At 38.7% G+C, this 1,153,433-nt stretch overlaps 10 protein-coding genes and 2 long non-coding RNA genes across 39 annotated transcripts; 5 read left to right on the forward strand and 7 right to left on the reverse strand.

The window, feature by feature from the left end:
* Positions 1 to 52,312: 52,312 nt before the first annotated feature.
* Positions 52,313 to 74,664, reverse strand: HTRA3 (HtrA serine peptidase 3). Its single transcript, XM_052682751.1, has 9 exons — positions 74,022 to 74,664; positions 65,521 to 65,620; positions 63,827 to 64,049; positions 62,673 to 62,867; positions 59,955 to 59,987; positions 59,176 to 59,290; positions 55,206 to 55,254; positions 53,751 to 53,846; positions 52,313 to 53,290 (listed from the first exon to the last, which is right to left on the reverse strand). The coding sequence occupies exons 1-9, from the start codon at positions 74,437 to 74,439 to the stop codon at positions 53,125 to 53,127; spliced, it is 1,395 nt and encodes a 464-aa protein (XP_052538711.1). The 5' UTR covers positions 74,440 to 74,664; the 3' UTR covers positions 52,313 to 53,124.
* Positions 74,665 to 75,660: 996 nt separating this feature from the next.
* LOC128080479 (uncharacterized) lies at positions 75,661 to 138,448 on the forward strand. The gene is made up of 3 exons (XR_008206694.1): positions 75,661 to 75,784; positions 136,236 to 136,286; positions 138,358 to 138,448. It is a non-coding gene; the product is annotated as an uncharacterized LOC128080479 (long non-coding RNA).
* SH3TC1 (SH3 domain and tetratricopeptide repeats 1) lies at positions 103,912 to 130,358 on the reverse strand. Of its 4 annotated transcripts, none has more exons than XM_052682727.1 (18): positions 130,230 to 130,358; positions 125,671 to 125,940; positions 124,704 to 124,778; positions 123,193 to 123,320; positions 120,565 to 120,670; positions 119,454 to 119,597; positions 118,580 to 118,757; positions 117,986 to 118,059; positions 116,888 to 117,083; positions 116,367 to 116,491; positions 114,303 to 114,344; positions 112,761 to 112,961; positions 110,423 to 110,603; positions 108,460 to 108,610; positions 106,230 to 106,352; positions 105,807 to 105,957; positions 104,707 to 104,903; positions 103,912 to 104,496 (listed from the first exon to the last, which is right to left on the reverse strand). In XM_052682727.1, exons 2-18 carry the CDS (start codon positions 125,894 to 125,896, stop codon positions 104,266 to 104,268), a joined length of 2,529 nt encoding a protein of 842 aa, XP_052538687.1. In that variant the 5' UTR covers positions 125,897 to 125,940; positions 130,230 to 130,358; the 3' UTR covers positions 103,912 to 104,265. The 4 variants fall into 4 exon arrangements, with proteins under 4 accessions (XP_052538687.1, XP_052538684.1, XP_052538685.1 ...); XM_052682724.1 differs by having other exon boundaries at positions 111,270 to 112,961; XM_052682725.1 differs by lacking the exon at positions 114,303 to 114,344 and having other exon boundaries at positions 111,270 to 112,961.
* A 2,863-nt stretch (positions 138,449 to 141,311) lies between the features above and the next one.
* ABLIM2 (actin binding LIM protein family member 2) lies at positions 141,312 to 280,387 on the forward strand. 9 transcript variants are annotated; one of them, XM_052682734.1, is made up of 21 exons: positions 141,312 to 141,618; positions 178,873 to 179,016; positions 193,608 to 193,791; positions 203,260 to 203,375; positions 207,521 to 207,647; positions 209,002 to 209,095; positions 222,366 to 222,453; positions 225,794 to 225,852; positions 230,106 to 230,183; positions 234,038 to 234,184; positions 239,553 to 239,673; positions 241,385 to 241,483; positions 247,099 to 247,200; positions 248,464 to 248,517; positions 252,499 to 252,551; positions 253,100 to 253,247; positions 258,206 to 258,264; positions 260,759 to 260,813; positions 262,119 to 262,183; positions 262,364 to 262,444; positions 278,671 to 280,387. In XM_052682734.1, exons 1-21 carry the CDS (start codon positions 141,327 to 141,329, stop codon positions 278,782 to 278,784), a joined length of 2,280 nt encoding a protein of 759 aa, XP_052538694.1. In that variant the 5' UTR covers positions 141,312 to 141,326; the 3' UTR covers positions 278,785 to 280,387. The 9 variants fall into 9 exon arrangements, with proteins under 9 accessions (XP_052538694.1, XP_052538695.1, XP_052538696.1 ...); XM_052682743.1 differs by lacking the exon at positions 141,312 to 141,618 and adding an exon at positions 141,694 to 141,911; XM_052682742.1 differs by lacking the exon at positions 141,312 to 141,618 and adding an exon at positions 170,838 to 170,988.
* A 10,581-nt stretch (positions 280,388 to 290,968) lies between these two features.
* AFAP1 (actin filament associated protein 1) lies at positions 290,969 to 397,230 on the forward strand. Of its 5 annotated transcripts, XM_052682729.1 has the most exons (20): positions 290,969 to 291,090; positions 337,429 to 337,557; positions 341,788 to 341,885; positions 353,198 to 353,306; positions 356,575 to 356,786; positions 359,729 to 359,908; positions 369,574 to 369,666; positions 370,635 to 370,719; positions 373,148 to 373,297; positions 376,656 to 376,867; positions 378,490 to 378,635; positions 382,165 to 382,282; positions 383,786 to 384,043; positions 385,285 to 385,399; positions 387,168 to 387,332; positions 387,836 to 388,026; positions 388,705 to 388,866; positions 390,645 to 390,707; positions 390,801 to 390,851; positions 393,774 to 397,230. In XM_052682729.1, exons 2-19 carry the CDS (start codon positions 337,431 to 337,433, stop codon positions 390,804 to 390,806), a joined length of 2,490 nt encoding a protein of 829 aa, XP_052538689.1. In that variant the 5' UTR covers positions 290,969 to 291,090; positions 337,429 to 337,430; the 3' UTR covers positions 390,807 to 390,851; positions 393,774 to 397,230. The 5 variants fall into 5 exon arrangements, with proteins under 5 accessions (XP_052538689.1, XP_052538691.1, XP_052538692.1 ...); XM_052682731.1 differs by lacking the exon at positions 390,645 to 390,707; XM_052682732.1 differs by lacking the exon at positions 383,786 to 384,043.
* An 11,688-nt stretch (positions 397,231 to 408,918) lies between these two features.
* Positions 408,919 to 936,063, reverse strand: SORCS2 (sortilin related VPS10 domain containing receptor 2). 9 transcript variants are annotated; one of them, XM_052683127.1, is made up of 28 exons: positions 935,784 to 936,063; positions 755,604 to 755,671; positions 627,088 to 627,187; positions 508,488 to 508,652; positions 504,423 to 504,496; positions 494,837 to 494,901; positions 492,607 to 492,725; positions 488,337 to 488,426; positions 479,921 to 480,100; positions 475,350 to 475,496; positions 473,980 to 474,082; positions 466,594 to 466,670; positions 460,673 to 460,764; positions 459,017 to 459,124; positions 447,041 to 447,161; positions 445,473 to 445,606; positions 444,756 to 444,884; positions 443,042 to 443,213; positions 439,443 to 439,629; positions 435,365 to 435,498; positions 433,762 to 433,885; positions 431,740 to 431,852; positions 429,412 to 429,537; positions 426,312 to 426,411; positions 424,993 to 425,095; positions 416,558 to 416,703; positions 414,297 to 414,358; positions 408,919 to 413,935 (listed from the first exon to the last, which is right to left on the reverse strand). In XM_052683127.1, exons 1-28 carry the CDS (start codon positions 935,886 to 935,888, stop codon positions 413,912 to 413,914), a joined length of 3,168 nt encoding a protein of 1,055 aa, XP_052539087.1. In that variant the 5' UTR covers positions 935,889 to 936,063; the 3' UTR covers positions 408,919 to 413,911. The 9 variants fall into 9 exon arrangements, with proteins under 9 accessions (XP_052539087.1, XP_052539085.1, XP_052539086.1 ...); XM_052683125.1 differs by having other exon boundaries at positions 414,279 to 414,358; XM_052683126.1 differs by having other exon boundaries at positions 416,546 to 416,703.
* Positions 936,064 to 974,419: 38,356 nt separating this feature from the next.
* LOC128080695 (uncharacterized) lies at positions 974,420 to 982,078 on the reverse strand. The gene is made up of 3 exons (XR_008206849.1): positions 982,026 to 982,078; positions 976,369 to 976,566; positions 974,420 to 975,982 (listed from the first exon to the last, which is right to left on the reverse strand). It is a non-coding gene; the product is annotated as an uncharacterized LOC128080695 (long non-coding RNA).
* On the forward strand, positions 980,798 to 986,272 carry GRPEL1 (GrpE like 1, mitochondrial). Its single transcript, XM_052683140.1, has 4 exons — positions 980,798 to 980,912; positions 981,486 to 981,654; positions 983,472 to 983,553; positions 985,663 to 986,272. Exons 1-4 carry the CDS (start codon positions 980,842 to 980,844, stop codon positions 986,007 to 986,009), a joined length of 669 nt encoding a protein of 222 aa, XP_052539100.1. The 5' UTR covers positions 980,798 to 980,841; the 3' UTR covers positions 986,010 to 986,272.
* A 1,351-nt stretch (positions 986,273 to 987,623) lies between these two features.
* TADA2B (transcriptional adaptor 2B) lies at positions 987,624 to 993,275 on the reverse strand. The gene is made up of 2 exons (XM_052683138.1): positions 992,994 to 993,275; positions 987,624 to 992,284 (listed from the first exon to the last, which is right to left on the reverse strand). The coding sequence occupies exons 1-2, from the start codon at positions 993,261 to 993,263 to the stop codon at positions 991,292 to 991,294; spliced, it is 1,263 nt and encodes a 420-aa protein (XP_052539098.1). The 5' UTR covers positions 993,264 to 993,275; the 3' UTR covers positions 987,624 to 991,291.
* A 358-nt stretch (positions 993,276 to 993,633) lies between these two features.
* CCDC96 (coiled-coil domain containing 96) lies at positions 993,634 to 995,698 on the forward strand. The gene is made up of 2 exons (XM_052683139.1): positions 993,634 to 994,314; positions 994,461 to 995,698. Exons 1-2 carry the CDS (start codon positions 993,643 to 993,645, stop codon positions 995,001 to 995,003), a joined length of 1,215 nt encoding a protein of 404 aa, XP_052539099.1. The 5' UTR covers positions 993,634 to 993,642; the 3' UTR covers positions 995,004 to 995,698.
* A 787-nt stretch (positions 995,699 to 996,485) lies between these two features.
* Positions 996,486 to 1,062,159, reverse strand: TBC1D14 (TBC1 domain family member 14). 4 transcript variants are annotated; one of them, XM_052683134.1, is made up of 14 exons: positions 1,061,945 to 1,062,159; positions 1,056,081 to 1,056,810; positions 1,043,095 to 1,043,215; positions 1,023,898 to 1,024,016; positions 1,021,287 to 1,021,369; positions 1,019,589 to 1,019,706; positions 1,018,040 to 1,018,146; positions 1,017,078 to 1,017,158; positions 1,015,720 to 1,015,814; positions 1,014,591 to 1,014,662; positions 1,012,769 to 1,012,897; positions 1,009,749 to 1,009,858; positions 1,002,628 to 1,002,886; positions 996,486 to 999,720 (listed from the first exon to the last, which is right to left on the reverse strand). In XM_052683134.1, exons 1-14 carry the CDS (start codon positions 1,061,985 to 1,061,987, stop codon positions 999,655 to 999,657), a joined length of 2,133 nt encoding a protein of 710 aa, XP_052539094.1. In that variant the 5' UTR covers positions 1,061,988 to 1,062,159; the 3' UTR covers positions 996,486 to 999,654. The 4 variants fall into 4 exon arrangements, with proteins under 4 accessions (XP_052539094.1, XP_052539093.1, XP_052539097.1 ...); XM_052683133.1 differs by having other exon boundaries at positions 1,056,081 to 1,056,813; XM_052683137.1 differs by lacking the exons at positions 1,043,095 to 1,043,215; positions 1,061,945 to 1,062,159 and having other exon boundaries at positions 1,056,081 to 1,056,203.
* Positions 1,062,160 to 1,067,766: 5,607 nt separating this feature from the next.
* On the reverse strand, positions 1,067,767 to 1,129,718 carry KIAA0232 (KIAA0232 ortholog). Of its 2 annotated transcripts, XM_052681528.1 has the most exons (9): positions 1,129,562 to 1,129,718; positions 1,113,618 to 1,114,121; positions 1,098,404 to 1,098,541; positions 1,087,091 to 1,087,157; positions 1,085,710 to 1,085,791; positions 1,081,034 to 1,084,331; positions 1,073,438 to 1,073,519; positions 1,071,357 to 1,071,454; positions 1,067,767 to 1,070,410 (listed from the first exon to the last, which is right to left on the reverse strand). In XM_052681528.1, the coding sequence occupies exons 2-9, from the start codon at positions 1,113,846 to 1,113,848 to the stop codon at positions 1,070,231 to 1,070,233; spliced, it is 4,176 nt and encodes a 1,391-aa protein (XP_052537488.1). In that variant the 5' UTR covers positions 1,113,849 to 1,114,121; positions 1,129,562 to 1,129,718; the 3' UTR covers positions 1,067,767 to 1,070,230. The 2 variants fall into 2 exon arrangements, with proteins under 2 accessions (XP_052537488.1, XP_052537489.1); XM_052681529.1 differs by lacking the exons at positions 1,113,618 to 1,114,121; positions 1,129,562 to 1,129,718 and adding an exon at positions 1,113,031 to 1,113,126.
* Between the last annotated feature and the right edge of the window lie 23,715 nt (positions 1,129,719 to 1,153,433).

The following is a 1,153,433-nucleotide window of genomic DNA, read 5'->3' on the forward strand; positions in this document are numbered from 1 at the left end:
AAAAACCTCACGTACAGGCTAGAAGTCTATTTGTGAGGCCTTTGTAGCCCAGAAGAAAAAGAGCACGTGGTACATTTTCTTAATCCAAAAAACTGAGAAAGCAGCTGTGCTGTAGTAGAACTGAACTGAAGACACAGCGAGCCCCGCAAAACACAACAGGAGAAAGAATCATATTGCCTCTGTAGAAATATATCCCTAAGCAGTTCCTGCTAATTTTACTTATGACTGTTATTTAGTCAGTGACCATAAGACCTGATGAAACTGAGCCTCTCTGTGCTGATTAGGCTGTACACAGAGTGACAGGGAAGTGTGCAGTTTTTATGAAAAGCTCCTAACTTTGACTAGAGCAAGCACTGCATGGAGGTCAGCAGCAGCAGTATGATCATGGGCAGCTAGAATTGCATACTCAGTAAAATGTGATGCTTATGGACACTAACATGAACTGTGCAAGTCTTCCAGACAGCTTGCACCAAATTAAGATTTTCAACAGAGTCCTTGAATATCCATCCATCCATGGAAGGAGTTGGCCACCTGAACATTTTACCACGCTCTGGATGACAAAGTGCCAAAGCTGGAATAAGTAAAAGTGAAGCAGGTGTACAAGAGAACCATAGGGAGCTGCTCTTTGTAACACCCTACATCTGTGTACCCCCATGCAGAGTCTTTGCAAGCCAGGTGGTCAGCAGCTGCTGGGCTTTATATGCTGCCAGCAAAGGCTAACTCCATTTACTCACATCCAGTACAAAGCCACAGTGCAGCAAGAGTCAGGCTTGTTCTGTGAGCTCAATAATTATCAAAGGCTTAATATATTTTACATGAATATCTGGAAAAACATTCTTTAATCAGTGATTACTATGAATTTCTGACTTGTATGTTAATCCAGGTCAACAAAACCAGATAAGAAAAATATCCTTTTTCTCTGAAGTCAACAATAATCCAAAGGTTCTAGAGGTCTCCTGTATCAGCTCTTTCAAACCAGATGAAATTATGTGAACTTGCTGAATTGCAGCATGGATGAAGAAAGATGTAATGAAATTTGGCATTCCGTTCTCTTCCAAGTCATAGGCCAATAATTCAACACCTACCACAAGATGTCATTATTATATGCTGTTTGTTCCTCTTTATAGGACATTAAATAAGAGACCTCTGGCTGAACAGAAAAGTCATTTCCTTCCCAGTTCAAAAGCCGGATAATATTGCATGTAACATTCTAAGTTGGTTAGGGAGTTGGGTCAAAGGCTGTCACATAGCTTCAGCCCAGAACAATTTGGCTATGGGAATCTGTTCTTTCAAGCTGCCACATGAAGGCAGGCAGCTAAGTCTGTTGCCAGAAAGCTGAAGCCAAGCAGATGCCTAAAGGAGTCCTGAACTACAGCTTTTGCTGTGCCCACTGTAGCTCATCTCCTGGAGGTGGCATTTCTCTTCCTTGTGACTTTGCCAAGCATTCTGCACGCCAAGAGTATTTCAAACTGGTTTCCTTTGTGTTGTGATTTTTGTGCTGATGTGACTCAACTAAACCCAAAATGTTGTTTCATATCAGTGAAAAGCAAACTGTTTGTGTGCAATAGGACACTGAATGCACACTCCACCCTTGCTGATGTGGCATGATACATAAATAGACATTTCACATTACATTTTGTAGTAGCAGTGGTGTCAGAAGTGGTGACTAGGGAGTCAGATGGTATCATACCAGCTTCAGAGCTGCAGATCTGTAGATGCAGCTTTCCGCAGGTGTTTGTTGCCTGCACAGAGGCATGGACATATGCTGCTGTTTCTATCTGTAATCCTCATTCCCACAGTAGTAAATGTTTTATCTTGTGTTCTGCAGTACGGTAAATTTCCATGCTGTTTGCCATTATTCATGTATTTTGTTTTCTGACCTAAAGTGTTTTCAGACCTGAGCGGTGATTTAACACTAATAACATGCTGCTATCAGATGCATGAACATCCCAGAGCCCGTACTTCCTCTTGGAGAGCTGAACTCCACAAGTTTTGGTAGTGTGTTGTTATTCCTGACTCTCATTAGCCTGAGATCAGAATAAGGCTCCGGATCATTTGAGCTCGGTTCAGTGGCCTAAGCAGATCTTAATGAGCAAAGGGGAGATCACAGCTTGAGGCAACCATGTGATGCTATAATCTGAGGCAGATGGATCCAGCCAAAGGAAGGTCAGCCATGATCACAGCAGGCTGCCCACAACAGTGTCAGCGGGAACAGAAGCATCAAGCTTCCTTCTTCCCCAAGCAAGTCAGGCCACCAGTTTATCAAACACAAGCAGAACATTTCACATCATTCCCTTAGATAGATAGCTGTAATATTTGATGAAAGCAACAATTTTGCTGGCTACTCTGCCTTTTTGTCTCTCAGAATTTTGTATTAGGATTGTACTTGTTCAGTATTTCCACAGCATGAATCTCTCTTGAACAAACCCTATCACAACTTCCTTCACTGTGTTTGTTAAAGAATAGGCCAGTGGGTTTGCAGCTAGAACAACTTCCAGTGGATTTCCTGAAACAGATTTACTGACATAAACTTCAGTATCCAACATCTGCTGAGATCTGCAGAAGACTGCAAAGATGAGAGTCTGTGGTAGATCACCTCCTATTGGCCCACACTCTTCCTTCCTCCCGCAGGGTGCCCTTCCCAGCTCATGTCACCTACCTGTTACCTTCTCTGCATTCATAGTTTTGCTATAGACCTACTTTTTGCCAAATCACAAAATATCGTTATTCTTCCTTTTCTGCAAAGAATACCTGTAAGTAGCAACTTATTTGATAGAGAAGATGCCTCAATTCATGATGTTTTTGTTTAGAGGGGCTATTGCTTGCAAGGTGTATGCCACAGAGAGGTAACAAGGAGTCAGAAAATAGCCTAGGTAAGGACCAACACAGAGCTCTAGTGATAGCAATACAATATATGTAGCAATACAATAAATATCAATCCAAAAGTTCATACAAAATAGGCTTTGTTGGACAAAACTGATTTCATTCTTAGAGAAGTTTCTAGTTGTCTTCAAAATCTTTTTTTTTTTTAAATATATTTGACATGCAATGTACATACACACCTCTAAGGCACTATAGTCAGTGTCACATCACATTGTGTTTTAAAAAAATCAGAATTCCATATATGAGTAGCACAAATAATTTGGATTAAAGACATCCTAACTGACAAAGTCTCAGAAAGTCATCAATGAGGAAATCACTGTGCTGCTGTAGGGACATTATTAAGGACAATTCTAGACCTGCTACTGCTTATTATTTCCCTAAGTGAGCTGGAAGTATGTGCAAATTCACTTTTATTAAAATGTGCAGAATTGGTGGACTGATAAATAAAGCTGTGAACAGACTTGAGATACAGCACAGTCTGAATGGCCTGGTGAGTTTAAATCAGCCTTTTTGCTGATCCCACTATTGCAACAGCTCCCTCAAAAAATAGGGGTACAGATAGATTTTGTCACTCCAGGTCAGATAAGGCTGAGGTAAGGTGAAGGACTTTGTCTCCACAGTGGCTGACTGCTCAACTGCTCCATATTAATGTATTTGGGAGAGAAGTGTGTTTACAATTTTTAAAGGTTATGGAAGTGTCGCAAGAAGTGTGAGAAAAGATGAGATCCTCACAACTGTTTTTCTTGTCCAGCCCATGACATCCAGACTCAGACCCATAAAAATGTAGGTCTGTCTGGAGAGTAGAAACTGCGTGGTGGATACTGAAGTGTTATTTATAAGAGCGACTCAGGGCAGTCAAGGTGGGCACACAACTTGCAGCACAGTAGCAAAGACATGTGTAACACTTTTTAGACATGGCTAACGTATTGAGAGTGGTGTGGAAGAGAGTAATTTTGTCTTTGTCTGGGCTCACAGATACCAAATTCCAGACGACCACTTCCTCAGTTCAAACACCAGCAAGGGATGCAAAAAGGAGCAACAATATTGACTTCAAAGCTGGAGAAAAGTATAGTACAAGGGGAAGGAGGAGGAACTCAATGTTTAGCACATCAAAGAGGAGATTAAAATATGATGTGATTACAACATTAGTGGCTTGTCCAACAGTGGAACAAAATGTTGAATGTCAAAACAAATCTAATTTGTTGTCCAGCAACTAAGAAGAGGTTTAAGGAAATGGTTTACTTTGAAGGAAAGTGTGTGCATATACACACATTATTTGGGACAACCAAACAATGGCCTATGGTTTTGTTACATACTGTACAGAGTAAATCTTTTCAGAGCAGCTGGTGCTGTTTGAACTGCTGTCTCTAAATGTACTTCTGTGAGTGTCATTAAATAATGATTTTTTTTTAGCCCACACAAATTTTTGGCTTTTTCCATCTAGTTTATCAATGATGAGTGTTGGAAAAGTTCAAAACTGAGCACTGGCTGAATTACACTGTGTGATGGAGAAGCCAGGAAAAACATATCTCCTGACAAGCATTCCCACTTGTAAATTTATTTTTGATACATATAGGGTGGAATTGGGTTTTTGTGCTTGTTTTGATTTCTCTACAAATTCTTGTTGAAAGAATGTCTTCCAGCTTCAGAGGAACTGCATATATTCTGTTCCAATCCAAAACTATGGACAAGCTCCACAGCCGGAAGCACAGGCCAGGAGTAGCACAGTTTTCACATAGTGTAGGAACGCTGCCTTCATCACCAGAGGGAGGGTAGTGCCATCCAATCTTTGACAAGATCATAAAAGGGAAGAAACACCCAAATGTGAGAAAAAAAAACAACACCAAAAACAAGAAATCTGCAGCCCAGCTATTTGTTCAACAGAAGCTCTCACAGGGCTGAGCTGTGCAATGCAGCAAATCGAAACAGGTATTCTTTTCACAGTAGTTGCATGGAGCACTGTTTATCCAAAGCACAACCCATAGATATGGATCCATCCAGAGCTGCTATTTGGTTTCATGTGTGGGCTTGGTTACAGGCCCAGAGTCAGTCATCAGATGGTGTATCACTGTACTATATGCTTCATGAGTGAGAAATTCTCTTAGGTCAGAATGATGATACTGAGAGCACAAGTTCAAGGAATGTCCTTCTTTGTTTTTGGCTCTCTTCTTGCTTTGGGTTTCATTAAGGTTTTTTTGTTTGAACCTTAGAGAGAATTAAAGAAAATTTTACCTTTCTATCTACCAGAATGTCTGCTTTGACAAGCAAAGAAATAGAGACAGCATAACCTAGCCATGTGCTATCCTCCTCAGTCCATTTTTCTGGTTTCTCTTCACTATGAGTCTAGTTCTGCAGCAAAATTTGGACCATTTGCAGTTTCACTTCTGTTGCCAGTTCCCTGTTCACTGTGGGAGGATTCCATATGCAACCAGAGGATGACTTTCCTGTGTGTTAAGAAATAGTCCTGGCACTAAACTGTTTGAGTCATCTCTCTGTTTGCTTGACTTCTCCCATAGTACTGTTATCCAAATCTTGATTCACGAGCTAATCTTGCAAGACAGGATTTAGACATTTTGAGAAAAAAGTTTTTTTCTTTTTGACCTAAGAAAGATCACAGTTGAAAATGAATATTTTACTTCAACTGAGTTTAGAGAGCAAGAACTTCTATAAAATGTATGTTTCTGAGATGTTCAACTTACGACATGATCAATTATTGCTTATTTTATCTGAGCAGGACACATTCTTGTTAATAATGACATGTGTTTTACCACTTCTCAGAACCATCACATTACTTCTGTAGGACAGAATCTTTCTCTCCTGTGCATTCAAATTCCCATTCAGATATAATAGATGAAAAAGAAACTATTAAAAGTTCCCATACGGATATTTATAGATGTTCCCACATCATGGGACTTCAGGTGTCTGAAGATTTCATCTGATCAAGTACTGTTCTTCAAGACAAGATTGACTGCATCTGTTTAAATCCTTAAATCTGACTTTTTCTCAAGTATAGAATCAATATTAAATTGTAATTAACATTCTGGAATAGTCTAGCATGGTTGCTATTGTAGAAGTCTAGTATTTTTTTCATCACATTTTTGTGAGATTCTTGGTGTAGAGAGGAGGACTTGCTGGAATGCTTGAGAGATGAAGTTACAAACGAGTCCCACCATCATAACTCCTGTATAAAGCTCTCAGAAACAAATTGCCCATTATCTTCAGACCACTGCAATATAAATAGAGGGCAAGAAATAATGTACTATGAGCAAATCAACATCAATATTGGATAGCAGTATGTACAGCAATGTTAATATTCCAGCTGGTTCCAGTTCCTATTTTGGCCATGTTTTCCTTATAAGCTCGGTGTTATGGGAGTTTAAAGGTGAGATATAAAAGTAGTTGATAGGACAATTCTCTGGAAATTTTCTGAGACCTTCCTAATTCAGAAAAGAAGGTTATGAAAAAATAGGTAACCATCACTTGTCATCAAGGATGGCATTGTGGAAGTTGGAGTATATAAATTATCAGTGAATGAAAGATTTCAAAATTAGGATTAGGCTATGATGAATCTTGAGAGTGAAGACCAAGAAGTGACACTTAATCTAGTATAGAAGACATTGGAAAGATACAGAGAACAAGGGATAGTGCCAAAGTCTTGTGCTAAGAGAATGTGCAAATAATTTCTTGTGTTTGGCATGGAAATGATATGGATAGAGCTGCATTTTTCAAGGCCAGAAGAAAAGAAATAATGGATACATGAAAGATTGAGTAAGTTTTACTGTGTGTGAGAGACAAAAGTCAACAGTTATTGCATGAAACTCCTTAAAAAATTGTTGAGTGCTTGGACATAAGGTCCATACCGTCTGACAGTAGGTATTCATCCACAATGGAAGTCTCTACTTTAAGTAATTACATCTGTGACATTTGTTTTTCAGTTATTTTTTGCTTCCATATGTATCTAGGCAACACCTGGAATAATATTATTCCCTAAAAACATCTAACAATCCAGTGGTTCATTGCAGTATGTTGCAACATTCAGAAGATACAGATTTCATAAACACATGGACACACATGGACACACACCAACGCACACTTTTATTTACAAGCCAGTCTGTGCACACATGTACAGACAAAAAGTGGTAAGTTGTTTTTAACTGGTTGTATGAAACTGGCTTAGCCAAGTAATTTTCCCTCTAGCTGTTAATTCTTATTGTCAGAATTCAGCTAGAAATGAATGTGTAAGGTTAGGCATGTGTATAACTGAACCAAGTGTTTTTTAACAAGGATTCATAATCATAATTCATAATTATCAGAGTGATTAACACCTTATTAAAACATTATGAATGGCAAAGAGATAAGGAGCTATTTGTAATGTGGTTTTCACTAACCATAAATAAAATGAAGGTTAATAAGACAATTATCTCAAGAGTAACACTGTAAAAATGGGAGAGGGAACTCTCTTATTACATTTAAGAATTGCAGCAGAATTGCAAGCATAGTTTACATTTTAAGTTTATGAGAAAATGTTGGATCATCTCATTGGTCTAATGAAGTTGCAGTTCTACTTTTGAATAGTAAAGTCACGGAGGGGATTTAGTGCTGCTTTAACAAATGCATCCGACAGAAGACATTATACTTTTAATTACCTCAAGATGGCCAGAGCTCAGAAACAAGCTATTTCATTTTAATTAAAAATCAGAAGACCTAATAGCAGTGGTATGCCTAAATAGCCCAGGGAAATCATTTGTTGTTTTGTGGTTGCTATAAGAAAACTCAGAACTGTATAATGTCCGTGGATTAACATATAGTGATGTAAATTCAAAATGCATTAAAAAGCCTGAAGCTTTCATGCAAACTGCATTTTTATGCATACAGCTATTCTAATTGCTTAAGCACATTTCAGTGTGTTCTAAATGATTACTATACTCTGTTTCCATGTTTCAAAGACAACCTCACTCTAAAGCTCTTCCTTTCTACACAGGATATGAAACTACAGTGTGCACCTATGCAAACTCTACTAATCTTATACACGTTACAGTGGGAAAGCAAGCAAGTCAACATATAATCAAGAAAAGGAGAGGGGAGACGAGGGGAAGGGAGGGGAGGGGAGTTTTACAATTTCTTGTTTATTTGCCCTAAAACTGTTTAAATCTGACAAAAAATCACATGTATGTGTTACTTCCGAGCAGCCACAACATGGATTTTGGAAGAGCAGATGATAGTGCTTAGAAGACAATCTGGTTTTCCTTCCATACAAGAACAAAGCGCAGGACACGGTCTGAAAGCAGCATCTCTGGCAGTGTCCTGGGCCTGCACCTGCCATCTCCAGTGGCCCAGACAATAACAGCATCTGTGGAGGCTCAGGCTGAAACATCTGCATTTTGCTGTTTACACAGTTCACCAAATGTTACCAAATTACTGAGTCAGTCTGTGATTCAGGAGAAGGGCTTCTGGCAAACGTATGGGAAAACCTTTTTATCTGTGCTGCAGTATGACCAGAAGCAGTTTTATGATTGCATTGGATTGTTTATGCAGCAATGGGACAGCTGACACAGCTGTTTTCTCCTCCCACACTGTGAAAATGCATTTTATTTCTGGTTATTTTGCCATTTTGGTTATTTTTATTAAATACATTTTACCATACTGCATTCCTGCCTTTTGGGGAGAGTTGCTAAGTACAGAAAAAAGGCTGTGTTCAAAGCTGCCACTTTGCACTGCTAAGTCATGCCCTCCAAGGACATTACAGCAGTGGCTCAGTATGATGGAGCAGGGCTCTGCCTTGCCTATCACCTCGCCTAAAAATATTCCTATCTCCAGGAAACAACATCAGATAAATAGCCATCCATCTGCTGCCAGCTAGCATTTCAGTCCCAGTAGAAAATCCAGAAGACAGCCACTGTGGCTGGACAGCAAGATTTGTGTTTTGCATGCAGCTTTGGTCCAATTTGAACAATTACCATGTTTCTTTCTAATTTCCCACAACCTACTCCTCAGAAAATCAGTTTCAGAAGCGCTGTTATATGCTCTTCCAGGCATCGCATTCCAGAATCCTCCTACTGCTTTGCAACTGACCTATTCTTGTGTCAAAATGTTTCAAAAGCTTTATCTCTGCACAGAATGTGCACATAGTGAAAATTATTTGGGTCTTGTCTTGCCTCTTGTGAGCATTTTTGCACTTCCAGCCCTATACAAGCTCATCTCCCTTTCCCAGACAAGGCAGGTGGCAGGGCCACATCCGTCATTGTCACCTGTAGCAGTACCTATAGCACAGTACTGGTGGGACACCCATTCATGACTTTATTTCTTTCAGCAGTGTTTCTGCTGTCATAACCTTAGCTCAACCTCTTACGTGCCCTCCAGTGCCTTAAATTCCCAGCAAGAGGCATCTGTCCACAAAGTCACATAATGACTTTGTGGGGTCTTCGTGCCTCACATACACACACACACACATATATATATACAGAGCCTATCCAGTACAGGAGGACAAAAGATTATTATTTGATGATGAAGGAGTGCAACACAGTGCAATAGGTGCTGCCATAGGCATCTCAGAGTGTGCAACCTGCTTGCAACACTCTCAGGTAAAATATCTGCAGTGCTGCACTGAGCGTGTCTGAGATGTGCTCACCGGGAGGCAAGACTCTTCAGGGTGGTATATCACTGGTTTCCAGTACTTCAACTTGTATTCTGCCTCAGCAGTACTCACAGCTGGCCTATCCAAGAAGGAAAAGCAGGAATTTCATTCACCAAGTTAAAGTTAAATTGATGCAGGCTTAGATTTGGAAGGACACCTGCTGATGTCTCATAGTGTGAAGAGCTGAGAGGTAGCCCATACCACCTCAGGTACACTGCCAATGCCTCATTGCAATTTCCCTGGCATGGTAACATTAAGCTCTCTGCACCTCGACTATTTGCTGAAACTGCCCTTGATATAGTTTCCCTAAAGAGAATGAGTAGCATCATCTTGTACACACAAGTAAACAATAAAAGCTCAGGAAGAAGCTGTCACCATTTTCCTTTCTCCTTCCACACACTGAGTAGTGGAGGAAGAACCAAGGAAGAACCTCCTAAGTGTCCCTTTGCATATTACAGATATTCCTCATACTATAACCTCTACAGGTACACTGAGCTGAAATTATATCCCCACACTTGAAAATCTAAGCACTTGTCTGTACCGCATGGCAATGTAAGCATAACAATCACAAGAGCACTTTTTCCAGCCTCTTGAAGTAGCTGAACATTGGGCTACGAGTACATAAATTGATATTTTCTATGGTAAGACATATTTTTTTTTATCCAAGATAAAGGTCAAACACATCTGGAAGACATAATAGCTGTGTCCTATAGAGACTACATCAACTATCTTGTTGCCAAAATTTACTATAAACAGGCACAAAGGGCCAATCTGCTGATTTTCCCAGCTGTCACTGGTTTATTTAAGAGGCTAAGTCAGTTTTCAATTATCATTCTGTTAAGAAAAATGAAATCTATTGTGGAAGCTCTGTGCCAAATTACCACTGCTGCATGCTACGTTTCCTTGGATTTTGAAAAGTTCTATTTCTGTTGTCCCTTTATCTCCTTGGATTGTTTATGATTATTAAATGGTCCCTAAAATCTTTTACCCATTTCACAGAAAAAAACAAAAATATCTCCTTGAAATAGTTGTAGCATGGAACCTGCTTTAAATGGGACAGAGAACATCTGTGCCAGTTTAAGCTATCCATGTATTGAATATATGAATATCCATTCTAACTGAAATTATGCTACTCAAAATTGTTTAGCATAACTATGGGTGAAAAAGGTTGTCATATGCAAAAGAGTAAACATAAGAAATTTTATGTATTATAAATAAATAAGCATGCTTCTATGATATGTTTTTATATTGAAAATTGGAATGAGACAATGCTACCTTAGGGGAATAACTTTTTCAAAGCAGTATTTGAAATCTGAGCAAATCAGGTGAATCAGAGCCTTATCTGTCTGGTCATATATAATGGAACTGAAAATAGCAGAGGAAGGATCAGAAGGGAAGATCATGAGCAACAATATATGTGTCTAAAGTTAATACTTGGATGTAGTATGGTGCGAAAGAGACCAAGAATATGCCCAGGCAGAAACTGCCATTGTTTTTTTTTGTCACTAGCAATATTATTTCCCTGGGGGGGTAAAGAAAAGAAAGTTATATGAAGAAGGTGACATAGGGGAGTCAAATTAACATTTTCTTCCACACATTAAATGAAAAGATAACACTTGATGAAAAAGTTACCATATGTGTTTGCTAGGGATTTACAGCACATCCCTGTGCAATTGCTGCCCACATACTTCATCATGGCTTCAGCTAATTTTTAGACTGCTGTCTTACTAATTGGGCCCTTAGTGGACTTTTCTTTGGCCCCAAATGTAATTGATTTACTGACAATGTAGACATACAGAATGCGTGAACACACAGATGTATACGTAAGGAACAAACTTTCTTCTGCTTATAAGTCAGCATCTCTATAGTCTCTGGTTGGCTACACTTTGTCATAAAAAGACAGAACAGCTATGTGTAATGTATTTATAAAGTTCTTTTTGTGCCCTTATTTAATAGACTAGAGAGAATTAAAAAATTGTGAAAATGAACGATCAGTTCCTTCATTTACACAGAATCTCAGTAGATCAGTAGAGGTGGAGGATGATCAAATGTCTGCCTTATAAGGTGACTGAGGAAGAGTGATTTGTTTTCCTAGGAACCATGAGTTATTGGAGATGATGAAGTCTGGCCTCAGACCCAGGAGAAAGGGAAAGAGTGAACCAGAGTGCAAGGGGAGAGGCTTGGATGAATCAGCACATCTGGGACAACAGCAAAGTGATACCACAACCAATATGTTAACAGGGATCTGGTGAAGTAACAGGTGCACATTAGTCAGCATCTATCAGGAATGTTCACAAACAAAAGTCCAGGCAGCTCCAGAATTAATGGGCTTCTCTGAACATGACTCTGTCTCCTGAAACACTGCCAAAATTGCCAATTCTGTGGAAAGAAGGAGATCTTCCTGAAAGTTCCTGAAATACTAAGCTGTGTGATGCAGTCGACATGCCTGAGGACAGGATGCCATCCAGAGAGACTTAGACAAGCTCAAGCAGTGGGCTCAGGTGAACCTTGTGACAGTCACAAATCCAAATGCAATGCCTTGCTCCTGGGTCATGACAATTCCCCACTATCAGTATGGGATGGGAGATGTAAGGATGGAGCCCAGCACTACTGAAAAGGACTTGAGGGTACTGCTGGATGACAAGTTGGACATGAGCCAGCAATGTGCTCCTGCAGCCCAGAAAGGCAACTGTATCCTGAGCAGCATCTAAAGAAGTGTGGCCAGCAGTGTAAGAGAGGGGATTCTGCCCTTCTACTCTGTGCTGGTGACACTTCACATGGAGTACTGTGTCCAGAGAAGGGCCACAAAAATGATCGAAGGGATGGAGCACCTCCCTTATGATGACAGGCTGAGAGAGCTGGGGCTGTTCAGCCTGGAGAAGAGAAGGCTCCAAGTTGATCTGATAGCAGCCTTTGAGTATTTAAAGGGGGGCTCTTAAAAAAGAAGGGGACAGACTCTTTAGCAGGGTCTATGATGATAGGACAGTGGGAAATAGTTTCAGATAAAAGATGAGAGATTTAGATTGGGTAAAAGGAAGAAGTTTTTTACAATCAGGTTAGTGAGGCACTGGAACAAGTTACCCAGAGATGATGGATGCTCTGTCCTTGGAGATATTCAAGGTCAGGCTGGATGGGGCTCTGAGCACCTGATCAAGCTGTAGATGTCCTTGTTCATTGCAGGGGAGTTGGACTAGATGGCCTTTAAGGATCCCTTCCAACTCAAATGATTCTGTGATTCTACTATCCTATATAATACCTTGTCAAGCTGCAAGCTGAAGAACTTCCATGTTGACCTACAGTCACAAAGTGGTTTGGCATCTGACCCAGCCTCCCCTGGCCTTAACTATTAATCAGATAGGTGTATATATGATCATCTTCAAACTCCTTTAGAATCAGAATGGAAACAGGCATCTTTTCATTACATGTTTCAGATATGGAGTGAGAGTTTCCCTACTGAGTGGGAAGATCTAAAAGACTAAGAAAGGCATTGATTAGCTGGAGTACCTGCTAGGTAAGTCACCTGTAAATCTACATTTGCACTTCAATCTACATTTGCATGTCTCCAGATCTGCAGCCTCAGTAAGACCCAGAAATGAGCCTCTGATATCCATCCAGGGCCCTTGTCCTTTTCAGTCATCATGGGATGAAAGAGCAAAGCATTCTACTGATAGAGGAGCTTTTCTCTGCTCCTGAACTGCTGTTACTGAGTGAAAATATGCACACAAACCAGACAGTGAGGAAGAAGATGGAAGCAATAGCATTTCAGATTAATTTGAGTATGTCTCAATGCGTGAAACTTTAGGTGACAACTAATATTGTTTGAGGGGTTATTTGTTTACTGAAGTCCTGTACTGGGTATTGGATCTTTTTTTTTTAGTTTTAAATTGCCAGTTCACTAGGACACAATCTCTCATCCAGAGTCTAACACAAGGGAGATTAATCAATTCCATTCCTCTCTAAGACTTCTTATCAACAGAAGACAAAAGCACACAAATCCAACCTGTAACTGCCACTGAAGGGTACTATTTCAGACCACGCTGCACCTCTGCTGGTAAATTAAACAAGTTCAGAGTGCTGTCATGCACCAGCACCAGCTGGCACAGACGGGGCTGTCTGCTCATGAGTTTGTGTCACCTCCAGGATAGGGCAGCTGTGAGCAGAGTATGGGCACAGGAGGAGCTGGGACACTGCTGGGGAGCACTGCCCGAGGCAATAAAAAGAGATTTCATCAGTAATTTTCAGAAATGAGGCAGCCAATGGCATACGAGCTTATTCTTTGGAAGCAGGGACATGGAATGAAAATCTCTCTTATACAAAGAATTAATGCTGTCAAATTCCCTGTGATCATCAGAAATGTGTGACAGTGAAGAGGACTGTCTTTCATAGTCTGTAAACGTGCTTTGACTTTAGAGCTGGAAAAATATCCAGTACTCCAGATGTGAAGCTAATTGAAAAATATTTTCTGTTTGTATTTATTTATTCAATCTGGTGGTGTCCTTGGTTGCCCAGAAGAGCTACTGAGAGTAGTTTCTACTGTGCTGGTGGTTAGAGTTAGGTTACACACACTTTCAGAAATTCAGCTCTCTGCCACTAATGAATTGTTCAGCGTGGCTTCAGGGTAATGACGCAGTTAGCAGAAGCAGGCCAAATCCGTCCCAGGTGAAACTCCACTGATGTCAATGGTTTTATTCTCGATGATGCGTTTGTTCCAGTGCGTGCAGAAAACATGTAGAAAGAGGAGCCTTGCACGAGGACTTACATGGATTTCCTTTGCCTTTTCTAATAGTAATCCTACAGTACACTGAGTGAAATGTAAAATTGCAACACTTGCGTTCACAGCAACAGTTCCTTTCCTTGGACCAACTCAAAAGTCCAGTCTATTAACAGCTGTTAACTTTTTTTAACTGTGTCCTTTACAATTGCACTTGCAGGTGTATAAAATAGGAGTTGTTCCATTCCCTAACCACATGCTATTTTTTGAATGTGCAAAAGGAGCAAAAATATTTAGGTTTTTTTCTATTACTGTCTGTTTCGTGCACGGATTTTCTTCAGCCAAACCCATGTCTAGGGCATGGCAGGCCAAAGGAAGAGTGAATCTTGCCTTCATCTCCCTCCTGAATGGTGCACTGTGTAAAACAACATAACAGGTTTTTCCTGCCCAAAAGACCCTTACAGTCCCACCCATCAATTATTTACAGGCAGGCTTTTTGCAGTGATGCCACCATGGCTGTGAGACTTGTATCCTAAGGGGTAAAAAAGAATGTACAGACCAAAATCATAAACACAGAACAGCCATTTCACCCAGCAGATGCAAGCAGTCTGTGTCAGAGTTCCCAAAGCATTCTGATTCAGGGTTACACCATTACTTTTTCCAGAGAATTGTATCACTGTTCCCCTCATAGCAAACAAAGCTTTGGTACAGGTCTTCCTAGGCAGACAGGCTCTCTGGACTGCCTGGAACATTTCCCTCTTTACTATCACCAGCTGAGACTGATGAAACCCAAGAAAATCATAGTCTTGGTCAAGATTTTGTCCAGAGGCCACCAGTGGGGGGTTAGCATCATTACTAAAGAACCATACTTCCTCTTCCTATTGCTTTCTAAGTAATAATGGCAATGGGGGCAAATTTATGACTATCTGTCCAGTATACTTGATGCTAATCCAAAAAGTACAACCTTCACTTTTATTATCCCTGGAAAAAAAAAAAAAAAGCAGTGTTTTTATAATGGATCTGCTTAAGTGCGACCTCTTAAATTATCTCTGCTAGTGGGTTGTAGCAACAGTTCTCCAGCTGTGCTGTTATTCATCAGTAACCATAGAAATTAAAGCGCTGCCAAGTATGTGCTCTTTGTTTTTTTTGAAGAGCTGGAAGATGATGCAGTGATGTCTTTGCCCCTCCTGACTTAATTGTGAACTCATCCATTGGCAGACCTGATGGAGAGGTAAAGGCTAAGCTTGCTTTCATTGGAAAGCTCAGTTACCAGCAAGCTGAGGCAATAATACCAGTTCTGTTGGTGCATTTTTCAAGAAGCCTGCAGTTAGAAATAGGATGTGGTAGAAAGTCATATCCTGTTATTCAGTAATTGTAATCTTTAATGAAAATCTTTCATCTTTGTTTATGTTGTTGTTTTGTTTTGTTTTTTAAATTGAACTGAAGCAGTGCTTGTACTTTTAGCCAAATGGTTTATTTTGGAAATAAAAAAATTATAAAAACCTCTCTTAAAGGAATGCCTCCAAATTGATTATTGCTCCACATAAATTTTTGATACTAAGTTTATACAGGTTATGCTACCACCAGAGAGGGAATTTTTCACTTCTGGTTTGACTGCCTCTGACCTGGCATCTGGGCTTTTTCAGCAGAGAAAGGAACACTTAAATTAGGCAGGACTAAACATTTTAGTGTTAAAATGAGATTAATTGTCTTTCTCCCATTATAGAAGGAAACAATTAGTCTTAGCCTGTGACTATTAGTCTTACTAAGCAGTGTTAAGGCTAAGAAGCATTGGTACTTCAATTTGCATTCTGCTGTTAACTGTTTTGCCATGCTTTGTATCACCCAATGGTAGCTGGCTATCCGCAGGTCGTGTCTTACCCAACATGCTCTTCATCTTTGTTGAGTAAGTAACATCTGCCCTACAGAAATTGCTTCCTGTCTGCCCAGGAGTATTAAGAGAAGGTATCTGCAAAGAAGTGCATCACAAATATTTCTGTAGGAGCTTTTCAAAGCAGGAAATCACACATGATTTTCTAGCTTGGACTGGCAGCAAACAGATATGCACCAACATAAAGTGTCCCTGAGCACTTGAGATTAATATGGAAGGAAGCAACTCCTATGTCTCTACAATCAGAATAAAGGTAACAGCATACAGGACTTGCTTAACACAATTGAACAAAAAGACAATAAATTGGCAAAAATGTGTGGTTCCTTCTGCCAGCATTTCACCAACACCCAGTTTGATTTCTTTCTCACAAGTGTTTTGTCCAGGGGGCAAAGTCTGTTTTTAGATTTTTAATCATAATTATCAGATTGTCCATGCTGATGTGTACCAAATGTATTGGATCACTGAAATGCTTGGAGTTTGAAAAGAAAAAAGAACTCACACACAACACTTCGTATTGGTTCAAATAAGGAAATGAGTATAAATACCACAGTGAAACTGCCAATTCCAAATTCCTAACAGTCTATATTTAGCTCCTACTCTTTCTTTTTCAATTATAAAACATTTCTTGTTGAATACACACTGCCATCTCAAATGCTGTACTCTACATAGTTACTTGAAGCCCCGTAATTTATCTCTAGTTTTAGTTTGCTCAGAGATAAGGGAATGGCTAAGGACAGCAAGCTATTGATTCCGGCTGGTGTTTTTACAGGACCTACACAGTTGTTACTCGAGAGATTTCTCTCAAAGAGATCCAAGCGTGGGCTGATTTCCATCAAACAATTTATCCTACAAAGGTACTTGTCACAACTCAAGCAACTCTTCTCAGCTTTTGGGGAGAGGGGAAGAAAAGGGCTCCTTTATAGAGCAGAAGTACTTTTTCTCAATTGACATTTGACTTATTAGCTGGTAATTTGTGACTGTGAAGAGAAGAATCAAGAGGGTCACACCTTGAATGAGAGACATTTGATTTTCATAATAGGCCTGAACATTAAAGGAGTATTAGTCTGTTGCAATCTTTATCCCAACTATTCAGATTTTCATGAAAAACTTGCTATTCCCTAACTGCACATTTGAAATAGAAGTGTTTCCATCCTATCATAAACCTAAATGTCTTTCAAAAATGCTTGGCATATGGTGCATGTAGCCTGCTGTATGCCACAGAGGATTTCAAATGTACCTGTATTCAAGAAGAGAAACAAGGAGTGGAAAAAGAAATAAAATTCAGTCCTCTTGGTGGTAAATAGCAGTGGCTGCAATGGATAGAACAGTTTTTCTACTTGCTAAAAATGCAGTTCAGTTTTGTAAGTAGAAAAATTTCTTAGCAGCTGGTATAGAGAGTAATTAAACCGATGGAAAGTTTGGCTAGATGATGGAGATACAGACCCAAGCTGTGAGCTTTCACTCAGATTTATGCCAAGATGTGAAGGTGTTTGGGCCTCAGAAACCCAATTCAACACTACTGGAGTGTTTTAGCTTTACCACTCAGCCACGTGCATGGGGCTTTTCCAAGTTCAAGGGAAATTAGACTCATCAAACTTGAACTTATCCAGTCCAAATTTGGCCAGACTAGGTTTGGCTCACTTGGCTGGTGTAATTAGATGAGCTCTCATAGGATGAAGTTAGGAAAATTTAAACTGGAATACCATTTCTACTGCTAGAATGAAATGGGATTCCTGTGTCCGAGGTCTTTCCAATCTGGACCACACAAAGTCCTAAGAACTTCTCCCAGGAACAATCATCCATTGGCAGGAATATGGAAGGGATGAGGTAATATAGCATAGATATCAAAACCTTTCTTGAAGGTACAAAAAGGGAGTTATATATCCCCAGCACTGAGCAAAAGATAGGTGGAAAAGTTAAAGGACAGCTCCAAATAAAGTCAGATATAATTAAGTAATAAAATAAATTCATACATGTGATGTACAAAACTCTCGTTTAGCTGCTGTTAATCCTGGCAACAGCTAAGTTTTGCTGTTAGCTCAGCTTTTCTCTATAAATGCTTCCAAGTCCAGGTGATGTATCCTAGTGGGGTGAGAACACCTCCCTTGTCCTCCAGTGAGGCTCTCAGAAAAGTCTGTGTGAGGGCTCTGATGCTCAGTGGTTTGCAGTGCCTATACGTGGTGATAAATGTTCTTTACCTCTCACAAGCCTCATTCTGTGTTGCAAGACCAGTATGTGTCTTGCAAAAGACAAAGTTTAATAAATTCATTAAGAAGTTTGATTTTCAGTCTTAATTTAGCTACTCCATTAGATAGGGCTTAAATCTCCTGTTGGAGCTGCAGACAGGATCAGACACAGCATTATTGTATATCCAAACTCAGTCCTAACTATTAAACTACTGGAGCATGTATATACAAGCTGACTAGGAGGTAGAAGATAAATGCTAATGTCTTAATGCTTATATGAAAGTAACAACAGTTTCTTCAAGTAAGTAAGAATAGTATGAAACTTACAATACAAAATGATCACTAGTGTATCTTGGGGAAGAACTATTTAAATTAGAAGGCAATCCAATTTGATTAGAAGCATTTTGGAAAGTAGCATTGGGTTGAAATAGCCACACATCAAACAGCTACTACCTCAAACAAAATGAATGGTTGAAGAATAAAACTCTGCATACCAGTATGTCACATACAGGATACGTTAACAAAAACGTCATGAATATTTCAGGCAGTATGCAATTGGGTAGCAATGAACAATTCACCAGAAGGCTGTGTTGCTATCCAGAGGATAGCAGGACTATCCTCTGGGGAAGCAGACTGACAAGAGCTTCGTGAAGTTCAATCAGGAGAAGTGCAGAGTCCTGCGCCAGACTGGGGAACAACCCCAGGCACCAGGACATGCTGGAAGCACCCAACTGGAAAGCAGCTCTACAGAAAGTAAGTTCTAGTGGACTCAATTCAGCATCGCTCAGCAGCATGCCCTTCTTGATAAGAAGGCTACCAGTATTATTGGCTGAAGGAGGCAAGTTATCAGCAGCCAATTAAGAGAGGTGATTCTTCCTCTACTCAAAATTGGTGAGGCCACATCTGGAGTGCTGGGTCCCCAGTAGTTGAGGGGCATGGATATAATGGAGAAGGTCCAACATAAGGTAACCAAGATGACAAAGGGACTGGAGTACATCTGCTATGAGGAGAGGCTCGGATCATTCAGCTTGCAGAAAAGGAGGTTTGAGGAGATCTCATCAATGTCCATGAATATATAAAGACAAGGGAAAAAGAGTATGGAGCCAGGCTCTCTTCAGTTGTGCAATGTGATAGGGTAAGAGGCAATGAGCACAGTGGAGTACAGGGGGTTCTTTTTGAACATCAGGAAAGGCTTTACTGCATGGGAGATGGAGCACTGGCAGAGGCCATTCAGAGCTTGTGGAATCTCCTCCTTGGAGACCTTCAAAAGCTATCTGGGCATGGGCCTGGGCATCTTGCTCTGGGTTGCCCTGCTGGAGCAAGGGATGAGTTAAAGGGACTCAGAGGTTCCTTCCAACCTCCATCATTCTGTGGTCCTGACTCCTATTTGAGTCAGTATTTAAATATAGAATTATTTTTAAAACAATTTGAAAACTGAGAGATCAGCGCAGCAATATATTTGCAGCAGCACATCTCAAAAATAGCCAGAGAATGAAAAGAGTCTTTCAGGAATAAGAAATATCTTTTTAATAAAAGAAACAAACATGGAGGGAAAAAAAGAAACAAAGAAAAACAATACTGCCAACTTTATTGTGACCACAGACTTTAACTGAATGCTGAATTTGCACTTGCAAAGATATTTGTTTTGCAAGATATAAAATTTATTGTGGTCTGTTCTGAACTACTTATGACTATCACATTTGTTTTATCAGTGTTCAAATAGCATCTGATGTCGCTGATCCCTTGGAAGATATTTGTTTTGTAGAGCTTATCCAAGTCCACACACCCAGTGATGTCTAGTAAACTCCTTCTACTCGTATGACAGACTGATTTTTCATGTGGTGCAGCAAATTCCTGAAAACATACAGCAGACTGGAAATCATCCTAACTAAACTGCTGCTTCTCGGAATGACACGTACTGATGGACTGAATTATGAAGGCCTGAAAATATACAACCACATTTTGTAACATGCTGTCCCAAAGCCATTTCTCCAAGGATTTTTTGATATCTCACATTCATTCCATCTTGGGTTGAAAACTGAGCAATATAATGAACCATGGAAGCACAGGCCTTGTCCATGCAGTCATTAAGAGGCTGAAGCAAAGCCCATGACAAAGAACAGAGAAGCATCCATAGATCTCAGTGAACTTTGAGTGACCGTGAAAATCTGACACCTGTTACTGCTTTTTCTCCTTCAAGGACTCACGATTTAAAAAGAAATTAATTTGGTACATGTCTAATGTATTCACTTCTGAGAACAAAAGTAAGGTCACTTCAAGCATTTCATAGCAGTAAAATTCCTATTATTTTCTAAGATGATTTTCTCCACTCACAGATGTATTTTTGCCCAATTTCCCTTACCTATTAGTTGGTTGTCTGAGTTGCAAATAATGCCATGGACAGATAGGCAATGAGGTCCAGTCATTATGGATTCTTTATAGGTGTCTTTGAGCCACATCTCTTCACTGCTTCTCTTTACAGTCATGATCTTGTTGCTTCTGGTCCTCCTCTAATGCCATGTATTAGTGCAGAAGCACAGCTGGGTGAAAGCTATGCTTTCACAGGACAGTACTGACCTACAGTTCTGCAAGTGCCAGTTCACATCCATGTGTTTCCTTTTTCATCTTAATGTCCTTGATTCATTATCCTTCAGCTGGCTATCTGGCTGCAAATGAAATAGAATAGAGTTTTGTTGACTGAAGTTCATTGTTGTCTTTTCCCTAAAGAGCTAAAGCGTAAAAGATTCAGCAAAACATGGCTATGCTTGTTTTATCCAAAATCAGATCACAAACAACGCATCTGTAAGTACTAGTGTCAGATTACCAACATCAAACACTTGGCACACTTGCCATAACTTGCCTTTGAAAGCACTGCACAAAAATTGAGTGTTTCCAATGCCTCTTTTGGAAGAAAATCATCTCTTGAAACATGTTCACTTGAGGATTGTTCCCCAAAGGTAGGGAAGAAAAACATGATTTATAATTCATTCACAAAAAATGTTCAGATTTCTAAACATTAAGGTATTAGGTGGGTGTCATTTTGGTGCACTCTGAAGAGATGAAAGACTTACACTTGCCTAGACGAAGCACTATCCATCTTCAGCTGAGCCTGGCAATGGTATAAACATAGCTATGCTTATATGTATACATTTACACTTGTATATATGATTTTGGCCAGAGGAAGAATTACAGCAGTAAAAAAAACTTGTTATTAATATACATTTTTATCTCTCTCCAAACCAGCATTATGCCAGCATATATACATTGGAAAAACAATAACATTCTTAAGCAACCCCAGTCTCATGATTTTAAGCATTGCCTGATTCCTTTTGTGAGTACTCATGTAAATTTTAATCTCTCTTCTTACTTCAAAGATGAAATATATAAAAACAGATTGCTCTCTGTTTTCTGCAGAAAGCAGTGTATGGTATGATCCATTTAATGCCTTGAAATAACATTACATGAACAAAAAGAAGTTGGATTTGGCATGCAACACATTCATAATTCAGCTTTTCATTGTATCAAATCTTCCATTATTTTTAACAGCAAATTGATGTTGCAGTCCTTGCCTAAAGTAAAATAATCTTTTAAAATAATGGGATATTTCAAACAGATATTTAAGGCAGGATCTGGTTTGTTTTGCTACATTTGTTGTGCCTAGAAACTGAGGAAAGTCTTGATCAAATGGAAGCCAGCAAGACTTCCCAGAGACCTTTGGATGTGTTGGCAACTATTCTATGGGGCAGGTGCAAGCAGGTGTGCATGGTCAGGAAACTTCCCAGGGCAGAGCAGGCAGAAAGGCCCATCTCACCCTCCCTTGCTTTCTCCATCCTCAGAAATATCTTTGCATATTAAGATGACTCCTAAATCATTTGTTTTGCTTATTGTAAGATCTGCTTAAATTACTAAACAAGGAAGCATGAGCATAATGTTCAAACCTTCATTTGCTATTGTTAGGAAGGTTATTTTCTAGGATTTTTTGGCATCTTAGAAAATTTCTGCTGCAGCTGTGAGTACTTCTATTTGAACATCTGAAATTCCATAGCTATCAGCACATTAACTCAAGCCTTGGTGACTCGTAAATCTTTCTCAGCATTTTATTTCAGGAGGTCTGAAGGTTCAAGCATTAGATGGAAATTACATTTTGCAAAGAGTGGAGTGGCATGACTTAAAGAGAGGCAAATGGTTTTTCACTTTAAAAGCTTCCAGGTACATTCTAGGGACCATTCAGAAAAGCAAATATGTGTTTTGAGCAAGACAGACTAAAACAGCAGGTCTTTAAAAGAAAAAAAGGGAGACATTTTTATCATCGGTAACGACATCAAACACCAGTGATATCCGAAGATCCGAGACAAGAACACATTGTCTAAAAATCCGAACTTGAAGGCAGGCACAGGCCAGAAACAGCATATACCTTGCCAAAAGCTGGTGACAAGCAGACCCACCCACCCAAAGAATGCTGTTCCAATTCCCACTTCTTCAGATTCACTTTAACACACCCTGCAGACAGTGGGATGGCTGCCTGCAGGCATTTGAGGCTATGATGGGCTATATGAGCCTATGAAAGTGCTTTATAAACATCCATCCCAAGTTGACCTATGACATAGGTAGTCCCTGGACATTGAAAGCCATGGACTACTCATGCCTGTTTAAAGAACCAGGTTTGGGTTTTTTTCCACATCACTATTGTATGAGTGCCTTAACTCATTCTAGCACAACCCCTGTGGGCATCCACCCTTTGGATTTGTCTGACATATTGAGTGAAGAGGAATTGTCTTGGGCTGCATATAAAATTTATAATATAGTTAATGCATATAAGTAATAAAGTTTCTTTCATTTTTTATATTTTTTTATTAAGATGTAGAAAAAAAAAGAGGGCAACAGAAACTTAAAACCAACAGATAGGACATCTGTATGACTATTTGCTAGAGATGCATGGACTTGAAACTTCCCAAACTTTAAAGAACCTAGATCAAATCTTCTGCTTTCAGTTCCAACATCGGCCTGTACACTAATTGCTGCATTGCCGTGGGAAGGTTCGATCACCATAAGAATAATTTTTGGCTGGAATTGGCCCAGGTAGACCCATCACTGTTCTCACAAAGCCCATTAAATGAAGACGCCTCTCACTGACAAATATCAACACCATTGAGGCACTCATCTAGGTAGATAAGAGAGCTATGTATTGTTTACACATAGGCATCAGGTAACAACAGACAATTTTTGCACAGCTTTGCTCCCCAATCGAGTGTTTTTTCAATAGCTCTGCACAGTGTGGTACTCCATCACAAAACCCAGCAGAAGCCCAATGGTTTGAATCCCTTTTGATGAGCCAACTTGCACTTCGACATGCTCTTGCTCTTTGAAAGAAAGTATTCACAAAAGATTGACAGGAGCTGCAGATGGGAAAGGCTTCAATGACCTCTGTGAGAACAGGTATGTGTAAACAAGGATGGATGAGTTGGCTAAGCAGTGGAAGATTTTCACCCCTGGAGTACTCTGTCAAGGATTTAAAAGAGATTTCACCTCTTCCTTATGATTTGTTCTGCACAGAGTTGAAACATGTTCAGATCAGGAGGAAACATGGGACAGGGACCTCATGACAGAGACTTACAGAACTATTGCAGCCTGAGAGCCCTATGAGAACTCAAATGCTGATCTGCTATCAGGATTTTAAAATAAATCCATATTTCCAACTCTAGAAATATAGACATCTAGAAATCTGCGCTGATGGGAATCCAATTCCTGTGAAAGATATGGAGAAGCTCCAAGAACCTATGTTTGGGATTTAAGTACCTTTTCAGACTTCGCCCTTTCCTCTTTATCTCTGACACTGATGTTATTCACGGCTTGCAGATTTTTACAGCAAAAGTGACATAGTCTCCTACGTACAGTCAATAAAAATTCTATCAGAACTACAAAAAGCAAAAGTCTTTTTGTTTTATTTTATCTTAAACTACGAACAGGAATTCTGTGTTATTTAATGGACTACCCCACAGTGCAGGGAATTGCTTTTGGTATAGGTGGAAATATAGTCCCAAACTCCTCCATTTATTCAAAGCAAACTGTTTCACTGTTTCCAGACAAATACAAAGCTTTCAGGATTAATAACGAAGTTGGTGTAGATAGGTAGCCTTCAGAGATATAAATTCTCCACATCCACTTCCTGAAAGCCAGCTCTGGACCTTTTATTGACTGTGGAACCATCCTCTACAGTGAACTTTGAGGCAGACGCAGCTGTCAGCACATCATGCTTTTCAGAATAAGTGCTAAAAAGTCAGATGTGGGATACAGGTTGCATTTAAGTGCTTAACTCCCAAATGGTGGCCCTTTGGTGCCTTCATTTGCATCAGTAACTTATAAACCTGGTCAGTACACACCGCATATTCTCTAGCACTGACAATGCAGAAAAGTCCAACGCATCTGTTACCCCTGAAGACAGCACATATACTCTCTTATATATTAAAGATTTTGCAGCACATCTACTGGAGAAGGTTCTTCATTGAAATGCCAGTACAGGTTTTAGCAGATCTATGGTTGGTTTGTCATCCATTAATGCAGTGGACAGAGCACTCACACAAACTATGAAACACTTACTTCTGATTGTTTTCTTAGCCTAAAGCATATCAAATACACGTGTCCCAGGAACGTGATCTAAACATTGAACTGCTGGAGAATGACTTCATGCACCACTCTAGCCAGATAATTTTTTTTTTTTTTTTTTTAATAAGTTATAAAAGAATCACTAGGCCAAGTGAATATTGTTATTTTTTAAGTTTAAAGAATTCCTTTGCAACACTGGACATTGGTTCCACTTCTAACTGTAAGCTGCTTATTGCTATGGATATTGTAGAAATAGGATGCACAGTCCTCAAATGCAGTAAAATTGGAAGTGTCTTCCCATCTTTCAGGGAAGGTACTCAACCACTGGATTGTTGTTAATTTCATTATGCCTCCTATCTTTCATTTTTCCTTGGGCAAACCCAAGTGCGATCAAAACTTCCTGCAGTACCATTCTTGAACACATATTCTTTGTTTCATCTTTAGAGGGCCACATTCATATTTAATTTAATTTCTAATTTGCCCATGCCACAGGCACAGTAAAAGTACACACTCCATAATGCGCTTTCATTTTTTTATAAAACTAGTTGAAAATAATGAAACTAAACAGATAATAAAAAAGCCTGATTTTACTGAACTTTCATTCTCTCTCTTGCAAAATATTTCAGCCAAATATGTTTATTATTAAGCAATTCTTTTAATAGTCAGCTCATATTTATGCTGAGTTCATCCTCCTTACTCATGTCTGTTGGGCTATCACTCCCCACACTGTTTTCATCTTTAAATAAATATCTAGTGGGTTTTCTATTCCCTCTTACTCACCATACAGCCAAACTTAATTATTCTAACACTTTCAGTATGATTTGTTGACCTAAACATTTGACTTCTCATTCAATACTGTTGCCCTTCAAATTCAACCTTTTTTAAAATTATTTTTGAAATTTAATACCTTTCTGATTTTTGATATGAAATCCTAGTGCATTTGATAGGATGTATTTATTGTTAAAAGTTCATTTTCATGTTTTGATCCTTGTTAAAACTTCATTATTAAAGCTGAGATTTCAAAACATTTTTCTCCAGCTGAATGTCATAGTGCAAAGCAAATCAAATGGGAAATTTAACTTAACCCTTTACCAATTTTATCTTATTTATTTGTTCTGGAAGCACTTCAGTTATCAAAGTACTACATTTGGTTGTGGTTTCTGTAAGTCTATACAAAGTTGCATCCAGACAGTACATCCTTGCTCTCAGCCTGGTCACTTCTTGTTTGAGTTACCTTTTCTCTCCATTTTTATCAGGAGAATTTAGAATATTTTCATATTCTAGGGAAGCAGTGCTCAGATAGTTGGATACAGGCAAGATGACTTCTCCATCTTCCTCAGATTTTGGCAAGTGCTTTGACTTCAGCGTTCCTCATTTTCCATTACCACAATAAATAATGTCTTTTAGTAAAGCTGGGCCTAGCACCAATTTTTACAATACTCCTTATGTTCATCTTCCCTTCCAAATTGGTAGATTGCCATTATCATTAACCTTGATTTATGTTCAGTTGTCTGCTTGCCAACCTACTTGAAAGTATATTCATCCAAGTCATTTTTAATTCATTTCTAAAATAAGACTCCTTGCCATGCTATTATAGAGTCCAGATTCAGCACATATTCTGAATTCCTATTGTATATTAATCCTGCCACTCTGTTTTACCAGAGATGTCAGTTTGAGAAGAACACAAAGCCTAACCAGTATTAAGAACCAGCATTCCCAGAACAGCAAGAATAGGGGAAATAGGCCTGACAGGTTGAAGACATTATTCTAGCATTCAGGAATACTCATATGCCTTTTGTATACATCAGTAGAGACCTCCTACTTTATTATTATGCCAAGGAGCCAGCATAAAATTGCCTTTATAAATTTTTCTCAAGAAATCACAATCCTAAGGTCCATTTATCTATGTTATTAAAAATGTAGTTCATTCATATTGGTATTTGTCTTCTAAATACCTTCAGGAAAGTTGGCATTCTGAGGGTGATTTAGTTTAGTATGCTTATCCTTGATTTATTCAATACAGATTTGTTGTGCTCTAAGGATTAAATCTTCCTCTTTTTCAAAGGATTCTTTTACAAAAACAATTACTCTCAAAGGTCTTCATATATTAAAGTTACTCCACCCCACTACACCTTTTTTACTTTTATTATTTTTTATTACTCTTTAATAAACAGTAAGACAGGTGGTTAAGCTTTATTCTTACTGAAAATCCATCTCTGCTTTGTTTATTTCCATCTTTTTTGAGAAGTGGAGGGTATTGAAAAACCTGATACATAACAGAGTGCAAGAGCTCTAATCTTAAGCAAGGAAAGGCTGTAACTCTGCAGCAGAAGAAAATAACAACACATCACTCCTCCTGGAAAGTGTAAGAATGCAGCCCAGCGGCAGAAATTATCCACAGTGCAATTATCACTTGCTGTCTGACATTCATCTAACAAAATAATAGCTCACTGATTGATGTCCTACCAGCAACATAACCCCTCACCACCTAAGCCTTCACAATCCAACAGCTAACATCTAATCACTATCCAAGCAACTCCCCAAACCTTTATGGTCTTCCACATGCTGTCACCTGGTAGGGAATAATCTCCTGCCTAATTCAGACCAGTTGTCCTAGCTCCATTCCAACCCCTGCTGCTACATCATAAAGCCAATGGCTCTTCCCCACTGAATGGTCTGGCCTTGGATGGGCTTCCGTCATTCAGCAATTACCAAAACACTGATGTGTGCTATTAGCAGCATCTCAGGTGAAACCAGGACCTCAGATTAGCTGAACTTGTTAGAAGAAACATGATTTGGCTACTTCAGGCCTGGGGCAATGAGGGACAGGAGGGTGTCTTAGCTTCCTGGTAGATCTTGAAGTATGATGAGAAAGTTGTAGCAGCTAAGAGAGATAGGTTTCAATATGCTAATTTCAGGGCATTTAATTATCTTTGACCAATCTCTCTGAGAAAGTGGGAGAAAGACAGAGGGAGGCCCATTATTATGTTGTTGGTTTATCTACCAGCTTTGTCTATGAACAAAATCCTGGTCTGATCCCTAATTTTTTTTTTCCTTTTGCTTGTCCAAGCTGTCCATACATTTTGGGAAACACTGGTGGACCTATTTGTCGGAAGAAAACTGTTCTCTTTTCTTCATCCCTTTAAAAGCTGCTTTGAAGTAACTGATAAAAAATTAGGTCTGTTAGATGTTACTTATTACCCGTTCCCTTGCTCCAACCCCCACATACACACCCTCATCCTGATTTCCCTTATCATATAAAATATCATAGAAATTATAGTACAAAGCTAGAGTTACAGCAAAAATGTTTCTACATACAGAGGCTCTTATTCAGCTATTGCTCAGTACTCTCTCAGGGAAGCTTGACTTCAGTGGGAGTTGGTCCACGTAATGGCTGAGCAGAGATTTCAGGGCATGAACTGCAGAGTGCAGGAACTCCCATGGAAATTTTGTTTAGAAGATCAAGGTAATGAAGCTTAGCCAACAGGCTAATCAGAGAGACCAAATGTGAAATGCTTTGACTTCCGCCTCTTCTTAGGTGGATCAGACCAGAATCTAAATTTATATATCAGCTTATGTATGTAAAGCTTTTCATAGCATTTCAGATTCTATATAAAATGTTTGTTATTGTTATAGTGTTACTTTTACTATGATCTAATTTATAGACCTAATAGTAGATTTAAGATATGTTATAGGTGGAGTTCGTAGCATTGCCTACTATTAAACTTTCCTAACGCTTCCACTTATAAGACTCTTTATTCAGCAGCTGATAGCATTGACAGACCTGAACAATTCGTGCTGAAATTTTACACGTTGCATGGAAAATTTAGCCTTAGGCTGAATTTAACAGGAAAGTATCAGCCAAAATTGTGTAACTGTTCAGCTGCTTCTAAGAATAAAATGGGGAAAATAAAATATTCTTTGTGATTTTAAAAGTATACCAACATTTTTTCAGAGAGCTTGCAAACCTACAGTACAATATGCATTGGAAACAAGGTGAAATGAAGGCCTTCTTACAGAGAATGTTTTCACTGCTTTTCAGCAAATCTAGACAAAGTTTTGCAAGATACGAATTTCTATGAAATCACAGCTTAAATAGGCTCAGCTTCACTTTTAAAAGCTAAATAGCACCAACTGTCCACTTAACTTTTTCATAATAATGGGCTTTCGGAAGAAACAGGTTCCTGTCATCTCCAAATTTCCCTTTTTTGGAGCACAGACTTTTTAGTAGGGGAAAAAAACAGATGATACAGGGTGAGGAGGAAATATGAACTTGAATGTGAAGAAACAAAGGAGAAATTGTCTGTGGTGACTGGAAGAGGAGACAAACAGCCCAGGGAAGGGAATGAAAGTCTGAAAATTCTTGAACAATTAGAAATCTTTGCTGGAGAATGAGAATCAAAACTGTCTGTATTACATGGAATAATAGGCCCAGGAGAATTAATGCGGTCATAGGAACATGTTGGAGAAAGTGAGAGACAAAGTGAGAAGCAAGGGGTCATAATGCATTACTTTTACCTTGCAATGGTCACCCAGCTTCCCAAGCCTCATCCTTCTCTGTTGCCAGATAGTAGCTGTGAAACTCATTGGTAATTTATGTGTATTTTCCTCTTCTGCAGCTTGTCTCTATGGATGATGTCAATTTACCTCTGCTATAAATTATTAAGCCACTTGACAGTACCCTGCTGAGTTCAGCAATGACATACAATTAAATATCTGGATTTCTTTTACAAGAAAAGACATGGAAAAGCACGCCTGGCCAAAAGTGGTTAAGGTAGTTTAAGATGGCACTGCCCACTCTGCCAAAAAGTTGATTATTGTTTCTCTTGTGGTTTTATTTGTCACCACAGTTGGATCATCACTAGATGAAGTGTCAAAAAATGCCTCTTCCACATTATTTCAAACTTTTCTTGCTGAAAGCTGCTCAGACATGATTGATTGATTGATTTTGTACTGAACGCACAATCCATTCATGTCATTTATAACACTAACCTCCAGCTAGGACATGGCCTTCAGCATAATGAATAACAAAATAATAGTACACAGACCGAAATTCAGAAGAAGAAGAAAAATAATAGGCCTTAGTTAAATCTTTTGGTTACATAATGATGTAATGGGCCTATGGAAAAGCTGAATATCAGTAGAAGAAAAATATTTGTGTATAAAGAATAATATTCTAGGATTTGAGTACCTGATTTTTGTCTATATATTTATTAGAAGCATATTAACATATTCTATGTGTAACTACAGATATAGAATCATAGAATCATCAAGTTTGGAAAAGACCACTAAGATCATCTAGTCCAACTATCAGACTGTCTCCATGATGGCCACTAAACCATGTCCCTCAGTGCCAGATCTACATTTTTCTTTGAACGCCTCCAGGGAGCAAAGCTTTCCCTTTCATTTAGCACTAAATACGGAAAACTCAGCTCTATGTAGGTTAATTCTTCCTCTAGCTTATAGGAGAAAGGCTTGAGCAAAACAGCTTATATTTTGTCTTTACTTTCTCCAAAGCTTCATACACTAAGGCTCAACAGAAAGGTTTCAGTTACTTGATGGCTCTCTGATTGAGCACCATTGGTTTGGGATTTTCATAGGAAAACCTTTGCACTTTCCTGAAATGGTGGAAATCTGGGAACAGTTATCAGAGGAGGAAATCACCCACAAGCCTGAGTGCCTGCAGGCTGATTATTAAAGTAGTACTATGTGTTTGAGTAGCAATGCCTTTGTAATAAGGTTGTAGGCTAGGCTAAGGTGATATGGATTCAGTCTTTCATTTAAACAGCGTAGATTTAAGCAAACTATTTAGAGTACAGCCAGGAAAGAACTTACAGAATCATAGAACCATCTAGGTTGGAAAACACCTTCAGGATCACCAAGTCCAACCATCAACTTGACCTGCTGAATCCCATCATTTAAACCATACAGAAAAAAATAATTCCTGCAGCTAATTCTGAGAGATTTCTAATTATAAGAAAATCCTAATCCTAAAAAAAAGAGGACAGATTACTCAATGTGCATTTTGTAGAATTTATCTTCCCTTACTCTATTCAAAGAACTTTTAGTGCAAATTTTAGCTATACTGAAAGGCTCTCCACCTCTGCACTAAATGCAAGATGTGTATCTCTCTCTCTCTTTGTTCCCTCTGGACTGTAGATTCCTTCTGGCACAGTGGAAAAGGAAAGGGAAAGCTCCAGCTCTCCACAGCAGAGACCATTTATGAACAATATGGTTAAATACCTTACATTCAATGCCTATCTGGACCAGTAGTCTCTCATTTTCCCTGTAAGTCCTTAAAGCATATTATTTTATAGAAAAAGAGCACCACTTTCATCTTCATGACTCCTTATAAAAGAAAAAGAGTCTTATCCTTTCAAAAAACAGATATAATTGTCTAGCCATAGAAGACACCAGTCTCTAAAATGAATAGATACACCATTGCACGGGCTTCAATCCAGGGCTTATGCTCTGGAGGGGGACAGTGTTCATAACGTATAAAAACTCTGTTCTTAGTTTTTCCTATTGGTTAACATCAATCTTCTCCCCGCTCAACACACGTTATGTATTTTCCAACTTAATTTTCCCCGTGCTGTTCAAAGGGAGCCTATGTATTTCATATACATTTATTTGTACTCGTGGGATCAGTGAACTAAGAATGCAGTGTCTATAGGTACCAAAGTCTTCATAGTAAACTATCCAAAAAATTCATAGCCCAAAGACTTATCAAGTATGACAACCAGAATATTTACAGAACATATTACACAGTTTAAATACCCATCTTTTGGACACAGAATAGGAAGCATAAATGCCGTCTACAGCAGTCACATCAAAACACTGTCTGGAGCATTGCCCACTTTGCAGTTCTGATTAAACACTTTTCCATCTGCCTGCTGACACCATCCAGCATATTCCACTGAAGCCTGTGCCACTGATTTGCTCAAGGCTGAACTGGCTAAACTAGCTCAATCTATTGTAGATAGTCCTTAACACAAATGAGACTGCAGAGACAAATATTATTTTACTAGATCCATCCACATTTTCCAGTTACACTCCTAAGTGTAACAAATTCCTCAACAGAAGAAATGAAATTTCTATTTCAGCTTCTCTCAACAACATTAGTTATTCTAGAATCATAGAAATGTTGATTGTAAAGGATCTTTGAAGTATTCTTCTCCATTTTCCCATTGAAAGAAAGGTGGGCATCAATACTAGATCAAGCTGCCCACAGCCTTCTACAAATTTGTCTTGGAAGCCTCTAAGAATTAAGATTCTACAACTGTGCAACCATGAGTCAATCTAACCAAAAAAGATTGTCAGTTTATCACTGAATGGAACTTACCAGCACAGAGTGAGATCTGAGCGTAGTCTGCAAATGGAAAATACTCATCTAAAAGCACCTTTATCTTCCTGTACCCTCTAAAGCCATTATCTGGGTTCATCTATAAAACAACAGTCTGAAAACTGTGTTTGAATCATTATCTTTAATCTCATACTATCTCATACTACTAAGAAAGACAAATATCCCAAATTGAGATCTTAATCACATGGATCAAGACAGAAAAGTGGGCTGAGACACTTAAAAGGATTTCCTTGATGTCAATCTACTACACTGTTGGTTGTTCTGGGTAGTCCTAAAAATTGTCCTATCTTTAAATCTCTTTGTCTCTTCTTCAGTAATACCACTGCTAAAATGTTTTAATAATATTTACCTAATTTAGAATTAAAATCTTCATATGTCATACTAACAAAAGTCATTAATAACTACTCAGATAAAAAAAATAGAATTGTATCATCACATACGTGAGGTATTTATATCAAAAACAATGGCTCAGATCAATTTATACAGTAAAGAATTATAATAAATAAGTAAACAGACAAATAAAATGCCTAATTTAACTATATATTTTAAATGGTAAAGTAATAATTACCACGCTTCCAAATCTTTGAAGAACAGATAATAACACTTAGACACTGAAAAACAGAATGCATGTAAAATTATGAAGACAAGAAATTCAGGCAAATTCTCTTTTGCATCATTTTCTCCCTTCTGTGTCTGCATTGTTTATACACCCTTTGGTTCCTCCTTCCCTGACTCAGACATGCATCATCCCTATTTCTGGGAAAATATTATTGACATCTAGTCCTTGGATGTCTGTCACTGGTGGGGGGCAGGGTGAGACTATTTAATGCATGGAATGTAGGTCATGTAAAGCTGAGGGCATTCAAGATGTTTTGTTTTTGAACCAGAAAACAGGCTTTACTGGAATGGGAAAATAAGAAATTAGACAGTTTTTTGTGATTTAATTTTAGATGCTTCATTGAAACATCACAGCTGCTTCCCTGGTAATGTCTTCTCTAGAGACAATGAGTTTATGTTCTTACAATGGCTCACTGCTGGTAGGCAAATTGGGGAAAATTCAGTAATTAAGCATAATGCTTTTTCTTTTCTTTTCTTTTCTTTTCTTTTCTTTTCTTTTCTTTTCTTTTCTTTTCTTTTCTTTTCTTTTCTTTTCTTTTCTTTTCTTTTCTTTTCTTTTCTTTTCTTTTCTTTTCTTTTCTTTTCTTTTCTTTTCTTTTCTTTTCTTTTCTTTTTTCTTTTCTTTTCTTTTCTTTTCTTTTCTTTTCTTTCAGAAATATGGAGACTCATCTCTTGTTTTCTCTGGTTCATCTTGAGTGTGCATGTAAGCTGCTACAGACATGCTGAAGCTTAGACACTACCTCATCACCTCCACACCAATCCAAGGTGATTGATATAGAGCACTCCACTTTACTAATAAAGGAATTTGGGACAGTTGGAAAGTAATTCACAATTTTTTTCCATTCCAGTTCTTCTTTCTGGGCAGTCCTTACCAGTGCCTGCTTTGGGCTTTGGCTCTTCTCTACCCAAAGATGGACAGAAAAAGTCCAGTTCCATAACATTTGCCAGACACTCCTCTGTTCTTCAGACAAGTTCTTCCTTTTCACCATGTTATCCTAGATCTCCTATATGCCTAATGGCATTTCCTCCCCTCTGTACTTCATCAAATTCACTCCTTATCTGTCATTATGTCTATGAGATCCTCTACATAATAATTGTGATTATTTTGCATCCTTAACTCTTGCTTCTGGACTCCAAGTTATAACAATATTGCTCTCTCCCTTATCAAACTCAAACAGATACTTAAGTTACAAAGGAGATATTCATATCTTAACTGTCAGCACCTACCTTAGGAAACTCATTTTTCATAGAGTAGGTGGAAAGTAACAATTTTTCTAATTTGAGTACCCTTTTTTCAGTGGGTACCCTTAAATAATCCAAAATAGGTGATACTGAAACCTTAGAAACATTCATGTAGGAAACATAATTTTCTTCTAGGAAAACAGAAACTTCTTTTTCCATGCTTCTGTATTCCTGTTAAATTTTTGAGTAATGAAAAGGAGTGATGACTTGTGATATAGAAATGTAATGCTACTGGTTCTTGCTAGTAGTCCTTTTGATATTCTGCTCCTGTCCCTCCACTCTTATTGAGTGATGTGTGCAGAGCATCCCTCTGGCTGCCAGCTCAGGTGTTAGTCATAGCCTGGGCATGATCCTGAACCCACAGCTCTCAACGGTCACTCATGTCCTGAAGTTAGGCTTATACTTCAAATTTCTAACGGTAGCTAGGTGGTTACTGAGGATTTTGAAGACTTCTGAGCCTACTGATGTCCAAACCAATGTTTATACAAATGGGAGGCACAGGATGTTTAATGTCTGTCTGGTACACTTCAAGTGCAGCTGCCAGAAATCATGCAAAACCATGCAGTCCTCTATCATTATTTAATAGCTCATTTGAGAATAGCAAGGTGATTCCCTTTTCAACTGTTGTGGCCCAGAAAGCATAAGATTAATTCACTTCAATCACCTATTGACATCTTATAGGAGATTTAGGACTTTGGGGGTAGAAGATTCTGATTGTGTGAGTCTAATTTTAAACCAAGCAGCCTAAAACGTCATCAGGAAATAAGAGACATTCTTCAGGAGTTACAGACAAATGTATATTGCAGGTAATTCCTCAGGATAAAAAAAATTCCTATTATGAATCCTCAACTTAGTCTGCAAATGTAATAATGTGAAGGAGAGGAAACAATGCTGTAGATAAATGACACAGAAGGATCTCTGTACCGGCAGTGAGAAAAATTATACCATTCAGCCATCTGAGGATATGCTTTGTTTGGCTATCTCATATTTAATATAAGGGGAAAGAATTATTAAGAATAATTTTTAAAGCGGCAATTCTTACGTATGTTACAGTAGATCAAATTAATTCTTATACAGACTGGAAGGGAACTAGTGCAAAGGGTGAAGTAGGTTAGTGTGTTATTAAAGAGGAGGACAAGAATTCACGTACAAAAATCACTTCTGAATATAGCATATCCAAGTCTTACACTTTTCAGATTACCTGTAATATCCAAAGATAAGAGAATGTACTAAGCTGACATTCAGCCTGGGGGAAAAAAAAAATTGGGTAGAGGCACTGGTTCAGCAGAATGTAGCTGAAAAGATGAGTGAGGCTGTCAGCATATGTTTTCCTGGGTAATTAATCTGCAGAGGAGAAAAGTTAGGAGATAAAGCAATTAGGAATGGCTGCAGCAAACTGGAGACAGAAGTGAGAAAGCTGGCATCAAACATTTCAGTTACTGACATAACTGTTTCTCATCTATATTTTACCACCTGGGTTGATACCAATAAATAATCTAGCGAATGAGATGTATTAAAGCCTGTACAAAATGTAAGATAAAGCTTAATTTAAAAAATAAGTAATTCTGATTTGGCTAAAATATGATACTTAAAACTCTCCAGTTGTTAACTTTTATCCCATTTAGTCAGTTGGAGCTTGAAGTGGAACCTTTGAAAATTAACAGGTACCCACAGGAATGAGGATTTTCAAACTAGAGTGCTGTTGCACATCTTTTTCCACTCATCTACCTGATATAAAACTAATAGATTAAAGTAGGATTGCATAAGGTCTCAAGTTTTAAAAATCTGGAGATGTTATTAAACATAGACAATAAGCAGTAGCAAGCAAAGTGGGGAAATTCTGCAATTCAAGCTATGATTCTTCTTTTCAATAACATTTTTGCAGCTCTTCTCTTTACACAGACTGAGACCCCTCCATTTCAGGCTATCCCCTCTGTCCACTCTCCAGCAATGCAATCTGCAGGCATGCAAAGTGCTGAAGCCCTCATTCCCATACTTGGAAACTAAATCTCTTTCGGCTCTAGAAAGGAACAAGTGTGACAGCACCAACTGCTCAGGCCTGAATGAGGATGCTCTGAAGCAAAACCCTCGAGCACTTCAAGCAGTCAGAATAAAAACGCAGCAGATACCCATGTTCTGAAAAGAAGGCATGTCAGAGCTCTAACACCTCTAAGTTGGTGTTTGTATTATGTAGTTAATTGGCAACATCTTTCTTTAAACAATAAATCTGACATCTCTTTTACTTGGCTGGGTATCAGGTGACCCAGCTAAAGAAAATAAGTGCCTTTCAAGACTAGAAAGTTCTTAAACTGATAAGGGGCTTACAATTAAAACAACTTCATGCCAGATTTCACAGCAGTGAATGCGCACAATAGATAACTTGCACATTTGTTAGTGGCCGCCCTCAACTGCTTCAATTTGTATTATGCTTTCTTCTGAAGACAAAAAACAAAGATTTTTAAAGTTTTATCTCTAGAAACTTTCCCCTTTCAAATTACTGATTTCTGAAGAAAATAGAAAATTGCTTTCCCTTGGAGGCTAGCTGACAGGCATGTCAGTATGTATACATGGCTCTACAAAATGCATAACAGATCTTGCAAGTTCCTGCCACTTTTTTCTCCATTTTCACATATAGTTCTTCCATAATAAAGCTGAAAGGCACTGAGATTTCTCCCTGACTGCTTGCAGTGTCTGCACTATGGAATGAACACAGTCGCTGGAGCAGCAAGATTGGCCATGGCTTTCATGCTGAAACTAATGAGGTTCCTGGTATAATTTCCATACCCCTTCTAAGCTGATGCTATAAATAACAACCAACACAGCCTTACATGGCTTGGTCTTGATAAAGATTCTGATGGTGCCAAAATATCGCATTTCTCTGTATGCCAGATGCTTTTAATAAAGCAGCCTCCATCAAATGGAACTCTGTTTGCATTACTCTCATCCTTCTGAGCTGCTTGCTTGATGGTTACCTTCAGGTCATCTGTTATCTCTTTTCTTGCACTTTTATCTCTGTATAAGCAACAGCATCATTTCTCTCTGAGCCACCCACAAAGCACGTGTACATACAACCTCTTTCTTAGCACATTACTCATTGATTTAGGACTTTGTTCCGTCAGTAGAGCCCACTCAGGGCTCACTTTAGGGAAAGCTCTCTAAAAATTTTCAGTATCTTAGTAAAATTTAAAAAAAAAAAAAAAAATAGGGTGAAAAGTGTCTAAAGCTAAAATTATCACAGGGATGTTGCGTCCACCGACCTGCTGGAAAGTGCTGCTACCAGAGCTGAGTCTGGAACTCTGTGCTAGATCTTCAGATCCTGAGGAGCATCCTATTTACAACTATCTTTGTATAAAACTCGTTCAGACTCAAAGACCAAGCTTGTACTGTGCATAGTAAACAAGAGTCATCCTTGTTTTGCCTTTATTCAGAGACGACATTTCATAAATCCTTTTTACCACAGAAACAGAGGTTTCACCATTTTCTCTGTCAGTGTTTTAGTTAAGGCAATTCACTTGAAAATGACAAAGCACAGAATTCAATCAAAGCCTGATTACACATTTCCTGGGCAAGAGACAATATCACATGTATACTGTATTGAAAGGTTCCCTCCTAAGCATATTTTTTGTTTGTTTGCTTTTTCCCTTTAAAAAAGAGGTATCGAGTTTAGACACTGCTCAGCTTAGATGACACTTCAGAGTAGTTTCAGTGATGTGATGCAGTACCTCAGTACTAAATCTCAATCAAAGTTTATTTGAGATAGATCCTCAGACCATATTCTCATAATCTAGTCTGACTGTATCTTTTGGTTTTTTCCTTGGAACAGGAATCACACTGACTTCTTAATCTTTCTTACTCAGATTCTGTTTCTTACTCAGAATGAGGACTCTTTCTTCTAGTGCAATTTTTTAGCATACTTATTGTGATTCATGAAACCAATCTATTGTGAACTTAAAGGTCATCTGTTCTGAATGGAACTAAATCCATTTCCTATGAAGTAAGGAAGGAACCATAGAATCATAGAATCCTTAGAGTTGGAGGTCATCTAATTCAACTCCCCTGCAATGAACAGGGACATCCACAGCTAGATCAGGTTGCCCAGAGCCTGATCCAGCCTCACCTTGAAATTCTCCAGGGATGAGGCACTTCTCACCTCTCTGGGCAACCTGTTCCAGTGCTTCACCATCCTCATTGTAAAAGACAAATGGAGAGGAGAGGAGAGGAGAGGAGAGGAGAGGAGAGGAGAGGAGAGGAGAGGAGAGGAGAGGAGAGGAGAGGAGAGGAGAGGAGAGGAGAGGAGAGGAGAGGAGAGGAGAGGAGAGGAGAGGAGAGGAGAGGAGAGGAGAGGAGAGGAGAGGAGAGGAGAGGAGAGGAGAGGAGAGGAGAGGAAAAGGCAGCACAACAAAGCTTTTCCATAACATTTGTTTTTCCACAATATTTGTTTTCCACAAAGTACAAAAGTGAGGCAATTGCTTTTCCTTCCTGCTCTTGATGAGCGACTGTGACCTGACTACAGCAGATCTGCTGCATGGGGTGGACTGACAGAAATTCCTCATAGCACACACTAGGATAAGGTCTTCAGGGCAATATCAGGGAAGCTGAGGTGGAGATGAAGGCCTGCATGCAAGCTGGTAGAATGAGCTGATATCTGCTCAGTCCATGACAACTTATGCTCACCAGCTTCTACCTCTGTGGCTCTGCAGTTACACTCGAGTCAGTTAAAAATTTTCACAGATGAAGCCTTTTACTATTGATGAGCAAGAAGCAGAAAAAAAACAACTATATTCCCACACATAATTGTGTGTCAAGCCGTATGCCAGGTACACAAATAATCTCAGACCAGATTCTCAGAGCCTTTGGGAAACATATCAAACCACAAATCCAGGTTAAGTGTGTGCGTGTGCGTGTGCGTGTGTGTGATTCAATTCACTTCAGAAGTAGCTGGGCTTGGACCATGAGCTTCAGACTGCGAATGTACAGAGGGGTCAGCTGTCATTCTGAAGATTTTCCAATAGGAAATAAAACCCAATTATTTGCAACATATACAACAGTTACAAGTCTAGTTGTTAAAAGCTGTATTTTCATGTTTCTCCTAGAAAGGAAAAAACTAATATGAGTTATATCAGAACTACATCAACTTTATTTAGAACTGGAAAGTAGGGTTGTAAAGGTTATTTTCTGAGATCTGATAACTCTTTACTGAAGGATAGAATTTTATTACACACTGCTGATGATGAGATTAAAGATATTCTATGGGAGCCTTCTAAATCTTCCATTATTGGTTATATTACCTTCTGCATCACCATAAATGGATTTAGAAAAGTAAATGGAAAGAAAGAAAAAAAAAAAAAGCTGATCTCATTGCAGAAGTAAGTAAGCACAGATTCAACATTCAAGGCAACAATAAAATGCTACGGGCTATTTTTTCAGTTTTCAGCCAAAGATTTAAAAAACCTTGCTGAAAAAAGGGTCATCACTACTTGAGAGATTTTCCCAGGGGAATCAAACATCTGTTGTAAAGAAACAGTTGTCACAAATTTGTAGAATTAAAAAATGTATCTATTTCATACTCAAATCCTATTTGAACAATAATGTACTGTTGCAAGACATGTCATGTAAATGATTTCAACATGTACAAAAAACGTGTCTCCAGGCTCTCTGAGACCAAGGGTTATCACTGAAGTTAAATCTTTTTATTGGCATATCTTACTCCACAAAAATCATTATAACATTGACTTTCCCACTGGCTCACATTTTATCTTGCTTCAGTATCTGTACTGGAAAACCAGTCCTGTTAGTTCTATGTTTATACATCTAGTGTAGACTGACAAACTCTCAGAGTACTAGAGACCCGGACCAAAAGTTACTATTGTACCTTATTCTAATTATTCATTTTATCTGGTATTTCAAGTAGAAGGGTAAAAGTTTTGATCTTTTTAGATATGCCTGAATCAGCCTTGGGAAGAAAAAATAAATAAAAAAAGAAGGTGATGAAATCTAGGCTATATCCATGGAACATGGAACGTGTTCTGTTTCTCTTTCAGGTACTCCCACTTACGTGTGCTTTTATGTTTCTAACTTCAGCAGCAGCAATGGTATTCTATCTAAATGTCTTCCTCCCTTAGGGAAAGTGCAAAATACTACATCCAATCAGTGACAACTTGGGTACAACACTGACTCCTCATGTATTTCAAACGAAGCTCAAGGCTCCACTCCCTTTCATACATGATGGTCAATATATGAGCTACATGTAAAATTCAGGTTACCTAACCTCTTCCAGGATTCTGATTGTTCGGGGTAAAACTCTTCTGAGTTAATTTAGCTAAAAGACTACAAACTATAACCTTTCCAGACTGCATATTTTCCTTGAGAAGAGTATCAGAATAACAAGTTATGACTGAACAGTCACATTTTCATTTCAGGGAAGGGAAGGGAAGGGAAGGGAAGGGAAGGGAAGGGAAGGGAAGGGAAGGGAAGGGAAGGGAAGGGAAGGGAAGGGAAGGGAAGGGAAGGGAAGGGAAGGGAAGGGAAGGGAAAAGAGAAGAAAACCAGTGCTCCACATTTTGTCTGATATATTTTCAATTTGATTCTTGCAATGTTTCGAAAGGAACTGAACACTTCTGACTTACTCAGAAAGAATAAAAGTAACAATTTATATGGACCCTAAAGTTGGCTATATATTTTCCATCTGGTCACCTGGATCAAATCCAGGTCACCTCTTCACATAAAATTATAGCTAGTATGTGACAAAAATAAAAGGAGTCCAGTTCTCAGCAGTTCGCAATTGTAATCACAAAGACTTGTACCGTGTCTGTATTTGAAAGAAAGAGGAAAGTGATTGATTGGTGTTTGGATTTATTTTCCGACTTCTTCATATTGCTTCTCTGGGTTACTACTGGAAACAGCGTTCAGTAGTATCTATCAACTTACTTACCCCTACTCCACAAAAAAAAAAAAAAAAAAAAAAAAAAATTATGTACTGAGGAAGTTACTGTTTTCCATGCTAAGATAAATCATTGTTCATGTAGTTTCATTCCACAAGCGCCAAATGAATAAAACTTGTCTTCCTTTCCCTCCTCTGATTTACAATATTGTATATAGGGAATAACAATGTTGGAACTCTTGTTAAAAAGTAAGTATTTCTCAGAATTTTCTCTCTGAAATGCTACCTTTCTTTGCATGAGATTTCCCCATGCTTTTCTGCTGCAACTATTTGAGAAAGATGGTTTGGCAAAGGGGAAATGTTGGGAGTGGAAAGTTAGAGTTTGTGAGGCTAGAAGCTATTCAACTTGACAGCCTAACCTAAGTGGTGAGGCACATGAAATACTGTTCCAGTATGGTCTCTAATGGGCCTTCTGAATGCTTTAGTAGCAGGAAGGCTGGATGCTTTCTTGCATCTTGAGGAATTGAGGAAATCAACATAAATCTTCCTCCTGAACACCGGCTTGCTCAGAACTTTTGCCAGTAACCAAATGGCTGCCTGACGAGTTTATACTATATAAAGTGCACAAATTACTTGCCTTATATTAAAGTCACCTGCTGCTATATTATTTTGTGCATAAAAACAGAGAATGCCAGTCCGTTTGTGCACAATCTGCTTCTCCCAGATTTATGAGGCGGCTGACAGGTGACTTGCAGTCGGCCACTTCCAGCGCACTCTAAAGCTGTCAGCTGTTCCTCACAGCACAAATACCCGAGCCCCAGGCTTTCCAAACAGCTCCCAGATGTCTCCAACCTTCTAGAATAAAATGCATTGTTAACGTGAACAGATTTTTATGAGGAATTTTCCTGCTCATGGATGTTCACATGTTGAGTTACTTTGCAGCTGGGTCATACTGAAGGTTGCTTTCCAAAAAAGCCGACCATTTTGGACAAAATCTGCTGTTGTTGTGTGGATTGTTGTGTAGATAACATCTGTCAGCACAGGCATAACTTCAGCACAATAATGCTGCAGTCAGGCCCACTTCCTACTGGCCACAGACAGTCTGCTTGGCTAAGAACAAGCTGGGGATACAGCATCTTTCAAGCAGTGGACAGCCATGTGTAAAGCCATGGACATCAAGAACCTCCCCCTTCTTGCCACCATTTTGCTTTTTCAGATAATGATCAAATTGCTGGACCAATGTATCTAAATATCAATGCAGTCTTGTTTCATAAGTTACTTTAAATATTTCTTATCATGTCGTACCAAGAGCATCAGGCCACAGAATATTTCCCATTGCAGAGAAATTTCATTTAGGAGACTTTTCTTCCAAATCCTATAAAAATGGAGGATATATTTACCATTTGGCTGCCTTCAGTTTTTATTCAATCACTGGACACTTCTGCTCAAAAGTTACAATGGACTAGAAGATCTACAGTCAAGGCTGAATTTATCCTGTTTTACATAATAGCTTTGGGTTTTTCCTGTGATCTGAAGTGTGGCATTGGTTTATAGGCATTAAAAAAAAAACAAAGGTTCATTGGATGTTTTCATTTTCTTTTTTACAATTCTGTCTTTAAATTTTAAGAGCCTCAATACCATTTGATTTTTTGATCTGAAAGTTGACAAATAAGCCAAACTGAAATAAAAGAAAGAAAAGTAAAATGAGAATCTTTCTTATAAAAAAGAGAGAGAGCATTTATGGGAGCCAGGAAAACAAAACCTATTAGACAATGGATGGTGACTTGTCAAGATTAAAATAAAATAAAATAATGAATGAAATTTAAATTGTCAGCTAAAATGCAGTCCAAAATAAACACTGGGAATCTTACAGACTCCACCCTGGGCAACTGGGCACGTTGCCTTTACCCCGCTGAGACACCGAATTCAGACATCTATAAATGCACATATTCACGGTCATGAACTAAGGTTTCAGTGAAGGAACTGAAAACCATAGAGGAGGCAATGTCCATGTAGACGTCTATCTTCTTGCGGACCACACAGGATCACTGAGTCTCTTTCTTTTTAATAGCACAGAGACAGTGTTTGCAATTTGATAGTGTAACATTTGCCTGAGTGCTCCATGTCAGTAATAACTATCAGTCACAGGTAAGAGATAGGACTGAAGCAGAAGTGAACAACAAATCTGACTTGGCAGTCTAGAATATATTTGAATTGCAAAACCCTGAATTTTCAAATGACTTGCAGAAAATATTTCTCTGTACTATAATTTATTCACCCTACCTACCTCCTCTTTAGCATTCATGCTTTCACGTGACTCATTCCTGTGGTCTGCACAAAATGAAATCAAAATCAGCCTTTTCTTCCAGGCATTCAGATCAGTTTATAATTTCCAATTTCAGCTTATTGTGTAGCTGGCAAATTATTAGTATGACTTAAAAATCCTGTCACAATCCAGCCTTTGATGCTTATTTACATCTTCATCAATTGGAAGGCCTTAAAAATGTCAGAGATGTTTTGGTCTTTCTTGGAGCTGTTGATGGAGTATCACCACAGTTCGAAGGTCTGTAGAAAATTAACACAAACTATTAGATAGTTTTTAAATCAGCTGGCTACAGCTTATTGGAAGCTGCTGATAAAATGAGAAAAGGAAAAAAAGCCCCACAAAACACCTCTAGATGCAATTGTCATCACCCTGATTTACTGTTACATTGCAAAGTATTTCATCACCATCATATGATCTGATTGCCACATTTGGTGTTATCTCACTTGATAATACTTCTGCACTAAGCACAGAAGGAAATATCTGTCAGACAATGCATTTTCTGCACTACTGACAATAGTTTCAGCAGGGTTTTTTTAACTGACAAAAGGGTCAGTAAGGACAACTCTTTCCAAGTTCCTGGTATCAAGTTTTAACACAAGCCCCAAAATTCATCTTTCTTCTTTACATTTCCCTAATAAATATTTCTTCAACATCTTCTTGTATATGCTTTTCCCTTTTTATATGTTATACATGTATAAATTCACATGTGAAATTAATCTGTGTGAATGCATTGTGTATATTTTACCATATACATAAGCTGGAGTTAATTAGATTTGTGTGCTATGTCATTGTCACCCATGAGATCAGTGCTACCACAGGCTTGCTACCAACAGCAGATGAAACACTAGTTGGACCAGCAAAGTGTGATCTCCCACTTGCACAAATTTGGAGGGATATTTTAACATTCACATCATTTGTTTGGTCCAGCACAGATCAAACTTATGTTCACCAACGTATAACTCACGAGCATAACTTCAAGCATACGTTTTGCATCACAGATTTTAGGATCAGGCCCTAGGTTTCTAAGGTGCACTCATGCTGGACTCTCAAACACATTGTTCATTAAGTAGGCCCAGCTCCAGTCACTGGAACTCTGAGGAGTGAATGAGTATTAATTTAATGGATAATTAACCTATGTGTGGTTTTTTTTTTGGTTCAGTTTTTGAGTTGCATTACATTGTCAATCATTCTTACTTCTCAAATGAGCCGGCGTGGTGTTTACCAAGGCTCTGGAGACTTCATAAGGAAAATGAGCAGTTATTTTGATTCATTGCTGTAACAGATTGTAAACCTCTCCTTTGTTTTTAGAAACATTTACCATAGCAGCTGAAAAATGATTTTTCAAAATACTATTGCTAGAGCCATGGGATCAGATCTTGGGTTTAATCCAAAACAGGATTTTTGTTTTTAGGGGAGAATTTCAAGCTGTACCAACCCTCCACTGTAGCATGTTGCAATCAATATGACTTTCTGTTTGTTAATGTTGGCACAAAAACAGGTGAGTAATTATCAGTGAAAATAAGCTGAATCATTTTTTTGTGCTAACAGCAGAAACACTTCTGCTTCACTTTGTTTAATTTCATGCAGTTCTTCCCTATTCCGTGTAAATTTAAAAACTGGAAATGAACCAAATTCTCAGATGGTGTAATTTCGGTTTAAGGCTTTTACTAGAATTAAACTCCATTTTTTCCATGTTTTTAACATATTTCATAAAAACCTGACAAATTGTGTACAATATCAAAATATAATTGTGATAACTGTCTTCTGTTTGATTGTATAAGTGAAGCCAAATGTGGGTACGACCTACTACTCATATCTAGTGTGGGATTCAGGTTTATCATCTAGTCAACAACAAACTTAGGTGCATTCCAATAACTGCCCATACACAATATAAAAATGCCTCCCCTCTACTTTTCTCAATCATGTACTCTGTGGGCTCTGTGGTGTAAAGTATTCTTTCTGGCTGAACGAATGTGTTTTTAGGGAGATAAAAACACACTAAAATGATTCACAGTGATTCTAAGTGTCAAGATGAACTGCTGGGGAAATCATACCACCAAGAAAGATGTTTAAATTCTGACTTCTTGTCTAAATCAGGATGCAAAATAGTGCCATGGTGTCAGAAACTGCCACACACATAAAAAATTTTCTCTTATGGTCAGTCTCTAGCAAATGTGGTACCCATGAGCCACACACAGTGAATTGCAAAATCTATAAGGTATTCATGGCATACCACCTACATCTTTTGGAGAATTTGAACCTCAAAGGCCAAAGGAATGGGTCTATAAAAGCAAACACACAGGTAAATATCTACATCATCCATCTACTCTTAATCGCAGGAAGAGCCTGTTAATGCTTTGAGCCATGATCACATTTCTTTCTTCATCTTCTTCACCCATTCTTATAAGGGTTAGGAAGAGCTGGTAAGGTGGCTTTTAGGTGCTTTTTAGAGGGCCACTGTGCTTTCCTCTTCCATTACAGAGCCCAATCCACGCCATTAGGATTGACAGTGTTAGCAGTCCACTCTGTTAGCTCAAATTTCCTCAGTACTATGCAAAATACATGCTATGTACTAAAAGTACTGTCTGTTAAAAGAATAATCTTAGTATTTTCTGAATAGAATTGTGAATTTTGTCTGATTTTACTTAGTTATCTATTTTGTTTTGGGGTAAAGCAGTTCTAAAAGTATGTTTTGCAAATATTGCTTCTGGTTAAGGCAAATTTGTAATGCCTACCAGTGCAAAATGCATACAGAATCCTATTTTCCTTTTCAACACAAATATTGAATTATTTCAGTGGTATAATTAAGTCATAGTAAAGCTTGCTTTATTTTAAAGGGCTGGGAGTGATTTACTGGAGTTAGGAGTACAGGCTGCTTTCAAGGGCTGCTCTTTTTTGATTTGCCAGCATTTACTCATGTCTTTCTTTTTTCTGCAGCTGCTGTTACAGATTTGAGGCCAAAGAAGCTAAATAAATAAAGAAGTAAATAAGGAGGTCCTTCAACTTTCATAGAATGCTAGATTTCTGTTTGTGGTTGTTTAGCCTCACACCAATAACACTGATGATACTGGTTAGCAAGAAGTCAGAGACTCTTTTAAACAATCACTCTAGCACTCAGACAATTTATTGCAACAAACCCAGCAAAAATACAGAACGTATGTACTGACATTCTGGTAAAAAAAGAAATGTGAAACAACAGTTTGTGTTTATCACTGCATCTCTCATAAGTTTCTCGCACTCTGCCCACTGATTTCTCCTCTTCATGTAGTATCTGACATCTCAAACCACTGAAAAGCTGTAAAGGGCTTTTCAAAACATGGGAACTCCTTTGACTTGCCACAAAATTTTTCCTGCTTTCCCCTAAATGTGAGATTTCATTGTAGGATTTATAGACCAGAACTGCAACATTTTAGCACAGCAGAATGCCAATATTTAACCCAGAGGAATAACATATTCCAAACATTGAGATCTTCCTGGAGAGGCACAGCTGCTCATGCCCTTAATGTAAGCCATAGCTGGTTTTCCAGGGGGGTATGCAGCTTGCAGGGGATGATCTCCACAACATGCAGTGTGAAACAGAGCATTGGTGTCTAACCAGAAAGTATACAAGCATGATGGACTTTCAAGCTCTGATATTTTTATGTATATAAAAAAGTTTTTTGATTGCTTTTTTTGTGTGTGGCTTAAATGTGCTTTTCTTATGTTCCTTGCAGCTGGACTTACAGATCGGAGAGAAACAGCTTTAGAGGTAACAAGGCTAGAAAGATTCGTGTAATTACTGCATTTCAAACTCTGATGAGATAACCTTTGTAGATAGCTGTGTTACACGCACATCAGAGTGTAATGAGTTCAACACTTGTGTAAGGCAGGAGCCATTATTTTGTTACCTTCCATTACAAAATGTATCCCATGCTCTTATAATACCATGAAATATTATTTATTGCCACACTCCGCATTTGTTTTTGCTGTTGCCCCAGAGCTTTATGAATGACTTCTAATGGACATGAGACAACATTCAGATTTTTTTTAGGGAAATTAGGGTAAAAGACAAAACATTAATTATTCTAAAACCTGCTGTAAGATCATTTGGTTAATCATCCTTCTTTGGGATTTGTACAACGTGGACATATACATCAGTTACAGTCATCGGAGGCATTCTTTACATGAAGAAGGCTTAATAGTTAAGTACTTTTTGGATAAGACTTTTGGGACCTGTTTTGCACTTGTGACTTCTTTAGCCTGATGTTAAGGGACATCTAGACAGGTTGCTGGGATGAAACATCTGGCAGTAATGTTGGCATTGGTGCTGTAACTCCATATCTTCATGGCCAACAGAAAAGCTAGAAAGTAATCTTAAAAAGCACCACTAGATTCTCCAGCTTTGCTGTCTCTCTTTGCCATTTAGAATCTTACTAGTTGAAAGCTTCTTGCTTCTTGTTGTGTATTGGGTTAGTCATCAGGGTTTTGTTTTGCTATTCTTCCCAAGTTGCATCTAGGACTAAGCAGCAAATCATCATAGACAGCTATTTATAGCTATAGAGGTAGAGGATCTCTTCATAGTGGAACACAATTTCAGATGGAGGCAGTTGAGAAGTCATTGAACTCAGCAGCTGTGCAACTGCGTCATCAAACCCCTCGTGCTGCCCCATTATTTTCCTTGGCGACTGCTTCCTTTAAGAACTTGTTTTTTCCTGACTGTGCCTCAGTAGACTGTTTGCAAAGGCTTGGCTGCTGTTTGTTGAGGAAAGAAGGAGTGAGTAGTTGTTTCTGTTATTCTCTAGAGAATTTTACAGGGAGAATGCTGTTTAATATTGATACATTCTCACAGTCTCCAGAGGAGCCCTTTGACTGAGAGGAAGAGGAAAGGAGGCTGGGGAGACCAACTCTGTCTGACCTTACTCTCCGGAGGATAAAAGAGAAAGAATAAATAAATAAATAAATATCCTTTTCTTTAAAAAACAAAACAAAACAAAACAAACAAACAAACAAAAAAAAACTGTCATAGCCTGAAGGTCTGCTCACCTGTCCATCCTCTGTGCTACCCAAGAAACAGTTCATGGAATCTTAAAATCATAGAACACAGAATATCCTGAGTTGGAAGGGACCCACAAGGCCCAACTCCCAGCTGCACACAGAATCACCTAAAAAATCAGACCTTCTTGCTGAGAGTGGCATCCAAACGCTCCTTGATCTCTGGCAGCTCAGGGCTGTGCCTACTTCCCTGGGCAGCCCGTTCCATGCCCACCGCCCTCTGGTGCAGACCCTTTCCCTAACCCGCAGCTGCCCCTCCCCTGACACAGATCCATGCCGTTCTTTCGGGCCCTGCTGCTGTCACACAGAGCAGAGGTCAGCACTGCCTCCCTGCTCCCTGTGAGGAGCAACAGCTGCCATGAGGGCTCCCCTCAGTTTCCCTGTTTGCCAACAGAGAGAGAATTGAGCCAGCCAGTAGTGTCTTCTAAGCAACTCTGTCTACTTGTGCTTCTTCTGCCTAGGGAAACATTCCATTGAACAACCTGTGCAGTTCTTTGCAATAAAAACCCACCAAGCTGCATCTGTTGCCTCAAGCACTGGGAAGGTCTGGATAAGAGACTTCTATTTGTGGAACACCAAAGTTTCAAAAATAATCTACTGCAGGAAGAGGGTTGGAAACAAACACAGACCTGGATATTTTCTCCAGTCTCCTTCAGATAAATAAAGATGACAGAAAACCAGGTAAATAAAGGCGATAAAATAAGTAAACGTTCTACACCACCATTCCTTTTCCTTTTTTAGGTCTTATTACTACTTCAAAGCAATCCTCCGACTGTAGTCCAAGGTGTGGGTACAGAAATCATACCCACACTATCCACGTATACAACCTCTGGGATAAGCTCTTGATCTTGCATCTTTGAACACCAGTTCCAGTGTAGTGGTGCCTAAACAGAGGCAGCATTACCTTCTATATCCAGCAATGACTTCATGTTAAACAGTTTTTTTCACCAACCCACTGCCCTCGTATTATAGACTTGAAATGCTCAGCAAAGCACTCCAGACTTCAGAGCTTGGGAAGAAAAAACTCACTCTACCGGATTTCTGCCAAACCAAGAAAGCCCCAAGTAAGAAACAAGCAGTCAAAACAAAATTAAAGGGGTGGGAGACTGCTGTCTGGATGTGTACAGTGGTGCAGAATAGCTGGTGCAAAACCACTGGATAACAGCAGAGTAGCTGAAGAGAAGGGCAAAATACAGAAGTGTAGAACAGCTGTTGTGGAAGAAACTGTGCAAATTGCTTTGCAGAAGAGAGCTGGTGTAGGATCAGTCAAAACAGACACAGAGACTAGTGGCTATGTGGTTGTGCAGAACAAATGCAGAACAACAAGCAGAGATAGTAAACTGCCATCCTTGCTGAAAGGGGTCTTCAAATGCCTAGTTCAGGCAGCTGTACAGCAGTCTTGGTCAAGTGTCACGCTTGTGTAATTACATAAAATAATTTTTTTGTTTAAATTGTCTGTCTCCTGAGAGGAATGCTTTTTCTTCATATTCTGCACTGTTTCCTCTTCTTGTTTTACATTTTGCTCATAATTTGTCTTCCCAATGTTCTTTTGTTCATGTTCATGTCTTCTCCATGTTCTTTTTATAAACGGTGTTTTAAGCATAGTATCATCTCACTCCTCTTATCTGAAGTTGTCTTCCACTTTCTCAGCCCAACAGCAGTCACAGGTGTAAAAAGGGTGAGAAGGAGCTCGCTGGCAGCAGTGAGCCTGCTCCAGCACTGCGCAGCTTCCCTGTAGCATGGAAAGTTCCCAAAATGCTCACATCCTTTAGAATGTTATCACTGATCTCTCCTCTTCCTTATATTAGGGACATGGTTTACTGGGTAATATTGGTGAAAGGTGGACAGTTATACTAAATGATCTTACAGGTTTTTTTCCAACCTTAACAATTCTGTGATTCTATGATTTTGCTGCCTAGGCCATGCAGACATAATGGAGTAGTTTTAGAAATCTTTCATAAAAACAAAGCGTTTTTGGGTAGATATACCAGAAAATTTTCAAGTTGATGCAAACTTGACTTGTTGACTGGCAGGTACAGCTTCTGCTAGTTTCTTTGAAAGACTGCTCTGACCAGCGTGAGGAGTCAAGGAGCACTTAAAAATTGTCCAAAGGAAATTGCTACTTTATTTCCTAAAAGAAACTCGTCTGATCTTTGTTCCCTCAGAGTAACAGCTTCTTCAGTGCAAAGGCTCTAGAGACCATTAGGTATGTGTGCTACAAGATTTTCAGAGATAACTTAGAAAAAAGGAAGTGCTGGTGGAACACAACAGTTTTAGGTGAGTAAGGAACCAACCTTTCTCCTCTCTGCAGTGTCATGCGTATAATCAGTAAGTATACAGAGGTTAGGCTGGGTAAGATGTAAGATCAATAAGTACACAGATGTTGGAAAGATGTAAAGATAATCAAAATAAATGAAAATGCTCACCAGTTTGTAGGCTCACAGTAAACTCCACAAGGAACGATCTCCAGAGAGAAATTCTTCCTCGCTAGCAGTCAGCCCTTAAATGGCATCTAGGAGAGGTGGAGCCAGGCTCCATCCCTTCCTGGTAACCCAGATGAATTGCCTTCACCTGCGCTCCCGTGGCTGACTCATTGCTTGCCTCAGGTGGTCAATCAGAGGTTCAGGCCGTGATCAACATTTCCCATACACATGCCTAAAAGGCCAAGGCACTCTACAAAGGGTATTGCTTAAACTTAAATGATGCTCTGTCACTTAGAGACTATTCAACGTTACTATAATAAGAATAATTAAGCAATTCATTATGAAGTTATTACTCTGTTTTCTAGAAGCCATACAGCTTTTAGTACAATAACAACCACCACAGAAGCAACTACTCACACTGTTACTGTGTGAGTAATTCACACAGTTGGTGAAAACACAGAAAAATTATTAACATGCTTTAACTTGTTAGTCAATGGATACAGGCAGCCTAGTACACTTCACAAGCTGTACAATGGTAATCCTGACATAGCACCAACTTACGCATAGGCTTGAAGGTAGTCATGACAGCATCCTTCTGTATCTCAGTTACCCTAAGGTCCAGAACATAATTATGTTTTTTGCAAACTAGGATGCAAACACTGTAATGCAATGGAAAGGGCTTAAATCTTTTGGAAAGGGAATACTTAACAAATTTGACTGTATCACTTTTGCTCATGGGGTGAAAACAGTTCTCGTTTTACTGACTGCATGGATATCATGCCACTATTAATGGCATGGGAAATGATGCTATTTCCCATGGTAAAAGAGAAGCATTCGTTTTTAGGATGAATATAACCAATCTGTCTTTCAGCTGTACAGCTACAGTCACAGATAACCAGCAAGTAACAAGATTGCTCTTTTCACAAAGAAGTCAGCGTAGACTCAATGTCTAGATTTGATGGCAACTTAAAGAGAAGGTTCTAGTTGCCCCAAGAATTTCACTTTGATGCAAAAATCTGTTAAATGAAGACACAACTATCAAGTTTAGTAAGCACAGCTAATGGCAGCAATATTCACTAAGAAAGAAAGAAGGTGGTTGTGTATTTTAGGGTATTTAGGGGATCCAGATTTAGCCCTTAGCACTTTCTGTGCTGAGTTTATTATACAAGCCTCACAAGCTGTAGCTGTAAAACAAGGCTAATAGCGCTTCCTTTCTGCTTCTTGTCACACGCCCACAGAAGAGAGCATAACACAATCCCAGCTAGATAGTCACTAAACAACACCAAAGCACAATTCATGCATATGAAAAAACACAGTGTAAATAAATGACTTATGTGCAAAACATTTCTAAACATTGTCTAAATAAGGACAGAATAAGTATTCCATAGAGCTGTGTAGGAGCCCATAGCATCAGGGACTAATTTTCTGCAAAAAAATTCTCTTCTGGGAGAGTCTACTCCCATTTGACAAATTAGGGAGGGTAGAAAACACTTTAAAAAAATAAATAAATGAAAATAAAAGGATTACACCAGCATTTTATTTGTGTAAACTTTAATCTCCTTACAGTAGAAACTTATACAGTACAAGCCAAAAGTAGTATAACAATTTTACAGCAAAGCTTACCAGTAAAATGCAAAACTAATTTGTATCAAAAACAAACAAACAACTGTGCACTTTCTCAAACTTAATTTTGTTCAGCACATTGTTTTGATTTATATATAATAAGGCATTAATTCTATAAGAATCATTTACTATATTCCAAAATTGCATGACCTAGGTGTAACACTCTATAGCCTGATACCATTTTTGTTCCTTCCGATATTTACAGATTTAGTCTGCCTGCATTGGTACGTAGCATACAAGCACTAAGAACAAACACAAGCTTCACCAATATTAGTTTCACATTGAAAAAGTTATATATATATAAAAGCTCAACTGCAATAGCATGTATCTGCATGACTAATTTATGAATATTTTCCTCTGGCAGGATATTTCCTCAATTCCAGTTGTATTTTGGTCTTTCTAAATGAAGAACTAAGCCTGCTCTAAAGTCTCCTTAAACTGGAGGTGGAACCCATTTCCTTCAGCTACCTAAACCTTGCTTTCTTCCCCCTCCCCAGAACACCAGTCTTAATTTCCTTTGAAAGTTAATTCTGTAATACATGGCATAACTGAATTCATTCTAGCTACTATGTACAGAAATGGCTCAGGCAATTAAGTTAGTCCACCTTGTCATTAGTCAAAACAAAGTATAATTACTGTAGCTGTAAAGGAGGTATCTAGTGTTCCAGAGTAAGTGTGTTTAATTATGGTGGGAGTTTCCTCAGTTCTATTTACATGACAATTTCAGGCTCAATGTTAAATAGTAAGTCATCATTTCCTCTCCGAACTTCAAGTAGTAGAGGTGATTCATTCATCACAGCCTCTTGAAGGTCACTGGAAGTCATCAAAGGACGCCCATTGACTTTAACAATGATATCTCCATCTTGGATACCTCCTCTGCAAGAAAAGAAGAAACAGACAATAAAGAAAACGTACCAAGTTTCTATACCACCTCTTGGCAGTTGTGAGAACTTTTAATGTGTTTTAGTTTCCTTTAAAAGGGGATTTTCACCCTTCTGACTCTATTAACAGAGTCTTTTGCATCTTCTCAAATCCTGACATAGTATGGTAGAAATGTTAATTTATTTTCCAACTTTTCTGAAAGGTTTCCTCCTCTAAGCTAAGGCCCTTTTGTAGACAATTGTTCGGGCAATGTCTTATGTGAATGCCTTATTCAGGCTAGAGTAGAATTCTAGCATGCAATTTTTTTCTTTTTTTTAAACCCAAAAGCACAATTTTAAGTTGTTTAAATACAAATCAAGATTGCCATAAAATATTCTTGAATATGAACAGGAGTACTACCTACTAGTATTTATTTGGAGATTTATTTATGAAGAAGACAAAGCGTTCTACACACCTATGAGAAGGTGAATTTGGAACAACTTCATGCACATAAATTCCACTTCTGACATCAGGAAAATCAGCATTATTGTGTTTCAATTCTTCCACCAAGCTATAAGAAGAAACATAAAGTGTTTCATTTCACTACAAAAAGCAGGAGCATTCAGAAATTCTTATTTACTCTCTAATATATTTATTCTTAAATTTTCGTGATCAAAAATGAACACAGTGACAGTAGCACTCTCTGACCTACGTGCTAAAAGGACCAGACATTCCTGTCCCAAACAATTAACACTGGTGGTGACTTAGAAATTTGTTAATGTTTTCACTTCTTTCATCTTGGAGAATACTCTTAATTTCTCTTTATCTAGATCATTATTGCTTTTGACAGCATCTAGCATCATATAGGAGATTAGAACTGTGAGTTTTCCAAGGAAACTACACCTTTCTTAATTTTTCCCCACATACAAAATTGGTTGTGCTTGCCTTTATGAAGAGGACAGGAACAAACTGCAAAATAGAGACCCTAAAAACATCCTCTCATTTCTGAAGAGATCACATCATTTTGGGTCCGTGTACAGAGTAGGCTTAGGCCCACTTTGAGAGAGATTTAAACTAACGCTGAATCAGTTTGCTGCCCATCATGAAAAGCTGGAGACTCTCAGATGGAAAGAAAACTGAAATGACTGCATACAGTTTCACTTCGCTTTAGTTTTTATTGAGGAAGCCAATACTTAAAAGACAAACAAACAGTGAGAAAACTAGTCTTTTCATGAACAAAGGCCTGCAGATCTTGCACTGCTTCATTAGACACCACAAAACCAGTGAAATCTCACATCATGTTCATAACAGTTACACAGAAAACCATTCAGAACTGCTCTTTGTTGGTGGTGATCCAGAGATGTTAATACCATTCCACTGATTTATTCCAGCTGAGGATCTGACCCTTTAGGGAGGACTGAAAGAGTAACTCAATAAATAAAGAAGGCTTTACTACAACACCAGCTGGAAATTGTCTTGTTTAATTTTGTAGCCTACTGCCACTTCGGAAATATGCCTACTGCTGGGAATGAACACAAGCGTTAGAACCCTCATCTGTAATTCCAGCATACACCCAGGTAGCAGCAAGACATGAAGCGTTAAGAAAAAGAATATAGAACTGGAGGAAGGTGTCCATATTCGAATTTTGTTAATATGGAAGCACAAAGGTTTGAACTTTCACAACTACTTTCCTTCCAGTTAGTGGTTAGACACAAAATCTCACATCATTTGGGCACTACTGGTACTGATAAAATTGCTATAAAACCCTCAGAGTCACCTGAATGCAGCAGCTTGTTTAAACAACACTAAAACCTGCTGTCACTGCAGACATGTTTTCAAGAACTTAAGGAAGTAGTCAGGCAATTCCTAATTCCCTCCAGATTTCACACGTTATGCATAACCACGCAGATCACCTCTCTAAGATACTTACGCCGGTGTTATTGTCAGCATTCGGATGCCAATGAAACGCTTTTTGCTATCTGAAAACAACACAACAGGTGTTTAAGAAATTCAGGCAAACATGGACAAAATAGCCACTTCGTTGACCCAAATGTCAGTCTATTGAAACAAAGTATTAAAAAAAAAAAATCTAATCAAAAATCATGCACATCTATGCTGAGGACATTTATTTTGCTTAACCCTGGTATATGGAATGGCAATCTTGCTCTCTGCCAATGAGAGTAAGAGAAAAGCTCATTTATTCTGTGTAAGACTTTTCCTTCAGGAAAAAATTTAATGAGTTATTATCATATGACTTCAGTAAATGGAAGATCTCATAACCAACTGCTGCTTCTTCTGAAACTAGTCAAGACAATGTAATCATACAGCGTTCTCATTATAACTGCAGAAACAGGATTAAGAAAAAAACAACAGAAAATTTCCAACTTTCAGAGAAAAAGACAGTCTTGTAAAGAGAAAAATGAGAGGCTCATACCAATTTCTATTCCAAAGAGGGAAAAACAAGATAAAAACAAACACATGGCCTTACTCAGGACTCTACAGAAATTTAAATGGTAGAGATTCACTCTGTCAGGAAAAGAGCCACATTTCAGTAGATAGTTTTCAGTAGTCACGATACCACACAGCTGTTTAATGAACAAATGCAGTTTGATGACTTCCTGGAGTGCTTCAGTAGTTAGTTATATCCGGTATGAACCAATATTTCCCTTACTTGTTCCAGCATAACTATCTCACAATTTCTTTGAGTTTCTCTATGTTCTCAGACGAGGAAAAATATTGTTAAGGAGATGTATAGTTTCCTCTAACTTTTGTTCTTTCCAAGAAAAACAGTCCCAAGTAAAAGAATTAGCCCTAAATCTTAAGAGTGTCCAGTACTCCCATTAGTGTCACCAAAAATGCTGAGTACTAAAAAAATGGTATTTTCTACACTCTAGACAGTCTTATGTCTCTAACTCATCTCTGATTTTCCCTGAAAACTTCTGGCTCTCTTGTATTTTATTGTTTTAGTAAAACTACTGTGATCAAAATCTGCAATTAGAGTGCCAATAGCCCAATTACATGAAAATGTAGTCTCAAAAGCGTCAGGCATGGCCATGAACACTCATAATTCTTCCCAAATCTACATGGCAAATACAAACACTTAAATACAAATTTTCACTTTTATTTTAAAAAGTGAAACATGGTAACTGATACACAAAAAATAATTCCCCTTTTCTGTGATGTTAGGCAGTTAAATGACGAAGTTGTCTCCCTGAGACCACAGTCAACCACACAAATAAACACTCTGCAAACAGTTTACTGTCTGTATTACTCAGTTTGCTGCTGGTCATCACCTATGGGATACTGAAGCATGAATACTCTGGGGGCTGAGTTCAGAGTGTTTACATGAAAGAAAATGGAAATAAGAAAAGGGACAAGAGAAACTGATCTAGAAGAAACAAAACAAGGGAAAGGCTAGGCAAGAATGAAGAAACACTCTGTTAATAATGCTGATCTAAAAGGGAATTATTTCCCCAGTAGCTAATAATGTAAGCAAAAAAAATAAGGTATTGGATAAAGTAATCTGGTAACTACATACTCACTGATAAATAAAGGTCTCATTTCACCTTTATCTTTAGGCAGTTTGATCTTATTATACCTTTGCTTATTCAAAAATCACTTTTAGCCCACTCTCTGTAACAAATCTGACACACTTCAAATAGTGGTTCACACTTTATGAGTAACAGTCTACTGAATTAAGTGAAACCATTAGCTATGAGCTATGGGTTATTCTGACTGCAGAATCTTGATTTCTCCCCTCCCCAGTCTGTATCATTTTGGACATCAGAAAGCTTCAGGTGAGAGAGGTTAAGTAAAGAAAGCTTTTTTCCATTTGATTTTACCCGTGTCAAATATGTTATACAAAGTTTTCAGCAACAATAAGTAGAAAATTAAAATTGATGACTTTATTGTAAGTTCCAGCTGAGACTGAATGAGCGTAATAAACCAGTTGTACTATTTTAACACAAGGGGGCCTTATGGAGGTCACAATGGATGTATGTATTCTTTAATATTTTATCAAATTAATAATTTGTTGTCTTCCATCCTAGAGGATCTATGTCAAACACCTTCTGGTTTTATTGTTCTGCTCATGTCTAAACTAACTAAAGGAAAAAGATAACAAAGGTAAGACTAAAACTGAAAAATTCTTATCCATTACCAGCCAAAGGCAGTGGTTAAAAAAAGAAAAAAAAAAACCCCAAAAAAACCCACCAAGATATAAATGGAGATGTGCCAATATAGGAATTCCTACCTGTAAAAGGAGTTTGATGTTATTACTTAAATTCAAAATTAGCCAAGAATTTCAGACCTTTCAATCAGTAAGTATGCAGAATATAGAATACTGCTGGTCAAAAATACATTAGAAAATATTATGCATCACTCATACTCATACGTAACACAGAATGCTTAGATAATAATTATCAGTGCAAATAATAAATTCAAGTGCCATTCTCTCCTAATGTTTCCCCCTCCCTTTCCTGTACTTAGGTAGGTCACACTTGCAGTTCTTACATGTATGGGACTTCAAGAATGCACACCTCCTGTACAAAATTGGCAGTTATCTGATCAGCTGAGATTTAAAAGACTAAGGGTCAAATTTATTAAATAATTTCCTGAACATTTCCTGTATGATAGAGTTAATCTGGAAAGAGATTTTAGAATTTTATCATCCTCAGGCAATGTGATATTTAGAGCAAAACGGTAATACCCTTAAACTTGCTTCTATGACTTAACTGTACCATAAGGGTGGATCCCACTGAAATTACTGAAATGTAGTTGAAGCAAAATAAAACATGATAAAAGCATCCCAAAAATTTTGTTTACATAAATTCTTCATGACAAGAAATAAGGCCTATGCAACAAAAATGAAAATTACTGCTGAAGGCCTAAAAAATGCAAAATTAATTTCAGATATTATGAAACTGTCTGCTAGAAGTTCTCTTCCTCTATGCATCAAGAGCTCTAAATGACTGCTTTTCTGTCTGAGGTCCTTCGATGAGTTAAAAAAAAAAATTGCCTATGCAAAGAGTATGTCAGGCACTGAAAGTTACTAATGCTAAGAGTAACTGTGAATCCTTCTTTGATTATACAGTAATAAGAAGGTTGAAAAAAAAAAACAAAAAAAAACAGTAGTACATGCAAATCACAAGATAAACATAAATCTTTCACTTTCAAGAGCTGCATAGGTAGCATTAGTTAACAGGTTCAACACTCTGTAGAAGCAGATGTGCCTGAGGGTACCTAAGGGAATAAGATGGCTTGTTTCAATGGTGACATATCCACCTTTTAGCCCCAACTATCAAGAATCCACTGACTGATTCCACTGGTGCTGAAAGTCCATTGGTGGACTTTCACTGGTTCTACCTGCAGACATGGCCCTAGATAAACCATTACTCTTCCTTGTCTTGAAATGAGCAGTTTGATTCTCTAGGGCATCATCACCACCAGTACACGCTGCCTCTCTCAGAAGATTACAAGAATTAACAGTTAATAACCTACACAAATAAACAATTTTTTTGGACTTGTTGGCTGAAACAAAATCATGTCAGCTACCTTGAAATGCATTATTAAGAAATATTTCCATCAGCTTATTTTTCCAAATAAACAAGTGAAGACAACTTAATTTGGGAAATGTAGCAAAGATCACTCATGTCCACAGAGGCCCTTCCTCACAGATTTTTACTGATAATGTCTACTTTCTAGGGGTGTGAATAATAAAGCGTCACTCCTATTTCTGTGAAGCTGTCTTCTGTTTTCATGTCCAAGGCATTCTATACTAGAGTAATTAAAACATTACTAAACTAATGCTGAGTTTTTCAGTAGTAGGACACCAGACCCCCATTGACAAGTTAAGATAATAACTGGCAGATGACAGCATCATTGTTTCTTGCAGACTTTACCTTTATTTTGTTTGTCAAGTGACTCTGTGAGGAACTGAGTAATGCGGTCCGATGGAATAGCAAAGGAAATTCCAGCTGTAACCTTCAAGGTGTTAATTCCAATCACTTCACCATCCTGTTGGAAAATAGTACTCAATTAATATGCTTTGAAGTGACAAGGTTCAGCTCACTTCCTAACATTTCATTTTGAAAGCTAGCATAAGTAATTCTGGAGCACTGTAATCACTCAAGAAATAAACATTACTTCTAAGGGAGGATCTGGGCTCTGATTCACAATCCTTCTCTCATTTAACTGAGTTGATCAGAGAGATTACAGTACAGTTTGTTCATCCAAGGTCCATCCAACCACTCAGCAAGACATTCCCTCCGCCAAGCAGGTGGTGGAGTCACATCTATCTACAGCCAGAATTTACAAACTGCAAAACCAGGGCTGGTTTTAAAGTCAGTTACATAGATTGCCTAGACCTCATCTCCACCCTGCATCCCAGGTTACAGAATGTGAAAGAATGCAACTTCTACAAGAAGGTATTTTTCTAATTGCTGTATAAAGTTTCCTGTACCCTATAATGCAACATTTCTCAAAGACATATGAACTAAAACTTAATTTGCATTGTTTCTATTAACCTCAGGTATCTTTTTCAGGTATCTGTCCACCATTAGCTTGACTGACTAGAAACTGATAAAATTTATGAACTTTTTCAAAGAAAAATTCTCCCACTTATTTCAAGCAAGCTTTAAAAAATAAAAAAAAAAAAAAAAAAAAAGTCACCTCAACTTACCAGATTAACTAGAGGTCCTCCAGAGTTGCCATACTGTAAAAATGACATAAGGGAACAATAAACTGGTGCTTTACTACATGAAATAAGAATTGTACTTGAAGCAGCATTTTATTTGTAAGCAAATGAAAGAGAGCAAGACATTTCTTATGCAACACTGAAGGACACAATTCTGGTGGCAGAAGATTACAAGTAGGTCCTACCATACTTGTTTACAGCTCTTGTGATTAGATTTCTTTTTTCTTTTCAGTAACAGGCCTTAAATTACAAGCAGCAGCTTAACACTCAGAAGAGTTCTGCCTTAAAATCAACAAGAATCACTAAGTAGTTAACATGAGTGTTTCAATTCTGCTAAATAATGTTAGAACAAAGATTTAAGAAGTTTTGAAGTTATATTCACTAAGGCGCATTCAACATATGCACAGTTCTGAAACAGTTCTATTAATCACTTTGGTTTGTAACACTGTCAGTTTCTTATTCTCCACTGGAAAAGAACACAGTGCTTTGCAAGGTTAATCACAGAGCATTGCTATGAGGTAGGTACTACATAAGGAGTAGTACATCTCTGATTTAGTAAACACAGAGATGCATCCCCCTCTAGGGAGAGCAAATTGCAGCTCTGAGCAGTCTGAAATTACCTAATACCTAATTGCCTTCAAAAGAAGCATCGAACAGGACTACAGGAAGTGGGAGATTGAGAAATTCCTTGTTCATCTTCATGTTGGCTCAACAAGTTTGTTTTTGAGTGAGGCCAGAGTTTTCAAGTAGATCTACTGAACAGCCAAAAGCAGCAACTTACCACTCAAAATAAACCAAAGCTAAGTGATGCATGATAGCAACATGAGCCATATAAACTGTTTACATTTAGATAGCACTGGGCAAAACTTAAAGATTCTCTTAAGAATAAAACAGACATTAGAGTTCTAAAAACATCTCTGAAGTTTGTGTTTAAATAGAGATTAGTTTCTTATATTGTATCTTTGCAGTGATCTTTGCAGAGAAGCCACCCACTCAATTTTTATGTCTCACACACAAAGGAATTGAAATTGACTTTTCTGCCTTCCTCAGCTATCATCTCTCATTCGCTTTTCATCTGCTTGAAAGATCTTCTTACAGAAGGAACTTTGGTATAAGCAATGCAGCTCCTTTTAGGACTCATGGCTGTGTTTTCTCCTGCTCCATGTTCCTGCTGTCCTAGCATTTCTCAGAAGGCAGCTGCATGCACATTCCTACAGGAAAGTCTTGGCCGAGCCACAGGAATGCTCTGAGTAGACCAGCACTCAAACTCCTCCCATTCTCAGGAGAAAACTAGTGCATTAGCTAAGTACACAGCATCCCTATGCCAGTGACTATGTCCATATTTTGTGGTTTCACATGGCAAAGCAACTAATGTGTTGTCATTTTCCTTACCTCCTTTACCATCAATATTCCACTTGCTCAAGTATCATCCAATACACTCTGCTAACCTAAACTTGCTCACTAGCTTTTGAGGGCAGTGAATGCCTAAGAATATGCAAGAAAACAGTTTGATCTTGAGGAATGCGAACAGGCGTGAAGTCAAGAATCCCATGTTCTAATTTCTTCTCTGCAACCAAGTCAGACTATACTCCCAAGTAACACATTTATCTTAAGTTTTACTATCTTTTTTTAACATATTAAAAAACTAATTCCAATTCAATGTCTTTGGAGCTTCAGCTTCTGTATTATTATAGAAACTTTTTGAAAAAGCAAATTTTTATTCCATATCTTAGCACAAAAATCTATTTACTCGTGTTTTTTTTTTCTGCTCAAAACTTCTCTCAACAGCTCTGTAAGGATAAGCATGTGCCAAGAGTTTTGCATGCTTAAAACACTGAGCATTATGAGTTTTTATGTGAAAATTGGTATTGAGGTTCAGCAAATAAATGCTGAAAACATTTTTCTTTTAAAGTCTAACACATTTAAGATGCAAAATGCCATGCCATTTTCTACCTCAGATATGCATGCAGTGCTCTTTTTAGAATCGCTGCAAGTTATATACACATCCAAGGATTTCACTGAAGCATTTTCAACCTCTTCTAGCTGCTCTGAAGATATTGTTTTCACGCATTTCTATACAATGTGCAATGCTAGAGGGATGTTTAACTCTATACAGGATTTCAAATTTTGTATAATTTTAAATCTAGATTCTTATATGAAGTGTGTGATGCACAAAGGCAAAATAAAAACAACAGCCCCCTCTCTCCTTAAAAATACAAGAACAACAGAAAGCTTTCCTTAAGATCTTACCTGGCTGTCCTGACATTACATTCTAGCAGATGCTATGAACTTGACTGCTCCATCTGGTTCTAACAGATGGAGATGAAAGAAACTTTTGCTCTATTCAACAGTTTGCTGGACCAGACCAGCTGAACAAGCACAGAGAAAAATGCATTGGTTTACTGCTGGTCTATATAATCACATCTTACTGTGCAAGATTTACAGAATGAGAGGGGTCTGTCACACATAACATCTTTGCAGACAACAAGCTCACAGAGGTCCATTTTATTTAACATCCCTTTCATAACATTAATGCCTGAACAAAACTGACAGGCACTGCATAGTCTTCTACAAAAATAAGAGCCTATCACTGATTTCAAACAAAGCAGCTTTTATTTGGTGGATTCATCTCTCTGCTGAATATGTGGGTATTTCAAGGTCCCAGGACTGTGAAGCTCAGCTTCTCACATACCTAGTACTTACATTGATAATAGCATCTGTCTGAATGTAATCCATATCTGAGTCCCGCAAGCCAAGTTCTTTGCCATCTCGCTGAGCAGTGCTGACAATACCTGTTGTCACAGTGTTCTGAAGGGCAAATGGGCTTCCAATTGCCACCACAAATTCTCCTGGTCTTAGATCAGCAGAGTGCCCCAGTAACAATACGGGTAATTTTTTCTTAAATACAACAGGAGAAAAAGAAAAAAAAAAACAATCCTTAGTTTATATTGAAAATAACTTGTCTAGAAAGATTTAAAAAAAACTAGTTGAAAGTTAGGAACATATATTTTCCATTATATTAATGCATCTCACTAGAATATGACCCCAGAATCATGCCTGATAACATTAGTATACTGAAGGAGATTACTGCCTTAAACTATCTTCAGAAACAAACTGCCATCAGCATTATCTTCCAGTTTCATCCAGAAAAATGCTAGCAAGATTCTGAACAAGATTTCCTTATTTTCCAGCAGATTCTTCCCTCCTCCTCCTAGAAATAACATACAAGCCTGCCACTTCTTCTACATTATTTGCTGGTAAATGTACTGGACACTAAACTATAATGAGTAAGCAGAATGGCCTGTGCCTTCAGGTAAAGGTAGCTAAATCTGGCCACATGTTAGCTGAGCTGGTCTTTCTTTTAGAACAGCTCATGGAATCATTTGAATTAGAAGGGACTCTTAAAGGTCCATCTAGTCCAGTTCCCCTGCAATGAACACCTACAGCTAGATCAGGTTGCTCAGAGACCCATCCAGACTGACTTTGAATGTCTCCAGAGATGGAGCATCCATCACCTCTCTGGGAAACCGGCACCAGGGCTACAAACATTGTCCTTATATCCCATCTAAACCTCCCCTTTTAATTTGAAACCATTTCCCCTTATCTATCAGAACATGCCTTGCTAAAGTGCCTGCCCTCTTCTTCCCTGTAGCCATCCCCTGCAGAGAAGACAAAGTTATTCATTTCTAAGATACAAAAAAATTTCCAGGCTATAAACACAGTTTGTTCAGTACGTTGTTATCTCCAGATACGTTTCCAAGGAATCCTTAAACATATATTCAAGCCAGTATATCTGTACTCAGCAAAACTTAGATAAGGTTACCAAATTAATTAATTCAACTCTTTATACCACTCACCTTAGGGTGGATCTTTATTGTTGCAATGTCAGATTTCTTGTCAATGTCTCTGATGGTTGCTTCATATGTATCTCCATTCTGTAGCTGCACTTTCAACTGTTGTCTCCCTGATATAGCATTGGTACTTGACACCACATGTGCATTGGTCACAATTAAACCAGAATCAGACATAATAAACCCAGATCCACTGGAAAGTGGGACATTTCGACCAAACAGAGGGTGCCTAAACAAGAAAGAAGTAACTGTAACTTGTAAGGGTAACATAACTTAGAGAAGATTACATCAAAAATCATTTACACCTGATAAATGGACTGATCCTCTGTTGGGAAAAATTCTGATGAAGAACAAAGAAGGAAACTTGTAGCTAGGCAGAGGAGCAGATGAAGAGGGAACGTCTCAGGAAATCATGAAGCACAAGGGTAGACTGGCAGAAAAAGATGTCTGGAGACTGAAAGGATTGGGAATGTAAAAGACAAAAGAAATGAAAAACACTAACAATGGGTAGATTTGGTGGAGGATGATATTTGCTGCAATATAGACAGTTAGGACTTTATAAACTGTTTAGAGTACTACGACTTTTCTGTGTGAACAATTGCTGTAATGACCTTAGATTTGTTAGAGGAACAGAAAGTGCTGCAGAAGATGAGAAAAGGTCCACAAGTTCTTCCTTCTTTCAAGATGTGATCCTTATTAGGAAATTGTTTGAAAGTTCTGGGCTATTCAGCAGTAAAGAACTGAAGTCAATCCCAGGCAGAAGGCAGTATTACAATTAGCACCCAGCAGGCTGCTGGACAAAATAATAGAGAAAAAAAAAAAAAAAAAAAAAGCCTTCATATAAAATGCAAAGACCTTAAAAATATTCATCTGTAACATTCTCACAAAATACCAATCATTACATACACGAAGTCCAGGTTTCAGAAGCTATCTTAATTTTAATAAGATGACCTGTAAGAACTCTGTAAGAAATGCTTAAGCTTATGCAAAAAATTAGAGCATCCTGGGTAGAAGGACATACAGGTAATGGAATATCTATAATATTTGTAGTAATTTGCTTTGACAGCTGATAGGTTTGAATATTCGATGTTAAAACTCTGCTCAGCTTCATTTATGCTGTATGTCCTGGACAGCAAATTTAGCACATTTTTTCCCCTATCAGAAATCATTTATGGATTTTGATAGTTTACAGATAGTCAATAAGCTGCCTCTTCATGTTCGCCCTGATGAAATAAAATCAACTGACATTAGATCTCACTGAAAACGGAACAACCAACATGGTGATATATTTTTTCAGCTTGTTTTCAGCCTTGTTTTTTTAAAATTCTGAAGTAGTTAAAAAAATTGAACATGCAACACATTTTAGTTATTTTAATTAAGAATGAAGACACATTCAAAGATGAGATACATATTTTATATGAAAAGCACTCTAAAACCAGTATAACTTATCTACTAAACTGGAACAGAACACACAAATTGGTAATTGTACTATTCATGCGATATCTCAATTTCACAATCTTTAGATCTTCCTTCTCTAAATATACAAGTCTATTGTGATGTTTCCAAGTATTTTGTGAGCATTAGAAACTCAAAAGTAAAGTCAGTACATTGTTCTGTTTAATTGGAAAGGGAAGAAAGGAAAGTATTTGTAGACTTTTGTAAAACAATGCAATTACAACTCAAAGAATTAAAAGAGTTACCTGAGGAAAAGTTCAATGTGCACAACTGCAGGTGCAATCTTTTCCACCACATCTGCTATGAAGTTGAATTTGTATCTTGGACTGCTGGACTGTAGATGACCTATACTAGCAGAAAGAATTGGATATGTTAGTAAGACTATACCCTTTTCACCAAGCAGATAAGATAAAGACGATTTGAAACCTGTTTCTCCTACCAAGACAGCTTTCAACTACACGCTGGAAAAAGTACTAAAGACATTAAGATTTGTTAAAAACCTTGTTTTGTTTGAGCCTTAAAAAATTAAACAGCAGTATTACTTGATTATAATTTCTTTGACTTTCTTAGAAGTCTCTTTGTCCACAGTATTCTTCATAGGACAACGATAAAATGCATAAAAGTATAACGTAACTCAAGTTGGAAAGCATCTTGGGAGGGCTCTGGTTCAACCTCCTGCTCAAAGCTGGATCATCTACTAAGGTAGACCAGTTTGCTCAAATGCTCTGTCTAGTTGGAACTTGAAAACCCCCAAGGACAGAGACTCTATGGGTACCTGTCCCACTATTCCACTGACCCCATGAGATAGAAGTTTTTTTTACACCTAGTCTGAACATTTCCTGTAGAAATTCATGTTGCAACTCATACCCATGGTCTCTCATCCTTCCACTACTTGCTGCTGTGAAGAGCCTGGGTTCACTTTCTCAATAACTTCCTCATGAATACCAGGACTGCTGTTAGGCCCTCCTGAAGCTCTCTCTTCTCCAGACTGAACAAGCCCTGTTCCCTTAGCTGGTTCTCACAGCACATATACTCCCATCCCAAAACAACCATGTTGGTGGCATTCTGATGAACTCACTAGAGTTTATCAAAGTCTTTCTTGTATGGAGAGGTCCAACAGGATGCAGTTTTCAAGATGTGGTCTAACAAGTGCTGAATAATATAGCTGCAGCATTTGGGAACTGCTTTTACAGCCGAAGTTTGGATTTTTTGAAGTAGATACACTAAAAACTTGCTATAAATGATAACCTTTGCACCTAAAGAGTTTGGCAAGCTCACATTTAAGCTGTCACAAGTAGTTCAATATAGCAATAGTTTACTATATAATAAGCATTCATCTGATAAAGATCTGTGCAACCAACAAACAGCATTACACACAGTAATTAGAAGTACGGAATATTATTATGTGGAATAGAGACCTTAGAGGAAAAAGGCATCATGACTTCTAATGTCACAACACCAGAAACAAATAACAGTGTTTGTGGTAGAATGCCAAGCTTACCTACAGTCCTCATATATGGAGATGCATCACCACATATCTTAAACATATGCTAGGGGACATATCACTACGTTCAAACATCAGTGTTAGCGATAGGATCTAGGGCACAAGTAGACAAATTGTGATTGGATACAATCAAATCTGGTGCTACAGCACACTATGTAGCCCAGGAGTTAGAATTCTATTTGGTGAAGAGGGACACATTGTAACCTCTACTTTTTATTGTCTAAACGATGCCAACTATACAGAAGTGATGCTTTGTGCCAACATAATTTGCTCCAAGTTCAACTCATGCTGAAGAATGAGCTCACAGTAGGTCTTATACTACTTTGTGTAATTCTCAGTTCAAAGGTCATTTTCACCACTGTATCTAACGACTTGAAAAAAGACAGTAGCTTTGTAACTTTTGGAACAGACAGAAAACCACCATAAACAAAAAAAAAAGTATTGAAGAGATCAGACTAAGACAACTGGTTATTTCTCCATAAGAACCTGTGAGCAGTTTTCCCCATTACTGGACATGAAATTTACTTTCAAGGGTAAAGAAACCGTGCTTACATTTAGCAAGCTAAATTTATATGATATGGTATAAACAGATGGAACTTGGCAGGACTACTTTCAGTCTATTATTTCTATGTACATTCTCACACACTCTGAAAAAGCACTCTAAACAATTGAATATACTTCTTTCAGTACTGGGTTTAAAAGAGACGATACAAGCAAGAATTAAAAAGTCACACAAATATAAGCACAATATGTTGTCATTTATTTTGCTTTCTGGGGCACTGAAGATTAATCTTAGCTTCAGCTCACAAGAAGCTTGCCCTGATTACACAGTATATCCTTTGAAGTCTACTAACGTGACTTTAAATGCTTGCATGCACAGAAGTGTTCACTGGTAGGATGCAACATTATCATCAAGTATATATTAATACAAATGTCTACACATCTATGAAAATCAGTTGGACACACCTTCAGCCACTGAACTAGAATAAAAGTGTGTTTGGGAAAAGTAGCGTGAATGCAGGCTTCCTGTTGATGTATATCAGTGTGGCTCTGTGTGAGTAAGGGCAACTAAATGTCTTTGTATCTGCTGAGTGCTGAATTGTTCCCACCACACCAAATTGTCGCAGCACTGTACATGGCCAAAAGCCGAGGAGGAAGCCTGCCAAAAGCTCAGCTTCACACTGCTCCTAACCCATCACGAGGCAAACATTATGACTGGCAGTGGCTTTCCAGGGATGATTGGGGTAAGCAGAAAGAAAATCTGAATAAGACAGCAAATGAACATTGAATATCGAAAGAGTAGAAGAAAATAAAATGCAATAAAATGGAGATGAAACTGTAAAACTGAAGCAAAGCCTCTCTTCTTTCCATATTTCTGTTAGAGTATTTCTTGGTCTGAACACAAATCCTGAGCTTTGCTGCTGGGATCAGAAAATAGCAAGACTCAGACCTTCAGACCTGAAGGTGAATCCCAACTGGCCTTTCCTAGTGGAAGGGGAAAATTAAAACAAATGAGGATTAAAAATAATATATATGTAAATTTTGTAGGAAAGGTCTAGCTGAAGATCATTGGGCTGATGAGAGATGAGCTGTCCTTATTAGTATCTACTGAGGGCTAAATACTGTGAAAATTGACTTACAATCTTGAGATGCTTGCATAGAAATTGACCTCTCTTCAATCCCATTCTGGAAGCCGGGGGTGACGAGAAGCTACATGTCAGACCTTCAATCTACCTTTTAATTTGCATTACCTGCTAGAGTACAGCTACTGCTCTTACTGAAACATAAAATTAAATGTGACTTTTTCATTCTCCTCTTCCGGGCCAGACATTCTTGCTGTCTGGCAGTTCCATGCAGCTCTCAGACCTCTGCTGGACTGTGGCTGTAAAAGCTTTAAGTTTCATGTTTTCTGACCTATTGACCTACAGAGATCTGCTGCATATTTTTTTAAAGGTTTTTCAATAGCATCCATTATTTTCCATGCTGTTACTGCATGTTCAAAATCATTTCACATTAGCCAAAGCTAATTTATCTTGGCAAAAAGAAATAATGTAAGCCAACTATCTATAAAATAACCAAGACATTAAAAAATGCTGCAAACCTGAAGCAAAAACAGATTTATACTACTGGACAATTCCTTAGATTTCTGTATCTTTCTTATTAAAAGAACTAGATTTGTCCAATCCATACCCTCAAATCAATCAGATTCAGCAAATCTGAACTCTCATTCCAGCACTCCTCACAGAGCACTTAAACTCCAGCTTATGCACTTATGCCCAAGTATGGATTTTAAATCACTCATTCTGCTTTTTTTAAATTTGATCTCAGTTTCAATTCTATGGGCTCCAACTACATTGGATTTATATGGCTAAAGCTAAGAGACAGTTAGGTGGGAGTCACTTATTTTCAGCAAAAGACTTGGATAACAGCATTACCTACAGGATATGAGTTCATTTAATAGCTTTATGTTTACTTTCTTGCAGAGGCAATAAACTCACTCCAATCACATTAACACTGCTGTAAATCAGGAGCAACGACAAATTTGTGGAGTTGAAAAAGAACTGGGAAAAAAAAAAAAAAATCAGCAGAAATAAATTGTCATTATTCCTCTGAAGACAATAAAATTAGAACCATTTAGAATTTCAGAAGACTGAAAGTTTTTGAATATCTGCCAACCTACTGTAGAATTTAATCAAATCACATTCAATGCTTTCTTAAAGACAATACTTTGTACTAAAAGCCACAATTTTAAATTTGTTAGGAATTTGTGAGCCTGGGAAACTTATTCTTTTGAGACTGTTCTCCCATTCCTCTGCTAAAACCAACTACAGAAAGGATCTGTATGTTCAGCAAAATTATTATGTCTAAGGAAAGACTGCAACCTGGCAGATCTGATCTCCAGGGATAAATATTGTCCTTATTGTGCTTTCATGGAAATAAATGAAAGACAAATAAAAGATTATAAAGTCTCTACTTAAAAAACAGAAACATCTGCTGGAAATGTAGGTTCATGGGCAGCTTTTCTGATGAATTCAGCATTAAGATCAAGTTGCATAGCTGTGCACTGACCATAAAGCCTTGATGGGTTTAATGCCACTTTATGGTTCAGGCAACTTGTTTATACAATGGATGCCTACCATGAACAGATGAAAACAATTTGGTGAACCAATACCAAAGTTGCTTTCTTGTGCAGTACAGCAGTCACAATGACTAGACAGAAAAATTAGTGCATGCCTTCCATCAAAGGTACTTAACCACCTCACTGAGTTCAGAAGATTGTTATTCCTCCTTCCCAAGTGATTCTCACTTGAAGAACATCTCTTTTTTGATGTATATCTTTTATGAGAACATAAAGTGCTGTACTCTCAAAATACACAAACAGTGTACAAGATTCATCCTTACCTGCAGGAACTCAAAATAATCTCATACATAAGGAAAACAATCAGTAAAGAAATGTAATTGGAGTTTACTTGCAGCCAATACCTTGCAACACGTTTCTCTAAATAGAGCTGGAGGCAGTTGCCAGGCTCTGATGACAACAATGCTGGTAGGAGACCTCAGTACCTCTTAATTGGAGAATTTCTCAGAAATGCAAGCAATTACATGCTCAGTTAGTTACTGCTCAGTATCTTTATGGTTACACACTTGCATATTCCAAATGCCTCAGGCAGAACTACTAGCATTTACACTCCTTAGGCTAACTGTATTTTCAATTGCTTTTTTTCAGGAACTGAACTTCTAGGCTCCTGTCAGTTAAATCTTTGCAAGACAAGGGTAAGGCTTTACATCATGCCCACTTTGCAACAGTGACTTCAGTTATACAAGGCAGAACCCTGCAAATGATCAGTTTTAAAACCAATGGGACTTGCTTCCTGGAATTTCCTTTTTCAAAGGTTTTCTAATCAGTCTTTCATTTTTTCTTAGAAAGAAAATCCTAATCTTCTTTTGACATTGGACCAATCTTTCAAGAACCCATAAGCAAAATAAAACTGCAAAGAATTATTAACTGTACTGATAATGCTATTTTGAGAGCTCATGAAGATCCCTCTGTGTAAGAAAATATCTGAGATAAACCAGTCATAAATTACACGTGATCTCATGAATACTTTGAGCGAGTACATTTTAATAGATTGATGTGCAATACTGTCCAATCTTGTATTTGCTACAGTGGAAAATAAATCTCTGTAGGAACAGGTCTTTGACTACAGTTTGTCTTACATAAACATTTATGGCATTACTCTCACCTATACAACTTTGTGACAGAAAGTGACAAATGAAAGGAAAAAGCTAACTGTTTCAGTATATTACCATACAGTATGATATCTTAACTTAAACAGGTGGGAAAAAAAACACCATCACAATTACTTGTAACACATAATTTAAATATGTCCAGAAGTTCTGCATACCATTCCTATGGGTCCAGACTATGGGTCTGCTCAGATGTGTAAAACTAACAGCATAAGTAGTATAATACTTCATTGCAGCCTTCCAGTATTTAAAAGCCGATTATAAAAAGGAAGGGAATCGACTTTTTACAAGGGTAGAGGGTAATAGGACAACAGGGAATGGTTCTCAAAGAGAGAAGGTTTAGACTGGATGTCATAGGGAAGTTCTTCAGAAAGAATGGTGAGGTGCTGGAACAGGCTACACAGAGCAGCTGCGGATGCTCCATTCCTGGAGGTTTTCAAGACCATGTTGCATGGGGCCCTGGGCAACCTGGTCTAGTGCCAGATCTGGAGGTTGGTGGCTCTGCCTGTGGTGGGAGGGTGGAGCTTGAAGATCCTTAAGGTCTCTTCCAACTCAAGGCATTCCATGATTCTGTGATAGAAGCAGAAGTTTCTAGAGATGCTCCTCAGAGATTCTGAAGATTATGAAAAGACCTAAGTCATGCTATGTAAGGCTACTATTACCTATAATTGCTTTAACGTATGCATGGGTAAGTAAAAAACTGCATTGACTTTTAAACTAGATTAAGCCTCCAAACTCTGAGTCATCTGAGGCCAGATTTCTTTCACCAGTGGGGAAAATAGAGACACCCGACAATAACTTCAAACTGTTGATTTTCTTCTAAAACCTCTCATTACAGACATTGCATGTTATTGTTTAAAAAAAAAAAAAAAAAAAAAAGTACCATAACTGAGTTCTATTCCTGGCTCAACCACCAACTCAATATGACCTTGGGCAAGACACTTAGTTTCTTTGAGCTTCAGTTTGTACAGCTGTAGAATTGAGTAAAAAAAAAAATTAAAACTTCACAGAGAACCAGATGCTTTTACTAAGCTGAGGTTTACCAGAACAAAACATAAAGCCAAAATAAAGTGAACACTAAAACAGTTGCTTGAAGGAGAAAAAAAAAAAAAAGCTTTTTTCAATACTCTGAATTCCTAAGCCTATTAAACAGCAGGCTCAGGAGGAGTTCTTAAAAAAAAAAAAAAATCATATTCCAACCCCCTGACAGTATCTAAGCCCCTGGACGCAAGCTAGCTCACTCATTTTGGTTGAACACTCTAAATATATCAAGCAAACCAGTTCCAACCAAGTACTAAAGCCAATGGATGCTTATGGGGAATACAAAGAAACAAACAGCAACTTACAACTGCAAAATACTGGAGAGACTCATCATTACAGCTCTGGGCTAGCACCCGAGCAATCCTGGGCTCTGAAAAGACACTCAGAAAGAAAATTTGGGAATATTGTTTGACCTCCTCCCTCCTCATGTCACAGTTTGCTTTCTTTGAAGAGTGAATATATGAGAAGTCCCCCAGACACAGAAAGGTTTTAAAGGCCATCAATACCCCTTTCTCCTCTCCTAGTTTTTAAGTTTGCTATCTACAAATAAGTAGAATGGTTAAGTGGTTCACCTGCCATTATGGATGCACTAATACATGATTTAAAACCCTGTTACACACATGATTTTTCTTTCCAGGAAGAGTATTTGAAAGGATGTAGAAATACCACCTTAAAATAATATACAAGGAAATGTGTGAAAATAAACTAGAAATGTTAACACTTCCATGAAGTGACCAATTTTGGTAACAACGACAAAAAAAAAATTCAATGTAGGTGGTTACTAAGCTTTTTAAAGTTATACCATCCAGCCTGAGGTTATCGCAGATTATTACAATAGCATAGGACAAGCAAAGGCCATATGCTAATGAAAAACACAGGACTGTCTGATATCCTGACTGTGCATTTTAAACCATAAGGAAAATTTGCAGGCGTTCATTCCCCTTTCAAGGGGAATGACTATGGTTGTAAGATCTCCTGTCAGAGAAAAATAAAACAGATGAAAGACTATACTTCACATGTTCTATGTGGTGCTTTTTCTGCACAGTTTAAGCTACACAGCTTTAACTAGTATCCTCTAGATACTCATCCGTTGAATAAACTTAACATCTGCTAACATCTCCAGGGAAGGTCTCAGAGCACATCTACAGGGCTGTGCTCTGTGTAGGATGTGTTGTAACAGCTCTGCAGGGCAGCCCAGGCATGTAACGTCACTGAAAAGCATCAATAGTGAGTGCCAACCCTGGGATGGTTCAGTCTGGAGAGAATGCTCAGGAGAGACCTTACTGCTCCCTACTACTCCCTGAAAGGAGCTTGTAGAGAGGTGTGGGTCAGCCTCTTTTCCCAGGTAACAGCAATAAGACAAGAGGTAACACCGCAGGAGGTTCAGGTTGGACATTAGGAGAAAGTTCTCAGGAAGAGTGAAGTATTGGAACAGGCTACCCAGGGAGGTGGTAAAGTCACCATCTGTAGTTTTCAATAAAAGAGCAGGTATGACACTGAGGGACATGGCCTAGAGAGGCCACAGGCATAGGCCAGTGTTTGGAATAGATGATGTCAGTGTTCTTTCCAACCTTAATGATTCCAAAACAAGGGTGATGCAGACGGTATCAGGGGAAGCTTGTAGTGCTGCCTGGAGGATGTCAGTGCTGTACTGACCTGACAACTGTGCCTGCGGTCACTGCTATGCAATGGGCACAACACTGAGGTATCCATAACCATGCCACCACTGTGCAACCTTCCCGACCTCTACCAGAGGATCAAGACGAAGGATCTGTGCTGTTCAGAGAGGACCTGATCCCTTCACGTGTCCCTGACCCCCACCACAGCAACTACCACCATGAGGACAGGTTGCCTTACCCTGGGGGAGCACCCAGCCCTCCCAACGACCCCAAACCTCACCTTTCCCCACCCTCCTGCTCACACCACCCGCCGCAGGCCCTGCCATGCTCCTACCCGATTCACAGGCTCCTTTCTGCACCTGGGCGACGGCGGGCAGACCGTGCTGCAGTGCCTTGCGGCTCACCGCCTTCAGCTGGCAGATGTTGTCGTAGGTGCGGCCGTCGCTGCCGCACACCTGGGCGCTGAGCTTGCACTGGCAGACCCCCTTGGCGAAGCGCTTGCCCATGGGGTAGCGGCAGTCGAGGCTGTCCCCGCAGGGAGGGTCTTCTTTGCGGCCGCACGAGTCCCCCTCTCCCGCGGCGCAGATAAGGCAGCAGTTGCAGCGGTCGGGGACGTAGCCGCTGGGGCAGCTGGGGCTGGGGCACTTGGAGACATCGCAGCGGGTCGGGCACTTGGCTCGGGCTGCCGGGATCTCAGCGGAGCCACGGCTGAGGCACAGCAGGAGCAGCGGGCTGAGCAGCGACAGCCTCATCCTCGGCTGCGGGGAGAGCGGCGGGAGGGGCGCGAGGAAGGAAGAGGAAAAGCGCGGTCGCGGTGCAGCGAGGGACGGGAAAGTCGAGCAGCGCTCACGCGGGTGGGAAGTCCTCGCGGAGAGCGGCACACGGGAGGGCAGAGGCTGGAATACGAAGCCGCGGGAGGGAGGGCAGCTCGGTCCCCGGGACTAGCTGGCAGCGCTGACGGACCCGGCCATAGCCCAGCGGCCGCAGAACGCAGCGAGGACAAGCCGGGACGAGCGGAGCGGCGGGGATATATGTGGGACGAGCCCAGGGCCGCCGCCGCCGCCTCCAGCAGCGGCCGAGAGCACCGCCACCGCCAGGCCACACCCCGGGCGGGGAGGGACGGCTCGTTCCCCTTGGGCGGGGACGCCTGGTGGATTGGTGGCCCGGGGGCAGCCCAGCTGCGGCCATGTGGAGGTGTGAGGGATGCGCTACGATAACGGGTATGTATTTATATATACACACACACGTGTGAAGGTGTGTATCTGAAGTTGTGACTTCTGGGAAAAGAAGGGTAGAAAGCTGTTCTGTCTCCCCACGTAGAATCCTTGGATTGGAAGAGACTCTGAAAGATCATATAGTCCCCTGCAAAGAGGAACACCAACGGTTCCATCAGGTTGCTCAGAGCCCCATCCAGCCTGGCCTTGAGTATCTCCAGGGATGGGACATCCACCACCTCTCTGGCCAATCTGTTCTAGTGCCTCACCACACTCACTTTTCTTATATACAATCTAAATCTCCTCTCTTTTGTAACCATTTCCCCTTCTCCTATTGCAACAGACCCTGCTAAAGAGCCTGTCCCTTTAGGTATAGCTTCCAGAAGCCTTACAATAACTTAAGGAGAAAGGCCTCTACGTAGCTCATCTGAAGACCACACGAGCAGGGCAACCTTTAGTTACTGCATATGACACCCTTCGCTTCTGCCCATAGTTGCCTTTTCACTCTTCATATTAGACATAAAACTTACTCAACTTTGCATTGTAGTGCCTTGGGCTGTCTCTTGATTCTATCCCACAGGCTGGGTGTAAGTAGGCAGTGGATGACTTTAATTTACTGACCAGCTGCACCTGGTCTTACGGTCATTTAAAGGGAGAAATGCTAGTACTGTCTTCTAGTTAAGGACCTTAAATGCAGTAGGGACAACTCTCAGCTACAGAATGTGTTCTTTTGTTTCCTGTGTTACAGGGGTAGAATTCAAGCCTGGATTCTGCAGAGAGCTGCAATCTCTCTTACAGAAAGTTATAGGCTACAACTAAAGACATTTTGTGGCTTGAGATGAGAAAGCTATAAATTTTGCTGCATCTCATCGTTTCTTTAAAGGTAAGATTGGCTGTTTTATTTGCAAAGCAGTACATGAAATATGAAAAAAAAAAAAGAAGTGTATTTTAATCCCAACTTGCCCTTTAAGGAGACAGGAGATTCCTGAAATGAAGTGTTCAGTCTGAAACATAGATCAGAAGGAAACAAGGGCTCTGTGTGTATAAAACATGAATGTTTTCATTATTTATGATGACATTTACAAGGAAGAGCTTGGGGAAAATATTTCAAATTATGTACAAATAGTAGTCTCTGTGTTATTGCTGTTAGAGTACAGAATTTTTCATAGGTATATTGATATCCTTATTAGTTAGCTTCTTTTGTAATCACACGTGAAGATTTCAGACAGCATGTAGGAAGTACAAGGGAAATGCAGAGAGATGAGTAGTACAACTTCATCTCAAGTTCTTGAAGTCTAGGATAAATACAAGAAGCTTCACAGAATCTTTCACAGCTTATTGGTTTGCATCTCATTGGATGAAAAAAAACAGTCTGAAAGGTATTTTTCTCTTGATTTGCTGGCTGATAGCCAAAGTAAAGCATAATTTCTCTTTGATAAGCTGATTGTATAATGCTTCCACTGTTTAAGTGAATCATCAGTCATATTCTGAGGAGACTCTTGTTTATTACAAGAGACAAAACAAGAACTATAGGGGGTACATAAGTCTCTACAACCACTTTTTAAATTTTCTTTTTAATTTAATTATTCCTGCTAAAAAAGAGTGGCACGGAGATCAGGGCTAGGAAAAAAGTGAAAGGTGTCAAATATGGAGTGGTCCTTTTTAGAACAGCAAGTAAGAGGTTTCATGGCTCAGTGCTACTTGTTGAACTTCTTTCACTTGAATTTGAATTCATTTTAAACTTAAAAGCTGTTTAAACCTTAACTCATTCAGTAAGAGTCTTCCGTTGCTTGGAAAAATGACTGTTTCATGGATTCTGAATCACCTCCTGGTGAAAATGATGCTTACTGCATAGCTGGAAGGGAGGTGTCTGAAGCAAAGCAGGAAATGTTACTGATGACTCAATGGGTATCTGTCCTCTTTCTTAAGGGCCAAATTGTGGTTTTATGCAAGCCCCAAAGGACAGAAAGTATGTAGCTGTCTTCTCTTCAGAGAATACTATGAGTTACTACAAAATTCACCTACTGCACTCTGAATCTTCTTCTGTATCTCAGAAAAGGAAAAAAATCCTTGCTGACTTTTTATAGTATAAATCATGCTGCTGTGCCAGCTCACTTCCCCCTGGTGTGTATATATAGGACAGGTAAAAGAGCCATATAAGCATTCTGGAGACATGTATGCTGGTCTCTTCTGTGCTGTGTGGTCCACGTAGTTATGGCTGAAAATCAGGGCATCACATGTCCCTGTACAGAATTAACAATGAAATAATGTCTCAGCAAAATGCTGCAATAGGTTTCAATTTTGCTGCTGGTAAGGAAGAACCATTTGAATGATATCTAAATACATGACCCAATAAACATAAAATACTGAATCAGTGGAGCCTAAGAATATTTTCCACTCTGGCTTGCCTCAGTCCAAACTATATAGTTATGTATCAGCTAATTTAAACCTCTGTTTGTCTTCCTGTCTGCTTGTCTCTCTTTCTCTCAGATTAAATTGCAGCATACTTTACATCATGCATTGTCCTAAATCTTGTTATTCTAATTCATCTTTGTGTATTCATAGGTCTTATAAGCTTTTTTTGGAGTAAATTTCTATGTAAATAAAATTTGTTGTTATTGTTTCCTTAATATGGTTAGAGTTCAGGGACCTTCATTTGCATTATAACCTCACTATACAAATTGAGTACGTTAAAGACCACTCTGACCTTGACATTGAGATCTCTAAATTAGGAGCACATGTTTAATATTCATAGTCAGTTCCTTGTAGGAGTATTTTGAAAAGAAATCCAAAGCACACTTTAAGCTGGAGAAATAAACAGTGTTTGTTTATCAGATTGTCTGTATTTCATTTCCTGAACTAAACAGCTAAAGTCTGTTTGCACTTCTGACGTTGCAAGTCTTACAAGCTGATCCAAAAGAACATCTGTCCATTTGTTTTTAAGATTGGACATTGCAGGAGAAAAAAGGAGTGGGTGGGCAAATTAGACTTTAACAAACACATCAATTTGAACATAGTGAGAACTTCCTTAGTTGTCTTCATCAGCCAAGCAAGTTGTATCTTAGAAATGCACTTCTAAGAACCTTTCCCCCCAGTCTCCAATAGCAGCAAGGAGTCATTTTTCTTCTTTATGTTCTGCTCAAACCAATGCCAATAAATCATTTTTTGAGGTGCTGATGAGTCCTAAAATGTATTCCAGAAATACTTTCTCTAAGTATACCAAAAGCAAATTTAAAAAAAATCAGGAGCTTACTCTCCTTTAACATGAGCTACAGCTATTCTGAACTCACCATGTTTGATGTAAGAAAAAATAGGTAGGCTTTTGGCACAAACACAGGATTATTTGAAGGAAATACCACAGCCTGCTCTATTCTTTGCTGCTTCTGGCCAAAAGAACAGTTTGTGTTAGTGCATTTAAGGAGAAGAAATTCAGATTGTTAATAGCAGAACTGGCTTAGGAATCATATGCTTTAAATTCTTTCACAGTTTTAATAGGTCTTTTTCTAGCTGTTGAAGAGGGGATTTCATCTTAAACTGTAATCATTAAGGGATCTGCAATGAGAAGATACATTCTGCTTTTCAGCACAAGTCTAGAATAGAACTGTCATTTTTTCTAGAAAATATGATTCATAAAAATGAAGGGTATTCAGAGGAATAAAAATAGTGCTTAGGAAAACTGTTTGATGTATGACCGTATGCATAAGCAGCATGGGTAGATCTGGTCGAAGAGTATGTTTGAAGAGGTGGGAACAGAGAATGAAAGACTGAAGGAAAAGACCTCCTTGCCTTTCCTCAAGGATGTCCAAGAACCAAAATTTTGAGACTTTCTTCTGAAATGTAGAAGACTCAGACTCAATTTTTTCATCTTTATGATCAAGAGATAGGACTTTAGTGTTCTTATGTTGGAGGCAAATATTCTATCTGCTGTGGAAGATACAGGGTTTTTTACATAATTTGTAATAATTTTAGGTCTTTTGCAGAAGCGAAACAAAAACAAATATCAAACTGTTGCTCAGATTTTATGCTTTGCAACCCACCCTCCTGTAGGGACTTCCATGCCACTTTCTTAACTGAGTGCAGATACGGTATGAAGGGTCACTTGAAAAGGCCATTTGAACATGCTGAGAAAGATCTCAACCATCTGTAAGAGTATAAAAGACATTGCATCAAGTCTATGGGTACAGCATGCAAGCTCAGCTAGCTGCTGAGAGGGGTTGGGTGGTCTAGGTAGATCTAAGGAGAAGCCATTTCTTAGCAGGTTTGTATGTATGTTTGTAGTTCTCTAAAAATACTGCTGTACTGTTTCTTAGTCCTTCTCTCTTCAAAAAGGCATACTGTGACACCAACTGCTATCAGTTCAGTATGCATGGGGATATGTGAAAGAATAAGAAATTTCCTTAAATTCAAACCACGCTTTCGTGGGTTCTTCAGACAAGACGTGTCGCCAGAGCCCCACCACAGTCTGCTCCAGAACATAGATTTGTGTTTGTGACTTGAATTTGTGGAATCAAGAGTTGCATGGAAATGATCATGAGTCATAGAAACTCCTTATTCTTCTAATAAACAGCAATAGTGAGTTGGAGGAAAATACAAACTTAAGTGAAATTTTGTTTCTTAGCTGCTGAGAAACTCCCTATCAATATTTTTGATACTCATTCGATAATATCTTTGTAAGCCAACAGTGAAATATAAACCTAGTGAAAATTCATGATGTCTAATTTTTGCAACTCTGTTGTTCAAAAATTCGTATTTCCTTTATTGTCTATGTGGAAGGATGTGTCAGGTGTTTCCCCAAGGTTATATCCTGAGCGCAGCATTGTTCATAGTAAAAGCTGACCACGAGATGAAAGAACAGAAAAACTGAAGCTTTATTTTTACTTTTTGCAAACTAGAGACGTTGTTCTTTGTAAATAAGTTGCAACTCAATAATGATAAGGACACAAGTAATCAACAATCCAGTAATAAAATAGGGAATGTCTAATTAAATACAGGTCTGAAGAACAGTTTTTGAACTTATGATAAATCATCAGCCTGCACACTGAGTGGGGGAAAACATACCAAAACCAACAAAGCCTCTCCCCTCATTGAAATGCATAGATCTCTTGTATGTTTTACTGAAAAGAAAAAAATAAATCGCCTTTCCCTTTTTCTTGCTCCTGGTAAGATCTCAGGTGGATCTCTGTGCCTACTTTTGTAAGTCCCCCTTGAAAAGAGGTGTGATTCACCTGGAGAGAAACCCCAAGACTGTAAAATACTTAGAAGTCAAAAAATACACCTTACAGTTTAAGATTGAGGGAGCTAAAATTGTTTAGTCTTTAAAAAAAAAACAAAAATTGCAGAAAGAGGACATGATTTCAGTCTTCAAATATGTAAAAGGTTGCTGAAAATATGAGGGTAACAAGTTGTTTGTTCTCCATGTTCACTCTGATAGGATAGAAAAAAAGCTGAAAATGCTGCTAGGACTTTAGGACTGTTATTAGGAATAACTTTTTAAGCAGGAAAATAGAAACTGAAACTGACTTTTTAGGAGAAGATATAAAACACTGATTTTCAAGGCCTTCTTTATAAGGAATCTTAAAGCTATTGTTCAGAAATTATTTAGTAAGAATTGGCCTTCCCTTGGGTAGGTGAAATCTTGAGTTTCCTTCTCACTTTCTTCTGATTTTATGACATTGATGCATACAGTCTGTCTGAATAATGTTTATAAAATTAGACAGCAAAAGTTCTGCAAAGAAATTAAGAAGTTAACTTGGAGATTCAAGATAAAAGGAAGAAAGAGTTGTGCTAGAATTGGATATGATGAAGGATTTGGTTGAGATGATTGTTGGCTAGCAGTTTCAGTAGTATGATAAAACCACAAGGCAAAACCTAGGTGGAAATACAGTGAGCTTGAAAGTGAAAATGATTGTACAGCTATGTGAATGAGCACACACAAGGGAGTTTGAGGTCTAGAGATGATCAAGGATAAAATGCTGGGGGTGGGGAAGATCAAAGAGAAATATATAACAGATGGAGGGTGGGGGAAACAGAAACATTTCCTCCAGATGGCATGTATTATCTCCTTGAAAGATTGGCAAGATTAGGGTTTTGCCAAAAGGAGGATATACTGTGAAGAGAGGTATAGCAAGTGTATCATATTAAATAATTCAGTGCTATTTAGCTAGCACTAAAAGACTCCAAATATGCAAATTCTTTGTCTTAATCAAGCTTGCGCCGTGTGACTATAATTATTGGTATCACTTGGTATTTAGTCTATAACTAGAGATATTATGTCAAGTATCACAAAACCAGGCTCCTTCTGTCATCCCTCTCTTCCTTAATCTTTCTTGTTGGTACCATCCCATTTTCCATGACTGCTTTTTTCCTTCCCTGGCAGCGTAACAAGATTTAGGGGCCTGCAGATTTTATGAATCTCTTTATGGTGCCTTGGCATTGCAGAAGGATTGTGTGAATGTCTCTGGATTTCAGCCAATCTTTCTGTGAGAGGGTCTGCAAAATGGGTGCCAAGTGAGTTGAGGATCCGAAGGCTAAAATAGAAATATAGAAGTAATTGTACATTTGTTTCTGTAATTAATTATAGATTTCAGGGTAAACAATTTAAAGAAGAAAGCTTTATTCTATTTGATCCATGAATTGATAAATTGTTCAGTCTTTGAAAAGACTATGAGTTGTACCGAGAGAATATTTCCTGGTTAGGGTATATAAAAAGGCACTATTTGACTAGATGCTTTCCTCATTAAATGTATCTACTTAATCAACCTAAAGGAAGATTGCTGAAGAAAACTGGGTTTAGGAGTACTGCCAGCTTTAACTTTCCAAACTCCTGACCCTTTTCAAATTATAAATTTTAAAATTAATATTCTATATTTTATTTCTTTTTATAAGCTCAGAAGTTGTGTTTTTGAGCTCCATCAAACAAGAGCTGGAAAATGGTTTAACGTGAGACTCTCAGATTACTACAAGAGAAAATGTTTTAAGGAAAACATTGCATTTTCATGTTTTGCATTAAGACTATGAGTTGGAAAAATTGGTTTAAGTTAGAGAACTAGAGCTTGGAGATAAGTAGAACTACTTGTAAGGAACTAAATAAAAAGTCAGCTTCTAAGGAAAATCGTAGCAGCGCCTGAATTTTCACTGTGAAGGCTGAGTGGTGGCCAAGGAGTACAGCTAGTCGAACTTCAAAGCCAAGGTAGCAAAGTTGATAGGATGGAAGAAACCATAAAATGGAAAGCAGTGATTCATATCGGGAGGAGATAAGAATATAATATGGTATTAGTAGATCAGTCTAAAGAGTTGGTGTCTTCTCATTTATGATAACTTACAACAGACCCTAGAGAAAAACAAGGCAGGCCTGAGCGAACATTTGCCCACCCTAGACAGTACTAATTTGAATAGCAGCAGTTTTCTCACATTCTGCTACAATTCTCTCACACTTCTTCTAAGCTTTACACTGGAATTCTCCAATAATCCTGTGAGCCATGATAACTTTGAGCAAGGGAGTTATACTGCAAAGGAAGATGGTCATTAGAACATTTCACCTGACCTATGTGCATTTTTCTCAGCTGAACCCTGTGAAATAATTGGCCAAAGCAATTTAAGAAAACAGGTGTCACTGTTAGATTAATCTGTTTGCCATAGGGTTTTATTTGCTTACCCTGGCACAATTTATATGATGTCAGCACACAAAGAATGCTTCTGCAGATAAAGCTAACAGCAAATGACTTCATGAGCGTGTTTGTGACAGATGTGTGCAGTGGGAAGGAACACTGTAGCACAAACTCCAGTACTCATCAAGATGGTGTTATTCCAGCTCATTAATCACATTTCTCTGGTTTGTCTCCATGGATGACTATCTGTGTAACTTCACTAGCGGTCGTGACAAGGCTTTCTGCTTGCCACTCTCTCTACAAAGATCCCTGTTGGAATTCTGTATAGCGCTGAGCCTCAATGAAAGACAAATGGGTGTTCCACGTCTCTCGTGTCTGCTTCACACTCCTTCTGCATTCAAGGCCAAAATCTTCTCTGTGTTTGACATCTTCCACAGTTTTTCATTATTAGAAAAAAAGTTTTCTCAACACGCTCTTTTTATTATGTTTGGTTAAAGCACCTGTTAATCTGTTAAAACTTTGATGATGATTGGAGAAAAGAAGAGCACTCTAGATAAAGTTACCTTATGAAATTACCGAATCGTACAACTACAGTGAAATCATAAAGTATATTGTAGATGTGCAGAAAAAAAGAAGGATCTATTTTGATATGAGGGAGGAAAATAGGAAGTGCCTTCTTTCTCTCCACTCCAAAGAACCCAGGGGAACTAATGCCATCCCCCAGACTTCTGTGCTCTCCTGGCCCAGTCTTTGGAAAATTTTACTAGTCAAGGAGTGATGCAAGCCTGTTTTCTCATCCCTTACTTGTCATGGTGCAGCTGCATTTTGGAGTTCTGAGAAACGAGCAGTGACTACATATGGAAGAAAATGGGATGAATACATCAGCATTTGCAGTGAAGACCATATCTGAAAAGAAATTTAAATAATGTCATATCCATTGTAGCAAGAGAAAACAAGGATTCAACAATTCTATTTTTAGCAATACACATATTCAAGAAGCTTTCAGAAGTTTTGCATGATGAGCCGTGGCTGGAAGGACAGGTTCTTTTTCGCATAATTGCCAGTGTCATCTTATTCAAGGACAGCCACAATGAGCCAGCCAGGTCACAAATTGCTAACATTTCTCTCTATGAAGATTCCACTCATCTCGAAATCTCAAAGCTTTATGTTTCCTCAAACTGCTGGCCTCTTTTATGAGAATTTATCTAAAATAAAAATTTGCTTTAAAATTCCAGTTGATATCTTTGTGTATATAAGTGGGAGCTAGACAATGCTCTAGCAAGTTTGTGTTTGTTTGTTTCAAATTGAGTGAAAAATTAGAATTTCAGTCTTTCAATCTTAGTAAAGGGTAAAATCCAGCAAAATCCATGTTTGAGAGTGGCTACCCAGACTATGAATCACAAAGTAATTGTGTATCAAACTGTACCAATAGTAGCGTAATTTCATTTGCTATTGAACATAGGTGTTAAGATCTTTTAGATGATCCTCCCAGTCAGTGGAACTTGCTATTGGTGCAGAATTTTGCTGTCTTTGTAGCATGACTATCTCAGCTCTCCCTGAATTATTCTCAGGAACGCTACCTGACTCTTCCCTACTGCTGGCCTCTCATTACACACTCCTACTGCTTGTCCACACCTCCTTCTCTTAGTTCCTACTCTAATCACTCTTCTAAACACAAATAGTCACTCAGTATGTTCTTGAGAGGTTGCATCAAAAGAGCTACTTTAACCTCATCTTTATCTTCTCATTTGACTTCTTGCAGAACCTTCCTCTGTGCCCTTCCCTCTTTCCCCACATTCACAGAGGTTTCTTTTCTCAAGTATCTGACTTTTACTTGAGTGTTCACGAGGAACACTCAAGTAAAATGCATTATTTGTTGAAGTTAAATCTGTTCTTTTTCAATCTTTAGCTGTCTTTCCCCAGAATTCTGTGTAATGATCTCATTTTATAGTGTTTCATATTAACCTGAAAAGTTTTTGACTGGTAAAATCTCCATGCATTAATGGAAAAAACACTCCTATAGGTATGTCAACTAAGGGACAAGTTGAACCTTTTAGGCATATTCATACCAAAATCTCAAATGCTTAGTGTAAGTATCCCAAAGTTTTAGTTTGCCAAAATAATCAATCAAGTCTGACTGTTGCATCCAGCCTCCAGAACATAATCAGTCAATTGAACTGTGACCATATTTGTCCCTAAATTTTGTATTCAAGATATTAAGAAGCTTGGCTTGTTCAAATTAAAAAAAAAGAAAGAGAGAGGGAGAGAGAGAAATGAAAGCCTTTATCATGTTGAATCAGCAAATAGCAACTCATCTGATACTAGTATTTAGTAAGAAAATATGATTTAGCAGCACAAACCTAAAAAGTTTTTGTTTTACTGCTACTTTTATGGTGCTCTTTTCTTGGAATACACTAAGTGCACACTAAGTGCCAGCAATCTGTTTTTTTACAGTAATTGATGCTTTCTTGCACAGTCTTATTAATTGCACTATTTTAAAACATCTGCTTACAGACACAGTCAACTGGGATTTAGCTGGCTTCTTGATTTCCACTTCTGTCTTTGGAGTTCAAATACCTCCCACTCAAATGACATTAAAACAAAATGGCATTAAAACCAAAACAAAACAAAAAATGATCTGCTTCTGGTAAATTTCCCAATGCCTTCTCACAGTTGATCTGAAAGGGAACTGATTCTAGAGCCAAATTCCATGCAGCTTTAATCCAGTGGAACTCATTTGAGTTCAAAAGACACCAGGAGAGATCCAAGCACCCAGCTCTGAGCAAGGAATGCACAACTAGATCCAAAATGTTTGGGACTTGATTTTATTAATCTTGTATAATTTGGCCAGGAGGCAGAGGTTAATGTCTTTGCACATGTGAAAGGTTCCATGAGTTCTTTAATTGACCACAAGTCAGTAATAGTCAGGTTTATCTTTGTCAGCAGTACAGGGTCTCTTTGAAGCATACAGGCATTGTTTCGATGCTGAACAGAGAGGGAATCACAATCCTCAATCCTTTTTGATAAAGCAGCCACTCTTTTATTGGAGCATCTGGAAATTTTTTGAGATCACAACCTTCACTCTGTTTTTAGCTGCTCTGAGCCTGCTTTACAAGATCTAGAAAGATCATAACCAGCATAGTGACTGACTTGAAGTGCTTTAAAATTTAAGAAATCTTAAGAAATAGAAAACTGATAACAAACATTCCTTGTTATACAGATAGACTGCTAAATTTTAGCCTATGTACAAATTCCACAAGGAAATAAAGCTTTCAAGGTGCAAATGCAAAGATCATACTGATTTACCTAGTCAAACAGCAAAATGTACAAGGAACTTATGTATCTTATTCCAAAGTTTGTCTCTTGAATCTGACCTCTCCCTCTTAGATAACTAAATCTGTACTTAAACTTCAGTCACTCTGATGGAGGTATAGAAAATTATATGAACTGGAGAGCCACAACAGTTCTCTGAGGAGAGAAAATCCTTGCATTACACTCTGGAAGCATTGGGCAGAAGAATAAAAACTTCAGCACAGTGTTGGTGGTCAGCCACGAAACACAGGTTTTTTAGCTGTTTTTACTATTATGCACTATGAGTTACAAAAGAAAAGAACTTTCAGTGCTTCTTATCCATATAGTCAATAGGGTATAAGATGCAACTGATATGATCAAATCTGAGTGTCTGCTGAAGGATTAGACAAAACATTCTGTGACCTTCAACACTAAAGTTTTTCTGCAGTCTCGCGCATGATTCCTGCTTTGAATGACCACAAAGTGCTTTATAGTTTCTCATTCTCTCTGTGATATGACTGTGTTGTTATTTCTTTGCACTCTTGCTCACATTCTGTGACCACTTGATGTCTACAGCTTTAATTTTATTGTGGGTAAAAGGCAATACTAACAATAATTGAAATAACTAAGTAAAAGTTCCTTCAAACATTCTTTTGAAAAAGAGCTTACATGTGAACTAGCATTTTGCTTTTTCTTTTGTTCTTAAAGAGTTGTTCACACAGGATCATACTGGCATTGTTCACATGAGATTTACAGAGTTATAAATAACTGTGGTGTGTGTGTTTATATAAGGAATATGTATAGATCAGATAGTAAGCAAAAACCCCTTGATGAATATAGTCAATGGAGATTAAAGCACAATTAATTTGATTCAGTTTGTCAACACAAGAACTGAACAAATATTTCCCTGTATTTTACTGATGTGTTAACTCTGCTGATGCCCTAGACAGTCGAGATACCAGTAGACATGTGCTTTGCTACAAATGAAGTCTCAATTCAGTGCCATTTTAGATGCTGGAAAGTATTCTGCCCAGTCTCCAAAAGGGCTCTGACACCCCAAAACAACATAGATCTCTCATGTCTTCTTGTATCATGCAGTGTAGGTGTCTTGAATACCTTTAAATCGTAAAAATCCCAATTTCTCATGGTATTTCACAGAATTTGAGAATGGTAGGGGTTAGCAGCGACCTCTGGGTCCCTTTGGCCCAACCCCTGCTCCAGCAGAGCCACAAAGAGCAGGGTGCTCAGGCCCATGTTCAGGTGGCTTCTGAAGGAGGAAGCCCCACAGCCTCTTTGTGCCAGTGTTCCACCACCTGCACAGTAAAGATCAGTAGAAATGCTACATATGTTATTTTCTTATTTAAACATTTTATGTATATAAAGTTGTGCTGCTTAGGATGTGTACGATTTTGCTGTCCTGGCCAAACTGGATCTTCCCATTTCCTGATAAAGCCTCTTATGATTTGCGCCATTGATATCTTCACTCTAAATTCCTTTGATGCATATGTTTTACTAAACATGTTCTTATACAGAGAGCAATGAGCACCAGCCATCATCACATTCATTCATTAGTCCTAAATGCTTGGTAAGATTCGTAGAAAAGAATATGGTTTTAACAGCAAACCAATATCTCTTTTTCATTTTGTTCTAACTGTATTTCAGATTTGGCTTCTCTTTGAAAGAAAAGAGTAGTAGAATACATAGGGTTTATGAATTGTACCTAGCAAACTTGTTTTGTCCTTTAGCTACATTTTTTAACATTTGAAAATAACATCTGCTGCTTTCCCCTTATTCAGTAAGTCTTTTAGAAGAAATTAAATGGGACAATTTTTTAAAAGCCTAGTGTAGTGAAATAGTTGAATGAAAAGTTTAAAAGAAGGCAACTGAAAAAGAAATGTATTTTCAACCATGACTATAACTCATAGTTATATTTTTTAGGGAACTCTAACAAGCTAATCCATCTGGTTTTGGTTTTCAGTCACAGATGAACTAATATCCTCTCGTTTAAGTTACTGTATGGAACCACTATGAGCTTAAGGAAGCATTAACCGTTTTATTTGCATTCAAAGGGTTGGGTTTTTTTGAGTGTGTAAGGAATATCTCTTCCTTTAAGAAAGAAACATAGCTGGAATTGCAAGGATTACCATAGAAGCAGGAAAATCTGTGCTAGCTAAAAATAATGATTACATAGACTCATTTGGTTTAGACAAGGCTCCTACTGTGTCATCAATTCCATTCTACTGTACCAGTACGAAACTGATAATACCAGATGGAGCTGTGGGACCAAAGAAAGCATGATTTCAGCAAGAATGAACCTAAAGCTATTTAAATGTATGTGTGTAAAATTAATGACCCTGAACTCTTCTGGTATCTCTCCTGCAGAAAACACTAGCAAGATTTGCATCATCTTTTCCATCTAATCCAATAGGATACTCCCCAGTATCCCATTTTTTATGTTCAAATTATACATTTTAAATCTGAATAATTATCATCTCTTTTCTCATGATTTCCTTCAAGAATGTTATAAAAAACCCTTCAGTAAGCAGTTGTGACTAAATTGCTTGAGATGTAGGAGTTATGCTTTTGCCACCGAGAAGAGGAAGTGATGTAGGATCTTCACTTTTTCTGTTTCATTAAGGCCCACAGCAATTAATGTTTTTTATGAGACCTCCTCTCCCTCTCCCTCTCCCTCTCCCTCTCCTTTTCTCTTTTTTTTCTGTGGACATGTGCATTCATTCAAGTCATACCATAAGGAAGGAGCTTTATTCACAACAGACTTCCTCCTTTAAGGACTATTCCAACTCTCCTTAATGGTTGTCCTAGTTTTTCCATTACTTCTATTTGCTATTGAATCAGCCCTCTTCACTAAGGATTTTAAAAAATGATAGATAGGAGAATTTTTATTCTATGCAATAATAATTCCAAAAATTACCATGTTACGGTGGAGCATGAAGAAGAATTTTGCTGTCATAGGAGTTCTGGTCCTTCATTTTGGTTTTGACCTAGAAATTATCTGACATGCTATAGACTGACAAATTGCTGCCAGTTTTTTTTTCATTGTATATATGGTTTTAAATAGATCTCATGTTTGCTCAAGCAGCTGTTTTTTTAATATGCTTTCTATTTCTTCATATTAGCCTTATAATCCCTTAGTCCAGTGCTATCATTATAGATTTCATAGGAAGGCAGAAATTATCCTAAAAATAATTTTCAGATGATGCTATCATAAACTTACCACTAATAGGTTCTTCATTTGAAAGAAAGATATTTTCTCAGAAGCAGATAGATCTGTACTCAGCTAGTCTCAGATGCATATTATCTTCTAGAGCATACATACTTAAGTAACATATATTGATTTCCCATGGACTCAAAACGAATCAGATACGTACACATGGCAATCCTCTTTTTTGTCTCCCAGTCTGTTACACTGTTAGATATCTAATTTTCCAAAGAACTGTAGGAGATAATAGCTTTCATCAGCTATTTTTAGGACATCATTGTGTGAAGTCTCAGTGAAGACAGTATGTCAGTCTTCCCAAAGATATCATGGAAAATGTTACCTTATGAATAATTCAAGTCAACATTCCCAGATGGCTGAATAGAAGGGCAAAACCATTTTCTGGAGCTATAAACCTGTGTGAAATACTGATTTCTCTGGTACATCTCATGGCACTTCTGGTGAGCATTTCTTCCATTTTGTTGTTGTTTTCATATGTTCCTTACTAATTTTGCTCACTAGTGGCTCTGTGAGTTTCTTAGAAGCTTCAGTATAGTGTGACTTGTTCTGTGGCTCACATCCATCATTAGCTGCTATTTATAATTCTTATTTAGTTGTGTCACATTTGCTACTAAGTTATAACTCATTAGGGAAGGTTATGGTCCTCACCCTACAGAAGCATTTTTCTGGGGATGGATCCAGGAGTGCACAGACATCCACGTCAAGGAATTTCTTTTAGGATTTCAAACGTGACATTTTTCATTCTCTTTGCAGGCTTCAGGGATCTCTCATCTTTGTGGTGTCTAATCTGGTATAATCTGGGTAAAATTGGTAGAGATCCCAGAAGCTGTTTATGTGGGAGGTTAGAAACTCGTTTACTTATTCCCACAACCAATTTCATAGTTCTCTATTACAGAATACATGTTTTGTTTTGCTTAGCTTTAAGCTTTGTGACATAGGTCAATACTTTCCATGGACAAATAGAATCAGCACTGGTATCATTTACTTCCTCAAAAGGCCTCATAAATCCACAGAAAATTTCCACCGGAGCAAGATCAAATCATTGTCGCAAATCCATATGTATGAAATAAGGATAACATATTGGAAGCATCTCCTTTTCTGTACAGGATAATAGCCATATTATCTGTGTGTGTGCTTGGAATTTTAAGATTTTCAGGTTAGAACTTATTGGAAAAGAATTAATTTTCAGTGAAAATGGAAGGGCGAACAAAGGAGTTCCTTGATCTTCGCCACTATGTCCTCATTAAGAACACAAATAGGAATATCCATTAAAATTAAAGGAGTTTAGTAGAAGTAATTAGAAAATAGTAATTAGGTTCAAAGGCTTCTGAAGGGCAAATTTGCTCTGTAACAGCAAACAAAAATAAACACTGAATCCAGTAATTAAAAAATATATATATATGGCTAAATTAAGTCCAGCACCTGCGAAAGATAGTCAGCAGCCCAGACTGTAAATTTAATATTTTTTTATCCACATAAGCAAGTCTCAGTTCTTGAAGACTTGCTTCTTAGCTTTGCCATTACCTCACTGTGGATTTGTGCTCCCGGGTGTGTTTGTGTAGCAGTGGAAATTTTTTTTTAACAAGTTTGAAAATAAAGCCTGCATGTTTTTCAGTTTTGAAAATATTTTCCTTGGCAATTAAAGTGATAAACTCAGTGGCTAAAAATGGGTATATTTCTAGGGTAAATTTTTTGCTTTATACCTGGTTTATAGGACACCACACTCACTGACTACAAATCACTCAGCTGGCAGAATTAGTACATTACAATGGACTCTACCAGTTAAACACCATCATGCTGACATTAGCCTAGATTTTCGGAGGTATACAGGTGATTTACTGCTCCTGTTGTTGATTTGATGGCATGGAATAGTTGATCACATGTTTGTAAGCTTCATAGTGTCACTGGTACAAATACCACTGACCAAAACAGTCATCTTTTAGCCTTTAGAGTGTTTGCCTGAGTTTTCATCAGCATCAAACCACAATGCCCAAAGCCAAAATGCCAGTGTAGGCCAATCAACGATGTCAATTGTAGGTGTAATGGAAGTTTACAACACTGGCAATTGAGAGACAGCAAGGGTAGGTATACAGTAATTACCTCACTGTTTTGCTGGTGACCTTCCTCTTCCAAACTAAATGTTTTCTTCTGATAAGAGTCTTCTTTTGGAGCTGCTAAGTCCACATACATTTGTCTGGAATCCTGGGATAAGTACTAAGCTATTCAGTACAGATACCCATATTTTTATTCTAAAGGCATACACAAACCAATAAGCCACAGAAACTCTACTGCACTTGATTTCTCAGTCTTATTGGTCTTTTGATGACACACTTAACACGTTTTCTATTAGCTGTTCTCCAGAATAAACAATGTCTGATGGCTAGGAAGAGCAATTTTTTTCAATTATTCTTTTTGAAAATACTCATTTATTTAGCAAGTTTTAAATTGTGCTCTGGATTCTGTGTTCTCAAACAAAATAAGCAAAATAATGTCTTGTGAACAGCTTCCAAAGGAACTTAGGTAGTAGAAAGGTTTTGAGTTCATCGTGATGTAGGAACTATATATCAAAAGAAGAACATCTAGTTAGGGGAATGCAATGGTCAAACCCACAAGTATCTATGGACTTCAGACTGTTTTAGTCAGCTCATAATCAAGAGTTGGAGGACTGCATCTTTTTGTCAGGTGTTTAATATCTAATCTACTTATTCATATATCTAACACTCTCTCTTGTACTTTGAAGTATTTTCATTGAGAATGACGGATGGAAAAGAGGTGTGTGCAAGCAGAAATATGTAAGAAAAACTATTGGATGAGCTTGTGTCGTGTTTGATCCACTATTTAATCTGATTCTTCTTTATAAATACTGTAAAAATCTGGATCTGTGTTTTTCAGTAAAATTTGATGATTCTGTTGTAATAAAACCGTGTGAATAAAATAATTCTGCTTATAAGAACTGGATAATGAATTTCAGAACAGAATAGTAACAGGTAATGGATGTTAGATTTCTTTTCTCTAAATGGGCTTACATCCTGCCTGAGATGTCTGTTTAACATACACCCCTTTAAATCTCATTTACTAGTGGATGGATACCCTTATCAGAATCATCCACTTCTCTAAGTAATTGTTTTTGCTTCAGTCTGAAGGCTAAACTGTTCTGCCTTAAACTGGAGAAAGTCTTCAGCGTTAACACTGCCAGTGCAGTTCACACTGTGCTTGTGTAGATAAAGAAATGGTGACTGTCTCTTCTGCTGTCATATCTGGTTATATTCATAAGCACTAATCCTGTCTGAGCACAGCAAAATCACAAGAATAATACAATGAATATGCTAAATCTTCCCAAATGATTTTGTATTGTTTAGCTTGAGTAGACCAAAACCCGTCCAGTCACTCCAGGATACAGGATTCCTTACTATCTACCCAGTGTTTTGCTATAGCCAACATTCAAAATCTCGACTCTTTAATCTGATCATATCCCACTTACGCTTTCAGTTTTAGCACTGGTCATATGCACATGAGCACCAACAGTGCCAAAGAAGCATCTATATCTTTGTAAATTGACAGAAAACAGGTTTCCCCTTGATGAGTGTTTTGTCTCTGCAGAACACAACCCAATGAGATAATGCCCTACTACTACTACTACTACTGGAGGACCAGACATGAAAGACTTTGACTCATCATCTCCTTTGGTTTATATCTACTATGCTCCAAGACTTTTTAATGCCTTCATATTTGAAACTGTTTTATTTTGTCAAATGAAATCTTGGAAACATGCAAGTGTATGGGATCACAACAATCTCTTAAGGATCCACTACAAACCTCTTTCCCAGGGAGAAATAGGTATGATCAGGTTATGAAATACCTGAAGATACTTATCTGATCTGTTTTTAAAAGCTGTAAGGAAAAAAAATCTCATTACACAACAGATCCTAGTGCTTCATTGCTCTATTATTGCAAAAATTTCCCAAATGCATCTTATTTTCTTCCCCTTGTAATTAAGAAGAGCTGTCATATAAGACACTTTTACATTGTGAAGACTGTTATATCTACACTCATTCTGTTCTAGACTAAACAAACATAGTTCCTTCAACCCTTTTTCAAAGTTCGTATTTTCTAAAGTTTGTATCAGTGTTTTTGTTCCTCTTTGTGCTCAGATTTGTTAACATCCTTCTTGTAGTGTATTGTGCCTAAACTGGGCAGGATTCTTTATCCAAGGTCTAAGAGGACAGAGAATAATTTTCTTTGTTGTCCATGACACTTCTACTGATTGGATTTTTCATTTTTTGCACTACTACCCTTAATAGTGCATTTAATCTCGTCCAGTTTGCCATTTTCAGATATTTATAGACAATTAGATTTCTTCAAATACTTTAAGGAGGCCTTTTCTTTTTCTATTAATATTTTTATTTGAAACGTTTTCTCTTTTGATACTGTGAAGTCCCAATAACTAATTTTGCAATTTTTACTTTATCATTTGTTCAATTAATGGAAATTTTGAGACCACGTTCTATATACTTGTAGAGGAGAATATGTGATGTGAAACTGTTATGCCTAGTTTGGCATTTATAATGTAGCCTTCATCCACTGTTCCATTAGAGCTGTTAGAGTGAGTAATCTGAAGAAAAGAAGACTGAGGGAGGATCTGATCAATGTTTATAAATGTCTGAAGGGAGTGGGAAGGCAAATGGATGTGCGAGGTTCTTCTCAGTGGTGCGTAGTGGTTGGACAAGGAGTAATGGCCTGAAACTTATACATAGGAAATTCTGTACAAACATGTGGAAAAACTTCTTCATGGTAAGAGTGACAGAGCACTGGAACAGGATTCCCAGAGAGATGGTGGAGTCTCCTTCTATGGAGATACCCAAGACCTATCTGGACGCGTACCTGTGTGACCCATTGTAGGGTGCCTGCTTTGCAGGGGAGTTGGACTCAATGATGTCTGGAGGTCCATTTCAACCCCTGCAGCTCTGTAATTCTGTGAAACTGTTTGACATGTGTCTAAGACCATTTACCATTATCTTGTTATCATTAATACCAGTGACAGTCTCATACCAGTGGCTTATGTTATGCATCTTATTATTATTATTATTACATTTAAATAAATCCCTCTTCTAAAGTCCTTGGGGTCCAAAGGAACCTAAATTACTACTACAAATTTCATGAACTGTAAGGACAACAATAATCTGGAAATTGCAAAGTTGTCAAATCCAAACTGTTTAGACTTCGTATTTTTGCAGTGAGATACTTACAGTAATAGGTTGCCTAAGACCAGGCTTCTGAGACTGAATCAGATTTGAAAATTCTCTGGAAAAGGGTGTGTGAAACAAATCTGTATCAAGATATCTGATTTTAATAAGTTCAATTACTTAGAACTTAAAAATAAGTACATTCGCTTATTTATAAGTGATGATATAAGTGTCTGTGATAGTGAAATGTTTTATTTGCAGAGTGAGTTTTTCCAGGAAATTTTATTAGTTTTTTTTCATTCATGAAGGATGAAATTAGGGAATGGACATGGTTTTAATGTGAAGTTCAGACTAAATGAAATGTGATATTTGACACCACCCAGTAAAGAAAAGCCATATCCTCTTAAAGGATTGAGAATTTGAAAGAAAGAAAAATAGCTTCAGGTTATTTGCAGATGTTTTCTAAAATTGCATGAACGTTATCAATCATGTTCTTCACCATTTATTCAAAAATAATGCCTGAGGATATGGATGATGGGATACAGCAACTAAGAATACTAGTAAAAAACAAACATTGACCAAGATTTCTTCCGCATCTGAGAAACTTACCCTTAGCTGACTAAACATGTAGACCATGGCGACTCAAGGGATGTAACTGGTATTTCATTTTTGAGATATAACAGTTATTTAGATTTTCATATATCTTCTTCTGCAGTAATCTATTCCCCATTCTACTGTTGAAAATAAGGTAAGATTAACTGCAGTCACTTAAGCAAAATTAAAATAGTGCTAAAAATTTTATTCTGTTTGTGTATTGTATGTTTGAGGAAAAAAAAAAAGAATAAAAAAAAACAGAAAAAAAAAGTATAGAATTTTTTAAATGGGCAAATATAAGTATCTAAGGTATTGAAAAAGGTTGTCCCAAATCTTGGTTCTTCCATCTTCTTTTTTTTTTTTTTTTTTTTTTGTACACGTACTTTTTACTAAGTATTCATTGGTGAATATAGCTAGTAAACACTTGAGTCTTTGTGGCCTACATATAGTCCAGTTGACAATTTGAGCAACTTTACTACAGACTGTGGTATGAATGACTTTATTCTCTTCTTGCTCTGACCTAAGTAATCAAAACCATGAGGATTTAATTTTTTTTTTAAAGAAGCAATGAATATATTAAAGATGTGTTGCCCACCAGTGCTTGTCTAGTTCAAAATTTTAAACGTTTTTTACACTGATGGGAACTGTTTGAATAACCTAGACATCTATGCTTGATTTTCGTTGTTGAGCAGTAGTAAATCCAAAAGAAGCAGTGTAGTAGTACACTGTTAAATTAAAAAAAAAAAAGAGAGAGAGAGAAAGAGGATCACCAAGTGTCCTGAGATTGTTTTCCTTTTATTTGAGTTCTCTAAACTACTTTGACCACAATGGAAAAACACTGCTGAATATCCCACACACATTGTTACTTTAATAAAATACCAGACTGGACACATATTCTATTTGATGCTTACAAGACTATCTCAAATCAGCTGTGACATTGAGAATATATGTACTGGCTTAATCTGAAACTTTATATTAAGCTGTTTTAGCTAAATTTACAAAAGCAAACATGAAAATATGCCTCAATTGCTCTTTTGAGAAAAGAAAATCATTCACAGTTTCCCTCCTAACATAATTCAGGGGAACTTGAGGCTCAATTTTACAATTCCCTTCTTACAAATATTCAAAATTAAATGCAAGATAATTTTATGCTCTCACTGATGGCATATCAGTTATTGACCAACTGAGCAAAGTTTCTGCATAATGTAGCAAAAGAAACATCAAAGCAAAATTGTTTAAAATCAAAATACAGTTGTATCAGCCATGTATCAGTTTAACAAAAATGCGAACAGAGCAAACTTACAGTGCATTCTATATACAGATAAGACAATAAAGGGTTACAAACTTTTTCATGGTATAAAAAGTTCTGTAAGATCTTGAATAAGAAGAAAAGAGGATGATTTTAGAGCATGTGCTTGTAGCCTTCTTCCAGAACTATACCTCTCTAATGGGTCTTATAAACCGCATGCTACAAAATGTGTCCTGCTGTAGTCTTCTTTCCAGTAGAGCCTCTAATACTTTGCACAGCAGTGAAGGGGATGGAAGGGTCGTGGAGAGGACAACCAAGGAGGAGGATTTGCAGGAATATGCCAAAATCTGGACATCCTATGGAGTCGTACATGGCTCAGTGCAGACATGATGTAGAGAAGTCTGTCCCATGTGGCCATACTCGCACAAACTTTTGCTCAAGACTCACACAGGAAAAGAGCCACACAACAGAGCTGCTCTATCAGATGGGAGGAAGATCTTCTCAGTCCACATCCAGTTACTGTTTCCATGAGTCCGTTCAACTTGTATCTTTATTCACAACTTCAGCATTTTGCTCTAATCTCTTGTGGCAAGGGAATGTCATGTTAGATATGGCCCTTGAGCCAAATTTCAAATTGTTAACTTAACCCAGGACTGGAGCTTTATTTGAATGGAGCTTAGCTGATTTATGTGAACTGAGAAAGTGGCCTATTGTCCGAATCAAAATTCCATGTCTCAGCAGCCCAGTAAAATAAAACCTTAAATTGTGAGTGCAGAGGTCCAAAGGCAGCAATCTAAACATTTCTAAATGCTCAATCTAAGTTTATATTACATTTAAGTTGTTGTAAACTATATCCAGTACATTTTTAAACAGGGTCAAACAATAGTTTATCAAAATTAATTAAAAAATAGAAGGGAGTTTGGAAAACATGAACAAATGCATTTGAGTAATCCAGGTACAGATTTAAGAATAACGTTCAGAAGTACTGAATAAGGAGCTTGAAAAATGGAAGATATTTGCATGATACAAAGACCAAGACCATGGAGAAGTTTCTTCAGTGCTGCTTTATATTTTGTCTCTTGCCAATTCAAAAAGATGTATTTGGGGCTTTAAAAAAACAAAAAACAAAAAACAAAAACAAAAAAAAAACCAACAACAAGACATTCTGAAGTTTCTAACATATGATTGTTGTAATTGTAGGAAGCTGGATACTGTGCATCTTCAAAATACCATGTTTAAATGTAGTTCCCTTCCTGTTCAATCTTGGGATCTTCTACTTCAAAATTAATACCAAATGGAATATAAAGGGAATGCTAGTTAACAAAAATGTAATAATGTAAGTAAATATTTACATGAGAGTTCCGTGGTCTATAAATGCAATTATGAAGCAATATTAAGTACTTAGAAGATCTCCAAACTAGTGCAGTTTTTGCACGTTTACTGTTGTTTAATGTTGTTTATGTATTGTTTACTGCCAAGATATAGTTTTTGGCATCATAGTCAAATATTTTCCACTGAAATTCTCCCTTATTTTGGATAGAGGTTAAGCATTATTCTTATCTCTAAAAGTGAGTCACTTACATATTGCAAGGCTCCCAGCTTTATTCCCTTTACTCTTGAAATGGCTTGAAACATACAGGCAGATCCTACTGAATTACTGAAGATGCAAGTAGCTCAAGATTTCTTTTAAAATTTTGGTAGCACATGTCAGAACATCTTTATTATTCAAGTCATAATTCTAATGCAAGCTTATAACACAGGTACTTTTAGATGGGAGGAAGTCCATCCCTAAAGCAACCCCACCTTGCTGGTAGATCCCCTGGTAGATTCTCATTGCTAAAACTTTGCAGAAAACAGGTAACCAGACTTCACTTGGTTTAAAATAAACATTGACCAATTAGTGCACTTTTTTCCAGACTCATTCTTAGAAATAGAAGTGATTTGTTTCCAGCATTAAGTGGTATGTGGCAGACAACCAGGATTCAGCAAGGGTGATGAAAAATCTGGCAGACCTAAAAACAAGTAAAAATGGTTTCTAAAAAAAGTAAAGCAATAGAGCAAACATAATTGGTAAAAGGTATAACAAGGACTGCTTTTCTTTACTTTAATAAGAAATTGTGATTCAGTGACCCAGAAAATACCAGACGTGAACTTATATCAACTAGCAGGAAAACAAAAGAAACATTGAATCACTTTGTTAGATTATCTCAAACAATTCCACATATCTAACAAAGAAGAAAAAATAGTTTGGAAAGAAAAGAATTAATCAAAAATGTATCAGTAAAGGACAGAATCTTAGGCTAAGATACTTGCTCATACACACCTCAATTTTCCTGAAGCTTCTCGTGGTTACAAGTCTTTCAAGATCTTAACAAACCTATAGCTGTCAACAGATAAGAAAATGTGGGAAACTTAAAAAGACTTTATGATCTGAGATACTTTATTATTATTATTAACATTTAATTAATATGTTTACCGTTACTTCATGGTGAATAACATTTACTCAGCTGTATGTTTGTGTAGAGACTATTGTTATATCTGGTATGCAAGAAAAACAGAAAAATATATTTCTTCTACAGTGTAGAATTAACAAACCTGCAGGAGAGCACAAAGGGAAATCACTTTTCAAGATACATAGCAGGCATTCTACACGTTTTTTCTTGAGTTTGATCCATCAGTATGAAAGTGTACACATTCTAACTGCCTTTATGCCACGTAAATCTTAACCAACATGAGACAAAACTTCAGGATTCAAGAAAATTGAAGCATGTATCACATTTAATCTACCAGAAAAATAAATGCAGAACTATGCCTTGAGTTGTAAATGCAAGAAGTAATAGTTTCTAGTATTCAATTGACAGTGGTGATATATTTATTTTTCTATCTTGATTTTTTATAGTTTAGTTCCTTCTGCTTAGTACTAACATCAATTTTGAAAACATGGACAAAAAAATACAGAACCACATTTTACAGTGATGCTCCATTCTTCAGTTATGAATTGAGAATCAAGTTACCACTGTATACAGTAGGTTGTGTAAGGCTGAAGATACTCTTTCAAAGGAAACTACAAATAACAAGAATTTACTTCAGAATATCAAGAGAATATGGGTAATTTGCTTCACTGACACTGAAAAACAGCAGTTACATAAACTTTAGATAAACGTTAGAAAACATTCAGAATAAAAGATACTTTACTTTGAAAGAAAGAGAAATGCTCCACTTATTGTACTCATTCCAACTTTCAAAAAAATTAGTATTTTCCTTGCAATTATGAAATATTCCTTCTGTTGACTTGGCAAAGAAAGAATTATTTGAGCAGATTTTGAGCAGATCTGCTGTATCAGGAAAAACACCTGCTGAAAAATTTCAAGAGTTTCCCAGCACATAGCCATTCCAAAAAAAAGGTCTCTAAATAACATATAAGTTTTATGATAATTTAAATCAGATTAATCTCATTTAGTTTGCATTTTCATGCAAAGATACAATCCATGTATTATGTCATTGTGCTGCAAGAGAAACTTAACCTGTCTTTTCAGTGCCGAAGTGCTAGATAGAGAAAAATCTCCTGGGAAATTCAACATCATCTTTCCTCACTTCGTTATCTGAAATAACAAAATGGATGCAGAAATAGGCACATCTCCTTTGAACATCAGCTGAGAGTAACAACAAGAGGGAAAATTATATTTATATATTAAAACGCTTTCCAACTCTGCTAATATTTTTTTTATATTATCAAGGAAAGTGGTATGTCTGGCTTTCCTATGTTAATTACTTTGAATATCACTACCTAGAGCACCACAGCACCAGGTCCCTATAAAGCAGTTCCTATGACATTTGTCTTGGTACCTGTCAGAAGTTTACCATTTCCAGGTAACACCAATGTTTGCAGTGTGTACCTGCCTCTGGCATCCTTTTCTAGATTTCTTCTCCATTACAATATACTGTATTTGCACTCCAGATGATGACTTTATCTATGTTGGGTGCAGATAGGAGCTTTAAGTATTTTAATGTTGCTTAACACGATTATTTGCAACTCATTTTACTCCTTCCAAGTGCCCTTGCTTTCTTGGAGCATACTTCCCTCATTGAAGAGCACGCTGAACCATGTTTCTTCTTTCCTAGTAAAGAAACCTGAAGCCACAAAACGACTGCAGGCATCATTTTGGAAGGGTTTGGTTTGATTTTAGTATCTGTTACAGCTTGGAAAAGAATAGAGGAGGAAGCATATGCAACATGAGGACCTTTATTTAAAGCCAGAGAGTGCCACCGTGTGGCTGCAGGTTTTTAGACTGGTAATGGTTTATGTTATCGTCCTGGAAAAACTTAAGTGTTAAGAATGAATGGATTCGACCTCTCTAAAGCCAGCATGAACTTATCTGAAAAGGCTAAAGTTGCAAATATAGGGAGAAAAAAAAGCCAATGGAACTCTTAGGTAAAAAAGAAATAAACATATGACTGAACACCCAATATCCAGGAAACCCACGTTAATTTCTAATCCAGAGGTTGTATTTTATGCAGTAGTGTTTAAAACAAGTCTTTCAGAGCACAAGTGGTGGAGATCAACCTTCTTTTTACTCCCTGTTGAATCCCTTAGCCCAGAGAGAAGAGAGTTGTTCTTCCTCTTTACACACCCCCAGAGTACACATGGTTTGACCTACCATTTTATCTGATCAGGAGAGATGGACTCAGCCTTCTGATAAGGATGCTCTGCATTTTCCTCTTCAGAAATGGGTGCTTCTCCAGGCTGACGAATGCATGGAAAGATCAAGGAGATCCTTTTCCAGTACTTTCATACAGTAACAGTAGTATCAAGGAAAATGAAAAACACTACCACTCCCTTCTCTCTAATCCTCTTTCCTAATTCCTTCTTACTAATTTTAAAATGCAGGAAGGACACCTGGAAACATATGTCCTTTATGGATAAGAGAACATTAGTGTATAACTTGGAATCTGACAGGGTTCTAGGTATGCAGCTGCTCACCAATACATGCCTTCCTGTAAGCAGAAGCTTGCTCTTTTTTCAATTCAGGCAGAAATGCCATATGTGCCAGGGCCTGCAGAGCTTTTAACATCTCATCAGGGATTTTTTGGCTAAACAATTGAGTATCAAACTTTTTTTCTATTCAGTGGCTATATAACTAAGTATATGCTAAGTATATGCCCACCAAATCTACATCTCCTTCCTGTGACTTTTTTCATATGTCATCCAAACGTCCTATTCCTCACTGTCTTTTTTAACAAACACTCTGCACAGGTTTGCTTTTCATACTCTTATTAAGGAGGCATCCAGATACCATGCTGTTCCACCTTTTTGCGTCATTAAACTTGAAGAATGTTCTGCCAGTCACCTAGCCAAAATTGATAATTTACAAAACAGTTATGAGAAAACAGAGCAGAAGTCTGACATTCTCTAGTCTTGCACCCACAAACATGCCACGTGAGATTCATCTCATCCACCTGTAGCATTCTTCATTGTAAGCTGCTGACCATTCTCTGAAGCTAGGAGGCAGTATGGCCTTCTGACTAGTGTCCTGAAGGGAAGATGAATCCTATCACTCCTAATCAAAGGGAGCAAAACTTAGTAGTAAAATACTTTAGCCCAGATTCGGTTATTCCCAGAATGTGTGAATTCCAACTTTGCTGTTCATGTATCACATTTCTTACTACAGAATCATAAAATGTTTTCTGGGGACAAAGGCATATTTAAAAATCAAACAGGTTTTGAAGCAACTTTTGAAAATCTAAATGCCATTTAGGCATCTGGCAGAGATGAAGTTCTTTGAAGTTCTATGCCTATGACTCGCTTTAACCACACTAAGTAGGAAAAGTCATAATTCCCGTGTCATCAAAGTAAAGAGAGAGTATTCAGGTGCTGCTTTTTGAAATCTGGCTACATTTTTCATGCTATACACCTGGCTTGAAGGCAGTGCCCATGAAATCATATGCTATAAACTGCACAAGCTCTGATTTTGAAGGGTTTAGTAACAAACTGTATTCCACTGTATTGCCTGTGGAATTCTGTGGGATCAAGACAAAAATATGAAGTAGCAGTGCTAGGAAGAAGGCAAGTGTTATCAGAAGAATAAAATTGTGGATTAGGAAACACAGCTTCCTTTCCCACAATACGAAGAGACTGCCTGTGATAACAGTAAACAGAACCAGAGACACTGCCATGTTGAGTAGTAGTATCCACAGTTTTCCCAGCTCTTCTGAGAAAATACAAGGCTTCTGTTGAATTTTCAGGCCCAGGTAAGGAAGAGGACATGAATTTCCCCATTCCTTTTGGGATAGCATGATACCAGTCTGATTCTAAGTTTCCAAGCTACCTGCACATTAAAACTTTCAACTTTAATGCTTAGTTCAAGTCTGTGTGTTCAGGAAAACTGTGTGCAGAATTGCAGTCGAGACACTAAGGGTCTTATTCGCTCTCCAACTCAATGCTTTTTTCTTTTTTAAAATCAAAGTGCTGAGAAATGTTTGATAAGTTCCACATATTTACAAACAATAGATTATCACTTTCATAATTTTTAGCATTTAATCCTCTGTGTGAGAGTGAAAACACAGGCACATATAAGTTCTCTTTACAGTGTTGGAATAGAAAACCAGAAATACGGTTAATGTGCAAGAAACCTCCTAGAACTACCAGATATGCAGAGCTTAAGTCTAAGCAGCTACAGCTGAATCTGTAATTCAATTTCTAGACACTTGAGCCAAAAAAAGATCTACAGAATTTTCTCTTGTAGGTACTTGATACTTATTCTGATGGTGTCAACTGTCTGTTGCATTAGTAGTGCTTGTAGGTCTCAGGAAGAAGATATTCTTTCCATCTCTCTAGAAAGTATCCCAAGTGTCATCTATCTTCATATATTTAAGCATACTGTATTTCTTTAGTAAGAAGTCAACAAACCAATAAGGAATTCACAATTCCTTATTGTCAGGGAGATGACAAATGTCAGATATCTGAATGCATAAATGAGAACTGTTCATTCTGCTGTGAATGACTTTTTAGTAAAAGAAAGATTCCTGGACAAAGAACCAAGGTAATGCGAATATATAGCTACACAGACAAGAACATATAAGTTGTTTAAATATAAATTTTTTCTTGCACCTTTCACTTTCCCCAGGTTTGACAACATAAAATACGTAGCTAACAACTCCCAGCTGATTTCTGACACCTTCCAAAGAAACTTCTAGGCTTCATAAAGTCTCTTAAAAACACAGTAAACTGTTTCTGTATGGAGTTCTCTACAAAAAGGAGAAATGGTTTCAAAGTTTCTCAGAATGCATAATTTTATAAGACTTCCTTTCTTAGACATGCATATTCAATATATGCAACATAATCCACTGTGTCATTTCTCATATAGCTTTGATATGAAAATGTTTTGAGGAACAAAGATTCAGATCTAATTCCAAAATTAACAGTGTAGTATTTTTGCAATGAATCTGAAGTACATTTTTCTGACTGTAATGTAATGATATGTGGTAGAAAATTCAGTATTAAGTCATTGCAGACAATGCTGATAGCTCTGAAAAAGGTCAATTAAAAATGTCTTCGAAGGAGAAAGAGAGCCTTCACACATCTGCTGAAGTGAACAAAATTACAACTTAAATATATATATTGCTAGAGACTTCATTTCTGGACAGTAATTAGTGTTTTCAAGAATTCTGGGATAATTACATTCTTCAGTAGATGAGTTTGTTGACAAATGAGGGATGATGGCTAGGCTGAGGAACTTGATCAAACCAATTTTGAAATATCTAGTTTACTTGATGATGTAGAAGTATTAACACAACATTATTCTATAGTGAGGTCATATATGAACAAGGTCATACAAAGAAGAACAGTGCTGAATGTTTCTCTACAATGCTTTATTAAATACTTTTCATTCAGATACGTATTTATCATTTTCCAATATGTAACTAGACAAAGGTTTTTCTTTACTAACAGTGAAAAAGAATAAAGGCTTTTTTTTCTTTTTTCTTTTTCTTTCTTTTTTTTTTTAGTTTAATCTCATATAACAAGACTGTATATCTTAGAGACAATGAAATGCAGTCCACTATCACAAAAACAGATAATTTCCCCTGGGATGCTAAGATCTCACTCACAGCATGTGCTGTATGAAACAATGCATTCTGCATGCGCCAGCGAGTGCAGGGTTTCTGCAGTTACTTCTGTACTAAGATTACAGTTTTCAAAGATGCTTATAAACTCTTATAACACTGATCAGGAGCTAGATTTATTCTTCTAACGTTCAGCTCTGTTGCAAAGGTTCTTGCCTTTTGATAGAAGAAGAGAGACATTTCCCGATCCACAAGGAAGTTGTGGTAGATTATTGCAAGTCTTGTGTAAATCTTCAGTTGAGCTTTCTTATTGCCCAAGTCCATGGCAGCAGCGAGAGCCAATTGATAATAGCCTGCAGCATCAAAGGGATCCTGAAGTAAAAGAAAGAAAGATAGCACTCCCTGTAGTACAGCTGTGTAAGAGGACTCCCAAGCTCAGTTTTAATGCACCAGAAAAATATAGTAACTGAACTTCAGTAAGTTATTATTTAGATTCTAAATGCATAAAAATGATTGAGTAAAATGATATGAAAAACATTGCTTTTTTAATCATTTTCCACAGCAGTTTTTAGTGTTTTTTACCTTAAGATCATAGAATATAATGTCTCCTAAATTCAAGTACACCTTGACGTAGTACAGAGTTTCCTCCTCAAACTCCAGAGGAGAGGAACAGAGGGACAAAGCCTTTAAATAAAAGTGTTCAGCTAGTTCACAGTGACCCAAATGATGATGGATGGCAGCCAGCCGATGGTAAGCTATTCGTTCATTTAGCTGATTTCCTAATGAGACAAGAATTAGGATAAAAACAAGGAGGCAAGGAAGTCAAATTATCTCAAACCAAGAAATGTCTATAGGGTTTTTTTGTTTTGCTTTGTTTTATATCTACATGGTATTTTATTGAATATAACTAATTGATTCCGATAGATGCATGCCCTAAAGCTATCCTTTCTTTTAAATAGAAATCCCACAAAATTTCTGTATTTCAAACTGCTGCATTTCACCAACACTGGGATTTTCTTAAAAAATAACTATATACAGGTATACCTTTCATGTATAGATACATACATACTGTGCATGTTTACAGAAATATAAGTAGATTATCTTGAAAATGTAGAAGATAATAGGATTAGAAACTCCCTTGTCCTTTTCAGTAAAAACTTTTTATCAGAAATTATGTCACAAAAACCAATGATCAGACTGATCAAAATGACACATCTGTGCAGTCACAGAGGAATTAGACCATTCTTAATCAGTTGAACAGTTCTCAAAACTTCAAAGAATATTGCTTTGGAAACAAGCCATGTTGTTTTTAATTACTTTTTCCAAGGTATGCTTGCTAGCAAGGTTACTAGCAAATCTGAAAAGAGCACATTGACACTTGAAAGCCTCTTGGCACACCATTCATGAGTAGTACAACTTGATTGTCAGAAAGCATATTAAATTTGGACTTGGAATCCCAGACTTAATTCTGTGCTGTACCAAAGATTTTCTGTATGATATTAGAGTTTGAAGGGGCAGCAATAAGTTGTTCATTTTCGAAAAGAGGCAAAAATATCAATGATAGCATTATTATGAAATCCTGGCAGTAACTCTGACAGAATTTCTAGACGAAAACATTTTTAGAATCCTGCCTTAAATCGAAGATAACTGTAATATCCAGATGTAACTGAAATTGGTCTTACCTAAATTTACACTGAGCATAAGAGATGTTTTTGCATATTCCATACTTTCCTCGTAAACCTTTAGATTCACCAGCAACTCCACCAGTTTATTGCATAATCTGAGTTCAGTGTTTTTGTTGCCAGTCTCAACAGCAAGGGGAAGAGCCCTGTCCTGAAATGCATAAGAGCAGCTTAGGTATTGCAGAACCACAAAATGTGCACTGACAAACTTCCACTGATGGAACATCAAGCAACTTTTGCTTTTGTTTTACTTTTTGAATATTCTACATCTTAAACCCAAAAGAAGGGTTTGAAGAAATCACAAACACCAGGGCATAAGATAAGTCTCAGTAAGTTTGTTAAGAGGTTCAGGATTTCCAGAACACCTGTTACAAAGGGGAAAAGCATGTAACAATCAGTGGAGGAAAAAAAAAATGCACAAACCCTGTAGAAAGGCACTGCTTTCTCCTTTTCCCATTTACCATTAAAAAATATGTCTCCAGCAGCTTCAAACAATTCCATTGTTAAGTTTGGATCTCCTGTGCATAGAGCAGCATCTTGAGCAACCTGAAAATTGAATTAGGTAAAGTAAAGTTTTGGTTACTTCTTTGTTTAAAATAAATGAGTGTATATAAATATGAGCAATTGAAAAAAATGATCTTAAAGAGTTAAAGACTCTCTTCTTGTTAAGATGTAGGAAAAGCTATACTTGTTGACACCATGTTTTGTCTTTTTTGGTACACCCTCTTTTTAAGGAGCTCGATGTTGAAAAGGTACTATAGGAATCAGGGCATGTACATGGGTATGGTCTCCCTTTCTCTGGCAATAGTCTTCTGCTGGCTTGGTCAGGATACACACAAAAACAAACAAAACAAAAACTACACGAGAGCACCAGTAGTGCTGTCAATAATTGCAAAATATTAAATTTGAGATCAAGATTCTCATAGGAATAAATTCACAGAATCACAGAATTACAGAATTGTAGGGGTTGGAAGGGACCTCCAGAGATCATCGAGTCCAACCCCCCTGCCAAAGCAGGTTCCCTACACCAGGTCGCACAGGTCGGCATCCAGGCAGGTCTTGAACATCTCCAGAGAAGGAGACTCCACCACCTCCCTGGGCAGCCTGTTCCAGTGCTCTGTCACCTCACTGTAAAGAAGTTCTTGCGCACATTTGTGCAGAACTTCCTATGCTGCATTTTCCAGCCGTTTCCCCTTGTCCTGTCTCCACTCACCACTGAAAAGAGTGTGGCCTCACCATTCTGCCCCCCACACCTTAGATATTTATAGACCTGGATCAGATCCCCTCTCAGTCTTCTTTTCCCCAGGCTGAACAGACCCTCAGTTCACAGTTCACTCAGCCTATATTCATAGGAGAGATGCTCCAGGCCCTTCACCATCTTTGTGGCCCTCCGCTGGACTCTTTCCAAGAGATCCCTGTCTTTTTTGTACTGGGGAGCCCAGAACTGGATGCATTATCATTATTACCATTATTATTATCATTATTATTATTAATTATCATTACAAGTTAGATATAGCTAATTGAATAGTTTATATATATTTATGTATTTTTTTAAATAAACACAGCTCCATTATCCTGCTGTTCTAAACTAAGTATATACTTCATCAGCATGAAGGATTTTGGGAGAGGAAGCATGTGTGCATCTGCTCCAAAGCAAATGAGTGTTGCCAGGACACTCCAGTACTGATATTGATTATATTGATGGGAAAGGGGACTTACACACAAAGCATGATGAGTCTTGCATTGGCTTTGTGATTTCTGGTTTTTGAATTGTGTTATATTAATGTAAGTCCAGCTCCTTACTTCAGCTCAATGACAGTGATCCTTTTCAGATTATTTTGGCTTCAGGCACCCTAAGAACTGTTGTACTGTATTTTTGGAAGCTGTACATCTAAACAGTGGGTCTCCGTTTATTTTTATTTTATGATCATGTTTTTGTTACCACTCAAACATCAAGCACTCAAACAGCCAACACTCAGATCTCATTAAGGTCAAATTCTACGCACGCCCTGTTCTACAAGGCAGCACTCTCCCTTACAGCAGACAAGTATTTTTAACCCCTTTACAAAAGCAGGAAGTAATTTACCAAATACCTACACGATTGGCTGGAAGCAATATAGACAATTGTAAGGCTCACATGTACGCTGCAGTGTGGCTCTGATAGACACTGGATGATTCTGTATCAGCAGTCACAAGGGCCAGATCACCACTTCAGGCCATCTTACAGCCTGCTAATAGCAACAGAAGTAGCAGCAGTTTTCCTGGGGATGTGGCCCACTAGTCTGCACATTGCAATGATTAGTATCTGTACCTATTAGCATACAGTAAGCATGTATGATATGCTTGCTGTGCTGTTGCAGACCTGGTAGACAAGGATGTAATAAAATGAAGAATTGCACAGAACACAAAATTTGCATTGAAACAGGCCGTAAAGTTCACCACTCAGAATCTTCATGGAGTCAAGCAACAGATTAAAATGGAACACCACAGGATAACACTCAGACTTTCAGGTGTTAAGCTTAGTACATAAATGATGGTGTTGTGTTCAGAAGGTCAGTTGGTAAAATCTCTGGGAGTGTTAAAATTACACACTGTCTTACAATGATACCTGCAGCATGTCAACGACATGTGCATAACTGTGTTGATAACATACCTGAATATAGAGATCCACAAGCTCATTCTGCCTCAGAATATAATATATTTTTCCTGCCCGTAGCCAAGCATATGCCTCTCTCTCTTTTTTCTGGAGATCTATAAATATTCCAAGGCTTCTTTTGGTATATTCAAGAGCTGATCTGTAAGCCCTGGAATAGGGGAAAAACTATTCATCACAGGGTGACTCTTCAGAATCAGGAAGGTTTGTCTTCATAATTAGAAAAGCTTTATGTTCATCTAAAGGAATATTTCCTCCATTCAGTGCACAACCACAATTTCTCAACTATTCTGTTAGCAATTAGCACCTCAATGCTTCTTTCTTTTGTTTGGTCTATTTTCTCCTAGATCGTTATCAGGTAATAGGGGGGGGAAAAATCCTCATCTTAAACTCTTGTATAGTTTCTGCTTTTTCTTATAAGACTCAGAAAGAAATAATGTCTGAAATACATATTTTCTAAGTATCACCTAGGCTATGGCTTGAGCAAGGTTCAGACTAATCCACACTTGCACAAAATTTTGAGGTGAGATGCGTAGTGAAGCGCCCAAATTACAAGACCATTGGTGAGTACACTTTTCTTTAGTTGTAAGGTCATAGCATTCTTAGAAGTGCTCACAGTTCTTGTTGGAAAGACCTGCCAGATTGGCTAAGCTCCAGATTTATTTACTAAATCCTTCCCTATCCATCTTGTGATAGACTCCCACTGCCTTGACCCAATGCATTTTCCTCCACAAACAAGACAAGCATTTTAAAATGTACCATAAAAAGCAAAGTTGCTTTCAAGCAGATGGAAGCATATAGTAATCCATAACTCAGAACAGCAGATGGAACAAGTCAGGCTCTATCTAATGTCATACTGAATGCCTGCTATTATTCAGTAGTGTTCTCAGAACCAGTGGTCTTTGGGAACCAGAGTCCTAGCATGTGTAAATTCCATGCACTAGTTGCACACAAGGCAGTAATTTTTTCCACCTATTTTAAACGTTCTACACATTTCAGCTAATTTGAAATCTTGACTGACTCCTTTGTATTCAGTCTTTCTGAAGTATTTATTTATTTCTTTTTGACCAACTATATAATTCAACAGCGGTCAATAAAGCAGAATAATTTGAATATCAATTTGAAAAATTAAAGGTTTCAACTTCAACTACTTAAGGCTAAAATTAGCATCTACTCTGTCTCTCCACAAGTGATAATTATTTTCCCTACCTATAATTAGGTATACCTGAATATACCTGAAAATTTTCTATTTGAAATAGAAAATGATAAATGATTTTGTGTGATATAGCAAGAAAAGACACAATCTTAAAAAAATCTTTTTTTTTTTTTTTTAAAGAAACTGCTGCATTTCTACAGCACCTCTTAGTTACTGTAGACCCCTGCAATCTGTTTTTTCTGTAATGATAAGGAAAAAATTAGTATAAACAAGAGCAGGGTAGAAATTTCTGTAGACTGATGCTGTGTAGTTCTGTAAATAGTCTTTCTGTTTACAGAAATTCTGAAAATTTTTTCCTCAAAGAGAAAAACCCCCATAGAGACAACTTAATGTCTGACACGGAATATGCTATTCGGTTTTCCATAGAAAAATTGTCATGTGAACACAAATGAGTTATCCACCAGCAGTAACCTTAGATATGTTACAGTCATCTGAAGCTGCATAGCAGATAAACTTTTTCAGTCATCTTCTTACATTTTAAAAATAATTTCTCTTTTAAAGTAGTGCTATAATCTCTGCTTAATATCTTGGTTCCTTTAAGAGATAATAGTTACTTTAAAAAAATAATAAATTAAAAAGCAGACCAGAATTCTCCACTACCATAGGAGCCTTCCATTATAGTGAAGTATGTTGGCAAAACAAAGTGAAAAATATTTGTCATATACTACTACTGCAAAGATTGAGATCCTTTGCTGTGATATAAAAGTTCAAATCAGGATAAAAACAAAGTTATTCAGCATATCTTACCTTTCTGTTCCTAAAGACAAATAGAGCTGACTAATGGTTTCCAAAATTTGTCCCTCCAGAACTTTATTGGACATTTTTCTAGCTAAAGATAGTTGATACTCATTGTAGATGACACACTGAGCCTCACTGGGAACAACTGTACTGTAGAACTGACACAGCAGTTTAATTGCTTGAAGTTGACCTAGAGGAACAGACACACAACAGTACTATGAATCTCTATTTTAAAATGAAAGTCAAGTTACCTTTAAAATAATTCATTCCTATTGTTTCACAATTTTAGCACAGTCAATGAATAAAAATAGAAGCAATGACAAAAAGATTCCACCAGCAACTTCCTCAACCTCATCAAAATTAACAAAAGCTAGAAGTAACATTATCTCCAGAATAAAATAAATAATTCATCATTAATATTTAGGGTACCTAAATCACAGTAGCAAAAATGAATATAGCATAGTTCTTCTAAATAGAACTATTTTATGCAAAATTAATTCAGATTACCCTTATTTTCATATATTTAACTTGAGTGTAGTTCTTTTTCTACTACCAAATGATATAGCTTTAATCAGTATTACTGAACATAGAAGTGCCTGGATTTATTTCTTTCTTTTTTAAAATGATTTAGTTGTTTCTTAACACGTACATTTTCTCCGTCTCATGATTTCTGGCAAACCTAAGAAGCAGCAAAAGAGCAAATAAACATGCATTTATGTCTTCCCCATTATAGAATGGAACAAACGTTCCAATCACTTTGATAGCTGTCAAACAACAGAAAATAAAACATCATTTAAGGAAAAAAATGTAATACACCCTTATAACAAACACTGCTCCCAAAAGCCCCAGCACTTACTTTCCAGATGACTTATCTCCATTGCAATTAAAAATGCCCATTCATAATAAAACCTTCCTTTTTCTCTTTGAGTTCTACTAACATAATAACGTCCCAATTGAAGGAGAGTTTGAATAAACTCTTGACCACAGTCCGCACTTGGAAGTTTGGCAAATAGCTTCACAGCTTTGATATAATAATGCTCTGCCAGCTTACTGGCTGCTGCATGTAGACAGAGTACTCCAAAATTAGCCAGGGAGATAGCTTGGTTATGAGTCATATTGGCTTCTTCAGAAAGACGCAGAGCTTTGTAGCAGCTTTCAGCAGCTTTCTTGGTGTTGTTTGTTCTTTTCAAAGCAATAGCAAGCATGTTATAAGCAACACCTAGCTGTTGAGGATTGCTCCACGAGGAGTCCACAACAGCATTTAAAATGGTTGCTGCCACATCATACTGCCTGTAAAGAACATATAACCAAGCAAGTGAAACCAAGTAGTTAATAGTTTCCTCTGGCTTAGCAGAAGTATCAGAGTCCAGGGCTTTCATCATGTAAACGATGGCTTTTTCATACTGTTTGTGGTGGCTGTACAGTTTTGCTAAACTAAGATAGATGGTGCTGCATAGTCCTTGATGCTCATTTGTAAATGCAGAGGAAAGTGCTTGTGTGAGGTAAGGTGCAATTTGGGAAGGAAGTATTTGTCTGAGTTTTCTCAAGCCATAGAGTTTGGGAGCATTTCTGATGACCAAATCAATCCTTTTCAGGGAATCCATTAGAGTACTTGAGTTCTGGGAAGAGGAGACTTTTATGCAGCTTAACACAATGTGCGGCAAACACTTCTCATCGTAGGACTCTGCTAGTTTGAAATAACAGTTTTTAGATAAGTTGTTCTGTAAACCCAAGTCATTAGACAACAGTTGCAGCCTTTCTAAGAAGGGAAGTGCCTCTTCATGTTGTTTGCGTGCAGTGTAGTGTTTTGCCAGTAAAAAGCATGCCCTAGCCTCTGCATGTTTGTTCTGGCTTAAAATCGTCCTCTTCAGAGCATGCTTTAGAATATCTGACTCCAGGTCAGCACTGCAAATGTGGTTGGGAATTCCCATGAGAAGAGATGTAGCCTTGTCAAAAACATGAGAACATTTTTCTTTGTTCTTCTGTGTCAAGTAGATGACTGTTAGATTTGTGTAAAGAGCAATTATAAAGTACAAATCGCTAAATCCTCCAGCTACTGCTCCAAGAGCTTCCTCAAAATAAACCCGAGCTTGGGAAAACTTCACTTTTTTTACACTCAGCCTGCCTAAGAGAAAGCAGAGCCTTGCTAGTGCCCATGACATACCTGCTTTCTTTGCTAATTCCCTTGCTAAGCTAAAAAAACTGAGTAGTTCATCTTCCTCTGAAAAACCATAAAACATACTATTAATGAATGGATAAGAGAAATCATACAGGTTTTTGAAATCACTCTCATACTCTTTGCTATTTAAGAAGAGCAACAATGACTGAAAGACATCAGATTCTTGACCATTGTCTTGATATATGTAGAAGCAAGGTCCTTCGGGTGAAGGAAAGATTTCCTTATGTGAAGAGCTGGCACAATCCTTTCCTTCTGTAGCTGGCCCTTCTGCCTGCGTGACCTGTAATTTCTTGAACTTCTCCACAAATTCTTCTATCTTGCCATTCTTCTTGCTGGTGGTCACCATGTTAGAATATGGACATAGAATTTCTGAAATTCAAAAATAAATTACAGGTCACTATTTAATGTGTATATACACACACAAAGGTCTTGGACCAAGGACTATCTATCAGTAGAAGACATTATGAAAACACTAGCTGTTAGGAAAGCAGTATGTTAGGGAGACAAATGAAAGCTAGAGAAAAAGAAATCAAGATGTGTCAACAAGTATGGCAGAACAAGTATGGTATGATGGAACAAGTATGGGAAATGGAGGAATGGGGATAAAAGGAACCTGCCACATGTAAACAGGCTGCTTATCAATATGCCCCATCACTAAAATCTCTTCTATTTTATTAAACCGATACAAACTACTTTGTGTTTGAGCGTATACTTAAAATATACACTTTTGGCCCATATCTTCTGTTTTCTCTGTGTATTTATGAGAGAGAAAGCTGTCAGAGAATTGCTATTCAGACCAGGTGATAAGCAGGAGGATCACCAGAGTCTGGAAATGTCCAAGGTCTGAACTGGAGGCTGTATAAATGACTCAAGGTCTGGGCATGAATGTAGAAAGGATTTAAGGTCTCAAGGAACCTTAAGTGTGAGCACATGAATAAATTATGCTTAAATTTTTCTAGGAAACTAAGACAGATTAGCCAGGGATGATAAAAATTGAGCCAATTGTACTGTTGAAGTCTGAAGCAGGTGCTGCTTTGCTGGTACAGGTTTTCTGCATGCAATTACAATGTGGTAATTGATCTAAATTCTACTGTAGTATTATTGCTGTTATTGTCCAAATAAAAAAAAAATACATTTTTCAGTTTCCCCATTGTTATCAGGTTGTGATCATAGTGTGAAGCTAACAGCTGAACACCAACAGTAACTTATTGAAGGTACAGATTTAGAGAGCTTTCCTTAGAACAGTTTCTGGAACTGTTCAGCAGAATCAAATACAAAAATTGGCATTTAGAATAAAGCAATGATAGTAATAGCTTAGCAGCTAAATGCCAGTTAGAAATAATTCTGCATTCTGAAAGTATCTCCTTTGGGGAACATACTTATGGGGTGTTTTCTAGCAAACTGAAGATCTGCTGGAATTTAAACTATACACTTCCTAGGTGTCTCATAAACAATAATGTGTAGGGTGGTCATAACAGTAAAAACAAGTTGTACAATTGACAACTGGAGGACAAGGTCAATTGGATAGAAAGGCATCTAATATTTCTAAAAGCCCAAAACATCTTACAGTGAAACCTAGTGAAAAGATAGAGAAGCAATGAGAGAAAAAGAAAGAATGTGGAAAGACATTAGAAAGAGAAAAGCTGGCAAAGATAGCAAAAATTAGAAATAACATTAATTCTACATTGAATTGGTATGCATATTTATTACCACATTCACACGTTTTCTGAAATTCTTGTTCTTCTAATTGGTCTGTAAGAAAGAAAAAAAGCCGTGCAAGTTATGGATTCTTGGTTCTTTTTCAGCCTTAAATATCCTAAAATAAGACTTCTCAGTTCCTTGTGGTGGAAAAATTGGATGTGTCCTGTAAATTTAAAAAAGATGAATTTCCCACATCTGACCCAAGGATAACATACTACAGGATTTGCCCTCCCCTACATAAAATTTACTGCTTTCTGCATGCTTATCATTGCCACACAACTAACATTGCAGAGCACGTTGGGGAGATTTCTGCATACAGCATTAGATTTAAATCTTCAAGTCAAATGGTTCTAAGTGTAGGATGCATCACTGTTTCACTAAACCTGAATGCATATACTGCCTATTTACAAAGGGGCAATGTAGATACAGTCATTCCTTCCATCTCCAAAATCAGGTACAAAAATACTTAAATATTGCTGATATTTTTATCAGCACTCAGAAGGAAAAAACATGTTTTTGGTAATTTGTATAGGTAACAATTACAGGCCTTTATGACCATTCCAACATTTAGATTAAATGTGCCTAAGTATGTCTGTTATTTCATCTTCCAATTTTGTTTATAGTTCTATAGACCTAGATTTAAGTGTTTAGCATATCACACCTGTAGAACATTTCTGAATTACTATTTTATGTGGAAAATATTTCTCAAAATATTCCAGTTTCCATACTTCATTATGAGATTATATCCAGTGTCGTGCATACACTGGATGCAATGTAAGTGATACTAAGTTCATGAAGGGTGTCTATACAATCACATAGGCTCACAGAACTAGGTCTATTTAAGCTGTTAGAAAACCATTTTACTAGATTTTCACTCACCTCTCGTTGACTATTTACTTCTGCATCTCTTTTCTCTAAATGCTTTCCTGAGATTTCTGCCCAAATGTCACAGATATTTACAATAGTAATTGTATCTTAATGCTCTGAATGTCGAGTTGAGGAAGGGCTTGTAAATAAATATGTCGCATTAACTGATAGAGATATTTACTCAGGTCATTCTTGCTTTCAGTAAATCAAGTTATGCTGACCAACTGAACAGTTTAAAAGAAAAAAAGTGGTAAAGATGGCAGTTTTAAGGATTAGGAAAGAGATGAGATGTAGCAAATCTCTATTAAGCTCAGAAGACAGTTTTAGTACCTAGTAGAGATCTAAAGTTTTTCTTCCAGGTTTTTCTTTTGAAAGAGGAAGGTAAGAAATAGAGTTATTTTGCACACTGACATGAATTGTGCTCTGCAGCTGAGGTGTGGCATGTGGTTATTGTCTGCATGCACACAGACACGCAAAATCCAGCTAGTGCATGAGTCAAACCTTTAGCACTGGCTCCTTTCATGTTGGGGCCTATGGGCTCTTCAGATGGCACTAATGAAGATAAACCTGTAAGATATTCGGCAAATGTACACATGACCACAGACCAAACTGTGGCAGAGTAAGAAAGTGCTGCTCGTGGTCAGCTCAGGGAGACAGGACTGTTAGATTGCCCTACATTAAGTCCGTAAAGAGGAAGTCTTAGTTGTCTCAACTACATTATGTGAAGCATGAGTGGTTAGAGAGATGGTGCAGCTAAAAATGTTATTTCTTTTGATATGTGTTTGATAGTTAAATAAAACATGAAGAGGTGTATGTTTGCATTAGCTGTCAATAATCATGCCACCTTTCTTAAGAAAAACATGAAGCAGACAATATTTAGCTGAATGTGCTGTCTTGTCTAATGCACCACTCTGACGTTTGAATGCTTGAAGATCAGTTCAACAGCAACATTTGGAAGCCCTGCTGTTTGATTCACTTGAAAATGGACAAAAGAGGATTGTAAATGCTCTGCAGGGAAGTCATCCGTCAACAGGAAAGTAGCAAAGATTGTTTGAATGCCATCTCTGTGATCAAACAGAATGCCAACATATTTCAGAGTAGCTAAATGGCTGGAACTTCATTAAAAGAGAAAAAGTTACTTATAGTATGGATGGAGGAAATTCACATATAACTAGTATAGTGAAAATGAGCAAAACTCACACTTACCTATTCTATACACAGAACAAACATCTGTTATAGAGGTTTGTTTCAACAAATGTATCACTTCTTCAACATTTTTTTCTTTTGGAAAGAAAGATAACTCTTCTGCTTCAAGAAAATCCAGGTCTGCTCTAACAAAGAAAGGAGCAAATCAGAGAACAGATTTGGTTTGAGTAACTCACTGTGGCACTGAAGTTTGATTTTGCTGGAGATATTTAATGCATGATTTGCAGGTTCTGTTCTGCTCAGTATTGGTAATGGCAATCATGCAGATGGGGTCTCCTAGACCCCATTTAAGGGCTGACTGCCACTGGGGAAGGATCTCTTTCTAGAGATTCCTCCTGTTGGAGTTTTCTACTGTGAAACGAGGACATGGGTGAACATTTCATTTTTGATTGTCTCTTTCCACCACAATAATCTTTTCAACTATAAACCTGTAAAAACCATCCTAACCATGCCACTCTTCTAATTGTACATTTGTTAATCATTCACTAAGCCTCTTTTGTTTTCTGAGTTATGTCACTTACTTATTTCCAGGTAAATCCAGCTTAACATGACTTGTCTTTACAAAGCCTACGTGGCCAGTAAACAAATGTCTTCCAACAAACCATTCCATGCATTCAATTAAATAGCCAAGGATCTCAATTTTGTCCCCTTCCTGGAAACTAATCTCTTCAGGCACAGCACTATCATAATTCATCACAGCTAGACAGGATCCTGTTGCTGTGTAATAAAGAGATAGACAAATAACATTTGCAGTAGATACAGTAATTTAGCAATGCATTTAATAGAATAGCAACTTAACAGAGAAATGCGTTTAGCACAAGACCTTCCTGGAATCTCACAGTTGTACATCTTGCTTGATTTGAAGTGTCTGAAGATGATAAATTTTGTTTGAGCATTTAAAATTGTGAATAGCACAATATAAAGCTCACAATGGCTATTTTCCAGCCATTAGATGGCAAGGTCTAAAATCTTATCAAAATGATAACCTATTCCATCATGAATGACAGTAGGAATTTCTTTAAGTCCCTTTTCTTGAGGGAAGCACTAGCATTTGAACTAACTTATAAAATCAGTATTAGATAAAATGCAGTTATATACCAGTCCATGCAGTATTGAGACGGACATATATGGCAGAAAATAACCCATATTTACTCTCTAACCTGAACCCATGAGTTTTTTTTGCATGAGTTTTATTTCTCTGGCAGTATTAGATGAAGCAGTACATGTGAAAAGGGCACAAAAATTACATCAGTGAATATTCTTATTTTAAAGTTTATTTTCAAATCTACAGAGGCAAATTGCTCTTTTCTACTTTGCATGTCTGCTTTACACAATATTTAGGACAAAAAAAAAAAAAAAAAAAAAAAAAAAAAGAGAGAAGCCTTCAGAGATTAAACTCAAATTAGATGTGTCTAACCATATATTTTGTAAAACTCCTTTGTCATAGGCAGAGATTTATGCCCTCACTAATTTGACTACAGTGCAATTTGAAAACTGTTTTCCCATCCTAATACAACAAAAAAAGATACTGAACACTTGAGAGGGTGGCCTAATGAAAGCATAGAGTAAGTTAACTTTCTAAAATGCTGAAATGCTGATGTTTTATTGGAACATCTTACCAAGTTGTCTGATGGATTTAGATTCAGTTTTGTATGCAACATCAATGGGATCAGAATATACTTTAAGAAACCACCTGAAAGTAGAAAGTGTAGTGTGTATGAAATGTTTAACTAGAAGTTGCAACAGCAGCAGTGATATTTTAAGTCCATTTAAAAACAACAAGATTCACCTCTCCCAAGCATTATCTTTCAATTTCAACACTGTAAACTTCATATACAGCTATATTTTGAGTAATAAGAACTTAGAGTGATAGTACTTCAAAGGTGTAGTTTTTTTTACTTGCAAGGAAAAAAAAAGGCTGTATCCAACCTAATAGAATGGAAACCACCTTCTTTAAATGCTGCACAACAGGCATCTGAAACTAATTTCAGTTACTTAGCATGGAAGAAAATAGAGCATTTGTTCTCCTTGTTAATGGAAAAGGGATGTTCCAGAACAAGCTGCCATTAGAGACACCTCTGTCTCAGAGTAGGGGCATGCATATGAAACATATATATATATATATGTTATATGTGTTATAAGTTATATATATATATAACATATATACATACATACATATATATATATATAAAATAGTTGAGTCAGGTACCTACTGATGAAAAGGGATCAAAGGCTCCAGAGAAACATTAGACAGCATAGTCATGTCACCATCCACAGATCCATCTGCTACACCAGCAGTAAGAGTCCCAGCCTCAAAGCAAGTGTTTATTTTGCAGTCTGTAGCCATTATTTTTCTTACCATATTGTCAGGACATAGAACAAAAAATGCCCCTAAAAAGAAAGCAGAGTAGCAGATGCCATTTATGTAATGTTTTTCTGTCATACAAGCTTTACAACTTGCTTCAAGCACAGCATTCAATTAAAGATGGAAAATCTGAGATTTCACAGGTATTTTCTTTCCAGTTGTTTGAGAGATTTTCATGCATTTCTGTCTAGTTTCTGTTTAGGTACAATAACATCCTATGATGCACAGAATCCTCTACCACCTTCTTTTTGCAATATTTTACAGCAGATTACCTGGATCTATGCATTTATATTCTCTAAAGGATACAAGAACTGTTTCTATTACATTGATTGACAACCTATCTACCCCAGCATTCTGCCTCACAGTAGCATCAGATCTGTGATCAGAGCTGTTTAGGAAAAGCATATGAGCCTGGCAACTATCTGTAATCTCTTTCATGTCTACAGGGTCTAGCATAATATTAAGTAAATTGAAATGCACATCCCTATCTAACCCTTTGGGCATCCAATTCATGGACCAGTTGTACATGATTTTCATTAATCCTCCTTCGATTCTACTGAATTCCTTCTGTGTTTGTTCCTTTCTCTCTATGTTTCTATTACATACGTTAAAAAGATTTAAATTTCAACTTCAGTAATAAAGTGAGTGTCAAGATTTGCTTGTAGGATTTTAAAGAAAGATGCTTCTCTCAAATTAACCTTTGCACAAAGAGTCCTCCTTACCTTCTTGTACTAGCAGACTTCTGTACATTAAATTTAATGATTTTTCATTTATACAGACTTCAATGCCTGTTTCTTCCTCCTCTTGAGAATATAGCCAGAAAGATTGATCTAGGAATAAGTTTTCCATGCAGTGATTTACAAAACCTAGGGGGAAAAAAACTTAAGACTTTGTTTTCCTTGCAATATTGCTATATTATACAAGAAAACAACTTTCAGAAAGACTGAGACTGGGATATGCATCCATATGACATTACTTTTTCTTAACCCATAATACATAACTCTTGTTACTACATAATGGCATAATTTCATTCTTTGAGTTTCATGCATTACAGCTACTTTGGGTGCTTAGCTGTCACACATTACATCTGAACAGTACAGAAATTCTTTGTGCCTACTATTGCTGAAGTAACAGACCATATCCTTATAGGAGTTCCCCATAGTTCAGCCATATTTGAAAGATTTAGGATTAAACAGAGGTAATCACTAGCAAGCTTTGAACAACAGGTGCTTAGCATCTTGTATGAACAGGTAACCGAAAATAATTTCAAAATATAATCCCTCATAAACCTGTTGCCCAAATCAGCTGTGCCAATTTAAGCAGCTACTGTGCCTCAGTATCAGATTCCTGAAGTTTCTTCAGGACAGAGATGATGTTGAGTTAAATAAATCACAACAGTGCTTGATCTTGGAAACCAGATCTCCTTATATTAGGACTCAAGGCTTTCAAAATTATATCACAGTTACAAGAAAATATGGGATGGTTGTAATAATTAGCATGTGGTAGTTGGTAAATTATTTAAAGGATTTGAAACATTAGCTAATAGTTTGAGTCTAAAGTTACAATGAATAGGAAGGATGAGCAGTCACTGAAGTGCTGTTCTGAAGTTCAGAAGATGACATTTGTTACCTGGCACTGGGACAAAGGCAGGGTCTCTCTGAGGTGGGGGATGTCTCTGCCTTAGCACCAGTACCAAGTTCAAGCACATTATTTACCAATATTAAGAGTTAATATTTCAAAGAATTTTAAAGTACTCTTCAGCAGGTTCCCAGTCAAACAGAAATTCTGTATAGAGGAATAAAAAAGCACATTGGTATGGGGAAATAGCTTTACCCAATGAGTAGTAAGTTCGAAACTTCCATATTTCTTCAAAAGTTTTAAATGTTACCACTATTAGATCTTGATCACTGTGAATAGAGAGCAATCTAGCAGAGAGCTCCTAAAGAAAAATATCAAAAAGCAACATTTTAATTATAGTTTTACCGGAGTTGAGCACAATTTCTCACTAGTTAACACATTTACATAGAATGTATTAAGAAGGTTTAAAAAAAGTCATCCAGGATTTTGCCTATGTAAGATACCTGTTCTTCCACACATACATACAACATACAGCCAACCAAATTTGAATTTGATTTATTCTTAACAGTTATACCAACAATTCCAGTGGGGTTAATTTAGAGAGAAAGTAGGACTGACTGAGACTAAAAGCCTCTCTGGTTCAGATCTGCTTCTGTGCAGTGGCCAATATTCTCTATATGGAGCATGAAAGCCAGGCAAGCATCCAGTGTTACTTTCCAAGAATACCCTCCTAGCCCAGAGCAATTTGCAGCTTAGGGATTGCTTTTGCCAAAAGTACGGGCAATAACAGTAAATAGCAGAAGGGTTTCTTTGTTGTTGTTGCTGTTATTATTGACATTTAAAAACATCTAAGTCATCTGAGCTTAACTTTTAGGCTTCATAGCCTAAATATTTTAGATCTGCATCATCCTTCTGCAGAACGCCGCAGAGTTAATGCATATTAAAACACACACATCTTTTGTTATATTTGTTATGTCTTTGAACTTGCTACGTGTAGCATTGGTCCTGTGATACCATAGACAAGGGACAGTCATTCCCTAGTTCACTCTTTCCACGTGTTAAGACTAATGAAATGCATTTGAATGCTACTTTTAAAAATACGCATTAACATCCTTTCCTCCTCATTTGTAAGAGTTTTGTAAGAGGGAGACATTAAGTTGTGAATTTAACTAAGATGAGTGATGATGATTGTTATAATGTTGAATTTTATGAGGTGAGAACAATATCAACATTCAAATAAGTGCAAGAATTGTATATTTGAACATACGTTCTAGACAAAGACTGTTAATATACAAACTAACTGCACATTAGCTGCTTAAAAAATGGGCCTCTCTGATGAAATTGGATGTTATCTTTCAGAAAAATAGAACTGTCCAAATTTGACTCAAGTATCTGAAGCAGCACCTCAGAATTCAGACGCACAGCTGACTGGTGTCGTTTTACTGTATCATTTTCCACTGCTGTATCTTTGATTGAGGCTTATCACAAAATTGAAGTGCATTCACTTAAAAAAAAAAAAAGTGAATTTAAAAAAAAAAAAAAAATAGAAACCAATTTGGAATCTACAAAAAGTTCTATCAAACACTTCGTTATCTACAAAAAAAAAAAAAAAGAAACAACAAACAAACCACAAACAGAGCTTGATCCACTCTTTATTAGTTAAATATTTTAAAGATCTCCAAATTAATTCTGATTAATCTGTATATTTGTAATTCAGACAACATGAATGGATGTAAATAGTAACTCCTTTTTGAAAATAAATGTCCACCTCAAGCCTCTTCTGAAAGGCATGTCTCATCACTGCTTTGATCTTGTGAGTACTTCACCAGATTAAATATTAACAAGAGCCTGAAATCTATTAATAAATTGCCAACACATACTAAAATATCTCTGCCTCAAGGGCTTCACGCACTGCTGAATATCAAAACAACATCCTAAGGAAACATCATTATAAATCTTGCTTCCTTGAAAGTCCTTTTCCCAAGTCTATTTCTAATATGGCCACAACTCTAGTCTATGTGTATGCTCTTTCCTTCCCCTTCCTACCCCTCTCCTTTCCTCCATCTCCTCCTAAACAAAAGCAGGAGCAGAGCAGCAGGAGTACAGACTGTTTTCACAGCCACAAAATCAGCAGGCTGGTGACAGAGGGTTCATGGAAAATCATGTAGAAACAAATGCATCTAAGATAGTCATAAAGTCATAATTAATTAAGATCTCAGTGGTGGGCTTCCTAGGGATGGAGTCTAGGAGAGGGAAAAAGAACAGCAAAGGTCAAATTGTATCAACCTACTATTTCCATTGGGAGGAAAAAGGAGACTTTAAACAGTATTTCTAGCAAACCTCATTGGTTTTACACAACAGGGCTTCTATATAAAAGGAAATCAAAGACAGTAATAAAAGAGTGGCTAACCCTCTTCTGTGCAGTTTCAACCTATAGCTTTCTAGCGTTAGGAAGCCCAATATTTATACTATTCTCCTTCAGACTTCCTCTTGGGCTTAGCTGTGTTCTTTCCAGGTAAATTACGCACCAAATGACTGTATGCAACTGGAAACTGAAGTGAAGAGCCAGTATGTGGGCAGATAAATAAAGCAGACAAAAACAGTTTCCTGTGATGCAACTCAAAGAAAATAAAATTGGTTAAAACCTTTAAATATCTTATTTAGCTGGGCTTATTTTGCATAAATTCAATGCTACCACCTCTTTCAATGTTTTGATATTTCTAATGATGATCTGGGGAAGCAAAAGGAAATTCTGATCATTCAGATTCAAGCATACATCAATGAGATGGAAACTGAACCCAAGCATCAAACAGATGAGTTCAGCAGCACAGAGCTGTGTTCTCTGAATGAAAATACCTGCCAATTCCAAAACAATTCACTTACACTGAAAACTGCTGTGACTTCCCTGCTGTCATTTTCCAGAAGACGGAGCTGTCCTCTGAGCTGCCTCTGGAGTCTGGGATCAGGACATCCATTCTTGCGTCTCACCATCGTTAGCTTCAAGGAGATATCTGGAGAAGAATATCCAAAGTGCTAAAGTTTGGTCATGAAGAATCAGATTTGTACAACCAGAAAATCCCTCCAAAATCGAGTAGTCTATGTTAAGAAACGTTTTTATAACTTCAGAAGCAAACACACAGAAAATTGAGCTGCTGTATGGGCTGACTTTTTTTTCTTCATTTTTATTATCCGGTAGAAATAATGATCTAGCACAAAGCATAAGATTTTTCTCAGTTTCATATTATAGTATACTTATGTATTAGAATCAACTACACAAAGGATCTGCAAGCCTGTAGGAAACTTGTAAAACAACTGTCAAACTTGGGGATGGAGAAGAGAGAAGAGGAAAAAAAAAAAAAAGTCAAGCAGATTGTTAATTTATCAAAAACAGGCAGCTCTGTGGACATCAAGAACACGCCTAGATTTCCAAATTTCCTGTGCATATTTTTTAACTTGAGGCAAACATACTATATACTAGAATCACAGGGGGAAAAAAAGGTCACTGTATATTACAACAATTCTTAATGCTAATTTTAACTTCATTAATTTAATGTGATGTGTCAGATCACCCCTACTACTTCAGAAGATAAACCAAGCATGGGAAAAAGCTGTTTCTCAGCTAAGCTTGTTGAGCAGTACAAACCAAGATAAAGGAAAAACTAAGTGAATTAGTACAGGTTAGGGTCTGACTTGATGAAAAAGAGCTCTGCAGAAAAGCTGGGTGTTCTGGTGGATAACAGGTTGGCCACGAGCCAGCATTGTGCCTTTGCCACCAAGAAGGCCAATGGTATCCTGGGGAGGAATAAAAAGAATGTGGCCAGAGCTTCAGGATTGAGATCCTCTCCCTCTGCTCTGCCCTGGTGAGGCCACATTTAGAATATTGCTTCTAGTTCTGGGTTGCCCAGTTCAAGACAGACATGGATCTCCTACAAACAGTTCAGTGGAAGGCAAAAAAGATGATGAGGGGCCTGGAATATCTCCCATGTGGGGAATGGCTAAGAGATCTGGGACTGTTAAGCCTGCAGAAGACTGAGAGAGGATCTTATCAATGCTTATAAATATGTATTAGTGCATGAGTCCAGAGAATGGGGCCAGGCTTTTTTTCCAGTAGCATCCAGCAACAGGTGAAGAAGGAACAGACAAATTAGAACACAAGGAGTTCCATCTGAACATAGGAAAGATCATCTTTACTTTGAGGATGGCAGAGCTGTTACTGAATTACTTTTCTCTTTTTATGAGAAATTCTCAACAAATTTTATATGAAAGTTCCATTACTTCATCGATGCCAATGAAATGTCAAAGCTGGAGGAAAGACAATTGCAAGCACTGTTTATTTAGTTGTTTCAAGAAAAGCAATGAGAAAGCCTTGTAAGACATAAAGGAAGATTTCTTACCAGTTGGAAAATTCTCAGCTTGACCAAGTAGGGTTCTGGAACTGACATTCATGCATTTTTCATTTTGTGGATAATCTATTATGATAAATAAATGAACAGTTAAGTGCATTTTCAAAATCCACATAAAACAAATCACACTGTCATTTGACACACTGGAAAAGTACTAGCACAATTTTTTTTTCCCCACTTCCTGCTATATAGTTCCCTAAAGATATGAAAAGTATCTGAAGATCAGGTTGAGGTTGGACTTGAGGATATTTTCCAACCTGAGCTATTCTACGATACTACGATCATTTTTCTCATACCAAATAATTAAATCTTGATTTTATCGTTTTAATGTGAAGTTTCAAGATAACAGAGAATTGATGGAAAGAAAAACTGACATCCAGTTTGTGAAAGAACAAGATTCAGACATCATTTTTCTCTTCATTTACATCTATACTAAGTGGTGACCTCCACTTAAACTTCAGTGCTATGAATAGACAAAAGTATTGCTTATAAAGAAATTGGTATATATATCCTAAAAATTTTTCTTCTGCTCTGCTTTAAAAAAAAATGCTTCTAATATAGTTGGGTGCAAAAATATATTCCTTTTCAGAGCATTTGTTGATGTTACGTGGACAAAGACAAAAAACTAAGAATACATATGCACAGCATTTTTTTGCTTTAGAAAAAAAGCCATAGATAATCAAATTTAAGGCTAGTTATTGAACTATTTCTGTATACTGTCTGCCCAAATTGAGTTTCAATGTAGATCATTTAATACACCACCTTTTTCAGCATGGGAGAAATACAGCAATTTGTTTTGTTGCATTTCACATCTGTAGATACTCAGCAGAAAAAAACATGACAGCTTTCTGCTTGCTCAGAGCAAGAAATGTTTAAAAAATAAATAAAAATCCATCAATTTAAATACAAAGAAAAGTCAAGAGCAGAGTAACCAGACAGGGTAAGAAGGAGGTTTTACCCATTTGTTCTTGCAGTGCGTCTGTCTTGTCTCCGCCCCTGGTAGCACTCACTTTAGCACTGGTTGCCTCGCATATCCAGCCAGGCACACACCTTCCCTGCTCTGTTTCTTTACTCTCAAGGTTGCTGTCTTGCTTTCCCTCTAGACTAGGAGCAGGGATCCCCACCTCCATGGTGGCTTTAGAGCTGAGCACAGACACACTGCCTCCAGCTGCCGAACTCGACATTATTTGCAATTCCTTACAGTGATCCAATAAACATTATCAGCAATCTGAGGAGGGAAAAAAATCATTACATGCATTAAAAACAATCTCACTATACATGCACATATTCAAGAGCTTTCCATCTCCTGTGGGAGTTATTTTTCATTATAATATATATTGTTATTTCACAGCCCACCAGGATTGATAACTCATCCTATTAAGTAACAAAAGAGAAAAAACAGAATAAAGGAAGGAATATAAATCAGAAAATGTAATTAATATGACAGCAGTAGCGCATTTTTGCTTTGTTGCAAGGGACATTTGATCTGAAATCAGCTATTCAAGATGACAAGGAAGGAAAGAAGTGCTTGGAAACAGCAGCTGGCTGAAAAGCTCTTCTGCTGCTGCTAGAATCTGAAGATACAATACAATGAGAAAAAGAAAAGAGTGCTTCCCAAAGCCAGCTGTTAGGAAACAGCTTTTAATAGATATCCAAGTTTCAATTGTAGGCAATCTGAAGTGTTTATACATGTCATATCATCATTGTTATACCTTCATTTTAATCAGGGCAAGATATTTTACCTTGCTAACACCTTGGAAGTAGGTTCGCATAACAGCAACAATGCAAGTTCTGAGGTGTACTTGCGCCCTATGATAATTATTTATTCTTGGCCAGCTTTAAGGCAAAGCCTCCAAGGGGAGCATCATTCACATTAACAAAGGTAATGCAGGGGAAAAGCATTATTTTCTAAAGGTGACAAGAATGGACACTGCATGCTTGACTGAAACAAGCAGACTGAAGCCAGTTAAATAATGAATCCTCTGGAGGAATTCAGTGTAGGAAGTCTGGTATACAAGCATTTGAATTTTTCCTTGCAGTAAATCAGCACTGATCCACTGCAGCCCAAGGCTGCCTGGCAGCAACACTGTTACTGGCATGAACACTAAGAAAAAGGAATAGAAATGAATGTGGAGCACAAGTTGCAGGCTTCCATGCTCCCTTTACAAGGTGCAGACTTGAAACATTCTGCAGGTCACAGTTCTTGGGTACTAGCTACTTTAGTTTCAGAAAAGTGTAACTAGGCATCATTGAGTGCAACTGCAAGGGCTTTGACTTTTGAAGACAGTGTCACCCACTGACATTGAGGTTCATTTTCTCAGTAGACCGTCCTGTACCTTTTTGATTTTGTTAGTTCTGTCACTTCAACTCAAACCCAAATTGCTCTGTGCTTATTCTAGCCATACTTGTTAACAAGCTGCTGTTATAATAAATATACTGAGCTTGTAATCTTTGTGAAATTTCCACTATTTGTTTTCCAGCAGAAATTGGTTAAAAATTAAGTTGATGATGGAAAGCTGCTTTTTCAGAACACAGACCAGTAAGCTGTGTGCTCTCACATCCTTTTATGATCTATTCCCAAACCAGTCTGGAAATTTCTCCCTTCTCTTTCAGTGATATAATGAGATATCTTAAAGCTTGTTGCTCTAGCTTTCTCTTTCAAACAAAGATCTTCCAACACTTCTGTCCCTAACAAGTACCATGACTTAAGTCTCTAAATCTAAAAAAATTGATTGGCCCATATGACCAATGGAATCAGCCTCCAGCTGTATGCCAAGCCAGGTTGAAATGCAGGACAAGGCATGGATTGTGTTTGCACAGCTTTGACTCTGTTCTACAGTAACTTCTGTCTTCTGAGAGACAGCCTGAGAGACTGTCTGGTGGTAAGGGTAACATAGGTTAATTCAGAATCCTGTTTATAGAAGACAATGCTGCAAAGGTAAGAACAAGTGGAATTTTGAATGAATCAAGATGGATATGATCTGCTTAAGAAGTTATAGCATCTTAGAATCTAGGCCAACAGGAGGAAAAAAAAAAAAAAATAGAAGAAAGAAAAGCCAAATGATGAGCTCTGAGCAGTGTTTTCTTGTGTCTTTTCCAAAATACACAGAATGAAAATTATGATCTCAAAAATATTTGACATCTATACTCTGCTCAACAGTTTCTTTTCCCATACAAGAAATTGATTAAAGTTTTTTTTCTGGTACCTTGAATAGTTAGTTTGTCCTTTATAACTAGTTCCAACTATCCATACTTGAATGCACTGACAAAATATTCTATTTACAATTTAGAGAAAATGATCATCTGCTGCTCTTTGAGGCTCAACTGAGAAATTAATATTTATGAAGGATGTTGGCCAAAGAAAGCTAATGAACTTTCCATTTTTTCAAATCAACCTCTGTTCAAAAGGTGCACACACAGGCTGGGCTTATGAGGCTCCCAAGGACATTCTGCCTTCCCCTCCGCCTCTCACCAAGCACAGCAGCTGGAAAGTCCTGCCTTCAGCTGTTCTCAAACACAGTTCTTCTTTTCCCTACTGGAAGTTAAATAGAAGATTTGTATTATCATGCTCTCTTCCTCTGTTGCTACTTCCTTTTCTTCAAATGCCTGTATCTATTTTCAAAATAGCATATCATGACCATTTCCGTTTCCCTGATTGTGAAAGTTGAGGGCTTTTCCTTCATTTTTGCTGTTATAATAGGAATTGTGGATGACAGGAACACTATTTACCACTGCAGTTATCTTCTAACTGAAGCAAGTTGAAGAAAAACTAATAACATCTGCTGAAAATCTTCTGTTTGTGTCTTTAAAGATGTCTTTCTAAGTATGAGAAAGGTAATGAGTATATGAATTAGGTGATATTGGAAATTTTTCCCAAAAATCCACATACAATGCAGTATTTCCTTTTCATTGATCACCTGCCCTTTCAGAGGCTCAAGACAAATTTTCTCACACCTAACTTCAGGTTACTAGTACTAATCATAATCGTTTTAGTTTTACAGAGTTGAGAATCAGGGACTATTTGCTGATATATGGGAGTGCTGTAGAAGTGAGAAATAGCTAAAGAATCCAGAAGTCAATGTAAAGTTGAATCAGTTTATCCCAAGAGGACAACTCAGGCACACTGGGAACCTCATGGACAGTACAGCACTGCCATCACTGTTCCTCTTGTGCATCTTTAAGGCAAAGGAGCAACTGCTATTGCCTGCCCCTCCCCAGCTCACCTGAGCTCCAGCTGATCACAGGCAATTGTTCTACATTAAAAGTCTCCGGCCTCTTCTGCATCTGATGCAACAGAGCACCAGTAGCCCCAACTTATCTCATACTGTGCTGCATTCCTCTGGCACTGCAGGCCAAATGAGCCTGCTAGTGAAATCTTATTATCCTCAAATGAAGCACATTCAACTGTATTTACATCCTTGATCTCGTTGCTCTGCTTTGTCTCCTGTATGCTCTGTGCATATTCACACAATGCCTCAGACTTGTAGTAGTAATATGGTCTAAGTCATTTTTCAATCTGATACACAAGTATTATTTTACTATTCCTTCTTCTGTTTCTCCTAACCCAATCTTACCTCATGACTTCTCTATTAGGCTAAAAATATCTTACAACTAACACCTTTATGAACTTCATCCTTGGAGTAAGCCTTGATCTGCTTGAAATTCAGTCATAGGCATGAATTAAAAACAGAACTCATACTATGGGCTGTATAAGCAACACTTAAAACAGCAAGCTTTCTTCCTTCACTGTTACACAGAAAAGTAAAGCAAATCTGTGATAAAGTCACACGGACTTAATCTGAGTGCCGTCCAAAACTGGAAGACAGACTTCTTTATCACCGAAGTAACTTCAGTTTACTAAGAATTGATAACTGAACTATGTTGCAAACAGTATCACTGCTCATGTTTAGTCTATAAACAAGTCCCAGCAAGCTTCAAGTCTGAAAACAGATTCCCTCAGGAGTTTTAACCCTCTCATGATTCATTTTCTTCATACTCCAGTAGTTCTGAGACATGCTTTCCACCCACACTTCAGATATGAATGCTCAGTATATCCAAAATCTGAGTTTTGATACCGTAGACTCAGAACTAATATTGCTGACTAAAAATACACAAGTTTTTGGATAATTCAAATGAAAAATAAAATTATTTTTAGAAAACTATAGAAGACATCTGTGCATCTCAGCACTTTACTCTGAGTACTAGATAGGACAGTTTGGCCTGTGGCAGCTCAAGCAGGAGGAACACTTATATCACAGAACAGAAGCCCAGCTCCTAAAGTACTGCCCAAAACAGCACAGGAGCCCCCAGCAGATTCTCATAGCCGTGAGAGATCACATACATATGTTTTTCAGTGATTTCATTATTGGTAAAAGAGAGGATCAAGCTATCAAGATTATCCCCCTTAAGTGGCTGAAATTCTGACACAGTGATGGTAAATCTACGATCAAATACTAGACCACAGTACCTATATGACAGCAAGACATACATGTAGACAGAACACGGGAGTTCTCCTACCTTTTCCACGTCCAATTTGCCTGTAAACAGCAGGCAGCTCCGTGCATTCCTCAGCTCTGCGCAGCGCTGACTCCAGCAGAGCTCTTCCTGTTTGACCTTCTTATCTTTCCTGTTGATTGCACAGCCCAGCTGGGATGTGGTAAGTACAAAAAGTTGTCTATTAACTGATACGGTTAACTGAAAAACTTGTTTGGGGGGCTAAGACAACAACAAAAAAACTTTCAAGAGCAGGAAATTGAGCTACTAAAGTTCATCATGCAAAGCAAAAATGTATCAAATGTGCTGGAAGGCTCAGTCATTTATGACTGCTTTTCAAAGCAATAAGTCATTTTGGCATTTTGCATTAGCTACTAAAAGGTTTCATGGGACATATCCAAGCCATTGTGCTAAGCAAGCATTGTTCAGATAGCAACAAATAGACCTTCAAGTGCAGCACGAGGTTTTGTTTCTCATTTGCTTTTGACCACAGACTTTGATTTTTTGTCATTATCCCACCTTGAAAAAGCCTTGTGAAGAATACCTGACAGTGATCTCTATCACAAGACTTTGTCAGTGATCCCCCTGCCACAAAGGCAAGGGAAGGAAAAAGAATCCACTATACTCCAAATTTGTTGGATTTTTGCCCTCCAGACTGAGATGAAGGTAACTTAGTTTCTACTTTCTCTTCCTGCCTTAAGTACTGAAAGTTCCACACACCATTGTGTTGTGGGTAAGCACTGAGTACCTCAAATAGCAGTGGTATGGGCTGTGTTCAGTATCTCAGTGGAGGACAGAACAAATAGTGCCTGCCCACAACCTGGCATCACAGACATCTTTAGTCAGCAAAACTGCAACATGCACTTAAGTTGCTTTTAGACTTTATAAAAAAAAGTGATTAATTACAGATTATACTCTTGCTTACCTTACATGATCCTGTTATGCTAAATTAACATGAATTACAAATGCAACTTTACACAGATCAGCCAATCTGTTCCTGCAGTGTGCTTGGGAACATTTCATCCTTCAAGAAATTATCAAGTTGGAAGGTATTCAAGTAATTGTACAAATCACACCTAACCAGCCATCCCGCATGGCTTTTCTCCCATTGGAACTGATTTGATATTGCTGCATGACACAGTATACGAGCTTCTGTTCTAGTGCCAAATAATTTGTAAAGTAGCTATGCCTAGAGCAGGAAATACCATATTTCTGTAACCATTTTACAAACAAGTTTTCTATTACTTTTTCATATGTCTAAATCTTTGTCACATTTGTATTATTTTTATACTATAGAATTATCTTCAGTCATATTTTATAACTTCAGTTCTTCACTGTTATTCCTATCATCACCTTGACTTTCTTTTTTGTGTGTGGGGGGGGAGGAATTGAAAACTATTTTCCCCATAATGAATACTAACCTTCCACCCTCTGCTTCTACAGTGACATCACTGCAGAATCTGTACACATATACTGCTGTTTTGTGTGTCTCTAAAAATCACACAGTTAGAAAAGTGAAATCAGGAGACACATATATCATCTTAAAGGAAACACATAAAAATATCAACAAATGAGCTGCAGTTTCTTTAGCTCTCTGTTCAGTACTTTCTTCTTCAGCTATCCTCTGCGATTTTACTCGAGATGTCTGCTGACACATAGAAAAGTGGAAACAGGAAAACAAAGTTTTCAGCTTGAGGATAACACTATCAAATATTTGTCCTTCTGCCTTCTCAAAAACAGGACCAACCCGCATTACAGAAAAGCAACTCAATAGCCTTACTGAAGTTATGTAAGGCTGATCCACGAAGTAACTGCGGAGATAAATATACCATAGCAAACAGGAAAAAGACAAAGGTATCAGGGTAGTTTCTGTACCAGTGATCACATCTAGTAGGTTACATTTTAATCACACTGAGATTTGCTGCACATGAATTGTGTCACCTGCTCAGGTTTCCATGCTTGAAAGAGCAGGCTTCAGAATCTTCATTAAAACTATTCAAATTACAAGCTGACCTAATGAGCCTGTTTACACGTGTAGCCCCCATTCTTTTCAGAATTATTAAAAGAAGCTGCCAGGAGGACATAGCATATGGGGAAAAAAAAAAAAAAAAGGCTTCCTCTAATTGTCTCTCTCTAGCACTGCTGTTCATCATCCTGTTTGTCTGCCCTTCTGTAGCTACATGTTTGTCCAACAGCTTTTCATTGCAGCAGCCTGCACTGGGAAAAACAACACATTTTAATATTCAGGCCAGGCTACACCTTCCATTATAACTACTCTTCCATCACAGCTGCAGACACATGTATAAAGGAATATTTTGGCCCTCTACCAAAGGGACCAAGTTTAGCACTTCAGCACATTGAAATGTAAGATATTTGTAACCAGTAACTGCTACCTGATAGCAAAGAACAAATCTTGCAGAGAAGTCTATGTGCTTTATTAAATTGCTGCCTGATAGTCTTTCATCTCAAGCCCACTAAATGTCACAGAAGTTATTTTCCCTTGCTTAATCCTATAATAAAAAGATCCTCTTCTACACAATGCTTTGCTCAGATCAGTATTCTTCACTACATATGGGTGGCATGACAAGCTAGGAGTCATGCAAGATACTGCTTTCTTGTCTAAACCAGCCTCTCGATTTCTATTTCATCCAGCAGCTGAAGTATACTCACTTAAAAAAACAACTAAACGTACAAACTGTATATCAACAGTGTAACGCAACCAGAACTACGATCTTAAGACAAACACCAGCTGAGCACACACTTGTGAAATGTACACAGTTTGCAGTGTGAACCTATAGTAACAAACTCACAAAAATAATTTATATATACATATTTATATATATTATATATACATATATATATATACTTAACAGGCTTATTGATATTCATGGATGTTATTGTGTTGATGTTTCACAAGTTACACAAAGCTACAATAAAAATAGGTTTAGCCATATGTTTCCTTCTGATTAAGGCATTATCTCTCCGTGTTGACTGCCTGTGTAGTTGGGTAAGGAGTTAAAGTGTTTTCTCCCGGAATCCTGTCATCTTTTCCCCTGCCTGTTTGGAACCAAATAGTTTTACTTTCCCCAGGCTTCGAAAAAACACCATCCCAGCTCCACAGGCTGGGCTGGAAAGGAAAAACAGAAAACATGAAAAGAAAAATATACTTTCATCCATCTTCAAGGAAACACTGTCGCCTTGTAGTCTGCAGGAAAACGCTGAGTCAAAACATCCAGCTTTGCACTGCTTAAGTACTGTTCCTCAGCTATTTACCCAGCTCACCAAACAACAGTGCAGAGTACTTACAATTATACATGCTAATAACAGATGCTATTAAGCTCACTATTCCTAGCCACAAGCCACAGCTTGTCACACACCTGACAAAGCTTCTTCCTAAGTTCATCAACTCCTGAGAGTCACTGCTACTGGCCTGAGGGCATTTTTGGCCAGGGACCAAAAAACCAACATGCTCCTCCTACCAGCAAAAACATTCAGGCTCCTATTCCAGGCCAGAAGTTCAAGACATGCTAGGACTCCCTGGTCTATTTCAGACATGACATGGATGTTAAGCTTCCACATATAAGAGAGAGAGAAAAAAATAATAATCACAGAGCAACAACAAACTGCACGCCCCTTCTAGAATAGCTTCATCAGCTCATAATAAAAATGGGTAATTCATCTTTACCGCTTGGAAGATATGATTTTTCCTTCCTTTACTTTCTAGATTCCTGTGATTCATTTTCTTACCCACAGGCACAACACCATACTGTAATTCACAACATTTTTAATCACAAAGGAAGCTTTTACTTTTGCTCCCAAACCATAGCCATCAGAGTCTGTACCCACAGGCTCCAGTACAGGCAATAAGCTTTTCCTAATTTGTCATTGCTAGCATTGTTTTTTTGCTTTTTTTTTTTTTTTATTTCAGTTCCCAATGTCGTCTTCACCAAGAGAATTAACAAGCCCTACTTAGATTAACAAAGCCTGAAGAATACTGAGAACATATATAATATTTTAATAAGGAGGCAACAGTATCACTCTTCTAAAAAACTCCAAGTATTAGGAGGAATAACAAAGATGAAATAACAATTGTCCCAATTTCATTCTATCCAAATTTCAATATAAAGCCTACAAAACCTTCCTTCGTCTTCACTAACATCAAAGCTACCTTTTATAGCATTGTTGGTAACTGAAAGGAAAACTGGCACTTTCTTTCATAATCAAGTGGATTGATTTTTCTGTATCATTTCCAGTTGCTTGAAGTTTTCTAGTAGAAATAAGAGTAAATTCTTGCAGAAAGAAAATAATAAAAGTAACCGTCCTATAGTTACCCAAGAAATAACTCTGTGATGATACATTGATTTCATACATTTGAATGTGTTTGATGTGAGGACTGAAAGCTAAAGTGAAAGGGAAGGACATGATTTTAACAAAAGATGAATATTACAACAGAATGAGGAGTGGAAATGAATAACTGTTCTGCTTCAGTTTCTTTTCCCTTCTAAGGATTTGTATAGAAGCATAACATTTAATAAACTTTCTTGTAGTTCTCTCTAAATATTCCTTTTTTTTCTCTGGCTGGTGTGCTAAAGCATTTCTGTGGTGCATAAAAAGACTTCTAATAGCTGTGTGACAAAATCTTCAGTGCTAAAATTTTAGCTACCTTGTTTGTGGTTCTGATTGGTGGTAGAAAACATATTATGAGAAAACTTTATTTATTGGAGATTGGGTATACACAGAATGCAGATTTTGGTACTGAGGAAATAAATAACGATTTAAGCATCCAGCATGGAGGAAAGATATTTTGATGTGGACTGAGTGAAAACAAAGTTTTGGTTTGGGCTCTGCTTATGTTCTGCAAAAGAATATGCCTGAGGGAATGCCTGGAGGACCCAGAGTGATGGAGAGCCACCGTTCTAGTTATAGTCATAAAACTGTGATTTATTATCATATGGTCTTTGTGCCACTCATGAGATGCAATGCAGTTTAGCATAAGTTAACCTCTGTGTACAATGGAATGAATGCTAGCGGTATGCCAAGTGAGTGTTTTCCCTTTGTTCAGGGTAGCACAAAGTAATATCTTCTTAGAATTAATGTCTCCTGTCCCTGAAAGATCTCCAAAACAGAGAATCCTACATTGATAATTCTGACTTTAACATATAACCACAAATTTCTGCACCCATGTAAAGCCAGCAGAGAAGCTTGGGATTTTTCCAAAATACTGCTGCCACCTAGTTGAGATCTGAAAGAAGGGCTCCTGTGTGCAACACAGTGCCCATTCGTTGTAGCTCTGTCCACAGATTTGAAGTTACAACTTCTCCTAGGAACATTTTTCCTCTTTTATGTATTTGGCCAAGGGCACCACAACAGAATTACGAAACAAAGGTAATAAACATAACAAGGCCAACACTTTCTGCTATTTCCATGTCTAACCTTGACACGATTCATGTGGCATTTTCTAGAAGAATAAAATCTTTAAAGACACAGCACACCAAAAATCTTGTGAAATATGAGTAAAGATTTTCTACTTAATAGAGAAGATCTGAGGCACAGTATATGATTTGCTGATGTGGATCTGAAAATCATCAGAACTTGAGGTGCTTCCAGTTTGAATTTCAGCTTTCGAATCACCTTATGGCTCTTTTTATGGCCTTTGTATATATATATATATATATATATATATATATATAATATAAAGTATATTTCAGTGAAATATACATAAATATAAGGCTCTCAGTTTTGAGGGTGGAGATGCTTATTATTTGTCTCTGTTAGTGCAATCATAGACCATAGTTATGTTAAGGTATGACTATGTGGGGGAATGCTATGAACAGGTTTTAACTACATTTATGCTCATTCAACTAAAAAGAAAATTTATAATAAGCGTTAACACATTCTGGGCTCACTACATAAAATACACAGTATGTGTCTTATGTCAATACTTTATATTCAGTAATGTTTATTCAATTTATTTCCCATATTTGGGAATTTATACATATTATTCTTCTGTTTTTCCTTATTTTCCTGCAGATTTCTCTGCATACACTATCCACAAACCTCAGCTAAGAAGCAGTCTTTCAGGTAGGTCATTACCTCAAGACTGGGAACTTCAGCTTGTATCACTGAACCTGGGAAGCAATACTGATAGCAGACGACAGCTCTGCTGCAGCAGGGGAAATACACAGAAGCGTTCTGTCACAGCAGCATTTTCTGGGGGCTGATGCTTTCAGGCCAGGTATATTCCCTGGCAGAGAGTGGTGAAAGCTTCTGTAAGCTGTCATGGATCTCCAGCAAAGCCTCACTTGCACATGGTGCTATGTATGAATTTCGTCACCCAGTATGAGCCTAAATTCTGCTAACACGGCTCGGTGTTTCTTTCACAGTAGAACTGTTAGAGATGCAATGTGAGATTAATGGTGGGAAGCCAGCATATATCAGCCAGTCCTGCAGAGTACAGAATTACATTGTCCCAGGGCCTGTGGGCTTACGTACAGTCATACATGTGGAATGAGAAGCTGTAGCTTCACATAAACAGCAATTTGATCAAGAAGTCACATCTGCAAGAGATCACAATATGCTTAATGAGTGCTAATCCCTCTGCAACAGGCACAAAGGGGGCAGTATAAGGGTTGTCGCTTCGGTTGCTCCAGAAAGCAAAGTTATTTACGAGGTTACAGGCAGGAAGACTGGTTCTGCTGGCTACATCAGCAGTGTAATGTTGCATTGGAATACTTGCAGATTTCATTTGCTGTTCTCAAGTTCAATTTTCCTCAATGTTTTTGCATGGGCAGTTGTGATTTTTCAATTGTTAATGCCTAATCTTGGCTCTTCCTCAAACCATTCTTTGTTTTTATATTTCTGACATTTTATTTCTATAACCAATGTGGTTGTCATTCTCATGTATAAATTGCACAGTGATGCCAGCATTACCTACTCGACTTTCTGTCACACACAGCAGTCTCCCATATTACAATTTATTTGTTCTGACCAACTTCCCAAAAGCTAACTGCTGACATGAGAGAACAGTCCTTGATTGTCTCGTTGTAACAGAGATTTCTTTCATCCTCTGCCATTGCTCCCTTTGATGTTATTCCATTCTTTCTGTTTGCAAAGTTTGCCTTGGAGTTGTATTTCACCTACTGATCATAACGCATTTAGGTTTGCAATGGGTAATTGAATTCTAACTTAAAACTGCTGATGTAGTATTTTTATTCTGCCCACAGTGAGAGGAGCTCTACATAAAAGTTGTTCTGACATCTTGACGTTGCAGTGCAGACAACTCTATGTAGTGCTGTGTTATTACTTCATTACAGCAGCTTCACACTAATTCGTTATTTCTAAACATGTGTACATCTAGCTTAGCAAATAGCCATACATTTATTTTCATAGTCAGAATCTCATTTTAAGATCCCAGCTTGCTACTCTTTGGAAACTTCAGGTTGACTTATGTTTTATTTACTATCAGTGCCCACAGCAGCACATGACAATCCCAGGCACAAGATGGAGAGGTACGCACTGCCACAGGCACCCACAGATTGCAAACATGAGCCTGCAGGTTTTGGCAGCTCTCCTAGAGCCAAAAATTCCCTGATATAGTAGTCTGAATATGCTAGACTAAATAGTGAACAATTCGTAACTTAGAATCATAGAATTGCTTGGGTTGGAAGGGACCTCAAAGATCATCCAGTTCCAACCTCTTTCTGTGGATAGGAACTTGAACTGAGGATTAGACATACAATTAGAGTAGCTGAGGTTGCAACCCAAAGCAATCCAGTCCTGAATTCCTGAGAGATAAAACCGAAAATAAAAGCAGAAATGTTTTTAACATACAGATATTCAGGGAGGTTTCTTTAAACAAAAGAGAGGTAGCAAAAAGCAGAAGGGGGGCCTCATGGGCTGTGGGACGCCATGTTCAGTGATAGAAAGAATTGCTATTTTTGAAGTAATGGGAAAATGACAAATTTCTGGAAATTTAAGGCAAGCATTTGAGGGATAATTTGTCACTTAAGACACAAGCTCTTCAAAACAAATTACTATAAATTGCAAGACTGCTTTTCATCTTTTAGGAGATCCAATAGTTGTCAAAGCAACTTGGAGCGAATACAAGTCTAACAATTAGGCATCTTATCTCAGTTCTTATTTTATTTTTTAGGTTTCACACCATGCTGCCCTGAATACCCCTTGGTACCACATCACCTTTGAATGTGAAGGAGAGTTCCAACTTCTCATCCTTCATCATCAGGTAAAACAGACGCTTGAACGTGTGTGAAAATATTAAACCATAGTAGTGGTTTTTCACAATTAAGCTTTTTTTTCTTTTTGTGCTGAAGAGATAAGGATTCTGCTTCATTCCTCATGCAGAGCAGCAAGTTCCCACCAATGGGCTCCTTTCAAATTATATTGGCAATAACCTAAAAACCTTTGAAGACAAAAAAAATTAAATAAAAGAAATAATTTTACTGGGAAGCCTATGGTTTCCACATTGTTGCAAATACGAGGAATGCCAGGAAAAAAAAATAATAACAAAAAACAATGAAAAAAACCAACCTTTTTGCTTGCTTCATCTGGATTTTCTCAAGAAAAACACTGAATAATTATATTGTATAACAATCTTGCTGCAAAACTGTATTTAAATATCATTATTAGTAATTGCATATTACAACCATTGAGCTGTTGCAATTTTTAAGAGCAATAAAAATGAGAAAATGAAGAAAGGCAAACACTTTGCAGTGTGATTAACTTCACTTGAGGAAAAAATAAATAAATGTCTAGGATTCTTGAAAAAGGCTTCTTGCAAAACTGCAAGCTGCTTCAGCAAGAATACATATTTTGTCAGACCTTCAATCTGCACTATTACTTAACATCCAGAAGCACACATGAGAACAAGAACATGCACGCTGCTAAGTGTAATGCTTATGTCTACCCATGAATGTATGCTTTATTGATTGTTCTGGTTTATCTTATATTTAAATGCGCATGCTTTTCCCCTTTAAATGAAACTATACATAATTCTGTCACACTGGACTATCACATAATGCCTTAGAGGAAGAACCTGACTATATCCATCTTTTTTCTGGAAGTGGGGAAAATGAAATATGAGCCATATTGCCTTATTTGCCACAGATGCATTTCTGATAGCTGGAGTGGTTCAACAGAAAGAGAATTTTTTTCTAGTAGAACTAATGTAAAAGAATGAAATGTGAATATATTTAAGAAATACAGTTCATGTACACAGTGACAGTAAAATGCATTATGATTTCTTAGAATCATAGAATGGTTTGGGTTGTAAGGAATCTTTAAAGATCATCTACCCCAACTCCCCTGAGTAACATTAGTGAAGAAACACCAGAAAAAAATTGCATACAAGGAAAGTAAACTCTTTTTTGTATACATTTTTTCTGTGTTCCTCCAGGATGGCATTGAGGATTTGGTGCAGAGAAAATCATCAGGATTGTCACATCCCATTTCACCTTCCACTAATGATGGAAGTGGTGCAAAATGCTGACATTTCAGAGGCTGATTTTTCAGCCTTCTTTGCAGTATCTGGACAAGCTGATTGCTTTTAAAAATGCCATCAAGAGATGACTGCTTATTATCCTGAGACTTTGATTGTTAACCTAAGTCTGAACTTCAGAATTCCTCTCATAGACCTGTGTTCTCTCTGCAACGAGGAAGCAAAGGCTTTAGTATCTTTTCCACTGAGCAGCAGTGCAGGAGGAGTCAAACTTCAGCAGCCCTAAAGCAGTTTATTTTTGTTACATCCAATTCTGATTGAATATCCACTGTTTTTGATACAGCACGTTGTATCTCATTTAGCTTTCAAAGCAATAATTCCACATAGCCACAGGCTTACCAGCATCACTCTGAGAATGCCTTGAACTCATGATGGTTATTATATGCAAAGATATTTAATGATTAAATTATTACACAAATTGCAGTGATGCTGGAAGCCAGATCTCATTAGTATGAATGCAGAACAAAGACAAGACGGATGCTGCACAGCCACGATTGAGATTCTCTACATATTTCTGTATCACTACTGTGATACATAACATATATGAACACATGGATATTCACAAATACTCTGCAACTTAATGGAGCTTTAAAGGCTAACAGCAACACAGCTGCTTCAGCACAGCTGGGCAGCCCAAGAAAGTTTTCCATGGAAAATGGGTGGTGGATGACTGCAGAGTGGAAAATAGGTAATGAAAGCAGCAAAGAAAACATTCTGTTAAACAGTCAATGATGCACTTCCCCAATTAATGATAGGAAGTGACAGCAGCTGCTGAAATTATAAAACAAGAGTTTTAAGGGAGGAGTTAATACATTAAAAGAGTGGAATCTGATAGAGCAGACCCACGAGTAACACAGAGAAAGTGCATAGGGAACAGTATGTTTGCTGTTCTTTCTAATGAAGATAGCAAGTAGCATGTTGAGCAAAAAGTAGGTGGCTCTTTACAGAATACAGTTAACTGTGAAATTCCTTAAGCAGAATGCTGTGGGTGCCATAAAGTGTGCACGGATTCAAACAACTGAATAAGATAATGAAAGAAAATGCAAGGTTCTTCAACACAAAGAATGCACACTTGGCTCAGGGAGTCCCCTCTGTTGATAGCCCCTGCTAGCAACTGTCAGAAACAGGACACTGGATTCACAGAATCATAGCTTAGGTTGGAAAGAACTTCAATCCCTTCCAGTTCCAACCCCCTGCTGTAGGCCACCCACCAGACCAAGCTGCCAGGGCTCCATCCAATCTAGCCTTTAACACCTCTGGAGTGGGCTATCCATAACCTCTCTAGGCAGCATAGATTGTCTCATCCTTATTGTAGAGTCATAGTCCTGGTGGTACTGATTATTTCCAGGTGCTCTCAATCCTAGATTTGCTTCATGTGAATGCAAAGCAACTTTACCCACAGTCCTGCTTTCTCCCACTACAACACTGAGCTGCTCTGAACTCTCAGCTCCACATAAGAGGAGCTATGCAAGGCTATGTTATGTAATTACAGCTGGAGTTATCTAGGTTTCTTAAATTTTTTTTTTTTTTTTTTTAAACATAGTTTCTACTAAAACTATAGTATTTAATTTTTAGACAGCTGGATAGGCTGGCTTCTATAAACCATTATGACTTTTTTTCATTTCAGATATGAAGGATGGGTGAGAGTTCACCTGCTCCAGAAAGCACTGCCTTTCTCCTTAATAACTAAACGTGCTGCCAGACATCTGTGGTGCAGCGCTGCCTGGAGTGCAGGCCGAGCCGAGGAACAGCGCAAACACCCTCATCTCCATTCTCCAGGCGTCGGGGGACATGCTAAAGCACCTGCGCGCCGACCTGCTTCGGCGAACGCACCAGCCGCGCACCAGCAGGGCGGGATGATGCAGAAGACGACCTCACTCGTGGAGTGCGGAGCAGCAGGTGGGAACGGGGAGGGGGGAAGAGCTGCAGCAGCGCTGCCCGTAGGAGCAGCAAGGCACGGAGGGGGATGTAGTCCGTGGGGCTGCCTACACTACCCAAGGTGCCCGCCGCGTCGGGGCCGTTCAGGGGGTGCGGGCACCTGGCTGCGGGGCGGAGCCGAGCCGCCTGCCCCGCTGCGGGCGGGGATGGGCCCGGTACCGCCCGCGGGGGCGCGGTGACGGCGGAGCGGAGCAGAACAGAACGGAACGGGGTGGCGGGTGCGGCCCCTTTGCACGCCATGAGCACCGGCACAGGTAGGCGGCGAGCCACCCGCTAACACTGCCCGGGGCTGGGGAAGGCGCTGGGATCTGTCGCGGTGCGGGGAGAGCGAGCTGAGGGTTGTCTATTTGGAAGATAAGAAAAATAAATGGGATGTCTGCGTATCTCCGAGGGGAGCTGTCGCAGCGCAGGGGAAGCTGCGGATGTCGGGAGAGAGCGTGCCGAGCCGGGTGCTCCTTTGGGGCCGCCCTCGCTCCGGGCACCGCCCGCAGCCCCACTGCGAGCCTCCCGGGTGGGCTCGGCAGCCGCTGCCTCCGGCGATGTGTGCGGCGTGTGGAACTGGGTCCAGCCCCTGCCCCTCCCGCACAGCCGGGGCTATTTGGGTGGGGGTATTTGGGGTGAGAGTTCGGCCTCTGCTCCTGGCCGAGCGTGGTGGCAGCGGAGGGGAAAATCACGGAGATTTCATCGGAACCTCGGGTAGGATTTCCACGCAGGAGAATCTAGTTGCTTAGGGCGATGTGAAAGTAATTCATGCCATGACACAAGCAGTATTTGAGAACTGGCTCGGAATTGTGTTTTCCAGCGATTCAGCGTTTGTCTGCATCGGGTGGCACAGGGGGTGGTTGCTTCAGAGCACAGCTGATCACCAAATATTACAGTCTTTAAGGCAAACACAGGCTTATGCTTAGGGAAGGGGGAGGCTTTGAGAGCTTATTGTATATTTCATTTCTGAGCATAACGGTAGTGGCTAAATATACCCTCTGCCACAACGACAAGGAGATGTGGAATAGCTGCAATTATGTACTGACTCTGTATGTCAACATGCTTAATCACACCACATCCTCGCAGCAAGCCAAATGGGAGTGCAGCACAAACAACGAGGGGCATTGCTCCCTGTTGGAGCAATGAGAGACCTGAGGTCAAACACCTGCCAGAGACCTCAGATCAAAATGTAGCTTTCCATTTCCTCTATTGGAAGCATCGGTATTGTCCTGCATTCCTGTCAGCTGCTGTCCTGTGTGGTCTGTGTTTCCAGCCCTCGGGGAAAGCCCTGGCTGGGGCAGGTGCGTAGGGGCACAGGTGGGAACAGAGCAGGAATGGAAATCCTGAGCCTTTCCTCTGACTTTAAAGGAATCTAGATGGTTAACACAGATGGTGACATCTGCATTGGAAATGATAAAAGTGGCGCACAGAGTCGTATCCGTTTACCAAGCTGTAATCTCCAGTGGAAGAATATGCAATACTGTGAAACATTTAAATACTGTAGCAGTTGAACTGAGGTTGGTAGATGGAACAGAAAATTCCAGAGTTGCATCTCAAGAATGTTTTAAACACAAATTCAATAGGTTGCAGAGTTATAAACCCAGAAGAAGAGTTAGTGAGTAAGAGTGCAGATGAGACTTGACACGGTTCTGTCTCTGTAATTGCACCAAACATGATGTAAAGAAATAGCAAAAATGAACAGTGCCAAGATAAAAATAACAGCCTGAGTATAAGAGTGGAAAAAAACCCCTGAGACTTCCTAGCTCTCATTTGAAAGTATAACTGGTAGTTTAGGAGCATTGGTTTTCAGTATCGCTTCAGCTTTGATGTTTCCATATTTCCCTGTTGCCTGTCTGTGTGGACTGAGTAAACAATTTACAGTCAATTCTACAATAAATTAAATGTGAGGATCTCGCCCGTTCTCTGTGAAGTTGATTGAAATTTTCTGTTTACATCAATGGAGCAAGTCTCATACACCAGATTTAATGCCACAGCTAGCTTTTGTAAAATTACTGTTTACAAAAGTTTTCCACAAAAATTACTCTGGAAAGGCTGTAATTCAAAGCTTGGTGATGTTACTGTAACAGAAGGATGTTTCTGTCTCTGTAAAGAAAATTGGGTGAAATTTGGTAGCAAAATCACCCCCATGTACGGTTCAAGGAATCCAGAGCATCCCTGAGATGAAGCCGATCTTTGTAGTTCAATGCTTGTTGCTCCAGAAACCTTTGCTCAGTCCATGTCCTCTGTATATATAACATTTGGCTTTAGGTGTACAAATGTTTATATTGGGGAATATGATAATAATGGCTCAATAGTGTGTACTTTGAAATGTCATTCTGTATTAATGGACTACAGACTAATGGCATAGTTTTAAATCTAGAAAATATATGATCATGTGGCAGAGGAAAACTCAGCTCAAATGTATTATATTTTTGTCATAATTAGATTTTCTTATATGTGATTTCCCCTCAGCTGAATTTCATGTACTTTCCCCTGATTTTGGCTGAAAACAGTTTGAACGAAGAACCACTCACTCACACCCTTTTTACCTAGGAGAGTTGCATGGAATGACTGTATGTTCAGGATTCTAAGTGTAACTCAAGAATTTATAATAACGTGATCAGTCTGTTAGTTCAGTTCTTTGCCATCTTGAAATCATAGCTAGAAGAAGGTTAAAAATTTGAAATTGAGAAAACTAGGTTCCCATCAGTTCCCAGAAATAGGCTATCATGGTGTTGATTATCTGAGTGCAAAAAGAATCACGAAGCTAATTACATACGGTGTGTATTAACTTAGATTAGATTAAATTGGATGTCATGACACAAATTCACGTGTCTATTTAGTCTCTAAACTACTCCATCAGAGGGAAAATTTGGTTGTGTGGGTCAGAAAGCAGGTGATGAGAGTTTCACAACCCGAATGGGGCAAAATCATGGCAGCACAGGCTGGTCCCACAGGTTTGCCGTACTGTGAAGAAGTTTAATTCCTTTTGAAAGTTCACATGCAAATATGCCAATAAGAACAATAGCGTAACTGTTTTAGGCTGTAGTATACTTTACAGTTAGATACAGTTTTACTTTCAGCTCTTTGCTTTGAGCACTGGTAGAAGAGAGCATTAAATTACTGGATGGGAGAAGCAAGAGGTCTCCTTGCTTTGGAGTTCACCAGCTAATGAAATATGTATGTGTGCAGATCAAAATGCACAATCCTTGAAGTTTTGTAATTAAAAAGAATTAGAACTACTTCCTTTCCTTGCTGTTTTAGCCTTGGTACAATACTGCTGAAAAAAAATAAGCAGTGGCACATGTTTCCTGATGGTAATTCTTTGGCCTGAAGTTGAATTGCATGGAATATACAAGGAAGCTGTATCTTATGTTTCTTTAAGGTATTTTTTTGGTTGAAGATAATTCTCTATAACATCATATTTTTTAGCTGGTAAGAATATTGAACAGTGCTACAAGAAGATGAAATAGGTAGGAAAAGGTTATCAGGGGATATCTGCCTCAGCTGAAACTTCTGATTGCAGGATGTCCCAGGCACTGCTCAGACAGGAAAGGTGGCTAGTTCTGCTTCAGCAAGCCTGGACGTATGACTGTGAGCCACCTCTGCTTGTCTGACTGCATGTAGTATCTGTGCAGTGCTGAGCACCCAGTGTGGCTGCACTTCTGCCTGCAGCTGGCTGCTATTTCTGCACACTGGCAAAGTACTTCTGGTTCTATTTCTCAGGACATTAATATCTTACGTAGTTAATGCCCAATATTCTATTCTCATTAAATGGAGGGCTAAGAAAAGTAAAGAGCTTAAAAAAGATGTTGAAAAATCAATAAAAGCATGGCTACTGAGCTACCTTTCTCCCTCTTTTCCCTCATTCTGTGCTATGGACTGGTCAATATCAAGGAAGGGTATGGAACTCTGATGGCTGTTTTTCCTGCTTTGGCAAATCATTCTCCTTTATGCAGTTCACAGATGCCCAAATACAGGCTGTGGAAATGTCTCTCCTTACTTTTCGTAACTGGAAACTTCAGAGCAGCCTTTCCCAGTCTTGATGGGGGAGGTTTTTGAGCAAAGCAGTCATTGTAGTGAATTAAGCATATTCAAGTGGAAGTGTAGTGCTGCTCCTCCTCCCTCATTCATTCACACAGGGAGGTGGAGAGGGCTTTGAGATTATTGGACAATTTGCTGGCTCATTGTCGGCATTCTTAAGTGTATACTTTGGGCAAACATTTCTGAATTTAGATGATATCCCCATGTCAGGATCTATTAGCAGTGTGTCAAGGCCCTGAGCTGTTACTGTCTGAAATGTTGGAGGGATTTTTTCACAGCTGGTTAGTTGATGCTCGTGCTGTGAAATTCAGATGGCGTCCTCTTTTGCAAGAACCAGAGTTATTTATTTTTCCATTTTAGAAAGAATTGTGGGAGGAATATAAGCTCCATTCAGTGATTAGTTCTGTCTGCTTTAGGAGCCATTTTTCTTCCTTTCTCTGCAAAAACAAATAATTCTTCAACTAGTGTTAGTGAAATTGATCAATATCTTTATTTTGGAGATCTTCCTCCAGCTGTAGTACAAGTTAATTGATCTATAGTGAAGGGGAAACAAATCTAACTGCATTTAGCCATGAAAAATAAACATTCTTGAATCATAAGATATCACTAGAGATATTTTTAAAAGACTCTAATGTTCCCAAAACATGGTGTTTTTTCTAATTAGAAACCATTTTTTTGGAATTAAGTGATTTTTGTAACTTTTATTCAATAACACAACAAAACTGGTCCTCATGACAGATATAAGGACCAAATGTGGCACCTCAGTTATGACTGTACACTAATTGCACACAAATACAGCAGCCTGTTCCTTGTAAGTTTTCAAGTATCCCTTCTGTCATTTCTAGCTCAGGTCAGTCCGATGCATCAGGAGAGGAAGAAATGTGAACATCCCGTGTTCTTCCCCTTCCCTCTTGCCAAGTGTGTTTTGCGGGACAAAGTATAAACATACGTATATAAAGGTCCTCACTCCTAGTAGTTTATAGAGTGAGATAACTGAATACAGAATAATTGTGGAGCAGTAAGCACGCGGCAGTTGTTTTTCTTTGAATCTGTTTCAAAGGATAACAAAGTACATCCCTATGACACAGTTCATGTGGTGAAATATTTAGAGAAGAAGTAGGAGTTAAGATTTGATATCTATCATATGCAGAAGAAGTCAAAGAACCTGTTCTACTGGAGTATGTCATATATGAGCTTTTGCCAGTTCAGGAAATAGGTCATTGTAGCTCTTTTTCTCTCTCTCAAGTATGTGGCTTGTGGATTCACAGGTAGTAGTAAGCCTCGGAGGTAATACATAAGACATTTAACTATTACATGATTTCCAAATAACCACTGGGATCTTACCCTCTAAGCGACATTAAATGGGGATGAGGCTAAATGAATAGGCTATATATATATGTGTGTGTGTGTGTGTGTGTGTGTATATATGCAACATTAATTCAGAGAGTTCTTGATCTGAGTCCAGATTGTGCTTCATTTATTTTTACTCTTGTCAAGAGTTCACTGAGGTGTGTTTATAAATCCCAGGTTGTTGCACTATTGCAGTTTAAAGTGATGTGAATGCTCTAGAAGTCATGAAAAATATTTTTCCAGTTTCATCTTTGTTTTCATCTCAGTTCCTCTTGTTTACTTTGCTCAGTTTACACATTCTCTACAGCCCTTTTCCTTTCCTATTGGTGTTGTCAGTATTGCAAACTTCATTTGGATCTGCAAGTCATTTCTGTTCTTTACCTTGTAACAGAGCAGCAAGGGGCTTGAATAGAGTTCAGCTGACAAGTTCACTTTCCATAGCCTAGTGGAGTTTGCCTTGCTCCTGTGTTTCTCTTGGCTTGGCAAACCAGCAGTGTAAAAACAATCACTTGGTTACGATTTTAGTTACAGAGGATCTAATCTTTGAGGCTGCGTGTATACGATTGTGTTGGGCACGGAGACCAAAGTAAACCACAGAAGCTGGCTGCGTTGCTGGTGTTACCCTTGATGAGAGGAAGGCAGGAATAGAAAAGGATTTGCAGCCAAATCACATAAATGGAACACAAGGCAATCTGGAACAGCTGGAGCCTCGTCTGTCTGTGCTGCAGCCAATGTCTGGCAGCAACGGCAGCACCTTGCCCTGCAACTTGCACATATGCTATCTGTTCTGCTAACCAGGCCACACAGCAAGCTGAGTGCCAATGCTAGGGATTATGCTTTGTGGTCTGAGTTCCAATGTGCTCAATAGTTCCTTCCTTACTTCAGTCTAAATTGAGAAAATAGCATCCTACTCAGCTGCAAATTTTTGGTGGTTATCTTAATGCATCCTACTCAAGGCCTCAGAGCTCCTGTGGAGGTACTGCAGAGGTCTGCACGCAGGTTCATCCCAAGTACCTTGCTGATTCTACTGGCCTCAGGAAATAGGGTGAAAACCTGCTTCTTCTGGGGAAGGCATAATGTAAGAGCATTTGCTAGTTCTCCTGCATCAGGAAGAGGATTTATGTATTACAGACACAAACTGTGGAGCAGTTGCCTGGAAGATGCACATTCTCTTCCTTGGGCTACATATTCATAGCTCCAGGGCCCCTCCGCAATCGACACCAGTTTTTATGTGAACATCTGGCTTCTCCAGCAGCACTGGGACTTGAAGAAATGCTGAGCGTTTGTCACCTGTGGGTGAAATCAGTGTGTGCTACTGTGGTTGTTTGTGTTTTTTTTTTTTTTTTCCCCACCCTGCAGTAAAGCCATTTAATTTTGTGACTAAATACAGAATTAGAAATAAAGATTTCAAAATCTTTATTTAAATAGCCATAGCGGTTCGTGATAAACTAAGGTAACACCGCCTTGGATAATGACTTAATATGTCATTGCCTCTATCTTTACTAACACAAGACTTCAGTAATGAGCGTTTTGTCTTACTGTATGTCATATTCATTGACGTTAAGATCATAATGATGCCTGCATCAGCCTAGATTAACCATCTGGGGCCCTGTGTCCAGCAGTGCCTGTTGCCCTGATTTGAGAACTGTGGATAACGGATTTAGCAACATCTTACAAGATGATCAAATTGTAAAAGACCAGGATGGGAATGAAGTGATACTTAACACAAAATACTCAATATAATCTCTTTTTCAATAGCTGGGCCTAAATGTCATTGTCTGCGGAAAGCCAGCAAGGTAATAAACTTCAGTGTATATTTGTATCTTAATAGAGCTAACCTGATAAGCGGATTGTACTTTGTCTGTATTATTAATTAGAATTTACCTAATACTGAAACTCAGCTTATGCTGAAGGCCCTTAATACACCATTATTTCTAAACCTTAGAGTTCAACAGAGTGAAGTTATATACTGCATTTTCAAGAAAATCTGTGGAAGCAATAAGCACTTATTTCAAATTCACATTTTCTTCCTTCGAGGTAGAATTCTAATTTGTGATGTGACAGAGCTTTTCTCAATGTCAGTCTTCATTTTCAATGGGAACAGTGTGGTCAGTGTCCTGTAATGAGGAGACTGAGAGTGATGCTGCCATTCAGCCGGGCTTTCTGCACATTATCTCTGAAGCACATACAGTCTACATAGAGCTAGAAGTGTGCCATAGTCATGGCTATTTTGGAAAGCTGTGCACAGCTCTAGCTGCAAATGGAAGTTGGCAGAATAAGCCTGGCTGTAAGTTAGAGCTGTCAAAAGCTGCTATAATGTTGGTGGGATAAGTGCTTGATTTGCTTGATTCACTCATTCTGCAAAAAATTAGAACAAGGCAGTTTCTCAGTCGACAAAAGTACTTAATATTTTTGGAAATACATAGGAGGCACTCCTGGCTTCAGCGCTGGTAATTATTATCTTGTATGTGTTTCCGAAGTGCTGCTGCAATCTGTTCAGCAGAGGGACAGGTGCTTGCAGCATAGCTATTTGCGCTGTGGACATTGAAAGGCTCACCAACTTCAGATCTGGAACTTAGGTCCATCTTTCTATTTAGTCCTAGTTATTTGTTTAAGCTACTTTTATGGCACTGTAGAGTCTACAGACCAAATTCAGTTGCTTGATCTGCTACTTCTCTATGTAACTTCTTGTTTGCACTTGCATATCTTACTACTGAAGTGTTAGAGCAGTTGTCTTTCCTAAAGCCAACAGAAGCGAACAAACATATCACTTTTCCTGAGAGCCCTTTTTCTTGTACCAGTTACTCTTCTGTCTTGGAAAGTACAGTTCTCTTTTATATTTTCAGAAACACTTTTTTTTTCTTTAAATGGATCTGTGAAGGCACTGTGTGTCCAGCATCGCTTAGTGACTTCTTTGTGGTGGATAAATAGCAAAACATGATGTGCCCCATGGCTCCATGCTGTGGTTCTGGAAGGCAGGATGGCTCTTGTTCTTGGGGCATCTTGGAAGGTGAAGGACTTCCCCTATGAAGACAGGATGAGGGAGCTGGGCTTGTTCAGCCTGGAGAAAATAAGGCTGCGGGTGACCTCATTGCAGCCTTTCAGTGCCTAAAGGGAGCCTGCAAACAGGAGGGGAATCAACTCTTGGAAAGGGTTGATAACTGCAGGACAAGGGGAAATGGTTTTAAGTTGAGGGAGGGGAGATGTAGGTTGGATGTCAGGGGGAAATTCTTTACAGAGAGAGTGGTGAGGTGCTGGAACAGGCTGCCCAGAGAGCTTGTGGATGCCCCATCCCTGGAGGTGTTCAAGGCCAGTTGGATGGGGCCCTGGGCAGCCTGGTCTCATATTAAATGTGGAGGTAGGTGGCCCTGCCTGTGGCAGGGGAGTTGGAGATTTGTGATCCTTGAGGTCCCTTCCAACCCTGTGATTCTATGACTACAGATTAGCTGGAAACCTCTATGAATTTTCTGGGGAAATTTTGATAATTATGGCATGGAAAGAAAAAATATGGTATGGAAACTATTTTTGCTGCATTGGCACTGCTGTACTATGAAGAATTAGCAGTTACCAAAGATCCTATATTGGTTACAGGCTATTTGACATTTCATCTTGACAGCTATGTATAGCTCTTGAGCAACAGTGAGCAGGGGCTTGTGATGGACAGTGAGAGCTCCACATCCAGGAGGGAGTGACTCAGACTAGTTGCTCTATATGCTCCTGTCTGTCCTTTCTCTATGCTGTGATCTGAGATGACTGCTACATCTCACTGTCAGCTTTTAAAGTTTCTTTTTATCAGCTTCCCCAGAATTTTTTTACATACCTCTGTGTAAGCATTCTAAGATATTATGCCCTAAGGGAAGTTGTTAATGCAATAAAACTTTGGAAAGCTTTTCTACATATCCTCTTAATTGCATTATTTGTAATTATTGTTGTTACTAATTTTCCCCTATATTTCATCTGACTGTGATTTATTTTGCCTGCATGCTCTTGCAAGGAGGCTCTGTGTCAGGTTTTATGTACTGCACAAACAGCAGTACTGTTCTTACTCTCAAAGTGGAAGGAAACTCCAGAATTTTCTCCTGTGTTTGTTCTAGAAGTCATTCAGTTTTTGCTAGGATGGATCACTCTTCGCGTTTACAGTCTTTGATGTCAGGATTTCCTTTTGATTCAATTTCATTATAGTAATGTTGATGTTACATAAATGTAATTAGCTTTTTAATTGTACATTTCATCAGTTGGCTGCAGATCTCTCACGAGAGATGACTTGTTAACTCCTGTGTGTACATATAGGGGAGCTAAGAACGGATTTGTGACGTGTTTGGTAGGATTGGTCAAGTGGAAAAGCATTAGGAATAGCAAAGTCTGACATCCATTGAGTCACTCTGTCTTTCTATGTATAAGCTCAATATGTTTTGGGCTTTTTTTGGCATTGACATAAGTGACTGACGTTTCTCTTCAGAAGTAAGAAAGGAAAATTAACTCTTGTTGCTTTCCACCAAGTTTGGAAAATAAAATCTAGTCATTAGGTTTTCCAGTGGCTTAAGGAAGGAAAGAGAAAGGGAAAAATCAGAGCTGAGAATAACTGCAATAAGGCTGACTTCCTGCTGTTAATGCCATGCCCTAAGCAGCCTAGATATTCCCCTTAAGTTTTGTTTCTATCTGGATCATATCCATGAGACTTCATTCCTAAAAGAAACCAGGATTACAACCAAGGTCAGCCGTCAAATAAGACTATGCACATAAGCTATTTAAAAAAAAAAAAAAAAAAAAAAAAAGCAACCCTGGAAAACCTGAGTTTGTTTTTTGTTTTATTTTACATGCAAGGGCTGCCTGCTCTAGCACCAGAGCTGCAGCTGTGCAGCCCCACCAAGGAATCTGCAGCTTGCAGTGCACATTTCCCAGCAGATCCCTGCCAGCAGCTGCCACTGTCACTTGCCTGTTGTTTCGAGCTGTTTAGAGATTATGTATAACATCAAGGAGATAACATGCAGCTCTTTGCTCTAGGGGCAGGGTTAAGCTAATATTTTCCTCACAGCAAAGGCCAGTGCCTTTGCAGAAAAAGCCCCTGATGTGCTTACCCATTGCCATTTCCCAGGCTGTAGGCTAGTATGTGCAGCAATGGGACCAGGGTGCAAACACTAGGCTAGGTCAGCAATTGGAAGAAAATGATGCCAGTGCTTTGCTGAAGGAAGGGTGTCAGATGGCTGAAGATCTTCATAGTCCAACTGAAATAAGATGAAGATCTAATTTCTTCAGCTTCCATCAGTCATACTCACGTTAATACAATAGGTAACTTGGAAAATATTTTCGATTCAGACTGATAATACCTCTAAGCTTTTGACCTTCCCAGTGAGCTGAGAGCTTAGTTACTGGGGTGGAGACTATTTCAGTCCTGAGGGCTTGTGCTGAGTCAAACTTGTTTACTGGGAAAATCTGTCTACATAAGGTGGATCTGCTCCAAGGCACACATAATGTTTCTGTTAAAAATGAGTTGAAACAATCACAGGGTTTCAGGGAAACCCTGACCCAAGTGCGTCACACTGACTGTCCTGTAGTGTTTCCTACATAAGTGTGGCAATGTCAAATTCCTGTATTCATGTGTTTGTCATCAGGCTGTGATCACTTCATGGTTCCACGAACTGTGAAAAGTATTTCCAGAAGAGTGAAATCACTCGTACCAAACATTTGTAAAGAAAAGTACATCTTGTGAATAAGGAGAACTGTCCAAAGGCATGGAGTGGACAAGGCACACCAAATGGTATCTCCTGGGGACAGGAATGGCTTGGGTTAGAAGGGATTTTGAAGTCCATCTGGTTCCACCCCTCTGCCATGGGCTGGGTGCCCCCCACCAACTCAGGCTGCTCAGGGCCCATCCAACCTGGCACTGAGCACCTCCAGGAATGGGGTGCCCACAGCTTCTTTGGGCAGCAGTGCCAGGGCCTCACCACCCTCTGAGTAAAGATTTTCTCCCTGACATCTAACCTAGGTCTCACTTCTAGCCATTCCTCCTTTTCCTATCTCTGTCACACTGTGTAAAAAGTTGGTCTCCCCTGTGTTCATAAACACCCTTCAAGTACTGGGTGGTGGCAGTGAGATCTTCCCAGGTTGGATGGGGCCCTGAGCAGCCTGACCTAGTAGATGGCAACACTGCTGAACAAGAGGGAACTGGAGCTAGATGATCTTTTGGGTCCCTTTTGATTTAGGCCGTTCTGTGATTCTTCACAGGACATCCTCAGCATCATAGCAGGCTTTATTAACTGGGCACAAAAAAACGGAAGTATATTGAAAGGTGAACTCCAAATCTTGTAGGATTTGTAGTTTGTTTTAAGAAATTACTTGGAGCTTATCTTCAGGGCTGTTCTTGTGAAGCCACAAATGAAACTAAAGGCAGCCTTGAAGCTTACAGCCCCCATAGGGAATGGCAGCCAAAATATGCTGTGGGAGAACAGAAATAAGGCACTGATAGGTTAAATTTATCTTATGCATGTCCAGAGAGTCACAAGAAAGTAAACGTTCTAATGCTAGGGATGCTGACTTATCAAAGAAGTGCAGCTTTATGGAAGAGGATTAATTTTACTAACGCACGCGCCAAGTTAATAGGGCTTCAGAATCTCTGCCAATCCACAAATGAGTTAAATTTAGTAGGCATTTTATTGTGCCCTTGTTTTGAAATGGCCATTATTCTTGTTCACTGCTTGACCAAATTCCTTGTTTTTAGTGCTCATCGTGATGTTTTAAAAGTTATTCATCTATTTGAGGAATCAATTTTAGAATAATTTTCAATTTCAAGGCTAGATGTATTCTTTTTCACTTATAGTCCTACTGAAGTAAAAGAAACTATGAGACTACAAAAAGAAAATCTGTACTACATACTGTTGTATTTATTGAAAACTGTGTGTTAGACTTTAAAATTTGAGTTTTTTTTTTTTTTTTTTTTTTTAGAGAATGTTTGACTCAAGTATTTTAGATGTAGGAGACTTCAGTGTTATTCACAGACCATTGCTATATTGCTTTGATTAAGTTCCTTCTGCAGGTGTAGATATCAAAATGTTATCCTTTACAGCTGAACCCCCTAACCCCTTTGTCTATGAAGTACTCTGTTTCAAACAATTAACTGAATAACCTGTTCTGGAAGTATGCAGCTGTTTATGTCATTCAATGCAAACAAACAGTAGATAGAATATGCCAGGACACTAAATATTTAAACATCATTTTCAGATAATGGTTTTCTTTATTCATCTTGAGGAAGCTACAGGGGATGTTACAAGCATATCTAAAAACTATCGCTATGAAGCAAGAACAAGGTTTGATTATTATTTGGAATAAAATTAATAAGCAAATAGAACTAGAATAAAATATGTCACTACAGTGGTATTTTAACATAGTAAACTATTTGGAGTGTGACTCATTTTCCACATCAGAATTAAATAGTCTAATGCATTAAGTCATTTCAGTAACGTGTGTTCTGTCTGTTGCCTATGGGCTGGAAAATTAAGTATTGTGGCAAAATCTATGCAGGCAGACCCAGCAGCTCAGGATTTAATATTACAAGTAGATGAGGTCAGTTTTGGGACCTTCTGTACCTGTCACACTAGTGAGGCCCTTCTGGCCACTTGATCACAGCTGGGTTTGTGGATGTTCAGTGGTGGGCATGTCACTGCTGCCCTATTCCTCTTTCTGCTTGTAACACTAAAGCTGCTAAGTGGCACGAAGGGGATTTTGCTGGTGTTTCTGGTGTGTGCAGTTCTAAGTCACTAGAAACCAGCAATAGGAATATGGTGAGCTGTAAGCTTTCTTTTTTCTTTTTTTAAAGGAAATGTAACTGCACAACATTAATGTGTTATTCTTCCTCTGAACAAGGTGTTTTAGTGTATCGCTGGAATTTTAAATGGTTTTCTGTTTTACTTTATGCCTACCCCTGAGATGGAGCTATCAAGTAGAGCAGTAGTGCAGGAAAATTGGAAGAGAACTTGCTAACAACATTATTTATGTCTGTAAAGTAAAATACAAGCAGAGCCTCTTTTTTTCTTCTATCTTTTTTTTTTTTTCTCCCTTAGGATTTTGTGTTGTTCATACAGAAACAAGATGAGGAGATCTAAAAATAGTGAAATCCAACCTTTTTCTGCAGTTAAAACGTCTACAACTAGATTTAAGAAAAAAAAAAAAAAGATTTCTGCATAACCATATATCTTCCATTGATGGTATCAATCTAAAACCTCAAGTGTTTCAAAACTGTTTCAAACTCCCACGGCTTCTGAGTGAAAGAGTCAGCCAAATTTCAACACATAGTTAGGAGAGTAGTACTAACCACACTGCCAAGCATTTGAGTTGAAAGGGAACTACTGTACTGTGTGGATAGTAAAGCTTTTTGCCTAAGATTATGTCCCATATGATAGTGGAGTCTGTAATTACAGTCACAACAAAATTAATACTTCTCTAAATTCTGGCCCCAGAAGTGCAATGTCAGATGTGTGACTTTTAAGCCATATTAGTTTCTTTGTATGTTTGGCATATCCATAAACCTGAAGTGATGGCATTTCTCCCCTACTTCACTGTGACACTGATAGCACTGCGAGATAAGAAAGTTGTTTTGATTTTTGTATCTGAAAAAAAAAAAAGTATCCACTTATATGAGTATACCTAAAGTTAGACTCTGCTTTATTAGAATCCAGTGGTTTTAAATTACAAATCCAGAAATGTTAACTCTCCCCTGCCTTGAACATCCCAAGTACATTATGGCAGGTTCAGAGAGAAAAGTTTTGCTTCATCACTTGCGTTGTGTGGTACAATGTTATGATGGAAGATGGTCTTGTAAAAATCTAGATGAGCAAAGATGCTGTCAAACACGTTTAACTTGGGGCACTGAATGCCAGGCTGTTTTTATGTAGATGCTAAACATGAATTTGGAAGCCTGATTTTAATCTCCCTGCTGTAAAATGTCCTCATGCACTTGTGGGGATGTTCGTGCTAGAGGGTAGTTCCAGACAGAATGTTTGTTTGGGGAGATGCTGAAGCACTGCCTTCCACTCCTTCCCAATGTTCTGCAGAGAAGATGGAGGCAGGAAAATAATTCCAGGAAAATCTTCCCATGACAGAAGAATAAGAGTCAGTGTGACAGGTTGCAGCATTGGGAGTTCAGACTGACATCAAAGGGGGGAGGGAAACCCCAGCAGTAAAGCAGCAGAGCAGGCTGTTTGGGGAAGTGGCCTTCTGTCCTTCCGTCAGGTCAGAACTAAGGAACCTGATCTAGGGGAATCTGCGGAAGGGGAGGCTGGGCACAATGACATCCAGAGGTGCCTCCAAGCCTACGTAATTATGTGGACCTAAATATAGTCTCTGTGAGTGCTAAATTTGATCTTGGCATGATTAAATTTTTATTTAAAACTGGAGAAGAAGAGCAAGGCAACATTTCTGGAATTCTATTGCAGCACTACGAAAAAACTGTAGAGAGGCTTTCAATGGAAGTAATTCTTCTGCAGCATAATGTCTCAGCTGAGAGTTAATGTGACTGTCTTAAAACCATAGCCCTGTCTCAGGATGTGTGTGCCCATGCTTTGTAAGGGGTCACACTTAATTCTACAAGTCATAAACTGAACAGCTGAAAGGATTCGAGAATCTCGTTTCCTGTTCTGCAACAGCTAATTAAAAGATGTAATCTTACAAAATTGACCTGAGAAAAAAGACAATACATTTCCAACATTCTGTAGATTTTTCTGCAAAATACAGTACCCAGCTTTTAAATTTTAATTTAATATGCTATTACTACAACTAGGCTAATTTTAAGATCATGTATTGATTTCAAGTTGAATCTCAAGACCATTATTTTCTTGTGGAATAAATGTAAAACATACATGTTTTCTAGTGAATTCCTAGATATCTATCTAGGAGAGGTAGAATCTTGTTAACCTAAAACCATCTGTAAAATGATGTAAAAGATTATAGAAAAGATTAGACCAAATTCAGTTTTTAAAATATCAGAATTTCTTTTATTAAATTTTCTAATTATTTTTGTACTTCATCATACAACTCATAAGTGGATTTAATACATGACTAAGTTTAGGATTAGCATACAGTCATATTAAAGTATTTGAGTGGACCCGAGTCCACTCAAATAGAAGGGTTTGGATCAGTTTTAAGCAAAATAAATCTTTCTGTGTAGGTAGAACAGTGCATTTTAAAGTGGTAGTTACACTGCTAGCTTTGTACATATTACTTGTACATGTTATTTGTACATATTACTTTACTATTGCTTTAAAACAGAGCGTACACTATGAATGAAAAAAAGAAGTCAATTTCAGCTTGATTAAAATTAGCTTATTTCAGTGTCTTGCTAGTTTCTAACAATTATTCACAGATCAAATACAGAAATGGGAAATGCATGGCAATATCATTTTGCTGGAGAATCTGTGGGTGACTCTTGTTATTTTGTTGTAATAAAGGGCAGATTGGCTGCATATCTGAGGAGTAAACAAGCTATTCTGAGCCACTTTACACTTTGCTGAGTGGAACTCAGAACTTGGGTTGGCCCAATCAATTGGTAAATACCTGTTGATTACATCTATGCAGGTATAACCATGCCAGAATTGTTCATATGTCTTGTGAATTTGACCTGCAGTTGTGAAATGGGAGGTTAAGATTCTAAAGCAGAACAGAAATTGTTATTGAATAAAGGTGTAGGAATTAGAATACTGTCTTGAACACCATACTGAATTCCACTGTACTACTGCATTTATTAATAAAATAATATTACCATGCTTATAGAAAACCTACCACACACCATCTTTACCTAGGAACATTTTATCAAAAATCTTTAAAAAATTTTTTAAAGTAATAACTATTAAACATAGAATGGTACAGCATTGCTCTTATTGTTGTTGTCTTTATTTTTATTTTTTTGCAAATGGTTAACCAGCACTTGGGGTGCTTTTTATTCTTTTGGTTAGGAAGAATAATTAACAGTGTATGCAGGTATTCCTTCTATTCCTTCTGAAATACTATTTTCTTAAGAAATAAACATGAAAAAAAAAACATTTTTTGTTGTAAATAGCACATCCAGAGAAGATCTCCTGAGTCAGAATCACTGCTTTCAGGCATTTCTCTGTTGCCTGTAACTCATGAAAACATGGAGATTAGACCTCAGTGTGTTTTCCTTTCCCCTAATTCTTCCTCTCTGTCTTCTGGGTGATGCCTGTGTTTGGCAGCATCGCTCTCTCTCTCTCTCTCTTTTTTGTTTTCCAACTAATTTATAAAGATTTCATAAGAGTCTGCATTAAAGATGTGGTTTACGCATGCATTTAATATTTATATCTTGAATTTTCAGAATCTGTAAATAAGAGGTTGTAAAATTGTGGGAATGTTTCTTGAGAGAAAGAGTTTCTTTTTACATCACCTAGTTGTAAAGCTAAGAGATTAAAGATATTTCTTGTTTATTATATAATGCTAAATATTGTTTATTTCTGCTCAAGAGGGATGCTTAAACTATTATAAACACTACCTTTGTTTTGAATAAAGTATAGTTCCCTGTGGTGTTGTACACTGTGGTCTAAGTGGTTTTGTTTGTAAATTAATATTTTTCTGATTAAGCTTGCTTTGCTTTTGTCAGTATTATTTTGACAAACAAAAATTGGCATCATATGGATTGTGTGAAGTAATTATGAACCTTTCTCCAAAGAGTTGATACTTTGACTTGCAAAATCCATCAGGATAGATATATATATGAAGGTCTTTGATTTTAAACATTGGATTTTTTCAGTTGTCTTCAGTCATCTCTCGTGTTCATATTGCTATGCACTCTATTGGTATGGCCATCCAGAAATATGGAAGACTGTTAATGGGCTCATGTCTGCAGAGGAAAATCAAGTAATTGGGATTATGCACAATTAAATGTTCATAATCATTTAGCTGTACTTGAAGTGGAAAAATGGCACAAGCCAGAAGATGTTACACTGCAATGATGAAGTGGTAGATAGAAAATTTGATACAAAGTTTGTCAACTTCCGCAAGTTTTTAGAAAATCTACCTTCCAAAAGCTGTGATATTGGTTTAATTGTTTACAGTTCTCAAATTTTTGTGTATTTCAAAAGCTGTGTTTATTTTTTACTTATGGGGACTCTTGAATTGGGATGGCAAAAAGCATGGAAGAGGAGGACCAAGAGATGTTGGTGATTCAAACATGTTTTACATTAGTAACAAAGGAATTCATAGTCCCAACAACTCTAAACATACACAGAAAGCAAAGTGAGCTGTTACATGCCTTGGTATGGGTTTATCTTGTGAGTTGAGATATGTCAGGCCTGAGCTGGTCAAAAATTCTGTGGGAAGGAGGCACCTCCAGAGGAGCTTCTATAGCAGCTACGGTTGGTGTCTGATGCTGGGGGTCTGCTTGCATGCTGGGAAGCTTCTGTTGCTTGAATCATAGATTCACAGAATGGCCTGCGTTGGTGGGATCCTTAAAAATCATCCAGTTCCATCCCTGCCATGGGTGGGGTTGCCACTCATTAGATCAGGTGGTATGGGGTATTATAATGAAGCTCACTTTAACAGCTTTCCTAACCCTAAGATGCCTGGAGTTAGATGATATGGCTCTTGTCCCAGCAGACAAGGGAAGACAAAAATTTCATGTCCCTGTGTGCTTGTATAAAGTTCATGTTTTCACGGGGTGAAGAGCTGAAAATTCTTTTTTTTAATTATTACAATTGCAATTTGATGTGTTAGTCTTCTTCATAGTGCTTTGGAAATACAAAGCTGTCTAAACCATTGTTGCTATGGTATCAGTGATACATACTATAGTATAAGCATGTCTGCCTTTGGTTGTCAGTGTGATGTCAGCTGGAGAAGCTGTTACATGATGAGGGTCATTAAGCTGTGTGGCTCGGGGCATAAGTGCATGTCGTTCCAATCTTTTGGCTGGGCACTTCAAGTCTACTTCAACTCAGTGCAAGAAGAGGCTCTGCAATTGAGATAGCGTTGGGATTTCCAATGCTTAATGATACAGGAAAGTATTGCAAGTAGAGCCGCTTAAAGAGATGGGACTGATTTGTGACTGACAGTATGAAAAACATTGTTAGAATGACTGACTCTGGAAGTCAGCTCAAATTAAGAGTTTCTGCAAGTCACAATGACTAATTTAAAGATTTATGCTTTTGGCACCTAACATCTCACTAACTGGGAATAAGGTGGTTAATGAGCAGAGAGAGGCACTTCGGAAGATGTCTCATTATGCACAGTAGCAATGACAGCTGTGGTTAAATTATTAGAAATGTAAGGATTTGATTGGATTAAGGAATTGCTCCTAGTTCTGTGCTTGTTTAACATGTTAGCCTTTACTGTGTCCTTTTTCTAGCTCTTATGTAAGGAACTGTATTTGCTGAGATAATTCAATCACACCCTATCATTTTTCATACCCTGAGGACCTCGTCAGTCTTCACAGAGTTACACATCATGCTTTGAATATGAAATTGATATTCATTTCTTCTAGCTTGATCAGATTAACTTATTAGACTCTGTTTTTCTTAGGTAGTTCACGTAGAGCTGTGCTCAAGTCCGTGTTTTAAGGGAATTCTTGAAATTCGACCTGTTCCTACAGAGATGCTATTAAAAATAAAAGGCTTTGAAAAGTGATCGTTTTTCTGCACTGCTGAACACTAATCATTCTGGAGTAAGTGTTGATTTTGTTCATCACAAAGCAGAATTGTCTCTTAATTCTGTGAGAGCAAGACTGTCACTCTAAATGACAGAGAGAACTGGGATGCTATGGAATTGGTATTTACCATCTTAGTCATCATTTACTTTGGATGTTTGGCTTGGGAGGTAAATTATCTTTGGTTGTATTCTTTTTTGTGTGTGAAATAAACACTAGAAATGTGCTGCAGTAGCATAGATCACTTGCTTAGCACATTGAACAGAGGTTGGGATGCTCTCTTATTAAAACCAGCGTTTCTGTGTCATAGCTGGGGAGTAGAGCAGAGTCAGATTGTGTCCTGATGTGGGGCAGAGTAAAAAGAGCTCTTGTGTTCTGCAGTCCTGAGAGACAGTAAGGCTGGTTTGGCCTCCTGCTGCCAGACATCATCTCTCCAACTTTTCCAAAATACCAGCTGGCCCGACATTAAGTATCAAGTGTCCCAAGCAGAGTTCTGGCTGTCAATGACGGCAAAACAGAGTCTTCTTTCAGCAGAATATAGGTCACAGAATAGCTGCTTGTGTCCTACATAATTGTCGTCTTAGTACGTTGTCATTACAGACTTGAATCCTTGGGATTATTGGCAATTGGAGCAGACTGTGGGCAGATGAAGCTGCCCATGCCTTCCTGCGGTGTGACCCACATCTGCTGGTGGGTTAGGTGGTGGTCACCAGCCTCTGCTTGCAGAAAATCTTGGCTTCTCTTTTTCTGGGGATAGACAGAAGGAGAAGGATCTCTTGAGGCAGAGAAAAATAAAGGTTTTCCTGTACAGTTTTGTAGCCAAGGCTTGGTAAATACAATCTTAGGTTCGTCTTAAGAGAGGACTTCAGTCACAGCCAATTCAGATTAAGAGAAGTGTACTGAAGTGTTTTCCCTGCTTTCTGTTGTTTTAAATAGAGAAGTGCGCTTCATTGCTGCCCTCCAACCATATTTTACAGTTTTCCCCTTGGTGACTAGAAACCAAATTTTGAATCCTTCCTTCCATCCTACAGGACTGTGTTTTACTTTTCCTTTCCAGCAACTTGTACTGAGCTAATGCAGATAATATGAGCATTGCAGGAGCTGGAGCTCAGCCAGCCCCAAACCAGACCTTTCCCACCAGTTTCAAGCACTTCCCCAAAACATGGTCTCCCTCCCTGTAAAAGCAGCTGGGGCACGCAGACTAGATGGAAATGTGCAGCTCCAGCATCTGCTGCCTGCATAATACGCGCACTTGTTTCCTTGTCAGACTGAACGTAGTGACATTTTCAAGGACTACTGTTGCAGCTCAAAAATGCATCAGAAGGCAACAGAAATGTTGGTTGCAGAGCTGTGCAAGAAGTAGCACAATGGCTCCAGGCTTAAGGTTGTGTTTACATGAATGTAGCACATTTCTCCTATGAATGCACTGCTGAAAGACAAGTGTCTGCAGAAACTGTGTAGCCTGAATGTGAAAATGGAGGCAGTCTGCTGATGTTTCTGATGGGGATAAAGAACAGTTTGATTCATATTAGTTTGGGGATAAAGAACAGTTTGATTCATATTAGTTTAATTCTACACAAGAAGAGGTTCTGAGGTGTGACATTAGCTTCAATAATGCTAATACCTGTATACATTTGAAATAACTGTATCATTGCAATAAAATGGTAATTATGCCCTCTTAATGCCAAATTAAGCATAGCAAATAAAACCGGAGGAGTTCATTTTTATGTTGCAGCATTAATTACTCAAGACATTTGTATATTCCTGGAAATAACACATTAAAAAAGAGAAACCTTTGGAAAGGTCCTTAAATTATTGTTTTTTAAATGCTTATAGAAGCTCAATTTCAGACAGTATTAATGGAATGTTAGTGCATTATAATGTAATTAATGGTTGGTGATAATTCATTGTGGCTTGACTAGCAAGATAAATTACTATACTTTGTTATTTTATTTTGCTTTTTGGTATTGCTATAAGAAATAGGCATGGTTGTTGTTACTCTACCAGGGAATAGAAAGAGAAATTAGCTATGGAAATTTGTTCTGAATTGTTTTTTCCTGGTTCCAAACACTTGTTCATTTTCTAGCCAGGGAATGTACTTGTTCCTCTGCTCTATGACACAAATGGAAGCAAATATCACCATGAAAAGGGGAGGAAGGATGCTGAGCAGGGGCATAGCTTGGTTGGTGCAGATCTGGTGATGGGAGTCACAGAATCACAGAACTGTAGGGGTTGGAAGGGACTTCCAGAGATCATCTAGTCCAACCTCCCTGTCAAAGCAGGCTCCCTACAGCAGGTTGCCAAGGTAAGCATGCAGGCAAGTCTTGAATATCTCCAGATATTCCACAACATCCCTAGGGCATCTTCTTTGGGTAATTGGGTGTAGAACAGATTCCTTAGGCTGGTGGTCATAGCCCTAAGCCGGCAGAGTTTGAGAAGGGTTTGGACAGTGTTGTCAGATATCGGTTGTAAATACTGAGTTGTCCTGTGTGAAGCCAGGACTGCCCCTTGAACAAAGGATGCTCTGCTCTGTTCTACTCTGTACTCTGTTCTAGCCAATATTCTCTATGGTTTTATGTCCTAAAAAAAAAAAAAGAGACAGGCAGGAATATGGCTCCATTAACTTCTGGATGTATTAGAAATGACCGTGGGACAACCAGGGAGCTCTAGCCCATGTCTTACTGCCCATCAGCTGTGCCATGTGTTTGAATCTGTCTGACAGCACCTGCCTTCCCAGGACACTTGTATCCTAAGACCTTTCTATTATCTCTAGGTCACACACATATAGTAGTTTCACAGCTTTCTATAAATTTCCTCTAATGATAAATCAGTGTGTAGTACTCAAGTGTTCTGAGGTTTCTGGTTATCCCATGTTACTGCTAATACACTGGTAATAGAGTCCAGTGATTCTTAATTATTTCTTGAAAAAATAAGGAAGCTGTGAATTTCAGAGCTACTTATGCTAAAATTGAACAATAAAGAATATGAGTTAAAGTATTGAAAGAAAAAAGCCTTTTGCTTTCTTTCTTGGTATTAAAAGAGATCTCAAAGACATAATTCCATTTCAGATGTTGCTGATGAGATGTTAAAACCTTACACAAATAGTGGAAAGGCTGAACTCTCTGGCTGTAATAATTAAATGGCTGAGATCAAAACTTAGCTGAGAAATTAATTCTTCCATCCAAATTGATAGCAGCCATAATGGTGAGCATTACTGGGAGCAGGGTGAAGCCCAACAGTATCAGATTCCCACTGATTACATATTTTTTTCTTTGCTTTAAAAGCAGCAGTTCATATTGTTGGCAAATTCCTCAATGATCATCAACCAAGATTAATCTATTCAAGCAGGCTTTGGGTCTGCCCTGCTGCTTTGCAGCTACATCCCTCTATAGAGGATGGGATTAGGAAAGCAGGCTGAAAATTCTTTTCTGGTATGGTCACTGTGTTGGGAAGTGTTGGGAGTTGAGTGCATGGGACATGTGGAGACTTTGTCCTGAGCACAGCGGCTGAGAGTGGGATGTTTCTCATATCCCCTCTGTCCACTGGAATAGCTTTGGAATTCACAAATTGAATCCTGAACCTGATTTTAGTATCTGTGCTTTTTTTTGAAAACCTGAGCAGTGCTGTTCTTGCAACATCAGGTCATGCTTCCAGCTTGGGATCTCATTCAGACCTAACAGGGTTAAACTCATCAGTTTTTCAGATTGCTACAGTCAAGAGACTATAGCTGCTTCTTTGAGCAGTGTAATTCCTGTGTAGCCATGGATGTGTGTCCTAGTGGTGCCATGGAGCAGGGATGCACTGAACTGCATGATCTTGCAGCAAATCTCCAAAGAAGCAGAGCACCTGAAAAGGCTGTTAGTTTTTGTAGTCACATTTTCTTGGAGAACAAGGAAATGAACTCTTGAAGTGGGAGATGATCAGATCTGTTGGGTGATACAGAGTAAAAGCCTTAAAAATGCTTTAAGCTCTGGCTGTACAAGTCTTTGCAGGGTTCATGTCACTTATTCCACTTGCATTCCTTTTCCAAGTGTTTGGGCTACCTGAACCCAATGTCTTTGTGGTCATCTCTGGGACACCCCCGGGTGTCCTTCCAGCCAGGTATGCCTTAACACCCCCAAAATCCTCTAATGTATTTGGGAGAGGAGATGGGGGAAAGTCTCTTGCTGCCCACCCAACCTGAAGTGCTTCAGATTGGAAGCCTTTCTCCTGTTTGTGGAGAATTGCTTCCTTGCTGTCCGCTGTGAATAGCTGGGAAATGCAAAGTGGAGAGTCAGCTTGCAGGTCAGACTGCTCTATTCCTGGTCACATCAAGGAGCAGGGGTGAGAAGGCTGCAAGGAGGGATTTTCAGCCTTATCTGCGTGATGTTTCAAGTATGGCAATCTTCCCTTCCCTTCAGTCCCAGCTCTCTCGACTCTCAAGATCAGTTGTTTCGGAGTTGTTGTGTGGGTTGGTATTTTTTTGGTGGTACTCTTTTTTTTTTTCTTTTTTTTTTTCCTGAGACTTGTCTGAAATTAGTTTTCTGTGTTACAATAACACGTGTGAGTGAGTTAAGCCTTTTTTTTTCCACATGACACTAAACCCACACTGTTGTTTGGTGATCCTGTACAATAGGCAGCTTATAAATGCAAAATTATGGAAATGCTTATGTAATTTTCCAGAAGAGAATGAAGAAATAAAGACCCTTTAAGTCTAATTACTTCGTTAATAATTAATTTTACTCTGTATTTAAGCACTGGAAATTTCCATGTTTTAAAAAATTCTTCGCATGTATTAAAAAATTCTTTGTGCAATTTTTTGTGTAAAAAAATGATAAATTAATATTTAGTGATCATCTTTTCCTTTTGTATATGTAGCATCAGCCCACACAAAAAAAATCCATTTAAAAAAAATCTGTTCCATGCGTTCATCTGCTCCCAGAAAAAATATCCCCAAATAATCTTGGCATCTTTGCAGTGCCTATCATCTTTCTTGCACTATTGATCCTCAGAATGTCCCAGTTTAATTCACTGTAGTTTAATTTCTCCTGTATCAATGGTATAAATTACCTTTACTAACTGCAAGGCTCTTTGGGAGGACTTGCTCACACTGGTTGCCTTCTATTGCCTCAGTCTGTTCCTGTAATTTCCCTTCTGTAAAGTTCTGGGCTCAGATTCTGAATGTCATTTGGGCAGTTCTTATTACAGCACCCTTTTATTACTGCCAGGATGCCTGCCCTGAACACAGCACATCCTCTTTTCCTGACTGCGTTCCTCACTTAGTGCCAGGTATTCAGCAGCGTTTGAGTTTCTCTCCCTCTTTCTCAAATCCTTGTAGTCCCCTGTAGTGTCTGACCTAGTAACTAACACCCTTTGTTAATTGTTTGCCTTACCCATATTTATTACATGGCACCTTTTCCATGCTAAATAGCGTGTTGCCTTGTAACCTCTACTTAAGCCGCATATTTTTCCAGCGATGTCTGCTCCATTTGTTGGTACCCAACAGATCGGTGTGCTATGACTTCGTTATGAGACTGGTCCAGAGAGGCTGTGGACGCCCCATTCCTGCAGGTAGCCAAGGCAAGGTTAGATGTTGCTCTGGCAGCCTGATCGTGGGAGGGGCAAACAGCACATGGCAGGGAGTTGAAAATGCATGGGCTTTAAGATCCTTTCTAATCCAACATCTGTGAGATATCTATGAGATAGAAACAGGAATTTTACATTTGTTTGTTTCTTTCTTTTGTTTTAGTCCTATAAAAATTTACTTACACCAAATTTATTGTTGTTTTTTTTTTTTCTTGTTGTACTTTTTGTCATTATGAAAGCTCTGCTAAAGGCATTGCAGGCCGTGTTACTTTTGCTCATCATTCTGTATGTCTTACTATGTTTTTCTGGAGAATTCTGCAGCCTGGTGCTGTAGTCAGGGGCATTGAAAGGGGACAGCACATTGTTCATGGTCTTCTGTAAAGGGACTCTTGTGAGAAAGCAGCTGGCATGGGAGTTAGCTTGGTTTCCTTCATCTGAAGGGCTGGCCAGTGGACAAGGGCTGTCAGCACCAATTTCAGGGATGAAGGACACTCTTTATTCCCAACAGATAGCAGGCAGCAGAAAAGGACTCGTGACCCAGTTATCTCAGGAGCGTGCCCAGCAATGTGCCATCCTTTATGCAAAACTCAGTGGAATCTCAACCTCATCTCTCATTTAGTTTTTCTGCTTTATAAATATGCAGCACATCTATTATCTTATACTCCAGTGCCTTGTACTAAAAAAAAAAAAAAAGTAAAAAATCCCACAAATTATTATTTTTTTCTGACTTGCTGCATGTGTTCTTCAGTTAGAGATACTGGTGTATACATCTCATTGCTATGCAGATGCTTGCTCATCCGTGGACTTGAGGACAGAAGTGCTAGATAGCCAGTAGTTTGAACTTTGGTTGCTTCTGCCAAACCTGTTCTGCTCAGGGTTGAACTGGTTCCAGTGAGTGTTTGATGGCATCAAGAAAGGATGGGCAGCAAGTTGGAAGACGTGGGTGTAGGTGTAGATGCACTGCTTATCCTGCTTCATCTCATTAAACCTTTACCCTCTTACTGTTTGTTTTCACTTCTGCCATGTGTTTGTCCTCTTTCTTTGGATCTGTTTGTGTGCTCAAGAGTAAGGATCGTGCTGCACTAGTGCCAACTTGGAGCACAACCACTGTGGATTACTTCAATTCAACTAATAGACAATGATAGTTTAAAGGAAACATGTTCTTCTTAATTTATTTTGGTCCTAGTGATCAAGCATTGCCAAAATCTGTATAGTTACACACAGAGATGTGCTTAGTTTTACCTCTTTTGTTGTTGTTGTTTGAGATCATTCTGTTCTTAATGGAAAATCAAACACTGCCCTGGGTATTGCTGCAGCCAATTACTTAGGAGGGAAAATACCTTAAAACACGCTGAGAAAAATCTGTGAAATATGATGCTTTATTGCATGTTTCCAGAATCCTTAAAGCAAAATTTATTAATTGCAGATTGTTTATGAAAAGTAATTTTTTTTAATACATGGTTAGAAATCTCTGGCTTCTGTTTGCTATTAAAGTCACGTACACTGTGGGTTGCAAACTTAGTAAGAGAGTTGTAGTTCAAGGACATGCAAACTCCAAGCAATATGAGAATTGTTCAGTGCAAGTAAGTACATGTATTTTTTTTTTTAATTCTTGATTAAATCTTGATTTATTTTCTTATAGCGAAGGATAACTGTGTTCTTTCATATTTACTAAGAGGATTGCATTTAGAAAACTAAATGTTTTCTAAAGCAATGGAATGAGAATGGATCAAGAAAGGTACTCTGAGCATAGGGGAGTAAGAATAGGAAGAATAAGAAGAATAGGAGAATAAGAAGGGTTGTACACTCTCCGCATTCTACTGCACTTCACTTTCCTTGGGAAAAGGGAAGCAAGTATAGGAAAAATGTAAGTTAATCATGATCAGATCTGAAATCTTCCAAAAATGCAATTTACAACCAATGGCACCATAGGCTATAGGGAGCTTGCAGCCAACTAATCCATTTCAGCATGGCCTGGATTTGTTGCTAAGCTTTGTGGCTGTCGTTTGGAAAGCCATCAGTGAAGGCACTGACCTCGACTATGTATCTTTGTGGAAACAACGTGAAGCAGAAGGTTGGTGAGGATGCAGTGAGGGCAAGGCTATGCCTACCAGAACTGGACTTGAAGTTGCATGAGGAGTCAAGGGTTTCATCCTTTCCTATAGCAAGGACAATGTATTGTTGTTTGCATTATAATAGGTGTTTGGCTTGAGTTGATGTGAGAAGTTAACACTATAATGCTTTATGGATCATCTGTGCCAGCAGTCAGTATCTTTCTGGCTTTTGTTGTCATCACTTACTTCTTGTCTTTGCCTTCCATTGTCAGTGGATTACAGAAATGTGAAGCACTGGTCTGCTGGGTTGTGTCCCTGAAGCCAGATCCTGGTGTTGAAGTTTTACTGCGATGCCATCAAAATCCTCACAGCTGCTGATGTAGGAGCCTACCTCCTCCATAGCCAAGTTATGAGACCTTAGGAGAGGCTCTAAGCTTACAAGCAGAATTGTAAATGCAAATTAGTGTGCTTTTCAACTGTGTTATCATAGAATCATTAAAGTTGGAAAAGACCTCAAAGTTCACGTAGTCCAACTGTCCATCTACCACCAAAATTGTCCTCGTGTTATGATTGCATAGTACCAAAATGTGGGTTGTATTTATCCTTGCAGAGGAGAAAGTTTGGCAAATGGAGGGAAAGGCTGCAGTATAGCTCTTTTGCTTTTCCTGTCTGTTAATTTATCTTCCTCCTGAGCAGTACTGTTCTGCAGAGTGCCTTCTGCATCTCTGCCAAGATGAAGTAGCCTCTGGGAAAAGCACAGGAGGCCAAATCCAAATAGTTCATTGCATTGTTTGGAAGCTGGAGTGGTTTCAGCGTGCAGAATTTGTGTTCAGGAGTAGAGATCTTTAGATCTGCTTTCTGAGTTCCAGACCATGTCAGTCAGCATCCCTGGGAAGCTCTGCACGATGGAAAGCACAGCAATCTCTTAGTCAGAGCTCTTCAGCTGTCGATATAGACATCCTATGCCTTTTCCAATAGTCAGCACTGGACGAACAAAAAATGCTTTCTTATTTATCTCTTAAGAAATGTAAATACTTTCAGTGTGAAGAAAAAAACTAAAGAACAACATTCTGAAAATTTGGTAGATTTACTCATTTCTGCTTTTGTTGATCGGCATTTGTGTGAGAACCATCTGATTCATCCTCAAAAAATGCATTCAGATTTAGTCATAATTGCATGTTAATACTTCTGAAGCCTTGATTATTTTTTTTTTTTGAAAAAAAAAAAAAAGCCTCCACTCTCTTCATTATATAGTGTTTATAACAGTTTATCCATTATAAGAGCTTAAAGAAATTCTTGTAACTTTCACTAAGCATCATTCTAACTAAAAGTTTTGCTTTATTTTACACATCTTTTTTTTTTTTTTTTCAATCAAAAGCAAGCTGCATTTCAAGCTTTAAAAAATAACTTGTTTGATATGTTGTTAGGTATTTTTTTCTTTGTGGAGACTGGAAGTTATGAACTTCCTATGAAAAGATTTGCTATTGGCTATTGAAGCCAATGGAGAACCACTCTTATGTTCAGCTATTGATTCAATAGATTTTTAACAAGATTCAGTGCAAAATGTTCTTTAATCTGCACAATGCAGTGAACTTGCTTAGCCTCTTGTGCAAAGTGCTGCATAATGTGCTGCTTCCCAGCCCCTCTCTCAGCAGCAGCAGATGCTATTTTCATGTTTACATCTCTGAGCAGTTTCTGTTTGCTGAAAGAAAGAAACTGTTCCTTGGCTGCTTTGTAACTGAAGCAGGCAGTGACTGGTGAGGATGGGGAACAAGGGAGGAGGAGGGGAGTGTTTTGTCAGCTTCAAAGATTGCAAGAAATAATAAAATCTCCATGTACAAGGGAAATGCAGCCCTGTTCGTAGCCCAGCACTTTGTTCCATGTTTACCCAAGCTGATCTTGAACCCATTGGTCCCTTTCCAGGGCAAAAAATACTTTTCTGCCTTGACACAAAGTTAATCTGAACCAAGAACTGCAGATTTTTAACCCTAGCAGAGCATTCACATGCTAACTGAGCAAGAAGAATTGCCTTAAATAGCTCAACGCATCACTGTTATTCCAGCGATGCACAGTCCCAACTCCATATGAGCTAGCAGGGGACAATTCTTTGGCAGCCAGTTATCACTGTGATTGCCTTCTGGAGAGAGGCAAGCTCTCAGCATCTCCTTCCGAAATCAGTGCCGTGCCCTTCTGCCCATGGTGATAGGGCATGGGGACAGCCTGTACCAAGGGGGACAGCTGGAGGCATTTCCCCTCTGTTGCCAGATTCTGTATTTTTAGCTTATCAGCTGACTACTTTTTTCATTTCTGGCCTGACAGTTTGAAGTTTTTCCTTCTTTAAGCCTTTTTTCCGAGGTGCCACCCTACAGTGCTAATGAAAGGTGCTCCTCCCACGTCCCTGCCAGAGGTGGACCACCACCACCTCTGTGTGAAGGATGCCCTGTGGACGTGCAAACCTTCAGCTTTCTGCTGGGTGCTATTTTTACATGAGGCTTTGGCTCGCCTCCCGCCTGTGCGTGGGTGCTGCAGGAGTCATCTGAGCCCCAGCCGCACTTGTGCCGGAGCAGCTCATGACCGCGCTGCCATCGACCCCTCTCGTCCCACTGCCTGCCCCCAGGACATTGAAGCACATGGTGGGATTGCTCTTGTCATTGTCCTGGTAGAGTTGGGTTAATGCAGGCATGCCGGAGGATACAGGTATGGTGGGATAACTGTGGGTTCTGGGGAGCACAGATCTGAAATGAGTTGTTTTTCGTCTGGAAGTGCCGTCGCTAAATCACTAGTGTTGTCGTGAGAATATTTATTTGGGATTTACCTGGAGATGCTATAAAGAAAGGTGTTTAAACATTTATTTCAGATTATGCTTTATGTTCACGTAATTATATTAAGATTTTTGAAGTTATGATGATATTGGCGCTTGCTAGGTAACAGCTTAATCTGAAAAATTCTGATTTTTTAAAATATTAGTTAAATACTTCATAGTGGAAGACTTCATCATGCTTTAGACTTAGTATTAGATTATAATGAAAAAAGACCTTATTCCTTTATGCAGATTTCTCACTGCAGTCTTACTAGAAGTCATACAAAAATAGCCTTTCTCTTGCTGCAGTAGCAGTTCCTAAAATTCAGCACAGATTTCTCTCTAGCTGCACTTGAATTTGGTAAATATTTTATTACAATGACGAGGGCAGGAGGTTAGCTTGTGCTAAGCTTGTTTGTGTGATGTGAATTCTGCATTAAGCATATGGTGAGATTTGGAGTTCTTGTGTGCTGAGTGCTTGTGCTATGTTGCTTATCTTACACATTTGCATTGCTTTGCATTCTGCTAGATAACACTTCTCGTTCATTTCTGGTGCCATAAATTAGCAGAAAAATCATAGGTCACTTCAGTCTTCATGCCAACTTCCTGCTGTCCTGTATCAGCTGTAGATTTTTTTATTTAATTTTGGATCCTTAGGATGTGCTGGAAAAGGCATGTTGTCCTCTCCATTGTGCCAAAGGCACTGTGCAAGCTGTTGTTTATAAACAATACCAGCAGGTTTGTGGTTCAAAAAAGAACACGAATTTCAAATGGGTCTATTTAGCTTTTTAGACCATGTTAGTGAGATTAACTGAATAGGGACCTACTGCATAAAATGGATTGGATTTGCTGAATTGCCTGACCTATGGAATATGAACTAAAGAGAGGAGCGGTAATAGCCTGTTGCTGCAGGGCTGGGAGAAGCAGTGGGCACCTGTGCCCAGCTAGTGTAGCCAAGCCCCGTTGGGAGGGCAGCACATTATGGAGCGCTGGGTAGGCACAGCTTGGCCATGCACAGCTTACTGGAGCCCTGGAGGGACTACATGATGGGGAAATACAAGGGAAAGCTTCCTTGGTCTTTCCCCTTGTGAACTATCCACATTGTTGTGATCTACGAAAGCAGATGATGTGATAACAGGAAGCCATTGCTAAGCATGCAAACACATTATCTTGAAAAAGGGTTGTAACACAAACCAGGAATTGGAAAATGTGTTAAAGCAGGCAGCTTCCAGATACTTAATGTGCTGTTGCAGAACCATAAAGATCTCACGCCCCCACAGTGCTCTGTAATGAATCACAACTTCTTAGGGAAAAAAAGCATCAACAAAACAAAACTTTGTCTAAGGGAAATTTTTAGCTCATGCACATGTAATTCTCCAAACACTGCATGTACTACCTTATTATTCTTTTATACTATCCCTGAGCCTATGCCAGCATTAAAGGTGCTCCTAGTCACTACATTTTGCATCCAAACACGAGGCAGGGAGGCAGCAGGGCAGCTTAAGGCACCTAAAACCACAAGTAGTGCCTAACAGGATATTTACGGGCACTTCAGTGCTTATTTCCTTGCCTTTCATCTGGTGGTTTTGCATTCTATGTGTTTTGATTGAGGCAACACCAAAAATGTTTGACAAAATAACAACTTGAGCTCCAATCTCTAATTCTCATCTGATTTTCCTCTAATCCTGCTCAGAGAAGATTGTAAATTTAATTCCTCCCTGGGCTTTCCTGAACCATGCCCTCCCCAAATTCTCAGAAACAGGATTTCAAGAATCAGTGCTACTGTCCTGTTTCCCAGATGTTTAGTGAGTAAATCGTATTTTTTTCTTCTCTTTGATTGATTTTTCAAGAACAATCTCTAGCTGTAGACATGACAAGTTTTGGTGTTAAGTCTGTTGAGATGATTTTCTTTTAATCCAGTTCTGCAGAATAATATTATTATTTATTATTAATAATAATGATAATGTACTTTTTTGGTTTGGAGTTGGAATATAGCCTTAGGCTTTGCTGAAAATGCCGAAGACCTTTTTTACCAACTAAATAACTGATGTTGGTAATATAAGGTATTAATAACATACTAGATTTTTTTTTTTTCTTTTTCTCAAGCAAAAAGTTTCTTTCTATGAAATGGATGGATTGTGAAGGAGTGAATGCTGAATGTACTTAAGGAGCCAATTGTGCTGATAGTTTTTGAGGAAAAACTCTTGTAGATTTTCTTCTGATGGAGAGTTGTTATTGTAGGTGCATTAGAGTGCATCTACATGGGCCCAAGGTGAAATGTTTGCCCCTTTTGTACCCAACATAAAGAGCAGGCGCTAAAATAAACAGACACCAAAACAGCACACGCACACACACACACACACACACACACACACACACACAACCCAAAAAAAACCAAAAAAACAAAACAAAACAAAAAAAACACACAACCAAAAAAGCAGGAGAGGGGAACCACCTCTGCACCACAACAGATTCTTCTTCTTTCTCTTGTTTTCCTTTTATCTGCATTTGGCTCTTGTTTTACACCATCCATCAAAGAATCTTTTTGAAGAAATAGTGTTTTCTCTGAATTGAGAGGTAATCATTGGGACTGCTAAAATCTGGTTTTTAGGAATATTTATTCCCACCAGCGTTGTCTATCACTCAAATTACGCCTTTCTGTTTATTTCACAATGCTTTTTAACATGTCTGTGTCAGAGAACAGCAAGCATCTGTCACACCAGTTATTAAATTGTGTAATTAGGTCCTTTGTTATTTCAGGCTTCTATAATGACCAAAAGCAGGAAATCTCACACACTATTTTTTTGTCTGTTTGTTTTGGAACAGATTAGAAAATATGGAATAAATGAGAGATGTAGCCTTATTTTTGTTCATATACTGATTAAAGCAGGTGAAAGTCCTTAAAATGAAGATTTATATTTGAGGTCTAATTGAGGTTGAATGTATATTCCTAACCATAACCCTTTTAAACTTTTTCAGGGCTTGGTTTCTAAGCACAGTAATGGCTTCTGTGGGTCCCTGTACTGTGTCAAAATGAAAGGTGTGAAACTAGAAAAACTCACAACATTAGGACTATGTCAATTTGTGCAGTTTCGAGCCGTATGTTTCTCTATAGGGCTTGCAGTCTTCCATGAAGATTTCTGTTGTTTGACTAAAAGACAATCTGGTAGCAAAGTGGCTTGCTGTCATCTGCATGGGCCAGTCCTAGGCAGGACTTTTTTGCCAAGGATTAGATTTAGATTTCTCTGTTCTGGGCTCCAGGGCAGAGCATGACCAGGGGACTCATGAATCTTTGCTGCTGCTGCCATCAATTTCCTTGGTGCTGCTTGCAAATACTCCTGTCTTAGCCAGGTCTCTCCCTCAGCCCTCATACCTTATCTGCAGTCCTCTCTGCTGCTGAATTCTAGTCCAGCAGTGCTGAGTGAAATGGGTTTGTTCGGAGGGTTTCTTTTGACCTCGTACTTGAGATTTTCCTAGAGTTGTGTATCTGTCGCAATGTCCATCTCCTTGACAGGCTTCAGCCTTTATTCCAAAGCACTTCTGAAATCAGGATACTGTTCTTCCTTTTTAATACTAAGAAACAATCTGTTTTATCCCGTTCTACTTATAAAAAGCTTAAGCAATTTGCCTGAAATTTTCCCTGAAGAACTGAGCTTGAGAACATTAAGAATGTCAGTATAAACAAGTAAAGCTTGGAAATGACGTAAACACACTGAAAACATAATTTTACAGTTGCACTAAGGTGTGTAATGCAGCTTTAATAACATGTGATACCATAATCTTTTTCCTCATAGTGCATATAGCAACTGCATTCGTCTAGAGCAAACAGAATAGAAACAAATCTTTCTGAGGAATGTGTCTAATTTACACTTAAAAAAACCCATATCTCTGCTGGAGCTAAATGCTGTGAAAGTGGGAGGAGGCAAAAATTGGAAAATCAGGCATTCATTTATATTTCCAGACAGAGTCATTTAAAGTTCAGAAAGAAATTTGTTTTCATTCAATTCTGCAAACCAAGGTATAGTGTAATGTTTTAATTTTTAATGAGCTTTTAAGTCAGTCGGGATCAGATGAGTTGTCTCAGATCACTTCCTTTCATCATTAATTCACTATTTTACTCATTAAATATGTTAATTATAACGTCTCCTTCGAAGACTGATTTTGATATATAAAGGCATGAAAGCAGAATGGTAAAAATTACCATATGAATATATGGTAAATTACTCAAACTGCACTCGAAGTTAAAATTTCAAGGTGTTTAATACAGTTTCTCAAAGTTGTATCAATCATTGCTGTTTGGACATAAAGCACAATACATTTTAAAATAGTCTTCAAGTATAAACAAATGTATCATTTTTGCATCATTTTCTTAGAAGAAAGAATATTTACTTAAACAGTCTTCAAAAGTATAGTTGTACAGAGAGCCTGGTGATGTTGTATTCCTGGTTGTTTGTATGAAACACTGGTTAGTTTAGGTCTGAACTGAGAGGAAAGTAAAATGATTATTCATCTAAAGTGTTTTTTCTTATAATTTATTTTATGTCTGAGTTTTTTTAATTCTGTACCTTGATAAGAAAATATTCATAAAGCAGAGTTCTTATGGTGTTTTTAAGAAGCACAGATGTGCAGCATTGAACTGCTAGATACGCAGCAAGAGAGTAGGCAGGTGGCATTATGCTTTCTCAGTGCCAGAAGGATGCAGCCAACATCACACATAACCTAGTGCCAGGGGGTTAATGTGGGGTGCTCAGAGGCCCCTTGGCAGAGGTTTGTAGTGATGATGTGGCACTCTGTGATCTCGGGCTCCTCCACAGAGGCAGGTTGAGGGAGCTGGAGATGTTGAGCCTGGAGGAGAGAAGGCTCTGGGGATACCTGATGGCATCCTTCTGGTACCTAAATGAGGCCTACCTGAAAACTGGGGAGGGAATCTTTATCAATGTAGTGATAGGACAAAGGGTAAAAGCTTTAAGCTATATGAGTAGGTTACCTATTGGGAGGAAATTCTTCACTATGTGGGTAGTGAGATACTGAAACATGTTTGACATGAAAAAAATGATAGGGAAGGGTGAAAGTGGGCAGTTCTGCATGTGCACAGGCAGAATATTTAAGCACTTTGAAGAAGAAAAGTGAAGTTTTCTCTGAAAAGATGACAATATATTGTCTCCAGTAAGGAGCAGTCAGTTTGCTCTTGCTGGCATAGCTCCCTGCCAGTTTATCCAGCACCTCTGTAACCCTCTTCTAGGCCAACATGATCTGGTTGCAATGAGCTCTTTTCAAGTCTAGTCTTTGAATTAAATGCTAAAAATTTGATGCTGCTTTGCAGTTTTGGAGGGATAGCCCTTTTTCTTTACAGCTGCAAGATGCTCCTGTACTATGTAGCTCAAGAAAATGCTTTGTTTCAATTTCTTACAGATATGATTCTTCCATTATTTCAGGGTGGATAGTTTGGGACAGGACGCAGCACTGAGAAAATTTTTATGTCCTGTTGAATACTGTGAAGTTCAAAATTTCATCATTACTCTCCTGGGGGATAATTATTAGCTTGAACTTTGTGCTGTTTATGTAAGATTGGGCATTTGCCTTTCTGTAACCTCCTAATTTCTGGCTGTGCTGTGTTGTTTTTATTGGATATGTATTTAATTACAATCAGGGCTTCAGTAGCAGTTCCAAAATTCACACTGCCATGAGCAGGACTTTTTGACAGTCAGGGAATGAGCAATTTCATCAGACAGAGAAGAATGCTAAAGGATGGTGAATAATGTGATAAGCAACTCAGTTCTATACATCTCCTTGGTATAAAACACATACCTCTTCTGCTTATGGAAATAAAGTCTTCTCAATTTGGGCAAAACTGCCAGAAACTGCCACTGAAGGGCCACTGCATGGGGAGGCTGAACATCCTACTGAAATAATGACTCCTTTATGCTCATGGATATGGAGGGAGAATGGCTGTTTAAATGGGTTGATAGTGATAGGACAAGGGGGAATGGTTTTAAACTGAGGCAGGGGAGATTTAGGTTAGATATTAGGAGGAAGTTTTTCATACAGAAAGTGGTGTCACACTGGAACAGATTGGCCAAGGAGGATATGGATGCTCCATCCCTGGAGGCATTCAAGGCCAGGCTGGATGTGGCTCTGGGCAGCCTGGGCTGGTCAGTGGTTGGCGACGCTGCACACAGCAGGGGGGTGAAACTAGATGAGCATTGTCCTTTTCAGCCCAGGTCATTCTATGATTCTGTGTCTGAGTGGCGGACCTGAGGGGTGTGAATAAAGAAAGAGGAGCAAGAACAGACATTCCCAAACAGAACTGAATGGGGCTCCATTACAGATTTTGATATCATTTCTTATAATAAATATATGCTTATAGTGGCAGTACCATCAGAGCCTCTATTTGTGAACCCTACATATGATGCAGATTCAGACATTGCTGTGGTTTTTTTAAATTGTCTTTTTGTTAAAATAAATTGTTATTTTTCCATCTTTTTTTTTTTCCGACAGCCTTTTTTTTTTTTCTGAGTTTAACTCAGTCTTTTATAAATTTATTAATCGTGAGACAGCACTCTTATAGAAAAATCTAATTCTAAATGGATTTTTCAATGTTAATGGTAGAAAAGGGTGGTCCAGCATCATTGTGCTTTAATTAAATGTTGAAAGGGAAATGCACCTGATTCCTATTCATACTTTGTGTAGGATTCCTATTCATACTTTGTGTAGTGGCCTATGAGAAATTGCTCAATGTTGTTAAGTTTACTTTCAAGTAAATGTGTAAAAAAAAAACCAAAACAAACCAACAAAAAAAAAATCCCGTATATATATAAATCACTTTGAAATAAGCAATCCAACCTTAGAATAAACATGCTTCATTAAAGAATGTCATTGACCATATAATTTACCTAATGTTTGTCTTAAATTATTCTGTTACTAGTTTTTATTCATCTGCAAAAAAAAAGATCTAAGTTGTAGTACAGCTTCATTACAGTTACTAGACTTGATGTTGGCTCGCTAGATACTTGCTTAGTACACTGCAGTAAAAAACATCATGCAGGTACAGCTGCAGAATAGCAAGAATATGGTCATATCTCACTTCTTCTGTGTAATACATTGGAATATCAACTTATATGGTTAAATTAAGTCCAATAAAATGCAATTTCTAATTTACGTCACAAGATGGCAGCAAATTTTTAATTAATTTTGTGTTTTATTAATCTCGATGAACATAATCTCTTTAAATCATTTTTCTTACAAAATAGATTATTTGAACACCATATATGCATGTATTTATAGACATGTTAATGTTTCGAGGTATAAATTCAAAACATTTACAAATCTATTTCTATCTTAACATTGATTAAAAAGGCAGTTCTTTTGAATTGCAATAACTCACAGTGTAATAGTTCTAAATCTAATTAACAGTATTTTGCATGAAAACAATAACTTTCACCTATAATTTCTGACTTCCTGAAAATAACATGTCACAAAGCATTTCCTGAAATTTAGGCAGAATCTCTTGAGTCTTGAACATCTGGATTCTTTCTCCTGTAATTCGTATTTATGATTTAAATGTTTGCAGGCATGAGATTTGAATGTTACGGAAGAAGAGTCTTGGCTTGTTTAGGTGATCTTTTCTCCTGTGCTGTCTAACAGTATCAACTGTTTGATCCACGTGAAATGATTTGTTCTGAGTATTAATTGCCATTATTTGTATGTGTTAAAGAAGATGTTTCTATTGCAGTTACATACCTCATGGACGTTAAAACTTCTACCTTTTGTTTTTCCTGCAGTTTCACAACCGCAGGCTGTACACAGCCAACTGGAGAAGCCTTCAAGTACTGCAATTCTCTGCAATACCTGTGGAAAACCATGCAAAGGAGAAGTTTTGAGAGTTCAGAACAAATATTTCCATATTAAGTGCTTTGTTTGCAAAGGTAAGTGTTTATAGTAGCTGTTACTATAAATTGTGCATTAACACTTGTAATATGACTTCATGGTACTGGAAACTTCATAAAAACATTTTGCAATGCAATCCATGCCTGAAAAATCTACTGTAAAATGTACAGTTGCTTACTGTAAAACTGTAAGCATCTTAAATCCTAAAAGTGAGGTATGTTTTGAATGGATATGAAACTGTAGAGTTTACTGTGCAGCTGGGGACCTGAATAAGAGAAGTTTGGTAGAAGTGATAGTAAAGCATAGTACTGGGCTAGGAGAAACTTGGAGATTATCTCTCTTCCAGTTTTCTATTGTATTCAGTGTGTAAGCTATTGCCTCATTTTTTCAGATGGCCTTATGTCACTGTGATGCCTGATACCCACTGTGGCTGGATGCTTTTCCATTCTGGGGACTTAGCTCTTTGATTGTTCCAGAATGGCACCTGGAAATGATCCAATTTCACATGTTGTAGATGGTGGAAGTAGTGAGTGTCTTGCAGAGAGGCTGGGGATTAATAAATAGACATGCATTATGTAGGTGCATGGAAGATTACCTGGTAGCTCTAATTCTTTTTTCAGCATACAAATGAGTAGAATGTTATCTGATGTTTACTGGATACCCTACTTACTTCATCACTAAGCTGTACATAAAATGGTATTTATCCATTCTTGGAACACCATTTAGAGATACAAATGTGACTCTGGTCACAGCTGTGTTGATGCATGTATTCCCAAGTAACTGTAACTCCTCAGGATAGAGGCAGTCCAGAGGGGCAAACAGGAGAAGTGTGCAAGAGATGTCATGAAGTGATTTGCTAATGATAACAGCTAGTTACTGCTAGATCAAAGTTCAGTAATTCCTACAATGCACGTATCTACCAAGTAGTATTTCTTTAATGCTGCTGAACATCTGATCAAATGACTGGAGGTAGATATTAGAGGAACCAATCAGAAAAAAAAAAAAAAAAATCATCCTGTCAGCTACATGGAAATTTTTATAGATACCATAGAACAAATTATATCACATTCAGTATCTGAGTCAGTCATTTCTGAGTAAGATAGGTGGTATTAAATGTCCAGCTCCTTAATTGGATTATCTGCAAAAATACACAGAAAGAAATGTAAGCATAGCATGCTGTCTTAGCAAAAATATTTGGGTTACCTATTCAGAACCAGAATGGTATTTAAAGCAGTACACAACCCACACATTTTTCTCTTTTAAGTCACCTGTCCTTTTGTTTAACTTCATTATCAAATTAGTTTTGCATACCTAGCTCAGTAAGAGAACAGATTATCTGCTATTCGGCAGTCTTGTTTTCTGCATGAAGTATCAGTAACGTACTGGTATGTGCTGCTTATAATTACCTTAATGAGACCCAATCCCACTTTTATACAGATCTGACATGATAAACTGACAAGTCCTATGGAAGGAACCATACAAAGCTAGTTTTTCATGTTTTCATTTCATTTTCATCCACTTCCATGGGCTTCCGGATTGCCCACAAATGCAACAAGTTGAGTCTGAAACTTTCACTGATCACCAATCTAGACAGTACTGAGACTTTTTTTTTTTTCACTATACAATAAAAACAAGGTATTGTATTGCTGTATTGCTCCTACGTACCTGACAGAAATAAGTAGTACTTCATTTACTTCAGGCAGACCTCCAATAAAATTAAAAATCACCCCACTATATTAATAAGCAGTAAGTTGGGTAGTTTCTGTCAGCCACACACTGAACTCCGGACTAGCATGGGAGATAATATAAGAGATGTTATATGAGAGATGGTTAGAGGGCATCTTGGTATTAAGCCTTTTGCTAAGCACAAATTTTGAACATACGGAGTTGTATTTTATTTCTTCCCTCTCATTAATAAAAAGACATCATTTGTTTTATCACTTTTCAAGGGCTTCCATCAATTTGCTAACATATTTCTGGTATCTGTTCTTATTTTACTTCTGGTTTTATGTGTTACTTGAGAACCTCAAGTTACTTTCTGGTATGGATTTACCTTGTGTGAGATGAGATTAGAAACAGAACAGAGCACTGAACATATATTTTGCTATATAGTGTAGTGGGAAGAAATCAGGTTAGAGAAATGTGAATGGGGTGTTTAATAATATGCTTAAATCAGTGGATGAATATAATAGTTGATGTGCTAGGATTTAGCAATAAATAAATGGTGCTCAAATCTCTTGATCAGTTGACCATTTACATCTTTTTAGACTTGGAGAAGAAATCTGTGCCACAATCCCCGTTATGAACCCTTCTTCTGTCATGCCTCTGGTCATAGAATCATAGAATTCCTAGGTTTGGAAGGCACCTCTGAAGGCCATCTAGTCCAACTCCCCTGCAATGAAGAGGAACATCTACAGCTAGATCAGGTTACCCAGGGCCTTTGTGCATGGGCAGGGTGACTACCCTGTGGATGTACTTGTGTTACAGTTGACTCCTCCTGGGGATGCATGAATTTGAAAGCATTCAGCAATGCAATTTGCCCCGCTTGCTTAATCTGCAACCACGACAGGGCTTGTCGTGCAAGTGCAGCAGCAGGACTGTCCCAGGATGAGTAATCCTAGGAGTGTCTGGAAGAGCTATATACTTTTTGTTCTTGGGTTGACTGCCTTCTCATAAAACTACTCCGTAGCCTTTGTCAGACAACCTTGCTCAAGTTACATGTAAACCTGCAGAAAATTGTTTTTTTTTTTTTCAAATGTGTAGAGGTTAAAGACCATAAACTAATCAAGGGACTATGAAGAAAGAAGTACAGTTAAACATGTCTTGAGAAGTGTCTATAAGTACTGGAACTCTTTTTAAATGACTTTGTGTCACAAATGATATTGCATAGAAAGAAGTGTGTACTGTTTTGAATGTGTGTGAACTGTGAAATCATTTATTGGATAGTGCTGGAGTTCTGGATGTAGATATGTAATTGGTTTGTTGGTTTTTTTTAGGGTGTGAAATCTAGTATTCTTATTGCCATATTGTCATCTGATTACTCCTATAAGAATCATAGAATGGTCTGGGTTGTAAGGGACCTCAAAGATTATCTAGTTCTAACACCCCTAAATGATTGTGAATTCCAGAAATGATCAGAATGGTAATAGCATATATGTAGGCACCTTTCATATTTAAATTATGTAACTGTCCAAAACTAAGGAAGGTTAGTAAAAAAGCGCTTATTTCCATCAATTTCTTTTTAATCTCCCCTGATAAAGCTTCTAAAGAAATCTAAGAAAAGTTATCAAGTGATGATTGATTCTTGTACTTATTCCAGAATGTGAGATATGCACCCAGATGAAAAATTCTACTGGCAATTCTGTGAAGACCTGCTAGTTTTGCTCAGTCAGAAATAACACTTATCCTCATACTAATTCATAAACATAATTTATTGTTAAGGTGCACAAGGAATCTGCTAGTAAAATGCTGTATGGAATGTGCCATCGAGTCCTACATCAAATTGTTTAGCTCAGTCTTGAAAATTTTTTCCACTTTAATTAGCTTAATAAAAGCACAGTTAGAAATAAATGGCTTCAAATACAACACAAATATTTTATTTGTTAGACTTCAAAAGCTTTGGTTCCTTTATTTGTAAATTTCCATATTATTTCCTACTGCTGTAATGAAAGCATCAAGGAAAATAAGAAGAGGTGATAAAATATTGACAGTTCAGACTATCAAACTCAATCTAATTGAGATGTCTTGTTCTGTCTGAAGGTGTCTGTCAGGACCACTTCTCAGACAGCATGTTGTATTAGGCAATTTCTCACCTGGTGCTCATTTACAACAGCATTTAGCAAGCCCTTGGAGGCACTAACGTAAAATTGTAGATACGAGAGGTGAATAGTCTATTGAATAACCTCTTTGGTCTTTCATACAGATAGAAATTAACATGTTCTGGAAGTGTTTCTCAGTTGTTGTTTTTCTGTGGTATAATAACATCCTAGCACTTCCAAAGTAGCTTTAACCTATGTCAACACAGTATTTAGGAAATCTTGGAAGTCTGAATCAAAGCCCAAATAAGGGGTATGGATAAGATGAGTGTTACAGCTTTACATAAAAGCAGAAAATGTATTTTACAGTATTTTATATAGTCACTCTAGGAGAACAAATAGCAGAAAACCTATAGTGTGTCTGTAGATTTCTTTGCATGCAAAGATTCTCAGCATACACCTTCATTAAGTGGGGAAATCCTGCAAAACTCATCTGTAAGATGAGCCATCGCTCGTTATCTATCCTTGACTGGTTCAGTCTTCAGTGAAATGAAGTAAGCTTGATGTGGCCATTGTGCTATGCCAGCTTCACTGTGAATGTCTTTGTAGGTCATGTTGCTTGACACCTAATCAAAATCCCCTGGATTGCTGTCTTGATGTGCTTACAGTCTTTTATGGTAAGCATGGCTGGTCAGGTTCAAGTGCGTTTTTTTTTTCCCTGTGTATTTTTATTTATTTGTTTAGTTAACCTGAATGTTTCACATCTTCAGCTGGAGTTGGATAGATGAGTCAATATTTCTTGTGACACAACAGCTTCCTAGGAATTGTGAAAGAGCCCTGGACTGGATTTTTATACCATCAGTAAAGCCCTCACAGAGATGCTTTTTTCATTAAAACATACAGTGCATTCTGAATTCCTATCATTTTTTCTGAAGCCATATTAATTTGAAGATCTAAAACAGGATATTTAGTGAAAAGGTTAAAAACATCAAGTAACTTGGTAGTAGGAGTGATCTGTCTGTTAGATCAAACGCATCTGCTAGGATATAAATAAGTGTGCTGAAAACAGTGCTGTGTAATCTGAGGGACTGGTGTTTGGGCATAGCGAAAGGGTTTCACATTTCAGAATGGGATTCATTTACGGGAAACTCACTAGTAAGATTTCTGAGTGCCAACTTTTGGTAAAGCAGTGGCAGTCCGTGGCATGTGTGATATCTTGGGCACTGGGATGAAATGTGGTGGCTCTTGTTCATCAGGTACTCAGCAGTGTGCTCATGCTTCCAAATTCTTTAGGATCTTATAATCCAGAGCATTCTAACTTGGTATAATAGGAAAAACCTTCATTTCTAACAGCATGGTAGGTGTGAAGCTGACTTACCAATGTCATGCTATCTTTACACTGTATATTACTGAAAAAAAATCTTTTTTTTTTTTTTTTGGCATTTTTCATACTTCTGCTATTGTAAAAGTTGTCAAGTGCAGTGGCTACTTTTCTTTATTGTGGTTCTGAGATTTTTAAATTTAAACTTTTAAAATTGATAATTATTAACTTCCTAAAAACAACTCAGTTATAAATTGTTTGTTAAATATGAAAAAAATCAGTTAATGAACTCTCACTATCACAGAGTAATTGATAATTTTTCTGTTGTTTTAGTAACATACTCATTAGTTGGAACCTTTTTTTGTATTCATGAAGAACATTCACTAGTCCTGAATGCTTTGGTGATATACAGTATGCAACAGCAACTCAGCAGAAGTTTTGTTTTCAAGGCATGTATTTGCCAACTGCTCGATCAAGCACTAGATCAGGTTGCCTGGGGTACCATCCAACCTGGCCTTGAACATCTCTAGGGACAGGGCCTCCACAACCTCACTGGGCAGCCTGTTCCAACATCTCACTGCCCTCTCAGAGAAGAACTTCCCCTGATATCTAAATCTTCCCCATTAGTTTAAAACAATTCCCACTATCACTATCTACTCGAGCAAAAAGTTGATCTCCCTCCTGTCTGTAATCTCCCTTTTAAGTAATGGAAGGCTGTAAAGAGGGCTCTTCCTGAAGTCTTCTCTTGATGAGCCCAGCTCCTTCAGTCTGTCTTCATAGCAGAGATGCTCCAGTCTTTTGATCATCTTTATGGCCCTCCTCTGGAACTTCTACAAAAGCTTGACATCTTTCCTGTGTTGGAGGCCCCAGAGCTGGTCATAGGACTCTGGATGGGGCCTCACAGGAGTAAAGTTGAGAGGGTCACAGAATCATAGAATCACAGGGTTGGACCTCAAGGGTCATGGGACCTCAAGGGACCTCAAGGATCATGAATCACCAACCTCTCCATTTAATACTGGACCATGGTCAATCACCTCCCTTGCCCTGCTGGCCACTCCTCTTCTGATGCTGCCCGGGATACAGTTAGCTTTTATGGCTGCAAGTGCACGCTGCTGGCTCATGTTATATTTTTCATCTACCAAGACACCTAAGCCTTTTCAGCAGGACTGTAGAGGGTGACCACGCCAAAGGCCCTGCAGAAGTTCAGGTAGATGACATCAGTTGCCTTCCTTTTGTCCACTGATGCCATCACTCCATCGTAGTAGGCCACCAGATTAGTCAGGTGCAACCTTCCCTTGGTGAAGCTGTGCTGGCTGTCTCAGATCACCTGCTTGTCCCTCATGTGCCATAACACACACACACATATATATATATATATATATATATATATATATATATGTCTTCCAGGAGGATTTGCTCCATGATCTTCCCAGGCACAGAAGTGAGGCTCACCAGCCTGTAGTTCCCTAGGTCTTCCTTCCTCCCTTTCTTATAAATGGGAGAGATGTTTTCTTTTTTCCAGTTATCAGTGCTCATAAAAACATGGATGAGATTTCCCAAGAAGTAATTGCTGAAACTTCTGGGGATGATTTGAACCACAGATACAGCCATGTGCAGAAATTCTTAACTGAACTCATTTAAAAACGGTGCTTGAGATAAATGGAGTGGTAGATGGAAACATAAACTTTGCATGCACTAAAGTTATTATTCAGATGAGGCAATTTTGAGCATATGTAACTTCAACCTACGTTAGGTATTGTCATCCCCATGAAGAGCTTGCAATTCTATTGAATTCCTGGAATTAGGGTACAGTTTCTACCTACGCAAGAGTTGTCAGTGCAGATTTTCCTCTACAGAGGGGAACTTCCTGTCTGTAGCACAGCCTTTCACAGGGGAGTACAGCAGGGAAACAGACAACACGCTTAAGTACTTAATGGGCATTGCAGTGTACCAAGGTGAGGTGAAGTGTGCATGGAGACCTGAGAGCTGTTGCATAAAATTTGTCACTGGTAGTGTAATTCCACCTCCTGCTTTTTGCATGTCTCATTAACACCAGACCATCTGCCATATCTGTGCATAGCCAGATTAAGCACTTAATTTGCAAACCTGTAACTGATACCCAAAGCATGATTGTGGAAAATTAGAAAATATTTAATAGTTTTGTGTGAAGCAAAACCATTGGTTTTTTTGGAGAGAAAAAAGGAAAAAGCCTGCAACGGCATTCTGACTTAATTGGCCTGGGAAATGACAGCAGCATTTTATCAGAGCAGCCAAAGGTGCTATGAATTAGAGAATGACTGAAAGTGAATAATTCTGTTCCTTCAGTCTCTTTAGTTTCCTTATAAATAAAAAATAATCAGAATGATTCCTTAAAATAGTAAATCAATATAAAGCAGACAAATTTTCTGATTTTCCTGGAGGTTGTTCTGAAAGCACCGAATATCTATGTATGTAGTATTCTCTTTCACCTATAACACCATGTAAGAGATTTTATTGGACAGTTGCACTGTCTTTAAGCTACTGTGAAATTCTATTTTCCAAAGGGGGAATGGAAAATGGATGTGTACTTTCTAACACAAATTTTTAGATATGTATGTATTAAATTACATAATGCACAGGAAACTCCCCAAAACTCTCTTTCATTTAATCAGTGCACCTGAATCTTTAATGTTTTGTTAGTCTCCAAGATCATTCAGAATCTCTCAGGGTTTTCCTGTGCTGAACTGTGTACCCGCAAATTAATTGATGAATATAATAGGCAGGCTAGCTTGGGAGCTATGCTTTCAGTAATGCTACACATGTATGGGGAAATGTTGCTTGACTGATAAGGTATGTTCTCTCTAATCTTATCTGGTCCAGAAAATTCTGGTTCTACTCTTCAGAGCTGAGTATTGAGTAATACTGAGTACTGAGTAATACCTGAGTATTCCTGTTTGGAGGCTGGGGGAGAGTTCAGCTGAGCTTTCTGATGCTGCAAGCTCTTTCCATTGTTTGACGCAGACTGTAACAAAATGAATTGAGATTACAGTTGGTATTTCAGATATCATAGCTAAAACTCTATAGGTGGTTGGCAACCTTGAGTATTCTTGATGCTGTGGACATATACATGGAAAAATTTAGATATAATTGTTCTTACCTAGGAAGAGTGGCTGGATTGCAGAGATTATATAGATTAAACATCATTCCTTCTGTCTTGCTACTGCCTCACCTGTAGACAAGGAATTTTAGATGTGAATTGAGTGAGACAGTGGGATGATGGTCACATGCAGACTTCATGTGGCCATTAAGTTTAAGATGGAAGACATTCCTAAAAACCTTTGTGGAAAGCTTGCCTGGACTCATCAGTGCCAGAGCAGAAAGACAGCATCACAGTCAGTTGTCCTCTGGAAATTAGGCTGACTTGTTGCAAACTTCTTGTAACATTGGCAACAGTGGAAGCTTGCCAGGTGATTGCTATTGTTTCTCATGGGCAGAGTGGCCATGCAAAGTGTTCCAGAAACGGGGTTTTCAGAGAATGAGCTCCTAGATTGCATCAGTGCTACTTTTCTGCCCAAAGTAAGTTGTGTCAGTAGCATATTCAGTGTTTTGTTCTTGGGATTTAGTCAGTCACCAGGATCCATCTCAGAGACAGAAGGGAAATACTAGAAATGAACTTAGACTGCAGTGCTGAGGAAGACAACTTATTCAGCTGTTGGACAAGTGGAGGTTTTTTCCCGTGCTTAGTTTGTAGTATTGTGATTGGCTTTTTCTTCTGTCACTTGTCTTTGGAGAGTCTACCTCTCTCTCCTGTTGGATTGATGCCTGCTTGCTTATGTTAATAAGCAAGCAGACAAAGGGTAAACAATATTAAAAAAAAAAAAAACACAACAACAACAAAACAGCAACTTCCTACATGCGCTTGCAAGTTGATAAGCAAAGTACTTGGGTTTTTGGCAGGCTGAAAGTTAAACAGCGCTGTCTGGATGACAAGGCAACCTGTGAATTTTAGTGTTGCAGTTGCTGTAGTATAGAACAGCGTGGCAAGTACAGCATCTTCTGGACCTCTTGGGACACAGCACACAGCCAAAAATTTAATCTACTTTCACCAGGCTCATTTGAAAGTGGGGAAGATAGAGATGTGTTCTATATTTGTAGAGCAAACACAATACTGATGACACACAGTGGTGGGGCTAGCAGTGTGCTTAAAGTGCCCTAATTAATTGCTGTTGCTGCTATTTAATTTTATAGACTGTAGCCCTCATGTGATGCGCTATTCATAAAGGATTATAGAGTTAGATTGCCCGTGAAATCACACAGTATAAATGAGAGTGCTCAAGATGCTGTAACAGATACCAGCCTGGGGAAAAGTAGCCACCTTCTTAACAAACAGACAAACCCCTGGTCTGCGTGAGTTATTTTAGAGTTGGGTCACTGAAAACCATCTTCATGAGTGGAAATGTTGGGCTGTCAGAGAAGCCAACCTGAGCTACCCTCTGCAGAGGCAGTGCACCTCCCATCCCTTACACATCCCCCACCACATCCTGGTGATGGATGGCTGCCAAATACCTCACAAGAGACAGATGCTTATTTATTCAGTACTTAAAAATTGCTCCTGAAGCCAGTGATTGTTCAGCACAGAATCATTAAGGTTGGAAAAGACCTTTAAGGCTATTTAGTCCAACCATCAAATCATTGCCATCATGTCCCTCAGCATCAGGGCCACGGAGTCACTCAGCATGGGGTATTGTCCTGTCTTGGTGTTACATTTCACTCAAAGCAGGTTAGTTTCTCAGTGTTTCTTTCTTTTTATTTCAAGTGCTGTGTTTGCAATGCTTTCCTTGCTTCACTAAGAACTTCTATAATAGTGTGAAGCTGCTTCTAGGTTTTAAATAACCCTACCTCCAGATACTCATTTTGGATGACAAGTGTTGGGTGGGAGTGGATCTGTTACATAACACCGATTTCCTCTCCAAGAAGAGTAGTTGCTTTTGAATGTGCTCCTCAAACATCCTCCAGGTTTCCTTTCAGGTTTTCTTTCCCTGATTTTTCATTTCTGCAGGTCATTTGCAGGAACAGCCCAGGATGGGAGGGGCTCCCTGCCCACATAAGGATAGGGGAATGGCATTGCACTGAAGTGAAGGGTAATGGGTCTGTTTCTCTCATCTTGCAAAAGGCCATAAGCCCACCCTGCTCATATTTCTGTGCAAAAAACCCCAAAACAAACAAAACCATTAATGGCCTTTCTCATTTAGAATTTTTGCTTATGGTGAGCTATTTTAGAGGAAATTCTAGAGAAACTAATCATTATTGATGAGAATTTAAATTAAGGGGAAACAAGACTTTATAACATGATTTTGGAATACCGAGACACTGAAAAACTTGTATTGGAAGTGATATTACCGATACAGAAAGAAAACTGTTGTGTCATGGCTAAGCCTGTTTGAAAACTTTTCATCTCAGCTTTTCCCTGTAATGAAGTATTTTACAGCGTGGCATTCTTGCATGAAAAGCCTGTCTTCATTTAAAAGCAGAAATGATTAAAAAAACTTTTCTTCAATATTGCATGCATAAGTTTGCTTCAGCTGTAATCTTTACAGTTTAGATTTTTTACTGGCAAAAGAGCAGCTGGGTTTATGAAAGAAATAGGTAATTTATAATTCTCTTCTGCAAAGAAGTTCTTGTACTAAATTGAATCAGTAGTCATATTGATGTACATCAGAAGTAACAGCCTTGGGTGAGCGGAAGAGCATATCAAATCTCCACAGAAATATGTTGGCCAGTAGTAGCAATTCAATTTATTATAGACCTAATTGTTTCCAAATACTTTTTTATTATAATCTATTTATGTCAGTGTATTTCTATTATGATAATACACAGAAGCTAGTATTCTCAGTGGGATAAATAATGAATGAGTCTCTTTCCCTACTTCCTGTGTACTTTCCATTTCAACAATAGAATCCAAGCACTTGAAAGTTTTTGCATTTTGAGGGAATAGCTGACTAAAACTGTTCATATATTTGTTATATCATAACATTTACTGAGTGCTGGTTTCATGGAGGATGCCAGATGCATCTGTGTAATTAAATAGTAGTGAATGATTAAATGAAATAAATATATTTTAAAATGTTGATATTTGCATTTCATGGGTGGTATTTATACTTATAAACATCTGATTCTAATAGTATCTGAGCTTGTCTCACACTTTTTGTGGTCCTGTGGTATCTCTCTTGTACTTTAAATAAAACCTGAATGTTGTAATCATATTTGATAATCTCCGTTTAATATTGCTTAGGCATCGTTCTGAAGCCAGAGAGATCTAAGGCCTTTTTTTCCCCTCTTTTTTTCTTTCTTACTGGAATTCCATTCCATTCCAAAAACTTCTTACTATGGTGGTTAGAAACATTTCTACTATTTTCAGCCTCCATTTGTCCATGGCCAAGGTTTCCTCTCTTGTTCTCGTGTCAGTGCTCTTGCTGGGTTTAAATAGGTCTTCATCTTTTCTTTAGCTTGCTCTGTTTGAACCTGATATAAGTTGAGGTATTAGTTGTTTCCCAACGTGTGGGTTTTGATAGGCTAAACGAGCCAAGTTCTGCTTACCTCTTAAAATGAGTTTCTTTCTGCATGTCATCCTGATAGCCACGGTTACACCTGCTCTGGTGTGAGTCAGTCTTTTGTGAAAATAACTGAGCAAGTGCTAGATGAGGTCTCACAAGGTGTAGTGTTTTTGATACTAGCTAGCTCTGCAGGACCTGCTTGGCACAATGCATTCTTTGTTACTCAAATAATTAATGACTTGTAGTCCCATGACTGCCAATATTTGCAAGTCTTCTTCTGCTAGGATTTTTTATTATTGTTAGTGTTTGCATGGAAGACATTTCACATTGTGTCTTCAAAATAAATCCATTCTTGGTGTGTCAAGGTATCCAGCCTGTCAATTCCCCACTTTGCATTAATGCTGTGGAGTGACACATAAGAAGTCAAGGTGATTGCAATCTCTGCCCTTGGGAAAATAAAATACATAGGTTACTCTGAAAGTAATGCTTTGCATTTATTTCCATAGGAAACAACAATTACAAAGAGCACAATAACACTGTTTCATAGAGAAAATTGGCAGCTACAAAACACTGTTTTTCAACACAGTCACCACCAGTAACTATTCATTTTCCCTAGCGATGGACAAGAACCTGCATGTGTGCTCACAAAAACCTGTACCAGCTGAGGCAATCCACTGTTTCCCAGCTGGTATGGTGGTATTGCTGGGAAAATTGTTGCTTGTGCAGTCCAACTCTCATTGTGCTCACACCCACTGTTTGGTCTCTGTAAGTATTCAGAAAGCACTGATGAATGTCATTGGGTGCCATTTTTTCTCCATGGCACACTTGTGCTTTATCTGTTCTTTCTTGCTAGAAGCCATTTTGTCTGACTGTTGTTCTGCTGCCATCTGTCACACTGCAAGAAAACGTAAGGAAAAAGTAAGGTAGCAATAGCCATCCTGCACTGCCATACTACAAGCATCCACTTCTGATGTCCTGGGGTGACAACATAAAAATAGGAGGTATTACTTTCTGAGCAGCCCTCGTATTTTCAGGATGAGACAGGGCCCCATGTAGCACTAGAGACAAGGCTGTCACCACCCACATTTGCTCAGATGTCTATTTATGTCCTTAAAATATTTTCACTCATAGTCTACTTGACAAGTTTACGTGCTGTATGATATAGTTTAGAACTGTTCTACTGCATCGTTAATGTCTGCTCAGCACATTGCTCACCATCATCTTAAAACCACAGTTGGTCTGTGCTTTTTTTTTTGTTAATTTTTTTTTTTTTTAATCTTGCCAGTACATATGTAGGTGAAATATATCAACTGAAGGAAACCTGTAACACTTAGCAGGTCTTTATGATATTTATGAGGAGTCTACAAAAAGCACATCCTTACTAAGAGGGGCTTCCAGTAATGTTGAGGAAGAAAAATGTTGTTTCATTAATACTGAGTTTGTGAAGTGAGGTTCATGAGCAAACTGCAATACAAAATATCCAACCTATAGTTTCTATAACTGGTAAATGCAATGTAATTGGAATTACTTTGGTTTACAAAGAAGAAAAGTTAATTAACCTAAGCTTTTTGGTCATATACTAAAGCATTATCAGCATAATTGTTGTTTTGTGTCACGTAGTGGTTCGGGCCATTCCCAGAGAGGAAGATTATAATTTAAATGGCAAGATGGCATTGAGCCACCTGTGATATTAACGAAGGTGATAAAAAAAGACAGGTGGTTGGATTTGGTTTTGAATAAAAGATGACAGGATCCTATATTTTCTATGTTTTTTCTGTTGTGAATGCTTTACTTCGTGCCTTAAGCATGCCTGATTCACCTGTTTCTCATTGTTTAGATGCAAGATGACAGATTCTGGTATGGAAAACAGGCTTTGGTATGAATAGAGATACTACTTTTAAAAACCATGTAACAAATAAGTGGTGGTCATCACAGTGACAAAATCACCATTTTGAATTTCTGTTCTCCTTCTAAGTTAATTCTGGTACGTTTTCAAATATTTTGATCCGTATAGGTGGGGGCCATCTTCTGCAACTCTGTCTACTTCTGTGTGACCTCAACCAGATTGTTGTCTCTTTCCCATTTTATAATCTCAAAATGTCAGCCTGTCTGCAGGGTGCAAGGGAGAAAGCCTCATGAAAAGTCTCACCAACACTTGGTTATTCAACTTTAACTCTTTCCTACACATTTGGCTTTAAAATGATAAAATGACAGATAGGGTTAAAAATTCTACCAGGAGCAAATAGTTGTGAACATCCCTTCAATTCATATTGGCTGTATGACACTTACCCAGTAAACATAAGATCTATTAAAATATTCTGTAAGCTGTCATGGACATTACAAGCAGTTGCCATGCGTACCAGACGCCGTGCTTAGTGGGAGCAGTATTTCAGCACTGTTTGTACCCAGGAAGGCTATAAAGCAATTTAATAGTTTGAGTTTTCAAAATCTCTGAAACATTGCTTTACCTAGAAGGTGATGATACGTTGGCTCAAGCTGCCCAGAAAAGTTGTGGATGCCCTATCCCTGGAGGAGCTCAAGGCCAGGTTGGATGGGGCCGTGAGCAGCCTGAGCTGGTGGGGGGAACCAACCCATAGTAGGGGATTGGAGCTCAGTGATTTTTTAATATCCCTTCCAACCCAAGCCATTCTATGATTCATTTCAACATTGGTGCTTTGGATTTTGAAGGTTTATACTCTCTAGGCATTTCCTTTAACCTCTTAAATCCAGGTACTGTATATGTCAGCACTGTACTTGACTCTAAAAGACTTTACTCTGTACTAGCATCTGCGCTGAAGTTAGCATTTTTGCAAAGATTAAACTACTAGTGTGCAGAATAGATGACTGATGTAAAAGCACTGTAAAAGCAGGGTTTTTGAACTACATGACTGTTCTGTGATCATAAGGCTGTGTACTGAAGTACTAAAACACTCCGCTAAGAACTGATGCTGATCACCTTCATCTTGGAGAGAGCTCTTTCCTTTTTCAGCCTTCTGAGTCTGCCTTTTTTCTTCCTGCAGCTTGTGGATGTGACCTGGCTCAAGGAGGATTTTTTGTGAGACAGGGAGACTACATCTGTACTTTGGACTACCAGAGACTCTATGGCACACGGTGCTTCAGTTGCGATGAATTCATTGAGGGAGAAGTGGTCTCAGCACTGGGCAAAACCTATCACCCAGACTGTTTTGTGTGTGCTGTTTGCAGGTATGTGTTCTATGAAGTTGTATTTCATTTAAAAAACAGATTTTGAAAAAGTAATGCTAGGCATTCAAACTGATAGCACATAGATGAAAAATTGTTATACTTTCTATTATAACTGTTGCTTTCTAAAGAGCAGATTTTTAAAATCCAAATTCAGAATACTTTTTTTATTTTTTAATTTTATTTCTGTTTAATGATATTTTATATGTGAAGTTTTAAAGGTAGTTGAGAAACTGCCTTTATCTCTCCAGTCAGATATTTTGCCCCAGATATTCATCCTGATTTCTCTGGTGTCTGTTATTTCATGTTTTGTTGGCTGAAGCTTACACAGGACTAAGATATCAGTGCTTGTGTCCCAGGCAATCCAAACAAATACTGTATTAGTAGACTTAAACCAAAATATCACAGTTCCGCTTCCCAGAAATTACAGTAATCACTTAAAATAGGACAGAAATACCGTGGTCTCACAAACATTGGTGTATGTGTTAGATTTCACCAAGAGTCTCCAGCTGGAGTGTACGTGACAAGTGACACTGCACATAAGATGTCCCTTCCATGAGATGCCTGATGGAGGTCACTAAGATCATTTCCTAGTGTGATCCAATAAGGGTGGCAATCTTTGCAGTCTCTGAAGTACAGACAGTTGATGTTCATTGGAATTATATCTTAATTTTCTTCTACAGAAATAGCACTAACTTCAGGAAGAAATTTATGTATGCTAAATTTTCAGGAAACTTCAGGAACAGGCTACCCAGAGATGTTCTGAATGCCCTCTTTGCTGAAAGAGTTCAAAGCTAGATTGGATAGAGTTCTCTGCAACCTGATCTCGTGCTTAATCTAGCCGTCGGCAACCCTGCCCATGGCCGAGGGTTGGAAATAGATGATCTTTGAGGTCCCTTCCAGTCCAAGCCATTCTATGATTCCATGAAATGAACTGTTGTGGCAGTAGTTTTAAGTGACTGCTTTAACAATTGGTTCTGTCAAATTTGAGCTTGTACCAACACATGAAAGCAACTCCAAACAGTAAGAGAAAGTATAGGTGGCAGTGCTATGAGTAACAGGGCATCAAGGCATCACGTTACAGATGCTGTATCTGCTGGTGCTGTATTCAGATACTTGGGCAGTCCAAAGGATCTCTGTGTGGCCATATGGCAACCAAATCTACCCAGTTCATCAGGTGGACGAGCTCAGATGTCCTCCTGTGCTGATACAGAAACAGAGCTTGCTTCAAATTCCAGAACACCATGTGTCATGGCAAGATGTCTGTGTAGCTTGAATCTACCAATTGCAGAAATAATTAATTAGTTGTATTAAGAGGAAGTCTCCTAGCCTGACAGGCTTCTGTTAGATTAAATTTTGTCTCTTCAGATTCTGCAAATACAGGTAGATTTTTCCTTTTGGATAAACAAACATGAAGAGTAAAGATAACAAACCTGAACATCTATGTATATTTAATAGGAAGTAGAATGGTTTAAGTGTCTAATTGTAACACTCATGAGTTAAACGTGGATTGCACAGCCCATCAGTGTAACAGCTTTTCTACAATTCTCATTAGTGCCGGTATCTTCCATGTAGTGAGGTGATACTTTGACTAAGAGGAAAATAAAACCCATTGATTCTACTTTCCTGCCAAATGTGGTGACATTCGTCACCACATCATTAAAGGCTAGTTCATGGGCCCAGCAATGTGCCTTTGCTGGAAAAGGCTACCCAGAGAACCTGTGGATGCCCCATCCCCAGAGATGTTGAAGGCTAGGTTGGATGGGGCCATGGGCAGCCTGCTCTAGCATCTGATTTAGTAGTTGGCAACACTGCCCACAGCTGGGGGTTGGAACCAGATGATCAGCATGCTACTAATATCACATGTAATGAAGATGTGCTGAATCTAGGTAACAATTTTAGAAACAAAGTTGCTGATAAAATAGCATTTCATATAAAGAAATAAATGCAGAGATATTCTCTAACCTTCATGTGTAACTGAGTAATTGGATTAAAAGCTATTCCACTAATAAAGTTTCTAATTGTTGCTATGTGTGACTTCATTAGAGAGACCTAGGTTTGCTTCTGTTTTTTTCCTTTGAAGGATACACAAATTCATGTTGTCTTCATCAGAGCCAGCTAACATCCAGCTGAGTTGCAGGATTCAATTAGTGTCTCCTAAGGGGCTTGTAACACTGACTTGTGGCATAGATCAGCAGAAGAATCCCATCATCTGTGCATATTAAAAACACTGGACCATTTTCTCAACTTCTTTAAATCATCATTGCTTCAATTACCCTAGTCTTTGCAAGCCAAATGTAATTCATGTTCTTTATAGGAAAGAATGTACTATCTAATCAACAGCAGCATTTGTTTTATTAAGTGATACGTCAGCAAAAATATGGTGAGTAGAATACATGTGTTTTAAGCTGACACAGAAGTAGGTGGGTTTTTCTTGCCTTAAAAAATGAATTAAAAACCAATGGAAACATGCCAGACAGAAGAAAAACCTTGAGCCATTTGGTGAGGGGTACAGTGCTGTAAAGCACTTTTCCTGGGCACTTTCCTTGGAAGAACGTGCCCAGTGTGCCATTTGTGTCCTTATTTCTTACAGATTGGCAGAAAGATTAAATAACAGACTAAATCCACATCATCTAAGGCAGCTACATGATCATGCAAACTGCGTCTGACGTTACCCCTTAGAACTGGACTTCAACATAGGCTCTCTTAGAATTCTCACTTCTGAAACGGGGCTGTTTAGTTGCTGAAGGTACTTAGCACTCATGAAAAGAGGTCCTCAACCCACTGCAGTATTGTTAAGTACTTTAAATGGACACTTTTGTAACCAGTATTTCTGTAGCTGCTGAAGTAAACATTCCTGTGTCAAGTAGCAAACCAGTGATGTTAGGGGTTCCTTTTTTATTATTTTCACAGAAGAGGAGGTTTGAATTGAAACTAGCAGGAAATATATCTGGATTCAGATCAGTGAGAAAACCTTAGAGGCATGCAGCAAGCTGGAGCGATGGGGAAAATGCCAGTCACATAGCTCCATTCACTTTTTGGAGCCACTGACAGTGCTACTTTTGAGTGCCACATGAACCAGTGTCATACAGAGCTGTATTCCCTCTTGTAGTCTGTGCTGCATTGATAAGCTGCTGCACTGTGTTGTGAAAAAGCTTGTGTGTCAGAACCCCAAATCTTCCCTAAGGCATCTGCTGGGACTCAAATGCTCTTGCCCTGCGCTGCCACAGTTCAGAAATTCATAGATGAGAAGCTGACTATTAAAAATGCACTGTATCCTAGTGTGCAATGTGATGGTCTCTACCAGTTGGCTTCTAAACAAATTCAGGTTTGAATTGCGTGTTTGCTCTGCTGGCATAGTTTAAGGGCTTTCTTCCAGAGCTGTTTGTAGTGAGTGTAACTGTTTGCAGCTGTTGGTTTTTGTGATTGTATTGCTTAAAACCATGAGAGAGTAGAAGAATAACATAGATTCAAAAATTTTCATTAACTGGAAGGACCTATGTCCTACAGAGGGCTACCTTTTCTCTGAATAATCCTGTTTGTAAAAGTGAAATAAAAAGAGAGAGATAATTAAGACTATTTGTATCAAGGAAGTGAGGTCTATTGAAATTGTTCACAGAATTCTTACATAGCACTCAGAGACTTATCTCACCAGAACAGAGTATGTAAAAGGCCAGAAAATTGAGTGTTTCAGAAAGCAATGGGAATTTATACCTGTGATGAGAATACTTCTAAAAATGGTATTTTCATGAGCAGCCTTAGTGTGTTAATACCTAATATAGAAATATTAAGATATCTGCTACATGTAGACATATGCTTATACTGTACATGGATACTGGATTTCAGTCTTGCTGACATGTGCACATCATATCAGTCTGCATTTTGGTATTATGGGTTCAGATAATCAATAAAGTTGGGATGGGAGTGGTTTATTCACCCAGTTGGAGAAATGTATGTAATTGTTATCTGTGTAATTACTTTATTATATTCTTATAATTGGTCATACACAGGATGTTTTGGGGTTTTTTTTGTGACATGTACATGATGAAGAGGGAACAGTTTCACTCTTAGCTGGATAATAAATTAACATGTATGTTTCAAGCTAATAACCAAACAGCCTTGTGCTTTCTGTAGAGAACTTGACCATCCAAATCCTGTGTTTTATCTGAATTTAGAAAGTTTTCTCTTGGAACAGTCTGTTGGCAGAAGTTGAATACATGCCAAGAGGTGAATAATGTGTAGAGAAGAGTGAGGCATTTTTATGCTATTCTTCAAGGAGCTTGTGCCAAATCCAGATCTAAAACTTCTCACAAACAATTTATATTCCTGTTGTCTTCAAGAATGTAAATAATCATAGCCAAGCAGTTAGATATAAAATTTTAGAACACTTGTTGGAAAATATATATATATGTACACATTTTTTTTTAGTCCTACATAACACTGCTATTAGCAAGAAGAATTTGAGGACTATTACGTAGGCATGGTTTATAAGAGTTTCTAAGAAATTCAGATAATGCTGAAAGTGAAAAAAATCAGTTAATCCCAGACATTCTAAATATGCTAAGCCTTTTTAATTGCTCACTTTTTTATTGTTCATGAAATTTGAAAGAGTTTTGTTCCCACTTATGCAGCACTGGGTACTTCTTAAAGCATCTCTTGTAGCAGAGTTCTTCATTTGGGTGAAATCCAATTGAATGTTCTTCTTGACATTTTGATCATGAAATAAAGGCATTTATCAATATTAAGGTGTTTCCTGAAGGACTCTTACTGTCCTGTTCTTACATGGACATGCTTGAAGGTTACACAAGTCCTTTTCCTTCAGCCATCCTTATGCATCCTGTGGTTCTGCTTTGTGCCTAGGCCCTCCCGCCAGCCTCCCTCCAGTACACCAATATCTGTCTTATTCTGAGGAATCCACAACTGAATGCTCAGTTCTAGATGCACTCTCCCAAATGATGAGCTGAGGGAAAGATCACTTCCCTCGTCCCACTCAATGAGCAACCAAGGATGTCACTGACCTTCTTTGCTAGAAGGACAACTTACTGACTCAAATTCCACTTACTGTCCCTTATATCTTTCTCTGCAAAACAACTTTCCAGCTGATTGACCCCCAACATGTAAAGATGCATGGGATTATTTTTCCTCAGGTACAGGCTTAGCATTTACCTTTTCTGAACTTCATGAAGACAGTAAATAGCAAGTAATGCTCGCTTTGTCTCATCAGGTTTAACATCCTTGATCAAATTCTGCCACACAGAGCAAACTTGAGGAATGTGAAAGTACCAGGTGAATCAGAGCACAGTGTGATCCTGTAGATCCTCAGTTTGCAGTCTGACATTATACTTGACCCAGCATAACTGCAGGCTGCTACTGAAATGGATAGCCCTGCTCTCCCCACATTCCTGACCATATGCTTCTGTTAATTTTCTTACATCAAATTCAGTTCATAGTTCTGTCACAAAGTCAGGTCAGCAACTTAAAGAACAGAAGGCCCTCAGCTAGCTCTGGGAAAAAAAAAAAGAATATGTTTTTGGCCCAGAAAGCTTGAATGACTTGCCCTCGGCTGCAAAGGCTGAGACACGGTGCAGAGAAAGAAGAAACAAGGGCTAGGCCTTTCAGTGTCAGCACAGTTGCCCTGAATTAGGCTGATGTTGGTTTATGTTTTACAGTATAATTTGTTGGTTACCTGCAGTCACTGCCAACTACAAATACTGGAGGCAAATTCATTGGAAAATGAATCATAAGAGATGTACTAAAAACCTTACAAGTCATTCCAAGAACTGCTTTAAAGATACTCTAAATTCTCATTTTAAAAATAGATTAGTGAACTGTGAAAATCACACTGAATGTTTTTAAGAGGATGAGTATCTAATTAAATTCCATACCTGGTGATATTCAGTGGCTGACTGTGAGATGTCATTATAAGAGGCAGATACACTGTTTTTAACATACAGTTCTATATATAGTCCTGCTCACAAGTTAAAGAGCTCAGAAACTGAAATCTCGTTAATTGTCTGTTATCACCTTCTGTTGAGCTTTCACTTGTACTGGCATCAAAAGCCTGGAGCAGAATAGCTCGTGAAAGGGAGAAGTCAGATGTTACAGAAATGCTGGTGATTAGTTACTAAACTTTCAGAAAACAAACCAGTTTAATGGGGTAGTGAAACCTTCCCACACTCTCCCCCTGAAGTGTATGAGTGCTGATCTGTTTTGTGGGTGTCATCTGCCAGCTATGTTTTTGTGCAATAAGACATCAGTTATTCTATTCTCCTCCAGTTTTAACTGCATCTTCTGATTGTCTAATTGCCTAACATAGATGAACCCATTCAAAGTGATCAGTACCTACTTATACTTTATTTTATGTTTGCTACATCTGTTTTAGATTGGCTTCTATGTGCAGATGCTCAGTTGGATTTTTGTCCATTAGATCAGGTATAAAATAAATCAACTTGCTGTCTGACTGCTACACCTAATAAAAGTTACAAGAATGCTCAGTAGTAGTAATGCTTCTTGAAATCCGTAAATCACTTATAGCTTCCAGTGCATCACTGCTTCTAGGATTAATGGTGCAAAGCTTTCAATTTTACTCAAATCTCACACAATAGTCCAGGTGGCTCATTCATTGGTTCCCAGCTTTGTTGCCATTGAATACTATGGAAAGCCATAGCAAATGGTAACATCTTGTTCAGGGAATGCAAAGATGTGTAAGTATGAAAGATAATGGGGGGTGGTTGTGTGAAAGTGTAGTTGTGTTATTGCATCTGTGGAGCAGGTTATCTTTTTTGTGGAGGCTTAATTTTGAGTAGATTACCAGCAGTCTTATTAAACCTGTTTCTGTAAGCTAAAAGGAGATATCTAAAAACATGTAGGAGATTGATTATTTCTTGTCTCAGTTCTGGAACAGCTGAAATTCCTTAGCTTGTGCTTGTTGAAGTGACTGAATAGGGCTTGGTTATAGAAGTGATTTTTGTAATAATTAATTGAAGCGAATACATGATTAAATGATGTCTTTCGCACTGGCAGGAGAAACCTGGGAGAGAATTTGAGTTACATCACTCTGCTACTGAGACGGTTTTTAATAATTAGTCCTTAATTTTTATCATCTGTATAAACATGAAAAAAGATTACTGTATGTAATTGTACAACCAATGAATATATAGATGTTACAGTTATGAGGTGTACCAGAGAGCTTAGCTATATAGTTATTACACCAAAGCAGAAAAGATAGGATGCTTATCTGTATCCTGGGCTAACTTACAAAACTCCAGCAGAGCAGATCTCCAGATGAGATCCTTCCCCACTGGTAGTCAGCTCTTAAATAGGTCTAGGAGACGTGCAGCCAGGCTCCACCCCTTCCGGCAACACAGGTCAATTGCCTTTACCTGTGCTCCTGTGGTTGACCCATTGCTTGCCTCAGGTGATCAATCAGAGGTTCAGGCTGTGATTCAGCAGTTCCCATACAGTGATACACTTGAATAAACTTCTGGCTTGGACCACACGACCTCCAGAGATCCTTTCCAACCTCAACTGTTTAGTGATGTTCATAAAGCCTTTTATTATTAGAGGACTCCATGATTTTAAATAGTATAAAATCCATTGTGGGTAATAGTTACAACCTAAAAAGAGTATTTCATACTAGCTTGCTGTTGCTAGATTGATGCAAGATAGGACAGACTTACTGCTGACCAGAACAGTTTGGTTCCATCACATTCTACCCATTATAACTGGAGACAGTGCTGTCTTCTAATCAGGTTATGAAGTAAAATTCATCATAGAAAAGTCTTCTGTTGAACAGGTGGAACTTTGGGACGCCTGTGTCTGTGCTAACGTGGCTCTAGGACTCTTTGTACCAGAATCATGCCCCATCCCTGGAGACATTCAGTCCAGGCTCGGTGTGGCTCTGGGCAGCCTGGTCTGGTGGTTGGCAACCCTGCACATAGCAGGAGGGTTGAAACTAGATGATCTTTGAAGTCTTTTTCAAGCCAGGCCATTCTATGATCTGTTTCCTTGTATGATCCTTAGGTAATTAAGAAGTAAGAAATTGTTTGAAGTAGTAAGTCATTAGTGAAGGGAAAAAAATAAATGAAAAGCAAAGGTATAGTGATAATTAAGCTGCATGTGTTCTCATAGTTTTTAAAGTATTACACATGATCCAAAACAGATGACATTGCTGAAAACTTATCTAGATGGTTTAAGGTGGATTTTAGCAACAATATTAAAAAAACAAAGGATAACATTTCTTTTGTTCTCTTCATAAGTAATTAAATAACGTTTATGCTTACCAAGCAGTATTTGTGCAGCTTTTGTAGCAAAGATATTATCTCATTTAGTATAAATTTGATAGCATTGGTGAGGGAATGTCATACAGAGTTCTAATGAAATGTTAATGAATTAATCTGATCAGATATACTTCATAAGGAGGCAGAAGGCTTGTAATATGTTTATGCCCCACTGAAGCCATACTTTGATATCTTGCTAGTGATTTAGTTGAGCTTTTGGGTGGAGCTTTGGGTGGAAATGTGGTTATAAATCCTCACCATCCTTTGCTGAATTATAAACGGATTTGTCCATCTGGTGCTCTTAGAAATTGAAAAACCTTTGCAGTTTCCATGCCTGAACAACAAAGACCATGGCAGAAAGTTTGTTATTTTAAGGGCATGGATTAAAGGATAGGATTGCTTTACCATGAGAATGGTAAGATGCTGGAACAGGTTGCCCAGAGAGGTTGTGGATGCCCCATCCCTGGAGGTGTTCAAGGCCAGGTTGGAGGGAGCCATGGGCAGCCTGGTCTAGTATTAAGTGGGGAGGTTGGTGGCCCTGCCTGTGGCAGGGGCATTGGATTCATGATCCTTGAGATCCCTTCCAACCTAGGCCAAAAAGAAAAAGAAAAAAAGATTTAATTAAGTCTAAGTAGAGCTGTTGTTAGAATAAAACAAATAAGTGACATATACTCTTGGTTTTTTATGAGGGATATATTTTCTCTATTGAGAGCCCACTGATACTTGCTTTCTGAGTAAGTAGGTTAAGAGAATGGCTTTGGTATGATCAATGTTGGGAGGACAAATGCTGTCTTTTTTAAGGTATAAAAATCATCACTCTCTTGCAGAATTTTAACAACTTAATAGCAGCTCCCTGTAATTCCAATTTAATTTTCGTTCTATAACTTACCCTGTTAGTGATCAACCATTACTGTGGACTCATTTCTTACATACATAAGACCTTGGACTGGAGTGCTCAGTGTGTGTCTTTAGGTTCTGTTTGTAAGTAGCTGCAACATCTGCATTTGCAATTGTCTTGATACGTTTCTTCAGTACTTTAGCCTCCAATGGCTGAAATATTGTAAATGAGAACTGGTCAAAGGGGGAAAAAGCAATCAGTATAATAATGAGTTTCATTATGGAATTGCATTTCACTTCAATAAGGGCATTTGAATGTAACTTGTATGCTTTTTTTTTTTTTCTTCTGTTGCAGGCTGCCTTTCCCTGCAGGTGACCGAGTAACTTTTAATGGCAAAGAGTGCATCTGCCAGAAATGTTCCCTGCCCCCTTCCAGCAGCACTGGCTCTTTCCCAGTACAGAACTTACGAAGTAAGTGGGAGTTGTTCTGTGCTCTGTTGTTACTTTCTAGCTTGCACGTGTTTAAAGAACCAGTTTTACACTGACACTTGTAACTGCTATGCTGCACAGAAGCTGTCAACCACTATAGTATATGATGTAAAGAAATATACAACAGTTTTCTAAGAAAGGCTAATACTTAAATGAAACACAAACAGTGCCATTATATAATTAATAATATACAGAACCTCTCAAAACACTTGATTATAATGGAATTAAATTGAAATGTTTGGAGCAGGGCATAATATAAATTATAATACATTTAAGGGTTTAATCCAACTGCAGCTGAAATAAAATCCAAGTTGAAATTTCATCACATTATTTGGATCAGTCATGGAAAACAGACATCAGTGATGTAATTTAATGTCTGAGTACTACAACAGGGAGTGTATACAATGTGCCACAGAGATATTTGTATTGACCTCCATACTACTGTGTACTATCAGAAGATACAAATGCTACAGAGAAGAAGCATTTTCATACCACATTTTTTTTAGCAAAACTGAGCATAGAGTGGCACTGCAGCACTGAAAACTGAACTTTCTTCCTGTGCTCATTTGTCCATGAGAAGCTGCCATACTTTAACATTCAAACACAGCCTAAAGAGTAATTAAGCAGCAAAAGTAATCTAATCAAGTGAATCTAATCAAGTGATGAATGCAGAAATGTTCTTAACAGCCATCACCTCAAGCTGAATTTGCATGACTGAGGAAAGAACCTAGACTGCTTATTTTCTTTGTAATAATTTACCTCACTTAAGATAGTAATTACTTTTTTTTTCTTTTTTCTTCCAGATCTTTCTTTTAACAGTAGTTTTCACCATCTCTCTTCTGCTCTTTGTCAGCAAATGCTGCTTTGTGAATGCAGTGCAAGACACTACACTGATTCCTCTATTTCTAACCATTCTCTTTAGCAGAGACAATGTTTGTCTCTTTTTGGTGCTTTCTCTTGTCACTTATTTGAGATGGATTAGATACATGACTGAGGATGATCCATCTTGCCTGGCTGCATTTGTGGATCCATACTTTAATAGCCTGTTATCTGTTTGTCTCCTTTTCTTATGGGAAAACTGGCTTTGACTTTAATGGAAATTATTTCCCTAGTTAAGTACCGACAGGGCAAGTTTATTTGATTATCTGTAATGCAGAATCCTTTAATATACTTTGTCTACACTCACATGCTACAGAGAATGCTTGTGTTGTATTTCCTCAGTTCAGTTCTCCCAGATCCCTGCACCATGCCTCCCCAGGTACAGCAGCTCTTTATTTGCAGATCCATAGCAAAAGGAATGAACCTTGGAAGTGGTGTAATCCCTCCTTAGGATAGGGAACTCTCTTTGGTAGTGAGTTACTCTGCAAGAAATGCTTTCATTTTTATTATGTTGGCCCATGGTGTCAGAGGCAGATGTTGATGGGATGTAAGTAGAGGTTGAATCTTCCCATTAGTATTCCACTATGTTTTGTTGCTGTGTGACAGTTGACAGCAGAGGGGCAGTCTGACAAGATGGTGTCTGACATGAAAGTGTGCATGGTGCAAAGATGTGTCACTGAATTTCTCAGTTTGGAACAAATGGCACCCATTGACACTCATCAATGCTTACTGAATGTTTTTGGAGATTAAACACTGGATGAGGCAGCAGGTGGTGTGTTTCAGTGGTGGTGACAGTGACAGTGGATCATCTCCTCTGCTTTTGCTGCAAGCAGCATGCAGGCTCCTGTTCATCGTTGAAAATGCACAGCTAATGGTGGTGACTGTGTTGAAAATGAGTGTTTTGTAGCTGAGCCTTTTCTCTATCAAATAGTGTTACTGTGCCCTTTGAAGCTGTTGTAGTTTCCATGGAAATAAGTGGGTGGCGTTACTTTTGGAGTAACCTACCTATTTCTATGGAAGACTGGTAGTGCACGAAAACATCTCTAGCAAACTAAGTCGACAACCAAGTAATATGCTGACCCACTGTTATGCTGGTTTTATACTTGTCTTAGAACTGCCTGATAGGTACTATGTAAACTATTCATCAGCCTATCTCTGAATCTTGAGCTCAAGAATGCTTTCATTAGAGTTCTTGGGACCCACTGAGCTCCCAGCAAGACAACCCTCTCTGACCAGCCCTTCTATTTTCCTCTGGTTTTTACTTCTTTCATGCATTACATTTGGAATAAATGAAGAATGTCAAATACTTGTTTTTTGCCTGATCTCTTGAATTTTTTATTATTATATAAATAACAACCTACTTGTTTGTTTAGTTTATAAAATGCTAGATGTGAAAGTACCTTGTGGCAGTGATAATGTTGAAAGAGTTCTCTGGGGAGAAAATCAGTGTGTAGCAGTAAATTGATGTGTACTGCAGAGTTATTGGATGAAATTAGGTGAGTCACCAAAGGATGCTACATCCAAGACAGGAAAACAAGGACATCACTCGAACAGGGACTGTTGGCATAGAAACCACAATATTTGTTTTTACTTACCTGGAATTTAACAAAGAAAGCGACAGTTAGCAATAAAACATTAGCCCACAAAATGCTGCATTTTTGCCCATCCAGGCTTCAGCAAGATGGAAGCTGAATGACTTCTGGTCACATGGTGTTGTATTAAATTGGCAAAATAAACATTCAACCATTAAGATTAAATTAGATTATCAGATAAACTCCTAGTGCATAGGAGATCACAACTTTCTGATTGCAGTTAAAGAATGCATACTGGAGCATTTATTGTCTTATGGGACTAAATGCAGGCACATACCCAAATGTTCCCTTTTATTAGCAAAACTCCAATGTTCTGATCTGTGCTGCATATGCTTTTGTGCTGATCTGTTTCCACGTATTGGTTCTGTACAGAGTGATAATAAAGAGACATTCTATTTCTCCCTTAATCCATTCCAAATCCACTAAAGGAAAATAAGATCTATGCTTTATAGTTGTGTGCTCAGAAATTAAATTGCACTAACAGAGTGTCTCATTAGGATCACATCATCAACTAAATAAAAGCTTAAGTCAGAAAGTTTTTAAGAGGACTGTTTAAGTCCTCTAATGAGATCCTACGTTTGGAGTTCTTTCGTAATAACTAGATAAATCTTTTTTAATGATTTTTGCATATTTTCTCTTCCATGCAAGATGGTTTTTTTTCTTTTTTGGAATCACTAAACAAAGCTTTAATGTGTCTTTGGGTTTGTCTTTTCCCAAGCAAATTGTTGGTATACATGAAGAACTCCTCCAAAAGAAAAAAAAAAAGAAAGGTTTTAGATAACATCAAACAGAAGATTAGATTGATTACTGATTGTATTGATTCTAAAATGAGTTTAGCACTGATATTTTCCATGTATTGTGAATCTGAATGTTCTAACATTTTGTGAGAGAACTGCACACAGATGGGAAACTGAAGAGAGTGAAGAGGGAATGTGATCTGGACTGTGTAGCATATTTGAGGATTCATGTAGAGCACAGAGCTTCAAATTCCATGTCTATGTGGATTCCTCTACACGGGGTCATGAATGCATAGTGCCTGAGAGTGGTTTTATATTTTACTAGTGTAGTCAAAAGTATCCATATTATGTATGATTTTCTATAAATAATGAATATGTAGCCAGCCATCATTTTTACATGTTGCGCATTCAGTGTCACATCTTGTAGTGCCTCTCATGTTTTTATGTAGCTTTCCTGGTAACAGAAGTTCAAATCAGAATTTCAGCTGAGTTTTTTTCCCCAGTTGCGGAAAAATTTTGAATTATGAGTTAAACTGTCAGACTCGGAAGCAAACTCGGAAAGCAGAAAGTATTAATAGTTGATTTTAGTCTTGTCTTTAATCTAATTGAGCTGATTTGCAATACTTTAGAACTTAATGAGCAAAACTTCACATTTTTTAGAAAGAATTCAAAATATAACTTAATTCATATAACTAGAAATGTAAGTTATTAGGTTTTGCTTCTTTGTTGGATTATTCATGCCATGTGGGACATTAGAGCAGCACTGCTTCTCATCCGTTGTTGAGCAGTCAGCAGCAAGCTTTAGAGCATGTGCAAGCTGTTACTAAGACACAAACTGATTCTTGTACTGCAGTAACTTGTATCATTACTTGAGAGTTTAAAGCATGTGATGCACTCATCGGATTTTTCTCTCTTGCAGATTGTGGAGGCTGTGGTTCAGAAATAAAAAATGGGCAGTCATTGGTTGCCTTGGACAAACACTGGCATTTGGGCTGTTTTAAGTGCAATACATGTGGCAAGCTACTGAACGCAGAGTACATCAGCAAGTAAGTTGAGTGGGGAAGATCAGAAGGTTTTATTTAGCATATTTCTGATACCAAATGAATAATTCAGTGTTGTATATTCTTTAGTTTGTCTTCATAGATGTTTGGAGAGGTATAAAAGACTACCAGGCATTACTCAATTTGTATTAAAATGAATTAAAAAAGAAAAACAAATGAATAAAATAGAATTTGTCAATTTACCTTGAGTTACTAGAGCAGCTGTGCTAAAGGAAGTCATTGGGTGGAGTATGCTTCAAAGCTCTGCAGATGTGTTCTTTGTTCTTTGTGTTAGTTGTGTACAGCTATCTGTGATGCTGTAATGTGAACAAGCAGATATTATCCTTTCCATGTGTTTTACACAAGCAAAAAGAATCTTAAAGTGTTCATTAAAGAGTTATATACTGGGGCTTTGTGCTGCTTGACACTTGTGCTATCAGATTTGGATTGAATTTGATGACAGCAATAAGAGTTAGCACAAAGCACACACGGAGACCAAGTCCGTGTCAGCACTCATATCAGTCTGATGAGATACAGAGTTTTCACTGGCCAAAGCAACTGGGATTAATTTCTGCATTAGAGAATTATGTTGATATGACAAAATTTTCCTAAACAGCTAACTCAACTACCAGTGCCCAGAGATTCAGAGATGATGGGGCTTCACAGCCAATGTCTCATTGACTTTCAACAGTACCTTGGATTTGGATTAATACAAGTTAATTTCACAGCATGCACTGGAGACTGAGAAGACTGTATTTAATAAAAGGGTGTTCCCAAGTATGATTTCACATTGTCTCAAATCCCATTCTCCTCTCTTAAATAAGCTAAATCCCAAACAAACAAAATTAAAGAGAAGAAACATCCATTTTTTAATCAATTCAGTTGATTTTTGTGATAACTCATAGGTTCGTCTCTAGCATTCAAATTTGTCTACTATAAAGTTAATGTTTACTTTTCCACAAGTAAAGCCCCCAAAAGACTGAGCATTTGCCATCCGATCGTGGGTTCTTCTAGCATATTATGAACTAATGCACTAAATGTATTTAACTATACTTGATTTACATTTTACAATGTTAGAACAATTTCCAGTTCTTCTAGAGAAATTTCATTCACCCGTTTAATGATCTAAATGTAAAATTGTGTAAAATTGTGATCCAAGTGTTAAATTAACAGACTGGTTCATTTTAAGTTGTCTAAGTTTCCTGATTTTAACTTTTTAGAAAAAGAAGCACTAGGACTTTGATTCTTATCCTTCATATTTTTCAATTGTAACTGTTAACGTATTTTAGTTGTATAATCTCCCAGAAAACCTGTAACCCAATGTAAACCAATCTCTGTGTTGTCTGTCTTTGTTCTGTAGGGATGGCATTCCATATTGCGAAACGGACTATCATGCAAAGTTTGGTATCAGATGTGACAATTGTGAAAAATATATTACGGGAAGAGTGCTTGAGGTAAGGAGAATCAGTCACTCAAATCATAACATATGCAAAGAGAATTTCTCTCTTTGCTAGGTATTTCTATGCTCACAAATGACTGTCAACATGAGTTTAATTATGAAGTCATATGGATGACTTTTATAATTGTTTTCTGTTTCTTCTTTTAATAATTTTGTATTTAAGTTCTTAAATGGGTAAATATAGTACTGGAGAAAATTCAAGTAGAAGTGGGAAGTGAATACATTATCAGATGCATGAAAAAGTAAAATGAATAACTTGAGGTTTATTTTTGTACCAAAAATAAGCTATATTATTCTGTTGCTTTTATTGGGTTTTTAGATTTGTTTTTCAGAGTTTGTTGTTCTAAAACTTAAAGATGTTATTTAGCGTAGGTGCTTTTTTCAAAACCAGATTTTCACATAACTGATTGAGCATCAGAAATATATACAGTTCTTTGATCCAAATAGAATTTGAGTCTGTCTGCAGTGATCCAACTGAGCCCTAGCAGAGTTGGAGTTAGGAAGAGGTTCCTCAGATCCCTGTTTGTTCCACTCAATTTCACAGTTTAGAGAAAGTGGTCACAACAGGCATCCTCCAAAGCTGCTAGAAGTCATGCACGGAATAATTATCTAAATGGTGGACAGTAGTAGCTATGGAGGGGATCAAGAGGTAAAGCCGAAGGGAACAATGAGTCTGTATTTGTTGGCATCATGAGGTGTTTTGGTTAATGCATGGAAAGCATTTTCCAATTGTTTCTATGAAATGTTTTATAAAACCTCAGGAAATAAACTCCTAATAACATATGTACAAAAAATACTCTCTTTACTTGATAAAATTTTTACCCACAGTTTGGTTCCTTATTTTTGTTACAGTCTTAGCAAAATAAACTTGAGACAAGTTCATTCTTTAAAGATTTTGTAGGAATTTGACCATCCCTGATTATGTAGGTCATTGTAGTTCTAGGTAAAGTTTTGGTTGGAGAATATTTGGCTTCTTATATTCTCTCCCCTATCCCCACTCATTTGCAGCGTTCCTCTGTTGAAAAAAAATGGCAGCATTGATACTCTTATTATTTTGGTACTCACGAAGGCTGGGAGCAATGTTGATTGAAACCTGTGCTATTTAAATGTGGCCAAAAGTACTGAAGCAGATTCTGTAAGCTTTTTGAAAACAGAGAGGAGATAAGTAGAAGAGAGGACTTTTGCAACCTGTAAAATTATAGCAGTATCAGATAGTGTCACTTCTGTACAGGAAAGCCAAGATGAAGTTAGCTTGAAGCAGGCAATGGATTACAACAGGTACGTTAGTAGTCAGTGTCTGAATCTCTCTCAGGGATCACTTAAAATGGTCACTGAGTTGTAGTGTCAGAAGTGAAGAGTAGCTGAGTAGGGAGGTAGTGCACACATTGTATCATGAGGAAGAGAGACTAAAACTCACGCCTTAAGCAAACCAATTTGAGGGAACACAGAGACCACATCCATTGCTAATGCAGTTAAGTCATTTGTTGCTTGCCTACAGCAGACAGATTTATTCCAGTGTTTAAAGTTGGGGCTGATCTTTTCTGTCTGTACAGTATCACATTCTGTGTTTGTCTCTGGTCAGGTTGCTGGGACACTTGTACAACTCCTGGTCAGGAGGACAAAAACAAAAAGTAGCTGTGGCTGCTTGTCATTGTATACATTTTCTGTTAGAATTGTTTGGAATCCTGAAGTATTTTTCAGTACTTCAGCATTTATTTCTGTGGCCTTAAATATAATCTGGAGAGATATAGAAATAATACATAGAAATAATAAGGTGAATTGCTGATAAAAAGGGGAAAAAGATTTGTCAGTGATACTTCTTAGCCAGAGGAACAGTTCCCCAAGGGAGCTGCTGGAAGCTATCACTTAGATCATGTTAAAACTAGATTGGACAAGGCACTGGAAAATCTACGTTAGGGAACAATCCTGCAATGACAAAGGGCGGGACTATATGACCTAATAGGATTTTTTCCATCTCTGATTTCTGTGATAATGTCAGGAGGACAGCTGCTTCCACAATTGTTCTGTGCCCAGATTTTAAAATGCTGTCTCCCTTTCCAACACTAGTTCATTTAAAGTGTTTATTCAGCAGAGGAGGAAGGGAGAGTCAACTATTGTGAATTAATGATAATTAATTGTAGGTTGCCCGCCAAATACTGTGATGATTTAGTTACTTAAGTTCTTCATTCCATGCATTTTCTTAGGGCCAGCTCCATTTCACGTAGTAAAGAAACTCAAACACAGGATAGCTGTGTTTCTAACTTCTTTCTTATGTCTTCCTCTTCAGTCCACCTTGTCTTTTCCCCAGTCTCCCAGGGAACTTGTACTGAAAAAGCTACAAATGAGGTTAAACTGCTGACTTATAAAGACCATAAATTATTGTATTGCTTTAAACGGCAACATTTTTGCAGTTATTTTTACAAAAAATCTTCTCACCAGTGCTTGTTTGGACAAGATTTGGTTTGAAAACCTAAAGAGCACTGCTTCATGCAACATTCACCCTGTCCCCCTGTCCTAGAAATTTATACGATTTTGGTCTGATCACTTATATTGATAAACCTACCATCCAAAATCAGTGGCAAGATATGGCTGGAGTTTACTTTGTAGTTTGACTTAAACTGCAATGCAACTGAAAGCCTTTAGGGTTTATCTTTTTGTGCTATAACTATAGCACAGAGCATGAGCTTCTGCTGCAGTTCTGTTCCCCATCCAGCAATAGCAAACCTCATGCAAATAATTAAAATAATAAGCTGTTGATTTTATAACTTTTTTTTCCCCATTTTGTTGTGTTCCAATCTATTTGGCACTAAAAATATATATTTTCTCTTTTTTTAATGTCATACGCGGTTATTATCAACTTGTGCTAATAAACATATCTTACAAATAGATAAAATATGTGTAATTGCCTTGATAGAAAAATACTCTGTATTTCACATGGTAACTCAGATCCTGGAGGAACAAACACCTTTCATTCCAGAGAACACTTAGCGCTTGTTTAATGATCTTCAGTCAATCTCTAGTTGTGTTCTGCTTGGAGGGGACAGAGGCAGGTTCCCTGTCTCCTGTCTTTCCCTCAGAACAGCCTGTGCAGGTGCTGGGGAGGCTGATGTTTTGTGTGGAGGGGTTGGTTGGCAGACAGTGACACATTCTGGTTCCCTTCTGGGAATCCTGCCAGGATTTCTGTAACTGATAATTAGAAAAATAATCTTAATTCCAGCATCTCTCTATTTGTGTGTGGTCAGTCCATAGTTGCTAGTTCTCCTCATAAAGACTGATTTTTAGCTCTTTTGATGTTCTTCCTTTTAATTGAAGATCTCTAAGAAAAACTTTCCAGTATTAGTCCCTGTCAACCTCAGTTTTGCTAAAATAAACAACCTGAATTCTTCTCTACTCCTAAAAAATCATAGAATCATAGAATTGTTTGAGTTTGAAGGGACCCTTTAATATCCTTCAGCCATCTAGTCCAACTCCCCTGTGATGAACAGGGACACCTACAGCTTGACCAGGTTACTCAGAGCCCCATCCAGCCTGACCTTGAATGTCTACAGGGATGGGGCACCCACCATCTCTCTGGGCAATCTGTGCAAGTATCTCATGAACCTTGTTGTAAAAAATTTCTTCCTTATATCCAATCCAAATCTCTCCTCTTTTAATTTGACACCATTTCCTCTTATCCTATCAAAATCAGCTCTAGACTCTTATTGTGATGCTCGTAGTTCTCCTGCGCGCTCACTGCCCCCTGAGAATCCGTGCATCTCAGCATGGATGGACACTGTGCTCTGGATGATGTCCCACCACTACCTTGGGCAGTGCTAGTAACTCTTTTCTCTGTTTCTAAAGAAAATTGCTTCCCTGAGACAGATCGCTCTGAAGGCTTCATTACCATTGATAGCCCCTTGTAAGAAGTGACTTGGGGAGTATTTCTCTTCATCTACTGTTTCAACTAATGATTTCTTAGGTCCTTAGAGGAAACCTTCACAGCCAAAGACAGCCTCTGGAGATGTTTTGATTGCAAACACATTGCGGGCTGTGAGGAAATCATATGTGATTGCTTAGATAGGCAACTGCAGCAGTTCTGCCCAGTCTGAGTTGCCTCTTAGCAGGCCTCCATGCTCAAGATGATTCTCCACTGCTATAAACTGTTGCTTTGAATTTAATGTGCACAAAAGCTGATAATGTAAAATATTGGAGGATTATATATTTCTGGAAAGGCCTCTGGAAGCTTATTTCCATGTGAACCAATTACTGCTGTAATTGGTGATCTGGGCTGCAGACAGAGGGATATTTTCAAATCTTGACTACTGTCTACCACCTTGCTCTGGTTTACAGCTGTGGCTGTGGTATAAATGTATCCTACTAGAGCTGGTGAAAATGCCCATATCACTTGCCAAATGTGAAGATGGAGCCAAGTGTTCCCTCTGAAATGGCAGCATGGTACTCAGCATATGGGGGAAGGAAGAGTTAATATTTTGCTGTTTTACATGTATGTGTAAATGTCTATAAAATATAATCAATATTTTTAAAAATCTATTCATCATAAGCATATGCTGCTTTAAAATGAAGGAACAAATGCAGAAGGCACTATAAAGGAATTAGGCTAGAAATGTCAATTATGTATATGTCAATTAAATGGCAGTTACACCTCAGCGACTTATTAATTAAAGCATGAATCTTTTATTCTTTTTTTTTTTTTTTTTTGTAGTTTGCTTTTTGCTTTGCCTTAGGGTTGAGCTGTTTGCAGCCACAACCACTTTGTAAATCAATTCCCTTTCCCTATTCAAAAGTCTCAGCACAGTAGATAGACGAGACTAATTCTTTACAGCGGGGTGCATGAATTTCTGCCCGCAGTGTGGAATAATGGTTCGTTCTGAAATGCCCGTTACCCTGCTGTTTCACTTACAACAAAACCTAGTGATGTGTGAAAGGTGCTCCAGCAGCTTACAATGCAGGCATTAACGCTGAAGCATGCAGTAGAAGTGATTCTGTCCATGTGCATGAAGTATTTCCTGTAGCATGATCAGCCTGGAGAAGGCTGTCAGAGCAGCAGAAGGATCTGAGTGTCTGTACTAATCCTCACTTAGATACTGCTCTGCACGACAGTTCTCTCCATCACAAGAAAAGAAGGAAAACTGTTGGAAAAGATACAGCTAAATAAATCAGCATTAGCTCTTGTCCAAGGAATCCATTGAAGGTAGGAAACGTTAACTAGAGCTTTCGATGACTGGTGCTTGCTGAGATGCAAGACATTTTGCACTTTGAGAGCTGTCTCTGTTTTGGTGTGCTACGTGTGTTTGTCTGGGGCTGCTGGTTTGCAAGTGCAGGTTAATCATCAGCACTGTATCTGAACTTGGGTGGGCGAGTGCTAACTGTCAACTGAATGTTTTCCTTTAAAACAGATATGATTAGAAATACAATCAGTAAGCATATAAATACTGTCAATCTTAGTTTTTAACATTTTCTGTAGACCAATTGCAATATGTTGCGTTCATTCACCTTATCTGTGTCCCACCCTCATTCTTTTCCCTTTCCCTCTTGCAACAGTCTGTTCTCTCCAGAAGGAAATTCAGAGCTATGCTTATCCATTACTATTGTCTGAACCTCTAAAACCTCACTTCCTCAGAAGTCAGGAAGAACTAGTGTATACTGAAAAGAACTGTTTGCAGAATTTTAACCCTGTAAGTCAATTTTCAGGGTTCTTGAGTAAGCACAGTGAGGTGCTTTTGGTGATAGCTGAAGCTTTGTCAGATTTTTACCAAAGTAAGCTTTCTGAAGATTATTTTTGAATAATGTAAAAGAGAAGTTCAAAATCTGTGGGAAACTGATTCATACAGAGGTAAAAATTACTACTGCTTTTTAATTTTTTTTCAGTTATGTACTTTCTTGTGAGAATTTTTCTCATGGAAAAGATCTCTGACAGAGTTGCTATGCACTTGTACCTGTGTGGGCTTGTATGTGATGGAGTTTTAGTGCATAGTTATATTCCAGGCTCCAGGATAGACCTTTCAAAGACAGGTGAACGCTTAGCACTGCTTTGTTTTAATGCAAAAATGTAGAATCATCTAACTATCATAAGTGATCATAATAAAAATGAATTTAGCTTATTAATTAGTTTTGTCTGTCTTAATCTCTTACGACAGTTTTGTATCAAAGCACTGACTTCAGTATTCAGCCTGTATGCTCTGAGCATCAGATACAAACAGCAGACAGTATGCCACTTATAGTGCCCTACTGAGCACTGTGTTGCTGTGGTGATGCATTATTATCTTGCAATCTTTGCCAACATTTTTGAATATTTTGACAATGGGAAGCATTGCATTTTGAATGTCTTCAGTTTCTCATCCTTCACATGATTTCTCTCTTTGTGTTCCTTCTGATTCATGGCTTAGGTGTGCTGCTTCTCTTCAGTGCCCTGTAGTACAGCCATGATGCAACTAGCATCACACCAGCATCCCTCCAGCTCTCTCTTGTCATTGTGACAGCAGTGTAGCAATAAGTGCACTTAGTGACAAGTGCCTTTGCTTATAAAGCATCTTGAGTATGCTTTGGCCCATCTGATAATGCAGGAAACCAGCCTATACAGCTCGTTTCTTGTATTTCGAAGGGATTTTTTTTTTCTCCCAACTTTCAGGATTTCTGTATTCAGGAATGTACTGATGAATATGAAAGCAGTACTTTCCTGTTCTCAGGAAGTACTATGACTGTCCATTCTGCACATAACAGTAGCATTTTTGGTCCCAGTGAAATCTGAAGATCCAAAATGTCAGCCCTAGCTCAGGCACACATTGAAAGACAGCTTCTGCCCTCAGGTGTCTGCAACCCAGACCACCACACCCCGCATGAGAAGATCTGCGCTGCCTTCATTTGATACATCATCCTTCCTCACCAGGGCTGTTCACTGCTGGTTCTAGATTCATTCTTCCTGTCTGAAATGGGTGGGCTAAATCCACAGCTGCAAGCTTGAAAAGGAAGAGGACTATGTCTGCAAGTCATCTTTCTCCTTTCTTTCTCTCTCTCCCCTGTCGAGGGATGGTAGAAGTGAGAGCCAACTGCAGATTTCTTGGGCCACAAGTGAGTTCAAAGGAGTGGGTGAGGGAAGTTGAAAAGAAATGAAGGAGGTAATCGAGCAAATGGAAAACAGAAGCCTTTTCCAGTCTCAGTGGGTGGCAAGGCAAAGCTGCAAAGCTGAGCAGAAAAAGACAAAAGGGGCAGATCAGTCATTGCATAACAAAAGCAACTGAGTGCAAAATTAGTCATTGTAGGCATGTTCAACCTTTTTGATTTACAAGATAGTATAAAAAGTTCTGTAGAAAAATTGCTCTGTTGAACTTTTCCAGCTTTTGCCTGACTGTGGCAATGCTGACATTGCTCCTTAGTAAAAACTTGTTTGCAGATGTCACAGAATGAGATTGCTGTTATAATAGTGCTGAGCCTTTTCTATTCTTGCTTTTTCTTAATTATTCCCTTTAAAACTTTTATTCATTCTTTATTTCTCCCTAAAGCATTGGAAACTTATTGTTTTGAGTGTCCAGTACGTATAATAAGTTACTCTGATTCTGAGGTAAATGTCCCTCTTGGTACATTTGATTCTGCACTTTATACCTAGAAGGATAAAACGTGTGTGGGAAGGAGTAAAAATGACTCAGATGTGGGTGGGAAGTCTCAAGGCTCTGCGAAGTACAGAGGGATGAGCCAGCACCAAGACACAACGTGAAACGACCGTACTTGTGAGACATACGAAGCTGTAAGTAATGCAGTAGGTGCATAGGTTGAACAATTCAAATGACTGTTTCTTGGCATTGGATGGGTTCAGAAATTAATCCAATAGGAAGATGAGGAGAAGGATTGATTCAAAACATTACACAACATTTACACTGGTGTAAACCCCATTTAAGACAGTTCTCTTGCCTTGGCACACTGCTGCAGTGACTCAGTGGTGAGTCAGGTCCACCGTGACTAAGAGAATTAGTAACAGTTTTTCTCCACATAATTTTCCTTTTGTCTTGTGACTCTCACACTTTTCTCGGTGTTGTTGTATAACATGAACAATAGGTATTTTGCTAAATATCTCTCTGCCTGGTTAATGTTGCCTGTCCCTTCGTTATGTGTAGATGACATGGCAGCTTACTAAGTTAATCATTATTGTATACAACTACTACTGAGCAGTTCTTCAAGTTCTTCTGTAGCATAAGCAAAAATCTGGCTTTGCTATAAATATGAACAGATATTTTATATGACAACTGAGCACAGTCATCTACTTTTAGCAGCAATTTTTATCTAGTTTCTGAATATCATCACACCTATTTGAAAATAGCAAATGGATTCCAGTTTATGGAAACAGTATGGTTCACATACTGTGCCACTTCATGCATGCAATGGCAGAATTGTTAGTGAGTGGCTGATGAACAGCACATCTCTTTGTGACTTTAAACTGAATGGTGTTGCTACTACTAGCTGAATTATTAAGTGCACTTGCAGAAATCTCAATGACTTTTAATGTAATCCATGTTATTGGAAATTAAGGAAATTGTAGACAAAGTATAGAAAAGAGAACAATTTATAGTCTAATCGAAGTTTTAAACTTCTGTCCATCACTATTACATAACTGTTTTCCTCTCTTCTCTCTAACAGATAGTAACTCCCACTTAAACAGGGGGCAGGTGTTGAGTTGTGTGTTTAATAAAATCTTTGGTTCTTTTCAGTGTGAGAAGCTGCCTGATGCAAAGGTACAGACTGTTGGATGTTTTGTGCTTCATTCTGTTTTCCTCTGCTTGAACAGGTGGCTTTTTAGTGATGACCTAACTCTCCAGTGGATTTGTTCTATGTGAAAAGATTCTAACTAAGAATCCTTGACACAAGTCTTCTATTGAATTTGTTTCTGGGTCCTGCAGTTTGCTCCATGCCTTCACATAACCTTGGAGGTTGACCTGCATTATCTTTGTTCGAAGTAGTCTGCAGTTAGAACTTCATTTAGAGATTTTAGAATATGAGGATGATAGGATTTAGACATCTCAGCAAATTAGACTTAATTAATAATGAAGTATTACAGCAATCTACATTGTGCCTCCTTAACATAGAAAATGAGTTTCAGTATGATGGTTTCATCACACCAGTCTAACGTCTTTTTCCACTTAAACAAGTTTTTGATTCCCTGTGTTTAAAGACATCAGTTACTACCATGCATTTTGATAATGAGACAGATTTCCTTTCACTGTCAGGACAGCAATCAAGTAGTTACAAGTTTAATTATTTAACACATTAAATGTTTTTGTCTACTTGCTATCTTCTCTTTACATATAACTTTACTAAGTCAGCAACACAGTGAGAAATGGTGTACTTATGCTTCACTCATGGGAGAGTCATTAGAAATCTTGAGTCTACTTCCTAGGTCTTAGTTTACAATTTGAGCTCTGGGCCACATTGGTTCCAATCCTTCAATCCCTCAAGTGTCAATCCTTAAGCAGTTACTGCTCATCACCTGCAGTAAAAAACTACATCTATTACACTTCCAACAATGGCAAGAGACACCAGAATAGCGGTGTTATTATGATAGAGTTTAAATTGCAATATATACATTCTTTTATATGTTTTATGGCTTCATCAGTTATCACAGCCAGTGCTAGAGAATGAGCAGAGGTTTTCACTGAGCTGTCTACAACAATGTAATATCTTTTCCCTGAGTGATGACAGCTAATTTGGAACCCAACTTTTAGTGGTTATTCTTTCTGGTAAAAATTATGCTGCATGTTTTTCAGGCATGATGTTCTTACTGCTCTCAGTTCCCTACAGACTCTAGGACTACTCCCCTAATTGTCTGGAAATTGTGCTTTAAATTCTGTGATTCACTCTTATCACATCAGGTTCTTTTTTTTTTTTTCTTTCTCCCTTTTGTGTATTCAAGCCTTAAAGTATGTTTAATGAGAAAACATGGTTGTAAATACATTTCTGCAAAGACTTGTCCTGCTTTCAGTGAAGCTTGGGTTTGCTTGTTGATGTGCTGTGGGACAGTCAGTAACACTGTGGTGGCCCTCGTGCTTTCAGTGAGGAGTGTGGGGAGTTGTCAGTCATCTATGAATATGTATATATCTATCTATGTGATAGAATATCTATGAATATGCTTCTCATGTTGACTGTCCAAAAAAACTCCACTAACTGCGCAGAAGAGAACTGCCATAGGAAGTGGTCCCTCTTACTCAGGAAGAATGAAGTGATTCATAATGCTTTTTTCTGAGTTTTAGGACTGCTGTGAGCCCATCTTTAAATTAAACACTAAGACTTTGGCTCAGTGCTTATGGAAAACTGGTTGGATAATGCTCTTAGATATACAGCTTGATTTTTGGGTGGTCCTGTGTGGAGCCAGGAGTTGTACTCAATGGTCCTTGTGGGTCCCTTCCTACTCAGTATATTCTGTCATTCTATGATAATCTACTGCATGAACAATAAGAGATCTCTCAGAGATTAATGTTGCCTCTCAGTGTGTTGATATTTTATTAAACAAGCAACACTGAGACAACAGTCTGTCAAACTAAGCTTTCAAACTGTGCAAAGTACACATACGGTTAGGAATTTGTTTTTTGCATTAAAATCCCTTACATCAGTATAACCAAGAAAAAAATAACTAGCCCATCATTTCAACTAAACTGAAAACATGGAACAGTTGCTGCATATAACATCTCTGGATTCTGATGGAATCAATTGCTCAGCTATGAGATGAACTCTGTGAGATACTCTGAGGGAGGGACTCCAGCAAAAGCCCCTTTGGCATGGAGACAAATGAGATTAAGTTTTGTTTTAGACCTGATACACCCAGTTCCCAGTGTCTCATTATCATTCACAGTATCTAATCAGGCGAAGAATATAAACCTTAGAGAATACTGTGAGTTAATTCCTGCATCAAGTCTGAAATCTCAGATTTAGCTAGCATCTATCATTTACAAAGATGTAATGTTTTAAATACTGACAAAAAGTCTGGCATTGTATACATATATGTATATATGTGTCTTGTATTCTGTGCTTTGGTTACAAGAGAAGTGTAACAAAAGTTTGCATCTCACAGTACAGGTTATAAGAGAATGTATTCTGACAGTTTATTTTGGCATAGGAGTAAATGAACTCCCTTAGATATTGTTTACCTGGGAACTTTATCTGCTGCATTATTGAATTAATGCAATTCAACTATGAATTGCACTAGGAATGTTTGTGAAATATGAATCTTCCAAGAAAAATAATACTTCTTTTCAACATATTATGAAATTATATGGTAATAGTTCAATAATCTTCTGTCCTTAAACACCTGTATTCAGGGAAACAATTTAAAACCTGTGAGGTTTAAACCCTTTACAGATACTTAATGGTATGATAATTTAAGGTGTTACATTGACATAGTAAGTAGCAATCATCTTCCAGTTTTAAAGCTGCAGAAAACACTCAGCAGTGTGCACAAACATTACTATAAAAAGAAAAGTAAAAAGAAGCAGTTTTGGTGTGTTGTTTTCTTTTTTTTAAGTAGTAATTTTGATGTGATAGGTTTCACCTTAAGAATGTGTCCCTGCTTGTGCCAGCAGGTCTGGAACTGGGTGGTCTTTCCTTCCAACTCACACCATGCTGTGAAGTAGTAAACAGATGTTCTTTAACCTAAATTTATTGTGCTTCTATATTTGACATTGTGAATGGCAGAATAGCCTCCAGAGTCAGAATATGTTCTTCAATATAAATACCATTCAATATAAATACCAATATAAGTATCATAAATACTTCATTCACTCAATGAAAAGCACTGAGAAGTCATTCTTGCATTAATAGTGTTAAATTTCTATTCAGAAGAAATAGAAGTTTAATGGAGGGTGCAATGGTTGCCAAAGATAGTGGGACAATAATTGAGAGTAACTTGTTGAAGGTACACAAAGTTCTAATGGGTATTTCAACCTTCTCCAGATTAACAGTTTATGAAACATTCAACATAAGAACATTTTGCCCTATTGTTAACTCAATTTCTTATTCAAACTTCAATTTAGAGTAACTTGGTCTCTTGGTTTTTGTTCTTAATAGAAGTGGCGTTGACCATGAGCCTAAAATTGCGGGCCATTCTGTTTAGCACTGCAGAATGTGGGGTCAAGGAGAACATAGAGGAGTTGCCACAGTCTGGCTTGTGGTTCCATAGGTGTTTCTGAAGAGTAAGGATTACTAGGAGCCTATCCACGACCTGTTTCGGGGCTCTTGAACCTAACAAATATCTGTTCTATATAGAGACCACACGAGTTGTACGTTGGAACTCTGGATAAAGGGATGTGTATCTGAAAGAAGAGCGGAGTGAGGATGAAACCAAGCTCTTTTTAGTGGAGTCTGGTGCCAGGACAAGAGGCAGTAGGCACAAACTGAAGCATAGGAAGTTGTCTGAACATCAGAAAATGCTTTTTTACTGGGTGGGTGGCTGAGCAGTGGAAGAGGTTGCCCAGAGAGGTTGCAGAGTCTCCTTCTTGGAGATCCCTTGCTCTTTTATACCAGGTAGTCTTCTCCTCTTGAAAAACAGTCTGAAGTGAGAGGTGAAAAAGTTGAAATTAATGGGGTTATGTAATGTAATTGGAAATTGATGACTTACTAACCTTTTCCAAACACATTCTCATTCCAATTGAACACAATGGTACTGTTACAGAGATTACTGTCTTCTGGTTTATCTGTGTGAGGAATTTAGGGTACAGAACATGAAAGTGTAAGTTCTGAACTAACAGAGCTATTACCCAGCTGCATGTCTCTCATGGATGCACTTCTGTATCCATTATCTGCAAGACACTTTGCTTTCGAAGCAAATACAAACATTCCTTGCACAAGATATTTCTTGATGTGCTTTAAGAATGTATGTATAGTGGTGTTGTGAGGAGTATCAGTGAGTATAAAATCTGTGCTCAAGGATATGGCCTCCCACCTGCCTTGTATAGGTAATTCCTAAGCTTCCTTGCACTTGTTGCACAGTATGATTGTTTACATGGAAAATGTGTTCATTTTGTAAGAATGTTTTCTGTTTCATAAATTCACAAGCTTAACTATTGCGTGATAATTTTCTTAGAGTAGAGAAGGCCACAGTTTGATTTTATAAAGTTAAATGTGTATAATCATAAGTAGGTATTGTTGATGTATAGGAGATTGTTGAACTAATTGAAATTAACTGACTTACTCTAATCACATTCTAGTTCATGGAAAGAGTCCTTCTCATAATGAAGTCTCACAATTCACTAGAATGCTTATTCTACTTTTTTTCTTTTCCTGAACAGGCAGGAGAAAAACATTATCATCCTACTTGTGCACGATGTGTCAGGTGCAGTCAGATGTTTGCAGAAGGAGAAGAAATGTATCTTCAAGGTAAAACAAACAAACAAAGCAGTCATCGTGGCATCATGGCCCTCTTGCCCATACCTGCTTTCATGGCTGAGTTGTATTATGTGTATTCTCACTTTGTAACTACCAAAAGAAGTGAAGATCGATACATACAGGTTAGGTAAAAGCAAAACCAAAGCAAAAACAGATCCGTTCCTTCCCCTCCCCTCCCATTGCTTCTTATTCACTATTACTTCTCTCCTAATTTAAATCAATAGCAAGTATTAATCATTGAAAGAAGTAGTAGTAGTTATTTCCAGTAGGTGAAACTACTTGGCAGTGAAGTTTATAAAATTTTCCTTTTACTAGAAAATGTGGTTTTTCAGCAGTTACAAGTGGTCTAGATTAAAGTTAATACACACACAGTACAGTAGGTTCCCTAAAGCTGCCACTGCAAATCTTCAAACAGTTCTTTGCCCATTACCTGTTCGCATGCAAGGAGAAAATCTCTTGATCCTTACTTAAATTTCTTTCAGTCGGACCTAAATACCCCTGGAAAGTGGAGATGAGGATGCCATGGATCTGAAGACCTTACCAGACAATAGATTAATACCAGAGGCAACCATAAGCTTGGACAGGAGAAATTCACTTTTCCTTGTCAGAAAATTTTACTGGCAATAGTAAGAATAGCTCTGTAATAATAGAAGAATAGCTCTGTAACCTCTGTAACTTAATTCATTAAAAATAATAATATTTTTTTTAAAAATAACATAGATACAAACTAAATCTGCATTTCAGATGTAGTAAAATTTAACTGTACCAAAGAAAATTTAACTGTATCAAAGAAAAAAAGGTATGCATAGTTAAATATAGGGTCAATCTCGAGGGGAAGTGAAGGCTTTTGCCTACGTCTTTAAATGGCCTTATGTACTGAAAACAAGATAGAAAAGAGAAACTCAGTAAGATGTGGGAACTGCAAAGTCATATGTTATGTCAAAATTACATGCTTGCCCAGATCTGTATTACAACTTATGCAGTTGCCCACAGTTTTCTTGAAGTGTTTCTTTGAAGTCATTCTTTAAGCTGGAGAAGTTAGACCTTAAAACACAACAGTAAGATCTGATTATAATTTAGTAGGTTATTCAAAATGGCAATTATATTGTTGCTTTGGTTTACTACAAAAACTAGCTCATTAAAGGACATAATGATCCTTGTCTATGCTCATGTGTTCTTTCTCAAGAGCCAGAGAATGCTGTGGTTCTTCCAATTGCAAAGTAGCTTAGCAGTACTGAAATCCCCTGGGAAATCAATGCTTTAAAAAAAAGATATCAAACTACGGATTTGTTTCTAGATTTCAAACCCTCAGAAACCTGACTATAATTAAACTTTTAAGTTCAGTTTATTTTGAGGATGGCTGTTAGTTTTTGTGCTAATTTTGAGTTCAAATCATTACAAACTGTGCTCAAGTCCTGTTAATTAGAAACTGTCTTAATCACTTTATTTTCTGGTGCGTGAAACATTCCTACCAACTTTTTTTAATACACTTTTTGTCTTCGGATGAAGAACAGCTTCCATTAGAAACTGGTGTTAATTCTGTGAAAGATCTATGATTAGATATTTGGGCTGCCTGACCAGATGTCCTGACTGTGTTAGCTAAAACACAGGGTTTTATGAAAACATTCTTCGCTCCTTTACTAAACTAATCTGAAGTTACTTAAGGTGTTGCAGACCTTTAAGTCTCCAGTAGTCAGCCAGCAGATGATTTTGGGTGAAATGACCCAGGCAGTTTTGTGTGACTACAGATGGGAGTAAATCATTCAAAAAAGTTATCTAATTTCTATTTAAAACCACTGGGAAAATTGTGCTTATGTGACTTCTGGGACAAGATCCTTCAGTGGGCAACATTCATAACTGGAGCATAAGCTAGCATGAATTTGAAGGTGCTATTAAGCCGTTTTTTGGTAGTTACATCCTCAGAAAACTTCAAAAACTTAGTAAACTCATTGTATTCAGTTTGAATTTACAGTCTTGTACCTCTTTAGTCTGAGTTCATCTGGATTATTTTTCTGAAACAAATTCTGGTGCTCTCCACCTGCGTTCTGGGAAATAGACATTCTATCTTCTTTCCAAAATCCACTGGTGAAGAAAACTATCAAGCTGCTCTGAAAACAAAACATTTCCTATTGGTGTTCTCCACCCAGTAAAAATGTTTATGACACAGAAGTTCTCAACTTCATATTAACTTCAAAAGAACTTACTTCGTACTGATGTTATTTAAATGTGTGGAGAAATGCTTTATTTTGTGTCATGTCCTATATATCAGACCAGCATAAACATAGAAGTTATTTTTTACTATTAAAATGTACAGATAAATCCTTATTTTATATAGGAACGCACGTTGCACTTCCACTGAACACAATGAGTATCATAGGATCATAATCATAGAATAGCCTGGGTTGAAAAGGACCACAATGTTTCAGTCCCCCTGCTATGTGCAGGGTCACCAACCACCAGACCAGGCTGCCCAGAGCCACATCCAGCCTGGCCTTGAATGCCTGCAGGGATGGGGCATCCACAACCTCCTTGGGCAACCTGTTCCAACACGTTTTAGTGTTGAACGTATTGAATAGTTCAGCTGTTGACTTTTTTTTTACTTCTTTCTGACAGATTCAAAACTCCTAAGTTACTCAGTTTCTTTTTCACACTTATGTAGACAGATATCTCTGGAGTTCATACCCTTCTCATCAATAGATACACGAAGTATAGAATTGGTTCATGTATTTTCTTTGTTGTCTAGGATGGGTATTCCCATGAATTAAGCAGTTCTTTAGTATTTAATTTATGTGACACAAGCATTTATTGCATGTCAGTACAATGCGGAATTTTGAAAAAAAGGACTGAATTTTCAGCTATTTAAATAGCCACAGTGCTATTCCTGGGTGTGAATATTCATAACAAGAGAACTGGAAGTTTCAACTTCATATAAGGAAATATAAAATTACCATGAAAGGTGGAACTGTTTGCACAAAAGTGCTGTGGGTCTCCATCCTTGGAGGTACTCAGAACCCAACTTAGCACAGCTCTAAGCTGCAGCTGGAATGTGGCCCTCTGCAAGCAGCAGATTGGGCCAGAAGAGCTACAGTTGTCCCATATAATGATTCTTAGGCTTTGATTTTTATTTTGCATACTGAAAAACATGTATCTTTCTGAAGCACATCTAGTTTTTAAAATTTTTATGTCCAGGCTTACCAGCATGGAGAAGTTGTCAGTTTTAACTTTGGAAGTATGCACAGAATTGTGACTGGAGTGGAATCAGCATGTTGTATCCTATAAAAAACACTTATTAGGGAACCAAATTAAGCACAACTTTAAACTTACTCTCCAGGTACATCCATCTGGCATCCAGCTTGTAGACAGGCTGCCAAGACTGAAGAAAAAAACAAGGTAAGTTACCTTATTTTTTTACTCGGTACTACTTTGTTGTCATATTAGTTTCAATCTCTTCTTTTTTAACTTTTTTCAGCAGGAGCAAAGGAAGGGTTTCAAACTTTTACAATACTGGAATTTAAAACTTTAATGACAAAAATGTAGCAGATTAGAGAAGCACTTTATATTCTGGTTTTACTTATGATTAAAGCTACAGCTTAAGGAGAGCCATGAGCTAAGAGTAGTACATATAAGGTGAACAAGGAAAAATGTGGAAATATGAATAAAGAAAAAAAAAAATTAATTTCTGATTATGGCATGATCAGTGCATGACCTTTTTTTTATGTGGCTCTGCACTTAAAAGATCAGAGGACTTTCACTTCATTTGTTTTTACAAGAAAAAAAAAAAAGATGAATGCCAAAAACAAAAATAAAAAACCCACCCTCTCTTTGGAATTTCATTTTTATTATTTGCATGTAAAAAATTGGCAAGCCAGCCCCAACTTAATTTAATCTCTGGCTTTGGATACCTCCTTAAGTTGGATGATTTGTGCATCTGTCTTTATTCAGGGGGAAAGGGGGAGTGTTCTGGCAACTTTAACGTTAATTACAGGGCTAGCAGATGAATAAGCTGCCTGTAGGAAATGAAGAATTAATCTGTAGCTGGGGAAATGATCTCTCTGAAGTGGTGGCACTGAGATGCAGCTATCTCATTTAATGCAGGGGCCAACTACGGGGCTTTCCAGCTCTGCTTTTCTCTGATGCTCCAAGTGGTATCCTTGGTATCCTGCTCAAAAAAGCTTTGCTTTGATTCCAGTCTTAACACAAGTCACATGGGACAAGTCAGAGCAGCAGGCAGCAGCTATAAAAAGAGGGTTTACAAATCTAGTGTGTTAGCAAGTGGCACTTGCTCTAAATTACAATTTTGAAAAAATATTGTTTTGGGCTTTACCCTGAAAGATCATGGCTGTAGTTTTTGTAGCCATGTGCTGGGAAGTGATTGCTTGGGTATTCCTTGGCAATCTTTGAATATCAAATAAGTGGCATTTCAGAATAATAAAAAAAAACTTTATTGTAAAAGGACTTCATTGTAATAAGTACTGCTGATTTAGTCTAATATTACTATGCAGTATTTCAGGCTGCCTGAGGATTTTATTCTGGCTGAGTACCTGAAATTGCAGGACTAAAACCCCATGTACTTTATGGGAAATGTAGTAGGGTTTTTTTTCCTCCTTTAATGATAGACAGTGGACTCTGTTGTCCTGAGTTCTCATGTGTAACACATCTTTGCTGAGCACTGGGAGTATGCCCTTTCCTCAGCAGGGGAAGTTGTCTGTACCTGAAAGTCAGAGGGACTTTAGCCTGAGTACAAAAAAAAAAAAAAAAAACTCAAAGAATTTTCTGAACATGATTTTTTCCCTTTTTTTCCTTTACTTTGGTGTTTCCTTCTCTTATTTCTTTTTCTGATACTTAGACTCATTAATGAAACAGTCAAAAAAACCCCAAAACTAACAAAAATCAAGAAAGGATGCTGTTTCAAAGAGGGTAGTGATAGAATTTCCAGCATACTTAAGTGGTGAAGTTGGGAATAGGATACACCAGTTGATCGGTTTTCTGGTCAATCTTTGCAGAGTGTTGTTTTTAAAAGTATTCTCTGTATACAGACATAGACATTCACACAGCATGCAACTGAAATAGGTGACAAAGAGAGAAGGAGTAAGTGGCATCACACCCCTAAACTTTGGAGATGGAGTGGAAGGAGAGAAGGAAGTTGTGAAAGAGAGTGACAGTGAGAAGAAAAACATTAGGGGAATGAGATTGCAAGCAGAAGAGACAAAGCTGGAAACAACAGAAGAAATCAGAGTAGAAAGAGAAGAAATAAGTAGTATGGAGAAAAGAAGTGAGCAGAAGCAAAAGAGTCCAGTGAGATGCAAGTTTTTGTGGCAAAAGATGGAAGGTTATGTGCAGTGGGTATGGATTAATGGTGGTAAAAGGGGTAATGGATCATGAAGAGAATACAGAATGTGTGAGATGTAGAATGAGCAGGTTTAAATCACCAGGAATAAAAATGGGACACTTTATGGGAGTAGCTGAATAGAATAAGAATACCTCTCAAAGATGAGACTCTGCACTTTGATTGCAAAAGTAGAAGCTATAATGAATTATAGTTTTTCTTGAAAAGAAAATGGCACCTCTAAGATGAGGAAAGCCTGAAATTGCTCTGGGAGTTTATTATGCATTATTCAGTATATTCAGACATGTATGCTGTCACTTTTACCTAACTATTGTTACCTGCTACATATTAAAACACATTCTGGTGATATGCATGACAGAAGGAAGCCCTGAGGCTTTGTCAAGGAAGGCCTGAGTTTAAACAAAAACTGTTATTTGTCCTTAATGGGCTTTAAAACTGTGGAATGGTATTTTGCAATAGGAATTTTCTTCAGCTTTTTTCTCTATAGCATTGGACCTCCTGTAATGATATCATGAAAAAGAATTATAGGTTGCATGTGACATCAGTGCATTTACATGGGAACTGCTGAATCACGGCCTGAACCTCTGATCACCTGGGGCAAGCAATGAGTCAGCCCTGGGAGCACAGGTAAAGGCAATTCACCTGAGGTGCCGTAAGGGATGGAGCCTGGCTCTACCTCTCCCAGACCCATTTAAGAGTTGACTATCAGCAGGGAAGGATCTCTTTTGGAGATCCACTCTGCTGGAGTTTCGTAAGTGAGCCCAGGATACAGATAAGCATCCTATCTTCTGCTTTAGTGTAATAACTATATAGCTATATTGTACTGATATCTATGCCTGATTCTGGCTCCTGGAATTCCTGACCTTGTCCAGAACCTTCTGAAAATAAGAGGAAGAAAATGCCAAAATCCCAGTCACACATTTCAATAATATAGAAATATTTTTAATATGGCTGAGTATCTCCACACATATAGTCTCAGACTAATTTATGCTAAAGATCTGTGGAAGTTATGATTGCTGAGTTTGTTCATTCTGCTAATACAGTACACTGAAGCAATGAAAATTACTTCTTTTGTATGATTCATGAATTTTTTTTTCTTTTAGTCATTCTTTCTTGCTGTATCATACTTAAAAATTCATGTTTCCTGTGAAAACATTTAGCAATTGCAATTAAACAATTTTAACTTTACAATGAACAGTTCACCTTTCTCTGTAGCTATGATTGTATGAAGCAGCCATTCACTCTCTGCTTGGTAAGGAGTTCTAGTACTAGATACTTGTTTTAAAGTTCTATGTCATCAAACTTCATAATGTATCCTGTGTTAATGCCTGTCATACGCTTCTGAGATAAGACACCTTCACACGTCTTCTAAAAATTAGTGAATGTTCCAAGAGAGGGTGAAGTAGTAGGATGCTACCTTGACCTGGAAGCTTAATAATGCTAAATCCCTTTTAAGGGTTTGAGCAGTTATGACTTTCACGTAAGAAGCATTTGGTGGAGCACTAAATAAAAACTATTGTGAGCAAATGGCAAAATGCATACTTTTTGCAATCAGGAATAGGTTTCTTCAGAGGTGAGAAGAAGTATTTTATGATGAATGAGCATCTACAGATAAAACGAGGGTGTGAAAACATGGTCTTCTTACTAAGATTTGTTTGAACGTCAGTTATGAGCATCAAGTCTATTGAGTCATTGTTGATACCGATGTGCCTCAAAGCTCTTTTTTTTATTTACAAGTAATTATATTTTTCATCACAAAAGAATCAACTAAAAGCAATATTTGCTGTCACTGGATGCTGTAATGATTGAAAACAGAGCAAAACTACCTGCTTTAAAATTAATCTCTTACTGTTAGGGGAAGGAAAGCAAAGCTATTGGGTGTCTGACTCAGTATGTTCTGCAGGATGTCAGACTGCTGTGGGTGATGCAGTACAGTGATGTGTTCCAGAAGCAGCTACATCAGTTTGAGGTTACAATGGTGGAGTGAAGATGTTACAAACAAATCATCTCATCTCAAAAAGCTGCTGCAACTTAAATTTTATCTCCAATAGCATCCTAAGGTCTCTGTGGAAGCCCAGCCCCTTCTGAAGGGTAGGGGGAGGAGCAAGTTGTGTATGAAATCATTTTGTGTTTTCAAACTGTCTGTAAGTAGAGATGTTTTTTCAAGTTTTGGACATACCTGTCCATTTTGAGCTCACTATAACTCACTATTTTGACTGGTGAAGGTTACACACAAAGAAATGGCTCCCTCTTTTCTCTCTTTTTCTTCTGTTTCATATCTCTTCTCCTGCCATAGGAAACAAGGACTTCCTCTGAGAGTATAATTTCTGTACCTGCTTCAAGTACATCGGGTTCCCCAAGCCGTGTGATCTATGTGAGTATTTTGTCTTTACAGCATTTACACTACCAGTAGAGTATGGTTCATACCACAGGAACTAAACTTACCACAGTACTTTCTAAAAATATATTCTGAGTAAATGCTACAGCCCACAGGTAGATTACAGGTTTAAATTGGAATACTACTTGCCCAAGTCAAGCCCCTGAGCCTGCATCTGATTGCGTGTGAGAACATGTGTGTGTGTGATTGCAGGACTCAGGCCTCAATAAATTCCATTTCTTAAACTGAGAGGATCTTTGGTGTGTATAAACACCAAATGGTCTAATAAATACCAACTCTGGAAAGTTCAGAGGGGGTTTAAAAACTGAACAAATACAGTAAAAGCTTATGCTGAATGTATCCCAGTTGTAGTAATTGCTACAGTAGATTACATGCGTGACCACTTCGGTTTGATAACTAGTATATAGAAACATGTAGCATTCCCAGGACTATTCTTTGTCCCAGTTTCCCTGGGGAAGGTAGGTCATTCTCACTGAATGGTACCTAAGGGAATTGCTGGAGATGTGATTGGCTTTATTATAAAAAGATTAAGAGTTTGTATTTATTACACTGAGGTGAGCAAAACTTGGCCTTGGAGCCAAGCTTGTCCTCATTCTTTCAATAGATATTATTTTGAATAAAATAACCCTTTATATAAGTGAGACTTTGCTGGAAGTGTAGGAATTGCACCTTATCTAAATGGCCATCAGTACTTCTAACTTTTCCTTCCAGTTGAGCTCTGTGTAGATGCATGCTGGGGATTATTCCCAGTTTAAAAAAAAAAAAAGTCATTGCCACAACTTCTGTGAAAGCAGTTCATTGTGCTGGGGCCTAGTGTTATGTGAATGTTTTCTCTTAGCATTTTCTTCTGGTCTCTCTCTCCGGACATGTGCCACATCACTGTTTTTAGAAGCAATAGCATTCTTCTAAGGTTTATGTACTTTTAGTAATAGGTGGTAGTGTTTGTCATAGTGTTTGTGATTACAGCTTTAAATATACTTGTATACAGTTGCTTTGAGCACTTTCATGATTGCTTTAACCAAATATGAATTTATGCTGCCACTGAAAGAAATGCCCCTCTCACACTTGGTCATGCCCCTCTCCAGCCACGTTTTTCTTTCTCCTCTTTGGTGCTAATGGGTACACAGGTATATGTTCAGTAGATTTGAGACTATCTTCAGATAGAAAATAATCTATAAAATGTTTTTTTGTTTTAATTGTTAGAGAATAACTCAGGAAAAAGACTTAACTGTCTAAAGTTTCTATTGCTAACAAAGATCAAAGCAGGCAGAGCAGGTTGGAAAGCACACACAAGACAGTAACTTTCATACATGGATTTCTGTCGTGACAGCAAATGGCAGCTGTACCTCAACAGCTGGTGAGCTCTTAGAAATATCATGTTCAATAAAAGAGCATTTAAAGAGAATGATTAAAGCTCAGTTAAACCATGAATCTGTGGTACGATTCTTTCAAAGGCATCAAGTGTGATGGTTCTAAGTGCAGCATTTTGTGGGTGACATGTTTTTGGGTCATGGCATACTGTCCTGCTATGCAATGATTTAGAAAGTAGGTTTTGTTTTAACCTGAGTATGGCTCATGCAGGCCATCTACTAAAGCTGTGTATCTTTTTTTTTTTCTTCCTGTTGATACCAGTCTGTGTTGGCTTTTTGTTCTGAGAGGGCATTGGCTAATGCCCTATGAAGTTAATGGGAATCTTTTAATTAGCCATAGTGATGGCTAGATTATATCCAGACTGAAATTTCCTCTACTGCAGACATTCCCTGATTCACTGCATACCACTTAATTTTTTTTTTCCAGTTAATGTCTAGCTTGAGTCATTAAATAGGGCCTAAATAAAAGCCCTTATTTATACTCATCTAAATTCTAAGGAAAATTAGGAAGTTCCTTAAGTGATGTACCTAACTGGAAGATTTAGTTTAGGTTACAAAGCTGTGCTGTACGTGCTTTTATTAGGCACAGAAATTGTTACATTTTTATACACAATCATATTTGCTATTATAAGATTGTAAAAGTAAATATTCCAAATGAAAAAGATACTCTAAATTTAGAGCATGGTTTTAACAGAATCCGGAATATCAGATTATTAAAGCCCCTTAGCTGTAATTTGAGTCTTCTCTAGAGTATTTAAATTCCGCCCAAGATTTTGAAAGTAGGTAAAACAGGTAAAATAAAAAATGCACACTGGAGTGTTCAGAAAGCAACTATCTCTAAGGCGTTTTTTCATTTAGATTTGGCTATATTAGGATGTTTAAAGGGGAAGAAATTTTACAAGTAGGTTTTATTCCTGATAATTCTAAGCCTTATGGCAGGATCTCACATTGCACTTTGCTACATGGAGAGGCGGGATAAAGTATCGTAATTCACGTTTCCAATTCTGAACTTCTCTGAATTCATTGGAATAATCTCCACAACCTCAGATACCTTTTAAAAATAAACTTATACAGCCTCCTTGGTTTTCTTTATAGGCTACAACACTTCCCAAACTTTTCCTGGGACAGACCAGACAAACACACTCCTGGTCTTTGAATGACATGTCCCTGCAAAAAAGGTTTCCACTGGCTTATTTTCATTAAGGAGCTGCTTTGTTGCTCTTTAGTGACTGAAGTAGCTGGAAGAAAAATGAGATCACTGTGTCATCTTCAAGATATTTGATTAAAACAAATTTTGTCACTAGTTTTAAAAATATATGGTGGTTATAGTGGCTTCCTTAGTTAAGAAGAATCTTCCTCCTTTCTGTGGTCCTTGTGTTTCCACAATTCATGCACTCTTTCAGGAAAAGAGAGAAATGAAAGTTGACATGCTACTTTTCTTCTGCATGATTAACCTAATGGAAAACTTCCCTAGACAATCTATTCAAATTCTTATCTCATACAAAAAAAATATATACTCCACACCAATCCTTGACACTTTCATATTTTTTGCACTTGGAAAGCGTGATTACAGTTTGACAGCTGATCATACTGAGATGCTCAGAGAACTGTGACATTCAGTCATCATTGTAATGCTAAAAAAAACAAAGAATTGATCATTTGCAAAGCCTGAGGTAGGAACTAGAGAATTACACTCCCATTTTTCCCCTCCACGTGGCTGATTTGTTGTTCTACCTACAAATTGAGTGCATGCTGGATACAGCTTTGATGCAAGTAACTGTTATCCTAGAGATAATCTGTGAAAATATGGCATTTGATAATCTTACTTTTGGAATAATGATACTACAAAGAGAATGGGGAGCAAAATGTCTGGAAGAGAGCCCTCTGCTGGCTTTTGGCCCATAATTGAGGACTGCTTAGAAATAGTCAGGAAAGGAGGTGAAGTTGGGGGATGTAACTGACTGGAAAGAAATTAAAGATGTGACTGATGTTTGTCAGCATCTGGAGAGTATATGTTGGAAATACACGTTTGATTATTCACTTCTGCTTATGATAGGGGAGCCCTGCACACCAAAACATCTTTAAAATGAAGGTGGTTTTGCCTGTGGAAATCTGCAGTGTCTTGCAGAATGTTTTCTCCAATGACTTGTAGAAAGCCTACATGTCTCTTTGTGCAGCTAACAATCAGAATATAACCAAGGGAACTGAGACCATGCCATGCTCCTCCTAATAGTAGTATTATTGTAAGTGACAAATAAAAACAAAAAGCACTGATATATTAAGAAGAAAGCAACAGTAAAAGTTAGCATTGTGTACTAAATATACCTAAATTTGTCCAAGTAGGAAAGTAGTTTATTACTATGATGACAACTCTTCTACCTACTTATATCTGTCCTTTTCTGATTGCCTCCTGATCATATTCATTCTTATTCTTACTGCTTTCTTTCCTCCTTTTCATAGGCAAAGCTTGGAGATGAAATTCTTGACTACAGGGATTTGGCTGCTCTTCCTAAAAATAAAGCCATCTATAACATTGACCGCCCAGATATGATCTCCTATTCTCCATATATCAGTTACTCTTCAGATGACAGGCATAGTTACGGGGAGGTACTGAAACATGGGTATTTTTTTAATATGAATTTGAGATTTAATGTGCACCATTAAACATTGTTGAACACTAAAATGTGCAGAATTAAAAATGTTTTATGGTTTTAATTAATTGACTCATGTCATCCATTCATTTAAAAGGATTTTAGCCTTCCAGAAAATTTTCATCTCACTTTTTAGTTCATGGAAATTAAAGAATTACATTCTGTGATCATTTTTTAAACAGATGATGTGTAATTAAAATATGCTTTTCTTTGAAGGGAGTAGTTCTGCATCACATGGTAGGAAACAAGATCCATTGCTAATCAAAGTGCAGGAATCAGCAGCAAAGCCAAACAACTCTCATGATTTTTTTTTTTTTTTTTAAAGTGTACTGTTGCTGTTTTGGTAACAAAACAATGTTCAACTCACATGTCCTCATGTCATGCATGTATTTGGATCTATTCATATGCAGAGCTAATGTTAAGCAATTTGTGTTAATGAAATCTAATTTACGGTAATCTTATTAATCCTAATTCTGGTTGGGTTTGTGTGTGTGTGTGTGTGAAACATTCGTATATAACTCCTGTCATACAAGTTAGCCTTTCTTCTCTCATTATATTTACTTTTTTTAAAAAAATTTCTAATTTCTTCTATAATTTGAGATACTCTTCTACAAATTTGACCTTTCAGAAACACTGCATATATTTGTAGGATATATACTATCTAGTATGGAAGCTTTTTTCTGTGTATGTAAATTGATTTCTAGAAATGAATACTAGAAATAATAGCCATGCTACATATTTGTAGTTGCTCCAGTCTTGCTATCACCAATGCCTCTTATGTTTACCGCTGAAGTCTCCCACACTATTCTCAGGTAAAGTGCAGCATGTCAGATCTTGCAGACTTGCTTCCAAATCTTCCTTGTACAGTGCTGAACCACAATAGCTCCAATATAATGAGTATGAAAAGAATTAAGGCTATATCTAGTAATAGATTTAAATACTATTAAATGGTTACTGAGTTCAGTAAAGTGAAAGCTGTTGTCTCTCTCTGACTCTGTGTAATGTAAACACTTCCTTTCTATGTCTGCATCTGACCTTGGCGGAGTTGCATCTAGACTTGACAGAGGTGCTTGTGCACAGCAACCTTCTGCCCAGCTCCTCTCAAAGCTCAGTCATTATACATGCTGTAAGGCAATTGTTATAAAACCATCTCACCCACCAAAAATCTGTGCTCCTGCTGGAGAGAGTTTCCCCCGTCTGCCTCCAGCATCTCCTTGGCCTCTTGCTACCATTCCTCTCCTTTTCCAGAATAAGTGCCCATGTGGCTGAGTTGGGGCTGAGGTTTAGTCTGGAGCCCTGGTGTGATCTGACCCCATGCCATCAATTAGAGCCTCTTCTTGGAATCCTGTGGCTAGGAAGCTTGGGAACCTCAGCATCACAATTTTAGGAGTGAGATAGAAGGTAGTTTCAGCTACAGTTCTTAAAAAAACAACCAATATTTCTTAAAAAAATAAAAAATGCAGAAAGAGAGCATTGCTGATGTTGCCTGCTTATAGTGTTAGTAATTAGCCTGCTACACAAAGAGTTCATTGGGACAGTTGAGCTCATTGCCCTCTTCAGAATATGAATTTCTTAACAGGCTATAAAATTGTTTTTTTTCTCTCAGGACAGGAGAGAAATAGCTTGGTTCAGTTGGGAATGATCACCCACAAAAGACTGCCCACAAATCATCTGCTTGCTGCCACCCTGAGACCCAAATGAGGCTTAGGACTGGATGTTCTCTTCAGCACTGGTTGCTGGCATATAGATAGACTCATACCTTGCTTTAAGTTCACTTATTATTTACCAGTTATGATTAGGATACGAGACTTAACCTGAACTAACTATTCATGATCAAAGTATGGACATGATTTAAAGCATAAACTGTATTTCATGACGTATTTGCTCTTCCCTCAGTGTTTGCAGCACTGGGACAAAGTGTGCTTATGTATATTTGTCTGATGGAGGTATTTATGTCATGAAGACCTCAGATATCTTAAAAAAAAAAAAAAAAAAAAAAAAGTGGCCTCCTTTTAAATGCATCATCTAGTAAAGGATGTTTGGGGCTGCCCTGCTTTGCATCTAACGCCAGTGTGCACACTTTCCTGATGCTCCAAATATTTTACATCCTTGATATTAGCATGGTAAAAAATACATGTATCTACTGTTTTTCAACTTTCATTATCCTGGCTATACCTGCAGCTATGGTAGTTTTGGAGATTTATGCTCAAGTAATCAAGCTTAGTGTTTAATTTTGAAAGGAAAATTATCAAATTGCAAGATGTTTAATTGTAAATGAAATATACAGGTATTTTTGTTTCCCTTGAAACCATTAGCTCTGAGCAACAACATACTAATCCAGATTTTGGAGGTGCTTCAGAGTAGATTTAAGTAGGGCTTGTGCCTTATTTAAATGTGAGATTTTTACCATCAGCACTCAGTGGTACAGGTACAGGCCACAGGATTTTGTAGTAATGATGAAAAGAATTTATGTATTGTTCTTTCTTACCTTGTTTAAAAGGAAAGAAAATTACCCTAACTTATTTGACAGGTGTTTTTTCCTATCTGTATCATGTGTTATACATGGATATTGATATTTCAGGAGTAGTTCTTCTCACAAGTAACATCATGCATGAATTTGTATCACTAATTTGTTGTGTTGCTGTTTGCAGTCACCTCAGTTGCTCTCTCCAACACCTACTGAGGTAATCCCCAATGCGTTTCTTCGCCTGTTCTGACCCATTTTGTGATGCATAAACCTGGTCACACTGATAACCAGCAGCGTCTGAAATGTGTGTCATCTGCAGTGCATGGGATTTTAGAATTTGTTTTTGCCAGTGTTACTTGTGTTGAATATGTTCTCTGCTTCTGCATTGTCATCTGTATGCATCTATCTCCACTGTCACCCCCTGTTTCATCTTTCCAAAATAAAGGTTGTGTTTTGGTCACTTCTTCAAGCTCTACTGAATAAATTACATTAAGAAACATGATTTATTTTTACATTTAAAGCTGCCAGCATGAGTTGACTTGAATTAATGCTTGGTATGCTTACTCTTCCTTTTTTATTATTTTTTGTTACTATTCCACAACTAGTTAAAGTATTTATGCTATTTGTACGCAGATACCTGAACTTAGAGGAATATTTTGGTGTATGTTAATGATGAATGCCAGTAATTGTTTCAGGAAGTATCACCTTTTCAGAAGCTGTGAAAGCATTTCATGTAACTCACTGTGTGTCAGGTCAATTAAACGTCACAGGACTGGTGCATATCTCCATAACTCCAATTTTATTTATTGCAAAATTTTGGTGGTAGTGAAGAGTTCCTATTGAAGATTATAAATCACAAGCTGTCTCTATGAACACTGGTTAAAAGGAGAATTTAACTAGTCAAATGTAGTTTATTTGAAAATTTGCAAATAAATACATGCTTTATTTAATATTGGATTTCATGAGCTTGACTGAGTATTCTTTACAGAGACCAAAAGTACATAAAAGGTAAGGTCTGAAATAATGTGAAATCTTTGTGTTTAGCAAGATTACAATAATTTGTTTAAATTAGCTATCAGTTAGCTCACTATAAGGCATTTAGATTCCAGAACTGGCACTGGTATGGAGACTGGTGCTGCTATTATTCATGTCATATTGACCATCCCATGTTATCCAGCTTTGCCATGTTTTCTGTCTTCTCTGAACATTCTTGAAAGGGTCCCCAGGCATCATCATCTACAAACTTGTCACTAGTTTGTTGAAGGGGTTTATTGGCAAAAATTCACTATATCATTCAAATGAGCACTTCATAGGCCATTACATAACACTCATGGTATTTATATGTAATTCCAAGACTTTAAGAGAGTGTGCTGCCAGTTCTTTTTTGAGAGATTAGAATGGATATTAAATGAAGTTGCTTTATATAGAGAGGAACATCTTAAACTCAGCATGGAGGAGTTGGTGTCACAATGCCTATAGAATTCTGCATGCTTGGGAATGCACCACTTGCTCTCCTTTTGTTTTGTTTTTTTTTTTCATTTGTTTTCTGGTATGGATATTTAACCAGTAATGCTATTTACCAGTATGCAAAACTGATTTTCCATTTTTGAAAATGCAGTCAGTGAGTGCAGTGGAGTGATGTGGAAGGGAAAAAGTGCACTTCAGCTAGAGCAGAAAATGTGATGAGTGAGATGGGGGAACGTTATACATCTCTGGAGTCAAAGATAATCCCAAAGCAGTCAAATTGGAAGCTACAGGCAGGAAGAATCTAACGATGAATGGATAGATATAATTAATTTGCCCTGATAGGAATCTGGGAGATAATGATGGGGCGAGCTAGGACCTCCTGTGTGTTTAGATGATGAATGATCCAGTGCGAGTTAAAGATGCCTGAGGATTTCCCAAGCCACCTGCTATGGGATAGCATGTTCTTCGCTTACTCCTACTGGAACAGGAGGGGGTAGTATTTTTCAGAACAAGACTTTCCATAAGGGAGCATCTGTATGTTACATTGATTTCACTTCACTCCAGCCATTTCTTGCCTGTAATTGGAAAGAAAATGGAATTTGCTTTTGTAGCTAGTTTGCAGAAAATTATTTCCTTATCTAATTTATTCAGTAATGTTTTTACTGTTAAGACGACACTATGTGCAAATTGCAGTTTTAATCTAACTATAAGGAGTGAGAGGTTTAGAATGGACGTACATTTTTTGAAGTCAAGGCTTTAATGGAAAATAAGTTGTGTGACTTGCATTGCACAGCGCTGCTGAATTCATTCTTAATGCAATTTATATGAGTCATTATGAGAGGTTAACTAGCTAATAATTACAGTGTTTTGCTCTTAGTATTGTCTGCTGGGCAATTTATACAGCAGTCAGGTTAGCTTTTGTTATGTAGTCAAGCTAGTGAATACTGATTTTTGTGATGTCTTTAACCCTTACACTGTACAATGCAGCTGTTTATATAAGGACAAAGTAACCATAATACTGTCATACTAACCTGATTTCATCTTTCACCTAACCAAGGATGTTAATCATTATAGAAGATCAAATTGAGTGGCAAATTGTACTGTCCTGAAACAGTAATTCTACAGTATTCTTTAGAAATAATGCTGTCATTTTCAGTTCATGTATGCATTGACTTTCCTGTGAGCGTAGCCATTCTGTGAAACCTGGCAGTTCCAGAACTCCTTCAGTCATACTGCAGTTGAGGTGCAAAGCCGCTTTGCTTCATTGGGATTGCATGGAGCATCACAACAGCATCAAGTTCCATCTTTACTGCACAGAAATATCTGAAGTTCTAGCTGATTTGAAAGTGTTTTCTTTCCCCTAATGACGTATTTCTTCTCTTCCTCTCAGGGTGACCAAGATGACAGATCCTTCAAACAGTACAGGACATCAAGCCCTAGCTCTGCTGGCTCGCTGGGTTATGGTCGCTACACTCCAACATCCCATTCTCCTCAGCATTATAGTAGGCCAGGTAACTGAGAACCAGCATTATTTATTCTATAGATTTTTCTTCTACTTTGTCTTACTTTTTAGGTAGGACAGAAACTCCAGAAGCAGAGGTTTAGGTAGAGCAGAAGTTCATTACAATGTACTGTTTATTGTGAACAGATAGTCTGATGGGTAGGAAGGAAAAAATTATTCACGTATTAGCATCTAGAAAAAGAAAATAAGCACCTGGAAAGCTTGATTTTTATGTATTTGTAAACAGAAGATAGAAGAGATTTAATCCTTGTGCCTGGAAAAACATATGCAATCCACAGCTCTTTCATGGTGCAGTGTGATAGCAGCAAAAGCACACAAAGCCAGGAGAGCACTCAGGCAATTTTGTGCCCCCTCTTGTACTCCAGGATTATGGTCCATCATGGCTCTCCTCACCTCAGTGAGCAGCTGAAGAGCTAAGCAGGGGCTCTAATGACTGTTTTTTCACTTCCAGGTTGCTTCAGTTGTGAAGCTTATAGCAGTGTTTAGTGTAGCTTGGATGTTTTTGTTGCACAGAGAGGAAGGATAGCAACCCTTTTGATCTTTGCATGAGTCCCCTATACAGAGTCCATTCCTATCTGGGCATTTTGAGGAATTTTCTCCTTAGGGTAATCAACTAATTTGCTCAAAATTCAGTCTAATTTTTTTACCACTCCATCATCTGGGCTGACACAGAATATTCAGAAATTTTCTGTTATTTTCTCCTTCAATTTTGTTGGGGCTATATTATAATTATAAACTAGTTTGGAAAATTTGGAATCATTAACTTTCCAGTAGAAATATAAATTTGTATGGGTATCAGAAACAGTTTTTACAGAAATTGGTTGCACTGTGTTGCACTGTGATGTCTTCGGTAAATAGAAATAAGAGTATCAATGATTTATTAGAGACAGGGATGATTAGCCTCTGCTGAAGGACTGGCAGCTGTGTCATGCCTAAGCTTAGCTGCAAACTATTATAGGAAGGAGCAAAGATGAAAGAAATTCCAAATAAAGTGTAAAGCCATATCATTTAGCTGAAATGATACCATTTAGAGGAAATTCACAGTAACTGCTATTTTTAATAGTTGCCATTATACCTCCAAATGTTATCAGAACATTATTACAACAAAGTGAACACAGAAAAATGACTTCTGAGAATGTTTTTCAGAGTACTTAACCACATGTCTAACTTTCAGAGTGGAGATAACTTCAGGGTGTTTCTTCAAGTGCTTAAATTAGCCATGTGCTTGAGTGTTCTGGTACATTGTGGACTAAATCCTACCAGTGTACACCAATGGCATTGAGAACTGGACTCACTTGTAAAAGGGTTCTCATCTAAGGAAAAGGCTCTCCCCATTTCATTTCATTAGATCCATTATGAGCATATATCATTCCCTCTTGCAGCTTTGAAATATGCAGAATTTGCCTCAGAACAGCAATGCTCTTTGTGGTGCCTTTTCTGGAATATTTTCTGATGCATTACCTTATATTAGCATTTTCTGCAATAACTACTGAAGTCCTGTATCCATTGGCCAACACATAGTATGGCCACTGTGATGTCTTTTGACACAACAAGAAAAACGTTGTATATTAAACAAAAACTATACGTTTTCTAAGCATCAGGAAGAAAATGTTCCTGAAAAAGAAGGATGGCATTGTAATTTGTGGCTTTCAGTAAGTGAACTAAATAGTTTATTTTCACTTACTCTCTGTTGCCCCCAGCTGGTACTCAGAGTCTTGGTACCAGTAGCTGCATCTCCCTGCCCCAACACCCAAGCCCTACATCTACATTCAGACATCATTACATCCCTTTCTTCAAAGGTAAGGTCCAGGAATGCAAAACCGTGCTGTGATACTGTAGATTTATTCAGATGTGTTTCACTTTTCTGTCTGTGCAAGCATGGCTTCCACTTGGATAAAATTTGTCTTAATTTTGTGCAAGTGCTTTTTGATGTACTGTGTAAGTTTCAAGAATTGAGTGGGTCTGAATTTATTATTATGGTTTATTTGGCTTTGTTTTCAGTGAGTGTTAAGTGTATTTTGAAGGGGTAGAGGGAAGGAATTAGATTTTGTAATGAAAATGAGGGAGGGAAATAATTTTAAATCTTGTTTACTCTAAAAAGTTTATTTTAATTCTTGTTTACTCTATAGTGTTTACCTTTACCTGATTTTAGAGACGCCAAATAAATTGGATCCAGTGTTGGATCATCAGTTATCTAACCTTATAATTTTCATTTAGGGATTATCTTTATCATTTTCAGCATTACCAGAAATCTTGCCATATAAAGTTTGTTAAATCAGTATAGCTGCACTGATGAGCAAATAGTCTGTGCCACATACTGTGAAGCAGAGTAACTGAGCCTAGTCTCCTAGTCTTTTTTTTTTTTTCCCCAGTAGATAGTAGACAGATTAACTGTTAATGGCTTCCATGTTGCAAATAGGAGACATTGAGGATTACCAAGAAGCTTTCAGGCAAAGGCTACTAATATTTTTTATTTTTAAAATTTTTTTTAGTTAGCTATGTAAGTAGAGGAAATAAAAGTCATTAAGTATCATCTCTCCAGGAACAATACAACTGGGGGGGAGACATGAATGGCAGACATTTTCAGTGCCTGAAAATGCCTGATGCGTTTGATTTAATAGAACAAAACTATTCTTTTTGTCGTGGTAACCATTACAGAAAAGGAAGTGACCCTCTTCAGGAACCAGATCTAAAATATAAACTCAAATGAATTGCAGATGCTCATTGCCTTTGGAGAAAATGATTAGGCTCGAATGTATCCTGAAACAGTTCTGTTCAAAGTCAGCTGAATTTCACCACTGCGAATAGCAACAGAATCAGGGTTAGGTTGCTCCAACTGAGATCCCCAGAAAATTCTGAAGAGAAAAGCTGATGAGATTAATCCTGTTGTTAACATTTCAAAGTCTACCTGTAAAGTGTCTTCCCGCACCCCCCAAGCCCTCACACCCACATTTTTTGGAAGGCTGACTCACATGCCCTGTTATTCCCTGAGTCACAGCCTGAGCAATTTTTTTTTTTTTTTTTTTTTTTGCTGTGTTCCTTAAATTTGGGCAGTATTATCCAACTTGATGTACTGAGTAAGAAAACCTCTTCTGTGTGCTGTGTTGCCTGATTTCACTGAACTGAGAGCTGTTATTCAGAAGCCCACTTGCAGTTGCTTAGCAGCATTCTTGCTAAAATAAGTTTCTTTTCAGTGCTACCTGCTGTTGCTCGGAGCAGCAGCAATTATTTATTGTTGTTGTTTGGAGGAAGAAATCCTCAAGTGCCAGCTGCTTCTCCCCATACACTTATTAACAGTGATCAAAATTTTGATATTTTCTCATTCTGCAACACTTTTTATCAAGGAGCTAAAATATTTTGCAAGCAGTAACCTGTAATGCTTCACAGCACTCTTATCACATAGGCAGGTATGTTTATAATCCTTATTTATAGGTAATTGGTAATTCCGAGCCCTGCAGAGATATGCATTAACCACTGCTTTACACTGAGTTAATGTCTCATCCCAAAAAGTGTCATAGAATCATATCATAGAATCATAGAATGGCCTGAGTTGAAAAGGACCATAATGATCATCTAGTTTCAACCCCCTGCTATGTGCAGGGTTGCCAACCAGTAGACCAGTGTCATAAGATTCTCTTCAAGTTCAGTTCCTCTTCAAGTTCTCCGAATTCTTTTCACTAAGCTAAAGAGTCTTTTTTCCTTATCTTGGTAATTTTTTCAAAGATTAATGTAATTTTTTTTTCTTTTCAAAGCGGTTGATGTGAGAAGAGCAGAGTCATAGGAACCGTTTCTTTGCTTTTAGACTAAGGTGAATGTCGCCACTCCTGTTTTTAAAAAATGAAATCACACTCAAAAAAAAAAAAACAACTCTTATTAAATCCAAAAATACTACACTGGTTTATAATGCTATAACAAATCTTTGTAAAACTAGCTTTCCACAGTAATGATAAAATATTTATTTAAACTTTGGGTAGAAATTTTGCTACTCTAACGTAAAAATCCCAGAATCCTGCTTTTGATTTCACTGAGTTTGTATCATATTCTTCTTGAGAAAGGGCACAGTTCACCATTTTTCAGCATAAGTAATATAACTATAACTATGTTTCTGTTTTTAGTTGCGTGGGTTTCCCATGAAACAACATAATAGGATATTACTAGCTATTCTTTATCATGCAGATAGAATACTTGGTTGTGCCCTTTTAAGGTCTTTTGTCTTCAAAATGTCTTTAACAGCTTTCTATCAAGGGAATAATGATATATGATCTCCAAAATACCTGCATGTGGTGTAATTCTTTCTCTTGAGGTGATGGAACCAGAGACTGTAAAGTCTGTGCTAAGTGAAAAAATGTTTGCTTAAGCCATGGTGGAAACCATTGTAACCGTCATGCCTTTCTAGTGTAGAAACACAGCTTCCATTTATTTGGCTTTGAAGTCCTCAGGAGAGTTAGTCACTGGACTTCAAAAAACTTTGTCTCACTTAATGTTCCATGTGCAAACAGATAGTGAAGGATCCAGTTTCAGGAGTAATCTCTGACATCTTTATTAGGCCAGTGCTCCATACTGTTCAAATCCAAGTCAGGGAATGTAGACAGCTCTTACTGCAATTTCTTATCAAATTTCCTATCCTTTCAGATAAAGAAAAGCCAACAGGGAAGGAGATATAAACAGTGTTACACTTTTCCTCCCAGTCCCTTGAGAAGTATGGAAAGGGAGCATGGTTTGAGCTCTGGTCAGTTGGCTGTACACACACAAGGTTCAAAGAGCAGGCTATCTTGTCAGTAGCCAAAATACACAAGAAGGACTTTGTGGTTGATGCTGAAGTTCAAAGTAAACTTTTCCAGATTCTTTCCAAATTAAACAAAATTCAGGGAAGAGTTTGTGGTTCTGGGTTTTTGCCCTGCACTGACCAGGAGATCGGATCACATCCTGCAGCTGTTTGTGGCAGAAGACAAAACCAACAGTCTGAAACATTGCTCTCTTCAGTCGTTTCATTTTATCAGAGACCTTATTTGAGGTTCTTCAGTGTATACCAGGAGACCCTTGAAAGAAACAGATTCTTGGTGGAGCGTTATTTTAGAGACTTACTATAGGCTAAATGATTATGTGGCTATCTGGAGTTTCTACTTGTGCAAATTCTACTTACTTTTGAGTGCAAAAAGTGAACCACAGCTACTCTCTGTGTTTCTCCAAGTCAGTGACAAAAATCTAACTATAATTTAAATGTGCATCAGCTTGTAGAAGTGGATTGTTAGAACAACCTTTTCCCTCATTTCAGCCATAATTCTTCCATTTTGAGCAAGTGATAGCTCTGCAAACTATTCCAGACAGGTGATGTTTGCATAGAGAAGTTTGCAGACTTGTTGTCATCTGGTTTGCATTTGCTTCCTGTTTTCTTGCAAGTTTATTCATCCTAATTAATGTTTCCTCCTGAGACCCTGAATGTGCTACTGATATTCTATCCCTGAAGAACAATTGTATGGGAGTGCAATACTAGCACCTTGTGATTGTTGCTCAAGGAGGTGGTTGTACATGCAGATCATATGTGAATATGTTTTTAAAATTATGCTAATTTTTAAGTAAATGAGGAATAAATACACTGTGAAAGTCACTTGAAAACTTTCTTTTTCTTTTTAAATTAAAAAAAAAATAGTAACATAACTGTGGGATGAATGACATTATAAGATTTTTAAGGTTATTGGAGTTGTCAGGAACTTTACTTAAGTAAAAACTACTATTCTTTGTATTCAAACTTGGAGTGAAGTGGAGACTACTTCTGCTTAGTAGGGATGGCCAAGCATATGAGCAGCAAGCGGCAAAGAAGGAATTAATAAATGTGCAGTGAAAATCTGTCAACACTGCTTTCCTTCCAAGAGTAAATCAGGAGTCAAGAAACTGAATAACCATCTGGTTCCTTGTGTGAGGACAACCTGACTGCAGAATGGTGATGCTTACCAGACTTTTAGTAATTCCATAATTCTTCCCTTACTTTTTGGAAGGACCATAGGCCATCATCTTTCACATTTGCTATTTCAATTTCTCAGCTGCTCTGATATATTTTTTTCCAATCACATATTGCTGTTCCTGTGTATGCAGTGCTAATGGCTGAGTGGCTTTTGATTTTAATTTTTTTACTGACTGTAAAAACACCTGACAAAATTTAGAGCTGATCCATTAGTGTACTGTCATGATCTCACCTGGCCTGCTTCTCCCACTGAACTCAGTGGCTCTGCACTATTGATTTCAGTGGAATATGTCCAGGCTGTTCTTGGTGACAGATCATTGACCACACATCCACTGCTTGTCAACAGAGACCTAGCAAGGGTTCAGCAAACACCCACTCCATGGGCATAAGCATAACCTAGATTGCTATGGTAATCCAGTAGTTCTATGGTGTGAAACTTCCCCTTTCTGAAGGCAGAACTCTTACAAATCTAGCTCTCTGAGCTGCTGCGCTTCCTTTCCCCCAAGAAAACTTGCTATAATTTTACCATTAGTGTCCATTAAATTTGTGCTCCATCTACACTAAAACAATAACAGCAAATTAACAACTGTTTCATGTTAAAATAAATGTCATGTTTGGCTTCCAGTCGCTTAACAGTGCTGTAAATTAACTGGATTTTACAAGTCCCAAAAAAGTAGAGCTTTACTTTTTTGTTTGCTGAGCAGCACTATAATGCCATAGAGTGTACTTTGGGGAAATAAACTAAGAGGAAATGAATGGCACCTAGGGAACATTTGACAAAACAAGTGAAAAAATGTATGCAGATCAATATTGTACATATCTTCAAATTTTATCAAGTGACTGTGGCATTATAGATCCATGACTTGATAATCCAACTTTGTTTGCATAAATATAAAATGCTGTGGCATGTTACCTGTGGGGAAAGTTTGTGATTGAGGACCAAATTTCAGCTTTTTGTTATTTTTGTTACTGATATGTGCAGGAACATTTTATGTAACCATTACTTCTGGGTTTTTTTGGTCTAGTCCTGCTTTGAGATATTTTAAATACTACTGAATTATTTTATTTTTAGTTTTAAGGACAGGCTATGAACCATAGCATTAAAGTTTTCAAAAACAAAAGCTTGTTTTCAAAAGCTATGCAGAACATATTACAAGACTGTAGATGTGCTTATCTGTTTGTTTTGTTCATGACAGTGTTTTTGAAAGAAGAGCTTTAGTATCAAAGACAGGATGCAAGGCTGCAGTTTAATCTGATATTATCTATCAGATATTCATTGTTTAGATGTTTGGCAATTGAGCCAGAATGTTGTACTGAAAAATAATGAGTTTCATATTTATTTGAAATTGTTGGATTAACAAGTCATTCTGAACAAGCCTTTATGCTTGAAATACTCTACTTTGCTTTCCATTTTTTTTCTTGTATCTGCTTTCTTTGCTCTTCCCCTTGGAGGCAGTGAAAGTGGTCGGAGCACTCCAAGCTTATCCATGTACTCAGACAGCAAATCTTCACCTTCTGTCTATCAGCAGGCTCCTAGGCATTTCCATATTCCAGGTAGGCATTCACTGCCTAGCGTTTGATCTTCAATTGCTGGCACGTTTGTTCTGTTCTAAATGGATTTGTTCTTTGTTTGGTTGTTGTTTGTTTGTGGTATTTTTTTTTTTATTTTTTTTTTTTGTTTGTTTTTGTTTTTGTGGTTTTTTTTTTTTGCATTGATTTGTGAACTTAGATCTGCAAGAGAAGAAAACTATTCATGAGTGAAATTTGTTGTCTGTTAAGTTTGCTCTCAGAAATAAAGGAGTTAGAGTGCTGCATGATATATATATATATATAAAATATTGCATTAGATACCACATATTATTAAGCCTCCAAGATATAATTATTTATACTGCCAACACTGCATAGTGTTTTTTTTGTTTTGTTTTTGTTTTTGTTTTTTTTAATTATTCTTTTCTTTATTCATCTACTTTCTGAATTAGAGAATCATATTAATATAGACATTGAAAACTGAAAGATTTTGGGCCCCATGAAGCTCTGGGGCTCATTTTGGACCCATGAAGACTGTCTTTGTATACATACTGTTTTCAAGTTCACATTCAGTTACAAGCATTCCAAATTTACATCCACACTGCCTAACTTTTTTAAAATCATGTTTAACTTCTGGGATTCGTGTTTCTATGAGCACACTGTAATTGAGAATTGTATCCGCTCAGGTGTGTAGTACTAAGAATTTCTGACATGGGAATGATACAGGAACACTGGACTGTTGCCCTAGGGGCTTTCCAAAAGTTTCTGGAAGGCCAGGTCAGCTATACAACTCAACATATGGTCGTGATATGAAATTCATACAAGAACATTAGACATTTGTGGTATAAATATCTATATTTGACTGTGTACTTCCATTATAGTTAATAGAGGAACAGTTCCTTTTCAATTGTGACTGTTACAGTAGTTTGTCCTACAATTACATTAATTTTCTTTTAAATAGTAGCAAGTATAAGCAGTTTATCTTTGTTTTCTGAGAAGTATATATTGGTTTTGCAGCATTCAAGGCATCTGAAAGCATTTTGAGGGACATAAGAGTGGTTCATATAATTTAGATTGGCATAGACTACCTAAATATTTTAAATATATAAATATGATGGGCAAGTCTTCACTCTCGCATAATAACCACTGAAAGACAAATTAGTGATGTAATCTTCTGTTGTCTTTTCTCAAGTGTTTGCATTTTAGTGCTGTTGACAGGAGATGAGACCAGCGTAGTCTGAACTGCTTGCTTACTCTTTTATTCTTTCCTTTCTCTTTCCTCTTCCTCAGACACTGGCGTAAAAGATAACATCTATAGGAAACCTCCTATCTACAAACAGCATGGTACAGTCTGCTTTTCTCTGTCGCAGTTTCTCTACATATATTTGTAAAGAAATGCATGTTGCTTGTGATTGTTTGCTGTTTCCTTTTCATTTCATTATCTCAAAATCCTCATAATCTAAAATAGAAAAAAAGGTAAGATAAAAATGACATAGTATTTTGTATAACATGATATCCAAAGATTCTGTGAATTCTCTAAAACTAGAATTAAGATATTTTGACTTGTCTTTGTAATTTAGAGGAGATATTTACTTAAAAGCAGTTTTCTCATATATGGAAAGAAATAAAATATGTACATATAGGAAGTTGCTCTTCTATATTCACGCCATGTCTTGGAATGTCCAGTTTTTTGCAAGTAATTCTGACTTCTCTTTCACTGGAGAAAAAGTGTTTATTGATAACTGATGTATGCCATAGAGTCATGGAATATCAAGAGTTGAAAGGGATCCACAAGGAGCATTGAGTCCAACTTCTAAATGAAATATCTACTTAACTTCAAGCTTCATATTACTAGGATATAGTATTAAGATCTAATATAATCACATTGTGACAGTTAGAAATGAATCTAGTAGGTGATAATGGTGGCAAAATACGATTAGAAAACCTTTGGTAGATCCAGCAAAAAGGCACTTTGTTGATGAAAGCAAGATAGAAGTTGTACCGTTCTTCATGACAATAGGAAGTCTCTATTGGAGCAATCCTATCATCTCCACCAGCACCTTCTGAGGAAAAAAAAGCTTCCCACATTGCATGCAAGAGTAAGAAAGCCTCACATATCTGTTCTCACATACTCTAACAGATAGTTGATAGCTTTCTGTGAGTGAAAGGTTAGGAAACTGCGCATACATCACTGGCCTCGTCAGAACAAGGAAAATATATTTAAACATTTTCCTGTTGTGGTTAAGAGAGGGCTGATTTTAAAGTACTTGATTGCCATAGTCAAAAATAAGCTTTTTTTATATTGTTAATTTTTTAATATTACTTTTCATGGAAAATGGCACTTCTGTTTTGATTGAAGTTCTAGTTTGGTTCCAGTAGAGTAGGACTAGAAAGAATATGGACCAATGATATGGGGGAGTCAGCCTGCAGACATTTATTGTAACCAAAACTTTTCATGCTCAAGTAATTGCACATTCAAGTCATCAATATTTAGATAACCTCTGTGGTTGTTCTGGTTATAGTTTTGAGCAAAGTCAGACTTGATTACATTTCAGGGCACTTTAGATAGATTTTTTTCTGCTCACGATATCCTGATCTTGGTCATACTAATGTTATCTCCAAAGGAAAAATCTATCATCTGTTTTAATGCTGGATGTCATGCTATCCACAAAACAGTCTGCCCAAATTCTAATTCCTTCTCTTTAGATATACAAATCATTCATGGTAAGTTCTCAAGCTGAGCAAAAAAAAAAAAATCTGACAAAGGAAAGCATTGAATATTACAGTGATGTTTGGAAAGAGTAAAGGCAAAGTTACAAAATAAGTGTCAGAACTTGATGTGGTGTAAATCAGCATAGTTTCAGCAACTTTTCAAGCTAATTATATTGCTGTGATCTCCTACGTCATTTAATTTTACTGATATATTTGGTTTGTGAAGTTTCTAAACAGCAGCTTTTTTTTTTTTTTTTTTTTTTTTTTCTCCAAGCCAGGTATTTTATGTAAGTTCTTAGTGATATGTGCAGTTAAGAACTGCCAGCAGATGTTGTGTAAATCTTTCTGTTAAAGCATGAACACATGAGCAACTGATGAGTCAGCTCCTCAAGCTAAAGGGACACTGAGCCAGTGCATGCTGAAAAGGAGCCAGGGAACATTCCTTTGTTGAAGAGACCAAGTTTGAACAAACAAGTACAAAAATGTTCTTTAAAACAAAAAGTGCACGGAGCTTCTCCAAGACATTTGGCTTTGAACAGTTTCAGTTACAGCAGTGCCCAACAGATTTGCTAGAGCTTCTGTGTGTCTATTTTAAACACTAGACTTCTACTAGAATGAAAAACATGTGATGGAAAAGTGGCTCAGAGGAGAGATCAGGTGAGAGCTGGAGTCAGAAAGTGAAGTGTGCCACAGCCAGCATGGACACCCTTCTGTGTGCATTGATATTTCAGAATCATCTGAACAGAGTTCAAAGTTACAACAATAATAACAATAAGAGGTTTGTTCTGCAGCAATATTAGCACTGAACCATGTGAAAAATTGCATTAGGACTCACAGCAGAACCCAGTGTCCCTTGTACCTGTGAAGCTAGAGCTCAGCACTGATGAAATTCAGGCCATGTGGATTTATTTGCTGTGAAGTGTTGCATGAAGCATTCAGGAAGCTGAAAGGAGCAGGCCTTGTAGAGTCTTGTTGATTTTTGTTGGAATCCTCTAGATCTCTATGTAAAACCTTGGTGTCCTGTTGTTTTGAAGTCATTTGATCTCATGAACCCATAGAACATACAGAATCTCTGAAAAACACTTTGGTCTCAATTTATGTTTGTTTTTTTTTTCTTTAAAATATCAATGTCTTTTATAAAAACAATTTGCAAAAAGGCATCCAGTTCTCTACATGGGTCTCTGAGATCCACATAAATAACCTGGGTGCACCCAGAGTGTCAGAAAACCAGATCTAAGACCTTGCAATATAGGCACTTTAATTTTTCATGCTTTTTTGTTTGTCACATATGTCACAGGTTCGAATTTCTGCTATTTCTTTCTCAAAAAAGCAACTTGCCATCTCAAAAAACAAAAACAAAAAAAACAAAACAAACAAACAAAAACCCCAAAAAAACAAGTTGCCCTGGTCAGGATGCCATCAACTAACGATGAAAACTCTGAATTTTTTCATAATACTTTATTTTATTACTCAGCTTTGTTTTGCCACATTACACTGTGGAAAAACAAAACAAAACAAAAAAAACCTCTGCATTTAAAGATTTTTCTCCTCTAGCCAATAGATTTTTACAAAGTGAAAAATGAAAATTTTCCTTTCTTAAAGTATCACCTTCTTGACACTACCAGTGAAGGGTTTGGATGTGAGCTGCATAGTGTGAAAGAGAAGAACATTGAATTGCTGATGGTGGTGGCCTTTCTCCTGCGTTGTTTGGATGCAGGGAAGATCCTCAGCTAACTTGCTAGCTGGGAAAATGGAGAGTTGTTCCCAGCTAGCTGGGATTGTTGTAGCACTGTCTTTGAGCAGTCTAATCTTTAATATTATCATGCTATTTTAATTATTAATAAATATATTTTTCTGGCTGTGTTGTGGTTCATGGGGCTCTTGTGTTACCTTTGAACTCAGATATTGCAGACAATACCCTTGTTACAACCTCACATGGATTTAAAATTATGCTACGTCATTGCATTACTCCAGTTGTTTTACTGCATTCAACAGAGCTTCAAGTGATGTAAAACAAGAGGCATTTAGATTTTGGGAACTTATCTGAAATAGTGTGAAATTTGTCACAAAAACTTTCTGTAAAATTCTTTCTGAGATGTAAATCAGTCTCTGGTGTGATACTTCGGTAAAGAAAAGCTTAGGAAAAATGCATTTAGTGGTTGGGAGCTATCTTGTAACTTTTAGGTTTTCAGTGTTGAGATTTTCTCCTCAGGAAGTTGGAAGGTCACAATGAAACAGCAAGTAAATGTTTTCTTTTATGGAGGCTTTTGAAGAGAGAATATAGGTGAGAAACAGAATTGTGAATTTTTAGAGACCTCCTTTGCTTTATCTGAGACTTGATGCAGCTCTGTGGGACTCAGCAGCAGCTCATCCTTACCTGCTGTCCTTCACTTTCAGTATACTGAGACAACCTTTCTTGCACTGTCATGAAAAGGTAATGCCAAATTTGTACCTATCGTACCTATGATAGCTCAACGGATTCAATTTCTGCCCAACTTCAAGTTTTTTTATTGCTTTTTCTCTCTTTTTGAAAATATGTAGAATGTGAAGACAGTCAAAACAGAAAACAAAAATGATCTATCAGTTTTAATTTTTAAAAATTTAATCTTTCAGCACTAAGAAGATCAGAAGGGGAGGATGGAAGTTTGGATCAGGACAACAAGAAGGTAATAACCAGAAAGAACAAAAGGTAGTTTGTTTGTTTTTCTTCAGGAAATTCTTTTATAAAACATGGTTATGTTTCAAGGTATTACTTAATATAACTGAAATGAATCTTACTGATTTCAGGTCTTTCCAAAAGATTATTTCAGTTATGTTAAACATAATCTCTCTTCCAGAGTGTTCAAAATCTGCATTTCATGGTAAAGAAGGCAGTAGAAATAAATTCAAGAATTTTAATTGAATCTCAGTGCATATATTGGTGAATGTGTTAACATGTAAGGGTGTGCATTAGCACACAAGAAAAGTGTTATAATGGATTGATGAAATGAAGAAGACATAAGAGATCTGAAGTGAGGCAGAGTGGGCAACTTAATGAACAGAGAAACTATCCTCAGCCCAGATAAAAGTTTTCAGTAACTGTGTTAAAAGTTTTCAGTAACTGTGAGGCTGTGACCATTGGTGCAGGCTGTACTGAGCATCAGCATAGAAGCTAGCAAGTGATGTAGGGCATGAGTTCAATCTGGCTCCTATAACAGGTTTTTATTCTCTTCAGCTGAAGACCAGTTGGCTTATTCTGAAAGGGGATATGGACACCAGAACTAATTCCCCAGATTCAGATACCCGATCCCTGTCTCTTACTCCTGGAACTGACAGAGAAAACTTCCAGAGAGCACAGGAAGGCACCACCACCATGTACTCCCGTGAGTACTGCGTGCTGGGCAGCTGTATATGGCCAGCAGGGGTGGGGCAGAGGGAGGTGGCTGTAGGCTGTTCCTGGTTTGCTTTGTTCCTTATTTCTCTGTCATAATGGCATATATTTGTTTAGCTATGGCTTATAAGTGGTCAGCATCTTCAAATTTCAATGTTGAAAATATTTGTAGAGTTCTCTTAATGAAAGAAGGACCATTGCTTATATAAAGATATCATATAGTACTGGAGAGGAAAATTTCCTTACAACAAAATCCTGCCCCTCATGAATACATAAAGGCACCTATGTATATGCTAATTCTTTTCAACAAACAGGGCAGAAGTATCAGGAAGATTCTATCAAGGATTAATTCGCATTCTGTATATTAGCAGAGCCATTTTTTCAATATCACAATGAAGCATAAGGAGCACTTGCTCCAGACTAATTTAGAATAGGAGTTTTTATATCTTTTGTAGTCACAGCTGTAAGCTGACAGAAACCTTCCAGATATTGAATAACCAGGTGGAATAATGGGAAGATTTTTTTTCTGAAAACTGGTCTGAAGACCACAAAAAAATAAAAAACAAACAAAAAAAACCCACAAAACATTCTACATGTTTCTTTCCTCTGCATTTCAGCAGGGAATGAGATGTAGAAAATGGTCATGAGAACCAGGTCTGAATTATACTTTTACATTGTAAAAATGATGAAAAATAGCTTAAGTGATTTTTGACAGATAGTTGGGATATTTCTTTCCCTGCATCCTCCATTTTGTACCATACAGCAGTAGCAGGTCATCTGGGGTGAACAAGTTGGGGAAGCAGTTTTCCAAAAGAATGTATCCAATGTGAGGCATGTCTGGCAGCAAGGCCAGGATGTCAGACTTGTGGGCATTTTGGTAATGTGATAGCTGGCTCCATCAACTTCTATTAAGGAAATTATGGCTTAGCTATGCAAGGAAGAGGAAAAACAGATGATGCAAAGTCTGTCACAAGGGTGTAACAAGATAAAAAAGAGAAGTCATTTTGGGTAATCGGTCACACTGGTCTAACCTGATGGGATTTGATTCCTTAATCATCGTCAAACATTGCGTGATGTTTTGTTGCATATCCTGTGCAAGGAAAGCCTTAGGTCTGATCACCTATGCAGCTAACACCTATCATTTGCATAGTCATTAGGATGTAAACAGTAGCTTCTCTACCTATTGCATGTGTGGTTGAGAGTGCCCAGATCTCTAGCTTTGACATTTAACCCCATCTCTGTGGCATAGTTAGAATCAGAGAAAATACATTTTTCAAATATTGGTTTGGTGCAAAATTATTACATAGAGAATGGAGGAGTTAGCAGGCATCAGACTAATTACAAAATAATATATTTGGGCTTGTATGATTGGAAGGTATGTAGACCGGAACTTGCTTGTGTTCAGCCTGGTTGAAGACTAAGATACAGCAGCAACATCTCCTTATATCCATGTGCATAAATGTGTCTTATTTCTGTATGCATACATTTTTACTAGTTTATATTTTACCATTAGTCATTGTTTCACATAGTTAGGAAGGCAGACATCTAACCAGGTTCTAATCTAACTCTCACTGTTGATAGTACTGAAAGTACCTGAAGTACTGAAAGACAACCTCACAATATCCAGGCTACAGTGAATGTCATATTGGAAGAAGCAGTAGCTATATCAAGGAACTGCTGAAGTTCAGATAACACCTAGTTAGAGGAAAGGAGTGCTTTGATTTGGCCAGTTACTAAAAAAAAAAAAAATTATAAATATACAACTGTAGTTTGTTATGATATTGAGCTACAGTATGTGATTGGTGGATGTTGGTGTTGTATTTTACCATTATAATAAAAATAAAGAAACAGCAAAATAAAAAGTTTACATAAATAACAACATAAATAATAAGTTCTAGAGAAAGAGATGCTAAGTGAAAGACATGCTTTTCACACTGGAGTCACTGGTTTTTTTTCTTGATTAATCTGAGCTCTTTCAGCTTAATTCACCTCTAAGGTTTTTTCCAGCCAACCACATGATGTCACTTATGCCTGTGGATGTGGTTCAGTCCTGGCAGACTGGGAGGCAACACTTGAGCTGCTGTGTGCTGAAGTGAACTGTTTGTTTTCAAATTATGCTCTTTGCTTCAGAGCATCTTTCCATGATAACTTTGAAAAACTATTTGGTGATGGAACAAATCCCATTCAACCTCTCTATTGCCAAGATGCCAAGAAATTGAACTCCATGCTGATGTTCAATACTGGCATCTTTTTCCAAGCCGCAGTACGGACGGCAGTTACACTCTTTGTCCTCTACAGTCACTGCCATTCAAATAATAAGCAATGATAGATTTCTAGTTTACAAGAAGAAATAAATGATTCATCTAATTCACCACTTCGTCCCTGTATTATACATGGGAGCCCCCAGTGGTATCAACAAAAGAAGTTCTGTTCATAGTTGATACCACTGCTCGGATGATAGTTGATTATGTCTCTAAAGCATCTTTTATTTTTATCCTCATTTTTGCTAGATTAAATGTTGAGCCCATTGCTATTTTTCTTATGATGAACTTCTGTTGTCCCAGTCATCCTGTAGGCCCAAAGGTCTGGTGGATTTAATTTAACCCACTTGAAAAGAGCATCCTTTCATGATGTCCTGTCACTGCCTGGAGATATTGCAATTATTTCCATATTTGGAATGTATCAAGACAGATATTTCCAACTTCCATCATTTTTAAGCTCACTTTAATAGCCCTTGGTCACCTCATCATTGAGCTGTATAACTAAGCCTGTCTGCTTTCCTGTTGTCTCCAAATAATGAGATCTCAGCTTACATAGTAGAAGTGTGGGATATTTATTAGTCCCTAATGGCATGACTTTTCCCATGAATTATTAAACTACATCCCATTTCAATTTCTCTAAGTTTTAAGATTGTCCCAGCTCCTTATGATACCCCAATCCTCCTCTGTATTAGCAATACTTTATAACTTTGTGTAGACAGTCAAATTTATTAGCCCATTACTATTTGGTGTTCAGATTGTTGGTGAAAATACTAGGTGATTTCAACTCAACACCAGTTTATGCTGACATTTCTCTCTCAGCACTCCTCAGTTCTCACTACCTGTTTTTCATATTTCATTTTTTCCTTACATGCCCTATAATTCCTCTGATAAAAACTTCATGTCCTCTGGTTTTACTTTAATTTCCTTTGCAGCAATAGCTGATTTTAATGGTATCTCATTAGATGTATTCCAGTAAAATTTATTTTGCACAGAAGTAATTTCTTTTAGTGAAGAGAGCTAGCAAGGGACTCTCACACTGTGTCTTTAGCTTGTATTAAATGAATCAAAATCAACATGAATATAACTGATTTTCTGTTTACTTCCATGTTTTTATTTGGTCTTTATTAAAGTTTTCTCTTGGAAACGAACTGATAGATGCTGAGCATCTTTTTCTCTTCTTAAGCATAAAATTGTGCTTGATATTCTCCAGTGATTTAAATTAATCTTCCAATTTTATTTAAGGTTATCAGCTTCCTGTGCAGAGTGCTTTGAATTATGTCTCTATCACAGTGAGATTCATTTGCCTACCCTAATTGCGTGTACTTTGTCTCTCTGCATTTGTTCCTGAAAGCGGAAGTGAAATACTCTTCCAGTGTTGGAGCCCCACCTAGGTTCCCCTTCCCCTCTCCTGTGTAGTGACACAGTGATCCCATTTCTTCTTTCCTTGTTCTCTTTTTGTTTATATAGCTGGGGAATCTTTTGCTATTTGTTTTAATATCATTTTCAATGTTTAACTCAGCTTGACTCCTGGCAGTTCTCACTTTATGTCAGCATACCGTGAGCTCTGTGCTGATCCATCTTTTGTTTTTTCTTTCTGTACACTTATTCCTAATAATCTCCTTAGGGTACTTACTAATCCAGTAATGTCTGGATTCCCTTCCTGCATTCCCCTTTGGACACAAATTGCCAACATTTTTGGCAGAAAGTAGCCTTGTACATGCAGTTCTCTGAGCTAACTTACTTCTTCTAACTCCTTGCCTTAAGTTATCAAACTTTCCTGTACTGGAGTCAAGAATGCTTATTACAGAACCTTTGTTTATTTTCTGTTTAATATAAACTCATTCATATTATCACTTCTACACATCGTTATTTTTTATAAACCAAAATCTGGTCTGAAACATTGTTTGTACCTTTACTGACAAAGTGATCATCCAAACTTTCTTATCAAACTCGGCTGGTAAAAGTAAGGCAATTCAGCTGTTCCCCTCTGACTGTTTCAGTTATTTCCCACTGACATTGTAGTTTCATCACTGTACTAGATCCAGTTTGTTCATAGCAACATCACTTTCTGAATTTTATCTATCTTAAAACTTCCCCTTCAGCATTTGTCCTTTTACTTATTTCCACTGTAGTACTTTCATTTACATTTTAATGAAGTAGTAGAAATGCGAAATATGTAAGTTCATTTCTTATTGGTTTCTTTTTTTTCTGATTGATGAGATACCAATCCTTATCTTTTAAAAAACAAACCCCAAAATAGACCACAAACATCATGATGAGAAGTAGAATAACTCTAAAATAATGGTACTTCTTTTTTACAAGTTATGGTTTAGCGCTGAATTGGAGAGCTGAGATTTTACAAGGTATCTGCTTTGCATTATGCAGCTTCATGATGCTTCTGTAAAGTGAGTCTCACAAATCTTCTGTTGTTGTGCCCACTACAGTGATTGCATCCTATGCACTGTGATTTACAGATGTTGTTATGTGTACCCATGTACATGATACAGAGAGAAAAGATGAGCACTACTCAGCTGTACTTCATCCCATGATTAGGATATACATAGCTGTCTTGCAATTGCTATTTCTGTCTATTTTCCTGATTTCTGGGTTTTCGTGGAATATAAAGGACTACACAAAAAATATTACTGTGTATCACAAATGATGTAGCTGTCTATCATGTCTTTTACAGGATTTCCATATTCTAAATCTACTTCTCTACCTGGCTATGGAAGGAATGGCTTGCATCAGGTAGGTATAAAATTAAATGTATTTTCCAGGTAATTGCATATCATAAATAGAAAACTAGATAAAACTTTACACAGTGATAATACTTCACAGGTGTTTTGGCTACCGACCCTGCCTGACGATTTTTTAACCTATGAGATACATACATTGTCTGCAGGAGTCAGAAGCTTTTTGTTTTAAAAAAAGCTGTGTCTGGCATGAGCATTAGGAATCTTGATTCTCCTCCCAAAACCAACTAAGGTCCAAAATATACAGTCTATTCCTATTAAGAGACCACAGTATATCTTGAATTAATGATAAAGTGGGTTAAGCCTTAAATTAGGCAAGAAATGATCTTAGAGCAAAGGTGAAGCAGCTCATATCCATAGCATTTCTTAAATATATATATAGAAATACATATATATACACAGACAGACATCATACAAAGCAGGGGGGGAGCAGTGAGAGTTGCCTGAATGCTGGAAGAAAGCCAACATCACTCCAATCTTCAAAAAGGGTAAGAAAGAGGAGGTGGGAAACTACAGGCTACACAGCCTCACCTCCATCCCTGGGAAAATGATGGAGCAGCTTGTTCTGGATGCCTTCTCCAAGAAAGTGGAAGAGAAGAAGGTTACCAGGAGTAGTCCACATGGACTCAAGAGGAAATCATGGTTGAGCAACCTGGCAGCCTACTGTAATATCGTGACTGGTGGGATAGATGAGGAGACAGCAGTGTTGTCTACTTTGACTTCAGCAAGGCATCTGATGTTGTCTCCTGCAGCATCCGTGTGAGGAAGCTTAGGAAGATGAGTGGGCAGTGAGGTGAATTGAGAGCCAGCGAACTGGCTGAGCTCAGAGGGTTGTGATCTGTGGTGCATTGTTTGGTTGGAGGCTTGTAACTAGTGGTATTCCCCAGGGAATACCTGATCTTGTTTAACATCTTCATTAGTGACCTAGATGAAAGGATAGAATGCACCCTCAGCAAGTTTGCTGATGATACAAAGCTGGGAGGATTTGCTGACCCTAGAAGACTGTGCTGCCATTCAGCGAGATCTGGACAGGCATGAGAGTTGGGCAGAGAGGAACCTAATGAGGTTCAACAAGGGCAAATGCGGAGTCATACACTTGGGGAGGAATAACTACATGCCTCAGTATAGGTTAGAGATTGATATGCTGAGAAGGAGCTCTGTGGGAAAGAACCTGGGTGTCCTGGTGGCCGTGAGCCAGCAGTGTGGCCAGTGGCATCCTGTGTGCATTAAAAACAGTGTGGGCAGCAAGGTGAGGATGGTGATCTTCTGCCTCTGCTTTGCCTTGGTGAGGCCGCATCTGGACTACTGTTATCAGTTCCAGGCTCCTCAGTTCAAGAAAGACAGGGAGCTTCTAGAGAGAATCCAGTGGAGGGCTACAGAGATTATGGGGGGCCTGATGCATCTCCTTTTTAAGGAAATGTTGAGACATGTGGGACTGTTCAGACATATGGGTGGGATTAAACTCCCCCAGTAATGAATTAAACTGAAGGTTATTAGAAGAAGCTACAAGAAAGTAACTGTCAGAGAGCACCTAAACTGATTGATGCTCCAAGTACCTGATTGCTTGAATTCCCTTCTGAAGAAAACAGTAGCAACACAACTTAACCAAATTAGATTTATGAATTTGGGAAGATCTAGGTAAACTTCTCTCCATTTAGGAGCCAAAGCCATCAGAAAACTCAGATGCAGTTCTTGGTGTACTTTTTGCAGGCTTAAGCCATGTAATGTGATGTGAAAGCAGCAGGTGGCAGCATTTATCCCATCTATGAGGTACAACCTAGTATCTGAGAGCTGCAATAAAGCTGAAAATGATCAAATCCTTTAGACCAAGATTCTTCTCAGAGTGGCTGCACTCTGTGTATTTAGTATTTGCGGCTTGTTATTTTTAATCGACCATCCTGGGAATGCATCATATAATAAAAACTAACAATAAGGAGCCTTGCAGTTTCTTACGAGCCTAGTTGTGGGTACAATATGTACCTAACAGGTGAAAAAAACTCTAAGAGAAGCAACAACAACAAAAAAGTTATGGTGCCTTTCAGGTATCCCGTAATACTTATCATCATGACAGCATTTGCCAGCGAAGAAAAAAGACAGTGGGACAAGATAAGATTGATAAGACTGTGTAGCTGCCTCTCCGAGTGGCAATCACATGCCAGCATTCTCTGGTTATGGAAATGTATTGTCTAGACTGTACACTGCACATGCAGTGAGTCCCAGTTTGACACACGCTTGTTGACAATCCATCCTCTGCTTCAGGCAGAGCTCCTTTCAGTGCCTCTAGATTGATGGGTGCTGTGTGCACTCTGGATACCTTCTTTGAACATCAGGTCAAGTTCTAATGAAACTTTGCTTTCTGTCATGGAAGGATCTTTATCTTGATTTTCTGGTACCACTTGTCTTCTCTTTTTTCTCTCAACAGTGTGCAGAGGGATACTCTGTGTCTGTGTGTATTTTGAAGTTACATTGCTTCTTTTCCTCTCTTCCAGCCTGAACATATGGGCCAATATGAAACAGACCAGGAGGCGAGCTGGGGGATGAAAGGTACATTGCAGTAGCATTTCCACTCCATGTATTTTTCCTGTGAGGATGCTTGTTTACCTCTTGCCCAAAGGGCTACTGCTCTGTTATCTTCACATGGTTCGTGTAATGATGGTACAGAACCAGCTCAGTAAAGCATTCATTACAGAGAGTCTTCTTTTTATCTGATTGAATATAAAGATCTGACTGACATCCTGAATTATATGGTGGTGTAACAATGTCGAGTCTATGCCAGTGTCCTGAATATGTGCAAACAGCCACAGGGTTCTCTTTGCTGAGCAGGTGGTGTTCTCATATCAAAGAGAGGAAGAATCTTATGTCTTGAAGGATTGCTTAGTTTTTCTGATTGGGAAAGAAAAAAAAAACCCCACCACAAACATTCATTGTGCTTCTTGTTTGTCCTACAACGGTGCTGAAATCTACAGAATTTAAAAAGCAGAATTTCTTTTTATTGATTTATTAGATAACAGTTTAAGAGGACTGTGAGCTTAATATGGAAGTTGGTTGGAATTTTCAAAAGAACTGAGAAATTTAGGAGCATGCAACTTCTGGTGGAGAAGAGAAGGATTTTATTTCCAAGTCACTTAATTTTTTTTTAAATCTTACTCCAATGCTTCATTTGATGGCTCTGTATTGATAGAAACCTTTGTCTGAGTAGCTGGCAGTGTAGATTTTGAAAACAGACTTATCTCTGATTTTCATTTCAGATCATAAGAATGTCTATGAAAATATACTGGTAGTCATATTTGGTAACACTGGCCTGACTATAGAATCCTCTTGTATTAGTTCAGATCCATGAGCAATTCCCTCAGGAAAAAAAAAAAAATTACTATGTTCTCTTTGCTATCATTGTTTCCACTGCAGTCAGTCCAAGTGCAGGATATTGGCATCTTGGAGTACTGTATTAACTTGATGATTTTCATGTATGTTCCCAAAAAGACATGGCTATAATTATCCGTATACTGTCACATATACTGTAACTGTTTTCAGTAAAGGAAAATACGGCGGGATTTTCAGATGACAGTCTGACTGAAATATACACAAAATTCCCAATTTTACCAGACATAGTCACTGCATGGCAGCAAGAGATGGATTTTGCTTTGGTTTCAGGGGCTTAAAAAATTCTATATTCATTCAGACCATTGGAGTCAAATTCTTCTAACACATGTAGTTATTCAATAACTATTGAAAACCATAAGAGAAATATAGCAGGATACCAAATTGCTAATGTAACTAAATGTTCATTATGGTCACTCTGAAAGAAGCCTATGAATTCTAAACTGTGAACCTATTCTTGTTCTCTTGCAGAATACAAGGTAAGAAGGGCTTTTCCAACACTGGAAGAACAATCAGATTCAGCACTTCCTAGCAAGGTTACATGTGTTCCTTTTTTTTTTTTTTTAAACTTTATTTTGTCAATTTTGACCCAGTGAAATATTTGTCAAATGAGGATGCAAGTTTGTACCATTGAAATTAGTAAGTCCCCCGTGCTGTTGTTTCCACAACCAGAATCAGATTTGGCTGGAGTTCATATGCTCTTGTCTTTTTAACAGATTTATCCTTATGAGACACTTATTGTAACAAATCGTGTTCGTGTGAAATTGCCCAAGGATGTGGACAGGACCAGACTGGAGGTAGGAATGATATTTTCTTGATGGCTTTGCAAGTCTTTATTCTGTTTGTGTACTACCTTAACTATTCCCATACCCAATCAAAGAAGAGAGAAACAGCACTATATATTATATTTTGTTTCAAAACACTGGTACGTAGGTAATTTGAAAGGAATAGAGTAGCCAAAACCAGGCAGATGTATGATAGAACAGGGTTTCACAAAACTACCAATAGTACCCATTTGTTTTGGATGATTTTATGGGATGTTGAAAGTCCAAACTAGATGGGTGGAAACCAGTTTTTTTTAAGTTCCTATTATAAAAGAATCTCCTTGAATAACCTGAGAATTAAAAAACAAAACAACAACAACAAAAAAAACCCACCTCAATTTATCCTGAAAGTAAATGGATCCATTTCTGTTTCATTCTCTCATTCAATCTCCTCTTTGCCTGTGTGATATATAATTGCTTGAGAATATGTTATCCATTTGCAGTAGCATCTACCGCTCTCCAAGAGTAGTAGTGAAATTCAGAGAAATGCAGACATAACTTACCATGATGCTTAGTTTCCAAAGTCCATATCCTGAAGTTGATATTCAGGCAAAATTCATGAGGTGGTTTTGTTTTTTTGGGTTTTTTTGTTTGTTTGTTTTTTGTTTTTTGTTTGTTTGTTTGTTTGTTTTCCTAAGTAATGACAGGACTTAGTAAAGACTCATCGGAATTATTAAACTTTTGTACCTTTGTGTGAATTACCATTAAGAAGAAGAGAGTTAAAAAAAACCTGTGTGCTTAACAATGTTACTTTTGGTAAACTTTATATTTAAATAAATTTAGAGTATTTTAACTTGATCACTTAAAAAGAAAAGAAGAAAAATTACTAAAGTTTAATAGTATGTTTTGGACATGCTGTACATTCCTTAAATGCTTCAGTGTGTTTGCTGCTTGAATACCCAGCAAGTGGTATGGATTTGGTCGTAAGGAAAAGAGCCTCAAATGTGTGCTGTTTTAAGCCTGGGGTATAGTAAGGCATCAGATCCATAATAAAAGCTTAATGAATCCAGAAGAAGGAACAGGGGGCTGGAGGGGCACTCATCTGAACGCACAAAGGACTCTTTTATGTACATGCATATTTGCATGTTTATTAAATAATAGAGGCTTTGTTTAAAGACTTCAGCCTGGTCTATATGGCAAATGCGTCTCTAGGTTGCTTTAAGAAGACATATAGTTTGCTTTGGATGGATCATGCATGTCCGTTATGAATAACTATTGCACTGTCCTCAGCTGGGACTGCTGTTTGTTTAACACTGGAGTTGCTCAGTCTGCTTCGCACCAGGTGCAGCTCTGGGCCTCGTGACTTAAGAGGCCTGACCACTTCAAAGATCTCACAGAGCTTTGCAAAAGAACAATAAATAAGGTCTGCTTCCAACCTGCACCAGAAAAGCGATAAGGGGATCAGGCTTGTCTGCTGATTGTTGCCCTGTGTTAAACATTTTGCTCTGCAGAAAGGACTCCTTTGTGGATTTGTAGACCATCTTACATTTATTAGGGATGGGTAGTTTTTTTAACAATGAAATTAGCAGCATTTTAAAAGGATTATAACTACTGGAAAAACAGGCAGCATTCGACCTCATCCGAGCATTCAAACCATATGTGGAGTAGAAAGACAGGAACAAACTGTTGCATTCTCTGCTGGCATCTTCTCCTCCCTGTTCCCTTTCTTTTGCATTACAGAATTGTTGGAAGTAAGTAACTTTGCATAGAAAGGGAGTATAACATCATTTTGTCTCATAGCAAAAACAGATTGTAACTTAGCTGCTGTCTTGCTCATTCACCAGATTTCAGGGCAAGACCCAGGACTTGGGAGCCTAAGACTGTCTGATTTCAAAGATTTTCCCAGGAATGTACCAGTACTAAAGAAACACACACATACATGCACGTATCTCGTCCACTAGTTGAAGTCCCATTTAGTATTTTTTGGTATCTTTAAGCTTTTGGGGATGACACTAAATTCTGGAGTCAGGCATTAAGGTTAGATTTCACTTTTTCTTAAGCTGTATTTCACATATGCTACAAAGTGTGATTCAGTGCTGACAGATCCCTGGGAAGCAAATGCTGTATTTGAGCAGAATGGGTGGCCAGCTTCTGCTTGGATGCTGCACATCCAATTTCACTTTTAAAAGAGTTGTATTTTGCCTACAGGAATGATGATTGCACTGCTAAGCCTTTGCATTGTCCTAAGTGGTTTATCTTGGAAAATCTTTTCAGACAATGTTCTAATAGTTTCTTCTAGTTTCTTATGGTTTCATTATGATCAGTTTTATGGAAGTATTATGTTCTCACTGCTACAAATCTCAACATCCTGGTTGTGATGGATATGGACAAGGTAGTAGTGGTGTTGGTGGAAGGACATACAGAACATTTGTGTTTCAATTGACTGTCAGATCTAAGAATGATTTCACTTGTACTAAATGTTTAAAATCTTATATGTGACGTCTTATATGTTTTGTCTGGAGTAGAGGAGGCTCAGGGGAGACCTCATCGCACTCTACAGTTTCCTAAAGGGAGGTTGTGATGTGGGGGGGTCAGCCTCTTTTCCCAGGCAACAAATAGGACCTGAAGAAGTGGCCACAAATTGCACCAGGGGAACTTTAGGTTAGATATAAGGCAAAAAGTTTTCACTCAAAGAGTGGTCGGATGCTGGAATGGCTGCCCAGGGAGGTGGTGGAGTCACTGTCCCAGGCAGTGTTCAAGAGACGTCTGGATGAGGAGCTACGAGATGTGGTTTAGTAGCTTAGTAGGTAGTAATGGTGATAAGAGGATGTTTGGACTAGATGATCTTGTAGGTCCTTTCCAACCTTGTGATTCTATGTGATTCTCTAATTTCCTGGTTTACTTAGCAGTAATGAGATAAGTAAATCTGTATAAGATATATTTCTTCAGCATTTCTTGCAAATTGGCTTGAAGAAAACTCCTCTTTGTGAGACAGGTTTTTGAACTTTGAATGATCCAGCGTAGATGGAGAAGGCACTGTTATTATTCTCTGATGTCTTATTACAAGAGAGGTCTCCTGAAGTGTATGTTCTTATCATGAAAAGTGAACTCACGTAAAAGGTATTAACTCCTTGGGTCAAATTAAGGGAGGCGACAGCAGTGAAAGCTTCAGCTAATGGTCAAGGATTAAAGGAGGGTGGGGTTTTAATGGTTGGTAGTGTTTGCCTAACTTTGCTCCCATTTTGAGTATTTTTTAAATTACTTATTGTGTAAGAAATCTATTTCGTGGCTTAGAGATAGTATTTTTTTGTAAGAATGCATATTTTTCTAGGCCCAAGAGGCACATGAAGATTAGTAGGGCTCAACTGGTAATAAATACTTTAAAATAATAAAAATTCTTCCTTCATAACCGCATATATCTAACCGTAGAAACACTCGGCATGTTTTTGTTTGCTTGTTCTAACTCAGCAGTGAGGCAGAAGTAGCTCAGCTCTTTGTGCTCCTTGAGGAGATGTTTATGCCAACATTGAGCTAATACATACAACACTGAGTGTAGTTATAATAAATGACCTGCTGATTTTTAAGTACATTACCAGCACTCTGACTTTCGAATGATTATCCTGGATCTTTGTTCAGTATAAGCTGATTAGAAATGCAAGGAATTTATTAAAGATAAGGATTTGGCATAGGAATTTTTCGAAAAGTTTCTCTTCACCAGACTGCTATTTATTCTGTTGTTAGATGAATAGAGCAGCATTCCTCAGACAGTTGTAATGAGAAATGATTGAGAACAACTTAATTTAGGCAACAACATAGGACTGAAGTATACAGTATGGGGGAAGAGAAGGAATTGCATCCTCATCTTTCTTGTAGATAACAAAACTGGAGGGAGCTGCTGCTAAATATGTGCTAGCAGTGTGCCCAGGTGGCCAGTGGCATCTTGGCTTGAATAAGAAAGTGTTGCTAGCAGGAGACAGGAAGATGATCATCCTTCTGTGCTCTTCAGCTATACCTTGAGTACTGTGTTCAGTTCTGAGCCTCTCACTATAAGAAAAGTATTGAGGCCCTGGAGCATGTCCAGAGAAGGGCAACAAAGCTGGTGAGGAATCTGGAGGACAAGTCTTGTGAAGAGCAACTTAGAGAGCTGGAATTGTTTAGTCTGAAGGACAAGTGGCTAAGGGGAGAATCAGAATTACAGAATGGCTTGGGTTGGAAGGGACCTCAAGGATCATCAAGTTCCAACCCCCCTGCCACAGGCAGAGCTGCCAGCTGCTAGATCAAGTACTTGGTCAGATTGCTCAGGGCCCAATCCAACCTGACCATAAACATCTCCACAGGTGAAACATCTACAACCTCTCTGGGCAGCCTGTTCCAGCATCTCACTCAGTGAAAATCTTTCCCCTGACGTCTTTAGTTTAAAACAATTCCCCCTTGTTCAGTCATTATCTACATCTGTATAAGGTAGATTTCCCTTATGTTTATAATCTCTCTTTAAATATTGGAAGGCTTCAATGACGTCTCCCTGCAGCCTTCTCTTTTCCAGGCTGAACAATCCCACTTTCTTCAGCCTGTCTTCGCAGGAGAGATGCTCTAGCCCTTGGATCATCTTTGTAGCCCTCCCAAAAGCTCTACATGTTTCCTGTGTTGAGGGCCCAGATTTAGATGCAGTACTCCAGCTGGGGCTTCATGAGTGTAGAACAGAGGGGGACAATCACCTCCCTTGCCCTACTGGCTACCCATCTTTAGTTCCCACTACGAGGTTAAGGGATGTGGGAATCCTGGCTGCCAGTAAAGACTGAGGCAAAGTCTTCTCTGTATCTGCTGTAGCCAGTTCAGTTCTCCTTTCCCATTTGACAGAGTAGATATGCTCTCTTTGCCCTGTTTCTTATGACCTTAGTACCTGCAGAATATCTTCTTGTTTTGTTTTTTTTTATGTCCATCACCAAGTTCAGTTCCATCTGTGCCTTGGCTTTTCTAATCCCATCTCTGCATGTCCAGGCAGCATCCCTGTATTCTTTTCCGGTGAGACCTTATAGCTCTCTACAGCTACATGAAAGGAGATTGTGGTGATGTGGGGATCAGCCTCTACCTCAGTATGACGAGCAATAGGACTAGAGGGAACAGCCTCAAATGGCACCAGGGGAGGTTCAGGTTAGATATTAGGAAAAATTTCTTCTCTGAAAGAGTGGTCAGGTGCTGGAATGGGCTGCCCCGGGAGATGGTAGAGTCACCATCCTTGGAAGTGTTGAAGTGTGTAGATGTGGTATTGAGGGACGTGGTTTATTGGAGAAGTATTGGTGGTAGGTGGACTAGGGAGCCTACAAACAGGAGGGGAATCAACTCTTTGAAAGGGTTGATAACTGCAGGACAAGGGGGAATGGTTTTAAGTTGAGGGAGGGAAGACTTATGTTGGATGTTGGGGAAATTCTTTACAGAGAGAATGGTGAGGTGCTGGAACAGGCTGCCCAGAGAGCTTGTGGATGCCCCATCCCTGGAGGTGTTCAAGGCCAGGTTGGATGGGGCCCTGAGCAGCCTGGTCTCGTATTAAATGTGGAGGTTGGTGGCCCTCCATGTGGCAAGGGGGTTGGAGATTCATGATCCTTGATGTCCCTTCCAACCTGGGCCATTCTGTGATTCTGTGACTTTTGGACTAGATGATCTTGGGGATCTTTTCCATCCTTGGTGATTCTGTAATTCTATTCTGTGACCACATGAACAAAAAATCTGCCTGCACTTGTGTTGGAATAGTACTGTTCAGCTGCAGAAGATGGGGGGGCAGCTCTGCAGGAGTCACCCTGAGGTTTTGCTGGAAAATGAGATGAATGTAAGTCAGCAGCACACTTTGGCATCCTTCTCAGATGTAGGCCCTGAATGGCCAAAATGCAAGTCAAAAATTCCAGAAAACAAATCACAGTTAAATATAAGGGGAAAGCTCCTCATCACAAAGGCCAGAGGAAGGCCATAGCAATGATCCAATGGATGGAACACCTCCCCTGAAAAAGATGGGGCTGTTCAGCCTGGAGAAGAGAAGGATCTAGGAAGATCTGATAGCAGCATTTCAGTGTCTGTAGGGAAGCTGTAAGAAAGAAGGTGGCAGACATTTTAGCAGAGTCTGTTGTGACAGGTTTCAAACTAAAAGAGAGTAGATTTAGACTGGATATATGGAAGAAGTTTCTTACAGTAATGGTGGTGTGACATTAAAACATGTTGCCCAGAGAGACGGTGGGAGTCCCATTTCTGAAGATATTCGAGATCAGGCTGGTTGGGGTTCTGAACAACTTGATGGAGCTACAAGTGTTCCTGTTCATTGCAGTGGAGTTGGACTGGATCACCTTTAAGGGTCCTTTTCAGCATGCATGATTCTGAGTGTATGATTCTATGAATTCAACTAGGCAAGGCTCTCCATGTTATGATTAAAGTCAACCCTGCTCTGAAGGACTTCCATAGCTCCTTTATTTGGTTAGCATGACATATTCTGTGAAGACACAGTTTCAGTGTGAGGAATTTACAAAACAGAAATTGTATTTGTTGCAGTAGCATTTGAAAAACAAAGTAATTTGATTAAAATTGGAATATTGTATCAAAATAATCATTTTATTATGCAAAGGGTTAAATATGCAAAGGGTTCTGGGAGTGACATCACCTTTCCATGGTACAAATTAGTATATTCTTTATCTGCTGTTTTCCCAGTGTTGTTCCACATGGTCTTTTTTTTCCCCAACAGAACTTAGGATTGTGGGCACTTTCGAAAATCTTATCGACACTTTTAAGCACTTAAATACCTTGGATTCCTGATATAATGTGCTTGTTATTTTTATCTTAGTTTAGATATCGCTTTGCCTGTTGTTGAGTCACAGAAGTGTGAGTTAATTCAGTGCCTGCACATCCAACTTGACATTCATGAACAGCTGCATAGATTTGATTTATTTATTTTTCTCTGGAAATCACTTTTATCATAGAGGATAAGATTTCTTTCATGGTCAGAGACTGGTAGTTCTAAAAACCATCATAGTTAGTCTTCCATTTGGAACGCATAATTGAGATTTTTCATTTGATTTTCTTATCTAGATATATCTTAGCTTCTTTAGCATTTTCTTTTGAACATCAGAGAGTTAAAAGTATTACTCATTCATGCCTATGAAATACAGTAGAAAGTAAATTATTCCACTTTTCCACTTTTGTTTGAGCCTGCTCGTTTTTTAATTGAAACAATTGCTAAGGAAGAAAATACTCTGGAATGTCAAGTAGAAAGCTTTTCTTGCCACCTTGTTCTCTTGTAAATAGAAATCAGAGATTTAAGCATGGGTGTGGTCTTGTTTGAACAGCATGCTCACATTAATTCAAATACATTTTTCCTCCTGAAACTACTTGTCTGGATCTGTTTTAAGGATGAGACTTTTTTCCACTAGCTTTTCTTCAATAATTGCCCTGGGTTCTACCCATTTGGGCTGTAATCATTTTAGGAAAGATTTCCAGTAATTAAGCCTGAATTCTAACAGCCTCAGCCTGTTGATGTCAGTCATACAAGTAATGTTGTGTGTCCCACTTTCTCAAGAGCTCAGATGAGGAGTACATGGGAAAGGCTAAACCAAAATGTTGAGTGTTTTAGCTCAGAGGGGCACAGTTTGTAGTTTGGGGCTGAATTTTAGATGACCATAGAATCAAAGAATCATTAAATGGCCTTGGCTGAAAAGGACCTCAAAAAGCATCTATTTTCAATCCCTGTGCCGTGGGCAAGGTCATAGAATCATAGAATGGCCAGGGTTGGAATGGACCTCAAGGATCATCAAGCTCCAATCCCCCTTCTGCAGGCAGGGATGCCAACTTCCATATTTAATATCACACTGCACTGCCCATCCAACCTGGCCTTGAACACCTCCAGGGACGGGGCATCCACAGACTCTCTGAGCAGCTGTTCCAGCACCTCAGCACTCTCATAGTAAAGAATTTCCCTCTGATATCCAATGTAAATCTTCCCTCCCTCAACTTAAAATCACTTCCCCTTGTTCTGCTGTTGTCTACCCTTTCAAAGAGTTGGCTCCTCTCCTGTTTACAGGCTCCATTAAGGTACTGGAAGGCTGCAATGAGGTCACCCCGCAGCCTTCTCTTCTCTAGGCTGAACAAGCCCAGCTCCCTCAGCTTGTCTTCATAGGAGAGATGTTCCAGCCCTCTGAGCCAACCATATGACCAGGCTGCCCATATGAGCTCTTTCAGAATGAAGTTCATATCCTGGTGTGAAAAAGTGCACTTTGTGGACGTTAGTGGAACTTCACACCATTTAATTTGCAAAACATTTGTGTTTGTGTTTTTATTCTAAGCATATGTTTGTATTGGGATCGACGATGAATGTCTATATCAGTTTTCAAAGTCCTTATGAAAGGGAGCCATTGTAAAATGAAATTACACATTAGAAATGACTTAATATGTAAAAAAGCTAATTCCTACCAGAGTAGGAACAGTGTGAAGCTGAAGAGCGATTAGATATGAAGAACACGTAACTAAAGGAAACTGGAAAATCTGCTTTATGAACAAGGTATTTTTTAACCTTAAGTGAGTACATGTGGAAAGTTTCATGTTGACTTCAGTGTACTTGTTTTGGATCAGCCCCAAAGACCATAGATATATCACTTGAAACCAAACCTCTGAGCCCCAGCTGTGCATCTGGGACAAATATCCAAGCAAGTGCTAGCACCAGCATCCATGAATACACAATAAATTATGTAATTGGATTCTCCAGTTTAGTAGACAATAACCTCTACTTTTTTTTTTTAAAGAAAACTCCACTGATATGTCTAAAATGTCTAAAATCATCTACATATTTCCCTAATTCACTATGAATTCACAGTTTTAGTTTTGTTAATGATCATTTTTTAACGACAGAACATTTTTATCAACAGGAAGTTGAGGGCAATGACTTATGTAATGAGCAGTATAAAAAAGTTCATTTGGTTGAATGATGGAATAATGGCACAGGTTATCCTCAGAGTGGTTCTAATGTATTCAACTATGTAGTAAGATAACATAGGTAAAGTAATGATGTCACTGAGTGTAAGTGGAGTAGCCCACGTTATTTTAACATACTTCTTAAAGTTCATTAGGTAGCAACTCTTTTTCTTAACTCCTCTCACCCCCCTATCATATAGTTAGTATGTAATAGTTTGAAATATTTATTGAGCATGAAGTTTAACTGCTTGGTAGATTAGAATAATACTTCAGTACTCCCTTGGGAACATGGCACATAGCTAATTACAAATGTGGTAGGCTTAGAAGAAGCCTCTGAAGAGTCTGCTGAGCCCCAGCAATGCAACAGAAAGGAGCGCAAATGTTCTGGATGCAAAATAAGGATTTGAAATTCAGTAGGTCAATGAGATTTTTTTCCAAAAACTTATTTTTAGGCATCTGAAAGTTATATTTGATCAAAATTCTAGAGGTGTAGGAGAAGGAAATGGGACTAGGGAAGCAAAGGGGGAAAAATGAAGGAAGGAGTAGGCCATTTTTATTTCACATTTATTCAGTTGAGATCCTTTTAACATCCTAAATTGTAATGCAAGAATAAATATTACACCTCACTTGTACAGATTCTGCACTACCCTACAGAGCTAAAATTTGGTTATTTACATTAATGCCTGCTTACCTGTGAATAATTTTTTCCCGAAAAATCCCACAACAGTTTGGGTATTTTGGAGACTGTAGAAGAGATCCTATAGCTTTTGCTTTTATATTTTGTGGGTTAGAGGTTTTGAAGTGTTACAACAAGTCAAAACAAAAAATAATTGAAGTAGGAAACTATTAAAATTGCGCTCTGTACAATGGAGTACTTCAGAAAGAGTCACTGTGGATTCATTCAAAGGCAATGCTATGTTCAGCAGTCACTTCCTGTGTATATAAGGTAACAAAAATGAAAACAAAATCAAACTGGAAGCTTTAAACAACCCCTAGGAATTAGAATTTCGATTTTTCTTTTTTTTTTTCTCCTTCAGCTCATCACTTCCTGCCATCCAGTGTGTTGGCTCATTGGTTTGGTGTGACTCCTGAGGAAGTCTGATATCTGAATTTCCTACATCAGCAGGTTTTCTCTTGTGGACTTCCACCCAATTACTGTCACAGAATAAACGTGCTTGTGCAGCATGACCTGGTCACAGCTTAGTGCACTGTAACCATAGGTTAATTGCAATTTTCCCTTACTGTGACTTAGTCATGCTAATGCCAGTATTAGTTTTGAAGATCTTTGAATGTCATTAAAAATACAGTTATTGTTGTGTAAAAGAAGTCTCATTGAATTAAATAAACATTGTAACTCTATTTAGAATGATTAGTGGCTTTTTAACATGGCACAGAAAAACAGACACAAGCCTCGTTAATTTTCAGCAGAAAGCATCACTTCTTTCTGAGTTAGCACTATATAGAAACTATTTGAATGTGCAGTCAATTACTTTTCTTTGGGAAATGCAAAAATGAGCACATATCTGTACCACTCATTTTAATAATCAATGAACATGAGGATTTTCCATTATAGGGTTGCAGTACATCTGAGATGCTTAGCTCAGTCCTTGATTGCATAATTCTGTATCATACCATTAAGAAATTTGTTTCTTCCATTGTGTATGTATGCTGTAGGAGAGCTAGCCACGTAATTATGACAGAGGTGTGCTGTGCTTCTCGTGTAGCACTGTGCTGTATTTTAGGTAACATGCAAGTGAGGCGTTATGTATGACTGAACTTGAGTCTGGTCATCTTTTTCTAATTTCCCATGCAAGCTTGCACAAAGTGCTATCCAGGACAAGACTGAATGCTACTGATTTTACAAGCCTTTACAAGATTAATACAATTGTTTTAAAACAATATGATGCAGTAATTTATTCTATTGTGTTAAACTGACTCTTAAATATACTGAAAATGTTTGATGTCACAAGCTCCAGTTTAGCAGCCATTTCAGTGAGTAACTGTCTTTAAGTTATTTACATAATCTTTTAGCAAGGCTTTCAGGCAGCATCTTGTTAACACCACCATGCAACTTCTAATTTGAGATAATCTAAACACTGACAGTTCAGAGTGTAAGGGTAGAAAGGGACCTCGGTCTGGTTCCATGGTACTTCTGGGGGATGTAAAGGTTGGAGGCCACATGGGTCAAAGTGATCACAAAATGATAGATTTTTTTATCCTTGTTGAACCACAGAAGGAAGTCAGCAGAACTGCTACCTTGGACTTCCGGAGGGCAGACTTTGGTCTCTTTTGGACCGTGGTTGAGGTAGTTCTGGAGGGCATTGGAGTCCAGAAAGGCTGGGAATACTTTAAGGAGGTTATTTTAAAGGTGTAGGAGCTGACCATCCCCAAGTCACGGGGAAAGGAGACCGGTTTGGCTGAACCTTTGGCTGTAACTCAGGAACAAAAGGAAAGTTAATTGTCTTTGGAAGAGGGGTCAGGAAACTTATGGCAATTACAAGTACACAGTGAAGTTGTGCAAGTAGAATATTAGAAAGACCAAAGCCCAGCTAAGGGGAAAGAAAACAATAAATATTTCTATAAATACATCAACTGTAACAAGAAGGCTAGGGAAAGTTTTCATCTTTTCTTGGACGCAGAGGGAACATGGTGACCAAGAATTAGGATAAGGCTCAGGTACTTAATGCCTCAGTCTTTAATAGTAAGACTAGTCGCTCCCTGGGCACACAGCCCCTTGTGCTAGAAGATAGGGATGTGGGACAGAGTAGGCCCTGCATAATCCATGCTGAGATGGTTTTGGACCTGCATTCTTGTGGAGAAGCTGGCTGCCCATGGTTTGGATGAGCATATGCTCTGCTGGGTGAAACACTGGCTGGGTGGCCAGGCCCAAAGAGTTGTGGTCAGTGGAGTTAAAACCAGTTGGCAGCCAGTCTTGAGTGGTGTCCCCCAAGGCTTGGTACTGGAGCCACTCACATTCAACATCTTTATCAATGATCTTGGTGAGGGGATTGAATTTACCCTCAGTAAGTTTGCAGATGACACTAAGGTGGGAGGGAGTGTTGATCTGCCTGAGGGGAGAAGGGCACTACAGAGGGACCTGGATGGACTGGATTGATGGGCCAAGGTTAACTATATGAGTTTCAGTAGGGTCAAGTTTTGGGTCCTGCATTTTGGTCACAACAACTCCAGGCAACCCTACAGGCTCGGGGAGGAGTGGCTGGAAAGCTGCCTGATGGAAAGGGACCTTGGTGTACTGATGCATGGTCAGCTGAATATGAGCCAGCAGTGTGCCTAGGTGGCCAAGAAGGCCAGTGGCATCCTGGCTTGTATCAGGAATGGTGTGGTGAGCAGGACTAGGGAAGTAATCCTGCCCCTGTGCTCAGCACTGGTGAGGCCTTGCCTCGAGTACTGTGTTCAGTTTTGGGGCACCTCAATACAGAAGGAACATTGAGATGCTGGAGCAGGTCCAAAGAAGGGCAATAAGGCTTGCGAAGGACTTGGAGAATATGCCCTACGAGGAGTGACTAAAGGAACTGGGCTGTTTAGTCTGGGAAAGAGGAGGCTGAGAGACCTTATTGCTGTCTTCAAATACCTGGAAAGTGATTGCAGTGAAAATGTGGTTGGTCTCAGTAGTGACAGGTGACAGGATAAGGGGAAATGGCCTCAAATTTTGCCAGGGGAGGTTTAGGTTGGATATCAGGAAAAACTTCTTTACAGAAAAGGTGGTTAAGCACTGAAATGGGCTCCCCAGGGAGGTCGTTGGGTCATGATCCCTGACTGCATTTAAAATCCGTTTGGATGTTGTGCTTAGGGATATGATTTAGCAATGGGTTGTTAGAATTAGGGTAGTATGGTTAAGTTGTGATTGGTTTGATCTTATACATCTTTTCCAACCTGAGCAATTCTATGATTCTCACTATGTGCCCAACTTTGCCACTGATGAAGAACAGAGAAGTAGATTGAATTCAGCTGTCTGAATATGGTCAAATTTTCCCAAAGGGAATCAGGAACTTGTTCCTGGCATATCGTAAAACACCCAGACTACCTTAGAAACAAGGCCAGCACTAGTAATAATAATAATAAAAGAATTTTAATTTTATTAAAACTTGAGCCATTCATTTAATGGCTCAATGATGCAGCGTTAATTTAGCTGGATATGGATATTTTAAGCTGACCCAAAACTTGAAAACAAGAGAAAAGAAATCAAAACTTAAGTTGTTGGCCTTGTATGTGCCTTCTCTCATACCTCAAGATTAATATCTCGCTCTATTTTCTGCACATAATTTTCAATTTCCTTTCTTTTGTTCGAGTAATGAGACAAGGCAATGCTTCTGCATGAAAATATTTCAGCGAAGATCAATTAATATTCAAATACCTAAGAAGAAAAAACAATCTAAAATTTCTGAGCCCTATTATATTCTCTGCTTTTGGTAAGAACTGTCTGAAAGCTATAAGGTTTAAGAAAGTCCAAGAACTGTGCAGACAAAATTTAACGTCACATAAAGAAAACCATGAACATAACCTTCCCACACTGGCCTATTCCCATGGTGTTTAGACCCTTTAAGTACTTGTAGACATTTACCATATTTTCCCTTAGTCGTGATTTGGCTATGCTTTTACATACTTAGGCCTTTTAGTCTTTCCTCATAAATCAAACTCAGCAACCCATGATTCCTTTTGTTACTTTCATCTGAAGTATTGCCAGTTTGATGACATCTCTCTGGGATCAAGGGTTATTCTAAAATCTGCAAAGAGAACTGTAATCAATGCTGCTTCTATGGTTAGTCCCCAAGCTGGGGCCCAAGATGTTTAAAAAAAGGACAGTGAGTGCTTCCGAGGTGCAGGGAAAACAGTGGGAATTATGCTACACTGGGCACAGATGAGTATCCTCAGATAGAATTCAAACCAATTTTGAATTAATTTTGCCTTCTGGATTTAATTTTGAGTGTGAGTAATGCATTGGTGGAGTAAGAAACTTTGCTAATGTTGCAGTCTGGTAGCATAGTCCTTGAGACAAGGAGAATTAGAAGCAAAATAACTGCTGAGTGGAATGGAAGGTGAAAATAAGGGAGCTCATCCTTTTCTCATCTTAATCTCTGCTGCTAGCTGGTATCCTTGCATTGGAAACTCTAAGCTGCTTTTGGATCAGGCTGCACCAGCTGAGAACTGTGAGAGAGGGGGAAAAAAAATTGAAAAAAAAAAAGGTGCTGATATAAAAGCAACTTAAGAAGAATTAGAAAACTAATGTAGTCAAGGATTGAAGTCATCTGGGCATATGCTGAGGAATAAAGAGCACATCTAATTAATATTGGCTTGTATAGAATCATGTGGATTGAAAGCTCATCAGCTCTGAGGGCAAAGCAAAATGATAGAAGAGCAGAGACTGGGGAGGTGAGATGTAGCAAATGTCCGGCATATCACAGGAAGGACCTGTGCTCTGACATAGCACCTGCCGGCTGTCTCTGAGTTGACTTTCACTGTTGAAGGAGATCTGATGAGATTATAGCAACTCCCAGGAAGAAATCTTGTAATGTCTCTCAAGAAAAAAATAAAAGATGAAAAGATTTCTTTTAAAATTTTACTTTTCCTATGTTTCTGAATCATGGTCAAAGCAGTTTTACCTGCAGGTTATAAGCTTTCTGACTTTCTTCTAGGATATGAACAACAGTTTCTCACTAATTTCTCTTGAGGTGACATTTCAAGTATTACCTATAATCTAAAAGAAAGATAAAACAAGATATGATCCATATTGCTTATCCAGATTTTTTTTCAACCCCATTTTCAACAAGCCATAGACATTATTCTTGCTTAGAGAAATTAAGCTTGCTAGAATTTTCTACTAGATAACCAGAAAAATATGGAAAAAAAAATAGTGCAAGGAAGAGTTACTTTTTTTCTTTCCAGACCCCATAGAATTAAATTCTGTCAGAGATTGTTGCTAAAATACATTGTCAGATGTTGCTCATTTCCATGCAAAACAGAATCTGCTCTGCCAAATATGCATGGTGCATTTGTTCCATGCTAAGTGTAGTGCTTATGTTGTGTTGTTCTCATTGGTCAAAAGAAAAATGAAGGCTCTGTTCCAAACACTTAGTCACTGTTGCTCTGAATATGTGGAATCTCAAGGGGAAAAAAGTCTGTCCTTTTTTAAGAAACCAGGAGGGCCCACAAGACCATTCAAGGTAATTCAATGTAGTTACATCTTGAAAACAATTTCATTAACTTTCCTCATGCAATTTGCATTGCAAATTCATCATTAATAAGTGGAAAATAGAATTTTGTTTAAATTTGTCAAAAAGTAGCTTTGTAGAGTAGTGCCAGTGCAGTTGTGTCTGTGGTCAGTTAATCCACTGTGAAACTATCAAGATGTGTTAGCATGCTCCCTGCCCTAATTTTGGCTGATAACAGAATAACTTCAAGGAAAGCTTTATGGAAAAGGAGAAACCATCCTTTAAAAAAAAAAACATAAAAGTTGTAATTTTCACTATGTAGAATCTGTCCCTTTTAGATGATGTGCACCTAATACGATGGAAACATTCACTGATAAAGCTAAAATGTTTGAAAAAGTGTTAGCTTGCAGTTATCAGAAGAATTTTATACAATATTGTTTTGTAATTCACACAATAATGTGTGCATATACTACTTGTTGTTAGGCAAACTTTATGCACTTTCATAATTCCATCTCTTTCAAATTCCTAATGCTGTTGTTCTCCCTTTTTAACTTTGTATGTATAAACATATGAAACATTAAATAAGAACATACTTCTTGGCATTTCAAAAAAGCTCTATCAGACTTGGCTTTCTGATACAACTCTACCCCCATGAATGATAGCATTCTGGATTTAAGAATTTAGCAGTGTGCTCTCTCCTTTGCATAACACTGCTATTAGCAGACCAGTGCAGTGTCCACCACTCTCATTAAAGATCAAGGAGGATAAATCCAACTCTGATTTTTTGTTGGTATCAGTCTCTTTCAAATCCTGGAGTACCTTAAATTTGTCTCAGTGTGCTCTGTCATCACGCACCGTGTATAAACACATCCTTTTCCTAAAGATTGTAACTTCCACTCAGTTGGCACTCTGTTGGAAAGATTGTTATTCTTATTTTTTTCCAAAATTCACTAGTGTTAACAATTTCATTTCCCAGTTGCTGTAAGCTAATGTGGTTTTGATGCTTTTTTTTTGTTGTTCGGAATTTGAGAATTCAAGCGTAATCCCAAATGCAGTACTTTGTGATGAATTTTAAAACTTAAGAAGGGTAAAAATATTCCTGTGCACAGAAGATTTTAATGATACCTTTGTGTTTTCATTTTGAAGAGACATTTGTCCCCTGAGGAGTTCCAGGAAGTCTTCAAAATGAGCATTGAGGAGTTTGATCGCCTGGCACTTTGGAAGCGGAATGACCTGAAGAAGAAGGCCCTGCTTTTCTAGTCCTTCATGGATAAAATATGTGCTTATTCAAAACAGAAATAGTCTTGCCAGAACTATCACATGCACTTGCTGTTGAACCATTGTCCAGCTTCATTGTGTTAGTATGTGTCGGAGGAAACAGGACAGATTAGATGGCAACATGTTGGAATACAAGGAATTTGCTAATCTTGCATTACCAGCTGGTTCAGTCAGTAACTCTGGTCCTACCCAGTTTACAACATGCAAAAATCTAGCTTTAAATTTATTGTTGCTTGCAGTTATTGCTTGATGCAAATGGAAATTCTGAAGAGAAAAAGTGTAGCTGTGACAAAGGAAATCTGACATTTTGTTTCATTAAGTTTTAAAATAAATTTTTACAAAATCAAGTAATGAATATAAAATTATGTACTGGAGGATCACATGCGATTAAAAACATGGTAAAAGCCAAAGAAAAGCATGTCCACAAGCAATGATTACAGCTCTTTATGTGTGGTACTTTTTAAGAATGAAAGGAAAAATACAGAAGCACCTTAATTCTTCTTATACTTTAGACACAGCCTATTCTCTAAAAGGTCATTTTTGTCTAAACAGTAACTAGCTATCTTTAATTACAGCACAAGAGTTTTTATTTTATTAAGAATATATTGTGACAGAAAGCACTTATTATGACTAAAATGTATACAGAGACCTTCTTAAAAATTTACTCCCATTCATCAGGAAAACAGAAGCCTTATACAGAACTGGTGTAAGAGTGTATTGTGACAGTTAATAGTGTTTTCCTACTATCTTGGGGTGTTTGGGGAACTTTTTTTTTTTTTACATTTCATGCTGATATAAATGCCATACAATCTTAATTATATGTAGATAGATATGTCTATCTATAAGGATTTTTTTCATTTATGTGTTTTCAGTAAAGACATTTACACGTTCTCCACTTTCTGGCTTTATATCACAAGCCATGAGAATGGTAATGGCAATTGGTAGGTGTGGAAATTGAACAGTTCAGCATAAAATGTAACAAAAAAAAGCTTGGTGTGCTCTATCAATAGTATATTAAATTATAATCAAATATATGGAGCCCTCATGCATTACTATTTGCATGTTTCTATACAAATCAATTAAAAAAAAAATCCCTATATGATACTGGTGCAATACCTTGGAACTATCTTAAATAACAAGCAAAGCTGAGCATTTGATACGAGCTCTTAATATCTCTTCCAACTGGAAGACTGTATTAAATTTAATAATTTCATATGGTCAGAAGTATGGTTGCTGACAAAGAATGATTAAAAGTGAGTTGCTAGTTTTGTGTGAAACTAAAAGAGCATTATAAAAAAGTACATTTTTCAGCCACGTGTCAGTATTCTGCATTTTTACTGCCTTGAATGTTTGTATTCACTTCCTACTTCATTATGTCTTTTTGCGTAAGTAACTGGTTAATATATGCACTACAACACACTGTTTCAACTGCCCCAGCATTGGAAAAATCATAGCATTGAACATGCCTTCTTTCAACTAATTTTCAAAATCCATATTGTTGGAAATATTTTCTCATGACCTAAATGTTTTGTCTGATGATACAAATGTTTAAAAGAATCATTAAAACAAAGACATAACTGAATAACTGTGCTAATTGTGTATAATTTATTCATTGTATTGCTGTTCTGGATAGGTTCTTTCAATTATATTAATGTAACTATTACGTTATTTGCATTAGGTTTGCTCAACAAGGAGACAGTATCTTTTGTTATGAAGTGTACCTCTGACTGTAAATTTACTGCAAAGTTGTTTGTAACTTAAACAATCCATGGAGCAACTGACACATCAAGCAAAATCTGATTCACTTTCAGACTCTGTAGGGCAGTATAAGAAAAAAAAAGGGGACAGGCTCTTTAGCAGTGTCTGTTGTGATGGGATAAGGGGAAATGGTTTCAAATCTAAAGAGTGGAGATTTAAATTAGATACAAGGACACAGGTTTTTTTACGATAACAATGGTGAGACACTGAAGCAGGTTGCCCAGAGAGGTGGTGGGCACCCCATCCCTGGAGATATTCAAGGGCAGTTTGGTTGGAGCTCTGAGCACCTGATAGAGCTGTAGGTGTCCCAGTTCACGGCAGGGGAGTTGGAATATATGACCTTTAAGAGCCCCTTTCTAACTCAAATGATTCTATGATGTCCCATGTACACAACCAGTAGCCAGTCTTAATTGAGAGCTCTTAATCACACACAGGCAACATCCACAATACTCTGTAACCTCAGAATAGCTCATTATATCTTCATATTGCAGTCAAATCCAGCCAATCTGAAATGTGATCAGCAAGGCTCATTGGGCACTTTAGACCTGATATCTAAATGCAGGAGAGTAAGCAGCTGAAAAAAGGGTGGTTAATATAGTTGACCTTGGGGAAAACTACCATTCTCATCTATCCGTTCCTTGGGCATCAGATTAATTACAGACATCTTTTCCATGAAAATATTGCAGGTTGATAGAGGAAATCCATATATAGGTGCAGATCACATACAGGTTCAACATGGATCTTCATAAATAATGTGAAATTGCTTAGCGACAATTAATGCAGATATCAATCAACACTTGATCAAGAACTCCACACTGATGAATGTTGTTACCCAGATCTTTGGCAGATGATAAGTGAGGACAATCAAAGCTTGTGAGCTCTGTTTTACACATTCATGCCATTTTGAGCCAGTTAATCTGTTATAATGCCAACAGCTTTAAAGTATCTTCTGAAGGTCCTCATCCTACCTGAGCTGAATCAGATAAAATTCTCATTTTGCATACCCTCATGTTGATGTTTTAGTTCATGAATACCAGTTCTAATGATAGTAGACAACTATACCTAGAATTGATACCACATTATCTACCTATGCATCATTCTGTTTTCTCTCTTATGGTCAGTCAAGGGATAATACAACTTTGATGACATCCTAGTGTTGAAAACCAGTTATATGAATCTCAGTTGTCACATTTCTTTCTGCTGAATGTAAAAAAAAAACAACAATCCATCTCCAGATGTGTAAATCACAACTATTTTCTCTTAGATGAAAATAATTTTGTATAGGTGAAAGTAGTAAGCCAACAATCTCAGTAAGTTGGAAGATTATCACTCACAATTACTGGCAGTCATAGACCATGTCATAGACCAAATCACTTTCAAGGCAACAGAATGGCACTTTGACTTGCACAGATTTCATAGAAGGCCTTAATTGTGTTATTCTTTATACTGCTCACCAAATAGGCATGTATTCAATGCCAAACACACAAAAATGTTCTAGAAGACAGTCAGTTTATCAACTTTTGTTCCTACTGCCGGCCAAACCATAAAGGAATTTTGGCTTCCTCACTCAAAATCTTTGCTGATGTTAGATGAACGAATACTTTTATGTATTTTATGTATCCTTCTTATATCGTTTCCCCCAAAGTTTGAAATGGTCTGTAGATGTCTGTTCAATGCAAAGGTGGCATAACTCAATAATGTTCTCTTTTTCAGGTGGTATATGTCAGTGTATCACTCTGTATTTCAAGTGTCTGCTGTCATGTGGTGTAGAGACGTAGTCAGTAGTGCTTTGTAGCATATCTAAATTCTCACTTACAGTATGATCCTGTATATTTGCCACCGGACAACTATACTAGTGTGATAGAGCCTTAAATGAGCAGCAATTCACTGTACTGCTAGATCCTCTGTACATTATCTTAACTCCATAAGCCAGAACATGGCAAACCACAGCATATAATATTAATGTTTATAAATTTATCATATCTTCCTCATTTAAAAACTGTAAATTAGAATTTTGGTCATGTAGTCTACTTTCAGTAACTTGGAGTATCTCATAGATTAACATGTGCATAATCAATGTTCTGATTTATTTCTAGATTTCCATATGCTAATCTTAAATAGCATTATGAAATGGAAAATACATTTCAGAATAGTTAGGTAAATCTTTGCCAGAATTCTCCTTCTAATAGTGTGGTCCAGCACTGGCAGACCAAATTCATAGTCTCAAAAAATCATTGTATATTTTTTTAAGATTATGCTCTTTATCATTAGATATTGTTCCTTGTTTTCAAGGAAATTCAATCTTTCAGCACTTTGGTAAGTATGGATGTGCCTATACAGCTCAAAAGGACGAATGTAAGTCTTGATGGAACCTGTCTTGATATGTATTTAAAAAAGCAAGGGAATTCTGTCAAACATTTGATTTTCATACCTGGAGTCATTTGTATGCCTCAGCTGTTCATGACAATTCTGATGTATGACCTAATTCTCACCTCATGTATTTTAAAGGCATGTCTCAAACACAGGAATGAAAAAGCCACTTTATTTCATCATCACACTCTGAGACAAAGGAACACATGTATTTTTGTGGTTGACTTTCTAATGCTAAGGCATATCTGACCAACAATTCCAGATAGGAAACCATGCATGCCAGATTACTATTACAGCTGTCTGAGAAGGCTGGACATTTTTGTCTGACCTGCTATTTCTTTTCATTGTGGTTCAGTGGAGAACTCTGAAAGCTGGAATAGCAGAAACAGGGAAATAAACTTTGAGAAGCTACCTGGAATCAAATAATCCCCTAAGACAAGGTTGGTTTTACAGAAACAAAAGGATGCAATTCAGATCAAAAGAAGTACCTTATGTTCTATTCCTCATTTTGGTGAGGAACCATCTATTCAAATTTCCCCAAGTGTGATTAAGTCAGACCATTAGTTTTATTAGCCTTTCACAGGTCTGCAGGAAAATGCTGTTCTACTATTTGCAGATGAGCTGGAGGAGATCTCAGGCATTGCCAACTGCATGGCACATGGGCTCCAGAGTGTCACTCTTCTTGTATGTGAGAAACAGATTCATATTCTTCTAAGCTTCTCAATATCTAGATTGAAACACATACATTTTTTCAGACATCTTGTGTATCTACCAAAAAAAAAGAAAAAAAAGAGGAAGACTTTCTGTTATCATAGTGAGAGACTGCAAACCTCTTGTACATGTCAAATCATACTGGAGGCTTGCATTTTTTTCATATTCAATATGCCTCTGAGATACAGCCAAGCCTTCTCACTCTTTCTGCTCTAAGAAAGCTGTGTTGGAAAAGCTGCTGCTCAGGAACAACGCATGCGTGAGAAATGGTAGGTCTCGATAATTTACTTCTCTGATGGCAGAGTTGTAAGCACATACAGCAAGCTGAAGTTTGTTTGTCAGGTTACTGCACCTGGTTATTGTTTTCTCCTCACATCCATCGTGTCTCTGATAAAGGCTCAGAGAAACTAACAATAGACAGGAGCACCTGTCCCACATAGGTGTCATCTAAATATATAGTGAATCAAAGCTTTAACAGTGAGATTTTTCTGTCTCATCTATGATGTATTTAACATTTGTTATAAGAAATCTGGATATCCTTGATTTGTTTTCCTGAATCTTGTCAAATTTTTGTCCAGAATGATTTGTGGTTGATCTGTTTTCCCCACTTGCTCTGATGAATGCCTCTTCTAACTCTTCCCTCTGCTAACAATTGTAATCTCTTCAATCTTTTTGAGATGAAAACCATCCTGTGTCATTGATAATTATTCTGCAAGCTCCTCTCATTCTAACTTGATGCAGGAGGTGGGCTGACTCAGAATAAAGTGATGACAGTGTTTTACATTCAATGTGGTATGATAAATATTCTAATATCTATTTATTTATTTTTAACAGGGGAAAAAGAATGATAAGAGTGGCGTTGGCTTTTTACTACAAATTTGCATTATGCTGAAACTCTGTTTGAACTAATCACATTACTGCAAACATATTTACCTAAGTGGATATGCTTCTAAACTCCAAGAGTTAATTTTTTCCCAGCTATCTTCATGTTTTTTTATTAACTGATAATTAGATAGATAACAGGATAGATAGTAAGTCAACCAAGCTAATGATCTGAGTTTCTTCACAGTCTGGCCTGATAATTTAGTTGGGGTATTGGGTTAATACTCTTCTTGGCAGTTGATAATTTTGCTAGTTGTGGTTTAAAAGAAAATCTCTCCAGGGCATGGACAATTTGGGTAGCCCTGTTTTGCCTGCATAATGCTAAGCATTTTTCACCTCCCAGCTAGGTTTTAATAGATGGCAGTGCCTGCAGCACTGTGTGAGGTGCTGCATGAGACATAAACGACATCAAATGGTTCAGATTTAATTCTTCCACGATTATTTCTTCATGTAATAACTAGTTACTTGTGTAGCACAGTAAAAAATAACAACAATCAAAGGCTACTGAAAATATTTTATTTCATCATCAGTGGCACAAAAGAAAATATAAATATGCAGTAGAAGCTAAAACATATATTTTTTTCTGAGTAGGATCTAGAATGAAAGGGTTCTGCAGAAGATCCTGTGGTCATTAGCAGGACTGTGAGGAGCTGAATTTCAAGCCAGATACCATCCTTCAGAACTCATAAGTGCTTCTGAATATATTCTATATAAATATAGGTAAATGACTATGTACTCTCACATTTACTTTGTGTTTGAACCTCTGAAATGGGCTTCCATATAAATTAGCACAATTCAGGCCTCCTATGCTCACAGGACAATTTGAATTAGTAGTCCTACTCTAATAATCATCCGTCTGGCAATACCTACTCTGGAATTAGAAGTATTTATGATAATTTTCTCAGATCCCATCTTGTTTGCTTAAAAAATTAAAGGCAAAATATCTACTCTAAGAAAATGCATAAGAAATAGAAATTTGGAATGGCTTTGTAGGCATAGAGATGATAGGTATAACTAGATGATGTTAGTGTTCTTTCCAACTTCAATGATTCTACGAGTCTGTGAAATGAAGATGCCTGCTAGTAACACAAACCTTACAAAGATGCCAGCTCCACAACATCCCATTTTGAATTTCAAGCACTGTACAGAAGGCTAACATTAGAGTAGCATACAAAGAAGGTCTTTTTTCTTTCAAAAACTTTCTAATTCATTACCTTAAATTGAAGAACTGGAGCAAGTTTTTATAGTAGAAAAGCTGTATAACATATGGCTTTGCTACTTTTGCAAGGATCAGTAAAAGCAAACCTGGCCAAGATTTATTGAAGGAATAAGAAAACTAGTCATGTAAACAAACAAACAAAGACTGATAAAAGACTGATTGCATTGCAGGAGTAATAGCTTTTGCACTGCTTACATAAGAGCGTGAGGAGTTGGTGTTGTATAGCACAGTGGGTTTAGCTGAGCTGTTGAGAACTTCAACAGAATTGCCCAGGCGTGATTTTGACAGATTGTAAGTGTAAGAACTGACTGTTCCCTAATCTTGATGATAAAGGTGAAGAGGGGAATGTGTTGTTCAACAGTGCAGGGGACAGGAGAAGAGAAAAGGAAGGGCTGAGGTTCCATTTTTGACACCATTTTGCTTGAGTTCAAAGAAAGCAGGAACAAGAAGGCAAAGTTTACAAGAAAACTTGCCCTGATGTGTTCAACTCTTATGTAAAATATAAAAATAATGAGACTAGGGTTAAAGAAACAAAGAAAATGCTGATAACCTATGTTTGTATGTGGAGATTTGAAGCTCCTTTTCAGTGACACTAGGAGTTTAATGGGCAAAGAGTAAAAGGATTTAGCATAGCATTTTAAAAATGTCAGGTGTTAAATGCTAAGCCCACTGAAATCAGTGGAAGTCTGATGTGCACAGAACTGCAAAGGTCAGGTTATACAGAACTTTTCAAAAAGCTGGAATCAGCAGGGGAAGTAACCCTTTTAAAGGGAAGTAACCACTTTTAGGTTCACATTCAGATTCTAGAAAGTGTACATCCCTTGTTAAGGTGCTCCCTATTCGCTTTGAACAAAATCAGTTAACAGTGAAATTAAGACAATAATTGGTTTTACTTCTCTGTAAAGAGTGAGCAGTTGCAAATAATTTCTCTACGCCGGAGAGAACCTACATGTGTACAGCCTAGGGAGAAGTACCTGTGTTGTCTGACAGCTGTGTTTGCTCTCTTCTTGAAGTTTCTGTGATACACACTTTTTAAATGTTACTGTCTACAGAAAGGTAAATGGCATTTCTGTAATAGGAAATATTACCTATACAATAATCCTTGTGGGACACATATATACTCAGTGCTAAGCAAGATTCCTGAAACAAATATTGAGAGTATATGTAAGTTTTTGTTTTTTTTTTTAATATGCATTACCCCAAAAAACCCAATTCATTGAAGATCTCCTTCAAAAAAACACATCTAGAGATTTTAGAAAGATGCTGTATATTTTGGTATTAACAAGGATGGAGCCTGCAGTAACAGGATCATGGAACATGAAGAGGAAGGGAAGAGAAAAAATCACACTTTATCAAGAATTTTCCCTTTCCAATTTGTGAAAGTCTTAAGCCTCTGAAACAGCTATAAGGAAAAAATCACACTTTCAAGGTGACAGAAGATGAATTCTGTTCTAAAGAGCCATAACTTGCCAGCATGCTGCATGGGGCAGTGTGGCCATTGTGTGAAGTGCCATTGTAGTTGTAATTTTCGTATGTCTATTTGGAGAAGAAAAAGAAATGAAGCAGGTTGACTGTGTTGACAGCCTTTCTGGTACCCAACATACAGGATGTTTGTTACAGCTCTGATTTCACTTTAAGATACTGACAAAACCATGCTTTTTTTTTTGAGGCTGTTAAAAGAACTTATTGAGAAGTATTGAGCAGACTTTTGGGGAGTGCCACTCATCGCTTACATCATCCAATAGCTTTTATGGAATGGTTTATTTCACCAGGACATTGCCAAGGTTTTGGGGCCTCTTATACCACTAAGTTGTCTGATATGGACTCAATCCAAGGCATATTTGAAGAGGAACTATGTATCTTTGAAAACTGACACACGCTTTTGAATGCTTAAAGTACTGTTTTCCTGCCTTTTTATATTATTTAAGTGAGCCAAATCCAAATTGCTTGGAGTTTCTTAGAAGACATAAATCTCAGCAAATGGTAGGGGATATTTTTATCACGCCTGTTCATTTCCAATTTCATCCAATGTTGATTATCTGAGGGGAAACAAATCTTCAAACATACATAATAATTAACTCTCCTAAAGATAATAAATATGGTCTGTCATTGCAATAACTTTCTTCCTTCAGCAATCTGGGGACGGTTGAAGTTCTGATCTTGTAAACAGCTATACTTAGATATTTTACTGACTGGAGTATTCTAATTATTTCCTTCTTTCTTTCTTTCTTTCTTTCTTTCTTTCTTGCTGGTATTGTTTCTTTTTATTTGCTGTGATTATATTCTTTTCTTTGTGATAACCCATGTTAAGATTACAAGAAGATTAGGACATCCCTGTGACTAGGCTTCATCAAGTCATGTACAAGATAAAGTCTGTTTCTACAGTAACAAAGTTACCCTTGATAGAGCAGAAAATTAGGGTGAATTACTGAGAACAAAGACAGCATTTGGAGCATTACATGGATGTCTGTTATAACCTGTAACTTGTTGGTTTTGTAATATAAAACATCAGGGATGTCTGTTTCAAACTGCAAGATTTGCACATGTTTACCCTGAATAACTTTGTGTTAGAAGATGATTAGTTTAAGAAGTTTATTGGGTGCAGTGTATGACATACAGTTACTGTGAACCACAGGTTTCCGATTAATGGAGTGGCACTGTTTCCATGCAAAAAACTCCTCAGTAATCGATTTATTTCAATCATGTTGTGCTCAATGTAAGTTATACACTGTTCCTTTCAATTGTATAAAATAGATTTTGTGTCATTAACGACTCATAGGTAAGAAATTCAGTGAATTTCTAAGGTCTACTTAGCAGTTCACAGAATAACATAGACAGATTTGGGGAAAAAGTGTCACTTCAAAATACTTTATTGTAGAAAGCAAGAATGCAAATAAGACAAAGTTAGTTGGAGTGGTTCAGCTTTAAGGGGAGGTTTCCTCTGGAAGGAATCATTTTGCTGTCTGGTGCTCATTGCCATGACACGCATTCCCTTCTTTTGTCCTTATGGAGTAACTTCCCAGAAGGCTAGAAGTACTCACCAGTTTCACCAACAGCCTGAGAACCAACAGCTTGCTATCTCATCAGCATGGGGCTATCTCATCAGCATGACACACTTCTTTTCCTATCTTGTTTGATATTCTTTCTCAGCTGTATTGCAGTGGAGCTCTTAAGTCTGCAGAGGGGTCACACGACTTAGGCAGAGGCTATGAATGGAAATATTACTTAATGTAATGTAAGCACTAAAACACATCCTAGAAGTGCTTGCTGCAAGTATATGAATCAGTGGCACTGTGCATGGATTACACTGTGTGTGCCAGAGCAGCCAAGAGCTATTCTGAATTTTCCAGAGAAATCTTTTGGGCTGCTTCTACTCACTATCACGTTTTACAGGTCCTGATACCGATCAAGTAGCTTAACAATATCTGAAAGCAATTGAACTGTGGAGAAGAGGTGTTATGGTTTAATTTTTCAAGGCTGACTAAGCCCTTTAACATTGCCAGAAAAATCACTGCTTCTGAGTGCTCCAAAGCTCTTCCTGCCAGCTCCTAGTGTAATGAAAAAAGCATAATGAAAACAGGCAGATAGCAGCATGCTGCTGCTGGAAGGGCTCACCCAGTCGTTCCCTGCCCATACCCAAAGGCAAGAAAGAGAACAGACAGAGGTGAGATTTGGTCGTCCAGACAAGACTGGGTTGTGAATTTAGCACTCCAGTTTTAGGCTACAGAGCTGGTGCTGGTACTGCAATGCAAATACAAAATAACTAGAATTTTCCCTGATTTAGACTGTTACTCTGGGTATCACCCTATTGTAGTGAATGAGGATGATGGGACAGAAAACCACAGAAAATTTGGCAGGATCACACAGACTTTTATTCACCAAATTTAAAAACTCTTAATGAGCTGTACACTCTGAGATGCACAACAACATAAGCTACAAGCTTATGAACAGAAGGATGAAGTTGCATGTAGCATGTTCCACAATGCTCATTACAAGAGAACATTTGTATATCCAACTGTTAAAGTGAGGCAAAGTAAAACATGTTCTTAAACCTAGTGGGATTAAAGATGAAAAAATCAAAGCTTTTTCTTTAGTAGCATTCCTCTGTGACCTTAGGTTTCCAGTTTCTTTATGGAAAGAGAAGACGATAAAAATACGAGCTTGTCAAAGTTGGAATGCAATTATCCACCTTGTGCAAGTTTTGCATGGGATCCACCTGCAACACTACTAAATGCTGACGCCTGCTTTCAGCTTCCCAAGGAAACTTGAAATATAAACTTTAATCAATATAATGCCTTTGATTAACATCTGGCTTATGTCAAGCTAAACTTAGAATGGTATAGATAGAATCATTAAGGTTGGAAAAGGCCTCTAAGATCATCTAGTGCAACCATGTGCCTATCACCAATACTGCCCACAAAACCATGTTCCAAAGTACCACATCTACACACTTCATGAAAACCTCCAGGGACACAGTCCCCATCACCTTCCTGGGCAGCCCATTCCAGTGCCCAAACACTTTTCCCAAGAAGTTTTTCCTAATATCCAACCTGAATCTCCCTGGTGCAACTTGAGATCATTATCTCCCATCAGTCTTACTTGGGAGAAAAGGCCAACTCCCACCTCGCCACAACCTCTTCTCAGGGAGTCGTAGGGAGTGATAAGGTCTTCCCCGAGCATCCTCTGATTCAGACTAAATAATCCCATTTCCCTCAGACTCTCCCTGTAAGACTTGTGCTCCAGACTCTCCACAGCTTTGTTGCCTTTCTCTGGACACACTCCAGGACCTCAATGTCTATTAGTGGGGGCCCAAAAATGAACACAGTACTTGAGGTGCCACCTCACCAGGGCTTAGATGGCAGAATCCAGTTCAATCCATTTCATAAATGAGCATGATTTTATACCATTTTAACAAGAGGACTTACATCTTGATTTTGGACAAACAGTGAAATGCTGCATATTTGTGCGGAGCTGAATGTTGGACTGACAACATCTCCTGAACCTAAATGAGAGAAAGCCGTGTGTGGAAGCTCCAATTACGATCTTGTAAAAAAAAAATAAAAAATAGAGAGAGAGAGAGAAAGGAAAAAAAAAGAATCATCCATAACAGATGCACAGGCACTCCTTGCGGGACACACCTGCCCACGGGCTACCACCCCACCCCGTGCCCGAGGCCGCTTTGTCCCTCAGGCTCCGCCCCAGCCCCGCCCCGCCGCGCCGCGCTGCGCCGCCCCTGCCCGCCCCCTGCTCCTGGCGCGGCGCTGTCTGCGCGCTGCTGGCTGAGCTGCGCGGCTGTGCGCAGCGCGGAGTTTGCTTTGTGCCCGCGGTCGCGGCAGGACGGCCCGCAGGTAGGAGGGCTCCGCCCGCTCCGTCCCTTCTCGCTCCGGATTAGCATCTCACCGCAGAGCTCGGCGGGCGGTGAGGGAGGGAAAGGGTTAGGGGGAGACAAGGGATTTTTCTGTCGAGGTTCTGCTTGCTTGAAAGCATTCCAGCCCAGGGGCGGACAAACGGCACGAAGTCTCGTTCCGTTTCTTGGCCGGGAGGTGCACGTGGAAAATGCTGTGAGCGAGCCCTAGCATCCGGCGGCGGCTGCTCGCCGGGCCCCGCGTCGCCGCCCTGAGCCGTCCTCGTTGGGCTTCGGGAGACCGAAAACCCGGCGGAGATTCCCTGGGGAATCCCGGCGTCTGCGGTACCGAAAGCGGCATCCCTTCCTGGGGAGAGGCAGCAGCCTGACTGCCGGGAGAGCTGCCGCTTTACAGAGCTAGAGTTTCGTCGTTTTCTGCCTTTTAGGGTAGGAAAAGGTGGTCTCTCTCCAGACTTTGCCATTTGAACTTGTTTCATCATAGCAGAGAGATTGCATCATGTTACAGTCTTGGATTCACTAAGGGCAAAGGCAAAAAGAACCATCCTTCCAGATCTATCCCATTGGCTTCTCCATCTGACCCCCTCCTTTTTATTTCCTGTTTAACAGAAAGGTTAAAACTAAAAAGCAGCGTGTGATTGGTAGAAGGCTGCTCAGTTCACAGCGACGTATTTTGATTTCTTCCACTGAGAGGTTTTTTTTGGAAACTCGATTTTAACTTGGTCGGTTTTTGGTGTGGATGTGTGCGGGGGCAATATAGGAAACTTAGCAAAGATAGAGAGCATAGGAAAACAATCAGTGGCCATAGAGAGCTGAATACGCAGCTGAACAGATGTTGTCTTACATATGAGGAGCTCTGGAATCACAGGAATTGAGTGGATTCAGAGGGGCATCTTCCAAAAGCGTGGTATCCATGTGCCCAGAATCACGGAGCGGATGAATGAGTGCCCGTGTCCCAAAGGCCGGGCAGGCCAAATGTCAGGAACTGAAAGGTGTTTAGCTGATCTCCCCTATGAATGCTATACCAGTACTTTGATGCACCTAATGCTTGCTGTGTTTGTGCCTGTTTGTGTGTCAGACCTGTGTAAGGATTGATCTTTTCAGCTGAGGTCTGTCTGTAATAGGTCTCAAAGCAAGCAAGATCTGATTAGATGTTGTACAGCAATCCAGAGCTTCCTTGCCTTGCAGTTCTTTTGTTCTTTGTGCAGTTCTTTGTTTTGTCCCGGAGGTTGAACTGTCATGGCACAGCTCAGTTTGGTTCTCAGAGGTGTTTACCCCAAGTGTGGTATCACCCTTACAGGTGCTCTCACCGTTTGCTCTGAGTGTTACAGGACCATCCATTTCCTGCAGGGAAAGGGCACTTTTATGGAGGGCTCCTTTTCTGATTGCCCAGGAAGGGCTGAGGTGGGGGTACAAGGAGCAGCTTGGCAACCAGATGCACCCATCCATCAACACGCTCTTTTATGGGCAGTCAGTGCCCTTCAGTCACCCTCATGCCTCCTGGTGGTCTCTATGGGAAGAGCTGCTCCATTACTTTCGAACAGTTCCTTTTTCCTTTTGGTACTGGGGTGGAGCAAGACCGAATTCTGCATAAGAGCTGGAGGGAGAGCAGTGCTGCCTTTCTGGGGCTGTAGGGCACCAGATGGGGCTCAGAAGAATTTGATATGGATTCTGGAAAAAAAGGATCCTCAGTTTTCTTTGTGTGTCTGAACACACTGTGATCACAGTGACAAGGCTGCTCACAGAACAACGAGCAGACATCCCCTGCCTTCATCAAAGTGCAGAATTGCTCAGTGTTTCCCAGGAAATATGCCAGCAAAATTCCAAGTGTTGCATTCTGTTCCTGGCTTGCAGGTGGATCTGCAGATACAAGGATTGGAAAGGTCTCTGGGGTCGTAATTTCACACACATGTGACTAATTGTGGTGTTCCTTTCAACGGTGCAAAAGCAACCTGCGGTAAGGTCAAAGCAGGGTTTGTCTTGCCCAGCTGCTCTCTGCAGACTTCCCCGAGACATTGCCTCGGGACAAAGAGCCGGTGTTTCCATGCTGCTTTGTGCAGCATTTGAGTCAGCCAATTTAATTTCCGCCCATTTTCAAAAGTTTCATATCTGATACCTCTGTCAATGAGCCCTGTTAATGGGGGCCCGCTTGGTTAAGTGCTTTGTTCAAGGCTGGGCTCTTTGTGTGGTGTGGGTGGGATGAGGAGGAAGAATGGATGTGCTCTGTATTCATTTGCAAGAGATCTCTGTCGTGCAGGTAGCATGCAAGGACTTAGTGTCCGAACTCATATACAGTTAACTGTATTATTGTGGCTTTACTCAGACTGAAGCTCTCTGTATCAACTCTTGAAAAATCATTCATCCCTTCCTGTTACACTGTTAAGCTGTCTTTACATTTGCTCATGGCATACAAATGAGCAGTACTGAGTAGAGAGATTTGGCTGTTTGAGCTCCTGAGTACCTTTAACAGAACACTGACATTATGAGCTAACAGTGATCATATCCCTCATAGAGCATCCCTAGGAGAGTACAATGAGCGAAGGGTGAATCAACATCTGTTTTTTAACACTATCAACAAGTCTGGGAATGAAATTTCTAAGAGGATGTTTTATAGGTTTGTTTTTGTATAGATGTAGTGGTATCTTAAAAGTCAGTGTTGTGTGCTTGTCAGTAAAGTAACCAGAACTGCATAGGATAGTTCTTATATAGCCTTTTTCCTAAACTGTAAGAGAAATATTTAAAAAAAATCACTGCATTATTCTTCTTGTGATGATATCTGGGGTTTTCTGATGCCAGCATCTCTCTGCCCTCATGTGTTTTTGAGCTGAGTGCTAATAGCTGTCTCTTTGGAGGACAGTTGTTGGTTGTGTCTCTATTGAACCAAAATCTTGACAAAATGCTGACTAAGTATGTAGCCTTCCATTAATAAGTGCCAGGAAAAATGTGCTCAAGTGATTTCAGATTCAATCTGCAATCTAGCTGATGTGTCGAAGATAACAGGTTTTTACCCCCATGAAGCACAGCACTTTGTGTATGCGAGATAATTGCCATGAGTTGGACTGAATATATATTATTCATTAGGGGACTGTCATCATATCATGTTCGTGAAATCCCCAAAGTCTCTTATCACTTTCCTAACCACTTCCAAACACTTACGGAAAACAAGATCTTGGGTCCTTCTACATCACTGGTTGATGTTCTGTGTCACTGAATTCAGTCTGTGCTGGTAGCCACTTTCAGTGAGCATGTTTGCTTAGTTCATCTAAAATAAAGAGATTTTGGGAAAGTGGCTTAATTCTTGGATTCACATTATCAGGGACAGCACTCTTACATAGAGAGCATGTACTGTTATCTCAGTTCTGCAGAGAAGCAAATAGCAAAAGCTCTTTAATATGCTTCTTTCATGCTCAACTACTGTTATAAACTGCCCTCCAGTGTATGAAGGCTCAATATTTGGTTGCTGTGGGTGGATCTTTTTTCTTCTTTCAAGTGCGTAAGTATCTTTTTCAAACTTACCTGCTCCCTCCTTGAATGCACATGCTTATGGTATTGCTGCTGTCCAAACATGGAGCAGAAGATAAGGGAAGGTAAGGAAGGAATTCCCCCATTATTAGCATTGAGCAGGTCCAGATTTTATTTTGCTTCAGCATTTCTTCCCAGGAGCAGCTGCAAATAGAGAACACAGTGTGACCTTCGCTGCAGCTCCTAGTGCAGCCATCAATCAGGTCTGGCAGGGGTTTTATTGCGTCTGTCAGGGGTGCTCGTAAGCCACATGCTGTCTGGTTTGGGGAGGGGGTGGGAACAAACAAAGGGAGCTACTGTTGGTTTTGCTTGAAATAAAACAAACGTGAGTGAGCTTTTCCCATGTATGCCAGCACTGGAGACGGATTTCAATTTTTACTATGAGCCATTGGTCTGATTAATAAAATGGGATCAGCAGTTGCCCTTTGCCTCAGCGTCCCTAGCAAACCATTCACAAACTAATGCATCCTCACTGGCAGTCAGTGCTCTCTGGTTAATCCTAGGTGATAATTTTACTAAGGAGTTAATACAGTTAAATTATTTTAGGTAGTTTGTTGCACACGGATGTTAGGAAAGGTTGGATATTAGGAAAAATTTCTTCTCAGAAAGAGTGTTGAGGTGTTTGGTACAGGCTGTTCATGCACATTGTGGAGTCACTGTCCAGGAGGTTTTCAAGGAATGGGTGGATGTAGCACGTAGGGACATGGGCTGGGCTAAGTGGTCATAGGCATGGCTTGATGGTTGGATTTGAGGATGTTAGTGGTTTTTCCTTAGCAATTCTGTTAAGGAAAGTATTTTCAGACTTGTCTGAATATTTGAGGAAAATAAGACAGCTTTGTCAGATAGAGCAGTTCTGGGGTTTTGTGGGAACACGTGTGCCTTCACAGGCTTTTCCAGGCTTGCATTTGGAGGAAAGTTCACAGTGAGCAAGCCCAGCCGATGAGCTCAGCTGATGATTGCATCCCACTTTTAAGCATGCAAAGCATTATTCTCACCGTGTTAAGTGCTTTGTATGTTTGCTATGAGTTCATTTGTTGTTTTTTTCTTTTTTTTTTTTCCCTACCAGCATTGATCTGCTTTTAGAATTCTACTGGAGTTCAAAACGATTTATATTCTTAGATTTTCTTCACCTCTACAACAAATCCGCACCTTTTTCAAATTCCTCTGCTGTCTTCTCATACCAGATCTGGAAGTGCAACTTTCTTGTCTTTTTTTTTTTTTTTTCTTTTTTCTGAAGGCTCACTCAGCACAGTGGTAGTTTGTTACTTCATGCAAGCACCATGTGCTTGCAATTAGGACAGTGAAAAGCTGCTAGTCCCTGTGGGCAAGGGCTGATAGGTGCATGATGGGTCCTTCAGGAAGAACCAAGAGAGCTGGAAGGAGGTAGAGGCTAGGTCAGGCCATGACGTTTTGTTTTGAGCTATACAGGAATGAAATCCACCCCTAAAGTATCTTGGGGAAAATTCTGGATGGCGGCCGGTGTGAATAATGCTGAGTGCAGTTGGGTGGGACCCCACCTGGTTACAAAAACAACTGTATTTCCAAGGTTAGTTAGTTCTGTTGGAAAAAGAAGAATTATTAAACAAGAAAGGTCTCATTTGAAAGAAAAATCCCAATTGGAGACCTTTAAGCAAAACAAAAAACTAAGTCTCCCACTTCAGAAATTAATGAAAACAGGCCCCCAGATATGCAAACAACTGAAATCACACAGCAGAACCCTCAGATAAGCAAAACAAATGTCCTCTGGGGAAAGAAAGAGCTGTTCCTTCTCTGGGAAAGTTTGTCTGTTCTTGTGGCTTCTGAACTTTTCATCTTCTCTGGGACTTTTCTGCTGTCTTTGGTTCACTTTTTTCAGCTTCTTGTTGTCCCGTGTCTTTTGCTGGAGAAGCATTTATGCAAATGCTTAGCTTTAAGTCAGTGAATTATCTTTGATGTTGGTGAGATGAGTATGTTGGGCTGTGTTTGTGTTTACATTGCTCTGCAGAAAGGGAGCTCCAGCCAACAAAAACCAGCTGGGTGGGTGCATGCATCAACCTTTCTTCCCCAGAATGGGCTGTCCCACTGACCTCTGGCCCTCTCCTTGAGCTGATCTGGATCAAGCCTTATTCAACAAGCCAAGGAGGTAGAACAGTGAATTTTAACCGGACTCAGGTTCCCATTTGTCTTTTGGTAACTACTGTTGCCGTCCATCTGCTGTGACTGAGCCTCACAGCCACTCAGTGCGGCAACTTCCTTCATGTCCCTTTGGACGTTCTCCTTTATTATTGTTTACAAAGTGCTGAGGCTAGATTTTGCATTTGTGGAAGGGCTTGCTGAGAGATGTCACCCCTTTGACCTCATCTCATCCAGTTCTCTCATTTTTCTTTCCTCTTGCTTATACTCCAACTGTGTAATTTTTGAAAGTAATTTGAATGTAAAGATTAGCTATGCTGAAGATTTCCCTCTAAACAGTCAGTCTATAACTTGAGGATGAATGCAGGTAGGTTTACAAGACCCATGCACTATCTTCCCCAAGGAAACAGCTTAAATATTGGTTATACTGCAAGGAAAGCAAAAGCTGTCTTGTAGAGGTATTGTGCTTAGGGATTTTTAGAGATTTGAGTGATCTTCAGCTCTTCTTTTTTTTGTGTCATTCTAAGTACTATGGGACTAGCTCTGCTGTACTTGCACTTTCTAGTTCTTGGTCAGCATATCTGTGGGCTTCAGGATCTAAGTGGAAACTCAGATTGCCCCAAAGTTTATTGTATTTTATGAGAGCAAAGGGTAAAATCGGTCTTTGAGACTTGGTGTCGTTTGGAATAGGTTTCCTGACATACCAGCCGTTACAAAAAAACAGCTGTTCTGAGGCTGTCATTTTGCCAGCTTGAAGGGAAAACAGCCAAACAAAGGAAAAATACCCTGCCAAATAGGGATCAGACCTTAGTGTGGTTTGAGTGTGCTTTAAGTAGTCTCAGTCTTTGCATTCACACTAGTTAAGTTCTTCTTTTCCTTCAGGGAGCTGACTTGGAAAGCAGTATTTATGACAAAGTTTGGCCCTCTCCCCCTACATCATTGTAGGGAAGGGCCACTTCCTCCTGTGGTCTAAGCACTCCTCTCTATGAGTCAATTTCTGGACAACCCAGAGCAAGATCTAATTGTAAACATCTGAAAGTACAGATAGATGAAATGAAGGCACACAGCTGCACTAGGTGTGACTGTGAAGTTGTTCTTGACCAGGAGACCTCACCTGGGTGGTTTGGTAGCCAGGCTGGGACAGGACCAAAGCTGCCCACAGACAGCAGAGCAGGAATGGGCACTTACTTGAGGTACAGTTTGAGCCATATATATAGCCAAAGAATTATATGCCTTTCTTGTAAGTTGTCATTAATGACTTACAGAGCACTTTGTACCAATTGTTAGCAGATCATAAAACATTGGTGACTTCATGAAATGGGACGAGAAATGGGAACTGTCAGGGTGCAGAGGGAAGGAGAGATGGGAGTTAGTCTCCCTGAAGACTAGAAACAAATACTTGTGAGGGTTTTGGTATGCTGCTCATCTCTCATCGGCCCCACTAGTGACTCAACAGTCCTGAAATTTTGATACAAAAACCCGATCCAAATGCATTTCAATGGAGTGCATAGGAATATAAGAAGCATGTAGGTATCCTACAGCGTTTCTTCTGCTGTAGTCACCTCTCTTTTGAATAAGTGTAGGAATACTTCTAAAAACTGGATTAAGGAAGCATTTATGTACTTTTTTAATCTAGATGTTATACCCACAACACTATCACATCACTTTTGAGCTGCAGTTGATAGAGGTTAGCTCACGTTGCCCTTCTGTCAAGGAGGAGCAAACATATCACCTGCTCTTTTACAGCCCTGTACTTCTTATGTGAGCGGTGTCAAATAATGCTGTGTTATTTGCTATTAGGATCGCAGACTGCTCTCTTCTATCAAGCCAATCATGAAGAGCCATGTGAGTCATTTCACAGATGTGAGATGTGCTGGGCCTCTCTGCACATACATACGTGTTTTTTCTTTGACTGCATTCACTAGGGTCAACTACAGCTCCCCTGTACCGTCCCAGATCTGTTCCTTTCTCTGTTAACAGTCTGCCAAAGTAATTGTTCCCCTGTTCAGTTCTACTGCACCCAGTATGGCAAAGCCAGAGAAGTGTGCATACAATTCATGGAGGCTCTTACCAGCTACAGGAGTGGTGGGACAAAGTGTGGCTCTGGGTGTATCTCAGCAGCTCACCATGGAGTCAGTAATAGATTGTGTGTTTCAGAAAGGTACAAAGTAATTGTGGGTAACCGTGTGTGTTTGATAACAGGGACTGACAGAGTATAACTATGTGAAATCAGGCAAAGGGTGTTACAAGAAGGTTTTTCCTTGGACTGGAGAAATTGTTATTGCTGGCATAATTTTCCAAAATTGTAAATATTGGGTATTTTCTCAGGTCAGCCTAACAAAATGTTACATTCCTTTAAATCTCTAAATTCATTGTTTCTTTATTAAAGTGAGAATTTCCTCACAGTGAGATTTTTGTCAAACTAGAAAATAATGAGGAAATGGATACTCTGCATTCCCCAATGGAAGCTGTCCAAAGCAGAAGAGGACAATGCTATTTCAAGCTGTTAAGAGCAAAATGATAAAAGACATCTGCATAAATAAATGATTGGTGGTTACTGTTTTCTCATTTAAAGTGCATTTTCTTATGGAAATTCAAGCAATTATTTCTACTGTAGTAAACCTAACACAGCGTTTGATAATTTATTCAATTTTTAATTTGGTGTTATAATCACTAGGATAATTCTTTCTCTTGCTTAAGAATAGCATCCATGTCTAAAATGAGCTCCCTTCTGAATCTAGAAAGTGAATTTTTGTCATTGACTAATGAGCAGAGCATCAGTGACTTATGGCCCTGTAATAGGACTGCTGGAAAATCACTGAACTCCGGCAGAGAATCCATCTGAGTGTGATTTTTTTTGTTGTCTGCTACCATTACCATCTTTTGTCATCATTCATCCTGTCTGCTTGCTACTAATAGCAAAGATTACTGGAGCGTGCTTTTGAGGATACCATTATTTTCCTTTTTTAATCTAATCACATCATAGAATTCTGTCACTAAATTAAAATTTTGGCACTGGTAAACAGTGTGTCCTCAATGATTAAAAGCTTCATCAGCATAAAGTTTTGTGTTCTTTAATTTAAAGATCAGAAGGCTGCATCCCATGTGTTCTGAATGTGAAGGATAAGAATTAGCATTACTAAGTTAGATAAACAACTGTAAAATCTATATGAGCATTTGCAGAGGGAACTAATTTTGTGTTATCTGAGCTGCTTTATCTTCCTAGAGTTGTTTTTCATTTCCTACTCTCCTCAAATATTCATCAATTTTCAGATTCCTTCAAGGAAAGAACTACGTATTGTGTAAGATAAGAAACAAATAAGGAGTCACCATTCTTTATGCTGTATTATTATTGTAGGATTTCTACAAAGGTACTTGCTAGATCAGATTACAGTCAGTTTTCAGATTGAAAATTGGAATTTATAAAGGGAAAATTTTAAATGATTTATTGACTTTTACTCATAGCTGACTTTCAAATTTCAACTTTTCAAATGATAATCTATCAGCATCTACTCACTTAGGATACTCTGCAGTGTAAGTTGAGCTTGACCTAACACCATTGTCGAAGATGAATTTTTGAAATGAATGGTACTCTACACCGCTTCGCCTAGTTCTCTACATAATTGTCTGTCATCCTGTTGGTTTTTTTTTGTTTTGTTTTGTTTTGTGTTGGTTTTTTTGCCTTGCCTTCCTCCGTGTTTGATGGAATACCTGCATCTGTTGTGAGAGGAAATTATGGAGTCAGGATCCTGACAAATTGCTCTGGAAGATAAATGATGAGAAAGTTCACCATTGTAAGAAATGAGACTGTGTTGATACAGCATGGTGATTTTCAGTCCCACAATACGGTCTGGCCAATGGATACTTGCTTGGGTCTGATTTTTCTTTTATTTATTTTTTTTTTTCCAAAAGGCCAATGGCAGAAATTATGTAGGGGATTTCATTTCACATTACATTGAACCGTTGTCCTTCAAGGACAGCATGTGACTTTACATATGCTGCAAACAAAAGCACATGTGTCTGCAACCAAAGTGAAGCAATGTGGATGTTGATTAAAGAATGATTTCAAATTTTCAAATAGTGCCGAAGAGGGTTATTTGTGAAATAAATGTATCAGTGCATTTTTTACATCAGATGTAGAACAGTAGTAGTGGCATACAGAAGAACAGCAATGGGATGTTTAACTTTGTTATTCACTGTATTGTGTGATATGAAGCTGTACTGATGCAGCTAAATTTGTGCTAAGTTAAGAGCAAAGAAGCTGAGTACAGTGTAAGTCTGTGCTTATCCATGAGACTTAACGAATGGCACCTACATTTTCTCAAAAAGTATGACAGAATCACAATTGTAGGGGACCTCTGCAGATCTTTAGTCAGACTTCCTGCTAAAGCAGGTTCTCTACAGCAGGTTGCGTGGGAAGATGTTCAGATTGGACTTGACTATCTTCAAAGAAGGAGGCTCCACAACCTCTGTCAACCTGTTCCTGTGCTCTGTTACTCTCATAGTGAACAATTTCTTTGTCGTGTTTGTATGGATCTTCCTGTGTTCCAGTTTGTGCCCATTGCCCCTTGTTCTGGAGATCACCGAGAAGAGCCTTACGCCATTTGCTTGATTCCTGCTTACCCTTTAGATTTTTATAAACATTAATAAGATCTCTCCTCAGTCTTCTCTTCTTCTAAGCTGAACTGTCCCAGGTCTTGCAATGGTTCATCGTAAGCTAGGTGCTTCAGGCCCCACATCATTTCTGCTGGACTCTCTCCAGTAGTTTCCTGTCCTTCTTGAACTGGGGTGCCCAGAACTGGACACAGCACTCCAGATATGGCCTCACCATGGCAGATATGGGGGAAGGTAACCTCCCTCGCCCTGTTGGCCAGGCTCTTTTTCATGCACCCCAGGATACCATTGGCCTTCTTGGCCACCAGGGCACACTGCTGGCTCATGGCCAAGCTGTTGTTCACCAAGATGCCCAGGTCCTTAAGTTTGCATTGGCTGTTGAATTGGTTGTTCCTGATAGTAAGGAGGCAGTAATGGGCCACAAGTGCTTCTTTCCATCTTCCTTCCTCCTCTTGGAACAGTGGGATGAAATCCTTGATTTTTGCATTAAATCTATTATGTTTTTCACTTATGAAAGGCAGGTAAAAAGACCCTGGATGACACAGTGACAGGGGGATAACATGGAATTTGAAGGGAAATGAAAGTGTATTTTCATGAATTAATGTGTGTACAAACCTTGAAGATTACGATTTGGAAATTTACGTTATAACTGAGAGTAAACTTCTTAGTTAGGATTCAACTGTTGGTACGTGCAGTGCACTGATAAAGCAGTCACTAAGACCATCTGTATTGAAAAACAGAAGTATGAAGTTAAGTGTCATCATACATTCATCAGTCCTGTCTCAGCCCAGTGCTCGTAGCTGCAGCCTGACATGCATGCTGATCGAATTGGAGACCATGCAGTGAGATCCAGTGTGATTCTCATCTTGACAAAATGAACTCCCAATGGAGCCAGACATTCTGTATTTCAGAAAACTTAAGTCTAGATATTTCTCTCATTTATATTCCCCGTTAAACTGATTGAGCACAGGTAATAGGTAGTGTTAAGACATAAGTAATATTGGCACTCTTAAATATGTGTGTGTGAAAATCATATGACTGCATTTAAACAACTTTCTAATTATATCTAAAGATCTTTCTCTTTACAATAGAGCTATTTTTCACTTTCTCTTTAGCAAACATTGTGTCAGATTTTCAAATGAAATGCCTGTGAGAGTCGATGGGCACTTAACAGTGAGATCCATTCTGCCGGTCTCGAGACATATTCATGTCTATAGCTGAGTTTGTTCCCTGTAGACTTCCTGTACAATCAGTGGATAGAGATTTGCTTCTCTAGGATGCAATCAATCTGTTCTGTTCTAGATGTCTATTTTAGGAAGGCTGAATTTCTCCATTGACTGTGCAGTGAGCCTAGGGCATCCAGCTCAGACGCAGATGACTGCATTGTAAGCATTGGCATTGAGTCAGAGGAATGTCATCTCTGAAGCTCAAAGGGCCTTCCCCTCTGCTTTCAGCCATATAAAGTGAGTAATTCTTCTAAAGTCAAAGAGTGTATTCAGGAGGTATAAAACAAGATGATGGCTTTTTGGATTTGCACAGGTAAGTGGATTTTTAAAAATAGTCTTAATTTAGGTTTGTTTGGCATTTACAACAAAAAGCTTGTTAACTTAAAAGCTTGCTATTTAAATGCTTCGAAGGCTCATAGGAGTAAATGAAAACATCTCTGGAAAGAGGCTTGAAATGTAAAAATGGTGACAGATTCCCAGAAAATGACTTTCATGAGAGAAAGTTCTTAGCAGTGTAGTTTTGAGAAATACGGTATAAGTTTAGTTCTCAGTTTTACAAGAGATCTTCTGTAATGGTCTCATATAAGATTGTTTGTATGCCAAATACTGGTTCATGCATTTTGAAGATTTTTATTTAGACTACTGTGCTCAGTGCCTCACTAATTAAAATGTATTGTGCTTGCGTGACCAAGGTTTTCAGGATTAAATGGATCGAAAATAATGAGCTTTATTACTACTGTTTAGAGTTTGTTTAAAAAAGAAAGGGAAAAATTGTTCTGTCAGAAAACAGAAAAATATTCTGAAGACAGAAAAGGTAAACAAAGAAGTTCATTGTGTAGGTAATATCTTGGGAGTAATCTCTTGAAGATAACTATAGAGAAATTATATGAGGAGGAAGTTTTTCACACAGAGGGTGGTGACACACTGGAACAGGTTGCCCAAGGAGGTTGTGGATGCCCCATTCCTGGAGGCATTCAAGGCCAGGCTGGATGTGGCTCTGAGCAGCCTGGTCTGGTGGTTGATGACCCTGCACATAGCAGGGGGATTGAAACTAGGTGGTCATTGTGGCCTTTTCAATCCAGACCATTCTATGATTCTGTGAAATTATAGCTGAATTTGCTTGCGTCCTTTGAAAAAGTGTACATCAGAGGCCATGGATTCTAGTGTGTGTATGGATTTAATCAGTAACAAACTAATCAGTTTAAACTGGCATCCTAGATCCCATGATATCAAGGATTCTCAGTTTTTCAAAGAAGTCTAAGGAGAACTAGAGACTCAAATTTATTACTAAAATGTGTGGTTTTTTTTATTAGCACACTACATATGTGGATAGAAAGTATAAGTATAGGTATGGATAATTGATAAATAGGGCTTTGTCTAACAGATGTCCGTGAGAAGTATTACTGCAAGCTTGTCTCTGCAAAGGCTGTTTGATGGGCTAGTTTTTATTTGCTTTAGTAATAAATACACTACATATTTCACATTTTATATATATTTTTATATAAATTTGTTCTCAGACAGTTTAGTAATGTAATGATTTCCATATAATTTAGCAAGGAGTTTTTCGTGGAGCACCAGTCCCTATATCCAATCTATAACATGCAGCAGCACTTAAATGACTCCGGTAGGGAATGAGCACCTATAAACTGTGAGATCTAGTCCAGCAACGTCCTTTACGTGAGTGCTTTCATTTAAGCTAATAGTAAAATTCGGAGACTTGAATATGTCTAATAATGTGCCAAAAAGTCAGATAATGCTGCAAACCAGAAGGATGGAGTGTGCCCTGTGGTGCTCCTTCATACTGGGGTGACCTTCACTCATAAGGCAGACAGTGCATGTAACCCTGCGCTCTGTTTCTTTTCCTGTTGACATTTGTTTACTAGGATTAGCCCTTGTCTGACTTTCTGTTGCTGCTGAAGTCTTAAAAATAGTTCAAAGCCTCAATATAGTTAAGCATTTTTCTAAACAGGGTAGTTCATCACTATTTCAGGCTAAGTAATTGCTATCTGGCTATGTCTTGCTTATGTTACCTTTTGAGGCTGGCATCCCCACGTGATATCTTGTTCATTGTTGTTAAAAACCTAATGATTGCTGTACTGTTGTAAATAAAAGATAAGTTGAATATTGTTAGGAGCTGGAAAAGTTGAGTGTTTGTTGAAGTGCTATTCTAAACACATCATATTCACTCAAGTGTGGACCACCATATAGCTGCTATTTAGTTTAGACTAGTGTGCATTTTCTTTTTTTTTTTTTTTTTTTTTTTTTTTTTTTTTTTTTTTTGCAGTGGCTGAGCAGATTTTTTAACATGATCTATTAACCACAAAGACAAGACAGAGCTAAATGAGGGGGTCAAGCCTTAGTAGTTGTTTCTGTTCTTTCCCTGAAACTGTATTCGGTTTTGGAACCGTAGCAAGTTGCTGCCTCTGTTGGTCAGAAATCTGTTGAATATATTCACATGCTCCTTGCTTGGCTGTTTGGAGAACTGCTAATATTTCTTGGAAATCAAGATCCTAGATGCAGCAAAATGTAAAGGGCTGGGCAGGGATTAAGAGTTCAAGTGCAAGGAACATCTTGTGGAGACGTCCTCCTTTTACTGTTGACCTTGATTTGGAAGAAACTGGTTTGTAACTGCAACCATGCAGTAAATAGATGTTTATACCATTTCAACTCATAAAGATATTAATGAATACTGCTACAAATAGGCTTTGTTGACTTAATTTTAAGTTACAACTAGTCTTCTTCCCTGAGAAAGTAGTGAAGCTTGACATAGTAAATCTGGTAAAATGTGGTTCTGAAATAAAGCTGTGTGTTATTCAACAATCCTAAGTCAATCGTAGCACAGAAAGCACAAGATCTCAGTTTTTCTCAGGTGGAAGCATCTAAATTATCTTTCTTCAAGCTGTCTCATTTGTCCCCTGTAGAAATTCTTGAGGAGAATTGACCTCAGCTTGTTATTAAATAGTGCCCATCACTCTTTGCCACCGCGCTGCTCTTTTACTATCAATATCCTAGAGAATGTATGCATAGGTAATATATAAGCTTGTATGAATACATTCAGACATAATAGATAATGATAGTACCGCATCTCTGAGCCCAGATGAGGGAGATGTGAGTTTTCTCCTTGGATGTCACTGTTGACTTGGTGAAGCATATCTAGCCTACTAGTCAGCTATGTTATTTAAACTATAATACTCTTTTTCTGCACTATTTAATTTACTCATCTTTTGCATTGAGATTCTTCTTAATTTGGACAGGCTTTCCCACTTTTCATGAGTCCATAATGGAGATGTGAGATTTGCTGGAGAAAGGAAATGCTTCCATCTCGTGATTTGTTACAGCTTGAGCTGTGACACAGGAAATGCTGGTTACTTTTATTGCATTATATTCTCATATTGTTTTGTATACAAATTCAAGTGTGTGGTCTCTTGCACTAGCACTTCAGTGTGCATTTTTACTGGCATCCTTAGATGAGCTACTAGAAACACAGTACCATCCTAACTCGTTGCAGTGGAATTCTGGTGAGAGATGTCTTCCTGTCATTTCAGAAACACTTCCATTTTCTCATTGATTGGAGGCACCAAAGCTTCCTATCAGGTACAATCAGTGGGTTCTTTTTGTTTGTTAATCTTTGGTTCTTTTTTTTTTTTTTAATGTACTGCATTCATTTTCCATGGTCTTGTGGACTCCAAAACCTTTTCAGGGGCTACTTTAGGAAGTGCTGACTTTTCCTTGTTAATGTGAATTCAATTCAAAATGTGTGTCAGTTTTTTCTCCAATAAATAGCTTTATTAAATTCAATTTACAGTGTAGGAATGCATATTTATTGCCCATTATTATTACTATTTCTGTAGGATTTGGAAATATGGTTGAACCCTACTTCTAGGAAAAAAGAATGTAGAAGGACCTGTATTGCATTTAATGTAATCTGGAGGACAACACTCCGAGATTAAAATATATCAGAAATTACATAAGTCTCCTTGAAATGAGAGATGTGAAAACATTTCCCTATTATAACACTTGCTTATTTAATATCAGTCTCTTCAGTTTAGTAATTGAGAAGCACAAAATAAAAACAGAAAAAAAGGAAGGGGGTATGCAAGGTATCCTACTGCTTAATTATTTTTACATATTAAAGAAAACCTGTAAAGATGTATAATCTATTGATCTGAAGATAAGTTTCAGAAAGGAAAACAATCTACCTAATGTGAAACAAGAAATGCTAGACTGTTTAATTCTCATAGAGATGTTCAGAATTAACTTTGCATGCAACTGCTCTTTGCATGGTTGCTTTGTAGCCTTTGAAAGTCCATGGCTGCGCTGTTATCAGAGCAGTTAATGCATTCCACAGAGATGCAGGATAACGCTTGTGTTTGGTATACACAGCCCCAGGGAGGAGGAAAGCTAAATGTGAGCCTTCTTGCTGCTATTGCTTTCATTTGAAAATAATATCCAGGCAATTGATGTCATTGCCTCCAGTAATTTCAGCAGTTTATAGTGCCTGAGTGCATTTCACATGTAAGGGTGCATACACAAATATTTTGCATGCATTTTTAATAAATAACCAGTTTTGACCTTCTAGTGTTTTGCTATTGCAGACTCTATACAACCCCAAATTTTTATCTGCAAGTCTTGTGTGCTCCAAGAATTTGTGTATGCTTGATTCTGTAGTCCTCTGTGTGTAATAAAACCGTCCTTATCCATGCTTTCACACAGCTACTGAGTCCAACATATAAACAAATAATACCCCACAGAAATAAGAACAGTGCTGAGAAGTGGTTCTCTGAGGACTTTGGGGTGAACTGCAGCCTTCCTGCCATATCCCAGAGTGCCTGGCCAGTGAAATGGGGATGTTTTCTCCCACCATTCACATCCTGGTAGCTGTGTATTTAGCCACAGTAACATGAAGATAGTCACGTATGTACAAACATATGCACATATATTTAGGATGAAACATCTGTAGAGATCCCTTCCAGCATTAACCATTGTGTGATATCTATACTCAAGTCTGTGGTTTCACAATAGTTTTAACTCTAAATGTAGGCTGTCCCTAAAAGAGAGAACTCAGTTCTCCTTCCCACAGGCACGTGGCAAGATGGGTCTGTGTCCTGGAAATGAGGGACCAGAGAGATCAGTCCCTCTCAGCAGCAGTCCAGACATAGGTTAACTTAAAGCTGTTATAAAACACAACTTGCTGGGAAGACAGAGAGCAAAAATAACCATCTTATTTGAAATACAAACATATTTGCGTGTACAGGCTGTGCTGAAAGACAAACCTCAATATCTCAAATTTACTCTTCTTTGTCAGTGAAATAGAAGAGGCATTGGCACCTGGTTTTATGCTTAAGATCTGGCTTGAGCTAAGAACTGCAATCAGGAAATAGTTAAACTGAAGGCACCTGCAAGTATCTTGGAAGTATTTATATATTTTGAATTTAAACACTTAGTAATGTCGTAATTACCCCTTTTATCACTTTTCTGACTATTATTTGGATAATGTTACACTTAAGTTCTAAATAACTACTCTCTCCTTGACAAGCATCAGACAGGTTCCTCCAGAAATTGATTTCTTCCGACTTAAACAGTACTCTGCATAATCAGGTATAAAGCATTAATGGGAAACATTAATTTTCTGTGAAAATGATAGCTAAGAAGAAGAGGGTCTTAGGAAAAGATCTGTTATTTGACGTTTTCTACAGGATTCTTTATGGGTAAACCTTTCAACTCCTACTAGATAAAGAACTATGGCAACTGCCATTAATACTACCCGTGCATGGCTAAACTACTTGTGATGCACTGCTGAAGTGCTGCAGCATATAATTTGTGACCAGAATTGGTAACCATTTGCATTAATGTGACTATTTCAGCCACAGTGGCTCATCTGCTGAAATAAGACCTGGTGCAGCTTCCAAATGTGGGGAAGAGAGGGAATGGTATTCTTGACAGCTGTGCCAAGGTATGTTCAAGCCCTGAGAGATCCATGTCATTCTTTCAAAAGGAGCTGATTTTGAATGGCATGTAGAGTATCTCATCCCGTAAATATTCTGCCCCATTTTTCAACTGCAAGAACCTCTGAACAATTCAGGACAGACTGAAAGGAGCCTGTACTTATTATCTCCATGCCACAATTGGACCTCGTGCTGTGTCCAGTTATTTGCAACCTACTAATTTATTCTATTAGTAAATAAATGTTTCCTCTTCGTAACCTTATTTATTATGAGCAGATAAGGTCAAATGGGCTGTGTATATATTGCCACTGTTAATACTTCTCACAGATGCAGGCTGCTCCTCTGATTAAAACGATGAAACAGTATCAGGAGGTAATAGATTATTGCTGTGTTCTTCCCAGCCCCCTGCGCTGACCCCATTATTCCTCAAACATTTCATAAGTAGAAGCATAGCAAGGATCCACGACAAAAGTCCAAATTCCGTTTGTATCATCTATTTTACTGCACAACCCTGTATCATTCCATCATTGTGCCTCTCGTAAAAGCGACTTTTATAACGTAGAGAAGTTAGCAGATCTCCAAAATCTAGACTTGTGGGAATTAGTCTGTCAACCTGGAGCAAAGGCAGAATTGAAGGATTTTTCAACAATTTAAGTCAGTGTTTTCATTTTGTTTTGTTTCCCATAGCAAAAACCAAACAGCTGTATGCTCTGTAAGATGTGACAGCCACATCCTGGCCAAATGTGAGCGACTGGTGTCATGCTATTGCCAAAAAGTCACACAAACATTTTACTAAGAGTGTCATCTGGAAGAGTCATGAAATGGTGCCCCTGCTCCAAACAACCTACAGGAGGCAGGACAACATGTAATACAGAGGGTGCCATATGTGGGGAGTAATGTGGAGGGATTTTAGCAACAGACATAGTCAGAGACCTGGAAAATGCAACCTGTGAGAGACCAGCAATGGGATTTCAGATGTTTAGCTAGGAGAAAAATGAGGAGAGACATGACAAAATCTTCAAATACGTTAAGGCTGCTACAATGGGATAGGGAACGTGTTCCCCCTGTGTGTTATGGATAGAACCAGAAAAATTGAGCTTAAAACGCAGCAAAGGAGATTGATATAATATGTTAGAAACACAGTAACAATGAATGTTTGGACTAGATTTACAGTGGAGGCCAAAGGTTGGACAGACATCCATCAGCAGTGAGATGAGTATAGCTGAGCTCACCTTGGATGAGAATGATGAACGAGATCACTCTTTCAATGTTTCATTTAGCTACATCCTTTGATTGAGCAAGAACTATTTATGTTGTGTGTATTCCCATATTTTTCTAACCCTCTCCCACCCTGATTCTTCTTCTGTCTTGTAGTAATGGCTTTCCTCAGGCTAACACTTAGTGATATTTTGAAAAGTAAACACCATAAAGAACATTTTTCATGGGAATTGCTTGATTTTCCTGGCTGCCCTCCTCTGACAATGACCTGACAGCTTCTGTTTCTCCTTCTTAAGTGGAGTAAGATGGAAATACAGTAGTGGGCAGAAGCTGGAGCTGGTGTCAGGTTAAAGACAAAGCCAGTGTCCTGGGAGATGCTTTACTGTTCACTTCTTTTGGCTGTTAGTGGATGGCACTTCTCATTTTCTGATAAGATCTCCTCATTGGTATCAATCTGCCATGCTCATCCCTGTGAGACAGATCCTCTGAAGGATGCTGTTGCAGGAGACAGTATAAGGTGGAAGTCTGTGATTATTAAAGCCTGACATTTTAGGAGGAAGATACGCAACTGAGCATTCGGAGGAATTAATGTTGAAGAGGCTGCAGCTGAGGGGACATCTCATTCTCTTGCTTTGGGGTGCCCTTGCTCCCTCTTGAGTCTGTTGTATCATTTTACTTTCTGTGACTGCTGCTGCTTTGGAAGCAGCTTTAGAAGAAAAAAGGTTTTATTTGAACTATTCTGGAAATACCAATTCTAAGAAAACATGGTCACTGAACATCCAGCTTTCTCTTCCTTTTGCTCTTCCAGCTATCTTATTAGAATGCAGCATCAATATCTGTGTTTTCTTCCCTCTGATGCAACTTCAAAACTTTCAGCGACTTTTAAGGTTCAATTACTTTTGGCAGACTTCAGTTCTCCATGTTGGGCCCACACACTTGTATAAACAGAACTGGCTTCAAGTTGCGTTAAATATAATCACTTAACTGCAAAAACACAAAACAGATAAAATGACTACGATTAGGATTCCACTTCTCACAAACTTTTAGGGCCAAAAAACCAGTGGTTTGGAGTAGCAGTCACACCCTGCTCTCAAAGTCTTGCATTTTTCCCTATTGTCATCCTTGTCTTTGCTAGAAGTGCATGAAGGGTGTTTTTCCTTCTCTAAAAGTCACAGAAATAGATTCTGCCTAAATTGTGTCTTAAACATACAGACACATGACAACAGGAAATATAAAGCAAGCCCTGAAATGTGACACTGCCACTCCTTAGGGATAGGAATCCTGAATGCTGAGTGAAATCCTAGCATTCCTTGTGCTGCTGCCTAGAAGCAGCTTGATGAGTGGCGAGCATTAAAAACTAGAAGTGTTGTGGAAGGGATACAGTTAGCAATACCATTCAGAGAGTTCATTTGCTTTATATTGGTGTTTGACAGTAAACTTTTGTTCTGTGGTATGGCCGAAATAAGAAAAACAAAAACTAACAAAAAAATAAAGTATAAATCAGTGTGCTGACAAAAAAAAAAAAGCCCACACAAGTGTAACTGATGGGGCAGAAGAGGCTGCCCCATTGATTTTTAAAAAGGAGCTTCGGATGTTTTCTAAGAATGCTTCCCTTCCACACAGTTCTGTGAACTAATGGGTCATTTCAGTCTTTGTTTGAAAGTTAAAAAATTACCCAAAAGAAAGAAAAATAAAACAACAAAAACCATGCTCACAAGAAAATCCAGCTATGCTCTTTAAAAACTGACACTGAAAGCATGGAAATGTTTTTCTTTACAAATGAGGTCAAAACAGCTCCATTGCTCCCTCAGCACTGCCCATACTGGAACTTATGAAAAGAAATGCGTTCTTAAATTCAGAAAACCCAGTTGCACATTACATGAGCGCCACAAGCTGTAACTTGCTTTGTATCTGTCTTTGTAATTTCAGCTTTTAGCTTAGACAAAAGAAAGTAGCTGTGCCAAATGGTAATATTAAGTATTGTGTTACCTCCCATTTAGCTGAAGTTCTGGGGCTGCTCAGGCTCCAATAGTACTGATGGACATGTTTGAGTTGCTGCTTCAGCTGCGGCACTTACCCAGATGTGAACTTGTCTTGTGTGCTTCCCAAACACACATTAAAACCTCTGAGTTGAATTTAGTGCTGCTTTCAGTACAGGCAAGCAAGTCTGCACAAGCAGATAAGCTTACAGCTGAGTGAAGTGTTGATTTGCACAGCTTTTCCTGCCATATCTGAGAAAGCTGGAGGCTAAGCTATGGAAGAGTAGTTGCATGTTTTTCTGCATTTCATACTTTCCTTTATTTGTCTGAAAAGACATGGCATACCTGTAGAGATACACTCCCAGAAGCTTCTCCAAAACCCACTTGGAAAGGCATGGAGTATCTTATACCTGGTGTGCAGGTATATCCCACACCTGAACAAAATTAGCTTATCTGTCAGTAAATCAGATCTTCTTGCAGAAAAAGATGTGTTGTAGCAGAGTCTAGCTCTGTAGCATGTCTAGCTAGGAGTCTTGTGATACTAGTGCCTTAGTTGACTGATTATAAGGAAGGTATTTACTGAACAACTTCTGTTTAAACTGTAAAACTTACAGAAACTCTCATAAAAATGTTTTGAATAAGAATTAAAGAATACTTCAGGGTCTTTCCAAGCTGTTTGTGCAACCTGAGTATCAATTCATTTGTAGGTTATGTTATTATTTTCTTAAAGGATAAAAATATTCCAGATTTCTTGGTAATACAGTTAAATATTGGAGTATTCCAGAGGATTGTTTTCGCTGTGATCTAATTTACTCTGTTCACGAAGAGGAAAGTGTGTGGTTGTTATTACTAGAGAAAGTACACACTTTTATTGATGGCGCTGCTTTAGTTTACTTGGTTTTGGAAGACATGGATTTACTTACGGAAAATCCAGATGCAGATGATTAGATGAAAGGGAGAACTACCAAAAACAATAGGATGAATCTAAATCTGTGGAGCCACTATAATGTATCTGCGTATCTGGATTGCTATTCTCTCATAATGAGTAACAGGACCCGGAAACCTTTAACATATGTTGCATTCACAGTGAATCAACCCACGGTTTTACTCATATCCTTTTTATACTTTCATAAAACGAAATTTGGATCTGGTTCCAGCAATTTGGAAAAGTTTTATGGCAACCGAGTCAAAGAATTTGGCATGTTTTGCAGGTTGGAAGGCCCCTGGAATGCTTTGTAAAAGCTCTGCTAATGTCTTAGTAATAATGAGGTAACAGTAATAAATTGTGTTGAAAAAATACAGTTCTTTTCAGTTTTTATTTTAATATTTAGAGGCTATTCCTACTCTAGGAGATTTCTGCATTTTTTTTTCCTTGACTTTTGAGGGAAGATTTCTTACTTTTTTTGGTATTTGAATGGAGATGGATGTTTTGATTTTGTGCAGAATGCCTGAACTCTTTTGTTTCTGTCTTTATTCAGCGAAGCTTTTCTAGAAGTAATCACAAAAATTGTGTCTTCTTTAGTCGTAAAAAATAATAATAATTGTAAGTGTATAATGATTTTGTAATTCCAAAGTATTCGGGAATAGAGTTTGTAGGTTTAACATAAGGATGAGGGAGGTACACAGTGCTTTTACTGACCTCCTTGGAAATTATGGAAATATCATAACATCAAAAAATATCTCACCACACTTCCTTAAATATATGAAATGTAGATGTGAACAACCACGTCCAAACATTTAATGTGGCCTACGTGATCTTGGTATAAATAACAGGATGTTTTTTCTATTAAATTTTCTCCCTACCTTTCTTCAAGTGTGTGTGGTTTTTGGCTTTAAGTATTAAAGTCACTGGTTGTGTGCTTTTCCAGAAGTGCTGACATGAAAAATGAAAAAACAGAAATGCAAGAAGACAACTGATCTCTTGCTGCCACTGTGTAGTGCCTAGGCCTTTAGGAATATAGCTGTATCTACGTGTAGATACTCGTAGAGGAGAGTAGAGCAAGGAGTAATTCCATCAGTGTTAAGAAAATTAGCTGTGTTTGAAGTTGGTATGTTAAAAGTGTTAGCTTATTTATTCCATGATGTCAGCTGATTATGCATATTAGGATCTATTTGTGTAGGAGCTGTTCTGTAATGTCGTATCTGTAGTACTTATATTATCAGTAAGTTGGGGCTTGAAAAAGTGAAGTGAAACGTCAAGTGGCAAGTTGGCAGTCTGAGCACTTCTGTCACTTCGGAGGACTGCCACTTGTTTTAACACTTGTGAAAATAAGTCTTCATGTTTTCAGAGATGGTAAATAATTTAAGTGTAGGAAGGCCATGAAGAACCTGAGACTAAAATGCTGCCATCTAAATATCCAGCCTACCCCTACATGACCAGTGAAACTGGTATGACTTACAGAGGAGTAAATTTTGGAAAACAACCGCACAGCAGTGTTATTCCACTTTTCCATCAGCTTAAGCAGAGCTGGAACTGACCTGAACTTTTTTCTTGTACTGACACCAATGGCTTCTTCTGAGCTAGTTGTGCAGAAACTATCTATTTTTGGTTCTGTTAGACTTTGAAATTCAACTATCATCTGTGTGCTGCCTTCAGGTTTTATCTCCTTGTTTTTTGGTGTCAAGTATGTCACCAGGACATGGGCCACATCTCTTCTAGGTTTCATATACCTTCCTGACTACCAGAATTGAAAAACACTTGTGGTGTTTTGGTGTGCAGATCTGCCTGGGAAGGGCAGTTCATAAGCAGCCAATGTGCATAAATGTGACTGTTCAAAGATAAGTAGCTAGTTCTCTTTTGTGCTGCTTGGAATGGACAGTTCTTTAGGGAAAACAAATGTTTGTTCAGCATGTTTGTATTTTGCCAGAAAACATTAAGTCCTTTATTCCAGTTGTGATGCTAGGTGACTAATTTATCACTTTTTCACTCTCTTCTGTTTCTTCAGCAGTGGTTCATTTCTGTGAGCATGTTTATTTGCAGGATACGAAGCACATTATCACTAGAGCATTAAGAAGGGAATAGCTCCAATAATAGCAACCGACTTTCATAAATTAGAAACAAAGCAGAACAAAAAGCTGACTTAGACTAACCTTTTAGTGTTTAAAGAAAGCTGTATTTACCTCAAAGCCTGTCATTTAAAATACATAATAATAGATCATCATACGGATCCCTCTTTGTTTTTCTTATATTTTTAGTTTTGATTACTCTCTTTTTGGTGCCGTATAATCTAAAGTCATTTTAACTAGCACTCACATCATAAACAGCCGCTACAGGTTTTCTGTTCTTGCAAATCGTATTTACCAAATACTGGTTCTTTTGTTAAAACAGTTTTGGTTTACCCATAAATTATTTACATGTATCAAAACAGAATGCGAAGTTTTGTGTACTTTTTCAGTAGATGCTCAGGAATGAGAAGGGGAAGTTGGATCACACAACTGTTCTCTGGAACTGTGCTAATTATTATTCTATATTATAACTTACTCTTACTGAATATCTTTTTGAATGACCTTCAAAACTTTCATGAGCTCTGAAGACTTGAAATTTGAGTCAGACATGTCATTAGAAAGATTATAGTCCAAATTTGGAATAAAATTAGAATTTCATGTATGTTTGACTTCATGGCAATTCTTCTGAACTTTTAGAATATTCTTTAAATGAATAAAACTATTGCTGAGCTCAGGCAGTTGCCAGATGATTTCTGCCAGCTCAGCTAAGATTTGTTCCTGCAAATATGAGTACCCATTTACTGCCCATTTGTAGGGGCTCAGTAATTGGATACGTTGCATTGTTCATCTTTAGGTTATTTGAAATCCGGGCAACCTCAAAGCCATTAGCATGACTGAGGCTGTTTGTAGCTATTGTTAAATGAGCTGGAAGTCTCATCCAGATATTAATAGGCATCTATAGTAAAACAGTTTTCCTGCATCTGGTGTAGAAAATGAATTTCCAGTGGATGTCATTAAATACATAGATAAAACAATAATGCATCTTCCTAGAATGTCAGAAGTTTTTTTTTACCTAGTTTTTTTTCTCCAAATCACATTTTAGGTCTGAGAGTGGAGCGTCCTCAGGAGTCTTCCATTATCTTGTTGCGCTAACCCTTCTGGGCTTTTAAAAAGAAGTCTTCAGTTTTTTAGGACTGAGATAAATTTCAGGCACAGTACAATAACCCTCACTGTAATTACTGTTTTCATACCTGAATATAACCTTGAGATGAATTTAGCCTTGGTTTAGAATGAAAAGGATATACAAACCGATACACCTAACCCTAAGTATGGAAGACAAATCAAATTAGGTAAGGAGGAACCAACCTGAATATCCAGTCTTGAAACTAGCAGTGTAGTAATACTATAACATGACTTCATTTCAGCCCGTTTTCTTGGGCTCCTCCACTGGGAGAATGTCAGTGCCAGTGAATCAGCAGAGAAGACGGAAAAGCTGATTGCAAATTCTTGTCTGGGTCATAGTTCATTTGTTTATTGTTTTGTCTTTCACTGAGTTCTAAGAAATCGTTTTCTAATCTGACGATGTTTTCCAAGAGCGTTGTGTTTTTGCATTTCCTTAAGAATTCTGCACCAATTAATGAGACTTGTTGCTGCCTTTTGGCTTTGGACAGGGTGCAACCTTATCTCCCTTTGCAAAATTTTATTCTCTTTGCAAAACCTTATTTATTGTTGGATGCTGATAGTGAGATTAGCTTCCTTATAAACAAGTGTGGACACCATCCAGATCCCTGTGGAGTCTACTATCTAAACATCCACTCAGCAGAAAAATCTTTGTTAGCTCTGTTTCATCCCTGTTTCCTACTCCTTTATTTATTTTGGCATTGGGAAAGAATATGCTTTGCTCCTGAAAACAGAAGTCTCCTCTGCAGTAGGATTTAGGCACACAAAAGCAGGTAGACTGTAATTTTAAGAAACATTTAGGTAGTAGCCTGGTGTGAGTGCACACATTCAGCTACCCTTTTTGGTAGAAAAGGACACTGAATCGCATATAAGAGCCATCAACTTCACCATGGCAGCAAGTGGAATGGCAGCATGGAGCTGCTCCCAGCAGTACAAGGTTTCCCAGTTTGTAACATCACATTCCTGTTAAATGAGTAGTCGAAGAGTTGTTGGACCCTCCAGCGTAAGACAATTGTATATGAACACAGTTCACAGCAAATGGTCCTTCAGGGCTTCAGAATAATTTCAGCCTCATAGCCGGCTCTGCTAGGGGATGTTAAGGGTTAGAAGAGCATTTCCTCAGCAGGACTTCACTGCAAAGAGGAGGAGCAAGTTATCGTCTCCACTTCCCAGCCCATCTTTCATAGAATCATTGTATCATAGAATATCCCGAGTTGGAAAACTCCGCAGGGATCTTTCAGTTCAACCTCTGGCTCCACACAGCACCTTCCAAAATCCAAACCCTATGTGGAGAGCAGTGTCCCAGTGCTCCTCAAACTCTGGGAGCTTGAGGCCCTGGGCAGCCTGTTCCGTGCCCACCTCCCCCTGGTGCAGACCCTTAGACTCTTTCCCTAACCCCTCCCCTGACGCAGCTCCCTGCCGTTCCCTTGGCCCTGTCGCTGTCACACAGAGCAGAGCTCAGCATTGCCCCTCCGCTCCCTGTGAGGAGCTGTAGCTGCCGTGAGGCCTCCCCTCAGCTCCTCTGCTCTGCTCTGGGCTGAACAGACTAAGTGACTTCAACTGTTCCTCATGTTACCCTTTATTTTCACGTGCTGTGATTTTAGTAAGTGGTTTGATGCTTTCTGAGGTATACTTTTCTTATTCTTCAGCATTTGCTCTTCCCTTCTCTCCTTGAGAACATGGAAAGCTCCCACACCAAGATTACAACAAGCTAGACATAAAAAGCAGGGTCACAAAGATTGGCAAGAGGTCACTGGTACAACACTAGACACATGGGGCTGCCCACAGTGTAAGAACATGAAATCCCACCAAGCTCAGCTACTGAGACAGTCAGGTTTCCTCATTCATAATTAGCACTCCAGAGTTATTTCTCCGTGCCTGTAAGGTACAAGAACACTTTCTTTTACCTCAAAATGATTAATATTAAATATTAGAAAAAGATGCTTTGGAAACATACCATGTATGTTACTAGCAAATATCTGCTTCTTGGCAGCTTCTTTTAGTTGAAGACATCTTTTATTTAGTTTTCAAAAATAAAAGTGTTCTTTCACTAAATAAACATTCACACATTATTACTCACATCCAGAAGGAAGCGTGACTTCAGGAAGAATGAACTTTCTGCTCAAGCAGCCTCCAGTAAGACTGGAAGAATGAGTATTTCAAGAGTCAGAATCATTAAGTTCAAATTAAAATAATCTGTCATAAGATAAACTCTATTTTGCCTCTAAACTTTTGTTCCGAAGCAGAAATTGTCTTTCAAAATGAAGTACTTACAGGTTTTTGTAAGTTGCGCTACCTTCCCAATTGTAGTGTTTATATTGAATTGATTTTTTTTTTACTTTTGGAGGGCAAAAAAAAATAACATTTTTGGTATTACTTTTGGTTGCTTTGTGCCATGCTAACAGCAATGCAATTCATTCTTTTCGAATGTCTGTTAATTTTTAGTATTTAAACATCTTTGTGTAATTTTGGAAATAGATTGATAGCCTGCATCTTTACGTCACTGTTTATCTTTTTTTAAAATGAATCACATTTTTTCATTTTGAAATTCCACAAAAGGTCAAAGTTCTGAGCACAGCTGAGAATTGACCCTTAATAAAAGTTAAAATATCATTATATATTACTGTGTTTGGAAACCAGAGCTTATCCACTTAATCATAAACACCGTGTCTGAAGTCTGACCCAAGTAGTCTGCCAAATGCTGTGTAGGGGTTGGTGCCAGTTAGGAAGATAATCTCATTCCCTCTGTTCCCAGAGCTGGGCTGCATCCAGTGGACCGTTTTTTCTTTGGGTTGTATTTCTTGTAAGCTGATTTGGGGCATTTTGCCTTTGACTTGGAACATTTTTGAAATAAAAGTATTAATTTGGATGCTGTATTAGTGCCAATACCATAGTGTAATAATTTTATATGGTTTAAAAAACTTCCCATTACTGGAGAGACAATTATAATAGAAGATACGATCCTAGAAAAGATTCTCGTGCTTTCAGTTGTGGGGAAAATGTTGCTTTGAACAGGTCTGAAGAAGCTATAGCAAACTACAAAGTTAACCTGAATCATCTTCCTATGACACTTAATCTACAAAGGCAATCGCTTGCTGGTCCTCCTGCAGTGTAATTGTGGGCTGCTGGGAAGGTGTGGAGCTGCTCTGACCTCTCTGTCTGTTCTGGATTTCTGACCTTTCTCCTATGTGAGGACTTAGACTGGGCAGTTACAGAGTACTTCAATTAAATGAAGTAAAAAGGATTCATTTTCCTTAAATAAGAGCTAACTCATCCTACAGCTGTACAATTATTAGTTCTGGTGCATCCATCACAAATCCAGCAAAGTTGCTGGGAAAGCAGTCCAGTCAAGTGCTGCAATCTTCAAGACTGCTGACTTTAATTTTACAGTGAATTTCCACTATCTTTTTGTTCTACTTGCTCATGTCTTACGCTGAAGTCAAGAATGCAATCTCTTCGTAGTCAGGTTTAATCACAAAACACATGTATATTTAAAAAACTGCATTCTTCCAATATTTATTCAATAGTACCACCCTGAATTTCATTTGATAACTTAAGAAAGATGAGAGCTCTAAATTCTCTGCCAGAAGCAGTTCAGCTGGCCATTGTTATTTTAAGAGAATGTTTTGGTAAAACAAAGATAGAGAAAATTATGAGCTGTCTTCATGGAACAGATTCCTGCGTTTTTATTAAATATTTCCTGCTAACAGTTTTATATTAGACTTCTGCTTGCTGGAAAATACTGGCCTGATCCTGGTACAAGCTGGATCTCCTGAGGCCATCAGATACCGGTGATCAAGCTGGAGTAGGACAAAGCTCCCCCTTTTATCACTCAAATGTAGGATTAATGGCATGGGGCTTCATGGGCAATCCATCAGCCATGCTTCAGGAAAAAGATGAGACTTTCCTCTGCTGCTCCAACGTTGCTCAGCCAACGGAGGAGGTAGTGCTTGGTGTTAAAGGCTCATCCCCATTTCCTCTTAGTCCTTCTGCCTGAAAACTGCTACAAGAGTCTTTCACATGGTCCAGTCCTTCCATCCAACACCAGAGACTGTCCTCAGGCTAAAAATGTCTCTGTAAATTAAAGAAGGGACACATCTAATTTGTACATCAATTTTTCTCACTACCATTTGTGTCTGTGAGAGATCACACCCCGTTAATTGTGCGAAACATGAAATGATGTTTAAATCTACATTTTTGCAACTATAATGGCAGATGTGTTTGTTTGTTTGTTTTATGCCCAGTTTAATCATTTAACTGTCTGCCAGTGCCTGCACACTGACATCCACAAAACTTGCCAAAATAGATATTACCAAATATATATTGCTAAAAATATATTCTCTGCATCCTTGCTGATTTTCAGTACTCATAAATCTCACATGACAGTTTTATATAGTCCTAAACAAACATTCCTTTTATCTACTGTTTTTCAGTTTTTTAATCTCCTTTCTCCTTAGAGCACACCACTGTCCTTTGTTTCGTTTCCATTACACTTTTGCCTTTCCTAAAAGAAATAGCCTGTGTTTTTGTTTTTTCTCTGAATCAGTTCTACCTGGCTTTTTAGCATTTCAGTAATCTATGCGTGGCTTCTGTGAGCAGCATGTAGTGTTGTAAAAATGATTATTTTTTCTGATCCATTATTTACATCCCCCACTGTTTTTGCATGTGGTATGTATAGTAGATAGGTTCACTGATTTCTCCCTTCTGGTTCTTCTCTACATAGAATTTTGAGAATTTATTGAAGCTAAACTGATTGCCCCAGTGCTTCTGTGAAAAAGTGAACTGTCTAATCTCTGCTTAAAGAAAGCAGTTACACTTGGGTTGTCCTCAACTACGAATCAGAATATATATAGCTTGCAGTATAATCTCTTGACAAAATGTTGTTTTCCAAACTTGAGATGTTTTCTGAAAAATGTCATATGATTGTGCTAATTGCTGAAGACTTGTGTTTTTAAGGCGCTGTTATGGTACCTAAAACTCATGACAGGATCTTAGTGAACCCTGTTCTCTTCATTTTTAATTTGAAGCTCTGTTGACAGCACTGCTCCATTGATCAGCTGCACGGATCATTGAACTGTGGCCTCGTGGAGCACACTTTGGGAAACTGCCACCAGAGCTCAACAGAGTGACATTAGCTCACGATTTGCTACACTTAAGCAGTGCTCCCAAAGGACCAGAGTACTGGGCTGAGTTTTCAGAGATCTGAATTCATTTCTGTCTTTGCCATTTATTTCTGTAGTATTCTCAGGCAATTGCTTTTCACCACAATCACCTAGCTCTTTTTTTTTTTTTTCCTGAAAGAAAGGTAAAGGTGAAAGAAGTAATGAGGCCTTGGAGTAACTGCAGCCTTCAGGTTCCACTTAGCTGTCTGAAGCTGCGCATCTGTGCCTCACTATTTTGGAAAGTGGAGATATTAATACTCCAATCTGAAACTTGTGCATCTGGGTGGCTTAATAAATATTCACGCTGTACTCTGAAGAATAAGCACTTAAGAATTTTCCAAATAATAATCACAACTTCTGGCTTTTATTTAGAACCCCTTCCACCCTTCCTCCTTCAATATTCCCAAAACAGTTCTGTCTGTTGCTACAGAACTGAGGGCGTTGCTTGAAATTTCATCATGAACATGTTGAAGTTGTGCATGTGATTTGGTTGTATATGATTTTCACCTCTTGTTTGGCTTCTCCACATTCCTGTTTCATAGAATCCTAGAATAATTAAGGTTGGAAAAGACTACTAATATCATCTGGTCCAACCACGAACTCATCGCTGCCATGCTCACTAAACCATGTCCCTCAGTTCCACATCTAAAGGAATGGTGTCTCTACCACCTTCCTGGGCAGCCTGTGAGTGTTCCAGTCGCCCCTCTTCGTGAGAAGAAATTTTTCCTAATATCCAACCTGTACCTTCCCTGACACAACTTGAGGCCGTCATGTCTTGTCCTATTACCTGGGAAAATATGCCAACCTCGACCTCACCACAATCACCTTTCAAGTTGTTGTACAGAACAATAAGGTCTTCAAGGTTTCAGACCTGTAGGCTGAACCAATTGCAGTGGGACACAGCTTCACTGTAACCTGTGAAATAATTTAAGTACCATCATTTGTGAGAGAACTATGTGTAGCCACATGTGATCAGACAGCATGCTGGCATGTGCAGTGGTAGGGAAGTGTACTGGCGTGGCTGATCATTTTTATTCTGAAACATTTATTTTTTTCTCAGCATGGGAGGGTAAAAAGTGAAATCTAAGTAGTTTTAATTAATCCACGCTGCAAATGATGACTGGCTTGGCTTGAAATCCTATCCACTTCCTCACTACTCTGGATGTAGGTGAGCAATTTGTCTGCAGGATAGTGCAAGCCAAGTACGTAGTTCTGGGGGCTGTGATGGTTGTCCCAGGCTGGGCTTCGTGCAGTCAGCGCAGTATCAGGAAACAGAGCATCACTCTGAGCCCGCTCCTCCTGCCTGGCAGCGGCACGGCAGCCTCCTGCTCCATGTCAGCCTAATCCAGTGAGGAGCCTGGGGGCTGTGTGCTGCCAAGACGCCTGTCAGCATCTGACTTCTTGCCAGTGCTGTGAGGCGGTTTGGCGTTGGAGAGCGGGGAGAGGCTGGAAACGAGAAAATTGTGAATGCTTACATGGTTCTGCCATCAGCATCGTCATTACTGTTATTTATTAGTGGCTGCACATCTGGGTGAGCCATGCTGCAGTGTGCACAGAGGCAGGTCCTGCAGGCTAGGCCTGCCCTGACCCACAGGGCTGCAGCCTAAGGGGACATTATTATCTGAATGTGTACGTTTGGTGGCCCTGCTGGGCAGGGGGGTTGGAACTACATGATCCTTGAGGTCCCTTCCAAACCGGGTGATTCTGTGATTCTGTGATTCTGTGACATTATAGGGAATCTGCCAAGGAGGTCATTAAGGACCATAAGTATTAATAGCATACTAGGAAGTATTTTTATCTATTTTTCTAGTACAAATATCTAATATTTATTATGTAATGTATGTATTATTTTTTGTTGTTGTGTTTTTATATAGTGAAAATGTATCACTTTTTAAGAAAATCCTTAAGGTCTTCCCATTGCATCCTGATAGCATGACTTAGAACCACATTTCAGTTACAAAAGCCAGAGAGACAAAATTAGCCAACGTTAAAAATTGATAAAGTTAGTCAGATTATGTGAGAGGGCCACAGTGTGATTTGAATTTGTGGATGTGCTAATGGTTGGAGATTATTTCAGCAACCATCAGTGCTGAGAGAACTTTGCCTTTAATGGGAACAGTTAGATAAACTCTGGTTCTTAAATTTTTATTTGACCAACCAATATTACACACTCTACGTGGATACATTTGGTAAGGCTAATAGGATGCCATAGCACAGAAATGATGTTATCACTGAGTTTGTTGATTTGGAGAGCTGCAGAACATTCTGTTTTCCCCTTCCGTTGCTGGTACTCCCTAGAGGGAATGTCAGCTGCCTCTGCTTTAGGATGTGCACAGAATGCCCCTTCATGCACTGCAAATGGGGCACCAGCTGTGTTGTGTGTCTTGTTCATGTCTGTGAAATGTTACGCTGAAAAATGACCACCTGATTCTTTCAAACACAGATTCTCCACTGTTGCCTGATATAGAATCAAAGAATGGCTTGGGTTAGCAAGAACCTTATATTTCAGCCTCCCTGCTCTAGGCAGGATTGCAACGTACTGCCCAGGGCTGCCCCATCCAACCTGGCCTTGAATGGCTCCAGGGATGGGGCATCCACAGCTTCTCTGGGCAACCTGTGCCAGTGCCCCACCACCCTCATAATGAAGAATTCCTCTCTAACATCTACTCTAAATCTCCCCTCTTCTAGTTTAAAGTCATTCCCCCTTGTCCTATCACTAACAGGCTTTAACTTCAGGCTATGAAGTTGTTTTCTCTCCTGCTTATAAGCTCCTTTTTAAGTACTGGAAGACTGAGTGACATCTCCCCAGAGCGTTACCTTCTCCAGAGACTCAGCAAGCCTCCCTCAAGAGGTGTTCCAGGCCTCTGATCATCTTCATGGCCTTCTCTGGACACACTCCTGAATTTGTGACTGCAGCCACATGTTGTTCCACAGAGCACTAGTAGATGTAGTCCATAAGTGCTGTTGCCTCATGTCCCAGCTATAAGCCAGAGACTGCTGCTCTGCATCCCAAATGGGTGCTAGAGAAACACGGTACTCAGTGGGTCTGTCTACCTTGAAAGCATCAAGTACTTTCAAAACATTGTGCGATAAGTGTTTCTCCTCCTTCTCTCACTTGAAAAAATTCGAAGGCTTTTTTTAGAGTCTATGCTGATTTGTTTCTTGATTTGGCTGTCAGTCAGCTTTCATCATTTTGCCATCTGGACTGAAAGCAGAAGCTAATTTTGTCTTTGTGTGTATTTTGAGAAAAACTGTGGGAAGGTGTGGAGAGGGAAAAAATGGCCTAATAATGAGAAAAGAGATTAAATCAGTGTATAAGACAGTGTAGAAGACCTACCACATATACATATTTGCATCTTTCCTATAAGCAAACCATAATGCTGAGATAAATCTTTTTTTGAAGGAAATGTTTTTCTTGAAGAAATACCATTAAGGTGTGCTGGATGATCCCTCTCTCTATTTCTTGTCTTACTGTAGGACAACCTGGCCTTTTTGAAGCACCTATCTGCCATTCTCATGAGTTCCAAAATTATTTAAATAGCATCCGTTTTACACTGGCCTTCTCTGCCTGTTGCCTGTTGCCTGCTGTTGTTGCCCTGTCAGGGGAGTGATGGAGATCATCTTTCATTATTCTACATCTTTCATTATTCTGCTGCTAATGTGTATGCATGTCATGTCCTTCAGCAAATAGAGAAACAGAAGTGGAAGGAGCTAGGACACAATGGATCAGTTCATTGTTTCTTACCATTTTGTTGAGTTTAGCTTATCCTATGTTGAGTTTATCTTATTTATTATAACTGTGTTGCTCAAAGTTTATCTAATGAAAAAAATGATTGTCAATTTTCTTTTTAGAATAACCTTTGCTACATCTTCAAACTACTTCAAACAGGAGGAGGTGTCATTTTGCTTAGATTTACATTTCTGAAGTTCCACTAGTAACCAAGGAAGTGGATTTGACTGCTTTATTTCTTATTGTATACAATTTCTAAGTCATAAGAAGAGGCTGTGAATGACAAGTACATACTGTACATGCAAAAACATTTTAACAAGAGGCTTTAAAAATACTTATTTTGCTAGTGTTTCTACAAGCAGTTTCTAATGTTTCTTACGTGGGGAAGAAGGTAACAGATTTCTGAGTTTTTCTCCTGAAGCTTCTGAAATTATTTCTTCAGTAAACCAGGATGTTGTAATTTACATTTATGGAATACATCTCTGAGACTTTCTTCAGATTAAAGGCTGCAGAACTGGGATTTGTATGAGTGTGCTAAGCTCCAGGATTTTTATGACAATATATACTAAATTCTTACATGTTCCCTTTTCTTCCGTGAAGTGCAAATCAGAAGCAAATAGGAAACTACTAGGAATAAAAGAACAAGATTATAAAATGCAATTTCAGTTGTTTCCTCCCTGTCTAAGACTGGTAAATAGCATTTAGAAATCAGGCTGGGAGGTGTTATTTGCAAGAGCAAGACCATCCCCGAGTTTTCCATGTTTGCTTGTGAAGGACCTTTCTGCATTTCAAAGAAACTTGCATTTTATTTGTTTACTGTTTAACTCTGATCAGTGTACGTAGGGGAAGAAGAGGGAAAAAGGGAGCAAAGGATATGAGGCAGAAGATCCAGTCCAGTTTGTTTAGAGTGTGTGCCTGGATACAGATGAAGCATTTTGGTCTCTGTGAAAGAAGGAACCCTTCAAATTATATGCCATTGTCTCCTGATTTGAGTTGCAAAAAGAGCTGTATACATAAGCTAATAATTATCTGTAGTGCTAAGGAAGACAGATGCAGCATTAGCTCCTGATTCAAGCCTCAGCTGTATTAATTTTCAAGTGAGCAGCAGCAGAAGCAGATGGCGAGATGAGGGAAGCATTCAAATGTTGGCCATCAGTGGCTTTTTTTTTTTTTACCTTTGCATCATGGAGGTGGCTGATGCCGTTTGATCACTGCCTCGGCTGCACCAGCTGCTCCTTGCCCAGCCCATTGGCCGGTGCGACGCGTGCTGCTTGTGCTCTGATGCAATGAGAGAACTTCTAGATAGCATCAGCACATTTTTGATAGCACTGATCCAACAGATGCAGCACTCTTTGGTTTCATAGTTAGGTTTTATGTTTGGGAAAAACAATGCACATAAAACTGAAAATATGCAAACTTGCTATAAACTGAAATCCTCGCTGTTTTTTTGTTGTTTTTTTTTTCTTGGGGGAGAGTGATGGTTTTTGCCTTTGAGATCTCAGTGGGAGGATATTTGGCAGTGCGTCTTCTTTGTTACTTATAAATACAGAAAGAACAGGGAAGTACCTTCATAAATATTGGTAAATGAGCTGTTCTGGAGCACAGCCAGGAATACATGGCAAGAGTTAGATGGCTCACCCAGCTCTTGATGAAGCCCACATTGGTCAGGATGTACCCTCAGCTGTGACAGAAGTGCATTGAGAAGTGGAGACGTGAGCTTCTTGCCCGCAAAATGTGTATCCCCTGCCTGAGTGATGCTGATGAAGTCTCGCCAGAAGTAGCTGCATTATTTGAATAGAGGAATTTGCTCTGAGTTCAATGACCATTTTTTATCTGCTTGGTTTCCATCAACTCATCTGATAGCAGAAGAAGACAGTCATGAGAAAAATATGCTGAAGAATATGTATAAAGAGCGTTTTTTTTCTCTCTTGTGGCTAAATATGAAGTTTTTAGGTGCTGTAATAGTGACCAGCTGGTGTTGCTTGGTTCTCTGGCAAGCCAATTTACAAATGGCAGATTGTCCCTTTAACTTTAAAAAATGTGCCCAGTGATGAGCTGACATATGAGTTGCAGTTGTCCTAGGATGATATTTTGTCCTGGTCTTGCCTTGGCTTCATTAGCTCTGTTTTGCCTCTGGTGATGCTAGCATTTTGGACAAACACCCTTAGAGCTTTGCAGTGCCTTTTTCCCCAGAAGAATAATCCGTTTTCTGATGTCCCCTCTATGCTGGAAGGGGCCAGCTGTGCGTGGCATGTACACAGCGGCTGGGCTGGAGCTGTGCATCACCATGGACCTATTCCTATGCACTTATTCCTACATCCTGCTGCTTTTGGCAAGGTGAACGCATCCAACTGTTTGCATACTTAGCTTCTGTTGCACAGAAGTGAAATGACTGCTTTTCAGCTGTTAATAACTAAAACACAGATTTTCTTCTCTGCACTCATCCTGTTATTGAAGTTAGTGGGAACCAGTCAGAAGAATAGGGACTTTTTTTTCTTTTTTTTTTTTTTTTTTTTTTTTTTTTTTTTTTTTTTACCATGGGAAAGAGTGTGCAAGGACTGGCCTAAAGGTAGATAAAGAAACCAGATGCGTGACGAGACATGGCCCAACCACTCGGCGAGGGAGAATGTGAGGATTATTGTTGCAGGGTACTGCTGAAAGAAAGAGGGATTTCATGGGAGCGAGGAGGCTGCTTGGCAGGGAGAAGGAAAGCTAAGCTGATCCAGACATATGGGGCAACATAACCAGATGCAGAAGAAATGGATAAGGAGCAGAAAGCAACCAAGGGGAGGGAAAACCACAGAGGTAAATTTTGCCTAAGACCTATATGTAAGTTCGTCTACCAAAACCGATATCATAAAGGGGACAAGGAGCATGGGGAGTGTGATCACACCTCTCCAGGAGGTGTGCCAAGAGCAGCCTGAGAAAAGGTACTGGCAGTGATTGTGTAATGTCTGTTGAACATACATTCACTGTTTTCACGATAAATTCAAAGCACATCTGTAATTAAAATGAGATCTCCAGAACACACAAGTATTAGATGTTTGCAATTGCAGTGAATCAGTTGAGCATCACTGAAACCAAGAGAACCACACCACATAAGGATCCAAAGTTTTCAATCAAGTATTCTTCTTTTTTTTCTTTTTTTTTTCTCCTTAATTTGTAAAGGGAATTAGCTCACTTAGTGATTTCAATTTGGCAAACATAGGATGTAAATTTTATGAATATTGATTAATGTTTGTTCAGTTTGGTGAGTGAAGTTCAGTTTTAAGTCCAAGTTTTGTATACAGATAAATCAATATGAAACCAAGAGAACCTAAACAAATTTGTAAGAATCTACATTTTTTTTCAGACAAAGATTCCTCCTAGACTGTTGTACTATGAGAAACATCCCAACCAACAGAACTAAGAGTGCTGTAGACCACTTCAGTGTCTGACCTAGCACCTCATCCATCTGCTCACACAGCTCATCACAAGTTTTCAGAATAACTGATGCGAGTGTGGGAAAGATGGAGTTCTCTTTATAGGTTTGTGCGGTATTCAAGGTTTAATGTTCCAGGGATCTGATTGTGGGTATTAAAATCTTCCGTGAAAAAATAACTTCACTAATTTCAGTCATCTGTGCCATCTTACAGAGATCCGTGCTGTGCAGTCAGCAATTAAAACAAAATACCACTCTGGGATTTTTAAAGGCGTTTGTGGCTTTAATCCTATGTCATGACCTTGCAAAAGTCCTTTGAAATCTTATGGTCTGAAACTTTGTTTTTTGCTTTGCCTGATCAGTGCTACAGACAAAATACACCATATATCAGTATTCAGATTATTGAAAGTATATGACTTTACAGTTAATTTCTTTCCTGTGGTTCCTTGTGGCACCGTAGTGCTCATGTCAGAGCTGTAGGCTCTAAATCCATTCATAAAAATTATTTCAGTGCATTTGTGATCCTTTCCATGCAGCATGCTCTCAAGTGCCTCAGGCACTTGAGCATGTCTCAGGCATTCAGGCATGTCACAATAATATTGTTTGTCAAGGTTTGTCAGTTTTTGTCTAGGAAGTGAACCTTGCATGCATACAGCTGCTTTTCTTTAAAACTATCATAATCACCTTCAGGCATTGTCTTAGACTATTTAATAGAGAAAGTGTTCCTTTACATTTTCAAAGCTGGCTGTATGTGTTTGTGATAAAATAGCATTTCAAATTCTAGCACAATCCTTAGGTCAAATGGCAAAATTTCTGTTACTTATTGAAGCAGCTTGTCACAGGGGCGTTCTTCAGAACCTCTTTTTTAGTCATTATTTAAAAATGCACTTTTCTGACTTCTAATTTTCTTCTCTCTAATGAAGTGTATCATAATTTAGATTCTTGGAACTACATTCTCATAGGTTTATTTGTTTGTTTTTACATGTACTTGCTAAAGTTACCTGCCTTTATTTGCAGATCTGCTTATCTGCTCATTTGGAGCACAGTCTCTGCTCAAACCCAACACACCCAAACCAAATCCAGGCTCCCAGTACTCACTGTGGCAGCCAGCACAATTGGGCAGCACAGTAGGGAATGCTGGACTGGTCTCGCTGGGCATGAAGTATGGCATGCAGTGAGTGAAGGAACTGAGAGAAATAATTCAGCTCTGGTTGGATAAGCTTGGCTTGAGCTTGAACTTGGAGGTTGGGAGGAGTGAGAAAACTAGAAATAGAAAAGATGTACAGATTTTTGGAATACCAGCTTTTCACTTGTGCTTTTTCCCATCATTTAATTGACTTCTCATTCTGTATGCAAATGCTTTCATCTCAGTGTAACACATTGACTTAGGAAACCTGCAGTACCCAGCAATCTTCTACCCATTTCTATGTTATTATTATTATTTTTTTAATGAAGATTTCTTTTTTTTTCCATGATTCTTCATCTTTGAGTCTTAAATTTCAAAGCTACCTCAAGCTCTAATACATATATTTTTTCTGTTGACAGCAATCTATCTCTCATGTAATGAAATTATCTAAAATAAGAATAAGATTCAGAAGTGAAGGAGACAGAATTTTCTTATGGCACTGGTGAAGCGTGGCGGGTTTCCCACATGAAGTGTTATCTGAGCTCGCACAATTCCATTCTCTGTCAGAGTAAAGGATGTATTTGTTTTTTTTATCTTACCCACATACAAAAGTGGGGATTTCTGGATCTGTTCTTATAAAATACAGTATTATCTCATTTCTGGCTTTGAGTTAGCTGCAAACCGGCAGCCTCTAGGAGCAGATTTATGGACTGCTATCTACTCCTGCATTGTACAGCAGGTATGGGTGACGTAATCATTGACTTTTCAAACAAATTTTTGGTTTGATATTTGATGTGTATTTCAATAATTGTATTGATGAATAAAGGATACAACAAATGCAACTGTGCAGTTGCAACCTGCCATTGCCATTTTTGTATTTCTTTGTTATTATTTTCTTCTTTTTCTTTATTCCATGAACTTCATTAATTTACTGTCTCACATTTCTGCTGGATATGCAATCCAGCAGAATCCAGATTTGATATCCATAACTGTGGAAGAAATTCTAACCTACAGACAGATCTGTGCACAGCTGAAGTCTTAACTGTCGTGGTTGCTTATCTCTTGTGGTTTGGAGTGATGAAGTAGTTGAACTAATGCAGGAGCCAGCAAGCAAGACCTGGAATTCCTTGTGCTGGTGAGATGATATTGCCTGATACATTTGCAGATGATTAAATGGAAAAAAAAATCTCAGTTTTCTTCCCTCATCAAGGTCTGAATGGGAATGAGGATCTGAAAAGGAAACTAAAATCGAATGCTCTCCATGAGCACTGACACAGGAGGGTGAGACCCTTACCTGGGCTGCTGAGCATGCAGGAGGAGTAAAATCCATGCTCTTTTGCTTTACAAAATTTGTTTTGAGAACAAAAGGAACCTTGTGTGCAAAATATACCTTTAGAGAAAGCAACTTGTTAAAGTCTGCTGTAAGTTTCTGTAGCTAATTGTCAGCATTTTCTTTTTGGGCCTAACATACTTTGAATTCGATGTGGATAATTAATACTTAAGTAAATGTCTGTAATACTGAATTCTTTTATTTTCTTGTGAGTCTGTGAACTGGCTTAGAAGCAGGCATTCCTCTCCGAAATCTGTGGCAGTGCTTAAACACTGGTCTGAACTTTAAAAAAATAAACTCTTTATCCATCTGCCTCAGCTAATGGATTATACTCCTGCATTGCTGTCACTCGTTGCATGACTCTAGCTGTTTAAGTAGGATTTTTGGCAACTTGTTTCTTGTCCAAACATTCCTTAATGCTTTCCCACCTCTTGTTTTATCATCCAAGTACTGCAAGAGCAGCATACGGAGCTCTGATAGCTTTTTTGGAAAGATGGTTTTGTAAAAGCCAATTCTTTGGAAACTGAAGCAGAAGAAAGAAAGGAAGGAATACGTGTGGGTTGTGGCTGAAATGATCCCTTGACACTCATTGAGGTTGATCATAAATATGCATGAGACAGGAGGAGTTTGTAGTGGCTGTGAGTTGCATCTCTTGCCCCAAGCTGCCTGGAATAAGAGTGACAGTCTGGAAAGCTCCAGTTTAAACAAAAGATCACTGTATGAGTTTTTGGAGAGGCTCAAATATAATTTTTGTTTGTTTGTTTGTTAAAATTCCCCAATGACGATCCTTGTGTTTGTTTTGCTTGCTTCTTGCTTATTCTTTATCTGTAGGGCTTCATCTGCTATGTAGCATTCACCTTTTTCCATGCCCTTTTGCCTTTTCTTCCTTCTTGTGCCATCCACTGCCAAAATGATGATCTCTGCTTTACCGAGGAGGGTTTTAGAGCACTTAACAGAACACATCACACCTCATACACTACCAGAGAGCAGCAAAAAAGGGATTCTGCAACCAGGAGAAACTGTCCTAGTGAAAAGTCTTGTCTTCTCACACTTCCTCCCCCCATTTCTGTCTCACAGAGATTCCTTTTCAGAAAGAATTGGTTTTTAACAAAGAAGCCAACTGTGAGGAGCAGGAATTGAGGGCTGAGATGCGATGAAAGGATGCCTTCAGTAGCAAAAGGAACTTATCTCCAGGCAAACCAGGCACTATAGTGTTGTTTGTCCAATGGTTTAGGACCGTCCCAGTGGTATCTGTTTGCTTTCTCTCTTTGATAGTGAAGCAAAGAAGTTGGATCCCCTAAATCTTTCTTTCCTAACATCTCGGATTTTACAGTGAATATAGAATATAAGAAACCAGATTTCCCTTTTCACAAGTGCTGTATTAATTATCTACAAATGGTTTATCTGATATCTGTCTGTAATTATCCTTTCCTTTACAGGAAGCATTGTCTTATGGTAAGGATATAACAAGCCTCAGGGATTAATACACATTTTATATCCTATCCAGACTTGGATGTGGTCATGGGCTAATGTAATATAATCATGTAGTCTCTGTGACTTTGTTCATTACCAGGAATTCAGTCAATTCTTCATCTGTCATAGGCTTTGCCTCCCAGCCACCTCAGTAATCCTCACTAAGCTTTATCAATGACTCTTTTGTACCAGCGGGGCCAGAAGTGGGCACACTCATCCATATGTGGTCTCACCAGTGTTGCTTAAAGGGGAAGGATTACTCCTCTCCATCTGCTGGCTTTATTCTTGCTAACACAGCCCAGCATGTGGCCCTTGGCTTCATTGGCAAACCACTGACTAGTGCTTTACTTGTCTACCAGAAGCCACAGGGGCATCTCTAAAAGCTGCTTTTCAGCCAGGTGGCTGCCATCCCAAACTGTTGCTTGGGCTGGTTCTATCCCATTGCTCAATTACAAGTGTTTTCTAGCATTTTTTTTTCCAGGCTGCTGAAGTCAGTTTCAATGACAGCCCTACCCTGTAGTTTATCATATATTACACAGGTCTGCAGTTGTCTATGACCTTGATGATGATGCAAGTCCATCCCATCATCCAGGTCACAAATGAAGATGTCAAACGGTATATTTTTTAAATGATGTGTGTCTCATGCCCCAGAAGTTCATTTTCTCTTACAGTAAGTAGATACAGTAGAGGGTTCTGTGGGGCCTGTGGCTGCTCCCATCATGCAATTAAGAATGAATAATGAGTACCTGTTTTTCAAAGAAACATTACTTCTTTTGATTTCATTTAACATTCATTTCTTGTACATATTCTGGTATTTATCTAGTGATCCATATTACAATGTTATGAAACCCAGAACAGTAACACCTCTTTCTTCTCATAAAAAAGAGTGAAACCATGAGGAGAATATATGCAAGACTCTAGACAGTGCTTCATAAGTGAAAATATATTTTTCTATAATATTACCCACCTGCATTCTTCATAATATTTAGAAAAGTGGATCCAAAAGCATGAAGAAATCTCTGTAGACCAAGGGAATTCTAATGTCATCTAATGAAGAAAAGAAAGCAAACAATGTCAGTAGATTTTCCAACATTTATTGGTGAATAGGATATTGATGCAGTTTTCAAAAAACAACCTGAACATTCTTTTTAAGAACTCATCCTTGACTTTTAGTCTGGTTTGAGAAACCTAGGAAGCATGTGTATGAGATAGCACTATTCCTAACAGTGTTTTAATCAGTTTGAGTAAAAAAAGTCTATTCTTTAAAAAATGGTTATAGACTAGTGCCCATAAATGGAGACTTGAAATAATTGCATCATTATGTTATCTTATTCCAGTTGGTTTTCGTTTTGGTTTGGAACAAAAACTGCAGTGTGATGCAGTTGCCTCTCTCTGATTATTTTTACCTTGGTGTATTATTTTGCTGGCTTGCTTGTATAGCTTATGCGCTGTCATTTGAAAAAAAGTTAAAAACTCTTGAGATCCAGACCTGGCAACGCTTCAGGATGTATCATTGTTCTTTATTTGAACATGTTAATTGTAGCGGCACTTTGGGGGTTTATGATTACTATTGAGCATAGAATGAACTCCTCATCTTTTAATATGATGAACGTGATTTTGCTCCTCAGTCAAGCTAAAATCTGCTTACTGTTGTGATTACCATCTCTGGGCTCCACCCTGCCTTTCACCACCTGCCACTTAGAAGTAATTCCTTTGGCAAGGAGAATTCAGCCAGAACTGTCAAGGAATTTTGCCCCTTTTTGAGATCCTTCTGATTATTATTCTTATTTTGTGGTGATGTCAGATTTCCAAGGGTAATCTCTCACTAGAGGCATATGTTTGTCTTTGGGACTTGCATCACCCTCTCATTTGTAGTCTCCATTTCAGAAGTAATGATTGCTTACTGAAAATATGCATTATGTGGATTTTCTATTATTTAATTCCATTACTTTCTGTGAGCACATCACTACATTTCTAGGAAAAAGAAGATTCTTTAATCCAGAAAACAAGCCAAGGATTGAAAACAGGCAAACGTTTTTTTTTCCCAAGTACATACAAATACTTTTGTTGCTATCTCAAAAAAAAAGTGCTTGCAGTTCCTTATTATGTATGGACTAAATTCAATTCATGGTAGTATTTCTGTTCTCTGCTTAAGCAGCAAAACCATTATAAATTAAAGTGCATTTTAAAAATACGTAGAAAAAGTGTTTCTTACTAGATGGGAACCAACATTTCCTCTTTTTCTTTATGGATGTTTGATGTCACTGCATATACAGAAAGTGAAATTCAAAACTTCCTTCCTTAATGCTTTGATGTTTGTGATGCTGTTAACTGCTGCTGAGTTCAGTTATAATGCTTAGCTTGGTCATGATAGGTCAGTGATCTGTGGTCACCAGTGTGTAATGCAGATGTCTTCTAAAGGCATGGAGGAAGAGAAAGTGGATGTGAAGGAGAGGGCCTCATGTTCACGTAATCATCATAGAATCATAGAATGGCGTAGATTGAAAAGGACCTCAAAGATCATCTAGTTTCAACTCCCCTGCTATGTGCAGGGTCGCCAAAAACCAGATCAGGCTGCCCAGAGCCACATCCAGCCTGGCCTTGAATGCCTCCGGGGATGGGGCATCCACAGGCATCCACAACTTCCTTGGGCAACCTGTTCCAGTATGTCACCACTCTCTGTGTGAAAAGCTTCCTCTTAATATCTAACCTAAACCTCCCTTGTCTCAGTTTAAAACCATTCCTCCTTTGTCCTATCACTGTCTGCCCTCATAAACAACCGAGGCTTCCGGAGAAACATGGGCCAATGCCATCTCCCAGTTGTCTCTTCAGTGGCAGTTTCCTATTTCCTCTTCTGTTGCTTCCTTGTGTCTTTGCCTCATAACTCCATCTTGGTCTGTCTTTATTTCTCATTTTGCCATCTGTTTATATTATGTAATAAGCTCCAGTGCACAAGGATCTTATCATTTTTAATAACTGAAGAAAGTTAGAAATACTGTACAATGGTTTTAATTCCACTCCTTGTGTTCTTTCTTCCTTTCAAGAAGCCAGTGTTCTAGCTAGAGAAATGGGATTACTCTTGTACATTATATTCACTGGGGCAGAGGAGAAGGGAGACATCCCATTCAGCTTATTTACAGTCTCTTGTCTTAAAAAATCTAGAAAACATGCCAGTTCAAATAAATGTTGAAATAATAAATGGAATTGACAGTCCCTTATTTTCAGTGCTTGATGCCTTTCTAAGTGCATATATGCTGGTATGTATTGACAGTAGTTGATGTGGCTGTAAAACTAGGCAAAAAATGTACATTTTTAGTACTGTGTTCTGGGTAGATTTCATATTGAGTATCTAATTTCTGTGGTATTGCTCTTGAAATGCATGTAATATCATAAATAAGTAAATATTGGTATATTCCATGATAATTGAAAATAATGCTCATAAGAATAATATTAGTAAACCTTATAATCAAAGCAGACTTAAAAGAACATTGTAACTGAAATGTTTGTGTAGTTGTAACCTAATAATGGAATACACATCTTATTTCTAAAATATAAAATTCAATGCACAACACAGCTGATTTTTTGTTTGTTTCTTTTTTTTTTTTTTTGAGTTGTAGGTTCATTTTCTTTATTTTCCTCAAATCTTGTGATCTCTTATTGCTCTGCAAATCTGATCTGACTTAAATAGTCTCTTTAAATCATCTGAATCTCCTTCTTTTTGCTTCAGAAGCCTGTATGTTCTTCTGTAATGTGAACAACTGGAAGTAATACAGTTGTCCTGAAGAACTTTTGGGTTTCAGGCGGATTCCTAGCCAGCTGCAAATATGGTGGTAAAAAAAAAGACCTGTAGCCACTGTATCATGTGCTATGTTCTCAAGTGATGTAGGCATGCTTATTGTCATTTTGGATCCTCTCTTTTGGTATACAATGAGAAAGAGATGAGAGAGGCTTTGTAAAAATCTTGGAGAAAAATACTTCATGAAAACATTTACTGTTTGTTTATATGGTTGCAGTGATAGTGCTTAGTTAAGCAGAACATATTTGTGAAGAGAAAACTTGTGCAGGATGGATATGTATGTGCAAATTGATGGTGTCTTTCAGAAATGATATGCTGAAGTGGACTTCTTGTGATTGATTTTTTTTTTTGTGGTTGTTTGTTAAAATACTATCATGTCTTAGTATTGCTGTATCTTACGGTGTTTGCTATGAGTGTGTTGGTTTTGCCAGCCTGGCCTGAGCATATTTGCAGGTATAGCCATCTACAAATAAAAAGTGCCGTCTGCATTGGTAGGATGACAAGAAGGGGCAGCAGCCCCTCACAGAAGTGTAGCTGACACCTTCAGACTTCCTTGCACAATCCCATTTTTAAGCATCAGGTGAAACAAATGCAACTGGACCAAACATAGTTTAAGCATCCAGTTGTGCGTCACAAGTGGAAGAAACAAGTTCCAGGTTTGCTTGGGTAAACAACCATATAGGAGAAGGTTTTAAGAGTAGGGAAGAGAGTAGGAAAGAGAATAAACAGCAAATAGTGGGCTTTTTTTAGAAGTCTGAAGAGACTTACTAGCAGTCACCTGGTTAGATGTTGAAAATACCATAAAACATGTGTAAGTAGAGAAAAACTGAAGTAGAGGCACTTTAGAATGGGGCAACAACTAAGATTAATCCTAGATGTGGCCCTGAAATGAAATTAATATTTCCCCTTGTCTTTCAATGAGGATAATGCCATCAGACAGAAAAAGTAGGGAAATGTGAGCTATTCCATCCAAGACAAACCCATAACTAAACGTAGACAATCCACTTAAGTGAAGGGACAAGAGACTCTCAGTTATGAGTGTATTGAAACGCAGAAGCGTAGACTTCTCATAAATCTGCTGAATAGCAATCATATGATTAGAGTATAACAAATGCAAAAAAAAGCTTTTATTTTCCACTGCAAATAGAATAAATATGGTGCAGATAGTAGTTTTCCCTAAAGATTTTGGAGAATATGAATTTGTCTGGAAGTTTTATCAAGCTGTAATTTTGTTGTGGAGTTAGAAATTGCTTTTTAAAGGAGAGGAATCAGAGTGACAGTGCTTGAAGAACAGATGGATGCCACTCCTGTGTTGTTGTCTAGGGCTGTCTTGATGATGTGCTATGTGGAAGAACTGTGTCTTTTCTACATCTATTTTGAGGTAACTACTACATGTGCCAATAGTGCTCAGTCTGTTGCCAGCAGGGAAGACTGTACGTTTTTAAGAACTGCTAAAAATAATAGAATATAAAAAATAAGTATTAACTCTGTGTTTTTTTTCTAATGGGACATTTTAGAAAAAGTAATTTTCTTGTTCTCTTTCAGCCATGGAAGAGTTAATAGTGGAGCTGCGACTGTTTCTTGAACTTCTGGACCATGAATATCTGACTTCCACTGTCAGAGAGAAGAAGGCAGTAATAACTAACATTCTCCTGAGGATACAGTCATCTAAAGGTCAGTGTCAGGGGTGTGTTTTCTCGCTTGCAGAGCGCACAGAATAAGTCTCAGTTCAGTGAAATAGCTTTAAAGGCTGAAGACAAGCTCTAAATTGAAGAAAGACAGAAAGGCAGGGTAAAGCCAAAATGCAGCTTTCCTGAATGCTTTTCTCCTCAGTCAACAGTAAAATGTAGCAAAAGCTATACTGGAAGTAACTTGATTGCATATGAGTGAATCCAACCACAAAACCATGCTAGATAGAGTGCTTTCACCCTTGTTGGTATAGTGGTTACTTCATTGTATTTGAGGCAAAAATTCTATCCATCCATTTTGATACACTGTGTTATAAAAGTCTTGCATGATGTGCTACATCTCTTTGTGAGACCTAAATCAAGCCAAGGCTTGATTTTGCTGTGTATTCTGGTGCATGACTGGCACAGGAATACCAAGCAAGGGATAGGAAATGTCTGGCAACGTGTTTGGTTTGCACGTTGCAGGTAAATTAGTATTCACCTTCCCTTTCTCATGCTATCTAAAACCATTTTGATTGCACAATTACTTTGGTCTCCATCAAGATTATGGGTTGACTGCATAAATCAACCTTTCCGTGGGGCTTTTACAAAAAATGCTCCTCACCGTCTTTCCTAATATTACTTTTATATGTCCTTACAGCACCCTTCTGTACAAAGAGGCAGCAGGGCTACACGACTTCTGTCTCTCCAACAACTGACAGCAATTTTGTCACTTGTAAACACCCAACATTCAGGCTTTTGAAAAATGATTGAGTGTTTTGAGAAAAAATGCCATGTGAGCAGCTGCATTTCTCCTGTTTCTTCTCCAGTGCTAAAAAATACATTTTGGTGTTTGATGTAGTCTTATCCTCTTCAGTAGAAAAATTGAATTTGCTGCAGGATTCATGTCCAAGGAGATCAGCTGTGAAATGGTGATTGTCCTTCTTTCAGTTTTGACATTCTTAAAGACCTATCATTGCTTTTACTTTACTGATGAGTGAAAGAAGCAGGCATCAGGATCAGATGGTGTGCAAGGGAGCTTCATGCTCCATAGGCTGATCAAAATACCCTGCAGTCCCCAAAACAAACGGCTGCAGGTAAGAACTTGCAGTTTGTCATGTTTCATGGGAGTCCAATCAACAATGCTGACTTGACAGTTTATCTTTTAATATTTTCAACACAATTTACTTAAAATACTTGACTTTTTCAATAAAATTGTATGGATTTTTTCATCAGAAAAATATGCCTTACCAGGCACATTTAATTTAAGATTACAGATGTGGGAGAGGATAAAAATACTCAAGGGTCATAGCTTTTTACCTTTCAGCACCTACCTCTTAGGGTTTAGAGCCTATTTCAGGATCTGTAACAAGATCTGTTACATCCTACTACAGGATTCATCCATTAACAAGATCCATACAAGAGCTATATATTTAGTGGTGGGGTTTGGTTCAGTGCACTTGTTAGTGGAACATTATACCCACTTCTAGCAATTGCATTCAAAGAAATAAAGTTTAGGCATTTCACAGGAAGGACATAAAGTGATTAAAGGATCCAGAAATATGCCTTCAAATTATCCTAAATGATGAATCGTAATTAATCTTGATGTAGAAAAGAGGTGACTGAGAATGAGCTCTTAGACACAACAAAAAAAGCAGTGTGCAGTAGCTGGATGTTTGTTTCAAAGTGGAAATAAAGCACATTTTTTGAGCACTGAAGATATGAATTAATGGGAGAACTTAGTAAGGTCTGCATGCTGTTGCTGGCATTTTTTCAAGATGTAATATTTTGCTAAAAGGTATGCTGTAGTTCAAGCAAGAATTAATTAGAGGAAGTCCTATAGCTCAGTTAAGCAAGAAGTCATAGGATTATACTTCATATGTCTATAAACTCCAGTTTAAGGATTTGTAGTTTAAATAGAGTGTAAGGCAGCACAGCCTCTAAAAAAAGCATCCTGTTAGTCTCCCCAGGCTACTCGTTCTTGCTCATCGTGTGTTGCTGCTTCCTTTCTGCTAGCACAGGCATTGTTTGCTTTTTTTACTGGTTTGTTCCTGACCAGCTCTGGTTCAACCTGAGGCCACACACATGCCTATGCCAGCACAGAGGAGAGGCTGGTGCAGGACAGGATTCAGGCAGGAAAGGAGTGAGCTGCCTCCTTGAGAGCCATCTTGTGCTGGCTCAAATTGGCTGTGAGGCAGTAGAAGGAGTCATGCAGATGGACAGAGATGACCCTGCTGCTTTTTTTATCAGCTGTAACATTCAGTACTCCCATCCCTTTGAAACTATTCGTCTCTTCATTAAAATTAAAAGCAATGAAAGACTCTTAAGCCCACAGAAGTCTGTAACTAAGCTGAGTTGTCATTCCGAGTCTGTTTTTCAAAACGTTGCTTTACTCCACCCACACAGCTCCATGAGAGCTCGCGGATCGCTGGCACGGTTTCACAGCCCGAGGTCGGTGCAGAGTTCAGGCTCGTTATAGGCATTTGAAAAAATCAACTGTGTGAATCCAACTGTGTATTTCAATTGCTGAAGTAAGCCATTTAAGAACAACAGGGAATGGTAATGAAGGGTCAGTGCAGCTGGGAACTGAATGGATTCTTTCTAACATCTGGAAGTCAACAATTACACTTTTCTTCATAAAGGTGTGGAAATTATAATGGTTATGTTTCAGTAAAACACTTTAAATTGTCGCTTTCGTTTCAGTAAGCTGGAAAAATCTTCAGAAATCTTTCACATTGTGTTCTTACATCTCCTAAATGCACACCACTCCCTTCACTTAATACCCATCAGGGAGCTGAACCAGTCAGATGTACTCTTCACATTGTGGCTGCCAGGCCTCCACCTTCTGCATGTCCAAACCAGTGGTCACCTTCAGGAGCCGGCAAAACTATAAACTTTGTTTTTCTTCTGAATCTTGGCATGCCCAAAGTACTGTAGGTCTGAACAAAACACTTGGCATTTCCTTGTGAAACTCAGACTTCCTTCTGAAAAACAAAGGCACAAACAGTTGATTTTGGAGTAAGAGATATTATGGATTCAGTCATTTAATATGACCATCATTGTTGCTGGTTTCCCTTAAAGGGACTTATGTCAGAAATTTATAATACTGACTTTGATGCAACTTGTTAAAAGGATGAAAATATTATAGCAGGTTCTTGCTAAAGCACTCATAGTTTGGGGTGAAAACTAGCTTTACAGAGTGAGTAAAATCCACTTGGAATATATATTTTTTCCTTCAGTAAAACGTCCTTCATATTTGAGTTTTGGTTGTTACGGAAAGCATGGGAACATGAATTCATCCTACATAAGGAGGAACAAGTAAAATTGGAAAAGAAAAAAAAACAAAAAAAAAACCAAAACAAGTGAAAACAAAAAAAAATTGAATGTTTCCCAAGACTAATCTGCATCTTGATTTGTAGGAAGAAAGAAGAATCTGTGACCCTTAGAGACGGTTTATTTTATCAGTGTTATTTTTCAATCTATGACTTCAGAGCCAGTGGGTCTGGGTTACTGTGACAAGAAACATTTAATCATTAATTGCATTTTTGAGAATTACATGATCTTGACCAAAAGACATCCATTTGACTATGTAAATATACATTGTATAAACTTACCTAAACACTATGAACTTAATTCAGTCTAGGAGTAAGGAAGGTATGTCCTGTTGGCTGATTTTTTTTGCCAAAGCATTGAGATTCACCCTCCCCTTGATATTCAGAAAAATAAACAATGCCATGTTCCTGTGAAGTGAATCTGAATGGAATTTAAATTATTGTGCCAGTAACAGCAGAACTAGTGGTTTTCCCGAGGGAGGAAATAGACTATTTTATCTGCTATATGATGCTGCTGAGACTCTTCAGAGTGCTAAGCGTAGTATCTTCCTCATATCACTGGTTTTATCTGTGATACATGCCTGACAATGTTTGAATTTTAGATTTTTCAGTTCCAGATGGGTAGGCAGTTCAGCATGATTTCCAGTACATTTTTTCTCTGTCTGGTATTTGTTGATCCAAATATCATATATGTCATTATCATATACAGTAAGTATGTGTTTGCTGTGCTTGATTAAATTCCTGAATTCCCAGCATTCTTCAAGTTTTTCCTTAGTAACCAGGGTTGGGAGGCAGGTTGTGAGAAGGACTGCAAGCCAGATTTCAGTGTATGATGATCTACATACAGAAAAATGTCCCGTTTGCATCCACCAAAGTGTTAAGCGATATGTGTTTCTCTTCTGCAGGTTTTGAAATAAAAGAACATGTGCAGAAACCAGAAGTTGCCAACAGCCTGCCAGCACCTCCTCAAATGCCTCTGCCAGAAATACCTCAGCAGTGGCTGGTGAGTGTTAATTGAGGTATATCAATATGTATATGAGAGAATGTTTTTGTGATAAGCGCTAGCAGAAATGGTTACAAGGGGAAGGAACCTGCAGGTCCAGGGATATGGTTATTCCTCACAGTACCGATCTGGTTAAGAGAATTGTGTTCAACTTGCAGAAGAGAAGACAAAAAACCTCCCTTGGGGCGAATTAAATGTGGAATCCCAGTCTTTTCCATTTTCAAGATTAGAGTGGCACAAGCCTGAGCAACTTCATCTTAACTTTAGAAGTCACCCAGTCTTGCGGAGATCTTGATGTGGCCCATGGGTCACAGCCAGTTTTGTAGGATTTAAGAATCTGCTTTCCCTGTAGTGAGTCTTACGAGAAGATTCCCTCCTGGTTCTTGAAAAATTAAAGTGTGAAGTGTTAAAGTACAGGAAGAATGCTTTATTTTTTTCATAGAATTCTTAGTGCCTTTCTGTGCTCAGTCTTCGGGCAGGAAATTCCTGGCAGAATAAGTAGCAGTGTAAGTTCTTGGTGATGTTTATAGCAAAGATGCTGTCTGCAGATTCAGTTCCTGCAGTTGGGAGCAGCTGTCTTGTAAAGAAATAAACTATCAACAAGTTTTCATTCTCCTCTGTGAATGCTCAATTGCTACTTTAGAGTAGATTTGAAGAAACATTCGCAACCTTTTTTAGAGAGGCATATGCAGATAATGGTCTATCCTATTGAAAGGGGAATGTAGTCTTAGCCCTAACATTGATAAATTATCTATCTTTTTTGTGGGAAAAAAATTTGTGGAAAATATTGTGCACTGGTAAGGATAATCGAAGGCTCTGCTATGAAGACCTTCATTCACTAATGTGAAGTGAATGGTGTGGGCAAAACCCACCAAAACTAGAATTCTGTTATTACATCTCTGCCCAATAGAAGCTTACCTAGTTTACAATCCAATAGCATCTTATGAACATAAGAACTGGCTTATCAGATCAAACTCTTGGTCAGGTCTTCTTAATAATCTTTTCGATAGCGAGTAATGCTACACACTTTCATACTACAGAACACATTAAAAACAAAGGTTTTATGTAAAATGCCTTTATCATAGTGTCTCCCTATGTGCTGTCAGCGGTTGGTTTGTGACCAGGAACAAATTTTTTTTTTTTTTTTTAAATTCTACCCAGTAAAAGGAAATACTATAGAAAGGGAATATTTATGCTAGAAATATCTGAATTGAGAGCTGATATACATAGAGTAGCAAGAGTCACTTAAAGTGGATGCTAAAAATAATTATGCATGAAGTTGAGTGGATGCAAAAGCGATCTTATTAATATGCAGTGAAACCTAGGGAATCCATTTCATGGCTAACAGTGCCTGAAAATGATTATTTTTTTTCTTTAATTCTGGATGCATTTAGCATAAATCACAAGGGAAATGGTTGATGAGATGGAGAAAAATTATGCAAAATGCACACAACTTTGATATATAGACTTCATAAGCTCGAGCCAATTCACTTCCTTGTTCTTTTGTATTTAAATAGGTTCAGTTTAATAAATTGGTTCTGAGGATTCAAGTTGTTTTTTTAAAGACAATAAACCTACTTCTCCTTTCTCATGTTAATGGGTAAATTCCCTTAAAGTTAGTACAGCTGCACTGGGTGAAATGCTGTGAAGCATGACTTAGGTCCAGTAGATCAGCAGTTTTTTGCAGGAGTTATATTCAGTTTAGGTTTCAGAGAAACAGAAATAGTATTCTGGTATACGGTGGAATTAATGTGAAAGCTGGCACAGTTAAAACTGCCTGCTCTGGAGCATGTTCTTATTCTTTTGAGTCTGGCAACATGGTGTTTAGACATGACCCTCCTCCTTGACCAGCCAGTAATAAGGCAGGCACTTTCATCTCAATGAAGTCACAAAGCTGAGCCGTTTTTTCCGTAGTAGTGGAAGCTGATTTTTATTCCTGCAATTCCAGTGTTGCTGTCAGGCTGCCGTGGTTCATGCCTCTACCTCAGTTGTTAGTGCCACTTTGAAATCAGCAGGAAAATGTTCCAGGCTTCTCACTGTCTTTCCTTATCCAAATACAGGTTATGAGCAACTTTATTTTAAGACACTTAACACGTAATTTGTGAAAAAGATGACAGACTACTGTTGTCCCACAAAAGACCAGGTGGAGCCAGAGCAGAGGGCCAAACCTTCTAGTTTTTTGACTTTTGAACAATGTTACAAGCTCAGACCCCAATCTGAGTGTTCAAAAATTTGTCCTGAAGTCATGTTGAGCTAATGAAGCTGATCGTTAGCTGTTTCTTGGAAACCTTTCCCTGCTAGATGCTTCTTTCTTAGACACTTATTAGATATGACCAGATACTTTTGCATCATCTTTCTTCTAACACTAGACTTGTCATCAGTGATAGTGGCCGACATCTGATTTTTCCTTTCATTAATAGTCTTGCATGGTGATTTTCAATCCACCCTTAATCACTGGGCTCCTAAAAATGTGTGTCTTGCCAGTCTCTATAGAAACTGTACATAATTACATGGTTCAGTGATAGTGATTTCTGATAGTGATGTGCTGCCATTCATAGCAACTTTTTATAGACCAGACTTTTGCATTCCAGAGAAAGAAATTCATTGGCCCACCAGAGGATAGGAAATCCGGCACCAAGATGCCCCTCTTCACGTTACAAGTTGAAAATCATATTGTATGGCACTTTGTTTAATCAGCCATTCAGCACATTCACCACAACTTTTCCATTTGCTGAATAATATGTAGTGGTGGTCTCTGAGTCTCCAGTAGAAACACAGTGTGCTGCTGGAACACAGGAATTTACTGGAAGTGGGAATTACTAAGTTTAAATAAACTAGTACTGTTTTAAAATCTAAGTTTTTAGCACAACGGTTACTGAACACGTTGGAAATTAAAGTTTCATTTACATCACTGTTCCTTTTTATGGTACTCAGGGGAGTGCATTGAAAAATGTTTAGTCTGAATTGATGTTTAAGCTTTTACTTATGTAAAGACGTGTGGGTGGGAAGGAATTCAGTCCTCCTTAAAGTAGTGCCAGGAGCCAGAATTATGTGTGGGCAGGTGCTGTGCAAGGTTTCCTCTGCAGATCTGTAAATAGACTTGCATATTTGCTCAGGCTGAATTTTATATCATTTTTATCATTCATCAGTCTGTGAACAAAGATAATAAAATTCATTTTATTTAGAGACATGCTGTTAATATTTAAAATGAAATCTCCAGTTATTAAAATGCATTGAGGCCCAGAGTGTATTCCTGGACTCAATGGGCTTTGGACCAGGTGTTTAAGTCAAAAAGTTGGACTTCATATACACTGGAATAAAGCACAAATCACATGATCTCATAGAAATTATTTTTTTCTGTTTACACTCCCTTGCCCGTATCTGGTATATCAGACTTTGTGTCAGACTTGGATGGAGCTAGTCCTCCCTTGCTTTATTCCATGCAGACAGCTCCTTCAGACAACCAGCAAAGTGAAAGCTACAGGTGAAGGATGTGAGCATGTGAGGGATCTCAGAAGTCAACTCCACTCACTTACTAATGAAAATATGTACTTGCTGGCATGAATACAGGGCTAGCAGCTAATGAAGCTTTGCCTGAGATAGCAGCAGAGGAGATCATTGTGTGAAACAGAGTTGATTTGGTTCTCCATTCTTGAGTCTTCTTAGCTGTGTATTTTCACCTGTTTTCTTACTCTCCAAATCAGCACCTAATTTTATGATGCATCTTTGCACTGGAAGGACAGGCAAGAGGTAGCACTAGATGGGGGGTCAGAGAAATAGCAGAGCTCTGTGATACCCCCTGGGGGTTTAATACCTGGGATTCCATCACTGCACTACCGCTGAGTTACCTTGAAGTACTGAGGCAACAGAACGATATCCAGTACATCCTGCTGCTCTGATGCATCAGAAGAATATTGGCATAAATTATCCACAGCATGACAGTGACAGAACACTCCTAGCCTCGAAGCATTTGGTGTTCCATATTACATCTGACAATCAGTGATTTCAGCGCACTGTGCCATCCAAGAAAATCAAATACGAACAGCACGCTTAGCTCTTTTGCATGATTTTCACAGTAAAATTGGCTATACGTTTTGTTTGTCCTGGAATAACGACAATTTAATAATTATTTAACCACAACAAGTGTCCAGCAATATGCCAGAACCCCTGTAGATATAAATCAAAAGGATAGGTCATCTTCTTCCAACCCTTTCTTGCAACACACACAGTCACACTGTAGGAGTGTTTCATATAAATGAGTTTCCTATTGTGGAGATGTGACTTGACAAACTCTTTATCTGGCTGCCTGTCTGATATTAGCTCAGATATTTATTAAAAAATGCTGAAAGGAGACAGTGTCCTTGAAACAGAAAAAAATGATCTGAAATCAAAAGGATTTTTAAGGTGATCTTTTCAAATGTGCATTTAGGTTTGTGGTAAACAAAAGGAAGAGGTACTTCAGTAAATCTATCTTAAATCATGCTCTTCCCAGATTCCATTTTCTCAGCATTGTGTCTAATAAAGGCTCTCTTAGTTTTGTTTCTGAAGTATAAATTTGTCCTCTTGAACTAGTTTCCATATTAGTGTCTCTCATTTGCTCTAGTTTCATGATCTTATTTGACCAGAAGTCACCAGAAGAGGGGTCCCCTGGGCATGGTTTGGATGTGGAATAGTTTCCATGTTTGTGTATATGACTTCTATCAAGGACAGCTATTAAATTACTAATGCCACAGATTTGATAGGGTATTGTCCCACTTCTTTTTCCTAACATTCGCATTTGTGTTCTCAGGTTTTTGATTTCTTCTTTCTGTGCTGTACTTGTTCATTAAAGCACGTTGTCTATGCTGACAGAATCATAGAATCACTGAGGTTGGGGAAAACCACTAAGGTCATCTAGTTCAACCATCACCCATCACCCCATGCCCACTAAACCATGTATCTCAGTGTCACATCTACATGTTTCTTCCCTGGGCAGCCTGTTCCAATGCCTCACCACTCTTTCAGAGAAGACATTTTTCCTAATATCCAACCTCTTCTGGTGCAACTGAAGCCTATTTACTTTCTTAAACATGCTTATTAGTGCGCTGCATATAAATACCTGGCAAAGAAATCAGGCCAGTAAGTACCAAAGTCTTCTCATGCTTTTGTTTGATGCTCTTAGAGAATATCATTCCAGTGGACATGGTGTTGTTTTTTCACCTTGCTGCTTTGTCTGCACAGCCATGCCAGGTACCTGGATGAGCTTATAAACTCCTAGAATACAGGCTGTTTGAGCCAGAATAACCACCTCTGACTGAGGGCCCCATGCTACTTAAATTCAGTTTCATCTTTCTCATGTAATATGCACGGAAGTGTTTCCTACCATAAATTAAAGACCATTTGTTGATACACCCAAACCCTTTGCCTGATATGAGTCAGCTCAATTGTTTTGTCTAAGTGACGCTTCCAAATGGCTGTGTAATGGAACAGGAATACCATGTTTGTGTTTCTGGCTCTTTTTTTTTTTTTTGCTTTTGAATTTATTCCTTAAATCTTCTTTTACTTCCATGGAGTCTGCAGTTTATTTTCACTTCTGTCTTCCTTAGTGTTTGAGTGTAATGCCTTCTGTGGTGCATTGTGTGGTGCTTCAGTCCTCTCAGTTTTATTTAACATATTAAATAGTAATTAAATGCAAATTAATCACACGCAAATTAGTTAAGTGCCTCTGCTCATGGAGTGTTTCCTGTATATGTACTGTCCAGACAGTCTTCAGAACAAAATGTGGAGCCATACTACACCCTGATTCATTCTTTAAACATGAGCAAGCCTGTTCAGATCCTTTCTCCATCATCATGTTGCATATATATATTTTTTTTAGATTTTGTTAGACACTCATTCCTGCATCAGCAGACTTGTTCCTGGGCAGTTTCAGATTCACCTACACTGCTTGGAGCACTGTGCCTTCCCTTGTTGTTTGTCTTTCTTAAATCTTTTCAGGTCACCCTAAACATGTAAGCTTGTGCTTATATCCATCCCCTGACTAGTAGCCACTACTTCTAGCCTGCAATCTGGCTCCTGTCTGCTCTTCTGAGCATATTCATCTCTTTTCTGCATCTGTGAACTCCAGTCTAGCAAATGCCACTGGCTTACAGTTTAGCAGTAGTAATTCAGCCGTATTTAGTCTTGGAAATAATTATAAGAGCCTTTTAGCACTCCTGTGAGCCACATTTGTTTGTTATCTGTCTGTCTGGTTACTATCCTTTGTCATATGTGCTCAGAGACTGAAAAGAGGAATTGTTAGACTTTTTTATCACATGATTTGGCTCCTGCTTTCTTAGGGTCCAGTCAGCAACTCAAGAAATTAATAACCTTGGAATACAGAGCTGAGCTCAAATGAAGAATTCTTCTTGGCTTTTGCTTGTCTATGCTCAGGATAACATTTCACTTCTGTATTGTCCCTTATAGTCAGCATTTCTGTCCTGAATATATCCTTGGGCCATCCATGTCCTCATTTGCTGGCAATAAACAGCAATTTCTTTTTAGTGCCTTAGTGAGTTTGACGTTATGTAACAACTTTCACACCATCTCCCAGTGCCTGACATCTAGTGATGCCCATTTTTCAGCCATTACTGCAATGTGATGAAGCCTAGTTGAAATGTATGGTCAATTTTCCAATTATATTGGCACTCAGTCACTCAATTTCTCAATTCACCTTCCCTTCTGGACATCTTTTTTTTTTTTTTTTTTTTACATCTGGATAGTGGGATTAGTCTTACCCCTCCAAGGCTGAGGATGGGGTTGTATGGGGGTCACTTAGAAGCTTGCCCCGATACAGAAGGCACGTGCATGTGTCACAGTCTCTTCTTGACATCCCACATTTGCCTGCTGGCTTCTGAATAGCTTTATTATGCACTCTTGCAGTCTTGCATTGTTGTTCTGCAGCACTGATGGGTAACACAGCAGCTGCCCCACTGCCCAGCTGGGCTTGAGCTGGTGGTTGATCAAATGACATGTATGAGCACAGCTGTGGAACTGGGTGTATCAACTGTGTTTACTTCTGTTAAAGTTGCTGCTTTTCACAGAAAATCTCCAAGTCCTGAATCACTGTGTAAATTGAATTGTTTCTTTCTATTTCCTGCATAGTGTACATCTTCATTGGGGTGTGGAGTGATTTTATAACCTCAGGCTCTGGAGGATGACATTTCTTTTCCTCTGCCTTTCATAACACTTTGCACGCTATATACCACTATATCATCATCAGGTATTAGATAGGCTATTCCTAAAAACTTTACTACCTGTCTTGGTAATCCCTGGGCAGAAGGGGGAAATTAAGAATTTGGTCTCCAGGGATAAAGAAAGAGAGTTTATTTGTGATCTGTTTAACACAGAGGGGTAGGCGGAGGGGCAAACCATACTAAGCCACAAAACTCATATCTGCACTAAGTCTTCTTAATACTGACTGGTAAAATGAGCTTTTATATGCAGATAAATATTGCTTATTTAGAGATACGTGTTTATTGCTCTTGGCAGTGCCTCCTGTAAGTTGTTTTTGGGCATCCCACAAACAACCCCATTTTTAGTGTCTTGAGAGATCTCAGTTCTGTAGTGTAATCATCACCCCTCCCACTTCTTGGTTTCAGGAAAAGCATTGCTCTTTTTTTTTCTCAGACCCAGCCCCTGTTAGACACCTTTATCTGTTGTTTCAACATACCAGTGTTATTCTGGGCAACAGTATCTCACTCATCTTTGTCCCTTTTCCTCCACAGACATAAAAATAATGGTAATGTTTTTCTAAATCAGTTCTTATTCCTGTGATTGAACAAAGTTATTTGCCCTGAAAGGCAGCATTCTTTAACTTTCTTCCCTGTGGTTGTTGTAAAAAATATAAGTAAAAATGCATACTAATGCGTTTTGTGCAGGTTGCCAGGTTTTTCCTCCTGATACCACTCAAACTGTGTGTTTTATGGTTTTTTTTGAGACTTAATCCTTATATGTAATATGTAAATCATTTAGTGTTCTTAAGGACTTTTTATTTTTCGTTGAGCTAATTAAAAGTTATTCAGTCAAGATTTATACCAGTTCCTAACTCATAACTTCACCATAGTTCTTTCACTGAAGAACTGCCAATTTGAAAAAATTAAGCAATGCAACTAGCAATAGAAAAACAAATATAAATATTATTAAATCGTATCAGAATGCTCACATTTTACTTTTCTTGATGCTCAAGGATGTACGAGTTCCATAGTACCCAAAAAGATGTAGCTGTTTACGATACAATTTTGCATAAGACAGTTTCGCTTTGTCTTCAGTCAGTCGGATTTCCTTTCAATAAGAAAGCAGCCTTGCTTTAATCAAAAGTATTTAATGTTGGATGTTTCTATTTCTCCTAATATATTTTTTTTTTTTTCAAAGATACAATATTTTTTATAATTATTTTCAACTTTGTTATGGCAGGCACTGCAAAATGCATTTCAGAACCAAGGGCTGGGTAATTCACCAATAGATTCCATCTGTGTTGACATTGGCTGCACAGCGCAGCCCGCCCCAGCTACATGAAGTAACGGTGCTCCAGCAGGGTCGAATTCAGACAAGCACCATTTGTGTTTCATTTCCTTTTTTCTTTCCTTCTGAATAACATTTTGTCTAAAAACAAGCTTTTTCTTTTTTTCTTTTTTCTCCTGTTCTGTATTGGAACCTCTTCTTCATTTCTGGATAGCTTTGAAACTTCATTGTGATGTCAAGTTAAAATTGGTATGATACTCAGGATGGCTATTTCCTGGGTGACTTAGGCTTAATAATAATAGGAATTTCATATAACATTTATACACATGACAAGGAAAATAGTTTGAGGCTAGACCAAGATATTAATGTATCTGTCTGATGAAAGAGGTGATATGAATCTGCACTGCCCCGGGAACCTTGACCATGACTCGCTTAAGCAAGGCTCTGTAAAGAGAAAATAAAAAATACGTAAAAATGAAAATTCTTCTTGAGGAAGTTTGCTCTAATGTGTCTAACAATGCAGGCCACACAGAGCTGATTTGTGCTGGTGTATTGTGCAGAATTCATGATGTGCTGTCAATATTTCAGTATTAAGTAACGCAAAGCATGTTTTAATGTCTCTTATACCTGTTGCACAGCAGCAGATAACCTTGAAAGACTCATTTAGTTGTGATGTGCAGATTTGCAATTTGTGTTTTTCAACAGAATCACACGGAAATTACACTAAAAGTCGCATTTTTTCATTATTTTGCTTCTTTGACAGATAATTGTTCTAGCAAAACTGATCTCCGATGAAAATTCATTTGATTCACACTGTAGATAACAGTAATTTCCTTCTCTTATCTGTAGTTGAGTGTGACATATTCAATGCCTATATCATTTGATATAGAAATAATATTAGTATGAAAGTCAGTCTGACCAAGAATTTTTGTGTCAGTCGCAAATCATTTCATTGTTCATAAGGAAGTTTCTGCTGCGTGATGACAAGTTAGTGCTCAATGAACTGAAGTGTAGATTTTTTCCTTTTCTTTCTGCGCCACTGGGAATTCATAAGCATCTACCTGTGAGATGAAATAACCTACTGTATATAAATTTAACTACAGAGCATTCTTAGGCTGGTAATCATCTTCTAGTTGAGAATTAGGTGTCTGGCATCGGCATGTAGTCAGTGTCATGTCTGGCTCTGAAATGCAGAGATGAAAGTGACAAATAATTTAAAGGCAGACAATGTCATGTTATTAATGCTCAAGTTCTTTACAGATGACTTTAGACCTATAGCAAAAGAGGAATCTAGTCACTGTGTCTTCACCTGTATTATGTGCAAAAAGGCTTCATGCATTTCCTTGACTGTTTTACCCACCTGAGATCTGAATGGTGTTCCAGAAGTGTCTTTATCTGGTCATGATCAAAGCCCACCTTAGTTTCTTACTTTGATATCTCTGTTCCCTGAGTTTTGAGCCTAATGAAGACAAACACATTTATTTCTTTGCATGACAATTTATTGAGAAACTGTTACTGCAGAAATAAGATTGCTTACAAGTTATGGTTTTGTAATAGTGCAATAAACCACTGGCTTTGGAAAAAGACTTAAGTTCTGAGTGTTCTGTCCCTGGAGGTGTTCAAGGCCAGGTTGTATGGAGCCCTGAACAACTTGATCCAGTAACTAATTTATTGTTTGGCAACCCTGCCTATGGCAGGGGGGTGGAATGAGATGTTCTGTAAGGTCCCTTTCAACCCAAGCCACTCAATGATTCTGTTATATGATTTCCTCCAATACGAAAATGTAAAACTGAAAACTTAAGGCAAATCTGTGTGATTTATATAAAATGCAGTTTTGTTTTTTTTGCTAAAAAATAGAACAGTAAAGTCATACGGAAGAAGTCACAGAGCACTAAATTTACTTTGCTACTAGATCAACATACCAGCAGTTGGTCAGCTTTAAATTTAAAGCAGGTTTATATTTAGAAAAGAAGCATTTCAGAATTTGACCTGGTATTTGAAATATTTATTTTATCATATAATAGTTTCTCGATGTTCCAAACTATTCGTTATTTGTTGCTCAGTTTTCTCTAAGTAAAGAATTAATATCTATATTAAGAATTAATTTGCTATTGAAAAACACCGTGCATCATTAAAGCATGATCTAAGTTAACTCTTTGATGTCTACCAGCCCAGTCCATTCAACTTTTCTAAACTGTACAACCAAAGGGTTTTTTTTTGCTACTGTATATGAATTATTTTAGATATAGATTTCTTATAAATAAGCTTCAAAAGGGTAAAACAGCCTACGCACATAAGTCTCTTTCCTACAGAGATCTTCTGAGTTTCTAGTTCTTAGCAAACTATATCTTTTCAACATTTTGGATCATATTGTGTCCCAAAGGACTGAGTTTGAGTACAGGAGAGAAGGTTCTGCTTCCTTATTATGAGCAGATGTAAAAGTTTGAAGCATAATTAAGTCACTTCTCATCTTCAAATCTCAACCTCTACTTACTGTTGTTTAATTATAACATCATATAATTAAGCTTGAGATTTAGACTTGTTTTTCTCCTAAAACCTGCTACTCTGCATCTTATTCAAAGGACAACATCCAACTCCTTCAGAGCCTTGACTTTAGAGATAGTTAAAGTGAAAAACAGTTATATAGTTAAGTATGTAAACCGAATGGCTATGCTTGTGACTCTATGTATGTATGTGTGTGTACATATAATATATAACCAGCCTTATGAGCTGATCATGAGCAGATGTTCTGACCACATTTATTTTAACTCCTTGTTGTTATTTAATTACTTTAATTACTTTCTCATTTATTCTTTTTTCCCTTCATTTAGCCACCAGATAATGGGCCTCCACCTTTACCGACATCTTCCCTTCCAGAAGGCTATTATGAAGAGGCAGTGCCACTTAGTCCTGGGAAGGCTCCTGAATATATCACTTCCAGTGAGTAGTATATATCCAGATTATTTTCACAGCAATTGAATGCTAATTCTAGTGTCTTTCAGCTTTTTTTAGAATTCAACAGTTATATCTCTATTGGTGCTGTTGTTGTATGTCATAAGTGTAGTTTCATTGTCCTCACTAGCCATGCATTGTTTTGGTATACAGAAAAGTTTTGATCTGCACAATCCAGGCTCATTTTAGAAGAACGCAAATCTGGAGCTTCAAGTTAGGTGCACATTGATGTTTTGACTGCTGCTGTAGGCAGAAGGTCCTGATTGATCCTCTGGGCATATTTGAAGCATGACTGTGCTGGAGACATTTGAATCAGGGGTCCAGAGTTAAGTATTGTCTACTCACTAAACTGCTGATAGTGTAGAGGCCTCAAAATTGATCTTGATCTGCTGATCTATTGTTGTTCTCCTATTGCACTGGTTTACTTGCTAAAGTATACAAATAAAAAGCAAAAAATTGTCTTTTCTGAATTGAGTAATTATTGAAAACATGCAGAATTTCTATTGATTGATGATGTAGCGACACATCATTTATACTGGCTCCCATAAGCCATGTTTAATGCACGAGAGTGTTACATACTTGTTTTGTGCAAAAGGCATAGGCTAGTCCCCCAGGTGACCATTAAAACTTCCTTTGGCAGCACACAAGTACTCTCTATCAAATTCCAGTACTTATGCAGAGACTCACTGCACTTAAGAGGAGACAGGATGAGAGCATAGTAATGAGAATGTATGCACGGTGTTTTATAATAAAAAGTTGCAAAGATTTTCCCTTTTGCTACTCTTTTTTATTGGGTTAGGTAATTTAATACTTTTGTATGGCCTAGTCATTTTTTGTGTGTGTGTGTTCTGAGGATTGAAGGGATATCTGCCTGCATTTTTCACTGTTTCTATTATTTGAACCAAAGCAAAAACATAAAATAATATTTCTGTCCTTAAAGTACTTCCATAGGCATCACCTGAAAACAATAATTATACACTGTGTGGCAGGGAAATTTGCTTGTCATTGTGTGTTACCTCTAAACATTAAAAACCAAAGCAAGGTAGCTGGCAGCTCTTAATTTGCTGGGAAATTCAAGATAAGAAGTAACTTCATATAATGCAAAGTAAATGAAGGAACTTAGGGTAGCAGGATCACTTCTCTTCTTACTTCCTTGCTTGAAATGCTGCAGGGTGGTCCTGCTATACCTTGCAAACTAGTGAACTGCTGACTTGTGTTTTGTTATTAAACAAAAGTCATACTCAGCAGGAAAATACTAATAGCACAGATATTAATAGCATGGCTAAAGGATCACCTAGAAAAAAAAAGTGGCACAGTATGAAACTGATATCTTTTTGTACTTAACCATCCAAATCCATAACAATATTTAGGATATCAGCCTTCAAATTTCATTAATACTTCCATAAATGTTAGTATATGTACCCAGATATCTGAAGCTTTTTTACAGTAACTTATGAGTGCAAAAGTGCCATCGCCCTGCTGTGATTTTGCTAAATTTTCTTATATCCTTAGCTTAATTTCTATTAAAAATCATCTGCTCTTCTTCTATAATTAAGTTGCTTTTAAATTTAATATACCATTAGTAATTTTATCAACATCCAAAATTTTCACAAAACCTAGTGTATATGACTATTAAAATAAGCCACCAAAGCACTGTATTAACCAAAGATAGAAGCTATAGGTAGTCAGACTGCTGAGATAAAGAAGACGGTAACAGCAAGTTTCTGGAGGTATAAGAAATGAAAGAATAAACTGTTAAATAACTGTTGGGATAGATGCAATTATCTTAAGCAAATATTCCTACAGAGTATTTTTGTAATATCATTAGTAGCAAGGAAACTTTCATACTATATACTATCCCTAGAAATTATTAAGGTCACTCAGACTTGATTAGATTTGACAAAACCCCAAAACAGTTTATTTTGGACAGATGCTTTTCACTTTCTTTTTTTCCTACCGGATTTTCATATTTCTCTCCTTCCTCCCCACCACCACCCCTCCAAAACCTTAAGAGTGTTCACATATACATGTGCATAATACATTTTCAGATCTTAATTACAATTCCGAGTGCAGCCTCATCTATATTTTTTTTAAATATCTATTTTAAATGAAGATCAAACTGTTGTGTATACTACAAATGAGATTAGAATATCTGGGGTCAATTTGGAGCCTCTGGTATATCCTGTTGTCAGCTGCACACGGGTTGGGACAGACACACAATAAGCTCACCAGCAATTCAGTCCCTTGTCTTGTTCCTAAGTGCTGCGGGTCTCTTTCCTATGTCCCAGGCTGTGTCCCAAGTACCTAGCTAAAGAAAATGAGAGATTTTCTTCCTTGAAGTTTTTGGGAGAAATTTTATCAACGGGAAATATTCCAAGCAATTCTTCTCCGTGGGAAGATTGTTCACTTCTCCACTGGAAAACAAGTGTGTCTTCATGTCTCAGTAATTATCTGAGGGGCTTCATGTATACCCACATAATCAACTAAATATGCATGGTGGAAATGAGGGCTCTATAGTAATAGAAAATTAGTTTTGTAATAGAGCGGACTGCTAGAGAGCTGTCTGCATTATTGAAAGCATAAGAACTAAGCAAAGATTGCGTAATTAAAAAGGAATCTTGCCACTACTTCATAAAACTTGGTGCAGGATTAAACTACCTCATCTAAGCACATAAGAAGTATTTTTGCAGAATGGTTTTAACATGAGCAGAATCCATAGTTCAGGGAACATCATCGCCTATCCAGCATTAATCATGTCTCTGCAGGTGCTGTAATTGTGAACTACAAGAAATGTTATGACAGGTAGATAGTACCCCCACATTTATTCTTGTGACCTTTGTCATATGCGGTGTTTATTTCTTAATGTGCTTTACTAATATTTACATTTCTATGCCTACATTCTGCATTCTGCAATCAGTGAGATCGAGACATTTTCTCTGTAAAAGAACTACAAATGATGAAAGTATCTGCCAAGTAACACTTTGAAGGTAGTAAAGCCATTTATTCCCAGCTTGTTTTTCAATTCAAATTCACAAGGTTTCAACACCTCTGTCTCCTGTAAAATTTCATAATGGAAATACATCTTTTATTTAATTAACTTAATGTACTGATATTACTAAGCACTGAAACAGTAGTTTGTTCATGGCTGACATTCAAAAGCCTTAGTTTAAAAAGGCACCCTGTTGGGCTCTTCAGTTATTTCTGTACACTTAATGGCTAAATGTTTTAACTTGACTCTCTCATGCTTTTCTTGAAGATTATGACTCAGATGCTATGAGCAGCTCTTATGAATCCTATGATGAAGAGGAAGAGGATGGAAAGGGGAAGAAAATGAGACATCAGTGGCCTTCTGAGGAGGCCTCTATGGATCTGGTGAAGGATGCCAAAATTTGTGCCTTCCTACTTAGAAAGAAACGATTCGGGCAATGGACCAAACTACTGTGTGTTATCAAAGAAAACAAACTACTGGTAATTCTTATTTCTATCTGCCTGTATTTTCTTTCTACCTTTTAGACTGTGTATTTATTTTTATAGAGATTTAGCTTTGGAATAAGTTCTGCAAACAGTGGCCAAGTCTACGGTAACCTTACCAACAAGTTCGGTTATGATTTACCCAAGAATCTGAAAACTACTGAAATTATAAGCGTATCATGTAACCACTTAGGCTTTTATTGCTCTTAAACCCAGTCGGTTCCCTGATGTAGGAAAGAAAGTCTAGCCTATTAGCTTTCACTGTATTTCATTTGGAGAAAATTTTGCTGAAACTATAAATCCAATCTTTCATTCCCTGTGGACCAAAAATCTCATAGGGAGCTTTGTGTATGAACTGTTGGATCAGACTGCTGGAGAGAAAAGTCCCTTGTTAGTCTGAGAACTCACTTGGCAGCATATGCTGTTGTAATGTATACACTTTAAACTAAACCTTCACCATCTGTTCTGCAGTAATTACAGATGCAGCATTCACATGATGCACAGCTGCATTATAGAAATACATCCACTTGTTAGTGGATATATTTGTTTCTTAAGCAAATCTGTCATATTTCTGAATGATTGGAGGCACCTGTAAAAGATTCTGAAAGTTAGTAAATTGTCAGCTTATAGAAGTCTTTTTGTTTGTTGAAAAGAAGGCCTAATTGAGATTCATTTCTGTGATATTTAAAGCATTCTGACGCTTACAGTAACGTATCAGCTGGGGCCTCCCAGTCTTCCAGTGTGATGTTTGCGATAGGTCTAGCTAATTATGTAACTAGTAAATGCTATAATATCCCAAGGATTAAAAGCTGATTAACACGTGATAGAAAACTTTCTGTAGAACCTCAGTATTCTACACGTGTACAGGACAGGTTAGGGGTGTTCACTTTCCAAGTGCATTAACAGTTATTGGCTGTATGGGAACTGTCATGATGTGAAATAGAGATAAGAAGCTTCTGGAAATCTGGAAATGGAGTTCTGGAAAGCTGGAGTTCACTTGTTAGTTTTCCATGGTTACTGAGGATTTAATGCTTGTATCCAAACAAAGAAATGTTTAATGTGATTTGGTTTGTATCTTGCTGTAACGTCACTATTTTTAGTCAACATTTTTATCAACATATAACAGAACCAAGTCAGGTTTCAGGACCTGAATTACAGCTTGAAGAAAAGAAAGAATAAAAAGGGAAAGAAGCAAATTTTCTCAGAAGTCACACAGTATTTCTTCTAGAATTATGTTTGCTGTTCTATAGAGAAATATGTTATTATTTTCTTTTTTCCTAAAGCCACATGTGTGGTCTGCAAAGATTATTCTCTTTATAGGGATTGTCTTTCATTAATTCTGTAACGGGTATTAAGAAAATTTAAATCCCAATAGGAGTTTAATGACCAAATTACACAAGATTGGTTTATTGTTTGAGGGAGGACTTGGAGATATAACTTATGAGATATGCAAGTAAAACAAATATATGTTCTGAGGGATTAGAAATTGCCAGCATTATAAATGTGGCTTTAATGAAAAAACAAAAATGTTTTAATTAGAATTAGACATTAAGAATAAGACTTAGTAGAGAATTGTTTTTTTTTTTCACATACAGTTACCTAATATATAAATACTTCAGTTTTACTAATGCATAACTGTAAAAAAAATTAAATTAGTGTAAAGGAATCTGTATGCTTTTAAATGCTTCTTTGAGTGACTATTGTATGTTTTGTAGGTTTCATAGCTTGAAAACTTAAGTTTTTTGCAATTACAACCTTAAAAGTTCTGACCAAGCGGGAGAAATTTTGAGTTAATTGGCCTTGGAGAGAAAGGAAGATGGTGGGTAATTTGCAGACAGTGGCTTTATTTGTTCAGCCTAAATTGGAGTGTTTATGATATCCTTATAAAAGCTACTGTTCTGACAGTTTGCATCATGGCTTGATTATGCAGAAGTCCATGTGCTTCATTCTGCTCACATCTATACATATATTCTGCGTATATACTAGTCAGTGTTTAATACCGGATACATTTTCAGCCTTCATGCTTATCTGTATGAGTAGAAGTCCAGCTTATTTTGGTATATAAAATTACTTGGCATTCATATACACAGCTGAACATTGTTCTGCAGTCTGGTACTCTATGACAGCTTTCTTAAACTCAGCTATACTGATGTGCTAGAAGAATAGGAACTCAGTCAGCAGGACAAGTGACATAGTGTGGAACTCTTCATGTTTTAGTCACCAGTTCAAACACAGATCAAGTCATCAGTAATCCAGCATGGAATGGCTGTTCTTTGACAGCACTTACTACCGAGGGAAAAGGAAAAATAATATATAATTCATATAGTTTCAGCTAGAAGCTTATAGAGTAAACCAACATTTGTGTGATTTTTTGCAGTGAATTATGAAACTGAATTAGTTGAAAAATTACAGTCCTCTTGCCTTGCCCTCTTTCCACACTGTGACAAAATTTGCTACTTATCTGAACAAAAAGGGCAACTGAATAAGGTGTCTGTCTGTTCCTGAGTGATGGCAGCCATGTAGGCACATCCTAGGTTTGCCTTGATGGTGCTAGAGGGCAGACACAGCATCTGGGCTTGAAAGTTATTAACTGTACAGGCATGTTCTACTGCTACCTGTGAACAGACATGCGAAATCACCCTCTCCATACCTGATAGAGGCCAAGGTTGAATCATGAAGATAACGCAGAGATCCTTAATGCCCTCCATATGTTGTACCTGTCCTGCAACAGCAGATCTCTATTAATGGTGGTCTGGAAGCAATTTTTTTTACAAAGAGGATGAGAAAGAGAAATGTGAAGCCAGCATTGGCTAAGCTCCATGGTATGTGGTTAAGGGTCTGTGGAAAATATTAAAAATAGAATTTCTATATAATAACAGCTCTCCTCCAAAGTTCAGAAAGATGAGATCTAACTTTTGACCTTCCCTTACATTTTGCAGTGTTACAAAAGTTCTAAGGACCAGCAGCCCCAGATGGAGCTGCTCCTGAATGACTGCAGCATCACCTACATCCCCAAAGACAGCAAAAAGAAGAAACACGAGCTGAAAATCTCGCACCAAGGAGCGGATGCACTAGTTCTGGCAGTACAGAGCAAAGAGCAGGCAGAGCAGTGGCTAAAGGTATGGGGTAACCACTTAAATTCCAGCCAGTCTGAGATTGCAGAAATCCAGACTTAAAGGTCTGGCCTTGAGGCAGCTCCTTGGGCAACCAGAAGCTCAGTGTCACACAGCTGCTGCGTGTGCTTGTGCTTTTCACTGCTAACAGCACAGCAATTGGTACCAAGAGAGGAGATGACAATTCCCGTCCATTTCTATCTCTAGCTCATTCTCCAGAAAGATTTGGTGGCTCAGATTCCCTCAGGTAAAGAAAGCTGGCACTCAGCATGCTTTTTGTCCATCAACATAGCAGCTAAGGCTACCATGCAAAATTGGGCATACCACCATCACAGTCGTCTTTTTATAAAAGAGATAACTCTGAGGAGGTACCTGCTTGAATTGCTCGGGAGGAAGAAAAAATATTCAGATTCTTGAAGTCAGTTAAAGTTTACTGGTTCTCATGGAGCAGTGCATCCTCTGTTACAGTTTGCTCTGGAAAAGACAGTTCTGAGAAACAGGATTTTGTCATTTTTCACCTTTCTGTGTGGTCTCTGAAAATGTGGAAAATTCTGCTGCAAGGGTGGCAGTTTTATACTGGACTTTGCCAGTCTCAGATAATGGATAATGGAGTTCAGTGAGGTAGTGTGGGAAACCACTGCACTTTTAGTGGCTTGGTTTAAGACCTTTAAATCCAGCCTTTTAAGTGCATGTTGAAAGTCTAAATGCATAAGACTGATCAGGCATTCTCTATGTTGTGCTCTGATCTAACCTTATATGGTACTTATTTTGCTGAGAATAAATTGTATTTCTCCAAACACAATTGAATTAAACACATAGGAATTTCCTGATGACAGTTGTGTTTTTTTTGTAGAAAGGAGGAGAGAGAAAATGCAGCTTAAGAGGTATGAGCTCTGCTGTGGGCTAACTGACCAAGTGGAAAATTAATCTGTAATTTCCTATTTTGCAACATTAGAATATACTTTTTGGGGATTGCAGGATGTCCATGCTTTGTTTTTGAATGGGAGTTTGCATTTTGTCTTAAAAAATGTTTTCTCCTTTTAATATAAACTAATCATTATTTTTCAGTGTCTTCTAGCACCAGTATTTTAAGTTTCAAAACAAAAAACCATCTGAGTGTCCTATTAACTCACCTCAAATTCAAAGCATTGATGAGAATGAAAATGAATTCATCAGTAGTATTCTTTGCTGAGGGAATTCCACTTTAGTTAGATCATAGTAACGGTCCCATTATTTCCTGCCTTGTGCTGAAGTTGGGTTTAGTGAAGCTGAATACATTGGCAGTTATCAGACTTTCTTTCATAAAAATTGTTTTCTTTTTTTGTTGTTGTTTTTTTTCCTGTAAGACTTTCTTCACAGAGAACAGTACTAGATTTTCCCCTATCCCGGATGCATTCCTGCTACTTAAGGAAGAAAAAAAAAAGAAAAAAGGTTTTGTACAGTTACACATTTGGCACAGTTGTGTGCGATGAGGTCGAATGGCTGTACAGTATGCTGTCATCCGTAGAGCACGTGGAGACAGTCTGACAGCACTTTATTTAGTTCCTCCTGCTGCAAAGCTTTCCCCAAGAAGCTATCCCAACAACATGGCAACGCTACTGTATGCTCAGCTTCCAGGTTCTCAGTGCTGCTGCTGTACTCTCTGATCTGTACAACACAAATAGCAAGCCAGCAGCTAAAACACAGTGGTTTGTGCAGCTCTTGCAACAGCTCCACAGTTTTGAGAAGTGTGGCTCCTCAGAAAATAAAATTATTTATTTTCTGTTTTTTAAAAGGTATGAATAAACTGTTTGTTTTTTTTAATTATGAAAATACTTGGGCTTTGCTCATTGAGCAAATGAGCTTGTGAAGATTTTAATTTCTGTAGGTAATAAATAGACAGATTTGTACGCTATGCAAAGGGCCTCTGCATCCTTAGTTTTTAATCAAAACACGCCCTCTCTGTCGCTGATGCTTTATGAATGTGTACATGCCAGTGGAGCTGGGTTATTGCTTGGGAACAACAGGTTCTCATGAAGAAATCTGTATGCAAGTATCAAGTTAAAGCTTTATTCTTGAGCCTGAAAAGCTCAAAATGGATTTGAAGGCCAGATTTTCCCATGAAAGCTAAACTAGATGATCTTTTTAAAGTCAGATATAATCTCTAAAAAATGCATTTGCTTAAGCAAATAATTTTAAAATACCTATTGAAAGACAAGGGGCATTAGAACAAGTAGAGTTGAAATAAATGCAGAATATTTTAGACCTTTTTTGTAAAGATGACACCAAGAAAACAGCTGATAAACGTGCAAATTGAAGTCTAGACTGGAAACCACAGAGGGAGTTTCAGGTTTACCAGCTAACAAATACTTTCTGAAAAAGATAGCTGATGTCACCAAAGAGCCTGTCCTGATTGCAGAGCATTGAGCATAACTGGTATAAAATCCAGGCTACAGCTGAGATCATAGCAGTATTACTGTGTACAACATAAAGTGGTGGAAATTTCCAAACTTGAGTCCTAAAATGTTCCCACAAAAATGTACATGAAAAAATGTATGCAGTTACACACTTTGACCCTAACATGAGCTTTTTCCATGTGCGCTTGGAGTATATGAGCATCTGTGTGCACTTCTGTGCATTTGTGGTCAAGTGAGGTCTTAAATCTTCGTGTTTGTCTCAGCACATTCAACAGACTGATGGAAACTACGCACTTATTTGTGAGCATCCCTGGGAAATGCTACATTAGAAATAAAAGGACTACTAAGAAGATTACAAGAAGATGCTTGTTTAATGGCTTCATTCACACAGATGAATATGTTCTTTGTGCAGGGCCTTCAAACTAGCCCCAGAAGACAGCTCTTAATATTATAAATGCACAGATGCCAAAGAAATAATTTCTGAAGCAGCTTCTTTTAGAAGACCAATAGGAGAGGGAAATGGTCATGGTGTCTGGCCCCAAGGCCTTCCCCTCCTCCTAGAGATGCCTCTTGCAAAAATGAAATGAAAAATGAATTTCTGATTTATCACTCACCACTTAGCTATCATGCATCGTAGTTAATCTATGAATCATTTCTGAATCTTGTCCTTTATTTTCATTTTTTCCTAATGCTATATACCCTTGGTTAACTTTTCTTCAGCTTATGGTGTGCAGCAGCTGTTCACTTCAGGGTCTGTAATTGAGCACATAATGTATCTATCCTCATATCTGCATTGTCCTGATCCTTTAATAAGAGAGATTTCATCCCAAAGATAGAAGAAAATCAGAGCTGTGTCATTCAGTGATGCTATGTTGCCCGTCACGAGACTGCTGAGTTGACCTACCCAACTTCCATCTTTGATAGTTGCATGTTATCTCCTGTGAAAATCTTAGAAAACCTCTTATTTTTCCCCCACTACGTTCAGCTTAGTGAGAAGGCCAAGTGGCTTCTGGGCTTCTGTCTTAATGTGGACTGAGTTTTACTGAAGAGTAAACTACTGGCATAGCTCTTTGTTTACCAGTTCAAATCAGCAGAAAACTGAGCTTGTAACCATAAACACTGTGTGTCTGCTTTTACTTTCTATGGGAATTTCCAGATGAAGATCTCAAAATACTTCAAACATTACTTTTTTGGCTGAAGCAAAGCTCCCAAAAGTTGTCATTATCTCCATTTTTTAGCTGGGAAAAGTCAAGTGCTGAATGATAATGATTGTACCTTAAAACTAACTGAGTAGAAATGCAGTAGGGGGATGCATGGTGAGAACAACTGATTTCCGTACAGTGTTTGTTGGCTTACAAGTAACTGTAGGCATGCACAGTGTCCTGGGACAGTCAGGCTGGGTTCTTTCTGCACTTCATCACCAGTGCAATGCAGTGATGGCAGAACCTGAAGGCTCAGAGAGCTGAGCTGCATGTGAAAGCTGTGACAGCCTGCAAAGTCCCTTCTGGTGTGCTTGGGCAGAGCAGCAGAACCCTGTCTTTTCTGGGAGGTGGCCAGCAGCCACATGAACCAGTGGGTTTGTATGACTGGCACTGTGGGAAAAAGATGTACTTCAAAAAAAAAAGCAGATGCTGTATGTAATATTTTCTTAAAAAGCAACGAATAAGGAACCACAAGTATCCTATTTGCTTGCTTTCTCAGGGATGCATTTTCTTTATGCTAAAATCTCAAATGCAAGCTGTAGGAAATCTCAGAGCGGCACTGGGAAGGACTGAGATTGCATCTCCTGCTTTCCCCACTAGACAGCATTCCTTCTCTTTGCTGCTTGCAGCTTTGGATGGCAAATTATTTAAACAGTACCCAGCTCAGATTTGTGGCTTGCAATGCATTTTGCATCCCTGCATCGCCTAGACTGGAGGTGCAGCCCTGTGCAGGGGCACTGCTCCCCATGCAGAACAATGTCTCCAGCCACCCAGCACTGCCTGTCCGGGGCTCTTTCTAGTCCAGTGGCCATATATGGAAATAGTCTTCATGGTAGCAATGCAAGAAAGAGGACACGGGGTTTGGCTTGGTTAGATATGCCAGGAAATTATTTTTATGGGAATATACACATAGTAAAATAGGCTCGCTGGCTGTTAGTTTGCTCGAATCTCATCCCCAATGTACTCAGAGAAATGGCAATAAGACAGAAAGATGAATCTTTTCAGGATTGGTTATGCTTCAGGATGATGTTTTCCAGTACATAAAGTAAAACGTGTTTATTTTCAGGACTTACAGCATAGACTATGTGAATAATTTCTGCTTTTCCTCTAATTTCTGTGGGTAAACTTCTTGAGGCATTTCTTCTCTTTAAAGTGCTAGTAGAACTTTACTGCTCTGTTAAGTAGGATAAGATTAATGCTAATATATGTAGTGCATAAGAGGTCAATGGAGAAAATGAGAATTTAGTTACTCCAAAAGTCCCAGAAGTCCTCCAGCACTGAGCAGGAGGTGCTTCAGGATCAAGAACTGCAGGAGTAACTCTGGAGCCAAAAGCATTTCCTTCTGCTTGGTTGTATATATGCAGATTTCAGTTTGACCATAATCCCAACTTCAGAGATAAGAAGAGATGAGAGGCAGGGAACATGAGCCCTCCCCTGCTTCTAGCAGTTCCTGTATTCTGTGAGATGTAGGGATAGACTGGGACAGAAGGGTTTGTTGGTTGGTTGGATGAATTTCTAGTTTGGCTGCATAAAGAAATGAAGCAAATGTCCTTCAAAAAATGAAGCAGAATTATCAGTTTTCTCTCTCATTTCTTCTGAACTCAGTCAAATTTAAAGTTAATCTTTTTTCTGCTTGTTGTGGGAGATGGTGTCTGTCTCACAGGCATTAAATTCCTGTGAGTTTCATGAAAACAGGTGTTGGGTGGACAAGAGATGCAGTAATCACATCTCTGTGGTAAGCACAGTCTGAGACTGACCTCATCCCTTGGTATCTTCTGAGACAAAGTTTTGTAAGCCTTTCAGACACAGGAAGGCTTTCAGTCTTACTCCTTATCAGTTACCAAAGAACTCAACCACAAGGAAGCAGCTGCATGCTTAATACTTTTGCTCAGAATTTGCTGGGTTTCTTTGGGGCAGGGGATGGTAAGTAAGTAGCTGACTTTCTGGTTTTACAGCATACACCATATTTTTATCTGGCAGTTGGATCTTTGAAGGTAGTTGGAAAAACCTTATTTGATTCTTCTGATTTTGCATGTAAAAAGAATAAATGTAGGGCAACTGTTTTGCCTGCAGTTGTGGTGCGTCATTTAAAATAAAATACAGATAGAAATTTGTGTGTGAGTGCAGGTGTGAAAGATTTGTAGTCAACTTTATTGCTTGTGTATTAGGCTTTTATAAAGACAAATATTCCAGACATACCACATGGCAAAAATTCCACTGGCTTCACCCATCGTTATCAGCTGCTTTGGACAGGGAATCTTTCCAGCTGTGTACCTGCAAATATTTCCCCTTCATTCCTCATGGCGCCAACATCAGTGCAATACACTTGCATATCCAGATCCAGCTGGGGATTCAAGGCCTTATTATAACATAAATAAGTAAAAATAGTACAGTGCAGGCTGCACAAGCTTCTTCCATGTCTGCATTTGAAAGAGGCAGTTCTGGAATCTAATGGTAATATTGTTATGGTAACTATGATATTTAAAATTCTTGTGATGGAATAGCAAGAGATTATTTTAAATGTATTTACTTTTGAAGCTGTCCAAACAAATAAAAGGTCTTCTGTCTTCTGGTTACATTTATTCATATATTTTAATTATTTTAGTACACAGCATGTTTACAATCTTAGTTTGATTTTCCTGGCATCCTGTGCGTGTGTGTATATTATATATGATGCATTTATAGTGAGCAGAAGAGAGTGATTTCCCTTTTCTTATGTGTGGGAAAAATTAAGCTATTAATGGAGTATGCTCCATTACAAAGTAATCTAGTGCAGCCTTCCAATTCCATTTATTAAAAATCACACATTTGGAGATTTCTTTTATTTGCTTTCTAGTTTTGAAACTGCTGTGATAATATATTTATTCATATTTTCATACATTTCATTGCAATGGATAGAAGTTTGCTGACCTCACCCTGCTCCTGCTCTCAAGTATTTTTTAATGAAAATAGCATTCTTTTGTTTTCGTATGACTCCAACAGATGGAACATTATAGAAAAAAATTGACAAGAACTCTGAGTCTTGTGACAGAAATTCTGCAAGTTGGCAATGCGAGTGGAATGTTTTATCCTTAAAATTTTGAGTTAAAGCTATAAGCATGTGAAAACCTCATTTGTAATGGCAGCTGTCTGCAAACGTAATTATAGAGAGTGCATCCGGGCAACCATTATATATTAAAGGCATTTCATCCTGGTGAGCTCTGAAAGTATGAATTCTATGCTATGCATCACACACAATTATATTGCACATAGAAGATGATGAGGAAGCATCTGCTAACGAACCCCTTGAGCCCAGATGAAGTGTGGAATCCTTGAAAATCCATTTTCTTCAGATCTTGACACGAACTTCTATTTGGCAGCATGCTATTTTTTCAATCAAAATTTAATTACAACCCAATTAAAAACTTTAGCGTCTCCTTAAATATGTGAGGTATGATAAGAACCGTATTTACTTGAGTGCATGACTTTGCACATATTATTCAGTAAGCACTGCCAAATCATTTCCCTCTGTTCTGTCTGTAACTCCCATTAATATCTTCTTTTGCCAGAATTAACTGACTGTGTGGTGTCAGCAGATGCTGAAAACATGAGCCATTGAATCAGGGTCATGCAGAAGACAGAAATGAATGTTCCCAGAAATTGTGTTTTCTCTAACTGAAGACCAGTAATTGAAAGGAAAGTAATGCACAGAAACAAATTCTAATGTGTGTGTAGAGACCTAGGGAGAAGTTTAACTCTGAGATGCAAAAGTTTTGCAGTAGGCATATCTACATTTTCCGTTAGAAAGCACACCCAGTGCCATGAATTTGATAATACTGTGCTTATGTTTCTGAAAAAAAAGCACAGAGAAGTTCAGACAGTCGTGAAAGGATACCGAAACATTTTAAGATACTTAGAACTAAAAATGTAGGTTCATTTCCCTCCTATGCTTAGATTTGTTAAGTAACATTGAGTGAGTGATTTAATCTTTCTTTCATTTCTGAGCTCTCCATATGTAATATAGATTTGGTTCTCTTCCTGTCTTTGTGGCGTATAGTGCCTTTAATTTACGAAGTGCTCATGAATTGTTTCATTAAGGTCTCTGTAAGACCATAAACATTTGCTTTGCTTAGTTCACCCTTACAGGGAACTTCAGTGTTGTGAAAATAACTTTAAACTGTGTTTGATGTTGTCTTCAGCTATTTAATGGTTTCTACATCAAAATTGTTCAGTTCAGAACTGGGAAGAGGCTGTTATTATCCTGCTCCCCATTTAAGGAAATCTGGATTTTGACAGTTGGATAATTGCTATTATTTCTGCACCTGGTAGTTCTCAGATCAAGTCCTCCTCTCTCCTACACAGACTTGCTGTAAACGGGGAAAAAGAGAGAGCAGGGTGTGTAAACACAGCCATGTACATTGAAAGGGGAAAATCTGCATGTCTAGCAGGAAAGCTTTCAACAGGGTAGGATGTCTTCCTTCTTTATCGAGTCAGGCTCTGCTGTCCTCATGTGGCTGTCGCTGTAATCCAGTAGTGGATGATCACTGGTGTGTACAGAATAGAGTCATAGAATCATTTAGTTTTGAAAAGACCCTTAAGATTGTTGTGTCCATCCATCATCTCACATTCATATCCTTCACAGAGCCTTCCAACACTAAAATAGATCAACTCTTCTGCCCAACTTGGTGTCATTTGCAAATTTAATGAAGGTAAACTCAAAACTGGTCTCAATGCTAAGCCCTAGGGAACCTAATTGGTGAGCGGTCACCAATTAGATTTAACTCCAATCACAGTAACCCTTGGGGCCATGCCAGTTTTTTACCCAGAAGACAGTATATCCATCCAAGCCATGAGCAGCCAGTTCCTCCAGGAAAAGGCTGACTTTGGGAAACAGGGTCAAATGCTTTGCAAATTCCAAGTAAACAACATCCATTGCTGTTTCCTCATCCACTCAATAGGTCGTCATGTCATAGAAAAGATCAGATTAGTCAGGCAGGATCTGCTTTTTATAAATGATTAGATGTGCTAAATACTAATTAGATGTGTTGAATGCTGAAAAACTCTCCTTTTTTGAAAGGTTGTATTCTGATTTTGTTTTCTGTCTGCTGTTATCTTATTAGTCTATCCAAATATCTACTTGAAGTTTTCATTTCATGTATGGCTGAAAAGTTTTAAGGATACTAGTGAATATTGCGGCTTTCTCTAGCTCAGCTTTTCTGACTGCTCATGTAGAATTTAGGCTTGTATTTCCTGCAGTCAGAAAGCAAGTAAGATGGCATTAGCGTGTGACAAAATTAGTGTAATCAGTTTCCATTGGCATGAATCTGCATGGGAGAGTCAAGATCTGTTCTCATCATCACATGCAGTTTCATGCTGATAATCACCAGGTAGGAACCTCACTAGAAAAAAAAAAAGTTAACATCATAGAAAATCATCAGATGTCTTTTGTCATCACTTATGTCTACATTTAAATAGTTTCAGGTTTTGAACTTCACTTTCTATTGAGATCTCAGTGATTTCAGTGAGATTTTTCTTTAACGTTCTAAAAATACACTTAATGTCATTACCATTTTTGAGAAGTCGTTTACAATTACTTTGACCTATACCTTTATGTCAATATGCAAGTATAAAATGAAAATGTCATGAAATACCTCTGCACAGTATTAACTGTAGATCAATTGTCACTTCCTCGGATCTAATCCCACTTTTTTGGCATAATAATGTAGGTAATTCGGTGGTGTCAGCAAAGTTCATATTGCAGAAGGAGCACACAGAAATCAGCAGCGCTTTGGTTTCTCTACTAAGGAGGGCCTCAGAGCTTAGCTTGCCTAGAAACTGACACCTTCCACCTCTAGACACCATGTCTCCTGCAGGTCACACATGACATGGCTCAGGAAAGCAGTATGAGAGCTTCGTGGTGGCAGCCTGCCTGACACACTGCTGTGGACAGAAAGATTCATACCACTGCTTTTCTAACCTGCCAGCCTGCTAAGCGTTTGTGTGAATTTCCTTTCCATTTCCCCTTCGCATTCATACATAATTTTTCAAATTTGTATTTGGTAAGCAATTAATAGGTTTTGCCTTTGCTCCTAAGGTAATAAAAGATGTGTGCAACAACTGCACGGGCACTGTGGACTCTGACGGGCCATTGTCTAGTTCTCCGGTACACAAGACAGAGCTGGAAAAGGTAAGTTTACCAAAGTGATCAGTGCTAACTTTCTCAGAGCTATTATTGAGGCGCTGCTGGGCACTGCATGGTAGGCGGGATGTTCTTTAGACCACAAAGGTTTTATCACTAATTTCCGAGGGCACGGTCTGTCCCTCTGGTGGCATCACACTGCACTCATTATTGTTGCACTGTACCCAGGAAATTAAGAGCAAAATATCTTCCACAATAGCTCAGGTGTTTTCTATGCACAAGCCCAAAGCAGCTGTGTTTGCATGCTTGCAAGCACCAGCACATCATTAACAAATGAAATGGAAATATCAATAAACAGTTGTATTCTAAAATGCTCACTTTAAAACAACTTTTCCATTGTTTCTTCTTGTAGTATTCTGTACATCTTCATGTTTCCACCATTCATGAAGAAAGTGGTGCCAGCATAATCTTTATCCCCCTCATCCTGTATCCCATACACAGCAATTATAGGATAACTGGTGCTAAAAATCTATTTCAAAAGCTCCTATTTTGCAAATACTGAAAATATTTAAGCACCAGGTAGGAATGCGCTGTGTTCTGACAAGTTGGTATTGTAAATGCATGTGTGAAGAAATTCTAAAAAAAAAATCATTTTAAAGTTTGTCTTATCTACATTCATTGTTTAGTAGATTATTCATTGCTTAGCAGATTAATACACAGAGACACTGTGCAATCTTGTAATGCATTTAGAACATAATGTGCAATGATTTTTTCACTTAGAAGGAAAGTCTTTTGATGTAGACTTGTGATTTCTGTGCTATTCTAAATTCTATATGGAACTATAAAAAATTATTTAAACCTGAATATTCTACTACCTTCTGTTTACCTTTGAAGTGGATCCGTGCTTGAAAAGTGCTTTATTCATAGCAAGCTTAATTTAAATTTACTGATGAGACTGAATGTGATGAAGGTGAGAATGTGATGTGGCAGGGCAGCTGATCTCTTTGTTCCTGCAGAAGTTGTCATCTGAGAGACCAAGTTCAGATGGGGAGGGTGCTGCGGAAAATGGCATCACCACAGTGTGCAATGGAAAAGAACAAGGTATGTCTCAAATGCAGAGATGCTTACTGCAAAGAATACGTGCAAATATAAAGAGAGAGGAAGTAAAATAGATCTACCTTCTTTTTTTTTTTAATAGTCAGTAATGCTTTTGAATTTTTACTCAATGGGAAAAATCAGTATTAGTATAAAGAAACAGAATATAGAAATTTTGATTTGACTTTTTGTCTATTCAGAGGTACAGTTTTTTAAGGACAAGAGCGACCACTATAGGCAACTAACAGTTGCTTATGGTAACTCTAACTGTACAGCAGGAATATAAGCAGTGGATGTATAGACTTCAAGCAAAAAAATCCCTATATCTCTGCATATTAGAAGGATGATATGTATATATGAATATATATCTCAGTTTATATGTGTATGTGTCTGCACACATAAAAAAATAAGTATTATGTATGATTGTATATATTAATATACAGCAATGTACATAATCATGTTATATCAGTGGGTTTGTGTGTATATATTCATGTAATTTTAAGTGTGCTGCTTTGGAGCCATGCATATCTTGTAATCTGTGTTGTCAGAGGCACAACTCAAGCTGATGGCATTTTCCCTGAGTTGTATCTAAAAAACTCAATGTCTGTGCTCTTACCTCCACGCCCTTTGTTTTCTCCTCAAAAGAAAGGAAATTATGTGATTTCCTTAACAGGCTGTGTAGCAGTGGTATCATCTAGATGGCACAAAATTGACGTTTTTCTGCAGCTGTGAAGCTGAAGTGTAATGTGAGCTGCAGGAAACACTGCGTGTCGATACTGGCTTTGGTGCCAGCTGCCAGCCCTGTCTCGCCTTTTCATTCATTCCCACTGTCTTCTTCCTGTGTCATTTTTCCAACATTTCCTCACCATCCAGATCTCTGACATACCAGTAGAATGGAACAGTGTCAGTTATTGTGGTTTCCAGAAGCTGCAGTACATGCTTATGTTTCACAGCATAACTGCTAAGCTTTCAGAAAGCCCACTGCTCAGATTTTAATCTCTGCAGCACAGTGATCAGCTCTGTCATACACAGAGTTCATCCAGGTGTTGTCCAAGACATCCCAGAGTGACCAGTGGCTCAGGTGCCCTGCAGGAAGCATTCTGATGGGGCATGTGCTGCAAGGTAGCCAGAACATCTGCATTGGTGTTTACTGGGAAAAAAACATCCACACCCAAAAACCACTTTTTTGCCCTCAGCGCTGCATTTAGCAGGTGTAAGATTTATACGATCTTGGCCACAGATACAATTACTAAATCATTTTCCATGTTTGCTAGCAATTAAGCTAAACATGATAAATTATGCCCTTGTGAGTCTCAAACTGCTACTCTGTTTTCCATGTATTCCTCTTCCCATTTCAGATAATTCTTTTTCATGTGAACATTTTGTTCTTTTTCTCCTTGTTTACACAAGCCCATAACCATTAAACTTTCTGTTTGGGGAAGTAGGAAATGGAACTAAGGATGTGAGGGGTAAACTTAAAGCAGCTCCATCAGTAACTATCCTACATGTAATTTCCTTCTGAATCATAAATCAGGGTAATTACATGGGTAGATTTGCTACCCTGTCAGTTAACAGATTGACTTTTGCTCTGTTGATGGAATCCAAATCCACTGAATGTCTTTTCTGAAACAAAGATTCTTTCATTATTTTGGTTTTATTTTGCAAATAAATTGCCTTTTCCTTTTTTTAAAAATTTTGTTTTAGAACATTTTTTTCGTATTTTTCTGCTAGTTAGAATTTTAGTCAGATGTGCAGTTTTAAAAGTGATATCCACAGTCTTTGCCCTGTTACTTTCATGGCTTAGTGCACAAACTGGAGGTTAGCAAGATCTCTCTTTTCAGCAAGCTTTGTATTTTTTGTGATCAGCAATCGCGATCACAAAAAGTGCCAGCTTTTAATCATTGAGTGCTTATACTGATCACACTAATTTACTTGTTAATAGCTAATTTATAACTCTTATCTTTCTGAAAGGCCTATTGTGATTAGATTCCTTAACAACAGCCATTTTTGCTGGGCAAGCATATTATGTCTTTGTTAATTATTTGTTGCCTTTTATTAGGTAAGTGTTTAGAATGGTGTCTGATCATCTGGCTGAATTTTTATTCTCATGTATAGGTGCTGAATAGTTTGTTCATATTGATAAATTTACACAGTGACTGCTTTGGAAAGAGACTTCAAGCTGGATTAGATGAAATTAAATTAAAAGTTTGATTTTTGTTTTTCTTACCCTTCCGAATGCCTGATTTTTATAGTAAAAAGGTGATTTATGGGCATCAGTATTCAGGAGGACATATAATGTTTATCTCATGGCAGACTGCAACTGAACAAATGTTTACTTTACATTGTTTGCCAAAGCTACTTTTTTTATTCAGATTTTCTCTGTTGACTACATAATTTAAACACACTAAAATGCAAACTTTTGCTTTCTTAATAGTGAAGAGGAAAAAAAGTTCAAAAACAGAAGCCAAGGGCACTGTGACTAAAGTAACAGGGAAAAAGATAACGAAGATCATTGGTTTAGGAAAGAAAAAGCCATCAACAGATGAACAGACCTCATCAGCTGAAGAAGATGTTCCAACATGTGGTCAGTTGTTTTTCTTCTTGGGTCTTTAAGGCAGCTTGTGACTAAAAATTTTTAACATTCTAGCCTAGAATGTCCCATGAATTTGCTTTTACTGCTGTAATTTTTACCTCTGCATCAGAAGGGTGCACTCAGGTTGGAAGACTAGAGTAATCAAGAGCTTATCAAAGAGTCTAGAATAGTTTGACTTTTTAAATAAAAGAGTAGCACAGGCTTTGAAGGAAACGAGCTGTTTTCAAACCAATAGGTATAAAATAGGTTGGATTATAAAATAAATTTACACTTCATTGTAGAAAAAGCTTCCTGGTAAGCAATCAAGTATTTTTGATGAGTTTATATGCAATGGCAATGATGACAGCAGCCACATGGTCTCAGATGAAGTTATTTGACTTTAATTGTTGGTTCCTAAAATGCTGCCTATTGGGCAAATTTCTAGAAAGCTATTTTAATTGCTAGTGTTGATCACTGTTAATGACAGCTGTAATGCTTGACAACACCAAGAAAGTACATAAGAAAAGACATATAGAAAATGCAAATAGCTCAGTTTTGCATCTGAGCTGTTAATATTTGCCTGCTATTTAGGACTTTTGTAATGCATTTAGCCAGTTTCCTCACAGCTCTGTATTTTTGAACAATGCAATGCACTCACATTCTCCTCTTTGCCTTTTGGTGCTCCAGTATTAAGCAATGGCTACTTATGTGAACAGATTTGTTCCCATCCTTCTTCCAATCTTTAAAAAAAAATAACAAAAACTCCAAAAAGCCCTACCACGAGAACTGTGAAGCAGTTGCACAGTTTTGAATTTGGCTTGGACTTTTCCCCTTTAATTGATTAGGAAATCTTGGGAAACCTAGAAATCTGTGATTAGGCAGCAGCTGGCAGAAATCCTTCCTGCATGAAGTATAGTAGATGCTTGCCCAGTGTGAAAGAAGATTCATGGACCACCAGTGAGAACTTCATGGATTGCAGATGACTCTCAAGGCCACTTTGGGAAAAATTCCCATAAGAAATCTTTGATTAAATAAGTGTGTGCATATGTCTGTATATCAACTAAGTAAAGATGTGATTTGTCAAGTAAAGGAACAGCTGGGAAAAGCTGTGTCCAGCCAGATGCATTGTCCAAACCATCTGGCTTTCATAAAACTTCTAACTTCCTGGGTCTCATAGTCTGTTGATTATTCCATATTATGTGAGATGTTAACCACAGCTGTACAATCTAATTCTGAGTGCTTCTACCATTATTTCAGATGTGGGCATGAGTATAGCCATTACTATTGTCTGCATTTGGCTACACCACTTGCGAATTTTATAGAAAAATTTAAGTGTCTAGGCTTTAGTCATGGCAGAAAGTCTTTGCAGAGTTTCTCACCACCAGAAATCTGTCTGAGTGCAGAGCCCTCTGGGAGGTTGCTCTGTAGTTGAAGGCTTTTACACTTTAGAATGTTCTGCCTTACATGAACAAAGGAAAAGCCCAATCACACTGCAGGGGACACCCAGCTAGAGTGGAAACAGAAACAGAAACCCACCTGCACTTAGAGTCATAGCAAGGCTCTTCTCTCAGTATCACTGGTCGTTGGCCACATGAACTAAGTTGAAGTGCTAATGCCCCAGCTGGAACAACATTCAAGGCATTTTGGTCACATTAAATCTTGAAGATTTAAGCAAGACTGTTGTGGAGGAAGAACACGGAGAACTGCTTATTTAAGCAAAATATGAAGAGTTAGAAGAACTTTTCTGAGAGCTGTGTAAGGAACAGAGGATGGGGAAGAGTAATGTCTGAAAAAAAGACTCTTCAAAACTAGCCAGCTGGCTTGCACATGAAGGGTTTTCCATTTCTAGTGATTCTATTATAATACACAGCTATACAGGTTTTTTTGTTAGAGGAGGAGAGAGGAGAGTTGGAGAGGATGATCATCACAAGGAGCCAAAATCACAGAACTGAGTACATCCTCCTTTTTTATGGCATCTTCCAAGTTGTGCGCAATTCTGATCCTGTTGGATCAAGCTTTGACATTGGAATTGTGATATTGGAAAGGAAGTCCAGAAAAAATAATGATAAGTCATAGTTCTAATGAAAACCAAAGAGATAGCTATCCAACATGATTAAATGCTTAAATGAAAATCAGACCTGAGATAGAGGAAAAATTTTTTACATAGATCCTGGTCTGTGCAACGTATCATTTCTATGGAGTGTTTGGAAACAGCAGCATACTGAATTGATGTACCTGTAGTGAGGAAGCGAAAGTAAAACATGGTTGATGTTTTTTTTCAGTTTACATATGAACCAGGACAGAAAAAATTGGACATTCATTGTCTTGATTTTGATGTCTGGAATGATTATTGCTATGGGAATGAGAAGAAATAACTGCTATTTAATGGCTTTATATGCCTAGATAGTGCCTACATCTGGCATTCAGAATGACAAGGAAAGCAGGGTTTGTTTAAAATGGTATATATTCATGGAATTTTGATTTGTTGTAAGGACATGATTTAGTGGGCAACATTGGTGGCAGGTGGATAGTTGGACTAGGTGATCTTATAAATCTTTTCAAACCTTTGTGATACGGTGATTTTGTTCTATGATTTTGTGATATATTGTTGGGGAAAAAGAAGGAAAAAAACAAACACGTCTTAAAGATATGCCAAACTAGCTAACTTCATATTCATTAAACTCTCTAGTTTTAAGTGAGTATTAGTTTATTTCTGTCAATGTGAGTATTGACCCATTAAATTCTTATCTAAGTGTGTTGCATTCTTCTTTCTAAATGAAATCAGAAAAGGTAGCATCAGTGTGTAAACCTAACAGTGCTAATCTGTTCCTATTGGCAAAGCAGACATTGAGTGGAGGAATCTTAGAAGGTTTGTAGGATACTGTGAATGTTCTTAAGTCATCACTTAATTACATAACAGGAGCTGTGATTTTCCCAGAAGATTTGGGCAGTCATGGTTATACAGCAATTATAAACTGAGCAGTTGGGTCTTCTGTGAAGATCTGTATGAGCACATCAGCTGTGTATTTAGCTTGTTAACACCCTTCATCTCCCATTTAACTGAAGTCGTGGTCATTGGTAAGCTCCAGCTTATCCAGCCATTGCAGTGACTAATACAAAAAGCCACTTTCAGGTGAGCAGGATCACATCTTTACATGATTTTTTGCTAAGTTATTGGCACAGTGAAATTTTGCATTGAAGAAGTGGGGCAGAATCATTTTCTTGTCTTCCTAAGATCCATCTGGTCTTCCTATTACAAGAGAAATAATTTGTTTAAGTGATAATATTATTTTGAAAATAAGTGGTCTTTTTTCTTTTGTTTTTCAAAAAAACTTGGAAGTAAAGGATCTCACGTTTCATTTCATTGCAGGATATCTCAATGTGCTCTCAAATAACCGTTGGCGTGAGCGCTGGTGCCGAGTGAAAGACAATAAACTCATTTTCCACAAGGACAGGACAGATCTGAAGACACATATTGTTTCTATCCCTCTCCGTGGATGTGAAGTCATCCCAGGACTGGATTCAAAGCATCCCCTGACCTTCCGGCTGCTTCGAAATGGGCAGGAGGTTGCTGTGCTTGAGGTGCTGTGGATCTGATGGCTCTGACTTATAGAGACAACCACAAACTGAATTAGGGAAGCACTGTCAAACAACGTGACATTTCCAAAAGTCTGCTGACTAATGTTGTTGTAGAGATGGGTAATAAATACTGGAAGGAGAAAGGAAGATAGGAGTTGTAGGCAAAAGAAAAAATAAGATTTAGGAATAAGTCACATAACGCACTTCAGAAATGTCTGTAAGAAGCTTTTCCCTGCATTGACCTTCCTTTGACCTGGTGCTAAATTGTCTGTTCTCCTTTCTAGGCGTGCTTCTTTATCAGAGATATGGTCCTTTTGGGTAAATAACTTAGTTCTAGTTAAATAATGAATCACTGTTGATGGGAACTCTAAGAGTTCTTAGCTCTCATTTTTTTGCTGTATATGTTAGCCACTTTTGCTCAGTCTGAATTCGTGTCTTTCATTAAGAAAGACATTGTGCCAGTAACGTACTGAGTCTCTTTTTACACCCCTATGTTAGCTGCACAGTAACTGTGTGCCTGTAGGTGTGGGAAGAGAGAAGAGCACAGAGCTGTGGTCCTTGCAGCCTGGACAGATGCCAGTCTAACCTGTGGAAGGATCCAGGCTCTGATGGGATCTCATTTCATGGAGCAGAATTTGACTGAAGATAACTGGCAAACTGGTGTGGAAAACCCTTCTGATCTAGAAAATTGCCTTTGGTGACTGTGCCACTCTGCAACAAATTCAGGAGCAAGTTATAACTGAAAAGTCAAAATGAAACTTCAAAAAATTATGTCAGATCTTGTTTTCAGATCTTGTTAAAATTGGATTTTGAAAAGTGGTTCAGGATTTGGCAGGAGATATTTGTCTGTTATATTTTGAAAGAGGAAAGCCACTTAAAGCCAGGTATAGTGGAGGTCATGGTAATCCCCTATCCTTGAAAGTCCTATTGCATGTGAGCAGTTCAGAGTTTGAAAGAAAGCATGTCAAGAATCTGAGAAAGACCATAAAATATTAAAGTAGTGAGAAATTTAGAAATCACACACTTTTCTTTTTTCCTTCCTTGTTTTCACTTATTTACTTTGCTACTGTTCAGATTTGAATTTTTAAAAATGAGTTTTAAAGTATTTGTACTTCTGCCACTTAAAAAATAAACACCGTCAGGTAGACATATGCAAATTGAATCTTTCAAAAAACACAAATGAAGTTTCTTCTACTAGTTCAAGTTTCTTTTCCACTCATTTCTACTTGGCGATAATGTTTAATTCTCAGGATTTATTCATACTAAAATCTGTCTAGGAAAATAATTCAGTTCCAGCATTCAATTTTCTGAAGTCGAAAATAAACATGACTTGAATCTAAATCCACTAGTCTTAAATGATAATTTTTATTTCTTTTGCGGAGATTGCCCACTTTGTATTATTATCATCATAGCTGATGAGCTGATGAGCACACGGCTTACTTAAAATGCAGTCCTTCTATCAAAACAGATTTAATGAGAAATCCTGGATTTTCTGACTTCAGCAGGAAGAAACCAGAGCCTCTTGTATAATATGGTCAGCCAGGAAGAATGCTGTATTTTGAAACAATGCTGTGACTTGGTGGTGGACCAAAGACTTGATGTAGGGTTTTGCATTCTCCTTACAGGCATCTTCCTCTGAAGACATGGGCAGATGGATAGGGATGTTGCTTGCAGAAACGGGATCTTCGACAGACCCTGGAGCTCTGCACTATGACTACATCGATGTGGAAATGACAGCAAGTGTCATCCAGGCTGCAAAACAGACCTTCTGGTGAGAGGCATTCGGCTACCCGGTTGTTTTCGGTGCTATGAGAATTTATATCTGCACATTAAGTCTGATGCCAAGAGAGCTTATCAAATCCCCTCAGCCTCTTTGCCAGATCTTGAAGTCCGTCTCAGCATTGCAGTATGGTAGATGTGTTTAAGATTATCTTGTTGGCATCTTGCTAAAGCTCTGTTAAATGCAGACACCAGCCAACTTTACTCATGTCTTGACTCATTTTTAAGTGAGTCTCTTTATTAACCACTATATTTTGCTTGAATCCTTAAAATTAACCCTGGAAAAAGACAATTATGCTGAAAAGTAAATAAATACATGGGTACATAGTTTGCAATCATTTACTTATTCACTATATAATATTTGTGTCTTAACAGAACCACTAGAAGTGTGAATCAAATTTAACTGTGAGTCACCTTCTCAGAGTTTCCTTCTCATGTCCTTTTTTGATTAATTAAGAATTATGTCAAGCCAGTTCAATTTATTTATAGTTTGTAATTGTGAAGGTGGAAATTGGGAAGCACTCTCGGGTGCAGCACAGAAATTCTGTTTAAAATGCAAATTGGTCCTTCATCACTGATCCTGTGTTAAGAAAAATAGCGCATACTTTGTAAGTACAGCAATTTACATGTGCAAATTAACTTTGTCACTAAAGCAGTCTCCAGTGGGAAGAGACTCTCATTTTTCCTGGGATTGATGAGACTGTTTAGAAGCAGGAGTGAGGGAATGACTGGGCTGCAGTAGATCTCCTCTGCAGATGTACGCTGTGGTTTGCTGGGGTCAGAAGGCAAGTGGCCTGACAAGACAGTTTGGAGAGGTGTCATCCCTCATCTCAGCCAAACGAGACTCTCCAGGGATTCAACAAATGTGAAATTTGTGTGACAATACATTAGAAAATCACACTTCATCTGCCTATCATAAAAGATCAATAACACCAAAAAAAGATAAAGAAAAAGCTTCAGAGTTTTCCTAAAGAAAACACTTGCACTTACTATGTGTTAAGAAAGCTACAGCAAGAGAAAATGCTTAGCTTCATTCAGGATCTATCTTGAATGTCTTTAGATGGAAATCAAAGTGACTCCGTGTTACCACAAACCCAGTTCTGTGAAAACCAGATAGTTTTGATAGAATCAAAATGAACTGTGCTTATAGACTTATGTTAATATTTGTTTTGAAGTTAATAGGGTTCAAAAAGTTTATCCTGTGTTGACATGTGTTTTTGCTTCAGTCAGCATCTCACAATAACCACATTTAAGAAAGAAACAGAATGGAAACCTTTCGCCCCCAAATACTGCTTGGCTTTCCTTTTCTGAACAAATGTGATATTAATTGGAGCCACGTGAAAAAAACATATGCAACTAGACCACATGTTAGAAAGGAATGTCAAACAACTTGCAAAATAGCAAAATCCCCTATTAAAAATTAGTTAAAGTTCATTGGGTGTCTCTAAAAGTCTGTATAAACTTGTCAGAAAGCAACTAGAGTAGCCATGTGCTGATGTTCAGCTATTCCTAAAAAAGGAGGGAAAATGACAATGATATTAAAATATTATTGCCACCCTTTTTAGAATGAATATTCGTATTCCAATTTAACTGTGGTTGTCATTATGGTTTGGTGAACATTCAGTCACTTCAGACTTTTCCTGAGATTGATGCTCTGCCAAATAATTGGTTCTTCATTAATTATCTCATCAATTTTCTGTATGTGAATCATTAGGCTTCTAGAAAAGGCTGAGTGAAAATTGTTTCCAAGCAGTTTTCTCCATTGGCTTTCCCATTTAGCAGTTTCAGAATGCAATTAACTTATGTGGATGCATCTGTAAACTAGTTTAATGAGGCTTAGTGTAATAATGTTCATGAATTGTTTACTGATACTTAGATAAACTTTAGCTTTCTTTGCTGATGGAAACAGTTATGGCAGGTGCATCAGATCTTGTTAATGAATATCCCAGTTTTCAAATGTGTATAATATGCATTGCTTTCAATGAATCTACTTAAATAAGCAGAAACACAATAAGAGCTCCGAATGTAGTCCTTCAGGCTAACCAGAAACAATTGAGTAATGTTCTTCATTAAGAGAAGCAGTAGATAAATGCATCCCTTTAATAACGTCTAATGAAGTATGAGATAAAACAATTTTTATCCTGGCATTTATGGTAGGCTTTTTATTGTTTGTTTCTTTTAAAAAAGAAAAGCTTCTGGCTAGTGATTATGCCATTTATGCCCTGCCTGTGCATTTTACTGGGGCTGAGGCAGATCTAAAAGGCTCACACTCAACTGAGCAAGTTCATTCCTTCTGCAAGCCTGGGTCTCCTGAGGCTCAGGTGAGCCATTGCTGGATCACATCTGTCTCCCTCAGAATACTTATTTCAATGGTTTAGATGTTATTTCAAAGCCAAAAGAAAGCAAATGTTAAAACCACAGAATTCCTGAGCTCTGGCCAGCACTACAGAAGACCCTCTCAGCTTTAGCAGGGCTTTGTCATATTTTATGAATATCAGCGCAGAGCCTGAATAGTCCCATTGTTTGAGATGGAAAGCTTTGTGTTCCCTTTCACTTATACCTGAATCTATAGGAAGTATTTGGAATCTCACTCTATACCTCAGTTAGTTTCAGAGCTTGCTAGGAAAGAAAACTAACCTTTGAGGTTGTTACAGCCTTTGGGCTTGAATCTTCCAGTTTCTGCATTTTTAGATCTTTGCTCTGAACACAGATCTCACTGTAGTCTGTGATACTATGCATGTGTTCTTCAGAATTCCTGTAAAAGAAGCAACAGTATTGGTTCTGAGGAGAGCAAACAAAAGCAAAATTATTTGTCCCTCTTGAAGTTTTTAGAGGGCTCTTCTCCACTGTGTGAAATGCAGTGGTAATGAGAACAGAATGTTTGTATGCACAGTTGCCCAGGTGGAGAGCTAGGAAGCACACTGCCATTGTACAAAGTCCACACAGCCAAAAGTTCTGACATGGATATGAAAAATCCCCAGAATATGGGAAGAATGATTAGCAAATTTTCGTGGATGGGCTGACTTACGTTTCATCAGAGTTCCACCTTTTTCTGTTTTTCAATTTTTTGCTAGATTATTCAGTTTTTGCTTGATTATTGCTCCTCCAGATTCCAAGTTTGTTTCCCCCTGACCATGTGTGCACTCAGAAACACCTGCTTCTCGTGCATGCAGACAGCAAGGGAATGTTTATGGGACACTGGCAAGTTGGTTTATAACATAGATCAGCAGGTTCCCATGTAAACGTGCCAACGATTGGTTACAGCTGTTGCCATCCTGGTTTTCACACAGTCTTATCCTTGCTCTCAGAGTACAGTATGGAAACACATGGTGTAATATTGGCTGCTAGCAGCAACATATGAGTAGTAAAAGAAGGAAAGCTGTCCACAGCATTCCTGCAGAAGATGAGAATATATGTGCATCCAGGCTACAGAATCTGACACAGGGAATGTACCACAGAATCATCATTTAGACTTGGGTTCAAGTGCTGTTTTTTATTATTTTTTATTTTGTTTTATTCAGTTTTATGAACAGGCGAGTTATATCCACAAATCCATACCGGGGAAGCACTGCCAATGGCTATGCATGTCCGAGTGGAATGGCACTTCATTACGATGATGTTCCCTGCATAAATGGATCGGTAAGAATTGAATTTACACAGCACAAATGGTTTGCATGTGTTGAATGCATGGACATCTGAAAATTATATTATCTAAAAAGGCCCACTGGGCAGATTCCAAATGAAGTCCTATTTTTCATACTGGGGACTGCAAACTTCCCTCACACCTATAGAGTATTAGGGGTGTGGGACATATTGCTTACATTAACCTGTACATGAGCCAACATGCATTTAGAAAGCAGTTGCCTGTTGATGATTTGTTGCCAAGTCCTTGAATATAATACTGACTCAAGGGGATATTTTTCAGATCACACCGAAGCTGGCAAAACTAAGTACTCAGTTACACCAGGTGCATTTTGGTGTCTGTTAAAAAACATACAGAACATTTTTCTTTCCTGGGGATTTGTTCCCCATGAGAGCAGGTATTGCACATCCCAAAGGAGAATCATAGGGGTTGATTCCATCCACATAATACACAGAGCTGATCACAGTCAGCTGTGAAATAGGTTCTAATGCATAATTTACCCGTAGTGATATGTGATCCTCACAATTTACAGGGCAGATACAGCTCATGGCAGCTTTTAATTTGGGCTGTTTCGTAAATGCTCCCATTAAGGCTGAGATCAGAAAAAATTATTGTTTCCAAGTGCTAAGTGAACTGCAAGCAAAGTCCTCCATCATTTCTTCGTAATGTCAGAAAGATGGTAGAAAAAAAAACCTTTTAGGAACTGCAAGCAGCAGCATGTGGGGCGAGTAGTCTGTGTGTGTAGTTCTTGGATGTGCTCAAGCCTTTGTGTGAGTAGCATACTGCCACAGCCAGAATGGATTAAGGAAGGATATTTGGCAACCAGGCCCATGATTTCTTTTAAGATTAATTGAATGAATCACTGGAGTATTGTTGTTGAGCTTTCCATTTTTCTGTAGAAAAAAAAAAAAAAAAGGAAATGGCCTGTAGTTATTATTTTAGATAGTTAGCTCAGAATGATAATCTTCCAGCAAATAAAATGTAATATTAGCATATCAGCAGCTGGTATTCACTGCAAATACATATAGCCTGAAGAAAGGAAAAAAAAAAAAGAAAAAAAAAAAAGGAAAAAAAGCCCATTTTGGCATGTGCTAGCAGTTAGGCATTATTGCTTTTAACAACTCATGTACCAGATGTAATCCTACAGATTCATCTGTGCAGCCCATGAGGGTCCCCCTGTTAACATATTCTCCTTGTGCCCCCTCAGTGCTGAGCTAACAACTGACGATACAGTCTGTGAGCAGAAAGGGTAATAGGATAGCATCAGCTTGCTCATGCAATGGAAAATGCAAAGGCTGTGAGCCATGTAATGCAATGCTTCCTTTCCATTCTGTGCCTTCCCCCACCTTTCTGAGTAGTTAGCTTCAAGAGTAAGCAGTGAGCATAGGCTTGCTAAATGTGGAGGGCTTGCTATGGTCAGAAATCTTACTAATGTTTTAATTTCACTCAGGTTCTGCATGATGTATTGTTTACTAACTGCCAAAGTGTGTGTATTGCAGTGGGAACCAGAAGATGGCTTTCCTTCTTCTCGTAGCAGGAACATGGGAGAAGAAATGCTTTATGATAACGCAGGCCTGTACGATAACTTGCCGTCTCCAAAAATCTTTGCGCGCTATCCGCCAGCTGACAGGAAAACCAATAGGTTATCTACTGACAAACTCTCCTCTAACCATTACAAACACCCTGTCTCATCCAATCTGTCTTCTGCTCAGTCTGTCACTAATACCTCTGCTGTGGGGAGGGGATCTGTCTCGCAGGTACTGTACTATTTAATACTTGTAACACTTTTTATTTTTTTGGCTGTTCTGTTTATCTGATTGTTATGTTAAGGACGTTGGGCTATTTCAGTCAGTCTGAGCACTGAAGTGCTTGTGGGTCAGTCACCAGACTGCTGCCAATAAAACAGTTTTGCCAAGTGATACATGGACAAGGTTTTCCTCGTGAGCTCATGATGATTTACAGATTATAAGTAGTACCAAGCAGATAGATGCGGCCTTCTGTGCTTAATCTGAACACATATGTACTTTCCTTCTATGTCCTTGGCATACAGTAGTGGCTTCAAAATTAAAAAGAAAAAAAAATATGACTCGGTTGTGACAGCAAATTCACATATCTGGAATGATTAAGCATTATGTTATATATGTATAATATGAATATATATATACAAATACTAAATTATATGCACCATATTCAAATAACTGCTGGTTATTTTCTTCTTGACCTTGGTCTGCTGCATCAGGCTTCTCATTCCACTTTCTTTAAAGGCGAACGCACTATCTAACTAACTAAGGTTAAAGTCCTTTAAAGGTTTATGAAGGAGATGGTGAAGATGCCAGGGCACAGATGTGTTTGGCTAACATATTCTAGGTGGAAATGTGAGGAGTAGGCAGCACAATGTTTCTCATCCTTGGTTTCATTTTTTTTAATAAGAAAATTTTTTAGAAGCTTGCAGTTGTAGAATAGAAGATAATGTGTTAATTCTTAACATTTAAAAATGTACAACAACTGAATCATTTTGAAACAAAAACACATGTACCACAAGGTTATATAATAAATAAGAAAGTGTTGAATTTTTCTGTGGCAGACTGTGTTGAGCAATCAATGAGGGCAATCAGTGTTGAAAAAACTGTGTTTCAGGAATATTTACTATATGAAATTATTATAAGGAACAGCTATTCTGCCTTGCAGTGGCTATATTAGTATAGTAAATGCTTGATGTTCAAATAATTGGGAAACCATGGTGCCATTAGAAATGGGGTGTTCATCCCCTCGTTATTCTGTGATTCCTGTTGATTTCCCTTCTGGGATCTAGCTAAGCAGGCTGCTCTCAGAGACCAAGTCTCTGGAGAATGCTTTGTCTCTAGCTGGATCAATGCAATCTATTAAGGCTTTCTGAGCAGGCAGCTTTTTGTCAAGATTTGCCCTTGATGAGTGGATAACTGCCATGCCAGTAGCACAGGAGTAGCTGAGGCCCATTTCTGCTTTTGTTTTTAAACAGTTTAAAGGCAAGAAGCCTCCTGCAACTTCTAACGGGATCACTGGAAAAGTGAGAACATTAAATAGCCAACCGAAGAAACCTGACTCAGTGTCATGTGTGAAGCGCACAGCATCCAGTAAGTATTTCTACTCACTGCTGCCACTGTGAATGGAATCATGAGGGTACCCAAGACAGCTGTCTTCTCGGTAAACAAGATGAATAGCCACTATAGCTCTTCTGTATCTGAGGGACTGGGCAGGAGATGCCCACCATGACACCAAATGGGAGATACTGTGTGCATTAGTGACTCATCATTACTCCAGCCATGCCATGATGTAAGAGGTTGTAATGTGGAGAGTGATAAATGTATCTCTGTGGCTGCAAAAAGCCATGAGAGCAGAAGGAAAAAAAATTAGTAATGATTCTTCATTTGGAGTGTAAGGTAATTTTGTATTCCTGTGGGAAAAGGAGAGTGAGAAGCTAGGAAAGTCATGAGAACATTATGGTGCTCATAAGAAAAATTACTCTTATCTCTAATGAAAAAGATATAACAAAATAATGAAAACAAATGTACAGCTTAAAAGCTTCCTTAGAGAGATGAGATTTCAGACTATAAACAGCAGATTCAGAATATGGATTCCTCTGGGCAGGTGGATTGCCTGTAGGTAATATGAGTACATCCTTTCTGAGATGGAGGTTTAGAAAAGAAATTTTATAGGAAGAAAGTATGAGGAGACTTGTCAAATTTCCAGCCCTCAAATTTTTAATAATTAAAAGCAATCCAAACAGAGAGAGTTTCCCTTAAAAAAGAAAAGACAACAAAGACCTATAGTTGTAATTTTTAAGATTTGGATTCCAAAATTTGGCTTCTGCTAGTGAAGGAATGAATGTGACTTTTTGAGACTATGGCAAATTTTTCAGGAGTCATGGATTTAAGGGGAATATAAGAAAATAAAGTTAGGTTTTTAGGATTAAAAAATTGTGTCTTTCCAACTACACAAGTCAGTTGACATTGGAGTAGATTGTTGGAGAAAAGGCATCTCAGTTACCAGTGGCTGACTTAAACTGGTTAGGCAGCTGTTTCTCAGGAATAGTTTAAGTACAATGGATGGCCTACAGATATGCAGACAAGCTGATCTGTGGGGTGACCTATTTCCTTTAAGTTGCTGCAGGAGCAGAGGTATAATTGTGCCTGTGAAATGAATTAGAACACATATATGTGAGCCAGGAAAAAAAAGCATTTCTATGGGAAATAAAAAAGAAGAAGAAGAAGAAGGAAAGAAAGAAAGCTTATAAGTATCAAACTGAGAATGTCATTTTGTTCTATTCAGTCAGGTGAGAAAAGACATGTGCTTTAGGTACTAGAAATAGAAATGGAAGCTAGCTAAAAAGGGCAAATGTAGTTTTTCCTTTGACCACTTCAAATTAAAAATCAGGGCTTCTGAGATAAATAGAAGCTTTCTTTCCTTGCTCTGAACTACAAAGAAGCTCAAGGCATTTTTAAAAAACACTGTAATAAAACCTAGAGATTAAACTGTCTGTCCTGTAGTATTTCCTTAGCTGTGCTTCAGAGCTCAGCAGGAATCACATAACTTCAGAAAAAGCCAGTGGAAGATGGATGTCCTCCAGACATGAAGTGCATCATGTGATGTTTCAGTTCCAGGTATAGTTTTGGGTTTTACTGTTAGTTGAACTGAGTCATTGAGGTAACGAGCTGCCTGAACAGCTGAGGAAGCACATGTACACTCACACACATCTATTCTATAAAGGCTTGATTAACCCAAAGTTAGATTGAGGAGGGTTAAGTTTTTTGTGTCTACCATTTCAACCTGTGACCAGAGTTTAAACGGTAGCAGATAGGGTACAACTGGATCAAATAAATAATTACCATCTAATATATACAGATGCAGAACAGTACAAATATGGTAAGAATCGTGTGGAGGCTGATGCAAAGAGGCTACAGAGCAAAGAAGAGGAACTGCTAAAGAGGAAAGAAGCGCTGCGGAATAGGCTGGCCCAGCTCCGAAAAGAAAGGAAAGATCTACGTGCTGCCATTGAAGTGAATGCTGGTATGAGATGCTTTTTTGTGCTCAGTCTTGCCTGTGGCATTCTGTGATGAAGAGATGCCATTACATGAAATTTGGTCTTGATGTTAAATTATACTCTGTAATATCTGTATTTGGTTTTTACACATACACAAATTTTGTATGAAGATGTGTGCATACATATAGATAAACACACCTATGAAATGATAGTGATGCATATGTAAAGCAAGCATAATATGGGAATAATTTTATTGTGGTTAGCTAATTATGTTTTCATTACATGGAAAAATAACAAAAACATTGATTTGTAATCAGACTTCAAATCTAGAAAAGGAGCCTGAAAGAACGCATTTGCTTCCCATTGCTAAACTTTTTACATGACAAATGTTTTTCTGCAAATTATAAAACATTCTTATGAAGTGATTCTTTGAGCCCTTCTTTTTTTTCTTTAAAAAAAAGAAAATAATTTTTGTAGAAGTGTCAATTAAAGCTTCCTGTTGAAATAACAACATTGCTGTGGATGACAGGCAGGAAGACCCAAGTGATTCTTGAAGACAAGTTAAAGAAGCTGGAAGAGGAATGTAAAACAAAGGAGGCTGAGCGTGTAAACCTGGAGCTAGAACTGACTGAGGTGAAAGAGAGCCTTAAGAAAGCCCTGGCTGGTGGCATCACACTGGGCTTGGCTATTGAGCCCAAGTCAGGAACATCAAGTCCACAGGTATGCAGATTCCAAGACAACAGGTTGGCTCCATTAAAATAAGTGGGAAGTCAGACTTTTCCAAAGGTTTATGAAGCACATGAAATAAGAACAGAATTGTTTTTTTTATCTTCATTACCTGTATTCTTCATCTCTGTGCAATGTACTTTCTAGAGCAGTGGGGAGCAAGAAGAAGGGAATCACAAGTTGTATATATAAGTTAATATTTGTGTTAGGATAACGCTCAAAAGCTGACTCCCCCTTGTCATCAGGGTTTGTAGACAGAGTTTGTAAACTGAGATATTTCTCATTCCCAAGGAGAGATTTAAATACACCGTATCATCATGCAGTGACTGAGATCTGCTTGTTTTGGTCACACTGTCACCCTTTGCAGTGACTACCTCCTACACATTGGTGATGGAATATGGTGTCCTGGCTGCAGCAGCTGGGTAATTGTATCACAGAGGTCATACAGCCATGTGTCAAACCGTCCCCATTACCCACTGTCATTTTATTACAGAAAATGAATTTTCATTAGAGAACATACACTCTATTTTTGTTCTACCTCCTTTTTCATTTATTCATCATCATCACGAATACAATTTCTTTAAAAGTAGTTTCTGCATTTCTAAGTCTAAGCATTATTGCCTCTGTGACTACTTGGAGGAAACTCAGTGTATGGTTTTCACTCTTTATTAGTCCCCAATTTTCAAGCACCGAACTTTGGAAAACTCTCCAATCTCCAGTTGTGATACCAGTGACACCGAATGCTCCATACCTGTGAACAGTGCAGCAGCTCTGAAGCGACCTCCCTCATCGAATAGTTCTCCATGTCGGGGGCATGTACTTCGAAAAGCAAAGGTGAGTAGACATATATAGTTTTCTTTCTCTGTCCCTTTTCTTACGTACTTTAAAATATATATATATGTTTACTCGTGAAGAGATGAGAGAGAGAGAGAGAGAGAGAGGGAAATACTGGCTCTTTTTTCTGTGGGTGAAATTTAGCTTTCAGAAGTGGCATGTCAAGATCATTTGTGTTACTTCACCTATGCTTTATAAATGCTGTCCTCTAGGCAGGAGTGATGTGGGGGAATCATTTGTAGGTTAATTGATAATCAGATTTAATTCCACTTCTCTCTGTGTTCCTTTCTAACTTTAATTTGCAAGAAAAGTTGTATGTAGAGTAGACAGCCCATCCAAAATTCAGTGTTACACTAAGGAGCATAGCTGAAATGTGTCTGAGAGCTCACAGTTATGATGGAACACATTATCAGGGCTGATCTTTGCCAGCTGTACAAGAACAGAATAATCCTGCACTATATTAATTGAAAATGCAATTTACTTACTCCTAAAATGCATTTAAAGTAAAATCAGTTTAATATAATTCAACACATACCAGGATGAAGTTTGCATTCCTGTTATACTGTTACAGACTTTTTAATTTTTGTGCTTTATATTCAGTGGGATTTGCACGACCATTCTTGTGGACTACACTTGCAATAGAACATAAGCACGTGGGCAGCACATAAGTAAGGGTAACAGTAGTAGTACTGGCTCATGCTTTTGTTGATTGGGTAGTTCACTTCTAATTGTAATTATCAGTAATAATAATCACAGACAGCTGTTTCTGTGCCATCCCTTTTTTTTCTTTCTTCCAAAGTAATGAAACATTATTCAAGGTAGTTGTTTTTTTTTTTTTAAATAACTTTTGTTAAAAGCAGTCACGGCCTTCATTAATAAAACACATTTACATTATCTGAGCATAAGCCTGACACTTCAATGTACTAGATACTAAAAAATCATCAGCTTAGCAGATTATTTGGTTCTATGACTCAAGCATTGACTCCCTGTGTTTCTTCTAGCCACCATTATGCTCTCAATATTGCAGTGAATTAATTCTCCTGCTGTAGCTTATGTGAGTGCGTTTCCACCAGCCTTCCACAACTTCCTCCCTCTTTGCCATGGGCATTATAGCCTTTTCTGTCAGTTGCCCTGATTCATTTACATTCAGCTAAGAATAATTAAACGGGGAGTGATTGGTTTCAATTCTTATTAACTTTGAAGTTTGGTGCTTCTATTTGAAACTTGGAGAAGAATTTGTGCACTCCAGAGCTTATCTTTGAATTCCAATTATGCTATAATTTGTCTCATGAAGATATCATCTTTAGCTACACATTTTTGTTTTAGATTTGCATGTTAGCACAGCATTACTGGGGAAGTGTGTTTAGCAGTTGGAGCACAGTCCTGACAAAAAGCAGCATGGATTTTTTTCATGAGTGCTACAGACTGGTCAGGCACATTTAATCTTTTGATCTGGAGAAACGTGTAAAAACCTGAACAGCGTTGGTGTAAAGAATACTTTACAGCTGTATTTCATTTTTGTGTTCAGCTTATACCGAACAGGGAAAGTCCTGCCGTGCTGTTCGATATCACTGCACTTTGGGTGGCACAATAGGTTGGTCAAGTCCTGTTGGAGGGGAATCATGAATATAAGATTAGATTAATCTGAAAGTCTATAGAGCTACTAAGTGCATTTCCCACCCTGGGAAAAATAACTCAAAATATCCAATTCAGCTTTAGCAGCTTTTTCCTGAAAGCCTCACGCACTAAATATTAACAATGAAATTTTGCTGAATTAGATAGTGCAACCCAAGCTGTGCTCAGCCCATTCGCCAGGAGCAGCAGCCAAATCCTGCCATCAGGTATGCATCTGCAGCACACCCGCCTTTTAGTGGGCGTTAAAAGTGCATATGTGAGGGTGGAATTTGGCTCTCAATTCTTCTGGCCTTTTGCAGTTATGAGTGAGCCCAGGCCTTATAGATGTGGCTAAACAAAAGGAGTCACACGTGAGTATCTCAGAGCAGAACTTGGCTTCAGCGCATGCATGTCAGTGCAATGTGTGGGAGTGAAACGGATTTCACATCCATGCTAACACTTGTGTCTTCAGCAGCTGGCAAGTCTCCCAGTGTTATGGTTGTATAAGCATTCACAATGTTGGTTTTTTTTCACTCTCTGCTCTGCGCTGAATGCACTGAATGCCTCCCTTTTCACTCTTCCCCTTGCACCAGGCCTGTCACCAGCCCTTCTTGTTTGCATCCACCCTCTTGGCAGCCCTGGAGCACTGCATCCTTCTCTGCTGATGGATTTTTAAATTTTTTTTTTTTTAACTTTTCTTGTAACATCCATGTTTTTAGCGTGTTGGGGAATATTTTGGGTCAGTCAGAAGGAATTGTGATTTTGTTAATCTATGCTGCAGGAGGGAGACTGTAGTAAAATGAAATCTTATGGTTTCCCAGCTCCCAGTCAGGTTGTCGGTGTTGACTTAAACATTCTTTCATTGAATTGAACCTGCAGGAGCAATGGAAACCAACAGACACTTCTTCTGCACCTGCAAAAGAAGCTGCTGCTCTCAAGGCTTATTTACACTCTTTAAAAAAAATTCTCTTCCCATTTGCTCAGCCAAGCACTTCCTTTAGAGCTTTGGCAGCACAGACAAAGAGAGTATATATTTAACGCCCATTTTAAAAAGTAATGTAGAGTTCATCAATACTGTGTTTTAAATTTAGGTTTACCATAATTTCAATTGTTAAATTAAATGTTTAAAATGTATTATACTTTAATAACATTACCTTTTATATGGAAAAAAGCCAGCCAAGCTTAAAAAAAAGTAGTAAACTTATTGTTCCTGCATTTCTAAAGCCACCAACTGTGACTTTTGATGGTGTTTTATAGTGTGTCACAGTCATGGAGCTGTTTAGCCAAACTGATGCTTTTACCACTTTCAGCAGCAGAAAGAGATATTTACATATATAAATAAAAGTTCTCAGCTAGAGCTTTTAAATAATGTGGAGTGAGTGTTAAACTCAGGAATTCAGTTTGAGAGCCAAGTTAGCAAGCTGCCTGCAGAGCATGTCTGCAGAGTCAATGGCTGGGAGAGGAATTTGTAGACCCCTGTTCCTGGCTGAGAGCAGCTGTGGGATGGCTCCACAGAGATTACTTCAGTGAGAGGCCAACTCCTTTAGAGCTTCATTATTTCCTATCTCTGTATGGATGTGATTTAGGGACTTGGTACATCATAGATGTACTAGGCTGAGCCCAGCTTTCTTTATCTCCTCTGCTTCGTTGTATTGTTAGGAAGTACTGTAGCTATCAGCCAAATCAATAGCCACAAGTTTGATTGAATGGGGTGTTTAGCCATAGCTAAACTAAACATAGCTAAACTAATCATTATGATTTTTTACTTACGTAGCAGAAGAAGTGGGGTCAAGTGCATCCTCAGCAAGTTTGCTGATGATACCAAGCCGTGGGGTATGGTCTAGAGAGACGTAGACAGACTTGAGCAGTGGGACCAGGTGAACCTCATGAGGTTCAACAAATGTAAATGCAAGGTCTTGCACCTGGGTTGAGGCAACATCCACCAGTAATACATGCTGGGGATGAAAGGATTGAGTGCAGCCCTGCTGAAAAAGACCTGGAGGTAATAGTGGATGGGAAGCTGTATGTGACCCAGCAATGTGCCCTTGCAGCCCAGAAAGTCAACTATGTACTGGACTGCATCAAAAGAAGTGTGGTCAGCAGGACAGGGAGGTGATCCTCCCCCTCTGCTCCATGCTGGTGAGGCCTCTCATGGAATACTGTATCCAGATGTGGAGTCTTCAGTACTGGAGAGACGTGGACTGTTGGAGCACATCCAGAGAAGGGTTACAAAAATTCTCCAAGAGATGGAACAGCTCTTTTACAAGGACAGGCTGAGAGTGCTGGGGCTGTTCATCCTGGAGAAAAGAAGGCTCTGAGATGACCTGATAGCGGCCTTTCAGTATCTAAAGGGGAGCTACAGAAAAGAAGAGGACAGACACTTCAGCAGGGTCTGTGGTGATAGAACAAAGGGAAATGGCTTCAAGCTTAAAGAGAGGAGATTTAGGTTGGATATAAGGAAAAAGTTTTTTTTTTTTACAGTGGGGGTGGTGAGGCACTAGCACAGGTTGCCCAGAGATGTGGTGGATGCCCCATCCTTGGAGACTTTCAAGGTGAGGTTGGATCGTGCCCTGGACAGCCTGATGTAGCTGTGCATGTCCCTATTGCAGGGGAGTTGGACTGGATGACCTCTAAAGGTCCCCTTCAACTCTAAGGGTTCTATGATTCTGTGATATGAAGTTGCAGTAGTAATACTTTTCTTTTAAATACCTGAATGAAAGTATTATAGATTGCGTACTTTGCAGTGGTTGGTAACATTTGTTATCGTCAGCTAAGAGGCCGGGAAACTGAGCTATAGGAAAGCAAAAAGTTTTCTAAAATTTAATGAGCAGTAGATCAACTTGGATTCTGTATATAGGAAACAAATTTAGTGTTAACTATTTGATTTACTTTACCCTACCTAAATCTCACTGTTTTGTCATATAAATGTGTGCCTATCAGGAATTTTGTTAAAAAATTAAAAATTTTTAAAAATGGAAGAGAATAGCAATCACTGTATGTCAGCTATAACAGCTATATTCAATGCTTGCTTCTTTCTCACAAATGTAACGTAGAAAGCTTTAGAAAGGAAAAGGTTTCCATGTGTAGTTGAATGGAAGGAAGGTGGAAACTGACTGTATCAGTCCATACTTTTTAGCATTCTGTAGCTAACTTGAGGGCTAGTGGCTGAATCCGGTAGAGTCAGTGAAAAAACTGTTTCTGACCTCAGCTGGCTTTGGCTTAGCAGATCTGATAACACTGGCAAAATATCTTGATTTCTCTAACATTTTCCATATTTCTTTTCCCCCTTTCAGGAATGGGAGATGAAGAATGGAACATAAGTACAGCAAAACCACTCACTTTCCATAAAGGCTTTGCCTATTATGGACCACAACATAGGCTGCAAAGGACTCTTCCGGTGTATCAAGCGATACAACATAAGAGGTTTTATAATTCTGTTAAGTTAATGGTAGCTTGGCGCTAATTTGCCTGTATTCCCTCTACTGTATTGCTGTGTAACTACATGTGCCCCTTTTTATTACCTGTAACTCTTTATTTCCAGCTTCACTGGTAACACAAATGAAAACCAAAAAGCAAACCAACCATAGTAAGTAAAAAGAGGCATATAGTTGCAATTGAAAGTTTACTTTGCTGAAACAGTACAGACCAGCAATGTGAATTACATTGCATCAGATGGCCTGAACAGCACTGAAGACTGGTGCATTATTTAAGACAGATGTGAACTCATTTCAGATAAGTACTCTTGCAGGTAACACTGCTTTGGAGAGCTCTGCATGCCACAAGTGAGGCCACGTTGCTATTAGCGGTCCATGTGGCAAAAAAAAACTGAAGAAATGGCTTCACATGAATGGCATGACTTGCTTGGACTGGGAAGTGGGGAATTCGTCACTGCTACTGCCTTGATGGCAGTGAGAGACAGTGGAATGACACAACTCAGCTGTGAAGAGTTTTTGGATGCTTTTTAAGATAGATTTTTGTCATTGGGAAATAAAAAGCTTCCACACATTGGAAAAAATAGATTTTAGTACATTAGCTTTATTCTGAGGCACCAGTCATTTTCAAAAGTCTTGTTGTCTAGCAGTGATTCATTTCTGATTTTGTTAGAAGGCAAACAGGTATTTTTAGATATTACTTCTTTTCTATACTTTTTGAAAAAGAAAAAGAAATGTAATTGAAATTAATCCTCAACAGATAATGGCAACTCAGAATAGCTTTTGAGGTCTGTCGTGTTTTTTTTTTTTAAATATAGTATTGTTAAACTTGAGTTATAGAACACTGCTGTACTTCATTTTCTTCATCTTTTCAGACCTCAGCTGTTATTTTTGAGGAAGACAAGACTGAAAGGATGATAATTTTAAGTCTTTTTTATAAACATTTTTACAAAGAATTGGGGATTTTCTCAGACAGAAGTTGGATTTCTAGGAAACAGTATCTTGTATTTTAGTCTGTGACATTGTAGACGTGTTCATCTTTGTCTCTATCCGTGTCACTCCTGTGAAATTACATGCATTAAACTGCCAGCTGAAGCCTTTCAAAATCTCAAGATTGGCATAAGACAGAGAGAAGAAAACAACATGTAACAAGTTGGGGTTTTTATTCTCTGTGTCTTTTTTTTTTTTTTTTTTAAGCTTTTGGAGAGCCTTCAGTCATGTTCTCAAGATTTTTCTCCTCAACTGTGAAGATTAAAAAACTAATTTAAGAAAATTTGAAATAGTACTCATATTTTGAGATAATTGGAAAAGTTAGGGCTGGAATCTTGATAGATGGTTAGGACTTGCAATTCAAAATCGCAGAAGCTGGCAATGCAATAGTTATCAAGGATGGCAGATCTCTTTATGGCCCAGGCCCACAGGTTGCCTCTTCCCTTTAGGAAGAACTGTAAGTCCTGAAGCCTACACAGGTTGTGACAGCTGATGTGGTTAGCTGAGCATTCAGCTCATTCCTGACCTGCATCAGAGGCACTCCTGTAGGAGCTGTTTGGATCAGTAAACCCAGGGCCCCAGCGCTGAGCTGTCAGAAAGTCTCGACACACGGCAGCTCGCTCCAGTCAGGCCACCGTGAATGCCAAGTGCTTTTGAAAAGTAGGTCCATAGCAGTCCATATCCAAGGGCTAAATCCTGTTCCCAAATGCAGTTAGGGATCTAACTGACCTTAGCAGAGGAGAAAAGAAACGGGGCTCAAAATTAGAGAAGGCTCTTTGCTTCTTGGGACTGTGCTTTGCACAAGGAGCCACGAGAATGCGAATATAATGGGAAACACATATCAAAGTGGTTCTCTGTGAAACCAGGATATATATATATATTTTATATTAGTTTAGGTCTGCTTACTTACTGACTCTGTAAGTGGAGAGTACATCCCATACTGTATGACTATGGACTAAGCAGTATCAAGTTCCCATAAATTTTAGCAAAAATAAATTTGAAAGAAAAGTAAGTTCATTTAGGCTTTTTATTTCAAATTAAGTTATTTATTTGTATATTTCAATAAATATTTATTTTATATCTGTACATATTTATGATGAAATTAGGCTTCTAGTCAACATTTGCAAGGATGGAACAGTTGCCATTAAGTGGTCCCACGTCAAGTAACGCAGAGTAATCAAAAGTAATCAAATTCAATTCCTTTGAGTCAATCTTATTTACCCAATATTGGTGTTGTATCTTCCATACCCTTTCACCTGTCCTCCTGCAAAGGGTCCTTAAAGCCATTCCCCCTCCCCTGTTACCCCATACTGTAATTGTATGTTTCTAATGTCTAAGTGCATTGGTAACACTGCAATTATCCTTTATCTATTCTGTATAATAGCCAAGGTTTTGAAAGGATGAAACAACAGCAAACAACAACTCTGGAAATAACTTCTTGATAGACCACATCCAGTGCTGTGAAATACATTCCATTTTGTCTAACAGTACTGTTGCAGTGCGATTTATATGAAAAGCAACAGAGCTTGTATTTTCCATGTTTTTATGATTTCAGGATCACCAGACAAAGTCAGCAATAGAGCAGTATGACTTTTTAAATGGAAAAATATTGTATCTTAAACCATTGCATTTCTGTGTCTTTTGACAAGATGTTATACTCGTGCTTCCTCAAACTCTTGTTACTGTACCAGGTGCTTTGAAATTTTTTTTAATAAATAGGTGATGATTTTTTAAAGGCAACATCATAATCTTGGGGATCAAATGTGGGTTTTTTTAATGAGATGATTGTGGTAATTTGATTTTTCAGAGGGAGAGTACTTAATTTACTATCTTTTTTTTTTTTTTTTTTTTTTTTTTTTTCATTTAAGACACTTTCAAACTAATTGGCCCAGGCTGTGTGTTGTAAGATAATGTTCTCATATTAAGAATGTAATTATTTCCTTATTGTATTTTTTAAAAACAAAATCATATTTAAAAATCTCTGTGAAAAAAAGCATGAAAGAAACATGAAAAAAAGTTTTTGTTTTATTTTTGTTATTGGATATGTTGGCAGTGCCCGTTATAATTGACTGTAAATATAGTCTTTCTACTGTATTTCTCAACGTATTTAATTTTGTCTTTTGGCACACATTCATAGAAACTTCTGTTTAAAAAGAAAAAAAAAAGTTCAAAACAGACCCACCTACAAATGTGTGTCTTAGTAGCTTCAACTAACTTTATGCCTTTCTAGTTTATTCTTCAGAAAGTCTTGCAGAGTGTGAAAAAAAGACAGGCACCTGGTAGGTGCGACAGATCCAAGACCATTATTAATAAAGTTACGTGTCATAAAGATGCATTTGTATTGTTGTTTCTTGGTATTTATCCTAATAATGGGTACATGGCATCTTAGCATGGTACCCACAATAATCAGCCTGACTTGAAGATGATTATTCTATATCAGTCAGTTGAAAAATGCATGGATAGTTTAGAATTAGTATCACATCTGTCCCCGTGAAACTGCTATGACCTTCTTATATGGAATCTGTTGAGTCATGGCCTGAACCACTGATTGAGCACCTGGGGAGAGGACCTGGTCAGCACTGAGAGCACAGGTGAAGGCAATTCAGCTGTGCAGCTAAGGGGGTGGAGCCTGGCTGCACTTCTCAAACCTTATTTAAGGGCTGACTGCCACTGGGGAAGGATCTCTTTCTGAAGAACCCTCCTTGGGGAAGATTTCTATTGTGGACCTGGAATCTTCTGATACTATGGGTGAGTAATCTTCTTCTCTTCATTTATAGCATCTTTCTATCGTGCTGATCCTTCTGTCGTTTCATCTTTGTTGTAACACTTTTCCCATTGCATTGATTCTCTAATTGCTACACCTGCTGCAACTTGAGTATGCTGTTAGAGCCCAGCAATGGAAGTTCAGTGTATTTAGAGCTTGTAGCAGAAGCTCATTCTGCTTATCTGCTGTTACTTCATCTTCTGCTTAGATGTTAACCCTATCAATAAGTATCATAAATCTGTATAACAATAAGGATTACCCCCAAGAAATTAAAGAATCAGACCAATCTAATAATCAGGCTGTATAGCTTTGAGTGCATCAATTCCTTATAGATGATTGACAGATTAGATTGCAAAGTGATAAGCCATAACTACGTCTTGTTACTTTTGCTAGATTTAGCTCTCACACCCACCACATTAGACATGACATTCAGTAGGAAATACATTTCATCTTACTAAACTCGGAGAAGTAATACTATAAATTAGTGCCTCGTTAGCTTTTTGTACTCACAGCCTAGACCTAAGGAGGAAAGGATAGCCAGCATATGTAAAACATACAGTGGTGCTATAAGTAATAAGAATTGTGTTGCAGATGGATACAGCTTTTTGTTATCCATGCCTGTAATACTACCTTTTGCAATTAAAAATCTTTCCACCTCAAAAGCAAAGCAAATTGTTAACATTTCTCTAGATAAAGAAAAAAGGTGTGTAGGGAAGATATATAGTGAACAAGTTGTACTTATGTATGAGAGCTACTGAGTCATGGCCTGAACCTCTGATTGATCACCTGAGGCAAGCAGTGAGTCAGTAGTGGGAGCACAGGTGAAGACAATTAGACAGTTCAGCTGTGTGAATTGAAGGGGTGGAGCCTGGCTCCACTTCTCCTAGACCCCATTTAAGGGCTGACTGCCGCTGAGGAAGGATCACTGTGGAGATCACTCCTCTTGGAGTCTTTTTTTTGCGAGCTCAGGACATGGCTAAGTTTTTCCATTTATTTACAATTATCCCTTTCCAACATGATAGTCTTTCCAGCTATATTTCTCTAAAGACCAGCTTAACTTCTCTGTGTACTTGTTGATTATACATCTATATACTTGTTGATTATGCAACTTACATGTTTTATAAGTCTAAATATATAATATAGTACAATACTTGTCATATGTATTATAGAATCATCCTGGTTGGAAAAGACCACTGAGATCATCTAGTCCAAACACAACCGATCCCCACCATGCCCACTAAAGTGTGGCCCCAGTACTACGTCTACAGATTTCCTGAGTGCCAGCAGAGACGGTGACTGCACCACTTCCCTGGGCAGCGTTCTCATTACAAGATGAAGTTTTTCCTAATAACCAACCTAAACCTCCTTTGGTGCAACTTAAGGCCATTACTTCTCATTCTGTCACTGGTTACCTGATAGAAGAAGCCAACCTGTTATTACAGTATAATAACATCTAAACGAAACTTAGAAAATAAGTATCTTAGATTACTTAAGCTCATGACCTAAAATTACCTTATAAATGAATGTTGTAGGTTTTTTAAAAACTATGTTTAACTTTTGCTCTACCTATTTGCAGACCAAAGACATTCAGTGATTTGTAGGACCTCACCAATATCCAGCTTACTCCACTGAGGCATCCAAATTATAAGCAGCGCAGTGCTTTAGTGTTAAATTCTTTGTTTTTCTTTCCCTGCTTTCTCCTCCCTGTTCATTTTTAAATTGTCTTCTGAGTTTTGAACACCATCAGACATCTCATTACAGTTCCAGCGTGGAACATTATAAAGAAGGGCTCCATTTTAGAGGAAATACGGTGGCAAAGGTGGCACCATTTTTTCTAATAGAGAGAAGAAAGATCAGAAAGCAGAGACTTTGACAGCTCTATTGGGCAAAGTGACAGCATAATAAAGTGAAGAATTAATAGGCAAACTGAGAAATCGCTGCACTGGGTGTAGAGTAAACATGGCTTTTTTCTGGGATGTCATTAAGTGCTAAGAAGCTGTTAAAAGGCATCCAGGAAAATAAGATCTGCTCAGATTTTTCAGTCCACCTTTGACAAGGTCCATCACTACAGAAACTTAAAGAGCTTCTAGAGAAAAGGAGAAAGTCTGATAGGATAAGTATCAGGTTGTTAGGGAAAAAAGTGTGTAAGTTCATTTTTCTTGGTGGCTCTGAGCATTGGGACCCCAATGGGCTGGGGCATTCTGAGACTTGTGCATATCTGAATATTCAGAAATGACTGGAAAAAAAAGAAGTGAGAAGAAAAGTTTGCTTTACCAACTTTATCAGGATAATTAAACTAAACTCCAACTACAATGGAGATATGCCCCTGGGCAGCCTGGTTTAGTGGTTGGTGACCCTGCACACAGCAGGGGGGTTGAAACTAGGTGATCTTTGAGGTCCTTTTCAACCCAGGTCATTCTATGATACAAGGATTTGCAGAAACTTCACCAGAAGTGAAGAACTCACCTATCATCTGCAGCACCTCCATTGTCTGCTTTAAGATCCATAAAACATTACCCATGCCCTAGCTGGGACCTGGATGTCCTGAATAAACTCATACTGGTGATGGCATAAAAGAAAGAGAGAATCAAAACCACAGAAACCACTTCATGCTGGGGAAAAAATAGTGATATTAAAATGAAATCCAAAGGGGATGAAGGAAAATGGCTTCTCATTGTGAAGAAAGGAGTCTGGAGGGAAAGGCATATGTTAAAATGTTATAAAAATCTGCAGCAGAAAGAGAACGTGACTAGGGAATGAAACAGTCCTCTCACTAATAGTACAAGCTCAGAGGGTACCAAAATTAATGAAGCAGGTTCAAAACAACTGCTCCGAGGTACTTTCACTTAGCATAATTCAGATGTAGAACTCATTGCTGCAATGTAGTAGATGCTAAAAGCTTATGCAGACCCATAACAATAAAGATTAATAGTGGAGAGGAATGATTTAAGGTTATTAATGACAAAGCTACCAGTTCAGCAGGGAGGTCCAGCCCCACAGTGAGTGGATGCTGGAGATGCATACTTACTGGATAAGTGTCACTTCCGTATGCTTCCTCCTCTTTCCCTGCTATGTGTATCTTGATAAATGAAGCTAGTTTCTCTCATGGAAGACTATTTAATTTTTTCTGACCACTAGTTACAGAAGCATTCTTTCCTATAAAACTTTATATATATATATATATATATATATATATATATATATATATATATATATTAATGCTATTATCTTAGGATTCAGACAATGCAATGTCATTACTTCAGAATCTATAGGGTAATTGAAATAAATTACATCAAGGACATTCCTCTTCAATGTTCCATCCTGATGACAAGAAAATAATTTTCCTATTAGATGTTGCTTTGCTCTGTAGAAATATAGCTACAGAGTCCCAAGTTGAACATAAGTGAAAAGCTCCACTGCTGGCTTCATTATGAGTTTTGCAATAGACTGATAATTGCTGTTGCTGTGTTATTGATTGGAATTACTACTTTAACTTTTTTTTCCCACATGTACTGCTGCTTCTAGTTAATTATTTATTTATTTATTTATTTATTTATTTTGAGATCAGCTTGTGATAGGGGGAACTATAGGCCTGTTAGCCTGACCTTGGTACCAGGGAAGGTTATGGAGCAAATCATCTTGGATGAGATTGCACGGCACGGGTTCGTGAAAGGCAGGTCGTGCTTGACCAACCTCATCTCCTTCTATGACTGGGTGACCAGTCTGGTAGATGAAGGAAGATGTTGATGTATCTTCAGCAAAGCCTTTGACATGGTCCCTCACGGGCTTCTTCTGGGGAAACTGGCTGCCTGTGGCCTGTACAGGTCTACCCTTCTTTGGGTAAGGAACTGGCTAGAGGGCCGTGCCCAGCGGGTCGTGGTGAATGGAGTGAAGTCCAGCTGGTGACCCGTTTTAAAGTGGTGTCCCCTAGGGCCCATCTTGTTTAATATCTTTATTGATGACCTAGATGAGGGGATTGAGTGCACCCTGAGTAAGTTTGCAGATGACACCAAGTTGGGAGGTAGTGTCGATCTGCCTGAGAGATTTAGACAGGCTGGACTGCTAGGCTGATGTGAATGGGATGAGGTTCAACAAGGCCAAGTGCCAAGGTCTGCGCTTTGGGCACAACAACCCCATGCAGCGCTACAGGCTTGGGGATGAGCGTGAAGAAGGACCTGGGGGTGTTGGTTGATGCTCGGCTGAACATGAGCCTACAGTGTGACCAGCAGGAGCAGGGAGGTGATCATCCCCTCGTACTCAGCACTGGTGAGGCTGCACCTCAAGTACTGTGTTCAGTTGTGGGCCCCTCACTACAAGAAAGACATTGAGGCCCTGGAGCGTGTCCAGAGAAGTGTAACGAAATTGGTGAAGGGGTCTGGAGCACAAGTCTTATGAGGAGCGGCTGAGGGAGCTGGGATTGTTCAGCCTGGAGAAGAGGAGGCTCAGGGGAGACCTCATTGCACCTCCAGAAGGGAGGTTGTGGTGAAGAGGGATTTGGCCTGTTCTCCCAAGCGATGAGCAGGACACGGGGAAATTGCTGCAAGTTGTACCAGAGGAGGTTTAGGTTAGACATAAGGAAGAACTTTTTCTCTCAGAGAGTGGTCAGGCACTGGAATGGCTGTCCGGGGAGGTGGTGGAGTCGCCTGGCAGTGTTCAAGAGGCGTCTGGATGACATGCTGCGTGATATGGTTTAGTGCTTGTGGTGGCAATGGTATCGAGGAGACAGTTGGACTAGATGATCTTATAGGTCGTTTCCAACATTATGATACTATGATTCTATTAAAAAAAAAAAAAGTATAATAATGAGAAAGAATCTGTTTATCATGTTGAAAGCTTAGTGAGCACCATTTTGCTTCAGCTTTTGAGAACAAAGAGGGTTAGAGAACAGTAACATCTTCACTACAGCAGCTGGATTCATATGAATGCAAAGTATCTTTAAAGGCATAAATCACCAAAAGCAAAAAATGGATAAGAAATCAGTCTCTTAATGGAAAACAGGAAAAAATATTGGCTTGTGTTCATGGCTCAGATGTTTCATTACAGAGACGTAATTTATGATGCTGTTGAAACCAGTTAGACTTCAAAATAACATAGCAATTAATATGGCTTTGAGGAGGACAGTGTAGAAAACAGAAGTGAAGTGATTATATATGAAAATTGGTTCCTGAACTAAAGTAGTCCTTCAGTTTAAATGCTGGCAGGTTTCAGGAGGTGTCTGATTTACAGGAGCATCTTGTCCCTGCCTGTTGTTATTGCATTCCAACCCAGGAGCTTTCCTCTGGAGAAACTAATCGAACAGTGCTGAAAATAAGAGAGTTTAGGAGTTATTTTGTTTACATCAGAGCACAGAATTTGGGAAATGAAACACAGTCATTTGAGGTTCAACAGGCTGCATCCTTATGGGTAAGTTAATTGTAGCTTGAAGTGTCAGAAAGCCATGATAGAGGAATAGAGAAACTGAAACAGCAATCAGCAAAATGTCTTCTAGCTGAGCTGCATGAGTAGGGAAAGCCTCAAGCTCATTTCTGAACCTAGTCTTACATTTAGTAGGTTGTGCTGTGGGGTAGGAACCTGCACTGCTCCTCCAAGGCAGAGCATTGAGCCTAAGAAAACTAAACTTGCACCTATTAGCAAACCCAAAACTGTATTCCAGCAGTAAATCTGAGTCAGTTCGGTTTGAAGATCTTGGAATAGAAAATAATTTCCATAATGCAAGTGAGCACAGCATATTCTGGCCTTAGAAATCCAACAACCTTAGCAAAGAAAGACTGCTCTGACCAAGGTCAGTCCCAAGAGAACCCTTGGAGAGCTGGGGCACAATCCATACAGCTAATCTCAAGGGGTGGTTTGGATTTGCAGCTTTTTGTATTTTGTACTGTAGCGTGTGAAGCAGTCAAGGACAGTGCAAAATACTGAAATAAAGGCACGGGATGGGCAGAACACACAGAGCTTTGTTCTATGCATGGCTGTTTATTGCAGGGAGATCAAGGTTAAAATCTGCTGAATTATTTCATTCTTCTGCTGTGCAGCAACATTCAGCCCTCTATTCAGTGGAGTGCTACTGCACTTACTTCAGCTGAAACTGCACGGTTCCCCTCTCACCACACAGTGTCACCCTCACACCAGTTATGCCACAGCTTAATTTCACAGCTAAAGAGAAAGGCAAAAAAAAAAAAGTCCTGCTCTGATGAGCAGAAGGAGGGAGCTTTGCTGTACAAGTGCTGCTAATGACTGACCAACCCAAACACACAAACTCTGTGGAGTGGTGAAAACATTTCCCCTCCCATAAGCTTCTTCACAAGAAAAACAACAAAGCAACAAATAGTTTAGAACCAAATTTTATTAAAGAAAAACCTGTAGTGCAGGTTCTCTGGACAAATGCATACCTTTGGATGCAGTGGAGTACACAGGTACGTATACAGTAGTCTGCCTGCTACGTGTTTGGAAGCTGAAAGACACTGTGATAAACTGTACTGCACAGTTCATCACTGTCATTAAAAGTTGCCAAAACCCTTGGTTGTGGACCACTAACAGATACTTGGTTATGTGTGTGCACTACATATTGCACAAGACTTTTGATTAAGCTATTAATTGTGCAATAGAATCACAGTTAAGTGTTACATTAAGCATATTCAAACATATATTTGATTTTTTTTTCTTCTCAAAAACAGCACGTCACTACAAAACTGCCATTAAATGTTACATATTTACAATAATATACAAATAACACTTTTCCCCATTTATGACAATGCACCAGTTATGGATTAATCTCATTCTTCCCTTGAGCCCTGATACCATATACAAAGAAACCTCGTCATGGTTTCCCAAAACAAAAACAGGAAAAGGCAGGTATGGATTTCGCAAATACTAAAATGTGCAAAGGCAGAAGGAGAGGACTACAGCATACTGATTACAACTAAGAGTGTTTGCATGGATTGCAGGGGTCCTTTACCAGAAATCTGGTCAGAAACACAGTGTTAAGCATTTAGAATCCTATGATTCTATGACCTGTAAGACCATCTAAGGCCTGTAAGATCATCTAGTCCAACCCTCCATCTATCACTAATATTGCCTAGTCTACCATGTCCCATTTGTTGATCATATTCTGAAAAAGGAGGTGTGAGTAGTTAAGAAATGTAGTTGTAATTAGTTTGTGGGCATACAGAATACACTTACACTAACCATCAGAATAAGAATTCCGGGTGAAATCAGCTGTGTGCATATGGATAACAAGAGATGACAACTGCAGCTACATTTTAGATTCACCATGAATTAATGCCTTTCTTCTGGAACAAAGTTTACCTAACAAAGCCTGTGAATCTGCATGGCCTTAAATTAGGGTAGAATTTGGCCCCACAGTACCAAACAAATGATGCTCCACATGAAAAACAAAATGAGGATCACTTTGCAAAACTTCACAAGTAGTGTGCCAAGTTTAGCTCTAATTTTATTGGCTTTTATATCTTTGCCAAGAGCAGTGCCTCGAAGATACTGAGTTTGGTTAAATCAGCCTTTGTTCCCCACTTTATTCCTATGGATAATGACAATAAAATACATATGGTTGATTTGTCCAAGTTGGGAAGGAAAGACTTTGGACCCACATGTTGGAACAGCCAGAGATGTAGTGTAAATACAACAGAATTCATCCTTTACTCTTAAAATGGAAAATTCTCCCATTCCAATTCTCCTTATTTCTTAAATCTCTCTAGTACCGAATCCTGGATGAATTCATATCCCTAGCCCAGATTCATGAGTGCAGAGTTATGATCATATAATTACTGAATTGAGTTGGAAGGGACCCCAAAGTGTCATCTAGTTCAACTGCTCTGCAATGAACAGGGACACCTACAGGTTGATCATATGCCCAGAGCCCTGTCCAGCCTGACCTTGAGTGTCCCCAGGGATGGGGCATCCATCAGCTCTCCGAGCAGCCTCTGCCAGTGCCTCATGATCCCAGGATACTTAAATTTGGGTGAGGAAGGGCAATACAGCTGATGTCTTCTAAAACCCCATTTGTGATTTTCTGGTGTGATACTTTTTAGAATGACTTTCCGCTCTTGCAAAGAAACACATCTACAGTAAATCAAAGTAAGTGAACAGAATAGTGAAAATAAGTGGTAAACAAAGCAGGAAAGGTGGAAACACCCCACAAGCTGATCAAGTTCAGCAGCTTTTCTGAGTTGCTATTCCTTTGCAAATTTCTTTTTTTCCCCCTCAATCACACCAAATAAGATAAAAATGAGTAAATCCCCTTTTGACATCACTCCAGCTGGCTGGCAGAACCACAATCAGAGAAAACTAATTCAAACGAGACTGAAATGAAGAGGGGAGAATTCTTTCCTTCATGTGATTAGATTTTCACTCCAGTGCCTCCTACCCTGTGGCAAATGTATCTCGTGCCATGCACCCATGAAGAAATAAATCATAACATGCCAGTGACAAATAAGGAAGGAGCTGTACTCAAATGTCCGATGTGTATAGGAAATATAACAACTCTCTGTACCTAAAACTAAAATTTCTATTTACACGTTCAGTAGACTCCAGTGTCTGGCACTTACCCTCAGGAGTGCTCTGCCTACTCACCAGCTCCATTCATCCTCTCTAAATTTTATAATATCATAGGTCATAGAGGGATTCTAGCATACCACATTTAAGCATTGTAAGTCCAATACACATAATTAATCCATAAAATAACTCTTCTCCCTTGCTCAGTGCCATGCTAAGGAGGAGCACCATCAGCAACTGGCCTACATTCATCTCAGAGGTAAAACTGCATTGGAGCTGCCTCTTTAGCACATTTAGATGCATTGTGGTTGGTGGGAAGCAAACTCTTTTCCATGTACCTCATACCGTGATGCGTCTGTCGCTGTGTGTCTGATCTCTCTAAATTGGTAGTGCTGATAACTTGGCATTGTCATGTCCCTGGTGCTGCAGCAATTAAGACCTATGGTTTAAAGCCTCTGTACACATATTGAAAATGCATGCTATTATAAATAGCTTAAGGAAAATATGAAATCAAACACTCATGGCAGAATCATACAAGTTGGTAACTCTGCCTTTCTCCTTGCATTTCTCTGTCCTGTATAACTTCGTCCTCTTCTCCCTCCTGCACATTTGTTGCATACCTTCCTCCCCTAAACGAGGTTCTTCTCTACAAAAAGGACCTCTGAGCTTTACAGTTATGCTATCTCAATCATCTCCAAGCTTCTCCAACAGGAAGAATCTGCCAAACGTATCCAGTGACTTTTAAATTTGCAATTTATTGGGCTTGAGAGAACGCCATTTGCCTCTGCCTTTAGGAAAGGCTGCATTCAGACCTGTCTCACCAACTCAACAAACTGTTCCCAAAAAAGACTGACCCCTATTGCTCCTCCACATAGCAACAGATCCTCTTTCTTTCACCTATTTTCCAGATTTAGAAGACAGGTGCAAACATCATATCTCATCCTCATAACCTGAAATGAGGCAGGAGGAGGTATTTGGGTACAGCTCTCTGTCAGTTATATATATATTTCTTCCACTGAAGGCAGACAGTAAGGTCAGTGTATATGAATGAGAGAAGAAAAAAAAAAATGCTAGTTACAGGTTCATCATTCCTTCAAGGAGGACAAAACCAATCCCAATCTCAGACAGGAATACTTGCTCTCTGGGCCAAAGAGCTGGAAGAAGGGCTTGAAAGGCAAAAGGGTCCCCGAAAGATTTTGAGAATATGTGAGCCAAAATTAAATTTGAAAGTACTGAAGAGTTGAAAGTGAAAAAGACAGGGAGAAAGGAATGCAGAGAGCCAATATGCAGAAAAAGAATAAAGAGAACTGAAACTCAGGTAAATTTTTCTATATAGTGTCACCAAGTACTTATCGATAAGTTCCAGGCATTAAATGATGCAGGTCATCTCTCCAGAAAGTTCAGCAACTGAAAAGTTAAACAACAAATAAAGAGAGGAGTGCATTTACTAGCAAACAGAGATAGTAAATTGGGCATTTTCCTATCTTTCTGATGACAGTCTGTAACTGTTATCATTTGCCTGTCCTGTGAACCTGGTACATGGCATTCAAGGTGCATCCTTTACTTTTATCACTTGCGAATTGCCTATGGGCACGATGATATTTGGGGTGTTACACTTCTCCTGCTATGTAGCTCTGCCTGTTTGCAATCCATAACAAGGTGCCTGTATCAGAAGCCATGTGGATACAAGTCTGTTGTTCTTCTGTACGAGCATCTCTTTCACCACTTTAGAAAGATTTCACTCACTTCCTAAAGTGTTTTTAACTTAATAAGCAAATGGTGGAAATGAATACATATGTACATATTTAAAGAGAACAAGCCAATTTTGCCTTTTGATCTGCAAGATCAAAGTCAGTTTCAGTAAGAAATGAATAAAAGTAGCAAAATGTGGACAAAACTATCAACAAATAACATAGAAATATAAGATATGCTAAGAAAGTTATTCGGAATGCCTGAACTTATTGACAATCAATATATTCATCATACCATTAAAAATATAGGCAACCAAAGCATACAGTACTGCACCTTTTATTGCTGCCTAACACGGCTTTATGTCCACTGCATTGCAACATACTGACATAAAAATGCAAATTCTACAAAAACTCAGAAATCAAGTCTGGCTAATAAAGTTCACGTTTATGTAATGCTTTCCAAGTATTGCAAGAAATAATTTTGAACTGAATTACTTGCGTTAGGAAAAAGAATATACTTTTCAGAAGGACTACTAAATATCTTTCCTAAAAAGAAATTTCACCTAAAAGAAGAGAGAGGCAAGAGAATGCAATTAAGAATATATTTGAAGAGAGATCATTAAAAATGATAATATTGGAATATAAACTCACCATAACTCACAGCTCTTTGATAAGGATTTTTTTATGTCCAGCATACTCATAGCCTATCACTGCCTGCAGGGCTGTATCATTGTACTTCAGAAGGCATATTTATAAGCCTTTCAGTATTTCTTGTCCTAAACACTGTTTTCCAAAAGAACGTCATTGTTAGTGACACAAAAAGTATCTGGAAATAGTAATTATGACAAGCCTAAAGTTTAAAAAAGAGAGAAAGATGAAAAGAATGTAAATATTCATTCAAACATAGCTCCAGAACTCAGATTTTAAGTAATTTGCTACTCCATTTAACAGGAGGAAAATTCAAGGCCTGAAGACTTAAGGAAGCATGACCTTGCATATTGCAAAAACTGAACCCAACTATCCAACATGCTGTATGTACATCAATTACATCAGAAAAAATTATGAGTCTGTAGAATGGCTCCTGTTCAACTCTGAGATGGGTCTGGTTTGGCATGGTGAAACACTTCTGCACTCCTGTCCTCTATGGCAGCAAAAAGAGTAGAAGAAAACTGCAGAGGTATGCCAGCCTGCGGGGCTGACTTGTAAAGGACTATTAAAAAACAAAGAGTGCATAACTTGACATTTGTCAGAGACTGCAGGGCTTCAGCTCTTAATTGCTAAAGCTAACTGGGGGTCTGAGGTACTTCAAAACTTGTCACTTGATGATTGTACCTGAAAGTAAGTAAAAAACATTATACATGTAGCCATGAAAAGAATAAACACTTAAGCAGCATCAGAGGGCCAATCCTGAAAGCAAATAATGAAAGCAAATAATGAATATGAAAATAAAGACTTAATATTCTGAAAGCACTCTAAGAAGACTCTCTAACTACTTCTAGGCACTTAAATGCTATTCTAATGTGAGTTTTAGAAAGATTTTCACAGAGATGTGTGATTAGGCTATATGCCACACTCAGAAACAAAAGTAGAAGAAATATGCAATTGGGTCTAGAAAAGCGAAAGAAATGTAGGAAGGAATGTTAGAGACAATCTTGAGATACCCAGTAAAGTTCTGCATCTCAAAAGAATATATTTATACAGGTAAATGGTTATAACTTTCTTTCTGATGGTAAGCCAGAATGAAGATGGAAAAAACAGAGCAGTATCAATCAACATATAAAAAACCAACTCTAAATGTAAATGATTTGGCAATGACATAAAAAATTTTAGTCTCTTTTTCCCCCAAGAGCTTCATTAAAAAAACTTATAGCACAGTTTTATAGGAAACAAAAGGAACATCTTCAACTGAAATTGTCATCAGTGCTACTGACTTAGCAACATCATATTCAAATTTACATAACATTAAAAAGTCAAAGCATATCAGAATGACTGGTTTGTCATCAAAAAGTTACTGCAAACAAATGCATTTCATTTCTTACAAATGAAAAAACACAAGTATATTTGTGTAAGGAGGATAGAAACCAATACAGTTCCATTCTGCTAACCTCTATTAAATAGGCAGCATGGAGTTACAGAGTATTCCCACTAAAGGGATTTCTCAGTGACCTAAAATACAGATAACCAACGTAGTAATGTCACCTGAAATCTGCTTTGTACTTTGAACTGATAATGGCAAACCAATGATACGCCTTTGTCCAGAGGACAATCATGTAACAAACTGCTGTATGAGAACAAACATTTCACCCTTCCCACTGGCCAAGGGAAGCAGAAAACTCATCAAGAATGATATAATTCAATGAAAATATCCTCACAGAGTTCAAAGAAATTGGATGCGAATTGGAGCTATAACAGCAGCTTGCCTCAGGCTCACACCATCTATTTCTTCACAGTCACTTCCACCACCCTCTTTAAAGGGTATTAAAGCACACATTAGTTTATATTGCTTTTATTTTTAAGAAATTAATTTACACTGGGGGTGGGTGCGTGTCATTAGATGTCTTTGGGCATTTCTGAGCACATTATCTGGACGGATCACCCTACAGCCATCTCAAACATCCAGTGTCAAAATGAAAGCCTCCGCTAACAGCTATAAATCTTGATGGCTGTGTAAGCATGCTTCGTATCAGCACTCAGTGGAGCATTCTGAAAAGTACTGGGTGTTTTTGAAATTGCAAATAGGTTCGATTTAAGAAGACCACAAGTTCTAAATGATAGAATACCAGGTTTTGTTGTTAATGGTTTTAGTACAGTCCACTGTCAATATTGATAGAAAGCACCGTACCCATTAATGTAAGACTTCTGCCCATGTAGCACTGCAGAAAAGGAAGTTTACTATACTGGGATGCAAATTATCAAGATCACAGCCAATGCTGCAATGCTACTGCGTAACAATATGGTCCAGCAACAGTTTTCAAATCAAATTACATTATTTTTAATTTTAACAGTTACGTACCTGTTTGGATTATGGACATTTTTTACAGTTACATATAATTGTGGTTGGTTTCAGTAGCCTTTAAGTAACAGCAATCGTAAGTAAAACAAATAAGCAAGACTACTAATATTATGTACTTGTGCTGAAGATACTGAATAAATAGTAATTGATTTAGCCTCACAATACCCCTGTGAGGTAGGTAATTACTATCAGTTCCTTTTTATAGATGGGGAAACTGAGGTTACAGGTTAAGCAATTTGCCCAGAGTCTGGGCACAGAATTCACGTGTGTGACATCCATCTTCTGTTTCTTAGCTAATCACCCTTCCTCACTAACAAACTTAACTGGAGTGTGCACAAACACTGTGTGTACTCATGTGTGCATATGTGCCTGGTGTTTAGGCAAAGAAAGAACTCTGTTTCTGTATATGCATGTAACCAGACTTATGTAAAGGAGATACATACATATGTATAAGCGTTTTAAGGCATATATACATATATATATATATATATATCATGGACGTAGTTCAAAAGATTCAAAACCTAACAGTAGAGATAATTTTCATTTAAAGATATACTGCAAATGGGAAAATAGGAATGGTATTGTCTCAGTTTCAAAATAATTCATTTTTAAAGTTATTCTTGTCGGAGAACTAAAGGCTTACTTTATTATCTGTTGGATATTGCTAATACAGTTATAACAATACTGACAACTCTTTAGAAAACAGTGCTTTTAAGACATGACAAACCAACCTCGCAGGAGTGCTGCATGAATCAAATTAATTAGCACTGAAAAACATTATTACAGGCACTATATTGTGCTAAGTGTTAATTAGAGTACCGCACGGTTAAATATTCTACTCTTCTCCAAAAGACTGCTGTTATCAGAGACACAAATCACCCTGTTTTAAATGTATGAAAGTAGCTGCTAAAGAACAGATCAGATGCGTGACCCAGTTCCAACAATGTCTTTAACTAATCAGACTAACAGTGGGAGAGCAATTTCAGTGCTTGGATCTCCATCCTATTCCTTGACCAGGAGACTAGTCCCCTACTCACTTGCTCCATGCCCACTTCAGATTCATTTCACAGAAACAAAGAAGCTGTTTGCAATGCTATTTTACTGTCTGTTCAGGCTCATTTCCACTAGAGAACACATAAAAAGCTAGAGAGAAGGGGAAGCCTCTGGTGCAACCAAGTTCCCAATGTGCAGCACATTCTATATCACACTTCTCTCTGAGAAATGCACACTCAGTTCCATGTAACATCTTGGATTTATGCATACACTTGTTGAACACAACAGTTTGCTAGAACACCGATTTTCTCTGGGTCAGTTTGCGTGGCACTCCACCAGTACATAGGCAGAAATTTTGGAAAGAAGTTTGAATTTATTTTCCTGAGGAGTCTGCAGTATTTTTCAGCATCTTTAACCTTTTCATCCAGGTCATCACATCGTTTCTTGTGCTTTACACGTACATCCTGTGGGATTTCTGAGATCCCACACTACTGCACTGAATTACGACATCCCACTCTGCTGCATTTGACAACCATATGCTTTAGGATACTCACAGCTATGCAGAAGAATGACTCCAATGCATGGGGTAATTTTAAGACAGTTCTTTTGTGTCTTTCCAGCATTCATTATTTACTGCTTGTTTACTCAAGTTAGCTACCTGTATCCCTTGCACACAAGGTAGTGTGGGAGCTTGTCACTAGCATCGGCATGACATTCAGTGAGTAAAGAGCTATTTATACTCTACTGAAGGCAAAAAGTGAAGAGAGTATGTAGGTTTCCAAGAGAAGCGCCCTACTTAACCTCCTGTCCAACCTGCAGAAGTTGGGACCATTGCTGAGATGGGGCCCGACTGACACCCTGTGGTGAGAGAAAGGAAGCACAGACCTGATACCACTGATACAAGCCCTCCTCATGCCCTCTGGCTTGTCAGGCCAACACAAATGGAGAAGTATGGGTATGAGTTTGCCCACACCTGCCTCCAAAGTTGAAATACCAAGGGAAGATGTGAGTAGGAAAGGGACTGCACTGTCCAAACTGGAGGAGGGCTCTCACCTTCCCGGCATCTCTGCCCTAACAGCAAGTCTTAATAAAATAATCCTACAAAGAAAGTGACCATGAAGACGTATTTACACTCTAAGGAAATTTAAAAAGAGACAGGCCATCAGCACGGGTAGTTACATGATAACTGCTCTGGCAGCTGTCATTATCCTAGAGGTGCTCACTCAGAAGACAAGAGGAGAGCAACTGAAATGACCGTCCGTAAGTGAAGGCACCTGGTCTGGGAAAAGCTTCACGCTGGTGTGTTTATCTCATACATGGGTGGGACTGGGGGAGGTACTGGTGCTGAGGGTTTGTCAGGACTTGATAAACTTAAAGGAGTGTTATCTTACAATTATCAGATAACCTATTTAGTGCTTTACTTTGTTTAATCCACAGAAGGGCCTAGGCCTAAATTTCTTAGATTGTTTCACATGTATTTAAGAGCTAGTACTGACTAGGAGCACATCCAGCTCCTTGCTCAGTCCTCTCCCAGTATAGAACCACTGCTCTTACGGCCCTCTGAAACCATGGAGACCAACCAGCACCTGTTCTGGTCCAGTCATGGTTTAGAAATCACCTTTTCAAGCTGAGGAGTCCCATCCTTCTGCAGAATACCTCAATTAAAATTATCATTAAAAAGTTACAGTCAATTCTCCTAAAAATAAACACAGAGAACTAGAGCTTATAGAGGAAAGAAAGAAAGTGGCATTGAATGTGCCCAGGGCTACACATTTGCTACTGTAGTTTGAGTTTGAATAACAAATTCTCAGGCCATTAGTGAACACAAGATGTGCATTCTTCTCCACCAGTAACTGACGATGGACGTTTTTTTCCACGGGACTGTTAGGGAACCTTCTCTCCACCAGCAATTTACAGCCATGTTTGCAATTCTGTGACATCACCAGGGAAAAATAAAACGATACAGAGAAGAGTCTTTCGGTTTTTGCGTTCAGCTGTAAATATCAGCTAACCAGGTAACTGTGCATCTCTCTGGAGTTGATGCTCAAAACCACGCCTGAGTGATTGCCTATGAAAATAGAGGGGGAAAAAAAAAGACAGCATTAGTATATTTCAGGTACTTCACAAAAATCCCCTTTTTATTGCAGAGACAAGTCAATCACATACACAGAGTGTCTTTATCAAACAACAGATCAGGTGAAGGTTTGTGCAACAGCTCCATGTACCCTACAAGATACTTTCACCTAAAGCTTTTGCTCATGGTGGTGAATTTGTGGTGAATTCCTAGGGTTTCTATCCCAGTGACAGCATAAGTTGGTTCCCTTTGCAGCTTAAAAAGGTGTGGTTGTCTCGAGGGGTGCAGGTGAGGGAGGAGAATGGCACCTGAGGCATCCATTCAACATGCCACTGACCTGGGACTGGACACTGACCGGCATCAGCAATAGGGGAACTCTGTAGCTGTTCAAGCTGCCACTTCTCCCAGAAGGAGTCACTGCAAGGTAATGATGTTGAGGAGTCCCAAGGTGGGGGTTGCGATAAAGTAGGCAACATAAAATATATAGAAAACAAAAAAAGTGGATGGGTGAGTCTGGAAATATTGTACTGCAGAAAGTCAAAAGTTACGAGAAGAGAGAACAACAGAAAGCTAGGCCTGCCATACCCTGCTGTGCATGGAGCGGAGGTTGTTACAGACCTCTCCCAACAGGGAGGGAGAAAGATCACCAGAATTAGAAGGGATTTCCACAGCATAGGAACCTTCTGCAAATAATACCTTCTGTCGTAAAACAGAATTCTATATAAAGCACAGATTGCAACGTTTTGTACTCTACCCAGATAACACAGAACAGGAATATTTTCTTGGCAATAATGAGTGATACCGGTCCTAGTAGAATGTGTTACAAGTAACAAAACGGTACAGCGAGCTGAAATAGAGTTTTCTGTCTTAAATACAGTCTTCTGTCTAAAAGCTGAAGCTGTACAGTAGCTGATGAATATAGATGATTAGGATCCACAGAAATGAACTTTTTATGCTCTGCTGGAAATGCTTTTGGTGTTGACAACCTGACAGAAGCACAAATCACCTCAAGAGCTGCATTTACTAGCTGTTTTAAGTTTCACCTCAAAACACTGTGATCTTGCACCCTTTAACCTTAACAATACTCTGCCCAGATACATGATATTTTTTTCTCTGTGTAAGGAGTGCAGGATCAGGCTTATGTAGCCAGCACTAAGCAAGTAGAGATTATTTCCAAATGTGTCACAAATGAGGTAGATTTTCTTTATTCCAGCATTACTACCTGCCTTCTCTAAACAGGCCAAAAGGGATTTTCTATCATTTAAAGTTACATTTTTGCACATTATTTGGAGGTGTTTGAATGTTCCACTGTAACAGAAATGTCTGCATGGACTTCGTTAGCATTTGGCCTTCTCTTAAGACTCTGGAGATAGGTTGATAAAACAATTTTAATGGAGACTTTGTTTTTCCAGGGTTGTTCTTGGAACTAATTTCAATAGAGTCAAGAGTGCAAAAAAGGTCTTACAAAATGTGAATGAAAACAGTGATATTCACACACGCTATTTGTCAGAGAAAATAGAGAAATATACAAAGACAACAAAGCAGGAGGGTAGACTCTTCCACTGTACTCTAAAATAATATCTACAAGAACCTTGAAGTAGCATGAGGCTCAGCAAATGAAAATGAAGATATATACAACAAAAAGTAAAGATGAAATCCACATCAAAGAAATCTCTTTTCTCCCACGATTCTCTTACCTCAGGGTACCTCTGGCCCAGCTAATACAGATGCCCTTCTGTGGGTTCATGAAAACATTACAGTTGCCAGTTACGCCATGAAAGGACTGTCACAAATACCAGAGGCTTTGGGTTATCTGATTTATTTTCACAAGACTTGTATGAATGGAACTGGAGAGCTTTTTCCATTGTCCTACACTTTTCAAACTGCAACCCAAACACACTCTGAACCCAATGGTACATTTTAAAGGAAATGAACTTAATACATCAGTATTCTACGCTACATTAAAAATAACCACAGGGAGCCACAATATACACTTCTACCTGACACTGAAATCATTTGCTCAGAGTTTCACAGAAAGTTTGTCTTAAAGGTTCTTTATGGCCATCCCATGAATACTAGTAAATTAACAGCTAAAATAGGAAGGCTCATAATATTTTTAATACAGGAATAAATTTTATGTTTTTAATAATGAACATTTTAAATGGAATATAATGGCAAATATAGCAATGTATCTACATACAATCTGAAATAATGGAAACATTGACTCTACAAATTCTACTGACATACATTTGATTTTCTACTATTTCAGAGGATTCTTGAGCTAAGTCAAATGCTACCAATTATATCCTGTTCTATGAAATATATTTTCTCCCTAAAATTGCCTGAGTAAGTCTCCTGACATTAAACTCTACTGCCTCTGTACTTTTGCTTCTGTATTGCATGCCTGCTCATACATTTATCTGTAATTACAAGCAAGCAAAATAAAGATAATTGAGATAATACTTAGTGGTGTGCTACTTGCTTTTTCCCAAATCTGAACAGAAAATGATGATGAGGAAAAAAAAAAAAAAAAACTAAAATGAAAATGAACATCAAGTAAAAATGAGTTACTTAGAAAAATGTATGAACTAAAAATGAAGTTACCTCTTGCGTTACCTAGCGTTTGAGAGTCCAGATCATCATCAATAAACTCCTCACCCTGGATGATGTTCTGGGTGTCCTCGCTATGATTAACAGGGCTTGTCATCTCTTGCTCTTTTTCATTGTGCATCTGGGCATAGACATTCCTGCCTGGTAGTTTCCTAAATGGGACAAAGAGAAAAAATTCTGTAATCAAGTCCTTCATGTCACATACATTTTGACAACAGAGAAGACCTGCAGCAGCAAGAAGTTGTACTAGAATAACACAATAGGACCAGTCACACTCTTCCTTAATTTTATTTTCCCAACCTAAAGTTACCAACTAATTATTCTCAGCAGCTTAAGACTTCAGCATCAATTTTTCTTACTAAGATTGATAGAAAATAAACCCCAAAAACTAATACAAAAACTAAAAACACAGAAAGGCGTTTTTTATTAAGTAAAGTAGTAAAAAGACCCAACAGGCATTTCTTCCTGGTTTCAGAGATCTTTACAAACATTAAAGTCACAATAAGTCAAGCCCATCTCCCCAATCAAGGTGGGCTGACACTGAAGGTTAGTGTTCAGTAACACTCCCATACTGTACTAGGGTTGAGGGGAAAGAAGCAGGAGAAATCCAGCAGATAGTGAATGAAAAGGGAGCATAGGGTGACACACCAGAGGCCAGGAGCAAGGGGTATGGAGTAAGAAGTTAAATCAGCATACGTATAGGAAAGTAAGAAGACATTGCCTCCTCGCAGGGAAGGCTGGGTAGAGATAAGCAGGCAGTATTGAAGCAGTACTGGGAAATGACTGATTAGACCAAGCTTTCTATAGAAGACAGTGTTTAATTCCTCCACTTTGAACTGTATCTAGAAAAACAAAAAGTATGCTATGAAATGGCACTATCAGTTTCAACGGACAATTAGCACAATAACTGAACCTGGAAAGCTTTAAAGTAAGTATTAGTAAAGAGTTCTTAATTAGATTAACTTATGTGAGAATTGTAAAATCAAAGAAGAAGAAATCAGAAGCTTCTAATTTTTGCAACAGAATTTATCGTTTAACATTCCTCGGCAGCCATGGCCTTTGTTATAGCTTTGCTATCTGAAATCTGCTTGGGCACATGAGAGCATCCTTTCCTGTTTACCAAGCAGATACTTCTGATTATGGAGATGCAGACTGTGAGCTCTGTTTCCATGTAGCAAACAGTAGCCTGACAGCTCAATCAGTGTGATAGCAAATCATGGCTAAGTCCATGCTCAAACACGAATCATTACAATGGGCAGACAATAACAAAAAAATGGAATATGAGGTTGAACTGCTGAGGTTAAGCTGGAGTTTCTGCTGTGCTCTTTCAGCTACAGTGCAAAGACAGAAAGATTGACAGTAATTCTTGGTTCTCTCTCCAAAAATGACCATCTTCTCCTCTATATTCTGGCAGCAGTACGATAACAGGAAAAATACATGTGTTTCAATGCTTTGGCTTTTGAGTTTAAATGTTATTTCAGAAGAAAGGTTCTATTTCAAGTGGCACCGTTTTAATTTGAGATAAAAGTTTCTGCAGCATCCTGATTTGATAATAAACTTTCACAAACATCACAAATAATTACAGTAAACAGAAATTGCTAAACTGAAACATGAGTGGAAGGGATGTTCTCCTGCTGATTTCAACTAAGCAAGAGATGAAATGCATCTTCTCTATCTGTACCTATCTGCATAGCCATGTGTATACACACACATATAAATACATATATATACACACACACATATACACATACATATGCAGGTTGCTCCCAAAGTAATACCTCCCATTTCTTTTCATGGAAACTGCAACAGTTATAAAGAACACAATGATCCTATTTGATAGGGCAAATTCTTAGCTACCAAATACTCTTTTTCAACATAGCTATGAAGAAGATGAACAAGAAAGAGTCTGCTGTGCTTGTAACAATCTGCACGAGGAGAGATGACTCACTGCTCCTGTCACCACTGCTGAAATGCTTTACCCACTGCCTCACTGCTCTCACATCCACTGTTTGGTCTCTATAAGCATTCAGCAAGCTTGTCCATGAGTGCCATTTTTTTTTCATGGAGGAATTCAGTGGCACACCTTTCTTTCATTCACACTTCCATGTCAGATGCTACTTTGTCAGACTGTTCCTCTGCTGCCATCTTTCACATGGCAAACAAATGTAATGGAACACTGGCAGGAAGATTCAACCTCTACTGCTATACCACCAACATTCACCTCTAATCTTGTCGGCCAACATAACAAAAAAATTACTTTCAGATCAGCTTTCATATATATAGATCAGATATTTTATTGCTTTATTTATAAGCAGCACAAAGAAAGAAATCTAATTGGTTTTACTCTTCTGAACCTCAGTGAGCATGGAATAAAATAAGGCACAGGTACAACCAAATGCAAATGACAGGGATGGAAAAAGTGTATGATAACACAATGTTAATCTGGTACTTGAGCAAATCTGAGGGCTTCTCCAACACTAACAAAGCCAATCCCTGCATCGCCCTCCTCCCATTAATTGGGTTAAAAAAGCCATTGTAAAAGAAAGAAGGATACACCTCATTACAAAACCAAATATGTTAGGTAATTCATTGTGATTTTTTTTTCTTTCTTAGGGCCAGTAACTTCAGACAGTTTATCATGTGTCTGCTAATGAAACTAGTCATGTGGAAAACAATATTCAGCTCAATCAGACCTGCGTGCAATCTGTCAAATTGCTCTCCTTTCAGTCCACCACCAAATTCCTATGGGAAACAAAACTCAAAAGAATGTCTTTGCAGCACATCTGCAGAATTAGACATATGCTTCTACGAGAACTGGGGGATTTTCTCCAAACTGTACTTCTGACAAATTTTAGACACATCAATGGCATTATCAAGATGTTTTTGACATAATAAAAATTTTATCTACCTCAAATCCATATGTCACACCAGACCTTTACAGTGAGGACAGCTGCTAAACTCATTGTTATTTGCCTGGATTTTCTAAGGCTGCAGTATGTGCCTGAAACCAGGTCAAGAGGGTGCATACTTTGGTGTAAATCCTGAGGCTTCAAGTTGTGTATGTGTTAAAACTTAGTAGTCTTAACACATCATCCCAATCACCATCACCCCAATACACACTATTAAATGTGCATGAATGAAGAAACTTCACCAGTTCACAAGTAAACATTAAACTCACCATTGTTAAGAGCACTTCTTTACGGGTTATGAATAGCAGGAGAAAAGGCATAAGCTAATATTTCTCACTCACCTTAACTTCATGAGGCCAGTGCTGCTCAGTGTAGATCCTTCATGGAAGGTATAAAGTTCAGATACTCAGGGTAGTATCTTAAATTCTAACAAATAATATGGATAGGAGGAGGAAATTTATAGGTCTCGTGTAGGCATACATAGGCTTTTGACCTTTTATTCATGATAGAGATCTCCACGTGTTTCATAATGGTTATAGTTTTACAAGGAGAAAGTTCCACCAGACTCAAGAAAATGATAGTACAGGTCTCTTTAAGAGGCACTGTATCACGTGCCAGATGTTCTGTTTACTTGGGACAACCACACTGTGGGGTGAAACAGGATGGGGATGCCGAATCTTTGCAAAAGATAGGTCTACTTTTGGCAATTTTCCAGTTGCTCCACATTGATCTAACTTCCAGGAAGGAAGCTGCTACCTCTGATTATACAGAAAAAAGATGTGTGTACCCTGATGTGCTTTGCTCTTCTTAAGGAAGTAATTTGTGTTGAGTACAGTGTAACTGTTTGAAGTAGGCAGAGCTGAAATGCTTGGGTCTACATAAAAGATTACTGTGAAAACATGACAAGACATGAAATGTGACCCAAGAGATTACTATCAGCAATAAGAAAATTGAAAGCACATTTATAAGAACAGAGAGTTAGATTATGCAATAGCTTATTTGGGAGGGTTACCCCTCAGCTGTAAAATGCATGTGCTCTGCATCCATCACTGGAGACAATTATTTCTGCTGCACAGGGCTCCATGGTTTACATTTTTAGCTCCTTTTGTTTTCTCTGTAGCATTTTATTTCAATCATGAGGAAGAAGAAATATTCGTGCCTGCTTTGAGGACCATAAAAATATGAATGAGTAACTTAATTCTCTACAAAACTAATGAACATTTCAGCACATGGCTCTGACTGACCTGTTCAGGTCACACGCAACTTTTAGAAGATATTTGAGAAAGCAATTGGCTTACTGCATTCACAGATTCTAACCAGTTCATATCAGAAACTGCTTGCATTTAAAACTGTTAAGCAGTATGAAACAGCAGGAGGGGGATGAGGTATTGATTCCAATTCATTTAAACTCCCTACTTTATTTGCCTTTCAATTCCCACCTTGTGGAACAAACACTCATTGGTCTTTACATGGCTTCACTCATTTTCCAGAGGCTTGATTAAGATTCTGTTCAGTTTAAGAAATAGGAATGTATTCACCTGGCAAAATACATAGAATAATGCCTCATGATTTGAGAATTTAAATAAAACTAATAACAATAATAATTAATTAAATAGAATATTTTATTGTGGTGCAGGGTTCACTATGTTTGGATTAATTTTCAGATGAATGACTTCTTTGTGCTCTAAGGCACTCCTGACTTACTCGCCTCCTTCATTCTGGAAATCTTTTATACATGCTATTATTTTGATTTCTGAGGAAGTTTTTATGAAATATTACAGACCTTTAAATTAGTGCCTTTATATACATATATATATGTACGTATATAAAACTAAGTGGCATGGGCTGGGACTAAACTTGCTCTCCTGGAACATAAAACAGTACAAGCAAGGTGGGGGTATACTTCAGAGGCTGAAAATGAGATAGTTAGTCAATGAGGCAGAAAGATAACAGTTCTGCTCCACATTGTAGAAATGACCCAAGAGGGGGTTAATTTACCAAAAGTAGCTCTAGACAGTCCCAGGAATAAAAAAGAATTACACATAAAATGATGTAAATTTAATTGAAGTAGACTCACAGAGATTTATGAAAACACAGCATTCAGTTTTAGGGTACAGGCAGCAGTTTGCACACAAATTAAAAGATGAATATTATCACACACATTTTGGGAATAGAATTTGTTACTTGTTAACCAAGTCAAATTCCTAAGCAGAAAAACCATGCTCCGGATTGGTTAATCCAATATACTGTTGTTATGCAGAAGTAAAAAATAATAAAAGAATTATTTCACAACTTCCACTAGTAACATAATGATTATATGGCAGCTTTGATGTGGCTAAAATACAATTTTCCTTTCCTCCACTTTGCTTAGTTCAGACAGTGCTATTTGCCTTCTCTATGTCATTGCCCAGGGGCCCCCAGTGTGGAAGAACAGAATAAAAAAGTCCTTTCTGGATGATGACATGAAACCCATGGAAAATACAAACATTGTTTTTAAGGGAATAGATGATATGTTCTTTCACTGAACCAAATCTAGCAAAGATGGGATGGTATAGAAAACAATATATGCAGGTCTCTGATCCATTTTAAAAAAACTGAACTGATTTCTCTAAAATATTTTCCAGCTGTTTCATACTGTTCTGGTCAGAAGAAGCAGCTGTAGTGCATTTTATCTGGATAGTTAAACAGTTGAAGCATACTACTGAGTGTTGTAACATACTGTTTGCTTGAGGCATCAGACCGGTGATTTCCATACTCAGAAAGGAAAAGCAAAGCAAAGAAAAATTATTCATAACTTATCTAATATTCATGCTTGCTGCCTTGTGTCACAGTCATAGCAAGTTTTAGCATCTTACTGCCATACGGAAAATTTCCCCCCAGAATGTCTGGAACAAACTCTGTCCACTAGCAGGATCAGACTAGAATCATAAAATATCACAAGTTGGAAGGGACCCATAAGGATCATCAAGTCCATCTCCTAGAGTCAATTTTCAGAAAATATCAACATTAAAAACTTAAAATTTATTTTTCATGTAGTGGGCAAATTTTTTCAAGTACCAAATTTAACGTTGAGTAAAGAAAAGTCCTTTGGGCTGGCAAAGAGAGACAGTAATCCGAGCCATGTTTGTGCAGTCTTTTCTGGACAGTCTGCATTTCCTATCCCCCAAGGTAAACTGCAAGATCTGTAGACCCAAACAGTGTAATGATAAAATTAAGATTCATAAGCCTTTCTCTGACTCTGAAGGAAAAAAAGAATTTTAGCACTTTTTTGAAGGGAGTATCAGGCTATCAGTTACATAACTGAAAGGGCCACCAAATCTGTTACATCTCTGCCTCAATTTTGTTAATCATACATAAAAATCATGGACAATATTAACACTTCAACACATTATATATTTTTGTAATTCCTATGTGGGAATAATTGGTATTTATATTGTCATGTGTTGTCTGAGGGCCTAGAAATTGTTATTCCACTGAAGTTATCTCATAAACTTGAACGATTTTTGTTAAATATAGCATTCTTTCAGCAAATTAATTCTTAATATATAGGCATTGACAAGCCTTCATGCATTGCAGGTTGGCTTATTAGTAATAAAAGACATTTCAGTTTCATAACCTCAGTCCCATGGGCCAGTTTGTAAACCTACACATTCAGTTCCAACATTAAAGGGATTGCACTTGTAAGTAAATACTCCATGGGGATCTAGCAATTTAATTTCAGTCTTTATAAACACAGGAAATATTTTTTTAAGGGATTAGACATTTGTGGGAGAGTAGTTCATAGAGAACACTTGGAGAAAAAGTGACTTTTCCAACTGAACACCATTTAGGCTTGAAAACCAAATTGTATTAAAAAAAAAAAAAAATGCAACTAGAAAAAAACAAAAGTCAACTTGAAAAAGCTTAGGAGAAATAATTAATTAAAAATAATTGTACGAAATATCTCACGAAGAGATATGATACAGACCAAAACCAAATATTCATCAATGGCAGGAGCTACTTTCAAGCTACATAGAAACATTTGAACACCTATCATATTTCTCCTCACTTGCACCCAAATTCCAGCCCCACAAAGTTTAAATGCAAATGATTTTCACAAATTTTATATGGAAGTGTGTGAGACATTAAGGCTCAGAATCTGCAAATGGTACTGTAGTTTCCTTCTTAATAAAAGCTCTATTTATAAAGGAATGGCTCATTGAGCATTTTAAAAAGGACTCGGGGAAAACACTTCTTTTTTCTTCCTTTCTTGCATATTTTATACTTCTTTTGCCATGCAGTAATTGCGCCTGTTATTTAATTGCTCTCATTTAAGAGCTAATAAAAGATATAAGTCATACTGCTTTCAAAACACATCACAAGCAAGTTTTATGATCCCATACTACAAGCAACAAATCCTCCATGTATTGCTACTGAAATAATACAATTACATCATATCAACCATTTTTATGCTTTTACTTCCCGCAGGCACATAAAATAGGGAAATGGATTTTTATTTAGTTACAAACAGTCTGATACTGCATTATGTGCTTTGTCCTTTAGAGCAATCAGTCACCAAGGGCTCTAAACAACTTGGATTCTGCAGTAAGAAAATGAAGAGATGCTTGGCAAAGGTTTTTTTCTGTTCATTTAAAAACTCTCACCTATACAGACTCTTAGATGCTATTTACTCTTACTGTTATCACAAACTCAGTGCCTCATCCACTTCTATAAATTTATGCTTATTACAAATAAAAATGCATCTTGAAACAATACAACAAATCAATGGAAGGCCTTCCTAAATAAAGACTTGATAACAATGGAGGCTTGTTTCCAGTATTATCACACCCAATAGCTACTCAACGCACCAAAGATATAAAGATACAAAGAAGATAGCCAACGATAACACAAACTCATGAAAAAAGAACAAAATCCTTTAAATCACACATCATCCAAGTAGCTATTATTAAAACCAATAGAGGACTAAAGGTCTACCAGACTGTCAAAGGCAGGCAAGGTAACTACTGTCACTTTTGAGGAAATGTCTCACATAAAGGCAACTTCAAAAATTATTTCTACCCTCAGCACACCGCAGTGTCAAATTAATGTTAATCTATTTCCATCACTTAATCTGTGTGGCATTGTCCCAACATTCAAAATGTAACATGTGCAAAGAGAAACTCCTCAGGGTTGTACCTTTTGACAAAACTGCATTGCAGATGTACTTATTGTCCTGATAACTTTAGTTTATTTGAAACTGCAAAGAGTAATGAGGTAGGAATTAGTCAGGAATAGCATCATCTTTTTTGACAGAATTATTTAAACAAGCTGAACAAACTCTACATAGTTCCCATATTGCTGCTATTTATCTTGGAACACAGCAAACAAAACCAAACACCACTGCAGCATCTTCCTTTCTAGGTTCAGAGAAAAAAAATGTGACTTTCAAAGCAGTGGACTTCAACCTCCCTTCCAAACAACAAACTCTGTTTAGTTGATCTTTGGGTAAGTCCAGATCTCAAAATATGAATGTCATTGATTAAGTTTACTTGCCTTTTGAACTTGTAGAGGATGAAAGCCCCAACTGCGACTAGACAGATAACAAAGAGAACCACAATAGCCCAGTAGCCACTGCCTCCTCCAATTCTTTGTGAGTCTGAAATAAAACATGGAAAACTTACTTAGCATGTCCTCTTTTAGGTCATCCATATTTTTGGGGATTCTAAAGATATCAAAGGAAATTATGATATATATCTACGTAAATACAATGCAAAAGCAGGGCTTTATTAATTTTGCAGATGGAGAAACTAGGGCTAGGAACAGTAATTGAGCTCATCAAGGTCATACAATGGTAAAGGCTAGAATGAATATGGGATTCTTCCAGTTCCAGCTTTTTGAGCTGGCAAATGGATATTAATCCCTTAAGTAAGTGGTTTCCAATACTGACCAGACAGGGTACCACAGTGAAACTGTAACATGATTCTGCATTAAAGAGACTAGATAAAAAAACTTTGATCTTCTACTGAGAGTTGATAAAGTATCACATCAGCATTAGCATAAATAGACTGTGGTCAGTTAAGCTTTTTTCCCACAACACATTCAAGTACGAGACAAGAATATATTAATGAAAATGATACACAAAGACTATGGGACATTTTAAGATGTGTCTGAAGTCAATTTTGAATTTTCTAGTTAAAACATCATTTTAACATAACTCTATTCAAAATTCACACTCCCTTCAACCAGTTTCAACCTGAAGAGTAAATACAGAGTTGGAGGAAATAAATTCCAAAAAAAACTTTTTCAGTTGTTTTGAACAGAGACAAGGTAGATCCTTCCTTTCAGAACAGCATTAGCCAAGCAGTTCAGCAATTATGGGGACCCTACAGGAAGATTCAGATCTGTGGATCCACGTGTATGGCACAGTTTAGTACAATACTGTGATACCATGCTACATCACAAAAGAGTGGAGTTATAATATCCGAGTTAAGGACTTAAGTAGCTCTGCTTTCTTGGAAGCTAGCACAGATGGTTACTGAATGTTTATTTTAGAAGTCTGGTTAGCTCTTCCCTGGCCATATAGAAAACAGCAAGAAGTTTGTGATATAAATAATGTTATATGACAAAATGAAATAACAGAATAAACATTTATTTGGCGGCAACTGTTAAAAAGCATCAACTAAGAATACACACAGAAACATTGCATGTGTGTATATATATAACATATATATGTAGGTACGTATGTGTGTCTTCCTATAGGTAATAAGCCCCAAGTAAATACATACGTACGTATGTACGCATACATATACTGATATGTAGACTTCCTCCTTAACCCATCTAACAAGCACCCAAAGTTTTATTTATATATTTACCTGAATCAGAGTCTGCTAATGTCACTAAGACCCAGTATCCTCCTCGCAGAAAGAAACTGATGTTGTGTGCATTCAAGGCCTGCTTTATAGCCGCTATTCTCTGAAAACACAAAAGAGAGAATGCCTCACTCATCTTTCAGTTCTACCTTGAGAGACTCAATGCTCTGAAAAGGAAAACCACTGGTTTATTGTATGGAGAGAAAGTTAGAAACCACTTGTCACCGAAGAGCTGAAATCTTGAAGACATTCCAAAGTAAAAAAACATGCAAAACTTCAAAAGCTGCAAATGCTGAAAAAGTCAAATCTTTAATAGCCCAGTCTGTCTTTCTGCTTAGCAAACCCTTTAAGTTCACGCAGTATGTGAACAGACAGCATATTTGCACACACTGTTGGGTCTACCTCAGTCATAACTCAAACAATGCATAACCCATATTAAAAACTCTATCAATTTTTCTAACCCTATCAAAAGACAACCTGCAATGTCACTTTAGATTTCCTGCTATGAAAAGCAACTGCTATTTCATAATGAACTGCATGTCGTAATTCAAGTCATCTCTTTTGCTGTAATGGGATGGATTCCATTTATGTCTAATTTTTAACAACACTCTGCAGAAATATATACATCCATTCATGTGGAAAAAATTGGGATTTCTTCTATTTTTCTCCAATAGGCAGAAGCACACTAAAATATGGCTGTTCATATTTTTATGGAGCAGAACCATTAAATATACCATCGTATTCTAACTCCAGATGACAAATTGGCTGAATTTGCCATTTTACTTCCTTGTGTCTTCAACATGGGTAATTTTCTAAAAGATCAAAGCTAGTTTTACAGTCTATGCCTTATAATTTAAGATACAATTTCCCACGGTATGACGAATTAGAAATATGCTTTATATCTATGAAACCTTCACAAGAAGCTCTTTTTATCATTTTATCAATTATGGTGCTCATCTTTGAGAAGTCTTTGCAGTGTAACAGATAGAAATCCCTGCCATCTCTCTCATGGTATGGAGAGACTTCACAAAGGTTTAGATTCAAATATCCACCCTCATATTGAGGAACATTTAACTTCTGAAGCCATTCCACTGACTTCATTAGATATTTCACAGAGGAATGACTCAGTCTAATGGTGATGTGAACATGGCCCCAGTTATTTTACAAAAAAAATTATTCCAGGTAACTCTTAAGTATTTATCTTTTTGCCTAGTGTCTGAAAAGGGAATGAGTATGAGAATAATACTGGTTAGAAGCCTTTGAAGTGATGCTGGCACCAATGAAATAGAGTTACTTAGTCTTGGTCAAGACTCATTCACCCATTCATGTGATACAAGGCAAGAGGGAGCACTGCTTTAGCCTAATCCAACTTTCAATCAGTAAACTCAGTTACTGAGTCTTGTAGCTTAATTGTGAAAACATAGTAATTTCCTGGCAGGTATTCAAGACACCCAACATTTGCTCTGTTTTTTGCTCAAGCAATTAGATCTTGTTCATGATTTCTCCCCTTACACCTGGGTTTCCACCCAGGTCTATAGGAAACACATAGGTTTGAACTCTATGTGAATAGTGCATATAAATACAAGGTTTCCCAAATAATTTGCAATATATGATTACTCTTCCTTATGCTACAGAGTAGCTCATGGGGTATTTCATACAGAAGCAATGAAAAATGGAGACAGCATTGACTATAATTAATTACATCCTTCAAAACACATTGAAGCACAACTCTAATATAACAGCTGAGATGTAAAGTGAATAATATGCATAACATTTTGCACAGAAATGTTTGCAGAACCCAAGAATCAATCATCATCAGTTCATTTAAATTATTAAAGATATCCATTCCAAATATGCTTGGAATAAAGAGAAATAATTTTGTTTAGAAGCTGCGCCTCGCCTCTTCAAGAAGTAGAAAGATGCAAGTAATTTTGAAGTGCTAATACTCACCTGGACAAAAGCCAGAGATCAGAAATAGCTCACTTCAAAAGAAACAACCTATTAAAATTAACTGTTTCCTGCAGTATAAACAGGATTTCAGACTCCTAGGGATTCCCATTATGATTACAGAGGAAGAGAAGTAACTAAGATTTAGGATATATTCTGTGCATTCACACTGTTCTCCATCTACTTTACACCACTGTTTCTGTAAGAAACTTCTTCAGGCACCTGGACAACATCAATACTTTCATTTGGACCTTCGCAATTGTACCACAGCAACAACCTACTGATATTGTCTTACTGTGAGAGCTTCGTCTTTTCTATTTCTCCAAACATTTTGAATATTGTGATCTTGTCTAATAGAGTGGCAAAATGCCCTTCAGAATTAAAAAATATCTTACACTGTGACTCTTTGTAACTGGTAGGACTTGAATTGCAACATGCAGGCACAGACTTGGGATTTGTTCCTTCTCTCTAACAGTGAAAGGAGAAATAACAAAAACTGTAAATTAACAAGCAAGGGTCAAACAATATTCTGATTTTCTCCAGGTACAGGCTTTTTATTATGGAAGGTATCTGGTTTGGAAAGAGGAGCAGAGAAGTTAATATCATATTTTCATTGCCTTGTTCACTGTATTTGCTTCTTGGCAATTGAAAAGGACATTAGCTGATAAAGGCAGAAACTACCTGCTTCACATTCTTTGGGTCAGCTATTACAGGTCAACTGTTAAGGTTCTGTTTCTATTGGACAGAAGTGAAGAAATGGTTTGTCTCTTTTTAGAAACACTTCCTTTTGCTCCACCAATCTTCACAGATTGATGTGTCATCACTAATGTTTCTCCTCTTTTTTTTTTTTAGGTGTCAAGAGGGATCAAGGCTTACTGCAGGCTATTGTTTAGTAGAATAATTAATCATATCTTCTTCTGCCTCTTCTGTCTTTTCTGGCAGGATTTATTCTTTACTGTAAAAGATGGGGTAAATAGTGCTATGCAGGGCAGCCATATCTGTTGTCAGCTTTTACATACCTTTTGTCAGATAGGAGAGAGATCTTTACATAGTCAAGTTATACCTTTTAATCCCACATAAATAAAAGGAGAGTACAGTCACTGATTTCAAAATGGGATGAAAACTGCTCTAACCAAACATACAGTGTTCTGGTTACCTTATCACTAGTTACACTTCTCTTCCTTTTAGGTTGATTTGCTGGTAGGAGCACATGCAAGTCAGCAGTTGTGGGCAGACCAGGTTTCACAACTGTCATAAGTGTTTCTTCAGGTATATTGGTTTCCTGTGAATACAAAGGTATATGGTAAATTATAGGACAGTGCTCTTCGTATTTTATATAAAATAGATGAGTAATTCTTTGTGAGCATTTAATTCTTTAGCACTCAAATCTCTAATAGAGTAGATTCCACCAGAAGCTAAAACGTGAGCGAAGTCAAGCATTAATTAGCTGAAATGTGAGGGGTTCTTTGAAAATTAGAAGAACCAAGCACTGTTGTCACTTTAAAAAGATTTAATGGCATCATGGAAAGAAGCCAAATGAAGTGGCATACAGTTTTAGTAAAACTGCAATAGTTTTGCATTTTTAGAGTAACTTTAAAAATAATTCCTAAGTCACATGGAATGTTTAGTGGGCCATTCAGTTAGTAGACTTAGATGGGCATGTTCATTATAGCTAACTTAACCTTACAGAGGCTACTTTTCCTTCTGTTTTTACTGGACAGACTCTCCCAGGATGAGATCAACAGTACTTAGATTCCTTTTCTGAACCTGGTATGAATATCTGCACCCCCCAATGAAACAAATGCATTACTTTTCAAAATAGTTTGTGCAAATTGTGTTTTCTAACTCAAATTGCTTCATTTGTTACATAACTCCAAAAGTAATGCCGCCTATTTATTTCCATGGAAACTACAGCAGCTACAAAGAGTACAATAGCACTATTTGAGAGAGCAAGTTCTCAATGTTTTATAGAACACTCTTTTTCAACATAGCCACCACTATTAGCTGTGCATTTTCATTAGGGATAAACAAGGGCCTACACGCTGTGCTTGTTACAATCTGCACCAGCAGGGATGATCCACTGTCCCTATCACCACTGCTGACATGCCCTCTGCCCCACTGCTGAAATCACCCACTGCCTCACTGTACTCACATCCACTGTTTGGTCTCGATAAGCATTCAGCAAGCATTGATGAATGTCAGTGAGTGCCATTTTTTCTGCAAGGAGGAATTCAGTGACACGACTTTGTTCCATTCACACTTCTATGTCAGACACCTTTTTGTCAGCCTGCCCCTCTACTGCCATCTGTCAACACGGCAACAAAATGTAAGGAATCTTGCTGGGAAGGTTCAATCTCTTCTGCCATACTGCCAACATTCACGACATTGTGGGCCAACACAAAAAAAAGACAGTTTTACTTTTGGAGTAGCCCTCATTATACAGCCACAAAATTCTAATGACAACACCCATGGCATTTTCCATGGCCTTTCCCAAAACAAATACTGAAATTCAATTAAATTGTTCCTATTGTCTCACAAATGATTTGGTATTTATTAAAGCAAAATGGCTAATTTTAAAATATAGTATTTTTAAGACTGACAGTGCTTGTAGAACGTATAAATGAATTAAAGTAGGAATGTAATTTGACATTTGTTATGAAGATTTAGAAAAGAAAAGCAGGAAACTGTATACAGTCAGAATTCCAAAATTCGATTTGATGGATTTGATTTGATTTTGAACTATTGTAAATCCATGAAAAGTCCACTGAATTCAAACACAGTAATTCTAAAGACATCATCAATCTGCAACACAGTACCACTGTCTTCACAGACAGTTGGAACGTGCACATTCTGCTGTGGGCACTGTGTGTATCTGACAGCACAGCTCCAGACCTCACAATTTTTATGGAGTGCTCTTCAGTTATCTCACAGAACTGTTCTGTGGCTTTGTACTTGATTTAATTTATATGATTCAACTGCTCCCAGTCCACATTTCTTTTACAAACATGATCTAAAAAAACCAGCTGTACTAACTGTCTGTCTATGTGTTATATATAACTTTTGAAGTTCCACAAATGATATCATGCATTCTTTTCTCTGCTTTGTTTCTTCACAAAGACTATGTCTTCATATTATGCAATATCCTACATACATCACATTTAACTGACTTTTCTTGCTTCAGAGTCAGCAGTATTTGCCAATATGTCTATCGCTAATCCCAGAAAGCAATAATTAGCATTAATTGCCAATTAGGCTATGTTAGAACGGAACTTTTCCAAGCTATGATGTCATAATCTACAGCCTGCCCATAGAAGTGACATTGGGTTCAAACTTGTATCAAACGTGGCTCACGAGGTTCATTTTATTATTTTGCTCTGCCTCTTTTTTTTTTTTTTTTTTTCTTTTTTAAACAAAAAGGCATTAACTTAACCTTCAAGTTTTATGACTGGAAAGGGAACATTTTACGAGCAATCTGAAAGAGCACCTTTGCAAGAAGTCGTGTTACTACACGCCCTATGTCTTCCCTCCATTCTGGTATGTTGGGGTTGTACATGTCCAAATGCTTGGTAAACTTCAGAGGAAGAACATGAAAATGATCTAGAAAGACAAAAAGAAACACTTCTGAATCACTGACAATCTGATTACAGAAACAGTTTTGTATATATTTTCATATATATTTATCTACTTACATATTTTCCTACATTTATACATACGTGTGTGTGTAGATATATGTGTGTACATATATATGTATACATACACTCACATTATCTATGCAGCACTGCATTACCTAGGAATCCCATTATAATCCATTGCTCAAAGAGGAAAGGTAAAAAACAAATCCTTCCCCCAGGAGCCTACAGTGTAATACGGAGCAAAAATACGCTCCTGCCAGGCACTCAATTACTTTCTGTATTTTCAATATCATCAAATTTGTCTAGAGATTAAAATACAGTAGGGGGAAAAAAAATAAACCAAACAGACTTACATTCATCTTCTGGGGTCGTAACCTGCTCAGTAATTTTTTCTTTAAGACAAAACACCACATAAATATGATTGGATTCTTTTATTTTTTAAGTGCCAATGGATTCTATTCTTACTGAATCATAAACATGGTTTTTACGTTTTACATGTTCCTGTTCTTCATACAAAATGGACACTTTATATATCTCATGGACTAGCTATATGTATTAGCTACAAAACAGAAATTCTGTTCAAATACCAAAGGGTAACTACTGCCCTCTTAAATATATATGTATAAAATAAAAGTAAAAATTAAAAAAAACCCAAACATCTAAACATTTATCTGAATAATGCCCAAAATATCTGAAATACTAGAAATTGGCTATTCCTCAGCAAACAGCCTTTGAAGTCCATCGTTTTTTCCTTTCATGCTCCTTAGAGGATCACCCGAGGAAGTTAATACAAAGAAGGGAAATAGATTCCCTGGAACACAGGAGTGACTCAAACACTTCTTTCTTAACTGTTAGGACAGAATTCTGTTTCAGTGTGATTTTCCATCCCAAGGATTTAATACTCCTCATGAACAGTACTTTCTTGCTCTTCAGATCAGGATTTCCCAACATGAACAGCCAAAACAGTGTTGGAAATGAAAGGCACCAATCTCATCTCACTAAGAGCGTTTACACATCTAAAGATTTTTTTAAACAGTGGGTGCACTTGTAAGAGATTACATAAACGTTAAATCCATTTATCTTAACAAATGAGAAGTTTCGTAAAAGTTCTGTTTAACATAAATGTGGTTTTCGCCATTATTTTAAATCAGTATGTATGCTGAAAGCAAAAGTACCAGAATCCTCTTTCATTGTTCAAGTCACAGATATGTTTCATTTGTGTATTTCATGAATTTTAAGCTCTGCATTACAGTGAAACTATTTTACATATCACAATTCCCACATGTGACAGCCCAAATGCAAACAATAAATTTGCCAGCACTACATTTTTCATTATATATTATGCCTCGACAGTACATTATTAGACACAGCAAAGCACACTGAGGCATAATGTGAAACAAAAGTAGAAGTTCGTCTTCTATTGAAGAGCTAAAATTTACAAAAGGGCAATAATTCAAACTCTCACACAAATGCTGAAAGAATGGTTGTACATGGTGGCAGAAGGAAAATATTTCACACTGTTTTAATGCTACAGACAACTAATTTTTTTTTTTTTTTCCAAAAGTATTTAAACTACTGTATTTTGAAATGCTAACGAACTCTGAAGTCATAAGAAAAAATACTATTTCAATGTTATTGCTACATTAGGGAAACACAGTAACATTTAGAATAAGCAAAGGAAACTAAAGGTTTCAAGTGAAACCATTCCATAAGACCACACTGCTCAGCGTTACATACAGTTCATCCCTCTAATTTTAGAAATTAGATGTGGCATTAGAAATAATCTTACAAGAGGTTCAGTTCTGCCTGCACTGGTTTAAGAGATATAAGTATGCATTAAACAGCAATTAAAAATTGAACAAGTAATGCCTCACCAAAAACGTGGACAACTTTGGAATCTTGTAGCATGGAGTTCCCGCAGGAAGCTTGCACTGTCACTCTGATATCACCTGTCACAGCGAACCTCGTCACCAGAAAACTGTCTAATGTAAGAAGTGGCTTTGCAAGCAAAGAAAAGTAGAAAATAGAATTTCAACAACAACCAGGAGAATAGTTATCTGACAAGACTATCACTAAAGATATCAGCACAAAAGTTGCACATCAATTATATTTTTAGAACGTTGGTCAACATTTTATCAAATTATTATGATTTACAATAGAAACTTTTTTATTTTTTTAAAAACAGATGGACTCTTATAAACAGAATAGCTGCCAGATTAGTCAAATATTTCTGTGAGTTTAGTGGTAGAGTATTAGATTTATATTCAGATTGCACTGAAATAAAGGGATTTGGAATCAGGCTCACAAATCTGAGTGACTGAGGCCCCTTGGTTTGTTCAGTGCAGAGCAGAGGAAGCTGAAGGGAGGCCTCATGGCAGCTGCAGCTCCTCACAGGGAGCAAAAGAGTAACTCTGAGCTCTGTTCCCTGTGACAGAGACAGGCCCAAGGGAACGACACGGAGCTGTGCCAGGGGAGGGGCAGCTGCGGGTTAGGGAAAGGGTCTGCACCAGAGGGCGGTGGGCATGGAACGGGCTGCCCAGGGCAGGGGGCACAGTCATGAGCTGCCAGAGATCAAGGAGCATTTGGACACCACTCTCAGCAAGAAGGTCTGATTTTTAGGTGTGAAGCCGGGAGTTGGATTTGATTCTCATCAGTCCCTTCCAACTCAGGATATTCTGTGAACTTTACAGGATCATATTGAGCAAGTCATATGACTTGAAAAACATGGGGCACAGTCAAGGTCAGGTGGATTACTCCTGTCATGACCCATGGAAGTGCACCAATCTATCACAACTTCCAAGGTGAAGTTGAGATAGATACCATGCTCCCCAACCACATTTGTATGTATCAGAAACCTCACCCCCACTGTACAACAAGATTACATCAGTTTGCAGTGCCTGTTCTGGCAATGGCAAAGCCAGTAACAATGAACAGACACAGGCAAGGATTATGGTAGACAGCACATTTACAAGATCAAAGTTCATTATGCTTATCTGAAACATTCCTTTGTCTCCCTCATAAAGGAAATATTTTACATATCTGATTCCGAAAGAACTGCCTTAAAAAAATTAACCCAGTTAGACAAGAAATATTCCCAGTTGAAATACTTGTATATTTATTGCTCTTTTTACAAGGCCACATAGTGATAGGACAAGGGGTTTAAGCTGAAAGAAGATAACAATAGATTAAATATAAGGAAAAAATTTACTATGAGGGTGGTGAGGCACTGGCACAGGCTGTCCAGAGAAGCTGTGGATGACCCAACTCTGAAATTGCTCAAGGCCATGTTAGACGGGACTGTGGTCATCTCAGTCTAAAGAAAGGTACCCCTCTGCCTGTTGCAGGGGTTGGAAAGAGATGATTTTTTTTGCCTTCCAATCCAAAATCATTATATGATTTTATGATAAAGTAAAAGGTTTAATGCAATTCTTGCTGGAAAGAGAGCAAAGATAATGTCAGTCACAACCATTCATGTACCTGAAGATTGTTTCCTATCCACCAGTAGAAGACTGTCAAGTTAGGGTTCTTGGGCAGTATGATGGCTGTCAGATTCACCTCCTGGTTTCTGCCAATGACTGGAACCACTTCTAAATTTAAAGCCTGCAGAGGAGCTGAAAGAAGTTCCCAAAACATCATTGAAACCTTGTTTAAATCATTGAATGCATCAATATAGTAACTTTTTTTTTTTTTTTTTGTCAAAAGCCTCTCACCTGTACAACATAAGGTCCTGAACTTACTTTTCTCTCTTCTGCCTATATATCTGTGTTGAAAGCTATGGACATAATTGGAAGGACTTCCTTCATTTCAACCAAAATTAAACATAGTTAAAAAAAAAAATAAAAAAAAAATCCATCAACAACAAAACCCAAAAAGCAGAACAGATGAGCAATGTGACAAATAGTCAAAATGTACCTTAATGTTGTGCATTTTTTTGTGCATGTTCAATTTGAGAGAGTATAAGCAAGTATTACAGATACAAAATGGAAATGGCAATCTGCTTTAAGTAAAAAAAAAAAAAAAAAAAAGATCAAATGAATAGAAATCTAAAAAGTCTCAAGCTGCTAAGTGAAAAGCAGAAAACTGGATAATAATGTTGCTGAGTGTTCATTTTCATTATAAAATATCAGCTGTTAGGCTCACTTCACATGAGCTAATTAATGCACGCTTTAAAATAAATGCATACATCAGAGGAGCATTTATTTGCAAATCAAGAGAGATGGCCTCTGGAAGTTTACTTTTTGATTAAATTTGTTTCTTTCTGAACTTTTGCTTACAAATGCTGTAAACATTATTATTTATATAGGAGATATAAAAGAAACATGTCATTAAAATGATTTCATCTGATTTTGTATTAGTGTTGTATTTTGTTCTGAAGTACAACAGCATTAATTGAAAATCATCTTTGTCTCAGAGGTCTCCAAGAGTATTTCTTGAGAATGTCTGAAGGTACAAGCTTTTTAATATTATAATGTGATAACTACAACTTCTTAACATCAGCTGCAATATCTTTTCAGGATACCAATGTGCTGTATGGTCCTAAATACATTCATTAAACAGAGTGAATACTAACCCATAATTTTTTCTCTATTCAATGTATCTTTTAATTCATAAAAATGTCTTTCATTTCAGTTCAGACTTAAATGTAATTAACACTATTTCAAGGTCTTTCTCTTATTCTCTTTTGTTGACTGAATTCACTTCCATTCACTTCCAGTGCACTTTGATTAAACTGACAGAAGTTCGCTGAGAGCACGTTGTTCAAACTGATCATACCCTCCTTTTTTCACCTCGCTTCAGTCAGACTTCGTGCTGCTTCAACCAAACATAAGGCTCTACTTTCATTTAGCATTTTTGCTGACGAGCGATTAACCATCTACATGAATTCAAAGACACAACTTTTTTTTTTTTTTTTAAGTTTCTTCAACAGCTTCTTTATCAAAACTGAATTAAAATGCTCTTCCTGATGCTGGCATCTTGAGGAAAACTCAGAAATAGTACAAATTCCATTAAATATTCTTCTCTTAGAAATGTTTTTTCTTACTGGTGATGCAAAATAAAGAAGTCTGGGAGGAATCTGCACCACTGTTTTGATTTTGCCATATATTTCCATTCTCACACAGGAAACTGATATTCCTGAGATACAGCTTTCATAAGGGAAGATGTTTGGCTCTTGTATCAAGAGTTGACCATTTCCGTATAGGAAAGAACTAACAATAATTACAGCAAGTCTCTCTCTTCTTCTCAGTCATATAATTCCAAATGTATTTGAACAACCTTCGTAGCATCCTGAATGTACATAATGAGGAATGATGTTGACTTATATTTCTACTTAATCTCTGTACAGCTTTCCAAGCTCCTTCTTTCTCTATATCAATTACTACACTCTTTCTCTCTCTCTCTCTCTCTCTCTCAAAAAAAAAAAAAAAAAAAAAAAAAAAAAAAAAAAAAAGCATATTCACATGCTGTAGTTATTATAGTTATTATGGGTTTGTGGCACAAAGAAGAAAATGTATGTCTACTTCATGCTGAGTTCTTTTTATTCTGGGTTCACATGTATACTATCAGACTTGCTTTAATATCTCTTAATCTCTTATAAAAAAGTTGTTTGTGAACTGGATCAGTTCACGGATAACATACCAAAATGTTTGTCCTTCATTACAGGACAATTCTCATACCAACCAAACCTCACAGGAGTTAAAAATATTTCCTTTACTATTTGTCCTTCATAAAATTTATCTCGAAATACATCAGATGAAAACAGTGAATACAGGACATTGGACATTCCTGTTTGCATGATACACCACAATGAAAAATGGCCCTGAGCAGCTATTAGCATTTCTCTAGAAGGCAGATATATATTACTTAATTAGTACCAGCTAATTTCCTCAAATCCTGTAATTTACTTTAAAAATTAAACAGTTTAAACCCAATCTGAAGTGTTTATTCAAGCATGCTGCGTAACATGTGTCCATGTGTCTTTTAGATCACTTACAGCACTAATGGAGAAGCTCAAGATGAGCTCTGAAATCATCCAAGTCTGCTTGCAGTATTTTATTGATTCTGTACTTCAGCACCAAAGTCATTTGAAATACACAGCCATTATATTTTTGAAAAACATGTTATAAATCCACTGTATAAAACGCAATTTACACCTTTTATTTTAACTGTTTATCCAGATGTAGACCAAAGCAGAAGCATATCTTGAGAAAGGAGTTGTTCAGCTTTCCATTGGTGCTCATTACAGTTTATCACTCCCTAAAAAATATTAAGATTTTCTCCCTGGAGAGATGGTATTACAGAGTTTTTGCCATTCCTTGCTTATGTAGATCTACCAACTACTTTTATGCTTAATCTACTTCTAAATAACCAGATGCTACTAAAAAGTAAACATAGAACATTCAGTAATTAATCTGAGCTGTCAAATTATGTAAAAAGCAAAAACAATAAATAAACAGGTAATGAAATGGAGATGGAAATTTAGACTTCAATCGTTTCATTTTGATTTTAATAGGATATTAGCCATTAGCATTAATGGATTGGGCTCCACCTGTTAATCAAAGCAGAAGCAGAAAGTCTGGATTCAGGCTCTGAAGAGCAAAAAGAAGAAACAGCTGCAGCCACAAGATAGGCTGACATAAAACACATGGATTTGTGCACAGACTTGAATGTGGCTCCACTGCTTTCTATTGTTAGTATGGAAAACATCACTCGCATCAGGAGAAACAGACAACTGAAGAATATGAGTATACCTTTTCATTGAATGCTACTTGTTTACAATTTTTGACAGATCTAAAAACAAAGTGATAGCTGTCTTGAATCTCGAAGGAAGAGAAAAACTTTGTTTCAATTACGACTTCCCTTCCTTATTTCAATTAAGAGATGTCTGAGATGCATTAAGTCTGCTACCATGTGTGATATCCCTGTGCCTCACTATTCTTTTCATTTGAATCTATTCAATGGGATTTTTAGGTCTTAATTAAGAAGACAGGGAGAGAGGTCTAAGTCAACTTATACTGTATGTCAATACAAAGTTAAATCCAAGTAATACTTTAAAACTTTGCAAGAATTAACTACCTAAAACTAGACTTAAGGACTTTAATAAGTAGCCTGACTTTTAGAAATGCTGAGATTTTGATCCTTCTATCAACTAATGCTTTCTGAAAGTCATACAAGAGGTCACACTTTTATCAATATGTCTGTTCTCTTGCTTCTTATAGCACAAAAAGACATAGCCTGAAGTTCTAAATTTTAGCTGTTAAGTCTGCCAACAAGGTCTTGAGTCAGGAAGAGGGTAAAATCTGAGAAATGAACTGAGGAATGCTTAGTATTTAAAAGATTAATATACCATCTTTCTCACAAATCTAAACAAAACTAACTGTCATTCTTTTATACAAGCCTCTATACTAACAGCACACAGCAATGCACAATTGATTGAGGTTTTCAGAAAAGAAATGTATTTTTCCTAAACGTGACTAGTAGCATTCTCAACTGCTTCGTAACTATCACAACGTTTGCATGCAACAGTAAAAACAAGAAAACCAAAGGGCTGACTTACAGTTGACTTGGATGAACACTACAGATTCATCATGTCCAGCAACATTTTCAGCCTTCACTGAGACACGGTAAATCCCAGGATTCTCGTAACGGTGACGGATGGGTTCCCCAGTCATTGTAAGATTGACATATATCGCCTTAAAGCCATCGCCGAGATCCACCTGGTACTTGGTATTCAATATATCACCCTAAAAGGAGAATATATCAACATTTCGAATGGTCAGAACCTAAACAGACAGGATATGTTATTTTAACAATTTCCTGAACCACAACTTCACTTCCAGCAACAGCCGAATGTTTTGACTCCACAGCAGTGGCTACACTAAAACCTGTAAACCCATTGTGAAGATTTTAGAGTAACAAATGCTGCATGCACTCACAGAGATAAATCTAACTTTCTTCAGTAAGGCTTAATCTTAAAAACAACACTAAAAAAACCACCCCAGACCACTAAGCCAAGTTGTACGATACAGATATCACTCTTAAAAATTTAATACTTCTGGATGTTAATTAATATAATGGTGCAGGGCAGCTTCAAGTCCCTGGAGCTATGATCTGGTGATTCCCAAATACAACTTAACCAGTGACCTGTGGTAACTGACTGGCAGTGAACTTCTGGCTTTTGCAATTATAAAGCAGAATAGGATTGGACCATCTTCATAGCACCTTCTAACTACGCTCTCCTGTGTCAACTGTATGACAGCTAGAATACAAGCTGGTAGCTTCTACAGAGTAGTACTGCATTATACAGAGTTACCAGCATGTTTCGAACTGGCATGCTACTCTACAAAATGATATGCACACTTGACAAAGTAGAGTTCTGAGCTGTGCTTAGTAAAAAGCCCAGCCAAATACTTCTGTCACATCAAGCATCTCACATAATTTACAATTCATTGCACTTCTGCTAAGTGCTCCTTTAAACAACACTGCCTTCCTAAACTCAGACCTAAAATACTGCAATGACTGATACTGTTGTCAGAGGACAAATATAAGCCCATCATTCATGCTGTCACGGTGTGTCTGCTCAGAAGAGAAGTCAGGTCTGTGCTACATGGACTAGCCATATGGATTGAGTGAAAGGAAGATTTGTTTTAGCTGTGAGCAACAGCACTTTCTTAATACCACTGGCAGCAGTGCTTTAGTGACTTGCCCTTCTTCCTCTGTATTCAGCAATATACTCCTGCCTGCATTTCACAGCACACTGTCGCTACTGCCATGGAAGTTAAAATGGCTTGTAGGGCCAAGTTTGATAGGAAATTCTTCATATTTTGAAAAGACAGTGTTAGCTTAAAAATCAGCCTAGAGGAAAGGAATGTATACACTCATCAAATAAGCTGAATGGCAATCAGATCTGACAAGGACTCACACCCCCTGAAGTACTGAAAAATCACCTCACTTTCCCATAAGCCAATCTGTGAAATGGTTTTGCATCAAAATCCAATTCAAAAGGAAGCATTAATGTAAAATCAAAGGAGGTAACAAAGTCTAGAATTTTCAAATGCTTGCATTACAAAGGAAAGAAAAATACACTCTTTTTCTCCATTTATTATTTTGCAGTTTGGTTGATTTTCTTCCATGTTTTATCAGATGAAAGAGCACTACTTATCTTGTAAGAGAGTACTCAGAATAAGGAACCTGTAGGGTTATCAAACACCTAACATCATATTTCAACACACATAAAAGACCTTGAAAGCTTCTTCACTGTGAATTTTTTTTCCGAATAACATTTTTATTTTGACAACAGATGGGTACCAGAAAATATATTATTAAAGTTTAAAGCAAAAGAGATGTCTGCTTGCCAGCAATGTGTCAGTAAGTGACATCTTTTCAGATGACATTAGCTTGCAAATAGTTCTTGTTAGCTCTTTCTTATGCTAACAAGTATACATGCATATTTTCTCCAGGTGAGGGAGAAACCAGTGTTGGAAGCAACTACATGCAAGTTTCTCTTAATGTTTTATTCTAATATCTTCCTTATTGTAAAGATGGGAGTGCTGTCTCCAAAGAAAGCAGGGCACTTCTGTTTTCCTGATCAGGAAAGACAGAGAGCGGTGGACAGCAAATGATTCACACGGAGAAAAGGAATTTAAAGAAACTGGTTCTTCCACACAAAATAAATTATTTTTGTACAAATATTTATTCACAAATCCAGCCTAAATAATTTGAAAAAAAAAAAAAAAAAAAAAAAAAAATCTCATTATTATTTCCAAGATCAATTGCAAACTGCTCGAATGGGCCTCAAAAACTACTTTCCTTATTTCCTGCAGTCTGGCTTTGCTGCACTCAGTACTGCACTTCACAAAAACCAGTCAATTAATATTGTTCAGCAGGAAAAGAAAGTAGTATTTTTGATTCATCTTAGCGGGACTGCTTCTTAAATTCTCTAATTGATAAGAATTCTCTTCAGACTTTATCATATATATTAAATCCTAAAGGCCAGGACTTTCAAGTATAAATATTATTCTTAGCCATAGGGGGCAGCAAACTTTTACATTTCCTTTAATTCTCCTTTTCAGTTCTGTTCACTGAGCAGACTTTACCAGAAAATGGGGATTCCCTTCAGGATTCCTGACTTTGGAAGAGTTTTGAATAATTGTATGAGTTTTGCCTATTGCCAACAGAGACTTGTGAAGGCTTCAGAACTTTTTGTTTGAAAAGGAAGAAAAAAAAGTGAAGCTGCCAATCAAAACTGTTAGACTCCAAGTTACAATCAAATGCTCTAGTTGTACAAAACAAGTTAGAGAAAAGAGAAGGAAGCACAACTTGCTACACCATCGCTAGTACTCTGCAAGCCTTTGGAACAAGAACAAGAACTTGAGGTGGAGTAGGCAGAGCTGTGTTCTGCCTAGATTTTCTCACAGAAATAAAATGCCAAGTGCCCAACGTCTGTCACATAGGTTTGCCAACTCCAATTTTTTGCAAATAGTTGGCATTAGTCAGGAAACACTTCTGTAACCGGAGCACAACAGTTAGAACCTAATACTAAAATGCAAGCATTAAGAAACATACCCAGAGCAAATAACCACATCTGTAAGTTACTCCTTGCCTTTGGTCAGGGCCTCAGGGTATTGTCTCTTCCAATAAACAGGAAAAAGAAGAAGAAGAAGAAAAAGGAAAAAAAATCCTTTGGCAACATAACTAATACATTATAAATGTTCTTATGCTGTGGTATTTGCTGATTTCTGTAAAGCTTTGCCTAATTCCTTCCTGAAAGGCTGAAAGGCAGATTCTCAAAAGCACTTAAATCAGAATATCAAGGGTTCTCAGCATTTCTGTTCTTCTCTGATACAACGTGAAATTTCCAGTTCAAGGAGACTCTGCTAATTTAGTCCCTTTGATTCTCCAATAAGTTGAAGCCTTTAAGGAATAATAACTGAAATGCTGCTGAGGAGACAAGTCCCTTTCTCTGGACAGAAATTCATGGTTCACTGAGTTTACAAGATAGTCTGATTCTCTTGGAAGCATAAGTTTCAGTATTTACAGAGTCATTCATCTTTGTCTCAAGCACAAATTAATCTAATTCAGCAGCAAAGCAGGTAGGAGAGAGATGAACTCTAAAAATAGCAAGTAAAGTTTCATAAAGACAGTGTTAATTTCTACCTGCTCTTGTCTGACAATGAAGGTGATGTCCTCCCCAGGCTTAACAGCCAAGCTTTCTCCTCTGATGCTGATCTGAAGTCCCTTGGGAGCAATCAATGGACACAAATGCTGTGCTAAGTTCTGCTGCAGGTCTACACCACCTTCACACACATTAGAAACAACTTTCCTGTACCTGCAAAAACAATAAGCAGTGAGCGAGGTGGAGGCAAGCAGTAGGCACCAAATGTGAGTGTGACAGTAGCTAACGAATATTGCTCGGGTTCATAAACAGAAAATGTTGTAGATGACCAAAATCAACTCAAAATGCAAAAAAATTTTGCTTGCGGACATTGTTTCTATTGAGTGAAATCTGTTAGAGGGATTAGAGCATGATCAGGATTTCACTTGCATGCACTGGAAGAGTCTATCCTCTAAAATTCAGAAATATGCCTGATCTGTTCTCTTAGAGCTGGGTATTCTGCTGTTCTCTCTCAACACCGCCCCCCTCCCCAATCATGAAGCTTTCAATAGCCTTCAGTGCTCCAGGGGTGTTGGCTCAGGATTTTGCTGCTCACATGTACTCCCAAACTCAGGCTTCTATCCTATCCCACTTTACTACTGCTTTACATGTAGTTGGTTCAAGTTCCAAAGGTCAGAAATAAATTAAAGTAAGCAACTTCTGCATTAACCCAGAACCAATCACTTATATACTGTTCTCAAATCTGTGCATTTCTTAAAATATATAACATTTATTTCACATTATAGTAATAAAAGCTTGAACTTGATCACCTTGATGAACTTGAACTCTTTTTCAACATAAATAATTTGATGTTTCTAGGAGCATAAGAAGAGCTAATAAAGAAACACTTGGAAGTACAGCAATTATTTACAGATCAGTTTCAATCAGGTATGCTATTTTTAAACATTCTTAAAAATTTGAGTCAGATTTCACTCTGATGAATTCAAACTCACATCACAGCTGTCAGCCACAACCCAAAAAGCATCATTTTCCTCAGTAAGGCAAATATACACAAAGACTATGATTCTATTGCCAGATTTGACATTTCATCATTTGGTTTGCATCTCCACAACCAATAGAGATGATGTTATGATAAGCCAGAATAGATGCCAGCTGCAAGTTATTCTCAGCACAGACGTCAGACTACATTGTAGTGTGTACTCTATGCACTATTGTTTACAGTTACTAAAGCTTTACTTTGATTCTGAGTATCCCATATGGCCAGGAGAATAATTCGTTCTCTGTAGAGCTCCTTATACTGGTGGAAGTGAGAGACAGTGGAAAGTTCTGTGAGACATTACTTACTCCTCTGAGTAATTAACTGGATTTATGCAGGGAGCTAAAAGAAAAGGCTTTGAATGGGCATTACTATCAGAAGTATAGCAATGCTTATTAGCTCTCCCAGCAGTTAGGAAAAATTATTGGGAACAAGACAGCTCTCCCTCTTCTCAAATCAATTAGTTTATTGAACCGCTGCGAACGTGTAAAGTAACATTGCTCTTACATTAGTCTGCAGAAAGATTCTGCATGAGCTGTAAGTCTGAGCCACAACAGCTTACCACTTGCATTTTCCCTTTTTTTTTTTTTTTTTTTTTTTTTTTTTCCAGTTTCCCTACTTACACCACTTCCCTAAAGCCACTTTCGTAGTCCTTGGTCAGAACATTCTCCTCCACTATGGAAGCCCATGCAAGCCAGTCAAACCCAAGATTGACTTACCCACTGCTGCTTGTGTATGCCTGCCCCAGCACACAGTCTTCAGGAGGTGCTTCTGGATTAAACCAAAAGTCAGCAAAGCACTTGCTAGACTGTGACTTCAGATGTGCAGAGCGCTCAAACCCGTAATCACTGGAAGACATCAACACCAAGCGTGTCACTATCCCCACCTTATTCACCAACCCAATTTGGGTGGATGAGATTACTTCTTTAAGAGTAAAGATTTTTAAAAGTATCTGCTGTAAGCTGAACACACAGTTTCATGAAGCCACTTCTGTTCTAAGTGTAGTTTCAGTGGGGCAAAAATTGTTATAATTACTTTGCCAGTTCTGCAAAATTAACTTTCTTGGGAGCTTAGATTTTTAAAAGGTATCTTTCGCCTCTCAGACCAACACATTTCTTCCATATTTTTCTTAATTTTTATTTTTTCTTAAAAAAGAACGGGTTTAATTGCCCCATTAATAAATCCAACAGATGTTTTTCAAGTCTTGATCAACAGAGAAAAACATTGGGATTTCTTCAAACAGGTGAGTCAAATACTTAAAGCACAGCAACACTTTCAGACAAAAACAAATTCATAAGCTACCTGTTATTCAAAACTATCACATTGCTTCTTGTTTGTTTGCACACAGCCATGCAAGAGTGGTGCAAAAGGAGGAAAATAAACTCCTCAAACTCTAAATAACATTTCACTAACGATGAATCTGAATATCCACTCACCATAAGAAATCAGAGTTTGCACATTCACAGACTTTGGACGTTAGAGCTGAAGTGAAACTTCTCCCTTTAACGCACCATGATGAAATCTTCCTCTTCCGAAAGCTCCTCTGTTGACCCATGATGCAACGATCACCCTAAACATCAAAACACCAGATTTATTGCATGCCATAACCTGCATCGCAAAGCCACAATCTGAAATTGTCAGGAGAAAGTCTGGTTTCTTTTTGCCAAGACTGGACACTGGTATCAAGTCTCAACTCATCAATTTCTAGAGAAATTTACAGCAAGTTATCTATGATGTGACTATAAAAATGTGATCAATTATCTTAAGACTGAGACTGAAGGAAAACAGACTCAGCAAAGAAGAAAAAATACTTCACATTCAATTCAATTGGGCTCTTATACAAAGCTCTCACGTCCACTACTGGGATATTACACAGTTCTAACACACAATGTCTCAGGACACAAATTCAAAGATGTGCACAGAAGTTCTAGTACAATTTAACCCACGTTCCATGTGTGTACAATCTAGGCACAAGCCTACAGATGTGTACTTAAAAACTCAGGCTTCTTATGGCTGGACTTCTCTCTAAATCACCACATCACGTGTAGGCAGTCAATAGGAAGCACTAGGCACACAGAGACAGGTAGTATTAATACACTCTTGAAGCTAACACTGCACTGGTAATTTAGCAGCTGTAAGTACTCTGTCAGAGATATTTTAGTTGCTTCCATTTTCTGAAAGACATTTAAATGTCAGTGTACCCAAATAATGTCACTCTTCAGACGTGCATATTACTCTCAAAATACACAACGATTTCAAACAAGAAGCAATTCCAAATTATGTGTGAGAACTAGCAAGTGAGAGTTGGAGAGCTGGAATAACAACAGAGTTGTGTACCAAAAGGAAACCTGCAGAGAGCAAGAGAACAAGTATACTGGATGAAACAAACAAAATAATTAGAACGACTATAAATAAACATGACATATCCCATTTAATGTAAGAATTAGAGACACTGGTCTCTAATCATACATTACATAGAAAACGTAGCTTCCCAAAATTAGAATTGACCAGAGAAGAGGAATTAGCACAGCCTTAATAGATTAACTACAGAAATGGTACTGCCCCAAACAACTGGACTCTATTACATGATCAGTCCGCTGAAATCCTAAATTACGTCTGGAATGGGCTTTACTTACAGCAATTTATATGAGTGCAGTATGTGGTCAGGAAGTTGGCAGTACATACAACTGCATTTTGAAATTGCTTCAATCAATATTAGAGATCTTAGTTTATGGTATATGCACCATAATCCAGTAGGACCACCTATTATTATGGAAGACCACTAGATATATTGCTGCCTTTCCCAGGACACAATTTGCACAATTAAAGGGAACACAGAATCATCCTTCCAACTTTTAACAATTGTAAAATCAGCAAAATATCAACCAAAGGAGAATAGAGCTGGGAAGGTGACATCCAAATTCTGTTAGAAAACATTTTCCTTGCTCACAATAGTGAACGATTCTTTCAGATATGAAAAAGTTCTGGCATATACAGTCAATACCTGTAGATTTGTGAGTTCCCAAGATTCATAGTCATCATCAGTGCATTCCCTGGGGAAGGATGGCCTGAAGTCCACCTTCACCAGTTCCCAGTCCGAGCGGTAACTTATGTGTCCAAAGACTCTGAACAAAAGAATCACAAGTAAAATCTTACAGGAAAGAAATACCACGCATCTGAGATTCCAATTTTCCATTCTGACTTCTGCTTTTCACGGATATGGTTCCCTGCTAAAAGGTCAATGGTGCTTTTTTTTTTCATTATCTGTGGAACTCTGCAGAGAAAAAGCATAGCTCATGGATTAGAGCTTTTTTTTTCTTTTTTTTTCTTTTTCCAGCAAAGTATACAAGAACGTAAATGGAGATACTCTAGGTTTTCTAATTTGGAATCCAATATTTTTGTCTGTTATCTTGTTATACATATGAAACATTCTCTGATTTTGATCCAAATTAGGATCAGAACTGAGGAAGCTATGTCACTATTTCCTTATGGTTATGGTGCAATTTTTTTTTTTTTTTTTTGTATTTGTTTAAACTTACACAGATTTTAGATGGCAAAATTACTATTGTTCAAACTCACAGCAGTATTATGAAGTTGCATTCATTTCTAAGGAATACACTGAATCTACACATTGTATTGGAGGATAGAGTCTCCGTTTCAGATAGTCCAAACTATAACAAAAACCAGTCACAAACTGTAAATCTCTTCTTGAAAAATAAAAAAAAAAAAAGAAAAAAGTGGAAAAAAAAAAAAAGGAAATCTTACAGCTTTAAAAAACAGGTTTCACTTCAAAAGCAGCCAACACTTTCAAAGACAGAATATTTATTTCCAAAACCAAATGGGCAAGTATGACATCCAGCAACAAATTAGAAAGGATAAAGACTCTATTTTGGCAAAAGTCAAATGTATTTGTGGTTTGTATCTGGCCTGTGTGGCTTACTTGCCAAAGAATTTAAGGTTGATTCTGAAGCCAAAAATTTCTGCACAGATCATACTGCACAGAGTTCATTTTCCAAGTTTTAGTAGCATTCTCCAAAAGAATTCATTCCTTTTGTTTTGTCCTCAGTTTCGTCCAAATCCAGACACAGCAGGAATGGTGCAGTTTTGCAAAAAAAAATATTCTGCCACTTAGATTCATTTTTTTTGTCCTGAATACCAAGTTCAAAGTGGAACTACGGTAAAGTAGAAGTAAAAAAACCAACAAACAAACAGTGAATTCTCTGCAACACAGAAGCAACATCATTGCACTAAGTCTCTTCCCTATTAAATGAATGTAGAATTCTGAATTCCTCTACAAAGGTTGAAAAATACTTGCAGAGAACATAGGGATTTCTTCCTTTTTTCCTGGTACCTTTGATTCTCAGTCCCAGCATAGATATACAGATATAATCTATAGATTGAGCTTCACTATCAGTAGAGTATGTATTTAAACAGACACACAGGCATTTTGTCTGCATGTTTTACTCTTTTTTTTTTTTTTTTTAGTGAGGCTCTGTGACTAAAGGACTTGCACCAACTACCTTCTTTCCTTTTAAATGTCTCCGTGGTTCAGAAGTAAAAACAGTACACAGAAGTGAAAAAGCATAGCTCAGCACCCACTGGCTGCATGTGCACACAGGTGTGTGGTCCCACTTCCCATCAGGACAACTGTCTTGCATCAAGATCTGCAGGTTTGGTTCCTTTTTCTGGTTCAGTTGAATCCTGAGACCTGCTGTCACCATATGCTTTTATTCATTTGTAGTCATATATACAATAAAGTGACTACTTGGGTGGTCTTATGCTTTTTTACAATGCCTGCTTCAATATGCCTGGCTTTGCTGACAGAAATGAAGTGTCTTTTGTATGCTAAATACCTGATGCTTTTTTTAAAAAAATATATTTTACTCTTTTTTCTCCATACAACTGTTTAAAGAGAAGCAGACTTCACCTTGCAGTTACACAACTACCTACCTCCCTGAGTGCTTCTTCAAGCACCAGAGAACCTCACAAATTGGTCACATTTCTTTTATTAACTCATTTAAATACATTCAAGTGTAAAGATCCAGGTTCTGTCAAGGCCTCACTCCTGACTCAAGAAAAGTATTTTCTATAGAAGAAATCAAATTTTCTTCATTCATGTTAGCTACTACAGACAGATGAGTCAAGGGAAAAGGAAGGAAGGAGATGGCTGGTTGAATTCAGTACAGAAGAAAGTAGAAAACAAAATCTCTGAATGATTAATAATCATCTTTATGAGCTCAGAGAGGTCAGAGGTGATTCTAGATAGCCATAAGAAGGAGAATATTTTGCCTATATATAAAATAAAACACACATACCTCTCCTCCAACTTTCCCAAAGAAGTACAAATCCTGAGTTACAAAACTCATTTTGATATCAACAAAGATACCAAACAAACTATTAAGCTTGTAAGTACCTTGGAGATAATTAAAATGATAAGAAAGAGCCACCAGAGATTAAACAAACAAACAAACAAACAAATAAATCATGTCAAACTAATGTAATTTCCTTCATTTACAGGGTAACTGCCTTGAATTATTTTTTTCTGAAAAAGTTAAAAATGAGCAGTACAACAAAATGTCTTCAAATAACTCTTTCTATATATTGTAGAGTTGTCATTAAAGAGACATGAAATAGGGGCATAAAAGAACAAGGATAAGAATCACTAACTTAAAAGATGAAGCTATAGAATTCTCCAGTGGTAATGGAACGAGATACTGAGGTTTTATCCTCTCTCACAGGACTGAGATATTAGTGAAACATAGGCAATAGAGAATCTGGCAATACTGACTAGTGCCACACATCCTCCGATTTTATAAAATTCATGGAAATTACTAAAGAAATTAAGAATGCTCCCGAAGAAGGATACTGATGTTATATATAATCTGTACTTGGTCTCATAGAAAAAATGATTTGCATGATAGGTCTTGTGATTCTACACACCAGTAAACATGATTTAACATAATACAGTAACTGTACCACTGTTTCAACCACTCTCTGGGTTAAGTAAAATACCTGAGATTCAAGGTGTCCCATCAGCATAACCACAAACCATACAAAAATGCATACAAAAAAACTTAGGAATACCTGGGACACATTTCCAAAGGAATTCAGCAACTGGTGTGCACTCAGATTTGTAAAATGTTTGAAACATGGCCTCACAATTACTAACGCTATTGCTGCTACAACACTTGATGCCTTACTGAGGACAGGGTTTTGCAGACACATCAGAAGAGCCCATTCAGATGTAATGCCAAATAACAACAAAAAATCCTTTACAAAGTAAAAAAGAAAGCCTTTTTTTTTTTTTTTTTTTAATGTAGAATTCAATGGATTGGAGAAAAATATGAGCAATGCTGAAGCAATACATAACAGCAATCATATTGCTCAGGTGCAAAATATTCATGTCCAGATAATTCACATGTATGGAAAAAGATGGTACCGTGTAGCAATGATCAGAAGATAAGTATCAGGATGACATTAGTTCATAAGCTGCTCTGGGCAGCCTGGTCTAATGGTTGGTAACCCTGTCTATGGCAGGGAGGTTGAAACTAGATGATCTTTGAGGTCCTTTCCAACCTAGGGCATTCTATGCTTCTACGATTCTGTGATATGCTATTAAAACATTCTTCTTTATTAATTCTATTTCATTAGAAGGCTAACAAATCAATTCTATTGCAACTATGAAAAATGATGCTGATACATAATTTTTGAAAGAAATTCTAATTACCTTAAAATTCATTTCCTTTTTTTTTTTTTTTTTTTTTTTTTTTTTTTTGCAACTATTTGGAATCCATAATTTTAACACCAGTGTTCCAGTCACCATAATAACTTTTTACATTTGTTCCTACTTCATTTATGAGCACATCATCTTAAAATTTGATTGCATCACTTGATAGCTAAGACAGATTAATGCAGTTTTTAAGCTAACTCATTTAAACTATTTGCTGGAGGATTGACGTTTATTTCTGTTCCTGATAAAGCTCACAATCAGGGAGAGCTAATTTAATGGAAATTATATGCAACGATAATCGCTTCCAATAAATTCACATTTCAGTTCAACAGGAAAAGGCATCTCTTCAATAGATGTTTTTAGTTTACATGAACAGTATTAGCTTCACTGCCTGCTGACTGTGTCACTAGTTAGATACCTGACCATACTATGACGGTTCTTGTAATGGAATCTCCCAGAGACTTATCAGCTTTCATGGCTTCATTCAGGAAAAATGATCCCAGTTTTCACAGTGCAGCTCATCTCGGATGTCACAGGCAGCTTGTTATATCCACCATGTTTGCTTTTAATTTTTGGCTGTGCTCTTCAGGATGTTGTTCGTAGCCTTTTACATTCTTTGGCAGAACAGATGGAATTTATTATGAATATAATGTCATATAAATTAAGATATGCCCTGAGCAACTTTTTATCACGTTACATTGATTTACCAACGTAGCCCTGCTCTGCTACTCTGGACAGACAAGATGGCTTTGAAGAGCCTGATGTTCATATGCACCAGATACTAGGAGCAGTGTAGCTGAACCTGCAACAGTTTTACTGCTGAATATAAAAAAAAAAAAAATCTGCAACCTCAGAGTCAAGGAAGCAACCCTGCTGTACCTGTAACATGAAAGCCATGAAGACACCACATGTGGAATTTATTCAGATGTTTAACACAGCACGTAACATTGTCCAAGTTTTGCGGTCATACTGAAGACTAGTGATGACAACTGTGTGATGCATAGCTACTTTTGTTTGAAATCAGATGCTTCTTTCATTCTAGACATGCGGCTTTAATCTCCCAAGTGCTGTGTTGGCTTTTGCTCTCCTCTATATGACTTTGTCATCGACTGTGATGTTTGAAACAGCAGAATTTACCTCTGTAGCCCTGTATTGCCCTGCTGACACCCTCTGCTAGCTTCACATGCCAGCTGGATGTTGCACAGTACTTGTCATGTTTTGGAAGAGCCTTCAAATGTATAAAACTCTCAACAGAATAAAAGCCAGGATTTCAATCAGGGTCAGCCAAGTGCCCATACGTATCACCTGTACTTCAGGTCATCCCAACGGGGCTGTCATAGATAACAGATCTTAATCCATTCTTCTAAGCAGCACCAAAGTAAGATGTCAAAATATTTGAAAAAAGGCATGTACCTGAAATTCTTTGTGGCTCTAAACCTCAAAATCAAACACTGAATATGTGACCAAGCTGGGAAAGGAAAGAAGACTCTCAGAGCTGCAGCATAACTATTTTAAAAACTTTCACTCTGTCTCTTGGAAAGTACTCATTTAAATCAAAGTAGCCACAATTATGCTGAAAAATGGCATTTAGATTTTATTCCCCATGAACAGGCTTCCTTTCCAGTAGTATAACATATTAGAACAAACAACTGCTGTCTCTGACAACAGAGGCCATTAACACTACAACAGCAGCGATTTTCTCAGCTGTCCTTTACATGAAAGGTGAGAAATTCCCTGTCAGTTTACGGTCAACACCTTAGCTTCATTTAGATCACAGAACCACAGAATGGACCAGGCTGGAAAGAAACTCAAGGATCATGAATCTCCAACTGCCTCACCACAGGCAGGGCCAACCAACTTCCCCATTTAATAGTAGACCAGGCTGCCCAGGGGCCCCATCCAAAGTGGCCTTGAATACCTCCAATGACAGGACATCCACAACCTCTCTGGGCAGCCTGATCTTTACTACATACTGAGACAATAAAACTGAAACAACAAATGAAGGTGAAAATCTTTTTTTCTTTCTCTTTTGCCTACTGTAGTTTATTATTCATATTATTACAGTATCTCTCAATAGAGAGCAAGACAAATAACCTCCCAATGACAGGATGCCTAAATAAATGCTGAGAGAGTAAAGTGATTAGGGTGTGGCACTGGGAGGATGCACTTTATCTCTAGTGTAAACACTGCCAACATATATATTCCTAACTCACAGAAATGATGAGATTATTAATGAAAGACATTCATGGGGATATGGGCTGGAAAAGTAGGTTAGCCATGATTATGTCTACAATGCTATTTAAAACCTATTGACTTTAAAAAGAAAATGACAAATGAATTTTTAAAGACTTGCTTTCATTCCATCAGTTGTCTTCACCTCCTTTACAGCACTGTAAAATCAAGAAAAACTATTTAAGTCAAGGGAATCATACTAATATAAATGGATGAAAGTTATGTCACGTTCAAGTTGCTGTCTGTTATACATCAAGATTATAATTTAGCATATTTTTCTAATTTCCCAAAACAACAGAGGTCACATTTTCAGTGGCCTTCCTAAATTACAACTACAGAAATGATGAATGCTTCCATGTGCAACAACAGATACCTGCCTGCACAATGCAACTGCTTATAACTGCTTATAAACAGTGCTTGTATACACAACATACTAAACTTGTATACACAACATACTTGTATACACAACGTACTAAAACAGAATCACAGAATCACCAAGGTTGGAAAAGATCTTCAAGATCACCCAGTTCAACCATCAAAGCATGCTCAGACATTTAAAAGTGCTTTAAACTGCAAGCATATGCAGTTGTGTATGCCAAAGTACTGAAGAGGTTTTTGTTGTGTATTTTTTTTTCCTCTAGTTGGGCTGCCAAAGTGAAAAATGACCAGAGGAAACATTTAGTTGAAATTGAACCAAAATATGTTTTCTCATTGTTTCCTGCCTCCAAAAAATAATAATTGCCAATCATTCTTTTATGCCAAAACATCTTGGTATCAGCTCCTTTGGGGAAAAAAAAGGAAATGAATGCCTATGTTCTAAGAAGTAATGGGGAGGAGCAGGATGAGCATGTTTCCATTTTTTCCAGAAGCTTAGTGGCTCCATGATATTTGGTGAACAATCTCCAATATTTTTTTTTTCCATCTATTTGGTAAAACTCTGTCCAAGAAAAATCTTTTTGCATGTAAGCTGTTTGGAAAAAAATATAGATTTAATACCTAGCCTGATGCCTTATGCAGAAGTAAATACAAGGTGGACTGTGAAGAAAATGGACTGATTCAAGGAGAAACATGTGACATTATAAATAATAGCTTTAGAACAACCAGCTCTCTGATATCATCTTAAAGATCAAATTCACCTGTAGAATTTTATATAAGATTTTATAATTAATTCTCTAGCTAAGAATTTTCTTTTTCTACTCACATACTTGAAAACCAGATCTCTTTTATTCCAGATAGGAAATTATTCATTTGGACTTCAACTTATAAGCAGAATAAATAGCTTATGGTTGGCAAAGTAGTGGTCCTTATTCTTAGAGCAAAATACAGCAAAATGGAGTTGAAGGCATAACTACAGTCAAGTAAAATGTTAGAATGACTTTTTTTGGTGGACAATGTTTCTAATGACTACCTCATTATTCCTACTTGCCAAATCTAGAAACGAAACAAGAACTGTCTTCGTGAAAGCGAAGTTAGAGCTACATAGCTACAGTCACTCAGTGACAGGTTCCCAAACTGACCTAAAGACACTTTCTGAATGAAAGAGTCCCTGTGCCACACTTTTTCTCACCTCCCCTTTAAAAAAAATACAGTGATAAAAGATTCTTTCAGGACACAGATTCCTACTCTTTCAGCTCCTGCTATTTAAATGTATCTCCAGGTCTGTCCTCAAAGTGCCCCAAATATGGGCTGTAGCAAGATATTAAAAGCATCACATTCCACTGCTTCTGAATTTTGTATGTCAACTTCATGAAAAGGAAATTGAAAAATAAAGCTTCACTCAAAGGGGTTCTTTTTAGCAGACAGAGAAGGAAGAGGCTGTTTCATGGTCTGGGCTCCAAGACCACAGGCTTGTAGTCATGCTACAGTGCACGGACTTGCACTGCTAACATCTGTGTGCACAAAGGTGACAAAAATAATACCAGCTGAGATTTGACACTGAATTGTTATCTGCAATCCTGAGTTAGGTGATACATTAAGTTAGACTGAAATCAAGGTCACCATTGTCTGGCTGTGTTTCTTCCACCTATGGACACTGAGGTATGCTTTTTATTACACAAAGAGCAGAACGATTTCATCACCAAGCAGCGCTTCTTAAAACTTCATTCAAACAAGAAATCATATGGTTGTAACTAAAACCTATAATTCATCTTGGGAAATCAGCTACTCTCTTACCTACTCAGGCTTTATTAACCCGTTAGCTGCCTTTTTTAAGGGGTACAATATGAGAAATTTAGCAATGAAGAGCACATGATGCAAAGGTGTAACCTCCACCTGGAAGGATACTCAAAGACAACAAGAAAATGTGTAGGCACATATGGCACAACAATAAGCTCCATAAACTACATGTAATTTTGATTGTTCATGTCAGTGTCAACGTACCTAGGCAAAATTGACAGCTGCAAAAATCCAGATGGTTCTGCCTAATATCCAAACCCTGTTAAATAATATCCACCATGTTTTGATTAAGTTTAACCTATTTTCTTTCTCCTATTACCATTTAGGAAGTCAACAGGAATGCAACAACTGACTTCAAGAACACAAAGCACAAGAAGAAGTTAAGAGATGTCAATAAGTTTCACAGTAGCATCTTAAATTGCTGCTCTACGTAAGACCTCAAGGAAAAAAATCCCTTCAAGAATTATATATTATATATGTACACAATGGCCTGTAAAGAAGGATTTGATCCTACCTAACACAAAGAAAAGAATTTTATGTAAACTCTTAATAAAAGGGACCATGGTCTGAAGTACCACAGTTACTGTCCCTGCTGGATTTACTCTGCAGTCTCAGCACAAATAGTCCCAGAAGCTAAACTGTAATTAGAAGTCATTTAAACACATTTGAAAATTTCATTATATGAACTACTTCCTTTGAAGAGGAACATCAATATTTCAAACACATAAAACTATTCTTTTTTCCACTAAGTTGAGCTGTTACTCAATACAGTGTTATTAAGAAGGTTTTTTTTTCCCAAATATATTGTGAAGTGTAGCATTGCATTTCAGTAAATTTTGCTCTTAAATAACTTAGAACAAAATAAAGCCTATTAGAACAAGCACTATTTTGATGAATTTAATATATATCTATTAGTTAAGAAGCTTTCTTATCAAATCTTACTTTTCATTTAGCAATAAATGATGAATTTGAGTCCTTCATTTAGAAAACAATTTTATTCAATTTGTAAATTTATGTATTCTTTATTACTTAAAACTCCTAAATATATTAAGTAGCTCTACTTAGAGTATAATTTTTACAGAGAAACGGTTCCCTAAAATTTCCTCATAGTTTACTGTTTTGAATTCCTAAAACACTTAAGTAGGTCTACTGCATAGTACAATGGAATAAAATATGTTTTCCTTGGCATTTGAGTGCACATATTTTGAATACTGTGAGGGATTTGGATGAATGATTTTGATGAATTTCGACTGGCAGATGAAAATTCAGTTTTTTAAAAAGAATTTGACAAGCTTGCATTTGCTTTTGCTCTGTCTTAAAGGATATTAAAAACTTTCTGAAGATCTGAAGATCACGTTCTGAAGAACGTGAGGTAACCACATGCACATTCCCCTGTTCCTTCCTTCACTAAAGCTTTCCAGAGAACTTAGTTTTGGTTAAGTTAGGACAGAAGAGAATTTAAACAAAAGTCCTTTTCAAATCAGGTAATGTTCCATCACCATGGTGGAGAATGTGAAGTCTCTCACACATCATTACTGTGTTTTTTAATATCTTCCCCAGATAATCTTTCTATTTTTGTTATCACTTTTAACCCCAATTCAAATAAAAAATATAGAAGGAAATCCACAGCCCAATTTCAGTGGAACTGGGATATTACCCTGCAGAAAGAGGTTATTTCAAAGTAAGTAAAATATTTGATTCCTTTGTGAGTTTATTCTAGAGGTTTTAAATGCAAAAGTCTCCTCCCATATTGCTGTAAAGTCTTCTAGTTGTTATCTTCTCACTTCAGAATTATCTTATCTCTGCTAATTTATGCAGATTTTACACTGGACTTTTTATTCAAAATCAAAGCCAAACAATCTCCCCACCAAAGGGAGAAAATGAAAATCCTGCACAAGTAAAAATGCCAGGTTAGGTTCTTAGTAATGGAATTGGGGACTGGATTCAGGGTAAAAGATGCTGTATTAATTTATTTCTATTACCATACAAAAGTACATCTTACCATCATTTGCCAGAAGTAAAAACACTTATCTAACAAAATGGAAAAGATGGTAGCACTTCTAATGGAAAAGATGTCAGAATTGATTATTTTCCTCAGGGAGTATGAATCAGAGGATGGCATTTCTCAAGAGCCGAAAATTCTGATAGATAGAGTCATGCCCAGCATCTAAATCCAACTGTGAAGTTTTAGGAGAAAATTATCTAAGCCAGAGAGAACAACAAAAAGTCCTGATACACAGCCAAATAAAACACCACTGGGCAGACAAGGTCATCCTGAAGGTAAAACTTTAGCAAAGGTGGCAGAAAAGGCAAGGACGCTCATAACAGCAGTGGGGAAACACATACTGCAGGCTTATTTTTCCCATTATGTTTGGAGACAGGTAGGAAGACAGCAACTATTTTCAGTGCTTGTCTGTAACGGGAAGTCACTGACATCATCCGTGTTCAGTAGAACTAGTTGCAAAGTAGGACCTTGCAAGAGTGACAGAGATGTGGGAGTCAGACTCCTGCCTCAGAAACATTCAAGTCATATGATGGTTATTAGTGAGCCTGTGATCTTGTACCAACTCTAGCTACAGAGGGATGTATTTCATACGTATGATTCCAAAAAGACGTATTTTTCACATGAGGTCTTCAGCTATTTAATCAGATAATTAAATACATTTTTTGCAAAATCACTGTTTTTCAACAAATAAAAACCAAAAATCAGAGCACAAACTCATCGCGCAGTGCTCTATCTGTCAGTAAGTACAGAGTAGAATAAGCTTTTGATCCCTATACTTCAACTGAAGGTAATGGAAATCCTCCATTCAGAGACACAAATACCTCTGTGTGATATATATTATACCATAAAAATCTATGCTTGAGAGAAAAGGAAGATGCAGTGCATTTAAGTGTGCTGGCGTTTCTGTTTTGCTGCACATCCTTTAAAAACTACGGGCTGGGTTGATTTTTTGTTTTTTTTTTCCCCTGAGGAAAATACTACTGGTACACATTAAAGACAGCTGTATTTCTAATTCCTAGAAGAAAAAGCTTGTCATGAATATACTGAGCTCCAATACAAAGCATCAGACAAACTGCTCTGAGAGAAGCAAACTCATCATCCTGCACATCCCTACGTGCAGGAGCACACTCTCCTCTTGCACTCCCCTTTACTACTGCATTCAGCATGTACAGCATTGGATAGCTATTTTTTTACTTTCAAACACTCTTAAAAAGTTAGCATTTACACTGAGACAGAGCAAAACCTGCAGCTCAGATCCAGCAGTCCCTAGCCCTTTGGAAAAAAAAGACAGATAAATGCAAGTCTGAGCTGCAGAATTGGCTTATTTTTAACTCTAAATCACAGTATCTCCCTCAGTCACAGCACAGAATTAAAGTATGTATTTGTTAGCACAGGTTTTGGTCACTTAAAGCATCATACTTGGACAACTATGTACTTGTTTGCACTGTGAAGACAATTAGCACAAGAAGAAAGGACAGATGTTTAATGCTTTTGATATGTAAAAATCAGAAAAAAATGCAGGATACTGTTATTTTTATGTAAGTTTCTCAGATTTACTCTGCAGTCCTATTACTCCACACTCTGACCACAGCTATGTGAAATTTCATACAAACAGAACTCTTTATCTTTACAATCTGAAATACTGGGTTAGAATATAGTGCAAATCAAAGGTAGGCTGCACACTGGGGCTGTTTGGACATGATCAGTGTAAGGGCTTGTGTGACAGCAAGAAAAAAAAAATCAATGACTCAAGTATTATTTGAAACATCCACAGATGAAAATATGCTCAAGTGCTTAAGCAGAGAACCCTAAAAAAAGAAGTGTAGACAGGAACTTACGTCATGACCAGTGTCTCATCTCCAGGTTCGCTAAGTAATCCATCTACGAAGACTGAAGTGCTTGTAAAATTATGTGTACTCCAAGTCTGGCCTTCATCTATGCTGAACCTGTTAAAGAATAGAAGTGGTTTCATTTGCAAGTAGTATACAAGTCAGAATTCATTGAAAAAATAAAAAATCCCATAACCACTAAACCCCAGGATTTACAATCACTGAAACACAGTATGCATGAGTGGTGTATCTCATTAATGTTCCAGGGTCTCCCATCTTTATTAGAAAGAGCATAATAAATTTGTGACAACAACGGTAATTCTCAGGCAAATGAAAAATAATGTCTGTCAACAAACAATCCTGCTAATTTGTAGGTTCAAGAGTCAGTTAATTTACACTTCATTCTCTCTCGAAGTCCCTGAGCTGGAGACCTGTTAAGCAGAGGTCAGTAAAACATTAAGCATGCAGAACTGCTCAAGTGCTAAAACTGCAGGCACCAAGATGATGGCCCCTTACAGCTATGACAATCCGCACAAAAATTTTCAATAGATATTCAGCAAAGTTCAAAGTTCAGCATTCAAGTACTCTGTGTACCTAAAAATTATGACTGGAATTCTTTTGTCTTGTGTACTTTTCAGGTCTTTTTAATACTACGATAACGACGGTTTTCAGTCTAGTTAATGAAGCATACAGCCAAGATCCTATTAGAATAAGCAGCATTATGCAAAAATGAGCCTTGTTATGATCAATCTTCTGATCACTTGCACCTCCTATTTCCTAACCTAGCGGGAGGTGCCCCTGCCCTTGGCAAAGGGGTTAGAACTAGATGATATTTTAAGTCCCTTCCAACCTAAACCATTCTATCACTATAGATCTATCACTCTTTTTTTTTTTTTTTTTTTTTTGACCACAAAGATGATAATTTCATATGCCATTACACAAATCTACCATGATTTGCTTCACTATCATTCAGTTGAAAATTTGTTATTTCATAACAAAACTATTTGCAACTAAACTTTCCAGTCAAACAAGAGAAGGCCATTTTCTGTAGTTGCATCACATGACAGGATCTACACAGAATGTGTAGTACAATTAATTAGTGTAGGAAATTGTCAGAAAAACTGGGCTTCCTGCATATGGTACTATACAGCTTTTATGCACAGAGAAATTCTTTTCCCATTGGCTCCAAAAGACTATGTTGCATTGTTCTTGCCAGAGCAATTCAGGGCTATTCTCCAGCATTCTCATTACCGTGGCTGAAGAGAACAGAACTTTATCACAGTATGAAACAACTATTGTGACCTAAGGCATCACAGGGAGAACATTACTGCCATATGCTGCAGGTGCAAACCAGTAGCAGATAATGACCATGATAAACATGGCTTGTACCGTAGAGTTCCAGGATAGCAGTTTAAGCAAAAATATCTATACTTATGTTAGAAAATCTTGTTATGATTAATACATTATATGTCATGGTACCAATACCACCAAGAAGAAATCTTTATGAAAACATCTTTCTGAATTCTGTCAAATTAATTAATGTTAAATTAAGCAGATTACACTTGCATCTCATACGTGATTACACTGAAATGTTCATCTTAAAATCTGAACTTTGTCTCTTGTATTGAATACACAATAGCTTGCTCTAATTGACTGTAGGATTACTTGAGTATTTTCAGTGGGATAGAGGTATCTTTGATGGCCACAATAACTCCACCGTGGTCCAGGTACAAGATGTGATGCTCCTCTTCAAAGACCTACAAATCAGAAAACGAAAAGTCCAACTAAGCAAATGCAGAAACAAAATGTATGAGAAAACCAGTATTAAAAATCTTACATGTTTCATAATGTCCACACTGTAAACAGAAAAGGACATACAAGTCAGTTTAACTCTTACACTTCTCCCAGTTGTAAAAGAGAAGAAAGCTAAGCAGGTGAATCAGGAAATGTTCAGGTTCAAATCACAGTCAGATTAAACTGTCTAAAGTGATTTTAGCCATACCTTACATTCCTCGCAGCATGCCTTCTGCATTCTTTCCTATTATATATCACCAGGTGACCTATCACCTTACTTCAGTATTTGCCATATTCTTTATATCTTGCAGAATGAAATGCTTTGTAATCTAATTCTAAGAAAAATAGGAAAACTGCCACTGTCTGGGGCTGTCTTGCAAGTTCTTCAGACTCTACCGAAGTTGAAATAATTGATGCCACTGTTTTCTGCATTTGCAATGTCAATGATTTATTTAAATTCAAACTTTGTGATCACATAAGGGGGCTGCTCTGAGCTCTGAACCAAAATACATGTAATATTGATTTAATGGTTATAAAGGAGTCAAAATCTCCTAAATTATTTTCATTCGTTTGTCTAGAGGTCATCAGTAGTACTAAAATAAATGAATAAGAAATATCCTATTTTCTGCATCTGTTATCTATTTTAAGCCGGCGTTTACTCATGTTATTAGCCAGTGAAAGTTCATTTACCATAAGATCAAGTGATAAAGTGAGAGTTTATGCACACACATAGCAGTTCATAGAACACAGAGCCTCCTACACATTTTGACAAAGCCAAAGAAAAAAACATAAAGGCGAGCTCTACTTTGCCTTGTGAATGAGAAAATGCAGACAATACACAATGGTTTTTTAATGACAGTGCTAAAGGATACACTTAGGAGATAAGTAAGACTGAACCAAAGAGAGAAAAAGTCTTAATCATACAGCACATCCACCATTACTTCACAAATAGCAAGCACTTAATTTGCCTTTAGAATTCAATATTCCCCTCATTTCGTAAGAACACGTGTTATGGGATTCCTTGGGTTTCGAGTGTTTCATTGGCTTTTTGGTGTTGTCAGTTTACTGACAGAACCCCGATAGGGGACATTTACAGTCCTATCTACTTGTTACATTCAGCTACACATTTTAGAAGACAATTCAGTGAAATGCAAACATTCATTTTAGATGTACTTCAAGAGGATGAAATCGCTTCAACTCAGATAAGCCAGCAGAGTTTCAAATTTCATTTGAACCTTTGCTCAAATCAAAATGAAACAGCAGTGCCAGAACAAGAAGTTTCTAAAAGCTTCACCTTCATACAGAAGATAAAGGAAGATGCTGTCTGCATGACTTCATCCAATTTAGGGTTTCTCAGAAAAGCATCATGGCAATTCCTAGTGCACCTTTTCAGTACACCAGGTTTACCTATTCCCGTGTAAACTATGGCATGCTATAAGGCACAGCAGACCCATTACAGGTATATAAATGTCATATTTATATCATGCTCTTCTTGCAAGCATTTCAAATACATTCTAACTAAAAGATAAGTATCAATTCCTGCATTTTCATTTAATAATGAATTCATGAAATCAGAACCTGAAAACAATAGATAGGCATGTTCATATGACAGCCTAGAATTATGACTTCTCTCCACTAAATGACATCAGGTAATAGATTCATAATGATCCTTACTAGTAGCGAACAGAACTAAATTAATATAACCCGTTTCTAAATATTTCCTTCTTTTGTAATGTTTTGGATAAATTTATGTGCTTTATAATAGTAAAGTCAACTTCTGTCTCTTTGTTTGCTCCTGTGTCTATTGCAACTGCAGCAGGTTATCTGTTGGGAGCAATTAAGCGAGCTCCATAAAAAATAACTGAACATGCTTAATTGAGAAATTTATTGCACACAATTTTACTCTGAGATATCTTAGAAGTAACCAAAAATACTCAAAGTCGCTTGCATCTCACAAAATGACATCCATTTCTAAATCCAAATCTGTAATTTTCCTACAGCAGAAGGAAGCAGCTGGACCTTCACAGTGGTGAGAAGCTGGGATTGCATCCTTTACCACTGTGCTTGAAAGTATTACCACACATCCCTTAAGATGTCTGCAGAAAAAAAAAGTAGTCTTGCTTAAACAAAGGTATTTCATATTGCTTTGATATGAAAGGATTTGAAACAGATAAAGAATATTCCTACAACTGAACCACTGAACTGGAGCTCCAAAGATCTAGGTTCACTTCCTAGGTGCACTGTGTAACCTTAGAAGGTTAGTACAATATATTGTGGCTGCACTAGATCTTCCATAGCAGATCAAACATGAAAGGCTTTCCTGTTCTTGTCTTTACTTTTACTTCACAGAATCACAGAATCTGAATTTCAGCCATTTCTTCTGAAAACCAGAACTTTCTCTTACTTTGCTCACGGTGCAAATGAAGTTGAAATAAAATGAAAAGTTGAAGAGAAATAGCTTGTTTTAAAAAAGCACATCCTTAACATTTAGAAGAGCATCCTAAAATTTTGAAAATCAGGACTCAAAACAGGCTCACAGGGAAAAACAATGTTCAAAATCTGTATGGTCTGTAATTGTGTACAGAGGCAGTCCATTTCTCCCAGGATGCAAGATCTATTTATTTGACCCAGTATCATGTTCATTAACACATTTTATCAATATTGTTTTCCTGGTACAATAGATGGAGAAATCTTCCAATTAGACACATCTGTCCCACGAGTTCACTTTAGGCATACTTCATGGTTCACTTAAGATGATCTAAGCTCACACAGTTCATGATAATGTCAAGGTTGGGTTCCCTTCTCTTGCTTACATTCCAGGTCACTGCTGCTGCATGGACATATAAGCTACCTGTCAATCAGCTCCTAAATCTGTGCTGCTTACAGTACCATGTTGTACATACAGTACACACCACACATTTCATTCTGCTTTCAAATGTTATTCAGTAATGTTTTCAAAAAACACTAATAAGCAAGTCAGCCATCATGCAACAGAAAGGCAGTAGAACAATTGTCACCAGCCCACACTGTGGTTACTTAGAATCTTTGCTTTTACTTTTTCTTAAATTTTACTTAATTCTATGGAACTCTTTTTGGGCATTTTGATTTGTACCTATCAGTGCTAGCTGTGTTGTCTGCCATAGTAAATCACCCTGAATTCTCAAGTGAACATACCATGTAAAAGCCATGGAAACATGAGTTCAGTTGAAATCATTCCAAGTGTGTAAAACAGATTCAGACATTTCTGAAAAACAGATTTTCCTTAAATTGAGGGTGAACTACAAATATGGGGACTGGTCCCATTTACAAATCACAGACTGAATTTGAGTTAACAATGTGATGCTCTAGTACAAAAAAAGAGATCTCCTCCTGAAGTGAGGTGATAGCCAAGATGTCAAGATATCAAAGGAAATCATTTCATTCTGATTAATAATTATAAAATTTATAATGTTGCATCCAATTTCTCCATTTTTCAAGAGAAGATTTTAGATAGTCTGATCAACAAACAACAAAAAGGAAGAGCAGTTTAGAAACTTCTTCCTTTAGGAAAAAAAGGCAGATTTGAAACTGGCAGGGAGGGGGAAAAGCCTGTGCTATGGGTAGACATGATAATTGCCTTTCAACATCTGAAAGGTTATTTAAAGCTGACAGAAAACTTCAGCTCCCAAAAGACAGGAGGAAATCAGCTTACCTTGCAAAAAATTGTGGAACAGCAAGAACAACAAAAAGCAAGGATATGCAAAGCAGCTTATGTTAAATGTTAAAAAATCTATGAAGTAAAACACTATATAGGAGCACAGCAGAATCTCCTACAGTGAAAGATTAAGAAATAGGCCTGGAAAATCTCTATTTAAGTTGTTTCTGGTACAACTGATGCTTCAGAGCAGGTGGTTGGATTATCTTTCACTTTCCTCCTAGGCCTATGAGTCCCAGTGCCAATATTGCTATTACTTCACGAAAGCTTTTACTCAATTCCTTGAACAGTCTTTTCCTCTGAGTTCTCCAAATTTACCTATGTTCTTTTTTTTTTCACTCTACATAAGCTTGTGTATTCCTTCTCATAGTTTGTAGACAACTCTGCAACCTCATGTATGGAATGTAACAAAGGTGACAGGTATTCAATAATCACAGCCTCAAAGTTTCCAAGGTAGAGACTTAAACCCACCCAAAGAACTGTAACTGAACACGAGCTTTGCCCTCCCTTCTGCCAGCACAGGAAAGCTGTAACTTTCTATCCAAATAATTCCTGTATCACTGATGACAAAATTCTTGTCTTTTTTTTTTCATGAGTTCCAACAGAGAAAGGAAACACATGTAATGTATATACAGCAATCTATGTTTTTATTCTGATAGCAAATATTGAGTAAGCTCTTCCAAGACTTCACAGCAGTTTTAATTAAAATCAAGTGAGCAATGGTGGGTTTGATTTTGACTGTCACAATAAGGACCAGTTTGTGGCTGGTTTTACAGTTTGAATAGCCATTTTAAGGTCAAGTTCCAACACATATCATCTGTTGGAGTGTCTCAAAAATAAAAGCAGCAAAATATGACTTTGATCTCCATCACTCTTTCCTTCTTATTTCTCACCCTATCAAAATTATGAAAGTCTGGGAAATGGTGACAATAAAACATGAGAGGCTTCTGTTAAGTATGAGATAGCACAGCACAGGCTGTAAATTCTGGAAGGCTTTCGCATTTAAACACCTATTTATCATCTGCTAGAATTCAAGAAAGAATTTGGCATAAAATCTTATCTTTTAAAACTTAAAGAACATTACCATGATAAAAATAATATATATTTTTTTAAAAGTTCTTTTGCAGAGTATTAATGGCAATCTAAAACAGCAATATAAGAAAGTGTCTGTATTTACTCTTATGTCAAAGGGGCTGAGATTAATAACACTAGTGAGTGCATTTTTCCATTTACTTATTCCCAGATAATAATACAGCTTTTATTTCAGTAGAACACTAAAACACTGTTTTAACTGAAATAAAATACTTTTTGATATAGTGGTAGTTTGAATGCTGTTTTTTCTTTTCTCTGGATATACATTAAAAGTAGATTACAGAACCTCCTCATGTCTTATTACTATTGTTATGGACATTTAAACTCATAAAGAAAATATCATTGAGGCAGAGCAATTTAAAATAAAGTGAATTAGAAAGGTGTTAGGTTTAAATCAACACTACGCATTGGAAACATAAAACATCTGAAAATCAAATGTCATTTCAATCACTACAAGACTGGGATTTTTTAAAAATACTTCATATATTTAATCCTATAATTGATTAAATCATACTAAAAGACATTCAAAGGTTTACTACTATTTTTTTTCCAATCTCTTTTTGTGTTCTCATTTCCAATGGAAAACAAACTTTAAGCTTTAATAGCAGTTTTTAACTGCAAAGCAGAACAATTTTCTCCCTTCCTATGCAAACCCCATTTTTCAGCATAGGATATTCATACTGCACGATTTAGCCCAAGTCCACCTCTTCATTAGCATAGGAAGATTACTGAAATTACAAAAAACCTAACTGGACCGCATGCTTCTTATGCAAGATATTAGAAGATTTGTAAAGAAACCAGAATATTTGAGTTTCAGGGGAATCTGACAGCCCAACCAATTTAGATCTTTGCAAATCACCTCCTTAATTTCTCAGTATCCACATCTTGCTTGCAAAATAATGCCCACCTGTCTCAAAAGAGTTGGTGTATGAAGATAAGGTACACATAATAAAATCCAACATATTGGGTAAATTTAAAATTGCCTTCAATTATTTCAGTTTCCTACCTGGCGCCATGTCTTCCCACAGTCAGATGTGATGTACATTTCTTCTTTATACTCAACCAGCTGAGACCCCAGGTTACCTGTCACAAAAGATAAGGAAAGAAGGGGGCACCCAATTAACAAGAGAGACTGGAAATAGTTCTGACAGCAGTCAGAGTGAGAACAAAACTCAGATGATGAGTAGTTTTATTTTATTAATTTTATTATCAATAGACATAGTCTCTTAAAAAAAAAAAAAAGCGCATCTTATCTATTTAATCTATTTATTTATTTACATTCCTAGTTGCACATAGGCAGGAGCAACGAGGCTTAATTCTGACACTAAAATGTGTATTTAGGATGTAAGTTCGAAATGTACATGAACTCAGTACCATACCTTAATCACATTATGTAAAATTATTCATTTTGAACTTGAATTGTTTAAAAAACAAAATGTTTTCAATGTAAGACTTTATGGAATGGTAGAAAAATCCAGGATCTAGATAAGTATGTAAAAACTGAAAACAGGGGTTACGGTCCAAAAAGCTCTGTAAATGCGAAAGTCTAGAGTAGAATTACTGCTGTATTTAAGTATTCACCAGGAAGCCATGGAGTATTTTGACAAATTACACTGAAGAGTTGCAGCTAGCATTCAGATTACTGTGAAGATTACTGACTTTTCCATACAAAAGTCTTGAAACAAACTTTTAAATCAAGATCGTAGAAGATGTAACCCCAAATCTCTATCTTTTAACTTGTGTTTAAAACAGCAAATCATTAAATCACCAGTTCACAGAGTTATAGGGGAGAACCAATCATAGCTCCAAATCCTTTCTAAACAATGTCCCTTTAGGGGATTTTGTTTTAAATATATGCATTACATGCTTTTACAGTAAAAAGAAAGAGAGAAGTTATCAGATACTCAAACAGAAGAGATTAGGAAAGAAAACCCATGAGATTACAATAGCAGTATGTAATTTCATTTGTGTGTTATATAAATAGCTGTTTTTACCACCAAAACAGATCTGTTTATGGAGTATGGCCATTACAGGTCCTGGAGAAGAGTAACTGTGTGCACTGCTCAAAATACATGCTCTATTTGGACCATCAAAACTGTGTGTGCTACGTCACTTAATGGTTTACCTATGTTATTTAATCCTGTATACAGCCTAGATGAGATGATGTTAAACTTCATGTAGAATCAGAGAATTTACAGGATGGAGTTCATTTATTTCAACCGCCCCCTCTTGGTTTTACCTCTTTCCAGCCAACTCCATGCTGGAACTCCATTATCCAACTCCATTTATCAAGTAGTTCAGCACAGATATAGTTGGCTTTGTCATTGTGAAAATAAGACTCCACTCTTAGAGACCATTAGGCTCCTGGATAAATGCCAATTATTGTCTCTCTTACCTTCTCGTCAACAGAACTCTATTTACATGAGTGGATCTTTATTTTGAGAAGGGCTATGGAGCTGCACTTTAAAAAGTGCAGTGGTAAATTGCCTTAGCTAATGGAGAGTAAGTCTGCAAACTGACATCATTAACTTTTGTTTCATTAGAAAGACTTTTACATCCAGCTGACACATTAATAACAAAGGTATCAGCAAGATCTTTGTAACTGGAGCTTTGTCAGGACAGCCACGACTCCTCCTTAGAGGAGACCTTGGTTTTACCTCTATTGCCTTTTCTTGGTAAATGAACAAAAGGAGATGGACTCAGTTATAGTTGCAGAGAAACACTATTCTGTCAAAAATACAACTAATGACAGATTTGGCATGGAGATGGATTGCTTTGGGAAAGAACACTGCTCTCTAACCTTTGAAAGCAGCCCACTTTATTGTCAAGGGTAAAATAAAATAAAATAAAATAAAAAAAAATGCAGAGGTGATCCATGCAGGGACTTCTGATTGCTGATGTAATGCTCTGGGCATTGATGAAGGCTGAAATGTCCAATACGTCCAGATTTTTTTTAGGAGAAACATATCTACCACTTTATTTTGGAAACTTCATAAAGTGAAATCTACAGATTATGTCTCCAAACCTTTCTGTTTAATCTATGTCAAAAACGTTACGGATTTTCCCTATTTAAAGAATTACATTGTTTAAACTTTCATATCCTGGTAAAATGCAACTTCAAATACATTGTTATATTTGAGTCAAAAGTTTTGATTCAAGGCTCTATCTCAAAGTGTGTGATGTTACTGAATTAAGTCAGCTAACAAGCACAATTAACAGCCTATAAACATGTAACCCTATAAACTCCTTTCCAGCAGCTCCAATTCACCTCAAATGAAATGCAAAGAACGTCCTGACATTAATAACCTTATAAACAAATAGCAGCAAAGTCACACAAGTGCTCTATTTTCTGAGCTGAAATACCCTAAAATTTCTTTTCTGTATCTGAATGCAATTATGAGCCATATTTGTGCTAAAAGTGGTGGCCAATAGAACAAAACAAAACTGACATCACAATCAAGGGTATAGAAGGTAAGAAATAGTCAAATTCTGTTCAGCTCTTAAAGACTGGGAGCCAACACTTCAGTCACAGACATCAAATGTCTCATCCAAAAAAAGAACAGTTTTTAAATGCCATACTGCTACCCACCACATTCTGGTATGTTGTAACTTAACACAACCCACGGATATAACAGTAAGCTGGTTATCTGGAGAATCGTGCTAAATTTTATGCTCTTTATTATAGCTGTAAAAGTCTGAAGTAAGTCCTCAGATGTGTCAGTACAACATGGAATCCTTTCATCATTTTATTGGGTATTACATCTCAAAATCCTTCTGTGGTAACAAGTAAAGGTAATATAATACACTGAGCACAATTGAAGTTCATACTGAAAAAGTTACTGCATCTGGAATAGGTGAGGTAACCGTAAAACACAAAGTTCCATCTCTACAAGAGTGGCGAGGCTGAAAGTACAGGGGCACTGACTGCTATTCCATGCATTTCTCCCAGCTATTCCTAACTTTGCACATGCCAAATTAACAGTTGATAGCACAGTGATCTGATTCTGAAATAAAACAATGCACTTTGATGATGATCAGTGGACAGTCAAGCTCTCTTGAAATGTGGTATAGTTGTGAGAACGCAAAAAGACACCAAGAGAGTTAGCTAATTTAAAGTTCCACACAGCTCAGGCATTTTAGCAGATATCTCTAGTCATGCAAATATGGGAGTTCAATTTCATTTACAATTTATTATTAATTTACATGTTTTAATCACTACTTATCACTGCATTAGTCACATTTTTAATGTGATTTTAGACATGCTTACCATGAGAAGAAATAATCCCTACAAGGAACACTTCAAATATGGAAAATCTTTTTCAGCCACTGAAATTTAGCACACAGGCAGGTACCTACTCCAAAAAGGTAAATGCCCTGTGCCTACACTGCCTGTTAATTAATGCAGCTATGACATCTCTTTAGCCAATGAACAAGCTAAAATGTCATGGCTTGTAAACTACTAGTCAGCACAGAAGATGCATGCAACCAATTTGTGTTTCAGGTCCCAGATAGACTGCTTTTTGCTTGGCAAAACAAAGAAGTGTTTGACTGAGGGAGTGACTCACAGTCAGAGTCAGGGAACATGGCATGAGAAAAGTCTTTGGGAATTGAAGGATCTTTACTCTAGAATGCTCTAGGAAATGCTCTGTCATCTCACTGTTCCCTCATCCTTTCTGTAGTGGCAGTTCTGTATGCTACTTCTGTGAAAAATGTTATAAATTTATCACAATATATGCAGTGTATTTGAGCCAGATGTGACAAAAAGTAAACTGAACTCTGCAGCACTTCCTCGATGTGCAAAATTTACCGCTTGCTTGGCTTGCCATCTGGACTGGAAACTAAGCAGAGAATTACAGTAAACCAGCACCTGAAAAGTCTACACTTCTCTAAACATTCTTCATAAAAAAGTTCTCCAAATTTATTTTAAAAAATTTACACATCAATTGACACACATTTCATAGCTGATACTGTGAAAAAAGAAGTCACTGCCAAGATTAAAAATCAAATGCAATGCAAAATCTTATTACACTTCTTAAAGGGAGCAAACCAGTTACTTGAATGAACACTTTAATATACAGCTATAAAACTTAATATTCTGTCTGCAAAATTTATATATATTTATAAGCTACAAATACATTTTCCTTAGAACTACTTACACAACTTTAATAGAGTTCAATTTTTATTTGTAAATGTGATTTATAAAAGATGCAATTTTAACATCGCATTATTAAATTTTCCCCAAAGGTTCTAGGCATTAATGTTATTTTCTGTTTAATTATTTTTTTTAATGAAAACAATAATCAGACGTCTCTGTGGTCTACTTTTCGAGTTCAAAACAATCCTATCAAAACAATCCTTAAGTCACAGGTTATGCTTTCAATTGTCACAAGCAACTGTGTTGTATCATCTTTCTGTTATGTATCCAATCTCCACATTACAGTGATTTTGTTGCTGCTGTTTGGCCTCCTGATTAATAAACGCAATGCTCTCACTGAGAGGAGCAGTTTCATCGTTCTTATGGTTACAAACTATTCTCTGATTTCCAGTTCTTACCATACATTCACTGAACATCTCTTTACTTGCATTTGTTTCTATCCCATGGTTACACTTTCAGGAATAAATCATATTCTTTATTGGCCTTTATTTTTCTCAGCTAATGAGATTCTCCATGTAAACAGAATCTCTATTTCCATCAATTGCCAAGTAGTCCTTCTTAGCATCTGCTCACTGGTCCTGAAAAATGATTATCAGAACTGTACACACTGTTACTAGTACAGTATTTTGCCAGATAACTAATATTTTCCTCTCCCTGTTGGCTATTATTTACCTACTTTACCCTCCAAATACATTTCCCTTTTCCACAGTGCAACGCATTGATGGTTCATAGTCACACTGATCAACTGACATTCCTGGATCTATATCATCATCTGCCACTTGCAGATGATGTGCTCTCACTAATTCTAACAGTGAAATTCCAATAGAGTGTAATGTAGTCCAGATAATCTGATTTCTGTATGTGCAAAGAAACCAGTACTTCTGTTGATTTGCATGTGATTATCAATGTTGGGAATCAGGACAGAAAAAAATGCAAGCTTGTTGTATGTAAATTATTTCTGATAAGAAGGGTAAATTTACAAGGATATCAGGTTTGCCAGATAAGAGTGGGGACATGCACTGAATCTACATGACCTGAGCATTCAAACCATACAAATGCAAGACAAAATCAGAGCTGAGTCAGGTCATCCATTTGCAAGCACGCAGATGCTCTTTCATACTTACAAAACAAAGTCCTGCTCTGTTTGCAACCTTCAACCAGAGAAAAATATATTGCACTATCCCTGGAAAATTTTTTCTTACTTTACCTGGTGGCTATGAGTGATGGCATGTCTACCATTTTAATTCCATAACAAGTTGCTCAACAATCAGATCAGATGTAACACATCAGACTGTTTCTTAATGATATCTGGATATAATTAAAAAGGCTCCCACGTTGAGGAAAGCTGTTATTAGCTTATTTACCAGGCATGGTAAGACATCAAAGTGATAAAATCATACAGAATAAGTTAGGCTCGAAAAGACCCTTAAGATTATCAAGTCCAACCATTACCTTGCACTAGCCCACCTCTAAATGATGTCCCTAAGTGCCACAATCATGCCTCTTAAATACCTTCAGGACAGCAACTTCACCATCTCCCTGGGCAGCCTGTCCCCATACCTAACCATCCCTTACATGAAGAAATTCTTCCTGACATTCAATCTAAACCTCTCCTGGCGTGACATGAGGCTGTTTCCTCATGTCCTATGTCACTTGTCATCTGAGAAAAGAGAATATCCATCTTGTTACAAACTCCTTTCAGGTAGCTGCAGAGAGCAATAAGAGTCTCCCCTCAGCCTCCAGACTAAACAGTCACAGTTCCTTCAGCCACTCCTCAATGGTCTTGTTTTCCAGGAAGGAATTAAGTGCAAAGTACTCTTCTCCAACATGCCATCCATTTTATCACCTCAGAGCCCTGCACTTAAGAAGTATCCACAAAACCCAACCAAATGAAAATAAATCAAAATCCCCCAAAGTATCAATTAATCACATCAGATTATAATGCAGGGACAGAGAAAAATGAAATACAAGTGCCAGACTAATTTATAAAATCACATTGCTTAATTTGCTTCAAAAAGGCAGAGGCATAAAGTAAGAAGCTACATCAGAATAGGAAGCACCGTTATGTAAAAAGAAGATCCTTGAGATGGTTATTATTTTTTGAAACACTGAAATGTATTAAACGTGAATTAAATATCTACTTAGATACTTCCAAGAAATGTATCCACAAAGGCATCTTATATATTCTTAGTCTCATTCTCATCAATAAAAACAATGCAGCATTTTCCATTTAGGTCTGCTTCCAGTAAAATATCTTAAACTCCATTTACTGTAAGGAAATCTAGTTATATTGAAGTAATAGCAACTGTCATTGTCTTTCAACACCAAATATGTTTGCTTTGAAATTCTCAGGAAATTTTCAATCTAATAACCCTTCTATAAAACACTAGCAGAAATCATTATAGATTAAAAACAGATACATTTTCATGAAAAGAGAAGTAATACATGCGTGTATTTAATCTAAACATAGTTCAGAACAATGGAATAAAATAACGAGACGTAAAAAGCACTTTATAACTGTTAACATTTCAAGATTTTAAAGCAAAGGAAAAGAAAATCAAATGAAATGAATAAATGAATCACAAGGGTACAAAATAAAACAGACTAACGTGAATGTTTTTAGTGATGAGTAGTCAATACTCTGAGGGAATTTCTTTTATTAAATTCCATTTCACAGTAACGTGGTCCCACATGCATGTTATAATGGAACAGCACAAGCATTGCTCTCAGCACTAGGACACACTTGCCTCTTTCACTTCATCTCCCTTTAGTTGGAAAGGAATTTGTAAATATTACAAAACAAATGATCTTTATGAAGAACAAAGACTTGGCCACTGTTTAGATTTATTGGATTTACTGGGCTGTTCATGATGCCAGAGGAGATGGTAAGGATCTTCACTTCCAGGCAACATGACAGGTCCTTCAGCCATCACCACTGCTTCATACTTCATTAATGGGGAGAGAGACACTAAACAACATAGAGAAACATAATGGCATTAACTGTTACAGAGCTATCCTAGAAGACTGAGCTCTGGGGGATTCAATTAACTTTTACTACATCTTTTGATCCAGGGATCCTGTAAAAGAACGTTCTTCAGTGAGAGCATTCTTCAGTGAGAGCCTTATTTTGGTAATGTTTCTATAATGGTAGATGCCATAATCCAAAATACTAAATCAATACTAAATCAACAATTCCTACTACATTTCAGGTCTTGCAAAATAATGTTGTGCTTTTACCTGCCCCCATGATGAGCCCTGGTGCAGTATCCTTCGTATGGACTGTTCCTGACACATACGGATTATCTGCCCAGCGGAGATGGAGGTGAAGGTAGCAATCAGGCTTGTGGGGGAAAAAGAACAGAGGTTGAAAAAAAATAAAATGCTGGTAACAGTTATGCTTATGTGATAATGAAAGCCCACGCAGAGAACAGTTGCACTGATGTATCCCTACAGAGAATGGCTGTTGCCAGTGGAGTCTAGACCAAAACACCACGCTAAGCCATCTAACAAGAGTGTCTCCATAGTCTGACTGACAATAATAAAGAAGTTGGAATGAAATTATTGTATAAAAAACCCATGTGACAGAACTGCTTAAAGTCTCTAGCTAGCAGCAACAGCAATAATTAGAATGTTTGCTGGTCTCAAGTACTTAGGTAAAATGATGATTAATTTAAAAATTAGGTAACATTTCTTTTTTAGAAAAAAAAATCATAAAAATAGTTTAATGACTTTTGGATGATCACTATCTCTCTTAGCTAAGCAACTTACTGCCTCTTGCACTTACTGAAGTGGCACTTGGAGGTCATTATTGCTGCCTGCCAGTGGTGCTCAGCAGCTGCTGCTTCTGCTATTCTTCCACTGATCTGAGAGCTCAGATTCAGGACCCATAGGCTTAAGACATATAGCACAGTCCGAAATTTTCAAACAGGAGCCAACATCTCCAGCCCTCTCCTTTCTATGTGGAGAAGGATTAAATTTCTGCCAGTAGCAGGACTGAAACCATTTATTTTGCCTAGAAATTCAGAGCCTGGAGTCCCCATGAATGGAGAATCACTGACAAAAATATGAAGTTTTTCAGTACAGCGCAAAAAACGAGATATTATGGGTAGCTAGGACTACAATAACATCAACTTAAAAAAAAAAAAAAGACTTTTTGATGCAATTAAATGTGATTTTTATTTCCAAGCAACTGTCAAGAGTTCCTTTAACAGGGTTATCTTGCTTTAAGATGAAATAAAAGTATGAAAGATGGAAACAAAAAAGACATTGGTAAGATGCATCTGATGTGCCTCTTATATCCTGAAACAACTTACTGTTATGATTGTTCTGAATTGGGTTGTGTGGATGAAACACAAGAAAAGCTGTCTTCTTTGCATCAAATTAAGCTCTAAAATAAGTAATGCAGAGCTATAGGCGGAGTCATGACTCACTGTACAAGATGACTGGACTAACAGCTAGCTAAATCCCTGCTCATGTCACGCAAGTAGATTTGTGTATTAATTTAACTGGTAATCTCAGCACAAAGCTCCTGGGTTGCCTGCACTGCTACACATACTGTCCATAGAAATCATTCTTTTGCAGTTCAGACAGAGGATGGGACCACTTACAGGTTTGCAGTTGGTAGGTTTTCCATTCATATCAATGTCTGGAGGGTTTAGAAAATCCCAGTCACGGCCTTTGTTGTAGGTTATTAGGGTTGTAACTTTCCCATCAATCTTCTGGTTGGCCAGAAAGACTCCTTTTACACCCCTGACCTGAAGCATAAATGAGAAAAAAGTTATTAACCAGCATATACACATTTTTTTGGCAAGGATTATTGCTGATCAACTGCTCTTTTGTGTCTCTGAACTGCATGCCTCTAGTATTTTCTCCATTATGGAAATGATCGATAGCTTAAAAGAGAAAAAATAAAAATACAACAAAGTATTAAGAGGAAAAGGACAAAGAGGTAAGATCTCATATCAAATTAGAAAGTTTCATTAAGAGTGTCCCTGTTTACCCTATGATTACTTATGAGGCTTTCTGTATTATTGAAAAATTCTTGGAAACATCTATCTACTCATACACCATTTCCAGCATAGTATAGCTGCCCAATGTGCAGGTCTGAGCATGAACAGGAATATCTGCCTCTTACTATTTACTTTTTATCAGAAACACTTAGTTTCCTCTTTTTTTTTTTTTTTTCCCATTCTTCTCTCCCCCAAATACCACTAACTTCCTTTGATACACATTTTAAAAAACGTCTGTGCTTAGGCTCAAGAGAAGGCATCCATAGCAGCAGGCTAAAGATTTGATCTCTATCATTCATAAATATATTTCTTTTTCTAAGGAACTGACCAAAGTCTACAGAGATTATATTCTGCTGGTTACAGTAATACCCTAGAACTTGGAAATACATTTAAATCCAGATAATCAAATTTTCCATAACTGTTTTGCTACCCAAAGTTCTCACAAGCTCCTTCCCCCTTAAAACCCATGTACATGTGATTAGCTTACTCTTCCAGGATGCTGGAAGCTCAGCATTGACTCAAGTCAACAGTCAATTGCATGGTAATGCAGGTGATAAAAGTGGAAAAAATAAGGAATGTGCATTCCTAACTGTCAAAGCTACTTCAACTTGCTGGGAATTTATTATGCATTCCTTCTTCCAAAGAGAGCATGAACATGAATGCTGAGCAGTTCAAACATGTACTGAGGATGGTAGAGCTGCATTACAATTTCTGTGCATATATTTTTTGTAGTGAATACTATTAAATATTTAAGCAGTAATTAGATCAAGGACTGCAAGGGAGGAATCCCTCTTCTTTGTAGATGGCAAAAACAGTAATACTTAGTGAATATTTTTTTCTTCTCTCAGTCTTGTTTAATAAATATCAATCGCTCCATATAATCATACAGTGAGAATCAGACTGAAAAAGTTCTTCATTGCTATTCCCATCTGTAATCCAGCCAAGGGGCTAGGTTAACTTCACCTCTGCAGAATATGGAGTTTGAATCCTATCAGGCACAGAAATATCACGAAAAAAATTTCAGTGTCTCAATTAACTACACTCACCAATGCTCTAAAAGATATAAGCTGACCAGCACTTCAGCACTGTTTTGAAAGAAAGGCATAAATTCTACTTGAAATAATAGGTTTCAAGAGGCATCAGTCTTCAGAGAATGTTCAGCAGAATGAGGTTTGGAGTGGTGCATTAGCTAAAAAATAAAATAATAATAATAATAAGCAAATAAAAATAAAAATGGTAACTACACTGCATAAAATTGGCAGCTTTAAAACCTCCCTACCACTGTATAGCACTTTCCAATATATTTGTCTTGTGACTTTTGGAATCTCATATCTGAATTTTCTGTAAATATTTTAAGATCTGTATGTTGAATTTACCTACTGGATTCAACTGTGACAATGAGACAGACAAATTCTTTGTCACTTTCCATTCCTTGACTTATTTTCCTGGTCTAAAAGTGGGACGTTAGTGTCTTTCTACAATGAAGGGAAAAGAGTTGCATAGCAAATAACATGCTGTGCAGAAGAGGACATTTAAACACCAGGGAGTGTTTAAGTGCTCAGCTTCAATCCAGAAGCTATCTAAAATATGAAAGTGGTTTCCTAGAGTAAGACAAGTCAGGGAATTCAAGAACGCCGTTCCTTTGGCTTTCTTTTGATTTTTTTTTACTGTAGCTGTTTTTCCACTTTCTTATTGTGGTTCCTCAGTACTTTCAGAAAGGTCATTTGCACCTTACAAACCTATTGTGTAAACACTTTCACTGTGGTGGCTTTGTAATCTGTGACAATAATTACTGCACTTTTCTTTTAGTAACAGTTGAACAGTATTTGCTACTAGTGTTCAGATAGGCCCACAGTGTTTATTAGCAGCAGTTACTGAAATACAAAAAAAATGCAGTTATATAACAATATGCGATTAAAATTTAAATGCCTAAGAGTCACTGTTTAGGCAAGAAAGTAAGCATGGAGAATAAATGCTCCAACTTGTGGAGCTCTTAGTCATCCAGGAAACAAAACAGGATCCAGTATAGAAGTAGCACATTTGGGTATCTGTTTTCAAATATGACTGAGTCAAATTTGTGACTGAGTCGTGTCAGTGGCACTTGATACAAATTTCAAAGGCATACTGCTTTTGGAGAGTTAATACTTTTGCCATTCTTTGATGTGAATATTTGGCAATTATTCCCCATCATATTTGCAACGTTAGCAGAAATGAAATATTGTACAAAGAAGACAATGTACATAAGAGAAAATGAAAGCAGACAAGTAGAAGAGTAGATGTACCAGCAAAAGATGAAGTGAAGACAGCAACAGGTAATGAAGAACAACAGTGAAAATGTTAAGAATTACACACTGATGGAAATTGTCAACCACTGAAGATCACCTCTGTGTTAAAGATTTCTGTTCCAATTATGGGATACATGCATAAAAATGTCCACAGCGAAAATCAAAGTACATTAAAAAAAAAACAACCCAAAAACACGTTCCCACCGTCTTCAACTTATCTTTATTAGCTATAAAGTGTACATAATCCACATTCTATTTGCAGATACGAATAGATGATCACTATTTAGTAAAGAAGACAAACACTATATTTATTTTACAAGCTATCTGAAAGCTGCAGGCTTTCTTACTTTAAACAAATAAAATTGCCCTCCTATGATGCAACCTAATTCCAAAAACAATTCTAAAGATGTAGAACTGTTTTTCAATTACTCTATCATTTGCACATGTTCTTTTTAATGCAACCTTACAAATTAATTCTGTGTACACAATGATCTAGGATCTCTCACTTTTGTTCATTAACACTGTGAAATTCTTAAATTACGAGTGACACTGAATTAAATAAGTAACTGTTGCAGACAAAAGGAGAGTGAGAGTTGGCATCTCCACACAACTGATGTGCTCTAGGTGATGCTGAGAGAAGAGATAGTGCCTTAATCTCTTATGGCTTTGCATCCTACAGGAATGACCAAAAGCAATGAGCTGCAAAATACTGCTCCTAGTATATCACCCTGTGGGAATGTGGCACACAATTTACAGCTTTACTCACTAAAGTAGCTCTATTTCTAAATAGGGTCAGCATAGAAAATAATCTGTGCGTAAATTGGTAATTAGTAAATGTTTTACTCTAGCTATTTGAAAAGAAAAAGCTAATCAATGATGAAGAAGATAAAGGAGGGAAAAAAAATGCTATCATGTTCCCACCAAGAAGAGCCTATTTAGAGCCATTTAGCACCTCTGTAAGTGCAATACTTGTAATCAGAATTACTGCTGACCGTTTCCACAAGAAGGCTGGTACATTTAGGAAGACCTGTTTGTAAAACACAAAACAAAACAAAAACAAAACAAAACAAACAAACAAAAAAAAAAAAACCCAGAAAACTAACACCAGACAAGTTAGAGCATAACAGTGGCCAAAGTGGGTCAGAAGAAAGATCAATGTCGTCTGAAATCCTGTTAATGGTCAGTACTATATGCTGTAAGAAAGAACAAAACCGGTGCAAATGTACATCTTGCTTCACATGGAAGTCAGCAGCAGGAAGAATTGAATTGATGACAAGTTTGTGCCTTCCAAAACGCTATATTCTTTATTCATTTATCTCGCGAAACACACGAGAGATAAGATCAAAGATAGAACTGTTCATAAGATAGCATCACATAGCAAACACTGCTGGCACGATACACCCTGTGAAAGCAAGTGAATTTGCTGTCCAGTATTTAATTTTGTTGATTCTTCACTTGTCAGAGGTGACACAAAACCTAGCACAAGGCTCTCGGGTTTATTATTTAAAGATCTACTTGCTAAGAGACTCTAAGTCAGGAAGTGTACCATGGAGAAGAAAAAAAGCCATACACAGGCAGCTACATAACTTCCTCCTTTAATAATAAATTGTGCTGTCAGTTCCATTTCTCACATGCAGAAAGCCTTGATCAACTCTGGTTTTGCACATCCCTGTAACATCATACCAATTATCTAGTTCTTAGAGCCCACTGCACACTAGCAGGAAAAGAGAGAAACACATATATAGTATGATATACTAACAGCAAAAAAGAAATCCTAGCCTTTTTACATTAAAGACAACTGTGAAAATTATTTATATTCATAATCCAAATAAAAGAATGAAAACTCCACCTAGACCACAGACATTGGAAGAACTAAAAGCCTACCTCCAGAATATCTATCAGGACATTTTCTTCTGGCTGCTTCGTGCTCCGGACGTTCTCCAGCAGGATAGAATAGTAAATGCCTTGTGGGTCGGATTGGTACAGATTGTATGTGTCTGTCTGGTACCATTCCTGAACAGCCACAAATACCTGGTTTTCATCCGTACTGATTATCTGTAAATCCTGTAGGAAAAGAAGGTACAAACGACTATTTTTTCCATCATTTAAGTGGCACAAGCAATAGGTCTGCCAGAAAAGTTGAATACTACTGTAGGGAAAAATGCATCGGGAAGCTAGATGACAGTAATTTCCCAACCTAATACTAACTAGCATGCTGCACCCCACCAGTTTGAGGTGGTTGGGCTCTGCCTTCTGGCTTGAGGTCATCAGAGGGATGATCCCACCAGCTCAGCGAAGACCCAAAATCATCAGTGTGTGAAAGTTTTTACAGGAATAATTAAACAAAAAACATTGTTTCTGGCTTTCAACATGAAAACAAATGCTACTGATTCTACCATTTGGATTCATGAATGAAAAGGAAAAAAGAAAAGTGAATGATTTTCCTAGATCTGAATGCAAGTCCATGGAAAACTTGTGAGTTTTGTAACACTGTAACCTAAAAAATAATCCTCAGGTACTCAAACAGCTAAGAAATATTTTGTCCATAACACATAACATAACAAAAAGAGACGCAGCAGTTACGCAGAGGAAGTAGTATATATTGTGCACTGATGTCTGTTATACTATGTAACAGTACCTACTGAATATTCAACAATAATAAAATAAGAGTCAACATTCTGCATTTTCTCAAGAATCTCAGGCATGAATATTGCAATAGCTTTCTTAACAATTTTCCAGCTCCTTCACTCCAAAGTTCTCAGACAAAAAAACCACACAGATAAGAAAAATAATTTAACACTAATATTAAACAGAAGAAATAAATCAGAAAGTGGCAACACTGAGTTGAGCTTAGCAAACAACAAAAGGGCCTGCGTTTACAAGTGGATAAGGTTGCAGAAAGTCAGATGTTGGGGCTACATACAAAGTGACATCTAGTCAAGGAGGCAGAAAACTTGTAAATTCTTTATGACATTCTTGGCACTTATTAGGGAGATTGTATAGAGTGCTGGTCACCCGGTAACTGGAAAAAAAATAACTAGGGTGATTGAGTGAATATGAAATAAAGCTAGCAAAAATGTCAAGAGAATATAAGTTTGGGGAAAATAAGCTTTAAAAATGAAGGCTTCAACTCCTGCCTTAAACCACATAATACTGAAGTCACCTTTCCATTTACAGTGTGAGATAGTTGCCCTGATTATCCTGTAAGTAGGAATAGAATTGAAACAGAGTCAGAGAAAAGAGTAAATAAACAGTACTTTGTTTTTATGTTTGGTCTCGGTTTTTTTTTTTCATGGAAATCTAAAAAAAAAAATTAGTCTTCTGTGATGTCACAGTTTGCAGCAAAGCTATCATTTACATAATTATGCCATGAACAAAAGCAATACTGCAGTGAATGCAGATACGTTTATTTGGCACTGGTGACACCACACCTCAAGTACTCTGTTCAGTTTTGGGTTCCTCACTCTGAGAAAGATATTGAGGCACTGGAGTGTCCAAAGAAGGCAATAAAGAATGACCTTAGAGGTCATTCCCACATACAGGTGGGAGGCAGTGGCTGCAGGGGTACCAGTTGCCATTCTCATATCTCAAACAGTGTTAGGAGCTGCAGGTCCAGTGGAAGAACTGCATCCAAAGCTAAAATGTGTGGTAAAGATGAATTTTGTAAAGTCTGGAAAGACTGGGTGAAAGAGTGGTTTGGCTGGAGTACCTTACTGCAATAAATGCAGTCATATGGCTGTGACTCTTACCAAGAAAGAGATATACTGTCAGACTTTTTGATGTCCTCTTTCTATCAGGAAACAACTTAAGTCCTGGTTTTAGCAAGAAAAATTGTCTTTCCGCTTCCTTGAACTTGGTTCCTTTCATCTAGCATTTACACTTTCAGATTTCCAGTGCAGCCTTACTGCTATTTCTTTTTGCAGTGATTTCTTTTTCCCTCAGGAAGCAGAGCAGTCCTTCAGTTACAGTACTTTGCATTAATCCTGCACCACACTTTCTACCCACTGTCTTGATATAATTCTCTGGGAAAATTAATTGACAAAAATAATGAAAATTGCAAATTTCATGTCTGATTCCTCAATATTCCTTAAAATCTCGAATGACAGACTCTTTAAAGTTTAGCTGAAACAAAATAAGACTGTCATGTCACTCTTTTACTATTCCTTTTGCTGGAATGCTGAATTTAAGAGGAAGAAACTGATGAACAAACACAGCATCTGAGTCTTCAGTGTGCCACCTCCAACACATCAGCCCAACTGCCCACTGCACATGACAATGAGAAGTCAGAAAGTTTTGCTAGGCTGAACTTACTGTCCAGGGCACTTCAGTAAGGAAAATATAAAAGAAACTCAAAATTACTGTTTTTCTAATCTTACAGTTCATGTCAGAATTCTACCCCCTGCCCTACGGACATTTAATGGTTAGACTGCGTGAGACATTAACCTAAGCAAGTGAAAAATTAAACAGAGAATCACAAGGAAGGAATTTATAACAAGTGCAACAGAAATAAGCACTCAGAGCTGTGTAGTCTCAGACTTGACCTCCAGATGCACCACATTTATACCCCTGTAATCTCTTAAGTACAACCAAGGTAACAGGATGGCACATATCCCAAAGATAATCTTCCTAATCTTCCTTGCCTGGCTGAGTAAAACGGTGCAAGGCGAGAAATCAATAACAAGCTACACTGTGAAGAAAAGAAGAGTTCCTTGAATCCACCTCCGATGGATTTGTACAACTTGGAGCCATTCAGATCGATGGCTGCTACAGCAGAGATTCACTTGCTGGTGCCATGACACCTCCTGGGAAACAAATACTATCACTGCATCAAATACCACCACTACCCGCATTTCTATTTTGTTTCTCTTTATTTTACATTTGATAGACACTCCAAAATCACTTCAGAAGGATGGAGATGCAGCTGCACACTGCTCTGTTGCTTGGCATGGAGAAACAGCCTCCCTTGGGCGTAGGGGCTGCCCAAGTGACAAAACAAGTCCTGGGGGATAAACCAGTTGCTAAATGAACTCTCACAGTCCCAAGACTTAGTAATTCAACCATAACACAGCCACAGCTTCAAGACAGTTTTGCCTGCTGACAAAAAGGCTGCACGAATCTTTCCTGCCATTTCTGCTATTAATGAATGGATCCATTTAAAGGTATATCCTTAAAACAGTAATGAAAAGGGAGCTTGACAGAGCAGGGAATACACGCTTCAACAGACTTATAGCTATTTAGGGAGAAGGAGGAAAAACAGCTCAAAAATTTTTACTCTTGATAGCATTATATCTATTACTGAATGACACAGAAGTTTGAAAGAAAACCTGTGATTAACACAGTGATGTATGTCCCAGAATGAGTCAAGACACAGGCCTGTTTAGTGCCCTTTAGAGCACTAGGTGTTAATCAAGTAAACAGAATATATTCAGTTAGCAAAAAGGGTGTATAGAAAATTCATGTTACCATGAATACATTAAAGACATTCAGTTATTTCAAAAGTAATAGGATTTTATTATTTTGTTTTTATTTATTCCCTGTAATCTCTCTTCAATCTTGGCTACCTCAAAAAAAATTTTAGTGCCTATCTCACATAATATAATATGATAGAAAAGACATACAGAGATCAAGATAAATGAAATATGCTTCTTTCACTCCATATCCTTGCAGAACTAAGTATTTACTTTCTGAATTGCAGTAGGATATAATTGCTCCATTGTTCAGTTTTTGTAGGCACCATGAACAAATACAATAACAATAAATGCCTTCTTTCAGATCATAAAAGGAGATCATACCAATAGAGTTTATTTTCCAGAGGTGGGATGGGGACTCAGAATAATTAATTACAAACTGCAAGAGTAAAAGTTTACATGACTTGTAGCAGATTTCTTGGTTTAGTCAGTGTTTTTGGCTAACACAAGAATAAAGTACTTTCCACTTCCAGTGTTAGTCATATTAAGGCACAACTTAACATCACAGAATCATAAGGGTTAGAAGGAACCTCTGGAGAGCCCAACTCCCTGCTAACATAGGTTCTCTACCAATAGGTAGGTTGAGCAGGAAAGCATCCAGGCAGGTCTTGAGTATCTCCAAAAAAGGAGATAATATAATAAACATGGATCAGAAACCAACACGCTACTCCTGCAAAGCACACTCCCCTAGGCAAGGGCAATCATTGCTGAAGGGATTTTCGTGCAAGACAAGTGTGGTGGTTGGTGGGGCTGCACCCAGCATCCCCCAGCAGAACCACCCTGCCAGAGGTAGCAGTTAAAGCCCTGCTCCAGGCTGAAAACAGCTCAATCTGAATTGCTGAAACTCTTGGGACCTCTCTAGAATTCCCTGGGACAGATCCTCATGGCCAGCACATGACTCCTGCAAAGTACAGGAGACAGTGGCGTGATTCAGTGTGGTGTCACTATCCAACATGCTACAGAAAATCCCTCAAAAGCAGCTAAAAAAACCCTGATTTCTGTTCATTAGACGACTACCACCAGCTCTGCTCTGTACATACACAGGTACTATTGTTACAAAAAAGCAGCCTGAAGTGGCACAGTGGACCCAGAGACGGAAAGAAAGAACAAATTAAATGAAGTTTAGAAAATGTAAGACTTGGCTGAAGGCTGGTTCTATCAGTCTTTGATAGATGAGTAAGGAGGCCTTGAGATACAGTGCTTTCATCCTTTTCTCTTTTTTCTTTTGGGGCTATGTTTAGAAAAATACAAACATAAATGCAAATATAAGCAACATAAAAATGATTAAAAAAAAAAGGAATAATTTTCTGCAGATCTTCAACCTCTTCATATCAAAAGAAAACAAAAACATCAACATTTTTAAATTACTCCGTTTGAAAATGCTCCTTCTATCTCCATAATAAAATTACTGTAAAATGTGTCTGTGCTGCACAAGAACAATATCAGAGAAGTCCAGCAGTACTCTCTCAGGTGAGAGCCTGGAGCTCCAGAGGGGGCTCTTCTGATGATTTCAGACAAATCCTTGACCATCCTGTAGTACTCTCTGACTTGTGTACAGTTTTCCCTTCCCTATGGACACTGACTACTCCATCTCTGGGCAGGTACATGCCACATCACAGATACCATTTGGAAGATGATTTTTTGAAGTCTCATGTGTCAGTGTTTTTGCTGATATCCCGCTCCTTTGCAAAATTTCTCCCATTATTTGCTCATATTTATCTTTCCCCTTCTGCCCAGATTGGACCAAAACACATTTTTGTTGCACTCTCACTGAAATACCATGGGATAAAAAATTTCAGAGCTGCTCTATTTTCTGTAATAACCAACATTTCTGCTGATCTCTAAAGAGATAGCAAATCACTTTAAAAAATATATCTTTTACAGAAAATGTTAAAATCTCTCACATTCATTGCTGCTCTAATTGATGTCTGGCTTCCAGGCCCTCTTAGTGAAATTTTCAGCTCTGTTGTGAGCAGATACCAAAGAAACTTCTCTTGAAGGCATCATCAAAATGCTAAAGATATACAGAATATTTCGTTCCACTCATCGGGTACAGCCTCAACTAGGAACAACATAAAAACATTCTTTTCCAAATGAAACAGTCAATCTGTTCCTAGCTAGCCCCTGACTCTTTCCAAAATGGAACTGTTAACTTCTAATTTATTTACTCAGCCAAGCCTCTAGTTAACCTCCTTAGAAGGAAAAACGAATAGACAAATAAACATAAACGATACTGGCAAGGACAAAGAATTCAGTATTCAGGGTTATTTCAAACAATCTAGATACATAAGACAGAAACAGCAGTGAGTTATGGCTGACACTTTTTGAATGTGTCAGAAATGCACTCAGTAAGATCACATGTCCAGTAAACTAATCATCTTTTACAGACTAATGGATTTGAAGGCTAAAATTGGGGATTAGATCTCTTAGAGTTTGCTCTTCATTTTTTTTCCAACTATTATTTCTGCACAACATATGACATGCAGGAGGAGCAAATCCCCCTGAAGGGCATTTAGATACAATTTTAAAATTTCAGTATCTAGAATTTCTGTCACTTTTCTTGGCACTTTTTCAAATACCTATCACCAACACTAATAAGAAATTGAGCAGAGTTTCTAATTTGAACAAGGCTGGCTTCAGTTACCATTTATGGGTCCATCTTTCTCTTCTACAGCACTTTCAAGTCTATTAAGTACTTTCTCAAAAGAAGGAGGCTTCTTCACAATAATCAAGCTGCCTCTTGACCTTCCTTTCTGAAAGATAATTTATACTTTTTTTCTAAGACCATTTTTTATTCAGATCATTGATCTCAGTGATATTTTCTGTAGATTGACCCCACAAATACAACAGAGGCCATAGTGAACTGTAATGAATGAGTGGAGAGGGATCTTTTAAACTGGTTTTAAAGCTAACAAAAGCTCCATTGGAGAGTGATCTACATCCCTCACTCCTTATCTCTAGCCCTTCAACAAAATCTACTGATGTTCTTCACAATGACAGAAACTAACCCATTACGAACATGATGCCTACAGGAACCAGAAAATAGTCTTACTTAGTTGTGGAGAAATGCCTGGCTCCTTTGCACAATATGTCTGCCCTTCCATTTCCAAACAAAAAATAGTTTTACAACACGAGCTGACATAGCCAACACTTGCACTGTTGTGCTGTTAGTTCTTCAGGAATTTGGACAAAACATTCTGATTGAGAGAATTTTAACTGATTTAATGTACTGACAATTAGTATGTAATTTTAATTATTTACTTGGGTATTCAGAAATAAGAAAACATGAACACTTAAACACTGATGTAAACACCCTTCCTTTCCAGTATGAGATCAACTGAACATCTCTTTTCTTTGTTTCCACATTCTTTGTTTCTATTTTATGTTCATTCAGCCCCTCCTGACTACTTCAGAGAGGCAATAGGCTGTGAATGAGTGGAAGTTGGGGTCATCTGCCAGAGGAGTTCCTTCTTTTTCTTTCCTTGTTTATTCTACTCTTCTATTGCTCCTTGCTCCTTTCGCCCTGGTGCAAGTCATCCACCCATAAGCTGCAGGCACTTGAGGTCCCTGCCCCCAACAGAAGTTGCTGATGGTCTGTAATCCATCAGACTGCCCACATTTGGAACATTTTAACATTTACATCTGGATATCCCCGTTGTTTTCCTAATTACAAATTCCCCCAAGAAAGCATAAAAGGGTACACTGAAGGCCTTGAAACACTGAAGTAATTATGTGGGAGGGCTGATATATTTACCTGTCCTTGACTATCCATTGCCTGTCAAAATAAATAAATAAATCAATAAATTGCTATCTGCGTAATGCTACTGGGAATGTAGCCAAATCTCAGGTTCATGTCCAAATAATATCTGAGGATTTTAGTTGAGAGTTTTGTTAATATGCTGTATACTTAAAAGCAGAAGTATTCAGACCACTGCTTAGTTAAAAATATATATAATTATTTGTTTTGCAAGAGTAGTAACAAAGCAAGGAAATAAACTGTACTGCATTGTCATTAACTGCTTGGTCAGTGCATTTCAAGATATGCACAGATGGTACTTCCTAGTTCTCTAATACATAAAGCAATGGAATCACACAAAACCGCCTAAAATATAACATTAGGAGGTCTGTAAAATAAATCCCTGCTAGAGGCAGGATGAAGTGGGAGGCCAGACAACGTTACTTGGGTTTTATCCACTGGGTCTACAAAAGCTGCTAAGTCATATTTCTTCAGACGCCTTCTAAGTATACAGAAAAACACGAAACATATTGTGTGCAGCACAAAATTTCAATTGCATCATTCAGACTGCATAGAAATATCTGTCTGTGCTTTACTGCTAATTTACTGTGCAAATATAAAAATATTCTAGATTTAGGGAAACTCTCTAAAAAACTCTGCCATTCTTTTCAGTAATTAAAGTTCATATGGGGGATTTCTTAATGAAATAGAGCATCATCAGCTGCTGAAACTCTCTTATATTATACTTATACCAAAAAACACCACATGGAATTAAATTGCAATTCATTCCTGAAAGAACACTGGTATTGTACTGCTATTGGGTGTGTAGCACTGCTTCAAAGAGCTCAGAAACTACTGTAGTAACTGATGACATATAGGCTAGCCTATGTTCTTGCCCTCTATGGTTAGAGCTACTACTTCCCCACACTAAACATAAAAACAGTAGGGTAAGAATATACCACAAATCAGAAATTCACTACAACGAGAAATTATCGTCTTAAATCATTGAGGTTTAAGAAAGAAATGAGTAAAGCTAGTTTAGGTGGAAAGAGAAGAATAAAAATACAGAAGTAGGAAGAAAAATGTGTGAACTTACTTTTGGCAAGGCATATTTTGGCAACTTCATCTGCACAAAGCCATTTCGACGATAGGATACATAATACTTGGTCCGATTTGCTGATGTTGTCTATACAAAGGAAAAACAGAATTGTTTGGTAGTTGATGGTTCATATTAGAAATTTTTATTACTATTTTTTTAAGCAAGGAACTGAAATATATAGTTATTACTTCTACTGTATTGGATTATCTTGCACAGTGTGCTTATAAAAGAATATATCTGAAGTTGTGGGAAAATAGCATACTCAAACTTGTCTCCCTCTCTTTAGAAAGAAGAAAGTAATTTCCTTCCTTCTTTTTGTCAGTCCATCTGCTATGAGTGATACCTGAGATGTCACTATCTCACTGGCCTTGTCCTTTTTAACTTATTTACACTTTCATCCTTCAGCCTCCCACGTTTCTGCCCTTTTGTGGAAATCCCCTGCCAGCAGACAGGAGGAAAGAAGGTGGTACAGTGGCTGTGAACACTAGATGCCTCAAGGGCAAGTGATTTGCCAGCAACACTACTCAAATAAGCATAAAAGACTGAATAAGCCATGCTAACATTATATAAAGCATTCATTATGTTTGCCTAATATTGCCTTGCAGGATGAGACATTTCCCACTGCAAGATGCTAACATGCAGTACAGAAGACAATGATGCAATTCCCACATCTTCAGTCAGCCAGTTTGAAAATCAATTACATGTCCTGAAGATACAATTCTATGCTTAAACACAGAGGTAAGACATATTTCAACTGCTTTCTTGTATAGAACTGAAGACAAATTACGTTTCTTATCTGGGATTTTATGAAGATTTTCACCTAAGAAAGCCAACAGAATTGCACATTGAAAAACATACCAGCAAATGACTTTCTCCACTTTATAATAGGAAATATAGAGGTAATATTAAGACTTTTGCATACGTCCTAAAAAAAACAATGCAAACATTGTTCTGATGCACCGTGCTGAAAATACTCAGTAGCCACCGTAGCCAGAAATGAATGCCAAAATGCTGTATGACAAAACCACCAGGGGGAAAAATATTCTTATGGCAGTTTTTCACATCCTCTACAAATATGGATACTGCCTTGCTCAAGCAGACAAATGAAATTTTACTGAGACAGAAAAATAGAGGAGATAACAGTTTAAGAGACTCTTTATTCATTTGTTTTCACTTCAACCTCCTAAGTCATATCAGAGCAAAGGAAGGAAATAAATGGAGCAAGCTGATGGTTAAATGAAAGGCAGCAATTCAATGTCATTTATGAAAAAACCTTAAAAATTAATCTAATTCAGGGAAGATACATGTCAAATGAAGGTTCACTGTGGCTTCCATAATACTAAAAGGAGATTAAAAAAAAAAATCAAGGTTTTGCAGTTAACTGCTTGGTAAAGCTCCTAATTAAATCAAATGGTGTTTGCCACATTGAACACAGTATTTGGCAGTACATTATCACATTCTTGAAGTATGTGTTTATAAAATGAACCTGATTTGGAGAACAGCCTATCCCAAAGCAAGTAAGCTTGAATTTTTTTTATTTTTTTATTTTTTCTCCTAATAGAGCTGATGCATGATAGCAGGCCCACTTGCTTTAATATTTAAAAATATCTAAGACTGTAATCATCATTTTACTGTTTTTTTAAACCAGTCTTTTTTATTGGTAGAAAGGATGTGATGCCCTTTAAGAATATGATTTGTTAAGTGATGGATTAAAGCAAAAAGTTCACCATTTATTTAATTAGTGTTAAATATCAGTCTTATCCATCTTACAGTACCCTCCTTTTTCATTATGCATTTATCTTATGTGACTAATTTTAAATGACAAGGGATGATGGAAGGCAGCAGAGGACTAGAATTGAAGGAACTAGTTGTGCCAAGCCTTGCTGACATTAAAGGCTCGTCTGTCTTACAAATAGTCTCAAAATTTTAATCAACCTGCTAAAATCACCTCTAAAACTGCCTGGCTGTCAGTGCAAACTAAAGAAAGCAGCGAGTGCCAGAAAGCTCTTGATCTTCACGGATATAGACATACCAAAGACATTGGGTTGAGTACTTGGTTAAAGCCTGTGAACAGGAACAGGACTGGTCCTGCAGACTGCCTTGCTCTGGTTCACGGCTGGCAGTTGGGGTGGATGAGTGACACTTGAGGCAACACTATAATCTCAGGCTCTCCTCTTTCTACACAGATGACTGACCATCTTTTTTTCTGACAGATACTGCTATGATATCAAGAGCAGTCCCTGGTCTGATTCTTACTTACTTTGCAATGTTTTAGCCTAGTGAAAAATGAACTTTCATGTGGCTTCAGAAGTATGCTGTTTCTCAGATGCACAACTGCTGTGTGGTTTCAGTGGCAAAGCTAAAAGCGATGTACTGCACTATACCTCAAAGGTGGCTGCATTTCAGATGTGACTAAAATATCGCAGAGATATCTTCTGTTCCTCGGTAATATAGATGTGGTTAACTGTGAGCCAGCTAAGCAACAAGCAAGATTTATAGTGCATACTGTGATGTACTGCAATAAGTCTAAAAGGAAAGGACTAGAGATGTTCCCCCTTTGTGTTTACATCTTCTGCTGGCATTAACAGACCTCAAAGCTACAGAGACCATTTTACCAGTGGCATAGTTTTGCAAAAGCAACTGTCCAGTATTTAATGCACACGTTTCCAAGTTGCACCTCCATTTCTTCTTTGCCCAGACTCATTACATGACAGAATATTAGCAGCTCCGGATGCAATTATACAAGATATCTGGCAACACACATATGCTTGAGGAGGAAGCAGTCTTTTTTTTTGCTGAGCACAGCAATCTGTAACTATATGTGGTGAGATGCAATTCTCACCATCTACAAACTGTGAAATGGATTTTAGAGTGTGCTTGGTGGGAGTCGCAGATAATAGTACCTTTGAGAAAAATTGGTGCCATGAATGCAAGATTTGAGCTGAAAAATGCCCACTTGAATTCAAAAATTCTTTTCTAACTCCATTTCACTCCTTTGTAGTGCTAAATGTTTTAAGTTGTGTGGGTCTTTGAAGTTGCTGTGCTGACCTAAAGATGTACAAATCTTTTGCCTCATTATCAATTGACAAATCCTTTCGGAAGAAACAGCCATAAGGGGAAAGCTGTAGACAAGTCAGTCTAATGTATACCAAGGTAGTAGTGTGTGTACTGATTGACACTGTACTGCCTTCCTGCAAGAGTCAAGAAACAGACAAGCAAATCATACCCAAGTAAGGGATATATCATAGCCAGTCACTGAGAAAGGTACACACAGCCTCCCTAAGAAAATATTAAAAATCAGGTAGAACATAACCTTTCTTTGAGAAGTTCTCAGCTCTGGCAGATTCAAACCCCAGACAGTCCCAAGCACGATACTTTCGGCTCTGCTCAAGCTGCACTTGGTTGGTGCAATAAAGTCAACAGAGCTCCAAACTAGGTTTGTGCAGGCAAGGCTGTTTAGTATCATAGAATCATTGAAGTCGGAAAAGAGCACTAAGATCATCTAGTCCAACCATCAATCCATCACCATCATGTGCACTAATCATGTCTCTCAGTGTCACATCTCCATGTTTCCTGAACATCTCTCCAGGGACTCTATCACCTGCCTGGACAGCCTTTTACAACCTCACCACTCCCGAGAAGAAATTTTTCCTAATATCTAATCTGATGCCAGGAATTACATTATTTGAAAATTGAATAACCCCAGCATAATTCCATCACAAATTGTTTTCAAGCTATGGCTGTTCCTTCCTTTTGAATCCTAAGCACAGTCATATAGCTTATTTCCCAACAACACTTCTTCACAGGATAATCGACTGTGATTCTGTGATTCTGTGACATGGAAAAGCTGACCTGGTGCTCTGCTAGTGGCTTTCCTTTGAAACTATTCTCAGGGAACCTTTACATGCTACAGAGATATGGAAGGGACCACCAAGACAGTGTAAGCATAAGCCCTGGAGAGATGTATTCTGCCTAACAAACAACAGTTTTTTAAAAAGTTATTTTAAACTAGATAATCCTCCTGAAAAATGCTGTCTAATTAAAGCTGAGGAATTAAAATCAACTGGGTATGTAGTCAACAGGCTGCACAAATTAAAAATTTTCTTTTTTGACTGATAAAGAACAGCTTTGTTCCATGTAATAAATCATAACTCATCACTCATACTCTGGAACAGGATTCTCCATGCTCTTTTCCATCACAGTGCTATTGTCTAAAATTGTATTTCTGAATTTTAAAATGGACTGTCTCCCCAGAAAGTGGCATTACCTGAAGGAATATGTAGTCATCCTGCACAGTCAGGGAATCCCGATCAGTGACACCAGCAAACTGGACTGTCATTGTCTTATCAGAACAATTCTGAATCTGGCAAGTGATGTAGCGATAACCTGAGGGAAGAGACAGAAACACATGACATGGCTTTCAAGGAAAAAAGAAGAAAGCAGTATAAAATGCTATTCATGTAGAGATAGTGCTGCCTTTGCCAGTCAATTTAGTTGCAAAATTATTATATTAAGCCCTCATATAAGCGTTTTTCAATCTCCAGTGTACTGAGAATACATTAACTGCTTACAGTTCAGATCATTCGTGAGAGGAAGGCTGTCATTATCCAAATTTTGCTGGTCCAGAGAGATTAGGGATTAGATGAATGAGACATTCATGGCTGGGGATAATAGAAGGAGCCTCTTTTCTCAGTTAACCTATGCACAGAGCAAAATTACTCCTTTAAAGAAGCAGCATCCTTACACAGTGTAACTGAAATCAATAGATCAGTCTCAGTATAAAATTGTGATATGTGAGAAGAGAATCAGACACAGTTTAATAGACAGGGTATGGGATTTTAAAGGCTATTTTCAAAGCTGTGTAGAAAAGCCAACACACAGTATTGGAACTGTGCTGCTGGGGCAGGACTTCTATAGTGTGAGTTAATACCTTCCTGAAAAAGCCTGCAGTGATTTATATCAGTGAAGGCTATGTCCTCTCTCTTCCTGTCCAGCTAGGTGCAAGCTGCATCTTTTATGCAATCTGCTCTCATTGAACAGCAAGAGAAGAGTCAGGATCTTATTTTACAACAGCTGCAGCCCAACGACCTTCTTCCAGATTCAAGCACGTGTACAGCTCACCCATGCCACAAGCCTCTGAGTAGAAATTATGACTTTAACAAACTCAGTGAGAAAATGGTTATGTGCATGATCTTGTGCTCAGGCTACTGATTTCTCCATGCTACAGTGTGAAAGAGTAAATAATACATCCACATGCACATCCTTCATTATTTTTGTAATGTGGTAGGAAATGCATTTCATGTATTATGGCTTTTTATTGGAAAAGGTCAAACCAGTGTGCTCAACACAAATATCTGTTTTAAAATCTGGATCTGTTTAAAAGGCAGCTAGAGTCAATTCAAGTTCTCTTTCTTATTTCCAAGTCCTCTTCATAAGCGTATTTGAGCAACTACAGCAAGGGGCAATCACAGTCTTGCAGCTCTTTGTAGTTCACAGGACAAACATAGTTGCACAAGATACTCTTTCCACTAAAATCAATGGCAATGCTTGTATTGATCTTAAGTGCATAAGGTCGATTAATTGAGAACTTCAGGAAATAAATATTTCATGAGTTTTATCTTGCTCTACTGTTTCTATTAAATTAAAATAAGTAAATATATGCATAAATTCCATGAAGCTCCTAAACAAACTTCTTACACTCTATCCACACAAAGGAATTGATGGGGCTATGGAGGCTCAGCAAGTCTGAGAATCCTCACTCACAAAAGGTTTAGAAAATTTGTCATCAAGATTTTAATACGTTAACTCTGTCTTTTTATATGGCTGAAATGAAGACAAGGTACTGGATTGAGGAAAGTCAAATTATGCATCATTTACAACTAATTTATAAGACCACACAGGAATTTAGATGACCTGATTCAAGGAATTAAATCATCTTTCAAGCATTCATTGGCAATGAGAACTCATACAACTTTTGGAATCATGGTGACTTTTTAGTACAGCACATCCTGACTGCTATTCTGTTTTTTTCATTTATTTTGCTTTTGAAGTCTCAAAGTATACTGAATGCTGTAACATGAGGAAATTCTGGGAGACAGTGGTTAGTTCAGTAGGACTGCCATATGTAACGATCCACTTTAACAGACACTTATCCAGCACTAACGCTACATTGCCAGTTTTATTTGCAAATCAGGAAAAAATGTTCAATGTTTAACTGCCAAAACAAATTTCACTATTAATGGACATTTTCAACGGAGCATAGCATCTTGACGTCAATTCGTCTCAGAGTGGAAAAAAAGTAAATTTCAAATTAAACTATATTTTTATATAACAAGACAGCTTTAGCTTTACTGACTACAGATAAACAGAGAAAGAATCTGATTTCCACTTCTTCTAATAAAAAACAAACAAACAAACAAACAAACAAAAAGCCCCCAAAACAAGAGAGAAATGACTATACACTGGGGGATCAATTGATGATGTTTTTATTTGCATACCTCCACTGGGGTCCTGAATTTCCATATGAACTAAATCAGGGTCTCCATCAACTCCAGCAACGGCCCTAAGAACATAATGAAATCAAGTTATGCAGAGCCAGTTACAGAATAGTAATTATGTGGACGGAAGAAAAGAGAGAGGATTTCATACTAACTAGCTTTAACATTCTAACTGGGAAATCAAAATAAGCTCCAGTAAAAACGTCATATTACAAACATTAGATGGAAACCATTTTGTCTGTTTGATACTACATTTTTCTTCTTAAATTTCTTTCAAATTTCCCTTACTAAAATACACATGCAAGTAGGATCCCAATATCAATTGGAGAAAATAACAGAAACAGTATGAAATTGGAAACAAAACTTTATAATCACAAATTTATCTATAAATAAGCACAGAGATGCACATGTTTATTGGAAAGCTTTAGAGCATCTTGTTACAATTACCTTTGACATTTGAGAATACAAGGCAGATATTGGGCTAGAAAATATGTGGATTTCATTCTAATTAGAAATGTCATGCATTTGACACACGCCTTCCATAACTAATTGACACATCTTTGTTAGGTATACTCAAGAGAAGAGCAAATTCTGCTTTGATAAAGGAGGAAAACGAAGAATACTTTGGAGAAGGATATCCCAAGAAGGAAATTCAGTCAGAACTGATCAAGGCACAATTTAACACTGAAAAGGTGTACCGATTATACCGGCTGATTTTCTCTCAATATCTCCCATGTTAAATACACTCAGACAAAGGATGAATTTTCTGCCCTCAGGGCTCCCATCCCAACCTAAGAACAGCAGCCACAGCTGTGGCTTAATCTGGACATTACGTTGTCATTAGTCAGGCAGTTTCTACAGAGAAAGCTTTGAGCTGACAGTCATGCAAAACAAAGCAGAATCTGGCGCAATGTAAGAGCCCATCGTGCCAGTAGATGTGATCTGCAGACATGTAAAAGGACTGCATTAAACAACAAAGTGTAGGTGGATGCAGATATTTAAAAAGTCCATTATATTATTTAGAGAAAAATGATTGTTTTGATACAATTATTAATAATCAAATGCATTAAGGCCATGTTTCACATTGAAATTACACCACTGTTTAATGATTTTAATAACTGATTTATGAGAAGTGGAGAAAACTCAGACACAGTAATTGGTGGCTCCTTGGGAATGCAGACCAGGGGGAAGAGACTGGATGATTTCCACTGCTGCATAACAACTAGAAATAATCACATTGTCATTTTTCCTTAATAAGATAAATGACCAGTCTGAAGAAGGAAAGGGAGGAAGAAGAACGAGGTTCTGCCAAGCCATAAGATGTGAAAGAAACTTCCAGTGGGAATTATTTAGTAGTTGTATGGAAAAGTCCTGCACTCACAAAGAAATAATCTCAGAAACAAAACCTATTATAGCATTTTGGAGACAACACATTAAATCAGAAAAGACATATTCTTTTTGATCTAATAAGAGTATATCTGAACAGAAGGATATGTGGGCTACTTTTCTCAGTGTACACCGTCTATTTCTTCTAGATGATCACGTCAGATCAAACCTGCTATCTCTTCTGCAGTCAAATCTTTGAAGGAAGAAAATGATATTTGCTGAATATCTTTTGTTCATGCAGCTGAATTACAAACTAAAAGAAACTTAAGGGCTGAAATTTTTCAAGGCTCAGCCTGACATGCAGACTGGCATCAATAATGCAGAAGTAATTTGATGGTACTTGTGAAACTACCTCTTCTATCTCTAATTCATCATACATAAGCACAGTTTGAGTATTTGTCAATATCTTCAGCTTTTCACACTTCTTTCATAAGTGACAACGATCTCATCCCTACCATGTTCCTCCTAACAATGGCAGCTGGCACAAGTGATGCCTGATCTCATTTCCAATGCAGTCTTGTAGTGCACGAGTTTGCAACTGATCTGTGTCAATGAATACTGCACATACAGAGAACATGACAGCCTCCAACCCAGATTTATTTATCTCCTTTGGATTTATATTTCAGTGGATGTGGAAAAAGAAATCACAAGGCAAGTGATTCTTAGCTCAGACAGGAAGAAGTAATATCTCCTTCACTCTGAAGTTCTGACACTTCCCTTATAATCCCTGTTGAAACTATCCTTCATTGAACCAGAGAACCATTACTTCCAGAGGGTAAATTCCTCTCTTCTGAAACCAGCTGGATCACCTCCTGTGATGTCCACTGACTATATGGAAGGGTTAGGGTGACAACTCTATGCTGCAGTTTGACAAGTATTTCTGCTCAGTGTTCTACCAGCCTAACCCGCTCCCCTTCTGAATCCTCAGCATTGCTTCTCCTTCACTGCCTCTGATATCCCCCTGAGCTAACCATGTCCCAGTGCTGGGAACTGCCTAATTTAAAGGTAGCCCTGCAAAGATGGAAGCCACAGCACTCTCTCTCTCTCTCTATGTCATTAAGCTATACCCATGGATATCTAGTTTTAGATATGTCTAGCAGGTGAGATGCACTCTCTAAGTGGAAAGTTTATCCAGAATAAATGAACCAATTTGTTTTTCAAAGTCAGCTTTTGTGTTTTATATTACTACAACTACACAGGTAAGATGTAACTCCTCAAGCTGTTTACTCACTGAAGATATTAAACACACAAAGTATGCTTTTATATATCTGCTATAAAACAGTTTGGAACTCCGAAATCCTTTTACCCAATTTCACAGATTCTTTGCAATAGTCCTTTCTTCCTCTATTTAAAAAAAAAAAAAAGGACACCATTACGATCCCAATAATATATCAGTTCTTCCTTGTTTGTTGAGTTCCACCATCAAATTCTCTTTTCAAATAGGAATTTAAGTTCTTAGTACAAGAAGCACTTTCTTGGGAACTATTTTTCTCCATGTCAGCAGGGTTTTTGGTTTGGTTAGAATTCACTCCCTTTTCTTCTCACAGTAGTCTGCAACTAAGGTTTTAAAATCTCAGCAGTCTAAGACCATTTCGTTTGTTTGCTTTATGTGGGTAAAAGAGGGCTTGCCACTGAATTTGGAATCTTCAGCTTTAAGTCATTTCCATGTTTTACACTAAACACTTAAAAAGTCCAATAAAAAGAAGCAGATTAATTTTAGACCAGAAAAATGTTCCTTTAGAAATTAAATATCTCTTAACAAGTATACTGTGCTGGATAAAGCAAGTGCAACATGTCAGCACTTCCAATTGCATAACACTATGGTTACAACACTTCAGAAGGAAAATAGCCTGACTCGACTGCAGGGTGGTGCAAATACAGGCAGCCTCAATATGCTTTTTCCCTTTCCTGTGAATACAAGTTCTCATCACCTCCCGTGTGCTAGCACCAGTGCCTGTCTGACACCACATTGAGCCTCTTGGGAAAGATAATTCATCAGAATGTAATTTGGGGACTGTCTTTCCATTTCTGAAACCATCTAATCATGCGGCCAGACATTCATGTTTTGTGGTGCACTGATGTGAAGTTGCCTCACCGATGTGAAGGTGCAGGCATGATGTACATCCAACCACAGTGGAGTGGACTAACAAGGTCTCTGCATCTGCCTTTGCCTAGGAATATATACTCTGTGATACAGACATTAGGTATTTTTAATTTTTAAATAATAATGCTAAAATTCTAAGAACAAAAAATTTAGATTTTTCTGTTGAGAATGTCAGTTAACAGACATTCAGCATTATTTTAATAAACTCCTATTTTATTTGGCTACCTCTCTTCCTCCCAGACTACCCCAGTAATTTCTTATTCCAGTTGCATGCAATATTAGAAGAACACCAATGCCTGCCTAGAATTTCAGATTTATGTAGTAATATGAATAAAATTTATCACTGATGTGTAACACACATCTCAAAATCATAAGCATTAATCTCTTATATGACAATTATGATTTTGTATTTTACTTCTGCAGTCTGGCCTCATTTTGTAGGGAAACAGCTGTTGAAAACACTGACCATCTAGAGTCTCCTCTGCATCCAGTAGGTCTCTTCACTTTTAAATATTCAATCCAGTTCACCTGAATGCATAATAATGAAGGGATATCTTCTAATATACCACATGAAAACAAAACCAAATCAATACAAACCTGTTTGCTGATGTGGCTCAGTTTCCAAACAAAGGCAGTCTAAATACTTGCAAGTGTCCTCTATCTGCACCCTTTATAATCCCTTAATATGAACTTTATCCAAAAGGTAATAAGTTCCAAGTTTGCACTGACTGATTTCTAGTATTTCACATTAGAATTCTTGCTTAGAAAACAAGTTGAAAGCACATAGATGCTTTCTCTGAGTAACATAATACAGAGTTGACTCTTGGCAACCTAATTACTCGGAGACAAAGCTACAACTTGATTTATACAAACTGAAGTCATTCAGTTGTGACAGATTTATGTTTCAGGCCTTATGTTCTTCATATCTGCTTTGAATCATGCAGTTGCAATGACTCAGTCGATACCTTACACAGTCAATGTTTGCTACTTCTTATTTCCTCCCTATTCCTAAATACTTTTTAATAAAAAAAATATTATTTCTGCCACTCTTATGTGACTACCACTGCCAGCCCCATCACCAGACAGATAGAAATAGGAACGAATATTGTCCTAAGTGATTAAGTCAAACATAAGAATGATTGCCCATGCAGATCCCTGGCGTCCCACACTAGGGCCTTTCACACAAAATTCAACATTAAAAGCTCAATGGAATCCTCTTTCCATTTCTCTCCTTTGGGGCATAACACCTCTAAAACCCACTCTTTCACCTGACACTTAAACAGGCAGGAACTTGCTGCACTTGACATTAATGGCTACAGCTATGACTGATTGCTCATGTGGGATTTCACGATAAGAACAGAACTTCATCTCCAGAGAACAGCTGCCCTACCCAAATACGCTCATTTTTTATTTTTATGTTTGCACCTCACATGAAAATGGAGAACCAATATCTAAAAATAAGAGTGACAGATACAGCACAGGATCCACATACTCCATTTCTAAGGCTCCAGACAAAATGTCAGTGAAAACATGCTTGACCTAATTCTCTAGAAATCACTGATTCAAGACTTACTGTCCTGGGGTATATTTGTGTTGGCACAGACAGCTGATTCACAAACTATGCTTTGCTTATGTATTTCTATGCTCTGTTTTGACTGGGTGCATAATCCTTGGAGACCAAAAAGAGTTGCAGAAGAGCCAGAAGAATCCCAAATTGCAGAATTCTTTCTTCTTCTGGACCATTACCACATAATTTACTTTTTTTTTTTTTTAAGAATAGTTTCAACATATAAAACCAATTACATACCATATGACATGTGGGTGTTCAATGTTTTGCTGGGACAGCTTATAGAATTCTATTTCTAGAGTTCTCTGCATTCTCTCTGACAGACATATAAGAACTGACAAAAGTACTTCCAAGTGTTAGGCACTATCAACACCACTTCAATAGAAATTTCCACATTGCAGCAATGGTTGGTGATAGTTTGAATGCAGCAGTAAAACTGGTCATGGTAACAAAAATTTTCATAATTTTCAAGCAGAAGAATTTTATCAAAATTCAAACTTTTCACACAATAAAACTTTCAGCTAGTACTTATGAAGAAATAATCATTTTAGAAGTATTTATACAAAATGAAGTATTTTGTTTTTAATTGCACTGATACTAAACAGAATTTTTGAACTTAATTTCAAATCCATATGTCATGACTTTCCCTTGAAAAATTTAAGCAAGCTTCTCAATGAACAATGTCAGAGCATTTGTTTTCAGTACTTCCACATGGAAGCTTACTTAAAAAAAGGTGTTTTTTAAATTTTATTTTTCCTTATATTTTGATTTTTCCTTTCAACTTTCCAAACAAAGAAAAAGAAATAAATGTCTAGAATACATAAGTTTTACAGCCATCTTTACACCTATTTGCAGACTCTCTAGCCCTTTTTTTTTTTTTGCCTGCTAAGTTGCTAAGGGAAGTAAAACTTCTGTGAAGGATTAGTCAACTTTCTTGTCCAAAAATACAAATGAAATAAATTGGGAAAACAGCTGAGAAGAGGGAAAAATATGCCACACTAAATCACAGATGGATGAAAATATTCTGTGCTGCTAAAACAGAAATGATAGCATACACTTTCCTGTGATATCAATAATCTTTCCATTAGGGTCCACTATAATGAAAGACCAAATTCCATACGTTAAATCTGTAAAAACACTTAATGGAAAGACTAGAATACTTGAAAAGCAAATAAAGCCTAGAAGATTATTTAAATATATTGCTTATAAACCTACAGTATAAGATCTGAACATAAATAGTTTAAACTACTCAGTCCCCACTGACCTTCCCAGAATATAAATACACAAGACATTACATTAAATTCATTGCATTTAGATTTCCAGTGGGTAAAAAAAGTGCTTCTTCAGGAAATGCAGGAAGATCCGACTGCTGCTGGAGGCACAGGAGCAGGAAATTGTTTTTGAAAAGCACAGGAAAATATTTTGTTGGATATTTGTAGTTACTAGGCTGAAATAAAAATCCTGGGCTATCCTGTCAACCTCTATATTGTGGAAAAGCTTAGTGGATACTAAAGAAGAAAACAAAATGGGCTCAGCACAACCAGCCATTATCAGCAAGACATATGCCGTAATTCGTAGAGAGATAAGAAATTAATTTTAATTCATTTCACATGCCTTTAATGTAGCAGATGCTACATATTCATAGAATCATAGAATGGTTTGGTTTAGAAGGGACCTTTAAGATCATGTAGTTCCAACCCCTGCTGCTATAGGTAGAGATACCTTCCTCTAGACCAGGTTACTCAAATTCCCATCCAGCCTGGCCTTGAATGCCTCCAGGAAGGGGGCATCCACCTCACTGGACAACCTGTTCCAGTGTCTCACCACCCTCACAGTGAAGGATTTCTTCCTAATATCTAGTCTAAATCTACCCTCTACCAATTTAAAATCATTTTCCCTTGTCCTGCTGCTACATGCCCTTCTAACAAGTCTCTTCAACTTTCCTGTAGGCCCCCTTCAAGGTACTGGAAATGCTGCTATAAATTACCCCCAGAGCCTTCTCTTCTCCAGGCTGAAGAGCTCCAGTTTTCTCAGCTTGTCCTCATAGAGAAGGTGCTCCAGCCCTCTGATCATCTTCATGGTCCTCTTCTAAACCTGCTCCAACAGCCTGATGTTTTTCTTGTGTTGGACGCCCCAGAGCTGGATGCAGTACTCCAGGTGGAGTCACACAAGAGCAGAACAATCATCTGCTGGTCACACCTCTCTTGATACAACCCAGGATATGGTTGGCTTTCTGGGCTGCAAGCACATGTTGCCAGCTCATGCTGAGTCTTTTATTAATTAACACCCGAAAACCCTTTTCCTCAGGGCTTCTCTCAAGCCATTCCCTGTCCAATCTGTATATGTGCTTGGGATTGCCCTGATCCAGATGCAGGACCTTGCACTTAGCCTTAGTGAACTTCGTGAGGTTGGCACAGGACCACTTCTCCAGCCTGTCTAGGTCCCTCTGGATAGCACCCCTTCCCTCTAGCATGTCAACTGCACCACTTAGCTTGGTGTCATTTGCAAACTTGCTGAGGGTGCACTCCATCCCACTGTCCATGTCACCTACAAAGATGTTAAATAACACCAGTCTCAACACTGAGCCCTGAGGAACACCACTCATCACCAATCTCCACTCGGACACTGTGCTGTTGACTGCAACTGAGTGCAGCCATTCAGTTAATTCCATTTCCAGTGAGTGGTCCATCCACTGGACTCAGCTGAGAGTTCCCCAGTAGCCAAGGACTTGATGAAGCTCATGTTCTTATAGCTCTTAGAATACTACACAAACTGGTTTCTATCCAGCCCTATGATAACTCAGGTGATGAAAGCCCTGCAATAGTAGAAAGTTTCCTAGAATGACAGAAGAACTTCCACAGAAATGCCATCACACACAACCCTCCATTCTCAGCAGATTCTTTCTGTATTGCAACATCCCACGTGATACGGTGCTTACTAAGGTTAATAGAAGGGGGCAGTGCTAAACATCTGCCCCTAAATTCTTTCTGTTGCTGGCCCATACAATTCTTGAGAAAAGTCAGAGAGATCTATGCACAGAAAAGGGGTAAAGAAAAACCTATAAATTATTTCTAATGGTTATAAATGTACAAGCTCTCAGAATTTATTACTCTTAACTGAGAGGAATGTGACATTTATGTAAAAACATTTTTTTGAAATAAAAAACTGGAGTTATTTCTGTCAAAGTTCTGGGATGCTTTCCCTGATTGTGTCTGAATGCTATAAATAAGTATAAGGATTCTGATATACAGCAAAATACAGACACAATCTTAAGCATGTGCTTGCTAGTGACTTCAGTGGTTTTCAGGCTGCATGCATTTTAAAAGTTTATTTAATTAAAGATTGAGCTGAATGTCTTCCTAGTTTACATTCTATGCAATTTTACTTAGGCAGATATGACACTTCTGACCCACAGTGTAACTTCTAAGTGATTATACCATCTGCATGGTAGTTGAGAGTGAAGCATTTTGCCTGTAACGTTCCAGCTGCTATATGCAGTAGTAAGTTTTTGGGTAAGGATATGTTTCACAGGAGCAAAAAAGCATGAGGCTGATTCTAATCTTTCAGCAGAAAAGGTTGAGACAAACTGGAGTAAATCAGAGTGGTGTTACCAGAGGCTGTTTTTCTAAAAGTATAGATAGTAAAGAGATTGCAGAACAAAACAAGTGCTTGAAAGTATGAAGAAATCCCATGATTTCTGCAAGGACAATTCTAGAACTAAAACAAATCAAAAGCCATTTGGAAAAGGAAAGTGATCAGCAAGTTATGATTAGTTCTGTAATAAAAATATACTAATAATTGATAATTATATGTTTATGCACAGTCTTTATTAACACATTGAACTAAAATGTGAGAAATGGCATTCTCTGGATTTTTCCCATAGAAAATAAATAGAAGTGTGCAAATTGACCACTTCAAAAGGTGAAATCAATTAAAAATACCAGCAAAGTTTAATTTTAAATAAGTTACATATTTTGCAAATAATTTACTTGCAGGAAATATATGCCTTGGTTTATCCTTAAAAAAAATTTCTATCTGCTTAAATCACTTCTTAAGCATCTTCAGAGACAGCCAAATATTTGACCTGAAAATAAAACAATTTTATGTGTACTCTATAGTCACATTTTTCATCAGTTTCCCTAAGTTTATATACGACTCCAGTTAAAAGGTCTGATTCAACCTTTCTTAAAAAAATGTTATAGATTTTTCTCTGCGAAAAGACTGTTCTCCTCTCTAAAGATCAATTTTACCACTAAAACAAAAAGCAATTTCATTGGACATTACAGTTCTCTTTAATCTTTGGCTCCATAGATCCAGACCTGTAACCCCTATATACACTGACACTCAGAGCACAGTCACTGCTGAGTACGAATTTGCAATAGCGGATGCAGCAATGCTGACATACTGAATTTGCGAAAGACATGAAGGGTCCTGCTGTTGTTATTGGTACCTCTGGAAATATCCTTCTTGATTAGAATGAAATATATTTCCTGTTCATTTTTTAATCTGGAAGGTAACAGCTTTCTTACCAAAAAATATGATCTTTTGAAACACGTTCCTGAAGAAGGACCCATTTTTTCCCCAAGTCAATGGATACATAAACCTACAAAACAAAACAAGAAAAATCAGATGAGAGGAAACTTAATGATGTACATCTTAAAGAGAGGTCTATGTCACTATTAAAATGATTGCATATGAATAAAAAAGTAATTTCCAGGAACTCTCCACAACGATTTTTACAGTAATACCTTTTCACAGAGAAAATCTTTTAAAACACAATATACAAAGAATGAAACTTGGTGATAATATCTACTTGTTTATCATGAAAATAATTCATAATCAATTTCAGATCAGATTCTTTTTGATACCAGCAAAGTTACAAAAGAGAGAGGGTACAAGGACACTTATCTTCTCCTTTCCATCCACTGACAAAACAAACAAATGCTTCTTTTATTTTTCAATCTTTAATTCTACTAAACACACTTAAGACAGGAAGTCACTAGATTGAAAACTCTGCTAAAATAGGACCAAATAGAATAGAAATTTTAGAGAGATTTGATAAGGAAAGGTGAGAAATGGTCACTAAATAGAGGCAGCAGTTCCCTCTGAAGACTTCTCCAGCTCATTCCTGCAAATACTAGCGATATGGACAGGTATCAACAGAGTAGACATGAAAGCAGTTTTTTCCCTGCATAAAATGGGAGATAAAGCAGTTATTTAAGAATCTCCTTTCTTTATTTTCTTCACATTATCTCATAATGTGCTTCCTCTGCTTAAATTAGCAAACACCTACCATACTTCTATAAAGATATGCTTAGAGCCCCCTGCTGTCTACATGCATTTCTTATTTAATCCAATTTACATCTGATAGGCTTTCTTTTAGTATCTCTAACAGGGAAAAAATGCAAGTAAAATTGCTCTATTTTGATGTGGCAATAATTCACCAGTTCAGTCATCAACTGTTAGGGAGAGTCATATGAGGATTAGTAAAAAAATGCTTGTTTTAAAATTACAAGTTTAGTGATAAATGTAAAAAACTGCAATGAATAAATCTTTACTAGAGAAAAATAGCTATATCACTATGTAAAACCCAAGATAACTTCCCTCAACATAAACTCCATGGGTAAATTTACTTAAATTTGAGTTAGAACTAAAACATCCTCTTCCCTACTTACTCTGTACTTCACAATTACTGGGCTTTACTCCACTGCACAATCAGTTAAAGCAGGCAAATCACAGCTGTGGTAGGCAACTATGGTCAGGACTCTGAGTGCTTACAATAATATTGACCTAGTTGATGCATAGACAAAAACCAGTTTGGTTCGGTGTAGTGAAAAGACCTCACATTCTGACTGAAAGAGAGAATGAAATAAGAAGGCATATTCAAAACCAAGATAGATTTTTAACTGATATACTATTCAAAATAAATAAAAAATAATGCGTACCTAACCTTAGCATTCAGCTTCTTTGAAATGAAAAAAAAGATCCATGTGGGCTTTGCTTTATAGTAGGTGCACACAATAAAACTGACAAATAAGTTTATAGATGAGGTGGAAACAGTGACCAGCTAAAATCTCTGGCTTCAGAAAATACTTCTAATAGATGCTTCTTATTGCTCACTTCATAGATGTAAGGAATCACTTTTAAAAGAAATTGAAAATCATAGAATCATAGAATGGTTTGGGGAAAATGTACCTCTAAGTTTTTCCACCCTTACAGACGCTTAGTGAACAATTAAAATCCACCATATCTCTGTTGAGTCTTAAAAATCAAAAAGAATTTATCGAGACTCAGTGAATAGCTGATTGTTATTCATTATAACTGAGATAGCCAGAAAAAGGGAGTATAGATTTGAGGCAGTAAATGGATTAGTCCAACTACATTGACTAGATTTGCATTCATTTATAGTGTCAGCCAGAGGCTACAGCTGTATTTAAATAAAATCTAGGGTTCTGAATGAAAGAACAATGCTGATATTGCAATAGAGAATAAGAAGTAAATCAAATCAGAAGCTGTGAGACAGGCTGCAATGCTCCAGTAGACAGAGAAGATTCGATGACTGCTGTTTACAAAGGATACAATCCCACGTTCCTGGTACATCTGCAAAGAGCCTTTGCAAGAAATCATTTGAGTAACAGGAGAGAATGGATTCTAGTGAGTTTTAGATCTTGTCACTGTTTGATATGATTTTATTTCATTGAAAATAGTATTAGTTAACTCAAAAATCCAAAGTATACAATCTCCCCAGGTCAAATTCAGATTAACACTCTCTCTGGATATCTTTGGTTTCAGTACACTGACTTTGTGTCAAGCCACAATTCTGATTTTCAAATCCTCCTTTGCCATCTTCCTCTTCCTCTTTCTGCTAGGCCAAATATGTCAGATCTTATACAAAGGACCTTATGCAACTGGGCAGGTTATTTGTACAGTTATAGTCAAAGGCACCCTTCATTCTCGTACATCTCAGGTAAAGATGTAGGGATTGTCCAGTATGTCCTTATGGTTGACTCTCTTTAGTGTCATACCAAAACCCTGGGAGAAGTCTATTAGATTAACTAAAATGTACCTGCTACTACTGAAAAGTTATTCTTTATTGACAGCTCTGTATTTTTTTGTCCGATTGTGTTTTAATGTGGCAAGTAATACTATCACTACTTTGGGAGGCTATCCATGTATAAAATGCCTGAAAACTTCCATATCACATGTGATTTCTCAAAACACAAAGGAAAAGCCTTGCTTTGAGCTCCTAATCCCTTCTCTTTTCTGGCAAATATTTTTATAGACTGGTTGTGTGTGGATGGTCAATGTTCTCCATCACACTATGACACTTAAAAAATCTGCCACTTCATTTTTTGAGTCATTTGATCTCCTAACTAAACAAAACTCAGGGATTATGTCAATCATCAGAAACAAAAGTCAAACTGAAAATGGCACTTTTCATAACATTGGCTTTTCACAACTTGTAGCTTTCCTGAGGCATGTTGTTCACATAACAGGTATTCATCACGTTTGTAATGGCTAATTGTGTTACGAGTTAGAATTCAAGCTGGTAAATAAAACACTCCACGAGACAAGAGACTGCGTTTGGTTTGTTAATCTTTTTCATACTGCCCCCATCCTTACTTGCAAATACCCGTGAACACAAACTGGGGATCAGCTATTAACTTAAATACCCCTGAAAATATCCCCAATATAATATATCATATCATACAGCATGTCATATAATATAATATGATATAATGTAACTAAAGTCAGTGCAGCAGTTGGCTGCAGCAACTTAGTCATAGTAATCTCACCAACTATATATAAACCCTTTGTGATCTCTGACAAGGACTGAAATAGACTGGAGTTTGTCTCATTTTGGCTTAAAAAAAAAAGGAGTTACAGTAAAGGTGAGGCAACAGCACTATCAGAACCAGAACAGTAGTGACTTTAAAGCTGTAGTTTGGGCACTGTGAAAAAGAGATGAATGACACTTTTTACAGAGTGTGTGCTCACTCACTGGTGTTTAGTGGTACCCACCCAGAGAGATGATTTTATAATACAGCCAGAAAAAAAAAAAAAAAAAAAAAAACAAAGATGGCCAAAATGCATAAACTATATAATACAACTACTGAATGTATTATAAATATATCATGAGAGAGAACTATTCTACGTTTCTACAGATTTGGTGATTCCCTAAATACTCTTCTGCTGTATGATTGAACAGTTTATTTTATTTTACATCCCACGAAAGGCCTTTGAAGGCAGTATTTCAGCTTCATTAACTTTCTACTATGTTATAAATTAATGAGCAGTTGCTTATGGTCATTTTCTAGTGAGAGGTGCATTTCAGAGGCAGCATTTATTATACAGAAGGATAAATAGTACCAATAACCATATCAATTGAAAATGACAGAATTGAAACTACCACAAAGCAAAAAATTTGACACGAATGAAATAAGTATTCAAATAAGCTTCTCAAACACTGAATATGGTTTCTTTCTGAATAACTGCTTTCATAAACCCCAACATTCAGCAGCACAATGCAAAAGTTTCATATCCTTTTAATGACACAGCTGCTAAACTTCAAACAGAGTATGTTCATGGCTTACCTTGCCTTCCTTTGTGTAAGCAAGTACTTTGTCTTCTTCTTTTGGGTGGAAGAGGAGAGTTTCCACAAAGAAAGTAATGGGTTGCTTCTGGAACGTAGCTCCTTCATCTGTGCTTATGAAAAGGCTTTGGTCACGGTCATTATGGGAAGAACTTACAAGAATGATCTAAAAGACAACAACAACAACAACACATTTACTTAGAAGACTGTTTTCTCTAAAACAGAAAGAAAGCCTATTCATTTTTTCTTGTGTTAAATGTCAGAATTTGTGCATACAAACAGCCGGAAACTGCAGCATAGGAAGTTCCGCACAAATGTGCGCAAGAACTTCTTTACAGTGACGGAGCACTGGAACAGGCTGCCCAGGGAGGTGGTGGAGTCTCCTTCTCTGGAGATGTTTAAGACCTGCCTGGATGCTGACCTGTGCGACCTGCTGTAGGGAACCTGCTTTGGCAGGGGGGTTGGACTCGATGATCTCTGGAGGTCCTTTCCAACTACCACGATTCTGTGATTCTGTGATACCCCATCTTTCAAACTTGTGTGGAAAAAAATCCTAAAAGGTATCTAAGACATCATCCTATTAACCTTCCCTGTCCAAATCTATGAATGTGAAAATCATAGAAAGGCTTAGGTTGGAAGGGACATCAAGAATCATGAATCTCCAACCACTCCGGCGCAGGCAGAGCCACCAACCTGAGCTTCCCCCTGATAAGCAACCTAAATCTTCCCTCCTTCAAAATCTATAACTTCCCTTGCAAATTGCACCAAACTGATCACAATCCTCATCTGTACTCGGAGTGACAGCCTTAGATTTTGGTCCTCATGCAAGGTTCGTGATGCCACATGAGAAAATCCTGAGATAACCTAAAAGGAGTTAAAACTAATAATGACTCTTTTTAACATATTCATATAGATATATCACCTCTTCTAGTGAGGCTGCATTCATAAATACTAAATGTAAAAATCTAATCACTGCTGTAGTTATATCAGAATATTCACCATGAGGACGAACTAATTTCTAGTATCTTTCTATTGCTTCAAGTCCTGCTGAAACTCTTTGAGTAGAAAGATATTTCTTTCTTTTTTTTTTTTTTTTTTTTTCCTTTTTGTTATTTCTCTGTGCTTTGATGCAGAAAAGTAAGTAACTCGGTTATTTGCATTTCTTTCTTATGTCCAGATAATACCTTAACTCAAACATATTAATAGCTTGAGCTCTTCTCTTGTTTGAACATCCTATCAGGCTTTCAGTAACAAAGAAATTCTCTCACATAATCTAATCAGAATTACACTCTTCTCATTTTCTTCACTTTTTGCAGTTCACTAACATGTCATAGCATAGTTAAAAAATGCCAGTATGAGTACTCATTTTTATTGCTTTTCTAGACGAAATAGCCCCAGCTTGCAAGCAAAAAGGTGCCTTTACACACTGATAGCCCCAAAACAAAAACAAAACAAAGATTTTCAAAATGCCAGCTGGCTTCTATTTAGCTCACTCTGCAAAAACAATAAAAAAAATAACAATCTTGCAATCAAAACATATTTTAAATACTCAGCAAATGTTGCAGAAGACGCCACAGAATCCTAAGCACTGCATTACAGTCAACATAAATTGTTAAGAGATAAATGGCAACCAGTTATGCAAACAGCATTAGAACAACATGAATACAAGGAAGTAAATATATTAGAAGAAATGAGAAGAAATGGTACAATTTTTATGTAGTCTCTCTTTTTTTTTTTTTTTTTTTTTTTTAAGTAAAGCCTTAGTCCAAAAAATTAAAATTTCTAATGATTTGCACAGATATGACAGCTGGTCTGGGCTTTACCACTATTAGTCTTGGGGGAAAAAGTGAATACTTAAGAATGTGCACTTGTACTTGAAACACACGCACAGTTTCACAAATTGCTGCATAATTTTTATATATCTCAAATGAAACACATATTGAAATACATTGCTGAAAAAGACTTACACATATATTTCATCCACAACAAAACCCCATCCTATAACATTAAGCCATTAAACCATATATTTATTAAGCCATATCTGTGGTGATTAGCTGTGCTACTAGGATAGTAATCTTTCTAGGATTTTCTATATTTTTAATTATGACTTTACCCAAAAGTATGAAGATGTCTTTTTTATTGTTTGGCCGCTATAAATGACACCTTCACAAGTGCCATCCAGAATGTGCATGGCTTTCTTTATCCTGGTTAAACCCTTCAGACAATATACGTTTAATCTACTAGTACATATAATCTAAGTATATGGCTCACAAACCAGGTACACAACTGAAAGATTCCTTTAATATCTTCATTCAGCAGTCTTCTGCAGGAGACCTGACACCAGACTAAAATTGAATGTGGTTATAGTGTGCTTCCCTTCCTCTTTGCTCGCATCACAACATTGAGAAAAGTACCTGTGCTCATCGTGGAGACTTGTACTTTCCTTGTTACATTGCTAACTGCAGCTTAGGCTGCAAACATCTTATTTTCCTTAGAAATAAAGGAATTCAAACAACCTGCATTCTACCTGAGATACTTAATGTTCAAACCTGCTGGCTAATAATGAGATTACAGAAAGAAACACCTGGTCTTGTGTGAAAGGGCCAAGCAAATTCCACATGCAATGCTGCAATGATATCTCAACAAATCCTGATGAAGCTCCTGCCCAGGTATGTCCTTGAATGTTAATATGTAGTAGACTGTGCACAAGGCTGGTCATGAGATTCATGCTTAGCATGCAGTGTGTGTGAGTTGTTCCATGCTGCATCACTAGAAGCAGCACTAATTCTTTATAAAAAGCTTAATTCTTTGGAATACATTTGGATACTGTCTTCTAGTCCAAATAATTTCCAGAAATGTCATTATCTACATTCCCTTCTATTTATGTCTTTAAATACGTACATATACAACTAAGACAAATTAAGTACAGAAAAGGTACTTGAAGAGAAGGGTAGTCTTGCCTACGGTTTGAAACTCCTGCTATCTTTTTTCAGCCCAGTAAATCTTATAAGAATACCAAAATATTGACTTCCAAATAATAAAGGAACTAATTTTATAAAGTTGAGTCGTTGTCACTGTTGATGAACCTTGTGTGTAGGCACACCTGCTTCTCACCCACATTAAGACCCAGAAAACAGCTTTTCAGAGAACATTATTCTGGAGATGTAAGTCTGAAGAAAAATGTCAGATATAATGAAATGCAAACACGCTGTGAGATTTGCTAATGCTGTCCTTAAAAATATATATTATGCATCTTTCAGAGTTAAATCTGAGAGAAAAAAAATGTAGCTTGAAGACTGTAGACATTTAAGCATACACAAGAGAGTCCCTAACCATACTCTTATCCACACACGTATCATAATTCATTTAATGAAATATTTTTGAATTTCATTCAGTGCTCTGATTTATATTTCCATAGTTTAAACCGATGATTTTGTGCCAGGCATACAGATTTGCTCCCCACAGCTAACACACAGGGAGTTCAGACTTGCCTGCTGGCTAGCACTACTTACTGAGGAAAATATTCCAGAACAAATATTGTCCCCACATTAAATGCTTTCCACAACAAGTATTATTTACTTTGTAAACACAAAAAATACCAAAACTTTCCTACTAGCAACAGATGAAGGGATGCAACTAGGACATACTATCTGGAGAGCTGGCTTAAAGTGATTGCTGATGGTTTTAACTCAGAATAAACAACTACTTGCTTGAATTATTTAGTATCCAAAAACCAGAACAGATTTTAATCACATCTAAACTTCACCTAAGCTTCTTTCAGACTGCGCTTTTTAAGTAGCATTTCTCCCTCTTTGTCAACGTCTTAATATCTTTTTAGAAAAATTGTAGCTTAACGTTATGCTGTTTATCCCTGACCTCACTTCTTAATTTCTCATCAGCTGCTAAATAAACCACAGTAATATGCGGGTATACATCTAGATCAAGTGTATACCTACAACTTCCAATAGATAAGTGAAGGTAAAAGATTATTTCAAGGTGAAAACATATCCCATAGATTACCAAGAAAGTCAATAAAAAGAAGCTATGATATACATCAACATGAAGGAGAGCAAAAGAGATTTCTAATAAAAATGAAAAACTGTACACCATGTCAGGATAGGAATTAAAGCATTCCAAAAAAATAAAGAAAAGCTATGTTTTTTCTTGTTTCAGGAAGTTAGTGACATAGTTAGGAAATATAAAAGCTAAATAAATCTGAAAATAACGTGATTAAACCCACTTCTATTTAATCTCTCTTTCAGGATTGATTGGCCAATGTGTATTGTCTACCTGTTCCCTCTGCTGAGTAGAATCACATCCTGAACCCCAAAGGAGAAAAAGATGCTGACAGCTAAGGCTACCGTAGTCTGGGCATCATACTTCTTCTTCCCACTATTACCACAAAAACTTGGAATAATCACAGTGATTACCATGGAGTCTTAACTATAGACTTGGCAGCAATTCAAAGCAGTGCTGTAATTTCAAGTGGCAATAAACATAGGATATTAACATGCATCATTTGCACCATTTCTGAAATATAATCCTCCTCCCCTAAGCTTAGGTCCAATAAAAATGTAAGCTGAAGATAAATTTGATCTTAATCAGCACTTTCTCTGAAACAAGGCATTCTTCTAACATATTACAGTTTTGCTGTCTTCTTCAGCTTTGGCAACTGATCTCATATAATTATAGATTTTATTATCCTTTGCTTTTTTCTAATATTAAAAAAAAAAAAAAAGAAAGAAAAATAAAATCCAGAAGTCCAGCAGGATGAAATTTCTAGACTTGTATCATCAGACTTGCCACAGGAGAATTCTGCAGTAAGTGATAAGATAGGTGATAAATACCATTTTTTAAATTATGTAATCCTGTATATGATCTGAAATCAAGACACTCCATATTAACTCTAAACTGAACTTGGAAAAAAAAAAATAACACAGGATGAGTAAGAAACTGAAATACAGAAACTGCTCATTTAAGGCTATTCTGTTCATTTAACAGCTATTCAAGAGGTGCTAGGCACAACCTGGAAGCACGTGTATCTCTCCAGATCCTTCAGTAGATGCAACTCCCACTGGACATAGAGGACTTGGCTACTGGGAATTAATCTTAAAGAGTGTTGGACTCATTCCAGCAAAATACTTAAAGATGGAACTAATTTCAAACTTATGAGCTATCCCCAGTAAGGTCAATTAACTCCCATTAAGAACATGTAATGTTATGCTCAGATGGAAGTTGCTATCTGAGAGGGAGACAAGTCTGCTGGGCACAGGCCAGCCCCAAAACTCCTGCTACCAGCACATGAAACTACATGTCTTCATGGCAGTACTGCCAATCTCAGGCAGTATTGATATAGCTCCACAGCACTCTAATCACACCTTTTTTAGATTAAGTAAATAAGTCATCTATTTTTCTTCTCACAATTTACATTATTTATGTGTTATTAGATGTCCTTGGCTGATATAGAAATTACTGTAGCTCCTGGTGACAATTGTAAATGAGATGTTGCTTCTCAGACAGCATTCATAAAACACAAAGTGGACTGGCAAGGGTTGTGATTTTTTTTCCTGGATGGTATGAAAGACCTGATAACTCAAGAGTGGAAAAGCTGCAGAGAGAAATATAGTCCCCTTACTCTCAGTGGTAAAAAAAAAAAAAACTATATATAAAGAATCAAACCAGGGTAATTCCAAACAGAAAGTAAAATAAAATGCTTTCCAGCTGGCAGTTTAATCTTGTAGGTCCTCCTTGAAGTCACACTCAAATTCACTCCCTTTAGATGTAATAGTTATTAATGAATATAATCACTAAAGAGTCACTGAAAAATGAGAAGATCTAGAAAGCCAACTTGTGTGCAACTGAATTGCATAAATGCATTTTCATACATATATATATATCCCAGAATAGTTTATTACTTTCCATGGTGAGCATTCACAGCTTCTTCCAGAATTTGCACTTCCTTTCTCCTAAGGAGTCCTTTCCAAATTGTCAAACATATACATTTCAATATAGCAGCTACTTTCTGTGAGAACTGCCATTAGGGAATGGAAGGTGGGAATGTTAAGGAGGGCTCCCAAGAAGCGTCTGTTCTACTAATCATATAGTGAAAGGCTACGAGAAACAATCCTGGCGGGGCTAATGGAAAGCAGGTAGTAGAGTTTCAGCTCCCCTGTATTATGGCCACCTCATTAATCATTTTGAGAATCACAGTTGAACCTGTCATATTATTTATCTTGTACAAACAACATGTTAGACACTTAATATCCTAATGTTAAGAATTTAGGATCTCAAAATGAGCTGGTTACCAACTGGACAATTTGTTTACAAATGGAACATGAGGAGAAGGAAATAAACATAAGAGTCAACATTTAACATGCTATTATAGCAACATGAAGGAGAAAAAGCTAGCTTAAACTGCAACTAGGCAATTACATGGTCTGCAAGTAAAAGGAAACAGTTTTGAAAGAGTTGCCTTTTTTCAAGAATGTTCATGATACAGGCAGCAAGTTTATGGCTGGTTACATATCACAGTAAGAAATGCCCACAGAGAAACAACTACAAAAGTTCTGGTTGATGTTGATGACCAGTCAAAAAATCGTGTTCTACTGCACTTGTTGGTAACTGACACTATTTAAATATACCTGATTGCTATAGCTGAACACCTCAAAGATGCTGACTATGCTGAATCAATCTCTGGGGAATGCTAACTGCAGCTCCAGTCTTCAGTTTTCTTATTTAGAGAAGGATTGGGTAGGATAAGCAAGCAAATTTCACACGTCTGTTGGAACCTGCTGGAATCTAAAATTCACTACCGCCCAAATTGAGCGTCAGGCCAAATGTTCATGAGGAATGCTTTGTTTAAAAACATATCAGGGGGGTGAATATGCCAAAGGCCACAGCACAGGGAGAAAAAGTACTCAGTGTCTTCATAAACAGTTCTTTCTGTAACAGCAAATTTTGAGTGTTACTTGTAGAGCCACCTCACAGAGCTGCTGGGAATACTTATTTACTCATTCTTAACAGCTCTCTGAAAAAGCAGAACTCTAGTTAAGTGACATATTATTTACCTTCTGCAAAACACATTGTTACTATTATGAACAAGTAGTTAATCAGTAGGGAATAACATTAATATATCCAACAAACCTCTTAGCATAGGCTAAACTCACATGGAGAAGTGCAAAAGATGTATTAGGTACATAATAGTAATATGCGATATGCTAATATTGTTTTTTTTTTTTTCTTTTTCCACATTTCTTGTTACATTTCATTATTTGTGTTTGTTATCATATTGATATTTAACATATTCAAATAGTTTCATTGAAAATTTTGTGTTTTGATAAATCAGGAACAAAATCGGATAGTTTTTCCAGTATGTTTTAAATCAGCAGTTTGAGTGGGGAATTGCACCGGGGAAGACATATGGCCAGTTCTTGTCACAGCAGGGGAATGTTCTCTAACCAAGTTTTATATTGCCCATAAAATAAGGGCATTTTGCGTGACTTGGAGGGAAAAAAAGGATTTGGATAGCACAGCAGAAATGGGCAAGTTTTGTTCTTACTTACCAACGTCTCCACAAATGTTATTATTTCCCAGACAGAACAGGCACATACTGATCTTTTTTAGCTTGGGCGTTCACAACTAATCTAATTCAAGAAGTTATTCTGCAGACTTCCAGTAAACCTGCAAATATTTTCTGCCTAAACACATCAAAGAGCATAAATGCAGAACAACACTTCCAAAACTGTATAATGGATGCACACACAAAAATGGCTGCATGTATGTGTTGATCTAATTTAGTGAAGAGAGAGGTCAAACATTTCCTGGTCTCCCACCATTAAATTGTTTGGATAAAAAACTGCACTGAGCTCAAAGAGAAATTAAATGAACAGTTACCAGGGGATAAAGAGAAAACATAAATGAAAGGAAGGCAGTTGCGGTGGTTAAAAATATCAGTTGTATGGGACTGATCAAGACTTACCATGTTGTGTAACAGGCAGGACACAAATTGGTGTGTCTTTTGGTGTTTTACTATAAAATACAATTCTCTTACAAGATAGAGCAAGAAATTTCCGGAAACACTGAGAAACTGAGATTTTAAAGCATTGCTCTGGGGAATCTCACTTTGCTGAAATTGTCTCCTTCGATTGTGAAATGAAAACAAATTCTTGGTGCTCTTCAAAGGTCATGTTATAGTGCTCCCAGGACATCTGTAACTCCAACTGAGACATCAGCTTCAAACACCTACATTCCTTTCTCTCCCAGTTCTATAAAGCAAGTCTTATGGAAAGCAATGAACTCACTGACTGTATTAAAATTTGAAAAGAATACGCTTCACAATCTAAAACAGGATCTATGTAGGTGCATGCTTATATTTGTACACACGCAAAGGTTCCTGCAACCTGATGGGATACATCCGAGCATGCTGAAGCAGCTGGCTGGAATCACTGAGAGCTTTGTAAAGCTCTACTGACTGGAAAAGGTTTCTGAAGATTGGAACAAGGTAAACTCTTTGACCATCTCAGCATCACATACTAAATGTCACAGAGGTGTCTTGCATCATATTTTGAACTTGTCTGTTCCTGTATCTAAAGGGGTAAGTGGCAATATGAAGTGATTTCTTAAATACCTTACCCTTGAGGAAGCAACTGTTTCCTTTTAAGAACTGTAGCTTTTCCTTAATAGAAAACTAGGTGTAGTTAAAGACTGAACAACTCTTCTTTTCTAAACCACAGGAGAAAATAGGAAACCCTGGAGAAAGAGCTGCATTGAGCAAGTCTTTCACACATAAGCCACAGCTGACTATGTGGTTTTGAAGAGGAAAACACAAGAGGGAGAAGAAAGGAAGGCAGAGCAGCAGAAGCAAGCACTGGAAAAACAGTAATTATTTTTCACTTGAATTTGGCTGTATCTCCATTATGTAGGATACAAAGCTTAATTATAAAATCTCTTGCTATTGAAATATTTCTCCTTATCTTTGATATCCAGTCCAAATGGACTGGAAAAAAGCCCTTGAAAAGCAGAAAGGAAATGTCTTTTAAAGTAATTTTTGGTCTCATTAGGGCAAATCTCATTAATAGAAAAAGGACTTCACTGAAGAATAGAGCTTTTATATTCAGAAGCATACAGCACTGCTGCGCGTGATTCTAGCAGCACTGTAGATAACAAAACTCTCTCCATCAGGGTTTAGATTTTTGTAAAACACCCATTTTATACTGAGGTAGGGTTTTAGAAAATGCACAGATCTGGTACTCACTGTGCTAGTTTTCTCCATGAGTACTTAGTACAGGTGTTGATCGGAGCTTTTGAAAGACAATGTATAAAACATCTTTTTTTTCTTTTGAAAAGCATCATTTTGCCATAACTGACAGGTTTTGCTGACAACTTACAAAAACAAATTTAGCAGCACGATTCCTAAGGCCTGTGAGTGTATTAGAAGAAGATATTTCTTTTGGGGCTGTTTCCCCATATGCACATAAGAAGAAAATATTTGTTGGGTTAAAGACATTGACTTTGTTAGAGCAATCACGTGTTGTTGCAGGAACATGAGACTCCGTATTTTCAAAGTCAAATGCTGTGATTAACAACATACTGCTAAAGAGATTCAGCTGCCACTGAGATACGGCTGCCACTGAAAAAGTAAACCCAAGTGATATGGCTATTTTTTCTTCTAAGTTAAAAAGCTAATCAGACCTCTGAAAACCTCAGGCTGAGGTTAGTCGTAGGATAATAATTCTGTTTTCAGAGTCAGCAGGAACTTCACAAACTGCTTGTTCTGCAGACTCTGGTATTGACCTCCTTGAAAGCAGAATTCAAAATAGACTTTGGTCTTACTACTGGGCTGGCAATTGGGAAGATTTTGTTTTAGTAATCGAGGCTGTAATGTGAATTTCATATCAGGCTTTACATATACCACACTTTCTTTACCTATAACATCAATACCAAGAGGATGGGAATAAAATGATTTCTGTGCTTACAGCCAGTGCTGAAAGGGAGATGGAAGAATCACAGAAATAGAGAAATTCAAGAACGGGAGAACGAAACACCAAATAAGATATATTGGCAAGAACAATTTCAAGAAAAGAAGAAAGAAAAATGTCTGCTGTTTTCTCCAAAATTCCCATATTGTTCATATTTTGATTTTATTAGCAGCAAGTGCCTGATACCATATAAGTCATCTGATTATTCTGAATATATTGTAGGTGTACATGGAGCTAACAGAAGCAGCCCCAATAAGCAAAATGAATTATAGGAGTAATTAAAGAAAAAAAGCAACTCTTCCCTTCTCTCCTCCCCTTCAATGAAATAAGCATTACAAAAAAAAAAAAAAAAAAAAAAAAAAAAAAACACCCTTCATATTAGGAGTTATTCTGATTTACAAAAAAATTACCCACAATGATGAAACTTCAAATTTTCCATTTAAAGGACCAATTATTATTAACGCCCCATCATACTCATGTTTCCAGTAGTCTCAGTATCTTACAGTTAACTTTCATGAGAGGAAAAAAACCTCACTGCTCCAGAACAGATTTCTAATCTCAGTTTTGCAGATGCGTATGTTTTTGATTAAATCCATTGGCATGTACATACACAGCAAACAAAACACAGACCTGTGTGCCTTTGGATCCGAGCAGGCAGTCTTAAATAACCTGGGCTAAACAAAAAAGGATCAAAACAATCTCAGTTGGTAATTACCAATTGTTCTGGCAGATGCACTTCCAGTGTTTGATAAACACTGATGGATACTGACCAGATGTTGCATAAATAATTCTTTGACATGGAAGTTGTGCTTTTTCACAGCTTTTCCCTTTCTTTCCTTTCAAATGAGCATGTTTTTATTTCTGGATAAGAACTTCAGGTGTTTCATGTTTTCCTCTCCTTCACCTCTGCTTCAAGAACTTCAAGAAGTCATTCAGCTCGACCTCCTCCTCCACAAAGGCCACGCAGAGCAGATAGATCAGGACTATGTCTCCTTCAATCCTGAGCACCTCTAAGGGTAGAGATCTCACAGTCTGGACAGTCTGTTTCAGTATTTGATCTCATCATATAAATTTGTTTTCCTTCAAGCCGCAGGAATTTCGTATTTTCCAGTTTGTGTTGCTGCCTCTCCTTCCGCATCCATATCTCTGAGAAGTCTCCAGCTTCAGGTACACGTGGTTTAAGACAACAAGATCTCCCTCAAGTCTTTTTAAGGCTGAGCAGGCCACATTCCCTTTGCCTTTCCTTGCATGCCCTCTGCCAAGCTTCATCCACTCTGCCAATGCCCCTCCTGCTCTGGGAAGTCCAAAACTGGATGAGCTGTTCCGGATACAGTCCCAAAACCACTGAACAGAGTATTACTCCGCTGGAACTGCCGGCTACATTCTTTCCAAACTAAGTGTGTCTATCTTTGTTCCAAAGGCACTCTGCTGTGCTCTTGGGTTTTGAAGGAGGACCCACCAGATCTTATCTGCAGAGCTATTTTCTATAGTCAATCTGCCATCTCTTAGTACAGTTTGCCGGAGTTCTTGTATTCCACTTGCCAGATATTTTTTTTTTCTGTGTGCATTTGCCTTCGTTGAACTTCTTCACAAGTTTACCGTCAGCCTGCACAATGGGTCTACCCTCAGAAAAAAAAAAAAAACAACTGCAACTAGATGGAGTCAACAAACAATTGCTGTGTATCTTGCTGAAGAAAGCTAGATGCCTGGGTAAAGCTAGGCAGATAACTTCAAGATTTTGATGAGGCAATATCTCTGTCAGATGTCATAAATTAGAAGGATAATATTTACCCTCAATTTTCCAGTGCCAGTTATAATCATTAGGAATGCTTATTTACATATCTTTCTCCAAGTAATCTTTTCTTATTAAAACTGCAACATTTGCTTTTCATTCTTGTGTTTTCTTATGTTTGTTTATGAATGCCTTTAGAGTACATATCTTTGGGAAACCCAATCCCTCACCTCTTATCTTTTAATTCACTGTAGCCCTGAACCACAGTCACTGTTAAAAAGCACAAGAAAATGTATGGTTTTCTATATCAATTGCATTTGAGTTAAAGTTCCTAAAAACCTGTAAGAACCAAACTCATTGCAATACAACACAACTAATTAGGTAGAGGCTGTACAGTGTGAGTTAGACAGGAAAGATGAGCCATAAAACAACACTACGAGCTATGAAGAGCTTTTTTAACATAATTAAAAATTAAAAACTCTCACTACAATCTGTATTGAGAAAAAAAAAAAGCATTTTGTCATTTATACAAGTGAGTTTCCTGAAAGGAGCACTCATCTGAGACTGCAGCCCATCCCAGAGAAGTAAACAGAAATCACATAATAATCAACTGCCTGTCCCAGGTGGCATACTAATTCACTAACAGTTCTTGGTAATTTATTGCAAGTTAAGCAGTTCAGTGACAGGCAGGGACAAAAAGCAAAATGAAACAAAAGTAAACAACCCAAACCAAAAAATCTACACACACTCAAAAGAAAAAAGTTACTTACTCTGTTCCCTGACAGCGTCTCACATTGAAATCTACCTCACTTCATCAGCTTGCTCCTAGACATTTCTTTTAAACAATTAATAAGCAAACAAGAAAAAAGTTTGTAGAGGAATAGGCTATCATTCATTTACTGGTACTGAAAGCAAATGCCTATGGGACATAAAAGACATCAAAGAAGCTACACTGACCAAAAAGAACCCCAAATCACAAGTGGGGAAAAAAGAAGCCTTACAGCCTCAATCAAAAAAGAAAGATTGCCCAGGTGGATGGCTAGTCTTCCAAATTGCCTTCAAACAGATCTTTGTGAAATACCTTCCTTTGATTACTACACAATACTGCACGTTTATACAGAACCAAAGGATCCTAAATCAAAATGTTTCAGAAAGTAATAACTAAAATTCGTCAGTTCTTGTCTATCAAGGTGGTATTTGGAGATGCAGAAATAACACTGAAGTTTGAGTTCATGAACTAAACAGCAATAGGATCCCAGCATCTAAAATGTGGTCAATGTGCCTACAGCCCTATTTTTTAAAAGGCTGCAACACATCTGTACTCCTCTGTGAGCCTGATTACAAGTTGCCCAGGGCAAGACTGTCTCTGTTTCACATCTGGACAGTGCCAAGCTCAATCGTATTTTGCATGTAGGTGCAACCATGACAAAAGTCAATAAACACTGCTGAAAAAAACAGACTGGTCACTTTGAGCACTGAGGATTGCTGAGCATTTTTAGAAATTATTTCTTTTTCTTTTTTTAATCCTTAAACGAGAACTCAGTGATTTTTAAGGAGATATCAAACATGGAACTGGCTGCCCACAGAAAGAAAAGGGTAGATGTAGTACTTAGGAACATGGTTTAGTGGCATGGTGGACAAGACTTGATGGTTGGACTAGATGATCTTAGTGGTCTTTTTCAACCTTCATGATTCTATCATTTATGACAAATTAATTCAAATGAACTACACACTGCCCTCATTTTCACCATCATAAACAGAAGGTAACTCAATTAATTTCATTCATACTGGTCACATACCAGAGATGCGATGTGATTCGCAAATTGCTAAGTACTAGAAATTCCCAAATGCATCATCACGTTTCATGCTTTTCACATATTTCAGGTGCTAAATCCATCCCTACAGATAAACCTGTTTCTACTAAGCCTTGTGTTCTGAGCATCTTTTTCAAGGCTTAGCACTAGGAAGAGTTTTAAGTACTTTAGACTATGAATGTGACTTTGCAAACACTCATGGGCACGTTTTGCAGGGAGGCAGTGGGTATTAATGAAAGGCTAGGTGTGATTCAGGCTGTTACAATTGCTGCAGCCAGCAAGGAAGAGAGCAGAAGAAAACAATGCAGGTTTGTGCCTGAACAATATCTTGTGGCACCATGCTGACTCACTGCTATCACTGCAAGTCATTGAGAAGCTGAGCTGTTCACCTGGAAAACAAACTTTGAATAAGAAACGCCAGATTACCAAAAAGTAACTTAAGGAAGATAAAATGAGAATTTGAAGATATTATAGATTTTTTTTTATTATTTGTTTTGAGTGGTGCTTATCAGTGCTGGTGAATGGTAAGAAATAGCAAATCCCTGCAAACTTTCAAAAACAGACTCAATCTCTCAAGTCTCAGGTAAGTCCCAGTCACCTGGTTCCCATCACACACTTTCTTCAGGATATCAAGGTGCCCTCAAGTTTCTCTGCTAATCCAGGCACAATCAACAGCACAGGTTTTTACAAAACTCCAACCAGTAAGGGACAGGTGTAACTCTTCTAGTACAAAATAATTGCTGACATTTTTTTCTTATCCACATTCAAGTTTGCAGTTAATGAATGTATTTTTTATGCTTTGGGGGATAACTTGTGAACTCAGATCTAGGCCACAATGTCTCCTATGGAGTAGGGAATCTACATCTACTACAGCTAAAACACTTTTCTCAGTGATCTGGGTCCATATAGTTCTATATGTTACAGATACGGTTTCCAACTAGAACCAATTCCACAGTCATACAACTCCATAATTCCACTGGAAAAAAAAAAAAAGAAAAAAAAGCAGAAAAGCCCCCCAAAACTATGCCTCATGTTGAGATATTTCTCAGAAAGACAGCTAAATCATATAATAGCCTATTAAGCAGAGATTATTTCTGTTTTTAAATATCTGCAATTGTTTCCCAAAATTCATGGGATGTAGGTCACATTACAATATGTACTTCAAGTTTATATTATCATTAGTATTTAAAATTTTCCATGCTTAGGCTGGGAATTTATATCTTTTGTTCCTTCAACACTCTGGTCCATCTTTTGACTTCTCTCCATTATTCATTTCTCAAGTGAAACCGCAAGTTGACTACCTATCACTGCTGGGAAAGGAGAATGAGCACTGCAGGTTATAGACAATTTAAACAAGCAACACTCATGTAAGCATCTCCATCAAAAGTTACCATTACAGTGATTTATATGCTGACCTGTATCTCCATTAGATCCTGAGCCCTGTGGAAAGCATTTGATGTTCTGTAGTTACTATTATGTAGCACAATAGCAACGGGTGATCAAGTGATCCTCTAAATTGTCATTTAATGAAAAATGGTTTGGTTGTATGCTAGTATTTTGCCTACACTTGCCTTCAGATCTTGGAATGCATTGTAATTTTTTTTTTAAACTAGTCCCAAAATTCTACTATGGTATTATCAGGCAAAATAATCAGCTGGGACCTTTATTAATCCATGTTCACTTTGTTATACATAATGAAGAAAAAATCATTGAAAGAATTAAATCCATTTGAGAGTGTTTTTTGCAGTAGAGTGATAGTAGTGAAATAATTTGCTGTAAATACTGCAACACAATGCAAGCTGACAAGGTACAGTAACTGTTTCCTAAAGCACACTGCACGAGGCAAATGTGGATCACAGCTGCAAAAGGCCATAGGCTTTCCTCAATAAAAGATTTGTAATAAAATTACATGCTCACAAAGCCTTCTCTCTCAGTAGAAGATCCTAAAGCTATGCCAACTCTAATGTATTCTGAGAGTGGTGTGTATAACCTCTCTGCTGAAGGTTATGGTCTGGGAAAGGAATGACAAAAATGCTGGTATATAGTCTAAATTATCATACAGTGGTTAAATATGATTGACCAGAAGATGACTCTTGGATCCTAACAAGGATGTGGCTGTGTAGGGTAGGCAGCAAAAACAGGCAGAGAGCCAGGATTCCATGCCATATTTGAGATCTTCTCAGCAGCACACTATTAGATAACAAAACTATGTGTTTACCTAAACTCTCTGTCCTTTTTGATACCCAACTGACATGCACTGTATGAAAAAGATGATGGTATTACAATATGACTTAAAATATCCCCTATTTACACTTTTCTACAGAAGCACCCAAGTTTCATTCCAGTAATGTATTTCATTTTTCAAGCTGATATTTTGAGCACATAATGTAAAATTATTGTTGTAACAAGCTATTTCAACATGAATGTTAAACATTGAACAGCGAACAAGAAAACCAGCACTACAGTGAAGAACTACAAACATCTTTTGTATGGTTATTACGAAGTTTCAAGAGCAGATTTTCCATACACCAAGTCACCCGCATCCATCCAACCTCACAGTTCCCTCTAGAAACAACAGAGCTAAATATAAAAACCATTAAATTTGCTGAAGCTTAATCTAACAGATGTGAATCTTTACTCTGAGTAATAAAATCCCTTGACATCAAATCTGCTTCAGTCACATCTGTGGAAACTGTGGCTAGGCCTATGAAGTGAAGATCTATTTTGATCGTTCTAAAAAAGAGTTAAGATGCTGGAAGAAGACAGCTCTATATTGGTCCTACTCCATTTAATTTATGAGATATTTTACTTCAATAAGTATCCCTTTCTTACGTTAACAGGAGCTACACTATTAGGTTTTCCATGACCATCTGCTCAAAGTAAAACAATTTGCAATAAGCATCTTAGTTTACAGAAGTGTAAGAGTTGAGGTTGTAGAGCTCTTTCATCCTCCACAGCACATCAGTATTTTCAAGATTATCCATAGCTGCATTTCTGTGACTTTCAAATTATGAAGAGGAACTGAATTTACTATAAAAATTTAATACTTGTAGTAGTAGTCCACATATATTTTCCCATTTCTCATCTGAAGTTAGCTAATTATCTATTTTCAGATGTGAGGGAAAAGCAGAATCATAGCATTCGTTACTACGTTACAAATTCCAAATGGGCTGTACTTATATTAGTAAAAAGAAATTATACTGTGCTATCATGCTGAGTACAAGACAGTGTAAACCATACTTTGCCTCAGAAAAAATAAAAACGATACTGCATTAGCACTGCTAATGGATGCTAAATTGTCTATCGGTTTAATGAAAGGAATGATACCATCCTGATTAGAAAGACAACCTTAAAAAACCTTTTCAACAAGGCCCTTGTGCCCAGCCTTCATCAGAAGTTTTATTAAAATATGACACACTCATGAATATACATACTGCGGCTCTCCAAACAATACAGAATCAAGACAGAAAGTGATGAAAATTCTTAAGCGTTCCTTCAGACAAAATCCCCATAAAGTTTTGTTTTCCTCCAAAGACAAGCTTTATTCATTAAGCTAGGGAATAACATAAATTCAGGACTTCACTCTCCACAGATTTCCACTGCAAATAAATAAATTGTGCAAATATTGCTAAATTATCAAAATATTTACTTTGTCTACTTCTCTCCCCGATTTATATTTTGATACATCAAGACGTGGAGCATATCACTGTGCTATAAAGATTACTTCAAAAAACACATCTGTTTCCTACTCTTCTCACAGTTCAATCAAGTAACAGGACATATCTCTGGGATCCCAGCTGATGCTGGTGAAGCACTGGCACAGGTTGCCCAAGGAGGTTGTGGATGCCCCATCCCTGGAAGCATTCAAGGCCAGGCTGGATGTGGCTCTGGGTAGCCCGGTCTGTTGGTTGGCAACCCTGCACATAGTGGGGGGGGGGGGGGAGGTTGAAACTAGATGATCATTGTGGTTGTTTTCAACCCAGGCCATTCTATGATTCTATAATTCAATGTCATTGCTAAATTGCACAGAGCGGAAGGGGATTCCTGCATGTTCTAAGATCAAAGCAAAACAAATTTATCAAACAGCACTGAAACATGCATTAACAGCACAAGAACCTCAGACTTATCTACCCACTAATTAATTAGCCAACAAGGTGAATTTTCAGATTCTGAGGTTGTTATTTAGGCTGACCAGAGAGATTTAGCCAGAGCAGACCATACATCAGAATCTAGGATATTTCTCTCATGAGAGACCTGGGAGGCAACCAGAGTGAGCTGTTCTGGTATGTGTCCTGAGATTTGGACCGAAAAACAATTTTAAATAGCAATTTGGAAAGCATTAAGTGTGTACCATAGCCTTCCACCTTAATGGCCATCTTTAAAAAGATAAATGGCTAAAATGGGAGAAAATCAAATGGGATTCTTAATTCAGAGCAGCATTAGTGTGTTCTAACACAAGTGGGAATATATACCATGTCAGCAAAATATGGCAAAGAAATACAGCACTGCAAATCATTTCAAGATTTAAGTTATTTAGTTTTTCCTACATAGAAAATATATTTACTAGAGTAATTCTGAGAACATTCAAAGAACAGTATTTTGCTGTTTGAGAAATATTACATCCCAGAGTGCTTTTTGTACAATTTATCCAGGCAAAAATCTCAGAAAACCTTATCAACTCCTGCTGCTTTCCAAGTAATCACTATGGATACCATCATTACCCACATCTCATAGCTAGCCTCTCCCAAGTCAGAAATAACTGCACTTACAGAATGATTGGAAAGTGTCAAAATTTGTCTTCAGATTGGACTACCAAAATTATTTTCCTAATCACCTCAAGATGAACATAAAAAAACATTGCCAGTAACAGAAAAGATTTTTCTTCACAACTACTCCTCTATACATAAATAATTCTGGTATGCAAAAGCCATCAAGCCAAAAGCTGTAAAGTAATAATTCACCATGGGGCAAGAAAGAAACAGCAGCTAACTCCTCTCTGACCTCCTTCTGCCCCCCAAAATTCAGTAAGTAAGGCTCTAAGCCTGCCAAGGAGTTGCAAAGAAAGATTTCCTGTGTGGAGTGGATGGATGGATGGACAGACCTTCCTTTTCTAAGCACAATGATCTCTCAAAACTTGTTTCTTCACAACAACATTGTTCTCAAAATGGATCCCTATTTTCCTTCTTTTTCTGTAACTGATAGATACACAATCCCAATCTTACCTGAGAAGAACTATATGGATATTTTCTTCTCCTTCATATTTCCTTACTATCCATCAGTATTTTTTACTTAATTACATTTAGAACTTGTTACATTTAACAGGAACAAACCCTTCTTATATTTTATTAGTGGCTCTTAGCAGTTTAACACAGCTCCCTGACAGCAAGGCGCATTTGTTTCTTTATTTTCCCTAACATCCTGAATTAACATGTATCTCAACATCTCAGCAGCAGCACTGTAGGTGGCTCGGTTCGTTTTTGCCGAATTATTGACATGACAGCTGCTTTCTGAATCATTTGTCACAAGCAATCTCCAGCCCCTACAACCTTCTGCTCCTGCTCTTCCTTTCTGTCCCTGTTCTTGCGCCATTCCCCACTGTCCCTGAAGGGAAATTCTTCCCTTTTGAAATCCCTGTTAGGAGGGAACCTAATACTTGCATCTCCTAACTTGTCCAGCACAAGTACTGGCCTTACTCTCAGTTTTAAATTAAAAGCTATGTAATTCTGAAAAATAAAATAAAATAAAATAAAAAATTAAAATGTAACAGATAGAAATATGATATATGACTGCACCACTCACAGCAGATCAAAAATGAGATCACAGAGATGGACAGACAGATCCTGCCCCTCGTTTAAAATGGAAATAAAATCAACAGAAGAGAAAAATATTACCATCTCTCTCTGAGTAGTGAATTGATGGGAAAAAAAGAAAGATTAGCTTTTAAAATAATAATAATAATTATCAAAAAGTCCAAATCAGCCGTCAAACAAGCAATCTGTCTTATATTTTTTTGAAGCACAGAAATCTTTCTCAAAAAATGATGAGCATTCAGCAGCTGCTATTGTGACTCCATGAGGACATTTTCCAATTATGTAAGAACTCAGTACTCTAAGCTCTTGAAAATCTGATCTTAATGATAGGTAGTAAGCAATTTTCATAATTTCTCTTCTCTCCCACAATCCGCCAAATCTGCTTCCCAAAGGATTCTCTAGTTGTGAAGTCTATTGCAGACCTGGAAATTAATGCAATGCATTTTCAGTTCCACTCAACTGCTTAATACTGCACATTTATTAGTTTCACATATGGAAAGCCTATATAGGCGGATGTTTCCTTTTGGTTGGTTTTTTTTGTTGTTTGTTTGTTTTTAATATTTACAGCAAACAAATATTTTCCACCTGACGTCAATATGTGCCACAATCGTTAATTGCCTACAGTATGGAGACATCACATCAAAAAACCACAATACTCTTATGTGTAACAATTCTGATTTCTATTAGATAAAGAGGCAATAATAGCTTCTGATCTCAGATTATAGATGTAATGTTACTGATAGAAGAATATTCTGTTTAATAGAATGACCTGTGTTACCTTTTGTTAAGGAAGTGTCAACTGTGAAAGGCTTCATTAAAAAGAGATAATGAGTGAGCAAGACAGAAAAGCCCTTTAAGAAAGTTGGGATGAAAGGTTTTCTCTGAGGGAAGTAACAGTTCTTTTCACACTGCTGTGAAAATGGAATTATATTTGACATTTATTCCAACTCAAATCTAGCTGAAAGTTACATAGTCAATCAACATTCATTAGAGTCAAATTATTAAAGTGTTTTTCTCTTCTATATTTCACTCCTCCTTCCATAACTTTTCTGTTCAGTAGCTATAGAACACTCCCAACTTTTTACTGAGTTCTTTGCATTGGATTTTATTTTTTAGAATATTTTACAATTGTGTCATGGAACTTAAGAGATAACCGTAATTGAGAGGCTGATATTACTGTTGATACCCAGCTGACATAGCTGTGCACAACCATCCTTTTCTGGGTCCTGTTCAAGTCTTCGCAATAGTAACCTACTGCTATCAGCTATTTGCCATCAGGGCTTTAAAGTGAGAGTGCAAAAGGTATGGCACTGGAGATTCCTATCCCGCCTACCCAATTTCAAACTCTTAATCAAATTTTGATACGTTATCACTTGTACAGCAGGCTGTGAATTTACAGATTAAACGACAGAATCAACTCAGAAGTGCTCACACCATGACACTGCTGACTTTTGTGCAATGAATTTGGGTTGTAACACAGCAGTATTAAGCAGTATTCCTGTCCAAATGCAGTGCATGCTTGCAGGAGTAACTGAAGAAACTGAAGCAGGAAGCCCTTTATCTTTCCTTCTATCATACATCAAAGACAATGAAGTCCTGTGAGAAATCTTAAAATGCTTTCCTGTGTGCCTTATTATTAACATTGGGTACTACACAGTGCTTAAATATATTTATTATGATGCTTCCAGTTGTTGAAGGGATTGACCTAAAATGCAGACTGCAACCTGTGCATATACAACTTATTTATGCATTAAATTATTGACACCTATCAATTTTTAGAAATACTCATTTACCACAAAAATAGAGGAATTTCTGCATTTTTGCTAACTACAAAGAACTTCAGATTCATATTTTTTTTTATGGCTAGAAAGAGTCACAGCCTATTTTATAAGTGCAACATTGCTGAAATTGCATGTGTTAGTACTGCTGATGTCTAACATCACTTCTACGTTAATGTAATTTATCTGGCTCGCTGGACTTTCCACAGATTTCTACTAATCATACATTGAATACAATGCTTTTATATATAATACCATATATATTGAATACTATGCTTTTCTTACACAAAAGCAGTATCATGTAGAGTTAGATATCTAAATGATGAAAGTTTGTTTCCTAGATCAGGGTACAGCAAATAAGTTTTCGTAAAATTTTAGTTCACCTCATAGGCACGAGAGACTCAAAGATCAAGAGGGGCTAGTAGAGCCATACTAACACCATTGTATCTGGTATCATAGCAAATGAATCCTCTTTGGGGGAATGTAAGAATAGCTTACGCCTTAACAGGAAATACTGGGACACCATTAGCATCCAAGTAACCTCAATGCACCTCAACATTAATGGAAACATATTTCAACTGCAGAAAGGTCTACAGCTGTCAAGGAAGAGCACTACCTATAATAGGAATTGCAGACGTAGCCATGGCAAATAAATGATGCTGCTGAAGTATGCTATATCTTTTTTGCCTGGGGCTTATTTCCAAGCAATTTCTCAATGCCATTAAAGATATCAACAGATCAAAATGGTGGATTTGTATCACCCGGACCTCAACTTCCCTTTTTTAAAAAAACAAAAAAAAAGGATATTCCATTTTACATAGTTCCTTTCTTTAATCTGTATTTCAGATAATGACCCCAGCACAATCATCCCAAAATATTCTGTCTTTAGGAGAACATCTGATAAAAATTTATACAGTAGTATAACAGCAGATATGTATGACTATGAGTTTGCTATCTGAATTGTTCACTCATATTATGTCTTGGTAAAAATCCAAGGATATTCCATTAATTACAAAGGGAGTGATTCTGGAATTAAGTTAGCATAAGAGTACAATTGGCCCTTTAATAACAGTTATTTGCAATAAGGAAGCTGTTCTAGGTAATCAATCTGAATACTTGCTGTTATAATCAGCCTATGTAATCAGGCAGATTACATGATTACTACGAAATACAGTACAGATACATTCTGAGAGAAGAATTCATTGCCATTTCTCATTTTTAATCAATGTTGCAGAGCAGAGCATCTCAGCAGATATTCATAAAAGAAGGATGTAAGTTTGACTGAAGCATGTCTTTGAAATAAATGTAAAACCTTTACACATACTGTGTCAAAAAAAAATCCAGAGAAAAATTCATTATCCTCTGATACAAAGCAGGAATATGGAGAATCAACAAATATACCTGGTTGTATGCCACTCAACACCATTATGAACATTTTCAATATAAGAAACCTCAATATTGAACTCAGTACGTTATACGCAATTGAAACCTTGTTAGTATTGGAATAATGCTACTACCTTGAAAGTACTGTGTGTATGTCTTAGTCTGTAGTCTGAATTCACAGTACAGACTCAGACCTTTGAAACAAGGAGGTTCTTGTAGCATTTGGAAAATACCTTTGTGTTTGGGACAAATTATTTTTTCTGAGAAAATTGAGCAAAACACAATTCCTAGAGCTTATTGATTTGTTTCAGACAAAAGTTTTGCAGTAATAGAGGTTTATTTAAAGCTGTTTTAAAAATACCTTCAGTTTTAAGGAAAACATGATAGTAATTAGTTTCCTTGTTTTCATTTTGATTATAGTATGCTGCATGGAAAATTTACTTTTCTGCACTGCCTCTGAAAGGGGAGGGAGGAGGAAAGAACGACAGTACCAAAACAAAACAAGAACACACACACACACACAAAATCTACCATAGGTAAATCAGAGTTGCCCAAAGAACCGTCCTCCATTCTCTACAGAACAGATACATTTTCAGCACTTAAAGTCTTTTTTCTCTGAAGCACGATTTTCTTGGTAAGAGTCCCAAGGGAGTCAGACAATGATCTACAGTGAAAGAGCAGTGAAACAAATTTTGAAGTCTGCCTGTACTGCTCACAATTAACTAGTTTTCCCAAAAGACACTGAGGTGGCAGAGCATGTCCAAGGAAGGGCAACAAAGCTGTATAAGGTCTGGAGCACAAGCCTTACAAGGTGAGGCTAAGGGAACTGAGGTTATTTAGTCTGTTGAAGAGGAGGCTCAGGGAGACTTCATCATTCTCTACATGCTCCCTGAAAGGAGGTTGTAGAGAGGTGGGGGGTTGGTCTCCCAGGTGGCTAGTAATAGAATTAGGGGTAACGACCTTAAGAAGCACCAAGAGAGGTTCAGGTTGGGCATTAGGAAAAATCTTTTTGCAGAAAGAGCTGTGAGGTATTGGAACAGGCTGTCAGGGAGGTCATGGAGTCACCATTCCTAGTGATTTTCAAGAAATGTGGAGATGTGGCACTGAAGGACATGGTTTAGCGGATGTGGCGGTGATGGATTGATGGATGGACCAGATAATCTTAGAAGTCTCCCTCAGGAGCCTATTCCAGTGTTTAACAACCCCTTCTGTAACAAAGTGTTTCCTGATATCCAACCTAAACTTACCCTGGCACAACTAGAAGCCATTTCCTCTCATGCTGTCACTAGTGAGACCAACCCTGCTCACACTGCAATCACCTTTCAGATATTGGAAGAGAGCAATAAGATATCCCCACAGCCTCCTTTTCTCCAGACTAAATAGCCCCAGTTCCTTCTCACCAAATACTATACATTTTTAAAATATATTTCTTCCAAAAGCAAGTCACTAAAGAGTATCACTGAAGGCATAGTATAGTCTTCTGACTGCATGTATGTTCGGAAAGGAAAACAACAAAAATCAGAAACACAATATAAAATTCAAAAATTAAGACAAAATGGCAATGCAATAGTAATGAAACGTTTCTCTTAACAGAAGTCCACTGCATATACATCAATGAGAAATGCAGCTACAGAGTATTTTCCTCGTATTTACAACACAATCATTTGACCTCTTCTACAATTGTTAGGTTGATCACTGGCCCATGCAATGTGGCATGATCAAACTGCACATCTTGTCTTATTGGAAAAGAAAACATCATGCGTCACCACTGCAGTGGATGGACTGAGCACAATTATATTTGGTTGGCTCTGTTCATAACTACTCACATAGCTCAGGCATTACTGTATTTCTATAGCCTGCTGTGCAATTAGCAGCAGAATACAAGGAGAGGACACATCATGATAGCACTACCTCAGTATTTATTTCCTCCATATTCTAATAAAAGAAAATCCTGTTAGTTTTAGCAGAATTTGCTAGAAGTCAAAATAAATATAAAAAAGGAAGGAAGTCTGCAAATCAGCATCTTGCTGGAGATTACAGAACCTTGTATGCAGCAAGCTATGTTTCATGAAGCTCAAGTTTGAGAGGATCATGTCTTCCTTTGATTCTATTTGAATGCTCTTCTCCTAGGGTATTTCTGCCCTCTGCTTACATTTAGTTTCTAATCATGCTCTTGCTGGAAAACTAGAGGTTTAGGCATAGGACACTGAATCTTTTGCAGGCGTTATTTGTTTCAATGAATTTCAGCTATTCTTCTGTTTTAAGTAACATGAAGCCTTAAGTTGCAAGTCTCCAGTAATCCAGTTAAACACCAAAAAAGTGATCCGTAAGTGTTAAATAAAATCATTAGTATATCCTGGGGGCTGCAACAGCTCAGATCACTCTTAACTGACCCCTCTGGCTGCCAAACAAAACTGCATTATACATCTCTAAAGGCAGATGCATACAATTTTTTTTTGGTCTCAGCCAAAAGTGTTTATTTATTACAGCATTTCAGTGTGTTCTCCAAGATTTTCTGTTCAATTCTCAAGCAGTTTTTGTGCAAGAGGCAGGATGGAAAGAATGTTTCCCAGCATACATACTTAGAATTTTTCAAAGATGTGTATGGAGACAGAAGCTACCCCATGGCTCGTAGTCACATAGATGATAAGTGATCTTCTTTGGCTGTAAAGCATACCTTGCAGCTGTCCCTGAATTTTACCTTATAAGTTTGCTATCCTTCTTGATCTCAATCGCACTTTACTGAAAGAGTGAGGCAAAGAAATGTCAGGTAATAAAACAAGGGAATGCCCCTTTGGCAATGATTTTCTGTTTAAAAAACCACAAAAAGTAAAGACTTCATGGCTTAGTGCAGAGTTTACCAGTACCTGCTTCCAAGGAAAAGCAGATTAGAATACTGTTAAAACAATTTATTTTTTGTGTTGTGCTACAGGCTCTTAAGCTAAACTCTACAAGGAAACATGAAATAGAGCAGGAAGCCTAACATCTTTAAAAGGTACATAAATTTTCACTTACTATTGTCACTTTTTCTCTTTTAACGTGCCCATAGAGACTGCTCTAAAAGCCCAGAGTAGTGTTAATTGGTTTCACTATTCCAAACATGACACAGCCTTGTAAAAGCACAGGTTTCCTTTAAATGGTCTCAAAGTCCAGCCCTCATATCCAACCTTGCAGGTCTCCTACCTCAAGGGGAATTCTTCATATTCAAAAGGTGGTGTATCATGGTTGGAAACCCAAACACAATGGAGCTGTATTTATTTAATTTTTGCAATAAACTATTTTTCACAAGAGCTAATCTTAACAGTATCTCATTCATACACCTCTAGTCTTTAGACATGAAAATAATCAAATCTTCCTCGTGTCTAAAGCAGCTTAGTAAGCCAAAATCTATATCCTAACATCCCCAGTTACTCTAGGAAGAGGAAATATTCTCCCGAAGTTGAATATTTTTCTTGAATCCTTAATATTTACCATACCCTAGCAATATTTTAACCGTATGTTTGCTCAAACACAGCCTCCAGTTCTCGCTCTCTCCCCCTTCCCCCCCCCCCATTTAAAAAGTATTTGTTAAATAATAGGGAGACTCAAGAATTCTCATGGTACAAGGAGCATGAAATGGTTATTGTCTTGGAGGCTGCCGTTCACAACATTTTTTATGGACTATATCAAGTAAGACAGACTTATTGGACACTGAAAGGTGAAGAATAAATCTCTGGACATTGCTTTATGTTCCAGAACCATATGACACGTGGGCATAGGAGGCACATACGTGTGGCTTGTTTCATCTTTCACTTGCTTTCTCTTTATCTACGCCTGGATTACAGCTGCTTCTAAATTCAGCATATTCACTTGGTAGGGAATTATCTTACATTTTCTATGCATGGTACAAACATTATCTTATTAACCTTTATAACAACCATTGGAGATTCAGCTTCTTCATTCTGAAACCTATTTAAAACCCACTGGAGGATATGAGAAGATGCAGCTTGGAATAAGACACTCATGTAACAGACAAGAAGAGCAGAATAAGATTCTGTTTAACTTAAGACCATACAGAAAGCCAAGCTTCAGTCAAGGTCAGTTCTATTCTTTCAATTATTTATTTGTGCTCCAACTCTTCTGGCTGTTTAAAACATTCCTGTTACTTCTGGTTTTGTTTCAAAATGACACAGCGTGTTACATCGAATCTCACAAAAAGGACAAGAAGTTCAAGGCTACTTATGGTTTCATCAACTCATTTTATTTTTATGTTTTAAAGCAATATTTATCCTCTGAAAATGAAGGTTTTATTAAAATCACTACTGAATGCATTAGAGCACTTCATTTCATTCAAGTACTTTTTACCCTATTTGTAAAGTTCATCATCATTACAGATTACATTATTTATTATTATTAGCAAACATTTATCTAAATCTAATAATGCCATTTTCATTATCACAGATTACTGTAAGTCATTTAGTCACCTTTAAAAATTCTCAATGCAATTTATTAAAATGAGCAATAAAAAAAAGGTGATTCAACATTCTATCTACCTTGTTTGCTAAATAAAGGTATGAAACAAAAAAACCCTAATATTTAAATTAATTAAGTTTTAATATATCAGCCTTCTTTCACTTCTTTTTTTTTTTCTTTAAAATCTGTCACTAAATTTACAACTAGATCAAATTCGTATCTTAAAAGACATATTGATTCTGCATGGTAAGGCATATATCACTTTTGCCTTTTAATTCTTTAGGTTCAATATAAAAATTCAACATTAATTTGTCAAATGACAAAATAACTGCCACAAACCCCACAAAATCATGTCAGACCATAATGAAATGGACTGTTGTAATTCTCTTTCCTATAAATTTTAGTACACAGAGAAAATAAAAACCTCGATGAGCATGCATTATGAGAATGAATGTGTACACAAATCCATGAGGCCTGATGATATGCATACCAGGGTCCTGAATGAACCAAGGCAGTCTCCACCATATTCAAAAAGTCACTGCTGTCAGATGGAGTCCCTGGTGAGTGGAAAAAGGGAAACATTACTCCTGTTGTTCCAACCCTGCTCATGACAGAGGGGTTGGAACCAGATGATCTTTAAGGTCCTGTCCAATCCAAGCCATTCTATGATTCTATTAACCAAGTAGCATTGCACACAATTACTTCCCTAACATGTTTTGTGAATTCTGATCACGAAACTGGTTTGACTAAGATAACCTGAGCCCAGGTTCAAAATGAAAAAACTCTCTTGAAAATATATACAGCCATCTGGTAGCTGAAAGCATTTAAAATGTTCTAGCAGAACTTTGTATCAGAAAAGAGCAGATGCCTCCAGTATGTATTAGGCATGTCATCCAGAGTTTATGTGCCAAAAAAATCAATTATGTAGAACAAACTTTCAACGTGAGTCCAGATTTGAAAAATACAAACATTCTGAGGAAAATAAGACACCTTTGCAAGAAGAATAAAAGAAAGCTCATCTGCTTTTACACATCCTTTTCACTATTATCTGTTATTCTTTCAGTGGTTATTACTTCTGGAAACTCTTAATTTTATCTCAGTAGACAATTGTAAACAGATAAGTTGCTCTAACAGGAAAACACTGCTGTAAAAATCTTCTGCATTTCTGATTCATGGGGAAAGAACGTGCATATCAGTACAAGAATACAGAGCCGAATATAAATGTGTCAGAAAAGACAAGTTGCTCTTATTGAGAAGCTTATTTTTTCCATCTGCAAGTTAAACACTGTATCACAAACAGATAAAGGGAAATTCCAACAAGAAGTATCCAGTAAAACAAATACGATCGGTACTTGAATAAATATATTGGTGCTTCTTCCTGCAGATACTTGTTCAGGATTTTATTCTTACAATCAGTCAAGCAACTTATTTAAGAGAATGTAGCAAGAATTAACAGATTGGATGACCTTGACCAAGAGCACGAGATGCTATCTTGGGGCAAAGCCACAGTCACAATTTTAGACATCTCTGTTTTGACCTCAGACAGTGGATCCATGGAACCTCCTAAGTTTAATCATATACTTCATTTCATTGCTTGACTTTTCACACACACCCAAGCTTTTAAATGACTGAACTAATTAGATAATATATTATTTTACGACTGAAGATAAATACTATATCTCATATTAGAAAGATTAGGAAGAATTTCAGATGGTAGAGTTTTGTTTTTTTTTTTAATGACAAAACTTCACTACATGAAGTCTTTAGAACTTTCCATCTACAGGAATCCAAAACACTGTGCACAACTTTCTCTTACCCTTCAGTTGTTTTTTTTCAGTATGCTACTCACTTGAGTCTTATCTGTTACAGAAGGGCATGCTATGAGGCTTCAAGAAATTAGCTAATACTTTTAGGCCCTGTTGGCCAAATTATGATGAGACCTAAGTATGTCAGAGAGTAATACTGTGAGGTCAAAATAATAGGTTAAACAATAAGCATTTATGTTGAACTGTCATTATGTAGAATATAGCTCATCTTTAAGTAGTATAACTTATACAAAATTAGATACCACCATCTAATTTTAGTTTTATTGGGAAATGCCAAGTCATACACTAATCACACTTGATGAGTTTAAGGAACAATGTATGTGCTAAATGATTTAGATAATAAAAGTAATGTAAATTGTGGGCTTAATACCGGAAACAGACAAGACAGTAAATAAGCATGAGACATTAAAGCTACAGCCATCAGAAGAGCAAAGCATAAGACAGAAGAACATTATTTTCAGTAAGAAGTAATATTTTTAAATCAGTGTGAATATAAATTTTTAATTTGTATAGTTGGGATGAGGCAAGACAATTTTTAGACTAAATGCAACACAGATTGAAACAAAAGGAGACCTGAAGGTAGCAAGTGGAAAATACTGTATTTCATGACCCATTTCTAGAAAAAAGGGATACCTTTGTAGTCCAAACTACTCAACTACACAATTCCTTTACCCATCTCTTACACACATACACAAACAGAAGACAAAAGAAAAAAGGGAAAAAAAAGACTGAAAATGTGCCATATACAAAACAGAGAAGAGACGAAACAAATAATTACTAGGAGAAATCTCCTCAAATAAGCCTTCATTAAAACAAAATGACTTCCAAGAAAACTACTGTAAACTTGTAACTTTCTGTGTATATTCAGAGAATAAGACTAGAATGTGAAATTACAGATGATATCTGATGACTATGTTTGATTTATATGCTGCATAAGACTATAGAAGATATGAGGGGAAACTCTCCCACAATTAAAACTGACACTGTATTCACAGAGAATTAGTTCTGAACACAAGACTGCATATTCCCTGTAACTCGATAGCAATAATTATAAATCTGGCCAAATATTTATATTTCTATTTACCCGGTAAGAAAACAGAACAACAATACGCACTTTTCAATAGTGTCTCATTACCTAACATAGCAGCCTCAGACATGCAACACTAACATAGGAAACTATCATTTGCTGTTTAGAACTGTACCCCAGTGACCAGTCAACTCGTATCCGAGTCTAACCCCTTGCTATTGAACCATGATGAAGATACAGCCTCTTCACTTTCTTGTTAGTTTTCAGTGTAAAAGCAATTGCAATAATACACATCACATAATGAATGGAGAACAGCAAGGACTCTTCATGATTTGTTGCACTTTGAAAGCTGCAGGTAACTGAATCACTCCTTCATGCGTACATATTGCATGACATTTAAGTGTGCTATAGAATAGTCTCTTGCAGCATCAGTACTTTCCCTAGTTAGCCTTCACTTAATGAAACAAACTCATTAGCTCCTTCAAGCTCATAATCAAACTACTGGTCTTAACCGGTCATTTAGAGGCTCAAACTGCTCTTTATCTGCAAAATAAAAAAATATGAAACCTCCATGAAACCGTTATAATGGGCTGCTCAGTTACAATATATGTACAGTATTCAAAGACCAAGAAATATTGTACAATAGTAAGTCACTTCAGTAAAACATATCCACCACAGCTGTTGAAAGATTCAACTAAAGTCAGACTTGGTATATGAATAAGAAGTTTGCTCCAAAGGTTTCCAACCAGAAATCAAAACAATATCTCAAATAACAGCTAATATAAAAATCTTGCTCTACATTTGCACCTTTCCACAGATATTTAACCTTTTTGCCAAGATATATTTCCCTTTAGATACTTATTTAATGGTGATGGTCCCACAGCTGTCAGGGATCAAACCTGCAGGTTTTTTTGGCCTAACATCTAATCACTAGAAGAGATGAAGATTTCTTCTCTTATGTAACCCCAACATATTTTTGAGATTCACATCTCTATATATTCATACACACACACATGCAGTCTGCCAATGTTATTTACTGACACACTACAGACATCAGTGCTGCCTGAGCAATTTAATGAAACCAACAGCACAGTAAATTTATATCTGCTGCTTAAAAGTTGACTTATTGCATGCACCTAGATGATTTGAAGGCATCTACTTGCACCTACTACTGCATCTACTCCAATTTTAAAACATGCAAAAAATCATATTATTAAGTGTTTAATGTGAGAATCAAATTTGAAATTATGTAAAAACTGCTTGATTTGGAATTACAAAATGTTATTTTCTGCAGATGAATTTGAAATGTAATATTCAATGATCCCTACAAAATTTCAAATGGGAGATAACATTTGTTACAAGCATTCTAAGATTTACTTTTTCTTTCTTTTCTGTAGCACTGAGTGGAGTTGCTCTCACTGATTTTTCTTTAAAATCACCTGAAATATGCACTTCTGTGCAAACCCGGATAAATTGAGCAGTCTTGAGATTTACAGAAACGCTAAGTGAAAACTGTACATTGTTTTATTAAAAAAAATTCTTGAAACAAGAAATCATTGATCTTTGCTCAGATGTAATTTTTAAATAATCAGTATGTTTTCTTATTGTAAACTGTAATCACCATATGCACATCATTTTTGCACACCATACTTGGATGTTCTTGCACATTAACCTGTGCTTTTTGGGTTGGTGTTTTTTTTCTTGCCAGCTAGCTGTGCATACAGAAATCAATTGGATGAACACTACTGATTAATACTTTGCCAGCAAAATAAAAGTTAAATTATATGTTTTGGTTTTTTGTTAGAGTTCAGCTGACTAGAGGAAGCAATGGCATGATCGGATCTTTCATCAAAAAAATGTGAGGTAGTGTTTCTTTACAGAAAAATTATCAATAAAATTTTCATTACAATTTGGTTGAGTCAAAGCAGATACTGAGGAGGGATATGCATGGGGTATCATTCTTCCCCTGCAAAGACTGAAGAAAGAAGGAGTGATAACTATTGACAAGGCTAACGTTCCAGTTTTTTAATGTTAGGCATGCTCAGACAAGACAAATCCCACTCAGCATTCCTTGTCTACAAATTGGTCTTTTACATAAACATATCCTCTTGCCAATATATGCTATTGTAGCAGATTGCCCAAAGATGGCAGTAGTCCAGCCACTTCTTTAAAAGCCAACATTCATGTCTTTTGTGTAAACATACCTACTTTTTCTAGCCATTACACAGAACTCTAGAGAATACATTGTAATATGGGCAAGTAGAGCTTTTGTGTCAAAACCTACTTAACAAGGATCCTTGCCTCTGAAGTTATTTCTATCACCATAACAGCGCATATCTACAGTGTCTTTCTATTGTTGTTTTTTTTTTCTTTTTTTTCCCCTTTTTTCTTTCCTGCTGGATGTATGTTGTCCCCCCAAGGAAAATCTGTAAGTTTTGGGGAATAAAATTACTGTTAGACAAACCATACATACTCTTTTTTTTTTTTTTTTTTTTTACATACTAGTTTAGCTGTCCAAAAGCATTACTTCAACACTACATCCACATTATCCACACAAAGCAGCAACCCGTGGCATGTCTTCCCTTTGTTTCAACCCAGCTTTTACATTCCTTTTGCAGATACTACATTTGAGTTCTCAACTAAAAGCAGGCATTAGCTCATTCACACAGTTTTTTACATACAAATGCCACATTTACTGCTACTCACCTCCTTGTTCCCACAAAGGTCAGACTGACTTAGAAACACAGAATCATAGAATCAGAATCATTAAGATTGGCAAAGATCCCTAACATCAAGTCCCACTAAAGATCATCACGCCCACTAAACCACATCTCTCAGTACAACATCTGCCCTTTTCTTGAATACCTGCAGGAGTGGTGACTTAGTTCTCAGGGGGTGAGAACACCTAGCCAGGAAGACTATTTCAGATGAATTCAGAAACAATTACTAATAACAAACCATATGCCCAGTTCCTGCATATTTCTGTGGTTTCTGGTTGGATTATTCTGTTCGGTGTAAAGGGACACAGAATTGGGAACAAAAATAAAAAAAGCAAGCAAACAAACTAAACTTGCATCTACTCGCTATTAATTCACTCTTTTTCTCTTTGAAACTGAACAGACTGATATACTGCAGTAAAAACTAAGATGGTACACAAAAATGTCGGCAGAATTTAGATAGATTTTTAAAAAGTGACCTCCATCATGTCCTTCAAATATATTGCCAGCTATCTCTGCTGATGAGCATCTATCAGGTCTCATGAGACTTCAGTCATACTTGTAATAGGATATCTAGCTGTTCTGTATCCATCACCAAAGTGATCTAAGCTTGCACTAAGAAATAAGCAACAAGTCATTCTATTTCGTAGTAGATTTATTTAATGGACTCTGATCTCTACAAAATAGATTTCCTTGTACAACAACAGAAAGAAAAAACCCACAAACATTTCTATGCATCCAATGTACATTCTGCATATTCTTGATTATTCCCAGAAGGAAATACACACACACACTAGCAAATTGTGATTACAATCTTCAACAGCGTTTGTTCTTCTTTGCTAAGGAAATTCCTCCAAACAAGCGTCCCTGACTTCTCACTGCAAGTCAGGTACAATTTTGCTAGTACTTCTTACTCATATTGTCTCAAGAAGAAACAGTGATGCACTTCTTACAGACAGATACTATTCCGAAGGGCATAAAATCAAACTAGGCAAAGGAAGAAAAAGAAAATAGATAAAAACATGGCTAAGCTCAGTACACATTTTTTTGGCTCAACTGTATCAGCTTTTCCTTTCACATCTGCACATGTTTCTCAGTAAATAAAGTCACTGGTTGATGAGAGGTAGAGAGCGTTGCGTACAAATCCTGCAATATTCCTTTCTCACCAGATCCAGTGTGGGTCCAAATAGTAAAATAACACTCTAGTGTCTCACATGAAGACATTTCCAAAATGAAATCTGTGCCTTGCCCAACTTACAATACCAAGGATTTTACTACACTACACATCAGGAAAACGAAACCATTGAATCAATCTTTGCTTTCAAAAAGGAAATGCAAAAACTCAGGACAATGACGAGTTTAAAAAGGATACTAATAGAGAAATGAAACTGGAAAAAGTAACTGCCTGAAATCAAAGATGCAATTATTAAACTTGACCTAAAGACACGTTCCCGTTGTCTTCGCAAAGTTTAGTCGCAGCTTATTGAAAGCAGCTGTAGCTTTAACTCTATGGTGTTTCAGAGAAGTTTTCTCTCAGTACATTCTTGATACCTGATGCCTTTGTAGGACTAACGCAGAGATTACACTTTCTCATGTCTGTTCTCAGATAACAATAAAACGTATCCCAGGAAGTCTATGAGGATTTGTCTGGAACTCTTCACTCTTTATCACACTTAATTACAGACTGGTGAGGAGGTTAAACAAAGAGGAAGGGATAATGCACTGGTTGCTCATAAACCCTTGGCTGCTGCTTCCTTGTTCATCTGTCTTCTGGAATGATTTCTGCTGAATTTTGACATTACTTTTTCAGGCTAACAAAACCAAAGAAAATCTTCACAAAATCAGAAGGGAAGGGACTTCAAAAGATCATGCAGTGCATGCTTTTGTGAAAAACAGCTGAGGTGACATTACATAGCACCCTGTCCAGTCTCATCTTAAAAATCTCCAGTGATGAGCTCCAACACACCCCTGAGAGCTGTTCTGCTGATGACTGTTCAAACACATAGTGAATGGTGAATCCCAAACCAAGCACTGCTGCTGCAGCAGGCACAGGTAGTGGGATCAGTCACCACTCAGCATCAGTTCTCTAGAGCACTTCATTTACCAACGTGACTAATTACTCTTTCAGCAAATGGATTGCTGTTGCCATAGGAACCCATCCTGGACATAAAGACAGTTTCATTATATAATACACCTGCTGAGGAGCAGTAAGGCTTCCAGTATGTGCACTGTCATGAGAGGGTGTCAAGGCAGCACTGAGAGTCATCACTTTGGGGAGAGATTCATTGGAAAGTCAGGACCAATCTAAAGAAATTAAGGCCACAAGAACTGCCAGGAAAGTCAGAAAGTCATGTCACACCAGTTCAAATCACCCTTCCTCTTCTCTAAGCAGTTGCTCCAGAAAATAAAATTTCAGTGCAAGTGTAAAAAGTACATTTTTCTGTATCTTCACATACAAAGGGAATCTAATTAAATCGTTCCCACAAATTCAGAAATTTTTCTAAAATAAAGAATCAGCACTTTAATGCACACAGGGCATGGAAACTCTCTATGACTATTTACTTTAAAAATGAATACAGAAGGTTTATCTGTCTGAGAAAACAAGAATCATAAAATCTAAACAGAACAGCTCACTGCTATCTAATATTTAGTTTGCACTCCACAATTTGCATTATAATCACCATCTACTTCCTCCTCAGAAAAGATTTCTAAACACCAACATAATGAGATTTGCAATGTACTGTGCTTTACAGCAAGACTTTCAAGTTTTACTGAAATTCATCGAATGGTATTTATTAGCATTCTAGGAAGCCTTTAATTCAATTAATCAACATTCATCAAATACATAAATAAATTACATTTTGAGTTGCATTATGTTTTCTTCCTAGAAAAAAAGAAAAAAGTATACTCCCTGATTTTCAAAATTCAGTGCCCATTATCTCTTTAGATCATTAGCTCCTAGTGGATTTCAGAATACATTTGATGAAAATGAATATCATTTATTAAAAAAAAAAACAAAACCCTAAACATTTAAAAAATAATTTCTAACAAAACATTCCACAGCAATGCGAATGTACTATTTATGTGTGCTTGAATTTTACCCAAGACATCCTTGTCTGTCCATAGTTGGGAAGAAATCCAAAAAAGCACTCAGGCATCCCAAACGCAACTGAGTTGAAATTTAGGCAGGACTCAAGGGTGAGATTTACAAAATCTTTTTCATCATGACACCTTCTGTACCTAACAGTCCCAGGCAAGTTTTTGCACCCTTTCTTTCCCAGTGAATGACTCACAGTTACTTCAGGCTTCACTACTGTTAGTAAAATTCAGTTCCAAAGTGGCAACACAGTGGGTTAAGAACTGCAGAAGTTTAAAAGGAGCCATCAGCATTTCAAGAGCTAGTGGAACTTGCATGTTGATGGGAAGATGCAGGAAGACCACAGTTACAGAGGACTGTGATTGAGGGAGCAGGGATCGCAGTATTCCAAGCTGCAGATGTCTCTTTCCTCTCTTCCCCACCCCTCTTCTGGGATCTCGTTCTTTCCTCTCATGTATTCTACTAGGATCATACTCATTCCTCTCACTTCATGATGCTGCTGTCAGCCTGCAGCTGCTGCTGAGACACATTTGCATTACCCCTGCAGCCCCAGGCAACCAGCTCCAGCTTGAGCTGGCTTAGACATTCCTGCATGGCTCACATGCTCGGACATCTGATTCTCTCCATGCACTTTATAAAGAACAGGTGCTCAAAGATTGACTTGTGGGCTCCATTCCCAAAACAGTATATTTAAAAACCAAAACCTTTATAGATTTCAAAGATGACCTAATCATAGACAGGCATCACACAAGACATGTCCAGGGAATGAAGGTAAGGATGCCTCACTGACCCTTCAGAGGATTCAGAGATCTAAGGCCTTTATTCAAAACTTGTTTAAATAAAGGTCAATATTGCTTTTTTGCTCTTTTCACTTTCCCTCTGCTAGAGACTATCTCCCATTCTCATAAGGCTGATCTAAGTTTCATAGAGATCAATAGAAAGACCTGAAGTGAAAACAAGTCAACTTGTAAGACAACTTAAGCTGTTCTTATTGGCTAGTGACCTCAAAAGCTGAGGGATAAGGTCTTTTTTTCTACATTTTTATTCCTCACAAAACATGGAAGCAAAAACAAGAATTACAATTGCTTTCTGCACCAAACTGAAACAAAGAGAACATTGTACAGCTTTCTTCACAAATACATGACACTCCAAAACATAGCATTAATTTGGCATTTGAAAAGAAACGTATTTAAATGATGAAAATTGATAAAGAGCAGAACTCATTGTCTGATAATCCAGACTATTGACTCACAAGAAGCAAACTGACAACATTTTAGCTCTCTCTAACTTCTTCAAGTCTATTCTGACCAAAGGCCATTGATTTCATACAGAAAGTTTTGAAGAGGGGGCTTTTGCCTTGTCCAGCAAGGAAACAGTTTATTCATAAGAACTTTTACTACAGAAAAAATATTTAAGCCTAGTCAGGCCGGATGGGACTCTGAACACCCAGATCTAGCTGTAGGTGTCCCTGTTCAAAGCAGGGCAGTTGGACAAGATGACCTTTAAGTGTCCCTTCCAGCGTCAATGATTCTGTGAGCGTATGATTCCATGAATTCAGCTTAGCAAGGCTCTCCATGTTGTGATTGAAGTCAACCCTGCTCTGAAGATTTCCATGGTTAGCATGACATATTCTGTGAAGGTGGAACATAAGTGTGAGGCACTCACAAAATAGAATTCAAAGTTTCTTTTGCCACAGTAGCATTTGAAAAACAAAGTGATTTGATCAGCATTGGAATACATGGTCTTCATAGGTCTCTTTCAACTCAAAAGATTCTGCGATTCTATGAAAGCAGTCCTGTCACATCTGTTACTAAAGAATATCTTTCACATTTTGTTATTTTCATGCTTTCGTTATGGATTGAGTATAAATGCAAGCAGTGACTGTCATAGTTGAATTTTTTCTGTTGTAATATGTATCAGAGATAGCACATGTACCCACTACTAAATAACTTCAGCTTAAGATCAAAGCATGGTAATTTTTTGTTGTTTGTTTGTTTCCTTCAAGGTAGTGTTGCAATGTTAATAAAAAAAAGGAGGCAGAGTAAATTTACTTCACCTATCATGCACTACAGCACTACGTGAAAGGCACTTAGTTGCACTGTGCAATAACTATTCTCCCTTTGAGCACTAACTCATTTTTTGATCATCAGTTACGTCCTTGTGAAACAAAGGTACTGGAAAGCCACTGTAGCTCTGCTTAATCTTAAAGCATACAATTCGACCAGCATAACTTTCCAAATTGTACCAGCTGCTAGGGTTTGATGGAATTTCTATATATTCTTACTTCTGGTTCATTTTTAATGAGACCATGCAATCAGGTACTTCAATGAAAGGATAAAATGCCCAAAGAAAAATAGGCACTGAACTGTAAATTTTTCAGTGTAACCTTAGACAACTTTTCCTGGCGTTTCATCCAATTTATTTGAAAAAAAAAAAAAAAAAAAAAACTGTAAAAACAAATCTTGTCTTGCAGAAAATTGGAGGTGGCATCTCAGCTGCACTCACCTTCCAACACCATACTATTGTGGGACTAAGTACATTACCAGGACTTTAGTTTTTTAAGTTGAATACTGCAAGAAGTGCAGTCTGATAACTCAGAAGTTCCAACTTGCAAAATCACAGTGTTTGCTTAAATTCGTATTCTGAATAAAACAATCACTGCAGGAAATTTCAATGAGTGAAGACCATGGTGCACCAGAAGCTGAGTACAAGTAAACATATTTCTAATTTATAATCTTGATGTAGAAAATACATTAACTTACCAGCAGAACACAAATAAAATTGTACCAGTGGACCACAGAATCATTTGAGTTGAAAGGGATCCTTAAAGGTCATCTAGCCCAACACTCCTACATTGAACAGGGACACCTACAGGTGCTCAGAGCCCCATCCAGCCTGACTTTGAATGTTTCCAGGGATGAGGCATCCACCACCTTTCTGTGCAGACTATGCCAGTGCCTCACCACCCTTACTGTAAAAACCTTTTCCTTATATCCAATCTAAATCTCCCCTAGGATAGATTTCTGATAGAGAAAAGATGCAAAGATAATTTACTCATTTAACATTGCAGTGCCTTTTTTGAAGCTGCATGTCTCCTTAAATGTTCCAAGCAAGGATCTGGGACAAACATGACCTATCATTTCCAAACCATGAGTTGAAAAGATGTCCTATTGCTGAAAGTATCTTTGCTGCTATTTTCTTTCCCTGAGTGTTCCCACTTCATCGTCACTTGGGTTTTAAAAATTTATTGCTTATCTACTATTCCTCCAAATGCCACTTTCTATCACTCCCTGCTGTCTTCCTCTGCACTTGTCTGGATCTCTAAGTTGAAATGGATTATCTGAGCTCAGCACTACCTTCAGAGGAGGCACCAAGATGACAAAATTCAAGGAAATAAAAACATCTCAGTCACTGATTAGCAGGAGAAAAGGGTCAGATAGGACAGGTTGGGAGGAAAGAGAGGTGCTGACAGATTATTATAAACCTCCCAAGTGAGTCATAATTAAGAAAACCCTGCTGCCAGCTGAGAACTAGGAATTTAGGACTCACTTATGACACACTTCAGCAAACTGATTTACAGTGTTTCCTGCACAAATGTTTCCCCTAGAAGCACAACAGAGTTGCAAAGGGAGTATTTTAGAATACCTCACTGACAAGTACACAACAATGTAGTTGTGTACACAGTTCAGAGTTCATCTGTTTGCCTTAGTTTATCAAGATAACTCATGACATAAAGGAATTCTGATTTCCAGTTCTCTGTAAAAATGATGAAGCTCATTTCCAGAAACAACTGAAGTTAACTAGCAGCAGACACTTCAGACTTGTTGAAGATGACAAGCAGCTGGACAGAAAACATACATAAAATCACAGGCTGCATCCGTTTACTGAAGGAGTAGACATGAGCTCCGCACAGGGTGAGGAGAAAAAGAATCAGAAAGTTGTCAGGGTCTGAGCAAACAGCATTGATTCAGAATGACTTCAATTCTTTTCTAATCAAAGAAAATATAAGAAAGCATCTTTGTCCAGATGCACAGCTTGATACTGGAGTCTCTCTTGAAACTGACAATTCCTAGGAACAAGAGCCTGGCAGTACCAGGAAATTTTTATAAAAACTTTTAGTATTTGTGTTGCTGTTGCTTTTTAACTGAAGTTATAGGTGTTCTGAGGTACAGAAACCTCTCCAATATATTTAAATAAAAATTCTTTTAAAACCTATACAAATGCCTGCAAAGAATGACAAATATCTTACTGAAGGACAATCATTATTACTGTTGTACACTTCAGCAGACATTTAATAATCTCTATGTGTATTGAAGTATTTCTGCATTTTAGGTATTATATACCTCAGAAATCAGAATATTACAATATTTTTATTTAATTTTCTAGCATTTTAATAATAATCAAGACATCTCAGAAACACCCCAACTTGCCTAACAGACTCTAACCAAGACTCCCAGGCTAAGGGCAAGTTTCTAACCACACCTAAACACAATTCCATTGAATCCACCAAATCTAGACAGAAAGCAAGGAAAAGTGCTCTAATATAGAAACATATAGGCAATCTTTCTTGTTTGGAAATACAGACGCAGTGGTCTGGTACAAACTACCTGTATAACACCTCAGTACCGCTCTAACATGTCACTCACCTTTATAATAAACAGCATGAAGATGGGAGAGAACTCTCACTTTCTCAATGCCCTTATTGAAAGATTATCTCTTTGTCTCATTTTCTCTTAGACAAGCATTTTGATAAGAATTTTTTTATGCTGAAGAATTTTTTTTTTATGCTTCTTATCTCAGCGATATTCTCTTCTTACCACTCATTCAGTATTGCTTCCCTAACTTCTGCAAACCCAAAAAATTCTGCCAATTTTAGCAGAGCATTAGATGGAGGTGAGAGGCAAAACGGGTGTTAGATATCATTCACAAATCAGCAGGCAACTAATGAACAACATTATTACAGCAAAATAGTTTGTTGAAGAAATCTCTCTGTTTAGGGTGATCAATAGTACAAAACACCAGTCAGCAGAAAGTGATCAAAACTTGATGGACTAACAGGCCTGTTTTAGTAGCTGCAGCTGAAGTAATATTTATCCCAGAAAGATGATAACAACTTTGCATGAATAAGGAAATGCACAAAAAAGTTACCCTTTCCTAAAAAGTTTTTAGAAAAGAAACAGAACACTTCCAACATCTAGTGATGACAATGACAGCCATGCTATTACAGGATCAAGACTCAACATTATCATTAGCTCAGAAAAGATTCAGAAGAATATAATTTCTAAAGGAGACAATTTTGACACTTTTGAACAGCCACCCATTTCAATCAAAATTGGTCAAATCTGTTATACAACACATGAAGAGCACGAGAGAGTTCACTGTTAGATTTATTTAGAAAATTTAAAATTGAAAAAAAAATTCAGTCAGTCTGTTCTAAAAAACTGGGCTTAAAGTTTGGAATAAGTTCATTAGCAGTAACACAGACTGCTGCACTTACTGCAACAAAGATCATGCGCCAACTGCTTATTCTGCTTGGGATATATGAGCGTAGAACAAGCCAGATATAACTGCCAAAAAATCACGTAAAGTTTATGATTTTTAATTCCCATATTTTTCCAGATCTACTGAAGAAAAAGTTTTCAATCTGCAAATGAATGTTAGTTCCATTTTTTGGTCTAACTTGGCTGACTTATAAGAACTACAGAGGTCAAATTAAGCTTAGTTTTGACAGGATTTTTTAATAGTTAGGAATCACTGAACCATAAATTTCTAAATGGGGTCATCAGAACTCCAAGCCTGAAATCAGTGCAGTAATGGCTAAGGAATGCTACTTATTATTCTCAAGTTCAACTTGTACTTGCCTACAGTATATTTTGTATTATACAACAAGGCGCCAGTTTCAAGCTAGGAACCTCAAGAGGTGAAAGTCAAAACCTATTAAAATTTGCATGCAGCATGAATTTAAATTCTCTAGCTTAGTGTTTCTTGAAACCTACGTCCAATTACTATACTCATAAATCACAGTCAAGCCATATCTTGATACTTCTTTTGATAAACTAATGTGAATGCACTGTTTGAAATCTCAGTATTTAAAACGTCTTTCAAAATATGCAGATTTCAAGCAGCAAAACAACTAATTTGTGACAACCCAGACTTCTTTTTATTATGCTGAAGAAGATTACAGCCATGGATGAGCACAAGCACTGTGAGGTAAACCATGGGTAACTGAAATCTTCCATCTAATTCCCAAGTCCATTGAATAATAATGGAGGTTCCTAGTGATTTTAATTTATCTGAGAGTATTACTTTCACAGTTTAAAAAAACAGCAGGCATTAAGTCTGCATATCCCCTCTGATTCTACTTTCTCAGACAGATAAACTTGAGATATGTAAATTCTTCCCTGATGCCAAATTAAAAATGGAATTAATTGAGTCAGTTGAGAGTAAGAGGCGATACTGGGGTACTGCCTTTTATTTATTGCTGATGTTAAGTGCTGACAAGGTTTTAATACTCTGTTATTGCTTAAAAGCCCTCAGCCATCACCAGGATGGATAACTGCAGCTGTGGGAGAGATTGTGAATGAGGGTGGACACTCAGAGATCCTGATAACAATACACAAAAACCACTTGAAAAATACACTGGAAAGATTTATTTGTTAACCTGCCAGGGCTAAATGAACGCTGCATCCTCAACTGCATTCTCAACTGCTGTTGAGCATTCAGAGCATACATGCAGTATGTTTCCACCGCAGCTGCTGAATCCTCAGGGCAGCTATTAACCAAACATTACTCAGTTACCCAATTCATTTGTATTTCTCTGACAAATTATTTGTCTATGCTCAGGTTCAGATCCCTCCTCAAATTCTCCCATCTGCCTTCTCCCTTAAAAATGGCTGACAGACAATCTACCAACCCCCCAGTCCAAAAATATCCATCCAGCTATAGAACTCATTATCAACTTGCTTCAAACTCAGCTATAAAGATGGTCAGTGTTCAGGATGGCATGGTTCAAACTCTGCTGTGGCTCTAGGGGTTAACAGCCTGTCTTCCCACACGCAGGTCCCTCCAAAAGTCACACAGTATATAAATTCCTGCATCCATCCTGCAGATGCAATGACATACATGTGGTGATGCTCTCAAGTCCATGAGGAATTGTAGTTCCTTTGATTTCTCTCCAACACATTCCTTTTAACTAAATTAGTATCTTAAGCCAAAGCACAGAGTTGCTACAGGAAAAGAAATAATATACCTGCTGATATGTCTGAAAGAAGAAAATGCTAGGACAAGCCATGAGCACAAAACTGAACTCTGGCATTAAGTACATATCACAAAGGATCATTTCAGATAAGTTTGTTTCAGAGTGGTGTCTTTCTTACTTATTTTTGAAAGGAATGTGAACCACAAGTCCCATTTGAAAGTTTTCAAGTTGAAGAGATCATATCTTCCCACCAATAATATCACTTACGCAAGGCAAACTCATGATCAGCGTTAATCAGTTTTTATCCAGACAACTGATGATTTTCCTTAAGGTTCTTATCAAGAATGTGAAAGCTGCATTAAGTTAATATTTAAATGCCACAGATTGAGTACTCAAAACTGAATTCTACACCTGTAAAAAAAAATGTATTAAAAAAGAGGAAGCACTATATCAAGCACAATGCAATTCTCAAAAGACATATGCTACTGGCAATTAAAAAAAAATCTGAATTTCTTCTGTTGTAATGAGCCATCAAGTTCTTCTTTCTTACAACTTAATTTAGACAATAATATTTCCAGAAGATCTTCTATTAGCTGCCCTGAAAACACTGACAGCAAGAATAAGGACATTACACACCTTCTAAAATAACTGCACAAACACACACAAAGCCAGACGGGAGAGCAGCACATACTTTCATGAAAAATCCATCATGCGTGTACAGAACACAATGGGGACTCCAGTGTCAAATCTCACAGTGGTGGACTTCATCAAAGAAAGAATTACAGCTTTGTATCATCTCTAAATAGTGGACAAGGATTTTCTTCAAAGCTTTCAGTGAAATCCACCTCTAACAAGTCCTTAAGTCACCTTTAATCTTTAATATCAGTACCAAAAGAAGAGCAATTTCAGAAATATTACACAGGTAGAAGAGTGAATTATTTAACCAATTGACCATCTTTACTAACAATTGAAATTTCACAATGTCCTCTAACTGTATACAATGATGAGATCTAAGAATGTAAGGTTTTCTCATTATGAGGAGGATATCTCAAGGCTGTGCCTTGAAAACAGTACTCTGAATGAGATCTGCTACTGCAATGCATTTGTTCTCTAGAAGAGAACAAGATCTGATGTCACAGTAATGTGATTGATAGTACCCTCTTATCACAGAAGAAAACCTGTGATAAGATATAGAGATTTCCCTGTGGTGTAGAATAAATCTATCTGAACAAGGAAAGACCAGTGCTGCTTATCCTGAAGTAGAGACACTTAGCATAATTCTCATTACAAATGACTGCAGAATTTCACAGCACAAGACATTCTCCTTCTAAGATTTCCACTACTTTTTACTTTTCTTCTCACTCCTATCTCTATCTGGGATTCAAAGTCAAGCCAAATTTTCGTCCTGAGAAATACTGATTCACATATTACATTGAGACAGTACTCAGTAAACCCAGACTTTTCTGACATTTCAAACCAGACACCTTCAATTCATATTTATTATCTTATAAATGTTTGCTATGGAGTCAGCAAACACTTGATTGGCATATAAACAGAAATGTTATTCAGTTTTAACAAATTAAAAAAAAGGATTGCAGTCTCTCAGTTTACATAAGAGCTTTTTACTTTTTTCTTTGCACCTGCTATAACATAAATGAGATGTGAAATATATTTCCTTCAAAGGCTATTGATGTGATACTGCTAGAAAAACATAATCCCAGCTCTCCTTATCAAGCCCTTAATTCTGAGATCAAACCAAATTTCACGTAATGGTAAAAAGCCCTATCTTTAAATGCAAAGTTTAGCTAGGAACTTACAAACACTAAACTGTCTTCAAGGAATCAAAGTGTATCACGTATTCTGAAAAATAACACAGGTCAAGATGAGCAAGAGTCAATATTAATTACAGAAAAATAATTTCCCACTCATGCACTCAACTTTCCATTGGAAAGAAATTTTATACTTACCAGAAGACTGGATTCATTTACCCTACATAAATCTAGATAAATTCCAGCACTGTGAAATGTCATCGCTAGAGGATATTGCATTAGAGGCTCAGCTACATACCGCAGACCTCAGTACTACAGAACTCAGTAAAGCAGCACTCATCCACCTCCTTAGAATCATGGAATGGTTTGGTTTGGAAGGGACTTTTGAGATCATCTAGTTCCAGCCCCCCTGCTATAGGCAGGGACACCTCTCTCTAGACCAGGTTGCTCAAAGCCCCATCCAGCCCAGCCTTTACAGAATCACAGAATTGTAGGGGTTGGAAGGGACCTCCAGAGATCATCAAGTCCAACCCCCCTGCCAAAGCAGGTTCCCTACAGCAGGTCGCACAGGTCAGCATCCAGGCAGGTCTTGAACATCTCCAGAGAAGGAGACTCCACCACCTCCCTGGGCAGCCTGTTCCAGTGCTCCGTCACCTCACTGTAAAGAAGTTCTTGCGCATGTTTGCGTGGAACTTCCTATGCTGCAGTTTCCGGCCGTTTCCCCTTGTCCTGTCTCCACTCACCACTGAAAACAGTCTGGCCTCGCCATTCTGCCCCCCACACCTTAGATATTTATAGACCTGGATCAGGTCCCCTCTCAGTCTCCTTTTCTCAAGGCTGAACAGACCCAGATCACTCAGCCTTTCCTCATAGGAGAGATGCTCCAGGCCCTTCACCATCTTCGTGGCCTTGAATGCTTGCAGAGAGGAGGCATCCACAAGTTCACTGGGCAACCTGTTCCAGTGCCTCACCACTCTCACAGTAAAGAATTTCTTCCTAAAATCTAGTCTAAATATGCCTTCTTCCAATTCAAAACCATTTCCCCTGGTCCTGTCACTTCCTGCCCTTCTTTCCTTTGTGCCAATTCTTCACAACAAATTCTTAACTGTCACAACTTACAGTGCATACAGTATTAACTAGTGTAGTGGCATATTACATACCTTTAAGGTAGATGAGGAAAAAAAAAAAAAAAACACAGCAAGAAAACTAGAAGATAAAAGATATGAGAAATTCATTTTGAGTTTAAAATCAAGTCTATTTCAGATTAGAAGGAAAACAACTTGCATCTTTGACTTACACAAATATTTCTAATAGCAAATATTTTTGCTGTAGTGAAGCTAGTGAGGTTTTCCTACTTACATTCTTTTGTTTTTCCCAGTACATTAGGCTATTTTACAGATACATAGTTTTGAGCTGCTTTTAACAACATTGGAGCTATTGATTTTTGCACCCACTTCCAACAGCTGATGAATGTCCTTTTTAAGCTATGTAAGGAGAAAAGAGATGATGGCTCTTCTATCTGCTGAGAACTTCTTTGACTGAAAACAAGCTAGGCCTATTTCCCTTCTGAGGGAGCAAACTAAGGAAAAAAATAGGCAATGTATATGTCCTTTAATATGCAGTGCTTAAATTGAGAGTCTATAGAACTGCTTTCTGTAGCTGGCTTGTTTGTGCTCATACATGGGAGCCAGGGGAGAAGGCTGCATTATTCACTGGATGTTGCCGTTACTGCAAGATAAATACAGCTTTCTTCTTTTTATCTCTGAAGTGCCTTTCAGATAAACAGCGTGACCTGAAGTGAAACCTTTTACTGTTTAAAAGCAAACCCAAAAGATATCTATTTTCCCAACAAAAGCTGGGGCCCAAGCAGAGAGGTGACTGTGGATCTGATGCTTACCACCATCTGCTACAATCCCATCCTGGCTTTCATGAGGGGAAGGGGAAGTGAGAATAAGCTTTTTTAAAGTCTGCTAAAGTCTTGAAACATGGAAACAAAACTGTAACAGGGCCAGAAGCAGGATCTTCTCTGTCAGGTTTTGCAATATCAAAGTCACTAACAAGCATTTGCTGAGAAGCACTGGGCCCAGCAGTGCTGTTGCAGTGGAGTAGAACAGAAACATCGCTCTGCAGTAGAAGTGTTGCCCTCTGACCTGGGGGAAGCCCTGATGCTGAATCAGCAATTCAACACAACCCACAAGAAAAGCAGTTTAGATTTGTTCTCTCCTTTGTCTTTTGAAAAACTGACATAGAAATCCCTTTGCTCAGTCAGAAGAACGAGAAAGAGAACAAGTTATGCTCTTCCTCTCAGGCTCAACGCATATTTAAGTAGGTTGCATCCTAGACTTGTCACAAACATATCTCCAAGAATGCAGTAAAGATTTCTTTACTCCATGCATCAGATTTGTACGTGGCACTGCTCTGAGATGAAGAACTCCCTAAGTTCCTGCTGCGGCCTCCCAATATGTTTTGCAGATACTCATTCTTGGGATCTCAAATAATGGAGCTTAACTTCTCCCTGGGCTACCTGTTCTAAGGCTTTACCATCCTGTTAGAATTTTTTTTTTTTTTAAATGTATAACCTAAATCTTGCTGTAATTCAAGTCTGCTTCTCACTGATCTTCCTATGAAAGATGATAAATGTATTCTCTACCTCTTTATAACAGCCTTTTATGTATTTGAAAGCTGTTATGACACCTTAGTCCTACCTTCTCTGTATTCAAAAAACCCACTCCCCCAACCTTTTCTTATTAGTCTTTTTTAAATAGACCTCTGAAGATTCTCATTATTTTTCTCTGAACTCCTCTAAATTGGTCTATATCCTTTCTGACCTTAGTAGGTTCAAGAGGAGATAGATTTTTTTTTCTGTTATTTAACACAACGTTCAAGCCTTACACTCCAGATGGTGTTTGACATGATTGACAACATATTGTTTACCTAAATTCAACTTGAGATTGACTGTTAGCTAGCACTTTTTCCTGTATTGCTGATACCTAAGGAGTCATTATCTATCCTGTGCTCATACAGTTAATTACTCCAATGTAAATACAGATATTTAAATCCCTCCTTCTACACAGCAACATTTCAGCTTATTTTATGTTTCCCAGTGTTTCAGGAATGGAATGACTTGAAATGAATGCTTTTGTATTTATAGAATTCAAATTGTATCTCCCAAACTTCTTTCCACATTTTCCCATGATAATTTCACCTGAAGATTGAATCAGCAGTCCTTATCTTTTATCCAAAGTATTCACAGAAAGTATAGAATTATACCTTGACTAAAGTCAGTCAAGGTCTCAAAAAGTTCCATTTGACACATCTGATACTTAACAGTCTTCTTCATGCATCTTCTGCTTCTATCTTCCAGAACTGTTGACAGAATTAAAATCATACGATACTGTCTTCTTTTGTTGATTAATCTTCATTCTTTGATTTTAGTTATTAGGCTTCACTGTCATCCTTTCGTAGCTTTAAAAGATTTATTTTTTTAATCTTTCAAGCAGACAACCTCCCAATGCAAGATTCACTTGTTTCACCGATGGCATTACATTTGCCTTTCTCACTGATGTTTTGCTGAATGAGTGTCACAGCAATAAAGTCCACACACATTTCCAAAGGACTGTATTACTATTATTATTAATTTTTTTTTTTTGGCTATAGATCTTAATAGACCTGTAATCTGGTAGATGTTCTCAAAATAAAAATAGTGTTTACCTCTAATATAAAAACCTGTACAAAATGCAGTTGGGGCAGAGCAGAAAACTGAAACATCTTCCTCTACCTGAACGGATTCATGTCCATGTCTCCTAATGAAGGGGCTGTAACTAAGAGAGCACTTATGGGCAGTGGAGAGGAACAGGGACTATGGAAACCTTGCATCCATGCTTACAAGATCATCTATATCTCTTACATTAAACGGTCCTTGCTTAATACAGAAGCAGAGTCTCAAGGATTCAGGCCGTTCCTTTTTTTTTTTTTTTTTTTTTTTGTTTCCTCCATACTTCCTCTCTTTTGCTTCCTGCACTCTTCAGAACAGCATAACTTCAGCAGGTACAAACAGACACAATATCATCACAGTGCTGACAGCTCTGATTCTTTTCTCCTAAGCAAATACTCTACTAAGAATATAAAACATAAATATCTTTAGAAGATTCCTCCAAACTACATTTAGAAGACCACTGTATGATTTTCATTCCTGTTTCCCTACTAGACTGCCCACAGAAGCTGACAAGTGAACATGTACTTTAACAGCTTTTCTCACTCAACATGCTCGATACTTCTTTCGGGACACTTTGCTGTTATTCCTTCAGTTATGCTATGGTGTGCTTAACAGTATGGCTTCTCTGTCAGAGTTGGGGAGCTTGAAGAGTAGAGCTGAGCTCTCATGGATGTGAAGTCCTACTCATTCCTTAGATAAACCAAGAGAAGACTATACTAATTTCCTAATGCATAAAAATACCTGCATCGATGCACCCATACACACAAAGCACTGATCACACACTCAGCAAGTACTGCCTGAAAAGTAAGTAGATGAGCAAAAAACCCCCACCCTCAACAAAAACGTTCTCTAGCAGTATTTGTCTATGCTATTCTATGGTATTTCTAATTTGCTTGGTAATAGCAACAAAAACCAAAACCAAAACTAACACTGTACTTAACAGCAATTTTCTGAACATTGTGGCTATTCTCTATACTGGATTCTGTCAAATTGTAAAGAAAAGCAAACTTATCAAAACAAAAGTACAATGAAACTATTCAAGACTTCTTACTTCAGGATTGAAGGAATTAGCACAGGCAAAGCAAGGATAGCTGCAATATATTCAGATGCTATGTTAGAAGATAATAAAATCAGCTATACTACGAGCAGTTCCAAAAGAGGCTTGTGAAAGGCATGATCCAGATGGTCACCAAATCACACTACAGCATAAAGTCAACAGGTGCTCCCCTTCACATACATCAGTGATTTAGAAGCAATGAAAATTAGCACAAAGGCAGTGAGGACGATTCTCTTCGGACTCCAGCCTTTAAACCAAATCAATTGGCTGTTACTGACAGGTCATCCTGGATTACATTTGTATGTCTGCATGCTTGTTCAGACTGCACCACAGTAGAAACGGTCAGTGTCTTGATTCAAGCAGCTAACTCCTTGAAAGTAACTCCCAAATTATATATATAGCTACATAGTTTCTAATTCAGACCAATTATAAGTTTTTCAGGCTGTTTTATCAATCTATGTTCGAAGTGTGTTCTAAAAATGTTTCACTCCAATTTAACAGAAATAAGTGTTTTTTCCCTAAATTAAGGGTTTTGCTCAGACTGCAAACACCTTCAACATGAAGTGAGCACAGGAATGTATTTCTTTTCTTCGAATTCCACATAAAGAGCATCACTTCTAAGAGTAGCAAGAAGGGTTCAACCATGAACAAAACACTGTTTCCATAGTAAAATGGAGGAAGAAACAACCAGACTGTTTTGCAGAAGCAGGTTCACCATTTCATTAATAAAGAACAGCTCTTTCAAACAAACAAAAAAACACTGGCCTCATAACTGATGAGTCAGCAAAACACAGATTATGAGCCTGCACAGCACACACCATTCTCCAACTGAAAGAACAGAAGGAACTCTGTTTAACACAAGCAAACTGTTAACAAAACTGGAGTTGATGATCAGGTGCCAAGTTGAAGCCAGGCCACAGGCATCATAACATTGTTACAATAAATTAGGCATAAGTAAAGCTGAGAGTAGGTCTTGCCACAGGATAGATCCCAACCAAGAGACTTTGTACCTAGTTCTCTCCTTCCAGACTACAACACAATAGAATGGGAAATTCTGAGCAATCATTTTTTTCCTCTAAGTTTTAAGCAAACACCTACAGACTTGTATTGAACTTTATATGAAAACAACTCCAGCAGTAGAAAATTATCCCAGAGAAGTCTTCCATTGGGTGACCTTTCATTCTCAGCTAACAGAAATACTGTACATGAAACCTCAGGTCATGTGCAAGAGGTTACATAGTTCCAATTCCAACTTACACTAAATGGGAAAAGCTGCTGACCTCAGTTAAATGTAGTAACCTACTCAAAGTAAACAAATGACTCTGCTATAAATGTTACGTATCTGTGAACAGATGAAACCCTCTGAGATTTGCTAGGGTTGCACAGAGCAATTTTCATAGCATTGTTTCTTTTCAAAGGATACTGTTAATTGGCACTGCTTTGCTCTCTTCTTCCTCAGAAAGCAACACTCAGCTTGATCCACTCTATCCCTATCTTGAATTTTCTGATATCAATGTAATTGAACTCTGACAAGTTCTTGTCTTAAAAAACGTACAGCTTCTATCTTGAACAGAAAAGCCCAAAATCTTATTCAACATTTCCCAACACTACAGTCTGAGCAACAGAAACTAACTCAGTCTTTTACACTGAGCATCTACATGCCCGAATGAATGCCTTATAGTAGAGTTCTAAGTAAACTGACCATCAAAAACATTAATTCAACCATCAGTATGTTCACAGTGGCTGTTTTTCCAGCCTTGGACAGAATAGATAAAGACTAGATTTTCAGTTTACCACACTGGGTTTTTAGTTCTCAATAGAATTTGTACTTGGACCACATCATAAGTTCTCTAAGTCAGAACATATAAATGTAAATGCAAAAACTACCATGATAGCTGAACAACCAACTGAATACTGCAGCAGTGCTTGTAAAAAGATAAAACCTTATTTTTAAAAAAATTAGTGCAACACAGACATTCTAATAGGTAGAAAAAGATAGATAAACTGATAATTTTTCTGCTGGAAATTAAAACAAAAGATATACTATAATCCAAACCTCACTATACCTTAAAGGAATCAGCTTATCTAGAAGTTCAAATTTTACATTGTCTCAGAAATGTATCAAAGGGAGAAAAACTAATCTACACTATGAATAACAATTTTTTTCCCTTTCTTCTTGTTATGAATAATTCTGAAAACGACACAATAAATTCAAGTGTTGGGACCTATGTAAAACTCCTTGTGGGTAGAGTCTTGATTTTCTAAAAGAGAGAAATCCACAGAGATCTGATTTATTAATGGTTTATTAGAAATTAATTCATGCCAAGAGCACATTAAATGTTCATCTTATTAAAGAAAATATGATTCCAATGAAGATAAAACAATCTTAGTAAGAACAAGATGGTAAAACATATTAGTGGGATTAATATTATTAAAAATAGATTGACTAGAAACAACAAATTACACGTTGACAGGGTAACTAAACAGCAGAATCATACAGTAAAAACTATGCTTCATAGTTATTTTGAAGTGAAACTAATTTTATAAGCTTGTATTTTGCCTAAACTTGATCAGTTAAACCCAATAATTTTGATAGGATGAAAAGAAACCTGTCAGTAATCCTTTACTTAAATCCACAGTGCTCATACACTTAATAGAATTTCTTTAATGAGGTTAATGCAATGTTATTAAGGGAATTGGGATTTGAATTCCAGTCCTTCCATATTTTTTTTATGAAAGTAAATTTTCTTTTCATAATAATAGCTTCCTACATGAGAATTTAAGGATAGTCTTTTGCCAGCTGAAATGCTCTCAGGTATAATTAACATGAATTCATACATACATATACAATATATTAAGATGTATATACAACTGTTAGTAGATGTAGGTCACTCCAAAAGTAATGCATCCTATTTAGTTCCATGGAAACTACAATAGATACAAAGAGCACAATAACACTATTGGATTGAGCAAATTCTCTGCTACAAAAAAAAAAAAAAAAAAAAAGTTTTTCAACATAGTCATCACCACTTGCTACACATTTTTGCCAGCAATGATCAAGAGCCTGTATGCCACACTTGTAAAAATCTGCACCACCTCACCACCTGTTGCTGCTACTGAAACACATCACACACTCTCCACTGTGCTCACACCATTTGGTCTCTGTAAATGTTCAGCAAGCATCAATGAATGTCAACGGGTGCCATTTTCTTTCCACATGGAGGAATCCACATGCACCCCTTTGCTTCATACACACTTCTCTGCTAGACAACATTTTATCAGACTGCCTCTTTTGCCACGTGTCACACAGCAATGGAATACTGGAGAGAAGGTTCAACCTCTACTGCCATACTATCTGCCTCAGACATCAGGGGCCAGTATCACAAAACAGGAAGCATTACTTTCAAAGCATCTCTCTTACTTCTATATGTATGTAAACAGAAGCAATATGTAGTATAAAAATTAAATAACAAAGTAGACAGCATCATTTTAATGACAATATTCAAACTGCTTTCACCAAGAATATTTGCCTTATCATTGTATAGAGATGAAAATCCTCCGTTACAGAACTTCCAATCTTATATAATCAGATTATCAAATAACATGTATTTTGCTCAATTAAATAATTAACAAAGGAAAAAGCTTATTTGTTGGTCAGAACAGAGGTATATTTTGCAATGTGGAAACTCAAGTTTTGATAAACAATAGCTGTAAATTTTTAAATAGAAGATACGCACTCTTCTCAAAGATGGGCCCCTTTTCACTGTACAAACTCTTTCACCTTAAAACATTAGACACAAAATACCACATCTGATCTTTTTTCAAAAGCAATCATCAAGTAAAAGACCAACTGTAGTGACCTGCAATGCTTTTTACTCAGCCTCAATTTATTTTATGCTTCTGCAAAACTTTTGACACTGCCCTATTGTTTTGCAATGCCATTGCATTTTCCATGTACTCTATATAACTGCATTATAACTTTCTTCCCAGTACTTTTTTTTCCTCAGCATTTTTCAAGTGCTTACAATACTTCTCAGGTTGGTGTCATCCAGATTTAATAATCACACACTCGCTACATGCTTTCTTTTGACAGTGAAATATTAATAACATTCACCTATTATAGTTTTTCAAACAGTCTTCTATCCACCTACAACAATTTCTTCTGCTGAAGTCAAAATATATGACATCTCCTGCCTGTCCTTTACCCACAAGGCCTATTATTCTATGAGAGATGAAAATTAAATTGGTTTGACACATTTTGTTCTCGGCAAATGTATGTTTACCATCCCTCATCTCCTTTTTATTTCTGTGTGCTTACAGGTAATATTCACAACTTCTTTCAGTTCTTTTCCAGGAACTGAAAAGTACGTAATAAATCTCAGTGAGTTGTCTAAGACAGGTGCAGAATGGAAATATCAGGTATTAATTTAATAGCATTTTTAAATGCTCAGATTCAATTTGCATGCAACCTAAAATACCAAGGCTTCCTAATCCCATGAAACATTTTTTTCTTTAAAATACAATAGTGACATTAAAAGAGAAAATGACCTTATTTAAATATTTCTTTATTTAAGCATAATAAAAGTATAGCTCAATCATCTCCTTATTCTGAGACAAGTTTCAGCATGCGGCAGTCAATTTTTAGTTGATTTTACTGAGTCCTAAACTGTTATAGATTTTACAGATTGATTTTATTGAGTTCTAAATTATTATGACTCCAGTAAATTCAAGAAATCTTGAAAGTATTAGTGGGAAAGATATGCCAGATTCTATACATATTTTCTGTTCAGTTTCTGTTCAGTGGCAGGCCAAAGAGTTGTTATCACTGTGGTTTTGAACAGAGGCATAATTAGCAGAACAGTAGCTCAAGTGATAACATTTTCCATGTAATCCCTTATCTTTCACGACAGAAAACACTCGCATTGCCATATTTACATGATCTACAAAAGAGCTGTATTGAAAAGATGCTGGCAGGATTGTGTTAATACAAAATACAGAGATGCCAAGTCACTTCTTCCCTAGTATTAAAAAAAAAAAAAGCAAGTAAACAAACACATACACAAAAAAAGCCCAGTTTCATTAGATATTAAGTTAAATATTAACTAGGAATGTCACACAAGAAGCCAAACAGTGCTTACAGTGAGACTGCAAACAGAAACACCTGAGCTGTGTTTTCATGTATACAAAGATCTAACTTATTTTCAGTTGACCATGACTCATGTATTGCATTTATATGTAATAAGTTTAAGTCATAGAGTTTACTAAAGACTTAGAACCACAAATAAAAAGATAGGCGACTGCCTTCAATGCAAATTTAGAGAAAAAAAGATTATATTATCTAGTAGTTGTATCACTGTTCATAACTAAACCGTGTTTTTCTGAGTTGTAAGGAGATGTATTCATTTTCAGAGCACCAGGATTTGCTGCTGTGATGGGTATATTAACACCTGGTTGACAGAAATTATTAATTATCATTAACAATCAATTACTACATAATTACATGATATAGTAATAACTATTATAATCATATAAAATAATTATTATATTGTTAAAAACTAATAGTTATTATATTTACTTGGGTAATCAGCCCAACTTGCATTCTACAAACCTACAACTAGTCAAGAAGAATGTCTCCAAATTCCTGCCACCCTCTCAAGTGATGGCATGTAAGTCAGGGTTCAGGGCCTCCTCCACTTGCAATCTAAGTTTCACTTCTGCAAGGAGGACTCATACCTGCAACCCATGTCCAACAGTTACAGTACACAGTGCCATACAGGTCAACTCATATGACAAGGAAAGGAAGATGGGGGTCGCAGACCTTTCCTTGTGTAGAAGAAATTCCAATCCCTGTCACAGATCTCAGGGAGGCACGAATTCATCCCACCTAACTCTAGGCATTTTCCTAAACTTGGAGAAAATTGATCATGTATCTCTACATTCAAGTGAGAAAGAGGTACAACCCGTGAGTAATTTCACTGTAAATATATTCAAGGAAGAACCACCTTACCTCCTTATTGAGCTAAAATACTCAACTTCTCTTAACATTTTAATTGTTTTAAAATGTAATAAGAGTCCACCAGGCTACAGAAGAATCTGGCAGAAGGAGCATTTGAACCCCTGCCACGTGCAGACATGAAGGTATTTGCTGACAGTGAGCGACTTTACACTCAAGGCACTCAGAGGGAAAGCAGACAAACTGGATTACGTCTTCTTCCACCATATGAAAAGAACAAAAAACCCCAGGAGAAGAACTGCAAAGTCAGCTCTAAGATCCTGAACATTTAACTACGGGACAGTGTGTGCAGGTGACAGTTGCACCACTGAACCATTTTGTATTTGTGACTGAGGTGCACATAGTAGAACAAAATCACAGAATCGCTCAGGTTGAAAAAGACACTGAAGATCACCAGGTCCAAACATGACTAACCATACTAATACTAATACTACTCTAACAATCCTCCACTAAATCACGTTCCTGAGCACCACCTCCAAATAGCTTTTTTAAACACATCCAAGGATGGTGACTCAATCATCTCCCTGGGGAACCTATTCCAATGCTTAACAACCCTTTCTGTAAAGAACTGTTTGCTGATATCCAACCTAAACTTATTGTGGTGCAACTTGGGGCCATTTCCCCTCGTCCTGTCACCAGAGAAGAAACCAACCTCACTCTCGCTTCAATCACCTTTCATATACTGAAAGAGAGCAATAAAGTCTCCCCTCAGCTTCTTTTTCCCCAGACTAAACAGCCCCAGTTTCTCTAGCCTCTCCTGATAGGGCATATTCTTCAAGTCCTTCACAAGCTTTGTTGCCCTTCTTTGGACCTGCCCCAGCACCTCAATGTCCCTTCTGTATTGAGGTGCCCAAAATTAAACATAGTACTTGAGGCAAGGCCTCACCAATGCTGAGTACAGGGGCAGGATTACTTCCCTAGTCCTGCTCACCACACCATTCCTGATACAAGCCAGGATGCCACTGGCCTTCTTGGCCACCTGGGCACACTGCTGGCTCATATTCAGCTGACCATGCATCAGTACACCAAGGCCCCTTTCTATCAGGCAGCTTTCCAGCCACTCCTCCCCGAGCCTGTAGGGTTGCCTGGAGTTGTTGTGACCAAAATGCAGGACCTGACACTTGGCCCTATTGAAACTCATATAGTTAACCTTAGCCCATCAATCCAGTCCATCCAGGTCCCTCTGTAGTGCCCTTCTCCCCTCAGGCAGATCAACACTTCCTCCCAACTTGGTGTCATCTACAAACTTACTGAGGGTGCACTCAATACCCTCATCAAGATAATTAATACAGATATTGTATGGGAACTGCTGAGTTACGGCCTGAACCCCTGATTGATCACCTGGGATGAGCAATGAGTCAGTCACGGGAGCACAGGTGAAGGCAATTCACCTGCACAGCTGGAAGGTGTGGAGCCTGGCTCCACCTGTCATAGACCCATTTAAGAGCTGACTACCAGTGGGGAAGGATCTCTTCTGGAGATCCACTCTGTTTCATGAGCAAGCCCAGGATACAGTTAAGCTTTCTATCTATTCTCTTTTTGTTACTGTAATCTGCTTTGCCAAACTCTCTTGTTTCTTTCATAATTATAACATCTTAACATTCATTGATTATACAGATGTTAATTAGAAGTGGCCCCAGTACTGAGCCCTGGGGGACACTGCTCATGACCATCAGCCAACTGTATTTAACTCCACTGACCGCAGCTCTTCAGGCCCGGTAATCCAGCCAGCGTTTCACCCAGAGGAGCATTACACGCATCCAAATCATGGTCAGCCAGCTTCAAAACAGAGCAGTTACATTGCATTACATGCTTTTTCAGAAGACAACGAAAAAAGTCTCACACTGTACTGCAGTCCAAACATTTCATTTCTGGAACATCATTTGCCCAAAGGAAAAATAACAAATCCATTAAATAAAAGTACTCTATTCACGCCTGCAAATGTTTAATGCATATTTTTTCTGGGAATTGTTACACTAAGTGCCACAGACCATCCACATCTGTTTCCAGCTGTGGTCTAATGCTTCAGAGGAATGCATTAAACTTCATGCACCTGGAGATTAGCAGATTTCTCTTGCTCCAGTTTATCAGCTTACAAACCCAAATCTTGACAATTTACGTCATTTGTACTTTAACACAAGTACATAACAATTTCACATTCACTAAACTACATTCACTTCTGCATTAGGAGTAATTATTAAAGTTATTTTCAGGTTACTAGTTATGAATGATCTTCCAGAGATGCGGGGAGAGCCAAAGGGATCTCATAAAAATGAGTCTGCTATTGCTGCTAACATGGAAAGTTCCCTCCAAGACAAACACCTATTTAATAGGTTCTCTCTCATTTCTGAGATTAGAGACCACTAAAATAACATTAATAAAATTGGAAAGATCCACAAAATTAGAAATTAAAATAACAAAACCACCACCAACAACAAAAAATAACTCTACTTGTACTGATGCATTCACAATTGCACACTTGCTTTATCTCCAGACTTAAAGGAAATTTGGTGAAATTTTGCCTAATGGAAACTGATTGCAAAACTCTTCTTAAAAGAAAACTGTTTGAGAGGGAGGTTAAAAAGAAGAACAAAAGAAGTTGCATTTCTCTGAATCGAGTGCCTGCTACTGGAATGTTATGGTGGAATGAAGTTATGTAGAAATAAACTGGGATGTGTTATAGTTAAATGCAGTGCTCAGAAAACACAAAAGAAACTGGAATGTTAATGAACCAAAGAGCAAAGCTAGAATGCAGAATTAATTTGTAGTCAAGTGAAGCTTGAAATTTGCTATTGGATTCTGCTGCCTGTTGACTGTGGTTTGTGTAAAGTTCTGAGGCTTGCATTCATTCTTTTCCTCCCTCACTCTGCTGGGATTTGGCACCAATGAATCAGAAAACACAAGTGTATGAGCCACACAAGTGACCAAGGAGCAGGAAACTAAAATTGGTCTTTCTTGGCCAACTGAAGTTGATTATACTCTCATTCTTTTCACAATAAATAAACAGAAAGAAGACCTGAAAGCACTTTAAGACACTGAAATTGAAGTAAAAAAGCAGCAGCTCCACTTGGTACCAGCCACATCAATACACTTGTATTTGTCTGCAATTCCTCACATAATTGTTTCTTCCTACATATTTTTTCAACTATAGCATAGATAACAGCAATACTAGACATACCAGTGAATGTTATGCTTCCGTACACAGTTTACTTACCCAAGTATGCCACATAACTGTTTCATTTCTGTAGTGGCACTACTAGACTACTTTCTCACACTAATGTATTCATCCTTCAATGTTGGTAATGCTATCTATTAACAGCACAAAATTCTCCATTTCACCACTGACTTCATTCACAAATTCTCACTTCACACATGTAAGATAGTAGCTATTCTGGTTTCAAAAATTACCATATAGTACAGGGGCTTTGAGACCTTGAAAACATCAGTATTTTTACCCCACTGCCTCCTTGTTCTGCAGCTAGACAGATACAGAACTCCTCTAGCACCTGAATACACAGGAATCTCTCTTCAACGTGATCAATCATATGGGTGAGAAGGAACCTCCATGCATCACTAAATCCAACCCCTCAATAAAGTAGGTGCCCTACACCAGGTTTCTGCCTTGAAGCCTCACAACAGCACATGTTCTGAAAGTTACTCTCCATTGTCCACATTGGGTTGCATGGCACATCTCTGCATCTTGCTCACAAGAATACCAGATGATACGTAAAACAAATGCTGTTTTCTGTCTGGCCTTCAACTGACCAGTGCTTTTCATGCAGCCTTAAAACCACTGCCAGATTCTGACAAATACATAGATCCGTTTGCTTTATGTTCTGACAATGAGCTCTCCAAGATGAAAGAGGCTTCATCTTGTGTCTTACCCATTGCTGGATATGCTGTAATGTCCTTGTGTAATCAAAGTGACTGACATTCCATTGACTGCCTTACTTAGCTCTTCTTCGCTCTTCCATCACAGTTTCCAATTATTACAATTCATGGTGGACACAGTGTCTGCTGTCAAAGGTGGTTCACATTTAAATTAATGGGATCTCCAGAAGAAAAAATAGACATTTTTTTCAATGAGTTGTTCACAATTAATGGTACTTGATAATACGACTCATTCTCCCCATTCAGTCACACTGATAGGGGAAGACAAGATGGCAAATCAACTAACACAACAACAACAATTAAAAAAAAAAAAAAAAAAAAGAATCAACCTCAATATGGAGAATTGAGCTAGTATTCAGATTCATGTAAATAATGTGGTAACAACCCTTCAATAGATTACTCAGGACTAAACATTCTCTTGATATCAGTAATATAAAGCACTAGCACCAGAGAACCATATAGCAATTACTAGGTGAAGAGAAGTGAAGAACAGGTACACAGTAATTTAAAATAATTTGTTGTAATGAGTTCATCCATATTTTCATACACTTTTCCAAGAATACTAAAAAATGTTGGCAACAAGTTTTTCAGCTAAATGTTTTAAGTAATGCATATTCCTTTTGGAACAGAAATGATGGGAAGTTCTGTCTTGGGCCTCCTTTACCTGTAAATTTTCACTGAATTTCTACGTTTGCAAACAATAAATAATAAAACTGAGCATTTTTACAGCTGTTTCATCGATAAACCTTGAAGTACTCTTTAGTACAGTCATCCAACTACAGCCAATAATTTTGTCCTGTTGACTGGTGTGGAATGCTAAACACAAGTGTAGTCTATTAAAAAGAAAATCAGAAGAAAGATCATCTCATGATTAGTGTTTGCGACTGAGAGTAATAATTCCCTCAGCTTTACTTCCAGCTCTGCCACTGACTCACTTAGTGACCCTGGGCAAGTCACTAAGGCCAAAAGAAAAGAGAACAGAGTTGAATTCCTACATTTGATTTAGCCATTCAATAAGAAGTTTGACTTTCGTAACTGCCAAATGTCTAGAAATTCTTCGTGTGGAAATACTTTGCTGTAATCTCTTGTTCCAGTAGTTGACCTATCTGTAATTTAATCTTCATGAGAAATTGAACTGGTTTAACTTAAATCAATTTTAAATTGATCTCATTAATCTCAACTGTATTCATGCTTGAACCAAATAAACTCTCTTAAACAATAGTTAGGTTTATTTGATAAAACACATTCTACATAAAAACAACAAAAACTTAGCAATTCAACAATTTCTGGACTTGGAGATGGCACTGTTTTACCCTGATTGAGACCCAGTCTTTCCACTTGTATGACTTATGCATTACATTTTGTGGACACTGTGTACAGGCACTGCTGGGTTAAACCACAACTTTCCTACCATATTATTCAGTCTACTTCAATATATTACACTGTCAAACTGTTAGGGCAGATATATTTTTCCTGGCCTTTGCAAATTCAGTCTTCCCTGCTGACGCTTATCCAAACAACTTTCTTATCCTCCTCTGCTTCCCTCCTCTGATTCCATTTTTTCCTACACTTACAAGCACAACATTCTTGGCTTCATTTTCAAGGATTTTAAACTGCCTCTAACTCAACTTTGACCATTCAATGACTGCTGAGATTCCTGCACTTAATTCCAACTAGCTTATCTGCTGTTTGTCCCCCCCCCCCAAAAAAAAAAAAAAAAAAAAAAAAAAAAACAGAAGAGAAAGATTCCAACTGTTAATACTGATCTGAGAATCCTGAGATTAATTTACTGTCAGTCACAAAAATATTCAGAAACTGTCAATGATTTAAGGAATTTAGATAACAATTTGAATACTCTGTTTTATTTCAGCACCACTTTCCATTTATTGAAAAAACATGCTAATTTAAGTGACATTTCTGTCAACCTTTTCCTACTGATTACAAAACTTAACAGAATATTAAGGCACCCTATTGAAATTACCTCTAACTGCTGTGATACAGTTGAGCGTCTCTTGAGTGTTTAACACATTTACAAGGAGATTACCATTGAGTGCATACATTTTAGCATGAAATTATCCATGAATGTAATTGCCGATTTTCCCCGTTTAACTGTAGGTTATTTTTATTAACACTGCAATGCCATGAAATACGTCTGCAACAGAATGGCTTCTTCCCTTCCTCCCAACACACTGCAGCTGGGTATTCACACACTGAATGCAGTGGGTGTCACCACAGGTCAAAAACTACAAAGTACTCTTCGCTAAGCTGGTTTGAGAAAGAAACTGCTAAACTGAATTTTTCTAGATACCTTTCAGATTTTCTCCTTGTCCTCAAATCACACGCATATAATGCTAATTTAATTGTTAACTGACACATCATGACTTATAGTAAAATCAATGATGTTTACATCATTAACTCTGGAGCCAACAGTGCCTACTAAGACACTTAAATTCTTCATTATGAACTCATGAGTCAACTTTTCAAGTTACATAACAAAATAAATAATAAATAATTATATTAATCTTTTATATTTTTTAATTCCAATGGAATTTACATTCATGCATATAGAGTCAAGAAGTTTTGGTGCAAATATTTAGTAGGTTCTGGAAATTCGGGGTGTTTCCACAGAAACAGAAATTATGTAGAAAGAAGAAAAGGACTAATTGTGGAGAAGAGGTCAGAAAGATATGTGTAACACACACATAAAGCAGTGATAAAGACTGATGAAAGCAGATGTGATGCTTAAGATAACAGATCTCAGATTTTGAGCAAAACTCTGTTCCACAAACCCAACAGCCTTCTTAAGCTTTAATTTGCTTGTTGAGGAGTTGTAGAAGTGGATGCAAAGTAGCATATAAATTATTGAACACCTTTGTGAATAAAACAATTGAAAGCACACCAGTCTGCTGGGCTCTCTACAGAAAAAAAAAAAAAAAACATGCTTCTAAGACTGTTACAGAGTGTAGACATTAGAACTTCACTAGGATGAAAAGCACTGCTTTGCAAAATAAAACATCTGTAAGACCATGGAATACTTCACCTGATATAAGCACCCAATATTTTTTAAGTCATAGCTATGAGTGTGTTTTATCAATACCTAAAATGAGTGAACTCATTTCACCAAATATCTCTCAGAATGCATTTATGTTAATCTCTAAGAGAGAGGAGAAAAGGAGAAAGGAAATACCTAAAACACTGAAAGTAACAATAAAAGAGAACAAAAATAAACTTAGCTAGATGTTGGCTTTCAACAGCAGAACAAACACAAATTACAGACCATTTTCTAATAGCAAATAGATGACAAAGGGGTATCTTGTGCCTGTATGTTACTATTACTATTGTTACCATGAAAAAAATATCAAATACATACTTCCCAATGTTTCATTTTCTTGTAGCCTGCAGCTATACTGAGCACTTTAAGTACTTTGCAATTTGTGGCTAGTCTCTTCTCTGATTTTCATACCAAGCTCATCATTTTCAAACAAAAGCCAGCAGAATAGGGTATTTCTTCACTGGAAATATCAAGTGATTCTCAGATAGCTAGAACTAGATGATTTTAATGGTCCAAACCCAAACCATTCTATGATTCTATAGTTCTGAAAAAGGAAAGCAAAGCAGAGAAAGTTACTAAAAAATTTCCGTCACAATGGCAAGCTCCTAAGGTAAGAGCTATGTCTCTTCCTGTGGCTTGTGTGGCATCAAATTGAAAGATCAGATAATAACAAAGTAATTTAAAACCATAATATAAGTGAAAATCTGGGAAAAAAAAACTCAGTTTCAGCTCCCCCCATAGAATTAATTATTTCCTGAATACTTCTAGTGTTCTGCATGCAGCAATATACTCTAACAAGATTACAGAAAAGAAACAAACCAACGATCAACCAAGTATTATACATTTCTGAAGGTTTTAGGTCTTGTACCTGCACTTAAGATATTTAGAGCACTCAAGTATAAATATATGCTCAGAACAACCTACGGTAGTACTCACAATGGCTTGGCTAAACTTTGGTCTTAATGGTCAAATTGTTTAAGCATTTATGCAGGTTCTGTAACATGTCTACTTCTTAGGGTCTCTCAGCCTCCTTATGAATCTTCACTGCAGTCTCCAGCTCTTTTTACATGAGCTTAAAATGCCTTGAAGCAGTAAAAATAAAATAAACATTTAAGAAAAGAGCCATATCTAATTCCAGAACTTCTATTTAAGTATTTGATTCTCTTTTGTATGGAATTATTTCAAAAGTAAATAAATAAATAAATCTGAAATGAACAGCCTGCAGTTTGTCCCTAAAACATTATTCCAACTCTGTCTACAACTGACATCTCACTAAACAAAATGGCTCGTGTACAAACTATACATGAACACAGACATGACAATTTAGCACTGTGTTTGAAATTTTCAGGAGAAAGCCCAGGAGACCAGCCCATGTTATTTGCTATGGTTTGCAATGAATTTAGTTCATTTTTAAGCAAGTATTGGGTCATGTTGCATGGTAGATTACCTTTTTCTTTCTAATGTTGGTAGCATCTGGTTAATGAACAATTCAAATACACTGGGGATATGCTAAATTACTGAGAAAGAAGCTGCACATAGGAGTGCTCTAATTTCCTCAGAAAAAGTTCTATTAATGTGAGAAAACGGTAATTACTCTCATAGCACAGAATCATCAGCATCTACACTTGAGTAGCTATAAGACAATTCAGAGCTTAAAAAGCAGTCAGACTTGAACAGTCAAGACAGCATTCATTGTGCAACTCTGTTTGGGGTTCAGACCTAAGTTGAACAAGCGAAAACAAAGGCAATAATATATCTTCAAATATTTCAAAATCCTGCTCCACTACCTCTAAAGGAAGATATGTCACTACAGTTGCTCTAAGATATCTATCACCACCTCATATTAATAAAAAAAATAAGCAAGCTGAAATTTGGAGTTGATTGGAATAAAGCTTCCTCCACATCGGCAATCTAAAGATAAATATTTAGTTTCTCTCTGAAGTCATGCCATAAGGATAGATAGCTTGAAATGGCAATTCCTTCTATTCATGCGATGTCTATTTTAAGACAGAACAAATGCTCCTCCACAGATGACTGCTCACTGACAAGACAGAAATACCAGAAAATTAGCACAAGACAAATGTACAATATTTATACTGCTAAGTCAGATATGCATTTAACATTGATGGTGAAAATTCTAATGGTTATGGACTATTAGTTCTAGCAACAGATGTTAAAGCCCTAATGCAAGATTAGTTTGTTGGTTTTTTTTGTTTGTTTGTTTGGTTTTAACTTGAAGTAAAGCTCTACCACCATTTCTGTAGATATTTAGCTTCCAGATGGCTGGAAACATTCTCAAAGGCAGTTCACTTAATTGTACTATACAGTTCATAATGGGGAGCAGATAGCCACTTTAAGGATGTACAACTAATACTGAAACATCATCATATTTTTATTTAATGAACCTCTTCCCTCATGTTGCCAATTTCTGGTGTCTATCTTTGGAATGCAATGGAAAAAAAGATAATCATGCTTACCATGACAAACGTGTTGTGGGAAAGCTTTGGTCACCATTTCAAAGAAAGTAAATTTTAGTTTTATCTACCGCTACCACAATAATGGAGAAAAACAGACAAACATCTGTGACTACTGTACTGATTCTAGAAACAATTCATTTAAAGAAGCAAATTTATTGACAATGCATTCTCTCTGAAACCCAATTTTATTTACTTACTTTTAAAAAGTAAATATTTTTTTTTCTAATATTTATATTTCTAAAATATTTTAAAAATATTTTAGAGCTACACTCATACTCAACAGCACTCAGCTTCCACTCCGTTTGCATCGTTAGTCTATATAAGGAACTGAGAAAATACAAAGTATTATCCGATTCTTGACCAATTTTATACCAACATCATTCACATTTTACAAGAGCTATAAAAATATCGTAAATAAAAACATTTAAAACTAATTCATTGTTGCACATCCACTTGCTTGGAAACCAAACTTGGTGTTAATTTGCACCAGCCATACATTTTTATTGTTTGCACTTTCACTTCTCACGTCACACTGATGTTTCTTGTCCTATTTTTCTATTCAGTGGCTGACTTGCTTTGGGGACTGGTCAAACTTGAATCAGTACGAAAAGAAATCTTAACCAACAGAGCCACAAAGGTAAGCATATATACAGTATCAAAAATTAATATTTATTTTAACAAAGTAATTAAAAAAAAAAAACCCTCTGAAAAAAATCTAATGCCGAGGTTCTGTTCAGTAGTAATTAGCAAAACGCATCTTTTTGGCTTTCCTGGCTCAGCAGACCAACTAGGATGCCTGGCCATCACTATGAAATGTGCAAGAAGCAATAATGATTTAAGATAACCATTCTACTCATCACCCATCATCTGCTAATACATAACACCATGACATGCTCTCTATCTGCTATACAGTACAGGTCATTACATGGGTTTATCCTTTTATTTCTCTCTAACTTGACTTCCTTCTTCAAATTTATGGCTTCTAAATCTTTCTTCTGAAACATTTATTCCTGCTACATGTGTAAAGCTTTTATTTTTTATATATTTGCACACACACATGATTAAAGAGTGCTTCTGGTTGCCTCTTCGGCAGGAAAGATTTACTATGATTAATACATGCATGTATTAAATCATAACTGGAAAAATTTTGCCAATTATCTTCATTAGTTTTAGAGTTTGGGTTTCACAGATCCCTAGAAACTCTCTCCCCTTCCTTGAAACACTTTCACCTCAAGAGCTGTAGTACAGAGAGCTGCAGTGAATCTAGCTGTCTATATTTGATGGTTGCAGAAATCAAAACAATTTAAATATGCATCCACTTTACTTCCATTTGGCAGCTACCAACTAAATACATCACCTTATAAAATGATTATATTTACATTTCCAAAAGTTATTGCCTGAACAGAAAATAAACTGTAATTTTTGCATTTTGATTGCTTACATTATCATTCCCCTCTTAATAGTGATATTAGACTTAATAATGGAACAATATATAAAAGTACATTAAATATACTTTGTTCTGAGAACAAAATAGCTCAGAAGAAATCAATACTTTAAAAAGCATGTATCTGGCAGCATTGCTAAAAAACTTCCAGCAGAGGTTCCCAATAAGTCTAACACTTGAATTAATGTCAGGAAGGGAGGGGCTGATTTTCAGGAGAGATAGTGAACACTACATTCCTTGACCTTCTTAAGAAATAAGACCTCTTTCAGTTCCTTGCAAACCCAGGTGTTATGTGCTGTGTTCCCCAACTTGTAACCCCATCTTAGAGACAAACAATTATAATTAAAAAAATAATTAAGAGATGTAACATAAGGCTGCAGAACTATAGTCAAAGAGCTATCATGCTAGATAATCTTATCCAGTCAGATGTCACTTGATCTTTATGAACATTATGAAGACATATGAGAAAAAGATATAGTCAGAATGGTGAGAGATGCTCTATAAAAGCAATTGGAAAGAGCTGTTACAAAAAGAAAACCAGAATAACCCAGGCAAAACTCTGTATTACTACAAATTTTGTTGTTCTTCTGGTTTACATTTAGGATTAAAAGAGGATGCAAACCAATGCACATGAGCTCTGGTGTGCAATCAAGTAGAACATCAATGAAATAAAAAAAATATTAAGAATGTCACTGAAATAGAAAAAAAACTTTCAGCAATTGGTTCTTAAGGTATCCGGGGCACAGTTGCCCGCAGTGTGCACATACACTATCCAGCACAATCTTTATAAGTGATCTCTAGTTTATATTTCAAGTCTGTGAAAAATAATCTTCCTCTCAATGACATCCATTTTCCCTAGGTTTAACAAAATATATCTAAAAGATGAATGGACTTCCTTTTTCAAATTATTCTCCAAATTACAGGGATTCTCCAGTACAGAAGAGCAGTCACTTTGAAAGAAACATAAAGCAGCCACAAACTTAGTTTAATCTCCTGATTTGATCTTCATAACCTTCACATCAAAATAGTAGGTAAATACCAGTGAATATAACTCCTTGCTGCCAGTTCTGAGCTCCTAACTCAATTCACGCTCATTCTCAGTCATATTTTAACTCAATCCTACACTCACAGCAGCACAGTGGAAATTTGGGATTAGTATCAGTGTTAAGCGTTGGACCACATAAAATTATATTGAGAAAAAGGAGAGAACTGCAGACAGCCAGAATACAACTACAGATGAGTAAGAGAAAAGAAATGAAAAAATAAGAAAACACCCAATATCACATAGTTGAGTTCAAAGCAGCTCCTTTTTTGTCGCTACCTCACACCTATTTGCCATACATTCCTAGAAGTGCTCTCCCCACAGTTTTTTTCCATGGAGTACAAATTAACTTGAAGCTGCTCTGTTTCTTTTGGCACCAACCCTATACAGTCCCAGCCCAGTTATAGCTTGAGCTGAGAAACAGGAAACTGCACAATGCTATGCCACAGCATCAAGCAGGTAATGGGACAGAAATTCCAGATCTCTATGGCCAAAAAAAAGTACAAAGACACTTACAAAGGGATCAATCAGAATTTTGTTGGCATGTCCCAGTTAAAACAATTTTTAGTTTTTCATAGAATCACTGAATATCCTAAGCTGGAAGGTTCCCACAAGGATCATCAAATCCAACTCTATTTTTACTCAGAAAAAACTATATGTATTCTTAATTCTTCTTAAACAAGAGAAACTATATGTATTCTAAATTCTTCTTGACCAAGAGAAAAAAATTCCTTATGAAATAGAACAAAGTGAACATAGAAGAGGATTGAACTGCCACAGTTAAATTCAAGTAAAATCCAAGTAAAGCAGTCAACATGACAGCGTGTTCTTGCTGTCCATTTAAGTCAAAACGCACTGACACTTGCTAATAGACATTTAGTGACCTTCAAAAAGAACAAAATTTAAAACATTATATTGACCATCAGACAAGATTCAAAAGAGTGAATTCAGTTTGATAAATCTAGACTTAAGGAAGAAAAAGTACATCTCCTTTTAGTTCACTTCCTCTTCCTTCAGTTATTCATATAAAGGATAATGAATTCTCAATCTCATCCTTAGAGGCTCTATCAATAACACTGCAGACAAACTCAATTAGCATTTAAAGGCTACAACCTCCTTGAATTGCTTTGAGATTCTTTTGAGCTCATCTCCCAGCTAGACAATGTACTGAGACTGATTTAGCCCACGCTTTCTGAAATATTGCTGCTATTTTGCCCTTAATATATCATGAACAAAAACATGCCTTCATTCTGATAGAGGACCACAATGAAGTTTGCATTAAGATGAATAAATGAGAACAGATAACTAAGCAATATCGAATCTGATGGTTTTGAACAGCACATTTACTTTGCGTAAACAGATTACCCATGAAAAAAATTCCTTAAAACCATTTACTTTGTACTTTATTCAGAAGCAGTGAAATCTGAAACTATCTTCAAGTCAAACTACTATGGGAGCACTAGAAGTACTTTGAAGACTCAGAACTTCTCACTTGGTATTAAGTGGGGCTGTTGAATATTACTGTTGCTGTATATGCTTCACTTGTTCCCATATATACTTTCAGTCTCTTTTCCAAAGGCTGTTCAAACACCAACTTCAGTGCCATCCTATGAATGGCATTGGTTAATCATGCAGTGTTTGAATAAAATCTTTTCTTTCATCAGTTTTCAATTTTCCCCTTCCAGTTCCAATCAGTGTTTCATTGTTCTTCTATTCATGCTTTAAAAATATAAGTTCCCATCCCACTTTTCTTTAGAGCAATCATTACTTCGGGTAGTTTTACTGTTTCCCTCTTATTCATCTCTCCCTAAATAGTCCCACTCTTTAGGATCTCTTTTCATATGACAGTATTTTCTTCACATCCCTGTAACTCATCTCCCTCAACTGCTCTATTTTGCCAATATGTCTTTCTGATACAGCAATCAGAACCATATGCAACATCCCAGGTGAGGGTAGAACACTGACATTTTAAAAAATAAAACAGCAGCTGTAGTCATTTCAGCATTTTTCTCCTCCCATTCCTTTAGCTTTTGAATATTTGTTTTTTTTTTGGCAGCTGTTGAACAACAAATTGAAACCTGAATTTGCCTATATGCATTGATAGCGAGGTCTATTTCTGACTGGATTTTGCCAAGTTATAGCATAACACTGATTTCTAAACTTAGATATCCACATAAATGTCTAGCTCTGAGCAAGTTAGAAGCTCTTCTGTAAGCAACAAATAAGTGATTTTGGGATACAGATTCAGATATCCACTCTACAAACTGAACTGCTTCCTATGACTGCAGTTCCTCCTCACCCATGCTGAGATCTTCAGTTGAAGGAAAACAACACTTTCCCAGAAGTGAACCATCTGTAGTCATAATTCCATCCATAAATATTTTTAAGTATACATACATATTATATATATGTAATATATAAAGCAGGGGGACTTTCCTCACAGGATTGAAGCCACATTTTGGATCGATCGTTATTCTAATGACAATTCTTAGATTTTATTCCATTCACAAATTATCACAGCTTTGTCACATTTCTCTAATAAAGTAATCAATATTTTCCTTTCAGTTCGGAAAAAAATGTTTCATTTCAGTTTGATAATTTTGAGCTTGAATTAGAGTTGACTTCTATTTTTACTTTGCTCAATTGATAATGTTTTCACAGTACAGTAAAACACCTGAATTGCAAACCAAAGAGATCAAGAGTTTCTCTGAGACAGTATCATTTGAAAGTGCTTTTTGGTCATGATTTATGCTGTTGTAAAAAAAGCAGAGGTGAGGATGGAGTTTCAGACAGGAGAAAGAAAAGACAAAAATGTAAGAGCAGAGTTGAATGAAGGAGAAAGAAAGGGGGGTGGTAAGATAAAAAATGATAAATAGGAGAATGTCGTACAAAAAAAAAAAAAAAAAAAGCAGCAAGCAGTAGTATACAGCTTTTGGTTAAAAAAAACTTGCCTTAAATAAAAAAGTCAAATCTAATGTAAATGTAAAATCCCAACAGCATTGCTGCCCTTTTGTGCAAATGCTGACACATGATGGAAATTTCCATTTCCCAATGGCAATGCAGGCATCTGTGCTCATGAGTTTTCTGGGATTTTCATTTTGCTTGTTTGTTTTCCAATAAAATAGTATTGATTCACAGTCAGGTGGTACAAAACAGCTGTAAAAAAAAAATCTGTGGGAAAAAAAAAAACACAGGTCTTTACTCACCTCCCTTTTACCACTCGAGTTAAACAAAGGAGACTTAATGATTTTGCTTAATGCATTGGAGTATAAGAAATTGCACTTAAAACAGCATCTGCTGTTTGCTTACCAAGTCTTATATTTTAAACAAATACAGGCCCTTTAAGAATGTGTTGAGCTGATTTTAAAACCGCAGAAGAAAATTAGAAGCTCTTTTTGTATAATCAAACATCAAAGTTTGATGCGGAATATGGTTTTGCAATGAAATTTAGTACTTTCTCATTTGCATTTCAAATAAACCATTAATAACTTACAAAAGGACTGAGAACCAAGATAAAACATACTTTCCACTTTGATATGTCAGCTGTTGTTCACGCCTGTGGCTTCACTTTTCTGATACACAGTTACTATAACTTTTCACCACTATTTTCTTTTCTTTTATATTTAACCTTACACCATCACAAATATCTAACACTGGAAAAGCTGCCCTTACATGGGTTTCTAAACACCACAAAATCCTACGATAGACATGGATTATGATTTCAAAAGCTTTCAAAATGGACTTGCAGCTCACTTCTCTTTATCTCCACTTAGTGTCCTCAAACTCCCTTTCAACTCCTTTTTGTAGTTGGCAGCATCTGCTGCCCTTTGACTGGACTCTTGCAGCAGCCTTCTGAACTTGGAAAATAAATTGACCAGAAAGATTTAAAATTTTTAAAAAACTAAAGCATTAGCTTGAGCTGCTTCAGACAATGCTGCCAACTCTGTTGCTACATGCGATTTCGGAATGCCACCAAAAGGAAAGGTTGGGTCATCATGATGGTGACCATTCTCACTCCATGTTCTGCATGAAATACAAGTTCTTGTCATTCAAATCCCAAAGCAGGAGCTCCAAGTTAACATTAACTTACACCTACACATTGCATCAAAGGGCAGAGATTAAGAAAGATAACATGTAGTGATCCAGAAAAGAATGGTTTTGTGCCTACTTGATCTGTTCAGAAAGCATTTTTAAATTATAAAGAGTGAGTGTTCTGAAGATAGTCTGTCTCTGCTTTAGTGAAAAGGTCATTTCTGTCTTGCAACACATATAGAGTCCTGGGGGAAGATGCACATCATAGAAACACTACTAGAGAGATGCTTGTAATGTATCAGGAGGAGAAAAAAAGACAAACAAAACAGACTATTGCAACACTTCATTCACATTTCTCCACAGAAAAGCATTTGCTCACCTCACTGAATAATCACAATCAGATTCTCATCACCACAGAGATTTTTAGCATCTCCAATACAATTTCTGTCAGCATATACCTATCCAAAGCCTGTATTATCAGAAATACACAAGGCTTTGAGGATGAGGATGCAGACTGTAGAGAGCCCAGTGAAGACCACCAGAATGATTCACACATCATGCTGTTAATTCCTCATAGTGAGCTTCTAATTCTGTTTAGAAAGGGGAAAAAAAGGTTCTAATGCATTTACTTTAATCTCAGATATTTAAAGTAAAAATGGATTAAAGAAATAGTCAATATTCTAATCATCTAAATGTATTTCATTTTTAAGTCAGGACAACTTAAAAATGAAACTCAAAACAAATCAGTGCCTCACAATTTAAATCATTTTTTAGACCTTTTGAATTAATAATGCTATTGATTCAACAAAAAATTATATGCTGATAATTCACCATAGAAGTAGCAATGTTCTGCATTTTTTTCACTAGATATAACCATCATGAACAGCATGTTAACTCCCAATTCTATTGAACAGTCATAAAAGACCATGCAGAGGAGCTGACACGATTTAAGCATTGTGCAGGGAGACTGATCTAAAGCTCCATCTGAACCTGAGCAGAGGTTTTCACAGTCAGCATTGTCAACCTGAAGACATGTTGCTAAATACAAGTAAAAAAAGTCATATTATAAGTTGCTTTCTTCGAGTGTGCAGTCACTGAGAGAGACTTCTAGGAAACAAGACATCCATTTGTTTGCAGCATAAGCCCTTGCTTAATGAAGTTAATGCTAATAAAACACATACCTGTGCCAATAGCTGAATGAGTAGTTACTAGAAAGGTTACAACTGCAACAATTCTAATCCAATTATTAAAAAAAAAAAAAAAAAAGCTCTATAAAAACTATGTAAGAAGTTGAGCTATTAGATTAAAAGTTCTTTTCATTCCATAGTGACAGATGAATGCGATAAAGGCCCTAGCGGTGTTCACTGAGTGATGCATTTTTTCCACTATCACTTAATAGTCTGGATATATAAAAATCAACACTCCCACACATGCTGTCATTCTTCTGCTTCTGTCCTATTCAGGAATGTATGGAAGTAAAGAATCCCCAGGTGTAATTACAAATCTATTTAAAACAAAATATTGAATCTTGTCTTCAAAACTTCTGTATGGCATTTTCAATGCAATTAGTTATGATTGTCCTTAAGAAAAAGGATTTGGAAATATTTAAAAAAATGCAGAAAAGGATGAAAACATACTGAATTGCAGCAGAGATATCTATGTAGTCACTAAGTCACATCCACTAGAGAAGTAAAGACACCAACCAATTAGAGCAGAATTACCAAGCCTGCTTAAGGAGCCTGAAGGTATGTCTAACCAAGCATCCCAACAGCACTTCCTGATCCTGTTCTGTACGCAGAAACACAATGCAGGAGGAACACCCAAGCTGATGCACATAACCATCAGGAAGGAACAGTTTGTCCCCACCTAGAAGTGTCCAAAGGCCAGGCTGGACAGGGCTTTGGGCAACCTGATCTAGAGGGTGGTGTCCCTTCCCATGGCAGGGGGTTGAAACACGGTAGTCTTCAAGATCCCTTCAAGAGGTCATCTGGTCCAACTTCCCTGCAATGAACGGGGATAGGCACAGCTAAATCAGGTTGCTCAGAGTCTGATCCAGTCTGACCTTGAACATCTCCATTCCTTTCCCTTACAGTTAAATGCTGTGTTTTCTTTGGACTGTAATGAAACATGTGTTTCTTTTTCAATCAGAGGAAAGAGTATAATAACTTATTTACTATCCTGTACGGTAAGCTACTCACCAGGTTAAGACTATTCCACCAATCAGCTTTCAGCCAAACTGAACAAGATCACTGCTCAGCTCACGTTTATACTTGGCTCCTGCATTGGCAAGATGAAACTTAGGGTGGCACGGAGAAGGAAAAAGTGGGCTTCTCTCCCTAGCTAGCTCCTCAGAGAAGGCAGTCATAGATTTGGCCCCTGTCTGCAGAAGCATATTTTAATACTCTGCTGATTAACTGCCAAACATAGAAACTCTTCTGAAAAAACAACAGTATTTAGGGGACACCTCTGAAACACGCAATTTCTGACTTCAATTCACTTTAGCTGAAATCCTAGGACCCTGATTATCTATTCCCTTTAGAGATACTCTAATGAACTTCCTTCTGACATGTAGGTATAACCGTCTCTTGTAGCAATCATAATTGCCATGATTTTGCAACACTTTGAGTGTTGGTTAGACAAGTGCTAAATATATCTTCTGTATTATTTCCTTGGGATTAAGCAATGAGATGACTGCTTCATGAATCACACACTGACTGCCTCAGGCATAAGACAAGTGCTGAAGCATAAAGATTCACCTCTAGGCTTGCATGGCACTAAAAGCTTAGGCACTTTAATAACTCCACTAGTAGAAAACAGCTGGACTTCCAGGGACTCTGACTCACCTAGTGACATTCAGGATTATTGTCTCACACTTCAATTCCATCTAAATTGTATTTAGATTCTAAGCGTTGAGCTAGGCTTTAGAAAAAGATGAGGAGTGGGCTGCAAGAAGAAACGAGTAGCTGGGGAAAAAGAGTGTTATATTCTCACAGAAGACTGCATCCATAGCTATCTCCTGAAAGAAATGAGAAGATTTAGAAAGCTATGAGAAAGTTCAGCACTCATATCATGTTCTTTCAGTGAAACCAGCATTTAAAATATAGAAAATAGAACGTAACAAGGCTACAAAGGAATTCCACTGAGAACACAAAGAAAGAATATGTCAAGTCATTTCAGGTGTATCCAGGTGTATTTCGTTACATCATTTGCACAGAATCATTTATTGCACAATGTATTTTTTATGGTATTGGAAAGCTTTAGATAACAATTTTTTGGTTATAGCAGGGTAATTAATCAATAATAAACTATTCAGAGATCAGCCACAGCATTCAACTTAAAGTGTTATTTTGAGTAAAGTTATCTCACATAAAGATAGCCACAAGGAGCACTGGCTAGTGCAAGGCATAGGTGCCATGTAGCAACTTGCACAATTAGCCATGCTGGAGCAGACATGGTGCAAATCAGTGGGTTTTTTTTTGTTGTTGTTGTTTTGTTTTTTTTCCCCAGATTGGAAATCAAAAGATTTCTGAGGAAAATTTGAAGTAAAATTTTGTCCCATACGTTTTGCTCCAGTTTTAATACACTGCTATCTTCCCACAACTCATGGTTCAGCAGCTGCTAAGCCAAGAAAATTAGCTTTGTGGCTAACAGTCTGGATGTCCTTCACTTCCATGAATTTCTTAGTTGCTTTAAAAAAAAATAATCAGTGCAAATTTTCAGCATCCACAGAATCCTATGCCAATACTGAAACACACAAAGCAGCAGTAGACATAGAAACAAGGACTATTCAATCTGAGGAGGTTTACTTGTTTTAAAGGATTTGCTAGGATGTTTTGTTGAACTCCACTGGAGAAACTCAAGCAGACTACATCAACCAAGTCTCTTACACTTAAATATTCCGTCAATTTCTCTGAAGAAAACTCTAGTAGATTTTTGAGACATTCAGATGTGCATTGAATTCCTTCAGTATTATCCATTTCATGTTCTACTTATTTTCATTGAAACTCATTTTCATCAATTAGCTGTGGGTATTGGGTTCAATGCGTAGTTCTACAGAGCACCTTCTTTTTTCTTCCCTCCTCAATTTTGGGGTGTATTTGAGGCATTCTAGCCCTAAGGTAACATCAGATTTCAGTAGAGTTTTTCATCGCTACATTCCTTTCACATCTTGAATGACCACTATCATCTCCTGACAATTTTTTTAAAGCCTGTTCTACTGGTACTGCAGCTTAATTCTCTTGGATCTTCCTTGTAAACAAAGGTGCTGGTTGGAAAACCTATTTACTCATTTTGGGCAAATCCAATTTCTTCCATTTTTTCAAATTTTTCAATGTTTCCCCCCAGCATAACAGACAAATGATGATGGACATCAAACCAGTTGATTATCTTCACTATAAATCTGTGAAACAAAGAATAACAATACTTACCTTTCTATAGATGCTTATAACTTAAAAGCAAAGCACCTGCTATTAATTGTTTTTATTCTAAGATGAAACAAGCTATTTTACTGCAAGGGTAGGGCACTGTGTCTTACAGCAGAAAACAAGTAATTATCCTGAACAGCAATTAAATTCTTCCACAAGATGAGTTTAAAATCCACTTAATCCATGCAACTTTTTTTTTTTAAAAAAAAGCATTAAGGAAATTGGCCTAATTTAAACAAGAGAGAATCCAGGGAGTAAAGCATACACTGGAATGCCCAAACACACTCTGTGGAAGTCCTTAAATGTTTGGATTTGACCTTTGAAAAGGTATGTCCACAGTCACACTTAGGACAATATTCCATGGTAAACTCAGGGGAAAAAAAAATAAAAGGGAAAAGTTGTTATGGGCTTTGTGTTTATTTTACTTGGATGTTTTCTGTTGGTTTTAGTTTTGGGGTTTTTTGTTTTGTTTTGTTTTTTGCTGTTGTCTTTCATGATCACAATTTAATTTTTCTTCTATTAGAACTTTTCCAACTTCCAGAATTTTTTCCAACTTCCAGAATTTTCCCTGAAAATGCAATAATCCATGGAATCTCTCAGTTTCTTCAACAAACTTTCTTCAGAATTAATGATACAATTATCTGAAAAGCTCTATTGTTTGATGGAGGAGAGTTTGTTTGCCTCGTGGTTTTGTAAACCCAAAACACTTCTCCTGGAAGGACCACAACTCCCCACAAAAACATTTATTCTCTTTAAAAAGACTTTGTCACATTAGTAAACTGAAAATGGAGCTTTAAGACCTCTTCAAAGCACTTTGAGGAATCTATCAGCAGCATGATCAAGTGCATAAATTTTGTCATTTCTTTTCACAGTGGATCAAAACCTGAAAGGATGAGTGATCCAAAACTGCTGTATAAGCACCACTGTCATAAAACATTCAGGTTGGTTTACTGCCAAACATTCTTCCAGTTGCACTTATATGACATAATCATGATGGTACAGTCCATGGTCAGATTTACAGTCCATGATAAAACACCTCTTGGTAGGTGAAAGCATCACACAGCACACTGCTCATTCGAGTTTCCACATTTTAAAAGTCAGCCTTTGATCGAATACTTGTCACAATAGACACAGCACTTCTCTTCTTCAAAAGTCATCAGAAAATAGATGGCTCAAGGACATGGTTAAGAAACAGAGATTGGTTCTGCATTAGCTCTGGCTGCCAAATATTGATTTGGGGGAGCCACGCCTGCATGAGAATCATAGCATTACTGAAGTTGGAAAAGACCACTAAGATCATAGATTTCAACTACTGATCCATCAAACGGTTGCATTTACTGCTGGAAGAAGACAGACAGCAAAACACGCTCAGTAAAACGCCAGGAACACATGCTGCAATCACATGCAGCTTGTTGACAGGGTTCAGCAGTATGAGGATGTTCAAGCGTACCAGCTAGACCATCAGAAATATATAAGAACACAAACAGAAAGGAATCACAGAAAGAAATGGGAGAAAAGGAAGTCACCATATGTCATGTGAATTACATATGATTCTCTCGTCCTAAGAAGAATTTTAACAAAGCACGAGCATGAGAAGCACTAGTATAATAAGACACAAGAACAACTTGCTGTAGTTAGGAAGCACTAACAAGCACTACTTGTAGTTAGGAAGTAGTTAGGTTTTAGTTTTAAAATCTGGATTTAGGGCTTCGCTAACATAAAACTGTATGAACTGGTTTCTCCTGGACTGGTCTCTACTAGGAGAAACTCATTCAACCATCATAAAATTGTCCAGTCATAGAGAAAGGTTCTCCTGCTTAATTAATCTGCTCCTTTTATCTTTTTGAAGGATTCCTTTTCTTTATTTCTCCACCATTTCTACACCAATGCTTCAGTTTAAATGATAGCTAAACATAGGCTCCATCATAAGTCCTGAGCCAAATCCTGAACTATGTGAACCCATATTGAATCAGACATATGATTATGTGGACTGAATAAAGCAGATGTTTCACCTAATATCATATCCATGTGCTAAATTTAGTTGAGGAGCTTTCATTAAATTTGAATTTAAAGAAAAAACTGGCATTTATTTATTCAGCCATTATAAATAAAATGGAGTACACACCTAGCTTTTATTTTTCCAAATTAACTTTGTTTTTATTATTACTAACAGAAGAAAAAAAAATTTCTACTTATAAATTCAACAATTATTTTCTTGTAGCGAAACAATACCAATAAATATGATCATGACAAAAACTCCACCAAAATGCATTTTAGAAGGTTGAATTATATAACAAGTTGGAATGCCATGTGATTTGCATACAAGTTACATGATTTAGGATAAAATTCAAGCCACTGTTGATCTACAGTGGTAACAAAAACGCATTCAAGATAAAGGCAGGAATTTATAATCTTTACTAAATGTCTTAGAATAAGCCCTTATCTCCATTCTTTACTCTGTAAAGACTTCTTAAACGAGATGTGCACAGTTCCCACTGCGCACAATTACGGTGCCAGCATAGACACAGTTACAAGATACATTCATACCCCTTGTAGCTTTTTTTTTTTTTTTTACTCCTTCACAAATGTTAAAAAGCAGAACATGAGTGGATGTATATACAATTTTCAACTTCTGCCCGTGCCAGTCATGAGATTCCTCCTTTTGACCTACCTTTTCATAACATTTACCAATTTTTGTCTAAGGCCTCATTACACAGTACTTAACAGTTGGATGTAATCATTGTTAGACTACAACTCTGCTGGGGCTCAGCAAGTTTATGTTTAATTTTATCCTCCTTAATTAATTCCAATGACTTTATTTGTATTGTAAAACAAATCATCTATCATTATGCAAGAAATACATTAAACTGCAAAACCCAATTTAAAATGACTGTAATGCCTCAGTCCTTTCAGAATATTATTGTGCCTGTGCAACAGCAAACCAAACAATTCTGAACTAAAGAATGTGCGAACATGCGTTTTAATACTCTCTCATCTGTAATGAACTTATCACCTGTACCCAGGATAAAAACAAACAAGAAACACATCTAGAAGATGACCACTGGGATAGGAGACCTACTAGAAATATAAAGGTTTTTTAGATGTGGGAAGAAAAAAAAAAAAAGTCTGATTTTCATTTCTTTTAAAAAGTAGAGGATACACGTATCTGTTCAGATTCCTCACACACACACACCCCCCCCCTCATCCACTCTCAAGATTGCATGCCTATCAACACTGACAATTCAAAGACTTTTCCAATTCTCTAATTCCAGTGCTCTGATTCGTACTTACCTTTATGGTCCTAAACATGCTATTAAATTAGCCTAAAATCAAACACTACTAGCGGCATTCACACCATCTTTCTCAGAATATGTTGTGATCATTAGGCAATAGAACTTTTTTAAAAAAGTACAAAAAAGACATCTAGACAACGCAGATGAGGATGAGTTTACCAGTACTAATTAAGAAAAAGATGAAGGATTAAATAAAGGATGCTGCTGTACTTGGAAGAACCAACGGAGACAGCAAAAAGAAACAGTCCAAATGTTGCCCTTATTTATTCTCATAAATATGTAGATTACCTTTGTTTCTACAGTGACTGCATTGCCTGCTCTGTTCTTCTCCTTGTTAGCCAATTCTAATGCACTGCTGGGATGCCGGGCAGTCCATCAACCCCATTTAAAACCCTTACTTGCTAATTGCTGGTTTTATGAAAAATGTTGTTTCCCTACCCTCTGAAATATACTAAGATAGATTTTCTCATGCTATTTCCAGCTGTTTGTGGTTTAAAGGTAGCAATACTAGGTCAGTGAACAGATAGGACATGATTTTCTGACTCTTATCTTATTCTGCAATGCTTTAACAGTAATGTTATATTTATTAGACAAAGTTTATCCAGAACATGCTTTTAAGATTAAACATTTTCAGAAATTCTTTGTTAGCAGAGCTTCTTCCTTTGAAGTAGGATTTGAAAACATTGATAGTGTTTATCCCAGAAGGGAAATAAACAAGAAAACGCACAATTAATGCATTGAAAATAATGAGTCATTAAGAAGGAGATTTGGTTCTGTCCCCTGACAGATGAGTACAGGTCATTTAATGAAACTAAGTAGTCATATATTTAAAAAGAAAAAGGTAATCCAACTCTTTGCCTTTTGCTCTTTAAGATACTGGCTTTTCCTTGAATAAAATTTCTTCCTACTAAGCAGATCTCACCTATCTACTTCAGACCAAATTTTATTAATTTAATTCCTGGTTTATTAGCAAGCAGATGAAGTTATATTAATAATCATACACTAATACACATTAGTTTGAGGCTTAGACACCAAAACTATTATAATTTATTCAGCTTCCAGATATCAGCTTACCAATGACAATCATCAATATGCACAATTTAAACCATAACATATGGCCAGTTAATGCACTACAGCTTAATACACAGTGAGATGTTAAAGGTAACTTGCATGACTTTATCAGAGGAAATTATTAGCACAGTAACTTAACACCACATCCATCTCACCCAGGGAAGGCAAACAAGGATTATACTTGTCTTTTGTTTTAAATAGCATATGGCCCTTGTATAACATGAGTACAGAACTATTTATAGTGTAGAAGGAAATGCGTCCTCAAAATGCCAATCTCTCCTCAGTAAAGACTACAATTTACCTTCCTAACACGTCATCTAAGATAGCTTTTTGAATGAATCTGGAGTCCAGTGTACAAATCTCACCCTCCTCAAGATTTTTCCCCAGGGTTAAAATGAACTAAGAAAAACTGAAGGATGGTATTTCCTATAGCTAGCTCTTTCTACAAGATGTAAGCCTTCCCCTTGTGTAAGCTGTTTGCAAACTCTTTAGGTGGTGACACTGCAGAGAGGAACAATGCACATTCCTCCTCCTCTTCAGCACAGAGTCAGATGGCTTATCTTTGAGAGAGATCCGGTTAAACAACAGTTTATTTGGCAGCAGAGCTGCTGAACAGCACCTTTTGTTTTACTAGCAGAACTCCAGCCCGAACTCCAATACAAAGGTGAGTAGCTCAGGGATGGTAACCCCCCCTCAGGACACTACATAGGTGTATCTCAGAGAACCTCAGCTGAAATCCCACTGGTTTCACAGAACAAAGTGAGGACAGGACATGGCTGTGGATTACAAGCACACTGAATTGACAGCATTTCTGTTAAGAATCGTGAATAATTCATTACCCATTCAGCCCTCAGAGAAGAGCAAATTAAAGATGCTGCTTGAAATACCACTCTTATTGGAAATAATATGGAAAAAAAGCAACTCCTTTTCCCTGCCTATTGCATACAAATTTGCAAACAAAAGTGGCCTCCTTTAAAAGAAAACAGTTGCTGACATTTTACATTTGTTTTTATTTTATTTACAGGACATTGTCTACAGGGAAATGACATTTTCTTTCAGCTAAGAAATAGAAAATACATAGAAAAAGAGTACAGCTGGCAATTACACAGAGTCAGCAAAGTATGGGGACAAATAACCACCAATGGTTTTTATAAATGCACAGAAATACGAATGAAATTCACATTATTATGGTATATTGTAATTCAACTTATAATCTCCAGAAAATCAGAATTGAATCCTTTCTTAATGCACCTTTTCTAGCACCAATCAACACACTGAATAACACAAAGAATTTATCTTCAAATCATATTTTCATTTTTATAAATCTGTAAGTTTTTGTAATGTGGTGACAAAAATACGTTATGAAGTCATTGAAACACATACATATATATTTAACATTAGAACTAAATTGCAAATGAATTTTTATATGTTAGCCAGGAATTATCATAGCTTTTTATTGCATGTCAAAACAACCACATGAATATATTTATAGCCTTGAGAATATAGACAGAAAAAAGAAATACTAAATTCAAAACAGAGTTATTCAATAAAATTATTGTACTCCAACCAGAAATAGGACATTATGCTAACAGCATACTGGGGCAAGACAGCTCAATTTGACTAAAAATACTTATTTTTATTCATGACTTCTACAGACTGTCAGCAGCTGTAGGAATACAAACTTCATGTTGCCAATGATAGCTGACAGCACAAGTGAAGGAACTTGCTTTCCCCTCTCTACATGCTTGAAGAATTGTAATATCATTTACCAACTGCAAAGGTTTACATAGGCCTGGTAAAGTGAGATTAATATGCTTCTTCATGAAGCAAGCAGCAATGTTTACATCTTTGCTTCTTCCCAAGTAGCATCTCATTGCAAACCCTTCATACAGCAGGCTGATGTGTGCTACCGGAAGCTCAAAGAATAAATGCAGAAAGTCATGCTTCAAAACAAGCATTAACTCTTTGACCCAGAACTACAGAATTCAAGCAGGATTTCTTCATTTCTGATTTCAGCTTTATCGTCCAGCATACAACGAGTTTTTACAGCGGAACTGAAGCAGAGAATTGCAGGCAGCCCCTTGCATTTGCTCTGCAAGACCCATAACATCCATTCTGAAAGACCATATTCCCAAGTCATTCTACTGCAAGACAAGGGAAAAACTTTTCTGTGCACTTCTGAAATCTGAAAGCAACTAAAATGTGGCCTCCTAAGAGCAAGAAAGATAGAAGCCTTCCATGCACCAGAATTGGCCACTTCATTCCCAAGTGCCACCTCCATCAGCTGCCAACAACACTGAGCCAGGTGCGTGACCAAGGGAAGATACAGTACTGGCCAGGTCAGCAACAGCTCAAGCACTAAGCCTTGTTAGGGTACAGCAAGCAGCAGAACGCTCACCACACCGCATGTTCTGCTCTCACATGAAAATACCATGAAGTCAGCAGAGATTTGATCAAGTTTCCAAGTCTGGATCAACTCTGGAGCAAGTTCTGAGCAGAAAAAAATCCCATCTATTGCTATACTTATAAAAAAGCTTCTTTCTGAAAATCCTGCTTGTCCTGCAGCTCTGCTGAAAATGATTCACTTGCCAGAATAGATAGCCTCATATAAACTGCAACTGAAAGATTTAACAACTTTCCTAATAAAGAGTCTTAAATAACTGCAGTTCTTTGGGCATTACCCATATCAAACATTACATTTGTTATAGGTAGCAATGTTGAAGAAGGGATTAATCCAGGTTATTGAATAACTGTTTCTAATTCATTCCAAAGACAACAAAAATAGGAAAAAAAATTGTATATTCACTCAAAACAGAGGCACGTATATATACACATTCTCTTTCCAAAGGATCTACCATTTATTTCTCTGCCCTGGAGGTCCAGAAATAACAGACCTACAACTGTGACTTTGTTGAGGCATGAAAGAGCTTCTCTAAGTTATTTTTAGGTTGATGTTTCCCCTCTCAAATCATCTTCACAGTCCTACAAAATCAAACTCCCAGTGGGTGGCTTAGCTTTAAAGAAAGAAATCAGTAACAACACCTGCTATAAAATTATGTTTGGTTGTAATTGTAGGGTGGGACATGAAGAAAATTCTCATTGCCTGACTAATTTAGTTTAGGAAAAGTTTACTGGGGTTTCGAACAGGAGTAGATCTAGGCCAACCTCACAGCTACATTTACATATATGTTTGTGTTTTTTGTTTTTTTTTTTTGTAACAAGCTCAACTCATATTCAAGCTGCCCTGATTACAGCATACACAGTTAACCAACACTTTGTCTCTCTCCTACTAACTAGCCATCATCACGTAGTCTTTCCTGATGCCATTTGTAGATGACAAAAACAACAAAAATATGTAGAGTATAAAGCAGGGAGGACAGGATATCATTAGTCAATACATTTTGTCAAACATACAATGCGATAACACTGCAGAATTGTGAAGAAAAAAGCTATATATTGTTTTCCTATATATATGTGTTAGGATAAGATACTGGAAAGTAAAAATGACAATAAATGCATGACATCTTAACAATGAAAGTAAACTGTATTTCAAGTTCATGGTTCTGTCTCCTCCATGTTCATGTTAGATTTAGTACTGGGAATGAATCACGGCCCAGATCGCACTGACAGAACTGTTCAGCCAAGCACAGCAGTACCGCCTTTCTACCACTGCCCAGGCTGTGGGCACAGGTCATGCTGAATCCCCCCTCTGTTTGCCTGCAGCAGGGAGTACTTTGGGGTAGAAAAAATTTAACAGCCAATCTGAATTTTGCATGACTTCACTGTTCCTCTTCTACTCTCAGACACTGAAATAAGGATGAATCCGATGAGTCCCCCATGCAGTATGAAGTTTCCTCTGCAAACAGCATCAGGTTCCATTACTACCTATCTTTGCTCCCCCCCCAAGTTCACTATTCATGTTCTCAAGCCCTAGGTTTATTAACCTTGTCTATCAGTCTATTTGCAAGATGCTTTCACCAATGAGCCTGATAGGTTGTTCCTACCATTTCCTAGAACACCATCAGCAATAAATAGTCTTGTTCTAACTCTGAAAGAACTTGAAGCTTCTTTTTTCTGCTTTCCCCTGTCAGCATGAAGTGTGCCCTCCCCAGTATTAAATATTCTGTTGATTGATACAGTGCAATAAGATACACAAATGCTTTGAAGCCGAATTACTTTAAATTTCAGTAATTTTAGAATAATAATGCTCATCCACATTGATTTTCTCCTGAAGATATTAGTGTCATCTGTAGCTGCACAGTGTTTATCATAATTTAATATATTTGTACTTCGGTGGACAGTAGCCCAGGTGCAATCAGAGTTCCCCTCTGCTAGGCATTCAGTCAAAATTTGATATTATGAGAGTTCAAGATTTGAGTGCAAAATCATTCCTTCCCTTGCATTTCCCACCCCAACTCGTGCTTCTGAGGATTTTCAGAAGAGTGATACTGGGTTATTTGTTTGAGAAGTAAGAGGTTCTGGATGTCGTCAGGTGGAGGGCGTTACCTGCCCCAGTCCATGGCAAGAGTTAGTAAGGCAGTACGATATCTAGTGTGCCCCCATCTGCTCCTGTTGCTCTAAGTAAGAGGACTTTAGCTTTGCAGGTGGAATCTTCAGTAGGTAGCTTGTATTGATTCAAAAGGAGATGCCTACCAAATAACTCACCATGCAATCCTCTCTATGCCTCCTGAAGTGACTCAAATTTTTGCTAACACCAATAAATCCTACTGTTCATATTTATATTGGGCTTTTTCCTTGCTTCCTCCTTCTGTTCCGCATTGGCTTTTACTTAATTTCTATAAACATTCAGGTAACCACTCACAGTTCTCTCAAGAGGCACTCTCTACATTCAATATGGTACTCAAGACACCTGAGGTTTGTTCAATCCAGGCTTTCTTTATCATACAGCTGAATGAATCCAGATAAAAATGAAAGCTTAAGAAATTAGGTCTTTATCATCATTATGCACTTTCTTTTTCTTTTTCCAAAAAGAGAATCTCATGCGCATCCACGTACACTGACCATCTAGTTTTTAATCAAGTCTGTAGAGAAAAAAATATTTGATCCACTCCAATTTCTTCCATAATCAAATCAGCAGCAATCTGGGATAACGTCATTTAATTAAATCTTTTCCTCCTGCCCTCCTCCAAGAACATGGTTGGTTCAGTGGGCACACCATTGGACACATCGCAGAAGCTCCCACCCAGAGACACATCAGTAACATGAAGCCTTGAAACCTTCTGAAATCACTGTTGATCCAGTGCTAACTTCCCTGAGTTTGTAAGTCAACAGAAACCTATCTGTCAAAAGCCTAGTAACACACACAAATATTTTCTCAAGGAACTGTTAAATTAGCTTCCTTGCCATCTGTGACACTTTGAAGAGTCAAAAGCCACCGTTGCTCAACTCAATGCCCAAATTTCCACTGCTGCTCCTCTCCATAAGAGTTCACAGCACAGACACGTGCACTTTCTGCAAATATGAATTTCCCTGGATAATGTCTCTTTTAGTACTTACATTTTTTTAGTAGAAATAATTTAACATAGCACTTCCGCTTGCCCCACAAGACTTCAAAGTTTCATACAGTACAAAATGAAAAACTCCAGCTCCAGTTATAGAGCAAGAGCTGACAGAGAACATTTTTAACAATTAGAACTGTAATCTGCTGAAATCTGAAATGAAAGGAAAATTCCACCTTTATTAAAAGTCATGGAATCTAAATATCCTCATCATTCTTAGCATCTTTTTGTGGTGAACATTACACACGAAGTTGCTATTGTCTCCTATTTGCCACATCTGCATGAATACCTTCTCAATATTAACATCACTATGGTCTTTTAATCAACAAGAAATAGCCACGGACAGAAATTTACAGCAATTCAAACTGGTGAAACACCACCTTGCTTCATATTTTCTATTGCATTTCCAAAAAGCAGCAACAAGTTACTGCTATAAGCAGAGAAGGCACTTGTTTAATCTGCAATATATATGTAGATAACTTTCAGGAAGAAATTGCCTGAAAAAATCAGAGTTAACAATACACACACAGTTGAGAGAGAACACAGCTTTTTCAAAAAACAAAAGACCTGCATTGCAAGGAGATCACTCACAAATGAAAAATACAACAGATAACCTTGGTTCACCTCGCTCTTCTCAAGGCATGCTATAATCTTGCTGAATGAAGGAAAGTTTCAGCTCTACTGCTTTTGCTGCCGTATCCTCCTTACACGAATCCACAGTTCATATCACAGTTTCTCAGGTCCAGAAGTCTTATTTTTACTTCTTTGAGAGGTGTTCAACATGTCTCTTAGTGAAAGGAGACACATCAACATCAGACAAAAATGTCTGTTTAACACATTCTGAAGAACCATAGAATGGCAATTTATACCAGAAGAAAAATGGATGAGTAAACTCAACAGCATTAATGAAATTGAAACTAGATACACAGTAGAAACGTAAATGGAAATTAGAAATTCTTCGTTAGTAGTTTTCATTTGTCAGACATGCAATGAACTCTACAAGCAAAAATTCTCCTTTTGTAGTATTGATTTAGAAACAAAAACTTAACACAGGATTAGATGCCTTAGGTTTTCACAGCAATCACACAATGAGGAAGTCAATACTGACAATGAAATGACAATTTCTAAAATCTTCTCCATTGTCATTTCTAAAAGCTTGCCTCTCAGTGATGATATCCTTCATCTCTAGGCAAAGCTGGTCCCCTCTTTCCATACTCAATAATATATTTCAGCTCTCACTCAAATTTTATAACACGTCATGTCGAGATGCTACTGTCATGTCAATTAATGTTGACATCTGATGTTGCTAAATGCCTAACTTTTTGGAGAGCTATGGATGAAGAGAGAAATTCAATTTATTGTTTGTAAGTGAACTTCTCTCCTAGATAACTAGCTAGTAATCAATATTAACATTCACATCACTTCTGGATCCGGCCTACTATGTACAAGATCACAAAAACTGAAGTAGCAAACATACTGGTTTTTTTCCTTATTGTAAGTTACTGAATCAAAGAACTACAGAAGAAAATCACACACTAAAAAATAAAAGGAACAACAACATTACAGAGCTGAAGATGACTCCTGTTCCTAAATCACAAGAAACTAGAAGCACTGTTTAACAAGCAATGTTTCCTTCCTTCCATTCAGCCCAACGTATAAGCATTAAAAGGGTGCCAAGAGACCCAGGAAGAAATTACAGCTCTCCAATCATCTGAATGGTTTCAGGCCAGTTGCTTCTGTCTCAGTTTCAAAAGTAAACACCATAATATATTTATAGAGATGGCCAAAAATCAACTCTAAAAATGATTTGATTACTTTTTAATAGAAGGGTTTGTTCTTGGATTGGATGGCTGAAACATCAGTTCCCGTCGATTTAAGTAGCTGTTTGCTAACTGAAAGCTTGAAAATCCAATGACCTTTTATAGTTGAAGCAGCAGCTGTGTTATCCTGCCAATATCTACTCTCTCCTCAACACCACACTCATTTGTTGACATTAAGTGTGATTGCCATAAAGGTGATATAGCTGAGATTTAAACGGTATCTGCATTGTCCTGTGGATACTTATTTCAGAGCTAGTCTGTAATTACAGACTTTATTAAGCCTTCTGAGAAATTCACTTACAAACGGAGTTAAAGAAATGTGAGCTGTTCTAAATTACTCTATTTTCTCCCAGCAATTCAGTAGACTGCCAAAAAATATAGCCAAAAATCTCAAACATGTTTTAGAGCAGGAAATAAGATTAGCAACAATCAAATCACACTACTACTATGCTATTTTGAGACGCTATTCAAGGTACTGACCTAAGCACCAATTACCCTTCTGCCTCTCAAGCATACAAATAAACATCTTGAATTCCTAATTTAGAAAACACAGCTGGTGATTCTGATGCTCCAACAATAGATTACATTAAAGAAAAGAAGTAACAGAATATTGTGTTTTGTTGCAAATAAGTCTACATTTCCCTCTTTAGTTAAAACATTGCCACTTAGCTACCTAAGATGCAGAGATAAGCTGAGTCGATAACTGATATGTTTCTTGGGTAAAACCTAAGGCTGTTTCCTCTCCTTTCACTGCTAATTCTTGCTGCTTGAAGTGGGACTGAAATAAATTTGCAGCAAATCAAACCAATTTATCCATAAGATATCACATCAACACCTGAAGTCTACAGAATTCTTAACCACAAATCAATTCATTGCCGCTGCTCTTGATTTCAGTAATAGTGACAGGTTAAGTGTGAATACTGAAGGATGCTAGCCATACAGCACATTATATCTCCATTTTAACCTTCCTTAAAGGTAGCCTATGAAAGCCAGTAAGCTCAGTTAAGTCAGCACACTACATAGATTTAAAAGATTTTATTCTACATCTATAGACATTCATTTTTAGTGCAATTAAACTGGTCTCATGGATCAATGAGCACAAATAACTGAAAATAGAGTGAAAGCATCTACAAGAAATCTTCTTCATCAAGTACATAACCAAATATTATTTGTTAGGCTCTTATACAAAATGCATCTAAAAGATCTCATTTCGTTCAAAACCTGAGGGACAGCCAGAGCATGTGACCTTTCAAGAGATGACGATGCACAGTCAAAGCATCCAGGAGCAAACAAGTCAGCCCTTGTTACTGCTGTGAGGGTTGACTCTAGTTTAGTTTCTACAGGTGATGTTCTAATGAAAATATGAACCAACACACATTAGCCATTCAAATTAAGCCCTTAGCAATGACACAGTCATAAAATAAATCCAAAAGACAGAACTACATATCCTAGTTGGGTACAGGCAACTCCACTTTCCAATCCATTTTCAAATTGACTGTTCTTTAAAATTATCACATAATCAAGAAAATACACAAAGTATCACTCTAACAGAGGAAGAGTAATGAGAAAGACCAGAAAAAAAGTTTGAGTTGTTTTATTTCTTGTTGTTTGTTTTGTTTGTTTGTTTGTTGTTTTGTTTTGTTTTTTTTGCTTGGTTTTGACTGTTGTTGTTTGTTTGTTTTAAATCCAGCCCCTGAAGTCTTAGATTATTTTTGCCTTTGTTGCTTAAAATATTATTAGCACTGATTGCAATATAAAAACCTGATTCTATGCTAACAACAAAAAACTCTACATATTAAAAAATTTTTCAGGTAAACAAGGGCTCCCACCAATTTTTTAAGGTTTGGAAAACATGAATTTAAACTCCAGTATTTTCTTCTGACCGTGTCCCAGAATTTAAATAAAACATGGATATCTTATAAAGGTCCCTGTATAAAAAGAGCTTCATATGTAGATAATCCTGAATGAGCAGTTCTTATAACTAGGGTAATCACACTAAAGTCAGCAGAGAACCAGCAAAGCAGCATAGCTACACCATACACAGACCAGTAATCGATAGTGTTTGTTTAGTGAAGTTTGTGATGGCTTTTTTGGTTTTTTAATACAAAACCATCTACTTCAGTAAAATTTAGAAGAGCACTGTGGCAGTTCTCACACAATTCTGGCCAAAAAAAAAAGTACGTAATGTAGATGACTCTGCATATATTTAATATACGAATACTAGTAGAGTTTAAACAAATTTGCATCATTGGCATTCTGCATGCTTAAATCCCACAAAGAGAAGAAGTCCCACAGCCTTCTTCATTTTCCATTGTTCCCTGTTTTAACTGCTACAACGTCCTTATTTCACTTCTGCCACAGATACCACTGTACTACACATAAGACCACAGCTACGCCTTGAAATCTCAAGGCATCCTGTTCATTTATATAATCAGAAGATATTCTCTAACGGTGAATGGCATAGAAGCCAAGACAAGGTTAGAGCACTGATCTACCAACAACTCATTAATGGCCCTGCACTGCATCTGCAGGTCTGCTCTCAACACACCTCTGCAGAAATTGCCAATCATCCTGAAAAACCATTTCAAATTTCAGGCATAAAAAGAGACTCTAAGACCCCAGTATAACTTACATCACTAATTATCATAAAAGGATTGTTCTGGTTTTCAGAAAAGGGAGGCTGTAGTTGACAGGGTAATCCCAACTAACAATACAATTATTTGCATTGCTCCTCTGTTCCTTAACAGTTGCTCATTAAGGGCCTTGATGCCAGTGAAAACTGTGTCAACATTTTCCCTTAACACAGAGCAGCAGATTTCCCATCACTGACTATTCTGACATTTCTAGCTGGAAAAAAAAAAAAAAAAACAACAAAACCAACAATTCAAAGTCTCATGTCCACTTTCTGCATCCCCCCATAGACAATCTGTTTATTCTTGCAAAACACTCTTGAGATTTATCACTTGGCCCACGCCTCAAGAGGGGAAAAAAAGCAGCAAAATACGCAAGGAAAGAAGAATGTGAAAGAGGAGCTTATCTGCTTACATTCAATGTGAACAAACAGGGTTGCAATATATACAGCATTAACGCCTATGTCTCTCTCAGGTCAAAAATAACAGTAGATCTGGACAGAAAATCACCACTGTTTGGTGGCAAACGGATTAACTCATGTAACTCTCTCTTACTCCCTCCGAATGTGGAGATTTATGGAAAAGGCAGCAAAATGCTACATCAACCTTCGGATCTTTACACTGCTTTATTTTTAATTTTTCTATCATATTGTTCAGTGGTTCACAGCATTTTTAGACTCCTGCTCTTACCCTGTTTCCTGATGTCACCCTTGATGTTTTCACAGATTTAAAACAAAATTACTCAAATATATAAAGCAGCTTTCTTCCAAGATTGCTGATACAATACCATGCAACATATTCTTCTTCTACGGCTTTATTCAGTATGAACAAAGGAAATAAAACTTAGAATAACACTGCTGTTCTTTAGGTTCTTTCAAAATGGTTTCCAAGCTTATCTATAGAATTCCTTATAAGGAATAAAACTTACCTAATACAGGAAAGTTATTAGGTACAGAGAGGTACACAGAGCTACTGAGACTTAAGGAAAAGAAAGAAAACAAACAAAGTAACTGCTGGCAGGATACCTTCTCACACATTCAGATAACACATTGTAACTTCACTCACAAAAAAAAGTACCAAATTCGTAGCCACAAAAACCAACACATGCTATACAATAACCAGTATTTCTACTAGCAGCCTTAATATAAATACAGAATCATCCTTTCAAAATAAGTCTTTGATATTCAGTTAACATCTAACTGAACCAATTTTAAGACAAAAACCAGTATGATTTCTAAAGGGTTGCAGTCATGCAACAGTGACTGTTGTTTTTACTATTAAAACTTTCTGATCTCACTTTCCTAACCATGACCTGTTTTGCAGATCAGGCAGCAGTAGATAACCTCACAGCCCGAACTGCTAAACAGATCACTTGAGACAAGTCCTCAAATGTGGCAAGTCACCATAACTCCACTGACGGTACCACAGGAAGTAAAAAGGGATCTGGTTCTCCAGGCACAGATATATTTGACAGATTAGCACTTCTGCAAGAGTCTCATCAGTCTCTCCAGTACCAGGTCCACCTTTCCAGGTGCAGTTCATTGCCATCACTCTTAAGGTTCTAAATTTACCAAACTCTGAAGCCCTATTTGCTACATAATCATCCAGATACGGGTATCATTTCTGCACCCCCTACCAGCAGCTCAAATAGATGCACCACTGCCCTCCTTTGCTATTAAAATTGAAATTAGTCTCACTTTTAAAACAATCCAGTTTCTGCTTGACACAGCAAACGACTACTATTGAAGAGGAAGAAGAGAAAGCCAACTACGCAATGCAGCTATTGGGCCTATTCACAAGCTAATACACTACAAAGACCTATGCACAGATAATGCATCTCCAGCAAAACAAGCTGCTCCATCTATTCATTTGATCATCTATTTTTCTGTCCATCATCATGCTTCTAACACTTCTATTATTGAACTAACTGATCTCTTCAGTCCTCACAAACATATTAGAAAAACTTCCCATCAAACCATCAGTCAAACTACTATTACTAGCTTTAAAACTGCAAAGAAATCAAGAATGGCTGCAGCTAGAAAATGCCTATGCAGATGTTACTTGTCTGACAGCCGCAGGCTTATTCTCAACATTAAATAACTCAGAAATGACTAAGTAAGCTATTCACTGACATCAACCCCTGCACAGCTGAGTAAGTTATGTTAAGGGCCTGTAAGTGGAAGAAAATCCTATTATGAATGCCAGGAGGGGCATCAGTCTTTGCTTCCAAGCCACTGCTCCCTGTGAATGAGGAGAACAGCATTAAGAAAAAAACACAAAGAGTGATCTCCAGCAGCTACACATTCTACAAAGATGGGGACACCAGGGGAGAGTGGAAGCTCCGAGAGACTTGGGAGCTGCTGAAATACAGAAGTTTTCAGAAGCAAATCTTACACATTAAAACTTCTACTCAGAGACTCAGAGAAACCATGTGAGGTAAACAACACCTGGCTGCTCAGCTGGTCTCTGTGGGATTTAGCCCTGCTGAACCAGCTGCATTGAAAACTATCTTTTGTGGAGAGAAGCATATTGTATTTCTGGGATCTCTCAAGTCTGTTATGCCTTCCTCTGCTGGATAAAATGAATCCAGAAACCCCTCAGATGCCTCAGATGTCCTCAAATAGACAAAAAAGGGAGTAAATGGATACAAAAAGAGAAACTTTCAGTCACCACAGAATGTCCTGCCAAAGAATGTTTGGCAAACACTGCTATTGAGGTGCATGTAAGCGTAAGCAGATCCTTTCTGTCATTCCAGTGACTAAGGAGAAGGACCAAAATGGAACTAACCAGGGCTTACAGAAGCAAATATCCTCTTTTCAGAAGTGGCAGCCACTCTGGGCTAACCAGAAAATGCTAGAGTAACCACAGAGCAATTCCAACTCAATTCAAAGCGTGTAAATCTGACTCCATCTGGTCTGGTCTTGGCAGAAATCCTTTGGTTCTACCTTTAAACTGCATTATTTTCAGCGAGTAAAGCTCAGATTATTTCTACCTTTCAAAAGAGGGGGGGAAAAAAAAAAAAAAAAAAAAAAGGACTGAGCTGAGCTGGAACTACCTGCTTTGGGTATTACAGGTCAGCAATCATTAAGTTTTAGCACAAAATAAATTAAAGCAATGTAAAAACATCTGAGGATATGCAAATTAATAGATGTCCTTCTTTGAATTCCTCTAAGGTATTGCTTATAATGATCATTTGTCCTGGAGACTGCCCCCCCAGCTTTGGCTGTTATTTTCATGTGACAGCAACTACATTTCATATAAGGAGAATTTATGTGAGCACCTACACAGATGCCTCTCAGGCACTACTAAGCCTGATGGGCTAAGCAGCAGTTCAGTGATGTGCTGAGAACTGGAACACAGCAGCACATCCCCTCACAGTGCCTGTCCTATCACACAGCATCTACCTGCAGGTCACCAAATTGATCCTTATGTTATTTTCCTATACAACAAGAGAACTGCCCGAATAGCCCAGTGAGAGTTCTACCTCTTCGTAGATCCACTATGAAAAATAAATATCTTCAGAAGATTTTGTACTAATTTTGTAACATTCCTTCTCCACCTAAACCAGTTTTTCCTCTTCACAGGAATTGTAAGATACTGTGTATTCCCTCTGTTCTCTAAGAGCTTCTTCCAGCACTCACACACAGCTTGAGCTTTATTTTCATCAGCAAAAATGAAGAGCAGTTCATTTTGAGATTATCTGAATCACACAGAACACAATTCATGTAACTAAGTCACAGCCATAGTCTCACTCACGCTTCAAATTTTGGTGTATCTTACCTGAAGTAACATCAGAAGATACCACCTCTGGGCAAGACCCGTTCTATCCCCCAGATTGCTGCCCACTTACCACTAGAGGCCAGCAGAGCACCTGGCCACCTGGAATGATTTCTGCTTCCTCCTCCACCTACTAGTCCAGGCCAAAGCAAGCTAAAAATGCATGCATTTCTACCTTATACTTAAAGAATAGGCTCTCTTGTTTATATGAGGGCCTATATACTGGGAGAAAAATTACTCTGATGATCATAAATTTCAAGGAGGTACAAACACACACAAAAGAAAATCTTTAAAGAAAAGAAATTAAACTATTATTGCAAATAAAATGAGTCCAAGAATTTTTTCATCAAGTCTTTTAGTATATCTATAGGAGTAAGCAAAGACCACTATAGCATATAGATATTACTTCAGTGTCAAAATAAGGAAAACAGTCTCAGTTTTTTGATGGATATTGCACTATCGTGGATAATACTAAAAAATGAAGTTTTGAACAGAAGTAGAGTAGCATTTCTTTCAAGATCCCTCTAGTCTTAGACAGTATCATCTCCTACAGCAACCATCCCACAGGGATTTCACCACTTAAAAGTATTAAAAAAACACCAAAACAAACAAACATGAAAACAATGAAATGAAGCTGTTCATTGATAACTACCATCCAATATTTAACACACAAAAAAATCTAAACTGATTTCTCTTATATAAAGGAGAAAACTACAGGTGTAGTTTTCCTAAGTAGCAGACAACCTAGAAAAGATGAGTCTACCACTTCCTTTCCTTTATTTCTTGCCACCTGCAAACTGCGGTAAGATCACGACGCAGGTACACAAACAATGCTCACGCGTAAATATCTTCAATGCGTTACAACAGAGCTTTTTCTTAGAAGAGTGCATAATTAATAAATAAATATACAGGTGTTAGAATTAAGAAACATAGAAGAGAGCATGGCTAAGCAGATTATTACACCAAAAAGAATAAACAAAGGGCTTACCCTTGCCCTGGGCTTGCTAGAAAACTCCAAAAGGAGGGATCTCCAAAAAGAGATCCTTCCCCCCGGTAGTCAGCTCTTAAACAGGTCTAGGAGAGGTGGAGCCAGGCTCCACCCTTTCCAGCAGCACAGGTGAATTGCCTTCACCTGTGCTCCCAGGGCTGACTCATTGCTTGCCTCAGGTGATCAATCAGAGGTTCAGGCCCTGATTCAGCAGTTCCATACAAAGAGCAACCTGCTATTTAAGCAAGTTTACATTACAAAGTGAAGTAAGCTATCCCTATATTTATGCCTACCTCAAGGAGTTTAGTACCTGTGTGCCTAGCCAGGCAGACAGCTGGCATGCTCTGCTCTTACTGAACTAGGAAGCGCTATACGCTGCAATAGGTCAAATTCAGGAGACTCTTCCAAATCCAAGAAAATCATCTCTAAATCTTAAAAACAAGTATTTGCACCATATCACTGTAAGCAAAATAGCAGGGGTGTTTGAAAATAGCCGCCCATTTTCAGGCTACCCATCAGCCTCAGAAAAGCCCCAGCCACCAGATCTCAGTTTTGTGTAATGAAAAGCACTCCTCTGAATGCGATCTAATTGCATCAATTTATACCAACAGTGAATCTAGCACACATTTTTTTTCTAACTCTCTGTTAACAGCTGGTATAATTCTGTTAAAATTGTGTCTTAGCACAGTTCAGCTGCAGGTCAGCCTGTTTCAAAGACAGCAAAGATGATAATTTTGGAGAAATGGTTGCCTGAAATTTAATAAAATACTCATTATGATCTCAGACTGCTTATACCCTTGAGAACATTTATTAAGCCCTGTATTAAGACCCTCAAATCCTTTCTTTCTGCCTTTTAGCAGCTCTGCTTCTCTGCTACCTCCATATTGCAATATTACTGAGTTGAAAAAGTGTGAGCTTGAAGCTTTACTTCAGTTTTAGAAGTCAGTAGAGAATCACACCCTAAGAGTACCTTCTAAAAGGGGGGCAACTCTGCATCACCAAAATCTTCCCTATTTTTTTCATGGATTTTCCCTGGGATATGAGCCTTTCACAACCAGCAAGAGAGTAAATCTTACACGTTTACCAAAACAAATTCTGAAGGCTGATGAGAAGAATTTCATACAGCACTAACAAGAGAACTGCTGGAGAGGACATGGCAAAGACAAGGCTCAAAACATTATCAGTGAAGCTCAGTCTACTCATGCCAACTGAGAATCTGTGCTCCAAGAGAGAGGAAACAGATTAGCTGTACTTCCCCAGTAGGCAGTGGAATTAAAGGAGGATGCACCTCAAACAGAGCTACTTAGGAAGTCCTTAAGTAAGTACATTTTAGTCCAGTAATTGCAATGCTCTTAGTAAAGAAGTAAATAGATTACTGAAAAGAAACAGTAATTCTGGAGAAAATGTGATTATGGGAATAGATGTTCTCATCTAACTATTTTGTGTAATTTAACATACATTTTTTCTCATAAGTCATACGCGATCTGCATTTTCAAAGAGGAGAGGTACCTACTTTACTGAGCCCAGGGAGAAAAGCCAGTTAGAGAGACCTGTCTATTAATGTAGCACAGTGGAATTCATATATCCGGATAGGATTGAGTAAATGAATTAATTACTCTCAGCTCAAAGACTTTAAAATCAGGTTTTCTCGACTGGCATTTAGTTTGCACAAGAGACCATCACTGATACTAAACCCTGAGCTTTCGGGTATACTGGAGACCTCTGCTTCCAAAACATAAAATTTACATGCCTGGCAACGTACAAGAAAAGAGGAGGTGTGAGCCTGGAACACACAACGCATCTCCCAGTTCCTAGCGTAGTCTTGGCAACAACAAAAAGAATATCCGCATTCCAGAAAAAAATTAAAAACTGTGTAGGTCAGTTAGACACATTACAGTATCTCATTTTGTTATCAGAGATTCGCAGCATATATTCAGATAGTCGACCTCTTTTTCAAGGTAGCACACGCAGCTATCACAGTCTTTCCTTTTAAAATCTCAAAACATTTGTTTCACATTATGGCCAGCTCTGAGAAGACTGCAGTGGAGGGCTCAGATAATGAAAAGTGTGTTTCTCCTTTTCCTCTAAAGAAAGTCCATCAGCTCACAGCAGTTAAGAAAATAAAAATACCCAATGTGACCCAAATCCATATGACACATGCAAACTGTCAGGTGTGGTTGGGTACAGATGGCAGAAAATATAGTGCATAGTGCAATTATTAACTTGTTGTTTGTCTCAGGAAAAGAGAATTGCGTAATCAGTAAATCTAACTGAGTTTTATTGATCTAACAGCAATGTTGCCTCTTCAGAAACCTGATGAAAATGCCAACACAAAGTTCATCAATATATGCTCAGCTGTTTACTGAGAGAGTTGAAAGGGGTCACCAAATGTGCTGTACAGGCTGTACTTCACCTATAGGTTCACTGCAGATTCTCACAGCTTGCTTCCTTTAAAAAGACTTCAGAAAAAAAGAAATAAAAGTTCTGTACAAGAGCATCTTCAATACCCTGTGTGAACAGCCAATGACCCAGCAGTGCATACAGTGAACAGAGAATATATGCCTAAGAAAGTACAAGTTGAGAACAAGGTCTGCTACCTGGAATGCAATCAGAGCTCTGCAAGCCATCCATGATTCAGTCACACATGTTCTGTGACCTTCTTTAATTCCCTCTACCTCTCTGTGTCTCTTTTTCCATTAAAAAGTTCATTCCAGCATCTGACTCACAGTTTTGCTGGAGACTGCATACATATTTGCAGCATTTTGATGTCTTTGTTTGAACAACTTAAAGAGAAAAGTATAAATCAGTTTACCCTAATAGCCACATTCTGTGAAAACAAATGAACAAACAAAAACCTGTCAATAAACAGCGAAGTATATAATATTATGAAATACAATGTTATGAAAGATGCAGAAGAGTGCACTGCTCTGGAGTGAATACTGCATTTGCACACTATGGCTTTCTTTTTTTAACAATGTACTCGGTACAAAGGCACTTGAATACCCTTTGCTTAAAGGGAAACCATAATTAATGACATCTGCCACAAAAACTGAGCAGTATCCAGTGAATTGCAAACCTCAGCTTCATACATCTTTAAGTGCCACACAATAGATCACCACTGCTGGTTCAACTGGTCTCCAGCATGGCACTTAGACCACAAAATGGGGTTGTTAAGCCACAAATCAGACGAAAGAATTAATATCAATATACATAACACAGTAAAACCAAGTGAACTTGGGTCATCTTGCTTACAACAGCATGGTTTTCCATTCCTTGAGAAATCAGGATGCTCCCAGTCTAACAAGGCACTGATTCTTGTCTTGCTTAGGAAGTGCAGGGTAGCATAGGAGGCAGTCTTTTGTCTCATCAGAGGAAGGAAATGCTAGTCTTGCAAAAAGTCTAGTTCAAATATTCACTAAGGGGAAAAAGATATCAGGGAAATGCCAAATTAATGTTTAAAATGGGCTCTGTGACTAACTGGAGAATTAAACCAACACATTTTTATACACTGAGCAGTGAGACTTCAATACTCAGAGGAACTATTTCAAGGATTTATACTGCATACTTCATAGCATTTTCCTTTCTTGTGGTGTTTTTAACTCAACAATATATAACCTGATTGTAAACATAAATGGTGCAATTCATACTGCTCATCTTATCTGAAGAAAATTCATAAGCTGTTTTGAATTCAAGCTATAAAAATGGACATATAAGATATGAAGATATTAAATAAATCATGACTTCTTACTGAAAGAACCTTTAAACTAAATTCTGTATATGTGTGCCATTCAATAGCCCCAGAAGCCTAGCAAATTTCCAGCCTCCCGCTCAACCAGACCAGGCTGGACAGACTGACCTGATCAGAAATGCGCTTTAAAAATATATTTTAAATTAAAGAAAAAAATTAGCCATTATTTCATGTAAGATATTTTGGATAATGCAAAGAACTTAAACCAGTTTGTGTCTGGTTCATCAGCTTTAGATAACACATGCTGTGGTGAAGAGCCATTCATTTATTTACGCATTTGTATTAGCATTCATCCAAAAGTGATAAAGTAAACCTTCATTCTGCAGTTTGGTTATATTACTTGACCAATATAGAGCTGTTACATGTGTTCCAGGCTTTCTGGGACAATGTTTCTAGTCCAGTTATAAATAGAATTTTATAAATTACTTAGCCAAAAAAAAAAACAAAACAAAACAAAACAAACCTGACTGACAGTACGTACTTTTCAAAGAACCACATTTCAATTATTGAATGAATATCACGCTCACAGGAAAATGGTTGTACTTCTGTTACAGGCAGTTTTAATGAGTCTACTGCAATAAAAAAAAGTCTGATTTGCAGCTTCAGACCACTTCAATGCTCTGCCTCAACTCCCTTGTTAGGCGACACATTGAAAAGAACTTTTAGGGATAATATTTCCTACTTTATCCATTTACATCTTATTCTAGGACTGTTCCCTAATATTACCCTTGCTTGTTTCCCTGAAAACTACAGAAACCATTCCTGATAAACAGACACACAAAGAACATAACCATTTCAAAGCACATAACTTAACCATGGATTGCAAAATGGTCTAATTTTGCTTACAAAATTCTCCTTGCATTTCTCCTTATAACAGTAGCTTAAAAACATCTCTTAACATTGACACCACTCTAAACTATTTCACATTAGATTTGCCTGAGTTCAAATGACACCAAGTGAGGCACTGAAAACACTGAGCCCACTGAACACTGACCAGGAATGTAACCACATTACAATTCTCCCTAAATTCTTCAAGAAAACATAAGACAACACCTTTTCTCACACTGTAGAACTAGAACAGCCATTACATACCGTACTGTATTTTATGATTTTACATTGCCCTGATTCACAAGCAGTGTAGGAGGAACAGAGAAAATAAGAGCTCTGCCAGGTTCAGTCTGGTCTGTTATGGATTATTTCTGGGAGTGTGCAATTCATTTCAGAGCAATGAATTGCTCATCATGGCTGAAGATGTTGCTTCAGGAAAATCATTTTAGTCTTTTTATCTCAGCAGAGGTCACCCTGAAAGCCACACTGAAGAAAGAAAACAGAAGCACATGTGATGCAATAAGCCTAGTAAGTGAGAAGGAAAAGCCCCAAAAGCTTGAAACAAAGCCTTCAGCAAAAGATTTCTGTGTGCCCTGCGGCACATACAGCCATCAGAAATTCATGGCTTTAAAGAAGAGCTAATGGAAGTCCTCAGATAAACTGCATTTTGCTGTGAAACAGTATCTTCATTTGCTTGGAAAATAGCTACTCTTCTCATTTATAAATTAAGATATGAAGTTACTCTCCCGCTCCTCTGGTAATGACTAATTTTTGTGCATTCCGTTTTATTCCCCAGTTCCCAAATGCAATTGTACAAATGCTTAACCTTATGCACTGAACTGAAGTCAATGGCATAATCCACACACTTAATGCCAAACATGAACAGTTTAAACTTCTGCCAGATGAGAACATAAAAACCAACTCGAAATTCAGATCTCCATTTTTCCAGTTTTAAATTCCCACTGATGCTGGACTCCGCACAACTAGAGGACTGTAAGGAACACTGACCTTTATATCCATCCAGGTGACAGAAAATAACAGAGTAGCAGAGCTGAGAGAGGAGCCCAGAATTTGTAGCTCCCTCCATTTCCAGACAGAGTCTTCAGTTTCTTAGACCTATTTGGTAATGGAACAGCTTATTAAGCTGCTCCAATGTCCATGAATGTCTATCTTGCTCCAGATGTTTTTGAAGCTGCTTGAATTAATATATGTGCCACTGTTTCATGTGAAACAGTGAGCAATAAAAAAGTGCCACAAATTTGTTAGGCCATCTGATTGCTGATTTTAAAGGGAACTCCTGAAAAGCCGAAAACTTAATGAAGAAATTGCATACATGAATAAGTGGTATATGTTCAGAAACTGAACTCTTAAAAAATGTGTTAGTGCAATTTGGCATATCAATATATAAAAACACATACTGAAGTCTGTGCATATGCACTATATAGATCTGCCTGACAGAAAAATACCACCAAGGTGATAAACAGCAACCATTTCCAGTGGTCCCATGGGAAAGGGTGATGCGCAGCACCTACAGGACAGGCTCACTATCCCTGGCATCATCTCCCTGGAGCTCCCTGAGTCTCACAGCCTTTCTCACAGCTCTCTACTTCAAAACTTGGGACAGCATATATATTTCCTAAATACTGAACTCCATCCTAACTAGGTAACGAAGGAGTGAAAAAAGCGCTCTTTAATTAGCAGTGGCTCCAAGACAGAACACTGTTATACAATGCAACAATGCAACAAGGCAGGTCTCAAACAGCCAAATGTAAAGCAAGTTCATGCCTAATAAGATTTAGAGGTTCATAAGCTTGCAAGCATTTTGAAAACTAAATTTATAGCCATTTCTAAATATTATTTTCCAACAGAGGCCAAAACTTTCCATCTTAGCACAAGCATAACTTAACCACATTCTACTTCAAATACTTGCTCATAACTAACCAAATACAAGCAGTTCTTGTCCCTTTCTTTTACTGAAAAATCAACTGTTTGCTGAGGAAAAACATTTTAAGCCCTTTTGAGAAAAGTGCAGAGCATTTATCTTTTCTGCAAAAAAATATGTGGACAAACAAGGCTTATTCCTTACAAAGAACCAGAAGTTAAATTGACATCGTTGTCAAGACAGGCCAAGAAATAAACTCATTTTACCACATTTAGAGGCTCAGGAATGCCTTTCTTTGAGCACAGAACTTTTCTAAACACTCAGTAGCTCAGCTAACAGCTACCAGCCCTCAAGTGGAAGCCCTTGGAGAGGTATTACCTTGACAGCCATTTATCTTTTACTTCAATTTGCAAGCAAACACCAACACAGAGAGCCATTAGAGAACAAGTGCTCTCTGGATGCTGAAAATCAATGGAAGAAAATTAAAAATCAACAAAGCTCTCACATATAGCCTCCTAAATGAAATGGCCTTTGATCCAGTCAATCCTTGTTAAGAGGAGAGTAAAATAAATTCTTAATCAAAGATGAGCTGTAGTGGCACTTCTTATCATATTTATATTGCATTTTATACATCTCTAGCTATATTTTATGTGGTGAAGAAATGACCTGATAATAAAACATGCTTCTGGTTTCGTAAGTCTTGTACGTACTATTTCCACACTCAAGTTCTAGTGACAGACAACAGGTTTAGGCTCTAAGAGAAGATGTGTAAATGAAATGATAGGGAAACAAGTTAACAAAGCAGAAGTTTTGTAAATCATTTTGCTAAATGTCCCTTTTGCTTATATCTTGAAAAGTAAATTCTCCTAATTTACTTTTTACAGAACAAAACAAAACCACATTTTGTCTGTGATGTTCTTCCACGTTGCTCACAGCTATGGAAGAGTCAAATATCAAAAAAGATAAATATTTAAGAGATTATTCTGTCTTCTGTCTTATCTATGAATTACTGCCCATGAATCAATTGAATCAGTCCTCTTGAGAATGAGACCAAGTACTGATACAGTGATGTCAGTGGAATGCAATCTCGCTTGCACAAACCACTTCTTACCTTAATAACTGCAGTCAACATAGACTAAAATGAGGTATGATGATAAATAGGAGATCATTCATTCAGGCAATTATTAGCTACCCTAATGCAACCATTTTGTCATGATGTAATAGGTACAACTAACAGTAACATCCAATATCTACTGAGATAATCTATATTGATTGACTTTATTTTCTGAATTATTTCTGAATACAGAACAAGTCAGTCTTTTAAATTCCAAGTGCTAAGCCTTCCATGGCAAAGTAGAAAATGAATTTTTAATCCTTCCTATTTTCCATTAAAAACACTATTTCTGTTAAGAAACAAAGGAATCCTGAGATGCAAAATTATCAGAAATGAGAAGCCTCACATCTAAAACATTTCTTCCCACTTGCCTACACCCTGTTCAGCAAATAGCTCCAGAAGGATAGATTAGGAAACTAAGCACAGCATTTTTGACTAAAATCAAGCAAAATGTAAATAGGATCAGTTCTCTACATTATCTACTCTTTCACAGGTTGCTGCAAATGTTTCTAAACTGATTTGCCACGAGTACTGAATGACTCCATCCTAACAGTTGAGTGGTTCCCAATAGCACTGGGTGGATGTGTTCAAGTGATGAAAATGTTCATTATTTCAGAAGACTGGAACAATCTCAGTCTTTGATATCAACTTCTTTATGGATTTCCATGTTAATTAACGTGTCATAATCCTACCTGAGGTTCTTCCATCCACAGCTGGATATTGTAACATCAACCTCTGCTTCCAACCTCAGCCATCTGAGTAAAGGCAGAAATATGATTTCTCTGTTCATCTTGTGCTTCCAGAGAAGAATCCATGGTTCATAGAATGGCTTAGGTTGGAGGGGGACCTTAGAGATTCTAGTTCCAAACCTCCTGCCAAGGGCAAGATTGCAATCCACTCCATCAGACTCATGTTCTGTGAAACTCTGATACCATGCACCTTTTATTCAGGCACAATCATGGAATTACAGATCCAACCAAAGTAGGTGCTCTCCAAATACGGCTGTTACTCTTTTGATCAGACCAGCAACAAAAGAAGACTATCATCAATGTACAGTGCTGGTGATGAGATCTCTCAGCCTTCTAGAAAACATGGACTTTGAAAACTATTTCAAACAACTTTCACTTTTATCCTGTACAAGAATTGCCTACTCTCCCCAGTATTTACAATCTGGTAGCCATAAAAAGTCTCTAATCATTACTGTCTTTTCTTATTTACCTGTGTGAAGCTACAGAAAGTGCTGGAGTCACTAATATCTTTTACTATGAAATACAAACCTGAAGAGTCACAAGTAATAGTTTTTTGTTTTTTTTTTTAAATCATGAAGACAGATGGTATGGATATCTGAACACAGACATGACAAATTTAGGAGTACATACATCTGCAGAATTGATTCTTCAAGGTGTTTGTTTGGCAGTCAAAGTGTTATTTGAAAAGATAAAAATAAAAATTGATAGTCTGCTTCTTTCAGAAAGGAAATCAGCTCCATGGTTCTCCCCTCTGGTGACAAACTCAATATTTTTAAATAGGTAAGAAAACAGAAGCAGGAATTCTACCCGTATTTTTTTTTTTTTTTTTGTCTTTCTGTTTTCACTCCTAAGGTTAGAATTTCAAGGTGGTTGGGTGTGAGAGGAAAAATAGCTCAGGGCACCTTTCTTTATTATACAGCTCAAGAAAACTTGTGAGAAATCTCAGTGGATTTTCTGTCATTAAGAAAAGACAAAAGTAAAATGGCAGTTGCCAAAATTTTGAATATGTTTCTTGCTCTTCACTAGTAAGGCTAGCTTGATTGCAACTTGACTCATTAGATGTTGCTTTAATACCTCTTGAGACGCACAAAGTTGATTTTTATGCTCCCGTGAAGACAAGAACATATTTTTCAAGGCTGTCAGCTGCCAGCCACAATACAGTGAAATGCATGCTGTCCTGTTCCTTCAGATAACGAATGACTTCTCTTTTAATTCAGGCACAGAAGTAACTGATTTTGTCTCCTGAGACTTTTGAAATGAGTGAAGTCTTTTCAAATAGGTATCAAATGCATTGTATTTACTGGGTAATACATTTACAGTGTGGATCTAGATTACACCAGCCAAGGTATGGTAACCGAGCTGGCTTTGATAAGCAGCAGCTGTGACAATTGGCTGTGTCTCCACTATTCCCAGCATTAATCCTAAGGGAAAGACTCTAAATATTGCATACCCACCATTATATGTGATGAACAAATACTGATATATGCTGTACTCTGAAATAGTAGGTAAGTAACCTCAATCACGTGAGAGAATCCATTTCCAAAGTAAATCAAGTATACGCATAGAAAGGATTACAAAAGCAACAGGTGACAGTCTTAGAACCACCAAGTGCTGACATCAGTTACCAGCTCAACTTCACAAGGTATCCCTGCTCCCTGTAGTCTTGCTCAATTGGCTTGGACGGCATTTAGTTTGGATCATAGGTTCTTCACACAGAATTATCCTCATATAAAAAGGATCACAAGGAGATTAAACACACCACAGCAGCAACCATCCCCACACATTCCATCTCTGGTATTTGTAAGCTATTCATCACCATGGTACCCCAGTGTGAATGGGATTCATACCCCAGAGCTTTAGAAAGGGAAGAAGTAAACTTAGGAAGAGTTTTGAACAAGACAGCAGCACATTTCTTTGTCCAAAGGAAAGAAACAATATATTATCAAAGCAGAGCACCATTCTGAAGTGATTCTTGACCAAAACTGCATTTGATATGCAATATTGCTCACTCAGCTTCCAGTGCTCTGGCATTAGCAGTGCAAAGCTGCCCAGTGATCCAGGCTGAGATGAACACCTGGGATACTGGGAAAAGAAGAAAAGAAGAAAGCTGGGAAGAGAAGAAATGAAATTGAATGGAAAGAAGCTGGAAAGGAAGGCTGGAGAAAGGTCTGGTTGCAGCCCCCAACTGTCGGGAACTGACAGCTTTGCCTAGAGCTGTAAGGAATAATAGTAAACCAGGTCACCGTGCTGCCAGACCTCCCCAGGTTATTACTGCAGTTCTCTCTATGAGGAAAATCAATACTTAAAACACACAAAAGCCAAGATTGCAGCACCGTATGCTGTTTTTTTTTTTTTAAACAACAGTCCTAGATGAAAGGTCATCAATCTGAAGTATGCTTGATTACCATATAATATAGTACAACAGAGCTGGGCAAGCCCTACATGGGAGGTTTCATCTTGATTCTTACCATTCCTTAAGAAACAAAATAAGTTGAAAACTAAAATCCTTCAGGGAAGAAGCACAATACTATTCTACTCTTCAGCCATCAACAAATATTTATCGGATTAAAACAGAGATTTAAAAATTATTGTGTGTACTTATGTCATTCTTTCACCTTTTGATTTGATAAAAATTGCTACAGCTTTAGGAATAACCCTTTTTTGAGATTTCAGATAACAGCCCATAGCCCCTGCCACACTAGACATCACTGCCACTTTACAATCACAGTGTTCTCTGTGGATAATTTTGTTGGCTGAAGCTTATAAACTAATCAGCAAGGAAGGCAGACAGGGAGACTCTTGGGTTCTGTCAGCATACCACACAGTGACTTTCAGTAACATTTATTTGCTATCATGAGCATTTAGAGATTTTGCCTCTCTCTGGGTTTTAACTGGTTGATACTTAGCTTACATTTGTGAACATGACTTAAATGCAGTGGCAGATAACACAGTTGTGTTAAGGAATGGCAAAGTGTCAGACTCAGCCTCTGGCAAGGTGCATTAGCTTCACCAGTCAGAGAGGGCAAAGAGAAGAGAGGGAAAAACCCAACCCAATGTGCTATCAGCATGTGCAAAGAAGATAACTCATAATTACCAAAATTACAGATTTTTTAATGCAGAAAAAAAAAAAGACAAATCTGGCAGTGTATCATGCAGTCTATGAGTATCAGCCTGATGACTTTGCCTCCTAATGTCTTCACTTAAAAAAAAATGAATCAAGGAACCCAATGAGGATAAAAAATACGTAAGTAAAACAGAATACATTAATGCTTTGAGATAAACTCGGTCATAATTGGTAAGCAAGGTACCAGATATCCAGATGTCAGAGAAAAAAAATCTGTAAGATTCTGGCACTTTAACAAATAAGAAAAATGAAATGCCAGGGCACTTTCAATAAATAAATAAGTAAATAAAATTTTGGTCATGGAATTCTGAAGTGGCAAAGCCTGTTTTCCAGAAGACGTTTTGATTTTGATAAACTTCCTAGTTCAAATATTGACTTTTATTTGGAGCATTTATTATTTTTATAAGTAAATATCAGGATATTTTTAAAACGCTAAATTTAAGAGAGTCATAGATTAACCAAAATTTCCCATTTCATCACAACTATTTTTCCTTATGTTAGATCCACCACATCTTTTCTAAGTTTATTTTCATCTGTAAGTTACAATATCATTTTTTCAGAATTCCTCATAGGATTGAAAAACATTCCTGACCTTATCCTAATCAAGCCACATTTTACATGGTGAATGAGTTAAAGCACATGAAGAGTCATAGAAGGTTGAAAAAGATCTCTAAGATCATCCAGTCCAATCATCATGCCCACTAAATCATGTTTCTCGGTATCACATCTACACTTCTCTTGAATGCTTTTTGGGACAGTAACTCCACCACTCCACAGGGCATCCTGCTCTCTTATTTTGGTGAGGGGCAGAAAGGTAGCTCTGTACTTGAAGCTGGCTTAAACATACAGCATATTATTAAATTTCTCTCATTTATTTCCCAGGCAAGTCATTTGCAACTTCCTGTTTCCACATCTGTAAAATGGAAATCATATAACCCCTTCAGAATTTCCAGAACTATTAACAGGAGACGCAAAATCATCTACAAGCACATAAGATTTTGAGATCTTATGGCAGACTACAACTCACAAGTGGATCTAATGTGGTCTTACAATATACCAAACAATATTAGAATGGAACATTACGACTTACGGAACAGCATTTTATTCCAGAGAAAGAAGTTTTATAGACTTAATCTGACTATGTCAAGCAAAAAGTTATGTCTGGGCCTTGCAGTGCTCTACATTGAGGGAGAGTTTCCAAAGAGCCTTTCTGTGTTTCAGTCCTAAAGCACAGCAGAAACCCCATGTACTAGGGCTATGGTGAGCACTAGGGCACCAGACCTCCTGCTCCAATGCAGAGCAGAAAAGCACCTCTCTAACCTTCAGCTACAGCACGTACAAGAAGTGTTGTCTTTGCTGGAGCCTGGAGAAAGCACAAGACGCTATTATTCTCATGGACAGACTCAAACCATAAGCCAAAAACACCCTGATTTATGCTCGCCTGCACTGCATCACAACCAAACTGCAAAAGTACTTAAGCACAGAAAATCCTGTAAGATGATGCAATGCAGAAAAAAAAATCGTTCACAGGTATGACGGAATTAAATAAACAGGACATATATTAGCATTAAAGATGACCGACTCCACTGCATTTAATATCTTAAATGGACATGGGATGTTTGCTTACTCCCACTGATGCCAGTCCAACTCCTGTAGCCATAGTTACCTTGAAAGCAGAGCTCTTTATATCACCAGTAGTCACCAGTTTTTGGCACCAACCTTTAAAAGCAAAACACTGCACAATCCCTCAGAACTACCTGAGGCACTACTCTTGCCAGACCTTTCCACAAGATCTCCTTACAGACACTTAGAGTATTCCAGAAAAGAAAGAGCGCATTTTCAAGTTGAATCTAAATGCTATTTTGATGCCTGGAGCAGTAATATTGTTTAGAGGACTGAGAATAGGATTGTAAACCCATAAATTGTAGCTCCAGCAATCGGAGCAGAAATTAATCCTGTTCTGCTCAGGGCAAGTAATTTAAATTCCACATTTATGTGAGAGCAGAAATGCTGCCATCATACTCAAATTATTACCTATGACTTGAAACAGCCATACTTGATAAATGTTAAGCAATCTTGAAAAAACATAGGAACTTATTTATAACAATTATTTTCACCATGCTGCAAATCTTAAAATGCTGTTCAGTCCTGTAGGAATACAACTCAACAAATACCTTATAAATAAATATCCATTCCTCTCAGAATGATATCCTAAAAATACTCAGCATTTATTATTATATACACTACACATTACATATATATATATACATGCACAATACATATATGCATGTATTATGCATTGTATGATACAATGTAATTTATATATTATATGCTATAATTACATGCTATTATATATTACTTACAATGTATTATTATATATAATCACAAACACTCTGCAGTTTAGTATTACTGTCCGACATTCATAAATAAGGAAACAAATGCAGACTTGTTCCACACTTTCTGCAAAACCTTGTTATCTGACCTCAACGTAGACTGTCAAATTGTAGCATGGCAAAACGCTTTTTCCACAGGGCAAATGATATTACAATGTTCAAGGCAATGGGAAGCCAGGCATCAGAGTGCTTGAGGATTACTCAAGGTCATAGAAATTGAAGTCAGGTCTCCTGGCTAACAGGTCCCTGATTGAATCATCCCAGTATTGCTGTTCAGGAGATTCATTTTGTGAATTACAGTTAGAGATTTGTCAGTTAGAGTAATTTTTATTATTAAATAAATAAAGTTATACTGAAGTTTTTATTAATAACCCAACAAAATAACAATCCTAAATAGAAATGTAAACTATCACATTTTTCTCAGTGATATTTTTCTTCAGTAATTATAAGGGTGAAAGAAAAATGTTTAATTACATTCAGAAACTACTTGCAAGTTATAAAAAAGAGTAATGCTTACAAATGAAAGAAAGTAGAAAAAAAAAACCACTAAAAAAGTTGGAAAGAGATTGAGAGATGGATGGACAGAAAGGCTGCTAAAAAAAAAAAAACATAATGAAAAAAAATGGATGGAGAAATACCAATCAGACACGTGACAAAAGGTGTTTGCAGAGGATTCCGCTTCAAAAATAAATAAATGAATCAGCAGATGGATAATGATAGCAAATCAGGAATTATGAGGGATCCACTATTTGACAGTAATCTGCAGGTATAGAGAGACTACAGCAACCTGGTGCATTGCTCTCACAGATAGAAAAAACATGTCTGTACCACAAGACTGTGAAAGAGACCACTGTCAGAGGGCCTCAGAGTTGGCACACATGAGATTGCACTTTCCATGAGTAAGAATCTTTCTCTGCCTGACAGAAGCACACAGTGAGAAATGAAGAAAAATCCTGTTTTATGTTTTGCATGAATTTTTGATAATTTTATTCAAATAAATGGTGCAGGCTGCATGAGAAGGACATGACTACAATGTATTTGTCACACTCGCCCTCCCTTTTCAGAACTCTGCAGCTGCAGAGTGCTGAGGCACCCAAGAATTGAGGATAATTCCAGAATTAGACCCAAGTAAGAAAACAGTTATATTCATCCCTTCTAGTGAGTGTCAGAAAGCATTGCTTTAGAGGTTGGAATAAACAAAATCACTGGAATACAGCTGTGAGGGTTAGTTTAGGAGTCCTTTCTGTTTTACAAATGTTTGTGTCATGGCAGTGAAACTGCAGCAGCTGAGCAGTGCAGGCAGCAGTTTTACTGCTAGTAAGGATGGGCAGTAACAACCAGAAGGATTCTCAGTAGGGTAAGGGCTCTTCCAGCCCTGCAGTATGGGATGAGCATGCTGCCAGCAATTTAAACCCCATACATTTCCACTGTGCTTGTGAGCCAACTCCAGGAGAAAAATAGACCTGCTCCATCTCTGCTTCCAGGAGAGCAAAAGGAGTTTGTGTGGTCAGCGTGACTGGAAGGAATTTGAGCAGTTGCAGCAAAGAGAAGCAGACTGGAAAATCTAAAACAGCATGAAATATGGAAGCTGGGACTTATACTGCTGCTCCATCATCGGGGAAATGAGGAGGAAACACACAGGTCCCCAGGAGCTGCAGAAGATCCCTCAGCAAGCATTATGAATATCTTTCAAATCTGTTACATCATTACTTTGAGGATGTCTGGGGAATATGCCTACTGCACATTGTCCTTGCAGATCTCCTGAAGAGTATTACTCATCTTTCTTCAAATACTGTGTGGAAGTTTTCATGTTATCTCCTTAAGATTCTCCTGGTAGTTAGTTACTGCTGTGCTTAGGCTGAGTTAAGATGAAAAGTTTCAATTTCTTCTCTTCAGTAACACAGAAACCTTGATACATATACCTCAGGGCGTGTTGTATATCAGTAAATAATTGCATGAAAGTAATCTCAACACAGAGGATAATTGGTATAGATATAAATAGTCTAAATTCATTAAAGACAGACCTTATCTCATGCATGCTGGCTTTAGCAGAAATCTGACTGTTTTCTAGACACAACTGCATCCACTTCATTCTAGCACACGAAGCAGCCAATTACTGATTATGTACTGTAAGATGCTTGTTACTAACCCTTTATCATTCCCCTCTTTACAATTTGTCTCTCTTTTCTGCTCTTTACTTTTGCAAAGTTTCCATACAGCTGATTATACTAACCTACTATTTCTTGTTAGAACCACAGGATGGCTTAGGTTGGAAGGAATACCAAAGATTACCTAGTTTCAACCCCCCTGACATGGGTAGGGTTGCAAGCATTAGATCAAGACACTAGATTAAGTTGCCCAGTGCCCCATTCTTTTATCAATGGCAGATGTCACTCTCACATGAAGACCTTATCTTTGGGTCATTACTTATAAAATTTGCCTCCTTAAGTCTTCAAGCTCTATACTGCTGAGAAAATCTACCATTCTCACAGTAATGTACAGCCTTCAAAAACAATGTTGTGAGATCCTCATAGCCAATGAGTAGAAGACTGCAGCTGTAGTTCTTGCTAGGATGCAAAAAAGTCTGCCTGTGTGCCAGAGAAAAGCTCTACAGAACTGTCACAGACAATTTCGGTTGGTGAACTCAATATGCTTTACTGCCCATTTCTTATCTCACACGAAGAAATAATTAAGAAGTCCTTGAACACCAGTGAGTTCATAGACAGATCAGACAAAGGAATACAAATACAAAAAAAAAAAAAAAAAAAAAATCAGACACCTGCCCATTGTACCTACCATCACTTTCTTCTGGCATATGCCTCAGATTTAGATTTAGGCCTAAATAAAAGACTCAAGACTCTACATTTATGATAAAAATGACATCCCGCTCTAAATTTTGTGAAATTTGTCCCCTTTCTAGATATTTCATATCAAAATCCCAGACCTTAAAAACCCTCTGGTGTAAAGCACCATGTTTTTCAGTCTAGAATTTCTCCATTCTGAAAATACGATGCTTGGCTGCCTTCTCTTCCCAAAACTACTGGGAGATAAATGGATACATATGAAGTGCTGAATAATATGCATAATGGCATCTTAACACTTGTTCAAAAGTATTTTCCATTTTCAAATAAATTTCTGTATGTTTTACTTCCACAAAATAGTCTTTTTATATTTAGCTTCACTATAGTAAACTTAATTTAGTATTAGGATTTTTCTGTAGTTGTTGGTCTGCATTTGTGATAAATGAGTTTTAGAAAGGAAATTCATAAAAACAGAACAAAAGAATCTATAATAAGCATGTGGTAAAGACAGGACTATTTTTCCTTAAAATAACTATACCTGAGCAGAAGATAATGCAGAAGTTACATATTTGGCCAGAAAATCAAAGCAGGAGGTCACTTCAAAAGCTTACATTGAGATCTCTACAGTAAGTATCACATACAATAATAGGATACAATAATGTAATATAATAATAATAATAATGTCTGTTCAAGTTTTCACCCATTTAGCCCACATACCCTCTACATTACTGAGTATATACAATGGCAAACCTACAGACTAAAACTTGCACTGTTATTCAGCTGTTCTGGTTTTGCTTATGTTGAGTTCTTGTTTGTTTCTGTTTGTTTTTTTTTTTTTAAACAAACTGCAGCCTTATACCATGGTCTACAGGTGCTGAACTGTAAAAACTTTAGAGGTTAAAGAGAGCAAAACTGAAATGAACAGAAGTTAAAGGCAGCCTCAAACTGCATGAGTCAGTGTTCTAGAAGTGCATGCAAAAAAGTACTCAAAGACAATGCATCTATTCAACAAGAGATGGGATTCCTGTCAAGCTCCATATGTAGAAGATCAGGGTGAAGTGCAAAGAAAGTGCTTAAATCTCTTAATAGAAACCAAAACAAAACAATTTTTCTCCAACACATCATATAGAATAATATATTCAAAGGCAATTGATTAAAAGAGATAGCATATTTGAATACTGTGATACTGCTACTACCTGTGAATTATTAGAGATGTTTTGAGGAGCTAGAATGCAAAAATCCTGCTAATTATATATTTCTGATTCAGTCCTGTCCTGCTTATACAGTCTGAAAAAGCCAGGGTTTCTCAAACACAGCAGGAATCAGTCAGACAGAGGAAGTTGTAGTTCTAACCTCCATTCAGCCAGCACTTAGTCCAAGTGCTTTTCTAATAGCCAGATTCCAATTTATGTTCCATCTATGCTCTTCATTTGCAGTTGCTTCACTTTCAGCTTCTCAAATCTTTATTAGATTTTTTAGATTTATTAGATTTTTTTCAACAGACATTTATGCAACCATGAAATCTTCTGACTGTATGAAACCACTTGGTTTCAGTGGTACTCTGTTGTGGATGGTACAGATAACTAACAGCTCAACTTCTTTAGCCTTTGTAATTCCACTTCCTTATAATACTCTACTGGAGTGGACATCAATTTGGCAATTGCTCATCAGCTGTGTATGAAGAAACCTGGAATTTCTGCACAAGACTACCTCTCCCAGGAAGGCACTTAGTAGCAAAATATATATATATTTAAAATATATAAGGGTGGGATATATTTTGGATTACCGGGAATACTTCTGAAAGCATCTGGAAAAAATGAGGATGAGTGGAAAGCCCTGGATGGAAGTCTGAAGCAAACTTAAGTAGTCAGGTTACATCAGTACTTTGGTAGTGCACTATTAGAATAAAACTGAATGGTGATACTCTCTATAAGGAAAGAACATAATCATCATAGAATCATAGAATGGCCTGGGTTGAAAAGGACCACAATGATCACCTGGTTTCAATGCTATGTGCAGGGTCACCAACCACCAAACCAGGCCGCCCAGAGCCACATCCAGCCTGACCTTGAATGCCTCCAAGGATGGGGCATCCACAACCTCCTTGGGCAACCTGTTCCAGTGTGTCACTGCCCTCTGTGTGAAAAACTTCCTCATAATATCCAACCTAAACCTCCCTGTCTCAGTTTAAAACCATTCCCCCTTGTCCTTTCACTATCCACACTGGTAAACAGCTGTTCCCCCTCCTGTTTATACGCCCTCTTCAAGTACTGGAAGGCCACAATGAGGTCTCCCTGAAACGTTCTCTTCTCCAAGCTAAACAATCCCAGTTCCCTCAACCTCTCCTCATAGAAGAGGTACTCCAGCCCTCTGGTCATCTTAGTGGCCATCCTGCAATTTCAAAGTGAAACCTTCCCGAAGAAACTACTCAGGTTATTGAAAGACATTCTTTCTTAGCTGAGACAACTTTTAAGTGTAAGATAATTCTGTACTGTATGCTTCTAGACACACTGGCATTCTCTCTAAGGAAACCGATACCTGAGTACAATCATTCCTTACAAGTAAACGCAACCATGCTGCTTTTTGGTACCTTCCACTACCAACTGTTTTGCTCTGAAAGGACAAAACACATTTACTGGTTAATGACTACAAACGTTGCTCAACCCAGATGCTTCTTGAACACTTATAGCAGTGGAAAATACCATTTTGCAATCACATGTAATGTATACAATTTTTAAAGAATCAAGACACAAAATACTGTCAGGATAACCTATACTCTCATTACTATTTTATGTATTCTGCAAGGTTTGTCAAGAAAAGGACACAATTGCCATCTTGCTCCTTACTTTGGAAAATCATGCAGCTATTGGTTATTGCAACAGATCAGAATGTAATTGTTCAACCCATTTATCTAGTAACACAGACACAATAAACATATATTTTCTGTTAATATGAAAATCTTGAATATACACTGCTTATCTGCTACTTTCCAAAAAAGTGTATATCCAAAACAACAGATGCATCAAATGCATATGCATCAATGAAAATTAAAATATGTACTGAATGTGGGAAAAGCATTTTCATTTAGCTCCTCCCCATCAATTTCATACTGAATTAAAATAAATATGTAACTTCTACACCAAGCAGCATATATGACCTAGAAAAATATTACGTTTTGGTATGAATTTAGCTCAGTGTACGTGAGCTTCTAATCTTCTAATTTTTGTCTTCTATGAAAAGAATTTACTTTGTTTAGCTGACTCCAGATTGACATTATGAAAAGTGTAACTTCCTATTCCATGAATTGTGTGCATCTTTTCACAACCACAGTTATAATGCTGGTTCGGAAAACACAAGATACAGATCCAATTATATTCTCACTGTGGTACATCCTAGAATGTCTGCACTACTTGATGCAATCAGCACAGAGTAATTATTGCAAACAAGATAATTATATAAACTCTGTTGTTTCAGGTACAAGAATATCCCTTATCAATGCACAGCACTGACTACTTTATGTCACTGATCAATGAAAAAGAATTTCAAATTCAGAATTTACTGTCAAAGGCTGCATAGAAGATCTCATACTCATTACCCTACAACTTTCCAGCATCATTTAAGAACAACATGATTAATAGTTTCTCTGGCTCTGGTTGCAGATTTCTACCATGCTAAAAGCAACTGGAACATAAAGCAAATAATAATATATACTCAGGAAGCGTAAACTTTTAATTAGTGTCTCATAGCAATTCAGAGTGAGCCTACATGGTCTTTTGCAGGTACGAGTGAATGTCTCCTCTTTGTGCTACTTCCTGACAACAGTTCAGTTTTCAATCACACCCAGAACAGCCACAGCTCACACCTTCACACCATGATTTCATTAGAAAGGCTATTCAGTGCAACACAAAGCCCTCTAAAGCTCTATTCTCAAAGCTTTGTCGTCATTTCTTGTCAAAACTGGCTTTCCTACAGTCAGTCCTGTGACAACTACAGCAACACAATTATTACATCAGAATTCTGATGCATTCAGACAGAAGACCCAGACAGAGAGAACTCTATGTACAAAAGATTCTGTAGACATGATCTTGATATAATTTCATACCGATTCTTCTGGCAGACCTATGGACATCGCAACTCACTCATAGAAGAGTAATGGAGAAAAACAAACATGACACTTCTGATGGATTCAGTGGGCTTTATAAATTGATTTCCTCCCTTCCACCAGCTACTTGAAAGTCCCCTGCATTCCTATAGCTTATGCTGAAAATGCTTTACTGTGTTTTGTTTGAATACAATCCCTTTTCCATGGAGCACTCTCTGGTTCTAACCTCTGCACTTGCAAATGCACTTAATCATAAACACCATTATGATTCTGTGGAATTTTAACTGCTTGACAAATGGCACAGGGAAGATAAGAAGTATCAAATCTCTTTTTCTGACTCATCTTAAAAAAGTACAAATGACCAATTCATAGGGTTCAAAAATTTTCAGTACAATTTCACAGTTTCTATATCAAGATCACTTGTAAGTCCATTGGTCTTTATGGTGTAATTCTACCTCAAATACTGCAAGCACATTGAGTTAAACTCTAATGCACTCCAAAAGCTGGTATACAGGCAGAGATAAACCTGAAGAAATAAAGCTAACCTAAGAACTAGACTGGAGCCTTCTTGTAAATATTTAATTTAATTCCATTAAAAAAAAAAATCTCTCTGTGTGAACTCGCTGAACTCACTGAACACCCACTAGACTAACGAAGTCACATACAAGACCATTCAGTCTTACTTTCGTAAGTGCAATAAACTATGACCTTAATAGGATAAACTGCCAAGAGGGACCCAAGTTTCTCTACGGACTACAGAAGGAGAAGGGCTGACAAAACACCTAAACTCTACAGAGTGAAAATCAGATGAGATTAAAGATCTGATGACAATGAGGTACAAATGCGGAGCATGATGTTTGCAGTATCAGTTCTTCCACAGATGAGGTCTACAACATGTAAACAAAATGGAAGCATAGAATAACATTTAATATGCAAAGTATTCAAAAAATCCCTGTCAATGGCTTTTATCTTTGCTTTCATGCACATTCCCAGTCCATAAAAACTAAGTGATAGCATGGGACTACTTATGCTTTAAATTTAAAGTGCATGCCCAGTGCCAGGAAGCACAGTCAGCACTCCACCACAGCTCCCACTTTCAGCATATTTCAAAACGTGTGCTGGTTGAAGAAAACTCACACCACAGCAACCTGAAGTCTAGTAATATCAGGATAGAGTCAAATCCTGAGACTTCTGCTCAGGTCAAATGTTTTCTTCTGTCCTAACGCAACTGCGCTGGAGAACATAGGTAAGGAAGAAATTTTCTTCCATCTTTCTAAATGACTTTTGTGAAATCAGCTGGTAGTGTTTGTGTCCAATGACAAAGTTCTTGTGACATAGAGATTTCCCACTTACTTGCTATGCGTGACCCCAACCCCTCCAAGACCAGCTTGAAGATGCCAGCTACATTGTTTGATCCGAATCCTTTCAGCTTTATTACAACCATGTACATGGGTATATATGTACATCTACATGTATACACATATCTCCTTCTGGAATAACTTGCAGATCCTAGAAATCCTTTGATCTTCTGCTTTTGTTCTTTGCATACTACTGAACACCATCTACTGAGAAGCAAAACTCAACATAAAAATAGCATATTTAATAACTACCAAAAAAAAGACTCTTTAAGAAGTGGATTGCAATATAATATTAGTTCACTAAACTGAATTTCTATCTCTAAGGTCTTCAAGTTGACTAGTGTAGAAAACAGGTTTTTCTACGATAGTGTTAAGAGATTTTTTTTGTAAACCTCAGTGAGTCCTTCAGGCTTGAAATTCAGCAGTGATCTTAACACTGTTTATTTTGCCAGACAACTGGCACAATCACACAGTCACTGACACACTGTACATGCTTTTATGCTCTACCTGGGTGAGATAGGAAAAATTTCCCACTGAGCTCTCAACCTTTTAGCTTTCAATCCAGAAACTGAAATGGGTAAAGATTTCTAAAAATTCTTTTTGGACTTGAAATAAACAGTAAATCTTAGTTTTGAGACAGACACTGCGCAGAATCTTCACGTGTTTGGTGGTAGTTCCACTCCAAGAAATAATTTCTAACTTTGAAGCAGATTAAAAATATGTTACCTACACATAGTATAGCTTGGTCACACACACACACACACAAAACAGTCACAATTGCAAGAGAAATGAAATATGTACTTAATCATCCAGGCAGCCTCACCAAATTCCACTGATTTTTCATTAAGCAGAATAGACAGATAATCACAACTAGAACTGTCCTTCCAATCACTGGCCTCTGCATGAAATCAATTATTCTGTATTACACTGTAGTTAAAAGGCCCCTATCAAGAGAAAATTCGTACTTCACAAAAGACCCACTGCGTTTGTGTTATTCACAATGTATTTCACTATTCTTGCAGTTTAAATTTTGCAGACATAGAAGGGTTGTTGTTACTGTTTTTTTCCTCATAATCACTCTTCTTGTTGGTTCTAATATAGCATCCATTGTAAATATACTCAATGGGTCGATTTCATTCTCACTTATAAAGTTTACTTAATCTTTTAAAGAGCCATGAAAAGCTTCTTGGTTCAGTAATGATGTGGGAACATTTTTTAAGAAAGAGCTTGAAGGAGAGGTGTTTGTTATCTTTTAATTAAGGTTTTGTAGAGGATAAACATCATTCCAAATGACAGACTGTCCCATTCCTATACTTAATAATCAGGAACATCCAAAAGGACTTTGAAATCATATAAAAAGAATGAAGAGGTTGTATGCTTGACCTGACATTTGTGTGGATGTTTGAGAACCTACAGCATTTGTTTCTTCCTTTCTGTGGAAAACTCTATGGAAAACCTATCCCCAGAAGTTTGTGGCCACAGAAGTTTTCATGCCATTTTTCCCCTTGTATATTATTCAACAATAGGAAATATTCCACTCTGATACATCACAGATAAAATTAGGGTGACCAGCTACTTGGTGAAAACCATTCCCCTATATTTTAAAGCCGATAAAACATTTCAAATACATAGTTGCAGTTTCCTCTGCAGTATAAAACACCATTTTTTGCCACATACCTTTTTTTTGTTGGTGGGACAAATGTAGAAATTGTCAATAACAGTGGCAATCCCAGGCTGTAGATTCAACTTTGTGTATAATGTCCCAAAATCTGAGGACCTGTAAGAAATCAAACATCTGTAAGTACTTTCTTCTAAAGGGTTCAGCACAGAAATGCTCTGAGGAAAATAAATAAATAAACAAATAAAAGATCACTTTGTATAACTGTCCATTTTCATTACTCCTCTGCTACTCTTTTGTTCTCTTCTTTGCTCATTAGGTATTAAGAGAAACCTGCCAGAATAGGAATATTTTTCCAGATCTGAAAAGATATCACTACCTCAGTCTTTATGTCACAGTCTATGCAATGCTGGTTTTCATCCTGTCACTATCCACAGCAGTGTCAGAAGCACAAGACATACAATTTTCCATCACCACCCACCCACAAGTCTTGAAAAAATTGCTAAGCAGAGCAAAGGCTTGTATGTGAATACTAACGGAAGCTGCTCAACCTTGCAGAAAAAAAGAATAGCTAATTTCAGAACCTGGTTTTGTGTAAAGAAGAATTTGGCCTAAGATCTGGGAGGCTCTGATACTGACAGAAGTATCTACTCCTGAAGTTCTTTTTCAGAGGATCAGTGTAGTTCTGAATAAATAAAATCAAAGCAGGTACTTGACCATCGGTATTTCTCACACACTAAGCTATGAATATTATAAATTGGAGCACTAAGCAGAAACTGTCTTGAATTCCTGGAAACCTGACAGCAAGAAATGACATCTGGTTTAGGTACCTGCATCTGCAGTGCCAGGTATAAAATCAATGATCAAGTAAAATGTTAGTTTAGCAAAATGTTAATAAGCAAAACTCGAAGCAAGTCACATCCAAAATTAACTCCATCACTTTGGATGAAGTCTCATTTGTTCTGTATAGCATCAAATTACACCATATGGTCTCTCCATATTTACAATTTTTCCCTTCTTATTTGGAGGGGACTCATCTAAGGCATTTCTCCCTTTCTCCAGCAAAAATCTTTCCCTAAGACAGACAGTTGGTGGGTGGACTTCCATGGCACTACATTCTCCTCACTGGAATAACCATCTCTTTTTAAACAGGACTGAAGATGCCCTGCCAGGTATCTCTTGGTCACACACTTTTTATTGTTCCTTACTGGGCTCTTTCTTGCATACTCCTCGCACAGGTGACTTATTGCTGATGTTCATATGGACAACACTGAGTAAAGCAAGAGGGAAAAGTGAGACAAGGAATCCCTAGTTCACCATGTCCTTGACAGGTGGCTCAGAGCAGATCTCCTTCAAGCTACACAAAGCAGAACAATCCCCACTTGCCTGTAGGAGGGCACCTGGCCTCCATCTGCCCATGTCCCCATCCCACCAAGAAGGTCACTTAATCCAGAGGACACGTGGTATGAAGCTAGAGATAACTACTTAGCTATCACTCGTCCAATTTTCCACGTGTTGCAAGAACTTCTAGCTGTGGTCTTGGAGTAGCTTTTTATGGTTTTGTCATCATCAAGAACATGAGGCACAAAATCACAGAATCAGAGAATGGCTTGGGTTGCAAGAAGCCTCATGGATCATCAAGTCCCAGCTTCCCTACCATCTGCAAAATGTTACGATATGTCTAGATTATGCCCAAAGGCACAAAAATAAATAATCATGTGTATTTACCTTATTCACCTGCCCTGTGTATGGGTACAAAATGACTGTGAAACACGGATCATACTCAGAGTCTGAAGCCAAAAGTATATCTATTTTATAATCATAACCAAACAGATTTGACCCATAGTGTAGTTTTGTTTGCAGATACATAACAGTGCATTACAAAAATTAATGTAATCAGAGTACTTCGGTTCAGACAAATAATGACGTAGAAATCAAATACATACAATTGCACTGCACTGGGTATTTAGCAACAAGCTAATTAAAATTCTAAGGGGAATAGGGTGGACAGTGCTAAATCTAATTTGCCAGAGGTGTTTGACAGAAAAGAAATTGAAGGAAAGAGTAAAATACTGACTTCAGCCAGATGTACTGAAATCATGAAGAACAAGTATGCATACTGGAAACTAAGCCCAGGATATTCTCTTTGAGGAAATAATATCAGGTCAGTGGCTTGCCCAGTAATAAAATCCTGAAATCATTCTCTGAACCTTAAAGATGATCTAATTTACCTTGAAGAGGCAATTCCAGGATTAATACAGTGGGATCACTGGAGAGTGACACTACAAGAGTGATGGGGATGGCAACTGCATCAAGATATGAAAAGAGTAGAGGGAGGAAGCCAAAAAGGATAAAAAGTTCCAGTTTAAAACTTCCTATTCTAATTCTTACTACTTATAAAAAGTATTACAAAGAAAGAAGAAAGCTATATCAAAAAAGGATGCTTAGTTAACAAAGGTATTTTCAGAGAAAGGTAGAAAAACTATAGTGAAAGTTATTAATTTCTTCCATACAAATGAGCTAACTCAAGGGGAAAAAAGAATCAGGAAAAAAGAGAATTCTAATTTCAGTCCGACACAATAGGATAATGCATATCCATAAAGATGCTCCATGCTGATAGCAGAATATCAGTGGATCTATAGAAAAATTTATTCATACTCAAAGACCTTTTTTCCCTTGAGGTAGCCCAAGAATATCAGCTACTCCTTAAGAAATCTACGTACAAGAGGATGTAGCTCAAGGACACTGCACAAGGGAAGAACCATCCAAAAGATTAGCTGGCTTTCCAGACCACAACTGTTTTGCTTGAGCTATGTGTTCCCTGTTCCCCAACTCTGCATATATAAAGAATTAACATTTAACTAACAGAAGCCTCTGTAATAACTCAGCTGCAGGGTTGGGGAGGATGAATTCTGGGATTGCAGTGCATGCCTGCTTTGGGAATATATTAAGTAGCAGTACAAAATGCATTTTGTACCAAATTAGAAGGTAAGTTTTTTGGTTTTTATTTTTCTATTGCAAAAAAATCACGATCGTACTATGTCAAAAATGTGAAGAAGGAAAAAAAAAAAAAAAGATAAAGGGAAAAAAAAACCACATCAACGTTTTGTACTTATCAGGAAAAAGTATTTTCTTTCTTCTCTAGAAATGCATGAAAAAATACTTCAAGGTAAAATGATAAGAGGATACACTTATGATATAAGGAGTAAAAGGAGACTTTAGAAAAATCCTTCCATAGTGCAGTTTGTTTGCAGTGGGAGCACAATAGCAGAACTTTATAAACCAAAGCAAGAAGTGAAAGGATTGGTTTCTTAACCATGGGCCTGACTCACAACTCAGAGGGCTGTGGATGCATTGACATTTTTGCTGTGAGACATTTCAGTGGATACAAAATCTATCCACTTGTTATCTCAAACTGCCAATTATCCAAATATGCAAAAATAGCTACAGAATATGTGGATAACAGAATCATTGAGCATCCTGAGTTGGAAGGGGCACATAAGGACCACGGAGTCATAGAATCACTGAAACGCTTAAGGAGGAGACCTTAAAGCCCATCCAGTTCCAATCCCCTGCCACGGCTGCCCAGAGCTCCATCCAGCCTGGCCCTGACTGCCTCCAGAGATGAGGCATCCACAACATCTTGGGGGAGTTTGTTCCAGCACCTCAGCATCCTATGATTAAAAACTGTCTTCCTAATATCTAACCTAAATCTCCCCTCTTCCCGGTCAAAGCCATTTTCCCTTGTCCTATTAGTCCAACTTTCGATTCCATCACCCAAAACCACAAGCCAAAATGTGAGAACACTGCCCAAGCACTCCCTGAGCACCAGCAGCTTGGGGCCATGCCCACCACCCTCTGGTGCAGATCCTTCCCCTAACCCCACCTGCCCCTCTCCTGACACAGCTCCATGCCATTCCCTCTGGTTCTTTCATTGTAACCAGCTAGCAGAGATCAGTGCTGCCCCTCTGCTCCCATTGAAGAGTTGCAGCTGCCATGAGGTCTCTCAGCCTCCCCTGCTTGGGAGACCAAACCAAGGTACCTAATGCAACCTGTTTCTGACAGGCTTTCCCACTAAGTAATAGGTTTTTTGGAAGTGTATGTATCTGCTGAAGTATGTGTCATTATTCATCTTTGCGTTCAAGGAAAAACCACTTGTCACTCTGCGAACACTGTGTTGAAATAGCAATCACTAAAATAAAACAGTATTACAGCACTGACAGAATTATGTCTTTTTACCTTCTTTTAATACAGTGAGCTCAAAGTATGGTTGGAAAACCTTCCAAATGGCACAAAAAATTACCCTGATGAAAAACAAGAAAACTCAAAACCCCCTGAACTCTGGGGAACTGTGGATCTTGTCTCTTAAAACGTAATTTTTTTTAACTCAGCTAAAGTAAATCTATGCCTTGTACAGCTTACAGCTATACCTAAACTCTGAGTCTGCACATCTTTCAAACACTGAGGGAGAAGATATGCAGCAGATACCAAAACAGATGTGAATCAAACGTTTGCCTGTCCAAACTTCACTATCGATATACAGCTCTCCACTGACAACTCACACCTACAATATTTATGTTAGTTGTCTTTCCAAAAGTTATTTACAAGTATATAGTAAAATAGATACAGCAAACATTAAAATGTAGATGGTAAGATGCTAAGGAAAAATAAGTCAAAATGGCAAAATCCCAAGTAAAATTTAATACTCAAAGAAACTGTCAACTGAAAACACTTCCTTCTTCCTTTTATTTTTAGTGAATTGAAGAGATGCACCAGAAAGACAATGGTTGGAACACTTAGCAAATATTTTAATCAGATTACCTTTTTCTTTCCTCCTTGAAGATTAATTCTACAACCAAATGAACTATATCATAAAATCATCAAGGTGGAAAAGACCTCCTATATCATCTAGTATAGTCATCTACATCTACCAATATTTCCAATTTCCAATATGGTGGTCGTCTACCACCAATATTTCCCCAATAAACTGTATTCCTTAGTATATTATCTAAGATTTTCTTGAACACCTCCAGGGACACTGACACAACCACCTCCCCGGGCAGCCCATTCCAGTACCTAACTGCTCTTTTGGAGAATAAATTCTTCCTAATATCCAATTTGAACTTCCCCTGGCACAACATGAGGCCATTCCTTCTAGTCCTGGTGCTAGTTATGCAGGAGAAGAGGCTGACCTTGCTACAATCTCCTTTTGGAGAGATGTAGAGAGTGATAAGGTATCTCCTGAGCCTCCTCTTCTCCAGACTAAAAAATTCCATTTTCCTCAGCTGCTTCTTCTAATACTCATCCTCCAGATCCCTCACCAGCTTTGCTGCCCTTCTCTGGACATGCTTCGGGGCCTCAATATCATTTCTGTAGTGAGGGGTCCAAACCTGAACACAATACTCAAGGTGCAGCCTCACCAGTGCTAAGTAAAAGTGAATGATCACCTCCCTGCTTCTGCTGGCTGTATTATTTCTGATACATGCCAGGATGCCATTGGTCTTCTTGGCCACCTGGGCACATTGCTGACTTATGCTCAGCCGAGCCTTGACCAACTCCCCCAGAGCTTTTTCCTCTGGGAGTCTTTCAGCCACTCTGCCCCAAGCCTGTAGCACTGCCTGCGGTTTTTGGGGCCAAACTGCAGGACCCAGCACTTTGTTCTTGTTGAACTTCACACCATTGGCCTCAGCCCAGCAATCCAGCCTGTCCAGATCCCTCTCCATAGGGTCTTGCTGCCCCTAGGCAGATCGACACTTCCTCCCAACTTGGTGTCATCTGTAAACTTACTGAAGGTACACTCAATTCCCTCATCCAAGTCATCAATAAAGATATTAAATAGGGTAGGCCCAAGTAATAGCCCCTGGGGTACATCACCCATGATCAGCTGGATTTAACCCAGCCCCTCAGTCTATTCCCTAACTAGCAAAGATTGTACCCGTTCAAGCCAAAGGCAGTCAGCTTCTCCAAAATACTGTGAAATACAGCGTCGAAGGCTTTGCTGAAGTATTGGTAGACTATGCTGGCTTTTTCCTCATCTACCAGGCTGGTCACTCAGTCATAGAAGGAGACTTGCCATTTTTGAACCCACACTGGCCTGGTCTAATCCTCTGGTTGTCTTGCACATGCTATGCATTGCATAAAATTATAGAAATGTTTCTTTGATTTAATCTCCAGTTTTACACTAAGCAGTCAATGTGTGCCATGGTGCAGGCAAGAGCTAACAGATAAACTGTTCACTACTTCAAATTTAGATGATACAGAATCTACTTTTTTTTCTTCCCTTTTGCAGTATGAAAATGAATTTATCCTGGCTTTATTTACCAATCCATTACTGATAATGTTAGCCAGATTCTTAAGAACTAACAACATCCTTTCTGATGAAGTTAAGTGCTATTGCTGTGTATTACTCTAATAAGTATAGAAGACAGCACAATCCTGTGTTTATATAGAAGTTGGTTCCATACTACGTATACATGAAGAGTCCTTCAGTGTCAGTCATTAAATGCAAGCAAAATGAAAGACAAGCAGCTATTTGCGGTAACTTTTCAGCAACTTGTAAACATATATTCACATCTGACTGTAAAATACTATCTCCAAAAACTCCAAAGAAAGCAAAAAAAAAAAAAAAAAAAAGCAAAACCTGAACATTTGCCCAATTAGAACTCAAGGGGGATCAAAATGTCACGATGTCTAGAACTGGACTTCCACTGAATGTCTAGAATGTACCTGACCCAACTGTCAACTATCTGACCTGAGAGGGAAAAGCACTCCTACGTAGCCAGAAAAAAAAGGTAAGAACGAGGCTGCTGGTTACTTCAGCAAGACAGGTCTTCCCTTGGAAACTATGGTTACTAACTTCAAAACAAGGAAGAAGGTACTGTCTTGTTTTGCAATGTGCTTAAAAATGAAAGACAAAAGCTAAACAATGCTACATAGGACTGACAATCTGCTCCTCAGTGCTACACAGGACCTGGTCTGATTGACCCATACTGGCATGCCAGGCTGCAGTGCTTTGTCCTGATGTTGCAACTGCCTTTGCAGGAAGTTATTTCCAATCTCAGACTTTGCAATCTCATTCTGTCTCAGACTGACCCAGGCAAAATCTTAGCACAGTACAGAAAATTGATGGTATCTTTGAGGGAACGTGGAAGGTGGCAAGTTAACACTCTCTTGCAATGAGGGTGATATTTGACACAGAAATTTAAGTTACAATTCTTCTTTCCCTACATATCACGCTTTCTCTTGCTGGTATCCTCTGCTGTGGATTTATCATGCATTTTTATTTGCTTATTACTTATAAGTAATATTATGCACTGTATATTCTGTACAGTGTACATGCATGCATTTAAACTCCTACAGATAGCAGTACTGTGTCTTCAATATATGTTATGGATCTCCCATAAATAAATGTATTTAAACATTCCTGCTTTGCACTGCCTTGATGTACACCACTACAGTTATCTTTTGCAGTCCTTCATTAGTCCTTCACTATACCACAAACATCCTGCTCATTACCCTATTATCGAGCTGCTTATCAGTTACATTTTTAAGCTCCTCATTACTTTGCTGCACAGCTCCAATAATTAGGCTTCATATTTTACAGGCTTCCACGACACTGCATTAGTTTCCATTAGCTGCAGTCACCACTTTTTCTCACGAAAATGGTTAGTTTAGGTGGGACATGTATTTGGAAACTAATGCCTTGCTGTATTAACTCAATTCCAAAGGCACAGAAACCACTGGTGGCACATACAAAAAGGTACTCTGTGAAGCCACACTCAACATACAGAATTTTTTGCATTGAATACACTCAACCATATAACACAGTGTTACAGGGACAAGGAAGCCAAGACACATTGAGGAAGACAGGGATATGCTAAGATGTAATTCTCAAAAATTGCATTTACTAAGAAGATTGCCAGAAGCAGAAAACTTCATATCACTTCTCGTATGATTCCTTTTTGGGGAGTGTTGTGATTGGAAATAAAGTAATTACAAAGGAAAATTTCTCATTTGTTATACTCTGACATTCTTTGAGGAAATCCATTGGTTTAAAAACATTTTCTTGTGAAGCTTGAATGGAACATTAACATTCTCCACCACAGAAAAATGTTAGGTATTTCTTATAGCCCAGGACTTTTATTTAAACCACTACACACAGTTGAAATATTTTTGAAACAACTTTATTCTCCCAGAAACAGTCAAGCAAGTCCTTGGAAGGCAATATGGATGTTGGGATATATGAGAAAAGAGAATTTGGCCTTGTGCTTTCTGAACAGCAAGATTTCTTGCTGCAACAAGAACACTTAGAAATTTAAAAAATAACTGATAATACTTAAATAAATTTTATGTGCACATCATCAGACATTACTGTGTATTCCTCTAGCAATAGGCATTGCCAATTGTAATAATTGGCTACTAAAACTCCAGTAAGGGAAACTCTTCTTCGACTCAATTTGTGGAAGTTTTTACTTTTCTTGCTGAAGTGCTGACCTCAGCTTTATGATGGCTCATGGTGAGAGGAGGTAGGGAGTGAATTACAGGGCCAGGTTGTAACGCTGTAGAAAGGTAAATACATCCATCTTCTGTAAATGATTGGACTGTGTTTCTCTGCCACTGAAGCTAAATGCCTGGAAGAACTGAGGGAATATCTGGGCACGATTGTAAAGAAGGAAAATATTCCCAAACAGTAAATAAATACAGATAAACAGACATTGCAGAATATTAAGCCTTGCACTGAGTGTATTAAGGACCTACCAAGTCCTGCACAGTTATTTCTTGTGGGTTTTTCTGGCATGTTTCTCCAAAATTGCTTATATATCACAGACTGAGGCTGGGTAGTGCTCAAAGGGAGCTCAAGTTAGTCTAAAATATCAGCTTCTGCATCTCTGTTCTTAAAAGAGTAACTGTTCTAAGTTACTACAACTACCCTGGGCACAAAACCTGTACAAGGAATTTTAAGGCATCACTGAATCGTCACAGTACCACAGGAGTTCACTGCCTTGCTCACGTGGATCCACCATCAAGGTTGCTTTGAGGCATCTGAAGTCATGAAAATTTCCACACAGTTAAACAAGCTCGCATTTTCCAAAGAGCCATTAAAAGCAGTGTGCCTGCTACCTGACCTGCTGCTTTGCAAACACAGCGGTTCCACATACAGTTACCAACAGTGGAGCACATTTTGTGAAGCTGCAACCACCACTTCAGCAGGATATGTTTCTGCCTCTTGCTAATGACCTCAGCCATAATCTCTTAATAGCTTCTGACAATTCCAGTCCCTCTCCTGTGGCTGCAGTGACACCTGGGGAGGGCTTGGCCCATCAGCTGAAGCTGATGGACTTGGCAAGCAAGCAGCAATAAAACCCCAGCAGATGCTTCTGCTTTTATAGCAGCTCTTCCAAACCCATGGCCAGACATAAATCCAAAATAGATCTAGAAAAGAGACAAACAGTGCCACCATCATGGCTCTTAAAATTAGACAGCAAAACCACTCTTGTCTGCAGGACTCCGAGAGACTACTAGTAGGAGCAGGTGAAGTGTTCCTATAAACTGTACGGACATATAAACAAGGGGCAGCCACAGCAAATGTAGAACTGTATCTCAGTTTGCTAGGGAACAGAATGCAAAAACAAATACATGCATTCTCATAGGAGTTTCCAAACTAAGATTGCACTTCCATAGCAACAAGTCCAGGAAGCAGGTGATTTTACGGCCATTAACACTTTCATATGTACCTACGATGCTTCCACACTATGGTCATCAATATTCTAAAAATAAATCAGAAAGATGATCCTTGGCAGAAGCAGCATTCTGCAGACGTGCCATGCTGGATCTGTTTTGTGAAAAGACAGTGGTAGAAAGAGTACATTTACAGCTGACATTGTGTTTTAACAGAGTGGCTGATATATGTCAGGGTGACATGCTAATACATTTGTTCACTTCATGATGATTAACTGCTAACTGAGGCTCAGTCCACAACACAACAAATTGTTGCCGTGTAATTTCACATGGAAGTGAAAACAACCCCCACAGAGGAAGATTAACTCTTTACATTTAAAACAACACAATGAGCACTCAAGGAGCTGAAAACTTCAATCACATTCTTGTCAAGCAATCAGGCAGATCAGGAAGAGAAAACTGTGACCCTGCATCTAAAAAGTCAGTACTTTTTTTGAATGAGTGAAGATTGCTACATATTGTCTTGCTTTCCCTAGCAGCTACTTTTCAAGCTCAGATGAATCAACCCTGCAGGTGTTTGGGGTCTCCCATAGAGGTTGGGGGCAGCAGGAGATGGCCTACTTGACTCCAGGAGTTCTGTGCTGGTAGATGCTCTGAGTGACCAAGTGAATTAAAGGTTCTGGACCACTAACAGCTCTAGACAGAGGTCAGCAGAGAAAGTGATCAGTGGGATCTTCAGACACTGCAGGAACAAGAGCCTGAATCCCAAGATGATGACAAAGGCTGGAAGCTAAGTGAGTGCTGGCATATGGAGAACAGCCCCTACTTCTACAGGTCTGTGACTACAAAACACCTTCAGTACCCTGCAAGCAAATGCAGGACTGGAAGCAGCATCAACATAATGAACTGGCTGTGTCTGACAACTGAGTAGCTCCATGAGGAAGGGCAGGTGACAGTAGTCGAGGACACTCCACTCCAGTGGATGGGGCACCCATCTGCTGACCTGACCTGCTGTGCTGTTTGTTGGCGCTTGGATCTGGGAAGTGGTAGAGACTGAGTTTTTTCTGTTCCTTAATTTTTTAATCCCTGTTGCTCTTTCTTATGGGCACCAAGAAGATGCTACAGAAGCTGTGAGAATATACCAACTGTGACTACACAGATCTGGAGGCAAAGAAACCAAAAAGGACCAAGGTTGTTTTCTCCTCTATTCTATTGTGGGGAAAAGCACTTGAGAAGGCATGAATGGATCCTCCAAGTTAAAATTTAGTTGTGCCGCTGATGTTGACAACAGCGATTTGGTTTTTACTACCATAGGATCCTCTCTGGAGATCAAGGACTGCTAGAAACAGAGAAGAATAAATGTTAAACAAATCAGTATTCTGTTTTGTAAGAAATATTTGATGCTGCAGTCTAAGTTAAACAAAACTTCCTATGCACAGGAAATATTTGTAGTTCTATCTGTCGACATGTAAATAAATACTTAAATACTACTAAAGTAAACTGGCCATATGAAGTTATTACTAAGAAGAACTTCAACAGATATCACTTAGTTAAAACAAGAGACACCTTTCACAATCAAACTCTACAATAATTTCCAAAAAATCCCTACAAAATCTTTACAGCTGGCCCAAATGTTTACGAAAACTGTAAAGGCAATTACTTTTCACAGTTATTTACATCAGGAAATATGCCTGAGGGCCATTTTAATTCCTGTAATTAGTCTCTTCACATGACCACTTCCAGCCTTAATGGTGTTTTCCAAGCACTAACTGTATCAGCAGATCTTGAGCTAATTAAAAGCACACAACACCCATCCAGCAGTTAATTATATGACAAGAAAGGAGGGCAGCAAGAATGTTGGACATTGGTTTACACATAGACCAGAATCAAAACTGTGCAGTTACAGAATATATAATGAAACTGGGGAAAATCCGTATGTCTGCAGAAGTGTTATATATCCACCGAGTGAGCAAAATAATTCTTTCTCTTTTCAATAAAAAGAATCACTTCCTAGGTAAGTTTACTATTTATTACTTCTCATCCACTGCGCTAAGATTCCCCACTACTGAAATAGGTTCTCACTTGGAAGACTGTATAAATGTAGGAAGGACTACACCATATCTTGAAAAGTTCACAAAGTAATCTAACAAAAGATAAATAAATAGCCTTTCAGGAACCAGAAGGGTTAGCAAAAAAGGAAGAAGCTTAATGTATTGTAGGAAATCTGAGGCAGACCCACAGAACTACTGCCACACTTCCTAAAGATCTCTTCCAGCATTTAATTTCAAGGACCAAGATTTTTTTCTATTCTCCTGTCTAGACTGAACCAGGCTGAATGATCAGATGTAAATGGACTTTAATTTTCTTTTTACTGAGACAAACCCTGATTATCACCAGTGAAATGATGACCAACTGAAAAGGCTTCACAATACACTTGTACAGATGTATGCAATATCTTCACTGTTGAATGCTTCTGAAGTAAATTCACCTGTAAGCACTTTCTATTTTGTATAATTTTTAATATCCTGTGCTACTAAAAATGACACATCTGAATCATAATTTTGTTGTTCCTATACATTTATTTAGAGAAAAAAGGGAATCCAAGTTTAGACAATGTTCTTCCGTTAAACTGGTACCCTGTCTGTATTTAAAATTATCACTGATTAACCTGTCTGTAACATCTAATCCTATAAATGAATGAAACAGAAAAAATTTAAGAAAAGAAACAAAGCTGCTAGGGCAGGCTAAAAAGGTCCAAAAATCTTGAGGAAAACAACCTAGCTTCTGAGTTATGTATTTGCCAAATGTGAAGCTCGCAAACTCATACAAAAGTGTATTTGATAACCAAAAAAAAAAAAAAAAAAAAATTGAGGCAGTAAATGAGCTGCTCTAAATGACCACTACTAAAACCTGATAATTCTTAGATGAAATTTCCCTGTCTTACTTATTTTAATTATTTTAATATATATTCTTCTAGAAGCAAGAAAATAGAAAACTTTGGCAAAGTAGATTTTTATGAATTTCACTTTAAGACTTTGACAAGATTCTTCTGATCACTTTTAAACTGAGGAAGAGCATTTTCAATATCAGACAATCATACTTCCCAACCATATATAATAGCTGTCATTAGTTCATTAACAACTAGTCCAAGGATACCAAAATGGCATCATGCACACACGTTTTTCAAGATAAAATTTTGTCATGTTCAGTTCTCTTTTCTTTATTAAGAAGTTGGTAGTAAAACTGATTGATGGGTAGTCTTATTATACCAAGAGGACTTGTCATTCAACTCTTTGACCTTGTCTTCACAGTAACAGTAACAGTCGAGTGTCTTTGAAAGCTGTTTACTTCAGAATTTACAAGAGTATTAATGACAGGACGTCAGCACTTTTCAGGTTTGAAAAGACCTAATAATAGTAAATTAGCTTGGACAATAGGATCATCCATAATGTACTTTAACAGAGAGAGACAAACTTCATTATTCCACTTTATGATTCAGGACAAGTAGAGCGATTCTTAAGCTACTTTTTATTACGTTTATTTTTTATTGATGAACATTATTCTTTGAGGCCAAGATAGGCCAAATTATGTGGCAACAAATAAAAAGCTATTCTGACAAAGGACTTCAAAAATGCAACACCCTTTCCAAAACAGTTACAGAACCCAAAAAGCTGAGTCATTTCTTATTGAGCAAGGTCTGAGAAAACTTGAGAAGCAGCCTGACTCGGAGCATATTTAATCTTTTATCATTATGTCCAAGGTGCAAAATAGGAACTATTTGTGCCTCTGTCACACATATGGGACCTCAATTCCTGTAGTTCAGGTTCATAAAAATGATACATATAGACTTAAGGAGAGAGGAAGGAAATCTTTCTCAATGGCAACAGTTTCCTTTGATTAGCAATATTATATTAAAATAGATAAGGTAATTTTTATTAATGTGTTTATTTTGTATTTGTTAAAGACCCTTTTCTTTGCTGCTTAGCTATCTCAGGAAGAAACGTCATCTTTTGTTCCATCTCCTTCCAGTGGAGAGTTGCACTCTCCCTGTTTACCTTCTCATGATTTCAGTTACTGTACTATATGAGATTAGGAAGAATAATACAAAATATGATAATCAAATGACCTACCAAATCCCAGAGAAACTGTCCTCAAACATTAATGCTTTGTCTACAGAAATGTAGTAATCTGGTAGAGCAATGAACAGTCACGTCACACCTGTATTTGAATTGGCCACATATGGTCTATTCAGTAGCTGTGTGCAGACTGCATTTTGATTAGTACTTAAAGATTCTAATTGTTTTTCTCTGGTTTTAGTTTTCTAATTTACCTCTGATCCTTCTAACATTTCACTCATTTACACAGATAAGTGCACATTCAAATCAGCTGAGCTTCAGAGTCCTCAATATTCTTCAAACTGTGTAAGTGGTCAGAGAAATTTCTGGTTTTGCCTCAATAAAGTGTAAAAACAGAGCAATATCAATGCCTTTTGCCTTTAAGAAAGTGAAGATGTAAAAGTGAGGGTATTATGTGATCATCAGACGTAAATTATAAGCAAATGTATTGATATAAAATTTAAAGTGACTCCAACTTTAATCTATCCACACTGACAATCAAAATGTAATTACTTTTAAACTACATGATAGAGTTGGTTTAATGCAACAGATATATTAAGAGTCGTACCTGTTACGAGGTATTGATTACTTATAATTTCACCTCTGTGGTTTTACTAAATGACAACTACAATAATAACACCATATTCAGACTTGGAGATTTAAATGGACATTCTGTAAAGTGCAAGAAGAAACCAAAGAATATTTATGCAATAATTTTAGTGCAGCATCTGAAAGAAAATACAGCTTTGATTATGCATACTGAAGGTAGATATTCAAGCTTCAATTTTATGCTTTACAATCGCCTTTTCAAGCTTTTTGCTATAGAACTAGGAGAAAATATTAGTAAACATGCAAAATGCCAGAGAAAAACGAGGGATAAAATTATTTCCAATGGTCCACCATCCCTAGCAGAGCACTTACACAAAGGCAGAGGTAGAATGAAACAGAACAGCGCAAAGTCATCCATGGATGACATCATTCCAAAGCATGGAACATTTAGTAAGTAAACCATAATATGAAGTACATGATGTCTAGAAATGTATGTGATTTCTTTATTAGAAGACCTAATGACTCTCTAGGGGGAAAAGAGTATCTGCTGCCCTCTGCTTCCCACCACATCCCTATGCGTTATTTCCTGTAAGCCTCCTGTATTTTGTTTTCCTGCTCTCCCCACATCTTACAGTCCATGAGCAGCAAAGTATGCCTTTTGAAATGGCTGACCTTTAGTAATTGCATTTCAAATTAATATCACAGCATCAGTTGAACATGCAATCTTTCTTTTATACCCATCTTTTCTTTGCCTTTTGCAGATCAGAATAGCATTGGTTTTTGCTACTGCTCTTTTTTTCCATTTCATTCTTATCTTTTGGCAGTGAATACACAAGACTGTGTACAGAATCAGCAAGGGAAGAGAAATACATTATTATTCCTTGTTTTGAAAGCTGGCCATGCTAAGCACAGATTTCATTATAAATTGCAGGTAGAACATCACTAACAGCATTGATAGCAAAGTCAGGCACTCTTGGCTCGTGGACTAGAAGACCTATTTGTATCTGCTTTGGAATTTTCTATCATGTTCTATTTTGGTGTATCAGTACCCTGTGTCAATTTACTGTCCCACTTCAGAGAAGAGAAAAAAAATACCTTAGGTACCAGACACCCTGTCTTCAAGCAACTGTTTCAAAAAACTTGAGGTAAGGGCACCCCTATCAGAATATTTCAACTGAAAACACAGCGTATCTGCAATGTATTTCCACAGAACAGTGGTGAAGCACTGCCCACAAAGTTGCAGATCATTAGTAATCCAGACCCACAATTTGTGAACCACTGATCATCATACAGATAACTATAACAGCTATCACTGTTCACTATTTGGCAGTTTTGGTACCTTGCCATGGAGAACATGACAGATGGCTGGAAAATTGTTCATCTAAATCTACAGTAGTCTGCTTATTTTACAGCATTATCTCCTCTCAGTCAGAATTTAGCCTCTCCAAATTCACTTGCCACCTTTACCACTCTAGTTTCTACAATAATATAGAAAAGGAGAAGCACTGAAAATTGCCAGGCAAATTTAATTTTGAGTATGGTAAATATTCCACAAAGATCTAAACAGAAAAGTACAAGATGCTAAGAAGCAGATGACAGCCCATCCTACAAGGCCCTAATAAAAAAGGCACCTATGCAAATTGCTTGAAATCAAGCCCTGTGTTTTCTATGCACATGGGCACTAAATTCATCTCAATACAAAATACTATCACAGAATGTTGCATTACAGTATTTATTCAAACAAATGTCTCTCCTGTTTATAAATTATGAGAAAAAATCAACAATACCTGTCAGATTATTTGTAAAGTAATCCTGAATCCGTAGCATGTTAGCTGTGTTTGCTGAAAATATGTGAGCTCTAACAGGATGTAACGTGTTAAGTTCACTTTTGCCTGATCAACTATGACTTAGAGAATCAGGTTTCGGAACTGAAATAAAGTAATTTTCAAATCTGAGCAAATATTCACAGAAAACTTACAACATTCTGCTCCTCTACTCAACCAGAATAAGTGATTCAATTATTCTTGTGGCTCCATTTTCATTTTCTGTATCTCAGTAACGTCTCAGCTCTCCAGCCCACTGCCATATGCTTCCTGTCTGAAACTGAATTCAATCACAACCTCAACCACAGTGAAACACAGGAAAGACTTCCAAGGGAAAATTATTGGCCACAGTTAGTCCTCTGATTCCGCAATGGTATTATTTGGTTTTCCATTTAAACCTCAGTACAAGAAGAAAGTTAGCATTCTTAACATTGATTTTGCTAACAGGTTCTTCACAATGTCAGAAACTAGTATAAAAAAAATAGCGTGATATGAAAAGCAGAATTTGCATTACATACCATAAAGTCTGCAGTAACAATTACTTGCAGGACTGATTCTGTTAAATACCCTGCAAACCTTAAGTATACACGGGAGCTTGGAAGAACTTTGAAGATCTATTACCAGTAGCCTTCCTCAGGTTATCAAAGGAGCTCTTGTTGCTTTTCACTTTGTACTCCAGAGGAAAGCCACTTGCTCCTTCAGAGCAAAGCAGATATTCCAGTGTCATCCTTCCATTTGTATACTAGATACCATTAACCCTGCTGACAGGGAACAAAACTTGTTAACTAATAAGTGATGCTCTGAAAAAACTGATGTACTTAAAACAAAAAGGTTCCTGTTACTGTCATTTTCCTATTGTATGTACAGCATTTATAAATATATCTTTCATCCTAAAATCTGCTTATCCAAGTAGTTAAGAATCATTTAACTGAGAACATATCCCCGAAGTTATTTCCATAACTGTAGCACATGTTTCTTTTCCCCAACAACTTGAGTCCAACTCAGCAGAAGAGTGCAGTGAGAGTAGTTCAAAAGGTTCCTTAGTTCACCTGATGAGCCACTTGCAACACAGCTGTCTACTCTTTAATTGAGGCCTCTCAATTAATCCTTGTACACTGCATGTGCACTGCATAATGCATGCCCTTTTCCAGAGTACTCCCTGAACACACTGCTTCTCTGCCTGAAACTAATAATGACTGAACATAAATACGAGACATCTTAACAATTGAGCAGAACTATGTGAGACACTAATGATGTGTTCAGCATATATCAGAGATGCAAAACTGTCACAGTACCTGTCCTAACAAAGATAATTATATAGGAAAGGCTTCTTCATCTGGTGTCCACTTGTGCCTTTTTGGCAAAGTTTCATCATTTGGAAACATCCTGAATTCATTCTTAGCCTTAGAATTTCACATTTTAATTTATTTTTGAACGTTCCAGCATTCATAAAGATTCAATTTCACTACAGAAAATCACAAATGTCATTAGTCAGTACCACAAACACTTCTTGGCTCTTCTTCTTCACATACACATGGAGAGTGTTCATATTTGAAAATGTTTCAAGTGGTAATGATTGTGCAACATAACAGTAGTGTAAACCAAACTCAAACTCTCATCAAGCAATGTATCCAACTCAACACTAGCAATCTTGAATAACTGCACTGGGCGGCACTGGGCTACAGTTATTACTACAGTGAGTGATAGCTTTTCTTTAAAAAAAAAAAAAAAAAAAAGATAATGAGCATGGAGTTCAACTGTATTAGGGTCTGATTTCAATGTTGGGCCTTTACAGTTGAGCTGACATCTGTGTACAATATCAAATTCATTCATTTAAAACTTTGCATGATGCTGTAAGCTAGCTGACATAGCTAACTAAGCATTTGCTGCTATGTAGCAGAATAACACATGAAGTAATGCTGTGATTCAGAACAAAAGAGCCTTGTCCATTCTTTAAAATTTAAGGTAACAAAAGGAACAGAAAATACATTCACACAGAAATGTGAATATATGCAAAACACAACAAAATGTCTTAATACAAGTATAAATCACAATTTGCAGTCAAGATTCCAATTTCCTATCACAGTGTGTAGAAATATTTATCTGTTGTATACAACTAATTGTAAAAACAACTTTCTTCTCATAACAGTATTTTAATCCTTCTTCAAGCTGACCAAGCCTGGATGCAGTACTCCAGGTGGAGCTTCATAAGAACATAGCAGAGGGGGTCTGAACACTTCCCTTGCCCTGCTGGCCACCTCTCTCTTTTGATGCAGCCCAGGATACCTTTGGCCTTCAGGGATTCAAGAGCACACTGTGCAGGCTTATGTCCAGATTTTCATCCACCAAGACCCTTAAGTTCTCTTTTGTAGTGCTGATCCAAAGGAGTTCTTCTTCCAGTCTGTACACATATTTGGCACTGCCCCAACTCAGGCGTACCACCTTGCACCCTTGGCCTTGTTGAAACTCATTCAGTCCATATGGACTCACTTTTCAAGGAAACCCAGATCCAGTCCCTTGGAGAACACCCCTTTCTTTTTGTATCAACTGCACTACTCAGTTTAGCATCATCTGCAAACTTGCTGAGTGCGCACTTGATCCCACTGTCTAGGTCTCTGATGAAAATGTTGAAGATACTGTAGAGCAAGAGAGGCATCACTCTACCAGGACATGGAGCCACTGACCAAAACCTCCTGACAGCAACCATCCAGCCAATTCCTTATCCACTGAACAACTTAGAGATAGTGTCACACAATGTCAAAGGCCTTACAGATGCCCATATAAAAAAAGCAAAACAAAACAAATCACAAATGTATTCAGAAATAACAGACTGGTGAACCATACCTCTGTCATTCCTAACAGATGTTGGTTTATATGTTTATTTACCTCCAGTAACGAAGATTTTATAACCTGCTCAGGCAAGTAATCCAAAGGGCACATATTTTGTAAAGTTTTCCCTAATTTCTAACATGCATTCTCTTAACTACTATGTATGCCTGTTATTTATTGCCTAGTATGTTACATTTGAAGACGCAATCTTTGCTGATTTTTTTCCTACACATTTTTGAACTCTTTCAACATCTCCCTTTGATTGTTCTTCTCTAAAACAAATAAACTCACATTCTTCTGGTCTTTGTCATTGGATACATTTTACACCATCCTTCATTCCTGACACTTCTCCAGGCTTGCTGCCTTTATGGTGCCCTACAAAGTTGAATTTACCAGAAGGACATCTTTTCATTTTTCCATGTAAAATCAGATACATATATTCCAGTGGTTCATTTAATACCCAGTTCTTATTTCTGCAAAATTTCCACATGATTAGTACCAGAGAAGATGGCAATTACTGTTGAAATACTATAGTTTGACTTCTTGATATACATAGGCTGCTGTGAAAGTAATGTCTCCCACTTGTTTTCACAGAAACCACCACAGATATTAAGAGTACCATAATACTCCTGGAGAGAGCAAACTCTCAGCTACAAAAAACCTATTTTTCAATATAGTCACCACAATTAGCTATGTATTTTCACCAGGAATGCCCAGACTGAGTGCTACACTTGTAAAAATCTGCTCCAGAGGATGTGACCCTCTGTGCTCACATCCACTGTTCAGTCTGCATAAACATTCAGCAAGTACTGATGAATGGCTATGGGTGCCATTTTTCCCACATGGAGGAATTCAGTGACACACCTCTGCTTCATCTATATTTCCCTGCTAGATGCCATTTTGTCAGGCTGCCCTTCTGCTGCCAGGCATCTCGTGGCAACAAAATGTAACAGAATATTGGTGGGAAGGTTCAGCCTCTACTGCCATATAACCAACATCCTCTGACGTCATGGGCCAACGTCATAAAATAGGCGGCATTACTTTCAGGGTAGCCTTCATACATTATAATTCCAGTATTGTACTTACAAGAGGTATGTGGTACCAAAAAGTTAAAGAAAAAATAAAACAAAATCATTTATTGTAGTCCTTTCCACAGTAACAGTGATAGGAAAATGTCTTCTAGGCACTGTAGTAACTGCTGTGGAGGGAAAACATCTTCTAGACACTAACTTAAGTAGACTTCATGTGTAGAACTATTTTTGATGGGGAGATTCGAAAGCACATTATGGAGCTCTCACTTATAATTCCTTTCAGTGTGAGGTCAGGATATTTCAGATACAGCCTGACAAACCAAGCCACTCTATACTTTTGAGCCTTGTGCTGCTGGCTAACAGAGTTAAAAGTCTTAGACTGTCTTCGACCAGAAACTAATCTGGAACACAAACAGGCAGCTCAGGCAGCTTTAGAGTGTCTTAATGACACTTCCCCAGTTCACATTTCAACTGTATTGCTTAACTTTTCTTGGGCTATCTTTATTGAAAAGAATTATTCATATTGATTTGTCTATATTAATGTGTAAGAGAAGAAATAGCAAGAAATGTGGACAAGTGAAAGGAAGAAATGGAAGGAGGGAGGGAGGGAGAAAGGGAGGGAAGAAGGGAGGGAGGGAGAAAAAGAAAAAGAAAGATAGAAATGAAGTAAAGAAAGACAGAAAGAAATAGAGAGTAGATGTAGTTTATACTAAACTAAAAAGATAATCTAAGTATCAAGACAGACCCAAAGAGCTAAATCCATGCAGCTTTGGAAGCAACAGCTAGAAGAGGATTTTGACAGTAGAAATACAACTGTGTCAGCTAGTACAGCATGCCAACTATTTAACAAAAGCAAAAAGCCTTGAATGTTGACGTAGCCCTCATTAAATTCAACATACCAAAGCTTCTCCATATTTAAAGCAAAGGCAGATTAAGCACTGAAAAGGCATCTTCTCTCACACCATTTTTTCTGGGAGAGAATGCCCCTGGTTTCCACAATCCCACTAGCATTACTGACACAACAAAAACCTAAAACTAATTTGAATAATGCATTGCTTTATATTTAATATCGTTCCACCACATCAAATAATCAGAAGTAACAGGGAACATAAATAGAAACCAAATTCAGAAAGTGAGAGAACATTGCAAGAAAATATTTCTGCAGCACCTCTGTGTACTTTCACATAAGACATACCATTAAAAATTACAACACTTTTTGGCAAATAAATGATCAAATATATATATATGTTTTAATGCATGGACCTATGCCATCTCTGGCTATGACCTAAGAGGAAACAGCTGGAATTATCAAACCCATAATCCATAGAATTATGGAATTGCTTCAGTTGGAAAACACCTTAAAGATCATTGAGTACCCAGGATGTACATGAAAGAAAAACACAGTGCTGTAAAATCTGTGATATTACAGACTAAACAAACAGCAATTCTATTTCTGAAATAATAAGCCCCAGAGCTATCTCATGGCAACATCCTTTAGTCAGTTTTAAATTCTTCTTCATCCATACCACTAAACTTCCCCAGTATACCTATATACCAGAGGATGCATTCTGCTTGATAAATTATGAGTGAGACAAGTGTTACACACACGTCTGGCTCCCCAAGGGAACAAGACTTACATAGAATCACAGAATGGCTTGGAAGGGACCCCAAGGATGATCAGTTTCCATTTCCCTCACCACAAACCCCGCCACCAACCTCCAGATCTGGTACTAGAGCAGGTTGCCAAGGGCACTACCAACACTGTCTTGAACGCCTCCAGGAATGGGGCATCCACATGGTCATTTGTTTTCTCTTTCATTTTTCCCTCCCTTCAAAATGGCTTTTGGGCCCTGATTTCAGAGGGTGAGAGATTCCAAAAATCCCAAACTGGCAATTTTCCTGAATAGCAACTGCTAGAAGAAGGACACAGTCCCAATCATCTGTGTGAGGGAAAGGCAAATGGAAGAGGCCATTATGAGCCTGCTTGCCCACTCTCATGCCACTTGAAATCAGTCACAGCAAGTACTCTTATTCTTCTAACAAGCACGTGGAGACAACAGCAGAGTCAAAGAGAATTGCAGGAGTCAAAGAGAAAAGTCATAGGATCACAGCAAAGAAGTTGCTATAGTGGGTAGAAGAAAAACCCATAAGCAAGTTATTCTGTGATTCCTACCACCAGAACAAATTCAACATGAATATACTGTAAATGACCTGTATGGTACAGAAGTTTATTAGAATGATGTATTAAGATAAAAGGCAGAAACTTTCATGTTCTTTCTATACAGTAATTGAGGTTATGAGGCATCTCACTCCTCTATTGTATTCTATAACAATGAACAGAAGAAGCTTAATTATACTTTTTTAATTCAGCCCAGAGTACTGTGGTATGACAGAATTTTTGTACATATTAGTGTATTACATTGAATACACTAAGCTCCTTTAGGCTAATGCAGTGTCACACCACTATTTAAGAGGTTAGATCGCATGGCAAAATGGTCTGAATATTGATTGACTTGGAAATTGGGTCAACCTATTTATGCAATATTAAATTACTTGGGTGCTATCATTTCCTTTACATTTTGTAATCTTTTTCATCTTATAATGATGCCTCTTACAGCTGGGCAGGAAACCATTTTCTTGTCAAATGACAAAAGGAGCAGAGAAGGAGCATCATCCCAAAAGGGAAAAAAACTTGTGAAGAGACCCATGGGAACTTTTGGTTTAGTTTCCTGAGTCACACTGCTTACACGATCAACTTATTTCTTCTAGTATAGGTGTTTGAATGTCTACAAGTGGCTCCCTCTCCTTTTGGGGTAGAATTTCCAATTGTAAATCAGAAATGCTTATAAAAGCATTTTTAGCAAAACCAGTACATTCCTGTAAAAAGCTTTCATTTCAGTAAAGTTACAGTCTAAAAAATCAAAGAGACTGTCAGCTACTTTAATATTGACCCTAATTTTATGTTCTTACCAAAAACTGGTGATATCACAGCCCCAAGAACAGAGTACACACATATTTTCCCAAAGTAACTGGCTGGCATAGTAGAATTATATTCAGATAGGGAAAACATCTTTGTTTAAGTCTGTAACTGTAAAACTCACTCTGTAAAGAAAAAAAAAGTGAGTTTTCTAACATATCACCTCTTAACCCATTTATATATTGTTAGCTTCCAAACCTGTAAAACCATTCTTTGTGAGCCTTTTTTATTTTAATCACCACAGCCATCTGCAGCACATCTGTTACTTGCTACTATTCTGTAATTAACTTAAATGTGGACTGGGTACTATTCTGTACTAGCAGATATCAAAGTACCTGCTTTGATAAGAAACCAACACCTCCCTGTTTGCTACAATATTTAGTCAGAGTTAAATAGACAATCGTTTAGCCCTTGAATTTATGTGATATCTCTCTGTGTAATAATTGCAAGCAAATGTTTGTTTTTTTTAATGTTCTCCATTCCAGTGGCAAAATGCTGCATTCTTGGGCAAAAGAGCTCTTTAACGGACAGATAATCTGATATTAGTATTTACTTGTCTTTAGACATAAAAAGTGAAAGCTTTCCATTTGTTCAATTAGAAATCTTGTGTCTCTGCAGCTACTCCACTGGCTGTGGAGAAATGGGAACACCTCTCTTTGTTATTTCTGTGGGAGAGAGAACATTTAATGAATTCATTAATAAGTTCTAAAAATCATAACCAATCAAATAGGTTTTGAAAACATTTTCACAATTATGCTGAATTCACAGAACTAGCACAATTTGGGAACTTTGTAGTCAGCCTTGATCTGACCACAGAATTATAACTGCTAGATTTCCAGACTAAATGGACCTGCTTTTAACTGCATACTAAGAACAAGTCAGTTTTGACAATCCTATTATGTTTTAAACAAGATATAACTGAATCTATCATGAATCTCTGGATAATTGCATTTTGTTACCTTAGAGGTCTGTTGTTCCTATAATTAATTGCATTCTTTTTAAAGTTAGACCAAAAGAGAATGGCCTTCTGCCAACAAAGTGTTTATGTTGTTCGAATTATCATTTTGAGGAACAGCAGGTGCTCTTTGTTTTTGTTTCTCAGTGTGCTAATGCCAGAGATGCGGGGCATTCAATTGCCATGTGTCCACAACCTAATGCTCTCTCCGTCTCCATAGAAGTGGGAGATTACTGTACATTCACAATACCCCAATAAACACAGTAAGGACTGGACTATTAGGTAAACTGTTTTGGAAAGTGGATCTCCTGGGGAACCACAGTTCATAGGTGAAGAAAGTCTGCTACAGAATGTGTTTATAAAACCCTCCATTGCGTGTTACATCCTTAGTGAGGGTGCTCTGCCTGTTAGCTCTCACAACACAAATCGTTTCAGCATGCCTTCCCTGGGCAGCAGGGAGCTCATTAGTATCACCAGCTCACCATCTGTCTCTGAAGGAAGAAGAGATGGAATTAATGTATGATGGAGGAAAAAAAATAAAAGGTGAACAACAAAAAAAAAGGTTAGGAAGCAGCAGGATGTGAGCCAAGAAAGGCATGGAATGTTTCTTTTGAAACTGTTTTGCTTTCTCCACACAAAAGACAGAGAACAGTTTGGGCATGGCTATGAAATGTTCTCAAAGGCATTTTCAGAAAATGAATGATGGCCACTTAAAATACAGGATCTTCTAAAATCCGCAGTAGAGCATCATGAAACACAGCTGTCCAAAGATGATTCCTGCAAAAACATTTTGGTTCTGTGCTGCGTGAACCAGAAGGATAGGCAGCAGCTGGAACGACTGCTTTATGGATTAAAGGTAAAACTAATCACATCGATAATGAATAAGAGCAGTTTCTGCTACAGAATGAGCAGTCGTGTGATGTGGGTGGCACAGGGAAAAAGAGGGAAAAATAACCTGCAAGTGGGAAGCACCATATCTGGTCTTCATTCCCTGAACGAAAGCTATAATCACCCAAGTGTAGAATAGCCAACTTCACAATCCAAAGCTTTACAAAGGATAGGGAATGCAAGAAGAGGTCAGGGGAGAAATCCAGGGAAGTACAGAGTCATCAAGGACAATGACAGGAAAGAAACAAACACAAAGGAAGAGAACATCATGGAATAAAAACCAGGCAGAGCACAAAGTTTTTGGATGAAGAGCCAACCATCTGAATACAGAATTAATGTTGAAGTTCCTGAGATATCTCATTCCATAGATGATTACCATTTTAATAATAGTGCAAGTATTTTTGCAGTAATATTTTATATATACACATTATACAATATAATGCATTCTCTGGAATACCTAATGCAACTAAGCAGCATCTGAGTACTTAAGAAGTAAAAGTTCATATTTTAAATAAGTAACTTCAGCATTTTTTTAGGAGTTTTTCAAGTACATAACAAACATGCTGGTCACTATATTGCTATTCGTGTCTTAATAGTATAAAGGACAACATAGAAATATGCTCATTATATGCATCTTAAAAATCTTAGAGCTAAAATCTGAAACCTACTTAAAAAATCATACTTTCCTTAATGAGGTCAAAAACAGTCACAGCTAAAACAATATTAAGATCACAAATGACAAAGTCCAGGCAGCCTGGAAACTCAGTCACTGAGTAAATCCCCCACCATCTAGTCCTTCAGGAACCTCAAGAAAGAAAAAATGTCTTACTGAAAATCAGAGATGGTGCAAAAGTTTCCAGGCTTTTTCAGAAGTAGGGCACAAATATCAGCCTTTCAACTGATCTCAAAAACCTTTGGGTCAGTGCAGTAACTTCACATAGAAGGATGAACAGTTTGGATAGTACATGTTCAAAATCTGAGATTCAGACACCTGTTCCTTCACTTTTCTGAGGCTTTATATGTAAAGATTAGAATTTAAGAGAATATCATCAGGGAGGTTCAACCTCTACTGCCACGTGATCTGACACAGTGGGACAACATAATAAAACAAGAAGCATTACTTCCAGCGCATCCCTCACACAATTAAGTTTTAAATTTATTTGTTTGAAAGCTATGTTCTTTTAAAAGGGGACATAAGTGCTAATTGTGAATGACAAAAATCTTAATAGCGTGACCTCCGTTTTCAGCTGATCATGAACTGTATGGCACTTGTCCAGTAAACATAATAGAGTTGAAAAATGAGTAACTGAGTTTTAAAAAAGCAAGGTGCATAACCAGCACACAATGCAAATGCATTTCTGTGCTACTTTCTGGGTCACTGACACTCTCATGGTCCATAATATTCTCTTTTAGACTGTAACTAACCCCTGTAGGTCTAAGCTATGTTGGCTGTACATCATTTTGTCATAGATGTAATTTCAAAGAAATCAGTGTAGTTACAAAAACAACACACTAGAGTAGTACCTTCAAAAAAATCAAATCTTACATCTAAAGAAAGGCACGTTAATGAGTCAAATTCAGCTGGAGTAGCTCCTTTTAGTTTCATTGGAACTGCCCCAGAAATGCAACCACAGAGCGCCTTCTACCATCTGAGTAACGAAGAGGTGAAACCAGTTCACTGCATGTGTGCTTTTACTTTTCCTTGAGAGAGGAGTACTAAGGTTAATTAAGGAAAAAAAATAATTTCAGAAGTTCTAATGCCAGTGATGACCAGATTACTTTGCTGCATTATGTTTCTGATCTACTTCTCACAGTCAGACACATAGCAGTGGGATAGAGGTGTGGCAGCTTTTGGATACAAATCAAACTCTCAAACTCTCAAAGAAGAGTAAAATACAGATATGCAATAGATACACTAATTCTGTGACAGTAAGACAGGGCACTACTGCTCATAGTGGTTACATGAAGGAAATAAGTAGCTACAGAACTGGAAGGTAAGTTACATAAAAGTATAAATATTGAAAAACATAAGCATTGGTAAATATTTAAATAGATACACAGGGTAGGTCAGGACAAGAAATACAATCGTACCTGTATTTCTTTCACAGGAACAAATTGCCATGAGGTTTATTCAAGTAACCACTGCACACTCCGCCTTCCTAATTTCAGTGTAGATGTTGCCTCACAAAAGGATAAATACTAGTGTTCACAATATATTTAACACAACTCTAAAGATTTGAAATCAATAATTGTAGCGCTGCCCAAATAAATCACCACGCTGTCTGCTTGTAACACAGAATAGTTAAGATTCTCTAAGTACAGTTGTTTAGTTGGCACAGAAAAAGCAGCTCCACAGGAATTTCTGACAACTAATTTCCCCAGCATCAGTAGTTTGGTTCTGTTCAATAGGCAGGCTGTTAGTTAACAAAAGCAACATGGAAAACATGTCTGAAAACAAACCTCCTTCTTCTGGTTAATTATCATGGGATAAGCCTGCAGGTGGTGGTCGCCCTTTTTGGAGTTAGGTTTCTGACTAGAGAGATGACCTCCCCAGATCCCTGTAAGGGCCTGCAGAACATTCACGCTCCTCCAATAGAAGAAAAGCATGTGACAACCCAGAAACAATTCCCCACATAAGCAATGTTGTTGCAGAACTTCATCTGGTAAGTGGCAGAAGGCATATGCCCCAAAGCCAGAAACATGACAGGACACATAAGAAAGAGCAGAACTACTGCCAATTTTGAAGGCAAAAGATGTTCACAAGGAGATACACAAAAGTTCATAACATTATTAGTTCCAGTGAAGCTCTAAGGAGTACAAAAAAAGCCACGTTTATACTTGTAGATCATTGATGTATTGCTAAAATACTCTGGGAAATTCTTCAAAAAGAAAAAAGGTACTCCTCCTTTAGTAGCATAGTCTCAAAGTAGATTCCCTTCTTTTCTTTGCTGAGCTTTTGCTTTGAAGCATTTTTAAGGTTCTTTATTTATTTATAATCACACCAGGACTCCAAGTTTGGAATCTCGTTGTTCCAACAAATCACACTCATAATTAATAAATGTGCTAAGCCTGCTGTCAACCTAACTGATGAGGAAAATTTGACTGGATCCTACCAGGGGGAGGATTTCTCCCTGTTGTGAGAAAGAAAAAAAAAAATCTACTTCTGCCTGAGGTCAGGGCAGATAGGAAAAAAAGATAGAAAATGTGCAGAAAAATGTTTAAATCACCAAAGTTGAAAAAGGATTTTAATTTAAAGTTATGATTGGAACCAAATTTCAACTGAAGTTGAAAATGAGATGGTTGTCCTATTTTATACATTGACTCTCCAAGACACAAACTTCTGTCTGAAATGGTCTGCTGACTCCCTACCACATAATGGTTTGTATTTCTCTTTCAGGGGCGGGCACTACTAACTTCTTTTCCCAGAGCCATTGAATATCCAGCTTTCTGCATGCTCACTGTTCCTTTGGCTTCTGCCAGCCATATCTCCTACCATAAATTAGCAGCTCCCTAGCTACAGCAGCTTCTCTGCATTTCCCATATTCCACATGCTGGGCATAGCTGGAAACCTAACCAACATGCATCTGGCACAACTGAGCCATAAAAGAGAAGCCACAGCTGTGGAATACACAGATTTCCCACTCTACTCAGCCAAAGCTTTATCTACCTATGAGTTTCATGGAGAAGAGTGTTATGTCCATTTTTCATCCAGTGCACAGATCTTTTCTCATGGGTCAAATGAAAAGCTGGTAGACCTGACCAATATTGCAAAGTCAGTAACATAACTGAATCAGGAAGCACTTCTGAGTTTTTCTAACAACGTGTTTGACTTGTGTGTTTGACAGGGGAAACCTGTCTTTGGAACAACTTCTCCTATAGTATAATATTTATCATTTTCATTCATTCTATATGCCACAGATCGTTGTGCAATGGAAGCTGACTTCAAACCAATGTATAACCCTAGAGAAAACTCTCAGACATCATCAAAAGGAACTGACACACCTGGCAATATATTCAGGTTCCTCAAAGGTAAATAAGGAACACACGTAGACGCTAGCATGCTAACACACAGTTGTACAGAAGTGCCTTGCAACGTTTCTTCCTAATGGCGAATCACTGTAAAACAGTAACTGAAATGCCAAACTTGTTTTTCAATGTGAACTTTGAAGTCTTCAAAGAAAAAAATAACAAGTTAATATGGAAAGTTTGACTGTTGATGACTTTACTAGAACAGCAGCAGTCCATTTGTGAGTTCAAAATGCAGAGGAAGACACAAGATGGAATTAACACCAAGCACTTTGGGACTAAGTAGGCACATTGTACCGAATTTCTATCCTCAGTATAACAGCTACTTTCATCTCTAAGGTTAAGGCTAAGGGAAACAAAAGGGAAAAGGAAATGTAACATGAAAGGCCTTGCTTGTCAACAGGTTTCAAAACTCTCATGTGCTAGAAGACCATAAAACCTTTTGTCAGATGTTAAACTTGAAAGGCTTTTCATCAAACACAATACAATAACTACTTATCAATAGAAAATCATGCTAAATACTTCATATTCTAAATTACGAGGACCACACAAATGCATTAAATACATGCTTATCTATTATTAATGGCTTACCTAATTGGTAAATAACTTACAACATGAATTAGATAGACCTTGGAACCAGGTTCTAGTAATAATGACATATGCCAGGAGAAAGGTTAGAGCTGTATTCCACAAATTCAGTATATTCTGTTCTTCAGAAGAATGGGTATTGACTCAATCTGACCATGGTTATCTAATTACAGTTATAGGGATTATTTTCAGCATAGAGGTTGATCGTAAGTAAATGAAGAACATTAAATACATGTGTTAAAAAAAAACAAGCACTAAATAGTAAGTCTGTTAGGTTACACATTATGCCTTAGAAGCTTGCCTGAAGAACTGTCCCTAGTGAACTCAGGAATAATATTAAAACTAGTGAATCATAACAGCTGACACAGGGGAATTAGAGGAAGGCTCTGGGCAGCGTGATCTAGTGGTTGGTGACCTTGCCCACAGCCGGGGGGTTGAAACTGATCTTTGATGTCCTTTTCAACCCAGGCCATTCTATGAATTATCTGGCACAGTATCCTGTGTTCTGATAACCTTGCACTCCACAGACAGCTTAGTACATGAAACCACCCTTAAAGGAAATATATATATATATATATATATATTTCTCTTATGTGCTGCTTTGTAAAAGTCTGAGGTGACACTTTACTATTCGCTGTTCTACCTTTTTTCCTCTTAACCACTAAGACTCTCAGATTTAACTTTCTGCTCACAATCCTTAGTTCAGAGACACAGAATTGGAACTCTTGAAGGACTCCTTTTCTTTCTTTTTCTGTGATTAAACACATATTTTTCACAAAGAAAGTGTGAGTTTCTTACTTCCTGGCCGTATCTCCATGCACATAGTCCTTGTGTTTCTTCAGTTTCCATAGCAATACCTTGAGTAAACTATTGGGTCTGACAGCAATGTATACGTATCACAAGTTCTGCTCAACTCCACATGAAGATAAAAGGTTCCCAGCTCCACAGTACCAGAATTTATGAACAGGAAGGTGGCTGAGAAATGTGGTATCTTCATACTTCCCAGAACACACATATAAAACCAATATAAAATAGAGAAGCTATGATGTATTTGTACAGGTGCTATTCAGCATTGTCTATCCCTACTAACAAAAACCACTTTGGTATTCCAGAAAGAGGGGCTAGAGATTATTTTAGCTGTACAGCTGGTTGTATCGTACAGCATTTCTATGAGCTTGTGTTTAATTACTTTGCTCAAATACTATGTTCACAAATGAAATCGGGTATAGAAAACAGGACAGATGTGATAGGAGACAGGGAGAAAAAGAAAAAAAAGGGAAAAAAAATGTTTTCCCCAATAAAACCAAGAAGCATGCATAGCAACTATACTGAACAAAAGAACAAAATCTTAACAAGAATTACAGAACTTCTAAAGGTTGCTGTAAGCTGGTGAATATCCACTATGAAATTCCTTCTTTCATTAACTTCCTCGGCAGCTTTAAACATTTTTCCAGTGTAATTTTATGGCTAATATATTACCATTATTTTGAATCGCTTGAAAATTGTGAATCAATTTAGTCACAAAGCAGATCTGTTCGATTTAATGTTCTTGCTACTTATTGCCTCAATGTTGCAATTTTCTCCCTTTGCTTCCCTTATTTCTCTGCTCCTCCTCACATCGCCTTTAATATAAAAGATGGCCTTCATTCTCATGTACTATTTAAATTCATCATGTCTGACCTCATCAAATGCAGTGAATGCATAATTAATTTTCATTATAAATTTAGAACACCTCCTCTCCCTTCTTGCCACTTCAAGCTTCCTTTAGCTTTCTACTGCTATCACATTTTATTTTATATTCCTGAAAAAATTCTTTCTTCCTGTCTTCTTTTCAAATTTTACCTCATGTACAATTGAACTCTTTGGTACAAACATATGGGAGTAACCTATCCAGAACCTGATTCAAGAATCATCAATAAAATAACGGTCACTTGGTCAGTCACTAAAAATATAGACTGTATTCATTGGTTGGAAAAACAGATGGCATACCAAGCTGTGTACATCATCTCCTCAGTAAAGAGAGGTTTTAGGATTAAAATGCTAAGTCCTTACTTTTAATGCCACATTTTAAGAAACAGATACAGTGTAGAGCTGAAAGTATAAATCTATTTCTCTTTTGAAGCTGCATCAACAGTTAAGCATTTTTTTCACAGTCATTAAGAAATGCTTTCTTCATTCTCACATTTCCAAAACCACAGTACACAAGCTTTGCTTAGACATTGGTTCTCTTTTAAAACAACCTAAGAATTCTCTTTCTCTGAGATTATGCCAATTGCATCTTCAGCATGAAAATTTGTAACTCATATTCATAGACAGTCCGATCAGCCTGAGTCTTCAGGAAGGAAAGTGACTTGCTCAGTTTTGATTTCAGCACTTCTGTGTGAAGGGGATTACTTAAGGGAAACTCCTTGCAGCTTTATAGCATTCAAAGTCAAGAATTTTGCTGATCAACATCAAGCTTATCTAATTGACCAGAACCAGTTCTGAAACTTGCTTCAAGCTGAACAAACAGACTTGTGCAACTGCAACACTCAAAATGCTTTCTCATGAAGGACACAGAGGTGGAGGATTTGGTTAGTACACATTTCTTTCTGCTCCCCATATATAGGATAAGGATAGTAACATATTCCAATAAGTTTCATTATTTGACAAAAGCAACGTATTTCTTTTATGTCACTAACTGAAGTTCCTGGATTTCTTTTGACCTGAAAAACAGGCTTCTAAGAAATGTCTTAGATGATCTAAAGCTATTGCAAAAACAGGGGAAAAAAAAAAAAAACAACAACAACAAAGCCCACCTTAAAAAGCAGTGAGTAGTAATTACCAAAGGACCAAGGGATCTCCAGATTAATTAGCTAGTTACACCAGCTGTCTTCCACTCTATAAAACAAACTGATTTAGGTACTAATGCTTTAGATCTACTGCAACTCCAGACGAAAGCCTTCTATATGTAAATTAAACTAAAACTTTGCAGTTCAATTGTACTGCTTTTTCATGACAACCCTCCACCACACTCTTCTATCTTTACAGAATGAATGAATCGTAGTATGGCCTGAGTTGAAAAGGACCACAACGACCATTGCCTTTAAGGCTCTCCGGACTTGTTTTGTTAAATCCATTTTAAGTAAAATCAGAGGGATTTCCCTGTGTATAATTTTGCTGATATTTACAACCTACAGAATATCAAACATATCAAATTTTAACTAAAGACAAGATCTTGCCAAATTGGGTCTCAATAACATAACATTAAGGCAGAAATATCACACATTGAGAATGTGAGAATGCAGTGTCTGTTGTAATTGTTGTTTTGATAGATTGTCTTACGAGTAGGTGTTGCGTTTTGTTGTGTTGGGTTTTGGTTTTTTTTTTTTGTTTTTTTTTTTTTTTAAGGCATAAAGTGATGGATTTTCCTGTTTATCCATCAAAAAGACAAATACCCACACAAATACTGTGCACTTTACCTTTTGACTATAATTCAGACATGACTCCAATAGGCTAAACCAGTCATTTCCTAACGGAATGCCATCTGCTACCCGCATTCTAATGTTGCTTCTATCTACTTTGCTTGGATTTTTAAAAGCCGTAATATGGAACCGGCCACCATTAAAAGCAAGCAAACTGCAGAAAAGTCTACAGATTTAACTTATGCAATGGAGATTATCAGAAAATTGGAAAGATGATTTTTTCATATACAGTATCTGATATAAATAACAAAAACCCATCCTACCCCTGGGGGAAAAAAATGAAAATAAAGGAAAACAAATGAAAACAAGCAAACAAACAACAAGAAACAATAGAAGAGTCCTTAGAAAAAGGGCTGACCTAAACACATTCTTCACAAACTAACTTGGCTAACACACTATGCAGAATACAAGGCTGAAGGCAGTAACTATCAGGAGTACACTTGTGTTGTTTTTCTAGTCTTGTATGTGGAAATGCTTCCTGAGGAACATGGCATTTCTATAAGGTTAAATATTAAGATTATACCTTGGAAAATATTCGGGAGAGAAAGAGAAGTAAGATGGGAAATCCCAAAGTGGCAAGAAGATTTATTGCATTATTTAATAGGCTTTTCTCATCACTAAATTCTATTTTTCTTCTGTCCATAATCACCTCTCTTCTACCTCATTAAATCCAATTTCACTTTATCACATCTTTCTTTCTTCTCTAATTTCATAGATCACACAATTTCTCTCTTGCCAAACAGCATACTTTTTGCATCACCTTTTTGTATCTCTTTTTCACCTTATCATTGCACTGACTCATTTCCTGCTCATTACTTCTCTTGCCATAAACTGGTCACTCCTACAATAATGCTAATTCTGCCTTTTGCAGTATCTTGAAAACACTGTGCATCTCCACCTTGCTCAATTTCTTTCTTTCTTTTAACCAATTTGTTGACAGTCATTTTAAATTTCTTGATTTTTTTCCATTCATTTCTAGAAACAGATACATACAGAAATGATGATTCAGTCATCAAATCATACTATAAGAAGTTACATGCAAGGTTCTGCACAGAGTTTTAATTATATTTTGGGATCACAGCACAACTGTACAAACAAAACTAATATTCTACGTAGTTTAAATTGACCTGCATTCATGCCCCTGCATTACATTTTACATTTCTGCAATAAGCTTCTCAGTAATTCTGTACATTTTCTGGTTTCACATTAGGCATAAGACAGGTTGTACATTATGACATATTGGAAAGATTCAACAACACACTTGAAGCACCATTCAATCTTGTCTGTACTACAAAAGCTAAATATTGTCAATTAATGTCTCAATAACACGTTTTGTCCATTGCATATTCCTAATGAATGTAAAAATCAGATAGCCCTGTTCCATACCTTTCAAGGTTGTAAAGGAAAATATGAATTACAACTAGCATTGATAATCACTTAAATTTTTATTACCTTTGGAAGAGTCCCTAGACTATCATTTTAGAAGATACTGAAAATGAGCCAGTTATCATTTAAGACAAGGAAGGGGGCTGGCACACTCCCAAGAAGGCCAGAGCCCCAAATAACTAGAGGATACTGGAATGATTCCTGTAATAAATACACTTGTCTGTAGTACCTATGTTGTGCGAACACGCAAGTGAACTCTTGAAAGTGTGTAAATAAACTAAGCTTGGGACATGAAAGAAATCCTCCTAGAAATGGGAGCACAAGAATTCAATCAAAGACACGTAAGCAAGACCTTGTTGAATATTAGCTTCATAGTGTTTGGGTGATGAACCCCAAAGGGAGGACTTATACGGTGCAAGATGATGTCCTACTTTAGTAGGCCTCCAGAGCCTGGAGCTCAGGGATGTGGAAAAGAGCCAAGGGCCCCATCTGGTCAAGGTGGTCTAGGTTAAACTGGAGTCTGCAACAAGCTTCAGCCCAAGATGGTGGACAGGATCAGTTTGAAACTAGCACCACCATCCCTCCCCCCCCCCAAACAATCATGTAGATGTATTTATGCATTGTGCTCCCGAAGTCCCAAAACTATGACTGTTCTGAGATGTCCCTGTCCAAAGCCAGTTCCCGTGAGAAAACACCAATCACTAAGTAGTTTGTTATCTCTTCAGAAAACTGTATATTCAATCATCCCCAGTGGTATATGCAAGATGGGAAAGAGTGCATGTACCAAGCTATTCCCCAAATATAATTTTGTAACTATATCACATAACTGTATTTGCATTTAAAAAAAGCAGTGCAAAATTCATATTTTTGTAATATCTATGTAATACCTATGTTAAGCTATGATGCAAGCTTACCATAGTCATGCTGATAATATGCAAAATATAGGTACAGGAAAGAAAAACAACATACAAATCAATTCCAATTTGTTTTGTACAGTATTTTCCAGTCATCTCCTGTAGCTAAGGGTTTTATGTCATGTTTTATAACATTTACCAATGTATAAATCTACTGGAATCAACTTGACTAATGATTTGTCAAAAATACAAAGTCAAAATTCCTTTAATGACAAAATAATGTATTTCCATTTTGCTCTCAAGTAATCTTTGAGGTTGTATTATAAGTGAATGCATCTGTTACATTCATAATTTGCTTTAGAAAAAAATCTCTCAACCAAAAATCTACTTCATTTGGTAAGTAAATAAAAATATAGAACATCATGGACAGAAATAGGAAGAAATTATTCAGATAAAAAGATAACAACAGTAAAACCTGATGCACAGCTACACTAAAACATTGATGTTTAATGTTATTTTTGAGTTTGCTATACAGCAGCTAGTGATTAAAAAGCAAAAAATAAAGATTCATTACTCCCAAATACCATACACCAAGAAAAACAATATAATTCCACATATCTCTGCTCCTGATTTTATCTGTACAATAAAGAAAACTTTCATATTTCATAGCATAAGGGCATAAAGCATGTGAAAATCAACATACAGATGGCATCAGTCAATTCAGAGCCAGCATGTTGACAGTTTTTCTGAAGAACGGGTTTTGTTTAGAGACAGATAAAAGATTCAACAGCCTAAGAGAAGTTCTTGAACAGACTCAAGAAGATGGAAACTTGCTCCATGGGAGTCTGAATTGCATTCTACAGAGGACATGAAATGAACATAACATCTGTGCTTCAGCCTGGAAAATATTTTGGACTGGGAGCCTGATAGCACTGTTACATATTCAAGTGTAGTACACAAGCTCACTGAGCCCAACAGGCACGGGAACCTAAAGTCAATGCTGGAGCAACACTGAATGAAACGAGGCAAAGACAAATGGATTCTCATTTGTCACAAACATAAGAAGATAACAGAATTTAAACAACACTATTGTAACATTTTACACTGCAATTAAGATTTCATCAAGAATGCAGAAACTTCAATGTCTGCCATATAGAAAATGTTAATTGGTGTAAGGCATTAACTTGTCATTACTGCTTTTAAAAGCATACAGGCAAATTATCAGTGGCGGAAAAGAAAATGTATATAGCTTTCATTCTGCAAGATCTACAGTCTCAAAGGTAATCTTCATTACATTTATAAACCTTCATTTACAGTTGTTTACATCCTGCTTTCCTTTTAAGTCTATTTTTTTTTCCAGCCATAACTTTGTAAATCTCTTTGTAAGTGCCAAAATTTTAGTAGTAGCAAAAAGGTGGCATTTGCTATTTTCATTTACTCTGTACATTATGTTATTTTTTCAAACAGTTAAGAATCCTGCTGGGTCTCTTCACAGTCTCAACTTGGAGTGGGATTTTAAGTATTTAAATCTTCCAAACTCTCAATTTATTTGCAGAAAACTGATGACAAAACATGCATTTTATACAATTCAAGGCTCGCTGTTGTCTATAAAGAATTTACATGAGCACTGAAACACAAAGCCAATCTTCCCTAAATCAACAGTAATTAAAAATACTAAGTCTGTAAGGAGCACCATTGTTTTATTAAGACAAGTTTAGATTAATCAAAGTCATTGAAGAGATGGAAGGCAAGATGGTGATGCTGAGGATGATGTCGTTTCCTTACAATTGAAGTATTTCATGAAATGAATCTTAATAGCTGTGCAGTATGCCTTGAGAACAAAACTAATCCAAGGTTTGTAATTCTGCAAGTGATAAACCATATTCCTGCTATTGAGAGAAATTCTGGAAAGGGATTTAACTGGGGCTCAGAAGGTCTAGATACAATTCCCAGGATTGTTACCGGAGATTTGTATTGGGGCCTCAAAATCAAAGTCCTTAATTTCTCCGTCCTTCAGTTTTGCTTTTTTTTCCCCCCCAGTTATTTCCCCCCAAAAAACACACAGTTCTTCTTGCTTGCTTTCAGACACTGTTTGGATCACATCACACACTTTCACATGTCTACACTCTTTGGCATAAGGGGCTCCCTCTCCCATGGACAACCACTTTATACTAACATACAGTAAGAAATGTTAACTTATATGTATCAATCTTGTACAGTACATCCTTTAGGAATCAACACTGTTTATACATCTAAGAAAATTATTTTTCTCTAAGTATAGCTCTATTATAATTAATTTAGTATTCTCTTCTTTAAATATATATACAGCACTATTTTTATTTTTTACCCTTGAGATGAGTGTGTAATTTGGTGATCTCTTCTGCCTTACTACCAATACTGCTTTGTCTCATCTGTGAAAATATGCTATTTTGGCTGGCTGTAATGCAATAATGGGCAGAATGTTCTTCCTTGAAGGAAGAGAGGCTGTACTTCAAAAGATCTCTGCTCGAATACTTAAGACTAAATTACAGAAAAGATGAGACATGTAGAGACTGTATTCCTGAGCAGATCTCTTCACTGTTACTTTTACCACCATCTCTAGAAAAAGACATTTAAGCCAGACAGATACTGAAGGGTTCAGTTCTTTCAGTCTCCCTGTTAAATACATTATTTACACCTATCTTTACACACCAATCTCCTCTCAAATTTTTCTTCTTCCCTGTTTCACCCATACCACTGAAAGAATATCACTTCTTGGAATAGAGTACATGTTAAACTACACTTAGTACTGAGTATGGCTGTCTCTGCTTGTAATTGCATTCTTTTGCATTACACTTACAGGAATCTATGATTCTATGAAATTGTGCATTTGCTTATAAATTGATATTTTACTGCAATAGTTAAATATAATAAAAATACTCCACATTGTACACACACAAAAAAATTGTAACATTAAAAAGGTCAACATGCTTTTATACATATTCACATTACAGATGTAATTTTTTTTTCAGAACTATACTAATCAGTGGATTTCAAGGAAAGTGACATTTCTTATTCTTTTGTCAATTTTCTGCCCTTTTCCTTTTTTCACAACAAATTATTTTATGTAATGAAGTTTCTTTGCCCTTAAGATTTCACAGTTAAGTGTTACAGAATGGAGATCTGCACAAATATTTAGATAAAAAGTGCTATTTATAGTTGTAAAATGAAGACACATGCTAACATTTTCAACCAATCAGGCTTCGTAGCTCTTAAGCAATGTTTACAATATATTTTCTGCTTCCTTTCTGGATTGTATCTTTATCAAAATTTAACTTTTTTAAAATCATCAGTTGCATTACCCCACTAATCAAATTGACAGCAGTAACTTGAATTTCATATTAAAATCAAAACTAGTAACTATACACCTATAAAGAACTTTGTGATTGCCCATCAGTCATTCTCTGAAATGCACACAGCATACTATCCTTAGAAATCACTCTAAACATCTGTTCTAAAATTTTCTAAATCATGATTCAGAAGTCATCCCAATGGTGCATTTTATCTGAGATAAATAACTTCTTTGCTTCCATTAAATCAATAATAAGAGCAGGTGTAAGTTGCATTTTAACTAGTTAAAAATGGGAATCGTCTTAGTTTAAATTAAGAAAACAAAGAAGTAATCTGATCCACATATTAGTCATTAATAGCATGATTTGTTTAGTGATGGAAGCATGCTCAGTTCTGCATACAAAAGAAACAAAGACGGAAACTCTGTCCCAAGGAGACTAAAATGAGATGAGATCAACCATACAAGACAGACACATAAGAAAATACAGAACTAAAGATGACTTTATGTCAAACTACAAATCATTTTAAAAATAACTAAAATGATTAGCATGGCATGTAGATATCAAATATACACAAGGAAAGAGGTCTCAGAATGAGCACAAAGGGAGCATATTTCACTGAATGGGGAATATTTTCCAGGTGTAAATAAGAAATCAAAGTTCAGAATAGAAAAGCAAAACAAAGATATTAGAATGCTGCAGAAGTCAAAAGTGAGAAAATCAGAAATGTAAACAGAGGCAGAGAGCAGAATATAAATGGATTATACATTAGTTTTGCTAGCAAAGGGGAAGCCTAATTGAGAGAACCAGGAAAAAGAAAGTGAGCAGTTGTGAGAGCAGGAAAAGAAATGAAGAATGGAGAGTGGCCAAGGTAAGGTCACCAGAAATGAAGGTAAGAAAAAGTTCTACTTTGGGGAACAAACATAATTCCCACACAAGGAATGCCATTAAAAATAATAATAATAAAAAATAAAATAAAAAATCCCAGAGACTGAAGGAATTTAAACTACTTTTGGATAGATAATGGCACAACAGAATTATCTTCAAACATTGATCCATTGGTATGTTGGGTGTTTGAGACTTCACTTTATATATGTTATTCATTTTATTAGAAAGGTCACTTATTCTATCTCAGGTCCTGCTTTCTCCAACACTATTTATGCTTGTTTGCGTATTTTGGGAATGGTTTTGTATGTAGTAAATAGAGTAGATAAAGATTTATTGTACATATGTCCTATGTATTAAAAAACTTTCTACAGAGGGTTTTAGGTGCTATATCTCCATTTTTATCAAAATTTTATAATTCATACATCAATTTATATGAGAGAAAAATAATAAGCACTGAACATGCCTTGGTATAAAACAAAGCTAGAGACTTTGTAAGGCTGCTAAATATATGAAAAAGATTATTTTGTATATGAGTGCACTATTACTAAGTTAAATATGCATTGTTTGGATTAATTGCTGGAATAATGTCGGCATAAGGGTCAAATCAATAAATTTTAAAAGCTTCTTTTTTGAATCTTATTTTTTCTATTTCTCCCTAAGCATTTGGCACCGGTCTTTCACAGGAAAAGAATACTGGACTGTCAGGACCTGTCAGCTGACCAAAATGGCAGTTCTTTTCCAAGCAAAAATAGTGTATTGTGAGCATAAAAAGACGAGGTATTTTAGAAAATCTTATTTAGAAGTTGTTAGACTGCAAGTTGACCAGAAGAAGGAGAAACAGGACAACGCCTTTGCTAGCCATCTTGTACTTTTAATGAAATAGGTCAGCATGCTTACCAATCTTAAAAGTAGAGGTATCTCAAAGAAAAGCTAACCGGAGGTCAAGAGAAACAGATACAGAGTCCTACCCCAGCTTATTAAAGAGTACACACAAATTCCCCAGCAGTAAGATAAAGCTAAAAAATAAGCAATATAGGCAACATAATCGTATAAGCTAGAAATCAGGAAAAAAATATCAAATTATGACGCCATTTGTATCTGCAGTACAGTTTTCTAAAATTTATTTTCTGACTTCTCAGTGCTAAAGCAAATTCAAGCCATTAGCATGTTTTATTCTAGATCTTTCTCTTCCCTTTTGGGATCACTGTTAAGGCTAGAGAAACTACTAAAGTGATGAACAGAAGAGGTGTAAAAGGGTCCTTTAAGCATCCTTCCTTTTCCCAAAGGATAGGGATTACAAAATGTCTATGGATTGGTTTTGACAGTGAGACAGGGTTTAAATGTAAGTCACAGCCCAGAGTCCTGTTTTCCTAATTACAGCAAAGATATTCTGTGTCCTTATGAATGAATGGTACCTTAAAGCCTGAAATAAAAATATAGCCTTTTGATTAAAATCCTGAGGGTAGAAAAAGATATTGAACAGTCGACTTAGATTAGAAGAAGTCAGCTTTTTCAAAACAAAACCTGGTTGACGTTCATTAATAATGGTGGAAAGAATTGCATGTTTCTGGCAGGATACAGGTTTTCCTTGAATATTAAAAATGGAAAAAAAATCACTTTGACTGACTTCATGTTAGGACTTCATCAATTTTATGAAAAAATAATCTGGAGTCTAAGTATGGAATATAGCAACTGATATTACATAATTAATAGGTTGTCATAAAGCAAGACAAATCTATCAGTAATTTATTTTATGAAGGTCATCAGTATCTGGGCTTTACACACAAAACATTGTTCCTCCTTTTGGAAATTTCAGCTGCAGGTAAAATTTAATGCAGTCAAATCCTATTTTAATTATGAAAGGGTATGACTGTCATTTCAAAAAGGAAACTCTGTCTGAGTCTTTCCATTACTTAAAGCATTGACAACTTTCACCCATTTGCTGCAGGTAACAGCCCTTGTGGATATAGGCTTAAGTGGCTTTCGCACACATTACACTGTGGCTAGTGATCTTGCATCCCTAGCTGCTTTGATCAGTTCTTATGCAGAAGTAGTTCCTGACTGTTCAGAGCCTTAACTGACTGAACATGATTTAGTGGAGGGTTGTTAGAGTTAGGGTAGTATGGTTAAGCTGCAGTTGTACTTGATGATTCTTAAGGTCTTTTCTAACTTGAGCAATTCTATGATTCTCGTCTTCCGTAAAACACGTTGTGAGATGCAATCCATTTCAACACAAACACAACATGTCACTGAAACAAATTACTTCTCAATTTATATTCCCCTTAGCCTTCATACAGTCTTCTCAGCTAAGAATGTAGTTTGCATAATAAAATCAGCAATCAACTGAAGGTTTGGGTGTTTTCTAACCTCACCACACCAACAGTGGGACCTGTCTTGTCAAACATTATGCCTCTGTAGTGTAAATACCAACATCTGAGCCAGTCATTTGGGATCACTTTACCACCAGCAAAGAGGAATGGGCATACTGGTGCTCTGTTTAGGAAAGCTTATTTAGGATTAAGTTAATAGCAGTTAATTAACAAACAGAGGTTATACAAACCCATGTAAAACAGAAATCTAAACAACAAACACAGACATCTACATCACTGGCATTTAAATTAGTTTAGAAAGTACACAATGTAAATATCTCACACCAAACAGTACCTGTTTTGCAAATATCATCGACTTATAGTTACTTACTTAAATTACTTAAGATAAAAATACCAAAACACGACCTTGAATTTTTTGTACTATTTTATGTTCAGGAAAATGTTTTCCTGCACTGCTACAACCCATGGAATATTGTTCCCTTCTGAAGATGGGGTGGGAGCTTTTTCCTGAATGTTTTAAGTTCAGCCCTAGAAACGTGGTACACATTCATAAACTCTCCAGAGTCAATCCATAGATGCTTCCTTTATTTTAAGCACTTGCAAAGTAGATCCACTCTAATCTGAAGGACTAGATAATTTTACAGTTATAATTTTCAGCCATTGGTGAGAGCCTTTTGCTTATTAAAGCAACTACATGAAGTACTATAGTAAGAAACTTAATTCTCATTCAATTTCCATCACATTGCATGGCATGAACTGTGCAGACTCTGCAGTGAATTATGATCAAATCCTCAAAAGGATGTAGTCAAAACACGAAAACCTTAGATTTTATAGTAGAAGGCAGATTACTTAAAATGCTCTGAAGAAACATATGTTATGGAATAAACATAAATAAGTACACTTCACAAGTAAAATTAAGAAACAAAAGAGAAGAGAAATATTCCAGTATTTGAAAGGACATTTCCATAAGTGAAAATATTGAGAGAAGGTAGACAAATAAAGAAGGTATTGAATACTTTTATTCTAAAATGGGTAAAAAAAGTATATCTATGATTCAAGGGAACCTACCTACATTGAAAAGTAATGGTAGTTTTGAAAATATCCACTACACTGAAGTACGTAAGTAGAATTTCCAGTGCCAAGAAGTCTTACATCACCAAATGTCTTAGAACCTTAATCTCTTTTATTATTTCATGGCATCTATTACAGACATCTGGAAGAATCAGTGGAAGTGAGAAAACATAGATACAGAGAGTTCACTGAAGAATTAAAGCCTTTCTACAGCACAGTTAGATACAACAGAAGGAAGGTGTTAAATTATTATTGGAGTTCATACACATATTTAACTGAATTGTAACTTAAACTATATACAGAACAAGGTAACTCTTCTCTGGGAGAAACCTCATTATTTCCTAATAATTTTTTCCATCCGGGATTACAAACACTTATCCCTCAAAATCCGGACCCTGTGTAAATTAGAGCTCAATTGTCTCAAAGACTATCGACCGCTCACATTTCATGGACTTCTCCCTTTCCTCCAGGACATAAATACTGCAGTTTATATTTTCATTGTTCAGCATATCTATATGATTTTAGTTCAACTTCTGGATTAATTTTGAGTGCTGTGCCTCTTAATCACTGCATAGATTAGATTATGATCAGCCAACTCCTGTTGAGGACTGTTATTTTTCCTTTGAGAAACAATGCACATAAAAGCCAATAATCTATTTACATATTTTTAAAAGATCTCAAAATCCTAATTCCCTCTCAACTCTCTTAAGATTCTTCATCTATCTTCCCAGTTCTTTGCTTTCTCTCTCATTATTTCAGGAATCCCATGGTTATTTCTTCGTTCTTGAAAAGAAATAAAAATTAAATAGTACATAATATTAATTGCATCTGTTGATCACGACAAAGTTGAAATGTCTTTGTAGGTGACAAATAAGTCTTCTCACAGAAAAAAAAAAAAAATCTTAACAAAGAACTGAAATGCAGAATACTTGTCTCCCAGTCACACAATGCGTATAAACATATTTCCTATTGAAATTAATGAAGTCTCCCCACTGCCTTTTCACATCTTGAAGTGACAGACACATTATAGACTTCAAGGCATTTCAAATTGCATCTCACTGCAGTTTTGGCAGTTACACAAATGGAAACATTCATAAATGAGAACAATTCTAACTGGAAACAAATTAATAAATTATCAATGTCTCAGCAATACTGTAATCGAAGGAAACTTTCTCTCTCTTTAAGTGCCAGTCAAAGTAATGGGGAACATTAATGTTTCTTTCTAAACTGTAATAGCTACATCCTTATAACGTCACGACTTTGTCAATATTAAACAGACTATATGGGGGATTATGATTGACGTTGTATATTTACTTCTCTGTCCCTGCTCATAGACTCCAGAAACCAGAACTGGTATGCAGGGTGGATAAACCTCCGCTGTTTTGTTTTCTATTCAAACTTGAATTCTTCATTAAAGTTTAAACTCTGGAAAGTTCTGTTTAACGGTCATTTAAATCAGAAGAATTATTTTATCAAAACTGTTCCTGCTGGCTTCAATACGTTTTCACAAATGTGAAATCTTGGCCTTCCCAAAAGCAACAGGGTTGATATATACCTAAATAAAACATAACTGACAGTACCAAATTAAAATAAAACTTGCTGACGTGCTTACTTTATTCACAGAATATAAAAATAAATTATCCTCAAAAAATACAAATCAAAGAAACAGGTCTTTTCCTACAACCACCATATTTGGAATGCTGAGCATAGCTGTCACTGCTGAACACTGTCATTTGTTGTTTAATTTGATGCCTAGCTGTGTTTCACAAAACAAAAGAAACCTCCAAAACATTAAGTACTGGCTTAATTATAACATGACAATTTAACAGCAGAGACACAGAGACTGAGATGCTTCATCATCTCTACAGTAGGTTGTGCTTTTGAATATACCGTACCCATATAAGCATTGCTGAAAACAACTGCATTTTTTAAACAGGCAATAAGCTAACAGAAACGTGTTTCATAAACAAATCAGTGTGAAGAGAAAATCAGAAACATTTTCTGCCCCAGGTTAGTAGGACTGGAAGCTTTCTGCCTAACAGTACAATGAAAATACAACAATCTTGTATTTAAATCACCTGTAATCTCAAGAGCATTTTCAAAAAGCCCTCTATAAACTCCCCACATCTCTGAAGCTTGTTAGGATAACTATGAGATCAAATCAAGATTCACCAAGGTGAATATCTTATTAATCACAGGACTGCATCAGGGAAAAAAGCATCAGCTGAAGGACAGGAGTGGTGAGGAGGAGTTTGACATAAGATGAAAGTGTAAAAAGTGGTAAAATTACTTTCCTACAGAGGTGTCTTCCTAGTAAGAGGCCTTTAGATGTTTCATTTGGGGTGCCTGCTGAAAAGCTTCATCAAGATGCAGTAAATGAGTTTCTACAAGGGGCATCTCTTCTCTTCTCCTTTCACCCCCCCAATAATTCCAATAAAATCTTTAAATCTGCCCAGTGATAGCAAGGTAAGATACCCCATTGTACACTTGCCAAGGTTAAACAGGGAACCTCCTGGAGCTTTAAAAAAGTATTATGTTCAACCTTATCCCACAAGACTAGGGGCTGAAATTTAAGGTCAGATCCATTATTTCACACCAGTGCTTAAGGCAGAACTTATTCATTACAGAATTGAAGACTAGCCAACTGCTTCACCAGGCATATGACTGTTCATAACTTAGTAGATCTTAAGAGAAAGCAGAAATCTGCGAGCACCCTGTAAAAGCTGATACTTCTTCCTTCTTGTTAACATTCTTGTTCTCATCCTTTGACAAGACCTTTTATAACATCCATAGATGTCTGACACTGCTTTCAGTTGTCTTAGTGAAAACAAGTAATTCTACTTAAGTAAACAGACTGACACTAGGCTAAATGAAATCGTAATTCAAGTATGCAACATTTTACCAAAAAATGCCTTATATTTTTTGAAATCTATACAAAAATACTCAACATCAACACCTTACCACATGAGACCTTTGCGCAGTGTGTGACTCTTAATTCCTTCAGTTCTTGTTGCATCTATCTTCTCTTGCTCTTGAAAAGTAATGTATTTGCTTTTGTCTTCCATGGATGAACATAACCATGCTGTTATATTTCCATCTCTTAGGTGCTTCTTGGCTACTCCCTCAGGCATTAGATGTTGTTGCATACTATGACCCATTTCCATAATCTGCTTTTTCTACTGTTGTCTCTCCAAATGAAATATGTTCTCCTTTTATTTGAGTATCTGCAGATCTCCCACAGGTATCCAAAATGTTCTTGTTCGTAAGTTTCATCACTGTCTCACTCTGATGTACGAGCACCATTACTCTGACTAAAGGACTCTTGTGACAGTCAATGGCTTCTCTAGCGACATAAAGCAGACTTAACCTTAGTCCCAAATATGTAAATTGCAAAATGACAACAAATTGATTCTGTACCAATGAATGTATGTCATAGCATCTTAATAATCTGTTTCCTACGTAAAACTGAAATATTCCATTCATTTTAACCAGTAAACATTTCCATGAATTAAGCATGCAGTTTTCCCCTTAAAATGTCAGAAAACATTACAATTTCCCATCTTAATACGACTAAGGTACATTCATGCAAACACGACTTGCCACAGCACATCACTGGATGCTCTTCTGGTTATTTTAGGCAACAGTTCCTCCTTCATTCAATGCTACTGCCACACTGAACAGGTAGCAGAACAGTGTGCAGCGAAAAACTCACCAACCTGTACTGCCACCAGATGTGATTAGAGATGATATTTTGGTCTGAAAACCAGGAGCATCAGGATTCAAAATGGAAGTTTTATTCACAGGGAAGTGGGCATCAGTCTTTCTGACATTAAAGGCAGGGTCTGTCTGCTGTTTAATTTTTCCTTTCAATTTATCTTCCTGCTCATTAATCCGTTTCCCAGCAACCTGTCCACACTTTCTATTCTTACATGCAATTCTTCTCTGAGCTCCTGCTGGGAGGCATCCATCTTTCAAAGCAGTCAAGCTTTAATTTCTTCTTGTCTACCTTGAGCTACATCAATCCTCCTTTTTTTTCTGTCCTGCAGATTCAAGACTTGTTCTCAAATTAAGAAAACGTTGTTGGAATTGGGACAACTAGCCTGAGTAATGGACACTTTCCTTAAAGAATAGGTTTCTAAGCAGCTAGAACAGGAACGTTCCATTTCCTAGCAGAAGTAAGATACCACCTCAATAAATAGAGGCTCATTTAACATGATAGTTCTTCTGAGAACAGAGTAAGTCACTTCAGCTGTAAAGCACTTTCCGGGACACAATGATAGATAAAAACAATTTTTAAATGATCCCATCTAAAAAACTAATACTAATGTATTACCCGCTTCCTACGATTGACACTTTATCTAGAAAACAGTTGAACAATTCAGATGTTACTATTTTCAATTCCCACTGAACTGATAGCATTGTATATAAAAATAAATGAAAATTTCCCTTTAGAACATTTGCATGTATTGCCAATGCACATTTGTGCTGTGCTATATTGTTTGCTTTACTGTTGAGCTACACCATTTGCTGTGTGTACGTTAACAATGGAAGATATTTCTAACGAAGTGCTCTAGGTCACTTCTTGTACCTGATGCAGAGAGACGTAATAAACAGTGTTCTCATAAAGACTTCCACGTTTTCAGTCCCAGCTCAATTAAGTGCATTTTCTTCGCACAGAGTTTTTCTCTCTTTCCCATTATCTCATTTCTCATACTTAGGAATGGCTGCCTGGCTAGCCAAGCCAATTCTACTGCTACCATGATGACCATAGGGAATGTAACGTGACTCTTGGTTGCTTCAGTGAAAGATACTGCTACTGCAATATTTGGCTGTTTTTTCTGCTTCTATTTATATTGTACCATTTAAGCAGACATACACCTTGTATCTGGAGATAATGTCATAATAAAAAAAGATTTTTGTTCTGTCTTTTAATTTCAGGGATTTTTTAATGCTGCCAATAGCGCTCCAGTGTGTGGCTGTGTCTACTAGAAAAAGATGGTTTGGAGAAGAGTTAATAGATATGATTAAGGGAAAAGATTGATTTTCTTCTCCAGTACTCCTTTTTCATTACTATTCTAGGGTTTGAGGCATGAAGTAATTCCCTCATCTGGACCAATACATTTAGCCAGAAGTAGCTCAAATAATACGAATGGCAAGAAAAGCTACACAAAAGCATAGAGAACAAAACTATCAGAGACAATACACCTGGGGAGGCTCTACAAAGGCAGAGAGATGGTGGATGTGGAAATCCACAGGAGACATCATATTGAAAATGAAAAAATGAGAGATGAGGAATAAGAAGCAAAGGCCTAGCTTGAACGATTTTGTATTTCCTCTCTACTTCAAGGCCTGGATGGCATGCAGCCTCTCACCAACAATTCCTTTTTTATTACTGTTGTTTCTGTTTCATCAAAGATTTCGGTCCCATAAGAGGTGCTCTGGCCATGCCTACACTTGCTTAGGCTTGTATCGTCTCTCCACATTTTCTTTACGCACAGCCTGAACTCCTGCTACCTACAGATATCCAGTAAGCTTTTTAGCATGTAAGCTTGGTGGCTATGTAAGCAGTACTGCATAAATGTCTGTTACGCATGTGCCAGCACCACACAAGACTACCAGTCTGTATACAAATAAACGCATGCTTGAGTGTTTGCTGAAACCTAGCAAGTCCCAGAAACACTACTGGGTCACCGAGAGGCAATTCTGAAGGTATCTGAGTAAGTTAAATATACAGGTGAGGAATCTGGCCTGAAATCTGGCCTGAAGGCTTCACTTGCACAGCAGGAAGAATGCAACCTGCATGTAAAAGTGCTCCTTGCTGTAGAAGCACTATCACATATTTATAAAGCAAAAATTTTTGCAACCCCAAAGGATGCTCTGTCTTTCAATATTGCACAGTTTACTTAAGTTCCATATAGTCTAAGTGTTGTGACTAACGTGAAGAGAGGAATATTAATTAGATGGAAGATATTTTTTATGTATCTAAGCTAAATAATAACTCACAGAGGATACTGAGCATTCAATGTCATATTTACTATCCTGATGTTAACAACACCTACATTAGAGACTAATTTTTTCCACAGGTAACTGGCACTGATGATTCACTGACCTTGTGTTATGAACAGTTCACTGTCGGTTTCATTTGAAACCCTGTTACTATGAATGAGCAATTTTTGGGGAATTTTTGTGCAAGAAATTTCTTCAATTCTCCTTAGAAGTTGCAAGGTCATAATTATAACTAAGATAGATGCCCTGGTTTCTGTGCATTTATCACTGCGGTCTGCTGGAGAAGACTTCTTTACTTGGAACAACAAAAAAAATGAACAGACACACCAAAGAATAGAATGACGGACTACAGGACCCAGCAGCCTGAAACAATATGGACTAAGCATGGCACACTGAAGTAGAACAAGTCTATTTCACTGCTTGATGGAGTGAGTCTCACAGGCTCCGTATTTTAATTATTCCTTTTTCCTGCTTGTCTTCCTTTTACTGTTTTTTAAAACCTTTTTTGTGCTTGATATTCAATCCTTCTCTTTTCCCTTCCAAAGGTATTTTTCGTGCAATGAAGAATCAAACCTGCCCTCACATACTTTATAGGAAACAAACAAAAGCATGATTCAAGCCGTATGTCTTTGGGAAAAACAAAGAAACCGAAAAAACCAAAACACCCAGAAAAACCCACAACAACAACAACAACAAAAAACCCATAGAATCAAATATTTATAACACAACTGTGTGCCTACATCTTTATGTTTCATCCTATGACAACATCACAAGTTTATTAGAAAACAACTATCACTCCCCAGTAAGAGTGAGACTGAATTTCAGCTGCAAATCCTATAAAACATTTCTTCTAGAAATTAAAGAACTCATCTACCTCTCTACTGCACTGTAATGTGATGCTTGCTTTGCACAGACATTATGTTTCCACAAAATAGCAACATATATATGCCAACTTGTAGAGCTCATTTCCAAATCACACGTACAATAAATATGCTTCCAATTGAAGGGCAAAAATATACTGAGGGCATGAAACATTTCATTATTGATGACTTATGTAAGCCTGAAATGGCACTATGTGGCCACTAAAACACACATTAGTCATGTCTCTATTTGCTTATATGCAATCAATGTATTTCTTAGCAGCACCAGTTGAACAGCTGCCATTTCATTCATCAAAAGCTATTTCTGGTCCAATCTGCAGCTCTTAAATATAAAACCCATCTTGTGACTGTGTTCCTTTCAAACTTTTTTATGTTTATTTAGGATTAAGACCAAATCTCCCTGACATTTTTGAAAGACTTTTATCTAGTTTTATGTTGCTCAATTTAACCCACTGGCCAGTGTGCCAATGTCCTGTCTGTACTTGCTAACCTGTTATGGCTGAAGCTGGCTTATGCTCAAGACGAAAGCATGAAGATTTCCAACACCATCTCCTGCTTGATTCAGCAAATAGCCATGACGGATCAATCAGTTTCATCAGAAACTCTCTGTTATACTAAAAGTAACTTTAGATTTAAAAGAAAAAGTAAAGTTTGACAGATGGCATACAGATGAAAGAACACATAATGAAAAAATTGTCTCAATCCTTAAGCCCAGACATCTCTAGACAAAACTTATTTCAACTAGTTTTTACAATGAAAAAAGAATGGGAAGAGAGGAGCACTATTCATATCTTTCTCCTTCTCTGGAGATATTCAAGACCTGCCTGGACGCCTCCTGTGCAGCTGTAGGGAGCTTGCTTTGCAGGGCGTTGGACTCAATGATCTCTAGAGGTCCCTTCCAATCCCTACAATTCTGTAATTCACCTTGAAGTACATCTACATTTGACTAACTGAAGCCAAGCACTAATAGTGTCTGCTATGAGCTAGCTAGCACCTTGTGCTAAGTGCAAGTAAGGCAAATCATAGAATCATAGAATCATAAAATCGCGAGGTTGGAAACGACCTGCAAGATCATCTAGTCCAACCAGCCTACTGTTCCCAGTACCACAAGCACTAAACCATATCTTGCAGCTCCTCATCCAGGCGCCTCTTGAACACTGCTGGCGACGGTGACTCCACCACCTCCCTGGGCAGCCATCCCAGTGCCTGACCACTCTGAGAGAAAAAGTTTACCCTAATGTCCAACCTAAACCTCCTCTGATACAACTTGCAGCCATTTCCTCGGGTCCTACTATTTGCCTGGGAGAAGAGGCCAGACCCTTTTTCATCACAACCTCCCTTCAGGAAGTTGTACAGTGCAACGAGGTCTCCCCTGAGCCTCCTCTTCTCCAGACTGAACAATCCCAGCTCCCTCAGCCGCTCCTCATAAGACTTGTGCTCCAGACCCCTCACCAGTTTCGTTGCCCTTCTCTGGACATGTTCCAGGGCCTCAATGTCTTTCTTGTAGTGAGGGGCCCAAACACAGTACTTGAGGTGCGGCCTCACCAGTGCTGAGTACAGGGGGACGATTACCTCCCTGCTCCTGCTGGCCACACTATTTCTAATGCAGGCCAGGATGCTGTTGGCCCTCTTGGCCACCTGGGCACACTGTGGGCTCATGTTCAGCCGAGCATCAACCAATACCCCCAGGTCCCTTTCCTCTTTGCAGTCACCCAACCACTCATCCCCAAGCCTATAACGCTGCATGGGGTTGTTGTGGCCAAAGTGCAGGACCAGACACTTGGCCTTGTTAAACCTCATCCCATTCACCTTGGCCCAGCAATCCAGCTTATTTAGATCCCTCGGCAGAGCCTCCCTACCCTCAGGCAGATAGACACCACCTCCCAGCTTGGTGTCATCTGCAAACTTACTCAGGGTACACTCAATCCCTTCATCTAAGTCATCAATGAAGATATTAAACAGGATGGGCCCCAGCACCGACCCCTGGGGGACACCACTTGAAACAGGTTGCTAGCTAGACTCAACTCCATTGACCACCACCTCTCCAGTTCCTTATCCAACAGAGGGTAAAACTGCCCAAGCCACAGGCAGTTTCCGCAGAAGGATACTGTAAGAGACCATGTCAAAGGCTTTGCTGAAGTCTAGGTAGACTACATCAACAGCCTTTCCCTCATCTACCAGTCTGGTCACCCAGTCGTAGAAAGAGATGAGGTTGGTCAAACACGACCTGCCTTTCATGAATCCATGCTGGCTGGGCCTGATCCCGTTGGACGTCACGCACGAGCCGTGTGATCTCTCCCAGGAAGATTTGTTCCATGATCTTCCCTGGCACTGATGTCAGGCTGACAGGCCGGTACATCAAACAAAGGCACTCTGAAGAGTAGCCAACATAAACTCGGAACGTAAACACAATTTCTCTTTGGCTGAGAACATGGCAAAACTGCTTCTTAATGTTCTCGGATCACACAGCAAACCACAGAACAAAAATACTGTTACCTTTTACTCACCTTGAATTTCAGAAGGTAGTATGAAAACTATCATCAATACCATCCTGATTATTCTGGGCTCTCTGAATGTGGTCTCCAATATACTTATGGATCAGCAATATAAAAAAGACGATCTTCCATAGCTGGTTCAGGAAACTATACTATTATAAAACTATTTTGGTGATTACCAATTAAAAATAAACAAATAACGTGCTCATATGGCAGCTCAAGTAAGGTGAAAAAGGAAACACTTTGAAGGTATAATTTCAAGCACTGCTTACAGCCACATGAAAACATTGTACATATTTACACGCTTTCCCAAATAGCCTCAACAAAAGAAACAGGATGACTTAATATATGATGCAAACAACGTAGTCTTCAGGTTAATAAAGTACAGATTCTACTAGATGTTCTTTTTATTATGATGAAGCTCAAAAAGAGATCAAGTGTTTCTGAAAGGCTTTCTTTTTTCTTCTTCCAAAATTTATATCCTCCTTTTCAATTTCACTTCATATTACACATTTCATTCATTCACTGTATGAATATGAATATAGTCTCATACTATGGATCATGGCCCCTCTGGAAGTGGGCAAGAGTTGAAAGGAGATTGCTAAGTAGCCACAATCTGAAAGAATTCAGTTCTTCCAAGGCAGAAGTAAGAAAGCAGGTTGCAATAAGTGACTGCAAGCAATTTCACCACCAAGGGACTGCCCACCTAATGCAGTTGTTTACAGTAGGTCACATTCTTCAGAATGGTAGAATAAGCCAGTATTTACATGCAAGTTTGCGTCTTCACACCATAGAGCAAATAAGTCACTGTCTACTTAGGGGGTCACATAAAGACAGATAAACCTAAAAAAGATCCTGTATTTCAGTCTGAAAACACCATGTAAATGAAATTAAATATGCTGAAAGTCTACAACGGGAAATATTGCTAGCTCATAAACAATGATTCAGATTTTCATAAGCACAAGTGACAGAGGCTGAAAGTCAATGGGAACCGGGCTGCAATTACACATTCACCGGCAGTACTGCTTATAGCAGCTTAAGTAATCACATCCTCTGTCCTAGCCACTTATTTATGCCCTTGCATGGCTAACAGCACTGTGATCCAGCAGGTGTTTGTATGACTGATGCATAGACTGGGGAAACTGATCAAGTGCTAAAACAGCTACATCAGAAAAATAACAGTGATTGTTATTATCAGGGCAAGGGCAGCACACAGGGACAGCCCAGAGAAGGAGCAGATTAAATTATGTTGCTAGCACAAAGTTGATTCAGCAGCTACATCCAGTGAAGAAGAGTTGTCACATGTCCATGGAAAGTCTGAATTTTTTTTTTCTTTAAGAGGAATAATAATACTAAAGAGTAAAAACAAAAAGAATCACAGAATCATGGAATAGTTTGGGTTGGAAGAGATGTTAAGATCAGCTAGTTCCTACCCCTTGCCATGGGCAGAGGCACTTCTCACTGGAGGCTGCTCAAATAACTGCAAGTTCTGCAGCTCATCATCTTGTCTTACATACTCAGCTTTCAAAATCTCCATATATTTGGCTAAGAATTTATCAGCATTTACCTGAATTAGAAAGCATGCTTTACCTTCTACTACCAACCAGCCTAAATTGTCACTGTCATATGGGCAGGACTTCTTTGCAAAACTGTTTAATCATTTGTTTTCCTTTTACAACAAAAAAATCTCTTCACATTTTTCTTTTTTTTCAGGAATAAAATCAAAGCCAACATCCCCGTGAGACTAAGGAGTCACTTAACAAAGTAGCAGGAAATTATAGAGGCAAGATACCCTGTAATGAAAGAAGTTCATCCACCACTAGCACTTTATTTATTTAATAGATGCAATTTTGTAGTTACTGCAGTTTGAATATTGGAAAAGAAATCACTGCCTACGATCTTCTGAATCAATCCAATACATTCTCTCTCACTGGATGGGTCGGTCTTCATTCTCTGATTTGTGTTTCAGAATCTAGGACAACATGTGGCACTTTTACCAGCAGGAGGTTAATTACCACAAGAAGGAATAGTACGTAATATTTCAGACTTCTATTTTCAGACAGAACATTCCCTTCAAAATGTGCTGCAGAAGCAGGCAACAGAACATGTAGTCTGTGTATTTTGTCTGTTTTCCTCTCCTACAAAGATCTATAATAAAATGAATCAAAACTACAAAAATACTAGGGGAGAACACAGAATTGCATTTTAGTGTTTGCATTCATTCAGAAGTAATTCTAGCTGCTGTAAAATATATGGAAATATCCTTAATTTGTCAGGGAGCAACAAGGGATGACTGTTCCTTGAGGGACAACGTCAGCACGGCAAGGACCTCACCAACTAGTGAACCATCCCATTGTACTGAACAGAGCTGGTGAACCAGGAATGGTGGCCAGGTTCAGCTATGAATCCAGATCAGAAAGCAAGTCACAGTGATGAGGCAGGTCTGACTTCAGTCCATCAGTGACAGGCATGGTGGGCTCCAGATCATCATGATCAACAGCCTGGGGGGTGACAGGCATTGCTGGAACAGGTCTGAATTCCCAGGCTGGGCTGAAACAGGGCTCCTGATACCATGAGCAGAGGATTGGACAGGCTGCTAAGGCCCATTACTTCCTTCAGCAGAGCCCTGAGGGTTCTGGGACATAATGTTTTCTACTGCTTTTATTTTAATTTTCAAAATAGATGCTGAGGAGATTCTGTTTAAACTGTCTAGAATATTTTCCCAAATGGAGATCTTCACTATTTCAACAGCATATCCATCTAATCCAGTGGACTTAAATGTTTGGCTTTTAGAATATATTGTAATATTTTAGAAATAACACAAGGACACATGTACTTTTCTACAAAATATACAGTAGTTGTTACATTCAGTTCAAAATTAGATAACTATAATCACTACAAAGCTTTGAAATCTTTGTTGTGAAAATAATCCATAGGGGTCTTTAATAATCACAGAATCACAGAATCACAGAATCACCCAGGTTGGAAGGGACCTCAAGGATCATGTAGTTCCAACCCCCCTGCCTAGCAGGGCCACCAAACGTACACATTCAGATCAGGTTGCCCAGGACCCCGTCCAACCTGGCCTTGAACACGTCCAAGGACGGGGCATCCACAACCTCCCTGGGCAGCCCGTTCCAGGCCCTAACCGCTCTCCTTGTGAAGAACTTCCCCCTAACATCCAACCTAAATCTTTCCTCCTTCAACTTAGATCCATTTCCCCTAGTCCTGCTGTTGTCAGCCCTTCTGAAGAGTTTACTCCCCTCCTGGGTGTAGGTTCCCTTCAGGTATTGATAGGCTGCAATGAGGTCACCCCGCAGCCTTCTCTTCAGGCTGAACAAGCCCAACTCCCTCAGCCTGTCCTCATAGGGGAGGTGCTCCAGCCCCCTGATCATCTTAGTCGCCCTCCTCTGGACCCTCTCCAAGATCTCTATGTCTTTCTTGTACTGAGGGCTCCACACCTGGACACAGTACTCCAGATGGGGCCTCACAAGAGCCGAGTAGAGAGGTACAATCACCTCCCTCTCCCTGCTGACCACCCCTCTCCTGATGGAGCCCAGGATCCCATTTGCCTTTCGAGCTGCCAGAGCGCACTGCTGGCTCATGTTCAGTCTCTCGTCCATCAGGACCCCGAGGTCCTTCTCTGCCGAGCTGCTCTCAAGGACCACTCCTCCCAGCCTGTACGGGTGCCTGGGGTTCTTCCGGCCCAAATGCAAAACCTTGCACTTTGCCGTGTTGAACCTCATTAGGTTCACCCGAGCCCAGCCCTCAAGCCTGTCGAGGTCAGGTGTCTTTAAAGATCATCATGTGGTATTAACTAAATACTATCTGTAGTCAGGGGAAAAGTCTTGCATTACTGCTATTCCATGTTTGAAATCCATTGTTTATCTGTTATTATAAGTCTCCAAATGACACTGAATCAGTAATGCTCTACAGGGACTGCAGAACTGGGACCAGTGGGCCAAAAGTGGAAGATGGCTGTCACAAATACCTTAGCCAATTTTCTGTCATCTGCTTACACCAGTCTGCCTTATAATCTCATTCACAGATCTATGCATTAAAAGGAAATATTTTTATCTTCAAACACAAAGAATTCCAGAAAAGCTGATTTTCAGTGTTCTGGGAGCTGCATGCTACCATGGATATGCTTTCAGCAAATCTTTGAAGCGTTTTTTAAAACTTAAATAACTCTAACATGTTTCAGAAGTTACTCTCTATGATATTTCTGCCTATTTTTGAATACTTTAAAGTTTCACCTTTTTACTCCTCCAATTTTCTTAGCTTTTCTCTATTGTCAAAACATAATAAAGCCAAGCTATGCTTTTGTACTAACATTGTGTGACATGCTTGATTTTTACTGCACTGAAGTTTCTCAGGGAACTACTTGTAGAACAGCTCTGAGTTATTTCAATTCCTCTTGGTTCAAATGCAAATACCTCTTAATACTCCTTCCCACATCTTCTGTTTGATATGGTGTCTCATCTCCATCCTTTAGAATGGACTACTGTGTACTTGCTAACACTTTTTCAAATTTTTAAACTATCCATATCTCTTTCACCTGAAGTGACTGAGATGCAGCATATTTCTTGGGACTTTTAACCTTTGTTGATAATCAATTCCACAGAAATGACTAGAAGTAATTTCATTGCTATTATAAAAAAAAATTAAAAGTGATGGACATAAGGCTATTTTGAAGCAATGTGTTTTAAATGAACTCTAAAGAATAAGTAATAAGCTGTACAATGGCCAACCAAATACTTTGATATGATTCCAGAGATTCTATTAATTCTGAATTATAGGCCACCTTTCTAAATCTTCTTTCAGATCTCAGGTCTTTAACATACAATAGAAGAGCACTTATGGGAATTGGAAATAGAGCTTTCATAGTTATGGCTGCAATTCATTTTTTACTAGAAGTCAAAACCAGCCCATCAGTCAAAGAAATACCATCTTCTATAACTGCTCATGAGAGATGGGACATATTTCTACTACTTTTTTAATGCATTATAAAATGGCTTCCTTAATTGACAAATCCTAAAATCAGAGATTCTAAAACCAAGATCAGAATGAAGAATGACTTTTCACTTTGCAGATAAATAAGAGATAGGAAAGAGGAATTACAATTGATTTCCTAGATGAGATCTAACATTCAAGAACAAAGTCTGCTCAGTCTTCCCTTCGAATATAATGTCAAAGATTTTCTCTCTAAATTCAGATATATTGTACACTCCAAGACTGTTCAAAAAATATAGTTTGATATTTTTAATTTTTTTAGAGCTCTTGAATAAAAAATAAAAATAAAAAATAAAAACAGAACACTACCCTATTATAGAATCCCACTATTACTATGTTCTCTATGTCACTCCATTACCTTTATCACTGAACCCGAGGCAGGCAGCAAACTACAGAAGAGAAAGAGGATCTCACCACAAGGTCTTACAGATTAGGCAATTAAGAAATCGCATGTTAAATAATTTTAAGTGATATTTTCCATATAATATTCTTGTTGTAGCTTGCTACAATATTCAATGTCTTTGTCAAAATCCAGTGTCACTAATCCTACAAATCAAGACAAGCCAGTAAATAAAAGGAAAAGTAAAGCACTGTTATCTTTCAGTGACTAATAAATGGAAAAGTGTTGCCTCAGCTACATGCATTTTTAAATCTTGTTTTTATTCAGAAGTGATAAAATCATGAATGAAATCACTCCAGACTTTACTCTTGACACTTTGCCTATGAAAGTCAGAGCTTCAACTATGACTATGCTGTGTGATGTTGCTTATGTTTTAGTTCTTGGAATAGGATTCAGGTTATGGCTACAGGAAAGAATAAAGGATTTTGGTAATAACTGCCGTATCTCCCTGCTTAGAAAATCCGCCTACTTTGTTTTCAGCAAATGGCACCCTATAATCCTTTCCTCCCTTGCAAAGACAATGCAGCTCCAGCACACGGACAGAACTGGATTGAAGTTGCACTGCAGTTCTGAAAGGTGTTTGTATCTGCTCTTGTTACAGCTTAAACTATGTATTTATTTCAACTTAGCCAAGTTGCTTAGAGACACAGTAAATTAAGTTCAGACATGTAATCAAGAATACAGATCTATCATGAGCAGTAATAGCTATACCCTGAATCTTAGAGTAAGCCTGTTAATGTGAAAGGGAGGCGGGTGGCTGGACTGGATGATCTCAGAAGTCTTTTCCTTGGTGATTCTATGATTGATTCTACGAAAATCTCATATTTGTCATGGACTAAAAGCATGGATAAAATCCATTGGTATGAACTAATGAGCAGAACTACTTAACAGCATGTCAAAATTTACTTAAGATATAAGCCTTTTTGCATCAATTTAACTATAGAAAACTTGTAAGATGAGACTTTATCACAAAAAACTAGCAGTTGAACTATGCAAGACTGTATCACCTGAGACCTGTTTGCACGACTATTTGATGTTTTTGTGGAAGTAGGATTAGTTTGTTAACATCATATGGACTGAATTATTGATAGAAAATAAATTATTTCACACCTGTACTTTAAAATACTGCATGTCATTTTGGGCACTTATTACATAAAATACGTTAATAAATTAGAGAGAATTTAAGGATGCAAACAAACAAAATGAGAGGGCTTTAAAGATAAAGCACAGAAGAGAGAGAATGAAAATGCTGCATTTATAACTTGCAGGAAAGGTGAGAGTAAACCTTTTAAGAAAATCCTTTCTGGTAAGGGATTATTTAAAATACTAGAAGAGTGAGTAATAGCTTGAATCTAAAAGTCATTTATATTAAAATTAATCAAAGTCTCAGAAGGAGGTAAATAAGTTTAAAAAGTCTTAATGATAACATAAATCTACAGTTAATAGAAAGAGAAGTAGTAATAAAATAGTTAATGACTTGGAAATACAGAGACATGGACAGCTAAGCATTTCAGATACTCTACAGTATTCTATAGAGAAATGCAAGCTACAAAACCTAGATTAGAATTTAAAAAATTAAAAAAGAAATCCAATATGGAAGAATAACTTCAGTAATCACTTGCTACAATAAACTGAAGAGAAAAATCTAAGAGACAAAAGTCTAAAAGGTGACAAGGCAATGTGAATCAGGAGGCTGTTAAAGCAGGGAATAAAGTGGTCACAAAAGGAATTGCAGGGATTCATGCACACAAAGACGCATCTGTACAACATACAGAACAGGATCTCATCTCGGGGTTTAAAACACAGAATCAGAAAAAAGTGGCATAAAACCAGACATGTAACTCAATAAGGAAGGAATAGGGAGGGGAACAAACTTTGCAAAGCTGCAATTTACTTCTTGTAAAGCCTTGTCTACTGTGCACTTTTCCATACAGGATCCAGTGAACTCAGTAGGTGACAACTTCCTCTCTTATCAAAACTGTACTCCAGTTTACTTGACTATAATAGCTGCTGCCAACAGTATCATTCAGATGCAAGTAAAACTATATTTATAATCAGCTCAAAATTCTTCAGATGATATTTTATTGCAAGCTCACTGTGTCTACTCATGGCTTAGTATTATCAGTTAGATACCAATTTCAAAGGCGTTACCTTGCTCCACCCTTGCAACCTCACAATGCATTTCTGTTTGAGTTGGCTGGAAGGCTTTCTTACACATAGAAATTGTTCCTTCTGTGAACAATTGCTGCTATTATTCTAAGATTAATACAGTCCACAAACACAACTCTTCAAGGAAATGAATTTAAATCTTGTTCTTCACACTAACTTAAATCAAGAAGAATTCTGTACCGCCAAGAGTGGTATTCATTGTAAGTTATAGAAAGAATAAGTAACTTAATCACTTAATTTACCCAATTTTATAGTACAGATCAAGAATAGTAATTTTATATGCCGAGACTGTTCAGCTGAGTGTTTTCTTAAAAAGGGTGTAGGGCTGAAAAATCATTAGAAACACTGAGCTAATTCTCAGTTTGGCTCAAATTTTCCAGCGAGGGAAGATCTTGGCCTCCTAAAATGGCCACGGCTGTGCATTACAGCAGCAGAAACTGTGACATGAAAATCTGCACTTTTCTGAGCTTGACACAATAGCAACATGTGTTTGTGAATGGTCCTGATACATCAGCTTGGTGAAAACTGCATAACCTCTTTGCCTAGCAGAATGAATTGCAATTGTGAGAGAATTACAAGAAATTCCAGAAACAGTCCAAATCATTCCATATCAGCCAACTGAGCTACAGGGGAATTTTCTAAAGAAAGCAAACAGAAGGGGCAAGAAATATTTTCTTATGGCACACTGGCAATATTAGCACTGAAATTTGTGTCATGCTCAACATATCTAACATCTGAGCTTTTGCATTCAATGAAATCAATACTAATTTCATCACAAACATCCAGAATGTTACTCTTCTCTTGTTACACTGTGAGATCAGGCTGCTCCGCATCGTCAAGTCTTCAAGTCAAATGTTTGCTGTCATATATATCAATAGCCAGTCATCTATTTCTCGGGAAACAGGAGATTACCATAGCAATTTACAGAACGACTATTTTGACATGGGCAGGGGAAGACAACTTTCTAATTGTTTTAAAGATTGTACAAATCAATCCAAAGGCTGTAGGCAAGGCATGGACCAGAATTTAGACAAAATTTCTTCAAAAGTTCAAAGTAATAAATACAATTTGGTCAATTCACAAAGCCACAAACATGCTGACTCTAAATGAGTTCCAAGTTGTAGCATGAAATACAGAAAGATTTTATTTCAAGAAAGATCTGATTTTGTACACTGTGCAAACTTGTCCCAGGAAAAATATGTACAGCCATATCAAAGGGAAGTGGAAAGTGACCGGGACTGTGACTTCCATATCAAATTTCTTGTATTTCATTTTCTACAAGTAATGATGCTTTTCCACTTACTCATGCTTTCTTATCCAAAGATGACAAGCATTTAATGGCCTAAATTCCCATAGTGGATGTGAAAAGCCATTGCTTCCATGATCTGAAGTTTTAGCTTTTTTTTTTTCCTGTTGTAAAAACAATTAGAGAAAATTCATTCTTCTTATCACCAGATTGATGAAATTCAGCTTTCTGAAATACAAAAATTTCATGTAATTTTCTGCTTTTCACTGCTTTTGAATAGAAAGGGAAATACATAAAAAGAGCACTACCATTTACAGCCCTTAACCATCTCAAAATGTTTTTAAAGGCTTGTTATCTTGAATACCTTAATTTGATAAAAGAAAAAGAAAGCATTCTGAGTCTTCATTCTTCATTCTTCATTCATTACAATGAAGAAAGGAACTCTACAGATTTTAAACACAATTTTATAAAACCACAAAGTCTTATTATTAAAAACCTACTATTAAACTAAGTATTTGTCAGTGTTAAGTAGTGACAGACAAGTAATTTGCTAAGCAAGACTATTATTGCCCTTATCTTGCTGTCTACCCTGACTCAAGCATCACAGAAATCCTTCCATTTGTTAGTGATCATAAACTAATTAACTTAAGGTAAAAATCAGAAAATTGTACGTCAGATTTCATACATTCACGAAGTAAAACAAGTAAAAACAGAATTCTGCAGTTCTCCATTTTTAATACTTTTGGACAGTGAGACTTTAGATCCAAGAAGCACTGATGACATAACATCTCTCTTTGCAGTAATGCCAATTGCTCCCAGTACAGAACTAGTGTCACCAATTTCACGCCAATGTTGGAAGAATCAGTATGCATAAAGAGTTGGTTTCCTAGTGAAAAATTAATTAGCATTATTTTTATGTATCACTTAAATTTTTGTAACACTGAACAAGAACTGCAAGGTGATTTCCTAAATTTTGCTCCAACTTTTTTTGTGCTATTTTAAAATTCAATAAGCACAAATCACTGCTGTCCTAAAAAACTGAACAACAAATTGCTTTGCTATGACTCCTACATCTATTTAGTTAATGGAGACACATAATGGAAAGCCCTTTGAATACCAATGCTTGTTTCCACAGAGGCTCTGTCCTAATTATAAAGGCTGTCAAGCAAGTATTACAAAATAAAGATATAAATTATGTTGCACCTTAAATACTTCTATAGTTGTTTTCATATAGTGCGTCTGTGATGTCAGAATTTATACTTCATGCAAGATTACAGCTCAACACCTCACCTTAAACAAGTTACCATATCAAGATGTTGAGATAATTGATAGAAGATGTCAGTGTTTCCAAATGAGATTTTCATCTGGAATATTTATACCCAGAGAAGAATGTTGTTGACACCAACTAACAAAACTGCACAATACTGAAGTATTTTTACTCCTCAGGCATTAAAAATAATTCTTGCATAAGTTAGCATTGCTAAAATTCGCAGCACTACAAAGAGTGCAGTTAAATACTGGATAGTAAAGCCAGTAGCCTTTCCAAGTTTCTCAGCAAATAGACAAAACTCCCAGCAGTGAGAGCTATTTCAAAAATGAAATTTAAATACAGTGCCTAGAAGTACTACATATTACAGATTATTATGTTAAAAGTACTATAAGACATGACTTATTTATTTAAGACTTTAGTAATTCTGTATGATATCACTGATGGCTTTATCTCTTTCAGGATCAATCCCAAATGTTCAAACCTTTCAGATGGCCTGATGTTAATTTTCTTTCTTCACTGTAGTGAGAATGAAGGTCAAACTAAATGATCAATGGAGCATTTCATTAGTTTTTTTCATCTCAAACTGTGAATAGAGTTTCCATTTGACTGCCCAATTTCAGTCTGTTTGGAAAAGCGAGACAATACTGGCTAGATCAGTTGGTACAAATGGTGAGTAGAAATTCACATGCAGTGAACGATGCTATGGTAAGAAAAACTCAGTGAATAAAGGTGAAGAAGGCATGGACCAGAACAGCAGCTATCACCATTCTTCCCCCATTCATTACATGAACATCAAAATGGCACAGTTTCAGTGAGGAATAATAATTTTTCAAAGATTTCCAATTTTCCTTTTTTTCAAATATGTCATATTATAAGAAAATGCTGCAAACATATGCATGAAGCAAATATAACTCTCTAGATAGGATACTGCCAACTTCATAAGCAATCCCTAGACTGTGCAAACTTGAAATACATTCATGCAAGCAATACAAAAATTAAAACCCCCTTCAATTAACCATCAGTGAGCCTTTAAATCTGTGAAAGTCTGAACATACTACCTGAAAATTTTGTCTGCTAAGGCAACTGGCAAAACAAGAATAATTGAAGTTAAGCATTTGCTTAACTCTACACTCCTAACGTGTAAATGACTGAGCTCAAGACAGCACTTTTCAAACAAAACAATCTGCATTTCTGAATCTCAAGTTTGGTGTTAAAGAAAAGCTGTGAAAAACTTAATTATATTGTTCCCATTACAGATAAACAATGGGAATAGTCTGCTGCATTCCAGATGCATTCTGTTTATTAGGATTAACTAGCACAGGTTGGTAGTGCACTACCAAAAACTGCCTAAAGGTAAGCCATTGCACTGACCCTGAAGTCAACAAAAGAGCTAACATTTTCTGAATTTTCTACAATACTCATCTTTCTCAAAGGAACAGAAACGTTTTGACAAAGGCATATTACAACAAGACATATTTATTTTTATTTCTGATTTCATTACATTTGGTCTGGTACTGGAGGACAGAGGTTTTAGGATAGATTCAGTGACGACTTCAAGCTTCCATCTGTAAGAAAATTAACAAGCTAGAAGTACTCAAACCATTCTAGTAAGATAATGTAAATCATTTGTACACAAATAGTGTAAATCATTTGTTGTGAAAGGCCAACAATAACACACACATAAATTGCCCAACTTTGGTATTAAATATCACTTTAACTATAATTCTGCACAGTTTCTACTGTCTTGTTTGGAAATACCATGCCATTCAGAGCATTGGAGGCCCAATCAAACCAAAATTCACTTTTGCAATATGATTTGTTCCAGAACTGAAAGAGCTTTAGCACCTCCAGGTAAGATATGTATTCTAGAAATGCATCCTCTAAGAGATATCAAATCTACCGTATTATTTCACATCCTCATACGAATCCGAAATACATCAGTAACTGAGTACACATACACATTTTAGAGAACTTTAGATGGTGAAGCTTTAAATTAAAAATGGTTCTTGACCTTATCTGCAGTGAAAATGCTGCTCTGCAACAGTAGTGTCAGTGGGTTTATTTTTGTGCGTTAGGCTACTCCTTTCAGAAATTTCACCTAAAAAGCAACTTCCATCTGAATACCATGATACTCAAGTGACAGTGAAGTTAATTCCCAATGAAATATGTCTGAGTCAAGCAGCAGATTTTAATATTCCCTCTGATTAAAGCTGTGGGAGCTTCAAGGTTTAATACATACACTGTGGGAATAGAACATACCAAATCAGATCCATCCAAATCAAACTTTAAGATATTTAACTGCCCATGTCTATTCAAACATAATATAACTAGTTATAGACATCTAAAACTCATGCTAAAATGTAGTATACAAACAGAAGCAACTATTCAAGTGCAGGTATTTATGTAATCCATATTGTATAACCTCTTCTAACAATGCCAAGTTTAAAAACATAAGAATAAAGCAAACTGATCCTCAACAGAGTTGTATGCAAACAAAATGCCTAAACAACAGCATAACTACCAGCACAATATACCTCACTGGTTCCACTCCATAATTTCCCTTGCTTCTGCTACACACTGGCAAGACAAAACTGCAAATCCGTTTTTCTTTTGAAGACTTACACCCCAAACTCTGCCTCTGTCTGCTGCCAGCCATTCTAGCATCAGCATTAATACCTGGGGAACGTCTGGAACACTTACATACAGAAAAAAAAAGATTACTTCTAGTGCTATAGCAATCTTGGTTAGATTCATTTTCAAAGTGACTTTTATCAGAGAAGGCTAGGGATCATTAATTAAGAAAAATCAATTCAGGTTTATTATTTTGTTAAAAAACAAAACAAAACAAACAAACAAACAAAACAAAACAAAAAAAAAAACAAAAACAAAAAAAACCACCCTAACTAAGTTCAACAATGTTTAGCTGAGTCACAAAGCATATTTAAAATCCATAGAGGCAGAAAACAAAATAATGATTTCATAGCAATCAAAACAAGGTGATAGGTATTCCTCCTGGAATAGGAACCAGCACAGCATCATTATAATTTTGTAAAAGGCTCAGATGAAAGACTAATAACTAATCAAGAATGTACTGCAGATGGGTACAGAAATATTTCTAAAGAGATCAAAAGAAGGTGCATGGAACCAAAGTAATAGCTGTAGAACAGAGTAACTGGCAAAGCCCACATCAGAGAGGCTCATACATCATTTCCTAGTCAAATACACCAGAGGGGATGCTGGAACAGGAATATTAAAATTGTCAAAAATAGTATAAATATATATTTCTTTCCTGTCAATCAGTATTTTAAAATATCAGTGTAGGAAGCCAAGTATCAGACTTGATTAGTACCAAATTCTTTAGCACTGATACTGCTGTCCTATATGTCCTTTCTTGCCAATCCTTCCAGCTACTTTTGATAAACTACAATGCTAACCTGCATCTGTAAATAAAGTACTGACTGCTGATGCTTCCAGCAGCAGAAACACAATCTGCTTGTACCTGTGCTTTCCTGCCACAGGCCATCTCTTCCGTCCTTTGTACCAAAACCTGTGTTGAGACAAGTGAGCTAGGGACAGAAACCCACCTGAATGCCAAGTGATCCCCTTCCCAAGCTACACTGCACTGTGCACCATGAACATAAGCACCAGCACAGGAGACAAATGCCCTGACAACTAGGGAGGGAGGGAGCAATGAGCTTCCCTCTTGATGTGCCAGAGGAATATCTGATTATTAAAATGATGGTGTACCTCCAGCCCTGAAATACCAAAGCCAGCAAAAGGAAGGCAGGTTGTACTGAGCACCAAGAAACCAAATTCAGCTCCTAAAGTATACCCAGCTTTGCACATGCATTTGTTCCACTTATAAATAATTTGAAGCCATTCATAGTAGTGTTTTTTTATCTTTTTCAAGCACCTTACAGCTCTATGAAGGCAGTGCTGCTGTGGGGAACACGTCCTCACAGATGCTCCATTGTCTGGAACAAGGGAAGCTGTGTAACATACTATACTCAGAGATAACTGATTGCACATTCATCTAATCCACATGACTGCCCTTTCATATGCAGCTCCCCCAGATATATATGCACATAATAAAGCAAAATGTCCACATTCATTGCACAAGCAAGATTATATTCGAAGTCAGACTTCTCTTTCAGAAAGATTAATTTTAATGAACTTACAAATAAAACGAATGAAGGCCAGACAAATTGAAGAGATTAAAGTGTAAAACCAAGATGGGCTAGAGAAATTATGCTGTGAATAATTAATCACAAATCAAAAGTCTTCTGAAGCCAATTATTTTTTTAGACTTCTCCCAGTTGTGAATATCTACAACTGAATGACCCGTGCCTTCTCCATTTATGCATTTCTGAAGCCCATTACAGGTACCACTAGCTATATCAAACATCTCCAAACTCAGGACAAAAAAACCCTTGCATTATCAGTGTTTCGGAGCATTTTCAAGTACTCATAAACCGTATGATTAACTCTTTTGGAAAGATCTTCAGCTGTAAAAAAAAAAAAAAAAGTGATCTTTAAAAATTTTAAAGAACATAATAAATCTTGATTTTCTTATTAGTTCTCAGTGACAGGATGGGCAAAAGTTGAATGAAATAACTTTATCCAAGCAGAACTATGATGGAACACTCATAGTTTCATTAGGACAGGGCCATATTATGCACTGCCATGCACACGCATGGATCTCCAACAAAAACTGAATGCAAGAGTATTCAAGTTCTCAACAGAAAATTAGGCACACTGACCTTTTATATTGCTCACTTTATGACACACATTTGCTTAAACAATTACTGTCCAGTGCTTCGCACTAAGCATTTGAAACAGCCTGCTCTTTTTTTGATTCAACCTCTCCAATACACTTTCACAGAATTACAGAATCATAGAATGTCTTAGGCTGGGTCGGACCTTGAAGCCCATCCAGTTCCATACCCCTATTATGGACAGGATTGCCAATCGCTAGATCAGGCTGCCCAAAGCCCCATCCAACCTGGCCTTGAATGCTGCAAAGATGGGGCATCCACAAGTCCTCTGGACACAAGCTTATGCCAGTGTGCCACCTCTTTCTGAGTAAATAGTTCATTCCTAACATCCAACCTAAATCTCCCCTCTTTTAGTTTAAAGTTATTCCCCCCATCATTATGAGACGATGTAAAAAGTCAGTCTTCCTCCTGGTTATCAGTTCCTTTCAAGTGCTGGAAGGCTGCAATGACATCTCCCTGAAGCTTTCTCTTTCCAATACTAAACAAGCCCAAGTCCTTCAACCTTTCTTCATAAGAGAAGTGCTCCAGTCCTCTGATCATCCTCCGGACCCACTCCAACAGCTCCATGTTGTTCTTGTACAGGGCAGAGTAGAGAGGGTCAGTCACCTCTTTAATCCTGCTGGCCACTCCTCTGTTAATGCACTGATACCAAAATGGACCCCTGGGAGCATCACTCATAGTCTCCATCTGGACAGAGATCCATTGCCCACAACCCTCTGGCTGCAACTCTTTATCAGTCCAACCCTTTGAACTCGTATCTCTGCAATTTAGAGATAAGGATGTGCTGGGGGACCATGTCAAAGGCCTTGCACAAGACCAGGTAGATGACACCAGATGCCCTTAGTTTGCCTAACAATGCCATCACTCCATTGCAGAAGGCCACCAGAATGATCTGACCTAGGTGAAGCCATGCTGGCTGTCTTGGATCAGCTCCTCATCTTGCATGTGCCTTACCATATCTTCCAGGAGATTCTGCCCCATGATCTTCCCAGAACAGATATGAGGCTCACTGGCCTTAAGTTCCAACCTCTTTCTCCTTTTCTTAAAAATGGGAATGATGTTTCCCTTTTTCAAGTCACTGAGTACGTCGCCTGACAGAAAAAAAACAAAGTCTCAGCAGAATCTTCTTTCTTAATTGCCTAGTCTGACGCTTTAGTCTTTTCAGAACACTCACTGTGTTCTTTAAATATTAAAGGAGGATACAAATGCCTTCATCTTTTGAAAAGACCAGACTGTCATTCAAGATCCTTTGTTCTGCTTTGAAGCTCCATTGAACTTGGAGCACAAAGTCCAGGAAACTGTCCTGATCTGTTGTAAACTAACTCCCATGGCTCCTTCTCCACCAACAATGCAAATTCTCTATCTTCCTTCCCATGTCACACATGAGAAGCTCTCTTCAGCAAAAGATTCCTCTGCAGATTTCTCATTGCTCACATCCCTCCTAAAACCCACTACTTCAATTTAAACTACAAAGAAAAACTTTCGTTCCTAGTAGGGGACTTTTTTTCTAACATGCTAAGTTGGTATGTGGAAACCTCTTCAGCTGATTGCTTTCTCCAGTGGTACTTTTCAGCTGGTAGGTTCTCCAAGGAAGCATCCCTACATATGAACAAGGGACTTAGTACAGCACACAGATTCATCAAAACAATGCAGGCTAAATACCAAAACTAAGGAAGATGCACTTATCATTAATTTGGTCTCTCTATTCTGTTGTTTTGTTTCATTTTTGACATTAGGGAATCTCGAAGTAGGACTGTTCTAAGGCTTTATAGAGTCAGCATAAGGATGTGGGTAAGGTTATTTGATGAAAGAGAACAAAGGAATTCAAACTAGAAAGGATGGGAGAAAAAAAAAAAAAAGAAAAAGGCATAAAGACATTCAGAAAAAAAGATACTATGTTTGGTAAGGAATACTATGTTTGATGGCAGAGCAGGCAAGGAGATGAGAGTGGGAAGTGCAAATAGTAATCCTAGCAAACCATTGGATCTTAAAAACAAAATGTTCGTATTGTAAGAGCTCGCCCAAACATTTCCAATAGTCAGTACAAACTGGCTCCTCAGGCTTTAGCTATAGGACAAACGTCATATGCTCTCTGTACAGGTTTTCTCATCACTCTCTCAAGTGAAGTCAAAACTGCCTGTATAATACATGAACAAATCCAGCTCACTGCATCATTAGAGATGTGCAGAAAAAAAAAATAAAAATACTACTAAATGCATGAAGGATTGCCTGATAGCATGTGGAATACCTTTACTGAATGTTTAGAAGACTGTTACAGGATCTACTGTTACTTTCTTTTTTTTTTCCTTATTAAAGTTCATTACTGAGAGATCAATAACTGTGCTCCATTCTTTGTGAAGAAGCTTACAGGAGTGGAGAGTAAGCTTTAGATAAACACATAAAGAGGAGTTGGTTTTGCTTTACAGATACAGGGCAAGCATGGGGGAATCTGATGACTTCCCAGCATGGAATCACTTCTCTCTGAGCAATTCACAAAGCTACTATTATCAAATCTAAAAACTGTAAACTTCACAGGTTTCTTTGTGTGCCTTTCTGTGATTGTAATTAAAATACACATTGCCCAGCATATTTTCCATGCTGTGGAAAATTTTCACTTTTACTTCTAGTATCACTTAGGAAGGTTTATTTCATTGTAAAAGCTTCTTTTTCAAGTGTTTACTGAGAAGAAAGAAAACAATTCTCACCTTTCAGCCTCCCACAAGGCTGTGCTGTGAAAGCATTTCACAGTCAGTAAGTGTAGCTTGCACCCGCTCCCATCCCCAGCAGCTCTTGGGAGGGGAGGCAGAGGGCAGGCAGGAAACAAGGTAAAAACAAAACGGAAACCTGAGAGGAAAAGTGCAGGTTTGAAAAACTGATGACCTGGCTCAGTGCACAGCCCATTGAGACTGTCAACTCAGTTGGAAGCAGGTTGTGAGAGAAAGCCAGAATCAAAGGATGTCCCTGCTGCTCCTACAGCATGTCATCTGCCTGGCATCCTCACTAGTGCTAGTCTTGACAAGCAGATCTGTGGTAAGTATAAAGAGAATGAAGTGCAGGACAAAATGAAGGGTAAAGGAGGACAAAAGAATAGAACATGTTGGACTTACTAGATGGTATTTTTACAAAAAGATATTACGTGCACAGTTTGGCCAAAAGAATTCTATGCACACACACACACACACCCTGTATCTGCTAGTTTACCACTGACTATGAACAAGAGAACAGACTGACAGTGGTTTCTCCTCTAACTGCATCATTTCGCATCACCTCTGGCTGAGAACCTGCTCAAACTTTAAGGTTCCAGAACATGTTCTCATGGCGACAAGTCTTGGAGACAGAGGCAAGGAAGAGACTGTTCTTTAAGGACTGATAGCCATGCACTGGTTTTCAGCAGCTGTCTCCTCCAGAGATGCTGTTCAAGGTCATAGAACCATAAAATGGCTTGTTTAGGAAGGAACTTCAAAAGACCATCTAGTTTCAAGCCCCCTGCCACGCACAGGGATGCCCACCACATCAGGCTGCACAGGTCCCTATCCAACCTGGCCTTGAACAACTCCAGGGAAGGGGTATCCACAGCTTCTCTCAACAACCTATGCCAGCACCAACACCATGTCTGAGTAAATAGCTTCCTCCTAATATCTAATTTAAATCTTGCCTCTTTCAGTTTAAAATCATTCCCTTGTCCTATTACTAAAAGCCTGAGCAAAAAGTCGGACTCCCAAAGGTAAAAAATTAGAATGAGAAAGTGAGACAGGTAGGAAAGTCCTGAAGGAGGAATGAAGCTAAAACCAGATGAATGAAATCAGAGAGAGATTTGCTTGGAGTTATTTACTGTTTTGATTAATATTAAAATCAACTATGACATCATGTTGTTTTTTGCCTCCTCAGTGCGCTTAGAAACCATTAACTTGAACGGAAACACATACAGTGTCCTGCCTATCTTAGATAAATATAATTTCAAAATACAGGACAATGCTATGTGGTATTTACACAGTAGCACTGGGAGGGAGGGGCTAGGGGGCAAAGGTGATATATTTACTCAAAACAATCCCTTTAATAAAATATTTTAATCAAAACAGACCTCCTCTTATGGGAACAAAGCAACCAGCATGAGACCTTTTTTAAAGAATGGATTCAAATGAAAAATATGAAAAGTCATCAGACATGATTAGGAAATCCATTAATCCAACCACAGAGATCACATCCTTCAGAGGCATTGCCAAAACAGGATTACTCCATCTGGGGATGCAGAAAAAGCCAGAAGCGAAAGTAATGACTCAGAGGGTTGACCAAGTCTATAACAGCAACAACACCTTGAAGATTTCCAAACACATTTGTCGACATTGCTCTTTTTGTCACTCATCAATGGGTGACTCAACTGGGAAAAAAATAAAAAAGAAACGTGCACATAGGCAATGCTCAGTATTTTAATAATGTATCATTTCCATTAAGTTGTAAAAAGAATGTAAAATTTATGGTAATCTATGAATCTGATTTAGTGATGGATAACTAAGATGATGAATATAGGTTATATATTATTAATGAGTGTTACATTTAATGAGGATGAACATTGAACTGTGGGAATATAATTGAATAGTAGGGATTATAAAGTTTTGCACCTGACAAATCTAACTAGAGCTCTTTTTGCATCTGTATTATTAAGTATCTTGAGATTAAACAGTACCTAACAGTACGTACTGGAGCACACAGTTGTTGACAGGTAAAGTGATTTTAGCTCATGTAAGTACTATGTTTTCTCTTGTTCAGTGAATATGGTTTAGTATCCATATTAGTAACCATGCATGGAAGTATTTTTCCCTTGGCTAAATCATAGTGATCTCTTTCCTGTCACTTGCCAGACTGGCAACAAAAAGAATGAAAAATATGAGGGTTGCTCAAATGTTAGTACAAGGTGATTAAGAGGTATGAAAGGAAAGCTCAGGAGAGGCAGTGAAGTTGAGAATCTGAGTTTCACTGGAAGACAACCAGATGTTAAGCTATTTGTGCTCCAAGTAAACAAGTCCTGGATTTGAGACCCCCCCACCCCCAGCACGTATCCAGCCATCCTTCCAGCTGTTGATCACCACATCTCATCCCCTCCACAACATCCCAAGTGGCTCATCTCTAAACCAAAGCATGTTATTTTTCATCTATTTGTGCACAGTGTAATACATACCCTTCCTAGTAGAAGGAACTACTTCACTCTATCCACTCTAGGCAAAAACAAAATTCATTCTTTCATCACCAATTAACTGCTTAACTTTGTATTTTTTCTCAGAGAGACTACACTTGATCCTGTTCAACTGCGTCATTTTTCTGCCTTTGCAGTCTCTGCAGCTGCCACCATAGTTTCAGCAGATGAAACACATCATCCTCCTCCTCAAAGTACCTGTGATCCCTCTAGAAAACTGCAGCAATAACTCAGATGGCAGCAATAAATTGCACAGTTCTTATGCCTACAGTTACTATTTCACTTCAGATATTTACCCTTCACTACTCTTTTACTCTTCATTATTCTCACTACTTTTCCAGTATCCTGATGGCCAAACAGTGCAAGACAGAGAAGTGAAAGCAATGACTGGAAGTTACACAGTGGAAAATACTGCTTTAAAAGACAGCAAGGGATAACAAGATATTGTCAAGCAAAATGTAGAAAAGCTTCCCCTGCTTGCAATCAGAAAACACCAGAAACCCACAGAAATCCACATTTCTTGGCTGCTAATCAAAAGATCTCATCCTTTGACCTCCTTGTGTGCTATCTTTAATTTGCAGTCCATGTGTTTCAATATATTTTCCTTTTTTGTTATTACAGAGCTTTTTAGTCCATCCTTCCTCTCCACTTTTCCCATACATTTTGATCTTAATTCTTTTTTTTTCTTCTTCGTCAGCTACTTCAGCCTGCCTAAAAGAAGCTACTTGCACAAAAAGCCCTAACAGTTGGCTAAACACCAGCTTCTACCTTGCTTAGCTTTTCAATTTTGTTAATTCAGCCTCAGAGCCCACTGTGCAATGATAAATATGATGCAGTTCTTTGTTTCATGTATCAGTGAATACACTTTTCAATAAGGTGTTTTTTCTTTAGCACAACCAAGGTTTGTTTCTTTTTCATTTTCCCACCCTAGGAAGAACAGTCTGCCCTGAACCTCACTGGTAAGCAATTAAAATCTGGAAGACAGCCAGACTCTGTGGTACTGTGAATTCATTTCCCAAGTAGACATGTAATTCTTGGAGCTGAAGTCGAGACAATAAAAAGTGTAAAACTTGACTACAGTATGACTCCTCACTAAAGGACAAAGCCCCTTTCATATAAAGAAATTGGAGCAAACTAGTTGATAATGAGAAAGTCCAGACATTAATTATTTTATTACAAATCTAGAAATGAGGCATAATTTAATTTCTGGAAATTAAATGTTCTACTGATAGAATAATCATTTTTTCAGGCCTGACGTCATTAGAACTCCAGTTGTCTTTAATATCTCTCAATAACATTCTCACCATTTAAGCTGAGCAATATTCCAAATGTCTGGACTTCAAAAGCTCTGACTCACTTTGCAACTATCAGCTTGATACTCTCCAGATATTGCAGAACAGGAGAAAAAGAGGAAAAAATGTGGGTAAGGAGAAAGGACGTTGCAAAAGCAATGTTTTAAGGATAGCATAGCACAGCAAATGCAATTAGTGAATCTTTGCCATGTATATTGAACAAAATGCAGAAAAACTGCAACAGAGTTGTTAGGGAGTTCACTGGAAGGTCATGGCTACAGATGTCAGTATCCCAGAACAGACAATTCTCACTGGAAGGCTAACCTCTACCAGCAACTTATCCCTGTGGATTTGAAATGGATTTGGGAAAGCTTCAGGTTTCAAACTGGGAAACTGAAGAAAAAAGGGGAGTGAGCGGGGGAGAACTGAGAACCACCAGCTAAACTGTATTACATTTCCATTTCATTCCCACTTCACAGACAGCTCAAACCTTGAAAGAAGGTAATCCTCACAAATCCACATTATAAAAGTTTTTCTCACATAATTCATACAATCATTTTATTGTTGTGCATGTGTACTATCACTTGCAAAGACTTAAACTGTGGTGTGACTTACATATATTGGAAGATTAACAAGGCTACTACAGCATAAGGCTTGTTAGAACCAAAGAGAAAAGATTTGTTCCAATGTCCTAAAGCATTTTAAAATAAATTATTTCACCTGAAATCCTATATGGTGTTTTATGCTATAAAGTCATTGTTACAGCATTATAGAATCACAGAATGACTTAGATTGGAAGAGACCTTAAAGCCTATCCATTTCCACTCCCCTGCCATGGGAGAAGTTGCCAGCCACCAAATCATCCTGCTTGGGCCCCATCCAACTTGGCCTCAAACACTTCCAGTGATTTGGGCATCCACAGCTCCCCTGGAAGACCTGTGCCACGGCCTCGCCACCCTCAGAAGTTGGAAAAGACCTTAGATGATTAAGTCCACCTACCATCAATACCGCTCACTAAACAATGTGCCTCAGGTTCCACATCTACACATTTCTTGAACACATACAGGAATGGTGACTCTACTACCTCCCTGGGCAGCCCTTCCAATACCTAACCACTCTTCTGGGGAAGAAATTCTTCCTAATATTCAACCTGAACCACCCCTTGCACAACTTGAGGCCATTCCCTCCAGTCCTATCACTAGTTACCTGGGAGAAGAGTCAAACCCCCATCACACCTCCTTTCAGGTAGACGTAGAGAGCAATAACGTCTCCCCTGAGCGTACTCTTCTCCAGACTGAACAACGTCAGCTCCCTCAGCCACTCCTCATGAGACTTGTGCTCCAGCCCTCTCACCAGTTTCATTGCCTTTCTCTGGACACACTCCAGAGCCTTGATGTCTTTCTTGTAGTGAAGGGTCCAAAATGTAAAAAGAGTACTTGAAGTGCAGCCTCACAAGAGCTGAGTACAAGGGACAATCGCTTTCTGCTCCTGGAGGCTACAGCACTTCTGATAAAAGCCAGGATGACATAGGCCTCTTGGCTCATGCTTAGCCAAGCGTTGTCCAAACGTCTCCAAGTCCATTTACTCTGCACTTTCCAACACTTTACTCTTCCAGCCACTCTGCCCCAGGCCTGTAGCACTGTATGGGGTTGTTGTGACCAACATGCAGGACCTGGCACTTGGTCACGTTGAACTTCATCCCACTGCCCTATCCAGATCCCTTTCTGTAGATCCTTCCTACCCTCAGGCATACAGACATTTCCTCCCAGTTTGATGTTATCTGCAAACTTACTGAGGGTGCACTCAATCCCCTTGTCCAGGTTATTAATAAAGATATTGAACAGGACAGATCCCAGTACAAACCCCTGGAGAACACCACTTATGGCCAGTCAGCAGCTGATTTTAACTCCATTCACCAACACTCTCTGAGCCCAGCCCTCCAGCCAGTTCTTTACCTAGCAAAAAATGTTCCTGTGCAAGCCATGGGCTGCCAGCTTCCCCAGAAGAATGCTGTGGGAGACAGTGTCAAGGCTTTCTTCCTAACAGCAAACCAAATCTCCTCTCTTTTAGTTTAAAGCCATTTTCCTTTGTCCTGTCGCTATCAGATCACGTAAAAAGTCACTCTCCTTCCTGCTTATAAACTCCCTTCAAGTACTGGAGGACCACAACAAAGCGTCTCCAGAGCCTCCTCATCTCTAGGCTGAGCAAGCTCACGTCCCTCAGCCTTTCCTCAAAGAAGAAGTGTTCCAGCCAGATCGTCTTCCAGATCATCTTCCAGATCATCTTCCAGATCATCTTCCAGATCATCTTCTAGACCTCCTCTTAACAAGAGCAAGCTTGTTTCTAAAATGTAGCGATGATCCATTAAGGCATCAAAGAAAACGTAAAACATGAAGAAAAAAACCCAAACACATGCTCATGTGATAGAATAGGAAAATATTAAAAAATAGTCCTTCATGAAATGCTAAAAAATGTTATTAACTCAATTCCAATATAACTAATATGAAATTAATAGCATTCATTTGCCAATTTGTGCATACTAATTAAGAAACACTTATGATTTAACCAGTGCATTCATTTAGGCCAAGGTTCAGCAGCAAAATCAGTCTGCCTTATCCCTAATCCAAATTGCTAACTCTACTTATTATAGAACTGAAGAGAGCTCTATGGGAGATCTATAAGAATAATTATAGAATGATAGCAGCACTACCTCAAAAAGAGTGACTTAAGAGACTAGAATAGTTTATTTTACAAAGATAATATTAGAAGGGACATGATAAACATGCTGTATAGCAAAAGTACCAGCTATGGGCTGATCTGTCACTTTTTTAATGCAACAAATAACTAGAGGTATACTCTATGAAATAGTGTATTAAATCAAACCTGATAAACAAAACAAACTTTCTGTAGCAATGGATCCATAGATTTTACTACCACACAGTACAGAAATCAAGCAGAGACTGACTAAGAAAGACTAAGAGCGATATTCAGATCATGGCAGGATATTCATACAAATAATTTTAAAGTTGCTGTCAAGCGTTGCAGAACATTTTGGAAACCTTAATGAAGCCAATTCTTAAAGATCTGAAACGGTTTAAATACCAACGTAATTTTAAGGCTGGAAAACTGCAGAAAAAAAGGATCTGGGGGTGTAGGTCAACGCTCAGCTGAACACAAGCCGGCAGTGTAATTTCAACATTTTACAGCTCTAAATAGAGAAAAATCCTCACATACAGAAAAAAAATGGAACAGTATTATAATCTTGCCTAAGGAATCAAAGCATTTTTATATTCAATTAGAGACATCCATTCTCATATAGTTCATATCTGTTCCAGTATACTTTATTCTATACTGACTAATGATTTGAATCTCTTCAGAGATGTACAAAATGCACTGTTCTGTATTTTTATATCGCTTGTAACAACCCTGGTTGGTGCTGCTTGATATCATTGCTGTTGAACAGTTAAACACTTATCTACAATTCAAATGCTCACAAAAGCACTGCACATAAATTTACTTTTTGTAACGCTGTAGCAAAAAAAAAAAAAAATGCAGAAGATAACCATTCTTATATAGCTCTGTTAGTAAATTTTACTTGTAGTCTGTCTTTCAAAAAGAACCAAATTAAAAAAAAAAAAACATTAAAAACACAAAATAGTAAACAACAACAACAAAAAAAATGCATGGAAAACAACTCAAGAAAATTTGTATATAATTCCACAAGCACTTACTCATTAAACATATTAGACTATCATATTCCCCCTGTTCATTTAAAGGAAATCCCATGCAGTGAAAAATCTCTTACCATATTAGATTTATTTCACTTTTCAGAGATCAGGGCCCATAGGATAGATTTTCACTCTGCCCTGGCTTGTTCTATAACCTAGGGCAAATGATTCAAAGTCTTTGTTTTCCTTTATATGTAAACTGGGGCTACTAATATGTACTTCCTTTAAGAAGGCAATTGCAAGGATTATTAATGCTTTGTGAAATGCTTTAAGCTGTTCCAATTAAAAACATTGAAAAGATACTATCAAGAGTATACTACCATAGTGTGAGAATTGCACGCTAGTACTATAAATGTAAATTATAATTATTTCAAAAACTAACAAGCATAATACCATGAAGATGTAAATTATAACTTTAAAAGAGCAGTGTGAATAGGTTTAAGAAACTACGCAACTATTTTTATGATCACTTGGCTTCTTAGGTTGGTTTAAGACTAAATGGTCTCAAGCAGTTGATAATTTACACAGTTTTCAAACCAAGCTGAAACCACAGAATCAAAGGAAAAATGTGCCTGCCTCTTCCTACCATCCTGCCAGTGCCAACAAAAACCAAAGCTCTAAATCTGGAAGACACTTTAAAGGACAGAGGCAAAGCATGCTTTTGTTTTGGTATTCTTTGGTGCATTTTTAGTACTAGCTTTGTCCATTAGGTAAATTACTAAGGATATCAGACAGGGATTGCCTTTAGTGAACCACAGAAAAACCCAGCACATTTTGGAAATTTTGTAAAACTCAAGATAAACTGCCAGGAAACCTGCCATTGTGAGTCACAGACTTCAATCCTAACATGTTTCTGTTTCAAAGAGATTGTTGGAACCTCTGTGACCAGTCCTTCAGGAAGATTAACCAGAATGGAGATGTTCCAGAGCCCACTTTTTCCCCAGCTCATCAAGGACCCTAGTATCAACTGGGTCCTGCTGCCAAGGGACAGCACCTAAGAACATTTCTAAGCAGAAAAGAAGTAGAAACACACCTGAGCCCTGAGCAGAATGCATGGGCAGAGAACTGAACATAAAAAGGGTTCTGCTATCAAGGAAAAAGAGCTAAGCAGAGGACCGGTTGGTTTTTTGGAGGATTTTGTTGCTGTTGTTTTGTTCTTTCCTGGCCAAAGAAAAAGACCGTCTAGATGTAAAACAAATAAAATGAATGTGACTACATCACATATCAAGCAAAATTCATGATTTGCAGAGAATCAGGTATCTCTATTTCAGCCAGATTTCACTAAAACTACTTATAGGTAAAGGCAAAAACAACTGCATCCGTAAAGATAAAAATGACACTTTCTGTTTGCTCACCCTAATCAAAACACCCCAGTATCCTTCCAAGGCAAGGATTTTTCAGTCCTAAATTCTAGCATTCTCTTATTTCCTATTCAAGCTTTTCACTTTTTCTAACTCTCTCTAATGACAGTGGGGAAAACTGGACAATTACTCTAGCTCTATTTAGTTTTCCCATGTCTGTGCACAATAACCAAACCTTTTTTGCTCGAGCTTAAAAGCAACCCCTCAACCATAAAAAAAGAAAAAAAAAAAGTCACCTCACAAACACAAATATAACCACTGTTCCTGAGCAGAGACCAAGCAGCCCTTGTAGAACTAGTCTTGGAAAGGAGGAATCAGAATATAAATGCTTTGCAATCATGATAAGAACTTCCTTCTCTGCTCCAGGCATAACTGTTTTACAACTTTTGTCCAGGGATTTTAGTAGGTAGTGCAGTTGCACTTATTATCTTCTCTTTTGTTAATGTATGACAAACTAAGATCTTCTGAAGGTGATTTAACCAGTACACTGCACACCTAGAAAGCCAAAAACTAAACTGTCAAATAACTGATCTTGAAGCCAAATTGCTACTCAGATGTCCAGTTATCAAAATCACATGTACCATTTTGCCTAAAGGCCACACACATAGAAATACATGTTTTCTGGGAAACTACTTGTAAATCATCATCCTTTTAAATTACTTTTAAAATCTTCTCTATCACATCTATGGAAGCTTTTTCACATTATCTCTTTTCACAGAGGACAAGGAATGAAGGAAGAACTTTGCATGTTTTACCTATTGATAAAGTGGACACATCATTGCCTTAACTTCAAATCCATACAAGGAAACATTTGTCCACAACAAAAAAAAACACCTTTAAATCTTAGGCTGATCATCAAATGGCAACATTCAAGAACGTACAAAAATTAAAAAAAAACAATTACTGTAGATCCCTACTGTGGCCCAGTCACCTACTGAAGCCAGTCCCTCCCTGCCACCGTGTATCAAACGGTTTAGCTCTTAACGTACACAAGCATTCATATTTCGTAGTGATGAGAATTCAGACCACTCATATTTACATGCATAATTCATTCTTCTCTTTAAACATCACATCTACAAGATACTAGTTGTCAGACCCATTTAATACTATGTATATTATGAGAACAATTAATGCATCAAAATGAGTCAAATCAAACAACAGCTTCCTTTATGAACATCTCCAACAGTTCTGTCCCAGGTTGAACTATTTACTATCCTCCATAAAATGCACGTTCCACTGGACAATGGTTATCCATGTACATCATCAGAGATTATAGCAGCCAGCATTAAAAAAACTAAAAATCTACATCAGCAACCACCATTAAGCTCTTCAGCAAGTTAGGCTTTTTCTAGATAATTACATCAAATCCTACTTTGATGTAACTTACAGCATAATCTACTAAAGATTTGTAAAGCATTTACAGTTTTCCCGGCAGAGTGCTCAACATGCCAAGACAAAAATCAGGAGAAAAAATGCACAAAAGGAAAGACAAAGTAAAAAGAGAGTAGCCTAGGCAGCTGAAAAGGAAGTAACAATAATACATTTGAGAGAAATAATGCTTTCATCAACTTTATTTAATTTTGATTTTCTGATGTAAAAAATGCAATAAAAATCTATTTGGATTGCTAACAAATCTCCGAATTGAGATTTAATACAGTAAGAGAGAGTTTACGTTCAGTCCTAGTTTTAAATTTTAGCACAGATGACCACAACACCCACTGCCATCTCAATGGCTAGCTTCTAGGATATTAGGCTTTTCCTCTTGACTGCCATTTGAAGCAGCACTGATCAGTCATCAGGTCAATAACAGAGTCAGCCTCTCCTTATAAAGCTGCCATATTCCTCACAGGATTGAGGAAAGAGATCAAGCAAAAGACAAACTGTGAAGAAAACTGCTTTTCTTCCTAGCTGGAAAGCTTCCTCACAACAGGAGAAATCAGGATTACCAATAGAAGAAACCAAGAAGTGGTTTCTTCAGGAATTTAGCATCCTTTCTAAAACAAAATGGACAAAAAACTTAACTGTGACTTCTGGCACATTGCTGTTTTTAGCTCAGCTCTGGACATGTAGTTTAGCACTAATGCTGTCCAGTATGAAACGGATCTTTTGTTCAATTCTTAGCAGAACAGCATTAGCACTATTTTGATGATACAAAATAACTTCTAAAATAAGATATCCAGTAAGTATTGTCTTTTCCTGATGAACTTGACCAAGAGAAGAACTAAAAAAATTAATATGAACTACTGAGCTTTGTCCTGGTGAACACAAAATCATCTGCATATCTAATGAAGGATTAAAAATTCATGCACTGATTACCTACTCTAGTAAGGAGATCAGATGAACCAATGGTATGAGGGAGACAGAACAAATATGTTACATGAGAAGTATGTTACATGAGAGAAAGGAGTGAACAAGAGAAGATGTGTTATTGAGCAATTGTGGCTAGTTAATATATAGTAAATTGTTGCTAAGGTACAACACTTCTCTCTCCCAGAATCAATAAGAGCAGTATAGTAGGGGACAGCCTAAGTTAATGCACCAGCCTTTTCACTCTGGAGGGCAACAACTAAAACATTTCTCAGTTTTGTGCAGTTGTCTTTTTCAGTTAATTTACTCATCTAGAAACAGTGAGAAGTGAGTGATCTTTTATTCTGTTCCAATGTTCTGCATTTTCCCAAACTTCTAAAAACGTCCTCATCATAAAAACGAAGCACCCAGTGATGAAGGAGGTGAAAGTAGCAGAGTTCATAAAAATAAGAAATTCTTCCCACATCTCAGTTCAGCGGAAATTGATTTCTGCCTGAATCTTACACTAATATGAAGGATTTTCTTCTTCTTACTACATTTCTGTAGATAATTTTAGAAATATTTGATCTGTATTGCCCACATGCAAGTGGACACTCATGCCAGGTAACGGGAATAATTTTCTCTGCAGCACATACACATCCATTTTAGCATATGCTTTAGACCAGAAGAAATCATGATGAGATCCAGGCTCTTGTACCATACTTCAAGTTGGAAAGAAATTAAATAAATCACCATTTTCCTGAGACATTACAAGGCAAAAGTACAGGCTGGCCCTTTCAACAGCTTCTAGAAGAGCTAGAATCAGCAAACTGACTTCAACATGTCAGGTTGGGTACGCAGCCAAATATGGGCAGTATAAGCTGGTGGGACCAAAGGGCTTTTTACATTTTAACATTGAGAGCAAAGCCTGAAAGAAAAGGGGTTTAACACCTCGTAAGAAACTCTAGAGCACATTAAGCATTATTCCATTATTCCAAGTTCTTGGTAAGTACAGATATGGCCTAAAGAACTCAAATTACTTCCACCAAAAGAAAAAATCCAAAATGAACTGGTATTCAACTTATTTCAGATGCATGTTTCTGAACCGCCAGAGCTATTCAGCTGTGTACTGCATTTTCACTAATACGTAAATTTAAGATGGTTCCCAAGCAGTTTCTCATGATCTCATTGTAATATAAGCTTTACTCACCTTCCAGTTCACAAATAAAATACTATGATGTTATATGGAGTTAGTAGTGAGGTATCTTCAAAAATTAAAAATCTTTTAACTCATCTCTTGTACAGGAAAATAACACCAGCTCTGCTTTAACAAAGTGGTTGAACAGTTGCTTAAAACCAAAGGGGTTTTTTTTACTTAAAACCACTGCAAGAGCTGCAAAGTACTGAACAAATGCTGAACAAGACATACTTTCATCTTTACTGAAAATATAAATGCTCCTGAAAAAACTATTATTTTCAAAATGAGGTTTCATACAGGTAGGTTAGGAAAATCTGTATGCATACACGAGAGCTCATAGCAAAGTAGGTTACAGAAAAAGGTGGAGAGCTTTCCAAAAATGTGCTCATAGCAGAAGAGGCAGATTCCTATGACTGTGATGTAATCCTGGAAGTGCTTAAGACAGACTTTGACCTTCCTGGTACGCTTGTAGGTCTTCCTTTGTATTGCATCAGTGGCGCAGGATTCACAAATAGTTGTCGCAATCCTGATGCAGTCTTCAGTTCAGCAAGTCTAAAACATTGCCTGTAATTAGAGACAGGATCTCTCTGAATGTAAAACCTATTTCTATTTTCATATGGTTTCCTATGCATCTGCTGCCAGGCACTGATAGTGAGAAAACACTGGACTTCAAAAATCCTTGTCTTGAAAATTTTCCTGTTTTTAGAAGGATTACATTTCTTAAAATTATTAAAATTGTATTCCATTCATTTGGTAAAAACTTCATACAAAATGAGAAACAAAGCAAAGACTACAATTATCTTACATACCTTTGGCATTGGCCCCCATCTCAATTTCTGCTATAGAATCCCTTTTATGTATCAAGAACATCGAGGGACAGAGTCACAAGAATAACAACTCTACTATGTGGAGGAGTATGAGCGAGAAAAATCTCTGAAAAGATAAAATTTTAATAAGAAATCTGACAGGGCTGTAATCACCTCTGCAAGTACACAGTATTATCTTCCATAGAAAGTAATGTCAGATACACAGCTAACTGAGAAACATGCTTCTTCCTGATTATGTTTTTTTAGTAGGAAAAGGTTATTTTAAGATGCAATAGTGATTGGTGGAACACTGAAACTCCATGGGTATCATTATCTGCATAAAGATTGTGGCGTATAAAGTCCTAAACACTGAGAGATGCAAATGCTATGATGTTAAGTGCTATGTACTGGAAAGAAGACAGTAAATAACAGGTCAAAAACTCCATCTAAAAGCAACTGTGTAAGACTGCCATCTGACTCCTGTTCAACTTAACATCTGGCTAGATTATCTGATTGTATTAGCACACTGCCTCTCCACAGAAGGTATAGCACAGCAGAGCTGACAGCCAGACGTACCACTGAAACAAAACAAGTCATACAACTCTTAGATGCAATAGCAGCTGTTCCCAACCCAGAGGAATCCGTGCTCTCACATGCTAAGCCCCCCAAACAGACAGTATCAGTTCTACTGGAAATAAGGGGCACATGCCTCCATTCTGCCTGCTTTAGAGGATGCTACCAAAGGCTGCTACTTCTGTGCAATGAGAAACAGAAGTTTAAAAGAAAAGTTAAAAAGTTAACAAGAAGTAGTTTTACATCCAAAAGAGTCAAATGAGTGGAACATCTGGACTGTGGGTGGTGTTCAGTTTTATGAAATGCAAAACATTAAAACTCAGAGATTGCCATTCAGTGTTTGCCTTGATTCAATATCAATCTGGTTAGACTTAATCCAGCAAATAGCATCCCTCAGCACCACTCAGACTACAGAATAAACAAGATGGTATTTTTAGTCCTTTCATAATCTACTTGCCATTAATAGGACACTTACTAAAAGAACAATGCTGATTCCTTCAACTGAATTATACATTGACTTATTTTGTCACCTAGAGTATTCCAAAACCACAAAAGCCTAAAAAAAAACACAAAACAACCAAAATTAATGGGAAACGCAGTTTAGCATCAGTGTTTGCACATAAATATGTGCTCTTTTAAGTGGTGCTCAGTACAGACAAGGTTTGTCTTTTTGTGCTTAAACTATTTCCAATTTGCATTTCATTAGGGACAGTACATGAAAGATCTAATGAAAAGACATGTATCTTTCCAATTCACAAACCTAACATCAAGAAAATTAATGGATGACTCTTAGCCAGATAGAGGACCTGCACATAACTTGTTGGTATAAAACTGAGCAAACCTCCTCTATTTTTAAAGTGAACTCATTTTCACACAGCTATATTTTTTTAAACTAGGTGTGTACAGAGTGACCCTTTTTTTCCCATTACAAATAGACTTTATGTGAAGGGGAGGAGACAGGAAAAAAAAGAAAAAACCAGAAGCAATTTACAAGTCATCGTTAAAACACATTTTATTCCCAGAGTTGAACAAAAGTAAGTATCAGAATCCATTTTAGAAGATTAGCTGAATCAGAGGGAGGCCTCGGAAAGCAATAATTTTCCAGATAGAGACCTCTTGTTTGTAAGACATTGAAGGGCAACCGCCAACTTTTGTCCTCCCGTTTTCACTTCACTTTTATTTCTCTTTTTAACCAAAGGGTCTCAGTGGCAATTCTGGAATTTCATTACTGCAATATTATGCACGAAAAATGAACAAATGTTGACAAAATGATCCAGAAGAGGGCCATGAAGATGAACAGAAGGCTGGAGAACCTCTCCAATGAAGACAGGCTGAGGGATCTGGGCTTGTTCAGCCTGGAGAAGAGAAGGCAGCAGGGAGACCTGACTGCAGCCCTGCAATACTTAAAGGGAGCTTATAAACTGGAGGAGAATCAACTTTTTACACAAGTAGATGGGGGAATGGTTTTAAACATAGGAGGGGAGACTTCGATTACGCGTCAGGAGAAATTTTTCAGAGAGGTGTTGGTGCTGGCACAGGCTGTCCTGAGAGGTTGTGGATGCCCCAAAAAACTGTAATGTAAAAGCAATCACCTAAAATACTAACTGCTACAGTGAAGGACAAAAGAAATCAGTTTTCCTCCATGCACAGATAGCTTAAAAATAAATAAATAAAACATCCTATTTTCTATCTCTCATTAATACAAATCTAGGTAAAGTTCCTGTAGAAACATGATGTTTTCAGTGCTGTGTTTGGACAACAGTTTCTACAACTAGCATTGTAGCTGGAGCTGCACAGTTTCTGAACATGGGGTAGGGGCTTGTGCCTGCACCATCGTTTCAGCAGGAATATGAGCCAAAGGAACCAAAGTAGCAAACTCCAACAGGGCTGAAACTTTAAATAGAAAAGCCAGATTTTTCCAGGAAGTCCCAGATATGCAAGAGCCTAACATACAAATCAGGAAAACAATGTTTTAGGAACAGGTTTCTCACTAAGGGTCTTTCTGAGTAGCCCTTGCATTAGCATGCTCGACAGCTATCCTTGCTCCCCTTGCCCAACTTCCATAGGTACCTGGAAATCACATTTTCTTTTATTTGCTTGGTCTCTACACATAGTTGAGCTGAATCACAATCCATTTCTTTGGTTTCATCTCCTCACACCAGAAGATTTTAAAAGGAATAAGAGAAACCTGCCCAGCACTGCTCCTGGCTTCTGGCTCCATTGAACCAGGAGTGGGGATAGTAGAAGCTCCATGGTGCTTATGGAGCCCAGCACAGCATGCTCACAGCCTTGGAATGTACAGCCTCACAGCTCTTCAATGCACACTGACAGCTGACTCTTGTCACATCACACCACATCTCCAATGTTAACTTAAATGTTGCTTCAAATAGTAAATTAATTTCTAACACATTTCATACAGTGAGCAAAGCAACAAATTATCTTATTGTAAATGCAACTCTAGACAAATTAGGATTGGATACTGAAGTTTATAGTTTCAGCTTTGCAATGTTTATGTTCTTTTTCACCCTAATTTAATACAAGCAAAGAGTGCGTTACTTGCTTTGTTAGCAACACCATGAGTGCCCTGAAGTGAGAAAAACCCAGAGACAGGGAAAAGCAAACAAGTTAAGAAATAAAGAGAGAACAGAATTCTCAAGCTGCTCTTCTTGCAGAACAAGCTGCCCTGGCCTTCACAAGCAGAAGAGATAAATGTCTTGAGCCAGAACATTAAGACTTGAGGACCTTGTAAGATCCTTGAACCGGAACTGTTCACTCTGTGGCAATTTAAGCTAAGTCATCCTGAACCAAACTTGTAACTTACTTGAAACAACTTGCTGACCAACAATATACATACAGCTCATGGCACACAGAATCATGAGGAGATAAACTCCTTGAAGAGATCATATTCTTCCCATATTAAAAATAATTTCACTATCTATTTGCAGTGTAGCTATATAAAATAGGTATGTTCCTTTTAGGAAAAAAAAAAGTTTTAGTAATTATTATTTAATTTCAAAAAGTGTATCATCTTTTCTAAATTAAAGCCTGTCAAAGCAGCACCAGATTCATCTTCCTTGATTCCCAGGAGAAAGACATATCTGAGGCAGCCAGGAGAGTCCATTTAAGTCATTTCTGTAGGAAAGCCACCGGATTGCATTAATTTTTTGCCATTCTGTAAACTGTAACAGCAGTAGCCCTGTGCTATTCATACAGGAGAGGATAAATCAAAGATTTTCAGAAGAATATCTCCCTTTCCTCTAAGGTACATCTTTTATATCAGATCTGTAAATTACATCTGACAAAGATGCAGAAGTGAGGTAACAACTCTGCCAAGGGCCGAGTCACGGCTTCCCTTGCTGCCCTGCACAACTGTGCACGTGGGGAATAACCTTGCTGCACACAACCTCCACATCCAATGCACGGAGTACTGAAATTCAAAGGAAATGTCGATCATTTACTGCAATGCAGGGAAAGTTCTGCAGCACGCAGAAAAAAAATTCCAAAGTGAACTAAATATTAAATAATCAGGTCAGCATTTACTGCCGTATTTAATTTTATTCTACATTTGACTCACTTGGATGGCTCTGAAGATTTAAACAGCAATATAGAGAAACTTTTGTGCTGAAAATGCACAAGAACATTGTAAATACCTGTCTGGAAAAGCTATCAGGAAGGCAGAAATTTTGACAGATGCAGAAGAAATAAAGAAAAATTTTGATACCTGGTGAAGCGATCTGAGTTGGGAAAATAAGGTTATTTAGTTAATTACCTCACTGCCTAATTTAGGCATGAAATAATTAGCTAAACATGAAAGAGTTGCTATTTATACTTGCTGTCATTAGATTTTTTCAAAAGTTAACATCTCCGTGAAGTAAATGCTCACACCCCTTAAAGGCTATTCTTAAAATTAAGCTTTAAAATCAGAGGAAAGATTTGTTGGTTTACACTTCCAACAAGTAATAGCATATACTTAAGAAAGTCAGGAGATCAGGTGCTGGTTTTTCTTTTGTGGGTTTGCTTTGTTTTCATTTGTTTTTAATAAACGCTTTGCTACTGCATCAGCTTTCATTGAAAGAATCAACTGCAGTGTATTCAGTGATGCACAAAAAGCTGTAGGAAGTTCCCTAGCTATCCACATGTGCACGTACAACTCAGACTCCTAAACACTTACAGGTCATAATGACCCTTCTGTCGCTCCTGGGGATGTAGTGGGATGCAAGGTCGAATGCTTCTTCTGAACCCCAGCACAGGAAGCAGCAGATAAAAATCAATGAGTTTTAGAACCACGTGTCCCAGTTCTTGCAGCTCCTTTCCATTTCACACTGCCTTCTCATGCCCGGAATTTTACTGCTGACTTTGACTCTGCCTCATTGAAAATACATATATTGAGACAAGAAATAAAAGAGTGAAGGAGGTTGTTCTCTGCTTGGGGATACAAAAAGATCACTGTTGTGAGCACACTTTACTTTCAAGTTACAAGGATTCTATTTTTTTAATTTCTTCTATCTTATTTGTTCTGCTAATTGAAGCTGCAGTAAGAAACAATACAAGAACAAAGACTAATATAGCAAAAAATGCTGGCAAAGTGAGCTCCTGTGACAAACCAGAAGCTCCTTTCTAGTAAAACAAGGAATAACATACAAAACTGTTTTGACTGTATCTGTAGGCTTCCACACCATGCAGATAGGCATTGTTTCCCAAAATTGTTGCCTTTTTTTTTTTCCCAGAGTTAATTAGAATAAAGAGGTTTTCCTTCCCCCCCCCCCCCCCATCTCTTTGGTGCCCACAAGCACTTTAGACTAAAGTTCTTAGCCTATCAATTAGCTGATCAATTAATTTTTTATTAGGGATGTTAGCACTGAACATGCAGCTGAAGTACAAGGTTATTCAGTCTTCACGCATTCAGTGACAGCAAGAAAACAAAGTCCATCTGTCAGCAGCCAAGAAATCAAGTAGGGGAAATGATTCAAAGGGTCAAAAGAAACAATAAAGAACAATTGTAATTGTATTTATAATAAAGTCATCTCTACCACAACACTCAGAGCAGCAGAGGATGTACTGGGATCTGCAAGAATACTAGTAACACGAAGAAAGCGCTGGGCTCAGAGCTTAAAATGTATAAAAGATACTTTGGGAAACATGTCAGATTTTGAAGCATTTGAACTTTGCTTAAAAACCATGCTCAGTGTCAGACTATGATGACTCTGATCACAGCTTCACTGTGCTTATCTTGTGCAAAACACTTCTATGTCAAAAAAAAAACCAAACCACAATTCTATCTTTATGCTGGAAATTTGAAAATTGTAGAGGATAGATTTTTATTCAAAAGTTACAGTATCTGTTGGTGTAAAGACTTAAAAACAACAAAGAAATTTAAGTTGTATAAATTAATAAAATGTGCATCTTTGCAAGTATCCTTCTAAGTTCTCAAGAAGTCATCATTACCCAGATGCACACAAAAAAGGCCATTGAGATATCTTCTTAAAATTAGACATGAAGTTAGCAAATAAAACCATGAGAAATTAGAGCACATAGGAAAAAAGACCGTGTATGGATATATAAGAACAAAGAAACGCAGGAGAATAATGATATCAGTGGGGAAAAAAAGATGCAGGAGTTCTGCAGTAGAGGAGCAATATAGCTGTGGAGGGTGATGTAAAGTACAAAGAAATGCTCAGATAGCTTTTCCTGATCTAAATTCAGAGTACAAGAGGTTGCATTTATCTCATGCAAAATTGTGGATGAAATAGGAAGTTTGCCATATGCGATAAGGAAGGATATTAGGTAACATCTGCTAAAATTAAACAATGTTCAAATCAGCAGACTGGATAACATATACCCCTGAGTGTTAAAACAACATGCTGAGGAGCTTCCCTGAATTGCTAATATCAATTTTTAAACAAACCTTTGAAAACTGGGGAAATTCCAAAGACATAAAGGATTGCCAAAGGAGATCCAATATTTAAATAGGGATAAAAGAGAAAGGCACGGACCTCTAGGATGGTTATTCTGCATTCAGAAAAGCAATTGAGTCCTTTGGAATTTCATCAACAAAGAATTATAGGCTAAAAATCTAATTAATGTCAGTCAGTTAATGCAATGAAAGGTTGGTCTTGTAAAACAAACCTATTGTCTTTTCGTAAAGAGATAACAGGTCTGGTTGACAATAGCAATTGTATGCAATAATATACTTGATTTCTCCATGGCATTTGACTTAGTATTACATGACATCTCAATTGAAAAAATTATCATTTGAAATTAGCAGAGCCTACTTCAGTTGGACTAAACTGTAGTATACTCACAGGTCTCAAAACATTCTTGATACTAATAACTCAGGATTTAGTGGAGCCATGAGGGATTTATTTTTTATTTAAAGTTTTTTCTATCAAAAATACAAGATTAAGTGAGAGAGCGACTCAAAAGTTAGTGAAGAAAATGTAGCATCTGAAAAGCATTCTGAGTTGCTGGCTACAAGGAGAATCTAACAAATTTCATCAAATCCTAGAACCACAGAATGGCTTGAGTTGGAAGGGTCCTTATGAACTATCTAGTTCATACAGCCCTGCCATGTGCAGAGCTGCCACCCTGATGAGGCTGTCCAGGGCCCCATTCAACTTGGCCTTAAACACCACTAAGGTTAAGTGTGTTCTGTGAATCATAGAATTACTCAGGTTGGAAGGGACCTCAAGGATCATCAAGTCCAACCACAGCCTAACCACAGTACCCTAACTCTAACAACCCTCTGCTAAATCATATCTCCGAGCACCACAACCAAACAGCTCTTAAACACATCCGGGGATGGGGACTCAACTCCCTCCCTGGGGAGCCTATTCCAATGCCTAATCACTCTTGAACCAAATAGAACCAAACAGTAACACAAAGGGAATTAAGAACGGAGAATTTGACGTAAGGAATCTAGAATCCTGCCAAAGTTTCCTACATAAAGTATGGGTAAAAAGAAAGATACTCCTAGAGCTGGATGTCTGAAAGCTATCTTTTGGTCACTGCTCTCATGCCCACTCATTTGTGAACTCAGTGTGCTTCAATGGAATTGAGACAAAAAAGAGAAGGTGAAACAAGGAGAAGAAAGAGAACCACAGGATAAGCGCCTAGAAGAATTTATATGTGAAAATTATTCATGCCTGTCTTCAGAGGGGAAAAAAAAAATCAGGTTACAATTAGGCAAATGGAAATTTCACTTTTTTTTTTAATCACTTGTGAGAACATCTGTCAGAATACCAGTATAGTGTCCACAATTTAAGAAACGTGGAAATATTGGAAATCATTCAATGAAGGGCCGAAAGAGCCACTCAAGCCTAGAAATTGTGATTTATAATGAAAGCCTTCAGAAACCTAACATGCTTACATCATCAAAACAAAAGTTAAGGACTTAGTTCATCACCATGCACAGGTATTTTCACACACTGAAGCTATTTGATACCAGAATGGAAATAATTAATCATGCAGACAATGCTATAACTAACTTCCAGTCACTGGATCTCATTAGCAAGTTAAACCTTGAAAGAAGCTTTTGATTACTTTCACAGCTGGGAAAGTCAAACTTAAATGTTTTACCAGGGGACTCTGCATTGCTTGAAGTCTTAAAAAGAAAATTATGCCATTCTTCTAGAATATAGATATTTTCTTCTCCTCCCCCCCCAAATACATTTGCAGCTAACAAGCTGTGGTGGACTGGACAATAAGATCATGGGTTTGACTTTCAGGGCCAGAAAGACTACAAAGTAAACAAACTCCAAAAACTCTGCCTGCCCATCTCTCTTATCCTCCACAGGTCATTGGAATGTGGAATTTCTTCCTTCCTGAAAAGTAAGAATTACTCTTGTTTTCATTTAAAAAAAAAAAAATTTTGCTAAGATGCCATGGGATTTTAGGGCTTCTAGCACTACCTACCAAGGTCAGAAACAACATCTCTCCCTTCTGTGTGGCTATCTATGCAGGTTGCTTCAAAAGTAATACCTTCTATCTACTTTATGCATTATTTGTTCATAATAAATCTGGTGCTTATGTGATTTTTATATCCATTTTCAGCAAGTTAAAAGCACACCATGAAGCAAAGGTAACATGCTTTGAGCAGCTCTAATGGATACCATAACTGTACTCAAACAACAACAATTATAAACAGAAAAATAACAGTGCCCAGAAAGATAGGACTGCCCCACAGTAAGCACTGATTAGAGCTGTGCACACAGCCCCGAAAATCACTTTCTTGGAACCACGTTTAACCTTGAAGCCTTGTGTTTCCTTGATGCACAAAACTGGCCACTGCAGTTCTCTGAAGATGCCTTAAGAAACCTATCTGAATAGTCTGTGAGGGTTTTTTTTTTTAGGGTTTTTGCTTTACAGCAAAGCCAAATCCATGACTTAAATTCAAACCTGAAGATTATGTTCTACCTCCCAGAACACACACACACACACACAAAAAAAAAAAAAAAAAAAAAAAAGAAAAAAAGAAAAAAAGAAAAAATAGTACAGTTTGTTCTCCTCTGATCAGTCCTCATAATTCAGGGCTAGGCACAATTCTGTGATCTCTCTCTTAACTTAGCAGCCTGACTGTGCAGTCTATTTAGAGCCTTTAATATTTTTTAAAATAGTTTTAAAAATGCTCAATGAAAATTCCAAACAAATCATTATTCATTGCATACAAAAGAAGCTTTCAAAAGAAACAACCAACAACCAAGAGAAAACGTGTCTTTTTTTCTAAGACTAAAAAACCATCATCACCAGCAAAGACAAGTAAAAACAGAGTAGGAATGCCTTCATTTGTTGGTTAACAGGAAGCTAAAGCTCTGAATTACAGGAAGATACTCTTTATCACATTTGCTCTAGCATATTATACACCATCTGTTACTAATGGTCTTCATCACAGCTGGACCTCCACAGGCCTTAGTCATAGTCCCCGTGGAGTGCTGACAATATTTTATCACCCACATGTATCTTCCACTAGTTTAGCCAAGCCACCAAGATATGCACAGCACATGGCAAGCTCCAAAGATATCCCAGTGATTCGAACACTGACGAGGTTTCAAAGAAAGGAGCTAGGCCACAGCTATGTATTCACACCTGAAAAATCAATCTGACTAATCTTACACACGGAAAATCTTAAAAAAAAAAAAAAAAAAAAAAAAAAAAAAAGACCAACTTTACTTTAGAAGAGCACATGTGGGTAGAAACGGGAAAAAATGGATAACATCACTGTGAGGCATAAGGATCTCAAAGAACCTGCTACACCTTGTCTGCGCCACGTGGCTCTGCTCCGTGTGTGTCCTCAGGGAAAGCTGTCATACAAGAACAATCTCAGCTCTTAAGCTTGTCGAAATTATTGCATTAAAATATAACTGCAACGTGCGTGTGCGTTTCTTCACATACACGAGAAAAACGTCTTTTCTTCTTAACTAAATTGTTTCCTTAGGTTCAAAGAAGAACCAGAATGATTTTATCTTTTGAACAGTTATAAAATATTGTGCAGCTGCCACAGTTATCATTCTTCCAGTAAATGTTTGGATACACCTGACATACTGTTTCTCCCAGTCAGTAAATGTTTGTAAGCCAGGAAAAGTCATTTGACTTCCTTATCCACTTTGTTACTGAGATACCAAAAAAAAAGCATAAGATTTCTTGCAAAACCACTGTGCCTTGATCTAGTCCAATATTAGAAAAAAAATATATAGGGTGGATTAAGGCAGGGAAAGAGCATAAATGCAGACAGTAAAAAAATCTGAAAGCAAATAAAACTGTGTTATTACTGAGAATGTCCGTGTGTCCTCCAGTTACAGGGTGGTGCAAAAACGATTATTTTTAATATCAGAACTGTTTCTATGAGAATGCATATTCCCATGATCAAGTCTAATGCAACACCATCAGAACTTAACTCCAGGCAACTTCTCTGACATTTTACAGCACTGAGCACCACCACAGCTGAGTATCGCTGACAGCATCTCTTAAAAGTGAGCTGGGCATGGAAGGCACACTGGAAACTTCTAGGCTCCCAGCATCAGTGCCATCACAGATTCAGTTCTAGCTCCGGATCCCCATGCCTTGCAACACCTGCAACAGCTTCAGTGACCTCTCCCTCAGCAGGCTGGCAGCCTTCATTCACTGCTACGGGAGGGAAAGCATAATCAAAGCAAGAAGTTAAATCACTTAAATCACACACATGGACACTTTAAAACAATGAAAGTTGCTGCACAAACCATGCATCCTTAAACTTAGCAGCAACACATGGTGGGAATTTGCAGCTCCCATATGCTATAGATTTTTAAAGTCTTACTCAACTCGAAAAACAACAACAAAAAAATCACTCCAGAACATCCAGATATTTTTTTTTTTTTTAAAGTCCAAGACTGCTTTTCATTTCACTTACATTCATTATAGCATCATCTTGATGTTCTGAGATACATTTCACGTTACCTTTTCAAATCAGCAATTTCTTCTACACCTTAGATCTGTGGGCTCTGAGCCCACAGACGTAAGGTAGAACTTCTGCAAGTTTTCCTTTTCCATGACTGGCCACAAACCAAAATAACTTCTAGCTCACAGCTGCCATACTACCCCTTGTTTCCATTCTTCAATTTTAATTCTGTCCAATGTCAGCCCAAGAGAAAGGAGAGGAAAAAAGTGAAGGTTTATGTTAAATATTCAAAGGGGATTCTGTGGTTTCTTTAAAGTTTAATTTAATTTTGCAGTCTTCCTAAAGGAAGTATATGCATTTCAGACTGCTCTGGCAGGACAGATAATTCATTCCAACACCTACAGGAAAGAACAAAAAGACTGAGCTACAGAATGAACTCAGCACCAAAGACAGAGACACTATATTAAAGCTGACCCTTCCCACTTTCTCCACTGGGAGAAAATGCCTCCAGTTCAAATGCAATGCTCTGGATTATTAATTCACACAAAGTGAGAATGAAAGCATCCCACTTTCTTCGCTGGAACTGGCTCTGTCATGCCTGCAGAGCTGCCCACGGTAGGAGGATGCCCCCAGTGCAAACAAGAACCTGCTGTTTCTGATGACCCTTCTATCCTCATCTCTTACAGAAAGAGATTTGAGACATTCCCAGCCTTCTCTAACCAGCTATATACATTTTTTGTCCATGAGGTTACATAAAATAATACAACCTTTCTGGTTTTGCAGTGTACCCAATTCCAACCCATGCATTAGACAATCATTCCACCAGAACAAAGGAGAAACAAACATATTAGCAATTGCTAATGATTAGTTTGATCTATTTGTCTGTTTCCTACAATTGGGAGATACATTATTTTTTCACTAAGCCTTAAAAGGCAGAATGGAACAAGCAACTGCTCAAAAATTAATTTGCTTGTGAAATTCATAGAATGGCTTTGTTTGGAAGAGTACCTGAAAGACCTACAATAACTAAACCAACTCATGTCAAACACTAGAAAAAGGTTTCATACTTGCTTTTTATGTGAACGTTACACGCATTTACCCATGTACACAAGGAAAGTAAAACATATAATTTGATCTTAGAATAAATAAGGCCATCATCTCCCCACATCCTCTCCTGCATACAAAACAAGCAACAAGATGATGGCATTTAGGTAACTGCAGATACTCTTTCACTACAAATTACACAGACAATTCTCAAGATGCATGAGAAGTGGATTTAGAAGACATTGTCAATAGTCTATTCCAGTTTGAGTTTTGCGAAGTAGATAGTATATATATTTAATATTGAATTTATTAGTATGAGTTCACAACTTTGCATACTTCTTTCAGTTTTGGAAGGAGAGCTGCTTAGCATTCACAACAAATACAAAATCAGAGCTAACAAATTCAGAATAAGTATACTTCTTTGAATATGAACACCCAAAAGATGTAACCAATCAGGAAGCACTGCTGGTGAATTAACACTTCTGCCACTTCTCATCCAGTCTGCAGGAGCAAGAATATTCTAATATAATAGCTTAAGATCAATACTAAGCAAGGAAAACTGAAAATCTTCTTCAGAGGCTTCATCTTTGGTATCTAACATACCTGTTGTTCTAATACAGAGGTTAACTTTTGATCTATTAAGAGAAAAGAACCTGCGTGTATACAATAAGCATTGTTTTTAAAGCTGTTTTAAAAGAATACTAGCAGCTAAAGAACGTGTGTAAAAAAATAATGTCCTATACTGTTCACATTTTTTAATAAACATAGCATAGAAACAAAATATTATAGTGTAGATAGGAATGCATCTAAAAATATTCTCCCTTACATTCTTGTTGAGTTCTGGATTTTATGTCTATGAAATTAATCTGTTTGCGGGGAACTGCAATGCCTTGAACCTAGTATATCAGATTGACAGAAACCAAATTTAGCTCCACTCTATCTAGGTGAAAGCCTAGCTGTACATTACTACTGTACTTAGTTTACAGGTATTCCAACAGCATTAATCCAATTGCTTGCTTGCAGTCTAATATCCTGCATGCTTAAAACGCGTGCATTTGTGATGTTACACAGGTCCACTTGCATTCCTACAGATCAGTCTAGATATTGCTATTCCAAGCTAAAAGCAGTTTGAAAAAGATAAACTCATTGTGGTATTTGCTCTGCTCTTAAGTGCCCTGTACTGATAATTTCTGATTTAATTTCTGATGCAACAAATGGATCCTGAACTGTTATTCAGTCAAGCAGTTGCTTCCTACAGTGTGAACCAAACCAAATTCAGAAGCAGCTCCACATACTCACTTATCTAAAAAGCTAGAGTTTCTTGCACAGTGGAAGTGTACTGTGTAAGTGTATTCACGCTGTATTTCTGCAGAGAAATGGTCAGTGACAATCAACAAGCTGCCCTTGCTGCTTGAAACATTTGTGTATTTACTGTCCCCACAAGTGGGACAGCCATCCACCAGAACACATCAGCAGGGAAGAGCTGACTGGGGTCAGCATTGAAGACGGCAGCAAGACGAGAGACCTGAAGCATGGATTGTAGCTGGACTCCAAATGCCATTACTCCTTTCCCATAGCTGTGCCTCCCGTAGTCCTGCCAAACCCATCAGAATTGGAAATACTTATATCATGGCACAACATGCCTAAGTTGCATCAAGTGCAGGATTTTGTAGAGAGAAAGAGAGACGGTGTCCTGTGCAAGCCACAGGTCTAACTGGGGGAACCATCTTCTACTTCACACAGTCTGAAATCTCATGACTGAGCATCATCATGAAACTTAAGACTTTTATTTTGTTTTCTGACTTCTTCTAAGGGACCTCTTTCCTTTTCATGGAGATGCACAATCACGTAAAAATCACAGCTGTTCTATTTTGTTATTTAAAATCACCGTAAAAGAAATATTCTGTTCTTTAAAATACAAATCCTAAAGGCAAAAATGCCTGAGGGCAAACAAAAAGAATTCATAATCGATTAAGTCAAGCTTGTTTCTGACTTCTGAATGCAAAGGATTGACAATGCTGCTGGGCGTCCTGTCTGATCCCAAAGATTAAGGTCATGTTCCATTCTTGCATGCAAATATAATTTATTCATAATAATATATTTCCCTAGTAATTCAAGAAGGATTTCAGCAATGCTTATTTCTAGAGTGACTTCGATTATGCTTCATTCTTGAAATCTGTTTTCTGATTTCGGAATCCAGTGTTGCATATACTAAAGCCATTTTGCATATTTATGACATTTATGTTGTATCAAGATGACTGGAATATAAGGTTTCAATGAAAAGTAACAGAACACGCACTCAGTAACACAACTCTACCTCATTGAAAATCTGCATTATAATTCAGTGTTGCTAGGTGTCCACCTGCAATGCTGTCTACCTGTTCTGCAAGAACAGCACTCTCTCGTATGGAAACTGGGAGCATGGAACAAAATTTGCTACTTATTGAGGACAGAACACAGGTTCCCAGTAATGATTAACATCTAATTTTTCATTACTTTCAACTGCATCATTCAATTAAAGAAATTGTTCTCATACTCCAAAGGGAAGACATACAGAAAGCAAAGTCTGAGTTTAGCTTTTCTCCATTTCCTTCTTTAAATCTCATCTCTGGGAAGTATTACACCCAAAAAAGAGAAGATGGACTGTAATCTACCAGAAAATTAATTGACAAGGAAGAACTAACTGTATTAAGACATAGTAAGCCTGATGGACACATATATATGGAGTTACTAAAGATCTCCATACGTTATTATAATTAAACAAATGAAAAATAAACAGACCTATTAGTGGAATTCTGGATTACAGTGTGTGTTGTCTCCATCTAAGCAGGAATTAAAAATTCTTTCAAAGGAATGAAAGAACCAGATAACTTTGTAAATGAAGATATGAACTGAAAAACCTCCAGAGACATACAAGTAGACACGCATGAAATAATTGTATAGGCCTTTCATATGCATTCTTTAAAGGCAGTTCAGTTAACAGCAAAATATTTTATATTTTCCAGAGAGGCTTTAAAAGGTATGTTCTTCATCTGAAAGTCTTAGGCAGCAACTAACAGAATTTCATTTTCTTTCCTTATTTCAGCAAAAAATTTCCTCAAAGAAACTCTCTTGTGCCCTCATAAGCAAAAGAAGTATTCATAAATGGGAAAAAAAAAAACCCACAATGAATTTTTCCCCAGTTGACTCATTTCTAAACGAATAAATAAATAAATAAATACAAAGTATGGAAGAGTTGCTGAGACTATGGCAAAACCACAGAATTTTTTAAGGTTCTTGAAACTGGTGATTGAGGAGACAGGTCTCTGAAGAAATCAAGCCTATACTGTGAATGTCCTCTCAGTCCTGAAACACTGATTGCTATGACTCCATATCAAGCCCATGGCTTTTAAAAGTAAGAAGGGATGCTCACAATCTGCATCTTAAATTCATCACTATTTCAAAAGAATGAACAGGAACTTTCAGTTCCTCCAGAAAACCTTTCAAAGAAAAAACTTCATGGGCCTCCTAGTTCTTGATTTGTTTTTAAGTTATGGGTAAATAAAGCTCAGGTGAATACTCAGAATTCTATGATACCCTTCCTCAAAGATCAACTTAATAAACAAGCTTTTTGCCACTTACTATACCAACTTAGTACAGAAGGAGAATTTTATACTAGGTTCCACAAAGAAAGCCAGAATATATCAAGTTCTCAATACATAACAAGTTGATGTATGGAGCACAAAAGTTCACAACTTCCTAAATTAAAATCACATTTTTCTTTCCATCTAACACTGTACGGCCAAATAAAATGTAGGAAACATTTTATTCTGCTTATGAAATGCCATGAAGAGTTCCTAGACTTGCAACGTTATGTACCAAAGGTCACAGTATGGCCTGGGTCAACAGGTACATTTATACAAAATATATCACTGAAAGAAGGAGTTAGAAATAATCTCCTCTCCTACAGCAGGATGAAGAAGGAAATAGATGACAACCCGGGGTTTCTTTCAGGCATTCTGTGTGGGAAAATCCTGGAGCTTTAAAACATTTATTTGAAAAATTATTATACTTTGCACATTAGATTCAAATGAATGTTAGTGAATAGCAATATGTCAGAGCACTCAACTGAGCACTCCTGTCAAAGTAGTAATCCCTCCAATAACCAAGTAAATTTTGTACTATATTAAGAAACAGGAGACTAACAGTTTGCTTCCGCTACACACCCCCTCCCACCCAACAAGATTTCACGTTATATCCTGAAAATTCTCTGCCCTGGTTCCTAATTCAGTATGTACAGAAATATAGACACTTTTACACTGCCCCAGATATATCCTTTGATAATGGAAATTAAAGCAAAACATCAAAACACTCACACATTCAAATATATCTTGTATCTACAGTGGCTTATTATACTACCTACTTACATGAGTTGGTGGGCAAATGCTGAGAGAGCAGATGGGCTTATTAACACCTGCAAGTATTATGTATGTGTGAGAGTCCACAAATTAAAATAATAAAAAAACAAGCAAATTATTATTCCTATATACTTTTAATGTTTATTTCCCTCCACGTACTCCTAAGCCACAAGCATCTGTTTTCAACAAGTTAGAAGCATTAAACCACCTAATCTGGCACAAATGCAATGTAAGCATAAATGTCTTCTCCCAGACTGTGGATAACATTAAATCAACAAGCAAGGCCAAAAGAAAGCCATATGAATGGCTTGAGAAAGTAATTAGATTCACAGAATCTACCAACACAATTAGTACTAATTGACAGCTTTGTTGGCAATCTCAGGCAAGATGTCAGTTGTTCAATGGGCAGCAGCAACAGAGCACACAGCTTCCCTCTGCCAGAGATGGTCCCTATGGACAGGGTCAAGTGGGGAAACCTTTCCTGAACTGGTTTTGCAGATAAAATAAGATCTTCACGTCCCAGCACTATGATTTTCCAAAACCAGGTTTTTCATACAGTAGATTTTCTTACTAGGTTTTTCTTACAATATCTGAGGGGAAATATTTAAGGTATTTAGGAAATAGTACAAGAGGGAATTCTCAGCTATTACTCATCTTCAAAATAACATTAAGGGATAAATATATAATGCACAATAAATCCTGTAGCGCCCTTTGAGTCTACAGGCTTGATTCCCACTTCCATAACATTTCCTACATAAATACTTCATGTATGCACTTCTATTTCTTTTATGCACAGACTAAAACCAGCTTGTCTTCACCTAACAATATTGGTCAAATATTGCCATTATCCCTTCCAAATCAAATACAAACACACACCAGAAAAAAAAAAAAAAACCAAAACCCAAAACCCTCACCAAATCCAACTGGGAACAATACTGTAAACAACCAAAGTGGAAAAATGGAAAGATCCAAAGGGCCTTAGTTATATTAATACACCTCATAACACCCGATTCCCTTCACAACTCCTGGATATAAAGGTCCCTTTATTGCAAGAAAAAGAACAAGTACTATAATAAGAAAAGATAGGCATATGAATAATCTAAAAAGCTAGCCTCACAGATACAATGGTAATAACCCCTCACAGTTCAAACAGCTGCTGATGGGAAGATTGCCCAATGCATAAATCCTGGGAGGATGCATTACATAATCTCCAGAAGTCACTTGCAGGCAACATGCCTGTGATTTTATGTTCTTGCTTTTACAGGTCACTCAGCTCTTCCTGTAATTTTAAATCACAGTTAATAAACCTTCAGAGACTAGACCATGCACAAACAGAAGGAACCTGTGTTTATCTTCTACCAGGCAACTTCCTGAACTACCCTAGTGCTATGCCATCTCTCCTTACACCACCATTACTGGACCACGGGCAGTTCGAAACACTCTTGTGAATGCCTTTAGCCTGACTGCCTTCTGATATGTGCTGCCTTTGTTGTACTGTGTGGGACATGGAGGTAGAAGTCTCTCTCATCTGGTACGAGGTCCAGATTCCCAACTCCCCCAGGCTAAGGAAAAAATGGCAACAGTTTCAAACACACCTTTTTCGAGAAAAGACAGGAAATAAAGAGAAACTTCAGTATTCTGCAGTCTGTTCTGGCATTAAATAGGAACAGAAAATCATTAGTATACAGGACACTTGGGTTTACCACCTTCCTTCCACCTTATTCCGCTATTTACATCAATTCCATGATTCAGCTATGTAAGTTATCCTGTGACAATTTCTCATTAACAGAGCTGAAGTTTCCCTCTAGAATCCATTCTGAAAGATTGGAATCTTGTCTCTAATATGTTCAGCCAAGGAATCACTAGATAGCACGCAACTGGACAACTCCAGCTGCCATCCTGATCTGGGGTCAAGTCTTAAACATAAGACTATTCCCTTCATAATTCATAAAAAGGTCCCCTACTTCGCTATATGAAATGGTGAGCCTCTTCTAGACACCACCAGAACCCGATGTTCTTACTACAAATAAGCCCGAAGTCTCCAATACTATCACCTTCATATGAAGGAATTTCTAGCAAGAAATGGGTCATTAGTTCAAATAATCTACAACAGTATATACTTCTTTGAATTTGAAATCTTGGAGAAATAAAATAAGTTCTCATTTTACAATTAAGTTACATAACAATAATAAGAACATGGGAAATCAGGGAATATTCAATCAACTATCACACGAAAGAATTGACTCTAACTACTCTTCAAAGTGTATTTATGTATTCTGTTCTCTGCTTGCACTACTAAGGTATGCTCTGCATATTCTAACACGATGAAACAGAAACCTTGTTCAGCTGCTGCTTGTTATTCAAACTCTATTTAGGATGAATTTTTGTTAGACAGATAATGGTCTCTTAATCAAAGGCATGCTAACTAAAAGAAAATAGGATTTGTCATGAAGGCAAAGCTGTTTTCCACAGCAAGAAAGCTCAAAAGGGATAAAAGGATGCATATCAGAAAACCACCTGTAGGATACTCAATGAAAAGTGCAATTACTTTTGATACTGGATATGTATTCTTGCCAATCAGAGTTTACAGCTGGCAAAGAGAGGACAGAGGAACTTAACTAAGGCTAATCAGCTCTTAAGGAATGACCAGTGTATCAGGTTTACACTAGTTTCCATTACACATAATCCGTTGCTTTTGGAAAAAAGCACTAAGCATTTCCTTACTGTATGAAGCAGAGGGAGCAGAGCTTGTTCATTCTGGGGAAAATAAGGCAGCTGGGTGACGTTATTGCCTTCCAGAATCACAGAATCGTAGGGGTTGGAAGGGACCTCCAGAGATCATCGAGTCCAACCCCCCTGCCAAAGCAGGTTCCCTACAGCAGGTCGCACAGGTAGGCATCCAGGCAGGTCTTGAACATCTCCAGAGAAGGAGACTCCACCACCTCCCTGGGCAGCCTGTTCCAGTGCTCCGTCACCTCACTGTAAAGAAGTTCTTGTGCACATTAGGAGAGATGCTCCAGGCCCTTCACCATCTTTGTGGCCCTCCGCTGGACTCTTTCCAAGAGATCCCTGTCTTTTTTGTACTGGGGAGCCCAGAACTGGACGCAGTGCTCCAGATGAGGCCTTACCAGGGCAGAATAGAGGGGGAGGATCACCTCCCTCGACCTGCTGGCCACGCTCTTTTTAATGCACCCCAGGATGCCATTGGCCCTCTTGGCCACAAGGGCACACTGCTGGCTCATGGCCAACCTGTCGTCCACCAGGACACCCAGGTCCCTCTCCGCAGAGCTCCCCTCCAGCAGCTCATCCCCCATCCTGTACCGGTGCATGCAATTATTCCTCCCCAGATGCAAGACTCTACACTTGCTTTTGTTAAATCTCATCCTGTTTTTTTCTGCCCAGCTCTCCAGCCTGTCCAGGTCTTGCTGAATGGCAGCACGGCCTTCAGGTGTGTCAGCCAATCCTCCCAACTTCGTATCATCAGCAAACTTGCTGAGGGTGGCCACTATCCCCTCATCAAGGTCATTGATGAAGATGTTGAACAAGACCGGACCCAGCACAGACCCCTGAGGAACACCGCTGCTTACAGGTCTCCAGCCAGACTCTGCACCGCCAACAACGAAACCTCTGCACTCTGCCAGTCAACCAGTTCTCAACCCACCTCATTGTCCACTCATCTATCCCACACTTCCTCAGCTTTGTTATAAGGATGTTGTGGGGGACAGTATCAAATGCCTTGCTGAAATCAAGGTAGACTACATCCACTGCTCTCCCCCCATCCACCCAGCCAGAGACAATATCATAGAAAGTTACCAGGTTGGTCAAGCACGACCTCCCCCTGGTGAACCCGTGCTGACTACTCCTGATAACCTCCTTTTCTTCCAGTTGTCTGGAGATGACATCCAGTACCTAAAGGGAGCCTATAGACAGGAGGAGAATCAACTCTTTGAAAGGTTAGATAATGGCAGGATAAAGGGAAATGGCTTTGAGGGGAAGATTTTGGTTGGATATCAGGGGGAAGTTCTCTACTCTGAAAGTGGTGAGGTGCTGGAACAGGCTGTCCAGAGAGGTTGCGGACGCCTTGTCCCTAGAGGTGATCAAGGCCAGATTGGATGGGGCCCTGAGCAGCCTGGTCTAGTATTAGATATGGAGGTTGGCAGCCCTGCCTGTGGCGAAGGTGTCGGAAGCTTGATGATCCTTGAGGTCCCTTCCAACCTGGGCCATTCTATGATTCTATGATCTATTTTCAGATTATAACTATTACAATAACTTTTTACTTTTTTCAATACTCCATCAATCAGTGAGATTTTGGCCTATACCTCCAACCTTTTCCAAAATGCCAGAACACACTCTGCTTTGGTTTTAATTAGAAAATAATCAAGAAAGATAAAGAAGAATAAAGAAAATATAATTTAGTCTTTTAGTCAGGCAAAAAAAAAAAAAAAAAAAGTACTGCATTTTTTTAAGTCCTCAACTGTATATATTGCCTCTTCCTGGAACTTAAACTCATTGTTTTTACATGAATGGATTGAGTCAAGATGAAACCACACTGTATTTTTCCCCATCAAAAAGCCCCTATGGTTCCCTGATGCAAAACCATGATCTTCTAGATAGAAAAGTTAGAAATAATGGCAGTAATTGGTCTTATATCACTCTAGTTTTCTTTTGATTGAAAGATGCAGCTGAGAAGTTAACAACTGTCTCAATCTCTATGCGCAGATAAACATACATATGCACACAAAGACACTGAATAACAGGATAGGTTATCTAGGAACGTATCCCCTAGAAATTAGCTGTACCCTTCTTTGCTTTGAATATAAGTTCAAACAACAGCAGGGAAATGACACTGATGTTAGAGCCAAATGATTAACTTCAGGAACATGCTTGCAATATGCACAACCATATAAATATACACACACAAATTTAAAAGTAGGTGATTATTCATCTTTAGCTGATTTAACTTCAAGGTTATAGGTCATAGCTTGCCTAATATACTATTTTAGTGAAGTCAACCTGCAAAGCAAACTTGCCAGCTGATAGACCTCACCTCTACCCTTTTTAAGATTTCCAATTTGCTTCAGGAAAGCCTTGAATGTACATCTCCATTATTCAAGCTCAGAAGAAATCCCTTTGCCCTGAAGGTTATCAGCATGCCACTCAGACTATTTTATGCACTACAATCTGAAAAGAAAAATACATTTCCTAAATTCCTCCTCTAAATATGTTTTGAATGATGAAGCATGGCAAAAGTGAATACTCCAGTGACAATTGGTTTGGTAACGAGAACTTCCATTGTTTCATACAGTACAGAAAATACTTAATGTGAGCACTTAGGTAATACATTTTTTCAAATGGACTGAACGTTTTCAGTAGAAGTTGAGAAGTTTTACACCATAAGGAGAACGATGAAATCACTAAATACAGTCAGAAACTAAAAACACACTCTAAAATATAAAATATCATTGTCTTATACATGGTTAATTTTGATAGTCATAATACCTTATCCAGGTAAAGATACATGTTTAACCACAATTCCAGTAAACCGGTATGCCTATAAAGTTATATTCCACAGCAATATATGTAATTAATCTAACAATATGTGATTATAATCCTGTTATTTCTGACATGAAAGTGTAAAAGAAAGTTTAAATCTTCCAAGGGCAGGTCATAATTTTTAATAATTGTTGATTACATCCAGTTCTTCAGCAAGAGTTAGTGTGCATTATGCTTTCTACTTTCCTAGTCATATTTCCCTACGTGTTAATTCTCTTTCTTCTAAAATTAGTTCAGAAACTTGTATTATCAATCTGCTCAATCCGCAGATGGGGATGGCACACCAAGCTGCTTCTTTCCTTAACAACTGTCTCTACACAGACATCAGAAATTTGTTAGAAAGGACAGCATTGACTTTTTTTTTTTTTTTTTTTTTTTTTTGAATACTTCTTCCAGGGGGAAATCTAGCATCTCACTGAACAAGGCCAGAAGCAGTGATGGTAACATCCTTGTTGCATCTAAAAGCACTACACTGTGAATACCATCATCTACTAGAGAGACCTCTGAGGACAGAATATATAATCAGCAGACCTTTTCCCACTACAAAAATGTTCTGTATGGGCTAGGGGATAGGAGTGAACCAGACATACACATCACCCTAAAGGCACTGTGGAACGTGATGAATTTGGTCAGCTACTGTTTTTATCACTCTGAGTAATCTATCACATCACTCCTACTTCTTTTACTCCTTCTTGCCCACTAGATGAACACCAACCATTCTGTTTCCCTAGAGTTGTTCCATTTCGGTTGGTTGATTTTCCTTCTTTCTATCTATCTTATGTCATAAACACTGATTCCAAAACAACAGAATTGGAGCTCAGTTACCTATCGACTCCTCCTTTCCCAATGAGACTCTTAGGATTAACATACATAACATTGCAGGAATCAGTGGACACAGAAAGACAGCTGCGGTGGTCAGCTCAGCACTCCTACCTTCTGAATCATCCTCTGGAGACCTCTACTCATTTCCATTAGCAATATATCTGGAAACTACATATATGATTTAAGCACTTAAGGTAAAAAAGGATGTCTAGGGCTCACAGTCATTTGATGCATTGAGAGCTTTTCCTTTAAAAAAAAAAAAAAAGAAAACTATATGAGAGAATAAGGAAATTGAGTTAATTAAAAAATTGAATTCATTAAAAATTAAATATCTTTATTTTCCTTGCTTTCCTTTTCGTCTCTAGCAGCACTGCTAAATATTTTAAATAGTTTCTGCTGGGCAGAACAAATGGATTCAAGGCCCTACTAATAAGTCCCCCAAGCACAAATTACTCTTTGACAGTAAGAAAAGCAGCAAATGGGCAATTTAAAATTTATAGCATCCTTAGTATTATGTACAGTCTTCACGAAAATGCACCAAAAAAAAAAAAAAAGCAGTTAAGTAACTGTGGCTCATTTGCCACACGCAGTAAAGGCAGTTCCACAGAATGATTATTTCTGTTTAGCTCCAGCTGTCTGTAGTTTGTGGGGCTTTTTCTGACACAGGCAAAGAGGAATTTCACCAGAAATCTGAAACCTGTTCAATTTAGGAACACATTTATGTGCAGTAACTAGGTGACTGATGACTTCATAGGAAAATTCCAAACCTACTTAAAATTTAGTAAAACAGTTGGAAAATGATTTCTACTTCCTGCGCAGTCTATATGCTACCAAGAAAAGAAAGAGAAACACAGATCCTAAACATTACGTATTCTCCCAGAGTACTATGTACGTATAAAATCTTACACACTGTTATACACATATAGCAGCCACGACATTTTGCTTTAGCTATAAGGAAATACTCAAAAGCAAATTATTGGGATGAAGGTGATGGATGGTGACAGTAGCTTTGGGTAGCAGAGATCCTTCAACTGCTGGAAGGTGATTGAGTCTATGTAATCTCCAGGGAGGATTCCTCCTCCTCCTCCAGGGGATGCCAGCAGTCTCTGGCTGCCAATATACTGTCAAGAAGAACAGTGAGTGAGGAACAAAAAAAAGACTTAAAGATGCCTGTACAAACCTTAATTCCCATCCATCCCCCAAGACTCGCAAACAGAATGCAGGATACTAATTCTCAGTGCTTTGGAGTTTGCTAGCACATGAGAACAGGCAGTATCATCTCCTCAAAAGGCTGGCACTGTTGAGCTTCCATAGTACAACCCGTCCTGACTTTGCTGACATGCTGCTTCTTCCTTCTGACATTAAGACTGATGGGGCAACCAGAGTAGGAGAAGGATGCTTCCTTAAGCATGAGCACTAGAAATTTCTCATGTGTGTCATCCAGTTTTCCACCCCAAGCTTCTAGGTGTTAGAAAAGCCACAGATTAATGACAAATACAGGGACACACACCCTCTCTCAACCTCAGAGTACAGAAGAAAATACAATGAGAAAACTCTTCGTGGGGGTACCTGCGAAAAGGGCCAAATGAGCAATCACGTTAGCATTTAGTTTTAATTTGGGAAGATTCCCGAGTTCATGTGGCCTGTCCTGCTGCACAAAACCAGCCAGAGTACTCCATTAGAGAACAGCCATACAAGAGCACACTAACTTCTGTCTCACCAATGCCCGTCTTAGTGAAAACTATCCGCTCACAACAAGAGGAATCTATCACTGACTTTGGTTGGTTATAACACAATTATGCTTCCAATTAAAAATGCATGCCCAATTTCTAATTTGAATTTGTCTTGCTACATTTCCTAGCCATGGCTTCTTCTCATGCCTTTTTTCCATTAGAGCATATAGCTCTTCAGTACTCAGTATTTCCTCCCTTTGAGAGTACAATGAATTTTTTTGAATGAAATATGTCTGTAAAAACAAAAATGCATGCATACAAGCACACAGAATATCACATTGTTATTACTACAAAAACCTTAACAGGGGTATCTGGCAATTGCAGTATATGCAACAGGGTTAGTCCACTTCTTTTAGGAAAACTAGTAACTAAAGATAATTATTTCAAAGTTTCTGCACTACTCCCCATTTTGGTCACTCAGAATATTCTCCATATTAAACTCAGTGCTTAGCTCCAGCCTTGGAACGGAAGTGAAGCCTGGCCTATACCTCGCCTGGTTATGGAATCTGATAGGATCACAGCTTGAAGTGATTACAGCTCTACCTCTGAATGACAGAACAGATTTCCACTTTGTGGCAGACAAGTCCATTTCTCTACATACCTGGCACATCTTGAAGCCCCATCCTAAACTGCTGACACTGGTAGTCAACACTAATTTAAAAGCACTCCTTGGCACTTAGATCATGCTTTGGCCTTGATTATGTGGAACAGTGCAAAATCCCAACGGAAGGGCAATCAGTCCTTGCCTACACAGCACTTCATACTTACAAGCAAACTGTTCACGCAACCATACACATCTACATGCACACAGCTGAACGGCCATGCAAGCTAACAATTACATAAGCCTTAATATGGGGTTTAGCTGGCACACAGTGTTTATTTCTATATCATACATTAACATTTTCTGCAAAGAAAAACTTAAATAGTCTTCCAGAAACTCATTTTGCTTGCTTTCTTCAACGGTTTTCACCTCAGTAACTCCTTCTTCCTCACATCAGGTACACAGGGATGGGGGGGGGGGGGGGGGGGGAAGACACTGTTTGTTGGTTTACTTCTCCCCTGACTGGTCTGATACAAAGCTCTGTCCCTACATTGAATTCTTAGCAAGAAAATTGTTCCTTTTTTTTTTTTTTAAATTTCACCAAAAATTCCCCACCTAGGAATCACCAGACGCCTTAGAAATGTTCATCTCTTGCTATTAACATTTCTCCTTTACTGAAATACATTGAAGAAGGGGTCAGCGGGAGATGGGGAGAGGTCTCCTCTCAGATAAAGAATTATGAGAACTGTCTTTCTCTAAAGAAGCAGGCAGAAGCAGCACAGATGGAAAGAAAAGGACCACCAGACACTGCTGCACAAATCATAGACAGACAGCTGCACAGAAAGGAAGATGACAGAGAATCTGTTACAAGCACAAATGGCAGTGAGATAAACTGCAATCCAGATGACAAAGCTGTTTCTAGCTGTAAAAACCAAGAAAAATAATATTCTAGGGGTAACATGTGAGGCTCTGAGCAGCAGATTGGTTTTAAATGATGCAAATTCACGCCCATGCATATAGCATTAATTGAAGCACCAACTGAAAGTGTTAGCTGCTACACAGAATGAGTGTGGGAAGCTACTGCAAGCCTTGCGAAGTTTGTTTTATTCATGTGCACTATGTTCATTTGCACTAAGAAAGACAAAGCCTCTGAATTCTGCTTAGCTTCATCTTGCTTTTATACCAAATACATGTAACTCAAAGAAAAAAAGAAAAAAGGCCAGATGACAAATGTACAGGAAACACATGGCCAAGGATTTTTACAAAGGCTTCCTCGCTCTTTGCGAGAATTTTCCCAGAGAAGTTGGAGTAAAGGATAAAGGCAGGAACGCTTTTTTCTTGAGGACCCTCTTCCCTTAAAATAATTTAGCTGCTTTATTTTTGACACCTCCAGTATACAAATTCACAGCCATAAAATAATTTAGTACCACTATTTTTTTTTTCCCCCCAAGAGAAAAAAAAAAAAGGCATATTTTTTGCTCTCAGCATTCTACTTACCAACAGGTTTGAGGTCAGTAATGTTGATAGCCATATCATGAGAGACTAAATTAAGAAAGCTTATAAGAATGCTGAAAGGCACAGAAGGAATTTTGGGATTACGCATTTTATTTTTATTTTTTTTTGTGAAGGACCCATACACCAAACTCTTAGGCAAAAGACAAGCATTGGCAATTCTGAAATAATAGAAGATTAAAAGCAATCAGATAAAAGAAAGTACTATTAAAGCAAGCACGGAAAATACACAAATAAAACTAAAGGATAAAGTGAATGTCTTTCTATATAAATGCTAAATTTCTAAGAAATGAATAGATTGCTTAAATACCAAGGGGAAAAAAGACAGGAAAAAAAAACAAAACAAGACAGTGGCTAGCAAAGGTGCTATCCATCAGGAAAAGCTTAAGGTTAATTCAGATAAATACATTAAATGTATGAAGTAGCACACAAACCCTGTGGACTCAAACTTCTGTCCCACTCAGGGCTGGAAGTGCAGCATCTATTATTCAGCATACCACCAACAGGCTGGGAGCAATGACTGCGATTCATTTTGTGAACTCCAGGGCTGAAAGATCAGGAAACACACCAGCAATGAGAAATTTCAATGACCCCATACAGATTACTTAAACGTAGCATTGCAGCACAACGTCAAGACTAAATTTCCACTGCTTCATGAGCAGCTAGCCAGGAATCTTCAAGAGGAAGCAACTCTTCAGTGTCTCAGCAGGGATGTCAGTGAGTCACTCGGTAATAGCAATCACTGCCGACGTAGATGCAACATCTGTGCATAAGCAGAGAAGCCAAAATATCTACAATGGGAGTGGATTAAACCAGATTCTTGCAAAAAAAATGAGAAATCTCAGTTAAAAGCGAAAAACTGAAAGAAACAGAAGTACAGGTAAAATACATGAAATGCCTTTTTGAAGATACCGAAGGTCACAAGCACACGACTAACTGAAGTAGGCCAAAGAAAGGAAAAAAAAAAAAGGCATGATTAAAGAAAACAGCGACTTGAAAAAGAAAACTAACAAGACTAACAAGATGAATTTTTATCCAGCTAAAGATAATGGGAAGAAAATCCTAAGACAGGTAAAACTGTAATGAAATGAGTCAAAATAAAACTTTGAAAAACAGCTTGAAAAAGTTTCCATTGTAGTAGTAAATTTTTCTACAACCTACAAAAAGTTGTGGAGCCTGCCACAGAAATCTGTGGAGTCAGTGCAAGAGCAAGGTGAGAAAAGAGCATCCAGAGATGAGGTCACAGCAATAAAGCCAAGCTCATGCTTTGCGTCTTCGCTCACTCTGGAGCGACTTTGAAAGGTTCCCACATCAGAGCTCTTCTTTGCTGTGGCTGCATTAAGACATGGCTCATATTTAAGTATCAGCAAAAGACATAAAACACAAATCAACACCAGTCATCTGCCCAAACCAGATGGTGTTCATCCAAATGTTCTAAAGGAACTCAAGGATGAAATCACTAAGCCATTAATTGCAGAGTGTCTTCTCATTTGAAATAACATTTGTTCTAGAGAAATGGATGTTGCAAATATAGATTTTAATTTCTAAAGGTCTCCAAGAGCAATTTAGAGAGGTGCATGGCAGTAAAGTTTGATGTCAGCACTAGGAAAATTAGTAAAAACTATTCCAATTCAGTAATTTAACACACAGAAATAAAATGTACTGAGCAACAGACTACAAGAGTTTGGGTAGGGAATGCATGACTCATTAACTTCCTAGGTGTTTTTTGTTTTTTTTTTTTGACAGAATATATGAATACACAAAAAGGAAAATCCAACCAAGTAGCCTAACCTAAAAGGTTACCTAAAAGGTTTAGGAAGACAGTCCAGAAAACGTACTCAGGTAACTAACCAGCTAGATAAGAGGACAAGGGGACAGATCTTCGTTTGGAAGAGTAACTATTGTAAAAATAGAAAACAAGTTTTGATTCATATTTGCTACTGAGAAATGTGATCAAGGGAGTCCAACAAGAAGTATGGCCAATGCAATTTGATTTATTCATAACTGAAGACAAAAGTCTGCTGGTAACACTGAACTATTCAAAGCAAGTGAAAAGAAAGGTTAAATATAAAGGGATGCTCAAAGGAAACAGTTCTAATGCAATACAGAATGTTGGGTTTTGTACAAAGAACTACTATGCAACAGTACAAATAAAAAACCCAACATATTTATACTGTGAAAGGGATCAAGCACTAACACTCTCCAGGTTGTCCAGAGAGATTATGGACTCTCTCCATCTCTTCAGATATTCAAAAGAAACCCTGGATATGGTCCAGTTTTAGGCAGGGCACTTGAACCAAAAGGCAATGAAAGGTTCCTTGCAATCTCAATCATTGTGTGATGCTGTGAAGCTCACTTCACTACGTACTCATTCTCCATTCTTGTTCAGGATTATTTGGCACCAGCTACAAGCAGAGAACGAATACTGAGCCAGGTAGTCCTTCGTTGTGACCTCCAATTATTATTATTTTATTTTTTTTTTAAAAAAACAGGATAATATAAGTAAACTGTTACAATTTAAATGCTGTAAAGTGTATAATTTCAGCTGGAAACTGAATTAACCTTAATGCAGAACACTCACTTTAATATTTTCCAAACTTTCTAGGTTTAAGTTAATAGAACTACTCACAGTACGCCATTCTTTGTGCATGGAAGAATCAACTGTAGAGCAAATCACAAATTAAAGCATAAACCTAATGTTTGCTTTCTTTCACCTCATCTGATTAAAGCCATTAAATCTGCATCATCCTTAGCTGCGCAATTATTATCACTGAAAGCTTAGCCTCTTAAATTCAATTGTCACACTGCAAAAGCTTTCCAGGGAGTGATTCTGCTATTCAAGAAAATTCCACAGGATTTAAATGTAGTTTGTTATTTGAAGAAACTGTTTTATTCCTTATCTTCCTCTTAAAGAAGAAGTTGCTCAGAGCTGGCTCATAAGGACTAGTGTCTCCATATCCCAAAGAATACAGAAAATGATGAATGCACAGTTGAAAAGGATTCCAGTGTTGCTTTGTACTTCATCTCTCTGATTCTCACCAAACTCAGTGCATTTATTCTCACCTTCCCCCACTCTTCATCAGATAGAAGGAAAAAAGAAAAAGTGAAAAAGGGAAAAATCTAAAAGAAAATTTTGCATGATTTCAAAGGCATTTAAAGTAGAGGTTTTCAAAATCATAATCCTTCAAATGAGAGTTCATCTTGATTAATCTTTTCCCTTCTATCCTATTTATTTTAAAACAAAACTTAAAGGTTTTTTCATGCTTTTCACTAAAAACATTGAACTGTTTTTCCAGCGATGACGCTACTTCAAACTGACCACTGCAGTCTACTGGAAAAAAAATTTCTGCTCAGAGAACTGCCATGAGTACAAATTGTCTAACATCATTTTGTAACATCTCTATTTCAACCCAAACGAAATGCACATTTACTAATTTAGTGCTCCTGAATCATGCGAGACACTTGTTCTGCCTTCTTTATTCAAATAGCAAAGGCACTAAAGTCATAAGGGAAATTCATTCACTCAACACTTTCATTCATGCAGCATTTACTGATAACCTTCAATTTGAAATATCTGGTTTTCTTTTAATTAATTTTTTATTTATCTCTTGAGAAAACATTCTCATTCGAAATGACTGAACATGTGGATAAGAATCAAACAGAAGAGGAGCAATATCTTTGCCTCTGATGTCAGAGTAAAATTCTGAAGTTTCACAGTTTAGTAGGCACTCCAAATGCAGACAGAACTGAGCTGTAGATACTCCCAGTTAGTCAGTGTCCATCACCCTTGCTTAACTCCAGATTCGTTGTGTCTCCTTGTTACACAGGACTGATGACACCTCATGACTGATGACACCTACTCAGAATCAAAGAACTATAGAATAATTTGAGTGAGAAGGGACTCATAAGGATCATTGAGTCCTGCTCCTACTACACATAGACTTAAAAGGATTGACTAATAAAGCTTATTCACAGTTTCAGAATGTAATACTGATTGAAACAGACTAGGAGATGGAACATCTTGCTTACGGCCAAAACTCTGAGGTGTCCACATGCAAGAAAGAGGGCATATTTCATAACTACTCCCCATCTTTCTTTTTTGAACTACAAAAAGCCACACCGAAATTTGCTGGACTATGGAGAAAAGAAGAAGGAAAGCAATTTTGATCAAAACAGATAAAATGGGGGATTAACAGAAATAAAGAAAAAAAAGCAGAAAGGGCCACATATTCCCAGCAGACCACTGGTTACAGCAGTAACCTAGACCTGGGCACAGCAGTTGTCAAGTTGTCACAATTTTATACCATTTGCCAACACATTTTGTACATTGCAGACCATCTTTCATGTTTCCAGACAATATTACATTATGCTTAATTCAGTTTTAATGTGCCAACTTAAAGCTTTTCTGATGCTCCTGTCCTCATAACTGTCAATTACTTTTTTTTTTGTCTAAATGTAATCAGCCGTAATTTCTATTTACTGCCAAACAATTGGTTAAAATGTTCATTGGAAGCAAGGCTGATACTGACCTGTCCTAAACTTCAGACAATTATGATTACTCACTCAGTGCTGATTAAATTTAAAACGTCATTTACTGGCACTCCACAGTGCTGCTCAGTGTTTTGTTATTGCTGTGTTTCCAAATAGAGTGAGTATCAGAAAGTTTCAGTTTCAAAGACTGTAAACTCACAATATATGACAAATAAAAGAACCACTGAAAAAAGAATACATCAATTCAGTCTAATTTCTGAAGAAAAAAAGCTTAAGTTGAATTTTGGCAAAGATATAGAAAAACAACGGTGAAATCAAGCAAAATAGTTCATTTTCTCAATGCTTCTTGTTCAAGTGCATAAATAGAACAGCTGTCATTCTTACCAGATCCCAGGAATACTCACTGTTCAGCATCTGAAGCACAAACCTTGCCAAATATAAATTCTCCCTGTTCATCAACTTTACTTTCTCATGGACACGTCCCCATTAAATTTCTAAGACTATCATTTTGGATAACTTCCATTTTGACTATTCAGCTGGAAGAGCGTTAAGAAGTACGTGGTAACAACAAAATATTGAACCATCCAACCTCTGAAAACTATATTGGTTACCTGTAATTGTTTTTTATTTATGGAAATACTGCATTTATTCATTTAGCATGCAAATTGACCAAGTTAAGACCCCTTTACATCAAAAAAAGCACTGATGATGACTTTAGTGAGCTTTACTGCATGCTCTGATTGCAGCAACGGCTAAACCTGCATAGACCCTGCGCTCTCATGTTTTATCATCAACACAAGATTCCATGTCAAGTATGCACCTTACCACTGAAAGAATTCTGCGCAGTGCCCCCAAATAGCTAGAGGCAATCTTACACTTAGATTTTAATATTAATATATTAATAAATTTAAAAAGAGGCAGAATTTATCTATTTGTTTGTTTTCAATATGGAGCTAAGCCAGATGTTGCAAGTAAATTGGGGCAGATAAAAAACACTGTCTTTTTACAACCAGCAGTATCACTGTCCAGGAAAAACTGAGTTAAGCCTGGCTGGGGGAAAAGGGCTCTGTTCTGCACTGGGATTCTTGCCAACTGCTATCATACATAGAGGCAAATCAGGGCCAAGCATCTACTTGAGAATCACTTTGCCTCCAGTGTGCTTCCTCAAAATCTTCAACCCATTAAATTAAGTGACAAAATGAATGGTAAGGAATATGTCCAAACAAAGATGCTGGCTTGTAACAAAGCAAAGAACAGGTCAGAAAGCTGAGAATGAACCTGCAACGAGGCTTGCTTCAAACACATAATTTCTCTCTACTTTTATGTCTAAACACAATCACCATCAGATTTGTGGAGGAATGCCCAAGGCTTTTCAAGCAATATTTTTATTCATAATTATCTACTTGTACATAATTGACATCCCTTTCCCACCACTCTCCCCCCATGCAAGATTGCCCAATGTCTGCCTAGATGGGCACACTTCATGATTAAAAAAAAAATGCTGTGCAAACTGTCAAAGTGAAAAAATTCTGGCAGTCACTCTCAAACTTAAACCTCTTTTCAGCCATAGGGCTTCATTTGTGGATGGATACTCCAGTAACCAAAGGAATTCCTCCTTTGAGGCTACAAATTGAAGTGAAATATGAATGGAAATGGGCAATTACTACTTCCATAATAAACAGCAAGGTGTTTCATAAATGTTTGTTCTAAAAAAAAAAAAAAAAATCCACAAATTCTTTGAGTAGCAGTTGAGGTCTATTGCTAGTGATTGGACCCACCTGTAACCAGTACAAATCACTGAAGTTTTTCTACCCTTGAAGTACTAGAACTGTTTACACCAATGAAACCAATTTACTGCCCCTCCCCAGTACCACATACAATTATTCCCTAAAGTATGGTTTATGTTTCAGGAGAGAACATGGACAGTCTTGGAGGTGTGCATATCCTTAAAAGTGACAGCATCCATTTAAGTTCCCTTGGAGGAACTACTTTCTCCCAGTGAAAATGCCTTCCCAACTAGCAGACAGGGAAATCTACTTCACAGGGAGTAAGGCAGCAACAACAGACAGTACTCTGTGTGTATTTCACAGAGAAGGTGCAAAGCAAAATTAAATATTGACTATGCAGTTCTCCACATAGCAAAATGAAAAATGGAAGAATCCCCATCTGGTTCTGCCTTATTGTCATCCAAACACCTGTTCTGAGGTGCAAAATACACAGAAATTCACTTTGCTTCGCCACCTGCAAAGCATAAAACCCCATTTTCAATTTGCCAATCTGAATATACAGATTCAAAACTGGACAGTCAAAAAATAAAAGCTTTGGCCCTTTCTTCTTTAATTTCAATCACAACAGAACATTATGGAAAAAACAGCCTGTTTGAGGGAACAACATTCAATGAAGCAAAAGCAATTTGATTTATTTTTGTTTCCTGTCCTCAATCTTGAATATTCTTTTGACTAATATTTTTTTTTTTTTTTTAAGTTTGTAATATGAAATGATGCAAATTCATTTGCTTCTCGCAGATTCTGGGGAGGCTGTTGCATGTTCTGATTTTCAGGGCTAATGCTGAAATTCATCCAATTTCTTTTGTGTTCTTTCCTGATTAACTTGCACCCACCACACAGTCTACAAGAGAATCTATCTTTGATTGGAAGATACCAAGACACAAGAAATCCACCAAACAAATGCTATGCCTCTTGTAATTTATTCTCAGTTCATAAACACTTACGAAAACAGTCAGCAGCTTTTACTCTGGTTTATGCAAATGACTCCTGAAACCTCATTAATCAAGTCTGCACATGTACAAAGTAGAACCCAAAATTATGACTCAATTGTCCAAAACTTTATAAATTCAACAGCAAAGGAAACTACTGCATGAAGTCCCCTCCCTGAGGTACATGTTGGCCCTAACCACATCCCAGGAGTACTATGTGAACTTTTGTCATTGAAAACTCTTTCTGGCAAGTTTCAATAGTCTAATTTACAAGATGTTTCCTGTACTTGAAGGACTATTTAAAAAAAAAAAAAAAAAAAAAAAAAAAAAAAAAAAAAAAAAAAAGCACAACTATTTTTCTGGCAAAATTTATCTTCCTAAATTTCATGATCACAGTAATGTTTACCCATGGTAGACAAATCTTCAAAAGAAAAAAATACTTAAACCTGCCACTGCATCTGATTAATGACTTGTTTAGAACAGATAAGGTCAACAGATCACAATACTTACTGTCTAATTACCTGGGAGCTGCTCCATAGCAAACTACAGTTCTATGACTAGAAACAATAGCTTGTGTATGTTAGTGGATTACAGCAGCTGCAGCAAAAAGATGCCACACATAACATACCAGCAAACTAAACCAAAACCTATCAAGAATCCATACCACATAACTAAAGTGAGAACAAAAAGTTAATGTGGGAATCCCCACTGTTTCATAGCTAGAGGTTCACTGGTGAGAACCAATGTTATCTTTTGCAAAAGGTAAGGAAATACAGAGATATACAAGCAGTTTTTAAAGCACTGAATTCCCATTTTTACATTTAGGGATTTTTCTGACTTATTTTCCTATTCAGATATAAAGTTATTCACCCAGGTGAATTTACGTGGAGCAGCAACAAAACAGCCTGCAGAACAGATCATCCCACTTCTACAAAAAGGATAAAATAATTGTTCAGTTCTACATCACACCGTAGCAGTGAGAACTCACCAACGTGGAGCAAGTCTAGTGGAGAGTCACTGACATGGCAAACTAGCTGGAGCACACTGCACGCATGGAAATCCCAGTAGAAATGGGCTTTGGTTAGGTTGGAAAGCGAGGCTAATGGAGAATCTGATTTCAGTCTCCCAACATCTAAATGGAGGTTTATAAATAAGGCAGGATCAGGACTCACAGCAAAGAGACAACAGATGGGCACATTCAGGCAGAAGAGAAGAAATTCCAGTTGACATAACCATTCACAGTGAGAGCAACAGGGCACAGACAGAGCTCGCCCAGTGAAGCTGTGGGAACTCCTGGGACACTCTCAGAAGTGGACAGGACAAGGCACTGAGTGACCTAACGGACTGCTGCACTGAGCACTCCTTCCAACAGCAGGGTGCATGAGATGACCAAATCATTGTGATACAGAAAAAAACTTCCCAGTAAAGCAGTAGTGGAAGCGATTGCTGCAAATAATCTCCTATTCTCAACCCTACTAAATGTGCTCTAGAAGAAGGCCAATAATAATCATTATAACAGTGTAAATGTATATCCTTTCCCCAACATAAAATCTCAACAGACATAAATACTTAAGCATTTGGAAGTACCAAAAAAAAAAAAAAAAAAAAAAATTCCAGTTAACACAGGAATCAAGAGAAAAATATTAACTTCTACTTACTTATTAGAGTACTTTACAAACTTTACTGTGTTTTTTGAGAAGCTGAATCCAATTATCACTGTAGTTTTTGGAAACCCAACTCTACATTCCACGTATCAAATATATCAATGCACATTAAGAGAAGTTGTACCAGAAGTATATTTAAGGAGTCAAAGCCTCATGTAATTGTTCAGATAATACTACGATAAGAGCAAAGGAACCATAGGAACCATACTTGCAACATGTTTTCTCTGATCTTTAAATAATTAACTTTCTTTTCCTCTTTAATTTTATTTAAATTTGCTTCTTGGATGCCTTCCATCCTGGAACACCAACAACTCCATAAATTCACTCGAGGCCACATGGAAAGCCAAAGCAAAAGTTTTCTCACCCTGTGCTCCTACACTTTCGCACAAAGCACCATCCTCTCACACTGCAGAATATTTTTACCTTCCTTCCCATCAGCAGAAAACAAAACAGGCAGAAGAGCTTGTGGTCTGAACCAAGATGCCAATTGCACCAGTGCACCAAAACAGCATCAAAAGTTTAAGTACAGCACGCATCACACATATAAAACCCCACCATATATATATATTTAGCTTCCAATTCATTTCAATGAAAATTCAAGAAGTACTACTTTTTTGTACATGCCAGACTAAAGAAAAAGCAAATTAAAACTAAAAAAAATGTGAGAGACCAATATTTAGCACAGATACTGCCTCATGGGAGAGCAGACAAAGAAATATCACAATCCAGACAGCGTACTTCAGAACAGCACAACCCTATTTTTAATCACATTTTTCCTTATACACTGCATCCCAAAGAGACATTGCAAAATTAAGGAGTGGACAGCATGTGGTAAGAATTAAGATAAAACAATGATAAGTCTCAAAATTCTTGGAAGAGAATAAGATTTAAAATCATTTTCTCTCCCATGCGTTAACATTTTATGTCAAAGTGTTCAGAACAGCCATGATCCTATGGGCAGATCAGCATTACAGCAAACTATCTGAAACCTAAAGAAAGCACGAGCATACTTCCTCCTCCTGCCAGAAACGAAAGCTTGAAAGACAGGATATCAGAACGCTGAACTATGGAGATTCTTTTGAGACTGACTGAACTGTTAGTTCTTTTGATATTAAGAAAGCACACTTTATTACATGTCTGCTTTACTTGTTCCCCTGGCTTTTGCCCAGAGATGGCTGTATTTCACTGATAACACAACGTTGTTCTATCAGGGGGCATAATTTGATCTCCATGCGCCCTCCTAAAGAGAAATGATATCCATTTGGCAAAGAAAGCACATTCTAGAATTGAAAAAATAATAAACTAATGCTGATGGGTGCTTTTCAACAAATAGGTGATAACAGGGGTTTTCTCTTCCCCTTAAATTGAAATCACAATATCAAATACTGCGATAGAAAAAAATCAGGATCAAGTGTCCTCAGAGGTCATGGAAAACTCTACAATCTGCCAAGGCAACAAGAGCAGATAAAGGCCACCAGGAGAAGCACAACTTTGGAATGGCTTCAAAAGACAGCAGTGGAGCCAACACTCCAGGCAGCAATGCAAAAACTTGGTAGGCACTTAGCACCACATCCAAAAAGCACCTTCTTCAAGCTGGGTAGAAGCCAAGCCTGAAAGAGACAAATCTAGCCTCATGAAAGAGGAAGGGCAATAACTTGTAAGAAGGAACTAAGTGAGAAAGTAAAAAAAAAAAAAAAAAAAAAAAAAAAATTAAAAAAAAGGAAATACGAAGCAAAAAGTTACTAACCCCCTCTACATGCAACAGGAGGAAATTAAGCCAAAGTGGAGAGAGGGAACTAAAGTATAAGGGACCAAAACAAAACACTACATGGAAAAAAAGAGCTGGACCAGCTTCAGCTGATTGATGCAATTATTAGTCATCCCATCAATGAAGGGTGGCAGGGATAAGAGGGAAGAACTCTTTCATATTACAGGAAATCAAAAGGAATCAAGACTATCATGGTTCATTTTTGCAAGCTACCCATATTTCAAACTGTTCAGCACATAAGATTATACTTAGATTTTAAAATCTACCCTGCATGGATTTTAATTCCCAATCCCTACCAAATTAAAACAGAAAGCTGCCTAACATGACAAAGTTCCTAATAAATAAGTTACGTGGGAAACATTGCCTCTTTATTCTCACATTGAAAAATATATCCCATATTGCAGGGATAATAAGAGTATAAAACATTAACACTACATTTTTCTATACCACTCTGCATAATTAACTATGCAGCTGTTCACTCATTTGGGTGCAATAACCAAATTACTTTGCAATAATTTAGTAGGAGATGCACTAGAACAGACAGCACATACTAGAGAAGCTGCTCACATGCCACATACCACATCAGTGACATGAGGTACCCAACAGCAAAGAGAAGTAGTCGTGGTTTGCAAAGCAGCATTTTCAAAATAGCAGCTGAGAAAAAAAGCATCTTGCTGCCTGTGCAGATATTAGCTGACTTGTTGTGAGACCACGGATAAGTGTTTCTAGATGGGTCCCATTGTACGTCACTGTGGCCTCTTGTCTCTTCCAGGCTCAATCCAAAAACTCAGGGACAAAACACAAGACGTCCCTATGCTTTACAGTCATTCACATTATTTGTCTCAATACAGCATTACAGCTCTGACTGGGGTCCTACTGTGCCTGTACAAACAGTTCTCCAAGTTATTTTATTCCAAATAAACAAAGGCAAAGATGAGAAGGAGAAAAGGACAAGAACGGTGGCTCTTCAAACAAGGTAACAAAGTAGGTGGAAGGCGGACCCCATAGGATCACCAGGTTCTGAGTGCTATGTCATATCTGCTTTACCATATACTCTTCTAAGCCACGACTTCGCCCCTTCTTAAGTTTCTAAAAACATATCCCATTCAGGGTTTTATATCTCACTTATCATCATAAAAAAGCAGCGAGCAAATGAAGCCAGCTGCTTTCATTGCAGTTTCTTATTTATTCCATTTTGAAAAGGGCACAATAAACACTGCTTAGTATATATACCTGTCATTCCATCTGCCCCTAGGTTATGGGCTCCACACCTCCCTGCAGTGCTGGCCTGCTGACAGTGGGAGTTAATGGATGACGACGCAGCAAAGTACTTCTGATTAGCCAGAAAAAAAAAAAACATAAAAAGACGGTTCAACTATTTTCACACAAATTTCATACAAAGGAACCATGCCACAATAAAAGCTTTAAGACTGCTGTATTCAGTTCAACCATATGCAAGTCAATCATGGGCAATGCCAGTGCAAATTTCTCTCCTTATTCTGAGAATGTGGGGAGGAAGGATGAGAACCACCAAAAAAAAAAAAAAAAGAAAAATTGCTAACCCCACAGATGGTTAATGCATAGAAGGGCATTGTTTCTTTACTCCTCATCTTAAACCTGCCTGCTGAAACTAGCAAGAAAGCTAATACTTTTTTTTTTTTTTTTTTAACTGGAAGCTTGTACAGTAAAATACCATGAGAGAGCTGAGCAGAAGGCAGTGAAATGCCTTTTCTGAACTTACTGCTACTACTGACCTGGATGGACTTGGGGTAAGAAAAATTACTTATTCTATTACGATCAGTCCCAGCTGAAAGAAATTCATGTAAAACAAGAACCTGTGTGCAGCATTATGGGACAATTCCCACACCAAAAAGTCTTAAGATACCAGTTCCAGTTAATGTAATCAGAAATTCTATGACTGAACTTCATTTTACTCAAACAACGGGACATGATTTGTACACCATTTTAAATACATGATTATTCTTTCTGAATAAACTGATTTACTCACTGTGAGATAAGCCTTACACTGATTTAAATCCCTTTTCAGCAGTTAAGGAGACAGGTAAAAAATTTAAAAAATAAAAAATAAAATCAGCATTGCCACTCTTCAAGATAAACTTAACCTGTTCAGCAGCCATGCTGCATCTAGCTCCAACAGACACAAGCATACTGCAAGCTGAGGCCTTTTTCTATCAGTATAAATCTCAGCTTTCTTAATGGGTTTTAATCCACATGTCATATGTTTGTGTATTCAAAAACTAGTTTAGAAACATACAAACATTTGAAATCAACATCATCACTCCAAGATGAAGGCTTGAAAGAGGAGTTATGGCAGAACACTGCCATCTGTGAACAGCAGTTATTTAAGAAAGTATTTTAGGGAGACTTCTCCAGTAGCTTTTATTTGCTTGTGTATAGTTTACTTCCCCCCCCAGTTCAGACCTTCATACATACCAGCCATCAAAATACACAAAAGATGCAACTATATTAACACAGGATACAAAAGGGCTTCCTTATATCCAGCATTCACCTCATTCAAAGGGCTTCACCGAACATCAGACCATAACACTCTTGCATACTAGTTCACAATATCTGCATCTAAAGTCAAAGTTCTTTTTTTGTTTGTTTTTACAAATGCCCAAAAGCAACAGTTAAAACATGCAACAGGATTAGCCAAGGTACCAACAAGGTTATTTGTCAATGTGTTAGGTCTTGCTCACAGGAAAGAATACAGCAAGCCACATATCCATCAGAATACACACCTAAGTAGTACATCTGTACTGTCAACAATACAGCTGCCTCTTACAAAGACTAATAATCATTTCTTCAATATCTGGCATGTTCAAAGCTTGTCAAGATATGCTCCCTTCACTTTGTCTTTTATTTATTTTTCTTACTTGACAACCACAGTAAAACATTGCTCATAGACTGAAGTCTACTCCATTCTGTTTCTAACTCTGGTTTTACAGCCTATTTTAAATGCCCAAAATAAAACAGAAACAGTTCTGCACAACTCAACTCATAATGACACACTGTAGAGTATTAGCAAGACAGAAACTGCAGCAAAGATAATGAAATTCCTAGTAATGTTATTAGGTGAATATGGTAATATGATCAAAGACAGCATAAAAATCTGTTGTTCAATAATGAGATTAGAATTCTAATTGAAGGACTACTTTTTGAACTGCATTGCCCAAAACCTTTTTGCAGTGGAACAGGTGTAAACAAGGATATAATAGGAGGACAAAAGAGCTGCAGAATAATTGAGGGCAGTGTGTTTTGGCTACAGAATCTGCATTACTCAGGATGATGCATTAGCCAGAGCAAGCACAGCTAGACATTAGATCCCAAGCTGAGTTTGCTGGGCTAATAATTAGAAAACCATTTCTTTTCGTTGTTTTTACTCGGTAAGAAAGCAAATTTGATATGGAAATCACAGATTCAATAACTTGATCCCTTAGGGCCATTTCTACAAAGTCACTTTTCAAAGCTGAACCACAATATAAGACCATCTGGAAGTGCAAGTTGCTGCAGAACAGTCACTCCCTTAGTAAACAGCACCTCGCATCACAAAAGAAATTGAGTGGGACACCACATCTTATATTGTTGATTTTTTTTTTTTCTTTTTAAATTAATTTCAGGAAACAGGTGAAATTTCATTTACAAATCTCAAGAGCATGGCAACAAGTACCTACAGTCATTCTGACTGAGCCACACAAAGTCCAGAAGTTTTACTTTCCTGAGTGGTATTTTGCTCACTGCATCTACCTCAAAAAGACTCCTCAGCTCTTTCCAGTCTGACTTTTAACCTTAGCACAGGCTTTTGCCTTTGTCTAAACGCCCAGAGCACCACTGTGCATTGATCACTCATGATAGGCAGTGGGATTACACAACTGGATCTTGCCCAGAATACATGGCTTTTGTGGGTGCTGAGAGATGCAACTGTGCCATGTGTAAAGGAATTTCTGACCTCCTGTGCTTTGCCAAGTGTCATGCTGTCAAGGAGGCTCATATTTGCTTGCACTCTCAGCTGCTGACCTAGACCCTCACAACCTCCCTTCCCAGCACTGCTACTTTGCTCCCTCTTCAAGCTGCCTTTGAGTAAGCAACACCATTACTCACAACACAAAATACCTCAACATTTCTGAAAACTGACCTAACTAGGATTCAGGAAGCAGTGCTGAGAAGAAGCAACACTGCAGTTAACAACAAATAATGCAGTTTGTTTTGCTATGGTGAAACAATAACAACATGGGGATGCCATTGGGAACAATGGCAATTATGCAGCATGTCTCATTAGCACTGCCATATCATTATGCTTGATAAGATGCAATCAAAACTTTATTAGCAATCATCAGCAGCATCTATTATTTGTTGCCTAGGTCAAGTTAAGAAGAGAAGGCTGCATTCGTATCAGAAACAGAATTCTAAGTATGGGGTTGGAAGGCAATTCCATGGCCACACCGCGCTGAATCGCTGGACAACCCACAGCAATCACATATCTCAGTTGCCCCAATTTATAAAATGAAAATAATACACACCTGTTTTTAAGAAATTCATGATGATTAACTTGCATCTGCAGTATTAGTTTCTCAGTGTCTACGAAATTAATGTTAAAATATTTGATTTTAAGATTGAAGAACATGCACATAAATTGCAAGTGTGTAATATGTGCACAGAATCACCTGAGGTTGCAAAATATCTGCACTCATATATTCATGCACCGACAGATCCTTAAGGCATATGGAAGCACATGCTCAAGTATCTGTTTTACTAAATGCTCTTTTTGACGGAGGTCTTCCATAGGCTAAATACATTGTTTAAAGATGTGTGTGGACTCTGACGTAAGCAGCATTGATATGTAAAGAATCCTTACTACATACAATTTGTGAACATAGTTTTAGTATTTGAATTTGAAGTTTTAGTCTGGAATATCATTTTTTCATTAAGTTCATAAGGCCTAACATAACAACCCACCTGTGCCCTCAAGATATATTGTAATTCATAAACTCTTAAAATAAACCTGAACAGTGTTCTATTCCCTCCCACTAAGTTGCTTTACATTCAAGAAGCAACCAATGTTATCTCTGTTTACTTCCCTACTTTGAGTCAAATAGCTGTGCAATTTAATCCTACATTAATAGTTACTTAATAAGCAAATTAGCAAAGCATCAGAAATAGCTGACTACAGAAATACTGGTGTTTTCTAACTATACGTTTGCACCAAGATTTATGCATTCATAAGTGTTGTAACCAGAGATAACTGCTGCTAGTTAAAGTTGTTAAGACTTGCATTAACCAACACCATTTTTACTGTTCATTAGCTAACAGTAAGTTTCCAAGACAATATTTCGGCATCCCAATCCTGAAAGCTGACCCACATGAATAGATACAAGTCACCTATATAAACCAACAAAGCTCTGCAAAAGCACAGAAATTTGTCACTCAGCTCCATTTCTAAAAACCTCTCTTCTTTTACGAAGGTCTCCACATCTCCACCGGAATGTGCCTCAGGCTGTTTTTATTTTTTTCCTCTACCATTTGCATTACTCTGGAAAGTCTGTCTACAGCAACTAATAACCATCTCTGAACAAATAACCACCAAGTTACTCTTCCCTTCTCACTCCTTGTTCCAGAGATGGCAAGAAAAAACAACTGTGTGCGGGAGGAAAGAGGGAGTTGAAGTAGATACATGTTTTAGAGGAAGAAAAGAAAGATGTTTTTGCAGGAAATAAAAGGACTGATATATGCCAAGCTGTGATAATTTAGAGATTGGCGATATAAAAGTAGCAGATAAACAATGTTAAAAAATTAACCTGGTGGGGACTGACTGGGTTATAAAACAAGTTTATCTTCGCTTAGAGAATATTAACTGTCTGCTACGGTGCAGCTGTGAAAGACAGGAAGAAGAAAAACACAGGACAGAATCAGGAAATAATAGGACAGAGTCCATTCCCACTGGGGCACAGAAACTTCACCAAGATTAATGGTTTTTATCCACTGGCAAAAAAACCCTGTGCCATTTTTCACACCCATTTTTACTGTATATTTGTTCTGATGCAAATGAGAGAAAAACAGGAGAGAAACAAACCAGAAAGCGTAAAAATAAACATATGCTTTGTTCCTTCTGGGCAGGATGCCAGCATGAGTAAAACACCATGTCATGGTTCTCCAAGCAAACATGGAGCTTCACCAATTCACACCCAAACTCGTAACACAGGAAAAAAAAAATACAAAGATTCCCTGACTTCAGAGTCAGCTGCATTCAGTATTTATTTTATTTTCTACATATAATGAGCTACATCTCAACAGAGACAGGCACTATTTGATTTTTTTTGCACCAGTTAGCCCTGTCTGCGCTTTTCTAAATATACAAACTTTCTAACTCACAATCTGACGTATCTGTGTTCAGCTTACGCACCCCGAAGGGCAGAGGCAGGAGGTGAACACAGCATATCTAGGGATGGATCAGCTACCACCTCTTGCCCAACTACAAATCTTAGGTGCTTGTTTCCTTTCAGCTTTCCCATCCTAGTTTCCTAAACAACCAAAACATCTGGTAAATCCATTCCCCATAAGGAGAAAGCCCTGATTTTTTTTTATAACGTGACGTAGCAACAATTTTATTCAAATGCAGTTCACATCAGTTCTTCTTCACACCAGCTGTCAGCAAGGTCTGAGCAACCTTGTTTAAAGCAGTAATGTTCTCAAAAGAAAGCAACATTATCTGAAGCCTGTTTTATGTTTATTTTTGAAAGAGTAGAGAGTTTATTTTGAGGAGTCAGGCTGGGTAAGTTTAAAAGACTTCCATGATAGATTGTACTGAAGCGTGGATAGCAAAACTTGAAACATATTGCATATGCTGCATAGGCTGGAGGCATTTAACAAGAAAGCAATATATGCTTACACAATTCTGATGGAATCTGAATTTCTATTTTGTTGTCTTATTTACACAAGATGTTGGACAAAAACTAAAACAGAAACAAATACGTAATCAACTTCCCAGGTTGGAAGATTAAAGGATAAGAACAAAGGAACCACCAGTAACCCTAAAAAGCTCAATCCTGAGCAAATATTAAGTGCTCTCAAAGTACTGCAAAGATCTGCTGTTGCCATGAGAAACCTCACAAGAATAAAACAGCCTTCCTCAAGAAAAGTAACAAGATTGGTATGCACCATGTGCAGATCAGATTTTCTCGCACAGATGCAAGGTAAGGTCTCTATATGAGCTTTTGGGAAAGCATGAAGCTTATAGGTACCAAAGTCACAATGTATTACAACACCCATTTGTTTCTAGACCTGAAGCTTACTGGCTACACAAGAAATTCTCAAGCATGTCTGCTGTCATTTGTAACAACTGCTTAGATATCCAGGCAGAATAATTCAAGAATACATGTAGAGCTATAAATAACCTAGCAAAATTCCATTGCAAACACTGAAGCAACTTTATAGTTATTGATAACAGGGATATATTTTCAATTTTCAGGTCTACATAATGGGTACAGGAAAATCTCCTGTAGAATTTATATAGATACACAGAAAATTATACAGAACACAGAAAGCTTATCTAGCAAAAGAAAATGGACACCTGAGAAAATTTTAGGTGTTTGGTTTAAGAGCTGTCATTCAACACATGAGCACTTAAATAACTTTGAATAGGTTCATAGTCATTCAGGTGGCACACAACTCTGCAAAGTAGGTACCTGTTAGCCATTTATCTTGAAAAAAACAAGTCATCTCAATATGCATAACCACAGAGTAATTACAGTAATTCATCTCCTGTCAGCAAGCTTGAAGCAGGTATGTTAGCAAAAAAAAAAAAAAAAACGACAGCAGGGCAGGAAAGTACTGATCTTCATCTGTGATGTTGAACTAGTGTAATAATCTTACCCTAGCCTTGTTTTTGTGCTGATTAATGTTTGATAACACAATTTGTGCACACACAACAACAAGCATGTTGATGTTCTAGCTCACAAACGTTAAGAACGTGACAATCAATTTAGAAATCTTAATTGAATTACTGTATATTTCAAGTTGTCATAACATACAACCTAGCCAGCACCAGTATTGTATTTCATCCAGACAATTGTGACTCCTTCCAAATCAGGGTTACTTATTACCCACAGTACAGCACTCAAGAACTGCAAAAACTCCCAAGAGACACATCACAACACAATAAGGGACTGAACGTCTTCAGGTAACTTCAATGTAAAATTTCTATGAGAAAGAAAACGAATTGCCTCTTATAAAGCGGCACTGGGAAGGTGCTTTACACACTCCACAACTGTTTCTCTACTGCAAATTCATTTCAAACTCTTTCATACGGAACTGCAGGTCATTTAAAGAAGAAAAAGAATACGTACTACTGAGACTCTGGGTCATACTGCCATATTAACATCAAAAAGTAGTTCGATGAATCCAGCAGCAACTTGTTACAGGGAGAGAGACAAACTCAGAGAAAAGATAGAAGTTATAGGAAAAGCATAAAATTTACCTCCACAAAGAGCTCTCCAGCACTTTTCCCATGTCAGTATGATAGTACTTGGTAAGGATCAGGATCACCTAAAAAGACAATAAAAACATATTTATAAACATACACTGATAAATAAAACGGAGGTAGAAAATGGGCAGTATTACTCTCGTGAATATAGAGGTGAATTCTGAAAATCTGAACTGCATTTCAGGTTGGGTTTTTTGTTTTGTTTTCTTTTTGTTATTTCTTATTGGATTTACTTTTAGACTGACTGGATGGGATTTTTTTCCTCTTTCTGAGGAGAGTTATTTCAGCAATTGAAGCTTTCTGCAAACCAGGTGACTTTCACTTCACAGTGGAGTCGGAATGGTCACATAAATCCCTCTACCACATGACAACCCTGAAACAATCTGAATGACCTTCTCAGTAGAAAGAACCAAACTGGTTGCCAATTTAAGGGAGGCAACTGTCACTGACATCTATGGACACATTTATTTATTAGCTCAAAGTGTTAAACAATAGCAATTAACCTTGATTACCAATATAAATTAAGACAGAAAATGAGTTTGGGTCTTCTCTACAAGACCAAAAATGTGACTATAATGTCTGTAAATTTTTTATTCCTAAAAGTATTCTTCTCCTTTGAAGAACAGGCTTTGCACTCTGTAATTACTCATCAGGATTACCAGTATCTAAATACATATTAACAAATTCAATCCACAAAACATACACAGCCTACAAGAAAAGTCAGTAAGAAACAGATATTCCATTCATTCAACATCTGACAAATTCACTGGTCAATGTCAAGTGTTAGTCCATGACTGATGTATCAAGCTGAGTGCTGTGTTTTATATTTAGATCACTTAAAGCAGTTTTCCCTCGCTTGCTGCCAGTCCATATTAGTGCTTCTTATCCCCAAGTTACCATAGCAACCCCACTGATGTTGAATTGGAAGAACCTGTGGTTCTCTGCACAGCTGTTACATTTCTTTAACGCAGGGTCAACATCAGTCTCCAGCAGCTGAGACCATGCTGTTACTCAGCTGGCACTTCCCCTGTTCCTGACCACCAGGTGAAATCTCTAGCAAACAGCAACTTTAGGCATTCATTTGATTATCCAGACAATTAATATGCTAATGCCACATTTCTGCAACAGTTCAAAGCTTGGGTCTATGTACACTGGAGATTGTAAGAGAATTCCAGACTACAGGTGCTACATACATGGCATCTTGAAAAACAACATTTTGCAAAACTGAACTAATGTATTAGTCACAGATTGATTGTAGCCTAACAAATTCATAACATGTATTGCTAGATGTATGTTTAATAAGTAAAAGCAGAACCTCATTAATTAACAAACAATATTAATCTCTCTTATTCTCAAAGGAAATGCATCTACCAGATGCTTTTTTTGGAATTTGATGAAAAGGCACTGTAAAAGTATAGCCTTGGTTTAAAATAGAACAAGACAAAAAAAAAAAAAATCTTACTTTTAAATAGGTTACTACAAGGCTTACAAAGCCAAAAGAAACATTTCCCAACTGAGAGGGAGTATCTACTGATGAGAGTCCTGGCCACAACCCAACCATGCTCCATCAGGTCAGCAGGTCAGCTATTTACTCTATTGTCAGCATCCCAACTACAGCATATTGCTGGTCCTTGCAATTAAGGAGAAAAAGAAAGAAACTTCACTATTGGGAGCATCAATTGGCTCTAATTACTAAGGAAAACATTTCAGATCTTGGCTTTTAAAAGACCTAAAATTCTTATGCCACAAAAATTGACCTAGGAAATTTTTATTATTTTTTTTTTTTTTAAAAGAGATGCAAGAACATATTTGAGCAACATGAGATTAAAAAAGAAAAAGAGGGAAGATATGAGGATTTTTCATATTCATGAAAAGACTGAATTCTGAACTTACTAAGCCTATGTTTTTCATCTCTCTATGTCCTAAAACTGTAAATTTAATTCAGATCACTTACAGCGGTATACATTGAAACTACTCTACCACAGGGAAAGTCCAGTGTTTCATAACTGATTATTACCACACACAGAAGATCCTATCAGGTTACTCTCAACCTACCTGCTTTGAACTTGGAAATATCAGCGAAGCACATTCACAATAAGCCATTTCTGTTTCTCAGTACCCACCCGTAACATTAAGGACTCCACACAAAGAGTGCACTCATTGTAGTGTCTGCCAGCTCCAATCCATCTATGGGCTGCACCCATCAAACCAAAAAACTACTGCTATTCAACATAATTCAAATGAAAGGGTTTCAGGTAATTATAAACTGCATTTGATAGCAGTCATACATAGGAAAATGCCTTCTTACACATCAAGATAGCTGCCTTCATCCAAGCCACAATTCTGAGAAGTACATGCCATTATTTGCTTCTCTAACCCTAGTTCCTTGTATCAGGAATGGTGTGGTAAGCAAGAGTAGGGAAATAATCCTGCCCCTGTACTCAGCATTGGTGAGGTCTCACCTCAAGTATTGTGTTCAGTTTTGGGCACCTCAGTACAGAAAGGATATTGAGGTGCTGGAGCAGGTCAGGGCAACAAGGCTTATGAAGGGCAAGGAGAATGTGCCCTGTGAGGAGAGACTGAAGGAACTGGGGCTGTTTAGTCTGGAGAAAAGAAGGCTGCTTGCTCTCTTCCAGTATCTGAAAGCTGCTTACAGCCACAGCGTGATTGGTCTCTTCTCACTGGTGATAGGACAAGGGGAAATGGCCTTAAGTTGCACCAGGACAAATTTAGGTTTGGACATTGAGAAAAACTTCAGGACCTATCAGGAAAGGGTTGTTAAGCACTGGAATCGGCTCCCCAGGGAGGTGGTTGTGTCACCATCCCTAGATATGTTTAAAAACCATTCGGATGTGGTGCTCAGGGACACGATTTAGCGGAAAGTTGTTGGGGTACTATGGTTAGGTTGTGGTTTCACTTCACAATCTTCAAGGTCTTTTCCAACCTGAGCAATTCTACGATTTTACGGTATTCTACCCACATTAAATAAATACTCCAAAGAAAAAAAATCAATCATTTCACAAAACTGCGATGGTCTTTGGGATCTCTGGATTCTGAGCATCATTTCTAAGAGCAGAGTCTTGTTTCAATGGTTTCATTTTAATGAGTCTCCACAATAGGAAGCATTTTTACCACTTTGATGGCAACCAACAGTTCATCCACACTTCTAATCTAGTGAAAGATTTCAGGTTTCCTATAAATGGAGAGAGGCTCAAAGCACAATAGCAACTGAGTAATAGTATCATCCTCACCAGCACGCACTACTGTTAGCCATGGACTGCTCAAATGAATGTAGCTAAACAACAATGGAGAATTAAATTCACCAGATTCTTAATTTAAAGACAGACTTAGAAAGTAACAGATCTCTTGATCAATCCCATCTCCTGTTTTAAGAGTTATAAAGGTGTTTTAAAACATTTCATCCTTTAACAACACCAAGGACATTTTATTTGCCAACTCTAAAGGAGTAAAGCCTCAATAAAGCTTCATGATTGGAATTCTGTTTTGAGGGCATTTTTATTTAGGGATATTTGAATTCAGTAAATACAAATAAAAATAAAAATGTACTTTGGTCCAAAATGAATGACTCGAATGCCTGGTGCAGCCCTCTACTTCATTCTTTGAGCACTGTACACTTCTCTTAGGAGCAGTCCTTACTGGGTCTTAAAGCTTTCTGATTATATTTCTATTGCTCAGATCCCAGCCTCTTCTGCCCCTTCAGTACTGTTGAAGATCACTGCAGTTTCAGGAACACTGAAATAAACAGAACATCACATTTCCAGCTTCCTGTCAGCTTTCCTGCAAACAATTCAGGAGACTTTTCAGCTCTTTCTTTAAAAAGAAAAAAATCTTGTTTTTTGTTTGTTTTTTAATGCTTCCTGACAGGCTTACAAGAATAATGTCACACCATACAGATTACAAACAGAAAAAGGAAAATTAAAATTTCCAGCTGCCATCACAAAAGCTGTGCCTCTTTATTAAAGCTGGAGCTGGCTAGTATTTCCCCACATGGGTCAAGGTTATAGAGGATAAATTTCTTGGGACTCCTAAAGTTTTAAGCAATGAGCACTCAAAGCAAGTTTTCAATGGAAATTCAGATATTACCATACCTCTACACTTTCACCCTTCCCACCGATTTTTTTTTTTTTTTTTTTTTTTTTCTCCAGGTAAGAGAGGCAGAACTGTGATTTGTCAGAGATCTCCCACACCAAGCCTCTATTTCCCTAGCTGCTACAGCTCAAAGCTTTTCTCCAAACATAAGAGTTATAGTTTCTTTTCCAAAAATCTTTTGTAGAAACAAATCATTCTTCATGGCTAGACTAGGTTTTCAGTGAATGACGGACAGCTAAAGCAAAAGGAAAATTCAGAGAGTCACAGAACAGTTGGGGTTGGAAAGGACCTTTAAGATCATCTACTGCCAAACACCTGCTGTAGGCAGGGACACCTCCCCCCTAGACCAGGTTGCTCCCAGCTCCATCCAGCTTGGCCTTGAATGCTTCCAGGGAGGGGACATCCATAGTCTCGCTGGGCAGCCTGTTTCAGTGTCTCACCACACAATTCTGCAGATAATAGTGTCTGTGAATAATTGAAGCTAGGATTTTATCTTTTCTTTTTTGAATGCTTTCCTTCCCTCTGTTTCTCTTCTGAAAATGCTTTGCAGCAAGATTAGGCCAACAAGAGCTGCACTTTGTAAGAATCAGAAAGATCAACACAAGGGAACGGTGATACAGGAAGCCTTATGACAAAGAGACAAAATATCCGAAAGAAAACACAAAGAACTCACCCACCTCTGAAGATCTAGGCTCACAAGGGAGGGCTCTCCAACCAGAGATCCTTCCCCCCTGGCAGTCAGCCCTTAAATGAGGTCTAAGGCAGGTGCAGCCAGGCTGCAGCCCTTCTGGACACACAGCTGAATTGCCTTCACCTGTGCTCCCAGTGCTGACCAGGTCCTTTCCCCAGGTGCTCAATCAGTGGTTCAGGCTATGACTCAACAGTTGCCAAACACACCTGCTCTTAAAGACATACAGTGTGCTTTTAATAATTTCCTAACAAACTTTTGCCTTTAAAGGAGTCCATTTTAATTTTCTCTTTTCATCACCATATCACATAGAAAGAATAGCAAAGGAAAAATATATTGATTAATCGCTTTCCATGGTGTTTAAATTTTATCTTTGGTTTATTGATTTTGTTGTTTGTTTGTTTTCTGTGAAGATTCCCCTTGTTTTGGTAAACACTGGCTTAAGAAGAAAGCCTCTTTTCTTTCCATGCACTTTCCATCACTTTTTTTTTTTCACTGACCAATTTCAACAGATACCTGTTTATCTATCTAAATTAAGATTTTGGTGGGTTAAGATTTATTCGACTCCCTCTATTTCTGATTTGAAGATTTGTTTTTGGCATCTATTCAGAAGTTTAATAGAGAAACATTTATACTTGCAAATGTACCCCTGAAAGTATGATTGCAAGCTTTCATGTTTTCCCAAGTTTATTAGCAGGTGAGAACACACTGCAAACGCTTTCAGACAGCCATAGCCACTAGGAGAACATACTGCTCAGACACACTCAAGTTCCTTCAAACTTTTTAGCATCTGCTTAATTTCATTCATGTGAATGAACTCACTGAAATCAGAAGTATTTCTGAGTCACTTGATCAGGCACTTAATACTCTGCACGACTGGAACATAAGCCACAGTTCTGTTCAAGAATACTGTGTAATTCATCTTTTTTAGCTAATAAACCAAACTATTTCATTGTAACTATTTCAGAGTGATCAAGATGCTCTAGGTACAACCTGTTAATTCATCACTATCACCCTCTGTACTCCCAAAACCTTACAGACAGTTGATCAACAAGAAAAAGCCATAACAAATAATAGGGAAGCACCTATTCTCTGGTCCCTCAAGCCACTTCTACTTTCGCAGCAGGCAGGCTCTTTGATCATCATGCTAAGGTTGACATTATTTTTAACATTTGTTATATAAAACAGACACTCGTGAGAAAAGTAAATATCAAGAGGCTGTTAACAGGAAAATTTATTACAGGTCTATTATATGGACCAAGTGCCTTAAATATTATCAACAACTTCATAATAATTTGATTACACTGGAAGAGCAGTAAGTGGGAAAAAGCATCTAGGTTTACCCTGTTGTAATGCTGTGCTGAAAGGTGAAAAAGGAGACATTTAAATCATTACTAAAGCTATTAAGACCTCGCTGTACAAGTTTCTACTCCTCTCTGATAATAAAGTGCACACAAGCAAACCATGGTTTAATATGAAAGACTTAAGGAGGTTAGATTTAGAGATCTTCCAAGTAAGCTGCATTAGGAGAAGGGAGAACTTACTGTGCAGGAAGTCACTGGCCAGATCACTGCACTTGTTTTAAGCACTAGTAATAATTCTACAGTGCATTTAATCATATCTCAAGGCAAGAAACAACAGTGGGTCAATTCCTATTCTCTAAGAGGTATTTCTGTTCAGAGGAGCTGAATAAGTGAATATACTTGAAAGCCCTGGCTTTGATTATTTCCAGATTCAAAACTATGTTAAATGTAGTACTTCACACATTAACCCTGCAAGCACTTTGACTAAAGTGTAACTTCAAGATTTGTAACATATTTAATCCACTGGCTAGTATGAAGCATTATTACATTGTGTCAGCACTGGCTGTAGAAGCAAAGAACAAAAAGACAACCTATTACCATCAAGAGCCTACAATCCAATTTCAGAAGACAATAACTCTTCATATCATCATCAATTCATGTCAGATCTTCAGTGCAAGCTCCAAAGAAAATTATGTTTACCTGATAGCATTACACATGTATGCTTTTGGCTGTCCATCTCTACTCTGTATTATATTACTCTGTAAACTGATTTCAGCCACATTTGTCAGGGAGGTACTGAGATCCCAGGACTGTGAGAAGAGGCTGCTAGTTGAAATGAAAAATACTACCAAGAGAAAGTTACAATGAAACAAAATTATGAATGCCCAAATACATGAAAACTTTCAGACAAGGCTTGTACCTTGTCTGAAAAATCAGAGGAAGAACAAGGGAACCTTAGCTTCTGTAGCAGTGGTGACCCTGCAGGGAGGCTGGACCAGATGGCCTCCAGAGGTCCCTTCAATCCTCAGCTATTCTGTGATGAGTAAAGGAAAAAAGTCATTCTTTCTAACATATAAATGAGACTGTGCCTGATATCAAAGTCAAGTGTTAGTTCATTGTTCAAATACATCTTTTGGAAAGTCATCAGCTTCAAAAGAAGAATCTTCAGATCTAAGAACTTTAAGCAGTCATGCCAGTTCACATTAGAGGTCCATCCTAATCAGTCACCTGTCTCCAACAGTGGCAAACAATAAATACAGAAACTCAAACAGCTGGTCTGTTACTTCAGTTTCAATCAGCTTGACCCATCAGTACAACAGAAAATGATGTGTTGTCAACTTTTATCAGGTAGTCCTTAAAAATCAAAGCATATGTAAACGTAAAATGGAGGCAGCCAATCTTTACTGCTGCAACTCTAACATTGCCTTGTTGCTGCTCATTTCTACAGGCATCAGATGCAGCTTTGAGATTTCCATGCTAAGAGTTGATGCAGAGCTCACTCAAGCAAGTAGGATCTCAATTTGAAAGCCACGTAGTAACAGGACCCAAAATTCTAGATCACATCTGCAAATTCGAAAACAGTGAAACACTTTGACTGTTTTACTTCTTTTACAAAGAGCCCAAAATAAAGTAATCTGTGACAAAACCCTTCAGTTCGTCACTGCAATTTTCTCCACTTCCAGTGTGGTTTAGGGGATTGCAATATTTGAGATAGAATTTTGTAAGCTCTTAAAGTCACCTCTGCAAACATGCCAAAAGAGTATATTTCCAAAGAATGAAGTAAGAATATATTTTTCTAGTTTTTAACAGTCTGGCTTGTTTCCTAATTGTAAAAATGTTTGAAATATAGATTCGTTTCACTTATCTCCTCTAATATCCTAATATTCTGAACTGAATTAACAATCTTTCCTGCAGAAGCAAACCTATTGTTTAAATGTTCTTTTTCATTCCTATGAAAACTCAAAGGAAAGAACAGCCAACATCTGCAGAAGATAGATCTAAAGCATCTCTGCTCTCCTCCAGGTAGTCAAGAATCCACAATTATGGGTAGGCAATTCATTCTGGTCATCAGTGTTAAATAACTATTCTCTACCAGGAACAAAGATTTCATTTTGTTTAGGAAGTATTTCCAATCTGTCACGCAATGCTGTTTCCCAATAGTAAAATACAAAAAATTGAAAGTAAACTTCCAATTTGCCTCACTAAATCATTTTTCAAAGTCAAAGCTATTTTCTTCTATTACCATGTAAAAGTAATTAAGCTCTTTATTAAAAAAAAAAAAAAACAAAACACATTACTCAAGACATATGGAAACATCTGTAGAGAATACCACACACTGGAAGGACTGTTCATATGACGCAGGATTGCTGGCAGAGATGTTCATATTGGTTATTCTCCCTCGCAGCTGCCCTCTCGTCAGAAGAACCATGGGGTTAAACACCATTGTACTAGATAACATCCCATTTATCAGAGGCTGCATCAACCTAACTGACCTCAATATTACATCTAATTATCTCTGAGATATAGTGTTCAAATAAGACCTAACTGCCTATCGGAAAGAGACTTTATAAAACTGCATATGGTGGAAAGGTCTTTGACGCTGCATCAAGATGCTGTCACAATGTTTAATATCCTTTTATCATTAATAAGGACTTTAATATTTCCTGGACATTAATATTTCCTGAATGTTGTAGGTACCTGAATTTGTCCAATATAATTGGGAAATATAAATATAGTCATGCGATCCACAGGAAGAGACAACAGCACACTCCTCCTGAAAGACATAATGCAAGGACAAATATGCTAAAGAATAAGGCAGTTATTTTGCAATTATAGGGTCATGCTGATTACAATTTTACCCAGGTGGGTAAATACACAAGAGAAACAGATGCAAATTTCTTTCGCATTTTTTGTGCGGTGGAGCGTGCGTGTTGCATTGGAAGGCATTAACACACTCAGAGGTGCTTTAATGCGACTTACAGCAAAGATAAAATCATGCTTAGGTAATGATACAGAACCAGCGTGGAAAACAAAGTCAAGAGGTTGCCTAGCAAAACAGGAATAAAGCAAAAAACATATCTTGGCCTGTTTCTCAAGTGTTGTCTAAAGACAGTCCTGCAGTACTCCAGCACTGTCCTGCTCCTTGTGGGGTGGGCTCAGATGCCTCACAACAAGGACCATTCACTCCACACTACAGCTCCACATCAGAATGGATCAGGCCCAGTGCTACCTCTCTTCATTCTTCTACTGGGTGGAAGGTTATCTCTTCTCATCTGCCTTTCATTTTAATTGTTGCATTTCCTACTTTCCCTGTTAAATTTTTTTTTAACTAATTTTTAACTAGTTTTTACTAATTTCAGCAAAAGTAACAACACACTGTGCCCAGTACAGCATGGAAGGGGACCCACTACCTCAAATTCCAAACCTGCCTACTCCCTGTGGCTACACTCAAAACAAATTACTGCTACCTCAAATTAAATTAACAGAATTCAGCTATGGTAAAATAATGGGAATGACCCCCTTTGAGAGGAAGAAGGATGAAAGTACATTTATCTTAGACATTATTCATGAAGCAGCAGAAATTCATATCCGTGCCAACAGAAAGGGCATAAAGGAGCTGAGGAAACATCCAGCCGGGTTACAAGACTATTAGAAAGGGTTTGGGAGCAGTTGGGAAAATTGGTCAAAGGCCAAATATGTCAGAGAAAATGTTAGAAGGGGCCAGGAGAATGCTGGAGAGTTCTTTACTTTCAGCCCAGAGCCAAACCAGAAGGTCTCCATGCTGTGAGTGCAGAGTTTTTGCCAGCTTTTTGTGTTTCCTAAGACTCCTCCTCACCCCCTTCTATCCTATATGTTCATTACTTCAAGCTCCATGGGGTCACCAAAGCTAAGTGGAATTATACAGCGTTACCTGCGAAAAGAAATAGCTGTTTCACCAGGCAATCCCATGTCATTTGGGATCCCTGGCTAATTCTGGCCTATCACAGATATGTCACTTCTAAGCAGTATGAAGAATATTAACACAACCGGTCATCTCAGAGCCAGGTTTCAAATTAGCCTTGCATTTCAACCTTAAACCTCTAATATATTTTAAATGACCCTCAGATCAAGGAAGTACAAGCAGAAAAAGACTGTAAGCCCTGATAAATGAGGTCTATATTTCTTTATTTTACTCCAGCAAAGAATTAGGCATTCAGTAGATTCACTTTCTCTATGTTAGCATTAAGCTGGCTACAGTCAGGGCTGCAAAGAATTTTCTGTAACAAATTTGTACTGGGAAATGTTTCCCTTCACGCTTAGTCTCCCCGTCTGTGTTCCCAGATTGTTTTAAACATGTTAAGAAATTTTTTTCATGTTATGAGAACTACTCTTTTCTACTGTCAGAAATAAATGCACACGTACAACAGTTTAGCTGCACAAGTCTTGGAGGGCAAATATTTTTAATTCTTTCCTAGAGCACTTCAGCACAATTATCTCTAACAACTTCTCATGGCTCTTTTCTCCAGAAACGAAGTAATTACAGGCTTCTAAAATTCCCTCAGCATAAGGTAGTAGTGCTTTCTGTTTTACAGTTGGGAAATGGAGTCAGAGATAAATCACTGATTCATGCCATCTAAATTTAGAATATACCAGCCCCTAGACACAGAGACAGACACTCTTGGAGAACTGTTTTGCCCATTTACATCTGCATAGTCCTTTGGAGATGCTTCATTTTTCATATTAACTACTCATCCCAGAAATCTACTGCTAGCTTCAGCCTCTTGGAAAATCTGAATGGATCCATGCCTAAGTGAGTCATGGAAGAAGTCCAGGCAGAGCTAGGCAAAACAACAAACAAAAATAAGGGCAAATCGAGAAGCAGAGTCAGCAGACAATAAATTGTGCATGCCACGAACTTTGAAGATCTTCTTTTGTAATACATGATCCAAGATGTAATTCATCCAGACCTCTTGCTGGTACTGGTACTAGTGACATAGCAGTACACCAGCACCTTGCGGAGCTAGGAAGGCTGAAGTACCGTTATGTGTTTCTGTACCACGCTCATAACTGATCTGCAATGAAAACTGTGCCAAGAAGGCAGAACTTTTACTACTGAAAAAATTCAGTTTCCTGTCAAAGAAAAAATGGAAATCTGAGGAACGAGTTAAAAGAACCTAGATGCAACTAGATTTTGTTTCAGAAGATGCAGACTAGTTTTCATAATGCATTCTATTTCTTCAAAATGGTCTGCATAACTATGACAAGTTTTCTATCAAGCTATTAAAGAACTTAGTGTAATGCTGTTAAAATTTCTCCACAGTGTTCATAACAAGCACTGTTGTACTTCAGTATACTAAGCATCTCAGACCAACTTCTGCTTATTTTTGAATCTTTTCTCCTAATTAGTTCATTCTGTTGTCATTAGACAACAATGTCATAACAGACATTAGTTCACGTCTGTTATTCTACGTAATTTTATAATTCCATATAATTCTATATTATTAGTATTGTCTCTATTTGTGGCCTATTTCCAAAACTTAAAGCATAGTCCCCTCTCTTTACAAGTCAACAGTCCTTTTATTACAAAAATTACTTTATTCCTAAAGAGAGAAAAAAAGTGAACCTTCAAATTCTTGTAAACTCTTTTCCTTTAGTTTGGGGTTTAATTCATGCCATGATAAAAAGGCATTCATACTCAGAGTGCAGAGGATATAGCCCAAATCCAACTGCAACTTCTGAGCTTGATCTTGTTACCAATGGGATGCTCTTCTTCCTCCTTACCATGGAATCATACAATGGCCTGGGTTGAAAAGGACCACAATGATCATCTAGTTTCAACCTCCCTGCTGTGTGCAGGGTTACCAACCATCAGACCTGGCTGCCCAGAGCCACATCCAGCCTGGCCTTGAATGCCTCCACTTCCTTGGGCAACCTGTTCCAGTGTGTCACCAGTTTGTCTCCTTCCTCATCTTTACCTATCCATTAATTTGAGTCTGATCCAAAATCTATTTGAGTCTAGGGGAATCTGGGAATCTAGATTAAGCCTATTCTAAGCAGATCAAAATCAAATCTGATCTTGACATTTTTTTCACGAAGGGAAGGATTCAATTTTGACAAAACCAATATTTGCAGAAGTCTCACATATTCTAAGCACAACAAAAAAAGCCAAGCCATGTTTTCCATAAAACGCCTATAACTTCACAAAGTTAAGCTTTAAACAAGGGACATGGTGCTACCCACATAGAACAGCTCTGTTATATTTATGATGTAAGTTACATTTAATGATGTAAGCTGTTTTATCCTATAGTGGAAACCTACACATCAGAAGCTCTTTCTTAAATAAACATTTCTTAATCAAAATAAAAGTTAAATTAAAATATCTGACAGAAAGAGAGTAGAAGTAGGCTACTGAAAATAACCTCAACACATTATCTCCATCCACGTATATTTGTTGTTCATAAAATATGCAAAAAAAAGCAGACTATTAAAAAACACCCATATTTTACAAGACTGGAGGCCATGGGGAAAATATACTGCCCATACATTTAAAAACAACATTTGACTCCTTTAATTTCTTTTTGTCTATTTCAGCTTTTCCAAAGACAACCTCTTTTGTGACTAACACTGGAAAAATACAGATCAAAATGTCTTAAATGCTCTGAGATTTAAAATGAGCAATGTAACGCATTACAGTATTAGTTAATTAATACAGCATTGTTATTAACGTTATGTGAAGGAAGAAATTATAAATGTTAAAGTTCAATGCTGGAAGATTTTAATGAAAGAACATCAGCAATAGTTAGAACTCAGTTTTTATGCACATTCACAGAGTACCCAGTTCAGAGACACCCACAGAAATCTTTGCCATTTCAGGGACAGTGGTTTCCCATCAGCCCAGAAGGAGAACACTCCATAATCTCTGCTCCACAAAAGGTATAACAAAGGTAACAAATAGACAGCAATGGACAACTATTTTTGGAGCCTCCCTTTCCCTTCCCCAAATGATGGCCCAAATAGAACACGGATATAAACAGATTAGAGAAGTGCAAAATGAACCTTCAGATACCTGGAAATAATGTGAATTTCCCACGAATAAAATAAAAAGGCAGTAAGAATGCTACCAGTGAAACGCATCAATCAGGAAGGGAAAATATCTTCCACCTTAAGAAAATTCCCTGGTTCCCATTCAGCTCAAGTAGTGCCCATTTTCTCTGGGGGTTAAGGTATTTGGAGGACAGTCAGTCCCTGTGAAATACTCCCTCCTCAGAGCCGTAAGAGAAGTAGTTCAGGGAAATAGTGCAGGGTGTGCATCACTGGTTCGGAGTCCTTTGTCTTGTTTTTAGCATCCCAGCACCTGGAGTGGTCCTCCCTTTTTTTTTGTTTTTTAATTATCTCAAAGCAAAGAAAATCTAAGAGGCTATGGTTGTGCCCGACAGACTAGTATGAGCAAGTTGGTGAGAGCTGCACACTCAATATCTGATGCGTTATTTTGAGAAATGGCATCATGACTAGCAAGCAGCTTAGTCTGAAATTTGCAATACATGTGTTTCTAAGAATACCTACCAAGTTTTTGCTTTTTTCTCTTTAAAAGAGAAAAGAAAGAAAGAAAGAAAAAAAAAACAACTTACACACTCCTCCCTCCATAAAACAATGCATTATAGATACATTCCTCTGGATCTGTCTTTAATTATTAATTACCATTCAGCTTTGCAGTGACTCTGATGGTTATTTCACACTGGAAGACTAGAGCAAAGAATCTAGAAGGGGGTGGGGGAATGGAAAAAGCAGAAAGGGAGAAGAAATCAGTAAACCTCCAAGACAATCTGTTTATTTTAATAGTTTTAGAAGATCATTCTGTTTAAAATTTTATGTTCAACTCCAAAGGAAAAGGACAGAAATAAAAAATTAAATGACTGCCTGTAGCTAAAGGCTTCCTATTCTGAATTCTTAGAACTGAACATCCACGGAAATAGATATTTATTGAAGGCACTGCAACCACAATCTTAATTCCGTAATGTTCAGCATAGTAAAACATAAAAATCCTCATAGCAGGTAATGGCAGATAATGACCACAACAGCTAAATGTTTTCTGCCTAAATTCATAATGAACCCAAGTGGATAAAGGCTATGAGGTAACTGCTTACTAGAGTGATACAAGAAGTAATTCTTGACTGAACTAACTACTGAAGAAAACATGAAGAAGGAGGGGAGAGGAGAGAAAGAGAGAGGAGATAGGAATATGCGTGCTTTTACAAAGTTTTTGCATTTGTTGTATTTTGGTGTAAAGTGAATGATTTCTGTATGAAGAATGTAAGTCATTCTGTAAGTCAGAAAGATGCAGAGCTCTTGAAACGGGTCCAGAGAAGGGCCACTAAGATGATCAGGGGGCTGGAGAACCTCTCCTGTGAAGAAAGGTTGAGAGAACTGGGATTGTTTAGCTTGGAGAAGAGCCATAAAATAATGAGAAGACCTCAATGAGAAGCCTTCCAATACTTGAAGGGAATGTAAAAACAGGAGGCGGAACAACTGTTTACATGGGTTGACAGTGACAGGACAAGGGGGAATGGTTTTAAACTGAGACAGGGAAGGTTTAGATTAAATATTACGAGGAAGTTTTTCACACAAGAGGGTGATGACACACTGGAACAGGTTGCCCAAGGAGGTTGTGGATGCCCCATCCCTGGAGACATTCAATCCATTCTACGATTCTATGATCTTCGAATTTAACCTTTAGAAACACGTAGGTTTTTATTCCAAAGACACATCTACAGTCTAACTTATCCTAACATTATTTATACTTTCCTTAAAATCCTACGATTGCTCCTGAAAGTTCAGGCATCAAAAAAACTTGATGCTCTGATTTATTATAACTGTTTAATTTTAAATTTTATGGGGAGGGGTGAATTGGACTATAGGCCAGAAAATGGTATCAGATTATTTCATTTTATTCCTCACATCATTTTTTTCCAGACTAAATTTGTCCAATTTGAGATCTTGTATACAAGACTAACAGGCCCCTACTGACAAATACAATCTCCAAACATAAGTAATTATGCACAGCAATCATATTACCCTTTGATCGTTTATCTTTGATAAGGTTAATGACTGACCTACAACACATCTCATTATGCTTATTTTCCAGTATTCTTTATAGGTCCTCTCCACTAACTTTATTTTCAGAGTATTTTCTCTAGCAGCGATGTGAGGGCACCAGATCTGAACTACAGCAGCTAACAAATCCAGAGGCAGATGCCAGTCTGTTCTCTGACTTGTACTTTAAACACTACTTACAGACAGCCTGCAAACAGCTTATATATGTCTTACACCTAATGGGTTTCTGGGATAATCAATCCAACGCTCCGCTTTTTTTCAAGAGCCATGTTAAACATTTTGTTCTTCTCTCCCAAAAAGGGAAAGGTCACTTGGCAAGCCTGCCTGATAAAATTAGTGCACAGTGATTGGGGATTAAATGAATGCAGATACATACACAAATAATCAGCATTTTTTCATCCACACCACCAGGTTCTCCCCAAGAATCCAAGAACATTCCAAGCCTAGACATTACTCATCTCTTAGGCTCCAAAGAGCTGTTTCTAATCAGTCTCCTCTTGTTTAACGTTAGGTTTTGTAGATCTCCACCTACTCCTCCAGCAATATTTATTCTGACTAGCCCAGCATCCCTGGGCTAACTGCCAGTAAAATCCAACCAACATTCTGCAGAAGAAAAAACAAGTTTGTCAAGATAAGTCTGCAGACAGAGACAAGAGTGGGAGGGGAAAAAAAAAAAAAAGACAAAGGGACAGAAGAAAAAAAGGAAGAGAGAACAGTCTTCCAAGTTCTACTCACAAAGACAAAAATTTTGTGAGCCCTCAAATCTTGTGAGCCCTCTTTGCCATACCAATTCAGTTAAAGGACATATTGAGAAAGTTATCTCCAACAATCTTACAGTGCCTTCCTAAATCTGCCTTCCACTCTAAGTCCAAGCTCTATTTTTTCTTATATCCTGATGCACTACTCTGCATCTGCCTGTATCAAAACTAATTTTGCCAGAACTCTGTCATTTCAGATTATCCTAGCAACAACCTTCCCCATTTCAGCATTCTTCAAGCAGTTTACAAACTTAAAGAGCAAAATTCATGTCAGCGATTAAAAATACTGAATTACTGGCCAGCATTGGATCCAGAATTGAAGTCTAGAGACTAAAGCAATGAGTTTCTTCAGAATTGTGAATTATGTCCCCAGCCTCCACCCAGGAGATTTTTTTAATTATTATTTTATGGCACTTGTCCCAGATATGTCCCAGCTATACTAGCTGGTGGGAAGCAAGCTCCTCCTTCTATAATTGACAGACCTACCTTGGATTGTAAACACCCAAGATTTTTTTATTTATTTGTTTTTAACAACTCCATGATTTGAATTCACAGCTTCTGAAGAAACAACATATGCTGCAACTGTCATATTTATCCAACACTAACAAGCCTACAAGGAAAAATAAATTTTATTTTCATAAACAACGGGTTAAATTCCTAATTGCAGAACTGGAATTGCTTAGAAAACTCTTCTCTGCACTGAATTTTGCTTACCACTAAAAGACTTCATTTAACTTGAGAGGTTGCAATGTGCTCACTTCAATGAAAAGACAGACTCGTACTCATCCCTCCGTAAGTCATGTCTTTATCACCTCTTCAGGAGCACGAAGCTTTAGAGTTTGTACTTAATATCACCATTACAACCAACCACTTGCTGCCCTCCTCTCTTATTTCAAATTGAGTTTTCTCATACCTTGTTTCTCAGAACTGGAACATGAGGTGCAAAGGCAAAATGTCATGCAATTCAAGTTTCCGGGTCACATTCAGCTTCTCACATTAGCAGATAAACCAAGACCCCTAACATCTCGGTAGTTGGGGAGATGTACCATGGCTATTTATCCTTTAACTACTCTGTATTAACAACTACATACAAAATTCCACTTTTTGAATAATTGAAATAGTGCTCCAGTAGAGGATTGTGGCTGGAGAACTGGAGCACGTGACAGGTACAGAGAAGGAGAGCTCCACAGACTAGTGAAGAAAAGAAAACTAAGGGAGTGTGTTCCACTATTTAAAGACAAGTGACAGTCTCTTCTCAGAGTCACGCAGCAGAAGAACAAGAGGGATAGAGGGGGAATAAAAAATTGTAAGGTAAATTCCCATGGGACATAATGGAAAAGTATCTTCACCACGAGAATAGTTAAGTTATAGATCAGGTTGCCCAGTAAGAGTGAGGACACGCTATCCTTGGAGATCTCTGAACAGCTTCATCTCACTTACAATGGAAGCCCTACTTTAAGCAGGCAGCTGGACCAGGTCTCCAGATGTCCCTTCTCATCTCAATTCATCAATTCTATACCACACAAATTGCTTTTAATTTTATCTTATTATCTCATGTGAATATCATATTTTATCATATTGATCAAGAAATCTCATCTCCTAAGTCCAAAACTTTGGAGGAAACCATTTTGTATTACGATAAATGCCTTAACTGCTTTTTAAATAAAGAAGATTTTATTATCCTTTTAAAATGGCTTCATAAATATATATTTGAATAATTTACAATATATGAACTCCACTACTGCTATTGCAGTTTGCTCTTCTTAGTATGATAAGTAGAGGCCACGTTTTCCTTGCGATAAAGCAAGTTCAGAGAACAGCATTTCTACTCACTTTATAATCTCTAATTCCATTTTACAGCATAATTCATGGGCAGAGTACTGAGTATATTGCTAGGTTTCAGCTCTCCCTCTCTTTCTTTGCTGTTTACATATCCTTGTACATTATCACAGTACTTTAACAGAAACCCTATAGCCAAAATAACTATAGCTTAAGCTAGACTTCTCAATGAACTCCAAGCATGATCATACTCATTTACTAATGATTATAGAGAATAATAGTTAATTCCATCCCCAAAATTATATTCTTCAGTAGATCAGTTGTTGTAGCCAGTGATTTGGCCCCAGTCACTAGTAAGACCAGAGCTCATAAATACAATTCAACACATTCATTGCTAGCCCGTTCTGCCTTCACACATCTGAACAAGTTTTTCCATCAGATACTATGATTCATTTGCATACCTAAATAGTTATGAACAATAGTCTTCAGTCACTTGCTATATTAAATATTATGAATCCAAGGGCATTTCTTATATACTAGAAAGTACATTTTATACTCGCAATGTTTAGCATGAGCTAATAATTTTCCACACAGAAATGACAGCAAATATTCTTTTTCCTAAGCACTGTTACATAATTTCTTTGCATGGAGAGGGTACTGTTTACAAGTGATAAAAAAATTATCTTCTAAAAACACAGGCTATAAAATGTTTTTTAAATATTCTGAATAAAACATTGCATTGAAATACAGTACCATATCATTGTAGAGGTAAAACTATAAGCTGCTGCAGTATTTCATTCAAATTCAAATAAATAAAAAGAAAGGTAGTGGCAGGATGGTTCACTTTGACAAAGTACCCTGTAGCAACCATATCAATTAAGTTTGCATAGATCTCCAAGTGTGAGGCAGTTAATGAAACACTGATCATTTTTCCCAACTCTAACTTAGACATGTTAATTAAAAATTAGAGGAAATCATCATCATATAAAATGAGTTCGCTGAGAGAGAGTATAAAAATACCTACCAGGCAGTGCTCTGTGCATGAGAGTTCTTTTCAACACTAATTAAAATGGATATTTCTGCGTATGCAAGTCTACCCAATGAAACGCAAATAATAGTGTGAGTTTAACATTTAATGATTTCTCTGTTAAAGAGAAGACTTTCATTCAGGAATGCTATAATTTGCTCTGAGTAAGATCCACTTAATCATCATGTTTACCGCCTCCTTTTTCTTCCCACATTTCCTTTTCTTGCCAGCCATGCAATTGGCAATTTAAGATTTAAATTCTGATCACTTAAGCCTTTTTCCATTCCCCAACTCCATCTTTATTTCCCTCCTTATAACACAGATAATCTAGCTGGAAATCTCTCTTAGCTGCCAACTTTTCCACCAGAAAATCAGACACAGGAGAGCAGAGCTCCAGTTCCAGATGAGGAATTCTCCCAGGCAGCAGGATAGCTCCTTGCACAAGTGGAAAGCATGAGGGTTACAGACAGCTTTGCAGAGCAGAGAGAAGCCAGGTCACGGGGATAAGGCGAAGGGAACTGGCCTGGAGGTCACAACCTGAGCTCAGCAATTCAGATCAAGTTCCTCCAGTTGTAAATTTTCAGCTTCTTTAACTCTCCATGAGCAGACCACGATAATTCTGTTTTCCCTCATATAGTCCTTAGCTTGCTAAATCTCTAGGTTCTTAGAGACAAATGCTTTGTCTCATACATGCATAAAGCATTTAGCGGGAACAAAATTCTGACCATGATCAAGATCTTATGGAAATACATAGCTGTCAGCAAAACTAAAGGATGCAACACCAAGCACTCCATAGATCCGTATTAAGAGTTAAAAACATTACATCTTTACCATCTCCATCTTTTGCCTAGCTCCTCCCAGCCTTGTTCTTAGGGTCTGATTACTCCCAACCCACTTATTATCCAGATCAGCTCCTCATGCCCATGTATTCACAGGCAAAGCAACTTAGAAGAAACAGCTTTTAGAAAGGATGCTTGGTTTCCCAGAGCGACCAGGAGCCAGAGCTGCAAAGAAAGCCATTCACATCTCCTGCTGAGTAAGGTGGAGTTGCCAGAGCAGGCAGCAGAGCTCCTGGGGCAGGGCTGTGTGCTCTGAGCCCCAACTGCATCAAAGATAAAGCCATCTCTTTTGAGCACATCAGATTAAATGAAAAATGTATCAGACTGTTAAGACTAGACTGAACCTATGCCCTGCATTCATTTAATGCAACTTACATTTGCCTGCAATAAAATGATTAAGCAAACTTCTTGTTATTAAGATGTACGTATGAGTGGATGAGAAAGGGGAGATGAGTCACTTTTCTTTTTCAGCCAAGAGAGAGATCTTTGTTATATCCATCCTGCTACTGCAGTAGAAGTGCTAGAAGTCTGGGCTAATAGCCCGCTATGCAGAAAAAAGAAAATAATGGAGTATTGTGAAAGCCACAATGGAGACTAATGGCCAAAATTTGCATGAATCGCTGTCCTAAACAACACTGATAAGGAAAAATAAAAACAAAAGGCCACTGATAAAGTATTTTTATTGTTACACTGCACACAAACACACAGAGAAGACTTCAGAACCTTTCAGAGCAAAAGGAACCACGATTTAAGGGAAAAAAATGAACGAAAAGCAATGCAGCAAGTAGCCACAGCACTGCAACAAGCACGGATTTGTTCATTTGTATAAGCAACGTCTTCCGAGGCTGAATGGTGACTTTCTCCAACATTCATCATTAACTTGAAGTGACCCTTCCCTACCACTCTGTGCAGGGTGCACCAAGGGGACAGAAATCATGACCTTTAGGGAGCACAGACTTCTGTGTAACAAAAGGAGTTTAACAGATCAGCTGTGCCACAGAAGGGACATACAAGTTCACATAGTTCCCCCACTGCACATGTTCCCTTAACAAAAAAAGCTCAGACTAAGTATGCAGGATTCTCAGAATCTCAACCCCCTACAGCCAATGCTCTGTAACAGCCCTACAGGGAACTATTAGCAGAAGCCAGCCCTATGTTTCCAGCACAGAAATCATGATTCAGCAAAGCACTAAAGCACACACAAAGTATTTACTAGCTATATATTTATTAGCTATATATTTATTAGCTATATATTAGCTCAAGTCTCAAAGCTAGTTTTCTAAAGGACAACTGCATTGCTAAGCTAGACAGCAGTAACTTAGCTCCAAAACAACTTCCATTCCATTCATACCACAAGCTTCTGAACATCATTCAACAGTTACAATTTAGAATCAACAAAGAAAATGCATTACTACATTATCTTTTTTCTAGTTCGTTTTTCATCTTTGATTATTGCTACTGTAGGAGTCAATGCTTCAAACAGCATTAAATTTTGATGTCATAAACCAGAGTGCCAGTCAAGCTAAGCTAAGCTAAGACTTATTTTATAATATGCACAAATATTCTGTGAATGATCCAGATGCCTACTGCACCTTGGAAGCATCCAGTATTTCAGATCTACTTACAGTATTAAAATATAATTGGATGTGCTGTGAGGTTGCTTCTGTCATGCTTCTATATGTTTCAGAAATGTCGTGCTGTTGTTTGTTTGTTTGTTTTAAGCATACACTGTATTTCAGCATCTATTTCTCATCTCTGTGATGGTGACCATCACTCCAATGAGTTTCTGCTTTTAAAAAGTCTCAGTGTGAAAGAGACTGGCAGATGCAATAAGGATAAAATTCTCCCCATAAAACCAAAACTGACTGATTTGGTTCTTTTTTTCCTTTCTCTCTCTGAAGACACAGTCAGTGTTTTCTGAATAGTTACATGTGATCACTTACACAGTCTGTTGTGAGGCATCCGAATAAGTACTATTAGATTCTATATGAATATATATTTTTAAAAGAGAAACAACTCTACACATTGTTAATGCTGTATCTTCTCCAAAACAGATTTTCTTTATATAAAGCATTGGTGACTTGAGGATAAACTATTTAAAACGTCATCTTCCCTCAAGCCATTCAGCATCACGTAGATTATAAATTAAAAGAATTTCAAGTTGTATTACATATTCTACTGCTATAACATCTGGTTACTGCAAAGTACTCTAAGTCACATTACCTTTTATTCTAACAATAGTTTGTCACCAAGAGGACAGTACCAGGTATTTCACAGGAAAGTCTCCTTTAATGTTTCAAATTTTCCACTAGAACTGCACCATGAACAGCAGCTTAAGACAATGGTCTAATTGTCAATGCAGTTTCAGACAAGAAAATTAACTATTTTTGTAAAGAATAAGCCTTAAAATTTACAACGATTATTTGCACCAGTGAGATCCTGCTACTGAATTCACTTGTACAAAGATCTACCATACAGATATGACCTATTCTGCAGACTATAATATTATAATCTTTCAATGCTTCATTGTAGCTAATGAGGATTTGAAAGCAACCAACTACTAACTGTAAACTACTGCAAAACTCTACATATTGAGCAAAATCAGCATGGGTTTACAACCAGATTTTCCTTAAGAATCACAGAATCTTAGAATCATAAGGGACATGGTTTAGAGGGAAATATCGGTGGTAGGTGGGCAGCTGGACAAGATGATCTTGGAGGTCTTTTCCAAACTTGGTCATTTTATGATTCTACAATCTAATCCAATTGTCAACACATCACCACCGCACCATTAAACCATGTCCCTCAGTGCCACATTTACACGTTTCTTGAAAGCTCCCAGGGATGGTGACTCCACCACCACCCTGCACAGCCCTTTCCAAAAGTTATCACTCTTCCTGAGTAGAAATTTTTTGTAATATCCAACCTGAGAAAGGAAAGCATGACGCCCACTTCTACTCTGTTTTCTCTCGCTTTTGTAGGAAACCTTATTTCTAAGCCTCCCTTTCTTTTATGAACAATCAGTGAAAAACTACACTGTCCTTAAAATGGCAAATCATACTGTTGATGCAAAAAGGAAAATCTCAGTGTACTGTGAACATCTTTTCCCATTGCAGATAAAATAAAAAATGAATATATAAATAATCAAATGAAGCTCAAAAAGGTAACAATAAATTATTAGCAAAATTTACTAATAAAGATCAGTAAGAAAAATAAAGTATTTAACAACGTGCCAAGTTGTACCTCTTTTGTAGTTGGTGGTACATTGGTAGCCAGGCCCTGACCACTTCCTTTAAATCTGCAATGAGCCCGTTTGTTGTTGGAAGAACTACACAGCTCACTGAGAGCTAATCTCTGTCACAGCAAGTGTGGTTACAAAAGCAGTTGAAGAGATTTAACCACTCATTTTCTATCAGGGTTTTGCCGCTGGCTTTACATAAACAGCTGCCGAAGCTGAGGTGGGCTGCAGGTTGACAACACAGCAGAGCTACCCTGAGGGCTCCTAAAAAACACTGAAATATTGCTTTAACATCATCATCTCATCCTGACAGTTCAAATCTGACAAACAAACACTGAAAAGCTAATTTTGCATTGTCGAGCTTTACATTGGTTCAGGTTCTACCCTGCATTGTTCCAATCACTCACATGGATCAGGTAACATCTGTCTCCCAGCAGCAGGCACAGAGCCAGCAGGAATTTCACACTGCGCTGCCTGGCTAATTTGACAGCGCTGCTCCACATCACACTTGGGCTGCTGGATGATGAAGGTGCCTGGTCTGAGATTAATGATCAGGCAATTGGACTCTCACTTCTAATTCAAGGGCCCCTTGTGGGCCCCTTCCATCCTAGAATATTCTATGATTCTATTATATTTTTCTTCAAATCTCCAAATACAGAACTAGCAACATTCCATGAGTTGACAACAACCTTTTGTGAACCATAGGTGTGCATAAGTGAAAAGAGCAGAACCATGGTAGAGAATATATGAAGCAACAATCTTGGTTACCTGCTTGCTTACAATTTTATATCCAGAAGATTTTTGCTTATGGTGAATTTGGCCTAATAACAACATAAAACCAGGGCAGAACACATCAGAACAAACATATTTGCTGTGATGATGTTTGCTGTAACTCTTGTTTTCCCCAAGGACTACTTGCATTGCAAAATTTACTTTCCCTCAAACTCATGGCTAAGGTGACTGAGCATGACTTGTCCTCCAACAAGAGAAGTTTCTGTACCAGCTGGTTTTCATGGCACAGCAAGAATGAAGGTGATGAGTCACTTCAGTTAGGCTGGTGAATGGCTAAGTGCAGTATTAGTGTAATCTTAATATCACTATGAAATTTTTCATATTACCATCCCTCCATTTTTGCAGTAAGTAGATGAGCTTCACCAAAAGTGTTCCCTAGTTACTTTAAATAAAATATATACATCATCATTAGAAAAAAAAAATCCTAAAATTCTTCCTTACACAGCAATTGCAAGACTCAAATCTCCCATTTCGAAGGCAAACATGAACTAAATGAGCATTTCAATTTTCCATTAAAACAAAACAAAACAAAACAAAAATGCCGTGGGCTATACAGTATTACCGAGCCCTGCAATACATGCACTGTGTGATGTTTGCTGTTTTCTGCATTAATTCTTGAAAAGAGGTCAGAGAAAAGATTTCTACCAGTTTTTGGGGGTTTTTTTTGGGGGGGGGAGGAGTTTGTTTTTTGTTACTCCACACTTGTTTTCTGACAAAGTATATATCAAGATTAGATGATCAATTAGCTGACATACTAAAATCAAAAAGTAATGGAGAAATTGTAAACATCAGGAGATTTAAAATGATGCACAAAACACAAATTAAAACAGTAAAATAAGCACTAGAGTAACTTAGAAACAGCCCAGAATACAAAGACTGTTAGGAAAACTAGAAAGGTGGTTGTTTTGTTTTGTTTTGTTTTAATTATCTATTAAGAAAGACACACATATCAAAAATCTTAATACTATTGTTGAATATAAAAGAGGTGCTCACCTGCCCATTGTTAATGCATTACTCAACTTGTTGCAAAACAAGCAAATTGAGATATTACTTGCTGTGGTTTTCTCCATGTATCACTAATGAATCATGGTGCTTTTAAAGTAAAATAAAATTAGGAACAGATGCATTAAGAGTCTACAGATGTTTATACCAGGTAGTGTAGGCAACTTGACATTTATGCATTTGTGACAGCACCATAACAACTATGCCCAAATCTCAGCAGCACTCTCTCTGAAAACAGCCTTCCATAACAGGACTGTCCTGTTTTAAAAGCTAAAGGAAGGAGAACTTCCTTCCTGAAGGACCACTGAAAAGACAGTATCACAAAACCACACAACCATTGAGGTTATGGTTTAGTGTAGGGCTCGATAAATGCAACACTTCACACTGCACCCAGTACAGTGAGGGTCACAGACACTGACTTGAAACACCACGGCATGGCAAGAGAAAACCATAAACACAAGAACTGTTGCAGAGAGGCTGGCACTATTCACACAGATACTGACAACTAACTCCTGGTCACTGCAAAGCAGGGAGAATGTGACTGGAGCAAAATGCTGGCAACACTGTCATATATGCTTAGATGCATTCCACTTATTCAAGCAGCCAATTAATTGTATTCAGTTATGGATCTAGCTCTGTGCAGAGAGCATGCTAAGGTTTTTTACCTCAGGTGCAGCACAGCTCATTTCTGCTGCTTCTTGTTCAGGTTCTATCTAGAAGCTGAGTGGAGGTATTTTATGTTCACAACCAATTTGCCTTTTCAGGAAACTGAGGAGCTCAGTGCAGTGATTCAGGGGTCTTTAAAATTGCACTCCAATCATGTCTTGCATTAGGTCAAGTATCAAAGTCTATGCCATCCTCCCAGTCCTACAGAAAATAGAGAAATGACTACAACCATGATCTCTCAATTTATAGTACAAGGATCTAATCACTATATCAGAAGATGAGAAAGGCTAACAGAAGCCTGAAACCTATACCATCTTATACTCTTCTAGGTTCATAACAGAGTAATTTTAATCAAATACAGGCACAAGTACAATGGATGTAGCAATCCTGAGTTTAGTGTGACAAATTCATTTGCACTACCCATTTAAGCATAGGTGGGAATACTGGCCTAAAATACTCTGTAAGAAAACAAATGTGCGTCTTCCCAATATCAAGACTTCTATTTCCAAGGCACTTCATGCAGCCACAATCAACGTTCACTCTTTGTCATTTCTTCTGTGCTTTTTAATTTGTATAATCTGAATGTCTGATCTGAGCTTGTGAAATTACATGCTGGCTACTTGAGTACTTTTTTATTCCCATTCTCTTTATTCAACTCAGGCTTCTTTTACCACACTCCTAAAGACATCATCTGAGCATGCTGCAAAACTATATTACACTGTGATTGAAGCCTGCTATGTATGAGCCTTCCTGGAGCTTCCTCAGGCCAGAATTCTGCATGTCAAAAAAAATTTAGATTAGACATAAGGAAAAACTTCTCTCAGAGAGTGATCAGGCACTGGAATGGCTGCCCAGGGAGGTGGTGGAGTCACCGGCCCTGGCAGTGTTCAAGAAGCATCTGGATGAGGAGCTATGAGATATGGTTTAGTAGCTGTGGTAGCAGTGGTGATGGGAGGACCGTTGGACTAGATGGCCTTGTAGGCTCTTTCCAACCTTGTGATTCTATGATTCTATGAATTTCATTGTATAGCTTTAACCTGTATAAGCTGCTGTGTTTGTTGTTGTTGTTTTAAAGAGAAAAAAAAAAAAAAAGGAAAAAAAAGTATGGAGTTTTGCAGTGATTCAACAGCACACAGAAATGTATCTATTTCCACAGCCTACCATTATGTTACTCCTTGATAGTTAATAGGAACAGCCAACACATTCCACACTCCAAAGTCTAATCAACATCTTTAGCCAAAGAGCCTCCCACAAACTCGTGAGTGGGGATGCTTCTGTGGTGATCTTTCATGGTCATACTCCATTAGAGGACTGCCTTTATCCAAAATCCCAAATCATGAATAATGCTCCTAAATGCTAAGGCCTGTGACTGCATTACATTTTGTATGACAGATTTGTTTTCTTGCACCTCAGAGGTGCAACAGAAACCCACAGAAACCCATTTGACTAGTATACAAATAAAATTTATCGTGTTACCTTTCTTTTTTATAACTATCTCTGTTTTTCTTGGAAGTATGATTACCCTAGCAAATGAATTCCATCGCACCATTGATATGAAACAAGCAGACAAAAACTAGTTTTATGTATGATTTAGCAATAAAAAATCCAATTTAGGTCACAAAAAAAATCTTTAGTTTTGTATGTTTGTTTTAAATTAAACAAAGTCTCTGGTCTCAGGATTTTTTCCTGGGGAACATATCCTTTACAGCCTTTCAGAACACAGTTGTATCTCAACTAGGAAGCAGCATCACTCACTTATGACAACATGATGGTTCAGGACTTTTCCATCAGTTGACAAAGATGCATAAGTTAAATAAAAATTCATGTTCAAATTATCAACAAATGAAAGTTAATGATAGATCAAATCTGGCAGAACTATTCTAACATGTAACACAATTTGGTCCTCAGCTATAAGATGTGAAATTTAAGTGATAAATGGTTGCTAGAAACCTTTTCAAGATAATTGACATGCTATGGTGCATTAATATTTCTTTCATTAATATCAATCTGGAGCTCTCATCTGTTGGCAGAAGGCCGAGTGCATTGTAAGAAATACCCCTACTAAAAGAGTCTTCTACATGGAAAACAAATGACTTGGGAAACCAAATATTTTTACTATTAGTCAGATATCATTAAAAATCTGGTTTTTAACCTCAGTTTTTCACTGTTATCTCCTTTTTCTGATATTGTCATTTCCATAAAAGATACAGATATGGTCAGTAACTATTTTAAGTACTTGATCTCTCACTGAGATTGGGCGTTTTGACATGAATAGAAGCTTCATATCACTTACAGTTACTATCACATATCAAAAAACAACAACAAAAACCCACAAGATAAAGGACCAGACTTTGAATTGCTAAGATTTTCTAGAAAGCGTGATACAACTCTGATGATTATTTTCAGGATGATTTCCTTACAATTATCATCTTTTTAGCTGAAATATTCTTGTCTCTTTCCTTTAGCAGACTCTAGTGTATGAGGACTCTTGCTAGGAGAGGGCATGTACTTGAAGCATAAGTCATTATCCATTTCTTTATTTAAATTCACTGTTGCAATGATAGCATCTCCTCACCATTATTCTTCATAATTGCCCCATCTGAATGTAAGCATCCATTCATGCCAAGTTCTTCATGCTCATTCTCAATACAGTCAACATCACCTATCCTTCAATTCTACTGTAACATCTAGCTTGTCACAACCATTTTGGGCATAGGATTTTCCCAGTAGAAGCTATTTGAAAGCAGAATTTGTCAGACTCTTTAGAGCACCAGGAGGTCTTACCTTCCTTTGGCAGCCTCTTCTTGGGCCCAGCCCATATACCCAGTACCTCAGCTTCAGGTCCTGGCCCAAGTCATCGGTGTACTCATTCTCAATCCTTTTCCCTGATGTTCCTGAATTGTTACCTAGATCTCTGGGGCTGACGTTGGACTTGACATGCCCTCTTGCCTGCAGCTGGGAAATTACTCATTTTGTATCATTTTTTATACCGTTTGCTTTCCCACATGAAAATTAAAAATCAAACAATTTAAAAATATTGACACTGGTTGACCTGATCTTCCTAGCTCGCTCTCCAATATTCTTTGGGGTTCTGAGATGTGGTTACAGCATTTACTGGCAGCTGACTTGGAGACAAAGTACTGAAATTCAATTAATGTTAAAAAGCTTTAAAAAAATACTTCTAAACCAATCATTGCTATGAAGTCAAGTATGTACAGAAGAGAGAAAGATGAGATGAATCCTGTGGATTCCCCTGAGCTACAGAAGCCTTGATTTCCCAGCATCAATAAAAGGAAGAAAGAAATTCAGTTGTCCCTTGTGTCATCATCACATAGAAGTTAAAGAGCGCCAGACCCTGTTCACCCTGTACAATCACAGTTCACTTCTTTTTGAAAAGATCTGAAGAATCAAGAGGGAGATGAAAATACATCTATTTTCTGCTATTACGTCCACAGAAGAGCGATCCTTGCATTGGTTTCATGCCACACACAGGCAGCTAAAAATACAGTGAAAGAAGCAGCCACTACTCAATAACAGTAGTACAAACAAAAAGGCAACACCATAGGGTAAAATTCTATAGTACGTTAGCTAAAGCACATAACTGCTAATGGTGTGCTGCAGGTACTGTTTTGGGACATCACGGCTGCAGACCAGTTTAACCCCAGAAACTTTCATTGCTTTGAAAAGAAGGAAAAAAATTTATACTTTTCTTTTTTTCTTCCACCAACCCATGGCATTACATATGAGTTTCCAGGGAATTGTACTTCAGCTAATCTGGAGTATCCTGGAGAATATAATTTTAACATAGTAAACTTAATAACTTATATCACAGAAAGAAATTTTTTTCCCCATAAGAAAATACAACTGAATTAATAGCCTGGGAGAAGAAGCTAAACAAGCAGCCAGCAAGTGAAAATGCAAACGAAGATTATGCTAAACACATGTGGGACAGAATTCAGAAAACCAAGAATGTTACTGAACAAACAGCATAAAACCCACCACACCAAGCAGTCACTCAAGGGAAAAAGACAAAAAATCAAAAGAGCCTAAATTAGAAAGAAAATGGGGTAGGCTATCATATCAATGAGGAAGACATTAATGAAGAACATATTGCATGTTTCTTCTCAGTAATACAAACGCTCTTGCCACTCTGCTTAATCCTGGTATAATTCCATGGGATATAAATTTATCTCAGGATCCACACAAATCTGTCTTCTTCAGTTCCCATTTCTCTTCAGTTTTAGCATGCATTACACATTAAAATACAAACACATCATTTGTTTCCAGACAGCCAGATCCTTTCTTTTTCCTGACATTGCCAAATGTTTCATATATGTATCTTCCCCCACGCAACTTCTGCCCACTTGTAAATTCAGTAATCCCACTCACAATTATTTTCCCTTATCCAGTAACACTTATTGTGTTGTTGGTTTTTTAGAAACTCCAGCAGACTATCTGAATCCATTTTTCAGAATGAATCCAGTTTTCAGGATGTGATCTGTAGAATTAGAGCAGTATCACAGAATTGCAAGGGTTTCAAGGGATCTCAAGAGATCATAGATTCCAACTGTCTGCAAAAGCAGGTACTCTATGATAGGTCCACAGGTAGGCATCCAGATGAGTCCTGAATATCTCCACAGAAGAAGACTCCACAACCTCTTTGGGCAGCCTGTTCCAGTGCTCTGCAACCCCTCACCATTAAGAAGTTCTTCTGCTTATTTGAGGGGAACTTCCTACATTCCATTTTTTGCCCATTGCTCCTTGTTTTTCACTACATACCACGGAGAAGAGACTGGACTCATCCAGACCTCCCACCCTTTAGATAGTTACAAACGTTGATCAGATCCCCTCTCAGTCTTCCCCAAGCTGAACAGACCCAGGTCTCTCAGGCCTTTCCATGAACAGATATTTCAGGCACTTTACCATCTTTGTGGCCCTCTGCTGGACACTCTTAAATTAAAACCACTATCCCTTGCCCTATCACCACAGGCCCTGGTAAAAGGTCTCTCTACATCTTTATTATAAGACCCATCAAGCAGTATAGAAACCCAGTATAGTGACAACAGCAAATTCAAGTGCCACATGAACTTTGTCATTCGTAGAAACAAAACGAATATTGATCAACTAATACTGTGCTATAGTTTCTTTCTTTTTCATATTCCCACAAACAGCAAACTGAAACTGTCTCAGTTCTGGCAGAATCCCCACTAAATTGCATTATGGAGGCTTGGCCCAACTGGACTTCTAGTACTGGATTTTAATAGCATCTCACCTAAGCTAACATCTATCATGACTGACAAGCTGCTTTTCACGTGCATATGAATTCCACTTGGTTGGATGCAGCTGCTTTGTTGGATGCAGATCTGACCAAGCTGCACAGGCTATGCTTCTCTAAGCAGGCTAAGTGACACAGAACAAAACCAAAACAAATTTTCTTAAGACTTTGATATGGAGTAATGTTTGGTTAGGGTAACAATAAAACAGCAGGAATCTTCATTAGACCTACGGGGGAAGGTATATATTTATTCTGTTTTCCATCAGATAATAGAAAAAAGTAGACTAACAATATATGAATTCCAGTCCTTGAGTAACAGCATCTGTAAAATCAAAGACTGAATTGGAAGAAAAAAAAAAATAAAGATTAAAAGGCCTTATGTACCTCTGAAGTATAATAATTTGAGACAGGAAATTGATATCACTATAGCAACCGACGTAGTGTCATGAATGACTGAAAAGAATTTTTTATCCTACAGGAGTAGGAAAGCATGGATGTTCAGCACATGAGAGGAACGTTTTATTCGCAGTTAAGCAATAAAAAGTAATCAGTCATATAGTATATCATATTTTGAATATATTTTCCCCAAACTGTTGGCATTATGCTGATTTATTATATCCAATTAGTGAGAAGTCCAATTACAGATCCCAGATGGTGAATTCTTCAACTGGAATACAAAAGGACTACTTTAATCAGTCAGCATCTCACTTTAGTAGTCTGCAGACACAATATCCAGATGTAAATAAAATATAAGGTGCCAAGACATCTCATGTGAAGGAGTGACTTGCAGGAGCTATCAGGAAATGAAAGTTTGCTGTAATAAGACAAAATTTATATGAAACCCACAGTATGAGGTTCCTACAGGTATCAGCCTTGCGCAATGGATTGGAAATTTTCTTCCAAACCACAGGCAAGAAAGGCAAGAAAATGATTACAATTTCTCCTGTCAATTCAATTCCCTGTTAGCAATGAAAGTCCAATCAAGGGTAAGGAAAATTGTTCTAAACTCAAGAAAGTAATGACGGGAACGTAACAACGGGATGGGAATTCAGAAGTGTTCTGACAGAAAAAGGAGGAAATAACTGTTTTCAAATTGATGAAGAAAGATGAAAGCAATGCAAAAGCATGTGAAAATAAATAGGAACAGTAGGGACAGTCAGGATGGCTAGTCTGAAGAGCAGCATACAGCCATCTTCCTCCCCTGTAATTTCTCAGTATGTTCTGCTTTCTATTTATCCAGAAGTATTTAAATGCAAAGACTTTATGAGATGACAGAGAACCTTCTAAATTTAGGTACAAGATTAGTGTAGAGAAAGATCTATTTTTCTTTAAAAAAAAAAAGTTTTCACTGAATTTTGGCAAATAACTAGTTTTCATTATTATGATCCAAATTTAATTTAGTCTCCCATTGAAAGGCTAAATGGTACACAAACTGACTCAGCAAAATTTCCAAGCTCCCAAGAACTTACAAGCCCAGATAATTCCATATGTATACACAGCACGTCTAACAGTACTGTAGGGCCATAAAGCCATTGTGATAACTCATGAACTGAGTGGATATGGTGAGGAAATTCCTTTCACGGCAATGGAAATAATATTGAATTGCTCAGTTCTTTCTTAGTAAATAACATGTTGTTTCAGACACAGCAACCTCTCCAGCCAAAAACCCAAGCCAACCTTTCCATTAAAGACCATGAAATAGATACCACGGAAAAGCAGCTCTTTCCAATGGTCTTCATGGGCCCAGAGAAACAAGTGATCCTGTAAATCCATTTGGAGGATGAGGGACATCATTCATGCTCTCAGAGGAAAAAGTTTCTACCTTTATGGAGCTCACTGGAAAAAATAATGCAGAAGCTGTATATTCCCAAAGACCCGAGAACATGTTTTCTTCTCATTCCATAACAATTTTTTCAGCATGTTAATAGCCTGAAGAAAACGAAGCACAACTCAAGGTCAAATATTGTGCCCAGTGATGTGATGCAAAAGCAGGGTTCACCAGGCTTTCCTCAGAAGTTTGAGTTAGATGGTACATAATTACTAGGGGAAAAAAAAAAAGAAAAAGCTCTAAAACTGCACTGTAAGCAGGTAAATAGGAAGCTGGATGGAAAATTCTCCAAAACCAAGGAGTAAAGGAGATTCCTGACAGCAAACAGCAAAAACCCAATTTACCTAGAATGTTGGAGTTGTATTTCCACACACTTGCCAAAAGTGGACAGTTTACAGAATAAGGCAACTGCAGCATTCTCAGTGGTTTATTTTTTGAAATGATAGGTTTACAGCTAATAGACATATTCTACAAATAGTGGAAAGACCTTAATTACTTCAGTGAGACTTTAAAACAAAAATTAAAATGAAAATTAAAAAAAAAAAACAAAAAACCAAATCATGTAGACGTTTTTGCTGAAGTCAGGAAGATTCTGCATGATACATGGAAATGGGACTTTTGTGCTAGGACTTGTAGGAATTAAGGAAGACTGAAATGGAGAGAAGATGGAGACACTCACCTAAGATGAAAACCAGTGAAAGAATCTATGAGATAAAGTGTTTCTTGAAAATATTTCAAAAGGCTTGCAAAGCCCAGTACAGCACTGAAACCATTTTTTATCCTCTTGCTTAAAATATATTCTTAGAGTACCAAATATCTTTCTTTATCATTATGGCTCACATGATTGCAACTTGAAAATAATGAGGAGCAGAAAAGAATTTCTGGCAGAAGAATACAGAATGCTAAAGGAACTACTCACAGCCCATTTTTAAATGTGTGTTTCTTGGCGAGGATACAGTGAGATGTATCTGTACTCTTTTACTGTTGGAATTAGCAGAAAGATCGTATCGGCGTAGGAAATTAAGTGCTTCCATTTTATAGTGCTGTTTTGATTACTAGGGAAAGTACCTGAAAGCTCAGTACTTTTCTTCACTGTGTATTTACTACACCTGATGTTTTGAATAGTACATCTGATAGTATTATCACACATTTTATGCTTACCATAAATATTATTTATCCCTAATGATTTCAGTTTATGCAACATATTTAAATTGCAAGATACATAACCCCAGAGATAAATGATAACCAAACTCACTCCAGTAGGAGTCTACTACAGAACTAGATTTTCCAGCTATGACTTCCTCTGATCTCCATTTATTTTGTTAGAATTCTGCATTTCCATTATAAATAGCCATAAACTTTAATGAGAAATCAAGCTATAAGGAGCTCCTAAAACATTTTTCATATTTAAGGAATTTGCATCCAGTTATACTTAAAATGTCTGAGTCACTATATTAAAAATACAAATCTTAATATGGTTACTATTTTGCTTCTGATTAGTGTTATTACTAATTGCAATGATTAATATCAACTGTAAATATTAATATATGGCAGCTAATTCGGGGTTACATTCATTCTGCGACTCAGATCTACATTCTACTGCATTTAAATGTGTTTCTCTGATATGCAGTTCAGCCACCAGATCTACATGGGACAAGTGATGGCTCAGATTATTTGGACTTGCAAAGGAATTTAACTAAATTTAAGATTCTCTTCCCCTTTGAAAAGCAGATATTTCCTGTTAATGTAACATCCTGAATGCTCAGCCTGTATTGCGGGGTGCAGAGGGGAATGCAGAACACAAACAATTGCCACAAGCTGTTGAAAGAAAAGGCTTTCATTATTTTATTCAGGAGGAGGAGAACAAATGAGGGGAAATTAGGACTGTTTTTTGTGTCCTTGCAACATCCTTCATTCAGAATTTCACAGCTGACAGTTCACCACCCATGCAACGAGTCTGCCAGAAACATTGCAAGCTCCAAAGTTAAGAATTCACTGCAAATGACTTTAAATGGAGAACTAGGGGCGGGAAAGAAAGTCTTAGCAGGATACTTATTCACAATAGGGGATCTGAAAAGTTCAAGTCAACTTTCCTACCCACAGATCCAGACTAGCCAAAATCACAATACAGTACTCTCCTCTGCAAATAAAAAGCTCTGTGCTGCAGAATGACAGAACTGCTCGGGTTTGTCCTTGGCATGACTATCCTGCATTTTCCGGCAGCTGAATTTCCTTGCCCACAAAAATCCTCAAGAGGCATGCATCTCCTACATAAAAATATATCACAGCATGTCTGTGGTCACAGCCTAAATCTGGCTCACCCCAGCCATGCAGATCTCCAGGGCTATAAAGCATAACTTTCAGGAGTGGGTTTGAGGGATAAGAGAAGAACAGACAAGCTATGAGACAGCTTGGAAGCCCAGGAGAATTGTGGATATCAGTTTGTTTATAGCATCACACAGGGATGTTAAGTTCAATAGAAACAGTGATGTGTCTGACATTTCTCTCCCAATGAAACGTATTAACACCGTTTGTCAAAAAATACGCCGGAGCAGAGAGTGAATTTAAGCTCCTAACATCCCAAAATTACTCTGAACAGCATGGCAATTTCCCCAGATAGCTCAGAATATGAAAACTCCATGGCTTTAAATAAAAATTGGAGGAAGCCAGCAAAAGGTAAAAGGCCTCACAGTGATTTGTCTAGTAGATTTCTTGTCTTTGTTTGAACACAACCTAGTTTTTCTTTAGAGGGTAAATTAGGACAAAAAAACATCACAGCATGTAAGCAACATTTTCCTAGGTGATGTTTAACACATTTCAAATGCATCTCTCTCCAAATTTCAAGCCTGTTTCAAGCATTTACTTCAATATTACAATGCTGCTGCTATGCAAACTCCTTTTCTACTGCATGTTATGCAAGGTCTAATAAAACTTATTTTTAAGCTGCCCCCAATTAAAAACAGAAATTAGTGCTCTCTAGGGAATTCGAAGGAACATTTTCTTTGAGTTCTGTATCATGGGACTTCGTTTCCACCTCAAAGGCAGTAGATGCCAATAACCTTGACTCCTGTCAATGAGGACTCAAGAGGAACTTGTGCTAAAGATTTCCCATCAGAGAGCACCCTCCTTCACAGCCTACATGGGAAGCCCTGCAGCACTATAGGAAATGCTGTTTCCACTGGGGAGAAGGGTTTCATCACGATCACATGGGATGAGGTGAGTGATCAATGTGCACTGGCTGTTTTGTACAGTGATGATTTTGAGCACTTTCCATTCACAAGGTTAGAGATTTTCACTCTCTGTGTAGATTCTGAGTACACTCAGTGCCTACAGTAAAATGAAACAGTAGGAGGAGGTCTTATTGCATCTGCAGGAACACTGTTCAGCCAAACAGCAAGACAGAACAGCAAGTTCTCTTCACACTTCAAAAAAAAAAAAAAAAAAGAAGAGAGACAGAAAAGTGAGTTTTCTCTGCCTCCCATTTCATGTAAGATCTTGGAAATACTAGAGGTCCACATGAGTAAAATGCATATCTGAGAGAAGATTAAAGTGACATACACTTTTATCTTGAGTTTTAACTTTCAGGATTTTATTTTGCAATTAAACAGTTATTGTTAACAAAAAATATTTATTTTTTCTGGATTGCTTTTTAAATTCTGATTATGTTGGAGCAATTAAGTTCAAAGAAAAGTTCAAAAGAATGTAGCTAGTAAGCTCTAGCTGTTCAAAGGCCAGGCAACTGTAAACACTGACAGAAATATCATATACACTCACTATATTATACTATATTACACCATATTATATTACAGGCTGCCCAGGGAGGTGGTGGAGTCTCCTTCTCTGGAGATGTTCAAGACCTGCCTGGATGCCGACCTGTGCGACCTGCTGTAGGGAACCTGCTTTGGCAGGGGGGTTGGACTCGATGATCTCTGGAGGTCCCTTCCAACCCCTACGATTCTGTGATTCTGTGATTCTATATATTTACAATTACACTGATTATGTTATACTGTTAATCTTCAACTTTAGATGCTTACTGATTTCTAAATGAGTTTCACCTCCTGAACTTTAATCACCTGCAGTTTCCAGAACATTTTAATCTTTCACATCACTTCTCTACCAACAAGTTTATCCTGTTGTACTTCAGATGGGCATTTTATACTGTTGAGAGACCACCTTTATGCTTCCATTTCAACATGCCAGGCTGGATCTTGCATTTCTTGCAAGCATAATGTTAAAATCTCTTCATTTCTATAGGGAAAGTACAACACACTGAAAGAAAAGCTAATTTACAAGAACCTGAGTTTACTCTTAAGCAAAATAATGTTTGACTTTGAATCAGATTATAAACTAAAGCTGGAATTCCAGGCTGGCACTTCGGTCAGCCTCCATTCTCATTATTATCTAAATAGAAAAATAAATAACATAGCAGATTTTCAACATCGCTTTTGAGCCTTATTTCTGATTATTATTATTTTAGTTTAGTTTCGTTCGAGCCAGACTCTTTACTATTACTTAAATGTTGATTTATGTTCCTTAGAATTTTCTTGTCAGTTGTGGGTTACTTTTTTTTCCCTTTCTTTCTTCAATGGTTTATAAAAAATAAAATCTAACAAGTACAAAAAGTTTTCTTTTCAATTTATACATATGCTTTACCAGTGTCTTAACTACCTAATTACTCCATAATAGTATCTAGCAGCTCCAGGCAATACAATGTTAAGAAATGTGTTTGTGTGTTGTTTAAATGAATAAAATTATAATTAGAATTTAGAGCATATGATGAGGGGAAAAAAAAAAAGCACACTGGACAGTTCCCCCAGGTCTGTAAGCAAGAAGAGCACAGTGCTGTGCTCCCATAGCACAGGACAGCCTCATGTCACACCTGCATGCAGTACAATCCAGCAGCTCTCAGAAGTCATTTCAAACCAACAGTATACCAGCACAATCAAAGAGAGAACTTCTCATAACTAAGCCAGAGGAGCTTGGTTTGTGTGACAGCTGTAGGTTTTGACCTCTGCCAACTCCTGCTACCTATCCTTCATTCAGTGCTTACTCCCTATGCAGGAGATAACTTCCATAGCTTAGAAGATGAACGACTGCGATGTGCAGTGGTGAAAGCACGGTCCCATTTGTGTTACTTTTTTCCCCTCTATGTTATAAGCCATACAGCATCTCCCTCACCAACTGCAAAACAAAGCCTGGTCCAAGGCCACACATGGCACATCCTGAAGCAATGAGACCTGTTCTCCAAATCTGAGTGACAGCATCCAGGATGCACAGTCCATCAAACCCAAGCTGTTTCAGGAGAGCTGGGTTACATTTCAGCTTCTTGGAGGCATACGCTATACTGAGCTTTGCCATGCTGGCTGAGGAACCCTCAGCATCTCTGACTGCCTTACCCCACAGCCTCCACCAGCTCCATCCTTTTTCCCAGTCTGGAATTTGTCAAGGTGATTGCAGCCCCAGGGCTGGCTGCAGCACCATGCTGGTGGAATCCTCTGCCCAGTTGTGACAGAAAGGAGCTGCTGGCAGGCTGGCTGCAGGGCAAACTGGGTCCATCAGCAGCAGGGACTGCAGTTACATGCAGGGGTATGAGCCAGGAGCGTGCTCAGGCTTGGTCCCTCGCCATGCTAGGATGGTGCCTGACAGAACACCGCAGCGATGCTACTACTTCCAAACACCCATTCTGTCTTTGCCAAGGCATAGAAACACAACTGGCTTTTAGGCTTTCCATAGCCAAGTCCAGTTCAATCCATGAGTATATGCTGCAGTTTTCCTAGACTATGCCACATCCTCGGCGAGCTGATTTTTAGGAGTGCAAAAGGTCTTCTCTTTCATTACAAAACTGCTTTATGCATCTCAATTGCCTGCCACAAGAACTCTTTCCTAACGGCTGGGCAATTGCAATTACTGCTAATGATGCAATTACCACCAGCACCCTGACTGCTGTCCTTGCCTTTCCTGGCTTGTTATTCCTTTGCATCCTAAACCTGCTTTTTTAAAATACAAGTTTTTCAAGGCTGCACAGTAACACATTCAATATAACAAGGTTGTAGCTTGGTTGTGATTGCTTCATTTGAGGGGTAAATATTGATATTCTTCCAGAGTTGTATTAATAAGATCCCCAAGCTGATTTTGCCCTTCGCCTTTTGATCTTTGTAATACAAAGCACAGACAAACAACATTTTTTGAGTGAACAGCAACTTCCTGGAGAAATCATTCTTCTCCCTTATTCCTTTCCTTTTACAATCTAAAATTCTGCATATCATATATCCATATCATATTGGCTGTGTTTGTCACCATGTCACTTCGGGGTGAATTAAAACACCAAGCCAACTGCATTTGCCAAGAACAACCTACTCATACTACCTACTCATAGTAAAAAATAAAAAGAAAAAAAAAATTAAAAATAAAAACAAAGCCAGGGGGTCTTTCCTTAAGCTGGACAACAAGAAGGGGAAAAAAGGGTTGCATCCTACCCGGGTATGCTGAAACTGTGTTCCAAACTTCTGATCTTTCAAAATTACTTAGTGCTGGCAGCTGATTCAGATGGTAAAACATGCATTTCCACTTAAGATTAAATTGACTGATCATGCTGACCAAACCAATCATCTCTGAATTTGGATTTTGGAGTTATTATTTTCTGCATATGGAAAGAGTAAACAAAAAGCTGCATTGGACCTACCAACATTTTCAACGTGATCTCAGTACCACTTGCTGGTAGTTTCTCAGTGCAGGTCTTGGAGATAGTGATGCAAACTTACAGCACTTCCAAGCAAGGGAGGATTCAGTCAAGATCTGCTTTCTGAGACACTGAAAGGCACGACAAGCCAGAAGGCAGACCAGAAGAGTCATTTTGCTTGGTAATTTGTATTCACTGCCAATACTTCCATGCAGTTTTACTCGTGCCAGTTGTCTTCAGAGGGAGCTCGAGTGAAGTAAAGCCAGCTGTGCCAGCTCTGGCAAGGGCAGCCCAGACAGAGCTCTGTGCCCAGATGCAAACCATAGGACACTGTCTGTGAAAAGTCAGTTTGCAAACAGCTAGCAAGGGAGCCCCTAATGTACTGGTGAGCAGTGCAAACACTGCACAAGCCTACAGACCAAGCAGTAGGCAGTGTTATAAAGCAGAAGCAGAAAGTGGGGCTTTCTTAAAGAGATCAGCTCTAACTTAGCCTCAGGGCAACTACTTTACACTAGATGTAACAAGTTGAGAAATAACTGCTAGGGAAATGGATAAAAAGGACTGGAAGAGGTTCACAAGGTATCCTGAGTGGAAGAGAAGGATGATTTCCAATGCAAGACCCCAACTAGCTGACATGTGGAAGTAATACAAAGTCAGAATACTGGGGACTAAGCTGCTATGTCAAGATACACTAGGGAACTGAGAAGGGCTGGCACAAAGGTAAATAGCCAGAATTAACACAGCAGCTTGCATGAAGAGTTGCCCAAATACCTGTTGCTGGATGCAGGGAGATATGAAGGGCTGCCAAAAACTAAGTGTGACAAAAGGCCCAGAGTACAAGTACATAAAAACTTCCTGACTGGCAATGAGTGGAAACTCTTTTTTGTCCTCTGCTTTTCCCAAGAGTTAAATAATAATAATAATTAAATAATAATAATTAAAAAAAAAACTAGAGACAGCTCATCACCAGCCTCTGTCACAGAGAGGAGAATCTTGGTTCCAGTGGAATGAGAAGTCTCCACTTGCTGTTTATATACTGATTTGTATAAATCAGTACTGCTGTACAAAAAAATGTCCATCCCTTGATGAGAGCATAATACAAATTCCTAGCATCTTAACAGAACAAAGTTGACTTCCGGAAAATTTTTAACATGGTCTCATTGAATCTGAATAAAAGGAAACTCTCAGCAAAGCAGCCCTCTTTCATTGTCAGACATTTTTAACATGCTTACCAAGTGATCAATTGCTCTCTGTGGCGGTTCAGACATGCTCTCTTTAGTGTAATCAAGTCATGTCTCTAAGGATATTGTTGCAATGAAGCTGAAACAGCATTTCTCAGCTAAAAATCTCTAGCTGAGACTGCTATTTCTACCAGTTCTTGGTGCCAGATGAACAAAGACAAATGCTGGGTAAGAAAAACTAGTGCAAGTCAAGTCATCAGTAGGTGCAGCTTGCAAGGATGAAGCAAAACCCTAGGATAGTACATGAAGCTAACTGAATACATATTTTCTAGTACAGTACTGGACTAGAAAAAGAAATGTAGTTTAGTATTCTCTCAGCCTTCTGAAGGGAGTGAAATAGGGTTAGATTGGTCTTCCAAAAATATAAATTGGAAACAACCTGAGGAATTAGTGTTGGTTCATCAGCATCTCTACCAAAGGAAACCAAGACTGCTGAGACCGCAGTAGTTCAAAACCTGCTCACTCTACTGATCTACGTAGCAGTTGGCTTCTGTGTGCAGGTTTTTTGGATGGTGTTTTCAGTAAGGTCACTTAAAACAGCACTGGGAAGATTCCATAATGCAGCAGAGGTGGTTTTTTTGTTTTAGTTTTTGGTTTTTTTTTGTTTTTTTTTTTAAGGAGACTGACACGCAAATATTCGGTACAGATCTCAGTGTTTGCAGCTATTTAGACATGACAACCACTATTTCTTGGAGAAAAATACCTTTTCTGAGGTCATAACACTTCATACAAGTTGCTCTGAAAGCATGTTATCTTCTTTAAGTGCACAGCTGAACAGCTGCAGAAGAATAAAAACAATTACCACTACAGTCACGAAACACGTAATACATCAGGTTGGTCCACTAAGCTTCATAAAATAAATGAAGAGGAATTTTAAGTAATGAGTGAGGTATTGCTGCTCTCCCACTACATTTATCTCCCACTGGTAGAAGAGCTGGAAGGCATGTTGTGTGAGGAGAGGCTGAGGATATTTGGCATGTCCAATCTGGAGAAAAGACAACCACATTGCTCTCTGCAGTGTCCTGAGGAGAGGAATGAAGACGGAGGTGCTGAGCTCTTCTGGGGACAAACAGAACACACAGGAATGGCATGAAGCTGAACCAGAGGTTCAGACTGGATATTAGGAAAAAATCTTTATGGTGAGAGTAGTCAACATGGACCACAGACTTCCTAGCGAGGTAATTGATGCTCCATGCCTGTTAGTGTCAAGAGGTATTTGGATACTGCCCTTAATAGTATGCTTAACTTTTCATTAGCCCTGAAGTGGTCAGGCAGTCGGGCTAAATCTCTGTAGGTGCTCTCCCAGCTGAAATATTCTTTTAAGGAACCAGCACAAGGCATAGAACTGCTCTCAGTACAAATTGTTTGAAACAGGAGGCGATAAACCATTTCTTCCAGACACGGAGTGTAACAACACCAACACCATGTGACCATAGGGACTTTTGACATCTCTTCCAGACATCGGCCATAATAGAGCAATCTGCCCCTCTACCTCTGATTATTTTTTTTCCTCCTTAAATATATTAAATATATCTTCCACCTTGATTAATCCATTCAGGCAACAAAGGTGGATAAGAAAAGCTCTTTCCTGAATAATATAACAGTATCTTGCGGCTTGGGGATAGGATTCCCGAACACAAAAAACTAGGGATGCGAGGGAAAACTGGAAAATAAAATAAAATGGAACATGCAGGGAGAAACCTTGCAACTGGAAAAGTAAGCAAGGCAAAAAAAAAAGTGAATTTTTTTTTTTTTTTTTTTTTTTTTTAAGAAAGCTTTCACATACTTGCATCACTTGTTAGATTTTTCTTTGTGGCATTACATCCTCAGAGGTATAGGGACAGGAAAGTATGGCAACACCCCAGCATGTTTCAGTACACAACAGTGGGTTATCAGTTCTGAAGAAGCGACAGAATAAAGCCCAAGCTTTGATTCACTGAAGTCTTCAAAAAGCCTTTTTCTGCATAACCGTGATCTCTTTGCTCTTCCTGATACTAATGGGCTGGTTTATTGAACTCCTGCATATGTGGAAGACTAAAGTATTTGTATACATATGAGTCAAAAATAATAGAGCTTCTAGTTTTGTTCTCTTTTTTATTGTAACAGATATACGACCTGGTGAAAATAGTCTCTGCATCCCCTTTTTCATCAGGGTCTTTGAGGCTTTATTATTATAGATGTTAATTACTGCTGATAAATAGCAACAACTGCTGCTTCTTGAATTCCAATAAGCTCTTTGATATCAACAAGTGAATATTACTGGAAATATTCCCGTTGAAATGACTAAAATGACTAGTAAAAGAGGGTTGTATTACGATACCAAAATGGAAAGCACATAGAGATCAGCAGGCAAGTATAGGCTGAACAGGAAGCTACCGTAACTCTTGTCAACTCAGTCCCTTTTGATTTAGGTCACTTAGGAAACATGCAGGCACATCCTTGCCTCCCGAGGATGTTGTGGGAAAGACTGGAAATACTTTTCAAGATAGGGGAATAGTTGCATCATAGCCTCTGAGAAGCAAATGAGGCTTCAGGGTAAAGACTCGGAAACTACTTACAAAACAGATTTCAGCAGCAGCTGGAAAAGCAGAAACACATTCGTAACGGTACTGAACAGGCAGGATGGCAGAACAGAAGAACCTGACTGAGGCACATCATATTTTTATTCTCAGTAGAAAGAGAACTATAGAGGAGATTCCAAATGTTAAAAATGAAAAGACCGAAGTTTCTGTTACAAAGACAGAATTGTCAGCTTCTTCTTTGTTAACTCTTTTACTCACTACTTCTACAATGTCTGCAGCTTTTGTCTTTCTTGCTATTTCTACTAAGATATTTTTTCCTTTTAGTCATTTATCCAAGTTCTTAACCAGGTACTTAACCAGGGCCCATGCCTTTATGGTCTACTAAATGGAGAAACCTCGTGTGATATTCTCTTACCACAGGAGAGGTCCTCCAACACTCCTCAATCCTAGGCCAGTTCTGATCTCAAGCATGACAAATTGCTCCCATGCAACAGAAAGGAAGGTCTCAATAAAACAAAACAGGCTATTAGAATCCAAAGTCACTGTCTCACCACTGCAGAAAGGGCTTTTGGAGATGAGCCCTCCATCTGCCCATGCCTGCTGACTTATGCAACAGGGATGTGGAAACACTACTGTGAGGCTGAGGGTCTTCTGTGCCAACCTAACAGTCTCATGTTTTTCCAAATCCAGTTGTAACACAGCCCTTAAGAGCCTGCTTTCCTGTTTTCATAGAATCATAAAAGTTAGAAAAGATGTCTAAGATCACCCAGTCCAGGCAACCACCTACTACCAATACTGCCCACTAAACTATGTCCATCTACATGCTTCTTAAACAACTCCAGGGACAGTGACTCAACCACCCCGTGGGCAGCCTGCTCCAGTGGCCAACCACTTTTTCAGAATTTTTCCTAACATCCAGCCTGAATCTTTCCTAATCCAAAATAGCCCAAATCCCCAATTATTTATGCCCACTTCCAGTTAGAACCATTCAGATGCCACAAACACCCAGCTGTCAAATCCCTATAGAATCTGTAGGAGCTGAATAGTAACAATGAATCTTACAAATCACTTTCAGTGCCAAGTATCTCCTAGTGATGGTAAATACTCCATCCACAGCCAGCTTTCCCACCAGATGCCTCAGACAGTCACCTGCTTGCAGTAGATGTTAGAGTCATCCATCATATTTCTTGCACATTTCCTTAGTATCTGATGCTTCCAGTTCCTCCCACACATACAACATTTTCATAGAATCATAGAATCACAGAATCACAAGGTTGGAAACGACCTACAAGATCATCTATTCCAACTGTCTCCTCATCACCACCGCCATCACTAGCACTAAAATTTTGAGCAAGATCAGTGAAAATCTGGAGTTATATTCTGTGTTCAATTTACAAACTGATAGATTTCACTTCATAAGCCCTGTACAATCTGAATGACAATTGACAGCAACCTTTTGCCTTTATCTTGCTAAGAATTCATGTTGTTTTTGTTGTTGTTGTTTATTGTTTTGGTGTTGTTTTTACTGTGATAGAAAACATGGGTGCTTTCCCAATGAAATCTTAACAGCTATTTATAAAATTAATTTCTGGTGTTGACAACTTTTCCACAAGTTTGATGTTTTCTACAATTAAGATTGCTATGCTGAAGTCAGAACTTCTATACTAACAAAATCATAGATGCAGACCCACATATAGCACTAAAAAGTATTGATATTCAGCACTATTAGCTCTGATTAAAACAGCTAACACGGTTTCCCAAAGGTAGACAGGTTATCAACACCAGGAGGGAATACAAAGCAAAACAACTATATTCTCATCAAGCTACAATAGCAAGGGTCCCCATTTCCAGCTGCACAAATACATGCTCATATTATATTAAAGTCTGCTATACAAACCAACAGAACCACAATTGTGCTACTTTTGGCCAAGCTTGTGCCAACAGACCCAGTTGAAATTAGTATGCTGGAAACACAGTTATTATCGAAGTGACTTTGTGCATCAGAAGCTGAGCCTGTGTTTATGTCAGAACTGTGAGCTTCAATTTCTTTATTGGTCAGCAGGAAGAGGCAGACTTTTCTCACTGAAATTTAGCAGAATTACATGAATTAGGCTCAAGGAGATTTCTGTGTCTTCAGAGGTGTTTGTTTGCTAGCTTTGTTTATTGATTAATTCACTACTGGATACAGGGGAGAAGAAACGCTTTTCCCGGATTTGTTAAAGATATAAATTCGCAGTTGTAAAATCCACAGCCATCAGCAGTGCAGCCCTGACAGCTCTGCCCTTTGTGCTGGATATAACCTCATAGAAATTTTGCTGACTTTGTGTTTTTAAATGGTTGTCATTCATTAGGAAGGGCACAAGGACAAAGACGATGATGATGATAATGACAGCAAAGAAATTAGAAAGATTCTACATATGAGTTCCAAAATGAAAGAGGGGAAAAAAGATTTAGATTAAGTGAAGTCCCATTAAAAAAAAAAAAAAGTATTGTCCTTAATAAGAGAATAATATAATAATAATTCCCCAAGTCACATTCCCCTGTAGTCACAACTTCAATATCTAAAATATTTAGAACATGCACTTTGCACAAGCAGAAAGGAATAATAGAGATTTTTCTACAGCTTTATTGTTTTACTTTATGTTAAATGGCTAAGAACAACAGATCTTCAAATTTACTCATTTGCAGTCAAATGTTGTTACCAGCAACTTAGAGGGGACAGTTTTCATTAGCACATGCCCAATGTCCTTTTTAAATGTTCAAGTCAGACACTTTCTAGATACAGCTCTCTACATCCATATAACTGCCTTTGGTTGCCCCATCTGAGAAGATGCTGTGATAATTCAAGATCATAATAAAAAAGGTACTACTGAAGAGTTACAGTCAACATATTTGGAACAAGAAGAACAATAAACCCCACTGTGTCATCTAATCAGCAATCAACCTAATTTCAAAATGCAGTACGCAATCCCTCCCAGTGAATTCAGTGCTAAGTGCAAGTTATCAGCATTCACGCAATCTAAGCAGCTTCTGTTTAGTAACCTAAATTAATTTGAAAATGTTTACCTGCTGGGCCCAAACCTTGAGTAAATGACTTGTGAGTTGAACAATGTCTTCCAGAACATAATTTAGAACATTTATTGGTAACAGAGCACTTAACAAGGCACCAGGGGGCCTACATGTAGCCAACAAATGAGGGAATTTCAATTAAGTTGTAACTTAACACAACCTATAAGCAAACAAATGCTGGACAGGAAGATCAGTGGGAAAAAAAGAAAAGAAAAAAAAAAAAGGAAAGTAGGAATAACTGCTGCAGAGGAAGATATATTTTGACAGATTCTATCACTTATAAATGGATGATTAAACTCAAGACATCTCTACTCCACCCACTGAGCTCTTCCTTCTAAGGCTTCACTATAGCCATGCCATGCCATGCAAACAGCCATCTTTTTTACACAAAAAATTTTACACAAAAGAAGATTAAGCAGTACTAGCATTAACAAGGCATCCTTGCAACAGAATATAAGCTGCTGGACTTTGAGGTCAGTTGTCAAAAATGAACGCACCATTGAAAGCTTCTGCTCAGACTAACAACTGGATCAGCATGCCTTCACTCCAGAGATAAGTGACATCCAGTAAGGCTGATCACCCAGGGACGCAGCTAGCACATGGTCAAAGATCAGTCCTGTGCTTGCCCCTCAAACACTTCAGTTTCTGCTCGAATCCTCTCCAATCCAATCCATGCAATGCATTTACGTTTCTCAATAATGCTATAAATAAAATAGTTGAAATTCTGCTGCAGCTGAAGAGGGGATGAAATTATTGTTTTAAACCAGAATCAGAAAGCACAAGTAGCTGAAAAAAAAAATAAAGTGCTTCCAAGGATATACTGAAATCTACAGTCAGATATGTAACATTACAAAATTTACACCTGCTTTAGAGAGATTTTTATCATTCATTCTCAAATGTAATTTGAAAGTAAATCAATAATTATTCTACATAATACACTATAAACGTCAGTCATACAAATCAAATAGTAACTTGGAAACCCAAAGAGACATCCAAGACAAATCCTACCAGGGCCAAGCAACTAACACAGGAATAGTGAATGCCTTTCATTCTAAGTGATGCAATTCCTTAGCAAGGAGAAAGTCCTCAATCTTTCTTTTTCTGCTAAAACATTTTTTTTTTTTTCAAACATACAAAAGTAGTACAGAAAAAGTATGTACTACATAACATCTCTAATTTACTTCTCCTTCATGCACATTTTTTAAAGGTTAAACAGTGCTCCAAGAGTTCATTAGCTAATGCTTGTAAAAAAGTTCTGAAGATGAACATTACTAGATAAGGATGGCTGTTATTACCCAAGGACAGAGCAAGGGTGACCAAGTAGCTAGCAGATTTCTGCTGTATGGTAAAATCTTTACTGATTCTTCTGGGCTGAAACTCATTTCATGAAGAGATGTTGCAAGGACATAATACTTCTCAAGCTCTTCAAGTGCAATTTACTGGCACCAAAACAAGACACCAAAGAAGGTTCTGGGAAAAAAAAAAATAAGATTTAAAAAGAAATACTTGTTTTTCCATTTAAATCTAGCATCAAACTTCTTCTGGAAATATATATTGTTGATGGATAGAAGCATCAATTTTATCTGTGACTGACATTGTCTCTTCAGTACTTCTACCAGACTGGTAATTCTATTCATTGGTGACGGGTCCACCTGTATAACAAAACTGAATTGAAACAGATCTGGAGTAGTTGTCACTTGAATTTACTGCAACATAAAATTCAACAATAAAGCAATACATCTGTTTAGAAAACAGATACGAAAATGTTAACGTTGCTGCAAAGACTGAAACTGTGCAGGATGATTTCTCACTGCAGCAAGACCACATGGACATGGTAAGAACATTCTAATTTGAACTGATCAGCAGGCAGCCCGCTCCTCTCTAACACAAGGACTCAGGATTTATCACAATTCTCCCATCTGTCCTTTAAACAGACAGAAAAAATGGTACAGGAACCTGGAACTGCATCTCCTAACAATTGGAGCTAATTACCATCCAGGCTTCTGCTCCTATCGCAGCTGCTCAAGGATAATTACCATTAATGAAAGTGGTGGTTGCAGGCTTCTTGGCTCTGCTAAGTTGCCTTATAATAACAGACTGCCAGATATATTTGGCATTCTGTACACCTTGCCACAGAGGAACAGTATTGATCCATGCACCACAGCAGCACATTCAGACTAAGGAATTCATTTGCGAAAAACATATGATATACTCAAAAGCAGAGGAAAGCATCGCTCTCTGAAACCAGGCAGCTTCTCTGTGCCAAGGCGCTATCTGAAAGCCTGCCCACACGACAGCACAATTCCTTAACATAGGGCCATCTCATGGGAAAAGTAATACTCTTGTTTACACAACAGCTGGGACAGGTGAGGGTGATGGGAGCTTATGGAGGGTTGTGACAGACTTTGACCTCTTTAATTGCTTCTGTATAGGGAAAGCTATACAGAATATAGAGCTATACATAGTACAGCAGAGAAAAACGTATCACTGTTATGATGTGGTCTTTGTCAACAGGAGCTATTCCAGCTCAAGTGTCTCAATGGTTTTTGTCAGCTACTTTGGCAAAAGCATTGTTTGCCAATTCTTCTTCCTGGAAGAGCCTGCACAGCAACCTGAGCTGCAATCGCCCAGAAGTAATTTGCCATGGAGACTCTGCTTTATAGGCACTGACAGTGGTCACCAACAGCTGTCCCAAGGGGATGGAAGCATCCCATCAACCTGATCACACAGTTCACATAAATAATTGTTTTGTGCTATGAAAACAGAGAATAATTGCAGGAAACAGTGAAATTCATTCTTCTCACATTCCACCCTAAAAGTATTTCCAGAGACTTACAGAATCACAGGATGGCTTGCTTTACAAGAGACATTGAGGATCACCCAGTTCCGAACCCACTGCTATGGGCAGGGTTGTTACCCACCAGGTCAGGGTGCCCAGGTCCCATCCAATCTGGCCTTGAATACCTCCAGGAATGGGGCACCCACAGGTTCTCTGGGCAACCCGTGCCAGTGCCTCACCATTCTTTGAGTAGAAAATTTCCTCCTAATATCTAATTTAAATCTGTTAGTTTGAAACCATTCCACCTCATCCTATCACTATGACTTCAAAAGAACTGAAGTGAAACTGGAATCAACATTGTTTTGTGCAAGAGATATCAGTAACAAACTGTTTTTAAAGTTTCTGTGGGAGCTGATAGAAAATATTTCTAGAAACAGAGCCTTGATTTTGTTGAGAGGGAAACATTCTGGGGAATTACTGGAATAATACAACTTCATGCCATACTGAGTCTTTCAAACGCATTGTTCCCCTATTGTATTTTAGCTTGAAATTATACTCTTGGTGATTATAATATCGAAACAGAGCAGAATGGCAAAGAACTGGAGATTCAGACAAGGACAAAGGAGGAAGATCAGCAATGTGAAGCACAATGGATAGTCATTAAGGTGAGCTGATAGTGTAGAGATATGCAAATAATTTTTCCAAATAACACAAACTAGAGAAAAGGAATTTATCTGAAACCAGGAAAGCAACAGCGGGAAAAGTTACAGAGAGAAACTGGAATCAAGAGTGTGGAAGATTTGGGAAACCTCAATACATCTTTTTTTTTTTTTTTTTTTAATGGAAATCATTGAGTTCTATCATTATTGAGATCAAGTGATATTTATGTATCAAAACATAAAAAAGAAAAGGAATAACTACCATACAGTTAAGGACATAAAGTCAATAAAAACACTGGTTGAGAGTATATCCAATCAATACAGCAACCACTGCATCACTGTTACAGAAAATGTTCTCAAGAGAATGCTGTCCTGCTTTTCTTACCTTGCATAAAATAAGACTCAGCAACGTTGCAATTTATGTTTATTTGGCAATCACTCATTACTGGCTACAGTCTATGCCTACTTTTGCAAAAATCAGACTAGCTGACAATAGAGGCCATATTCATCACACAGTTGTTTGGATTCATCACTGCAAGTTTTGCATTCTCTGTGTACATGTTTAGATCACAGCTGTGTTCAGAGTTATGCCTAGATAAATACCTAGGGGACGATGGGCCCAAACTGCATGGAATTTGAATACTCCATCGCTAACTTCTGCATAAACTCCTGGAACAGTTAGGTTTATGGTAAAAACATAACTCTGACAGAACTCACACCAATATTGTTCTTTGATACTATGAAAGCCTGTGGAAGCAGCTCAGTTCACTGCTGTGAAGCTAAGTAAGAGCTCCTGTTCCTAGTAAGTTACAACTGGAAGCCTCAGAGACCACAGTTTCCTATCACTGCTGAATTGCACCATCAAGGCTGTAAACTGTCACCTATAGGATTAAATTTTAAAAATAAATAAATAAGCAATGTGTAATTAAAGCTCAATGCAAGATTTATCTGTTAAAATCACATTCTGTAAGTCACATGCAGAAACTGAAAGAAATTCAAGATGCCAGCAATCCATTCTTGATGCTTCTTCCAGTGTTTGGATAAGAAGTGTTCTCAAAGCACAGGGTGACCTTAGTAAGAAGTGACATGGCTAAGATAATTGTATCTTAATCTTGTAGTTCCTCGTGGTGGCAGATTTACATTTATTTTGCCAAAATTTATGAAGAAGATTTTAACACTATTTCAAATCCCTCCTCTATGCTTAAAACAATTGTGTGAGCTTAAAGCATTTAAGTATGTGCATGCAAAAAAACTCACCCCTCTTAGAAACAACTTAATTTGCTCTGATTGTACCCACGCTTAAGTCTTCTTCCTTCACTGAACCAAGCTACTGGCTGACTGACAAAACTCTTCACCATCCGTTGGAGATTCTGGTTCTCAATGTAAGAACTCCCCAAGCCCTTCCACTCGTGCCATCCATCCAGCACAACAGACTTCCCGTGCTGCTATGGGGAAGGAAAAGGCAAGAGGATCCTTACAATTGCCAGGTTCTGAGCAGGGGGTGATGTGTGACATTGCCACCCAGCCCTCAATAAACATCACCCACTTCACTGCACTCAATTTGCTTCCCACCAGCTGTAACAATCGGCACTTTACTTTTCTCGTGACTTCTCTTCTCTAGGTGAGAAAATAACAGCCCTAACTAAATTGCAGCTGCTGGTAGGAAGTCATGAAGTCCAAACAACAGGGAGACCCAACAAGGTTTCTTTTAACCTTATTCCCTTCCATGGCACTTTTATAAAGCCTGGTGATCTGAAAAGTGAGCTGTAACCTGCAGATCACTACATCATTCAGCTGACACTAAGTTCTCCCCTGAAGCCCTTAATGTACTTACTCTTTACCCACAGTCTCACCTGATTGGAGTGGCAATGGCTTAAAATTAAAAGATCGACAGCACTCAAAATTACTGCCTTTTGTGTCAGCTAAGTATAATACAAGGCAATAGCTTGAGTCCACTCTCTGTACCTCAATTTGTGTAATTCTCATTTGGAGAGCACCTACCCTTAATCTCAGTGAAAGGTTCCGCTGCCTTGACTTGCTGCCAGGCTCCTTGGCCTCCATACAGGTACCAACACCATCCAAACAGGGAGAGACATTTTAGAATATGGACTACAGGGTGCCTGGTTTATTTTACTACACAAGCTCCTAGCTTTCTCAAGAACCCTGCACTCACCCACACAAGCAGAGAAGCCCTGCTTCATGACACTATCTGAGCCTAATTTGGCACATCATTTTAATTATTGCTAAAATCAAATAAGCAGCATGCTATTTCTGTCTCCTGGGAGAGACTGCAATTTACATCTCCAAAAATATAGGTATATAATTCACAGCAACATTGAAGTCCCAACACCTATAATAATTTTCTAAAATATACCCACTACTGTCAGTCAACCAAAGTCATTCTCTAATGCACCAGATAATTTAATGACTAGAATACACTTTAAAATCCCATAGAATAAATACAATATCTGGTCTAAGACAAAGTGATTATCATTTTCATTTCACTTCTTAGACAGTTCCTAATAAGAGTCTGTTCTTCTAATATGTGTGTGCAACATCCATTAAGGATAATGAGAACAATGCACATGAATCAAATGGGAGACTACAATTCACATCCATTGTTAAGAACAAGACCATAATCTCCTTTACAATACAAGGTTGGCTAATTCAGCTAAGCACAGTTACTCCAGTTTTGGCAAATGAAATAGATGAGACCCTCACCCTAGATCGCTGCTATTTACCCAAGATTAACTAGATCAAATATTTAATGAGATAGCTCAAAAGGAAGTTCACCAGTTTGTGTGCAATACAGAGAAGTAAATGAAAATATTGTTACTGGCTGAAAACAAGAGAATGCAAATTACTGCCAGTTTACATCGTGATAGGTATATTTCCAGATAACATGCAGAGTAGGCATGAACTACTCCTGTTACTTTTAAATGAATATATGAAAATATTTTAAAATATTTTTTCAAAGGACAGAAAAGAACTCAGGCTTTGATCAAGGAACCAAATGCACAGTCAGTCCTTCTGAACGGGATTTTAACACCTGTAACTGGGTTCTTCCTTTCGCAACTGCAGTGGGATGTTATTTTAGGCACCTGACAAAGTCTACAAAATCCTACTATATTCTCTCCATTAGCACAAAACCCCATTCATCAAGTTTCAGTGTCAGGCTTTTGTTTTGTTATTTTTAACAATAGTATGAAGACCAACTTTCATAAAGCTCCTCATCTGCCAGCAGTATCATCCTCCTCAGAATTTTGAGCCATTACATGACATTACATTTAAGTAAGTCCAGTCTTTTGTAACAGATGGTGATGTGCAAGAAAATGGTGCGATGCCACACACACACTATAAAATTCACATCAAATCATAGAATAACCTGAGTTGGAAGGGAGCCACAAGATCTATGAGCTGGACTTGATGGAGAGTCTGCTGTATATAACATAAGTGGCCGTGCTGTCACTGCCATAGTCCATGCATAGTCCAACTGGAAGAAATATCCAACAGCCTATTTGACAAGCTGCTCCTATTGAGAAGACAGTTTGTACAGAGTCACAAAGCAGTTGGTACGGGAAAATGATATAAGGAGAAAGAAATCTTGAGTTGATACGGAGGAAGATTATTCTTTTTTATAAGTCAAGCTCAGCATTTTATCTTGTATTCTATTCACTTACCAAAAAACTGATGCCAGAGCTAATATACTGCAATGCAACATTTCATTTACATATCCATAGTGTCAGCAATAGTTCATTAAGATGATTTCTCATAAACTACCACTAAAGTACTCTTTGTGATTGAAGTGGACAATTAAGCATAAATTACGTTACCAAAAATGACACTGTGCAAAAGTTCTTAAACAGATCAACTCTCCTGACCCTGGTGACTACACCAGAGAAAAACTTGTAGCTAACAAAAACAAAAACAAAAAACAAAAACAAAACAAAAAAAACTTTATGGGCAACCTAGAGCTTGGCAGAAGAACAAATAAATTAATATTTCAATCATATTTAAGGTAATTTTATCAAAGGCATCTGTTCTAGTTCAGACCCTTCTACATTAGTCACTGAATATCAAACTATCCTGAATTAGATAAGTTAGTTTTAAATTGTCATCTTCCCAACCATAAACAGAAGAGTTACTACATAGCTGATAAAATTCTTTTAAACCGCTGCTCTCCCATTACAAAAACTTCCCTTTCTATTGAATAACAAAACAAGTTGGTCTTTTTTTTTTTTTTTGACTCTGTAGGAATTGTAAGGCTGATTTTGATTTTATTTCCAAACATTCAGAGTTTATATAATATGTCTCTACCATAGCTTAATATATGCTCTAAACCATCTGCAGAAAATTGAACTTGAAAAGAATCTTCATCCTTCAGTGTAGAAACTAAATGAATACTTGGAATTATCTCTCTCTTCCTTCTCTACATTTGCCATTTTCAAATGTAATGAATACTATAAATCTGAAATGCAGAAATAGCATTAAAGAAACAAAGAGCAAATATTTTGTAAAAAATTATGTAAACCAAGTATTTAAACATTTCTTGAAGATTCCGTGAAACATACAATTTAAAACAAACTGCCCTGAGAAAAAGGAAATGAAAGTGAATAAAACTGAAACTCCAACTGGTTTGGGGAAAAAAAAAAGAAAAAAAAAAAAAAACAACATTGAAGGAGAAACAATAAACATTAAAAAAAAGTGAACAAGTGTTGTTAGTAATAAATATCATAAGAATGAATGAAAAAAGGTAATTTCTCCCCTAAAATATGGAGATATTTTCTGCACCTAGTCTACTAAAGCCAATGGAAGTTACAGTTTGACTACGGCAAGCCTACAGTCCTCAAAGAATCTGAAACAAAAATAATTCCTATCAGTAATCAGCATTGTGTTTAAATTCATAAGTGAATTGGTGCTTCAGAAAGCACTTGTCAATAAAGATATAGATTAACCACTTATCCTTTTTAACTCCAAATGGGAAGCCACTCTCTTCCTATAAGACCAGCCCCAAATGTGAGCAAGTTAAAAACAATCACATGGAAATGGTCTGCAAAGCTTTGCATTTAAGTGAATAAAATACCAGCTTTTCTTAGTAGGCTTCATGATATATTTCTGTGCCTTTGGAAGCTGTTGTTTGCACGTTGATGGCAGACTGCTGAGCCATTCCATTAGCTTATTAAGTGTGCACGCCCCTGAACACCATCACCAGAAGGCAGCAGGACGAACTTTGTGTTATTCAGCAACGTTTGCTGCTAGCCTCTGTAACTTCCACTTAGGTCTTTATTTTGTAGTAAGATTCTGTGCTTTTTGTAAAAGCTGGGCAGTTATAACATGCTAATAACAGCATGCAATGCCAGTTTGATGACTGACAAAAAAAAAAAAACATCCCTGCAGACTTCCTGTCCATAGAGTCACTTGGGACACACATCACCTTCATCTATTTTCCATTCATTCCAAAAAGACCAGGATTGACAGATGTGAATGTTTAACACACTTCAGTTTTTTTCTTATGACCTCTGATATGGCCAATATCATTCTTTATTATTCTAGTACGTGCAAAAACCACGATTGACTGAAAACCATTTGTGTTCACTTAATTCATGGATGGGTTTTATTCCACTCTGTTCCACAGTGTTACGTATCCTCAAATGACTGAAGACATTCAACACCTTTTACCTCTCACTGATTTACCTCCAAGGCAAAGCTACTCAGTGAGGTATTCAGGATGTGCCAATATAAGGATCTAGCTTCTCTGATTTACTCACTTGCTATAAAGGCATATCAAGTTTCTAAACACTCAAACACAGTGGTTCCAGCAACACAGAGAAAATAAATTCCATCTTTGACCTTTTATACGGCTCTTATAGCATCATTCTGTAAGGCTGAATTTATTTTTCTACTGAATATATTCAATTCAGTGTGGCTATAAGGCATTAGTTAGGATTAAAACTGGGTCAGCAGCACCAGGAATAAATAGCACTTTAACCGGAAGAATACAAAGGCTCCAAAACATCCCAAAACTGCAATAACCAATCTATTTGCTCTAAGATTCAACATTCTTAGTGGCATCTCGGTGTTTGTCCTACTGCCATCAGGAGGAGCAATGATTAATACAATTTAAAAAACACATTTTCCAGAAGAATATGAAGGGGTCATCACAGGCTTTGAATGTGTAAGTGACACTACTGTTATTCACAACATGATGATGCCTGGGGGCTCTGATCTCAGCTAGGACAGCACTGTGCTATTTATTTTTACAAATAATTGACATAAATGGAGCCATCACACAAAAATTGATATATATATAGTTAGATAGTAGAGTATGGGCCGGGGCCCAATCAGCCCACAGTGCAAGCAGTGTGCCTGTACATTAGATGTATGTGATACTGTGCAGAGAAATGAAGATGTCACAGAGGATAGCTGCATGTAAAACTCCTCAATGAGAATAGAAGTATATTATCTTCAGTGAGGCCCACCTCCAATCAAGGTGGCTAAACTATACAGAATGTGTCTTCTTTTCTGTCTTCTTCACCTAAATATGGATATACCATATGGATATTCCAGTTACAGGTGCATAGATATCCCACTGCATTATCTGAAAACACTATTTGCTATTTCTACAGAAAATCCTCTATCACAAGAAGTATCACTGCCAACTGATTAAGGCTTCCTGACCTAAAGCACGAGGTCTACAGTATGTAGCAAAGACCTAAACCCTCTTGTTGGCACTTCAGGCAGATTTATCCTATTGGTGGATAAAGCACTCTGGAGATAAACACAGTTTACTCTTGACAGCACGTAGCACCAAGATCTGTGATTGGGCTTCCTATGGAATTCAAACACACAGCTCTAAGCTGTACAGATGTGTACCAGTGCCCTCTACTGGTTGTTATCACAAACACTAAACAATTAATAGGGGTTGTCAGACCTCTCCTCGTGCAGCTTAGTTTATGTGACTTGTCAGGCAGAACGCTGTCACTTTAGTATTGAAGAATTTGAATATGATTCTTCATGACGCATATTTGTGGTTAGCCAATGGAAAACATATTAGCCCATGACTGACCATAGATAACCACATGTTTTCTCGGGTTGGATATGCATGTACTGTGCCTCTGAATTTAACATTATTATATACTGGCCTGTGTTTGAGAAAATGCATGCCTGCTTCTTTGTGGCATTTTTGTTGGAAGTGCATGCAGTATTAATGATGAAAACCAACAACAGGGAGGTAGCATGGTCTAGTGGCCAGAGAAATGTGCCCTATGGGCTGGGTTCTGCTCCCTCTGCCTCTCTCACCAGGTGGCCAGCTGCTCTGCATTATTTACACTGCAAATCATCTAGAAACCTCTGCATTGGGGCACTGCTGTGGTACAAACAAGAAAAAAAAAAAGAAAAAAAAACCAAGCTCGGCCTTCCTAGGTGGCGAGATACAAAAGATGAAATAAAGATACTGTAAATCAGGAGCCAAAAAGCCAAGCTGTTAACATCTGTTCCCCTTGCCCTACTAGAAGGGAACTCTGGGATGTTCACATAAAAAGTGAACGTGAATTTTCCAATACTGGTATTACATTATTGGTAAATTAATCGCTGCTGTTGTTGTTTGAGAGGGGGAGGGGAGAGTTGTCTTTTTTTCATCTTGCTTTGACACATTTACTGGCATTAGTTTTTTCTACCAAAACGAGTAAGATGATAACTTTTAGTAGACAGTGTTTCCTTGATGACAAGATACACAACTATGAATATATTAATTGTACATTTGGTTTATGTTTAGCAGCAAAAATAAATAAATGAAATAATCCATAGCTGCAAGCAATTACCACTTTTTAGCAGAAAAAGACTCAGGGACAGGAATTCCAAGCAAAAGCTTTGCTACAGAAACAGATGCCTATCACATTTAATGGGGAGCAAAAACATAAGAAGTCTAAAAATGTGTAAACACAAATACACACTACTTCTGATTTTCTTTCTCTTGATTTTCCCCCCTGCAGAGGCCGTTTTCTATGCATGTGCGCACAGATCCCTTTTCTTGCTTGCAGACACAGAAAGCTAGCTGCGACGCAAATTTAATCCTCAGTATCAGGCTGTCATCGCACTGAAATTAAACTGCTCATTTTTAACCAGAGGAAGCTTTTTTATGACTCGTTCTTCCAATAAAGCCATCACTCCATGCTAATGAGGTGTCTGGAGACAGCTCACATGGCCAGCCCCCAGTGCTGCCCCTGGGGCTGAGCAGGAGCTCAGGGCTGCCCAAGCTGCCCCGTGATGCCTCACGCACGCACCAGGAGCGGTGACCTCTGTCTGACCTCCTATAATCTCTTCGACTCCAGTGCATTCTGAGCAAAATTAAGAGATCTTCCTCTGGAACGCGGTGCTACAGGCAAATATGCCATAAGAAAATAAGAGCTATTCAGATGTATAAAACATTGCAAGCTGAAGCCCCATTACTATCTTCCCCTGATACTCTCCCAGTTCTCAAGAGCTGGCCACCTTCCCATGTCACTGCCAAACCACAGAATCACAGCTACCATTTAATTTATAGCTGAAGGAGACTGTTGATTTTGTACAAGTAACATTAATACACTGTAAGGAACAAATTAAAATTTCACTTATTTACACTTTGTTAACACGCTCCTGCATGCGCAAAGGTTGAAAAAACAAGTCTGCTGCAAATTCACTCAATTTTCATTTTCTTGGGGTAAGTAGACCTGGAAAGAGCAAATCCCGAAACTTATCAACTACACAAAGAATAGAGTTTAGAAGAGTTACTCAGAAAAAAAATAACTACTCTGTTGACTTCTGTTGTTGTTTTTAAGCAGGTGGATCTCTTTACAGAAGACTTTGAGAAAGGAGTGTGCACACATATATACACACAACACAATGAAGCTTTAAGAGAATATTATCATATAAACCAAAGTGAATATTCACTGTTTTTATAAAGATAGCATTATGGACAAAAAAAAATAGGATGTAAAACAGTAGAAAATATGGCAGAGATATTTTCTGAACACACAACATTGACACAACTTGCCTCTTGCCAGTCTCTGTGAGCTTGGGAATAACAACTAAAATCCCCACTGAGGACTAGCATCATGGCAGTATGTCTCTGCTTTATTTCCTTGCACAGCAAGAAAAGATGACTCAGAGATTTTACTAGTGGTTAAAAGGTCTGGCAGGGATGGACCCCATCTTTTTGAAGATAAGAACAACCTTAATGAAGAAGCACAGTTCTAAAACATAGCTTGATCAGTTAGTGTACTCGGAAGACGTCTTCTCTCAAACAGGCATACTGACTTCCTTAAGCATGAATCTCACACGACTGCAAAACGTAGCTGAGAACTACTGATTCAGGAACTAACTGATCAGCTATTTTACTTCTAATGCTCTAACCAACCATGACTCTAAATATGCGTGCTCTAAAGAAACCATTCTAAAGTAAACAAGTATTTCACATACACCTCCTCCAACCCAGCCCACAAAAAAGTTTGTGGTCCTCACTTCCCCTTATTTTATTTGAGGACCAAAACTGAAATGTGGAAACACACTTCTAACTTTATACTCGTGAGCTGTCCCAGTCAATTTATAAGACAACACCAAGATCAGTTGGATGACTAGCAAGGATCATGCTATGCATGTTTGTTTTTTTAATTTTAAGATTAGGGTTTGGCAGTCAACATGCCAGTAAGCCTCATGTCTGTGCCTGAGAAGATCATGGAGCAGATCCTCCTGGAAGACATGCTAAGGCACATGCAAGATGAGGAAGCAATCCAAGACAGCACAGCTTCAAGTAGGAGAGATGTACCTGACCAATTAGGTAACCTTTTACAGTGAAGTGCCAGCATCTGTGCACAGAGGAAGGGCAACTGATGTCATCTACCTGGACTTGTGCAAGTCCTTTGACATGGTCCCACAGAACATCTCTAAACTGGGAAGATACAGATTTGAAGGCTGGACTATTAGGTGGATACAGAGTTGGTTGGGTGGTCTCAGCCAGAGGGTTACAGCCAACAGGTCTCTGCCCAGGTGAAGGCCAGTGACAATAGTGAAAAGAAATACTGACTGAACTGGGCTCGTTTAGCTTGGAGAAGAGAAGGCTCCAGGGAGACCTCATTGCAGCCTTCCAGCATGTGAGGGGAGCTTATAAATAGAAGGGAGAACAACTGTTTTGCATAGACAGATAGAAACAGGACAAGGAAGAATGGCCTTAAACTAAAAGAGGGGAGATTTAGGTTAGATGTTAGGAAGAAATTCTTTACTCAAAGGGTAGTGAAGCACTGGCACAGGCTGCCCAGAGGAGCTGTGGATGCCCCATCCCTGGAGGCGTTCAAGGCCAGGTTGGATGGGGCTTTGGAGGTTGATAACTCAGCCCATGGCAGGGAGGTTGGAACAGGATGATCTTTTAAAACCCCTTCCAACCTAAGCCAATCTATGATTTTATGATAGTCATATGATATCTAATACAGAGCCTAATTACTGAATGTCAATAAATGTGTCCTTTTAGTAACACTGCAAAGCAGGAAACTAGTGTTGTCCTGATTTTTCACAGATGGAAGATGGATACATGAAGAAATTAAATGGGAGAGGCAGTCTCTAGGGTAAGCATGACGTAAACCAGTCAAATCTTTATAGGTCAGAACTGCCACTTTGAATTGCACCTAGCAACAGATGGGAAGCCAGATTCATTCCATTATGTGTCCTTTTCAGTAAGGATTCAGAAAATAACCAGTGTAAATACTACTCCTTATTTTTGCTATTATTGTTTTTAGGCACTGTTAGGATGGAACAGAATGTACTGTGCTGAAATGGAGGGGAAAACTGTGAGTTTTGGAAGGGTAACATTTACCTACAGATTTTGTAAATGAGGAGTTGCTTTTTGCCCAGTTTATTCCCAGCAGCTCTGAAATGTCCCATATGAGTGAAGACATTTGGTCACCAGCCCAGTGTTCGCTCAAAGGCAGTATAAACAGAAAGCAGGCAAAAAGGAACAGTGGTGCTTATCAGACTGTTGCTGCTCTCTCTCTCTTGCCGCCTTCCACAGTCTGTAGGGCACACCATACAAAAAGTAAAATACCCAGCTACATTTTGCTTATCTGACACATTTCAGAAAAAATAAATAAAGGCATCCACTGAGGATTATTTCTTTTTAATTCTGTCTGATGTTGACAGAAGGGGTGCTTAGAATTAGACAGAGAAGATAAAATGGTTTTAAATATGTATATATTTAAGAGGTTATCTCAAAGGAAAAAATATTTTTCTACTATGGTTGGCTACTATCTCAGCTTTGCTTTAAACATTTATCTGATGAAATCACTGCATTCCTCAAAAGAGACAGTTCATGAATCCTCAAGATTCTTATGGCTAATAAATGATTAAACGGCCCAAACTCGGTACTTTTAATACCAAGTGTCTGACTCCATGTCTAGTTAAAAAAAAAAAAAAGAACACCAGGTTTAGCATGCCATACCACCCTTACTGGGATAATTCACTTTCAAAAAGCAGACAGCAGGATGAGATGTTGTCTAACCATCTCAACTCAGTAATTATACACCCTTTCAATCACTGAATTCATTGTGGAGCAACATCCCCAGGACAGAGGCATTAACTCTGCAGAAATTAAAGTAAAATGAAGTAAGAACATCAGTTTTTGTTCCCGACTACCTGCTTTTAGAGCTGTTATTTGAGACCGATTCTAAATATTCAGTGGTGACCCCATTTCAGACAGCACTACAAATGCTCTACAAATTAGAAGAGGACTTGCTAATATTTATAGTACTCTGCTATCCAGGTGTCTCACAGCATTTAAGAGACATTCATGAAAGCAGCCTCCAGAAGCTGTAAATCACACAGCTGATGGCAAATGGAGTTACAGATAAGTTAAATGACTTTCACGAGATTAGTTGAACACCTGAAAGTCTAGATTAAGTCCCTTACACTTCTCACCCATGTGTTTTTATTGAAGTCAAGCATCACAGTTTATCTAGCGCGGCAGAATGCCTGCCTGCTCCAGAAGGAGCTTAGCCAAATCTGGACATCCAATTCAGTTTCCTATTGGGTTCCACAAAGAATCTTGCAAATCAGCTCCATGAATAAGGTCTTAGATAGCATCAAGATCTCTTAGACCAAATATCAGTCAGCATTGCAGACAAGAAAAGACCTGTAGAAAAACACTGAAGAGAAACACAGTAAAACTTCTTACTGCACGTGCAGCTTTACAGAGAACAGCCCAACTCTGCTACATCCCATCATGTATTTCTAGACATCACCTAACACATCCACCTGAGCACTCTCCTTGTTTCCCTAAGCATGGGAACAACCACAGCAACACAAGGGATGCAGGAAAAAAACAACATAACAGCACCTCGGAAGTTGACAGATGCTCCTCAGAGGGCAACTCAAAGCCCTAAAGAGTACAATAAAAAGTGCACTGGTTCTGCAGAGTAAGAGGTACTGAATGACAAGGGAGGGATCTGTGCTCTGCATTTAGATGTGCCAATAGGTCATCGCCAACCTGAAAGCCAACAATTCTCAAGAAAAGCCACAACTGATGGAATTAATTATATCGAAGCTGCACTAGGAACAAGATCATAAAAAAATTCTCTCTGCAAAATATTAATTACTAGAGATAGAAGATGTTTGGGAGGAAATGAAGATGAGTCATGTCAGGTTGAAGAATGGACAAACTAGGTCAGTATAAGCTTTTCTTTCCCAAAAAGCACCATCAATAGGAGCATACAATAAGAGCAGCTGCACAACACGGAACCAGAGCCAGTTACCTCCACAGACAGTTCACAAGTCTGAAAATTCACTTGTATTTTGAGCTATCTCCATACTGGCCATTCTCAGCACACCAAGGCCATCAGAGCACGTGTCCTCTATCTGACTGTAATTTTTAATACAGCTTACTTAACAAGAATTAACTTGAAGACCATACCTTCAAGTTAATTTGACTAGTTTTGATCCTTCTGCAGTTCCTGAAAGATGTTCAAAATTATACAGTATATATCTTGAAGCTCTTCAGTTGTCCAATCTAACAGAAAAGTTTCATAGTCCATTTTTATGCAGTGAAACATCTTGAACATTTTAATCATTCCCTTGTATAAGTCCTTATTTGTAACTAATTAGAAAAAAAAAAAAAAAAAAAGGGGAGGGTGTCAAACTGCCTGCCTTTTAATACAAGCCCAGAAAAAAAGAAAGATGAAACTCCACAAACGCTTCTGGAAATTAAATCTCCAAGTGTTACCCCTGAGTGCAAATAGGCTAAGTCAAACTAGACAAGCTAGGTCACTGGAAATAACCATTCTCCTTACATTACTGAGTAAACAGTAAAATATAGTGGAGAAAAATCTAACATGCAGAGATCACAGCACAAAGCTTAACAGAGATTATGGCCAATGCTTCCCAGAACCTGTGTCAAAGGAGTCCCAAGCGAACAAATTCTTGAGTTGTCCCCACTTCAGTCTAGTAAAAAAACAAAAAAAACTTGTAATAAAAATACACTGTATTACCAAAATGCCTTTATGAATCTATGATAGAGTGGAACTTTTCCACATTTGCTTTTATTTTATCAAGTGAAAACTTCGATTTCACTTAAGTTTGTTCTGTATAATTTCACCAATGTGCAACAACAGAAAATAAGTATACAAGTTTCACAGACTTTATTTTTACAATGTAGTTTTTAAATTTGCCACTTTCCTATTTTGAAAGTCCTAACAACAGAACGCATTCACTCAGCCCTTTCCCAACCAAGCAAAACGCTCACTGGGATTTCCTTTTCAAGCCCGCTAATTGAAAACATTCTGCAGCTTATTAGTCACCATACAGATTATCTGCTGACATGCAAACTCTCAGTCATTCCAGACTTGTTAATTAACACGTAATTACTGATCCCACAGAGACTGGACTGCAGGTGTGATGCGCTGGGTCCTGCTCTAATAACCATTCCTCTCAGATCCCAGCACAGAAGGAATACACAGCAGATAGATTTTCCCAGAACACCATCCCACCCTCCCCAGAAGTACTCAGCCTCTGTTTTGTTTTTAGTACATGATTTTTTTCTGCCTGGGTTCATTATGTCCAGCATCCACCCACACCCTGTTACAGAACAGCAACAAAAAACCTGCACTCACATCAGCCTGGCTCAGCAGGAGCTGGCCTAGGGCAGCTGCTCTGCAGTGAATTTAAATAGGAAGACCTAGAGTAAAAGAAAGAGAATGAAGAAGAGAATAATAAGGAGAGAGCAGATACATCCAGGCGTTTCTGTGACTACCTAAATAATTACCTCACCTACTGGTTTATTCAATGCAAGAGAATACTTGGCCAAGTTTTGCTACAGCGTAAATCTTGCCATAAAAATATTACTCTCCATTCAATTACTGTCATGTGAAACCTCGTGTTACTGTAATTATTCCCTCTATGCATTCCTTGGTTAACAGGATGTTCAAGAAGAAACTCTCTCCAGACCCCTTAATGCTGAATTTTCTGTAAGACTTGAAATGATAGAAGTGTCTTTGCTTAAGTAAAGAAAAAATGCTTTCAAAGAGTAATAGTGAGAGTAAAAAAGACACTGCCATGGAAACTTAGGTCAGATGAAATAACAAGCTCATAATTCCTTATTAGCAAGGCCATACTGGTCATGAGATGTGGTCAAGAACCAAGTCCATGAGGAACTTAATTAAGCAAAGCACCTTTGCCAAGAATTTATCCAAAGTTTATCCAAATTCAAAATAATTAGAACAGATTGTTAGAATCAAACAGAGTAGGCATGTAATTCTACTACTACTGAATTCAGAAATCAAATTATGTTTGTTACCCTAACGAGAGGAGATGATACTACACATTTTTAAAAATTCCATCCTACAAATGTAGAGTTTCACAACAAATAATTTCCGTATGCCTGAGACAGAAGCTCTGACATCAACATGACCAGAAGTCAAGAAAGTTACTACCTCAGATGGAATTTCACAATTCATTGCACTATGCTTCACTATGAACCACTGAATATATACATGACAAATGAGTTTTCTATGCTCTTTCCCTATCGTATGAGAGAAAGCAAAGGATTAAATTATTCTAGGTATAAGACACATTTAAGGTGAAAGACTCAGTTTCATTTGCTGCATTTCAATAGCAACAAAACCTTTATAACTATGGACCACTGTCAGGCCCTTCAACTGCCATGGAATGGCATCAACTCCAATTTCCATGCACTAACTGTCAATTATACTCTTGGTTTATGAGCCTTTTTAGTAGGAAATGATAAGAAAGATAGTGCCAGTACAAATAGGTGAAGAGTTACTAATTAAAGCTGGAAAGGGACTTCTGGAATTAATAAATCTTTTTTTATGGGATACTCTCAGGGAAGTGGATGTACATTTGGATCAGAGGAAAGCGCAAGTCCCTCTGGAACAAAGGTGCAGAACGTGCCAACAGGTAGAAATGGAAATTCCTGTGAAAGACGATGCAGAAACTGTCAGATCTATGTGAAGGTATTAAACCAGAACAGAAGTAGTTTCTTTCATTAAACATGGCACATTAAAGGCATTAAAGTCCAACAATACTTCAACAGCCACGAAGCTGGTACAGAAGGAGCTATAATGATCTTACTACATCAGATTGATGCTAAAATCCTGACTGCAATGCTTTTAGATTCCATAGATTTCATGATTTTTTTTTTATTTTCCATGGATTCCAGATTTGCAGATTTGATAGCACATCCCTCAAACAACTGAAGCTGCTGAAACCAATGGACATGTGATAGACTAAGAGAGTTTGTGCGCTGGAATTTAATTTCTCCTATAGCTAGTAAAAAGCCTTTTATGCAACTCAGTAACTAAAGGGAACTGAAAAGAAAATTAAAAACTCTGAAGAAAGGAAATGTAAGGTAGTTGTTCATGAAGTGATGATAGGTGAGAAAAACAGCTTTATATAATCAGTGATTAAGGTGATGTATTCAGCTTGACAGCTGACACTTATTGTGAACTGCTGCATGACAGTCAGCTGAAAATACTGCCTACTGAGCAGAATTCAGAGTGAAATTCCAGCTCTGCAAGAGTTAACATAATTCGATGAGAATGAAGCAAATTCTGTACCTGACCCTGTCTGTGATACATCAGTCTTCATCATCTTTAAGCGGCCTGACCTCTTCCTCCTAGCAAAATGATGAAAGACAGGTACTAAAAGTACTCAAATTCACATCCCAGCTTCTAGGATAGAGGCAGTTTCTGAATAAGAAAATGAGGAAAAGAATAACTAGAAAAAGTCACTCGCAGCCACATCTAAGGAAGGGATCAAAGGCTTTTTCCTTTCCAGGCAACGCTGGAACAGGCCCGCCAGCAGCACAATACAGAGACACAAAGAGGCTTCCAGCCTCAACCTGGCTGCTGAGAAAGTAGGACAAAATGCTGAAAGGAAGCAAGTCAGGTGCCATCCTATTTCTCATTCCTTTGCTGACATTATTCACAGAAGCTGGCCAGAAAGCACTTCTCTATACCTCCTGTTCCAGCACTCATACCTTTTCCTTTCTACAATTATTCTCTTATTTTTAAGTAATATCAAATGAAGCCCATTATGCCTCTGGAAGGATCACAGAAACAATCCAACAAACAAAACCACCCAATGGCATTTCAAATATATTCTTAAAATTGTGCTTTCAGATCATGTCCCATAGGTTGCAGTGCTAATAAGCAGCACCCCTTTGGAGAAAAAAAAAAAAAAAAAAGACGTGAGCAAGGAAATGCGCACAGTTTTGTCTTCCAAAATAAGGCTAAAGAAGAGCTGACTTGAAAGTGAAATTCAAACAGAGGCTCCTCAAGTCGAAATCATTTTTATAACAATACACTTGAGAAACAATTAGAAATTATTAATTCTTTAATCTTTCCTCCCTTATTTGTTAATCTTACAGAAATAAATGTGTTACATCATGATCACATTTTCTCTAAGATGAATCACAGAATCACAGAATTGCAGGGGTTGGAAGGGACCTCCAGAGATCATCGAGTCCAACCCCCCTGCCAAAGCAGGTTCCCTACAGCAGGTCGCACAGGTCGGCATCCAGGCAGGTCCTGAACATCTCCAGAGAAGGAGACTCCACCACCTCCCTGGGCAGCCTGTTCCAGTGCTCCGTCACCTCGCTGTAAAGAAGTTCTTGCACATGTTTGTGCAGAACTTCCTATGCTGCAGTTTCCAGCCGTTTCCCCTTGTCCTGTCTCCACTCACCACTGAAAACAGTCTGGCCTCGCCATTCTGCCCCCCACACCTTAGATATTTATAGACCTGGATCAGGTCCCCTCTCAGTCTTCTTTTCTCGAGGCTGAACAGACCCAGTTCACTCAGCCTTTCTTCATAGGAGAGATGCTCCAGGCCCTTCACCATCTTTGTGGCCCTCCGCTGGACTCTTTCCAAGAGATCCCTGTCTTTTTTGTACTGGGGAGCCCAGAACTGGACGCAGTGCTCCAGATACCAGGGCAGAGTAGAGGGGGAGGATCACCTCCCTCGACCTGCTGGCCACGCTCTTTTTAATGCGCCCCAGAAATATGAAATATATCTCCAGAAAAGTTATAATGAAGGATAGTCACTCCAATATTTCTGCTCCAGAATTAAAGGGGGCAAACACAATCTGGAAAGAAAGGGCATAAAGACAAAAGGGAATTCATCCACATTATCTAAACATTGTTCAGAAGATAGAGAACTGCCTGAATTAGCTGCTGATTCAGGCTTAATATTTACTTATCACTACAGTACTACAGCAATATTTCAATATTAAATACACAGTTCTGACTCATTTCTAGACACTTCCTGATTCCATGTGCTCACTTAGTGCATTCCCCAGCAGAGCTGTCCTTTCCAGCTAGTCTAACACACAGACGTTATTACTGAGTATACAAACACAATGGCAGCAATAAAGAATAGAAATTCACATCAAATGTAACCTCATTAACCTAATTGTATGATTATATCTTGCTTTGACTACTTGAATGCATTAATAAAAAAATATTCTGTTACACACTATGAAAGATTGTATCTTGTTTCATTTCCTACATACTAACATTCCATCTTATTTCTTCATCTTGATTTTAAATATCTTAACTTTAAACACCTAGCAAGGGGATTTGGAAAGAAGTTTGAAATAGAAATCCAGAGCATTGCCCTGCACTGTGGAGGCCACAGAAATATACTCTAGATTTCTATTTGCTCGCTTCCCCATACACACTGTCAAACTGGATAACCAAGAGCCAGACAGAAAGAGGAGAATATGACTGCATGGCCTCCATTTATCAGATTGCCACAGCTTTGTAAGGTAATTTTTAACACGTGTCCAGGAAGAATTATAGGAAGGTCTTTAAGCAACTGGAAAAATAACAATGCTTACTCCAACAGTGCTGCATTTAGCTGAGGTGACAGCAGTTCTTTTGATGGGGAATGCCCACAGTCCCTAATTTCAGATTTCTTTTTCCAACCAAGCACTATGGGAACATACTTTAGGCAACTTTTTCAGACAACACTGGCCAGAACATCAGCTGGCAGCACTATTTTACCTCACACAGCACAATTCAAAATACTGATTTTCATTATATCAGTCTTTTAGAAGAATTCTAAACAACAAACAACAGGTTTGGAACAATTACAGAGTATGAATTTCCACCTACTGAACTCCACTGCACAGGCTGTGGTCCCCGAACAATTATTTCAAACGTGACAGTGTTTTTGCTTTGTATAGTTATAGAACAGTGATGGCTGCACTTGAATATTTCTCTAGAAGATCTTCCACCCTGTATGAATAAGAGATACTCTAAGAGAAGGTATTTTAAAATATGCAGTTAACAGCTGAGGATCCATTACAGATGAAGTTAATATCTTTATGATAAACGGGAGGGATCCTGTTAATTTAATATACTTTGAATCATGTCCTGAGGATGCCAGAACAAGCCTCACACACTTAATAAGAACAAAAAGACACAGCTTGTTTTTCAGAAGTGCTCAATAATTAGCATCCTGTGATAATGCGAGTACAATTAGTAGAGCTTTAGAAAGTTCAACACTTCTGAAAGACATCAAGGTATGCAATACAAACTTCTAAAAGAAAATACCACACCAATCAAACAACTTACACTGAGATTTAAGGTAGATTATGTTGCTGGGCTTTCACTACTGTGCTTGAGATGAAATAATTTTGTAAGCTGTAATAAACTGATTACAAGCCTAAGCCCTGGGTCTTGAAGGTATGGACACTTCTTCAAAAGTCAGTTTCACCCACTTGAAAAGATACCACTATGCAGCTGTGCTGTGTTACTTTTATACTAAGCCCCACTACAGGTTCTTTAGATTGGACTCAGAGTCACTTTGTAGTGAGTTATGTCCATAGCAAACCAAACACAATGGAGTTTCAGACTGCATAATCAAGCCCTGTAGGGTTTCCTTAAAAAAGTAAATCTGATTCACATAAGTTTAACTTCTACAAGTAAATATACAAATTCAAATTAAATCAGTGTAACTATTTTTAAAACAGTATTTAGTTGTGTGTGGAAAAATAAGAGTTCATTTAATTACATCAGTTTCCTTTTACTCATTCTTAAATAAATTTCAAACTAAATTTGTAAATACTTAAATGTATAGATAATCACAGCAGAGCTCCAAAAATACCCAATTAATTTCATATACCTACTTGGATCTTTAAGGATTAACTACCATAATAATTACCCAAGAGCCAAAGAACAATTATCCACATTATTCTTTAAGTCATATGATTTTATATGAAACTTAATAGGGGAACTTTCACTGAATTAACAGAAGAAATCTTTGCAACCTAAACCACCTAGAGAAAGTTGAATTACATTTAAAAATCCTTCAGTACTTGACTGTTAGTGACTTACAGTAAGGTTTGTATATACCATACTGTTGCACTATTTCAAAAGTACAAACAGAACACCTACAATTTTAAATTAGCATCCCTGCAAATAAATCAGGAAAGCTACGCATTTTTATGAGAGAGTGTGCATGAATTCTGATAATACAGTAGAAAATGATTGGTGCCAGACTTACTTGCCTGCAAACATACGCTTGTTATCATTCCACAAGGAAAAGACCAGAACTAGAGACAGTGCAGGCAAATCTGCGACTTTCACTGCTCTTTTCTAGAACTGCTTTTCTCACCTGTGGAATGGAACACACAAAGAGAACTTGCAAACAAGAACTCCTTAACATTTTCCTGTAAACCATCAGGATACTGTGCCAGTGCTACAGGGCAACATTTGCCCATCTTACGTTGCAGACAAGACTGGTAAGAAAAGTTTTGAAAGGGAGATGCTGCAAATGTTTGCTGTTTATTTAGAACCCACGTAAAAAGCAACTGATGTTCAGCAACAAAAGTGATGAATTTATCTAACATCTAAAGGCGGCATAAAGAAATATCAGGTTGTCTTAGGGATACTAAAAACTATTACAAAAAAAGCAGATCTGTCATTTAAAAAGATTCACTCCAGTTGGCATTATCAGATATACTCAATTGAAAAAGAAGAACAATGGAGGTCTGCACACGATACAATTAATTATTAACTAATTATTAATTATAGAATTAATACATGCCAATTTCTTTTCAGAAGTAAAGCATGCAGTTACAGATAAAATATTCAGATTTTATAATATTTAAGCAAGGATTTGAGCTGTTAATCTGTTGTACCTAATCTTCTGTCTCTGAAATACAAGGACCGTAATGATGAACTGTAACTGAGCTTACTACTGGAAGTGACTAAATCACTGAAGATTATAATGGAGCAGCACAGACTTCATTATGCTAGTTTAGATTCTGGTTGATGCGATACCAAGAAAAGACTGCCTGCCTTATCAGAAGAAACAGAATAACTCCCAGATTTTGGCAGAAGTTGAGCTCAGAGTTCTTGGAATAAAAAAAAAAAACGATTTGCAAAGCATCTGCAAGAATTCTACAACCTGCAGTTGCAAAAGACTGACTTTCTCCACTCTGTAGAATCCAGTGAATGTCTCTGCTAGTAAAAGAGGAATGAAAAGTGTGTATACATTATCTGAATCATTTCTATTTCTCCCCAAGCTCAGTGGACATTGAAGTCCAAAGCGTGGTCCATCCTTCATTATTCTATGAAATTAGAATCCAAAAATGCAGAACAGGAGGGATTCTGGAATCCAGGTAAAATCATGCATGAATTTGTAAGATATAATAACTACAAGAACATGACACAGAGTACAAAGAAAAACAACTTTTTTTTTTTAATACCTACAAAATCTGTACCTGTCATCTGCATGGAGACCTATGAAAAACATTTTTTAAGAATTTTTCAGAAGCCTTGTTTCAGCACTGCAAGAGTTTGCAAAAAAAAAACCCACGTCCCAAATTACTGAATTCCTAAGTGCAGTCATAAGGCATTAAAAGGTATTAAAAGAAACAAAAAAACTGTGTGAGAGAATTGCAGACAGCAGCAGGGAGCTGTTACTCACCCCAGTGGTTGTAGAACAAGCCAGGCAGTCATGGCACAGGAAAATGAGTATTGATGAATCTGTGCAACACTTCCTCAAAGCAGTGGAAGTTAACACACAGCTCCAATCAAGGCTTTCTGTATGCAAAAATAAAATCAAACCAGGCCCCCTCAGGTACTAAATACAGCTTCAGTTCCAAACTTCCTGAGAAATGCTACAAGCTGCGCGGTGCAGTTAACGCATCAAGGGCCCAGATGAGCTCGAGCAGCAGTCCCAGGTGAATCTCATGAGGTTCAGCAAATCCAAGAGGAAAAGCCTTGCACCTGGATCATGGCAACCCACCCCCATCAGTACAGGCTGGGGAATGAAGGGATGGAGTACAGTCCTGCTGAAAATGATTTGGGGATACTGGTGGATGGGAAGCTGGACATCAGACAGCAATGTGCCCTTGCAGCCCAGAAAGCCAGCTGAATCCTGGGCTGCTTCAACAGTAGTTTGGCCAGAAGGGTGGGGGTGGTGATCTTGCCCATCTGCTCCGGGTTGGTGAGACTTCACTTGGAGTACTGCATTTAGATGTGGGGTCCTCAGTACAGGAGAGATGTGCATCTGTTGGAGCACATCCAGAGAAAAGCCACAAAAATTCTCCAAAGGATGGAGACATCCCCTATGAGGACTGGCTGAGAGAGCTGGGACTGTTCAACCTGGAGAACAGAAGGTTCTAGAGAGAGCTGAGAGCGGCCTTTCAGTATCTAAAGAGGTATAAGAAAGAAGGGACAGTCTTTTTCACAGAATCTGTGAAAAAGGGGAAATGGTTTCAAACTAAAAGAGGGGAGATTTAGATTGGGTATAAGGAAATAGTTTCTTGTAATAAGGGCGTTGAAGCACTGGCACAGGATGCTCAGAGATGTGGTGGATGCCCCATCCTTGGAGACATACAAGGTCAGACTGAACGGGGCTTTGAGCACCTGATCAAGCTGTAGGTGTCCCTGCACACTGCAGGAGAGTTGGCTTGGATGACCTTTAAGGGTGCCTTCCAACTCAAACAATTCTATGACAATCCTATGAAAATGTATTCCAGTACAGAGTGTGGAGGTAACAACGGCTCTTTGAGCACCTGCCTATAAAATCACATCTTAACCATTTGTTTCCAGTGTTCACATCCCTCACATCTCCTTAAAGCAGCTATCACAACAACTGCTGTCAATTTGAAACTGACAGCACAACCCTCACCCTGGTGCCATTAAAACAAGATATTGCATAGAGTTACTTAATAGATCAGGCTACACAGCCTGAATTGCTGACAGCCTGTGGCTTTATAAATCCAAATACACCGTAGCAAAATATGTATGTGAGTTCTCAAAGGGGTATGCATTCACGAGTTCATATGCATGCACACACTTTGCAATGGCTCATGTATAAAAATGCACAACATTCATGCTGTAAGAGAAAACGACAGCATGAAGCTTTGATCCGTGTTTTTTTAACAGATCAGGTGAAGAAAAAGTAAATGAAAAAACCTGCATCAAATCTGCAGTACAGACACAGTAACTGACATTCACAAAGCAGTACCTTAGGCAGAATTCATTTTGAGCAAACACTCAGAGCAGGTAGAGCAGCTCAGCAGGTTGTGGCACAAACCCCATGCAGAGCTCTGGCTGCAGCCAGGGCTGCCTGCTGCTCCTTCCAGGAGGGTGCCTTCCTTCCCTTGTTCCACAATCCATGCCTCTGCACCACAGGCTGCCCAGGGATGCTTTGGGCTTGGCATTCTTGGCATTTCATCCACCAACCCTGCTCGCTTCTGATAGGCACTGAACTTTTGCTGGAGCTAGAGCTGATGTCTCAGGGCGCTACACACATGATCACATTGATTATTATAACCGTAAGAGGAGAAGGAAGAGAATAGAAATCAATGACTTACTGGACCAAAGAAGAATCAATTATCCAGCAATTCAGCTTTTGCTAATTCTGCCACACAATCTCATCTATTAAAGTTCCATCATTATTTGAATTAATTGTTGCTGTCACAGCAATAATACTCACATTCTGCAACTACCTAGCTTATATTAGAACCAATTTAGTAATACTGCTTGCATATAATGAACTGGTTTGTAGTTTAATTATAGTGCTTACCAGATAATTTATTAGACAGCAATAAAGTTTAGATTTACTGTTCATGCAATATTGTTGCATTATTAGAAGATGTATACATGAAGCTACATTCTGCTCTCAATTACACAAGTATAAATCTTGAGCAACTCAGCTGAAGTCAACAGTTATTTTAAATTGGCATGCAGCTACTTTGCATTCAGAAATCTGTAATAAAAAGCAGAGTTTTGTTCCATGTGTGTGCATTACTTACAGCACTCCAGGTGGTTACTTTGATAATGATATGGAATATTTCTCTGTTGTTGAAATAAACGGCCATCCTGTTACAGAAAGTGGTTTATCATAATGAAGGAAATAAACTAAATATGTAGTGCAAGAAGCAGCACTCAGGCAATTTGTGGTATATGCTCAAAGTTCAACTAAAAAGGAAAGCTGCTCCCAAAAATGTGTATTTTGTTTGCCTTAAAACAACTCAGTGAAATATGAACAAACAGAAGCTGTTGTATTAAAACTGACTGGAGATTAATTAAAACATTAGCTAAGCAAAAGGGATGTAAAGCAAAGAATTTTGTAGACAGATAGGAAGAGAATCACAGAATCATTAAGGTTGTAAAAGACCACTACGACCACACAGTCCAACCATCAACCCATTACCACCATCCCCACTAATCCATGTGCCTCAGTGCCACAACTCCACATTTCTTGTACACCTCCAGGGTCAGTGATTCCATCACTCGCCTGGGCTGCCCGTTCGAATGCATCACCACTCTTTCTAACCCCAACCCAAACCCCACTGTTTTTCAACTGAAACCTGAACAAGCTCAACAAAAACGTAGAACTTCTTTTTCATTTAGAATAGTGGTAGAACTTCACAGCTGCTTTGATTATGAGTAACCATAAAGCAGCTTGCAGTCTTTCACATACCTGCCTTCTAGCTAAGCAGTGGTATTTGATATGGTATTTGATTCTGATTGCATCTCAGTGGTGAAAGCTGAGAAGGGAATTACTGCAAAAGCAAGAGAATTCCTGTGTTAGCCTCATAATCCCTCTCTGGGATGTCTGGTTTGGGAATGGCACAGAAAGCTCAGTTCACTTTGCTGTCCATTCTCCCTTCATTAAAACAAGTTAGAATAAATATCGCTAATTTGCAGGGCAGGTACAGGGCAAGACTACCTTCTTTTTATAAATAATTCTTTATAAATAATTTTTACCTGTTCAACAGCAGACCCAATTGGATAAAACAAATCCGTATTTTCAGAATTTTGTCTAAATGTGGGCTCTGTTCCTGGGGATCTGCACTGTGAGCAGGCACACAATGACTGACTCCAAATCACTGAATTTCTCCTCAGCTGCAAAAGGCAGATATTAACATATCCTTCACTTATTTTAAATGCTTGTACAGAACAATTTCTGGTGGTAAAGGTATGTGCCACAAGCATCAAAATACCTAATGACAAAAACAGTGAACTAGGTTCTTAGGAGTTCTGCATGTTATTTTTGAACAAGGGGAAAAACACAGTAACATGCACTAATGTTAAAAATTTAGGAAGCATGAACAGCTTAGACTTTTTAAGAACACACATTCTTCTCCGTGGCTTGCTTTTAACTCTCCACTTCCATTTCTAATGAATGAGAGCCTTTTGGCTACAAGACCCCATGAGATCCCAAAGCTCACAGCAGCTTGCATCATATCGGTATCTTCAGCTCCAGCTGTGAAACTTTTGCAGACAGAATGACTTTGAAGTAGCTGGAGTTCTGGGAGAAACATACTTTTACCTAAAATTTGGAAATTTCAGAAAGAATAATCTCATGAAAAAATCCAATGGCAACCAACCTCTGCCCCAGCCTTTAAAAGTGCGACTTCTCTTTCTCAAACACTGCTTTTACTCTGAAGTTGACTTTCTTCTCAGGGCAGAGTGCCTTCAAGTGGTCTATCTGACCATGTGTCAGCTGAAGAACAAGCTGCTGGATTACCATGCTTGCCTCTGTGTGGACTTTTGTTCCACCATATCCTATACATTTTGGAAATGGCTGGAAGGCCTTGGATGAAATAGGAAAAAAAGAAATATTAAAGAAAAGAGAATTCTAAAATATTTGGGTGGTGGGGAAGGCAAGGATGTGGGTATGTGCACATTCACATACACACAAATCAATACTAACTCATTTCCACTTTAAAGCTGTGGCTGACAGGAAGCCATAAGGACTTCTGTCCTGAAGTTTTGAGTCAAACTGCTACAGAGCCAGGGGCTCTTTGACAAGCTGGATCTGAGTTAGAACTTCTGATATATAGAAAAACTCACGAGCTGGGCTCACCAGCACAGGAATAAAATGTCTTCCATATACACATGTTCTATCCACATATTCACCATATCATACTCCACTTCTGAATCCAAAATCCTCAAATCCTTCAATGTTCATACTGTTTGCTGGTATCACTTATAACAAGAAGAGGAGAATTAACAAAAGCAAAATAGATTAATTAAATGTAAAAGAGAAAAAAAAGAGAGAGAAAAGTGTTGGCGGGAGGATAGCAGAGTTCATTTCCATCTCTCAGCATCACTCAACCCATATGCATACTGAATAAATGGCAAGAAGTAAATGGCATTCACACACCACTAAACACAAAAGAAATCCAATAGGGAGGGTCAAAAAGAAGTGAAAATGGTGAATTCAATCTATCCTCTTATCTCCCACCTCTGATGAGCTTGAAGTACATTGGCCTTGGGGAGACCACGCTTCCTACTTGCTAACACAGGTAACCTTGCTGGACCTTCACCAGAGAAAAATGATTGGATTGCATTTTATCACTGTAGCTTAAATTCCCACACATGAGGCCACAAAAATTATATTCATCCATCAATTCCTAAAAGGCACCTATATATTGCACTTGGCAAAAAAACAGAAAAGTATTCAAGTAACAGAGTTATTCAGGCCTTTCTTGTCTGCCTTGCATTTATCTATTGATCTTCTGTGTGAAGTGACCACATGGCTTCAGCATGCTTCAGTCACCAATGATCTGTGTCAAATCATTTACAAAAATGGAATGATCAAAGGTGTTATTGATCTTTCTCTCTATACTAAAGGCAAACTCTCGTCTTCTCTTTACCGAACTCCAGCTAATTCTCCCTTCAGGCTGTTACCTCTTGGTGTCTGTCATAGAAAGGAATTACATTTAGTGATAAGATGCCTACAGAAAGGTGAGTGCCTGTTTTAAAATGTTGAAAATGGTTCTTTGATCACACCAAATGCAAAATAAATGTAATCTCATAGTAATAATGAGTAGCACAAGTTAGAAGTCCATATAGAGAAAGCAAACTATTTCCTATGCTGCCCCATTGGCAAGTCCTTTTCCAAGTCCACCTATGTATCAATCTCTGAGTTCTTCCAAACCTCTCCTGGCTGCTACACATGTAATGATGATGACAGCTGTCACCTCTCAGAGCTGAACTGAGCCTCATTTCACTTCAGTGCAGCAATCCAGCAGATATCAGAAATATTTCTCACTTTGACTTTATGCTAAAACAAACTAGAGGCTCTTGGTTTGAATTGCATACTGCACTGCTAGCCCTAATGGCTCCGTCACTTGACTACCCAGTAGTATCATATGCAGAGTTAATATTAATAATTGTTTTAATGATTGTTTTAATTCACTCACTAGCTGACTACTCACTCATAAAAGAGAATGAATCAAACACAAAGATACAGTGTAGTACCCTGCAGTTTGTATGTAAAATTATCGTTACATTCTACGACTTTGATAGAGGGACTGTGTAAATCAAACCTACCCACACCTCCATAAATCTGCAAGACCTTTTCCTACAATGCCACCCTAGCTTTGTACACTAGTGCAGTGAAATTCATCCAGTAAATGTGCATGAGCTTATGCAAGACATGAGGAAAAACCCAAAGCAATGTAGGCAAGGTGAAGACTGGGCTCATGGTCCCATCCTACTTGCATTTTCAGTTTATTATTTTGACACTTTTCCCACCCTATCAATAAAGCAAGAACCTCCCCATGGAAATTTAAAACTAACAAGTATACTTTTACAATTGCTCTGTGTACCACAATGTAATAAACTGAGCATTAAAAAAACCCAGCACATTACTTACTGCCAAATTAACAATGAAGAAACACAGAAACAATGGCAGTAGACATGCGCTAATTGTTATTTTCTAGTAAGATCCTTCATACTAGACTTCTGCCAAAAGTTAATTTTCAGAGCTTAAAATTCTTGAAAAGCCAGAAGCACTTTGGAGAGGTTTTCTAATCCTCTGAATACTGGATTACTCTATGTGCATGCAGTTGACCCTGACAACTGAAAACAAAGTATTATTTATGCTTCAGTAAGACAAAAACTGTATGCAGTAAACATTTATGACAAGACTGGGACTACTCATGATTAAGCATACTGTGGAACTGGAGTGGAAAGGGAGAACTCATCTTGAACTCCTGTACAAATCTGGTAACTGTCCCTAATCCTTCTCAGCACAGAGGAAAGCGTGACTACTGGAGCGAACTGTGGGCCCTCATCATTCAGATGAGTTACCTTTTCATCTACCTGACACCGAATATACAAGATTTATTCTGTAAGCAAACAAAAGGAAGGAATAGCACAAAGCTTGTAGATAAAGTTGCTTTCATAATCTGATCACTGAAAATCAACCTCCTAAGTACGCAGGACTCCAGAGCCTGAAGGTGGTTTATAAGTCCTCATCATCAGTACTTAGGACCCAAAGGACCACCCCAGACTTTCCTACATACACCTCTGGTGTAAAACTGGCCATTTTTCAGTGATATGTGGCCCAGCAAAATGGCAGAAGCACTGCTAAGAGTACATGTTGTATAAACATCAGCAGCTAGAGGCAGAAAAAAGGGATTTGAAATTGGGCTTCATGAGCCAGCAGATATAAGGCTGTCATCAACTCTCTTCCAGCAGCTACACTGGTACAACCTGCTGCATGATGCACAGGCCGTGGTCAGTGCAATTGGCTTCAGCAGAACAGCACAAACGTTACAGGCTGACTCCTGTTCCTAAACAGCAAGAGTGCTTTTCTAACACTCACTAGTGATATTCGCATTTAAAATCCCCCTGGGAAACAGAAGTAGATTTCCCTCTAGCTACTTTGTGCATCTGTAACGTAAGCATGTACAAAGTTATAATTTCAAATGGTTGTGCATTATCACTTGGATGTCAGTCTTGGTAACAGACAGTGCAACCTGCATGTTGCAAGGCTCTGCCCATTTCAGCCCATCAGATTGCTCTCCAGGATGTATTTAGTGCATGCAACAATTCATTTTAAAATATGCTTAGTGACTACGTTTGCTTCAGAACATTTACCTGGATATGGTCAACGTGTAGCTCGCTCTTTGGTGTTGCTTGGAGCCACACACATAATGCAGGGTTTGTAAGCTGTGACTTGTACTGCTGATTTATTTCCTTAACTTACACATCATGCATCTGAAGATTTGGAAACACAGGAATGAGATGGCCCAAATATGTCCAATCATAGCAAAATCTAGAAATTATTCCAACTGAAGATATCTCGAGCTACGTGTAAGTGCAGAGTTCAGACCTCACACTGCCACAAGCTGTGGGTCAACAGTTTTCCTCATTGTTATTAGCTGCATATGTGTTGATCAGATAATAGCTTAAATGAATTGCATGGAAGAGGACGCACAACAAAACAGAGATGAAGACGTACTGATGCAGATTAAGCTCTCATACTGTTTCACTGCAAACACTATTCAACAGTGTCTGAAGATAGCAGAGCTCAGGCTTTACCAAACAAGAAACATTTAACTTGGAAAACAATACTCAGAATGTTGGGGTAGTCATTAGGTGTAAATCTACAGTAAATCTATTAGCAATGCTGGAAGAGCTCCATTTTTAAAAAGGTGAGATTTAGAAGAGCATTAGGGAAACAATTTGCCTGCTTTGTTTGCATGGGCTAATTAAAAATAACTGCAAACTGTACTAATGATGCAGGCTTTCTCTAAGTGTAAGCAGCAACAAACAACCTCCAAAGCTATTCCCTGTCTAAACATTTGGTCTTCCTCAAATTTAAAAATACATTCCATACCAATTTATTTTAATTACCATAAGCAACAGGGGGTAAATGTTCACATCTTAGACATTTAAGCCCAAATTTGCCTAGTATACAGATGAGTTTCAGAGTCCTCCATAACATGGCTCAGAATGAAAATACTGACACAAACTGTTGAATCTAATGATGTAATGGAGGGTTTAAATTTACCTCACAAACCATTTGAGTTTGAACAGAGACAGATGGAGAAAGTATATCAAATGCCTGTATTTCAGGAGAAAAAAAATGGAAATACTGAAAACGTAATTACAAAATCAATTTAGGAAACATTAAATCTACCAAGGTCTGAATCCTCCTGACAACAGAGATTTCAAATGCAAATGTTGAAGGATCAATGCTACAATTCACTTGTGCAGATATTCCGAATATGTATATTGCAAATAATAGGCAGTTCTCTCCAGCTGCTCTCTACCCTATGAAAAGTGAGCGTAGCCCCATTGTCCAACCACAGGACCTGGCTTCCAATCCTGGCTCTGATTCCAATCTCTTTAGAAAACAAATTAACTCTTCATGGCCCAGTAGCAATGCTGACCAATCCCACTCAAACCCTCTGATATACCAAGTTTTATATAAGGAATTATTTCATGGAATTTAACTGACTCTTCTTTCTTCCTGTGCACTGGGACAGCAAAAATTCAGCTACTAAAGGGTCTCTCAAGAGGGAGACTGGAGCAGGCATGAAGTCACCACCTCAGAGTGCTCCTCTTCCCCTGCCCATGAGCAGCCCTGACAGACTGATTGTCACCTGGCTGCTTCATCACTCGGGCAGACATTCAGGCAAACCAGAGGCCACAGCAACCTGCAGATGACACTGGAATAGGAAAGGCTCCTCTCCAAGTCAAATTACATATTAAGAAAAAGTGAGATGCATTTCAGTTGTTTTAATTCCCCCCCCCCCAACTTTTATAGTGTGAACATAATATCATTTTTCTTCATCCACTGAACAAGTAGGAAGTCATCTTAACAAATGGAAACTGCATATGCTGATAAATATAACATTATCCTGGATTGTCACTGCATTTGAAGTGAAAAGAATTAAAAGAAAGAAAAAAAAAGTGAGAAAAATTCTTCTTCTATTTGCACTCCTCCAGCTACTAAGAATACAGCCTTAAACAACCATTTCAGTCATCTTCCTGTGAATAAAATAAAACTTTTCTGCTCACATGTAACAGCCTCCTGTACTCAAATAATCTCTCTGCCTAAAGTTACAGTATGTGAGCTGCATAGCACAGTTGGGTAGGGACAGAAATGGCAGCTACACCACACATAGCTCCACAAAACATTAAAAATGTCCCTCCTCCAGCACCTGACCTCGGCTCTCAGCAGGACAGCTTTCACTGCTCAGCAAAGAGCCGTTCATCTGCAGACACAACCCTACTCCTTGGCTGTGTGATTAGCATTCTTGTTAAAAGCTACAGAAGAGAGGAGGTACTGCTGGGCTCAGACATTCCTTTTCCCAAACAAAAGTTTCTTCCAGGAGTGGACTGCAGCAAAACATCCTTCAAGTGCCAGCATGTCATAAGGGCAGTGCAGCGTGCTTGTTGGTTGGCCAGGGATCAGGTGGGAACTGGAAGAGAAAAGTGCATGCAGAGGAGCACTGAGGATGCCACACATGCTGTACTGGATTATACAGGTCTTCTGAGCCCTTCCCTTGAAATGGGCAGATAAGCCTTTCTCTGCAACACTGACTGGCTCCTCAAGGCTCAGCATGGAGGATGAATCCCACAGCCACAGAGAGGAGATTCACTAAGCTTCCCCAGAATATTTCAGATTCTGACTTTAAGACCACAAGGATTGCTGCGATATCCCATCTGACTTGTCCTCTGACAGGATGAAGCACATAAATCCTGAAAACTTTCAGTACCTTCCAGCATACCTTTTAAAAAGCCATCCTATCAGTTTGAGACATCAGGTGATGGAGATAGAGTAGCATTCCCTGCACAGGCATTCCTATGAATAACAACCTTCTACGTCCCAGTTAAAAATGTGTGCTTCGCTTTCTGTCTGAATTGGTCTGGCATCAGTTTCCAGCCACTTGACCTTGTGGTCTCTGGTACCTGGACCTGGATACCTAACACATGAAGATTCCTCCATTCTCAACAATTATTCTCTGTGTGGGTAATAATAGTTGTCTCACCATTCAAGCTGGATGTTCTCAATTCTGCCGTAATAATTTAACAAGTAGAACTAGTCAATTTATTTCAAAGGAGATATTTGTAGGCCAAAATGGACCTGTCCATAATAAAAATATGAAGAAAAAAAAAAACCAACACCATTTTGGAAGAGAAGTTTAGCCATTTTGTTTAACTGCTTTGACAAAATGTACAGGTCTCACATTTTCTGTTTTCAATTATAAATCCTCGAAGTTTGCATCTTGATGTTCAAAATTTTCAATACAAAATAGTGCAAAAAATGAAAGCACAAAACATTTTTTTTTGCCTTGTTTAGGAAACTTTGTATCTTGGTAGGTTACAGTCTCCCACTGACAAAAAGCAGTCCTTTTTATGACAAAATATGTGCCCTAATAAAGATTTGGAAAGCTCTTCAAGAGTTCAAGAAACATTTGAGCAACACTCAGAAATACGGTCTGATTTTGGGGTGATCCTGCATGGAGGCAGGAGTAGGACTCAATGATCCTTCTGTTTGCCTTCCAACTCGGGATATTCTATGATTAAAATAATATTCTTGAAATTATAAATACAATTTTGGGACATTCTCATCTGCTACCCATCCTCTTTTGCCTGCTCTGTTTTTTTCTTAGAGTTTTCCTTCTATTTTTGTTGTTTCCAAGCCTTTATAGTAAGTTGTTTTCATGTTATAAGACACAAAGAAAAAACATCAACTGCCACAGAAGGATAAATGTATGAGAATAACAATCACAAGCAATGTAAATGTATTACTTCTAGCAGTACAACTGGATGTCCTTATTTGCAATATATCATATTAGCTGGCTTTTATGCATCTGCCTTTTGAAATCTGTTAATTCCGCAATAACATCTTCATAACATTAAACTGTGCATACTACATTGAATATATATTACCACATGTATTGAAATAACTTCTCATTATAGGATTTCCTAACGCCTACATCCCCATATGACAAGAAATTTATACAATTTCTACCTCATATTTTAAAGTATGGCTGACAAATGCAGAAGATGAATACTTGCAGGAAAGCGAGGAAATAATAATAGCTATACTTTTTATCTGTGACATTGCACTTTCCTGTTTCTGTTGTTCACAGTACTAATACAGCCTGGGGAAGACAGTGCTGGTTCAAAATGCAGATAGTGATGGAAGAAAATCATTAATGATGACATCCTCTTTTGCCAAGTATCAGCTCCCTTAAATATGAATATTTTTTAAACTAAATTATACTTTTAATAAGAATGAGAAGCCAATCAAGAGGAGACAGCTAGGCTTTATTTTTCCTGTTTACTCACTTGGCAAAATTGTCATTTGGTTTCTCAGAAAAATCACCTTCCTGCTAACAGTAATAGGAAGAAAATAGCTTGAATTTCCAATCCAGAATTACATTTGAAGACGAGAAAGCAGAGGGAGACAATAAATGTGAAGCCCCCACAAGTCAATTTTGCAGTCACCTTCCTAACCACACGCCCATTTTCTGACAACAAACCAACTCTAATCTAGAATAGAGGTTGACAATGATGTCGATGTGGTCACAACACTCCATTGTATCTGTCGAATAAGTGTTTCTTTTATTCATAATGTCCTTGTGCTTTGCTCTGCAAAGTCACTCAGGTGAATTTACTGAATATATTTTCACAACAGTGTACCAATTGGAAAGGCTTAGGAACACATAATTATTCCATATCATTGCCTTTTACTGCTGTGATAGGATAAAGATATCCCACAGAAAAAAAAAATAGAAAGGCAGAAAGGCAGAAAGAAAGAGAGGCAGAAAGAAAGAGAGGCAGAAAGAAAGAGAGGCAGAAAGAAAGAGAGGCAGAAAGAAAGAGAGAAAGAGAAAGAGAGAAAGAGAGAAAGAGAGAGAGAAAGAGAGAGAGAAAGAGAGAGAGAAAGAGAGAGAGAAAGAGAGAGAGAAAGAGAGAGAGAAAGAGAGAGAGAAAGAGAGAGAGAAAGAAAGAAAGAAAGAAAGAAAGAAAGAAAGAAAGAAAGAAAGAAAGAAAGAAAGAAAGAAAGAAAGAAAGAAAGAAAGAAAGAAAGAAAGAAAGAAAGAAAGAAAGAAAGAAAGAAAGAAAGACTCATTTCAGAGCACAGAGGGTTCATTTCTTCCTCTTTTTTTTTTTTCCTTTTTTTTGCAGATGTCCCTAGCTCTTATACTTTCATAAGCAAAATGATTCACTGCAGGAAATGAAGCGTTAATGCATCTTCACGACATTTTGAAGCTACAGCTGTTTCAATAGATGAGATTTTAGCCCTGAATGTATCAGTAGCACTTGGAGCTGAAAGCATTGATTGAGTGAAGAAGGGCTTGACCCTTTCCTCAGCGTCTTCAAAGTTGTGAGTCATGTGGCCTGGAAAGAATCCCTGAGGTATTTAGAAATAGAAGTGCAATATTACCATTATGCTTCCATAGAAATACATATTTGCTCCTAATTTATCACTATGCATCAAATTGCAGTAATGAATCTGAAAGCTTAAATCTCACCTTTCAGAAGCTCAATGCAAGAAACACAAAGCTGCAGACACAGCCAGGTAGATCTCCCTGACTTGGCAGAAGCTGGTTTGGGCTCCACTGTCACTGGCAGCACTGCACTTTGCTGTGCTCTCATTGCTTCCCAAAAACAAACCCAGGCCAGGAGGACACTGCCTGCATGGAAGAACTCCATTATTCCACAAAGGCTGCTATTGAATAATATCTACATTAATTACTTTCCCAAAGAAAAGTGGACAAGAATCACAACAGCCAACAACTGCACTGTCTTTGGTCTTTTTCAGCAAAGATCTCTTCATTCGCTGTTTGCAGAATACTCTTTTCTTTGCTTAACAAATCTTTTTAAATAGCTTCAGTGAGAGCTCCCATCTCTCAGTCTGGGTCAGAGCCAGAAGGCTCTCAATGAGTCCCTAAAAAGGAAGGAGATAACCCCAAGTGTAAATCCTGAACAACTGTACAGATAACAGCTTTGACCAGCAGCATCTCATCTCCAAGACAACCAAGGCAGAAGTCTATCTGAACTATCTGCATAGGATATAACCAAGTTAGAGGAAAAAACCCTGCAGTAAACAAAATGAGAAAAATAGGGGGGAAAAAAAAAAGAAAAAAAAAAAAAGCTGAAGAAATTAAAATCTCAGTAAATACTGATTCCAATGAAGGAAGGGATATAAAGTGAAGGAGAAATATATTGCAAGCAATGTGATGTAAGATGGAAAAATGGGTAGGAAACGAGATGAAGGAGAACTTGGGAAAGAAAGGAGGCAAGATGAGCAGACACACAGCTTACAACCAGATTGCTTATGCCTTTCTGTACTATCCTCAGAGCAAGGAGGAGGTTATTCTGTGGGAACTGTTCTTGGCAATCATTGCTTTCCAGTGATTCCAACAGTTTGCAACATCTTGCTTTCATTTCTCACCACAGGAAAAAAACAAAGAAATCGGGACACTCCTGTTGTCTCTGCAGACAGAAGGGATGAGGCATGCAAGGGACTGAAGCTTCTATGCAAGAGGAAAATAATGAATAAAACCCACGGTAAGTCACAGTGAATGAATGCTTATTCACCCAGGAGCAGTGAACAATTGGTACTAATTGATCACACTGACTGTATTCATGCTTAGAAAAGTTAATTGTATTTATATAAGAATTGAAGCAATGGAGATGTTTCCATGCTCTTATAACTCCGATTTTATGTAACATCCTCATTAGAAATACAAACAATTACAATGGGTGTCTGTGATGATAGGTTCAATTTGAACACTGGAACAAACTGGGGGAAACTCCAAAAAACAACCAAAACAAAGCACTTCAGGAGTATGCAACAGGAAAGCTACCATAATGAAATGCATTTTGGAAAGATTAGATGAATTCAAATTCAACACTGATTCCTCAGGAAAGGAAATTGTATCCTTTAGGTCATACGGGCAGGTCACTACAATCTTGCGTTCAGTATTATGGGATCTGTCACCCTTTGATCTGCCACCCCACCTCCACTCCAGTTAAGAGGCATTGTTGAATGGTCTCCTGCAGTACAGTAGTCCCAAGATATCCCAAGTCATTTGAGTCAGATGAACCCACCTGGTAACAGCTCATCCTTAATCTTCCTACCTATGGATGCTGTGCCTGCAGACTCTGAAGGATTAACTACATGCAGATTTTGCCTATTCAAACTCTATGCAACCTATTTCCCTGCACAGAACATCTCATGCATTGCTCTAGCACACAATGACACTACTCAGCAACTCCTATGATTTAATCGTTTTCTGCTATTAGTTTCAAGCTAGGGAAGTGGGATAGAAGAACAACTATGGGATAACTTAAGCACTCCACTAAAAAAAACAGGGAATCATAAAATATCCTGAGATGGAAGCGACCAGAGAGGATCATCAAGACCATAGAAATTATTCAGTTTTTAATTCATCTTGTCTGGACTCAGAGTGACACAAGCTGAAGCAGAATCTGCCCCTTTTGCTACTCATATCTTTAAAATAAATCCATTAAATGTGGCCTCATTACTCTCTACCTCAGCTAGAGGAACAATTCTGGGTTAGATCATTCCTGTCATAGGGCCACTGACATTCAAAGCACTAAGGTGATTTTGACCAGCTCAGGGAGCAAGTCTATTGTTGCGTAATGATTCAATAGCTGATAATTTTTTTCATTCTGGAAAGATGTTGCTATCAAAGGTGCAACGCCTACTTATGAGGATTCAAACACCTAATTGGATCTGAAGAGATGCCCTTCCTGCATTAAATGTGTGTACTGCTTCACAATAATCATATAACAGGGCTAAGGATGACATGAGCATTTGAGTGGTACTGACGCTTATGTGACATCGGTATCACAAGGTTAACATACCTGTGCTTTAAAACTATTATTTAAAATAATAATAATTTAAAAAAAAAAGAAAAAAAAAAAACGCTGCAAACCCCATACCCATGTCTTTAGAAAAGCTTAGTGAATGATAAACAACAGAACACACAGGCAGGTACCTCTTGAAAAGGCTGTTTGTGGCTTCATCTAGGCATGCTAGGTCTCAGTTACAACCTGGAGACTCACACATGAGTCAGGTATCCAGACTGAAGAATAATCTGAACTGTAAGGGTCTGGACTGATTTATTTAGGCTGTGCCAGAAAATGAAACTCTTTATGAAAACAAAACTACAGAGGGTGGAGTTAATTCTTTCCAGGTTTGGATACAGGCAGATCTGACAAGCCTAGCTTTGTCCGACATCTGCTGGAAAGATGGAAATTTTACTTACACTTGCCCTCAGGAAGGCAGAATTTGGTAGCAAAATGTTGGTGGCAGAGCAAAAAAAGAGGTTTGTGTCTAACTTGTTTCTCACACTATAGAAGCCAAAGCCCCAAAAGATTATGGTATCTCCTTGCTGGAAGACAAAAACAATGTTCTACTAAAGATGCTGTGTCATGGAGGATTTGCTGCCACGTATACATATCCTTCCAATTTTGAGGAAAGTCTCATAAATAAAATTAACTAAACTGTCTCTCCCTCTGGCAGGTCATCTTATATCATAGCCAAATTTCTTAACAAGTAGCAATTACCAATCCACGTTGCCTGTAAGTGCACCCAACAGTCACGGACTACAGGATGACTTATTACATCCATGAATACCTCACAATTGAAATACATTTTCCCTATGGGTCTACATCACTGCTTGATTTAATTTTTCCTGACATTTGGCCTGGAGCTTCTTTAAAGAAATGAACTTAGGATGGCTTTGCTGACAGCAAAGGACAAACCATGGCTATATGCTCAATTCCTACTTAAATCAAGCACACTACTCTTTTAAAATATTAATCCAGCACAAACTGTGGGATAGTCACTGAGATCTCTTCCTTAGAGTCAATCTTCTGTTTAAGGATGAGCTGGAGGTCCACATATGCAATAAAAACAGTCCAATACAAATCATACAACTGTGAAGGAATAAACATTTTCACCAGTGACAAATTTATAGATGTAGAAGGGGATATGCCAACTCGTCAGAATTCCTACCAGTGATTTTTACAACTTCAGTAATTCTGACTACAAATCATCCACATTCTGCTTAGGATTGGCTTATTTTTCCTCTTCCTCCACGATGTTTTCTAAGAAACAGGTACATTAAAGAAGTCATTTCAGGAGTACTCCTTAGAGAGAAAAGCAAATGAAGTAACACTGTAAACTGGGGGAGAATAGATGGATTAGAGCACCACGATGCTTCTAATAAATCTCCTGCCTGAAATGTGGCCAAAAAAAGTCCACATTCATTCTCCAATTAGGTTGCATCCTTTAATATAACAAAGTTGTGTCTCTCCAAATATTAAATTTAATACCTATTGTAAATGACACGCTGACAAGTTCGGAGCAGGAAGTCTGTGCAGGAAGTGCTGTGATCCAGGCACAGCAACACCTATCTGGTGCTCCCAACACCTCTGTGAGAACACAGCTCGGTCCTCTGCCCGAGGTCCACCCTGAGGCCGTATGATCTCCACTTCTGTTTGAATCTCTGCTTCTCGTGTTGAGGGGAGCTGAATACATCATAAGGAGAACTATATAATTTCAACTGTGCAAAACTGTGAAACTACTGGTAACTCCATTAATTTATTTTCATAAATAGAAGTGGTTGCCGAAGGCTTTAGGAAAGAAAAAATATGAAAAAAATAATGATAATATTACAGTAAAAACAGTTTTAAGAGGCCTGGCCTCAGTCCCAATCCTCTGAGGACAGTCGTCTGAGCTCTGCATTTCAGCTCAGAGTAAATGCTCCTCAGCACAAACAGACCAGGGGCTGGAGGTCAGTCAAAACAGCACATGAATGCACACATTCCAGCGGCAGTGGAATGTACTGCATCCACGAGGCCGATTGTCCAGGAACCAAAAAAACACTGTGACAAGTCTAAGCAGCACCAATGTCAATGGTTGGCAGTTACCATTATATTAGACACAGTCACGGGTTTTTGATCCTTCTCTGAAATTATTAAATGCCTCATCAAAACACACAAGTTTTCCAGGCTCGGTACATTCTTCTCCATATAAGTACCTCTAAACTCGATTATTTCTTTTGAATTTTTATTGTCCTTCCAATTCACTTTTCCTCCTGCTTTCTACAGCAACTTGACAACTCTGTAACTCTTATCTGGGTTAAAACTGGTCAGCTCAGGATTAAAATCAGCCATTCTGTCCAACCTTTGAATACATAAATTTCTACATCAGTCACAGATGCTTAAAAGCAGATTTGATCTGTTTTCAGAACAGCAAAATAGAGAAATTCAGCCTAAGTTTATCATGCTTTGCTTTCAGATGCCCACTATTCCAAGCCTTTCCATTTCTCACTCTTCCAAAAGCATAGCCTAGGCATTTGTGGAAATCTCAGAACAATATGCTCCAGGTGCACACATCTATAGGATTACTTTTCTACCTGTTATCAGGGTATCTTGCCCTGAGCAATCTCTAAGAATGTGGAGAAACAACCACAAGCAAGTTCCTGTTTATCAGGTAAATCTTCATCAGTAGTTAATCATGTATTCTCACTGTAAACATCAAGCAAGATGCACATAAACTACCACGAAGTAAAGAAACAGAAAGGTTTCTTTAGGTAAAGATTGCCCATACTGACCACGTTTATACAGTGTTAGTGAAATTTGTATTTTGGAAACAAATTTTCTCCCCGCCTTCATGACTACGTCAGAAAGTCTCAATTCAACCTCTGAAACGACACCAGTTTGGAAATGCCAAAAATGCCTCTTTAGGCTGAAGTTTGCACAAAAGACTACTCTGAATTATCACTCTCAAGAACAAACAACTCATTTCAGTTCAAATGAACTGAATTCTTTTTTTTATAAAAATCAATTCTTTTTGCTGAGCTTTTACTCTGTGTTCTATCCATCTAGCACGCCTCAGCCAAGTCTCCCCTTGCCCATGCTACTCTCAATAATAATGATTTTCACTTTACAAATGCTGTAATTCAGGCTTCTTGTCTTGTCCTACGTCTCTTTTCCTTGAGGTAGGCAGAACTAAAAGACAGATCACCTAAGACCTATATTTTTTTTCCTAGGGATATAGCACATCCTTAGTATGACCAAAGAAAGCCATTTAGCTCTCTGCTTCTGTCTAATCCATTTGGGGAAGATCATCGTAAGGCACATAAGGTCCCTGCATCACAACTCTTCAGTTTCATAAGAACAACAGCTTCATGAAAGTAGCCAAATTGTATTCTTTCTATATCAGATTTTAAATTCAAAAGCGCCTTCATTTGAAAAATGGTAAGTTAATTTGTTTCTTAACAACACTGTGAACCTCTTAAATCATGCATAAGCAGCAGAACAAAAACTCAACTTTGCTAGGGCAGAAAAAAGATATTTTAGTGCCAACTCTGGTCCATTAGATTTTAATTGGCTCCAGCTGGCAGTCCCATAAACTATAGCATTTTTTTACCTGAAGCTGAGCAGCTGTCCACACAAAGAGACAAAAAAATTCCTACTCAGGAAAAAGAAAAAAACATGTTGCCTGTAAATGCTTCCTTACAGTTTAATATGGAATCACAGTCAGTGGTAACATAGCAAAGAACTCCCTCAGAGTACCATTTTATCCAAAGCCCAAATCACCTCAAAAACTTAAAATCCGTAATATGTTCACACATAAAAATGCAACTGTATAATGCTTTACTAGTAAAAGAGTTGAGTTTAAATGTTCTAAACTCAGAAATTGGGAAGATTTTTCCAAAAGATCTCTGCTTTCAAAGCCTGGCTGGGTGCACTCTGGGAAAGCGTACTTCAATTCTTCTTGCTGGCAAACTCAATAGGCACAGTGACTCAGAGTAATTTCTTCAAGCTTTCTCACTCAGGTGAAAAAGATTTAATTGCGGAAAGAAAGAAGTTCTGCCACTTTAACAATTACATGTTATTTTAGTCCATGTGATTTACAGGCAACTTTCCCTATATCATCTGTACATGTGTAGATAGACTGATATCAATTAAATACATTTCATAAGAAATTATAGCAACATAATCAGATTCTCATCTCATTGTAGTAAACCCAGAGTAACTACCAAATCAACGAGATATTCCAGATTTTCACTGGGAGACAAAGATCAAAACTTAGTCCAAAACTTGGGATACAAAATGCAATTTTACTTATCCTTTCATTTGTTTCCCTTTGAGAATGAACAAGAAGGAAAAAAAAAATGCAATCTGATCTAAAGCAAACATCTTGCAGATCTCAGCAAAGGGAGTGTTCCTGAGGAGATGGACAGGTCTTCCAGCAATACGCCATGTTGTGACAGCACCCTGTAGTGCTCCCCACTGCCATGCCACGCTTCCTCTCAATGACAAACAACGTATTGATGATCCCACTGAATTCTGCCAGCAATGCCCAGTGGTCACACATGGACAAAGAGATGCAAAAGTCCCCTTTGCTAAATGATACACACAAGACCATGAAATGAGGAACTGGGACACACTCCCCCTTAAAATGTCAAACTGGGCCTTGTGCTGTTTCCCTGCTGAACATGTGAATGCCTTTCTTCCACCTCTCACCCTGCTGTCACAAAGCCCTTCTAAAGAACAAGAAAAACCACACTAAAAAACACACACAGACATGGGCCCTGAGAGCCCAAAGCCTCAGAGCCTTCTCTCTGGCCCCAGGACACACAGCCCAGCTCTCCAGCCAGGAAGAAATGCAGAGCTCTGGCATCACTCCTCACAGCGCTCTCTCCAGCAATAAAACGAACAGACAAGGCTATTTAAAAAATGACCTTAATGATGTAAATTAGACAAACATTAATAAACTCAGCAGGTTATTTCCCTACTGGAAAAACCACCGTAGATCAGAACAGCTCTCGTGCCGGTGATTCATATTGTTATACAAGGCCTGCATCTGAAAATAAAGGTTCCATGGGAGACTTGCATTGAAAACACCTTATCCACCAGGATCGCCGTTATTATTTCTGCACTACAAAGAGGCCAATAAAAGAGCTGTATTAAAACAGCCCTCCGGTTACCAGAATGCTGTGATTAAATGTTTGACTTACAGTTTGCTTATTAAGCAAAGCAAACATCGGCAGCTTTCCAGATTTTTGAACTTTGAGTCATATTGTAGCATTAGGGCTGACCCAAACCCGCTCACATCCTACAAACTGCACAAAATACAAGCCTGCAGGTTGTATTATATCCTTCTGTAAAGTGGAGAGCACCTGAATGTAGAAGGGTTAATTTCCCTTTACAGGGATCTCTTAAAACTATGCAACACAGAGACTAAGGAGGCACTTTTTTTTGCTCCTGATGGCAAAACATTTATGCCAGACAGCAAGTTTCTCATTTTAAAAGAAATATATACTTCCATATTAATATCTACTCCAAAAAATCTTATGTTGGTTAATGACGTCATTTCCATATGTGAAATGACATTCCATACATGAAACTACAATCTGCTCTAGAAACATAAAGGGACTACCGAACGACTGTGAACACCAAAGTAAGCCCTCATTTCCTACCTCCATACTGGAGAAAAACTTATGCATGAATAGAAGGTCCTGAAGCAGCTGACAGGACTCAGATTGATGGGACTGTCAGCGTGACAGCAAGCAAGGCTCCCAGGCACCCACCAGTCCAGCTGCACCTTTCCAAGACATTCTCCAAATCTGCTGTGACACCTGATGCTGGCTTTGAACACAGGATAGCCACCTGAGCACTTGAGATCTGTCACCAAACTGTCTCGTGCACCATCCTGATTAATACTGTACAACAAAACTATTTAATCATATGGCTAGCAATAAAAAAAATATGGAAATGAACCAAATGCTGCTTTTATGTATGATGTTGGCAACCAATGCACATGCCAAAGCCCAAATCCTCACTATTTAGACACCAACCTCTGTTTTAATACCTATATTTATTGCTAATGGCCTCAAAAATCCCACAGCTCAGCTGCTCCTTCTGTCCCTCAGGTGCACAGATGTTAGAGCCAGCACAAGCCTGCATGCAGAGATACTGGGCTCATCTCACCAAGCCAGATCCTCTCATCTGCTGTGCTGCAATGGTCCAGTTCATTCTATGAACTATGAGCTGGCATATTCATCTTGCTGTAAACTGCAAAAAGGGAGGCTTGGATTCAGCTTGCAGATGGGTACCTAAATATAGGTGCCACACACAGATGTTCACATGTGAAGAGATCACCTGAGCACTCAATGGAGTCCAGATGAGCTGTTCAGTTCATCCCAAAGCAGGCACTTAGATTTGGTTAGCTGAGCAGCTCTAGACTGCCTTGCTTCAGAAGCTAAATGGCTTTACACTCCTATAATGAGATCTTCACTGACTTTATAATGGAAGCTTAGACTCCTGCTGCACATGTAGACAGCTCTATGTAGATATTTAAATTCACAAATGGAATCTTACCCAAATTCTGAAGAGATGATGGAGGTACAGATTTTACCGAACATTTTAATCAACCCGTCTTTCCACTCCAAAGGGATAAGAGCCTTCATGAGCAATGTGGGAAAGATTACAGAGACAGATTTTAGAACATTTCAATTTGTTCATTACAAATGAAAAAATATGCCCTTCTGCCCAAAACTTGTAGGTACAAACAAAGTTTCAGATATGTAACTTAGATGTTATTCTTCACTTATGGTATAGCTACTCTGTTTCACTGTGTCACTCAGTGTCATCACATTTGTGAGGCCACAAAGGATTTAAGCATGTCATTTAATCATTCTCCAAAAGGCACGCTGAACAATGTCACATCTTTATCATTGCATATGGCATCACTTATCCTGATAGCTGTAAAAGCAAGAATCACTGTTAAGCATTTTAATCCTGTCAGACAGGGATATTAACCTGCTATTTTAGAAGCCGCTGCCATCTGATCTGTGTAACAGTGACAATGATGGCTTCCAAAGGAACAATTCTTTTCTCTTGGCAGAAAGAATATACAAATAGCTTTGATGGAGATGGAACTCGAGATCTGATGGAGAAAACTTTTGATGGAAGTTATTTCAGTAAAGGCAGTGTGGAAAAAAATGTTGAGTTCTTTAAAACATTCACTGCCTTCCTGCCATACATAACAAATTAATCTCTTTCCCTCACTTGTAGGTATACAAGCATACATCATTCTCTTATCTGTGCCTACAAACACAAAGCCAAAGAGTGATCTCACACTACAGTTAGTGTCCTAGCAAGGATCTCAATCCCAAAGTATGCTTAAAGTGGGGAACAGGTGTGTAAACAGAAGATTCTGCGTCACAGATTGAACATTTGCTCGAACAAGTACTGCACTGAGTCTAAGCCTGACAACTGAAGGAAGCAACTGGACTTTGGATTCCAGGCACAATGCAGCACTACCAGCTGGAGTCAGTTGACAAAGACTCTTTCAGACATGAGAAGCTTCCTTCATATTTCACACGATGGCTACATGAGTAATGAGCAGATGGTTTTGCTATTTGCACCACTTAGTGGAGCATGAAATGATGCACTGACAGGTAGGAGAAAAGAATTTGAAGCAGGTGCTACAGTAATACTGTGGCAGTGTACAGTATGTCAAAATCCAGCATGCAAAATACTTATAAAATACATTCAGTCTCCAGCCGTTCAGGTGTTAATAGCTGAATCCTTTTTTAAAAAACAAAAAATTGTAACAGTCAAGAACACTTTAGTGCGAATTCTAGAACTAATCCATTCATATGTGTATGTTCTTCCATCCTAGTGGGAGAGAAACAAGGGTCACTCAGATATTTTTTTAAAGCAAAGTTCTGATCTCCAAGACTAGCCTTCAATTTGGCAGTTGTCCTAAGCTGGAAATAATGAGTTTCTGCCGTCCCATGACATTGTCTAGGGCTGTAAGTTGGCTTAACCTTCCCATGTTAACATGCAGACAATCCAAAGCAGTGCTTATAATGCTACTGGTTTCTCCTGAAGTCAAACCCTGACGACCCTCACTCAGAAACAAACAAAAACCAACCCAACTTCGATAGATGTTTTTGGATCCTCTTTAAGCTTGATTTTCAAGACTGATTCATGCAAGACTGAAAATTTTCATAACTGTAAAAATATAATAACACATAGCAATATTCATTTCCTCGTAACATTAATAAAATTTCAAGCAATAAAGAAAATATTACTTAGTAACAAAATAGAAATTATTTTTAGTATTATAATAAACATTGCAGGTTTTTGCTGCAACAATCATTACGCAAATTAAATAAAAAATGAACCACTATTCCATGAGGAACTCGGTCTTTGTGTGCAAAGCTGCACATCTACTCCTTTTAGCCATTGCTAAGGTTTTACTCACATTACTTATCTCCACAGTCCTTTACACATATTTTTAAAGAAAAATCACACTAAACATAAGATGTCAGGATTCATTCCTCTTCCACACATGAATTAAGAGCAGTTCCACCACTCAGCAGCCCTGTACAGCAAGCTACAGCTTGACAAGCCTACTGTGTGCACTGCTTCCTGCAAACTTTACGATACAATAAAAATAGCAACTGTTAACTAGGAAAAATGAGACCAAAATATGAGAGTTGCAGCCTTCGCAGGTGGAACACACCTGCTCCCATGAAACCTGGGCAGCAATCTGATCAATGCCAGTTGACCAGGGCTTTACATCTCCCCCATAAGAGGGCATCTGCAGAACGGCTTTGACTTTGCCTCTGCGCTGACTCAGAGGAAAGAGACTGCCATCTACTGAGTTAACCCCTCTATTAGACAAAACGGCACTATAAAACAATCAAGAGGTTAATAGTTAAAGAAAGGAGGTCAAGAGCTTCCACAGATATCAGCTGTTCACGCTAACAAGGATTCAACAGGGAACCCCGAGAACGGCAGTTTAAAGGAAGCTTTCTCGTTCCTTCCCTTCCTCCCCAGCTGCTTTCCCTCAGTCAACAAACTGATTTTCTAATGGGAATTATTCATTCAATGTGTACTTTTACACTGTCTAACCGCCGTAATCCTTCTGCTCTGAAGGACAGAGATTGCTGCGTATGCTGTTTTGCCACAACGAAGAAGCAAAGGGAAAAGGTGAAATATCAGAAAAAGAAAACAGAGGAAAGGCTAGTGAAAATCTGCACAGGGATGGGAGGCTTTTGAGCCCTCACAGAGTTTATCAAAGCATTTATATGAAGCAGTCAGTAGAAAATACCAGAGAATAAGTAGTAAAAGCTATCATGAATAAAAGAGCACAGCCACAAACAGCCAGTTCCCACTGACAGTGCAGTAGGTTGCTATCATTAAGAAAGAGCTTAATAAGCCTTAGCACTTCCACAGCATCTCAAAGCAAAGATCTCAAAGCGATTGCAAACATTAATATCCCTGCTTTCACTGGGTGTTCTGCATGCTCATCTATTAATATCCATCAGAGCTTACGATGTTCAATGATTTGCAGCACCAAACTCCAATTGATTAAAAGCCTCAAAACAACTTGACAAGGTATGAATTATTGCCTACAATTTAGCCAGGAAGAAGCTAAGAAATACAAGAAAGGATTTCAGAAGATGCTGCACGCCTCTCGGTTCCACTAATTCCACTCGGTTCCACTGTTTTCTTGCAACAGAGTTTTCCTACAGCAAAGACAAAGCTGAAACACTTGGTCCTGAGTAGGTGTATACTGTTAATGACCCAAACAGCAAGTGTTGGGAATGCTGGGCGTCCAGCACAATGAACAGAGTTGTGGGGTTACTTAAGAAACCAGGTGGCTTACTTAAGTATGTAACTGTAGACCAAATAAGTTCAAAATTTTGTCCATATGATTTTCCAAATGTCATGCAGCAAGTTGATATCAAGGCTGGGATTAGAATACACGGCTTTTTATTCCCAGCCCAAAATGTTGTTCTGAGTCTCCGGCGATGCAAAGTGAACCAAAAACAAGAGGGTAATTATTTTATCCCAGGATATCTCAATTCTATTTAGCCAACTCTGCCCTCAAGGAAATAAAACTTTTCCGCTTTACTTCTTCCCAGTGCTGTTACAACTTGCATTACCACATAATTTCAGCTGGCTGCACCTGTTCTTGACAATGTCACTTTCCAACTGTGCAGAGATTTGGAAATGGTTATTAAACACTCATCAAAGAATAAAAACAAAATTGAATCTAAATGGACTGTGCTGCACTCCATGGAAGAGAGACAGCTGGCAGAGTTACAGTGCACAGAGGCATCCCATCAGGCTCCACAAGGAATGCCATCGGGCTCCGCTGGTGGCATCACGGCTGTGCTGACAGACTCCCACATTCCAGCCTATCGGTTCAAATCGATTTTCCATACATAGTGAGAGATGTCTTGCTCCGTTTCCTTCTAACAGGCTGCTGAATGTGGCCACACTGAGAAGCACCCAACAGGAATTAATTCAGCTGATTTGTTAAAAATAAAAAAATTATCAGTATTATTGTTCATTTATTTCTTATGCTACTTTGAGAGTAATCCCTCATTTTTACACATTCAAGGCAGAAATGACTGGAATAAAAGTAACTTCCTATGCTACATAGCCTCTAGGGAAATAGAAATAGGTTCATGGGAAAACCTCCTGTTTACTTATTACAGCCATCATTACTTTTATTGAAACAAATAGTCTCTTGCATAGACTCACTGGATGCTGTGCACTCCCATCTCTGGGGAGTCCACATTCATCTCAGTTTTGCTGCTACAGAGAGCGGTGTGCAAAGCAGCTACAGAGCAGACCCACCCCATCCCCACCTGCAAACTGCCTTGTGGAAGAGTCAGTGCAGGCTGCAGAGCCTGGCAGCCTCACGAGGATGCTCTCAGATGAGAGCCAGACTCTCGCCCAGCAGCCTGCTGCTGGTACTGCCCGCAAGTCTGGCTTTAACAGCAGCCTCCAGGAAGCCTGAAGCATCTGCACCAATAGCAGAACCACTGCCTCAGAGGAGAACACACTGAAGTAAGGAGATGTACTTTCTATAACTGATCAGATTTCTCACTGTTGCAGCCAGTTCAGACGTTAGTCCCACTAAACTCTGCACCAACAAACTCAGCAGCACTTTTTAGTACACAGGTTGCTCCAAAAGTTCAGTGGCACACCTTCACTTCAAAAACCCCTCCATATCAGACACCATTTTGTCATGCAATGGAATATTGGTGGGAAGGTTCAACTTCTACTGCCATACCACCATAAAGTAGGAGGCATTACTAATAAATAAAAAGAGTTACAGAACTAGAAACTAAAACATGGCAAGAATTGCAAGAGATAGACATAAGCGTCTGAAGTTTCTCCCTCACACTAAAAAAAAACAAAAAGAAGCAACAGACAAACATGGCCTACAAGCAGCAAAGATACAGTTCCCAAGCTAGATGAAGTGCAAATTTCTGGAGATATTCAGACACAGTGCATTTATGGCATCCTGATTTGGCAGCAAAGTTACTGCAACAAGTTTTCGGCTTGCTGCAGTCATGCATACTTCCAACCATTTTAAAGCAGTCCTGCACGATTTGGACCTAAAGACTCTATTACAGAGATGTTGTGACATTTTTCTGCTCAACTACTGTGAAATGTTAGTAAAGAACTGATTTGTTTCCTATCCAAACTGTCAAGCTGCAAGTGGAGAGGGTGAGGGAGGAAACCTCAGGGGAATGGCCTGATCCCAGTTCTCATCAGCAGTTTGCTTCTGCTGAGAGCAGCAACTGCAGAAAATGCATGAATCCTTAAACAGTTAAAACTGGAAAGACCAAAATTCCCCAGAGAGCAGCTAACAGGATCCAGAGCTTTTCACCCCCAGGTCTCTAGCTCAGATCTGGCTCCTCTCAGGAGCTTGACACGACTAGCAGGATCCTCAGCTGGGGTAAAGGGTGCTCTTAAACCAGATGAGGACATGCTGCCAGTCAGCAATTTTGGAGAAATAATCCATCTCACACCCATATTGCTCTTACAAGAGGCTGTAACTTTTGCAGGCAGGATGTCTTGCTTTCACAACTAAGGCATATTAATGTTGAAAATGAGGTAGAAATACACTGCCCAGTGCACTTATTTAAATTTCAACCCTTTCATCTTCTGTCATGGTTGACAGTTCCCAATACAGAATTATGTATTTAGCTCTTTTATTCGAGGTTCTTTTTTTTTACTGTTTCCCCTCACTAATCTGCTCCATATAAATGGTCTGACAAACTCATACCAAACCACAGATGAAGGCAATGGGAAGGAATGCAAATTAAAAAAAAAAAAAAAAAAAAAACAGATAAACTTCTAGGCTATGGAAAGTTTTTGGTTTTTTTTTTCATACAGTGATACTGTGAAACTGACTCCCACACACTGTTACAGATGTCATATGTATAAAAGGATTAGAGAAATTAGAGAAATAAATTACAGTCATAAAATGCCTGATTTAATGGGCACTGGAACAGGACTACTAAGAAGTTGTCCTAATTCCAACTGAAGCCAAAATGAACATCTCCATCTGGTGTAATAGCATGAGAAAATACATAGTGGAATAACACAAGTGATAAATTCAGCTCCAAATAACTGGATGGGTATTTAGAATCATGAAGTAAGATGGTAAGGATCTTTGGAAGTAATCTGGTTTAATACACTGCTCAGAGCAAGGTCAGTTTCTAAGGTAAGGTTGGCTGCTGAGGGTTGTACCCCATTGAACTTTGAGTATCTCCAAGGCTGTGAACACTGTACAACTCAGCTGGGCATCTATTATAATGCTTAACCACAAACAGTCTTCATGGTGAAAAAATTTCCACTGATATCTAATGGGATTTATGCTCATGCAACTTGTGTCTAGACGAAGTCCAAGACGGACTGGCAAATGTTGGAAGAGATCTCTCTGCCTCACCAGGAAACGCTAAAAATCTGGGAGTCTTCCATTTGGAGAGGAGAAGGCTGTGTTTCTCAGTGCTGAAGTGGTGGACGGGTGAACGCTGCTTATCCGCTCTGGTTCCTTCTACAAGATGAAGGTATACCCAAGAAAATGAGTTGGAGGCGAGCTTAAAACACAGAGCAGGAAGTCTTCACACAGCAGTTAGGTTGAGGAGACTGACTGAATCAGAAGCTCAAAAAGAAATTAGACAAATTCAGGTCCATAATTAAGTATCAGAAGGAGTAGAAAGGGATGTAGATGTCTGAATACATGAGAAACAGTGAAGGAAGTGGCAAGTGCCAAATAACGTCTCCTGCTGCCATTGCCTGAGGCAAAGCACTGGGGGAGGCAAAGCACTGGAGTAAACAAACCATTGACATGCTCTTGCACTGCATTTTTATGTCCTTGTTAGCAGCAAAGGATTAAGAATATCCCTGAACTGTTGCCATTCCCATCCAGATAGCACAGAGGCTTCCTGATCAGATCTAAAGACATTCTCTGCTTTTTTTTCTTTCCCGTCTTTGACAGGAAAAAAAAAATGCGGCTGGAAGAGAGAAAGAAATCTGCTTGTTTGGCAGAATCCACGACATTAATTGTTGTGATTCTTCCCAACACCAGAAAGCAAAACCTGTGTAAGCAGTCAGCAACAACAGCAGCATCAGACTTACAGATGGCAAGGCAGCTTCTAAGTATCCTCTTCTTAGAGGCATGATATCTAATTGCATTCATTATCTATCCTATGTACATTTATGGGTTTGTTAATTTTCATCCTGAGGTACCATACCTGCTATTCAGGAAACATGGATATTATGCCTGAGGAGGTTATTTCCAAATTGACAGCATGGGCTTTGTGACTACAGGGTTTGCTGCAGGTGATGTTGTAAGACATAAAATCTCTGCTATATTAACTTCATCACAGTAGTCCCCTGGGATACTTTACTGGAGTGTCTTTTTACTATAAATCTCCATTTTTACAACAAAAATGACCAGAGCTAAATTTAGTCCTGTGTTCACTGAAGTGCTGCTGGAACTGCTACTTTGATGGCTGCAGGAATTTGGGATTCAGCAGCACCAAAAGAGCCCACATGTGGCCAAAACCTGTTCTCACCAAGCATTTGATGGTATGAGAGGTACTGTATCATTTTCTTCAAACTAGAATCCGCTGTACTATTAATGATTTAGATATTGAAGAGCTTACAACTAACTGCGGTGACACAGTAGAACGTAGCTCAATGTTTATAAATATATGAATATGTTAAGATAATAGCAACAAGAATTCTCTCCTAGTAATCGATTCCTTTCCAATTAAGAACTAGTATGAACTGCAGCAGTTCCCTTAGTGATCTGTCCTGGCTTGATTCTTCTCTGACAGAGAGATACACATCTTCTCAGGCAAATTCAGGATTGCTAGGGAGAAGGGGTTGTTGTTTCATTCTTTCTGAAAGAGAATCATTTTTATTTGTAAATGCATTGCAGCTCTGGAGGAGAATTATCATTACGCCAGGCATTTACCAGTGAACTATATCCACCCTGGAATTGTTGAACTTCTGCTGAAAGCTTAAATTTCCCAAAATAACTAGTGATTTCACACACCTCATGAAACAAGAACTACTGAAAGGACTTGATTTTCATGATTTGTTGAGGATCTGCTCTCTCAGAACTGCACCTTTTTATGGGGCAACAAGATCATTAGTGACTTTCCAAAAGATAAGTCAGTGAACAGCTCCTCAAATCACAGGCCCAGGAGACAGACCAGCTAAAATTATGTACTAATGTAGGATAAGACTTGAATACAATGCCTTACCCAGCCGGAGCTGCTGACAGAATTTAGGTAGACAGCACATAATTACCCCAGCTGGAATTTTGCCAACATAGCCAAGCTAACAACCTAGAACATACATACCACAGATCTTTAATTACCACAAGTGCTCATGACCTGTGTTTTATGTTTCTTCCAAAGGCGGTGAAGCACCTTTAAAACAGGAAAAACATCCAGTATAAAAGATGAAGAAAACAATAGGGACTTTGGTGATTCATAGGGAAAGTGCTGGCCAGTGTCTGCAAAGATTTCTCTAGGAAGGTAATATGCATGCAGAATCTGATTTTTGTCCAGTGATTTGCATCCAGCGAGAACTGCTTAGAGGAAAGAAAGATTGGGCTCAGACAAGCACCCCTTTCTTTTCATCAGTCGATGCGAGTTTGATGATGCAGTCTCTTGTCTCAGTGTTGCTTGACCCAGGTATGAAAGGGAATTTCAAAGCTACATCACTATTTAAGGAAATTCATACTGTCTTAAAGCTTTTAGAGAACATATTGATTGCTTCACCCAGAGACAAGAAACACTGGCTTTTAAAAAACTCTCCTGTTGTTACCATCTTCATCTGACTGTGATTTTTCTCCTATTTCTTGTTAATGCTCTTGTGTGCTGCAGTGCTTAAGAGAGAAGTGCTACATGTTCTTCCTGTTACTGAAAAGGGCTCTATCTGTTCATCTCTATTAAAAAAAAACAGGTTGAAGCACTCTTTTCAGCAGGAATTAAATTATTTTATGCAAAATACTGTTTCGAAAAGAGTTCTAACAGAGATTATGAAAGTCAGAACAAAACCAGTTTCTTCTTTAGCAATAATGCAATTTTTTCAGTGAGCTGGATACTTCTTATTCCCATTTGATTATCTTGTCAGTTCACACAATTCCGACAGCACTCAAACATCACTGAATTTATTCTCACGTAGAAGCAGGGACCAAGGGGCAGAAAAAAAACAAATGACTTTAACCTGGTTTAAAACATTGAATGTAGCCACTCATATTTCTAACTCATGTTCAATCAAGAACTTGGAGAAAACCTTTTTGTTTATCCAGATTTACTCCTAAGACCATGGCTATGGCTTTGGCCACACAGCTATCCATTAAAGCAGGCACCATTACATCCACAGGCAACCATGCAGAAGTCTGACTCCTTTCTCTAACACTGTGCTGAATTACACGGGCTGCAAGGTAGAACGATGTGTTCATTTCCTTACTTTTTCCTTGTTAATGTGTCATTCTCAGGTTATTTTTCCTCAGTATGTTTTGGCTACAGCACAGATGACCCATTGTAATTTGCCTGCGAAGCCTCACTTTGAAGGTCTTAGAGGTTTGGTTTTATTCAGAAATGCGGCTGCATAAAGATTTCACATTTTTTACTGCTATTTTCTTTTTATTCCACTGCCCACATGGAGTCTGATTGGAATCTATTCAGTGGAATAACATAAGCAGGGCAGGCTACTTCTGCTGGTCCTGCAAATCTAACCCAGCTAAGAGAGGAGGAACCAGATTTTATTCTGGTTCACACATCATCACCAGGGCTGTTAATGAAGTCCCAGTATTTTCACCTGCACAACCACATTAACAGGATCTTAAGCACGGCAGCAACAAAAAGCAGAAGTACAGCAGAATCTTGCAGTGGTGCTCTGGCGTTCACTTTATCCTCCAGTTCTCTTTGAAGGAAGGATTAAATCCACAGCTGAAATAAACATCTCCCTTGCAAAAAGAAAAAAGGAAAAAAAAAAACTACCACAGAATCCCTCTTAACTATCTGTGTTAAATCCAGCTTTTCAATAGCATTACTCTCTACTGTAAAATCAAATAGGATCTGTAAATCTCAGTAATTCCTCAAAAAAAGATGATTTGTTATTTGTTAGTTGTTTATGACTTGTGTTCCTACTCAGAAAAACACCCTGCCAAAGTAAGAAGTTGATAGTTTTGACACTGCAAAGGATTTTTCCATTTCTGGTTTTCAAGCAAATAATAAATCATAAGGTGGCAAATATACTGTCTTCAGACAGCAGACACTTCAGTGGAGTATTGGGTCTTGTTGTCTTATTCATTTCTTTCTTTTTATTTTTTTTTTCTAACACTACCCATAGTAATCTGTGATATTGATTCTAGAGCTATTTTCTTACTTTGGGGGGAAGAAAACAGATCAGACGTGGATCTCAATTAAGATGCAAGAGCACCACTAACATTAAAGAAGGTATTTGAGATCTTATGGTCAAATATAGGTCTAAGAGCAACCAGGTTGCCAAATTTGTCTTATAGCATTAAAAAGGAGAGAAAAAAAAAAAAAAAATCTGGGAATAATGCAGCTAAGTAACCTATCACCAAATGCATTTGAGTGCATGCATAGGCAATTAGAAATCCAGCAAGCACCAAACAGCAACTGAATTAGTGCCATAATTCTAATACCCTCTTTGGCTTTTAGGCACATACTAGAAGCTTACAGTTTTTGTGAGGGTTTTTCCTATGATAAGCCTTAATGTCTGCAAGCTGTGTACAAAATCCTATTCATTCCCAACGCCAAGAATATGAAAGGACATTACCGGGCACACACAGGCAGGAGCCAATTCATCTAAACTCAGCATGAAAATGTGCTGTTATTATTCAAACCAGAGGGCACAACAGGCAATGAGGCACTGGCTGGCCTTTGCTGCCGTGCTGATCAAATTATTGAGTAACGTACATCCCAATTTTTCAAATATAAAAATAAAGCCAGTATACTGAATCATAAGATGAACAAAAAAATCATCTTTCTTCAGGACTAGCAACTGACTTAAAGCTTCAAGCGTCTCTCTGACTTTGGAGAGCTGACACATAATTGAAAAACAAAGCAAGTATATAGCTGAATTGTGCGGTCAGTTAAATCACGGAGATCAGACTCAAGATCTCTGTAAAGCAATCAGGAAGGACTTAAGGACTGAAGCTCGTGATCAAGAACTCAGAAAGTTACCGCTACCCAGCTGACTTACAGGAACTGGTTAGGCAACAACACCTACAGTGAGTTTGAGTGCAAAGTGCTCTGAGAGACTACAGTGTGAGGAAAAATGAGTTCCCACAAAGCCCAATTTTGGAAAGGCATCGGTTAAGTATCAGCAGAAGAGCCCTGAACAGCCAGAGCAGGCGCCCGTCATTCCTTACCTTCAGCAGGAAGGCTCTGGGGAGGCATTCACAAAGTCTTCCCGAGACTTCACTGTCCGTTGATGCGTTCAGCAGACATGTTGATGCTGCACATGTCAACAGGCAGTTCAGGCTCCAGAAAAAGGGAAATGAAGCCTCCGGAAGGCAATTTGGAATCTATGACCATTTATTTTCAAAAGAGGCAGACAGCTATGAAGTCTGGCCTCAGGATTGAGTGAGCTCATTAATATCCCTTTAATACCATTTGATAGCTGCCATCTTAGCACTGGGCCACAGATGGCAAAGTGCAGAGAGAGGTCATGGTGCCAGTGTCACTCACAGGCAGGAGCCCAGAGAAAGCCAGCCCTTCTAGCAGCAGCACCCCCCTTCAAACACACGCCAGAAGAATGCAAACTGAAAACACTGAAAAAAATATTCTGTAATCAGAAGGCTATTTTCAATCTTAATTGACCAGAACATAGTATGTGATCTGTAATTTTATCCAGACAAATGCTGTATGCATGGACCCCTGCCCCCCGCTCCTAGCTCTGCTGCTCAGCACAGTCACACAATGCAGCTCCACTCCCTGAGCTCACTGAGAGCCCTTCCCAGCAGGACAAGTGGCCCAGCAGCCATGGAACTCCATGCAATTTTCTTGTGACCACAGAATCACAGAATTGCTTGGGTTGGAAAAGACCTTAAAGCCCATCCAGTTCCAACCGCATCGTTGCAAACTGCCCCCCAGTGGCTCTGATTGCCTCCAGGGATGGGACACCACAGCTTCTCTGGGCAGCTGTGCCAGGTCCTCACTGACCTCTGAAGAATTTTCACCTAAGATCTAACCCAAATCTCCCCTTTTTCAGTTTAAAGCCGTTCCCCCTTGACCATGTAAGAAGTCGGTTGGCCTCCTTCCTGTATGTAAGCTGTCTTTAAGAGCAGGAAGGATGCAAATAAGTCATCTGTGTGTTGCTCATAGTATCAAAAATGACTTATACATAAGTTTAATTAATGTATCTACAGAACTGCTATCCACTTTTAGAATGATATATTGTCACGTAATTTACATTGCATCACACATGCAGATATACACACATGTGTATCATATATATACTTCCCCCTTCTTCAGCTTTCCACAGATAATCCCAGTATAAACCTGCAGCATAGCTGGGTGATGATCTTAACCTCTCTTTTTAGTATTCATTTCCTCCCATGGAATCCGCTACCCTGCAGTTCATTGGGGATCTTTTTTTTTTCCCTTGTCCTTCCACTCCCCACCTCCTTGGCAGCCCAAGGGAAGCAAGCTTTGGTTTAATTTTCAGAGATTCCCTAGAGGAAATGCAAAATTTTAGAACTCATCCAGCCCAATACCTATTTCACTTAATGCTCACTGGAATATTTACAGGTCATGCGATTTTGTTAAACATGAGACTGTGTGCAAGGGCAAAAATAAATCTGCTTAGAATAAGGACAAGCATTTAGATACACTGTATTTATGGATTTTTTTTTCACAGCATTAGCATGTTTGTTTCCTACAAATTACTTCCAGTGGCCAGAAAGAACAGGCAAGTAGAGAGTGTGCCTATAAAAGCAAATCTAATTTTGTTTTGCCAACCATTATTAAAAAGTCACTCTTGAAAAAGAAAAGAAAGAGCAGGAAGGAGGTGAGGTGTAGAGTAACCCAGCTGCTCAGGAGGAAAATTCCCACGTTGAGTGCTATGTTAAACCAATGAAGCTTAGCAAATTTTAAAGAGGAACGTTCACAGTTACTTCTTCATAAAGTAATTAAAACACGGTCTTGCAGCAGCCTCTTCCCCTGCCTTCACTTCTCTTTTAGTCCCTCTCAAAGAGTGCTATGCAGAATGATTCAGTATAAACACAAGATTATAGTTTCCCCTCACACTGTTCACTCTATGGACTCTGTTTTGACAGGGCAGCATGTTACTAACACACACCTCTCTTTGCTTCACTGGACACAGAGGTTGCAGATCCTTCTACTGGCAGAAAACTGAAGGAGAACAGGACGATCGGTGAGCCAGGTTCACAGAATCACAGAATGGCCTGGGTTGGAAGGGACCTCAAGGTTCATGAAGCTCCAACCCTCCTGCCACATGCAGGGCAATGGTTACCCCAACCTGGACTGAGGGGAAGGGAGAGGAGGAGAGGGGAGAAAGGGAGAGAAGAGAGCAGGAGATCAGAAGTTTCTCTCAGTTTTGCAGACTGACACACAGGGAATGGAACAACTTCATGCCTCTTTTTAGAGTCAGCCCACCCGTTAACACTGCCTTTGAAAGTTCCTAAGTCCACATAACAGCCCCAGCTGAGCTGTAATGCTACCACTAGGTCCTAGGAATTCACAAAATTAATACATTTTCATAAATCACATTGACTTTTCAAGTTCTCCCTCCCACACTCAGCCTGTCGTGAACGCAATGAGCAGTTTCATTTTGTAGGTTCAGGGCAGTTGTTTGTGGCAGCTACGTGCATCTGGAAGCCGTCTACATCACTCCACATTTACACTGCTAGAAATGACAGCAGAATCCACTCTCGCACTTTCACCCTTTGAAGTTTTCTGCTGTGTTCTGAATTGTTTCTGATTTGGGGTTTCCAGTGCCCCAAGGACTCACATGAATAAAAACAGCCTTTATCAAAATTTAAATTGTGACCAAATTTTGCATTATCTTGAGTTTCATATTGCCCTCCCTTCCTTTCACTCCTACTTGCTGAGCGATGTCTGAATTTAGGACGCAGGCTGCATGTTCTAAAATACAAGAGAACAACTGAGACCAAGAACTGTTTTCATGTGAGTCAGAAGAGGATTTGGCCCAGAATCCCCAATAGAGGCAGAGACCAAAAGCAACAAAACTGAATAAGAGAAAATGAATTCCCCAAGGCTCCGTGTCACCATGTCAGCACTAAGACATGCACCGCTCCATTTTATTTTCGCAGGGATGTGAACTTTAGCTACATTAAAAGCCAGTTCTATCTACAGCTGTTCTTTGATGTCTGTGGCCAGATGGTATCCAAAAAAGACTTATTCAAGCCATTGTAATCCACACCAAAGTGGAAGCTGCTAATGCTAATAGCAGAATAGTGTGAGATAGCGTTCAGTGGGAGAAATGGGGAAGAAAAGCAAAGCTGATCGGAATCAGTTGCTCTGCTCCATCTATTTGATGTACAACTGCTGCTTAGCAATCACAGGTTTCATTACAACATGTTCCCATAGCGTAATTCCATTTTTTTCTCATTTTTAATCATTTAGGTTGTGAAGGCTCAATTTAATTGTTTCTCTGCAGTAAGTACCATTTTGCCTGATTATCACTGATGTTCTGACAACAACAAAAAAAAAGGCATTAACTCCTGACAGCACTGCACTTTTGGAGCTGGCTTCAATGCTTGCAGCTTCCCTTGTCCACCTCATTTCAATTTTTATTCTCTGGTGTATTGAGAAATATACTTTACAAGTCTCCCCTCACGCTGCTTTCTAACCAAGCTCTGACAATGTTCATTGCTAATCCCACACTTTCCACTAATCCATAACACAAGGTCAAGTCTAATTATCCTCTCCACTTTTCCCCACTCCCTCAGGGCAATAACAGCCGCAGGGAATTAAATAAAGGATCAAAAATGAGAACTCTGCCCCTATTAATTGACCTGCATTTCCAGCAGCAGTAGAAGGGGAATGTCAGGGCCCCAGCTGTAGCAGAATAGAGATATTAGCACCTGCTGTCATATGTTCCATCCTTCTCCACATACAAGAATTCCTCATCTTTCTTGTCCATCCCTTTCACCTCATCTGCACAATTCTAAGGCACCTGAACATCACAGAGTACCTCAAAAAAGGCAGAAAGGTGAAAGTAACGTCTCTGCTCTCTTGTGCTTTAAGGGGGAATCTATGGGAGGAACACATGCTGAGAACAAGCAAGAATAAATTAAGCAAAGGTCAGATTTTCAAGATTATGAGTTTCCTTGTTTGTTCTAGAGGCAAGTCATGTTCTGCAAGAAGCATGCTATAATCCATTTCATGTTTAAAAAGCAGTATTAATAAAAGCAAAGAGTTCTTTTTATTAAAAATTAGAGTGATATAAACTTCTAAAAGCCGTCAGCAAGGTAAAATTTAGAATCTTATCTAGAACCACGAGCGAACTATCTCTAGGATAGTTCCTCATAAAATGTCAGAAAACCAGTTACATTTTCTCCAGATCTTGAGCCACAGACTGCACCTTCTTCCTCACAGTACTTCCCAGTGTATACTCACCATTTTTAAAACACCCAACTCATGTCTGCAAGGAACATTGTAATGTCCTGACACACAATTCTTACCCATTAAGTCTCTCTATCAGCTCTCATTCAAGGATGCATTCCTTGCCCCCTGCATTAAGCATCTGCACAACTTATGTTATCACTACTTCCCCACTCTAGTTTGCTCCAGCATACCAATAAGGACAGCCTCAATTAGCCATTTGTTCTCTAACATCTCAAACTCTCTGACACATCTAATCCCAGGAATGCTCATCTCACATATTAACAATAACTGTGGCCAGATACCACTTCCTTCTGCTTACAGATGTAAGGGTTAATATTGCCAGACATGGGCAATGCCATGGTTGCCCTTACCACTTCACATTTCTTCACATGCTTTGAAGCACCTTATTTTAATCAAGATCACAAACTCACTGGGACATAATTTCTCACTTATTATGCGCTTGCAACATTTTCAGAACATCATGAACCAAGAGTGCTCAGTGCAACCAGAATATAAATTACAGCAACAACAACGAGTTTCCATTCCAGCTTACATTAAGACTACTGGAGAAGCAGTAATGCCATACAGAGTTTTCTTTTCAATCAGGAAATTAACATGTTTTATCTATTACCCTAAATTTCCATGTAATTGCCCTGACTCAAGCCATGCTGAAGACAGAATTTTTGCTATCTTAGTCTCTCTGGCTCTCAGAGCTTGGTGTTATGTGTCTGTTTAGAATGAGCAGCACTCTTTTCTTTGCTCCAGAAACAAAAAGGCACATGCCACTACTCATTCTGATCTCTTGGTAGAGCCCGTGCCCAGGTGTCAGGGAGGGAAGCGACAAAGTTAAAACGTTGGCTAGCAAGGGCCAGCACAAAGAGCTGCAGCAAAGGGAGGGCTGGGCTCCTGGAGGCACAGGGAAGTGCTCTTCTCCCACCAACACTAACAGAATTCTATTAGCACAGAAGAGACTTTTGTTCTGCAGACACAGGCTCAGCTGATGCCTCTATCCAATCCAAGCCGTTCTTGTCTGCACCACAGAAAAACTGCAGGACAAAGCCTGCCATAGCGAACACAGCTAGCAGCACTGAGAAGCAGCTGTAGAGGGAAGCCTGGCCATCACTGCTGTCATCTGCATCTGCTTTGCACAGCTTTTGCTCACCAGGTGCTCTGCCTGGGATGGGTTTTAGCTCCTGCTTTCTGCAGTCCCCAGAGAGCAGTGGTGTAGAAGGAGTTAAGATAAGGAAAACCATCAAAGCTACAGGGGACTCTTTCAAATTGCTTCTTGTGGGGCAAAACACAAACGTTAAAGTACACATTAATTTTCTTCCCCATAGTATGAGCTTTGCAGATATTGACAACTCTCTCAGGATGAAGCTTACAGCAGCTGCATTAATTTATACTATTGAGCTATAATGCTTTTAATTTATTTTCTAATTTGCTTCTCATCCCCAAATTCCCTAAACTGCTTCTGTCTGTTTAATGTGAAGGTTAGCCAAGGCTTCACCAGATAAATCCACCTTAAGGCTATCAGAAACCTTTTGTGAAGCAAGAGCATTCTCCTTCCAAAGAGGCCTTTCTTCTGTTCATGAAAAGACTATTAATAACACAATTATTCCCGTTGAAAGAAAAGGCCATAATTAATAGACTCCAGAGCAAAACATCCATCCTGCAGGAAAACAGACTTTCTGCTCCTGGAGGCAATATTTTAAATCCCGAGCATTTCTGTGGATTTAGAAGTAGCTAAATCTAGAGAATAATGGAAAATAATAGAGAAAAAAAAAAGGAAAAAAAAAAAATTGCAGATGCCATGAATCGCTCAGCACTGAAAGCAGAAAATGAGAGGCTACACTTCCTATTTCCCAGCAGTCAACTAGAATTACCTTTCACACCATGGCGCGAGCCAAATTATCTGCAAATATATTTTACATGTGTCATACTAAGATGCAGTATTTTAAGCATACAGGTATATAATTTAAGTATTTTGCTACTTCAGGAGAAGTATTTCTCTTGCTTGCAACCTTACTCTGTTAGCTGGTAGCTGAACAAAATATGAGCAAGCCTTCTATAAAGAACCAGAGGAAAAATAGAACAGGAAAGAACGATGAGACAAGCAAAAAGCAGAAAACAGAGAGATACCAGAATGCTTTGAAAGGCTGTGATCTCCCAACTTTCATAGTTGCTGAGGATCTCAGCTGTGCTCAGGATAACCTCCCCAGCCTCATCTGTGCTTGGGGAGAACAGTTTGATGCTGCTCTGTACCCCACTAACTTATAGAGCACAGGCTTGCAGAAACAAGGCCCCATTTTGATGTGAAGCTAATTAAATGGGATGCATGCAGAGAGATAGAGGCTCATTGACTAGGTAAAGAGCAGGAGCCTGAGTGGCAGTGATAAAAGTGAAGTGCGAGGGGTGGCACCTCAACCTACTATAAGTTCATTTCAAACCCATAATATTTCATTGGCATGGCAGCTGCTTGTCTGTGGCACTTCTAATCAGCTGCAGATGCCTGGGGGCTGTCATGCTTCTCTTTGTCATCACTGTCTTCTCCTCATTCACATACAGCAATGCTAGCATCTCTGCTCCTCTGCCATGTTAATTGCAGTATTTCGTTGCTTGGGGGTGGGGGTGTTTTGTTTTTTTTTCCTCACGTTCCCTTATAGCTTTGGCACTGGAGAAAAGATCTCCCTTTCATTCTCTCTCCCATCACGATTTACCACTGTTATCCCACTCTGTGCAGTGTATCAGCTATCCGTTTTCACTATTTTTGTATGCTTACGTTAGGAGACAAAAAAAAAAAAAAAAAAAAGAACAGTTGAGAAGTTACTGTCTTTTAATAGTACTGTTTTGCTGGAGGAGATTTCTTCAGGGCAGACAGTGATTCAGCATCTTTCTTTATCCAAATCCTGGCAGGGCGTTCTGTGCCTCTCTCTGAGCCTGTTTCCTGTAGTGTATGTCACACAACGTTCACCCATTTGAAACGGTGTCAAGTCACATCATAAGCACCACGGCTCACACCTCAGAGTAAAGTGCATAAACCAGGACAAAACACCTCACTTGTGCTGCAAAAATAAAGTTGCTGCTGCCGACAAGCGTGACCTTTAAATGCTCAGTGCATGGCAGAAAAAGATTATTTTGCCACCTCTTGCTCAATGAAAGATTCCTACTATGTTCTATGGATTGTCCAAAAACACAGAGCTTTACAGGATAAAACTGCTGGCTCAGCATTGTTAATTAAACAGAGACACATTCCCACATACAGTCTTAGACACGAACACACCAAAGGGCACCATTGCATGCAATCTTTTAAAATAAATTAAGTAGTTATCTCATTCATTTCTGTACTACAAATTTCAGGTATTTTACCATCAAAACAGCAGAGAGACAAAATGCAGTGACAGCACTATCAAGTCTGGTCTTGATTTGGTTGTATGAAAAATGTATGCTTCACTTGCAAAATCTCATACGACAACAGCTATCATTAAAATCTGCTTATTCTTTATAATGAAGTGTTATTTCCATCTTAGCGCATATCCTCCAAAGTGACAGGCTACACAGGCACCCTTCAGGCACTGCAGAGTATTATTACATTTGGATAACCAGGCTTAAGGAGAAAACACTCATCAATACAAGCTTGTTATCTTATAAAACTGTGAGTGTTCGCTACACTTAAGCTTAAACAAAGAGTTCAAAGGACGCACGCTGAATTTAGAGGATGGAATTCACTGTAGAGAAAGGTAAATGAAACTTATTTTGCATTATGTCAGCATACAGTCCCGACAAGCTTTCACAGAATCACAGAATCACCAGGAGGAGACCTCATCCAGTCCAAATGTTCACCTACCACCAGTATTTCCCACTAAACCACGTCCCTCACTACAACATCTAAACATCCCTAGAATACCTCCAGGGACAGTGATTGCACCCCTTCCCTGGGCAGCCCATTCCAGCACTTGAGCACTCTCTTGGAGAATAAGGTCCAACCTAAGGTCCAACCTGAACCTCCCCTGGCACAACTTGAGGCCATTCCCTCTAGTTCTATCACTGGTTATATAGGAGAAGAAGCCAACCCCTGCCTCATCACAACCACTTTTCAGGGAGATGTCTTTCTTGTACCAAAGGGTCCAAAACTGAACACAGTACTCAAGGTGCAGCCTCACCAGTGCCAAACGCAGAGGGATAATCACCTCCCTGCTCTTGCTAGCAACACTATGTCTGATACAAGCCAGGATGCCACTGGCCTTTTTGACTTCTTGGACACAGTGCTAGCTCATGTTCAGCTGTGTTTTGACCAAGACTGTAGTGTTGCCTGCAGTTGTTGTGGCCAAAGTACAGGAACAGGTACTTGGTCTTGTTAAGCTTGCTGATATTGAACAGGACAGGCCTCAATACCAACACTTGCAGAATATCGTTCACGACTGGCCGCTAGCTGGATGTGACTCCATTTACCACCACTCTCTGGGCCAGGCCATCCAGCCAATTCTTTACCCAGCAAAGAGTGCATCTCTCCAAGCCACAGGCTGCAGCTTCTTCAGGACAATACTGTAGGAGACAGTGTCAAAGACTTCACTAAAGTCCAGGTAGACTACCAGGAGCCTTTCCTGCCAGGAGCTGGAGCACACAGTTCTTCCACCGTGCACAGTCAGCACAGGGCTCTGCAGCACAGAGCTCACCCTCCCTCACATGCAGCACACAACTGCCAGTGGCCTCAGGCTGCACTCCCCAACACCCAGCTGCTATAATGCAGCTCTGAGGAATGCAGGAGCACACCAGAACTCAGCAGGGATGTGCAGGTGGTCTGCAGAGGCGGTCTGTGCTCTCACATCTTGTAATGACATTTCCAAACTCAAACCTTGTAGCCCTTCTCCATGCAGCTCTCAGATCCTCCTGAAGAACGACATGCATGGTTTTCATACACGTATACATTCAACCCAGGTTTTTACAGCTCATGAGGCTTCTTTTACTGTGTTTCTATAATTTTGAATATATTTTAGTAGAAGTCCACAAAATACTTTCTTTGCCATCAAGAAGAAAAAAACTCTTATCTGTCCCTGCTAGATTAACTCCTGTAGATTTCTTTTCTCATGGACCTCTACAGAATTTATAAACATACAAATCAAGAGACCCCTGTTGTTAACTCTCTATAAAAGAATAAGCCTTTTATCTTTCATCCATGGATTGGCACGACATTCAGATGTCTCCAGTTTTCCCATTTCCAACACAAGTGCAACCGACTGCATTGAGGTCATAGCTTAGTTCACCTCAGCTACATCTAAGAGAAGAGTGCTCCTTTGATTGGCACAAAAAAAAAAAAAAAAAAAAAAAAAGAAGAAAAAGAAAGACGGAAAAAGACGGAAGGCAGCGCTGAGACAAACAAAAAATCTTTAGTTTCATAATCTAATTTTTGGTCATTGGAAGTTGCTTCTCTATGGTGATGCTAATTTGTTTTTTTTAAAATGAGACTCCCCCCTGTGATGAAAATCTCCTCAGAGGGCTCCGTCTTTTGTTTCAAATTCCTTGTGAAGTCCTCGGGGTTGAAAATGCGGCTGCTGCTTAATACATTCAATTTCCCATGCATTAGGGCCAGTAATCCAGTCCCGTGCAGAGCAGGGTCTCCCAGTTGGCTGCAAGCTTCCATGACGACAGCGAGCAGAGATAAGCACGATGCAGACACAGAGCTCCCACAAGCAGCACCTTGCAAAAACTCCACCCAGCGTGCCTTCCTTCTTATTTCTTTAAATAAACTATGAGCGACTATCTGGTTTGCTATTATGTTCCTATGAGAAGCCATCTGACAAATCATAGTTAAAAAGTATATGAAAAATAATTCATATTTTTAAAGTGCTTGTAAATCCCCTTTTAGACTTCCCTATTTTGGGTGCACAGTTGTGTATATAAAACCCAGCACACCAAGGGAGAAGCATTCATCTCGCACCACTTCATCTCTGAAACGCTGATAAGAGGACCTAAAAATGCTAATACATTTGGAAACTCCTCACAAAGCCGTAAAGAACAAATTTACAAAAACCTACATATTCTGCCCATGTGTTGGGTGTGAGCACTCTCCACTAAAAGCAGTTTTCTTCCTCATCCACGTTGCAAGATTTAGAGAACAAACAAGTAGCGGAACAATGCTTTTCAAAACCTACATTTACTCTCCTTTTCTGCATCACCTGTGAGCAGGTTGCATATGAAAGCCACGCAGTCCATTTTGAATTGTCCAGCTGCCACACTGCTGGGAGGGGGAGGAAAAACTAAGTAGAGCAGTGTCACAAACAAGTATAAATGGGAGAGAAAGTGGATCAGCCTAACCTGAGGGCACTGTGTGACTCCCTGGCAACCATTGCAGCAGATGGCTTTTTCATCAGCCTCTCTCTTTCAAAGGGCAGCAAAGTTGTCTAGTGATGAAAGCTGCTGGGAGACAGAAACCTGGGACACTGAGTAAGATGCATAACCTTCAAGACGGATCTTAGTTCAGATTCTCAGATGCTCCATCTGTAAAACAGAGATAATGCTAACCCCTGATCTTTATAAAGTGCTGGTAGGCTCCTGGATGTAAGGTAAATATATAAAAATTTTTTGAGAAAGAAAAAAAAAGGTCAAAAAAGGGCTTAATGCTCTCAAGGAAATGCTATAATGACCACGCTTCATAAATGATAACAAACGTGCAAATGGCACAACATTTTTCATCAAGAGATATCATGGTTTCGGGCAATGGGTCTCTGCCTGCTTATCTTTACCTAACAAATGAGAACAAGCCACATAAAAGATTTCCAAGGTCATCCACGAAGTTAAAACGACCACTAGAGCACCAGACTCATATTAGCTTCCAACAGCATGAAGTTAAATAAGAGCAATGCCTGATTCTGCACCTAGGATATAATCCTGGATATATGCACAGACTGGTGAGCAGCCCCATAGAAAGGAATTGGGGGTTCTGGCTGCCAGCAAGTTGAGTATGAGTCAGTAGGTGCCCTGGCATCAACCATACCCCTGGGATGCATCAGGTCCAGCACTGCCAGCTGGGTGAGGGAAGAAGAGGTTGTCCCACTCTGCTCTGCACTGGTGTGGTCCTGTCTTGAGCACTGTGAGCAGGTTTGGGCACCACAATATAAGAAGGATATAAAACTATAAGAAAGCATCAAAAGGAGGGCTATATTCGGGGGAATGGTCTAGAGGGCAGCCCAGTGAAAAGAGGGATGAGAGGAGACTTCATGGTGGGTTAGGGCAGCCATCTCCATGAGGGCAGTGGAGGGGCAGCACTGAGCTCTGCACTTTGGTGACAGCAACAGGGCTTGAGGGAACCGCATAGAGCTGCATCAGGGAAGGGTCCAGTGGGTGTTAGGAAAAGGTTCTTCACCAGAGGGTGCCCGGGCACTGGAAAAAGATTTGGATAATGCCCTCAGACAGAGGGCTTGACTTTTGCGTGGTCTGTGTGGAGCCAGAAGTTGGAGTTGATGATCACTGTGATTAACCATCCTAATGGAAATAACTTTGTCTAAAAGAACACCTGACCTGAACTTTCACACATTTAATTGATTTCCTGAAACTCTTCCTACTGTACCAACTATCAGGCACTCTTTTTAAAGTAGAATGAAAGCTGAATTTAAAACAGTAAAATAATTTTAAATGCACACATCTCTTTGTTCCAAATTTTTTTTCGATATTTTAATATGTCTTATCAAAAACATCAAGAAAATGAGGTGACCGAGGAATATGGCACCAATGTTACTCCTGAGAGAAGGTTTGCATGTTTGATCTCATATTCTTGCAGGATCACCTGATTTTCACAATGGTACAGAAAAGAAAGGAACTAAAATTCATAACTGCATTAGAAAATAATTAATGCATCCTCTCCTTCCCTCACAGTGATGCTAGCACTTTATATACAGGCATCGCACATAAAGTGCACACATTTATTTATCAATTACAGGAATTGAAGAAAACAATATTCAACACAAAATCCAACAAATTTAAAGAAGGCTGTTTTTCAGATTGTCTGAAGCCAAAAGACTGTAGAATGATTCTCAGCTCCAGTCACTGAATTAGGCATCTCCTCTGCAGGTAGCAGGTGAGAGCAACAGCCTTTCCTACGGAATAGCTTGGATGTATATTATCAAAGTTCCATTTATTTGAGGATGAAGAAAAGGATTAAGGAGAAGACAATCACATTTAAATGCTACATTTTGAGTGCTAACTACAAGCATAATATCACCTAATTCCAACACGTAGGTTTTCCAAAACAGGATGCACTACCATTTCTACTGCAACAAGATACACTTCAGTACCAAAAAGAACAGGATATGCCCAGCACTTCAGAAAATCTTCAGCCCTAATTTTCACAGAAACATAGAATCACAAAATCCTTAGAAGGGACCTTTAAAGGTCACCTAGTCCAACTCCCCAGCAATGAACATCCACAGCTAGAAATTCTCTATCCCTTTGTTTTAAGTTTAAGCTGAGAACAGCCTTTGTCAGTTCCCCCAAGGTCCTGGTCACTGACAGGGAGATATACAGTAAAATCTACCTAGAAGTCATTTTGGAGAAAAAAATCATAAAGGCCATTGGCCTTCTTGGCCACCTGGGCACACTGCTGGCTCACGTTCTGCTGGATGTTGACCAACAACGCCAGGTCTGTTTCTTCTACACAGTCTTCCAGCCACTCTGACCCAAGACTGTAGTGTTGCCTGGGGTTGTTCTGGCCAAAGTGCAGGACCCAGCGCTTGGTCTTTTTGAACTTCATCACACTGTTGCCAGTCCAGTCATCCAGCCTCTCCAGATCCCTCTGTAGGGCCTTCCTAATCCCAGGAAGACTGACAGTTTCTGTCAACTTGTTGTCATCACAGAGTCATTTAGGGTAGAAAAGACTTTGAACATCATCAAGTCCAATGATCTGGTTGACTTACTGAGTCCTATTGCAAAACCATGTAAATGTTCCTGAGGGTGACATTCACATGTCTCCCGGATACCTCCAGGGATGAGGACTCTATCACCTCCCTGGGTTGCCAATTTTAATGCTTAACAAGTCCAATCTAAACCTCACTAGTACAACTTGAGGCCATTTCTTCACATTTCATTTCTTGTCACCTATGAAAAAGAACTCCTCACCTGTGAAGAGGCTCCTCACTAAAGCCATTCAGGTAGTTATAAAGAGCAGCGAGGTATCCCTGCATTTTCACCCACCTGAACAACGCCAGTTCCCACAGTCACTCCCCGTAAGTCTTGTTTTCTGTTCCTTTCACCTACTTCATTGCTCTTCTCCTCACGTGCTTGAGGAACTCAGTGACCTTGTAGTGAGGGCCCACAACAGAACATAATACTTGAGCTGCAGTCTCACCAGTGCCACATACAAGGGGACAATCACTTCCACAATGTTCTGCATCTGCATTTCTGATGCAGAACAATTCCTAAGGAGGTAGAATAAACATTCATTTGTTTAAACCTCTTTTAATTCATTTTAGAATTATTTTCAGATGGTAGAGTTATAAATACATCAGCAGGGAAACAGACACATAGGCTCTCTGCTGATTCAGGCTACTGAAGAGTAAAACTGCATTATCTCTACTGCATTAAGGCCTTACACAACTGCCTAAGTGGTCTTGGGATTAGGTCCTAAGGGAAGTAAAAACAAAAGTAAAATACTTGACAGCGGAACTAAATCAATAATTCTGAAGCTTTTTATTCCTCTCAGTCAAGAGTCAAATGAAAGACAATCAATACAATTATTGTAACTTCTTCCTGAAAAAGCAACAGATAATCTATTCTGTGGAGACTGAGGAATCCAAAGCACTTTGCAGAAGATAAGTCCTCTTCATCATGAGTTTTTCGAAGGATGTTCAGTGCTTTCCTAACCTGTCCTACCAAACTCACAGAAAAGCAAAAAATTCCAGATTAGTGCCATTACCACCAACGGCTACTTTCCAAAGACACAGTGTTGCTCCTCATTATTTAAATCTGCGTGCTAATCCAAAAAAGCTCAGGTGCACCAACTTGAAAACAGATTTTCTACAGAGTAAAATTTTCATCAATAATTATTTTATGCTGCAGGACAGCAAACGTTCAACAATTCAGTTCCTCTCTTCACATTCACAGCATCTTCGATTTCTTCATCACCTCCTTGTTTTTTTTCAATTCACACCTACAGCTACTCATGCAGAATTCCCTTCCTACAGATGTCAGCTGCACTAACAAGAACTGAGTATCTCACATTATTAGACCTTTTTTTGCTACCGGTCCTTTATTGAGACAAAATTGCCTACAAGCAATGTACAGCAATGAAATGTAAACAACCAAATGGAAAAACGTCAAAGCACTTAAAAGGCAACTGAAGAGGAAATCTGGGAGTCACGAGTGAAGTTTTTAAAACCGGTGAAAAGCGTAGCACTGTAATAAGGATGCCTCTTTTTTGAAGACAGCTTTCATAGCAGTGTTTCCCCAAGCATAAAGAGCATGCAGATTTCCTCTACCAGGATCTGTCATCCTGCTCATGCCCAGTCTCTCTGACAGCTCCATGCTATTCAGAGCTGACACTCAAGAGGCTCAGGCGCACACACACCAGCTAACTGGAAAAGGTTCTTCCAAGCTGCACCTTGACTGCAGTGGGAAATTAAGGTAAAATCTGAAGATTCTGCTTCTCCACCATGGGCGGAGGGGTAACAGCAAGGTTTCCCTTCCACCCAGAGACATCTCTGTTCTATCACTACAGAGCACTCCATCTCCAAGAGCCACATATACTGAGCTTCTTCTCACCTTGTTACAGCTACAACACTGCCTTAGCATCTAAATTTAGAAATATCAGCCAGATTTATACCTTTGCATCTTTGTTGCAGATCTGTCACATTTAGCCTTTCATCTCTTTGTCTGGTACGCACAACTACCATGGCAGCAAGAGAACAATTCTTCTGACAGGTTGCCTGAGCATCTTACACTTCAGTCTTCCTGCATTACCTTCCAATAATGTCTTTGTCTTTGCTTTTAACATTCCTGCTGTCATTGTGACCCCTCTATAGTTTCTTTTTGGCTCTATCAATAGGCAGATTTTCCAAATGGATTTTCCCAAGGACTCTATGACAAGTGCTCCAACACAGTGGCAAAGATTCACATTCAAACCAGTTTCTCTTCCTCTTTGCACTATTAGTTGTACAGAGCAACTAAATGAGATCCATGTGGTACATTCAAAATTTTAATTAAAAGAGCAAAACTTCCTGGCAGACATTTAATTCTGCATTTGGTTATGAAGTTACATTCATTATTCTCAAATTTTTTTAATTTTTATTTTTTACTGTCATTCCCTGTGCTCAATTATTCACAGTTCTGTGTATTAATACAGAGAAGTAAATACCGATCCTATAAACACTGGTCCTATAGACAAACCTCCTGCACCTCTTGCTTTGGTAGATGATCCTCTAACCACTAGATCATTAATAACACTGTAACAGAAATATTCTTCAACACTTAGTGCCAACTTAAGTGACCACTCAGGTTATTTATAATAAAACACTAAAGGAGAGGAGAGGGGAAAGTAAAGAGCATGAGAAGGAAGTAGTAAGACACAAGTCCTCTTATGACTCTGAAAGACTTACCCACAGTTGAAAGGAAAACCTGAGGAAAAGAAAAAATTGAGTCTCACTATCTCAGGTTTCTTAGAACTCTTCCAAGTTCTTTCTATAAACAGCACAGATTCTGTATTCTCAGCAGCAAAAACAAAACAAAACAAAACAACTACTGCAATTGATATTCTGTATTGATACATTAAGCTATCATCTCACAGAATAGCCTGCAGATGTACACTGGCTTGAGGAGTAGCATAATTAGAAGCAAATGTATGATGGATAGCCATTGAAACACAGTGGGACAGCCTCAAATCTACCAAAACAAAGGAGTGTTCAAGAAAATATCCAGGAAGAGCTCACTGTCTTTTTGGAAAACAGACATTTTCCATTTGTACACTATTTTCACACAGAGATCAGAAGCCTGTAATACCTCTAATGCTTCAGGGTGTCATTATGTGAGGCTGGCCAGGCTTTCTCTTCATCCCTTTACTATCTTTAACAGAAATTATTAATGAGGAACAACATGTTATTTTGTGCTTGGGAGCAGACAAAATCACAAATAGGTGCTCCTGTGCCTTAGTGAGCAATTGGAACAGACCTGTGAGTTAGTCACATAGAGCACATCATCATCTGTTGCACTGTTAGAGTTTTTTCTCACAGGAATTTAATTGGATATTTGATTACGGATATCTGACTAAAAGGCATTTATCATGGCTCAAAATCTTGACAACCACACCTACAAGCCTCCTCTTCTCCATGCCCATGTCCAGAAGGCAAATTTCTGACATACTGACAGTTTAAGAAAGAAGTAAATCTTGAGAAACTTACTTGAAGAATAAGAATGAATAAAATACAACACAAAAATGATAGGCTGCATGTACATTTATCTGCATTAAGTATAAGGACAGATTTATATCTGGAATTTTATCTTGGATTCAGAGTCAAATTCTTCAGTTTTTCTTTGCTTTACAGTTTCACAGTCTACACCAAACATGTGAACTTCCCTGAAAGACAAGAGGGAATATAACAAGTATGCAGCCATCAGGCTCAGACCCACAGGTTAGACTCAAATGTTTTCCTTCAGCTCAAGATAAGAATGAGTTGTGCTTCACACTGTCTTGCTCAACTACTGAAAACATGTTTTAAGACAATCAAAAGACCCACAGTATCAAGTTGCATTCAAAAATTAATCAATTAAAGCAACCATAATTCTTATGGGAAACAACAATAAATTAGTTCCTGGAAAAATTTCACTATCCACAAAGTTCACAATGTGGAGACTGCGCGTCTTTATCTGACTCTCCCACTCACCTCATTCAAATCAGTTGTTTCAGTAAAACTAACAGGACAAAAAAGCAAAAACAAGAATCACTTCTCCCAGGGTCTCAGGTAGCTCTCCTTTTAAAGTGATAGTGTTACTCAAAAAAAAAGATAATTCCAGCACTTTTATCAACAGCACTTCTTAAGAAGTGACTGCCAGTTCTTCTTATAGCCATTTAGCTGTTAGTTCAAAAGCAATGAAGCAACATGTATTTCTATAGAGAACCTGGTGAAGAAATCATGTATTTGATACTGTCTTATTCCATTCAGGATGATGGCAAGATTTCCAATGATTTAGAAGATGCAGAATAGGGCCTTCTCTAATTAAATAATCCAATGTTTCTTTGAAGTAATTGCAAGAATTCATCTAGAAAAACAGAAGTAAATAGCAGTCCCTTAAAAATAAAACCAAAGTAGGAGGAAATATTCAAAATTTTGTGTAATATAGGAATGTATTTGCCAAGATACTTTTTAATCAGATCTGCCTATATAAATATATTAACACAGCTGATAATATTTGTATCATTTTTCTTTGCCGTGTTAGCGTGGATCTAGATGGCAAACCAACACTTGATTGCACATCATTATTTGAAAGATGTAGGTAGATAAACTGGAGAGTGCTCACAGGGTAAAAAGCCACGAGTAGGGCTGTAGTGATAAAATCTCTGAGGGCTGAGGTGAATGAAAGAGAGGGAAACGTGAATATAGTTGATGATTAACTATGTGAAAAGTAGAAAGGAAAGAAGGGAACAATTTAGTACCTCTGAAATAGAGAGTAAAAGAAGAAACAGTTTGAATAGCTGAAAAGTGTATAATGATTTTCTCATATCAATGACACCAGACAGGACTTTTTAGATATGCAAAAGTATTGTTCCATTTTGAAGATCTTCAGCACTAAATGACACCTTCTTTCCATGGCATATGCTCCGTGCAGAGACACAGCTGACAAAGCTGAAGTATTCCTGCTTTCATTCCTCATAGCCTTGTTCTCACTGCACAGTCTTATTACCTTCACAGGGTAAAGTCACAAAAGGCTCAATCTGAAAAAGTGGAATTTTTTTCGTCTGGTGACAGTCAATGAACACTGCCTGAAGATTATCCTTTCTTGGAGATAAATTTATTCACACACACCAAAAGAAGGAGGAATGTAGTTTAATTCTCACATTTCATATTAAGTTTATGAGGTTGGAAAAAAAAAATAAAAGCCAGTTTTTCCCTACTGAATTTGATGCTTAAAGAATTGAGGTGCGACAGGTATGGAATGCCAGGATGTGTTGACAAATATTATTTGAAAGACAACTTTAGAACTAAACAAAACTCAAAAGTAACCCATCATGTCAGAACAACATCCATCAGAAATCATACTGCACTGATGACATCACCAATGGTATAAAAGTAGTTGGAGCACAGAGCATAAGAGATAGCAAAAAAGTCCTCATTCACGACAACAGTTTCTTTCAGCACAGTAAGAGCAACTCACCAGTGTGCTACAGCTATACACAGGAAAGATGGCCATGTTATCATAAAAGAACCCAAATCCATAAATATTCCAAAACTATTTGCTTAGGTAGTGCTAAGATAAAGTTTGTGCCTGAGACCATACATGTTAATTTAGTAAACAATTTTTAGAATAACATTTTAAGTGATGACTCATTTTCTAAAACAGATTTATGGCCTGTGGCAGATAATCACAGAGTTTGCAGCACTCTGTACTGATGTAAATTTATAAGGCAAGGAATACGAGCAAAATCTGGATTTATTTTAATTGAGATCCCTACAATGAAATTTATTAATATGAATTAAGTTATCTGGATATATATCAAGTAAGATAGCAGACAATTAATGCTCTTTTTTCCAAAAGACCATTTAGAGTCGTATTTTAAACTGCAGAGTCTCCATTTTGAGTTCCATGAACACCAATTAAAAAACTAGCAAAAAAAAACCCCGAAAACAACAGAAACACTACGATCCTGACATCTCACAGTATTGATTCTTTTGCCACGTTTTAAAAGAAATCAAGTAGGAGAAGATATTGGTAATAATGTTGAGACACATGAAAATCCAGTTTCAACACCACTAATAACAAAACCATCAATATAAACCAAAGTACATATTTTATTAAGTTTGTATCAAGTGCTGTCAGGGCTTTCCCAAAGAATCTGCTGATATTATAGTGGAACATGGGAATTCGTAAACAAAATATAAGGTTACTGCTGTTTGGTTTTGAAAGCAAAACGGAGGGGAGATCATTTATTTCATTTTTTATTCTTGTGATTATTGCTACTGATTATTTTGGTCCCAAAAGAGGAAGCATGTAGAGAGGAGAATGAAAAGAAAAGAATGGGTGGACAATTATACTCCATCACAAGTACTTGAAATCAATCGTGATGCAGTTCACTCAGGCTGTTTCCCTGAGCATGCTGTCTGTATCAACTGTTCAGGGGAAAACCTCAGTACCGATCTGTCCTTCAGCACATCGATTTTTAACAGCATTGTCATTGCAGCCAATAAAAGTCAGGTAAAGACTAAGTGAAAACTTTCTTTTTACTGGGAAACTGAAAAATGCATGTGGAAATGCTGCAATTTTTGCATAAATGATTCATTCTCCAGAGATTAATTAAAATGTCACAAGTCAGAGTATTCTCCTGTCCGCTCACAAGCTGTAAAATGTTCACCTACTGAGTTCCAGTGGGGGACTAGAATATAGTTAAGGTTATGGCTTCTCTGTACATTGCAATTTGGTGAAACTGATGAAGCTTTCCAAAATTTAAGATGAGGAGGAAAAAATATAGTATGTACTTGTTCATGAAAAACAGACTTTTGGTAAAAATCTCTAATACGTTTTTGCAGTCCACTAACATTGGGACAACAGAATGACAGGGACAAGGAACGTGGAATACTTGGCTCACCTTTTGCTGTTGGTACAAAAGAAATTCCAGTGTGAAGCACAATCAGCAGTAGGTAAACTCACTTTTTAAAAAACACTTTCCAATTTAATAATGTATGTTACGGGCTTGAAATGAAATTGTTATTCTCAAACCAGCTTTTGTCTAACACCCAAAGCAATCACTTCTAATAAAATGGGCAGCAAAGAGAGAAGAAAAAATTCAATTTCAGCAACTAATTTAGTTTTATTATTTTAATTACCAGTAAACTAAAACTGCATTAGCACGCCAACCCAGCAAGTCCAGTTTTACTGATACTCCTCCAGCTGTCTGAGTCTGAAATTCCACTAACTGTGAAACACAATCTATATCCTGAAGGCTTTCAGAATCACATCTTTTTTTCTGAGTGCAAAATACTCACACTCTTCATGTTCTATTTGCAAAGATTACTGAACACAAATGTAACACATTTACTTGTTATACTGGTAATGCCATAAGACTGACTCTGTATTTGAAGGGTCAAACAGCAGTGATTGATGTAATGTATATAATTTGAATCTAAACCATATAGGTACTTTGACTGGAATGAGCAAAGTAAATTTTTGTTTTTTTACAGCACTACTGGCATCTAGGCACTTTAAGTTCTAATCCAGCTGTTCTTCTTCCATCCCAGTTACCCCATCAGTGAAACAGGGATAAAACTTACCTTCCCCTCTCAGCGGATGTGTGGATTAGCTAGTGAGGCTGAAAACCCTTTGAAGATGAGAAGTGCTCATCATTATTATCCAACACCAGCATTCCAATTACAGCCCCTCGTTCTTCTTCCTTTAGAAGCTGTCAAACATAATATACCGCTCCATGCGTCACAAAGATTAAATATGTCTAATATGACAGGTTTAAGATGGGCAGGATATTATCTTAACAAGGTTACATGTAAATATAATTACCTGTTTGCTAATTCATTTCATTTAACCTACAAGCACTGCCAGTCTGCTTTCTGCAAAGAAAGAGCCCAGAATTCTGCCAGTTCTGGGGATTTTCTTTGTAGGGTGCATGAAACAGCCCTTCTCCATTGCTGCCTCCACCGTATCAGATCATTGGAGTTCCTACTGCATCTTTGAAAATTACACATTTCTTGGATTTGGAAGAGAAGATACTTTTGTCCTCAGGACATTCTCATCCAACTGACACACATTTTCCATCAGGGAATCAATCCTGATTATCTTTTCATTTCACTGAAGGAAGATCCTGAATAGAAAAGACATCGGACAGATTTTAAAGGCGTTTAAATATTGTAGTGACTGCAGGCTAAGATCCTTTAAAATTTCACACAGCCGCCACCTCTATTTTTAATTGCTTACATACCCCCTTTAGAGCTTTCTTTTTTTGAAGTCGGAGAAAAAACATTAAAATGAGAACTCAAACACATGTGTTTCAACATCAGCATGATGTGTCTTTTGAGGAGTCATGCAGACACCTGACTTACTAAACTCATCTCCAGAGCAACAAGTATCACTTTGTGCCAGCAAAAGAAAACATACTGTCACCAACAAAGTACCTATGCTTCCAAAGAGTCCTCTCGCTCAAGATGCTCCTCTTAGGGGAATAGAATTTCTGTCCTAACCAGCATGTGTTTTGAGTTTTCTTTATGCATAACCTCAGGCAAAGCCTCCGCACTGAAGATGCAAAAGGCTTGTGAATAGGATAAAGAGAACGCAGGATTTTTTCTTTGCTCTTTTCTCAAAATATTCACATCAGTCCAAAATGAAGAGTAAGGCACCAGCAGACAAGCCTCAGCTAAACTGCTGAAAGTCATGTTTGACAGGTTAAATTTCTGAAGCATTCACTTCAGAAATCAACTGGGTTCCTCAAGGCAATCCAACTATATCAAAGACTTTCCAAACATACCACAGCTTAAAAAGAAACAAAACAGTGACACCTGCTCTATATTCTGACCTAGATCTTATCTTTATAGAACTGGATTTACAAAAAACTCTACAAAAAGTGCCGGACTTCTAATCAGTTTAAGCTATAAAGAATGGGATTTTTAAGGCTCATTTTGCTGTGAAACTACGAGCCTGATCTTTCGTGGGGCTCCGCAGGTCAGTTCTACAGCATGCAGCCAAGATCCCCATTTGCTGCTGTAAGAGCTACACCAAAATACAATCACATAATCAGCCGTTGCCCTGTCAGAAATGCGAGCAGTACAGCATTTTGACTTTGTGTGGACACTCCACTATATTGGTGAGTGAATCAGTTCCAGAGAGACCTTCTTCCCATTGCCAGCAGGAGTGAGCTACAGAAACTTGGTCAACAAAGAGATCAGCACGGAGAGCTGGGGTTCTGCATTTCTTGCAGCCAGCATTCTCTGCGACTAATTTGCTAGTTTTTAAAATCAAGTTTAATTCTTGTTCTTGATTTTATAAAGACAAAAGTGTTGCAGGAAAGTGCTCACTAGAATTATTTCCAAGCCTTTTTTTTTTTTTTTGCAGAGTACACACAAGTACTTAAGTGTTTGATGTACAGACCTCCAATTAATTTGCTATCATCTCATGACAACAAAGTGAGAAGCTGAGAAACGACTGATAGATCACACTTTAGAGAAAGAGGGTTGCCTATTTGAACATTTCATCTTGCTTTCAGTTACTTTGCAAGAGGCTGACCCTTTTCACTGCAACATAAACCCAAAGCTAACTTTTAGCAGTAAAGGCCTGCTATGCACATAATGCTGGCAGCTAGAAATTTTTTTTATCTTGTAATTGGAGCACACAGTCCTATCTCTTAAATCCTTTACGGGCAATGCAGTAAGGTTTGGGCCAAAACTTTCCTCTTCTCAAACACATCCCACTTGCATGTGGTTGAGCAAGACGGGAAATCCCATGTCAAAGCCATCCATCGTCTTCCACACAATGAAGGTGAAGTCCCTCAAGACTGCAAGTCTCAGCAGGCAACACTGCATTCCAATTCAAAGAACTTTCAGCTCTGACCAAGTTTCTCACTGGCCACACTGCAAATGTTACAGCAGAACGCTAACTATGAGAGTTACGTCTGGCAGAAGATCAACTACAATAATGTCCTACCTATATGGGTTTATTTCTACCATTAAGTTTTCATCTCTTTAATGGCTTAAATATCTTCCTCATCTAGGATGTATGTGCAAGCTAAATGCCTTGTGTATAAGCTACAATTTTCTGTATTGGTATCCACACATCCAAAGTAATCTTTGCAAATGTGCATGATAAAAAAAAGCAACAAAGGCAGCACAAATTAATCTGAAATCTTTGCCAGTGACCTGAAACACAGAGCAGCTAATTTTCTTCAACCATCTGCACTGTACTCCTTCCACTAATCCTAATCCCCTATCTTGCCTGAAAGCAGCCTTTTGTGGCATCTGAAGCTCCGCTACATCGAGCAGTAGGTGTCACATTTTCATTACTACACTAGTTGCCACCATTAAGACCAGCTGCTTGCACTGCACAGAGCAAACAGCCACCTTGATTTAAGATCTCCAGTCTAGCTCAGCTCAGACTGGATGAGTCTCAGAAAACTGGCAGCATGTTTTAAGTTATTCACTGTAATGAAGCCATGCCTCACAGTCTAGAAGTCTGTTGTCAAAGAATAATTGCCACTGCTGCTACACCTTAAGGCCTCCAGACTGGATAACTGTTTTCATTCTTATATAGAGAAGCTGAGGAACACTGTTAATTGCAAGCAAGAGGAGAAAGCAGCTATCCATAAGGAACACATCATCATAATTTCTCAGAGACAACATGACTGTTCTGCTAACCCTAATGCAGCTCAAGATGCAAACTATGCCAAACTATGAAAATTTTTTTATGGGTTAGGTCCAAGCTATTTTTAAGATAACCTTTCCTCCTCAAAGAACCATAACTGTTAAGAGAAAATTCCTGGTTTAAATTAATAATGTCATAAATTGGACATGTTGAAGCAAATTTGACAGTGGACTATTGTTCTTCTTCTGATGTGATACAGCCCTATCTGTCTACCCCTAGCATGAGGTATATGACTACGAAGATATGCACAGCCAGCCAGAGTCTATACAAACAAATCGCATCAGCATGAGTGCTACTTTTTAATTTCAAAAATATTCCAGTCTCTTATCCTAAATTCACAAGGTCTTTAATCAAGCTGCCTCTACAATCCCTTCATTTTCCATGATCTTGCAAGATAGCTTTGCTTTCCAGGAAAAATGCAGCTTTGAGAGAACTGTGTTATTTTCAATGGCTGGATGCCAAAAACAAAAATCCTTGTCAAAAGAAATTTGCCAAAGCCTGCTGTTTAACTCTAAACACAAGCTACATTTTGGGGAGAACATTTCCTAGGTGAAATGTCAATAAAAATCATCACCACTAGTGGGAAAAGGAACTTTTCATTGATATGCTTGTGAAAGCAAAGAAATAAAGACCTTGATGGGAGTACGTATCAGTGTTCTTACCTTTTTTGAATTAAAGCTTAATGAACAGCTGAGTTGGATGCATAGTTTGTTGGAAATGAAATCCGATTTCTAAATATCTATCTATCAACCTTTGAAACTACTAAGCATCTGATGTCAGGAGACTACTATTCAGTGCCTTTGAAAATGCAACTCTATGTATTTCAGGGCCCAGCGAGGATTTGGCAAGGTAAGTTCAGGAAAAAAAAAAAAAAAAGAAAAAAAAACGAAAACAACAACAACAAAAAACCTTTGAAAACGTACCCTTCAAATCATATACAGCCAAAGGAAGTAGGAGCTGTGTGGTTTAATCCTGGCATGCATATATTTAATTTCTACTGCCTTTGATCAATAAGCAGTAGAAATCCTTGCACCTTGGAATTTAAAAATTAAATCCTAGCTCGATTTTGCAGGTTCACACAAAGCCATGCTTGGAGAACAGCTTGAGTTGAGGCAAGTCCTGTTCAGTATGAGAGAAGGCGGTGAGCTTAGGACTAATATATCACTCAGGAAAGATGAAGACAAACAGCATCATCCACTACAGCACAGGAGGCACGTGTTTTATGTGTGTTTCCATGGGTGGCTCAGAGTAACTATTTATAGCACAGTAAAAATATATGAGCCATGAAAACTGTGATGGATTGGTATCGTTTCCGGCCACTTTGCAGCTTTGCTCCCTGAGTCTCTTCCACGCTTACCAAAAAATAAACAAGTACAGGTGCAACCTCCCTGCAAGTGGGAACACTTAAGGCATCCCTAACAGTTGCTTTATCTGCTGGCTCTGAGAAAATATTGCCGAAGCCCTAACTAATCCAACCACTGTAATAAAAGGGCTGATGTCATCATTTTTCTAATGACTTCAACAAGCTACAGTATACATACACCAAGTGATTACTGCATACACCGTGCTCCCTTTGCTTGCAGTAAACTTACCATCCCATGGACTGCAGCTTTATATTTAGATTCCAACAACAAAAGTATCTCAAGCTTAGAAAGGAACAGCCCAACCCTCCAGCTGTCCAGTTCCCTATTACACAGCTAGTAGAGAGAGACAAAAAAAAAAAAAAAAAAATCAGTATCCATGTAAAAGTCTATGTCTCACTAGAAAATTCCCTACTTAAAAAATAATAAACCATTCTGACCTGCCATGCAGTATCTCCACCAAAAATAATAGTTTATTTCTTCTCTGCCTAAGACAGAGAAGCATTTCCAGAGGCAACCCATAATCACAGATACACGAATGTCCTGTTAGCAAACCCAGCAGGAGCATTATGGTAATTTAACTGCATGACTCTATTCCTTGAAGAAGAAAAGGGTTATTTTCAAAGAGCAACCAGCACTGAGAGACCTCAAAGTTACTGAAGAAAAAGAAAAGAAATCACAATGGCTCATGCTCTGAAATCGGTATCTTCACTCCGTCCTGTGAAGTCCATCCTGAGCCACATGCTACTGTGTTTAGATGGCACCAGATCTCAAGTGTGGCAAACACAAACCTGAAATGGTGTGGAGGACAGCTGCACGCTTTCCTCGAGTAAAGCCAGTCCTCTCATTATGAGATCAAGCATTATGAAATATCCTAGAGTGCTATTTGGGTATTAATTGGTCATTTATTCATCCCAAATGTTGATATGTTTATTTGAAAGTGGTGGCACTTCAAATACACAAGACAGGAATGTATTAGAGAGTAAACACACTGTAAAACGCTTGGCGTAACCAACAGATGAAACAGAGAAGTTTATATCTTACTATTTTTTAAACTATTTTTATTATGTTCTTCTTAAGCAGTAACTATTACAGGAAGTTCACATTGCAGGTATGCAGCACAAGAGCTGTACCATCAAGGCATTCTGAAATCACATAAACCAAATAATTTAATTGAAATAATCAAAAATGACTTACCAGAATTGAAACTAAATAAGCACAGATCTTGGTTTTCCTCCAATATGTGCTAGCAGCAATATCCCAATCTTGTTAACATACTGCAATTTTTTACATAGGCAAAGAATCACGAGATGAAGCAGTTTATGCACTACACAAGTCACTTATTAATTCAATATATAAAAAAACCTTCATAGAAAGAAAGCTTCAGTTATGTCTAAGAGCACAGCAGGCTGCCTAATAAATTGTAAGTGACCTCCATGGATGGACCAAATTCCCAATGAGACTTGGGTACGTTCAGGTACCCATTGTTCAGGTACATTACAAAGCAGATTCCTTCAGTGGATTAAGAGAGGCTAAAGAAAAACATCAAAATTCATAGAAATAAATTCAAATGTTTGTTTTGTGAAGTTTTTATAGAATTTGATTAATGTTTTCAAATATTCCTTTTTTTTTTTATTATTATTATTTTCTCAGACTATTACCACATTATATGAAATTAATTTTTCCACTTACTTTGTTATCTTGCAAATCTACATATGAATAAATATAGAAGTAGCCCCACTTAGCATCAGCACTTACAAAAAAACACAGGAAGCCTGTTAATTTGGTAAATCGGGCCAGTCCTGCTTTATTATTTTTTACAACAAAAATGTTACATTAGGAAAATTATATATGAAAACCTCATGTTTTTAAGTTTCACTCCTTAGAGGTGTGAACTCCCCACAGGAACAAAAGTACCATTACTCCATGCTCCATGACTACATGCAAGCCACACACTTGATAAGGAGAAAAAGCAAAAAAATCAAGAAATCATGACATTCTGAAGCTTAAGATTACCATTACTCAAACATAAAGGGCGCTGCCTGAAAATGGGGGCAGATGCAGAACAGCATGGAGCTACTGCGAGGCTGGAAGGCAGCAATGCATGCAAGCTGCACCTAGGCACTGATGCTTACCCCTGCTTGTTAAAGCAGCTCTGGGTAATGAAAACCAGGGCTGGGAAGGAGGAAGGGGGGAGGGGGAAGTCAGAACTCTTCATTCTTCAGTGTTTACTATGGCAATTTGAAGTGCAAGAACAACGGCTGTAGCTGCTCAAGAACTTGTAGAGATGGAGAGAAGAAAGAGGAGCGGCTGAAGAGATTTTGCATCTATCAGACAATTCCAGAAAACTGCCTATAGTCAAGTCATTGAAATAAAGACTAGAATTCTGAATGCTTCAACCTAAAGCCGGAAGACTAAATTCACGCTTATTTAAGTATCTTGCTTCCAAATGATCTCTACCTCCTCTGCTTCCTCGCAGGGAAAACAGAAGGTGGACAGTGGCAATAGCCAAAGACTACCAGTTCCATTACAGTGATGTACCTTCGCATGTATTGTGCATCAGAAAAATCCTGTTTGCTCTTACTTCACGCATGAGCAAAAGCACTCCTCTTTCCAACCCTCCAACATATAATAAAATGACTAGTAAATCAATAACTGCCATTACATATGAAACTACTTCTGAATCCTCACAATAAATAAAGAACCCATGCCTTATCTAGCGCTCAATATAAAAGGATATCAAATTCTTGAGGTCACATTTTATACTCCCCTGATAGCACACAGTACAATTTATTAGCTTCTGGACAGCAAGGAATCTTATGATATATTAGAGTAGACAGAGAATAACCCACCTCAGCTGGTTAGACACAGAAGGCACTTAGGAGTTTATTTTACTCCAGTGTCTTCTATTCTGAAGAGCCAGGAAAATGTGAATCCAGCGGATTCCACTGACTCATCTTCTCCACATAAATAGCAATTTAGAAGACAGAAATGTTAAAAGGTTGCTGTCTGTTGAGCCTAATATATTACATCTGGAGAGAAGGCCATTATTGACCTGATAAATTGAAACTGATAAATCTTAGGCTGTATCCATATCATGAGCAAAAATTAATCAAGCAGACTGAAAAGAAAATCATAATGTTACATTTGCCTCATCTCTAGGAGTATACCTAGACATGCACATTTCAGGAATTAAATGTGAACTATTCAGCAACCCTTATATTGTGACTGGAAAGGAATACTGTTTCTAAAAATGACTATAATGTGCTCATCAGAAGAGGAGTTAAAGCCCTGAGAGCTTATGCAGGAGATAAATATTGCTGAATGACAAATGCAATGGCAAATTCAAAGCAAAAAAAGTCATGTATTTCTTCAAGATCTAGCAGTCACAAAGGTCTTGATAGGTTCAAATGATCAAAACCTGAATGAACTGTTTCTCTTGAGCTGAGCAGTTAATATATCATCTGCTTTGCAGGGTAAAAGGGTACAGACCATAACCATATTACCTGAGAAAAATGTCTTCTAATATGTTCTTTAATTCTCCTCTGCTTTTTTGTTTTAACAGATCTGTACCATACAGATTTTCCCCCCTTTGATTTCGCATCCATTAAAACAGAAGAGTATTCTCAGGAGTCATAAATTCCAAATATCGTAAGTAAGCATATAGTAAGGATTTGCAAGTTGGATAAAATCTCTTTCTTGGAACAAAGATGCAGGTTTGACATGTGCTAAACACTTATGTTGCTGATGTACTGACAGGCCAAAGCCAGATGAGCCCAGAAAGTCAGTAAACTCTCAGGAACTGCATTAAAAACCATGTCTGTTAGGTAGAGCATTTGGAAAGGCTTCTCAACTTCAGCTGGTATTTTTCTGGCACGAACTCTAAGTTTAACACATCAGTATGTTCTAAATGGATATAAACATAATCCATTAAACGGAATGATACTCATCTGGGAAGGAAGCTTACCCTTGATGGAGAAACCCAGGAAATAGCACTTATTTCTTCAAGATGGACAGTTACAAATTCTGCACAACACTGCCTCTATTCAGCCCAAACTGTCTAAAGTAATTTAATTAAAAGAGAGAAAGCACAGAAACAGAAGTGGAATTACTCTACCACATTAATTTGTGATTATAGATAGATATAAATTTTGGGAAATGAGCCCAGTCAGATGCACAAGATAACTGCCAGGACAAAGAGCGTCATTAAGCAAAGTCAAAGACGAGCTGGTCAGATATTTGTCTTCTCTCTGCCCCAGTTCAACAACAAATTATTTCAGTATTTTTTATAAATTTAGAAATGTTTCTACCTCCATCAAAACGAGTATTTTGGAGGTAAAAAATGCTACACAAGCTGTAAGAGCCAGCAACTGAGATGCAGTCATAGCAATATCTTCTTAGTGCAGTTTATAATATTGGGTTTATCTCCTGCTGTTTTTCAGAAATAAGAAAAATCTCAAACCATAATAATCATCGTAACAATTGCAGAACATTGGCCAACCATTCCATACGGGCATCTGACCTTGCTGTGCTTGCGAGGCCCTCCTGCCCACAAGCAGCCGTGAATCTCTTCTCTGCTACTATCTAAATAAATGGCAGGGAAGAGAAAAGTCTCCCATGATGGTCATCCAGCATAACCCTTCTGCTGACCCTTGCTCTGGGTTCAGCTTCAAGCACTAGGTTCATCCATATCAAGAAAAGCATACAGAAACCAAAAAATATCTCATTTAAAAAAGATGACTTATCGTGGTTAAATTGTTCTAAAGAATCAAGTTGAAAACAGACGCCTATGCCTTCTTTGAGAATTCAACAAAGCTTCGAACACTAAATGACTGACAGGTGTTTGACGAGCTGTATTCCACAAGGAATCTCAGTCTGACTGGAAATCACTATGCAAAGATTCAGAAAGCATCTTTAAAGTTTTCACAGAAACATCTGCAACCATGCTAATGAGGAGAACAGGACAATACAAAATTCGTTCTGGAAAGTTCCTTGCCCTGCTGAAGACTGGAATAGATAGCAGCTTGTCTCTGGAACAAATCAGTAAAAAAATGGTTCGTTCTGAACACTTGCATTCTCTCAAATTAATTACATTACATAAAAATGGTACTTCTGATGTCTGCTTCAGAAGTGAGCAAACTCTTCAAATGGAAAACACCAACAAGACGACGGGTCCTCCTTTTGGCTGATTTACATCACTGTAATTAATTTAGGTGCTGAATCTCACCAATTAAGAACCTGGTATAACGAATCATTTAACTTCATTGCTGGCCCTACCTGACGCAGTTAGATGTAGCTGTTCCTGATACACAAACATTTGTGGGTTTAACGAGATCTGCTCCTTTCTGGATTGCAGATGGCAGCTGGTAAGCAGCGCAAGCTTTGGTGCCCATCTCCCCTCATGCTTATCTGCCACAGCCCTAACAAGGGCGCAGGAGAGCACCTGGGCAGATCCAGGAGGCAACTACAGGATTCAGAGTCCAAGCTGAGATCTCCCACGTAATGCAAAGCAGGGCTGCAGGTTGATCTTCAGCGAGCGCAAGATCCCTGCTCATTCACATCGACATTTAAAAAACTCAGCAGTGGCACAAGAGAGATTCTGTCTCCCAAGAGACAAAGGTATTAAGAAGAAATCTGTTGCTGTGGTGATCCGGATGATTCACCATTAGCGTGCAGCTGCCGTGGCACAAATGTCACACAAGTGACGCAAGGAGGCTGTTGCACTTCTGGGGGAACGGGCTCCAAGGCAGCCGCGCAGGCAGGCCCACGCCCGCTCCTCATGGTTATGCAGGGGACTCAGTCACAGCTCGAGTGACTAAAAATGGATTAAACCCATGCCTGTAGTTGAATGCATGCTGAAGTGCTTGGCTGGTGATGACCATAAATCTACCTTGAGTTTAATTTGTTTTGCTTCCTTCATCTGTGTAGATTTGTGGTAGCAGTTTTTACAGTTTTATAGGCAGAGGGATGAAGATTCTTGTAGCGCTACTACATCTCCCAGGGCTGGCTGGGAGATCTGAGGCTGAAATGAGTGTACTGGTAACACAAACCATACATCACAAGCAGAGTTTTGCAAAACGCATTAAAATTAGCTTGTACAATTTCATTTTTGAAACTAAACTGTTCAAAGGCAGGAAGGACTCCCAAACCACCCAGCAATGCTTACTTTGGATCTCTTAAAATTTTTCAGGCAGCTGCATATCATTAGAGGAATTCTACTAAAGCAAAAAGAACAATAGGGCTCCAAAAACAATGGCCCGACTCTCATCTTCATCATTTGGGGGTAAATGGAAAGGATCTCCACTGAAGCCACTAAAATCAAAGCGCTGTCATCTCTTTATTCTAAGTCTAGTGTGCAAATAACTGTCAATATTTGCCAAAGATCAAAGGTCTCAGACTTTTCAGGAAGACTACAGGACTGATTACCCTGCAAAATCCAAATTTGAGAATATTACATGAGCATAGAAACAAAAGTGCAATAATTACACTCCTTCCCAGCACAAGCATTATTTTGTAATTGGTACAACAGCAAGCAGTAGCCTGATGCTTGAATATTTAGGATCCAGAGGGAGATACATTAAGTTAATGTTAAGGTGACTATGTTCTATTATCCACACTCCAGAATGGATGTATGCTGCTATTCCTACTCAATACACAGTAAGTAATCACCCTGACCATCAACTGCAACAGGAATATTTTTGAGATATGAAAAAGTAAACAAAAAAAAAAAAAAGGAAGAAGAAAAAAGCTAAAAATGAGTATCTGCACATAAATTCCCTGTGAAAACACTTGATTTGTTTTGCCTTGCCTCTAAAATGCCCAGTATGAGATGAGTTTGGCAGCACTGACTATAAACTATCTGGGACAACCTGACTGAAGCAAGAATATCAAGGATCTTTAAGAAGAAGGAAGCAGGGAGATACAAACAAGTCATGACAGTTTTGATTCTGGATGGTTGCCAGCATTCAGCACAGATTTAATATTAAGACCCAACAGATTTTTCTGTATGTAGATTTCAGAACGTGTTTCTTACTCATGGGATTCATATATATTATTCAACCCACACAAGCAAACATGTATTAACTTTTTTTCCAGAGTGAAAAGCAAATTGCATTTCATACATAATACAAATTCCCTGACTATACACAAATTTATTGCATAGGACATTTGTGTTTCAATCTCATCATGTGAAAACACAGAGAATGGCTTGCAAGGGTGTGCTTTGTTCCTTTCTAACCAGCTAGTTCACTCCTAGGAGATGCTGATGAAATATATTTTTATTGATCAGCTTCATGCTTCATCTAACACACTAGAGTGTCTGGTGCCTGTAATTGAATAATCAATTTCTTGCTTCCTTAATAAATTAATTTATTAAATGCAAAATATGTACAGCTGATATTTCAAGGAGCTAATTTGCAATCTAAGACCACGATGGGATTTTTTAAGTAGTTGATCTCTGTGTTTCAAAAGCCTAGACAAATACAGTAATACAGAGAGTAGCGAACAAAGTAATAACATATTTTAAATATAATTGTATGAATATAGATAACATAGTCTTAGTATCTGCCTTAGAAAACTTAGCCTGAAAGAAACACACTCACTGATAGGGAATGTAAATTTTTTTTTCCCATCTAATTATTTTTGTTTCAACATGTCTGTTTGATACGTCTTTCCTGCATTCTCAGAAGTGTCATCAGTTTTATTTTTAACCACAAATAGCAGAATAAAAGGATAATACATTACTCGCTACATAAGGAAAGTAAACACAATGACTGTTATCATCATCACCTCTAGATTACTGTTCATCCTTCTGAAAATTGAAGGAAAGATGACAATGCCCAAGTTGCTTCAAAAGGGGGAGCTGGCCCAGATAAATCCAGAGGTCCCTTCCAACCTCAGCCATTCTATGATTCTGTGAGAAGAAATGTGGTTGCTCCAGTTGCCTATTTAACTTCCTGAACTTAGTTAAGCAATTCCACCCACGGCTCCGCACCACTCATATCAGCAGCACTGCCACATCAAGCGCTTTCTGCAATGACGGCAGCCCGTACACATCCTCCAAGAAACCATCAGGTTCTCAACAGTGGAGAATCCTGCAAAGGAATGGGCTCACTGGAGAGCAGAGAGGGGGAAGTGTTTGAGTCCCTTCCTTCCCTTCCTCTCCAAAACCACCTCCCTTGCAGCAGAGCCAGTGGAGCCGGGCCAGGGATCCTCGTGGCTTAGCACAGCCCTTCTCTTGCACACATGCTACCTTCTGCAGGTACCACAGCCTTTTAAAGGTTCAGACACAGGGCTTGCATGAGAAAGAAAAAGTTCTTACGGTGCTACTTGCCCCAGGCACTGAGATGTCATTGCAGATTCAGCTATTAAAGAACAGCTAAGTATCTGCAGGGCAAGCAGCAGTTATATTCTCCACCACAGCTTGCTAGTAATCTTCCATTTAAAAAGCCTCTCCTCCTTCCTGTTTGCATCAGGCTGTAGCCACCTAGCCCCACTGGAACTCCAGTATCAACCCTCTCTGATGAAGAAACTCAGTCACGCCAGCTGCACAAAAAAGAGTCACAAGTCTCTGTGCCAATGGGGCTTAATTCAATCTAAAACACAGAGGAGAATACTGCCAGCCTAGGCAATGTGACACTGAGATGGCACTGCTTTGCCTCTGGCAACACAACGAGCAAACAGCTTTCCCGTGCCTCCGGTGTTGGCCCCAAACCTCAAGGTGATGATGATAATTGCAATCTGTGCTTCATCCCAATAACTGTGCAGTTGTAATCAGAAGGGAGGAGATTAAAGCTGGAGGAATGTCATGTGCAAACAAAATATACCTTTGCTGCTTGCAAGGTTTCCTAAAATAAGTGATAATTATGAAAATCTGTTCCTGCTGTCTTGTCAATCTCACACAGACTCCTGGACAAATCTACACCATTGCACAAGCAGTAGCACTGATGAAGACAAACGAGATGTGCTGCTGTGGAAGTGGTGCTTAATCTACAATCTGTAGCTGCCAACACAAACAGTGTTTTCTTCACACTGTATCAGACTAACAAGCGTGGAAGGAAATCTAAAGCACCTCAATACTTTAAGCAGTGCAATCATCTGAACAATCTTAACCCAAGATGCAGTATTAGCAATTTAATGGACAGTGGTCATTTTTAATGAACACATGTGATTGACTTAGCACTCTCAGTCAAGCATGGTAACTGACAATGTGCACCACTCGTCCTTTGCAATACAAAATAAAACAAGGACAGTTCACCTTCACAGCAAGTTTTTACAATGTGGCCACTTGATTGCTTGCAAATAGCTCCTCATCTGGGTACACTTACTCTGGAATCAGAGCAGAATATTTCAATTTAGTTACAAATTTGATTTGTCAGTCTAGGAAAAAAATAAAAAAAAGAAAGAAAAAAGTGCTTATTGTAAAATAAGGATATCCCCACAGGGACATGTACCAGTAAAACAGCAATTGTTTAATATCACACGTTAATTTTTCCAGTACAGCTTTTTACAAGCTGTATTGTTAGCTTGCCACATACAAGACACTGACAGCCCAGACTGTGAGAAACAAATTGTAACACCTTGAAATACAGTCACAATGAATTAGTGCAGCCATTCCTCAAGAAACCATGAATCACATTTTCTTATAGAATGGGAGTAATTTTATAAAAACATGGGGAAACAGTGATGATCACAAGAGCTGCGGGCTCTCGAAAGGCATTAGCCAGCCAGGAAAAACAAAAGATTGGAAGAAAGTTCTTCCCAAATTCCTGGCATGGATTGGTGTAACAAAACCAGAGCTTATGGAGATAATCCTTATGCGTACTTCCCGTCCAAATCTCACCTTAATAGCATGGAACCAATTTCGATCAAATTCAATGAAAGAAAACGACGACAGGAAAAACATGCATTACCAGTGTAGGGCAGATAAATTTAATCAATCAGTCGGTACAGCACCCAAATAAACCTGCTGAGCGGAAGTTTGCAGGAGATTTTCTACAACTGAACAAATTGTTTCCAATCTCACTACTTCTCCTTCTTGTCCATTTGTACTGAGAACTCCTCTATTACATTCTATTTTGTACAAAACAAAAATGTCAAATTATTTTTAAAAATGCTGAAACAGAACTTTGCAAGTATATTTAGGAATAAATCTCAGAAGATTGCACTGTCTCAGCATTTTTATGTCAGTTTTATTGTGTTTGTACTGCTATCATTAAAGCATTCTATCTTGCAGAATTTAAATGTAAGCAATTCATAACAGAATATTTTGAAATAAAGTAATATAACACATTAACCAGAACTTTCAGTTACACCGTACCATTTGTCAAATTGCCAACAGAACAACTCATTTGAAAAGACAGATTGTTGCTTATTCTTTAGCTGTCACTTGTGTTACTTCACTTCAGTTCCTTTCGCCTGACACCTCGTGCTGGGTTAGTCAATCACAGTGATGGCTGCCTGATGATCTCTGATAAAATGCACAAACAAAACAGAGATTCCAGTGACTCATCCATCAGCACAGAGAGCAACCTGATACCCCAGATAGCAGCTCCAGGGAAAAAACCCCTGCCAGCCACATGTGCCTGTAGATATTACTGATGCAACTCAGTTGTGGCATCCTTCCCATTGTTGGGAAATTACTTGGATTTATGGGATTAGAAAACATCTTGAGATCCTGAATCTGTGATCTTCTGATTATTTTTGCAAACTCTGTCTTATGAAGTTAAGGCATTTAAAACAATTCATGAGTATGAAAAAAATAAAAAATAAAAAAAACTTCTTAGACTTTGCAGAGATTCTCTGGGCTTGGTCCAAACAACTTTGGAGATCTGACCAGACACCTTCCACCAGACGCTCCGCTGAGACCACCGCTGAGCCAGGAGGCAACACGAGCATCCTGCGCTCTCTGTTCTCAGAGGCTCAATTTTCCCTTGATGTGTTTAACTGATCCATACATTTCCATATTTTGCATAGCGATCCACAGGTGGAGCACAAGTAAGACCTTATAAAACAGTGCTATTCTAGAAATACGAGCACGTCCTACCAGACCACTGGCCCTTCCCTCTCTCTCCCCCTCCAACACACACACAGCAATAACCTTCACGCATCTTAAAGCTGCAACTGCTCACTCGTGTGTGAAAATGAACTGCAAACTTTCACTGGTGATGAGGACAGAAGCCTAATGGTTTCACCCAAATTAGCTCTTGAATTGGGTCATATATATTTTAATGAAGTAGCATCTAATATGGGGGCTGATATGGAGTCAGGAAGCTGACTGCTAGATGAGAGCTTGTGATTGCTTTCGTCCTTGCCTTGATTAGTTGTGGCAATCACAATCATTTACATAAATTCTGAATATCTTACACAGGGGTTATTGCATCCCAAGGGAGCAGGAGAAAGGAGTGTACAACCTATTCATAAAAAGCTTTTAACATGCACATAAATACCAGGCAATTTCATTCTCCGCCATGGGACTACACACGTGTCCTCATTGCCAGAGCACCTCTGGAGGCTCAGGCAGCCACAATGGCTAAAGCAGCCTACAGCAGCCTATGCAGAGATCATGACAAGAAACACGGTGAACGTGAGGTAAACCAAGTTTTCCCTCTCATCACAGCAAACAGGTATCCATATTCTAGCAACAACTGTAATCCACATCAAACATAAACAAACATTTAAATTTTGCCCTAGTTTGTCAACACAGCAAAATCTCAGTGGATTCACTGTTCTTGAACAATACCACAACCCACTGATTTGGTCACAGATGTATAAAGAAAGTGATGCTATCCAGACTTAAGCAGTTTATAATCTCACACAAATCACAGCAGAATAGGACAAGCACTAGGATGTAAAATACCTTCATGTGTCAACAGAGTTGCAAGTTTATCCACTTCCAGGTGTTCTTTCAGATATGAACTAAACCTGCCTACCTTTGAGAAGAACATATAATATGTATCCCAACTGTTCCTTCTTGGGCTTTTCAGCTGATTTCTCTGAATTCATTACCCTTCGCTGGCTTCTGGAAATGGTACTTTGACATCTTTCATTCATGCACTGGACTGAGACAATCCAAACATTTTTGCCTTCACTGAGCAGGAGATAGCAGGTGTTACCAACTTCATGATACTTCCAATTCTTTAAGGAAGCCTTTCCCTCAGTAATTTCATCTGTTGCATAAGCTAGTCAACATTATGTGAAAATACGTATTCAAAAAAATAATAACAATAGTCAACAGATGACTGGACTAGGCATTAAAACCGACTCAATGGAATTTTCAGTTTTAGAATACTAAATAATGAGTTAAATCTCCTCTAGGAAATTATCATTTTCCTGAAATCCTCAGAGGTTGAAAACGCTGACCTAGGAACACTGTAATGATCTCAGTCCCTTTAGGATTAACCAAAGGCATCATGACTGTATCTCCTTCCATTAATGCAAGAGTGCCAGGAAACAGCCCCAACTACTGTAGCTTGCTGTACCATGCTGCCAGCTGCAGAGAAGCCCCACTCTTCTTTGGCTTGCACCAATGATGCAAACAACTCCTTGGTAGATCCTGAGAGCTAGAGGGAGCCAGGAACTGTTCCTAACAGTAGAACCAGGTGGAGATTGGTTTGGAGGTGAGGTGTGACAATATATGGAGTGGATGCTTGCTCTGTGCCATCATGCTCCCACGTCTGCTCAGGTTGGTAGTGTAGGACTGTCTTGTCCATGGAATCCTTTATTATCCCAAGTTGAAAAACTATAGGACTCCCTGACAGAAGATGCTGTGAGCACTCGCATGGTCATCCTGCGTGGTCTTCAGGGGAGTATTCAATTTGAAGTACTTAAGAGACACATTGACAGTTACTGCATAAACAGACAACACTAGATTCATGAAGTCCTCTGAGCTGAAAACAGTTTGAGAGAACAGCCATGATATTTGGTTGAGAGGAAATCAGTGTCTGCACCAGTACAGATGTCACGCTATTAAGCAGAAGTGGTAACATCCATGAGTGTAGTGTGGTAGCAGATGTGAGGAATTGTTCAAGAAAGTAGAGAAGCTAAGAAATTTGGCAAGTAACATTTTGGCAACAGTGCTAGCTTAAACAGCCTCCTTCCTCCCTGACCTCACCCACTTACCCACCACTCCCTTCTTTGTGCTTGTACAGCTGTTTGTACAGCCACACAGTGAACCAAGCTAGAAAACCCATTCAGATGAAGTAACTCTTTTTTTTTTTTTTTTTTTTTTTTCCTCCTTATTTCTCCTCCTTTCTCTGAGTTATTTTTCAGCCAGAGCAGTATCCTGACTTAACTGCTAAACAGCTGAACAAATAGCTTGCCAGGAGAGCACAAGAAACAGCACAAATCAAGAACATGCATCCAGGACCTTGAGGTGTTTATGCTAACCTTAAGCAGCACTGTCATCAGTACCAGTACGCAGCCCGAGATTCCTCAAGGGATGGAAAAAGCAGCTCTGCACACAGAGAGCAGGACATGCTGCCCAGACATGGCAAAGACTCTGCCCATCTGATTTAGCAAAGGTACAGCTTTGATACAGGTCAAATAGTGACAAAGTCACTTGTATAGACATTCCCTGCATTGTAACTCCAACAAAAGTAAGAGCTCTCCTAGGAGAAACCAGGACACACTCAGCTTGAAAATGGGACGTGGCCCAGGTACCTGTAAATCACCAAATGATGTTCCTGCTAAGTCAAATTAAAATGTCTCTTAAACAGTAGTTATTGAGTACATTTGGCATTAATTAGTTCTCTGGGCAATTTCCTCGATTAGGAACATCCTGATTAAGTGGAAAATGATACACTGTCTTTGACTCCTCTATAAACAACATATGGTAGTTTACTACCTGGGTGCATAGAGAGGCTGAGCACGAGCATCATGGCACAATGCAGAGGAAGGACTTGGGTACACAAACAGCCACTTTCTGAACACGAGCTCTAAATGACAACACGTCCTTCATCTCCTTGAACAATCCGGTCTGACACCTTTGCTGCACAGGAAACCAAAACAATGCATTAGGGAACAGCAAGATGCCTTAAAAAGCTCTTGGCTTTTCTTTCTCATGTACACAGCCTTCAAAACCAGGCACCACTCTTCCATCTTTGCTTTCCTAGGAAGATGCCAGAAGTAGGAGCCAGCTTCTGCCAGCAGTTACATTACTTTGATACATGTCAACCAACACAGCAAAATGTAGTATTCAGCAGAATACCTTTACTAGCTTTAAAAAATGTTGCATGAGCAATAAAATTCTGTAGTCAGAATGATTGGAAGGCTCTGACTGCATACCCTTAACTCCTCTTCAACTCCATCTTACCACCCCATGCTAATTCTCAAGCAAGCTAGAGGAAACAAGCAGAGGCTGCAACACAGACAAATTAACAAATGAACTGGGGCACTACAGACAGCCAAAACTCTGGACTTCATTATGCTCAAAACAGAGGCAAACACGTCAAACACACAGCAAACAAACATCAATCAAAGTATCGACGTTGTCACTCTAGATTGTCTCCTTCTTATAAACTCTTTGATGGTAAAGGAATTAGGTTAATTCTGACAGAAAGGTCATAAATGCTGTGTTTCTAGCCGGACTGTACAAAACCACAAGAAAAGAAAGAGAAATCAGACACAAAAGCCAGTCTCTAAGAAGCCCAAAAAAGAAATTCCCTTCACCTCTCTGAACCTCTGAGATGCAGCTTTCAGTGGTAGATTCTCCCAATACATACATACCAGCTAAAATTAGGCTCCTCATCGTGATTCATCCAAGTGGCTGCCAATCTCCTAGTTAAAAAAAGAAACAATTCCAGCAGTTGTGTACCACACACAGCCCTATGCCACATAAGACTCTCAACTCCAAATTGGAGCAAAGCAGCATAAAGGCTTTGGAGTGAAAAAATAACACAGGCAGAGCATTTCTTAAAAGTCAAGATCCTTTCTGATACATTATTTAAAAACAGAGTGCACAACTGTTTATCCTGATTCTATTCAACAGCTGAATTTTGAATGATTGATCAAGGATGTGATAAACCCATTTGCTTGAACAACATTTTCCCGGTAGTCAAAATGATTCCGTGCCGGTACTGGTTCTCTGCTTGTTAGAGAAAAACTGCAACATGTTAATCAAAACAGACAATGCCTTCAGTGTTAACCCAATTTTGTGAAATGCACTCTCACACCTCTATACCAAAGTACACTAAAGCACACGTGACTTAAGGCAGGCTCATCAAGAGCCAAGAGAAAAATTGTTTCTGAACAATTATATCTGTCTGTTTAAGCCGGAATCTTCTTCAGCGAGGAAACCCCATCTTCCAAGGGTGATAAGCAGTCAGCTCATGTTTAAGTCACTGGAAGCAAGAGGCAGTCATTGCTTTTGGACACAAACCCCTCAAAGAATAAATTGTAACAGAAGGAATCCAATGGGACTGCTGCTACATTTAAAGACAAAATTCCCATTGAATTCATCAAGACAAAAGTAGGCTTTGATACATGCTCCATATAAAGCTGCAGCAGACTCTGCCTGTCTCCCAAAGGGACAGAGATGTCACAGCAGTCACCACACAGAAGCGAGAGGGATACTGAACTTCAGATGCTTCTGCCTGCAAACAGCATTACATTGACTGGGAATTTCTCTTAGCATGCACACTCTGGAGCTTAATTCTGTAACAGGCTGAAAGCTGCAACTGCAATTCCTACCGTCAAATCTACCTGTTAAAAACATGCCACAGAACTCTCTCCCAGCACAGCACAAAGCAAAAATAATGTATCCTTGCCACTGCAAAACTGGATAAGAGGAATTTTAAATAGAGAGCTCTATTTTTTGGTCTCAATGTGATGAAAAGGAAGACTAACTTCCATTCAGTGCAACTCCTCTGTCTCATATGCCAGAGATACATAATTAAAATAAGACCGGAATGTGGCCCCAAAACTTTACCAAAACAGTGGGTTATTTTCATTAATAAAATGCTCAAACAGTCTGACCCAGCTCATGCAGTCAGCATATTTATGAATCTGAAGAACCACAAAGGATCCCTTTTCTAGTCAGTGTGACACTGCATGTCCCACAGAAGCCATCCAACCTCGTTAAGAAACTGTGATTCATTAGATAGGTACATTTGCACGTGACAACTGCACTATGTTTGGGCAACGAGTCTGAAGAAATCTTCTTTATATTACAACAATAACCCTATTTATTCATCAATGGGAAAATATCAGCTACTGGTTGATTGAAACACTTTGGCAGTCAGAAAACCCATAGCCCACCAGTCTTCTCCAGCCAAGGAAGCATTATTATGTCAACTTCATAGAACAGCAAAAAATTAAGCTTGTAGAGGTCAAGGCTGACATTCTCAAATTTATGTTATGCTCCTAAATCCACATTCAGTTTTCAGTAATGCTCAGCCCCCTACAGAACACAGCACATGAAGACACCGTGGGAGTCAGTGTCTATAAAAAACAGAGAGCCCTACTTACAAGCTTACCTGAAAATGTGGGTGTTTTGACTTCAGACATCGACATGCAAAACTGCTGGTTTAAGTACTCATAACTTAGCTAAGGCTGCAAATACAGTCGGAGATGAGGACTGGACATGAAACCAGACGACCTCTCTCAGGATGCCTCTGCCTAACCAAGACCATCCCAGAGTGCAAATACAGTTATCTGGAACTTTCCTGCACAAGACTTTCTCCCTAGAAAGAAAGTTGTGGAGAGATGTTTTCAATTTACATTAAATCTACATGAAACATATCATGGGCAGCCTGATCTAATGGTTGACAATCTTGCTCATCTGTAAGATCCTTTCCAACCTAAACAATTCTATGATTCTATCACGCATGGAAAACTCACTTCAATAATGGAGCTTAAAAAGAAGGATTCTGGAGAAAATCTCTCTTCTCAAAATGTATAAGATTCAGTTTCTCCAGGAATGAAGTTCCAGAGAACACCACTCTAAGCTCCTACAACCTTCAATTTGTGTTAGGAGATGCACTCAAATCCAGTACCCAAAATAAAAGAATATGCACTTACTACGTAATATATTTTTTCCACTCTATTGTATCAACACCCAGAAGCACTAACAGCTCCGTAATCTGTGTTCTGGGTAGAAGAGGTGACCATGAAGAGGCACTGGAGCACAAGTTTGCAAGTGCCACTGCCTTGCAATCCTGCTCTGATCTGCAGGAGCCACATGGGACATGGAGAAAGTCCTGGTGATTCCTCCCAGTGCATGTAATATGCATTCACACATTTACACCAACACAGAGCTTTGTCCTCACAGCTGCAAAATGATGGGAAATTCATATTTAATGCTAGAATCACGTTTGCCCCTGCACCGTGCTGCTCAGCTGAGGTAGGATGTGTCACATGTTATATTCAATTGCTCTGCTTTCAAGGATGTCATCAAGAGCCAGGCACAAGAAAGTGGGTCAAAAGCCATCTACTTCTGACATGCTGCAGTGTCCTTGCATCCTTGACTTCCAATTGGATCCACATTGCTTTCCCAATGTGACTGATCACATCCCTGCCTCCACAAGATAGGGTAGGCCCCAGACCCTGGCAAGCTACATGGATAGACCACTCTGGAGGAACTGCAGCTTTATTTTATGATTTAACAGAGATTTGGTCTCTGTGTGGAGTGAAGGAGGGGAGATCTGTGCATTAGACCAACAGCACAATGCCTGCTTCAGCTGAACAGTCTTTAACACCACCTATTTCTTAAAAGCAGATGCATATTAATTAATGATATTTCATAAACAAGTAACAATTTGCTCGAATGACTTCTGGCAAGCAGCATGGAACGTTCGAGTTTTTAAGGGATAAGCAATGAGAAATATTGCAGGTTCAGTACAGAAAGAAGCCAACAGAAAATAATGCCCAAACAACACATCTTAATGAGAGAAGATGGGAGAAATGTGGTAAGAGGAATCAAAGACTTTTCATATTATGTTAAGGTGGTTACAAGAGGTTTATTTCTCCAAGAGATGGGATTGTTGCCCAAGGAACAGAGCCAAATCCAACAGAAAGCTAACAAGATGCAGACAATGAAGTACTGCCAGTGAGTCCAACAGCTGTTTCCCAGCTCACTTAGTTTAACCTGTCCTTGCCTCTGGCAGAAGGCTTTTGATTTTAGCAAGACAACTAGGATTTCACAGCAATGCTGAACAAATATTTTGTAGAGAACATACTGGAAAAACATTACTGCATTATTTGGGCACTATTTATCCAAGATGGACACTGGGTGTTTCCCTCATTTTGCTCCATTTTAAGTGAAGGATAAAAATCACAATGAAGAGCAGAGCTAAGGCATTGAAAAGAGCTTCTGAAAATCTCACTAGAAACGTTCAGTGTTTCTCTCCATACTACCAGGAGGTGTTGATTTATTTCATTAAACAGATAGTTTACATTGTAGCTAAAGCCCCTTCCTGCAGGTAATTCTTAATCAGCTTCATCAAGTTCAAGTGAAAAAATATTTTGCTTGTTTTCAAAAGTTCCAATATTTGCATTTAGAGGATTATTAAGTAGGAATCAAATCATGTTCCTGATGTATCCGGGAGTTGATTAATAAGTAGTAAAAATGTCTACATTAAATCTTAACAAAATCCAGGATTGCTGCCTTCATAAAATACTATCATGCCGTTTAAGCTTACAGAATTTTTCACTGTTTTTAAAAGCAAAGCCTTTGTGCTGGGTATGCATTAAATCATAACAATATACATTCCTTCTCTCCTGACGGGAAGATGAAAGGGGCAGCTGGGCTAACACAGGAGTCACCTGGTCAGAGTAGCAGAAGATCAGAATGTTCTCCTGCAAGTCTGGAGTTCCTCCTCTGCTAAACGTTCCTTCTGATGCCAATAAACAGAGGATGTGTCACAAGGGGAATATTTGCCACTTCAGTTTTAATTAAACTTCTTGCCGAATATGATCCACATAAAAGTATTTCTTGCTCCACTTCAGCTGGTGATTATTTCCCCAAGGAAAAATGAAGGGCTTTTAGCAGGCAGAGACGAAGGCATGGTGTTGAGCACAAGCACAAAGAGCCCCTTGGCCTGGCACAGGCACATTGGAGGTGTACTTTGCTTTAAAGTATGAGTCTGAGAACCTGTCTGCTTGGATGACTACCTTCAAAACAAGTTAGTTGCACCTTCTCATCAGGAGTCAAAACTGCATCTGTTTTATGGCTTTTCCCTGATACTTGAGATTTACCAGGCTACTCATTACACCAAAAGCATTCCTTCCTTCATTGGCAGCTTTCTGCATTTCATCTCTCATTGTGCTTAACATAAAGCAAGTTTGGTATCTTACCCAAGCACAGGTGAGAAATATCTCTTCCTCCTTTTTTTTTTTTTTTTTTGTCTTTTGAGTAATCAACACATTTTCTTAGTAAGTGAATAAAATGCAGCTCAAAAGCATGCAGTTGATGTGCATATGTCAGCTCAAACAAAGCTATCATCTTGCAGCAATCTTATGACACAAATTAACCATAGTTGGACATGAGAAAGGAAAGGAAGGCAATGCTGATAAAAAGCCTCCTCTCAGTTACCAGGAGTAAACCAGAATTAATTTCAAAGTTCATAGAGACTCAGTGGTATGGAAAAGTGTTGACAAATCTTTGCACTATTTCCTTGTATTGAAAAGCAACAATTATGGCAAAATGTGGAAATCAGCTCCGATACAAAAAACTTTATTATGCCATTCCTGACACCTTATTCTCAACATCACCTGATTATACTATCAAGTGCAATCAACTTCCACTTAGAAAGCTGGTTTACTCTTCCAGGTATTTTACTGGAGAACATAAGTTCACAAGGCTCATAAAAGTCACAGCAGCCAATGACGAGGAGCACATCACTTCTGTGGTCCCACTCCCCTGTGTGCATCTTCACCCATCAGGCCTTATGTCCAGAAAACTACTAAGGACATTTCATCCACCACTGCCTTTGGTGTAACATCCAAATTTCCTAATTAGCGTACCTCTATCACATTTTGATTAAGCACCTCGTTATTTACACAGAGGAGACTGGATACTGATGTAAATAATGACTGCATGGTGATGGCATTAGCCTAGAACTTCAATTCCTTGTTCCACAGACTTCTTGTAAAAATCCTCAGCAGACCCAATAACCTCACCCATATCTTCCTGCATGTGAGGTCAGGTTATCAGTACCTCTGTGAGAACACAACGAAAAACAGCACATGCTAAAAAGCAGAGATTATGATAATTGGGGCCATGTAATACCCACAATACACAAATGAAATGTTAGAGACTGTACACAAAGCATATGAAAAACAGAAGATTTCTAATCAGACATTGCTTCTTATAGGACTGCAGCTCAGACAGACATCTGGGAAACAAAAAGGTGAATAAAATTTATATTTGGAATTGTTTTGACTGCTATTCCTTGTGCTAATTGCTTTAAAAAGGATTTTGTTTGACTGTGTAGATAGCATTTTAGGAGAATAAAATCCAGCACTGAGACAGGTCTTTGAGCACTTAAACATTTCCAGAGGGATTTACAGACAAAATCTTTGATGATCAAGAACAATCAAACACAATCCAAGCCCTGAATCAAAACGCTAGCCTACTTAGGGCTTTTCATCTCCCTTGAGAAACCATGGTCCCTTGAAAGACTTTGGCAGACCTGGCTGGATACTTTGGTACTTAGTATGCAACAGCAAGAGCGAACAAGCTTGTGAACAGCCATTAAATCACAATCAAGGATAGAGTCTAATCAAGTCTAAAAAGAGCAACATTACATTTGAGCATGCAGTCTGTTATCAGCTGAACACATTAAACCATTAAAAACATTCACACATGAATCTGATGAATAATTTCATAGATAGATGACACCAAAATCTGACTATGAATACAAGCTACAAACTTGCTCAGGGTTGAAATAACTGCACCTCCAAGCTGCACAACAGCACCAGATACAATGCAGGATGCAAATGTGACGTGAAGAGGAACATTTTACAAAGCAGGCATCTAAATGAGAGATGGAAGCTGCTTCAAATTTCAGATTAATTGGACATCAACACTGCAGAGGGATCTCTTCAGCTACAAAACTGACAAAGGGTTGTAGAATTGTTAGAATTTCCTACTTCCATCAATTGGTTTCCATTCCCCACACAAGAAATCTAGATTAATACCAAATAATAACACTGTGCTCATTTTAGAGGGATACAGATATAGAAAGGCAAAATGTCTCCATCAGAGGGTACAATATTAAATAAATTAATACTTTCAGGATATAATTTGTAAAGCATTCAAAATCTTTCAAAACATTAACTCTGACAGCAACATGATGAGGTATTTCTCTGTCCCTGTACAGAGAGATCAAAAGAAGCTTAAAAAAAAAAAGCGCACTGGTGTTTTCAAGCAGGTACTTCAAATCAGGCTCCTCAACATCAGACAAATGTGGATTTTCAAAGGTGACTAGTGAGCTGACTTGCACTCACTGCCATTTTTGGCAACCTTTACCAGACATAAATTTCAGAAAGTACTTTATTATCAGTCGTTTCAAATGATCTTTTAAAAAAGTAACTCAAAATGTGTATCGAAAAACCCTAAGTATTTGAAATAATTCAACATTCAGTCCAGCCCCTCTACTAAAGAAGGTTCCCTAGAATAGGTCACACAGGAAGGCACCCAGATGGGTCTTAAGTATCTCCAGAGAAGGAGACTGCTGTGGAGCTACACTGCACACAGTGTCTGCGCAGCAACTGAGTAGCAGCACCAACATCAGTGGCTGGGTGACCACAAAAGTCTTGCGATATCACAAGGGCAAAGAAGCAGCCCAGTACATTTGGGAAAAAGCAGCCAACTGTATGTAAATACTTGAGTATATATTTTAGAAAACTCACTTCATTGATAAAAGTTTCTAAGTACTGTGTGTATAGAGCACTTGGAACAATGAGGCTCAGCTCCATGACTGTGACGTCGAGATGCTGGGACATCACAAATAAGAAACAACAGCCCATCAACAGGAGAGCTAACACCAAAATTCCAAAGTCTGTACTCCCAGCATCTTATAAATCTGCCTGAAACTCAGAGCCCAGGAGCGCCTACTCTCAGCTCCATGTTCTAACTGAGAGAATGGTTTGCATTATTCCACGCTAAATGCGGAAACAGAACTGCTTCTGCTTTGGAGTAAGTCTTTTGGAGCATCATCACCAGCATGCGATGCACCCAGAGATGTGTGCAGGCTCACTGAGCTGTGTTCATCAGCACAGTCCTCTCTTTCTAAATACACCAATTCATAAATACAACTGAGTGAGGCAGCAGCAGTGCATTTCAAGATCCTAAATCACAAAAAGACGCATAAACAGGAGCTTCTAAAAGAAAAGGCACTAGGGATAGAACAAAAAGTAAGACATACAGGGTTGCAAGACACTGAATCTATGTATTGTTAAATAATATTTGGCTGCAAAAAGTCCTCTTGGCCCACAAGATCTTCACAGATTGAAAGTTTCTACTCCTACATAGAAGGGTTCAATTAGGAAATAGGGAGTGGACAGGCAGCAGAAAACTTTGCTAACAACCTATAATCAGTCACGGACGTGAGCTTGAAGTCATGTGGAGAGAACAGCTAAAAAACATAGAGGCAAAAAAAGTATAGTGAGCATATAAATCCTGAGCACTGCAATATATTTTGGCATGATTGTAGAGCCCTATGGGACATGTTCAGCACTCAGATCAACAGCAAGGGCACTGAGAACTCTAAAGTGGCTGGCACATGGCAGCACAGAGTTCTCTAACATGAACCAGAGCTATTGCCATCGCACGCGCTTTAAAATGCAATCAAGGCATAGGCACATGCAGTGCCTATTAGGAAACAGCAAAAGAGATGTCTTCACTTTTGTTTTAAATTGGACCAGAACTGGAGTTTGCAGGTTTCAAAGTCAAGCAAACTGACTGATAGCCTTGAATTAAAACAAGAACATAAGATTTCACTTCTGCCCACACTTCCGTAGTCCTTGTTATCAAACTCCAGAAATCCTCAAAAATATCTGACATATTTTACACAGAGTGAATACAGCATGTGAGTAATCATATTAGACAATGGCACTCCCACCACATTCTTCTTAACACCAGCAAGCAATTTCAGTATTCCATTTAAGTCGAGCTACTAACAAAATTCTCAGACAATTCCATGTAGACAAATGAGGGAAAAAATGGAAACACACTGTTTATGGCTCTAGATAGAGTTTAACCACAGTATGGTTAAACTCAGCCCTAGTACCTGGTTTAATTCTCCTTGCAGGAGACTGCAGAAGGTGCAGTCCTAATATATCTAATGAGTTTATACGCAAAAACCAAACTATGGATCAAAGAATGCATTCACTGCCTCTGGCCTCAGAACGAAATGAGCTCGAGCTTAAATTCACACTTATTTCTTAATGTTGGAAAAAATGTTTACTTGACCACACAGGACAGGAGTCCACATCAGTGACAGCTAAATGACTAGAAAAGTAATTAATATTCAAGCTAGCAACAGCCAACATGGATCACAGAATCACAGAATTGTAGGGGCTGGAAGGGACCTCCAGAGATCATCGAGTCCAACCCCCCTGCCAAAGCAGGTTCCCTACAGCAGGTCGCACAGGTCGGCATCCAGGCAGGTCTTGAACATCTCCAGAGAAGGAGACTCCACCACCTCCCTGGGCAGCCTGTTCCACTGCTCCGTCACCTCACTGTAAAGAAGTTCTTGTGCATGTTTGTGCAGAACTTCCTATGCTGCAGTTTCCAGCTGTTTCCCCTTGTCCTGTCTCCACTCACCACTGAAAAGAGTCTGGCCTCGCCATTCTGCCCCCCACACCTTAGATATTTATAGACCTGGATCAGGTCCCCTCTCAGTCTTCTCTTCTCAAGGCTGAACAGACCCAGTTCACTCAGCCTTTCCTCATAGGAGAGATGCTCCAGGCCCTTCACCATCTTTGTGGCCCTCCGCTGGACTCTTTCCAAGAGATCCCTGTCCTTTTTGTACTGGGGAGCCCAGAACTGGACGCAGTGCTCCAGATGAGGCCTTACCAGGACAGAGTAGAGGGGGAGGATCACCTCCCTCGACCTGCTGGCCACGCTCTTTTTAATGCACCCCAGGATGCCATTGGCCCTCTTGGCCACAAGGGCACACTGCTGGCTCATGGCCAACCTGTCGTCCACCAGGACACCCAGGTCCCTCTCTGCAGAGCTCCCCTCCAGCAGCTCATCCCCCATTCTGTACTGGTGCATGGAATTATTCCTCCCCAGATTCAAAACTCTACACTTGCTTTTGTTAAACCTCATCCTGTTTTTTTCTGCCCAGCTCTCCAGCCTGTCCAGGTCTCGCTGAATGGCAGCACAGCCTTCAGGCGTGTCAGCCAATCCTCCCAACTTCGTATCATCAACAAACTTGCTGAGGGTGGCCATTATCCCCTCATCAAGGTCATTGATGAAGATGTTGAACAAGACCGGACCCAGCACAGACCCCTGAGGAGCACCTCTAATTACAGGTCTCCAACCGGACTCTGCACCACCAACAACGACCCTCTGTGCTCTGCCAGTCAGCCAGTTCTCAACCCACCTCACTGTCTACTCATCTATCCCACACTTCCTCAGATGTACTCAGAATCACTGAATCACAGAATCATTTGAGTTGGAAGCGACCGTCAAAGGGCACCTAGTCCAAACTCTCCTGCAATGAACAGAGATATCTACATCTAGATCAGGTGCTCAGAGCCTGGTCCACCCTGACCTTGAACGTCTGCAAAGACACACATTTCTAGGCAACCCTTTACAGTGCCTCTCCACTCTTATATAAACAGTCTTGTCCTTTTACCCAGTCTAAATCTCCCCTCTTTTAGTTCGAAGCCATTTCCCCTACTCTCATCACCCTGCTGAGTTTGTCCCCCTCTTTCTTATACTCCCCATTTAGAATGACTACTTCTAAAAACTGTGTTCTACTGTCAAGGCGATAGTGATCACTTCATCTGAGATGACTATAATCCCACAACTACAGGTTCTACATCCAATGCTTTAATTAACATTTATACATTTTAGCCAATGATTCATTAAGGCGAAAGTAGAAATAATCCCTACAGCAAGCACCAAAACCAGCTCCGCATGTGCTCCTGCCTGTTCTGAACTGGCCCCTTCTAGCCTTACATCTCTCTTTACCCAGCAGCAAAAATTCAAGGAGGAGATGCTGAGCATTGTCCTTCCAGACTCATCTACTACCTGACCAGGAAATAACTGGCACTGAAAGGAACTGGATATTCGTCAAAGAGCAAGTACACTCAGTCTTCATGATACAATAAATTACAGGCATATTTAATTTAATCCCGAAGTATCTCCTGAAATCAAGAGGTAGAAAGCATAACCTTTTCTGTATTCAAAGTATTCTCGCCATTTCCTAATCAACATTTTAATAAAATAATAACAGCAAGCTTGTGGAAAGTAGCTTGCAGCTCTTATGAGTTCAGCTACCCTTTTGTTCCCCATTTCTTCCTTCCCTTTTAAACTCATGCCCCAGAAAGTCTAAAGAATTTGTTGCATTTTCAGAGATAGCACAGACAAATAATTTGTGATGCTTGTGTAAATAAACTCTTTTTTATTCATGTTACGCAATACAAAAGATGAGACAATCAGCTGGCTGTTGAACCTGGAAGAGTTATCAGAATTTCTCTGTGAAATTACGTGGAGCTAGATGGCAAGAGTCAGACCATCTCCTCTAATTAACATCACACTAGCTTTCAGGTTTCCTGCCAACTTTGGAGTTTCAGCCTTGTCAGATGGAAAGTATTTGCTTGACAAAATTTTCAGAAATTCTCATCTCTCTAATTTGCCAGTAAAACAGATTTTTACAGAGAGGAGGAATGGAAATTAAATTAGATCCTGTTTTCTTTCCTAATCAGGTCAATGGAAAAAAAAAAAAAAAATAGAACGGTGCTGATAAAATATTATGTCAATTCTACCATGCATCTAAAATCCTCATTTCACATGAAAGACCCAGTGGTTTAATCTGGGTGCACACAGCCCCCTTGGACATTTTGTAATAAGACCTTAATTTACATGAGTGAACCCGGCTCCTTCACTTTGCCAAAAACTCATAAATTCATTTGTGAACACAACAGCAAGCACTTAGAGTCTCAGCCATTGGTACAATAACGAGAAATGCCCTTTCAACTTGGCTGTTAGAAAGCCTGTAAAATTCTGAGCAGCAACACTAGTACAACTCCAGGCAGATGGTCCAAATTTAGAGTAGCACAATCAAAAAAGATGATGAGGCCAACCTGGTAATATGGCCAGAGAATTGTTGTCATTTAGAAGACCGCAATTAATTCCATCCAGTTCAGATTGCTATACTGCACTTCTTAACACAGCATCTGAGCAAACCCCAATCAAATCACAGAAAGCAAGTTGGATCCCCAGAGAGAAACCTTCACAATACCCCTGTTCTGCTTCTGTGCCATACGGCCTAACTCACATCACAATTTAATAAATGCAAGAGTACTTTACCCTTTTGGTCTCTGAATCAGGCTCTGCATCCAAAAGTTTCCATCTTGCAACAGGAAGAAAACAAATCTGTTTGAAAAACCCTTCAGAAACAGCCTGACCATTCCCAATCTCTGTTTCTCCCACTCAGCTGCTCCAGACACACTTCAGTGAAAGCATATTATGCCTGGGCCAAATCCCATGAAAAGGTTCTCTTGGAACTGTGTCAAAATTCACTTAATGATAATCTAGGCACAAATCTTGCTATTAAAAATAGGTACTCTTAGGATTACTTTACTAAACACCTCTTCTACCAGCATCTAAGTGCGACTGAGAGATCTTGAATGTTACTGAGCCTTGGTAACCAAAGTCATTTATGTCATTTCATTGTAGAACGGTCAGAATATCCTACAAGTGCAATTGAAGTTTCACATCCATTGGTTCAGCAAATACTATCAACACTAAAAAATATCATCTATCCTTCTACCAGACACGCAGCGATGGGTTATCCTCACTTCAGTTATTCCAATGGCCAAATCTTTCCTTTGTTTTGTTCTGTTTCCCAGATACAAAGAGCAAAACACGTCCTTTCAGTTTGGCTGACTTTCATCAATGATTAAAGGGAGGAAGCAGAAAATCTATCAAAACTGAAGGATAGGCAGCAAAAGCCAAAACATCCATTCCTTAGAGCCATGCTCAGCCTGGAAAAGCTCTCCATGCCATGGCAGACCACCAGCTTTTGTACCTCCCTGTCCTGGGGAATTGCTGCAAGCTGAGAGCTGCCAGAAACAGAGAGATGGAGGACCATTTGCTGCCAGCTCCTGCTCTTTAATAAAGACACTGGTGCAAAGTCCATCTCCCTTTCCAGAGGGGAGATAAGACCAAGCAAGCTTGCAGCACAGGGCAGCATGCCCTGAAGAGGCCAGAGGGGGAAAGAGCTGCCCAGAAGGACACAAGTGATGAGAGATTCTTGTCCTGCAAAGCAGTGGTTCCCAGCTCCCACTGAGCTCAGGTGCCAATGTTCTACGTTCTTATTTTGCAGCTTTGAACATTGCCCAACTATGAGCCATCCTTCTGGGGAAAAATAAAAGCGTGGAAACTATTATTTAACATGTAGAATATACAAACTCCATTTCCAGCTGGCCTTGCTCTCCCATTCATATGACAATTTTCATATTCTTCTGGATTTCTGCTTACTTGAGTATGGATGCCAGACACTTAACTAAGCAAGCAAACTCAGCATCCATCACTGACCTGCAAAAAAGGCATTCCCTGTTTTCACAATTTCTTTGAAAAAAAATCCATCAAATCTAAAGATATTCAAATAGTCATTTATCCTGAGATTTTTCTTTTTCAACCAGTGTGTTTGCTTTCATTTCTCCATTTATTGCAGCAAAGTGGAATCTGTACAGTTAGACCTATTTTCCTTTTAATCTATCCCACACAGCACAGGCATATAGACTGGTGGTTCAGCAGAAAGGAGGTCAGTGCAGTAATGGAATCAATAAACTTAAGTGTGATGAAGTAACTGCCACCTCAATTACTGTACAAATCGTATATTATTTTCAAACTCAAAGACGTCCTTCTATCAACAAACTATTTGTTTAAGCAATTGTTTAAAAATCAAAGTGTGATCTCATAAACATTTTTGGGCACAGTTATACTTTGTGCCCTACTCATAACTTCTGCTTATTTGTCATCACTTACTCCCTAGTGATTCAGAACAAGACTAACATAAAGACAAATTGAAGGAGGATTTACAAATAAAAATCATGACAATTTCTTCCTCCTGCCTCTGAAGGTCTGCAAAAGCTCAGCAGGTAAAATAAATTGCATTAATTCCACTTTTGGTAAACTCTCTGCACAGAACATAATTCAAAACTATGTTCAAATTTAGGAGTTCTCCGTGCTTTGTGCTACAAAAATCATGGCAAGAGGTTTTCATCTAAATAGACAGAAAAGGATCAAAAAGAAAATAGAAAGCAGATTACTAAGGTTAATGTCAAGAAATAAATTGATGATGTAACTTAACTTGTTGCTAAACAAACAAACAAACAGAGACTTACAGCTGTACCACAGCACCACTTTTCCCACTGCAAAAATGGTGCCTCTCTAAATATACTCACACCTCCAGCATGACCCTCACATTTGACCTCATCTCAGACCTCAGCTTCTTTGCTGTCAGAGAGGAGGGAATTTTATAACCACAGTGGCAACTCACATCAGCACAATCTCTTCTCCTTCTTCTGAAGATCTAAGCCCTCTCTCCTGGCATGCTAAGCCTTCCTTCAGCACTTTCCTAAAGATCAGTAACTCATCAGCATATGGAGACGTCTTTGGATTCATTGCACCAGCAATGTTTCCTCTTCACTGTGTTCAGTTATCTAGGCACTTCTGCTTATTTGAAAAATCATTTAAATTCTTTTAGACATGCTGATCCTTTCCATCTGAATTGTCTGAATGTCTACAGAGACATTGTCTGAATGTCTCTGTAAGAAATTCTGCAGATCTGAGTGTTTACAGAAAAGTTTGGTCTCACCAGCTCACAGACTATGCCTCAGTCATAACTTAATGCCATATTACTCACAAAAGCTGTCTGGGACTCACAGAAGGAAAGGGGTCAATGTTATCAACTCACGTTTGTCACATCTTCCTATGAACAACCAGAAGGAATCTACTCCACTCAATGAACTTCAGATACCAGTCTGGTAAGACAAAGGGATGTTTAAAGCTGTGTGGTAATAATAATAAAAGTGAAAATCTTGCCTCTGAACTTCTGCTGCATTATCTGCTGGCTATTAGTACCAGCTTTACCCCAGCACCTATATGCCCATCTCCACGATCAAAATCTAAGTCACACTAAGCAACAGATAAGATACGGTTACAGAAGCACAGATTTCACACTGGCTATATGGACAAAGGGTCACGGAAAAGTAAACATACAACCAAGGCAACTGAGTTCACTATTTGTAAATATTTCAGTGATCTTCTGAAAGAAGAGAAACAGAGATTAACCTACAGAGTTTTTCAAGTGAGACATAAATATATATGTATACATGCACACTGAGCTTCTGATCCTTCACTAATTTTAATATAACTTACCAGCTCTGTGTTTTACTCATACAGGATTTACCTATAAATATCTATAATCTATAAGTAAACCATGAAGCTCAAGCAGGCTGAAGACAGGAAAATGTTTGATCTTTTTTCCAAATTGTTTCACTGAACAGCTTTACCACACAGTCACACGAAGAGCAGTGGTGCCAAAGCCTAGTGAAATATGTTGAAAAACAACAAATGACAGGAAATGTAGAAGGGTGAAAGAACTTAGGTGTTATTTCCATGAAGAACAAGGCAACAGGAACATGCACAGGTGGAGACGAGTATCATCCACAGGTTTTCGAACTGTCAGAAGTGTTGATGTGGTTTAAAATTACTTCTTAAAGAGTTAGTGTGCAGTGGGGATCATACCAGCTGACCAGAAAAGAATGGATAGTGAACCTACAACTCTGGAAATCACCAACTAGTCAGTGTACCTTCAAGTCCCAGAAAATTTCTAGAAACTATTACCACATAAATGGTGTGCAAGCAATACACGCAGTCCAATTTTAAATTCCCAAAAGCAAATACTATCAAAATTATCTAATTCTCTCATATATAAGAGTAGCAGGCCTTGGGATAACAGAAAGACAAACAAGCAGGTTTGCAAGGGAATATGTCCTTAGTCTGGTACTACTGGACATCCATATTAAAGGTCTATGCATATTAAATGTGAGTATGACACCAAGCTGAAAGATGTACCGGAGGTACAGGGTTAGAATTCAAAGTGATTTTCACAAATTGACAAAATGATTAAAAATGACTGGGTGCTGTACAGCAAGAATGATGGCACTCAACATGTATTAAATACTAAAGTGCATATAATCGGAATTGTCAAGAGCAAAGTATGCTCAGCAAAATTGCTGGAAGTATCAATGAATCATGAGATGATAACATCTGTCCTTTTCGTAGCAGCATGGCATCATAAGGCAATGGAGAGAGAGGCTGCAAGATCAGACGGTAAGACTCAAAGTAAACTTCCGCTCCAGCCTGAAGACCTCGGGTGAACAAGTGTTCACACCACAGCAGCAAGGCTAATGTGAAATAATTGGAGAGAGCCTGAAAGAATGCAGTAAAAATGATAAGAGGCCTAGAAAAGCAGCACCAAGTGTGCAGCAGGAGGAGGATGAAGAAGCTGAGGTTATTAAATCTAAAGAATGCAAGAGAGAGGAGAAGCACAATAAAGGCTTTCAGATATATTAAAGCTTGATGAGAAGAGACAGGGTATAAACTTTTCTCCATACCCATAGAGGACAGGGAAAGAAGTAAACTGAAGCAGATTTAAGTCGGGCATTAAAGAAAATAGCCTAACCCAGCTGTCCAGGTTCTCTTACTACAATCAGTTCTCCAGTTCAGTTCCCATTCAACTCCATAAACAACCACACTGACACCAGCCAAAGGGGTTCACCCATGCCTGGTGGCTTAAGCATCCCACAGTCACTTAAAACAGCACCACTACCCTGACAAACAGGTAGCAAGCAGTGTTTAAGGAGCCTATTACACAGCAAATATATTTGGCAGTGCACTTCCCAAAGCCCCCATTTCCCAACACTCTGGGCACTTTTCTCAGCCCTTTCCCAGTGTCCAATGCCTCCCACCTGTGTCACTGCAGTAGCTGTGGGGCTGCACAGTAAGGCAGTAATGTAAGAGGAGCCAGATTAAGTATAAGTCTGGTGTTGGAAGGTTTGTTTTAAGGGAGCTGTAGCCTGGGAGAATGCAAAAATCAGCATACTGCAAAGCATGTAAAGCCATGCAATGGGCAGGGGTTTGAGTCGCTCACATCAGTGGGAGATGCGTGTTGCTTTACACACAGAAGTTGTGTACATACAACACCCAGACAAGATCTCACCACAAAAAATGGAACTGGGGATTATATAACCACCAAAACTGTCCAGACTTCCTTACGGATTTATACCTTGATATTTACAGGACTGTTTCAGAGAAAATACCTCACTCCCAGTATGTTGCTACTGAAACCAAACAAACAGCACTTTGGTGATGGAAAATGAGTAGCATAATGACATATTCTAATGTGAAAACATCTGCGTGGCTTCCTCCTAGACACTTCCAAGACAATGGTGGCACCTCTACTATTCTGCAGTGAGTTTCAGAATAGATACCGTGTGAAACTAAATGCATTACAAGGCTCAGAAATGCTAATGCAATGCCTGTTAAGCAAATGCATTTTCTACAGATCATAAATAAGAATCCCTTTCAACAACAGAAAGATATCAAGATAAATACTGATGTCTATTATGGCTATAATCATAAGCAGGTTACCTAACAATTAACAATCTGAACATTTAACCTTTCAGAGCGCACTGCTACAGTCAAATTGCTGTCCAACACACACGTTGATCCCAAGCATTTCAGAGTACTGATTACAGTGATTACAAAGCAGGTGGGTTAAATTTGTTGTCTAAGTAGCTTAGGAATTGACCCTGAAAGTAACTAAATATAAATGCACGGTTAATTTTAAAGGCACACAGATTAAGCTACTAATACAGCTCTAACAACTGGAACGGGAACAGAGAGCACTGCCCAAAATTACAAAGAAAGTCCTGTGAAAGATTCAGGAGCTACGAAAGGGTCCTACTGTATTGAGTTTTAAGCTTGCTTTACTAAACCACAGATATCCCTCATTATAACTTGGAGACCTCACACAGCAATTAGTTTAGCCCAAAGAAAAATTCTGCAGCACTTCAGTGATTTGTAATTCTTCTGCTCTGGAGGAACAGTCATATTCCTTAGCAAACAGTTTAAATACTAATTATTTCTTTGCTGAACCCTGCAGTGAAACTCATATCTAGAAGAGACCATATAAAAGCACTTCTAATAATTCTGCTGCTCAAAGAGCAATACTCTTCATCCGCTTCAGTGATTTTCTACCCAACAGGTACAACACTGAAGTAATGAGCATTATAAAACTTAATACAGTGCCATATATATTTTATGGCTCTGCAGATCCAGATCAGAGAACATCCAGATTGTTTTTGCAGAACTAATGCCAGACACATTTCAAATTATTGTGTATGCAGTGAGTCTTCCAAGAAATTTATAACTCTTACCAAATTAAAATTAAAAAAGCAAATAGCTGAGTGAAAGAAGAAAAAAAAAAAAAAACAACACAGCCTTCTCTAAAGGTAAAATTTCCTAATTATTTTTAAAATAGATGTTATTATGAAAGAAAACCATATTCTTCAAAATAAAAAGCATATCTCACCAATGCATGTATCAGGCATTAAAAACATACATAAATGAAAAATCATTCATAGGGGTCTACTGCTTTTGCAGGACAGCATTTAAAAAGCAAAATTGTGTAGGATGTAAAGCCACATGAAAGCTCTGGATAAGAAACTGTAAGATGAGATTCTCTTATACCTGATTAACATCAGAAAAATCACTTTCCTGTGCAGCTTGCCTCTCTGTAGCACTCTATTTATCTATGGTAACATGATCACATAAATTTCCAAAGTACCCAAACACTTCGTGATCTTTGATGTTGCCCTTATAACCAAAGAGGCAGAACAAGACCTGTGTATGTGGAACTGAAAACAGAAAGATTCAAGTTACCTGCTCAGGGCTGAACAGAAAGCTTCTGGCAGCCCAAAGAACCCAAAATGGATTTCCTGAAGCCCAAATGAATGCAACAACAACTGGCCCCTCTGTGTGCTGTTTCTGCAGAAGCTGCCCTCATGTTGCAACCACTGGCACATCTTCTGTAGAGGAAGCAGAGCTCACCTGGAGTTGGCCTTTGAACTGACAGAAATGGAGGCTTATGCTCTCGGAAATCTGAGTCAAAATGTCATATAGTAGGAATTCACACAGGAGACGGACTGGCTTTGGATCAATCACAAACCAGTTTGAAAAAAATACCCAATGTCCAAACACCATGACTAGAAAGCTGTTCAGAGTTTGTACAAGACTGTTCATTTCCATGAAATACTATGATTTTTCCTTATTCAATGTCTCCTCTCTAGCAGTGAGTTATAGGTTGGCGCAAGCACAGAGCATTAGCTCAGCACCGAGCAGCAGGAGCAGCCCACTGAGCTGTGCCACCATCGGACCCTAAATGAGGTGTGTGGGCGACCCAGCACTGCTCCTTGCTTAGGAAATGCTAAAATGCTATGAGAAAAGATGCTGGATTTGAAGACTGCAGCTTCTGTTGGTTCTATTTTCAAAGAACAGCACTTAAAATCAGGATTAAATCTGCTGCTTACACACAGGCAGAATAACTGACTTGCACCATTTGCAGATAATTTCACATACAGCCCACTCTCAAAATATTCAAGAATTTCCGTGCAAACACAAAGCTGAGAAACTACAGAATTGGCAAACACAAAATTCATCAAAACATTTTCCAAACCTAATGGAAAGTAGTTCCATACAGTATCACTGATCTAAAGCTTGGTTTAAAGTGAACAGACAGAGCTTCAGGAGCAGAGGACAGGATGCTGCTGGCTAATACTGTTCCGTGTCCATTTTCTGAGCAGTATGGGACAAAATAAACCTGCATGCAGCCACCAAGAAGAATTACTAGGCATCCAAGAGCAAATCTGAACATGAAATCTAGAAGCACCTTACCTGAAGAGCAAATCTATGATTTTATTATTCTATGATTGGACGAACACATTTTCCATCATTTCTGCTTCTACAAAAAGAGAAATCCACTATTTCTACAGCAACAGTTGCAGCCTTCAGTTCTCCAGGCTGCCCAAAGAGGCGGTGGTAGCCATCATGGAGAGATTTAAGGAAGGTGTGGATGTGGCACTTAGGGATGTGGTTTAACAGCAGGCTTGGTAGCGTGAGGCCATGGTTGGATTTGGTGATTTTAAGGATCTTTTCCGAACTAAATGATTCTGTGATTCTATTCCACGATTCTACGTTCTTCATAGTTTAAGAAACCTGTTGAACATTCTCAAAAGAACCAATTTTACTGCAAGTTACATCTGAATTTTATTAAAAATGTCATTTAGAAACTACCTAACACCATCTGTGTTTATTAATTAAAGCGTATCTTGGTCATATACATGGAACTTCCCTACGATACCAAATGTATCTCTGGTTAATAGTTATGTTAACTAAGCCCAGCCCTCCCAGCTGAACTTGTCTTGCAGAAACAATGCTCACAATCCTTCGCAATTGCTCTAACAAGCTTTGAATGAAGAACAGAAAAAATACAAACAAAATTATCCCACTTCTCATTTCATTTAAGTTTTGACAAGCTGGAAATATTCCAAATTCCCTTACTGCTCTGCTGTTAAAATAGAAAAACTCACTACACTACAAATGGAGAACAGTCCAATTAAACAAGTTCGCTACTGAAGAACTGTCTGCTCTGGAGCTGCCTTTAAGCATGATGAGTTAACAAATGTGTCTGCTAACCCAAGCATCATGTATGTAGTGACTAAAGTTTGTGGCATTGGCAAAGACCCTTCGAGAATGAAAAGTGATACAAGGTGCTGCAAGCTTTGCTTTCTAAACTTCTGATCGTTCCTAAATATGACGCAAATGAAATCCTTCTCCACCAATTCATTTTTCAAAGATCAGTTAAGTTCTTTTAAAAGTCTGTCCTTAGGGACAACTTGTCACATCACAAAATGATGGCATTTGCACCATGGCATGCTGGCATTATCCTTCCCATCAATGAGGAAATGTCACAATTTGTGACATAATCACTGCCCTATGACAACCTTTTGTTAGCCTCGATGATACCACATATAAATATTTGACCATGTAATGCAAATAGAATCGATGACACCTCAGGGACCAATGCAGAGATAGTCTGTTCCCTCATGTAAGCTTATCTGCTTCTAAATCTTATGGTACCAGAAAAGCCAAAGGTTTGACATGCTCCAGTCCAGCAACACAAAAATTCTACATTACATTGAGATGAGAGCAGCCTGACTCAGGAGGAGTTAGGTCATTGCAACAACCAAACTAAATGAAGCACTAACGGAACTCAGCGTTTGGCATCTTTAAACAGTAGTATGGAAGGGTGAATCCAAATTAGCCTTCCAATTATCTTCTCTTTAACTTGACTATTTAAGCCATTACCTAAGTCATATAGCACAGTGATCTGAAAATTTTCATTAAAGAACAGATCTGCTTGTCTGCACTTTTGTTCTTTCACCAAAAAAGTGATGGAGAAGAGTGAAAACACAATTTATCCCCATGCTGAACATAACAGTGATTCCTACTAAAACAGTATGCCATTCCTCATAATTATTAGTATGCATGAGGTACAAAAACTACACAACGCAGCTGGGTATACTAAAAAATTATGAGTAAGATCAGTCCTCCTTTGTCAACAAGACAAATCTCACGCTGTTTGCTATGACAGATACCTTCTCATACCTTTGTGGCTTAAATGCCTCTTAATTAGTATGGTGACTAGAATGGTGACTGACAAAACAGTGAAGCCTGCTGTTGCTTTTTACAGGCTCTGGATTCAGGAATATTGTATGGTTAGATTTTAAAAGCACCAAGTACCATTGCTCCCATAACTAAGTGATGACAGAGAGCATCAGCAAATTCTGAAGGATGAGACTGTAACATAGGGAACCTTCCACAACAGGGTAGTGGTGAGGCCTCCATTCTCATTTCTCCCTGTTAAACTGATTGCATGTGCAGGGAGATTGATGCAAAGATCAAGTCACTCATATCAGCTGGTTTTTCTCTAGCTGCACTGATGGTAAGTTAACCATATAGTTATATTAGTTATATTAGTTTAATTCCACTGATATGCCTTCCTACTGATTCTAGTGAGGCCAGGCAAACCAACGCAACAGCTAGAAAGATTAAATTAACCATTCTATAGAAAGTAGGCAGAGGAGCAAGAGAGAATGAGAAGAAAAAACAACAAACAAACCTCTACTTGAAGAACAAGCTTGTTTTTTCTAGATGAATTCAATAGCATATAAATGTTTAAGGAAAAACGAAAAAGAAAAACAATAAGAAAGAACAGTGTGGAATTCAATATTTAATATACAATTCTTGAGGCCATGTTGCAGGTTTCTGCCCCTCTTGTTTCCCATTGGTTTGAAGACTTAATTAACTGTGGGGCAAATGAAAACCAAGAATCCTTCAATAATGTGTGAAACTTAAGTCAATAAAACTGTGCACCACACACTAGCTTAGAAATCTAATCACAGCATGGGTTCTCATGGAGCCTACAGACAGTCCACTACAATTAACTGCTTGTACTGATATCCTCCAGTCCAACATTAAAAATTTAACGAGAGCACAAATCATGAAATATTTGTGAACAAAAGTGAGCAAGAAAATTTTCAGAATTTACCTTCAGGCTTCTTAAAATCTAAGAAGCAGGATCATGGCTTTTTAATAACTGGCTTCAAAGTAACTTAAGAGAAAAGGATTGATTTCTGTTTCAACAAAATCACTGATTCTTTTACTGAAAAAAAGCTTAGGTTGATTATGTTGCGCAGACTTGGAACAAACAAGCAGCAAATCTTGTACATATCAAAACAACTTTCTTACACAGCACAGAAGAAGATTAGCTGTTCAAAGTCAAGCACAAAGACATTAAAGGCATTTTCTCAAACTTGGAAAGGGTGAGACGTGAATGCTCTCAGGTAAACTTTCATAAATTAAAAATGAGACTCAATTGTTGATAAGAACATATATTGTACTGCTTAAGTAGCAAGAGAATAACAGCTTCAAGATGAAGTTAATCCTGGCTCAGATGAGGTTGTCCATTCAATGAATATTAATTCTACTCTAAATAACTGAAGAAAAAGTTCAGTATATTTAGTACTTCTTTTCATACAGCAGTACTATCATGTAACACTCCAAAAAAAAAATGTTTCAATAATATCTAGAAAAATTAAAAGGCACCTAAAAACTACTTTTGCTGTGCTTGTTTTCTTTCCTGAAACAATACATAAGTGAAATAGCATCCCTTAAATTTCCCAAACTGGTGAGAAACTTACAGTAGAAAATAAATACCGTGTCAATTATGAGATGAAAGATATATTTGTCATCTTATATAATTTGCCAGAATTTAAATATTATTTAATTCAATGTAGTAAAAAATGGTTTTGAAATTCTACAGTGTAACTACAAAACACAAAATTTAAGTTATTCAGAAATCAAATCCCCAAATCTGAGCTCATTCAGATCTGGGGGAAGGATCGTGGTTAACAGAAATTCAGTACTAGCAGTTTTGGCCAAGTTCTACACTGAACTACGTAAGTCCATCTTCCATGTTTATAAATGAGGTGTATTTCTTGCACCCAAAAAGCTCCACAGTCATCCCCAAGCAACGGAGTACTGTCTGCTAAAAAAGCTGTCTGGTGAAGAGTCACAATGCAGCCAGCTGATTTTGAGGCTCTCCCCAGAAATCTATGGGCCTGGCCTCTCACAGGCATCCTCATGCTCTTCTTACAAACCATTCCCATAGGACAGTATCACTTGCATGTTAGACAAACACACTCTGTCCATGAACTATAGTGACTGCACAGCAAGTGCACCTGCCTCATGGCAATGGGCTATGCCAGCACTGAGTTTCCAGCACTCCCTGCCTTTCACTCCCAGCTCAGCTAAAGCAGCACAACTTACACACATGAGCTGCACAGCTTCCATCCTATGATACCTGCGCACTCAGTTGCTGTCTTTGCTTTCCTCAGCTTGCATTTGTTTTTGAAAGAAACTTCATTCATTTAAATTCCTGCAATAAGTAACAGCTTGTAAATATTCCATTTAAAGGAGAAAGAATTCACTTCCTGTACGCTGCAAGAAGTAATAATGAGGTGTACTTGCAAAGCCACACATCAGAGTGACATCACCCAAGGATCAGAATGATGAGCACTAATATCAGAACTAAGCCCAAACTATGAAATCCATGACAATCCACATTTCAGAAGTCGTTTTTTCTCACACTACCTCATTTAAGCACTAAATGTAACACTGAATAGATTACGATTATTTTTCAATTAAGCTTGGATGAGCAGCAAAGTAATTCCAGTGATGGGTAATATACACATTCTTATTAGATGGTATGTGCAGATTATAGAACTGGATGACTGCAAATGGGATTGTGAGTCTTTCATTTCTAATTACGATCATTTAAACTCAGCAGAAGCCTGACACAGCAGCAGCGTATTTCTCTTCATGTCCCCAGCCTACCCCTAGATGAGTTTAAGAGATCACCTTGCAGCTCTAGGCTCAGGGCAGGAGGGGAAACACGTTGCTCCAGGGCCAGGTTCAAGTTAGATCAAGTTAGGGGGGTTTCTTTTTTAAACATCTGTTATTGCCATCCTCCAGAGATACGGATACTGTCATGAAGAAAAGATTTCCTTCAGTAATGCCTCTTTGTCCAAGCTCGCAGACAGTATGTGACCCAGTGTGAACATCTATACTTCCTGGAATGGCATCTCCCGAAGTGCTGACATGTCAGGTCATTACCAACCACGTCCCAAGATCTTTCTTTCTAGATGGAACGGGGAAGATGATGCTATTTAAGCCTCAGGGGTGAGAAAGGTGATTTAATATGAAGAAGAAATGAAGGGAGAATAACAAAGGGGACTCAGACACAAAAAGGAAAGGAGAGAGGAGGGATGAGAACCATACAAAAAGCAGACAGAAAAGTAAGGGAAACAAAAGACAGACACAGAATTTGCCCAAAGGGAGCAGAGTTTCTCGCTGAGTGACAGTGATTGTGACATTCAGGTTCAGTTAATAAATACAACTCTATTTAGTCATGGCAAAATATGAAAAGCTTGCATATTTTGTGCAAACCCTCCGCGCACAACAGCCTGTAAGTCAAAGACTATGAACCCTTTATATTATTTCCTGGCACACAGTCTATGCCTAGATGGGAATTTCAGTGCTCTCATCTCACTGGGCTTGACTTCTGAGCTGCCGACCCCTGTGAAACACCATGCCGGGCTAAGCCCTGCTCCCTGAGGGAGCCTCCAAGCACTCCACAGAGCACAGCAATGCCTCAGAAAGCCTTGTTGGCAGTTTCTGCAAACAAGATAAAGATTATTTCCTTCTGTAACCCTATTTTCCCATCTTCAGGAACAGTCGCTTTGCAGTCACAAATGTTAGAGCTGAGATGTAATCCTCCACAATAATATATGCATTGATTCAAACTTCCTCTCATGCAGCTCTAGCATTCGTTAGGCATTCATTGCCTCAACAGCACACACAGATCAGCCCAAACATTCCTATGCTCACAGACTAACCAAAACAAACCCATGAGCAGATGAAGATGCTTATCTTTCATCCAGGTCTTAAGTTTGCCACTTTGTACCAGTTTAAGAAGAGGTGTTTGTGAAGTCAGCTAAACCAAGCTAAAACTGACTGTGTACTGATAATTTAGCAGCTACAACCTAGCTCTCACACTGATTATATACGGTAGTCTGGTATCAATCTTTCATGGCTGGCCAAGTCTTCTCTCCTTTCCCCCCAAGACTTTTTAAATAAACAGAACAAAGAGCACAAGATGCTTATACAATGGATCTGAAAAATGCTGTCTCTTAGAGCTCTTCAGGATCAATGACATTTAAAAAAAGAAAAAGGCTCAAAAATCTCCAAATGTATCCAACTTCATAAAAATACATCCGTTTCACAGCAGTTGAGAAGGCAGGAAGGAAAAGAAGACCTTATTAGTAGCCCCCAGTGCTCTGCACAGTAGCCCTTGAGAGATGCTATATGAAGAAGAACATATGTATTTCATTAGGAACTGAAAACGTGTTCGCGGAGCTACATCTTGCCATTTTTAAGCAGAGGTTCTCAATTCAGGCAAGGTGCGGGGGAATGCATTCCTTCTACATCTTCCTTAGCAAGAGCCAATAGTTTAGCCAGTGAATCACAAATCGGGCTTCACAGAGCTACAAAAATGCTGTACATCTGATGCACAACAAACTTTCCTGCTACTCTTCTTTACAGTTGCTTTAAAGTTTAATAATAATAGCTGAGCCCCAAGAGAAATTTTAAGCATTGGCAGTGCTTGCTCCAAAAATATGGGCGCTTTTGCTCCATCTATGCATCCTCCTCTCTCTTGCACGTGTTCAGCAGCACCTCAGTGGCTGGCACATACAAGAGAGTTAAAAATAACTGGATTCTGTATGTTTATTTTTCCTACAAGGCTGGAAAACCTCATGAAGGACAGGAAGGAGTCTCAGCTGGCCCTGCCAACATTGGCCTCCTTCGTCCAAGAGGAAAGAAAAGTTTAGGATCAGCAGCAGTAATGTCTTCCCAATTCTCTTCCTCCAGCACCAACAGAGCCAAGAACAGCCAGGGAGCTCAGTGTTACTCCTCCTCTGTGCTCCATCAGCTGTGCTCAGGACACAGCTTCTACTCCAAACCACTGCACACCCAACATAGATGTTTTGCATAGCTTCCATTCATTGTTCATTTTTTACATCCCATTCAGGGCAAGGAACACGTTTTAAGATCTCTCTCCAAACAGCTGAGACCTCAATATGCTTGCCATTATGTGGTTGGAAAGCAGGCAGGGAAACATGGGAAACCACTGATTAAAGGACAAACAAATTAACAAAATAAGAAATTTCCCTCTAAATCAAAAGCTTCAGCTCTAATGAAATCCTAGTGCCTGTGGGATGACATCTGTGTCTGGAGGAGGAAAGGTTTTCTTTGTATGTCTGCTTGTTCCTATACTCTAACCACATTAAATGCTACAATAGCCAAGACTCCAAAGTCCTACACTTATCTATTAAACTTGTGTGTTTTACAAGGCTAAAATGAGAGAGGCCAGAAGGAATTCATGTCGTCTATCTGCAAACCAAGGTGTAGCAGTCAAATCTTATTTTAACCCTACCAGCCTCAACAGTGCCCTATAAAGTGCTCAGAGACGGACTGTTCCAAAGACCATCTGGGAACTTAGATACTGAAGCAGGTTAGCACCAACCTGCTGTGGACTGGGACAAAGGGGTTTAGTTAAGATACACTGAAATTGGAGCCTTGCAGTACATTCACATGCACTCCCACCTGCACAGGAACCCAAGCATTCACTTCTGATTTGCACTGCAGAGATGAGTGCAGGTGGAGGTGACATGGGCAAAAGAGCATTACCAGCTCTGTTGTGTCCAATTGAGCGCGGCCACAGGTCTCCAGCATCAGAGCCAGGCCCCTGGACATTCCCTGGTGTTTGTCCCTATAGATCCCTGAAACATTTGGCTCACAGGTTCTTGAATTGAACGTATGAAAGGGGTTCAAGAGTTCAGGGCTGTTTTCTTATCTCTGCTTGTGCTAACAGTAATGCCTACTTACGCTGAACGTTCCACAAGCGCCTAAGAGCATAAGAGGAAGAACCAAGAAAAAAATATCCTATTTTCCGTACATGGCAAGATTTAACGAGTAGTGCTGCAGATTTAGATGCCTTAGACTCACAGGCAGCTTCAATCCTCTGAACAAAAAAAAAAAAAAAAGTAAGTAACAAGGTATTTTCTGCTAGCAAACACGGGGAAAATATCTTATTGAACTTAGACCCAGGAGGATTTTATAGCAACCTACCATCCCCTGATACAACTGTGTTTTCAATGAAATAACAACTATTTCTTCAGATTCAGTCACATTTAACACTGTGAAACAGTGCCCAAAGCTCCAGGAGCAACTCCAACACACCCCTCCAACCCCCAGCTCCAGCCTTGTGGGCATCTGTCATGCTGTGGCAGCATAGAAATACATTAACCACACACAGTTTGTTCTTCAATATCTAAGAAAAGCAACTTTGCTGTGGCTCAGTTGGGAAGCCAGGCTAGGCACTGCTAGAATTTGCAGGTGGAACAGCTCAGTTCTCAGCCATCATCATCATCATCTATTGCTATTACACAAGCACCCAAACGCTGCCAACTCAGAGCAGTGCCACGGTGCACCGCAGCCTGCTGGTTCATGTGCAGGGGGAAGGCTGCTCCTGCCCTGTGGCACTCACACTCTGGGGAGCAGAGAGGAGACAGCAGCAATAACAACAAATGTGTTTTCACAGACTGCAGCTTGCCATCTGCTAAGCACTGGCCAGTACACACGGGGCTACCGCTCAGCAGGAATAAGGACACATCCCAGCAGTTGGGGTTTGGAAATGCACTGCCACCACACCTCCCTCCACACTTCACACAGTTTTAATCCCCACCAGGCATAGGGAAGAGTCAAATGTCATGAAGTGAGTAGGGAAAGATGAAATATTAATTACATCTACCTCATGAACTAGAACAAACGAATTACAATGTCGCTGCTCAGAATCCACAAAAACAGTTCTGCTAGGGACCAGATTGTTTACATGGTTTTATGACTTATCATTTTGAAATTTAAAAAAAATTCTATCTACTTACTGTTCTTTTTTGAAAACACAGATTATTATGAGCACTAGAGAAAAATCAGAAGTGAACAATAATCTACATGCCCATAAATTTCTAAAAATGTGTCCATCAAATACACTGTAGGCAAACAGTGCTAAATGTAGGCACTGTCTTATCCAGACAGGGCAATTAAAGTGCTAGCAAAAATAAGTTAGGAAGAAAGAAAATGCAAAAGGCTAAAATAGAAGTTATTCAGAGAAATAATAACTAGTCTACAAAAGCAGGCAAGGTACACACAGTAAGAAAGAAGCACAGTTATTTAAGTATACGGGTAAATGAGGCAGGGGGCAGGGAACAACTTAAATGCAGGTTAAATTTCACTGAAAATGTTTTTAGCCACATATTCTTAAGTCTATTCACTGGTCTGACAACTGAAGTGCCAGAGGCCAGGCATTTAAATTAAACTGGACTACACATTAAAAGCTGCCTTGATCAAAACAAACATCAGCACAAGCATGACCCAGGAGAGCCTTTTTTTCTCTGACTTCTGGGCTGTATCGCCAAACAGCCAAAGGAAGAAAGAAACCACAGATGTGATCTCTTGATCTCCTGAAGTCTTGCCTCTTTTAGGTGTTCAAGCGGTAATCATTACTTTAAAATCAAAGTGCCCATCTCATTGAGAACACAAGCAGCCTTCAGCAATGAAGAATCACCATTATCTTCACATCACAAGAAGGAAACTGAGGCACAAAATAAGCTGCGTACTGCAAATGGTAGTTTAGTGGAAACTCGTGAAGCAACTGGGGAAGTTGCTCAATAATCCCATTTAGGTTCAATTTAACCCCAAATCCTTTCATTCGGAACCTGTGCTGTATCTCTGGCCACACCTTACTCTGCCCTGATGCTTCCCACAAACCTCACAGTGCTGCTTTGGAGCTCACAGCAGCACCAATAGGGCTCAGCCCTGTAAGGGCAGTGCCAGAGCATCTCTCTTAGTGCAACAGCCTCAGCCAGGGCTGACAAAATCCAATAGGATCCATAAATGTGGCACTTCTCCATTTACCCAAGCCTAGCAGATGTGCAACCACACACCTACAACACTAAGCATTTTGCAAGGCGTAGAAGCATTTTTTAAAATGCATTTATGTATGAATATTACAAGTCATTAGGGGAAAAAAAAAAAAAAAAGACTTAATCAGCTGTTGGAGCAGTACTCAGCCTAAAACTTAGACCTTTGTGTAATCTCTGTCAACGAACACTCTCTAAGCAGGCAATTCTGTTTGTCAAGGATATGTGTAGGTAGAACAGCAATTATAAAAACCTTAGAGCTGTGGCTGTATTTTCACACAGGTTTTTCCACACAGCTTTAGTCCATAACTTAGTCTGTAGGGAAGGGAATGCAGGAGCAATAAACCTCAGATACCTGGGTTAGGGATAATTTTAAATTCAGTGTTAGTCATCCAGGCCCCTCTAAAATAAGAAGGGACCCATGTTCTCAGAAGACAACTCATCCCACCTTTCTCAAGCATGGACATTAAGATTACCACTGGAGAGATCAGTCCAAGGACCAGCTCTGCCTGCTTCCCACTACACAAGCCCAAGCTTATAGGTGAAGGCTGAGGATCCCATCCATTTCTACTTTCAAGTGTTGTTGTCATTGGCGATTTGTTAGGGTTTAAAATTAGTATTGCTAGGGATAAGAGTTGGGAATAGGAATGTTTGGTAAAGAATGTGAGACAATGGGAATAAAAATGCCAAAGAAATGCTGCAGGTCATCGAGTTTCATCACGAGCTACTGCAGGCTGCCATACAACGCAGACTAACGCCAACCTATACTTCAAGCTTTTGCTTAAATGAATTTCTGCTTCCAGAAAGAGGAGGGATCCCAGTTGCATCGCACTACAGATCATTTCACCTCATGCTAACGTCCTTTGGTCTTAACTGACACAACCACAAAATATTTCATTGAGGCACATTAAGGGCTCGGAGAAAAACTCTTCCAAAGTCTGAGCAATTTCATGCTGTTAATTCATAAATCTGTACATACCTGCAGCATGTAATTCCCTCTGTGATATGTGATCCCGCTATCAAAAGCCTAAACACAGGTTTAATGATTGCAATTAAGTCAGATTTGGTTCATCGTGCACTTGTAATATATCACCAGTATCAGACAGGTGATTTCAATCTTGTGCCTGTAGCATTTACTGCTGAATTGCCTTCCTAGATTGAAACTCCTGTGCTACATTGGCTCTCTCTGAGCACCTCCCAGCACCAGCACAGCAGCACCTGCTCACTCTTAAGGCTGCAGGTAGCCTGTTCTAGTGCAAAGCAGGCAGCACCAGTCAAACCTGTAAACCCAGGTATGACACAGAGGGGTGACATGCAGGGGTGCACTTACAGGAGGACATTAAGGTATGTTTAAAACACACACTTACTAATTAAATTATGTATCAGTTTTAAATGCCTGTGCAGGGGACAAGAAGTGCTCCCACTTTTTAGTAGGTGGACTTTGCAGAAATGTTGGAGAGCTCAGCAGGCAGCAGTATAGGCAGGATGCTGGAGGGCTGGGAGAAAGGGTAAACAGAGGCTGGCAGAAGCAAATAAATGATATCATAATATTCATATTGCAGTTAAAAAAAAAAAAATCCACACATGCACACACATCCAAAAAAAAACCCAAGATGATGCCAAACTCTTCGGTTTCTTTAGTGAGCTTAACATCAGTCTACTTTCAGTATGGGATTCCATTCAAATATGGTTACTGGGTTTGGTTTCTGCTTGTTTTCTATCACACTATCATGTTCCAGATCCTTGCTGTGGGAAATTTACCTTTCACTTCATGATAGAATCTATGATTCTATGATACATCTGCCATTTTTTAATATTTCTGATCTCATGCTCCTTTGAGTTTCATAAAAACAACCCTGGCTACCCTTGAGAAACAGCACCAAAACCTCACCACAGATGGGCTTTCACCCAGCTTGGAATGATAATTACATTCACCATCACAGATAGCGCCACAGTGATATTGAAGTCAATGTTTCTATAGATCCCCTCAGCACAATTCACTGCCAACTGAATAAAACAGAAAAACAACTAAATAAAATATCTGCCAAAAGACTACATTTAGTGATCACTAACTCTACAAATCATGTACTGCGAAACTGTATTACAAAGGAAATCTGTTCTTAATTAAACAAAGTATCTGTACATCAGAAAGTCTGGATCAGCTGAAGGTTGAGTGCAGTAATTGCTGCGGATGTACGAATCTTCCTTTCTGATAAGCTACTGCTAAATATTAAGTCTTAGAAAGATTGTGTGTGCTTTTATGTTTATTTCCCACAACAAAGAATCACACATTTATGAGGGATCGTGACATCAATGTATGGGACAAATAAGTGCCAGCATGGGGCAAATAAGAGCCTGCATGGGGGTTAATACTGTGACACCAAACAAAAAAAGGAAATAGTGGCACCACAAAGCTGCAGACTTGGAACTAGCTGGCCAAAGTCCTGTTTGCAACGCTTTAGCAGTCTGCACACAGCATGACAAGCATCCAAGGAATCAAAATCAACTGTGAATACAAGCCTCATTCTTGCTGCAGCTCTGTTTTGGCTTTGATGTTTTTTAAAATCAGCTAGTATTAATGCACAATGGGAATTATCCAGGAGGGTCAAAAAGAATACAGTTTTGGGGAAAAAGTTGTTTACCTAGCACAAAAGGAAAAAAAAAAAAAAAAAAAGCTTCTGGGATGACTGTATGACTGTAAGGCTTCCTAAAGAAAAAAGGGGGTTTTAAAGTGTTATCTATCAAAAGTGATTGTTTCCTTAAGTCAATAGGTAGTGTATGGATAGTACAGCAAAGCTGGGGACATCCATATCAGCTGAGCACAGTAAGAGGCTGCTCTGGACACACACTTCTTGTACCTGCGGACGCACCACTCCATGTTATTTACCAGTTCCACAACTTCAGCCACCAGCCCTGCCCAGAGCAATTGCTGTGCCACAACACCGAGCTGCCACAGCTTCTGTTCATGATATTTTAAGACTGGAGAAGAAATGAGTCCCACTTGAAAGCAGTGCACAACCAACTTCTGTGGATGTGGGAGACAGAGAGCAAAAATACTGAGCGCAGGAATTCAGCAAGCAGCTACATCCATGATGCCACAAGGATCGGGTCTGCAGAGCTTGTGACATTAGTGGCACTTAGTGGCATCCCACTGCCAAGAAAGGCCAGGGAAAGGCTTAGTGTGCATGGAATCCACAAATAATTAACTATCAAAATATAAAATAAAAGCAATGAGGGAACAAGGCAGGAAGCAATTTCCATACCTCCCAGCACAGCTCCCTGTTAACAAAAGCAGGAGGAGCACAGTCATCCTCCCAGTGATGCAAGTTCACCCTACAATCTGTTTACCCACGCATTCTGCCATCGAATCCACCATCCTCCCTACTTCACAAAACTGATGGCATTATGGGAGAACCACAAAGTACACAACAGTCCTGTGCAGAAAAGCAGCAGGAGAGAGGAACAGCTTCGTTTACAGCTTCCTTAGTTTCCATGCCTTACAACCAAAAACCACATGCTCCACTACCGGAGGCACAGGAGAATTTACAAGACGTAAATACATTTTTAAGAGCTCCACGTGCATGTCTGCCCCTGTCAGTTTGTTTTCTGCCCTCAGTCCACACACATACACTTCCCTGAGGTGCTCTCAGTGAACCAGCCGTGCAGGTGAGTGTCCCTAGGAGGCTGCCCTTGGCTTTTATGGGTATTTGTTTCCCCAGCACGGAGCACAATTTCTTCTTCATTTATTTTATTAGGTGAGGTGTTTAAAGGGATATACGGTCATCTGGAGCTCATCACTGTCAAACTTTCAGCCCCGTAGCTGTAAAGAGTAAAGGAGCCAGTTTAGCTCTCTGCTTTACAAAGTGCTGAGTACCTCCAATGAGGTGCCAAATGTCCGCGGTGACACTTCAGGATTGCTCACAGGGCCCCACCCCGGCTCCGAGCAACACTCCTGTCCACAGCGGTGCTGGGGCAGAGCAGCACTCACAACACAAACCTGGACTTCTGAGGCAAGGAAGGTTTCCCTGAGCCTGAGACAGCACGGTGCCGGGTCCAGGGAGCACTGGATGTTAGCATTCCTACCTCCAAACTCCCAACCGAAGTGAAAAAAGCAAGCAAACGTTCAAGACAATCTGAGTGCGTTTTGGATTGGGTGTTTATTTTCAAACATTTTCACCCCATGTACACAGAGACAACGTAATTCTCTCCAAACCCTTTAAACACATCCTGCTTCCACCGAGCTCAATGCATTTCTTTCACTTTCTTTCCAAGGGAAAAAAAAAGATCCCACAGACTCTTTACAAATCACTTTTCCCCAGAAGCCTTTTTTAAAATCAGTTCTTCTACTGGAAGCGAGCAATAAAACAAAGCTAACAAGACAAAAAAAAAGTGCAGAAAGAACTGCTGACAGCCATACTTCAAAATGTCCACAGCAAAAAGGCTGCTCCAACAGCATTGGGACAGCAAAGGCTTTCATTACCTGGACGCTTCTTCAAAGCCAGTCTCACTTGGCAGCAGTCACCTGGTGGCAGGTAAGGTTAGAGCACACTTTTTAAGTAACTGCAGAGAAGTGTTTTGTATTCAATGTGTAAATGCCATGGAGAATGCCTCCATGCACCCATGGAGAGCACCACCCTGCAGTACTGAATAAGCAAACAGTAAACAAGCAAACACAGAGAGAACCAAGAAGTTGCATCTACTTTCATTCATTCTGACACTTGCCATTTATCTTTGCTTTTGAACTGACTACTTCAGGCTGCATTGGGAGTGAACTGCAGCATCCTGGGAAGAAATAATACCACTGTAGCAATAGAAGCCTCCACTGCAGCATCTGTTATTAAATCTTTGCAGAGAGGTGAGTAAACCACTGTCACAGCTGTGGATCAGAGAGGTTCTGCTACATTCATTTCACAGTTCCAGGCACTTTGTACGAAAGCTCTTACTTGCCTTTTATGTCAAAAAATGAATTTATGCCAACTTTTTAATAGCGAATCCTTCAAGGCAATGATCCTTAAAGCCCGCAGTGCTCCAACAAAGAGGAGACGGCAGCAGCCAGCGGGGAGAGACGGAGGAAGCACAGAATGGGAGCGGCCGATGCTGCCGATACGCAACCCGTTCTGCGAGAAGGAAACAGCCGTCATCGCACAGTGCCTCCCTGAGCGGCTCGCAAACAGCCTTTGAAAGCGTCAGACTCTGTGCTGATTCTGACCCGGACACACAGCAGAGGAGCGCTAAGCGACTGCCGCACCCGCACCGCGCAGCCACGCATCCCGGGTGGCAGGCGGGCAGGAGAAACACAGGACTCGATGTCCTACAGGGAGGACGGCAACTCGCACACCAGCACCAACTACAGAGCAAGTGCTCCAAACCGAGCCGAGTTTAAGCAAACTTCACGCTAAGCTCACAAAGTTCAATCTTAGCTGAACTATAGTAAAAAAACTCTCAGGAGTTTTCCAGAAAAGCTCAAATTCCCAAGAAGAAAGTTGGTCTTGAGCCTCCATAACAGTATTTTCCTGCCGGTGAAACTGCACAAACAGCGCAAGGTGCGGTGCCGTGCTTCCCTGTGCTGCATACTGTTAGGATATAACGTTTCCGTGATGGATAAATGAGAAGCCGCAAATCCCTGCGATCATCCGTGAGAGCGCACAACCGCTATGGGCCGGCACATAAAGAAGCGACGACAGCTGACACTGAAAACGAGTCAAAAGCAAATCGGTGTGAAAGTTTCAGCCTAAAATCGGCAACTAACTCATCGAGGCACGGCACGCGGCTCCAACCGCGAAAAGTTGCCGCTGCCGACGCTCTGCAACGAGCCCCGCTCTCGGTGCGCGATCCCGAGCCGGCCTGAGCCTGCGGAGCTCCTCGGGGCGCTCCGGCGCTCGGAGACCCGCGGGAGCGCCCGGCCTTGCTCGGCCCTCAGCGCTGCCCCCCGGCGCGGTGCAGAGTCCCCACGGATTTCTTCTCCACTACCGTTTTGCTCGCCGGCGCTTGAACGCGGCGCGGTGGCGAGGGGAACTCTGCGCGGGGCTGAAGGATGGGACCGAGCCGCGGCAACCGAACATGGGGCTCTCAACCCCTCGCCTCCGCTTTGCCCGAGTCACGCCGCCGGACAGCGCTCCGGGGCCGGGGCAGAGCACTCCTTCGCCTCGCCGCGCAGCGGCCCCGTGCGAGATGCGCGCTCGCCAACTTTGCAAAGTTGTGCGCGAGCGGCGGATGCGCTTTGCCACCCGTCTGCCCCGCGGGAGCCCCGGGCACCGGGAGCGGCGAGCCCGGAGGGGCGCCGAACGCCGCACAAGTTGCGGCCAGAAGGGGAACCCCCCGACCCTCTCGCTCCGCCCTTTGCACTCACGCTGCTGTTCTCGCCCGTCCAGTGCACCATCGCCTGGTTGTGAGACGCGTCCCCTTTGAGCACGAAGGAGGTGCTGAGGAGCGAGACCCGCTCCCGGCCCGCCGCCGCCGCCGCCGCCGCCGGGGATGCCCTCCGGGAGCGGCCGCCCCCCTCCTCCGCCGCCGCCCCGCCGCCGCCCCGCCGCGCCTCGGACGGGCTGCGAGCCCCGCGGGTCAGGGCGCCGGGGCGCGGGCGGCCGCAGGGCTCGGCGCAGCGCGGCGCGGCGGCGGCGCCCAGCAGCAGCAGCAGCAGCAGCGGCAGGCGGGCGGCGGCGGGGGACACGCGTGGCCCGCCGTGCGCCATGGTGGCTCTCCGGCGTGGCAGTGACAGGCGGGGAGGTGGCGGGCAGGGAGACACCGCCGCGGAGGGCGGGGGCGGGGGAGGGTTGTAACCGGAGCGGGGCTCGCGCGGCAGCGGCGTGCGCGGGGCTGCGCGCCCAGCCGGGGCGGCGCCGCCATCTGCTGGCCCGCGCCGAAACGCCGCGCGGCGGGGATCCTCGGAGCGGGGCGCCGCGGCACCGGGACGCGGCGGGTCGGACCGCGAGTCGCCGTCCGGCGTACGGCGGGTCGTACGGGGGATCGCGCGCTGCGTTGTACGGCGGGGCGCGCAGCGGATCGGGCTGGGACGCACGCCGGGACACACGCGCCGTCCCCGCAGTGAGCCACGCGTTGTGCTGTACAGCAGGTCGCACGCCGTGACGCTGGCCGTATTATGCGCCGAGCCACACATCGTGTTGCACATCGCGTTATAAATTGGGTTACAGACGGGGGGATGCGCTGTCATTCATCGGGTCACACCCCAGGTCACGCATCAGACAACACCGTGTCTCGTACTGCTGAGACCTCACCTGGAGCACTGCATCATGATGTGGAGTCCTCAGTGCAGAAGAGACGTGGAGCTGTTGGAGAGCATGCAGTGGAGGACCACAAGAATGATCGACAGGATGGAACATCTCTCCAACAAGGACAGACTGAGAGAGCTGGGGCAGTTCAGTCTGGAGAAGGCTCCAAGGTGACCTGAGAGCGGCCTTTCAGTGTCTAAATGGGGGCTGTAAGAAAGAAGAGGACAGACTCTTTAGTGGGGTTTGTGGTGACAAAGGGGACATGGTTTCAAACTAAAAGAGGAGAGATTTAGACTGGATATAATGGGGAAAAAAAATTATAATGGTGGGGAGGCACTGGCACAGGTTGCCCAGGAAGTTGGATGCCCCATCCCTGGAGACAGTCAAGGTCAGGCTGGACAGGGCTATGAGCAATCTGATCAAGCTGTAGGTGTCCCTTTTCATTGCCAGGAGAGCTGGACTAGATGGCTTTTAAGGATCCCTTCCAAGTCAAATGATTCTGAGTCTATGGTTCTGTGTCACCCACCATGTTGCACACCAGGCTACACATGGTGTCACACACCAGGTCACAGGCAGGGGCACACATGGGGCTGCACACCAAGCCACAGCCATGCTGCCCACACCCTGTATTCCAGCTGCAAATGTGCAGGCATCATCAGCCCACATGTGAACACTCCCACTGGGCAGGTCTGCAGCACTTCCAGCCATCCCCACTACCTGCCTGTCACTGTAGGCCACCTGGCAAGCAGGCATGCCCAACCAGGGCGGAGTTTGGCTGAGTCCTGAGAAGGTGCAGCAGGAGAGTCAGAAGGGAGCTGTGTTAGGAGCCAGAAAAGAAAACAAAACCTGTATCTGCTCTTCTACCCATACCATTTACAGGCCTGGGATGCCTAGCATCACCTGGCCCCACTCACCAAAAGCTGCCACTGGGGCTCCTTAAGGGGCTGCACGCTAAACTCATTTCTGAAATATTTTATGTCTTATATATGAAGCAATATATTGTATATATACTATATATAAATATATGTCTTGATTTCTGGAGACAATACTGAAAGCTTAAAGGGCCTATATTGCTGTACAAAGCCATCTAACGGAATTTAAACACAAGCGTGAGGTGAGAATGATCCTGGCATGCAGATTCCTCACAGCATGTTATCCCTCTAAAGCACTACTCTTGCAGTGAAACACCTGGCTCCAGTGGGGAGAAAGGGAGTTTTCCAGACACAACCCCTTGACTGGCAAACTGGTATCAGCAAGAGATGCTGATAAAACACTCGTTAGAGTCGTAAGTGTTCAGATATCTTCTTCAGGGGTGCAGAAGTCAGGAAGTGACTCAACAACTCACAGAACAGAAAGCCATTCCTGCCGGGGTAGCATCTGCACATGGAGTGTGTCACCTTCCATCTTTTCACCTCTGCACAGAGGGAATAAGGGAAATATGCAATGCTGAGTTTCAGAAAGCCTGGACTAACCACAGTCATACCAACCAATAGAAGGGTGACCTGTACGTTATTAGGAAGTGAGCAATTTGGGTTCTGCCATCATCTCCCACAAAACCGTGAAGATTACTCGACATTTGTATAATAATCTCAAAATGCTCAGAATAGAAGGAAATCCCTACAGATTTAAACAGGCATACCACAGCTAATACGTCATCTGACAGTCAGATGGTCCTATGCTTATCAATTTTGCGTTCACACCACCGTGTTCAACAGGTGGGGAGAGCAGAGATGATAACATCCAGGTTGCCAAGGGTCGAGTTCCTTGCACCTGTCAATTACTGACATTTCCTACAATGAAACTGAAAAACAAAACCAAAAAGCAATCAGTCAATCTAGAGCTAATGGAACTCAATTTCTTACAGCCTTGCATCCTATGGATGCAAGGTCTGCTTGAGTATTTTCAGAATGTCTTTCCCATATATCTCAGTAGACCTAACAAATCCACTTGTCTGTCACCAGCGTGTGCAACCACGACACTTCCTATTTTTTCTGTGGCCTCCTCATTTGCCAGTTTAGCTGAAATTATCTTACAGGTTGAGAAGATGTTGACCGAGGTGAAGGGAGAGAGACATTGATTGCCCACTGACAAAGAAAAACTAGGCAGGCCTTTTTCTTGCTGAATAAATTAAAAATCTCACCTGAAGGATGCTGAATCAGGGACAAATGGATGTAACTCCTATCTCTCTGCATTAACTGTGAGATTTGAGTACATGGGCATGAACCATTCAACTTACCACAGTGCTTGTCACTAACTGAATCCCTCTGTACCATGCTCTTCAGAGGTCAAGGAATAAATGGAAATGAAGGTAACCTCCCTTTTCTGTGCTTTAGAGAATCATATATATGACCAATGCATGGGCAATGTTAAGAAAATATTTACACCATCTGTGTTTATGCGGCAGAGATTCTTAGGACACAGAGAACTGCAGCAACTAGTTAATGAGCTTTTACCAGGCTGCCTGCTCAATGGTTTTTTGAGCTGTTTTGACATCAGACAGATCAATCCAATAAATAATGCATATTTAGTATACCAGTAATTCACAATGATAAAGTGTTGTAACTCTAGACTAGGGACATGGCACCAACAACACCTGTTGCCCTGTATCGCTACTGTGTAGCTTATTAAGTACAGCTCAAAGTACCAGAATGGAGCCTGTTTTAAGAGAAGGCTGAGGTCTGCAAAAGGGAATTTCATGATATAAATCCCATTCCTTTCATTCCAAGTCCAGTAGGTAAATCCCCTCTTAACATTTATTTGTTTTGTTCAAGTTTAAGGATTCCTAAAACAAAAATCTTCCCAACATTTCTGCCACCTTTTATCTCTCCTATAAACCCTGACCCAGCAAATAGGCTCAGACAAACAGAAAGACAAATAGCCTTGTATCAGACACCTCTGAGCTCTTCTAATCCCAGAATGGAAATAGAAAAAGCTTGAAAAAGAATTAGTGCCTTGTAAATCTAAGACAAATTTCTTCCTGTTAATGGCAGAATTATTAGTGCTATGCTAATAAAGTCTGCTCAAATTTTTATTGACTGTCAGATTAGATTAAGATTAAGAGGACTTCATTTAACCACTTTATTTTTGCCAAGTTCATTTTTGATCAAACACTGAAAAGTACTACAAAAAGTCACAAGTCTTCTTGAGCAGAAACCAAGACACCATGCTAATCTTCCTGTCATTACTGGATGTAGGAAGTACTCTTGCAAATAAAAATATCAATAAATTTGTTGTATGTTTGAGGCAGCCTTTTAAACACAGTAAAGCAACATGGCCATGTAGGAACAACACAGTAGGAAATCACAGAATTACTCATGCAATCATGAGTACCATACATCAGATAGAAAATGACTGCCTGTTACAGTGACCTGCATGGTTTTCAACAAAATTCTCATGCATGAAAAGAACTTTGTCTCACGTCTTATCAAAATGCCTGACTCCAGCTTTTTGGCTTTTTGGCTCAGTCTGACCATGTTTTAAGCTATTAAATTAATAAATGGCAAAACTTTACTGCAATATTACCCAACTATCAAAAAACCAAAAGCTTTCCTCTCTGTTAAATGGATATTAATATGTCTGATGCCATACCCTCACTTCCTTTATGCCAAACAGCAAACTTTTTATTTAGCAAGGCCTCTCAAGGTCCAAAATGATTTCTGTTTGTATTACTAAAATTACAGAAAAAAAATCTTTCTATTGTAAAAAATACATATATATAAGTACAGAAAAAATCCAGGTGTCTCTTTTAACACCTTCCTAAGCAACCGTTCCATTTGACAGAATGAAAAAAATCAAGCCAGTAACAGACTGATTTTTTTCTCATTAATTCATTGTTTTGTCACTATCAGCTGCTATCTCAGATGCCCTCAGAAGAAAACCACCTTAGTAGCAATAAATGTTTGTTGATAGAAGGACAAAACTTTATGGGCATTTCTGAAGTTGAAAAAAAAATTAAAAATAAGAAACAAAAAAGTGAGTAGATGTGTTTGTTCTATGAAAGCCTGCCTAAGCTATAAAGTACACTTTCAATTATCCTATTCAAATTTGAACAATATAAGCAAGGATTTCAATAATAATCAGAGATAATGCAATATACTGAGTGCTGTGGTCAAGTGTGAGTACACTGACACACACATATGAGGAAAAAAATGGAAGAACTGTAAGTGATTTGGGAGAAAGCTAAAGAGCTTATTATTTTAGCATTATTGAGCTATCAAGCAGCACGTATGCAGAAAACTAACACAGCCAGCTGTCTTTAGATAGGCCAGTAGCCCTAAACAAGAAGTTGCTGGGGTAGGCCACAAACCTGATCTTTTGAGCATCTTCAGCTCTCCATTAACTCAGTGAAAGTGCTGGTGCTTATTACAAACCTCAGCACCTTGCAGGATTTTTCCTGGGAAGCAGGTAAATGTATACTACAATTTTCTCAAGCTCCAGCTTATAAACTGAAAGAAAAATGTTGTGGCTCACAAAACAGGTTGACAATTATTACAAGCTGTTTGAACCTCTAACATTTTATCTTCTGTTGGTTAAAAAACCTGACCTGAATAAATCTGCTCTGTATCTGGATCCTGAAATGGTGGTTTAATCTGAAATTAAAGCATATGGTGAAAAATGTTTTATGGTAGCTACCACAAGTCTGCAGCCTTCATAATTTCTCACTGACAATTAATGAGGTCTGAAAACATGAGAGAGTTGGATTAACTGTCTTCACCTTAAGAGCTCACAACAGAACAAGTAGAGCTTTTCCTTTCATGTGGCTAGCTAGACTGTGGGAATTGTTTTCATGGGATAGCTTTGCAATCATTGTGCTCCTTCAATCTCAAAATTTCATGAAGCTAACTTGAGAAAATATTGAAAGCTACAAAAGATTTGAGCATTTAGGTAAATAAGATACAGTGCTGAAGGAGGTAACTTTCAGGTTTACATTCAGCTTTGTGTATGTACGGGCATGCAGTTCCTTTTATCTTGGAAATACTGTTGATGTCTTACCAAACATTTACTTTCTTGTCTAATCTACAGTACTTTTACCTGTGTCATTAATCAGTTCCCTAATATGGTTGCATTTTCGAGAAAATGACATCAGAAATAAACAGGAAAAGAAATATTAAACTCAACTAAAGCCATTCTAAATCAGTCTCATAGTCTTTTGGAAAGGATCCTGGAAGACATTGTTTTTCTTATAGGAGATCTTCTCATCTGGTAAATGCTCAGTGGAAAGTCAGGGAGACTTTCCCTGTATATACAGGCTATGTATGTGTGCACTGTATGTACAGTACATACAGGCTATGTACTGGGGCTACAGTACAATCCACTCAAACTCCTCATGGAAGGGGCTTAACTAAGAGTGCAAATAAGAGTAGGGTCCAGTTAATAGGGTTTGATCACCAGAGCCAATCCGTCATACTGCAAGCAATCAAGCTGTACTTGGTGCAGGACTGGCTGCTGCCCGTGTGCCTGTTTGAAGGGATGAGAAAGGGTTTCACTGTGCATTTTCAAGGAAGTATGCTGAATTTTGTCTCCTGTCTGAGGTCTCCCAGTTATAGCAGAGGTTGGTTCAAAGCCAAACCATCAAAAAATGAAAGGTTTTTGTGTAAGACATTTTCTGAAATCATAGAAGATCCCACTACTTTCAGTCTGCAAAACAGATTCACCTGTAGTAGTACCAAGCTTCAGGAGCAGCTGGTTTAAATAATTAACAGATCAGCACATTAATTTTGCTTAGGTGATACTTTTTTTTCTATGCTGGCTTATTCCACTTTGTATCTTTTTTCTTCCCCCTTTTTTTCTGATCTAGATTTGTGTGGTTTAGAGGAATGCATAAAGATGAATCTTTCTCCTCCATGAAAAGCAAGTTACTGGCAGCATTGTAACACTGTGAAAATGTGTATTATTAGATGCCAGAGACCCTGAGGATCACACATTATAGAGTAGAGCATTTTCCAAAAAAGCCATATGGGTAACAGTAAAAATTAAAGTAATAGAAACATAAAAGACAACTGGCGTCTCTCCTACAGGCTGTTTTTCCTGAAAAATGGAACAGCTGAAGGCAGATGTTTTGGATAAGTAAAAGGTTTTAGAATCAAAAGATGAAGAAATACAAAGAACTTCATGCTTTCCAAGACTCCCCTTATCAATTACATTTCTATATTTAAACATTGCTTTCCTTTAAATCGCTCTTGTTCTGCTTTTGAGTTGGGAAAACAACAATAACAAAAAATATTTCACAGCGTCTTAAAATCTCATTTTCTGCACCAAGTGAGATAGCTTATATGAAGACAGCATACTTGTTTTCCCAAAGAATAGGTACCTTTTAGTATCATTCTATGAATATAAGATTACCTAACCTGACAAAAACAAATTAGTGCATAAATATCATGCTGTTTTAAATAGCGCTATAGAAATTACACTATCAGTATCCCTTATAATCACACAAAATGAAAAAAATATCCATTAAAATATATTTATCTGTCTTTTTTTCTTCCCAGTGCAGTTATTTCCCCCCATCCCAAACAATTGCAGCCTACCCTGAAGTTCCCATTAACGTAGAATTTTGAAATAGCTCACGTCTATGAAGATGCAGGTAGGCGTTTTCAATGCACTTGGCTCCTAACTTCCACAAACATCAATGGGCAGCTCAGAGCCCAAACGTTTAAAAAAAAATGAATTTGCCTTTAGAAATCTAGCATAAGATGCTGTTTTATTTTTGTTTATCAAAGAGCAAGGAAGTTTGGGAAACACATGTTTCCCAGTGATATTCTTGCTGTATCATTCACCTAAAAACTGTGAATAAGTACCATATGAGAGGTAAATAAGAGCAAATGTCTATCTATAGGAAGCAGTAAAACTTTCTGCTTACACAACAGCTGAAAGAGCTGTAAGATGTTTGCTAGTCTTCACGCTTCTAAAGAAAGACAGAAAACAAAGAATAAATAAGTAAAGAAAAAAATCCTCTGGCATCAAGAAAGGAGAATACAAAGAAGGTGAAGTCAAGAATTTCACTTCAGTGTTAGAATCTTTAAGGCAATCTCATGACTTTTTACCTTCAGTTTCTCTCTGGCGGTGCTATGGCAGAAAGGTCTTGCACAGTTTTCTCATCGTCTTCTTCCTTCTCCTATCTGACTGAGCTTCTGAGAGCTTTTGGTGGTTATTGCACTACAGGATCTGAGCTGACTTCCAGATTTGAAATTATATTGTGGAAATATATTTAAGAATGAAAAGAGACCTTAACTAGGATATTTGTTCTTCCATCCTTATTTGGCAACACAGTAACCTAATCTATAGAACGGTGGACCATAAATGTGGGGAATATGGGCATTAAAACTTCTAACAAAACAAATCTGCTTTGAGGTCACAAGAAACCATTCTAAAACTGAATTTGTATCCCCAGAACTGTAACATCTGACAAAAAAAAAAAAAAAAAAAAACAAAAAACCAACTACTTCAATCTATATTTTAATGAGGAATCTACTCCTAAATCACCGGTTTTCAATCCAATTTCATGTATGATTCTGAGTCCAACCCCATAAAAGCAGTACATTTATTTACCTACTAACATACATAAAACAAACAAAATAATAATAATAAATAAATCTAAGCAAATAGAATTTTCTCCCAGAAAAACTTTCTTAAGAAAAATACAGCAAGGCCACAGATTTCCTTCTGCTATTGTAAAGATTCTGCAGTTTTAGTCTGCTGTAATTACATAAATTCATCCATCAATACACATAACTATGCTAAGTCTTACTCAAGAAAAGCCATTAAAAATACCTGAATGGCACAGCAAAGATAGCACTCCCTGACAAACAAACATTCCTTCCATAGCTATTTTTATAAGCACTAAAACACCTATACCATACTGTCAAAAATTACTTTTTCCCATGAATTTTAAAACAGTTTCATGTGGCAAAAATAATCACCCTTTGTGCCTATAGTGCAGTGTTTATGTGTTTTCCCTTGTTCAGCTTTCAACCCAGGAATAAATCACTGCTTCTGCAATTTTCCAGCAGTGCTCTTGTAGCTCTAGCCTGCGTGGAACTGCATTACAGGACACAAATCTTCTGTTTTGGGGAGAAAAAAAAATAAAAGACTTCTCATGGGGTCTCTGTTGTCAACAGAAAAAATAGGAGTGAAGACACACAGTTGTAGTTGGCTTGATGCAACATTTTTCTCATCCTTACGTTATTCCTATTAGTCTATCCTCAAGGCACCTTCATCTCCTAGGTTCTCTACTTTAGCTGTATTAGTAGCTCTTCCTAAGGATGCGAGTATTGTTATGAACGGGGTGCATACCTCATCTTTTTTTATACTGGTTAACTGAGTCACCTTCCATCTCAAAATGCTCATTCTTTGTGAATACTGCACATGGCCCCTGGACTTCATTAGTTCAATCAGTCAGTAGTCAGCAGAGCAGCATTCGATACAGTGCTTATCTCTGCGGGGTTATAAATTATGGAAAATATGTTGAATACATTACTGACTTCACAGTGACAAAGAAGAGCAATATAGGAAGGTCCTCGGCCATGGCTCACAAATCAGCATGCAGACATTTAATTTAAATCATGACGATGGAGTCCCTGACTCCACGGGGAATCTTCTGTATCCCTTGAAACAAAATATTTTGGCAAATTTTTAAAAAGAGTTAAGATGGAAAACATCCTGACTTCCCGTCCATAGCATTCACTAAGCATTAGCATTTCAAAAGAGAATGATTAACTCTGTAGTATTATTTCCCACATGAATGATATTCCAATACAGGCTGTCATATTTGTCATTTGGGATGTATATTTCCAGCTTACTCTAAAGGCTTACCCATGCTCTCACTGCTAACCTAGGTTGGAAACCAATTTCCAGCGCAGTTAAATCAAACGGCTACTTAGTAATCTGAGGGCTGGAACTTTTTGGTCTGTAGGTTTTGCAGGGCTGGAGCCTTGGAAAGACCTGGATTCCAGGAATGTCATCAGGCCAACAGACCAACTAAATTAAAAGGCATTGCTGCGGAGGCTATACAGAGTATGCTGATCTATGGCATGTCATGCAACGCCACAGAGCTAAAGCTGCTCCTTCTGGTCACCAAACAGTCACCAGAGAATAAAAGTAGCCTGTGGCCATTCAGAATTTAACTACAAGTTAAGTACCTTTGACATACACCAAATTTAATGATGTCTTAACAGCAGCTGCCATTCACTTATTTCTTCTCTACTATAAATATTTGTTTCTGAACCCACGACATCCTTATAACAAAGCTGAGGAAGTGTGGGATAGATGAGTAGACAGTGAGGTGGGTTGAGAACTGGCTGACTGGCAGAGCACAGAGGATCGTTGTTGGCGGTGCAGAGTCTGGTTGGAGACCTGTAACCAGCGGTGTTCCTCAGGGGTCTGTGCTGGGTCCGGTCTTGTTCAACATCTTCATCAATGACCTTGATGAGGGGATAATGGCCACCCTCAGCAAGTTTGCTGATGATACGAAGTTGGGAGGATTGGCTGACACGCCTGAAGGCTGTGCTGCCATTCAGCGAGACCTGGACAGGCTGGAGAGCTGGGCAGAAAAAAACAGGATGAGGTTTAACAAAAGCAAGTGTAGAGTCTTGCATCTGGGAAGGAATAATTCCATGCACCGGTACAGGATGGGGGATGAGCTGCTGGAGGGGAGCTCTGCAGAGAGGGACCTGGGTGTCCTGGTGGACGACAGGTTGGCCATGAGCCAGCAGTGTGCCCTTGTGGCCAAGAGGGCCAATGGCATCCTGGGGTGCATTAAAAAGAGCGTGGCCAGCAGGTCGAGGGAGGTGATCCTCCCCCTCTACTCTGCCCTGGTGAGGCCTCATCTGGAGCACTGCGTCCAGTTCTGGGCTCCCCAGTACAAAAAAGACAGGGATCTCTTGGAAAGAGTCCAGCGGAGGGCCACAAAGATGGTGAAGGGCCTGGAGCATCTCTCCTATGAGGAAAGGCTGAGTGAACTGGGTCTGTTCAGCCTTGAGAAGAGAAGACTGAGAGGGGACCTGATGCAGGTCTATAAATATCTAAGGTGTGGGGGGCAGAATGGCGAGGCCAGACTCTTTTCAGTGGTGAGTGGAGACAGGACAAGGGGAAACGGCTGGAAACTGCAGCATAGGAAGTTCCGCACAAATGTGCGCAAGAACTTCTTTACAGTGAGGTGACGGAGCACTGGAACAGGCTGCCCAGGGAGGTGGTGGAGTCTCCTTCTCTGGAGATGTTCAAGACCTGCCTGGATGCCGACCTGTGTGACCTGCTGTAGGGAACCTGCTTTGGCAGGGGGGTTGGACTCGATGATCTCTGGAGGTCCCTTCCAACCCCTACAATTCTGTGATTCTGTGTAATCTTCAATACACTTAACTACCATTTAGACAAGCCATGACAACAGTGTTCTTTTTAGGTGGATGTATGCCTTAAATGAGCTTAAGTCTTAGAAAATGGGACCCAGTTAGAGTCATACTGCAAGTTGCATTTCCTAATTGAGTTTTAGTTTGGTTCCATTATTTCCAGATCCAAATAGACTACAAATAGGTTCATTCTTTCTCTCCATTATGTTCATTACATTACATATCTGCCCATGTTCCTCATCATCATCTTGTAGCTGTGATTTCTCCAGAGTTTACACATTAAGCCAGACTCACTGCTACTGTTAAAACAGATAACCAAATCAACTTTGAAAAAGTTCAGCCCTGCCTTCCCCAGATATGTCTCTGCAGTGCTGGGATCACAGCATTGTCTCCTTCCTGAATCCCTTGTCTTTGAATCCCTGACTTTTCTTCACACAGGATTTATCAGTTATGAATGTTCTGGACCACTTCTGATCTCTTTGACCTCTAGAAGTCACGTATTAAGTATCTGTGTATCATCATACGTTATAAGAAGACTCTGCTGCTTGGCAAAGAGCTATTTTATTCTGGACTATTATATTCAAAAATGCAGTGCAGCAATCAGTGTTCCAAGGTTTTCCTACAAAAAGTGAGATTATTGCATCTAGATTTTGCATCTGAAGAAACAAAGCCATGCAGATTATAAATGATGCATCTATAACAACACAAATCAGTAGAGTAACATCACCTGTTCTTCTGAGTGCTAAGCAAAAATTCTGAACCTACTATACTATAAAAACAGTGCAGAAGGAAAGCAGGTGGAAATATTTAAATCTTTCTCTTAAATAAACAAGAATGGAGATATTTGCAAAGATTTTAAATGGAAGTTAATGTCTGTGAAAAACAATATAATGAAATATTGCCAACAGACAACCATTAAGTATGAGATACGAACATCATCATTAACTCCATACCAGTCTACTGAGACAAGACCAAAATTTGCAGGTAGTCAAATGCCTCCTACAAGCTAATGTTCTGATGAGCATGAGAAAATCACATCAACTCCTGCACAGTACATATGCTTTAAACTTTTTGGAATAGCATCTGCTTCTTTTATATATGTATGCATGTCTCAGCAGTGTTTGGGTAGGGAGTACTTTGACAATAATAGTACTATAGAAAAGCTTTTGTTGGCTATATTTATTTGCCAAATATGTGCAGGTGTGAGAAGCAGAAAAGTTTGGCTCTTAATATCAAAACATTTCTCATTTGCACACCTGCACTTCTGGCTGCAGACCAGAATGCTGAGAGCCTGGAAGTGGCATTGCTGCACAATTAATATTAATGTTTTAACATTTACTAGCACTGTGCATTGACTGAGCTGATCATAACCAAATAATGTGTAGCACTGTCCAACCAGCTAAAAATATAGCCAATTCCATCAATTTTTTATCCCTTTGAAGTCAACAGTTAGCTGTTCCAAATACCACATGTGTTGAGAAGCTTAGGCTTTGGTCACAGACCAAGCACAGCTGTAGCGCTGACCAGGACAGAAAAGGCATTCGTCTGCCGTGCCGTCTGAACATCCTTCCTTCCAAATCCTCAAGGAACCACATTGGAAGAGATTCTTAAAAACAGTCTCCTCAATCATCATTTCAACAGAGCATCTGCTGTTTCACTGTATTCAACGGCAGCCAGATCATCCACACACAAAACCTATAATCCCCCCAAGGATTCCCTTGTGGTGCACACGTGATGTACGGATTCAGTCAGGATGCTTTGTCGTATGGATCAACCGTTGTAGCAGGCTTTCTTTTTGAGCATTTGTGTTATCAGTAAAGAAACCTGTGAGCACACATCTACGTCTAGGAAAGCACTGGAAACAGCATACTTGCTGAGCGTTCCATACAAGAACTGAAATTGCCTCTCTGCTACCTTATAAAGAATTTCTCAAAGAACTGTCATTAGGTGTGCCATTTTAAGAACTCTTTAAACACATTCAGACTAGAATTCAACAGCTAAAAATTAAATGTTCTCCTCCAAGTTGTATTTTCATTAATTGTGATAGGATGTGCTATCTTTTTCAAGATAGGATTTCCTTCCATGCTTATTATGGAGGATTCACACATTTGTGAATGGCTCCTAGATAACCAGGACACCAGCCAAAATAGTCCCTACTAGTAGCTATCAGACCAATATGCAATTTTTTTTTTAAAGTAAACAACCATAGACAGAAGAATGGCAGCTACACCATTTTGCCACTGACCCAAGTTCCCTGATCACAGAGGCGAGTAGGTCACCACAGGCTGCAGCCCAAGCGTGACACACAAATATTAGGGATGGCTGTGGGAACGGGGAAAGGAACCTTAAAATGGAAGCTAATACAGCAGCAAGATCTCATTTTCACCAACTGAGAATGTGGCTAGAAGTAGAAGGTCCAAGTGCAGAAAGAAATACAAGGGTGAGGTACCATGGTAACTTCCCTAAGCTGAAGTGATGACACATAGAAAGAACACCTCTGGTGTCTGCAAATACTTGTGCAAGTTTTAAGGATAAGCAGAACAAACACTCTGTTGAGAATGGTTTAGGAGCAGTTGATTGTGGTTTGAAGCCACGAGGTTCACCAGATGACTGTTACCAGACAGACCTTGTGTGATCTTATCTCATATCAAAACTGCACAAACGGGAATTCAGCCCTCAGCTGCATAGATTCCATGCATCCAGAGCAACAACACTTAGTAAAATCTTAGTTCTCTTCCTGGATCCCTTTTAACCAGGCATTCATTTTATCCCTTTCAAGTTACAACCCTTTATGTATACGTTAGTTTTCTGGTCAATTTACATAGAATTTTTTTTCCAAAGGTCTTCTATGGGGTAAGCTTATGTTATCACTTAGTTTTCCAGTCACTCTGCTTGCCAGCTTCTTTACCCTCCATTACCTTGTCTGATAGAATTTGGATTGCTGTTGCAGTATCTACTTCACTGAACCATTTAAAATTCATTCTTAAGCACTCCTGTATTATTTCTATAGCAATTTTCATTTATTATTCTCCAAAACCCTCATGTGTTGTACTTACAGGTCTAAGATAAAACTTCATCTTAAGATGCTAAAATAATAATAATGATTATAATAATTAAAGAAAAAACGGATAAAAGAATATCTTAGGTAGAAGTTTGTTAGCAGTAGAATATCTTGTACCTTTCTTTTAATGCAATTCATTGATCTATCCATAATAACTTTCTCTTGTGTCATAGGTACAGAAGACTTCCTCTGCATAAAAACATGAATACAACACAGTGACCAAGAACACTTGTTATTAACCTTACAGCATATTTAGTTTTCTTATTGGTATTTGTATTTAAAAAAAAAAAAATTGAATTGCAACTACAGTAAATTCTTTACATAAACATGGGGTTGAAACACAAGAACATCACTTCTATATTCTTAACGCTTGCTCATATGGCACTTAGTCATATCTAAATCACAGGTTTGGTTCTGCCTAATGCAAACACAAGGACTACTCTTCCCACACCAGATTTCAGTAGTGCAGATCTCAGGAACAGACTCAGATCTATGTCTACTTTTAGTGCCATTGTGACTGCCTCCAGGTTTCACAGCTCACTGCTCTGCTCCATTTCCCTTGTCAGAGTCCCTTATTACTTTTAACTGATACAGTAATCTCTTGGGAACTGAGATTACCTTTTCTGCCATGTTTGTATGCCACTTGACAAAATGAGCTCCCATCACATTGCACACTTTAATGATGATTTCTAGAAAAAAAGAATTCTAGAGAAATAATAAAAGTGAAAATAATGTATATTTTCCGGAATGAGGAGCAGAGACTGAAAGAAGAATATTGTGCTCTAGGAATACGAAAGGAGTTGGAGAAGCTAGATAAAAGCGTGGAGAAGGAGAGCCTATATAAGCTGGGAATGGCCTATATGAGCTGAGAGCATCTCTGCATATGAAACATGGGGAGCAGTAGTTTCATCATGCAAGCCAACTGTTCGTGAGACAAGGAAGTGAATGGACTAAAAGAAGTACTGATTAAAGAGTTTATCTACTCCAGAGCCTATCACCCACTGGAGAGAATTTGGCCCTTTAGGAGCACTGAAACACATTAAGATCAAGAAAGGGTGATAACAACAAAGTGGTAAGGTCTCATGTTCCCGGACCAATTGCACAATTGATTAAAGCCATTGCAGCAGGGGCTTTTGGTCTTGCAAATGGCATGTAAAGGTACTCAAACATTCTCTTTCCCCCAAAATCTCATTTACAAAAATTGGAAACAGATGCAAAGACAGTTTTCATTATTGCATAAAATGAAGGTGTCTTGAGATTTTGAGATACCATTCAGAATACTGATCTTCCCAGCTCAGAAAAGATGTGAGAGACTCAGAAGGAAATTAGCAACAGCAATGATTGGACATATGACAATACCTGCATGAGAAGAAGCTAGTCAGATACTTGGGCTTGAGGTGACTGAAGAGTATTACAGTATATTCAAATGAAATAATTGGTAGGGACAAAGTAGCTCATGAATTCAGGATGCAGATGATCTAAAACTTAGAAACTGAAACACTTCTTCGCATGATTAAATTCCATGTGAGATGCTGTGGAAATAGGAACTGTAAAGAGACACTAGAGAGAGGTAATGGTGCATCAAGGCTTTTAAGCATTGTGGCATGAATGAAATATCCAGGTCTGAAGTCCCTACGTTCCCATTTATAGAAAGGTTGGATGGTACCAGGGAAAGATTATTCTGTACTTTCTCTGTTTCTTTTACTTTTCCCTAAACATCAGTTACCAGATATCAAGACTACTCATTTCTATCTCCTTGCTCTGTTTGTAACACCATTTTAACATCTTTAAGACAAAGTAGTTCAATTATAAAAGGAGACAGCAAGTATAAAAGGCAGCAAGAACACTTTTCTATTTCTACAAAGCTACACTCAGATAGGGAGCAACATTGACTGTACAGCAACACAGGCATGTGATATTCAATTATTTACTATTATTGCCATTTTCCACTGCTTTCAGATGGCATTCTCAAACTAGCTGGAGAAGTAACAGAACTATGCCCTATTCCCATTAATTTCATGAAACAGAATTTGCTTGCATTAAGCAAATCAGCCACATAAATATATGGGCCTCAAAAATTCAATGCAAAAGCATTAAGCTTAGTTTAAACCTCTCCCCTAGTGAATATGTTATGTCAGTGAAGGAAATGATGCAAGATTACTGAGTTGAAAGAATTCATCATGTACTCCAGATTTAAGGAAATGAAATGATTTAGAGTCTCAGAAATTGCTAGAATAGATTCAAGTATGTATTTTGAATAAATAGAATTACAGACTTGATGGCATAAACAGAACTGCTGAAGAAAGCAGCTATCTCTGTTGGATACATTATTGTTAGTTACTCAATATTTTCAGCAACGATTTCGGCTAAAATGTATTTAAATAATAAAGCAAATCATGCTTTTTTTTTTTTTTTTTAAAGAAAGAGATGAAGAGGATGCGCAGTCAAGTTTCCTGAATTCTTGTTCTGGTGATCTGAAGTTTAGTCAGGTCATTTAGCAGAAATAGAAAGAAAAGCCCCAGACCCACCCAGGACAGCTTTCAAATTTCAGTCAGACAAAGACTGAAGTTGTAAAGATTAAGAACACAGGATCAATACGGCTCTATCTCCTGGAAGGAGACTGTATTAAATATTTACAGTCTGAAAGCATCCTGATGTACCTGATTTCTGAAAAATGGATCAAACATTGGACCTTAGTGTCCTTGGAGTACATGAGAGGTGATAAGCACATGACTCCTAGGGAGTCTGAAAAACCTGTCTTGAGCTCCTGCAATAGAAACATATATATAAGTATATACGTTAATTAGAATTTTCAACTACTGTTTAGTGAGTCTCTCTATTTAAAAGCAAGTTCTTCTATGACTACTAGAATTAAATAAACCTCATATTCAGTATGGATTGACACTGATGCAAAACTGTTCCAAAACCAGCAGCTTACACTCCTGTCACTAACCAACTTGTTCTTGCAAAACTGCAGTTCAAGTAATGTAAACACGACTACTGTATGTATTTAAATCTGGCTGTGTTGTTTCCATAGGAGAGCATGTTGCTATTATTTATTCTTATATTGTCACTCCAACAAAATTCTTCATGTTGCTCTGAGATCAAAGAAAGCTTAAAGCTCATTGGTACACGTACCTGCATAAACACATCATTGCTTGGATAAACAGAATAGATACAGCTGCAGAAAGATTGAATGAGAGGAAGAAAAAGGTGTTCCTAACAGCTCAGTGTCTGACTCTAAAGGAAGAAGCTCCTTGTCATTGACAGACTGGTTGTGGTAGGGCAGAGTACAGCACGTGCCTCTTTTCTTTCTCCTTACGCTTCACAAAGGCAGATAGATCCATTACTGTGGGTGTGGGAGAGCAGTGAGTCCACTAGGAGTAGCACTGACAACTGTCAGATGATACAGAAGCAGTCAGTCATCAACACCTCTTCTTGCATTTTAAAACTGAATCTGGTACTGACTTTCTTCTTATGTCTGTAGCATTCCCTTGTCCTTTCACATCACAGAATAAAATCTAATTATTTTCAGCAGTTTTAAAATCAAAAAGACAATTTTTGTCTCAAGGGTAGCTACCGAAATCAAAAGCAATGTTATTGGAGGTACACTAGATCCATGTAGGAAAGAGTGGAAATAAAGTTCTGTTAACACCTTGGGAACAAAAGGATAATCTTTGCCTCACATTCCAAGATATAGAAAAGAAAAAAGTAATAAATAGCATACACAGCAGGAAAACTGCTAATCCATTGAAACGGAAGAAAACATTTAGAAGTTTTTCTATAAAGTTCAGAAGGACGTTATTTTAAAATCCTTGTTCTTCAACTAAAGGAAGAGTAAATTCTTTATTTTATAATCACAATACAAGACTTAGTAGACAAAAATAATTTCCTCATGTGATTCTGTTTTGTGCTTGTAAAAATACTGATAAATCCTGAGTTCCAAGCACAATATATAAGCAGAGGTAAGTAGTCTGAAAAGATGAAAGCTACTCAAGTGCTGCAACTTGTTGGTCTTGCACAGAAATCCATAGAGCAATGAGAACACTATGATCAATTAGACAGGATGAGGACATATTGAACAGTAACAAGACTGAATTAGAATTTCTAAGTCTGCTGCTGGAAACTCTGGCTGCTTCATATATAGGACAGCGAGCCAATCTAAAGATGAACTTGTAGCTATCAAGTCAAACAAAGCCATAATAGCTGGCTGATATTACACCAGCTGCATAAACCATGCAAGGAATAAGAAACGTTGAAAAAGGGCTGCATTTTGCTTATTTAGTATGTTTGGGCATTTAGCTTTGCATAATTAAGATGAACGGAATACATGAAGTTAAGAAAAATCAAGGACCAGATCTCAGTCTGCATGAGGGCTGTCAATAAAGCCAGGTTCCTCTATACATTCAAAGCAGAAGACTGGGACAAAAGAATGAAACCAACACTTCCAGAATTGAACTCCAGCCACATTGGAGCAGAAGCAACTGCTTCATCCACTTATTTTATTTTACTTTTTTTTATCATTACCCACCTGTGCCACAATATCTAGAAGAACAGAGCTAACCTTTAACTGGTAGATTTCTATACCTACGCTGGCAAAAAGCACGCTCTGATATATGCATGTGTATATTCTACAGATACGATGGACATACGATATGATGGACGTTATTTTGGAAGAGTAAATGCTTCTCTAATTCTTCCTTGTCAACTTCAGCCTTAGGCTGTCAAGGCCTTCCTGTCTGTGTTATGCAGCATTAAACTCAAAATTCCTGGTTTTTCTTCAGGTGCACTGAACAAGAAAGCTGTTGTTAATAACAGTGATTAGTGACAAGTTTTACACAGCTCCAGGACCAAGATAGAGTAATGTCCATGTAGTGTCATAAGCCTACAATGAGTCTTGCATGGACCTTAAGGATTAATACTGAGCTTATAATATCTGATGATCCCTAGCAAGAACTGTCACAATAGGTTGACTCGTGCCACAGCTGAAGACTTTTTTTTATTTTTATTTTTTTATTAATTACATAAAATAAGTAGAAAACTCACAAATCTGTCACTGCTCTGCTCTTGATATTTCTGGAGGAATAAATACTTTTTCCACTACGCAAAGTGCTGTTTAGATAAAAATCTGTGCAATTAATAGGATTTCAGATATATTCTAGGCAAATACATTTTTGTCTTGTTCCAGCATCTAATACAAATGCACATATACTAGATAAATCAATCTACCATGCCTGCAATTAATATAATTTAAAATTATAGGTACAATCTATTATTTGCCGCTTCATGTTTAATTTCAGCTTGTATATTCATGCTAATTGCAGTTGATGAAGCTATAACCCTCGGGCATAGGTGCCTCCTAATTAGGATGCATTATTAATGTTGGATGCTTTGGCCGCGACACAAGACACCAGCACATCTTTTGACAGAGCTTGGTTAGGTGATTGAAGGAATACTATAACATGGTTGTTTGAGTCCCTGACCTAAGGAGCAAATGACGCTTTGGAGAATGCTGCTGACTGGTGTAAAACAAAATTATTTCCCTGCCTCTCCCCAGCACTTATTTAGAATGGATAACACAGAATGAGCAGCAGCAGCAGCTTTTTTACTCTGCCCCACTCAGAGACACCAGCACAGGTGTCTCTTCATGCCAGTCTTCACCTTTTGGTGAAGATTTCCTACAAACACGCCAGCTGTGAAAAAAATGTCTTTTCACATAAGAGCCAAGATAGTATCACCATAAACTCCATTCAGTGAAGAGACACTTTTTGGTCCCCACTGTATCAAATAACTGTCCTGGAACAGAAAGACATTGCATGCTTTCACCGGTCCTCTCTGCAGTCTCAACACATAAGGATTTTAATCCAAACAGAGCTCACTTTACATTAATCCAGTCTGAATTGCTCAGTCACTGATAAATTCTAAATTAATTTGTGAAAGAGACAGGAGCACTGGTGTAAACAGATGAAATACAAAAGCTTTGGATCAACACACAACTGCAAATAAAGAGGCAAACAATACATTAGGATTACAAGAAAAGGAGGGAAAAAGATACCTTGAGATGCTCAGCCTTTTCTTCTGTAAAGGCATGATACAGAAAAGAATAAAAATGATGTTAGTATGCCATTTTATTACAACTGTTAGTATGTCTTCAGCTGAAATAGTGCATTTAGTTCTGCGCATCCTGCTGTGAGTACTAATGGAGGAAAGTAAGTGCCTCAGTAAGATGCCAACAAGGAGACATGGGATAGAGGTATGTATAAAATTTTCAGTGCTATAGCTGCAAATGGTCATGGTTCTGGTATACTTAATGAAGTAGGGAAGGTGACAGAAATATGCAAAGTAATCAAATTGTCACATTAACATCTGAAATGTGCCTCTATAAGGCATTAAAAACAGGACTTAAAAGTTTACGTAAACAGGAAGAACAATCAAGTTATATAGCAGGAATACAAGCATTTCTTCCAGGTGAGACACTAACTGTCGTATTAGGGTGGGTTACTCACAGACAGCCATTACAAAAATGCCACCCCCAGAGAAAGGCCACTTTGTGATGATCCAGCAAAAAAAAAATGATCTTAAACCTTACTTTGCAACAGGACATTGTCAAACCCAGCATTCAGGGCCAGATATGCAGTGTTTTGACCTAACTCACAATTCTCACGTTCATTTGCTGCATTGTTCACTAATCAGATACTTCATTTTACTTCACTTAGCTCAGGGCATTATTCATCTTCAGTTATGTGGCAGAAGATAACATGCAGTATCAGCAATTTTATCTTTTTTTACCCACTGTTAAGCAGTAGGAGGTACAGAATTGCATCGTTCTCTTAAAGGGATTATATGATTAAACCACCGGCAAGGGCAGGAGATGAGATTTGCTGGTGAACTAGGAACCTTCTAGCCCTAAATTACTGAATACATATGAATACATATCGTACTGCAAAAGGAAAGTATGTCTAGACTTTTACATTAGAACTAGAATTACAATTCAAGCAAATTAACATCAGTTCTGCCTGAATACCAATCAATTTGATTCTGCATGCAAAGCATCAGTACAGAGGGAACTCTCTTCCTTCGTGTCTGAGCCCAGAAAAAACGATGCAGTGATGCTTGACAGAGTCTGAGCCACTGGCAAGACATCTGTGCTTATTAAAAGCAACAAAATATGAAATTCATATTAATTTTTTGTTTGATCAGAATTTGAATTTCATATTAGTTATGTTTGTTCAGATTTAGAAGCATCTGTCATCTGAAACCACCAATCAATATTTTATTCATCACAAACTATTCAAATCCATGGGGAAACAACCTGAGGAAACAACACAGAATTTAAAAGAGTTACAGATACAAACAGAGCTCAGCCTTTTCAGCCTCAATTAACGGGCTTCTGAGGGGTTTTGTTGTTTCTGCATTAAGTTCATATCCAAAGGTAAACTGCTTTTGTTGGCTCAATTTCCTCATGGCGGTCATTTTGCTGTTACTCACTCATAGCTACAAATACAGAGAACAGCATTACCCACTGTCAGAATGAAGAACCTGAAAGTGCCAGCGACATTCCTAGCCAGAGACGCCGCACTGCTGAGCAAAGCATTGAAATAAAAGTGAGCTGCAGAGTAAGCCAGCATTTCAACTGCTGAATGTGTCAGCACTGAGCAATTAAAGAAAACATCATCAGTTTCCTTCTACAGAATATTCCTATTCCCCAACTTATCACAGAAATTTTTATTTTGAATATTGAGACTGTAAAAAAAAAAAAAAAAAGTACATAATGTTAAGGCATGGGATTAAATCACTGATAACCCATTTTCAGCTTCTGGAAACTCCAAAGATTTTAGTGATAATATGAGTTACCAAGAAAAAAACTTTAAGCAATGATTAATTTTGTTTTGTAATTGATTAATTCATAAATTTTCATTAGTTGTGTACACGGTTATTTTCTCTTTTCTAACCAAAGTAATTTTTTTTTTTTTAATTTGAGTTATTTCCCTCAAATTAGGCTTAAAATCCTAATTAACCTCAAATACATAACGAAGCATTTGAAGCTATTTCATAAGTTAAATAAAAACTCTCAATCTGCTCCACACAAGGGGAAAAACATTTGTCACCTCAAATTCTCTGCTCGAAAATATGGATTTCATAAAGAAGGCTACACTCAGCCACTTAGCAAACAAATCTGATCATCTCTTTTAGCTGTTGGCTCCAAGTTTTTAATTACTAGATCTGTTCCTTCTATTCTACCAACAATTAGGGAGAGAAAAGCAAGATTTTCTGCCTTTTCAGTACAGGTCAGTTTCTCAGCTTGTAATTAAATAAACACTGAGCTGAACTGTTTGAAAAGGCCCAGGTAAGGGAGCACGTTTTCTGATTGCAGAAAAGGACTCATCCTAGATTAGAGCCTCAGCAACCTATCAAAGTTAATGCAGTGGTTTGACCCATGAAAATATTGACAACAGATTAATGAACTCTCAGTGTATAAAAATGACTAAAAGTATTTTTATTTTTTTTTTACTAAGGGTTTAGGATATACTCATATTCTAAAGTATTTTGAAAATACACATTTTTATAAGAATAAAGAATGGTTAATTTCAATTTTTAAAATAATTTTTAATCACCTGCTTTTTACTCTACTTTAACATTACAATTAATTTTAATAAATATATCATCAGAATTATTTATTCATTGCCACAGGGGCCAAGAAAGAGGAAGTAACAAATACAAAAACCTCAAGTCTTAGTTATGAGTAGTCACATAAAATCCACACAAAGGTTTATGTACTGACATTAAGATCAATACTGATCTCATCATTTTAACTTCATTCCAATGAAGTCAATTTAAGCGTGAAGAGCTAACGGAGACAGAAAGCTTTGTATTTTTCAAAAGTATCAGCAGCTCCTGATAAACCCTTGGTCTGATTTTCAAAACACCAGCTTTTTCTCATCTGTATTGCTTCTAGGAGGTGGAGGTGGGCTCCTTAGTACTGCTGTGCAAATGTATTCTTATCTAGTATGAAAACACTAACTCAAAAAAATTGTTCCTTGATGTTTTTTTTTTTTGCAGGAGTGGTCTTAGTGAATTATCCAGATGCCCCAGGGCCCAGAGTGCACAGATCCAGGTGGATGACAGCCTCAGAAATGTATTTCCCCTGAAAAGCAGTTCAGATTTAATTCACCAGAGGGTGGTTGGCACTGAAAAGGGCTCCCCAGGAAAGTGTTCACAGCACTGAGCCTTCTAGAGGCTCAAGAAGCATCTGTACAATGCTCAGACATAAGGTCTGATTTTTGGATGGTTCTGTGTGGAGCCAGGAGCTGGACTCGATGATCCTCATGGGTCCCTTTGTGCTTAGGACTTTCTATGATTCTGTGATGAACAAGTGTGCATCCATTGTGCCTTCCCAAAATGCAGCTGTTACCAAGAGAACCTTCCTCTTCCCGCGCTTTGTGCAACGCTGACTTGCACTAAGAAGCACCAGCCCTCTGGCACTTAGAAGCAATCGTGACATCAGCAAGCTCCTGGGATAGCCACTGGGTTATTCTGCCATCTGAGGAGCTTTCACCTTTCTCACAGCACAAGATAATAAACATAAATACATTTCTGGGGCTGCACAATGTCTACTGTTGGATCTTCTGGGAGGCAGAAACATAAGATACTCCATTCAGAAAGAAAGCAATGAGCTGTGTGTAAATTAGTAAGAGGAGAAAAAAAAAAAAAGAGAACTGTTTGAACCAGGTTCAGCAAACAGAGATTGCACCACATTCAGCACTGATAAATACAGAGTTCTGAGGTGTGAGCTGTCCCAGAAAAGAAGAAAGGAACAAGTTTCAAGGAGTTGAGGAGTGGTCAGCAACAGGAAATGTCACACATAAATGCCCTGTAGGCCTCTGTATAGCGCTAGGAACACTTTCTGCGTGCTTCACAAACTGTCAGAAGTTTATAAGCCTTTTCTTGGCACCTGATTCATGCATGGGAACTTCATGGTGCTAAGGGTAATTTATGGTTTCAGTCCTCAGGATTACAGACTAGGGCAAGTTTGGTACGTACTTGCAGTGGATCTCCTGGTTTAGCTACCTCTTAAAGCAATTGTAGCTCATCCAAACTGCAAGTGCTTGGTGCAAATAAATATGCAGCAAGTGGTTCTAGCTGAGAGATCTGCCTCAGAAAGAGTAACCGGCTTCAAAATGGGCCACCGCTGTATCCACCAAATGACACATCTCTGGGCCTTCCTCCACCCACACAACCAGGTGGGAGGATGTCACAGCACAGGAGGAAGAGGATGAGCACTGCTTTATGTGTGACATCACACAGTCTCAATTTCACAAGCTGAGAGATGGGAGCCCTCAACACTGGGGTACACGTGCCTCGTTCAGGGCAGGTAACATCCATTCTGGCACTTCCCAAACAGATTTTTTCTGGAAGACATTAATAGTGTTTGTGTGCGACAGAATGCATTTTCATATTTCCACAGTAGCATGAGGATAGTAATCTAAGGAAAATTCTCTTTTCTTAGATATATAGGCAGATGGGGGAGTACACGGAAGCAGTAAGACAATATTGATTGGCACAATAAGGTGAATGCTGCAGAGCGTAAACCAAAAACACAAAATACAGGCTACACTTGCAGTAAAGTTCCATTTATAAATATTTTATAAAGGTTAAATGACAACATGTTAGAAAGATTGTATAAGATTTATGTATTACAGTTGACAGTATCATTAGGTTTAATGGACAGTTAAAAGCAGTGATTATAAGCAACCTATTGGACTGTAATTGCTGATCTGCCTTTTAATCAAATATCTATAAAGACTTTTATTAACCCTCTGTATGACCCTCGCTATAAATTCCCATCATGGTAAATATTCCTGGATTTTGGTCTATCCACTTGACAATTTCCCTAGATTAGAAAACCCATTTTAGTCAGTGTAATTAAGAGTAGTCAATACACTATGTTATGCCACCAGAGGAAAACTTCAGTTTACCACAGTTCTCTGCAATAGTTAAGCTCTTGGCCACGTGGGAAGACAGCACTGCTTAAAGAAAGCATGTTTCAAAGCAGTTTAAAATTAATTCCTTCTTTCTGCTATTATGGGTTATAATGGCCTCTTCCTTTTGGTATGTTCCTCGTGGGATATAAACGGAGTCAGTAACAGCAAATGAAATGCTACAATTAAACTAAATGCAGTAAGCTTCAGCAGGCACAATTCCTGATCCTGCAAGATGCCAAGTACTCTCAAGTCAAGATCAAGTACTTAGAGCTCTACTACAAAAGAAACAAGCATAAAAAACAGAGTACTAAACTCATTACTACACAACAGGCATCTCTTCCCTTACCTACACAATACTACCAAATCACTTAAATGGTCAATTACCCAGGACATCACTGCAATATCAATTTCCATCTTTGACTCCCATTGTCCTACAAAAATCAATGACTATGCCACTGGTGCATATTGGCTTTCCTATAAGTACTTTGGCACTCCCATTTCCCAAAACCGCTGAAGCCAGTAATTGATATTACAGTCTGCTCTTTATAGGATGCTTAATAACAAAATATGTTTTTAACAAGCCTAGTCATACTCCATTGTTTTAGTTATTTTTTCATAAAATCTAGTAATAAAGGAACTACTGAAGATAACTCCACGGTTCGCATTCAAAGCAATGTCTGTTTTACCTGGCATTGCCAAAGAACAGATTTTCACTTTTATGACACCATTCCCACATGGATTTCAAAGCATTTTACAAACACCAATAAAATCCTGTTGGAGCGTGCCCAGACGAGGACCACAGAAATGATCCAAGGCATGGAACACCCCTGCTATGAAGACGGGCTGAAAGAGCTGGGGCTGTTCAGCCTGCAGAAGAGAAAGTTCTGAGGTGATCTGAGGGTGGCCTTTAAATGTCTACAGTGGAGCTACAGGAAAAAAGGAGACAAACACCTTAGCCAAGGTCAGTTGTGACAGAACAAGGGGAAATGGTTTCAAGCTTAAAGAGGATAGACTTAGGTTAGATATAAAGAAAAAGTCCTTTACAGTGAAGGCGTTGAGGCACTGGCACATCACATGGGCTGCCCAGAGATGTGGTGAACACCTCATCCCTGGAAACTTTCAAGGTGAGGATGGATCAGACCCTGAGCAACCTGATGGAGCTGCATGTGTTGCTGTTCATTGCAAGGGAGTTGGACTAGAAGATCTTTAAAGATCCCTTTCAACTCTAAGGATTCTATGATTCTTCATCCCCTATTTGTTAATCTAATGCTGGAGATACAGAAATCTCAAGTTAAAATATGGAATGAGATACTGGTTAACAGAATCAATCTAAAAGCCCCTGAACCCACAAAGTGTTTAGCCTTGTGATAAGTCCTATTGAAATTAGACCATTTGTAAGAACCAGGAGTAGGGAGTTGTCCTTGTACAGTGTGCGTACACCAAGGACACTACAGTTAGTGTCTGTTCTCAAATCCAATCTTCATCAGTGTAAACATCACTGAACTAGAAAGATAGAGATGTAAAGTACCAGAATTATAATTTTATGGGGAAAAAAATTACTCAGCCTTTTCTGTGCTACAAGGCAATTAATTAGTCCTATACCCTCCCAGGAAAACTACAGAATCCTTAAGGACACAGAAATGTTCAAGTCTTATACAGCTTGAAATCACTGTACTTTGAGGAATCTTTCTGGCTTTTAACATTTTCATAGAATTTCATCATTCTGGATCACTGTTGTTGTACAAGAACTTATAAAAAAGGAAAGAATATTGCACAGAATTCTCTTCCAAATTTACTTCATCATGTTTCACTGTAATGTGCTTTCTGTGGGAAAAAAAAAACCCAGAGGAAGGATACAACTGTGACCTCTCTTCTATCACATAATAACACCACTCACAAAAGTCCAAAAAAAATGTTCCAGAATTATGTGCATAGGTATTTCTTTTTCAGCTAACATCATATTTAGCTATGTTATTGTAACATAACACATATATGTGTTCCAAAAAAAAAAAAAAAAAAAAGAAAGAAAAATGATAATTACATTTCACAATCATCTTTTTACTTAATTATTTCCCAGGTGTCACCTGTACAGCAGTTATGTTCTGTAATGGACACCAAACCAACCAAAACAATCATTCAACATATAAACGTTGGCTTTGATAAAGAAGTCAAGTTATTCTGTCCATTCTGTGCATAGCATCAAGCTGCAGATCAGTTTTTCTGGGATTGTCATAGGTTGGAATTTTCAGTCACAAATTTTGGTGTTGCAACAGACTTCTTCTTAACTACTTAGTCAGGGCTAAATTATATCCCTTTAATTTCTAAAGTATTTTAAGTTCTTCTGAAGCTAGGTTGTAATACTGACCACTGCAAAACCAGCTACTGTTACCATAGGTAGCAACTTTGCCATAGCATTAAGTCAGGAGCTGCAATACTCTGTTTTCATAGACTTGAAGCAGCCTTGCTGTTTTCCACTCTCGCGTGCACTCTAGTTTTAGAAGAACAGAACTAAAGGCAGCAGCGATGTTTTTAACAGAAATACGCTACATGGGTGATCTCAGCTTGTGACTCACAGAATCGTATCATTAACTTTTACACAATAGTCCATTAAAAGTTCTCACATACACAGAAATGCTTACTCCCTGCTGCATTTCCCAGGGTTTTTGAGCCCTCTTAAGATAGGCACCCTGAGACCCCAAAACCTAGCAACTTGCTGGAAATCACAAAGGTAATGAAGCAGAAAGAACCTACTCCTACTGCCATCAAGCCCTGTGATTTATCCTCAAGACCAATGCTACCTTTCTAGGTGCATATAATTACAACTGACACCTAGATCACATCTTGGAACATCATTATCAGATAAGCAGGGGCAGAAATAAAATTCAAAGCCTTCTGAATCATCTAAAATCTGTTCATAGTTAGCTCTACCAGAGCCAAGCTGAGCAAATGACAAGTTAATATAAACTTACAACCAGCATTTACTTTATAAGTATTGTTTCCAGAATAACTTAAATCATGGCTCTATACCCTCAGTAGGTGAGAATCTTTTCTGTCCAAAAAAGAAAAATATAAAGATTGTGACACACACTTGTATTTCTAAAAGCTTCAGCCCCATCCTGATCCAACTCAAATCTGTGGGCTCTACGCACTCTATGAAAGACAAGGAAATGACAGTTCCTTCAGCCAACCACCAGAATTAGCTCAGCAGCCACTGTGTGTAGGAGCACAGTGGGATTATTCCAGCCCCTAATGCTGCTGAAGCACCCACATCACATCTCAGGCATACCCACAGTTACAACACTCAGGAGAAAGGAATAAAAAAAGTCACCCATGGGAGATTCTCTTCCAGAAGAGAGTGAATATGCCCTAGCGGTGGACTGGGCATTATGGTTGCTCTTTTATGGCCTCACAAGTGTCAATGAGATGAGAATGATTCACAGGGCCACTGAAATCTTCATTTCAAGCTCATTCAGTTGCCTTTGCAACAAGCTGCCAGAAACACGTCTACAGAGTGAGCTGGCATTTCCTTCCATTTTGGAAAAGGAAAGAAATCAAGTTGCAATAGTTTGCCAGAAGTAATTTTTGTGGCAGTACAGTTGGCTAAAAGAGAATCTCCCGAGCTGTGGCAACAGTCCACACTGGTATTTTTCTTAATTCTAGCTCATAAATCCTGTAAGCACTTTACATCAATGTTAAGTGGAAGTCGAGTTCACACTACCCTGCAGGAATTAACACTACAGAATGAACGCAAAGCCTTCCACCAAGCTGCATAAGAATTTTAGCCCCATGTAAAGTCTCAAAGCTTTGTTTTTATTTGGTGACAAGCAGAATCTTATGAGCAAATACAGATCTTTTCCCTCATCTTGCTCCATTAACTGTAACAAGGCTCTTCAGCTTCTCTCCTCGCAGATTACTCTAATTCAATCCCAGCTCCAGTCGCTACTGCTAACATTTCAACACACAGTGTAAGTTTATTTAAGCCTCTTACAGGGAGCAGTACAGCATGGAAGACTTTAATTTTCTCTCAGTATTGCACAACAAATGTAGTCTGAGGGAAATTCCAGCCATAATATCTTGTATTTTGTGCACTGTTAATCTCAGATGGCATTTTCAAAATAAATAAATAAAATAAAAAACTGTTTACAGCCATACTTAATATGAGGCCAGGGCATGCTGTGTGTAAAACAACTAGTGACAAACAGTTTGCAGTCTAAATACAGAAGGAATGGGAGGGCGAAACAAACCACAGAGACCTATAGAGCAGCAGAACAACAGCACGGTCAAGTCAGGAATCCAACTCAGAGAGTCAGTTTGTGTCTGGTATGCTGGGCCCTTGCTGCTGCATTAACAGAGCTCTGTGACACTCGTAAAGGACCAATACACCCCTGCAAACCTGGAGATCTAACTCAAGAACTACTCAAGATCTAAAGAATCTTCCACAAAAGCCCGCAGATCAACTTCCAAACCTCATGCTTCTTCCCTATTTCCTCTTTACCTCTTTCCTCCATCTCAGAAGGATGTCGTGTCTGCAGGTGAAGGCTTATTATAGAATGGGTTAATTAGATAATAGTTCAGCTTGAGAGAGACCTCTGGAGGTCATCAAGCCCAACCTTCTCCACAAAAAGGGGCAAGTTTCAAGTGTCTAACTTAGCAACAGCACCTGCAAGGATAGAGACTCGACAGCCTCTTTGAGCAACCTGTTACACTTTTTAAGCACCCTCACAGTAAAATAAAATTACATAACGTCTAAGAAATTTTCCTAATACCTCTGGATTTCCATACAGCAACTTGTGTTTATTGCATTTTGTCCTTTTGCTCTGAAGTTCTTGTTCCATCTTCCATATATCCTTCCTTGAGGTAGTGGAAGACCACCTCTGAGATCCTCCCTTAGCTTTCATTTGTCCAGGATAAACAAGCACAGCTCTCTCAACTTTTCCTTATGTTTCCTTAACTTTCCTATGCCACAGCTCCCTAACCATGTTACTCACTCCCTGTTGGATTTCCTCCAGCTTCTTCATTCCTCTCTTGCACAGAAGGTCAAAAACGGATACACTGCTCCACATGAGGTCTTGTAAGTAATGGATAGAGGAGAATAACCACTTGATCTGTTGACTACAGTCTTGATAAGGCAGACTGGTAAACAATTTGCCTTCGCTGCTCTAAGCACGTTCCTGCTGACCCACCATTTTGTTGTCCACCAGGACTCTCAAGTCTTTCTGCAGAGCTGTTTTCTAGTCAGTTGGCTTGCAGCCTGTGCTAATTTGTCTTGGCAGAATCACAGTTCTGCCTTGTGAACATTTGCCTCATAAACACCGTGAGGCTCATGCCAGCCCACTCCTCCTGAAGATGTTTAGCAGTATCAGTCCCAGCACTGACCACTTGCTGCTACCTGCCAGTTTTATTCCAAATCATTCATCGCTCCTATTTGAACAAAAGGCCAAGTTTTTCAGTCACTGTCCAATTCATGTCTCCCCCATGTGTAAGCAGCAATTCATTAGTTACAAGACCCCATGTAGAGCAGCGTGTCCAGTTTTGACCTCTCGTGCAAGAGAGAAGTGAAGCAGCTTTGAACATAGCATAGGAAGCTGTGTCAGAAGCTGTTTCAACATAAACAACATCCACTGCTATTAATTCATCCTCAGAGAAGTGATTTCTTTCTAGACAGTGACAAATTAGTCAGAATTACTGGTGCTGTTCTAAGCTCTCTGTATGCCTAGAAAGATTTCCAGCAGGACTTGCTCCATGAGGTTTCCAGGGACTGAGGTGATGCTGCTCTACATGTAGCACCCTGAGTCCTTCTCCTCACCTTTTTGTAGACCATCATTCACTCAAGAAACTTGTGGAAGGCTGTGTGGGAAGGAAATTATGAGTAACAAGAACAAAAAGCCCAGTGGAACATGAAACCACAAAATCATTACAAGGTTTCCTTTGCTTTATTTGGTAACAGGAGGAGGAAGCATTCTAAGTATCCTGAACTGACACCTGCTGTGCCAATTTTCCACCTGGAATGCTATGTACAGCCAAAGTACACAGCATTGGAAACAGACTTATTAACTGTCAGATCTTTTCAATGGCATTATTCAGGAGAACTCTATAATCAAGCAGCTATCTGGTTAGAATTGAAGCAAGAAAAAATATTTCAACTTCTGTTGTAAACTGAAAGATGTTTCTCTGTAAAATATCTCTTATATTCACAAAGAAAATTAGGAAAAATACTTGAAATTCAAGAAAGGAAACTGAACACTGGATTCTGATCTCAGGTAACTATTTTTATTTTTTATTTTTGAGAAGTACAGATTTTGTTAGTTAATAGAGTCTGACCTAGTGCTTTCAGTATGTTAGGCTGAGTACAAGACTAACGTGAAAGAAGAGTCAAGACAACAGCATATAAAATTATCACCACAATCTGATGCTGTTGGTTCTGACTGAACCAGAAAACCAACTTTCATGAAGAAAACATCCTGAAACTCAAAGTTAACAACTAAATATTTGACCAACAAAACCATCTGCATTACTTCAGAAACACGCAGAGTCTGGAGAGAGAAAAACTGGAAAACACTATAAGCATTCTGCCCCTCAACATGAAACAATGTTTATTTTAACATAAATACAACTTCAGTGGAATATTTCTTGGAAAATCCTAAGTACTTCTCAGCTGAACTACATTTAAGAGCCATGGGGGTATCTGCCTCTATGTAACGTTCCCTTCTCAGAGTCAAACAGCATCTGACACCCCCGTTTTCTTTGACATGTACCTTTACTAGGTCACCTTTAGTTTACCAGCTGTTTTGTCTTTTAGACCCCTTCCTGGGGTGCCAATATTTAAAGCATAATAATAATAAAAAAACTCCAGACATTGATGGCTTGGGAGTAGCTTCTACTTTCACAGACATTAGCTCAAACCTCGATCATTTCCCAGGAAGATTCAGTAACATGTACAAGATGAGTCACTTTTTAGTACAGAGCATGACATTTAAAATAACATGAGTTACCCAGGAGCCAAGCCTTATTGACTTTCCATGACATTTATTCTTCCTAATACCTCAGTTGATTTAGAAAGCAGAACTTGGTAACTTCTATAATGTAGAGTGCTTTCTTCTCTTCCGATCTCTGTGCCTTGCGTGGACTTAAGAAATGATATATTGAAATACTGTGCATTAATATTCAGGCAGTTTTGCATTACTTTAATCTGGCTTTGACCTATGTGGTCTGCATCTGCATCCTTGAGTCTATGAGATTTTATATGTATATAGTGTACAAAAGTTAAAAATACAAATATGCTTTTTAGCAGCTTTTTGAAGCAGTTAAAGGTGTTACTCCCCTAAAAGCTGCTTCATGCCATCAACTGGATGAAAGATGTCCCCTTCCATCACAGCCATCAGGCCAGAAAGTTTGAGTCCTCCTCATTTACTTTACTTCAGTATAGAAGCAAGGCTCACCTTGAACCACGCCAGCTGTAGCTGGAGATAAACAAGCTGATTTTGCACTGCATTGCACCAGTCTGACACCTGGCAGCAGGTGTGCTAGCTTCCTGCTGAAGAGTGTATTCATCACTTTACCCACCCTATGGATAGATGGCTGTCCACGTTTCCTCAGCATCTATACAGATTCTAGCACTGATTTAAATCCACCGGTGTAGCGGTACCTTTTCAAGACAAACCAAAATTGGTGAAGCAGGCAGACCAGTTCCTGTGCAGAAGCTGGCATCTCAGAAAGAGCTATGATAATTACTTGTAAGTGCTGCCTTAAAAACAAACAAAAGGATGAATATAATAGAAAAAACAGACTGTGTACACCACATATAACCATTAGGCTGTTATATGATAGTTATGACATGGCTAGCATTAATCCCTTCACCTCCTCAGAAAGACTCCAAAGCCCCTAACACATAGCCCTGCAATTCAGCAATTTAAAGTAAGGCAGCAGTCTCACTATTAGCTCACTATTAATAACTCATGACAAAAATCTTTCACATTCACACCACGTTGTGGGCAATCTGCACCACAACCCAGATCTCAAAGGTAAAAAAAAAGAAAAAGAAAAAAAAAGAAAAAGAGCATATTCTTAATGTTAGAAGTTGTTTTTCTATTACAAAGTAAGATTCAAGCATCCTTGAACAAGTGAAATACAAGTTCAGGCCATGATTCACATTCATGTTGCAAGAAAGTGTGCTAACATCACTATTATTAATTTAAAGTGGCTTGTCACCAACCCTTGCCACAGACTGCTGCTCCCAAAACTTTGCAAAGAGAGGAAACAAGTCAATATTTCTGCTTTCCTTGGATGTAAACCGAGCTGCCTCTGTTGACTCTGATAAGATGACGTTCAAGAACACCTATACAATGCAGACTAGTTTATGAAGGAAAGCCATGAAGCCAAGTCACATAAGGAGGCATAAGTCATCATGCAGGCAAAAAAAAAAAAAAGAAAAAATAAAAGAATGTTGTGGATTCTTATCAAATGCATCCTATAGAAACAGAAAGAAATTACTGGTTTTTTTGTTTGTTTTAAATCAACCAGCATCAAATATCCAAAATGAACTTCATTTCTAGATACACAGTTAGTGAAAACACACAAAAAGTGAGTCTGCAATATTGACTATGTTCATTTGGAAGAACAACAGAAGGGCCTGGGCTTTCAGGAGCCACTACAAATGCACAGGACACTAATGGAAGACGTTGCACTTCAGAAGATTGCAAATCAACAAAATCTAAGTAGATGTTCATGAGAGCAACAGAGATAAGAAGCCTTCAAAATCACTTCTGAAATGCTTCAAGGAGAAAAGCATTCAGCACAGTGAAAGAAGCATGGAGGGGTGACAGGCTCCCAAATACAGATGTCCTAACTCTTCTTGTGAATGGATTATAAGAGTTGAGTCTATACTAAGAATCTGAGAGGACTTTATAAAGGATCAGCTGAAAGATCCAGAGACTGAACTACTTGAAGTATTTCTCTGTATTCATAAAAGAAAAATAAAACAACACAGCAACATGGCCTAAACCAAGGAATTAGCAATCTGAAAGTGCCAAAACTAGTGCTGCCATCAGTAAGGTGTGCTCTATGGCAAGGTTTGCAGCACTTCTGGAGCCAATAGTGTTTGAGGTCCTAATGAGTTGAGGGTGCTTTTATTTTCACAATATAAAGCAATTCCAAAGTTTTATTTCATTTTAATATACTGGACTTTGGTCCTTTAAACAGAAGGGATCAGAACGCTCTCCTTGAAAGTATGATGCTTTCGTAGCCTCTCGTCATTCTTCCAGCAGCACTGTTCTAGCACAGGGTGAATAGAGCTGCTAAATCAGTGCATGCACACATGTGACCTTCAGTATGGAGTGGTTTTTCCAGCAACCATGAAGTGTCTACTGTGGTGACAAGTTATTTTCTGAGTAATCTTGGGTGTATATATATCACAAGATGATAAAACATTTTGTGTAGTAATCTTACTCTGCTCAGTGGAGTTAGTGTGACATATGCTGCTTTGTGATATAGAACGGAGTAAAATTGAGTTTTATAATGTAAGCCCTGACAAAAATTGTAAGTGAAATACCAGCAACACAGTGAATACAGGGCAAACACAGCCACCATTATGGGCTCAGTAATATTTCATACACAGTCCTTGATTTTCAGAATTAATTTCACTGTGAAATGGAATGTTTGACAAGACACAGAGGTGATTTTTAAGAGGGCCATTGGCAGAAGTGACCTCAATTTAACGTATCAGCTGAAGGATGGTACCTCTTATCATGCAGAATCTTCTAAAATCACTCTTCAGAGACAGCACCAAAAAAAAAAAAAAAAAAAAGGCCATCCTGGGGCAGGACTACAACCAATCTCCTAACCTCCTGCTACAAAACTGACTGCACAGTGACAATTAACAAACTATCAAAAGCAGTGACTTGACAGATGAATAAAAATACACCAAGAATGGCAAGTTATGCAGAAAAATTTATTCCACTGGGCAGAACTACCTCCTCCCCAACAATACTTCTGTGTAGGTCTTTTCCAGCCTACATGGTTCTATGATTCTTCATCTCCCGAGAAAGAAAGAGGCTATTAGTCTTTGTTCCACAATCTAAATATCCTCTATTTCTATGTCCTATCTCTGCTGTATTATCATTACAGCACACGACAGAATCACAGAATGGCCTGGGTTGAAAAGGACCATAGTGATCATCCAGTTTCAACCCCTCTGCTACAGGCAGGGTCACCAAGCACTAAATCAGGCTGCCCAGAGCCACATCCAGCCTGGCCTTGAATGCATTCAGGGACGGTGCATCCACATCCTCCCCACAGCACACTGTTGTTCATGTTCTTAACCCCATATGTAGTTTTTATCACCTCTGAAGCAGGAAGACCTCCAAAGCTGCATTAACATCTCAGTCATTGGCTTCTCATATTTTAAGTTAATATTTACAATGTTCATAAAAAATTCATACTTCCTACAGCAATCCATATCATTCACGTGCTACTGATGAGAGTAAGACAATTTGTTAAATAAAAATAAATAAACAGAAAAAAGGAATCTCATACATTTCTAGACACACAATACTTCCACAGTAGGAGCAAAAAGTGAAGCAGCTTTACTAAAAAGTCAGATTTTAATATCAATACAAGGAAGATTTGAACAAGAAGCATTGGGAGTGAAATTTTCAGTTAATAGAAATTGTTCAATTGCAGTTTGTTTGGCCTAATAGGTAGAAATGTGATAATTTCAAAATAAAGACTGGGTATTAAAGCACAATGCAGTCCTAACTCCTACATAAATCTTATTCTCCACTATTTCTTTCCGACACACGTTTCATGAAATGAGAACTGCTGGAAAAATTCCCGTCATCCTATTTTCTTTCTTTTTTTTAAGTAGCCACAACATATTCTGATACAACAATAAAAAAAATTGATTCTTTAAAGAAATCAAAGCCTCTCCCCCGCCCTCTTCACTGTGATTTCCAGATACTGCATAGATGATATCAAACTTGAACATCTCCTAGGTTCTAATCCTGATTTGTTTCTATAGAAGGCTTCTGCCTAATCAGGGATGCAATAATGAATTTCAAACTAAGCTACATGATGTAGAACAGCATCTTCCTCTGAGGCAAAAAAAAACAAAAACAACTCATCTCATCCAACCCAAAGCCAGAGATTTAAGTTATTGTGCTCCCCTGTCTGTGCTGCCTCTAATCATATAAAAGACTGCAGAAGTAAACAATTTTTACCTGTATGTTTGCATTCAACTGAAAGGAAGAAACCCGCTGGAGTGCAGCATGTCCTGGAACAGCAGGTCCATCAGAGCAGGTCACTCTCACACCTAGCAGAAGAATACCACTGATTTCAGAAAAATTACAGCAAGGATAATTTTAGCTCTGCATAATGAAAATGAGAAAATGTACTGCAGCTGAAAAATTGTCTGTACCCGATCTTCTCTAAGTTGGAATAAAATATAAGAGGATGAATTCTCAGTACGGTTTATATTTATTTATTTTTGTTCTTGGTATCAGCCAATTTTCTCATTAAACCTAATGAATTTTATTTTCAATATGGTCCAAGTAGCAGATAAACATTTATGGTTAAATCATATGAATCAACCTTATCTTCTTTTTAATAAATAGGGAGAAATACACCAAGTTTGACATGACTAAAAGGAAATAAAAACTCGGACAAGGGGATCTTTGTAATTCTATTACTAGCACTGCATGTTTCCAAACATGAAATACATTCCAAGTGTTCCATTCAGTCTGAGACACACATCAGTACATTTGTCAGGCATGCTAATATCATGGCACCGAGTTAGCCTGACCACTATACATTTGTACACGTATTATACTTATGCTTTGTCCTTGATACCACCAAACAGTTTTTCATGATGAATGTGACTTAGCACTGGGACAGGCTGCCCCAGGAGTCTGCACAGCCTCTCTTCTTGGAGATATTCAGAAGCCACCTGGACAAGCTCTTGGACAGCCAGCTTCAGGTGGCCTGCCTCAGAATGGATGGTGGACAAGAAGACCTTCAGAAGTCCAATATAAATCCATCTGTGGCCTTTGGCTCCAGCCTCTCAAGGAGCACCCCAAGCTTTCTTAGGCCAGTGTTCTAAGATCTGTGTCCTGAGGTTGTCTTAGGGTTCAAAGCAAGAAGAACGTCCTGGTCCACTGTTAGGAATTCAACAGCAGACACAGGAATGCACTCAGATAACTCAAATTGAGGTCATCTCATCCACGCTTCTGGCCAGCTCAGCAAACAAAGCCCAGAACAAGGCAGGACATCTCCTGAAAGAGGAGTCTGAACTAACAGACAAGAATCACAGTCATGAGTGAGGCAGATGAAAGCACGGCCATTGAGAACAGACTGAACACCAGCCAAGAAAAGGCTTAAGGATCAGTCTGGAAGGCAGATAGAAAGGGTATAAATAACTTCACCAAGAGCCAAGCATCGCTGATGGAACAAAATGAAGCCTGACACTTCACTTACACCTTGATCGTTTGTAGGTCAGAACACTGCTAGGTTTAATAAAGGTATTACTATTTCCAGGCTAACATATTGCATGTCATCTCAACTCTTCTCCTCCAAGCGATCTCCTCTTCCAGAAAGAAATGTAATAAATTTCACAGAAATACAAGAGTTCAAATAAAGGGCACTTACAGGGCAAATGGAGGAATGCTAGAAATGATAATCCAGAAAGTCCCTAAGCAGAATAAGATTTCACCATAAAGCACAAAATTTTCTGGAAGAAAATTCAAATGATTCTACAGGAGCAAGTTTCTCTGAAACAGAGATTGTATTTATGTAGGGTACAAATTTCACTAATCCAGAATTTCACATAAACAGACAAATGAAAATACATCATGAATAGCAAGCAAAATATGATGACATGCAACTCCTGCAAAATGCCATCTTAGTGATCAGGCTGCTACAAATTTTCTGGAACTGCAAGTGAAAAACATATATAAGGCCTAAAATATGTACGTGCACACATAGTGATCAGAGGCAGAACTTCAGTCACTGTTTTTTGTTGTTCATAAGTCACATAAAATTTATTTGGAACTGAGTACAGGAAGATGCAGATGCAGTCAGAGTGAATTTACAGCTTGCACAGTGATTACCCCACCCTATGGCCAAACCCATCTATTAAAGCATGCACTCTGTCCAGCCAGGATTGAGTTATTTTTTTAACAGCGATCTGCATGCTGCCGTGTTTTAGATTTATAACTAAAACAGCACTGCTAACACACCAGTGCTTTAGCTGTTACTGAACAGTACTTGCACAGCATCAAAACCATCTCCATTTTTCACTCTGCTCCCCAAGCTGGTAGGCTGAGGATAAGGAGGGGAATGGGAAAAAGACTTGACTGGAACAGTCTACCTGGCATGCCATGTAATTCTATGTTTAGAAATAAAATGAGGAGGGGCTCTTCCCACGGTAGTCTCTTGTCAGAAATCAACTCGGCACCAGTCTGCTCAAGAGAGCTGGTGATTGCCCTTCCATCACTTGTGGTTTTATTTTTCCCTTCACTTTAACTGTCTTTACCTCCACCCATGAGCTTTGCTTGCTTCCTGCCCTTCTGATTCTCTGCCCCAACCCAGTGCAGGAGGGAAGCGAGCAGGCTGGTGGTGGCCGCTTAGGTGCTGGCCTGGGTCAACCCACCCACAACCTTGTGCAAACAGAGGAAGACAAACATATGCCGTCTCCCCTGTTTAGTGACTCTGTCTGGAAAGGCAATACTGCCTTAAGTCATCACCTAACCTCTATCAGCACTCTGCACTTAGTGATCTGCAGAGCCCTTAACAAAAGCAAGCAAAGTCTGAAAAACATAAAGCTGGGTAAACCTGTTTGCTGCTTTAGAATTGCTCCCAAATGGAAATGTATTTCTTACAGAACAGGAGCAGTAATAAGGATATTGCCATTAATGCCTAACTATTTCCTGTGCTATGCTCTTGCTTGACCTTGCTTGGAGCTGTGCTGGCCAATTGCTTGCGTGATCTACATATTATAGCTGTAGTTTATGGAAATGTTGGCACTTACACAATTATTTGCAATGCAGACAAGTAGAACAGAGCCTCTGAGTCTGTCGCACAGTCTTCTGTCAGAAGAGTACAGCATCAACTTCACAGCTCTGCTATCTATCTCAGAAGCCTCAAGCTGTTGTACACATTTACTCACTTGGTATCGCAGCAAGGTATTAACAATTGTTATTGAAAGACAACAACCAACACTTCAAAACATCTTCTGTTGAAAACAAAAAGAAAAGCTGTTGAGTCAACATGCCTGCAGAGCAGTGTACAGCTCCATGAGACACAAAGCCTCACATACCAGTTGCTTTCCAGCACAACCAGCTCAGTCATTAGCATGACTTACTGGACCATGGCTTGCAGGCAGGTTTTCTAGTAAATATGGAATTGTTTGGTACTTCCAGGCTAGTGTCAGGGCTCAACTCTCACAAAGTTAGTCAGTGGATATGTTCTACACAGCACACATCACTGCAATAGTGTACAGATTCACGCTTTGGTTCATTTGCACAGTGAAGAACGAGGAAGTTTAATACATCAACAGTTTGTAACTGCAACGGAATCCTACAAACATTTTTCCTAAGCATTTATCCCATTTTACTTCAAATAACTCCACTCCTCCACTCCTTCAAACTTGCTTGCTTCATTCCAGGGAAGGAATGAATTTTTATAGCTATAACATGACAGCAATTTTATTCATCAAGACTTTGCCAGCCAATACACTTGGGAGTCACAGAAGAGTAATAAACACGTATTTTAAAAGACACAATAGAAATATCATTTTAAAAATAGACTAAAACCACAAATTAAGCAAGCAGAAAAGTACAAGATTAGTCAGAGAAAAGTCATAAGCTCTTCGAAATGGAGGAGTCTGTTTCATTCAGTAATAAAGATGAATTAAAAGAGAAGTCACAGGGGTCCTCCACCTTAATGCTTTTTCTGCAGCACAAGCATAATTATCAGTCAGCACTACTATCATAAACATAAGAATCTCTAGAAACGGACACAATGTAGATGAAGCAGGGTTTAATGTCAGAAAGGTGAAGGTGTCCTCAATCACAAGTAACAGAAAACATTAAGTAATGAGCAAAACCTGAGAACGAGTGAGTGGAGATGGAAGTGGTGTGATAAGGAGGCTTCTCCACTCCAAACTGAGTGGAGTGATGGTGATGGCAAGTGTACAGCAGGAGGTAGAGAGGAAGGAAAAAGGAGAGAAAATCTGAAAATTAAAGGACCAGCAACAGGTTTTATGTCAATGAGAAGTAGCATCTCCACTCAGGTCAGAGAATGACAGCTCTGAGACCAGCAGCAGCAGCAGCTGGTGATGGAGTAAGAGGGAAAGTGACAGCAGCAGAACTCCTATTTAACTCCTAGCATAGAAGCACAGATTCTCTTCTTTATATTTTACTTTATAAACATCTAACAGGAGCTGAACCAATAGTTTTCAGCTGGTCTCTGACTGATTAATAACACATTAACCTGCAGTGATTCATGAATCCGAGGTGACCTTTAAAGCAGTGGTGAAAGTCCTTCGTGTGATGATTATCACAGAACTTAAAGCAGCCACACGAGCTTCAAGTACTGTGGATGTAAAACAAGGACTTTCATTCAGTTCTACCTGCACAGCACAGCTTTTATATCTACGTAAATTCCAATCTACTGTAGATTCCACAGTTAGAGAGGCATGCCACAGATATCAATGACACAACTCAAGAGATTCTGAGAAAAAATCTAATGCCACTCCCCATGAATGTCACCAGTCTAACGTTAATGATGATAAGAGCTCTTCTAACAAGGTTGAAGTTGTATGTTCATAGATGCCTGTGGGAAGGAAGCAAAGAGTAAAGCCCTCATCTGGAGACAGATTTAAATCCAAGTTCAGAAATTGTGGCCTCTACCAAAATAAATAAACAAACAAACAAACAAACAAACAAATAAATAATTTAAAAAAGCAAGCGGGTATTAGGTAGATTTCATTTATATGGGAAATCTGGGGGGTTTGGAAGCCTCTTATTCTTTCCCCCTCCAGGTATTTTTAGCTGGACTCTTTCTCTCCTGTCTGGCCAGACCTGCCCTGCTAGGTTAGTTAGAATGGAGAATAATAATTGTTCAACAGGAACGTTCATGCACTCATTAATTACTCATAGAAACACAATCAAAAATTCTTGCTCGCTTTCTAAAGGAGCTGGAGAAAAGCAGGAGACAACCTCTTTAAATTTTGCTTTGTGCTTCTTGTCTTCTCAGCTCTCCAACACACTTGCACAGCATCAGCAGAATGAGCATTCCCCTTTTGATGCAGGAAGAACAGCCCGCCAACGAGACTGAACAACAGCACTGAAACACCATGTCTAAACAGAGCTCCATCCACGGGCATGCACCACGCAGCTGAACCTCTCGTCAGTTATCTGAAAAAATATGTAAAAAGCAAGGGAGAAACATTTGCACAAGTCCAACTCGAGCAACAAGCAGCCAGGCCTCGGGCTCTTACAGCACTGCTGGCAGCCTGTGTGCCGAGCACCTGGCTTGGCAGCCCTTCCCCACACCACACTCCCTTTGACTAATACAAATCACTTGCACGCTGCACAGCAGAAACAGGCCCACAGGATCTAATTCATCAAATCTCAAAGAAAAATTAAGAAAGAAAGAAAGAAAAATGTAGGCCTGAATGTCCAAATACTGTTTCAGTATTTCCACTGTTAAACTTTTTGCAGAAATGGACACCAACAACTTCTGTCCTCTTGGCAAAACCTGAACGTAACAGAAGAGAGAGGACAGACCACGCTAACACAGCTGACCTCTCCTGTCAGCTGAAAGGCAACAATTTATTCTTAAAAAAATATTAAGAAAATCAATGGCACCACGCTAAGAGTTTATGAGAACAATTGATTGAAAACCCTTCTCCCAGAGCTCAATAATTTTGTCTCAAGGTGTAAAGCCACATCAGCATGATAAAAGATTGCTTTTGTGCATTAGAACCAGCTAGCTGCTTTCTTAAGAGGACAGGTGAAGCACTTCCTATTGCCAGGAGTGTTACAAGGCCTGTACCTGTGCCCTGATAACGAAAGCTGAAAGAACAAACCATAATAGATATCCACATTTGCAAATCCTTGGGATACCAAATGACTTATGCAGGAATATCACAATAAATTTGCTCTGAAATTGCTGCATGCTGCTTTGGGCCAGGATCTCTTCAGTGTCCTCCTAGGAACAGAACTTCTGTTATTCTAAATTGCTCTAATTAGCTCTTTCAGAGCCCTGCGGCTGTCGCTATTAGATTTTCAGCACAGCAACAACCTTCTCCAGGCAACAAGATAGTTACAAAATGTACCTTTCAAATTAGTTAGCAAAAAGCTATGGGAACTCAAAGGGTATTCTATAACCAGAATAAGATGTGTGATTCTATACTTGCAGCTCACGGAGAAACTAGGCAGAGAGTAGGTGTTACATGTTCTCTCTTGGGAGAGATTTCTTTAAAATGTTTGCATTAAAAGTTATGAATTTGGGACGCATTAACTATCTTAGTAAGGCTCTCACTAAAAGGAAGGAAGGCTCTTCTCCCCTACACACACATCTGCATCACGCTCCATGATATTTAAAGTCTCTGGATGCAAGTAACAGTCTAATCTTTATAGTCTTCTGTCTCAGATGTTTCCAGGGTGTTACTGATACTCAGACTCAATAATCCCTATTTATAGGGATCAATATATATATGTGTGTGTGTGTGTGTATATGCATATATTTTTCTGAATTAACATTCTGTATGAAAGAATATGTCCCCCAACATTATACTGGAACACAACAGATAAGACCTCTTTTGTGAAATCTTTCCTAAAGGGCTCAGGTTTGAAAAACAAGTGTAATTTCACCACTGAAAAGTTCAGTAACAGTCTTATAGCTAAATTAACATATTTTAATTTGATTTTGTTATTTCCTGATAACTGACTTGAAAGGTCACTGCTAGACTATTTACAATGTTTTTTTTTTTTTCTTTTCTCATTCCACTTCCTCCCACCACAGTTCAATGTTTGGTTTTGATCAGGCTGACACACAACATATTTGATCAGGGAAGATATGGTACCCTTTCATTTTTAGCCTGAAAACATTAATAACAGAGCTCATATTTGAAACACAAATGTAATGGCATTCTACCTGCTGGTTGAATATCAACAGATTATATCTTGGCATTCAGAGAAAGGACCAGTATTTCTTCATAGACACAGAAATGCCTTAATTTTTCATTTAACGTTTCAAGCACAAATCTTGCATTATACCATTTTTCACCTCAAAAGATTACAAGCTTTTTTATTAAATATTTAATGCTAATAATAATAAAAAAGAGCCTTATAATTCCTTTGACATTCTCAAAATATCACAGAAATTCCCTTGTGCACTCTGAACAACTTTAGTGTTCTGAGAGATTACTACCCTTAATTCGTAGTTGTGTGGAAACAGGGTCAAATGGCTGCACGAGGCCACAGAGTGAATCACGAGATGAATCAGGAATTAAGTCCACACCACCCGAGTCAATCACTGGACTGCACTAATTAGAGATTAGAACCACTTCTAACCACATCAGCTTGAGAGGTAGCAACTGCTTAACTTAATGTTTTAGAATTCAGAATAAGCATTGCCTATCAACAAACAATATTCAAACCCTGACTTTATGTGAAAAAGAAAAGTCTGCTTGATATGAAGGGGACTACTCAGGAACATGTTTGTGATTGCACATCTGTGGTTGCCTGCCAGCCCAAGCAGCAGGTGCTGACTACTCCTCAGCTGAGTATTAACAAAAATAACAACAAACACAAAGCAGGCCACTAGGTGGCACTACAATTAGAACAGACTGCTAAGGTGGAAGTCAGAACAAAGCTTGGAAAAGTAATTTCTTCAAAGTGCCTTCCAAAGTGGGACAGTACGTACGGCCAACGTCAGTCACAGTGCAAATAAGGTCTGGCTAACCTACATGCTTATCTGTAGTACTGTGTATGCTGTTCAGTCCTGCACTCATCAGAACCTGCACCATCTGTGGGCTTTTCTTAACAGCTCTTCAAGTTGAGGAAATCACAACAAAATTCACTTTCATTGAGGATCATTCTGAATTTTTGCTTGGAAAAAGCCTGTGAATTATCATTTTGGGCAAATGGGCCTTAATACAGGAATTTGCTTGTTTCAAAGGTCTTGAACGGAACACAGTTTATTAAATGATTAATAAGATATACTAGCAATAGGCTGTTCTCAATTTTCTGTTATTAATTTTCTAATCAATCACTAATTGAACACAGCTTCCACAGGTGGTAGGCAGCAGAGAATGAAGACAAGGTAAATAGGAAGCAGCTTGCTAGGGATTTCAGCCCAACAAACAGGGGAAATGAGACAGGCAGACTGGTTGTTCAGTGCTAAAAGGAGCCAGTTATTTTTTCAGGCAAAATTTTAGAAGCCTCAGATCAAAAGACCTACTTACCTTTTCTGTCTCATTTCTTCACAGCTTTCTGTGGATAACCTCCTTTATGGCTATTCCCACTTTTCTCCTTGTTCTCTCAGATCCAGATGCTTTACTGGCATTTTTACCAGGTCTCCTCAATTGCATCTTTAAGAATTACAAGGATGAAGCTTGGGACCTGTGGCTTATCTACTTGCCAGAAAGCAGCAGGCAGCCACTGACCAGACTAGAGCCACATGCAACCTCAGTCTTTGCTTTGTTTTGTGTAGGCAAGCTGCTGTGCTGTATCAGTGTCACAGTACAAACTAATGATCACCAGAATGCAAAACCATTTGCTTGGTTCTCATTGCAGAGATGCTGTCACCCAAGGGTGTTAGTGGCACACTTCTTGCTCTTCCAAGTTGTTCCTCAAGAGGAGAAATGCACATCTGTGTGCACTTGCGTGACTGCCAGAGACAACAGCACTCCTTGGAATATAACAGTTGTCACGAGACCAGAGGACCAGGATGTCCCACATCCTTTCTGCAAAGGCCCCGAAGCAGCACCGCAGACAAGCAAACCCTGCTACACGGAGGCTGTGCAAAAGCTTGAGTTAACCGAGCAAGCTCCAAACTTCTGCAGGATTCCTGCACGGCAAGTGGCTCTTCTGAGGCTTCTTTTTAGTAACACTGTAATTACACACCTGAACACAGCTGGATATATAATTCACTGACTTTGCATTACAGCATGTGCAGCTTCTTCATCCTCAGGACATACTTTAGAAATGCAAGCAGAAATCAGGCTTACAGCTGGGGCATACGCATCTGTGAAAAATCTAGCAAAGTGCTGGGACCACGTAATAAATGTGACCTTTTTTCTTTCTTTTAAAGTGATAATCACATGCTAACTGATAGCACCGATGAAGTTAACTCGTGTATCACAGTGTAGGATTTGCGCGTCCCAGTTATTCTAGCCAGGTGCCAGACCCCCGAGGGCCGACAAGGACAGCCCCAGCGCCCCACAGCACTCAAAATGGCCCCCAGGGCGCCCTCAGGCGGCACCTCCCGCCACAGGGGGGCAGAGTACAACTTCCTGCACGGAGCTTCCCTCCGCGGCCCGGAAGAGCCGTGCATCCCACCCACCACTCTCGCTCATCCTCCTCTCTGATTGGCTATTGTCCGCGTCACTCCTGGAGCGCCCTCTCTCTGATTGGTAAGTGCGCAGGTGGGCGGGCAGACGCGGTGCTGGGTAGGAAGGCGCTATGGCGGCGGTAGCGCAGTGCGTGTTGGGCACGCTCCGCTCGCGCTCTCCGCTGCTGAGCCTGGCGCTGAGGTGAGCGCGGTGCTGCCGGGCCGGCCGCGTCGGTCGGGGCCGCGCTCGGAGCCTTTGGGAGTGAGGCCCGGTCCTTCATAACCCCGTTCCGTTAGGACAGGGCCCGGCATGCAGCCCTGTGAGCCGGCTCGGCCTCGAAGCGCCTCAGGGAGCCTCTTGGAGGCCTGCGCTCGGTGTAAGGGTCGAGGTGCGGTGCGGCCGCTGCTCTCTTGCCGGGCCTCGGGCTGCTCTTGCGGGCTGTTGCATCAGGCAGACCGCGTGCTGCCGTGAAGACGAGCTCCTGTGCCCTATGGCATAGGCTGGACCGAACAGGCGGTCACGAGCTGCTGCTCCACGGTCGGTGCCTTGCAGCCGAGTTGTTGTTTGCAGCAGTTCAGATAAGCTAAACTCGGTTCCTTTGATGGAATCTTCTGCAGACGGGTTCCACAGTTCTGGAATCGTTGATTTGTGCTCTAATGTGCATTTGTTGTGCTTGCTGATTTGTCAGATGAAGTGTCCAGTATGTCCAGGAAGCACTACTGTCTGACAAGGTAAGTGGTAGATTAATACTCTCCATGTGTTTTTTCCTCATAGGACCTCTCCACGACTGCTTTGTGTGGCAACACAGCAGAAGAGCACCGGCCAGAACTTGGAAGAGGATCAGGGTCAGAGCCACAATGAGCAGAAGGCAGAACATAGTGCTGCTGAAAGAATGTTAACTGAGGAAAAGGCCAAACTGGAAGAGCAGCTCAAGGAAGTTACTGTGAGTGGCCTCTGCTCAGTCTGTGTGCATTTCTCCCAGGCTGTGTACCTAAGAGTCCTGATTATAGTTTCTCAGTGCATAGTCTGAACGCAGAAATCCAACTGATGTTTAGTTAATGGATAATAACCTGTAATTAAATAATTTCTCAAAACTGAAGAGAGTGGATTTACTGTAAGACCTGAAATGTATCCCATCCTACTCTAAAACAAAAACTTTAGGTGGTTTCATTTTGATTTCTGGATGGAATCTTGCTTGACCTGTGTTGGTCCTTGGAAACAGGGAAATTGCTTCTGAGAAGTAGTTCTTTGTTGATGCTAGGCAAAACAGCATTAGGAATGGCAGTAAGCGTATACAGGAAAAAGTTGACTCACCTGACTGGTGATAGGGCCTCTGGCTATAGAACACTCCTTCTCAGGAAGTAGCCTTCATCCAAAAGATGCTCTCTCTTTGGAAGCTGGGCCCTTAAATGAGCCCTTCCTGTCACATGGGAAGTACAGGTGAATTGCTTGCAGCTGTACTTCCTAGGCCAGCCACCCCCTTCACCAGGTGCTCAGTCATCATTTCAGGCTGTGACATAACACTTCCCCTACAACCTGGAAATTGATTGCTTAGTTTCACTGACTTTAGGCTGCCTAGATTTTTGCTCAGTGGAGAAATAATTCTTTGAAGTACATGTAAGGATTGGAATGCATCTTGTATGTATGTGAGCTTAGAGTAGGTATTCTGAAAACAGCCACTGACTTTTCCAAAGGTAGGGGTTAACAATTCTTAGCTTGTATATAATACTGCACTTATTACGTGCTTACACAGTGGGAGTTTGAACCCATCTCTGTTAGAGATGTCTTTAAATGTGAGACTAATGTGTCCATGTTGCATTCTGGCCTAATAAATCTTGCATTCTCTCATGCATGACTTAACAGAGAGTGAACAGTGCCCTAGGAGGTGAGAGGTGTGGATTAAACAAAGTCATAGCTTTTCTGGATGAGTGCTTTATAGAAAATGTCTTTCTAGAGCATTTGGGACTTTGAGAGGTAGAGGTAGCCCAGAACCTTCTGTAGTAGCAGTGCCTATGAATTGTAAGTGGATTGAGATTCCTTTCTGCTGCCCTTAGGAAAGAACTGAAAGACAAATCATGGAGATTAACACCTTAGTTGACAGCATATGTTCCTGGCTACAGAGGGCATCCCTTCGGTCAACTTCTTGGTGTGAAAGTCAACCTTACAGTGTGTGCAGGCCCAGCAGAGTTCTGGGTCAGGTGGTGCAGCACTGAAGCGCCAACGCTTGTTGAATCGAGTTCTTAATGCATCTCGTGCTACAGCACATCTTGCTAGGAACAGACCTAAACTTAGCCTGATGAACAGAGGAATCAGACTTTGTGGTTTGTAAGGTCTGAAAAACTTGGAGCACACTTTGGTGGAGAGGGAAGAGGCAGACTGAATGGTTGGGTTGGATCTTGCTTGCTGGTGTCAGAATACTTAATACCTTATGAAGACTTCCTGCAAACACTTGCCAGAAAAAGCAGACAACTTTGGAAAAATTGGTGTATCTGTAGTGTTAAAAATTACTGACAGCAAATATCGAGTCTAGAGGCCAATCCTTATTTCCTTTCTCTGACTTCTTTCTGCGCTTAAATGAAGCAAACAATTTTCTTTGCAACAAGGATGCAGTGATAATTGTTGTGTGTTCAGTTTGCCTAAATCCACTATCTAAAAAATAACATAAGAGTAAAAAAGAAATGCTGTTCTGTACTTGCTTTAGAATTTTCAATGCTTCAACCACTTGGATTGAAATCTCTTCTGTGACTTGTTTTTCTGCAGGATAAGTACAAGAGGGCCTTGGCAGATGCAGAAAACGTGAGGCAAAGAAGCCAAAAACTCGTGGAAGAGGCAAAGTTATATGGTCAGTGAAAACTCTTTGTTTTTAATCATAAGACCCAGGAACACTAACTTGAAAAGCAGAGCTTGGAAAATGGAGCTAACTAGCCTCCAGTTTTGACAAGTTGTACTTATAGTTATTCTGGCTACTTAGTTTAAAATACATCTATAGGGGAAAAAGGTTTAAAAATGGTTCCTCACTTGGTAATAGAAGTACAATAATCTCCCTTAAGATAGGGCAAGGCTTAACCAATTTAAGTCAACAACTTTGAATTTTGTTTGAATTTGGCACCTGGTTTTCTAAAGGTACAGGATTAGGAGATGTTTCTAATAAGGTTGCAGCCTCAAGTTTGCCTTTTTATACGCTTGGTCCCATGGCAGACTTCAAAAACCAAGGGTGAGGATGGAATACTGGCATGCTTGCTGTGTTGCTTGTTTTGTTGTTACTGATGCATGGTTTCTGAGGTGGTTCATTTTGTGGAGGGTTTCATTTGTTTTACCTTTCATATTTGAATAACATTCCTCTTCTGGTGAAAGCCATAGCTTTCAAACAGAGGCAGTGCAGTGGTAGGAAACATACAGCTGTGGGCTTTAAGGAATGCTAGAAACATCAGCCTCCAGCAGCTCACTGACATCTGACACAGCGTTCTGACATTGAGACAGAGCTCCTTGTTTGTGTGTGAACGCTGTAGCAGAAGAGCTTCCTTTTAGTACTTGACTGCCACTTTGGTTTGAAATATTAGCTATCCTCTCTTGCTGCACTGCAGAGCTGTGTAGTTTTATTCTGAATGCAGACATTTTAATTTCTACATGCAGAATCTGCAGTTAATGTGTGTGGTTAAAAAAAGCATCTCTTTGTTTCATAGTTCTGTACCATTTTCATGGATATTTGAATGCTTCATCCTGAAGTTCATTTGCAAAAAGCATTGTTTGATTGCTGTGCTGTGCAGTGCAGAAAGGCTTGGAGTTATCTCTAAGCCCAGAGATGTATGATAGAGATAAATATTCAAATAAAGTTTCTCATTTAAACATTATCATAGTTAATGTGTGACTGTAAGTTTCATCGTTTGGTTGGGATTGCTTTTTTTTTTTTTTCTTAAGGGAAACTCATTCTTAAACTTGTCCATAGGGGACTAAGTCCAGAGAGATGCAGTGACAGCTGTCTATAGAAATAACTTATGCTAAAAATAATAGAAAAAATAAAAAATCCATTTCTGAACAAATGGCTGGTTTGATCCAGAGCAATCAACAGCTGATGTTTGGGACAGTTTGGCCCTAGCCATAGTTGTAGGCTGAATTTAAAGTTTTGATTGTTATCCTAATATTTTGGGAACTCACTGGACACTTTCAGACACAGTTCTGTAAAAAGCTCAAGTCTCTAAATAGAGTTGTACAGTTGTTACAGTGACCTTTTCCTGAGAACTAGTTCATCCTTACAGATCCTGCAAGATGCTTTTGTAGTCCATTGTCTTCTGGTACTGCGCTCTTCCTGGTGAGGAGAAAATAATGGATAGAGTTATAAAGCCTAACCCTGCCTAAAAGAAGAAATGAGCAAGGCTACCACAGCTCAGACACTTTGTCATCATCATACCTCTGCAAAGAAATGCGTTGTTCCACTGAGTTGTCTTGGTCTTTTGCGATTGCTTGAGACACTGTACCTGAAGTGAGATGAGTCCAGATTCTTCTAGGGCGAGCTGGAGATCAGCTTCAAAACTGCTGCTGGCCCAGGAATCACTCAGCATGAGGTGCAGCCTCTGGCTCACTCTGTAAGAGCAGTTTGTAGCGGGAGGGGGGGTTATGAGTGTTGTGTTCATTCAAGGAGGAATCACTGCTCACCTCTTAAGATTCCTTATCAGCCTGATTACAAACTTTTTCTTCTGCAAAAACTCTTTGTATCTCAGATTAAAGAGTAGAAATAGAGCAATATAATGCTTTGGTCTTCAGGTGAATCCCACCGTGTGAGAGACAGAAGATCCATTCCTTAATAGAAGGCAATGACGTGAGGCCATCTGAAGGTTTTGGTAACTTGTTAGAGTTAACTGTCGGTGTCATCTCACCAGCATAGCTTTCATTTTGTTTGTTGGTGTTGGTTTTAATCCTTGCTTTCCTCCCTCCCCTTTCCTTTCTTTTTTAGGTATTCAGAGCTTCTGTAAGGACTTGCTAGAAGTCGCAGACATTCTGGAGAAAGCAACAGAAAGTGTTCCAAAAGAAGAAATTAAGGATGAAAATCCTCACCTGAAGAGCTTGTACGAAGGTCTTGTCATGACAGAAGTACAGATCCAGAAAGTGTTCAAAAAACACGGGCTGCTCAGACTGAACCCCGTCGGAGCCAAGTTCGATCCCTACGAACACGAAGCGTTGTTCCACGCTCCCATGGAAGGGAAGGAGCCTGGCACCATTGCTTTAGTGTCCAAGATTGGCTACAAGCTGCACGGGCGCACGCTGCGGCCTGCCCTCGTGGGCGTTGTGAAAGACGCTTAGCCGCTGAATCACATCACACAATGCCCTTCCATTATTAAACAGCTGGGTGGTTTTTCTCTTACACCGTGCTTTCCTTACCCCTCTGTCCCCCAAGAGGTTTCAGTGAACCAGTTGAGGTCTCCCAGCGAAAATGAAGCAGACAGTGACATTCTGTTGCTTAGTGGCCTTCAACAGTGTTCCTTCAGCTCTCTTCTGTCAGTAATATTTGTTACAATCATGGCTACTGAAGGTACATTAAAATGAAATGATCAAAATGCTCACAATTCTGCAATCTTGTGTTTATCACTGTGTAAACCGAAGATCCAGTCGGTGGTTCAAATGGTTCCTTTTGCTTTGTAACGCTAAACTGCAAAAATGGGTGAAGTTGAACAGGTAACCAATCCTCTGCAAGTATCTGCTGTTTTTTTGGCTGATGTAAGCACCCATTTTTGTAGAATGCCTATTCAGAAACAACCCCTCTCAACAACTGAAGTAGAAACATTCGTGAATTCTGACCTGAAAAATAAAGGGCAAGGGAGAGCGGACATCCTTTCTAATTGTTCAGCCCTTTTAGATCAGTAGTCAAGTTGACTCAAGAAAACCATCTAATACTTGTATGGCATTGAAGAACCAATACAACTTACGCTATCTCTGGATTTTGAATTTAATATTGTATAAATTGGTTTAAAGGATTTTGATAGACTTATAACTTTCAAGCCATGCAATCAGTTTGTTATGCAAACTGTAGTTAAAACCCCATTGAAAGTCAGAATACCTGAAGAAGTGGGTATCTCAGAGTTTGGTATCTGCTACATTTCGAACTGCACAAGTAGCTGCAGTGTAAGTGGCTCAAACAAAAACGTGAACTCTGCTTTATTTCTTGTGTTTACTCACCTTGGATCTTAGGCTGCAACAGAGCTTTCCCATACACAGCTCTTGTCATGTGTAACTTCACCTGCTGCTGGTCATGTTGATAGGAGCGGATGGGACATGCCAAACTACACATCTAACAGAGTGTCTTCCCTCAAAGCCCATTCACTTAACACACCAGACTGAAACATCAGAGTTACACATATTATTTAACATCTGGTAATGTGACAGGAAGGACTTCTGTATTTTCCATCCTCACTGCTGGTTGTTTGGATTAAGAAGCTTCTTCAGTTCACATGTTGGTTGAGACTGAGGTTTCTGTAATTAATTTACCAGCTCCTTAGAGTGTCTTTTTTGTACTACGTTACTTCATTTAAGGTGTTGCTACACACAACTTACTGTTGAGTGTTTGGCACAGGACTCGCTCGTTTCCTTAAAACTAAGTGAATTCTGAACATCTGAATGAAATAATTCCTTTTTCTTGGTCTGCCCCTTCAGAGGAGGTAGTGTACAGGGAAGTCTTTACTGAGCTCTCCAAGCACCTCTGCTGACAGATGACAGCAGAATGCACTGAAGAAATAAAAAAAGTGGATGACTGAAGTTTAAGCATGACAGCAGCTAATAAAGCTGCTAATAAAGCTCTGCCCTAGCTAGTTTGTTACAAGCACTTCTCCACGCATCATCATGTAGCTAAAATGCATCTCTAGTCAATGCTGCCAGGGCTTTAGCTGGTCAGTGAGGAAAAAGGGCTATGTTACAGTGCAATTAATAATGGAAAGAAACTTTAATACAAGTTTATTTACCAACATACAATGCAAAAACCTAGTAAAATGCTGAGTGTGCACAACATCAGTTAGGTTTTACATGATTTCAGTACAGACGTTTTGTGTCTGGCACAGCTACACCAGTACACGACGCAAATGAGTGCAACGTTCCCTTCAAGGAAGAAGCTGATGAGCCGGGGTGCTCACCAGGTACCCTCCTTCACAGTATTTAATTCATCATCTCTTTAAGAGCACCTGGGGCACACGCAAAAACACCTTGCAAGAAAGAGCAGTAAACCAAAAGGCCGATTACAATTGCAAAGAAACCTGGTGCAGCCACCACGCAAGAGAAGAACAGCAGAGTGCTTTCATTCACAAGGCCATTTATGGGCAGAGGCTCCAATGCAAACCTAATGCTGTTCTTAACTCTCACTGGGACTGCAGCAGAAGGCAGGGCAGGAGGGGCTGTAAGCAGAGCGCTGTAATGAGCCCACCTGATCTGGGCTGTATGCACAGAATGAAGGCTAACGCTCCTTTGCTACTTGGTGAGTTGTACTGTAACACAAGGCTGGGACTGATGGAAGCACCGTACAGCATTACAGCAGGCTGACTGCTGCCCCTATCGGGAGCAGATCAGTGCACAGCTGACAGGTTAGTGCTTTGCCACAGGCTTACATCAATGCTGTTAGGGCAGATACTACCATTAGCATTATTTTTCGTTAGAAAATAAGTCCAGAGCAGTAAGCATAAAAAAAACAAAACAAAACCAAGCACCTTTTCATTAGCGACACGAAGCCCAGGATATCTGTACAGTACAGGAAGCACTTCCTGACAAACACAAGACACAAAGTTGAAGAGCTTCTGCCACGCTTTTTGTCAGCCCTTCACCACACGAGAAGCAGCACAGCTCTACTAAGTTGCCAGATTAAGACAACTGCACCTCAGCTTGAGAAAACAAAACAGCAGCTCGTAACAAAGGAATGCTTAGACTAAATGGGTTCCATCTGAAAATACAGGACAGCAGCATCCTCTAGTGCAAGTCACCTTTAAAATTAAAAGCATAGCTGACAATGAGACACTGCTTCTAGGAAAGCCCTTTCCAAGGGATCAGCATTTGCTACAGCAAACATTTACCACCTTGAATTTGCTTGCAAGTATAAAATAAATATCGATATCCATATTTCATACATTAAAAATACTTTATTTTACATTCATCTTGATGTTCAATAAGTTACGTCTAGCACCAAAGAAACATTTTGGAAGGGCTGAGGAATTCAGGAACTACAAAGAGTAAACGCAGAATTCATTTCTACAACATTTAAATGAGTCATTGGTGCCTAGATAATTTTATTTTTAAATTACTGTTCAGATGGGTTTTAGGCTATTGCTTCAGTTAGGCTTAGGTGTGCCAAAGCACTTCAGAAATATAAAATTTAGATCTGAGGAAGATAGTAATAAATCAGAAAACCCACATCTGTGTTAACCTCCCAGCTGCAGGCAGAGCTGAGGCTCCAGCACAGCACCGGTGCGATGCAGCAGCCGGAACCGCTCAGAGGAAGAACCAAATTGCATAACTCCAAGGCTGGAAAGGCTGAGCTTCCTTTCCACAGGAGAAGGACAGAGGAAATCATCAATGGTTTACACCTTCTCAACTTGTCTCACGTGCTCTCTATACGTGCATACAGGGTGGAAGAGGTTCTTAAAGCTACTGGCACACTGCAGTGAGTTGCACTGCTTTGTCTCGGGTGCCCGAGAAGCCGCTTCCAGGTAAGCCAAAGCATCCCATCAGAGAGCACACAGCCCTTTCCTTTTTTGGAGGGACGTAACACCACAAACTCAAAACAAAAAGGCACTAGAGTTTTTGTGTGTGTTGTGTTATTGGTTTTTTTTTCCTTCTCCTTAGAAATGCTGGCTTTATAACTGTACCCTTTGTATGCTAAACTCAGCGGTAACACTATTCTGATAATGCTGGAGATACTGACTCAAAAGCAGTTCTGGTTAGCATACCTCTGCCAAACTGCAGAATTAATACTGTTTTTAAGATGTCATGGACTCCTCATGGCCCAAGGCATCAGAACCAGGGCACACCTCCTGCGTTCACATCTGTTCTCAACTCGGTCAGCTCCATCTCCTGGCACATCCACACAGTGGAGCTGTTGCCCAGCTGGCTGCCACCCACTGCCCAGCACAGGGCTCAGGTGCAGTAACACTGATGTCTGTCACGCAGAATCAACCTGTTTTTTTTCGTTTTGTTTTTTTTTTTGTTTTTTGTTTTTTTTTCTTTAAATTCAGATGGTTAGATGCCAGCACAGGAATCTAAGAATGAAATGAAGATTAAAAAAAATAAACAACACCTTTTCCAGTCCTCCTTGAACACCTTTCCCTTAATTGGTATATATTACTAAAACAACGGTGATGGATCAAGTGTTTCTGCTGTGCTCTGCTCCACTGTAACTCCAGCCCTGCCTGGCAGGGAGCACAGCCCTCAGAGAGCAATGACAACATCAGTTATGCCCAAGTGACCACTGTGGCAAACTGAGATCCATTTTGCCAGCCACAGCAATGACCTCAGCACATTTAGTCCAGCAGGTTTCAAGGAACGCGCAGCCAGAAACCTGCAATGGCTGCATCCACCACTCTGCACTCCAGGAGCACAGCAGCTGGGCATTTTCATCTATATAAATTAATTTTTCTTTTTCAATAAACCAACCTCAGTGACCGCTGTGAGCTTCAGAATGGAGCTCCCTGTCCCTGTCCATCCCAGCTGCACTCAGGAGGCAGCTGCAGGTGCTCAGGCTGCCTCCTGTACCAGATACAGGAGGAGGGGCAGGTTCCCCCTGCAACTGGAAGCAGTGATTTCACCAGGGCAGAATTCTGCGTGTTCTAAGCCACAGCTGGCCAGAAGCAGCCACTTCACAGCAGTGCTGAAACCAGCACAGAGCATACAGCTGCCCGGCCAAGCACACACTGAGGTCAGGCAGCAGAACACAGCTCTCCAAGAAGCCTGCCCACACAGCACAGATACCTGCAGGCAACTCATCTACCAATCCCTGTCACGGCTCAGCCCCGCTGCACCTCAGAAAAGCTCCCACCCCAAGTCCTGACACCTGGGCTGTGCTACTAAGGGCAGGGCTCCAAAAGCTCTGCAACACCACGCCAATCCCTGCACTCTGTGCCTGACAGCTCAGGATTTCTGCAAGCTTTGCTTGGCTGCCAGCACTGTGACAAAAACATCAGGGAGAAGAACTCGTCTGCTGAAAACCATCTCCCACCTTCAAAAAAAAAAAAAAAGAAAAAAAAAAAGGCAAGGATTATGGATGACATTGACCCTCACTTATCCAACAGCAGGAAGTGACGTGACCACCCCAGAACTATTGGACTTGAGGAGTTGGTTCACATGAAAGAAATCTCTTTGAGTAACGTAACAAAAACAGCGTACTCTAATGAGCAATGAAGTCGAATGGAGAAGTTTTGCAATTCAGTATTTTTCATGACACGAAGCAAAAGTCTACTCGAAGCACGGACCACGAACACCGTGGGTTTTTTTGTTTTTGCTTTTGTTGTTTTGTTTGTCTGTTTCGAATAAGATAATTTCTGTATCTCCAGAGAGGGCAGGAAAAAGAAGGGAGCCCATCAGGCCTCTGGCGTGGTGCGCAGATGCGGTGGGTTTCATGATGCATCTCTGGATATCCAGCCACTCTCTGTTAGAAAGTTTAAAATCCTTTTCTTCAGTACCTTATCCAAGTAGCTGGGAAGGCGACTCTTGGAAGGAATCCCTTGTCTTTTCTGAAGATGGTCTTTAATGATGATGGTTTTTACAGTCACGTATCGCGCAGGACTCAAATTCAGAGAGCTGCAAAGCACTTTTTCCCTGTCCGACAAGAGTTCAAAACCAGGCAGGTTTTCAATGGCAGCAAATTCCCCTTCTTTGCCGTCCTCCTTCCCCCTCTTGGAGCTGGCTATGTTTTTGTTCTCCTTCCTCTTCTCCCGTTTATGTCTGGCTGCCTCATATTCTGCCGACTCCTCCATTTTGGTGATTCCATTTCTGCGATACCGCTGCAGTTCCCGGATCTTCGCTCGAAGTACTCTTTCCTTGTGCATGTTCTCAAAGAAGTCTTCAAACTCCTTACAGGACATGAACTGGTACAGAGGCCTCAGCTTCAGCCTCAACTCCTTCTCTTCTTTCGTGATCTTTCGCTTGGGAGTTTTCTCCTTGTCCTTCTTATCCTTCCCCAGGAAGGCCGGCACCAAGTTATAATCTCGCGCAATGTTCTTCCGCCGCTGTCTCTCCTTGAGTTTTCTCACATACATGTCTACGTGAGCTCTTTTCAATTCTATCTCCACGTCATCGTCGTCGTAGTTTACAGACAGGCCGCTGATCAGAGTCTCAGCATCCTGATCGTACTCGATCTCGTAGTCGTCCCGGAGCGGCATATAGCCCAGCTGCTGCTGCTCAGCCACCGATATGTCCAAGGGCGGGAGCGGCGTGGTCAGGCTGGGAGAGAGAGGGCCGCCGCTGGGACACGTGTGGTCCGTCACCCTGTTGGGAATGGTGTCGGGGATGCAGGCCTTCCCCAGGTTGCCATGGATGTACATGCTCACGTAGTGCTCCATCACCTCCTGGGGCGTCCGGGATGCTCCCACGTGAGCGGCCATGTCTTCCTAAATGGAAAACAAGGAGGGGCAAGAAGATGGTTCCCATTACACCTTCATTGGAGCACGCACTCCTCCTTCCCTCAAAAACCAACTCACAAGACCTGTACTCTTCCAACAATAGCTCTGCCACACCATGAACACCAGCACAGTATTTACAAGTGCGAAAGGGACAAGAAAAGCATCAAGAACACAGGAAGCCATGAAAAAAAAAAGAAAGAAAGAAAGAAAAAAGCATCGGTGCAACAAACTGCCTCTGAGCTGCCTACGGGGCGAGCAGCCCTGTCTGCTCACCATGCACACGATCAGCACCCTTTGCTACCTCAACAACCCAGCTCAGCACTGCAACGGTTCCTGAGCTCACTGCATCACCCGCCAGGGTTCTGCTCACTTACAGCTTCATTTTTAGAGCAACAGAGAAAAAGGAAAGTTAATATTTACAGCCTATAGCGGTAAGGAAAAGAGAACGGTTTTAAGTTGAAACTAGGGATACTGAAGCTGTAGACATAAAGAAGAAATGCTTCACTTCGAGGGCGGTGAGCAGGAACAGGTGCACGGAGAGCAGCGGCCGCCCCGGGCAGCCCGACCCCACAGCAGGGCGAGAACCGGGAGGGCTCCGGGTTCCCCCCGCCCAGAGCCGCGCCACGACACCGCCCCAGAAGGTGACGGAGCCGCCCCGCAGCCCCCGCCCCGCAGCCCGGCGCGGCCCGGCCCTTACCCAGTTGCCGAAGCCGAACTGCTCGATGGCGTCCAGCAGCAGCTGCTCCTCCCGGCTGCTCCAGCCGCCCTCCGCCTCGGCGCCCCACAGCGTGAAGCGGCCGCCGTCCACCAGCTGGTAGCCGTGCCATCGGCGGTGCGGGCCGATCTCGGCGCCGGCCGAGAAGCAGTCGGGGCAGAGCTCGATGTCGGCGCACTCGGTGCAGCGGAAGCGCAGGGAGCTCACCTCGGCCAGGCAGTACACGCAGTACTTCTTCCCCAGTTCCGCCATCTTACCCCGCCCGCCGCCGCCCCACACGCACGCGCGGCCCCGCCCCCGCTCGGACGAGGCCAATGGCAGCCCTCCCGCCGGGAGGAGCCTCGCGCCGGACGGCCAATGGGTGAGGAGGGCTCGGGCAGCCCCTCCGGATCGCGGCCAATGGAGACGAAACGCCCGGGCGCGGGGGGGATTAAAATGAACGAGCGGCCGCGATTGGCCGAGCGGAATCCTGTTTCCTTCCCGGCGGCCAATCGCAGAGGCGACCCCGGGCGACCCCGCCGCTGAGCGGCGGCCGGGAAGAGAGGGCGGGACCTCGGGGCGGAGGGAGAGGCGGGGCCGGCAGAGCCGAGTCCCGTCGCCCGGACAACGGGGGAAGCCGACGGGCGGCGGCATGGAGGCGGCGGAGGAACCCGGGGCGGAGGAGCGAGAGGGGAGAGGGAATAACGAGGTTCCCGAGAGCGAGCCCGACGCGCTGAGCGCGGGGAGCGGGGAGTCCGAGGAGTCCGAGGACCCGGCGGAGCCTCCGGAGCACGAAGGAACCGCGCCGGGCACGGGGAAGGAGGAGAGCGGCACGGAGGAATCCAACGCCGGCGGGGAGCCGGAACCCACGGCCGACGCCGAAGCCCAGGAGGCGGAGGAGAGGGAGCGCGCGGCGCTGCTGGCCGAGTACCGGGCGCTGGAGGCCGAGCGGCAGCGCCTGCACCAGGCGGACGGCCGCCTGCAGCTCCTGCTGGGAGACGCGCTGCGGCCGCAGCGGGGCGAGCGGCGTGCGGACGAGGCTGGCGGGCAGGAGCTGTTCGCCCAGCGGCTGCTGGAGCTGCAAGAGCTGTGGCGGCGGCGGGAGCAGGAGGCCGAGAGCTGGCAGAGGCGGGTGGACGCCCTGCAGAGGGACTGCGCGGAGAGCGAGGCCGCGGCCAGTGCCGCCTGGGCCGCCTTCCAGGCGCGGAAGAAGGCCGTGGCCGTGCAGACCCTCTCGCGGCGGCGGGGCGGCAGGGAGGCGGCTCTCAGGGCGGTGAGCGACATCCAGGCCCGGGAACAGGAGAAGGAGATCTCCTTGCGAGAGGTGAGCGCGGAACGCCCGGCTCCGTCCGCTCTCCCGAAGGGCGGAGGATTTCCCGGCCGCGCGGCGAGCGCCGTGCCGCGATCCTTGGAGCCGCGCCGGACACGAGAGGCGCGGAACCAGCCCTCCTTGTACTTCTGCCCCTCCAGGCCCGGCTGGAAAACATCAAGGTGAAGCTTGAGGTCCGAAACCTGGAGAGCGTCCTGAGAGCCCACGGAGAAACGCTGAAAGGCCGCCACTTCGCAGAGATCGGTCACATGAAGAAAGAGAACCAGAAGCTCAATGAAAAGCTGGACGGCCTCAACGACGAGGTCCTGAAGCTGAAAAAGAAGGTCGCTAATGCAGAACGGATCCTCAGCCACGTCAGGGAGAAACTGCAGTTTGTGGAAGCTGAGAACCGAGGCCGGAAGGCTGAGCTGAGAGACGTCATGAGCGTCCTGCTGCAGAAGAGGGACGCCCTGAGCAAGAGCAAGCGGGCCAGAGACAGGCTGAGGGCACGCAACGTGAAACTGCAGCAGCAACTCGGGCTGCTTGGAGAGGAGATGCTGCTGCGGGACTTTGAGGAGAAGGTGAATGCCGTGGAGTTGTTACAACAGCAGCTGCAAGTGCTGAAACGTCACCACGCCGAACTGATCCTCAAACAGAGGGAAATTCAGGAAAAGATGAGGGAAGCCAATTCATTTCTACCTTGAGGATGAAAATAAAGCATTGAAAAGATACAAACCACAGAGTTGTCCGTACCGCTCATTTCTTAACGCGCTTCTTATTGAGGAAGGTATTACACGTGTGCTCCTGTAAAAGACTTCTGTATGATGTATCAGTGTGATGCATTAGATCACTGTACCCATTCCTGAATGAAGCCACCTACACGTACCTCCTATTTAAAACAGTGCACAAGAGCACAGCCAAAAGCCTACACTTCTAGAAAACCATCTCAAACGCTGAGTCCTGCGAGGCCACGGCAGTGTTGTTTAAGCAGAGCACCCAGAGCTCTAATTCATACCTTGACTCTGGCAACCTCTTTCCCGGTTCTTACAATTCAGTAACAACTTCATCTGTACAGCCACCACCTGTGCCTTCCAGACAGGTCCTAGGAGATGAAGAATTAACACTAGGGGTTAAGGTTCATAGATGTGGCTGAGGGCTGAGGAGGAACATGAGGTATTCACAGCAAACCCGACTTGCATACAGCCAACTTACTACAGAAGCTCAATCCCTCACTCATTCTGTCAGCAGAACTGGCTGCAAGATCTGTTTTGTTAGTGTACAAGATGAAAGGTTTACTACTTCAAATACATTTGTTAAACTTCTCATCCCAATCTAGAGCTTTAATACTTTTGTCTTTCAGCAGGCTCTACGTGGTGTGTGATGAGGTACAGAGTAGCATCAGCCCACCACAGCTTCAGCCCCTTGACACTGTTCAAGGACAGTGTGTGAGAATTCTAGAACACAGAAAAAAGGGGGGAGGGAGGGAGGAATTGTTACAAGGGTTAATCATACAGCTCAGCTTCACCAGACAGGAAGCAGCTTCCACTTTCAAAACAACGTATTCTTCAAATTCCCACACGGCTCACGGAAAAAGAGGCAATGTGACAGATCTACACCCGCAGCTCTCGCTGCTGCTAGAGGAGCGTCATTGCTGACGAAGGCGTGGGATGATGTCGTGATACAGAAACAATTGTGTCCTACTAAGTGCAACGTATCTCCAGTAGCTCACAACCTCTGTTCATGAAATCAGACTGCACAAGCAATAACTTCACAACATACCAGTAAATGTACCTCTGGCTGCTGCTGGACTGTGAAAACAGACAAGTGCCAACCACTTATGCTTATCACGGACCAAGACATTGTAAGTCAGGACTTCCACCACGACCCGTGTAACCAGATGTGAGATTTTCTCTCGATCCAAGAGTGGTTTCTGCACAAGTCGAGAGAGAGGCCTTCTGGTGTTCCACAGAACTGTTTTAAATAAATAGCAGTGGATGATGAGCAGCAGAGAGGCTGCCTGACAAAAAGGATGCGCGCATGAAGCAAATGTGTCACTGAATTTCTCCACGTGGAAAAAAATGGCACCCACTGACATTCATCCACACTCGCTGAACATTTCTGGAGACCGAACAGCGGAGGAAGATACTTGAACTTTCAGTTTCTCAATTGCACTGACAGCAGGTGAGTAAGGTAACTTTACATGACTTTATTTAATAAAACCATATATTTACAGTTGAAAAAAGTTCCAGTTTGATACACGTATCTAAACAAAACCAACAGATAACTACATAAAAACAATTTAAACATGATGTACAGAGGATGTATCAACAGTTCTCTAGGTGTCTAGTTTTTAAAACATTCAAAAATGAGCTGTTAGAAGGTACCTTTCTGAATGAAACTGAATTTCTGAATGAAACACGTTGATGACTGATTGCTGACGGCAGTTGCAAAACAGCTTTGCAATAAAGTGCGGGTTGTACAAAATTCCAAACCTGGTGGCAATGTTCTGGTTTCTCTGGTCTGCTGTATGTACTGAGACAGTGGCAAACCTGTGGTGTATTGCAGCTTTTTTTTCCTTAAACCCATGAAAAAAAAAAAAGTCTGCTGAGATGGGGACACTTCAATGAGAGAACACCTCATGCACAATGTTACAGATACCCTTGAGCACCTGAACAGTAACGTTATCAGAATTTGTTATGCAATCCCTGAATTGATTACAGAAACCTTCCTTAATAATGAAGAGATTTGGTACGCCGCAAGAAACTTACGAAGCTTGGTGGCAAGTTATTCTAAACCACTATGACTCATCTCTGTTCATATCAAAATTCAAGTGTTATCTTCAAATCAAGTTACTGAGAAGTTGGAACAATTGCATCTTTAGGCAGGTCATTTTTTTTCCAAATGCATTTTGTTTGAAAATAAACTGTGCAAAGCTCCTCCTTATTGCATTGCTTTTCTTCATTAAAGAACATACCTTATATACACAAAGAAATCATCTAGAAAATATATACATCTCCTAGGAACAGAAAGATTGAATCACAGACCAAAATAATTACATTTGCAAGTTACAAACAGTGCACAAGTGTTGCAGCAGGCCTTTTCTCACAACTATGCCTATTTTCACTGTTACATTCAACATGTTTTTGAGAAGAAAACAGGCTGCAGATGGCTGAGACAAACACCCAGTGGCTCAAGAACGCATTCCAACCAGACAGGTGAGCCACACTGACAACTTGCTTTGAACAGAAATACGCACCCAGTTACAACGCAGACTAAACTCACAAAGCCAGTTATGGTACCACCCACAAAGTATAGCAGGGAGAGTTGTCTGTGTGTTTAATAAATCATTTAAAAGCTTAGTGCAAATGTTGCAGATGTTAGGCCTCTCATGCCCATCATGAAAAGGCAGATTTGCTATTGTACTAGAAAAAGTACTTACTGACCTTCCAGCTTTCTATTGCACTTCAAAGCAACGTGGCATACAAGTACCAGTCTATACAGATACACAAATCCTGGGAGAATTAATATGTTCTCAATGTCAGCATCCCAATGTCTGTTTTCAGTAAGCGATGACCTAAAGAAGTCTTCTGGAGAAATTCAGGTGGGCAACCAAAAAAACCACGTCTATTATGCCAGGTACACAAAGTGGACAGGAAAAAAGGCCAATGAGGTAACAGACTTCTAAGCTGCATCTGCATTACATATGTTCCAAAGTGATTATGAGTCTCAAAAGACTTACCAAGAAATCTTCCTTTCCCTCTTTTTAAAATTACAGTCAAAGTATCACTTGTAGAAACAGTGTCTGTAATAAATTGATTGTGTCCCACAGCCCTTACACTGTATGCTGAGTTGAGCAGTGTGCAACTATTATTTATTTATTTTTTACATCAGTCAGTGCCAAAAACTGAGCACAAAACAGAACAAAAAACTCTGGGAAGCCTATGGCCATACAGCTAAAGGATTTAGTAATTCCTGCTTAGAGTTAACAAATATTGTTTCAGTTAGTTTCCCTTTTCAATGGTAATAATTATTTATAAACAGATTTTACACTCTACAATCACCATTGTTGTAAATCAGAGGCACCTGTGCTTTACAGTTCAGCATTCATCTGAATGCAGAGGGAATCTAACCTGTATAACAACTGAGCAATGGCCATCTGCTCTCTGTTACTTGCTCATATGTATTAGAGGCTGGATAAAATGCCAGGAAATGACAGCCTGAACTCGTCCTGATAGTATTTCTCTGGCCTATTTCCCAGTAAACTTCTTTCCCTCATTACTTAATCAAATTCAACTCCACATGCTTCTCCACTGTGGCAGCAGCAGCTTCAAGAGCTCCCCACAGGCTTTTCTTTTCAGGCTTATGTAACTTCTACCCTACCCCCTTCCTCCTCAGTTTTGCCAGTGAGCAGAGCTGGGTTTAAAACAGCTGCACAAATTCCTTTTAACCATTTCTCAATTCTTCTGCTCAGCCCAGTTTTATGAGCACAACTGGACAGATGGCACAGAAGTCAGTAGCTGGGAGTGCCCTGAAATGGCACTGCCCCAGAAGAGACACAGAAGCATCCATTTAGTACTATGTGACCCTGGGTTTAAATGGGGGAAAGAGTACAGCTGGGAAATAATGCCAGCTTAATACTATACCCACTCCTGCTGAGTTTGCCATCTAGCCAAATTAATGGAACTTTTGCTGTATATACTCAGACAGGAACGTGGATTTCCAAGGCATCTTAAAGAATAATTGGTTTTACACTGCTAGTGCGATTTCTCTTCCAAGTGTACTTCCTTGACTCTTTCTTTTCTTAAAGGATGGAATGTAGTTCTACATCTACATGATTTCTTTGGTAAATGGGACTCACAGCCTATAAAACAAAAAGCATTTCTAAAGGAATGGTCCTTACATCATTTAAATTCCAGCACCAGTTATTTAAAATCCAGATCCAGCTAGTGGGCATGGGAAGTGTATATCCTGCCTAAGAACAGAACTAGGGAATGGCTTTCAAAGCAACTGACATTGCTGAATGCCCAGTATTATAAAACATCAGTGAGAAATAATAAAGAAACCTTAATAGTTTGGTTTAATTGCCCTCATCAAACATACAAATGTGTACTGCTGTCCACAGCAAGCACTTGCTCCACGAGACGTTTAAGGCTAGGCCTCGGTTTCACTTATAAAGGTTTTACCTCCCAGTTTCCTTCCCTTTTGTTTTTTTTTTCTTTCCTCCCCTCTCTCCCCTTTAAGGCTATCTTACTACTGAACAGAATCTGAAGTAACACTTTGATTTGCAGGCTCATACATATCAAATACTTTTGCCACTTCACATCTTTTCCTGTGTGTCACCGGAGGCAGCCAGAGCTAATGTTTAAGTGAAGGACTTCCTTTCTCCATTTCCCGGTTATCCTTCTGCAGAGCAGCCAGTATCTGGACATGTACAGAAATGACAGAGAAAAAGATATTAGATTTTAAAAGTGACTCAATAAACCGCTGTCTGAAGACCTTGCTATTTGAGTAGCTTTGAGCAATACTTTTTAAACTATTAAATATAGTTACTTTATCCAAATTGAGAACCTTTCCCAGTGCATGAGACTTCTTCCTTAAGCCCTCATGGCACAGTAAATAGAAATTGATTTAATGAAGGTTTAAGCTCAGTTAACCTCCACACATGAGATTTTTACCCATAAAGACATATCTGGTACAATTAAAAGCAGCTTCCCGAGGGGATGTCATCATTCTCAGGATAAATAAACTGTCTAAAACCATTGCAAGTGAGCAGCCTGCTCAGAATTATTACCATGGCACTGACTGGGATTTGCCTAGCACTGCTGCTGCCCTAGATTTGTTTACACCAGCATTACATCAAAATCAGCATTCACCCTCAGATGGAAAACTTTCATTCTCTATGGCTGATGGACAATTTTGTTTGGTAGAGGGCACACTGATACCTACTTTCTCATGCTGCTGAAGCAGTATGTACTCTCTGCCTTCTGGTTACACTCCACTGAAGTACAGCAGCATCCCCAAGAAGTGTCCAGGAACTGAATGACCTTAGGGACATTTCTTTTCAAAGAACTGCAACTTTAACAGATTTTAAACAAGCTTCTGCCCAACAGAATTAACAAGAAATGAGTCTAAATTGCTCATATGGCAATCACATGACACTGCCTGTTCTTCAACGCAAAATCACCTGTATTATCACAACAAGGATGTTCAATCCAGGTATGAATGGAGCTGCTGCTGGCTGGCTGTTCAAAAAGTCCTAGAATTTGGGAGACTACAGCAAGCTCCTGCTCAAAGGCATGCAGTATAAATCCTAAGTTATTCAATCAAATGAGTTTATGAGAATTTGTTGTGCCACAGTAACAGTATCCTTCATGGAAAAATGTCAGCCTTTTTAATAAACCTGAGAATGACACCGAAATCTGGCCTGGAAGAGCATTTCACAAAGACCTCAAGGCAGCTAAGAGAGCTAGGATTCCTTAGCTACTAAGCTGAGGGAGCTGTAACCTAAGGCATAAGAGTTGCAGAAATGCTAGGACAACAGCTAAATCTGTTCTACTATCTCTTTTTCTCTGCTGCTGATGACAAAGCAGTGACAGAATCACAGAATCACAGAATTGTAGGGATTGGAAGGGACCTCCAGAGATCATCGAGTCCAACCCCTCTGCCAAAGCAGGTTCCCTACAGCAGGTCGCACAGGTCGGCATCCAGGCAGGTCCTGAACATCTCCAGAGAAGGAGACTCCACCACCTCCCTGGGCAGCCTGTTCCAGTGCTCCGTCACCTCACTGTAAAGAAGTTCTTGCGCACATTTGTGCAGAACTTCCTATGCTGCAGTTTCCAGCCGTTTCCCCTTGTCCTGTCTCCACTCACCACTGAAAAGAGTCCAACCTCACCACTATGGCCCCCACACCCCAGATATTTATAGACCTGGATCAGGTCCCCTCTCAGTCTTCTCTTCTCAAGGCTGAACAGACCCAGATCACTCAGCCTTTCCTCATAGAAGAGATGCTCCAGGCCCTTCACCATCTTTGTGGCCCTCCGCTGGACTCTTTCCAAGAGATCCCTGTCTTTTTTGTACTGGGGAGCCCAGAACTGGACGCAGTGCTCCAGATGAGGCTTCACCAGGGCAGAGTAGAGGGGGAGGATCACCTCCCTCGACCTGCTGGCCACGCTCTTTTTAATGCACCCCAGGATGCCATTGGCCCTCTTGGCCACAAGGGCACACTGCTGGCTCATGGCCAACCTGTCGTCCACCAGGACACCCAGGTCCCTCTCCGCAGAGCTCCCCTCCAGCAGCTCATCCCCCATCCTGTACCGGTGCATGGAATTATTCCTCCCTAGGTGCAAGACTCTACACTTGCTTTTGTTGAACCTCATCCAGTTTCTTACTGCCCAGCTCTCCAGCCTGTCCAGGTCTCGCTGACAGTAACAACTGTCACTCAAATTTCAAGCTTTCCCACTCAAACCATTCTATGATTTTATGACATTCTGTTAACTACATTTCCTGTTATCAGAAGTGCCGTGATTTAGTTACGCATCATTCAGTCTTTAGGTTCTTGATCGCACTGTCACCCTTAGCATTCCTTTTGCTAACTTAAAAAGGCATCTCTCTACAAAACACAAATACTACAGCAAAGTATCTAATTTCTACTGTAATCGTCTCAGTCAAAAAGAATTATCTTGCTAAGGAGTACTGCACCTACTGAAGATTTTTTCAACATACTGTGCCTTAGCTGTGCACTACCAAAAGCCTGCTCCTCAAAAAAGCAAAATTCAGGACTTTAAGTCCAAACTCATCTCGTGAACTTTGTACAGACTGAACAAAGGTAGAGACCAATGCAGTCAGCATCTTAGAAAAAGGAAACAAAATCCCATACACTGCTTTTTCTCGGTACTGATTCTACATCTGTTCCAACAGTGGCACCTCAACAATTCTTTGTATGTATGGGATGCAAGTAAACTCATAGCCTCTACCCACCACTGATTTGGAAAAAGATGACAGGCTGGAGAGGGAAGAGGCCCTCTTTATGGAAACTTACTCGGTAACACAGATACGTAGTGAAGAAAGGCAGCTGGTGCAGAAGACAACGAGGGAGGTAAGACAGCAGCCAGTACTGACCCTACAGTGAGCTAAACCTAAGATCTATCTGCTCCACAGTTCAGCAACAAAGTCTGTTGTTTGGGGCACTTCTACACTAAACACACAAAGCGAGCTAAGTCGCCCTACCTTTCCTGTGTCTGCTAAAGTATTCTCCTGGATGTTACCAAACATCATCCTTCACGGGTACAGCACAGTCACCTGTTAACCAAAGATCAACACTCTCTTTACCTGAGCCCACTTTTTGTTTCTACTTTGCATCTGAATGGCAGCAATAGATGTAAAGAATTCTTCTGAAGGTAAGTCTTCTGGTAGCTTTGTTAAAAACTGGGCTATATGAATGAAATCCATTTTGGTCAAAATATCTTCATAAAGTTTTAATATTCCCAGGGCTGTACGAAATAAGAACTCTTCTCCATCACGGCAGAACACATCCCAGATACGACACGCCAAGTCTAGTGGCAAAGACTTGCTGTACAATGTGAATATCCTGAAAAACAGAGTAACATTTTCTGAGTTACTGCACAAGGACAATGTATGGATCCTCAGAGAAGTACACAGACTGCTCATTATTGAGGTTTCTCAAATGTGTTTATCTGAATATCCCCTTTGTATTTCCAAACTATTCCTACTATTTGCAGCATAGCAAATCTGAAATAATACAAAACTGTGCTATGCTGGTATAACAGTTATAGCATTTTCCAGGTTGTTTTTTTTTAAATCACACCATCAGAAAAATATAGATGATTTTTTGAAGGGCAATGCCACTAGTATAATTAAAGAAAAATCAATCATCGCTTTAGAACTGAAGATTCATGCAGTTTTAGCTGCGAGGACACAAAAATCTAAATCTTAAGACAAACTAAAAAAGGGATTCTGTGATTTAGATGAAGGAGAAGATGACGATTACTTCAGTGTCCACGACTGGATTCGCTGGCAAAGCAATAATAGAGTGACTTTTGGAGGATCTGCTTGGTCTGTGGTGAGTGGAGCAAGACAGCCAAGACTTCCAGAAAGAACGAGCAGGTGGCTGTGATAACACTCTTAAGACAGATGTGATCTCCAAACAGCAAAGGAAACAGCAGTGGCTAATTGTGCCTAAAACCACATTTTGGTAACTGCCAAGAGAACAATTCCTCTTTCATCAAACCACTGATGCCTTTGCAGCAAGGAAGGCAAAGGTACTCTTTTCCTTCCCTGACCCTAAAAAAGACATAACAGTACAACATCATAACCTCAGAAAGTGCCAACTGTTACGGAATCAAGTGACAGTATGCAAGGGAAAAGTCACAGTAATCTTTCCCTTTGAAAATTTAAAAAGAGTATTGCTCCAGAGATGCATCACATCTTGTGTCATGGTAAAACTGCAAATAATTCCTTCTCCAGCAGAGGTCAGCAAAATCTCAGACGTAAATCAAACCTTCCTACATTAACATAACATCTATATTTAACGATGCTGAATCTAACAGTAGCTCTCCACTCCCCACCCTCTCCAATTTTCTATTCAAGATATTCCAGTTTTCCTTAAAAAAAAAAAAAAAATGCTGAATAGATACACAGAGAGACATAAAATACTAATTAATATATTTTGCCAGTAAATTCTAGTAATCAAAGGCTTTCTGAAGTATCTTTTTTACTTAAGGTTATTGGACTGATGTGTCATAATTAGCAAGCTTTTCTCAGCACACATTGGGAAAACTGAGCAATATCCCACTTTACAAGGTGCAAGACCAGACTGCACTTGCACAAATTCAGATGATGATTATTTTTTTTAACAAAAAGTAGAAAAATATTAAAATTCTGTTCACCAAAAAGTTAGCATATTATATAATAACGTGGTAGAGTCTGGAATGAAAAAAATACTACTGGTCATATTACACAATATATTATTATATATTTTTAAAAAATAGCAGCAACCCTTATTTGGGTTACTGACTGACATGTTGAACTGCAGAACTTGTATATTCTTTCAACACTCTTGTGCAGTCACAATGCCACGTCACAACATCTCATTACTGAATGCTTACACAGCAGAATTAGGACTTGTATGCACACATACACGTGTACAGGAAACAGCAATGGGTTTTCCATTTAAAAAGAGCAGTGTAATAGGAAGCAATTCAGCAGAGTGCCTTCCTGGTCACCACACAGCAGGCAAACTCCCAGCCAGTAATTGGCACTGGTTAAAGATAAGCAACAATGCCTAATTTTGCTCCATTTTATTCCCAGAAGCTATTATTCTGTCATGAATCAGACCTAACCTGAATCACCCACGTGTGTTAAATCTGCAACTATGCAGAAAATTAACTGTCAGAAAAAACAGTCACACCTATTTATGAGAACGCTGCTTTCTTAGGAAAAGATTTAGTTGGATAAAAAGCTGTCACTTCAAACAAGGGATTTGACACTGATCTCTTCATAATTCATAAGGAAGTGCAATTTGCAAGAATTTCACTAGTCAATTAACTTTCATTAACACCAGCATGAAATCAAATGCATCAAGCCCTACGAAACGGAATCGGGCCTCCCAGAACAAGCAGTGGTACAACAGGAGGAGTCATTTCTAAGAACTGATACAGCATTTGCTCTCTGAAAACATTTTCTACTGGAAGACATTTTTATTACACATCTGAGCTACTGCTCTGAAACCCAGCAGAAATTTATGACAGCCATAAAGCAGCTGCAGCAGCTCTCAGCAACGCCAGCACATGACTTGGATGTGATCTGTTTGCACTGGAGAGCAGGATGAGTCTCTGCCTGCAGCTCTTTCAGCTCACTACAAGTCCCAGCCAGGTGCAGACAGCAGCTCACAGAGATGTCCAGCATCAGAGAAACAGAAACACAGGTTTCTGGCTGCTCTCTGAAAGAAATACCAGATACACGCTCCTGCTCCTTCCAGACCCACCTAGGATACACGTACTTTGAAGGAGATGCATAAAATCCTCACCTGTTTGAGACAGGAAAAGCATATGACCAGAGTCTTGCTTACAAAGAAAGCACTGTTACCATGATTTGATTATCATGGCTCTGCTTTGTTTTCCTCCTCTTTTATTTTTATAAATTGTCTTCATAAAAACATTGTTAGCAACAGTGCTGAGGGCAGGTATGCCAGATTTTGGATTGACAACTCCTGCACAGCAATGATGACACCACTCAGATTTTACATATTCTTCTACCACACATTCTTTTGCCACGTCTCTTTTACGCATGAATCCCTCTGCAACCTCTCAGTTGCAGTGGGGAAATTGCTGAATTAATTCATTTTTTGAACTTACTCTAAGATCCTTTCTCTTTATCCTGGTACTCCTTTATCACTGCTACATTTTGTAACAATTCCTCTATATCTGCTTTGAAACAAAACCTGCACCCTTCTTCGTGTCTGCTGCATTACTTCTTGCATACTCTTGCATAGCGAAATCTCTATTCTCATTGGTATCTTTAGAGTTATTGCAGTGAAACTGCTGTTAGCAGCTAATTTGGCACAATTTTTTAATCATCACAGATGAAGAAAGTAGAAGCATTTATTTAGTTTCTAATAAGGGGAAAAAAATACATAGAATACAATGCTGACTGCAACACAGCAACTTAGCAAAATTGACTGCATTCTAAAATGTGCTGATACAAATACTGGGGTGGCTTCCAAGCAATTTCATCAGGTCAGAAGCACCCAACAAGCCATGTTCTCTCACTCAGGAGTACTACATGGCAAAGCAGTATTTCACCTTACCCTGCAGAGACTGATTTTTTGGAGTCTGGTAACAACTACCTCAAATTTAGGAAAAACAGAATCTCACGAGTGATCTTTGGACTGAGTTGCTGTCTGAGTTTCTGATCTATTCTTACTCTGAAATGGAGGCATGCATTTAAAGCATAATATTGAACTTCAGTTTTGGGAAGTGAGGTGTTAATGGCACGGCATGGGCTGTGCTTTTCCTGATGTCACAGACATTTCACTGCTAGTGCCCACAACAAACATTTGCACGAACTGTCCTGGCCCTCTGTCATAACAAGCAAACAGCATCAAGAGAAAGTTAGTGCTCACAGAGCACGATCACAGTCAATGCAGTATTAAAGAACCACTGATCAATCCATCAGTACAAAGCCCCGGGCTGTAATTATTGCCAAAATCATTTTTCTTAGTAGGGATGAAGAGGTAATTGTACAGCAACAGCAGGCCATAAATAGACAGCATGTGTCCTTTGTAAATCCACATTCTGCTCTGCTCAGAAGAGCCTGCAGTACATCAGCTGACAGCACTGAGTGCCCAAAACAGGGCTACTGAGGCACACAATTTTCCCTCTGCTCCCTGTGAACCTGACTGCACGCTGCTCTTTACAGCCTTTGCACACTTGATTTCCTCTGCATTCTTGAACCTGATTGTGCATTGCTCTTTACAGCCTTTGCACTTTTGATTCCCTTCGCATTCTTCAAAAAACTAAAAGCCTGCCTAGCTTCTGAAATTTATACTAGAACCAAATTTGAGCTTGAAGCTCCATGTTCTTTGTAAGGGGAAACCTTACTTGGGACAGGTAGCCCTTGTGATTAAATTTTGAAGTCCTCAATGCCTACCTGTGACAGAAGCATGGAGTTCTGCTTCCTCAATCCTCTACCAGCCCCAAGAAAACCCAAAGCAATATTACACTGCTTGTACAGCTGCTGCCACCTTTATGCACAGAACTGCTTTTTCTTGGAACGTATGCCCACAACAAATGATGAAGCCTAACAATTGTATTGCCACCTCCTGCAGCACTGGTAGCATGAAGCAGCACAAAGAAGACACGTTGATTCCACTGTAATTGCAGCAGGAGCACGAAGGCTTCCCAGCAACTGGTCTGCACAGCACTGGCCTCTGGAGTCCTCCTGGAGCTGGCACCAACTGAGATTTACTGCACACATGCCTGCACAGTAACCATGCCAGCCACCAGAATAGCAGCAGGCATCCCTCTGGAGCTCAGAACAAATGTGCATTTAAATAAAAGTAATGTTCACAGGGCAAGTCTGTTCCACAGAGATTTCTACCCACAACCAAAAGGTCTGTCTAGTCAAGAGAATTCATGGGGTTCAGAACTGTAAAAGCACCCCTTCACCATATTCTTCTCAGACTTGAAACATAATTGAAACCTCATCCTTGTTTTTCCAGAAATACTTTTGTTTTTCCCAGTGCTATCAGTACTACAGCAAATTCACTCTCAAACTGGCAGTCACCCAGGAGCCACAGGCAACATTCTAAACAGAATTTTCAGAAGTCCTCATTGCAAGAACACAGACTCACCTAACTTTCCTTCCTATCTTTTCTGTAGTACTTTCTGCCTAGTTCTCTACTAATTTCTATGGAAGGACAGCAGATATAAACTTAAACTTAAAAAGAATTAAATTTAAAGTGGACATTTAAAAAAAAAAACTAAATCTGCTTCCCATGGCATCAAAGGAAATATATATGCACACATATATGCATAAACACATATACGAACACACATATACATATATATAAACACATGTATTTAAGTAATTGTCATGGTTTTCCATGGTATTCCATATCATGACATCATGCAGTGATTTGTCAAAGCTGGAGAGGGGGCAGCACTCCAGCTCTTGGTTCCCAGAGTGTTTCAGTACTCTCCCACATGGTTACCACTCCTAGGAGGACAACATTATACCAAAATCCCACACAGCCAAGTACCAACCCTACTGTCTAACAAAACTAAAGCTGTAGTGGGACAAGCTGTCTAGCTGAAGACAAATGTGAGGAAATTTAATATAGGATTTCTTAGGACTACGCAAGTAGTCCCCATTCCTGAGGCTTAATATAATTTCAGCATCTTTCCTCTTGTCACTGAATGTGCCAGCCCTTGTCCTCTTCCTTTTCTTCTTTCCTATTCCAATGTTATTCTGGCATTTTCCTGCTGTGCATTTAAAGAGATCCAGCATTCAGTCATAAAGAATTGACAGCATCTACAAATATTGGGAGCAACGAGTCTAGCCATCACACTTCTCATTTCTCTACACAACTTGCATTAAAATTTAATGCCAGTGTAACTGCAAAATCAAACAAAACCCACGTAACAGCATTCTCTGTGCAAGAGGCACATGCAAATCAAGGAACTTGTGAGTGCTGATGAAACTGCCCGGTATCACTGTGAGGCCACTCACAATCACCTCCAACAGTGATCGGGAGAAAGAATCTCTAAAGGCAAAGTAATGTCTGAACAGCCTGATAGCCTCTTATGATGACATGGCTGACTTGGTGGATGAGTGAAAAGCAGTGGATACTGTTTACACTGATTTCAGCAAGGTTTTCACCACTGTCTCTCATAAAATCCTCAATATCTCAGCAATCCGATGATCCAGTGAAAGTTCACTATTGAAACTTCTAGCTGTTAGACTGAACAGAACAACCTGACATGGATTTCTGGTCCAACAGATCAGTGGCATGCTCAGCACTAACAGTAAGCTTTGAAAGATCATCAGGTACTGAGAGCTTGGTTCAGACAGAACTGGATTAAGATACAGGCTGTTTTCTGAAATAACAGCTGATGAATCTTGGAAAAAAAACAGAACCCACAAAGCTGCTGCTGGGAGTTTCATCTTTAACTAAAGCTATTCAGTCAAATACCTGAGAACAGAAGAAGATTCTAACAATTTAAAGGCAAGCCAATTTTCATGAAAAAGATTTCGTATCATTCCAAAATTGACAATGAAGCCTTGCTGGCCGAGGAGAGATATTTCAGCTCTCCTCAAACCAAAGCCTGATAGGTATAAATGCAAACACTCAATTTGGAATACTTCATACCTGAAATTCGACAGGTCTGCAAATAAGATTCATGCCTTTTTTCTCCCTCAAAGGAAAAAGGCTAAAATTACAGAGCTAAAAAGAAAGGTAATCTCACAAAATAAAAGGATTGTAACTAACTGTCTGCTGAGGGCTGGAGTAATTAGAAACACATGAAAGCCTTCATGCTACTGAAGTTTTTAAACAACCTGTGCTAGGATCCTCTACATAAGATCTGAAACCACATAACATAGGAATAATGCACTGCTCACATCTTCACTGCATCCTTCCTTATTTTCTCAGAATTCAGGTATGTCCTAAATATGCATAAACACTGTTATCCAGCTTTATGCAAAAGAAGCTTCAAATTCCAAAGCACTACAGTAATAAAGGCTAAGCAAATATTAAGCTTATCAGAGAAGTCTGTAAAAAATATTTGGATTGATAAATTCAATTACTGAACACAAAATAAAACTTTTACCTTAAAAAAATATTAAAACAACTAAGAGAGCTTACATTAAGAATATAGACATGCAGCTATAAGCTAGTATGCAAAGTAGTAATTATGCTTTCAATGTCTTACCAATCAATAAGATAGATATCTGGAGTTAAGTTATTTTTTTTGAAGTGAGCAAATAGCTTTGGCAGATTTTCTTCAAAGAATACCTCAAATGCAGCAAAGTAAGTCAACATCTGGGAAAACAATGGGGAGAAAATTCAGTTAGTTTTATTATTAATAGGCTTAAATATACTATCTGTTGTTGGATTAACATTCTTCAAAAAGAGGATCATATAAATCACACGATACAGTAGAACTAATAATTCACATAAAAGACAGCACCTGCAAGTTAAAGACCTGTTCTGTATATTGATCTCATATTAAACAATATAATTATTGTTTTGGGTCTTGGCTAGCTTCCTTTGGAAAGAAAAATACCAGCAGGAGAGAAGTTATTTGCTGATTACTCAAAATAATTACGATAATGGAATGGTGCTTTATGTTTGTGGCAATAAGCTAATATTACACTGAGTAAAATCTAAGACCCAATGGATTAAAAAATGAATTATCAAACTAAAACAATTTAATAGCCCACAGCAAGAGTGAAGAGTTCGTTTGGTTCCAATCATAGATCATATTATAATGTCAAAGCTTCTACTGTGTAACATTTTAAAACAAGATAAGTCATTTCCATTGCAAAGAGGGAGAGAGAAATGTCACACAGAAGACTTGAAGATCAGGACAAAACATCTATGGTAAGAAAAACAGATTCCAGCCCCCAACTGATATCTTATCTGCCCTGCTTTTAATGTGAAGACTTCTGTGGTATTTTAACAATTGAATGTTTAATGCAAATTTCGTAACAGAGAAGTGCTGGAAAATCTTCATATCCAACTGATAGTTAAAAAGAAAAGGCTTTTTAGCTTTTCTACCTCAATTCTCTTAATATTGCATGAAGAGACGTTCAACAAAGTCCTTGAATGACTCAGTATTTTTAATGCAACATCCCGATTAAAGCAGTGAAGGGTAGCTATGATTTCTTCGAAGCGTGAGCTGTATCTGCACACTTCTCTCCCAGAACATCATGATAGTAAAGGAGTCCTTTGTGTGAAATCCCGACAGGGATGACAGGCAATTCCCCATTTTTACCATGTCCTTCAAGAATTTTTCTTCCTATTCCATCTGACTATAGTGACAGACATTATAGTGACAGACATACCCTCATCAATAACAGCAAAAGAGAAACTGAATCAGTAAGTTTTAAGGCTTACAAGCCAATAGGAGATGAGCATACTGAAGAAAAAACCACACAAGGTTATGTAAAATCTCTGACCTACCAGTTACTGAGAAAGAGCTTCATGATAAACATGAAGCCAAAAACCTAGAAACCCATGTTAGCGAGCTGTACAACTAAAACAACTTCCCAATATGTATTTTTAAATGCAAGAAACCCAACCATCATGTGAGATCTCCAATCATGAAGAGGAAGCAGGTAATGCAACAGACAGTCATACTTTCAAAATGTCAGAATCACAGAATATCAGGGATTGGAAGGGATCTGTTTACATGCCAGCACCGCAGTAGGAGTTTACTCCATTTCTGAAGTACTTTATAGCAGGAATTTTACACAACTGCTATACCACATCTGCTGATGGTAATGCAGGCAGCTGTTAGAAATGCAACATCAGTCCAGGTGTTTATCTCGACCAAATCAACATACAAGAAGGTACCTCACTTAGTAATAGTTAAAAAATCTGGCGTAATAAAACTGTAATCAATAAAAGAAATCAAAAGCAAGCAGGATAGATTATATTACTATAATTTCCACAAGTAACTCTTCCATTGGTTTTATTATTTTTTTAATTAATTTTAGACAAAGCAGCATTTCATTATTGAGCTATAGAACTTAAACACAAAGTTCAGGGTAGATCAGTATATAAACCCCAAAAAACCAAAACTGCCTTAATTTGTCTCTAAACTACAAAGTTTTCTTTGTAGTGTGAATCATGGCTTTGTAATTGGACAAAACACTAATATTATTGCTAATATTCTTTCACATAGCAGCACCTTATGGGCACTATCCAAGAAACTCCCAAGAAACATTATTGCAGCTAGTAAGTATTCAATTCCACCAAATTTAACTGTGACACCATCTTCAGAACAACTGAATTTACATGCAACAGTATTTACATGCTGAATGTGTAAGCACATCCTCCTTTTTTAAGTAATAGAGATGACTGACACTGCTGGTAGCAATGCTGTTGTTAAAAGATTCCCCCAAGGGCATTTACAAGTGATGAGATTCAGAAGCTTCAACAAGAAATTACACATTGGTTTTCCCAATAGAAAATGCTGATAGGATTCCTAGTGTCTTACTGTTGAAGAAACACAAGTGGTCACTGTTGATGTAAGCCACTTCCATGATTTATTTTCCCCATTTCAACTCTTGAGAAGCAAGATCCTATTTTTATAGTATCAGATGGTAACTAAGTGAGAAGGAAATGCAGAATGCCACTTATTTTTTGAAAATTGGATAAATAAAAAGGAGATGAGTCTGATTTTGTTATGGTACACAAGTAGCCCTCTGTACATACTAACAAGGAACGTCAGACAATTCAGAGATTTAGCCACCCAACTTTCACTGAACATAAGGGGCAGATGGGGGAACTGTCTGCTCATCTGATTCCCCAGTGCCATCTTTAAAGAAACTGTCAGAGAATAAGGGATGGGAAACAGCTTTTCCTGCAACAGATTATTTTTAGCAACATATCAGCTTGGGATGAGAAGTACCTTCAAATCACGTCTGAATGCTGTTTTCATCTTTCAGCTCAAATTGAAACACACTTAAAATAATATTCTCATGATTATTCCCTGAGAATCATAAGACAGAATAACTTCACTTGTACCTTCAAACTTCCAGTGTGGTATTCGGTTTTGTTTGCGGGTTGTTTTTTGAGGGGATGTGTCTGTGCTAGTTTTCAATTCTTTTTAAACAAGTACGTAGCATTGAAGTTAATTCTGACATTTTCCAGGCTACTGAGGTTATAGTTTTATTTTAAAACTTTACCTTCAACATGTAGACTAGAGTTTCAGTGCATACTTACAAGGCCATGGTCCACACGGAAAAACGCCATTTGACAGGGCTTATTTAAAAGGTTAGAAAAAGCAATGAAGGCATCTGCAGTGTCCAAGTTTAAGATCAGTACTGCTGCTATGAAAGACATGCCCTGCACCTGAAGAAAGGAGAAGTGTTACCATTTAGCAAGAACTGCATTCCCTCCAGAACACTGCCACATTTTGCCCTCACAATCACTGGTGTTCAGTGCACTCACTGCACTGTTGAATTTTGCAGAACTTTCCAAAACGCAGGATTTTTTAAACCATGCAACCATTTGGTATTGAATGCAGAGAGTGTGGAAGCTAACAATCCCCATGTTGCCTCACAGAATCAAAGAATGGCTTGGGCTGGAAGGGACCTCAAGGATCACAAAGTTCCAACCCCCTGCCACATGCAGGGCCACCAACCTCCCCCTTTAACACCAGACCAGGCTGCCCAGGGCCCCATCCAGTCTGGCCTTGAGCTCCTCTAGGGATGGGGCATCCACAACCTCTCTGGGCAGCCTGTTCCAGCACCTCACCACTCTCTCTGTAAAGAATTTCCCCCTGACATCAAACCTGAATCTTCCCTCCTCCCACTTAAAATTATCTCTCCTGTCCTGCCATTATCTACCTGTCCAAAGAGTTGATTCCCCTCCTTTTAAAGATTCCAAGCGCAACCCTAAGGAAGGCCAAGATGACTGCCATTTCAAACACACAGAATAAAGATGTTTTTCTGAAGAACAGAATGAAGATTTGTTCTGATCCCTCTTCTAATGATGAGATCAATGTATTCTGATTTGTGGACATCCAGACTAGACTAGGACTCTAGAGACTAAACCCATTCCTTTTTCAATCTATTAGCTGGTCAGTTATGGAGAGATGCCATTACACACATTTCATTCACCATAAGCTCATGATACTGCTGCATCTTCCACACAGCATATTATGGAGCTGACACTGACCCTAGCCAAAGACTGCTCACTCGAAGGGTGTAGTGCTGCCATCACTGTGTCACATGGATCAAGATGTGACAGTCCTTCCTGCAAACCAGAGGAACAAGCTCCCCTTCCTCACACAACAGCTGCCATGCCAAATGAAGCACATCATCAGATCTCCCCTTTTTCTAGCATCCTAACAATCATATTCAGAATTTTTGTGCCAAGTAGCCAGTGCTGCTCAGAGAATAGGAATGGCATCTGTGTACATCAGCCTTCTGTAAAACAACTGCTGCCAAATAAAGAACAAGCTCCTATCTACATCTTTGCTCTGCTTTTGCTATTGGTTTTTGTTGTTCTTATGCCTTATTTTATTTTTTTCTTTCTTCAGAAATAAAGGATGTGGAATCCACTCTGTCCTTTCATAATCGCTCCCAATACTTTTAGGGAGCTCACACTGCCTGGATTGATGTTGCTTTATAGGCTGTTACACAGCTGTTACAGACTGTAAATAGCTCACTATGCTAAGGTGCAGAAATGTATATAAAGAGGAGTAACAAAAACTACAACAGAATGATCTCAGTAACACTGCCATTAAGAACAGCACGTACTTCAAAGGATCCATTAACTACATCTTCTCTTTCAACTCCAATTTTCAAGTACTAAAAATATGTACTTTTGACTTTTCCAATGACTTAAAATGTTAAAAAGCTTAAATTTAGCAACAGAACAATTACATGAGACACACTTCTCAAGTGTGTGTTGGAATTTAAGCATACAGAAACCCCACAATTAGTCACAAAATAACTTAACACTGGTCCATGAAGGCCTGCTGAAGAACTTTCCCTCCCCTTCACTCTCCCTCCCCATCCCAGATGAAAAGTTCACTTACATATCCTACGTCAGGTCTGTAACAAGTATAGGCTCCTAAAATACTGTGCAATGTGTCATGGTAAGGACCACCCTATAATTTAACAAAAGCAAGACAACATATCTAAGCACACTGCAAACACATTAAAAACTCTTCAATGTTACTGACAGTTTGCATTATTTCTGGTAACTCACTGTTACATCATTTTATTCATGTTTCCCGAAGCAGCTCTGAACATCCCCAAATCTTTTAAAACATCTTTTAACCTTAGAAGTTTGTAACAACTGCATATACCACAGGTATTATAGATGCACAGTTACATCAGTTACATACAAAATCCTTATACAAGACAAATGTAAGCCTAAGAGATTCATTACAGCTTAGCAGCATTTTGGCAATTGTGCCAAGAAAGCAGAACACTAATGAGAACTACTTAATTGTCTATTAGACTAGAGGCAGAATGCAATCATGAAGAGAACAGTCAGAACAGCAATATGCTGTAACACGCACAGCATATCAAGCATATCAATGACTCTATAGCTGGAAAGAATTTCAGGCTGTTGCCTATTAACAGCTGCCATAGCTTACACCAATGATAACTGGATGAGAATTTCTAAAGGAAGATATTTTTTACCCAAAAATGTTGGTTCATCACAATCCAAACTTTTTTTACAGGGACATCAAAAATTTTTATAGGACAAAATATTTGCTTAAAACAAGTCACTAAAGCATACCAAAAGCATGCAAGTTACACTCATCTTTTATGGACTCAAAAAAAAAAAAAAAAAAAGAAAAAGAAAAAAAATCCAATCTTTCCTGCCTGATGTTTGCTTTCTCACTTCCCATGCATTTGCAATGCAGCTGTGCTGATTCATTGACTTGGAAACATTAACCTGTACCACTTGGACAGAAACCAGCGTGAACTGGGCTCTATGAACCCAAACACGATGGTTAACTAACAGATTGTTTTCTTTGTCTCTTCGAAACATACAGTATCTTAGTCTTTTTTGAATTTCCCAAATCTGTAAGAACTTTTTCTCTCAAGATGTCTACTCCTTTTCTGTAGCAGACTGCTTCAACCAGGGGACAGACAAGATCACATAAACTTATTTTCTCAAGAAAAGACAAGCTGAACGTTAACACTGCTTACCTGTTGGAATATACAGAGGTTAGGAAACGTTCTTGAGATATCCAGTTTTATTAACTCCAAACTTGCTTCTCTGTCAGCTGTAGAAAATCCAGCATCTACAAAAGCCAAAGTTACTGCCCTTATTACATGCATCAGCGTACACCTTTTCCCCCCACAACTGTTATGGAGTCCATAGGGTAGAAAGAAAGAGAGGGAGGCAAGGTAAAACATGGCAGAAATTTCACTAGCATTCTTTGACAAACAAATAGACACACGAGTCTGATGGCTTTCAAAGAAGACTTCCAATATTCATTGCATAGTCACTTCTGTGGAGAGCTTCTGGTGAGAGAAGATCTGAAGAACTACAGAACAGATGTCACCTATCTCTTCTACTGTTGGCTCACATTCCAAAATCTTATTTACTCTTTGTATGTGTTGTTACAGATCATAGTCCAAAACTGAAACAGACCTCACCAAAAGTAAATTTCTAAAGCACCTGAACCCAAAAACTTCAGTTCTATTTCATTCGTCCTGGTTAAATATAGTTGGGAACTACCTATTGTCACTTCTGGAGTAGTGAAAAAATAAGACTTGTCACTAGCAAATGGCAGTAATTTATAACAACCATATGAAGATGCACATTCCAGAAAATAAAACGCAAGAGAAAGCTGGAAATGTACCCAATGTCATCATAATTAAGATGCAGGAAATTGCTTCTTAAGAAAACAAAGTTGGGGGTTTCCAACTAACCGTGCTTTTCTGTGGATAAACACCAGCAGTACGTATGTTCTCCTTTTTCTGCTCAGTATAATTATTTACCAAAGACAAATTTCAAACAGTAGTGTAATAATTTCAAAAATACAACTCCTCTCATCAATTAGTAAATCTCAAACCACTTCATGTGCAAAAATAAATTGCTTCTCTCTGAAACATGCCCAGGAGATGGACCAAAGCTGCACTGAGGAACTGAAATTTAACTTTCTGCTATGATTTGAGTTTCAATTACAAAACTGCAGAGGCAACAAAATATTTGTGTTTCAGTTCAAATGAAAATCTCCTAAATGTTCTTAGTTTTCCTACAAATTAGGTATCAATTCTTAACTGTACCTAGAGAGAGATTTTGAAGAAAAACTGAACAAGCATGGCATGTAAGAGACAAGATTGATTAAAAGAAAGAATGCAGCCATTTTTTCCAAAAATAAGTTTGTTTGTTTTTTTTAAAATCAAATTCATCTTTATAGGTTTTTTGGTTTTATTTATTTTGTTGTTGTTGTTGTTTTTTGGTTTTTGTTTTTTTTTAAATCTTAACTTAAGAAACAATTTAACCAAATCTTTTACTCTGTAGCACAGCACAGGTTATTCACCAGAAGAAAACCTACCTTCACATTCTACCTCAGCCCCTACCGTGCTACGTGATCGCCATTTCTCTTTGGCACGAGCCAGACAAATATCATACAGTTCTGGAAAAAGAAGAGTAGAGAAAATCAAAGCTGTTATTTGAATACACAAGTGCTTACTGTCAAGTACCAACCATGCACCATATGAGCAATGCTGCTCCATCATACTAACAGCAGTACATGTGACATACTAATTGAATTTTTGATGATGGTTCTGAAAGACCCGTTCCACTGACCTGTAATTTAAGATCGAGAAAGAGGGAAAGGCAATCAAGGCAGAAATTGCATTCTATGTTCAAGCAATCATTTTTTCCTTACAGAGCACTGACATTCAAAGTTACAGTCTGAACAGGTAGCTAGGATAAGACTCCCAAATTCAAGGCAAGAACTAAACTGGAGGTAAATGAACCAAACACAGAAAAGCAGCACAATACTAGCAAGAATACAGGCAGTCTACTGTCCTTCCATACTGGAATTAATTACTCTTTCAAAACTGCTCTGCTGCTGTGTGAAGCAGCACACTACTACTTCTGTTTTCAGAAACATACATATAAGCAGATGGACTGATTTTCCTGGAAGTCTTTCAATCTCATAAGCCCTAACTTCTTGCTCTAAATCGAGAGACTGCATACTCACAGGCATTACAACCAGTAGCAATTCTAACATGAAAAAAAAGTAAAAAATCTTGAGTAGTTCTGACCATTTCTGTGTAACATTAAAGCAAGACACAATGGTGGCAATAATCAGAAACAATTCATGGCAACAGACCTAGAAGAGCTACAGGATTAAAAGATACAGCATTTTTGAACAAAGCATGTAAAAGCAACAGAAATAAAACCTAAGCAGATAAATACTTCATGCCCACAAATCAGATTCTGATGCAACTCAGTAATACAAGACTCATTTCTCTTCATATCACAACGCAGACAAGATGACAGTCTCACCATGGGTGATGTTTAACTCGTTGCCAATTGCCAAGCTCCAGACTTTGCCTCTCACGCTCGGTGGAATGCCCTGCCACCATAACTCTCGAACTTTGCGGGAACAACACCTGTCCAAAACAAAATGCATTCTAAGAAAGACTTCATTGACAGCTGAACTGTAAATGTGTCTTCTTACCATAGCTAGAGGGATACAGACCAGAATGAACATCAGTGAGCCAAGAAGTCAAACCAGATTGCCATGTATCAATTCTTTAGTACTACTTTGTCTTGAACTGCAAAAGGAAAGCTTCCTTCCTTCTGAAGTTAATGGTTTATTTTGACAGAAGCAGTGCAGTCACAGTAACTGTATCATTCCACCATAGATGATCAGCAAGAGTTGTAAGGAACAGTAATAAAGAAGTGAAAAAAAGACCCATCTCTAAGCCACTTCATATGCTAAAGTCTGGACAGACTTAAAATTCCATGTAGAATTAAATACATAAACAAGTTACAAGCTACTCTCTCGGTCATGGCTTCCTTGTGCAAACGACACATGCAGTTACCCACTCAGCTTTGCCACTCCAGCTCTCCAACATGAAGCAGCAATTTTCAGGTAGAAGCACAAAAGACATTTTAACAAAACACAGGCATAGAAATTGCTACAGCTTCCAGGAATGACAAAGAACCCAGCAATGCAATGACCTAAAAGCGGATTCTCAATTAAATGTAAAATATGGAACATACTGAGGAACTTTTGGCTTTGTAAGCCACGAAGAGTAAAATGCATACAGATTTACAGCAGACACGACACCTTCAACTACTGAAGACAGACATTTAATCTACAGTTTATTTATGCTTTATTTCACACTTGGTTCTCTAATACAGTTGCATTTTCTAGCACTTCACATCAGTATTTCTAATACTGAGCAACTGAATACCATTAAGCAAGCTGCATTTATAAGAGCTGTGGTGGCTTTTGTTATAGCTGTATTGTTTTTCTGCTCTCCAGATTAGAAGGGGCTGCTTTTTGTTGTTGTAAAGTCCATGAAAAACTGGAGAGTGGAGGCAGCTCACTGTGTTTTGTAGAAAATTTTGTACTATTTCAGCTTTTTTTAAACAACTTTCTCCCTACTTTTCTTTTCCATCATCTGATTATCTCAACAGGTCTACCACTAATTAAAGAGGCTTAATAGTACCATGCACATACTTCATGTTTGATACTGAAACATCAAGCTCAAGATGTAGTCAAGAAAAAAGCTCATTTTTGATAAATGCAATTAAGCTTTTTGCTTTTACATTTTCTTTCATGGATCACTTCTCACTCTTTTACAGCTTCCATATATCTCCAATTCCCACTGAAGACCAAGCAATGAGAATTAGAACTGCATTACTTTTTATCACCTTATCAAACTAATGAAACTAATGTTACTCACTATCTTTGTCACTGTGTGAAGATGACTTTCAAACAAAAGTTACCAACACCATTTAAAATTACACTTGCTAAATATGTAACTTCTCTTCAGGATATAGAAGAGTTTTAATTAAAACTCAATGTAACATACTGTCTTACATAGTTTCCCAGTTGGGCAAGATTTCATTGTTCCAAGTTAAAACAGCATTGCCAATGCTATCTTCCAGCTTGCAACGTTCCTCCAGTTGCTTCTTTCTCTTCTGGGCTTCTTTAAGCTCTGCAGGAAAGCAATTTATTTATTTATTTATTTTTAGTTTAATAAAATCAGGAAAAAAAAAAAGAAAGTTGGCTATGCATGACTACATAGCCATGTAAAATCACCTTACATACATCTACATTTCCAGCAGACTATTCCAATTCTAAAATTTTAATGTATGGTTATTCTAAATGTTCTACATCACAAATCTACAAACTGAAAACTCCCAGAATCAAATCCTACATTTTTCACATTCAGTTTAAATATATTTTACATCTTTGCACTACCATGCAGTGCTTCTTTTACTGCATCATCAACTACTGTTGGTTCCACAGACAAATTTGTTAAATGTGATTTAACAGACATCAGCAGACACTTAGAGATTCACAGTGGAAATACAGAACCTGTGTGTGTGTGAACACACACAGTCTACAATATGGGCAAGAGCTGATTGGCAAGGAAAACTAATTGCAGGATGCCACACACCACACTGTTTGGAATGAACACAACACCACTTGTTGGGTTCACTTTAAAGCACAACAGAAGCTAGGGCTGAACCACACCAACTGCCTCCACGAACCTCTGGCTTTGATGTAACTTCTCTCTAAGTCTGTTTTAAACACAGACACATTTTTCTCTAAACAAAAACAGCGCTTACACACTTTGATTTCCTGACCTCTACACAACGCATTACTCTGCCAAGTCGTTCACCTGCAGAGGTTGTAGGCAAAATGTTTTTTGTTTTCCTGGAGGTACTTATCTGACAGAATCACATACTATCATCTAGTGAAGACAGCACAAAGGCTTGGCCCACTGCCTAACCTGAGCATCACTCCATTTCTCCCAAACCACCTACTGTATGTGCACAGCAGGAGAGAGTCTTCTCTGGACCACTACCTGCTACATGAACATAGTGACACGGAGGTCACAAGAAAGGGTAGGAAGAACTTTCCCACCAAAACTACAATGGAATATTTTAATTAAAACGACAACTGTAGAAAGCAAGGAAAAGTCCTGAGTTCGTGCCACTTTCCCACTGCTTCATATAGCTTAGGCCAGCTGGAAAAACAGTATTTCCAGAAGCTCTCCTCCTACTCACAACTTCCATGCGTCCAGATTTCCTATCACTGCAATGATTGGTTTTATTAGAAGGCTGAGACAGTACAAAATAATCTGCAAGAAACCACTGCAATCAGCTCCACCTGATGTGAGCAGTATAGTGCTACTGAGACACTCCTGTGAAGCCAGACAAGAAATGAGAAGCAAAACCTGAGGAAAGATGTAAATTTTAAGTGAGAGATTGATTATCAAATAAAATTACTGCACTTCCTGCATTGAAACTACATGTACTTATATACCACAGCCTCAATAAATTGTTCCTGGAATAAAACTCCAACATATTTTTAGTTATTTAAAACTAAACTCTTGGGGCTTTTTAATGAAACTACTTTCGTCTTTCTCTCTTTTCTGGATTGATTCTTCTTTGAAGGGAAGTACAAATCCCTCATGACACTGAAACACTGAATGACATAAGTATATTTCAAGTTTAGAAACAGCCATTAACTTTACTGCTTTCTTCTGAAGAAAAGAAATTCCGTCACCTCTTTTTTTTGCTTGAACCACCATTTCTTCGTACTGCTGCCTGTGTTTCTGAGCTTCTTCTGCTGGTTTTGCTGGGAGGTTCCTTAAATTAAAAGAAGCAGTATTTCAAGTTGCCACATCCATCTAACAACAATTCTAGGCACTTCTAAAAGAAAAGCATAATGCCGCCCGACACCAAAATGTTTGATTAAGGAGTAGTCCAACAGATTCTTGGAAAGATTTTTTTTGCCACAGTCAGCGGAAGAGAAGGAAAGAACACTTGAACAGCTATGAGTACTTTTACACACAAAATATGCTGAGCAATTTCCTTCTGTTTGGCAATTTCAGCATTTTTATTATTAAACCAACTGAAGCCACAGACTAATCTTCATAAATAAAGGGGATATAGTGGTACATAACTAGCTGGTAGTTTTACTTTAAACTGAGCACTACAGATAAAGACCTTATTCACTCACTGCATACCTCACTGAAGGACTACATCCACAGCTTTCTTCACTCATGCAGTAATGGCTTGCTGCACCAGCTTCCTCTTTCTGTTCTCAGAGACCCCATTTCTCTTTTAGAAAGCTTAACTCCCTCCCCTCACTTCTACAGCAACAAGCAGTAGCCATTCTGTGCATTTTCCACTCACTGAGATAAACGCAGCCATTTTCTATTAGTGATTAAAGTAAAATCTCTACCATACAATACACATGCTCCTGCATCAGATCACACTAACTTTAGCTAATATTAATAATTAACATAATCACTATGTATCTCATGCAACTATAGGAACATCAAAACAGAAAATAAGTATTTTGTTCATAATTGTATCGTATTTCTAGGGCAGTTAATAACTTCAGTTAATAAAAAAGAAACACAAAAATTAATGTGTGTACTCCTGCACAGTCTCAGACATAAGGCAGCTTCTAGCTGTCAATGCAGACATCATCAATAGCAGCATGTTTTACTATTTACATAATCACATTACCTGTAAAGCATGCAGAGCCATATGCTACACACCCACAAATATTTTTAAGAATCAAGACTGTAACAAGAATACAAGAAATTGATTTGCACATCAATGTAATTGTTACCCATAAAGAATGATTTTTTCCAGTTTCACTTAAGTAAGTTGACTGGCTCCTTTTCATAAATCCAAAATCCTTACAAAGGGTGTGAGTGCAGGGAATTTTGGAACAGAAAACCAGAAGAAATGATTCAAATTCTACCAATTTGAACTTCGCAACTGAAATTATTTGTTCCCTCTCTTAATGACATCATCATATAAGTGACAAGATGTATCTACTGAGATTCAACACTGTCCAGTTAAAGCTACAGAAACTACAAAATATTAACTGATCTTTTCCTTAGAGCTTTACCTAAACCCTACAAGTGAGACCAAAACCAAGAATGGCTCTTTTGGAAATAAAATCTCACTGCATTTCTTGGAAGTCTTTATTTATTTATGTATTTATTTTTGCAGACAATCAACAAGAAATTACTTGAAGCCTAATAGGTAGGGGAAAAAAAGCCAACTAAAAAAAACCAACAAAAAAGGCTCTTTACAGAGATTCATTAGAGGTTGGCACCATTGCTCAGTTTCCTCTATTAGAGGGAAGAAATCATGATTCAACTGTCTACAATTTAAAAAAAAAAAACAACCACCTTTCTTAGGAAAAAAGTAAAATCTGAATGTTATCCGGTAATGTCCCATAATTGAATCAAGCTGAGTACTGTGTCTCAGAATATGCCACATAAAGAATGACTTTAAGAGACAAGTTTTATTTAAAACAAATAAGCCAGTATGCACTGTTTCCAGCTGTACACAGAAAACTTACTATTACAAATAATTCCTCACTGGTTGTTTTGGGGGTACCGAGAAATCTTGCAGTCTACCAGCCAACCAAAAAGTGTCTTAACTGACCTTACAACTAAACTAGTTTGATAGGAGGATTTTTGGTGCACATTTATTCATGAAAACATATAGCATGTTATGCCAGTTCTTTGTATCAATGCACTGATCTATTAAAAATGCAGACAACATGTCTGCAAGACTTGATACTGTCCATAAATTGACTAAATGCAACTGGATTTGTGAAATTCGGGGGTAAAAAACTACGAGAACAGTTACAAATAAATCTTTCTAGAGTTAGTCTGCACATGCAATAATCTCATTACTGAAACACAAGCACCAAAGAACTTGAGTTCCTGACAACCTTTATCACGTGATGCTGATTCCACTGCAGAACAATCATTATATCATTTCATTATTTATATGGGTTTGGTCTTTCTCCATGCAAACAAAGATACTTTATCCTTGCTTCTCAATTTCTCTAGCTTATACCAGCTTCATTCTTATCTTTGTGCTCTCAAAGGGAAAATAAAAATTCCTTGTGTTCAGAATTATTCAAAACTAAAGCTCAAAAAATGTTTTTACTATAAAATTATTTCTCTAAAGTAAGTTTGAATAATTTTCCTCATAACCATCACACCTGCATATTCATTAACCTGAAACAAAAGTATTTAGATTTAAAATCGTCTGTCTGAACTGGAGCAATCAAATCCATGCAGTAAGAGAAGCTTTGCTAGCCCCATTCTGAAGGGGCTGTGATGTTTCCCAAAACTTACGCTGGTCTGTCCTCTAAAATAAGTGCAGTAGTGGAGAGTGGCTCAAAATCAAGATTCTTCCTCACATTCTGCTTAGGAGAGAGAGGTCTGTGAGCTCGTCCAGTTTTTTCTTCATATTCCTAAAGAAGACAAAGGACAAGTTACAAAAGTGGAGAACACCAAAATGATGCTCGGAAGAATTAAACAGGGTCAATAAAAGACGCCAAGATAATGCTCTTGAATCTCTGCCCAACTGCAATCTCTTTTAAGCTTTTCAGCTTGAGTCAACTCAGAACTGAAAACAATGTTAAAATTTAAGTTCAAAAGTGAGTTCCCATATCTACCTTCATTACTTCTAATTTTAAGTTCCTCTGGCTGGAAGCTCTTATAAAATACCGCTAAGAACAAGCTTTGAAACAGCACACGCTACCTGAGGTATGAAAAAGATCTATTACAATACTTTTATCTACACTGTTTTCAAATCAAAGCCAAAAGCTACCATAGGCTTCTTGTCTTAAAATCTCATTGTGAGATTTCTCCTTCTCACCTTATTTTCAGTGGCTCACCAGAGGCTGGGGAGGAGTGTTTTGGGGGTTAAAATCACAGTTCCTATAATGTCTTGAAGTACAACAATCCTAAATCATAACAAAGCGTAACGTCACATCGTGTTTGGGATATCAATGACATTTTAAATAAAACTTCACCAATTTTGCCATTTCCAAAAGACACTTTCTTTCTAATATAGCTTATTCATACCATTTCTATTTAAAAATTAAAAATCGCACATAGTACTTTAAAAATGAAGCGTTATAACTGAGCACTGTGAAAGGTGTTCCAACCAGCCTTTCTTTCCCCCTTTCTCCTGCCAGCACAAACAGCTCCTTCACATGGTACTGATTTCTGTCAACCTAACCTGCCAGTTATGTAAAAAAAAATTCCTTGGGCAAAAGATCCAACCCCTCAAATACAACCAAACTGTCTGGCTCATTCAGAAACCAGAATGGAGTGTCAACTACTAACAGAAAGCCTTTCTCTTCCTCCTTAAATACAGAAACACACAGTTGAAAGCAGAACCATATTAACTCTTCTATTTTATGCTGTCCAACTCAATTCTAGTTCAAGTTAGTTCTGTGGGACTCACAGACCGAGTCCTGTGAAGCTCTTGGGATGCAGAAGAACTCCCTCCTTGTTTATGAACAGGGCAGTGTCTCAGCATTCAATCCTGTGATGCCTGCATTGCTGTGACGGGAAATACTGTCATGAATTTGGAATGTCTGCCTCATTAATACTAGTTAATGCTGCTATGCAAGGCAGCAGTTTGAAAACAAGGAAAAGAACAACAACAAAACAGAAGCATTTAAACTACTGAACAGTACATAGCTTTGACTATTAGAGTGAGCAGTCATACTGACAAAGATCTTGGTTAAAAAAAAGTCTATTGAGAAAATAAGCAAACAAATGTAGTTGAAAAGGTATTGAGACAGACACTTACTCAGAATGCTAAGACATGGTTCTTACACGAATAACTCCTCGCAGGCAGGACAGCGACAGTGCATCAGCATACCTCAGTGCCCATCAGTGGGTGGTGGGCTGCTGCACTGACAGAGGAGCACACCCACTACACTTACGGGATGAAAGAGAGGCTTGTTCTTTTTTTCTTGTTATTCTATTAGGAGATGGACCCTAGCTATTTTCCACAAATTAACATGGCCAAATAATAACCTATATGACTGCTTCCCCAAACAATGTAAACCTTGTCCCTAAACCTGATGTTTTTACCATTTTCCTGATAGTGAAACCAGCTGACATCCGCAAGAGCCTGCAACAAGGCAGAAATCATCACATATCGATCTCCCTAACGCATCACACAACTTGACACGAAAACACAAGCACTCAGTGCTTATTATGTGAGAAATTCCAAAAAAACAGTCTGATTTTTGCGTAAGAAAATTATTTTCAAGGTCTCCTTTCGTTGAAAGACAGTTACAGAGCAAAACTGCTTTAAGAAGGTGCAAAAAACCTCTACAGACTGGGTTACAACAGGGATTTTATTCCCATTATTTGGAAATCAAAATCACCTAAGCACAAACTTCTCCAGACCAGTGCTCTGAACAGCATCTTTCAGGAATTTCTTGATTAACGATGCTTTGTTTTAGAATATTTTGGAGTACAGGTAGCTAGTTGCAGCACTGTCATGTTAGCATAGTTATTCACAGCTCTGAAAGGATAAAGCAAAAGCCAATCCCACATTTCAGCAAGCATTCACCCATGTGTTTTACTCAGCATGACTACAGCAAAGAAGCCCTAGCAGCACACAGAATGGGAGTGGCTCATTTCATCAGATTAGCAGTGTAAGTCCTTTGTAGTATTTCCAGTATGAGCCAAAAATAATAAAAACGTTTACTGCATACAAATGATAAGACTGTGCAGGAATTAGGCAAGGTTAAAAAAGACTCACAAGCGCTCTTTACAACGACCTTCTACTTCAGTAGGAAGAGAAGGCAATTTTGAGGAGAGCATTCTGTAGGACACAGCAATGAAACAGATTGAAGCCTCCACAGACTCATACTAAGAGTATTTGCTGACGGGGCAAGCAGAAGCATTTGTACATACCGGCATACTGCAATAGGCTGAACGCACAATGGCTCACTTGAAGCATTTTTCTTTAAACCAGACTCAAATCTCCTGGAGTGACAAACTGTATTTAAACCCTGTATTGAAACTAGGGCTGCCTTACCTAATAGGGATGCAAATTAACTTCATTCTGGATCGATTCAGGATGACCTGATCGCTTATGATTTCGAATACATCCCTAACACCGCGACCGCTCAGGCTTTCCTCCACGTTTGCCGCAGCCAGAGGAGCAGGGCTGAGGTCTGAAGGTGTTCGTAGATAGATACACACAGGGCCGAGGCACAGCGCTCAGGGCTCGGTGCGCGCCGCAGCCCTGCCCGGCAGGAGCAGCACGGGCTGCGGGACGCGCAGCTCTCCGCCAAGGTCACCCGACTTCGCGTGCTCTTTGTTTAAAGGGAGCGGAACACGAAATGCGAACGCCGGGCAACGGGGCAGCGAGAACCACGCCGCTCCACCGCCGTGCTGCTTCGCTGGGCTGCGCCGGGGGTGGGAGGGCACTCGCCTCCAGCCGGCAGCCTTCACGCCAAACAAAGCCAAGCGCCAGGGCTCGGCCGGAGAGCCCGAAACGCCCGACCCGCGTCACGGCGTCACCTCCGCAGGCTCTCCCCGCCGGCCGCTCCGGACCCCCCTCGCGAGCTCCAAAGGACGACCTCTGCCCGCGCCGCCGCCCCTTCGTTTCGCTTCCCTTCCCTTCTTCTTCCCCGAGCGCCCGCCCGGCCGCGCTCACCATGAACGCCGCGGAGCCTCACCGGCCGCGCCGCCGCAGCCCCATGCCCGTGCCGCTCCGGGACCTGGCTCCCCGCCGCGGCGCCGCCCGGGCCCGCACGGCCTCGCGGGCCGCCCGCCCCGCCCCGCCAGCCCCGCTAATCAGCTGCGGAGCCGCCGCGGCCGATCGCTTCTCTCTGTCTCGCCCAGCGCTGCCTGAGCACGCGTGGCGGCGGGGCGGGCCCGGCCGAGTTCGTCGCTTCCACGCCTGCTTCCCCCGCCGGCGGGCTCCCGCCTCAGCGGGACGCGCACACTTAGCAGTGGGCCTAAAGAAACTGCGGGCGGCCTCGCTGCTGCTGTCCCCCTTCTCTGGGCAGCTCCACAAGGTCCACAGACACGGACCGTGCTGTTATCCCCGCGTCTGCAGCCGGTCCTCGCCCCGGTGCTCAGGACCTCACGCCGCTCGTGGCCTTCACCGAGGCCCGACCCTGAGTCAGAATGAGCAGCACGGATACCCTGAATACAACAGAAGTTGCTTAAGCATCCTGCTTCTGAGAATTTCTACTAATTCTCCTTATTTTCTCTTAAATTGGGCCACAAAAACGGTGAAAGGGTTGGAATAGCTCAGTGCGAGGACAGGCTGAGAGCTGAGAGCTGGGGCTGTCCAGGCTGGAGAAGAGACAGATCAGAGGTGACCTGAGAGGTCTGACCTTTTCAGACACTGAAAGGGGCTGTAAGAAAGGCCAGAGCCAGCAGCAGGGGCTGCTGTGACAGGACAACTGGGCTGCACAGTTTAAAATGACAAGGCTCTTCTTGAAGGAGTCCGGTGAAGAGTGACAAAGATGACTAAGGGCCTGGAGCATCTCCCATATGAGGAGTGACTGAGTAACGTGGGTCTGCTCAGCCTGGGGAAGACTGAGGGAATACCTGATTAAAGTTTACAAGGGAGGTGGGAAAGAAATGCATGAGGCCAGGCTCTTCTCAGTGATGTACAGCAATGGGACAAAGAGCAACTTGAACATAGGAAGAACTTTACGGTAAGGGCAATGGAGCACTGGAACAGGCTGCCCGGAGAAGCTGTGCAATCTCTTTCTTTGGAGATGTCTGGACGCTTACCCTGCAACCTGCTGTAGGGTACCTGTTTTAGCTAGAGCTTGGACTCAATCTCTTGAAGTCCCTCCCAAACCCTGCAATCCTGTGTGATTCTATAATTCTGTGGAATAGTTTCAAACTAAATATTGTTGCAAATATCGACCCTTAAGAGTTCCTACAACTCAAACAATTTTATGATGTTTGGAATTGCTGTATGTTTTATCAGCTTAATGTTTTCAACCTGCAGCTTGCCATCAAATCCTGAGGCAGCAATAATACACCAAATGAGGGACAGCTCATTTGTGTTAAAGTATCTTTGCCTCACTCCTACCACCACCAATTAACAGAATCACAGAATGTCAGGAATTGGAAGGGACCTCAAAAGATCATCCAGTTCAATTCCCCTGCTGGAGCAGGAACATCTAGATTAGGTCACACAGGAACACATCCAGGTAGCTGCTGAATGTCTCCAAAGAAGGAGATCCCACAACCTCTTTGGGCAGCCCATTCCAGTGTTCTGTTACCCTTGCCGTGGAGAAGTTTTTCCTCTTATTTATGTGGGACCTCCTAATGTTCCAACTTGCACACATTGCCCTTTGTCCTATCATTGGATGTCCTGAGAAGAGCTTGCCTTCATCTTCCTCACACTCACTCCACATATTTATAAACATTAATGAGGTCACCCCTCAATCTCCTCCAAGCTGAAGAGACCCAGCTTCCTCAGCCTTTTCTCACAAGGGAGATGCTCCACTCAACAGGGCAGAGTAGAGGGGAAAGAGAACCTCTCAACCTACTATCCATACTCTTTCTCATTCATCCCAGGATGCCTCCTTGGCCACGAGAGCACAATGCTGGCTCATGGTCCAGATGGTAACAGATGTCTGGTGTCAGAGCACGGACAATCATCACAACGCTGTCAACTGAGCTCACGTAAAGCACCACAGCCCCAAATGCTGTTTCTCCTCATAAGCTGTCCAAAGCAGTCAATTATCACACATCAAAAAACATTTATGTAGAAGTACAACTATTAATACAGAAACAACTTCAGACTGTGAGGTGGACAATACACCCGTTGTAAACCCTTCTAGTTTCATGTACTGAAAGTGGAACAATGCTGCAAATCTCCAAGGAAACAGCCATCAGCTGTCTCCACAAAAAAATTAAAATAAAAAAAATACAGAAAGTGCAGCCTGGTGGAACTGGGAGATGCTTCTGTGGGGTGAAACTAAGTACGCTCCGTAACTCACTTCATTACCACTGATTACATAGAGGTATGGTAGCTCTATTTTTAGGCTTCCACAATTCTAAGATTACCTCAGGCTACTCAGGCAAGTTATGCATAAGCTGGAATTGCACGATAATTTTCCCACTGGAATTCCTGCCTCTTCCAGCTTACAAGATAGGAATCACACCAGAATTGCACAAGCCAAATAGTTTTTTTTTCTTGGTTTTTGAGTCTGACTGCTACCAAAATACTGCTTCAGCATTCTCCTTTTGTTGCTTCATAGCTTCCTGCTACATCCATCTGCAGTCTCTCTCCTTTTATTATGAAGTACTTTAGCAGATGGATCTAAGCTGGTGTACACCCAGAACATCACTGCCCTCCACCCTTTCCAGTACCTCATACCAATTCTCCATGGCCTCTGATAAGAATTTGTGCTACCACACAGCACATTAATTTGGGGAATTGACTCTGCTACAAATGGATCTTTTGTTTTATTGCATCAGTCTGCTTACTCTAGTTAGACTTCTGGATCTGCTTTGCTACAGGGCAATGTAACCGCCTGCATACAAACAACTGTTACACAGGAAAAGGAACGAGCAGCAGGACTTTCAGAAGATGAACTGAAACCAGCAGACCAATAAACTATTACAGTAATCAAATGGAACTTCAGAAGACTAATACCTCAGGCAAAGATCAGATTATGAGAACATCCTTCAAATTTAACAGAATACAAATAGGAATACAAAGAATGGTTTGGAAGTTTAGTATTAACAGGATTAGAGAGCTTTTTATGTAAGCCCAAAAAAGAGTACCAGAACTGTTCTGAAGTGTAATTAGTTTATTAGAGATCTGATCTGATAACCTGAGAAATATCAACTGCACACCAAACCCGCAGACTTGGCCAGAGTGATTTGGCTACTCTGTGACTCAGCCATGGTTCAAGAACCACCAGCTCCACTTGCTTTTCTACCCACTTACACACATTTTTAAGTCCCTTAAGTTATAAGAAGAATACCACAGCAGAAGACAGCCATTTGATGAGAGAACTTGTCTGCACATCACATTATGTGCATTTTTTACCACATTATCCTTTTCATCTTTAGTACTGCCATCTTTTTCTCTTCCATACTTAACAAATTAGGAATGCTTCAGCAAATTAAGGGTAAGAGATACGGCCAATTCACACAAGGAAATCCTCACACCATCAACTTAGAGGCATAATTTCAAGTGCTGTGAAATTACCCCTGTTATTTCCTGAAAAGCTTCTCCCTTCTGATTACAGACTATAGGGGGATTTGGTCCCACACAATCACGATGAATTTGTACGAATACAATAGTACACACCTATTCTAAAAGGTAATGAGAGAACTACATAGATTGCTCCAAAAATAATACCTCCTATCTATTTCCATGGAAACTACAACAGATAAAAAGAACACAATAACACTTCGATATTCTCAGCTACCAAACACTGTTTTTCAACATAGCCACCACCACTAGCTGTGTACTTTTGCCCGCAATAAACAAGAGTTTGCACGCCATACACATAAAGATCTGCACAGCTGTCTGAAACATGGCTTGTCTTTCATGCAGCTGTTGCTGTTGCCATCACTGAAACATACCACTCCCTGTCTCACTATGCTCATATTCACTGTTTGGTTCTCCATCAATGTTCACCAAGCATTCAGTGGAATGTCAAGCAATTTTTTCCTCGTGAAGGAATGACACACCTTTGCTTCAAACGTGCTTGTGTCACATGCCACTGTCTGATTGCCACTCCGCAGCCATCTATCACACAGCAACAAAATGTAACAGAATATTGGCAGGAAGGTTTGACCTCTACTGGTATACCACCAACATCTGCCTCTGATGTCATGGGCTGACATCATAAAGAAGGAGTTGCTACCTTCAGAGCAACCCTCATAGAAGCTACACTGCAGACCTGTTCTCTTTCCATTGGACCATGTTAGCCATTTTTACAAATATTAACTTCTCTGGCATTGTATTTTGACGAACATTGAGTTAAAGAAAATTTAAAATCCAAGTCTATATGCAGTCAATTTAGGTCTCCCAAGAAAGAGTGAGTTTGCTCTTAAGAGCCTCTCATGCAATATGCGACATATCAGATGGCTTTTGCCCTTGGGGTTCATGTTTCATTTCTGCTATATCTGAATTATGTAAGTGCTTTTTGAATCATACAGTTACATGCTTAAAAGGGGAGAAAAAAAAAAAAAAAAGGAAGGAAGGAAGGAAAAAATCCAGACCACTCCCCTATATTTGAAGGACTATTTAAAAAAGACAAAACACACCTATGCACTATGTGGTTTAATAACAGCTCTTCATTGTTGTCTGGCATCTGTAGCCAGATTGTGAAGCAAACTCTTGTAAGTGACTCCAGTATGAGTCACTGTAACCAAAAGAACTCGTACTACTTCAGAACACTGAAAAGGATGTAATTTAATCTGCATATACAAACGTGCAGTTTCCCTATATACTGATACCATCTGATACACTGCAGTATCAACCGAGCGGAAACATCTGCTAGAACAGCTTCCAGCAGGGCAAGCATCAAACAAGTGCCTGAACAAGAGAATACATGCTAAATGGTTATTTGATTATTTTTTTTAATGAACAGCTACAAAATAAAACACCATCAACGCCTCTTCTCAGTATGTACCTGAAATGTTACTGCTAGGGATTGGGAGTACACTGGATACAGAGCTTAAAAAATAATCAACAACCAACCTGTCCACTCACTGATCTCTCCAACTCAACTTACTGTAAAGCCATAGCACCGCGCCCTTCCAAAGCTACTTTCAACAACGTTTTCTTCTGAGATTTCACATTAGTGCTGAAGTGTTGGTGCTGCAGAAGAAAACTTATCTTTCCTATCTCATTTTGAATTACATGCTCTTCAGTGCGGCTCCTAGCAGAACTGTTCCCTCATTCTGAGCAAGACATGGAAAAAAAGAAAGTATTCTTAAGTCACATCAGCTTCAAGATGACAGTGAAATGGCCAAAGCACCAGGTTAACTTTAGCATATAGAAAAGGAGTCACAGGAATTTGATATTTTATCTTTCAAGTTCCCTATTCAGTTGCAAATAAGACCTCAAATACTTCCACTTTTCAAGACAACATAAAAATGAGCCAGGAATGCATACAAATGCATATTATTATGATGTTAAGACACTCAGGTGAGCATAAATCAGCTCTTCTTTTAAAGTTTGCAAGCAGCTGTCTGTGTAGGTAAGTATGTGCAGGCTTGTGTTTCTGTGTATGCTCTCAGCACATGCACCAAATCGGCATGAGAAAAGGCACCTTCCACTTTCACCTTCCTTTTTAAATCCTCTCACCGACTTCTATGCTGCCACCTCACCAAGATTTGCGCATTTCTAATGATCTCTCACTTTTTCAAGTTTATACTTGTCTGCCCTTTGAAATGACAGAAAAGCAAGGCAATAAGTCTACTACTGCTCTAAAACTTCCTCAGGTCATTTTCAACACCTGTGTTCATTGGTCTGATCCCTAAAATTGCCCTTTAAGCAGTTATTGGTGACAGTTTCTTACATGTGTGATGCAAGTTTCTTTTTCACATCATCTTTCACTGCCTGGAAGACTTCTGTATATTCTGTATGTATATATATACATATACTTTTTTTTTTTTTTTTTTAAACAAAAAGCTATATCAACATATAAATTTTTGTGAATACCATCTTTGTAACTTAAAGATTTGGTTTTGATGAGAAGAGATTGTGACTTTTTAAAAATCATTCACTAGTATAAATAAAACACATAAAGGAAGGTAACATAGCTGCATAATCTAGCTTAAATTGGTGGCTATTTCCAAGCTCCAGCATTCATGATACTATTTGCACTGACTTGCTAGAGAGACAGCTTCACAACACAGTAAAAAAAAAATTACTACCTAAAAATGTGTAATAGAATCATGTGGACAAATAAGGTCAAGTATCCAGAAAAGAGGGGGGAGAATGAGACTACAAAGCTTGAAATATTCTCCTAAATTTTCTTCAGAAAGACACCTAAGAAAAGTACCAGTTTGGTGTGGTGTTTTTGTTTTTCTACATTCGTACATTTGTACCCTCCAGGTTTCCAAGAACACACACAGGAATTCCTTTCACTCCGCAAAGCCAAAGAACATCAGCTTTGTTTGTTATTGCTAGTGAGCATGGAAAGAGTTGGCCTTTCACAACCCTCATTCTTTTCCCCCCGCCCCCATTCTTTAATTTAAGATGAAGCTTGAAATGTATAAACTGGAGAAGAAACAAAGAGAACCTCTGGATTAGGTTTCTTGGGAGCTCAGTTCTGTTTAATAAAAAAATAACATACTGAAGTCTAGCAAAGCCTTCTCAATTAGTTTCACATTCTAGCAACACAAGTTCCAGTCTCCTGTTAAGATATTTGTTTATAATACTCAGAGGCTAACATATCTGCTTTCAAGGACTTATCTCCAGCTTCAATATGCAGTCATGTTTCGCCAGGTGTTTCTCTGATACAGCATTCAGAAGTACACACCAGTATTTCTACACCCTTTCTCTACATAATTCTATTTTCACTCCAAGGTTACTACATAGAAAAAAAAGACAAACAACTTCCTGGCTACACGAAGATGCCGGTGTTCAAGCACTTTGAGACACTCTGAGACACTATGAGACAAATGCCAGCTATGTGCTGGATTCTTATTTAACAATAAATGAGAATGAGCTTCCACATATATACCAGGTCTTCTGAAAAGCTGTTCTCCCTGGCCTTGAACTTGTGAGGGTAAGAAGAGCTATCAATGTACTTCACCTATGTACTTCACAAGCATTTTCCTATGCTTTGTGGCCTCCCGCACTTAAAACTAATGTTGCATTCTGTGAGTGTACATTCCACCAAACGTTAAGTATCAGAGTAGGCTACAAAAGAACTATTTCAATTAAGACAAACTTTATGATTCCATTAGACAATTTTAAACTTACCAATTTCCCCTAAAACTCAGCACTGGCATTAAAAAGGACATTTTAATAAAGAATAGCAAATTGACATTTTAACAGCCATAACCAACAAAGCTTACACCGTTACCTACCCAGTATCTTAATTCCAGGAAGCCAAACACTTATCCTCAAACGTCATGTTAGATTTATTTTAGATCCCTCAAGCCTCCAAGTGCTGTGATTAAGATAGTATATGAGGAATTTCCAAGTGCTGAAACTGAAACAAAGGCCTTAAAACTAAAGAGGAGGAAAAAAAAAGAAAATCTACCAAACCCTATTTCCTTTCAATAAAACACACTTTTTAGTTTGCTGTAACTGATACTCAAAGCCTGTTATTTTCTATTAGCTTCTTGCTCCTAACATGTACTTCCATAACACAAGGAAGGAGGTTCCAGGAACATTAAAAAGAAGCACTGAGGCAGCTGGACAGTTTGCTAGATTATGATACCTGGGTGGGTCACATTACATTCTTTTATTATTAAAATACTCAGGAACAATCCTTCTGCTGTAGGATTAAATTACCCTTTCATTTACTATGGATGAAGCTATTACCCTTACTTTATCAGTTTAAATATAATATTAGATTTGTTTGAGGCAGGTAATTTTCAAGTCAGGACAAGAGCAACACTGTACAGTAACACAGCCCACTGGAACAGCAGAACAATCTCTTCAGTACATTCCTCTAGGTTCCTTGTCCAAAAAAATATCTTAGGTTTTCTAAGTGACAAAACCGGTACCTCTTGTTTATTTAATTTCATATAATGCCACAAAAACTAATAAATCAATAAAATAAAATTGTTTTGAGTTGGATTAGAAAGAAAGGAAAACATCAGTGCATTAAGGCAGCTTGCAAGTTTTGCAGGTATAATTCTCAAGTGGAAAATTTGGATTTACACTTTTATTTCTAAAGACAGCAACAAGAGTATGCACAGAATCATATAAGGGATCAGGCTGGAAGGGGCCTCAAAAGTCATCTATCTCCAACCTCCCAGACAGCTAACAGAAGTTAGCTTCAAATCAATGAGGCAGCACTGCAGTTGTGCTTTCTTCTTTTTAAGGAATGAACTCAGCCACACCACAACAGATCTAAATCCTGCCTTCCAGGGTGACATGCAGAAATGAGCCCAGAGGAAGACAAGACAGGAAATGACTCACTTACACCCCCCGACTTGTACTGTGCAACAGAAAAAATACACTAGGCAGTTCATAGCTTAGAACACTTCACAGTGTGAATAAAAAGCTAACAGCATCCTCTGCACCTTTAGCAGCTTTAGCCATCAGTCACAACGATGCATCCAGCGATCCATGTGTAGACAACCTCTATGAGCAGTTACCCAAAGCAGCAGATCAAGCTCCTGCAGAAATTGGTTTGAACCATCCACTTCCTGTTCAGAAGGCTCTGAACGAACTATCTGAGCACAGAGAAAATGGGTAAGATAAGCATTTAGAAAAGCCATGTATTTTTAGACAACTGTCACCCATCAGCAGAGGCCAAGAGGAAGTGGGACATGCGGTGGCAGCCCTGCACGTGGCACACAGCACACATCTGGAATGCTCCTGCACCTGGAGCTGCACAGAACTTCCACGCAGCACAAGTCAGTGCTCTCAGCACACTTCTTTTTTTTTTCCCGGTGCCTGGATAAAATACACTGCCCTCAGCACCAGCTCTCGTCACTGTCTGGCTAAGGCACGACTTGGAGTAATTTCTTCCAGTAACTCCTGCAAAGCGCTGTTATTACTTAATATTACTTAAATATTACTTAACAGATCAAAGCCAGAAAACTGATTTTGAGAAAAGTGACTTCATAAATCAGTTTAAAAAAGTAAAATTGAGATTAACTTGAATGGTACCTCACCCACATCAGCTTATACAAGTTTTTCTTCCAGCGCTGTTAGGAGCTTAACAACTCACTCCACAAAAAAGAGCATCACCTACACCCCAAGCACTCCACAGTCTGTTTCAAGAGCTCACTTGCACTTCATCTTACCCTGCCCCGTGATCTGCTTAAGTGTAACTGATTTTGATTAACAGGAAGATTGATTCCTCTTGCAGTCACAACTCGATTATAGGAAACCACAGCTGGTAAATCCTGCTGATTTGTTTTGTTTTGGTACACTCCTAAAAGAAACTCCATTATGTCTCCAACTGAATATATCCCAGTCAGAAAATTGTGCTACTGGCACCAAAAAAGAACAGATTTATAATCTTTTTTTTTTCCCTCTCAGAAACAAAAATAATAAATACACAAACAACTGAAAAAAACTGAACAGTTTGGGTATGGAATACAGTGCTGCCAGACCATGGAATAGAAACAGTGCTGTATTAACGTGATCATCATGGCCAAGCAAGCTGCCTCAAATGACTCTTGGAGCTATAAGGACAAAATAAATGAGATGTATGGAGCAGGCTGCCTGCAAAGCTCCAGTGCTGCCACTCTGCTTACTGCACAGCTGCAGTCTGCTCCCAGAGCCCTGCACTGACAAACTTGTTCTCCACAGTTACACATAAACCACTGTAGTTTTCCATTACATCTGAGGCAGGCACACTGTTTCCACCATTGATGGCCTCACTTACTCCTCAGAAATTTTGAACCCTTACCCATACAGGGAAAGAAAAAGAGTCTCCTCTTCCCATGAAAGAGCTTCCAAAATAGAAACTCTTCTAAGTTTGGAAAGATGACAATATCAAAGTTAAAAAGTATAGCTACTTCTTATACTTGTGGAACTTCCATTAAAACCTCAAACATGGAATGCTTCTGGGCAGCAAATGAGTTCATAAAATATTTAAATGTGAATGCACGAGTAAAGACTGTTTACTTGAAAGGCTTCATATCCTGGATTTTACTGGTGCTGATACTCAAAATACCAAAATTCCATTGAGCTCTTAGTGGAATTTCCATGGTTAAAATTAAATTGAACTGTTTACACAGGGGCACAGAAAGTTTGGAGACGGAAATATTATGCACTGATTACAAAATGGATTTTCATATTACACAATGAGATACACGCTACACTTCATTTATACTGCTCTGTTGAGTAAGACAGCTGCAATGTCTTCAGCTGAGGACACAGCTACAAAGTCACTTTCCTGAAGACTGACCACATGCAGAGACAACATGTGTGGAGATTGAACAATCTCATTTTTAAGAGTTTGTTAGTGAATCTCTCGACAAAGAAAACTACTTAAAAAAAAAAAAAAAGAGAGAAAAAAAAAAAGCAAACATACAATATTAACATCTCTTCATTTCACCAGCTCTGAAAAGCACTCCGGAAAGAAGTAATGGCCACACAGTTCAGCCCTGTAGTCTACTCAGAAGGGAAGATAATTTTACTTCTTTTATTATTCACAGTGAAGAACTGTCATCTGACTTTCAGTGCATTTTGACACAGCAATTACAAAAGCAACAGGCTTAACCAGTTCTGCTCAAGCAGGATTCCGAAAGAGAATAGAGAGAATAGATACAAAAAATTAATTATGTAAACCTCCGTTGTAAATGCACTTACAATTTCACAGATGAGATTACTCATTCTTGCACCTTTTAAGCTTTAAAATACTTACTTGGATAAAATCTATACAGAAGTTCACAGTGGTGATAAAAGCAACCCAAGCTTGGCCTATGACAATGCTCTTTCAAAACAGTAACATTCACATTCAGAGTCAGCCTTCACAAGTAGGCCAAACACCAACTTAAGTGGAGCGATTTTAATTCCCACATCATCAAAATGGAGCACAGCCCCATGTCTTCCATTCAGTAGTCAAATAAATGAGTGCATTCACAGGAGAATTTGTAAGACTTGAGAAGAAGCTTACGTGCACAAAATCTGTTTGATCGTTGTTTTGGTCAAAGTCAGAGGAAAACAAAAGGCTGCTTCTTACAAACAGTTCCTAGATCAGTTGTGTACGTTCAGCCACCTTCAGCTGAAGTACTAACAACATTCAGGTTGTGCACTGCAACTTGAGAGTATGGCATTTTCATCATTTATTTACTTCAAAAGTGGAAGGCAGTGAGAGCTGGTAGATCTAGAAATGATGTTTAAGTACCTCACAGTTCAATTATTCTTTCTTTTTCCCCTGTACTTTACACATACACAACCCTTACAACTTCTTTCTTACACATTTCTTTCAAACCCACATGAAATTACTATGGCTAAAGGATGAGAACAATGTGCAGTAAAAATGGCTGTTGTTCCCTTTAAACAAGTCTAAAAACTGTATGCACAAACACAATCCCTACCTTTTAAAAGAACACCTAAGTTTGCAGTTAACTTTGTTCATCTCATTCTGGGAAAAGAAAAAAAAAAAATCATCCTTCATCCATATAAAGAAGTTATCAAAAGATGGAACCACGAACATACCAACAAAGTCACAAGGTTCTAATTAGCTGACCGGGCACAAAGGATTCCTTTGATGTCTGTCCAGAAGCAAAAGAAGCTGACTTGAGAAACTGCAGCCCGATGACTCAGTTACCACAGGTCCTGCACACAAAGAACTTCCTACCAAGCAAGTAGGATCAGATTGATCTCCCTAGATACGCTAAACCAGAGGACTGATAACCATAGTTACTACTACAGCTAGTGATTCTGTGGCATCTTAGATAATCCACAGGACTTTCAATAGTCTCAACAAGTTACACACCACTTAGTTTTCTTTTTTGTGTTTGTTGGCTTTTTTTTTGTGGGTGGTTTTAGTTTTGTTTTGGTTTTGTTTTGTTTGTTTTTGTTTGTTTGGTTGTTGTTTTTCTTTTCTTTTTTTCTCATCAAATGGGAAATCAAGTTGAAAAAAATTTAAAAAAAACATAATGAAAATTTTTTCATCTTTCCTGTATATTATCTTTAACTCAGACCAACATTTTGCAAACAGGAACACTACTCTCTGTAGCCATACAGACTGAGTCCTAAGCCTATGGGCTTCTGAGTACTTCACAACATAGACAACAACACTGAACAAACAATTTCAAGGACAAGGACTCCATGGTATAAATATGTTTTGTTTTGTTTTGTTTTTTCTTGAAAAGAATCAAAAAGTCAAGTCTGAGCAGCCAAAGACTGGAATGGCTTTTACTTAACAAACAAGTATTTCAGGTACTCAGTTAATGTCCAGACCAGCACAGGAGAGAACTGGAACAGCAAGAACAGGGTCAGGCTGGAGAGGAAGGCACATTCTTCCCTTCCACCCGTTCCCAAACTTGAGGAATCTCGAGTTACAGAACCTCAGAATCCTGTCAGTTTTCTGCCACTAGTAAATTGGCATGAGACCCTTTAACAGAGCACTGAGCATCTCTCCAGTATAAATCCAGATGAATACCCAAGAGGCAAAGCAAAGAGCAGCTGGCTACAAGTGCATGCCAACACACCGTTCTTCTGTACATCATCTCAGCAGTGTTTAAGAAGCAAGTCTGCCAGAGCACTGAGAATGAAATCAGGTAATCCTGCACGCACAGAAGTCAGACGGAATAAGGTTTATCATGAGCAGAAAGCCATACCAATGTTAACTTGAGGCCACGACCGCATTAGCAACATCTGTTTCACATCAAGTTTGTATACGTCCAATTATGTCACACAATCAGAAACTCTATGACACAGAGTGACAGAAAAAAAGTGACGTAGCTACAAATCACTACGTTAGATCAAGAGATCAACAGACTACAGACCTCAACCATTTTGATTTCCCATAATGTCAGAAACACTGGTACTCCCTTTCCTCCCTCCTGTTTGGTTTTATCCGAAACTTGTGTATTGGAACATACAAACAAGCTCACATTAAAAGAATACTTTTGTCCCTACTGCCTAGGTGGTACTTTGCACATGGGCTGAGTATTCTACATGCATCACTCAATATGCAGAACTGACATGATTCAATGAAAAACTACTCTTACCTTCCATGGCTCAGGGCATTACAACTCCCAGCACAGCACATGGTTTGTTTAAGAATCTTCCACAACGTTTCCCACAACTGCACTCTGCATACATGGGCAACATGGTTGCCACAAAATAAAGGTGATGAAGATACTTAGTGTTAAGCTCCAACACACAGCCAAATGGCCGGGGACTGGATTCTCAGACACCCAGCATTTACAGAGAATTTCACATGCTGTAACTCCTCCCATTCCACTGAGCTTCAAGAAAGACATCAGCACTTCCAGAGGAAAAAGAAGTAAGTCCGATTTCAAGTAAAGCAAACAAAGTGCAGACAATTAGCACCCACCGGTAAAAATATTGTCTTGGCACCTGTAAAAATACAGTCTTGGCACCTTGTTTCCTGCCCCATAGGAAAAAAGTGCAGACACCACAGTCTTTTACTAGGACACTAACCGTTTACCTTGATCACAGTCACCTTCTTCCCTTAATTCTCCATTCCATCACATTTATCCAAATACTTCAATATAGGTGATTGAAAGATCTACTCTTCCAGCCCTTGAAATAAAATAGATGGCTCAAGGCAGAAACAGAGACTAAAGCATCTGTTCTTCTGGCCTAGTACCCTTCTATTCACAAAGGAGAAAGAATGGCTGGAGGCCAGCAGGCATTTCTCCAATGGCCTTTCTGTCACCTCCCACCTTTACACATCTTCATGTTCTTTGGGCACAATTCACGCTGCCAAAAACATGCCTGCAAGTGGGCTAAAACCTCTGCAACGAAGGCACTACTTTGACACATCAAATAAATCTGCCAGGTAACCTACACTGTGTTGTGCTTTTGGGTGCTGGTGAGGCTGGATCAATTACAGCAGTACCCAAATCTCAGAAGTTGAACGTTTCAAGAATAGCTTCAGGAAAGCTGTAAGTAAATCAGGAAAGGTGAGTTACTGTCATTCAAGGGACAATTCTTTCAGTACTGCAGTCTTGCCAGAAACTCACTAATGGTTGTTTGCCATATCATGCACGTCTTTAACAGCTTTAAAAAACAAAACAACAACAAAAAACAACCACATTTAACATAACCAAAACTGTTTTCGGTACTCCTAGAATACTGCAATGTAAGATAGTTTGGAGCTACTGGAAAAATCATTTACTCAGTATTCAAAGAAAAGGTGATTACCACAATTAATACATGGTTAGGTGTCAGAGTGCTGCAGTTATCATCCGAGTCCAAATGTGTTGTCAGAAATGTCTGATGAATACGTGAAAACTGGACTGCAGACAAGCTGTAGATGAGGTCACGATGGCTGATCATAGCCATGACTTCAAAAAGGTGCTACAGCTTCACCTGAACTGACAGCCTAACTACAGGTAACAAGAGTCACTTCAGACACTGGAATTCCAGAACACTTCACCCTGAATAAAGCAGCAGAGTCCTTCAAAGAAATACTCTCACTTCACATGCAGCAGCTGGTTGTGAAGTTCTAGCTCTGCAATCTCTTTCTATATACACCTTTTTATCCCCAAGGTGGTCTGAACAAGGAAGCGAGAACATGAAGCTTCCAATACTGAAATACAAAAACCTCAAGCATCAGCCCATATGCAATGCAAAAATCCCAGAACAAATGAGAAAGATAGGAATAAGGTATTTCTTCTTCTTAAAGAGCAAGCACCTCAGGAATTATCAGCCACACAGATGAATTTCAGCCAATTTTTCCTAACTAGCAAGGCATCATTAGACTCATCTGTTGTCAAACCAATCCTCATATAAGAAATGCTAGAACACCACAGCTTAGATGTGATACACAAAAGAGAATTTTACCATTTTTCATTCCCTTATGACAAGCTAGAGATGACCTGAAAGGCTTTTTCTTTTTCTCTCCTTTTTTTTGTTTGTTTGTTTTTACAACCTCTTCACTTCCCACCACAATTCTATATCCCAAACCAGCTACCTAAAATTTGACAAATCACAGACCTAAAAAGCTTACTACATAGAGGTTTGTGAAGCTTTGACAGATTTTTCTGTTCAGGGAACCACTTCAGTAAACAATTTCAATACACATTCCCCTCTGAACTATCCTGGGCTAGGAATGAAAGAAAAATTACATTTCATTTGCCTATCCTGAACGGCATTATGTTTTTCCAACATTTCCAGTCAGTAACTGAATTTTCAGCAAGGCCCATACACAGAGAATTTCAACCCCCAATAGCAAGCACTTGAGAAAACAAGGAATAGGTCAAACCAGAATTCCAGTGGGACTTTCAGGTACTCCACCACGTTGACGGTACCCCAAATTCATACATTTTTAATTGCTTTTTAAGCACAAATAACCCAAGGCCCCAAAAGAATGCAGTTTCCCCTCAAACACCAGTGAAAGCTGGAAAATGCCAATGAAAACTGAAATTTCCTCAAAATACCTACCGAGTTTGATTCAAAGAAAAAAAAAAACACCAAAATGCATTCTTGTACTTCAAATGCTCTCATTATATGCTTCATACCAAAATGATTATTATTTTCATAGAATACTCAATTTTGTAACAATGTAAAACACACTCTTCTGAATTACATTCTGTTACCATCTCCAATATTGCACAAGAAATTGGGTGCAACTCCTCATACAAACAGGTTTCACAGTCATGTACACAGATCCTGAACTGAACTGGATTCTACACTCACTGCTACTCCTAATACAGAGTTAAAGCAAATACCTTTTGTATTTTTTTTGCATCTTTCTGTGAGTTTTCTCTGAGGGGTACTTTTCCAAACAACTTCCAGCCCACATCATTTTGTTTTTCAAATCTTGCATTTTGCCTCCTGGTAAACAAATTCCTAAAAAAAAAAAAAAAAAAAAAAAAAAAAAAAAGTTTGATTAATAAAAAAGAGATAACTAATTACAACAGATAGGATAGATAATTTGTCAACCTTATTCACCCTCAACCACACATCCTAGTTGCTGTTGTGGTGGCAGGGACTGATTCTCACCTTCAGGAGATATGTTATGCAGTACTGCCACCATACTAGGCAATGGACTTGGCTAAGGAAGCACTTTAATAGATAAGGAAGGCTTTTTATGACTTTCTGAAAGTTGTCTACTTTTTCAGCCTCCCTCCACAAATCTCATTATGAGACTTATAAAGCGAGACTAAGAAACAAATGTCTTGCTATGTGAACGTTCTCTACCCACCTGTTACAGCAGACTGCTGGCAAGAAAATCACAAAAAGGTTGCAGACCCAGTAGCCTTTTACTGTATTTGATCTGCTTTTACAAGAGATTGTTTTCCTGAATAACCTTAAAAGCAGCTATGAAAACACATTAACTCTACTCCACCAAAACAAAGGTTTTTTCATTTCTTCAACAAGCACACAGCTGTAGCACCTTCCTATCACAGCTGCTTCCAGTCTAGCACTACCGTTTTTCCTCACTTACAATCACTGCTTTAACAACCAACAGGCCAACCCTAGCAAGGACAGACTGTTTCTTATTCATTAAGTCTGGCAGGTTGGGAAATCAGCGTTCCAAATGTGCTGAATACAAGTCCACAATAGGAAAGGCACTCACAAAAACAAGTTATTTTTTCAGGTCACCTTGGCTCAGCTAACACAAACAGTACTGTAAGGACACCAACAGAGATCAAACTGCTGGGAATAGAGGAAAAATGTTTAATAGGAGGCAAATAATTGAGACACAAGCATAGGGTACATGGCAATGTATTTTAAAGTTAATAATGTGCTCTGCTATCCTTAGATGTGTCTATATTTACACTAATGATCACATGCTTCTGTATCACAAGGGTACAGTCACCTTGAAATCCAAAGCAGGAACAGATTATCATATTGAAAGATAAGAGCAAGGTGGCTAGGTACAGAAATCACACAATTCAGTAACAGCTGATGTCTAAGCTAAGTATCAAGAGTAAGCACACTTCTACAACGTATACAGCTTCCCCTCTAACCTCTGTGAGAAAGTAAGAAATAGGATGTCTCTCTACAACTAACATGCTTCATTTCAGTTACAGAGCTCTCCAGAAGTTCATCATTAAAGTTATAACGCTACTTAACGATGTATGAGCTAATTAGAGCATTAATCAGCAAGTTCAGCTATAGTGCTGCCACTATAACTGCTAGTGCTGGGAAAAGAGACCATCATAAAAACAACTTCAAGGAAAGATATTTCAGTTGGATTTGCATTCTTTTCTTCAGCAATTCCTTGACCTTGACAACGTAAGAGTTTGTTTTCTTTGAGTTTAGTACCTCAAAGAGGTTAGGTGTGCATCTTTTTAACCCAGCCTAAGTTCAAATACAAAAGACAGAGATTATGAATTTACAGGATTGTTTGAGACAACTACGAGGGAAATAAAACTTAACAGGGACAGATGTGAGTTTTTGGGGGAGATTTGTGCTTTTATCTTTTAAATTTTAAAAGAAAAAAAGTTCAGTAAGTTCTAAAATCTATCTAAAAAAGGGAAGGAGGAAAACTTGAAAGCAATAACATCCCCCAAATCACTCCAGAAAAATATGATTCACAGTGCAAGGGAGGTTGGCTGTTCTTGCTATAAGGTTACTTAGGAAGCAAGAAACTCAATTCATGACTACAAGCCAGCTGCAGAGCAAAGCAGAACAGCAGGCACAGCTGAGAGCCACCCAGGGAGGCACACCTGCATGGCATTTCCCTGCACATTCAAATCCTCTTTTGCAAAAACAAGCTTTCAGCTCAGCTTGTCAGGATGGCAGTAACACAAAAAGATTGTGAAGGATTTTAAGAAGGGCAGCAGGCTGCAATACATCTTCACAGCAAAATAAAGACAAATTGGGATGATGAAGTGTAATAGCTCTCAGCTGGAAGTGCTGCTGTAACACTAAGAATGAAAAGTCCATCTCAAGCAGTTGCTTTGAATTCAGTTCAGCAGTCCTAACTGCTTCCTTTTAGAGGCAGCACCACAGTAAGTAATCTGTCCTATGTCTTATCTAGCAGATGGCACTGTGCTGTTCAGCTCACTGTTTTTTTCCATCTGTGTGACTTGTGTTGCAAGTTCTAGGGCACGAGGCAACTCTTTCTCTCTGCACCATCAGTGATTTCCACTTGAGTCTCTTCGTTTAATAAAAAATGAAACAAAAGGACCTGGTGTGATCAACATACAACTCCCACCCTGTACAGAGCAACTCACTTCGCCTTTTCTTCTTTTTCTCCACCCCCTTCCTAAATTCTGCTATTTTGCTGGTATCGGCACTCTTCTCACACTCCAGGAAGTATCCAAACTTTCAAAAGACACAGGGCTATCAGAAGCCAAAAACTGGCACAGTCAGCTGTAGAACTGTGAACTACAACCACTTCTTTTATAACAAATCAGAACATCCACCAAAAGGTCCTGATGAAGCCACTGCTTGAGCAGAAGGAAATGTCTGCCATTTTTATGCATATGTACATATATACATACATACACAAATATAAAAGCAAGTAGTTCACAGCAAAAGCTTTTATTTGTCTGCTACCATAACACTAAAAGGTTTTTTTCCTTCCATACTTAGCTCCATCAGATTAAAGATGAACAAAACGGAAAAAGAAACAAACCAATAAACTGCTGAACAGCTTCACCCCTGAGTAAATACAATTCACCAAATAACTGAGCTCTGGAGGTGACATGTTTAAGGAGATGAGATTTAATGGAAAATAAGGAGCAAAAATTCTTTCTTTGCAAAAATAGAACTTTTCACTCAGAAAACTCAGAACTCTTTTAGTAAAAGATCCTAAAGTTTAATTACAAGTGCTTTAAGACCAAAGCTCATCTGAGATCTTAAATGTAAAAAGGGTTGGCATGCCTGGAAAGAAAAGATCACGTGCTGATGATTATCTCAGTCTCACTGCCTTCTTCACAATCATTAGAGCACATCATGCTGATTTACAGCTGGGATATTAACAGGAATCACTGACACAATACATTATGTCTGCTGTATCATTACTGTAGAACCATTAAAGTGTCATGGGTTTCATTTGCATTCCATCAAACACACGCACTATTTCACACTAAATGTCTGCAGCTGCTTATTTTAGCACAGAAGTTAAGTACTTCAAATACAAAGTGACTTTTTGCACCATGCCTCAAAAACACGATTTGGCACCAAATAAATGTTTAACCTACTAGTTTTAATTGAGCTGTGGAGATAAGAAAAAGTTACCTGACTGGAGAGAACTGAATTACAGAGCCAGAGTGCTTACATACATGCACGTAACGCCGTGTGATAAAAGAGGCTCAAAATTCTTCCCATGAACAGCACAGCCTGCACCACTACTGCACAGTGAGCTGCCCAACTGCTTGTTTTGAGGGGAGCAGTGGGAGGTGATACTAACAGCCGTATTCAGCAGTGTCAGGAAAAGCTTATTTCTGAGTAAAAGCTGAGAACCACTTCACTCTGGTTCTATAAGCACTGCTGAGGTAAGGTTGGTGAATAACTGCCACACAGACAGATTACACATTCATATATTGCCATTATTTTTGTCACCTTCCGTGATGTCATGGTCACACTGAAGCCCCAAACAAATGAAAGTAATTCAAAAAATATTACAATCACACCAACCAGCAGGCAAGCCAAACCTATCCATATAGCATATGTCACAGCTTCAAGTTTGTATTTCTAAATGAATTTCAGCATCACAACCAAAGCAGAAAGTCCAATCTTTAACTAAAAAAGTACAGTCATGGCTTAAAAAGTTGGTTACTTTTAGAAAGACAGTTGCTGTAAAGAAACAGGCTTGACAGATCTAACCAGAGGCAGATGCTGACCCAACCCACACATAAGACTGATGGAACATGTTCACCCAAAATTCATTTGTAACAGCATGTACATTTTTGTTATGAGGGTTAAAAACACACACAACATTTGCTGCTCTCAAGATGCATGCTCCATTCACATTTTAATTAGTCTTCCAGTTAAGATGGTTATCTTAAGAAGGCAAAATAATTAGAATTGTCGTATGAATTAACAACTGGAAGACTTACGAAGCCTTACCAACTTACCAGCCTTACGAAGAGAACAGATGAAAGATAAGGGCTGTGAAGACAGTTCAGAAGGTTCAGATTTTGTATGACAGAATTATCTTCAGAAGTAATTTCAAGTGAGTATCAAACTTGTGTGTACTCTTAAGAGGCAAATCACATTTCCTTCAGCTGCTTCTGGAGGATGATCCTGAAATTTCCTGTATCTCCAAATTAAGTGTGAAGAGATCATTAGGGTCTTGAGCTCCTCAGCCTACATAAAGGCAGTGAAACTAGAAGCAAAACCAACTTTCTGAAGCATAAGGAGATACTGCTCTTATGAGCAGGTAAAACCCCTATGTTTTGCACACAAGCACGGTGTAGAAGAGATGTCCACATAAATGTTACTCCACAAGGCACCCACAAACCTACACTGAAACAAGGAATTTTAAGCAATGTACAGCATCTAAGAAGCAAGAAGTATATGAAAAAAATTGTACTAAATATTTGTTGCAGAGTGAGCAAAAATGTCCAGCCATCTTTCCTGGTACAGTACAGAATCACAGAATCACAGAATCACCCGGGTTGGAAGGGACCTCAAGGATCATGTAGTTCCAACCCCCCTGCCTAGCAGGGCCACCAAACGTACACATTCAGATCAGGTTGCCCAGGACCCCGTCCAACCTGGCCTTGAACACGTCCAAGGACGGGGCATCCACAACCTCCCTGGGCAGCCCGTTCCAGGCCCTAACCGCTCTCCTTGTGAAGAACTTCCCCCTAACATCCAACCTAAATCTTCCCTCCTTCAACTTGGATCCATTTCCCCTAGTCCTGCTGTTGTCAGCCCTTTGGAAGAGTTTACTCCCCTCCTGGGTGTAGGTTCCCTTCAGGTATTGATAGGCTGCAATGAGGTCACCCCGCAGCCTTCTCTTCTCCAGGCTGAACAAGCCCAACTCCCTCAGCCTGTCCTCATAGGGGAGGTGCTCCAGCCCCCTGATCATCTTAGTCGCCCTCCTCTGGACCCTTTCCAAGATCTCTATGTCTTTCTTGTACTGAGGGCTCCACACCTGGACACAGTACTCCAGATGGGGCCTCACACGAGCCGAGTAGAGAGGGACAATCACCTCCCTCTCCCTGCTGACCACCCCTCTCCTGATGGAGCCCAGGATCCCATTTGCCTTTCAAGAAATGATTAAAAGCTCTACTTAACTGTAAGACTACCTGTGTCTGGGGCCCCTGGAATAAAATAAAGATCAAAATCTGGAGGAATTCCATCAGATGATCCCTGTAACAGCTGGGTGCTGAAGCATATACAAGTGGAGATGCTGAGAGAGGTGGCTCTGTTAGGGCTGGATGATGTCCCAGAGATGCACATGGCCACTGAAGCAAGTTGCTGCAAGATAAATTCCAACTGGATAAAAGGAAAAGTTGGAGTGTCAGCAGCTCAATCACAGATCACAACATCTTGTAAAGGTTCTGGTATCTCTACACTTGGATATGCCCACAGCTGACCAGACAAGGCCCCAAGCAACGCGGGCTAGAGCTGAAGTCAGCCCTGCACTGAACTGGAGGTCACACCAGATGGCTCCAGAAGCCCCTTCTGATCTGATCCGCTCTGTGATTCCGTGTTCTCAAAACGCTACAGCTCAAGCACTAAGTACATAGATGCACTCTTACTCATGGTTGCTACCAAGTTCTTGCATTTGTTTTGTCCAGTGTCAGGGTAAGACATGAGTGACTCCTCATCAGCTGGGCCATTTTAAAATTATTTTTCTTAATAGTATGGCTTGAAAACTTATGAAGTAGTTACCTTAATGACTACAAAGCCATGCTCACCATAGATACCTGCTTAAAACAACAATGTAGCTAATGCCTATACAACAGTATAGGCAACTGAAAAAAAAGAACTCTTTTTTTTCTTTCTTTTTTTTTTGTTTGCCATGCAGCAAATTCAACTTAAATTTACTAAACAGAACATACATTAACCAGAGCAAGACCTAAAAACACCCACCCCTGCCCCACCCCTGCTCCAGGAAGCCTGCAGTCTCTGCACACTGGTTCTACCATACACAGAATTCTGTTGAAAGACCATTTCTTCTTGGAGCCTTTTAGCATCTGCTTTTAAACATCTTATGTGGAATCCAATTTCCCACAGATTATACTGCACTGGTAAAGGTAGCCAAAAATCAAGGAGAGAGAAGACAATAACTGTTTATTTTGAGGGAATTTCTTAAGGTCCAAGCAACCGCAGAAACCTGCTACGTTGTTTTTGTGGTTTGTTTGTTTTTATGATTTCTGAACTAAAGATAACTTTGAACAGTTTACATTACGGATAAGGAAGTGAGGAAACAGTCAGCTGAACATTCACTGTTCCATTGATTAGATAGTGTGACACAACAACGACTGCACTGATGGTCTTCCTCCTTCCCAAAGCTCCTCAATGCCACCACTCACAGCTCCTTCTGGCACACGAAACATGAGAAAACTTCATGCAGATTAACCTAAGATACCAAGGCCATCTAACTCACCAACCTCTCGCAAAGACAATCAAAAGGAAAGCAGAGTTCAGATTCACTCACCTGACATTTTTACATACAACTATCAAAATGTAAATAATTCTTTCTATTCAAAAGCAAACATACAGAATAGAACAAGGGCAAGCTTTCAGAAAGGCAGCCTCACATGGGGAAGAACAAGGAATGGATTAAAAACAAAACCATCGTAGATGGATGTTACAAGCAACACATAGTGCTCCCCATGCTAACAAAGCACGATCGCTAGTTAGGGTCAGACTGTGGTCACTCTTCCCATCAGCCACTAAAAAAATTACTTTATTGTAAATAGTAACTGGATCTCATTAAGTCCTTGCTTACTGCACCACAGCTGGGAAAACAGAAAACAATCACCATGGAGCTGCAGGGCAAATTTTCACCTAACTTCCATAATGAAGTAGTTTCAACAAACCTCTCCAGTTTTGCTGCTGAATAACTGAAAAGTTTTTCGCAAACAGGAATTTAAATAAAGAAGATTTTATCTCCAATAGCAACTTCCATTTATTCTGAAGAGCAGCACCTCGAATCAGGTTTAAAGCACAATTAAAGGAAGAAACAATACAGCAGAAATTCTAAAGTTACGTTATTGTACACAGAAGAGGAAAAAAAATGGATTAAAATTTACAAGGACAGTTTAAGTTCAACACCTAGTGGAGAACAGGCCACATGACAAAATTCCTAGTTTCATATAGGGAAACAGGACAGGAATTCTGAAACCTGTATCACATCATTTTAAACTTTATCAAATGAAAGGGTTATTATCAACACAGAACTCCAACTCTGCATCCCTGAAAGATTTGCTTCTAAAAGAAGTGTTAATTTCAGGAAAAACCTCTTCTGTTCTCCAGAGAGATTACAGTAAATACAGATTAGGGGAGTTTCAAGCAAGGTGGTTTTCAAGGAAGGGCCATCCAAAACCACAATGTGAACCCTGAGGCACCTGTTTGCCTTCTTCCTTCCCAAAAATCTCCTCCCTGCCCTTTCAGACAACAGTTAGTATGCCCCAACAAAGCTGTGGGGCAGGAACGAAGCTGCCACTGAATTCCCCTGCTCCCTCCAGCAGATGAGTGAGTCTCAGAAGATCTAGTCTACAGCCTGTTGTCTCTTTAATAGTCTTTTATTTAACATAAAACATGTTGAGGAGTTTCTGAAGTTTAAAATTTCAGATTATTCACTTATAATTATTTTCATACTTTCTCTTATCTTCTGTGGCCAGGGAATTCCCTTTTTGGAAAGATGAAAAGTGGTCAATCAATACTATAAAGATCCTTGTTATTTTACCTTCCCCATCTGGAGTACTGTGTCCAAGTCTAGAGCCCCCCGTACAAGAAAGACAGGGAGCTGTTGGAGAGGGTCCAGAGGAGAGCCACAAAGATGATCAGGGAACTGGAGCACCTCCCCTATAAAGACAGGCTGAGGGAGCTGGGCTTGTTCAGCCTGGAGAAAAGAAGGCTGCAGGGTGACCTCATTGCAGCCTTTCAGTACCTAAAGGGAGCCTGCAAACAGGAGGGGAATCAACTCTTTGAAAGAGTAGGTAACAGCAGGACAAGAGGAAATGGTTTGAAGTTGAGGGAGGGGAGATTTAGGTTGGATGTCAGGGGGAAATTCATTTCAGAGAGTGGTGAGGTGCTGGAACAGGCTGCCCAGAGAGGTTGTGGATGCCCCATCTCTGGAGGTGTTCAAGGCCAGTTGGATGGGCCCTGGGCAGCCTGGTCTAGTATTGAATGGGGACATTGGTGGCCCTGCCTGTGGCAGGGGAGTTAGAGCTTCATGATCCTTGAAGCCTCTTCCAACCTGGGCCATTCTGTGATACCTTTCTTTTAACATCAAGTTATATAAGTACAGAATGCTGTGCTCTCATTAAAAACAAGAAATGGCATTATGAAGAGATCACACTCAACAACACAGAGGACTTATCTATGGCATCACTGGACAAAGCTCCTTGGGTTCAGAAATCTCCCAATTACACGACCAGTCACACACGTGTCATAAAAGTTACATGGTTTTAGGTTAATACTGAAACCACTAGTTACAGCTCTGAAATGTAAGCTTTTTTTCATCTTCTACTACAAATAAGGCCACAGGTTTGTTCTTCTATATATGGGGATGTGATGTCAATCCACCCCCAGATTTTCTCTCAGAAATAAAGGTTCTTTGGAAGCATTGAAACCTAATATTCCTCTTTAAGCCCTTACTGTTATGTGTAGTATCTGTTCTCTACAAAAGCTTCCTGAGATCTTGCTACTTAGAAAATTGGGATCAAAAACTTCTATGTACAACCTGAAAAAAACAGGATCCAGATTCCAGGAACAAAAGAGAATATTCACGGTAATGGATTAAGTGAAGAGTGAGGATTCCTATATGCCCTTACAAAGGATGGGAACCTCATGGCTTATTACTTAACTAAGCGCAGTCCCAGCAAAACCTCTGCGTGTAACCATGAAGAGCCTCATCCTCACTCTCTGAAGTGAACAATAAAAAGCATAACTGGAACAGTAAAATCACAATGGTTCTGAGCAAAGCCGGTTTAAAAACGAGCCTTTTAAAAGCCTGTTTCAGCAGTACAGTACAGAAGCAAAGTACAAAGGTGGAATTCATTAACCAACACTACAGCAGGTCAGCAGGGCAAAGGCACAGCCAAGGCACCGAACCTTCAGTCTCAGCCAATTACTTCTTAACTCTATTTCTCAAATCAAATACCTACATATATTCAAACTTAAGCTTTATGCAAAGAATCCCAGCCCTATAGAGTTGATCCATCTACACATCCATAACATTCATAGCACAACTCCTGAAAACAACCTGATGCCAGGTTTCTTCTGCAGTAGTCAGCATTACAGCTGCTTTCCAAAGCAATAATCCCTTCTTGTGCACTAACCTGGAGCCTAATGACAGCTACTGGCACACACAGCTGGTCCACGTGATGCCTTAAACTCTTTCAAGAAGAAAGCTGCGTAGCAAAGCAGAAAGCCACCTCTTTTTCTCACTTTGGATCTTCCTGTCACACCCAAGGAGGCATGTAACAGCCTGAGGAAACCACTGGACTTTTCAAAACCTGTTACTGCAGAAGTGACAGTAACTGAGTCCCAGCAGAAGCCCAGGAGATTTCTTCACCCTCCGTGCTTACAACAGTAGAGCAGAAGCACTCCACTCCCAAGTGCCTTGAAGGTGCCAGGTCCAACAGGCAACCAGCCAGCCAGGTTCTCCTGTCTTCCATCTCTGCTATGATTTAACTTTGACAGCAGCCTGAAGCGAACACCGACAATTCATCAGAGGATAAGTACTGCCACAACTAATAGGGAACACCACCCCCTATGCACTGCACGTGCATGCACATGATCTCATCACTGGGAAGAATAAATCTTCAGAATGCTAAGAAATCAGTTTGCATTCCAAAAGAGCTGCTTCTCTAAGCATTTTCCTTATAGAAAATTTAACCTTCACTGATACCTAAGCTTTCAATGTATATGACCAAGCACCAGAGGCATCTAATTTTTGCCACTTTAATGTCTACAGGCAGCAATAAATTTTAACTGACATACCCAGTACAAATTCAGTCTTAACAAGCTCAGAAACTAACACATTTTCAGATGACAGGGTCCAATACAAGTACTGCTGCTGCTTCAAGCAGTGAGACCCTCCTTTTACCAAACGTCAACAACTTGAGCAAAAGCTAAGCTTCATCACAGCTCACTACAGTTCAGACGTGCACCTCATCACCCAGAAGATCCTCACTGACCTAAACCAGCAGAGGAAGGCTGGAACTCCTCTTCCATCGTGCCTCACCATCTGGCTGCTGAAAGCAGAAGGGCCATACCCAAACCTCCTGTGCCAGCTCTTTCACATTACATGTATGTGTATGGTGACCAGTCTGGTTTTCTCCTACCACCCTTTTGAAAGGGAAGCTTTATATATTTGACCTGCATGAATCACAAGGGAAAATCCTTTCATCATAAAGTGCTAAAAACATGGGACTTTATACCTGTGACTGCAGCATTTTTTTACCAAGTGCTCTCAGCAGCCCCTTTCTCAGCAAACTGCTCTCTAACGATATTACTCCAAACGCCTCCTCCTCTTCCAGCACTGCACAAAGCCTGGCAAGCAGCTCAGGGTCAGCTGTGGGAGGCCTGCTGGTGGCCAGCTACTTTCAGACAAAACACTGTGGGGCTGAGTTCATTTACCAAAGTGTTTGTTCGGCCCAGGAATGTGAGGAGTATAATCAAGGCCACGGGAACTCCAGGGAAACAGCAACTGCATGGGATCATTAGAGGATGCAAGCACAACCACAGGGACAGCAGCACATACCAGCAATCTTCTAATCCTCAACAAGGTCAACAGTGTAAGTTGTGTAGTATCCTCTGTGGGACAGAAGGATGTTCAGAAGCTCCATGCTGGTCAGATACCAGTGAAACGCTGCCAGTCTGCGTGGCGTAAGAGAATGCATGCACAGAATACAGGTACATGGAGTGCAAGCACAGCCAGCCAGCAGCTCTTTTTGTTTTCAAAACAGAGCAGAATGCAGGTGTTAGGGGGAAGGATATTAAAGGTCAGGTTACAAACAGCATCTGGAACTTCACGACTGTTAACCTAGTTCTAACTAGATCCTCATATTCTCCTGGTGACATCACCTGGTGGCCAAGCCGACCTGCTCCCCATTTGAAAGGCAATAAAGGCTGTCCCTTGCACTCTGAAATTCGATGTACCTGAAAACATTCAGGTTAAAAGACTCAATCTAGCACCACCGCTTCAATAACACAGGCAAAACCGTGAGAGACTACAACAGAACAGAATCGGACAGACGGTTTTCTTTTGTTAGATGGGAAAAGTTGAGAAGTAGTAAAACATCCTCCTCCTCCCAGCAGCGCCTAAATGGGGCCGTTCCCTGTGCTCCCTCCGGGCTCAGGCACAACATTCGTTTGAGCCAGCAGCTGTGCGACAGAAGAGTAACACAAGTTCAGGCTCTGAAGTGCTGAAGCCCTCTTGCTTCAGAACTGAGTCTGGCTCCATGGCAACAAATAGGGATCCACAAAAGCTTTAGCACCTCAAACAGAAGCGATAAGGAGAGTTCAACGCTTGGTACTCTACCGTCACTTTAACCTAAGAATAAAAACCCATGACAGCTTCAGCGAATTGAGTGAATGTAAAGGAACTGCTTCTCTTGAGCTCTGCAATTAACACAGCCTTCTAAGGAACGACGTTTGCCAAGTCTTTAAGCGCTTTATTGCCTATTCATCTCTTGAAGAAAAAAGTTTATGTGAAGAAAATACGATAAACTGAAGTAACAGTTCTCAAAATAGGCTAGACTCAGCAAACACTGCTTAAAGTCTGAAGCTTGCTTTTAGAATCATTCTTTCAAAATACAACACACCTCAGACATTATGTTCTAAAAATAAGAGGCATTAGCGAGGCCTTAAATGAAAAAAAAATTGAATAACCCTGTCCCTTATTCACCACTTTCATTTACCAAATGAAAATCTACATTTAGAACACTTTATCATTCGTTTGAAAGCCACGGTCAGAAGAGGTGTAGAAGATGTAAATGCACTGAGAGACAAATGATTTTATTTCAACAACTGAATGCCAAATTTCCACATCAGAGATTCCCACTCCACAGCAAACTGAAAGGAACAAAGCATTAACACAGTATCATTGAGGGAACATATCACTGGGAGACATCACCGCAGTCATGCTAGTGTTTGTTTAAACCCCATATGCTCATAGCCATCAATAAAAATGCTCCATGACTACTTGACCACCCAGCTGCCAAAACCCTTCCATATAGGTACACATCCCACCAATACACATCTGTTATGAGCCACGAGATTACGGATCTTGGCCAAAATACAAGAAGTACCACTGGAGAAGCCTAGAAGCAAAGCTGTGCTCATAGGAAGGAAACCTTAGCTCAGAACTCCTTTTTCTGTAATGCAGAAGAAACCTTTTAGAGAAATGTAAGACGCTTTCATACATCCTAAAGATAATAAAGGACTCAAAGCCTTAGCAAGCAATATTGGCTTACTTATTCACAAGAGACCAATTATGTTCACAACACAAACTTAAAACTGCAAGCTATTATCACTTTTGAAGTAAAATCCTAAGCAGTGTACCAGAAAGCTCTCCTATGGTCTCATTTACTCTCACTGTTAAAAATTCATGTAACACAAATGTTACCTGGCAAGGAAGTTGGTAAAAGGTCCCAATATTTTTCGTTTACTGTCCACGTCAGCCTCTTGACAACAGTCCTGCTGACTTTGATCACCGCTCTCCTTAGTAGAACTCAGGGTGACATCTGAGAAGTGTGCTTCATCAGTCTCCAGAGTCACAATTGCACTTGAACTGCTTGTGACCACAAAGTCCAAAATGTCCTCGTTGCTGACTGATAGAGTTGTTGACAGTTCTGTGCTGAGACTAGAAACACTACAGACAGAGATATCATCACTTCGATTCAGAGTTTTTGAAGTCGGACTGTAAAGCTTGACAGTGTCATACCCAGTTCTTGGAAAAGTAGAGGATTTTCGCACTGCGTGGTCGTGCTCAGAAGCCAGAGGGCGTGCAGGCACACAGGACGGCAACGTGCACGCGCTCTGGAAAGTTCTGTCAGGCACAACTTCAGGTTCTGACTGCTTCCTCTTCGCAGTTAGCACATTGCAGTGAACGGGCTCTGGATTTCCTACTTCTAGGATTGGGATGCCAGAATCCACTGATTTAAGGCTATGACAATCTTCTATAGCACCTGAGTGCTGACCCGGCCCATACTCAGGCAATGAGAGAGATCTCGGGGACTTCAAGTTCTGAAGACCCTGGATGCTGCCGCCGGCTCTTGTGTTCAGAACACCCATCAAGCTCAAACCATTCAAGGAGTTGGATACGTTTCCATCAGGTGTATTGGGCCACGTGGTAACTGCTTAAAAAGAAAGAAAAGATTATGAGTTTGCAGGGAGGAATATATATATATTTATTTTAATTACACTCTGCACTGTCATCAATTAAGCTCCATAATTAAGAAGTGATTTGTCTTCCCTCACAGATTACTAATGCCCCTTCCCCCCTGCTTGAACGAGCAGGACAAAGGCAATGTAATTCAGGCTTCCAGAAATGTCTAGCATGAGAAGCTTTTCCTAGGCAGTGTACCAGTGGTTGCCTCGTGCCCACCTCCTGAGAGTTATGTGCTACAAAAACTGCAGCAGTGTAATATTCCACATCAATAGTAATGCAAAGATTTGAGACTGAGATTTCTATATAGTCATATATGCATATTTACCGATGTAAAGGAGCTATAAAGATTGTTTCCACATGCTTTACAACTTACATCAAAATTATAGTGTCGGTTTAAATAGAATTTCTTGGCTTTCTTCTGGCAACCATAGAACTTACAATAAATTTGTCACTCAAATGCAATCCATAATATATGAGCACTGCATTAAGCAAGAGATGCAGAACCTGAATAGCTAAGAAGATATTCCTATCACCAACATTTTGATGATACACCTCACCAATGCACGCATAGCAAGACCAATACTCTCATGCAATATATTTACTGTGCACAGGGACCACCAGCCCTCCTGTTTGCAATACACATCACCCAGGGGCTGCCAGCAGGGCAGCGAACCAGCCAGTGCTTCATTTGCAATGTAATTACAGCAGCTGGCAGGAGAAATATGCACATATTGCTTCAGTTTCTTCACTCTATAACGCTTTCCGTGCTAAGTGTGAAGCAGCGAAGAATTCTCCTCCCATGGTGCAAATGGTTCTTTCTAAATAGATTCTCTCCAGCTCCTAAAGCCAGGTCTCCTGCTCTCTCTGCAGCACAGCACTGAAGGAAAGGTGCCAGTTGTCTACCAGGAGGCTCTTCCCCATTCAACAATCAACTCTTTAGCAGTGGTTCCTCCAAGCAGTTCCAAACCCGTGGCTGGGGGTGCTCCTGCCCAACACCAGGGTTTGATGTGTGGTTGTTGTTAGACCTGAGCCCATCCACTTCCTTTGGAACTGAGATACAGGCGGGCAGTAAGCAATAGAAAACATTTCAAACATATTCAGCTTCCCCAGAGTGTAAAGATTTTTTTTTTTTCCATAATCTTTTAGACATGTGAACAGCTCCTGAATCCAAATATAATTCATAGGTTACACCAACTCCTTAATTCAACTACAAAAATGCTATTTGCTGTGTGATCCATCATTCCAATCTAATTCCACACGTAAGAAAAAGTATAAGTATGTAGAACTTCTCCAGCTATCCCACCCCTTAGATATTTCCAGAGCTTTCTTTTGTATTACCCCTTCAAAGCAACCAATGCATCAATTACTGAATCCTTTGGAGAGGTGAAATTTCAAATTTACTGTTGGGATTAAAAAGCTTGTGAAGATGTGCACTTTTCTTATGGAGTTGCTATAGCAACATTTTTTTCTCCTCATTACCATGGTTTGAAAAGTTTACATCCTCTCCAGTTTTAAGAAGCCATGCCCTCAGATAGCTAGCATAATTATGAACATCTCTGTTCAGAGAATTAAAACTGCAAAGGGCAACAAACAAAAATAAAAACACTAAATAACATTTCCTGAATACAGACAAACTATTCTACCTGAATACAGACAAACTATTCTACCTCTTGAAGTCAACTGTGATAGTCAAAGTGCACAAATACGACAGTTGAGGTATTAGGTATAATTATAATTGCATACATCTGAATCTCCTGCTTAGGTCTTTTTGCTTGGTTTCACTTATTTTTCTAAATTAAATTTATTTTCTCTTCCCCATTCTCACCCACCCCTTCATACACATTATGCTGCTCTTGATATCAAGAGCTTATCCAGTCCCAACATTTCTCAAAGCCGTGTACACAAGCTATGGAATACAGTCTCAGATTCCATACACAGATTTGTCCGAGTTAGAAGGGACTCTTAAAGGCAATCTAATTCAGCTCCTTTCCTCCCTTTCCAGCCTGACCTTGACTGTCTCCAAGGATGGGGCATCCACCACTTCTCTCAGAAGGATGTACCAGTGCCCTGATGCTGACTGCAAAGAACATCTTCATTATATCTGATCTAAATCTCCCCTCTTTTAGTCTGAAAAACCCTTTCCTTTTGTTCTATCACCACAGACTCTGCTAAAGAGTCTGCTAAAGAGTCTGTCCCCTTCTCTTTTATACCTCTCCCCCCCCCCTTCAGATACTGAAAGGCTGCTATCAAGTCTCCCCAGAGCCATCTCTTCTCAAGGATGAGCAATCCAAGCTCTCAGACTGTCCTTATACGGGAGGTGTTCCATTCCTTGGATCATTAAAAGCAAAGGTGCAGGTATTTGCTTTATTGCAATTATTAATTGGTCCAGAAAATAAGGTTCAGAAGTACAATCAGCCATGGTGTTTCCACAATCAATTCCCCCACTGCCTTTACTTCTGCTCAGTGACTGCTAAGTGCAGATAGCTCCTGCCTTATCTGCACAGCTCTTCTCAATTGAGCTCACAAACAGCAAGCATTCCAGCAGCCTTGGGAAGAGCCCAAGAGGCAGAACAATTCTGTAAAAGAGAGTTCAGAGTGAAGGGAAAATGAATTTCCATGCAGGGTAGCGAAGCTATATTGATTTGAGTAGATAAGATTTTAAGGAGGAAATTTTACAGGAAGAGACCCTTTAAAGGGACAAATAGCAAACGCAGAAGTATGTAACAGCCACAGCTCGCTGGAGCAAATTGTGCAATAACAAACTACAAAGGTTTCACACAGTTCAGCGAAACTGTGGGGAGCTTTGAAGTACACCATCAAGGGCTCTGAGTGAGAGCTTGAGATATGATCGGTTGTCAAATACATACATGAAGACTCCTCAATTCTCTCTGCACCAGGCTGAAGGAGGATTCCCGTTAAGGTTATACAGATATTTATATTCTTTATTTCAGCTGCTTTGCAGCTAAGTGCAAAAACTGACAACTGATGTCAAACATCCACAGCATCATTTCTGCAACACAAACTTCTTTCCATAAATTACTTATGAACGTAATATTATCACCATAATAAACATGGCAATAAAGTCTTATTAGCTTAATAAACTACTGAAGAAGAAAAAGCACTTTTGTCTGCACAACATCCATAAGCCCCATGATTTGGTAATACGTTTACATAAAATTGACATTTGTGAAGTCTTTAAAATCTCACGCCTTACAGGAATGGTGATCTCATCAACATTAATATCCCAGAAGAGAGATAACCAGAGAAAGAGAGACAGAAGACAACAACAGAGGTCACACGGAGCAAGCAGGAGGAAGGCAGGGATCACTTACTCATTAACTTAGCCAACAAAAGAGCAATGGGGCACCAAATAAAGACAGAGTTGTAGCCAGGCTTAAAAGCAGCATAAGGCCACAACTATTCATGCAGTGGATACTGCAGAACTCCTCACACAGCAACTGATGGGCACTAGAGGTTTACATGCAAGTTCAAGGAAGACAAAAAAAATCATTAAAGATCGACAAAGGAACTCGGGAAACTACAAGTACCACAACTTCAGGGAAATAGCAACAACCATCAGCCCTGCCTACAGGCTTCCCCTAAGTAAATTCTTCTGTCTGATGGGTGGGGTTTGGGACTGGCCCAGCACGGCTGTCCATAGGGTCATGCATTCTGAAGTTCTGGTTACGGCAAGTCAGAAGGCGTGTTCTGACAGTACCTGAGCTTTAAAGTACATTCTGACTTAGCACATCATCCAACCGTGCTGAGGGAAGAAGTCAAACCTGATGTAATTTCCAAAAAATGCAGAAAAATGCCTTTTTTAGCCACTTCACTGGGAATTTAAAGGAAAAAAAAAGTTAAAAATCAAAGTCTTAGAACAAAACAAAGATCAGAAAGAAGTCAAGTCATGTTCTTCTAAATTCGCACTGCCTTGCAAAGCAACACCGGCAAGGAACTTGTTTAGAAGGCACGACAGCAGCCTAACAGCAGGCTGTGCATTATCTCTGACACAGGACTTGGATTTCAGGGGCCAGTGGTTGGATTCCCGCGGCTCCTTCCAACTCGGGACGTGCCGTGATTCTGTGTCTATTGCTCACTTATCGCTGGGATAACATCGACATTTTTATGTCCTTGTTTCTTCAAGGCTCACGATTATTTTTGGAGTTAAGATCCCCCCCCAATAACAAAAATTTGCAAATGCTTTTTTCTCCTTAAAGAAAAACTTAAAAAAAAAAAAAAAAAAAAAAGTGATTAGTGTGAACTCTTCAGGTAACATCGCTACCGAACGGGCCACGAAACACGCTGTGCGCTACCGCCACCAAGCACGGGCGTCCTCAGCAGCAGGAAAACCGTTTCATTTACCACAGCACGCCTCGGATCAGGCGCTCACAAGCTGACACGCACCGCGCTGCCAACAGCGGAGCGCCCCCGAGGCCGCACAGCTTTCAGCAAAGCCGCGATGCGCAGCGCTTGCCGCACACGCAGCCGCGCCGAGCCCGGCTCCCGCCCGCCCCTCCGCCCACGGGCAGCGCCGCGAGCCCGGCTCCCCGCGGAGCGCCGGCGGGGCGATCGCAGGCGAAGCGCTGACGGCTCTGCAGCTTTCCGGCCACATCGGGGGGCAGCGTCAACGAGCCGCAGCGCTCCACTAAAGCTCCTGTTCCAGAGGCAGTTTACGGAGTTGGTTTTGTTTTATAAACCCTCCCCAACGTCGCTTAAAAAGGCTGAGCCCATCGCTACGCCGGCAGCAGCGCCGTAACAACTTCAGCTGGCGTTCTGAGCGGCTTTATTCAGCCCGCAGCGCCTCCAAGACTTCGCTTACAGAGCCCGTGAGAACTGAAAGTTGCTTCCTCCCCACAGCCGAACGCCTGACTCGGCACCGCCAAGGCTTGCGAGCCGCCGGCCCCGATCGAAGAGCAAAAGCAGAGCCACCATCCCGCCTTCCCCTACGGGGACAGCGCTCCCTCCGCGCCCTTTAACACCGGAGGCTCCCCGCCGCTTCTCCGGCTGCCCCCCGGCAGCCGCTCCCCGCCTCGCCCCGCCGGCTCCGGCCCCGCCGCCCAGGGACGAGGAAGAGCCGCGCACAAACTTTGACGCCTCACCGGGGCAGCGCCGCGCTCCGTCGCTCCGCTCACGCCGGGCCATGCCCAGCCCTCCCCGCCGCCGGGACTAGGAGGCTGCAGGCGGCTGCGGCGGGGGGTCCATGTCGCTCTCCGGTCCCCGAGGAGGCGCGGAGGGTTCAGCAGAGGTGCGGCGGCGCGGCCCCCGCCCGCCGGGCTCCCTCCCAGCTCGGCGCAGGGCCTCCCATGGCGCCCGCCCCCGCGGCGAGCACGGCGCTGCTCTGCCCGTCGCGCACCTGGCGCTGGGACAGGTGCCGCGCTCCTCCCGCGACCCGCCGCGGCCGGCCCCTCCCGCCGCTCCCGCCCCGCAGCCGCACCCCCTGCCCGGCCCGCGGGGCCGAGCGCCGCCCGCCGGGGAGGGAACGCCTGCGCGCTGGGGGGAGGGGTGGCTCGCGGGAGAGGCGGCCGTTGGGCCATAGGGCCGCGCGCCGGCCGCCATTTTGAGTCGCCTCAGCGCGCCCGCGGGGCTGCCCGCTCAGCGCCGAGCGGAGCCGGGCCGGGCTGAGTTGAGGGAGAAGATGTGATGTTTTGCGGAAGTTTGTCGGCCAGGGGCATCAAATGAGGCTGTACCTGAGCTGTACCTGCTTGTGTTCTCTGTGCTGAGTGTGCCATCGGCACACCTTGCCTTACCCTTCTGCTCCCACACAGTCTGAAGCCACAGGCCATGGGAACATGCAGTACGGTTCAGGACCAGAGATCTTGTTTCCTTTCTTTATGGTCCTTGGAACTCACGCTTGCTTTTTTTTTCTTCTTTTTTTTTCCCTGCAAAAAAGTTCTGGGCAGCACCAAACACCCAAACTGATGTTTATGCAACATGTTACAGTAGCAAAATACAGTTGTCAGTTGCTTCAGGGCATCTAAACACCAACCTCTCAGGCTCCCAGCGATGCCTCTAGGTCTGCCCAAAGCTGGAAGCTTGAGTGCAGCAAATGAGGCACATCAGAACCTGCGCTGATGCCAGGAGTTTGATGTCGAGAAGAGCAAAACTCTGATTATTCCAGCCTTGATGTGGGCAAGTCTGGGTAAATTGTCAGTCTGAGGTAAACGCGTACTGAAGTATTTGCCACCATAGCCCCACTAACAGCAGTTCTATGCTATTGAGATGAGAATTAGCTCATTATCAAGATGAGAAGTACTTATCATCATCAACCAAAAATTATACCTCTGCAGATATGTCTGATTCAGAGAGAGAGAAAATTAAACATTTGTTCTGCTGGATTTGTGAGATTTCAAAAAGAATGCAAAACAGTTAAAATGTCACTTATTTCTCCATGTCTTCGCAAATCACTTCTGTAAGACACCTTCCATATTACTGCTAACATGGCAAATTAAACAAAAAACAAAACAAAACAACAGATTTGAAACACTTGTCTATATGCCAAAGAGAGTATTTTGAAACATGCTGCCACTAATTCCTTTTTCAATATTAACACTTCTGTTTTTGAGAATCCCCTGTTGGAGCAACTGAAAGGCTGTACTGTCACCATGGTGTCATTTATCTTAGGCCAAAGTTGTTAGGTTCCCAGGGTAAATAAGCGAATGGAAATACACAGTCATGGATTCTGTGTCTGCAGAGTTATCTCCAAAGGAACTAATTACACTTCTTTGTAATTTTATTTTGAACGAAGAAACAATTAGAAAAATCTGCCACAGATCTCTTTCAGCAATAGCTGAGCTTAGATTACAGCTAAAAGTTTCAAATCAACCAAGGCAGTCAGGCACTTAAAGGCTTTCTTAGTAAATACTTAAGAACAGCGTTATGCCTAACTACCATAATGCCTTTAAGGTCCCATTCCAAAGTGACGTAGTGGATGTTTCTATTTCCAACTCACAGATGACCTTTCCTCTTCAATTGATGTGCTTTTTGATACTACTCGCCACAAAATTTGTATTGCTCATGGTACTGAAAAAATGCATACAAACAACCAGGATCTGCAATGCTAGGCAGCATAAAAATACCAAGGTCAGCCTTAAAATGTTTACAGAACATCACATCATAGTTAGTATAAAACATACGTCCTCTTTTCTACATCTGAATCACCATATAATTTGTTGTAATGAGTGGTTGTTCCTTTTCAGTCGCTGACTTTTCCAGCAACATTTAACAGAACTAATGCTAAAGCTGCCTCTGTCAGAGTTAGCACAATTTCTGACTTCAAGTGTTGTGCATTATTATTCCTCTATTGGTGAAGGGCCAAAATTTTGCAGCTAAATACAGCTTCACATCATTAGTCCTGGGGAAGTGTGGAATGCCCTAATTGCTATGAGGAAAATGAGCAGGTACTGCAGGTTCAGGAAGAATGACTGTAACTAAGTGCAAAAGGGTCCCTTACATTCTTTGCTTTTCAGGTGTGCCACATTTAAATGACTTCATCCAGAAGGGCACGCTGAGAAATGTTCCTGTTTGAATAGCTGGGCCATAAGTAAATCCTCAGAAGCATAATAAAAAGCCAAATTCAGGGCTATAGTTTTCGCTAACACGTGACAAACTTGTTTGTGGTTTTGATGTTTAAACCTGCTTGACTGTTTAACTAGTTTGAGGAAGAAAACTTAGCATGTAGCATAATGCCCTCAGGGTATTTACAGGAAGAAAAAAAAACTTGCTTTTTTTTTTTTAAAATGAGGCAGTATGTATGTCCTTCTGACTTATTTGGAACCTGCTGAATGCTCCTTGAAACAGTGAAACATTAAATGAAAAGTAAACCCTAATAAACACATTCAGCCTTCGCCATAATCGGGCAGCTTAGCAAAACGCAATGGACAAAAAAAACCCATTCTCCAAAATTTACACTAGCTACCCAAGGTGGCTAGCATTAATGTTCTCCTACTGATTTAGAATCAAGTAAACTTGTATAATAAATACTTACATTTGTAAAAACCCTGACAAAATCCTGATGTTTTGCATGGACGTCTTGCCAGCATCTGCTGAGTAAAATGAAGCTCTGCACGGAGCAGCCTGGAATTGGCAACTGTGTTCACCTTAGAGGCCAAAAACAAGTAAGCAGTCTAACAATAGATCAGGGCTAGAGAATTTAATTTCTAGAAAACATTTGTGTCAAAAGTCGTGTCATGCAAACTCATATTCAGGTAACCAGAATTAGATAAACCAGTTTCATGACTGTTCTTCAGGAAAACACAAAGGGATTTACGTGCAGTGTTCAGTCTCACTGATTTTTCCCAAGTGTACATGCCTACTAAAGAAGTATGCAAAGCAATAGTTCTTTCAAACAAGGCAGAATTCCACAGTACGAAAACAGAAACACAAACTCCTCTCACGTTTCTTATGCCTACAGATATGGGGAAAGCGTTCCCTGTTTTGAAGCTTCAACTATTTTGCAACAGAGACATTTGTTTCAATAACTAAATGGAACTATCTAGATTGAATTTTCATTTATCAGTTGCCAGGTAACTTGCTGAGTATGATGCAAGCTGGCTCCAGACAGCTAAACTGAGCTTCACTTCAATCCGCACAGTTCCCTATTGATCTGGACTTCAGTGGTTCTGCCAGAAACTACTAGAAATCTCAAAGTAGTTTTTTTTTTTCTCCAGTGAACAAATGGTTGCGTGCTGTGAGTGTCCCACAGTCAGACATCACTGTATGTTAGCTGATCAGCTCCTGCCTGGATTTCCCTTCACTGCCATTTAAGGTTGTGTTAGCCCACGTAACCAAGAGCACATGTATGCTGAATATAAGCAAATGACAGATAATCTGTTAGAATCCAGGGTGCTGAGGGACAGAGTCCAGTCTTGAAATGTCAGAACAGAGATCAGACATTGATCTTTTCCTCATTGCTTCACAGAACCACTTGTATGTATGGATAATGCCTGCTTTGTGGCACAGGAAAATGGAGCAGTGATTAAATTCAGCTTTTTACTACTAACTTGCAATATTATAATATTATATATCATATATTATTATATGATATTATAATACTTCTGATATTTTTTCATTATCTTGTCACAGTATTATCCAACAAAGTGATGGCTTTGACAAAGTAAGAGAATAATTATCCCTTCTACTTCAACGTAAATTAATTTTGTTCTTGCAAAACTATATATTTGTCTGTCTTGTACCAATCTGTGATGGACAGCAGTCCATTTCTAGCCCAGCCACCATCTATACTGCCTTTCCTACTGCATCTACTAAACAGTTCCAGTAGGTTTGAGGTGAATCAGGAACAGCTAGAGAAATTGCCATTTCACTGGCCCCCAAAATGCTTCCTTCTTAATCGAATGCTAGCAAATGTAAAAAAAGATGAAGGAAGTGAAACTAGGTCTCTAACTACTGTTAACCACTAGGTAAAAATAGACTTCTATGGTTGAAAGCTTTGCTGCATGGAGGGAAAGGTAAGAGAAGATCCATGACACTTTCCAGCACATCAAAATTGGTACTACTGTAACTAAATGCATGCAACTGGGCTATTTTTTTTATCACTGTCTGCAAGCTGTTTATGAAATAAAAAGGTGTGGAGGAGTAAGACTACACATAAAAAATACTGCTTCTCATATTGGTATCTCAGCACAATATAAACTGTGTTTCTAAAGCAAACAGATTAGTTCTGCAGTACCAAAGGGAATGAACCCAGCATGCAGTAACTTTCTATTGGACGCAGCTAGGAAAAAAAGCAAGGGAGTACTGAGTTAAAAAGTAGTTGCCCAGAAATAGTAATGATGAATGAAAACAGGTAATATTCAATTTGGGCAGACCAAAGATCAAATTAGTATCTCCCTATTGATCTGTAATGCTTCAAAGGACTTAATATTTGTTTCAAGTATCATAGGAAAAAATGGAGGAAAGTATTAAAAAAGCATGAAGGAGACCTTTGTCTTGAAAAGCACTGCTGTCAAACAAACGAAGGTTCCAGAATCAACAGAACATGGATTCAAATCCACCTCCAAGTGAATGGAATTAAAAGCCAAAAGTCAGCACAGAAGTGAGAAGTTATGAAATGGAAAAATATTTAAGAGAAAAAGAATACAATCCTCCTGATTAACAGTAGGAGAAAAAAGAAACATGCAATACCAATAAAGGAAACATTCAGTAACATTTTCTGTCCTGTACTTGGAAGGGATGAGGGCAGCCCACTGTAACACAACTGAATCATACAGCAAATTACACCTTGAAGACAGGCTTCAACCACTCCAGGCTGTACTCCTCTTAAGCATAAGCTATTGACACGAAATGAAAGGAAAAACTGACAAGATTTTGTGTTCTGTAGGCAATCTAGTTATTCTTTTTTTCCCCTCTCTTTAAACTATAAATAAAAGTCCTTCTGCACATAAGCTGTTGCTGTAGGGAAAGAGGATTCAGACCTATGGAGTTCCCTTTGTTCTTCATATTTCCCAGCAAGGCACGATGTACGTATAGATGATACCTGTGTGCATTTTATTGTCACAAACAGTTTTTCTAAAAGCAGAAGTCAGGTACAGACCACTGATCTCTGGGTACAAGTTAAAAACATTTCACACCATATAAAAATAGAGGTCCTGTGTTCTCTAAACATGAAGATGTCATTGCACATCGAATGTTTTCACTGACACCATGGTATTTTGCACATAAGTAACTGAAGTGAGGACTAAACATGCTGCCTTGTTTTCTTCTGTTTTTTAAGAACACAAGCAATAGCTTGTTAATGTTTGGGGTTTTTTTCAGTACAAAACACAAGGAAATACAGCAACGAGGACTCCCAAATTAGAAACATCATTACTAACTCCTCTTAGGATGTTTAATTCCTAACTGCTGTGAGTTATGTAAGTCACATACTATTAGCAGAAGAAAATGAGCACGCACACACACCATCCAATTGTCCTTTTATATTTTTATTTGGTGTTAAGTAACTCCACAAGAAAACAAAATCAGTTACTCTGGTGTACGTGAAATCAGAACAATACAACCACTTGAAGCAAAAAGTAGAAACAAATTTCAGCCCAGGAATGGAAAACTGATACTTCAGTGCTATGGATATGCAATGCGCTTCATACCACAGTGCGGTTCAGCGTATGCCAACCTTTAATGCTTTTTGTTGTTGTTTTGTTTGTGTTTCTATCCATACAGAAAAACTAAAAACCACACTTCACTTCTCACTGAAAGCTTTAGAGCTTTAGCCAGTAAACTATGAAAACAAGTAAAGACAATTTGTTATTGCCCAAGCTCAAAATACGATTTTATCTTCCCCAAAGGTGCTGGAATTATTACATACCACAACGTAACTATAAGCAACACCTTTGTGATTTTTGAGCCCTTTCTTACCAAAGAAGCAGCTCTAGCCAAAATTAACTGAGCTGAAGTTTGTGTTTGAAATATGTCCATTTGGTCATTTCTTGTTCTTGAATGAAGTTCTATTCCATTCTTCACTGTAGTGATTTGAAGAATTTACGTGTAAAGTTCTTGTTTACTTTCATGTTACAGTTAACTAGTTCTCAGTGCAGGTGCTAAACAAGCTCTCAAGGAAGCTCCAGAAGAAAGTAAAATATATAAAAATCTCTCCAAAGTCTGCAAATAAATTAAGAAAAGAAACTGTAAAGTGTCAAAAGATTTGTTGTATAAATACAAACCCTAAAACATAGCTCAATAGGAGGACCAAAACAAAAGTCCCAGGGTAAGGACAAACCGAGCCAATTTTAGGTAAGGAACTCAACTAAAATGTTGCACAAAGTACGGCGTGGTTTTTTAACCACGTGTTTAATTCATATGCTATCAATTTAATAAAGGCAACAAAACCCAGTTATTCAGAAAACCTTCCTAGCACAGAACATATTTCAAAGCCAGTTCAGCTCACGTTTCAAACAGCTGTAGTTCTCGTGAGGTTTATTGCCTGTCAAAATTAATGGTTAAGCTTTTCAAGTCAATATTGGTCTTTCTGCACTTTCTGATGTTATAGACATGCTGCTACTGTATAATTAGTTCTTCGTTGTTGGTTTTTAACTACGAGTCGGTGAAAACTAAGAATGTTTAGTTTTGCAAATATTGCTCCTCCTGGCTTATACATTTTGCATAATGTGTTACAAGCACAAGGAGTTGATAGTTTTGTACAGATGCAACTTGACAATGTATTGACTTTCTAAGTTAACAAAATAAAATTGAAAAGCAAGTCACATAAAGCAACAGTCACTACTGCAATCACACATGTATGTTGTAAATCATCACTTTCCCTACCCCCACCCACCACACACGTAACTTGCCCCACACATTCTCTCAGAAACACAAAATGAACTACAAGATTTACTAAATTACAGCCACAACAGCAGCTAACTGCAGCAGCCACAGGATTTCTCTCAAGTGAAGCACTGACCCTTTGCATTTAAAACACTGAACACACTGAGCATTTTTGATAGTTTCAATCATTCAGGCTCAAATTCAGTCTCGAATGCTTTTGTAGGTTACAAGAATGCCATCATTTGCAACAAGACAAAATCCTCACTACTTGTTACAAAATTCACAACAATCCACGCATCACCCCAGTGGTTTATTATTTTTGGTGTTTCTTCTTTTCATACTGCCCTATGTTGGCAAGTTGCTAAAAAGGACAAAAAAAAAAAAAAAAAAAAAAAAAAAGAAAAACCACATTGCCTCCATACCTACAAAAAATCCTTGGCTACTCCAGTTAGCAAAAATACAAACCATGGTAACCTCAGCGTTGGTTTGCGGGGGGGAGGGGGGAGAAAGGGAATCATAGGATAGAAAACACAGTTTCTGTAAGTCTCTAAAGCACAACCCTGTTGTTCCTACTTCAAAGTTATGAGATTTACTGAATGAAGACTGGACAAGTCATTCATGCTTTTCTCCTGCATTCAGAAAGGCACTGATAGATTACAGTGTTAAGTATTTATCTCCCGGTTCTTAAAGAACAAAGCCTAATGTGCCAAAAGCTAAAGTCTCTGAATAGCAGAAGTACTTGTAGACACTGCGATGCTAAGAAGATAGCAGTAGTGGTAGGGCTACAGTTACGAATGAAAATAACTGCAATTAAGATGCAAAAAAGCAGTGGTACTACTAAGACAAGCACATGCACATCCATTCTTGATTTAACAACACAATCTAGTCTAGTTCAAATAGCCAAGAATTTAACAGTTTGGGGGTGAAAAAAATCTTCAACAGGACGGCTGTGTCCTCATCTATAAAATAAGCAAGAAGAGAAAGATAAATACACATCTGAATCCATTAACTGAAGAGGAAACTCAAGTTGTTGTTTTAGAGCTACAGACCCTCAAGAAGGATAGTTTTCCACCTCACGTTACTTTTAAATCATCCGTCCTACTCTGCAGTTTTTATAGTTGAGTTCGAGAAAAAAGCTCCTCCTCACACGGATCTGCCCATTCACTGCCACCTTCTGAAGCTGTGTCTTCAGAGCTGGAGCTATCGCTGGAGTAGATCTTCTTCCTGAAGCCATTTGGTTTTGCCTCAGCGTTTATATCATCTGCACATCTTGCTTCATAAACAGAAGAAACCTACGGATTTAAACTGACAGTGTTGATGGGGAACAATAAAAACCTTTGCTTTTTTTCTGGGCTGCTAAATAGTGGTAAATAGTAAATTGTACATGTTCAAGAGAAATGTCACAATTCAGGATAAATTCTTCTCTTTCCTGTCTTAGTCCACGATATATTGACAACTACAGAACAGCAGGAAAAAAACGTGGTAAGATAAAAATTATCTTAGGAATTTTAGGGCCCTTCAGGACTTGCATAAAACAGCAAGAGAATCAAAAGTAAACTTACAATGTGTCATTATTGCACTGTTTGTTGTTTAAGAGAATATTGCTGTAAAAGCTGTGTCCAAATGCTGATAGTAAATGTTAAATATAATGAAAACAGTACAAATCTGATGAATTTTGTATAAAGTCCATACATTTTCACCTGAATTAGTAAAGCTACACCAAGCATGTCACAGTGTTAAATTTAAGTGCTTCCAAAAGGATATCAATAAGTGCATGTAAACACGAAGGTCTTCCCTACAGCTAAAATTACCGTGCAGTCCATCAGCTTTTTATTTGCAGTAGGGACAGAACTGAGCATACATTCTATTTACTCCTTTAACTATTAGCCTTTTCTGGTTTCATGGTGCACAGGAGCCCACCCCACAGTTAGTGAAAGCTGAGGAAAAAAGGCGTGTATGTTTAGTGCACACAACAGATGAAAGCCAAGTATTCCCAGAGGAAACCAAATCTCCTTGGCTACTCGAGGTCCAACGTTCTGCACTCTATGGAGTTTTCAGGAGAATGCTTGAGATATAGAAGAGATTTTAAAAAAGACACAGAAAGGGAAGAAAAGCTTTCAAGGATTTTTGTAGGGACTTCATTTGAGGTCAGGCTGAAAACTCTGAAGAACAGAAAGACACAGTGGCACACCCTTATAAAAATAAGGAGCTCATCCCCCAGTCCAGTGGCAAACTTACCATGTTAAAATCTAAAAGATGTTCCTCATCATTGGGTATTTCCTTTACATCTGCAAATTCTCCTACACCATTCTCTCCCTTGGCATTTGTATAACACTCTTAAAGTGGATGGGGAGTGTTCAGAGGAGAAAGGAAGGAAAAAAAAAAGAAAAATTGAGGTACGCCATTATTTACATTGAGCCAAAATAAAAGCATCTTGAACACTAGATCACACTCTTAGATCACTTAAACTCTGTGCTCATGGAGGATTCTAGTTTGACATCCATAAATAGCTCAAAGTAATATCTTACTGAGGCGACATCCAATCTTTCCTGGATAACTAACCTGATGTTAATAATAATGCTGCTCAGTTAATGAAAACATCTAGAAAATACAGCACAAAGATGAAAAATTACTTTATTATCAACGGTTCCATACATTTCTCAATTCTGATACTGCACAGTGTTTCAGGTCATCTATATTTCTACACGCACACAAAATATAGTGCAGTCTGATACTGACAGAAGCTCAAAAATTGCGAATGAGAATGGCTGTAATTTGTAATTTTCCAGGATAATCTTCCATATATAATAACAGCACATAGAAATACATATGGATTGCATGCATCAGTGTTCACGTGTATATAACTATCCATACAGGAAACTCCATATTTGTGAAGCAGTAACATTAGATCTGAGTATAAAGCTCTGGTTTTCTTAAGCTTAGTCTAAAAGACAAATTCCTTGAATTATTCAACTTCACACAAATTCTGGCACTGTATTAAGCAGCTTCTGGACTTTTTTTTTTTTTAAATTTAAACACTGCTTTCCTCTGATGAAATAAGGTAGTGAAACACTGAGACAATTTGCGAGTTCACCAGCAGATGTCAGCAGTAAGACGACACAATTCACTCACAGGAGTTAGAGGATTACTCTGCATAAAGTACATATTCACAGTTCTGAGTCACTGCATTTGCTATTGGACAGATAGTATCTCTGCAATTACTACCATGGAAAAAAAACTTGACAAGAGGACACTAAATAACTTCACTTTCTAAATACCAAGTATTTTTCCAGTATGATAAGCCCAGGAGGCAAACCCTGTAGGCATGAACCCTTCCACAGCACAAACACATCTCTACAGCTGGGAGCTCATTAAGCAAAGAAGTTTCTGAAGGTAATCTAAACATGGTTCAGTTGGCTGTACTCTAAGGTGCACTCTAAAAATAATTCAGTAATAATTACTGGCTACTGTAATTCCAGACTATTAAAGAACAACATCTCTGATAAAAAGTTTCTTGCACTGAGTCTCTGAAAGCATCAGAGATCCATCAGTTCAGAATTATTATTCAGATTTCTAGCATTATTTAGCCTTCTTCCCAGAAAAGATAAACTGGCATGCAGCAAAATCCAGAACAAACAAAAAAGCTCTGGATTCTGTTGACAGAATTCCTGGCCTTTGGCCAGCTGTCAGATGTTACAAATATTTGGGAGGCAACAGAGAGAGCTGGAAGCACACCTGCTTTTGCCAGTGAGCTGCCTGCCACCAAGGCTGGGCTTAATGCTCAGCGTGGGACCAAAAAACTCCCAGACTTGCTGCGAATGGTGGCCAGGAGGCAGATCCCTCTGCTTCCCAGCTTGAGAGAAATTCCTCACATTCACCAAATAATTAGCATGTTGTTTATGCAAACCTATAAAAGGCAGTTATGCTTTTACATTCCGGTGAAAATGAGTCGCCTACACGTTGTACACATTGAAGCATTCAAAAAATGTCATGAAGTATTTTCAGAGTCAGAGGTTAACGCATTCTGTGTAAAGCCAAATTCTGGAATTAAGTGAGTCACAAAATAGTAAGACTATTTTGAAAGCTCTTTCACTTAAGAACTAGTTAGAACCATGCCGGAGGTTTGACTGCAGATCTAACTTAGGAATCCCAGCTCTCTCTCAGATAATTTATTATAAAAATGTACTTCCTTTTTCTTGTGTTTGTTTCTGTTTAAATATAAGTTGTAGTACTAACTCATCTGCAACCATTCAAATCCACAACAAAGACCACTTAATTCTAGCCCAGATGCAACAGTTCAAGCATGCACGGTTTCTTACCTTCACACTGTGACACAGGAAAAAGGGGAGAATAGAGCGCCTTTTCCCACCAGCACTGCTTTTCCTGGCTGCCACTCATTCTCTGCAGATCAGTATTCAATACAGAAAACTGTTTAGACAATAATCACACTTCATTATGCCATAAATAACATACTTACATGAAAAGGGGGAAAGCGATGTGACAGTCAATTTGCTAGGTCGCATAGGTCACACCATTCAATTTCTAACACTAATGGGAAAGGACTGTCAAACTACAGCCATTACCTGAACTGCTACAGCCAGTATGAACCCGTTCAGAGGCTCCTACATCACAGATTTAGAGCTGTACAAACCCAGAACAAAACCACGAATTCCAGCTCCACACTTTATAATCTCAGTGAGAACACACAGATACCCAAGAGATGAAAAACAAAACAATCTTAGCCAACACGATAAATCATTCAGTGTAAAACAAAACAGAAGAAAGTAAACAAAACCCAGCAAAATTGAAGGTCTGTATTCTGGAAGGGTGAATAAGCAGTACCATTACTATAAGAGCAGTAAGAGAATTAATGTCACTATGAGGAAAAACTAATTCCAGGAGTTATTAATAAATTTGCTTATGCTAAACATATTCACTAAAAATGCATAAATATTCTCCCCCACAACATATTGCAGTGCTAACTGAAGTTTACCAGGGCCTTTTCTTTGTGAAATACTGAAGGCTTGGGGACTTCCCCAGACTTATGACTTCATCTGTAACTCCATTCCCCCTTACAAAGACACCAGCTTGTAGCATCCCCTATAGATATTAGGTGGAATTGTTCTTACGTGTGGTAGCAATATTGCTACCAGCCGCTATGAAGTGCTAACAGATGAGTTTCAATGCTGAATATCTATCCAGTTCCCTCCTCTGTAACCCTGAAAACATCTAAGGATGGAAAATTATGGAGCCTCTTCTTCACAGAATCACAGAACTGCAGCCTATCAATACCTGAAGGGAACCTACACCCAGGAGGGGAGTAAACTCTTCCAAAGGGCTGACAACAGCAGGACTAGGGGAAATGGATCCAAGTTGAAGGAGGGAAGATTTAGGTTGGATGTTAGGGGGAAGTTCTTCACAAGGAGAGTGGTTAGGCCCTGGAATGGGCTGCCCAGGGAGGTTGTGGATGCCCCGTCCTTGGACGTGTTCAAGGCCAGGTTGGACGGGGTCCTGGGCAACCTGATCTGAATGTGGATGTTTGGTGGCCCTGCTAGGAAGGGGGGTTGGAACTACATGATCCTTGAGGTCCCTTCCAACCTGGGTGATTCTGTGATTCTGTGAACTCACTGAGGTTGGAAAAGAGTTCCAAGATCACTGCCTACCAACGACCAGTATCTCCCCACTTTTTGTTCCTCTTTAATCTACTGCAAAATTACGAAGCCATAGAACCTGAACTTACAAATTGCTATTTCTCAAAAAATGGAAGTCTTTCTCAAACCAACTCAGGAGTGCCATAATGACAGCATCTTCCAGATGAAATTCTTTTCCTCATAAAATTCTCCTGCAACAGACACTGAAATGATCATGCTTTTTCCTATCACAACACTCCCCTTTCAGAATAAACCTCCAAAAGCAAGAACTCCAACTCTAGAAAAAGGATTTCTGAGGAAATAAAGCCATAGTCACAAAAAAAAAAAAAAAAAAAAAAAAAAGCGCCAAAAAGGCACCAAAAGAGCCCAAGGGTTTTTGAAGCAGAATTTAACAGGAAATACACACAGGTAGAAATAAATGGAATCAGAAAAATAAAATCCTCACTCTGCTGCTGACTACAGACAGAGGTATCTAAACTCCACCAGCACTACGCTTTATTAACTTCAGAGCTGCTCATGCTGCTGATGTCACACCTGCACTCCTATCTCCGTGTGATGTGCTGGGTGAAGCACAGCAGGTTACAAACAAAGCCAGCTTCAGACTGGCAGGGTTTCACGAGCTACGGCTTCCTTGTTTCCTGGGCTGAGCCACCATCAGAGCCGACATGTCTGTGTCAGAAAGGCAGCTCAGTGACTGCTGCTGGCCAGCTCTGCTCCTCATCCTGCCAGCCTTACCCCAGTATCACAAGTGTGAGAGGAAACAGGGAAGAGAAGCAGCCCAGCAGGGCAACAGCTTAAGCTGTGATCTGGTGCTCCTGGCCCTGCGATGATCCTCATGGAATGACTTCTAAGCCAGCTTTAAGGTCTGATGTCTAAAACTAAGGGATATTTGTAGAAAGATCTGCTACCAATGCTAAATCCAGCCAGAGTTTGTCTTCAGGAGAGGATGAGGGGCAGGAGCTGCTGTCTATACATTCACTGAATTAAACCATTTCTTCCTTTCATTGTTTAGATGTTTAATACAATTGCAGTTTGACAGTAAACATTAAAAAACAATTTAGCATTCTTTCTTTTAAAACTACATTTTCAGCTTACACTCCCCTTTCTTGTACGCACAACTTCCAAAAAGTTGTTTTAAATTTTCCAGTCACTCATCTGAACAGCTGTTATTCTCAAACAGTACTAGCATTAGACACTGCAAGAGGCAGATTTCCTCTCTAAAATCATTCATATTATTTTACTTTTCTCCTGAACAGATTTCAAAGCTAACAAGGCAAAACCACGTGCTGCTTCACTCCCAGCCTTGCTGCAGGTCTGGGAGAAGACTGATGGTTTCCTTCTTGCATTTTACAGCTAGAAAATTCAGGTTTTCCTTAGAGCCTCTGGCTAAAGATATGTAAAATCACCTGAAGACTTCAGAACTCACAAAATGACTACAACACTGCAGTTATGCAAGGTTCACCTGTCCCCAGCTCTGGCCAAGTCAGTCACAATTTTCTACTAACCTGCAGTAATTAGGGTCAGAATTGCAGTTACACATACAAACTAAAACTTCAATTATTTTCTGCATGCTTCTGTTTCTGTCCTTCACTTGCTTCTCCATACAACAACGGAATAAAATCCTGTTAACGTTTGCTATTGTTTGCATAACAGCATGAAAGAAGAATGAATCTCCAAAATTTTAACTAGCATTTATATACCCTTCATTGGCAACCTGCTGACATTTGCTCCTTCCAACATCATTTTATGTCTACCCCAAATAAAACTTGGTCAGAAGTTCACACAGCAGCAGGGCTATCTTTAGTCTTTCATCTAAAACTTCAAATGAAACCTGGTTTCTGGAACATCAGTACCAATACTTTCTATAGAAATAAAAATATTCTTTTTTTTTTTTCCTTCTAAAAATTCTCATGCTGTTTCAAAGATCTAATTACAGTGAAACAACTCTGCAGTTCAACCAATGCAGCAAACATGGAAGATCTTCTGAATGTAAATAGATAATAGATAAAGGCCACTTTGCAGAGCTAGTATCATGATGCAAGTGCAATCTAGTGTTTTGCTAAGGGTACAAGTGAGCAACCTCCACAGACAGTTTTCTCCTATGCTGTCAACTCTGTACATGAAGTTGCTTTCTCCATCTCCTCTATTTACAGATGTAAGAAACAGCATATATAGCAGCTTTCCAGATCAGATAGTAAGACTGAGACCAAGATGTGATGGAACACACTTGGTTTTTGCCTGTTAAAACTTTGACCTTTCCAAGCACTGTGTGTATTTAGTTTGTTAAATATTTCCATATTTCTGGTTAAAGGTTGTAATTGAAGTTAGTAGAACAGTGATTCTAACCACAAATCTAACAGTGTTCAGCTCCATATAAATAACGTTTTGCCTAAGTATAGAAATATTACTGCCAAGTATCTGAAATTCTTTTTAATAGGCCACTGTAAGACCACTGTAAAAGAAGGAAAATACAGGTAGCTAAGACCTCTTTGAATACATTTTTTTTATGAATACAAATGGAAAATTACACAGAGATAATTCAACCTGCTGTTACAAAAATCAACACAAACACTGCATACATTTGAGCAGTATTTTTGCATTCTTCCCAGCTGTTTTATCCATCTACTTTCTACAAATATATATATTTTTTGCTTTTATCAGTGCAAAAACATGACTTGCAAGTTTAATTCGTTCAATTCTCTGCCTCTCTTCAAGACTTCTAGGCAATAAAGGTTTGCAAACCATGACGTCCAAGCTCACGAAATGTCTCAAACACAGGGCATCTTCATATACATAAATATATACAACATGAAACAAGTCAGCTGACAAACAAATAATTTAGACGTCACAGCAGCAATGAACCTATGGAGTCCCATTCCAAAAGATGATATTCAAATTATACTTCATCAGCTACTCTGGGAACATACATCTGGCTGTGGTAGTTACAAAGGAAGCCAAGTCTAAGCTGTATATTCTTAAAGCCCGTCAGAGTTAAAGAGAGTTGAAGCAGAGTTTACAGAACAAACACAACTCTTTCCTTATCTTCTGTCACTGCATTCTCCTTCAAGTTTCTCTTTTTTTCAGATGAAACCTCCTCAGTTCCACCACTCTATTTTCAGAAATGGTGAACTTTGGGCTGCACTTTTCAGGTTACCTTCTTTCAAGAAAGATGACCAACACTGGGCGCAGTGCTCCAGCTTGCCGAGTTAAATACGAATACCCCATTACTCCAATCAAAAAGTATCTCAGCACATCTCAGAGGCCAATTAAGTCACGAGATCCACAAGCACTGACGTGATTTTGCTAATCAAATTCCCTCAGCCCACGGGCACTTATTAGCACGTTCAGACCTCAGAAGTATAGTAACAACCCAACAGAACCCACAAGTTCATTATGAGTATGATAAGCATTCTTAGGGCTCACCTACTAAATTAGAGCCCATGTAACATGTATTGATATGAGTTTCAGTGTTATTAATGTCAGGCACCATTAACAGGGCATACTTACCCATAACTCCACAGCTAAATGGTAAGAGCATTTACCTGGAAGAACATGGACTGTACCTCAATGTCTTCTTTTTTTTTTTTTTTTTTTTAAATTAAATCTTAAGACAAGATATATAATTCAATTTTAAAGAACTTCAGTGTGAGTTATTGCCACATTCCTGCTGTAAAACATGCTATAATCCTGAATGGAGTGCTAAATACGGGAGGGAGGAAACAGCCAGATTCTTTTATGTTCTTGTAAATAGGAGGTATTGAAAAATGTGTTTGCACACGTACATAACACAAGTTTATGTGATGCAAAACCAATCCATCCACCATTACATCATGACCTACATTAGTATTTTCAAGTTCATTACTTAGGCAAAACACTGGAGATACTCATATCTCAGAACACAACTCAAACATTGTTAGATAACAATGAGTTAAACAACACATTTAAATATTATCGTAAGTCAATAAAGTCTCATTTAAGGAATCCTTTAGAAAAACTGACTGCTGCTAATCATACCCTCCCTTGCATATGTGTGGGGTGTCAAGAAGGAATGTCTCTCCTAAATGATTTTAGTTATACATTTTTTTACATTGATTTTAACACCGATGAGAATACTGCTACTCCTGACAAGAAACAAGTTCAAACAGTCTAACTGTATGACACTTGCACCCCTGCACACAAAATAATCATCATCTTTACTACAGCTTGCTACATAACCAATACATTAAAATCTGTTGCCTTACTGCTTGAAAATTTTTACATATAGACTTAACTTCAATAAATTTAAATGTGCTCTCAAGTTAAAAAGCCAATTACCATCAGATATGCATTAACTGCTCTTAGACAAGCCCAGAGTGCACGTGCACTCTCTTGAGGCACACTATATATAGGAAGGCTAGCTGACCCAGTCTTTCTGAGTTTAAACTGTAATCAGGCTCCTCAAGTCTCCTAGGAAGAGCTTAATTTCAAACCAAATTGGAGTCTAGACTGCCAAAAGTGTATGACCTGAGAACAGGAAGCAGTTAGCTTTACTCTTGTGACAGAGAATATAAGGAAAATAGAATACTAGAAATTTCTGAGCAGTAATTGGTACCAGTGCTTTTTTCAAGGCTTGCAGCTATCATAAACTTTGAAGCCACTATAAGTTTATAGCAAGCACATACTATTTTCTTGTATGGGTAAGTCATCGAAAAGCGCAAATCATCCTCATGGAGCGCTAAACTTCAAGAAAGGAGATCTGTAAAGAGGCTGGAAGGAAAGTCTCTCTTCTACTATCACCATTTATTCATTTATTACGTTCCACCCTATGATAAAGCTAGACAGACTCTGTTATGCCTGGTTAAAGGTAATTTCCAGAATCTCCTCTGACTTATAGCCTTGGTGTATTCATTTTATTGGTGACTTTAATCACAAGGCCTGGCACAAACAGAAAATCCCCAGACTCTGGAGAAGCAGTAAGCCACAGTTATTTGATTCTGTTGCACAAGCAGCAGACGACAAGCAGTAGAAGCAGTAATAGTAATTAATTCACAGGAGAATGAGAGGAGCAATAAATGAGGAAGAAAAACAAGGAACTTTTTCATTCAACACAAGTTTGCTTCAGATTTAGCAAGAAAATGGTTACTCTCCCCATATATGATTTAGTGTTTCAAACCTGTAACTAAAGAGTATACAATCAGTACAACACAAGCTGATTACAATTGTTCAGTTAAAAGCAAAGAATTCCTTCCTAAAAGAGATACTACAACTGCCAGGTATGCAGAGGAAGAGACCGAAGAGGAAAAGACCACCTCAGATTCACCTTATAAGTATCCATGCAGTTTCTCTGGGTCAAATATTGGAGATCAAGGATTTTTTTTTTCCCTACAAGAGCAGAAGTAGCTAACAGCAAGAAAAGCTTGGCTATTTATGGCTGGAAGGGTATTTTGTTTTAAATCTTTACTTAACCTACAATTAACTGAGTGAAAAATCTGAGCTCAACTCATACTGAGGCTCGCTTACAGTGCTGCGGTAGCAACGTACATTTTGCATCCATGCTTTACTTCATTTTATGTCTAACACTCACAATTCCAGGCAATTACCCCTTCTCCAGAAACATTTCTGTGCCTAAGTTGACATGCGATAGTTCAGCTCCACAGTCTTCTACTTGGAAATAGTAAAACTCATACTGACATTCATATTGAGAAGACTGACTTCAGATCTTCCTCTTGGTATTTTAAAATAGGCATGAATCAAAACCAGTAATATTTCACTACTCAAAATTTATGCACGCTTTAATATATGTAAATCATAAACTGAAAGTCTTATGTTAACAGATTCTAGAGTGTACACGAGAATACACATGCACGTGTTTCCAAAGCTATGCAAGATGACACTAATGCCTGAAAATGGTTAATATTTCACAGAACCACTTAACGATTAAGGTTCAGAAGGACCTCTGGCAGTCATCATGTCCAACCTCCTTGCTCAAGCAGGGTCACCAAGAGGAGATTGACCAGGACTGTGTCCAGATAGCTTCCAAGTATCTCTAAGGGAGGAGACTCCACAACCTTTTATGGCAACCTGTGCCAACGCTATGCCACCCTCACAGTAAAAAACAAACAAAAAACAGTTTCCTGATGTTCAGGCAGAACCTCTTGTGTTTCTGTAGAATATATTTTCCTAGAGAGCTGTACAACTACAATCATTTAAATGGAACTGTCACCTGACAAATTGCTGGTTACCAGCTGTTAGCTGCAAATTCCGTAATTTTGCACATCCACGTACCTCTTCGAGCTCTCCTGAAGAAACAGGATTATCTTCATAAGAGGGGAAATGGCATCCTGCTTTACAACTGCAAAACCTGCTAGTCTCCTCTCGCGGCTCCACTATTCTGCAGTTTACTTTAGAGCTCTCCATTACCCTCCCATCTAAGGATTCTTTCATACTGCATTCTAAACATGGATCTTGGTTTCCTACTGGTAACATCCCAGCAGACTCTTCTTGGGAATCCAGTGATGTCTGTGCACTCTTCTCCATTCCAGACTTTTTTAATCTGGGAAGAAATTTTCCAGATTCGAGCTCTGATTTTCCATAATAATGCCCTTCTTTTTCTGCATCTTCTTCCAGAGGTTTGAGATCTGCTTGTGGATCCTCAAACACATCTACTTGGGAAGGGACAGCAATATTTCCCTCATCTTTTTCTGACTCAAATTCTGACTCACTTCCACCACCTGGAGAAAGTTCAGATGCAGAAATCGGGCGAAAGTGAGTCCTTGGAGAAATCCTTATAGCCCTGTATTGCGTTCGATCAACACCACATATCCTGGGATGTAAAACCTCACTGTCTGAATCAGAGCACAGAATTGACTTAGGTTTAAAGCTAGGGCTGAAAGATGCAATTCCTTCTGGCTCAAATGAGCACTCTACGTGAAGAACTTGAGAAAATGGATTGTTCAGGTCAAAGGAAGAGAATGAGTATTCAAGCCCTGGTTCTTCAACTTGAAAGTTACTGCAAGCTCCCAGTAAGTCTTCATGGAAGATAAAAGAAAAACCCTTATTTAATCCATTATCTCCACTCTTTGATTGATCGCTCTGTTCAAATGACACAAATGGCCTCCATAACTGCCTATGACCAGGGGCAAAGCTATTACCTGGAGTCATAAAAACATCTGTACCAGCAATTGTCACTACATCAGAAGCTGCACATTGCAATAAGCTCCCTTTTGAGTGACTAGGTGGCACCACTGCCCATTCTCCATCACTGTTAAACGTTTTCAGCTCCCCATACACACCACCAAGTATAAATGAGTTTTCTTTATCTTGGTTAACATCCCAAGGTTTTGACGGTGTAGTATAGTCACCACCATCTACTTTTGACAAATCATTTGAGACAAACGCTCTCTTCTCTAAATTCTCTTTTTGACCTTCCCAAAGGTGATACTCTGATCTCTGCACTGCTTTATTGGGCTCCTGGAGGGTTTCAACTTTTGCTTCTGTATCCAAACAGCAGCAATAGTTATTTACATCAGCTGAAAACAATTCATCTTCTATTCCTTCTATTTCTAACATTGCTGCAGAATTTCTGTCTGTCATATTTGTCCAAATATCTTTAATAACCCCTGAGCTGTAGCCATCTCCATGTGGACTGCTTGCACTACACCCCTGTGTAGTTTCAAAGTCTTTATTTTCTGCTTTTTGTTCGAGCTGAATACCACAGACAGATTCTAGCTTAGATTTTTTTTTGAAAATCAAAGCGGGCATTTCTCCTAAAGTTCTAGCTTGTTGCTGGCAGGTTTCTTCTGGCAAAAAGTCTAGAATTTCTTCATCTACATAACCTGAAGACACTCTAGGAACTACATAATTAATATCTTCTGCATTAAATTGCGTGGATTCTTCATACGGAATATTTAAAGTCTCATTGTCTGAACGTGTTTCTTCTGAGTGTGACCATGGACTACAAGTTCTTGTTGAAAGATTGGAACAGTGTTCATTTTCATCGAAGGCACTATTTTTGGTCCATATTAGCAACCTAGACTGTGTTTTCCCAAGAATATTAGCAGTGCTACTAGAATCTGCATTTTCATTTCCCAAGTTGAGTGTTTCAAAAGAAAACGGTAAAACAGAGTTACTGCATTGCACTTCAAACACTGAAAAACAAGAGTTTATACCAGACCCTTCATTAATATCTGAAAAGAGCTCTTGATTGCCAGCAAGCATATGTGAATTAAGCATTGTGCTGTCTAAGATGGGGGAGAATCTGATAGGAGAATCTCCTCCAAAACTTTCTCCATCTGCATCGCCAGAACTAGAAGATGAACAGCACTCCCAAAATTGAGCTAAATTACTAAGGTCTTGCAAGAACCACCCTTCAGCACCAACAGAGCTGGTTGAATCTGTCCATATTGCACTTTCCCCTTGCAACTCCATTCCATCTAACACTATGCAACATTCTGCCTCAAAATCATTTTTTTCTTTACTCTTCTGTCGAATCATATTTAAAATCCGACTCTCCCCTTGCATCGTATCTGAGGCACCAGGATCCAACATGGATTGATCAATATCCACTTCATAGAAGTGTGTTAGTTCGGACAGATGAACATCATCTAAATATTTGTCGTCCTCTGGTTGAGAACAAACTGAGGTCCCAGCGAGGTCAATATCCTCATTTAGAACTGCAGGCATTTCTACAAAGTGACCATCGATGAAAGTACCTGCTGCGAGGTATGTTTTATGAACGTTATTGTTGCTAATACAAAGACCATGCACTGATTCAGACAACTCTTCTACAGCCTCTGATGTTATGCCACATATATCTTCTCTGTTGCGGTATGTAGTCTCCAGCTTGCTTTTTCTGCTAAGAGGAACAAAGTACTCTGTGATCGGCTCAGTATACCACAAAGGCTCTTCTTTATATTCCTTTTCATTTCTGCTGTCTATGTACAAATCTTTTCCATCATTACCGCAAGCTTCTTTTCTTCCAATTTCTTTTAATGGCCTTTTACCTCTTTTGCACAGCTGTTTGATGGACCCGCTGCTGCTGCTGCTACTGCTTCCACTGTGGACTTTTCTATCGGCCTTTTCACCAGATTTCACTGCAAGCCTGCTTTGCCCATTACGCCCTTTTTTATTTCGCACCTCTCTTGTTTTGTGTCTCACTTTAATGCATTTCACTGATGCCCTGTATTCACCTTGATTACCACTAGAACTTGAGCCAGCCTCACTGGATCCAGATGACCAGGAGCGAGGACGCATCTTTCCCTCAGACTTATGTCGGACTTGTTTTTTATACAAAACAGGCTTATCTTCAATGGCGTTGTTGCTAAACTTGTTTTCTTTCTCATTTCTACTCTTCTTCTGCTGGGTTCTTTCATGTACAGCGGCAGGTACTTTATTACTTCTGTCTTTAGTTACTTCACTTTCACTATTGCAGTCCTTTGGAGAAGATGTATCTGTGCTAGTTGGTGGAGCAGTGGATGAAGATGAGGAGCTAGAGTAAGAGCATACTTTGGATTTATTCCACACGGTCATAATTTCCTGCAGGCAAACTGGCTTTTCAGAAAGAGGAGGAAATGCTTCATAGTACCTAAAAGTAATATAAAAAGGTGACATTTGTATCTTAGAATTTCAGACAGGCATTAAAATTAGAAAGTATTACTAAAAACACATCAAAACACTGCCTATCCACTTGTCAAAAAAAGCCTAGTTTGTTCTGTTTATACACACACCATTCACTGCCCTATTTATTTGAATGATAACAAAGGGGAGATTAAGATAAACTTATGGTTATATACTCATGCATGTTTTAAAAGATACTACAAAATAAAACTCCTATTTTTAGAAACTACTAAACTTCACTGTAGATGAAAATTGTGATTGCTTAAAATAGCAAAGGCCTGATCCCAAATTTATTAGATATTGAAGCTATTTAATAGCTATCTTAAAGGCGTGCAACTTAAAAATATAAATGAGGAAGTCCTCATTTTCAGTCAATTCAGTTCTGAATTTCAGTTGTGCACTGTTAACTATACACTGCAAAACACAGCATTAGCTTCTACATAGTTTGTTCTTCACTTATAAAAACGTTGCCCAAAAAAATCAAACATCAATATGCGTTTGAAAAGAAACCAATATGTCCCAACTTGTAGAAAAAAAAAGAAAAAAAGAAAAAAAAAGCCTTAGCTACTGGAAAAAAAAAAAAAAAAAAGATATTGCCCAACAGTAGTATAACGTGTAACAGCTCTGTCCAACAGGGACAAGATTGAAGCAGGCTATGTTGGACAATAAATACATGCATGCAGATTCTCATGTATGCTCCAATGAAAACCTTTTCAAAAACATTCAAAAGGCAGTTAAGTTAAATGTGAGTTCACAGAATCAGCTTCCTGAAGAAGTATTGTTCATTCAGCAATACTTCCACTAGACTGTTGCAAGCAATGGCTAAGAAGATGGAGAAAGCAGTATGTTCGAGAAAAGTCAACCACAAAGCTCCTGGATACTTCACTAACACCAGACTGAGGTACTTGGTATCCAGTAGGTCACTTTAGTTATGAAGAGATTAAGGATTATGAAGAGTTTCAGTTTCCCATTTCTGCAACAGAAGTTCAGAAGATGGAAAACTCAATCTCTTCTTGCAGTTTGTCAATCCATGCTGTTTTAAGGGCTTTTAATTCTTCTAGCTGACTTGGTTTCGAGCAGACTAAAATACAGTATTGGTCTGAGTTTCAGTTTACAGTCAAAAGAAGAAGGAAAAAGAAAGTAGTCAGGACTTTCTTATACTTAAATATGTAAGATGAACAAAAGAAGATGGCAGGAAAAAAAACCAAAGATTGCATAATATCCACAAAGCTTCAGATTTACCACTAAAAACTTCATTGTTTTAAAACACGAATATAGAAGGAGAAGAGAGCAGTTATGAGATATATTAATAAAATATGATTACATTAATAATAATAAATGCATACATTTCTACTTGATCCTTTGCTGTGGGAGATAAATCAGCTTCAGGAGACAATGAGCCTTCTAACTTTTTGTGAATCTTCTCCTCTGTTTTGGAAGAAAATTCCAAATGCTTAACAGAAAAGTTCAAAAAGCCAATACATTTTATACCAGTACTAAACAAAAAGCACCAGGACATACATCTATAATAGCAGTACGTTTTCATAAAATACTGTAAAGTTACAGAGCAATTTATAGTCTGAGCATCAGGGACACAGAAGACACAAGTTATTACCAAAGATTCAAGATTTCCACCATTGTCTTGCTGGCCTGGCAAATTTCACCAAACTGCTAGCAGCTGCAGGCCATTTTGTGGTTAGCAATGCCCCCGTTAGGACATTTCTTATTGAGATTTTAGTTACTTCATATTCAAATCCTATCCTCATCATACATTACTACATACAAAAAACAAGCAAACCAAAACCCAACAGTTTAACTGAACATTTTTAAGAACAACTGCATGTCACCAAAAGGAAGCATCCTTGCAGTAGTCGCTGTGTTTTGAAAGCATATGAAGGCATACTTCCTAAGCAAAAAGCAACACTGACTTTCAATTCTTTGTATTAGAATGTGTAAAACATAAATTAAAAAAAAAAAAAGATAAAAGAAGCTGTGAAATGCACACAAATGTTACTTATTTTTTTCTGAATAAATGGTGAGCACCATTCTGACTCAGCAAGGAAGTGTCACAACACAGTTCTATTCAATACTGAGACAAGTGATTAGTGTTTAAAAGCAGAAAAATGAATTGAAACAGCTAAAATCATTCTTTAAGCAGACAAATACTTATTCTTTATTGTTCATTTTACTGTAAGGTGTCAGAGGGTGCTGCTGGGTGCCCGAACAAACATTTACATGCAAAGAATTCACACTGGAGTAACAGCAACTTTATATCATGCCATATGCTTTAGAACATAAATCCCCCATTACTACTCCCCTAAAAGCCAGGAATTTCAAGCACACCTCCATTACACTTATTTGAATGATTTTCACAGAACAGCTAGCACAGAGTAATTTGAGGCCGATCTATTCCTTGCAAATATCAATATACAAAAGGAACAGAATCAAGCCTGATTTATTTTCATTTCTTTTGACAAGAAAAGAAAACAACGAATATGGAGTATTCACTAAGAAAAAGAAGTGTTCTTCTCCCAAGGCAAATGCTATTCACGAATGGCTTCTTCTTAGGCAGACAAAGCATACCAGTGTACGACTGTTGGAACTGTATGCAATTCTTTGAATGAAATTATTAATGTTTATTTTTAAATTGCGTGGCCAAAATGAAAAATTACCTGTACAGTTAATACAACACATATAACCTGAGAAGTTTGAGGGTTTATTTCTTACCTTGCTTACTCTGAAGGTCTTTCAGTTTGGAGCAAAGCTCCTCCACTAAAGTTTCAATCCCAGAGCTCTGCACAATAAACACCACCACAGAAGTAAAAAAAAGGAGGAAAAACAGAAAAACAAAACTTAGCAAAAAGGATATTCATTTTACATAAATACAACAAAACACAGTAAACATGTCTTGGCAGCCGTTTTCTTTTCACATGGTAACTAAATTATTCCTCACATTTAAATCCATTCCTCTAAGTAAATTCATTAGAGGTAAATCCCACTAATTCACACTAAGGTTTCAAGTCAGAAGCATCACTGTATACCCAAGGCTTTGTCACACTTAACTGCACTGTATCACTTGGTTTGGCTGAGTGTCTCAGGACAAAATCCAAGAATCAGTCCATCACTAAGATGCATTTCAGAAAGCTAAGTCTGAGCCCTTTTGCTGCTCAATTTATACCTGTGAGAAAGGGACTGTTGAAAAAGATGAAGAAAATCAGGTGAAGGTGAAAAGTAGAAGAGTGCAAAAGGACAAGTGCTGTGGAGGATACATGCAACACATACCCCATTGTTCTGTTGTTGCAATGCCCAATTTTTTCTTTTTTTTTTTTTTTTTTAACATTGTGTCGTTTGTTTAGAAGAGCAGAGGGAAAAATAAACAGCTTATTCACCTTCCCCTATAAGCCTCTATTTGCTCCTTTATTCCCCCACATAAGCCTTCTTTACACTCAAATTTCCTTTTAAGTCCCATTTCAGTGTTATTTACACATGCATTTGTTCTGCTTTTTCTATCTGCCTAGACTTGTGAGCAGCTCTCAGTACCAGAACAGCAAAATGCTGGAAGATAAACATGCATAAAGCAGAACAGTATGCTGCCAAGTGTCCCATAGGAGAAAACACCGTGCTGTTCTAACAGAATAAAACTTGGATGCCAGTCAGTGAAATACTGAACACTAACCTACAGCCTGAAATGACAATTTCCTGTGGAAGAAAAGCCAGGTGAGGTGAGTATTTTGGTACTCAGGGGTCACCTTTGGCAACTGCACTTTTCATAACTGCAAACAGAAGGTTGGAACCACAGCAAAAAGGAGCACAGGGCAACATGTGAGGAGGATGTGGGAAGCCACCTTCACATCACCCTACAGCTGGAAGTGGTAAATACGGAGCACTGGGCAGCTTCTTCTGCCCTATGCACAGATTCCCCAACAGCTCCATCTCGTCCCCAGTCTGCTTGGACATTGTGAGACTTGTACAAAGCTCCTGTGGAATTACCTCACCTTCTGAGTTTGACATGTCTCGTGCACTCACACGGAGTGAAAATGCACGCTCCCAAAGGTAACGTCAATCCCACGTCATGGTAAAGAAATGTATTCAAAGTTTAAGATTTGCTGTGTCACTATGGTGGCGAATTTTGTTTCCCCATGATATAAGAGATCCTTCTTTCTCCTGGCTACTGGCTAGAAATTGCTAAGAAACGTGAACGTATGAGATTAAAGCACAAATAAACTTTATGAAAAAGGAAATACTAAATTATACAGAGAACCAGCTTGTTTAAACCAGTGTCAGAAACATGCCCTTGAAAAATCATATACTAAAGCAATGACGTACACACTAACCTCTAAATTTTAATTATTTGCAGTCAAGTGAGAAAGCAATTTTCTGTTCCTATCGGCACTGCTGCACTGAAGTACAAAATATGAAACTTTATGCCACGTACTTAACTGAGGATGACTTAGCAGTATTAAACATCAGAAGGTATCTCCTACATCAGTAAATTTACAAACATAAATTATATTACTTAGAAACAACCAAGCAGCACAGTAAAAGGGACAAACCTACATAGCTGTAAGAATTGTCAATTTATATCTTTACCTCTTTTGACCCCCCCCTTCCTCCCCGCAAAAGGGCAACAGAGGAGGAGCTGGCCCTGTTTTTGCTTAGCTCTCAGAACTGTCTAACTGAATCGGCGCATGTAGCAAATACTCAAAATCTAAGCAACACAAGTTAAGGAAGTAAATCTGTACGATCACACCAAAACAAAAACAAAAAATCAACCCAGAACAGCAACAAAATGCTCACCATTGCACCGAAGAAGGGAAAACTTTTGGAATCAGACACTTCATTTCCTCCTGTACCATGAAACTAATACTCAAGTCAGCTGACACGCTGCATGCTGTCCTGCATAGCACTCCCATGTAGCTAGTGCTAGGTTTAAAGGAAAAAAAAAAACGAACCACGAACAACTGTGCAGAATGCCAAGTCTCCAGAGGCCACTTACTCAACCTCTTACTGCAGTCTGTAAAAACAGGCTGCAGGCAATGTAATGAATGCCTCAGCAACTATCTTCTATCTGATTGTGTTCTTATCTGAATATATGATTTATTTACTGAAATTTTTCATTGTTTAGGTCAATGCACAGCAGTTTCAGCAATCCTACTGCCAGAACGCAGGATATGCCAGGATATTGTGTGAGCTGCCTCAAGTGCTTTGATCAGGTTCAAATGCAAAGGCAGTCCCCAAATAGTACAAATATCAGAGTACCTTTATAAGTACTTTCCAATATGGAGGTCTTAGCACTTAATTAGGATTGCTTTTGTAATTCCAACATGAAAGACTTAAATCTTATGATCATCTCTAAGATTATTTAAACTACTGACCCAGATTTCTACTAACCTATTTCTCTCATTCGAATGACAGAAGATAGGGTATCATTTTTTTAATTCAAAATTCCATCTCGCATGTCAAATCTTCCTCCATACCAAACACATTTTATTCTGTCCTACTGTTTCCAATATCCTTCAAATTCATTCCTCTGCTTGAAATTACAGCCAGTTCCATCAAAAGTTTTGCTTTTTGGCTTTTCATCAGCTGGCTGAAGCAAGGGAAGGATTACATAAAGGAGAGGTGTTATATTACTGGCACAGGAATGATTGTGCTAATAGATAAATTAAGCTTCTGAACTCACCCAGCATGAAAAAGAACAGTCAATCTGACTGCTTGAGTTAAGAGGACTCTCACTACTAGCCAGCCTTGCTTACTAACCAAAATGACTCCATTCGAAGCCAAATAAGTGCAGTTCTGCATAGCATGGAATGAGAGCAATTAAAAAAAAAAAAAGAAAAAACCTCACACACATTTTAGATGTAAATTTATACTTATATATTACATACATTCTATACATGCATGTATACACACACATCCATACAAATATATTTAAATAACAACAAAGCATCAACATCATTTTACATGCTCTCCTTTTCAAATGGAGCAATTCAAGAGATGGCAAGTTATGACATCAGTTCAAAGCAACTCCACTGCATTTGAAGGTTCAGTCCTGTATAGCTGCAGAAATGTTCCCAAAAGAGACTAAATCCGTACACTTAATTACTTCAGAAATACTTTTATGCATTTAAGATATTCAGTTTAACTGCAACTATGGAAAAAAAATAATGTTATGCATATAAAATTCAAGTTTGCTAAAAACTGTTGTCTGTGTAACAGTGGACACCAGCTGTAACATTCTGAGAGCTTTAAGGAAGAAGCAGTCAAACATCAGGCCCTGTCACTTTAATTCTGGCTGACCTTTATCTCAGTTAGTGGACTTCTGAGCATTGCAAACAAGCACCACTGAGCACCCTACAGAAGATTTAGTGGTTATTTTTTCCTTGGATTTGAACACAACTGGTCACAATGATTTCATACCATTTCTTCTATGGAATCGAAGACAGCACAGGCTAGCAGAACTTGCTTTTTCACTGGTTCTGCAGCCTTTTCCATATTCCAGTACTGACGTCAAAGTATGGCTTGCATACTGCGATCCAAAGAATGCCATGCAAACGTGTGCACTGATCTATAAATCTGTACATAATCAATACCCCAAAATTTTGGACAGAGAAATACAAAACATAGCAAGAAAAAAAAGAAGTTGTAGTATCCAATATTTAGAATGAGCTTTTGAAACCAGATGTACTATAATACAACTGCAGAAATAGAAAAACTGATTATAAAACTCAAGAGGCAAAGATTGTAACGTTACCATTTCCCCCCCCTCCCTTCTGGCCTAGTAAGTTAATACTTTCCTCTAGAAGCTCTGCCTTGCATGCTCCTGATGCACTGAACAGGGTGCACTACGTGAGGCCTGCAAGGTATGAGGAAAGTTCCTTGTTCATCTTGAGGCTTTTTCAGTGACCAAACCAATCACCAATTTTCTCCTGGGTGTCTGGAGAGCTTTCTAGCTTACACTTTTGAAACAAGTCCTCGCTTTACTTCCACACTTCCATATTTCAGTTCCACAGAATTGCACAGGTTGGAAAGGACCTGTGGAGGTCACTGCTCAGACCCCCTGAGCGGAATACGGACGCTTCTCTCACAGAACACAAGTCCAAACAATCTTGAAATTAAGGTTAATCAATAGATTCATAGTCTCAAATCATTGTTACGACAGGCCATCAGCCTCTCCAGACAGACACTGTCCTCTGATCCCAGTGCACCACGACTGTTTTCTTGGCACACAGCCTGTCACCAAGTGAAGGATCAGGCAGCTATTCCATATGAATCAGCTGTTAAGCCACGTGAACTGAATAAGGTACAAAACGTGATTCACTGCAATCACACATCTATTTCTATATTTTGTAGAATGAAAAAGAACTAGGCAATGCCTAGGTTTCCATCTCCTCAAATGCAAAGGAACTGTTAGAAGCACCTCAGACGCTTGCAGGGTGAGAGCAGACCTACTTGCCTATCCATGGTCAAAGGTGCTCTGCACAAGAAGTGGGAACCAAAACCGAATATCCCCACTGCCTCCACAATTCCTGACATTTCCAGCAGAAATTCCTCCATTTACTGACACAGTCTATATTTTTCCAAGGTTAAAAATTTTATTAAATATACATGAGGAATAACTTACTGCTACCCTTGCTACCTGCATGAAGGAACTGCAACTGAAACTCAATATTCTGCTATTCATCTATACTAGGAACGTTCTATTTATCTCCACTGTGTTTGTAAGGCTGTTACTTCAGAAAAAAGTCATGGGTAAATTCAGATGTGCGTTCCTTCCATTTGTGCTTAATGTCCTGCATCTGCTTTAATCATTCTTCACAACAATACACCTGTGTGGGGAAGCAGGACAGTCCTGTAAATGTGGCTGTCCAAAATCAGGTGAGCACTATACAGTATGGAGAGCAGTTCTGCAAAGTCTACAATCAAAACAAGTGAAAAACAAGGAAAAGTATCTGTAAGAACAGAAAGACGGAATTAATCTGGCCAGTGTAGTGCTGCCTTGCACAAGCACAAATAACATCTGAATAACAAACACCTTTACAACAAGGGTGTTGGACCAGTCCAAAAAAAAAAAAAAACACCAAATAAACTTTTATATGGGGCTCATGAAGACTTGATCTGAGTAATCTTCAATAGATGTTACCTTGGAATAGCTGACTTTGTTTAGCAGGCAAAATAAAATAAAATAAAATAAAATAAAATTTCAAGCACTACAAGAGCAGTAGTTCTCCAACATGGAAACAAAACGCTTTCTTACAACTCTCTTGAGCTTGTCTTTTGCACTATGACAGCAATAAGAAAAGTAAATCATTTATCTAGAATCAGGCTTAAGATTCAGAACTATTAATCACTTCACATACTATATTCTGAAACGGAAATCACAGCATGTATTATTTAGTCATTCCAGATAAGAATTCAAATATCAACTCAAACTAAGTTAAAACTAACACATAATCCCCTGACCTCTATTATTTCACTTAATTATTCAGTGGCCACATTCCAGCTACTGTAGATTCTTAACTCTAAATTGAGCTACACTGAGATAAATTTTATCCCCCCGAGAAAGAATAATTTGCCTCTAAAAAATATTCTTCTTGATTATTATTAATTGCTAATAAACAAACACACTGACTTCAAAGCCACAATAGATTTACTGTTCTTGTAAGCAGAGCTGCTGAGGGAATTTAATTAACAGTACTTCAGCCTTCAGATGCTGAAATATTCTAATCTGTATCGTCAATGAGATAGGAGAAATTTGTAAAAGCACATTTCCTCCACTCATGCAAAAGTGATCTTCTGCACAGAGCAAAAAGCAGAAGGGACACTTGCAGTAGACAGGGACTCTGCAATATCCACTGAAGTCTGCTTGTGCTTAAGATAAAATTCACAACAGACTCCAAGCGTGTGTGTGTGTGTGTGTTCCTTCTACATGATGAAAAATATTAACCTAGTAACTTTATGCTGTGATAAGAGATAAGTCATCATCCAGAGAGTACCTTCAACAAATGTTATGAAGTTCTGTTCAGACAAAGCTTCCATGAAGTACTTCTTGTTCAACATGTATTTTTTCTATATCAAGAAAATAGGCAGAGTTTTAATAATTGAAACTTCTATCAACTTCCACATGAGTTACTTTTGTACCTGGGGTAGCAGCCTTAACAAAGCTGATGGCATGCTACCAATAATATCTCCTGGACTGCAAAAATCATATGGAAAAATGAACTGATTGACTGTAATTAATTTGCTCTGGGAGTTACTTCAGCAAGACAAATATACTTCAAGTATTAATGTGGTAGCTGACGTTATAAAATATGGATTAATGCAGTTTGCCAAATCCAACATAATGCATGATGAAAAGAGGGAGAAAAAAAAAAGAAGCAATGTTTTGAAGCCAATGGATTTGGTAATACAGAACCAATACAAATTCTCTTAAATCAATTCAAATTAAATTATCCCAGAAAAACAATGACGGGTTGGAAATGAAGTTCTGTGGTGCTTTCTCACAGAAGCAGCTCAGTTTCATTTTTAAAAAACATTTAATCTAAAATTCTTCTTAACATCTTGACTGATTTTAAAACCCTTTCATAAATAACATCATGTGTTCTAAAGATAGACATCATAAGCCTTTCCAGAAGGCCAACAAGGTTACCCAAAAGGAAGATTATTTTCTCTCATGTTGAGAAGTGTTCTGGGTTTTGAGGAAAAAACTCAACAACCATCTTTCTCAGACACAGAGAAATGCTTACTGCTGAGCTAAGCTAAGACACATCAGGAGGAACAATGAACATATTGCATGTCAGCACTTAAAATGAAAGAAAATTCAGAGTTAAACACAAGCAAGGGGAGAAAACAACAGAAAAAAAAAACCCAGCCAGGTGTAAGTTCATCTAGCAGACGACTTGGTCTTCTACGTGCTGACAATACAAACAGGTCATATTTCTCTCTCATAATTCAAAGCAAGCAAATCCAAGGCTCCAAACAGTGTCATGCCCACACCTTAAGGTGTCCTCAAATAGTTTAGAAGAACAGTCATCTATTCAGCGAATTAAAACTCTAGCACCATCTTGGGGCAGAATTTCACATGCAGCACTACAAGCATTCAGTGAGAGCCGTGTGATATGGAACACAGCTGAAACCTGCTCATTCTACTGAGCAAATCAGCCTTTAGCAGAAAACTGGTCAGTTAAAAGGAAATTGGCTTGAATTTGTGATGAACAGCCACGCAACAGAAGTGATATTGATATTATCAGTATGAAATGTACCTACTGAAAAGTCATACACATCAATTTTCAAAAAGTAACCTTGATTTCCATTCCTGCTAAGACAATTCCCACCTTGCAAAAATTCAACATGGATGGATTTTTGCACTCTTACATTTTTCTTTTTCACCTGAACTTTGGGAAATCAAAGATAGTGCATTCTGTCCTGTTACTGCTAAGTTTCATTTATCAAATCCAGAATGATTTACAAACTTTCAGAATTAGGAGATCCAAAAGCATTAAAGTAACTCAGAAAATATATCTGAACTAACTGACCTTTCAGGTATACTAGACAGAATCAGAAGTCATTAAATAATGTCAGAAACTGCTGCTATTACTTAACATTTGAGGCAGTATTCTTCAGATTTCTTTGCTAAAAATAAGGACTTTTTCATAAATATTCTCTCGTCCTAACTGTTTCTTGGTGTTGTTTTTTTTTTCCCCCCAATCCAATGTTTAATCAGAACAGGTACCCTTACTTTGCCAGCTAAATGCAAACCAACTCTTCAAAATTTCTCCTACATTTTAGCAGCATAAGAAAATAAAAACTTTATGCAAGATCAGTAACTAATGAGCTTTTTAGAATTTGAACAACTCTTCACCACTCCTTTTTGACCCACTTTTTAAACTCCATTCAAGCATTCTGGAAAAAATGAGCTTCAGAACTACAGTTAGAGTAACAATTGATTACTGGACTGAAATACTTGTCTTATTCCTTCTCACCATCCTTCTTTTCTTCATTCTGTGGTGAGCTGTGATATACTTAACTGCCTCTGATTGCATCAGAAGTGTCTGCAGGCAAAGACTCAAACAAATATTGACAACTTGAGACATCAAACTGTTTGTCACACAGAAAATACCACCCTCAGCACACACACATGGGAACTGTTTGCATCTTCTGTCAAATCTCTCACAAATAAAAGTACTTAGTCCACAACGTGATTGGCCACTGGGAGACACAGTGATGCCAGTCAGCCTCCCTGACTTCTCACACACTGTGTAACTTGAAAAGCGCTTCAGAAAAAGCACCACATTGCAGACTTCTACATCTCAAACGCTTGTTTTCTGCACCAACAAATTATAACCAGAATCCTGCATTTCTGTCTCAGGCTAATGTTTCTCAACATCAGGTTTTTATTAGTTTTGTTTTTAATGAGACAATACTGAATTCTCACAGTAACAAAGCTAAGCTACCAAGCTAAACACTCCCAGAGAATGAATACCATGAAAATGGAAGCCCATGAAAGACAAGTTCTCAAAAAACGTTACTTCTACCATGAAACAAAAGAGTTTACTTTTACCAATCCAAATTTCATCTCATTTATTTTATGATTTCCTCTTCCCAGTAAGCACCAGACAGCATCTTCTTTAAACAGTCGTCCAAACTGCAGGCCTTTGATTATTCATTTAGGAAAGAGGCAGATCAGCAGCAATTTCTCAACACGCTACTAGTTTAAATAATCCAACATGAAGATCAAAGCTAAGGTACCTGAAATTTTGCTCCTAAAGTTGGTCACACAAAATAAATATTGCGAGTCAACCTGATATCTAACAGACCAATTATCCCAATTTCAATGCACATAAAATCCCAAAATCCACCCCAGGGTGACAGATGGAGCAAAACTGTAACATGGTAGTTACTTCCTTAAATAGCCTGAGACTTCTCACACACACTAGTAAGTATTTTCATCTTCTTGTAGAGAAGAAATCACAAACGTTGCACAGAGCAGCCACAATAACTCAAGAGAAATGACATTTCTTGTACACTGAAACATAATGTCATAATACTGTCTTCTGTCAATTAGCACATAGAGATACACATAGGCACCAGCCAAGATAGAAAATTTTTCTGCTTTTCAAGCAAGTTGTTTTTTGTTTATTTTTAAATTACACTCAAATCTAAGCAGGATCATCTCCCTCCCCCAACTCTTGTGCTCAAAAATAATGTTTCTCTCTTGTACAATGCAAATCTATCTGCACTATCTACAGCATTAAGCAACAGGCTTCAAACCTTGAGAAAGTTTGGAAGGTTCCATTCTGTATGAAAACATGAGAAAAAATTACATATTCTGCAGTTCTGTTAAAGACAATAAATGAGCAAGCTTAACTACCTTTAACAGAAGTCAAAATAGTCCTGCCAAAACAAGATACTACAATTTATAGATTACAGCTTCTTGTTGAACAGTAAAACTTTACAAGGTGGCAGGATTCAAAGGAAGAAGTTACTTGTTTAATCTTTCAGACCTCACATATTTTCACTCCTTTAAAACTCTAGCTAAAGGGCTTCTTCCCTTCTTAATCTGTTTTAGATGATACAAGCTTTCAAGAGAAGGCAGGCCAGGGATTAGTAATACATTTATCTCACTCCTTTCTCTTTTCTCCTTCATTCATGCTCCTTCATTTTCATTTGTGATGATGCGTAAAGAGAATCATTCTTAATGCTAAAAGTCAATCGTGGGTATTCCTGCAGTACGTGCAGATTATTAGCTTTTGTTGTTCACGAGCACATAAAGGTTGCCATACCACCAGAAAGGCAATATTTCTTGAAATTATTTCTTCATACTTCCTTTTTACATGAACGCTTACAGTAGTCAGATTGCTGACTTCAGTGTTCTGTAACTATACAGCACAGCAAATTACCATCAAAATTATACTTTGTTCAGATTGTAAGTAATGGGAAAATGCAAGTTCAGAAAACTTCCCAGTTAGTCAGTGAATACTTCAGTAATTGGACAAATGCTCAAGCGGCTTCATATACAAAAAGACAGTAAATGACAAGAATGCTGCTGAAGACAAAAGCAATAATCACACGAATCAATTCCATTTTCTTCATTATTTTTAGCCACATACCTTTCCCACTCTTGCTGGGGAAATTCTCCATGTAGATCTGACCAGACAGCTTTTAGTTTACATTTCTTTCACCCCAACTAAGTTCAACTCAGAATACCAATTCACTTTCCTGATCACACTCTCCACACAACCACACAAATACTTGGGCAACTGCAAACTGTGACCAGCAGGTTGTACAGAGCAGTAACATGACCAGGCCGCACAAGCAGGGGTAGAATTTCCCTTACTGTTGAGAGAAATATAAGCATTTGTAGTTCAGCAATTAGACTTTCTGATCTCTGTAGTCTGAAAAATCTCACTTAAGAGCTTTCATTGATCTATGCTACAGAATTTTTATGTTAATATTTCATTCTCTGCAATCTTCCTTTGTCCACTTTCCCACTGAGCAACACAGTATCTACTGTCTTGGGTACCCCTCCTTCGACTGTGCTGCCTTCACCTCTCCTCACCTTCTCCAGTCATCAGGCTTCAACTCCATTTCCACTTAACAATGTGATCTTGAAAATGAGTGTTTGCAACTTATTTAGCAATTCTGGATTGCAGAAATTGCACCAGACACAAAGATGCCCAAACATTCTGCTCCTTGCTGCTCACTCCACTACAAAGTAAACTTAGAATTGTAACAACCTTACGCAAAACTCTGGGGCAATTTCAACACAAACAGGTGCAATGCAACTGTCCTTAACAATAATAGGTAAGGGCTTGCAGAAAGGAAAGGAAACGTAACACTGCAAATAGTACAGAATCTTTTGTGAAATCCTGCTACCAAACAAAGGTTTCATAATTTCTGACAGAAAACCAAGAACACTCAGAACTCCTGGGGATCCTGCATTTCAAGAAGGCACGGAGTAGATGAGTAGATATCCTGAGCTTGTGATGGCTAACTCAAGGGTATAAAGTCTGAAGAATCTGTTAAATAATCTGAACTTACTTCATCAGAAGCAGAGCGAAGACACTGGACAGCAGCCTGTTTTTTCATTTCCTCTAGTGTTAGATCAGAACACTTCTTCTTACTCTTTCCCCATTTTTTGTAAGCTCCTTTTTCCCAGCCCAGGAAGATGTCATTCTCCTAAAATCAAAAATAAACAAAACTGTATTAAGACACATAAATAATTCAGTACTATAGCAACATAAGACCACAAACAACATATTGTTTAGAATAATAACAAACTCATTCCATCTATTAAAAACCACTGCTTGCCAAATTAAAATTCAGTTTGATTAAAACCAATGGCTACAGGAGGCGGTTGCACTTCCTATTCAGAAAAATACACGCATTTGTCTCTGGACATGGAGGCCCCACTCACACTTGAATGCAATATTTTCCACTTGCAAGGCATATCCACAAGGATTACTTTAGGGTCAACTTAGCAGTTTAATACATCACTACAATTTTTACAAAACTTATTAGTTTCACTGATCTCTGAAATAATAAGAATAAAGAGCAAGAAGTTCAGAGTTTGGATCAAGCTTATGTAAAATAGGCCAAAAGAAGAAAAATCATGCTAGATCCCCAAATCTTCCACTAGCACTTACAACGAGCACCATTATGATTACAGATAGCGGTGTCTATTTTTCAATGAACTCAAAATGATTTCTAAGAAAGTCACATACTCGTGAGTAGGAAGAGTCCCCGTTGGAAAAACGAAAATCAAAGAAGGCAGCTATTGTACCATACGTAATCATCTGAAGATACATAGCGTCTGTTCTGTGTCACTTCTGAAAAAGTCAACCACACCAGCAGCAACCACAGAGCACTTCCCCCCCTTCTGCTGGGTTGCCTGTCTCCCCCACTCATTCACACACACTCAGGTAAATACTCATCTCTACCCTGAAATACTGTATAATATTTGCTTATTATTTACTGTCCATTCAGGTCTACACATACAATTTCGTATGTTCATCTAATCAATGAAATATTCTGACTACCAAGAAAATTATGCTATTTAATGTATGCTGGTCTAAAACGTCATCTTCAGAGAGATTCACAAACTGCTGTTTTTCAGCATTCACCTCACTTGCTCCTAATGACATCCATTCTAAGGCCTAACCTCATTTAAAACAACTCCAAACTCCCCGTAGTTTCAAAATGAAGTAAAAACAAGTTGTCAGTTGAGACTGATCATCTCTGTGCACCTAAGAAGTCAGACAGAAAACGGGCGGCAAGGAGGAAAATGACCACATGCCTTTGGAAGGAAGAATTTTAACATCTGTCTTCAAACAGCTGCCATGGACTCATTATCTAATTGAGTCCCTCAGGAAAGAGCAATTCCCTGATTTTTGTTTTTATTTTTTCTTTTAATCTTATTAAATCACAAGATCTGGAGCAAAGTATTTGCTTCTAAAGAACAAAAAACTACTGGTATCTCTATGCTTTCTCATATTTGTGCAAGATTCCAGTGGTCCATTTAAAATAACAAATCTAACTGGCCTACTGCGCCTCCACTAAAGTAACAGAAAAATATTTACAAAATAATTGGAAAAAAAAAGTAAAATTATCAAAAATAAGTGCAATAAACTATACACATCTACACTTCATTAAAAAATATTTTTTTTTTTCCCAAAATTTTATGTTTGTCCATCAAGGACAAGTTGGCTGCAGAGCTCAGTAGCTTTTTCCAATGTTAACATGAAGCACATGGACTGGTAAGGCCCACTTACTTTGGCAGCTGCCAAAGCCTGTCCTGCTCATCCACATACATGCAAAATCACAAAGAAAAAAAATACACGTCCACTAAGAAAAGGTTATTCAAATTGAAAACTGAAGCCACAGGAAAATTTCATGACTGGGTAGATGAGGGAAGAGCAGCAAACGCTGTCTACACATTGGCTTCAGGAAGGTGTCTGGCACTGCCTGCCTTAACAGGTAAACTTAGGGAGCGTGGGATAGACGAGTGGACAGGGAGGTGGCTTGAGAACCGGCTGACTGGTACAGCTCAGAGGACTGTTATCAGCAGTGCAGAGTCTAGCTGGAAGTCTTCAGCTAGTGCTGCTCCCCAGGCATCAATACTGGATCCAGCCTTGTTCAACATTTTCATCAGTAGCCTAGATGAAGAGATTGGACTCACCTCAGCAAGTGTGCCAATGGTATGAAGCTGGGAGCAGTGGCTGACACAGCACAAGGCTGTGCTGAGGGATCTGGACAGAATACAGAGTTGGGCAGAGAAGAACCTTATGAGGTTCAACAACAGTAAATATAGAGTCCTACACCTGGGGAGGAATAACTGCATGCATCAGTACAGGTTAGGGGTTTACCTGCTGGAAAAGAGCTCTAAAGAGAAGGACCTGGGTGTCCTGGTGGACATGAGCCAGCAGTGCAACCTTGTGGCCAAGAAGGCCAACATTATCCTCAGCATCCAATAAAAAGAGCGCGGCCATCAGGTTGAGGGAGGTATCTTGCTCCTCCACATTGCCCTGGTAAGGCCATATCTAGAGCGTTCTGTTGTGTCCAGTTCTGGGCCACTCAGTTCAACAAAGAGAACTACTGGAGAGAGTCCAGTGGAGGGCTACAAGAACAGTGAGGGGCCTGGAAAATCTCTCATACAAGGAGAGACAGAGAGCTGGGACTATTCAGCCTGGAGAAGAGAAGATCAAGGAGAGAATCTTATTAATGCTTATAAAAATCTAAAGGGCAGGAGTCAAGTAGGTGGAGCAACGATGCCCAGTGGTGCCAGCAGCAGGACAAGGGGCAATGGGCACAAACTGGAATACAGAGAATTCCATACAAACGTAAGAACTTTACTGAGAGTTACAAACACCAGAACAGGCTGCTCAAGAAGTTGTGGAGTCGCACTTCCCCTGAGATGTTCAAAACCCATCTGGATGCCTTCCTGGGTGACCTACTGTAGGGAACTTACTTTAGCAGGAAGGACTAGATGGTGTTAAAGCATCCCTTCCAACTCCACTGATTCTGTGAAATGCACAGAGTTGACCTCATGCATTCTACTCTTGGGTGGAAAATTGATTAAGGCAATACCTATACTATGAAAATGTTACCAAAATGCTATAAACCAGCATATTTTGCTACACTGCTGCTCAGTTTTGCACAAGCACATTGCAACGTCCTCAGCAAGGACAGTTCTACATACTTTATAAGCCAGTGGTGTGTGTCAGCAGAGCATTAAGGACATAGAACATTTCAGTCAGTTCTCTACACATGTAATTCAAAATATATCTGGCTTTTATATATATATTTTTTCATTTTTAAATTTTTACTCTTTAATAATGAGTATTTTTATTGCAAAGGAGGAAGTGAGTCTACATGGAACATTCACTTAAACATTCAGCACTATCTTGTCCTTCCTTTCAGAGCAAACACTTTGTTCATGTTCTCTGGGAACAAAGTGACTCATCCTGTAGGATGCAGCAATAGAAGACAGAGCTCTGGTAGCATCTTCTTTCTATGTCTCCAGACAGTACACAGAAAACTTGTTTCTGAACACTGTCTGGGTTTTCAATCACACATGGCTGCCACTGCATTACACCACCACTTTAATTTTTATAGGAAAAACTACTGGAAAACTGAGTTTTCATTTTATTTTCCCTTGCATTTTTACAAAATTAGTATTAGGAATTACAGCTATTCCACATAAAATTCTGAAATTCATAATCCTCACATAAATTACAATACTTATCCACACATTTATCAGGTACCTTGTACTTTCCGCAAATAATTCAAATTCCACACCCATAAATCAGCAAATAAAATCCTCCCATAAAATCCTTTTGTTATAGTGCATCAGAACACTGATGAATCAAGTCTGAATCAATTTACAGAAACAAAGAAAAAAAAGGAGAAGGAACTCAAGTAAAATGGGCAGGAACAAGAAAACGTCATATATACCTTCAGTTCTAGAAAGGGATGACACAAACTGAGCAGCTTTCTGCTTTTATGATGACTAAGTTGGTAAGAAGACAATACAGGAGTTTTGTATGTTTTAAATTAATCTCTTGCACCTTTTTTTTTTCTTTTTTTTTTTTCCCTCCAGTGGTGAGAAGCCCATTAAGAAGTTTATTCCTTCGGCTGGAAAATATTGAGCTCATGACAAACAGGAAAGAAAGCAGTTCAACAAAACATTCTGCGCGCATGAAACAGAGTAAACTACTTACTTCACATGGAAAGAATCACTAAGGACTTCTATTCTCTTCAGCTATTAGCTGTGTTCATTTACCTTTGCTTCCTAACAGAACAGACCGTATCATAATGTTTGTTTTAATGCTACTTTACCATACTCTACCGTAACTTTGAATTTTCACAATCCTGTTCAGTGGTCACTGAGCACAGAAACAACATCACTCCAGTCAAACACGCAGAAAAGTAACATGATAAACATACTTCCGAAACGGGGAAACCAAATCAGCAAAAAACCATGCTTAAGAAATCATGTTGGTTTTTTTCTTCAAGTAAACTCAGAGAAACAGATTCCCTTTGATTATTTTTGCACACAGTACAGATTAAATTAGATTCAGTAAAATGATGATCAAGCTGGTGCTGAGTGGCATTCCTCAGGGATCGGTGTTATTTAACATCTTTGTAGGTGACATGGACAGTTGAATCAAGTGCACCCTCCCCAGGTTTGCAGATTACACCAAGCAGAGTGCTGCAGTTGACATACTGGAAGAAAGGGATGCTATCCAGAGGGACCTGGACAGGCTTGAGAGCTGGGCCCATGCCAACCTCATGAAGTTCAACAAGGCCAAGCGCAAGGTCCTGCATCTGGGCTGGGGCAATCCCAAGCACATATACAGATTGGACAGGGAATGGCTTGAGAGAAGCTCTGAGGAAAAAGGATTTGGAAGTGTCAATTAAAAGATTCAACATGAGCCAGCAATAAGTACTTGCAGCCCAGAAGGCTAACCATATCCTGAGTTGCATCAACAGAAAAGCGACCAGCAGGTAGAGGGAGGTGATTCTGCCCCTCTACTCAGCTCTTGTGTGACTCCATCAGGAGTACAGCGTCCAGTTCTGGTGCCCTCAGCACAAGAACATGGAGTTGCTGGAGCAGGTCCAGAGGAGGGCCACAAAGATGATCAGAAAGCGGGTGCCCTGTACAAGGACACAGTGAGAAAGCTGGGCCATTTCAGCCTGGAGAAGAGAAAGCTGCAAGGAGACCTTACAGTGGCTTTCCAGTACCTGATGGGGCCTAGAGGAAAGCTGGGGAGAGACTTTTTATAAGGGCATGTAGCGACAGGATGAGGGAAAATGGCTTTAAACTGGTAGATTCAGGCTAGGTATTAAGAAGAAATTCTTTACTGGAAGTGTGGTGAGACACTGGAACAGGCTGTGCAGCAAGGCTGTGGATTCCCCTTCCTTGGAAGCATACAAGGCCAGGCTGGATGGGGCTGGGAGCGACCCGGTGTAGAGGGAGGTGTCCCTGTCTTTAGTGGGATGGGGTGGAACTAAATGATCTAAAGGTCCCTTCCAACCCAAACCATTCCATGATTCTATATATTCTAAATTTTACCAAGTTTTCAGATAATGAATTGAGTAACCATAATTACCTACTTTGGTCAAGATCCCCATTTTGAATGATAAGTGATTTCATGGCAAGAAATCCTATTCTCTCAGAGGGCAGAAGAAAACAGAGTTAAAAAATTCTGGATCGGGGAATTTTGAAACACACCTCTTTTCTTTGAGCATTTTAATTTCCATACAAACCACTCAAGATTTAAGCAAATTACTGTCTTAGCATTTTTTGCTATCCTGAACGTTATTGCTGGCCAAAAAAACAGGGCTGCTTCAAGGCAAGCTCAAGAAACAAGCTCATACAAAAACTAGGAAGGATTCAATGTCATAATTTTTGGAATACCACAGAAATAGACAGTTTCTCCCTTCCAGATTCTAATTCAGAAAACCATCAAAACAAGCCGTATATCTTCTAGTGTGGAGAAGAATTCCCATAATGTTTCAGATATGGAGTCTTGTAACACTAAGCAACATATGCAAAAAACTTTCCCCCTTGTGACTCCTAAGAGTTTAAGAGAGATTGCAGAGGAAGGATGGGGAAAAATAAATTAAAAAAACAAGCATCAACTTTTAAACAAGAAACAAACATCAAAGATTCAGCAGGAGACCCGATAGGTATTTTTACTACAAATGGTTTGGAGTTGCATTATTTGCTGAATGGATGGCAAGTTCCCGTCAGATGCCATATATAAAGATTAAGCATTAAGTGCCCCCAGTGTTCCAAACTGGGCATTAGCCCCTACAAAACTGTAGGAGAAACCTTCTTAGAAAACTTTTAAAGATGTCCAAATGCAAACAAAGTAGGTCATGAAATTACTGGGCAGGTCAATGGAAGAAATGGAATCGTGTTGAGAAATGTTTATGCATTTATTGCTGCTTGTCCATGTGAACCTTACTTCCTTAGAAAGCTCCAAAGCAGGAGACAGATCACCTAAACTAACTGCGATTCTGAAGCAATGAAACACTTCAAACCCCAACCCTTTCATTAAAAGAAACTACAGAATTTGCCAATCTTTACCTAGGAGGTAGTCTAATCTCACACCAGCAGTGACCTCCACAGGCACTCATGCTCCCTCTCCACAAATATATCTAGAATATTTTCTGAATATCAACGCACAGTCCATAATATTTCTCTGCTAAGCCCATTATCAGTTTATTTTAAGGAAAATTCAGAAGTGAAGGCTTACAGTGAGTTTAAAAAGAGAAGAAAAAAAAAAAAGCCTGAGCCATGTAAGCTGACATAATGAAAAACTGTGGTACAGCAGTCCTGGCTTCTCTTGGCAAAAAATAAATTAAATTAATTTAACAATTAATAATTAAATATAATGTTCAGGTAGGCAGGTATGAACCACTGTGCACTGCAAGAAAGCTTTTTCCAGAAACTTACTCAAATACTTTCCAAAATTAACTTCAAGATATTTGGATGGTAAGAAAATGGAAAAAACAAACAGCAGTAGATGAGAAAAAAATGGAGCAGATCCTCACTACTTCTAGGAGGTTCTCATAATGGAAAATAAGGGGAAAGCTCCAACAGATTACACATTTATTTCATCTTTAAAACTGCTCAAGAAGTAGGCTGTATAAAAAGCATTACTTCCTGGAAAAAATAAAATATTTCCCTGCAAACTGAGTTTGAAAAAGAAACTTCAGAGGTAGCTTAGAGCTCTGCAGATGTACTTCTATTCACAATGACATCTGTGAAAAGTTTGAGAGAGACTGCATCTCACTAGCATTAAAGATAACAGTCTAAACGGTCCAGGACTGGCTCAAGCATTCCTGACAGCTGCCTGTGATGAATTAATACATATGCAAGAATTCAGAAGACACATGAAAACTCAGCTTACATTCCCCAGAAGACATGCAACAGGAGGCTGCACAGACAAGAGCAGATAAACAGGCTTTCTGAGAACAACACAAGCTTTCTCCAGATCAGAAGCTCTGCTGGCCACAGAGCAGAAGAGACTTAAAAACATTCTTTATAATTAGATAAATTCCAAATGCAGTTCTTACCAGTGGAAGAATTCACTTCAGACTTCTTTTGTGGGAAAGCAGAGAACCACATTATGAGCTGCAGGTACAGTAAAGTAGCTAGCCACTACAGTCAGCTCTTTCCCAGCTGCTCTAAGCAGAACACAATAATCCTATGCGTTGGACTGCAGCAGAACAGCTGACAGTGTATGAGACCACAGCATGTGCTGCTGTGACTTCAAGGTCCTCAAGAAACTGAGCTGATGTTCTCACAATGTGAAGGCAGGAACGAACTGTATCAAAACCAACCAATCTAGGTATAAAATAGTGTAAACTGAGCTTCTGTCAATGACAAACTCTTGCTTATAATCCCACCAACCTGAAAGGGCATTCTATGTGTTGTTTGCTAATTAGAAGTTACTTTAGGTTGGAAGCGAGCAAAAGAAATTTAACCACATCCACTCCCAAGAGCTAGAGAACGTGCAAATATTGCATCTATTGAAATCCTAGGTTGGCCGAGTAGGCTTTGAGTTAAAAGTATTCCCATTAAAGTGAATGCAGAAAAGAACATGTAGCAAGGCCTCTGCTACAGAGAAATCGTGTTACTTGCTTGCCTTATATGTCAGAAAAGAAGGACAAAAATTCAACAGAAACTGTCACTACAGAGTCCTTGTGAGTCATAAGGACATATTATGACTGGGGGAATCATTTCACAGCATGTTATGGTCGCTCTCTTGAACCTTGGAATTAAGTTGTGTGGCAAAGATCACATAGCACCATAATCAGCTGATTTCACATCGTACAGCGCACGTCTACGCTTGGAGACATGCTGTGAGTGCACCATCATGCTTTGCATTGCAGACTATTAAACATGAAGAGGCGTCTCAGTGGCCTCAGAATTAGGAGCAGGGCAATTACATCAGCACGGAGATGGCTGCTGCTAACAAATCCTGACTTTCAGGGAAAAGAACCAGGCTAGTGCTCGATTTTCTGTCTCTGCTTTGCATCACATAAACCTTTGTGAGAACACATTAATAGCGATAACAAAGTCATTGCATTACACTTCTTGGGTGACTGCATTGGGATACACATTGTAACTAAGTGTTAGATGATATTTAGAAAGCCACAGAAAGGCAAGGTAGTACCTATTTCAAAGACTGCCTGGAATCCTCACAAGAGAGGCTAAAGAAAACATGCTAACTCTACTGCCAATTTCAACAGGACAGCGCAAAAGACTGGCACCAAAAAGCCTGGCTGTCAAGATGTCTTGAAAAAGATACTTCACATCATGAAACAGACATGTTTAAATTTGCAAACATGACCACAGGCACCTGCACAAAGACAGAACACTGCCTGAAAAAATGTTCTGATAATGCCACTTGTTGGGAAGAAATGTTCTCCAACAGGATTTGTGCTGACACAGCTGAAGGAGACTGCCCTGGGACCTGCAGTTTGTTCAGTGAGCCAGGAGCCTACTGCTGAGCTCCAGTTCTATCCTTAAAACACAATCAAGAATACAAGTGCACAGTCCAGGGTGCATCAACTGTACCCCTTGACAAGAAGTCACCAAGACAGACATACAGAACAAAGCAATCGCTTCATAATTAACAAGAGAAATAATTAGTAAATGGGGAGGAAAAAAAGAATATGTCCTTTAGAGGCACCACACCAGTAGAACCTGCCTTACACTGGCCAGACCTATTCCAGGAGCCCTGCTGGATGCTCCTGTACTGACAGTGACTGTAAAAGGAACGCAGCTGGGTGACTTCAGCACCAGCAAACAACCACGGGGCAGCAGTCCTTCGCAGACTGATCTCAAGTGATGGAGCTGCATAACCATAAGGCTGCTTTAAGGCTGCTCAGAGGCATTACGTGCTCAGGATGAAACCACTATTTTTCTCACCAAGTTAACCTCATATACAAGACTTATTTTCAAAAGGTTAATACAACATAAGCTAGAGTCCTTACCTAATCACTTCTAAATGAGGGGGGGAATGTAGAGCTGTTTACCCCACAAACTTTTAGATTTACTTATCTGAACTTTTATAAAACTGAAATGATTTGCTATGAACATATAAGCTGTACAGGCAAGTTAACTTGAGGATACAGAACTGTATGCTAATCATGATCAATCTGCTCTTTCTTCAGTTTACATATTTACGTATGAAAAAAAGTTTCTTTAGTCCTAACCTTGCAAACATATATATTATATTACTCTAAAGACTAAACTAAGCATATGAGAAGAGTGCAGTTAGAAGTCTTGGGCTCATAGTTCCTTTCCTACCTACTCTTTTTCTGCATAGAGAAATTTCTACAGCTTGAATTTTACATACTTCAGTATTATGGTCAGAAAATTAAAAAAAAAAAAAAAAAAAAAAAAATAGTTCCTACAGAAATGCTGTACAGCATAATAAGCAGAATCAAACACAAACCAAAGGGAAAACATTTTGCATTTGAGTTGCTGGTAAACTTGGAAACTTAACAGCTGTGTGCAACAGTCACACAGCACTGCCCTGCTGTAACAGAACCACATTTATTTCTTAGGGATGATCCAAGAGCCATTGTACTACAACAAATTGTAGTGCTTTGCTGAACAGGCATACTAACCAGACTGGCACTTCATACGGGTTTAGGTTACTACAGAAGACCAAATCTTCCTTTCTCTTCACATCTTTTTGTTCTGGGTGAGATTTTTCACTTTAAAACAAACCAAACCCATCACGACAACTCATTTCTTCCTGAAAGAGGCTTCTGAACAACTAAACAACCGTCGCTCTAAGTCACACTCAGGCATCAGGTCCCCAAGCTGGGTTGCCATGGGATGGCAGGGAGGGCAATGCTCCACGTACTGCAGCCCAGCAGTGCCCCAAGTACTTGCACCACACCTGTGTGCAGGCAGTGACAGCCCCAGGCCATTTCAGAACATCAGGCCAAGAACATGTAATGAATACACAGCCAATGGGCAGATAGGTAGCATTTATCACATGTGGCCAGGTGCCTTCTCTTACACTCTGTTCTTCCCTTTATACAAAGGAGAAAAAAAAATGTATATCACATTTTGGGACTTTGAAAAAGCTTGCTTTGAAAAAGCAAGAATAAAAACTGTGATCAGTCATAAGAGGTCGCATAGCTATTGTATCAGCATAAGAAGTCGTTTTGTAGCTATTATTTTGAAGACCATTTCAAATCAGGGTGTAAACAGTAAGTCTTCCAGAATGACAGCCTCTGCCACAGGTTTCAGAACAGATCACCTCACGCTAGTCAAAGAAGAGCACAGTTTGTAACAGAACAGCTACTTAATATTTTCCTAAATCTTGGAATTATCTTTTTAAAAAACTTCTCTAGGATTTCTACTTATGAGGGTCAGAAAAAAAAGTCAACTTCCCCCAAAAATGAGTGAAAAGAAGTAAATCACCAACAGCAGTCAGCACTGTACAGCAAGTCCACATAATAACTGTGTTTAGACCTTTCTGCTGCAGGACCAAAGGCTTACAAACAAAGCCCTTATCCCGCACAACGCTGAGCTGGTGGGGGCTCTTTTGCAGGCATGTTGGGGTTTTGGTGGGTTGGTTTGTTTGCTTTCTTCAAAAGGAAGAAAAATCTGCAGGCAAAAACAGATGAACCTGTTATATTCAGAAACAGCTATGCTTACAAATAGTATATAAATCACAGAATACTGATTCTAATGCTGCACAAATAAAGATCAATGAGATACTCTTTCACACAGTGTATCCCAAGGCAATGCAGTGAGAAGCAGTAAGCCTCCAACAGACTATGCCACGGTAATGCAGTATTTGCTGTATCACAAACTGGTTTGAGAACAGGTATCTGTAAATATACTTTCAATTGGCATTTAAATTGGCATTAAACTACAATCAGAAGACGATTTATCATCAGGAAACACTGAGTGCAAGGCACTCTGACTAAAAGTCAATCTAATCTGAAGTCAAAAAGCTGTCTCGGAATTTTCACACTGTCCCCAACAGCATTTCTGTGCACTTGCCAGAGGTAAAGATTGCTCAATAATGTTATGAGTTTTGTAGTTTATTTGTTCCTTACTCCTAAACAAGAAAAAAAAAAATATATCAATAAAATGCAAATGATGAAAGCCTACACATTTAAATGCAGAACATTTAAGTTTCTATCGCATTCTATTCTTTAAATCCATAGCAACTTTTATTTCCTCATAGGAAAAGTAAAAGACCAAAACCATTAAGAATCAAGGACTGCCTGAGAACATTTGCATCTTAGGCTCTTCGGCTCATTTCCACAAGTAGCAGGTATCCACACATGCAACTGGCTTGAATGAGAAATGTGGTACAAATGCCAACGATAATGAACTACAGTAGAGGTTTTTTAGCTTTTACAACATTTAGAATGGACATATTTATAAGGTGTTACAGAGTGCTTATACATATAACACGTGTGTAACAGTAGCTGGCTGTACGAATAACCACAGCAGCTCTGGAGGCTCAAGGAATCCCTGTGCAATTCCTCATAAACAAGATTCCAAAACAGTCAAGCAAAACACACCTGCTAATGCATTTTCTGATTATTTCTATATTCAAGCCAATGAGTCAGAACAAAAAATGCAAACATTCCAGTAAAAATGGGTCACAGTGTGTTACAGTTTTACTTTTTAAGTCTTGAAAACCTACTATCAAGAATCTAAACAAGGTGCTGTTCAATAACATTAGATCTGTGTACACATAACCATACCCAAGAGAAATCACTCTAATTGGGCAAGCCACAGAATTAGCAGTGATCATGAAAACAAAAGTAAAATAAACAAATATGAATTTAAAAAAGCAAAACCCAAAAGCAAGCAAGCAGGCAACCAAAAAAAAACCCGCTACACATCTCAAACCCTTAACAATGCCTGAGGTCCTGTCCAGGAATCAGCCCATCTCACCATGCAGAACACGGGAGGAAAAGCCATCAAGTGACAGAAGCAGCGTGCCACATACCGTGCATTAGCAAGAGAACAGAAGGGAACATCCTGCTTAAACTCAAAACCGAATCCTGAAGACCTAGTCAACGAACACTGCTATATTATTTATCACTGAATGGTTTGGGTTGGAAGGGACCTCAAGGATCATCAAATTCCAACCCCCTGCCACATCTGCCACTTCACTGTTTCGGGCCCACACATTCCCTTTGAACAGTTCAAAACAGACCTCGCTGCTGTTTTTGGAAAGAAGCAGTGGCTAATCAGTGGCTAATCATGCCCTGCAGAAAGACTCCTATACATAAAGAGAAATCATCAGAACAAATTCATTACTGAAAGCATTTTCTCCTCTGAAAATTCTGTCACATTTCTCAAGAATCAAAGGAATCACATAAGGAAAGAAAAAAGTTCTTGAGATGCTGAGAACCAATTGTTCCCCAGGAGCAGATCACAATTAGAGCAGTTCAGCATCTCTCAATATTTTACTCTTAAATATTGAAAAGATATTTCTGTACTTGAATTGCTGCACTCTTCCCCACCTGTAAGCAGTGCTGGTTATTTGTATTTCTTTTGTTTGTCTTCATGCTGTACACATCAGCAAAATTGGACTGAAACTGCTTAAATGTTTAGTTTTACTGTGATAATTCAGAACACAATCTCTTGTTTCTGAGCAGCTTAAGCCAATTTTTTAAAATGCAGCCACACACAAAAAATAAAATAAAATACAGTAGAGCAAGCACACATGATATAAATTGCCTCAATTCTTCATGTAAAAAAAAAAAAAAAACCAACAAACCAAAAACAGAACATCTGTAGGTTTTAAAGATCAAGCCATTCAAGAAAGGAATTAGGTAGCAGTGTTTCATAATGCTTTCATCCCATCATTACTACAGAGAACCATCACAAAACCAGACCCTAGACCTCAACAATTAGAGAACAGTTACTTGAAAACGAAGTGAACAAGTACAATAACGGTATGTGAAAAGCAGGGAGGCAGGAAAGAAACTTCCAACTTGCTCAGCATCTAGATGCTGTTCAGAAGTCATCCTGTACAGTTGGCACACATCCTGGCTACCCTGTCAGCATGTGCTATTCTTCTCTCTTTGGCTCGTTAAGTTCATATAATCAACTTGGAAAAGAACAGGGACTTTCCTTGAAGCTCAATCAACTCAAAGTATCCAGTTAAGGTATCAAAGTGAAATCAAATGATTGAGGTTTTCATAACACAGTTACCATGTTCCTTGTAATGCTTGATGAAAAATAATTTTGGCACTTCAGTCATTTTTAAATGATCACAAGAGAGACTTCACAGTTATGACTACACTCCAAATCAGACTAGAAAGAAACAAGTCTTCATTTTTCTCCACGGTCACAGGACTATCTTCAAAGCTTCTCAAATTCTGGTGGGGTATCACTGGCTTCTTTTTTTCTGTCCTATCCCTCTAATTCAATGGGCTGTGGAATTTCATTCTCTCTGTCTTCTAAAATACAGCCATTGGTGTCTGACCAAGACCTAAGTAAGCTCACTACTAAGGTGTGTTCTTAAAATATCTTACAGTTATTGTTTTTAATTATTATTACAAATCATGAGGTTGTTTCTGGTGATTTCCACCACTGCGGGTGGAACTTTAGCAGAAAAAAATGCTTTTGCACATCAAGTTTTCTGTTTTATGTGATGGAAGCATGCATAGTGATGGCTGCTAAGAGTTCTGAAATTGGCAGTGTCCAACTCCTGCCCTGTTCTTGATGGATTTGTGAAAAAAGGAAACTAGAAAAAAGAATTCTGAAGCACTTCAGTTGCATAATGTGAAGCATTATCAAAGAAACAGCAACAAAAAATGAATTATCAAGGCACCAAAAAAGGCAATGCTTTCTTCCTTCCTAACGTGTTTTTTCACGTTAATCACAAACACCTTATCAAGTCCATGATAGCAGTACCCTCACTCCCTCCTGAAAATGCCAGAACTTCTCTGAATTTTATATTAAAAAAAAAATCCTCTATTAAAAGTATTCTGATGTACAGCAAAAGATGCAGAGAAATTCATAAAAAGGAGATGAAAACTGAGCAAAGGATATGCTCAGTATCGTGAGTTGGAAGGGATCCATAAGGATTACTGCTCTTGAAACACAGAAAACCTTCAGCAAGAGTGGCACGTGGGAATGGAAGTACAGTTACCTGTGCTACATGGCCTCACTTTTCTTCCTCTGCCCTTTCTGAATTAGAGCCATGCATCACAACTCTTTTGCACACCTGTTATTGGGATTCAGCATTAACATTCCTTTAAGAGATGAACAATATTCATGCAATAAAGTATTTTAGATACTTGGATATTAAAAAAGTATTTTTATTCTTTACTGAAAATAGCATGAGATGAAATTCTTAAGAGGAAGTCACATGGAGTCTACAGGCTACTGCGAAGCAGCCCAATTTCAAAAGCTTACAAAACTCACCTAAGTTTACTAATGTTCCAATATTAAATAAATCTTACAACCAGGAGTACCAGAAGTTTTCAGTTCATGAAACATGACAGTGCTAATAATTCTAAAGGAGACTGCAGTAGTACTAAAATGTTAATGCAATTGCTGGTAAAGAAAACCAATGACATCAGCCTGAATTTGACCCCAGTGCAGTACACCCCCCCTTCCACCCACACACTGAAAGACAACCACCTCCCACCCCTGAGCCATCCCCAGGTATAATACACAAAACATAACTGATACAAAACTCACTTTCACTGGACAACATCTAAAATATGTAAATACCTGTTCCTGCAGGTCGTAGTCATAGCTATCATGCAGCAGAAGACTGAGGACATACCGAGTATAAATCATGGCATCAATGCCACACTTCTCTAGCTCTTGTCCCAGCCAGGTCTGCACTGGACCCAAAGCATGTAGCAGAGACATTTCAGAAACAGATACAGGGCCTGGATAAGAGCTTGAGGAGCTTTCTGATGGCAAACCATCCACAACAACTGTACAGATAGGGCGCATGAATCTAGGTGGTTGGCATCCTTATAACGTGAAGCATTTTCTGTAGTTGATATCCCGTCGATATCTGGAGGTGATTTTCACTCCAGTAAATAGGAGAGAGGCTTGACTTCTAGGACAATCATTTATATTTCCTGGCAGTTAGCCGTCTAGAGACGAACATCACTCTTCAGGCATGACCAGTGAATAAACTAAATCCTAATAGCAAACACATATGTAGATGTGTTTTTCTACCTTAATTTCACATTGAGGCCAGATGCAAGTCCCCAGCAGGACCTATAAAGAGGAAAAAAGGATAAGTTGTGATATTATGTCTCCACACACAAACAACATCAAACAGTGCAAAATAAACGACGTAGAAAGCAGTCATTTACATACTGCTTACTTCACCTGTACAGCACACCTGCTCAGTGTCACTCTGAAGAGTAACAGGCATTATTCCAAGTTTAAAGGTGACTTAGAGAAAAATCACTTTTTCATGCAGGAAGAGAACTCTTTCAAACAGTTCATTACCAACCCTTCCTTGAAATGTACAGCAGGCCTAACTTTAATAGAAGGTTGAGAAGGTTTTATTTACTATCAGCCAAAGACAGACCTTTTCATCAAAAAATTTACATTCACTTACATTAAGTCTAATTGCATATTTTGCATCACTAGAAGACAGCATAATCCTACTGTTTTGCTGTTTTGCTGTGACTCCCATCTACAAGCAGAAAAAAACTGTCCTGTTTATAGAACACTGAATTTATACAATTACCTGGCCAGCAGTTTCACCAGAGCTATAAAATACTTCCTATATCCTATTGCTGAATGGTTGCTATTGTCAGGTTTGGTTGTTTTTGTTGGTGGTTTTTCATTTTAATTTCACTTTTTGCCTTGCAGCATTTTATCACTGTCTACCTAAAACCTGAGCAGAACATCATCCATTCACGTAAGAACCAACATTTAACCTTCTTCACACAGATGACTACACTAGTCTTAACTTGGTGAGCTTACACTCTAAACCATATCCTAAAATAGACAAATCATCCTAAGACTCAGAACAACTGCAATGCCAAACCAATCATGCATAAGTAAGGTGCAGAACAAGCAAGCCCCAAGTATGCAGTCCTTCTGCCCTCTAATCTAGAGCAAGTCAGGTCCAAAAAAGGCCATTTGGACCAGCCTGCCAATCAGCCAAACAGCAATCTGATATCTGTGCAAGTTTTCTCCTCCCCAGCTTGACAGCAGAAAACAAAGCACAAATCCAAGCAAGAAATATACTTTCACTGAAAGGAAGCACCAAAGAAAGCACCTAGCAATACCTACTGGTTCACTCCAACCTACTGCAAGGTGCAGGGGACAGACCTGCTGAAACAGCCATCCCTTACTGTAACTCTGAGCAATGCTGTGTGGGCAGTGCATGTTTTGTGGGCAAACAAAATGAACAGTGCCTTTGCTATTGACATGTGTCTATATGACTTAAGATGACAGCTTTTAGGAGCTTTCTTTGCATTACTATTCAGATACTGCTGTATACTCAAGAATTTTAATGAATTGCAACATCATCAGGAAAAGAACCCAAAGCATGATAATGTGACTTGACAAAGCCCTCCCTACAGTTAAAGCTGCATTACTGCCTTACTCCAATAGCTGTCTTCACTTGAGCAGGCAAATAACACACCGGTATTCAAGCTCTGTCAGTAGCATGTTTGTATTGCCTGGCCTCTCATATGATAGCAGAAGGAAAAGCACGTAGAAACCCTTTGCAAAGGCTTTTCATCAAGAAATCATGTAAAGTTGCGTATTGTGACTGATGTATTCTGAATGAAAAGTCACAGGTCCAAACTCCTCAGCAGTTCATATCCTCCTGACAGCTGAAAAACTAAATTTCATTTATACTTTTTTTTGTTGTTGTTAAAGTCAGGAGTTAAGACAAAGTGTCAATGTTGCCCCAAGACTTTTAGTCAAACTTTTATTATCATATTTAAGTTTCCCTTTTTAATGTTATTTCACTGTATCTTTAACATATACAAATGACACAAAAACGGGAAACCTGAACAGAACTCTCAAAGTCTTTGAGAGTTCTCATTTTACAACAGCCTCCCGTGCTCTGCCTCACCAGAAGCACTAAGCATGTATTTCCATTATGCTTGAGAACAAAATCCTGTCCAAACAGAAATATTTCCCTATCCCAGCCCTACACAGAGGTTTTTACACCAAATTTACACACGTCACTCAAAGAAAAGACACTCTGCAAGATGCGAAGTCCAATTTCTACAATAACAATCTTTGACAAATCAAAAGTTTTCAACTCTTCCTATCATCTTTCTGACACTGTCTTGTTAAAAAAAAACACCTTCTGTTCTTGCAATAGTAACAGCCAATCTTAACAAGGAGACTACCATATAGCTTTAGCAATTACAGCAAGGCTAGTTACTTTGACTACCACGCTGGAAAGAACTCTCCATTTCCAGCCATAACACATGGTAGACTCACGAGAATTTCCAAATAAGAAATCACACATCTCTCTCAATAGTTTGTGAAATCTGCATTCATCACAAATCCCAAAGACAAAAACATGAGATGAAACTCCTACAAGACAATTTCTGCTTACTCCACACCCAAGTACACTTTCTAGTAACCTTTAGATTTTGTACTGCTTATCAACGACCTTTCCAAAGCACTACAGCCAAATTACAAAGTGTCCTACAAAGGAAAGAGGATTCAACAGTATGTAAATAAACACACCGACTTTACCACTGAGGCTATTTGAGAACAGACATTTCTCAAAATCACTGGACATCCTTTCCACCCAGAACAGTGAAAGACAACAACCGAGTACCAGCATACTCAAATGTAGTTACAGGAAAGCAGTTTTAAGTGTTCCACGGTGAAAAATAGGATGGAAGCCCAATGGTCTGGAAACTGAAGCTGGAACACCTCGTGCCAGTTCCCTATGTCACCGTTGCTGCACGGCAAATCTTTTCTGAAGGCTAAACAACCTTAGTCTTCCCTGTAAGTGTAATGGAATACAGCTATGGTCACAACTAATTCGTAGTAATAACTCTGTGAGTCTTGGACCACACAAATGCCTTTTTGCGACGGTTATGAGTGCAGGCTTACAGAGCACAGGCATGCCAAGAGGACAGTAAAAGGAAGGTGTAATTAAATCACTCCTCATTTAAGCTGATACAAACCTACCCAGAAAGTACCAGTATATGTAAGTGCTTTTACCAGACTACCAGCAGAGAGAGCAAACCAACCACATACTTCATTACTGTCCTTTCAGGTAAACCAAAGCACAACAGACTGCTCCTTGTACACTATCAAAAGGTAACTCAAAAAGCAATCAAGCTGTCTGCAGGCTTAAACCCACAACATAGGAGACTACACTCCAAAGGAACAAAAATTAGAGGATCTATATATTAAAGGAAATAGGAAACTAATAATTATTTCTTTACATGATCTGCAAATAAAGGCTCCCAAGCCACCAAGTTGTTCTTCACAAACTACTGTACAACTACTGCAGAGAAGCAGTTCCTCAATAAAGCTACAGGTCGTCTCTTTCAATCCTTCAATTCCAAGCAGGGACAACCTCCACATCTGTGCCTCCAATGCACCGTTCTGCCCAACACTGTACAATAACAACTGGAACAAACACTGTCACACAGCAGTTGTCTTTAGAGCTGTTTCATACATTTCCACTAATATTCTGTAAAATACGCCAGTGTATTACATAGTTTACAATTAAAATTTCTCATTTTCTAAAGGTGTGGGCCTTTCTGCTACAATCTTTGATGACATAAGACAATTTCTCAATGCACGACGAAGCAATCACAGCATTCTTACTGCTTATAAATGTGGATATACAAGTCCACACATTTTTAACCAGGACACCTTTTAGAAGTAGCAGAGTGGTTTTATTAAAAACAAACAAGCAATCTTTCCTCTCCATGACAACTGCATGTAGCAAAAACCAGTGAATCCTATTTACTATAAATCAGAAGTGAAAATGTTACTGTGTGGTCAATAACATAAGTATCCACATTAGCATCTTTCAGTCCCCTCCAGAAAACCAAGGATCAAAAGCACAGTCACAGATGGCAATAAAAGTTCAAAATTTCTCATATGCATTATGGAAAAATCAGCAATTTTACCACTATTTGTTTTGCCTCTTTCAGTGAAAAGCCTCAACAAATCCTTAATACGCAAACCAATGGGCCACACACTGGGGAGGGCACTGTCACAGCCCTGAAACAAAGCCTATTTAGACTGCAGCAAACAATGGCATCTGTGTCCTTAATAAATTTCACATGGCACTTAAAAGACATGTGAATTCAGAAGAAGTTGTTGTTTTTTAATCACATTCCTTGACGACCAGAGAAATTTGGCTCTGTAATTCTCAGAGCAGGAACAATCTTTTCATGTGTTGGTGATGTTTGGTGGTGTTGTACAACAAACAGCAGAGCAGAGATTTGACTCATGACTAAGGCACTGAATGCAATAGAACAAAAAATACTGATAATGTCTGCATTGCAAACAAACCTCTGCCTCCATTCCATTTCAGTCCATTCCTACCACAGAGCCCCAGAAGCGCCTCTGCATTACAGCAAACACAGATTAAAGCATCTGTCAGGAATCAAAGGAGCACTTTAAGAAAGAAGTGTACAAGCAGCTCTGTGAATTGACTTCCTGATAGATACAGGTTTTCTCTTTTTAAGAAGTTTTATCAGAAGGGCAGTACAAGCTTGTTTCCAATGGGTAGATATTTTACAGTTGTCTGATGTCTACCCAGGCCGCCGTCCTGCTCTGGTTCTACCGTAACTCAGCCAAGTGGGAACCCACCTGGGACAGGACACAGCGCAGGGATGTCACTGCAGGATGCTTCTCTTGAAAAATCTGCTTGCTTATTTTCATAATGCTTATCCAAAGGAAAACCTGAAGCTGCTAATCCTGCATCAAAGCTTAATGGAATTACTCAAAGAATTCAAGAGCTACCCTGTAAGCCTCATTTTCTTCACTCTGAGGGTGGTGAGGCACTGGAACAGGTTGCCCAAGGAGGTTGTGGATGCCCCATCCCTAGAGGCATTCAAGGCCCGGCTGGATGTGGCTCCAGGCAGCCTGGTCTGGTGGTCGGCAATCCTGCACGTAGCAGGGAGGTTGAAACCAGGTGATCATTGCGGTCCTTTTCAACACAGGCCATTCTAAGATTCTTCCTTCTCAGCAAATAAAAAGAGCACGGATAAAATCAAAACAACACAGGGAAAGTTATCAGCACAGTTCTCTAGGAACTGCATCACTTCACAAATCTATAAGGGATCTGGAAGGTGGGATACATGACACAGTGCTGAAGACAAGGAATTGCAGCAAGCCAGCAGGGACAGCAAACAGAGTAAGAGAAAAATGCAGAAGATGCTTATGAAACACAGTGACTGAGCAATGAAAAGGCAAACAAAATTCAGTGTAGAGAGACTGGAAATGACGCAGGAATAGTAATTCCGTGCTATCAATACTAAGTTCCTCATATAAAACAATAGTTCTGAGCTGATTCCAGGATCTAGTTCCTAAGCAGTATGTTAGAAGTTTCATGAAACTGCAAGTTTAAACCCTGCAGCAGTCAAAAGACAGAACCACAGTACAAAACCAAAGTCATCTGCTTCACTGCACACTTATACACTGCTATAATGGATATACCTTCAACTGATGTATCTGTGATTTGAGCTGTTCCTTAAAGGGATCCTTACAGGAACCACCCAAATTGATGGAGGATGAACATCCAGTGCAGCAATGCAGGTGCAGCAGTGCCCTGACATGAGCTGCCTTCAGTGCCCCAAAACCCATGCAGCACACTGCCCTCCTGCTCTGAGCAACTGCCACACAGGCAGAAGCCAAGCCAGGAGCTACGTGAACTCCACCAACACCTCACGGACATTGTACAGGGGCAGTGCACAGACAAGGGAAAGTCTGTATATAAATGAAAAGGCTGGAAGAGGGGTGGTGATTAATGAGAGCATGTTGGATAGTGTGAGTAGAGTATGGAGTGAAGATTGCATTGGTTTGGGCTGGGATAGAATTAATTTTCTTCAGAGCAGAATGTATCCTGCTGTGCTTTGGCTTTGCAAGCAAACCAGCTTTGATAATGCAGGGACGTCCAGGCCATCACCAAGCAGTGCTCACTCCACATCAAGGCCCCCTCTTTCTCAGGCTGCCAGGCTGCCAGCAAGGAGAACAGGACTACAAAAAGCCAGGGCAGCTGGCCACAGATGGCTGCAGGGATGTCTCGTACCATGTTGTTCCCTGCAGTAAAAGCTGGGGGAAAGATGGTGGAGAGAAGCACATTTTCAGTGGGAAGTTGCAAATTCTTTTGCTTTGCTTTCACATGCAGCTTTCTCTCTACCATTTTGATCCTCTTCCCCACCCTGCTGGGTGAAAGCGAGCAAGCGGCTGCCTGCTGTTAGCTGCCCACTGGCATTATCTGCAACAGCTGCACAGAACTTTGCTCCTGTAATATCAAAACAGACGTGCCTCTCCATGGACAGGGATTGCTCAATGCACTGTTGTTTGGTTTTGTGTTGGTTTTTTTAACATGGGTTACATACAAAGCTTTATAAAACGGGGATCACGAATTCCTTGTTAAAAGATACTGAAAACACAGAATATATATATTTTCATATTCAGATGTGCTTCAAAAGCAATTGAACAGGAGAGATCCTTTGAAAGTTTCCAACAAGGCAAAACATATCAGGTTAAGAAGATCCCCTAGGCAGAAAATAGTGAGGGGCTGGGGGCAATCTGAAAGAAGTATCACATGTACTTTCCCTGTTCCTCTGTAACAGCTCACTTACAGATGCTGATGCAGACGAGTACTGGATTTGACAAAGCCTTTGTCTGAAGCAGTACAGTTGTTCTCATAAAACATTCATGTTCACCATAATACAAGAACAACACTCAAGAAAAAAAGTAGCTGAGGAGTTCAATTAGCTGAACAGCTCACAGAGCTGCACATTATTAACATACATGGACTTTGTTACAGGATGTCAGAACACCAATCCTGCCAAAGAGCAAAGCAAAAAGTGAGCTCTGGGGAGCAATTACTGATGAGCTGCAGAAGCAGCAGGGATGCACCTGCACCAGGTTCAGCTGCATAACCGAGATCCCAGTGCCCTTGCTCACCAGAATATTCTCTGCTTCCTCAAAATAAACGTGTAACATAAGATGTACAGTATGTAAGTTTGAAAAAAGCAAGAGAGAAAAGCATGACCCAGCAGGAAAACCTGCAAGCGCTGTTAAGAACAGTCACAGCACACTGTGTCCACCACATATCAAAACTTCATCACTTTACAGAGGTACAAGGTCTGAAAGTGGCTTCACAAGAAGGCTCTTTCGGAAGTGTTCCTATTATGTACAGCAGACTTGCAAGAAGTATCTCTAGATGGTGGACAACCACTAGGAAGTGGTTCTTTATATAATAAGAATTTCAGGAACTCTATCAGTTGACAAGTTTTGTAAAACCTATTTCAACAGTTGTCTCTATTTAGTGAGCAAATTTGATCTTCAAGATGGTAGTATTTTATAGCATCACTGAGGAAACTGTTTCAGGAAAATCAAAATTCAACATCAAAAGACATTCAAAAAATCCAAGAGCAGGCACTTCATTTGCAGCACATCATCACTATCTTCATTCCCACAAACTTAAGGGAGTCCAGAGCAATTCAGACAACACTCACACACTTGACAAATAAAACAATTTGTGAAGCTTTGGTTGTGTGGCTGTACCAGACAAGGTCAGGTACCACGAACCTGTAAGCCCAAACTGTCCTAACTCCAACGCTCCAGTACTCCTCACAACTTCTGAAAACACCTTCACGCAGAGATTAGATTTAACCAACCAGAAGATATTTATAGATGGTCTGAACCTACACGATTGAAAACACTGCTTCACTGATTTCAAACGCCCAGCTGTCATTAACAACAGAAACATCTGCATTGATCCAGGAAGAATTTGTCCAAACAGGGTTATGCACCTACCAACGCAATCCTAACGACTCTATTCACAACAGTGAGGGAGGTACGCCGTTGTGACAATGTCCTTTTTTCCCCCATTTAATTTGTTACTGTCCAGGACTGAATTTGGCACTAAATTTAAAGCTTGCTTAAAGCTGGTGCTTGAACTCACTGGTTCTTGTTTAAACAAGACTATGAGATTCTTTAAATCCTAATTGAAAAAAAAGAAAAATGTACACTCATCACCCAACTCAGAAATCAGAATTTTTAATAAGCTTTGAAATACACCTCGGTGTCTAACGGCAAGGAACTCAACTGCTTCCCACATTAAAAGTGAACTTAAGAACCAGTTTGTTCCAAATGGTAAAAAGTCACTTTCGGTGCCTTTTTTTTTTGGTGGGTCAGTTTCCAACAAACACAAAAAAACCACCAACTTTTGTTGCCACAAAGTCTCCACAACAGGTGTAGGCGAGGAAATGACATTGCAACTCAGCACACTTGGCTTTAAAACAAGCAGACCAGAGCCACAGCAGCCTGGAGACGACAAATTCCAGTTGCTGTAGATCGTGGTGACGCAGGGGGAAGCGCTGCACTGCTACTAGCCTGGAACACAGTGGATCAGCCAAGCATGGCAAATCCAAGAAAAACTGGGTGCTAATTCAGAAGAAGGTATATATGCAATGCCTCCAAAAAGCAGACAGCGCCTCAAGTCATACTTCACATAACTCCCCAGACATTGCTATTACTTTGGTATCATACCACCATCAGGTTTCAGACTGTTCTGTTTCATTTCTTTCTGCCAATGAAGATGTCAGTATGATTTAAGTGTTTCAATCTGAAGTTGCAGATCCCATCAGCATACCAGAGCAAAGTCAGAGATGAACATCTCACCCTCTCGCACCCATTACACAAATGGAACACTTGGATGGATCACTAGGGGGCTGAGAGGGGCTGTGAGAACCCTCTGGCTGTAACCTCGAAGAGGAGACCTCATCCATCGTTTTTATTCAGTCCCATGAGAATTTTTTTTTACAGACACAATTTATCAGGAGCTGTATCTTTTCCTACATACACATACAAAAGCAACAGATGGCATGCCACTGATTACCATCAATCACCATTCCTCAGCAACTCTTTCTTTGGAAAAGAAAACAACTACTTTACTTTATACGTTATTACGTTACTACAAACCATACATAGCAAAGACCACAAAGAACACATGCTCTAAGCTCACTGGGACGTTTATCTTCAGGACTTGTGGCATATGACATCTGCATCCCAATAGATTTACTAATTTTTCTCTCACCTAAAACACAGGCAGGGCTTTACAGTGCAGACAGGGAGGACACAGTCAAATAATGGAAACATCAGACAGAGGACCTACTGTTGAATCACTCCACTTCCTGCCCTCCTGATGCCTTGCATTTGTCCAACTCCTGGAGTAGCTTGAGCTCTCTGTTACAACAGCTCCTTGTCAGAGTTCAACCCACAGAATGACAAGTCTGTAGGGACTGAAAGAACCTCTGGAGACCATCTAGTCCAATCCCCCTGACAAGCAGGGTCCCTACAGTACAGGGAAAGCATCCAGGTGGGTTCTGAATACCTCTAGAGAAGGAGGTTCCATACACTCTGCGAGCAGCTCACTGCCCCCCTCCAAGGAGCAGGGTAATGGCTCCCATAAGCACCAAGCTGACACAGCCTTACCTGCAGTGTCACAGCCTCAGCACCAACACAGACAGGCGCTTCCTGCCTCCTGCAGCACGGGCAGCCAAAGGGATCACCAGGATAAAATACTGAGTTGCCCTTCCCATCAGTCAGAGCACCACTGCATTAAATAGCCCACAGTTCATTCATTGCACATTCATGCAACTGTACAGCATTTAATTCAACTAATATAGAATTTATTCTTGGGCACACTTTGCATCTTTCAGCTCAGGAGGAATGCAGAATTAATTCTGTATTCCAGACATGCAATAATTACTGTCCATTTAAAGGTAAAGGCATTTCTCCAGCTATTTATACTATTAAAGTTAATCATTTGGCTATATATAAATTCCTCCACAGTAAATGGACACACTATACATTCTATTTCATTAACATGGACGTGGCTCTTCCGTGAATGCTTCGTATTGAAGTTTTCTGTATTTGGCTGAGGTTTTCTATAGCGGATCTGTGACTCAAATGGTCAGTTACTGTCCTTTTGAAAAGCTTAAAAATAGCCCCACGAAGGGCTTAAAAGACAAAGAGACTTGTATGACCACACAGCCTTTTCAGTATCTCTTTATCAAAAGAAAATTATTATTGAAAATAAAAGCGTACAAACTAAGCAGGTAGGACAGGTTAATACATTGCTTTTAAAAACCAAATATTTGCTACTTCCAATGGTAGCTGGAAATAGCAGGTCAGCACTATGCTACTTCTCTTCCTGGAAGTTGTAGGACTGTTAGCCAAGTTATTTCCTTCACAGCTCAAGAACCAAGTTACTGAAAACTGGAACTCTGAGGTTTCTCTCCAGCTGATAAGATACGCTGTTCAAAGAAGCTGGTGAAAAGAAGCAGAACTACATAAATACGAAAAGATAATAAACTAATAGCTAGTCAGAACAACTCCTGTGTGACCCCACACAACTCAACGTGACTCCAGTAAAGCGGTAATGAAAACTCTGACCAAACAAAACCCAGAACTCCTACAGGGAGCTTTGCTTCGCTGCTGAACTCAACTACACGGCAGTGAACTTCTAACCCAGAAGACAGAGGCAGGAAAATAGGAAGTCACAGAGCAGCAACCTTTAGCTAATTAGTAACAGTTGCCAGCTCAAAATCTTCAAGCAGAAAATACCATGAAAAAGCACAAATCATTCCTTCACCTTCCTAAGCAAAGCTGTCAGTCAGACAAGTCGCTGAAGCCTGCCCCATTCCTGCCAACATCCTCCAGCTCCCCCAGCTCAACGCACGGCGCGAGCCTTGTGCTCCCACTCAGCCAGAGTCCTCACATTTGTTTCAAGTTTGTAATAACTCCGTACAGTGTCACAAGGATTTACTGAGAATTAATTACTCACTCAGTAGCAGCAACACGCATTACCTATTTTTTCATTACTGATGCTTCAAGCAGCCTTTTCCCTTAAGGCTAACAAAACTATTTTCTTAAAAAGCATATATGACACATCCCTCCAAAAATGCCTTTAATCACTCTGTGTATGTTTTGGTATGTGTCGCCACTTTGCCGTTAAAGATTATCTCAATCCAAATCTTGGCTGAGCTAACATTACCTGGAATAACCTTGCAGAGGGTATCTTGCAGCTGAGCTCTGCTGTTCTGATGCTAAAACGACACAGTTTTATGAAAGCGTGCTTTATTTCCCCTGCTTTCAGCGAGCCCCTGATCTCTCACTCTCATCTCCAGACTTCCTTTAACAGGACACAAAATCTTTCCTGCAGCGTAACTGCAGTTCTCTTTGGAATTCTTCCGCAACCAAACTCTCCTCTAACCAAATCTCAAAAACCACCACCAAAAGAGCCCCCACACAGTTTCATAATATATGAACAGCACAACCACTCTTCCTTTCCATACAGCATGTGAAACACAGGCACAACCAAACGGAACGCTGTGCTTCCATCCACGCCGTGACGCAGCTGACAGAGCAGCAGGTTCAGCTGCTGGACCACCTTCTTTTGCTTCTTTCACATAAAACAACATTCATATCTTATCCCTGTTACAATTTATAAGGTGTCTGTGGGGTAAGGAGGGGATTTTTTCTTCAGACTACAAATTTTCACCTGTGATCCTTTCTAGAATAAGGCCCAAAAGGTTACAGACATGAGCAAAGTTGGCATCGACTGCAGACTTGAAACTTCCTCCTCGCGACAGCACATCACTAAAATGAGCAATGTAATCATTTCCAAATTACACTGAAAATTATATTTATTACAGTGAGTCTGCATACAGACTATGCTTACACATCACAGGACCTAATTAACCTACCACATATAATATCACAACGGTACAATGAATTTAAATTCAATTAAATTCAGCGAGGGAAAAAAAAAAAGGAAATTTTAAAAAATGAATTCAAATTTAAATTTCCACACTACTGAGTGAGAAGTAAAACTCCTGGAAGGACAAACAGATGCCAAAGCAGTCGTGCAGCAGCTCAGTTAGGAGCAGAATCCCTGAGAAGAACATTTCTGTGATTAAATCCAGATAACTGGACATGAAATTATAAAGGAAATAGGTTAAAAACTACAATTTCATAACTTACAAGGCAGCTAGAGGAGGAGCTTTTAGTGAGAGCTTTGTGAAAGGAGAACCTTCTTACTGAACACTACTGAATGCTGAAAACAGCTCGATGATAAAGCACACATCCCACCACTCAGCATCCAAACGTGCCCAACCAGCTGCTGGGAAACTACAACAACCTCTCCAGTAACAGAAGAGGTCACTGCTGGTATAGATCTCTTCCTACTGAACACTCCAGAAGTCTCACAGTTACCTGGTATTTCTGCCTAACAAGAGGTTGGGTAAATGAACTCCAAATTTAAAAACACGCTTTTCTTCACAGTAGCCAATTTTCTTTTTAACTATACACTAAAATGCAACTGAACACTCAAACATTCATTTGAATGTGTTTGTTTTGCCTCACGGAATTACTGAGAAAATAGCTTGGGAAAACAACCACAAAGCAAACAATGCAAAGACAACTCATTTCTATACCGATATTCAAACGACCAATGAGCCTGGCACTGCTCTTGAGCTGAACTGTACGATTCCAGTCTCTGCCCCACAACACAGAAGGCACAATCCCAATCAAAAGAGCATATGAAAGAGCTCCCACGATCCCATTAGTGTTCCAAGCTCCACCAGCAGTGCAGGTGACCAGAACAGTCCCTGCTACCTCTCAGCCTATAGGAGTTCTAAGTGTTGCTGTCCTCATCACACTCTGCTTCACCACATGTTATTACTCATCACTTTACATTAGTAAGTTATTACCTATAGCTATCAGCCATTAGTTGTTATTACCATTGCATAATTTTAGGGGCTTTACATTAGCACTCCATCAGACAAGTATGAAAGATGTGCTACCAATGTATGTCTGAAGGAAAAAAAGCAAAATAAAAAAGCAGTGAGCTGCAAAGGAATACATAGAAATGGGGGTCTTTTTCTCACATCATCTACAGAAAGCCCTGGAATTGTATATACATTTGAATTTATATCATTATACGGGTTTAGAGGCGACATTTAACATATACCACTTTCAATACCCATCATTATGCGTTTCTGTATGCTTCTTTAAGCAGGGTCTGAAGTGGTGATGATTTTGCTCAGTTTGAACTAAATAGCCAGGAATCCTATTGGGGCTCTGCGATACTATTCCTAAAAATCAGTAAATTTTCACTGAAGATTCACCAGCACCCATTACAAAATCAACCTCTTGGCTTCCTTCCCTGCCCTCATTCACCTAGAAACAAGGTGCTCAGGAAGGGCAAGTAGGGAAGCTGACACTAAATTATAAGCAGTATCTAGATCCCACTCTGTCCCTCTTTCTGCTAGGATGCATAGCAAAGCAGCAGAGAAAAATGCTGACATCATTTTACTCCTATGGAATTTCTGTTATTCGGAAGAGCAATGAATAGCAAAAAGAGGAAAAGCAGTGCAGATTGCAGGCTAAGGAATCAGCATATTAAGGTAACAGATGTTCAAGGCCTCCTGTCTTTCCTCTGGGGTCCCATATCAATCTGTTCTCCCCTTCCTTCTGATTCACCTGCCGATGAGCAGAAGGGCTGCAGGGTCGCATAGCTAATGCCAATCTGCAGAACCTGCGGTCTGGAACAATCATTACCTCCAATGGTGCACAAAACAGACAAACTGAGATTAAGTTCCATTGCTGTCAGCACAGGAACACCTGCTACACACAGCGGGCAGGGACAGCAACTGCTGAGGTTTTCCATTGAGAGTTTAAAGCAGGATTTCCCCTAAAATTCTTGGAACATGAAGGACATTACAAATGTACAAGGCACTGCTTGTCTTCGTTCATGTTACCTACTTCCTCTCTTACATCTCTTTGCCGGAGATTGGGGATTTTGATGCATACACAGCACACTTTATTAATTGCAAGGGAAGGGTTGTACACTACCATTTTAGCACATCCATACTGACAAGGAGCAGCAGATGGAGGATTAGCACAAAATAAAATCTGTAGAGTTACACATCAAGTAACGATCAAGTTACATGTCATTTACTTTTATAAGGAATATTTTTGTCTTCAACAACACATTAGAAAAAGGCCATTTCAGACGGGCAGGGACCACAAACAGCCTGCACTGGTTGGGCTTGGGTGCTGTGGTGAAATAGTCTACTTCATGCAATTACCCACTGTGAGCTCAGTGAGTAATTTTGACATGACTTTTGACAGCCAGGACACCCAACTTGAGCTGCAATTTCCTCTTCATCACAGCGACACTGAAGTCGGACGTGTGGAAGAAGGACATAAAGCACAGCACTTCCAAGGGCCGGCAGGAAAACCTGCCGCGCGCACCGCAGCGTCCTCAGCTCCGGTCCTATCAGCTACAACCCGACACACGAAAAGCACGGGAACATCGGAACGCCTTCTCTTCAGAGGACAAACCGCACCGTCCTCACCCTTCAGATGAAGGGTGCCGGGTACCGCAACGCGCGATTAAAACAAAGACAAACCGGCGGAGCACGCCGCGCTCCCACTTCTCTCAAAGTTTCGGCCGCCGGCCGCGCTCAACCACGTTTTGGGAAGCGCGGCCAGCGGGAAGCCGGCTCCGCTCCGGCGGGCGGGGGCTCGGCCGCGCCGCTTCTGCATCCAGCCGTAACCTTCGGCAAACCTTGGCCCCCGCCCCGCCCGCCGCCCGCCAGCGGCTGCGGCCCTGCCGGGCCCGCCCCGCGTGGCCATAGGACACCGCTGCCGTCACTCCGCCGTCAGCCGAGCCCCGCCCCCCGCCGGCGGCAGCCCGAGCCTTTCTGTCCGCCTTTCGCCTTCGATAGGCCCCTAAAGGACAATGCTGCGGGAGGGGAAGGAAAGAGGGGCGGAAAAAAAAAGAAAAAAAAAAAAAAAAAAAAGAAGCGGGCCCGAGTCCCGCCGGCCGCCTCCCGCCTTAACCCTGCTCCGCTGCCCGCACCGCCCCGAGCCGCAGCGCTCAGCCCCACTGTGCTGCTCAGCGCCGGCGGTGCGCGGCCGAAAGGTCACGGCGGGGCCCGCGCTGCGCCGTCACGGCCGCCAGAGCTTCGGCTCTCCCCGCCGCCCGCCTGCGAGCCGCGCCGCCCGCCCTCCGCCTGTCCCCCTCCGGGCGCGCCCGGCCCGCGGCGCGACTCCCCCCGGCCCTCACCCGGCGCCGGGACCCCGCGGGTCGGAGCAGAGCGCCGCGGGCGGTGCCGGGGCGGCCAGCTGCTCCCACCGGGACGCCCCGGCCGGGCCCCCGGCCCCGCCTCCCGGCCCTGCCCGCTGCCGGCGCCCGCCGTCACCCCCCGGCCGGCCCCTCTCTCCCCTCCCGCCGCTTCCAGTCCGCGCTTCCCCCCGCCCGGCCCGGGAAAGCCGTCCTCCCGCCGCCCGGCCCCACGGCTCCTCCTCTAGCCGTGCCGCCGGCGCGGGGAGGGAGCGAGGCAGGCCGCCCCGGCCCGGCCCTCGGCGCGGCGGCGGGAACGGAGGCCCCGGCCCCGTCCTCCCGCAGCCCCGGTGCCGCCCCTCCCGCCGCTCTACCCGGGCTTTACCTGCCGTGGCGGCGCGGGGCCCCGGGGCCTCTGGCAGCCGGAGGAGGCGGCGGACTCCGTCCCGCTGCGGCCGTCCCCGAGTGAGGCGGGCGGGACGGAGCCGGGACCTGCCCCGGGAGGCGTTACGTAAACCGGCGGCGGCGGCGGCTCCCAGCGCCACGGGGAGGGTGGGGAGAAGGGAGGGAAGGGGGGGGGGGGGGGAGGCGGCCGTTCCGTCACCCGGCAACAGGACTCAGCGCCCCGGCGGACCGCGCCGCAGGCCCCGCCCCATATCCTTCCGCCCAGAGGGCGACCCGGATCCCGCCGCCTGAGCGCGGGGGTGAGAGGAGCGGCAGGCGGGACGCGAAGGGAGCGGGCGGGAAGGCGGGAGAGAAGCGTCCCTTTGGCCGGGCTGTGCGCTACGGCCCCGCCCGCCGGGGGAGCAGCCGGGCGCCTGAGGAGAAAAGGGGCGGGAAGAGCACAGGGATGGAATGCGGAGGAGAGGGAAGTGGGGAGAACGACCGAGCGTCAGCGGGTGCGGGCCCGCAGTAGGGCTCGGCGGCTCCAAGGGCGCGGTGTGCAAACAGAGCGGATTCGGGGAGCCCGTGTGGATAGAAAGGTTGCCGTTGAGAGCTGCTGTCAGGAGCTGCGAAACTTTCGTCCTCGTGGATGAAGTGGGTTCATCAGAGCTGTGTACGCACCGAGGGGTAATGAAGGGGCAGCACTTACAGCGTGGCAGATGGATGAAAATAGGCCGCGGTGAGACTGAAAATATGACGAAGGCGGCACGCAGCAGTGCTAATTAAGCGTCTTAATTGGGAAAGTAATAACGCCCTCCTGGACGTGCAGTGGGTCTGCTCATTCCTCAGCTGTATGAGCACACACAGGTGGAAGGAAAGTCAGTATTATGTAAGATGCCAAAGTAAGTCAGACCGTGTCATCCTGAGGGTTTTCCCTTTACTCACAGCCTCGTAGTGAGGTATGCCATCTAACCAGGCTCACACTACCACTTCTGTCCATGCAGAGCCTTTGCTGCAACTACGCTCCCCACTGACAAGATGATCCCACAGCTGGGTGTGGGCATTCCAGAGAATTAAACCTGCATATGAAAGCACATCTCATAGAGACCATGAACGTGTGCCAAGGTAGTGGCCACTGCCTCCCCACCTACATATTTATTTGTGATACATGACAGCAGCATTACTCTTATTTCTCCTTTATTTTCATTTTAGCTAGGTTTTTGGTTTTTTTTTTTTTTTTTTTTTTTTTTTAGATATTCTTTACCAGGCACCTAATTTAGTTGTACATTTGATTTAGCTAACCAAATAAACCTATTTTTAAAGTTTAACATGGACTGTGTGGCTGCATGAGCTACTGACGATGTCCTGAATGGTGCCGAGGCAATAACTGATGTATGAACATGGAGTTGATCAGTGCAGTTTCTTCAAAACCTTGAGAGTATTATGGGAGTACTCTGAAGAGAAAGCAGAGCTTCAAATTCCGTGCAGGAAGAGCAGAGTCATTCCCTGAGCTATTTAATTACTGTTTAACTTATTTTCTTGTTAAGAAGAGCTGAAACTGAAAACGGAAAAGCTTGGGGAAAAATCCTGCTGGCTGTATTCTGCTGAGTCACTCCACAGCTTTATCAAAAGCACTTCACCAACACACCAATATGACTTACGACAATCAAAATCAAATCTCCATGTGTTTTCAAGCTTAGAATCTGAGTTTCCTTTTTCAAGATAGAAATAAAATACAGTAAAATGTGGGACACCTGCGATTTGTCTGAAGTGAAAATTGGCACTGCTTTAAATTGATCTCCACACAGGCTGCCGAACATATTTTCGATGTATTAGTGATGTATATTACAAGTGCAAATCTACTTACCTTATTTAACTCTTTATATGGCTTTCCTGTGTTAAAAGCTCTGTGGAAGGGCCAAGCGCTCTGATTATCAGTGTTCTCCTAGTAGAGGAAGTCATAACATGCAAACAAATGACAGATTAGTCTGAATATTCACATAGTTGCTGCTTGTCATTTCAAATCCACAGCACTGCTTCTGTGGCCAGGTCTCAGGAATACTGATAGTGGATTTTTGTTTGTTTGCTTGTTGGTTTATGATGAGTTTTATTTTCCTAACAGCCAACCAGATTCTGGTCTCCCTTTGGCAAGTGTTTCAGAAACAGCTGGTACATGACCATATGCTGTGCTGGCACTGCTGTGAGCTTGTTTCCCACTTGTCCTCCTGGTCAATCAGAGCTGCTCCATGTGCTGAAGGACAGCTGGTCCCTTGGCATGTGAAGCAGCTAATGAACTTTTTCCTCTGAAAAACCATGGGGATAGACAATGCTAACTCCAATCAGTGTTGTGGTTTTTTTTTACTTTTTGAACTGATACCAAAGGTGAAGGTTCTCTAAAGGAATATAATGTGACAGTCTACACACAGCATGAACAACTAGGTGGGTGTGTGCTGTAGGTAACTGCACTTGTTTGGAAAATCAAAACCAGATGATCTGTGCTGAAAAGAATGCTGAACAGACATGGAGTGACTGATAGATCTGTGCCTTTAGCTGTCAGCCTCAGCGAGTACCACTATTTCCCTTTTTCATTCTGACCCCTGCTGGATAGGGTCTCCAATGAATTTCTTAGAAAATTATAAATTTCACCATGTAAGATTTTCTCCTATTCAGTTGCATATTAAAGAAGGAATTGCACAGCACTGTATGCAGGGCTTATAAGCATTTACTCTCAGGCATACATCATTCCCTAAGATTTCCTGCTAGGTGCAATAAAAGGCTGAATTTCCTTGAGTAGGCCTTCCATATCACTAAATTTTGTAATTCTGAGAACCAATCAGTTGACAGTCTCCTATTGTTCACGCTTCATTGACAGTTCATGTAAGATATTCGATAGAAACAATCTGCCCATTCAGCATTTTAGAAATGGGGATGGTGCAACATCCATGGGGGAGCAAATGTAGTTTAAGAAAAAAAAAAAAACAAAAAACAAAAAAGCAACGAAGTGTGCAGGATCTAAATCCAAAATATATACATACATTTATAGATAATTTTAAAATCCAGAAAGTGAACCATCAAAAGTAATGCAACACAAGGAATGTCCAACACAGAAATAGTGTATGCTATTGGCTATCACGATGTACTGTGCATAGTTAACTTTTTGAAACTACTTTTCTTAATTGCATGAAGGCTTGCATAACTTTTTTAGCACTCTTCACAGTCAATTTCAGGTTTTGAATGAAGAGCCATGCAAAACATTCACACCTCCCAGAAGTAATAACTAAATTCAAATAACACACTCAAAAGGCATTCCTCAGCACCAGATCAGATTGCAGATTCCTTTTTACTGATCCTTCCTAATAATACCACTGCACAGTTAAAAAAGCTAGCTGGATTTACCCACAGCAGCAGAGGGTCACTTTCTGGTTAGCATCAAGGACTTCATCTACGTGAATGGAGAACAATAGAAACGTTACTCAGATGTGCGTTAGGCCTCTCAGGCCGTTTTACGCTCAGATTTTGCTGTGACAGGTTTCAGTATTATTAAAAGTGGCATAGTAGCATGGTTAGTTTAGAAGGCCTGACTCATTTGAAAAATCAGTTTCACAACTCGAAGAGTTTTTTTGCTTTGTTTCATTTTGTTTTGCCAATTTAATTCAATTACATCAATTACATTAATTAATTACAATAATACCTTGAGGAGCCTTCAGGAAGTCCAAAATAATACACGCGCAGGCCTCTATCACAGCACGCCGCTTTGTGTGCAGAGCAGACCACCTGAAGTCTACTGTAAGAAATATTCTGAACAGATGTGAGAGAACTGTGATAATCACCTACCATGGTTTGGCCAAACAGCCAAGCAATACAAAAGAGAGAAAATGAAAGCTTTATCCTATGCAATGAATATAAAAGCCCAAGTGTCCAGGCAGAAGCCTCTGAAACAATAAAGCAAGGAACAGCTTTCACTAGTGATATAATGGAAAGAGCACAGAAGTATAGTGTTATAGAAGTGAAATAATTTTCACAAGTGATGAAATACAGAGGGAGTGTTACATGTGACAGTGTTTCAAGGACAATCACCATAAGATACAACAACACCTCAAAATCTGTTCTTGTTTTGCTAGTGCCTATGTAGAAAAATTCAATGTCATAATGAGACACTAATTCAATTGCATTATATTTGTTGCTACATCAGCTATTGTCAAGCCATTAAGTTAATTACATTTTAAGTTTCAAACTAGATGAAACACATTATGACATCTGTTTTCTCCTATTTACTACAGCATTCCTGAATTACCATGCTGGAAATGTCTGAGGTTTTGGCAGCTTGCTGTCTTACAAATAGTCCATGAATACAATTAACCATCCTTGAGTAGCCTGCAGCATCAGCACCCAGTCCTCGCCTTACTCATCAGAAATATAATTATTGTTCCACAGTAATTCCACCAAGCATTTTTTCTTTTCAGATACTGACCGTATTTTCAGTCAGTGAGAATGCTGGGAACAGGGTCGGTCACGTTATACTAGCAGCTGATCTGGCCAATGTTTGAATGAATATATTGGAAGGATAGGCTGACTGGTTCAGTCTTTATTAATCACTTACATGACATGAAAACTGAAGTAAACACATGAAAATATTGTGTTCTTAAAGTAATTGCCCTGGCATTATTCTTTTTTAATCCAATGCTTCAGCATTCTCTTAGCATGATATTCTGTTGCATACCCTGGTAATAGAAAAGATCTTTGTGTATTAACGGCTTGTTGTCCTGACGCTTTGACATTCTGTTTTGGCTGATCAAAAAAAAGCTTTCTTATCTGATCCTATAGTTAAAAAACAGAACAAAACAAAAAAACCCTGCAAAACAAAAGTAATACTTGTGTTCAGATACTTGGAAAAAAAAATGAAACGTGTTCAGAAAACTGTATGCATTATTTATAGGCTGTAATAAATTTACATCTCTTCTGTACTCTGTTTTTTTGTTTGAGCAGGCTGTTTTATTGGTGGAGCAGCAGGGGGGAGAATGGTCACTGCTCTCACTGATAGCCTAACAAGTGTTACTACTAAATACAACTAATTTCATAGGTGGTGAAGAAGCATTAAGAGTGACTGATTAATACCAGCAGCCATTACAAAGAATTCATGTTGAATAGGGGAAAAAGTCAAGTTTGGAAAAAGCAGTATTTCCAAAAAAGCGATTGACTCCCAACCAGAAGAACTTTTAGTGTTACAGTTTGGGACAAGAAAAAAAAAAAAAAAAAAAAAGAAAAAAAAGCTGTTTCAAAGTACTTGCTGTGATATAACACCTGAACTTCCAGTGTCGTAACTACAACAAGGAGAGTCATCTGGATTGACTCTGACTGGCTGCAGGGCTTTCAAGCTGAAATAGAATTGGGCATCCTGAGAGCAGGAAAGCACATTTTTCTGCCAAGAAGTAAATAACGTTTTGATACTTTTCAACTGCACTGATATGCTATCTAAAATACCTTTTGTAGTAGTTTGCCTTGAAATTCCAACTTAATTACATTTAGATGCTCATTTGAAGAGCTATTCCATTACAACTTGTTAAAAGAAGCAAAACTACCTGAACTTCCACGGCCATTTTGTATTTTGTACTTACATTATCAAGGTGTTTTTCCTTGAAAGCGCTCTCCATTGAGATGAAAATTCTTCATTTTCTGCTTTCAGTAGGACTTTATGTTGAAATGAAGGTGTCTTTTGAGTTTGATACTGTTTCAGTGTTGTAGTCTTGAGAGACAAATCTGTCTGGTGTTTAAAAAGAAAAACAAAAACATTTATTTGGCATTTAAAGATGTCATTAAATAAAGGGATGGTTAAATATCCAGATTCATCCAGTCTTTCCAGGCATACGGAGGATAATCATTTCCCCTACCAAAGGAGCAATTGTTTTTCTTTGAGGCTGACTGTAGACCCAAATAGAGCTAAATCTGGAGCATGTGATGATCAGACAACACAAGGAAAAGCTATTACAATCTGAGCTGATGCCATGCAGGTGTATCAGAGAACACTAAATGCCAGACTGGGGCCAGAACTACAGATCACAGAGGAATATAATCCTATGACTGGATTATCCTATTTAGACTTTATTTTACAGCAGACGAACGTCAAATACACCATCATTAGATAAGAGAACAGGGTGTTTCTCAGAACAGGTATTTTTTTCCTAAATGTCAGTATCCAGAGTGGTAGGAATTATCAGTCAAGGACATTGTTTCGTGGCTTGTTGCAATGTTACAATTTTTGAAGTTTTTCTTCCTGGGAGCCACTTTCTCAGGGGCAAGTTCTTCTGTAAGTTCTGTATGGTGAACAGCACTTCACTGCACAGTTTTTCAGGTAGGAAATGAAGTTCTTAAGAAACAAGTGGAGAACTCCATTCATCACCACTGTGCATAGAAGTTATTTCCATATCTGGAACTGATGTATTGCTGTGCCAGGAAAGTACTATAAGATTTCTTTCACAGCCAGTTAAAAATTGTAAGACCTTGTAAAAAGAGATTCAGTGCACCTGTATGAGGCACTGGCTGCTCTGTCCTGATTGCCTAGGGCTGCCAGCTGGCTCAGGACTCCCACATACTGACATGAAGTTCTGCAGGGAGGTCTTCAGTGGAAAATGCTATTGAAATCACCTGAAGAATGAGCAGGTTTGGCTTTGCCAGAAGTATTTATGATCACCAAGACATTTTTAAGAGTATATAGTATAATGAAGCCTGCCAAAAAAGACTCAAACTCCTTGTCTTCCAATGCTAAAAATACTTTTTTGAAATGAGAAGTCTTTGGGATTGAAACTCTGATGCTGGTTATATGCATGCAGTTTAGTCAGCAATGCAAAATGTAAATACTATTGCAATATCATGAGTGAGCTACTGAGAGTTACTGGGAGGGGAGATATGGGCCTCATCCGAAGCTATTCTCTAGGCTGCTGCTGAGAGCAGTCTACTGGAAGAGCTCTCTCCACGGGCAGAACAAGACTGCTTGTGCCAACTGGAAGCACTAAATGGATTTTGAGCTAAATTCAATGCTGTTCATGGATACTAGATGTGAGAATGGGCTCTCTGGGAATGAATTTAGACACTTCTCAGTTACAACTTTAAGGGTTCATTTTGGGATGCATATAAGTATGTAAGTGTGGAGGACTGTAGAAAATTTTGCAGTCCATCATGGAAGCTAGCAAACTTTTAGCCCTTCCATGGATAATAGGTGACCTGAATAGCTGTATTGCATTTTAGGCACCATGCAGATCGAACTATTATGAAGCTGTAAGAAGACCACTGTTGCATTGCCCGCAGTCACCTACAGCAGACCACCAAGTAGTGACAGGCTTTTATGACTGAGTTTTGTTTGTTTTCTCTTCTTAAAGACATGCACATTTGGAAAAGTGTGGGAGGCAGCTTCTTCCCCCAGCTTTCTGAGTGAGAGGGTAAATTTCCATCGTTTAGATTCACCTCCTTGAGATATCTGATACATTTTCTGTGCCTCTGCACTATTTCTTCGCTGAATGAGGTTAACTGTATATATATTAGAGTAGCTTCCAAATTCCTTGTTTCATAGATTTAGCACCAACTGCCTGAAAATGTACTGTGCAGAGAAAGTAAGGCATTCAGCTGCAGTTTCTTTTCAGCATGCTCATTAATTGACTCTTCTAGACAGTCACTGTCATTACTTGTGACAAGGGCATTTTGGAACCTTACATGAGCTAGTGGCAAAGAGAAATACTTCCTAAATACTTTTGAAGCGCAGACCCATTTTACAAAGAAGGCCTCAGCAATAGCTAAGCTGAAATTTAACAGCAGCCCAATTTCACTGGGGCTGGGGGTCTCATTCAAAGTTAAGACAAGTTCTTATGTTTTCTTCTCAAATTTTGAGTCATTATTTTGTCAACTATTCTGCTTGCCCTAGTTACTGAGCTGATAACCAGCTTTCATGACTTGTTACGTTCATTTTTTTTACCCATAGATGCAGAGAACATTTTAACAGCACGTTTTCCAGCTCACAATCCCATTTCAGGGATTCACCTGACATATGTCTCATAGGCTGTAGCCAGGTTTTCAGTTTATGCAGAGGCAGGTTAAATCAGCATACTTATTTGCTTGTAATCCTGATTTGGGGAAGGGTTTTTTTTTTTTGTTGTTTTTTTGGTTTTTTAATTCTGTAGTAATTAGGTTCTCCAGCGCACTTCTCTTTTTTTCTGTGGTGGTAGGTTTTGTAATGCCAGCTGATATTACATTCCTTTGGCACACCTATTATTTGCATGCGCATAAGGCACTGAAGGTGCTCATTATTTTCAGCTAACAAGTAATCTTGTTCCCACTTAATTTGAAATACATTGTTCTCTGTATCCTGATTTTGACTTTTACAGTTACTTGCCTCATTGCATTTGGATTGCACTGCACCATGTTTTAATACATCATATTCAAAATCTGCAAGATAAACCACCACAATAAATAGCTACACAGATGTAATTGCAATGGAAACATCACTGCAGCTAGGGAGGTGATCGTGATTCATCACCCATCAGGTGTACTTCATCATGGGCACAGTGGGCAGTGCAGTACTGCTCCGTTGAGTGGAAGCTTAGCAGCCTCTCAGCATTCTCAGGGCTGAACGCAGAGGGCTGTACCAGCACATCTCTGCACTCACTCGACAGCAGCAGAGCTCTCTACAGACAGTCTCTTGTGCTAATATTATTGCAGCAGCAACCTATTCTCAGAGTGAGTTGGGAAGGTCATCAGAGGTTCACACACCTGCATTCTCCACTTTTTTAATGCTGGAGGACAAATTTTTATGCCAGTCTCTGCTTGCCAAATGATGGCAAGCCACTCCTTCACGTGGAAGCAGCAACTTCTGCTGAGATTCATGCACCTCCCAAATTAGTCATTTCCTTTCATCTCCTCTCCAAGATTGTACAAGATGGTAATGATAGTATGAGAGGAATTGTCCTGTGGGATGTATTTGGCTTGCACAACACCCACAGTAGTGTATCATATTTGCAGACAGTATCAGTTGCTGTTTGCAGGGGCTAAATGTCTCAGGAAGAGATGAACATAATGCCAACAAAAGAAGCAAGCTTAGTAATGTATCTAGTTTGGAAAGTTTAACAGTTTGAGTTATAAATCCTCGTTTTTTACTGCATAAGGGTTGTTTCTTTCACTTTCAGGCCTGTTTCCATGTGACACCAGCTAATCAAAAAAGCAGCATGTACACTGCAATTTTAGAGTGTTCTCAAAAAGGCAGAGCAGAATATTGTATTGAAAAGCTTGCTCTGAAAATAAATCATTAAATGAAAAATATAATCTGCATTTAGCTTTGCAGTAAGTAACATGCACAGTAAGTCTCAGAGCCTGTGAGTTCTTTGGGGCAAGGACTGTATGAGCTCTGCCACATTTGGACCCTTTAGCATATATATGTTTCCCACCTCCGGAATTCTGCCATGTTAGTTGTAGACTTCTGGGAAGCACAGAATCACAATGTTACAGCCAATTTTTCAACGTAGGAAAATGTCAAAGATTGGACTACACAAAGATGAATCTATGGTTAATATACAAGAATCCCTTGCTCCTCCAGGAAGAAGAAAAATTGCCAGACTTGTTGCACAGGTCCATAAAAATAATAGTGGAAATCCAAAAAAAGTAGGTGATTTGTTGGTATGTATTTGTGTCCAGAAATTATGCTGGTATTGCAGATAGGAGTGCAGAATGGTATCCCCTGGCATCTCTCAGTATACATGTACAAAATTTCCATGTGTGTTTCAAGAGATTGACTGAGGTCTTGAAGGTGAATGATAAGAGAGTGTGAGTTGTGGAGGACTAAGATAATGCAGTCACCTGTGGGATATGAAAAGGGTGGAGTTAAACTTAGTATGTCAGACCTCAAAAAGTTGAATATGCGAGTTGTCTCCCTGTCATTTAATAATTTTTTCTGTCTCATGATCTCTTAGATCTCTTTTGCTGGACTGCCTGGATTCTGTGCCCCAGTCATAGTGAAATACTGGTTTATGATAATAAATATTCCTTCAGGAATGCATTAAGCTTCTCTTCTAAACACTGAAGTGTACACTGAACCCTAAATGTGTGCTGAGGTGTCCCCTTGATTTCTCTGGGATTTAATTACAGGTTAAAGTGTTTTCCTGAGATAGGGCCGGAAAGATCTACAATTTACAACTAATTGAGCAGGAAGAGCACAGGCTGTTAAGGTCCTAGTCTGCTCTTGTCATCCATATACATGTGTTTACAAAATGATTTTCCTATAAATCTGAGCAAAATTAGAGCTTTTAAAATGAGTTCATAATTTGCATGGGGTTTTCAGATAATAAGATTAAGGGATACACGCAGGAAATTTGTAAGAGAAAGAAGAGAGTACATCAGTGCCTGCATATAAACTTCCCTTACATTGTCATTGATTTTGGAGAATTAATTCGAACTGTTCTCTATAGCAAATGTGATTTGGAATGGCCAGAAGATGCTAGGATGATATCTGAAAGGCAGTTTATAAAACAAAAGCTATTTACATATTTTGTGACTTGTATCCTAGCTCAGTAGAACTGGTACTGATAAAGCCAATGTGGCCTGGGTTATTGGCACTCAAAACTATACCTTAAATATTAGAAAGATTTATCAGAACTTGCAGAATAAACCATTTCCATGCCTAGGAAATCGATGTTTTATAGTAAATAATCCATTACTGCAGTTCAAAATTAAGTGTCATGTGAAGAGAATTTCTTATGTATCCCCATAGTTTGGGAAATACAAAAAAGGAGAGGAGTAGTCCACTATGAAATAAATTAAATCATTTGACAAAAATGAACGTTATTGGAATGTATCCTTTAGATTCTTCTCTGTGCTGTATCAACAACAATAATCAACAAAAATAAACATTTCCAATATTAAAGATAGAATTAATGTGTATCCATTTAGCTAGTGTATACAAAACAGCAATACCTGTAAAAGAGAAATAGAGGACTTTTGAGAGCAAGAGCAGCTAGTCTCCCACATCTAATACCCAAAATCTGGGACCAGATCCTGTTTCCTTTATACCATTTTAGCTCTTTTTTTTATTTGATCCTTTGCAGAACTGAAATAGTAAAACAAAGGCCAAATTGGCTCTTTCATGATGTCACAGTCACAAAACAGGCTGCTTGCTTGCCTGGAACTTATGTTTGAGAACAACTGATAAGTTTTGATCCTGAAAATATTTTCACATCTTGTGAGTAGTAGCAAATTTCCTAGGAAGGGGCAGCAAGGAACAGTGGGCTGCAAATTTTGGCACAGTTTGTTAGACATCACATCTCTGTACTTTTCTCTCATCCCCAAGCTTGCAGTACACCCTTGTCAGCAGGCAGGCAGTGCGTGGTGCATGCAGTGCGCTACTTGGTTTGACGCACCTGGTTGTGGTGTCACAAACAAGGTTACTCAGTGATTCACCCTAATGGAATTACTGGTCGCAATTGACAGGGAAGTTACTCATAGCCATTTCTCTGTAATTATGTAATGAGAGGAGACTTCACAAATAGGTAATGTTGCTGATCAATTGTGTCCATTTGCATACAGTAAATTGGAAGCAATCTACATGAAATTTTCTGTTGCTGTTTTTTGTTTTAACGGGGATTTTTAAAGAAAAGAATGCCTCAAGCTGAGAAGTCATGCCTCAAGGATATGGATTTTTGAACTTCATTTTGAAATCTTAATTCTGATTTGGAGCCCAAATTATCAAATTGCCTCATAAAGCAATCAGAGACTAAACTTCTCCCTTGGATGGTGGCTTGTTCCACTAGAAAAGAAGGTACTGAAGCTAACAGAAGTTCCACCCAGCTAATATGTAACACTTGTTTGTCATTGGTAATCCTCAGAGCACTGTACAAATTGGCCTTCTTTCATCCTACAAAGGAAGAACCAGAGACGTGAAGAGATACGATTGTATACCAAGGACTCAGATTGGGCCAAAGGCAGTGCCCAGCCTCCTCGGCCTGGTGCTGAGGCCTGGTCACCAGTGCCATGCTGCTCTTCCATCCCTTTAGCAAATGTTCATCAGCTTCCTTTGTAATTCTGTGTTTCTAGCTCATATGCATGCATGTTCTCTTGCTTTCTCTGACTGGAAGAATAAAGAAAAAATCCCTTCAATTTTCGAGATGAGAAAGTGGAGCATTATAGTAAAATTAGTGCTGGCAGGAACATTTATCTGTCTGTGACCTTTTGCTGTTTTCTTTAAACCAGCAGTTCCTCTCCCTCTGGTCTTGGTGCTTCCCACTTTGTGCCTGTTCAAAGAATCAGTTCAGGCTGATTCAAGCACTTGTGTGCAGGCAGCAGCCAGACAAATACATCATGATCCTCTCAGCTGCAAGCACTGCTTAAGTCACAGGGTGCTCAGACATGAAATGCTCTGTCCTGAACAAGGAATTTCTTTCTTCTCCTCCTGTGTGCAGGAGGGGTAAGACTCACTGATTATCATTTATCTGTGGAATAAGGAGTCTGATCTCTTCATATGTCATGCAGCAATTTAACTGTCTGAGCTGTGAATTTTTACAACTCGTTTAATTGTGCTGTTTAAATTGATGTGTGGTTTTACTGCCGTGAAGGTGTTTTACACTGTTGCTGTTCTGCCTTCTGCTAAGGAAAACATAAGCTATGCAGATACAACACCAGCCATGCTGGAAAGGTGCAGCTTTAACTTTAGGCACACGGTCAGGTCAGCACAACTTTCTGTCATAAACAAGGCCTACATTGCATAGCCCCGACTACATTACTCACTTTTTCACAAGATCTGCCTGCAGAATATGCACAACCAGTGTAGCTAGTTATGTTTTAATAAATAATAATAATAGGTGTCTAATTACAGCAGCCTGTTTATGCAATTTCCTGTGGGCCTCTCACAGGGCAATGATGCGCTCTGTGCTTCACCACGCAGCCACAATGGCAATATATGTCATGTGGACTGCTGGCAGTAGAGCACTGTCCATCCAGAAAAAAAGCATTGTTTGCAACTGCTACCAAAGGCTCAGCCAGGTAAATGTTGACTCATAGTCACAGATTATGACTGTGAATTGTCCCACTGATTTCAAAGGGACTGTGCCTGGTAGTAAGTCTTTGCAGAATCGATGCTTTAATCAGCATGCTTAGATGTTTAATTTTGTTCTTTCCAAACATGTTTGCAGGATGCTAAACCAGTCTCATGATTCCCCACGTGCAGGTTAGCTCCTCTTTGGGAACTGCATTGCATTTCAAATTTTAAAAAGCTCAGGCAAGCAAAATGCACTGTCACACTTACTCCAAGATATACCAGTATATATATTGGTTTTTGTGATAGATGCAGTGGTCAGAATGTCACACAGACAAATAGGAAGGTGCAAATATTCAGGTAGACAAGTGAAAATAATCAAATGACAATGTTCCAAAGTCATGTTGAATAGTGGGACATGGAAGTTGAGGATTGGATTGGTTGCTGTGACGAACAGACATCATTCACTGATGTCAAAGGCTAGGATGAAATTGAAATAAAAATAGGTAGAAAATGGAGGCTTTTACGGAAAGAAAATCAACACTGTTTTTTACTTGTTTTCCCTCCCCTTCTCTTATCATGCGTACAGTTCCTGTTGTCTCTTTTTGCCCTGCTGTCTTGCTTTTCCTCTCTGTGTACCCTTTTTATGCTTCTGTGTGGCACAAATAATTAGTTTTGTCTGATACTACCAAATCTGTGTGGTTTTTGAATGCTCCTGTCTGCCAAAAAATCAATTACATAACTTTGGCACTTGATGTTTCCCCCTAATACTTAACCTGTTACAGATCACTAAAGAATTTAGTCACAGAGGTGCTCACCTTCTTTGTAAGCAGCAATGGCCTTGAAAGTGCCTTGAACCCTTTCCAAGAAGCTCCAGGAAGATAGATGACATGTCTGTTCTGTCCAGATTGATCTGCTGCAAATCTTGTATTTACATCTTACCTTCCTTCAACCATAAAGCCTGCCTCTCTGTGTTCACTTGCAAATTCAGTTGGACACCTGTCAGCTGAGTATGTATGTAAGAAATTCAAATATGGGTAGTAGCTGGGTCCATACCGGGGTTGAACCCCTCTGCCAGCAGGTTGATGCCTGTGCATTCCAAAAAGGTGCTGATATCTCCATGCTAGAGATGTATGTGGTATACAGCACCTGGCTTATGAATGTAATTTTATGTTTTGACAGTGTAATTAAAAACATAACCACCGTGTAAAGAACCAGCTTTCTAGAAAAGGTTGTGAAGAAGTTGAAGTTATAAACAGTTATAAATGATATTACCATAATTATGTCTCTATTGTAAAAGCTCTAATAATTAAAGTCTAATCCAGTAAAACCATACAAGTTGCCATTGCTCTCACCAACATATGCATAGAAACAGGAGAACAGGGAGAATCTGTACATATACACATAGATATATATGCACTATGAGGTTAATACCTGGTGTTTTCTCAGCCAAGATATACTGCCAGTAAACACCATTTAATGTTAATAAAGTAATATTAACAATTAAAAAAATGTTAAATGCTTACTAGCAGCACTTGGAAGAATGCAGAAGGAAAAAGGCACAGATGAGTCAACACCATCATGCTACTGCACAAAAGCAAACATCCTATGGGGTGATATTCAGAGGAGTGTTGCATGTTGGTAAAACCAAGAAATGCTTCCATGCTACTCAACATGCTAAAGGTCTGAATTTCAGAATTACTTGTGCTTGGTTTTAAAGATCGAAGACAGCAAAAATCCATGGAAAAGCAACAGAACTGATCGCTTTCCCTAACCTGTTATGACCACAACATTAACTGAGATGCTGCAGAGAAATTGACTGTCTGCATTTTTGGATCTAGATGATTTGCATAAGTTTTGCATGTTCATAAAGTAGGAAGGGAATAGGATATTACTGACTGACTGTCACTGAAAGCACTCACACGTGGTGTAACATATAATGATCTCCCTCTTCACAAAGCAGCATAGGACTTGCAGAATGGAGGCTGAAAATTTAAGTGTTTCCATTACAAGAACAATTTTAAAAGAAAGAGATTATTTCAGGACAGTACCAAAATACTGAGGCCAAGACTGTCAGAAGCAGCAGCGTGCAATAGGAGATTAGACAAGGAGCCAACAGACTGAATTCAAATCCTTCTGTTATTGATCTGCTCAGCAGTTGTGTTGAGGTCGTTTTTTCTTTCTCTTCCCCTTTGCACTCCTTGCTGTCTCTTCTACGTGTTTCAACCTTTTTGGTACCTTTGACTTGTCTCTTTGGAGCCTGCCCATCTTTCCCAGTGTTTCCCTAGTGTTTAGCACAATGCATCTCTGCAAGTCTTTTGTGACACTGTAGACACTACTGCAGCACTAATTTAGCAGAGAGAAAACGAATTTTTCAGAGAAATTACTCCAAATATATATTAACATCTGAGGCTTGAATTCTTCGGCATAGCACTGACTTCACAGTAACTATGCTGCAGAGTGAAACTATACATATGCTGCAGACAGCTTTCCTTTGGCTGCAGACTGCAGAAAGTTAGACTGGCATTAACAGCTGCCTGCAGCACAGGTTACAGTAAAGTATATCATGTTCATATCATCATTACATACCTTGGATTCCTTGGCAAGCTTCAAGTCTGGGGGTGAGGATAGCCCTTGGAACCATAAATACATTAGCTTGACATGGTGAACTATGCAGTTCTGTCCTTCAGCTAGGAGAAAAAAATGCTTTTATTCCATGGAGATGTTCTTGAGACTGCTGAGGAGCAAATCAAGACTTGATCTCTTCCATTCTTTCAGAAAACTTGGAGACATTTCTGTTTGTCACAGATGCTACAAATATTCTTAATGAATGCACATATCTGAGGCAAGGTGGAGTGTAAATCTTCATTCACAATGCAACTTGGATAATTAACAAGTGTGCTTACAGCTAAGTGTGCAATAAAACAGTTCATTATTGTTCATTATGCTGTTTGTAGAGGGCTGGCAATTTTCTCAAATGGAATAGGAGCAAAACTGTAGGAAGAGGAGAAAGTTATTGAAAACCTGGGGAAAAGAGGATTATGGATTTTAGGATGTAAATATAACAGTGGGAATCCACGGAGGTGGGAATCCATCTGACTGAGGGTGGATCCAACAGGGTCTTTTTTCATTAAAGTTCACTATGTAGTTGAGAGGTAAAGGTTGTTCAAAATAATGCACATTTGAAACTAATTGTGTCAGCAGCTACAGGAGTAAGTTCAGCATTAGGCAGAATTGCTTCATTGCTTTTCCTAGCGAGGGAAGCATGGCATGACAGATGTCTCCGACTGAAAACAAGTTCTCTTTTTTTCTCTCATTTGCTGTCAAAGTTTAACAAACCTATCTGCATGCACTTCTCCCACATTTTCTGATGGTTTATCAGTTGCAGGTGAACCTTTGTGCCATGAAATGCAGCATCGTCAGCTCATTGAAACAAGCTCTGAGCTGCAGTATCTTTTGGCTTTGTTTTTAAAGGAATAAAGAAGTTCTGAATATAGGACATCAGCACATTTGTTTGTACTTGGAAATCATCACCATTTTTGAATCTTCCCAGAGAAATTGCCGTGCAAAGCAATTTCCCACCCTGGATTCAGCACTCTGCTTCTGCATCGTTCCCAATCCCTCTAATCCTGGGCACAAAAAGTCCCTGCGGCCATTGGTGCTGCTGTGGGGCACACGTGGTGCTGCAGTCACAGGGATGGCCCTGTTATGGGGCTTTTCACCTTGATACGTTGCCTTGCATCAAACAGATAATGTACAGGCCTCAAAATACTCATCTAGCAATAGTTCAGACAGTTAGTAGGAGAGGTTCTGCTGCCACATGCAAGTTCTGCAGCAAACAAGGGATTTGTGGGCTGAAGCCACGTAGCATCTCAGCAGTGCACCTCCACAATGCGAGGATGCCGGCTCTTTGGAAAGGGATGCAGAAGCTCATCCCCAAAACAGTACTGCTAATTGCTTAATGTTCTTCAACAGGTGGAAACTGCAAGTAAATCAGCTTTTTGTCTGATGGCATTTACAGAAAGATTCCCTGTATGTGTTCGCAGCCGGCACTACTATTCCTGACAGATTAATGGTGTGTGTTGCAGCAGCTCCTATAGACACCACTCATAAATCAGGTCCCTGCTGCAAGAATGTCAGTGGCTCTGGAAAAAATGTGCTTGCTCTTTCCAGTCAATTGGACATCCAGACCACTTGGAGTACAGCTGGCCTGGTCACATGCAGCGTGCCGAAGCTGAACGCAACTGCTCTCAGCTCGTGATGTGTGGTCCAAGTCCTGCAAGAGATCTGCTGCCTGATCCCTGCGAGAGTACATGAGGGTGTTCAAAGGCATCTCATCATAGGCACGGAGCTGTGATGGACATTTAGGCTTTGGAAGATGTGCTATATAGCTACCCAGAGCCCCAGCAGTGCAGCTGGTGTGCCTCGGCGTGAAAGATCAGCACAGGAATGGGGATGAGAGCACAGAACACAGCCTCACGCTGTCTCACCACAAGCTATCACTGTGTTATGGCTGCGGCTGAAAATAGCTGCCCTACAATGAGTGTGAGGATAGCAGTGCTCACGGTGAGCGGAGCCACTGGCCTGGCTCAGGGCTTCCCTTCTGGCAGTCTGGGTCTGAAAGGAGGAACTTTCCATTCTGAAACTTCCACTGCGATGCTCATGCACTTCCCTAAAGTGGAGGTTTGCACAACCTGAAACAAACCTCTTGGCCTCACTGATCATCCTGTGGGAAAATAAGACAGAGAACAAACTTCCCTTTTCCTCCATTTCTCTCTGTTTTTACAAAAATTACTTCCTTTTTCCCCAGATTCCTTCCATTTTCTACTAGGCTTTGCAAAAACAGAATCCCTGATACTGTATGCCCTTAGAAGTACTTTTTCTGAGCAGAACCAGAATCTCTACGCATGATCATTTCCAGTTACTGTACTCCATGAAGAATGAACTATCCTTACAGTTCAAGCAGAGCAGGTCAGACCCCGCTCCACTGGCGGTGTTTGCAGCTGTTCTCACAGCTCCAGCCGTGTCCTTTCTGTGTTTATGTAAACACGCTCTATCCCATTTATTATTGCCAAACTCCTGCCCATCGTCTGCTTCAGAGAAGTATCCGCACGTGACCTGGCACGCATCCCTCAGCGATAACCCTGCTGGTTATCGCACTCCCCACCTGCCTGCCCCCTCCCCTCCTTGCTGCCTTTTCGCTCTTATCCTTCTCAGGATCTCCCTTTCAGCACTTCCTTCCCCGTTTGCTGTGCCCGGGAAGGATTCAGCTTTCACTGCTCGCTGTGTGTTCAATCAGAGGTATTTCTGTAAATACGGAGGCTGCACATGCTCTGTTTCGAACTCGTGTCTATGGGAAGCTGTGACTGGGTTTGCAAAAAATGCATGGAAAAAAAGACTGAAGTTTTCAAGATTCCTTCAGTGCTGCTCGGAATGAATCATCCACACATAAAAATTATGAAAACTTCAGAAATGACACGTTAACATACCTATGAAGAGCAAGTGCCTGGCAATGATATAAAAGCTGTCTGTAGCAGGATGTGGAATATAATTATAGGCTCAATTTTCTGAGAGATGAAAGAGGCAATTCTTCAGAAACTTGGTTATGTCTGCTCCTCAAAGACACTGAATAAAGTGATGGAATTTGGTCCTGCTACACTGTTCATATTAATCAGAAAAAATCTTTTTTGTTGTTATTTGTTTGTTTTTGTTTTTTCATAATGTCTTAACTGGTACAAATGCTTCTTGAGAGTTGTGGCAATCACAATACTGGAATTTCAGCCTTGATGACTGGTAATGCTAGAAGATGGCTGTGGGGCAGTAATTCAGGTTGGTGCAGCTACGATGGGTAAATCTTCTCCTGACTTTTTAACATTTTTATTCTTTAAGTAAATGTAGGCAGTTCTCAAGGCTAGAATTTATATTTTCCAGTGGATTTTCAGACTTTTAGTTCATTTTGTTCTGCCTGTCCCCTCTTCAGGCAAAGCAGTAGAAGGCGTGATCACTAGTGCTTCCACTCGATCCTTGGAGTTTGCAGTTTGGTTTACTTTTGTGAGGGATGCAGCAAAAAACGCGTCAGTCCAGGCTTTGCATGAGATGAATGGCAAGCAGCAGCTGCTCTCAGGCAGGATTCCCAAAAGCACCTGAGAAGTTCACTGATGCTCAGATAGAACATGTTTATGTATAGCTCTGCTGCATCTGACAAGGCTGCACCGAATGACTGCATCGCATTTCAGAAGTGGCAGAGATGCTGTGATGTCTGAAGGTGCAGCGTGACAGCATGCAAAGAAACCCAAATTAGAGGCAAGTGAGGTCACTCTGGAACTAGAGTACAAGCTAGCCTTGGACCTGAATTAACCCAGCAGCCTGCCCTGGCTCATTGACCCTGCCTGTGTGGTCATCAATCTGGGTGCAGTATCATGCTCATGCCAATCTCTAGACTGAAGCTACTATTTTGAATGGCTGTGACATGCAGATGCAGGAATTTGCTCGCAGGCTCACAGCACTGTGCTGCACACACCAGCAGGTTTTCTCTTCTCAGTTCATCAAAAGCCTGACAAAAACCAAGACTGAGGCCTCCTGAAAACCCATCCGTTATTGCAGGAGGATGAGTTTTTCTGCTCAGCACAAATATCTGCTTTGGTAGTTCATGTAAACGGGTTGAGAAAGGCAGCAGGCAGTGAAAGCTGGGGGAGAAAAGTGAAAGGCAAATCTGCTCAGGGTTAGGGCTAATCTGACAGAGCACCCTTAATCTGGGAGGAGAGGCTGTAATTGCTGGGCTGGCTGTAAAGTGCCCAAAGAAAGTCCTGCACAGCTGGGGGCTGACTGGCACCTTTCTTGCAGCTGTTTCTTCACTGTATACTTTTAAAAATAAATGATTCCTTCTAAAGCACATCCCAACACATCAGTGAGCAGTGCTGGAAACCTCTCTGCATCATTTTATCTTGCGGATGCACATAGGAGCTATCAGACTACTGTTGACATATATTAGATTAGGGCTCCTCAGACTAAGGGAACTTTGTAATTCTTAGCAAGGAACTTCTGAACTTACTGATAGTCTTTTATTTATGATATCAGGGTAGAATTTACATTATCATCTACAAAATTATGCTCAACTCATCAAATCCAGCGGATACATTACTGCTGGAGGTTCAGTCTGGAGGCACTGAGTCATCGTTTAGAGTAAATGGGACATTTGTGCCTGAAGATGTCTTGGACAACATGTTACCCCAGTGTTCACGCTTACATTGGCTGTGACAAAAGGGTTTTGCTCTGGACTTCACAGAAAACATATTTTTGGTCTTACACTCCTTTGAAAATCTAATTTTGCAAGTTCAACAGGGTGAAGATACAACTTCTGCACAGAAGATTTTGCTTTGATGAAGCATCTATTCCATACACAAAGGGGAGCAGAGGAAGAGGATGTGTTTTGGAGAAGATTTGGCCTGCAGTAATAGGAAGAAGGGCAGAATATCCCCATGAATTTCCACTTGATGGTAAAGTTTTCCTTTTCCAAATCTGTATTTGAGTGGATATATGTTTTGTAAACTGCCTAAAAGGACAAAGCCATCTGTGGATAATTTATTTTTGTTTTGTTTCTGTAAGGATTCCTCTATATGCCTGCTCACCTCTCTGTCTGTCCCACCAGTAAGTTCTGGACCTATTTATCAGATCATAATTAGTCATAAGAGTGAAAGTTCCACAAGAAATTAAGCTCCTATAAGTCTTGTGGGAGAGGGTATCCAGTAAGAAAAAGTTTTGACTGTGTGCTCAGCAGTATCCAATCTGCTGCTAGCAAATTGCTATTTGTGCTCTGGGCAGGCAACCCAGTATGCATACACAAACCAGACATGTATTTAAATATACGTATTTCAGAACAAGACAGAGCATATACCACCTCTTGCTCAAGCTGGTAGTTACCAGACCAGGAAAGGCTGGGAGATGGGTGAAAGCTCAGCACAGACAGGGAGTGAGGATGTCCTCAAGAGAGCAGGGAAGGGGTAAAGATGTGTAGGGAGATAAGGCACAAATCCATAAGTAACTGGATTTTATTTACTCTGGAGCTGATGGGACAATAGCTCTAAGAACTGTGAGACTTAGGTGGCAATAACAGAAAGAATAAAAGTTAGTCTGGCTGAAGCATGGCTTCTTGCTTCCATGAAAAATGGTGTTGTTAACTGCAAATTGGATTATTCCATTCTCAGTCTATTGCTACAATATCTGATGGATGCCATTTGGTTTAGCTTGCAGCTTCTTCTCTTTCTTGCTTTGGGATGCACATGTGTGTACATTGCAAGCAAAAGGAGTGGTAGTGAGTGTTCTACAGGAAAGATGCTGGTTTGCATTTGTGAGAGCAGCAGTGAGATGTTTGTTAGGAGAAACGGAGTTAGTGTATGTTCATGGCTTAATTTGAGTGAGCTGAAGTGTGTGTACACAACATAAAGCCAAAATTCTCTCCCTAGCCTTTGTATTCAGAGAAATGTCTGGGCAGCAGGCATGCAGCAAGAGCCAAATCTCATGGAAGCCTCAGTGCTGGGTCAGCTATCCATTCCTGTTAGCTTCTTGGAGTATGGGTGCTTTTTTCAGCTTAAAATGATGAGATTAATTTAGATTCCTTGGCTTCATACTTCAACCAGCAAGAGAGCAATATATTTATGTTGAGAGAAGAAAATATATTGCTTGTGAAAAAGACTCGCTGGAGAACCCTGGAAACAGAAAAGTCTGCTACTTCTCGTTCTGTTGTTAAAAATAATAGGGCATGGGCTCCCTTCCCTGCTCTGTCACAAAAAAAATGGCTCAGTTCTGACTTGAGGAGACTAGATTTACACAGAACTGCTTGAATTGATGGGTCCAGATCCTGGCAAAGGAATTTCATAAGCCTTGGATGTTGTTAGTGTCCCATGAGTAACTTGTATTACATGTACATGACTTATTTGCACGTTCGTTGAATCACCTATTGAGGAGACATTTTGGAAGGTGTGATGAACTGGAGAAACATCGGATATCAGTTTTTCTAAATGTCCTGCTGCAGTGGAGGACAACTGTTTTCCTCAAATGGAAAACCAAACCTTTTAACCAAAATGCAATCAGCGTTAGCTATCTCAAAAGTGCTCTGTTTGCAATGCCTAGGCCAGAGGAGGCCGGAGGAAAATGGACACTCCTCATAGAAAGAGAGAAGACGCTGTGATGGCAGATATGTGTCTGAGAACCAGAGAGCTCACATGAGGGAGGGTGAGCTGCAGGAACGGCTGGCTTCAGTTGATACCTGCCCTTTATTACACACTAATTATTCCCACTGCAAGCCCTGCTGCTCTGCTGCTCCTGCTGTAACGGAGCAGCTCAGGTTTTGTCCCTGGGCCCAGGTACCAGCATGCAGGCAGTGAGATGGTTCCAGCATGTTTTAGACAACACTAAAAGATCTTGACTGAAAATCTGGTGAATTTAACCTCAACCAGTGAGAAGACACTGCTTGGGTGTGGTTACCTGCCCACGGACGCCTTGAGTTCTAGATTATAATGTTATGCAAGTTTGTCCCAGGTATCACTTTGCCAATACAAAGAATAATCTGTGTTTCTTCATCTGGGTACCCTTCAATGCCCCCACAGTGCTGCTAATTCCAGATAGCTCAACAGCTGCTATTGGCCCTTTAGTTATTTCAAGAAGATCCTCAGCCCTCATGCAAGTTGTAGTCTTGTCCCTGTGATTTCTCCGTTTCTACACAGAGATAAGAATCGATGATGGGACACACAAAGCCTTTTTCCTTCCCTTTGCAAAGGGAGCTTTCAGTTAAGGAAAGGGTGCAGTAGCAGTCCCACAAGTGTAAGGACCTGGACAAGTTGTGCTACCCCCAGGCCCAAGTGCAATGGTCCCTCTCATCTGTCCACCTCTGTGCCTCCACCCCTGTAAAACTGGTCCACAGAACATGGGTGTGTGTTGCAGGACAGAAAGATTACAGTGTGAAAAAACCCAGCAGCTTTATGCAGGACAAGAAGAATGAATTACAGGGCTGGAGAAAGAAAGGAAACCCAGGAGAGCAGCAGTTGATTCACACATAAATCAGCAGAATCTGCTATCACCCAGCCAGATTACTGTTATCCATCCTGAACCTGAACAGCTTCCAAATCCTGCGCTGCAGATTCAGCTTATCTAATTCAGTGTGTTTCAGAGGCTTCACTGCTCTGCATGCCTCTCCAGACTTATTTTGCAAAAATGTAGGTAAAAAAAAAACAGCAGCTACCATTCACACCACAGATACTGAATCTGTTGTGCTTGGGAGTGCTCTGTAACCATAGGGTGCCACTTTCCCAAGAGATGCTGATTTCAAACAGAATAGCCGAGATTATTACTGAAGGCAGGGTATTGGTCCTGTTTTTGAGGCTTTGCTGCAGATGTCACACATGACCATGTGTGGTTTCTGGTTGAGAACAGCCTCTTGTTTTCTAAAGACAGGCAGCAGTCCCTGAAGGCAGACTGTGTCCTTCCTAGAAACTGACTTAACTTCCTTCAAATACACCCACCCCACAGGAGAAGACTTGATCTGAATATGTCTAGTCAACATAAGTCACAGTACAAATTCCATAGAGGGTTGACAGTGTGAGTCACTCCCAGAAACTTCGGGCTGTGCTCAGAAGTGTGCTGGATCGGGATCCCATGCACTGAGGGGAACACAGGACATTTCTGCTGTGCAGTCCTTTCTCCAGGGTAGGAAGGGCTTTGGCAGACCGCTGTCCTGCATTATCTGGCTCAGCCTGTGTGTTGTACCATGGTTTGCTCCTTGCAATATCTCCAGCAAACCCATGGATGTTCCCTGAACATCTCCTGTGCCTCCACCACAGCGACCCACATGAAGCTCATGTTTTGCACTTCTGCA

This window comes from Tympanuchus pallidicinctus, unplaced genomic scaffold (assembly GCF_026119805.1).
Source record: "Tympanuchus pallidicinctus isolate F22 unplaced genomic scaffold, pur_lepc_1.0 scaffold2, whole genome shotgun sequence".
Lineage (NCBI taxonomy): Eukaryota > Metazoa > Chordata > Aves > Galliformes > Phasianidae > Tympanuchus > Tympanuchus pallidicinctus.

Bases quoted from the DNA above. Each gene is read 5' to 3' on its own strand.
- CCDC96 (XM_052683139.1), top strand. From the start codon at position 993,643: ATGGAGGCGGCGGAGGAACCCGGGGCGGAGGAGCGAGAGGGGAGAGGG. The intron at 994,315-994,460 runs GTGAGCGCGGAA...CTGCCCCTCCAG, and splicing joins AGGAGATCTCCTTGCGAGAG to GCCCGGCTGGAAAACATCAA.
- SH3TC1 (XM_052682724.1), bottom strand. From the start codon at position 125,896: ATGTCGAGTTCGGCAGCTGGAGGCAGTGTGTCTGTGCTCAGCTCTAAA. The intron at 120,671-123,192 runs GTAAGTGAATTG...ATTTTTCTTTAG, and splicing joins AAGTCACAGCAGTTTTCAGT to GAGCTCTCTGCTAGATTGCT. The intron at 104,497-104,706 runs GTAAAAAACACT...CTTTTACTTCAG, and splicing joins TTATATTCTATGATCTTAAG to GATCCCTTTGATGCTGCAGG.
- SORCS2 (XM_052683124.1), bottom strand. From the start codon at position 935,888: ATGTTCCATCCTGTCGATCATTCTTGTGGTCCTCCACTGCATGCTCTC. The intron at 475,497-479,920 runs GTAGGCTTTTAG...TTTATGCTTCAG, and splicing joins TCCTGATAGATATTCTGGAG to GTCAGGGGTGTAAAAGGAGT. The intron at 425,096-426,311 runs GTAAATATATAA...GTTTTATTTCAG, and splicing joins ATTAGCAGACTCTGATTCAG to ACTCACAAAGAATTGGAGGA.
- TBC1D14 (XM_052683133.1), bottom strand. From the start codon at position 1,061,987: ATGGCCCGGCGTGAGCGGAGCGACGGAGCGCGGCGCTGCCCCG. The intron at 1,017,159-1,018,039 runs GTGAGACTGTCA...TTCTTTTTCCAG, and splicing joins CGAGTTAAACATCACCCATG to AACTGTATGATATTTGTCTG. The intron at 1,002,887-1,009,748 runs GTAAGACATTGA...TCTGTTTTTCAG, and splicing joins GATATCTATCTTATTGATTG to GATATTCACATTGTACAGCA.
- TADA2B (XM_052683138.1), bottom strand. From the start codon at position 993,263: ATGGCGGAACTGGGGAAGAAGTACTGCGTGTACTGCCTGGCCGAGGTG. The intron at 992,285-992,993 runs GTAAGGGCCGGG...TTTTCCATTTAG, and splicing joins AGTTCGGCTTCGGCAACTGG to GAAGACATGGCCGCTCACGT.
- HTRA3 (XM_052682751.1), bottom strand. From the start codon at position 74,439: ATGAGGCTGTCGCTGCTCAGCCCGCTGCTCCTGCTGTGCCTCAGCCGT. The intron at 62,868-63,826 runs GTGAGTGGTATA...GTTGTATTTAAG, and splicing joins CAATAAAGATCCACCCTAAG to AAAAAATTACCCGTATTGTT. The intron at 59,988-62,672 runs GTAAGTACTAGG...TCATTTTTACAG, and splicing joins AGACAGATGCTATTATCAAT to TATGGCAACTCTGGAGGACC.
- GRPEL1 (XM_052683140.1), top strand. From the start codon at position 980,842: ATGGCGGCGGTAGCGCAGTGCGTGTTGGGCACGCTCCGCTCGCGCTCT. The intron at 980,913-981,485 runs GTGAGCGCGGTG...TTTTCCTCATAG, and splicing joins CTGCTGAGCCTGGCGCTGAG to GACCTCTCCACGACTGCTTT. The intron at 983,554-985,662 runs GTCAGTGAAAAC...TTTCTTTTTTAG, and splicing joins GGAAGAGGCAAAGTTATATG to GTATTCAGAGCTTCTGTAAG.
- KIAA0232 (XM_052681528.1), bottom strand. From the start codon at position 1,113,848: ATGCGCCCTATCTGTACAGTTGTTGTGGATGGTTTGCCATCAGAAAGC. The intron at 1,084,332-1,085,709 runs GTATGCATTTAT...TATTACTTTTAG, and splicing joins GCAAAGGATCAAGTAGAAAT to GTACTATGAAGCATTTCCTC. The intron at 1,073,520-1,081,033 runs GTACGTGGATGT...ACTGATCTGCAG, and splicing joins CTTCAGGAGAGCTCGAAGAG to AGAATGAGTGGCAGCCAGGA.
- ABLIM2 (XM_052682734.1), top strand. From the start codon at position 141,327: ATGACTTTTTTTCATTTCAGATATGAAGGATGGGTGAGAGTTCACCTG. The intron at 222,454-225,793 runs GTAAAACAAACA...CTTACTCTCCAG, and splicing joins AGAAGAAATGTATCTTCAAG to GTACATCCATCTGGCATCCA. The intron at 247,201-248,463 runs GTAGGCATTCAC...CCTCTTCCTCAG, and splicing joins TAGGCATTTCCATATTCCAG to ACACTGGCGTAAAAGATAAC.
- AFAP1 (XM_052682729.1), top strand. From the start codon at position 337,431: ATGGAAGAGTTAATAGTGGAGCTGCGACTGTTTCTTGAACTTCTGGAC. The intron at 341,886-353,197 runs GTGAGTGTTAAT...CCCTTCATTTAG, and splicing joins AAATACCTCAGCAGTGGCTG to CCACCAGATAATGGGCCTCC. The intron at 382,283-383,785 runs GTAAGAATTGAA...TGTGTATTGCAG, and splicing joins TTCCCTGCATAAATGGATCG to TGGGAACCAGAAGATGGCTT.